The 1,037,155-nt window shown below is 47.0% G+C and overlaps 2 protein-coding genes across 12 annotated transcripts in view; one reads left to right on the top strand and one right to left on the bottom strand.

Moving 5' to 3' along the window:
- Window positions 1-103,425: 103,425 nt before the first annotated feature.
- SIDT1 (SID1 transmembrane family member 1) lies at window positions 103,426-840,571 on the bottom strand. Of its 3 annotated transcripts, XM_069635864.1 has the most exons (26): window positions 839,448-840,571; window positions 526,658-526,779; window positions 510,079-510,249; window positions 501,283-501,328; window positions 500,935-501,036; window positions 495,951-496,034; window positions 473,044-473,140; window positions 460,784-460,855; window positions 446,894-446,987; window positions 445,791-445,834; window positions 372,924-372,995; window positions 321,692-321,840; window positions 320,284-320,357; window positions 317,169-317,235; window positions 299,815-299,888; window positions 274,713-274,836; window positions 253,259-253,376; window positions 249,212-249,348; window positions 234,699-234,807; window positions 233,591-233,605; window positions 215,297-215,373; window positions 195,959-196,005; window positions 194,452-194,557; window positions 188,391-188,501; window positions 123,569-123,682; window positions 103,426-108,974 (listed from the first exon to the last, which is right to left on the bottom strand). In XM_069635864.1, the coding sequence occupies exons 1-26, from the start codon at window positions 839,637-839,639 to the stop codon at window positions 108,912-108,914; spliced, it is 2,481 nt and encodes an 826-aa protein (XP_069491965.1). In that variant the 5' UTR covers window positions 839,640-840,571; the 3' UTR covers window positions 103,426-108,911. The 3 variants fall into 3 exon arrangements, with proteins under 3 accessions (XP_069491965.1, XP_069491966.1, XP_069491967.1); XM_069635865.1 differs by lacking the exon at window positions 233,591-233,605; XM_069635866.1 differs by lacking the exons at window positions 500,935-501,036; window positions 501,283-501,328; window positions 510,079-510,249; window positions 526,658-526,779; window positions 839,448-840,571 and adding an exon at window positions 485,556-485,741.
- Window positions 840,572-952,043: 111,472 nt separating this feature from the next.
- The window catches only part of SPICE1 (spindle and centriole associated protein 1), a 1,365,450-nt gene continuing 1,280,338 nt past the window's right edge, over window positions 952,044-1,037,155 (top strand). For 5 of the 9 annotated variants that reach the window (XM_069635855.1, XM_069635856.1, XM_069635860.1 and 2 more), the window contains exons 1-3: window positions 952,065-952,193; window positions 973,003-973,173; window positions 1,012,169-1,012,278. In XM_069635855.1, the coding sequence (XP_069491956.1) occupies window positions 973,077-973,173; window positions 1,012,169-1,012,278 (207 nt within the window). In that variant the 5' untranslated portion in view covers window positions 952,065-952,193; window positions 973,003-973,076. Of the gene's footprint in view, window positions 952,194-973,002; window positions 973,174-1,012,168; window positions 1,012,279-1,037,155 lie in introns of all 9 variants that reach the window. The other 4 variants (XM_069635857.1, XM_069635863.1, XM_069635861.1 and 1 more) reach the window with 2 other exon arrangements.

Below are 1,037,155 nucleotides of genomic sequence, written 5' to 3'. Positions count from 1 at the left end.
GGAAAGGGGAAATGGGAAAGAGCAGAGAAAGTACAATGCGTGTCTCCTTGTGCAGATCTGTAGTGACTTTGAATTCCGGGCTTCGCTTCAGAGGGTGCCTGCAGGTATGGAGAAAAGGACCTGCCAGCACCCACCCGAACATGATGAGGTCACTGCCGGCCCATTTAATGCAGAAAGGGATTTCGGAGGTTGTTAAGGAAGTGAGTGTGCACAGTGGAGTAACTTTGCTGAAAATGTTGGGGGGGGGGGGGGACATGACATCTGAAGAAAAGGTGCCCCAGCCAAATGAATGGGGACAAAATGGTGTGCCATGAAAGTTGGGGGGGGACAAACGCCCCCGTTCCCCCTTAAAATTACACGCATGAGTGTGCATCAGAGCTGTCCTGTTATGCTGTCGGCGTCAGGCAATCAAATTACTGCTATGGGTAAACGTGATGTGCGCACGTATTGCTATTCAGGCGGAATTCAGTAATGTCGCCAGACCATTAGTGTCTGTTCAGGTTCTCCTTATCTGGTGCTTGTGGTAGTTTGTTTACATCTCATGACAATTTTATTAAGTGCATGTGTCAACGTGTTTGTTCAATGACCTTTAGTGGCAGTGAGTGCATCCAGCGGTGGATGATTGGAAGGATGAAATGCGTTTTGTGTTTGTGTTTTGGAATGAAACAGCCTTACGTTCAGGGTCGGACTGGCTGCATCGGCCGATCGGCCAGTGGCCGATGTACTTTGGGGACCTGGGGGCCAGTTTTTCTTGAAGCCGTTTTTTTTTTAAACTTGACTAAATTATTATACTGACTCACACAGCTCGCCAGGCAGCCAGCCACTGTGTCAGGCAGTGCCGTGGCGCTGGCTGCATACGTGAGTCAGTGTGCAGTGCCAGGGTCGTGTGGGAGGCCCAAGCTGGGGCGTGTTTTTTTTTTTTTTTTTATGGAATGTTTGTCGCATCGGCATCACGCACGAGTAGGGCGGGGGGGGGGGCTTGGGCCAGGCTGGCTGCTGCTGCCTCGCCTGCTAGCGGAAAGGAAACTGACACCTCAGTCGCACTCGGGGCCCGGGCATGGGTCAGGAGGGATGTCAGCCTGTCAGTGCAGCATACATTCATCAAAGCAAGGTAACACACACGTTCTTACCTTGCATTGATGATTTGATAAATCATTTGTAAATTTGCATGCATGCATGATGCATTATGCAGATGCCAAAGCTCAGGCCTCAGGGCCCCCGCAGTCGTTCCAGCCCAATGGTATGGTGCTCACTCGCCTTGGGCCCGGGCCGCCCCCGGCTTGCTCTGAAATGCTAATGAAAGACATTAGCAGGCCTGCCTGCCTGGCTGCCCCCTCGGCCTCATGCTGCCAGGGTTGGGCCCGGGGCTGGGCCTGGGCCCCGGGGCACAGCACAGAGTCTGGCCTCCCCGGGCGGCACCTTACCATAACAACAACAGTTGCTTTAAAAGTGCCCTTTGTGCAAAGTTGAAAGCAACTGTTGTGCTTGGGGGGCTGGGCAGGGCCCTGGGAATTGTCTGTGGCTCAGGTCGCGGCCCAGACTCGGTGTCGCCACTCGCAGCTGACTGTTCATACCACTTGACTAGAGAGAGGACAAGTTGGGCCTCTCCTCCGTCCCTGGGCATGATGATTTTGGCCAGTGACACTGACACCGGTAGCAGCAGGCAGCGCAGTGCCAAGGAGGAGCCAGCCCATGGGATGACGAGTCCACACTCCAGGCAAACAGTCAGCACCTGTCCCTCCCGAGAGGCGAGAGACACTCCAGTCCCTCCCCAGAAGCAGCAGCGGAAGACGGAAATGAGGAGACAGTCAGAGACACGGGGAGAGTGAGAACGAGAGAGAAGAGGGAGACTTTGAATGAAGCGGGGACTGACACCGTGAGAAAGGCAGAGGCGTACCCGGAGGCCACACCACAGCGGCGGGACATCGATTAACAGGTGCTATGGGCCCACCATTTCCCTACATTTTTGGTGAGACAAGAGGTTCTGCGCGTGGTAAGTACACTGACCCGAGAGATTCACCTGTCTTTGCACACTGTTTTTTTCTTAAAAGCGAGGGGCGTCCACGGTCGCTCTCATCCTTAAGGCGCTAGAGTCTTGGGGGCATTTACAGCGCGTGTCTGAATACCCCAGGTGCAGTTGCCTGGGTACAAGCCAACAGACTAGTGCCCACCCGGAGCGAGGCAGCGGGTCTCCCCGTAGCGTGGCTCGAGTCAGGCACCTTTTGGCGTCAAATTGGGTGCGCATTTCAACATGCACTCTCCCTTGTTCTGGTTACAGTGCATAGAAGCGCACAGTCAGCATATTGCCCGGCCACCTAGAGGTATATTTTAGTATTCAGACAGAACAGAACTTCTTTGTAACCATTTAAAGTTCCCTAACAGATGCAGAAACTTTACAAGAGCAGCAACAAGTGATTAACACATGTGTGTGTTCACCTTTCTCTTTTAATCCTTGCTGTGCAAGAAAGGTAAACGCGCCGAGGCATGTGGCAGCATTATCAGCAAGATGCTGTCTAATTAAAAAACGTGCATTTGACCAACGGAAGCACTAATGCTTGTTTTCCCGAATGCCGCGATGTTTGGACTTTTGGCAGCGATATATGGAATATTTTGCACGGTTCAAAGTGACTCTGCACTGCTGAAAAGTGACTTTGCACTGCCGGCACAAACCCTGATTCGTGGAACTGTGCAAAGTGTATTTTTGCCGTACAAAGTGTATTTTTGTCGTGCAAAGTCAATTTGTACTGCAAAAATGAGTATGCGCGGACTTTGGCAAAAATACACTTCGTACAGTTCCATGAATCAGGGCGTGGGCAGTGGAAAATCACTTTGAACCGAGCAAAATATGCCATGAATCGGGCCCTTGGTCTCCCAATAGCACCTGTTGGCTGTGTACCAAGGAAAGGGGCGGAGTGGGTGAAGAAAGGGGAGAGTTTTAACCGCGCGCGCTATGAGCTGTGCCTTTGCTCTGTGTAGCGCTATGAGTGGTGCCTTTGCTCTGTGTAGCGCTATGAGCGGTGCGGTGCCTTTGCTCTGTGTAGCGCTATGAGCAGTGCCTTTGCTCTGTGTAGCGCTATGACGTGCCTTTGCTCTGTGTACTCTCACCTCAGTAAACCTCATGCTTGAACTGTCCCACAACTTTCCTTAAAAAAGTGAACCACGGGGGACAGTGTGGATAATTACATGTGCTGAGAATCAAAGCTAGGGGATGTCATGTCACTGTAGGTCCCAGCGTAGCAAGCGAGCCTGTATCAGAATCTCACCCGGGGCTGGGTGCTCTGCCTGCTCCACATATATCACTGCAGTAGGTGCATTAACCCACTGCGCTGTCGCCCTGCCCCATTCCTCTGCGACCAGGAGGCTGGTTATGATGCCTTCCTTCGGCTCATTAGATCCATCTTTGATTGTTTAAACTTACATGCCCTGATTTATGGAATGTTTAGCGCGGTGCAAAGTGACTTTCCACTACCAACAAACACCCTGATTCACAGAGCGGTGCAAAGTGTAGTTTTGAAGCACAAAGCCAAGTTGCACCAGTACAAAGTGACTTTGCACCGCGCAAAAAATTCCATAAAATCAAGCCCACGGCCTGCTCTCACAGGTGAGACATGTGACAGTCTCTTACTGCAGCGCCTGAGTGCCTCCCCGGCTGAGAGTCACGGCAGAGGGCTGCCTTCCTCAGTTTGGGAGGGTCTTAAGCCCTCACAGTGGCTGACTCGACAAGTAGTGGAAGCAATGCTGCGCCCCCCCCCCCCCACACAGGAACTATTCGGTCAAAGCATTGAAAGCCACGCATGGTCAAGGCGACGTTTGGGGGATGGCACTTAAAGCCCGGTGCTCGCCAAATTAAGTAAAAAATGATTTTTCAAGTGCATTTTATTTTAAAACTGCAAACTAGATAGCTCAGCAAGTTAAGCCTTCTGTTTTCACTCTGCAGGACAGCTCTCAATGGTAACTCCGCAGTCTCCGCTAACTCAGCCCTCCACCCTTCAGAGGGCAATGAACCGAGTACCATTAAAGTAAGCAAAAACAACACATTTCTGTTACAGTGCTTTGAAACGGGAAGCATCTGGCATGAAGCGTTATATAAAGCGTCATGTATCAGCTGGTCCTTTTAATGTCAGGGTAACATTGAAGTACTCCGGAAGCATTCTTCTGTACCTCGCATGCGCACAGCCCATCCCTCGGCCTTTCTTCATGTTATGGCTATTTTCAGCCTTTTTTTAAAAACTCCAGAAGATGGCATGTTCAAAGAGGTGACTTATAAACTCTGCAGAAAACCGTCACTCGCATACCATATTTTGTTTTTTTCTGAAAGCACAGGTCGTTTTTTGTCGCGCTTCGTATGGAAACAATATTCTTCGCTATAACCGCATGCCATTGCCCCGAGAAGTGCTGATTTGGGGCACATGCAGCAAAGCCGTTACAGGTGTTTTTTGGGTGCGTGTACTTCTTATAGCGATTTTACCCCTTTTCTGGCTACAGTGAAGAGCGCCTCTTCAATGGTCTGTGGTGAGAGTGCACTTTGTATTGCCCCAATCAGATGTACAAAAATAAAATGAACTGCGACCCCAAAACCACCTTGCGTAAATACACCTTGGCAATACCAGGGTCTCTTTGCATCGTCACCGTGCTGTGACTGTTTTACATCCCCGTCATGCTGGGGCCGTGTCACACCCGGATCCTCCATAGTTCACTTTACAGGAGACATTTGACATCCGGGTTATGCTGGGGCCATGCGATAGCCGGATAAAACTCTGGACATCCCTGCTCACACCGGGGTCATTGTACACTAGATCACTATGAGAAATTGTATACCCGGGTACAATATGGGTGCCACTTTATGACGTGGTTATTCCAATGGGCCCATTTTAGATTATGATCACCCTGCCGCACGTGTACATCCTGTCACACTCGGGTCATTTTGTAGCCTGTTCATCCTGGGGGCATTTTATATATGGGTCACGCAGGCACCCTGTTGGTCACATTGGGGGCATTTTATAAGCTAGTGGCATGGGAGCCATTGTTTCTCCTGGTCGCACTGGGGCATTTAATAGCCTGGTCACACCTAGGCCATTTTATCTCCAGGGCGCACTGGTCACACCATACTGAGTGACTTCTAATACAGACATAGGCTGAAACGTAGATGCATTGCACACAGGCTTGAAATGCGGCCAAATTTGCACCAGACCTGCAGATGCTCATTTTACTATAGCCAATATGATAGCTCAGTTGGTTGAGCGCTTGCTGCTGCAATGAGTGTGTGATCTACAGGTTGCAGGTTCGAACCATCTCAGCCTTTCATCCTTCCGAGGTCAATAAATGAGTACCAACACAGGTTGGGTGATATTGTATGCATATTTGTTCTTTAAAAAAAGAGCTTAAGCGTAAGTGCTATACAATAACATATTATCATTTGGCCTTAGATGTCTGCTTGCATTCACAGTAATTTGACAGTATGGATCTATACACACAGATATTAATGATACATATGGGGATCCATTCTTGTATGAAATGTTTATCACATTAGTGAAATCATAACCATATTTTTTGTAGTGTACTTAGGAACAATGCTATTTGATGCTCCTTCCTGTTTTGTCAAGGGGTGAAAGGTCGTGCTCATGGCCCTGAGGAGGCATAAAGACACAAATGTCAAAAGGAACAAAGGCCTTTCCACCAGGGAGGAGCTGACAAAAAAGTATGAGTAGAGACAAAGGACTATACAAACAGTCAAGCCAGCCCCGGTGTAGCAAGAGGCGAGGAAGCTGCCGAACGCAGGAGTCCAGAAGCGGTGAAGTCCAGAGACTGGAGGACACGAGCGGCAAGCAGAGAGCATCTCCATCTGGCCCGACCGCAGCAGAACCCAGGACAAGTGGAAGAAACCGAGGCAGTGGTGTGACCTTCCACCAGGGGTGGTCCGTGTGGTCCTACAACGACACTGAGAGTGCAGGGAGCTGACAGACGCAGAAACGCTGCAAAACCACCAAAGACTGCGGTAAGCCAGGAAGAGACCAACATCAGACCCTGGAAGAACCAGTGCCGTGCAAGCAGCTCCCAAAAGGTAATGGGAGGCATGGGCAGACTATTCGGGACAAGGGAAGAGTCGAGGGATCTCGGCTTCCAGTCATCAACGTGGTGGAGCTTGAAAGGGCCAAGAAGGGTCAGCACCCTGTAACAAATAGAGAGTGCATACGAGGAGTACTTCCTCATCTCAGTGGAGAGAGAGAAACCACTGACCACCAGAGAAGGGTTGGTGATCCTATAATGAATAGAGTGATCCGAATACTTCTTCATCTCTGTGGAAAGAGAGAAACCACTGACCACCAGAGAAGGGTTGGCGACCCTATAATGAAAAGAGAGTGCATCCGAGGAGTACTTCCTCATCTCAGTGGAGAGAGAAACCACTGACTACCAGAGAAGGGTTGGGGTTCCTGTAACGAATAGAGGGTGCATCAAAAAAGTACTTCCTCGCCTCAGTGGAGAGCGAGAGAAACCACTGTCCACCAGAGAAGGGGCCAGGCCCTGAAAATAGTTGAAAGAAGCAATGGAGGAGAACGTCCTCCACCCTTTGGCCACAGGAAGAATGCTGAATACTGGACACAGGTCGTGAACCCAAAGCAAAGTGCAATACAGCATAAGGATTCAGACCTAAGGGATGTCACTGAAACTCAAAAAAAGAGTTGGGACACTGTAAGAGCCTGGGAACAAAGGCCAACAGAATTGCTGAGGTGGCAGGAGTTAAGAACATTACAAGTTACATGTCCAGAACCAGGGGAGTGTGTGGACACTGTGATACATCCATTGACACCAGGAGAAGGAGGCCTTCTCCCTGTAAAGTTCGGACACTGGCCCTCATTACGAGTCAGCCAGCAAAAGGCTGGTAATTCTGTCGTGCCAGTAGTACAGTTTCAGACAAACCAACTGCTGGAATTACTGGCATATTACAGGTTCGCGGATGCGCGTTTCCCCCTTGCTAAAAACGGTACTACCGTCATGCCAGAATTACTGGCAAATACTTCAAAATGCTGGTGATTCTGGCAAACCTCTACCTCATTGTTGCCGGTCATTCCAAAGCTGGTCTCACTGGAATCACCAGCACTGGAAACTGCGTCATCGACAGAACGGGAAGCTTGCCGGCAGCCATTTTGATAAACAGAATCCATTAAAAATCAACTACTTAATTTAGCCATCTACCCCAAACAACTCTGTAGACATGCTAGGCACTAGCACATTCAGGCTGCCAGAGGTCCGGCTCCGCAAGCCGCGCTTCATGGAGTCGGAACTCACTACCCTGACAGAGCCTGTTGTGGCACATGCCAAGGCACTATTTGGGGCTGGAAACCATTGCACCAGCCAAAGGAGGAAGACGTCCATATAGCAGGAGGTGGCAGATAATGTCACTGGAGTGGGGCCCATCCAACGCACGCTCCATAACTGCCACAAGCGGTGGGAGGACCTGTGGCTGCATTTGAGGATCATCCTGGCCACCCATCGCAGGGAATTTGCAGCCACAGGAAGAGTGACAGCGGCCTTCCCGATCCTGATGCCCTGGAAGGAGAGAGACATGGAGGGCATCGAGGGATTTGGGGCAGCAGAGGCCAGAGCCAGCCACAAGGTGATGGTGGCGTGTACAACAAACTCCATGTAAATGCAAATCATATGTCCAAAGGAATGGATCCCCAAGCAGAGCAACAAAACATGGCCAAGGGGATGGGTAAGACACATTTTAGTCACAGCTAATGGGCCAATCTCCCACACATATGCCTAGGGTTGTGGGCAGAGGTAGCCATGCACAAGCACCGTAGACAATATGCACTGCCCCACACATGGACACATGAGGAGCACCAAGGAAGTACAGGACAGGAAGCACAGTCCCAACACACACACAACAAGAAGCCACCGTGGCAGACCAACAGTCAATGTGCACTCCGACCACCCACATGTAGAAGCACACATAAGAGCAAACTGACCAACCAAACAGCCTGACAGGCGCAGGAGCAGGACACACAATGCAGCATCACTACCATGTCTCTACCACACCACTGACTGCATGCACTGCAAAACGCTGGTAATGAGAAACCATACACAATCATGCATCAACACCACATGACGGTTACCAAGCACAAAAGACCCCAACGCTCAGTGACCGGTTCAGCATCACTGAAGCTGCCAACAGCACATCAATGCCCTCTTTCTCTTCCCATCAATCCCACTGACAATCTGCCCCAACACTGCTTCCATTGCAGACCCTCCAGAGTGCTAAGAGACTTCGCAAGTGGCAACAGTGTGTGCTACAAGACTCATTTACGTTCAAATTGACATATACATGTGTTAGTAATGATGTTCAGCAGTGATGTTGCTTGTGCATGCATGCCCCAGGTCTCACCAGGACATACATTTCATGCCCCTAGGTGGCACAGTCTACTGATACACTTGCTTTAGAGGGGTGGCAGTGTTGCATTCTGGTACCTGTACTGAATTGCGTGTGGATGTCTTTTGGGTTTTAAAATGGCCTGGTCAGTGACTGATACTTCTCCAGTCATGTGCTGATCTTGTGTGTTGTGGTCTGTCAAATGAGGTGTGCGCTGGTTGGTCCTGCGTGTGCAGGGTGATTGATGGACATTCATTTGTGGCACTAACCCTGCACCCTTTTGCCTGTAATCCATGCTGCAATGTAGGTGTATACGTACGTGTACTCACCCAACATTCAGGTCCTTTGTGCTCATTGACGCGCCATGTAAGCCGGCAGGGTTTTGTTTCAGCAGGACCATGGAGTCATGGGTTCATCCTGGGAACCAAGCAGAGCAGTGCATGATGGTCAGGTCTGCATCACAGGTCATCTGGTCATTGAGGGAATGGTACTGCTTCTGGTTCCTGTAGACCTACTCTGAGGTGTGGGGGACCACCAGCTCTACGTGTGTGCAGTTCTCTGCTGACAACACATTGGGCATACCCGCAATCGCATATAAGCGGGCCTTGTTGGCGTTTACCTGTATGTGGGTGGTTGGGAGGGTGATGTGCTATCCCACATGGCACAGGAGGGTCGCCAGTACTTGCACCAGCACTCTGGAGAAAGCAGGCTGCGGTATGCCTTGCAGCTGGCTCAGACTGCTGGAATGTGCCAGTGGTCAGGAAATGCAGGACCGACACCAGCTTCAACAGCGGTGGTATGGCTGTCCTAATGCTGATCCTGCTTCCAATGTCATCATGGATAAGGGTCAGGAGGTCAAGAATTGTCTCCCTGTTTAGACGGTACAGGGTGTGTATCTGGCTGTCTGTGAGGGCTCAGGGTGTGGCCCTAGGCGGGAAATCACAGCACGCCTCTGCCTCACCACTTGCATCCCCATCATCATCATCATCATCATCATCATCAACATCCTCCTCCTCCTTCTCTCCATCCTCTTCTCACCACTGCTGCTGCTCCAGCTCCATCAGCTGCACATCAGCATGCAGCCCCTCCAATTCCATGACAGCAACAATGAGTGGCAGCATGGTTGTGTTGGGAAGTGTTCTTGGGGTTTGTGTGATCCTTTAGTACTGTTCCTGTGTGTATTGGGTGCACCTGTGGCCTTATTTCCAGCACCTGGGTCCATTTACCAGCAGCTCTGAGGTGGTGGTGTTTCCGGCATGGATTTGCTGGTAATACCGGCATATTGCTGCCTGTATTACCGGCAAGTCCATACTCATGATATGACGGTAATACCATTGTGCCGGTATTACCAGATCATGTTTCCGGCATTGCCGGTATTTCCATTGCCTATGTTAACGGTGCAGGTAATTCCATGAGTGGTGTTACCAGTGCCGATGATTCTGGTCAATGAGGTCCATGTCACTCATGATTTGCCAGTCCGGTAATAGTGTTGGTTTATTTTTTAACCAGCACTTTATTACTGGATTGGCACATTTGTAATGAGCCCCTGTAAGAACCTGGGAACAGAGGCCAACGGAATTGCTGCGCATTACAAGTTATATGTTGAGAACCAGGGGATGGGAGTCATTCCCCCTGGTCCAAAGTGTATGGACACTGTGGGACATCCATAGACGCCCGGAGAAGGGAGGCATTATCCTGGTAAAGAATCTGAAAGCTGAACTAATATGGAAGTCGCTCTAGATTGTTACCATGGACACTGAACAATATATTCAACAGTTGTTTGCAATATACAAAAAACAGTTTGGGTGCACGGGAGGTATAACTACCCTGACACGAGGCCGTAAATATATGGGCCCTCCCATACACTGCACACTGTAATGCCAGATGACTGGCTTTGTGGAATTTCTTTAGCAGTAATGTGGAAAATATATACACTCTGGAATACAATGCACAAAAATCTTTCGTATTTTCTTTTATCTTTATATATCTGACAATTGGGTGATTTAGATATAATCTCCAGATATCTTGCGCAACACATTTCGGGGACCCAATCCCCTTCTTCAGGAGCTAAATTTGATACAAACGAGTAAACTTTACGTATATATTCACTGATTCGCAAGCATGATCAAAAACCACCATCATACACTGTGAATAACCAATGATATGCCAAGGGTTCACATTCTAATTTGTCCAAAATGCCAGTCACTAACCAGTTTACTGTTACACTGCATCTCAATAATTTGAATACCAACCGTGTTGTCAAATCCAACCCAGGAGCAACCGAGGGCACCACAGTGACATGGTGCATTAAGTAAATGACATTAACCACATTAGAAACCACACCCGAATGGCATTGCGTCATGAATCGGCAATTTAGAGTGACTATGTCCATGCAGTCCCATCTCCATATAATTTGCCAACATACCTATTCCCAACTTCCATATGCAAGTGACTTCCACTCGGGATAAGTATATCGTATATCCTCTTTCTAGACAAATAGGGAGGGAAAGTACATCACTTTAACTATCTCTTCCAAGTCACTAATATATTTTCATGGATTTTGACTAACCAGCCTACCTTTATAGTTGTCCCCAGGAACCCCGTGGTAAAGGGCCATAGGTTTGCAGCTCTGTGTGTAGAACACTGAAGATTGTGCTTGATTACCGTGTCTAGAAACCCTAGTGAGAGAGGACATGGAGTTCTGAATGTGAATCATTTACTCCTGTCGCTTCGATGAAAGCGTGCTGTTTCGCAAAATGTTTGGGTAAGTATATCTTTCTTGCCTCTGTGGGTTAATGCTGCCTCATTACTGTAGACCAGCGGTTCAGTATGCATCAAACCTCCAATAGGAGGGTTGCTGTGGTAGACATGCTAATACATTAACAAATGGGTCACATAACTGCTTTAAGTGCATGGTCTGCCCGGATAGTGAAAACCCGGCAGCCATCTTATATTGGCGTTCTATGCTCCCTTAAACCCTTGATACTGGTTGTGGCGCTGCCCGATGACGGGCGCGCACACGACGGCGTGACGTTGCACGCCGTCGCGTGCAGTACAAATAAACGGGGCGTTTCCCGGCCGCGTCAGAGCGACCGGGAAGCCCGAACCAAGACAGACGTGTGTGTCTCAGTCCTTGGTGCCGGGGCTTGCGGCGATGCGCGTGGGGGGCGCCAGTCACCTCCAACAGTGGTGACGAGTGGGGGATAGGATGCCCGGGCCCGGCGGTGATTATCGGAACAATTTTTCACCGAAACGAGGTCGGAATACAGACTTCGTTTCACGCCGCGGGTAGTGCGATGCCCACGCGGCTGGCGGCCATTTTGTGCAACAGGCTGTGGGACTTCGGGAGGCTCCGGTTTGAGCCCTGAAGCGACCCCAGGCCCAATTTTTGGAAATCCTGGTAGCTGATGGCTACACATACACGAGGTTATGCGTGAATAGTGCATAGACTCAATTTTGGGTTTTCAACGTCGAGTGGAAGCAAGGAGAAGGCCCATCTTGGCTGGGCCTGCATAGCCTATTTGTCCTTGGCACAATTTTTGGAACAACTAAAGGCAGGGTGCCTTTTTCATCCCCTTCATCATCATCCTGGTGGCCTCACCAGCCTTCATCCTCTTCATCATCACAGAGGTGTGCTGCAAGTGACTGTATCCAGGGGTGGTCCATGCTGAAAGTCATTTTGGACTGGGTGTTTGAGTTGCGGCTCCTGGTCAACATTCTGGGAGTGCCTGTGCGCTCAAACTCATGAGTGACACAGAGGACCAGGACGGTGCACACGGCGCGGCGGCGCAGCTACTTCCTCGTGCCCCAGCGGCCCCGCAGGGCCGACAGCTTCCAATGCAGCAACCAGCAGGTGGTCAGGCAGCGGTTCCGGCTCTTCAACCCCCAATACAACCAGCTGCACCACCTGGCATTCAACAAGCCGCACCTGTCATGGCCCAGGTACGTGCACATGCGGCTCTGCAGCCCATCCCCGAATTTGATGTGTCGGGCCCACCCTCCAGCTTGGGGCCCAGATGGAGAAGGTGGGTGGACCGCCTGGACATGTACTTCAGGGCTGCCCAGGTGGTTGATGACGACACCAGGCTGGCTACGATGCTATACTCGGCAGGGCCCTCTGTCCAGGAGACTTTTGAATCTCTGCCACAAGGGAATGGAGCTTATGATCAAGCAAAGGCCGCCCTACAAGCGTACTTTCTGCCCCTTGCCAACGCGGACTATGAGCGGTTCGTGATGCTCTCTGCCAAACAAAAAGATGACGAGACCTTGGACACTTTCTATGGGCGCCTGAGGCGTCTGTCGCTCGCCTATGCCTGGGGTGACGCAGAGGATATGATTAGGACCATGCTTATCCAGGCGTGCTCATCAGGCAAGCTCAGGCGCCAGGTGCTGAGGGAGCCCGGGATAACGCTCCAGTGCATCCTTGAGCTAGGAAGGTGCCACGAGGTGTCGGAAGCGAGAGCCGCAAGAATGGAGGCTGGGTCACGTCCTATCAAGACTGAAGAGGTCTACGTGATGTGGCGAGGAGGAAGAAGTACCAGGAGGTTTGGTGGCAGCACCCGAGACAGAGCTGGGAGGGCAGGCGAAATTTGCCAAAAATGCGGGTATGACCTGCCCCACCAATCAGAATGCCCTGCAGCTGGAAAGACCTGTGGACGGTGCGGGTTGCCGGACCACTTCTCAAGGGTGTGTAGGGCAACTATGCCCTTATTGGGGCCAAGGCCGAGCTAGTTCCACTCACCAAGGTCGGCCGTCCAACGTCGCTCAAATGGACCAGAGCGAGGAGGAGGCCCAGGTGGAAGAGGCGGAGGAAGAAGACGAAGAGAACATATTTTTTGTCTCAAGTGTGGGGGTTCTGAGAAGCAGGAACCGACGACAGCCAAGGTGTGTGGTTGAGGTGAACCAGTCTCCAGTCCCGGTCCTCGTGGACACGGGCGTCGGTAAACGTCATGGCCCGTGAACATTACAATGCCATGGATCAGCCGCCCAGGCTGGTCACACCCAAGGCCCGCATCTTTGCATTCGGTGGTGTGGAGCCCATCCCTCTCAACGGGGCATTCGTAGCAAAAGTAGAACACGATGGCTCTCACATCACAGCACGATTCTACGTGACCCCAGTGAGTACGAATACTTTGCTAAGTTGTGCAGCGGCAGAAGCTCTCGGCATCGTCAGCTTCGCGTACTCCGTCTACCTGGAAGACATCAATGACTTACTGGAGAAGCATGAGGCTCTGTTCAAGGGGATCGGGCGGATGGCCGAGGAGCCGGTGCGGCTGCACATCGATGAGTCGGTACAGCCGGTAGCCCTGAAACATCGGAGGGTACCATTCCACCTCCGTGAGCAGGTCGACAAAGAACTGGACAGCCTCGTCGATGTAGACATCATAGAAAAGGTGGAGGGCCCGACTCCCTGGGTGTCCCCCATAGTGGTGGCAAGGAAACTTAAACAGCCGGGCGCAGTCAGGATCTGTGTGGACATGAGGATCCCCAACAAGGCCATCAAGAGGGAGAGGCACCTCACCCCGACGCTGAATGACATCATTGCGGAGGTACAGGGCGCTCGGTTCTTCTCGAAACTCGACCTCCGGGCTGGCTATCACCAGGTTGTCCTCCACCCGAGTCAAGGTACATTACCACATTCACTACACACCGGGGATTGTATCGCTACAAGAGGCTGAGTTTTGGGGTGTCCTTGGCAGCTGAAGTATTTCAGAACCTCATTCGGGGTGCCCTAGCTGACCTCGAGGGCGTCTTGAACATAAGCGATGACATTCTGGTGTTTGCGAGGACGGAGGTGGACCATCTGAGGCATTTGGCGAGGACATTCGAGAGGCTGCGGTCGTTGGGACTCACCCTCCATAAGGAGAAGTGCGAGTTTCTGCGCCCCTCCCTGGAGTTCTTTGGGTTTGTGTTCAAGGAGGGGGGGGTGTCTCCTGACCCCAAGAAGGCACTGGACATACAGAAGGCACGAAGCTTCTTGGGCATGGTCACTTACTGTGGGCAGTTCATCAAGAACTTGGCATCCAGGTCTGAGCCTCTCAGGGCCCTGACAAGAAAAGACACCATCTGGAATTGGGGCCCACTGGAGCAGGCGGCCGAGGACACTATGTCGTTCTTTGATCCTGCATTACCGTCCCAGATCATCATAGACGCCAGCCCATTTGGCCTGGGTGCTGTATTGACACAGATTGACCGTGACGGCGGTGTCTGGCCAGTTGCGTATGCCAGCAAAGCACTGTCGGACGCCGAACAACGGTACTCGCAGATTGAGCGCGAGGCGCTGGCAGTGCTGTGGGGATGCCGCCACTTCCGGCTCTATGTACTCGGACGCCCAGTGACGGTGGTAACTGACCACAAGCCACTGCTGCCCATCCTAGCAGGGTCGTCATCCAAGCCGCCAGCACGCATTGAAAGGTGGATGCTGGCTCTTTTGGAGTATGGGGTGACTCTGGTATGCCGACCGGGGGCAAATAACGCAGCTGACTACCTCTCCAGACACCCCGGGGCGCCTGGAGGAGGGGACCGAGACGCCTGTGAAGAAGAAGCCGAGGAGCATGTCCGATTCGTGGTGGAAGCAGCCACGCCGAATGCCATGCCTCTTCAGGAGCTGGAGGCTGCGGCGGCACAGGATGAGTGTTTCAAGGTCCTGAGGCAGTCCATGCAGCAAGGATCCTGGAAGTCAGCACTCGAGGCCCTGGCTGGGCGCACTCAGGAGGCCCGGACTGGGTTGGAGCAACTATGGAAGGTCCGCGAAGAACTGTCCTTCTCCACATCGGGCCTGTTGCTTCGGGGTGATCGGATTGTAGTTCCCCAGTCAAAGGTGGGCGAGGTGATTGCACTGGTGCACCGGGGTCATCAAGGGGCCGCCAAGACCAAGGCCCGCCTCCGGATGAAGGTGTGGTTCCCCGAGCTGGAACGCAAGGTGGATGATTTTGTGGCGGCTTGTGTCTGGTGCCAGGCAGCATCGCCTGTACAGCGGGAGCCAGTCATCGAGGTAATACCGAGGGGGACCCATCCATGGGAGGTGGTTCATGCCGACTTCGGGTCCACCACCATGGGCACCCACTTCCTGGTCTTAGTTGACGAGTACTCCAGGTACCCCGAGGTGGAGTTCGTGGAGTCCGTGGCGTTTGAACACGTGGTTGTGGCTGTGGAGAGGTTGTTTGCGGCTCATGGGTTTCCGCACACGCTGTGCTCGGACAATGGTGCGCCATTCCAGGGTGAACGGTTTGCAGAACTAATGGTGAGCTGTGGGGTGGTACACCGGAAGATCACGCCTCTCTGGCCTCGAGCAAATGGGGAAGCAGAGTGTTTGATGAGGACTCTCAATAAGACCTTTAGGATCGCCCAAGGACAGGGGCAGTCCCTACAGAGAGCCCTTTACCAATTCTTGAGGGTATGCCGCACCACGCCCCATGCGTCCACGGGGGTGGCCCCGGCGGAGGGGATGTTCAGGAGGTGTCCTCGAGGGTTGTTACCAGAGGTCGGAGAACGAGAGCCTGCAGTGATCGATGACCAACGAGTCGAAATGGACCGACGAGGGAGAATTAAGCAAGAGAACGTGCGGAGGGGGCTCCGCCCACAACAGCTGGAGCCGGGCGATGAGGTCTTCATTCGCAATCGACATCCGCATGGGAAGCTCTCCCTGCTGTACGAGCCTGACCCACTAGACGTCGTGGCGGTCAGGGGCTCCATGGTAACTGCGTCAGATGACCGGTCAGAAGTAACTCGCAATGTAAGCTTCTTCAAAAAGCTTAGGGATTCCAGAACTGACCCTCCTCCTGATCCGGACCTTGGAGGAGCCCCGGAGGACGAGGGAGACCAACCCTGCATGCCGGAGTCCCCAGCCGGGGCCCGTCGGTGGACAGATCACCCGTGCCGGAGGCGAGCCGGAGGTACCCCCAGAGCGCTGGGCGAGGGAAACCTGCTCGCCTCACCGATTATGTGCTGGGACACTTGGCTGATGATCAGAAGGGTGATAACTGTTAACTAGGGGGACCCGGGTGGATGCTAATAAAGGGGTGTTCATGGCATCAGGGTTTGTGAATTATTCTATTTGCAGTGTTGTTTGGTTTGCAGTGTATAGTTGAATTGTGATCGTTGGTTCTCCACGATCTCGCGTGCAGTACAAATAAACGGGGCGTTTCCCGGCCGCGTCAGAGGGACCGGGAAGCCCGAACCAAGACAGACGTGTGTGTCTCAGTCCTTGCTGCCGGGGCTTGCGGCGATGCGCGTGGGGGGCGCCAGTCACCTCCAACACTGGTGTTCAAGCCATAATTCAAACTCTTTTTTTTGTCTAACTTTTTATATAAGTTATAGTTCTACATGTGTTTGTTACAGTTCTTGAGTTTAATCTGAAAAGAACGCAACTAAAGCTGAATTCTGTGTTCAACCCTGGGCTCATGCCTGGGTCTATAATGTACAGTCTACTAGTGTCATATGTGTATCTAAGACACTGCTTATTGGAGTGACCCATTTGGATGTATTGAGCTTAGTGGTGAGGGACACCATAAACATACTTTCTGATGCAAAGTAAGCACAGGTTGGGCTCTAAATTGTGCGCTAAAATAGAAGTAAACCGAACGTCGGGGAAAGGGAGTAAGTCATTCCCCCTGGCTTGTGTTTTTTTGTAAAGTGAACTTTTCTGAGTGTACCAGGCAAAGGGGAGGCATTCCCCTGGTTGAAGATCATTTGTCTTTGAACTGTGTCAGGAGAAAGGAGTGCACCTGGAGAAAGGGAGGCATTCTCCTGGTTGAAGATATTTTATGTTTCAACTGTCAGGAGAAGGGAGTGCACCAGGAGAAAGGGAGACATTCACCTGGTTGAAGATATTTTTTGTTTCAACTGTGGCAGAAGAAGGAAGTGTACCATGAGAAAGGGGAGGCATTCTCCTGGTTGAAGGTCTTTTAGGTTTGAACTGTGTCAGGAGAAGGCAGTGTACCAGGAGAAAGGGAGGCATTCTCCTGGCTAAAGATATTTTGTGTTTGAACTATTTCAGGAGAAGGGAGATATTCTCTTGGACTTTTAACTACCCTAAGTACCAGGGGTCGGGAGTCATTCTCCTGGTGGAAGACTTTACCTTATTTAGCATGCTTCTGTTTAAGTTTAAGGGATAGAGGTATGGTTTTGGACAAGGATAGTGCATATTATTATTTTTTTTTTTTTTTTTTTTTATTTGATTTAGCTGTATTGGACACAGCCTTTCAAATTTATACACATTACACATAAAATATATTTGACAATTTACATAGTATAAACCCAACATATAAAAATATACTGTTATCTCCCGTTATATAAAAGCAAAATCAAGAGGAACGAATTATCAATTTTACAATAAAACCCAATAAAATACCACATTTCTAATTACATTTCATCTGTACCTTTTCTTCCCATCATAGCAAAATCTTTTATTATCCTTCTCCATTTTTCAATTATTTAATACTACGTATCACTATCTCACTTGAAAGCGTAACAAAGCACACAATCTCTGCGCTGTACCATAATCATTCTTTGCTATTTACCGGGATATGCTCGTTTAAGTTTAAGTTTAGAGCATTAATAAACAGTAATATTGCAATATTCATTTTTGCTTCTTGACTGTGATATAATTTTCCCCATAGTACTTCATACTCAAGGATACATTGATTAGTAAACATATGTTTAAAAAATTGACATCTTTTCTCAATTAATGCAGGACAAGCTACAATGAGATGCTTTACAGTTTCCAATTGATGCGGAACCCCACAGAATCTACAGTCTCCGTTTGTGATTATTTTACGCATCACTTTCAGTTCATTTGTTGGGCATAAATTCAATCTAAACCTTAGATAATTAAATCTATTTTTTGAATCAGGAAATCGAATCAAATATTGCTCTGTTTTATGCAGTTCTTTAATTGCATATGGTTGATTCTTGAACAACCTCAATTTCAAGCAAGCCTCCCTGGTCTTGATCCAGTCACCAAGCCACAGCTTTTTCTTGGCTCTGTCTGGATTATTTACCAAGAGAATAATATCTATACCAGCTTCATTCATGATTGAAATTATCCATTTTCGCCACTTTACAATTTTGTTATTACTTGCATTTAGCATGAAATTTCCTATAACATGCATAACCCCATTTTCTTCATTAGCCATGAGATATTTACGATAAAGAGACAGCACTTTCCATAAGTACACAGCGTTTAAAGAAATCAACCCCATCTCATGGCGTAGTAAGCAAACTGGGACAGATAGAGGTAAACCACAAATCGATTTCCAAAAACGACCTTCCATTCTACTCCAAGATCTTTCAGCAATCATATCCCTAGTTTCTGACGCATATGTAAGAGTAGGAACAACCTTTTGTTTATAGAAGGTCATCGCAGGGATTAAGGAAAACTTCCCAAATCTAGCTTGTATAATCTTAGTTTGTGATATACCCGTTAACAATTTTTGATTTAGATTTCTGAAGAATGGTCTGTCTTGTGTATCATTACTGATTTGTAGACCTAAATATTTATACTCATTCACTGTCTCAATCAGAATATTCTGCATGGCCCATGGTGTAATCACAGTTCTCCGCTTTTTATTTTTACCCAATATCATGATCTTACATTTTTCTTGGTTTATTTTCAAATGATTTTCATTGGCATATTTACTCAGGGCTGTCAGGAGCTCGCGCAACCCCCCCGGAGTTTTAGCCAGCAGAATCAGATCGTCAGCATAAAACAGCCAGGGGATTGCACGTCCTCCCAGACGTGGAGCATCAGCTCTGCAGTTTTCAAAGTCGTGTCTAACTGCAGTCATAAAGAAATTAAACAGAGTACTTGCTAATATGCATCCCTGCTTTAGGCCTCTGTGCGTCGGGATGGGATCCGATAGCGTACCATCTGAGGCTAGCCTAATTTGGACAGTTGTACCCGAGTGTAGCTCATTTATCCAATAAATCAGATACGCTGGACAGTCCGCCTCTCCTAGTTTCTTTATTAGCAATTTTCTGCATACCGAGTCAAAAGCGGCTTGAAAATCAATGAAGGCCAAGTATACCATTTGACCCTTTAGACTTTCCTGTTCCTTAATGATTTGCAAGATATGCAAATTAATGGCAGTTCCCATCCCAGGCATAAAGCCTGTTTGGTTTGGGTCCCTCATTCCTCCCTCACACAACCATTTGTTTAGATCTCGCAAGATTAATCTAGCAAACAATTTACTTGGTATGTCTAATAGCGATATTGGCCTGTAGTTCGCAGGATTTTTATTATTGCCCTTTTTATAAATTGGGATGGTGATGGATTTTTTCCACGACGATGGAATAGAGTGGGTTTCAATTATCTGCTGAAATATAAGAAAAAAGATGTTTGCCCACGCCATTGGATGTCTCTTGATCATTAGATTCGATAAACCGTCTGGCCCTGGTGCACGCGACGTTGATAGTTTTGATATATAAAATAATATATCCGCAATATCAAATATGATATCCTTACCTTGTATATAATTCACCGGAATCCGGCTATTCACTAAGTTAGTTTCAGCATAGAGGGTTTTATAAAACGAAGCCCATACCTCCTGTGGAATGGGATTCAGCTGGTGAATCATTTCGACCTTAGCCTGGGGGACTTTCAAAAGGTTCCAGATCTTTGCTGAGTTTTTTGATTTTAATTGTTCTAACATATTTTCCGCATCCTGTTGATACATTAACGCATGTCTTGATTTTACCCAATTTTTGTAGTTACATTTCAGGGATCTAAGTCTGGCATCTCTTTTCGACGGACTTAAGTATTTTAATTGTCTCTTTTCTTTCCTATATTGTGCTTTCCGTACAGACACGTCTTCATCATATGAGTGTAGCCTCAACTTAGAATTTATTCCTGAATTGTTCATTATTTTAACTACGAATATCTGCATTTCTTCTACGTAAGTGCGGTCAGTGCCTTTAATCTGATTTTGTCGATCATTTTGAGTTCTCATAAGATTCTGCTCCAATGTTTTTAATGACTGAGGAGACCATTTAAACCTATTGCGAGCTGCATTTAAGGTTAAATTAGTAGCTCGAGAGTTGTCAAAATATTTCTTTTGAGCATTCCAATTCCATTGCATAGTCTGGATATCATGATCACTAGATGTCTGTGAGACAATTGTGAAATTTACCATACTATTAAACAAGGAGTTATCAACAAAAGTATAGTCAATCATAGATGATTGCGAACCCCGATGCCAGGTGTTTTGTTGTGGAATGTCCCCTTCTATTGCTCCATTCAGTTTGAATAGTTGCCTTTCCTTCATTAACAAATTCCATTTCATCGCCACTGCGGATAGTTGTTTTCCCTCTTGTCTTTGACAGGTAATGTTAAGATCGCCTGTGATGATGACATGATCACAGGACCGATCCACGACTGTCCTGTTCAAGAGCTCTTCCAGGGCGGTAAAGAAAACTTCTTCTGTAATTGCTCCATGATTCCAATAAACATTTATTAACCCTATTGTTCTGGTGTATATTTTTATTCTTACCAATTGAAGAAAACTATTTGGAGATGCCCATGGTTCCAAGTAGACATTTGGTGATATTTTTATAGCCACCATCAGACCAGCCATCGGTCGACCTTTTACAGGGACTATTGCCGGTATCAGAGATATTATATGATTGTCCCAGACCGGGGCAGTTGCCAGCCATATTTCTTGGAACACTAAAATATCATATTGGCCTAGAATAGTATTCTTAAATTTGGTTAGATGTTTAAAGCCTCTGGTGTTCCAAGAGGCAAGAGAGACAAATGTGGAAGGCTGAGATAGTTAATTCCCACATGATCTTCCAGGCATATCATCTGATCGACTAAGACTCTCCAGCTCATTGATCGAAAATTGATTAGTGTATTGGTTCTTCACATTTTGATTTGCCTTAGATTGATATTGATTTCTCCCCAACGGAGTCGGTAGTTGCACAGGTTCAGCTAGATTTATTAACACAAAACCCAGTTCGTATAAATCCATTCTGGCTTGCCACAAAGCATTTTTGACAAACCCTGATTTCATCCATAGTTTAACCACTGATAGGTCAGAACCGTGTATAAACTCCACTTGTTCAATGTCACCCGAACAAATCCCCTCTAATGACGGTACATCTGAAATGATGTTCATAACAGATTGTCTATTCAAATCAAAACATCGAAACGGGTGCGAGCGGCACTGCAGAATCAGGTGATGCATTGTTACAGATTTTACCAATTTTCCTTGTGCTCTTCTAGGGGCAGAGATCGGATAAGGTTGATTCCAAAAGGCTAGAGGAGTTGTATTAAACGATGAAGCATCATTCCCGACATCGTTTTTCCCATCACTCTGCTGCGCTACATTCGGTCTATTTACAATGGAAACGATTCTCTTTAACGAGTTTTCAATTTCCTCTTTCCACTCTTTCAATCTTAATATATTCTCACCCACCAATTCCACTGGTGCCACTCGCACTCCTTCCTTTGCAAATTCAGGCAACATCGTACCATTTGAAGTAGAAGTAGTAAACTCAGGCTCCGCTTGAGCTTTCGGAGCTTCCTGTGCAGTAGTCACTTCCCTTGCATCTGTACTCTCATTCTGATTACTCAACAATACTAAGTTATCAAGGGGCTCATATGCGAGGGAGGCTAGTTTATTTTGACTTGCTTGACTAGTTCTGATTAACATTGCGTCCCTATACTTATTGGCTATTGCTTTTCGAGCCAGAGCTGTTACAGTTTTTGGTTTTGTCAGAGATTGTAAAAAGTGCCTAGTACCAGAGATCTTAGAATTTGGTAAGGTTTTCAAATTTTTTGACTTTTTAGTTTCTTGCACTTTTACCATCTGAGTCTTTTGATTTTTTTTTTTTCAAATATCAAATATGTTGGCTCTTTATCACCTGTCAGAATTACATTAGTATTTTCAACAACCATTTCTTGATGAACCTTTTCATCACCTAGTGTGGACGGGGTTATCATATTCTTCACTTTTGTTTTTTTTTTCTTCAAGCATTGCTGGCCTATTTGACATACTTCCTTATTGTCCGCATTTAATTTCGAAATAGGCTGTATGTCGATCTTAATGGGGTCTTGGACCAATATTAAAGATTTTTCATGATCTTCAATCTGCTTATTATTAGTTAGTGGTTTTAATCTTATTTCTTTCCCAGCATCTTGTTGTAAGATCAGTTGCTGATTCTGATTACAATCAATCAATAAAACATCATGATCATTAGTATAATTCATCTTTCTTTGCATATCAGTAAGATTTTTCCCCATTTGAGATTGTACATTATTACAAGTCTTACACTGTTCGCATGACGTCAAGTTCGCTGACTGTCCCTGGACCAGTTTCAATAACAACATCTGTTGATCATTCAATTTTGTGTCCAACGAATCATATAGCCTTGTCAGTGAAAACAGCGCAGCATTCATTGTTTGGATAGAGGTCTCCAAACCAATTACAAAATTCCCCTGCGTAATCTGGTTATTGCCACCAGGGTTTACGTAGTTTCTGCGCGGAGTGGGCTGCACAAAAGAACATGATAACACCGAAGATTCATTTTGTGTCGGTGAAAACATTATTGGGGATCTCGATAGATCATGCCGAATTGCATCGTTATCGGGAAACTGCTCAACCAAATTACTGTTATCCGGCATTCTTATAGGAACAGTGCTGTCAACATTAGAACCTTCTTCCAAGACCGGGAAAACCTTCACTATAGCACTATCAGAGGGAGAACCCGTACAAACATCTTGCTTAGCGCCGCCTTGATTTATATCAACTACAGTTACTGTAGTTTGTTGTGAAATGATAATAGGCAACGTTTCTTTATCACCCCCCTTAACGGCCAATTGTTCTTTAATTTGCCTCTCCTGACCTTCCACCATAAATGAGAAGGGAGTATTATCAATATCTTGAATTAACTGATCTTTGATATTACTACCCAAGGGCATTTTTGCTGTTTCTACATTCAACAAGTTTTCTTGAGGAGTTTCTTTTCCCTCCCCCATTTTGGGCCCCAGCGCACAAAACTTTCGTATGTCAGCCAATGGAGCACAAGACCGAGATACAGTTGCTGACTTGGACGCTCGTTTTAGATGAATAGTACGCGAGGAGGATTTCGGGGTCATGATTGATTCTGCTACGCATACATTAATTTTTTCAATTGCAGGCATTCCTGATTTAAGCGTCAACACCATTGTAATGAAAGGGGAGAAATTTTCACTTACGGTGAGTAGATTAAGAGTATTAGGAGGTGTTCACACAACGTACAAAACTCTCCACACAGAAATTGTCACTCGCAACTAGCAGTGAGCAAGGTTGATATTTAGAACAGTGCGTCGCTGCTCCGTGGCTACGCGGCTAAGCGGCACTTGCCCGAGATGCGCGCGCGCGCGATGCGCGTGCGTTTGGGCTGTTAAGCAATATCCAATGGGAGAGGAAAAAATCACAGACCAATCCGTGGAGAAGGGAGGCGGGATGCAGCAAAAGTGTCAATCAAGGCGCTGAGGAAAGAGAAAGGAGCAGGAGCCAATCAGCCAAAAGTCAGCCAAAGTTCGCACATGAAAGTCAGTTGCCAATAAGCTCTGGCGCAATGGTCACCTGTTTCCCTCGTTGTACACGTCTCAGCTCCTTACAGTCTCGCAGCTTCTTTCACAGTGGCACCCGGCTTGAAAACAAAAGAGACCGCGGCAAAGCGGTACTTAACCGAGTACTTGCCCGAGATGCGCGCGCGCGATGCGCGTGCGTTTGGGCTGTTAAGCAATATCCAATGGGAGAGGAAAAAATCACAGACCAATCCGTGGAGAAGGGAGGCGGGATGCAGCAAAAGTGTCAATCAAGGCGCTGTTTCCCTCGTTGTACACGTCTCAGCTCCTTACAGTCTCGCAGCTTCTTTCACAGTGGCACCCGGCTTGAATGGACATTCTGACAATCCTTTGTTTTAGGTTGAGGCAGGCAGGGAATCCCCCTCATTGACTTAGGGATAGATAGGTTTTTGAAAAGCTCAAGAAATGTTTATAACCAAAACCATGCCACCTCTTGGTTCCTCTCATACTTCTGGACCCTTACAACTCCCAAATCTTCCCTGCCCTCCATTCAAGGGAACGTGGTACAGGTTTTTATGGACAATGCTAACGCCATGTTTGATATAAACAAGAAAGGCGAGAATATTTCCCATCCCCTGTGCCTTCTGGCGAAACAAATCTGGCATTGGGCCCTACAGAACCACCTTTTTCTGCTTGCTTCCCATCTGGTGGTAAAGAGGAATGTGTTGGCAGACCATGAAAGCAGGATGATGTCTGAACCTCACAAATGGGAATTCAAGCCTTCAGTGGCAAAATGTTGTTACTCAGAGTTTTCTTCTTTTAGCGGTAGATATGTTTGAAATGCACTCTGTCCTCACTCAATATACTCTGTCCACAGTATGTGTCGCAGAGAGGACAAACTCTTCATTCGTTAGTAGAGGCACTTGTAAAAGAATGGTCAAACAAGATGCTTTGCGCTTTAACTCTGCTTCCTCGATCCACAGGACCTTAATGAGGTTCAAGTTCACACTAAACTTGACAGTGACCATCATAGTCTCATTCTGGCAGCACAAGATTTGGTTTGGGGGAATCTTCTGGACTTCCCATGGATTCCTTGGTTGGATCTGCTTCTAATGAGATCTTCTAACTTGTAAGCATCTTTTGGCAGTGGGTGCTTGCCTAAAAAGGAACACTAATCATTTTCTTTATCGAATGAGGCAATTCGGCATCATTTCGATGGTCTTCTCCATATGTATCCCCCCCATTGCAGAGTCTCCTGTTCAATGGGATTTGAATTTGGGTTTAGCTGCACTCATGCACAAACCTTTTGAACCTATGACTGCTTGCGTAATTGATTTATTAATCCCTGAAACCGCCTTCCTATTGGCATTGGCGTCAGCAAGAAGAGTGGAAAAGCGCCAAGCTCTTTCATCAAAGCAATCGTATCACCACCTCAGAGCTGATGGTAAATTTTCCATATAGATAAGGTCCTCAGAACGAACAGTCCCTTCCTACCTAGCAAAGGTAGTTTCTGAATTTCATTTGAATCGAGAAATTTCCCGGCCGGTTTTCCATCCTACACCTCATTCTTCTCAGGCAGAAGAGGCTTTACATGATCAGGATATTTTGAGGGCTCTAAAGTTCTACAAAAGCATTTAGAAAATCGCACCCATTTTTTGAAACCTATTGTGGTCTTGCTCCTGGAACATAGCAACTAAGGCCTGTATTGCCAGGTGGGTTGCCTCATGTAAAGTGACAGTTTACGATTTTCGAGGGCTTGCACCTCCTCAGAGAATTCAGCTCATTCTACCAGAGCCAAGGCAGCATCCGTGGCCTTTATAAAGCATGTCCCTTTTTTCTGGAATCTGTAGGGCTGCCACTTACATGTTTCTATTCTAACCCTTGTAGTGGATGGGAAAGTCATGAAAGACATAACATTGTCCCCCTGAAGCTTGTATCATGAGACTGGAGCTGCACCGTATGCCAAATAAGAGGGGGAACCCGAACCCGAGAGTCTCCAGGGGCCATGCGGATTAGGAAATAAGAAGCAGATCGTTAAGGAAGTTGCTAACACACTGACGCTGCTTTTGAAACCGTCAATCGAACACGACTGAGAAGTCGTGAACAATTCATCCAACAAGCTTGTAAGCAGAGATTGCAAGGAAATACGTGGCAGAGTCCCACATGGATACAATTGACACTTGGATAAGCGCAACAGTTGCAAGCGCATGAAAGCACGGCCTGGGTGACGGGATTTGAAATTGACTAATAAGCGGAGCACAGTGGAACACTGCGCGCAGCGGGGCATATTAAAAGCACAACATGGGCGAGCTGGATGAACGAAAGAGTTTGTGGCACGAGGGGAAGATGCAGAATACAAAAGTTAGTAGGATTGTCTGTGAGACTGTACCAACCCAGGGGCATGTAATAAAGCAAACGAAAGGAGCGAAGGCAGCTAGGGGCCCAGAAGAAGCATGGTTGTCTGACCCAACTAGGCATGACAAGCAGCAGGGGAAAGGGTCTGTGCACGGACTCATGTTAGAGGCCAGAATGCGGCAAATGTATAGCAGTGATAAACGCCTGTAACAGACTAGCAATGCAAGGTCAGACAAGAGTTTGCATGAAAGCCAATGGCGGATTTTTAAATCCCGCGGGTTTTAAGTCAAGGCATAACACTTCAGGGAAGTACTGCACTATTTGAAAGCCACGTTGGATTAAAGCACCATCCTCAAGCAAGGGTAGAAGCAGCTGAGAGACAGAACTCCGCTTGCGCATCAAGAAGGACATCCTCCTCGGAAGACAAGTATCATCATGAACAGATTATTAGCACTTCACAGTGCTTTATTCCATTCAGCTGCAACCTTGGGAAGACACAAGAGAACTGTATCCATGCAAAGCTACAGGACCTAATAGGATCGTGCTTGCAGAGAGCCGAGAGCCTCCAGGAGGCCGGAGTGACAGACGTAAGGGAGAGGATGGGTGCCTGAGCAGCCTGCAGCCTGGAGGTGAGGGTCAACAGAGAAAGGGAGTGAGCAGGTGCTGAGGAACAGGCTAGTACTGTAAGGAGCCACATGTTTCAGCAATGGCAAGCTGGGACGGAACAGAGGGTGCTTTCAAATAGGGAGCTTAAGAACTTCTCGAGGTGCTTGGCGACATAGTACCCTAGTGCAAGCAGAAAACCTACGAAAGGAGGTGAAGGGTTTTGTGCATGCTACAAATCACGCCCCCCCCTTGGAGGAACCAGCCCAGGCCCGGTAGAAGTATAGGCCAGGCATTGCTCAACATAGCGGGCCACTGGTACGCGGCTCCATATACAGATACAAGAAGCTACGCAAAGAGGGCCCATGCAAGACGGCGCCAGGCAGTAGATGTTGAAGACCGCGGAGCTGGCCAGGATCCTATGCTAGGGGGGTACTGACCTATTCGGTGATAGGGGGCACCGGTGGGATAACAAGATCAGATAATTCCCACCGCAGGAAGTGCTGGAAGGTGACTCTAAAGCTCAGAGACCCTTCGGAACTAAGGTGACCCCAAGCGGTGTGTTACACGCTGAGAGCTGCACAAGACGCGGACATAGGCACTGTTCAACACTGGACTACAGCAAATCAACAGTGCACCGAATTGTTCCTATAGGAAGGAAGGTCTGAGGAGTATGTGGACGCGACAATGGCATATAAGCCAAACAAGACCAAATGAAAACAGTCACCAATAGATGCATTTGCCAAACCAACACAAACGACAGATGATGCAAAAACAACAGGGCAAGACGCGTGAGAAGAGGAAAAGGCGGAGCGATCAGCAGATTCTAGAGGCCATAACCAAGATGAAGTAATCATTGGAACTCAAAATTGACGCCATCATTATTGATGTGAATCTCTTGAGGCAGGATGTCAGAGCACTGACAGAACATACAGGAGTGCTTGAAAAAGAGGTGAAGGCCAACACAAGCAGTTGCAGAGAGAATTCGAAGGAGGTTTCCATGCTGTAACAACAGGTACGGAACCTGGAGAACAGAGCAGAAGAGGCAGAAGGTCGAGCATGCAGAAATAATGTACGCATTGTTGGGCCCCTGGAAGGAGAGGAAGGCTCGAACCCGAAAAATTTCATCGAAAACATGTTGCTGCAGGAGATGGGTGCAGAGTCACTCACCCAGGGGTTTAAACTTGAAAGAGCGCACAGGGTCTTGGCAAGAAAACCACCACCCCGGGCCCCACCTCGACTGATCATAGCCAAGATATTAAAGTATAAAGACAGGCAAATAATCCTAGAACACTTCCAAAAAGGTGGGAGGATAAGCAGAGCATCAGCGACCATCACAGCGTACCCAGATTATACTTTCTTGGTGCAGAAGCAGAGGATGAACTACGTCTCAGTCAAGAGCCGGTACGAGCAGCTAACCTTAAATAGATGCTGCTATACCCGCCAAAGATGAAGGTCCTACATAAAGACCAAGCTGTTTTTTTTTAGACTTCAGAGGATGTAAATAAATAGATGGACGCGTTGAACTTTCCGGAAGAGACAGATGACCAGATGAGAAGCGGAAGTGATAAGTGAATCTGCCTTGCTTTAATACTTGTATTCGGAAGGGTACCTGGTTACTGCCTTGCTCTGCCCATATGGGTACAATAATATCAACAAACGAATGAGCAAGGTCAGGTCGATCTCTGCTGAAGAGTAACCACTGCTACACCCTGAATGGGTAACCCCTTGTGTGGGTGGTCACAGAATTCTCATGAAACTTCTTCTGCACAAAAGGGTTTTATTTTGAAGTGCAGTGGTGTAGTAATGCACTGGTATTTTTCAGAAACATAGGACATTCACATTTGAGGACATACAAAGTGTAGTACCTAAGTACGAATGATCAAGTAGTCAATATTTGAGACATCTACTTGTACTGTTTGTTCATTCTCTAGGTGATACCAAGATGATCCAAATCATCGAAAAGGGTCTTAGTAAAAATATTGTACAATGTGGGGGAGACACAGGAGCCCTGTGGCACACCACACGTGATGGGTATAGGGTCTGCTGCCGCTGGCGGTGAGAAGACCCTCATAGTTCTGTCATTAAGAAGAGATCTGATCCAGGTGATGGCCTTGGCCGAGAAATGGGCTGAAGTGTGGAGGTGTGTGCACAGGACGGAGTGATTAACCAAATTGAAAGCTGCAGAAAGGTCAAGGAGGATCAGAAGTGCTGCTTGGCCATTGTCTCTGAGCTTGTCAACTTGTACTTTCAAGTCGATGAGAGCAGTTTCAGTCCCGTGTTGGGGACGGAAGCCTGATTGTCTCGCTCCTAAGAGTTGGTGTTCTTCCAGGTGCCTCTGTATTTGTACATAGACGACCTTATCCAAGATTTTTAGAAGGAAGGGTACAGTTGTTATGGGTCTGTAATTAGTAGGCATGGCCGGGTCAAGTGTAGGTTTTTTTAGTAGGGGGAGCACCCAGGATTGTTTTAGATTTGAGGGGATGGAGCCAGTGGAGAAGGAGGCATTAATTAATTTTGTAATGAAAGGGAAGAGGTCACGGGCGGCATCTTTAATGAGCTGTACCGGGCACAGGTCTCCCTGGCAGTTTGAGGGTTTCAGTGACGAGAAGTTGAAGCGAGGGGTTTCGCTTGGAGTGGTTTCTCAGGTGGATTAGAAAGGCGGGGATCGTTTAAAGAAGCTTTTTTACGAGTGATTTTGTTTTGGAGGGTAGCAATCTTGTTGGCTAAGGCGTTTTGGATTTCAGAACACCATTTTCTTTTCTTTGGTGCAAGTATCTAATGGGGCTATGGGGGTTTCCACTTCTTTCAAGATGGAGAATAATTCCTTTGTGTTTGATTTTGCTTGGGATATCCGGGAGTCAAAGGAAGTACGTTTAGCTAGATAGATTTCTTTTTTTGTAGAGGGTGGTTAGTTTAGAGAGTTTAAGTTTATTGGCTACTGAGGGGACTTTTTTCCAGGTGGCCTCAGTTTCTTTTTTGCAACCTTAAATTTTTAAGGAGAGGTGTAAACCATTTGTTCAGTTGCGATTTGGGCTTGCTTGATCTGAGTTTGAGGGGGGCAATATGATCCAGCGAAGTGGCCATAATTTTATTATATTCTTCGACCAGTCTCTCTCGGTCCAAATTCTCGGGGAGTGAGTTGAGGGTGGGGAGTAGGTTAGGGATAAGTCTCTCTACTGTAATATTTCTTTTATTTCTTGTGAGTGTAGGGGGGGCCCTAGTAATAGGGGAGGGTAAGGGTCGAGTAATGGAAAGCATAAATGATACCAAGTGGTGGTCGGTCCAGGCTAGAGGTGAGATATTGGTTATATTAGCAAGATAGTTGTGGTCGGCTATCCAATCAAGTATTCAGCCTTTGGCATGTGTAGGTTCCATACTTCTTTAGGTAAAACCTAATTCAGAGAGGATATTGACAATCGTGTTGGCGCATGAGTCTACAGGGTCATTATAGCCCAGGTTGAAGTCCCCAAGGGTAGGTACTTGGGTGGAACTTTCGAGGTTGCTATTTAGAGTAGTGTTGATGTCCTCGTCAAAAGTGCCTATAGGACCTGGCGGGCGATAGATCAGGTGGATGTTGAGAGTTTGAGCATTATTAAGAGGCACTTTAACTGAAAGTGTTTTGCAGGAGGGGCATTAATTGTTGCTGCTAGTCTCATTATAAGATTGCATTTGTGGATGATGGCGACCCCTCCTCTCCTGGAGTTGGGTCGATCTTGTCTCAAGATGGAGTAATTATCTGGGATAGCCAGCATGAGCATTGGACCTGCTGCTGAGTGTAGCCATGTCTCAGTGATAGCAAGGAAGTCAAGGTCTTCTTTGAGGATCAAATCAGAGATTTCTGTTGCATGAGCAACTAGCGATCTGGCGTTGATCAGGGCTCCTTAATTTGGGGGCTTGCCATAATTTTAGTAGGAGTGATGTGGCAATGGTCCTGAGTTATGACACCGGGAGGATCCAAGTTAGTGGGGTTGGGTGGGTGAGTTTGGTTGCGGTTCCGAGGGGAGTTAGATTTTCTTGTGGGTAGTCTCGGTTGGAGCAGTGTAGTTTTGTGTTTCAATAGAGTAGGCAGTGAGTGGGCACGGGGCTCGTATATTTTAGCTAGTCTGGCTCTGAGTCCGAGATTCCTATCAGAGGTAGAGCGGGGGTGGCTTGTGGGTATCACTGGCTGTAGGTCGTTTAAGGCTAGATGTGCGTTGCTAGGTGGTTGCATGTTGAGCATAGTCGGATGCAGTATAGTCAGTGGGAGCAGTGTCAGTCTCAGTAGAACTGAAATATTCATCAGGTACAGGACACTGGCGAGCACATTTATGAGCAATGGAGGCATGCTGATTGATGAGGCAAGATGGTGTAGGCCTGAAGCTACTACAGGACTAGTGATGAAGCTAAAGCAGGATTGATTTCAGGCAGTCTGTATGCGGTATGCAGATATAGTCAGCAGGGTCTCACACAATCTGAATGCAGTATTTTAAGTAAAGTTAGAGATAGGCAGATTTTCGGGCGGGCTAAAACCAGCTTTGCAGTATATGCAAGAATTTCCTGTGGCATAACTCAAGGTGTACGGCGGCGCGTTGGAAGCTTCAGAACGCATATGAACTAGGTGGTATAAAACTACCTAACTTCGAAGGGTATTTTGTCGCTAGCCAGTTGCAATTAGTAGCGAAGTGGTTATGGGATGAACAAACGCACGAGTCGCGGCTGTTGCAAACAACAAAGACACAGTTCTTTCTAAACTAAGTTATATGGATAACAGACTCTCGCACAACCTGCTCACGCAGGTTGATGAGATTGGGGTGTGTAATGTGCCGTAGAGCCTGTCAGTTGATGGGGAACATTGCATTGTATGCCCTGCAGATCCCACACATGGCGCTAGAAGGAGTGAGTGACAAACTGTGGATGAACGTGAGAAAATACTGGGAACCTAAAGGGGTTGCGACGGTTAGAGACCTGATAAAGGAGGGTGTGCCTAAGGGGTTTGCGGAATTGGTGGCGGAAACGGGAGTGCATATGGGGCAACACCTTACACACGCCAGTTTACTAAGGAACATGAGACGTAGATGGCCGGAGACCATAGCTCTGTTGCAGACAGATGATACGATAGACATTTTATGATGTGTCAGAGGGTGGGCAAGAAGTATCGTGGATATATGAGCTGTTAATGTCTAAAGTGGGGAAGGAGTTGGGGCAGACGAGATAGCAATGGGAGGCAGACTTAGAGGAGTCAATGTCAGATGCGGTATGTAACAGAGCTATGAGGTACCACAAAAAGGTGTCCAGAAACACAAGGCTCAAATAAATTCAATTATACATAGCCCACAGGGCATATTTTACCCCGAATAGAATAGCAAGGTTTAGCCAAGCAGCGATACAGTTGTGCCCGAAGTGTGGGGAGGTGGATGCAGACTTGGTCCATATGTTCTGGGCCTGTGTAGAGAGAGGTACATTTTGGGAGGAGGTGGCTCAGACATTAGCAAAAGCGGATACACCTTGGATGTGGGCTCCCTCCGGGCCTGTCTGCTGGGGGGGTTTCGCAAGGCATAAGAGAATTAAACATGTGAGCAAATTGAGAGATCTAGCATACATATTAGCGAAGTGCAGACAAGGCCGTGGTGCAAGTATGGTGGAGGGACCTACTAAAATGGGTGAATGCGGAAACAGTTGTATGGCAAGAAGCAATCAGCAGGAGCTCAGACCAGGAAGAGGGAGGTGTGGAAGAGTGTAGACAGTTGACAACAGAACCAACCAATTCTACATTAGATGTCTGAGTTTCAGAAATGTGTTCTATACAGGAGGATGCAGACGTCAGAAGGGTTTATGGAGAGTAAACGGGAAGGGGTGTATTATGTGGTGTTGAGTAGGCTGGGGTAAGGGTGGAGAGAGTGGGGGGGAATGGGGGAATAAACAGACGAGATTTGTACTGTGATAAGCTGTACATGTTGATGATATATTTGTACGTTATTGTGGTTTAAAATCAAATAACAATTGTTTACAAAATAAAGAAAATGACAGAAATGCAACCTACTCTTATGCAGCTTCCTTGTTTCCTGGCGGCCATAATCTTCCTTGAGAATGGGAAGCACAGAAAAGATTAAAGCTGGTGGAACGGAATAACAAGATGGAGAGGAGAGTCCAAGGGGGTTTGGAGAATAAAAAGGAGAGGCAAGTACAGAGGATTTTGGAGTAGAGGAAGGAGGGAGGGGAGGAGGAGAAGAGTACAGAAGATGTTAGAGGAGGAGTACAAGGAGGAGAGGAGAGTACAGAGAAGGTCTGAGGTGAAGAACAATGATTAGGAGAGGGGCGGTACTGAATAGATTGGAGGAGAACCATGGCAGAATTGCTAAGGCTCAGTGGAGGAAATTGGCAAGAACGGGAGAATGCAGAAGTGAAAGAGACATTGAAGGCAAAGAAGAGTGAGATATGACCATTGAGGATGGTAGAGCTAGATGTAGCCTTGCAGTGTCCTGCCCTGGTCTGAACGCAGCACACATTAGTTAACCCCCTTGCCAGGGAGAGACCACACTAGAACTACTCCCACCTTCAGGGCAACACCGGAACAGATTACCCTTGAGCAGGCTTCAGTCCCCATATTTCCTGGGCCCCACATTATAATAGATTGAACACTTTCCTTAACACTTTCAAGTACATTGCTGAGACTTATTACTAGCAGCTTTGGGCTGCCCTAATTATATTATGTTCTACTCAAAAAGGCACTGTCAATACACATCCTGTCCTGCAGGAACAACAGTCACTGTCTATATACATTATCCATGTCCCCAGTACGATACCTATTTGTCCATGTGGCTGCTTTTTCATAGCAATGGGCCATATAGGAACCCCACCTGCTCGGCCACGACAGGTGGCTTCCAGAGATCACTGCTTCTGCCTTTGATGGACAGGGGCTTCCTTTTTCAAAACTGTGCTCTCGGGCCACTCTCTGCTCATCCGCTGCAATCTTAATTTTCCCCTTTTCTTCAGCGTCTCTGGTTCGGATCTCCTTGTCCTCCGTTATGGTGTTGCCCTGCGGGGGTCCTTGTGGCATTTGTGTCCATAACCTGTATCCAAATAAGTGATCTGCACAGCATTTGCCTGTGGTGTGGTGGGGAGTGTGGCGGTAATCATGCAAGAGCTGGTGCAGTGTCTGTTCGAAAGGTTTGTGGGACAGCTTAGCCACTTGCAGCGCTCTCTTGATGTTCCCCATAACGCGCTCAACCATGCTGTTGGCTTGGGGACAGAGAGGCATAATTTACTGGTGCTTGAACCACAAAGTCCACACTGGTAAAGGGGGGGACATTGTCGGACTTGATTATCTGGGGGACCAGGACTGGGATGACTGCTGTCGCTGCTGTGGACGGCACAATTTGTATCTCTGGGTATCTTGAATATTCGTCAATCACGACTAAGGCATTTGTGCTGTCCTGCAGGTGTCCAAAGAAGTCAACCGACAGTTCTTCCCGTACACCACCAGGGAGCGGAGATATCAGCAGCAGGTTTGGGCGTGGAGTTGGAGCCATTGTGCTGCAGATGGCACAGTTCTTTAAGGTGTCCTCAATTTGTTTGTCTAATCCTGGGAACCAGATCTTCTGCCGCAGTCGCTTCTTCATCCAGACTATTCCCCGGTGCCCCTTGTCAGCCAGGTCAGCCACTTGTTGGCGTAAACGACTTGGGCAGAACAATTCGGCAGCCCTTCATGATGATTTGATCCTCAGTGGTGCTGAGGTAGTCATGAACCAGCGACATTGCTTTGATGTCGCCCTGCAACGTCTCGTCTAGGTGTTTGGCCCTCTCCTTCGCATGTCTCATTTTTCCTTGGGTGATGCACTGCAAGACGATTGTCAGTACTGGGTCACCTGCTGATTCCTGTTGGAGTGTCTTCCACACTATTGGGCATGGTTTCAATTGGTGAATAATGTACTGTAAGTATGCATCAGCAATTGAATGTTCTGGTTGAAAGGGTCCTGTTGGGTGAGTGAGAGGTAGTCTGTCGGGTTCTTGTCCTTGCCCGGTCTATGGCGGATAGTACATTTTTAGTCCTGGAGACAGAGTCCCCATCTTTCCATCCGTGGTGGCATCCGGGATGGGGGTTGCCATAGATGGTGAGAAGGGCTGGTGGTCTGTGTTCACTGTAAATGCTTTTCCGAACAGGAACAGATGGAAGTGCTTGCAAGCCCAGATGATCGCCAGCCTTTCGTTTTCTGCCTCGAGTACTTCTGCTCGTTGGTGGTGAGACTACGGCTTGCATATGACACGACTTTCTTGATGTGTGGGGTCCTGTGGTCATATTGTGCAAGTATCGTGCCCAGTCCCACCGGACTGGCATTCAATGTCACTTCTGTGTCTTTGCCAGTGCTGAGGTATGCCATGTCTGAGGCTGAGGCAGTACGTGCAGGAATTTCTACTAAGGCGGCCTTACATTTCGGTGTCCAGACGAAGTCCTGATTGTTCTTGGTCAACTCCCGGAGCGCGTGCTCACCATCACAAAGTTTTCTAGATAGCGAGAGCAGTAACTTGCAAGCCCTAGGAGTGACCTGAGGTCCAACATGTCCGTTTGGCGGGGGCTTCTTGTAAGGCCTTGACCTTCTCTGGGTCCAGACGCATTCCCTAGTCTGAAAATGTGTGACCCAAGAACTTAAGGTTTTGTATGCCATATTCACATTTGTTGAGCGTGACATTGCCTGTTTCTAGGGCCATGCAGACATTGTGTAGGGTGTCGTCGTGTTCCTGGGCTGTTTTTCCGAACACCAGGATGTTGTTGCTGTAGTTCAGACACCCTGGGATGTGCTTGATTACCTGGTGGATCTCTTCCTGGAAAATCTCTGCAGCCGAAGATATGTCAAAGTTCAAACGCTTGTAACGATACAGCCCCATGTGAGTCACAAAAGTGGTAATGTATCTGGACTCCCCGGCTAGTTCCAGTTGGTGGTAGCCCTTGTTGAGATCGTGTTTTGAGAAGACGGTTGCACCATTGAGGAGTTGGATCATGTCCGTTATTCGCTGGGCTTGATGTCGCTCTCGCTGGATGGCCATGTTGGGGCGGTTCATATCCACGGAGAGGTGGATGGAACCTTCTGCCGATTTCTTGGTAACCGGCACGATGGGAGTCCCATGTGGTGGGTCCCACCGTTGGCTCGATGATGCCCAGTAACCGTCTTATCTCCTCCTCCACCTGTTTTTGTATGTTTATGGGATTGCCCCTGAAGTGCTGGGCAACAGGTTTGACTTCCGGGTCAGTGTGAAGCCTCACCTTGCAGTTGAATAGTTTGCCCAGACCTTTAAAGGGGTTCGGAAATGCTTTTGTGACGTCCCCTTCTGGGACCAGGTAGTATTTATGGTCCATCATACGGTATTCGATATGGACGAGTCCCATGTCCACGGCTGTTTTGAAGCTTAGGTTGCACCAACTGTTGGCTTCTTTGGACAGAACATGTAGCTGTATGCAGTCAGTGTGCGATTTGTGCGCACAGATCATGTTAAAGGTACTCTTGCACGGCAGAGGCATGTTCGAGCCGTAAGGGAAAATGTCCACCTGGGAGGGTTGCAGTTTTGTTGGTTGTGGGAGGCAATTGTAGGCACCCTCACTCAGGACATTCACTTTTGCTCCAGAGTCAATGATAAATTCTGTCGGTATGTTGTGGACTTGGAGAGTTAGGATGGGGCTATGTTCCTTCGCAGTCTCATGGTCTAGCGCCCACACATATCCTTTCTTCCTTTGGCTGTCTTGTGAGGATGAAGATGCAATCCCAGATGGCAAGGGCACTTCCACATAGTGAATGATCTATCGAGGTCTGTGAGTGATGTTCCTGTCAGGAGACCAGACTGATCTTCAGGGCTGTTGTCGACTGCTCTCCCCTTCTATGGATGTTATCTCCTATACTGGCGGCTCGACCTTCTGTCATCCAATCAGTGGTTGGGATGGCATCTGCTGTTCGTCAGGGAGGCGGCCTGGATGATTGGCACTGGGGCATTCCTGCAAACCGTCCGGAAATGGTCATCTCCCCCGCATGCCGCTCACTTCTGGCCCAGAGCTCGGCATGTGTCCTCATGGGGGGAACTCATAGCCAGTCTGGCCTGGGCGGGTGGGTTTCTCCTCACCGGCCATGCCATCTTCACCTGGGCCGCACTACACACACAGCCCAGGGACTCCACTGTCGGGTTGGCCGTACCGCTCTCAGGAAGTGCCAGGGCCACCCCACTTATGTGGCCCTGGGTCAGGGGCCCCTTCTTCACTTTCGTCGCCGACACCTTGTGGCCCGTTTCTTTCTCTGTTGCCCATCTGAACTGGCCCCCGGGTGGACTGACGGTTCCCCAGGCTGTGTCGGAGACCAGGCTTCTCCAAACATGCAGCTCTGGCTCCCACCTGGTCCCCTCCTGGCATATGCAGCCCAGCTCTCACGGTTTCTGGTGCTCGGGGAGGAGGGGATGTGCATCTTGATTCCAGGGCCTGCCAGGGCACATCAATGTTGCTTTTCCTTCTTTTTAACAACATTTTGAGGGGGTCGGGTCCTCCGACGTATTCCATATCTATGACGGGTAATGTCCACAGCTGTGCTGCTTCGGAAAATCTTTGGCGTCTGCGTCCTGTGTCGATGACGTCGATGCGCCGTCCCCGATGACCTCCGACGGCCAACGTCACCCGATGTGATAAGTAGGACGCACGACGCCCATAGCCTCAGTTCCGTTTTTTCCGTGAACGTGCTCGCTTCGTGAATCTCGGTATGCCTCAACTCGTTGGAGTTCCTGTTTTCTTTCTCGGTTCGTTGAACCTGTTCGGTTTGTTTGTGGCGATGTCTTTCTCATCTTCGACCCCGCGTCCGGGCTTCAAGAACTGCGGGGACTGTGGGTCCAAGATGTCGGTCATGGACTCGCACGACGCCTGCCTCTGGTGCCTCGGGGAGGCCCACGATACAGACGACTGTGTCGACTGCCAGTCGCTCACTGCAAAGGCCTTGCGAGAACGCAAGAAGAAACTGTCGGTAGGTCGGGTGTCTAAGCCCTGGAAGTCGAGGTCTGCGGGGCTTTCGACCGATGACTTGAGGGGTGACTCTCCGCGTCGTTGTCGGAAGTCCAGTGGGTCTCCTTCCAGGAGTCGGTCTCGCCACTCCTCTGCCTCTTCTAGGCATTCCAGGAAGCGCCGGCATAGGTCGCCTTCCTCGTCCTCTTCTGAGAACTCTGCCCGTCGGCAGGTCGCTTATCCCTCCATGCAAGCGACACCAGAGGAATGGACTTCCTTCGGGAAGCAGATGCTAGCGATTCTGGAATCGCAGGGCACCGGTCCGTCTGCGTCTCCGAGTGGGGTCGGTCAGCACCGGTTGAGAGACACCGCCCATACGCCTTCGGGCTCGGGTGGTCGGCACGGCTCGTGGGAGAGGTCCCGCCCGGACAAGGGTAGCCGTTCTCGTCATGCCCGTTCCAGGTCCCGGTCCTCGACGTGCTCGAGACCGTGTGATCCTCTGCCATCTTCGAAGAAGATGTCTATGCCTGTGGCGCCGAGGTAGTCGACGATTACTCTCGAGGTTCCGTCTTCGAGGGGGTCGTCGACACTGTCGGTGCCCAGGCTGTCGAGAGACACGCTCGGAGCTCCGGCTTTGAGGACTGTGTCGACGCCGCCGATGCTGGAGGCGTTGCAGCTGACGTCGGCGCCGATTCGCTCAACGTCGACGCCTTTTCTGTCGATGCCGACTCGCTCGGTGCCCTCAACGCCTTTTCTGTCGACGCCGACTCGCTCGGCGCCCTCGACTCCTTTCGAGGCGGTGGTGTCGGAGGGGTTTGCCCCTAAAAAGGCTATGGCTAAGGTCCGGTACTGCTTTGGTCCGCAGAGGTCTTCCTCTCCCCGCCTTGAGTACATTTCAGAGGGTGATGAAGGCTCTGATGGCGGTCTGGTTCCAGTTCCGGATTAACTTATCTCGGGCCATAGTCAGTTTGATGACCTGAGGCAGTCACTGCATGATGCCAGTGGATTGGACACCTCTCCGGAGGTGGAGTTTTGTCGGCCGGAGCCTGGCACTCATGCCGATTCCTCATATCGGCGCCTTATGTCTCGGGTTACCAAGTACTTGGGTTGGTCGGCTCTCCCAGGGGAGTTCGTTCAGGATGATCTCACGGACATCCTTGATCTCGGTCCACCCACTGACCCGGTTTTGCCTTTTCATATGGCTTTGCAGAGAAGAGTGGCGGCGGCTTGGACTGCTCCGGAGAGTCTCCCGGCAGTGGGCAAGTCTTTGTCGCGAAAATACCGTCCAGCCAGTAGCGACCCCTGCTACTTGTCTAGGCACCCCACCCCGGAGAGTTTAGTTGTGCAGGTGGCTACAGCCCCGGCAAATAAGGCGTCATATCCTACCATCCCTCCGGATAGGGACGACAAACGTTTTGACGGCTGGACGAAGAAAGTGTTTTCTTCTGGGGGTATGGCGCTTCAGGCGGCCAACTCCATATGTGCCTTGTCTCGTTTCACACACACCCTGTGGAACTGTGTTGCATTAGCGGCTGATCATATTCCCGAAGGGGACGAACGGGATGGTTTCCTTGCTATGGTTCAGGATGGCAAGGATGCCATGTGTGAGGCCGTTCAGTCAGGTTTGGACTTGGCATATTGTGTCAGCCGGTCCATGGCGGCGAGCACTGTAATGCGCAAGTTTGCGTGGTTGAGGAAGTCTGGGTTCGCTCCTGATGTGCAGTCCAGGCTCCTCAACATTCCCTTTGACGGTGAACACCTTTTTGGCAGCAAGGCTGACGAGAGCCTTGAGAGGTGGCAGACCTCCAAAGCTGCAGCGAAGTCATTGGGCGCTGCAGTTCGCCAAACTCCGCCTTTTCGTCCTAGGGGACAGCAATGGAGGGGAGGTTCCTTTCGCTATTACTCGTCCTTCAGTAAAGCGAGAGGAGCTAGCAGTCAAAGAGGCTATCGTAAGAGTGCCAGAGGTGGAAACAAAGGTACTTGGGGTGCCAAGGCCGCTCGGGCAGTTGCCTCTTTGCCCTCAGGCAACGCCGCAGCCGCTACCACTCAGACATGAGGCCAGGTCCCATGGTTCGCCGTTTGGGGGAAGGCTGGCACAGCATCTTGTAGAGTGGCAAGCCATTACTTCGGATGTGCGGGTTCTGGAGATCATAACCCACGGCTACTGTCTTCCTTTTCGGCAGAGGCCTCACGACAATCCACCAGGGAACCTCTCTTTGAAGAGTCCGGATCCGCTCCTTGCGCAGGAAATTCAAGCCCTGCTGGAGAAAGGCGCCATAGAACTGGTGCCTGTAGCGGAGAGGAACAAGGGATGGTATTCCCCTTATTTTTTGATTTCAAAGAAAGACGGGGGATTGAGACCCATCATGGACTTGCGCGGTTTGAACAAACTCCTCAGGAAGGACAAGTTCAAGATGGTGACTCTTTCTCAAGTCCTCCAGGCCCTTAAAGTTCAGGACTGGTTGGTTTTTCTCGACCTCAAGGATGCTTACTTCCATGTGCCAATCCATCCCAAGCACAAGAAGTACCTGGGGTTCGCGGTTGGCGACTCGCACTTTCAGTTTCGGGTCCTGCCGTTCGGATTGACCTCCGCCCCAAGGGTTTTCACCAAGCTCATGGTGGTGGTGGCAGCGCATCTCAGGAAAGGGGGGATTCACGTCTACCCCTACCTGGACGATTGGTTGATCAGGGGGAGCTCTCCCGAGCAAGTCCTGGATCATCTGTCCGTCACCTGCCACTCCCTTCACAGGCTGGGCTTCTCCCTCAATTTAAAGAAGTCCCATTTGACACCAACGCAGCGGCTCCAGTACATCGGAGCAGTGCTCGACACGTCCCTGGGGCAGTGTTTTCCTCCTCAGGTGAGGGCTCTTCACATTCAGCAGATGGTGCACAAGTTTTAGTTTGCCCAGACTCTCCCAGTGTCCGAGTTCTTGAGACTGCTCGGCCTCATGGCATCCTGCATTCTTCTGGTGCCAGAGGCTCATCTGCGGATGAGATCTTTGCAGTGGGCACTCAAGCTCCAGTGGTCTGTCCTCCTGCAGGCTGTCGGACTCTGTTCAGGTGCTGCCCTCGGTAGCCCGGGACCTTCTGTGGTGGGCCGTTGAGGGCAATCTGATGAAGGGTGCCCCATTTTGGCTGCCCTGGCCGGAGGTGACGATCGTGACGGACGCATCCCTCAAGGGATGGGGGGAGCTCATGCCAACGAGCTGACAGTCAGCGGTCGTTGGTCTCCGTCGGAGTCCAGACTCCATATCAATGTGTTGGAGCTGAGTGCGCGGGAAGAGTGTCTTGATTCTGATGGACAACACGGTGGCCATGCAGTACCTCAACAAAAAGGGGGGGCAGGGTCTCTTCCGCTGTGCAGGGAGGCGATGCAGCTCGAGTTCTGGGCCATCCAGCAGGAAGTTTCAATCTCGGCAGTTCATTTGGCCGGAGACGACAACAAGACGGCGGACGCTCTGAGCAGGCAGAGCACTATCTCTCACGAGTGGGAGCTGGCTCAGGAGATTCTCCTGGAGATCTTTGCCCTTTGGGGGACCCCTCAAGTGGATCTCTTCGCCTCCAGTGTCAACCGGAAGTGCGAAAGGTTTTGCTCGCGGGAATTTCCTCCAAAAGGAGCCTTAGGAGACGCGTTTGTGGTGGAGTGGTCATTCCCACTGCTGTATGCGTTTCCTCCAGTCCCCGTCATCTTGCAAGTGTTGCAGAGGTTACGGAGGTTCGGTTCCCGGATGATCCTCATTGCTCCGGCGTGGGCCCGGAGGACGTGGTACCCGGACCTTCTAGACTTGTCTATCTGCCCTCCACGTCGTCTTCCGTACCGAGGCGATCTGCTCTCCCGGGAGGGAGGTCAGGTTCTCCATCCAGAGGTCAGATCCCTCAATCTTCACGCTTGGCTTCTGAAAGGTTGAGGTATAAGGATTGGGACCTCCCTGAAGACGTGATGGAGGTGTTGCTCTCGGCCAGGCGGCCGGCAACTAAGTCTCTGTACCGTTGCCGTTGGAGAAAGTTCTGCGACTGGTGCAGAGTTCAGAATGTGGATCCTTTTTGAATGCGACATTCCCATGGTTTTCTCTTTTTTGCTTTCTTTGGCCCACAGAGGCTTGCAAGTGGGGACCATTAGAGGTTACCTGGCGGCGCTGTCCATATTTAAGCGCTCGTCTGAAGAGTGTTCCTATTTTAAGATTCCTTTAATTTCGCAGTTTTTGAAAGGGCTCACTAATGTGTTCCCTCCGTCACCTTTTTTGGTGCCAGGTTGGGATTTGAACCTTGTTCTTAAGTTTCTTATGGGTGCTCCATTTGAGCCTTTACATTTTTGCCCTTTGAGGCTGTTCACTCTGAAAACTGTGTTTTTAGTTGCGGTTACTTCCGCTCGCAGAGTGAGTGAGTTACAGGCACTTTCAGTTAAGCCACCCTTCACTGTATTTCACAAGGACAGGGTTGTCCTTAGAGTTCGTCCTTCTTTTCTTCCGAAGGTGGTTTCGGAATTTCATTTGAGCCAGAAGGTTGTTCTTCCGGCGTTCTATCCTCCTCCACATCCTGGTAAGGAAGAGGAGAGGCTCCATAGGCTTGATCCTAGGAGAGCGTTGAGCTTTTTATATCTCGCGCATGTCCCGGGTCAGAGTGGACGATCATCTTTTCATTGGTTACGCTGGAAAGCGTTTGGGACAAGCTGTGACGAAACAGACTTTGTCTCGTTGGATTATTTTAGCTATCTCCGAGTGTTACCGCTTGGCGGGTAAGGACCCTCCGGCTGGCTTGCGGGCCCATTCTACCAGAGGAGTGGCTGCGTCTACTGCCCTGCAGAGGGGAGTTCCTATTCGTCACATCTGTGATGCAGCCACCTGGGCTTCAGTACATACTTTTGTACGTCACTATTCCCTCGATTCCATCAGGGGGCAAGATCTGGCCTTTGGCAAGGCAGTTCTCTATTCCGCAATTTGATTGGGCATGCTAAATTTGTATTCAAAATTCTTTCCCACCTCCTTGCTTGGTACTGCTTTGGGAGTCTGTCATAGATATGGAATACGTCGGAGGACCCAATCCCCTCAAAGAACAAGTTACTTCTTTCGATGGGATGGTCCGACGACGTATTCCATATCGCTCCCTCCCTGCCTTCCCCGCCGCAGAATTTCTTTTGCGATTGCAGCTTGCGTTCCGCAAGGCCTTGTGTGTCTGACTGGCAGAAATCTGGTGACACACATTCTGGGGAAAAAACTATAACTGAGGCTATGGGCGTCGTGCGTCCTACTTATCACATCGGGTGACGTCGGCCGTCGGAGGAGGTCCTTGGGGACGGCGCATCGACGTCATCGACGCAGGACGCAGACGCCAAAGCCAAAGATTTTCCGAAGCAGCACAGCTGTGGACATTACCTGTCATAGATATGGAATACGTTGTCGGACCATCCCATCGAAAGAACGTTACCAGGTAAGAAAGTAACTTGTTCTTTTTTTCTAATGGTCATTTTCTACTTCTGTAGTGAAAACCTTATAATGGGTGAGCCCACAGTCTCTTGCAATGTCTTCCATCTGTTAAGGTGACCCCCAAAGTAGGGAACACCCTGTGTACAGTCGGGCACGTCCAGTAAACACAGTAAAAATCAAATGCACATAAATAAAGAACTTTTATTTGCTGTGTGTTCATTTTCTAACACTCTAGCATCGATGCCCTTAGGTAACCCCCATTCTTACCCTGGCTACTTTTGGCCAGGGGGTGGGGGGGCTACCTAGAAAGTGAGACCGGATGGGATTGATTGTTTGGGGGGAAGGAAGCTGGAGGCAAGGTAAGGAGGAAAGACCCTTACTTGGAGGAGGGAAGGAAAGAAAGAGAATGCAGATGGGTGGTATGATATGTTATATATAACGCACTTAATACCCAGAGGTTTCCAAGCACGGACCCGTGATTGAACCTGTGTTGCTCCGTGTTGTCTTGCTTCCAAGGCGAGCACGTTGCCGCTGAGCTATCCTCCCAGGAAGTTACCGGGAGCAATAGAGACAGTATCAGTCATACAGTGATAAGACAGTCTTCCTGTTGTATCGGTGAAGTGGGAGGAGAAAATAGCTTGCTGTGGAACAGTGAGATGGTCGGGTGACAGATACCCTGAGGGTCAGAGCTGAGGCCTGGAGACTCCTAGACACGTGTGGAGGGAGTTTAGAAGACGTGGTTAGAAGCGTCAGGCATGAGATGAGGCTGGGGCACTGTAAGAACCAAACTCGGCACATAGTCTCCTGTCCTACCTCATGTCTGGATGCAGGGGCGTAGGAGACACATAAAATCTGGAGGGGAGAGGGGACATCTTGAGGACTTTGCTTTATTTATTTATTGTGTTTTAGTCAAAGAACTGGACTTTTCACAACATTAGAATTAAAATAGCAGTACGTATTAAATTACAAATATCACTGTATAAAAGAAGAGAAAAGAAGAAAAGAAAACAAAAGAAAATTAAAGGATGCAGCAGCAAAGAACATGTCTTTGTATGTTGCATTTCTGGATTTTTCATCTGACTATGAGCTCATGGTAAGAGAGAGGATATAACAATTACTTCCAGTGGGCCACCGCTAGGACGCCAGCTAATTAAGAGGCAGATCACCTGTAAGTGGACTCCTACCAAATAAAGCAGTTGCAGCCTTTTCTACCAACTGCAAGTTGCTATTTTTTTTGTGTGGGGCAAGGAGATGTGTGTGTCTCTTGGAATGGGAGGATGGGGGTTTCAAAGAAAGAGGAAATCTTGTTTGTACCTCTGAGTAAGCCCTGTTATGGGAGTAGAGGGACCAGGTGTGTGATGTTGCTGCTTTGACTGTCCTCCGGGGCGGTTGGGGGGGTACAGCAAACAAAGAGGATGAGCGATCGCAAGCCCACCCCGTTATAAGCACTCCCCAGGTCCACGGCCGTGTCGGACCCGGAGGATGCCTAGTAGATAGGGTGTATGTGGACCCAGGGGGTTGGCCAGAGGGTCAACCTGCTATGTGGGCTGCCCCTCTAGCGCCCCTGCAAGGGCCGGGCCAGCCTCTCACGATGAGTCTGGTCCTTCTTATTCCATCTCATGCTGGCTTCAGAGCCTAGCCTTTCTTTGCCTTTGTTATTCTGAATGCAGAGCTGGCCTCTGTTCCTTTCTCGTTTAACATTTGCTGCAAAGCCTGATCTATTTGGTTATCTCATATTTTACTAGGATGGCAGAGCATGGGTCCTCTGCCCTGTTACATTATTCAAACAGCCCTCCTGGCCTTTCTTTGCCTCTCCCTTGTCTCACTGCTTGCTTGCTTAATACATACCACCTTGCTTGAACACTCAACATATTCTCCCTAACACAGCAATGGCAGCTGCAGTCTGTCTTAACTTCTACTTGTTCCGTGTCTTGAATTGCCTCTTATTTCCGCTTTTCTGTCTGCAGAGGAAAGGCATTTTCCAGTCACTGCCATGATGGTTCTACCTGGCCATAAGAGGGCAACAGCTAGCCAATATTGGAAGAACATGGGCATATTATGCCAGAGGCTGGCAACTGCCTTCCTAATGCCTACACAAGAGACACAACTCTTGCCTTTGTTTCTAACAGTAATTCAGTGGATGAAGAAACGCGAGAACACCCATATTGCTTATAAATGAAGGGGATGATGTCACACTTGGTTAAGACATTTTGATCACGCCAGGAGCTAATTTCCAGCTGCAATTAAGTGATTACCTTTAAGACTTCTGGCTTTAAAGAACGTTAGTATCACCTAGAAAGCACAGAGGTTGCTCAACAGGGTTCCTGGAGCACGAGGGGTACCCTACTCGTGGGCATGGATGATTGGAGGGCATTCTTTCCTAGGTTTGGAGCCTGGCCCCTACAGCCATGATGGGGGGAGGGGCCTATTACTTTTGGTTGTACGTACGCTTTGAGGATGGGCAGACATTGCCTCCTGCTTTAGCCCACTAACAGCTCTGCTTTGCAACTTTATCACACATACCTGTCAGGTGGCATGTAACTCTATGCTACTAATGTTATCAGCCTCAGAAGTCTGGAATCCTTTGCCACATCAACTAGGGTACAGGCGTGCCACCTGAGACTTACCCATGTCTGAGCCGGCATCTGTCGCCCTGTGGGGAAGACGCACACAAAAAGAGCAGGGCACAGTGCCCTTGTGGGTTTTTCACACTTCTCCCTTGGGGTGGCACAATTCACTCCACAGAGGAAGTGGCACATGCTGGGCAACATTCTCCCACTTTGACAATGTCACCCAAAGAGCGAAATTGGCCATTTGAAATACCTCTGTCGACTTATTATTGCGCAATCCATACTGATGGGTTTAAACCCCTGCTTAACGCGAGATGGCAATTAAGGGCATTTGCCAACGCACTCAAGAAGCACAGGACACCCTCTTACCAGCGACATGCCATGCTCACTCATTCTGATCACGAATTGCCATTTATTTGGGGTCATGTTAAATGTATTTATTTATTACATGTGTAGCATCACGCAAAACCCCCAATCATCAAGGCGCAAAGTAAACTGCATGGAGTGGACCATTTCCATTAGCGCACGTTTTTACTTTTCCGCCACAAAATGGAAGATTTTAGCTTAAAAGGCAGGTGAAATCATATTGCTTTTCCACTTTGGAAGAGTGTAAATACCTCGCGCAATTAGAGATTGATGGTGGAATTGACAGTGGCTTCCTCTGGACTCTGCCCGCTTTTAACAGGTTTTATTTCCAAGCAGATCCCAGAGAAATCTCTTTCCTTATTTCCAGCATGAGAATCCATGCTGGCAGTAAGGCCGCAATTGTCTGGTGGAGCGGGAAATACAGGGGGTCCTGGTGTATCCACTCGGCTCCCGAACTCCACCCAGAAAATGCACGAAAATCTGGCCAATTAGAAAAAGCGACAGTAGTGGTGTTTTCCACCACTTTTTCTGAACCAATTGCATCAGAAGCTGAATGCATTCACTCTGCCTATTATCCCACAGGAATATTAAGCCAGGTGCTGAACACAGGTGTTACATATTCCTGTGCACAATCTGCATTTGGAGCATTAACTAACTGAGCTACCTTACAAATGATATCTTCTCTGGGACTTTACCGTCTGAACCCCTTAACTGCCATGGGTATTTCCCCCCAAGTAAGGCCTTCTTAGGTGATTTCGGTATGTCGCCATTCAATACCTTGTAACTTCCTTGTTACATGAGATATCTCGGCCAAAGTTGGCCCCTTTTTCCCACATGTAGGTGGTCATAACGCCACCCAGGAATCCTAGTTTGCTGTAGGGGGGGTGAGAGAAAATGACCAAAAAGGAGAACATTTGGGGTTTTTCAGAAAATGCCAATAAAATGTTGTACAAAGAAGCCTTTGGTGTTTTCCTTGTAAGAGCTAGGAACAAATGGTTTGCTGTGCTGGATTCGCCATTTTCCAGGCTTTCAAGAACAGATTGAGTGGAAACCAAGATAACATATTTTGATATGCTAATCAGCAGGGGAGTTGCTAGGTCTGGAAAAGACCCGGGGCTAAGCTGATGTCGGAACTGTTGGGATTGGGGGCTAGCTAGACTTTTGGCTGTAGCTCCTGAGATTCTATTCGGGGCTACAACCAAAAGATCAGGGGCTATAGCCCCCTTAGCCCCCCCTTAGCAACGCCCCTGCTAATCAGCCATTTTGTGAGAGGTAGGCGATTTTGTCATTTTTTGTCCAATAGGACATGCGTGGACGGAATGGAAGAAAAGGGTAGGAAAGATGAATGGGAAGCTAGAAAGGCATACATTTCGGAAAAGTAGACTTACAAGTTTAGGAAGGGGTGATTTGCGCAGGTCAGGCAACAACTATGTAAGGGAAGATTCCATAGTTTGGGGGGAAATCGGGAAAATTACAGAAAAAGAACCACAATTTCTGCACATTTCACTCTGGTCACCCACCGAAACACGCAGCCAACAACACATGGCCTACCTTCCCGTGTTCCCACATGTTTCCTGACGAAAACGGTCCCTCACATGTGTGGGTGCACCTACCTGGGTGCAAAGGGAAAAGCCTAAAACACTGGTAACCCCAAGTCTTTTTGCACAGTAGATTTTCAGGAATTTTGCTCATTTGGACAACCTACAGATTTGGGTCTAGGGTGTCGAAGCAATGAAGGAAAACACGGAACCCCATGCATTTCTGAAAAGAAGACACCGGGAATCCACAGAGGTCTGACTTGCGCGAATTGCCCCATAATTTATGATCCACAATCCATGACAAAGTCTGAAATTTGGTGGAAAAACCCAATTTTCACTTTGTCTGGGATTGTGGGTAATACATTCTGGGATGATTTGCGCAAGTCAGACCTCTGTGGATTCCCATGGGTGTCTTATTTTTGGAAATGCATGGGTTTCCCTGTTTTCCTTTGTGGCTTCGACACCCTAGGCCCAAATCTGTAGGTTGTCTCCCCAAACCCTTTAGGGGTTACCAGTGGTTTAGCCTTTTCCCACTGATAACCCCAAGCCTTTCGGCAAAGCAGATTTTGCTCATGGGGACAACCTACAGATTTGGGCCTAAGGTGTCGAAGCCACCAAGGAAAACAGACAACTCCATGCGTTTACGAAAAGAAGACACCCGTCGGCACCCCCCTTTCCACTAAAAACATTCATGGTGGTTTAGTGACCCCCACACCCACCCAAAACAAGTTATCATTTTTTTAATTTTTGTTTTTGATTTGCCTCTTTCCTAGGGGCAGATTGTGCTAGCAATCTGCCCCCAGGGAGGGCTACGTGAGATGCCCCCATCCATTTGGGGTGGGGGAAGAGGACCACCCCGCTTTCCACTAAAAACATCCATGTTGGTTCAGTGGCCGCCCACACCCACCCAAAACAAGTTATAATTTGTTTTATTTTTGTTTTGCCCCTTTCCTAGGGGCAGATGGGCACATGTGTGTGGCCATCTGCCACCGGGGGAGGGGCAAAACGTACTGCCCCAGGCTTGGGGGGTGGCTCTGCCAATATTTGCAGTGGCCTCCTCCCCACCCCAAATGGATGGGGGCATCTCATGTACCTCTTCCTAGGGGTGGAAATCTGCCCCCAGGGAAGGCTACATAAGGTGTCCCATCCACTTAGGGTGGGGGGAGAAGGCCACCCCTCCTTTCAAACACATAAAATCTTGGTGGTCTAGTGGGCCCCCCACCCCCACCCAAAACAAGTTATAATATATATATATATTTGTTTTGCCCTTCCCTAGGGGCAGATGGGCACATGTGTGTGACCATCTTCCCCCAGGGGGGGGGGGGCAAAACGTACTGCCCTAAGGTTTAGGGGGCTGGGTGGCTCTGCCAATATTTGCAGGGGCCTCCTCCCCACCCTAAATGGATGGGAGCATCTCATGTACCCCTTGCTAGGGGCAGAAATCTGCCCCCAGGGAAGGCTACATAAGGTGCTCCCATCCACTTAGGGTGGGGGGGTGGGCCGACCCCCTTCCCAACACAAAAAATCTTGGTCTAGTGGGACCCTCCCCGCTCCCACCCAAAATGAGTTATAATATATATATTTTTGTTTTGCCCTTCCCTACGGGCAGATAGGCACATGTGTGCGGCTATCTGCCCCCAGGGGGGGTCAAAACATACTGCCCCAATCTTGGGAGGGGTGGCTCTGCCAATATTTGCAGTGGCCTCTCCTCCCCCACCCCAAATGGATGGAGGGCATCTCATGTACCCCTTCCTAGGGGCATAAATCTTCCCCCAGGGAGGGCTACATAAGGTGCCCCCCCCATCTACTTAGGGTGGGGGTGAGAGGGCCTTGCAAAAATCCCTGGTGGCTAGTGGTCCCACCCGCACCCACCCCACCCAAAATTACGTTAAAAAAAATCTTTTTGTTTTGTTTGCCCCCCTTCCCTGGGGGCAGATGATCACCCATCTGCCCCCAGGGTATTGCCCCCATGCTTTGGGGGCAAGGGGGGAGAGGGCAGCTTACATAGTAAGCAGCCCCTACCCCCACTTCAAAAACAAATCCCTGCACGGCACACCAAACACATATTCTGGGAGGGATAAATGACATTACATCCCCCCCCCACTTAGAATTGTGGGGGGGGATTTGTCCCCCCTGCTCCCCCCCATGTCCTACGCTCATGTCTGGACGACAGCAGAGACCTTGAATGCAACTTCAACAGGTGTGCTTGCTGTAACTGAGTGGTACCAAGGCCACAAGGAGAGGCCCAGATGTAAGCGGGCCGTCGCTTGGCCAACAAGAGCTGTGTCACCTGGGAGAGTCCCAGAGACTCTCTCTAGGGAGAACATTTTCTTGCAGAGTTGGTGAAGAAGTGACTTTTTTCCTCACAACCTTGCACTTGGGCACACAGCAAGAGCGGGTCCTGGGCCCCTATTGCCCGGCAGGAAAGCCTGAAGCTGGCATTCTCCAGGGGAAGGTGTTTCCTTTTCACTGTCAGCTTCCCCCAAGACGCGTCTGAGCCGTAAGGGGAAAAGGAGAATTATCTCAAGGGGTCTTAGTTGCCCTTACTTTTTAATCCTCAAGAGAAATTCCTTTTGCAGATCAAGGCCTCTTCCCACCCCTCCTTTGTTGTGAAATCTTGAAGAGAATATCCACGCTTTAAACCCCTGCCTGTTTGTGTTTTCCCAAAGGCTGTGCATTGTCGCTTCCGCTCGCAGTATGATTTTAGTTTCTGTTCATAGTTCCTCTGTAACATTCCATACATCCTGGAAAGTTTACAATGGGCCATTATTCAGCCATTGCAAGCTATACACTTAGGACAAAAAATAGTCATAGGCGCCCCTCTGCGAGAACGAACACGGCTAAATGACCTGTTCTTTGGGAAGGCACCCACTCGAAAGTCTGCAGCCACCCTTTAGTTGACTGTACCTTTCACAGAAGGGAAATACGCATTTGCATATCGGTCTTTGTCCCGCCCACATGGGCAGTCCAGCACCGAAATGCTATGGCAATTCTCTTCTGATCAAAAGTACCAACAGCAACCCCAGACACGTGTTTCAGCCTTGTTGGGCCTCATCAGGAGCTGTGCCTCTCTGAGAATACTGAGCAAGGGCTCCATGTATGGATGACCCTGGGAAACTTGGGGGCGGGACAGACTGATATGCAAATGGATATTTCCCATCTGTGAAAGGTGCAGTGAGCTAAAGTGTGGCTGCAGACTCTCGAGTGGGTACCTTCCGAAAGAAGAGGACGTTTAACCGTGTTCGTTCTCACAGAGGGGCGCCTATGACTACATTTTGATTATAAACATAGGTCTACTGGATTCTCCGCCTTTTGTTTGTTTATTAAATATTTACATCTGTCTTTTGCCATAACTAATTCATCTTACATTTATTATTTATTTCATGTTGGTGTGTGTTCTGTAACAAATAGCCACCGGTAATTTTTGACCAATGAAAGTAAAAAAACTGTTGCTTCACGCCGACTGGAATCTAACTGTCCAAGAGGTTAAGATGACCCATTTATACAATCATATTGCTTCTGAATGTAAAAAGATGGGGGAGCTGGCACCATATCTAATCAAATTTCCTGATAGAAGGTGGAGGCAGGAATACATGAGATTCTTCTTCAACGTTCTGAGCACGGGAGAAATATTAGACATCAGAAGCGGGGGCAGAGTAAGGGATTCTCCTTTTGCAGATTTTGTAAGCAAAAGGAGAACCTGGAGACGGTGGAGCACTTACTGACTGAGTGCAATGGACTGAGGAAAGAACGCATTAGCCACTTTAGTAAACATGTACCTAACACTGAGTCTGTGGATTTGGATCTTTTGTGGCTTGACATGTTGCACGGTAAATGAGTCAAATTACAGATTGCTGTAGTTAGGTTCTTGAAGAACTATTGCAGTATTGTGAGGGGGGAAAAATAGAATGTGGGAAAATGAAAATGTTTATCTTTTCTTTTAAAATGTATACTGTTGTACGAAATGGAATTGTACGCAGCAAATGTGAATTTTGTATTGAGAAACTACATCTTATGTATACTTTGTATTCAATCCTGATGTTTTAATTCAAAAGAAATCTTTTGTAAAAGTTACCATGTAACTATGAGCAAATAAAAAAAAATATTTACATCTGTCTATTGCCATAACTAATTCATCTTACATTTATTTCATGTTAGTGTGTGTTCTTTAACAAATAGCCACTGGTAATTTTTCCCACATTTATTTATCCCATTTTCTATAGCTATGGCAGAAATAAAATCTTTATAGCAAAATAATTCCCTTTCACTGATTGATTTCTTGTTCGGAAACACTTTTTGAACTGGCACTGATCTGTCTAAATGAGACTGTTAGGCAAGTCATTTTTGCAGAATACCTGGAGTTCTTGTCCGAAGAACTAGAGGAAATTAAGCATTTTTAAGCTCTTTGATATCAGTTTTTGTGTTAAATGGATTGGAGTTAAGCCACGACTATTTCTAAAAAGCAGACGGACACGTTTCATGGAAGAAGGGAGATTACACCCAATTACCGAGACTACCTCTTCAATGCCCTGCACTTCCAAGACTCTCAGTGGTGCCTTTTAGTCAGGACATAGTCATCGTCGTATGATGTGTTATTTATAACGCGCTTAATACCCAGAGGTTTCTAAGCGCGGAGCCGGGGATCTAACCTGTGTTGCTCCGTGTTGTCTTATTTCCCAGGCGAGCATGTTACCACTGAGCTATCCTCCTGAGATATATCGTACCACGTACCACTTCCCCTAACCCAAACTCACCCAGATGCACAGGAAGACTTGATTTGCCTTTCAGATACAGAGGACTATAGAGAAATGCAGGTGGGAGGGGAGTGGCACACTGCATGTCAGGAATTGACGAGAGAGAAGAGCACACCCAAGCAGAGAGTTCGCGAATCAGGATATGCAAATGAGTTAAGGGAACTAGAATTACAGCGTAAGATCCAAGAGAGAGACCATTTAGCTATTTTGGCTGACATTGAGAGACAGAAAATGCAACCTAAAAAGGGGAGTTTTAAGGCCCCCATCAATGCCCAGAATTATGGGGATATGGTGGATGGAGGAGCAACACTGTTTCTGAGCGATAATAAGATGATGTTCCATACTATCCAGCCCCTCAGAAAAGAGTTGAGGCCCATAACTCAGACTGGCAATGGGAACGAGAGAAAAGAGAGTATCCCCTTTACTGTACATGTGGGAAACCTCCTTACAGTCTTTGTGCAAGCAGGGAGAGGGATTCAAGTAGTGGCTCTGACTCTGATGAGGGAAGGTGGGCTTGTTCAGTGACGTTTCACAGCTAGGTAAACTCTATTGAGTTGTTGATGGAGGCGGAGGAAGTGTTTTTGGGAGGCGCACCTCTTTCCTACCAGATATGGCAGTCATTGACCTGGCCATTTGATTGCCTTTTTGTAGATGTTTGCTTGGAACTTCACACAGAACTGTGTCCTCCCTCCAAACCGCCCCCCGCACCCACCCACATCCCGGGGTTGTAGTTTATCGTGTTGAATATTTGTGACTTCTAGATTGCAACTTTGGAAAATAATGAAACAATGTTACCGGTCTTGTGTTTGCCGCATGGAGCAAAATAAAAAAAGATGGTGATTTAAAGCTACTGAAGGAATACAGCCTAATATTCATGTTGGATGCTGGCAGAAAGGACCCACTGGGCACTCGGGCGGAAGCCGTCTTCTTTACTGAAACCGCCAGCAGCAAAAACCGAACAAGTTAACTTTGAACAAAGTAGTGAAAGGAACATCTTAATGTGCATAACATGTTCCCATGTATTCGTCTTCAGCCCCACAACTGTGAAACCTTGTGAGGGCAAAACTCCTTGCTGATTTTTTGATGCTGCCAGCTTCAGTTAAATGTGCTTGCCCTTTCTGGCGTCGTTTCACCACTTGGTTTTGACTGTGGAGTATTTTGTGGAGGTGCCACGGTCACGTACCATGACAGGTGTAGGGGTCTCTCGCAGTCTTTTTATAGGGAGTGCAACAATGCCGACTCGGTGTGCTCCAACAGGAATGGGCCATGAGGGGCTCAGGTTTGGTTTCAACTCATCCCATGGGCATTAATGTACATTAGTACCCGGCGAGCGTCAAGCAGAATGCAACACGCATTCTGATTGGCTCTCTCTGGGTCATTAACTGTGGGATACCACCAGCGATGCAGGGTGGACAGGGTCTGCGGGGAGTTGCGAATGCAGGAAATTTCTGTAAGTAGCCTACCCACATAAATAAACATTTCTGTTTCAGGAGAGTTATTAATTAACACCTGGAAAATCACCCAAGAGAGGAGGAGTGTTTTCTAGACTGTTACAAGCAAAGCATAAAAGGTGCACACCCTTTAAACATACGCAGCTTGCTTAAATATTTTCTGCAGAGTACAATCCTAACAAGCACATTCACACGTATCCTGGCCACATGCATGTTTAAGTGGTTTAGTGGGTAAGTGTACCATCTTACTATGTGTGGATTGCTAGAGTAGAATGTGGAACTTGCAATCTAAATGGAAAAATGCTGAACTATTATTCAGTTGAGAGGGAACCATTGATGTATCCTGACAAGGTGTGTTGCAATCCCGGCTTCGGCAAGAAAAGTTTTTTTTTATTTTATTTGCATGGTAGTTTCATTTTAAAACTTTTGCAAAGCATCAAAATGACACAATCCTTATGTCCGGTTCCTTCTTTTATCAAATTTAGGAGTTAGTTTACTGCCTTCGGTCCGCCATCCTGTTGCAATGAGTTAAGGGTTTCTCTTATGAATTTTACAGCGGCAAAGGATAGACATGTTTTCTCCCCTCTTGACAGCATAAGCCAACACTCTTTGGTAGTTATGGCTACATAGGCTTCAAGAAATCGACCGAAGTGTTGATCGTGGTTAAGGCCTTGCATCCCATAAACAGATGGAAGAGCTTTTTCGTCTGCCCAGCAGAATCTGCAGCCAGAGTTGGTTGTGTGCCTGCCCTGGATGACAGGACTCGTTGGTTTTGAGCAAATTCATCTGGATTTTCATAGTCAGCCCTGAACTATGGCTCTGGGAACTTCTTTAGATATTCTGGGGGCTTACCCGATGCTGGATTATACAATAGCTTTTAGTTGTTTACTTCATCGTTTGTTGTGATCCAATCCAGGGTCCACAACTTCCTATTTACCCTCCCTTGGGAGGGGCAAAGATCTTCCAGTGATGCACCTAGCTCAACCAGTTTGGCTTTGCATTCGGCTTCCCAGGTGGCGAGAGCGTTCCTGTCATCCTTCAGTAGTGCAGCTCTTATAATTGCCAGAATGGGAGATGCGTTTAAGTCTGTGCACTTAGCTAGGAAATCCTGGTTTTCCCATTCCGATGTTGCTTTTAGCGAACATAGCCGCAGCTCTCGTCTAATGACTTGGATAGGGACTGATCTAGGAAGGCCCAGTATCCTCTTCCAGGATAGTCCAGTGTTCTTTGGGAAAACCAGCGCAAGGCCTCCGCTCTGCAGATTAGTAATGGGACCCCCATGGCCTTGTACATCTCCAGTATAGGAAGAATGGAGTAGCAACAATATCTACATTTGATTATCAGTGCCTGGTTTGCTAGTGACAAAAAGCTAATTAAAAATACTAAAACCCTTGGAAAGCTGCAAATGGAGTACCCGGAACTCCAGACCCTGAGAGAATTTTTTTTGCCGAATCTCGAGATTCAGGCAAATCCGGCCCAATGACCATCACTGCCCACGGGACATTGACCTTGGTGCCGGCTGTGACCAGGTTTTCCTTTGTGTGCGGCCCTTTGAAGCTGTAGTCAACGGTGCAGGTGCACGGGGACAATTGTTTGCTGCAGTCCACCTTCTAGTCCTTGTGCTTTTGGAGTGGCGCTGTTGTGAGACTTTGTGTGAGCACCCGCCACATGCGTTAGTTTGTTTTCTGTTTTTCTGGCATACGGTAGGTCTCTCTTGGAGTATGGAGGAGGCTATCCTTTCTAGTCCAGCAGAGGGCGCCTCTGATATTTCCAGGAAGAGGTCGCAACATTTAGTTACTTGGGGGAGTGGTATTGATAGTCCAGTCCTTGTCATTAACCACGAGTGATACTACCCGTTCTTCTTTCTCCTGAAAGTCTGGTGAAAGGGATAACTCTATGAATGAAAAGGCCCATTTAACGCCTGATGTGCAGAAGCAATACTGGTTGGCTGAGGTGTGCAGGCCCCAGGAATCACAGTGGCCCAGCGGTCCCTGTGTGGTGGCAAATGGAATAAAGGTCTGTGCGTGCCTCAAAACCAGAAAAGGTCACTTATTGAAAGCCGTCGCTTCCTCGTTTGGACCCTTGAGTCAAGGTAGCCAGGCTTTCAGGAGGAAGGGGGATGTGGCTTTGTCCTCCTCCTCCAGGAGTGAGGCAAATTCCTCTGACCTGCACCCCCATAACTACACCTCCACGTAAGTGGTCCCCGTCGGCAATTTACATCTTTGAACAAAATGAACTCCAATGTGTTTTGAAATTGCAATCATATTTTGGCAACCCGCCAGTTTGAGAGCAGCGGGTTCACCCCAGTAGCTGTTAACATACCGTGTTGACTTCAGATCGATGAACCCCTGTAGTGCTGAAGACATGCATGTCGACATGCTTAGCTTTCTCGGTGGAGTGAGGGTTCACTACTTCCCAAGCTCATTCATAACCTCTATGTCCCATCTTCCCTGTCACTGTCCCAACACATGAGAGGTGCCTGCCCCAAGCCAGACACCTGCTAGCAAGCATTACACATAAAAAAGTGGCCTGAGCCAGGGGGAGCACAAAGGGGGCGGCTGCCCCCTCATCTCCCCGAACCTCCCTGGTGCCTGTTACTGTCTTTATTCAAACGTGGAGGCAATACGTGGAGGCGACACCATGGACAATTCTAAAAGGCACCTTTATTTGCTGTGTCTTGCGCCAAACTGGTGCATGTCCCCTTAGCCCCCTCCCACGCGCCCCTCCCCACGTGGTCCGCACTCCTTAAAGGGGCAGTACGCTGCCCAGTGTAACATCACCCCTTCCCAATTGTCCTTGTGTCACATTAGCACTCCTCCACCAGGCGCTGTGGCTTTCTGATGGCCCTCTGTGGCCGACTCTTCGCCTCGGGCTGGGTCTCAATTCCTCAGGTAGTCTGCTATGCTATTGGTGCTGTAGGTCCAGGGAAGGCCCTTCTAGTCAGAGTTGGGTAAGAGCAGGCATCTAAAATATGATGCATTCCTGTTGAGTTGTTAGTCCCTGTTTCTGGCATTGACCATAGAACCTTTTACCTCCACGACCCTGAAGGGGTTTGGAGCATATCGGGAATCTGTTTTCCTTATGATTTGTTGCTTCATGAGCACTTCTTCTGCTGGCTTGAATTCTTCCGGGTGCTTTTCCTGCGATCGGTCTCCTCTTTTGCTTGGCGGTTCTTGGCAGCGTCCCTCTCCTTTACTTCTCTATTTCTAGGTCCTTGACCTGCTGGCAGGGTGACTAGCCTGTTGATGACTTGGTAGGCCATCATGTTCTCTGCCAATGTTTTGCCTATGGATTCATGGGGCGTATTCCGACAATCCCTTCGCATCCTACAGAGTGCCTGGTGACTTGACGTGCCTTCCATGTGTGCTCTCTGAATGGTCTTCTTTCTGGTGGACGTGAACTTTTCAGCCATCCCATTTGCCTGGGGTCATAGTGGTGTGATCTTCTGATGAATAAACGCCATGTATTTGGCAAATCTTGCGAAGTCCTACCCATTGAATGGGGGTCCATTGTCAGATTTGATGTTGTGTGGGATTCCTCATTCACTCAGTACCTCGTCCACGAGAGCAGCTATTTGCGGGCATGCTGTTGTCATTTTCTTGACGATTGGAAACCTTGAAAATTCATCTATTAGTACTAGTAAGTATTCCCCTGTTTTCATTGGTCCATAAAAGTCAACTGCTATCCTATTCCAGGGTTTCTCTGGAATCTCTGTGTGCTGTAGAGGTAGTGGCGGTTCTGTTCGGGTGTTGCATTGGCAAGGTATGCAGTGTCGTATCATGTCTGCCACCAGGGTGTCCATGTTGGGGAACCATACGTGGTGGCACAGTCTTTTCTTTGTTTTCTGCACCTCTGTGGCCTTTGTGTGCTGTTTGAATGACTGCTCTCCTGAGTGTCGGGGGGTATGACTAGTCTGCATCCTCTCAATAGTATAGTTTGGTCCGTTACTGCCTGTTCCGAGTGTATTTTGGAAAGCTTGCCTATCTCAGCCTTGCTTGCCCTTGGGTGGAACTGGATTTGTCTGTGATAATCCCTACATTTGTTGCAGTTGGTCAATTGTATGGCCATTGTGATCGACGGATCTTTCATCGACTCCTGTGCCACTTTATCCAACATAAGTGCCGAAGCCATTGCATTTGCCATAACGCATAATGTACTCACCATCCCCTTTCCTTGTGTCTGCTTGCTGACCATGTGGATGTCTGGAAATATAGTCCACATGGTTGTGGCCCCCCCACGCCCGGCCTGAGCACAATGTTCTAGTCGTACTACTGTAATCGGATTACCCATCTTTCAATACGCGGGGGCATTTTTGTGCCGGGATTTTGAAACAGTGACAGTGGGGCTTGATCAGTAACCAACGTGAACCGTTTCCCGATAATAAGGTTGTGGAAATGTTCCCAGGCCCAGATGGCTGCCAAGCTTTCTTTCTCCACCTGTGAGTAGGCCCTTTCTGTGGGCGGGAGAGCCCTGCTGGCATAGCTCACAATGTTTTTGGGCTGCCCCTATTCTTCTGCAGTCTGGGTGAGTATGGTTCCCCTAGCCCCACTGGGCTCGCATCAACAGTGATCTCTGTGTGCCATGAGGGATCAAAGTATGCCAGTCGCTTGGCTTCAGCTAATGCAGCGTTCTAGTCACTGAATGCCCTCTGGCACTCCATCGTCCATTGGAACACAGCATCCTTCAACAGGAGGTGCCGGAGGGCTCCATCTATGTGGCATAATGAGGGAGCTACCAGGGGCAGTATCCCACCATGCTGAGGAAGAAGCGGACATCTGCTACATGTGTGGGTGGTGGCACGCTTGCTACAGTGCTGACTTTGTCGGGGTCTGTGGCCATGCCGGCATCAGAGAGCACATGTCCAAAGAACCTCGGTTTAGCGTGACCCCTGTGGCTTGGAGTGCTGCACATGCTTCCAGTAGAGCCCTGCCCTGTCCTTCCGTGACGTACCGTAGACCAGAATGTCATCTCTGTAGTTGAAAGCAGATTTGATGGGGAGGATGACCTGACAGATAGCCTTTTGAAAAATCTTGGCGGCAGTCAAGATACCGAAATTGAGGCGTTTATATCTGAAAAGTCATATATGGGTGGATAACATGGTGATTACTCTGGAGTCGGGGTGCAGTTCCAACTGATGATACTCCTGGTTGAGGAAGAGTTTGGTGAAGGTGGTGACTTTGTTAAGTTGGGCAATCATGTCCTCAATGTTGGGGCCCAGTTGTGGCTCCCGCTGGATGGCGGTGTTAGCCACTCTCATGTCGATGCATAGTCTTATGCAACCGCCTTCTTTTGGATGATCAGCAGTGGGGACATCAATGTTATCATTTTGCTGGAGTTGACGGAGTTCCTGCAAGACCACTGATTGTATGTGAAACCCCACTCGGCGCGGATGTTGAGCAGCTGGCCAGACTGAATGCTCATGTGGAGCCTAATAATGACCCCTTTGAGTTTGCCAAGTCCTTGAAACAGCTGTGGGAACCTGATCTTTATGTCGTCGTTGGAGAGTGGTTCTGGTGCCATTCTACAGACGCTTTCATTGTGCTTGTGAAGGGTGAGCGGAGCTCTGCACCACATCCAATAGCCAGGTAATGTATGTCAATGAGGCCCAGCTGGTTGGCGTTCATATAGCTGAGGAGGCATCATCCTTTGGTGAGACTGCGTATTACGTGTGTGGTGGCAAGGACCGTTTGATTTTTATACACCAGCCTTGAAATTGGCCAATGGACTGGAGTGGTTTGCTGGTGCCCCACTGAAAAAGTCTCACAAGGGATCTGGATAGGATATGTTTGTCGGTCTTTTGTAGGAAATCTTGCTCACTCATGACGTTGACAGTTGCGCCAGTATCTATAAGAAAGAAGTGGTTTTTATTACCCATATTAATAAGGACTCTCTGGGCCTCATCCATCCCTTCATTTTCATGCATCAGGTTAACGTATTCATCCGGGTATTCTGAGTAGTGTGAGTCATATCCTTGCAGGTCGCCCTGGTATGGGTCTGAGGATGTTGAGGGGAACACTTGTCATGTGGGTAGAGAGTCGTCATATTCATCCCTGTATTGCGAGTAACGATACAATCGCGCATCAATCTGTCCATATTCATTGTCTGGCATCTCATCCATGGCCTGTACGTATCTGCATGGACCATTTGTATATCATGGGGGTGGGGGACACCCTTGACCATGTGGCATTGGCCTAGGCCTGCTGCCAGGTTGCCATAGGGCTTGTCCAGGTGGTTTCGGCAAACAGTCTGAAAATGCCCTTCCTTGCCACAGTTAGAACACCTCTGGGTAAGGGCTGAACCGGCCACAGCGTGTGAGAATGCAAAACCACACCTGTAGCATGACCTTTGGGGCTGGAGTGGTTGTCGCGGGTGACTGGGAGTTGGGGGGGGGGGGGGAGGTTCGAGCAAGGATTTCCGACCGGTCTCCTGACACCTGGGCTTCTATCGCCACCACCACTTTGTGATTATCTGATTTTTTTTTTACTTAGTTTCAACCCTTGCAAGCTCCACGATCTCATCCAAGGGAAGGGGCAATTGAGGATGTGGAGGAAATCCAACCTTCAATAATGCGTAGCCCAATGGCCACATCATCAGAAAACTGGGCAAATTGGCAGTGCACCAGTTTTTGTAGGAGGCGTGTTATAAACTCATCAATGGTTTCTTTGGCTTGCTGCGTATATTGATTGAAAACATATAATGTTCATTGGGCCTCATCACGAGTTGGGCGGTATCCCAGTGGTAAATCCCCCAGCATACCACCCGATGCTAGTTGTGGTGGGGCAGTACGTCCCCATTCAGATTGGGTCCATCCATTGGACCCAATGGAGCTTTCTTGGCGCTATTAGCGCTGAAAATGGGTGGAAAGTGGACAGATTTTCCTCCAGCTCAAAGCTGGAGGTAAATCTCAAACTTTCCGCCCAAACCCGGGATTGGGTTGAGTGGTAATGTGGCGGTAATAGCGGTATCGCCACATTTCTACTACTCAGCCCAACTCGTGATGAGGCTGATGGTCTCTGTTCGGCTGGATTATGAGTTTCTTGTTAAGTCCTTCCACTAAGGTGTCGTATGTGGTTCTTTCCCCAGCCGGGATAGTTTTGATGATGGCTTTGATTTCTTTGGCAACCAAATTGGTGAACACCTCTGCCAGGGCCGGGGACTTATCCTCCCCCACCGCCTTGACAAATTCATTCAACTCGTCCACCCCCTCTGCCCATTGGGGGCCCTTGTCCTGGTGTGGCGCAATCTTAAATGGGAGTGGCCTACCAAGAAAGGCTGCTCTGGACGTGGCAGGCAGGATGGCCTGGGGGGCGCCGGCATCTTGTGCTGCTTGCTCCATGATGCAGCGAATGTATGGCACAGGGGAGGTGGGCACAAGGGGTGCCTCGCCTGCTCACACCCCCCCCTGCTGCCTCTGGAGGCAGTGGCTCGTAGTGCAGAAGGATCTGGTGCAGGGTGGTATGTTTTATTGGGGCATGGTGCCTCACCTGGACAGACCCAGCACGTGTTGTAGTGGCTGCCGTTGCCCTTGCTGCAGGGTGTCATGTGTGTGTGTAAGGAAAACCTCAGATACAAGGCAGAATGCGGGTATGCACAAAGGGGGGGGGCATCGGCAATCTTGTGAGCACCAGTGTGTGCTTCAGTGCTAGTGTGAATGACAGTCCCTTGATGAGGAGCAGGGCGTGGGAGCCGTGTTGGGCACCTGCTGGGTCCCGGCAGGAAGTCTCGCTGGGCCTTTATGACAGCTCCAATGTAGATGCACCAGGTCAGAAGGAACCCGGGTCTTGGTGTGCTCGCCGGCTCCAGACCCTGTTATATCCGCCCTGCGTCCCGCAACGCAGTGACGCAGGGCGTCTTAATAAAAGCCCCGCCCCCGCGCATGGGAGGCAGTTCCAGGCCAAGACTCTAACAACGTGTGGCGTGTTTCATTTCGCTCCGGCCGGAGCTGCGCCACCGCAGCCTACTTCAGAGGCCTTCAACGTTCTGCCTCCGCGCGGAGCCAGAACGTAACACTGGCGACGAGAGAAACGGGACCCAGCACACGCGCTCAACGCCCTACCAGCTGATTATTTCGGCAGCGACGCACACAATTTTTGGACACCCGGTGGGGGGGGGGAGCACACAAAAACCCCCCACCCAAAAAAAAATAAAAATAAATGTTCTCTCTCTCTTTTCGGCTGAATTTGCTTTCCACACGGGCCCAGGCGCTGGAGGAGACACAGCGGTCCCAGGGCACTGCAACATCCAACCAACTGGTATCCAGGGGCCAGAGGTACCACAGCACTATGTGAGAAGCCATCACACACGCAGTGCGCACGTGTGATCACGGCAGCAGGCACCTGGAGCGAGGTAGCGGTCCCATCAGCTACTGGTTCGAAGGTCGGCCACAGAAGGGACCACTGACACCTGAAACCACGTACCAAGGTGAGGAGAATAGACCCTATCAAGTGACAGTGAGGCCCCACTATGGCGACCGGCACGTCCACCCCCAGGTCCGGTACGCCCTCTAGACTTGCAGCGAATCTGTCAATGTCGTCACCACAAGCTCGCCCACAAGGGAGCTCCTCTGCAATGAATCAGCCATTTGACCCATTCACGGATCCATCATCAGTTGGCCCCCAGTGGCAGCTATGGATCCAAAAATTCTAAATGGCAATGGACTGCAAGGACATAACCACCGACAGGAAAATGAGATCGCACCTGTTGCTAAATGTGGGGGACGAGGTGCTACGTACCTTCAACTCGCTAGCCATTGCTGATGGCCAGGACATTTACCAACAAGCGAAAGATGCATTGATGGCTCATTTTCTCCCACAACTCAACCCGGATTATGAAACCTTCATATTCTGCACCACATTTCAGGCAGAAGAGGAGACCTTGGATGCCTACCACACCCGACTCAGGAAGCTGGCGATTTCGTGTGAGTTCACGGATGTCGAGAAAGAAATCCGGAGACAACTCATCAACGGCATCCAATCGGAGAAACTGAGAAGGATGAGAAGGATGGTGCTGAGTAACACGCATTCTGGAGTTGGGTCGTCAAAGGGAGCTGGCACATGCCAGGGCCACCAACATGGGAGTGACTCTTCAAAAACTACAGCCTGCCCTCACGACATCCATGGTGGCCCATGTCACCAATAGACAGTCCACAAGAGATGAGGCTGGCGGCAACTACGCACCAGCCAGATGGCAGCCACGGATCCCGGGACCCACGGAGTGTGGATGGTGTGGTGGACTGCGTCATGGATGGCGGAACTGCCCTGCACAAGGGACAACATGTGGGGCATGTGGCAGAAAAGACCACTATGCTAAGGTGTGCCGGTCATCGGGCACCCCACTACCGCCTCCACAGAATCCCCAGGAGAAGAGTGGCACCAAGAAAAAGAAGCAAGCGAGTGCAAGGCAAGTCGAAATGACCAACTCTTCAACTGAGGAAGAAGGGGATGACGTCACAGGGACCCATCATGAATCTGGCAGGGAGCAGCAGACGAAAGGGAGAAAAGTATACCTGGTGTCAACTTTGGATCATGGACATGCTACACAGAAAAAAGGACTCAGGAGGCGCAAATGTCAGGTCACTCTCCAAAACCAGCGGGTTTGGATGACCATAGACACGGGAGGTTCTGTAAATGTCATGCCCACAAGCACATTTCAAACACTGCAACCACGACCAGACCTGAAGAACATAGACACCCTTCTGTTTGCATATGGCTGTAGGAAACCACTCCCGTGGTTGGCAGATTCCGCACGACCCTCAGCCACGGTGAAAACAGGCTACCGTCAAAAATCTACATAGTAAATGCAGGGATCGAATGCATTCTGAGTGGTGATGCGGCTGAGGACCTAGGGCTAGTAAAGTTCATCAGTCAAATCAAGGAACCACAAGAGGTTGAGAACATCCTTGCACAGTATCCCAACCTGCAAAAAGGGATTGGGTGTTTGAAAGGAAAGACAATCAAGCTCCATATTGACAAGTCGGTCCAGCCAAAGGCCGTCAGACACCGGAGGACCCCATTCCACATGCCTGAACAGGTGGAGAAAGAACTCAAAGCATTGGAAGAAGCCGGCATTATAGAAGAGGTAACGGGGCTGACACCATGGGTTTCCCCGATGGTGGTCACAAAGAAACCCAAACAGCCGGGAAAGGTCCGAATCTGTATAGACATGCGCCTCCCGAACACTGCCATCAAGCGGGAGCACCACATCACACCGACCCTCAACGAAATCGCGGCTGACCTCACGGGATCAAGGGTCTTCTCTAAGGTTGATTTTAAAGCAGGTTACCACCAGCTGAAGCTGCATAGGGACCCTCGGTACATAACCACTTTTTCGACACACATGGGTTTGCGAAGATAAAAGCGGCTAAGCTTTGGGATCTCTTCGGCTGCCGAAGTCTTTCAACAGACAATTCAGGAAGTCATCTGGGGCATACCAGGTGTCCTAAATGTGAGTGACGATATCCTGATCCATGCTCAGGACAGAGAAGAACACTTAAGGAGATTACGGATGCTTTTGGGCTAACTAGAAGATGCTGGACTAACCATTCACAAAGAAAAATGTGAGTTCTTCAAGACGGAAATATCGTTTTTTGGCTACAAGTTCAGCAGCACTGGCATTTCCCCGGACCACAGAAGGTTGCCGACATACAGGCTGCGAGTCCGCCCATGACACCCACTGACGTGCGCAGCTTCCTGGGGATGGCCACATACTGTGGGAGATTCATCCGGAACCTGGCCACTCTCTCTGAACCCCTTCGAGAACTTAAAGAAGAAAGCGTGTCAGGAAGCATTTGAAAGCATCAACGATCATTATCCGTGGACACGAAAATGGCATACTACGACACTGCGCTCCCGACTGAACTTTTTGTGGATGCCAGCCCTGTTGGCCTAGGGGCCATCCTCATGCAGGTCACAAAAGAAGGTGAGAAGAGGCCCATTGCCTACGCGTCAAGAGCTCTCACAATGACAGAGCAGCGATACTCTCACATTGAGAAGGAGGCAATTGCCATACTGTGGGTGTGTTGCCACTTTCATCTCTATCTGTATGGCAGAAGGTTCACGGCGATTACAGATCACAAACCCCTCCTGCCATTCTTCATAGGCACATCCTCGCACCCGCCGGCCAGAATAGCCAAATGGCTGCTACATCTCCAACAGTACAATTTTGAGTTGGCATATCAGCCCGGAAGCGAAAAACCCGGCAGACTTCCTCTCAAGACACCCTCGAGCGGCGACGCCACAGGAAGTTCAGGTAGCCGAAGAAACCGAGGAACATATCTGCCAGGTGGTGCAGGCCATGAGACCAAAGGCTGTCAGCATTGATGACATTGCAGATGAAACACACAAGGACCCGTGTTGCGACCTGGTAAAGGATGCTATCATCTCAGGCGACTGGAGGTTCTTCATGAAGAACACTCACAACAGGACAGCGGAAGCAAAGGCGTTCCTCACAGGGATGTTCACCATACGACAGGACCTGCCGATCACAGAGCAAGGATTGCTGCTCAGGGGAAATCGCATCATCATCCCGCCGTACCTGCAGGACAAAATAGTGGCGCTAGCCCATGAAGGCCACAAAGGGATGGCTCGGACGAAGGCTCGAATTCGACACCGAGTGTGGTTTCCACAAATAGATGTAAAGGTGGAAAGGCTAGTCAACACCTGTCTACCATGCCTGATAACCGGAGCCCCACCTGATCCAGAACCAATCCAGTCAGCGGAACGAGGTTCTGGCAGATGGGACGCAATAAGCATCGACTTTTGTAAACTACAAGAAGGCCTGTACCTCCTGATGGCCATTGATGATCACTCCCAATATCCGAAGTCGAGGTGGTTGAATCCACGGCAGCGGAGGGTGGTCATCCCGGCCATCGAGAAGATGGTTGCAACGCATGGACTGCCCACTACGATCAAGAGTGACAACGGCGCACCCTTCCAAGGGCAGGAGTTCAAACACTACCTGCAAGAACTTAATATCCGGTATCATCACATTATGCCAAGGTGGCCCCAGGCGAATGGGGATGTGGAACGGTTCATGAGAACAATTAACAAAGTGCTGAGGTTATCAAGAGCAAATGCCAGTCCGTGGAAAGTCGACCTCTATCATTTTCTGCGAAACTACAGGGTCACCCCGCACAGCACGACTGGTGTCCCACCAGCTGACCTCATGTTCGGCAACGTCATAAAGTCTTCCATTCCACATCACCCCAGCAGGAGCCCGGACAGATTCGACAATGAGCGCACCGAAAGAAGAACAGGTTCCAATGCCCACATGAGTGCCAAGAGGAGGTCGAAACCATCCAACCACCAGGTGGGGGACCAGGTGGTCATGCTGCGGAACCCGACAAAGTCCAAGTTGGACTCCCGCTATGAGTCTCTCCCATGGACTGTCAGCGAGACACAAGGGACAACGATAACTGTGCAAAGAGGACACCGTCAGGTGACACGAAATGCGTTGTGGTTCAAGGCTATGCCACGCAACCTATGGACTGATGGGGACTGTCCCCAAGAAGATGAAGACTCCCAGCTGATTGCAGACGAACCCACTGACTTTCAGGGTGAAGAGGAAGCGAGTGACAGAACGTGGGAGCAGTGGAGCGAACCGGACATGGGTGAGCCGGAGATGGAAGGTGAGAGACCCGATGAGACAGTGGGGCCCAGCTCCAGGGGTGGGAGCTATGGCCTAAGAACCGCCACCTACGTCAGTCAAAGTCAAAGACTATGTGTGGTAGTTTGCCCCACGAGGACTCTAAAAGTGGAAAGCACCTGGTTGGTTGTATTTTCAAGCATTTGCATATCTGATGATGTGTGTGGTTAAATGTTAAGTTAAGTTATAATAAAGGAGGAATGTTATATCCGCCCTGCGGTCCGCAGTGATGCAGGGCGTCTTAATAAAAGCCCCGCCCCCGCGCATGGGAGGCAGTTCCGGGCCAAGACTCTAACATCGTGTGGCGTGTTTCATTTCGTTCCGGCCGGAGCTGCGCCACCGCAGCCTACTTCAGAGGCCTTCAAAGTTCTGCCTCCGCGCGGAGCCAAAACGTAACAGACCCCCGAGGGTGGCACTGCAGGCGAGTCACGGAAAAGTGAAGCAGGTGGCGGGATCACCAATGGCACAGTGGGATCGCTTGTAGGAGGCACTGCAGGCGCTTGGTGCCCAGCTTCGGGCAAACCAGAAGCAAATGAGCGTGCGGCAGGATCACCATAGCACGGGCAGGATCGTCATTATCAAATAGGACCGGTGTAACGTCAGTTTTTGCTATGTGTCAAAAAATCCTATCTTACTTAATGGATAGGATTTTTTGACACCAAGAATGCGGTGTACCTGTCTTTCTCGGGTCCCAGGGGTGCAGTTTCTGTACCTTGATATGAGCCAGGCTCACTGAAATAACAGAACACGGTGAAGCCGTGTAACAAGCGACTGCAAAACAGACGGCAAAAGCATGAACCCAGCAGACACTGTGTTTCATAAACCCCCAGGATTCTAATTTTCCTAAGGTAGGATTTTCTGACGGGTAGCAAAAAATGACGTTGCAATGGCCTGCACCGAGGAGCAGGAGAGGATGTCAGCGGGATTGCTGATGCAGCGGACGCCTGTGGGTATGTTGGATTTTGTCGCCATTTGTTACCTTCTTTATTCAAACGTGGAGGCAATAAGTGGAGGCGACACCATGGACAATTCTAACAGGCACCTTAATTTGTGCAACTTTACACTTCTGTGTCTTGCGCCGAATTGGCGCATCTGCCCTTCGCCCCCTCCCACGAGGCCCTCCCCACGAGGTCTGGCAATGTGGGCGCTCCGTCTCCTCAAAAGGGCAGTACGCTGCCCAGTGTAACAGTGTCCAGTGCGCCCCCAACCTCCTGCTGGTGCGCAATTATCCGCCCCCTCCACCCAGCACCAAAAGCTGCCTCAGTGCTACTGCATAAAGGGAGATCCCGCTCCAACCGCATGCTACAGGGTTCCTTCTTCACAGCTGTGCAATTTTCCACTGCTCTGTAATATTGTCCTCAGAAACCAAGTTTGTGTGCATTTCAAGTAAATGAGCTGGTGGTGTTGTTACACGCTCATATGTTAGGACTGTGCCAAGGGAGTAATGGCCCGATTACTTTCTTATCACAGTCCATTGGATCCCTCAAACCCACCTTGGAAATTGTACGACTTTGAACATTTAACTTGCAATCTAGAGGATGTGTTTTGGGGCAGGGACTCCCTTTATGGCCCCGCAGGAGAAGGATGGAGAGAATAAAAAGAAGAGTTTTATATCTTGGGGGCAGGCAGTGCCCTTCATATGTTAGGACTGTGACGAGGACGATGTGGTTTCAGGGTAATCATTACCTAAAGGTAATTGGGCCATTAGCAGAATCTGCTGAAGAAGAGCGAGAAGCCTGCAACGTGACCCTTGCAAGAGGTGATACCATTGAACAAATCCTGGTTTCTAAGTGGAACACCTCTGCCATTACATCATTTTGTGGATTAAGGCATTTCTTGTGCCAGGCGAGTTCGCAGGTTGAGGCATGTCAGCTGCCCGCCGCTGTTTGTGTACTGCAACATCAGACCATGTTGGTCATTAACCTCACTGGTCCATACACGCGTTGCGTTGACAAGGTCACCACCGGCCTGTCCCATTCTGTCTTGCCCACCAAATACTGGGTAAGATAATTATAAGGGATCTAAAGTAATTAGACAGTCTAATAATGAGCAGTTGCAACAGCAGCCCAATATTCTAAATGCAATCACAGTATACTTCTCGTGTCTGCTTCCCCCTAGTATTCAGTTACAACCCACCCTGAGGAAGGCTTAGCAGGTGGCTCTGTTGCCGAAACGTGCTCCAGTGGAATCTATCGTGACATTTTGAACTTAATTGTGATTCATACATACACGTAGGCAGACCTGCAGTTAACCAACAAGCCAATTCATAAATCAGAAAAATTGGTTGTTTAGTTTGTATGACAGCAATTTTATTGTCTTTTTCTTTGTATTGCATTACAAATCTAGTTAATTTTATTTGTTTTTTTCTAAAATGACCTGTTTTCCTTCTCTGTTGAATTTGTCATTGATTTAGTATGTTCCTTTGTTTCACAAATCTTTTTGTATAAGTTGTTTAAAAGTCTTTAGTTCTTTTGAATTCTCAAATGCTTCCCTGAATTTTGAATTCTCAAATGTTATATCTAAATAATTCAGAATTTTTAATCACACATGTGTGATTAACATGATTGCATCTAGAATGAAAAATTGGAAATTCTTCATGCGTGATATCTGTTCAGATACATGCAACAGTTTAAAGTAATTGAAACAAATGTGAACTAACTTCATTCACTGCAGTGTGGACCTTAATACTATGTTTCCAGTTTAATGTCCCCATCCACAGATGCCTACCAGGGATTCTCCCCCCTCTTTGTTTATTCATGTTGGTCATTAGCCCTTACAAGTCTTAAGTGCAAACAAATTTATACTAGGGGGTACCAAACAGCATATTTGGTATCTGGTTGAATACAACATAGATTGTCAAGTATTTTGCCAAAGCTGAATAGTTTGGTTAAAGAATATACAATGTTCCACTTACAACACACTGTTTTAGCAATATTTTAAATGGGTTTCCGTGTTACATGTATTTTTCTTCTTTTTAATCAACATATCATCCTTAGTTAAAGCATACAAACTATACAGGAACAGATTGAAAAAAATCAGGGTCCAACTAAACGGAAGTATTTTGCACATGCAAAACCAGTGCTATTCGAAGTGGCATAGAACAAAACGGATATTGCAATTGGCCATTGAAAATGGCAGACATTGCAATCTCTTTCAAGTTCGTTTCCATGGAAAGTGAGTTACAAATCATCCTTGCTGCTCACATAGAAATGTATAAATGGCTCATCCCTGCATGTGCAGGACACAATTCAAGGGTACATGCATGTGAGGGGCGTTCAAACCTATCTCCCGACGGTGCCCACCCCAACCCCAGGGATGTCATTTCACCAAAATGCCAGGGGTAGCGGAAGTGATATCACACGACCCTTGACCCCCTGATGACAGATGTCATTTGACCCCACCACAAAGTGATATCGCGGGAAGCGAAGGAACACAACCTTTCACTCTTTGACACAACAGGAAGTGGCATCACATAGCATTGTACACTACGAAAAATATGGTTATGATATCACTGTAATGTGATGTACATTTCATACAAGAATGGATCGTCATATGTTTCTTTAAGATCAGTGTGCATAGGCCCATATTACCACATTACTGTGAATGCAAGCAGACGTCCATGACCAAATGATAATGTTGTGTTATTATATAGCACTTACGCTTAAGCGCTTTATATAGAAAAAATATACACCCAATATCACCCAACCTGTGTTGGTACTCATTTATCGACCTCAGAACTATGAAAGGCTGAGTTGAGGCGTTTAAGAACAGACTAAATCAGTGACTCACCCCCTGAAGTGGGCCTGAAATAAACCTCTAATGGGTCTAGAAATTATTGTATAGAATTCCAGAAAGACACATGATTTGGTATTCCCTATTCTTTCTTATTTAGGATCAGTGCTGAGAGTGCTAGACTTGTGGCACTCTGTTCTTCTTTTTCTTGTTTTTAATAAGCCTGAACATGAAAGCCAGCCCCTCCAGAAGGTAAAGAGCCACAAGGTGCTGGCCATAGCCCAGGAGCTTGCATTACAAAAAAAAAAAAAGTTGCGACCCCTAAATGACGTCCCTGCCCTACCCCCTCATTGTCGCCCTCTGTAGACCAAATGAGGTCAAGGACTCTCCCAGAGAGGCTGACGGTGTTGGAGCTCGTACGGTTTGGGTAGATTCAGTCACATGTCAGGCTTTCTAAGATGGCTGTCTGCTGGACAGTCACTAAGATCCAACTAATCTCAAGCCACATCACGGTACTGCAGCGCCTTTCCAGCACCCTACTTGATGCAAGGCGCTATGTTTCTTTCTGCGTCACCCACTCTTCCACCCACCACCGGCAGATACAGTGCTCTATTTGTCTGTGCGCACCCAAGCGCTATCCTCTCTCACAGCTTTCCTGTTGGGTTCGAATGGCCTGTAATGTTAGTGTCCGGATGTCCCAATAAGCAAGTCCTCCATAGAGGGCAATAAGAGTTTGGAAAGGGCAGCCACCTCTTGCATGTACTGCCTGACACGTAACGTCTACTTTTACTGCCCTAGAGGAGGCAGCATGCCTGGTGGGAAGTCTTCCAATTTCCAAAATGTCCCCCTCCTACCAAGCTCACCAATAGAGCATGGCGCTGTGACTATTTTTTTATTTTTAAACTTGTTTATTGGCATTTAGTATAGATAACAGTACAGCATTAGAACACATCCGCAAATGACAATAGCAGGTTACATGTGAAGCAGAGATTGTTATGCGACAAGATAATGCGCAGTATACCATTACTAAGATAAACAGGAAGAAGAAAAAAACAAACGACAAACCAAACTTTCCGGGCTACATGACTAGGTTCTTATACAGGGTGCACTGAGGAAATCGGCTTTACTTGAGCATGGTGGGGGTGTGGGCACATCTGGTTGCGTGATCAAGAGGGTCAAAGACAATAGTGTAGATGGGGCCTCTGATTGGGGGGGGGGGTTGTTCACCCACTACCAGTAAAGAGTGGTATGACATCAGGTAGGAGTGCATGGGGGTTTGTCATCGGAGGGATGAAACATAGTAAATGCAAGTGGCTTCTATGACTCATAGGTTACCATATGGGGTTCTTCCAGGCCCTGTAAATATCCAGCCCATGCCCTTGTCTCAGCGTCACACCAAGTTTCAAGTTCTGTATGCCACTGTTTGTATTGTGGGCCGCCCGTACGTTTCCAGGACATGGCAATGCAGCGTTTAGCGAGGATACAGGCCAGGTCCATGAACCTGGGGATATGCCCGATTTCCCTCTTCTTAGGGTATGCCCCAAGCAAGCACTCGAGCAGGCTCCAGTTATATCCCACCATACCAGCTGACCTGCAGGCGTGCTCTACTGTGGGCCAGAAAGCCTGTGCCTTGGAACAGCTCCAGAACATGGGGATTAGGTTTGCATCATTGAGGTGACACCATGGGCAGGAAGAACACTTATTTCTCAGGGGCGGTGCCAGGCATGGGCTTGAGTGGGCTGAAGCCCTCCCAAAATATGTGTAGGGATTGCCAACCCAGGCCGTCTCTTGGCACCAGCGAGGCAGCAGGTGCTGGCGCTGGCTTTGATGTGCTTACATTGAAAGTAAATTGCGTGCCCTGGTGTCACCATTTTATCAGCTTTCCACCCACTGCACTGCTTGGGGGCATAAAAGGACGCCTGATGTTGGTGTTGGCTTATGGATGCCACCCAGCCAGCCGACGAGACCCCTCCAGCAGCAGGACTGAAGCCTGGAGCACTTTTAAAAGCCAGCGAGCGAGCGATTGAGGCAGGTTCATTAACTTTCGTCGTGCACTCATACTTGCCTAACCTCCAGGTTTAACCCGGAGACACCGGGTCTCTGGGAAGAGCATGGAGTCTGAGTTTTCTGGCGTTCCCTCATGTCTTCTGTTCTCTCCCTGTCGCTCCGATGCCAGTGGGTGTGCTGTGGCCTCACAGCGCTGCTTCCATCATCCTGCAGGTGTGCAGTGACCATGGGGGCAGGAGGATAGAGGGAGCGGAACTGTGCGCAGATATAATTCCCCTATTCCCAATGTTTTCCCTTTTTTCGCACAGGATCTGCTGCTCCACACTTTGGCGACTTTGGTTAAAGGCCCAGAGAGAATTCCTTTTAGAGGGAGGTGATCTCATAAAGCCCCCCAGGTGACATTAGACGATCTGACTCTGTTTTAGGGGACTTTGCCAGTGACGACGAACACAAGGCACAGCAAAATGGAGGAGGAACCCCCGATAACCCAGGCAGTGTCCTCACTTTGGCCTCCCCCACTGGAAGGAAGGGGAGGCGCCGGGGGCAAAGGCGGCAAAAGGAAGGAAAGCCTGTGAAAAGGAAAGCGCGGCAGATCTTGGGGAAAGCCCGCGAAAGGCAAACAAAAGAAAGGGGAGGGGATTCCCCTTTATAATGAGCGGGGTCAGCACGGAAGGCAGCATCCAGCTGCAGCCGTGGGACACCTGCTCGTTGCACACCAGAAGGAGGTTTCGTTTTCACAACCAGGTCGGATGAACTGCAGCAACGGAATCAAGAGAACTACAGAATACATGGACAGGCGACACCGAGCGACAGCAGACATCGCCGCCGTGGGAAAACAGCTGCAGGCTACAGAGGACACCGAGCGACCTGTCGGGGCAGCAACTCCGGGGACGAGAGGAGCAGCTGCAGGCACTGCACCGGCCAGCCTGGCTAAACACAGCTGCGAGGGAGAGGAGCCTGTGCACGCCCGGCAAGCGAACCGGGTAGGGACACCTTCCCGCATCAGGGGCAGCGCTGCCGGGTGAGAGGAGCCACTTCAGGCCAGCCACCGGAGGGGCTGCCGTGAGGTGCATACAGCAGCCGAACGTCTTCAGCGAAGAAAGGTCTTCGGTGAAGGAGGCACGCCGGGGCGCGGCTAGCGGAAGGAAACAAGGGGGCAGAGCAGCTAACAAAGTTACCGCAGAACTTGTGCAAGTCGGCGGGCGACTGGAGAGCTGCCAAGAAAGGCCTCAGAGTCGCTGTTGAGGTACACAGAACATCCCGGAAGAAGGGTGAATCGGCGAAGAGCCGCACAGAGCTTGCAGCAGCTGCGCAGGAGCTTTGGGGGCACTGGCACTTAAGAAGCAAGCAAGGACTGGGAACAAACATTATTATCACTATCGCCATCACAGCATCGTCCCGCAGTTCAAGGGAAAAGCACGTTCTCTGCAAATATGCCGCACAAAGCGAACTCGCTACTCTTCACGAGAGGAGCACGTGGGCACAGATCACACGGGGCTAGACTGACAAAAGGAACAGACAGAACGTTGCAAAGGAGAGCTTACCATAAACAGACAACCACAAAAACATGGATTTGGAAGCTTTCATCTCAATGGCCAAATTGGTAGTGGCTAAGCACGGCAGCAACTGGATGGAAGCCTTGGTCAACCAACCAGGGGAAGAACAGCCAGGCACCAGTGAGAGGCCTGATTCGCCACTAATGTTTCAAGATGAAGAAGAGATACAGGATCAAGAAGAAGGACTGGGGGAAGAAGAGGAGGAACCAACTGGAAAGAGGAAAAGAGTGATGACACAGAGGGCCAAGGCTAGCAAAGAGCAAGCTGCTAATAACAAGAAAGCGAGGGCGGCGGCAGCAAGAGGCAAAGGAAGGAAACAGGAGGTTGTAGCCGTACCGGCGCCTGCACCTGTGATGACGCCCATGAACCAAGGATCGCCCAACACGCCTGCAACCAGAACGGTGGCCGTGAGGGAGGACAGACTCGCATCCTTGGAGGTGGTGAAAGGTATGGTGTTGCAATGTATGCAAGCCTGGGGGAGTGGGGGCAATGGGCCACTCTTGAGTGAGAATGTCAATGCATTTAACCAAATGGGGAGCGGGGCAACTGTATTGCAGCAGAGAGGGGTAACACCGGGCCCAGGGGGTGGGGGACCTGGGGGTGATCAACAATCGGGGAGCCTCTCGAGCCTGGGGTGCCAGGAACAGGGATGCAGTGGCCTGGGGGATGGCCCACTATACCAACCTTGAATGGGGGGAGTCACCAACCTCAGAGTCAGGGGGGGCCAGCTCAGCGGTTATTGTGGACACCGGGAGCCTCATGGCAGTGCAGTCTCCTCTAAGCCAACAGCCCATAGCAGTGACCGGCGCAAACCCAATAGGTGGGGGTGGCCCGGGGAACCAGTTGGGATCAGCTGCGGGAGGGGCAGCTCAGCCACCCCATATGGTGGGGGCAAGGGGTAGCCAACACGGGAGTACCTCAGGTTACCAATGCGGGACAGGATGGAGTATGGGGTACTATGACACAGTATGGAAGGACAATGCTGGGGTTTGCACCGGTTAGGGTGTCAGTGAATTCCTTGTCATGGCACATACCAATGACAGCCAAGGAGAGGGTATGGAGGAAAGAGTTCATAGAAATCCTGGATTTTGTGGGGATGGAGCCATTGGGTAACGGGTTAAAAGAATTATCTGAGAAAGAGGAGAAAAGGGATAAGGAGACACCCAAGACTGAGGCATCCATTCGTAATTGGATAAAGGCTTTCTTGGTATATACTTCAATAATGATAGAGAAATACCCACAGGATGCTTCAGAAATGCTGTCATATGGCCATTACATCCATGATATTTATCTAAAATGGGGGGGGCGAAGGTTGGCTACAGTATGATCAGGCATTCCGCTTAAAAATGCAGGTGTGGCCAGCTTTATCTTGGGATGAAATGGATGTGGACTGGGTTTTGGATAAACTGGTGCTCACAGGTGAAGGGGGTGAAAAAACCACAGTAGAGAAGCCCCAGGTATGGAGGGGCAGGGGTGGTTACACCCGGTGAGGGAGGGCGTCCTTTCGCGGGCACTCCTCCTGGAACAGCAAAACCAGCTACCAGGGGGAGCAAGCTGAATACTGGAGTGTCAATTCGGATGAAGGTTGCCCATTTGGCAGAAATTGCCGATTCAAACACCCGCGGGGAGGGAATAACAAGGAGCGCAGCTCCTCGGCCAGCGAAGGGAGACGCAGGGGCAGCCCAAAAGAGAAAAGCAAGGTTAAAAAAGAATGAAGTTAATAACATGCTGTCAAAGTTTACTCCAGAAAGAATGTTTAATGATTTGATTAAAGGTGGGCTGCCAACCCCGGTCAACTTGCAAGCGATGACTCTGTGGTGAATACGTATCATAACATTGAAGATGCTAGGTTGCTGTGGGAAGGCTTCAGGTGGGGGTTCAGGATCCCATGTGCGCAAAGGAGAAAGGGCACCGAGGCGCGCAACCTGCGGTCAGCCTTAGAGATGCCAGAGGTGGTGGCTCGGAAGGTAGCCAAAGAGGTGGTCTTAGGCCGGGTGGCGGGTCCTTTCACGCAACCCCAATGCCTAATCTGGTAAATTTGCCATTAGGGCTTGTCCCTAAAAAAGAGAAAGGGCAATACCGGCTGATACATCACCTGTCATTTCCAGATGGGGAGTCAGCCAATGATGGGATTGGCGAAGAGAGGGGCAGAGTACATTATGCATCCTTTGATGATGCAGTAGAAATGGTGAGAGCAGCTGGAAGAGGGGCTCTCATGGGAAAGGCGGACATCGAGTCAGCATTCTGGTTATTGCCCATTCATAAAGAAACTCAGCATTTGTTGGGTTTTATGGTACAAGAGCTATATTATTATGACAAATGTTTACCGATGGGGTGTGCCATTTCATGTGCCTATTTTGAAGCATTTAGCACCTTTTTAGAGTTCACAATAAAACCAGAATGCCAGATAGGGTCAGTGGTACATTACCTGGATGATTTTCTGTTCATCGGGGAAAAAAGGGGGGACAGAGTGTGAGGAAATCATGTGTACTTTTCAGAGGTTGATGAAGGTAATGGGGGTCCCACTAGCCAGGCAAAAAACAGTGGGCCCAGTGACTTGTCTGACTGTTCTAGGAATTGAAATTGACACTGTAAAAGAGGAAGGCAGGCTATCGCAAGACATGGTAGCAAAACTGAAGGAATGCATCAAGGGTTTAAGGTGCAAGAAGAAAGCAACCTTGAAAGAACTCCAGGTCATGGCAGGCAATCTCAATTTTTCAGGGAAAGTCACCCGAGTAGGTAAAGCATTTGCAAGGAGTATTGAACTGAAAATGGTAGGGCTACAGCATGCAGGTCAACATGTCAGGTTGGGTTCTGAGGTACGGGAGGACTTGGCCATGTGGGACGTTTCTAGACAGCTTCAATGGGGTGCGAATGTGGAGAACTGAAAGCAACAGCAAGGACAGGCGCTAGTTGTTCACAGACTCATCAGGGGCTCTGGGGTTTGGGGCAATCCTGGACAAGAAGTGGTGCGGCGCGGCATGGCCAAAGGAATGGCATTGCCAAGGGGTCACCAGGGACATCACGCTGTTGGAACTCTTTCCCATCGTGGTGGCGTTCAAACTGTGGGGGGAGCAGCTGAGGGACAGCAAAGTCATGCTTTGGTCAGACAATTTAGCAGTGGGTCAGATAATCAAGGATCTGCCAGCGGCTCTAGGGTTCTACGGTTGTTAAGGGAACTTCACAGATGTATGCTAAAATGGAACATTGAGGTGGGTTCCAGAACACAGCGGCTGATGCTCTCTCTCGTTTACAGTGGGAGTGTTGTCCAGGAGCAGAAAAAGGGATGACACCGTTCGAAACGCAGTGGTGGGACATGATTGGGGGAATCTGAGTTCCCTGATTCAGACGGCACTGGCACCAGGTACGACAAAGAGGTATCAGGCATGCTGGGCACGGTACCTGAAATTCAAACACAGAGTGCTGGGAGAAAACCAGCAGGAGAGACCGGTGAGGGCCTTTGTGGGATGGGGGTGGCATGAAGGAAAAACCAGGTCATGGATGGCAGATCACCTGGCAGCTATCGCCCATTATTCTAAACTGGGGGGAATGAGTGATCCTACCAAGGAACATTATATTTGTATGCCATGAAAGGTTGGGCCAAGCAAGTGAAGCCCAAAGGAGACGAAAGGCGGCCCATAGATTTTGTCAAGTTACAGAGGGTGGTGGCCTGTCTGGAGCAAGTCTGTCACAGGGGTTTCGAAGTGGCATTGTTCAAAGCAGCATTTACACTGGCATTCTTCGGGGCAGTCAGGGTGAGTGAGCTGGTCCCAGAGAACAGAGGTGCGAAGGGCACAAGGTTTTTGCAAATGCAGGACATACAATGTTCAGAGGTGCAGGTGACATTGTGGTTGAAAAAGTCAAAAACAGACCAGGAAGGCAAGGGGTGTACAGTGTCGCTACAGCCCATTGCAGGGAGCCCGGTATGCCCGGTCAAATCAGTCGCAGGATTCCTCAAAGTGAGACCTCCATCTATAAAAGAGGCTCCGCTACTCATCCACCAGGATGGGTCCGCACTAAGTCGCTTTCAGTTTAGGAGAGTAATGGAGCTGACTCTAGAAGGAATTGGGGAGACGGAAGGGGTATTTGGAACACTCATTCAGGATCGGGGCCGCTACATTGGCCGCAGCTTTGGGGATGGGGGAAGTAGCAATCAGGCAAATCGAGAGATGGAAATCTGGTTGTTTTAAGAGATATATTAGGCCTGAAAAAATGTAAGGCTGACATGCCTTCTTCTTTCTCCCATTAGCACCAGCCCGAAGGAGGAAGATATCTGTATGGTTAATAGGACACTCATTTGTGTCTAGGGCAGGGGCAAGCTGGACAGCGGAACAGGAAAAGCTGACGGCGGGCGAGTTCATGATTGGGTGGCAAGGGGTGCCAAGTATGAAATGGGTGCAACTACAAGGGCAGGTGCGCAAGTTATTGATCACTAAGCAAAAACCTGACATCTTGATCATTCACTTGGGTGGGGGGAATGATTTGACAAGTTTAGGGAGGGGGGCTCTCATGCGGGAGATGATGTTCTCGTTACAGGAGCTGGCAGGACAACTGGGGGAAACAGAGATAGTTTGGTCAGAGATCATTCCAAGGCTAGAATGGAGAGGCGCGGATAAGCACCAAGCAGTGGAGAGATCCAGGCGCAAACTAAACTGTGCAATGTCGAAGTTCTGCAAGGGCAGAGGTTTTGGGCAGATCAGACACGGTCTGATTAATTTGAAATCTCCAGAATACTTCCTAAAAGATGGGGTACACCTATCACCATTAGGTATGGACTTGTTTTTCTGGAATATTTGCAAAAAATCTTGGAAATGTAAGAGGAGGAGCAAAGGGGGAGCCACGGTGGGCGGTAACCCACACGTGGCGTGGCGGTGTTTGGCCGGACAAACACAGGAGACAGACTCCGGAGGAGCCAGGAGAAAGAAGGTAGGGTCTTTGCTCTTCTCAGACCCAGCACCCCTTGGGAGCCTAAGCGGCAGGGGCGCCTGGGAGGAACAACTACGGCTCAGCTTCCCCAAAGGAAACGGCACTCTCCCCGCTCAGGAGCACCTGCAGTGGCAGGAGAGGCTCGGACGCAAAGGTTGGGAGAGTTGGGCCTATTTCTGGACTCTTGGGGAAGGAAAGGGGGAAGCAGGTTCTTTTGGACACAGAGCAGTCGCTGCAGCTTGCGAACAATTTTTCCACAAATGTGTGCAGTTTGGTTTTGTGTTATTGTGGAATAAATCTGCGGCCTTTTTATGCCAACAAACAAACAGGTCTCATTCTACGCTTTTCTGGGGAAAAGGGAATGAGCTATGGGTATGTGTTGGTTATGAATGGACGGATGCCGGGGTTATGCTGAGAACAATCTGAGGGGCTGCTCCAGCCCGCCCCCACCGTAAGCCAATCCAGGCAGACAACATTAATGAACCAGACAAAGGGGACGGAATGGATTCTGGGCACGACAGCGCCACAGGAGGGGGGGGGGGGGGGTACATGTTTCTATTCCAATGGGCTAAACAAGGGGAAACGTAATAGTGCATAGGAAAAAGCTATCATGCGAGCAGGATGGGACCATGAAGTGTTCACAATGCATTCTTTGTAATGGGAACGCACATTTCTCATTTAAAAATGAAAAGTTACACTTGAGCCCGATGCGCTGCCAGAGAAACTTCCACATCACTACCCCCTTGCGAAAATGTGGGCGGGAGGTTTACCACGTGCTATTTTTCAGGCTATCGGATCTACAGCCCAGATCATGCTGAACATGTATACACTCCCTTAATAGGCGCCATCGGTCATCCTGTCACTTTGTAGTGGGATCGTGCAATAAACATGTCTTGAGTGCGGCTTCAGCCACTTGATTGTAATTGTTTATTTGTAAAGCGCTTATACACAAGTGAAGTGCTTCAAAGCGCTTTTAGTGCGCGATTAGTATCTCTTACTTGCACTGAAGCCTTGCTAAAAACCAGCATTAACAAAGCCAGCAGCTGGGATTGGGTCTCAGCATTAGCATTTGCCAAGCGTTGCTGTCCTATGTCCATGTAATCACACCCTTTTCCAGCTGTTGCAATTTCATAGCCAGGTAGTAACAGTGCCTAGCAGATGCCCAAACTGTTGGCCTTTGCCAATGCGTGTTTAATCTATATCCTCCACAATGTGCAGCCATGAACTGGACCAGCAATTAGTTTATTCCGACAAAACACACGCAGGCTAGAACTGTCCCCAAGTCGCCAAAAATGTAATGCATGAGGCCCAAGCAGCGGATCATAAAGCGCTTGCATTCCACCCCCACCCCTCTATGCGCTGGAGCTCCAGTTTCACGCGTTTTCTGAATCTGCATTAAGTGACACTGGCTCAAAGCCCCCTCACTTACTTGCAGTGGTCTATCCGGGCCCCTCTCCTCCCTGGGCACAGCACTCTGACCCATTAAATGCAGCTTAGTTCAATTTGGGGGCCTTCAAACTCCTAAAATATGCCCTATGCCCCTCCCCTTCAAGCAGGACCAAGGCCTGCCCTCCTAAAATTCTGGTGGATCAGTGCCATCTCTCTGGGTATCATCCATTCTGTGAAATTAATTAAAGTGTGTACAATAATCGAACTCCAAGGACTAAAACTAGGAACGCAGCAGGCGACACCCAACAGGCTGTATTAACACTAGAGGTGACGGGGCTGGAGACTAGGGGCGAGCTGTACCAACACTAGGGCTGACAGACACAGAGACTAGGGAGCGAGCTGTGCTAACACTAGGGCTGACAGGGCTGGAGACTAAGGAGCGAGCTGTGCTAACACTAGGGCTGACAGTACACAGAAACTAGCGAGCGAGCTCTGCTAACATTAGGGCTGACAGGGCTGGAGACTAGGGAGCGAGCTGTGCTAACACCAGGCCGGACAGGCCAAGAGACTAGGGAGCGTGCTGTGCTAACACTAGGGCTGACAGGGCTGGAGACTCTGAGTCTCTGAGCCTGTCAGCCCTAGTGTTGACACAGCTCGCTCCCTAGTCTCTGGGCCTAATACTAGGGCTGACAGGGCTGGAGACTAGGAACGAGCTGTACTAACACCAGGGCTGACAAGGCCGTAGAGTAGGGATCGAGCTGCACCAACACTAGGGCTGACAGGCACAGAGACTAGGGAGAAAGCTGTGCTAACACTAGGGCTGACAGGCCCAGAGACTAAGGAGCAAGCTGTGCTAACACTAGGGCTGACGGCCCGTAGACTAGGAACGAGCTGTACCAACACTAGGGCTGACAGGGCCGGAGACTAGGAATCGAGCTGCACCAACACTAGGGCTGACAGGGCCAGAGACTAAGGAGCGAGCTGTACCAACACTAGGGCTGACAGGGCCGGAGACTAGGAATCGAGCTGTACCAACACTAGGGCTGACAGGGCCGGAGACTAGGAATCGAGCTGTGCTAACACTAGGGCTGACAGGGCCAGAGACTAGGGATCGAGCTGCACCAACACTAGGGCTGACAGGGCCAGAGACTAAGGAGCGAGCTGTGCTAACACTAGGGCTGACAGGCACAGAGACTAGGGAACAAGCTGTACCAACACTAGGGCTGACAGGGCCGGAGACTAGGGATCGAGCTGCACCAAAACTAGGGCTGACAGGCCCAGAGACTAAGGAGCAAGCTGTGTTAACACTAGGGCTGACGGGCCGGAGACTAGGAACAAGCTGTACCAACACTAGGGCTGACAGGCCCAGAGACTAGGGATCGAGCTGTGCTAACACTAGGGCTGCCAGGCACAGAGACTAGGGAGCAAGCTGTGCTAACACTAGAGGTGACAGGGCTGGAGACTAGGAACATGCTGTACCAACACTAGGGCTGACAGGGCTGTAGACGAGGGATCGAGCTGCACCAAAACTAGGGCTGACAGGCCCAGAGACTAAGGAGTGAGCTGTGCTAACACTAGGGCTGACAGGGCCAGAGACTAGGGATCGAGCTGCACCAACACTAGGGCTGACAGGGCTGGAGACTAGGGATCGAGCTGCACCAAAACTAGGGCTGACAGGCCCAGAGACTAAGGAGCGAGCTGTGCTAACACTAGGGCTGACAGCAGAGCGCACTCCTTAGTCCCTGGCCCTAACACTAGGGCTGACAGGGCCAGAGACTAGGGATCGAGCTGCATCAACACTAGGGCTGACAGGGCCAGAGACTAGGAACGAGCTGTGCCAACACTAAGGCTGGCAGGGCCGGAGACTAGGGATCGAGCTGCACCAACACTAGGGCTGACAGGCCCAGAGACTAAGGAGAGAGCTGTGCTAACACAAGGGCTTACAGGGCTGGAGACTAGGAACAAGCTGTACCAACACTAGGGCTGACAGGGCCGGAGACTAGGGATCGAGCTGCACCAAAACTAGGGCTGACAGGCCCAGAAACTACGGAGCGAGCTGTGCTAACACTCGGGCTGACAGGGCCGTAGACTAGGGATCGAGCTGCACCAACAACAAGGGCTGACATGCCCAGAGAGTAGGGGGTGAGCTGTGTTAACACTAGGGCTGACAGGCCCAGAGACTAAGGAGCAAGCTGTGCTAACACTAGGACTGGGAGGGCCGGAGACCAGGGAGTGAGATGTGCTAACACTAGGGCTGACAGGGCTTGAGACTAGGGAGCGAGCTGTGCTAACACTAGGGCTGACAGAGCCGGAAACTAGGGATCAAGCTGCACCAACACTAGGGCTGACAGGGCCGGAGACTAAGGAGCGAGCTGTGCTAACACTAGGGCTGACGGCTCGGAGACTAGGAACGAGCTGTACCAACACTAGGGCTGACAGGGCCAGAGACTAGGAATCGAGCTGTGCTAACACTAGGGCTGACAGGGCCAGAGACTAGGGATCGAGCTGCACCAACACTAGGGCTGACAGGGCCAGAGACTAAGGAGCGAGCTGTGCTAACACTAGGGCTGACAGGCACAGAGACTAGGGAGCAAGCTGTGCTAACACTAGGGCTGACAGGCACAGAGACTAGGGAGCAAGCTGTGCTAACACTAGAGGTGACGGGGCTGGAGACTAGGGAGCGAGCTGTGCTAACACTAGGGCTGACAGGCACAGAGACTAGGGAGCAAGCTGTGCTAACACTAGAGGTGACAGGGCTGGAGACTAGGAACAAGCTGCACCAACACTAGGGCTGACAGGGCCGGAGACTAGGGATCGAGCTGCACCAAAACTAGGGCTGCCAGGCCCAGAGACTAAGGAGCGAGCTGTGCTAACACTAGGGCTGACGGCCCGGAGACTAGGAACGAGCTGTACCAACACTAGGGCTGACAGGGCTGGAGACTAGGAATCGAGCTGTGCTAACACTAGGGCTGACAGAACCAGAGACTAGGGATCGAGCTGCACCGCACTAGGGCTGACAGGGCCAGAGACTAAGGAGCAAGCTGTGCTAACACTAGGGCTGAAATGCACAGAGACTAGGGAGCGAGCTGTGTTAACAGTAGAGGTGACAGGGCTGGAGACTAGGAACAAGCTGTACCAACACTAGGGCTGACAGGGCCGGAGACTAGGGATCGAGCTGTACCAACACTAAGGCTGGCAGGGCCGGAGAATAAGGAGCGAGCTGTGCTAACACTAGGGCTGACCAGCACAGAGACTAGGAAGCAAGCTGTGCTAACACTAGGGCTGACAGGCCCAGAGACTAGGAAGCGAGCTGTGCTAACACTAGGGCTGACAGGCACAGAGACTAGGGAGCAAGCTGTGCTAACACTAGAGGGGACAGGGCTGGAGACTAGGAACAAGCTGTACCAACACTAGGGCTGACAGGGATGGAGACTAGGGATCGAGCTGCACCAAAACTAGGGCTGACAGGCCCAGAGACTAAGGAGCGAGCTGTGCTAAGACTAGGGCTGACAGGGCCGGAGACTAAGGAGCGAGCTGTGCTAACACTAGGGCTGACAGGGCCAGAGACTAGGGATTGAGCTGCACCAACACTAGGGCTGACAGGGCCGGAGACTAGGAACGAGCTGTGCCAACACTAAGGCTGGCAGGGCCGGAGACTAGGGATCGAGCTGCACCAACACTAGGGCCGACAGGCCCAGAGACTAAGGAGCGAGCTGTGCTGACACTAGGGCTTACAGGGCCGGAGACTATGTGATTGGCCATGTTTCCCTGTAATTCCAACATTTGGGAGCACCAGAAGGAAATGTGTTTGACCGCTAACCTGGGAACAATGCAGAAATAAAATACGTGTGCCCCTCTCAAATGCCTGCTCGTAACTCCTTTCCCCTCCCTCAATGTGCCCGACACACACCTACTCGACTCCCCACTATTCTTTATCTGCCCACATTCCCCATGCACTCAGCCTGCAATAATGTTATTTTCACTCTATGTTGAACCTGCATGCATTTGATATCCATACATCAGTTACTTTTAGGATGTGCAATTGGAAGCAACCCCTACACTTTTGTGTACCCACTGCACTCTTTCTTCTTTACCTGTACTATGGCAGCTGCCACGAGGTTAGGCATTGCCGGTCTGTATACACACACTCCTATTATGACTCATATGCTTGTCTGCACACCTGATGTAGCCCCCTGTACCATAATCACCTTGATATGGTCTTTTTTGGATTTCCAAAGCGAGTGATGTAACACTAACTCCCATGCATCACTGTTCTTAGGTCACTTGAGAGCAGGCCACTTCAGATACATACCGCTGGCTACCCAAGCCAGAGGGAGGCGAAACTCCAGGGAAAACAGAGACCCACAGAAAAGGCGAACCTGAGAGCCAGGGCATATCAGCCAACGATGGTGACCATTAATGATGGCGGCGAGCAAATCAGAAGACAGTGCAAACCGCAGAAGCAAGTGTAGGCAAGCCACGCTTTCCACATGTTGTGGTACTGTCCCTACGGCATCAACTGTAGACCATGTACCAAAAGCAAAGGAAAGTAGAAAAGACTCGGCAGCTATGTTATCCGAAATAGCTAAGCAGCCAACCGCCACGAGCACAGGACAACACTTGCCCAAAGAACCTGCCCACAGCACAGATGGTAATGTTGAGATACACCAACTAAAGACAATGCAAAAGTGACCTCAACTTGCAGTTTTCCCCAAACCATTGTTTGGCCAAGAGTATATCGGTCCTTTTGTCCAGAATGGTACCCAAGGTACTGTTGGCTGGAGAAAGATGCACGTTTCTGCTATGCGTGCCGCGTGTTCTCGCCAGCTCATGACAGTGTAGAAGCAGTGTTTGTTGTTTGAATTGGTTTTAGAAACTGGAAGCACTCGCTGGGCCGTTTCGAGAAGCACTCTATAGGCAAGTCCCCTTTCAACAGCATGGCTCGATGGGAGGCTTCCAGGCAAAGTAAAAGAGATGGCAGTAGTTTAGCCAAAATGTCCAAATCTCATCAAACGCTAGTGTCTGAGGATAGAAGATACATAGGACGTCTCAGCAAGACCAGGATTAGCATTCAGAGGCAGAGATGAACCTGATGATTGTCTTGGTGAAGGTCATTTTTTGGAATTAGTTCACCTTGTGAAGGGGTTTGATCCTGTATTTGCATCAACATTCTGCCAGAGAATACTAATTATGTTAGCCATGAGGTTCATATTAGCTATTTGTGCATCTCAAATCTTGCAACATATAGTGCGTGACATTCCGCAGGCTGGCATGTTGTTGTGCATTATTGCGGATGAAACGCGTGATGTGTGAAAGTGGAGCCGTTGAGCATTTGTGCACGTTATTGTGCAAGGGATATCTTTGAGATTTGTGAGGATTTTCTTACCTTTCAACCGCTTGAACATTTAGATGCCTTTAGTCTAGCCGACGCATTGCTTGAATTCATGCAAAAAGCTGGGTTGTGTGTTGTCAGTGTAGTGGGGCAGTGCTAGGACGCTGCTAGCGTTATGTCTGGAAGCCACAATGGTGCTCAACCGGGGATGCTGCAGAAAGTTCCAGAAGCACGGCATGTAACCTGGTGTTGGTGGATACTGTTCAGGATGTTTAGCCGGCTGAGGAGTTATTTTCTGTACTCTAGAGTGTATATGTTTACATGTCACATCCGACTGTACATGTGCTCTTTCTAAAATTACAGGAGACCTGTAAACTGCGAATTCGAGAGTTCGCTCGGCTGGGCTGTCGGACACAAGGTGGGCTTGCAGATGGCAGTCTCTAACGGTTGTAAAAGAGCGGTTAAGTAGATGTGCGAAAAAGCATTTCCAGTGTGGGGGTCTGGAGTCCATGTGAGTGCTAATGTACGTATATAGGGGCGCGGGCTACTCGCTACTGTGAATACTATTGAGTTTGTGGCCAACATCATAATATTTGATAATTTGTCATTGACTCATGGATTGAGTGAAAAGAACAAGTTACTTCTTACCTTGTAACGTTCTTTCGACGGGATGTTCCTCCGACGTATTCCTCATCTTAGATATCTCCTTCCAGCTCTGCTGGCCTCGGAACATTTTTTCTCTAGAGGGCGCTGCGCGTCGACGTCCTTCGAGTCGATGTCCCTCGACAGCCGCCGTATCGACGTTCGACGTCATCCTGCCTATAAAGGCCGCGTGCAGCGTCCGTTGCTCAGTTCCGTTTTGTAGCCCACAGTATTACTGTCTGGACTAGACTAATCACCCTGAAGGAGCGTAAGCTGCAACAACAAGGGAAGTAGAACTGCGGGGATGGATGGGAGGGTCGATGAGGAATACGTCGGAGGAACACCCCGTCGAAAGAACGTTACAAGGTAAGAAGTAACTTGTTCTTCGAAGGGATTGTGTCCTTCGACGTATTCCTCATCTTAGATAGGCTCCCATAGCAGTATTCTATATTCGGAGGAGGGAGTACTGACTTCACGCTGTCTTCTATTGATGAATAGAATGTAGTACAGCCCTTCCAAACCTAGTCTCTTGACTGGAGGAGGAATCCAAATTGTAAAAACGTGTAAAGGTATGGGCAGACGACCATGTAGCGGCCGCACCGATGTCTTTAACCGGCACGCCTCTTTTGAGGGCCGATGAAGCTGCAATACCTCTGGTCGAATGAGCCCTAAGGTTTTGAGGGGGCTCTTTCCCTGCCAGTTTATAACATTCCAGAATGGCTAGAATGATCCATCTGGATATGGTCTGCTTAGTTATTGGTAACCCCAGCTTGTGACCTGTGTAACCTACAAACAGCTGGTCTGCCTGTCTTATCCTGGCTAGTCTACTAATGTAAAAACTTAAAGCCCTCCTAGGGTCTAGCTTGTGTAACCTCTCTTCCTCTTTCCCCGGGTGAGGAGGAGGATAGAAAGATGGTAGGGTAATCTTCTGAGTGATATGGAATTCAGAAACCACCTTTGGGAGGAAATTAGGCTTCACTTGCAGGACAACTTTGTCTTTGTGAAAAATTGTATGAGGGGGTTTACAAGAAAGAGCTTGTAATTCGCTCACCCTTCTGGCAGATGTAAGTGCTATTAATAAAACAGTTTTAAGGGTAAGGAATCTTAACGAACAAGAATGGAGAGGTTCGAAAGGTGTACCCATCAGGAAAGTTAGTACTAAATTTAAATCCCATAGGGGAACTTGGAATGGTCTTGGGGGATAAACATTGGTTAACCCCTTTAGAAACTGTATTACCAAGGGTAATTTGAAATAGGATGGTTCTTCCGCAGTACGCTTAAAGATGGATAGCGCTGCGAGATAGCCCTTAATGGTGCCAACTTGAAGGCCTGAATTTGCCAAATATAGTAGGAAGGACAAAACCATTGGTGTACCACATGAAAATGGGTCGATATTCTGTTCTCTACACCAGCTGCCAAATCTGTTCCAACGGCAGCGGTATAAAGACTTTGTTGCTGGCCTCCTTGCCGAAAGCAACACCTCCATAACATCATCAGGGAGGTCCCAATCCTTGTACCTCAGCCGTTCAGAAGCCAAGCCTGAAGGTTGAGGGTTTTGATGTCTGGATGGAGAACCTGACCTCCCTTCTGTGAGAGTAGGTTCTCTCTGAGTGGAAGTCGAATTGGAGGGCAGATGGACAAGTCTAGAAGGTCCGGGTACCACGTTCTCCTGGCCCAATCCGGGGCAATTAGGATCATGGTTCGACGGAATCTTCTCAACCTCCTGATCATTTGAGGAATGACAGGGACCGGTGGGAACGCGTACAGAAGCGGAAACTCCCAGTGCACTATGAACGCGTCTCCCAGAGCTCCTCTCGGAGGAAATTCCCTTGAGCAGAACAGGTCGCATTTCCCGTTTAGGCTGGTGGCGAACAGATCTACCTGAGGGGTTCCCCAAAGGGCGAAGATCTCTTGAAGGACTTCCTGAGCTAGCTCCCACTCGTGGGAGACTGTGTTCTGCCTGCTCAGAGCATCCGCTGTCAAGTTCTTCTCTCCGGCTAGGTGAACTGCCGATAGAGAGATTCCTTCTTGGATTGCCCAAAACCAGAGCTGCATCGCCTCTCTGCACAGGGGTAGTGATCCTACGCCTCCTCTTTTGTTGAGGTAATGCATGGCCACCACGTTGTCCGTCATTATCAGGACGTTCTTCCCTTGTACAGCTGGCAGGAAAGCCTTCAGCGCAAGTCTGATGGCTCTCAGCTCTAACAGGTTGATGTGTAGTCTGGACTCCGATGGAGACCAACGACCGCTGATGGTCAAATCGTTGGCGTGGGCTCCCCACCCCGTGAGTGAGGCATCCGTGACTACTGTTATCTCTGGCCAGGGTTGCCAAAACTGTTCTCCTTTCAGAATGTTCTCCTGACAGGCCCACCACTGAAGGTCTCGAGCTACTCTGTCGGGAACCTGAAGAAGATCTGTCATTCTCCCTGAGAATTGTGACCACTGAGTCCTCAGTGCCCACTGGAGGGATCTCATTCTTAGGCGAGCCTCTGGCACAAGGAAAATGCAGGATGCCATGAGGCCTAGCATCCTCAAAAAGTCGAAGGCTGGGAGACGTTGGGCATGCTGGAACTTGGTAACCATCTGTAGAATATCTTGAGCCCTCACCTCTGGTGGCGAGGCTTTTCCCAGGGAAGTATCCAGGATCGCTCCTATGAACTGGAGTCTCTGCGATGTTATCATTTGTGACTTCTTTAAATTGAGGGAGAAGCCCAGTCTGTGAAGGAAGTGGCACACGTGATTTAGCTGGATCTGAGCTTGCTCCGGAGAAACAGCCCTGATCAGCCAATCGTCCAGGTAAGGGTAGACGTGAATCCCTTCCCTCCTTAGGCTTGCAGCCACTACCGACATTAACTTGGTGAAGACCCTCGGGGCGGAGGTCAGCCCAAATGGCAGCACTCGAAATTGATAGTGAGAGTTGCCAATTGCGAACCTCAGGTATTTCCTGTGTTTGAGATGGATAGGCACATGGAAATAAGCGTCCTGAAGGTCCAGAGATACCAACCAGTCCTGGAACTGAAGGGCCTGGAGGATCTGAGAAAGAGTGACCATCTTGAATTTGTCTTTTCTGAGGAATTTGTTCAATTCTCGCAAGTCCAAGATGGGTCTCAGTCCTCCATCTTTCTTCGGAATGAGGAAGTAAGGGGAGTACCAGCCCTTGTTCCTCTCCGCTACAGGTACCGGTTCTATGGCACCTTTCTCTAGCAGGTCCAAAATTTCCTGCAAGAGGAGCGGATCTGGAGCTTTCTGAGAGCTGATCCCCGGTGGATGACTCTGAGGTATACGTAGGAAAGGCAGGCAGTAACCTTGGGCGACTGTTTCCAATGCCCAAGCATCTGACGTGATAGCCTGCCATACCGCCAGATGTTGAGTCAACCTGCCTCCTACAGGTGTCCTGTGAGGGGAGTCCTCAGAGTGGTTTTGGGGCGGCTGATGCAGATGCCGATGGTAAAGAGGCACCTGCTGTTGCTGCGGCTTTAGAATATCTACCCCGTCCACCTCGGGTAGTTCTTCTTTGACCCCTTTGAGCCGGTCGTCCTCTACCTCTTCCGAATGCGGAGTAGAAGCGAAAGGACTTGCCCCTCGCAGAGGTTCCTGTGGAACGAAAAGGAGTCTGACGGATTGCAGCTCCTAGGGATTTTGCTGCAGCTTTTGAAGTTTGCAGTTTCTCTAAACTGTCATCCGCCTTTTTCCCGAACAAAGAAGAGCCATCGAATGGCATGTTCAAGAGCCTGGCTTGCACATCTGGGGCAAAACCCGACCTTCTCAACCAAGCAAATCTCCTGGTTGAAGTACTTGCCGCCATTGCTCTGCTGATACTGTCAGCCGAGTCAATGCCCGTCTGGAGGGATTCGCACATAGCGTCTTTACCGTCCTGTATAATATTCAGGAACACATCCCTTTCTTCTCCCTCCGGGATGCAGTCAGCCGCTGTAGAAGCACACTCCCAAAGTGTATGGCTGAACCTAGCAAGGGTGCAAGTAGCATTAACAGACTTTAACGCCATGCTACATGCCGAAAAGACTTTCTTTGCCATAGCATCATATTTTTTATCGTCCCTGTCCTGTGGGACTGTAGGGTAAGCCGTCTTGACATCGGTAGAGGATGCTGCTTGTACCACCAGACTTTCTGGGGATGGGTGTTTAGACAAAAACTCTGGGTCTGTGGAAGATACCCTGTACTTTGTAGACAGTTTTTTATTTACTGCAGGTATTAAATCTGGGGTTTCCCAGTTTGTCATGATCTTTCTCTGAAGAGCTTTATGAAAAGGCACCACAGGATCCTCCTGTGGGCCTTTGTCAAGAATATCCGTGAGGTCATCTTGTTGGAAAGATTGTGAAGGTGCAGACCACCCCATGAACTCTGTAATTCTGGCCATTAAGGCTCTGTAGGGGGTTTCAGCATGCTCCCCCGGGTCTGGCTTAGCAAACTCCACCTCAGGGGAAGTGTCTAACCCACTTGCCTCATGTAAAGAATCATGAAGATCCTTTAATCTGCGCTCTTCAGAGGAAAATTCCTCTCTAACTGGGGTTACAGGTCCCTGTAACTCAACTATGTCTTGTTCAGACAATTCACCCTCTTCTAAAATTGAGGATATAGTTCTCAATTGTTCTGAACTCATAAGGGGAGTAAATCCCATTTCCAAGGCAGAGGGTGCCGAACTTGTCATTATTGGCCTCGAGAGCGTCGATGTCGTCGACGCCGACGTCGAAGGCTTCGAGCGTGGCGTCGAAAACAGAGGTGGAGGCCTCGAGGACCTCGACAGAATTGGAATTCTACTCGACAATATCGAAGTCATCGACGTCGAGGGCCTGGGGATAGTCACTGGATGTGTGGAAACCGTGACTTTTCTTGGCGTCGACGCCGGTGTCGAGTCGACAGACCCATGTGTCGAAGGTCCCCTCGACAACGGCGTCGAAGACCTCGACGGGACCCTTGTCGACGGCGTCGACGGAACCTTCGAGGAAGGTTTGGAGGTCATAGTCCTGCTCGAGGGTTCAAAACGCGCTCGAGAGGTTTCTTTCGCCGGGTACTGCGACTCGCAGCGTTTTTGACCTTCGGGTCTTTCGACCAAAGCATCGCTCTCGGCAGTCTTCGAGGGGGTCGAGGCCGCTTTCTCGAAGATGCTCATCATATTCTTTCGGAATTCCTCCCATTCAGCCCGGGAACTAAGTTTCGTGGGGCAAGGGATTCTTTTTGGCGAAACAGAGGAAGAGGAAGACGGAGAAGGGGATCTTCGACGTCTCCTCTTCGAGTGCTTCGATCTCGAGGAGTGATGAGACCCACTCCGAGACCTGGAGCGCGAATGGTGACGAGGAGACGAATGTCTCGACTTCGTCGACGAAGAAGAAGCTTTAAAAGTCTTACCTTTCTCCAGCTTCCCCCTACGCTCCTTCAGGGCCTTAGCTGTCATGGACATACAGTCCTCGCACTCCGAACAATGGTGTTCAGCTCCCAAGCACCACAGACAAATTCTGTGAGGATCGGTCAACGACATCTTTTTCCCACAATCTCGGCATTTTTTGAAGCCGGATCGAGGAGTTGTCGGTTCCGACGAGGAAGCCCTCGAGTACGGATCGAATAACTCGAGGTAAATAGGATTAGTCTGACTAAGAACTGAGCAACGGTATTCCGAGGCACCGAGTAAGCGCGGAAAAACGGAACTGAGCAACGGACGCTGCGCGCGGCCTTTATAGGCAGGATGACGTCGAACGTCGATACGCCGGCTGTCGAGGGACATCGACTCGAAGGACGTCGACGCGCAGCGCCCTCTAGAGAAAACATTTTCCGAGGCCAGCAGAGCTGGAAGGAGATATCTAAGATGAGGAATACGTCGGAGGACACAATCCCTTCGAAATTACATTGACCACAAATCAATTCTGCACAGGCCAAAGCACTGTGTGATGCTGTGATAAGCAGTGGGCAAAGCTCTGTGTGATGCTGTGATAAGCAGCGGGCAAAGCACTGTGTGATGCTGTGATAAGCAACTTGCAAAGCACTGTGTGATGCTGTGATAGGCAGCTTCCAAAGCACTGTGTGATGCTGTGATAAGCAGCTGGCAAAGCACTATGTGATGCTGTGATAAGCAGCGGGCAAAGCACTGTGTGATGCTGTGATAAGCAGCTGGCAAAGCACTATGTGATGCTGTGATAAGCAACTTGCAAAGCACTGTGTGATGCTGTGATAGGCAGCTTCCAAAGCACTGTGTGATGCTGTGATAGGCAGCTGGCAAAGCACTGTGTGATGCTGTGATAAGCAACTTGCAAAGCACTGTGTGATGCTGTGATAAGCAGCTGGCAAAGCACTATGTGATGCTGTGATAAGCAGCGGGCAAAGCACTGTGTGATGCTGTGATAAGCAGCTGGCAAAGCACTATGTGATGCTGTGATAAGCAGCGGGCAAAGCACTGTGTGATGCTGTGATAAGCAACTTGCAAAGCACTGTGTGATGCTGTGATAGGCAGCTTCCAAAGCACTGTGTGATGCTGTGATAGGCAGCTGGCAAAGCACTGTGTGATGCTGTGATAAGCAACTTGCAAAGCACTGTGTGATGCTGTGATAAGCAGCTGGCAAAGCACTATGTGATGCTGTGATAAGCAGCGGGCAAAGCACTGTGTGATGCTGTGATAAGCAGCTGGCAAAGCACTATGTTATGCTGTGATAAGCAGGGGCAAAGCACTGTGTGATGCTGTGATAAGCAACTTGCAAAGCACTGTGTGATGCTGTGATAGGCAGCTTCCAAAGCACTGTGTGATGCTGTGATAGGCAGCTGGCAAAGCACTGTGTGATGCTGTGATAAGCAACTTGCAAAGCACTGTGTGATGCTGTGATAGGCAGCTGGCAAAGCACTGTGTGATGCTGTGATAAGCAACCTGCAAAGCACTGTGTGATGCTGTGATAGGAAGCTCGCAAAGCACTGTGTGATGCTGTGATAGGCAGCTGGCAAAGTACGCGTTATGATTGGAACAGAATCTGGCAGCTGCTCATAGATTTTTGCAGTGAAATTGGTATAAATGTGCCGACTGTCAGATGTGCAAGGAAACGAAAATTAAATGGACTTTTGGATGATTTTGTTTTGTAACAACTAGTACCATCGGGCAGCGTAACCATTCAGAGAATGCTATCGAACAAGAATTAAAGTCACGTGTTTCTGCCAGTTGTAGATAGAGTTTCGGCTGAGGTACGCTGTCATTTTACTATAGACAACCTGGGTCTAATTAGAGCAGTGGAGGCATTGACTATGCCAGAGTCTGCAGCTTTCCTGCGTGTTGGAGCCATTTAGCAATTAAATTCAATGTACCCCTCGCTTGACATTCGTGCTACTCAGCTAATGTCTGAGATGACTGTTTTAAAGATTATTCTTAATGGCAATGCTAAATCCTTAAATTCTTAAAAGTGGGGATGTTGCCACCATGGAAAAGTGCATGCACTTAGTATTGACTTTGCCAGTGACCTCTGCATCTTGCAAACGCTCCTTTTCTGCTTTGAAATGTATAAAAAAAATCACCTAAGAAGTTCAATGTTGGACAGCCGCCTAGCATCACTCGCAATGTTGTATGTAAGCAAGGATCGAGCACCCAAAAATGGATGTTACGGAAGTTGTGGAAACTTTTTGTGGAAGGGCAGAGCGAAGTTTATGTAATGTTTGTTTTTGTATTTTATTTATAAAGCGCCTTAGGCCAAACCGCTGTTGAACTGACACCACCCACACTAATTCTTCATGGATCCTCCCGAGGACAAAATTCCATAAATCCCCTTTTTTATATTTGCTGTACAGTCCTTGACTTTTTTATTCAAACCCCTATAAACAATACAGGAAAAGTTGTTCTACATTCAAATGTGCTTTTCTTATTGAAACTCTGCATGACACTGAAAAGTTCACAATGAATGGCCTAAAGTAGCATCGCCGGGTGAGACCTTCGTTCACTGGCTCAAAAGCAGTAGGAATGTATTTGTACCAGGGTGACACATTTTAAATTGCACAGTAAAAGACATTCTTCCCCTTATATGAATGCCATCACCCACATGCACAAAATGTCATTAATTACCAAGAGGAATTTGTCATCTATGCATTTTTAATCAAAGCTACAACTGGTGGTGCCGTTGCAGGTGCTATCGATGATTACCTGTGGCCCTCCCCACTTTTATAAAAATCCTTTCAGCCCCCACAAAAGTTTGAGGCTGGCTCCGTCCCTGCTTATTCTTATTAAACTTGGCCACTCTGTGGGAGTGGGGGTGGGGGGGAGGGAGTCATATATGTACTATGGAGTACATTAATTTGTAGCAGCCTAAATCTTGCATTCCAAGAGACATTTTTTATGGAAATGGAGTAAAAGTTCCCACTCGTGGTCGGTAATCGTGGCACCCATGTCGGATTCCAATGCTATCATCAAATTTAGGTTTTGGGCCTTTGACCCACTTAGTAGGCAACTGTATAGTCTGGTTACAAGTTTCCAGCCATCTTTGCGCATGTACTTTAAGACCAGCAGATCTGTCTCCTCAGGTTCAGCCGGCCACCCCTGCCATCTGCAGCTCCCTTAACTTTCATGTATATCAAGAATTGTTCTTTAGGTAGCCCCGTTTGTTGGGCTTTATTATCTAGGTCTCTAAATGTCCCACCCTGAAACATGTCGCCCCCATACCTCCCAGTGCCAGATAGCTTCCGGTCTTCCCTAGTTTTACATACATCTGCCGCTATGGGCGCATTAGATGAATAGGGGAGGTGCATATGGAATAGTTTCAATGCACGGGACCAGATTTTTCAGCCAAGGACCACGAGTAGTGGAAGGACGTTCATACAGTCGGACGGGAGCCACAGGATTTCTTCGACGCGAGCAGTAAGATCAACTGTTGAAGCAATATTGACTCAGAGGTGGGGTCGTCAGATAGCCAATTTGAGACAGAACTTAATTGGGCAGCCAGGTAATAAAGTTCCATACACCTATTGGGCTGCAACGCCAGCTGAGCGGCCTTGAGTAGTACATGAGGATAAACAATCTGGACATAAACGAAAAAAAGACCAAATTTATGATTTTTTCGGCCAACACCAGAAGATCTGAAAAGGTTACACTTCACCTAGCAAAAGAACCAATTGAAAAGGTGACTGAATTCAGATACCTAGGTGTAATCCTGGACAGTTCGAGTTCTGAAAAAGCGATGCAGACTCATTTACAATTGAAAACAAAAATGATTGGTCAAGGGAAGGCCATCAATAGGAAATTTGGCAAATTTTCGTTGTTACCAGTCCTTGAGTTTTACAAGAAAAAGGTTGTCCCATCGTTAACATATGGCGCTGACGCAATGCCAACTCTACCAGCCGCCCTGTGGCCAAAAATAGAAGCTTTATTCTGGAGATCAATATTAGGACTTCCAAATTCTACATCGGTGGCAGTGATAAGACAAGAACTAAGCTTGCGGTCCTTGGGAGGCATAGTAAAAATCAACTCTTTGATGCTATTTAGGAAATGTAAAATGTCAGAAGACCACTCAATATACAACCTGATACTGAAAGAAGCAGAGAAAGGTACCAACAAAACATTAACTGCCTGGTTCTCTTCGAATCAAGATACTTTAGCATCAGTTGAAAGTGATGAGGAAACCTTGTTCGCAAATCCAACTAAAATCCAGAAAAAATTGAAAGAACTAGACTGGATAAGAACAAGAGAAATAGCATCAAACAACAAAATGACTCAACACTTGGCTCCCAACACAAGGAGATTCAATTAAGTACAACCTTATATTAAAAAGTTTCCGTCAAGACGGGCTCGTGATCTGCTCATGAGAGCAAAACTGAACCTCTTATTAACAAACGAAATCCTGGCTATTAGAGGTAACCATAACATTGAAGCTTCGGAAGCGGCCTCTCGTAGGAGACGTGTAGTACGTCTTGTGTATCACGTGAGGTGCGGCTTGAGGCTGGGTCCTTTACTCTGACACCTCGACACGGACGTGGATGTGGGTTGTGCGAGCGAGCCGAGCTGAGCTGAGTGACTCCGCGGCGAGACAGTCAGAGTGTGCCGTGGAGAATACAAGGGTGCTTGAGCGCAGATATCCTGTGCTATCCTTTTTTGTGGCCCCCTCTTTCCACCTAAGTGCTGTGGCTCGGCGAGGAGCGGGAGAGGGCGGCCGCCGTGAGTCCGAGGAAGAAGAGGCGGTCCCTCGATTCCGGTCTTGCTACTTGTTGATGTGCCGTGGTCACGAGCGGCTTAGTGCCTGAGTGAGGCTGTCAGGTCGGTCCTCGACTCTGTAAGAAAAGCCTCCTGCGTTAAAGCCTCGCTGCCGCGCAATGCAATATTGTTGTTGCTATTGGTGAGTAGGCTGCGAAGTAGCGACTGTGCACCGTGAGCGGCGAAGGTGCGCGGCGATTGCTGGTGAATCTGGCCATCAATTAGTGGAGGCGCTTTGAGCCGATTTCTGGTGCACTTCCATCAAGCTCATAGGGGGTATTCCTGGGTGGACCCAAGAGTCGGTGGTGCTGATGTGAGAATTGGGTACTTTCCTAATTGCAGCTTGCTGCCTTTTTTGATCTCAGTGGCTGGGGCGGCCAGCCTGATAGTAATAAATTCGAGCTCATTGGGCGCACCTGTTACCATTGCCATTTTCATCTTTTGTGACCTTCTCCCTATAAATTCTAAATTTAGTTTGACGTTGGATTGGGGAGATTTATTTCTGACCTAAGATATTGACTTAAAAGGAGACGGGGGGGGATTTTCCCATTGACCCTGTAATCGGATTAATTTAGCCTTGTTGGCTCTAGAACAGAGCGGATGGCTCCCCCTAAAAAATCTGCCATATCCAAATACAATCTAAGGAAGAGACAACAGGAACCAGTTCTGATGCCTATAATAGAAGAATCTAAAAGCAAGAGGAATAAAGGCAAGAAGGTAATTCCCACAGATCAAGGAAAGATTACAGGCTTTTTTCCTTTAAATATACCAGCTGATATCAATTCTACAGCCCTTGAGACACCTTTGGAACCAGTGATCAACACTTCTAATCTGGGCAGTTCGATAAATTTTGAAGACATCGACAATAATTCCCTATTGGATTTATGCTTAAACATACAGAGAGGCATGACTCCTCAGACAGTAGTCCCCCCGGAGAATACTGATCTTTCTGTGACGGAGAGTCAGGCCAAAGTCAGCGATAAAATATTCCACCAAGCTGGGACATTGGAGAGACTATCTACATCACCTAATCTAGTCATCGATACATCCTTGGATAGGGAAACCGAGAAGGCTAGCAAGAATTACTCGGACTCGCCAGAAATTGCCGAATTACAAGCTTCTGTGGCATCCCTGCAGTTTGCACTAAAAATATTATTGCAGATGTCGGGGCGCATATTGACAAATACAAATACATTGATGAGTGTCAATGAGTGGAGACGGAATCTGGCTGAAGAGGCGGATGGTAACTTATCTGAAGCCATCTTAATAGCAAATGAAATGCATGAACAACAACTCCCTGATTCCAATATTGCTACAACAGCAAATACACCATCTACTCGCAAGCAGCATAGGGTGGCTAAGCAAGCAACTGGTGGGGTTAGATCAAGTAGCCATGGGTCTTCCCCATCAGCGACGGATAAGCCCATCCATTGCTCTAAAAAAGCAAAAAAAAGAGCCGCTCGGGCGAAGAAACGAAGGGCTATAGGAAATGGCTGTTTAACGAGTTGGCTGATTGCAGAGAACGTAGAAGTCCCTGATGGGGCAATGGAACTTGAAAATTCAATGACTGAGACCATACCTGATGATGACGTTATCACAGAGAAGGCGCTTAAGATAGCGAGTGAACATGGTAGTCCCCACAATTCAGTTTCTATTGCTACAGATACTATAAAAGAGAACGATGTAGCATGGGGAAATCGTACTTGCATTATCAAAAATGTATATCAAACTGACAAAGGCGCCTGGCTCTCACGTTCTGAATTTTTGAAGAGACTGTTCTCTGTTCCTCAATTGAGAGTATTGCAATCGTAAGATTTTCAATTTCTTGAGCCCTTGTCAGGATCATATCCTAAGGTTTCAGCTCTGCATTGTAAATTCATATCTACTGCTCAATTATTAAGGACATACAAAAAAGAATTGAAAACGGTAGATATTGAGGTAGACGCTGAACTGAAATATAATGAGTCCTGCTGCTCAAAGACTGAAAATGCAACAGACAGTCTGGCAAATGCTTGTCCTAATTTGCAAATTGGAAAAAAGATGGATAAGATTGAGATCCAATCTGTATTGAAATGGCTGACGGAGGCTTTATCTAAGGTTGAACTCAACCATTGAAAATTATCGTTGGCATCATGGAATTGCAGGGGTTTTTCCCATCTCTTAAATGAAGCTGGTTCAATTGTCCAACTATCTCGCTATAACTGTATTTGTTTACAAGAAACATTTGCAACGAACCCCTTATTTTTGGATGGTTATAAGGGACACCAGGTATATGCTAAACGAGGTGAAAGGGGACTGCCCTTTGGGGGGCTATGGATTGGTGTATCTAATAGGTTTGGGTCGACGAGGATTGATGGGAGGCAAGACGATCAAATGGTGGCTGTCGAGATAGTATATAAAGACAGGAAGCCTATTGAAAAATATTTGGTTGTGTGCTTATACAATCCACCGGGGGCAGCGTTTCGAGAGTCCCTACAGAAAGCGTTACATGAGCTATTAGCCAGTTGGTTAACCATTGAAGGGAATGTAGATGTCTGTGTAGTTGGAGACTTTAACACCCATATGTTAGGGGGAGAATGGAAAACGGCTAATCCAAAGCTGTATTCAAAATGTGTTATGGAACATAATAAAATAGAGGGTGAAGGTCTAGATTGGGAGCACTTTTTTTATAATTGGGAATTTGTGATGGTAAATGGACGCACTAAAAGTGATCATCCTGGCAGACATACATGGAGTAATGGTTCTGTGAGCAGTACTCTGGATTATATTTTTGTTTCACCTAGTATGATGCTTCTAGTGGATGATATGATAGTAATTCCAAACAATTGGAGCGACCATGCTATTATGGCATGTTCATTTGACATCCCTGAAGCTCATACTCAATTGAGTACTATAGGGGACCTAAAAGTTAATCATGCCGGGACATGCATTCGATGGTCAGATAAGAATGTGTTACGTGCTGATGAAGCCATATATAAAAACTGCTACCCCAACCTGGAAGAACTTAAGATGATGTCCATTGATGGAGTTGAGAATTGGATTCACCTGTTCTCTGACAAGTATGCTTCTACTCTGGCTAGAACTATGTTCAGTGAACAGGAAAAATTGCCCATTTACGATAGATTCATCCGTGATGCTAAAAGAACATTGAGGGCTGAATTAAGAAGAGCTAAGATAACTAGCTCAACCTGGGACAATTATAATATCATTTCTAAGAAATTAAAGAATAGATACAGGGCCATTATTAAGGCAAAAAGAAGCTCTGACAGAAATAAATCCTGGCAAAGGTTAGTGCAGACTATCTGCTCTCGTAAAACTCGTAGCATATGGGCACTTCTTAATGAAGCCAGAGGGAACAAAACACAGCAAATAGTTAACCCTATTTCCAGTGATGAATGGACCAGGTTTCTGGAAAATCGCAATCTAGTGCTTAGAAACGAGGAGACAATCCCACTGGGCAATATACCAACTGAGCCCACGATGGATATCTCCTACGATTCCATTCTTTCCACAATTAAATTACTGAAATCTTCCAGGGCACCTGGACCAAACGGGCTGGCTAACATCGTAATAAAGAGTAATCCGGACTTTTGGGCCACCCTAATGAACATATTGTTCTCGAAGATTTTGAGGGAAGGGAAAGTCCCGTGCTCTTGGCAATCGGCCATCTTAATACCTATATACAAAAAAGGCAATCGAATGGACCCCAACAATTATAGATTACTTTCCATATTGGATAGTACAAGTAAAATATTTGCCTCACTCTTATTGAAAAAACTTCAGCTTTGGGTCGATCTGGCCAATATCCTATGCAAATTCCAATGTGGCTTTAGGCAAGACTATTCTACTTCCCATAACCTTTTGGTTATGGATTATATGCGTACTAGAGCCTTACAAAGTGGACAACCTCCCCTATATGCACTATATATAAGCTTCAAAGCAGCATTTGACTCCATTCCCCGAGAAAAACTTTGGTTGAAGCTACAAAAACTCGGCTGCCCAGATGATCTATTATACTACCTTAGACTGTTACATCAGAATACCAAGGTGAAACTAAAATTAGATCATGGAGGCTATATGTCGAATGAAGTTGTACAGAATAGAGGGGTTAAACAGGGATGTGTGACTGCCCCCTTAGTATTTAACTTATACGTACATGACATCCCTGCGACTATAGCCCTGGCAAAGAACTGCCCTCCCAGTATTGGCAAAACCCCCTGCTCTGTGCTCGCATATGCTGATGATTTGGTGATCTTTGATCACACAATTAGTGGCTTACGTCGATCAGCCACAGCCCTCTGGGATTACTCTGAACAAAATGGGCTCACTATCAATGTTGGGAAAACACACGTGATGAGATACACAAGTAAGAGATCTGCTCGTGTCTTGCTCCGCATCGATAGTGTTGTAATTTCCTATGTCCCGGAATATAAATATCTGGGGATAGAATTCGAACCCAGAGGTGATTATTATATATGTAAACGCAATCGAAAAATAAGAGCAGCACAAATTACGGCTCTATTTAAAAGTTTTACAACTAAACAGGGTGGTTTTACCTTATGGGGTACCCGTCATCTCTATATACAAGTACTAGCGCCCATGATGATATATGGCCTGGAATCCCTGATTAAGATGGACTTAAATTGGCTACAAATTATAAAGGGAACATTTTGGAGAAAGATACTGGGACTTCCGGCATGTATCCCTATGTCTCTGTTAAGATTAGAGCTGGGGCTAATATCATTAAAAGCACAGATACTGAGGAAGAGAGCCGGGATTTACCTAAAAATGGTGAATGATACGGGCAATGCCCTATTAACGACATTTGCCCTGAGTAATAACGAAGATCGCACCATTAGTGAATTCAAAAAACAAATGGAACAATTGCTCAGTGAAATCTGTTGGAAACAACGAGAAGGGATTTATACGGAGGCTATGCAGTCTTGTATGGGGAGACGGGTAGAGCTATGGGACTGGCTTGAGAACTACGAACATCTTCGTAAATTAAAAAGGTATACATTTGTGCAAAACAGGTTATACACATTTAAGAAACCACAGAAATATTTGATGATCTGTCCGTCCCATAGGCTCAGGAGGTTTATATTATTACTGAGAATAGAATACCTCCCCATAAAGATGACTACGGGTGTAATAGATAAGATACCCAGAGAACAACGCTATTGCCGTCTTTGTAAGAACCAGGAATTTCCCGAGACAGCCAAGCATGTCCTCACTGAATGCCAGGTTATGAATGAGGATATAAAACTTCACTTGGGAAAGTATGTGCACAATTGGGAAACCATAGGGAACATGTTGTTTTGGAACTATTGTGTTAACACTAATAGTATGCGTTTGCTAACCGCACTATACTCTATCTGGCTAAGAGTGGAAGACAAGCTGGACATATCTATATGAGGAAAGCTAGTTTTTGGCTAGACCCGGGTTTTATAGGGAAATGGAGTCAGTGTCAAGGAGGCTAGACCCTGCAATATAATTTGTTATGATTACTGGATTAGTAAGAATAGTATGTGTATCTTAAATTGTTAATGACATAAGAGACAGTGAATGATCTATACTTGAGTATAATTATACTGTATTGACTTATATGAAGATTTTTAAATTCTTTTTATACTGTTTTGGAAAATGTTTCTTTTTTCACAATTGTACTGTATTGTATATTTTAGATTGTATGTTATTATAATGTATATGTGTAAAGTTTATTATTTAAACTAAAACACATTAAAGATATTATTATTATTAGAGGTAACTCACCAACAAAAGAATGCCGCTTCTGCACTGATCAAGCTGCAACAGAGGCAATTCGGCATTTGATCCTGGAATGCTCGGGCACTCAAGGCCTAAGAGCGCAGTACTTACCAGATATTATGAGTGACTTTGTATTAAGTGACCAAGGCAACTGCTGGGCTAAACTAATAGGCGGGGACAGAACAAGCTGGCAATTGGCAACTTCTAACATCTTGAATTACATAAACACGGCTCTACTTTCACAGGACCCCCCTAGTTAGTTAGCATGCTAGCAAAACTGTCCACAGACTTTGAACTTTGCTCCGTTTCTTGACACGATCAGCATTTTTCATTGAGAATTTGTTTTCATGTGATTCTTTTTGTAAAAAATCTTTTTGATTAAACACAAATAAAAAAAAATAAAAAAAATAAAATAAAGTTCCAACCGGGGTAGTTGGGCAGCCCTTCACTATATGGCAGGCATAGCACCTGGAGGGAGAATCTATGATGTTTCGGGCCCCAGAGAAAGTCTCTAATTTGCTTGTCAAGAAGGCGAAAGAACTGAGCCCCAATATAGTAGTAAACATTCGTCAAACAGTACAGGAATCTAGGGAGGACGATCATCTTCACAATTGCAATTTTACCCATAAGTGATCGTGGTACCCGGGACCAAAAGGACGTGGACCCTCTGAGGTCTTTTAAGACCTTGAAGGTGTTAAGTGTGTGTGTATCCTCCGGTGTGTGCGCGATGTGGATACCCAGGTATTTAAAGGAGCGCACCTCCCATGGGAGACCCAGAACCGGTAGCGAAGCCTCATTAACCCTGTGGAGACCATCCAAGGGGAAGAGGCAGGATTGTGCAAGTGCTGGGTGGCTGAGAGGAAATGGCGTGCTTCATGTACATCCCCTGACAAACTGGCCTGCCGCCTGCTCCAAAAGCAATACCGGCTCTCTGTACTCACCAAGAAGAGAGCTCACATCCAAGCCTGCGTCTCTACAGCATCCAACAAATCGGCTGAACTATTTAAAATCTGCAAGGAACTGGCCCATCCTGCCACAGTCTCTACCTCTCCTGTCCCTTCCCAGGCCCTCTGCACAGTACCCATAGGGCATGGAGAGGGAGGCAGGATTTATAGGCCTTGGAAGCAGTACTATGAGCAAGAGGTCCATTTGGTGCAGTGGGTGACCTCCACTATCCCTCGGGCAACAAGCGAGAGGCAGGATTTATAGGCATTGGGGAGCACATTGGACCTCGGATGTAAAGTGAGTAATGCTACACCAATAGGTTGCTGAGGATTGCTCTCAACCAAGGGACACAATTGATGGATGAACCACATGGGGGACACGAACAGGCAAAGTTTAAATGTACAAGAGTGCCCAAAGGGAAACAAAATAATACTTGTTAAAACTTTTTTTTTTATTTTGTTACAAAATTTCCAACATGTAACGGTAATTCAAAATACAGGAAATCAAATGTCACTAACAAAGCGAGGCATAGAGAGGCTTATCCGAACGGCATGTCATACGGTGCCCGTACGCTGCCATAGCATATCTGCCAAGCGGCAACCACTGCGATCTCACAAAACAAGCAAAATGCAAAGCTGGCATATTGCACCTGTCTTCCTGCTAGTTTCCGTGCAAGCAAAACAACTCTGCTGCAATAGACTTTATATAAAGCAACAATTGTGTGACAACTAGATAAATGGTGCATTCTTTATTCCTTTAAAAAGGCAGTTTATCAAGGCAGTGTACACGCAATAAGTGGTCCTGAATGCCCGAGAAAGGCTCGAGTGCCCGTGATTTAACAGCTTCTACCAATGCCATGCGAGATTGTCCACTTGTGAAACGTGTTACTGGTTTGGCAACTGGAGTCCTGGAACGCTGAAGCATAAAGACAGACTTCTTTCTGTTACCCAGAGCTAACTTCTGGTAAAAGTACAATTAAGACAGTCACAGCAAATAAGAATAGACACTTATGTGTGCCCCTTTTGGCATACATTTGATTCCATTGGACTAGAGCAGCACACTTTTTCATATTTAGACATTTTAATTTATAGGCATAAAATGCAGCAGTATACAAAACATTTAATTAGCTCACAAGAGCTATTTGGCATGCTTACTTTTAATACAAGAGTATTCAAATTGTTTGAGTTAAACGCTTCTGTTGGTTTCGTTAAAAGCTTGCTGAAGCTGCTGAAAAAAGAATGTCTTTCCAAGATGGTAGTCTTCAAGATTTGACTGATCCAAGATGGCCGACAGTGTATATCTCAGAATCTGGTGTTTTCTTTTCAGCGTCCACATACAGAAGCTTTGCAGTGCGGTTTGGGTGATCCTTACTCCTATCTAGGTTTGTCTCTTGACCATATAAATAACTGAGCAATCACTTTTTGAAAAGTCCATACAAACACTGACAAATCCTGTGTAAACTGGTTGATTAGGCTCTTAGCAAATCGGCATAGGATGCACGAGGAGACTTGAGAAGCAACGTCCTCCGAGATACAGTACTTGTCTTCCCATTGTTGAATTGGACAAATGAGATTGGCACATGACATACTTTGTCTCTGTATAATTGATATAATCCCAACCAATTGGACCTGGTTCTGATTGCCAGAGGATATACAATACAATATGAATTGGTATCTAAAATTGTTTTTCTGGCCTTGCAAGTGGTCTACCTCATCAAATCTGCAATCTTTTAAAATGCATTCTGTCATTTTAAAATCATTTTTCCAAGGTGTTTCCCAACTTGTTTCATAACAATGTAGCCTGTAGTATTTACTTATGGCTCAACAAAAGATTTTAAAGGTGTTGTAGACCTGCTGAAACTTCTCAGCTCGCAGGTTATCAGTCTGCCCAATGGGCGATACACATGGCCTGGTAGGTACTAGGCCACGTGGTGTTTGTGTATATATAGAGCGCGTTTCTAAAAAAGGGAGTAATGCAAGTCAAAATGAATGATCACATGTAAAGGAAGATACAGAACTGTTGGTAATCTGCATTATTCTACAGATTAAAGGTCAGTTCATTTGACATTTCATATTAGATTTACCCAATGCAGATCATCTTCTTTACTCTTCTGACGCTGCCACCCCACTCTTATTTGGCCAATACACACAATATATTGTAATAAGGAAATGAAGATGCGGCACTTCGGTCAGACCTACCGTAAATCCCCTGCAAAGAGGGCTCATCCGAAGTAGATGCAAATATGATCTTGCCAGTCTTCCCCTTTGGCAATGCCATACGAGGGGCCATTTGGGTACTTGATGCGTTGTACCAGAGCACGGTGGCAAGCGCCAACTTCTGCACCTTCCCACTGAGCCCAAGAGATTCATGTAAGAAGCATGAGATTGTTTCCTCAAACCCCTTTTGTCTCCAGGAGATTGTCTGTAACACGTGATGAATGACAACTGTTTTCATGCCGCGCGCACAGAACACAATCACTCATACAAATCAGCGGAAAGTGGGATTGCAAGTTTCTGAACGTAACCATTGAGCAGGAAAGCAGCTTTGGACGTCAAATAATAGATTTGGCCAAACGGAGGTGGTGAAGGTGAACGAAGGAACCCAGATTTAAAAAAAAACCTTTGATTTACACGTGGGTACAGGCCTCATATGGAAGGGACATAATGTGGTTTTACTGTCCAGCTAAAGCATTGAGACAATAGCATGGAAAATTGTTCAAGTTAATTTGAACAGTTGCACTCATAATAAAACGTCTTTGCGACGAGTAAATCGTCTACTTATCTTCAATTCATCAAGAAGCAAGCTACAAGTAACACATTACAATGCCCTAATGTGCCCTGTCTAAGTGAAGATGCCATGACATCTTGACACTTGGTGGGGCCTTGAAGAAGCCAGAATGGCTGAAACACTTGGGCTTTGCATGTGCTTCCTGTTAACGCTTGAAATGTACATGGAAACAGAATAAAGAATACCGTTTATTAACTACGGTGGTGTTCTATTTATGAGTGTCAACATTCAATTGAATGTGTCATTGAAGGGATACCTATGTCATCTCCTGAGATCCCAGCGGTGTGCACCACGGGCAGAATATGAAAACACAATAGTCTTCAACAGGCTGCATTGTTTGAGGGAGCAGAAAGTGCTGCTGAGCTGAGAACCCCAATTTGAGCTCCAGAGGCTGCACACCCCAGGAATTGACTAGGATGGATCTTTTAGAGTATCACGGCTGCCACCAAAAAGACAATGCCAGTGTTCAAGAAATGCAACTCAGTACAGTGGGGTATTATTGTTGGGCCACAAGCACCGTTGGCAGAAATAAGATGAGGGAGGCCGCCAGCAGTCGCTGATCAAAACTTCTAAGGGTCATCAAAGGTCATGAGTTCACTTGCTAAGCCAGTGGTCAATTTCTGAGAACCATTTCTCATTGGCAGTGAAGGGGAGAAAAAGAAAAGCATCGCCCAAGAGTGTCAATGATGGTCTGTACTCCCACACATGGTTGGCTAGTACTGGCTGGATGTGCCACGATGGGGGGTACTCGTTGGTCACAAGGCTGCCGCAAATGCAGCAAACTAAAAGTTTCAAGACTTCCAGGTGCCTTCTGGGGCTAGGTTACTCAATGGAGGGAGCTGGCAGGTTCCATACCTATTAGCTAAAACAATGGGCAGAATGCATGGGTGGCTGTGCAGTGTATGCACGGAGTAGAATAGGAGACAATGCATGGGCCTGTTACTCTTTATCTCCTCTTGTGAAGGCATTGGGCAGAATGGATGGGTCTTGCTGCCTTCCTTACTCTAGGTAGGACAAAAGGCAAAATGTTTTCCTTTCTGCCCTACAAAGGTAGCCACCCTTTCAGGTGAGGTCTTCCCATACCATAATATTGAAAGTAGGTCTCATATCTACTGCCTGAATCAATATAGGGTCTAGGCAACCTTGCTAGTCATAAAAGCAAACAAATGTCCTACACATGACAGAGAGGCCGCCATCCGGGCTCCACTGGGGCCTCTGGGTGTGAAAGAACTAAGTTTTCTGAAATCCCTGGGTGAGTATATTACGCTGTCTACCATCCATTGAAGTGGAAGAAAGGATATCACTGGATAGCTAGACTAAGCTTTCCAGAATCCAATGAGGCGAGAGCAAGGGTGTCCCTGGATGGCTAGACTAAACTTTCCAGAATCCAATGAGCCCAGAGAAACGCTAGCTCACTGGATAGTATTAAGCTTCCCAGAATCCAATGAGCTAGGGGAAAGGCTGCCCCTGGATGGCTAGACTAAGCTTTCCAGAATCCAATGTGCCGAGTTCAAGGATGTCCCAGGAAGGCTAGACTAAACTTTCCAGAATTCAATGAGCCCAGACAAAGGCTATACCCTGGATAGTACTAAGCTTTCCAGAATCCAATGAGCTAGCGGAAAGGCTGCCCCTGGATGGCTAGACTAAGCTTTCCAGAATCCAATGAGCCGAGTTCAAGGCTGTCCCAGGATGGCTCGACAAAACTTTCCAGAATTCAATGAGCACAGAGAAAGGCTATATCCTGGATATTACTAAGCTTTCCAGAATCCAGTGAGCCCAGAGAAACGCTAGCTCCCTGGATAGTACTAAGCTTTCCAGGATCCAATGAGCTTGGGGGAAAGGCTGTCTCTTGATGGCTAGACTAAGCTTTCCAGAATCCAATGAGCCCAGAGCAAGGCTGTCCCTAAATGGCTAGAGTAAGCTTTCCAGAATCCAATGGGCCCAGAGAAAGTCTATCCCCTTGGATGATAAGCCTAAAATTCCAGAATCCATTGAAGTGGGGAAAAGACCATCCCTGGATGGCTCGACTGAGCTTTCCTCATACCAATGAAATGCAAGAAAGGCTATCCCCGGATGGTAAGACTAAGCTTTCCAGAATCCAATGAGCTGGGAGAAAGTCTGGCCCTCGGTGGCTACAATATGCTTTCCAAAATCCAATGAGCGGGGAGAAAGGTTATCGCTGGATGATCCAACTAAGCTTCCCAGAATCCATTGAGGAGGGAGAAAGGCTAAGCCAACGATGGCCAGACTAAGCCTTTCAGAATGTGAGGAGGTGGGAGAAAGGCTATCCCTAGATGTCTAAACTAAGCTGTCCACAATACGAGGTGGGAAAAAGGTTGTCTTCGGGTCTGCACTCCCACTCACTCAAGAGTCACAAAAAAGCACCGGAATCTGCAACAGATCTGTCTTCCGCTGAAGGGACATAGCACTGAAACTGAAACCTGCCATTAATCTCACCACTTTACCCCATGGAGTTCCTACCCCTTCCCCAAAATGCTTTATGTTGATACAGCAATATTATGCATTAATGAAAGGAAAGAAATCCCTTACCAAAAGCATAGGTTTCCATCTGCAACAAAAGATTCACAACACCACAGTCCGCACAACCTGCTTGTAACGTTTGCATTCTACCTTAACATCCCAACTTCTCACCGGTAGTCTTCATTCCACATGCTCCGAGACACTGGGGATCTCACTCTCCAGCTACATTAAATAGTGCTTAGATGTAGGCCGAGCGGTTAGGAAGTGCTATACAAACAACTTGATGTCATGTCGGAATTTGGAGCTTTGGCGTGGCTGGTTTTGGACAATAAAAGGAGGGCATACGTCCCCCATTTTCTCAAACTGCAAGTAAATACAGTGCCAGACGACCCTCTGTGTCGAGAAATTGAGGGGAACAGATCGCGCGCCTTGTGGCACTGGCTTCTCAGCAGCGACGTTCACACCTGCTGGTGATGTAGACTTCTCCTGTGCTGGCCTGGGCTCTTGTTCCGGGTTATTGTTGGTTGTTCATCTGACACAGAAGGACTGATCTCCCACAAAAGTGGTTCTAAGGGACTCTTGTCTCAGACCCTATGGACCTCAACTCGACGTGGGGCAGATCCTTTCCACCAGCAGTCCTGCGTACCTTCAGAAAACAGGGATCTTCTCTCTGCGCACCGAATCGAGGTCATCGTCCAAGGTTAGAAGGACCTGAACAATAGAGACAGAAGAAGCACATTCTTCAAATCTGAAGATACAGCCAGTGGACAAGCCTCACATTATCATACACTGTGGTCTTTTCCAGCTAATGGACGGGGGGAGTGCAAATGAAACATAGTGGTCCGGTTCCATGTAATGATGTCCCCGCAAAAATGTCGCCAATGGCTTTTCCCGGCGACATTATGTATGGGGACATTACCTGATACCAGTGGTCCATGATGCAGTGACCCCCAAATAGTATATTTGACATTCTGAAATACTTTCAAAGTAAAACCCATAGGGAACATTGGTACAGTGTTGTTTAACATTAACAATAATTCATTTCTGAGGGCAGCAAAACAGGAAGAAAACAGAGAGGAGTCAAAACTCACCATCTTGTGCAGGCGTGCGGGAGAATGTACCCATGGTTCCCATGAACAGTACCACATGATACATGTGTCTACACTAATGCATTGCCCAGCTCCCACCTCCCCATCCATCCTAAGAACCTAGTATCAACATGGCTCTTCAGACAGTATTATTTGATGCCACGTTGAACGTTGTTAGAGAGATCATTTGGGTTTGGATTGTGAAGTATTTTACCAGGGTGATTATTAATTTACAGTAGAAAGTGGAATATGTGGATTCACATGGACCTATGTAGTTATCAGTTCGGGGATTTAGGATTTTGCAGTCATCTTCAGTTCCCTTTGAATAGACACAGCCTAATAATATTCCACTAGCCCCCCAGAAAAACAGAGATCCTAATGAAAGCCATCATTGGAAGTAAGGAACCTGTAGACCTGCTCAAGCAATATCAGTAGCACTGCGTCATCACTTCACGATGAAAAGGAGAGACACAGAAAAAGTGATGAGTTATGTACAACCTCTCAGTCTTGGCTATTCTCATTACGGCCACAAACAGACGAATGACAGCTCGCAAGGGGGGTCCCGGAACACATTACAAGATGAATAGCTCTGCAAAGTAAGGCCAATTAAGTCTAAAGATTGGTACAAAGTCACAGGCCATTGGCCCCAGGAACAGGAGGATTCCTGAGGACCCAACCATGCTAAAAGCGGCACCATGTGTGAAAATGACATGTGGGGACCGGCAGAGGGTGACCAGAGGTTTGGGGGACATTGAAGAAACTACTTTAGATTGCAGGGTAAGCTCACCAGCACTCTTGTTTCCAGACCAGCAAACTACGTGTTTGCCTACCGAAGCCACTGTGCCCGACAGGTCTGACCCTGACGTGTGCAGCTGTCATGGTAGGTAAACCCTTCACGGAAACACCGACACCATTGCCAACGGTGCCGATGCTTCCATGTGCCCACTCCCATAGAGTCCTGTTTGACTCTATGGGAATGGGGATTAACAAATATACCGGACTAGTAATGAGCTGGTGGGACCGGGAAGTCAGGTGCCGGTAAATTTGTATGGGTCCAGCGGCAACCCGCCGGTAGCACCGGCAGGGTTACCACCAGACCCGTAATGAGACCCAGTGTCTTGTAAACACCTAGGGGAACACTGTGACTTTAAGAAAACCAATGTCTCACAGAGCCCCCTGCACTGCCTTGAAACTGAATCATGTCCCAATTAGGATACCTCTTAACCTGATATGAAGAAGGAGGCAGAGGCTGTATGTCAACGGTCAATATGGTCCTCCTCCTCTGGGGCTCTGAAGGGCGCTGAGGATCAGGGGGTGATTAACTATGTCTACAATGACAGCGGTCAAGACTGCTGGAGATGCCAACAGAAACCTTTCCGGGGATTATGCTTCTTCCTCTGCAAGCCTGCGAAAGATAACCAGTAATCCTTACAAATTACCTGAGCCACCAAGACACATCAGGGAGATAGCAGGAGACCACCGCTCCACTGAGCAGTATCGCATGATGCCCACCATACCTAAGCTTGACTTCAAAATGATGGACCAATTCTTCAAGCCCTCGGCCATCATAGCAGCAACACCAATTCCAACTAACCCCCAACAGGGAAATGATGATCGAGGAGTCACATAAAAAGCTAGAGGCACGTACAAGAGCCACGGAAATGAGGGAATAACCAATCACCATCAGAAAAGCTAGGGAATAACCAATAAAGACAGTTATTGGATGAACAAGATAATGAGCAGTACTATAAAGGGGGCGCAGTGCCCTGCAGGGAGTGTCGCCGACTGTGCTACAGAGCAGGAAGCCGAGAATGAGAGTGAGATTGAGAGTTTGCTGGGAGTTGTCCGTCAGATACTGAAAGTCACCAGACTGAGAAAGAGTCCCCAAAGCTATACACCACACCCTGGGAGAAACTGCATTCAGTGAAGAGGAGGCAGCTGAAAGTCTGCTGATGTCTGTGTCTCACCCTCTGGGAGAGACCATCCAGCTGATGGCAATATCTCAGACAAGTGGGTATGATCACAGTGAATGAGAAAGCTGAAGACTTTGTCAAAGAACTCCTACCACTAACCACTCTCCCCTCACCTAGGCCAGGATAGAATCCTACACGGCCAATCCCACCCACACTTCACTCTCCACCACATCCATTTGCTCTCAGTATGACAACCACCCACTTCCTGACCACGGAAATAGCAAATGGACTTGTGCTTTTTCCATTTTTCTTGGCAGCGGGCAACTTTGTTTTTACTATACATTGGGTATGTACAACATGTGCAGAGCCCATTTCTCGTAAACAAATACTTTAAAACTATTAGTACCCCAGAGGGAGCTTGGTGTGTGACTACCAATCTCCTCACATGTTCGGGATGTACAGGGCCGGTAACGGTGCTAAGCACTCGCCAAGACCCCCGCTTCTCTCAGGCCTACCGTAGGATCAGGCTTGTGGACCGTTATTGGCCATCTACACCCCCTGAATTCGGGGAGTGATCACTAAATTAATCCTTGCAACAAAACCTAAATCACCAATCCTCCTGGAAAAGGGCAATAAAATGGAACCAAATCAGAAAAGGCACTGTGCCATAAAGCTCTCTGGTTATGGCCAATCAAATTGCACAGAGACCCTGTTCCACTTGGGCAGTCAATGTGTAGGCAGAGTTTAGGCAGAAGGGCCTCATGAAGGCATGGGTAGACCTCCATGTAGCTGCTCCAGTTAAACACGCTACGGATATATCTAATATTATTGAGGACCAGAATTTGACCTATGCACGCTTATAGAGACCTAGGGGGACAAGTGCCTCTGCCCCAGTCCTTAATTTAGCTATACCATGATCCGGAGATATAGGCCAGAGAGGAGAGGGTGTTGCCTTCATTTTTAAAAGCAGCCCTATCTGTATGGGAGTTGCGGGGTCTCTCTCTCTCTCTCTCTCTCTCTCTCTCTCTCTCTCTCTCTCTCTCTCTCTCTCTCTCTCTCTCTCTCTCTCTCTCTCTCCTCTCTCTCTCTCTCTCTCTCTCTCTCTCTCTCTCTCTCTCTCTCTCTCTCTCTCTTCTCTCTCTCTCTCTCTCTCTCTCTCTCTCTCTCTCTCTCTCTCTCTCTCTCTCTCTCTCTCTCTCTCTCTCTCTCTCTCTCTCTCTCTCTCTCTCTCTCTCTCTCTCTCTCTCTCTCTCTCTCTCTCTCTCTCTCTCTCTCTCTCTCTCTCTCTCTCTCTCTCTCTCTCTCTCTCTCTCTCTCTCTCTCTCTCTCTCTCTCTCTCTCCTCTCTCTCTCTCTCTCTCTCTCTCTCTCTCTCTCTCTCTCTCTCTCTCTCTCTCTCTCTCTCCCCACAATTAATCTCCTTCTAATCTATTGTCCGCCTTCGTCAAAAGTAAATTTAGCTGAGGCCATCTGTAGTTATTTACTAACTCAATTGAAACCGGCTTCTTAATTTATATTATTGGGGGACTTTAACCACTGGTTAAGCACAACCATTGATCGGGGGGCCAGAGAGCTGCAACAGTTCTTGGGTTACCTAGGTTTTGCTCAGTACATGTTAATTCCAACACACGAATTGGAAAACACACTGGACTGGCTCACAGTATTAAACATCACTTGCAGTGAGGTAAGCGCTAGCATTTGTCCCTGGTCAGATCATGTTTTTGTGAATTTTTTGCTAACTGTACCATTTGCAGTCGAAATGAATCTCAACCAACCGGGCAACATGTCATGGAACTCTAAACAAATAACTGTGGCCAATATTGATCCCCTGATTGAGAAGTCCCTGGACTTCTCATCTGAACTGACAGCCCAGGAGATAGTAGCTGCCTTAATAAATAATTTAAATAACATCTCAGATAAACTTGCACTTCTAAAACAAAAAGAGCTAAACAAAGAGGATATTAAAAACAAGGCCTGGTTCACTGAAGAAAACAAAAATCGGCCTCCTCAAAAGCCTTTCATGAGTGGAAACATGAACCTAGACCAAAACATTTGGACATTTACAAGAATATAGTAAGAGACTACAAAAAAGCTATATTAGAAGAATCTTTCATAACAACCGCATCAGTATTGCTAAATCGGACACTAAAGAAATCTTCAAGATACTAAATGAACAAGAAATAACTCTGACTCCTTTAGGACCGATTGAAAAGAATGACAAAGAGTGGTTCCAACTCACCCAAAACGGAATACCAAATAAGTTGAATAATATCCGGTCATCAATGCCCGAAAAAAGAAGTTGATGCCCATATCGTTGGATAACGACTCTACTAAAGATTTGAATAGGGACCAAGTTCCCCCAATCTAATGTTCATTCATTAAGTCAACCTGATCTAGCAAAAATCATAGAACAAATGAAACCTTCATTCTGTAGAGGAGATGCATGCGCATCTATGATAGTTAAAACCTGCGCCCCGAATATTATTAAAGCAGTTTGTATGTTTGTAAATACCTCCTTGAAGGGGGGCAAGGTGTCCGATAGAATTAAAACAAACCATGGTAACTCCAATCATTAAGAAACCTGAACTAGCCAGGGATAATCCATAGAATTTTCGCCCTATATAAAATACTCCTTTTCTGTCAAAAATATTGGACAGTGTGGCATACAACCAAATTGCTGAGCACATGAACCAATTTCCTATTTTACACTCCCATCAGTTCGGGATTCAGAAAGTTATTTGGTACCGGAACATCTCTTCTGGAGCTGAAATCGAAAGTTTTAACCCAGATGGACAAGCACAGTCTATCTCTGGTCATCTCATTAGACCAATCGGCGGCCTTCGACTTAATCGAACACTCTATACTTAACACTAGGTTGAAGGAAGTGCCAAATTTCTCGGACGTTGTTTTTAGAACACAGATGCAGCAGAGGCTGTTCGGATATAGCTGAAGCCTTACCAGCTCCAGTCCTTTATGGCATCCCACAAGGAGCTAGTACTTCATCATGTTTATATAATATATATTTTTTTATTTTATTTTTATTGGCATTTTATGGTTAGTAAATTACAAACCTTTTATGCCATCGCAGTTTTAGACATACATATTCTTAGAAGAACAACAAAACATTTAAGAATAAAGAAATGTTAAGATGACAGTTAGTTAATAAAAGCATCATAAGTCATTTAAGGATAGTGCTAATCACTTTGTTGTGCTCCACCTGACAAGTCCAGAGACTGTTGGTTGCTATTTTTCTCTGATAAATTCTTAAGCTTCTTGCAGATTACCAGCATTAGTTTGACCAGGGCTATTGTGAGTCGCAGTCGCGGGCCTCTTAATACCTCCCACCACCTGCCTTCAGCTGTTCGAAAGGTGTTATACATTATGAACTCTGTCATTAATCGAGATCTAATTTAGTTTAAATCGCTGCAGTATAATACCAAGAGTTTCATTGTTTCTATGGTGTCATCTTGGAGGCACAATCTACAGTTTTGTTTCTCGGTTGATCGCTTTGATATTATTTCCCCAGTGGGAAAAATATTCAGCCTAAACCTAAAGTATTGGTCTCTAAACAGGGCATTTGGAAAGATTTCCAAATATCGAGGAATGGTGTGTAGGGCTCTCCCTTCCGGGAAGGGGCTTCCATATAGTTTGAGCTTTTGCCTTTCCTTTTGTGTGATGATCCAGTCATTCCTGTAGAGCTTGAGCTTGTCAGGATTCTCTATCAATGTCTGGTCAGATTCATCAAGATCGGCTATTATCGTCTGGCAAATGCTCCTCCATTCTTGTAGATTCTAGTTTAGCTTTTTCATGAGCACGTTATTTAGTACTTCACAGCCAGACTTCCTTGGTGGATCTAGGCATTTGCGATAGAGCGCAAGTGATTTCCATGTTATAATGGCCTTTAGTGAAGTCAGTCCCAGTTCCATGCGTGCAGCTTGTATCGGCGTACCCAGCGGTAGTCTCAGGACTTTTTATTTTTACAAAAGAGGCCTTCAATCAAATTCCAACTCTCAGATTTAAATGTAAAGACAGTTTCAGCTCCATAGCTAAGTATCGGGACCACTTTCAATCTGTACAACTCTAGGAGTGGAGTTATTGAGAACTCACCATAGCGTTTCAGAAGAATTCTTCCTTGGTTTGCCAAGTTAATAGTTTTAGCTTTTAAAGCATCCAATCTTGGTCTGTCAGTCTTGCTGTCGTTCAGACAGACTCCGAGATAAGTAAACGCTGTGACTTGAGCCTTTTTTGAAAATCTGTATTATAATTGCAGATTTCCAAGATGAGTGCACTTCTTTATTTTTGATTATCTGCGCAAATAGCAGCGTTATGATCTCAGCCCATTGCTCTAGATGTTGTTTCAGATGAGCATTTGATAGGCCGTCTGGACCCGGGGCTCTAGATCTGTTTAGTTTTTTTATTGCTTCTGTTACTGAACCCACATCTATTTCAAATATGTCCCAGCTTGATTGAGTTTCATTCTGATCAAATATCTCAATCAGATTTGTGTCGTAGAATTTTAGGAAATGATCAGTCAACTCTGTTGCTGTGATTGAGGTCGTTATTGAGGCCTCTTGAGGTGTATCCATATTGTTGATCAGCGACCAAATTTCAGCAACGTTTTTAGTTTTAATATGATGGAGCATTAGTTCTGCATCTCGTTGGTTGATGAGTTTTTCGCCAATTCCGATATCTTTGTTTTAGTTTCTTAACTTGAATTTGCTGTGTGGCTGGTTTTTCCCCCAATTCAATATGCGCAATTCTCTTTTCATTTGTTTTTTCACCGCTGCCACTACAGGATCAAAACAGTGCCGGTTCGCCATTCTTATTTTTGGTAAGCTGCAATCTTTAATTTCAAACACTTGCAAGAGTGCTCCAAAGTCTGTCTGATTTTTAGGTGTGTTCTGGGAAGTTGGGTCACTCATCGCCTGGAGATTAATATGTAGTTGTCGTAGCTTTGGTACCGATATTCGTAGTCGATTACATCCAGGCATCACTTCGATCTGAGCATTATGTAGATCAATTCTAAATACTGATCAGCAATACCAGGTCAGCTCCAATAGATTGTGGTCACTTTGTAATTTTTGCATTACTTGAATAGAGGTAATCCATTTTGTTACATTCTCCGAAATGCAAATATAGTCCAAGATTTGCTTGCTTTTTCCTCCCTTCCAAGTTACTTCTCCTGGTTTTTCGCCAGCTGTATTGTCAGTCAAGATACAGATGTTTCTTTGTGTCGTCGCTCTTCTCCAATTAATGCCTCTCTGTCAGGCCGGTGTTATATTAACTGGATCATCATCAGTTTCACAGCCTTCTTTGTTGCAACAGATGGCATTTAAATCACCACATATCAAAATATGTGGATTCTTGAATTGTTCTCCAAACTTATCAAGGTATGATGTTATTTTGTCCAAGAAACTACTCAAAGACTTCACTGCTGGATTCCAGTAAAGATTTAAAATAATTAGAGTTACTGGTTTATCGGCTGGAGTAATCAGAATCTTTCCCACTAACCATTGAATGTGGGAATTAGGGTGATTTATTTCTAATACCTCCAATTGTAGTGTGTTTTTAATAGCGATGAGCAGGCCCAATGTTGGTCTGCCTCGAGGCCCTTTCTTGGCTGGATTTAGAGTTACTGAATATCTGTCGATGATTGGAGGAGATTGCAGCCATGTTTCTTGGAGGCAGATAATATCTTGATTTAGACCCTCTGCACTGTCATTTGAAGTCAGGTGGGCAAAGCCTCTTGTATTCCAGCTGGCAATTTTCAAGAAAGACGTGGTGTTAACCTGTATATTCTATGCGTTGGATATTTTAGAAGCAAACCAAATCTTGGCTCTTTGACCAGCAATAGTTGTTTTAGACATCTGTCCTACTTACCCAAGGGATACTTCCTCTGCGGAGCCTAGGGACACTGTACCATGTGTAATATTTGTAATTATTAAGATTGTTATTATGCTGTATTGGTATACTTTTATTGTAATCTATCTCCCTGTATGTTCTTTTCTTGCAACCCTGTACAAATTGCGCCCTGATGCCCCCGGGTCTGATGGTCTGCGCGTTATAAATAAACAAATACAAATACAAAAACATGCTTGCTAGCCACTTCCAGTTCTCTGTTGTGCCTTATTATAATATTTGTGGCTCTGACGTAGCATCATGTGGTTTAGGTGGTGGAAAACCTTGTTCTGATATTGTTTGAAGTGATCTTTTTGAACTATGGCAATCTCTTACCTCCGTATGATTCCATACTGCTTTTTGATGGTGATTTGCAGTGTGATTCAGTTTTGTTGCTATAGTGATTGTTTGTAGTTTCTCCTTTAGTTCTGTTAAATCAAAACCAAGTGGGCGTAATTGGTGCGCCTCTCCTAACAGCAAATGTTTAATTAGGATCCTTTGTAGATGCACAATCACTTTATCGGTTCTCTTTTCTTCTGGAAATTCAACAGTCGTTAGATCCTGTGATGATAGTAGCCTTAATGTTGGCAAATGATGAAACAGTCTGATAACGTTTGCACGATTTAGTGTTAACCCATCATCCTCAGACGGGTTAGCGACGGCCCTTTAGCGACGGCATCCTTGTAAGATGCAAGTGGTAAGTTTTTGGGTACTAAAGTCACAGGTGAAACTGACCTCGCTCTCCTGGTCTCAGTAGTTGGTCTTGTTTGTCTTGGGCGCCTTAGACTCTTGGGGCCCATTGGTAGTTTATTCCAATGTGGTTTGTTGGATTCATCGTTATCCTCATCTGATTCCCAAGAAACTGGAGCACATGATGAGCCTTCCACATTGTTATGCTGCGATTTCGTTTCATAGTAAGGGGCAGATTTTTCGTTTTTTTCACTTGTACTTTTAATCCCACTTTAACAGTTTTTTTCTTTTCAGCAATTTTCTCATTTGTCTTGCGAGATGGTGACGTCATCCCCAAGGTTTGTGGATTATGTTTGGCCGCTTTATCAAAAAGCGGGCATATTGTTTTCACTTTGGTGGTAACCAAATTTCTTTTTTCATTAACAATTGTCTCCACCAGTGTGTTGATATTCGTATGCACTGTTTGTGTTTGATTGCATTCAGCTGCCCTCAGCTCACAAAGACAGCTCTGTGCTGGTACCGTCAGTGGCACATCTCCAATTTTTTGGTTTGATGAGCTAGGATTTTGGTTGTTGTCAGCAGGTAACATATCTGTTGAACTTGCGTATTGTTTGGAGTCCTGACTTCCAAAGTTACACTATCATTGTTTTCTACACGATTCTCTAGTTTGTTGAGTAAATCGGTTTGCGTTGTTGTTGACAACATCCATTGTATATGTGTACCCGATTGCATGCTAAAGTCTGATGTTTCAAATGAACGGGATTGTTGTTGCAGTTGTTTTTCTTTTATAACCGGCTCCAAAATGGAATGGAGTAAAGTTGATACTTTTGCTTCTCCGGATTCCAAGTTTTGTTGTACCCCAGTTACAAAGCCTTCAACATATATCATTTTGGAATGCAGCATCGCAAGTACTGTGGTCTGATCTTTTAATTGCTCGCTCATTTTCTCACGTAGCTTCATGAAGGGTAGTAAAATCGCTGTTAACATTGAGACCATTTGAAAATCATGCATATTAGTATTTGGTTTATTGGTTTCATCCAAACTTGAAACATCCGTTTGAGTTGTGTTATTAGTCTTTTTCGCTACTGGGGCAACTTGAGGTGAACTGGGTCGTTTATCCCAAGTGATATGTGTCTTGCTTACATTACTGGCAGTTAACACACGATTTTCGATCGCCGTCAGACTGTCACATTCCGTGGATTTTAATTTATTACTACAGGGAAGAGATGTGTTTGTGGTCCGCCAGACAAATTTGAGCTGCATCCGTCTCCATCAGGGTTGATGTTTCCTCCAGTAAGAGGTTATCTGGAATTTCTACTGCTGCAGATGGAGTATTCTGATGTAAAGGCAGTTGTACAGTTGGATTTGTCATACTATTCAAATTAAAACCTTTAGCGTTAGCATGGTTTGCTAGTTGTGAATTAAAGCACATAGTTTGTGGTCTAAGTGCCACTGGTTTCCATGTTACGGGCATGCTTGCTGTGTGAGCATGTTTTGGGAAAAACATGGCCGCCCTTTGCTCATGAAAAGTGATATCATGTTTTCTTTTAAGCATCAAGGGTGTGGGTGAGCTTGATGGTATAAACTTTCCTTTGACTACGTTCATTTCCCTACATGCTGGGATACATGCAACCTGGTCAAGTTCTTGGTGTGTAAAACCTGGATCTTCTATTAGCACTTTTGTGCTTTTTGTTCCTTGGAGTACAGTCTGCTGTGTTGCCTCACCGTCACTTATAGGCTCACACACGCCCCTTGGGGCTTCTTGATCCTGTGTTGTCACCGAGCAGCTATGGCCACTCCCAGTGCTTATCTCCACTGCCACTCCCCCTCCAGCCGGTATGTGAGGGACCTGGGAGGTTTTGTTGGCCCCACCCGAGCACGGGCCCTCGGCTGCACAGCCCGATGCCAAATCCACGCTTGATTCCACGAGTGGCCCGCTTGATGAGGCTACGCCGCCAGACTCTCCACCACCATCCGTGGACAGGCCTCCAACATCGCTGCTTGTGGATAAGTGTAAGTCTGTTACATTTGGAAAGTGGTACAGAATTGTAGCCATGGTTTCTCCATTGTGTCTTGTGTTTGTTTCATCAGATCGAAAATTCTGTTTGGGTTCTTCTGCTGGTCGCCAAAACGCAACACCTGTAGTAGAAGCACACGCTTGAAGTGTATTGACATTGGAAATGGTCGTGGCCACGATGTTTACCTCTACATTTAGAGGTGTGGCTTGTGTGTTTAATCGTGGTGAGCTTAGAACACTTGCAATTTCTTGGCATATGTTTAAGTCCATATTTCCAGATTGAGTTGATTCTGCTTTTGTGGCACAATTGCCAAGACTGGCTACTTCTGGGCATGGCGCCTGGGATGCAGCAAATCATCATTTCTAGGAGTAGAGTTCTGGTGAATTGAGTGGGATTCCACAGGGGAGGGGGAAGGGTTTGACAGCTGAATATCCCCCCCCGCATCCTGCAACTTAGTTCACGTTCAGATTTGTGATTTATTGTGATTTCTTACGATTTGAAAAGGAAGGGTAGTAAAGGTAGATGCAAAGCTCACCGCTCACCCGGTCAGCAGGACTGCAGGACTGCCGCTCCGCAGATGAAATGAGGTTTTAAAGTTTCTTCTCCCAGGTGAGAGGTAATAGATACAGCAGACAGACTGCAAGTAGTCTGGTTTCTTTCCTCTGGAGCACAAGCAAACAGAATTAGGAGCTGCAAGGCTGCCACTCTCTTCCACTCCGCTATATATGGTTATATAATTTATTTATGTCCCCTTTTTTCTTTATGTTGGAGGAGGAGGGTGTGGTTTTCTCAAGCTATGCAGACGATACGTAGTACCTTTGACAGGATTCCATGATCAGGACGAGCTCAAAGTCAATAGAATTTTCACGCTAATCGAGAAATGGATGCTGGATAATCATCTTGCCCTAAATAGGAGCAAGACAGAGCTAATGACCATGGGAAGCCCACTTGCCTTACACAATCTAAACCAGTCCTATAGCTCTTTTAGTTTAGGGGATGACATTATAGCCCCATTGCCAAAAACTAAAATACTAGGGGTCAACCTTGACCAGACACTCAATCTGAGAGCTCATGTGACCTCGGTTGTTTCATCAGCGGTCTATTATGTCAAGTTATTATAACACTTGAGACCATTAATTTCACAGAAAAGTGCCGAAACCATCGCCAATAGTCGGAGCAAAGATGGATTATTGTTGTAGCCTATTGTTGGGCAAATGCACACTGGATCTAAAAAGGTTCCAGGTGGTGCAGAATTGGGCTGTGAGAGTCGTTTTGGGGCTTTCTAGGCGTGACCACGTATCTGAAGATAGGCGCTCCCTTCGTTGGTTGCCCATAGAAGCAAGGACTAAGTTTAGAACTTTAGTCATCACCTTCATGTGTAGATGGCAAAAGATGCCATCCTACCTGCAGCTTTACATTAAGGAGAAGGTTAATTCTAGAACCTTGAGATCTGGGTCACAAAATGTACTGATTCAATCGAGATCCAGAACGTCAAAAGCAGAGAATGGTGCTTTTGCATTGAAAGCCCCCATGTTGTGGAATCAACTGCCAGGATACATGCGCAACCACAAGTTGCTAAATAATTTTAAGAAAGACTTGAAAACACTACTCTTCACCTGATATAGTTCTAGCCGGTAGTGATTGGGGTCTCATCGGTCTCATGTATGTGTCTTTTATTGACTTTTTGTCTCCTGGCCTCTAGATTATGAGTCCTAGGAGCCTTAACTATATGTATACCTGTCAGCGCCTTCATGGCTGCGGGTCTATAGTTTGCCTTCATGCCGGCCCGCATTCCCCTACCCCCCACCCCACTTACCTTTAATGGCAGCACACTTCTGTGTGCACCGCCGACTCCCCGCTATCCCAGTGGCGTCAGTTCCTCCCACTTCTGTTTTTTTAGCGTTCTTGTCCCCCGCTTACCACAATGGTAAGCGGGAACACCCCCACAACTCACGACTCCCGTTACTGTGCCCAAGGAGAGCTGGGGACACCCCTACCACCCCTGATCTGATTGGACGCAGTAATGGGAGTCGGTAAAAAGAAATGCACCAAAGTTGCAGTTACGTGGTCAGCATTTTGGTGCATTTCCTGAAAGTCTTGATATAACACATTATATGTATTTCACTTGATCGTCTCGTTAAAGTCATGGAAACCAAAGAACACTACTATCCAGGAAGGATGTTGTCAATCTTTACATTTCCTGTTCTCTGGTAATGCCGGTACGCCCCTCTAAAACCCTCAATACACGCCGGTCTCCCAGTTATACCCAGGCTAGGACAGTTGAGAGTGTGATTCCACAAAGGGGGTAAGGAACAGTAGGAAAAGGGGATAGATTACAAGAGATAGCGGTATGGGCCAGACTCCAGAATCTGTACCCTAACCCTCCACTCTCGTACTGGAACCCTAGCAAAAGATAAGACTGTGAGCCCTTTTGCTTTGCTTCTCTGTGGATTTATTGAGCCCCAATGGGCACAGCATTTGTCAGAGGGAGGCGAAAGCGGATGTAAATGAAGGTTAAGGATTGATAATACATCCAGCAGACTGTCCGACTACGGCAGACTGTAACCTGGAACCTCCAGCAGTCCAGGAGTCATGAGCTCTACATACACTTTGCAGAACAGCAGACAGTCCAGCCCTGGGGTCTTAACGCATGCTCTTGTCATACTGCTTCCTAAAGGAGGTCCTGCCTCGGCTACTCAACTATGGCTGCAGGTAGTTGCTCTGAGGCTGGAGCTTTTTAAACCACAAGTACCCCTTCCACATTGTAAAATGAGAAATAAGGTCCCCTAAAGGTTGGAGATGGCTGACACCTCTAACCCAAAATAAACTAGGCACTGGTATGTAAGTCCTAGCAATTTAACAATGCTGAAATGTGGCAGTGTTATGCGTTGGGGGGAACATCCATGGCATCAGTGGTTACCATTTCCCTTAATTGGTATAAAGTCGCAAGGAGTGGATCATTTATCGGCCAACAGATGAAATAGGGTCTTCAAGAACACATAGGCTTTCTGTAAAAGGCACCTTTCCCCCTTGTCGACATCCCCAATGACATCATATGCTACTCACTCAGCACCAGATGGATATTATAGCACCCTCTGCAAATTTCAAGCTGCCTACTTGGTCTCACTGTTCGATAAACAATATATGTTTTGCTCTTACCGATAGCAGTGCCATGCTTCATTCAGAGAAGGGCTGCAGACTGTCAAACTGAAGAGGGTTGGCTAGAATGATTTGAATGAATCATAACCACTGGCATTGCTCTAGGCAACCACCCAGGCACCCGTTTCTCAACCCATAGGCAATATAAGATGTCTTTCAACCACATTGTGCATCATCAGTGAGGTGCAGCTTGGGTCTTTAGGCACAGCAGGCTCGGCACCCACGTCCGGGCCTACCTGTTCCACTCAAGCTAATTCTGATGGCTGGAAGGTGATAAACGATTGATAAACATTGACATGTCTGTGGGGAACCGTTCAGACCATCATTTTTCAGCCTTAGTTTCCATTATAGAAGGGGAAAGACCATTTCCAATGATGGGAATTTGTTCCAAGTAGTGCCTTGCACCCGACTGTACAAAGAAAATGGTAGTCTGAGTTTACAAAATGGGCACTCAATGACAACAATATGCAGTTCTATGAGAAACCACTCAATTATGCCATCAGCAATAATAGCATATTCAAGGAAATTCTCCAAACTCACCAAAAAGGAGAAAAACATGGCTGCCGCGGAGAGGAAGTGCCAGATATCATGATCATCGAAGAAGTTCATGAGGATGCACTCGCGGTTCTTCTCTCTGGACTCAGCTGGGGTTTTCTAAGGAGACAAAGAGGAAGCAGTGTAGTTTCTTATAGTCCCAACAGTCCCTCCACAAGGTCTATCTAGCAGTGCCTTCAACAAGCCCTATCCAACAGTGCCTTCAACAGCTTTATCAATATGTTCCTTCAACGATTTATCAAACCGCGCCTTCAGGAGGTTTCTCTAACAGTTGCCAGGGTGAATACAGAGGACCAATAAAGACGTTTCAACTCATCATGTTTCTACTTTCTTGAGAATGGTTAGGAAGAACGCACGCGGGGTAGGGAATCAACTCGAAAAGAGCAACTACAGTAACAGTGGGAGGAAGGAAGCAACTTTAATGAAGGTCTTATTCTATAAGGACTGTCCTATAGCTGAGTGGTGACAACAAAGGCAATTTAGAGGCTAAATTATGGGGAACATGTTTTTTATTCTTAAAAGAGCATAATCTCTCTTTGGGTTCTCTCAAAAGAAAAAATAATACAAATGATCCACATAGCCTCTTTCCAAAGGTCCCTGTTCAAGAATTCTCTCCTTCCCAAATTGAACAGTCCAAAACAGGTCTCTCAGTCTCACCTTGCAGGCACTTTAAGATTCATTTTTCCAGTTAAAGATAAAATCAACACCGTCCCCCTAGTCAGGTTTGTAGATGACCTGATTATCCATTGCAACAATAGCTGGAGTTTGGCTTGCAGAGTCAAGCTGTCCAACCAGCCTCTGATTCCACAAGTAGGGCCTCAATTGTCATTACCTCCCCTTCCTGGCATCCTCATCTCGTCTATTCTTTGCTCTGGACTCTCTACCTTCTGAGAGTGACCCTTCTGGTCACTTATGCCATATGCTTGTTCCTCCTCTCACTTTGGGCCCAGTCCCTTCAGCCCGGAGCTCTGCTCCTACCCCCTGCCTTGGATGATGCCTGCCCTTTTGTCTCTCTCTGCTCTAAATCAACTGATTCATCCTAGTTACTACTTCCCCGTTCTCCACTTCCTCCTGTTGACCTCCTCTAACAACTTGTTTTTTTCTTTCTGCCACCACTTGATGTTTCCCTTTTTCCACCTCATCTTCTCCACCAAGCAACTCCATCGCCCCACCTATCATCTCTCCTCCTTTCACTTCAGTCATCCCTCCTACAACCGCCTGATATTTCTCTCCTCCTCTCACTACATTAGCTTCTCCTACAACCTTCTGATAGTTCTCTCCTCCTCTCACTACATTAGTTTCTCCTACAACCTCCTGATATTGTTTGCCTCCTTCCACCTTCTGAAGTTTCTCTCATCTAACTTTTTTCTTCCCCTCTCACCTCAAGTCTTCTCCTCCACTTCCCCCCTCTCTGCCTCCTACCTCCTGTGCTTCGGTCTCCTTGCAGCCTCCACCCTGCTCCAAACACTGGTCCTGCCTCACTCAGAGCACCATCAGTCTGCTTTCCCATCCCACTGTTACCTCCCTGTGGGTTGGGCTTCTCAAAACTGGGTGCGCCTTGTTGAGTCTTGGTTTGAACTCCAATAGCGAAGTCGCTGGTTATTAATAGCTCTTTCATTATAAGTACATTAAAGTTTTTCTCATTCTGTAGGCAGATGCAGCATTCAGAGCTGCGTCCGCTATATTGTTTTGTGAATTTTCTAAGACTCGCCAATGTGCGCATCCATGAGCGAGCACGTTTCTGAGCTCTGGTTGTGCTGTGTATTTGAGAGAGGTAAAGCAATTATTGGGTTTTCTGTGTATTTGAGATGGGTGCTGACTGAGGCATGCATTTTGGAAAAGGCAACTTGAATTTTTTAGCCCCATCTTTAAGATTAAAAGGGCTAGTAACAATGGAGGCACTAACTAGACGACTACATGATCAGACCCCGACAAGAGCTATAGAATGGGCCGCGTTGCTGGTAAAATATGACCCGGAAAGCCCACAGGGAGAAGAAGAAAGCGAAGATACAAGGTAGGGAATGAGTGGAGCGGGGAGGTAGCAACCAGAGCACCTACTCCGCAGATAAAGAGGAAAGTGTTAAGAAGCGTCCTGGACGTCCACCCAGGTTGGTGACCTCCAAGTCAGTCACATGGATTACTCAGTACACCCCGCACACTTGTTTGTCCTTGCCTGGATCATTGCATTAGTCTTTGTCTTTGCCTTAGTCTTTGCCACTGTCCCTGGAGGAGCTGGTGTTCTTGAGTCAGGTAAGCGCTGTATTTTACTCTTTTTTTCCCTAGTAAAGTAGAGATGCTCATCCTACCCGGGTTCCGTAAGATTACAAGATTCTTTAGTTGGGCAGGTGACATTGCAGCTGCCACCGGAATGTGAGCTAAAACCTGCAGCTGACTTCTCCCTAACTGCTCTTCTCAAGGCCTGGCACCTGCAAGCCTGTGGGACAAGTTCCTAGCAGGTTCTCTAGCCAAGCCTTTCCCTTCAACGTGACCTCTATGGTGTAGAGTCATTGGCACAGACACTCCTGTTCTGACTCCCACTGACTGCAACAGAACTATCTCTGGAACGGCATCCTTGCACCTATCAAGTCAGGAGGCTTGTGCCTCTTTTTTTGCAGGCACTGATAAGAGTAATTGTCCCAATACGTGCAAGGACATCACCCGAATAAGTGTTCTGGGTGGTGGGTTGCTTTTGTACCAATGACATAGTTATGTATAGGTCTTCCCCTAAAGATTCCACAACTTCTCATGTGTTTGGCTTGGAGCTTCACTTGATTTCAGGTGTTGTGCATACTTCAATAATTGGGATCAGTTTGGGACCCAGCCTCTGTAGGCCAGAGATTAGTAAAGGCCTGTGTGCCCTGTTGGGATCAGACAGAAGTGTCATGGCAGCCTGTTAATCCCTTCAATCTTGGTCTTGTGTTCACTAGTAAGTTTGTTTCTGTGTTTCAAGCATCCCCACAATGAGCTTGGGCACTCGACCTGTTTGATTTCTGCTGCTGTCACATGCATTCCATTTCTCTCTGGTCCATGCCGGCGCTTGTGCACCCAAAACACACTGCACGCCGAGTCCTACTCCATGCACGGAGCGGCAGCCAGGATCTAAATTTCAGCCGATTCCCGTGGGGGTTTATTTCACATTTATCCTTGGGTAGTGGAAAGAGTATTTAATGTAATGTAAGAAATATTTAAAGAGCGCACCTTCACTAACTAGGGCATCATGGTGCTGACAGTCAGGGACCGGACCAAGAAGCAACAGTTAAGCTGTGAAAAGATAGGTTTTCAGTATGCTTGACTTGGACTTGTACTTGCCTTTAAGATCACCTGAGAGGGGAGCTGTTGCACAGCTGACGGAGAAACTGTGCCCCCGAGCCACTCTGCGTCTGAAGGCCCAAGAGACAATGAATTGAAAGTGAGCTGAGCTTTCAAAAGTGCGTCGCCGGCGAGGGGAATCTCTACTGCTCAAGTAGTAGGAGCAGTCGGAACCCCAGTAACAATAAGATACAGGGCGGCGGGGAGGCCGCATCAAGGCGAGGATGGAACAGTAAAATGGACCGCCAAAGTGGATATATACCACAGCTCACTATGAGTAGGAGGGGAAGAACGGAGCCACCATAGGTCACTGCGGTGGGACAGAGGGAGGCTGGGAGTGGGGTGCCCCCCCCACCCGTTTGTAGGCCAAGCATTGCATTAGCCCCGGACCTCACAGAAGACTCGGGAGACCTTGGTATCTGTCCGGGATCTGCTCATACACTGGAGTCACATAGGCAGAATGCCCCCTTTATTCTATGTGAAGGAGTGACGTAACTCCGTTGCGTGCTTTCTTAAAGCACCACACCACACTCCTTATTTTTAATAACAAAAGCAATTTCAAACTTGCAAACAGCATAACATATAACAGTAATAATACAATTTCTACTTTAACATTGAACAATGTCCTGTCCTTTTTCTTTATGTGTCTAGCACATTTAGTCATTCTGGCGAGCACGTTTCCCCCGAACATCACGTTGTGGTTATCGCCGGTCCCCTCCCAGCTCAGCCTTTCCTCACCTGCCTCTCCTCGGTCTAAGGAGACATGAGGGCGGTCGCTCCCTCCCCCTTCATCAGGCTCTTCTGCACACCCTCTTCCAGGTGAGATGCTTGGCTGAAGGTTCTCCCCAATCTTCTTGAAGAAACTGGCGTTCATTGTGATGGTGGCATTTCCATCGGACGTTGTCACCATTGAGTCTGTAACTTTCACTACATCCATGAGGTTGGGTTCATACGGGAGTGACAACCTCCCTTGTGGGTGTCTGTTTCTCACTAGCACTTCATCTCCTGCTGCTAGTTGATGCAGTCGGAGTCCTTTTCAAATGTTCTCGCTCTCATTTCTGGCTCATTACTCCTCGGCCACCCTGTCGTCATTGATCTCTGTGGGTTCTCGGTCCCCAGTGTCTGGCAAAAGCTCTCTGGGGCATCTTTTGAACAAGGATTCTGTTGGTGCGACTCCGGTTGAGCAGTGAGGAGTCTCATGATACTCCCTCAGGAACTGATAGAGTGATGTCTTGAGACACTGTCCTTGGCCATTGGCGATGTGGAATACCTTGTTAAGGGTTCTCATGAAGCGTTCCGCCTCACCGTTTGCCTTGGATCATACTAGGGTGACCTTTCCGTGGTGAATCCCGTACTCTCTCAGTAACTGTCAGAAACTCTCTCCTTGAAATGGCGGCCCGTTGTCCGAACAGAACACTTGCAGCAGTCCATGAGTTGCAAACACCTGTTCCAGTGCCGCTGCCACGTTGTTGAACGCGACTGATTCCAGGAATTCTACTTTGGCATATCTTGTCCATTGGTCCACAACCACCAACAAATGCGTGTCTCTCCCCGTAGAGCCAAAATCGATGTCTGCAGTTTCCCATGTTTGTACACTTTGGGGCATGGTGTCAATGGATAGCTCTCGTTGGGCCGGGGCAGCCACCTAACACCATACGCAACTTGCTACAAACTCGTCCACCCTCCTGTCCAGGTCTGGAAACCACACCTTAGTTAGTTTTGGTGGTACCCTGATGTCCTTGGTAAGCCAGTGATATTACTTGCTGGATTTTGCTCGCTGGGACCACCATCTTGGCCCCTCTCAGCAGTAGGCCTGATTCAGAGAATGCCAGCTCTTCTCTCACCTTCCACAATTGTTCAAGGGTGACGCGGGCCTCTTGCGTTCTTCTATTGAGGCCTTCCAAAATCGCCCTTCCATTCTCGGAAGAGGCAGAAACACTTGTCCCCGTCCAAGGCCTCCGCAAGTTCCTGAATGAGGATGGAGTTCGGCTTGGTTAACTCAGTGATCACCTGTACATGGCCCTCTGCTTCCTCTGAAGTGTTCCCACTCTCCGCCTGGTCTCTCTGTAGATGCCTCATCAGGTAGTCCTCTGCATTATTGGCACCTGGTCTGTATACCAGACACACTCCATATTCTAGGAGGGCTAACATCCACCTCTTGATTCTGGCCGGTGGTTTGGAAGATGATCCTGCCATGATCGGCACTAAGGGCTTATGCTCTGTCACCACGGATACAGGTCTTCCCAGCACATACAGGTGGAAATGCCGGCACCCCCATAGCACTGCCAATGCTTGCGAGCACCTCTGTTCCGTTTCAGAGAGAGCGCAGCTGGCGAATGCTACTGGTCTCACCATCCGTTGATGTCAAGTTGTGTCAGTACCGCCCCAAGGCCAAATGGGCTTGCGTCCACCACAATTTCCGAGGGAAGTGACGGGTCGAAGAATGCCATAGTGTCATTTGGCGTGAGGGCCATCTTCATATCATTGAATGCAGCCTGTTCCAGTGGGCCCCACTGCCATATGGTATCTTTCTTTGTCAGGTTTCTCAATGGCTCTAGTCATGTGGCCAGATACCTGATAAACCATCCAGAGTATGTCACCATACCCAGGAAGTGGTGCCCTTCTGTCACTATCTCCGGGGGTCTGGCATCCTTGATGTCCTTTACTTTTCCTGCATCAGGAAATACACCCCCTTCTTTGAAGGCAAACCGAAAGAACTCGATGCTGGTCTTGAGGAACTTACATTTCTTCTTATCAAAGTGAGACATAGCGACTGGATCCGTTCTAGTGCCTTGATCAGCCTCACCATGTGTTCGGCTTCCGACCCTGCAAACACCAGAATGTCATCACTTATATTGAGGACGCCCTCCAGGTCATCCAGGGCACCACAGATTATGTTCTGAAAGACTTGAGCAGCCGACGACACCCAAAAAACCGAGGCGCTTGTAATGGTACAGCCCTTTGCGAGTCGTAAATGTGGTTATGTATCTGGATTCGGGGTGGAGTACGACCTGATGGTATCCCACTCTTAGGTCAATGTACGAGATAAACCTGGCACCTTGCAGTTCTGAAATAGTAATGTCATCAATAGTGGGTGTCAGGTGTCTCGGCCTCTTTATCGCTTTTTCGGCAACCTCATGTTCACACAGATTCTCATTGAATCAGGTAGTTTGGGTTTTCCTGCTACAACAATGAGTGATACCCAGGGTGTTGGCCCTTACACTTTCTCAATGATGTTGAGTTATATAAAATTCTCTAGTTTCTTGTCCACGAGTTCCCGTTAAGTGAAATGGGATGTGCCTCTGTTTCAGGGCGACTGGGTGGATAGAGTCATCTATGTGTAGTTTGATGGGGTGCCCTACCAGCTGTCCACTGGCAACAAAAACATCAGCAAATCTTTCCAGCATCACTTGGACATCCTTGAAGTATACACTGTATGCAAAGCTTACTATCTTCAGCGCCTCTGCTGCGGCACAGTTTAGCAGGGTGTTGCCACTTATGTCTGTGACGAAGAATCTGGCCCTGATTGAGTTGGATCTGTGCTCAACCTGTGAGACGAATGCACCCATCAGTGGGATTGTTCGTTCTCTTCTGAAGGTGAATATACGTGCTCTTGGGTGTTTTAGAGCTGGAGGATCTGCCATTGCTTCATAGTGTCTTCTCGCCATAACATTTACAGAAGCTCCTGTATCCACTAATATAGGAATCTCAGAACCATTGACGTGCACCACACATTTGGCTGTCATCTTGCATTTGCCTTTATCTCACTCACATTGGATACAAAGAAAATGTTCGCTTCATCCTCTTCCTCTTCTGCCTCCTGCCCAGTCGCATCATCTCCCTGATCCATGAGGACGACGCTCTGGGGCATCATTGTCTAAAGGATGCCATCCTGACTGGCCCTCTCTGTATCACGACTGGGAACGATGCGTGACACATTCGAGCATAGTGGTCAGAGTTGCCGCATCTTTCACGTGTCTTCCTCTTTGCAGGACACTCAGATGGATGTGGGAGGCCATATCTACACTGTGGGCACGACGCTGGTCAGTTTGCACCATTCTCTCTTGCTGGCGTCATGGTCCTCCGGACCCCTCTTGTTCCCTGGGTGCACCTCACAGCACAAACTTCATCACTCTTCAGTGTGCATATGGCCGCGTCCAATTTAGAGGCACGTGTCTCTGTCACTTCATATGATCTTCCCAGATCGACAATCCGTGCCATCGTCAGGCCGGGCTCTCTTAGCACTTGTCGGAGTAGTTTACCTGTTGCACAACCTTGAATTAATTGGTTATGTATCATTCCCTCTTCATTTTCCCACGCACATGTGGACGAGAGATGCCATAGCCGGCCATATAAAGTGTCCAGAGGTTCATCGTCCTTTTTTTTGGTGTTGCACATGATGAATCTTTCATAATCTATATTCGCAAGGGGGATGAAGTGTTCAGTGCATTTCTCACAGCTGCATAGGAATCATCGACTGGTCGCAGCGTCTTGATAACTTGATGGGCCATGGGACTAGCTGCGTAAATGAGAGTTGACATCTTGCCTTCAACATTGGTTTCCCCAGTGACCCTGAAATAAATCTCAAGGCTATCGATCTGTAAGTTCCACCTCGGTCCCAGGCTAGAAGGTGCCCCTGAGACATCAAACTCTAGCATTGGGGCTAGTGACCCTTGTTGGCGTGGCATGTGGGCTCTTGCTTGGCAGCACCAGCGGCTGCAGCCACATTTCCTTGATTGTCTTCCATATTGTGCGTTCAAGTGGGTGAATGTGTTTACTGGGCGCACAGGCACCCCTTTGTGACAGGGGCCGCAACTCAGGGAACACGTGTCCTCTCTAGGCCTCAACACTCAAAGGCTGGACGCAGAAGAGGCATCCACCTGGAGCAAATAATGGATGAGAGAAATCTCCTTGTTGTAAGAAGATGAAGACATTTTTTTATTTATTATTATTATTATTATTATTATTATTATTATTTTTTAAATGCAACACATCTGCGGATGTTCCAAAAATTGTTTGTGGAGGCACACGTGCACTCCTCTAGGGAGCCGCATCCTCTGTGAATATCAATATCTCACTGTGATGCATGAGTTGGCTCAACGGCTGGTGAACATGTCTCCGTTGAGCACTGCCATCTGTGATTACGCCTGGTATCACCGTTGCATGGCCCAACCGTCGGGTCCTTCACAACAAGGACCCCCTTGTCACCACTGTTGGGTGGCCACCCACCCCTTTGGTAGGCAAAGCACTGCATTAGCCCTGGACCCCAAAGAAGACTCGTTAGACCTTGGTATCCATCCGGGCTCCGCTCGTGCACGGGAGTCACGTAGCCGGAACGCCCCCTTTATTCCACGCGACGGGGTGATGTAACTCCATTGCGTGCTTTTTGAAAGTACCACACCACAGATACAAGTGTTCGGATTGCAATCCGGAGTGGGAACAACGCACTGAGTGGAAGCATCACGCCTCAGACCGCATCTGCTTCCCTCACCCCTCCACTCACCCCTCCCTGGCTTCAGCGGCTCTCTGGCGAGACTACCAGGACCAGGGTTAATTGAGACACTATGCATAGAAGGAGCCCACAAAGGCACAGCGGGTGGGTCTGCCTCGGGAAGGACTCTGTGTGAAGAACTAGGAAAAAGGGAATGGGAGGCATACAGCCTGCAAAGCCAAATAAACCATACAGTAGGCTGGAAGAGGGGCGCATAAGCAGTAAAGAAGAATGGTAAAGGACAAAGATAAAGGAAAGAAGACAAGTATTCAAACAAAGATTGAGACCTATTTGACAGGGAGCCCCAAAGATAAGCAGACATCAGAAACAAGGCGATTAGAGGCTCTGAGGGACACCCAACACATATGCTACGGAATAAATACTATAGGCCATTCAGGAGGCTAAGACGCAGCTGGTGCAACGGATCGACATAGTGGCATTAGATACAAGTCTCCTGAGGCAAAACCTACTCAAGGTGTTGTGAAGGAATCATATCATGAGTTAGAATATGGCAAGTTAGGCATTACTCCACTCGGCATTTTGAATTTAATAAAACTTTGTTAAGGAGCTCGTACCTGTTGTCTGTGTCTAACATGGGATTTCCCTATCTAAAGAAAATTAAGGATAGGCTGTGTCAGGAAGTCCAAATCAAATGTCTGTCTGAGTCCAAAACCTATACTTGCCCTCACAACTAACTGTATACTATGTGTAGGGATGCCAGCACCAAAATGAATAGTGTTCAGAATAAAGTTCTGAGCTTCTTCCAGCTCTTGGCTTGTAGTCAGCTTCTCCTTGCTCAAGTTCAAAGTAGTTCATAAAACACATGGGTTCCCGTCCCCAAGAGTTCAAATCGTCCAGCTTTCAACAAGACAACAAAAAGGCGGTTCCTTCCCCCAAGAGTTCACAATCTTCCAGCTTTTCAAAACAGCACAATTCCTTGGGACACTTCCCAGCTCTTTTGACATCGGTACTTTTCACTGGTTCACATAGATAGCTCTGTTTCTTAACTTCAAAATCATTTAAGAGGCTGTTGCAAAACACAAGCTTCTTTATGGATTCTTTCATTGGCTTTTCCATACAGGGGGGGCACTCGGTGTAGGAGCAGTTGTCAGACTACATGTTCCACCCATTACAGGTCACGTAACAGATATCCTTTCTTGACTGTTTTCATACAAATGTGGCCACTGCTTTCTGTTATCAGTGAAGCTTGGTTCTTTCATTAGTGTCACACTCTCCTAACACTTTCCCATGGCTTGTTTGGCCACCATGCACTTTGTTACCCGTTTCTGTATTCTTCTGGCTCTTGCCAATAAAAATTTCCTCTTAACCTTCAGTTCCTTGAACTCGTTTAGCTTTGTCCAATACTTGGTTTCTCATCTCATACCCTTCTTGGTATTCTCTTGGCTTTGCCAATACTTGTATCTCAAAATCAACATATCCATTGTATCTGCCACATGCACCACCTTTCTCTTACTCCATTCAAAATGTGCTCAATACTTGTTTTTGCTCTGGGCGGCATTCAAAGGTGCGTATAATGTCTTTCCGTTTGTTCAGTATTCAAAAGTGCTTGTTTCGGCATTCAAAATTGCTTACAATAACTTTCAGTTTATTCAGTATTAAAAAATACTTCTTTCAAGTTCCCAGAGCGCCCAGATGTGAGTGTTCCCTTTGTTTCCACTCACCAGTTGCACATGGCAGCTCCCTTCTGTTTCTTTCACTCCTCGCTCGGCTTTCCAGCTTCCACAAACTTCATCTCCTTCGTGGCAACCACAGAGAGCACTGCTCGCTCTCCTGGTTTCTCACGATGGCTGGGGTCCTTGGGTGTACCACAGCTCCTGCTGTGCTTACTGGGAAATGAGGGTAGCAGGACTTCCAGACCCTCCCGCTGCCGGCCTCTGCGTCTCCATCATCTGCTTGACACGGCTCCCGGCTGCAGTGTCTCCAGTTTCCTTCTCTCCAGCCTGTTCCTCCTTTGGCTGTGCAGCAAGGTTTTTTATATCCATTGGGAGTGTCAAGTGTGCGTCATTAAGTCCAATTGCCTGACTATGGCAAAACCCATTAGGTAGACGTGCCTGGCTGTTCCACCTGTAACTCCATAGCTCTCTTCTTTGTCTCAGTAACAGAGTGATGTTTGGGGAGGTCAGACTTAATAAAGGAAGTGTGTATAACTCTGAGGTGTCCGTCCCTCGTCTTGGTACCCGATTTATGTGCGTCTGTAATAACAATATAGGGCTATGTGCTTGTCTCACACAAATGAGGATGTGTCCTCCTAGTTGGTCTCTTCCTCATCCCAGTGTTGAGGTGTTGTTTCTGGGGGATATTTTGGAGGGAAGAAAGGGTACAAAGGCTTAAAAGATAAAGGGTTCATTCTGAAAAGGAAATGGGGGATACCTTGTCTCACCTAAGGACGTCCTCTCCCCACTCCCCAAGTTCCCTCCACACAGGTTATCCTCCCACGCATATCCACCCCCAGGTTCAGGATCCAAAAGCAATGGCCTTTCCTTGGCTACCTGAGAGGTGGATCCAGGGGGAAAAGAAGTGAGGATGTCTTCAGGTTCCTCACAATGCCCATGAGGGTGCAAGAGGTGGTAGACAGCGTATCGGCGATGGAAGATGTTGTGACCCCCATGAAATGTCACATACAGGATCTGCTTAAAAAATGCAACAGATGGAGGATAGAACTGACGAAGCAGAAGGGAGGTCAATGCATAACAACTTATTCCAGAGAAGGCTACCCAAGAAGACGAAAGGCCCATCCATGGAATTGTTACTAGAAGAATGGATACAGAAATGGTTTTCACTAAACGGCTTGTCAAGTTTTTTTCCATCGAAAGGGCACATAGAGTCCCAAGTAGGGAACTACCGCTGGGCGCCCCACAGAGGCAGATCATTGTTAAACTGCTAAACTACCGTGATCAGGACTTGATCCTACAAACGGCAAGCAGGAAGGCATCTATGGAATACAACAGAGCAAGAATCGCCATCTACCCTGTCTTCACCAATGTCGTCCCGGAAGCAAGACAATCTTTTGACGCGATGCGCAGGAAACTTAGGCAAAAAGATATGTAATACGACACAAACTATCCTGCAACTTTTAGGGTGTGCGGACCGCAGGGAGTGCGTTTCTTCACGCGTCCAGCCGAGGGATGGCATTGGGCTATTGGGCTGTAGTATTTTGTGTACAACAAAGGAAACATCCCAAAGGGAAGGCTACAGCTACAGAAACTGACTTGGCCCCTGGTAGGGAAAAGGTGCAAGAGGCCAGAGGTCAAGATCCGAACACGCGAATGACTCTCGTCACAGCCCATAGACCTGGCAGGAGTGGAAGGTCAATGACAGAGGCGGGGGTGGTCAAGTTGAGAATAGGGAAGAGAAGCTAAGAAAAAATTAACAAAATTAACAGGGTCTCAAACAGATGCTGGGGCGTAACCGCCAGCCTGAATAGCCCCTCACACAGATCCCTGGGACCTGAGAAAAGGACAGGGATGTAAGTTGAAAGCTTTAGGGGTCGACAGAGGCTTCATGTTGAGGGGGAGGTACAGAGGGGATGAGGGGAAAACTTGAGTGCAGGGTGGGGTGTAGTTTGCAGGGGGTGTGGGGGGCTGTTGTTTCAAAGTTGGTTTGGTTCGCAGAACATACTTTTATGGAACATCCACCAGATCAAGAGAGACCTGGCCCAACAGTGGGCCCTAAAGAGCAGAAAAAGCGGGTACAGTATAAGGAAGGGCAATAATGGAGGGTGAGCAAAAAAGGTTATTGAAATGCCTGACGTTGAACGTCAACGGCCTGAACAACAAAATGAAAAGGGGGTTGGTCTAAAAATATCTAGGGAGATACAGGGCAGATATAGTGCCCTTACAAGAGACCAACCTAATGGGCACTTCATGTGGGTTTTTGGGCTGGCGTCAATAGTCAGTGGTCAAACATGCGGCATACTTATCAAGGCTCGCAGGGAGTAGCCATTATGGTCAGACGCACAGTTCCAATAACAGTTAAGGAAGTGAAAAGGGATCCACAAGGGGGATATGTGTTGATAGCAGGGGAAGTTGTGGGGAGAGCATTATGGGGCTGAGTGTATATGTGCCCTCACGACCACAAATACAGTTCACTGAGATCTTTTGGCAAAACATGGGGCAGACATAACAGTAATAGGTGGAGACCTCAATGAGTTAATGTGTAAGGGAGAAAGACAGAACAAGGCAGGATGGGGCACCCCACCCAACACAGTCAAGATTGCACTTGCAACATTCGCAGAATCAATTGGCCTGAAAGACGTATGGAGGGAGCGGCACCAGAGAAGTAGCGTATTCTCATTTTACTCTGTGGCTCACACCACATTCACCTGAATAGATAACTTCTTTGTCCCTTGCACAGGGCTGGTAGGGTCGGAGAATCAGAATATCTGCAAAGAGGCATTTCAGACTATGCCCCGCTGGTCAGGAAGGTAACTGATACAGAGCAAAAAGGTCAGGGGGGTGGAGGCTTAACGCATATCACCTGAGCAAGGATATAATGAAAGGGTTAATGAAAGGGACAGAAGAATACTTTACCCCAAACGAGGGGACGGTGTAAAGTAAAAGTACTCTGTTGGAAGCGTTCAAAACGGTCCTCAGGGGGAGGGCCATGTGAGAGATTGGTCAACATCAGAGGGACCAAAGAGGCAAAATGGCAGACCAAGAAAAATAAATCAAGGACAAGGAGGATAGGTATAATAGAGAGAGGCCGGTTCAGGCCAAGAGGGAATTACATCAGGCCATAATTCACTTTAAAGCAGTAGCATTTGATGAGGCCAAACTGGCACAATGGGCAGCGAAAGCCAGAGTTTATGAGATGGGAACAAGGCGGTGAGGATATTAGCATGGCTAGAGAGGAGGAAGGAGGAGATTAGATGGATCAGTGAGATTGTGTCGAGTAAGTAGTAGAGTCGTAAGTGAGTACAGCAGATAGCCGAGGAGTTTGCAGACTGTTTCCGAGGCCTGTACAGTGAAAGTGTAGCCCCACCGACACCACCCAGCCGTCCCAGACCAGCTGCTCTAGTGGGGCGCTAAGCAAGCTGCTAATAGAAGGTGTTAATCCAGGAGATGGGCCACAATTCTTAGTTCCCGATATTAATAAGGCACAGTACACCGGAAGAGAGTTTTGGTGCCCTAACTGGCTTTTATCTAAAAAAAAAACATTAATTTGTCAACATCTGCAATATCCTTAGTTACTCTCATGCTTCGCTTCATGTTCCCGCTCTGTTTAGAACTGCCATAAATATGGGTAAAGGTTACCCATGGCATAAACCCCTCTGCATAATAACTTTTGGCAGGTTTTTCACCTCTCCTTCTAAGCATCGCCTCCCAAACCTCTCAGCCTCCCACTTTCCCCACATACCCCTCTCATCACCACCCATTTCATTACTTGGGCAGCTGCAGTCTGCCCCTATTAATCACAACCTCACTGGTGAGTCCACAACAGTCATTGAAGTAACAATAGTCAAAACAGTACCTTCGTTCATCTGTGGCCTGCTTGGGGTGGTGCATCAAACATCACACTTTCCCAACTTGAAACCACCACTCTGCCGCGGGTGGCTTATCACGAGGCATGTGCTTCATGGGGCTTTAGGCGCCCACACTCTCCTTATGGGGCTTTTAGGTGCCCTGGTATTTCCACCTGGGCTGTTGGAACCCAGACCTGCGCCGCAGTGATGGTTTCCCCTTCAGGGCTTTATAAGCCCTTTAGTTTTCCTCTGTGGTGGTCTTCCAAAGCTCATTGTTAATTTTCCTCTGTGACGGTGGTTTCATTTTGATGGGGGCGCTCTTGCAGCCTAAATGTGTGTTGGGGCTTATGAGCTCATGCTGCATGTTTCCTCTGTGGCAGTGGTTTCCCAGGCAGGAAAAGTCCTTGTTGGACTCTGTCCAGGCCCGCCCACCAGGTGGGCGGAGTGAGCACACATCCGGCGCACATTGGGCTGAGCCCCGATTACACTAGACATCATGACTGGGACTCCAGATAAGTTCTGCTTCTCCACTCTCCCCATCTGGCCCCGGGGACTGCGGATGCTGTGCAGGCCCCCCGGCATTGCTAGTGGACTCGCCCTCTCTCCACTTGCGCCGTCAAGGTTTTCTTCCTCCTCACCGCTCACCCCGTTTGGCCATGGGGTAGGCAGGCGGGCTTGCTAACATGGTCATAATCTTCATCGAGGCCCCATCGCACATGCGGCCTAGGACTTCTCATACCTCCGGGCCGCCCGGATTGGCCCCGGGCGGCCTGTAGCGCTCAGTCCACGCTCTAGTTCGGGTTGTGGAAAGACATCTTCACCCGGGCCTAACGCGCACACGGCCCTGGGCTTTTCCCATCTTCTGACCCACCCGGTGATTGTATGCAAGGTACGGTTGGCCACTGGGTGGGTCAATGGCTCTCAGGTCATGCTCTTGCTCGGGGTCCGCCCCACACACACGGCCCCTGGCGCAGGTGTTTGTCTTCACCCAGGCCGTACTGCACACGCGGTCTGGGACTTATCTTCATGCCGGCTGCAGCTGGCAGACACAGCCCGACTCGACCCCATCAAAGGGCTCTGGGGTGCCGCTCGAGGCTGCAACCCCTCAGGGAACACAGCTCTTTCTTTTCCTTACTGTCTTTATGTCTTTTTCACTGCCTTTCTTTTTCCTGGCTCTCCTTTCAACTGTCACTTTCAATAGTTCTTTTCTTCTCCCATGTGAGTCCAGTCCATGCCTCTGTTGGTTGGCAGGGGAGACCTGCCATTGTCCTTCAGCTTCAGGGTTCCATGTGTCCCCCATGGTGGGGAACATGGTACAGTCAGGTAAGTCAGTCTATGTAAAACACATACACATTTCGTCTCGAGAGGATAGCTCAGGGGCAACGTGCTCGCCTTGGAAACAAGACGACACAGAGCAACAGAGGCTCGATCCCCGGGTCCATGCTTAGAAACTGATGGATACTAAGCACGTTATAAATAACCCATCATATCATATAATTTAATAACAATGTGTTTTGTCTTTATTTATTTGTATACTTCACATATATGTATAACCCCTTAGCTAACAGGGCCCCTATGGGCCGGGGGTTACAAAAGGGATGGTCCGGAGGTGGATGAGATCAAGGATTACCTGAGAGGGGGTGGACCTACCAAGTTTGGATGACAGGGAGAGGGCGGAAAAGGAAAGGTAACCCCCAGAGGAGCAAATACTGGAAGCAGTGGGTCATTTTCAATCTGGGAAGACCCCAGGCCCAAATGGGATTCCCCTCGAGTACTTGAAACGCCTGGGAGCAGGCGTTGTTAAGTCAACGCTGGAAAGGTTCAAGGAAAGTAGGGACAAAGGGGAGATGCCAGAAGACCTACGTTTGGCTACTATAGTGGTTATACAAAAGAAAGGGAAACCGAAAGAGCTATGTTCATCATACAGGCTGATCTCCTTACTGAACGGCGAGACAAAAATATTGGCCAAAGTGTTGGTGAATAGGCTGATACGAAGGATTGGCAGGTTGATCCTTTTGGAACAGTGTGGTTTTTCCCTGAAAGGGCCACCAGAATGAATATCAAGAGAGTCGACAATGCAAGGGCACATGTGCTAGTATGGCACTCGACTCAGAGAAGGCCTTCAACTCTGTCAGGTGGAATTTTCTATGGGAGGTAATGGGGAAGATGGGGTTTTGGGATAGATATATGGAATGGGTGAAATTACTATATGCAAACACACTAGTGCCAAAATCAGGGTAAACAGTTACGCATAGAGAAACATCTCACTTCAGCGGGGTCCTTCCGTTTCTTCTTGCAATTGAATCGCTCGGGGAAATAATTCGAATGGACCAACATCAAACAGGTTTCGTGTGGTCATGGGCGTGAGAGGACTGCAGGACTACAACCTGTTAATATACCTCAGGTAACCAAAATGGATGCGTCACAGTGTGGGCCATTGCCACAATCCAGGCATTTGGGAAAACAGCGGCCTCATAATCAACTGGAGTAAATCAGTATATGTTCCGGTGAAGGATAAGGGTGAAGCAATACTGGAAGGATGTGCTTTGCATACTACAGAGTTTAGTGATTAAAATACATGGAGAGGAACAACTATTCCTGCAGAACAATTTGGAGCCAGTCCTGCAAAGGCTACAGGAGGACATAAAGAACTGGGCGACCCTCCCCCGACCCTAAAAGGGAGAGCCAATTTATTCAAAATGATTGCGCTCCCAGGTTGCTATACGTATTGCAGAACGCCCGGGTAAAGGTCCCAAACCCTTTTTTGCAAAGATAGATCCCTTGCTGAGAGGTATCACATGGGATCACAGCAACCCCCGGATTGCGCTTAAGTATCTGAAGAATTTCTTGTGGGAAGAAGGCCTAGGGGTACCAGACATATGCAAATATTACTGGGTGTCACAGCTAGTAGTAGCAAACGAATGGGTGTTTGGTGACTGACATACAGCCCATACCAGGCTGGAGGTTGATATGAAAACGGACTGATTCCCACTGCAGGTGTTGTATGGGAGTCCAGGAAGTAAAGATTTAACATCAGCAGGGCAAAGGACCATAAAGACAAGGAAGGAGGTTACAGGAGCGATGGTATGTAAAGGTCTGCTCACAAAGATGGCACCACTATGGTAAAATCAGAACATACTAGAAGTGTATAACATGGCCAGGCAAAGTAGATGGCATAACAAGGGGATCACCAGGGTTGGGGATAACCTGGATGGCAACAACACGAGGAAATTCCCTGAACTGCAGGACAAAAATGGGCTGAGCCTAAGGGACTACTTCACTCGCACAAGATTGGTACACGCATTGCAAACCCAACTGGGGAAGGAGATGGAAATTCCTGAACACACACCATTAGAGGTCCATCTGTTTTCAGACAGCATTAGGAAGAAGGCCACCACGATACTGTACCAATCGATCAGTAACTTCACAGCACCAATACTAGACTGGGTTAAAGCTAAGTGGGACTGGGACCTTGGGTTATTGGAAGCGGACAAATAGGTAGAGGCGCAGATAGCAAAGAAGTCAACGTATCCACAAGGCTCTGATTGTTGCAGCCGACGATTTTGAATCGGGTGCACTATTCAAGGACTAGCCTACACAAGTTGGGAAGGGCGGCAGATGATTTATGTCTGAAGTGTAAGTGTGAGGCGGGAGTCTTCTTCCATATGATTTGGTCCCACCCGAAAGTCAAAGTATACTGGGAAAAAGTGCTGTGGATTATGTCCCAATTGGTGGGGAATGAGATATCAAGATGCCCCAAAGTAGCTCTACTACATATTTAGGGAGATGCAGCAAGATAAAGGGGGCTGCAAGCAACTAGTTAACACAGGGGTAGTGACGGTGAAGAGGGATTTGGCTACTAAATGGGCAACGGACAAGATGGCAACAGTGGCTAAATGGAAGGAGGGGATGGAACAATGTAAGGCCCTGGAGGAGATGGTGTATAGGCATGGAGGTTTCCCGGGGAAGTTTCAAAAGATATGGGGGAAATGGGAGTTGATGGGATGAGGGATGAGGAGGAAAGGCAGCCTGGGGGTAAACAACAAATACTGAAATGGGGATTTACAAGGACATATATGACATTGTCAGAAGGGTGAGTGGAGGAGAAGGATGGGTGGGGGCTGGACTATTGGACAAAAAACCTTCAACAGGTTTAATAAACAGTACTATCAAATGATTTCACTAAAGAAACGTTGTCTTTCAGAGGTTTATTTAACACTGTATCCAAGAGGGTTTCTGTACACTACCTTTACCAGGTGCATCTGAAAGTGACTTAAGGGTTCATTAAGCAGAGCTTTCAAGAGATTTATCAAGGCATCCTTCAATAGGTTGTGCCCAATGGCACTTTCATGATGCTTATCTAACAGTACCTTCAAAACGTTTATTAATCTGTGCCTTCAAGTGATATACCTAATTGTGCCAGTAAGAAGTGTATCCTATTGTGACTTAAAGAGCTTTATCTACACAGCCTGTTATGTGAACTGAAATTATAACCAGAATGTTTAAACTTCCTCCCTCAATGGCTTGTTCAAAACCTGCCTGAATCCTGCCACCCCAATAACCATGAGGGCATTCTGCTTTATCTGTATTTGGATGACTGGCAGTGACATATTTAGGCTTTCTGCTGCCTTAGGCCCAAATAAGTGAATTTGCCCCCCTCGCCAACTTTACTCCACCTCTGCCAGACTCTGCACCTTCACCAGATTCCGCCCCTTCAACAGACTCTGTCTGTGTTGTCCAAACTAAGTCCCTTCACCCCCATTTTAATCCCCATTTTGGCTCCATAACATTATAAGGAAGTGTTTAAGGTTGCAGGGATTAGAACGTTATTGCTTCCTCTCTATTAATTCGAGCCTGTCATCTTCTATGTTATGTTAGCTGAAAGAGTATTTTCAGGTCTCTTCTGCCCAGGTTTTGAGGAAGGTAGTGTGTTCTACAGTTGAGTGCATCGGAGGTAATTGTTACAGCCAATTGTCTACTTTCGGTAATGTCAGAAAACAATCTTTTAGAGGAAGTGATAAGAACATAAGCTGTCTGCCAACTGGACACACGTGAGAAGGTTGGAACGAGGAATTTCGATTTCAATGCTAATACCTGGTTTTCCTCACAAATTGCCTGCTGTCACTCTATGAGAAGCACCGAGACTGGTCTGTAAAATTAATGCAACATAACTAAATGTCTGCACCCGTCCATGTCAAATGGTAAAGTTTACATATGAAATATATGCAAGTGGTACAGGCAGATATTATAAACATGTTGAATAAAAGAACTAAACAGCCTTCTCATGGTTACAGCTTTGGTGTTAGCAGGGAGAAAAATGGAAATAAGGCAAGTTACCTGTTGCAGCCGATGTACTTCCAATCCCTTGGGCTGGAAGGCCATTACAATATGGCAAAATCACAAGTGAAGTTTGTAAACTCGGCCTGGGCATAAACACCTGAGTAGAGTAAAGATAGTTGGAGAAGGTTCTTGGAATCTTTGGCTGTGCATTATCACAGTGGAGTAATGGATAAGGACGACCCTGAACATTAATGTTTGGGAAGCAACAGCGTTCCTCGTAGCTGCATAATGCACACACTTTTTATAACAAATTAAGTGGTACACACTGTTTACATCATTGCTGTTTGTGCCATTGTCCTAAATACCCAACACTTGAGCAATGGATAGGGCCTTTCAGCACAATATTACCTTTGTGGGTGTGGTTTAGGCTATAGGTCTTGCCAACTTGCGTTTAAGGTAATTTAAAAGGTTTAACTCTGTACAGTTGGTTGGACTGTACAATACATAGGAACATTTTGAGATGTGTGGGTATAGGGTTACGCCTTGCACCATCCGTCCTTGGTCATTATGGCTACCACACCTACCTCTATTCAATACTATAACACCATCTAGGTTTCTGCTGCCCCTCAAGCCTAACGTACCATTGTCCTATTATAACTCTGAAACGGCTTACAGGGACCCCTGACTCCAGCACAATGGATCTATCTCTACACATCTCCGCCTACGCCCAATCTACCTTGCCCACTTAGCGTCAGGAATGCTAGGAAAGGATCTTGCCTCATTCGGATAAAGAGCCTTAACCTGCCCTGCACTTCATCCACCAAGTGCAAATCTCTCCTCCCACTGTCACCAGTCCAGGTGCTAAGCCCAACCACTCTAACGATATCACATCTCCTGCTGTAACTAGAACCTTAGCTACTGCAACACCCACTTCTGACGTACCCATTTCAAAGGAGCACTCATTAACACAAGATCTCTCATTGCTCATGCTCTAGATATATCTGATCTCATCTCTAGCAACCTTCTCGACTTTCTGGCGATAACCGAAACTTGGTTTGCACCCAGCTGCAGGGCCATCTCTGTCCCTAGCTCTCCCTGAAGACTACACCATTAATAGAGCAGATAGAGACTCTGGCAGAGGCGGTGGAGTGGCTTTCATTGCTAAAACTCAACTGGCCCTCAGAGAACTCACCAAAGAATGCGTCCCTTCAGGGGAACATCTTTCAAACTCACCTTGTTAGCCTCTCAGACTCTTCTGCTACATCTCATATATCGACCCCTTGGGCCAATATCCTCCTTTGAGGAAGACATTACCTTCCTCCTCACTCGCAACCCTAAACTAAGCTCCCAAATTGTACTGATGGGAGACTTCAATCTAGGTCTACATGATGTCAATGATATCAACGCAACAGCGGTAGAGAATACTATCTCAAAGTTTGGCTTTGAACACTGTGTCAGCGGCCCAACACACAATACGGGAAGAACCTTGGATTGGCTGGCAGACTTAAATTGCACTACCACGAGACTTGCCAATTCACCTTGCGCATGGTCAGACCACCATTGCATCTTCTTTACCATACAGGACAGCGTGTGCCCTATCTCTAAGACCATCCTAGCACCCCAGGTCCTGCCTAGAAACAACCGCAACATTACTGCGGATAATCTCATCATTTACTACTTCCCATCAACAATCCTTCTAAAAGCTTTGATAAGGACCCTTCTCTACCCGTGGACTTGTATAACCATACCCTATTTCAGGCACTAAATAAAATTGCCCCTTTAAGAATAAGAAAAGCTAAACCAATAGCCCATCTAAATAAGTGGTTCTCTGCTGACTTAAAAGCCTGGCGCAGAACCAAAAGAATCACCAAAACTAACTGGAAAAAACCACCCTCTGTCCTAAATAAGGAAACGTTCACGACTGCCGCTACCACTTACAAAGCAGCTATTCTAAACACTAAAAGAGAAACCTATAACGCAAGAATACAAAACGCTAAATCAGGTTCACTATCCTCAGGGAGCTGGAGACTCCGGTTCCACCGACAGAATGCTGCACCAAAGACGCTTTTTGGGGTGCCAAGATCCAAAAAGCCCTATGGGACAAAATAGCCTTGCTTCAATCTAAAATAGAGGCAAAAAAGCATAGCCTGACGCTGAGCACTAACCTCAACAAGTCTCATGACCCACAGCCCATACTGTGTCATCCGTTCCAATTCTCACCAGTCATTACTCAAGAGGTAGAAGACATCATAGCCAGACTAAAACCCTCTAGAGGCCAAGGGGATATTTGCCCAGCTACAACTATAAAGGAAGGAGCAAAGGATCTTGCGCCATTCATCACATCCCTGATGAATGCATCCTTTGAAACCTATACAATCCCTAATAATCTTAAGGAGGCTTGGGTCATGCCCCTTCTCAAAAAACCTAATCTTGATCCAAACACTCCTACCAATTATAGACCCATAACCACGGTGCCATTCCTCTTGAAAATCCTTGACAGAGCGGCATACCTCCAGATACAAAAGCATCTTTGACGCAATAACCTATTAGGCCTGCGTCAATCCGGATTCAGAACAAGACATGGTACTGAAACAGCCCTCCTGGATTTTAAAATCCAAATGGATGAATTAAAAGTAGGAGACATCACTATCCTACTGCTGCTGAACCTCTCAGCAGCTTTTGATCTGGTCGACCATCAGATCCTCACTAAACATCTGACCACAGCAGCCTCTTTCTCTCCTAATGCCGCTACCCGGATTCAATCCTTTTTAGCAAACAGGACTACGAGGGTCTTTGCACCTTCAGCATCTGCCGAACCAGTTCCATTCTCTTGCGGAGTCCCGCAGGGCTCTTGCATCTCTCCTACCTAGTACAATATCTTTACAAAGCTTCTGTTCGACCACCTTGACGGCTTGGGTGTCACCTACACTAACTATGCATATGACACCCAAGTCCTCATCACTCTTACGGGCTGCTAGGACAAATATACCAAAATATTAAACAATATCTATCTTCACATTCAGGCCTACATGGCCCCTCATGGCCTATGCCTAAACAATGATAAGACCGAGCTACTTATCATAGGCTCTCAATCTCGTCTCAACAAGCTAGATGCAGTCTACAAATCTTTCAGCATCGATGGGAAGGTTATAGGTCAAAGGTTCGAATCAAAAGGATCTAAATACAATAGGGTTGAATAAAAAGGACCGAAAAAAAAGGGTCCATTTTTTTTTGGGTGCGGGGGGGTCCCTCCCCAAACCTCAGTTTTTGCTGTAAAAATCACTTTTTTTCCTATACGAAAACCCCAAAAAAATATACATTTTAAAAAAAAAATTCGACCCTTTTGTTTTAGGTCCTATTGACTCGACCCTATGACATTCGATCCTTTTGCATTCAAACCTTTGACCGGACACCCGATGAGAACATCATCAAGGTCTCTAGTGAGGTCAAAACACTAGGTATCTACTTAGAGTCCACCCTATCTCTCACTAGGCAAGTCAATACAACTGCTTCCACAACAGCATACACTACCAAGTTGATTACTGCTTGCAAACCATATCTATCTACCAACAGCAGCATCAGGCTTGCCAGAACGCTGATTTTATCCAAGCTTGACTATTGCAACACTATATTTAGGCACCAATGTACGAAATCTGAACAAACTTCAAGTGCTTCAGAATAACGCACTCAGATCAGCCTTAAATATCCCTCGAAGCAACCACATTTCACCAATCAGGTGGGATACACATTGGCTGCCAGTGCGAGACAGAATTTCTCTGTGAACACTAGTTATCACTCACAAATGCCTGTCCAATACGGCTCCTAAATACCTTTTCGACAAATTTATCAGGAACCAATCCAACAGACCTACCAGATCAACCTACTTACGCTGCCTCAACATTCCCTACTACAAATTACAAAAAGTAGGAAAATCCAGCTTCCCTGTACTAGCAGCCAAGCTGTGGAACTCCCTGCCCAATGCACTTAGAGCTGAACCATCCTTCTGGTCCTTCAGAAATAGCACAAAAGCTTGGCTTTTCGCCCCAACAAAACTAACTTACAACCCTTCCCACTCAGTGCCTTTTTGTATCTCTGCAGGTCATCGCCTTCTGTATCCCCTCACCATGCATATGTGGCCATTGTGAGGCATGATTTTGTGACTTAACTCATCTTACCCATATCCCTAATTCACATTGTACTCATGCCTCTACTTGATTTGCAGACTTGATATGCAACACAAGTCAACCGCTACCCATTTTTATGTTTGTTTCTGTAACCATTTGTAACTCATGTCAACTGCTCTCTGTTTGGTTTCTGTAACCGTTAAGCAATTATAAGCGCCCAGATACCTAAGGGTTAGGTGCGCTCTATAAACAAACTAAACTAGATACAGATGTCCTGCTGTCATTTGAAGTCCTAGCTTGTAATTAAAATATAATTCATGGAAGATGACTTACAAAAACATCACAGTTATGCATTGTGTGACATACTTCGCAGTTGGTTCTCCTGGTAGAACTGAGCGTGCAGCAGAATGTCAATGAGGCCAGGGCAGTGCGTCCACTGTACAATAGTCCGCCGAGGGTGGTGCACTAGGGAGGATCACATGGGAGAGGATCACATGGGAGAGGTAGTCCCTTATGGGATTATGGATGACCATTCCTATAGTGCGCGGTATCCCACCACCTTAGTAGACCCTTCCTCCTTCCCCGGGCAGTGTTAATATCTTTTATTGTAAGACTAAACCACTTAATATGATAGAGCTGACTAACAAACCTGGAAAGACAAAATGATTCCCATTTAGCTCTACCATGACTACTGTGATGAAGAAGAGGATCAGGAGTATGATGATTACTCCAGAGAACTGGAATGAGCTGTCTAGGCTTTCACTGTATTCAATTGGCCCGGAGAAATACAAAAAGGTAGAGGGAAAACAAGATGGGGAGAACAATCCTCGAGCGAGGAAGCTGGGCAGATGCCGCCTGGCGTACTGAGTGTGGCGTTGCCCCTTTAAGGGTCCGCACGCGACGGAGTGACGTCAACTCCGTCGCGTGCCTGTTTAAATAAACGGGGCGGCTCCTGGTGACGTCAGTTCACCGGGGAGCCCACACCGACAACATCCACGTCTCCGTGTCTCTGTTCTACAGGGGGTGGGGGGCTCACGGAGGCGGCCTGCACGAGACCGCCAACAGTGGCGACGAGACCGGGATCGCTTCCATGAAATGCGGGGGAGTTCCGACGCGACGCAGATGATCGATTGTGAGCGCGCGACGAACTCCGAACACCGCAGAGAAGGAAGCGACGCACGCGGCCGGCGGCCATTTTGGTGAATAGGCCCTGGGGACTCACGGCTTCGTAACGAAGCGTCGGTGAGCCATCCGGGTTTAATTTTTGGACATTTCAGCGGCGGATGATCGCTGGACACAGCACATGTCAATTTCAAGGAAGAATTTTGACAATTTATGCTAATTTCGTCGAGCAGAGGCTGAGAGACTCCGTGGGAGGCCTGCTGGTTAGATAGGAGTCTCTTCCTCTACTCAATTTTTGGACACATCATTGTCGGCAGGCTGACTGAGGTGATACCTCCGCAAGAGTCACGGCTGGTGGTGAGTTGCGGCCCCTTTTCTTGTCATTCTTTTGGGGTGCCTGTGCGCTCTCCACTATGGATCCTGCTGCTGCTGCTGCTGCTGCTGCTGCTGCTGCTCCTCCTGCTGTTGTGGGTCAGGCACCGCCTGTACTTCCACCTGTCCCTCCGCCGAAAACACCGGGGTCCCTGCAACCAATGCCTGAGTTTGATATCTCAGGTGCTCCATCTGGCCTTGGACAGAGGTGGAAGATGTGGATGGATAGACTGGAAATGTATTTCAGGGCCACAATGGAAACAACGGATGACGGCAAGCTGGCCACCCTACTGTACTCTGCTGGCCCGGCGGTGCATGAGGTATTTATGTCCCTACAGCCGGTGGATGGATCGTTTGCGGCGGCCAAAGAGGCGCTCCATAATCATTTTCTGCCAATGGCCAATGCGGACTATGAACGCTTCCTTATGGGTACGGCCCGCCAAAAAGATGACGAGACTCTGGATGTATTCTTTGGGCGGCTGCGGCGCCTGGCAGCACCGTGTGCCTGGAATGACCCCGATGTCATGATCAGGAACCAACTCATTCAGGGATGCAGCTCGGGGAAGCTGAGACGCCAGATCCTGCGCGAGCCGGGCATCACCCTCCCTCGCATCCTAGAACTGGGGAGGTGCCACGAAGTCTCCGAACTGCGTGCAACCAGGATGGAAGCGGGGGTTCGCCCGGCCAAGTTGGAAGAGATCTGCGCGGTCGGAAGAGGCCGCGGGTCAAGGCGCCCTTTGAACAATCAGAGTCAGCGCGCACAGGGGTCGAATGTCCCGTGCTTGAAGTGTGGCTATGATCTCCCACACCCCGCAGAGTGTCCGGCCATGGGTGTCAAATGTGGCAGATGTGCGGGCCCGGACCATTTCGCAAGGATGTGCAAATCAGCCGCGCCCAAGGTAGTGCCAAGAGGACCAGTTCGAGCCGGGTTCTTCCGCCCCCAGAGGGCCTCCAACGTTGCCCAAGTGGACCAAGGGGACGAAGGAGCCCCCCAGGAGGACGAGGAGGAGGACGATGATGAGGAGAACGTGTTTTTCGTGTCCAGCGTGAGCATGCTTAAGTCCCGCTCCAAGAGACAACCCAGGTGCAATGTGCTGGTGAATGGAGACTCTGTGCCGATGCTAGTGGACACTGGCGCATCGGTAAACGTAATGGCCCGCCTGCATTACAAGACCATGCTGGCCCAGCCTGCGCTGGCGGCGCCAAAGGCACGCATATTCACTTTCGGCGGGGACCGACCTCTGCCTCTGGATGGTGTTTTCGTGGCCGGTGTGCAGTATGGGGACTCACACATACGGGCTCGATTCTACGTGACACCGGTGAGCGATAACACCCTGCTCTGTTGTGCCGCGGCGGAGGCACTGGGTATCGTCACATTCGCCTATGCAGTATACTTGGAGGACATCCAGGTCCTCCTGGCCAAACATGGATCCCTGTTTGAGGGCATTGGACAGCTGGTGGGTGAGCCGGTCCGGCTCCATATCGACGAATCCATACAACCAGTGGCGCTGAAGCACCGACGGGTTCCGTTCCATCTTAGGGACCTGGTGGATCGTGCATTCTGGGGCGTCCCGTGACCGTGGTCACGGACCACAAGCCGCTGCTGCCGATCATGGCGGGCTCGTCATCTCGCCCGCCAGTAAGGATTGAGCGGTGGATGCTCGCCCTGCTGGAGTACGGGGTGTCATTGACTTATCGTCCCGGCGCCAACAATGCGGCGGACTACCTATCTCGTCACCCCAGGAACGACTCGCAGGAGTCGGCGTCGGCGGAGGAAGCTGACGAACACGTCTGCCTAGTTGTAGAGACTGCGACACCCAACTCCATGCAGGTGGAAGAACTAGAGGCGGCGTCGAAAAATGACGAGTGTTTCTCCATCTTGAGGGAGGCCATGCAGAAGGGTGCCTGGAAGACAGTGCTGGAGGCGGTGGAGCGAAGAACGTGTGAGGCCCGGGTCACTCTCGAGCAGTTGTGGAGAGTTAGAGAGGAGCTAACATTCTCCGATTCCGGGCTGCTACTGAGAGGGGAAAGGATTGTGGTGCCCCAGGCCAAAGTGGCGCAGGTCATCGCGCTAGCACACCAGGGTCATCAAGGGGCTCCCAAGACCAAAGCTCGCCTCCGGCAGAAGGTGTGGTTTCCTGAGCTGGAGCGGAAGGTTCGTGGCCTCTTGTGTGTGGTGTCAGGCGGCGGCCCCGGCACTGAAAGAACCGTCCATTGAAACAATGCCCCGCGGGACTCGGCCGTGGGAGGTGGTGCACGCCGACTCGGGGTCTACCTCCAGGGGCACGCATTTTCTTGTGGTGGTAGACGAGTGGTCGAGGTACCCGGAAGTTGAGTTCATAGACTCCGTGGCATTTGAGAATGTGGTGGTGGCGCTGGAAAAGATCTTTGCCACTCATGGCCTCCCCTCTGTGCTGTGCTCGGACAACGGAGCCCCGTTCCAGGGGGAGAGCTTCGCAGAGCTCATGAAAGAGTATGGCATTCAACACCGACGGGTCACCCCACTGTGGCCCCGTGCCAACGGGGAGGCCGAGCGAATGATGCGCACCCTCAACAAGGTGTTCCGCATTGCCCATGGAAAAGGGGAGTGTTTGAAGAGGGCTCTGTACGTATTTCTACGAGGCTATCGCACCACCCCTCACTCGTCTACGGGGGTGGCCCCGGCCGAAGCACTATTCCAGCGGTGCCCGAGAGATGTCATACCGGAACTGGGGGACCGGGACCCCGCCGTCATCAACAATGAGCAGGTGGAAGAGGACAGACAGATCAGGACGCAGATGGAGAACATCCGGAGGGGGCTCAGACCCCCACACATTGCTCTTGGGGATGAGGTGCTGGTGAGAAATCGCCATCCCCATGGAAAATTGTCACTCACATACGAGCCTGCTCCACTGGACGTGGTGGCAGTCAAGGGGTCAATGGTGACTGCATCAGATGGAACGTCATCAGTGACCAGGAATGCGTCCTTCTTCAGGAAGATTGGTGAATCCCGAGTGGACGACCCGGACAGCCGAGAGAGCGAAGGCGTTTTGGATGAAGGTGGGGGAGAAAGCGCCGTAGTGGAGTCGCCGGCTCGAGGCGGACCCTCCCCCGGAACACCAGCCCGAGACGCCGGCAGGAGGTACCCCCTGAGATCAGGGCGTGGGAAACCTGCCCGTCTCAGTGACTATGTTACGGACTGAGCGGGGAGGCTGACCGGGGATGAATGGTCAGGCCATGACAGGTACACACGGGGGATCCGGGGTGGCTGTCAATAAATGGGGGTTTTGTTGAAACTTACAGAGTGTTGTGTGTTCTAGATGTGTGCTAGTTATGTACTCCTATTTCCAATTTGTTGTTATGGAAAAGGAGGAGTGTGGCGTTGCCCCTTTAAGGGTCCGCACGCGACGGAGTGACGTCAACTCCGTCGCGTGCCTGTTTAAATAAACGGGGCGGCTCCTGGTTGTCAAGCCTCGCACACGCTTCATGGAAGCCCGGGCTTTACCTTACAAACACCGTAATCCAGGTGTCCCGGTGTGTACTAAACAAAGTGTTCCACGTTCTCAGCCCGGCGCCTGGAAATTGGCATGGCAACGCTGGAAGCCTGTTTTCCGTCACATGACACGTTCGACTCGAGCGTGGTTGCCGGTTCATGTGACTTAAGCACCTCCCACTGCAGTCTCGGTGCTTCTGAATTTCGTTTCGAACAGTTGGCGCTTCCCTTGCTTGGTCCCTTGTTAACCCTTGCTCCTGTTCTCTCGTTCTTGCTCCTGTTCCTACCCGCACTCCTTCCTTCCTTGCCTTTCTACTGCCTTCCTCCTGCCGACTACGGAACTCCAAACGGACTGCCTCAGGACACGTTTTTGCCATTGTTTGCTGTCCGCCCCCTGCCGACTACGGAACTCTGAACGGACTGCAATTGGACACGTCCTGCTTTCTGCTGCCCGCATCCTGCCGACTACGGAACTCTGAACGGACTGCAATTGGACACGTCCTGCTTTCTGCTGCCCGCATCCTGCCGACTACGGAACTCATACGGATTGCTTTCGAACTTTCTGCCAAGACCCACAAAACCAATCAGTGACTTTTTTGACTTCGGCACACGGACTAGAGACTTCTTTGGTGTGCCTGAAGTCTAGAGGCGTCCTCGTGCCGTCGGGAATAGCCAGTTGGGTTTTCAGCATTTGGAATTGCTTGAACATTTCTTCCAGCGCATCGTTTGATCTACAACACCTAGACAGGAAGCTATTGCACAGACTTCAACCTCCCTGGTTGCTTCCGTATCCTGCGGTCATCAGGTCAGTGGTAACTTTAGTTACTATATGGTTACACTTGTTTTCCAATTGGTCTTGTTGTTTAGTGACGGTAACCGTTTGTTGTTAACCATTGTTTGTAACAGCGGAACCGCAGAATCCCGAAATCCAGGCCTGCACCTCCTGCGTCTCGTCTTGCATCCTGTCTTTCATGGAATGGATCCCTCAGCTTGTCTATTTGATTATACAAGTTAGAGGGGTACATTGTAGGGAAGACCTCTTCAGCTACACGACGGGGCAAGTCACGGCCGAACATAACATATTCAGAAGCCTTATATAATATGGATGCAAACGAGACCTTGGCCACCATTTTGCAAATGGTGGCAGAGTTGCGTAACGATATGACTGCAGCTCATACGGCTACGCAACGGCGCATAGACGACCTACAGGTCGGGCTCCAGGCGCCCATTGGCGCTGATGCATTACCACAGGCCATGGCTTCTGGGTCAGGGGTACAACCACCTCGACAAGACCCCGGCCCGGTGTATATGACCGCCCAGTTTCCTTTGGCACCACCAGAGAGATTCAATGGTGACCCAAAAACGTACAGAACTTTCCTGAATCAATGTAGACTTCATTTTTTGTGTCGTCCGGTTTCGTTCCCTGACTCTACTACTAAAGCCGCTTTCCTATTGTCCCACTTGGGGGGAACTGCCGCGGCTTGGGCTAATCCACTTCTAGAAGAAGGCAGTCACCTCCTTTACGATTGTGATGCCCTAATATTGGCGATGAGTCGTGTTTTTGACACCCGGTATGCTACACAAGCTACGGATTTAGAGTTGTTGGGACTACAACAGGGCGACACGCCTCTCCTTTCCTATCTTACAAGGTTTAACCAATTGGTAGCTGAAACAGGATGGCCTGAAGACAAGAAGGCATCCCTGTTTTACAAGGGGTTGTCTGACTCATTGAAGGACACCCTTGCTACTGTGCCGATCATACCCACCGCTTTTCCTGAGCTTTTGGATCTTGTTCTACAGATAGATTCGAGGCGCGCAGAGAGGAAAGGGGAAAAACGGCCACTTCCCTTAACACCTACCGGTCTTCCGGCCGCTGCTCCAAGTACCTCAGAGCCCATGCAAATCGGTGCCATACGAGGTCCTTTGTCGGCAGAAACAAGAGAACATAGAAGGAAAAACGGTTTGTGTTTCTACTGTGGGGGATCGGACCATCTATTACGTGCCTGTCCCAAAAAACCTGTCAAGAAACAGGGAAACTCCAAAACCCGGCAATAGAGGGAGTCGTATTGCCGGGTACTCCGAAAGGCGACTCCAGGTGTTTAATTCCATACCGTTTGACTGTAACCCTTGCCTTTTCTGGGAAGGTAAAAACAGGTGTTTCGGTCGTTCTTGATTCGGGGGCCACGGGCAACTACATCGATAGTGCCTACGCTCATGAATTAGGGATCCCATATGTCTCTAAACCATGCCCTGAAATGATCAAAACCGTTGATGGTACCATGTTAGTGTCTGGCCCCGTTACGGATTCCACTGTGGAAATATCCATGGCAACGTCATGCGGCCACCAGGAGAACATTCAGTTCGATCTAATCACTGCCCCACAATACCGTATCATTCTTGGTCTTCCCTGGTTACGGTTACACAATCCAGCTATCGATTGGCTCACAGGGGAGGTAGATTTCCCATCTGCGAATTGTGAAGCGAAATGTCTCAGTAAGATCCAGGAGGTCTCCAGTCCTAGTCACGCTCTTCTGGACACTGCTTCCACGATTGGGGCAGCGGTCAGCACTGTCCTTCCTAAAGAATATCAAGCATTGAGAGGCGTCTTTGATGTTGGTGGGGCTGAGGTCCTGCCACCCCATCGGCCCTATGATTGCCCAATCGAATTGGTTCCGGGGGCCAAAATACCATCTGGGCGTATCTACTCCTTGACCCAAAAGGAAGACACCATCTTAAAGGAGTACATCGACAAATCCTTGAGCTCCGGTTTCATTCGTCCTTCCCGGTCCCCCGCGGCAGCTCCTTTGTTTTTTGTTCCTAAAAAGGAAGGAGATCTCCGCCCCTGTATCGACTACCGTGCGTTAAACGCCGTTACGATCAGGAACCAGTATCCACTCCCTCTTATTTCTGTACTCTTGGATCAGTTAGGCTCCTCAGTGATCTTCACAAAGTTGGATTTGCGAGGGGCTTATAACCTGGTGCGCATACGCAAAGGAGATGAATGGAAAACCGCATTTAAAACCAAATACGGCCTTTTTGAGTACTGTGTTATGCCGTTTGGGCTCTGCAATGCACCGGCTACGTTTCAATATTTCATCAATGATGTGTTCCATGATATGCTAGACCAGTACGTGGTGGTATACTTGGATGACATCCTCATATATTCTCCCTCGTATGAGACTCATGTATCCCATGTTACCAATGTATTGCAACGTCTATTGGACAATCAATTATATGCCAAGCTGGAAAAATGTCTGTTCCATGTCCAAGAGGTAGAGTTTTTGGGATACAACATCACGAGTAGAGGAGTCCAGATGAGCCAGTCCAAGGTGTCTGCCATTCTTCAGTGGCCAATACCCAACGGTCTTAAAGCCCTGCAGTCTTTTCTGGGTTTCGCCAACTTTTACAGGCGGTTTATCCAGGATTTCTCTCTCGTTGTTTCCCCCCTTACTGCTTTAACCAGCCCCAAAAGAGCATTTCAGTGGAACCACCAAGCTCAACAAGCCTTTGATGCTCTCAAAACCGCATTTACTACTGCTCCTGTGCTCCAACACCCTAATCCCGCCTTACCTTATATTGTGGAGGCCGACGCCTCAGACGTGGCTCTAGGAGCCATTCTTTCACAACAATGTCCGGACGCCAGTGGTTTACACCCTGTTGCTTACCATTCAAGAAAACTCACGTCTTATGAAAAGAATTATACCATCACCGAGAAAGAACTACTGGCGGTCCGCGACGCCTTTTTGGTATGGCGACATCATCTTCTAGGTACCCCTGATCCGGTTCAAGTATACACTGACCATAGGAACCTATTGGCACTCCAATCAGTGAAGTGCACCACGGCTCGGCATGCCCGCTGGCATGAGTTCTTCTCGATGTTTAATTTCAAGATAACTTATCGCCCAGGTTCACTGCATTCCAAAGCGGATGCCTTGTCTCGTATACACGGAGACCCTGGCACAACCCACCATAAAGGGGAACTCGTGCTACCCCATCAAGTGGTTTGCGGCTGTACTCTAGGTGCGTCTCTCAGGGATCAGTTACAAGAGTGGATAAAAACCGACCCTTCTGAGGTGGTTCAACATGACCTAAGGGTGTTCCATTCACTCCCCTACAGACAGGGTAAATTATACCTACCTAATCACGACACTAGGCTTACCGCAATGAAATGGTGTCATGACTCAGCAGCAGCCGCACACCCGGGTATCAGAAAAACGATGGATCTCCTAAAACGCTGGTGCTGGTGGTCTTCAATGGAGAAGGACGTTACCGAGTACCTTTCTACTTGTGCAGTGTGCGCACAATGCAAGGCATCCCATGGTAAACCAGTTGGATTATTGCATCCTTTGCCTGTCCCGGATCAACCTTGGACGATGATCTCCATGGATTTCGTCGTTGAATTACCTGTGGTGGACGGTTACAACACCATATGGGTTGTAATAGATTACTTTACCAAGTTGGCCTTGTTCGTTCCCTGTCGGGGTATCCCTTCGGCTCCCAAGTTAGCAGACCTATTCATGGGGAATGTTTTTAGGTTTTTTGGCCTGCCTTCTATCATCATTTCGGATCGGGGGCCGCAATTCACCTCACGCTTTTGGAAGGCATTGACTACTGCCTTAGGTGTCAACGCAAGGTGTTCTAGTGCTTATCACCCCCAAACCGACGGTCAGACCGAACGTCTAAATTCAACCATGGAACAGTACTTACGCTGCCTCACCTTGCAACTACAGGGCACGTGGCTATCGGTGTTGGCTCTGGCAGAGTTCGCATACAACAATTCTCTGCACACCGCAACAGGGGTCTCCCCTTTTTTCGCCTCGTATGGGAGACACCCTCGTTCCTTGCCCTTGAGTCCTGAACTTCCCCTACATGCTCCTGCCGCTCTTGCCTGCATTAAGGATTTGTCTGCATTACATTCCTCAATAAGGGAACATCTGCTGAAGGCTCAGGAGCTAACCAAGGCAGGTGCCGATCGTCACCGTTTACCAGCCCCGACGTACCACTCAGGCATGATGGTTTGGTTGTCCACTCACAACCTCCGATTACCGGGTCGCAGATCACTTCTTCCACGTTTTGTGGGCCCCTACAGGATCTCGGAGGTCGTCAACCCCGTGGCGGTTCGTCTGGCACTCCCCTCGTCATGGAAGACCCATCCTGTTTTTCATGTTTCCTTGGTTAAACCCTGTAACCCTGCGACCCGACTGTTGTCACGTCCCCCTCCTGTACTGGTGCAGGGTTCTGATGAATATGAGGTGGCTGGTATCTTGGACACTAAGGTTCGGAAGGGCAAACGTCTTTATCTCGTGGACTGGAAAGGCTACGGCCCCGAGGAGCGTACATGGGAACCCTTTGAGCACATTCATGCCCCGGCTCTTCTATCACAGTTCTGGTCCTCCCGGAGGAGGAAGCTATCTTTGGGGGAGGAATCTGTCAAGCCTCGCACACGCTTCATGGAAGCCCGGGCTTTACCTTACAAACACCGTAATCCAGGTGTCCCGGTGTGTACTAAACAAAGTGTTCCACGTTCTCAGCCCGGCGCCTGGAAATTGGCATGGCAACGCTGGAAGCCTGTTTTCCGTCACATGACACGTTCGACTCGAGCGTGGTTGCCGGTTCATGTGACTTAAGCACCTCCCACTGCAGTCTCGGTGCTTCTGAATTTCGTTTCGAACAGTTGGCGCTTCCCTTGCTTGGTCCCTTGTTAACCCTTGCTCCTGTTCTCTCGTTCTTGCTCCTGTTCCTACCCGCACTCCTTCCTTCCTTGCCTTTCTACTGCCTTCCTCCTGCCGACTACGGAACTCCAAACGGACTGCCTCAGGACACGTTTTTGCCATTGTTTGCTGTCCGCCCCCTGCCGACTACGGAACTCTGAACGGACTGCAATTGGACACGTCCTGCTTTCTGCTGCCCGCATCCTGCCGACTACGGAACTCTGAACGGACTGCAATTGGACACGTCCTGCTTTCTGCTGCCCGCATCCTGCCGACTACGGAACTCATACGGATTGCTTTCGAACTTTCTGCCAAGACCCACAAAACCAATCAGTGACTTTTTTGACTTCGGCACACGGACTAGAGACTTCTTTGGTGTGCCTGAAGTCTAGAGGCGTCCTCGTGCCGTCGGGAATAGCCAGTTGGGTTTTCAGCATTTGGAATTGCTTGAACATTTCTTCCAGCGCATCGTTTGATCTACAACACCTAGACAGGAAGCTATTGCACAGACTTCAACCTCCCTGGTTGCTTCCGTATCCTGCGGTCATCAGGTCAGTGGTAACTTTAGTTACTATATGGTTACACTTGTTTTCCAATTGGTCTTGTTGTTTAGTGACGGTAACCGTTTGTTGTTAACCATTGTTTGTAACAGCGGAACCGCAGAATCCCGAAATCCAGGCCTGCACCTCCTGCGTCTCGTCTTGCATCCTGTCTTTCATGGAATGGATCCCTCAGCTTGTCTATTTGATTATACAAGTTAGAGGGGTACATTGTAGGGAAGACCTCTTCAGCTACACGACGGGGCAAGTCACGGCCGAACATAACACTGGTGACGTCAGTTCACCGGGGAGCCCACACCGACAACATCCACGTCTCCGTGTCTCTGTTCTACAGGGGGTGGGGGGCTCACGGAGGCGGCCTGCACGAGACCGCCAACACTGAGAACTGAAGCAGGAGATGCTGAGCGGGAGCGAGAAAGCAGGCAGAGGAGGAGCAGCTCCTTTGTGCGCTGCCCAAACAAACCTCTGGTTGTCCCGAAGGCTGGGAAGAGGCCGTGAAGCGTAGCCCTGTCCCACGAAAGTATAAGGAACTGGGGGGAGGGGGGGTGGCTGCCAATGAGAAACCGAAGGGAAACTGATCGGCGGGGATGCTGCCGACTGAAGCACGCTGCTGGAGCCCCAAAAGAAAGCACTGCTCGCAGAAGACATGCAGCAGAGAGACAGGTACGCAGCTAGAGCTGTAGGTGCTGAACGTCCGGGAGGAGTCGGGAGCAACAGGAACAAGAGAGTGAAAGGGTCTGAGATGCTGAGAAAAGTCAAGAGAGTACAGAAGGGAGCATATCCTTGGCAGGAGAGTAAACCAAGCTATTGCACCCATACAGTGTGAGTCTGGGCCTTGCATCCATATTAGAGAGAAAGAGGTTCTGGGACTCTGTGTAAAGCAGATACGCTACAGAAAGAAGCACATGCTTGGCAGGAGAGTAAACCAATCTATTATGTTCATCCATTGCAAGTGTGGGCCTTGAACCCAAAAGAGAGTATAAGAGAGTTGAAGACCCTGAAGACAAGAGAGACTGTTTAGTTGAAAACCCCATGCTTGGTAGGGAAATACACCAAGCCGGTATTATAAAGAATTACGAGTCTGGGACTCGCACCCTTGTGAAGATATAAAATACAGTGACATTTATCTGAGAAGATACAGGGTCTTTAGGATCCAAAGAAAAGGGAAGTAGAACCAGATGGAGTCCAGGGGAAAGGCACAAAAAGAACATTTCTTTTGTCTTTTGGACCACCGAGACATTAGGAACATTTCTGTTGGCAAGAGTTATTATGAACACTTTACTTTCGAAGAGACCATCCCTACACAGTTGATTTAGGTTATTAGTGTTAGAGACAGAAGTAGGATTTTGGGGCACGACGGTAACAGACTTTTTGTTTTGACATCCTGACATATTCCTTAGTTTCCTTTGAGGCAGGGAAACCCCTCTCCTAGTTTAATCGGGTAATAAAGGTTTATAGTCAGAAATATGCCACTTTTGTGCCTGAGCCTTACCTCTGCATCCTTACACAGCTCAAAATTACTTGTGCAGTGTTGTGGATCAGCCAGACTGGGAGAACCAAAATTGGGGCTATATATATATAAATAATGACAATCAGTAAATTGAAAATAAACTGCAATAAAATGCCGCTCCTCTGGCTATCAGCAGCCCTAGCCCTGGACTCAGTCGGCCTTGTTGTACATACGTCTCCGATGCCTGGCTCATAGAATCCAAGGATGTGGCCCTCGGACAGACAGCCAGGGTATGCTACTGCCTACAGCAGCATGGATTTTGGATCAGCTACAAGATGTTACCCCTCATCCCATCCCAAGAGCTACCGTTTATTTGTATACGTTTAAAAATAGCCCTGGAAAATGCCTTCTTCTCCTGAACATCAAGCCCAAAAGCTACATCTGGATGAGCTCTGGAAGTCCAAAGGTGAAGTTACCAGTTGAACCTACTAAAGGGCATCAGGGGGTCTGATGATTTAGACTACGGTTGCCAGTGCAGGAGGATGGGAACAAACCTTGGACAAAAACTCAGTCCAGGCCTTATTGTCCCACCAGGACAGCAGGAAATCACTGAACTGGTGAGAGGTTACCACAGTATTCTGAACAAGAGCACCCTGGCCTGGACAGACATCCAGGCGACTAAGGCATGTCTGAACAAACGTGAGGATTTGTGTCCACAATCTTTGAAAACAATAACAGCTTGCCTCCTTGCCTGGCCGGAACAGCACCTACAAGGCCTTCAGGTAACATATTTAACAGCAATAATCAATGAGGCAGAAGACAAGGAAAAACAGATATTACTATCCTCTGGGATGCTGCCTGCCAAGGAAACTATTCAACTCTCTATGCAACAATATATGCCCCCCCATGGCTGGACCTTTTTGTCTTAGAAGAGAAATCTCAGTGCAAATTGCATGTCTCGCTTCTGCCATGTCCAAGAGTCTTGGTGGTGGACACCCTGTCAGGTCCATGGACCCCACGGCCTCTTGTTTGCTTTTCATCCGATTCCAGTCCTACATAAGGTCCTCCAGAAAATCCAGAAGTCACAGGTGATCATGATAGTGCCTTCTTGGACTAGAATGACATGCCTCTCCTCCCAAGGATGGAGGTGGCATCATTACCACTTTGGAAGTTACCAATGAGAAAAAACCCTCTGCCAAGCCTGGTGCTCCCACAGTAGACACACAGCCGTTTACAGTTATAGGCGTGGAGGTTGAATTACACCTGCGACAAAAGAAAGGCATCTCAATAGAGGTTTCGAAACCTATAGTGTCGTGGCACAGAGTATCCACTTTTGTATCATATACCTGACAATGGAACACCTTCAATCCATGGTGTAAAGAAAATGCCTAAACTCCAGCTGAGGGTGATGTTTGGAAAATCATGAATTTCTTACCAGATGGCTTCAGTTTGGGACTATCAGTTCCATCCCTGCATGTCGAACCGGCCACTATTAGGGCATTCTGAGTGAAAGGACCAGAATTGACAACAGCCAAACCCTTTGTACTGTGGTGGATAAAAGGGTTCCATATCCAGCACGCTCCCAGAAAGTGCACTGTCATCCTCCCCCGCTAGTGACCTGACCCTGGTTCTTCAGATTCTGCAGTATTCACCATATCAAACATCATGGCAAGACGCCGTGGAGAGATTGGAGCAATTATGATTTCAGCAACATATCCATGCTGTAACGCTCACCTGATTCCCGCAGAGGCGCCGGTCTTGACTGGGTGAATGCCGTATCTTCAAAGGTGATGTGTAACACACGGTTGGCTCTTTGGGCTGGACCTCTGTGCACTGTATGTCTGACTCGAAGAGTAAGATGTCTGCAGATAGAAAATATGGGATTAATGAACTGGGGTTTTTGGGTGCCTCTTTCCACTTCCCTTTCTCTTCTCCTGTAGAACCCCAAAGGTTAACGCCCTCACCTTAGGTAAGTGAACGCTGAGCTCTCCATCTGCCTCGGGGCAGGGTGCCGTAACCAGTTTCTTCACTGGATAAGGGTGCAGGCCTCTTGACCTCAGAGGACTGCTGTCCGTCGTTAACTGCACGAACGGTAAGTTCTGGGCACTTCAAATGTCTTAAAAGTCTTTTGTAATGATATCTCTTGTTTTGCAGGGTTCCGGCGATGGCGGATGGCGGGCTGATGAGAGTTGAGGATCGAACCCGCGTGAGGAATAGAAGCGCCTGGAAGCACGTAAGTAAGCGGTTGTAGCCTGCTTCACGATGCGCACTAACTGTCCCTTTTATCTTGCAGGTACAAGTTCGGAGCTTTAGAGAAGCTGAAGGGTGTTGGAATACCCACTGGATTTGGCGTGGGAAGGAGTAATGGCACGTGAGTAATAAAGTTGCCCAATGTCTTTAAACGCACCTTCTTTTGTCTTTCAGATGCGGGATGCAGCGCCGAAGGCCTCCGGAGCGTGCGAAGAGCTGGTAAGCTTTTGTCTTTCAGATGCCGGAATGCAGTGCGAAGACCTCCGGAGCATGCGAAGAGTAGGTAAGCCTTTGTCTTTCAGATGCCGGAATGCAGCGCGAGGCGTTGGTGACAGCCGATGGACCAGGTAAGAGATGCGCTGCCACTGAAGACCGTAGTGCTAACCTGTTCTTTCTTTGTCTTTACAGGTGCTGCTGAAGACTGGATTCCAGGATGGTAAGCCTTTGTTCCCTTAGGCCCAGGATCAGAAGCAGAAGACACGATGAGCGTTCTGCTGCAGAGAATGCAGAATAACACAAAGCAAGATTCATCCATCGGGTGTGGTTTAAATAGCCTCCTGTAGTGCTTAGGTGTCTCCTTCCACAGCCACGCCTAGGTAAGAAAAGAGTTCCTGCTTTCCAGAAGAGTTCCAGTGTCCTGAACCTAGGGAGTGGCTCCTGCCCCACCCAACAGGAAAAGTAGTCCCAAACAGAAGAGGATCAGGGGTTCAACTGGCAGGTAAGTAAGCAGCATGGTCTGCTGCAGGTAAGTCCACCCAAGCATTATGAGCCCGGCGCTTCCAGCGCTGGGACTGGGCATCTTTATGAGCCTGGTGCCACTGGCGCTAGGACAGGGTCCAAAAGGTCCCAATTGGGACTGGCTGGCACTCGGAACCGGGGTTATGGGTCTGCTTCCAAGGGAGTCGGGCAAGTCCTGATCTTTTGGAAGCAGAGATCATGACAGCACCCCCCCTCAAGGCCCCTCCCAAACCGGGCTTCTCCGGGGGTTTGGGCTTGTTAGGAAATGTTCGATGAAATCTTTTGATTAGACGAGGCGCGTGGACATATTCTGCAGGTTCCCAGGATCTTTCTTGGGGACCGTAGCCTTTCCAATCAATCAGGTAAAATAGTTTAGATTTGGAGATCTTGGAATCCAGGATGCTTTTGACTTCAAACTCGAGTTCTCCATCAACTAGAATAGGTTTTGGAGATGTAGTTAGTCGGGTTTGAGGTTGCACGGGTTTTAATAGAGAGACGTGGAAGACCGGATGTATCTTCATGTGAGGGGGCAAGTCCAACTTGACCGCTACTGGATTTACTATGGTAGTGATGGAATAGGGACCAAGGTATCTTGGGTTGAATGTGCGTGGTCCTTTTAGAGGTAGATATTTGGTGGATAACCAGACTTGATCTCCTACTTGATATTGGGGGGCTTCCTTCCGATGTTGGTCTGCTCCTTTCTTGTATTGTTCTTTAGCCCTTTGAAGGTGAGAAACGGCTTCCTTAAAGGCTTGGGTGATTGTAGAATGCAGGTGGTCTACTGCTGGTGTTCCAAGATCTTGGAGTGGATCCAACTCCGAGGTTCGAGGGTGACTACCGTATAAAAGAAAAAACGGGGTCTTCCCAGTTCCCGAGTGGACAGAGTTATTGTAGGCATATTCGGCTATCCAAAGGATATCTTTCCAAGTTTTTTCAGTTTGTTGTAGCATGCAGCGCAAATACTGTTCCAGAGTTTGATTGGTCCTCTCGGTTTGTCCGTCGGTTTGAGGGTGGTGGCTGGTCGAAAGTCTCACATCAATTTGAGCCGACCGACAGCAACTTCGCCAAAAATGAGAAATAAATTGACTACCTCGATCCGAAATTAGAACTGAAGGAAAACCGTGCAGTCGGACGATGTTTCGAGAAATTCTCGGGCCAGAGTTGCTGCTGTTGGTAAGCCTTTGAGTGGAATGAAATGCGCCATCTTGGAGAATAGGTCCACGATTACTAGGATCTTATTGTATCCGGAGCATGGAGGTAGATCGGTGATGAAGTCCATAGAAAGCGTATGCCAAGGGCGAGGCGGGATGTCAATAGGGCGTAAGAGGCCGGCTGGTTTTTCCTTTTGACTCTTGTTTTGGGCGCATACTCCACAGGACATTATAAAGTCTCTGATATCTTTTTTCCAAGACGGCCACCAGAAGTAGCGCTTGATCTTTTCCGATGTCTTGGTCATACCGGGATGTCCTTCCATTAAAGAATCGTGATAACAAGAGATTACCTTTTTCTGTAAATCTGTGCTGGTCAGGTATAACCGTTCTTGGAAATATAATATGTTGTCCTTCACCGTAAAGTCCTTTCCCTGCAGATGCCAATTCTGTATGTCTGCTGGAGTTACCAGTAGCCTGGCTTTATCCTTAACTTCCTCTATGGATTGTGTGGCGATTACACCTAGAATTCTTTGTTCGGGAATGATAGGTACAGGTTTAGGATTGATCAAATGTTCTTCCACTCCCATCCGAGAAAGGGCATCAGCTTTACCGTTTTTTGTACCAGGTCGATAGGTAATTATGAAGTCAAACTCGGCAAAGAATAGTGCCCAACGGAGTTGCCTAGAGGATTGAGCTTTTGCGGTTTTCAAATATTGCAGGTTTCGGTGATCTGTAATCACAGTAACGGTGTGTCGGGCCCTCAGAAGATAATGCCGCTAAGCCTTAAAGGCGGACTTGATAGCTAGACGTTCCTTATCAGTAATAGTGTAATTGATTTCAGGAGGCGAGAATTTGCGGGACCAAAATGCCACGGGATGCAACTGATTGGTTACTGGGTCCTTTTGTGATAGAACTGCCCCCATGGCAAGGCTCGAAGCATCAGTTTCAACGATGTAGGGGAGTTCTGGGCGAGGATGTTTTAAGATCGGTGCAGAGATAAATCTAGTCTTCAAATTCTGGAAAGCTTGTTCCGCCTCGGTAGACCATTCAAAACGTTTGTTTTTCTTTAACAAGGCGGTGATGGGCTGGACTATTCGAGAGAATTCGGGGATAAACCTGCGGTAAAAGTTAGCGAAGCCTAACATGCTTTGAACACCTTTTAGGGAGGATGGCGATGGCCATTTGAGAATTGCATCGACCTTCTTTGAATCCATACGCACTCCGCTAGGTGATAATATGAATCCCAAGAATTCAACTTCAGTCACGTTGAAAACACATTTTTCCAACTTAGCGAAGAGTTTGTGTTGACGCAATCTCTCGAGGACCATTTTCACGTGTTTCCGATGTTCAGTTTCCGATGAAGAATAAACGAGGATGTCGTCAATGTAAACAACAACACACACATCTATGAGCTCTCTGAGGACATCGTTCATAAAATATTGAAAGGCGGCCGGGGCATTGCAAAGTCCGAAGGGCATGACCTGATATTCAAATAGCCCATACTTGGTGCGGAAGGCCGTCTTCCATTCATCGCCCTCTTTTACTCGTACCAAGTGGTAGGCTCCTCTAAGATCCAGCTTTGTATATATGCATGCTTTTCTGACTTGGTCCAGGAGTTCAGGGATCAAAGGTAACGGATATCTATTCTTAACGGTGATCTGGTTCAGGGCGCGATAATCTATACAAGTTCTAAGGTCCCCTTCTTTTTTTGGAACGAAGAACAAAGCTGAGGAAGCAGGGGACTTGGAAGGACAAATAAACCCATTCGCTAGGTATTGATCCAGGTATTGTCGGAGGTGAAGATTCTCAGGCTCGGTGAGGGCATAAATTCTACTACAAGGAGGAGTAGATTCAGGTATCAGGTCTATCTGGCAGTCATAAGACCTATGAGGAGGTAGAGAGTTAGCCTGATCCTTCCGGAAAACATCTTGGAATTCTTGGTATTCAGGAGGTAACTGGGGAGCCTCCGAGGAAATTGCTGCCAGTGCAACACCAGGTCGAGGGTGACAAGTAGAGACACATTCTGGAAACTGAACCGTTCTTGCTCGCCAATCGATCTGAGGATTGTGCTTCTCTAACCAAGGAATTCCTAGAATAATCTGGAACTGAGGGGCCTTGATCACATCGAACACGATCTTCTCATGGTGTCCATCTTGACTTACTAGCGTCACTTCTTGGGTGGTATGCGTTACTGGTCCGGAGGCTATCTCCGTACCATCCACCGTAGTAATGACGTCCTTTACAGCCTTTGGACAAAGAGTCAGATTCATCCTCAAAACCATTTCATGATCCACATAATTGCAGATGGCACCGCTGTCGACGTAAGCTTCAATCGCATGTAATCGATCCGGATGTTCAGGGCTAATGAGGACCATAGGTATCACGAAATGCGAGGTCACTGAACTGGTTTTAACGCTCGGCAAGAGGACCTCTATTCTTGTCGGGCGAGGTCGTTTCCCTGCTCAGAGTTTGTGACCCTGGTAACTGCAGCTCCTACTGCCTTCTTGGCTGGTTTCACCGGACAGTCTCGAAGAAAGTGCCCCGAGTTTCCGCAATAGAGGCATAATTGCAGCTGTTTTCTCCTTTCCCGCTCCTTTTGTGTTAGTGGTCCTTTCAGGCCCCCTATTTGCATGGGTTCCCCGGAGTCTACTCCTTTGGTAGGAGTTGGTGGTTTGGAAAATACTCGAGCATCAAACTTGGAACGATCTGCCTTCCTGTTCTGCAGTCTGTGGTCAATTTGAACGACTAAGTCAATATAGTCCGAACAGTCTTGCGGGGGATTCACTACTTGGGCTAACACATCTTTGAGCTCTCCACGTAGACCTCTATAAAACAGCGTAATCCTTTTGTCCTCAGGCCATCGAGTTTCCACTATCAGTCTGTTGAAAGACGCAATATAAGCCAAAAGGTCTTGATTACCCTGTCGCAATGAAAGGAGCTCATTGTCCAAGGCCTGCCCCTGTGAATGTCTTGCAAACAGTAGAACCGGATCATCTTGATTAACTAGAGGGATCGACCAGTGTGCCGCATTGCCACTAAGGTACGAAAGCACGAAAGCTACCTTAGCTTGATCAGTTGGAAAGGCTGCTGGCCGGCATAAGAAGTGCAACCGGCACTGATTAATAAACACTGCAAACCTCTTTGGGTCACCAGAAAATCGTTCGGGCGGAGCCAGAGGTACATTCCCAGGTAGGTTGACCTGCACTGGGTTCGTAGAGGATGTTGAAGGAAGATTTGCCCCTGATGCGGGTAACGGAGTTTGTCCGGCTTGTGACTGTAGCAATTGTCTAGCGAGATCGTCTGTTCGCTCCTTGGAAATAATCAGTTCCCTTCTTAGAGCATTCGTTTCCTGACGGGCTGCATGCACTTCTGCTCTTAGTTCCCCAAGTAACTGGGCTAGCTGGTCGGTATCCGAGGTTTCCATAGCGCCTGGGTGGGAGTTTTGCGGTAGGCTTTGTGTTCTGTAACGCTCACCTGATTCCCGCAGAGGCGCCGGTCTTGACTGGGTGAATGCCGTATCTTCAAAGGTGATGTGTAACACACGGTTGGCTCTTTGGGCTGGACCTCTGTGCACTGTATGTCTGACTCGAAGAGTAAGATGTCTGCAGATAGAAAATATGGGATTAATGAACTGGGGTTATTGGGTGCCTCTCTCCTCTTCCCTTTCTCTTCTCCTGTAGAACCCCAAAGGTTAACGCCCTCACCTTAGGTAAGTGAACGCCGAGCTCTCCATCTGCCTCGGGGCAGGGTGCCGTAACCAGTTTCTTCACTGGATAAGGGTGCAGGCCTCTTGACCTCAGAGGACTGCTGTCCGTCGTTAACTGCACGAACGGTAAGTTCTGGGCACTTCAAATGTCTTAAAAGTCTTTTGTAATGATATCTCTTGTTTTGCAGGGTTCCGGCGATGGCGGATCGCGGGCTGATGAGAGTTGAGGATCGAACCCGCGTGAGGAATAGAAGCGCCTGGAAGCACGTAAGTAAGCGCTTGTAGCCTGCTTCACGATGCGCACTAACTGTCCCTTTTATCTTGCAGGTACAAGTTCGGAGCTTTAGAGAAGCTGAAGGGTGCTGGAATACCCACTGGATTCGGCGTGGGAAGGAGTAATGGCACGTGAGTAATAAAGTTGCCCAATGTCTTTAAACGCACCTTCTTTTGTCTTTCAGATGCGGGATGCAGCGCCGAAGGCCTCCGGAGCGTGCGAAGAGCTGGTAAGCTTTTGTCTTTCAGATGCCGGAATGCAGTGCGAAGACCTCCGGAGCATGTGAAGAGTAGGTAAGCCTTTGTCTTTCAGATGCCGGAATTCAGCGCGAGGCGTTGGTGACAGCCGATGGACCAGGTAAGAGATGCGCTGCTACTGAAGACCGTAGTGCTAACCTGTTCTTTCTTTGTCTTTACAGGTGCTGCTGAAGACTGGATTCCAGGATGGTAAGCCTTTGTTCCCTCTGGCCCAGGATCAGAAGCAGAAGACACGATGAGCGTTCTGCTGCAGAGAATGCAGAATAACACAAAGCAAGATTCATCCATCGGGTGTGGTTTAAATAGCCTCCTCTAGTGCTTAGGTGTCTCCTTCCACAGCCACGCCTAGGTAAGAAAAGAGTTCCTGCTTTCCAGAAGAGTTCCAGTGTCCTGAACCTAGGGAGTGGCTCCTGCCCCACCCAACAGGAAAAGTAGTCCCAAACAGAAGAGGATCAGGGGTTCAACTGGCAGGTAAGTAAGCAGCATGGTCTGCAATGTGTAAGCACAAAACTAATAACAGGTTATTCCCAGAGAATAAAGGGGGCACGTTTCCTATTAAGGATTCTAAAACATAATTAAGGAGATTGAGACCATCCTGTTTGACCTTGACAATCGCGTTAGTTCTATGCGGTCTATTCCTATAATTCTGAGATCAAAGCCTTTGAGGACGAAACCGCTTCCTCTGCTGTTAAAATTTCAGAGACGAGATACATTTTTGAAAACAGTACCATCAAATGCACTCAAACACACACACCAACTCCAACAGCAAGGGGGTAATATACATCATAGAGTGCACCTGTAAACTGATATATGTTGGGAAAACCATATGCCTCATAAAACAGCGACTATCCGAGCACAGATCCTGCATATGGAACAAAGTGTCGGACAAACCTTTAGTAGAACATTAGCAGAGAAAGAAACACAAGGATAGTGATTTAAGATGGTGTGTACTTCAAATGATTACTCTGAACAGGAGGGGAGGGGGGATGTGGACAAAACCCTGCACAGACCAGAACAACGATGGATATATCGCCTATACACAGCTAATGCAGGTCTGAATATATCGGTGGAATGGAATAATTTGATCACATACTGTACTCTAACCAGTGTTTGTACTGTTTTTCTGGATCAGACAGTGATGGTACTGTATCTGTTGTAGTGTATTGCACATTTGTACACTAATGTGAGTCAAGATTGATGATCTCCATGATATGTTAAGTGTTCAAGCAGACACCAGAAAAAATGACCAAATATAATGGCTAGAATAGACTGGTCTAAATGGCTATCACATAAAAAGACTAATGTCCAAGCTAGAGTGTGACTAACCATAGCGACCAGGCTATCTATAACAGTCGACACGTCTTTATTCCATATAGACAAATGTAAAATCTACCTGGATACATATATCTATTGGGCCTCACAGGTCCAATGGTAGGAAAATAACATGTGCTTGTGATTTACCCAAGCACTATTGCCAGGTATATGCCATGCACACAATACTGATCGAACTATGACAGGATTGTAGACCACTCCGGTAGATGTATGGGATACATTACTCACCGTAATCGTATTTCTGATGCTTGTATCTGCTTAGATTCACATGCTGTGCATAGGCCGACATCTAGTGGAAGCTGCGGAGTATTACAGTTTGTTTTTCGAAACTCGAAAAATGGGCGTCGACACAGGCGTGCCAGTAATACTATCCCTAGTGTGACGTCCACTGTACCCAAGATCCCTCACGTGTCTAGGATCCTCAGATTGTATTTTTCCTGACATGAGGAAGCATGAGGAGTAGCGTGAGTACAGATAATCCAAGCAGATAGACAGAAAGGTAAGACTACAAGCAATCATGCGCCTTCTCTCGGAGGGGAGGAAGGGTGGGTCGCATGTGAATCTAAGCAGATACAAGCATCAGAAATACGATTACGGTGAGTAATGTATCCCTTCTGAGGCTTGTGGAATCTGCTTAGATCACATGCTGTGCATAGATTAGCGAGCAGTACCAGAAGAAGGAGGTGGGATGTGAGAAGGGTCATGAGCAAACAGGTGTCTTAGAACCGCTTGTCCCACTTGTGTATCTGTCTTGGAATGAGTGTCAATGCAGTAATGCTGAGTAAAAGTGTGAATAGAGCTCCAAGTAGCTGCTTTGCAAATGGTGTCGAGGGGAACATTTGCAATGAAAGCCAGAGTGGCCCCAATGCCTCTAGTAGAATGGGCACTTGGCGTAAAAGGCAGAGTCTTTTCGGAAAGAGAGTAACACAGCTGTATACAGTTGATAATCCACTTCGAGATAGCGCCTTTAGAGACGCGATCCCCCTCTCTGCCTGTAGCTACGGAGACAAACGGTTGATCTGTTTTCCTTAGCGGTCTGGTTTTATTTACATAGTAGAGGACCGCCCTACGCACATCAAGGGTGTGTAGTTTCACCTCAGCTGAGCTTTGCGGGTTCTGGAAGAAAGCCGGAAGCTCGATGGACTGGTTTACATGGAACTTAGATATAAATTTAGGTGAGAACCTAGGGTGTGTGCGTAAAACCAGTTTGTCTTTGTGGATAGTAAAGAAAGGATCCTGCACTGACAGAGCCTGAATTTCACTGACCCGTCTTATAGAGGTAATGGCTACTAAGAAGGCCGTTTTATAAGTCAGGTGTTTGAGACTACTTTTATGCATGGGTTCGAAAGGGGGGGCCCATGAGTTTAGCTAGCACCACGTTGAGGTCCCATCCTGGCGGTGGGTTCGAAATAGGAGGGTGAAGTCTCTTTACTCCTTCCATGAAGGCTTTAACTACTGGTACTTTCCACCACGATACTTTGTTATGGGATGTGGTGTAAGCCGAGAGGGCTGCCAGGTGTACTTTCAGAGAGTTAAAAACCAAACCTGCGTCCAGCAGGTGGAGCATGTACGTTACAACGTTGGAAGGAGTGCAATCAACTGGGTTGATTTGTTTATTCTGGCACCAAATAACAAATCTCTTCCACTTGTCAAAGTAACAGTGCCTTGTGTTTGGTTTCCTGGATTCTTTTAGGATGTCCATACACCTCTGTGGTAAATTGAGATGGCCAAACTCTATGACTTCAGGAGCCATGCTGCCAGGTTCATAGAGTTGGGTTCCTGGTGCACTGTTGGACCTTGTTGCTGGGACAGTAGGTTGTACCAGGCTGGGAGTTTGATGGGCTCGCACACCGCCATCCTGCGTAGGTGTGGAAACCATGGTTGTCTCGCCCACATGGGAGCAACTAGGATGAGCGTCATCGATTCCTTGTTCATCTTGTACACCACCTTCCTGATGAGAGGAGTTGGTGGAAAAGCGTACGCAAACATCCCTGACCAGTTCATCCACAGGGCGTTCCCTTGGGAGTCTGGCTGGGGGAACCTGGATGCAAATCCTGGGCATTGTTTGTTTTCGCTTGTGGCGAACAGGTCTATAGTGGGGAAACCCCACTGAGAGAAGAGATCTTCTACGATATCTCTGTGAAGGACCCATTCGTGTTCTTCTGGGAGGGAGTCTCTGCTTAGGGCATCCGCTAGGGAATTGAGCTCCCCTGGAACATGTTGTGATGACAGGAAGATGTTCCGTCTGAGTGCCCACATCCAGATTTTCTGGGCAAGCTTGGACAGATTTGGCGAACGAGTCCCTCCTTGTTTGTTCAGATAGAACATGGCTGTCGTGCTGTCCGTCCGGATCTGTACCGACAAGTTTAGCAGATGGGGCTCGAACGCCCGAAGCGCTCGGAATACTGCCAGAAGCTCTAGCAGGTTGATGTGGTTCTTGGCTACTGAGTGAGACCAGAGACCCTGAGCTGTGTGGTGGAGATGATGAGCTCCCCACCCAGTCAGGCATGCATCTGTAGTCACCACTGCCTGTACTTCGGGATCGTAAAAGGGTTTTACCCTTGCGAGATTTTCTCTTGTCCACCAGTGTAAGCTCTGTACGAGTGTTGGCGAAACGACCACTAGATCGTCCCACTGACCACTTGCCTGAGACCACTGTTTCGCCAACCATTCCTGCATGGGACGCATGCGCAGACGCGCGTGGGGGACCAGGTAAATGCATGACGCCATCATGCCCAGTAACCGCATTGCTTTGCGTACCGTTATTTGTTGACCGGACTGATAATGTGGAATTTGCAGTAGTATATTCCGGATTCTCTCTTCCGAAGGGAAGGTCAACCCTTTCTGAGTATCTAGGATTGCTCCTAGGAACTGTTTTGAGGTGCTTGGCACCAGACTTGACTTCTTCTCGTTGATGGAGAAGCCTAATTCGTGGAGGAGGTCGATAGTCCTCTGAATGTTTGACCTGCAAATTCCTGGGGTTTCCCCCGTTATGAGCCAGTCGTCCAGATAAGGGTACACTGGGATTGCCTCCCTGCGTAGGTGTGCAGCTGCCACCGCCAGTACCTTGGTGAATACCCTTGGTGCTGAAGCTATCCCGAAGGGCAGTACCTTGAATTGGTAGTGGCGACTGTCTACCTTGAAGCGCAAGTATTTTCTGTGTGCTGGGAGCATGGAAATATGAAAATAAGCATCTTTCATATCCAAGGTTGCCATGTAATCCCCCTTTTTTAGGAGGGGGATTACCTCTTGTAGCGTAGTCATACGAAACTCTTGGGGCTTGACATACTTGTTGGCAGGCCGTAAGTCCAATACTGGGCGCATGGTTAAATCTTTCTTTGGCACAAGGAAGTAAGTTGAATAGATACCCTTGTTTACCTGGTGTCCTAGGACGAGTTCTAGCGCGTCCTTTTCTAGCAGAATGGCGATCTCCTCGAGAAGGATCTTCTGATGTTCTAAGGAGTGTATTATTTGTCGTGGAGGGTGGTTCCGGGGACGCTGCAGTAATTCTATACAATATCCTGTGGACACTGTTGACAGCACCCATCTGTCTGAGGTGATCCCTTCCCAAGCCTGGGTGAAGTTGGAAATGCGTCCCCCTACTGGGGTTGCGTGAGAAGGGACCCTGAACTGAGCGTCACTGCTTTGGCGGAGGCGTGCCACCTCCCTTGTTGGGGCTGCCTCTGCCTCTTCCACGACCTCTCTTGTTACCCTTGCTGTAACTTTGGGTAGACTGCTGGTTGTTGTTCCATTGTGTACCCTGTCCTTGGGCATAGTTGCCTCTTTGTGAATTTTGGCCGCGTGGGCGACGAAAATTACTGTTCCCCCTCTGGTTCGGGGGTTTGTTGGTAAGCTGGCCAAGGGATTTGAGAGTCTCGTACTCGTCCTTGGCATTCTTAAGTGCGTCTTCGACCGCTTTCCCAAACAATAGATCTGGTTCCACCGGCTTGTCTATTAATGAAGCCTGTGTTTCTGTTTTGAACCCCGACTGCCGTAACCACGCATGTCTTTTGATAACAGTACCTTCTGCTATCAATCTTCCTGCGTTGTCTGCAGCGTCGAAAGTTGCTTTTAATATGCAACCAGACACGGCTCTCCCTTCTGCCGAGATCCGAGCCAACTGGCCCTTTAACGGTTAAGGAGCAGAGGCTATGAGCGCCGCGACCTCTTCCCATTGATGGCAGTTGTAACTTGCCAACAGGGTGGTGGAGTTTGCAATCCTTGCTTGGTAGGCGGACGTTGAGGCTACCTTCCTGCCAAACCCGTACAGTCTTTTGCTCTCCTTGTCGGGAGGAGCTTCCGACGACGATAAGGGTGTCCCAGCCCTCTTCCGAGTGTTGGTAACCACTAGGGAGTCTGGTTTAAGATGACCTCTTATATAAAGAGGGTCAGATTGGGCTGCCCGAAAAAGTTTTTCGACTCTGGGGTTGACGGCTCTGGTGAGGTTAGGATTCACCAGGGATGGAGCTATTCTACGTTGGATGGATTTAAGGATCGGGATGGTCTGAGCGACCGGCCTCCTCTCTCCCACCAACTCTTCTGCAAAGTCCCTTTCCTCCTGTACACCCTGTGTGTCGATGTGAAAATTTTCTGCTGCGCGAGCAAGAACTTCATTAAGGAGGGGTTGGTTATCAACTGGCGAGTCGGTAACTGGGGCTTCGCTTTCTATCGGGGAATCTACTCTGTAAATTTCCTGCTCATCTTCTACCTCCTCCAGGTCCTCATCCTCCGCATAGTATTCCGACCCGGTTCGTTCCTCCATAATTGTAAACTCCTGGTCCCCTTCAGGGAAAGGTTTCCCTTGGTATCTGGGGTGTGGAGTAGAGTATGGAGTAGAGTAAGGCTGCACCTCGAAGGGGTCAGGTCTTTCGACTCGGGTCTTTTTACTTAGGGGGATAGGATCAGAGGAGCCTGAGGGTGTGGCCCCTTGAGGGTCATACGAAAGGAAATGTTCTGGGTTTTTGTCATAAAAATCAGCTAAGGAAGACATCCTTGACATGACCCTGTCTATGTCCTCACTGGACCATTCTTTGGAACAGGGTATGACTTTAGTAGGCAGCTTAGAGGACTTATAAAGGGTACCCTTGCTGGATGTTGATGTCCCAGTAGATTTATGTTTATCTGTCTGCTTGGGGTGGAAGGATGGCCCTACAGGAGTGGAAGGCTGAGCTTTCCGCTGTTTCCCTCCCTCCCCGTGCGTGGAAAAATGTTTTCCCTGCCCCTTGGAGGCCCCAGAGACTTTCGACGCCTGGCGCCGAGGGTCGGGAGAGGTATCTTGTTTCGAGCATGCATGAGCATGCTGGTGTTAACTGCGCTCTCGGTCTCTTGGAGCGCGGCCTGGGGGTGGAAGTCGTCTTCGTCTTCCGACGATCGAACTTCCGTTAATCTAGGGAGCGAGGCACTCTTGGCAAGAGTGGATGATTGCCTTGCGTCATGAGGCGATCTCGATCGAGAGCGCCCAGAGGACACCGAGTCGGACCGTTCTATCCGTGCCTCTTTCCGAGAAGTCGACATCGTCGAGGTTCGGTTGGACTTAGTGTGCTTAGTGCGTGTAGGGTGTGTAGCGCTTGCGTCGCCGGGGGTCTTCCCCATAGCCGCCCTGCCGGACAACCTTCCGAAGTCTGGGACCTGCGCTCGGCAGTCTTTCGACGCCGTAATGCCCTCGCCGTCCGAAAGTACGGCGTCGCTGCCATCGCTGAAGGCGCCCTCCGCTGCCATGGCTGCCTGCCTGGCGTGGTGGGCCCAACGCTTTGTCGAACGGTCCTTACGTGTTTTAGGTTTAAACCTACTACACGCTCTGCAGTTCGCTTCGGGGTGGTCCCTCGGCAAGCAGAGGTTGCACGTGGCGTGCCTGTCGACCCAAGGGTATTTGCGGTTGCACTTGGGGCAGAATTGGAAAGGGGTACCCTCCATACGCACCTTGAGGCAGCGGGCTGGTAAGTGTAGGAAATATATAAGGTGTACCTATATACCAAGAGTGAAGAGTATGTACCACCCCCCACTCTCCCTACTTGCAGGGCCGAGGCCAGCGGCCTACTAGGCCCGGGCCGAGGCCAGCGGCCTTCCGAGGCCCAGATCCGTCGTGCAGCAGCCGACGGTCGATGTCTTCTCCAGCTGTCGTCGAGTGTCGAGGTCGACGTTGGGGTGGGGAAGGATGTCAATAAATAATTTTACTTCAATAATTAGCAAAAGTATGGCTAAGGCCAGGGAACTCCGCAAGATGCTTCCGACCAGTATGGCGGAAAAAAACAATCTGAGGATCCTAGACGCGTGAGGGATCTTGGGTACAGTGGACGTCACACTAGGGATAGTATTACTGGCACGCCTGTGTCGACGCCCATTTTTCGAGTTTCGAAAAACAAACTGTAATACTCCGCAGCTTCCACTAGATGTCGGCCTATGCACAGCATGTGATCTAAGCAGATTCCACAAGCCTCAGAAATATATATACAAAACTAGTCTGAAGATCTGTACGCAACTGTAAATCACAACAGCAATGGGGAAATAATCCATACATGCTCAGCGAAATATAGCACTACACTAGGTGACACAACACTAGAATATTTACTATACTGACAATTGCCCACGCAATGTATAACGCAAATGTATAATTGTAATATATTATTCCAACACCGCGCGAGTGTCTGTAGGAATCATATACATCCAATAATAGTATGGTTTACACTATAAGGTTCACACTAGAAGAACCATTCCAACATGGCCGCTAGGCATATAGACAACCCGATCAACCTGGTTGCTTTGAAACCAGTATAAAGATGATCCACTGCTGCACGTCCGAGTTCAGTCATTCGGTTCCAGTCTATCAAATCTGACTATAATTGGATGCTGGCAACTGTTCATAGATTGGCTAAGAGACAGAACCATTAACTACATCGTCTTTACATTAATCAACAAAGTAACGGCATGCTGGTGTGATTGCAGCGCTCATGGTTGACCAAATTATGTAGTATTGACACTCGCTCGCCGTGATCGGCGCAGCTCCGCGTTGCCCACACACGAGTCCATAGCAATTATATATTACAAGCATGGATACTAGCCAATTCATTAATACCCCCCTCATTTTTACAGAACCGGGGCACCACAGAAAGGAGAGACCAGGCTGTAATAACATGCCACTGGATTAGTGGTAAACTACCTATATCCTGTGCCCAAACTACTGCCACTTCACCTAAACAAAAGCCAGATAACCATATATACACACTCTGTGTAATTATTTCACAGAATAAGACCACTGCTGGAACCACTGACCAGATGTTAGGGATACAAAGGTAAACCTCTATACCTATGTATTATATGAGATGTAAAATGAAATGTCTCAGGGTACAGACTCATTGAGTCTTTACACTATGTTTTGTCTTGCAAATACAACACAACCGTGCACCGACCACAAATCCCCTGGTAACGAGCCAGACGTGCACAAGGCTAAATTGCATGTTACTGTCTCATTGAGGGTGTTAATAGGAATTATGAGCATATTCACTACAGGATAAATGAACCCGAATAAAAATGGGCGAGATGAAAAGAAACACCTCTGTCCTGATGAAGGCCATTGCAACAAGAGCATCAAAATTGTTAAAGTGTGTGGGTTTGAAAATAGTACCAGTGCGCTATTAACCACTGTTGCTTTAATGGCTGTGTCTACCACTCTAGAAAGCCCACCCAACTAGAGCTTAGAATGATTTATAGCAAGAATTGAATTGGATTCAGGTGAAACGCGCTCTATTTGTCTGACTTTATCAAGAATTCAACCAAATCTATATACCTATCTGGAGGACTGAATCAATTTTCCATTCAGCTCAGTTATTGTTTGGACAAATAGAGTGTGTTTCACCTGAATCCAATTCAATTCTTGCTAACAAGAGCATCATCCTGTAGCTCACCAGGCCGAAACACTGTTGTTGACAACCTCATAATATAGCAGTGCGAGATTTAGACACTGTACAACAAGCCGAGTAAAGAAGACAGATAGATTACGATAGCCCTATTTCAGCAGTAGGGATTTAATTTAACTTTGTAGACGCACAATGATCAAAACTATAATTAAATGCACATGTAATGTACTACACTTTCACTCCTGTATAAATATTGCATGATATATTGTCTTGTATGAATGTCTTTTAAATGACCTATTTGATTAATAAATTGGACTAAATAAAAATAAGAATGACCTCTATAGAGAAAGGTTAGTGTGTCTAGATGTATCGCCCTGATCAGTGTGTGTTGTATACACACAAGTAGGAGGACATAATTATTTGGTCCCAGCCCAAGTATATTACGGCACATTCATTGGAGCTACAGCTCTTCAATTTGACAGTGATCTGACTGAGGGGTGTTTGCTAAAACCAGATGTGGGGGTGAGGTCGGAGGAGCTACGGGCACGAATGTTCCTATGAATGACGATTCGGGTTGGTGGGAAATCCTGGAACTAAAGTAGCAATTCATGAAGATTTAATAATTTCCAATAGGTACTCCTCCTTAAACTCATATATCGTAGAGGGCAACAAAGACACTTGTAGGCACTCCAGCAAATGTTTAGTTAGTGTAAGGGTGCCGAAGTACAAGTCTGACACCATGGTGGCATGGTGATTGGCAAAAACATTTATTCAGGTTAAAAAAAAGAGGAAACCCAGGTACGTCATTTCACCAAAATGCCAGGGGTAGCGGGCGTGACATCACACGACCCTTGACCTCTGATGACATCACAGGAAGTGATGTAATTTGGCCCCACCCAGAAGTGTCTTCACGGGAAGCAATGGAACAAAACTTTTCACTTTGCTGTTAATAGTGTCGGGCTAGCAGAGGGCTAGCAGAGGTTCTCATAAAACCCTATGCGGAACTGTTGTTTTTCAACTTATTGTTAGGACACTGGATAACAAAAATCCCCTCTGCTTTACGATTTTTTGTACGAATCAGTCTGTTGTCTGATAAGTCTATACGCGCCACAATCGTCCTTCACTGATGGCCGCTTACAACACCATCCACTCTGATCCAACCATTGCGCTAGTCACTTTAATATCTCACTGTGGAATTAAACCGTGTACCATCTACTTCACCACCCTAGCTCAAAAAATGTCTTGGCTGAGCACTATTGGACGTTTTTCCGCTTTATATAACTCAATGCAGGCACCACCCACAACATTTAGTCATTTCGTTTCCTAACCTCACCTAAATAAGGGTTGTCATCATTTTTTTAGTGCCTTCAACTTATCGGGTACTGCATACAACTGCCTCCGTCCTCCAGCCTCATACCTGGAAAACATTTTCTGACTAAGGTACCCCTTTCTTTTAAATTATCACCATTTTGTGAATTTATTTGCACAAAGATAACCAACTGTTATCCATTTTACCCCTGTAGACTCCGGCTACAGTGCTTCGCCTAGCAAACTGCGCAGCCCTTCTTGAAATACTTTCCAGTCTAACCACTGATATTTGATAAGGTAGGCTCTGACCCCGCAGGTTTTGTGGTCTCCTGTTTTTCAAAACACTATTCTAAATCTTCCTTTCTTCTTCTAGAAATCCAACCCCTTGAACCATGTCCTGATGAAAGTCCGGACCCTTCACTAAACTACATCACTACGCTCAAGTGAAGGCTCATTTACACCCCGGACTGGAAACATATTTTTGTGTCGGCAACCAATAATACTATATGTTCAAAGTAGTAATGTAAACCCTTTTTCACACAATATGTTACTAACCTCCACCTACTTCAAACTGTGATGTTTAAAAACATTTCCAATTTTGTGTTGAGGTTTGGCTCAAGTAAACTCTTAAATAGGTTTTGTGTTTATACCTATTGTTTTAATAGTGTGCAACAATGTTTTGAATAAATTGATAATTTTGCTGAAATTTCCTCTGCTGGTCCCTCTTTTTGCCAGCATTTATACACTGGCTTCCTGCCTTCTCTCAGCCTACCTTTTACATACGGTTAGAATAGGGGTAGCCTATGACTCTTCTCTTCTTACCGGGCTAGCAGAGGTTACACCAGTGACATTCTGATGTTCTCATGCCGTTGTGTTCAATAAACATTCACCATCTTAGTCTGGTGAAAAATTCTATATATCCACTTCCAACTAATCCTGTTACTTCATCTTGCTTTCACCCGGTGGCTGGGGCAGTGCTTATTGAGATGTGTGACTCATCAAGCTTCCTATTTAGATCAGTGTGTATATATCTATTAAAATCTCTGTGTTACTAGGCGCTAGTATACTGTATCTAATCACGGGTTCATAGTGATCCGTGTCCGTGAGTATTTATTTGCAAATCCGCATAATCCTTCTGTGGATAAATTACACTGACCTGTGACCAGCAGGATGAAACATATCTCACATGTAGCTGTATACCGTACTAGCAATGGGAAAGTTTGAGTAAAGAGCATTTAAATAAAAGAGCGTCTTGTACTAAGATCAGTTCTTTATGCTTCATGGATTCAGTGTAATCTGTATACCATATTTTTAGATTGTAATGGCGTGGAGGTGAACAGCATACGTGGCAGTAGCCGGAGCTGCTGTGTTTGTTTCTACTAAACAGCAGCTGTTGTCACTGAGATGACAACGCTGCTTACGCCTTAGCAAGATGGCTAAGCCGCTGTGAACGCGGTAGCCATCTTGTGTTAGTTGATTAGCTAATGTGTAAATGTTGATGCTAGCTAAAAAACAGATAGTGAGATAGTGTCAGAGTTTAGCATAAACTAATTATCAGGTATTTAACCCAACTATATTTGAACAAATGTGGTGTGCTAAAGTGTCTAAATCACGTTACATAATCAAGATGTGTGTTACCATCAAAACGTGTGATCTATGTACATATCCAGCGCATAGTTGTTAATGTATTTAGCTTTTTGTGATTGATTCCCTACCTGATTGTATATACCCGTATATCTCCTTCAAAGTATTGTACCTGAAGATATAACGTTACACCTGATAGTGAACGTTGTGTGCTTGTCTTAATGTATCTAGCTGTAAAGCTCAAATGAGTAAAATCTATCTATATGATCCGGGATACGTCCGCTTCATCAATGTGAGGATGAAGATTGACTGTGGTTCTGTTCTATGTATTTTTTTAACTTGTTACATACAAGAAACATTTAGGAAGCCACATAATGTATATTCCCCAGCTCATAGTAAGTCTTTGAGCAATAGAGAAATCTGAATGCTTGAAATGCTGTGGTTACTGCTAGTTACACTCTAGTCAAACTGTGATGCATAGATCATGTAATAACCCATACAAAATAGTCGTATCATATGCAGGTTCATATTGTTCAGATTGCATTGTCTGTTGCTTGATATATCAACCTTAAAGAAATTGTTACTCTCAATCAGTTTGTAAAATCCAGGATCTTTGATCGTGGTTACAGAAAACAGTTAAGATCCCAATCCTCGTTCATGCCGTTGGGCATCATAGTGTCCAATCGGTCGATCCAGAAGGCTTCTCTTTGTTGTCTTAATTTCTTTATGTCTCTGTGTTGTCCTTTATCTTCGATGACTTCCAGAACTTGAAATTTAACCTGTGCAACATTATGATGTTCTGCATTAAAGTGTCTAGCAACTGATGATGTGGTGTTATTATTTCTTAGGCAAGATTTATGTTCGTTCATTCTGATCCTCACTTTACGCCCTGTTTTACCTACATAGTATAGTCCACATGGGCACTTTATGCAGTATATTACGTTTTCAGAGTTGCAAGTGGTAAAATGTCACAGTATTATTTTCTCTCCTGTACGTGGGTGTGACACTGTTTCCTTTAATGATATTGTTGCAATTACTGTAATTGAGGCATGGAAAGGTTTCTTGTCTATTGTTCTTGGTTGGTTATTTATTGTTGATTCCTCTCGTGCTTATCAGTAGGTCTCTTAGATTGCTACTTTGCTAGAAAGCAAATGTTGGTTTTGTTGCAAACAAATCTTTTGTGCGTTTATCACTGGTAAGAATGATCCAATGCTTGTTGATGTGTTTCTTGATCTGTGTGCTCTGGGTCGAGTAATGAGAAACAAACTATTGTTGGTGCTGACTGTTTTGGTGTGGTATGTAAGAGATCGCCATGTGTCTGTGCTCTCAATTTCTCACTGGGTGTCTGCAAGTCAACCTCTGAGTATCCTCTATCTTTCAGTTTTTTCCTTAATTTGTCCAGCTCCATTTCACATTCTGTTGGATCACTAATGATGCGCTTCAGCCTTATCATTTGCCTATATGGGAAGTTACGTAAGGTGTTTGGAGGATGGAAGCTCATGCAGGGTAGAAGATTATTCCTGTCGGTGGGCTTGGTGCACAGTGAGGTGGTTATCTGCAAATCTGAAACATGAACTTTAACATCAAGATAATGTATGCCAGGTTCACCTATTTCAGCAGTAAACTGAATCCTCTGGTCGATTTGGTTGATGTCTGACAAAAATTGCATACGTGAATACTTGCTTCCACGCCACTCGCCAAAAATGTCGTAAATATACCTTCTCCAAAGCCTAATTTTGTCTTTCCAAAGGGGATTCTCTAAAATGTGTTGTGTTTCAAAATGGTGCATGAAGCTGTTGGCGTATGATGGGGCCATAGTGGCGCCCATGGCAGTGACAAACACTTGTAAGTAGAAATCTTCTTTATACTTGAAGTATGAATTAACTGAGAACGAATGTTAGTAATGTCATAAAAAATTCTTTCAATGCTCCTATTTCACCTTCTTTTCAACAAACTTTTTATTGACATTTCAGCTTAAGTAAACATTGACATCATCAGAGCATTTCCCAGTATCACATCACGATAAATAAAGCCAAAAGTAAATTTCCTGCAGCCAGGCGGTGGTAAGTGGGTTGAAGATCTGTCAGTTCGCCCTCAGGGGTGGAAACTCGAATGCCTCTAGTCCCTGTTCTAAGCATTAGTCCACTCCGCCTTGGAGCCACCGCGTCAGAGGAGGCCGCCTAGTGAGACTTTTGTATCTATTGGAGTAGTCCATGAAGGGAGACCAGATGTTCAGGAAGGAGTTCAGATTTCCTGAGCGGATCACCGCTATTTTCTCTGCAACAATGATCACCATAACGGAAGTGAGAGGCCTTCAGCATTCTACCAAAGCTGTGCCAATGCAATTTTTGCGGCTAAGACCAGGTGGGTACAATTTTCACCTTCTTTCAGTAATAGCCACTCTACCGCCTCCTGGCCTAGATTGTGCGGTATGCTTGTATAGAGCTGGTAACATCAATGGTAGATAGAATGTCGTCTTGATTCAATTGGATATCTTCCAAGATGTTTAAGAAATGGGTACTGTCTTTAACGTAGGTAGGAGTTTTCTGAATGGTTGGCTGTAGAAAATGATCAATATAAGTGCCCAATGGCTGTAATAGTCCACCTGTTGCTGCTACAATTTGTCTCCCCGGTGGACATGTGAGACTTTTATGTATTTTTGCAGAAGGTAAAGATGGGGAATCTTATGTTGTTTATTGTGCAGATATGCTCTTGTTTTCTCTATGATGTATCCCATATCTGCTGCTTTTAACAGTAATTCCTCTAGGCTGTGGGCAATCTCACTGGTAGGGTCTTGATCTATTTTGACATATATAGTTCGATCTTGCAATTGTCTTGTGCATTCTTTCTTATAGTCGCCAGTGTTCATGAGGATGAGGGTTCCTCCCTTATCAGCCGGTCTGATAGTAATATTGGTATCTGTATATGTTTTGATGATCGATAGTTCACCCTGACTTAGGTTGTTACATTTCGTTTAGCCAAAGTGTACTTTGTTAAGATCTTTCAATACCATTTTCTCAAAAATGTCTATTGCAGGCAAATTGATGGGTGCAACAAACAAGCTTTTTGGTCTGAACTCGATGTACTCACTGTCTGTGTTTGCAGGTGTCTCTTGGTCGGGAGTTCTGCAAAAAGACTTTCAATTTAAGTTTCCGTACCAGTTTATGCAGTTCAACCTTGGTGTTAAATAGGTTATTGTTGTACGTGGGTACAAATATAAGTCCCTACTGCAGCATCTGATTTTCTTGCGCGGTAAGAATGCGGTTTGAGGGATTGACGACTCAGTCCGATTGGATTGGTGGTTACCATTTGTCCTCATCCCCTCCTTGTTCTTTTCCTTTTGGTCTATTTTTTTAAAAAGCTTGTTCGTGCACACATCATGGTTTACTCATTTTCAGACCTTGTATAAAAAATGTGAAACCCCTAGCGAATCTGGGAAGTTGGACAGCTGTATCATCAATGGTACCTATCATCCTTGTTTTCTCAATACATGAAACTTTAAAGGAACGGAAAACACAAAAAAGAAGTATAGATCCTAGCCTCGATTTGGTTCCTGCAGATTTGGTCTGCAGGGAAACCTTAATATGGGCTCCATTAATAACAAAACTGTTTAGAAGGAGGAACGCTAAGCATGTTGTTAGGGAGAATTCTCTGTTTAGGCTGAATTTCCTAACCTAGTGAGTCCCCCAGCAGCTTTGCTGGATTTTTGGGGTTTATTTTTTTCTCCTGCCAAGAGTGAGACTCTTCTACCCTCACTCTTGGACATGATTTGAGTGTGTTTCTTTGAATCTAGATGTGTCTAATGGGCTATGGGGTCTTTTACTCCATAGGGTTTCATGTGTTTTTGTGATGTGTGTTACACAGCACCCTCCGTGCAGTAACACAGGGGTGTCATAGTAACCCCCAGTATAGACTCCATACCCTGGGACTGACTACTGTCTCCCAGGGCATCTAAAGTCACCATTGACTTCACTAGTCTTAAATTCTGAGCAGAACCAGTACAAACCATCATATTGTGGACTTACTGGCTGGGGCAATTCGATTGCCCCAGGGTCTGTTAGTCGAGGGGGCACGTCTCCGTCCCCCCTGATCGAGTTTTGGCTGGTGGCAGTGGATACTACTTTTTATATTCAACCGCGAATATTTTCCTATGGGATTTCCCATTGTTTTAGGCTACTATCTTTATTTAATTATTTAAGATAGCCTCGAACATACCGCCGGTTAATTTATTAATATTAATTCTCCGGTTGGTATTTTTTGCCAAAACTTGATTCTAAAATGGCGTTTGTGTTCTCTTCTGTGACTCCAACCCAAGTCGAGCCCTTTGTTCCACTTTTTGGCAGGCTTCTCCACAGAAGCCCTCCAAAGTGGTGCCACTATGTCTGGGGTACTTAGGCGGGGTGGATGGGAATTTAGGCACCCGAGACTGAGTTGCCGAGGTAACTCAAGTCGCACTCCGTCCTGATTGGCCCAAGTGGTGAGCCGGCCGGCTCACCACTTAGCATGTTTGAGTGACAGCTAGGCTGAGTGAATGGGGGTTTGCTGCATAAAAGCAGGGCTTTGGGGACTGGAACTTCAGAAGTCGCCACAGGACCTAAGAATCCGACGAGGGAGAAGCTGAGCCGACCTGCCACGACACCACGACCGGTGGAGCCCTGCTGGACCGTCTCACCACTTTTCCCAACGACAGAGGAGATCTCCCGCCGGAGAGTCTTCTTCCTTTAACTGGTGGGGATAACCAGTTTCACCGTCTTTTCGCTTTCCCGACGTATCTCGTGGCCGCCTTGCCCGTGCTAAGCACCCCGGCAACCGGGATACCACGTTTTACCACGACCGCGAGATAAAGGTACCACCTTTTACCGGAAAACTCTGCGGCTGGTTTCTGCCCTGGTAGTGTAACGACTTGCATCTTTCCTCCACGTTGAGATCTTCTCTTCCCCTGGACGACGCCGCAACTTGCAACCACTACCAGGAACAACTGCCACCGCTGGAGGATCCTTCCCACTGAAGGTACCGTGTCCCGCCCGGCTTCCCTTGCAACCGACTGTACGGGGTAGATTTAGCCCCCGGCTTTCGAACCTGGGTTAGCCTGGGACACCCTGGCTAAACTTTTCTAAAGCCTCTCTAAACTCTTTTCTGAACCCTCTGCAAGACTTTCTAAGCCTAGTGTAACTGTGTGATCTTGGGCACATTTGTGCTCTGCTCTCTCTAAGAGTGGGCCCCGCCTTTGGACTTTGGCTTCCCAGTGACTTTTTGCTCTCTGCCTTGCTAATAGTGTTCCTGAATCGTAGAGTGGTGTAACCCTGCATATTCTGTCTTTTTCCCTCCCTTTTTCACAACCTTAGTAGAGTGCAATCTAGTTAAGCGCTCACCTCTGTATGAAAATAAGTGGTGTCTTACTGTGATTTTCTAATAAGGGAAAAAGGGGTGTATATATCATAATAGTAACTGTGTTTAGAATATTTTACAATAAGAGTGCTGGAGTGTTTCACTGTTTGTTTATAAATAAATAATTATATACTTTGATACCAAAGCTCTGGTCAGTGTTTGCTTATATTATTGTATCTAAGTGCCTATTGAGTATACTTTGCATACTGCCTAACTCTTCTTGAGGGAAGTCTGACTGCTTAGCCACAGCTACCAGGTAAATCTGGGTGGTACAGACTGCTACCAAGTGGGTTTACTGCTAACACCTGTAGTCTTAAATCTTTTGCAGTGGTCCCTAAGAGAACTGCACAGGTTTCTGCCTAACACATGTTTACCCGAATAGTTGGTCGGGGGCATCAATTGTCCCAATTTCCAAAATGGGAAACAGGATGGAGGTGTCTAATTATAGACCAATTTCGTTCCTAGATAGGTCAGCAAAAAACATTTCCAAGGTCTAGCAGAACCGACTTGCCGGTTGGGCAGAAAACAATAATATGATTTCCCCCTACAAACCTAGGTTTCGAACTAGAGTAAGAACATTGGATCAAGGCCCTTTCGTTTAAATTGTTCACTACACGTTTGTATCGTTTGCGGGGCAAAATGTATACTTAGCCTTTATTGACTTAAAATTAGCTTTAAATACAGTCACTCATAACCATTTGTGTTCTAAGCTTTCTGCAGTTGGTGTTCCTTCTGATCTTATGCATAGCTCTCAACCTATCATGGGCCTTGGGCGGGTGAAAACATTTTGCATTTGGAGGGTGAAAGCCCATTAAATCCTATGGGAGTGTAGGGAGGTTGGCGGGTGAGAGAGCTGCCTAAGTGGCGGGTGACACCTCCCAAAAGCATGTGAGTTGAGCGGTATTGTTATGAGAGCTTTGGAAGACCTCTCTAGGGGGAATTTTGCCTCTGTTCAGTATGGTACTAGGGAGAAACATCCTGTTTGATCTACGAGTGAGGCAGGGGTGATTAATGGGTCCCCCACTTTTCTCCCTGTATATTAATTCACTTATAGTGAGTATGAGTGAGTTAGAAGATGATGCCTCAATGCTGGAAGGTGAACAGATTGGGGATACTAATGTTTGCAAATGACACTATTTTAATTTCTAAGACTGTTACTGTTTTTCAAAAACAAATGAACCAATGTATGTTATGTACGAGGAAAAGGAAATTAAAACCAAACCCTATTATACACCTCTTAGGTAAAAAAATCCAAAATGTTGACCAATTTGATTATCTTGAGGTCTGTTTATGAACTATAATCAGTTGGGCACCACAGATCTAAAAGATTTCACTTGTTCTTACACGGCAGAGGGTGTGATGCCTTTGCTCCTTTTTTAATCGCTTTGCGGGTAGGGTGGTACAACCAATTCTTGAACTATATAGAGAAAAGGTTCAATGTGTCACCTAACATAAAGTCGAACTCTGGGGGCACGAAGACCACACCATTTTGGTCAAAGAAAAAAACATGATCCTCCGGTTATTTCTATCCTTGCCCCAGAGTACCCTGGATGAATCACTTAAACATGAGCTGTGAGTTTGGGGTCTGAAATATCAGGTCACACTATGGCTGTTGCTCTATCGGCTATAGGCACGGAGCGCACCCTTTTTGGCTGATTATTAAAGGATCTTGACCATTTCATGTTTTATACAAGGGCCAGAGATACCCGATGGCTGAGGTATATTAAAACAATGTCAGCCGTGTTGGACATGTGCAACATTTGGAATGACCCTAAGTACATTACTCGCTCTATGAAAACGACCCTGAAGAAAGCCTATAAAACATGGCCAATAAGAATAATTGCTGTCCTTTGTGGTTGAAACAGTATCCGGTCTCATTATCTTACAATCAAAAGGGTGTTAGGGAGTGAACGGGTAAATATTTAGGCTGACATCCTTTCATATGTGGGTATTGCATGCAAAGTTGAGACTGGGAATCCACATGTTGTGTTACTCCTGCGCAAAGTGGTCCATGCGTATGTAGTCTGAATTTAAGGACCCTTTTGCAAAGAGGATGTTGAAAGTTTTTTGCACTTGGTTACATTGTGTCTTTTATATGCAAGCTTGAGAAGAGCTTGACCGAAACCTCCTTGGTTAAAGCATGATGTACATTCATGTCAAAACCCTCTACTGCTTTCCTCTTTGGTGTCACCAATTATATTCTGAAAGCCTGGCGACTGAGAGATATATTCATGAGATTAGGATATAAACCCTGAAGACGATGGTCAGATTATATAAAGATATGAACATCTGAGATTTCTTCAGTAGATTATGTACTGTGTTGGCCTTTTAACTGCTTTGTTTATTGTAATTAACTGTGCTTTTTAAATATGATGCAGATAATGTATTTTTTAAATATTTTTGTATTGTTAGGACTTTTTTATGGATTAATCTATCCGAATAAACAGAACAAACAAATTGGGAGAAGCATGAGATGAGAAGGAGAATGTCTAGTCAACCCATCCATAGCTGTAGCCGGGCGAAGGTAACCTGGTGGTGAAGAGGACCAGATCAAACAAACTAAGAATGCATAGAAACTAAAATGGTGGCTCACCTCCCAGCTGCTGAGGTTCTGGAAGAAGAAGTAGAGTGCTGAGGCCCAGACGAAGGCTGTGGCAAGAATACAAAAGAGCGGGATGGGTTCGATTCTCTCAGAGCTTCGGAGCTGCAAGAGAAAAAGGAGAGATCTGGGAACAAGCAGAGACAGACATTGGAGAAAGGCCAGGGAGGAAGGAAGCTAAAGCCCTCAAATAATTATCACAAGCAAAGATAGGACAGATGTAATGGGGAGAGAGGGGGACACAACCACTGAAATGAATACAACAAGACAAAACTGACATGGAGCACAGAGCAGGGAGAAAAGAGGACAGAAGTACTGACATTAATATAACAAGCAAAGGCTGACAATTGGTACAGAAAAGGGAGCAGATGTGGGCAATTGAACAGAAGAATGGAAGTATGACAAGAAAGGACAGTCAGGAAAGGGTAGGATGAGACCCACAAAGTGCACAGACAATCGGAGACGTTTTTAACTGTTCCTACATTAAAAATCCACAAAATTCCAATTCACCAGAAAGCTAGGCTTCCGCCTTCACTGGGGCTCAGTTTCTGGTTTAGAGTCCTCTGGACCTCCTCTCTGATCTGCAGCATCCCAAGAGAAGGTTCTATTCTGTCCAAACAGCTGCATCACCAGGCTTTGCCAACAGCGTGTCCACGAAACCTTTGGTTCACAGGTGGTAGCCTCAGAGTTCTTCAGGTAGGTAGGTTGGGTTTGGAGTCCCTTAAACTGGGAAGCCTGTCTACTGGCTAGACATGCCTGTTGCCATGCCACATGCCTGTTTCTCCACCATCCTTGGGATCCACCACTTCAGATCAGGGTTTCTCCCCAATGCAGGACCTCCCTTCCCGAGTTCTAATTCCTCTCCTGCTTGGCTCATGTCAGTACTCACTCCTCCTCCTATCCCATGGTGTTTCTCCAATGCAACACTTTACTCATCCTTGTGATGTTCCCCCAACCTCCTCAAACTCATTCTCCCCCTTTAGCTCCTCACCTTTTCTCCTCCACCAGTCTCTGTTCTTCCTGTTTTCTACTATTTCTATAGTTTATGTATATCTTCCTCTGTCCACCAACCAACTCCTACCAAAGTTTGTCCTTCCTTCCTCCAATAATCACATTGTCAGCTGGGAGCTCTGGCCTTTAATGTGTTTTATGCTCCTCCCTGGATGGGCTTGGGAATGGGAACACCAGTGTAATTGCTCAGTTTCCAGGGCCTACTCTTGGAGTCTGGCTAGTGACCTAGATATAATAAGTAGGATGGCGGCCATTTTGATTTCCGTTGGGAAAACCTGATCTCCCAGGTATAGCTTTATGCTGCAGTCTCTGGTATCATATGGGAAAAGGTGAGCCTGCCCTTGTAAAGTTCCCTCAGGGCATTTAGGAGCTGTCCCCTAGGCACTGTGAGGCCTGGGACAGACCTCGTCAAGTTCAGGTGACAGTTTTTAATTTTAACATTTTTAAAGCGCTCACACAGCTCACGGGCATCGAGGCGCTGTTACAGGAATTGTTTTTTTTTTTTATCGAGGCGCTGTTACAGGAATTGTTTTTTTTTTAAAATTGCGTAGTTGTTTTTGTCTTAGTTGCGTATTTATAACGCGCTTAAACACCCGGAGGTTTCTAAGCATGGACCCAGGGATCGAACCTGCATTCCTTCATGTCGTCTTGCTTCCAAGGCGCACACGTTGCCACTCCGCTATCCTCCCAGGACGCGTTTGGCTGCCTGCGGTCGGCCGACTTGACGCTTGGTTTTTGTAGTTTGCAGTAGGCAAACTTCCTTGTTTGTCTTGGTGCTTACAGGAATGCTGCATCAGTCCCTCGGGCCATCATGTATTAGACCGATCTGCAGGAGGCATCAGAGTGTTGGTGTCCCCCCAGGTATGTTGTTTCAAATTAAAGGCACCCAGGCACATTTCCTGTGGAGCACATATGTATGTCGCTGGTCTGGCATTATGGTCTCAGGGAGTCACAGTGTGTACTTTAGCAATCTGATTAGGAGACCAGTGAATTCTGGAACTAGTGGTATCAATATGACCGTCCCCTGCCAAGTGAACAGGCAGCAGTGCACAGCACGAGGGTATCCCCCCATGTAACACCACTTGGAGCATAGTGGGGTGCCCGGCACTTCGGCTTGAGCACTGCTCATATCTTTAGCCTAACAGGGGACCTCATCACAGGACTAACACCTGGAACATGGCATGGAGTGGCAAGCGAGAGAAGCAGTGACAAAAATATGACAAAGACTGTCAGTGGCACGGGTACTGGGGACAGACAAGTATAGAAGCTTGAAAATAACCAAATAAAAGACTGACATTGGAACAGAGTACTGGGGACAGAAGAGTATTGAAGCTTGAAAATAACTAAAGCAAAGAATGACATTGGAACAGAGTACTGGGGACAGAAGATTATTGAAGCTTGAAAATAACTAAAGCAATGACTGACATTGGAACAGAGTACAGGGGACAGAAGAGTATTGAAGCTTGAAAATAACTTGAACAGAAACTGACATTGGAACAGAGTAGCTTGAAAATAACTAAAGCAAAGACTGACATTGGAATAGAGCATGACGGAAGAGAACACAAGCACTGAAACAAACCCTGACTGACACACTCAGCACACAAGGTGGGAGGGGGGTGTAAAAGAACACACACACTGAACCATAACCAGAAAAGACAAAGGGACTCATCACGTATTGGGCGGCATCCCGGCAGAGATATCGGCCAACTTTATTTGCATTAGCGCCCACCCGTTCAAACGGTATGACTGCCGGATTAAGGGTTGGGGATTAACTGTTACTCCCCATTCCCCATTGGGTCCATTGCACCCAATGTGGAATTTACGGTACAATTACCACACAGTAATACCGCTGGTGGTAATTGTGCTGAAAATTGGCATTTTCCCAGCGTGTTTACCTCCAGCTCTGAGCTGGAGGTAAACAAGCCAGACTTGAGATTGGGCGGAGTGGTAAATGCAGTGGTAACACTGTTGCTGCTGCATTTAAGGGCTACCACCCAACTCGTGATGAGGCCCAAAGACCCCGCACAAGGCAAGGAGAGACGGGGACAGAAATAAATGGAACAATTAATGATTAAGTCTGGCACAGAGCAATGGGGGAGGTGGAAAAGACAAAAACACTGAAATATATGATTAATGACTGAACGTGGCACAGAGCGGGTATTGAATCACTGAAATAAATATAACAAGCAAAGGCTGACAGTGGTACAGAACAGGTGTGGAGGGGGAAGGGGACTGAAATACTGCAATACATTTAATAGGCAGCCCGGGAAGGAGCAGGAAGGGGGCAGGAGACTAAGATCAATATAACAATGAAAGATTAGGAGTGGCCTCAGTGCATTGGGAAATAGGGAAGGGGAGAGAAAAACAAAAACATATAACAAGCAAATACTGACAACGGCACAAAGCAGATGTGGAGTGGCAGAGGTCAGAGCACTGAAAGAGAAAAAAAATACTACTACCCAGCAAAGCAAAGGGCGAAGAGGGGACAGAAGCACAGAGCAGAGGGGTGGGCGAGAAGGAGAAAAACACTGGAATAAACCTAACAGGAAATACATTACATTGGCACAGAAAGAGGACAACATACTGTAATAAATAAAAACAAAGACTGGCACCAGGTGCTAGGAAAGGGGAGACAGAAGACCAGAAATAAATATAGGAAAGACTGACAACAGCATAAAGTAGACTAGGAGGGGAGAGGAAAGAAGCGTTGCAATGCATATAACAAGCAAAGACTGACAGCACAGAGTAGACTAGGAGGGAGAGGAAAGAAGCATGGCAATCCATATAACAAGCAAAGACTGACAAAAGCACAGAGTAGACTCGGAGGGGAGAGGAAAGAAGTATAGCAATGCATATAACAAGCAAAGACTGACAAAAGCACAGAGTAGACTAGGCGGGAGAGGAAAGAAGCATGGCAATGCATATAACAAGCAAAGGCTGACAGCACAGAGTAGACTAGGAAGGAGAGGAAAGAAGCATGGCAATGCATATAACAAGCAAAGACTGACAAAAGCACAGAGTAGACTCGGAGGGGAGAGGAAAGAAGTATAGCAATGCATATAACAAGCAAAGACTGACAAAACCACAGAGTAGACTCGGAGGGGAGAGGAAAGAAGTATAGCAATGCATATAACAAGCAAAGACTGACAAAACTACAGAGTAGACTCGGAGGGGAGAGGAAAGAAGTATAGCAATGCATATAACAAGCAAAGACTGACAAAAGCACAGAGTAGACTAGGAGGGAGAGGAAAGAAGCATGGCAATCCATATAACAAGCAAAGACTGACAAAAGCACAGAGTAGACTCGGAGGGGAGAGGAAAGAAGTATAGCAATGCATATAACAAGCAAAGACTGACAAAAGCACAGAGTAGACTAGGAAGGGAGAGGAAAGAAGTATAGCAATGCATATAACAAGCAAAGACTGACAAAAGCACAGAGTAGACTAGGAGGGAGAGGAAAGAAGCATGGCAATGCATATAACAAGCAAAGACTGACAGCACAGAGTAGACTAGGAGGGAGAGGAAAGAAGCATGGCAATCCATATAACAAGCAAAGACTGACAAAAGCACAGAGTAGACTCGGAGGGGAGAGAAAAGAAGTATAGCAATGCATATAACAAGCAAAGACTGACAAAAGCACAGAGTAGACTAGGAAGGGAGAGGAAAGAAGTATAGCAATGCATATAACAAGCAAAGACTGACAAAAGCACAGAGTAGACTAGGAGGGAGAGGAAAGAAGCATGGCAATGCATATAACAAGCAAAGACTGACAGCACAGAGTAGACTAGGAAGGAGAGGAAAGAAGCATGGCAATGCATATAACAAGCAAAGACTGACGAAAACACAGAGTAGACTCAGAGGGGAGAGGAAAGAAGTATAGCAATGCACATAACAAGCAAAGACTGACAAAAGCACAGGGTAGACTAGGAAGGGAGAGGAAAGAAGTATAGCAATGCATATAATAAGCAAAGACTGACAGCACAGAGTAGACTAGGAGGGAGAGGAAAGAAGCATGGCAATCCATATAACAAGCAAAGACTGACAAAAGCACAGAGTAGAATTGAAGGGGAGAGGAAAGAATTATAGCAATGCATATGACAAGCAAAGACTGACAAAAGCACAGAGTAGAATTGAAGGGGATAGGAAAGAAGCATGGCAGTGCATAAAACAAGCAAAGACTGACACCCGGCCTTGGGCAGGAGAAGACAAGGGACAGACCTACTGAAATAAATACAACAATTAAAGATTAACTGTGGTCTCAGAGCATTGGGGGAAGGTGTAGCAGCCCGAAGCACTAAGATATACATGACAAGCAACGACTGACCTTGAGTGCAGACCAGAGGTGAGCAAGAGGACAGACGCATTGAAATGAACAAGAAAATACTAATGCTCAGCAGCACATAGGGCCAGGAGAGGATGAGGACAGAAGCACAGACAAAGAAGATGGACAGCGGCAAATAGCAGTGGGGATGTGCGAGAAGAAGCAAAGGCTGACACCAGACACTGGCAAGGGGATAAACGCACACACATACATACAGAAAATAATGAGAAGAAACCATGATACCTGGGGGCAGCGTGGTCCACCATGCCAGTCTGGAACTCACCTTTGGGCGCCCCTTACATGCAAGCTAGAGCAGGAGTCTGCAACCTTTATCTCTCCATATGTTTTGGACCACAACTTCCATCGACCCTAACCAGCGGAGTCAATGGTGAGGGATGATGGGACTCATAGTCCAAAACATCTGGAGAGCCACAGCTTGCAGAGCAATGGGCTATAGTTTCATTAAATGAGCCATGCCGATAGGGCAGGACTAATGCTATAGGGCAAGTTGTATGCAAGGACAGATGTTCATCGATGGAGCTTATCAAAGCCACTGAGATACAGCAGGTCTAGGACCACAGGGATTTTGCATGTCTGGATAGATGTACGTTGATGGACGGATGGGACATGGCTATCACTATTGAGCATGCCCCATGGGTCTCTAGAAGTACATTGGTGGAGTTGCGGGGAAGACCAGCACTGGGGAAACGTGAACTATAGTACCTTCATTATAATGTAAAAGGCCAAGTAGAGCAGCAGGTTACAGATGAAGATACCCAGCATGTAGGAGGCAAAGTCTCTAGGGCGGTACACCAGGCCGAAGATGGCACTAAACGGAAGGAGAAAAACAGTCATGAGAGCCAACATCTCACACCGACAGGTCAACATAAGGTAGGTCAGAATAAACAGTTCAAAATATATAAGGTATCAGAATAAAGAGTGCAGAAAAAAGGAAGTGGGCAGAACTGTAGCTTGGAAAGCTGCTGAGGCAGCGAGAGGGGAAGCCACAGGCAGAGAAGGGTATGGGGGAGTCTCCCTTCGTTATTACTGCAAATAACATTGGGCAAAAGGTAGATGTCAATACTTTACATAAACATGAATGGGGAGAGGTTGACAGTATATGTATTGAGAGGAAAGTTGATATTTAGCCTGTCGGTATTAAGCAGTTGATATTGTTTGTCTTCATGATATTATGAAGTGGAACAGCACTAAGTCGGCGGGAGCTGGCCCATCACTCAAAGGCCCACTTCTAAGGCCCCTGTCTGCTTCCTGTCTGCTACCAGAATGCTGCTTGAGTTATTTCTTCTCACCCCTGCATATGAACATAGATGATGCTGCTACCTCCCTTTTCTAAGGAATCTGGACTTCAATAACACACCTCCATAACTATGGGTTAACTCCCTCCTTCTGGACACAATCTACCTTCTTTTGCCCCTCACTGTCCTTCTCTGCTTGTTTCCCATGTTTGCACTTCTGATTGAAGACAAGGAGAGACTGGGATCTAGTCAAAGGGGAGTAGTGGATCTTAAGGAAGGAATCTCATGCAAAGGGCATTTTGGCCAAATAGGTTACGCCAATAGCAAAGGGGGAGACTTAGATTAGATACATGGTTGTTGTGTATTGTGTTTGTGTTGAATGTGGACCAGCTTCTTACATGCCCACTTGCGAGCAAAGAATCTACGGCTCTACTGCTGAGCTGAGTCGAGTCGAGTAGCCACCCATGCGTACAGAGATGGCACAAGCAGAGAACCGTTTCCCCTAGACAGGTATCTGAGAATCTTTCAGCAGGCCACCAGTGTTTGACCACTCTTCTTTACCCCATGCTGCATCCATAGCTATGTTCCACACATGACGATGGTCTTAGCTCCCCCTCCGATGGTCAACGACGTAGACTGGTCAACCATTAAGAGCCAAAGTCTTGCACAGAGTACAACCACAAGGCGCCAACAGCAACTATATCTCTTCCCCTTGTACAATCTTGGAGGGGGAAACTGGTAGCCATAACATTTGTGCCAAAAAAGGCGCTTAATATGGCAAGAAACGTGTCCCACAGAGATGAACATGGCCTTCTTGAACGTGATCAGAGTATACAGTATACAGTTACCAAAAGATCTGCTCGACCGCAACCCCCCAACCCCAAACAAAAAAAGACACCGGGACAGATCTGGGATTCTGTTCTGCCTGGCCATGGGAAGAATGAAGGATACAGAGCTCTTGAAAGGATACTCACAAGGACCAATTCACGAGATTCCCAACAATGAGCAGCACCATTCGATCCTGAGGAGACAAAACAACATTACATGTCAGGGTTGTTTCACACTTGAGCAGGGCGCTGCAACCTTTGGCTCTCCAGCCGTTTTGGGCCACATCTCCCAAAAGTCCTAACGTTCAAAGTAAAAAATGAGCAATCATGGGAGATGTATGTATCCAAAACATCTGGAGGGCTGCGGGTTGCAGATCCCCGCACTAGAGCCTTTATAGTTGCTTTGCATGAAACTAGAAGGGCTGTGAAGCACTGCAGCTCAGTTGGAAGAAGGCTTGGCGGGGGGAACTGCAAAGGGTGGGATCATTCAATTGGGGAAGATGCATAGGCAGGAATAATTTAACTCCTTCCCTATTATCTAGCCCCTGTTTCCCACATCCCCCTACCCCTTATATCTCCCTACCCCCCCACCCATATTTTTAATGAGTTTTTTTAGACCGAATAATTTTGGCAAAAAACTCAGCAAAAAAAGCCTGGTGATGTAACAACTTCGTACCAATGCCAACATATACTTTTTCTTTACATTAACCCTTTCCACTTGGTCTGGGCATAGCGCATTGCACTAATGGAGCAGGCGTTCCCCGCCATCCCCATATAGATGCTGGAACCCAGACTGTCTGTCAAAAACAGAATATAAGACAATGCCCTGGAACCAAACCATTTGTTGTGCGGGAAAGGGGGATAGTTTTGTGTTCACTTCATCTATTCAGACTGCACTCTAGCAGTTTCTGATCCTCTAGAGTGGGGACCAGTAGATCTACAGCCTACACTTGGCCAAAAATTTTCAGGCCTGAAATTCTTACTATTAGAAATGTTATTATTCGGGCATTAATTGAGTGCAGACCTAGCTTCAGGAAGCAACATAGAGCTCTACAATTCAAAGGTGGGGAAGGGCACGTCGAGAGAAGCAGGTTGCAAGGTACCAATACAAGGAAGCAGGGAGCGAATAACGGGGGAGGGTGGGCAATTAGACAAGAAGGCATCTACAGGCAACCAGAGGAGTGAGCAAGGGGGAGTAGATTGCCCAGTCTCAGGTTAGCTGGGGAGCGGAGAGGGTGTGGACCTAGGTGTTAAGTAGCAGCCATTCTTTGAAGAGGAGGGTTTTAAGCTCGTTCCTCAAATATAAAAGTGAGGGAACGAGTCTGGTGTTGACTGGGAGGAGGTTCCAGAGTCTGAAATATCCATCTTTGATCTAGGCAGGCAGAGAACATTTTAAGGTTCACTCTTATTTGTTTATGAAGAAGGCGTGCAGACACATCACAACATCTGAGGGCACTGCTACTATGGACCATGTATAGGCACCGCTACATGCTTTTTAGTACAGGATTTCACACATCATTCATGGATGTGATCCTATTTGATTTCTGTATCCTAAAATTGGACAAGCTGGTTTCTCTGCTAGCTCCTTCTTCAAAGCAACTACGTTGATTGTTCAGCATTCTGGCTCGAATCGTAGAGGTTTGGCAATACTGGATAGCTTCTCTAACAGGCCTTCAAAACACTAATTGGGAACCTCAGAGAGACACCTCACCACTGACTGTAGACAGACCCACTCTGTGGATGAGTTACAGGGTGTCACTAATGGCCTAGTAACCTTCATTGCACTTGGCCTCCTCCTAAATCACAGTACTCGCTAATGACGCTTAGTTGTTTTCTCAGAGACATACCCAAACTTCCATTCCTAGGATATGACCTCACCAGCTCCTCCTCTTACCTTACCCAATGGCATAAGAGGGTGGTGACATCATGCCTTCTCCTGTCCTACCCAAGCCTATCACTAGGTAAGACGAGACCCCCTCATACCTACTGGGTGGGTTGCGAGTACTGTGATGAGGGAGGAGGCTTACCCTAGACCTCCTTCCTCTACACATTCCTCACTAATGAGGATACATCAAATAGAAGTGTTGCATCTAAAATAAAAAATACACATCACTGAGCGGGACTGCAAAACACTGCACCTCATTACAAGTTTGACGGTGCAATAAAAAATGAGTGGTAATTCTGTTCCAGCCACTTTTTCAGGCAGTAATGTATTACCACCATTTTTACTGCACCGCCGACTTGTGAGTTTGGAGGATTTACCTCCAGCATCGCCCTGGAGGAAAATCCTCCACTATTCTGCCACAAAACGGCGGAATCAACACTTGCAGAAATTTCCCTAAAATTCCCATGGCGTCCTATGAACTCCAAAAATGGGAAATTACACGGCCTCACCACCACTTTTAATCCTGTGCTACCTCACGGGACCAAGTGGTGGTAAGCCTTGGCAATGTATCTTCCCATTCTCCAGCATGGGGTCTGGCATGGATTCACATGCTCATGAATATTCCCCGTCGTCAGGCTGGGAATCCTCGGTAAAGAAAAATCAGTATCAGTTTCGTTTCTGATCTGTCTTTCGTAGTAGTAACCAATCACTGATCTCTGTGTCATACTGACCACAGCCAATGACTGCCATCTCCCTAAGCCCCGCCTCTGGCAGCCATCTTCAGATTTTTACCGCACGTTCAAGTGTTGGGATCCTCGTGCTATTGCTCTCGAGCTTTAGTGCTTTTTTTCGTGCTTTTTCTTAGGAAAATTTTCTCTTTTTCGGTCAAAAGAGCCTCAAGCTCCACCGTTTCTTTATCCGATCAACGGGGACCCGTGTCGGATTCTTCTACGCCCCTCAAGGGTGAAGATTTCGTCGAGCCACGCTTTTGGAGGACTCCAGAAGTTTCTCAGGCCCATCTCGATCATGGCCCAGGAGAAGGGAAGCTCGACGCCCAGAAAGCTGTTCAGGGTCTGCCCTGGATGCCAGCTTCAGAATGTCTTTAAGGAGGACGAACACTCCCTTTGCCTCTACTGCCTGCATGAGGACAAGACACACGTGGAGAAGGACTGTGCATTTTCCGGCAATATGTCGGAGCGGACCATGAAGGACCGCCATCTGCGTCTCGCCAACTGGCTGGAAGGGAAGAGCCCGTCAGGCGAGAAGAAGAAGAAGTCGTCCGAGCGGTCTTCTAAGACCTTTGAGGGCGCCCCGGCGACGGTGGTCCAACAGAAGGCCAAGCACCGTGAGTCCGCTGGCACCGGGAGCGCCGAACGGTCGGGCTCTACGGGCGCCAGGCAGGGCGCATCCTCCCCGGCGCCATCAACCACGAGCCAACGCTCTGGCTCGGGTAAGAGGAAGGCCGAGCACCCGGCGAAGCTCCTGGAGAGACCCCGGTCGAGTTCGAAGGCCCCATCGGAGGGGGAGCGAGGCGGTGACCCTCCCCCCAAATAGAAGGCGTTGAGCGCACCTAAGCTGGTGAAAGCCTTAATCCACCCGGCCAAGGCCTCTATCGAGACAGTCGCGGCGGCCCTGGCGCAGCCTGTGGGGCTACACCAGTGGTGGCGACCTCGGGGCCCAGAGTCTCCCTGCCACCGCGGAGGGAGTCCTCTTTCATGCCCATCGACAGGACCCCCGTGAAACCTCCGATGGAGAAGAAAAAGGGGGGGCAGGAGGTTGTCGTGGATTCGGCCTCAACCTCTGAGGAGGAGCTGATCGAAGTCTTAAGCCACGGCGTTGGCGTGGAAGAAGACCAGCCCGTCGGGAGGGACCCCGACATAGGAGACGACGAGAACGTCGAGGGTGCCGACAGGGCTCCTGACCGCCTGTCGGACTCCCCTCAATCAGTGCCGCAAGACAACTCGGCGGCCATTTTGTTCGCTATACAGTCCTTATGCTCGGAGATAAGGATGAGATTGCCGTTACCACCAACGGAGGAACCTCTCCCGACGGGGGACCCGGAGCCAGGCCCTTCTGGGAGCCCTCCTCCTAAGAGAAGAAGGATTCATCCTCCACCTCCTTTTCAACCATCGCGCCCTGCTCAGCCCTCCTCCCCGTCCACGACCCGTGGGGATGATACAGGGACTGACACAGCCGCGACGGGCACAGACGACGAGGTTTACGACGAGGATCTCCCGTCGTCACCTCCTCCCCGGGCATCCCTGCCCGACGAGATTGGATTATTTCATGCCATGATCGCCAAGGCATCTGAGCTTTTCCAGCTCTGCCCGGAAGAGAAGAAGGAAGGTTTCCTTTATCAACGGCGCAAGACCAAGAGGAAGACGGTCCTCGCTGTACCTCTACTGGACGATATCTGGGATGAGGGTCTCGCCCTCCTCAAGAACCCATCCACAACGCCTGCGAGAAGGGATCGGTACGAGAAGAAGTACCGGGTCCCGGACGCGGCCCCCTTGTGCCTTCGGGCATAGCCGACCCCGGACTCGGTCGTCTCCGCGGCGGCCAGGAAGAAAGCGGGGGGGGCCTCGGCCTCTACGTCAATCTCCCCGCCGGACGGCGAGGGAAAGAAATTGGACACGATGGGACGCAGAGTCATCTCATCGGCAGCGACGACGATTAAGGCTGCCAACGCCTTGGCTATCGTAGACCGCTACGACAGGGAGTTGTGGTACAAGATCGCCCCCCTGCTGGACTTCTTACCAGACGACAAGAGGGCGGAGGCCCTAGAGATCTTGCAGGAAGGAGAAGTGGCGTCGGACCACGCCATCACGATAGCGCCGGACATTGCTGACACTGGATTTCACCACTTGGGCAACGGCGTGTGCCTTAGACGGAGTGGATGGCTCAAGGCAACTGACTTCCTTCAGGACGTGCAGACCAGAGTCTTGGACATGCTGTTCGACGGGAGCAACCTGTTTGGGAAAACAGTGGACGATTCCCTACAAGCCATCAAGACGGACACAGAGACGGCCCGGGCTCTTGGTGTTCTCCAGCAACGACGGCCGCCCTTTCGGAGCGGCGGAGGCAAGCAGGGTGCCTCCAAAGGTTCCGGCGGCGGATTTTCCACCTATCGTCAAGCGGCCCGTTCGTCGTCACAGGAAGCCTACAGGGGACGAGGCAAGTCGGGCGGACCCCGCCGTCGTCGCCAAGGAGGACAAGGCGGCAAAGCCTCGTCGAAGCAGGACTGAACCGGCTGTGGGGTCGGGCCCCCACCGAAGCACCCCTGTGGGAGGCCGGCTGGCGAGCTTTGTCAGCGTGTGGGAGTCCATCTCCACCGACCGTTGGGTGCTGGACGCCCTGGCCCAGGGTCACGCGCTCGAGTTTCTAAAGAAAAGCCCGCGCGTCCCCCCCGTGGCCAGGAAGGAACATCACGTCCCTCAACTTCTCTTGGAGGTAAAGGCGATGCTCAAGAAAGGCACCGTCGAGCTCATCCAAAAGAGGCTTCGGGGCTCCGGAGTTTACTCAAGATACTTCCTCGTGAAGAAGAAGACGGGAGGATGGCGTCCCATCCTGGACCTACGACGACTGAACAAATTCATCAAGGCACAGAAGTTCCGGATGGTCACCCTCCAGCACGTCCTGGGTCAACTGGAGGAGGGCGATTTCCTGTCGTCGTTGGATTTGGAGGATGCCTACTTCCATATCCCCATCCTAAAGGGACACCGAAAGTTTCTCAGATTCGTGGTCCAAGGGCATCACTACCAGTTCAGAGCCCTTCCCTTCGGATTGAGGTCGGCACCCAGGGTGTTCACCAAGTGCCTCGCACCGGTGGCGGCGCGGCTGCGCCTGGAGGGGATCCACGTCTACCCCTACCTGGACGACTGGCTCATCCGAGCAAAGACAAAGGAGCTCGCCGCGGAGCACACGGCGAGGACCGTCCAACTACTCACGGACCTGGGATTCTCCATAAACTACGCCAAGTCCCACCTGGTGCCCGCTCAAGACGCACTGTTTCTGGGAGCGAAGCTCGACACAGTGGCGCTTCTGGCCTCTCCGTCAGAGGAAAGGACGAGGGCCATCTTGGGCAAGGTGCAGCGGATGCTGGTTGCGGACGCGGCCAGGGTGAGGTCCATCAAGTCCCTCCTCGGAATGATGTCTTCTTGCATTTATCTCATCCACCTGTGCAGGCTTCGGATGCGCCCGTTACAGGAGTTCCTGGACGCTCGCTGGATACAGACGAAGGGCAGCTTCGAGGACAGGATCACACTCGACGAGAGCTTCCGACGAGCGATCCGGTGGTGGGGCACCCGCGCGCATCTGATGGCGGCCATGGACTTCCAGACCCCGGGCCACCAGAAGACAGTGACCACGGATGCCTCCCTGGAAGGGTGGGGATCGCACACCGAAAATCTGCATGCGAGGGGCCTTTGGCTGGCGACGGAGAAGTCCCTCCATATCAACGTCCTGGAACTCCGTGCAGTGTTTTGGGCCCTCAGGTACTTTCTTCCGTCCCTCAAGGGCAAGGTGGTGAGGATCTTCACCGACAACACCACCACCATGTTCTACATCAGGAAGCAGGGCGGTACCAGATCCCCAGCCCTGTCCAAGGAGGCTCAGGATCTGTGGCATTGGGCCGTCGCCCAAGGGATGTTTCTGGTGCCGTTTCATCTGGCAGGGATAAAAAACACCATCGCCGACTCGCTCAGCAGGGAGCTGCGCTCGTGCCACGAGAGGGAACTACGACAGGATCTAGTGGACCGCCTCTTCGGACGGTGGGGCACACCCCAGATCGATCTGTTCGCGACGGCGACGAACTCCAAGTGCCGGAGGTTCGCCAGCAGGTTTCCCCAGCCAAGGAGCATGGGCGATGCTTTCTCGTTCCCCTGGGAGGGCCTGTTCCTATATGCGTTCCCTCCATTGCCGCTGCTGATCCGGTTCATCAACCAGCTCAAGAGGTCACGGTGCAGGATGATCCTCGTTGCACCTGCGTGGCCGAGGCAGATATGGTTCCCGGACCTTCTGGACTTGTCAGCGTCCCTGCCAATCAAGCTGCCAGTGGACGCGGATCTTCTCTCCAGGGAAGGAGGCGCCATCCTCCACCACGACCCAAAGTCGCTGAACTTGCAGGCCTGGCTCCTGCAGCGTTAGAGTTTGGAGGTTACGACATACCGGCCGACTGCAGAGAGGTTCTTGCAAAGGCCAGGGCGTCCTCAACTCTTAAATGCTACGGACACAAATGGAAGAGGTTCTCTGTCTGGTGCCACGCACAGAAGATTAACCCTCTACGGATTACGGCTCCTCAAGTACTGCCGTACCTGCTGACGCTGGCCAAGGCTGGGCTGGCGCACGCTTCCATCAAGATTCATCTTGCTGCGATCTCCCGATACACCAGAACCACGGGACGGACGTCTTTGTGGTCTCATCGTCTGGTGAAAGAATTCATGAAGGAACTGTTCAGATCGTTCCCGCCGGTGGAGGCCCCGGCTCCGGCGTGGGAGTTCAACGTGGTGCTGACCAAGCTCATGGGACCTCCGTTCGAGCCTCTGCACTCAGCTCCGTTGAAGTTCTTGTCGTGGAAAACAGCGTTTCTTGTGGCCATCACCTCCGCACGACGGGTGGGAGAGATCCAGGCCCTTTCCTGCAAGCCCCCGTACTTGACTTTTCACGACACGAGGGTAGTGCTCAGGACGCACCCCTCCTTCATGCCCAAGGTGCCGTCGGACTTCCACCTCAACGAACCCTTGGTGTTGCCTGTTTTCTTCCCGTCGCCTTCGTCGCCGGCCCAAAGGACTTTGCACTCGCTGGATGTGGCTAGAGCGCTGAAGTTCTACGTGGACCGCACGAAGAGTTTTCGGAAGACGTCACAACTTTTTGTGAACTTTGGACCTGTCAATCAGGGGAAGGCTCTCTCGAAGGCTTCCATTTCCAGATGGCTCTCCGGCTGTATCATGTACTGTCATCGGTTGGCAAACCGACCGCTGCCTGGCCGTCCGAGAGCCCATTCCACCAGAGCGATCGCAGCTACCACGGCGTTCCTATCTGGTGTGCCCTTGCTGGACATCTGCAGGGCTGTTACGTGGAGGTCGACGCACACCTTCACGAAATTTTACTGCGTCGATCGGGATTCCAGGAAGGAGTCCAGGGTCGGCCAAGCAGTGCTGCGCAACCCGTTCGCCTAAGGTGAGCCTGGTGAGGAGGTAAGAATTGCTTAATGTTTAGTTTTGGATGGAATGCTTAATATTGAGCCTTTGCCACCTCCCGTGGTTGTGCATGTGTGTACAGCTATGTATTCTTTTATTCATGAGCATGTGAATCCATGCCAGACCCCATGATGGAGAAGGAACAAGTTACTTACCTGTAACTGTTGTTCTCCAGCATGGGTCTGGCATGGATTCACATGCGAACCCTCCCGCCTACCCCTCTGCGGCTCTTCACTTGGTCATACTGCCACTTCACGTGCTACCAAATCTGAAGATGGCTGCCAGAGGCGGGGCTTAGGGAGATGGCAGTCATTGGCTGTGGTCAGTATGACGCAGAGATCAGTGATTGGTTACTACTACGAAAGACAGATCAGAAACGAAACTGATACTGATTTTTCTTTACCGAGGATTCCCAGCCTGACGACAGGGAATATTCATGAGCATGTGAATCCATGCCAGACCCATGCTGGAGAACAACAGTTACAGGTAAGTGACTTGTTCCTTGTCTCGGGAGGATAGCTCAAGGGCAACATACTCGCGTTGGAAGCAAGATGACACAGAGCCACACAGGTTCGATGCCCGGGTCTGCGCTTAGAAACCTCTGGGTATTAAGCGCGTTATAAATAACCTATCATATCATATTACAGCGTCTGGGTCCTCGTCTCGCCAAGTCTTTACACTTTCCCTTTCTTCTTGTAGACCCTTAGATAATGACCATGCAGAGACGCCCGAATGTTGGGCATTGAAGCAGCAGCCTAGTCCTGTTGCTCCTGGGCCCTCTCCCTGAAGATTTTACTGAAGATTATGAACTCAAAGAAGAAGATTGAAGAGGCTGAAAATCCGGTTTCTAAGAAACCCAAGCAGATCTTGGAGATGGGTGACACTCCCAACATTCAAGATATCTACACTCTTCTGTTACAAGTTGTACAAGATGTCAGTGAAGTCAAGTTATCTATGGCAGATCTTAACTTGTAAGTGTCCCAGCTGGATGTTAGAGTCATTGATCTGCAGAAAACATCAATCACTACGGGCACAGAAATAGCTGGAAGCGTTCGGGCGTATAACAATCTGAAATTTGATCTGCAAAAGGATAAAGAGAAGCACTTGGAGCTGGATTTGAAACTAAGGGGTAAAAACTTGAGACTGGTTGGTGTTTAGGGTCGCGCTGGATCTGTGAATGAGGACCTGATCCCTTTAGTAATTCAGGTGTTTAAGGAAAGCTTCAACTTTGGTTCCATCTCCACGAGTGATATTGATCATGCTTTCAGAATTGGGAAACATCAGGGTCCAGGGCAAGACACATCCTGGTTACTTTTATGAACCTCAAAACAAGGGAAGGTCTGATGAATGCTGCTAGACTCAAAGGAAATGCCAGCTATAAAGGTAACCCTGTGTTCATATATCCTGATTACCCCAAAGAGGTTCTGCTGCTGAGAAGATCTTTTAAGGGTGCTAAAATCTAGCCAACCTGCTGAGCGTGAAAGTATTTTATAACAGAAATAATGTGAGGACCCTAGTGTTGCCTGATGGTGAAATGACTAATTCTGACCCCGCTCAAGCCCTGCAGTGGTTAGGAAAATGTAAAGGGGATGCTGCCACCTCTTCATAAGTTAATCTGATGTTTCCTGTCTCCTGGCTGGTACTATTATCATTTTTATTTTATCATATTTTTTGTCTTTGTATTTGCCTCAAGGTTATTTTCATCAAAGAAAATAGCGCCTGTACTACAGATCAGTTTAACGTTTCTTTTACAAATGTAAACAAAGTTGGACTCTGCATTGTTTCCTTCATATGCTTTGCCTTGGGTGTTCTGAGTAAAGAACCTGGATTTCTAAGTGTTTCTGATCAGTTCAGCTGACCCAGCGTTCCTGTCTTCGTGAGGCACGTTTCTCTTTTGTGCTTAACGTAGTAATGCCGTTCTTGCAGCGCCCTCGTAAATCAAATTTTGACGTGCCACGCCATTGCCTGTACTCGTTAAGGATGTCGGGTGGTTTAGACTGGGAATGTGCGGAGAGCTACTGGCAGCAGACCGTGCCTCGTATCAGTGAGAACCGGCGTGCTTTCACATGAGTATGGATGGACTTGCAGTGCCTTCTATGCACTGAAATAACACACAGACTTTTATCTCTACTGCCTGTATCTGGAGAACGATGTCATTAGCCCTGGGGACTATGGGGGTGATTACGAGTTAGGAGGTAACCATGGCGCTATTAGCGGCATGGCTACCCCCCTTACCGGGTACCGGGTCTCTTGAATGAGGAATTACCGGGCCATTCCAACCTTGGAGGGCCCGGTAATTCCTCATTCAAGAAACCCATCCCCATTCGAGCCCCATAGGGCTCAATGGGAATGGGGAGGGAGTTAACAACGGGTCTGTTAATAACGGGCCCGTTGTTAGCACCCTGGTCTGTTCGCGGGACCCGCTAAGGGCGCCTTAGCGGGTTCCCACAACCAGACTCGTAATGGGGTGTGGTAAGGGGTTGACGGCTCCGGCACCTTTACCGGCACCGTTAACCCCTTACCGCCTCACTCGTAATGACCCCCTATGTCTTTCCGCTCGCTCCCCTTGTTCATGCTTAAGATGGCTTAAACGAATATGCCTTACTACATTAATACTGTTTTTTTTGCCTTCTCTGTTCTCGCGCCGCCCCTGTAGTGTGATCTGGTTTGATACTAGTTTGCTAATACACATTCCGAACTATGACTTGGTATGTATTTTTTTTGTTGTTGTAATATATGTATCTTTTTTTGATACATATCTTCCTTTGTCCTATCTGATCTCATACTTTGTGGATCTATGGCATGGTGCCCTCTGTGCAAATGTCCTTGCACGTCATAGACCAGAGATGTCCTTCCTTTCTGGTATTTTCTACATGGTCCTAGTGTTTGGATGGGAATCATTTTTGGGATTTCAGTTTTGGGATGTTATTCTTTCTTTGCTGCATCATTATTGCTTTGTCCGCTCTGTTTCTTAAATGGGCTCTTCCTTGATTATGGCCCTGGTATTGATTCATGAGGTCTCTGACTCTTCTCCTTTCCTTCATACTTTTTTTTTCTCTCCTTTTTCTGTTTTTCTTATTTTTGTCAATCTAAGTACAGTTTGGTTCATGTTATTCCCCATGTCTAGCCTATACTATATTTAGTTTGATATAGTTCAATATGGACGACTACATGTGTGAGGTGGTGCCATTATGCTACACCAGTTTGTTATAGTTGCCTTTCACTTGTCTGATAATGTTTGTGTGGCTCTGTTGCATGCATTACTTTGGGGGTTAGTATTTTCTGATCTGGACTATCTATGGATTTTTTCTTGTCCTTCTGACCATTGAAGGTTATTCGTTCGTGCCCTTGTTTTTTGTTGGTGGTGCCACCTCCCTATGTAGTTTGTGGGTTGAGTGCTAAACCAGGGGTGCTTTAATTTTGGGGGAGTGCTTTCTCATCAGAAATGTTATGGTATATTATGGTTCAATTATACTATAACATAATTCGCAAATAATCTAATGCACACCTCTTACAGTAGCTCAATGTTTGTATTTGTACACTTTATTATTTTTTGATATTTCATTACAACTGTATGGATATTGTACTATTTATGACTGATATGATGTTTCACAGTATCTGGACCTTTTCCACTTCTGTTTTTCTATTACATTTTTCGTGGATAGGGTGATTTGTACATGGTATCAGTCACCAGTGTTTCTCTTTTTTTTCTGAATATTCAGTTTTTGGTTCTGGTTCTCAAGGTTTGCTTCAGGTACCAAGATGGAGGATGTTAATTGGCTGCTCTGATGCACTTATATATTGCTTCATCCCCTGGTGCACACTATTAGGCTAGTTTGGTTACGCAGTGAATTTAAATTTGAATTGTGTGAGTGATATATGTTTGGTTTTGTTTGTTTTGATTTGGTATATTTATATACATATTATCTTCTACTAATCTTTCTTCGATTGGAGGGGGGTAGTCATGTGCATTTGAAATGCTGACATCACTAATGGTGGAATGTGGTGATGTCAGTGTATGTGGAATGTGGTGATGTCAGTATGTATGGAGTGTTGGAATGTTATGTTGTGAATGCAGGTTCCATACTTTAGAGTTGAGATGTTACCTGGCATGAGGGGACGTGCCAGTGTTTCTTCCTGGCAACTTGCATACAAGTAACTTACCTGCTGGTCCAGGTGTTCTTCAGGTACCTAAATATTACACTGGCGATGAGGATGGGATCTTGTTGAGGAGGGGACAGGAGTTGAAGTCCAAGAAACATCGCCCTCCATGTACCCACGTCCCATGGGTCAGGCCAGTTATATTGCTCTTGGTTCTCTGACCTGCGGATGGTGTCTCAACAGGCCGAGTGGTGCTGAGCTCGAGCGTCCAGCGGTTTGTGAGCGGAGCTGATTTGCACATTAAGCCCTGTGCAGACGAAGGGGTACTGTTAAGCATTGTACCTCTTTGGAGTCTCCAGATTGATCAAGACGGAAGTTCATTGCGCCCCTCTCCATGCTAGTGGGAAGGGGGGGCAGTGGGCGGCACACAGTGCGGTGAAGTCGCTGGTACCCTTTGAGAAAGTGACCCAGCGGGTTGCTGCTCTCCCGGAGCCCTTGCCCATGCTGGTCGGGCGGAGTTGGTAGCTGCTGCAGCTTTGCAGCAATTGCCGGGAAGGTGTGTTCTAATCTCTCCGCGTTGAGTCTGCCCGAAGGGGGATGGCGGAGTTCAGCTCCTCTCAGGTGGTGCGGAGCCGTGCCGGACAGTTTGCTGTTTGGAGTGATTCGGCACATCGAGATCCACCTTGCTCCGTACAACAGGAAGGCAGAGACGTGTGGCAGAGGGGGGGCGGAGCTTCCTATGCCGTGCCCCCATTCAGGGTTCCCGGCGCAATGTCCAAGGAGAACTTGTTACAGCAATGGGGATAGAGCGGGGATGCGTCCCCTGTAGGATCCGCGGAGAACTGTTGACCAAGAGGCGTCATCGTGTTGTGTTCCGGCGTGAAGGGCTGGAACGTGTGAGAACTCCCGAGCGTGCTACGTTTGCAGCGTTTGAGGGAGAGGGATGAGTGTCAGAGCGTGGAATCGGACATGGAGCGGTACGGGTGACTGCTTAAGGGGCGCAGATGGCAGTCCAGCCAGTGATTATGGGACTGGCATGATTCGTGGCCCAGTGACAGTGACTGGTGGAAGTCACTGGGAGCATGTGTGGTGGAGCACCTTGAGGACAGACTTTATTTCTGGAATGGCTGGAGCGTATTGCTTTCTGGACAGCGAGAGGAGTTCTGGTGTGTATTTTAGAAACCTGTAAGTGTCCTGTTCGGTTTCCTTCGTGTTGTTCTTGAGGACAAGAAAAACACGTGTCTGTCAAAGACAATAGTAAGGGTATGGTGAAGGGCCTGTTATGTGATGTCTTGTTTAATTGTTGTGGCCTGTATGTGTTTTGCACCGGTGCATGTGTGTAATGGGTCGGCATATTTGGCGTGATTGTGGATGTCTATGGTGTTTTGCTTGTGGCCCGGATTGTGATTTCAGTAAAATTATATTTTGAATTTGATATGTTACAATAAGCTGGTCGTAACTATTTTTCTTGCAGGTTGTCCTAAATTCTCGGTTTTGGACTCGTGGGTGGCGGGTTCCAATACAAAATCATAGAACAGTTTTGATGTTATCTGATTCTCATTGTAACGTGATTTCTTTTGCAGGATGGGCCAAATTACTTTCTGTTTTGGACTCGGGGTGGTTTTGGACTAGTGGTTTGTGGGTCCACAAATGACTCGCGGGTGGTTGGACTTGTGGGGTGATGGCTCAATTTGTTATGTTGCATTGTGTTTTATCAACCTTATTCGTGATGGAATGCCAACTGAGAATTTTAATATTTCGTCGCTCAGTGATGATGTTGAGTGGATGTGATTGGCTTCTCTGATGCACTTATATATTGCTTCATCCCCTGGTGCACACGATTAGGCTAGTTTGGTTACGCAGTGAATGCAAATTTGAATTGTGTGAGTGATATATGTTTGGTTTTGTTTGTTTTGATTTTGTATATTTATATACATATTATCTTCTACTAGTCTTTCTTCGATTGGAGGGGCTTCCGTGGTACTTTGAATATGGGATTATGGTACTTGCCATTTATTCTTTTAAGTCTAGGACTATGTGGGTAGAGTATGGGCTTATCTGGGTTCTTTCTTGGATGCTCCTTGGGTACCTTATTTTAGGTTTGAACTGAAAATGGGGCTGTTTGCTGAATTCTTTCAGGAAGTTGTTGTTCTTCTTTAGCGGGTGCTGAATTGATCTGTATGGTCTATGTGTGTGGTTGAAATGTATCCAATTTTTGAGAATGTCAATTTTGAATGTTTTGTCCAGGGCTGGAATTTTGTTTGTTAGGTATTGGCTGGGAGTTGTCAGGAACACTTTAGGTTTGTTTTTATCTTATCTGTGTTGTTTTTCTTTTGAGTTCTACGGGGATTGGGAGGGGTTCCTGGCACATGGGTCCTGTTGGATGTTTATCCTTTGTTTTTCTGGGTTGCGAGGGCTTCACGACTTCGATTATTTCTTAAGAGGGTGGGTTTTTTGTATAGTCTGTTTATTTCTGAGACTAGTACTTTGTTGCGACAGTGAGAGAATGGCGGGGGAAGGTGATTGGGAAACCTGGTGGGGATTTGTGTGTGGTAACTTGGAATGTTAACAGGATTAATAATCGAATTAAAAAAAAATGTTTAATTATTTGGATGACATGAAAGCCGATATCTGCTTTTTACAAGAGACCCACATATTGGGTGATGAGATAAAAAGATTGGAAAAGGAATGGATTGGGTATGCTTTTGGATGGTCTTTTACATCTATGTCTCGGGGAGTTGCAATCCTTATTTGTAAAAAGGCCCCCTTGAAAGTCCTGAAAGAATTTTCAGATAAAGAAGGGAGGTTGGCTGCCTTGTTGGTGGAGACTCAGGGGGAATTTATGGTTCTTTGCAATATATATGCTCCTTTGCAATATATATGCTCCTTCTGTGGATGATGGTTCTTTTTTTAGACGATTTTTTCAAATGATTCAGGACTTGAATTCTCCAAATATTCTACTTGGGGGTGATTTTAATACAATTTTGGACCCCATTGTGGATAGGAGTAAAGATAGACGGGATGGGAAAATTGATTCTCATAGCCTTGCTCTAAAGGCACTTTTGGAAGAACACAATGTAAAGGATAATTGGAGGTTGGAACACCCTAATGTGCGTGAGTATATTTTCTTTTCCGGGGACATGGAACTTATTCCAGGCTGGATATGCTATTCACTAGTGGGGCATTGACTGAGAATGATCTTTCGAATAATATTGGAAATATTTTATTAGCAGATCATGCTCCGATCAAAATGCATCTGAAACCAAAATTTGATTTGTGCAAGTCTTTTTCCTGGAAAATGAACACTTCCATTTTGTACGACGAGGATATACTTGACCAAATTGTTTCTGAGGCGAACCACTTTGTGGAAGAGAACCGCTCAGATGAGATAAATTTGCAGAACGTGTGGGAGGGGTTTAAATGCACCATGCAGGGGGGGTTTTACTGGGCTTGTCGAGCGGGAAGCGAAAAAAAGGTGAGAGAACTAGATTGGAACTAGATCTGAGAATAAGAGATATCTCTCAAGATTTGATGCTTGACCAGACGGACACTGTAAAATTAAAAGAACTATGGAAACTGAAAAGAGAGATGGATAATATTCTGTCAGAGAGGGCGGAACGTAACCTATATTACTCACAGTGTACCTATTTTGAACGGGGTGAGAAATGTGATAGATGGCTAGCGTATAGATTAAGAAAAAGGAATTCCGATGCAGCAATCACTTCGATCTTGCATCCCGACGGCAAAGTTGATCCAAAACGGATTAACGGTATATTTTGAAAATATTACATTAATTTGTATCGTAATGAGTCAGGCATTTCAGGTATAGGGGAGAGATTTCTTCCATAACCTTAAAAATCCAAAGATTTCTAATGCAGATAGCTTTCTCCTTGAAGAGAGACTGACGGCTGAGGATCTGAGGGCTGCAATTCAAACATTTAATTGGTAGGTCCCCAGGGCCGGATGGGCTTCCAGTCGAATTTTACAGAATACTACCAAATTCGGCCCTTGGTTTATTGAAGGATATGTTTTTGGCATCCCGAAGGGACGGCATGTTACCTAAGGGTACTAGTCATGCATCGATTTTGGTATTTCTAAAAAAATGGAAGGATGGCAATTGGCCATCTAGATACCACTCTATCAGTCTTATTAATACCGATAATGTCTTGTCCAAGGTCCTAGCCTTGAGAATTGAAAAGTTTCTTCCATCATTAATTCATGATAATCAATCGGGATTTATAAAGACCAGGCATACCTCGTGCAATATCCGCAGATTGATTCAAACAATGGGTCAGGCCTTGAACTCAGATGGTGCTATTGCAGTCCTTTGTCTCGATGCCGAAAAGGCGTTTGACCGAGTAAATTGGGAATACTTATAAGCTGTTCTATGCGAGATGAATATAAGTAAGGACTATATTTTATGGATTAAGTTATTGCATACAAATCCTACAGCGGATGTGAAAACAAACGGTTTGAGATCAGAATCCTTTCAACTAGAAAGGGGTACCAGGCAAGGATGTCTGCTTTTGCCACTTTTATTCATTATTGCAAATGAGCCGTTGGCTATTGCGCTCAGGAGTGATTCGGAATTTGTCTGGAGTGAGTTGTTGGGGAGTTATGCAGAAGGTGTGGTTCTATGCGGACAATCTTTTGCTGGTCTTGCAAGAATTGAGTAGTTTGCTGCCCATTTTAATGCGACTTTTAACCAGTTTTCATGAGGCTTCTGGTTACAAAATTAACTGGATAAAATTTGAAGTCATGCCTCTTACTTATTCGTGTGATAAGTCTTTGGTCAAGTCCGTGGGTTTCAGGTGGTGTGACACGAGAATATGTTACTTAGGTATCTGGTTGACAACATGGTTGATGAGAATTTGAAGGAGGTTTGTAAGGACTTCAAGATGGATTTGGAGAGATGGTCATTATTGCATCTGTCGCTGTGGGGTAAGGTCAATGCCCTCAAGATGACTTTGGCCCCAAAGGTGAATTACATTCTTAGCATGTTGCCTCTGAGGATCCGTCCGCACTATTGGAAGGAATTAGAGCGATCAATGCAGGAGTTTATTTGGGATCGCAAGCCTCAAAATTTGGAAACTTCAGCTGCCAGTGGATTGTGGTGGGCTAGGGGTGCCAAATTTCTGAGCCTATCATTTGGTGTTTTCGGCCCAGTCATTTGTTCCATTTCTGGATAATAAGTCGGATGATTGGTCTATTGCGTAGGCAAGTGTTTCTGGTCCGTTGAGCCGAGAGCGCTCTTGACTACTCAATCGAAGTTGGGAGGTGTGAAATTACCTACCATGGAATTTTTACGGGAAGCTTGGAGAAATCTGCTAGAGCTGTTGGGAGTTGATGCTCTAAAATCACTGCAAGCTTCAGTTTGGTTAAATTCAATGATAAGAGATAACGGAAGGATGCTGTTTTGGCCCGAGTGGTTCTTAGGTGTAGTGAAATGGATCGGTGATTTTGAGAGAGATGGAAGGTGGCCATCTGCAGAAGAAGTGAAAGAGAAATGGGACATTTTTGGTTTTTCGAAGGTTGATTATAGGCGTTTGAAGAAATCTGTTGGTGAAGTTGACTGGTCAAATATCTTAGACTTGAATCTTTTTTCGACTAAACCGAAACAAGGTGAAGGAGGATTGACTAGTAGATTATACAAGCTGATGGTTGTGAATTACAGGAGTAATGACGACCTCCAGGAGGAATGGAGCAGGAGAATTGACCCAATTGTTACCCCGGCTGTTTGGCATAGTATGTGTAGGAATGTAATGCTTTGCTCACTTAAAATTAAGATCTTGAATAGAGTTTATTGGTGCCCGGAACGTTTGATGAAGCGTGGTCTTTCGGATTCGGATGAATGTTGCGGTTGTGTTCATCAGGTCGGTACACCTGAGCATATGCTTTGGAGCTGTGCTAGAGTCTGTGGTTTTTGGACGAAAGTATGTGAGGCATGTGTGATTGTGTTAGGTTCGAATTTTGACCTTGATTTCAAAACAATGATCTTGGGTGATGATGAATAGTTGAATGTCTTGAATGTTTCTCAGAAAAAGTGGCTGTTCAGAGGCGCTATCTTTGGCAAATGGTTAATCCTACGGGGATGGAAATCCAAGATTGCTCTGCTGTTTGATGAATGGATTAATTAAATGCACAAACTTGCAAAGGTTGAAATGGTGATTTAAGGAAAAACAATAGATTGGTCATTTATGATGAGATCTGGGGGAAATCTACTGATGTGTACTAGTCTCATTTCAAATTTCTGTCATCTCTTTGGTTGAGAGTGGTGGGGTTTTTCTGTGATTGTATATAGGTTTCATGCACTTGTTTATAGTTATGGTGCTGTGATTTGGTTAGTTATTTTAGTTCAGGATTGTTTGTCTAACAATTGTATTGTACATTTCTATTGTAAAATATAAATAAAGGTTGGAAAAAAAAGATAATGGCCATGCCTCTTTAGTTTTTGGAAGTCTAGGAGAGGAATGGGGACGTTAACTGCATGCTGTCCTGACAATCTCCCTATGGAATCTCAGCAGCCCAGAGTATGCCCAAATCTAGTCCTAGAATGGGATCATGATCAGGACCGCCCCCTCCCCTTAACTCTCCCTCTAGGCGAATGCCGAAGACATTCAGAGTGGGATCTGAACATTTGACAATCTATTCATTTTTGTTATATGAGGAAGGATTTTGTATGTATAGAACAACACAACCGCTTACCTGTCTTCTTATCTTTATCACTGACTGATGAAAGCACGCGCTTCTGTGTGCACCACATTGCCTAGCAGTAGTGCTTAACATACAGGTTCCAGGGAGGAACGGGGCAACATCAACAAGAGTGCAGGCCCTGCTCCCTCCCCTATGCAATACACAGCACCCAAACTCTTTCCGTCACCGCCCCCCACCGCAGACCTGCAGCTCTGCCGGAAATCAACAGGGGCACCACAAGAACAAGGCTGAAATTATGGTGTACCATATCGCAACCATGTGCTGGTGTCTTTGGAAAGCTCATGCGCCCCGCTGCAGCCTGACCCTTCTGTTCCAAAAAACAGGAGGAGTTATGATGTCACCACCCTCTTATGCCATTCTGTAAGGTAAGGGTATGAGCTGGTAAGGTCATGCCCTATGAAACAAAGTTTGGGTATAGGTTCTGAGAAAGCAACTAAGCCACAACAGTGAGTACTGTGATGAGGGAGGTGGTCTTGGGTAACATACCCCAGTTTTAGGTGTCCATACAAAAGGGAATGTCCAAGTCCTGTAAAGTATTATAATATTGACTGCAAACAGATGCCTGCATCACACTGAGGCGCCACCTACCATGTACATTGGTCGGCTGCACTGCTGGATACAGTCTGTATAGAGCACCATCGCAATCCGGCGGAAAATTCCTAAATCTGCAACAGGGTAATGAAGACATGGTGAAGCGGAGGTGTTCAAAACAGTGTGTCTGCATGAGGCAAATGGCAAGTTAGAATTGGGCACAAGAGTCACACACCCAAGCGCGTGTTCCAGGGCTACAATTCAACAGTTCTGAATCATCAGTGACTCTATTTGCATCTTCTTACGTACCTCTGCAGCACCAAGTGAGAATTGAATGCATAACGTCAAATGCAGCATTTTTTTTCCTCCCTTCTCACTCCTCTGATTCATGGGGGTCAACTTCTAGGATTTACGGAGTGGAGAGGGTGGTAGAGGTTGACCATAAGGCCCAAACTTGAACCCAGTCACTCCTTCAGGAAGTGATGTCACAGCAAAGGGGTCACCTGCCACTAAGATACCAAGGAAGAGGGAGGTATTTTGACAAAGGGTTTCCTTCCCCCAAAAAACAGAAGAGATGCAAGGTGGTTCGGAACTTGGGTCCTACCTATCATCTATCTTCCTCTCTACCTGTGGTGTTCCCCATGGGTCTAACCCCTCACCCTGGCTTTTCAACCAATACCTGGCAACTCTGGCCCAATGCATTGCCATCTTCTGCTCAGATTTCCAGTGCTATGCTGATGACACTCAACTCATTTTCAGGCTACCTTCGGGCACCTCCTCTCCCTCTCTCATCTCTGATTGCCTAACTGCCATTCAAGATTGGTGTGCCGCCAATGATCTTTGTCTGAATGTAGTAAGACAGAGATCCTCCTCATCGGTACACCTTCACCATCCTTTCCCCTCACTCTCTGGCAGTCCTCCCTTGGCCCTCCTCCTACCCCCACCTGCGAGGCTAAGAACCATGGGGTCCTCTTTGACTCCACACCTTCCTTCTCCGCCCACATCTCTGAGGTCTCTAAAAAGTCAAACTTCCTACTAGACCCCCTCAGAGGTACTCTGCCCTTCCTCTCCTTCCCCCAGAAGCTCACCGTCTCCCAAGCTCTGGTTCTCTCTAGTTTGGACTATTGTAACAGCCTCTTTATAAATCTACCTGCCTTTACTCTTTGCCCTCTGGAATTAATCCAGAACAGGACTGCAAGACTTGTCCTTGGCCTCAAGCCCTGGGATCGTATCTCTCCAGCTCTGAAATCACTTCATTGGCTCCCAGTGGATGCAAGGATTAAATTCAAAACCCTCTGCATTGTCCACAAGGCTTTCTGGAGCCTGGGTCCAAAATACCTTCAGCTATCCCTCCACAAATACCTCCCCACTCGAGCCCTTCGCTCCTCTACCTCAGGGTCAGCTGTTTTTCAAAGAAACGAGCTGGGGTAGATCACTGTCTGCGGCTGGGGCCTCCCTCTGGAACAGCCTCCCTGCCACTCTAAAACTCGAGGAGAACCATCTCCGGTTCCGGAAGCACCTCAAGACCATCCTCTTTGCTTCTGCCTTTGCTCCCACTCTCCCCTGCTGATTTGTTCTCTCCTGGTACTGTGCCCCTGGCCACCCTCTGTCCTCTGGGCCCAGATACCTGCTCACCCTGCCACCCTCCCGCACTGCCCCTGGGCCACCCCTTGCACTAGGGTCTGTATCAGTACCCATACATTACCCCCTTTGTTCTTCCTGCACTTATCAGACTTACCCTGTCTGCTGCCTTAAACCTAGCAATTGCCACTTGCTGGCTGCACTACCACTATTACCTCTTATTTATTTATTTTATTATTATTTATTCTGTTTCTCCTTTTCTCCGCACTTTCCACTTTTCCCCCTGCCATGCACGTTTCCCCTCCCTCTCTCCCATGCACTTGCACGTTCTCAATGTCACTGGGCCTAGTAAGATCGTTGTTTTTACTTATTTATTTTTTTGGTTCTCCCCTGTTCCCCTCCCTTGCCTTGTCGCGCTCTGAAACACCTGTGTATGAGCGCGATATAAATAAAATATCAATTCAATTCAATTCAACTGAAGCAGTCTGTCCATTACAAATTAGATTCCTGTTATTCTCTCATGGCCATAAAGAAATGACCATGACTGAAATAAAAATTCAAATATCACAATCACTGAAAGAAATGTGTACAATACTTTCATTCACCTCAAGAAACGGGTTCTCGGTCATACAATAATCCCACCATCGCCCACTCGCCTACCTCCCAGACAGTTAATAATCCAGGTACAAAGGATCTGGGTCAACACATTAAACCTTTCATTCTCAACACCTATGGGGAGAGATCTATGAGGAATATCATTGTTTGTCCCCACTGTACCAGGCTACACTCTATACCCCATCAATCTCTACTGTTTCGGCAATCCTGTGTTCTGCCTTCTTCAAAAACAATATTGGTTGCGATCTTCTATCTGGCTATGCTGGCCAAATCGAGAACTGAGGGATTCGGCTGTAGCAGCCGATGGACGAGGCGGAGTAAAGGGATTAGTGCTCCTTTGGTTTGTCCATTTATCCATAAAAAGACAACAATTTTGGTCTTTGAAAATTCATAGGAATCAAGGGAACCTCTGTGTTTCCCATATAATGAAGATAATGCTTGTTGGTTTATCTGAAGGTTGACCATAGCATGATATCGAACTGTCTCCCAAGACATTTGTGGCAAATAAATATTGAAATATTGTTCCAGGCAATATAAGGAACCTGATTGGCCGTGTGCTAGGTAGTTCAAAAACAGAATGCACCAAATCTATCTAGGACTTGAAAAGTTTCTCATGAGTTCCACGGGACAACTTTGTTTTTTTGGGGTTTTTTAAACAATTTTTTTAAATTCGTTTACAACATCATACCAGAAACATTTCACTGTTGCATACCCGATGTAAACTCTCTTTCAGAAACCGGTCAACTCCCCCCATCCTCCTCCCTTCCTCAACTAAGAAACAACTTGTGCACTATCAGAATTGTTGTACTATATTTTGTTTACTTCGCAGGCAGTCCTTACAGTCTGTTGCTGCTTACGCGTGGCTTAATGCATCTGTTAATTGTACGGGGTATTGCATTAGTTTCCCGTCTCCTTGGGTGCGAATACTGTTTGGATTAATGTTTACCAATCTTGCAGATGCGTCACACTGCCTGTTTGAGCTGTTTTAATAGCTCTCTGCCACACTACTGATTCGGCCATTACCCATCTCTTCAAGTCTGCCCCTACAGTTCCACCCTCAGGTTCTCTGGGGATTTCCACCCCATGGCTACCCTGCGCTTCGCCAGTATGTATGCTAAGTTTCTCAATAGGTCTTGTATTTTTTCTTCCTGGTGAATTTACCTAGTAAGCGTTCAGTGTGATGTCTGATTGAGCTAGTTTGTTTGCGATCGCTGCCCAATATTGCTGGTTGTAGGTCATTTGGTCGAATCTAAATGGTCGACAGGACAAATGGTCGACACCAAAAGGTCGACAGGTCAAATGGTCGAATTTCTTTTGTTTTTTCACAAATTATTTTTTTTGGGGGGGGGCCCCCGCAACCCACCTTTTTTTTGCTAAAAACCCCTTTTTTCCCTAAACGAAAACCTAAGAAATATATATATAAATTAAAAAGAATTCGATCATTTGTCGTGTCGACCAAATTGTGTCGACCATTTGTCTGTCGACCATTTGACTAGACACCGTTCAGTGTGATGTCTGATTGAGCTAGTTTGTTTGCGATCGCTGCCCAATATTGCTGGACTATTGGGCATGTCCAAAACATATGCAGCATGCCCGCCTCTATCTCCCTGCATTTAGGGTATTGCTGTGTTTCCGCCCTGCTACATTAGGACATGTTCCTAGGTGTGAGGTAAGCCCTGTGTGTGATAAATAATTGCATCTGCTGCAGCCTCGCGTTTCTGGATACACGTTTGTGGTATACCAGGACGTGTTTCCAACTAGTGTCTGTGAATTGTTCCCCAATGTCTGTCTGTTTCCCATTTTTCCCGCACCTGTGGTGTTCCGTCTATCCCGCTGGTGATTAGTAACTCATATATGCGGGAGATGGTGTGACCCCCTTACGATACTTCGTACATGGTGTCTACTGTGTTGTTAGAATTCGTTTGTTGCAATAATTCTGGACATTTTGATTTGAGTGCTTTCACCAGTTTTAAATATCTGATGTCTTGCCCTTTATGTATGCCCGTTTGTGTTATAATCTTTGCAAATTAGTCAACTCGCCTTCCATGAACAGGTCCCCTACTGTTGCTACACCCAAGGGTTCCCAATGCCTCTATTTGTTCAGCCTTGTTTGTTGGGCATCTGCCTCCAACGCAACCAATGGAATTTGTGCAGAGAACGGGGTGTTCTGCTGCAGTATTTTGCATGCTCTCGGCCAGATGTTCTTTCCAAATGTGTACAGGTGGGGGGATGTGCCAGGTGGATGCTATTCAACCATCACAATTCTTTAACGAAGAAGGGCTTGCTGGGTTCTAGTAACAGATAAGTGTCTAGTGAGGGTTTATCCGATAGCCAACTTGCTACAAACTGCACCTGGCTATCTAGAAAATAGAATTCGAAATTGGGCAGTCGGATTCCTCCGCTCTTATATGGGTGGCGCAGTGTGGTCAAGGCCAACCTACTCCTCCCATTATGCCACAGGAGCATTCGACACATTAGTCTAGTTCTGTAAAGAACTTCTTGGGTATTTTGTACGGTATGTTGCCAAAGAAATGCAGCATTATCTGCAACACCACCAATTTTAATAGCGAGGCTCTGCCAATGAGAGATAGAGGAAGTTGGGCCCAGACGTTTATGGACTACCCCACGTTTCATAGCGCTAGTAGGGTATTGTTTTCATGCTCTCTTTGCGGGTCATGGTAGATATCCACACCCAATTTGAACGTGGTTGTGTGCCATTATACCTGCAACACAAGTATCTTATTTACTGCCAGCCCTTTGAACCCTGCTAGTGGAAACAGGCACGATTTTTCTAGGTTGATGGTGATGCCTGATAGTTCCACAAATCTGTCTAGTATTTCTAGTACATATTCTACGTTTGTTTCCAGGTGCTGTATGCAAAGCAGCATGTCATCTGCATACATAGACCAGATAGTACTTGCCGTCTAGCATTATGCCAGCCCCAGCATATGCAGCTATGGGTTCTAAACCTAATATGAATAACATCGGGGACAGGGGGCATCCCTGTCTGGTTCCTTTTTCCAGTTCCCATTGCTCTGATATTTGGCTACCCCGGTTTTGACTTGTGCAATAGGTTTGTTATATAGTAACATCACCCATATGATAAAGTTTGCCCCTAGTCCGAATTTCAGCACCGTGGCTTTGAGCCATGGTCAGTTTATTGAATCAAGCGCTTTAATGGCACCTAGGCTACCACGTAGTCCCTAGTGAGGCAGTTTGTGCTTTGTATAGTATGATGTAGCTTTCACAAGTTCCATGTTGTGTTCCTAACAGGAACGTACCCTGCTTGGTTTGGGTGCATAAAATCTGCTATCACTTTCTTCAGTTTATTGGCCAACAGCGGTGTGAGTATCTTACTATCTTGGTTGAGGAGGGACAGTGGCCTGTACGATCCACAGTCTGTGAATTGTTTGTTCGGTTTCAGGAGAGGAAGGATTATGGATTCTCTCAGGGATTTAGGGAGCTTCCCTACTCCATATGCTTTGTTAAATATACCGAGGAGCGGTGTTGCATCGCTTCGCATACTTTATAGATCTTGCTTGGGAGTCCATCCATGCCTGGTGTCTTACCCATTGGTACGTCTCCAAACGTGCCTTTAATTTCCTCTGTGGTGATGGGGGCTCCTAGCAGCTCTGCTGCCACCCCATCAAGACACGGGAGTTTTGTCAGTGCTGAGGCCTCTACCAGATCCGCTTGTGGCGTCTCCTGTGTATTTGTGTAGAGCTTTTTATAGTACTCCCTGAAGGTGTTATTTATGTCCTTGTGTGTCGTACATGTTGTCCCTGCTTCATCCATAATGGTGCTTATTACTTCTTTTCTGACGTACCTCTTATACAGCCATGACAGTAATCTGCCTGGTTTGTCGCCCTCTGCATGCAACCTTTCGTTGTATTTGCTGTATTCAGCTTGCCTAATCTATCCCAGTGTTGCATGCATTCAAGCTTCAGTTGGGTGAGAACAGGGGTGTGCATGTTGGGATTGTTTGTTCTCTTATCCGCTATCTCTAGTTTTTTTTCCTGCCGATTTTAACTCCTTGGTGATTGCTGCCTGTAGCCCCCCTGATTTGGACATGGCTTCACCTCTAATTACCACTTTGAAAGCTTTCCACAGTGTCAGCTGTTTTAATGCTACAAGTGTTATGTAGAAAGTAGTATTGAATGTTTCCCCTGATGTGTTCTTTGAACACCCCGTCTTGCAGGGCTTCCGCTCTTAGTTTCCATGTAGGGATTTTGGGTTTGGGGGGGCTGCTTGCCATGCTATCTGAAGGGGAGCGTAGTCTGATAGTACTTGTGTCTTGTACTCTGCTTGTACAAATTCTGTATAGATTACATTGCCCACAAAGAAGTAATCTATCCTAGTGCTTACGTTATGTGATTCTGAGTGGTGTGAATAGTGTCTTGCGTGCGGATGTCTGTTCCTCCATATGTCTGTTAATTCGAACTCCTTCAAAAGGGTAGCCAACACTTTGGCTGGGGGGCTGGCTGTGTGCGTTTGTTGTCTGATCTATCGAGTGTTGGGATAACGTACAATTGAGATCCCCCCACATATTATCCAACAGTTCCTATACGGGCCTTCTTGTGTACAAAGAACAGAAAAAGGTTGCGGCATCATAGTTAGGGGCATATGTATTAATGATCTATACTTCTCTTCTCTTCTTTCAAGGAAACCGTGCACTATGACCATCCTGCCTTCTTCGTCGGATATCGTTTCCTGTATCCAGAATGGTGTGGCTGGGTCTATCCATATTAGTACTCCAGGGACATACGTGGAGTACGTAGATCCTATCGTGCCGCCTGCCTGTTTAGTGTATTTAGCTTGTTTTTAGTGAGGTGTGTCTCTCGGAGCAGTGCATCATTGATCCTCTGCCCACGTAGGTAAGTCATGACCTCTTTATGTAATTGTTAAGTCCCCTGACGTTCCAGGTTAACCATTACAGACTCTCCATCTGGTGTGCCTGCTGTGGTGAACTGACTGTAAGGGAAAGTTGGCCGGGCCTGAGGCATCTTGGTTTATCTTTTTTTGCGGTCTTATTCCGGTTGCGTGTTTGTACTGCTTGATGCCTGCACTTACTATGCGTATTCCTTGCAGGTGTGCACATAAACTTCTAAACATAACCCTCCTCCCACTGAACCAATCCCACCTCTCAAACGATGTTGAGCTTTACTGGTCATGCTCAGGTGCTCCTGCTTTGTGCTACAGTGATGCCTCCCTACTGTCTGCAGCGACTCGAGTGCAGCCGGTGGATACTTAGTTCCTGTATAGGTGCGGTTGTCTGGGGGTTTGGGTACACCTGTGTTTCGTGAGTGAGGTGCCTACTCCTGTTCACATCCTGTTTAATTGTGATTATACATAGCTAAACGACTTCCTACTGTTTATGTGTGATTTATTTTCTTTCACGCATATTGGCCGTTGTGTCTCTGTTTTTCTTTGACTGAGCTAAATTCTATCCTGTTTCTCTGCACTTGTAGAGTATAGTTGGGGTATGCTGCGAGTGTTGCCGATGCCCTGCTGATGCTGCAGCCAGTTGTGAAGAATGACAACATTCTTTCCCTGTCTTTGTAGTTCATAACTTTGGCTGGCCACTATTGGGCAAACAGGGGCACCTTGTGGGAGTCTCCTTGTTAATGCCCTGTGTGCCCACTCGATCGTGAAGCCCTGGGTTAGATTACCAGGGAAGCCATGGGTTAGATTACCAGGGCCTATGTCCTGCAGTAGCATGTTTTCTATGTAGGATGTTGCATTCCTGCCCTCCTCGCCTTCCGGAAGCCCTATGATCCTTACATTATTTCTGCAAGCACTCCCCTCTGCGTCATCTGCTCTGCTCTCCAAGTACGACACTTGTTGCTGTAGTGTTTTGATGGCATCCTGCGCTCCTTTCATCTTTGCGGTGTTGTCCACCACCTATTTCTCCAGCATCCCGGTCCTGCATGCCAGGTCTCGGACATCTTGCCGTAGAGGTCCCATGTCGATCATGATGGAGTCCATTTTGGATTTTAGTGAGATCTTTAGAGCAGCTATTGCCTGCAGGATTGGTTGCTCCTCTTCCATTCTGTTATTTGGCACGACCTATGTCTGCTTATTCAATACAGGTTCCTGCAACGTGGTTGCTTGATTTGGGTATGACTCTATAGATGACTGTTTGGTCTTGTGTTTACTCACCTTGAGGGGCATATGTGAGTGTTTATTTACCTCTGGAGGTCCTGTCCCTTTGGGGAGCATCTGCAGGCTGCCTGTCGGTTTATTTTGGGGTTAGACCTGGGTATGATGCATGTACCCCATGTGCCGCTGTCCTTGGGCTGGGTTGCAGTCCTATACTTGTTTGAGGTCCTATGTGCCGGGCCCCTGTCTGTGTAGGCAGTGGGGGAGGTCCCTTGCGTGCTATCCCCCTCCTGGTCAATGGGGCCATGTGGGGGAACCAGAGGGTTGTGTCTGTATATCTTGCTGCAGCTTGGTCGGGGTTGGACCTTTTGCGGTGCACCCTGTTTGGGCTTGGGGGCTCTCTGCCTCAACTGGCAGTTCTGGCAGTGTATTTAGGGATATGCTGCAGCCTATTTATTTCCCTTTATGTAGCTATGTTGCATGGTGGCCCGGGTTGCCTGCTTCTTGCTTAGTGCTTCTGTCGTTACTTAGCCACACCTGCACAGGACCTGGCAGGGAGAAGGCTGGCACCAGTGCTGGTCTTATGCTTGTACTTATGCTGCTTTTAATGTCTTATTTACTCCCTGAGCCTGGCTTAGCAATTTGAGGGGGTGCCAGTGGTTCTGCGTCACCAAGCTCCTTCGATTAGTGGGCAGTACTTTCCCTCCCTCATGGGTGTGCTGCCTTCAGTGCGGCTCTAGTTGCTGTTTACAGAGAGGCGGGGGGCACTTGCGCTGCCTTACTTGCTTTCCGCCACTTCTAACATGCACAGCTGCTGCTTGGTGTGTTTGCATGCAGTGCCCTCTGTAGAGGGGCACTTAAATGGCAGTTTTGTGTCATTTTGCAGCGCAGATCAACTTGGATCTGCAGGAGATTTGTGAAGTGCCTGAGGGCTCGGCTTTGTCTTCAATGTACCCGCTCCCAAATTGATTAAGAAGTGACAGGGGTTTCTGAGATGAGTGTTCTTTCCTTCCAACTAATCCACCCTTTTTACCAACTATCCAGTGGGCTACCTCTACAAACATCACCCTCACAACATGAATCCTTTGGAGATCATATGACAAGTCTTCTGTGTTATCTCCTTGATTACCTAAATCAGAGTTAGTAAGTGTTCGCATGGCATGAAGTCACATTTATCCTGTCCTTACTTTATAGCCAACTGAATTGTACATGCTGGGATTTATAGTTAAGCTTTTTTTATTATACGTGTTTGTCTACAGATTGCAAAGGGGCCTTGATTATAAACCAAAGACTGGAAAAGGCGTAGATATAAAGAACCAAAAGTAACCTTTTAAACATACAAGAAGGACCTTTTCACTTCCAGGGATCAAGACCTATCATGTGCTCTCCTTCGTCTGGACCTGTCTGCTGCCTTTAAAGCCATCAATCACATGATAACCCATAAACAATTAATCATAGTAGTTGTCCTGTCCCATCTAAATCAACTGTGCCAAATTCTCAGATTATTGTAGAACTGAATAGGCTACAGGTTTTACAGAACAACGCAGTTCGCGCAGTGGTACGGTTGAGTAAGCGAGACCATGTGACTAAGGCAAGAAGTGGATTTCCCTGGTTACCTGTGGCCACTAGGCTCTCTTTTCGGGTCAGGACCATTTATATGGTACCAGCCCTGTGTATCTTGCGCAAAGTCTTGTTGGACAGCCAAACTGAAGAGCATTATGCTCAAATAGTAGCAATCTTTTGATGGTACCAAGAACCAAACTAGCTTTGGTGACTAAAGGCACATTCGTTTTTCTGCTGCCCCTATGCTCTGGAACTCTCTGCCACCTGACTTGAGGAACATTGTATCATTGGAATCCTTTAAAAATGCTCATAAACTCTGTTTTGTTCTTGAGCAGTCTACACTAAGCAGCGTCTTCTCTTATAGCCCTGTTATCTGTCTTGGTGCCAAGTCATGGTTGCACCATTAATCCTAGGGGCCTTAATTTGGCGCTTTTCAAATCATATAAATTAACCCAAACTATACTTCCTCAAAAATCACTTGTGTCCTTGTAGTTGCCACATTGTGACTGGACTAATGTAGTACTCTTTACTACAAGCACCAAGTGAAAACAGCCTACAGACCTCTGGGAGCTGAGAAGTATGAGGATCGTGACTCCTCAGCCCAGCCTGGAAGATCTTGCATTGGACCCATCTGGGTACAATGTGAGTTCAAAGCTCTGCCTGTCCATAAGGCACTATTAAGAAGAGCACTGGTTTACATCTCCAAGCTATTCTGCCCTTATCTATTGACCAGGCGCGTACCGTCAACCTCTTGGAACTTGCAAGCCATTCACCTGGCTAAGTACAAAACATTTTAGGGGGAAACCCCTTCATTAAAAAAGCTCTACTTCTTATGGCCCATCTCTGGCTCATGAAGACATCTTCCAAATCCTCAGAGTTCTTAAGACTCACTAGTCCACTGTTGTCCCTGATGCCTGTTTAGTCATCTGCTGTCCCATCCACCATTCAGTCTTTGCAGTTCATTCCAGAATATCAAACTGTGCTCCTCTTGTTCTTGGTCTATAAAGTCTAGTCATCTATTGGAGTAGCCCTTTGCCCCTGGACCACCTGCAAACATTCTCTCCATTCTACGCTAACCCAGAAGTGATCTAAAGCTACTACCGGGTGGCGCGAGCATGATACACACATACTATACAAACAAATCTTGAGTTCTGGTGGCATTTAAAAACAATGTGGCCTCTGGTCAAGCGGTTATTATCATGTAACAAGAACCCCTTAATGGCATCACAAAAAATAACATATGGGAAACTTTTGTATCCTGTTAATAAATTTGAATTAAAATATATATAAACCAGAGGAGAGGGGACGAACCGCACTCTCCGTGGACCCAGTGAGGTCCTACAATCCCAAAAGGGAAGAGAACCCAGAAATATAGAGCTCACACGGTAAAAGTAGGAAGTTATTTTAATAGTAAGAAACTCCACTGTTGTGCAGAACAAAAGGCTGGGGAAACAGCAAGACAAACAGGGGCAGGACGCCTAGTGCACGGCCCACCTACAATGCGTTTCACGCTCAACTGAGCGCTTGATCACGTAGCACAACAAAGGACAAAGACACAGTTAAAAAAGACATGTAGTCCATCATCTATGTCAGTTGGAATAGAGGTGCAACCAAGGACTGATTCTATGGCGGCCATGTTGGAATGGAGAGTCAAAACTTAGCCAACAGTGTGACACTTACACCCACTTATAATATAAAGAGCAAAAGTATCCCCAATAGGCAAAAGAAAAGTTCCTTACAAAAAGCCATATGAGCCAAATCCCTTGCACCTCAATTTCCAACATGTGTTACTGGTTTTAAAAACAAGATATTACAATACATATTTGATAATTAAATGTGTCCATAGTGTGCTTGAAAAAATAAGATTGCAGCTTATGAAAATCAATCAGTCAATTATAAAACAGGCTAAAAAGGCAACATAATGCCATGTATAATCTGGCTTTGTGCAAATCCGCAAAATAGCAGCATAAGTATGTAAAATTTAGCTTTGTGCAAACGGGCAAAATAGCAGCATAAACATGTGCAGGATATCAAACATTGCATCACATTGTCATCACTGACGGTTCCAATGGCTCAGTGCCGATAAATTAATCATGGAAGGACCGGACCATCAATCTTGTAGAATGATCAGAATACGAAAATATGTATAAAATAATCAGAATTACAATTCTGATAATAAAATACAGGGCAACAATGATTTTTACAAATAAATCAAAGGACATTTCATACTCTAGTCAGTATTGACATAAAGTGCAAGTGCAAGTCAATCAAAAGCAGCATGAAGAATGTGCAAATAGGCAAAATCACGTAGGCAATATTGACATAAAGTGCAAGTGCAAGTCAATCAAAAGCAGCATGAAAATTGTGCAAATAGGCAAAATCACGTAGGCAACCATAATTAGCAGCAGTATGGCAGATTAATTGGCAGATGGTATCGTAACTTACATAGATGGACACCTTTGTAAGCCTAACTTAATATCCAGACTGAAGCATGCAAATTTGAAATGATCTTGTATAAAACGCACGAAAAAATGTAATGTAATCAAAAACAACAACTGAAACAACCAAGTAACCAAGATGGAGAGGGTGACAAAAAGCGCCAAGTTATTAAACACCAAAGACTACAACAAAAAAGTAAATAAAAAGTGCCAAATGTCCTGCTAGGTCGTGGATATAGCAGCTTAAAAAATAAGGCTAAGAATAAAGCCAATCCCAATTATAAACCTTAGTGGTAATATAACCACCATGGTGGTAATGAGAAAGGGTGAAACTTAAGCACAGGTCAGTGACTGATAAGTGAAATGGGAACAACATGTTTATCCCAAAAGACAAAAGAAAAAACACTCGATAATGAGAAAGCACAATCCCATCAACTAAATGTAATCAAAACCGGATTGATAACGGAAGGAAAACCAATCCAAAACAAACAGTTAGGGGAAAATACTCTCTTATGTGCCTAGAAACGTATAAAGCTCCTCGTCAAGATTGTGACCATTAGGGAACTTGGTGTCGAAATCCAAAATGAATCTGGTCTCTGTCTTAACTTTAACACACGATCCCCACCTCTAGGATGGATCGGGATGTGTGCCACTGCAAAGAATTTAAGGAGAGAAAGGTCATTGTTATGTTCTTGTTTAAAGTGCTTGGCCATAGGGTATGCAGGACCTGAATTTTTAATTGCCCTAAGGTGCTGTAATATTCTGAGCTTAAGCTTACATGCGGTACTCCCGACATACCATCTCATGCAGGGACATGAGAGCACATAAACCACAAAAGTGGTATCACAGTTCATTGAATGCTTGATTAACTGGTTACATTGGGTGACCGGATGTAAAAAGGATTTACATGCAGTGGCATGAGCACAGGCCTTACATTTAAAACATTTAGTAAAGCCTATGGGGGATTCCATCAGTGATTTCATGAGAGATGGATTGGTGTTAATAGGTGACAAGAAACTAGAGACCAGTTTATCCCTGAGCGAGGGTACACGTTTGTACGTGATGGTTGGACGTTTAGAAAGCAGAAGACATAAGTCTTTGTCAACGATGAGAACCCGCCAATGTCGCTCTATGATTTTGCGAACATGATTGGAGGCATTGTCAAATGTGACAATCAGACGGGGTTCATCGTTGACAGTAGTTCTAGCAGGCTTAATGCCATGCAATAGGCGGTCCCTGCATAGTCCACGTGCTTTGGTGTAGGCCAATTCTATGATTCTGCGCTCATAGCCTTGCTTAACAAAGTCTGGAGCCGCCAGGGCACAATGATGGTCAAAGGATGCTAAATCTGTACAGTTCCTACGATATCTGATAAATTCACCATATGGAATACTATGTTTACATGACGTAGGATGACAACTTGTGGCATGTAAGGGCAGACCGGTATTTGAGGGTTTTTTGTATAGTGCTGTATGGAGGCCAGATCTTTCGAGGGTCACAACTATATCAAGATAGACAATTTCAGTCATGCTGTTACACTCTGTGAAGCTCAGATTGGACATGTTGGTATTAATCTGTTTCACAAATGATTGCCATTCAGCTTCGGTCCCCTTCCATATGACGAATACATCGTCAATATATCGCCACCAGGCGACAATATGTGTGGCAAAGCTAGATGCAAGTAGATCACTAAGGAAAGTGGCCTCCCACCATCCCATTGTCAGGTTTGCATATGAAGGAGCAAAAGTACTTCCCATGGCAGTGCCCCTTACCTGACGGAAAAAGGAACCCTCGAACAAGAAAACATTGTTATTTAGGCAGAAAGAGAGCATTTCAAGAATCATAGAACTGTGACTGTGAAAATTCAATGAGCGAGTATCAAGGAAATATTTGCAGGCACCCATACCAACTTGATGGTCAATGGAGGTATAAAGGGAGATAACATCAAGGGTTGCTAGAAGCAGACCATCCTCCCAGGGTATGTTAGAAATATGTTGCAGAAAATCTTTAGTATCCCGCAAATAAGAAGGTAAAACTGACACAAGAGGAAATAAAGTTTCGTCAACAAACTGGGCCAGATGCTCAAGGAGAGAACCACACAGAGTAACAATAGGTCTGCCCGGTGGACGAACAAGAGATTTGTGAGTTTTGGGTAAAAAATAGATTGTAGGTATAGTGAAACAGTATGGAGCCAGAAATTTAACAAAATCATCATCTATGAGGCCAATGTCAACCCATTTAGTGCATAGGTTTTTAAGGTCAGACTGTATATCGCAAAAGGGATTTTTCGAAAGTTGGGCATAACACAGTCGATCCTTGAGTTGACGATTGGCCTCCGTTACGTAATGTACTCGATCTTGAATTACAATGTTTGAACCCTTACCGGCTGGTTTGATAATAATGTTCGGCAAGCTTTGTAATTCGCCGATGGCTGTGAGTTGAGCAGAAGTGAGATTGTGTTTGCTCTTGATGGTACTTCTCCGTAGTTTTCTGAAATCACTAATGCACAAATCATAGAATGCTTCAATGCATCCATCAACAGGGAACTGTGGATTGAATTTAGATTTACCCTCGAGTTTGGTGCGTACATCCCAGTCAGGGTCAATGTCGAAATCAGCAAGACAAGCATTTGAGGGATCATAGTCAGAATCTTCAAGACAGGCCAGGTCCATGAGAGATGGAATATCAGAGATCAGAAGGTTGGTGTGGCCAATACGAGGTGTTGGTGGTTTTGGCACAGTTGGATTTAAAGAAAAAAATTTCTTGAGTCTGATCTTACGGATAAATTTATCCAGGTCAATGCGTGACTGGACATAATCAAATGCTTTAGTGGGGCCAAAGTTAAGTCCAAGCGAAAGGACCGAGGTTTGGGCTTTTGTGAGGACATGAGAGGACAGATTGATAATTTGACACAGCTTCATATTGTCACTAGTTATTTTTTTGTCCCAGAGCGCGTTGCTCTGTTCTCTTGGCATGCTTATGGGCCGTTTCCCACGCTGGCCTCGCCGAGTTGTTTTCCTCCTCGTGATTTCTGTCCCCTTCCTCTTCCTTTTCCTCTGCCTCGCCCCTTTCCGCGTTGCTTCTGATTTTTCCCATCCTGGCATAACAGTCTCAACTCGTCTAAAAAATTTAGTCTGACAGAAGGCTCCTCATTTTCAAAAACTGAGACATCTGATTCAGACAAAATAGAACCAGGATCACCACCAGCTGTAGGCTGGATTGCTGGTTTTTTGCGTAGTGAATCAAATCTTCTAGCAAAAGTGAACATCCTGCCTCTTTCATAGTCAATTTTATCCCTGATAAACTTGCGATGCTTTCGTTGCTTAATATCATCTTCATATACAAGTAAAGATTCATTGATTTTGACACGGAATTGTTTCCCCTCCTCAGAATGCGACATTTTGTTAAGTTCCGTTTCCTTTTTCGCAAGCTCTTCCAATGCCTTTGCTCGTCTGATTTGGCATATTTGACTAAGATGGTAAGGAAGTGTGCTGAACAACCTTTACTGGCATCTCCCCATTCCTGGAGCATGCCAGGATCTTGATCCTCAAAGGAGGGCATTGTCAAAATTCGCAATCCTTGTGGTATGCGCCCGACGTCCAAATAGTTTTGTAAAGAATGTTCCTCCCACCATTTGGAGATTTCCCTTCTTCGAAGTTTTTCAATGTCTCTGAGTAAAGTTATTTCCGGATTGAGACTTGCATTATTCTTTTTTGACCCAATGGAGGGTACTGAAGTAGGCATCACTTGAGATTCACTAAAAAGGTCCCTAGCCTGTGCAAGCCGAGCTGCTGCCCAGGCGTCCTGCATGTCTGAAATGCTGCGTATCACCCTGCCACTTGGAATGTCCAGAAGAAAAAAATTATTTCAATGGACAAGAACTTCCAACATGAATGCAAAACATTCATCACGTGTAAGCGAAAAAATACATTTATTTAGAGTGGGATAGCCACGGCATGCCCAAACTATTGCAACCAGCAATATAGAATGGCAACAGGAAAAACTAGGGTGGAGTACCAGAGCAGTACAATACCATCGTAATGACAGATGAGAAAAGATGCAGAACACACAAGACAGTCACCTACCATACGGCCACAGTCCGCGCGTCCTCCGGCACGCGTCTCGTATTCGCATAGGCAGGTATTCTCAGGCTATGCTTCCTCATGGGTACGGCTCGGCTCCAGTTTGCAGAGAAATCTGCCCCGAGTAGCAGCGATTCCACTTGAAAAAACGACTCTAAGCGGAGGCGTGCCAGAAAAAAGAAACTTGGTGCAGGTCCAACACGGTACGCTCCGTGTATAAATAATGAAGAAACCAGAGGAGAGGGGACGAACCGCACTCTCCGTGGACCCAGTGAGGTCCTACAATCCCAAAAGGGAAGAGAACCCAGAAATATAGAGCTCACACGGTAAAAGTAGGAAGTTATTTTAATAGTAAGAAACTGCACTGTTGTGCAGAACAAAAGGCTGGGGAAACAGCAAGACAAACAGGGGCAGGACGCCTAGTGCACGGCCCACCTACAACGCGTTTCACGCTCAACTGAGCGCTTGATCACGTAGCACAACAAAGGACAAAGACACAGTTAAATAAGACATGTAGTCCATCATCTATGTCAGTTGGAATAGAGGTGCAACCAAGGACTGATTCTATGGCGGCCATGTTGGAATGGAGAGTCAAAACTTAGCCAACAGTGTGACACTTACACCCACTTATAATATAAAGAGCAAAAGTATCCCCAGTAGGAAAAGTTCCTCACAAAAAGCCATATGAGTCAAATCCCTTGCACCTCAATTTCCAACATGTGTTACTGGTTTTAAAAACAAGATATTACAATACATATTTGATAATTAAAAGTGTGCATAGTGTGCTTGAAAAAATAAGATTGCAGCTTATGAAAATCAATCAGTCAATTATAAAACAGGCTAAAAAGGCAACATAATGCCATGTATAATATGTCTTTGTGAAAATCCGCAAAATAGCAGCATAATTATGTAAAATTTAGCTTTGTGCAAACGGGCAAAATAGCAGCATAAACATGTGCAGGATATCAAACATTGCATCACATTGTCATCACTGACGGTTCCAATGGCTCAGTGCCGATAAATTAATCATGGAGGGACCATCAATCTTGTAGAATGATCAGAATACGAAAATATGTATAAAATAATCAGAATTACAATTCTGATAATAAAATACAGGGCAACAATGATTTGTACAAATAAATCAAAGGACATTTCATACTCTAGTCAGTATTGACATAAAGTGCAAGTGCAAGTCAATCAAAAGCAGCATGAAAATTGTGCAAATAGGAAAAATCACGTAGGCAACCATAATTAGCAGCAGTATGGCAGATGGTATCGTAACTTACATAGATGGACACCTTTGTAAGTCTAACTGAATATCTAGACTGAAGCATGCAAATTTGAAATGATCTTGTATAAGACGCACGTAAAAATGTAATGTAATCAAAAACAACTGAAACAACCAATATGTTATGTCTGTATGTCTGGCCATTGCACAAATGGAGGTTGTTAATTAGGCTATCCTCACAAACATGATGTACAGAATTCCTGTGAATTATAGATTTCACACAATTGGAAGAAAATACATTAATTTACATGTAATAGAACATGTACAACAGGTAACATGAAGTATGGTCTAATGAGTGTTCAGATGAAATGGCAGGACCAGAATACATGGTTATCCCATATGTACCCTATAGACAGGCAGGCAGGCAGATAGATGCATAAGTATGCTTCATGCCATGTTGGTGAGGGTAGAACGGTATTATTGCCTTAATGTTTACAATGCACCCACATGTATATTTGTAAATCATCCTGTAGGTAACCTGGTGAGGAATGTGTGCAATGATGAGCAGTAAATTGACAACTGAGTGAGGGATGGTTCTGTGATCCACTGGCCACTTGACCCTCCCCTTCTCACCAAACAGTGCAATAAAGAATGTGGCATTATTCTGCTCCTCTGTGCATTCATTCTACTCTGTCAAAAGTGACCACTGCAGTGGAAAGAGACAGCTCATCATAAGATTATTTACCTGCATTGGACACATCTGAAAAGCAGCAGAGCAGGGAAGGAAGAGAAAGACATCATGTGAGAAAGCAACATGGAGGTCTGAATCCCAGGGCACCATGCTTGTGTTAACAACCACAGCCACACCAACAATACTTGAAAGGTTGTGGTTGTGTTTTGCCACCATTAAGCAAACCTTTCACTCAAGAGACAGACTGATCTGCAGCGGGTGCGGGGGATTTAACAGGCCGGCATGTCTGAAAGACTGGTAGGGTGAAGCACAGTCAGTCACATGTCAAGCATGCATCTGCTCCTTGAGAAGTCATTTTGAAAGTAGCTTTGTTGTCACAGCCCTAAATCCCAGGACTGGAACTTGTGCAAACCCCCCTCAAACACATGCAGTCCCTGATCCAGATCTTTACTCATTTGTGCAGGCTAGACTGCATATCTATCGCCTTGGTATAACCCTTGCCGGTATTTGAGAAAGGGTCATCTCAGGCAAAGGTCTTGCAGGTGATGGTATATTTCCTCCTATAGGCAGTATAATTATGCGGCCAAACTGCCCGCTACCGGTGTTTGGAGAGCCCCCGAATCCCTAAATCTTGGATCTTGGTTTGTTCCCATTCTGGTAGGCAGGTGAGCACATGGGGCCTGAGAATAATTATTGAACACTGTGCCCCCGCCCACTCCTGCTGTACATGGCTCAGCAGCACATCACTAAGAACCCAAGTTCTGGATCTGGTGCTAGCGAACTCTCCAGCCCCATACCCAAGGACGAGCACATTGAACCCTAGGCCCAAGTCTAGAACATGGCAGTATTTCTCCCGCTAGCTGGCAGAGCAAGCAGTTGACGCATTAGGTCAAACTTTTGATCTTGAGAGGTTTGTCTCAAATTCACACACAAGGCTTGATGCTAAGATATTGAAGCCAAGGAGGGGTGGTCTGCATAGATGTTTTAGTGACCATTTGAAATGCTAAATATTTGGGACGTGTGGGGCTTCTGAGCACACCTTCCCCCATTCCTGTAAATGGCTATCTCAGTCCCTTCCATTGGAGTAGTTTCATCTTGCTGTGTGTGAGTGGACACCCAGAGCCTCACAGCCCTGCCCAGCACCCATGACAGCGACCCTTACCAATCTTGAAACGGCCCATGTAGTATATGTGGGTGCTGAGGGCCAGTGAGGCCAAGACGTGGATCACCGTGAAGATGACCCAAAACCACACGTTGTCCTTTCCAAATACCTGTGGAATGACACAAGAAACATTTTGGTTAGGGGGGAAAAGGAAACTAAACATCCATACTCTTGTGATGGGGAAATAACACAATAACATAGAAAGGAGGCACCGAGAAGCAAGCCCAAGCGTTGAAAGAGATTAATATTGTATATATTTGGGGACTTAGTGAGTGTGAACCTAGCTTCTGGAAGCACCGAAGCGCTGTCTATTGCCAGGGGTTACAGGCTTAACATTAAATTGGTTACGCTTGGGAACAGTCATTACAACATAGCCTTCTTTGCCGGCATACCATTAGGATGGAAGGGAATGGCTACCATTTGCAGTTTGTGCGGCAGATTTAGCAGTGGTCAGAGAGGGGGTGGGGTGGAAAAGGGCAGGCAGGCAGTAGAGGGTGGTTGTCAGGAGGGATACTGGACTGCCTGGGGTTAGGAGGGTTTGAAAAAGTCATTGAACAGGGCCTCGATTTTTTTGTACTGAACTGCATGAAGGTTTGGGGGTGATTCTGATGTTGACTGGTAGGAAATTCCACAGTCTCGGGGCATAGATCGAGTGTGTGTTTCCTGGTTCCTTCTTTTTGTCATTTCTGCTGACAGATCTGGCCAGGTCATGAACCGTCTGCCACGTGCAGGCATTCATGGTGGCAGTTTTGTATATAAAGCAGCCGGTTTCAAAGGTGATGCATGCATTTAGGGGTAGACCCTGAAGTTCAACAAGTGATGGGGTCATGTGGTTACATTGTTGGAGACCTTTGATGAATTGGGCAGCGGTGTGGAGGGCATTTAGCATAGATGGTAGGGTGGTGCTGGGAGGCTGGTGTCCAGCACATTTTATCTCTCTAGGCGAGACGTGGCCTGGGCCCTTAGGGTGGATCTGAAGCTGATGTCTGGAAGTCTGGGCTCGATTTTGGATATAAATTTGACTTTAGAGTGCCAAGTACCAGTGGGCACCCCAGCAGCTAGGAAGTTTGTTGGGGTGCAGGAACCTGGAGGAGATATGATTTCACTCATCTTAGTTTATGGATGAATAATAAAGCTCTTTAATACTACAGGGTATATGATAGTATTGGTAAAAATGGAAAGCATGCTGACCAAACAAGGATCAATGGAGCTTGGAAAACACAAGAAATAGCGTTCCGAGCCATGATCCCCACTCACCCGTCCAGACACCCATTGACCACCATGAATCTGGTCCTGCCGCAGATGATTGAAAGCAGATTTCTCACATTGTATCCCTGCCCGCTGGTGATGTGAAGGGTGGGGTGGTTTTCAGAGGGGCCACAATGTTTCCGGACTAAAATGATACACTTGGATGGATGACGTTGTGTTATTGGATGCTTTTCCATATCAGACTTCAGCACATGTGACAGGGCTAAAATTGACAGACGGGCTAATTCGGAAGCCTACTCAAGAGCCACGTGGCTGGTCTACAGTGATAGAAGGAATGACACATGACCTGCATATGAGTCATGCGAGAGTATGTTACATTTGACTGGTCTACAATGAGAGAAAGAGGAGCATACAGGTTCAGGAGAATCCTTCCATTCCCGGGAGTCTCCAAGAAATGCACGGCTATCAGCACCATTGTTCCGTCGAGACTAGATCGCACAAAGGGTGAAACAATTCGAAGGCCCTCCTGAGTGGGATACATCTGTGTGGGAGTGACGGGTCGTTTGGGCCACGCTCGTACATTCTGCACGATATGGACCACTTGCTCACGCACTAGCGGGGGACGCCTCCATTGCCCTCTTACACGCACCTGGTCTCTTTCGTAGGCGTTGGGGCACAGTTGCAGCCCTCCCTGAACTTGAATCACCCCCCACCAGGCCTCTCCCTCAGTAGAAAAGCTGTGAGCAGTGGTACGTGGCGATACTGCTCCTGCGTGGAGATAAGAGTGTGTGAGTGCGCCAATCTGTGATTGTTGTACCTCTCGAACCCTTCACCCCAAAGTACGGTTTCTGTGAGCATACGCCAGCCCATAAAGCTCACCTGTGAATTATGGAAGATAAGCTCTCCGTCCTGCTACTTCTGGCAGGAGTGCGTCAAATGGGATCTAGTTCCTTCACTGATCCCTGATAAGGATTCGTCCAGACCAGCTGCGACTATGCTTCTCCTTATGATTGGTAAGTCTTTCTTGAGCTCTTGTGATGCTGTTCGTTCTGTTTAATGTCTTTATATGTTGCTCCTATTTATGCCCGCAATAATGTCTCTCTTCTGTTTTCTTCCCTTAGATGGAAATGCGGCCTCAATGCAGCTGTGAGACACGAGACGTGACCGGATGGAAGATGGATGCTACCGCAATGTTCGACAGCAGGTAAGTGATGGTTTAAGGAAAGCGCGAAGTATGGCGAAGCACAACCTTGAACTGACTGTTTTTTCGATGTCTAACCTTGTCTTCTGTTTTTCCTTTCAGGCGCTGCTGTCAACGATGGAACGTGTCGTGCTGCAGTGCCAAGATGAAGATTTCGGCGTTCCGGAAAGTGTAGAGATGAATACTTGGTTTGCCAAAGAGATGTACAGGTAAGAACAGCTTCCCCCAGTTGGTAAGTATGCTGGCAGGAAGCAGGATGTCCAGGAAGCGGGATCTTCAAAGGTAAGTCGACCTCAGGCGACGGTGAGCGTTACGCTGCTTGCAAGTGCAGAATAATGCAAAGCGTCTGTCTTGAGGATCGGGGCAGCTTATATAGCTGAGATCGTGGGCACACCCATTAGGGCCGGCTTACCAGCCACACCCTGCAACTCCTAGAGAGTGAGCACGTGAGAAGGCAATCCATTAGCAGCCACACCCAAGAATACACTTGGGGCTGCTTAATGGATGGAATGTTAAAGGTTAATGCATCCTGCTTAATGGATGGAATGTTCAATGTTAATGCATCTGCAGTGCTATGTCCATAATAAAAGCTTTTTGGTGTTAAATGGATGTTCTTGTTTACGTTTGTTCATGAGTCTGGTGCCAAAGGCGCCAGGACAGTGTCCACACAGGTCACCTGTGCATGCGACCCCTGCACGCCTGTGCCCCTGACTTCATGACCATAACATGCCCTTATGCTAACATTAGCATAGGTGGGGCTATTGCGGGATACACTTGGCTTCCATTTTGTGTGCCGTCGACTCCATCTTTGGACTATGCCTCATTCCGAAACTACAAAAAGGCTTCTCTCCCCTCTGCAGCGCCGCGCACAGCGCGCTCATGGTCCCCACCTTTTCTTCCACTGTCTGAAAGCCTCACAAATCCTTTTCTGATGGATGCGCCAGGGATAATTGAAACAAACAGTAAAATGTATCATCTCCCTCTTCCTCTGTGATCACTGTCCTGTGTGTGAACTGGCTCAAACCATGACTTGTAACTCATCCATCTCCACAAACCTGCTCCTACCCTCTTGCCCCCGCTGTTGGAAAATTACTGCCAATGTAACCCTGTGCCCTCCTAAGGTATTCTCTTGATGTACCAGACGTGTGACTCTGCTATGCAGCCCACCCTAGAGTGCCCCCACTAAATCCAGAACATCTGTCGCAGTATATTGTGTCCTAAAACAAACACATGCCAATTATACTCCCAACTCGCCTTGATGTGCTAAGAACCACCAAGTCACCCAGGTTATCACGAAGGACAAGACCCCTAAGCTCCTAAGCCCTGTATCTCATAAATGTCTCAATGAAAGAAGATGCAATCATGTGAATGCAATTTCTAGGTTTACAAAGATTTACGCAAAGGTATATTAATGATTGTCATTTATTATATGTTTAGTGGTAGTTTCTCATGCCAGCTTAGTTAGTGTCAACTCTATCTCGCCGTGACCTAGCCCTCACCCTTCCTGCACACAGGTAGCTGGACATTGTGATGCTCACCCTCCCGCCAACTGGGCAGCCTATCCAGAAGAAGCAGCGCCTACAGCAATATATGCAACATTGCTCCCCAACCAATCCTGTGCTGTAGTACCCTATGTTAATGATGTCATCGATGATGTTGTTTGGCTTTATAATTCCGTGTATGTGTATTGTTTGCCAGAGCGCTCTCGAGGCAGCAGAGTTCTCTGGATGCCAACTTTATATAAAGACTTATTAATCTTGCAACCTGTTCTCCCAGTCTCATTCCCTACTGGGATGTGTTATACTTTTTAAGTTTGTACTGGTAAATTGGGGAGTGAGCCTTTACACATCCCATAGAACAGGTTATTTGAAGCATGTTTGTTCTCAGTAGAGGGGCTCCGGCACTTTTGTAGATTGCGCAAATAGACTATAGCGCTGCGGCCCGCATACTTAATTACAAGACCCCAGGCAGTCCAAAATGTGGCTATTTGAAATCTAATACGATTTCTCTATAAGCACTTTATATTATTACAATGGGTCTCAGGGGTAGAATTTAATTTAAATCACTTTTCTTTTTATAACTTTCAAAGAAATACACCAAACATGCCTAACATTGTTGCAACTAACTAAAAAGACACACACCTATCCTAAACCTTAAAGCATCTTCCCGCCTGGTACTTGTGGTCTCCTCCACCCCCAACACCTTCTCTAGTGTATCTCCAAAGCTTTGGAACACCCTCTCTAATGTTGTTGGTTTAGTCAGGCTTTAAAAAAGTATTTTCCTACTGGCAGCAGCGCACTGAATTACACAATAATACTCTGAATTGGGTTTGTTTGTTTGTGTTATTTATATAGCATTACAAACCCTCAGGCATCTGAGCGCTGCTTATTTCCCACAGTGTGTGGTGCTCATTTATCACCTCGGAAGGATGAAAGGCTGAGTTTGGCCCTGCCAGGATTCGAACCTGCGTCAGCAGGTTCTGCATAGATGTCAAATCAAGCGCTCTACTCGCTGTGCTATCGGACCGGCTGGTCACTTCAGGATGGTGTCAGAATCAATTTAGTTTCACTTTCCCTGTAGGCTGACGCTTGGAATCTACCTCTTTTGGCTTAAGTCTAGAATTGAGGACAGAAACACAATATGGACGCTCTGCATATGACGTTGGTGCACCTGCCTCTCCCGCTGGTTTTTCCTCCCTCTGTATATCAACCCTCCAGTCCTGCCCATGGCCGGGGGTCTGCAACTATTGGCTTGCCAAGGTGTTTTAGATTACAACTCCCAAACTTAGCTAGCATAGTCAATTTTGGGGGACCATGGGGGTCGTAGGCCAATACATCTGCAGATCCAATCTGCTGATCTAGGCCTTGCTGTAGACCAACTGGTGCCTGGGCTAGAATGCACTATAAGGATATTACACACAGAACCTTTGAGGCTCTGTAGATTTGATTAGGCTCTTAAACGTCAGTTGCAGCAAGGCATTATCAGAGTGGCAGTGCCAGTGTGGGGGTAGAGGGATGCCCCCCCTTAACTCCCAGTGGTGCCCATTGCACCCCCTGCTTTCCACTGGCGCCCTATTATCCACCCCCTTCCCCCGGGACCAAAAGCTGTACCTTTCTCTGAATGTTTTCTCTGTAGTGCCACTGGTGTACATTTTGCTCTTTACAGGAACATATAAATAGAACATAGAAATATCAGCATTCAGGTGAGACACCACAATACAGCTCCCATTGCATGAAGGCCATACCGGTATGCAGGTGTTGTAGCTGACAGTATTTTAATTCTGATGAGTCACAGATGGACATAAGCCATGGACAGAGCAGAATCGCAGCCATTTTTGGGCAGTGAAGCAAGGTAACCGCAGCCATGTTTAAGGACGTAGCACGGTAAGAGATTTAAATGGCTGGCATGCACGCAAGAGCACAAATGGCCACGTGAGAATGATGTAACCCTCCTGTCTGAAGCGCAGGTACGCAGAGCGGTGTGCCCCACAGCGTTACGTGAAGGTGCTCTTAGATGTGGAAGAACCGGGATAAGAGTCACGCGAGTCCTATTATGTGTATAGACAGATCCCCTAGAAGCGGTTTATTGTACCGCGCAGCTTGGCCAAACTGAATTGTACAGGTCTCAAATGTGTTTGAAAACCTGTATCTTCCATGGTGGGAGGATGTTCATTGCTAATGTAAAGTTGATGACACTTTCTGCATAAGGACCATTGTGTAAAACCCTACAAAAACCCTAAGGTTTCTGTATTGGTGGGGACGGAACAATTTAGGGATGAGGATACTTTGTTTCCCTATTGATTTCTGAACAGCTGTCTGGAAACAAATCCTGTCTCTACCTTTGCTGCCAGGTGGCGGTAACAGTAAATTGTTCGTTAGTATTCCAGCGTATTTACCACTAGAATACAGCCAAACCTGTAATGAGGCCCAGAGTCTTGATTTACTGTTTTACATGCATGGAAGAGACATTATGCAGTAAACACAAATGTTGAGGAACATAGGCATATTGTAAATTGTTTTTTTATTGTATTATATATGCTAGAAAATCTGACTGAGCTGCGGAACCTGGCTGGAGTAAAGGTTGTTCGAAAGCCAACAATTGCAAATTACTCATTGTGCCAATTTTGTGGAAGTGTGCATTATAAATTGTACAAAATCGCCACATTCTCAAGTATTTTTTCTATCTCACTTTTGATTTGTAATTCCATAACCTATTGCCATAATCCTTTGCAATTCCCCCTTGAAATGTATTTTACTGTGTGCACTACAGTCCACAAAACCAATAAGATCAAACAGTAATGAATAAAAATACAATTTTAATACAAAGTAACATTAATATTAATCTGAACTAAAAATCAATATTAAATAAAACACAAGAGCACCGGGCGTGAAGAGCAGTGCAATGGTTACCAAAGCTCTGGAAGTGCCGGTGAGCTATCAGGAAAACTTGGTGCGTGCACTGGAGTCTCAGATATCACAAGACGCAGTACGTACGTGATTGACTGTTCATATACATGAATATCATAACAATCGTACAAGGTGTTTTCTTTATCTGTCGCTAAGTGCTAAATGGATGTAAAAGCACGCTAAAATGAAACAAATAAACACCTAACCAGACATACGCACTACACTACTCAAGCAGTCAAACGACCCTCTCTGAAAAGGCACGTTAAAAACATACTACATTTCATTATATATATAAGGTGCACATCAGGAGCCATTCTTTTGATACTTGCCAAACGTGGATTTGTAATAACTCACTATGGCTGAAGCCTTAAGCATTCAGAATCGCTTGAAATTAGCTTCACTCAGCTTTTAACACATGGATAGATGTCGAATTTCCACAACCAAGCAGCCCAGTTAAAGAAAAAGCTACTATTCTGGACACATGAAATAAGCTGGGAATATTACCAATTAAAGAAATCTCTAGATGGTGAGAGTTAACAAGTTTACAGAAATATATGGGGTTGAAAATGATTCCCGGAGATTTAAGGATCTTGGCTTTTCCAAGTTATGGAGATAACGATCAGGAGTTGTTACGCAAATGGGAAACTGGACTTACAGACTGTTCTTTCAATAAGATGAATCTTTTAATAAAATATGCAAAAATTGACCATGCAACATTACAAAATGAAATATTGTCCCTAACAGCGGTTATCAAATCAAATAAAGATCAGGATTTAATTCGGGCATTCCAAGAGAAATCTCAACTAACTTGCAAACATATCGAGATGAGATCAGTCAAAGAAAAATTCAGAAATGACGAAGAGAAACAAGATTACAATGGAAGACATTACATAGTCGCAAAAAATATGATTCTTTATATGAACAACCTCTGATGACTCCATCCAGATCTAGCAGAAAAGAAGGAACTCCAGAATCATCATATATAAGCTCGAATGAGGAAGATACTATTCCAGCACCCTCTAAAAATCCAGCAGTGAAAAGAGATTTATTAGAGGAAATGCGGATCCTCTATTCAGAAAAAGGGATTGCCAAAAATCTAACCACAGATACCTTCCGAAGACCAGGAGAGGAGGCAATAGACGAAGACAAACACAAAGCCAGAGGAAGAAGACTTTTTGTAAAGAGGCAAGACGACCCTTACAATACAGACCCGTTTACAGAAGGAACCAATATAAATTATGTTAAAGGGTATGTATATCGCGCACCGTCACCACCACAGTGGTCCCCTGGTGCTCTGGCAATCTGAAAAGCAAGAGGGTAGGGTAAGTTAGTAGGACTCAGTGGTAAAAAGCAAAAGAGAGCTGTGATATGCTGCTGGCAGCTTCAGTTCGGTTTACACTGTTCGCAGAGCTTAGTTTTTTTTTTTCGGTTGGTAGCCGTCATGTGCTGTTGTGCAAGGCTATGTGTGGTTTGCTTAGTTGTGGTGTAGTGAAGTGCGTGCAATTTGTTGTGCTTTAGAGGTATGGGTGTTTTAAGTTAGAGTTTGAGAGGTGTATGTAGAAGGGTGAGCTTTTATTAGTATGGTTGGTTAGTGGCATCACTATCTAGATGTGACGCATTCTGATTTCCACAATTCCATCTGGATGTGACACATGCTAATTCCTACAGTTCTATCTACATGTGATGCATGCTAATCATCACAATTCTATCTAGAGAGCATGTTAATCTTCACAATTATATCTAGATGTAACACGTTATTCTTCATTATTCCATCTGTATGTGATGAATGTTAATCTTCATAATTTCGTCTAAAAATGACGCATGCTAATCTTGTCAATTCTATCAAATGTGATGCATGTTAATCTTCACAATTCTGTCTAGAAGTGACGCAAGGCTGATCACCACAATTCTTTCTACATGTGATGCATGTTAATCTTCACAATTCCATCTGGATGTGACGCAAGGCTGGTCTTCGCAATTCTACCCCATCCATAACTGCCCAAATAATGCAGATTGTGGCTGACTTTCTCGATTGGCTTGATGCAAAGTATGGTTACCTTACACATTGAGGCTGATTTCAAAATGGCTACCTCATATAAGTGTGGTGAATGCGGACTATGACTGATATGCATTGGTAGGCTGAGTACCTGGGGGAGTAGGATATTACGTAATGAGACAGATGGAATAGTTAGTGGAGCACAGTAATGGCTGTACCCCCCACCTACACCACTAGTTGGTGAGACACCCACTAGTGAATAGCAAGCTATTACAATGCTTGCAGTGAACAGCAAGCTCATCTTTGTGATCCTTGTGGCTGTCGAGCTTGCTTTTAGGCTGCCTGCAGTGAATAGCGAACTCATCTTTGTGATTGTTGTGGCTGTCGAGCTTGCTATTAGGCTGCCTGCAGTGAACAGCAGGCTCATCTTTATGATCCTTGTGGCTGTCGAGCTTGCTATTAGGCTGCCTGCAGTGAACAGCAGGCTCATCTTTATGATCCTTTTGGCTGTTCGAGCTTGCTTTTAGGCTGCCTGCAATGAATAGCAAACTCATCTTTATGATCCTTGTGGCTGTTGAGCTTGTTATTAGGCAGCCTGTAGTGAACAGCAAGCTCATCTTTATGATCCTTTTGGCTGTCGAGCTTGCTTTTAGGCTGCCTGCAATGAATAGCAAACTCATCTTTATGATTGTTGTGGCTGTCGAGCTTGCTATTAGGCTGCCTGCAGTGAACAGCAAGCTCATCTTTATGATCCTTGTGGCTGTCGGGCTTGCTATTAGGCTGCCTGCAGTGAACAGCAAGCTCATCTTTATGATCCTTGTGGCTGTCGAGCTTGCTATTAGGCTGCCTGCAGCGAACAGCAAGTTCATCTTTATTATCCTTGTGGCTTACTGGTAATTGGTTTGCAAGAAATAATTTCAGCAAATAGTGTTTTGCAGGAATATTTCACTACACAGCCTTCCCGGGTTCAACAGGTATACATGAGCAGTCTTTCATTTTTACATCGGTTTTTGGAAGGGAGAAGGGCAGCACCTCCAGAACACAGTTTATTAGGCTAATAGAGTGTACGTATAAATACCTGCAAACCCAAATGTGTCTATTTAAAAACTTAGCAACTATGTGAAGTTTGCACAATGTTATACACAGCTTCTTGAAATGTGCATAAATGAAGTCCAACAACTTTGTACATACCCAAATACTGCGCACATGTATTTATTTATTTCATTTTTTTATATCGCCCAGACCCAGAGGTATCACTGCGCTAGATTATGTTACAGTACAATAGATCAATCATGGAACTACAATAAAGAGTATTACAATCTATTCAATACATTCATGGGGGAGCAGTAGGTACAGTCTAGAACAGACAGTGTTTATTTAGCCGTATTTGTTCAACAACACAGTTTTCAGGTTTTATTTTGGAAGTTCAAGTAGGAGGGCTCGTCCTCTATGCGAGGCAGTAGGGCATTCCAGAGATTAGGCGCTAGGAAGGTGACACTAGCGCCACCTGCTCTTTTTCTGGAGAATCTCGGGGTAGCAAGAGATGTGGAGGAGGAGAAGGAGGAATGTAGTTTATGACGGTTGGGCTGTTTAACGATGCGCTGGTTAAGGTAGGTGTTGTGGATGCATCAGTGGGTGATAGATAGGATTTTAAATTCAATGCACGTTTTAATTGGTAGCCAGTGGGCCTCACATCTAACTAGCGAGATATGGTCAGAGCGTTTCATACCCCAAACTGCCCATGGGACATTTTCCTGGATAATATACAGTTTGGTGAAGTTTTTTGCAGAGGTTCCTGCGAGGATGGCATTGCAGTAGTCCAGTTCGCTACCTATGTCCTCTCTGGCTAGTGTGAGGCAATTCTCTGAGGACAGGAATGTTCTGCTAAGGTTGATAAGCTTAGTAGAGTATACTGTGGAGGAGGCAATGGCTTTAACGTGTTTTTGCATGTTGCGTTCCGCATCAAGGTACCCCCAGAGTGTTTACGTGACTCGATACAGGGGTAATATTACCATCAATGGAGAAGGAGGCAAAGGTTGGGTCTAGGTGTTTGAACCGGTGTGAGGAGCCTATGATAAGGAGCTCCGTCTTATTGTCTTTCAGGCACAGATGATGATTGGCCATCCATGCCTGAATGATACCATAGATCCGATTAATGTTTGTGGAGTTTGTGATATAGTTACCGGTACATTTTAGGAGTACTTACGTATTGGCTGCAAAGTTGGTGTAAGGTATATCAAGGCGGTCCAGATGATCGAAGAGGGGCTTAGTGTACATAATGTACAGTGTAGGAGAGAGACACAAGCCTTAAGGTACACCAAAAGTGATGGGAATGGTGTGGCTGCTTCTGAACTGGTGAACACCCAGGAGAGCGTTCGCTCAGAAAGGAGCTAATACAAGATTAAATGCCGCAAAGAGGTCAAGTAGGAGGAGAATGGCGAACTCTCCTGCGTCTCAAATGTTATCGGGCTGGATCTTCAGGTCAAGGAGGGCTGCCTCCGTGCTGTGTCTTGGCCGGAACGTGGATTGCCGTGTGTCCAGAAGATTATGAGCTTCCAAGTGGGTTTGTAGTTGGGTGTAGGCAGTGCGGTCAAGGATTTTAGGAGGTAGGGTATGGCCGTGATCGGGTGATAGTTTCTGGGAACAGTAGGGTCAAGTGTGGGTTTTTTAAGGAGGGAAGTGACTCAAGCTTCTTTAATGGACTTTGGGACCATACATGAATCTAAAGAGGCATTAATAAAGTTGGCAATGATGCGTGCAAGGGGGTCAGCACACATCTTGACCTTGTGGGAAGGACAGATTTCTCCTTTGCAGTTAGAGATTTTTTCAAAGGATGGTCGAGAGGACTTCAGAGGGAGTGACATGGGAGAATTTGAATGGGGGCGTGGTAAGAGGCATAGGTTGGGTGAGGGAAGCCTCCATGCTAGTGAGCAGGGTTTATTTTTTATTGATGATGGTTTTGTCTCTAAGGTTGTGGGTTTTGGTGGAGAGGGCGGATTCGACAAGGGAGCATCAGGTTTTGTTCTTCAGGAAGCTGATGATGGGAGGTGCTGGTGATTTCAGCTCCTTGAAGATTTTGAATAATTCTCTCGTATCAGAGCAAGATAACTGAATCCTGGAGTTGTAGGTGTTAGCTTTTGTAGTGATGGTGGTGATTTTGTATGACTTGGCAGTGGGGAGCAAGGCCTCTTTGTGTGTTTGAGAGGGGGTTTTTCATGTACGTATGGAATTTATGTAGTGTAAACCTAGCTTGCAAACAACTGAACAAACACTACATGCTTATCTAGTCAACCTGCCCACCTTGTGTTACACTCCTTAGGTTTCTGAAGTGAGGTTTTCAATTCATACATTCCCAAAATAAAATAATTTCGAAATAAGGCATCTTGATCCTTAAAAAAGCATGATTGACTGTCTCATGGTGTGAAAGAGCCAAGTTGGATGGCGTTCTATCTTAAGAGAATGATGCGCCTAAGATTTCAGGACGGCGTGTCTTTTACAGTCTCAAAAGTACGGTGTGAAACTGTAAGACAGTGGTCTTCCAACTAAGGGTTGCCGAAGGATGTCCAGGGAGGGGGGTGGCCAGACTCTTTAAAAAGGGATTAAGATGGCAGTTCTTAATATAAAAAAGGATTAAAGCCACTGCGTTTAATAGAAAATATAAGCAGTAGACAATCTGCCAAGGGCCCCTCTGGACATCCTTTGGGCCCCCTCCCAGAAACAATATTTTTGCTCAGGGGGGGTGGTATGAAACAGTTTGAATATCACTGATCTAAGAGTAGGAAAGAAATCAGTGAATGTAGCATGTGTGTAAGTTTGCAGAGTGCATATAGCTGTCACTTGCATAGAAGTGCTCGTCAATTCAATAGACAGAATAAATATTGAAGTACTATGAACATTTCAGTTATTTATGTTGCATAATATCTATATACATTTTGTAATATGGATGCTAAAGGTCTGGTGTATTTTAGATAATTACTGAGTTGGTACAGAGTTGGTTATCTAAGTGGGTGAGACTCCCCTCAGGCCTGCTCTTGGCCTTTCACACTTCGAGTGTATTTGCGATTTCCATGCTGCTGTGCTTTCAAGCCTGTATCTCCCACTGTCAAACCGTTTATCCTATTCCTGATTGTGTGGCTTCCCTCATTGCGAGGGCTTATGGCAACAATATCTTCCCTGTAGGAAAGACGATGATCTAGGTGTTGGCTTGTTAAGCAACTGCATCTAGTTCATACACAGGGGTGGAGGAGGTGGATAGAGCACACATAATGACTCCCAATCCCAACCAAAGTATGGCGCGAAGAGCAGGAGGGACCCAACTAAGAGAAAAAGAAAGAAGACAAGCTGAGATTTGTCCCTACATCGAGGCTGAAGCCAATCAAGGAGCTGGAGAAGCTTGACCACATACAAACAAACTGGATAAGACCCTGGTGTAGTGCCAGTTGTAGGGCCAGAGTCGAAGCAGCCATTGAGGAGTCATGGAAACCTGGATAGCTCTCCATTTGCTGAAGAAGCTGGTAACCCATCTAGGGTGTACAGGGGGTGTGTACTTTCTTCCATGTGCAATATAAACCCAATGCAATCTTATGCTGCAATGTATGGCCTGCAGTTGCATTTATCCCTGTCACAACCCCAAGAGGCATTGATGGTATGCTTCAAGAATCAATGTCAGTCTTTCTATTGTGCGTTGCTTCTCCATATTGGATTTCTGCACGCTCACGCTGTTTTCAGCTATATCCAAAACACAGCCATAAAGCCTGTCCTGCCAATGTTAAGTTAAAATCCAAATGACTTGTTCAGGGAAGGTCACATTGACAGAGAGGTATTTCCACAGAGAGAAATCCTTTATTACTGCGTTTGTGCCTTAACCTTCAAAGTAACAGGGTGGTGCCATCAAGGGGGGGAAGGTGCCAAGCCAAGAAGACCACATCAAACAATATAGATAATGGCTTTAACCAGGGACACTTCACAACACCTGTTGGAACATACAGTGCCTAGCACGGCAAAGAGCTTTCTGAAACTCTCAGCAGATCAACACTACACTAGTTCATTTCCCGACAGCTTGCTCCTCATAATTGGACTGGTTTCCCATGTATCTAAGGAATATTTGATGCCCTTTCTACAAACCTTTTAACCAAAGTAACTGAGCATTCTCGCTCATGGTCAGGGGACAAACTGCATGACCACGCATCCTTTTACGGGACTCCCTTGAAGACCTCTTCAGAAACATCTACCAGTGATACAGTTAAAAGGCCTCCATCATCCTTTTTATGACACAGTACCACTGTCTTTTGTTATGCGATGGTTCAGTGTGAAAATATGCAACTGGGGCTTCCTAAGACTGGGGTTTTGAAAGGGATGGTTGTGCAGCTCCTCTTTCAGATCCAGAAGCTGGTGTAAGTTTTGGAAAATATATCAAAAGTGATCTCACCACAATACAGACCTCGAGCCACAACCTTTCTCTGTGCGGAATACCGGTACAATGATTATCAATGCTAATAAGGAACATGACTGAACAAATAATGGATAGCGAGCTTAGACAGCTATAGGTATGAGGTAGAAACCAGTAAACATGAGTAATGTAACACCACTGACGAACAAGCAAGGCACCCTTCAGTCCCACACACCGAGGAGGTCTTCATTCAGAATCATGCACAGAAACAATTGTTCGTAAACATCGAGCTCATGGGGTTGAGGGACGTACCACTCCAATGACAGCCAGGAAAATGACTGCAGCGAAAGAGGCGTAGGCCGCATAGGCGCTGGCATTGATGTCAGGGTGGCGGGTTTGGTAGAGTTTCAGCATGCAGAGTCCAGCGATCATGTACATAAAGGAGGTATCTAGAAAGAGGAGAAAAGGCTGCAGTCAATGAACGCCGTTGTCACATGGAATGGAGGCAAGGATGGGGGTGGTGGGTATTTCATGCTACCAGGACTTTAATCATCACAGACCAATTCTTATAAAGATCACATGGGAGTGGGAAGTACTATGGATAGCATTAACACAAGTTCAGGTTGTTATAAAGATGTACCTTGGCGAAGTGCTGCTACCATCTCTGCACAATGGCTGTGGAGACACCCCTGTGGATAAAAGCATACCTCCACCTCAAACTTCTTCACCCTCTTAACCTGCACATTGGTTGTAGAGACACCTCTATGGATAAAAGCATACCTCCTCCTCGCCCTCAAACTTCTTCACCTGCACATTGGTTGTGGAGACACCTCTGTGGATAAAAGCATACCGCCTCCTCGCCCTCAAACTTCTTCCCCTTCCAGTCCTTTATCATTTCTCTCAGAGTTGTAAAAGAGATAGCTTTCAACTGTTCTGGTGGAGGAGGAGATGGGACAGCCTGAGCGCATAGCTGGTACATGAGAATGGTATTCTGGTTATCACCACCTTTAAATGACCCAAAACAAGGCCAACTTTAATGTGCCTACATGCATTTGTTTGTATTAAGATTGTGGGGCCTTTGAAACGCTCTCACCCCCTGTTCTCAGCATCTGAGAGCAGGTGACCATGCAGAAGAACTATTGATGGCATTAAAGCAGGTTGAAAAGCTGACCTTAAATGTAGCCCTTGGTCAGTGCAAGGTGACGATTAGATTCCTGAGACCCCTCAATCTTGTCTTGATAGTTGGTACCCCTCCCAGCAGCACAGTGCAGGGATTGGGCTGTACACAGGCCTTCCCCTGGGAATGGCAAATAAAGTCAAGCCGTGGAAGACTGTTGGGGATCATCAGAGACCACCTGCCACTAACACCGTCAATCACACCCTCACACTGGAAAAGTTGCATGGGGCTATTATTCAGGCATACAGAAAGCTCTGTAGGCGGTCGTGTGAAATGTGGCAGCATGACTAGAGCAGACTTAGGGGAATGCTTGCAACAAAGCTTTATATTAGAAAAGGAGTTCTTTTTGCTGCTTTCCCTTCTACTTCAATGGGAACCCCAACATACTTGCTGACTGTTGAGATCCTGAACAGATTTCGGCTGCAAATGACTGGCAGTCACCCAGACTTTGAGTGCTACAGGTTTCCTAATAGGAGAGCTGCTCCCCTATCCCCAAGGGCATAGCCAGGATTGTTTAGCAAGTGGGGCCTGAAGGTAATGTCGTTGGGCCCACCACAGTGACAAACATCTGTAAATGAACACCTAGCGCTGCTGAGACAGCATTTACAGATTTTGGGTGGGCCTTGGCCGCTCAGGCCCTACCCTGTCTACACGTCTGCCCATCCCTGTTTTTTTTGTAGCAGGAGCCATCCTTTAGTCAACCACTGGAGTCCAGAATCTAACACACAAGAGGCTGCAGAAGGACTTTGGAAGACTGTTGCTAGGGCAACCATTACCAAAGCCATCTAACGCAAGTGAAATCTCTGCTCTTTCTTCGGCGGGGGAGACCTACCATGGTGCCTCCCTCCCTTGAACTGTTGGGCCTAACCAGTTCAGGGTTCTGCATCACCAGGCCTCTGAACTGATGATTCAGGACTCTGCATCCTCCTGGAGATTTGAAGAGTCACTGCCCTGTAGCTGGCACCCATCAGCTGCCTGGATGTTACACAGCTTGGTGCTGTGAAACCTGCAGTGTTCTCCCATTGTGGGCCCTGGGCATCGCTGCTCTCTGCCAAGAAGAGGAGACTCGCTGGAGTCTGAGTCCTATAATCCTGTGTCTTCATGCCTGAAGACCCTGTTTTGGGCCACCTCAATTTCTCTCCTCATCTGTGGTGTCCTGTGAGCCCTCCAACATTGTAGAATCAAAAGCATGTGTTCTTCATCTTCTTCAACCTAAGTCCAGCATGTTGGTCTTTGTTACCATGAGCTCCCTCATGGACACTGGAATCCCTGATCTGCCACACCTAGCCGTCCAATAAAAATTATCTGCACCTGTGATCCCTGGACTTCCAACGGCCCTGACTTATCTGGGGTCATTGGGGTATGGGAGACTGGTTTGCATATCTGTTTTGAAGTCCCACTAGCCCACATTCACTAACATTGGATGTAAAAAGCTTTCCTGCAGCTACCCTTCCCTTTGTTGACGGAACCTGGCCATGTGAATCCTGTACGGAGACCCCATATATGGCCCACATTGATACCTGCCCCCTTCCTACTATTAAAATATTATAAACTGGGTCACGATCTAAATTGCTAGCTATCCCATTGATCCCGTTGCTTCATATGGCTAAACTTATAAAACTCCTCCAAAGTAGCCAAAACTTGGTTACTCCCCTGGAACACTGCTGAACACTTGTTCTTATGTTAGTGATGTACTTATGAAGTTTAGTTACTGTGGACTAGTGCTACCTTTTAATTGTATAATTCCTTTGATAACTTGTTTTAACATCTATACCTTACATTATGGTATTGTAACAGTATTGAACTATAACCATATACATTTGAAATATAATCTTAACTGTGCAGACCATCCACTGTTTGACAATCTGAACAGCAAGAGCCTAATCTCCTTGGTATAAGCCAAACTGCTCAGACCTGTTACAAAGGCAGAGTTTGATAAGACGTTTGTGACAAATGTTTGCACGCCTGCTAAGGTTAACTTCCCAGAACCCTAGGTCAGTGGTAATTCTGAAAAACCTCTGAACACCTTAAGTCTGAATTGATTCTGCCCAGTTCCACAATACTTTTCTTATTTGTTGGAGCTTGATAAGGTGCAAACCACGAGAAAGTAGCATCACAGAACCTCCAAAGCAAAAGGTAAAGCAGAGGGGGAAGCCTGGCTTTGAAAACCTTTTGGATCAGTTGAGCAGATAAGTGAATACAGATATGTGTGGTGAGAAAGGAACAGAAAATAAGTGCAGGCCCCTAGAGGAAAAAGTAGAAGTGCAAAGTGGCAATAGTGTGAGCAAATGAATACAAAAACAATCAAATTCTAACGGAAGGTGTGAGCAACCCAGCATAGTAGCAGGCAAGGAGGATAGTTCAGGGGCAACATGCCCATTTTAGAAACAAGACTACACGAGCAGCATGTGTTCCATACCCAGACCCGCGCTTAGAGGCCGGAATCTGTCATGAAGCGTGATATAAGAACCCAATTTAATAGTTATTTTTAGCAGATCAAGGGCCCAAACCTAAAGATTTCTAGAAGAGGAAGGTCTTGAGTTTTTTCCAGAATTAGGTGGTTATAAAGGCAACTGATGGTCTTCGGGAGGGCTCTTGCAGTGTCCAAGCTTACACCCAGTTTTTAAAAACATTTTTTAAAGGAGGCAATTGCGGTTGGCCCGAGGTTTGCATATCTCGAGGGCATCGATGGTTGGTGTCTCGAGATCTTCTGCCTGAGGTAAGCAGAACCTTGCTGGCCAGAGACCTCTGAGCAGGACTTTGAAACGATTGCATGCTGTGACTGGAAGCCAATGCCACGAGAGACGCGTAGGAGTGATAGGATCTGCCTAATAGCCTGATTTGGAGTGATCTGAAGCTGCTGGATCGCATTTTTAGGGAGACCCAGTTGGAGACATTAGGTGAGTCCTGATCAGAGATCCAGAATGCTTTGCAATCATTCTATCTGACAGGCTGTTTCATCATGGGCACAGCTGCAGACTCAAGTCTGCATAAAACGAACAATGCCCAGAGCTCACTTGTGGCCTTGAATGCATCCCTTCCAACCGTAAAAGGACCCAAAACATTTTTGTTGTGGACTTTTTCACTATGCTGGCCACCAGCTTTCCTTGTTCAGAGAGAGGATTCTGGTTTTCTGGCTACCACTCTTGCAATACACGCTTTGTATAATGAACCACACTCACCGAACTGGAAGTTGGAATAGTTGGGGCAGACGTGGTAGCAGGCACTGAGCACCCCCTCCATGGTCAAAGCGATGCCCATGGTGTAGAACAGACCGAAGTGCTTAGGTATCCCGTACTCCTAGGAGAAGCAGAAGAAGGAGTAAAGCATGGCGTCAGCTAGGGCGTGCCGGTGGACCCCATCCCAGCCACATCCGTCTTCCTTTAGTATTTGAATCCTCCCACAGGTAGACCCACACCCTGATCCAGACACTCTTACCCTTCAATCGTTCTCTTAATATTCACAATTCTCTCCCTTTCCAATACACGGTTAAATACCACATGCCACTCTAAAGCAACTCTGCATCACCTCAACACACAGTACAAGGAAAAGGATACATTGCCAAGAACACGGAATGGGTGCAGCAGATGAGCCACTGCATGAATTCCATACACACAAGACTATAACATCTGCATAATGCATGTGGGATCATAGCCCAAACTGGACCCTGCAGCACAGCAATGCTTTCAGCAATCCACAAAGAATAATGTGTTTCACTTTTAAAGTAAAGGCCCTTTGGCCCTCAAAACTAGTGGATCTCACAGGGTAATTCTGTCACCAAACCTGGACTTTTGTGACCCCCCCTTCCTCTGTGTAGCAGGACCATTTTGACACCGATCCTCCATTTCACAGGACTATTCTCTCTGCCTCTCTTCCTTCATCTGTTTGGGACATTCTGCCCCTGTTCATCCCCAAGAACCATTGTGCCACTGTTCCTACATATTAGAAGACCATTTTGCCACTGAACCCCCAATTCACATGTCCATTCTATCACTGTTCCTTCATCACAGAGGACCATTATGTCAATGTTACTCCATCTTGCTGGTCCAGTCTGATGGACCTGCATCTCACTGGACCATTCTGGCCAGTGGTCGAAGTGTACGAAAAGAAGTAGTGGAACTATGTTCCCTACTGAATCACTCCGATCGAACCGCCTGAACGGGCAGGAGCCCCTCCTCAGCTCCATCCATCCAGGAGCTGCCTCACTGGACTACGATTGCCTGCAACGAGCCGCAAAGGACAGGAGTCCTCTGTGCCGCGGGCACCGTAGCGATCTACAGCTACATTCCACCTCGATGAGCAACTAAACCACCTACGCTTTGCTCACCTGCATCCTGATCAGCTGGTAGCCGATAAGCTGGAAGCACTCGCTCCCGCCAGCCTGATTCTAAAATGGCCGACTGCAGATGCAGCACAAAAGCGAGGCTAGCATATGGTTGCTAAGCAACCCCATAATTTAATCCCCCATAAGCCCCAGCCGGCAGGCAGAAACCAGCCCTCCACGGAGAAGGCCCGGAAGGAAAAGGCCTGTTTCTGCGCCTGTTCCGAGCCGTTAGAGCCTGCCTAGGGCCATGAACGCTGCCCTCCCCCCCGAGCTGAGAACTCACCTGGACACTCTACATCATCTGAACAGCCTGCCCGGGTAAGGCTTCTACTACTACCCTTCACGCACTGATTGCGCCAATGGCCATGAACCTACTGAGGCGTCTCATGTTACCCAGATGCATTGTACGGCCTAACATAGCTGCGGCCATGTGAGTAAACCTGCATCCTGATATTATTACAATATTAGCACACGTGTCTTTAGTCAAATTACTAGCCAACCTATGCTATCCGGACACACTGCATCGCCTTACAGTATATGCATATGTCGCCATTTGTGATAACTGTAGCTAAACATTGAACCTGCCTCCATTACAGAGTTGTACTTGCCTAGCTATTGTTACCTTATTGTGACCTGCTACTAGCCATTGATTTTATCAACCACTTACCTTGTTTACTGCGGCTCTATATACTATACTGCTCTGGCGTACTGCACTACATTTAGCCTTATTTGCCCCATTACACGAGACATGCATTTAGCCTGCCACGTGACCTAACCCTTAGGTTTCGTATTTAGTTTAGTGCGCCCTATAAATTGAGAGCTACATGCCATGCTTTAACATTTTTGCTATTTGTATTTAGCCTACTTGTGCCGCAACTTTTGAGTCATGCATTTAGCCTGCCATGCCTTAAAGCATTAACTAACATGCCACACTACACCATCCCATGCTAGCTGATGTGCCCTACTGAACCAGCCTGGCATTACGCTATCGGATGCGCCCAAACTTTAGGCCACTGTGCATTATTGCTCGATTGTTGCCTCTGAAGCCTATTGTGCTTAACCTTGAACTAAGTCATCTTAGTCCTCTATGCATTACTGCCAGATTAGGAGCATTTGTGAAGTTTGCTGCGTTAATATCGTTAACTATGCTACCCCTACCCACTGTGCCCAATAGTGACTGAAAATAGAATAGCCCGCTGTGCACACTTTTATCTGCATTCTGTAACTCACTGCGCCTCTCCTGAATTAGCCTAACTTCAACCTACTGTGTCCACCTGGACTGTTCACAACCTACTCTCATTATGTACATTCAATGCCTTATTAGACTCCTACCAGGTGCTCTCTCCAAGACAGTGTGGTGAACATTACTTATAGCCATACATATCATCTTAGTTTCACAGATTAGCACCTTGATCACTAACAGCCCGACTTCCATGATGACGTCCCTTAACAGTACTCCTACTCGCCCCACCATATCAGATATATGCTCACAAAAGTTTAGTCCACAGCAAGAACCTTCTATCACACATGCTCCATATAGCACCACTGATAGAAACCTAAGATGGCGAGCACGCCTATCTAAATTGCACAAACTACCAGCTAAAAAAGTAGAGCAACCAAACTACCTAAAAAAGAGTCCAACTCACAAGGCAACCTCACAGTCTAAATCTAACTCTCCTAAGCGTACTATCATAGACAAGCTTAGCTCTAATGTACCACTGGCACCAGAAAGCCAACTACCTAATCTCAAAGGAGCCCTTATAAATGCAAGGTCTTTAGTTGCACAAGTAACCAAAATATATGACATTATCCTTACAGATAACCTTGACTTCCTGGCCATTACAGAATCCTGGCTACATGAGGCCGCAGGCCCAGCCTTGTCTCTGGCAGTCCCTGATAATTACACTATCCTGAGAGCGGACAGACAGGTCTCTCGAGGAGGAGGAATAGCAATTATTGTTAAAACCAACCTCTCCATGAGATTAGTTACCACCCCTACTCGGAAATCTTGTGAATGCCTAGCTGTCAAAATACCCATTGCCAACTCCCAAACGTTGAACATTCACCTTATCTATAAATCACCAGGTCCCACTGGATCCTTCCCTGATGACATCTTCATGGCCTTATCTAACAACTTAAAAAATACCTCTCAAACCATAGTGCTAGGTGATTTCAACTTAGGTTGCAACGATAGTAAGGACATCCAAACCACTGCAATTGCTAATACTCTGAAAGAACTAGGCTTTACTCAGAAAATTAACCTATCCACACATGACAAAGGACAAACTCTCGATTGGATCGCAGAGTACAATTGTAATGTCACCATCTCGACCATTGCTCCTCAAATTTGGACTGACTATTATTTTCTGTCGTTCACACTGGCTACCAAATCGGCCACAGCTTAAACTACCTCACGGGTCCCACCTACTCTCACAAGGAACAAAAAAAACATGACAGCAGACAAACTACTTCCTTACATACTACCCAACCTTAATGCCTTACCCGATAACATGGACCCTAATTCTCTAGTCAAACAATATAACAAACTTATGACTATCGCCCTTGACGATATTGCACCTCTCAAACTAAGGAAGAGTAAACCTAAAAAACATCTCAACACCTGGTTCACACCTCACTTAAAAAATCTAAGATTATTTAAAAGAAAATGTGAAACTACCTGCCACCTGACTTCCGTTTCACATGACCATCCTGTCACAGTACTTCTATCTCACAAATTATGCAGACGATACCCAAATCCTCCTTCCTCTCACTGGAGACTACTCTCTGGACCTGGCCTTGGTGAATAGAATGTATGGCATCGTTCAGGCATGGATGGCCACCCATGGACTTTGCCTGAACAATGATAAAACAGAGCTTATTATTCTACTCACTAACGGCCCCCTTATCCAAACTAAGCCTGGATTATGCCCACTCCACCATTGATGGTAATGACATCAAAGTAGCTAAGGAGGTGAAGACCCTAGGCTTTTACCTAGATGCCACCCTTAACTTTACTAAACAAATCAATTCCATGGCATCTGCTACTGCATACACGTGCAAACTAATCAGAGCAAGCAAACCATTTCTATCCGCAAACAGTTGCCTAATTATCTCTAGAGCCCTCATACTCTCTAAATTGGATTATTGTAATGCCCTGTATGCTGGTGCAAGTAAACATATCATCCAGAAAATACATGTACTCCAGAATAATGCTCTGAGAGCAGCGCTTATGATAAATAGAAAGGAACATATCTCAGCCACTAGGAGAAAATACAAATGGTCATCTACCTTTGACAAAATTCGACTCAAAATGGCCACCCTCACCTACAAATGTCTGAATAATAAAGCACCTCCATACTTAACTGATAGGATTATCAGAAAAACTTCCTGCAGACTGACTAGATTAGCCAATTCCAACTGCCTCTTAGTACCACGATTTAAAATGTCCACCATTGGGGGACACAGCTTCCCAGTTAAGGCAGCTCAACTGTGGAACTCCTTGCCTGCCTACCTAAGAGAATACCAAACCATTGCCACATTTAGACAGAATATGACTAACTGTCTGAAAGATAACGACAAGTAACCTGCGATGATATGGCCTCATCTCAGCTGCCTCCAAAACATAGAGGCCAGCCCCAGTATTCTGCTAATTATGTACTTGACTGTTAATATTCCTCCCCACTGTACAATCCTCTGTATATTGCTACGATTACTGTGCTTTAGTCCCTTTTTGGACACTATTCTGTATATTAATTCCTATTACTGTTTACTTATTCCCTCATGTAAATTTCCCCATCCCTATGATTCCTGATGTACTGCATTTACCTGTGTAACTAAGCTTAATATATTCTTATGTCTTGCGCCCTGATGCCACAGGGTCTGGCGCGCATTATAAATAAAATAAATAAACAAACAAACAAACAAATACTGGCCTGCACCGCTCCTCACACATCCCATCGCCAGACCCCATCGCTGCGCCCCCTCCCATGCACAATTAAAAAATAAAAAAAAACATGTGCCTGCTCTTTAAGTAAACGTCCTGTGCAGTGCACTGAAAGTGCAAGTTTCAACTTCTTCCTACACTTTTATTTTAAAACGAAACCGTTCCGGAACGGTTTCTTTTTCAAATAAAAGTATAGGAACGGTAAAACTTAATTAAAAGAAGTAGAGGAGCACTGCTGCCGACCAATCCCGCCCACTTCGACCACTGATTCTGGCACTGATTCTCCATGAGCGCCTGGAGACCACGAAAATGGCAGTGGTGCCCGGTGTAAATCTCAACAACATAACATCTCACAGGACCATTCTGCCACTGGATGTCTATTTCACAGAACCATGCTGCCACTGGTCCTCTATCCCATAGGACCATCCTGTCACAGTACTTCTATCTCACAGGACCATCCTGCCACCTGACTTCCATTTCACATGACAATCCTGCCACTGAACATCTATTTCACAGAACCATCCTGCTACTGAACCTCCATTTCAGAGAACCATGCTGCCACTGGTCCTCTATCCCATAGGACCATCCTGTCACAGTACTTATATCTCACAGGACCATCCTGCCACCTGACTTCCATTTCACATGACCACCCTGCCACTGAACATCTATTTCAGAGAACCAAACTGCCACTGGTCCTCTATCCCATAAGACCATTCTGCCACAAGGCATCTATTCCACATGCCCATCCTGCCACCGAACATCTATTTCAGAGAACCAAACTGCCACTGGTCCTCTATCCCATAAGACCATTCTGCCACAAGGCATCTATTCCACATGCCCATCCTGCCACTGAACATCTATTTCAGAGAACCAAACTGCCATTGGTCCTCTATCCCATAGGGCCATTCTGCCAAAATCTATTTCACAGGGCCATTCTGACACTGAACATCTGTTTCAGAGAACCATGGTGCCCCTGGTCCTCTATCCCATAGGCCCATCCTGCCACAGGACCTTTGTGTTGTGTTCACTTGACACATCTTCTACTGAACCTGGGAGTCTTTCCTTCTTATCTTAGAGCCATTCTGCTACTATCCCTTTACCCTATAGCACCAGTCTGCCACTTGTCATCCATTGCAAAGGACAATCCCCCCATGGAAGCTCCATTTCACAGTACCATTGTTCCCATGGCTCCAGATAAGAATTTGCCGTAATAGTATTTTGCTCCCCATTTTGGGAGTAAATGATTTTCATGGGGTAAAAATATATTTAAAATGTTTTAAAATCTTGTGTCTTGTAATCCAAATATCCTTCTAGCTAGCAATGACCGTAAATGAAAGGGAGTATTTGTAACCTATGGGTCATCATCACCTATGGGTCATCATCACATGAGGCAATCTTATAGTACATGTCCTCTGCACAGATGATGCTGCTCCTACCCTTGATCTAAACATAGGGCCTGATTCACAGAACGTTTTCCTTTGGGATTGTGCCATTATAAAACACTTCTGTGAATCAGGCCCATAGCCTGAGCAGTGCAGGTGGAATTAAGGGCCACACAAGTGCATACCTACTAATCCCCATGTTTCTTTGTCAAGGGTGGTGTTGGCCTGATTTTGGAGAATAAAATAGGCAGTTACAGCACTAATTTGTTACCTTGCTGACAGGCTGTACTTCATCACTGAACTTCTGTCCGTCTATCCTTTCTTCAAGAGACAAATGTTGCAGGTTGAACCAAGAAACATTATCTAAGTAATAAATACCTTGCATGGGAAAGAATGTCCTGATTGATAGCTCAATTTAAGAGGTGAAACGTGAATTGCAAATTGAAAGAGTGAAAATACAAAATACTTTTCATGGATCAGTGCAATGTTTTACTGGGCGACCATTAGTAAGATCCTTTTCCTCGAAGTATATTGGATGGAAACTCAGGTCACGTGGGCTGCGGATAACTATTATTAGTACCCCGCGAGGGGGTGTGGGGTGGCGGCCTCCCAGCCTATGAGGATGCTTAGAACGGGGTCTTTACCATACGTTCCGAGTCTCCTCAGAGTGGATGGCTGCCATCTTCCCTTGCCAAACTCGGGTAAGTGTGCTCCCCTGCGCTCCCCTTCGCCCCTGCATCCCCATCACTGCACGCCCCTTTGCCATACATTTAGCCCCCCTCCACCCACTCCCCACAGTGGTGTACCCGGCGCATCTCTGACTCTCGAATGGCCATTGTGGAAAGGGAGAACCTGTAATTCCCTTCTCCCCGATCCATGGTGGCCATCTTTTTTGGTACTTTTATCAGAAGCTGAGAAACACGGAACGCGCAGTTTCTCAACTTGTGATAAAAACACTATTAGTACCCCGGTACAACATGCTGGGGTACTAGGGTACTAACAGCAATATAACACTCACTGGGGGGCATTACCTTAAAGCCCTCAATTGTAATTGATGCCCCAGGGCATTACTGGACCAGTAAAAAGTGAAGTGCAGGGCAGTCTTATAGCAGAATAGGTGCCACATCGGATAAAGCAGAAGGGCTTTACATAAGACTTAGCCTCTCAAAGTCTTTGTGTGATGATACAAACAGTTGACCATTCCATAAACTATTAAGTGAAATTGAAACACCATATAATTCCTTAGAGTATACCGTAGCAGGGTAAATGGTACAGCACAGTGGGTAATTGGCTGAAACATGTTGGTAAAATGTGTTTCAATTATCTATTCTATTTTCTTATTTAGAGTTTTGTACAATGCTACTTGCGTAACAGAGTCACTTTGGAGCGCAAAACGAAGGAAGGAGGGAAGAGTGGTTGTGCGATAGAGAAGAGTCCTTAAACATAAGGCATGATACTTTCACAGCAAATGTTTAAGTTACATTTTACAATACCCTCACAGACAATTATTTTAGAATAAATTATGAGTAAACTGAACAGATCGGTTTGGTCGATAAGTCAAGGAATCCTATCAAAGTGTAAAGTTTTAAAGAAGCATTCATGAGCAGTCAGTCTGGGGTCAGAAAAGTGGCCTTCCAGGAGCATATGACGGAGAAGTGACAGAGTGATGACAACTCTGAATAAACCTCAAGCCTAAGAAACACAGCTACAGAGGTAACATGACAAACTTGAGAGGATATTTTTACACGAAGGAGTGCTTCTTAATAATAATGATATTCTGGGAAAAAATAACCTTGTCTGAAAACAAACTAGGTAAAAAGAAAGAAAAAATTGCATTGGTAAGCTCTTCATACGACCCCTTGACCTCACTCGAAGATTGCGATTAGATACCTTTCGGACACAGGCGCTCTATAACTGCCGTAGATAGATAGATAATTAAATTAATATTGAATAATATGTTATGTAAACAATAACTAAATTAACCACAGTGGTGTACTGGTGAAGCAAGCAGAACAACGCCACCCTTTCTCTCGTGGCTCTGCTAGGCCAAAGAAAATCAGACCAGGGTAGTAATTAACAGACATTTGTAGGCAGTGTGAGAAACCAGAAGGTGTCTCACGCACTACTCCTTGGGGATCTGTCATCCAGGTGGCCAGGACATGGCCATCGCTCTTGGATCCAGTTCCTGGGGGTGGGCCAGTGCAGGAGCATCACCAGGGTGAGGGGTCTTCAGGAAGTGGGAATAGCCCGCTATGAGAGAAAATAGACTAACACCCGAGCAGTATACCTGATGTGTCCCAATACAATGGTCAGGCGAGGTCAGGCAATTACGGACCATCACACACACCTGACTTCCATTAAGCTTCTCCCCATGGATAAAAGGTGGAGCACGAGAGCACACTCTGAGCGAAACAAAGCACACAAGGAAACAGCAGTTTCAAGACGGCAGCTGAACGAGAGAGGAAAGACGGCAAAACAGAAGGGGATCGCAAGGAAGGAAGTTGACCTTGACCTTTTGGGGATCGCAAGGAAGGAAGTTCCCTTGAACTTTTTGACAAGGAACTGTTATTTTCCTGAACCCATCGAAAAGAGAAACCAGGCTGAAGAATCCTGCATTGTGTCTCGAAGATACCCAGGGCCCTCCTGCGTTAATAATCAATGCAGGGAGAATCACCAGCCACCGTGGTACTGTCCTTGGCACCAAGAACAAAGCAGCATCAGTGAAATCAACACAGCCGGTGAGTTGGGGAGACCAATACAAGACCGGTCTGTGTTGAAGCCAAGGTTGAAAGCAGCAACATTATATGGCGAGCGCTGGAACGAATATTGTTCAAACGCATGTGGTAATAAGAGTACAGTTGAATTGCTGATGAGTGACTGAACTTAAAAACCAAGATGCAATACCTTTGACGGAGTTGTCTGGCACTATGTGGGTGCTCAATCGAAGGTCTCTGTAAGGTATCCAGCTGAGGAGTGGAAAAAGGGAAAGTGAGAAAAGGTCATATCAAGAAGAGAAGTCTTCGATTTTGATGACACAGAAATTTTGCACGAGCCCAGCAGAGGGAGGCCATTTGAAAGTTTTGTATCAGATTGGGTCTGAGTTTGGTGGAGGGGGACCCGAGGTGAACAGTAAACCACCCGAGAAGTTTCATTTTTGGTCCGAGTCCAGCAGAGGGAGGACAATTGAAGATTTTGTGTCAGAGTGGGTCTGAACCCGGCGGAGAGGGACCCGGAATGAACAGTAAATCACAAGTGAAGTTGTATATGTGAAATCCTAAGAAGAAAGGAACTTTAATGTTTTTCGTGTTACATCAGGCCCTCTGACATAAGAGACTTTGAATGGTAAAGAGACTTTGACAAAAAAGGCCCTGATGTTGAAGCTCTGAACTGCATCCTCATGCTAGAGAAGCCAGAGAGTGTGCTAAGCTTGAGTGTGTCGCCTTGTCCCGTGCTGAAAACGTGGGGAAGGGAAGCCAATGGCTTGAATATCCTGACATATCATTTCTTTAACACTTTTCTTTTACATAACATCGTTTCCCACACTATTTGTATTTAGAAGTAAGAATTGGCAATAGGTTTATCAGTATATGCCCTTTTATTTTGACAGACTCGACTAGGACTGCATTATTACTATTATTTGATGGCCGTAGCTTGTTCCCATCTTTAGATTTAGGTTTAGATAGGCGTTTTTCAAACCCAATTGAAGTTCAATATACACCCTTAAACAGTGATCACTTGTGTCTGACTTACTGTTTGACACCATGCCTTTGTTACATCAGACAGGGAAAGGGGCAAAGTAGAGTACCTCAAGAGAGGACTTTCTGGTGAGAGAAGGGTTCCACCATCTTGGGAATGCCTAGGGCTGCCAGACTTCCTGTACCATTGCCTCACTTCCTGCAGACAAAGCACTCTGGATATGACATCATCAGGCAGAAAGTTCTAAAATAGCAACCTGGATTGAACACCTTATAGAAGGCTAGCAGGCAATCCACTGTAGAAGAGTGCCTATTTAAGGGGGTGAACCTATCCCCTTAGTTGCAAACTTGAAGAAGTAGGATTAAATCTAGAACTTTGTTGGGAGAACAGTCTCCTCAAAAGTCCTCTTTCATAAAGTTGGACCCAAAGATCTACAAGGGCAAGCCTTTTCTTTAAACATCACAGATGAACATTTGGGGTGACCTGCTGGCTGAAGGCGGCCTACTGCACAGTAGACCACTTTGTGCCAACGTGACCTATTCGAGACGCTGACTCGACCCATCGACTGCCTGGTATCTTCACCCTGTTTTAGGCCATGGGAATGCATCGCATTGCTAAACTACCTGTTACGCTCACCTGGTCTCTGCTGGGGCATTGGGGCACGGTTGGAGCCCTCCACGGAATTGGCTCCCTCAGGTCGCTTCTCTCCCCCAACTGCTGCCTTTCCGTGGGTCCGGAAGGCTGGATCTGTTCCTGTGATAAGATGAGAGGCAGTGAGGAAAGCGTGGTGGAGTCGTAGTTCTCCTCTGCCCTTTAGTGCCAAAATGTAGTGCGTAGAAGTTTACCCTTGCAAGCTCACCTGTTTGTATGTAAGGATGAGCTCTCCGTCCTGCTTTCCTTCAGCAGGGGCGCTGCGGATGGACCTAGTTCCGTCACTGGTCCAAATTGCGGAGGTCCAGACCGGCTGCGACCATTCCGTCTTGGCGGTAAGTCTTTTATGATTATGATTGTTGTTCGTATTCTTGTAAAGATACTGTCCCAGGGAATATTGTTCGTAACGGTATATTGTTCTCTCTCCCCTGTAGTGATGAAAATGACCGAGGGGCGCGTGATGGAGAAAAGAGCCTGCTCTGGATGTCCCCACCACTGGTAAGTAGGCAGTTGCAGAAACTGCACCAAGTTCGTGAGTGGTGCCGCTTATTAAAGTCTATGTGACCGCTCACCTTGTGTCTCTTTTTCTCTTTGCAGGCGCGGCAGGACGGCGATGGCCGGAGAGCGGTGTCCAACTCCTACTGGCTGCCGGAGATGAAGATCCGCATGGAGGCTGCATCTGATGAAGGACCTGTGTTGGTGGAATTCAGAACAGGTAAGAATGCTGGGCGGTACCTGCAGAGGATTCCGGAATAAAGGTAAGATGAAGGCAACTGCGGCAGACCCAGGAGCAGATGACAGCGCTTCCAGCGATAGTGTGACCTCAGGTAAGACATGCGCAGCGACTGCAGAGTGAAAGCTAATGGCGGTGCTTCCGGCGATGGTGTAGCTTCAGGTAAGGCGTGCACAGCGACTGCGGAGAGTGGAGCAGATGGCAGTGTTTCCTGCGATGGTGTGGCTAATTCCAGGTAAGATGGTCGAGGTATCCGGAGACTGGAGATGCACTTGTTGAGCCAGGTAGGTGCTGGAGGTTACGGAGACTGAAGGCGCATGTACTGAATCAGGTAAGAGTCTTCTGAACGGCGGTAAGCGTTACACTGCACTCGGCAGACTAACGCGAAGCGCCAGTATACGGGTGGGGCTGGCTTATATAGCCTGGCCCCAGCCACTCCCCTTAGGCCCCGCTCTGTGGTCCCACCTTGCTCCTCCTTCGGTCTTCTGCACGTGCCTTCCCTGTGATAATAGGGCCCGCCCGGCCTTGATGCATGTGCCTTCGGTGTTCTGTGTGCCATGAACACTTTGAAATGAGCTTGGTGCCATAGGCGCCAAGACTGGGTCCATTAGGACCCTGCATGAAGTGAAGCACTGGACTCCTGCCCAGTGGCCATGACAGCACTCCCCCTCAAGGCCCCACTCACGGTGGGTCTTCCCTCTGGTCCTGGTTTGGTGGGGTTGTCCCGGTGGAATTGTCTGAGTCGTGGGGCATGGATAAATTCAGCGGGTTCCCATGTACGATCCTGGGGGCCGTAGCCCTCCCAATCGATGAGATAGTAGAGTTTTGAACGTATTTTCTTAGAGTCCAGGATGTTCTTAACTTCATATTCAAGTTCAACGGTGATGATTTCTGGCTCTGGTGGTGTTGGAATTCGAGTGTCCTGTTCCACTGGCTCTAGAAAAGAGATGTGAAAAACTGGGTGGATTCGCATGTTGGGTGGTAAATCCAATTTCATGGCCGCAGGATTTATGACAGCCTTAATAGAATATGGTCCCAAGTATCGTGGCCGCAAGGCACAAGGTCATTTTAAAGGAATGTTTTTGGACGCCAACCATACCTTATCCCCGACATGATATTGTGGAGCTTCGCTCCTGTGTCGGTCTGCACATTTCTTTCGCTGCTCCTTGGCTCGCCTTAGGTTTTCACTGGCTTCTTTAAGAGATTGAGTAATTCTTTTATGCAATGATGTAACTGCCGGCATCTCTAACTCGTCCAGGGGGTCAAAGGAAGACGTCCTTGGGTGCCGACCGTTCATTGTGTAAAACGGGGTCTGCCCAGTGCTGGTGTGAATTGAGTTGTTGTAGGCAAACTCACTTGACAAGAGAATGTTTTTCCAGGAGTCCCCTGTTTTTAGTAGCATGCATCTCAGATATTGCTCGAGCGTCTGATTCGTCCTCTCCATTTGACCATCGGTTTGGGGATGGTGACTCGTAGAAAGCCGAAGGTCAATTTGGGCTAGTTTACAACACCTTCTCCAAAAGGCTATATCAAACTGGGATCCCCTGTCAGAGACCAATACGGATGGGAAACCATGCAGTCGGACGATCTGTTCTAAATATACTGTGGCCAAAGTAGCTGCGGTAGGAAGTCCCTTCAGTGGGATAAAATGTGCCATTTTGGATAACAGGTCTACCACGACCAGGACTGTATTAAACCTCTTGCAGGGGGGTAGATCGGTGATTAAGTCCATAGATAATGTATGCCACAGTGTTGGTGGCACCTCCAGAGGTCTCAACAGCCCTGCATGATTTTGTTTTTGGGATTTATTCTGTGCACAGCACCGCACGTGGTAATGAACTGGGCAACATCCTTCCTCCAAGAGGGCCACCAATAATTCTTATGGATCTTGGCTCTAGTATTGGTGATCCCTGGGTGTCCCTCCACCAATGACTCATGGTAATTCGCTATAATCTTAGTGCGTAATTCCTTGTCCGAAACATACCTTCCCTGGAAGTATGGCAGGTTATTTCTAATGGAGTATTGTTCTCCCTTACTTAACCACTCCTTTTGGGCGTTTGGGTCCATCTGAGCTTGGAGGTCAGTTTTTAATTCTTCCCAGCAGGTAGTAACAGCTATCTGGTGTTGAATCCGCTCCTCGGGGATAATGACTATGGAGTCGGAGGGGTTGAAGGCGTCCTGATCCTCTCCCATTCTTGATAGAGCGTCAGCCTTTCCGTTGCGTACTCCAGGCTGGTAGGTACAAAATCGTATTCAGCAAAGAATAACGCCCAACGGAGTTGCCGTGAGGATTGTGCCTTGGCTGTTTTCAAATATTGTAGATTACGGTGATCGGTAATAACAGTAACCGTATGTTTAGCTCCCAAAAGGTAATGTCTCCAAGTCTTGAATGCTCCTTTCATTGCCAGGAGCTCCTAGTCTGTCTGTTATTGCATAATTTCGTTCAGGTGCACAAAACTTGCGGGACCAGAATGCTATAGGATGAAGCTGCCCCGTTTCAGGGTCCCTTTGTGATAACTCTGCCCCCATGGCAATACTGGAGGCATCAGTTTTCGACCACATAAGGTAGATCATGCCAAGGGTGTCGAAGTATAGGCGCTGAGGTGAAAGCTTGTTTTAATTCCTGGAAGGCATGTTCGACCTCCGCTGACCAAAGAAATTTCTTGTTCTTTTTTTTAGAAGAGACGTGATTGGATGGACGATTTGCGAGAATTGTGGTATAAAATCATCTATAAAAATTAGCAAAGCCCAGCACACTTTGTACCCCTTTGATAGATGTTGGGGATGGCCATCGAAGAATAGCTTCAACCTTGCGTATGACCATATGAACTCCTCGTAGAGTAAGCATGAAGCCCAAAAACTCAACCTCTGTGACGTGGAAGGAACATTTTTCTAGTTTAGCAAACAATTGATGCTGACAGAGCTTTTCCAACACCGCTCTTACTTGGCAACACGTTCTTCCTTGGACTGCGAATAGATTAAGATATCGTCAATGTAAACAAGAACACATACTTCCAGTAGTTCATGGAGCACATCGTTCATAAAGAACTGGAATGCCGCTGGTGCATTGCGCAGCCCAAAGGGCATCACCTGATATTCGAAGAGTCCGTATTTGGTCCGGAATGCTGTTTTCCACTCGTCACCACTTTTAACTCGTACGAGGTGGTAGGCGCCCCGTCGGTCCAGTTTTGTGTAGATTTGAGCGCTCTTTACCTGGTTGAGTAGTTCTGGGATGAGTGGCAGAGGGTATCTGTTCTTAACCGTTATTTGGTTCAATGCTCTGTAGTCAATGCACGTTCTAGGGTCACCTTCCTTCTTGGGTATGAAGAAGAGCGCTGAGGAAGCAGGGGACTTAGATGGGCAAATAAACCTGTTGGCTAGGTACTGGTCTAGATAGGTTCGCAAATCTTGATTTTCTTGTTCCGTCAGGGCATATTTTTGGCTGCATGGGATTTGAGCTCCGGGTATCAGGTCGATCTGGCAGTCATAGGGTATTTGCCTGTTCTTTCTGAAATACATCTTGATAGTCCAAATATTCTGGTGGCAGGGTACCCGCAAGGGCCAGAAGAGGTTTTACCTTGCCTTTGGATTGTTGCAGATGACAAGTTTTGGCGCACTCTTGCAGAAAGGTCAGCACTCGAGTTTTCCAGTCAATTCTGGAGTTATGGGCCTCTAGCCACGGCATTCCTAAGATCATTTGGAACTGTGGTGCCCCCAATAAGATCAAAAGAGATGTCTTCCCGATGGCCGTCCTGACATATCAGCATAACCTTTTCGGTGTGATGTGTTACTGGTCCAGATGATAGTTGTGAGCCATCCACTGCAGTTACGTTCTCCGCCTGTGGTTTATGCCGGAGAGGAAGGCCTATTCGTGCAGCTAGGGCCTGATCAATATAGTTACCACCTGCTCCACTCTCTATATACGCCTCCAAGGCGTGTACTTTGATGGTTGCTGGTGGTGAACTATGAGTACTGGAATGACTAGATGTGATAGATGTGAGGTCTGAACTACTTTCTGGTTTTTGTTCGACATGGGGACCCCTACCCTTGTCGGGCACTGGAGTTTTCCGGAGCCGTATCCTGTACCTTATCGGTATTTTCCGTCGCACCCACAGTTTTCTTGGGAGGTTTAGTGGGGCAATCTCGAAGAAAATGCCCTGCCGTGCCACAGTATAAGCATAATTGCTCCTGCCTCCGTTTTCTCTCTCCCCGCCTTAGATATAGGGGCCCGTAATCCCCCGATTTGCATAGATTCAGTGGTTTCGTGGGTCTTGCCTGGATTGTCCCTGGATCTCATATAGACTGATTTTCCTTCTGCCCTAGTGCGATGCATCTTTCTGTCTTGTAACCTTTGATTCAGTTGCAATGTTAGGCTGATGTATTCTGCACAGGCTTCGGGAGGGTTGACCACCTGGGCTAAAACGTCCTTTAGTTCCCCACGTAACCCTCGATAAAATAATGTGGTCCTTTTCTCCTCAGGCCAGTTGGTTTGTGCAATCAGGAGATTGAAAGTGGCTATATATGTCAGTAAATCCTAATTCCCCTGTCTTAGAGACAACAGTTCATTATCCATGGCCTGCCCTTGGGTGTGCCGTGCAAACAGCTTCTCCAATTCCCGTTGAAATTCCCCATAATTATGCAGCACAGGGTCATCCTGGTTGACCAAGGGTATTGACCAGTCCTCTGCACTGCTTCCTAGTACAAAGGCCACCCTAGAACTATTGTTCGGGAATGAACCTGGGCGGCCCAGAAAGTGCAGGTGACACTGATTCATAAATATAGCAAATTTGTTGGGGTCACCGGTAAACCGTTCCGGTGGAGCCAGTGGTACAGCCCCTGGAAGTACCACTTGAACTGGTGGTGATGGTGGCACAGGGGTTGTCGCGATTCCAGGTAACAGGACCTGCCCTGCATGAGATTGAAGCACCTGTCTTGCCAGGTCGTCGGTTTGTTCTCGAGCAATGATTAAGTCCCTTCTTAAAGAGTTTGTCTCTTGTCTGGAGGCATGCACTTCAGCCCGTAAATCCCCCAGCAATTAGGCCAACTGATCGGTTTCAGAGGTATTCATAACGCGCAGGCAGAGATTCGGGGAGGCTTTGCGTTCTGTTACACTCACCTGGTCTCTGTGTGGGCGTTGGGGCACGGTTGGAGCCCTGCCCGGAATTGGCTCCCTCAGGTCGCTTCTCTCCCCCAAATGCTGCCTTTCCGTGGGTCCGGAAGGCTGGATCTGTTCCTGTGATAAGATGAGAGGCAGTGAGGAAAGCGTGGTGGAGTCGTAGTTCCCCTCTGCCCTTTCGTGCCAAAATGTAGTGCATAGAAGTTTGCCCCTGCAGGCTCACCTGTTTGTATGTAAGGATGAGCTCTCTGTCCTGCTTTCCTTCAGCAGGGGCGCTGCGGATGGACCTAGTTACGTCACTGGTCCAAATTGCGGAGGTCCAGACCGGCTGCGACCATTCCGTCTTGGCAGTAAGTCTTTTATGATTATGATTGTTGATCGTATTCTTGTAACAATACTGTCCCAGGGAATAGTGTTCGTAACAGTATATTATTCTCTCTCCCCTTTAGTGATGAAGATGACACAGGAGCGCGTGATGGGGAAAAGAGCCAGCTCCGGATGTCCCCACCACTGGTAAGTAGGCAGTTGCAGAAACTGCACCAAGTTCATGAGTAGTGCTGCTTATTAAAGTCTATGTGACCGCTCACCTTGTGTATCTTTTTCTCTTTGCAGGCGCGGCAGGTCGGCGATGGCTGCCGGAGATGAAGATCCGCGTGGAGGCTGCATCCGATGAAGGCCCCGTGTTGGTGGAATTCGGAACAGGTAAGGATGCTGGGCGGTACCTGCAGAGGATTCCGGAATACAGGTAAGATGAAGGCAACTGCGGCGGAGTCGGGAGCAGATGACAGTGCTTCCAGCGACAGTGTGACCTCAGGTAAGGCGTGCGCAGTGACTGCAGAGTGGAAGCTGATGGCAGTGCTTCCGGCGATGGTGTAGCTTCAGGTAAGGCGTGCGCAGCGACTGCGGAGTGTGGAGCAGTTGGCTGTGTTTCCTGCGATGGTGTGGCTAATTCCAGGTAAGATGGTCGAGGTATCCGGAGACTGGAGATGCACTTGTTGAGCCAGGTAGGTGCTGCAGGTTCCGGAGACTGAAGGCGCACGTGCTGAATCAGGTAAGAGTCTTCTGAATGGCGGTAAGCGTTACGCTGCACTTAGCAGACTAACACAAAGCGCCAGTATGCGGGTGGGGCCGGCTCATATAGCCTGGCCCCAGCCACTCTCCTTTGGCCCCGCCCTGTGGCCCCACCTTGCTCCTCCTTCAGTCTTCTGCACGTGCCTTACCTGTGATAATAGGCCCCGCCCGGCCTTGCTGCACATGCCTTTGGTGTTCTGAGTGCCATGCACACTTTGAAATGAGCTTGGTGCCATAGGCGCCAAGACTGGGTCCATAGAGACCCTGCATGAAGTGAAGCACTGGGCTCCTGCCCATTGGCCATGACACTACCTCGAGGGGACTCAACAGTCTCGAAACCCATGATCCATTGGAAAAAACAGACTCAAAATGTCTTAAAGCTCATTTTACCCATTTAAAGCACCTTCAATCCTAGCCAGATGCCATTGAGCCCCAAGACCAAGCAATTAAGTTATCTGAAGTGGTTCTGTCTTCCTGTCCAACATTTAAGGGCCCTGGTGACTAGTAAGACCCCCACCCTCTACGTTTTTAGAAGACATCTTCAGTGTACTGACATTGTTGTTGACATTATTGTCTGCGTACCCCTGTCTTCAAACCCAGAGTGCCCCTTTATTCCAAAGCCTGCATTCTCTGTGTTTTCCCAGACAGTGGCGGCTTATATTGTTTTTGACTAGAGTATTTGCTACTGTTGTTTGTTCTGTTTCTGTGCTAGCTCACGTCCTTACTGAAGAGTATAGCCTGCCATGAGCCCATGCTACCTTGAAGACGTGAATGTGCTATACCTGTCAGGCTCTATCTATTTCACCTGTATGATTGGCATCCCTGCTCGTTTAGTAGTAGCGGGAGATTGAGCAGGAGTTTTACCTATTACTCATCTCTGTACTCCTGCAGAGCAGTAGCCATTTCGGCACACCGGCATCCCATGCACTGTATAGAAAGGGCACTGGGACGTGTAAGATTGTTTTTTCATCTCGCCAGATGGGTTGCTGTAAGGTTTAAGTAACGCCATCAGACCTTTGCAATAAATCATCAAATCAAAGGAATTCAAGAATCTTTAATGACGTATAGATTTGAGATACATTGGGAAAGATAGAATGACAATATAGATGTATAGCCAAGTCCATCTGGCCTGTCCATTCCCCTCCCGGCTAAAACACTGTAGACTTCACTTAGTTTCCAGCTTTATCCTTACATTTTTGCAATGGCAACATTTCGTAGAATCAATTTATTGCCTTTTTAAGTGAGCAATCGATTTTTCCACTACCCTTCTTGTTGGATGATAGTCTGTGTAATTACTGCCCAGAAGAAACATATTCCCGAGATACTCCAGAGTCACTCTCCCAGACCCTGGAACAAGTCTCATCACAGGAGTGTCTGTTCTTGAACCAACATCAGCCTGGATTCGGATCAATTATACTACCAACCTATTCCCAAGGCCTCCATCTCACCACCCATCTGAGACCTCTTGAAGACTAGAGCTTTAGGTCCTTGCATTAGTGATGGAACCGTTGCGTCTTCCTGCTAGCTATCTTCCCTTATCTTTTAGTATATGTGGCCTCCAGACTGGACATTGTATACCAGGTGAGGCCTTTCCCCAATTTACATAGCTCTAACAACTGCCTTGATGCTTCATACTCTAGATTCCATCCCCCAATATATTCTCTTGGAACTGGTCAATGTCCCTGATAACTGAATTGAAATAGCTTCTCATCCTTGTGGCCTCCAACAATCAGCCACTTTGCCTGAGGGTAAATTCTGCTCACCCCCACACTTGGCTACTGACACGTAGGCAGTTCCCAATTGGATTAATCTGTTCATGTTCCATGCAGCTCACCTATGAATCCTTTGTATAATACTCAGTCAAAGTCCTTCTTGGAACAGAGATTAGGAAATTGCAAGGGATGTGGTCTACAGCAATTAAAGGTCACATAGTCACGCGAATCAATTCAAACGTCTAGCATGATCGGCCAGTCATGACATTATGCTGCACTGGATCCGGTAATCCAATCGATTTAAGTATTTCCATCAACTTCCCCACTATGCTTCCCCTGCATCCTTAGATGCTTCTTTCTGGGTTCAGAATTTCTTCCAAAAGATATTGACTTTCATGGTGTCCATGATCCATGCCTTTGAACAAGCTGCTTCTGCCACTGTCCGAAACTAAATCACAGCATATGGTGAACGGTAGATTATGGGCAAATCCTCACACCAATATCTGCTGCTTTTACCCATATCCACTGGCGCTCCATCACACCCAAGCCCACCCACCAGAGGGGTGCCCAATTTATGAAGCTTGACGTTTCGTTGCTACTTGCTCTAGCCACGCCCCTTGTTTACTATTCTGTAAATTAATCGAGCCGTCGCTGTCAAGCCTTCTGTCCTACTATTCCGTTTCTAGAAGGACCTAAAGTGCCTTCAGCCCCCTCTTTCCTCCAATATCTTTCTTAGGTTTTGATAGCATGCTTCGCACGGATATACACTTCATACCCGACCAACCCTCACTTGATCTTTCTTGGGCACCACTATATGCCAGTCACAATTCTCACTGTACCATGCTCTGTGATGCTGTTGGGGCAACAATCTCTAATGCATCGTATGCCATCCCAGCCTGCACATGTGTAACTGTATCACTTCTTCTGAGTGTGCTATGATATAAATATTTAGGTGAGGGCTAAAAACAACTTTTGTTCTCCTAATTCTATGGTACTTTTCTTGTCCCGTTTCTGATTCTTTTGACATGGTATGTGTTGTTTGTCTTCTGTCCTAAGCGCTATTATGCCTGCGGGTGCTGTTAAACGCTATATGAATAAATAAAATAAATATAGGAGCTTACAGCATTTACTTTCCCCTTCACCAAACCTTTTCTTTAAAGCATCAAACCTACATCTGTCTCTTTGGTCATATGTGTGGGTATGTAGCGTGGTAGGCTACATTACACACTTTATTAGCTTGTGGTGGGAAGGAACTCAACACACTTTGTGGGGTTTCTCTCCCATGAGCCAGTTTGTCTTTTCAACATGTAGTGTAGCTTTGAAATGTAATCTAAAGTCTGTATCAAAAGTCCCATCTACCCTGAAAGTAACAGCATCCTTCTCTTATTCATTTGCTTTTTTGCATCAAAAGATTGTTTTAGATAAACCTGCACAGCAAGCAACCCTTTTTGAGGGAAGGCTGAAGCTCATCTCTCATGAATTGTACGGTTTTCTACCTAACAGAAAGGGACAGGTTTTGGGTCAAGTTTCCATCTTGCTATGAAGAAAACACCCTACCCCTTCCACAAATGAATTCCTAAAAATATGAGAATTTTACTGGGAGTGCTGGCCTTTACAGATTAAGCTGTACATCAAGTACCACTGGCTACTGAATAGTCTCCTTTAATCTGGTTTCCCGCTTTTATGCACACTCGCACACTGTCACTCGGGGCATGCAGGTCACGTGATACAAAATGGTATGGCGCCCATTCACACAAGCAGACCATCCAAGCAGGTGTGCATTTCCCTCTGTTGTGCACCGCACTAACGCCAAGTCAACGTGGGGGAACGGGGGTCCTGGGGAAAATCTCACAAAACACTTGCACACGTCTAACATGAGTTGAGAAACCTCTAGTGTGTGATATACCACTATGCTGAGCGTGCTGTCTCAACAGCTCTAAGTTTGAAAGTAGTTCTGGCCACCCCGTTCTTGTCCAATGTGCTCTTATGCCCCCAGCCGTGTGCTTACCATTTCATAAATGTCCTTGGCCTCAACAGAGCGTCGATGTAGAATGTCTCTCCGCAGCACGATCAGCAGGAACAAGAACCCCAGCATGATGTGGCCCAGGTTGCTGAGGATGTTGTTGAAGGCGCTGTGTGTGTGAGAAAGAATATAGGTGTTGCATGTTAGAAGTCCTTGAAATCCCTGCATCCTACTCTCTAACTTCCCTCCAACACTTCTCAAAATAACAAGACATCCAAATTAAAAAATAAAATCGTATCTGTTTTCCTTTATTAACATATAAGTATCTTCCAACAAAAGTGATATATGTTGCTGCTTTTATTCAGAGATGTAACTGTTTGTCCCCATTAGAATAAATAGAACAATAACATCGATGTGTAGTAAAAGTGAGCAAAGGAAAACCAGCGGCTGCCAGGATGCACCAGTATTGTGTCATGCACTCTGGTCACAGTTGAGCCTTCGCTTACTTATCCATGATGAGAGAGGGGGAAAGCACAGCTGCCCACCATGTTAGCTTTACTCCTTAGTTCTGCATTGTCCAAGGTGGTGGGAGGGCAATTTATGAATTGTATGTGTGATGTCACGTGGCACGGGAGACCGGGTCACGTGTGAAGGGGGTGGGAGCCGGAAATAAAGGAACCACCGTAACTGGAAGTTTGGCGCCAGTCCGGGTTTATGCAGTTTACAAGCTGGTCGAGTGCTTTATTGCTCTGCGCTGTGACCCAACGCCTGTGAAGGCCTGCACATCTAACGGAGGCCCCCCACCAACGGAACCTCCTACATCACACTGGCGACGAGGAAGGCGCCTTTCCCACACGCGCCCATTTCTAGCATTCTTCACAAACATCAACAAGCTGCGGCCCATCGAGACCGCCGCACCGGAGACCAGAACATCGTTAAGGCATTCCGGTGGAACATCGTTAAGGCATTCCGGTGGAACATCGTTAAGGCATTCCGGTAAGAGTAGCCAGCAGAACGTGGGAGCCAGGGGGAGCTGGTGGCTGAAGTTTGGAAGCCACTCGCGGTCATACGCACACATGGATGAGACCTGCCTTCAACATCCTGCTTTAGCGTACGCTCCATTCTCAAGCGGGAGCACGCAACCCTCACTCATGCCCCAAACTTCTACCGAACATTTCACACGCTGCTTTCCAGTGCACAACTGAACGTTCCATTCTCTCACGGAACGCAAGCCTCATTTTTAGGCTTCCAACATTCCATCTGATTTCATCGCGCATGCCGCATGCATCGTTCTAGGAATACTATGTGATACAGGCTCCATGAACATTCCTCTACGCAGGTACCAGCGAGTAGTGCCCCTCTACTCTCATAACTCTACACATGTCAGGAGAACAGCCATCATCACGCTCACCCTGGGAACAGCGAAATTAACCACTCCAACGCTAGAGGCACAGGATTACACCTCCCCGAGCACCCAACTCTAGGGAGCAGTGAATACCCAGCTGCATCCACCGGAAACACCAGGTGAGGGGAGCTTGCAGTGCAGGCGCATCAAAAGGACACTGACATTTTTCCAAAGTGCACTTGCTCGCACATACGTCGGAAGGTCATATTTTCCCGTGCATAGCCAGTAGCATACCATATAACACCACTGCTCGACCATGTCCAGCACGAATGCAAGCCCTTCAAGGGCCAGTGCAAGCCCCGCGGATAGGAGGAATGTCAATTTTGACCATCCAGACTCAGCACTCACCACCCTCATTGCACCTTTCGACCCATTCGCAACAGGGGCAGCCGTGCGCTGGGGAATCTGGCTACAACAATTTGAGATGCATCTTGATGCCAGAGAGATCACCACCAACAGGAAAAAATGCACATTCCTCCTACACAACATTGAAACGGCAGCGCTACGCCTTTTTAACACCCTCACTGACAACGGCGATGTGAATGACTACGACACTGCAAAGACTGCGCTCACTAACAAATTTAAACCTGACCTCAATCCCGACTACAAACGTTTCCATTTTTGCATGGCCATGGCAACGCAAGAATGAAAGAGTACACTACTTCGATGCCCGCCTATGGGAGATGGCAGTGGGGTGTGAATTTCCTAAGGAGGAATTCGCCATTCGACTCCAAATAATCAACGGAATCTGGTCAAAAAATCTGAGGAGAGCCATCCTATCAGAAAAAAACATAGCGCTATGCCGAAGACTGGAGATGGGGTGTCTTCGTGAATGCACGGATGACCAGGTGACAGTAATCGAGGCTGCAATTCAACACCTAACGGTAGATAATCCAAGAAAAAATGAGGAAGTGGCAGCCACCAGGAGACGCCAAAACAGATGAGAACGGGGAAGCAGAGAATCCAAACCCCATGTGCCTCAACGGCGAGAGAACTCCTGCAAGTGGTGTGGTGGCCCATGGCACCGGGGAGACACGTGCCCCGCATGGGGTACGACCTGCCGGAAGTGCAACCGCCTTAACCACTACGCAGCAGTCTGCCTGCACCCGCCAGGCATAGGAGACCGCAAACAAATGCTGCAACGACCACAGGAACACCGAAAGAAGTTCACCCCACGAGAAACCAGCCGGCAGCCGAGCAGAAGAGGAAGAGCGAGGGCCGTAGACCAGACGCAGAGATCACCCGACACGAGTGACAGCAAGGAGAGCGAAGACAGCACCTTGCCGGACAGACGGGACAAGTAAAGACGGAAGAAATCCAGTAAGAGAGTACACTGCGTACATCTTATATCAGTGGTAGAACCCAGGAGGTCTAGACAATGGCCCTCCTGAGCAGTCATCTCAGACAGCAAGCCAATAAAAGTGGTCATCGGCATCGGAGCAACCGTCAATGTCATGCCAGTGACCGATTTCGACAAGCTCAACCCAAGACCAGTACTCCAAGACAGAAAGGTACGATTCTTTGCATACAGTTGCAAGAAGCCACTGCCGGTGCAAGGATCCTTCAGGTCAGACCTATTGCACAACAACGCTGCATGCCGAGCCAGAATCTATGTAGCCGATGCTGGCTGTGAGACTCTCCTAAGATGCAGAACAGCAGAAAAGCTGCGGCTGGTACAGTTCGCGTTCAGCATCCAACACGCAGAAATCGACTACCTACTTGAGAAACATCACCAAGTGTTCCAAGGCATCGGCCGCCTGAAAGGCAGGTCCATCAAGTTACACATTGACCCCACCATTGAGCCAAAGGCAGTGCGACATCGCCAAGTACCTTTCCACATGAGGGAGGCCGTGGAGAAGGAACTCGAGAAGCTAGAAAAGGCAGGCATTATAGAGAAAACCTTGGGGCCAACCCTGTGGGTGTCCCCTATGGTAGTGGCGCAGAAGCCAGAGCAAGCCAATTCAGTGAGAATCTGCATTGACATGAGGCTCCCGAATGCAGCCATCGGAAGGGAGTGGCACATCACGCCAACCATAGATGAGCTCATCGTCGACCTGACAGGTGCAACAATATTCAGTAAACTGGACTTCAGATCAGGGTATCACCAAATCAAACTAGCAAAGGAGTCGAGGTACATCACCACTTTCGCCTCCCACCTTGGCCTGAGGAGATACAAATGCCTGAACTCTGGGATATCATCGGCGGCTGAGGTGTTTCAGCATGAAATCCGGAAGGTTCTGAACGGCCCAGAAGGGAAGACAAACATCAGTGACGATATCATTGTATATGGGACAAAAAACAAAGAACACCACAAACGCCTGGCAGCAGTACTGCAACAGCTCAAAAACGCAGGACTAATGTTGCATGCAGAGAAATGCAAATTTGGCAAAGAAGAGCTCTGTTTTAATGGGTACATTTTCAACTCTAAGGGGGCATCACCAGATCCAGCGAAGGTGATGGACATCAAAAGCACAGAGCCCCGCAATCCTACACTGAAGTAAGGAGCTTTATGGGAATGGCGACGTATTGCGCAAGGTTCATCCTGGACCTCGCTACACTAGCGAGCCCCCTTCGCGAACTCTCGAAGAAAGACCAGAAGTGGGAATGGTCACCCATCCACCAGCAGGCCTTCCAACTGATCAAAGACTCGCTATCTATTTCCACCACAATGGCATTCTTTGACATTGAAAGACGCACAGAACTCCTTGTTGATGCGAGCCCGGTGGGCTTAGGAGCCGTGCTTACCCAAGTCGACAAAGAAGGCAACGTACACCCCATCGCATTTGACAGTCACACATTAACCAAAACTGAACAAAACTATGCCCATATTGAGAAAGAGGCCATGGCAATCCTGGGGGTGCAGACATTTCAAAGTTTATCTACTGGGAAAGCAAGCAAAGGTGTTTTCTGACCACAAACCCCTCATGTCCATCTTCAAGGGCTCAGCGCCACAACCCTTTGGCATGCATCACCAAGTGGATGCTACAACTTCAACCTTACAATGTCGAGGTGGAGTATCGGGCCGGAGCAGAAAACCCAGCGGACTATCTGTCCTGCCACCCACAGCATGCTATGGACCATGAAAAGCAACACGCTACAGAAACAGACGAACATGTATGCCACATGGTTGCATGTGCCTGACCGCGGGCCCTCACGTTGCAAGAAGTAGCTGAAGAACTTTCTAGCTACAATTGCCCAGCGCACTAAGTCGGCCCAGGAGAAGCTGCAAGCCATCTTCAGAATCTGCCACAAACTCACCGTACCCATTGAAGGAGTGATACTTAAGGGACACCGAATTGTGCTACCTATTGCACTAGAAGAAAGAGCCTTCAAACTAGCCCACAGTGGGCACCAGGGAATTGTAAAGACAGCTTCATACCTAAAATCCCGGATGTGGATGCCACACATGCAACAGCGAGTGTTGGACCTCGTAGAATCATGCGCAGCATGCCAGGCCACCAGGAGAGCTGAAACCCCAGAACCCATTATTAGTGCCCCAAGGAGCAACAAAAGGTGGGAGTCAGTCAACATAGACTACTGCACCATCGCGGGAGAGGGCTACCTACTAGTCCTGGTGGATGAATTCAGCCGATACCCGGAGGTCGAACATGTAGCACACACCAAAGCAGAGACAATGACCCTAGCACTGGAAAAGATATTTGCGATACACGGCATCCCATCCAAAATCAAGAGTGATAACGGGTCCCCCTTCACCAGCCAAGAACTTTAGCAATTCTTCCAAGACCTCAACATACGGCACAACAAAAGGATCATCCCAGGCTCGCCGCAAGCCAACGGCGACGCCAAACGATTCACGGGGTCGCTCAACTAAGTAATCCGCATCGCAAAAGAACGGGATCATCCCTGGCTAACTGGCGTGTACCGAGTTCTGAGGACTCACTGTCAGACCCCACACTCAACTGGAATCAGCCCGGCAGCCCTCATGTTCGGGGTGCCGATCCAAGCTGAAATCCCTGTACACCCAAGCTGGCTAGCACCTGATCCGGACATTCCTGTCATAGAAGCAAGACGGGTCAAGCGGAATGAACGAGAGAGCTGCACTTGCCACGCCTACCACCGGGAGTTGCAGCCAGGAGACACAGTGATAGTCAAGAACTGGGCTCCGCCCAAGAAGATGTCACTAAATTTATTTCGAGTTCAGACCATGGACAGTCAGCGCCGCAAGCCGCAGCATGATCATGGCCACCACAGGGAATGAGACAGTGACCAGGAACATATCTCACTTCTGGAAAGTCCCGGCGGCAATGTGGGAAGAAGAGCCAAGGAGCCCGAGAGGATAACCCAGATCGCCTGATCAACCAAAAGCCCCCAGACCGTCAGACGACCACGACAACACACCCCAAGAACCTTGAGAACTAACACCATGCAGAGGCGAGACCCGACTTGAGATCCCTCCAGTAAAAGAAGCAGAGAGGACTCATCCCTGATACTATCTGAGGGAGAAGCCGAGACCGTCATCTCGTCTCCAAGGGTATGTCATACAAGGTGTCTACCACCGATCGAGCACGGGCAGGCCACGCTCTTAAGAGACTAGAATGGACTAAACATGTCTGATGTTATTGTTGATGACTGGGGAGAAAAGCATTCTACATTCTAAGTTTGGGAGGAATGTGATGTCACGGGAGACCAGGTCACGTATCAAGGGGGTGGGAGCCGGAAATAAAGGAACCACCGGAACTGGCAGTTTGGTGCCAGTCCGGGTTTATGCAGCTTACAAGCTGTTCAAGTCTTTTTTTTTATTGCTCCGCGCTGCGACCCATGGCCTGTGCAGGGCTGTGCATCCAACGGAGGCCCCGCACCAATGGAGCCTCCTACATCACAGTATGAAGTTTCCCATGATGTAGAACTTAAACTGAAAGTAGCATTTCCTTCTCCATCACGAGATCTCTATTAATATAGCCCATCTCCAATCCTAGAGAAGAAGGAGGAGATGGACCAAAGCCAGAGTGCAACCTCCTAGAGTCAATCACATTGGACCCACTTGGGAATCGTCTCTCACACCTACAGCAATCCATACAGCTAAGAAAAGGTTGGCAGTCTCCATTAGCTGCTATACAGACGTCAGCAGTTGGAATCCTCCAGGGAAGAGCAGCAGTGGCTGCGGAAGGAGCTCCAGGTCCTAACTGGCAGTGCTTTATTTGCTTCTTGATAGCACATTGAGATGCACAGCGCTATCCATCTTAAAATAGATGTGGTAATACTGCGTTTATGAGAAAATGGATAAGAAAGAGTACATGGTGCTGCCACTTTCCTCTGTTCTCTGTAAATAGTAGCACAGAGATAATCTCACATCAAAGATTTGTACTTATGTATTGAGCATTTATTAGCCGCCTATACAACCAAATGGTGTTTAAAGGCACCACAAGACAAAGTGGGGAGGGAGCAGGGAAGTAAAATAACAGTGGCAAAAACAGTAAATATACAATTGTGGTCCTACTAGGCCTTGTGGCATTCGGAAGTGCAAGTGCAGTGAAGAGAAGTTGCAGGAGATAGGGAAGAGAGTGGGGGTTGGAGGGAGCAGGGTATGGACAAGTGCTGGTGGGAGCCCGGGAGAGAAGTGCAAGGAGAGCCAGGGTGTAGGCCAATGGCAAGTGCTAATCTGAAGGAATCCCACGGGTGGGATGCACAGCTGCCAGGCAGGGGGCCTGCAGGGGCAGTGCTGAGAGGGGAAGGGTGCTGGTGTTGACTGGGTGGAGGGCCTGGTAACCTGTGAGATTCATGAAGGAGCAGGCCGCTAGTCTAGGCAGCAATGGGGTGATTAGCAGGGAAGGGAAAGAGGTAGAGAAAAGCAGAGTTTTTAGATGTTTGCAGAATTTAAGGAGGTCCGGCTCAAGTCTGAGTGGGGCAGGGAGGCTGTTCCAAAGAGAGGCACCAGCCGAGAGAAAGACCTGCCCCCAACTCTGCTTGCAGAAGCGTTTGACAAGCAGAGAGTTGGAATTGGAGAAGCAGAGGGCTATAGCAGGGAAGTATTTAAGGAGGGAAAGTTGGAGAATGCGTAGTCCCAGACCCCAGAAAGCCTTGCAGAGGGTCTTGAATTCGCTCCTCGTGGCCACCGGGAGCCAGCAGAGTGATATTGGGGCTAGAGAGATACCGTCCCTGAGCTTGAGTCAAAGGATAAGTCTTGCAGCCCTATTCTGGATTAGCTGAAAGGGCGCAGGGAGGAAAGGGGAAGATTGAGGAAGAGGCTGTTGCAGTAGTCCAGCCTAGAGAGGACCAGAGCGCTGGAGACATTGAGCTTCTGGGGAAAGATGAGGAAAGGGAGAATGACTCTAAGGAGGTGAAGCTGGAAGTGGGCCTTCTTGGCAAGGTCCAAGATGTGAGGGGTGAAGGAGAGAGCAGAGTCGAAGATGACCCCAAGGTTTTTGGCCTCACAGGATGGTGAGGGTAGAGAGCCCAATGAGGGCGGACAGAGGGTAGGAGGGAAATGGGGCACAGGGATCCCAATGAGAAAGATCTCAGTCTTACTGGTATTAATACTGAGATTGTTAGCTGCACACCATGCCTGGATGGCGGTCAGAGATTCAGGGATGACAGAGGAGGAGGAAGAGGTAGAAGAGGGAAGTTTGAAAGAGAGCTGTGTGCCATCAGCATAACATTGGAAGTGAGGAGAAAAGGAGGAGATGAGGTGAGCAAGAGGGGCGAGATAGATATTGAAGAGCCACAGTGATGGGATAGAGCCCTGGGGGACGCTGCAGGTGGAGAGTGAAGTACTGGAGGAGAAAGGGCCCAATTGCAGGAGCGAAGGGTGGTTAATGAAGAAAGAGGTCACCAGTCCAGTACCCGGTCCGTGATGCCGAGAGTATCGCTTAGTCATTTTAGGAGGATGGAATGGTTGACTGTGTCAAAGGCAGAGGAGAGATTGAGGAGAATGAAGACAGCAGTAGAGTTGGGAGTCGAGATTTGCGAGCATGGTTCACAGATATTCAGGAGAGCAGTTTCTGTGCCTATGGATGCCTGGAATCCAGATTGTTGGTCATGAAGGCAGCCAACAAGATCAGTGTGGAGGGTCAGTTGAGGGAGGACCAACTTTTCCAAGAGTTTACCCAGGATGGGGGTAGTAAAGATAGGGCGATAGTTAGCTGGGCAGGAGGGGTCAGCAGACAGGTTTTTTAAAGAGAGGGTGCACAAGGGAGGGCTTGAGGGTTAGAGGGAACAAGCCAGTGGTGAAGGAGTGGTTACAGAAGTCAGCAAGAGCCGGGGAGAGAGATGAGATGTTGTCCTTAATGGTTCTAAAGGAGCACCGGAGTACCAGTTTGGAGGAGGCCTACATAGAGTGCACCCCTTTAGAGAACTTGTCCAGTGCTATGGGCAGGTGGGAGGAGAGTAAGGGGAGTGGAAGCAGGGGAGCCATGGGAGGCAGGGGAGCAGGCGCAGGAGAGGAGATGGAGGTGGAGGAGAGTGAGGGTAGGATGTCCTGAGTTTTGGATGTGAAGAGGGAGGCCTCTTCACAGCCAAAACCCATCCAAGGCTGAATTGTAGTAGTTGTGTAGCAACTACTTTTTCCAAGATTTTGCCAATAAACAAGCGGTTCGAAATGGGCCTATAGTTGGCCAGGTCATCTGGATCTAGGGTTGGTTTTTCCAATTGAGGTCATATGAGACCAGTCTTGATGGTGTCCAGGAATGACCATTCTGTGAGGGAGGCATTGATGATGCTGAGGAGCGCATTGAGCGCCGGGCCCGTCAATTGTTTAATGATGGAGGGCGGAATTATATCATCAGAGTAAGAAGTAGGATTGAGGGAGTCAATCTTTATTAGGAGATCCAGGGGAAAGAGGAGAGAATTCAGTCTAGAGGGGCAGTGTGCATACCGGGATGCAGGGGATGCTAATGCTGTGGGAGGTTGATTTGATGGTCTCTCAGATTGTGTCTATTTGTTCAATGAAAAATGTGTTGATTCTGTCGCATTTCTCCTGAGTTGCTGCTACCTCGGGTTGGGTGATGGTTTAGCACAATGCTTTACTACTTCAAAGAGGGCCTGCTCCTTTTAGAGGATGCTGCAATGGTGATGGAGTAGTAAGCAGCTTTGGCCTTGGTAATCAGAATCCTAGGGTTTGCGCACAGAGATTTGAGGTTGGTGAGGTCTCCAGGGTTATGGTTTTTGGTCCACTGTTTCTCTAGGGCTCTGATTGAGCATTTGTTGGAGGCTAGCACGGGGGTATACCATGGGGTGAATGGTTTGGTCTTAGCCCGGCTGTATTTTAGGAGGGCATGAGTGTCTACCAGTTTCATAGCAGAGTTGCTGAATAATTCCACGAGGCCCAAGGCATTCCCTGTGGTCGGGAAGTCTGCAAAGTTTGCTTCTTGTTGATTATGTTGCGATATGATCTGGCTTAGGGCATATGTAATATCATGTGAAAGAAAGAGCCAGACACAGAGCTTTTGTTTAAACCTCTTCTTTATTCTCCTTCATGCTTTCACTGACTTAAACCCTCCACTTACCTTGGGTCATGGGTTAGAAATGAGAGACGGATACAAAGCTGTCGTTTTCTCAATGTTTGCCATATTTATTAAGGTTATATGGGGATGGGATCAACACCTATCTGTCTCTACCATAACGAGAATGTTCCTACCTAGCAAACTAAAACTAAAGAAAAAGTAACCTTGCGTCCAAATATATCTGACCCTCACGCTATAATACATAACCAAATGCAAAAGGTAAAGTTCTCTGAACATTTACATATTTTTGTTGAACTTTACTCAAACTTACAGTTTTCACAAAGCAATCCTTGTGACCAGGGTTGGGTTCCCTTTCGCTAGGTCAATTCAGGAAGTCTTTTGATAGAGTTCTGTTTTAACAGTATTCTAATCAGTTCAATGGCAGATGTCTTTTACATCCAACATGTCTTTGCATTGTTGAAGAAATGTCTCTTTTACCAAACCGCTTGTTCACAGAAAAACCAAAGCAACTGTTTCTTTCCCAAAGTGCTCTTCCCAAGATGAAAAGAAAAAGAGGTGTAGCATGTATCCTTTCTGTAGAATTTTGACAGGACAGCACAGCAACAGTCTTTTGTTAAACAATAATTTGTCAGGAAGATAAGGTGTGTACTTTCTTTCCACAACTCTTGTAACCACTGCCAAGTTTCCTTCAGTAAAACAACTATCCCTTTCCTGGTGTACTCTCCTGCCAGAATAAACTTCCACTTCACACAACTTGATTCCTATCCTGGTATACTCGCCTGCCAGGATTAAGTTCTGCTTTACAGCAACTGCCAATGTTTCTTTCTGCATGTGGCAATACTGGTTTCAGGTTTCTTCCTTAGTACCTCTAATGGGGAGATTGGTACAATGTTTTCCAGTTTTTATAGTCTCTTGGGTAGAGACAATGCGGATTACAGGTTTCCCCAAACTGATATCCCAAGTAAGGAGACTTGCGCCTTCTTTGCCCCTTTATCTTGTCTGTGCAGTCTTTTGGCTGGTGGCAATGCGGGTTACAGGTTTCCCCAAACTGATATCCCAAGTAAGGAGAGTTGCGCCTTCTTTGCCCCTTTCTTTTACTTAGTCGGTATTCAAAAGTGTCTTTTAATTATAAGTGTTCTTTGCGGAGTGGCCCAGGGTTACCTCTTCCCTTAGGCCAACTCATTGGCTTCTTTCAGCGTCTCTGTGTAGTTTCAGGATGCTGCAGTACTCATGCGGTGTGGGTTGGACTTGAGTACACTGTCAAACTTTCTGACAATAGCTCTGCCGTGTCTGCCATTGTCCACCCGGCTCGTCCCAGGTGCTCACTGGTCTTCGTTGGATCTCCCGGTGCTCCAGCACACTGATGCGGTTCTCTGCGGCTCAGGGATACCTCTCCCATCCACCTTTCTCCCCCTGCTGTCGTTCTTCACGGTTCTGCTTCCCACTTCATACACGCTGTGGCACCTCTCGATTCCTCTTCCAGCGTCGGCCTCGGTGTCCGCTTCACCAGCTGCGTCTCCACTTCCCTGGCTTGTGTGGTTTCAACAGCTCTCTTCACCAATACTAATACACTCTAATAAAGGTCCTGCTTCTTTGACTGATTGAAACAACTAAACCGCATGGTCTCCTTTGCAGCACTGGTAATCATCTTTCGCTCTTTGCTCCTGTACTTCGTCTCAGTAACATAAGCATTAGGTCTTGAAGTCCATAACGGTTTCAGAGCTTTTAATGCCATTTTGCTTCGATTGTTTGTTGGAACTGAAAGTCATTAGAGACAGGAGATGTTCTGTGAATGGTATGTGCAGTGACCTTGGGGTTAACACGTTTAAGACACAACTATTATTCATGAGGCATTACATGTGGCCCATAGGTTTCTAAGGTGGAAAACGTATTCCGATTAGAATTTTTTTTATATAGTTTTCTTGGGAATGTAGCTGAGGAAGGATTAATGCAGTGACAGCATGCCATCAAAAATGTACGGGTCATGGGGTCTTCATTCTCACAGAAAAAGGAACACTGCGTTTCTCCTAAGGGAGTCACCACTTTACCCCGACAGCCACCTCCTTCCATGTCATCCACCCTCAACGATGCCACCCACATGGTTAGCATCAGGTAGCAGCTGCCTTCCGTGGGCCACATGGAAGGCAATTTTAGTCTGGGGTTCAGTGATGACTCAGCGGGATTCATCACACCTGCTATTTCCTTTCTTCAGCCCTAGTCATGGATAAAGACAGAGGACAGGACCGTACATCTCAAGCTTACTAATGTACATTAACCATTATCTTCAATCCAGCGTGCATGTTTTCACACAGTTCTTTGAGATGTCTTCCGCCACACATATGATGCCCTTCCTTCATCACTGCTGCTCTCCCTAGTATCAATGCCACTATCAATGTAATCTGAACTGGCGTCTGGCTCCTGTGATAGAGGTTCTTCATCCGTGACAGAATCACTAGGAATTACCTTCTTGAAGAATGAGGAATTCCTCATAATGTTGTGTCCATGTTGTTCAGCAGAAATCAGGGACCCATTTACACTAGTCACAGTCAGGGGAATGGGATTGAATGCAGGCATTTCCTTGTTGGTCTGTGTTTGATGCACACTGACACAATCACTGGCATGTATTTTAGACTCGCTTGCACCCTTTCTTTTATCCAGATATTCTTTCATTTTGAGTTTGTTATTCATATCCATATGTTGGGCTAGTCTTGTAACACCATCATCCATTTTACTATCAGACAGTTGGGGTATTTTAGTGCAAATGTCTGGATTAAACATTAACTCCGATGGGCAGACCCCAGTAGTGCCATGAGGGGTATTTCTGTAGTCCCTTAGCAGCTGGCAAGTAGCCTGCATGAATGATCCCTTTATAAAGTAGCACACTTGAAGTGTCTACTTGGTGTTTGCCATAAACCTCTTGACTGTGCCACTTGCCTGGGGCCCTAGTGGTGTCATCTTTCTGTGGCGAAATCCTAGATACTCGCAAACAAACCAAAATCATGACCACTGAATGGAGGGCCATTATCATACTTTACAATTCTCGGAATTCTGTGAGCAGCGAACATCTTATCCAATGCAGGTATTATGGCTTGTGCCCCTAAAGAAGATATTTGCACCTCTCGATATCATGACATTTCATCCATAGCCACCAGTATGCATTTGCCATTGGGGAGAGGGCCAACAAATCGATGGCTAGTTCTTCCAAATCTTTGTAGGCATAGTAAGTATTTTCAGTGGATCAGGGAATGTGCGTGGAGCCACAGACTTGCAAATGGTGCACTTTTCTAACTTTGCTTCTGTACGAGAATCCATTTTGCAGAACCATACCTGCTGCCGCAGAAATCGTTTTCTTTATACTATCCCTTTGATGACCTTCATGCGCAATCTTGATGATCGTGCCATGCAGAGACCACGGATTATGCTTCCTTTTAGAAGTACGTTCACCAGAGAGATTGACAGTTCATCTTTTAGGAGGGCAAAAGTGCTTAGTATCTTTCTTGGACTCTTCTGATAATAAATTATCCTGTGCGCCATATGTGATGCATGTATCAGACATCATTTGTCGCTTTACATTTGTGTTTCTCCAACAATGTTGTCCATGGAAAGAGCGCTGGGGAGTGCACAATGGACCACATAATGAATGTATTGGTCAGCTTTGGATATATTGGCACATTTTGTATCAGGAAGGGCATGTCTCGATAAGTAATCAGTGGATTGTTATCCTTGCCAGGTTTATGGACAATGCCAAACTAGTGTTCTTGAAGGGGAAAATCCCATCTATCTATCCTCAGGGTAATTATTGCGTTATGCTTGCCATACATTGTCGTGAGTGCTTTGTGATCAGTGATGACATGAATCGCTAGCCACTGAGAAACAGATGGTAGTGTTTGCAGGCCCACACCACTGCTAAGCTCTCCTTTCCAGCCTGTGAGAATCCGCTTTCAGCTGGGGTAAGACTGCGACTTGCATACCATACAATACGATGTGGCGATGAAGAGTCATGTTTGTGTTGCGGTAGAATAGCACCCAACCCCAGAGGATTGGTATCCACCGTGAGCTTAGTGTGCAATTCCAGATCATGATAAGCAATACATTCTGCAGAGGGGATGCGTTCCATTGTTGAGCAGAAAGCTTGTTTGCATTCCGGAGACCATCAAAACTCATGTTCAGCTGTGGCGAGTAGTTGTAATGGCATGCAAACGGACTCAAAGTCCTTGAAGTATCTAGTACAATAACCGGCCATCCCTAAAAAGTACTGTACTGCAGACACATTTGTTGGGTTTGGTGTGGAAACAACAGCTTGAACTTTTTCTGGCTCAGGTTGAAAACCATTGCTGGAGAACGTGTGTCCAAAGAACCTTCGCGCTGACTTACTAAATTCACACCTCTCGGCATTTTGTCTGAGGTGGGTGTCCTCTAGGGCCATGCAGACTCAGCAAAGGGTATCATTATGAGCTTCCTGACTTGTCCCAAATACAGGAATACCATCGCTATTATTTAGACACTGGGGAATGTGCCGTAGTATATTGTGAATTTCATTCTGGAAAATCTCTGCTGCTGACAAGATGCCAAAGCTGAGGCATTTGTATCTGGATAAATAAACCGAGATGAGTTGCAAAAGTTGTGATTGGTGCTCCTGATCAGATTTTGAGGTGGGAGTATTTTACTCGCTATTTTTAAACTTTGAGAGTAAACGTGATTTCAAGGGAGCACACAGTTTTCTCCTTCAAGAGAGTAAACAATATGTGACATCCAAAACTGTTTGGAAATCATCATGTGGCAGCAGTCCACATCATGTCAGAAAACCAAGTTTCCTTCACAATTAACAGATAAAGCACAGGGTGAGGTAGCACAAGCACCCTCTCACGAATGCGACGGATGAGCACTAACACACTGAGCTTCCCCTGTGTGCAAAGAATAGGTACCATTATGGAACTGGTTACCACATTGACTCCAAGTTATGGTTGAATGGATGTTTACACTAGACATAACATACTCATCTGTGCCCCAGATAAGGTGGGAATATGTTACACACTACCTCTGTAATTTGAGTGTAAATTAAATTGTAGGAGTGAAAACGACTTGACTCCGCAAGAGTGTAAAAAGTATGCAACTTAAATTGAAAATGAATATAGCACATAAGAAACAAAGCAGAGTTGTGTAGCAGAGATGTCTGGCTTCAAGCACTGTATTACATTTGTGGAAAACGTTCTATATATTAATGTGTATGAATACACCACATAGATGCATCTTGATGATCAATGCAAACAATAAAGGAGCTCCTAAAAATACTTGTGTGCGGTGCAAGCATGCATTCACTGAAAAAGGAAAATCACATAGGAGCACATATTTGAGTTCGGACGTAATTAGGGGTCGGGACCTGTATGTTTACACTTTTATGCAAATGGGTCAGTGCCGCTATAATTTCCCTCATTTGCACAGCAGAGTGCAAAAGGGGAGTGTAAAAAGGCGTCATACATATTTGTACACCAGCCTTTTGCACTCCACTATGCAAATGAATTAAACGCCGCCTGACATGAACGCATGGAGGCGCTATTTATAATGGATTCCTATCAAGCCCATCTGCTTTATTCACCAGCACAGGGATCCACAGCATTAGTGCCAGAATTAAGACACATGCTCACGCAAAGGCTGGAGTATTTGTATGGTGGAGAGGAAGGGAGAGACGGAATCGTAACTTGGGACATACAAATAAATGAAAATATGGAGTACCGTAAATGAAATGGGTAAAAGCCTTACACACGGCTTTGACGCATTTCATTTACAATATTCAGGGAGCAAAATGATCTCCAATTTGTTTGTTACAAAGGATACTTCCCAATTGTAACCGTTTCTTTCTTATTACTGATACGATGCTAAAAAGCTAGGAACACATATATGTATGTATTATGGTTCTCTGCTACAGCATCTAAAGACACAAAACACAACGGAATTTTAACAGAAATAACCTTTCCTTTTCTCATTGTGTGAACTGTGTGCACTGAGCCTTTCTGAAACAGCAGAGATTTAATGTGTTTTCAGAAGCTGCTCCATGAATTGCAATTTCATCCATGAGATAAGAATCAAAGAATGTGTTCTGGTCAACTTCCCTCTGTAAATGATGCATGGAAAGCTAAAAGGTGTTTTATTGACAAGATTTTAATGTGCAAACAGGGCTTGTTGTGATACAGCGTGAGGCTGGATGTAGTTTGAGCTTGTGGTATCATTTATTTAAGTCCAACTTAGAGAATACAGTCATTCCATGTAGTAGGTGCATCATATCGGTCATTCAAAGTGACAGGTGCCTTTCCCTTTCAATGGCTTCATTGGGTGTGTGCATGTCTACACACAGACGAATGCTTCCGCTTGACTCTTTGTTGGGTACCAGCATTATTGAGAATACCCAAGGTGTTGGACCTTTCACGTGTTCTATAATATCTTGTTCTAGAAGTGACTTGATCTCGTCCGCATCTTGTAACTATTTTCAGTGTAATTCCTCTATAATGCTGGACTCTGGGTTTAATGTTCTCATTTATATACAGCTTTATTTGACAACATCTGAGTTTATCCATTCCTTGAAATAATGATGGGATAGCTTAATTGCCATGTCTTTCACACCTGAAGTGTAGGCAGTCAGAGGATATAGAATGTGGACTGGTCCCATTTGTATGGCTCACTTGAAAATGAGGATGCATCCTCCAGGTATATCTACTTCGATGACATAGACGTTAATGTTGTCTGTCTTGCCGTTATATGAGCAGGTTGTTTTGAAAACCATTTTGCACAGAAGTGTTGACATCAAGCCCTAGGGATATATGTCTGTATCAGCAGCTTTAAGCTGAGAGTATGATGTAACGGTGCGTACGCAGCTTCACTGATGACACAATGTAGATCCAGAGTCAATTAAATATTCAAGAGAGCTGCCATTCAACTGCAGTAAGAGTGTGAGACTGTTCAATCGCTGTTGGGTTTCCTATTGCGAACATTTAGCAACGTTTATGCTCATCACTTGAGAGGGATTCAGATTCGGCTTGATTGCGGGCTGTCGTTTCAATGTGTCGAATTTTGTGATGTGATGGACATCGTCAAGGTTCTTCATGTACTTGTTTGTAGCAGGGAGGGAGATCGTCAGAGATAACCTGCTGTTCTCAGAGATCGTTGTAGCGAGGAATTGTGGCAGTTAGGTGACCTCCTTCGCGGTGGTCAATATAATGTTGTGGCTCACTATGGCAGACACGTGTCATTTGCACGGCCGCCATGTTGGTAGGAATTGCCGGTGGATTGAAAATGATTCTCTCAATCACAGGAATCACAGATGTTCCCTAACGCTGGGCATGTGCCCTTGTGCGGAAAATCATATCTGCATCTGCAACATCCAGAAATTATTTGAGAGTGGAGGACTTCTCGATTGTAATAGTTGTCAAAGTGACAATGTTTTAGTCTTGTTCTCAATCCCCATGTGTGTGGAAATTGGCAGTCGGTAAAGAGGTATTAGCATACTTGGTCGAAAATCTTTTGACCTTTTACTTTTGACCTAATTCTTTTTTCTCGTTTTTTTGGTTTGAAATTCGGTCAAATTTAATTAAATATATATATGGGGTGGGATAAGGGAATAGATGGGTTTCAGGCTTTCACTTTTCAGCATGCCACTTTTGGTAGTACTTTATACTAGTCGCCTCTGATTCTCTGCATCAAGCTTTGCTTCTCCCCAGCAGTTATTTGCTGCGCATTGCGAGGTTCATGACATCTGCTTTTACATCTATGGCTCTTACAGCTTTTACGTTCCTTTAATTTCAAAGTACTTGGTTCAGTATGCAAAACGCCTTATTTCAGCTAGTCTCTTGTTTCGTCATTCAAGGTAAAGACTTGTTTCAGCTTTCAACTTCTTCCAGCATTCACAAAGGCTTGTATCAGCCCTTCTACCAGAATTGCGTGTTTGTTTTCAAGTTTCGGAGCACCCCGGTACGAGTGATTCCCTTCTCACACTCACTGGCTTTATTTGGCAGCAGTCTTTGGCTTCTCGGCTTTGCTTCTCTCCGTTCATCCATCACGGAGCTTCTGGAGAGCGTCAATCCCTCTCTACTGTGGCGATCGGGAGAGCTCCATCCCTGCACTGCTCTGGCAGCGCTTACCCAGTCAGGACAGCTTGCAGGATTCCCGGACCCTCTCATGGCCCAGCTTCTTGCCTGCTTGTCTCCACTTCAGACCTCGGGTTTGCATGCTCCTCTCTCTCGTTCCTGCTCATGGTCCCAGCCGGCGTCCTGCTCGCGGCTGGTGTCTCCACCCCGCCGTCTTGTATGGTGCTTCCTCTTATACTGGGAATTCCTGCCAAATGATCACAGGTGCGGGTCATTGAATGAAATTGCCCGACTTTGGTAAAAGCTATTAACTGGACATGCCTGGCTGTTCCATGGAAGTAACTTTACAGCCCTCTTCCTCCTCCCAGTACTAAAGTGGTGTTTTTTTTTATTGATTTGGTTCGGCTGACAAAATCAACCTTTCAAATATAAAACATACAGAGATAAAAATAGCACCAATTATTTGCATAATCTTTCTATATACACCAATTTGAATAATGTCATGATAAATGAATAAATAAAATAGAAAGCATAATTATTTCATCATGCATTATGCTTACATCCATTAACTCTATGGACACATCATATAATGATTACAACAAATGTATTGCAGATTCTATACAAATGTTCATCTGATTTGTTAATCCTGTTGCTATTTAGGGTCAGAACTAACCGATAAGACGAAATCTAGATATTGTATGATGGCAATTCTAATTTCCAATTTCTTACTAGTAAATATTCTATGCCATATTTTATCTTCATTCATCGGAACATACAGATGAAGTAAGTTATTAAAATAGGTTTTTCTTGTCTCAATTAATGCTGGTCAAACCACTACCAGATGTTGCAATGGTTCACGACAGCTCACATCCAGACAAAAATGACACTGATTTGACATTTCTCCTGTTGGCAAGAGATTAAGTCTAAATCACAGGTGCTGTCGTCTTATAAGTGCAACATTTAGCTCTATTACAAATCCAGTCATATTGGTATAGTTTTGTCTTGGCACGATCAGGGTTTGATAGCAAGGTTTCCAAGGATATTGAAGCATCTGCTAGCGCAACTAGTACATAACTTCATTTGTATGGGAAACATGGTGTTGAACTGACAAGATGGTATGCCACTGTGCTTAGAATGTTGTTGTTCGCAAAGCATAATAAGCACTTCCGAAATAGGCTGCACATCTTCCATGTTAGTTGCACAGAAAGCGAAATCAAACCCAGTTCGAAACGGATCATGGGGAGTGGAGTGCAGTTCGGTAATTTTAGTATAGACTTCCAAAACCGAGCTTCACATAGATCCCAGATGCAAGACATCATCGGAAGTTTGGTTTCAACTCCGTACAATAAGATGGGCACCACTTTAGTCTGATAAAACATCATTATGTGGTTGTACGAAAATGTACCATATTTGGCAGCCAATATATTTGCCTGTGACTTCAGAGTTTGTAATTTGTTGTTCAATGTTGTAAGATATGTGGCTTTAGACAAGGTGTTCTAGATTATCAGACCTAGATATTTATACTCTGAGACATTCATTAACTCCACACTTTGCAAATGCCACTTGTATTTTTTCTGAGGAGTGTTTGTATTTTTGCAACAGACTACTACCTGTGTCTTTTCTAAATTAATAATCAAATTATTTTCCATGGAATATGCGGTTAACTTGTTCAATAGATTTTGGAGCCCGCTGGGGCTTTGTGATAAAAGAACAAGATCATCTGCATATAACATCCAGGGTTGTGGGCCAGTTGTGGGGCATCCCCTATAACACTTACAAATGATTTGCCAAGATCGAGGATAAAAAGATTGAATAGAAAAGATGCCAGGATACAGCCCTGTTTGAGGCCTCGCCATGTAGAAATAAATTCAGAAAGTTTACCTTCTATTGTAAGCCCGACTTGCAGAGAGGTATCGGTATGCAATTGTTTCATAATGTAAATTAGGGAGGATGGACAATCATAGTGAGCTCGTTTTTTATAATAAGTTCACGATCAACAGAGTTAGAGGCCAACCGAAAATCAACAAATGCAAGATATAGCGGTTGATTCCGGGTGGCGCATTGGGATCTTAACATGTTCAGAGTCATAATGTATGGCGAGGTCCCTAGCCCAGACGCGAAGCCTGCTCGGAACGGGTCTCTTTTTTTGGAGATTGGTCACCCAGCGATTCAAATCCCTGAGGACAATGTGGTTGAAAATTTTGCCCAGGGCATCCAAAAGGTCGATGCGCCTATAGCTCACCGGATTGGATCTATCACCCTTTTTATAAACTGGCAGGATAATGGAGTGTTTCCATGACCGAGGTAGTGTTTGTGTCTGAATAATGTTGGAAAACATATTGAATAAAATATCACTCCACAAGTCTGGATGTTGCTCCAGGATATAATTAGAGGCCTTCGGGTCCTGGGGATCTGGATTGACTTGCTTTATTTATATAATAAAGAATGTCCTCCTTATCAAAGATTAAATGAAACTTGTTAGTAATCTGGGTTGTATTTGGGCAACATGCATTTACTGGTGGTAAATTCAAATAATGTTTAACCCCAGCTTGTTCAGTTACATTATTTGATTGATAAGATATTTAGTGTTCTGCAGTTGATTGATTAATGATGGCCCAGATTTGTAAGGTGTTCTTCCCTGCTAATGCACTCAGCATTCTCGACCCATCATGTTGGTACAGAGCAGCTTTGTGGTTCCGTGTCCAATTCTTATGCGCTGTTATCAAATGGGTTAAAATGGCTCCTCTGATCTGTAATGGGAATTTCGAGGCTTGTCGTTTTTTTGACTGATACCTCATTTTTGCTACTTCCATTTCCTTATTGTATGTGTGAGTATGTAGTATTCTAGTTTTGAGTAGCATTTGTGTCAGTTTTATGTTGGTACAATTGCATTAGGTCATGGTATACAGTGGGCCTCATTACACGGAAGGCGGTAAGCCATGGCGCTATTAGCGCCATGGCTGCCGCCGGTACCTTACCGGGTCCGCCTTGGTGGATGGCGGAATTAGCGGCATATTCCAAGGTGTGTGGGGGCGCTAATTCCGCCATCCACCATTGCCCCTTCACCATTGCCAGTCAGCCCCATAGGGCTCCATGTTAATGGTGAAGGTGCTAATTACGGTACCGCAAATTGCGGTACCGTAATTAGCATCAAGGTCCCTTTGCGGGTCCCGTACTTAACGCCTGTAAAAACCAGGCGTTAAGGGAGGACCCGCAAAGGGACCTCGTAGTAAGGCGGTAAGGGTTTACCGGTACCGGTGCCCGTACCGGTACCGGTAAACCCTTACCGCCTTCCGTGTAATGAGGCCCAGTGTCCTGACATTGACCCAAATTTGTTTTGTGCAGTTCTAATGCATAAAATAGACTAAAGCTTTCCAATGATGTTTTGGTCCAGTGTATTCTATTACATCCTGCATTAACTTTTATGAGGTTTGCCGGACACATAACTCTACTGTCATTCAAAACCTGCATTGCGTTCCAATGCAAAGAAAGACTGTTATGATCACTCAAAGTTGTGACATTGACACAAAATTTGCTAACATCTGCAATGAGAGTCTGACTCACATAGATGTAATCAATAATGGCTAAAGAGTCACCTCTGTGCCATGTCGGCTGTGGGGGTATGTCATCTATAGAGGTACCATTCAGCATTTGTTAACTATGTGACTCAACAAAATGATTCCATGATGTGAGTCTGCTACTAGTCATAGACAACCCCAAACAATGCAGGTTTAAGTCACCTGTTACAATTATAAGAGTTATCGTTTTTTCAATGTATATTGGGTCCAATAGGCTAGTCAAGTCTATCATGAAGAGTTGGTCCGAAATACCAGACGGGTTCCAGTAGATATTTATCAAAGCACATGATATACACCCAATATGAAGTTTTATCATCTGCTGCGGAAATGGATTGGGTGATATCCAACTTTCTGATTTAATCAACGGATTTTGTCTAATAGCTATAAGTAGTCCAGAGGTTGGTCTACCATGTTTGGATTTTTGAGCCAGATTTAAGTAAATATCATATTTATCCCATTTTGGAGTTGTAGTAAGCCACGTTTCTTGAAACATGGCTATGTCAATGTTTTCAAGATTGGGATTATAATTGTTAATAAAATGATGGAACCTTCTTGTATTCCAACTAATGAGAGAGACTGAAATTTGAGTCGCGGACTTATCTAGTAAATGCATATTTTGAGTGGAATGACAATTGCACAATGTTTCGGTTGGTATTCTCGAGCTTGAAACAGCGTGGCTTGGAGTAACCCTCTCTTGGTTAACTACAGAGAACAAAGATTTAGTTAGTGGAACTTTCGAGATTGAGCTGTGCACATCTAGGATAAATCCCATTTCATATAGCTGATTTTTAGCCATCCATATTGTATTTAGAACAACTCTAGAGTTTATCCACAGTCTAACTGAAGTGAGTGTTTGTTCATCTTCGAATTGCACCAATTGGATGTCAGCAGAGTTAATGTCCTCCAGTTCCGGAATTTCCGAGAAGATTGTAAGAATTGATTTACGGTTCAGGTCATATTGCACACTAGGTGATGGACGACATGATAGTACTAGTGAATGTAAGGCTGGTTGTTTTGCATTTGCTATATTCAATTTCTTTGGTTGGGATATGTCCGCTTTGATATTGGAAATGGCGGGAGTTGCTAAGCTTTTCGTATCGGTAGATTTGGCAATAGCAGTTTCAATCAAACAAAACATTTCAGGGGCGAATGTTGAAATAATATCTGAGCCTCTGAATTCAGTGATTGATTTTGATGATATCTCTCTTGATGTTGGTATAGATCGCAGCCCATCAGAATGGGAATTTGAATGAGCCGCATTATGCATGAATGGTATTTGAACAAGAGAAGAAGCTGAGTGCTCTTGGGATTCTGTACAGGCTGCATATGAGGTAATTGGCGGTTTCTCTGGATTGTACACTGAGTGCACCTGTGGATGAGGGTTATGATTAGTCTTGCAATGAGTAAGGTGCCTTTGCATTGGTTGAGCAGACATGCCTGATCTCTTATGCATTTCTAAAGTCTGCTGTGGAATCCCAAATGAATGATTATTATGTCCATTTCGATCTTTGTTTTGTTGTGAGGCGGGAATCCGAATAGAAACAGAGTTGTTGTCAGATGGCATGGATAAGGCGTTGACTAGTTTATCAAAAGATTTGTTTAGTATAGTATTTGAGTCAATGTCAATTTCAGCGTTGTCTTTTCGGGCCTGGGCCTGAAGTTGATACTTCTTTGAGTTGGCACGCGATACCAGTGCTGCCCTTTTTTGAGAATGTTTTATTGCAGTAATAAATTGTTTAGATTTTTGTGAAAGATTGTTTTTGATGGTCACCATGTTTTTTGTTTTCTTCATTTGCGCTGCCACCTTTTTTGGATTGATGTTAGTAATAGGTGTGCATTCTTCCAGAGCTTCTTTATTCTCTTTAGCTAGAGGCCCAGTATATGGGCATCTTTCTTTTTCCAGCTCCTTATATTTATTCACTGTCATCCCATTTTCTCCCAGACTCCTATGCTTGCCTTCACCCAGTTTTATTTCTACCACCCGATCTGAAAAGAGTTTTTCTGGTGGTGGGGCTTGCTGCTTTTTTTTAGAAAAATTTGAGCCATTTTTTTTATTTGCTTTTACTTCTCCAGTTTTAGCGACATCAATCAGTTGTAACACAGTAACTGTTTTGGACTTGGCCTTGAGAAAAATCGGGGCTATTTTTCAGCCATCCTTCAGATTTTACTAAAGTGGTGTTTTACACGGGATGTGTTCAAGCTATCGGGTACCACTACACAATACCCCATAAAGGCTTGTGAAGGCGAGGTTTCTGATTCAATGGGAAAAGGTGGATACCATGTCTCATCTGTGGAGTTCTTCTCTTCTCTCCCTATATCTGCCACCCCCCACCCAGGTGATCCTCCCTCACATATCCACCCCCACCGTGAGGATCAAAAAGCGATGGCCTTTCTTTGGCCACCTAGGAGGAGGACAATCCGGGGAAAGAAGCGAGGATGCTTCCAGATTCCTCACACTGCAGAGCTAGATGATATGATATGATAAGTTTCATACAACAATCTATTCCCCCATAGCACGTTGGTTCCCCACATGACTGCAAATAAGCAAATGTGTCTCTCGTTGATCTGAGGCCTTCTTCAGGGCAGAATTGTATTGTGGAATGGGTCAATCTCAAAACTGAGCTGCTTTTAAGGATTACTGAAGAAGCTCAATTTGGAGCATTAACCAAGCCTTGTATGTGTAATTGGATGAATCAAAGAAGGCAGATAAACCGGAAACAGAGAAGGCATCAGTGGAGACGGTATTGATTAGGCGATTGGCCCATTCAACAATGCAATTCTGCCCTGAAGAAGGCCTCAATTAGTCGACACAAGTATTGGCAGTTGCTAGAAAATACATTCAGTTCAATCCTATATTGGAAAATCGTGTTTGGTAATGCCATAGTTGTGGAATCTGTTATTGAGTGATGTCATTACGAATTAGGAGTGGAGGTGTTTGGGCCACTCAAGGGAAGATAAACAACTTGATGACCTCAGGGCTTAGGTCATTGGCTTAGTTGAGACCCTGCTTATACCCTCCGGAATTTAGAGTATAGATAGTAGGAATATTGTGTTGAAGGTTTACAATGGAGGTAGTGAGCTCAACCGAGATAAGTTAGCCCACTTATTTATCAGAATTTGTTGTTAACATGCTGCCTTTTGCTAGTTGCCAATAAGGGCTGTTCGGTTTGAAAGCAGAATGATTGGCTTTTTGCCATTGCGAAATGACGTTTTAAAAATGAACTAGTCCATTTCACAATATCTTGGGAACCTCAGTAGTGTCATGGGAAAAGCACATCCACACACCCAGCTCAGACTACCCTCACAGCGGCTCCTCAGCCCCTTTCACCATTCCTTCGAAGTTGCATACCGCAGATTAGGTGATCCATCCCCAGCATTTCTGGAAAGGAAACGCTGCCTCAGATAGCACGCGACATGACCACATAGCATACTTTTTTCTATTTCAGTTCCTGTTATGTATATGTGTCAAAGGTCATGTAACACCAATCCCTGTGATGTCATGTGAGGGCAAGTCAAATGGCCACCGACCAGTCGCCCAGGCATTTTGATGAGTTGGTTGCCCCACTTTTTACCATTCCCCTATACTTGGGGACGTATCCCAGGCAGTAGTGGATGATTCTAAAAATTAAAATTCTAGAGCGTATGAAAGTGCACAATTTGACTCACCTTAAGACACCGAGAGGATGAGCACACAAGAAATTGTAGTAGCAGATATCCTGATTTCCGGTGACGTTCACAACCTGCAAGGGGAAGGGGAAGCATGATTAACGTTCCAGGTTAGTCACAGGGTGGCAACTTCCCATTAGAAGTAATAGTTAGACAACAATTTTAATGTTTGGAGGGTATGGATTCCTTTAAGAAGCTTCCTGGTAGAGCACTTACACGGTCTGTCATCCACTCTTCTGGCCCAAACTGTTTACAAAGAATTTAACCTAGTGCCATCACTTCAGAAAATGCAAGGACAAAGTTCGAAAAGTCAATTCTCGATAAGAACTATAAAACTAGAATAGCCGAGGCTAAAACAGGGAACCTGGCAGAGACCTGTGTAAGGATCTGGTCTTATCCTGCATCCTAATGGAATCTGGAGTGAGTGTCATGATTGACAATGGAATGCTACTGGTTAGAATGTTTATGTGTGACTGGTGTTCTCTTGAGGGAGTTGAGAGATGTAGCCTGAGAGAGAGGATGCCGGTGCTTGTCTATGAGAACTGGACTTTACCATCTGATGAATGACACTAGAAACTGGATGTTACACTTGGAAACTGATTAAAGAAGTTACTCATCCACACCTTGATGTCAGAGTCATTTTGCTAAAACACAGAACTCCACATTGGCGACGAGGATGCTGGCTGTGCTGGGGGGACAGCACAGAAGAAGAGACAAGCACCGCCTCCCAAACCTTGGAGGACCCTCTCTCCTCCACAACCTGCAGTTCCACTGTCCTAAATTTCCTATGTGGCTGCAGGTCTTCAGGTCCATCCTCTCCACGTCTACATGCACCAAGGTTTGAGAGGTTGAAAGTGTAATGGTAGCAGCAAATCCTGTGATGTCATGAGAGGACAGGTCAAACGGCCACCTAGCACTAGCCCAGGAATTTTGACAGGTTACTCCCATAGCCACAAGAAATGTATTATCAACATATAACATTGAATAATAATGGTTTAATCAAGTAACTAATTCCTGAATTAATCTGTCCTCCTTCAAGATCTTGAAGTTGGATAATAATGTAGGTAACTTAAAATGACCGCTATGCAACCTTGAACGAAAGTCTTGAAGCTGAACTCAGACCATTGGTGGCATTCCTAATTCAGCTTCTATGCTTTCTCATCATACAGTCTTCCTAGAGGACGCAGCTGTGCCTGGCATGAGCAATATTTTGACTGATGAAAGGAGCAGTGCCAGTACAAGACCACAATGCTCTCACCCCCTCGTGAAATGCCCCTATGTTCAAGTTGTTGCCTGTGGGATAGAAAAGAAATTCAGATAAGGTACTAGCTTTAGACCTCAGAGGACAACTACGCTTACAAGCCTTCATCCCGAAGGCCTCCAACCGATAATCCTTTCTAATCACTAAGCAAGTCTGCCTTATGCACAGCTAACCAGCATTGCACTGTGGCGCACCAGGCATCACCCCCTGATTACCAGTGCGAAATGAGCAAACCTAAACTTCCCAGCACAGTAGTACAACTGGGAACAGCTTCAATGCAAGGACAGCCAAGTATGGGGTCCATCTGCTGGATCCTGGCACTATGACACTTAGAGTAATCCACACTTGACAGAGTGGTACACTGTGTGGATAGGGTTCCAAAGCTCTCTGGTGTAGTTGGGTGTGTCTATAGTGGCAGAGGAGGAATGCTGGCTATGCATGGCACAATGCCTTGATAGGATACAGAGCCTAGTTTTCCATAAAAGGTAATGCTATATAGACATGGTGGCATGTGGAGTCGCTGGAAGCTTGGTATGGCGCAGGTTGCATTGCTATGGCAGCATGTCCCAGTATGGTGAGGTGAGTCTAACTGGGACTATGGCGGAACGCTCTAGAGGCGAGGCTGCAGGCCATTGTGGTGCCTGGCTTACTTTGGCATAGGGTGAAATATTGTTATTGGAATGCCAACAAGCCTTGGTGGGCTCAAATGAACCCACTTTTAGCATATGGTGAATGGTGTATCTACTAAGAGGCATTCCTTGATAGAGTGAGCGAGGGAATAGTCTGAGATGCAGTGAACACAGTATGTATAATTACTTGATACAGTAAACTTAGTTTGGCTTGTATACATTCTGTGATGGTTTTGAAACATGCTTTAGTAGAGTGAAGGGAAGGCCTGGTCTGGCATAGGATGTATACCACACCTTTATTGAAACATGGATGGGTAGGGTAGTGGGAGTCTAGCTTAGCACAGAATATTTTTTTCAAAAAAATATAAATGGCTTATAATAAACATGTATACATTAAAACATCAATGTATACAACAACTTCATTTCAACATAATAATCATTATCCATTACCATAAAACCATTCCTATATTCTTAGTCTCAACAAAATGAATCCAATTTATCATTGCACATTACAATTCCAAATGCACATTACACATTATGTTTCGGGACGCAAAGCGTATGTCCATTAAAATTCTCCTCTTCTCATCAAAATCAGCAAGGCAGCCCATTAACACGCCTATCCTCTAGTACCGTTAATAAGATTTGCACCAAGCAATTGGTGTGCACCCTTGATAAAGTGCGCAAGTGCTATAATAGTTTGTTTGCTGGTTCCCGTAAACAAAGAAGGCCACATTGTTTCTGTACGGTCGACTGTTATGTGCTAGGTAAAATCCGTAAGCCATCGATCTCTAAGCAGCGTTACTTCCTTCCTAGCATTTCATAATGAGATGTTTCCAAGACTCATTGGCCCTCATTACAAGTGTGCCAAATTATCGGTAATGTGCCAGTGATTCTGTGAAACCGGTGGCACTATTTCCGGCAACCGCAACCACGGAATCACTGGCACATCACAACCCTGCGGGAGCGCGCAATCCAGCCGCAATCCGGAATAACGAAAACACTGTCACTGACCACTAAAATCAGTGGCACCGTCATCAAAACTTCCGGTGCCACCTTTACCGGCGTGTATCTGGCAGAAACACCGGCAACGGAAACACTGGCAACGGAAACAATGTAATCACAGGAACTGGAAGCTCGCCGGCGGCCATTTTGAAAAACCAAATCCACATAAAATCACCAACTTCCTGTTGCCATCCGGTCACTGTGATACCGGCATCCTGACTGCAGCCATGAAATCCAGAGTTCCTGCTTTGTGCAAGCGGAAGCTTCACGGAGCAGGAATTGACCTTCCTGACCGAGACCATAGTGGATAACGCAGGGGAACTGTTTGCCACTGACCACAGGCGGAGTAGCTAACTCTGCAAAAATGTCATATGGGAGGAGGTGGCACAGAAGGTGTCGGCCGTGGGCCCTGTCCCCACGCACCCAAAGAGACTATCACAAACAGTGGGATGACCTCCGCCTGAGGTTCTGCAACCTGCTGTGGGCCCACAGGAAGGAATTTATGGCCACTGGAGGTGGGACGCCCTCCCCAATCAAGCTGATGGAGAAATGCAGCAGTGTGCTCGCCCTCGAAGGAATTGAGGGAGTGGGAGCTGCAGAGGCCAGTGAAGGGTCACATGCAGAGGGCGGTGAGTACAACGTGCCACATCAAAACAATACACAGTTGACAGGGAAATGGAGCACACACTACATAGAAACATGACCAACTACATGCCACCAAACCACATCCAACCGATAGAATGGCCAAAAGACCATGGCCATTGTCAAGGGTGCCCAAGCATTGGCGCCTCCCACCAAACATCCAAACACACATATCGCCACATGACTACTGGTCACGTGCACAAAATACAACATGAGAAGCAACACATACACGAGGCACACAGCAGACCATGGTGGCATGCATGCACAAGTGTTTCGAGGCGCAACAAGACAAGGAGGGGGAAACAGAAGTAGGACAAAACAACGATCTTACTAGGCCTTGTGTCATTCATTCGCGCAAGTGCAGGGAAGAGGGAGGGGAGAAGTGCCAAGAGGACAGGAGGCGGGGGAGGGAGAAGCGCAGGTCGCTTAGTAAGTGCTGCCGGAGGGTGGCTCATAAGTGCAGAGAGAAGGGGCTGTAGGGTTGCAGTTAGAGACCCTTAAGCCTTAAGTCCGGGTGGCGCCCGGAGACAGTGCAAGGGCAACTGGACAAGCAGGAGCCTGGGCCTGAGTTCAGTGGGTGGCCAGGGGACCAGTGCGTGGAGCAGTCAGGGACATCAGCAGGGAAGAGGAAGAGAGAAAGCAGAAACAAAAAAGGAAGGCCTTGAGTTGCTTCCGGAACTGTATTAGGTTCTGTTCAAGTTTGAGAGAGGCAGGGAGGCTGTTCCAGAGGGAGACCCCAGCCGAGGAAAGAGATCTGCCCCCCCACTCTCTGCTTGGAGAAGAGTCTGACCCTTCGAGAGTTGTAGGTGGATGAGCTGAGAGCTTGAGAAGAAAGATGTTTAGGAAGAGAAAGTTGGAGGTAGTGTAGTTCCAGGCAAAAAGCCTTGTGGACGATGCAAAGGGTCTTGAACTTGATCCTTGCAGTCACAGGGAGCCAGTGAAGAGATTTCAGAGATGGAGAGATATGATCCCTAGGCTTGAGACCAAGAACAAGTCTTGCAGTACTGTTCTGGATAAGTTGTAAAGGTCGGAGAATAGAGACAGGCAGATTTAGAAAGAGGCTGTTGGAATAGTCAAGCCTAGAAAGGACCAGGGCTCTAGAGACATAGGGCCTCATTACGACCCAGGCGCTAATGGGTTAATGGCGCCGTAAAAGGCTGCAGCGCCGTTAACCTATTAGCGTCTAATTACGAGGTCCCTTTGCGGGACCCGACCTTAACGGCTGGTGTAGACCAGCCGTTAAAGTAGGGACCCGCAAAGGGACCTTGGTGCTAATTACGGTGCTGCAATTTGCAGCACCGTACTTAGCGCCTTCCCCATTCCCATTGAGCCCTATGGGGCAAAAATGGGAATGGGGAAGGGCCATGGAGGAAGGGGGAATTACTGCCCGCCAACCTTGTAATGGGGTGGTAGTTCCCCCTTTCTCCATGGCGGAGTCGGTAATTTACCGGCACAGACCATGGTGCTAATAGCACCATGGTCTTCCGCCACGGTCGTAATGAGGCCCATAGAGCTTCTGGGGGAAGTGAGAAAAGGTAGAATACATTCTTAGAGATGTCGGAGATGTGGGAAGAGAAGGAGAGGGTGGAGTTGAAGACACCAAGGTTCTTAGCTTCACAGGAAGGAGCAGGGAGAGGGCCCAGGAGAGAGAGAGAAGAAAGGAGGGAACTGGTGTCCCAATGAGGAGAATCTCAGTCTTACTGGTATTACGGCAGAGATCATTGGCGGCACACCATTCCTGAATTGCAGCCAGACAGCCTGGTATGAGAGAAGGAGCAGAGGTGGCTGAGGGGAGCCTGAAGGAGAGCTGGGTGTCATCTGTAAAACACTGAAAGTTAGAGCAGAAAGTAGCGATGCCGTGGGCAAGAGGTGCCAGATAGTGGTTGAACAGTCAGGGTGAAAGGTTAGACCCCTGCGGAACACCACAAGTAGAGAGAGAGATAGAAGAGAGGAAGGACCCCAGTTGAACCTGGGAGGGCCAGTCAGTGAGAAAGGAGGTCAACCAGGCCAGGGCCTGACCAGTGATACCCGTGTTGTCACGGAGGCGATTGAGCAGGATGGCATGGTTGACCGTGTCAAAGGCAGAGGACAGATCGAGGAGAATGAGGACAGATGGAAGATTAGAGTCAAGATTAGAGAACATCCAGGGTGTGCCTTACAGAGAGTTGGGCCAGAGGGAAGAATGGAGAGAGAGAGAAAGAGAGAAAGAGAGAAAGAGAGAGAGAGAGAGAAAGAGAGAGAGAGAGAGAGAGAGAGAGAGAGTGAAAGAGAGAAAGAGGGAGAGACAGAGAGAGAGAGAGAGAGAGAGAGAGAGAGAGAGAGAGAGAGAGAGAGAGAGAGAGAGAGAGAGAGAGAGAGGGCTGCAGAGGTTGTGAAAGAGTCCCGAAGAGGGGTTAGTTCAGGTCTCCGGGGAGAAGTTGAGAGGTAGAGGCAAGGAGGGAGGAGGAGAGGTCAGCCCACTCAGAGACAAACAGGGCGACCTGGCCAGGCGGCCTGTAGATAGTGGTCCCAGTGAGAGAGAGGCCAGGAGAGCTAGAGATTCTGCAGACCAGGTATTCAAAGGAGGAGTAGTCTTGCATTGGAATGACAGAAGCAGGGGTCCACTCTGGGAAGATCAAGGCTACACCCCCACCGGGACAGTTGATTCTGGGTTCAGAGAGGATGTTGTAGCCAACTGGCCGTGAACCAAGTCTCAGTGAGACCGAGTACATCCAAATCAAGCTATTCCAGGAGACGGCAGATGTCAGAGGAGTGTTTGACAGTGGAGCGAGAGTTGAGAGTTGCCAGCTTTGAAGGACTTCCGTGGAGGGGTACATGCTAGAGGTATGCCCTGCGGAAGTATTGGAAGTGCCCGATTATGGGCAGAGGAGGAGGGAAGAGACGGCAGGGTAGTCAGAGAGGAAGAAGAGAGTGCCATAGATGTGGCAGAGGTAGGAGGCAACAGGGTGGCCAAAGAAGCAGCAGAGGGTGCCGGAGAGGTGGCGGAGGAAAGAGGTGGCAGAGCAGCCATAGGGAGGTAGATAGGGATAGCGGGAGAAGAAAGGAAGTTGATAAGGCACGGAAATCATCTATCAAAAAGGAGGAAATGGGCCCTGGACCAAGACGGTGCAATTTAGGTAGATATTAATGATGGCTTTAGAGGAGTGGAAGAGAGCCAGGAGGGCCCCCCCACCGGGTGCCACCATTGATAGGAGAAGAGGAAAAAGGAGAGAGAACAGAGACCATATGGGGGTTCAATAGGCCTGGAGAGGAAACGACAAAGAGGATGTCGGTAAGGGTCAGTCTGGAGGAAGCAATAGTGTAGCTATCAGTGATAGGGAGGCCTGGGTTGGAGACCAGGATGTTCCTTTTGAGCTTCTTCCTGCCAGACCTAGTGAGAGTTATAGGATAGTCAATATAATAGCAGTTAGAAAAGATAGATGAGACAGAGATTGCCATTGAGGTTGCAAGGGGAAGGAGGGGGGAGCACAAGCAGATGGAGGGGGTAGAGCTGAGGGCAGACAGGGGGGAGTGTGAGAAACCTGAAGGTGTCTCACCCGCTAGTCCCCGGGGATCTGTCATCCAGGTGGCCAGGACACGGCCATCACTTTTGGATCCAGTTCCTGGGGGTGGACCAGTGCGGGAGGATCACCTGGATGAGGGATCTTTGGGGAGTGGAAGTGGGGCACCGGACGGTGAGACGTGTATCCCCTTCCCTGTAGTACCTTTTCCCCATCCTACCTAGGAACTCAACACCCCCTAACCCCCCTTTTCCAGACACAAACATTTTCTCACGGACAGTTCACTGTGAGCAACAACGGACTAACACCAGAGCCGTATACCTGACATGTCTCAATACCATGGTAAGGCAAGGTAAGGCAATTACTGATCATTACATACACCTGATGTAGCATAGCATGCTATGTGTAATTGGGCAGCATCTCCTGCACACCTGTGTTGCTCAACACCACGGCCTTGTGCTGTAAGGGCTTTGCCACAGAGGGTCCGAACCTTGTTTTTTAAAGGCTCAGAAGCGTGTATGTAGCATAGCGTGCTCTGTGTAATCAGGAAGCATCTCCTGTGCACCTGCATCACTCAACACCGTGGCCTTGTCCTGCATCAAAGCCGTCCTGATGTCATGATGTCAAGACTCCATGCGCAGGCATCATGTCACACAATGTTGAAACTGCATGTTGCAAGGCCATAGGATGTTACAGAGGTGAATAATGGCATGCCCATCCCACCCCCAAAGGTACCTCGTCTGCCAGCGATCATGGTGGACCGAGTATATCCCAGCCACCGGCACAGAGGAGGTCCACACCCCGCACCACCACTGCCAAGCCCACACCAGCCCGTCAATGCAAACTATGGGCCCTGTGACCAGGCCAGCTGCCTCTGCAGCTGCAACAGCACCCATGGAGGCACAACCAGCTGCCTCTGCAGCTGTAACAGCCCCCATGGAGGCACAGCCAGCTGCCCCTGTAGCTGCCCCAGACCCACATCTGTGTGGTCCACCAAGACGGCCCCCCCACCAGCCTCCAAGATACGTCGCCAAGGCCATAGATGATGATGCCATGCAGGAGGGTGGGGACAGCACAGAGGGGTCGCCGGACCACAGCCCCTACCATCATCCTCCCTTCAGCCCATCGGACCTCCACAGCCCAACTCCACCACCGAGCCCCAATATCCAGGAAATGGATGCGTGCATCCATAGGATTGAAGCAAGGCACAAGGAGATGGCTGGACTTGTGTGGCAGCAGCTTGATGAGACATGCGTGAAAGTGTGCAAGCCATGGGCCAGCGCCATGCCATAGGCCGGCGCCGTGCCCTGGGTGCTTCACGTGTGCAACAGTCCTGTTGGCACACAGGATCCGGGAGGGGAACAAGGCCACCTCTGCACTAGCTGAGTCTCTCACCCTTTCCCTACAGGCGGCCTAGAGAGCAGGGATATGGCTGGTTCTGACCCCTTTCCCCCTCTACATCACCACACCTGCCAGCTCCCAACAGAGCAGCCCAAGATGCCGCTCCCTGTGCCCATCACCAAGAAAGGTCAAGTCCGGTGACAAGAGGCCAAGGGATAAAAAGGGCAAACAAATTATGATTGGCTATAGAGGTAAGAATCCAGGAAGTAAAATATAGAAGTTTACAGCACTGTGTCTAACAAGGACCCAGTTTATCCTTAAACTCAAGCAGCAGATGTATACGTTTCTAATGACATGAACTGATTGATCACTTTAAAATAAATAGAAAATCACCAGTACCTGCTAAAAATATAGTTTGTCCAGAAAACTCCAAGTCTCCACAAGGGGGACCATGGACAAATGCCAGTTCACTTTAAGAGGTAAGTACAAGCCAATTTGGTAGAGTTTTTATAGTTCCAAAAGTTCTCCCTTAAGAAACCTGGCTAGCGACCACTTTAGGACTCCGGTAAAAAAAATAGATATTTTCACGTAGGTCCATAGCTACTAAGGGCACAGAAAATGGCAGAAACTGGACACCAGGGCACACACAAAGAAGGGTTCTCTGCAGATGACCCCTGATGAAGAAGAGCATCACCAGAGCAGTGAAGAAGCAGGTGAAGGACACCCACCAATGGTCAAAGTCGACTCTTGGGAAAACAAGGGGTGCAGCCAGGGACCAAAGATGATCCCAGGAGGCAGAACAGCGTCGGCAGGCGACCACTCATGTTCCCCGATGAGCTAATATAGACAGAGTAGCAGACAGCCACTCCGGACCCCAACCTGGCTGCTGGGGCTCCCATCTTAGAGATCCAGAAAGGACAGGAGTAGCAGGGTTTTAGGTACAGAGGATCCTGCGAGGAAGGCTGGAAGGAAGCATCAGAAGGGGCAGCGAGGCACCCCTTCAAACAAGGCATATGCGGGAGCGGACAGGCAGCTCAAATTATCCCTGGAAGTGGCCTCATAATACATCATGCGAGTAAGCCCAATGCCTCTAAGGAAGCTTTCTCCCACAAGAACATTTTGAAAAAACGGTGGCTAAAAAGTGAACTTTAAAGCACATTTGACCGTACATAGGGATTACTTTTGCTAGGATTTGCACCCTGTCCTGACTTTTGGAGGCAAGTGCAGCCTTTTTGCTTTACTTTTCTTGACCAGCTCATTTCTTCTGAGGGATTGTTCAGTCCATGTTAGGGAGAATTCTCATTTATGGCTAATTTCCCTCACCTAGTGAGTCCCCCAGCAGCTTTGCTGGATTTCTGGAGTTTATTTTTTCCACTTGGTAAGAGTGAGAGCTTTTTCCCCCACTCTTACCTATGTTTTGCTATGTGTTTCTACCTGTTTTTGTGATTGTGGACTCTGAAGTACACCACTTCAGTAGCCCCCTTCTTTTTGTGTGTCGCACAGTACCTTCAGTGCCGTGGCACAGGGTCGTCTTTGAGACTTCCCTCGACTCCATTTCTGAGGCGACTACTGTCACCCAGAAAAGGGTAAAGTTACCATTAACGTTACTTAGTCAATCTACCACAGATCCAGTACACCCCATCTTCCATGGAGTAATGGAAAGGGTTAACTCGTATCCCTTTTTATCTGTTCCTCCTAGAGCATTGTGTCACTCTTTTAACATTTAGACTTGGCTGGTGGCAGTGGTATCTACCCTAACTTTTCTACCGCGATTATATTAGATAAACGTGGTACTGTTCTTGGCTATTATATTAGCCTGGAACATAAACCCGCTTGACCAAATAGTCTTTCTTTTGGCTCCGGTTGGGTTTATTTGCCATTTCTTTTTGTTAAAGTCCTTCTTGAGCTTTGCTTTGCGCTGCAAACTAGGTTCGCCTTCTTTGTTCACCGTCTTTTGGCTGGCTTTCTGTTCAGAAGCCCTCCACCAGGCGCCTGGGTGTCTAGGTGGGCTGAATGTGAGGGAGGGGTGTAGTCACCCCCTGCACAGGGTATCCTAGGAAACCCAAGTCGCACTTTGTCATGATTGGCCAGGGTAGTTGTCCGGGATGGACAACCCCCCTGCTGGGTGATTGCAGCCAGGCTGTGGAAATGGGGTTTTTTCGCATAAAAGGCAGGTCTCTTGGGCTAGAAGTCTGAGAGTCACCACTGGAACTACAAGGAACCGAAGAGAAGCGGAGAGAACGACGGCTGCTGCAACTACCCCGTCCCGGTGAAGCCCTGCTGCAGTCCTGAGCTATTTGCCCTTCAACGACTCAGAGAAGATCCAGTCCGGAGTCTTCTTCCCTTGAGCTTGGTGGGGATAACCAGCTCATCTTCTATAGCCAGAGGATCCTCTTCCATGGTCGAAATCGCTGCACACTGCTGTAGTCATCCGGATAGCCACCTGAAGGGCCTCTCCTGTTTTTAGGGAGCGCACCTTTTATTCCTTGTCGCTGCTGCCGGCCTCATCCCTGTGTGGTGCAGACCCCCTTCAGACGTCCTCCTTCACGACGAAGCTCCAGGAATCATGGGTCTGCGGGAAACCAACAGGAACAACTGCTAGGGAACCAGCTGCACCATTGGAACAAGGTACTGTGTTCTGTTGAGGAAACTGGGTGAATCCCTTTTTCTTCATTTCCAGACTAGGTCAGTTTGAATGGTGCAGATCCTTGCCATTGGTGGGCTGCGGCCTTATGTTGAGTTGCAGCCCACTGAAGACCCAAGGACGACAATTGAAGGTATTCATCATTACCTCCAGCTAAGTGCCAGTGATGCCCCGTCTCTCTGCCTCTGTCTCTTGAAGACCCATGGGTTGGTGGGAGCATCCTGTTCCGGACCCCTGCTGGAAACTCCTGGCCTCAGAAGCCTTCCGAAGCGTCGTGGAACAATCCTGTGGGCTTCATCCAGGGCATAACTCAGTGAACGGTCCCCGTTCCGAATTTCAGCTTGGAACTCGGCAGGTTGTCTACTAGTGGAGCAAGAGGGAACCTTCCGGAGCAGAGTTTGTTGCAGCCACGAGGGTCGCCTGCCGCCCCCTAAATAGGTTGTTCTTCCCTGCTGCCCATCTCAGTCATGTCCTGGGAGTCTCCTGTCATCGTGGTGGTCACCGTCCCAAGGGGCCCAATCCTGAACCCAAAACCAACCACCGCACCTGTGGCCCCTGGACCCCCACCAACTGGATGTCAACTGAAGTATTTGGGCCCTGCGATTCTGGGAACCTCAGGGTTTTCTTTCTAGAAAATTGGTGAAGGGGGAGGGAACATGCATACCTGCTTCTCTCCCACCTGCCGTCATATGGAATGCATGGGTAGCCGCTCCCTACCTCGCCTTTGCTTGGTCGCGATTAGTGAAGTTCTGGCCAGGGACCATCCCTGCCCCAGTGTAACCCAGAATCTATTGACTCTTTTTGGGGCACACAGCCTACCTATCTGGTAGGCAAGGACTTCTGAAGGTTTACAGGCCTTATATTTATATAACAGGATATGTTGTATTGCATTGCTTTTCTGCTACACTTCACTTTCTACGGTTCTACTTGTTTCATGGAATTCATTTCTGATCAGTTTTAGTGTAAAGTGTGGTTGATCTCACTTTCAGATATCAAATTTGAGCCGCCTAGCAGTCATCACTTGAAGTTCTGGAGGTGAACTTCCAGCGACGGCTACTAGGTGGCGTTGTGGAGTGTGTGCCTTGGCTCAAATTAACTTTCCTACTTAAATATATCAGTTTTCTTGGACTGTGTGAGCGAAGGGTAATATAAAAAGTGTTGCTCCAAAAAAGACAACAAGGGTCTCTCTCTCCCTGCCTTTTTCATACTTTCATACTTTTTTGACCTTTACAATTCATCCCTTTGGCTTTCCAGCCTACAAATGCACTGATGATACATGTCTTCAGTAGGATGCAGCATCAGGACAGCTGGAAATGTGGCATCACAGAACCATGAGTTCAATGGAGTCAAGATGGGATGCAAGTCAACTGCGTGACAAGGTCATTATCCTGATCTTATCAAGAGAAGATGGGAACCCTGCTCTGCCTGGGGTGGAAGGCCTACCAGGGAGGAATCCAGAGACAGTCCTAACCCAGAGGGGGACAGTGGTAGTTGGGAGGGGCCCATTTCCAGTCCCCTCCCCATGTGCCAGTCTGAGTGATGCAAATTGGTACTGCACATATATAATGTCTCTGAACCCTAGTGATGACCGAGCTTTCGCTTTTTCTGTCTTTTCCCCAGAGAAACAGTAGGCATGGGAGAAGACCACACACAGACAGACAAACCATCAACACCACACTCAGATCCATCAAAAAAAAACAGCTGAAGAGAGACAGCTACCGGGAAGAGAGCCAGAGGCCCTGCTCCCCCGTCATAAACTCTACGCAAGTGGTGTACAGACACCACTGGGTGAAGGGCAGCAAAAGAAGGGCGAGGAGGTGCTCCGACGTGGCTGTTACCGATGATGCACACCGCATGCCAGCCTCCGCCCGCCTGGTAATGAGACTGGTGTGGCTCCCCTAGACCGCCAAGGGCATAAACAAAGCCCCACCACATAGAGACTGGACTTACCGTAGGGGCGGCCAGGCCAGACCTCCCCCAACACCAAATTGGATACTACAACACAAACTGCCATTGCTGTTCTGCGACCACCCACATAAGGAAAGGGGGCAGGGCTTAAAACACGAGGTTATGTTAAAAAAATGTATAAAGCGCAAATGTACACCAACGAGGGCATCATGGTGCTTTAGGAACTGGCAGAGAGGAAAAGAGGAGAATACTTAAAACAAAAAGGTCTTAAGTGAGGGTCTGTCATGACTGGCAACCTTGTTGCACCTGTCCCTATGGATTTGGAGTTTTGAGCAACATCCCTTTATATTCGATTACAGTCCGGTTTCTGTCCTGCTGCCTTCATCCGAAAATGAGCAGGCAGCAGGAGCCTCAGTCCGTGACTGTGTTACGCGGCGGCATTCCTGGACTTCATTCGCCGCTGTATGTGTTACCAGTGTCTATCTGACGCAGCGGCTTTCCTGGGCGTTATTCGTCGCTGTGTGGGTTTCCAGCGTATTCCATGCACAGCGGTTTCTCTGGATATCTGTATACCGCCACGCCACATGATTACCCAGCCACCTGTTAAGTCTCATTGTTTACATTGAGGAACTTATTCTATTGTTCCAGTTACTATCATTTCGCTTGTGGGGTTTCTAGGCTTTCTAAACCCACGAGATAATAAACTTCCTGATTTTCTACATATCAATCCTAATCGTTCACAACTGAACTTTCAAGGGCAAGGATAATTTCTTCCGACAGAAACCTTATTTGTTCTCCAAGAAGTATACAAGTGCACAAGACTTTTGGACGCTATCCGGTGGTACACCAACCCGGTATCTAGCATGACCCTCATGCCGTTCGGGATTAGTTTCCCATACTAACCTTCCCTCCTTGTTGTCATTACCTGGATTGTTTTGGTGTTTCTGTGTTGGAACTGTTCCATTCTATCTGCGCCAATAGGTTAGTGGTGCCCTTTATTCTTGATTCAGAGAGAGGATGCAATAGCCTTTGTACATACATTCATTATACCTTATTTTCTCACAGGTTGGCATTTAATTGTTGCTCCACGCCCTTTACACTGATTCCTCTCTCTGGCTGTGAGTTTCAGTCATAGAGTGACATCATTTGGAAGGTCTACATTTGACTTTCACTACCTTCAAGCCGTTTCCTGTTAACAAAGGATCCGGAAACTACCCTCATCACTTGTATCCTTTTAGTGGTCCTTGACCTGTATCCTTTGCATATGAGTGATAGATACTGTCCCTAATCCATGACAGGGTCAGAAAAGCAAATGATCCTGAATCAAACAAAGCAATACAGCAATAAAGTTCCATAGACGGACTGCTGTGACAGAGAAAGCAAGATCCCCAATACGGGAACGTCAGAAACGGTGAACAAAGACGTGCAGTGCAGCCGCAGAGTGCAATGGGTGAGGAGGGACATAAGGATAGAATTTGGTTCGTAAAAACTCAGGGCCAGTGCCATAGAACGTCCGATGGACAATGCATAAGGCCTTAAAGGGATGGTCTAGTAAAAAATTTTATTTAAAAAATAGATAGGCCACATAAAAAAAAAAATACTAGCATCCTCCGTTTTAAAACTTCCTATGTAAAATTTTGAACTATTCAAGCTCAAAATTCGAAAAAGCAAGCACAGGGGCGCAGCCATTTTGTGAAATGGAGGCCCTCCTGTGCTGGCTTTTGCTTTTGCGGCACTAATGAAGGAAAAGCCAGCCAGCTGTAGTAAACAAAGTCTACCGCTGGGTGGCTTTCCCTTCATTAGTGCCGGGACTCGGAGGACGCGGACCGGAGACTAGAGCAGGAAAGCTGCAGCTGAATCTCGGTAAGTGCTATTTATTTTTTTTACAAAAAATAAGCACTAGCTGCGTTTTTTTTTCTACGTTTTCCGGGCTGGAGGAGCCCGGAAAACTTAGAAATAAAACCGCAGCTTTAAAAACGTTGGATTTATGTTTGCGGTCGCTTTTGAAGCGACCGCAAACATAAATACAACGTTATTGTGTTGGAAAATGCTACGGTTTTTCTTTCCAAGTTTCTCAGGCTCCTCCGGCTCGGAGGAGCCTGAGAAACTTGGAATGAAAAACCGCAGCGTTTTCCAACACAACCGCGTTGTGTCTGCCTGAATCTGCTTTACCATTTGGGGCTCTCGGGCTCCCCGTGGGTGAAGCAGATTCAGGCAGACACAACGCGGCATTGCGGAAAACAACCGCGTTGTGTCTGCCTGAATCTGCTTTTCCATTTGCCGAGCCGGAGGAGCCTGAGAAACTTGGAAAGAAAAACCGCAGCGTTTTCCAACACAATAACGTTGTATTTCAAACATAAATACAACGTTTTTAAAGCTGCGGTTTTAATTCTAAGTTTTCCGGGCTCCTCCAGCCTGGAAAACTTAGAAAAAAAACCGCAGCTAGTGCTTATTTTTTGTAAAAAAAATAAATAGCACTTACCGAGATTCAGCTGCAGCTTTCCTGCTCTGGTCTCCGGTCCGCGTCCTCCGAGACCCGGCACTAATGAAGGGAAAGCCACCCAGCGCTAGACTTTGTTTACTACAGCTGGCTGGCTTTTCCTTCATTAGTGCCGCAAAAGCAAAAGCCAGCACAGGAGGGCCTCCATTTCACAAAATGGCTGCGCCCCTGTGCTTGCTTTTTCGAATTTTGAGCTTGAATAGTTCAAAATTTTACATAGGAAGTTTTAAAACGGAGGATGCTAGTATTTTTTTTTTTATGTGGCCTATCTATTTTTTAAATAAAAATTTTTACTAGACCATCCCTTTAAACTTCACGCGTTGTAATACGGGGAGCCAATGAAGAGACATGAGATCCAGGGAAATAGAAGTGTGAAACAGGGTGCCGGTAGCAACCCTAGCTGCGGAATCCTGAACGCTCTGAAGCCCTTGAAGCAGGTAGGCAGTCTGTCCCAGATACAGAGAGTTGCAATAGTCAAGGGAACCCGATACCATAGAGGAAATCACAAGGGGAAGCAAGTAGGGCAACAGGTACGTGAGTACTTTGCGAAGAATGTGGAGCTCAAAGTCAACCATCTGCGACACTGAGCTGACTATATATGAACACATTGTTGTATGTAACACATCCTGGGTGGGGAAGGCTGGGCCAGATTGGCCAGGAACACCAGGCCAACAAGAAGATAGGGAGAGTGTTAAAAGAGAAGCAGACCAAGAGACGGCCAAGCAATGGAATGGAGAGTGGAGAACATTTGGGAACAGGCGAGGCACTGGTTAGTGAGTGCAAGTAGTACTGTCATATGAGTGTGCATGAAAGACTGGTGTGTGTGCTTAGGAGAGGGAGTGTAGGGAATTAATGCCAAGTGCTTGTGTGAGTGGAAGGAGGATGTTTGAGTAGAAGGTGGGCTTCAGTAGCAATGTGGAGGAGGGAGTAGTAGTAGGGGGGAGTAGTATTAGTGTGGTGAAAGGAGCCGTAGTGCGAGGAAAGAGAAGAAGGGCAGTGGAAGGAGTACCATCAGTAGGTTGAGGCAAAGCTTAGAAGGAGTGAGAGACATCGGAGGGACAGGGGAGGAAGATGCAGTGAATGGAAGAAGAGAAGGCAGGTGGAGATGAAAGGAGGAAAATAGTATGAGGGAAACATCAGAAAGGGAGAGGGAGAGGAGTACATGGACCTGACAGGAAGAAGACCGAATCAGGCACACCTGATTATCCCTTTTTAGTCAACTAACCACTAGATAGTGTAGGGTCAGTCTAGGAAGCCCCAGAGGGACGCTAGACAGATAAGGCATTTGGCCTTTAGGTTTTCACCTCTAGCATAAGTCAGAACAGACAGTAGCAGTGAGTATTCTGTATATACTAACCCTGGGGAATAGGGATGCAAGGGAGAGAGAGATGGCGGACGGTGGGTGGAAGGAGAGAGAGAGAGAGAAAGAGAGAGAGAGAGGGAGAGAGAGAGAGAAAGAGTGAGAGAGAGAGCGAGAGCCCTAGGAAATAATTCAATAAAAACCCTTGAACCGTCTCTGAGACTCAGAGTATTCCTTGAGCCATCTGTGACAAGTGGCTGATGTTGTCAGTAAATTACTATTACTGGCATTGAAGGGATGCCCAAGGGTGAGAACACTTCCTGGCTAATGTCTTTCTAACCTTTGTTTCTGCAACCAATCGAAGAAACCAAATACTGCACTACCAACAACTACCTTATCACCAACAAACACTGTACTACATCTACTGTACTAGTTGCACTTATCATACATCAATAGATCATATTGTTGTAAAGTGAGTGTGTACATGTTGTAAGGTTAAAATATTGTCTAGAAAGGGATATAGTAGACCCATTCACAATGATATTTTATGTGTTTGCTCAAGTAAGTGGAATCGTTGACATCATGCGGTCCGCTGCTTGGAAGAGCATGCGCTCCTGAGATACCTACCGTCTGGTAAGTGATGACTAGTTGGATGACAGGCAGCGCATAGAATACTGCAATGGTGATGATGTTCCTGTGGGCAGAGAGAGAGTGGAAACAGTCAGATAACAATATGCAGCAGGACAAATATCAATGGATTCCCACCGAGGTAACACACAGATGCTGATAACCACTCATGGAAATGGCTTACACCCTCCCCACCCCTTAATAATCTTGTCAAGGAACTGGGGTACAGAGAGTGGAAGACCAAGGAACAGTAACCAATTTCAGAAGGGCATTTTGGCACTCTTCACCGCCTTCAACACCCTGCTGTCTTCTAATATAAACAAGATCCAGAATTCTGTAAGTTCAGTGGGGCTCTGCGACTGCTCAGGCACACAAGGGCAACTCTAACACAAAGACACCCAGGCCCATGTCTGAGGTTGCTTGCGTTTCCGTGCAGAGGGGACTTATCCTAGCAGTTTGGGCAGGGCTGCTCCCAATGGTGGCAGTACTTGACTGACTGGCATATGGCTGGACCCCTTTTGTAATGGCGCAGACGGCCTCACAAACTTTGGCATTGGAGGTTGCCCAGAGAAGTGCCAGTGGATCAGATTAATTCAGAACCTTCGACCCATCACTTTTCTGGTCCACGTTTGAGAGGTACAATAGTTCAGCCACTAGGTGATCAGTTTGATTTCACTTTAATTTCCACAAACAATATTTTACAATTCAAATCAGTTAATAAACTTAGATTTAAAAAAAATGCTAGGCCGATTCTCACACAGGTTACAGTAGCACAGTAGAGATGGCACCATGCGCCCATTCATAGAAGGAATGTAACATGTCTTCGGACCCAACGCAATACAATGCATCAGTAGGTTTCAAATGTAAACCATTTTGCCCTAACCTCAGTATGTTGCAGTTCAATAAAGTTTTTTGTATTAAAAATAAACAATGTTTAAACGCTTGTTCTTTCAGCTGAAAGTTAGTCTTAACTGTGTTCTGTCCTTTGCCTCCCATTCGTTTTGAACCATCTAGAAACTCGACCATGCCAATACTACAGGTCATTATTTTCATTTGAAGCATTGATCGCTAAAGCAGTCGCCCTGCTTCATGGAGGCAGGGCTTCTGCTTGGACCCCTTTTGCTCCTCATGAAACTCTAGCTGTTAGACTGTTCACCCCGGTGGACAGCGCTGCTAAGTGTCTTGGTCTCTCTGCTTAGGGTGCCTTACACGAGTGGACGCACCACTCATAATGTTCGGTCTTGAAAACCAGCAATTACAGCATGTAGTTGAGGGGTGACCTTGGGGTTTCTCTAGCTTCATGGTGAGGGTTACTTCTTCTGGTGTGGATGACTTGGGGGGTTCTCTACCTTCATGCATAGGGTTACTTCTTCAGGAGGTGGGTGACCTTGGGGTTTCTCTAGCTTCATGCATAGGGCTACTTCTTCAGGAGGTGGGTGACCTTGGGTTTCTCTAGCTTCATACTGAGGGTTACTTCTTTAGGAGGTGGGTGACCTTGAGATGTCTCTAGCTTCATGCAGAGGGTTACTTCTTCAGGAGGTGGGTGACCTTGGGGTTTCTCTAGCTTAATGCAGAGGGTTACTTCTTCAGGAGGTGGGTGACCTTGGGGTTTCTCTAGCTTCATGCAGAGAGTTACTTCTTCTGGGGTGGGTGACCAGGGAGGGGAGGTGCTCTAGCTTAATGCAGAGGGTTACTTGTTCAGGAGGTGGGTGACCTTGGGGTTTCTCTAGCTTCATGCAGAGTTATTTCTTCTGGGGTGGGTGACCTGGTAGGGGAGGTTCTCTAGCTTCATGCAGAGAGTTACTTCTTCTGGGGTGGGTGACCTGGGAGGGGAGGTTCTCTAGCTTCATGCAGAGGGTTACTTTTTCGGGAGGTGGGTGACTTAGGGGTTTCTCTAGCTTCATGCAGAGAGTTACTTCTTCTGCGGTGGATGACTTGTGGGGTTTCTCTAGCTTCATGCAGAGGGTTACTTCTTCAGGAGGTGGGAGACCTTGGGGCTTCTCTAGCTTCATTGAGAGGGCTACTTCTTCAGGAGGTCCATTGCAATGTCTGGTTATGGAAACTGGGAGGCGATTCAACTGGATTTCAAGTCCCTCAATCGGTGTGATTTTCAAAAATGCACATAGGATTTAAACATTTCTGATTACAATTATTTTGTTTCTTGGTGCCTGGCACCCCTTTGTCATCTCAGATGGAGGTTTCAAACTCAAACAACCACTTGCTGCATCAGAACATGATATAGTCTTACAGGCCCACGGAGGGGTCATTATCATGGCATAAAGACCCACCACCAAGTTAGCCAAGGGTCACTATACCATGTGAAAATTACCCCTCTTGAAGGCTATTAGCACATAGTGTAAGTAACAATGCATCTTTTGGAGTTCTGGTGGTGAAGCAAAAACTTTATTTTAATAGTGAATAAAGTAAATAGACAAAATGATTTAGTAAATTAAATGTGGCTTTTTTGGATTGTTTAAATAGCAAGGTTGTCTCCATCAGTCAAGTATTTTAATTGCAAGATTGGACTGCTTTTAATTTGAGCATGTGTCAAGTGTCATATAAAGGTAAATGGTTTATCTACAAGACAGTGAATGCATGTTCCCATGTTTTAGCTCTCTTTCTGGCATGTTAAATAGGAAGTTGCAGTAAAAAAAATATCCTCCCAGAAAGGAAGTCAAAGAAACCTTGGCAACTGCTTTTGTTGTCTGAATGTTCAGAATTCAGCCAATACTAGTAGTTATTGTCTGCACAGTGAGCATTCCGGTTGGTTGAAAGGAGGCCAATAGCAAGCTTGATGTGCTAATATTAAATAATTACAGTCAAACTAAATTGTTTATGCTGTAATGGTCTAGATATGTTGGGGGGCTCTTTAATAATGCCTTTAGTTAGCACACATTAACCATTATTTGAGTATTTTGGAATTATGCAAAAAGAAATGTGTAATTCTCAACCACCCGCCTCTCATGTGTGATCAATCTATGAGGGAAGACCTTGTTCCCTTGCCAAGTGCCCAGTGAAGGACTTAACCAGATATTCAGGGATGAACCGCCTTTCTTTCCTCAGGGAATAAAGTGTTCTGGCTGAGAAGGAATACATTATGCAATCTTATACTCACCAGAAGTAGATCTTGTATTTTTTGCTCACGATTCGCCGGTCCTTCCGGGATAAGTCTGACACATAGAGAAACGCCTTGTGTTCAGAAGAGATTGGAAAGGAGATATGTAACATATGACCAATAGTTAGAATAAAGCATTATCATGTTCCAATAAATGACCGAGACTGAACAAGTAAAGTTCCTTTATGGGAATGAAGAACAGACCCGCAAGCGCAGGCCACTCTGGAATAAAGGTCTAAGAAACGTATGTGGAGGTTAGATATTGCTATTGTACACTATTTATTTCCAATCTGGGTGTTGTAAAATGGGGACGATGTCCAACATCAGATCTGTGCTTTCTCCCGGCCAGTTTAGGGGATCCACCGCCAGAACAATCTGCTGTGGTCCTTCTGCGTGGGGGAAGACCATCTGATGTCCCACAAGATGATGATCAGCCTTCTGTTTAGCAACGCCTTCTGGTGGAGTCCAGTTTGTGCAATCCATCTGCCACCAGGGGTAGTTTAACAATAAGGCAATTCTAGGGCACTGACGTGGGTGCCACTACCCCATGGCCACAAAGTTGACCCAATAAAATATCAAAAATGGCCCCATGTTGCACAGCTTCTAGAAGAATTCCTTTCATCTCTACACCTTCCAACCTATCCTGAGAGCAGTTTGTACAACTGATGAAGTGATATCACCACCCTCATGTCCTGAAGAAGGCTCGGTCTGCATCAATGTAAGGCCTCTAGGCACGAAACCTAAGTTGACAGACATTTGTGATAGTTGATCACAAAAGAAATTCAATAATTTGGATGTTTGTTCACAGTCACCCACTCTGTAGTTACTGATGTCCTTTATAATAATAGTCCAGGAATACTGGATATTCTGTGTTCCAATCAATTTACAGCAGCAACAGAATCAGTGTCTTTCATTACACAATTTATGTTTGTCATGTGCATGATCTTATGGATAGTTTGTTAGGCTGGTCTGTTTTGGTTGACCAATATATTAAATGTATAATTTGTAATATATAATTTGTATTCTTGTGGATTTCAGTGAGTGATAGGTACATGTTTTCCCTGGGAATTTTTCTTGACGTTAGTCTAACCAGACTGATTCCTGCTGGAGGTAATTAACCAAAGTTACACCCACTCCCTTATGCTTTGTAGGTTTGCAATTACAGTGTCTGTTCTCGTGAAATTACTAAGAAATGGTGTGCCCAAAGATCATCTGACATTACATTGCAAAAAATGAAAAGAAATCAGAGAACAACAATATTCAGTCACATTTCCTCCATACTTATGGATAACTAAAGACGTTGTGCGGCCACAATCAACATGCAGATCTCTTAACAGAGGATTGCAGAAGGCAGGATCACTCCTGGTCTTTTCACTGAAGCCTGGCGCAAGAAAGTCGCCAAGCGTACCTTGGTGCGAATAACATTCTTGTCACATTCAATCTCTGGCATGGTATCAAAGTCGCTTTCCTCCTCCACAGAGCTGTCAGAGTATGTGCGGGAGCGTGGTATGCCATCTGGCGAGCACTGCTGCCTGCCGCCACCCGGGCTGGACTCATCTGGAAATGCACAAGAAGGTCTGTTAAGGAGCGGACCCAGACATTATATAATTTCCTGCACCTGATGCCACACAACACAACCAACAGATTATCGAAAGAAGCCCTGGCAAATTTGTGCTATTTCACACCAATAATTATTATTAAAAAAGATAGTACATGAAAACTGAAAAAATGACAATGTCTTCATTCATCTTCCTGGCACATGAATATCCCTTGCACATTGATAAGCTAGAATTTAGATAACCATGAAACTCAGAAGACATTTTGACACAGTTGGTATTTGAGTCTTCTGCCTACTAATGTGTTCACTCCTAAAGTGTTCCAACAATCTATTTAAGACCAGACCATGCTGATCTATTTAGGACTGAGGAGATAAACCTATTTGTTATCTTCTAGTTTATAGAAGGCGTGTTTCCCTGGTTATTTGGCTCAGAAAAACGTACAAGAAAGGGAAACTGGTTAATGGGAAAAGCAGGCTCTATATAGGAAAGAAATCACCGGGGTCCTTATCATTTGAAAGCCAATGCAGAACGACAATGGAGTTTCACCTACAGAAATGTTTATGACCAGACAGAATCATAACAACATGCAAAACTGTTAAGAAATTGGTTTGTTTGATATTGCAGAAAATCCAAATGCAGGATTACAATCAGGAGCCTGACCAGCCCCACATTCAAATCAGGAAGAACCTATTTTTACAAGGTAACAACTGAATACAAAGAGGTCCTGTATGATTCAATTTGCTTATAAGTGCTTGACTAATATTAATAGCAAGAAGTAGGTTCTAAAGGAGATTGTTTCCAGCAAGGTCTCATGCTTGAAATTGAAAGGGTGGCCACAATACGGAAAAAGCTTTTTTGATTGTCTAGAATCATGCACTGAAGGATTGCATACTTCCCTGGCAGCACTTTGGGAAAGGTGTCGGTGGAGTCAGGTGGTTTGTTTTGTTTCTGGTAAATGGAAGGAATAGTACTCTAGACAGTCACACCATTCACTCCTCGAAGAAGACAAAGTGATCATGATAGAAGCAATGAGCCTTACTTTGCCTTATAGGTTGGCGGGGGTCAGGTCAAACAATCAGGTCCCAGTGCTGTGGAATGATCCCGCGTGGAAAGGGATCATGATGCGGCATAGCAAAATAGTGAATGAGCTAGGCCAATCAAAGTTCATTCAGGAATACAACAAAAATACATGGCAAAAATTAGCAATGTAGGACTCAATGGGAATGGGGATGACAGGATTTATTTATTTATTTATTCACATTTGTTAAACGCACAGCAGCCCGTGGGCATTGTGGCGCTGGTTACAGTAGATGTTAATAGCTTAGTTACAGTCACGTATCACATACAGAAGAAAGTGGCGTTGTGGCGCTTGTTACAATTGCAGAAGGTTGCATACGAATTGATCGTTTTCCAACTGCTCGAATGACAATTGACCTTTTCACAATTGACCGAATTGTGAAGGTCAATTGTACCATATATGTGGGGGGAAACTCCCCACAACCCCCCACCCAACGCCAAACCCCATATATATATATATATATTACCAAACCGATATATATATATATATATATATTTTCGGTCAATTGTGAAAAGGTCAATTGTGACCCTTTAAATTCGGTCAATTGTTCATTCGAACAATTGTAAACGACCAATTTGGGTAATACCTTGCAGAAAGCATAGCTGCAAGCAATGTACAGAAAATCAACTAGTTCATAACGGTGCCGATGCTAACGTGAAAGTCTGCAAGCGGGTGCCGTTCTGTCCGCCAGGTCAGACCTGGGGGGCGGGAGGGCATCCGGCTCGCAAACTTGTACTCTGCCGGTAAGGTAACAACGGTGCCGGTAAACCTACCGGCAGTTACCGTTGTTACCGGACCGGCAGGGTCGTAATGACCCCATAGCTCTCTTAGAGCCAAGATGTAAGGGACATACATGGTCATTCAGTCTTTAGTAGAGGTTCAGTTTGTAGACCCACATTACTGCAGAGGGGACATTCAAAGTTCAGGTTAAGATTCCAAAAGAAGGGGAGTCGGGAAGTTTTAATCACAGATCTCAGTTAACCATGCCAGTGCACCTATGTGCTATTTCTTCACCTCGCTGGGTGAGTACTTATTGTACACCTTCGCTGGGCTTGGGAGGAGTTATGCAGCAGGGCTGCAGAACTGCAGCACCACCAAGGCGAGGCTTACACAGGGAACAGGAGTTTTCTTCTTGCTGTGGTAAGTCTTCAACTTGGGGCAAAGGGTTTTCTGGATTTGCCAGCTGCAGGGAAGATCTGCCAGCTGGCCTGATGACTGTCACACAGAAAGGTAAGCAGTAGTATGTCAGCTGCATCGAGGTACATAGTCAAATTCACCTGATATTCCTCCACTGGGCTTTGGTTTAGTCCACTTAGTTTAGTTTAGTTTATTATTTGATAATGCGCTCCAAACCCTGGGGTAGCCAGGCGCAGCGGTAACAAGAATATTTAAGCTTAGTTGCATACAATAGTTACAGTACATGATTATTACAGTATTTACAGTACATATATACAAGATATGGGTACATCACATCACAAATGAAGAGGAGAGATAGTCTATAGTACAGGTTTCAGGAAAATCATGATAGTTACGTGCAGAAATCCTAGAACTAGTGCAGGGGAGCAGTTTGATGGGCGTCATTAGTCCAGAGCCAACTTTTCACGTTACATCTGAATCTAGAGTAGGGATGATCAGCTCTCAATGCAGTGGGGAGTGCATTCCAGGTACGGGCAGCTCTGACAGGGAAGCTAGCTCCACCCGCTTTTGTTAGTCTGAATCTAGGAATTTCTAGTGAGAGATGGTTAGAGGCTCTGGTGTGGTGACTGGAGGATTTTCTGGTCAATCTAGCAGAGATGTATGGGGGCGCAGTATTGTTCAGTCGTTTATAGGTGAGAGATACCATCTTGAGGAGAATTCTGTCACTAATTTTTAACCAGTGGTGGTCTTTTCTGTTATCAGAGATATGCTCTCGATGGGGTATGTCCAAGGCTGCTCTAAGAACATTGTTCTGAAATATTTGCATTTTGTTTATGACAGATTTGTTGGCGCCTGCATATATGGCGTTGCAATAGTCCAATTTCGACATTATTAGAGCATTGGCTAGTGTGATACAGTTGGTTTTGGAGAGGTAGGGTCTACAGGCCCTGATCAATTTACAGGTGTAGGCTGTGGAAGATGCCAATGAGTTGACTTGTTTTTTAAGAGATAGTGTGGAATCAAGGTAGAAACCCAGTGTTTTTACCTCGGTTACCACCTTGACTGCATACCATCTATATTAAAGGCAGTGTAACTGGGGCTAAGTTTTTTAAGGTTAGAGTCGGAACCCAGGATCAGTATCTCTGTTTTGTCGTCATTCAGGCAGAGGCCGTGAGAGGCCATCCATGCCTGAATGATGAGGTCAATTTTATTTACTAGAGCTGTGTCTTCGCCAAAGTTGCCAGATAGTGGTATGAGGATCTGCGCGTCGTCCGCATAATTAGTATAAGTTACCCCCAATCTGTCAAGTTTGTCGAAGAGTGGCTTAGTGAAGATGTTGTACATTGTTGGGGAGACACATGAACCTTGTGGGACGCCACAGGTGATTTGTATTGGGTCCGCTGAAGCTAAGGGGGAAAACACTCATCGTACGGTTGGCTAGGAAGGATTGTACCCAGGCTATAGCTTCACTTGAGAAATGGGCAGCAGACGCTAGATGCTTGCATAACACTGCATGGTCCAACAGGTCGAAGGCCGCCGATAGGTCGAGGAGGAGGAGCATAGTTGTTTTACCTTTATCCTTCAACTCGTCGATTTGTGTCTTGAGGTCAATTAGGGCCGTTTCAGTACCGTGTTTTGGTCTGAATCCAGATTGGCGTAATCCTAGTAGTTGGTTCGTCTCCAGATAGTTTTGGATCTGGAGGTAGGCTACTCTGTCAATGATTTTGAGGAGGAACTAACTGGAGACTGTAATAATGGGCATATAATTAGTTGGGATAGCCGGGTCAAGGTCTGTTTTTTAAGAAGAGGCAGTACCCAGGATTCTTTAAGGTTGTAGGCACTGTGCTTGATTTAAAGGAGGCATTAATTAGCTTAGAGATGAAGGGTGCTAAATCTCTAGCTGCGTCCTTAATAACTTGTGCCGAGCAACTGTCGCCCTGGCAGTTTGATGGTTTCAGAGAGGATATAACCTTTCCAGTTTCCAGTATGGATATATTGGTAAACCTGAATGATTTGCAGCTACTTGGTGTATCTGTGCTTGGTATATCTGTCAGAGGGGTGGTATGTGTTCTGTGGAACTCAAGGAGGCTTTCTTTTTAGCAATTTTGGACTGTAGAGTTACTATTTTATTTGCTAATGCATTTTGGATGCTAGTGCACCATTATTTGTCCTTAGGGACATTATCTGTGGGAGAAATCAGATTTTCCATTTCCCGGAGGATGGAGACGAGTTCTTTGGAGTTAGAGTTAGATTTGCTGATTATCTCATTAAATGTGCTTTTTTTGGTTTAGATTATTTCTTTCTTGTATTTGTTCGCAAGATTAGCAAGTAGAGTTTTATTCTCAGCTGAAGGTGAGTGTCTGCAGATTGCTTGGAGTTTACATTTTTGGAGCCGTAGTTCTTTGAGATGGGGGGTGAAACATGAATTGAGGTGTGATTCTTGTTTACTTTTACGTAGTTTGACTGGGGCAATAGTATCCAAGGCTTTGGACATAGTATTGTTGAATGTCTCGACTAGTGTGTTTGGGTCAGAGTTGTTAGCGCTAGCAGTGAGAGCTGGTAGGAGGAGAGGGAGTAGTTTTTCACCGGTAATTTCTTTTTTACTTCTGGTTAGCAGGGGTGGTAATATTTCACGAGTAACTAGTTTTAGAGGCTCTATAGTGGATGAGAAACAAATGAGGTGGTGGTCTGTCCAGGTTTGTGGGGTAATATTAGAGATGGTAGTGGCACAGTTCAGGTTGGCTATCCAGTCTAATGTGCGTCCTTTTATATGTGTTGGAGCTAAGGCTTTTTGGGTAAGGCCCTGTTCGACTAAAATCAATTGGATAGATTGGTTCTGTTTGTCCTCAGCATCATTAAATCCCAAGTTAAAGTCGCCTAGTAATAGGAGCTGGGTGGAATCTTTCATGTTGTTAGTGAGGAGGCTGGTGAGGTCTTCCTCAAAGTTGCCTAGGGGGCATGGTGGTCTGTACACAAGGAGGATAGTTAGTGTACTATTGTTAGAGATGGGTAGTTTAGATGATAGTAGTTCACAAGATTTGATTGCTGGCGGTGTGGCGAGTCTTAACGCTAACTTAGTTTTAGCAATAATAGCCAGGCCGTCTCCTCTAGAGTTGGGCCGATCGACTCTAAATATATTGTAGTTGTCTGGTATGGCAATCATCAGTGCGGGACCTGCAGCATCGTGGAGCCAGGTCTCGGAGACAGCCATAAAGTCTACGTTATCCATAGCGAGTATGTCAGCGATTTCTGTATTGTGTGCTATGAGGGACCTCGCATTAATAAGGGCTCCTGAGATGGTGGGAGTTGTGTTTCTTTCTTGGATAGGTCTTAGTTTGGGGTGCTTTGGTCTCTTTTGGTTGTGAAGAGAGTGGGTCTGCGTTTTTGGAAGTCTTTCAACGGCTGTGGCAGATGGGTTAGGGTCAGTGGTAGTTAAAGTAGGTGTGGAGACCGATGGTCTGGTTCTTTTGTTTTTAAGATCATAAAGTCGTGGCAACCTAGCTCTGAGTCGAGTGTTTCTCTCCTGCAAGTTGCAGGGTGTAGAGATAGTGTGGCCCATTATAGTGGTGATTGTTAGAGTAGCCCAGAGTAGGGAGCAGAGTGTGTATATAAGGTGAGTCTTGGTGGTGCGCATGTTAGGTTATTATGTAGTCACATCTGCATTATGTAGGAAGGTGCAAAGGTTCAACAAAGACGGTTCACCAAAGTTTGACAATCCCCGTAATGGCTAAAATGTATACATATGGCAGAGAGGGGGCACCTAAGTTTGACAATCCCCGTAATGGCTTCAATGCATACATACAGCAGAGAAGGGACACCTAAATTTTACAATCCCCGTAATGGCTAAAATGCATACATACAGCTGAGAAAGGGCACCTAAGTTTAGGAGTAGACTTAAGTACACGTGAATAGGCAGAAATGCAATATTGGGCAGGAGTACGCAGGTGTGGAGGCAATGTCAAAAGGTATGGGTCAGAAAGATCATGGGGGGAGGAGTCGTAACGCACTGAGGTGAGTAACTGGAAAGCGGTAGGAAGGCTGATCCAGCATTAGTCGAAGAGGGATAACAGGGACATGCACTTATCATCCCATGTGAAGTTGAGGCAGTACTTTGGAATAGTAACAATGTGGTGGCCCTGAGCAAGAGAGTATTATCAACAGTAGGCTAAGTACTTGGTACTGAATCAATTGGCATGCCAGGACAAGGACATTGATATAAGGCACTGCAGCAATAAGTAGGATTATAACAGTATGAGAACGTTGGAGTGCGAGTGGGAATGTGTACTTACAGTAGAGTCACACAGTATGTGTAGAGTTGCAGGATACATAGATCATACAGCATGCAGGCAAAGAGGTAACGCGAATTGATCCTCCTTTTGATAGGTTGGTATGTCCATAGGATCAGGTATAGGGAGTTGGCCACTTGACATGGGTACGCCTTCTCCGGAAGATTACAACCAAAGAACAATAAAGGGGTGCAGGTGCTGGCAATGCAATCTCTTTCAAGCCTTGTCCGGGACAAGGGGAGACCCTCTTCCAGAAAGAGCTGAAGTTGAAAGTCAAGGCAGGCAGAAGGTCTTGCAAGGAGCGACTTGTCTTTCTACTGTCAAACTGGATCTGCAGCACGATTATGGGGTTGGTATTACTATGCACAATCCTGGAGAATCAAAGTGCCTCTGTTAGAGGGTGGAGGTCATTGAGGATCCCCAGTCCGATTAAGCTCATCTGACCTCGAGTCAGGATGTTCATGAACGATAGGGGGTCATTAATTCTCTCTACCGCTCAGCCATTCAGGTCCCTTGTTGAAAGTGGGTTTGATTGGCCGCAACCAAAATGGTTGCTTAGTGTGGGTCCTCAGACTAGCCTGATCGGAAAAGAGCTGTTACATTTTCTACTTCCTGGAGAACTGGAGGCCAACATGAAGCTAGACAGTGCACTGAGTGGGATCGAGCAGAGTCATTGATGACAAGTGACCCTGAACATCCTCTTTAATCCACACCCTTACACATTCCAGGAAAAGCTCTTATGGGCTGCTAGCCAGCAGGGACATTTGGAATTTCAGAACTCATGAGATCATCTCTTCCAAGACCTCTCTAGGGATACACTGCAGTGCAGGCTGAGCCTTAAATCTCAGGCAGAAAAATTACTAAAGAACAATAATATATTCAGATAAATATTCCCCACCGGCTTGCAACTTGAACTTAAGGATACTGTCATGAAGCTGAGTGATGATCAATGAAAGACGTACAAGGAAATAGTATTCAGAAAACTTGAGGTTTATTTTGATGAACAGAAAAGACATCAACTTAGACCAAAGTATCAGGATGACTTCTCGTTGACCCCCAGACATGAAAACCAAAAAGAAGACAATTCCCAGGGCTCCAATAGTACTACATTCAGGCAATATTTTCAGTAACTCACAGTCCCATGCACATCTTTCCTTGTCTTTGCTGTTTTTCATGGTTCTCGTTGGTCACTTTGGCTGCAGGTTTCTGTTCCATGGATCACAGGGTTGAACAGGTATTGGCAATTATTGAGTAGAGGCTGAAAACTACCAAGCTCAAACCCCACAGCCCAGGCAAGGTGTAGCCCAGTCAGACTGGCTGGAGGGAGGTTCTTCCAAATCTGGTCTGGAGGACCGGTCACTGATTCCCAACCCACCTGCTCTCTAGCCTCCTTGCAACACACAACAATTCTGCTCTTTGGGAAACCTATATATCCCTCTTCCTCCTCCTGATGTGCTGATCCTCTCTCTGGTCTTCTACGTCCATGGTGCCAATCCACATACTCGTTCCTATGCCCCTCGACAAAGCTCCTTCTCTGCACCTCTGCTCACTCCAGATTCTCACATCCCTCTGCCAATTCCCAACTTTTGGTAGGGGCCTGTCTCCACCTGCCATGATTCCCTCTCTCAGGCGTGTGGGTTTTGAATTTAGAGAATGTGATTATGTTAATAATGGTTTTCAAACTACACCACTTTTTATGCCCTTTCCCCTCGCAGGTCATTAGGCCAAGGGAATATCTTGGTCTGGCTTCATCTTAGCACCTCTGCTTATGTATGTGGTCTGGGGAGCAAACAGAGCAGAGCTAAGCACTCAGTTGTCCTAGCTCATAAGCCCACACAGTTACTGACAGGTTTTCCTGGATGTATCAGGGCAGGCAAGGTTGGTGTGTGCACTAATGTGATGCATTTTAACAATAGGACCATGCTGCATGGGTGCAGGCAGCCTCATGACACGCTGCTGAAATGTTGGTGTATCTACAATGCACGAGTCCCTTATGTGACAGAATCGGTTAGCGGTGGTTTGGCACGAGGACTGTCGAGTGGTTAGCCTCTAACAATCTGCTTCTATGTTTACAGAGTTGATTCATATTCTGTAAGAAAAAGGGGAGCTTTGGCAGGGACATTAATGGGAAATGCGTCTCTATCGCCTTTGTGATGTGTAAGGCAAGGTTAGGTAATGGGCTTTGTTACTGACTTTGAAGGCTTGAATAGATTCATTTTTGGGTTTGGAATTAGAATGATATTTACAGTTTCATATTGGCTTATTGCCTGCCTGTTTGGTTCACTATTTTGGAGTTCTATGTGGTCAGGCCAAGCTGGGCTGGGGAGGTGAAGTATTCACGGAGGCGGTGAAGTGGAATTAAATATTACTTTAATTGGAATACTGAATCTACAATTATACTATAAGGGGACATGAACATATAGGGCACAGAGGGAGCTGTCACTCCTGCAACTGTCTACTCCGTCTCTGCTCTCTTCTCCATGTTCTCTCCCTCCATTCTATTCTCGATCCCCACGTCATCTTTAGCATCAGCTGTGTAATACAATACTACAAATCCCTCTTCTTTCACAAGGCTTCTCTCACTCAGGAAAGTCTGATAGATAACTGTCATGACCACTGCTTTCAAGGAGTCAGGACCTACCCAACATCCTTGGGAGCAGGCTCATAACATGTCTTATTGGCACCAGCAAGTCCCAATAGGGAGCTTTTGGACCTTGTCCTGGCACCGGTGGTGCCAGGCTCATAGTAAGGATCCGTCCCGGCACAGGAAGCGCCGGGCTCATATCAAGTGTAAAGGTGCTTGGGTGAACCTACCTGGAGCAGACCATGCTGCTTACTTACCAGCAAGATGAGGCTTTACTCTCTTCTGGCAGGGACTACTTTTCCTTCTGGGTGGGGCAGGCACCACTCCCTGGATCATTGCTGCTGGAACCCTTCTGGAAGCAGGAACTCTTTTACCTGGGCGAGGCTGCTGTGGAAGAAGACACCTAAGCACTCCTATGGGCTATTTAAACCACACCCGATTGGTACCACATGCTTCGCGTTATTCTGCATCTGCAGCAGGACGCTCACCGTGTCAGCTCCAGCGAATCTTCAGCTCCGGACCCTGTAATTACGAGAATTACCTGCTGGGAACCAATCTTCAATCTTCAGCGGCTCCTGCAAAACAAAAGGCACATGTTAGACAAAGGCAAAGTTAGCGCTTCGACTCACCCGATCCATCGGCAGCATCCAAGACGTTTTTTCTGCATTTCTCGTCCGGCATCGGGCCTGCAAAGACAAAGAACATTGGTTAGTAACGCTTGGTTACAAAACTGCTTACCTGTGTTGCGCTTGCTCCAACCTTGCTCGCACTGCATTCCGGCACCTGTAGAGACAAAAGGGGACATTAAGGTGCATTCTACGGCCCCAAAACAGCCTTCCTACTTACGTGCCTTCGAATTCATCATCTTCTTGTTACGCTCTCTGCCACGAATCGGGGAGAGCATCTTCTTTGGCATCGACAGCATCTGAAAAGTAAAAGACAGACATTAGGGGAAAAGACATTTGAAGAGAGCAATCTAAAGAGAACTTTAATACTTACAAGTCACGCTCGTGCAACAAACGGCGGCTTCGCTCTCAACTACCCTCTGCAATCAAGAGGCGGAACTCACATCCAGTGAAGTAACTGGATCCAGCGCCCCTGCACAAGACGCAGGATGGAGAGCTCAGCATTCACTTACTTAAGGTGAGCACAACAATCACCCGAGTACCACGGGAAGAGAGGGAGAGAGGGGCTAAGAACTTCTCCCAGCCTTCCAGCCACTAATACCTTGATTTTCCACTTGCAGACACCTCACACTGCAGGTCAAGCTTTCGGTGAGGAAGGGGTCAAATCCGGGAGCCAAACGAATCCTACGCCTAACGTTGAAGACGTTCTCACCGCCCAGTCAAGACCAGCGCCTCCGAGGGAACCAGGTGAGCGTTACAGAACGCGAAGCCTCACCATACATTTCCTGCCAAGGCGCAATGGAGACTTCGGACACAGACCAATTGGCCCAGTTGCTCGGGGAGTTGAGAGCAGAAGTACACGCAGCTCGCCAGGAAACAAATGCCCTAAGGAGAGAGCTAGTGGTTTCTAAGGAGCGAACAGACGACTTGGCTAGACAATTGTTACAAGCCCAAGCGGGACAGACTCCTCTGCCTACCCCTGGTGGTAGCCATGCCCCAACAGCTTCCTCTAATCCAGTGCAAATTAATCTACCAGGAAATGTACCTTTGGCTCCGCCCGAACGCTTTTCAGGTGATCCGAAAAGATTTGATGTTTTCATCAATCAGTGTCGTTTGCAATTTCTGTGTAGACCTGCCGCTTTTCCAACGGACCAGGCTAAGGTGGCCTTCGTGCTTTCATATCTTAGCGGCAGTGCCGCAGATTGGTCTATTCCTTTAGTGACTCAAGATAACCCTATTCTGTATAATTTCCAGGACTTCCAAGCTAGTATGGAAAGATTGTTCGCAAGACATTCTCAGGGACAGGCCCTGGACAATGAACTTCTTTCACTACGACAGGGCAATCAAGATCTTCTGGCCTACATTGCATCATTCAACAGACTAGTGGTTGAAACCGGGTGGCCTGAGGATAAGAGAATCACCCTTTTCTATAGAGGCCTTCGTGGAGAACTTAAAGACGTTCTGGCCCAGGTGGTGAATCCTCCACAAGACTGTTCCGAATACATTGATCTGGTGGTGCAACTGGATCATAGAATACAAAATCGAAAAGCCGATTGTTCCAGGTTTGAGAATCGAGTTTTTTCAAGACCACAGAGCTCCGTTAAAGGAAATGATACTGTGGAACCCATGCAGATTGGGGTGGTGAAAGGACCTCTAACCCAAAAGGAAAGAGAAAGGAGAAGACAACTGCAATTGTGCCTCTATTGCGGGAACTCAGGGCACTTCCTCCAAGATTGCCCAGTGAAACCAAAGAAGAAGACAGTAGGAGCTTCCGATAAGGGTGCCAAAAGTTCAGAGTCGGAAAACGACCTCGCCCGACAAGTGTAGAGGTCCGCTTGCCGAGCGTTAAAACCAGTTCTTTGACCTCGCATTTTACCATGCCCATGGTCCTCGTGAGTCCGGAACAACCCAATCGTATGCATGCCATTAAAGCATACATAGATAGTGGCGCAATCGGCAATTACGTGGACTGTGAATTGGCCGCCAGGATGAATCTATCTCTTTGTCCTAAGTCGGTGAAAGACGTTATCACCACCGTGGATGGTACGGAAATAGCTTCCGGACCAGTTACTCACACCACCATGGAAGTGACGTTGGTAAGCCAAGATGGACATCAAGAGAAGATCGTGTTTGACGTGATCAAGGCTCCACAGTTTCAAGTTATCCTGGGAATCCCTTGGCTGGAGAAACACAATCCTCAAATTGATTGGCGAGCAAAGACAATCCGGTTTCCAGAATGCGCACCTACCTGTTATCCGTAGCCCAGCACGAAGCTAGCTGCAACTACTTCTGAGAGTCCTCACCTGCCTCCTGAATACCGGGAATTTCAGGATGTCTTTCAGAAAGATCAAGCTAATTCGCTAATTCGGCTCCGAAAACACAGGCTCTTTGCAAAATTGGAAAAATGCGTTTTTCACGTCACGGAGGTCGAATTTTTGGGATTTATTTTGTCACCTAATGGAGTCCACATGGACTCAAGAAAAGTGGACGCTATCGTTAAGTGGCCCTCACCAACATCAGTGAAAGGAGTTCAAAGCATGTTGGGCTTCGCCAACTTTTATCGAAGATTTATCCCAGAGTTTTCTCGAGTAGTCCAACCCATTACAGCCCTCCTCAGAAAGAATAAACGTTTCGAATGGTCTACAGAGGCTGAACAAGCTTTTCAGGAACTAAAAACAAAATTCACCTCGGCTCCAGTTCTAAAACATCCTCGCCCGGAACTTTCCTATATAGTAGAGACTGACAGATCATACGACTGCCAAATAGACTTGGTTCCAGGATCCACTCCTCCATGCAGTCGAATTTATGCCCTCACAGAACCTGAAAATCTTCACCTAAGGCAGTATTTGGACCAGTACTTGACTAATGGATTTATCCGTCCCTCGAAGTCCCCAGCCTCTTCAGCTTTGTTCTTCGTGCCAAAAAAAGAGGGAGACCTAAGAACATGCATAGATTACCGTGCCCTGAACCAGATTACGATTAAGAACAGATATCCGTTACCATTGATCCCTGAACTTCTTGACCAGGTTAAAAGTGCCTGTATCTACACAAAGCTGGACCTCAGAGGAGCCTACCATTTAGTACGAATAAAAGAGGGCGATGAATGGAAGACGGCCTTTCGTACTAAATATGGACTGTTCGAGTATCAAGTAATGCCCTTTGGGCTTTGCAACGCTCCGGCAGCCTTTCAGTATTTTATGAATGACGTCCTCAGAGAGCTCATTGACGTATGTGTAGTTGTCTATATTGATGACATTCTGGTCTACTCGTCCTCTGAGGCGGAACATCGAAAACATGTCACAGCAGTATTGGAGCGGCTCCGAAAACACAGGCTCTTTGCAAAATTGGAAAAATGCGTTTTTCACGTCACGGAGGTCGAATTTTTGGGATTTATTTTGTCACCTAATGGAGTCCACATGGACTCAAGAAAAGTGGACGCTATCGTTAAGTGGCCCTCACCAACATCAGTGAAAGGAGTTCAAAGCATGTTGGGCTTCGCCAACTTTTATCGAAGATTTATCCCAGAGTTTTCTCGAGTAGTCCAACCCATTACAGCCCTCCTCAGAAAGAATAAACGTTTCGAATGGTCTACAGAGGCTGAACAAGCTTTTCAGGAACTAAAAACAAAATTCACCTCGGCTCCAGTTCTAAAACATCCTCGCCCGGAACTTTCCTATATAGTAGAGACTGATGCTTCCAGTCTCGCAATGGGAGCAGTACTTTCGCAAAGAGATCCGGAAACAAATCAGTTACACCCAGTGGCATTTTGGTCCCGCAAATTTTCAGCTCCTGAAATTAACTATACCATTACAGATAAGGAACTTTTGGCTATCAAGTCCGCCTTTAAAGCTTGGCGGCATTATCTCTTGGGGGCCCGACACACAGTCACCGTCATCACGGATCATCGTAATTTACAGTACCTTAAATCAGCCAAAGCTCAATCCTCTAGACAGCTTCGCTGGGCATTGTTTTTCGCCGAATTCGACTTTGTGATAACTTACCGACCAGGCAACAAGAATGGAAAAGCAGATGCTCTCTCCCGAATTGGAGTAGATGAATTCACGACCAATCCTGAACCCGTACCCATAATTCCGGAACAGAGAATCCTGGGTTTGATAGGTGCACAATCCATTGAAGACATTGAAGCTAAAGTTAAAGATCTGCTGACTCCAGCAGAAGTGCAAGACTGGCAACGCAAGGGAAATGATTTCACAATGGATAAGAACCTACTATACTTTCGAGGAAGATTATATCTACCATGTACCGATTTACAAAGACAGGTGATCTCTTGTTACCATGACTCCTTAATGGAAGGACATCCCGGCATTACCAAAACGTTGGAAAAGATAAAAAGACATTTTTGGTGGCCGTCTTGGAGAAAGGACATTAAGGATTTCATTAATTCCTGTGGTGTGTGCGCTCAAAGCAAAAACCAGAAGGAGAAACCAGCAGGCCTCCTACATCCATTAGGCATTCCTCCACACCCATGGCATACTCTCTCCATGGACTTCATCACGGATTTACCACCATGCTCCGGATTTAATACAATCTTAGTGATTGTGGACCTATTCTCGAAAATGGCTCATTTCATCCCATTGAAAGGGTTACCTACAGCTCCAATTTTGGCCCGAGAATTCCTCGAAAACATCGTTCGGTTGCACGGCTTTCCTTCAGTTTTAATCTCAGATAGAGGGAGTCAATTTATTTCCCACTTCTGGCGGAGTTGTTGTCGCCTAGCCCAAATTGACATAAGGCTTTCGACCAGCCACCATCCCCAGACCGACGGGCAGACCGAGAGGACCAACCAAACCTTGGAACAGTATCTACGCTGCATGTTACAACAATCAGAGGGCACTTGGAAAGACATTCTCTGGATTGCGGAGTACGCTTATAATAATTCAGTCCACGCCGGAACTGGAAAAACTCTGTTTTTTCTTTCATATGGAATCCACCCTCGCACCTCAAATCTTGACCCACCTCAGACTCTTGGAACACCCGCTGTAGATCATCTGCATTCGACAATCACTCAAGCCTTTAAAGAGGCCACATCTCACCTCAAGCAGGCCAAGGAGCAATACAAGAAGTGTGCGGATCTACATCGAAAGGAAGCTCCTCAATATCTTGTGGGGGTTCAGGTCTGGCTATCCACCAAACATTTACCCCTAAAAGGACCGCGTACTTTCAATCCACGATACCTGGGGCCTTACCCAATCACTGCCATAATCAATCCAGTGGCGGTTAAATTGGGCCTACCTGCCCATATGAAGATACATCCAGTTTTCCACGTCTCACTACTGAAACCCATGCAACCTGGAACCCGTTTGACAAAATCTCCAGACCCTATTCTTGTGGACGGAGAACTAGAATTCGAAATACAAGACATATTAGACTCCAAGATTTCCAAATCTAAATTATACTATCTGATTGACTGGAAAGGTTATGGCCCCCAGGAACGATCTTGGGAACCGTCGGAACATGTTCATGCACCCCGTCTGGTTAAGAAGTTTCATCGAACTTTTCCTGATAAACCAAAACCCCCGGAGAAGACGAATTTGGGAGGGGCCTTGAGGGGGGGTGCTGTCATGACCACTGCTTTCAAGGAGTCAGGACCTACCCAACATCCTTGGGAGCAGGCTCATAACATGTCTTATCGGCACCAGCAAGTCCCAATAGGGACCTTTTGGACCTTGTCCTGGCACCGGTGGTGCCAGGCTCATAGTAAGGATCCGTCCCGGCACAGGAAGCGCCGGGCTCATATCAAGTGTAAAGGTGCTTGGGTGAACCTACCTGGAGCAGACCATGCTGCTTACTTACCAGCAAGATGAGGCTTTACTCTCTTCTGGCAGGGACTACTTTTCCTTCTGGGTGGGGCAGGCACCACTCCCTGGATCATTGCTGCTGGAACCCTTATGGAAGCAGGAACTCTTTTACCTGGGCGAGGCTGCTGTGGAAGAAGACACCTAAGCACTCCTATGGGCTATTTAAACCACACCCGATTGGTACCACATGCTTCGCGTTATTCTGCATCTGCAGCAGGACGCTCACCGTGTCAGCTCCAGCGAATCTTCAGCTCCGGACCCTGTAATTACGAAAATTACCTGCTGGGAACCAATCTTCAATCTTCAGCGGCTCCTGCAAAACAAAAGGCACAGGTTAGACAAAGGCAAAGTTAGCGCTTCGACTCACCCGATCCATCGGCAGCATCCAAGACGTTTTTTCTGCATTTCTCGTCCGGCATCGGGCCTGCAAAGACAAAGAACATTGGTTAGTAACGCTTGGTTACAAAACTGCTTACCTGTGTTGCGCTTGCTCCAACCTTGCTCGCACTGCATTCCGGCACCTGTAGAGACAAAAGGGGACATTAAGGTGCATTCTACGGCCCCAAAACAGCCTTCCTACTTACGTGCCTTCGAATTCATCATCTTCTTGTTACGCTCTCTGCCACGAATCGGGGAGAGCATCTTCTTTGGCATCGACAGCATCTGAAAAGTAAAAGACATAGACATTAGGGGAAAAGACATTTGAAGAGAGCAATCTAAAGAGAACTTTAATACTTACAAGTCACGCTCGTGCAACAAACGGCGGCTTCGCTCTCAACTACCCTCTGCAATCAAGAGGCGGAACTCACATCCAGTGAAGTAACTGGATCCAGCGCCCCTGCACAAGACGCAGGATGGAGAGCTCAGCATTCACTTACTTAAGGTGAGCACAACAATCACCCGAGTACCACGGGAAGAGAGGGAGAGAGGGGCTAAGAACTTCTCCCAGCCTTCCAGCCACTAATACCTTGATTTTCCACTTGCAGACACCTCACACTGCAGGTCAAGCTTTCGGTGAGGAAGGGGTCAAATCCGGGAGCCAAACGAATCCTACGCCTAACGTTGAAGACGTTCTCACCGCCCAGTCAAGACCAGCGCCTCCGAGGGAACCAGGTGAGCGTTACAATAACTCAGCCTCTTGTAGTATCTCCCACACCGTGACCTTGCAGGTTGTACTTCATTTCGTATATGTGTACCATTTGATAAAGGAAAATTGTGTTTACTCAAATTCCTATTCACATCCATTTCTGCATTATCATTCTCACTTCCTCTAGGCATCACTATTATTCTCTCATTATTCCACACTCTCCCATCGTACGTTCTCACAGCATGTTTGAAAACTTTCCTCACCTTGATATGACTTGACCTTCTATTTCCATTCGTCCTCAACATCTCTGGTAGATTAATTCTTACATAACAACCTACACAGGGCTCATTATTATTCCTAAAACTTCTGTGATCATGTCTTGCTTTGTTGTTTATCTGTCTCTTCCTGATATTTGTTTCTGCGCTGCTTGTTACCACTTTCATACTTAACACATCACTCATCCATCATGGAAACAGCTTTGTAGAGGCCTTCCTGCCACTACTTAACTCAAAAGGAAATACTCCTGTGGTACTATGCAGAGTATACCTATGTGCCACAACAGTCATTCTTACAACATCCTTCCAATCCTTCCTGTTCGGCCAAGCCCATCTGATGACTTCCTTGAGTATTCTATTATATCTCTCTACAATACCATTTGTCTGTGGATGATATACTGCACTGGTTAAATGAGTGATGGACTTCCCTTCAAGGTATTCCTCCATCTCTCTTGATTTAAATTGAGATCCATTATCAGACAAGATCACTTCTGGGTAACCCTCATGACTGCATATTTCTTCCAAGAAATTAATGATGCTTCTGGTGGTCACACTTGACAAAAATGTTACCTCTGCCCACCTGGTAAGCAAATCAATCACTACGACACAATACATTTGACAACCATCACTCCACACCGGACCCAAAACATCCATACCCAATTTCCTCCATGGCCTATCTGGTATATCGGTTACTACCATCGGATATTTCTCACCCACACAACACTTTTTTTACTGCAAAGGATACAGTTCCCGACAACTCTCTCGATTTGTGAATCACAACCATGCCACCAATATGTGGTCCTTATCCTGTTCTTTGTTTTGGAGATGCCTTGATGGCCTTCATGTCCCAATTGTATTATTTTTTCTCTAATACCCATAGGTGGGATTAATCTGTCTCCTATCAGTAGGTACTCATTTTGACAGCTTATTTAATCTCTGGCACTCCAAAATCCTTCAAGACCTACTCTTTGAATTTCACTCATAGGAACTGTTCTTCTCTCAATATTTTTCATCAAATACATCATCTTTTCATCTTTCATTATTTCTTCCATCCATTCATCTCTGGAAGCAGCTGTATCTTGCAGTGAACAGATCATTTCTTGTTGTCTTTCTCTTTCATCGCTTTCTTCTTCCAGGTTCGTCAACCTTGATAAGCAATCTGCAGCATTATTTTTCACTACAGGAATATACTTTACTGCAAAATCAAATTCTTGGATTCTAGAGACCCACCTTCTAATCCTTCTTGACACCTTGTCCAATCCTTTAGTCATGAACACTTCTACAAGTGGTTAATGATCAATGTGAAGTCCGAATCTTGTCCCCCACACCAAACTTCTGAATTTGTTCACCGCCCACACTATAGCTAATGCTTCCTTCTCTATGGTGGCATCTAATTTTTCTGCTCCTTTAAGTAAGCGTGAAGCAAATGCTATGACCTGTTCTCTTCCATCATACATTTGTGTTAAAACTGCCCCTAAACCAACATTACTCGCATCTGTTGTGATTATTGTTCTTCGGCCTTGCACGTAGTTCTTTAGGGCTGGTGCTGCTCCTAGAACATTCTTGATATAATTGAATTCTTTCTCACATTCTTCATTCCATTCAAATTTATTGTTAAGTTTTGTTAGATCTCTCAACGTTGATCTGAAAATCTTCTCACATATTTCGAATAGTATTCGGCCATCCCTAAAAATGTCCTTAACTGCTCTCTATTGTTTGGAGTAGCCATTTTTTATATGGATGCCATTAACTCAGGTTTGGGTGCAATACCGTCTTTCGATTTGACATGACCCAAATATTCAATTTATTTTCTGTTAATCTTCGATTTCTCTTTGCTCAAAGTCATACCAGCTTTATGAAATTTGTTTAGGACTTTCTCCAATCTTCTATTGTGTTCTAGTTCATTATCGGCATATATGAGTATGTCATCTAGAAAGAAAATGACCCCTTCATCACCATCAAATATGTGATACATTATTTTTTGGAACACTGAGGCTGCTGAGATGAGTCCAAATGGCGTCCTACAGTACTGATATAGCCCTTCTGGCATGATGAATGCAGTCAAATGTTTTGAATCTTTATGTAGTTGTACCTGATGGTAAGCTGATGTGAGGTCTGATGATGAGAACACTTTTGCTGAACCCATGGTTGATAGCAATTCTTGAATATTTGGCAATGGGTGCCTTTCTGGGACAACACATTTGTTCAGCTCCCTTAGATCGATGCATACTCTGACTTTCCCTGAGCTTTTCCTCACAATCACTAACGGTGACACCCATTCCGCAGCATCTATTTTCTCTATGATACCTTGCTGTTCTAGCTTATTTAGTTCACTTTTGGCTTCATCTCTCATGGCCAATGGGACACTTCTTAATTTTTGGGTGACTGGTTTGGAGTTTTCTTTGAGCTGTATGCGATGTGTAACACCTTTGACACACCCAATTCCATCTCTGAACACATCAATTTTGATATTCTCTATATTTCTGTCCATAGACTCAACTGCACATATAGATTCCTCCATACTGGCGTCTAGTCGTACTTTCAACCACGCTTGGTGTGTCCAGCTGAGTAACGGTGACGCACCCTTTTTCAACACATAGACCTTTCCCATTGTTGTCCTGTCTTTGAATCCCAAAGTAGTCTTGAACCAACCCAAGATATCAATTTTCACACCACCATAGGCACTTGGATTAATGTCAGTCTCATTGAGCCACTTGGGACCTATTTTCCTCCATATCGCTTCTGGTAATAGTGTGTATTCTGCTACAGAATCTGTCATCATCTTGACTGCATTTCCATTCACCATAATAATGGTTTTAGGGCTCTCCAATTCAACTTGATTATGACTGTCACTGATCACAAAGACAAACTCTTCTCCTTCATCACTTCCTTCATTACCAATCCAATTCATGTTGCTCTTTGTTACCCTGCAACATTTGGCGAAATGCCCTTTCCCATTACAGTTCCTGCATATTATGTGTAGGGCAGGACAGTCAGGGCTAGTAACCCAATGTGATGGACTGTCACATCAGAAACAAGTTCTGTTCTTGCCTCTGCCTCTTTGACTGATTTGGGGTCTGCATGTTTCTATATAACATCCACGATTGTATCCGCCATATCCATGTCCATAACCCCAACCTATTGCATCTCCATTATATTTTGACGTTATGGAACTTAAACTCTTCCTTCTTTCTTGTACTAAAGCTATCGTGGTTATTCGCATTCTCTAATTGATTGACTTGAAGAGTATTGATAGAGGATTCAGCTTTCATAGAAGTGTCTTTTATCCTTTCTTCTAGTGTCCTAACACAATTCTCCATGTGTTCTACTTCCTTTGCAATGCGCAACACTTCATCAAGGGTGGGGTCATCTTCGGCCCACAACTTTTCTCTGATTTTAGCACTGCCACACTCCAACATAAATTGGTCCTTCAATCTCTCCTCTAATTGGTGTCCGAACTTGCAGTTCTTAGCTAGTTTCCTCAGAGCTGTTATGTAATGTTCCACACTCTCTCCAGTTTCTTGCAACCATTTTCCAAATCTGTATCTTTCCAGTACGGTAGTTATTTTTTCTCATAGTGTTTGTTCATTTTAGCTATACATTTCTCGTATTCGTTCATGTCCCCTCCTTGCTCTGGTGATAGGTCTGGTAAATACTCATATTTCTCTTGACCTGCCAGTCCCAGACAATGCAGAAGTAATGACTTCTTCCTTTCTTCACTGTAAATTGTACCACACACTACTGTAGCATAATGTTCAAATTACTTCAACCACCTTTTCCATGGCAAATTTGGTTCACCAGCCTCTGGTAAGAACATGGCAGGTGGTGGAACACCGTGCATGGACATGGCTGTTGTATAACTGTAGTCTCATGCTCCGCCTCGCTCAATGATGCAATTCCTTTAGTATAAGTATAAATCTCACTTGGATGCTACCTTGCATGTCTAAAACTTCTTTTTTTTTTTTAACAGTGTATGTTCAGGATTTAATAATTGTCACTATTTTGTGTATATAATTCTTCCTTTTTTTTTAATGTTTAAACAGATTCAAACATATTGGTTGAAATCTTGGTTGCGGACCAAATTGTTTTGTATTTTGCGTTTGTATTCCCTTCCAAATTAATTCAGTAAGCACAATGCGTACGGTACCTTCACTGTCGTACTACGGTCTCTTCTCCAATGTTTTGCTGATATAGGTGCTATTGTCGGGATCAGGAAAGTTCCGACATTACTGTAGATTTCGCTTCTTGCGGTGTGCAAACAAGCCTCGTCGCCACTTGAAGTATTCACGAAGGCAGTGAAGTGGAATTAAGTATTACTTTGATTGGAATACTGAATCTACAATTATACTATGAGGGGACATGAACATATAGGACATAGAGGGAGCTGTCACTCTTCCAACCGTCTACTCCATCTCCGCTCTTTTCTCCACGTTCTCTCCCTCCATTCTATTCTCGATCCCCACGTCATCTTTAGCATCAGCTGTGTAATGCAATACTACAGGAGGTTACAACCTAGGTGAAAGTGAACAGCTCCTATCGGGCATGTTGAAAACCCATGATACATTTTTAGGTGAACAACAGAGGGGTCTGCATGGTGGAATCTCTTTTACTGAGTACATGATGGGGTCCACTTCTGGAAGAAGTTCGAAAAGGGTTGGAAAATATAGCAGAACAGATTATCCCCGGATCTCCCTGGAACAGAGGGTACCGCTAGAGGGGCTGGAAGAAAAGTGATCATATCCTTAAAAGCAAACAAAGCTCTAGGACCAGATAGTCGGACTAGTGTTTCTTATAAACAATATTCCAGGGTTCTCTTGGCCTTTAGGATCTTTTTGGGGGATTCTGGTAATATATCTCAATCCATGTGTGAAACCACTTTGGGTCTTATTTTGAAACTGGTAAAAGAGCCAAAGGCTTGTTGATCATGCAGATCTATTGCTCTTTTAAGCTTGGGCAGAAAATGATTCACTTAAGTCCTTGCTAGTAGGCTGGAGACCCTGCTCTTTGGCGTGATTCAACCAGACCGGTCAGGTTTCATTCCGGGAAGGCAACTATTCTATCATTCTATAGCATTAGACAAGTGGTCCAGTCACTGGATAAAATAAGGAGATTCCTGGGAACTCCATCTATTCTGCTATCTAAGACCATGAGCAATCTTTTGATAAGGTAGATTGGGGCATGAATTCCAGGGAGATTTTCCTGTGGTGGATTTTCGTCAATTTTGCAAGCCCCACTTCAAATGTCAGAACGAATACAGGAGTATCTAGAGAGGTGTGGCTAGGATGGCTGCTGCCTATCCCCTCTACTCTTTGCCATCTCAATGGAAACTTTCATGAGGAAGGTGAGGGTGACCACCAAAGAATAACATTTTGGGGGGGGGGACATTCGCAGAGCACACCCTAATGTCAACTCAACTCATGAAATGACACACCCAACTAACGTGTTACAGCAATATGTATCAGACCCAGTCTCTAAAGTAAATCTTTACAAATACAAGATATTTGACCTGCCTCTTACCCTTGAGATGTGGGACTCCCTTATGGCACAGGCAGCGTTCAAGTCAGCTAAGTATGACATCAGGTATTTAGGGGTTAATTTTACCCCAGATTTGGGAAGACCTTAAAGGGCAAATGAATGTTCAAAATATGTGCAAGGACCTTGCAAAGTGGAGAAAGCTTTCGATTTGCTGGCTGGGTAGAATTCTGTCTCTTTAAACGGTGGTGTTGCTATCTCAGCTATACATTACTTTAAGCCCTCCCAGCGTAAGTCCCACTTAAAGATTTTGCCAAGCTCCAAAAAGAGATAACTGCATTTCTCTTGGGGGTAGGAAAGTGATGTCATCCAAGAGAATGCTACCTGGATCCTTTGAAGGAGGGGGTTCTACAATCTCAGGCTGCCCAGCTGATCATATCATATGTAGTTCCTAATAATTCAAAAACCCAGCCATTAGTTAATGGCTTTCTGTGGTCCTCTACCCCACGGCTAGCCAACTATAACTACAAAGTCAACGTTAATTCTCACAGGGCAATGAGTCTTCAGCTTCCCCTGTTCCATAGGCTTAGCCTCTCTCTGCCAACTCCACTCCTCTTTTGAACTCCCTTGCTCACAGCGTAGCAGTGCCGTCTAGTGACACGGCCATCGCTACTGGATCCAGTTCCTGGGGGTGGACCAGTGAGGGAGTATCGCCTGGATGGGGGGTCCTTGGGGAGTGGGACACCGATGATTGAGACGTGGCGTCCCCCTTCTTTCAACACCTTTTCCCCATCCTACCACATAGGATATTCCAAAGCACTGCCCCCCCTTTTCCCACACAAACAATTTTGCACAACACAAAAGAAAACAGGCTAACACCAGAGCCGTTTACCTGACATGCCCCAATACAAGGTTCAGGCAAAGTCAGGCAATTTACCAGAATCACACACACACCTGACGGCCCTTTCCCTTCCCCACAGGGATAAAAGGTGGAGAACAAGAGCACAAGTCGAGCAAGGCAGACCGCAAGACATGAGAGCTAACTCAGCATGGCAGTTCAAGAGGAGGAGAAAGATGGCGCATACCGAGAGGGTGACAAGGAGAGAAGCGACCTTGCCCTTTACGACCAAGGCCTGTGAATCCTCTGCAGAAGTAATCATAAGACTGTGAAAAATAGCCAGCATGTGTTGCAGCAGATTACCAAGCCGGGGTGAGACCTCTGTGGTACCAACCTTGACTCCATGGTGAAAGAAAGCCAAGCGGTTCATCACAGCTGGTGAGTTGAGGGGAGAGTTGATAGAAAACCAAACTGTGTTGAACAAAAAGTAGCCAACGAATAATTTGAACTTTGAAAGGTTTAAAGAAACTATTGATGCAAGAGGGGGAAAACCATCAACCGAGGAGTCTGGCACCACGTGGGTGCTCATGCAGGAAACTCAGGGCGATTACCCGATGGTAGAAACTACCGTAACCAGAAGCCCTTGGAAAGAGGCAAAAAGAGGTCAAAGTGGTCATACAGGGGTCTTGTAAAATTCTCTGTACCGTTGAAAGTCTTTGACCGACAGATGATTGCAAAGCTAAGGAAAATGAATCCGCTTGGTGAAATAAGCGCATAAACAGTGCGTTGCAAAGGTTGGCAAGAGTGAACCCAACGAGGGATGTCCATAACAAGATGTTTGGTAAACGTTGGGAAGAGCAAACCCAGCAGAAGGATGCTAACAAAAGGAGCGAGGCCTGAAGTCCCTATGAATAGTGCAAAAAAGGTAGCAGGCGCTCATCTCCAGAAAGAACATGACATGATAAACTGTTCTGAGATGAGAGTTTGCAGCACACGCTTTTTGCTCACTGTACCTTTCACAGATGGGAAATATCCATTTGCCACATGGGCAGTCCAGCACCAAAATGCTATGTCAATTCCTCTCTGAACAAGACTACCAGCAGCAGCCCCATACACGTCTTTCAGCCTTGTTGGGCCTCATCAGTGAGGTGAAGCTGTGCCTCTCTGAGCACAGTGAGCAGGGAGTCCACGTCTGGTTGCCACCAGGTAACTCACAGTGACCAACCCCAGTTCCTTGCAAATATTTCAAAAAAGGTAGCAGGTGCGCCTCTCCAGAAAGAACATGACATGATAACCTGTTCTGGGATGAGAGTTTGCAGCACACGCTTTTTGCTCACTGTAACTTTCACAGATGGAAAATATCCATTTGCCACATGGGCAGTCCAGCACCGAAATGCTATGGCAATTCCTCTCTGAACATGAATACCAGCAGCAACCCCATACATGTGTTTCAGCCTTGTTGGGCCTCATCAGTGAGGTGAAGCTGTGCTTCTCCCTATGAATAGTGTGTTGACCGAAGGAAACCCGACCAAGGCGTGTCCACAGTGAACTGTCTGTAAATGTTATGAGGAAAGGATGGACACCCCATGTGTTTTGGCGCTGGATTCATGATGTTTTTCACTATTGCCATGATGGCATGGTTAAATGTTGAGTCTTGACACTTGAATGTACATGTAGTCTTGATTTAATGGGCATGGAAATTGACAAAGGTTATGTGAGCACCTGTAGTGCTGTTCACATGGGTAAAGCCAACACATGTTTCGACCAAAGGGTCTTTATCAAGGCTATGCTGTTTTGGCAAGGTGAAAGTGCATGTTGGTGACATGGATGAGTTGTCATGAGTTGTGATGTGATAAGTAAGAGAAACAATTGTCAAGTGACCTATTGACACACATTAGTCAAATGTACAATGTGGTGAAGTGAGGTCATTGTGACATGACAATTGTGTACATGTACAAGTTGAGGTACAACATAGGTAACAGTACATGTTATATTGGCCCAGTTGGGTAGATATTGTAGTAATACAGAGATTGCACCAAGGGCGAGAAAGAAGGAAGGAATAGAGAGAAACGGTTAGATGGGGTGGGCAGATGCCGGGAATCTACGTATCCGGCTAATGAGGTTCTTACCGGAAAAATATTGTAGTGATGGTCCTTGATAAAGGAAGCTGGATATCCACTAGAAAGAAGAAAGATAATTTTGAACCTGGGGTATAGAAGGGCGTTGTGGCTTTACTGAGCACTGTATAATGACAGCTAATGGGCAGTTGCTAGCGTGAATATGGAGAAGGTAAGGTATCCTGGGGTGCACAGGGTGCCAAGCGCCTCGATCAGGACTCAGGGTATGATGGCATGGTTGTTAAATGTGCCTTCGTGAAGATGCTAATAGGTAGACATGTTATGAGTTCACCTACCCCAAATCTAGAAGTGGCTGTCCAATAGGGGGTACCAGGGTGGTACCAGGTTAGAAGTGGTCCCATTGGGAGCAGAAGCAAGGTAGGAGGTGGTTAGGTACGTCTGCCCGGGTGGTGCAGAGGGTACTAGAAATGAAAAACGTCTGGTCAAAGGATGGCATACCCCTGTCAGGCCGTGGCGCGCAGATGGGCCAAGCGTAGGTGTGCTAAATCCTCACAGGGAGTGAGGCAGCGTTTGAAGGTAGCCGGGAGGGACCGGATAGAGCGGGTCCCTTTGGGAACAGTGGTGTGAATGGATGTTACAGGAGGAGGGGTCATGTGCCCAGGGGAAGTGCAGAGCGGTAGTGAGCTGGTTAGCCAGTTGTGTGTGAGTCAATACAAGTAGACAAGCAAATGGATATTACAGGAGGGGGGGCCATGTGCTCAGTGGAAGTGCTGAGCGGGAGTGCGCTGGTGGGCCAGTTGTGTATGAGTCACTTACAAGTAGACAGGCGGCATATGGAGACAGAGTATCACCAGAGGTGTCCTGTTAGGCTGTGTCCCTGTGGGGGCAGCAGTATTAATATATGTATCAGGGTGCGTGTAGCCGAAAGAGGGGGAGGAGCCTAGTAAGAGAATGTAATTGATTGGATGGCTAGTGGTTAAGCGCGTTGTCGCCCAGTTGAGCAATGCCGGGGTGAGCGTTGTCACACGTGAGACGTGTAGCATGTGGTTTGCCGCTTAGTGGATCAGTAGCGGCTGGAAGGGTCCAGGCGGTGCTAAGTGAATAGCGAGCCATGAGGGATATGATGGTCAAATGCTAGTGGATCGACTCGGTTACGGCTGGAAGCAGGAATGGGACACAACGTGGAATACCAATTGAGAACCCCAGTGCTAGCAGATGCTCATCCTAGCATGGACGCTCAGCATTATCGTCAATAGACCACACTGTATTTCTCAATGGTCTTGGGGGAATAGGATGAACACATCGGTTGCGGTCCGCCTAGTACCAAATGAGAGGACTTGTCAGCATACATCTCCATGCCACCTATGTCCTCCAACTCACAACATAAGAGCGCAGGTGCCCATCTTACCAGCATTGAGCCCAAAGCGCTGACTCATGAATCCTGTGCCACAGTGTCATGCACCCGAGTGCATGGAAGATGTGGCAGCGGTTTCGATGGAGTGTCCATTAGAGTTCCTGCACGCTTCCTTACTCTTGCACGGGTGACGGTCTAGTCTTTTTCATGCTTTCACATTGCGGCGTCACTGGTAGCCGGAAAGTATTACTTCCGGGATTCCCCGGTTGTCGGCGCGTTGCAACGTCTAAGCTATCGCTTTCGCTTACCTTGTTGCTTTAACGTTGTTGTTTTCCTTTCTTTCAGTTCTGGTTCCTCCCTCTCTCTCGCCCTCTCGGGTGCTCTTTCTTTTCTCTCCTGGACTGCCCTGTTCCATTTAGCTTTGGGGGTTTTCCTTTCTTCCCCCCGTTGACGTCCATCAGGTACCGCTGTTTTTCGCGGGTACCTTCCAGCCGTCCAGCTCCCTCTCAGCCCTTCTCTTTACCCTTGGCTCTCTGGTTTTCCCTGCTTCCTGTATCTGCACCCTTCGCTGGGGTTCCGGCGCATTCAAACATTTTTGTCAGGGTCTACATTGTATCCTGGATTACACCGCGGCGCCCTCAAGCAAGTCTTCATCTGCGCAGAGGTTTTTTTTACACTATTGGCTTTTTCCCCTGATTGCCTGTCTTCGGTGACGGGGCCGCAGTGGCCACAGTTTACAGGTGGCCACCGTGGCTTCACACCGAGGAAGGAGTACAGCATCTAACACTTATCAATACCGAGAGAACCCAAGATATGCCACGGATTCCAGTTCCACAGGTGAGGAGTCAGAGGAGGGAAGTGGGACGGACGGATCCGATACGTATTGTGACACACAGCCACACCCAGAAGTAATTGTCAAAAATGTATTCACTTTCTCAGTATTGGTATTGTTTATTTATAAAGCGCCTATACACAGGCAGTGTTTCAAAGCACTGAAGGAGGGTGGGAACACAGGAAAAAACATTGCTCAGAGCCCTTGACATTCTGAGACGATAACGGTCTGCACCGGCAGAGTAAGTGAAAAAGATACATTTAACAGTTGAGATACAGCAAATAGGCCTGACAGCGATTCTGTGGTTTTTATCAAGTGCACATTAAGGATTGAAGACAGGGGAGAACAGACAGACGATCTTCAGGCAGAGATGCATTCACATAGTGCAAGTGCAAGACGGTCAAGGGAGAGGTGGAGGGGGGTCCAAGTGCACACAGTTGGTAGAGGCTCGGATAAGTGCAGAGAGAGAAACTCTCTTGGATTTATTCAGAGGTTCAGTGAGGGGGATGGAGTGCAGGGCCCTGAGGCAAGTGCAAAAAGGACTGGCATGGGTGACAGGGACTTTTGAGACTCCGAGGTGCACCAGGCGGCCAGTCAGCAAAGCTGTATGGAAGAGGAGGGAGAGATGGAGAGAGAGCAGAGAGCAAGGTTAGCAGAGTAGGGGGAGAGAAGAAAGAGGAGAAGAGGAAGGTCTTGAGGAGATTCCGGAATTTAAGAAGATCAGGCACAAGACAGAGGGTGGCAGGGAGGCTATTCCAGAGGGAGACGCCTGCTGAGGCTACAGATCTCCCTCCAAATCTCTGCTTGAAGAACCGGCTCACTCCCAGAAGGTTGGAGGTAGATGAGCGGAGGACTCGAGAGGGACAGTATTTAGGTAAGAAACGTTGCAGGTACGTAGGTCCCAGGCCCCAAAAAGCCTTGTGGACAATGCAGCGGGTCTTGAATTTGATCCTTGAAGCCACGGGTAGCCAGTGAAGGGATTTCAGCACCAGAGAGATGGGGTTCCTGGGCTTGAGGCCAAGGATAACTCTGACAGTTTTGTTCTGGATGAGTTGTAGAGGGCGCAGGGCAGATGCAGGGAGGAAGAGGCTGTTGCAGTAGTCCAGCCTAGAGAGAACCAGGGCTCTGGAGATAGTGAGATGCTGGGGGAAAGTGAGAAAAGGTACAGTGCCTCTGAGGAGGTATAGTTGATAGATTTTTTTCAGATGTCAGAAATGTGAGAGGTGAAGGAGAGGGTGGAGTCGAAGATGAGGCCAAGGTCTTTGGCCTCGCAGGTGGGGGTAGGTGCGGGCCCAAGAGTGGCCGGCCAGAGTAAAAGAGGGAAAGCAGGGGCAGGGATCCCAATGTGAATGATCTCAGTTTTACTGGCATTGAGGCAGAGGTTGTTTGCGGCCCGCATTGACTGGATAGCGGACAGTCAGATATGAGTGAGGTGGAGGAAACGGCTGAGGGTAGCCTGAAAGATAGTTGTGTGTCATCCGCATAACACTGTAAATTAGAGGTGAAAGTGGCCCTCAGACGTGCCAAGGTAGCCATACAGATGTTTAAGAACCATGGTGATAGGTTTGATCCCTGGGGAACGCCGCAGGTTAAGAAAGTGATAGTCGAGAGAAAGGCTCCAAGTTCCACTTGGGATGGGTGGTCGGAGAGGAAAGAGGTTAACCATGCCAGAGCCTGACCTGTGATTCCCAGGGTGCCACGAAGATGTGCGATCCAGATGTTGTGGTTAACAGTGTCAAAGGCGGAGGAGAGAGTAAGGAGAAGGGCAAAGGTCAGCCAAGGCTGGGGCGAGGGAGTCAATGTTGTCTTTAATAGTTTTGGAGGGGCAAGGGTCCACTTGTTTGGATGAGGTCTTCATAGACTGGACTTATCTGGTGACCTCTTCGGTTGTGACAGGTGAGAGAGAGGAGAGGTGAAGTGGAGGTGGGACCCAGGGAGGCACCGTTGTTGGTGTGTGCTGTGATGTGGGGGGAATGGAGGAAAGGATGTCTTGGGTTTTGGTAGTGAAGCGTGCTGCCAGGGCAGAGCAAAGGTCCTGTGAAGGTGCAACAGAAGAGTAGGCTGCTGCAGGGTTGGCCAGTTCCTTGCAGACTTTGAAGAGTTCGGCCATGTTGTTAGATGCCGCAGAGATGCGGGCTTGAATAAAGACTCTTTTCCTGGATCAGATGCAGAGCCGATATTGCCTTTGAAAGAGGCGGCAGGCCAGTTTGTCAGATGGTGCACCCGACGAGTTCCATTTCCGCCCAGCTGCCCTACACTTGCGTTTAAGGGCAGCCATATTGGAGTCATACCAAGAGTTGTACTTTTTTGGAAGATTTCAGTCAGACCCTCATGACAGGAGCAAGAGTATCAAGAGAGTTGGAGATAGACAGATTAAGGTGAGTGAGGGCTGTGTCAGGGTGGGAGTCAGCAGCAGCAATGGGAGGAGGAGAGTAGGTGGAGGCAAAGGCAGCCACTGTCACTTTTTTCATGGGTCTGGTGACTTTGAAGCAGAGTGGCGGTGCTGGGTGTGTCCCTGCAAGAGGAGAGGCGAGCTCCAGGTGTGTTGATAAAAGAGAGTGGTCGGTCCAAGAGAGATAGGTAGTGAGAGAGTTAGAGAGTGGGATTTCAGTGGAGATGAGAGCATCCACTTTATGGCCCGTGGTGTGAGTGGAGCCAGAGGGTAGGATAGAGAGTGAGAGAGAGTTACTTAAGTTGCTGAAAGGTCCTGAGGATTCAGTGCATCATGGCCTGAGAGTGGGCTCCGTTCCTTTTCAGCGCTGCAGAATCACACGTGGCGCAGAATCACACGTGGCGCCCAATTCACATGCCTCACCATTTGACAGAGCAATTGTGACACATGGGCCTCAAACACCTTTGACAATAAACCTAGCTGGACCCCAGAGAAGCGCCTGATACATAATGGGGCCTGGGGCAACAATCTCCCTCCTCTGCCCAAGCCCAGCAGGGACTGTGGAAGTATGGTGCAGTGGGGGAGAGTTCTTCAGAAAGAAGAAGCCTGCACAGCAGGTACCATCAGGGTTCACTGCCTGGAAGGAGAGCGAGCGCAAAATAGGAGGATTTTGGGATATCAAATATTTTATACCACGGATGGGAGAGGGGTGGGGTTCAAACATGAAAAGTGGGAAGATCCAAGATGGCGGCCGTTCAGAGCGCATTGTGGTAGATGTGCTCCCAAACTCCTGAGGCCAAATAGGGGATGACCCTGAGCAAGATTGACCCTCCCCAGGCAATCTGCGGCACCCAGATTGGCCTCTGTTTAGTGGGGGCCACAGGTGTGAGCTGAGCCCGCTAATTCCAGCCCTTTAGCTGGGGCTGCTACGCAGCTTGAAGGTGGAGTGCCGCGGATAGTACACAGGGCAGATCGTCCCCCCACTGCAGGGCCGGTGAGAGCGGCCCACAAGGAGACGTCCAGGCTGGCGAGAACACTGGGAAGGGGAAGCCCTCCCCTCCCCTTAGAGAAGCAGAGCTCCGAAGCACCCGATACAAGGCTCGAAACTGGGTGTCACAACCACAGCCCCTGGTGAGAGGGGGTCCGGAACGGCAAGCGGACGACAGCCCCTCTGCAACAGCACCAAGTGAGAAGACACTTATCCGGAGCCGGCGAGGGAACCGAAGGTGAGCCACAATCAGAGGGAGCGCGGCGCAGTCAGGGAAGGAGAGACACGCTGCGCCCCTGCAAAGCTGAGAACTCCTGCACCCCCACTCACCCGGATCAAATAGCAATGGCCGCGGAGAGGCCTGCAATTCCCCGGGGAGCCACGATATCCAGCAGCCCTAAACAGCGCGGATAGCCCTCGGGCCCGAGACCGGCCCCTCTTAGCTTCCCCAACATCGGACGAGGGCAGTGAAGGCCAACCAGCTCCATCAGAGTCCCGACTCTGAACCCCCGCCAGCGGCTGGGGGACGGTCTGAAGAGGCACATTAGTGACACCCACGTGGCAACGGCCACTGCAGAGGGGAGGCCCCTCACCCAAGAGGCAACACAATCGGCTCACACTGGGAAGCGGGGTGCTAGGCACATAAAAGGGCATGGAACATTGAGAGGGGGAAGCCCTCCCCCCTCTTACGCACCAAGGTACTGTTAATCCATGCACCCTCACTCAGGAAAGGGGGCATCCGGTGGCGACCTGCCACACATCAGGCCTAACACCCACGGGCCACAGAAAAGTGATCCAAGAAGCATCATAAGTTTGGGCCAGGGGGGCAGGGTCATCAGGAAGCCCCGCCGAGCCTGGTCCACCACACGTTGAGCTTGTGCCATTTACAGAGTCACAGAGGGATAACCAATCCAGAACAGCATTGGGTGGCCAACAGAGTGGAAGCAAACACCCTCCCCCCCAGCAGGAGGCAATGTCAAAATACAGGGGGAAGGACCTCCCCAGACAGGAAAAGGCACAAGGAAAGTCCAGGAAGGAGGTATACAAAAGATGTGGGGACAAAGGGCAGGCTTTACGCCCCTGGTAGGGCAAAACCCGGAGCACTCAGACAGCGAAGACCCATCTCCTCATGACCCACAGGACCAGGCAGTCACTCACTCCGTCCTCAAGCAGTTTTTCATGGAATTTGGAGAGAAGATCACTAATACTGTTCAGACCCAAATGGACAAAATGAGGGAGAACCTGGCAGTCGCCCTGCAAGAAATGAAGACAGATGTTAGCAAACCGGAAGAGAGGGTAGAAATCAATGAAAGAGCACTACAAGAGTTGGCGAATGATTCTAGAAAGACGGAGGTGCTACTGGAAGAAATGCTGGGTAGACCGCAACGGAGGTCCGACTGGACAGGGTGCATGGATTGGGCCTGTGTAAATCCGATCCGGGGGCCACGTCGAGAGATGTGCTGGCTGCCGTGCAGGACTACTCCACGAAAGAGAGGATTCTGGGGGTTGTAAGGAACGCAGATCACATAACATAAAATGGAACGGACCTATCCCTGTTTCAAGACCTATCCTCAATCAAACTGGCGAAGAGGAAATGCATGGCTCCGGTCACAAGGGCCCTGCGTGACAAAGATGTCCGCTACAGATGGACCTTCCCCTTTCGGTTGGTATTTGAGTGGCAAGGGAAGCACAGAAGGGTCACCTCGCTGGAGGAGGGGGCAACACTGCTCGGCATGGAGGAGGAACAAGTCAGGAGCACCCCAGAGACAACCAGCCAAAGCAAGCCAAGAAGCTGGAAATGGTCTACGATCCAGTCGAAAAGGAGCAAGAAAGGCTGGTATCACCCCCAACTGAAGGGAACCAGAGGACCAGAAAAGGCGACACGAATACCGATGAGGGACCCGCAAGGGGAAGAAGCATGAAGAAAGAAAAGAGCGAACACCAAGAGCAAAGCCTGGGGAGAGCGACTAAGGGCGGTTACAAGTTGGGTCTCGGGGGGTGGGGGAGCGGTGGTGGGGCAAGATCTACAGAGGGTTTTTAGGATACCCTGCACATGACCCTGGTTAGTACTAGTAGGTCTCTGCCGTGGAGGGGGAGCCGCGGGAAGAGTATCTAGGGAGGCCTACGCCAGGAGGGAGAGAATGTGGAGGGATGCGGAGGGGGAAACAGTGGGAGGGGGGAAGGAAGTGGGGAGGGCACACATGGGGGGTACGATGGACCACACATGCCAAATATCTGCAAGGTAGATGTCACTTAACAACGATCCGAGCAATGGGACACAAAGGCCCACTGAGCTAGACCCACATTCCCCCACATTCAAGTGTCTGACACTTAAAATCAGCGGTTTAAACACCACAGCCAAGAGACAGAAGCTGGAAGGTCTCCTATTGAAACTTCAACCAGGCCTGGTAGCTATCCAGGAGACCAACATTAGGAGACTAGACAAACACAAGTTGAAATTGAGGCATTATCCTAAAATCGTGCAGGCAAATGTGGGGGGGGAGAATGCAGGGGTTCTTATCGCTTTTAGGGGGGGCAGTCAAGTGTCCGTCCTGGAGCATCTGCCCGACAGGCCTGGTCGCTACCTGTTTCTCCTTCTGAGGCTCGGCCCACTCACTCTTACAGTGGCATTGGTTTATGTGCCAAATGTAGGTCAGGAGGGGTTTTTAAAAATGATCATCTCCAAACTTGAACATTTCACAGAGGCTGACCGCTAGAGATGTATGGATCTCGATCAAAGGGGACGAAATCACTTATACACATTACTTGCACGTGCACAAGTCATTCTCGAGAATCGACTATGTCTGGGCGACAGCCACGCTCATGGGGAGGGTTGGGACCGTTGAGACTCACACCATAATGATTTCAGACCACGCCCCAATCAATGTTACCCTGAAGGTCCCACTGCACCAATCCAGACTGTTATCGTGGACTCTCCTAAGGCCCCTACTCCTTGATCAGCCCACGTGTGACTCCCTAGAAAACAAAATTGAAGAGTTCTTCGAATACAATGCAGGGCCGGAGACACCGGGATTGGCTTGGGACGGCTTGGCACGCGTTCAAGGCAACTATTAGGGGGGAACTTATTACGGCAGAGGCTCACTGCACGCGTACTAGAAGGATACTGGAGTCGAATCTGGAAGCAGAGGTGGAACGGATCATGCATAAAATAGAGACCGACTCCTCCCCGGATCTGTACAGGCAATATAGACACGCCAAAGGGCAGCTCGACCTACTTCACACTAAACAAGCCGAAAAGAGTTTGCTTTACTTGAAACACAGATACTATATCAAAGCCAACAAGGCAGACAAACTCTTAGCCAGACAGCTTCGCCAAAAGAACACAGGGCAATCCATCCAGGCTATCAAAACCTCCTCAGGTAATAGGGCGACGACCACAGAGCACATTGCAGCACAATTCCATGCCTATTATACAGATATCTACACATCAGCTGGCCCTAATCCGAATCTGCAACAGGAGTATATCAAATCTGCTCCCTTACAGATGATTTCGGCCCAAGATCGGGACTCCCTGGAGAGGGACATCACACGGAAGGAAGTTCTCCTCGCAATAGCAAGCCTCCCTTCAAACTAAGCGCCGGCCCCAGATGGGCTCCCAGCTTCCTTTTATTAGCGGTTCAGGGCAACTCTGGCCCCCAGACTCATAACTCTCTTTAGCTCCTTTGCCAACACAGGCACGATTACAAACTCTATGGAGCAAGCCAAGATGGTCCTCTTCCCCAAAGCAGGGAAAGACCCCACTAACTGCAGGCCCTATCGCTCTGATAAATACAGATGCTAAAATCTACACAAAGATTCTTGCAATATGATGGCACAGCTAATGCCCACACTGATCCATCCAGATCAGACCAGATTCATAAAGGGCCGTCAAAGGCACGATAACCTTAGGAGAATATGCCATCTGTTAGAAAAGGTAGAAAAGAAGGTGGACCCTGTGGTGTTGGTGTCATTGGACGCAGAGAAGGCGTTCGACCGTGTCGATTGGTCCTTTCTCTTTAACTCACTCCATAATATGGGGCTTGGCCCAAAATGTATAATGATGATTCGAGCAAACTATGCTCAGCCCAGAACATGGTTGATGGTAAATGGCCAGCCCTTGTCTACGGTCCTCTTCCACAGGGGAACTAGGCAGGGTTGTCCCCTCTTCCCCCTGCTGTATGCACTGCACCTAGAACCACTTCCCACAAGGCTATGTCATTTAGCCTCTATCAAGGACATCTCCTTTTAGCGGGAGGACCACACGCTTATGGCATACACAGATGATATGCGGCTTACTCTCACCAAACCAATCTCTTCCCTCCTAGCTGCGTTGGGGGAGCTGGAAATGTTTGGCAGGGCTGAGGGTCTAAAAATCAACATATCGAAGCCCGAAATCCTGAACCTGTCGGATAATAAGGAAAAGCTGAGAGTAGCAAAAACAGTACCGCAACTTAAGTGGGTACCGGAAAGCCTCCAGATCCTGGGGGTGTCAATCACGAGTACATTAAAAGGGCTATACGCAGCAAACTACCATCCACTGCTTGCCCAGATTCAGGCAGAACTACTGCCATGGTCGCCTCTAACGGTCTCCTGGCTGGGAAGAGTAACCGCTATTAAAATGGTGATACTCCCACGTGCTCTACGCCTATTCCAGGATCTCCTGATTCCCATCCCGACCACCTTTTTTAGGACCCTAAACAACTTGATCTCCAAATACATATGGGCAAACAAAACACCCTGAATTGCACTGAAAACCCTGATGCTCCCCCCAACCCCCGAACAGGGGTGGTCTAGGTCTTCCAAACCTCCAGGAATACTACCGGGCGGCACAGCTGAGGGTCCTTAAGGACTGATTTGGGGAAAACAAAAATAAGAGATGGGTGCAAATGGAGAGGGCGGTAGAAGGACCCCATATGGGTAAGAAGCTATGGCTACCGAGAGCAGACAGACCCCGCAATATTCAGTGCAGCGATATCACGAAAGTGGTGGAGGACACATGGGATCAAGCTGTACACATCCACCACCTCACGATGTTCCCCTCCCTGTTCACACCACTCTTTGATAAGCCGCAATTCTCCCCAGGTCTAGTCCTAGGCGCATTCCCCCCTGGAAGTCAGCGGGCTGTGTAAAACTTAGGGACATGTTTCAGGGGCAGGAGGTGAAACCCTTTGTTACCTGTAAAGACAAGTTGGGGTTACAAGAAAAACAACGTTTCCAATACTTCCAGGTTCGCCACTGGATCATGGCCCCCTCTAACCGGGCAGCGGCAATCAGGCCTCTCACCCCGTTCGAGAAATTTGTAGTGTCCAATCTGGGGGATAAACGCTTAATATCGCAATTATACACGTTTCTGATAGACGCCCCCTCCCCACCTAGACAACTGACATTCCAGAGTAAGTGGGAGCACACTAAAAAGGGGTCGATAACAGATGAGAGCTGGACCGCAGTTTGGGTAGACATCCTACGGCTGACAGTCGATTCAGGTCAGAGAATTCTGGCTGAAAATTATGTGTCACAGGCTAAATCCCAATGTCTCAGATCGCCTTATGGGTGGGGTGTGGCGCAGCGGTAGCTGGATACTTATTTGGCGCATCTGCCTGGCGCTTCAAGCATACTCAGAGGCAGTCAATAAGATCGTAAGAGATATGTATAGACTGGAAACTGACAGGGCATTTGAGGAAACCCTCCTGGGAGTTGCAGGCCAGGACAACAAGGCGTGGCCAAAATACAAAAGAATGATTGTTTACATTCTACACTTGCCAGCGTTTCTGGTTGTTGCTCGCAAATGGAAGGCGCTGGACCCCCCGATGTTAACGGACTGGCTACATAAATTGTGGGAAATGGTAGCCTTGGAATGGGTCACCTATGCCATTCAGGGGGATCAAGCCAAATTCACACGAGAGTGGGCCACAATCCTAGATATTTTGCAGGTGGGCTTTCTGTTACAGCATTGCCCGCACAAACTGCGGCTACTGGACATCTCTTAATGGCATTGTATCTTCACTGTGGGACGGGAGACCGTGTGTGTGTCGGGGGCGGGAGCTGGCAGGGGAGGTTTATTAAGTTGCTCTTGTATCAGTTGTATAAAACTAATAAAAATACATTTGAAAAAAGAAAACATGAAAAACTGATTCTTGGCAAAGTGTTCTGTCAGAAGCCAGATCACCTTCATGCGTCAGTACTGTGATGAAGAAGCGGGATGTGGAGAGAATGCCCATGAAGGCCATGGGCTGTTTGTTCACCTAATAGCTAGGTACAGGTCAGAGGCATGGACAGAAACCTGGCACCACCCATAGGTGTTTGTGTAGAACACAAGGTTCAGAACACCACAGGTGTGTGGCTTCAGTAGTAAAGAACTCAAGACTGTGCCATACCATGTACCAAGAATGAACAGCAGGATGCGAAGAGTAGGAATGGACCCGCAGCAGTCGTATGTTGACTTCTTCTGTGCACAATGGTAGGCAGCATGTTTTTCCTGCAGGATCTGGACCTGGTCCCCTGAAGAAGACGGAGAGAAGGCACAGATCCTGTTTCTTGGTCCTTACAGTGCTCTGCAGATACCTGTTGTTATGTCACCTTTCCACATTTGTCAATTGTATGACGCACACACGGATGCCTTGTTCCCTCGCTAATTATATGGCTTGAGAGTTCTGCAGGCTTTGAGCTCAGTGTTTCCTGGTACATGCCAGCCATGATCGATTCTATTCTTCTGAGATATTTTAGCCAAATTCCATTACAACTATTTTTGCCTGACATAATGAGTAGGCCTTTTCATAAAATATTACTTGGATGCAGGAAATGTAGACTTGTTTTCTTTGTTTGAACTGGCAGCTTCTGAGACTTGTTATTAGCCGAGCGCCCGGAGTAGAACGCTTTGTACGGAGTGAACTACAGAGCCTTCCCGCCCTTTGAAAGAAGGTTTGCTTTGATATGTTGGTTGTCGGTCCCTTTCCACTGCTGCTCTGACAGCACATCAAGGCCTACATGCACTTAAAGGCTGTTCACACCAGATTTCATGGTTCGGGAACATCGACGCAAAGTGTGATCTGATAAGACGCACGCTCTCAGAGATAAAGAAGAGAGCAGAAATGTAGAACTTATCGGAACATCATCAATCAATCCTCAGACTATTTTGGAAGAAGATCTAAAAAAGTTAAACAGTTATAATCATATTAAAAGAAAACTGTTTGGAAGGGAAACACGGGTGTGGGAGCCCCTCTACTGAGAACGAGCATGGGTCAAATACCCTGTTCTATGGAATTTCTTCCACTCAGGAGGGTCTACAACCACGTTTTATCTCACTGCACCATTCACAGAGGAGAAATACCCATTTGCATATCAGTCTTTGTCCAACCAAACAGGGGCAGTCCAGCACCGAAATTCTAGGCAATTCTCTGAACAAGAGTACCAATAGAAACCCCAGACACATATTTTGCCTAGTCGGACCTCATCAGTGAGGTGAAGCTGAGCCTCTCTAAGGCACAGTAAGCAAGGGGTCCACATCTGGATTACCCTGGGTTACTTAGGGTAAAGCCCCACGTTTTATAAACTAAACAAGGGTGTGGGACGCCCTCTACTGTTAGGAAAGGACATTATTGACACATCATATACTCAAATTACAAAATCAATAAAATACCTTTCTTATCCAATCTTTCATCAATATAAGGTGCCATGGCATTTGCAAAGGGCTAATGCTCCAGAGCTCTCAGGCCTATTGCTTTCGACAGGTAATTTTGCAGAGCGCAAGATACAATAGGATCCTGAATCAGTGGGGAGCATCAGCGGAACATGCTGGCGGTGAAGCGGGCTGATCTGCACTGCGTGAAGCCCTTGGACTTTGACAGTGGTAACAATGTTGTCCGTCAGACATGTGCATACAAACATGAGGTGGACCAATAGGTACGGTTATCCAGGGTGTCCCTAATAGGCAATAACTGCAATCTGAAATTGATTAGCCAATCTATTGCTGCCATCTGGGAAAAGCAGAGTAAGTAGTTCTCCATTGAACCATATGTATTAATGGGAAATGGCCACTATTAATCTTACTGCGAAACTCCCATTCGTCCCTTTCCTCTCTAAGGCACCATTTTACTAAACCACCCTCCCTTCCTTTGTCCATTCTTTTAATGGTTGACAGAACAGTAAGCAGTTCGGCCTATTTGTTTTTACAAAGTAGGTTGTTAATGTGCAACAGCCAAGGGATTTCAGTAAACTAATTCCTTGCATATAGGTCAAGGAAGCGTGTGAATTACACAATGCAGAAAGCCACGCAAGGAGTGGCCACAGTCAGAATTCACTGCTTATATAAGTTTGATTCAGCTCATTATGGAGCGAGTATTCAGGCGTCCATGACGGAAGCGTCCAAATTCTATCCAGAAGAAAGGTCTATGCTGTATTCCAAGCTGTAGGATCCTTCCATCTCCAGAGATTGCCACCATGCAAGGCAATTGTACGAGTCTTTGCTTGATAAACAAGTAGTTTATGGGTTCCCCTCACCCCCATAGAGCTCATCATGGGCAATAAAGCACCATTAGCATGCACCATGGAACTAGCCTGTTTACTAACATGGGCAGAAGCTCTCAGATTCTCAGAGAAGACTAGGCCCAGATAGATACACTCTTTATTTCTGCGTTGTGGGGGAAAGCATCAGGAGGAATCGCGATGCCCTCTTGCTTTCAAAACCTTGGTCTTTGAGGTATTGGGGGACACTCTCGACTCTATCCAAGTTCTCAGATTCTCCGAGAAGATTACACCCAAATATATACACTCTTCAACTCTGCGTTTGGGGAAAGCATCAGGAGGAATCGCAATGCCAGCTTGCTATCAAAACCTTGGTCTTTGAGATATTGAAGGACACTCGCTGGACTGCATCCGTTTTGCAAGCTTGTCTATTAGCTTCTGGAGAGCAAAGGGAGTATGTGGGAAATGGTGTTGTCGGCTTAACTAAGTAGCAGTTCTGGGAAACCCCCTGCAGATGGAACATCAAATCTCACGTCAATATGATCTTTTGCAAATTAATTTGTGCATAAATTAAACAGAACGGGCGCTTGAAGACATCCTTGGCAGACGCTGCCAGTGTTTGAAAAAGAACAGTGAATTTCCATTTATCCAATCTGACACAGGGCTCCACGTTCATGTGGAGCAGGATTAGAATAGTCAACATCTGAGAAGGGCTGAAAAAGGACTTCAGTGTCTCCCTTCACCTTAGCCAATTTCCCATATCGCAATCCCAAAGGACGCATAGATTGATGCAGACCACAACTCACAGTACTGTGCTTTTGTTACAAGATTCCAGCCCTAACGCTGACTACCCACACCCCGTATACAGTGCTGCGCTGCTCTCAAGCTAGGTCCACGCAATAAACAATAACATTTAAAACAAATATTGAAGGACGAGGAGAGAGAGATCCATGAAAGCCAGATAAAAACACTTGAATCTACCCTTTATCATTAATCCCTGGACTACAGAGAGCTGCTCTCCAAACATCTCAGATTAAGTTCCAAAAGGCTTCAAGCTATCTCTCCAATACCACCCTTCAGGCAAAGATAGAACCCTAAAGTTGAACCACAAAGAGAACCCCAATATGTCAGTTTTGCCACATCCACAATCGCCCAGTTTAGAATCGCTGATCACCAGGCGTAATGTGTCTTGTACCCAACCATAATGATGGGAGGCGTGCCACCCACTTTTACTTCCTAAAAACAGGCAAACGATCCCAACAGAAAAATGGGAAATAAAAGTAACCCCTTCCAAAAATAGCCAATCCCAGACACACAGGACCCTGTCCCAGGCTTCCACCTGCGGTGCTGCATCGGCCAAGGTTTCCAGCAGAGCAGCACTGCAGGACGAAGATCTAATATTATTGCTGCCTCATCTGAAGAGGACATGTTTACTAATTGCGAACAAGTATGGATTACCAAAAGATCTATTTTTTTAGAGTCTCAATATACATTTATTTGCTTCAGAAATACTGCCTTTGGGAATGGGAACTACTATTGTAATCCTTGAAAAATAAAATAAATGTACTGCCTACTTAAAACATTGGCAATGCCAAGAGTTTTGGTGTTTACCGCTTTTCTTTGCATTTTTCATTAATAGGCACCACGGTGCAAGGAGGAGAGTGCAAAGTTTCAAAGATAAATGCGATAAGGGGTGCAGGTGTGCAATAGAACGAGAAGGGGAATAGAGCAAGGGAGGAAGCCATTGATGGAGCGGGCCATCGATGATGGGTATGAGGAAATATGAGCGAGAAAGGGTAAGAGTGAGAAGGTAAGAAATAAAGCCATAGTGTGAGAAGAAGGATGAGAGGGAGTAGGGCAGGGGGTAAGATGGGTGGGTGGGGGAATACAGCAGGTAGGCTGGGGTAGAGTGGGAGGCGCAAAAAAATGTGTAGGGTGGGTGGTGGGGGTAAAGAGAGGTAGTAGGGTTGAGTAGGCAGAGAGGGGGAAGGATAGGTGGGGATAGAGAGAGGGAGTGGACAGGTGGGTGGGGGTAGAGATAGAGGGAGTTCAGTGGATTCATGGGGGTAGAGCGGGTGAGGGAGGGTGGGTGGGATAGAGAGAGAACAGGGGTAGGGCGGGTGGGTGGGATAGAGAGAGCAGGTGTTTTGACAGTGAGAGCAGGGGTTGGGTGGGGGTGGATAGAGAGCAGGGGCTGAGTGGGTGGGGAAAGAGAGAGCAGAAGTTGGGTGGTGACAGAGCGAGCAGGGGTTGGGTGGGTGCAGGTAAAGCAAGTAGGGGTCGGTTGAGGTAAAGAGAGAGCATTGGTAGGGTGAATGGGGGTTGAGTGAATGGGGTAGAGTGAGTGGGGGTAGGATGGGTGGGTGTCAGTAGAGAGAGTGGGGGTTTGGTAGAGAGTGGGGGTAGCGTGGGTCGCTGCGGGTAGAGAAAGTGGGGGTAAGGTGAGTGGCTTGGCGTAGAGAGGTTAGAGGTAGAGATAGTGGGAGGTGGGTGGTTGAAGAGAGTGGGGATAGGGTGGGTGGAGGTAGAGAGAGTCGGAGTATTATAGGTTGGGTAGGTGATATAAGTTGGTTGGGGACAAAAACATTAAAAACAAAGCAGTCTCAAAAGCACTCATCAAAAGTAGCCCAAACAAAACCCAATCAGCTCACGTAATGGGGGTGGGGTGGGCGGGTAGGGGTAGAGAGAGTGGGAGTGCGGTGAAGGGTGTTAGAGAGATGGGGTGGAGAGAATGGGCTTTGGGTTGGTGGGTGTTTGTAAAAAACAGATCAGCCATCAAAAGTTGCCCATAAATATCCCACATGCCCGCGAACATTTTCCCAAAATAGCCCAAAATGAAACCACTGTGCAGCTGGGAAATGGAAAGCCAGGCACCCAACTTGCTTGTTACAACGCTGATGATTGGAGCAAATCTCGTTAGGGAGCTCCTCATTGGGTAGTACGGCAGAGGAGCTTAGAAAAATATATTTTAGTGAATTGGCCATTCCATTCCGTGGCGTTGCTGGTTGCTATGCCAACCGGATATTCTCAGTTCAGAGCCCCATTTCCCTCTCTCTCTCTTTTGTAACAATGGTTTTGGCAAATGTGTTGTTGGCTCCACAGAAATTCGCCAAAACCAAAAAAAGGGAATAAAATATTCCCCCTTCAAAATAATTTCCGGCTCCATGCTCGTTCCTGGTCTGACTATTTCCCATAAAGCAGTAGTACGCTGTCCCTGAATGCCAGCTTTGCCAAGAACTTGTCATACAAGATAGCAGCGCCCTTGATCTATCAGCCCACAGCGATCATCTTTCAAAATAAGGTCTGAAATACTGAGAACATTATGACAAACCCTGGAAGGGCAAGAAGGTTTGGTTGTCAACAAGTGGCTGCAGTCTCCACAGATTCAAGGACATAGGATGGTTCTCATTTTCTGCCCATCTCAGTCTAACACTGTATTATGCGCTGCTGCACATGCAATGGGTTTTATATAATGTGAACGTATGTATTTAGCCGACATGCAGGCGGTCATAAAAAATTCCAATGCTTTTCCTCTGCGGATCAATGGACATTCGATTAGTTGGGGCACTTATGCTGATGACGTAGTTCTGATCGATTCTACTCCAATTGGGCTGCAACAATTATTAACAAACGCAGGCATTTACCTACATTCGATAGGCATGGAAATCAACATAGATAAATCCAAGATTATTGTTTTTGGGGCCCAACTTGGCATCAAAGGAAGAAATTTCAAGTGGACATTAGATCGAAAAGTCCTTGCAAGAACAGACAATATCTGATATCTTGGGGTCATGTTCAATAAATCAATCAGAGAATGGAATTGGACCGAAGATCTGAAATCCAAAATGAACACTTTTGCCCTGCAAGGTGCCAAATTACATCGAGAATTCGGTAAATTCACTCTGATTCCTGTGATCCTGTTCTATCGCCAAAAAGTGGTGGCAGCAACCACATTTGATAGTGAAGCAGGACTTAACATAGATTCTGCATTCTGGAACAAGCTGGAAGCACAGTTCTGGAGGAAAGTATTGAAGCTGCCGAGATACGTGTCTATTAGTGCAATTTGCTTTGAATTAGGCGTTCAATCATTGAGTGCATCGGTCCTATGGAAGTCTTTTGCTGTTTATTGACAGATGATAATGCCTGGATCAATAGTCTATTATCAGATCTTGAAAGAAGCTTTAAACAGGCCCTACAATGGACTACTCAAAGATTGGTCTGGAATTGTGCTAAAGAATCTTGATTATGTGGGAGCCTCATCTGACCTATTATGTAACAATCCCTGTGCAGTAAAAAAAAGGTCAGCAACAGTGATTGGAGTATGACTATCGAAAATCGCTTGAAGTTGAAATCTAGCTTAATCCAAAACAATGATGTACGTGCAGCAAACTAGGTACGGAAAGTCCCTATAATTTCTTCCGTCGAAATACCATTGCGATACATTCCTAAGGATGAGACTCAATGCATTGTCGACATAAGAAATGTTGTTCCTAAGACACGACAAAAAACACTTCCGACAATATATGTCGTTTTTTCAACAAATGGGTGGAGTCGCTCCATGACTAGGTTGTCGAATGTCCAGCATTAATTGCGGAAAGAACTGTGGCCTTGGGGAAAGTTCGCTCCACACAATGACGACATGGATGAGTGGAGATCTTTACTACTTGCTGGACAGAATTACAAGTTAATATGTGGAACCATTGATTATTTGGACAGATTAATAGGTTTAGAAGGGGAAAGATAAGAGTAACCAGACATGTTGAATCATTATGATGGACATTTTAAAATCTATTTCAAACATGTGCTGAGGTCACTTCCGTTTGATGAGATGTGATGTGAAAGTTTTAATTAGGAAAGGTTTTGTAAAAAAGTTTCACATGAAACTATGAAGAAAAATGATGTGAACTTAGCTGTGAAGCAATGGAGCACTGTACAAGAAGGGGGTTAACGTAATAAGGTGCAATATTATGGATGCAGTTCGGAGAATAGACTGTTGATGCTGCACTTGGCAGGACATTGAGCAAGGGGACACAGGGCTGCAGGCAAAGAATACAGGCTAGAGTGTCAAAGGAGGACCTAGTCTTTACTCATTTGTATGTGGATCTGCAGCAGTGCTCCCAATGAAGGGATGTTCCACACAGTCCGGCCTTCCTAACTGCACTGTTGGGCCCTGTACAGCACCCATTGATTCGAGTCCATCCCTAGATATCTTTGGCTATGATTGAGGAAGCCAAGTGGATTCCCTGTTAATAGCCCTAAAAGCCCCCAAATGTGGAAGGCAATTGGCGAACTCTAGAAAATGTGTCCTGCTTGTTTCTGTGTCAACTCCCCCAACCCCTGAAGACCACAAAAGTGTCCAATAGTTAAGCAAGTACTCGCACATTTTCCCACCCTATTCAATGGCAGTGTTTACTGATGGAGTCTGCAACCTGTAGCTCTACAGATGTTTTGGACTTTAATTCCCATGATCCTTCACAATTGGCTATGCTGGCAGGGTTCTATGGGAGTTGTAGTTCAAAACACCAGGAGAGACAACAGGTTGCAGACCCCTGGAGTTACAGGCTTTGAAAAGCAACTCATTCTCTTTCTTCAAGTTTCCACAAGTTTGATTGTCATCACTTACTGTGACTCTCTGGCAGTCCTGCATCTGGTCTGGTTTCATCATCACAAACCCTACCTTCTTGAGCAAGTCAACCACGTCAGGCAGGCTGGAGTAGCAAACAACTTTCATGAAATCACCAAATTAGAATCTAGGTGAATTCTAGAGTGTAGCATTGAATCCAGCGGAATTTTAGAGTGTAGCAATATATTATCTCAGGTGCATTTTATATAGCCAATGTGTAAAATCCAGCCGCACTTTGAACTCACCCCCTTCTAAATTCAGCCGGATCTATGCAACTAAGAAACCAGCCAAGACACATGGGTATGTATCAAACTCCATGCTTATGGAAAGTAGCCGAAGGCACGGTCACGCACCCGCACGCAGCTGCTGTCATTCACTACTCTAAGACACTTTGCACAACACCTGGGCCATAAGAATGCATCTATCCCTCCTGATATAAATTCGGTCTAGCTGCACACATAATAACTCTCCAACTCTCGCAAACTCTCCAGACCCCCCGTCAGGACGGTATTACCCAAATTGTTCGTTTACAATTGTTCGAATGAACAATTGACCGAATTTAAAGGGTCACAATTGACCTTTTCACAATTGACCGTATGTATGTGTATATATATATATATATATATATATTTATATTTATTTTGGGGGGTTTGGCGTCGGGTGGGGGGTTGTGGGGGGTTTCCCCCCACATATATGTTACAATTGACCTTCACAATTCGGTCAATTGTGAAAAGGTCAATTGTAATTCGACTTGGCCAACCCTACCTACCTACCTTCATATTGGTTAAAATGCACGCACGCATTAGAAACTACTCAGACGAATTTCCCATACCTGCACTTCGGTATCCCGAGGGCGTTCAACCTATTGCACGTTGTGACCATACCAATAGTGAAAGGCGCAATTCAAATGACCATTACATTAAACTGTAAAATGCTTTTCTCTCTCTTGACGACAAAGCCCCCACTGACTAGTTCTATGTTAATATGAGCGAATGCAAAGGCTGGAAAACACAACAGAGCCACAATACATGAAACCCAATAGAAAGAGAGGAGACGGGAACCGAGCCCAGTGTGGGAACGGCCGCCATTTTGAAGAAAAGCGAGCATTCATGAATTAGGAGTGCTTGAACTTAGTATTTGCTTCCACATTTTAATAAACCTGCAACCCCTGCCCCTTTCCCCGAAATAAAAAGAAAAATGCAAAAGGAGGCGGCCCGTTGATGAATGGATAATGCCCTGGAGAGTCATTGAGGGAGAGAGCCAAAAGGGTGAGGTAGCGAGAGAGAGGGGGCAAGAGTGTGGTTGAGTTATATTTATTAGGATTATATGTTTTCATGGTAAAACATCTCCACCCGTGTTTCCCATTCCCGACCTGTTCATGTCCCATAATCTTCCTGTTCCCACGCAGTGGCGTGTCTAGACTCTTTAGACCGGGAGAGCCCAAGTCGGGCACTGACTTATGCAGGGTGGCAACAGGCATGAAGTATGAGCGTGCATACACACAAAATGAATGACCATAGTTTAGGATAAAAGGGGTGGCACCTGGGGTGGCCAATCAGATTCCTGGGGTAGCACGTGCCACCCCAGGTCACTCCCTGGACACACCCCTGTTCCCACGCCGTCATAGCTGTTCCCCATTCCGGTTGTCATTCTACCCGCTACTCTCCCATTGCTGCACCCACCATGCTCCCTGGTCATGTCCCCACCCCCCACATACGGTATCAGGTAATATTATTCCCTCCAATTATATCGCCATATATATGGTCGTCAGGAACAGCCATAGGCAATATTATTAGTGGGGATAATTTTTTGGGTAAATTGGAGCAGGGGTCGCAGGGGTGTCCCCCGCTCCCTTTAAAATAATATGGGCATTGCGGGGGTGTCCACCGGAGGTTTAATGGGTTAATATTGCCGCAAAAATACGGCGCCATTCTTGTATGGCGATATTTTTGCAGGGATATTAACACATGGAACCCACATATTCCCACTGTTTCACCATGCTCTGTTCTCAATCTAATAACACTCCATGGTCTTCCGCACAATTTACCATACCCCCCCCCCCCCAAGCTCTCAGGGATACCCCCACTGCGTTTTAATGCTTTTCCATCCTCCTACCGTGACCCGTTGCACCCTTTCCATGTCCCGCTCCCTGCCCCCATGCTCACATTTCCACGCTTCTTCCTACACTTGATCGCCTTTCTTGTCATTCCTACAGTGAACCCTCACAGCCATTGCACTGGTACCTGTAAGATCAGACTATGCAAACCGCAGGCACATAGGCCTCCCGGCCACACTACCCTGTGAACTGTCTCCAGAGATCACAACACGCAGCAGCCAGACTCCTGCTGAGAAGATGAGAACACATCACCAGAGCGCTCCGGATCCTCCAGAGGCGTCCAGTCAATCCCAAGATCCAGCTCAAAACTCTCTGCTTTGCCCACTGATCCTTCATAAATTCATCCCATATGTCCCAGTCAAGGGGCTATGATCCAGTGAAGCATCGCTATGGACAGTACCACACTACAACACAAAACGCTAAGGAGGCCCTCTTTAGTCACAAACACCGCCAATGCTGCCTGCGAGAGGGCCACTCGACCTTCCAGAGATTTCTCAAAATGTGTCTATTCACTAGGCATGAAGATGAAAAGCATTGCTAATATGGACTCGTCATGTGAGACTAGGAATAAATCACAGAGATCGGGCAGGCCTAAGCACCCGAAGGCCGTAGGACCAGGGACAACAAGGATATGACACTGGGTGCAGCAAAGCATGCCCCAACCTAGGCACTTGAGTAACAGGATGTACACCAGGTTTATTAAACAGATCCAATTTCCAAAGCAGGGCCTATGAACCTGAAAAGTAGTCACAGATATGGACTCCCATAGGGAACCTGCCGTTCACCCCCCTGGCCACTTCAACAGGCACCTCCATCTCTAAACTCACACCCAGCAAATTCTACACCTTTCCCACTAACCCACCACGGGACATTCCACCCCACACATCCTTCCACACTGGTAGGGTGGGCCTTGATCGCAAGCAACCAAGCATGATTTCAACAATTGGGGCTCCCTCTGGCAACAACCATCCCATGTGCCTTACCCCAAATCACAGGGAAAGGGTGCCTCGGATCTCCACACAGCAACACATCAGGGTTTTCACATGTTGCCTCTCCCTATATCCCCACTAAGTCCAACCCCTCCCTCTCTCCTGCAGGACACAGCACCAACAGGACGTCACTGTGTACTAGACCACTTGCATTACATTAGATTTGCTCCCACGGATACTTCTGCCGGATCCAGCTGTTCCTGTTCCCATGTTCTCAGTGTGTACTTGTACTCCCCTCTTCATGGTCCCCTTAATGCTCCCATTTACATTCCCAGAGTGTCCCTAGGCTACCTGCCCCTGTTAGGCAGAATCCTGTGCAGTGCCCTTAGGGACCACTACACACAATTAAGACTACAGGTGGCAATACAAGTTTTACCTTTGGTACAAGTCTGTACTACTATGTTAAAGTGGTAGCAGTAGAGGAGCAGCCAGGCTTATCTCAAGAGTATATGAGCAGTAGCAGAGATTACACAAAGGGACCACAATTACTGTGACTCAAGCAAACACTGACTCAAGGTTTCAGGTAGAAAAATATACGTACATTTATTTTTAAACCATTTGTTATAAACACAGCACTTCTATTAATTCAAAACCACACGTAAAATATACTACAACCAACCAATTCACTTTGGTGCACTCTAACTCAAGGTAAGTACCCGGTGTTTTAACGGATCGGTGTTGCGAAACAAGAGACGTGACCGGGAATACACTTGCGATCACTTTTTGACAGTAATGACAGTTCGGTCTTACTAAAGAAACGCGTATCCGCGGCAAGAATTGTTACCGGGGCAAAAACACACTTAGCACCTGGGTTAACCAGAGAGAGCAAAAATCATAGGCAATACTTTTGTCAAGGCAGACAGAATCAGAGAACACTATTTGACGGAAATTCAAGAGTCAATACGCCAGAGCCAGTGTCAAGTGGAACCGGGTTCCTGTTGTCGAGGATCACACAGTCGTACAGTTCGAGATTCAAAGTTGCCAGGAGTACTTAGATATTGTCAACAGAGGAAGCAAAAGTTATAAGAAGGAGGGAAGACAAGGCAAGCCTTGGAGATGAAGAAAAGGTATTCACCCTAATTCCTCAAGCAGAACACAGTACCTTATTCAATGGAGAAGCTGGTGCCCTAGCAGTTGTTCCTGTTGGTTTCCCGCAGACCCACGGTTCCTTGAACTTCGGTGCAAAGGAGGACATCTGTAAAGGTCTGCACCACACAGGGATGAAGCCGGCAGCAGCGACGACGAATAAAAGGTGAGCTCCTTAAAAACAGGAGAGGCTCTTCAGATGGCTATCCGGACGACTACAGCAGTGTGCAGCGATTTCGACCAAGAAGAGGATCCTCTGGCTGTGGAAGATGAGCTGGTTATCCCCACCAAGCCCAAGGGAAGAAGACTCCGGACTGGATCTTCTCTGGTCGTCGAAGGGTAGATAGCTCAGGACTGCAGCAGGGCTTCACCGGGACGGGGTAGTTGCAGCAGCCGTCTTCTTCTCCGCTTCTCTTTGGTTCCTTGTAGTTCCAGTGGCGACTCTGACTTCTAGCCCAGGAGACCAGCCTTTTATGCGAAAATCCCCCATTCACACAGCCTGGCTGTCAATCACGCAGCAGGGGGGTTGTCCAGCCCGGACAACCACCTCAGCCAATCATGGCAAAATGCGACTTGGGTCTCCTAGGATACCCTGTGCAGGGGGTGACTACACCCCTCCCTCACATTCAGCCCACCTAGACACCCAGGCGCCTGCAGGAGGGCTTCTGAGCAGAAGCCCGCCAAAAGACGGTGAACAAAGATGGCAAACCTGGTTTGCCGCGCAAAGTAAAACACAAGAAGGACTTTAACAAAAAGAAATGGCGAATAAACCCGACCAGAGCCAAAAGAAAAAGTATTTGGTCAAGCGAGTTTAAGTTTGAGGCTAATATAATAGCCTGAAACACCACCACGTTTATCTAATATAATCGCGGTAGGAAATTTAGGGTAGATACCACTGTCACCAGCCAAGTCTAAATTTTAAAAGAGCGAGGTACAGGATACAAAGGGATATGAAGTAACCCTTTGCAGTACTCCATGGAAGATGGGGTGTACTGGATCTGTGGTAAAATGACTAAGTAAAGTTAATGGCAACTTTACCCTTTTCTGAGGGACTGTAGTCAGCCCCAGAAATGGAGTCGGTGGGAAGTCTAAAAGACAACTCTGTGTCACTGCACTGAAGGTGCTGTGTAACACGCAAAAGAAGGGGTCTACTGAAGTGGTTTATCCCAGAGTCCACAATCATAAAAAAACAGGTAAAAGACACATGGTAAAACATGAGTAAGAGTGGGCGAAAAGCTCACACTCTTACCAAGTGAAAAAAATAAACTCCAGAAGTCCAGCAAAACTGCTGGGGGACTCACTAGGTGAGGGAAATAAGCCATAAATGAGAATTCTCCCTAACAGACCCTGTTCCCATTATCCTGCCCATGCTGTCTCTGTGTCCCTATGCGCTTTTCTGTGTACACCACCCGGTTCCCTTCCTCTGGTGTTAATGCTCCCCTCCATGCTCCCACTCTGTTCCTGTGCTTTCTGCACCAATTCCAATGCTCCCCTCCACTAGGGTTAGTCAGAATGTTAGACAGACGGATACTCCTACCTGGCAAGCAACGGTGCACACTACATCGGGGAGGCACACAACGGTTACAAGTAAGGGTACAGGGGGTGGCAGAGGGTTTGGGAACGCATGGGGGAGCTCCAGAAGGGGAGAATTAGGATTGAGCGGAGCAATCAGCGAGATGTTTTTTGAAGAGTACAGTTTTCAGGTCATTGCATAAAGTACTGGAAAGAATCCCAAGAAGGAGAGCACCTCATCCTCCTGTTCCACATTAAACATATTGAAAGTAAGAAAATAAGCAGCAGGAATGGGGGAACAGAGATGTTACTGCTCAGGTGATCAAACTCTAAACTCCTCAGGGCAACGCTGGCCTGTTGTCCTTATAGGTTGAGAATGAGTGTTTAAGGAAACAGTGATGTAAAGCGCTCCAAGCGAAACCTAAGAAGACGGAGAACTTTGTGCTCACCTATGGCTCCATAGCTACTTCCTTCCGGGGTGCCGGCTGAAATGGGGTGTGAGGCAGCCACTGTTCCAGCACCTGAAATTGAAAAAGAAGAATCAGGGATGATTAACCACCTAAATACATTCAATCAAAAATGCCTGAGAACTGACAGTCGCATGCGCTGCAATCCTGAGGGGTTTATGGAGGACAGGATCTGAAGTGTTGTGCGATAGGAGGCCACCATCCATTGAAACATCTGCACCCATGTATTATTGCTAGCTTTATCAAGCACCAACACATTGCCTCGCGGGGACACATCAGCATTCTTTATCAGAAGGACATTAGCAGAACATATGCTGTAGGCTGAGGTAGATGATATAGGTGGCCTATGGTTGAGTCGGGTGGTGCCACTGGGAGAGGTAGGTGATATGGGTGAGACCACAGCGTATAATCTGTGAGGCAATATTTCAGGATTCCGCCCCTGTTGTTGGAGGTGTCCCCTTATCCGACATTACTTAGCAATTGATACCAGGATACATGAGCAGTGGAAGTCTTGATGAACCAAACATTTTTCAAATGTGCCTTCAAGAGCATGTGGCTTTGTGGTGCTCACAAGGATCGAGAGACATTGCGGGGCCTGTGACCGTGAAGAAAAAAGAGCCTGCCCCGAAGTTCCAAATGTGGCTGGCCAGAAGTCATCTAACCCCTGCAGTGCTGTGGAATTGAATACCAACCTTCTGCCTAACATAGCTACATTTACCGCCTCCCCATAAAGCATTTGATTTTTTATTGTACATATTTTACGCTCAAATCCTTTCCGATCGGGCTGCAAGAACTTGTACCACGGCACAGGAAAACAAATCCTGATAAGTATTTCAGAGAAACTTGTGCCCCATGTTCAGAAAAATATAAATATAAAATAGACAATAAGTAATATTGACGTTTTAAAACATTGGATAGCTCGATAAAAATCCAGGAAGAATTTACGTATAAGATCAAAAGAATAACAAATCTGCGGCTTAAACCTTTCCACAGTCACTGATCAAAACCCTCTGCATTGTTCACAAGGCTTACTGGTGGCTGGGTCCAAAATATCTTCAGCTATCCCTCTGCAAATACCTCCCCTCTCGAGCTCTTCGCTCCTCTACCTCTAACTCCCTCAGGGTCAGTCATTTCTCAAAGAAACAAGCTGGGGTAGATCTCTGTCTTCGGCTGGGGCCTCCCTCTGGAATAGCCTCCCTGCCACTCTAAAACTTGAGGAGAACCATCTCCGGTTCTGGAAGCACCTCAAGACCTTCCTCTTTGCTTCTGCCTTCGCTCCCCCTCTCCCCTGCTGATCTGCTCTCTCTTGGCACTGTGCACCTGGCCACCCTCTGTCCCCTGGGCCCAGGTAACTGCTCACCCTGCCACCCTCCTGCACTGCCTCCTGGCCACCCCTCGCACTGGGGTCTGTATCTGTATCCATACAGTTCCCCCACCCCCATTTTCTTCTTTTTCTGCACTTATCAGACTTACCCAGTCTGCTGCCGTGAACACAGCACTTGCCACTTGCTGGCTGCACTACCACAGTTTATTGCCTCAATTATCCATTTATTTTGATGCATTATTATTTATCTGTTTCTCCTCTGCCCTGCACTCTCCACTCTCCCCCTTCCATGCACTTTTCCCCTTTCCCTTTCCCATGCACTTGCGCGTTCTCAATGTCACTGGGCCTAGTAAGATCGGTGTTGTGTTCTCCCCTGTTCCCCTCCCTTGCCTTGTCGCGATCTGAAACGCTTGCGTATGAGCGCGACACAAATAAAATATCATATCACTTGTGGGGCCTTAATTAAATGTTTGTCATGAATTGAATCATGACCATTACCTAGGACTTATCGATGCATAAAAAGGCAAACAATCTCACTTTATTAGGATGTACATCTGCATCCAGAGGGCACCTAAAGTGTTAACGGGAAGAGTAAAAGTGATATAAAAGAACCCAGTCATATTTTTTATAAGACAAGCATAACTTTAAACATTTGAAGAGTTCTTAAACGTGTTTATATTGAAGACTGAACTCATAATCCTGGTTCTATTTCCTCCATTTACACATCCAAAAAACAGAATTTGAATAAGGAAAAAGAATACCAGAGACATCAGTATTTTCTTAATTATTTATTATTAAATAAATTAGCCCATGTATGTCATATGTACACAAATAACTAATACTATTTCAGCTGCTGCAGAATGTAATTCCCCAGGTCCCCACATTAGCCTTCTTCACTCAGAATGTAATATTCAGAAGGTAGTTGCAGAGCCGTCCAGAGCTGAATTCCATGCGGTGCCTGTGGAAGTATCCCATGTCTGACACCAATGCGCAAGTGTATCAAGCAAGGCAGCGTTCTCAAGCGGTTTCATCAAGTTCCACTGTTTATGGTTTTGTACTGCACTACTGGTATTTGATTATTTTGTTCAGAGTATGCATGTCTTTTTCCTTGATGCTTTACATGTTTCTTTAGATGTGTATGCTCACTTTTAGTTGTGTCATTGCAGATAATGTCAAGATATATGGTCTAGGCTTTAAGTAATTAAAATGTTTTATGAGACTCGCCATGCATCATGTGCTGCATGCTTATAATTGTACGCATGCGTGTCATGTGTCCCTATCTCAACGCAGAGCCCAGCATGCATACCTTTGAAGGGAGGGAGTTGGAAAAGGTTTTATCTTTACAAGGCTAGATATTGGGGCATGGCGGTGTCCATGTTACGGTATAGCTAGGAAATAATGTACAATGTATCAGTGATATGCCCTCTCAGCACTTAAGAAATCACAATACTGCCTTGGAGCAACCAAGAAGTGAAGTCGACTTTTCCTCTCCATTTATAATTCTATGTAAATCTACTTTGTGAAAAAATATTAAAAACCACATCTTCAGGAATGGGGTACTATGGAGCTGGAGGCCTCCACAAGATTGTAAATGAGGAGCTGTGCAGATACGTTCTCTGTTGACTGTAAAGGTCTTTGGCTGTACCTGTATGACAACCCCCACTAAACTGACTGGGACCTTGACACTTGATGATTTTGTTTTGAATTAGTTCACCTTGATGATATGTGGAAACTTGCTGTGTGGGGGTTTCTATTTTGTATGCCTTGTGATTGCCTCTCCATATTCTGTATAAGGAAAAATGTGATATGCAACACCAAGTAGCTCACCTCCCTCCACGTTGATGGCTTAGGTGTCCGGTGACGAAAAGGGAAGGAGAGAGAGGTCATGTCGTTTGTGTAGCGTGTAGCATCGTGAAGGAAGAAATACGGTGCAGAAAGGAGGGAGCAGAGCCATCAACTCTACGAAGAATCGCAGCTGACCCAGGCAAGCCAGAATGAAGACTGAAGTGGAGACCATCAGCCAAAGAAACTCATGCGAGGATAAACACAGTCGGAAGCAGTGGCTCTGCACCTCACAAAGCCATTACAAGAGGAGTTACAAGAGGAGCTGTCATGCTGACAGGAACTGTAAGCTATGGCACAGACACTGACACAGAGGACCAGATTTGAAGCAATTGTGCTTGTTTTATTTCGCTACTTTCAGAAATGCTTAGGTCACCTTTAGACGTGTACCGAATAGTGAAATTACTATTCAGCCGAATACCGAACAGTTGCCCAAGTATTCGGCCGAAGCCGAATACATAGCTGAATAGTTCACTATGGGGCCAAAGTGTAGTAACTGCCCCGGTTGCTACAGAAGTAAGTTTAATATACTGCTTGGCGCAGCATTATCCTATGGATACATGCACATTTTTGATCAGTTTATTGGGAAAATGCTGTGCTATGCTGTATGCTTTATGTAAATGCCACCTTCGCTGATGTGAGAATGTATTTTGCTCACAGAGGGTCTTCAAAGGAAATCTTCGGAGAAGGTCCGTGAGCCAAACATATTCAGCACACCAGTGAAGATGGCATTTGCATAATGTGTCTCAAATACATTCGGCGCAGCAGCAAAGGTGGCATTTATATAACGTATCGCAAGCGGAGACAGGCTGTGTAAATGCCACTTTTGCTGGTGTGGCGAATGCATTTTGCTCACAGTGTGTCTCTGGAGTAAACCCTCGGAGACCCTGCAAGAGCAAAATACATTCAGCACACCATTGAAGGTGGCATTTCCAGAATGCGCCTCAAGCAGGCAATGTGGTCTTTCTCCAGGTCTCTCTGCAGTATATATTTATTTATTTTATTTTAACGTGCCACATGCCCAGACATCTGAACTGCAGTGAGTTTTTACACCTGGCAATGAGGGCAGCATGACTGCTGGAGCAGTACGTCACCCTATTGCATTGTTTGCGGGAGAAACACACCGGTACAACATGGCCGCAGCCAGGCCTTCGCTGTTCATCCCATTGTTTCTTCTATTTGTGAACCGCCGTACCATCAATGCTTCGGGCGGGGCAGTAGAGGCAGCATTTGCATGGGTGGGTGCATGTGAGTAGAAGGTGGTACATTGGAGACAGAGTGAAAAGCATCATTGGCTGTAAATGCCACATGTTCAAAAAAAAGGTTGAAGACATATCTCTTCAACCTACCCCCTAGATTAATCGTTCCTGCTCCCTCCTTTCTTGTCCATCGGCTTCTGGATCTCTTCCTCTCGTTGAATTGCTTCTGTTTTGTTTGTCTGTTGTGTGTGCGTGCTCTGAGGCTGGTTTATACGAATTATTTTAATAAATAAATAAATGCACATTAGACCAGGGGGAAAAGGAGAACGTGCACAGCAGGCACACTGAGGACATCATACAGTACGTTTGGGGTAACTCTACTACCTGCCGGCTGCCTTGATATCTCATTGTGAGTTTGTGTTTGTCGTCTTGTGGTTCTTTCTGGAGTTGCAGGCTTCAGGTACCGGTTCCTCTCTTGGACCCTTTCGTTCACGGGGAACTCCAAGGTGGAAGGTTAAGGAAAATGTAGTGAGGGAATGCCACACCGTGCAGACACACAACGGGGGGTGCAAGTCTAGGGATGCAGTTCGCCCTGCACCAGGTACCGACTCCACCCGAGATTAGCATGATGTGGGGACAGGGCAAGCACTGTCGTGGTGGGGCTCTGGGAATCCAGAGGGCAGCCACTAACAGGATGCCGGCAAGGCAAAAAGAAAGACGCAGAGACAGAGAAGGACTTTCAAGGAGCGTTAGGGGATGTTGTCCACAAGAGAGGAAATAAGAACCAGACAAAGAAAGGGGAAGCCCAGAACAGGGGGGCAAGGCATACTAGGAAGGGCAACAGCAGGCAGGGAGGGAGGATGCTCGGGGAGAGAATGAACGGAGAATGAGCAGCCTGGCAACCCAGAGAAAGAAACACACAGCAGCAGGCATGCCCTTGAACAAGACGATGAAGAGCTGGGGACAGCATCAGAGCAACATGGGCAGGGCGCATGCGCAGAACTACCAGCACGGCGGCACCCACATGGGGCATGCCGTGGTACGTCATTTCACTCAGGTTCCTGGGTCATAACAATCCGCTAGCATTTTCTGATTGAAAACATTGGAAGACGCCCAGAATGATATCCAGCTGATCCCAAAGACTGTTTGCTTGCCAACGCCTGCCTGGTTTCAGATCTGATGGAGTCACTTTGTTACTTGGAGGGTGAGGGCAGTCGAGTACAGACCGGGCTCCCGGCCAAGGATGAGGAGTGCCAGTCTGTTAAATGCAGACGTGTTTATGCAACTGCAACACGTTTAAATCAATGCCAAAAAAACGGCGGGAAACAATGAAGCTCAGACAGTGGGGTGCGATGTTATCTCTTTTATTATCAAGCGCGAACTGGAGCGAAGGCTGGTGCTCTGCCTCTTCTAACACCTGGGCTGCAACCCACAACACAACAACTGAAAGGGGACAAGGTCTCCATTTACAAACATCAATAACCGAAAGAGGACCCTACAGAGTCTACTGGGATCTGTAGCTCAGACGATGGAAAAGACTAGAAAAAATCAAATGAAGAATGGAGGGTTTGTCCCAGTGATTGATGTGCCCCTTGGATCCGTGTCAACCATGGGGCCTAGAACCTGGGCCATTCTGGAGTGCTGTCATAGTCTAGGGGAAAGAGGAAAGTCAGGGTGGCCCAGGTTACTCGCATGTGAGCTTGGCCGGTTGAGGGTATTCTCGTCCCAATAGGACAAGCTCCCCCATCCCCAGAATGGCTCTGTTTCTCAGAGAACCTCAGGGAGAACCCTAAGGAGAGGTTCTGGAGGGGACGGAGGCCTGCTTAAAAGCCATGCTCATTGTCCACAATGGGAAAGCTTTGAAAATGAACAGCTGTCAACAGAAAACTCATCTGGTCCTAGGCTACGCTGGGAAAGAGATTTACGCCCGTCCACCGATCGTACCCCATAGACCAGGGGTCTGCAACCTTTGACTTTTCAGATGTTTTGGACTACAAGAACCATCATCCCTAACCAGCATACTCAATAGCCAGACATCATGGGAATTGTAGTCCAAAACATCTGGAGGGCCAAAGGTGTCAGACCCCTGCTATAGACCTTCATGGGAAGACTTGTGGTAGAGCATGTCATGAGAAAACTGGAAGCAGACCAGCTCCCTTTGCCATCCATCCATGACACAACTGCCTAGCCATTAAGTGTCTGCCAGTCCAAGAAGAAGAGAACAAAACCAACAGTTGATGGCTGGAAGGTTTTAAATAAATCATACATGGACCCGACTAGCTACGGCAGTTCACCTGGCACATGGAACGAAGCACTGGCACTTAGACGCCTTAATCGGAAGCGAGCAACTTCGTTCACTGGTATACATACGTGAAAACTCGAGGATTCATTCCACATACCGCGCACCAACTTTACCAATTTACAAGCGAGCAGCAACATTCGCGACGAGCAGCACGAAGGACAAAAGGATCTCTTACTCACATCGCGCACTGTATTGATCAACCAACAAGATTCAGCTCGGAACCACGGGAGGTGCCCACCCGGAGTCGAGTCCACAGTCAGAAATGGACGTCCGCTCTACCCACACGCCCCACTTTTAGAACTGGGACCACTGACCCTCCACGGAGAGGCATTAGGAAGGACACTGTCGTGATAAGCTGCTAGGCGCTTGCAGTAACCTGCATTTGCACTAACCCACTGAGCTATCTTGTGTGTATTAGAGCCTATTCGAAGCGTGGAGGAAAATGCTGACATCAACCAGGACTCTCAAACTGGGTGAGCCTGCATGCTTGCAAGGGGTTAATTGCGAAGGCCTTTTCTGAAGACATAAAACATCTAGCATTTGCAAGAGGCTCTATGCAGCCCTTGGGAGCCAGGCACAGCTTTGCTCGTCTTCGCTCTGCGAGTCAGGTGCACTGATAAGGCAAGAATGTCTGATCTTTTCAAAACACAGTGCCCGAAGCCTGGGAGCCAAGACTGGCTGTTTCCAGTCTTGTAACTTTCCAAGCAAAAAACATGTTTACTGCCGGGAAGGGAGAGCCTAGAAGCTTCTCGAAGAGCTGACACGTCATGATGATTGACGTGCAGCTCCTAATAAGAGAACTATACTTGGACCAGGGAAGGGGGGACTCATCCTGGGCTGTTGGAAAGACGCGCGTATCAAGAAGAACAGTGCCTGGACGACCCGCTCTGGTGTAGGACTGTGGGGGCTTGGCCAGTCCTCCCCTCCTCTTCTGAGGAGTGCCGGGCACCTGTAGCGGCGAGGGTCCTGGGTGTGATCAGATCGTACCTTCATCTACATTTCATTAGGAGCGTAAGACCAAATAATTGCATATTCATCTGTGATTGATAATTGGCATTATATAGCTTGCACTTTCTATTTCCACATTATTATAAATTGCTGCTTAGTTTTCATTAGCCACTGTAGATAATAAATGCAAGCATCATATATTCTGTGAGATTGACTTTTTTTTTCCAGACTGAGATCATCGTGCGTCTTAAACCTTATTTGTGTGGGAAGGTAATTAGGAGTGATTTACTTTGCACAAAGGGCTGGATCCCAGGGAGGTGCGGGTACTGCTTATCACTACATTTGGCGCTGTGAGCAGGGTTTACGAGCACGATGCCATTCTGGAAAAAACATGCAAAAGATGAATGCAATGGGGAAGATAGTGCACTCTGTCACATTCCAGGATGGCCGGCATCAAATGCTTGGTCGGGTGTGGCAGATATTTTGCATCGGTACTCGGCACCGAGGGCATGGGACATGCTTGAAAATGATGTTTCCCCGGCAGTAATTAGTAAGTGCTTGGAGAGTTTACCGCTTGAGAGATGCAGAAGGGAGCTAAAGGCAGCAGGAAACATAGGCTGGTTATTCCTGCAGGCGCTCAGAAAGGTGCATGAGAATGAATTGCTTAAAGATGCGCAGATTCGCAAATTAACAGATGAGATTTCCCTGCTCCAAGAGCAACAAATTATTATGAGAGAGACCCTTGAATCATCCGTTAAACGGGCTGATCAGATGGAGGACATGTGTGCCTCTTTAGCTGTGCGTGTAGCCACACACAAGCGCAGACAGCGGCGGGGCAATCCGTCAAAGATAAGGATTCGCGCGCTAATTAGGAAAGATAACTGGGACCCAAATTTATGGTCGGGTGAAGTCAGTGATAGTGAAACTGAGCAAGCATATGACTGGAATGAGTCTGTTGAAATTAGACTTGCTGAATTAAATTGTTCTGATGAAGAGGAGCTGGAATGTGCTCCAAAGAAATGTGTTTATCCAGCGCGGCCGTTAATCACTAACAAGTCAAAAGGCCAAGCTGGCGGTGCAAATATTCAGAATACAAGGATTGTCCGCGATTATACACAGACAGAGCTTTTAGAGATTGCTAAGTTATTTAGACAGAAGCCAGGTGAAGCACTTCTGAGATGGTTCCTTCGCCTCTGGGACATGGGTGCCGATAGTATCTTCTTAACCCCAGAGGAACTGTTAAAGATGGGTTCACTCACTACTAATGTGATGTTGGGACAGATAGTGCGCGGTGCGCTCGGACAGCAAGGTTCTCATTCCTTGTTTAATTGGCTTCAGACTGCCTTAATGACTCTGTATGGGAGTCCAATGGATATGGAAGAGAGTTGGGGCGGTTGGCAATCACTAACTGAAGCAACAGATCAGCTTAGAGAGATGGGTTTGCAGTGTGCACTGTACAGTGCAAATTTTGCAGGGCCTGACATGGAGTTGTTTACAGCTGGCATGCGCGCACGTTTGTTAAGAAATGCACCGAGTCACATGAAGGGCGCATTGCTTTCATTGCTGGGTCCAGCGCAGGGCAAAGCCATTGGTGAAGTGGCACTTCTGTTAGGGCAATTAGAAGGGCTGGATGTGCGTAAAGCAGCGCGCCTAGTTGCTGCAAACAATGATTCAGAGAAAAAGCGTGGTAAAAATGTAAAGTCTAAAGAGAAAGCTGATACTGTCGAGATCACACGCAGACAAATGTGGGTGGACCTGCTAAAAGCAGGAATTCCAAGGGAAGAGATAGATGGTAAACCCACATCTGCGCTGCTTGAGAAATGGAAAAAATTAAAAAGACAGGGATTGGAAAAAACTAAGCCCTCTGCACCCTCTGAAGAGGAGGTGTTGAAGCCCAAAGTGCGAGCAAAAGGTTACCCTGATTTGGCAAAGGACAAGTGGGAGGTCCCAGACCCCATTTTTGATTGAAGGGCTGGCTCTGTCTTTGAGGTACGGTTAATAAAGAGAACTAGTCCCAGAGACAGACGCCCTTTTGTGCCACTTACCTTGTACTTGGATGAGAAAGTAAAACATGTTTTGGCTCTACTAGACACAGGAGCTGAGGTAACCATTCTGAATGGCAATCCCAGTAAATTATCTGGTCCCAGAGTTTTGGTCAATGGTTATGGGGGAGCAGAAACTGTTGCAAAAGCCTTTAATGTAAAAATGTCAATTGGCGAGGGATTGCCTTTCACAGCAAATGTTTTGATTGCAGATATACCGGAGTACATCCTTGGCATGGATGTGTTGTTGGGCAAAAGTGTGACTACAGATTTAGGCGAATTTGTTTTTGGCAATCGAAAAATCCATGTGAGAGTTATTAACCCTGTTGTGGTTGGGCATGCCAAATGGTCCCCCTTGCATTTACCTCCTCCTGCTGACCCAGTGTGCGTGAAACAGTACCGGTTGCCAGGAGGACATAAAGAGATTGGTGAAACTATTGAGTCATTGGTGAAAGCTGGCATAATGAGGCCGGCAGTCAGTCCATTCAACTCGCCGATCTGGCCTGTCCGCCGCCCGGATGGGGCATGGCGTCTGACAATTGATTACCGCATTTTGAACAAGAAGGTGCCGCCCTTAGCTGCGGCGGTGCCAGACATCATCACCCTGATTGAAAACCTTACGAGAGAAGTGGGTGAATGGCATGTGGTCCTTGACCTGACCAATGCATTTATCTCCATTGATATTGACACTGAATCACAAGACCAATTTGCTATCACTTGGGGAGACAGACAATTTACCTTTACTAAATTGCCCCAGGGGTATGTGCATAGTCCCACTCTGTGTCATGGATTAATTGCCAGAGACTTAAAGATTGTGCAATTGGATAATGTATTTATTGCTCATTACATTGATGACATCATGCTGACCAGTGTTGAGAAAGAACATGTAGAAAACGCTGCTGAAAAGTTGATCACACACATGCAAAATCGGGGGTGGGCCATAAATCCCAAAAAGGTATAGGCCTGCTCAAGAGGTGAAATTTCTAGGTGCAATCTGGTCTGGGTCAGTTAGGAAAATTCCTGACCCGGTAATTGATATGGTTCAGCAGATGGCTCCACCAGCAGATAAAAAAGAGGCACAAAGATTCATTGGGTTAATGGGAGAAATCACATACGTCATTTAAGCCTGATACTGAAACCCATTTACAAAGTCACCAGAAAGAAACATGACTTTACATGGGGCCTAGAGCAACAGACTTCCTTCCAACAGGCTAAAGACGCATTGCAAAATTACATCACGCTGGGGCCCCTGACAAAAACTGATCCTTTTGAATTGGAAATTCTTGTCTACAATGACGTGGCTGTGTGGAGCTTGTGCCAAAAGCAAGGACAGAAAAGAGTGCCACAGGGGTTCTGGTCAAGGAAACTCACAGATCCTATGACAAGATACACTCCGCTTGAGAAACAAGTTGCTGCAGTGTACTGGGCTCTAGTTGAAACTGAAAGAATCACAGGCGAGCAACCAGTGACAATTTGCACAGAAATTCCAATCATGGGCTGGGTGCGTGACACTGCTGCAAATGGGAAAAGTGGCAGAGCACAAGACGCCACTCATGTCAAATGGAAATGGTATTTACAGCAACGTGCGAAAGCTGGCCGCACAGGGGTTTCCAGACTGCAAGAACAAATGCTGGAGGTGGTAGATCTGGAAGCGATGCCTGAACCAAACACCCCTGTGGCGTTGCCAGAATCTCCCTTCAAAGTTGCACCCGCCTATGATACATTGACAGAAGAAGAACAAAAGTCTGCATGGTTCACGGACGGCACCGCAAAGTATGATAAAGGGCAAAGACACTGGCAAGCTGTCGCATTCCAGCCCCACCGAGAAACACTGCTAATGAGAGAAGGTGTGGGAGGATCAAGTCAGTATGCTGAACTGCAGGCAGTGGCCTCCGTGATTGAACAGGTGAAGGAAACAGAGACTGCATACATATACACAGACAGTTGGGCCACATATCAAGGCCTGACACATTGGGCACCGGCATGGAGAAGAGATGGTTGGCAGATCAAGAACACACCGATCTGGGGAGGGCCAGACATCTGAGAAGAGATGTGGTGCAAAGGTGAGAGGTGCAAAATCTGCATTGGGCATGTCGATGCACACATGCCCCCTGACACCTCACTGGCTGCCCTGTTCAACAATGAAGTGGACCAAATGGCAAAGATTTGCCCAGTGACAACACCGCAAGAAGCTGAGGTGCTGCAAGGGATGGCGGATTGGGCACACCAAACCTCAGGGCATCTAGGGCAAACAGGAACTTATCAATGGGCAAAAAAGAGACAATTGCCCATTACCATGGATCAGGCCATACAAGCTGCCTCCCAATGTTCCGTGTGCAGTGAAGTGAAGCACTACCCTCTGGAGAGGAAGCCTCAAGGCCCTTTGAGAAGAGGTGAAAGAGCTGCTAGCGTATGGCAAGTTGACTACATTGGCCCTTTACCGCCCGAGAATGGAAAGCATTATGTGTTGACCATGGTAGACACATACTCTGGACTGCTGTTAGCTTATCCAGTCGCCCATGCAGATCAACGGGCTACCTTGCAAGGCATGGAATACCTCATCAGACACTATGGCATCCCGGATGAAATCCAATCAGACCAAGGCAGCCATTTTGCTGGACACAATGTGCAAGACTGGGCACTAGAGCAAGGCATAAAATGGACACTGCACATCAGCCGATACCCAGAATCCTCTGCTCTGGTGGAACGTAGCAATGGGCTGCTCAAGCAACAAATAAAGAAGCTGACTAAGACTCACACTCTCAAGGGGTGGTCCAAACATCTGGCACAAGCACTGTTTGAACTGAACAATCGTCCACTGGCAAATCGCCAGACACCCTTTGTGAGACTGACAAGTGCGAAAGTGGAATCTACAAAGACTCTTGTTGTGTGGAAAACCGACAAAGAAGCTAAGCTGCTTGTGCAAGCGACTGCAGGCAGCATTGGACTTGATCTATCTACCTGTGAAGATGATGTTATACCGGCGGGGCAAACCAAATCCATCTCGCTGGGTATTGGCATCAAATTGCCGGCTGGCACTTATGGACGCATTGCTGCACGATCCAGCCTGGCAAAACAAGGCATTGACATATTGGGAGGTGTGATTGATCCTGATTATAGAGGGACTGTTTCGGTACTTTTACATAATGCTGGTGCACCTGCAGTACCATTAACCAAATATGACCGAATTGCACAATTGATTTGTGAACGAGCAGTTGTCCCCCTAGTAGTAGAAAGCAAGCAATCCCCAGACACTACATTGAGGGGGGAAGGAGGCTTCGGTAGCACGGGAAAAAAGGTGTGGGTGCACCATCCTAACAAAAAGCCTGAGGCTGGGGAAGTGTTAAGTCAAGGTGTTGGAAGTACTTATGTTGTACTTTTGCATAATTCTGATGTGCCTGTTTATATTCCCACTACTAGGCTCACACCACGAACGTAGAGCAGTATGAAGGGGATGGGACTTGCCTTGCTGTGGGTGCTCCTGGCCTGCCAAACCAACGCTTTCTCTGTAAAGAGTGGGTTATTGCAAGACACTTCATGGACTCTGAGAATCGCATGCACTACACCTGATGCTCCAGTCCTGCGTGATAACTACAACCGCACCGTAACCTGTGAGAAAAGCGTTACAAATGAGTATCCACATGGAACTGCAAGAGTTCTAGATTGGCACATTGTTGGACACCTTTTATCACTAACTCATATGACTGGCGCTTATGAAATCTTAGGTCCAAAGGTTTCAGTGAATGGATCAAATAATTTGTTTGATGTTTCATGTTTCTTTTGCCCCAAGAACTGCAATGAGTGTACTTGCCAAGATTTTCTGGACTATAACTTGACCAAATGCCTTTCTTACAATTGTACGTTGAAACAGCCTCTACCAGATGGTAGTATGGTGTTTGTATCAAAAACCAATATTGTATATGGTAGGCATCCCACTTGGAGGATGGTGTTTTTCAAATCACACAAAGTAGAAACTGTGAACATGCTAGATTTTCCAGTAGTAAGACAACATTTAAATTGCAGACATGTGATGCACGCTTCCATCATTTCAGAGGTACACTTAGACATAGACTTGTCACGGGGCAATGTCTCTTTAGTACTACCAAGCTGCTATAAATGGAGTCGATTTCTATGGCCCATCACCAAATTGCGCGTAGCTAGGGGTTTAGATTCATTGATTGCGGGTGCAGCGGGAGTGGGAACGGGGGCTTTAAATGCTTTTGACATAGAAACTGTGCGCAACAAGTTAGCCACTATGGGTTCTGATGCCAGCGGCGCTATAAAACTTCTGGCCCAGTGGGGCCCATTGATAAGTCCTACCCTGCGCAACACTGCTACAAGTATTGGCAACCATTGGAAGTGGCAGAATTTCAGCTATGAAGACATTTTCTCTGCCATAGGACAGGTCAACAAAACTGCTAAAGACACACGATGCATTTTATGGCAAACTTTGCTAAATCAGCAGGTGTTGGCTTTCCGCTCCGAATGGGGGCGACTATCTTCAACCCACTGGCACACAGATCTACAGTTACCAGCAAACATATGGATTAAGCCGCTTGCTTTTGATTGCATGAATAACACCTGCCATGCGTTAATGCAAGTTAGTAGGACCGCTTATGCTCTAGAAATATGGTGCCCTTTTATAGTATTGCCTATGAAAATCAATGGTCCCTGGTGGGTTCCGCAAATACGAGGGGAATGGTTAGACAGCCAAAACTACACCATCCACAGTCACACCTGCATGCCCTGTGATCAGGGGTGGGTGTGTCCCCTAACTGGGGGGGTTCCGGACCCATGCATACATCCCGTAGCAGGGGAGTGCACCTGGATGCAATACCACATAAATGGGACTGACATCTTCCAGATAGATCAGCATAAAGCTTGCGTAGTTACTAATCATTCCTTGCTTATTAACAATTATAGGTTATTAGGGAATCCTCAAGTATTTTGCGTAGATCAAGTTGTGACTATCTTAGACATTGTTACTCATACCCTATATTCTTTAACCCAGTGGTCTCACACTACTCTGCATGCTGAGCTCACGCATTTGCTTAACTGGACTCTATCCTATGGAGTGATTACTGCCCGGCTTCAAGCTATTAGACAGTTTGCTCAAACTGCTTGGAAAGATTTCCAGACGCTAGCTACCTCAGTTATTTCTGCAGAATACAAGCTAATAATAGACAGAAACCAATTGATCAAAACTGCTGACCATCTGCAATCAGTTACTACTCACCACTGGTGGGATATATTCACTGGATGGTCTCCCTCCTCCACTAAGCTGCTTAATATAATACTGCACCCATTGCTGTGGTTGCTGATTTCCCTAATATTCATACTTATCGTCTTCATTGGGCTCTTGCGCAGAATGTCTTTCCTTTATACTAGAATGACTGCGCTAGAGAAACGCTTAATTGGCCTACAGCACACTGTGCATGCTTCCAGATCATGGAACTGAGTCAGCATTTTCAGGCCTCACTTCGAAAGGGGTGGAATGTCGTGATAAGCTGCTAGGCGCTTGCAGTAACCTGCATTTGCACTAACCCACTGAGCTATCTTGTGTGTATTAGAGCCTATTCGAAGCGTGGAGGAAAATGCTGACATCAACCAGGACTCTCGAACTGGGTGAGCCTGCATGCTTGCAAGGGGTTAATTCCGAAGGCCTTTTCTGAAGACATAAAATATCTAGCATTTGCAAGAGGCTCTATGCAGCCCTTGGGAGCCAGGCACAGCTTTGCTCGTCTTCGCTCTGCGAGTCCGGTGCACTGATAAGGCAAGAATGTCTGATCTTTTCAAAACACAGTGCCCGAAGCCTGGGAGCCAAGACTGGCTGTTTCCAGTCTTGTAACTTTCCAAGCAAAAAACATGTTTACTGCCGGGAAGGGAGAGCCTAGAAGCTTCTCGAAGAGCTGACACGTCATGATGATTGACGCGCAGCTCCTAATAAGAGAACTATACTTGGACCAGGGAAGGGGGGACTCATCCTGAGCTGTTGGAAAGACGCGCGTATTAAGAAGAACGGTGCCTGGACGACCAGCTGTGCACTATCAGGGCCGAGACTCCTAACATCACATCCCCGCTCTGGTGTAGGACTGTGGGGGCTTGGCCAGTCCTCCCCTCCTCTTCAGAGGAGTGCCGGGCACCTGTAGCGGCGAGGGTCCTGGGTGTGATCAGATCGTACCTTCATCTACATTTCATTAGGAGCGTAAAACCAAATAATTGCATATTCATCTGTGATTGATAATTGGCATTATATAGCTTGCACTTTCTATTTCCACATTATTATAAATTGCTGCTTAGTTTTCATTAGCCACTGTAGATAATAAATGCAAGCATCATATATTCTGTGTGATTGGCTTTTTTTTTCCAGACTGAGATCATCGTGCGTCTTAAACCTTATTTGTGTGGGAAGGTAATTAGGAGTGATTTACTTTGCACGAAGGGCTGGATCCCAGGGAGGTGCGGGTACTGCTTATCACTACAGACACACAGAGTACCTACCTCCAGCAACCATGCTTCACCTCGCCCTCTCCACATACCGACACAGGAAAAGGAAGTAAAGGAACTCCACGGTGGCCCTACTATCCAGATCCCAACAGAGTATTAACGCTTGTACATGAACCAGGGTTTTTCTCCTGGTTAATGTTCCAGATTTAACACCTGTTTAGTGAACTGAAACATGTTGAGAAAATGTATTGTCTAATGTTAAGACAGTGTTCAAACAGATGCAACTAACCACAGAAGAATGTGCAAAATAAGCCTATGTTGTTTCAATATGCTTGAAAACTAGGATACAATTGAGGGTACAACGGATATTGTAAAGTTACCCTGGCCACATACGTGATAATTTGGAAATGTGTCTAATGCATGAAAAACCAATACTAGGGTTAGTTTTGATACAATTTTTGTGAAATTGAATGTACGTTGTTTATTGTCGAAATTCTTAATGATTATATTTGTTTTTAACCAGTGGAAGTGAACCGCGCCTTCCGGTTTTTCCTAACCTAACAGACCTGCCTCTATCTCCTTTGTTGTTTCATAATTTGAATAAATCATAACCATGGGCACACCTCTGGGTAGCCCTCCAGACCATCGTTTTTCAGCCTGCCAAGCCATTACAGAAGGGGAAACACCATATGCAAATGAGGCATTGCACCACCCCAAAAGGGGCCATCCAGCCCAAACTGCTAGGTCACATCCCTTCTGGGACGGGTATGCCCAGATGTGGGTTCCGTGCCTGCTGGGCCTACAGACCCAAGCTACTCCTCACTGATGAGGTCCAACGAGGCTGAAGTATGTCTGGGGATGCTTGTGATCTCGTGCAGAAGGGATGTGACCATGCAGTCTGGTCTGGACTGCTCCTTTTGGGGGGGGGGGGTACCAAGCCTGACTTGCATATGCTCTTTCCCCCTTTGTAATGGCTTAGCATGTGACGAGCGATGGTCTGGAGGGTTGCCCAGAGCAATGTTAGAGGTTAAGATGAATTCTAAACCTTTGAGCCAAAACCTCTTTTGTTTTGCTGTAGTCCCCCACACCTCCTCACCGAGTGGGACGGGTATGGCCAGACATGGGTCCTGTGCTTGCTGGTACAGACCCAATCTACTCCTCACTGATGAGGCCCAACAAGGTCAAAACATATCTAGGAATGCTTGTGGTCTCATGCAGAAGAGATGTGACCAGGCAGTTCGAGCTGGAATGCCCCTTTTGGGGATCGGGGGGGGGGGCAAGGCTGATTTGCATGTTTATTTATAATTTTTGTTCCATCGCAACACAAGCCCGCAGGAAGCCTGGGGATCGAACTTAGAGGTCAAAGAACGGCAGCACCTAAGCACTAATATGGTCTTTTCGCTTTTGTAATGGCTTGGCAGGCGAAGAACAATGGTCTGCAGGGTTGCCCAGTGCAATGCCAGAGGTTAGATTAATTGTAAACCTTACAGCCATCACCTCTTTTGTTTTGCAAGACGGAGAGAGACACTGGACTAGTCTGCTTGGGACTATGTCCCAGACCCAGACGGAGACACACTTGATACCTGTAAGAACAGGAACATGGACTATGGTTAAACCCCTGAGGGAGACTGTTGCATAGAAGAGGTGGATGAATCAAGAACCAGACCAGAATGTTCAAGTCTATGCAGTGTTTTATTTGATGAAGAGTAGGAATCAAAAGTATATGGTTTGTTAGGGTGAATTTTCTAGGGGGAAATAACTTTCTTCTGAGTCCAAAAGTGTCTGAGCATCTCTCAATGACTTCAGATAACTTCTGGTCTCCCCTGCCCCGGCGGCAACTGAATTGCAAACACAACCCTCACCAGTGTTGCTGGGTTATCACAGGCACTCGCAGGCTGTATTGAGAAGTTTGTGCTGGATCTTTTATTGGGGAGGCCGGCTCCTTTTAGCCCTAAATCCAGACCGGATAACTGTGAAGATACTGGTTGACAAGTGGCGTCTTGTCTGGAGGAGGTACCAGACCAGAGAGAGAGTAGGAGGTCCTATTCCAGTTCTCTTGATGTTCTCTTGGGCTGAGATTCAGGCCTCCCAGTGACTCCCTGTCGTGGGTGCTGGCCTGTTCAGCAAACAGCCCCCTCTCACTCTCTTCCTCCTCATCACCTCACCACATCCGTGTTCCTAAGGGGACTTCTCCCCCCCACTATATCCTGATGCTTCTCCTGTACCTCCTTGATGCTTCACCACCCTCTTTTTCTTCCACCCATTTCAGGCTCACCTCTTTCAACCTTGGGGATGCCTCTCCAACTTCCCTTCTGACTCTACAGTTTCCATCTCCCCTCTCCTGAATAAAATGCATTTCCTTCTCTCTATTCTTGATACTACACCTCTGCTTTTCCTCCTTGCTCTTCTGGACCTTCTCCTTCCCTTACCACTGTGAGGGGGCACAAGTTGTGCCACAAGCAGGCTCCCACCAGAACCCCGAGGGCCTTAAAACCAGTGCAAAAGGGCTCCTGGAGCCAGTCCTGGCACCTTTGGCACCAGGCTCATATGTAGGAAGGAAGGGCTGTTCAAACTAGGTCCCATTTATGTACACGGACCTTTAAATCCAACATGGAAGCACCCACACAGTCTAGTTCTAAAAACCAACGAATGCAGTCTAGTGTTTGGGTGTGGCAGGCCTGGAACTACTTTCCCTGGTACTACTTTACCTGGGCTATATAAACCACACCCTGACTGCAGAACATGCTTCGTGTTATTCTGCAACCAGCAGCGTGACGCTCACCGTGTCCAGCTCCTGGTCTTCAGCATTTTCCTGTAATCCTGCAAGAACAAGAACAAGATTATTCTGTTTTACCTGAGAAAACACCATCCAGCACTTAGCATCTCAACAGGGCCGCAATCTGTGGAAACCCGAGAGAAGAAGAAACATCACTCACCTGTGAGTACTAGCTTAAGGACTTCCGGCAAACCACTACCACAGCTGCTGTTCGAACATTGCGACCTGCAATAACGAGAAAGGGAAAAACAATATTAGAACGCGTGCTTCCAAAACATCGAATTCCATCAGTCTTACCTGAATTCCATCGCGCTACGCCACGCTTCCATCAGGAGCACCACAGCAACACCTGCAAAGGAAAAGAGACATATTCAGGTTCACTTTCAATATTAAACAACCGCACAGCGCTGTGTGACCTTAACGGATTCCGGGGGCCTGTTTTACATCGCACACTCATCCACTCGCAGCACCACAGCAGCCTGTGAGGAGAAGAAGAAGAAAACACAGGTTGGCTTCAAAAGACAATAAAGGAGCTGCACTTTGCACTTTCTCTTACCTAGAAACATGCTTCTCCATCCAGCATGCCAGCATCAAGACCTTCGCACCCGAAAAGAAGGAGATAAAGACATTAACGAATTCCCACCATAAACAGAACAAAGACTTACAATTAACAAACCTACCTGCCTACCAGCAGATTCGCAGCAGGCCTGGGCCCAAGGAAGGCGTAATGCAGCAGTGAAGCAAATCGGGCAGCTCGCCAACAGACGTCAAGCGCCCCTGCACAAGAAACGCTGGAGGGATAGCTCACTCTACAAATAACTAAGGTGAGAAAAGGACCCACTGGGAAGGGAATCGGTCAGAGGGAGGTGGGAGATTCACCCATTAGAGACAGTTATCACAAATCCTCCCTTCTGTAATTGCAGATTCATTATTCAGCACTGGGCAACTACGCATCCAGGGTTCATGATCTTAGAGCCTTCCAGGCGCCCCCGGGGATATCAGGTGAGCGTAACAACCACGTCCATTGTCTCCTTACTCAATTCCTCTTCCTCATTCAGCCCCAACTCCTCTTCACTACTCAACTCTTCCTCCTCAAAGGAGCTCCTTCTAATATCATCTTCAACCTCCCTCTGCTCCACTCTACTTTTGATTTCCTCTTTTACTGGTACTGCTATATCAAGTATGACTCAACTCTGCTTGTCTCCTTCCTCCTCTTCTTCTGTTGCGCCTTTCTGCGGCACCTCTTGGCAGTATCCCTCTTTCATTTTCTCCCGTCTCGCTCTACTCCTCCTCTGGTACCTTTGTATTAGGTACCTCTCCTGTGTCCTCTTCTGACTCCGGTCTCCCCTGTACATCCTCTGCATTCAATCTTCATGTAACTTCTCCACCTCCTCCTTACTGTCCCCAATAACCACCTCCTCACTCCACGTCCTCCTCCATATTGTCCTTAGTCAGCTGATCCTTACTGCCCTGCTTAGCCAGCTCCACCTTAGCTCGCTCCTCAAAAAACACCTCAAAGTTTTGTCTCTCTCTCTCTAGCCTCTGATCTACTGTCTGTAGTATCTTGAGTCCTGGCCCAGACAGCACAAAAGAGGGTATAGGAGGTCTGCTGGCATTAATGTAGGGAGGCCGGAGCAGGCCCTTGAGAAATACTTAAGAGCACCTGGCTGGAGGGGGTTCTTCTACACCGGGGGTAAGTGAGGTCACAGTGAGTCCACACGTTCCCTGCCCACCTAACCGCCATCTTTCCTCTGTGCACGGCATCCCTCCACGCACCGTTCCTTCAATCCTGGCAGTTGGTGTTGAGGTGAGTGCTTCTCTGTGGAAGGGCAGGATTTTGGGAGTTCCATCTGGCGGCTTCCTTCTTTTACTCCTGGCTGTCCCTCATTCAGTGTCTCCCACGCTGCTCACACATCCCAGTGAACAATTCTATCTATCCCGCTTTCATTTGAATTCTGCTTTTGTTTTCTTTTCTGTGGCTCTGTGGAGTTCATCACTCTCTGATGCAGCAATACATCTCTATCACATTCGACTTTCTTTTGTGCATTTATTTTATTATACATCCCACATTTGTTTAACCCTGCACTACATGCAGGTAACCTCTCTCTCCGATCCCTGTGCTCCTGATGAACCTAGCATGCTCCTTTCCACCCCCATCATGTGTTCCCTCAAACATGATGTCAAACAACCCGATTGCATACCTTCTCTATTTCTTCCTTGTTTTCTCTTCAGATCTTGTATCACGTGTTCTGATGGGTGATGTATTTTCTTCTTGTTCTTTCCTTTGATACTAGCCACTTTTTCTAGATTCCACTTTTTGCCATGCAGGGTATGCAAATTTCACTCTTTCACCTGTGTATTTTTATTGGTGCACTCTAGCAAAATAATGTCCTTTTGGGGTAATTTTACTTCGACCCAATCCCCTTGCTGCAGAACATGGGCTTAAGCTTGGGGAAGGGAACCCCTGCAAGTGCTGTGATTGCGAGGTCTGGGCCTGACTAAGGGAGTCCTATGTGAACTGTTAAAGCTCTGAGAGGTCCGGCCCGACAGAGGGAGACGTCGGTGAACTTTTAGTTGAACTGTGAAAGAATTTTTGGAACACTGGAATAAGTGACTTAAACGTGGAAGGCCTGGTGGGCCTCGATCCACGTTTTGAACTGCCTTTGTTTTGAGAACCTGAGCCAGAGTGTGTCATCCTGTCTACGGGAGACTGCCTTATTCTGTGATGTCCAACGTGGTGAGGAGAGCTGACTCAGCCATCTTGATATTTTATGTTATAAGACTGATTTTCCTGTGCATACATATTCACCATTACAGGGCAGGCATTAGGTTTTGTAAGTACAGGCCATTTTGATTTGACAAACACTGACTAGGACTGTATTTCTTTATTATTTGATGGCAGATACTACTCCCACCACAGCTATAGGGCAGAACAGGGGTTTTTTCAAACCCTGAAAATTGAATAAATGTTTTAGCTGAATGTTGGACTTCTTGGCAAGGTCCGTGATGTGTGGACAGAATGAGAGAGAGGAGTCAAAGATGATCCCAAGGTTTTTTGCCTCACAAGTGGGTGAGGGGAGGACACCCAAGGAGTCAGGCCAGAGTGGGGAGGAAACGGGGAGCAGGTCCATTTATGGTGGTTCAAAATCTAGGCGATCTGTGCAGCTGAAAAGTTCATAGTCACATCTCTGGGTCAATTTCCAAAATGTGTACAGGTATGGGCCACTCTGCGTGATTTCTGTAATAGGTTTCCTCAATGCTTAGTTAAACCTCTAATGTTGAAATACTTTGCCCTATTTTAGTAAGATGTGATCCTCTTTATTGCTGGTTGTCATGAGAATGCATATTTGGGGTATTTGAGTTCTTAATGAGCCATAAACTGGGTTAATTATCATTTGTTCTTTACAGAATGACAGTCAATCTGACAATATCCTGTATTTGACTCAATTTGGATACCTCAATTCGACATGAGACCATTCCTGATTGTTGCTGATACTACTTACTTTGCTGATACTACTTACTTTATGCCAGATCCATGAAAATGACAAAAAAAGCTTTGAGGATAAAAGAAGAAAATGCTCTTGTACCGGATCCCGAAAGCATATTTTTTTCTGTGCTGTTCGGCATTGGGAAATTGTCATACACTTCTTTTTGGTTCAGTGCTCCAAGGTCTATGCAAATACTTAACTTACTTGTGACATTTCTTCAAGTTATGATTATTGGAAATAGCCATTTGGTGGCTTCCACTGTTTTAATAATTTTTTTCCTTTTTTTAAATAGATCATCAGTTTTGTAACTTTTCTGAAGCAGTGACCTGGCCCGGTCTGACTTTAGTTTCACTGGTATGGCTCATTCTATGATTTTAATGACATGCCTGTACCCTTTGAGTGCTCCTGTCCACTATGTGAATGCTCCTGCTTGCTTCTCTAATATGCCTTTCACTATATCTTCTGTTATAGCCACCAACAACCGCTGTTATGCATTTGGGGCTAATTTGATATCTAGCTCCAATTGATGTGGCCATTCCAACAGGGACTCCCCTTTGACAGTGACACGTACCTTGCCTTTTACTCTCCTATTTTTTAAGTAGGTATTTGCTTTAACGTGTCCTTTGAGTTTTATTTCTTTGCCTCCACATTCTCCCAGTTTGGCTTTGGTCTTTCTGAGTTTACTCTCTTAGCCGTTTCATAGTTCTCTGTACAATTCTTCCAATATGAGTGTAAGGTCTGATGCTGCGTCAGCCATCCTTCGCATGGGTTTCCCATCAGCAACAGCTTTACAATAGGGTGTTCTCTTTTTTGTTCTTTTAGTTTGCGAAATGACCACATTCACTTTGTTACAACAACCTTTCTGTGGTATCACCAGGTCCACAGCAGCATCCCCCACTGGCAGCTGTCTGCAGAAAAAGCATATGTTCAGCCATTGACCGGATAAACAAACAAGAAAAAAGTGACATGCCCCACAATTCCTTGAACAAACCAAAACCCGTACTGGATCCAGGGAGTCCAATTTATGACTCTGGAGGGGTCTGACTCTACAGAAGACACAGTCAGGTCACTTAGGCCAGGAAGAAGACTGGAAAACATTACATGAGCCAGAAGCCCCAAACCATGTTAACAAACTGGCAACAAAGGAATATCTCCCATAATCCCTTGTTCCCAAAAATGCTGGATTTGCGGACTGGACTGGGAAAATGTACTTACAGATTTGGAATCAGTGAGATAATCAGGAAGACTGGGGTAACCCTAAGGAGTCTTCTCCACCCTATAAAGGGGACAGTCTTGAGGAACACACCCCCACCTATTCTATATCCACAGTTGCATTGGTAAGCACAGTCCTCACCTGTACAGTTAATGGACACACAAACAGAGCCGCTTCCCCCCCCCCCCCCCCACGCCACTCTACATTACCAGGAACAGTGGGGAGACAGGAACTCAGGTCTCCCTCACAATTTCCAGCACAAAGGGAGACAGAATCACCTGCATCTGCAGTCCCCATAAAAGGGGAAAATATACCTGCCTTGCACCACATAAAGGAGAAACGCGTGTAATGCTTAACACGTACCCAAGCTGTTTTGGCACAGGAAGGTCATCAAAATGAAATTCAGAGTATGAAAACTGCCCAATCTGAATGAAACACTGGAACAAACCAGCAACTTCTTCCCTGTGTAAGGTGGCATGGTATCACAAGTATGACACTGACACAAAACAGTTTCAGTGGGGTTGGAGAAACTGCTACTTTGACCTATAGCTAGGATGTGAGTAGTCTCGACCAACAAACAATAAATAAAACAGTCCTAGTTGAGTCAGTCAAATCAAAATCACCAATGCTAACAAAACCTAATGCCTGCCCTATCTCTTGTACAAAAGTGTATAAAGTAGATATGTATGTAAAGGAAAAGCAGTGTTAAAAAATAAAGAATAAATGTCGCTGAGTCAGCTCTCCTCCCCACGTTGGACAGCACGGAGTAAGGCGGTTCCCTTAGAGAGGAAGACACACTCTGGCTCGAGTCTTCAACACAAAACCATTAAAAACATGTATTGGGGCCTGTTCACGCCGGTCCCCCCCGCTGTCAGACTCAGACCTCTTCAAAACAACAGTTTCTGTTGGTCTCCCTCTGTCGGGCTCAGAACTTTCATAACACAAATTCAACAATACTTGCAGGGGGCTCCCTTACCCAAACTTTACCCTTTGGGTCTCCCTCAGTCGGCCTCAGACCGTTTTCAGATTTTGAAGACTTTCAAATGTGCGTGGCTTTCTTTATAGACCTCTGCAGGACCACTTCGACTCAAAGTTAAAGTTAAACATTCAGCTTTTTACTCTCCCTTTCTCTCAGGGTTCATTTTGATCACGTCCCTTTCACAGTTCATTCACTTTATCGCTACACAATATATACCTTTCACAGAGTTTTGAGTGGGCTACTTCCTTTCGCTGGACCACTTCGTTACTCACTGTCGCTGATTTCGCAGCTGTCCTTACTTCAAAGTTCATTTACAGGTCTGCCTTTCTTCGCGTCTCATCCACACGCGTGCAGCCTTCACTTGCAATATAATGTTGCAGCTTCTATCTTTCTTTAACACACACCTCTATGTTGTCAAAGTTTTCCCCTTTGTCCCTGTGTTTGTCTTTCCTGGCGCCCCCGATGGCTGCAGGCTTTCGGAGCTTTATAAATACATTCTTTTTTAAACTACATATTTTTTTTCAAACACTGGTCTCTCAGGTTGCTTGCCAACTCACCTGTTGTGTGCGTTTCTTTCTTGTCTTTGCAATTTTCCAATTCACAAGTCAAGGTTAGTACCACAGGTTCGGCCTCTCCTCCCCAACTCTGCCGTTCACTCGGGAGAGTCCCTGGTGTCCTTGAAACACAATGCAGCCTTCTGCTTTGGGATCTGGCCTTCTTCATGTATCTTTCACTGCCTTTTGGCGACAACAACCTGGTGCAGGGAACTCCTTGTGTTCTCAACCTGCTGCTCTCGTCCCTTGGTCCGTCGCTCTGTTCCAGTAGATTTGCCTTCACCCCAGAAGTTCTGCTTCTACTCGTGTTCCACCCTGCTCAGAGTGTCTCTCTAGGTTTTACCCGTGTAAGGAGAGCGAATTGGTATCAGATGTATGCACTTAAAGTCAAGTGCCTGACTTTGCCTGACCCGATTAACAGGACATGTCCAGTGAGATATGTAAGAGTTATTCTTGTTACTCTCAGTCGCCCTCTTCCTCTGCCCAGTGTGTGTGTAGAAAGGGCGATGGGGGGAGTTGGGATATCGGATAATCCTAAAACACAGAATGTGTTAGGTGTAGAAAAAAGGGGGAATGCCACGTCACACCATTGGCTGCCTCACCCCCACTCTAGTCTCTCCCTAAAGACCCCTCACCTAGGTGATCCTCCCGCACTGGTCCACCCCCAGGGTCTTGATCCAAAGGCGATGGCCGTGCACTGGCCACCTGAGAGAGAGATCCCTGGGGTCTAATAGATGAGACACCTGGTTTCTCACACCCGCCAGCAACAAACATGGGCTGAAGTGGGATCCAAAATGGTAGCTTCCCCATGAACTCAGGACTACAAAGCGGGACCCACTATTACTGCAAAAAGCAGGGGGTGGGGTGAAGCGGTTTGTGTAAGGCAATATAGGGTGGGGGGGAGAGAGTGGGGCATTGGAGGAAAGGGGGATGCAGGAGACCTCCACACGCATTTTGCAGTTAAAAAACAAACACTGCGAAAATGTACACAGTTAAAACAAACAGACCCCATTAAAATAGTGGAGGGGAGTTTTGTGGTACAGAGAAAGATAGTGTTGGTTTTAAAGAGGAAGAAGATTGCTGGAGCAGATAGGAAGGTTGCTCGGTTGGCTGCAAGACTTGGAGTGGAAGACCAGATTATAAACCCTGGAGTCGAGAGGTGAAATTCAACTCCTTGAGAAGAGAGGCTGATGGCAAGGCACAGATAGGAGAGACAGATTGTAAAACCTAGAGGCGGGAAGGGGACAGAAAGCCTGAGACCAGAAATACAGAAAAAGAAGGAGATTGAAGTGGAGAGCAAATGGCAGGTGAATAGAGACTTGGCCACCACCCTAGTAAAGAAAAGGGCAGAAGAATTAAAGGCAGACGCATTTGACGAGGTAAAAACTGAGAAGGTGAAGACAAAGGCTCTGACACAGGGGAAGGCAGAGCAGGAAAGGGCAGATGCCATCCTATACAACAATTTCTTATTGATTTTCTTATACGGATCTCAAATTCATTCATTAATCTTTTACAACGCACTTAGTACCTGAGACCAGTCTCTGAGCGTGGGACCAGGATTCAAACCTGTGCTCCTCTGCGTTATCTTGCTTCCAAGGAGAACGCATTGCCCCTGAGGTATCCTCCAAGCTCCCATCTCACCAGAATGTTAAAGCGTTTACATAAATCTTACTTCCAACTTATAAGATTTTATAAGAATGCAAGTTCTTAAAAGCTACAAATAATTATTTCAGCGATATAGGTTTTTATATAGAACTTAAAAGCTACTTAGAAGAATCTTCTTGGGATTTTTTATGTGGGTTGACAAGAGAAAGAATGCCAGAAGCAATGATCGGGGAGAAGCAGGAAGTGCCTCGAAGGCGGCAGGCAATAGAAGCGGCGAGACCCTCGCCTAGGAGACACAGAAGGTGACAGGAAGGAGACGGTGAAGAAAGTAAAAGGCACCCTGTGGAATAACCCAGGCAACAAGAACTTACAGTGTTCATTGTGAAGTGTCAGAGAATACCATAACAAACCCCAGCCAACCGAACACTTTAAATAAAAAGCATTAACTTGAATATCCTTGGTGCGTGATTTTTTTACAACTTGTGGCACTGCACACTCAACACCCTCACTGACAGGTGCTCCCCTTCTCCGTCAGAGCCATCACTTTACTTTACTTTACTTTAATACATTTATACTGCACAGCCATAGACCCATGGGTGTGAGGGCACGGACAAGACTGACAAAACAAAAAACAAAAATCTGTCCCGAGATGCAGAAGAGACAGAAAGGGCATAAGGGCGAGAGGAGAGCAGAGACTAATTAAAAAGCAGGGTCTTGAGCTCTTTTTTGAAGGTGCTCAAAGACGATGGATTTCTTAAGTTCGTTGGCAGAGCATTCCAGAGCATAGGAGCCACACAGAAGAATGCTGCCACTTGGGCTTTCTTAGTTTTGCATCTGGGCTGAAAGAGGAGATTTTGATTATTAGATTGTGGGTTTCTATGACAGGGTTTTTCCCTAATGTGCTTTTGTAGGTATGGGGGCATGGTTCCCATACAACACTTGCAGGTAATAACCAGAAGTCTAAAGGAGATTTGAGCCTCTACAGGGAGCCAGTGAAGTGCGCTTGTTGTGCTTCCGTTATATGGGAGCGAAAGGAGGGACCTGCTACAACTCTCATAGCTCCATTGTGTACCACTTGAAGTCTACTGATTATTGCTTTGCTGGCCCCCGCCAGTAGGCTACAGCAGTAGTCTAATTTAGAGCCTATTATAGCTCATGCAATTGCCTCTGCGTTCTCTTGGGAAATTAATGGTCTCAATTGAGCCAGAAATTTGATGTAATAGGACGCAGATACGCCGTGCAAATCACATAGGCCTTCATATTTAATGACTGGTCCAGTACTGCTCGCAGGATTTTCACTTTCGGGAGGGTGGGCATTTGAACGTCCCCCAGCTGAAAGTGTTTATATGCAGGGCTAAGTTTGGCTAAGATTCCCTCAGAACCCACTACCATGAGTTCAGTTGTTCCCCGATTGAGGGCTAGATTGTTTTACATCTTCCAATGCTCCATGATGGAGAATATTCGGTTGAGTTCAATTTCATCCAAATCATGCTGTCCTGTAGGCGGAATGACGCATTGCGTGTTGTCAGCATAGTTAGAGAAGAGTATCCCCTCTTGTGCAAGATGTGCAAAGAAGGGGACCATGAAGATGTTGAAATGCAAGGTGATAGGCTGGCTCCCTGCGGAACTCCAAAGAGCACCGGTATGGCAGGCGCCATCGCCTCGTTTGCGCAAACCCTACTAATTCTATGGAAAGGAATGAAAGCAGCCATTTAGTGACGGGCTGGGAGCAATTTGCCACTGACATAAGCCTTTTGGCCAGAATGGTATGATCGACCAGGTCAAATGCTGTGGATTGATCTAGAGAGATGAGTAGCGAGATCTGCTGATTGTCCAGTCTCTTTAGAAGTTGCGATTTAAGATCCAATAAGGAGGTTTCTGTGCCAAAACCTTGCCTGAACCCTGATTGAAGAGGGTAAAGATTGAGATGTTGGGCCAATTGGGAGTAAGCAACGCGATCCAGTAGTTTAAGCAGAAATGGGGATGCCGTCCCTCAACTCTACCTGCTTTGTCACATGTGGTGATGTGGCCGACCACAAATAACCTTGCTGATGCTGTCAAACAGTCCAAGGGTGTCTATTGCAGGCTCTTTCACAAGCACAATCACTGTTAGTCCTTAGAAAATGGATCTTTGGGCATACCAGGTTCTTCTGGACGTTTTAGCGTCAGGCACATCGCTCTCTTTCTCAACTACTCTGGCTTTTTCCCTTCTCCCTAGGCCAGGTGTCCGTAACTGGGATGTTAGTAGTATGAACAGATGGCCCCTACTATCTATAGAACTTCCTTACGGCTACAAGGGCTGTCCCTAAGGTGGTGTCTAGCTATCTCCCTAGGGATCGTCTAGTCGTCCCTGAACTAGCCCCGCTTAGTATTCTAAGGGTGCTATGGGATGGTGCCTCCTTTCACCAAGCTCTGCTTTCTCTTCTTGCATGATACTATATGATAGGTCATTTATAACGCACCTTTATACAAATGTTTCTAGGCGCGACAAGGGAAGGGAGACAGAGAGAAGACAAGACAAACAATCTTACTAGGCCTTGTGTCATTCAGATCATGCAAGTGCTGCAATGTAAAAGTGCAGGAGAAAGTGCCAGGGAGGGGGAAGGGGAAAGTGCAGTTAGAGCAGCAATGCTCTGAGTAAGTGCAGCCAGGGAAGCACAGCTCTGGGTAAGAGCAAGGAGACAGGGGACTGTGGTTAGAAGTTACAGGCAGTGCAGGGGAGATTGATCATGGAAGAGCCTTGTACCCAGTAGACTCTGAGGGAAGCCAAGCAACAAGTCGGCGCACTAGATAGCTGAGTCAGCAGGGGAGAGAGAGAAAGCAGAGGAGAAAAGGAAAGTCTTGAGCTACTTCTGGAACTTCAGGTGATCCGGCTCAAGTTTGAGAGGGGCAGTGAGGTCTTTCCAGAGGGAGGCACCGGCAGAGGAGAGAGATCTTCCCCCCAATCTGTGCCTGGAGAAGCGTCTGACCTTCAGAGAGTTGCAGGTAGCTGAGCGAAGGGCTCGAGAAGGAAGGTATTTTAGAAGGGAGCATTGGATCAAGTGCGGGTCCGGCCCCAGAAAGCCTTGTGTGACGATGCAGAGGGTCTTGAACTTGATCCTTGCAGCCACCAGGAGCCAGTGGAGAGATTTCAGGACTGGAGAGATACGGTCCCTGGTCTTGAGGCCAAGGACAAGCTTTGCAGTCCTGTTGTGGAATAGTTGCAGAGGGCGGAGAGTAGAGGAAGGCGGATTGAGAAAGAGGCTGTTGCAGTAGCCTAGATAAACCAGGGCTCTGGAAACAGTGAGCTTCTGGGGGAAAAGGAAGAATACCTCGGAGTAGAGGAGAAAGTGGAGTCAAAGATGAGACCAAGGTTTTTTGCCTCACAGGAAGGCAAAGGAAGAGGGCCCAAGGAGAGCGGCCAGAGAGAGAGGGGGAAAACGGGAGCAGGGGTCCCAATGAGAAGGATCTCCGTCTTACTGTCAATAAGGCAGAGATCAATGAAGGCGCACCACTCCTGAATCGCATATAGAAAGTCAGGAATGAGCGAGAGAAAGAAGAGGAGGCTGAGGGGAGCCTGAAAGAGCGCCGAGTGTCATCTGCCTAACACTGAAAGTTAGAGCAGAAGGTAGAGATCAGGTGGGCCAAAAGGGCCAAGTAGACATTGAAGCCAGGGTGAGAGGATAGAGCCCTGGGGAACACCATAGGTGAAGAGAGGTGTTGGTGAGAAAGGACCCAAGTTGGACCTGGGAGGGTCGGTCCAGGAGGAAGGAGGTCAACCACTCAAGGGCCTGATCCGTGATGCCCATGTAGAGATACAGTCAGACATCCTCCCTCCAAGCTCTGCCCCTATGTTGCCTATATGTTGGGAACCAGAGATGATGACATGTGCAGTCCAAGTCAGTATACCAATACTGCAGAGAACCTTTGAGACAAGATATCCATTTAGGAAACCCTACCTAAATGCAGAGACATAGTATTCTTTTGGATGACGTACCGGAATAAATGTGCATGTAAATAAAGAAAGGAGCCTGATGATGTCATATAAAATAGGAGTTAACGTATCTAGAGGTTGGCTGGAGAGAAGGAATTTAACAGCATTCTCTAAAAAAGTTGAAGAACAGATGGTACAGATGAGCAACATTTGGGGCTCGAGATGAAAATGCTCATGCTACAGAAACGCAGTTAAATATGTAAATCAGTTGAGACGTGTACAGTGCTGAAACGCAAGTAGGGAAAAGTATTCATAAGGCTTGATACGTAGTAAATTAGATTGCAGCGATGCACCAATGTATATACATAGGAATGTATATAACCTGGATGTTCCACAAACGCACTTTAGCAGGCCTGACACTTCATGAACAAAAAAAAGACTTTCAAAATGAGTGGCGCAGTTGGAAATTACTGATGGCAAGGCAAGCTTCAAAGAAGATGGGGCTGGCCCAGAACCAAGGAATTAAGACCACAGTGAAACTGATGCCTGTCAAGAGGGCTATAATGAATGTGAGAAAGGAACACACTTCTGTTTGAAGCAGCATGAAAAAACACTAAAGGTTTCTACAGTTAATCATTTAAAAGGATTAAATGCTGTAAAAGACTAGAAAAGAATGCTCTTCAAGTCACATGGGTGAGATCGAAATAGCTTGGGTCAGGCTGTACCAAAACTAAAAGACATGGGCCCTCATTCCGAGTTTGGAGGTAAGGGAAAAACGATACCGGTAAAGGATTACCAGCATCACTTAACGCTACGGGCTATTCTGACCAACCAAACTGCTATTAACGGCACCGTAAAGTACAATGCCGTTAATAGCTGGATGGGTGTGCGCACGTGACCCACCATGCTGGCATTAGCGCCATGCCGTAAACCGGAGTAGATCACAAGTGAGGCGGACATGCAAATAACGGCCTCATGAAGGTGGAAAAAGTGCCTACTGACATGGCGTAAATACCGGCATTGCCGACATGCCGTAAAGAGCCCTGAGCAGTATTTTCAACTGCCATAGGTGTACACAATAAGCACAGGTGGAGACAATGGAGTCAGGCCCAGTACAAAAGGAGCACACCCACACACCACACCTTCTCCCACTCCCGCTCCCACAGCAAGATACCAATAGTAGTAGCATTACTGGAGCTGGAGGACCTGCTTGCAATGCCTCAACATCAACAACAACAACAACAACAACAGCTGCCACCACAGAGGAGACGCAGGAGGAGAAGGGTGAGACAGGCCCAGCATGCCCCACCAGTGCAGCCACCGTTACCACGCCGGCAGCCCCCAATCCCTCGCATCAGAGCCACTCCCTTCAACCTAACCCCTGAGCAGATCCACACCCTGTACCGTGTGGACCGGGACACCATCACCACCATAGTGGACCTGATACGACGATATAGTGAGCCTCATTGAAATACGCACCACCATCCCCCCTCTACTGAAAGTAGTGTCTGTGCTCCACTTCCATGCCACAGGCACCTACCAGCACACAGTGGGGCACATGCATGGCATATCACATGGCATATCACAACCCTTATTTTCCCGGATCCTGAACCAAGTGCTGGATGCCCTCCTCAAGCACACAAGGGACTACATATCCTTACCACGGACTCCCCAGGAGATATTCGATACAAAAGTTGCCTTCTATGCACTGGCAGGCATGCCAAATTGTGTAGGTGCCCTCGACTGCACCCACGTGGAGTTGGTGGTCCCGCATGCCATGGAGGTGGTGTACCGCAAGCAATACCGCTCCATCAATGTGCAGATGGTATGCAACGCCAGCAAGATCATCACACGATATCCCGGATCAACTCATGACTCTTTGGTCCTGCGGAACTCCACGCTACCATGCTACATGGAGCGACATGCTGGACGACGTGCCTGGCTGCTTGGTGAGTAGCAGGACGGGCACATGGCATTGAAAAGGGGGGAGAGATGCACACACCACCATGCTGCCAATGTTGATGAGACTGCACGATGTGCACATCACCAAATCTTGCCCCAAACCATCACATACCGTACAAGACACAAAAATACAATATGAATGAAGTAAGGTTTATACCTATCACGACATGACTAACAGGAAACCACCCCACGGCACGTGCACCACCCATCAGCGGCCCTCACCCTCCGTAACACCATCCTGCACCATGCAGTGCATATGCACCATGTTGATGTCACCACCATATCACCACACAGGACAAGCATCCCTGGGAGTGCATCATACTGAACCTACTAGGGAATCCATAGTCCGGCACAGGGCTGCCACAATCACAGGAGTGCTGCATGTCACCATGGGAATGTCAATGCTGATTGCCCATTATTGCACAGACTACTGCCAAATCTCACAGGACACAACACCTCACTATTTTGACACTTACACAGCTGTATGCATACACCATGCATGTGCAACTAGACGTCAGTGCACACCATCATCATGAAGATGAAACCCACACCATGGCACAGGACACATGGAGGGACAGTAAATGGCAGCAATGCATCCAGGGAAATGTGCATATGGGCAACCATAAACTGCAGGCATGGGTGACTAGTACAGCTGTCCTTCATGATTCCCCTGCCATTTACCTTCATTTTTATCTCATACAGGTGATAGTGGCTATCCCTTGAAGCTGTGGCTCCTCACCCCTGTCCGAAACCCACAGAACAGGCACGAGGAGGACTACAATCGTTCCCATACTCGTACACGTGTGGTCATCGAGCAGACCTTTGGCCTGTTGCAGGCACGATTTCACTGCCTCAGCCGGTCGGGTGGGGCACTCCTCTACAGGCATGAGAAGGTGGCCAAGATCGCCATGGCATGTGTAATGCTGCACAATATGTGCATCCGCCGGAACGTGCCCCTGCCCCCTGACATGGAAATGCTACCACCTGATGATGATGAAGGGGAGGAGGAAGATGTAGCAGGACCTCATCACGGTGCCGATGCACAGGAGGGACATGCTGTGCGGCAGTCATTGATCGCATAATATTTCTGACACACATGTCAGCAGAGGGGGACATAATGTTTGGACATAGGGCACTGGGTGTGGGGGTACATGTACAGTATGCACTGTGAATGATTAAATGACACATGCGCAATGATGAATGTCCACTCAGGTCTTCTTTTTCACACAACTGGTGTATTGAATGTAACAATAGTAACTTAAGTGTCAAAACCCTCCACCACCCTCACCCCCTCCCCCCACAACTCGGCCACACACCCTCTTCCCCCCTCCCCCCACAACTCCCCCACACACCCTCCCCTCCCCCCCCAACTCCCCCACACACGCTCTCCCCTCCCCCCACAACTCCCCCACACACGCTCCCCCCTCTCCCCCTCCCCCCACAACTCCCCCAGACAAGTCCCATTGAGTCCACGAAGCCTACATGAGGCTGCCATTACATTCACTCGGCACTCCCAGAGCCAGGGGGTGGCATGTCCCGTCGGCGCAGTGCACGGACCGACCGGCGGAGCGGGCTGGTTTGGGTTGGGTTGAACTCCTGGAGGATGGTTTGGCCTCCTGCTGAGGCGGTGGGGCGGGACGACCTGCTTGCAAGGCATCAGCAATGCGCTCTAGCACCTGCCGGAGGGCCAAGACCTCCTCGCAGAGGTGATTGGTGTTGTCTGTAAAGGACCGGCCCAGTGCTGACAACTCTGTACGCCACTCAAGTCTGGCCTGACGGTTGTCCTCTACAAATTCCCGGATGAGTACAGTGAGCACGTCGGCCTGCTGTGGTCCTGCGGCTGCACCTGTGGGTGTGCTGGGTATGTGGCTGGCATGCCCAGCCTGCTCATCCTCCCAAACACTGGATACTGGACTGATTGGTCCCTGGGTGTCGTCATGTGCAAACTGCTCTGGGGTGTTGGTGTTAACGGTATCGCTCATAGATACCTGGGGGGATGCAATTTGGGTTAGGGTGTGGACCACATCCATTGTATGATCCTCAATGGTGCCCCAGATGTCATCCTGGCTGTCTTCCACTGTGAGGGGTGCCATGGCTGCCACCTCCCCAGCCACCCTGGACTCCTCTGAATGGGGTGTCTGACAGGTGTCTCCAGGCAGAACAGTGGGTGGGGGGGAGTGGGGCTGGTGCGCACTCCACGAGCCTTGGTGGTGCAGGTGCTATGTGTCCCTGCGGTGGCTTGCTTGCTGGGACATGGCGCCCCCTGGAAGTAGACTGACGGTTGCTGTCCTCCTGGGACCTCTTACTGGGTGTGGCTCTTCGCTGTCATGCTCACTGCCTATGGGGGTGGAAGAGAGGGACGGCATGAGTGATGTTTGGATAGGCATCATACATACATTGGGACAATTGCTCATCCACACAATTGTGGGTAATAGGCATTTGTGTTGGGAAGGGCACGTCATTTCATACATGGTTGGTGAATGCAGCCATATGTCAGTGTCACTCATGTTGGCCAGGAACAGTGCTGTCTGACATGCTCACTACCTCTCTGGCATCCTCTTACCTCTCCGCCCGCTCTTTTACTGTTTCCTGGGGTGGCCGCTCCTCTCCACCCACCCTCTCGTTTATGGAGTTCCCCAAGGCTCGGTGCTTGGTCATTTCCTATTCTCGCTCTACACCTCCCTCCTTGCCCCTCTTATCTCCTCATTTGGCATCTCTCATCATTTCTATGCCGACGACACACAACTCATTCTTTCCTTCTCTTCCCCCCTTATCTTTTCTCGTCTCTTCTACTACTCCTCCTTACTTTTTGGTCTACCTTCTTCTCATCTTGCCCTCCTTAAATCTATCTATCACTCTGCCATCCGTACCCTTGTCCCCTCTCCCCCCGTGACTCCATCCCGCTTCCTTATCCTCCATTGGTTGGCTCCCCTTTCACTCTCAACTTAAATTTCTTTTTCTCTGCCTAGTATTTAAATCTCTCCACGATCTTGTTCCCCCTTATCTCTCTTCCCTTCTCTCTTTCTACACCCCCTCTCACTCCCTTAGTTCCGCTGACCACTTCCTCCTCACTGTTCCCCCATCCCCTTGTGCCTCCTCTTGTTTCCACTCCTTCCAACTCCTGGCCCTTCACTGGAACTCCTTACCTCTCTCAATCTGCTCTATTCCTACCTTTTCCTCTTTCCGCACGTCCCTTAAATCCCTCCTTCTCCATTCCCGCCATGATGCCCCTCCCTCTCCCCTCTCCCACTCTCCCTCCCTTCCCCTCTGTTGCATGGTAACCCCTCCTGGGAGCATGGTAGGTCCCAGGATGTTGTAATGGGTCACGTGGCAGTAGCCAAGGACAGGGCCCAGCTCGAGGACGGTGCCCCTGCCGGGCAACGCCGTCCGGACGGTGCCCCTGCCGGGCAACGCCATCCCTGTGGGTCCACTCTGCCCTGTGAGGTGGGCTAGGGTTCCGACCCCTGCCTCGGTGCCCTCAGAGACGGGTCCGCGGAGCGCTGGGTGCCCCTGGCCAAATGTGGAGCTCCGGTGTCCCGGAGCGGGTGGGATGACCCCCACCGATGAGTCTGCGGCGTGAACGCCACCCTAGTGCATCCTTTCGGGTGCCCCCCGACCTGAGTATGGGGCTGCCCGGTGACCAGGAGCAGCCCCCAACAATGGCGAAGAGGATACGGGCCCCGCGTGCCCCGACGATGAGATGGTGAGGTGGGCCCACCTCAAACTGGGCCCGTGAAGATAAGATGGTGGGCGAGCTGCCTGCCTGTCCCCGAAAGGAGACGGAAGAATTCTGCAGCATCGGCCGTATGGGTGGCTGCGCCCCTCCCCCACCTTGGATGCGGACTCTGCCACAATAAGGAAGGGGAGAAACAGCTGAGGCGGGCCCCGGGGGTGTGGATCCGTGCCCCTGGAACGATTATGCAGGCGGCGGTTGAGCCGAAACAGGGGTGCTGTTTTACCCTGTACCCGCCGCGGCGAGGTGCGCCAAAGGAGGAAGGGGAGGCGCTGCCCCGCCCCCACCAGTGAGGAGCGGCAAACATTGCCACAAGAAAAGATTGATGCGGGCCCAACTCCAACTGGGCCCGCGAAAGAACACAAGGAAAGCAGCGTTATCTGTGTGAGATGCTGCTCTTTCCCCCACTGGTGCAGCTGTACGCGCAGTGCCTGCCGCGAGGAGATGGGCAACCATCCCCTGGGAAGGGGGCTGCCAGGCGGTGTTGGCTGCAGGTGAGCTCCGGCCCCCAACACGAGGTGGGCCCAGTGCCACTTTTCCCCCGTACCCACCCTAGGGACCGAAGTGTGCTCCGGACCGGAGCGGGGAAGGAAAAAAATGGAAAGTGCTCTAATCGGAGCTGAGGAAAAGAACTGTGCCGCCCTGTACCGCAATGAGGTGGCAAGCCGCGGGTATGAAGAGCGGCATACATCGCCGTATGGCAAACAATGATCCGGGCCCAACTCGAACTGGGCCCGCAAACGAAACAAGACTGGTGCTACCTCCCCGTCTCTGCTGTGTGGAGGAAGATGCGGCTTTGTGCCGTGACAAAGGAAAGGCGGGCTGGTGCCTGTGAAGGAGGAGACACCGAGCGGCTGCCCCCCCTCCTTGTCTGCAGGAAGCAAGCGGCATCTGCCGCGTGGGGAGGGTTTGGTCGCTGCCCTAGGATGCCCCCAACCCTGTGGAGAAGTGGTCTGCGGCGTCGCCCGCACTGGGAAGACAAGGTGGCAGTGTGAGCTGCCCCCTCCCCATCTGACGGGGGACTGCCCGCGGGCTCGGCCGCAGGAAACAAAGGGAAGGCGGCGCTGCGGCGTGGGTGCATCCCCGCCCGTGGAGAAGAACTGCGCTGGCCCCATACCAGACCAGGGCCCCTCGGGTGATTAAGGCAGGAATGCTCCATCTCAGAGCAGAGACGGAAGGTTGGGTGGCGGCCGTACCACAGAAGGAAAACTTCCCCGGCCCGTGCAGCACTGAGCGGGCGCTGCCCCTCCACCCCATGGAGAAGGAGATGTTTGGTGTCTTGGCCCACGAGGGGGAGGACGGGTGCACTGTTTTCCCCCCCGCTGCAAGGGACAAAGTAAGGGGCACAATGATCACCTTGCCTCCAGTGTTTTCCTGTCATCTGCCCCATGAGGGATGGGAAGTGCAATAAGGGGCCCGCCGCCAGGATGCCATCACAGGCGCCCCAGATCATGGACCTGGCCAGTATGGTGCAGTGGGGTCGGCCCCGGAACAGTGCAACCATCTGGCTCCCACCGGCATCCGGTCTTGAGTTCATCCACCTACAGACTAGGCCGATATGGCCCCTGGTGCTCCCAGGTGCGACTTTGCCAGCCTGCGTGACTCTGGTGATGGTCCAAGGGGACCTTGGTGCGGACTCAAGCTGGCCTCCTGCAGCTCCACGATGGCGGAATATGTACATTGTCACTGACCCCCCACCGAAGACGCGGGGCCTGCAGAGACTGGGTTGCGTAACATGGCCCTATCGGTGGGCAGAGCGTCCTGTGGTGCCAGTAGCTCGCATCAGTGTTGTGGAATAGTGAAACCACTCACCCAGGTTAATAAAGGGTGTATTAGTAGAGTGGTTCTAGGAGTAGTGGTGTGTAGTGTTTGTAAATTCGTTTTGTTGTTATTAAAAAATGGAGTGGTGTTGCATGGTAACCCCTCCTGGGAGCATGGCAGCTCCCAGGATGTTGTAATGGGTCACGTGGCAGTAGTCACGTGACCAACATAATAAAAGAAGCGAGCCGCTTCCGGCTCGTCAGTCACTCCATCTTGAGGCTCCGGTGTCGTTCCTTTGTCAGCACCATGCTGGTGCTGCACCGTAGTAGCTGGGCCCAAGGACGGGGCCCAGCTTGAGGACGGTGCCCCTGCCGGGCAACGCCGTCTGGACGGTGCCCCTGCCGGGCAACGCCATCCCTGTCGGTCCACCCTGCCCTGTGAGGCGGGCTAGGGTGGCGACCCCGGCCTGGGTGCCCTCAGAGCCAGGGCTGCGGTGCGCTGGGTGCCCCCGGCCACGTGTGGAGCTCCGGTGTCCCGGAGTGGGTGGGATGAAACCCCACCCATGAGTCTGCGGCGTGAACGCCGCCCTAGTGCGTCCTGTCGGGTGCCCCCCGACCTGAGTATGGGGCTGCCCGGTGACCTGGAGAAGCCCCCAACACCCTCTTTGTCCCTCCCTTCCCCCCATTAAGCCTCTCCCTTTTCCCCCACCACATTCTCGCCCTCAACCCCTTCCTGCCTCCTCCTTCTCCCCCCTCTCCCTCCTAGCTTTGCTCCACTTCTCTCCATCTTCCCTCTGTCATATTGCTCTACATGCTGTTTTGTTGACTGAATCAAAATTGTAATTCGCTTCTTGTTATTGTTATTGTCATATTAAATGTATCCTGTTGTTGTAAATGTGTAGCGCTTGGTATAAAGCGCTACATAAGCCAAAAAAACAAACACTATTTTGGTCATGCACGCTGTGTGCCTCGTGGAATTTCCTACTTTGTGTGGTATGTGTCATGTACGATATGGCCTCGCAGCAGGTATCAGCATGTGTCTCACTTGCTTCGGCATACTTTACAGGGAGTGTGTGTGTGTGTGTGGCCGACCATGGCGTGACTCTTTGGACAGAGATTGGCATTGACTTTCATCAGATTTGGCTTAGCAGTGTTTACTTTGGATACTCACCTCCATCAGCAAATGTTGTGGCGCCACACTCCATCTCTCCTATGCCTTCAATCGATTCAGGGCAAATCATGCTTGCACATGTGTCCTCCCACAGGGTGATTATGGGTGAACTTGGTCCTCCTCCGGTTTCCATGGCCTGGGTGCGATTTACCGATAATATGTTGCGCACCCTTAGGTGCAGATCATCCCACCGCTTACGGCAATCCTTAACGGTGCGGGGTGTGTTGCCCACTGCACTAACCGTCTGGGCAACAAGTGCCCAGATCTCCTTTTTACGCAGCACTGCCTCCCTCCTCATGTTGCTGCTGAAGACTGAGCCTGCATGAGCATGCAAAGTGTCCACAAACATCTGCAGTTCATCCTGGTTAAATCTCTCCTTTCGGAGACGGGCAGGTCCCTTCTTCAGAGCTTTAGGCATTCTTGGCTTGTAAGGGGTACTTTTCAGTAGATCAGCAGTCTCCCAGGGGTCCTGTGAGCTCTGGATGGCAATGGATTGTGTTTTTCAAGATGGCCGCCGTGCTCCTTCCCGTTCCTGTGAGATGACGCTATTTCCGGTTCTGCTATTTAGCAGTGACTGTAAATAGCAGTGTCCGCTAATTACGGTCACCGCTAATGACGCATGGCGGAAGTGTAATCTGCGCCTAGCTTCATGCCGGTAAGGGCTTTTTGGGAGCCTTTTGCGGCATGGCGCTAGGTACCTTACCGGCATGGCGCAAAGCTTGTGCCCGCGAAGTCGTAATAGTCCTTTATTAGTGGACTGGTGCCAGCACAGACACGCTATTTGCACCATGCTGGGAAGGGACGTTACTTACCTCCAAACTCGGAATGAAGGCCATAATGAAGCTATATTTCCCAGACGAAGTAAACAGTTACAAGGCCAAGTTCAAAACCCTAATTGTCTGACAGACTAAAGGAGTGTTGATGGATAGTGGATTAACTGTAGTGGAGGCATGATCACGCTGAGCTCCCATGCACCTGGGATGGTAGCCTGCATGCTGCTAGCATGTGGAAGATTCTACAGGGGTACAAGGGTGCCAAACCAATCATAGTGGGCTGTGTAATGAAGAGCCCTATAGTTTGAAGAACCAATTGATTGTTGTGTATTTAGTGACAACAATGATGACCAGTTATTGGGGGTTGATGCCCATCTGATTTAGGTACCCAATCATAACCAGTGGCTATATAAAACATATACATAGATGTTCACTGAGAGCCAACCACAGGTACTCATACGTTTTGTAGTTTGCCACATAGTATGACGTCAGCAGTGACACATTTTTGTTATAAAAGAACTGTTTTTTATGAAATGTTTGTAGATCGAGCTGTGCGGTGTCGGATGATGCCCGTTGTACTCCCTGTTTTAGACAATTGATATTAAAACAGAAGCGCACTTTGCCAAACTTCCTGAGTCATTTTGATTATTGATGTTTGAGTAACTTCTGCATACCCATCAGCCCGCGAGTATTGCTACCTTGTCTTAAAGGGCTCTTGGGAGTAAGACTTCACCCAGGTTCTCACTGTATTAGCCTATTTAACCTAAAACAATTGACCTAATGACCAATTTTATCAAATTTTGCATGGGTGATTTGGCCTTTCGGGCAATTTGGTCGCATATATTGCAAAATACCAACCCTGGGGATCAAGGGTTGCGGGGGTGTCCCCTGCTCCCTATGTTTGATATTTTGCAATTTCAGGGTGCAGGTGTCCCCTGCTTCCTTAGAATTGGAGGCTGGGGACAGGAAAGAATGCATGTGTGTTTAATTTGGGCCCCGGGCAGATACATTGCAGTCAGTTTGCCGCGAACAAAAGAAATTCTGGCAAACACACTCAAACCGTTCTCAGAGTCGTTTGATCAGGATTGTGTGATTGACCATGTCAAAGGCAGAGGAAAGGTCAAGGAGGATGAGGACAGAAGGACGGCTAGACTCAAGATTAGTGAGAAGATCTTCACTGGTGTTCAGGAGAGCAGTTTCCGTGCCTGCTCCGAAGCCAGACTGATGGTCATGGCGATAACCAACAGATTCAGTGTGGAGTGTAAGCTGGGAGATGGCCAGGTTTTCCAGGAGTTTGCCCAGCAAAGAGGTGATAGAGATCGGGCGATAGTTTGCTGGACAGGCAGAATCGGCAGAAGGCTTTTCAAGGCTGGGGTGCACAAGGGAGTGCTTGAGGAGGGGAAGGATCCAGTGGAGAAAGAGTGATTGCAGAAATCGGCCAAGGCTAGAGCGAGGGTGTCAATGTGGTTCTTGATGGTTCTGGAGGAGCAGGAAAGCACCTGTTTGGACAACATTTTCATGGGCTGGAGCCCCCACCAGCTTCCCTGCATCCATGCCCAAGATCGGAGATACCATCATCTGCTGCAACGCCGATCCCACCACGAGTTGGGCCTACTAGCTGCCTCTACTGGTGAGCAGACCCGTATGCCACCATCCAACTACCCTCTGGTCACGGATATATAGCCAGCTTCAGCATTTACCCCTCTTTGTTTATGAAAGCCTCTGCACAGCATCGCGCCGACTTGCCCTTTTCCAAAATGTTGGGCGCAATGCGGCCTCAGAACGAGGCGTAGCTTCCCCTCGTTGGCAGGCAACGTGAGGAATACGTTTTGCGAACATCTGCCGGCAGGCGGAAGTCGGCCCCAGCTAAGGCCAGCATAAGGCCCGTTAGCTACTGTTAGCGCTCTGGTTGCGCTACTACGCTGCATGACATCCACCATTCTCTAAGGACTCCCTAAGGAGCGAGGTAAGAGATTGTCCGCCTATACGCCAGCGCCTGACTCTGCTCCCGATCAGTCTCCACCGCGTCATCCCCGCATTACGATTATATGCTATTCTAGTGAACCCACTCGGCCCCCCACCAACGTCTCTAACGAGGTGCATTCCGCCCACTCACGGCGTATCTTTGCTATAGACAAACCACGGCCCGTGTCACGGGTGCCTTCCTTATCTATTACCTATCCTATTAATCCATCATTCTGGTTTGCATATCATTGCTTGCTACTTAATGTTTGTTCAATTGTATTCTCACATAACTACTTAAATTGTATGTCGTGCAATTACCGTTGCAGTGCTCGTTATTGCCCTATGTACATTGATGGCCACATTGAGCTGCATAACATATATTGATATGTCTTACAAGGTAAACTGCCCACCTAAGTCCCGGGAAACATTGTAATTTATTTGTGCCTTTCAGACGCCATCCCAAGCCAGACTTAATACTCACGGCTGTTCAAACTTTTATCATTTTACTGTATGGCCAAGTAGTAACACCTTAGTGTGCCTTCCATGCGATTGCTTTAAAATACTGGCAGATACAAGACCAGTCTCCTGTCTACATATGCACATTTTCGATCTGAATGAAGTACTTATGATGTTGGCATAATCTGATTTAGCTCACTCTACTGCCTCTGGCACCTGATTCTGGCCCTCCTGCCTTAAAATATTCGCAAGTATCCTATGCTCACTGCACCCAGTGTATATTGTATTACTTGCTGCCTATAACCTAAACTAGCCTACTGATTTGACATTATATTACTTATATCTGGTAACCTTAACCGATTTCAGCCTATCTTTATGGTATTGTATGTATACTGTATCACCCTATATTGCTGGTTGTACTTGGCATTAGGGGAAGCAAAGGAAGCCAGCAGCCAACAGACACCAACAAAACTGTAAGTGTGGCATGGGTGGGGTGTAGAGCAATTACTCTACTCCAGAAAGCCCTCACCACTCTACCTCACCTCTCCATAACGTAGACTGCCATAGAATTACGCCATGCATTTATAGAGAGATTTGTGACCACAAGCCTAATTCCATTCTTGGCCTGGCGGTAAATGTTGCATTGCATTAAGCACTAACACACTAGACAATGTTAACTAGTGCCACACCTATACAGAAATGTTAAGATTAGCCCATGTCATCTTTAGACAGGTGTAACAATGTTAACATGTGCCAGACCTGGATAGAATTCTTAACATTAGCTTGCGTCACATCTAGACGGGATTATGAATATTAGCATGTACCACACTTAGATGGAATTCTTAACGTTAGCTTGCGTCACATCTAGATAGAAATGTGAATGTTAGCATGAGCCACACTTAGATGAAATTCTTAACGTTAGCTTGCGTCACATCTAGACAGGATTATGAATATTGGCATGTACCACACTTAAATGAAATTCTTAACTTTAGCTTGCTTCATATCTAGACGGGATTATGAATATTAGCATGTACCACACTGAGATGGAATTCTTAACTTAACCCCTAAAGTGCCAAGGGCGAGGTATCTTGTCCTTGGGATTACCTCCCTGTTGCCAAGGACGAGATATCTCGTCCTTGGCACTTAAGGGGTTAAGCTTGCGTCACATCTAGACCGGATTATGGATATTAGCATGTACCACACTTAGATGGAATTCTTAACTTTAGCTTGCGTCACATCTAGACAGGATTATGAATATTAGCATGTACCACACTTAAATGGAATTCTTAACTTTAGCCTGCGTCGCATCTAGATAGAAATGTGAATGTTAGCATGCGCCACACTTAGATGGAATTCTTAACTTTAGCCTGCATCGCATCTAGATAGAAATGTGAATGTTAGCATGCGCCACACTTAGATGGAATTCTTAACTTTAGCTTGTGTCGCATCTGGATGGAAATGTGAATGTTGGCATGTGCCACACTTGGATGAAACTGTGAATGATGGTATGTGCAACACTTGATTGGAATCGTGATCACTAGCCTGACTCACATCTAGACAGAATATTGAAAATTAGCAACGATGGAATGGTGAATGATAGCAAACATTAGACATACATAACTGCAAGGATAGCAATGCCAACTAACCAATCCACTAACAATTTCATCACTCTGCATACATTTCTCAAACTCTAACCAAACACAACCACAAGCCTAAAACGCAGCAATCCGCACTAACTTCACTACATTGCAACAACAAAACAAACCCCTCATAGACTTGCACAACAGCACACGATGACTGCCGACCGTAAAACACCCCAAGCCCAGCCGACGGACCCACCAGGCTGAGGCTGCCATCAGCACATCACTGCTCTCTTGCACTTTTCCAGCTTATTCCCTCTAATTCACCCTCCCTCCCTCTTTCAGAGCCACCAGAGCGTCAGGGGACCACTCCGGTGGTGATAGTGCGTGGTACAAATATCCTTTAACATTAACATTAACATTAGCCCTTACTCCTATGTACACCAAGCAACTAACCAGTCTACACACATGTTGTACAGACCTCTAGCCTATCCTGCTCCTGCACCTCATATGGTCCTACACTACACTACAATACCACTAGCCCTACTGTGCTACCACAAGATGTATGCCTTAGGAGATCTCCTATTCCTCCTTATATTGCTCACAATCTTTGCCTGTATAGATAGAATACAGTTAGCTCCCCACCATCTCTCTGCCTACTATCCCACCATGACTCAGACACCAACCCCATCATTGTTCAACCCCTGCATTCATGTGGGATGTCAGCAAAATCCTACATATGACACCCAAACATGCAACACTATTCTTAGAAATGCTAGACTTCGCTCTAGACTAGCTAAACTATACGAACCACTAATAATTCCTAGCAAAGGTGTAAAAAGACTTCATAAGGTACACACACACATTAGCTCTACGACCCAATCTACAGGTACCCCCTGTACACAAACTACCACCCCACACCTTAAAGGTGCCTTAATTAACGCTAGATCCAAGGTAACTCATGCTATTGAGCTTTCAGACCTTATCCAGAGTGAACATTTTGACTTTTTGGCTATCACAGAATCATGGTTACATGCTGCTGCAGGACCAGCCCTTATGCTAGCTATTCCTAATGGATATACTATCTTAAGATCAGATAGAATTGATGCCCGCGGAGGAGGTATAGCCTTTATTATCAAATCCAATCTGTCAATTAGACTAGCTCCATCTAATGACATCAAATCTTGCGAAAATCTCACAGCCAAGTTATCTATTAACAACTCTCAGACCTTAACAATACATTTGGTATACAGGCCTCCAGGCCCTATTGGAACCTTTGAGGAGGACATCTCGGCCATCTTGTCCAATAACCTAAAAAACTCCTCACAGGTTATTCTCCTAAGAGACTTTAATCTGGGTTTCAATGACCCCTATGACCTTCACACAACCAGCGTGGCCAATATTCTTAAAGAATTAGGCATATCCCAAAGAGTACTCCACCCTACCCACAACAAAGGGAGAATACTTGACTGGGTCGCAGACTACAACTGTAATGTCTCTATCTCTTCTATCTCTCCCCAGATCTGGAAAGCCAATCACCTTATAATATTCTCACTAGCTACCAATCGACCTACTTCCACCCCCACCCTGTTGGCTCCACCTATTCCGACTAGAAATAAAAAAAATCATCATCCCGGATAATCTACTCCCCCTGATTTTACCTAAACTCAACTCATTGCCAGAAAACTTGGGCCCTGAAGCCCTTGTGAACGAGTTTAATAACACAATGTCCACCACACTTGACTCAATAGCACTGCTTAAAATGAGACAAACCAAACCTAAAGCCCAACTCAATTCTTGGTACACACCTTACCTGAAAACTTTACATACCAAAAAAAGACAATGGGAGGTTGCATGGAGAACATGACCCTCTTGAAGAGAATAAAATTAACCTCAAGGATAGAACAACCCTCTATAAAAAAAAGAAATATTGGTGGCAAAACAGGAAACGCCAGAATATCCCAAGTCAACTCAAGTATAAAGGAACTCTTTGTTATCTTGAAAGAAATAGGATCGCCCATCCCAGTGATAGATAACTGTGTTAGACAAATCATGGTGCTCCAACATACAGCAAGCACTTGTCAACAAAGTCACAACTCTTCAGGCCAAAATTGCCAAAAAACAGTGTCACTGATTCCAACTACACCACCCAAAATTCTTACCACACCTCCTAAAATCAGTACTTGCCCCTCTTTCAAGTTCTCCAAAGTGTCTATTATTGAGACAGAGAAAATCATATTATTGCTCAAATCTTCCAACTGTCAAGGCGACCAATGCCCAGCCCAACTGACAAAGGATGCAGCCAGGGACCTGGCTCCCTTTATCTCGAAACTTATGAATGCTTCGTTTGCCACGGGATCCGTACCAAGTAACCTTAAAGAATATTGGGTGCTCCCTCTACTTGAAAACAGACCATAGACCATGCCATACCTACGAACTACCGCCAATAACAACAGTACCTTTCTTCTAAAAATCTTAGATAAAATGGCGTACCTACAAATACAAAAACACCTAGAAGCCAACCACTTGTTAGGATCATGCCAGTCTGGTTTCCGACCCCAGCACGGGACTGAAACTGCCTTAATAGACCTAAAGGCCCAGATTGATGAGCTTAGGGATAAAGGGAAGTCTGCCCTACTCCTCCTATTAGACTTATCAGCTGCATTCGACCTTGTCGACCACAAGGTCCTATTCAGGCATCTAGATTCAGCTGCCCACTTCTCTGAAGAAGCCATAACCGGGATAAAATCCTTTCTCAACAATAGGACCATGACAGTCTTTTCCACTACTGCCGTTGCAGACCCCACCCCTATTACATGAGGAGTGCCCCAGGGCTCATGTGTTTCTCCCACCCTATACAATATTTTCATGAAGCCCCTTTTCGATGATCCGGATTCTCTCGGTATCACCTACACCAACTATGCAGATGATAAACAGATTCTTCTACCACTTACTGGTGATTATGACAAGGATATGGCTTCGGTGAATAGGGTGTATCTTATCATTCAGGCATGGATGGCCACCCATGGACTATTCCTGAATGATGATAAAACGGAGATTATCATCCTGGGCACTTCCTTCACTCTTAAAAAATTAGGACCCAACTATTCCACCTTCAACATTGATAACAACCTTATTACCACTGCGCATGAGGTGAAAACCTTGGGTTTCTATCTTGACGCTACATTGTCCTTCAATAAACAGGTCAATGTGATGGCTTCCGCCACCGCATATACCTGCAAACTGATAAGAGCAGGTAAACCCTTCCTGTCCAATAATAGCTACATCACCCTGGCTAGAGCACTCATTCTATCACAGTTGGATTACTGTAACTCTCTTTACATTGGGGCCAAAAAGGAAACCATCAAGAGAATCCAACTCCTTCAGAATAATGCTCTCAGAGCAGCACTAGGAATCTCCATAAGAGACCATATCTCTGATACCAGAAGAGCCAATAATTGGCTTTCGACTCACGAGAAAATCCAATTAAAAGTTGCTTCACTTGTACATAAATGCTTAAACAATGCCTCACCTTGCTATCTCTCTGAGAGACTCACCAGAATAAATCCGACAAGATCCACCAGATCTTCTAACACCAACTGCATTACACTACCTAGATTTAAACTTGCCAGAGTCGGAGGATGCAGCTTCCAAGTCAAAGCTGCTCAACTCTGGAACTCCTTACCTCCCCCTCTGAGAACAGATCAACCTTACCTCAAATTCCATCAGAGCCTCATAAGGTGGATTAAAGACTCAGATACATAAGGCTTAGCTTTATTCCGGCTTTGACTGCTTCTCCCTGTCCACCTTCGCCTGACTAACTATGTATATTTGTATATACCCATTTTACCCGTAGGGTTCGTTGTACATGCAGGGTCTTTTCCTGCAACTTATGCGTGTGCCATTGATATGCTATGTATAATGATTGTATTATGTATGTGTTATGTATGTAGGTGCTCTAACTGTTATGTAACCAAGCTGGAGGTTATCTTATGCAATGCGCCCTTATACTCCTGGGTCTGTTGTGCAATACAAGTAATAAAACAAACAAACAAACAAACAAACATAGATCAGACTTGTCTAGAAACATCGTCGGTCTTGTCGGAGAAAAAGAGGAGAAAGGAGGAGGAGAGGGAGAGGCGGCCAGAGGGGGGTGGAGAGAGGTAGAGGGAGAGGAGAGAGAGGACAGGGTGTCCTGAATTTTAGTGGTGAAGTGAGAAGCCAGAGCTGTACAGAGGGCCTGGGAGGGAACAGGGGTGGTGGAGACTGCAGAAGGATTAGCCAGCTCCTTGTCGATTTTAAAGAGTTTGGCAGTGTTGTTAGAGGCCGTAGAGAGACTGGCTTGGATGTGGACTCTCTTCTTGGACATGACAGAGAGTCTGCATTGCCTTTGGAGCAGGCAGCAAGCCCAGTTTGTCAGAGGATGAGCCCGAAGCCCTCCACTTCCTGTCAGCCACCCTGCACTTGCGCCTCAGGGCAGCGAGGTCAGATTCATACCAACAGTTGCACTTGGAGGTAGGCTTCAACCGGATTCTCATGACACGTGCAAGGGCATCCATAGTGTTGGAGATGGAAATATGAAGGTTAGAGAGAGCTGTGTCAGAATGTGAGTCAGCCACAGCAGTAGGAGGAGCAGAAAAAGTAGAGGCAAAGGCATCCACTGACACACGCTTCATGGGCCGAATGACCGAGAAGGTAGGTGGCAGTGCTGGTGTAGGCCTAGCCTGAGGGACAGAGTTTCAAGTAAGATGAGAGCAGCAAGTGGTCAGTCCAAGAGAGAGGAGTGGTGAGAGGGTTACAGAGGGGGATGTCTGAAGAGATGAGAACATCCAGGGTGTGACTGGCAGAGTGTGTCTGACCAGATGGTAGAATGGAAAGAGAGAGAATATGACAGAGGTTGTGGAAGAGCCCAGAGGTGGGATTAGAAGCATTAGAAGGTGGATGTTGAGATCTTCAGCCTCATTAGCCAAAGCTTTACAGATCAAGGGCGCCCTTATCAACGCCAGATCTCTCCCTGCCCATGCACTAGACATTGCTGACCTTATCACGACTCAAGAGCTTGACTTCATTGCAATATCTGAGTCATGGTTACATGCTGCCTCTGGACCCGCACTGTCCTTGGCTATACCTCCAGATTACTAACCAAACGGCCACATTACACCTTATCTATAGACCACCTGGCCCAGCATCATCCTTTTCTGATGAGATTGCTTCCTTATTACAAGATAAATCCAAAACTAACTCGCAAATCATTCTCCTAGGAGACTTCAACTTGGGACACCTTGACCCAAATGACCTCACTGCTACTGACCTTGCCAATACTTTAACTGACCTCGGATTCACCCATCACATCCGAGAACCTACCCATATTAAAGGGAGGACACTTGATTGGTTAGCTGATGCTAACTGTAACATTAGCTTACTCTCTAATGCACCTTGCTTATGGTCGGACCACCATATCATTATCTTTAACATTGAAGCAGTCCTTTCTTTCGCATCCTCCAACTATTGCGGCGGCCCTCCCCACCAGAAATAAAAGGGACATAACTAGCGAGAAATTACTCCCTCTTTTACTCCCCACTCTCAACAAAGTCACACACTCCTGCTCTGATCCTACAATCCTAGCGGACACATACAATCACGCCATGCTCACAGCTTTAAACTTAATCACCACCATTAAACTTAGAAAGCCTAAACCACACGCGCATCTTAACTCCTGGTTTACACCTCAGCTAAGAGTGCTCCGCAAAGCTAAACGCTGCGCTGAAACTCGGTGGAAAAGTCATCCATCGGATGCTCACAAGGATGGTTTTATCTTAGCCTCCCTCAACTACAAAGAAGCCATCTTCCACGCTAAAAAGGAGTCATAACAATCGTATCATGCAAGCAGATTCAAACACTAAAGAATTATGCAAGATCCTAAAGGAACTCGAATCCCCTGCCACGCCTCCCGATACCTGTATTAAAGACAGCAAATGGTGTGCTAATATGCAGACAGCATTACTGAACAAATGTCACCTCTTCAATCCAAAATCAAAGACAAACAAAACTGTCTGCAGTTGGATAATCGTCAGACCACTCCAATAAGGGCTGCTCCCTTGGTCTCCCCTAATCTCAAACCTTTTGCCTTCTCTCCACTCGCTATTGCTGAAGTGGAAGATATTATTAACAGAATCAAACCATCTAACTGCCAAGGCGATTCTTGCCCCGCTCCCATTATTAAGGAATCTGCTCATGACCTTGCCCCTTTATCACAGCCTTTATTAACTCTTCCTTTAAAACAGGTATTGTCCCAGACAATCTTAAGGACGCCTGGGTTATCCCACTGCTTAAAAAACCATCCTTAGACCCGAGTATACCAACCAACTACAGACCTATCACCACCGTCCCTTTCATGCTCAAAATACTAGACCGTGCAGCCTTCCTGCAGATTCAGGACTATCTGGAATCTAACAAACTCCTTGGTCTAAGACAATCTGGCTTCCGTCCCAGGCATGGGACTGAAACGGCTTTGATAGATCTTAAAACACAAATCGAAGTCTTGAAAGACAACGGGAAATTAGCCCTGTTATTACTTCTAGACCTTTCCGCTGCCTTTGATTTGGTCAACCACCAAATCTTGTGCCAGCACCTCTTATCTGCCGCCCACTTCCCTGACTCAGCCACTGCTTGGATCAGCTCTTTACTAAGTAATAGATCCATGAGGGTCTTCTCCCCATCAGCCGCTGCTGACCCTGCTCCGATTCACTGTGGCGTCCCTCAAGGCTCCTGCATGTCACCTACACTTTACAATGTGTGCACTAAACCACTCTTTGATGTTCTTGTTTGACTATCTGGGTGTCTCCTACACAAACTATGCAGATGACACCCAAATACTCATATCCATCACAGGTGACTACACAGTTGACACCAAAGCATTGAACGACGTATATCTGGTCATCCAGGCGTGGATGGTCCACCATGAACTTTGCCTCAATGATGACAAGACGGAGCTCAACGCCTCAATAAACTAGATCACTCCTATCAGTCTTTCATCATTGACGGCAACGTCATTAAGGTCTCCAAGGATACTTAATCACTAGGTATCTATCTCGACTCTGCACTTTCCTTGACGAGACAAACAAACGCAGTCAGGTCAGCGTCGGCATACACCTGTAAACTTATTTCAGCTTGCAGACCTTTTTTGACCACCCCCAATAGTATCACTCTGGCAAAAATCCTCATCATGTCTAAGATAAGACTATTATAGTGCCCTTTACTTGGGGACTAGCCAGTCCAACCTCAACAAATTGCAAATTACTCAGAACAATGCCATCAGAGCAGAATTAAACATTCCCAGAAACCAACATATTTCCGAATTCAGAACCAATCTACATTGGCTCCCTGTCAAGCAGAGAATTTCATTGAAAGCACTTGCCTTGACTCACAAGTTCCTGGCCAACAAGGCCCCCTTTTAGCTATCCAACCGCCTTTCTCTCCACACATCTACCCGGCCTCAAAGAATAGCCCAAACACACAGCCTATCTTTGCCCAGATTCAAACTTCAAAAAGCTGGGGGTGTGAGCTTCCCTGTCTTGGCTTCTAAGCTCTGGAACTCTCTCCCCACTGCCATCAAATCTGAGCCCTCCTTCAACTCCTTCAAGCAGAAAACCAAATCATGGCTTTTCGCTCAAATATGACTAACTCTCTTGATATTTCTGTCATGACCTCAGAGTTCTCTGCCTCCAACCAGAGTTCACTGTTTGTACTGTCTTATTGTAAATTGTGCCTTGTTTAACTTATGCTGTCTTATTGATAATTGGCTCAAGATTGTATGATTATGTAACACTTTGATCCAAGTTCACTTACTACTGTATGTACCTGCAACCGTTTACAGCTTGATCCAAGCTCACTTTCTATTGTATGTATCTGCAACTGTGTTCTGCATGTTTTTCGCGCCCTGTTGCCTCTGGGCCTGGCGCGCGCTACAAATAAATAAAATACAAACACAAATACAAATCTCTGAGGAGGGGAAATTGAGAGGTCAGCCCACTCTGAGAGGAAGAGGGTGATCTGGCCAGGTGGCCTGTAGATAGTGGCCACAGTCAGAGAGAGGCCAGGGGGACAGAGAGCATGCAAACCAAGCATTCAAAGGAGGAGTAGGCCTGCGTAGGAATGACAGAAGCAGGGACCCACTCAGGAAAGATCAGGGCTACTCCACCTCCAGGTCGGTTGGTTCTGGTTTCAGCGACGATCTTGTAGCACTCAGGGAATAGAGTGTCAAAACTCGTGACAGAGCTGCCCGTGAAACATGTCTCTCTCGTGAGAGCGAGGACATCCAGGTCAAGTTCTTCAAGGAGGTGGCAGATGTCAGAGGAGTGTTTGACAGCAGAGCGAGAGTTAAAAGTAGTGACGTCGGGTAGGTCGCCACATTTAATAAACTTCAGGTGTGGGGTACAGGCTTTAGGTACAAACGGAGGTGGGGGTGCCCGAGAGTGGCCAGAGGTCTTAGCGGAAGGTGGCATAGTAGCCAGGAAGGTGCCAGAGAGGTGGCAGAAAAAGGAAGTGGCATAGGAGCCTGAGAGGTGCTTAGAGGAGCAGCAGGAGAAGGAAGTAAGTTAAGACACAGAAGAAGCCTGTCGAAGAGGAGGAGATTGGGCTGAGGGCCCTGGACCAAGACGGCGCCATTCAAATAGACATTAATGATGATCTTGGATGAGTGGAAGGAAACCAAGAGGGCCTCCCACCGAGTGCCACCATTAATGGGAAAGGAATGGATAGGAGAGAGAGCCAAGACCATATGAGGGTCCATGGGTCTGATGAGGGAACGACAAAGAGGATGTCGGAGGGAGTCTGTCTGGAGGAAACACTGATGTAGGTATCAGCGATAGGGAGGCCTGGGTTGGAGACCAGGATGTCCCTCTTGAACTTCTTCAATCCAGACTTAGTGAGAGGGATAGGATAGGAGATAGAGTAGGAATTTAAGAAGAGGAAATAAACGGAGAGCACCATAGGGGGTGCAATGAGGAAGGAGGAGGAGGAAGGGGGAGAGAGAGAGAGAGAGAGAGAGAGAGAGAGAGAGAGAGAGAGAGAGAGAGAGAGAGAGAGAGAGAGAGAGAGAGAGAGAGATGGAATGGAAAGATGCACAAGCCCAGCGCAGCCCAGCGCAGGATACGCAGGGGGTCACACAGGAGGAGCAGACAGGCGACACACAACAGTAGAAACGGTACCCCCAGCTAGGTGGGAACCTAGAGAGTGGGAGAGAGCCTAATGGGACACAGTTCACAGCACAACAGTGACCGCAATTGAAAGGGACCTAGAGAAGGACACAAAATAAAAAGTATAGCTAACCGCTAGGTGAGAGCCTAGGGTTGCACAGAGACAGAGTACTTTAAGTCGGATGGTTATGTGGAAGTACACACAAAGGTAGGGAAGTTTAATAGAGAGCAGTAGTGACTGCTCCCCCTACACGCACCTTTCTTTCCTTTTGGACGCTGATGGTCGATGGCTGCGTTGCGCGATTGCACTCAGTGCCACTACCCCTTCGCCGCCAAACATCTGTGTGGCACAACACCACAGCCTTGTCCTGCGAGGGCTTTGCTGCAGAGGGTTGAATCCTCGGTTCTTAAAGGTTTGGATGCGTGGACATAGGCACAACGTATTACGTGTCGACGAGCAGAGTCTCCTGCGCACCTGAGTTGCACAACACTGTAGCCTGGTCCTATGAGTTCTAACACGATCTAACCTGACCCCTCTCTGCACTGAGCCCCAAGATGTTCTCCCCTCGCTATCTGCTGTTCCTCAATTCTCATACTCTGCCTACCTCCATCCTTTTCCTCCTGCTACACAATTCCTCCACTCACTACTGTCTCTGATAATATCTTCTCCTCACTCTTTACTCCAATGCTACCTCCTTCCCTCCACTATTCCTCTGCTACTATCACCCCTCCGTTCCTACCACCGCTACTGTCACTATCGCTCACTACCCACTACCACTTCCTACTCCCACTACCACTCTACTCGTCCCACAACTACCCCTACCTGCTACTACCAACACTCCCAACTACTCCTGCCTTGCACTCTATCGCTATTTCACACACTCCTTTCTCTCACATCCAACAGACCCCTTCTCCCCACTAGCCTCCACTCCCTTTTTGATCTTGGCTCCTCTGGTCTCTTGGACGTCGTCCTATACCTCCTGTCCTCACCCAACTAACCGACACCGCACAATCACCATGGTTCCCTTTAAATAGCCCAACCCCTCCCCCGATTGGCCACCTCACCCTCACCAATAATCTACCTTCCTTGAGGGGGTGTGATGGGGAAGGCTTAGGAAGTTTTACAAGGCTAATAAGGGCTTGTACGCCATGCCCCTTCTTCATGCAGTCTAACTGCATTTTTAACCGGGAGCCGGTATTGGCTCCCAGGGACTGGTCAGGTCTTCCTGGAGACCGTCATTTAAAATATCCATGGTGGGTTAGTGTACTTGTCCTTAACGTATTTATTTATTTCATTTGTATAGCGCAGCACAAACCCTCAGGCATCAGGGCACTAGAGATAACCATTTAGATGTATGCAGTAGACGGTGAGCAAGCATAATAAGGTACATAGTGGTTACATAGGCATGTACTGCATAGTGGTTACATTAGCAAGTACTGCACCTCACATTGTTTACATAGTACTTAGGCCCTCTATGGGGGCCTTTCTTTATTATGAAAAGCCTCTCTGGTGGGCTAGTGGATGTTTCTGTATGTGCGGGCTCCAGCTGACACTGCAAGCTGGAGCCGCACTCTACTCTCGTTGCAGAAGCCTGTGCTGTCCCAGCCGCTGCATTTCTAAATTTTGCATCTGCCTCCTCCTCCGAGTCTGTGACCAGAGTGGTGACGTTTGAGAAGTTGAGAGATGTCCAGCAGGGGCGTCTTGTGCCGGCCTCTCCTTTCGTCTCCGGCATCTCTTCCTGCTGTAGGTAGGAAGAGGCTGGGAGCGGGTCTGCCCTCGCACCACTTTCTAGAGGTCATGGGGGTTGGGCTCCTTTATTCCCCTGATAGGACTAGAACGCAGTCCCTGGCACACACGCTTTGCTATGCGCTCACAAAATGTCTGATTGTCTGCCATTTTGCATATTTCCTTCCCAGTGCTAGGCGTTCCTTGTTGTCTGGCATGTGTTTGCGCATTCCACACCCGTAGCACTCTCTTGTCTGTTGTGGCCCGCTCCCAGACCACCGGAGCGGGCCACAGATGATGTCGGGATCACTCGATGTAGACCCAGGCCGAGGATGGTGAACAGGCCATGTTCACATGGCGGGGACAGTTGCATAGAGGACGGTGTTGCCCAGAAGGGGCACCGTCCTAGTGCCGGACTGCATTGCTAGGCCCACGGCACGCTGCGCAGCACCAGCATGGTGCACCCAAAGAGATGCAGGAGTCAGAGTAGGATCGACTGACGAGCCAGAAACAGCTTGTTCTATTTATTCACTTGGTCACATGGTTGCCACCATGTGACCAGACATAGATCCTTGGGCAGTACCATGTGCCCCAGGAGGGGTGACAATCAACACTCCTCCTTTTTCATAACAACAAAACAAAATACAAATCACAACTCAATGCACAGAACAACACTAATACTATCACTCTTACTAGGCTTCACACATTTAGGGGCCCAGGTTGTCCACGGGGTGACGGTCTGGGTTAGTGAGTTACTGGTTATACGCTCGAAACCCCCCCCCACATCGGCACACCCTTTATTAACCTGGGTGAGTGGGCCTTCCCCCACCGATACACCACCCCCATTCGCACCTGGCACCCCTTACTACAACAACTCAGTACTTGGCCTGGGCCAGTTTAGGCCCGCCGGCTCCCAGTCGATGTGTGTCCGGTCGCCGAGCCCACAGAGTGCCAGTCCACCCTCCCCTGAGGTGTCTCCGGGGAAGTCAAGAGTTCAAGGGCCGGTAAAGCTGCACCTGGGGGCACCAGGGGCCACATCGACCTAGTCCTTATCGGGAGGCAACAGTCTGACCTCCTTTGGAAACTTTTGAGGACAGTACAGTGTTCAAGGGCCGGTAAAGCCGCACCTTGGAGGCACCAGGGGCCACATCGACCCAGTCCTTATCCGGTGTTAGTGGGAAGACAGGAGAGCACACAGTTCAGGGTTGGCGCCAACACATCTGGAAGCACCAGGAGCCACGCTCCTCAATGGGGTAGGTCCACTGTTGCTCTAGCGAAGCCCCCTAGCATGCATGCTGTCACTGATCCCACCTCTAAATGTATCCCCATCTCAGAAAGTCATAGCTGGATCTCCCCCCAAAATCTCCCTACCTCCGGACAGGCCCAGAACATATGGATCATCCCTGCGTCCACCTCCCCACACTTGGGGTATTTTTGTACCCCTGGACCTCCAAATCTGGCTATCCTTCGGGGGGTCATGTATGCCCTATGGGTGACATACAACTGCATCTGCTGCAGCCTAGCGTTTCTGGACACCTTTTTGTGGGATCTCTGGGCTCCCTCCCACTGCCCGTCTTGCATGGGTTCTCCCGCCTCTTCCTCCCACTCTTGTCTCAACTGGGGCAGCTCCTTGCATACTCTGGACAGCATTACTTCGTATGTCCGGGATATTTCATGCCCTCCCTCCGAGATATCATACACCGTCTCTATGGCAGCGTCCGGCGGCTCCGCTGTGGGGCTGCTGGCAAGATGACACTGGTTCAGCAATATTAACATGGCCTTCTTCCTTGTTACTGTGAGGCCACAGGGCATTCTGCCATCCCTCTTCAGGGCACCCCCTGCTTGCCTGCACACATGTTCATTTGGATGCCTCCCCACCCCGCTTAGTGATGGTAGCGCTCCCTCACGATGTCAGATGGAGGAGGTGCTGCGGGGATTACTGTCCTCGCTACCCTCACCCTCCTTGATAATATGGGCTGGGTACTTGCAAGACTACTGTGTGGTAGGGTAACCGTGACTCCCTACAGGGACTGTTAGCAGCTGTTCAGAATGCTGCTGGCCCAATTTTCCACCATGTCCCCTTATTTTTCCGTTGTTTGGGGAGGGCTGCATCCCACTATTGTCCTTCGATGTTTCTCACCGCCGTGGGCCCGGAATGCTTATCACCATGTGACCATACATAGATCCTTGGGCAGTACCATGTGCCCCAGGATGGGTGACATACAACCTTGTCCATCTCGGTTGATCCTCCCTTCTGTACCTCCCTTTTCTGGGCCTTCTCACCTCTTGGTGATATTCTACTTTCCTGTAGCTCTCCGATTGACTTTGTTCGCTCAGACTACTTTTCTTTCCACCACTTGCTTCTGTTCCTTTTGTCGCTGCATGCAGTATACCTTTTTTTAAATACTGTGTACTTTGGTTAACACGTCTTCTAATGTTGGGTGTTTGCATTGTGCCATTTTTCTTGCATTTTAGTACTGGCTTCCCATCCCAGCCAGAATATTATCCAACATTGCCTCCATGACATCCGTATAAAACTTTGGAGGGAAAAAACAAATGGAAGAAAATGACGAATACGACGGCAGTGAAAAGTAAAAGAATCCCAAAAATGTCGATCAAGGAGAGCGCGGGCTGCAGGCATATCCCCTGCTTCCCCTTGATCACATCCCGGGACTTAGGGAGTTTCGGGGGTATCCAGGACGTCAAAGCAACCGAATAAAGTTGCCTTGACTGACTGAATACTAAGATGAGTGACAATACTACTTGCCGCCAGTAGATGTCTCTATCCGTCATGTTTATAATTACAACATCAGTTAAATCCATTTAGAATTAGGTTGTTTTTCAAACAGGTTTGATTATTGAAACACACAGTATTGTCATTACAATGTTAATTAGTACACAAGAAACACGGGTGTCTTTCAATGGATCTATGGGATTTCGTTGTATGGTGTCGTGACCTATTTTGATTTGAAGTTTTTTTTTTATATATGAATATATGTATAATTTATTTTTATTATATCTAATATATATTTTAAGGACGAATGTATTCCCTTTCATTTCACCTAATTGGGTGTGTATGGCCCCACCTCTTTTAAAGGCTTTGGGAGAACTTTTTAGGCATCCACCCCCTAAAATGCGTATCACGGCGCGCTAGAGCCCACAGACTCCCCACACAACCCTTGATCTCATATCCCACTTGTAAACATGAGGTGGTGGGACGCAGAAGCTATTAATGGTTCAGACGCATATCAGAATATAGCCCATTGGCGGATGATGTTCACCTTGAACTTAATTCACTGGATATGCCTTTTAAGGGGGTTATGAGTCCAGGGGGCATATGCGTTATTTGACAGTATCATGAATTCAGCCTGATGCTGAAACACCGCATTATCGCGGCACTGATCTTTGAAGAGGGCAGTGGCTTTCTTTCCCTCGGCGCCACGTCGCTCCATCTTCCGCGGTAACCATACATGTCATTCAGGCACGTCGGCCTAATCTCAGTTTCCATGGAAACCTGGGCTGCGCAGGACAGCAGGAGACGGGCAGCTGCGCATTGTGTCTGATCTGAGCGCGCGCCGGAAGGAGGGCGGGCGCACAGAGCCTTTCCGGTCTCCACCGGATGAACCGTGTTCAGATTCATCACCTCACAGTGTGGGGCGGCCGCGGGAAGGAGCGGCTCACCTAGTGAGCAGGGCCCTGGTGGCCCCATGTGCCGAAGAGGTGCCCAGGCTGAGGCCACCACATCCCGCATATGGACACTCCAGGCCTTCCTGGGTGGCTTCCAGGCCTAGACACATTCACTCCTAGAAGGCTACGTTATATTATGTATGGGCGGTTATATAGCACTGAAGTTTGCTTCAAAACACTTTGCAGGTGTGGAGTCTGAGCCTCATTACGAGTTTGGAGGGATTTCAGGAGGTAAAGCCTCTGAAATGGATTTACAGTTGCCACCACTTGGGTCCTGTGGATTTACCACAGGATTACAAGTGGTGATAGGTGGTGCAAATCCCCGTTTTCTGGAGTCCAAAGGGACTCCATTGGGGATTTTTGGCAGAACTACCACCGGTGGAATTACAAGAGGTAAAACCGCCAATTGCTGGAGGAAAAGTGAAGGATTCACCTTCAGCATCATACTGGAGGTACATCCTCTTCTTTTCCTCCAGAAATCGGCGGAATTACCACTCATTGGGCCTCATTACGAGCCCGGCGGTAGCCGTGCCGGAAAAACCGGCAGGCTGCCGCCAGACCCAAAATACCATTCCGCCTCCGTGATTGCCGGAATCACCGGGGCATTACAACCCCAGTGATCAGGTAATTACGGAGGTAGAATTCTGTAAATCCCCATTCCCATGGAGTCCCAGAGGACTCCATGGGGATGGGGACAATGAAAAACCGGTTCCATCTATGCCAGATCCGGTGTTTCCATTTCCGTCCTGCAGGCGGGTGGCGTTACTCCCGCCAGGTCAGACCTGGTGGGAGTGACACCTCCCGCCTGCAGAACCCGGAATCAGCCGGTCTGGAAACAATAGTGGCGGCAAATTTACCGCCACCATTGTTTCCGGACCGGCAGACTTTAAATGAGCCCCATTATGTTAATTCTGCTTCAATTTGTAATTTGGTGATATGGGGAAATTGGAGGTAACGGAATTACCTGCACTTTTTCCCTACGCCGCCAAACTCGTAATGAGGCCCTTGTATTTAGCAGGGAAGAGGACACACATTTAGAAGGTTTTTGTGCCAAAAATGTGATTAAATGCAGTCTCATTCCCCAAAATAATGATCTGCTGCCCTAGGTTTCAAAAACAGTTATGTATCCAACCCGTTTCTCCTTGTTGCTGAGAGCTCATGTGACCAGCGTAAGGTCTCATTGTGAGGTTGTCGGTAAAATCCGCTAGGTTGCTACCAACCCCATAACACTGTCCGCCGCCGGACATCCCGGTGCTACCAGGATATCATGGGCGGCGGAACAGTTATTTCCCATTCCCATTGGACTCCATGGGGATGGGAAACCTGAAGCAACGGTGCCAGTGCTTCAATGAAAAGTATGCTGGTAGGGGCCTGAACTCTCAGCAGGTCAGGCCTGGCGGGAGTTCCGTGCCCCTACTGGCATACTTAAATTTGGCGGTCTGGAAAAGGTGCGGGTACATTGCTACCGGCACCTTAAATTCTGGACCGCCAAACTTCTAATGAGGACAGTCTCTGTTGACAGAGGAAAATCTGTGTTAAAGAGCCCAAAGGCTTCCGCTTGTCAGGCTGGTTACATGCGATTCTCCTTGTGCTCCATTCATGGTGAGACCCTCTGGAAGTCATGTGTCTTAAAGGGCCCGGCCTGCAGGAAGAGAAGCCCCCTTTTTTTGACGCTGTGCAAATGCCTTTGTTTTCATTTCTTTCACTCCAGAGGAGACCCTGTGCCCCTCCAGAGCATTATACTTTTGCCCCATAAAACCATTTGTGACAGCACACATGTCCTCTAATATGTTTTTCCTGTGGGCTGCACTATGTCTGGAGTGGTGCAGGATCCCCCTGTGAATACCAGACAATCATGGCAGTTCTGTCTTGGCTGATTCGCCATGATTGTCTGGTATGTGGTGGCCCAGGATTGGTGTGGCCCCATTCCATCATGTATTTGCAGCATCAGGACACACCTCTGACAAAAGACCGCACTCTGGGTAATTGGCCGATGCAGGAGGAAAATGTGGAATTTTCTGCTTCTTTCACCCGCATCCTCCGAGTCCAGAGGGGCCTAGCGTAGACAAGTGGCGATGACCACCAAAGATATTTTACTGGTGGTGAGAAGGATAGTGTGGGTAAAACAATCAAATATTGTGATGTTCCACCTGATAGCAGGAGTGAAAACACCAAACGGTGAAGAAGAAATCCATATGTGCAGGCACAGGCCCCAGACAAGCCTCCTCGAAGACTTTACAGGGTACCAAAACATGTCACTAGCCTTGCTACACCATTTTGGCTTGCATTTCCAGAGTTTCTCCAATTTGCTTTCCTGAGTTATTGCAAGAACTCCTACATTGTATAATCAGTGATGGCTCGCAACTCAGAACTTGGATTGGTCCCTCATGCCGCCACCTATGGATCGTTATCGACAGCCGGAGTTCGAATACATCTGCGTCGAAACGTAGTCAGTAAGCTATCGCTACTGATGCTCTCTCTCTTTCTTCTTTCCTTATTCCTTGTTATCCTGTCTACCTGTTCCATCCTCTACTCCTCTGCTATCTTATTAGCCCCTTTTTCGCCTGAGTCTGTGTTGCCTTCCTTCCTGGTATCCTGTTTGGAGGCCCCTTATCCTCCCACTACTTCTCTACACTGCAGAAGAATGTATACCTTCTCCAACCCGGCCAGTTATCTTCCATCTTGGGTTTTTCCCCATATGTTGGTATTTTTGTCCTTGGAGGACGCCTCTTCCAGTGGTCCCCTCTGCCTCCTTACCTCTACACTTCTCGTCACACATAGAGGAGCAAGGTAAGGCCTGCATCTCTGATAGTTTTAAAAAAAACATGCATTCTGATTGAACACAAATGTTAATATGCAAACGACTGTCCCGTTGAAAAAATGCATACAGAATCAATATCAGCAGATATCAAAGGACTGTGATACCTAGATCAGCCTGTTAAGTGGTGACAAATGCTGTCCATTGTTCAAATCTCTCAATTTCGTAGATGCCCAAGTTACTCTTCAAATGTTCTCAAAGATCTATTTTGTGACTCTAAATCCAAAAGTGACTCCCTCTATCAGATTAGAAACCTCATCCATCCACCCCTCAAGTATCAATTTTCCTTGTCGACTTCTAGCCACAAATTATAAAGAACTATACTCGGAAGTACCATCTTATATTCTTTTTTTGGAAGTAGGGAAGGATGGGAGAAAAAGTTGATGATGAGCTGGGGAGGCTGCACATCAATTTATACCTTCGACACTACTGTAGGAACGTTGTTACGGGTCAATAACATTTTCTTGTAAATTAAATTGATCATTTGGGAATTCACATGTTTAGTTAAATGGAATACCATGCAGTGAGAGCCTAGAAAGTGGTGTGCCAAGCAATGAGCCCATATCGCAAGAGGTTCCAAAGAGTTTCTTGGACTAGTTGAGAAGTAGCCGTGCCACTAGAGCAGGGGTTGTCCAACTCTAAGCCTCAAGGGCCGGGAACCGAACGGGTTTTCAGGATATCCCTCATTAATATTCGTTGAGGAAAAATGTGAATACATTTAGAATTATTGTATGCACATTTATCTCATGCATATTAATGAGGGATATTCTGAAACCCTGACATGGATCTGGCCCTTGAGGCCTGGAGTTGGACAACCCTGCACTAGAGTCAGTGAAAGATATGATGCGACCTCCATCATGCCGCTCTGCAGACCTCTCATAGCATGTGTTGTACACAAGGCATCTGCATCGCTAGAGTGGTATGTCTGATGCATAATGTCTATATAGAATGGTAGGTACGGTGCAGGTACATTGTGGCAGGTATTGTATATATTTGGTGTCTGCATACATTTAGGTATATGGCCAGTAGGATAGCTCATCGGGTTGCCCACTCGCTGCTGAAATCTGTGTGGGATCTGCAGGTCATAGGCTGCAATCCCTGCAATGCCAACTCAGTCTTTCATCCTTCCGAGTTGGATCGATGAGTGCCAACTTCGCTTGGGTGATAGTAATTGCATGTAAATGATCTATGTGCAGCGCTTTGGCAAAAGCGCTAGATAAATTAAAACATATCTTTGTATTGTGAGCAGAGTAGGGATGGGGCATTTGATTTGTGCATCGTGGTAGGTATGATGCACACACGGCGAATGCACAAATATCATTATGGTGCACTTTTTGTTGCCATAGTGGTAGTTAGGTATTAGGCCCATACGGTATACACAAAGGGGTAGACATGGTTCACACTTTGATTGCAGAGCAGCTGATGTGCTGCAGATAATGTGGTCAGAGAGCCGAGTATGTTGCACGCAAGCTGCTTGCAGAACAGTTGGTGTGCTGCCCACATAGTGTACGTACAGACTGGTTGGTGTGGTACACACTCTGCGTGGGAAAACGTAGGTATGGTGCACATGATTATTGTTCTGAGATCTCTAGGTATCAATCACATAGGATCCGGCAGAGGTGAGCACTGTTCGCAATAAGGAGTAGGAATCATACATGGTTTGTGCTGTGGAAAAAGATATGTGCACCCGATTTAGGTAGTGCAGATCAAACAGCATATGTAGAACTATAGTTATGGTGCATAAAGGGGTGGGGGGTGTAAATCAGTTGATATGTTGTACCAGTGTGTGCAGAGTGATAAGCATTATTAACAAGTGTGTGAAAAGCAGTTGGTAGGGTGCGCACATTGTGTGTGCAGACATTTTGGAATGGTGCAAGCACAATGTGTGAAGAGTCGTTAATATGGCATGCATATAGTGCATGCAGATTGTATGGTTGTGTAGTGCCGACACGGTGCGTGCACATGGAAAAAAACGTATGAACAAGTGCCTCATTACGAATTTGTTGGTATTTCCTGTGTAAATATCACCAGTCTTGTTTACCCTATCATAACCTGTTTTGGGAGTATAAATCTGCCAAATACTGAACTCTGGTAATGCGGTGTTAGTCCCCATTTTTAGAGTCCATACAACTCTACTGGAGATATGGAGAATTTACTGTTGGTGGTATTACATCCTCATTTGTTTGGCAGTTATAAGTAGGAAAAACCTCCAGCCATTACCGGCAAAATTTGAATTTGGTGGTGCAGCAAAAGTGGTAGCAATTCCATTACCGTCATTTTTTTCCTGCATTGCCAAACGCGTGTGAACATATGTTAAATGAACGCAAATGTAACCAAAATAATTGAAGGTTACTGACTCCCAGAAGAATGCTCATCTGTATCACCTTATCGCCACACCAGTGGAACTAAAGTGTGATGCACATTACAGGTCTGGTGAACCAGAAGAAGGAGTTGGACAAATGTGTGACATGTTCAAGAGTGTTTATTTAAAAAAATGTAAAAAAACTTGGAATGAGGCTCAAAGAATGAACTCGGACCTACTACACATCCTCACAGAACGGAACAGTATTTAAGTAATCTCATGCTCGCCACAACAATGCTTACCAAATATATCCTTTTATTGATTGGTATTGATTTATTTTTTTAAATTGGTACTCAAGTTGGCCTGCAAGTCATTAGTCCACATCACACAAAAAGCCCACCATGAGGATATAACAATCTATTTGCTTAATTGATTTAAAGATGTAAAAGTTGACCTTCGTTTCTACCATTATAATGACATTTTTTAATATGGTGCTTCATGCCTAGTGCTTGGGTGATTAAGAGTTGTAATAATGATAGTTGTTGCCCAATTCATGCACATGGCATGATGAAGGCTGAGTCTGCCAGAATTAATTCCAACTGTGTTCGGCAGGCTGGACACAGTTGTCCGGGGCAAGCATTTAACTCGCTGAGCTATTTTGCCTGTTTACAAATAGGATACTTGTGGGGGGGCGTGGCGTGGCGCGATGTGAGTGGACGCCTAATATCAGCGCTCCGTTCCGATGGGGATTTCTTTTATAAATCCTTTTATTTAATGTACCTTAAATATGTTTTCCTGGTGCCACGTCATGCTGTTGTGAGCTGCCTGGATTCCAAAACTCTTCTGTGAGGACTACGCTGTCTGCACTTCGTGTGTGAAACCTCCAGAGTGCTGGTCCTGAAGCCGCGTCATCCCGTGGTCTTCACGGCCGACGTCTCCCGTCAGCTGGTCAGCTGCTGAAAGGCGGGGAACATGCTACATGCCGGGAGAGCAGTTTCTATCAAAACAAAGGTTTTTTCTTTCTTTTTCTTTCATTTTTGCATTATCCCTACGTTTTTGCCCTAATGTTAATGCTAAACATCTTTATATTTATTTATTTATTTATTTATTTATTTAAATTTGTATAGCGCGCAAGCAGCCCAGGGGCATTGAGGCGCTGTTACTTGCATGAGCTTAGTTACAGGCATGGTATCAATAAGAGGCATATTACAGAAAGGAACAAGCAAGGTTATCATTGCAGTTTATGTGGTTGGTCAATACAACTTAAGCAGTGGGTCCTATGGTTGGTATTCATGCTGCTGCGAGGGACCTTATGAGAAGAGGGTGGTTTTCAATGCTTTGCGGAAGGCTAGGAGGGAGGGCTCACTGCGGATGGTGGGAGGTAGGGCATTCCAATGAGTGGGGTGCGAGATAGGGGAAGCTGGATCCACCTGCTCTGGATCTTTTTACAAGTGGCACAGAGAGCATGTTGGTGTAGGGTGATCTTGTTGGCCTTGTAGAGGCGACGGAGTGGATTCTTTGTGAGAGGTAGTCGGGGGCAGTGAGATGGATGCATTTGTGTGTCAGTGTGAGCGCTTTGAAAATTATTCTCTCCTTAATTGGGAGCCAGTGGGCTAGTTTTCTGGCTTCTGAGATGTGGTCCCTTTTGGCAATACCTTGGGCTGCTCGGAGAGCACTATTCTGGATGACTTGTAGCCTCTCCAAGTTTCTTTTAGAGGTTCCTAGGAAGAGTATGTTACAGTAGTCTAGCCTGGAGCCGGTGATGGCTCTGGCTATGTTTATGCAGTTCTGTTTGGAGAGGAAAGGCCTGACTGCGTTGATCAGTTTAGCATGATATGCGGCTGAGGAGGCAATGGCGTTGACTTGTCTGTCCATGGAAAGGTTAGAGTCTAGATAGACTCCAAGAGTTTTGACTGAGTCTGATACAGTATTTTGATGGTGTCGATGGTGAAGTGACTGAATTGGGAGTCAAGTTTTTTTAGCGTTTCGGGGGAACCTATCAGTAGGAGTTCTGTCTTGTCAGAGTTGAGGCATAGTCCATTGTCTGCCATCCAGGCTTGGATGGTGTTGTAGAGGTTGTTAAGGGCCATGGCGTCAGTGTCATAGCTGCCTGTGAGGGTAAGGAGGATCTGGGTATCGTCCGCGTAGTTAGTGTAGGAGATACCCATAGCGTCGAGGATGAGGAAGAGGGGTCGTGTGAAAATGTTGTAGAGTGTGGGGGAGAGGCATGAGCCTTGGGGCACGCCAAAGAGTATGGTAGTGGGTGAGGCAGAGGCTAGGTCGGAGAATACTTGCATGGTTCTGTCTTGTAGGAAGGATGTGATCCATGCTGTGGCGTCAGGGGAGAACTTGGCAGTGGAGGAGAGATGATGGCAAAGGACGTCATGATCTACGAGATCGAACGCTGCAGATAAGTCAAGGAGTAGGAGAAGAGCTGGTTTGCCCATGTCTCTGGCATCGTCCATTTGGTTTTTCAGGTCCAGTAGGGCGGTTTCAGTCCCATGTCTAGGGCGGAAGCCAGATTGGCGGAGTCCCAGGAGTTTGTTTTCTTCGATGAAGTGCTGAACCTGCAGATAGGCTGCTTTGTCGAGTATTTTGAGGAGGAAAGGTACAGTGGTGATGGGTCTATAGTTGTTGGGGGAGGTGGGATCGAGAGTTGGTTTTTTTAAGAGGGGGCGGACCCATGCTTCCTTGAGGGAGGTGGGGACTTTCCCTGTAGCGAAGGAGGCATTGACAAATGCTGTCAGGAAGGGAGCAAGCGCTTCAGTGCAGTCCTTGATGAGAGTGGCTGGGCAGGCATCACCTTTACAGTTGGATGCTTTGATGTTCTTCATTATGTTAATGATTTCCTTTTCCTGTATGGATTTGAAGGAGAAGGGATGGGGAGGGTCTTGGGCTGGTGGTGGGACAGGGATATGAGTATTGAGCAGGGCTTGTTTGGTAGCTAGAATTTTGCTTTGCAGGCGGCTCAGTTTAGTTAGCATTGCCGTTTGAATTTCGTCGCACCAGGCTTTGTCTTTGGTGAAGTTCTGGGGGGTGGGAGTAGGAGTCTCTAGCTCCCTAAATATTGCAAAGATTTCTTTTGTGCTGGATTGGGCTTCCGAGATTCTGGATTCAAATGATTTGGATTTTGCCCGGGTGATAGCTTTTTTGTACTCCGTAGAGCAGGCTTTAAAGAGCAGCTTGTCTTTGTCAGTGTGGGACGTTTGGAAAAAGTAAACAATTTTTGGGCTTACTTGACAAAAAACATCTTTTGCTATTAATATTTACAACCCAGTTTAGCTATAAGTAACTATTTTTTGGGCATATCTGAATATTTATCAAGCAATTTGGACTGTTTCCTCTTCTTATTTTCATCTCATTTTGAAAGCAAACACTGCGATAATTTACCTCGTCTAGAAATACAAGTTTCCTTAAGCGAGGACTGTCACAATTACCTCACATGGATGACTTTTTCTGCTTATACCTGATTCCGTGAGTACCATCATATTATTTATACTCATCTTTTTGGCCTCCCATTTCGCCTCAGACTGCGTTCGCTCCTACTTGCTGGGATTCTACCATTAACTATAGTACTTTAATTTGTTGAGGCTATCTATCACTACCATTTTGTGGTATTCTGAGAGCCACACTCTTAACAATCCTGAAGCTGTGAAAGGAGAAAAGAAGAGACCTAAGATATTGTAGAAGAGAAATCTAATTGTGTCAAACTATTTTGTTCCTACACCCCCATATATATATATAGATATAATATGGCTACTAAAAAGGGACAAACTAAAGAGGCTTGTGTGTCGTCTCCAACTACCTTAAAGAGACAGAAGAGTAAGTCTCCAACACCTAAAGAAGATATAGCAGACCCAGTCATGCAGACCATTTTAGCTGAAATTAGAGCTTTAAAGCCCTTCATGGAAGATACAAATGCTAAACTGCAACTTCTGGATAATAAATGGTCTGTTTTTGAATCTCGTATGAATGAAGTCGAAGAGCGAGTTAGTAATGCAGACATTTCTAATAAAGTCGCTAACTTAGAAGCGCAGGTTGCCTCCCTACAGCAACAAACTGAGAACCTTGAAAACAGAAATAGAAGAAAAATGTGCACCTTGTAGGCCTTCCAGAAGGAATTGAAAGAGATGATCCTATTGCCTTTTTATATATGTTTCTTCCTCAAATTCTTAGCCTACCAACCTCTGTGCAACTCAACATCCAGAGAGCTCATCGAATTGGGCCCAGTAACTCACCCTCCAATTCTCGCAGTTCTTCCAGAACTATGATTTTAGCACTTCTTGACTTCACGGGCATTACCCTCATAATGCAGAAAGTCAGACAACTTAAACAGCTAACATGGGAAGATAATAAGGTTTTTATCATACAAGATGTTTCCAAGATAACGGCTGCAAGAAGAATAGACCTTCTAACTTTCCGACCTGCTCTGGGGCAATTAAATGCCAAGTACGGCATTAGCCACCCCGCTATCCTGAAAGTTACTTTAAATGGGCACACCTCAACATTTCAAAACACAACGGATCTTAGACACTATATCCAATCTCACAAAAGGTCTGATATGGTTACTTCTAACCCCATAACATGAATGAATTCTACAACTTTGTGCGTTCTTCATCTTGAAATTTAATATCCTTTATTGGAGCGGCGAATGGCGGGCCACCCTTCCCCCATCTCTTCATTTTTGGACGTGGATTGGTGTGGCTGGTTCCCGTTAGCCACCGTTCCCTATCTTTTTTGATTACAACTATTTTTTCCAATTTTCATGTCTTTTTTGTTTGTCTTACCCTCTCCCTTGTGTCTCACTCCTTTCATGTTATCCCTTGCCCTGCTGGGTACTCGTTTATTTTTACATGCTAACAGGTTTGTATGCTTTAAATTGACTGTTTTATTTAAATTACGGTTTATTTTATTACATATTTATCCTTTTTCTTGAATGATGCCTCCCAATATTGTATCTTGGAATGTCAAAGGATTACATAATCCCATTAAGAGACAAAAAATACTCTCACACCTCAATAGATTAAGGCCCTGTATAGCTTGTATACAAGAAAGACATCTTTCAGTTGATGAAGCAGCAAAACTCAAACGACATTGGGTGGGCCAGGTCTTTTCAAGCACATCCAACGGGGAAAAAAATGGTGTAATCACACTTATTAACAAAACCCTCATGTGTAAAGTTATATCTACGGAATCTGACCAGTTGGGAAGATGGGTTATTCTTAATATATCAGTCGATTACAAAACCTATACAATTCTTAATGTTTATGGACCTACCTCTGCAGATCCTTCCTTTTGGAAACAATGCAGAAATCATATACTACTTAGTAACCCCCTCAATTTGATCGTATATGGAGATTGTAATCAAGTCATAGACCCCTTTATGGATAGAAAATTTGATGTGCGGTATACTAACATTACATCCCATACACAATTAACTTTATATCTGAAACTGGCCTTAGTGATGCTTGGCGTATCCTACATCCCACTGACTCAGAATTTACCTTTTATTCTACACCCCATAACTCCTTTTCACGGTTTGATTATATTTTTATCCCTAATTCTATGGTTAGTCTTCTACTTGATGCCCAGAGAGAATCCATCACAATTTCTGATCATGCTCCAGCGCACATTAAAATTGCTACCCCAATAACCTCTCATAACTCCTGCAGATGGAGATTTAACACTAGCCTATTAAATAATGCATCTTTTACACAATCTATCACAGAACAACATAATAACTTTTCCCTTGAAAATAAAGATCAGGACACTTCCATCCCCAATAATTGGGACTGCTATAAAGCGGCCCTAGGAGGTCATATTAGCTCTTACCTAGCAAATAAGAAGAAAAACCTTAAAGCTGAATCTGAATCCATTCTCAAACGGTTTAAACCTTTAGAAATTCAATTTGCCCGCACTAATTCTTCCGTAGACCCTAGAGACATTTTGAAACTAAGATTTCAATATAATAAACTTATCAAACAATAGTCTTGTTCCAATCCACTTAAATATAAAGCCAAAATATACCAATTTTCCAATAAAACCAGCAAATCTTTGGCTTCAAACCTTAAACTTAAGAAGGAGAAATCCAAAATTGTTGTTATTAAAGTTCATTTGGGAAATAGAAAATTGTCTGATAAAGAAATTGTGCATGTCTTTAAGGAATTTTATTCCAATTTATACACTTTTGAAGCCCCTCCTAATAATCCCGCTATTAATGATTTCCTATTTAGCATACCTCGCGACTCGTACCCTCAAATTGACCTCGCTTCACTTAATGCTCCAATTACTGCCCCTGAAATACATTTAGCAATTAAAAACCTTAAAAAAGGTAAAGGCCCAGGACCAGATGGCTTCTGCCCATTTCTCCAATCTTTTAGTCCCTAAAATGAGCAAACTTTTCTCTCATTTTATTTTAAATAACATGGCCCAAGGTTCTTTTTCTGAAGCTATGTTAATAGTATTCCCTAAACCTGATAAAGACCCCTAACTCCCCCAAACCTACTGTCCAATTTCGCTTATTAATACTGACTGTAAGATTTATGCTAAAATTCTCGCCAATGGAATCCTCCCTTTTCTACCCAATCTTCTTAAGCAAGACAAGTAGGTTATGTAAAAGGTAGAGTTGTCCTCATCCCATATTAGACTTTTTTTTAGATATCATTGACATTCTAAACAAATCAAATGACCCCTTTGCTGCGATTGCCCTCGATGCAGAAAAAGCTTTCAACAGAGTTGAATGGGACTTTATGTTCCGAGCTCTCAAGTGGCATGGTTTTGGTCCCCCTTTTCTATCTATGATTAAGGTCCTATACTCCAACCCCAAAACTGCAATCTTTGTAAATGGACAATTATCTTCCTTATTTCCCTTATCTAGACGAACACGTCAGGGCTGCCCACTATCTCCTATCCTGTTTATTCTAGCATTAGAACCCTTTCTCGAAGCCATAAGACAAAACGATCTTATTTTGGGAATATTAAAACAGTGCCCTATGCAGATGATGTACTTGTATTCTTAAAAAACCCTCAGCTGGGCGCCCAACATTTACTCAATATTATATCCAGATTTTCAGATGTGTCAGGATATAAACTTAATGCTGATCAATCTGAGATTCTTTCACTCAGTATACATTGTTCACCGTTTCACACTAGCCCTCTAGGTATGAAATGGAGTACCCTTGAATTCAAATATTTAGGTATCCACATTTCTGCTTCCATCAATGGTATTCGTAAACATAACTCAGATAGCACATTAGCCAGAGTTAAAGAGTTAGTATCTTCTTGGTCCCCCCTGTATCTCTCCTGGTGGGGAAGACTGGAATCGATCAAGATAATAATCTCCTCAATAATACTCTATCTTCTCTATATGTTGCCTATTCCTCTTTCTCCTTCTTTCTTCAAAATCTATAGATTCATGTCTCACGAAATTCTCAAGGGGGAAAAAGAAACATAGAATCTCGCTGAGTAAGCTCAAAAGATCCCTTTCCCAAGGAGGGGTAGGCTTCCCAGATTTCAAAAAATATCATCTAGCGTTTACTGTTAAGCAAACACAGTGGTGGTCTGTTCAGGATATATCATTTCAGGTGCCTAACTGGGTTTGATTGGAGGGAGCTATGGCTTCCCCAATGTCCCTCGCAGACCTCTACCTAATTAAAAGGAAAAATAAATGTACTAAATATTCCTGTCTTTGCCAACCCATCCTTTCCCTGAAGTTGTTTATGTTTCCATCTATAGCTAAGCAATCCTCATTCATATCCCCTTTCATTTGGCACAACCCCTTGATTAAATCTATTTTCTGGAAGCCATGGCTCTCTAAGGGTATCAGGTTCTGTAACCAACTATTTAGGTGTCGTATTCCCATTACATTCGATGAATTTATTGTCAAATTTAATATGCCTGGCTCTTACCTGATGCAATTTCTTGCAATTACTGCAGCAATAGTAGAACATTTCCAGACACTGATGTATAGTTCTAATGATCCTGATGTGCAATGACTGCTTCATATGTTCAACTCTGATACAACAGCCTCTATCTACTATAATATCTTATTAAATTCATCACCTACTCCGAGGATTGAATGGCTTTGCAATGACTGGAGAAGAGATTGCGTACTATTGGATCATCAGTTTTTCTAAAATTATCCAAACTTTTTTTTCTTTTTTTTTCTCATCATAGAGCCTTTATCACCTAATGACAATTGCTGGAGCTGTTTACAAGTTCAAGGTTCTTTTAACATATTGGCAGTCTATAAACATATGTTTAAGTCATTCTGGAACTCTGTGTGGAATACCATCAAATTAATTTTTTTATCTCACTATGGATTTCTGTTTTGATTTTCTTATCTGAGGTAGCTCCATGCTACATAACAACTCAGTCAACAAACATGCTAGATAACTGTTAGATTTATACTTAATGGTGGCAATCCAAAATATCACGACCAATTGGAAAAACCTTAAGTCAAATTCATTATCAAGTTGGTGGAATTCTATATGCAATATTCACAGATTGGAAGCATGTAATGCTTCTACCCCCGATTTACAAAATAAGTTTCAGTTGAAATGGGAATCATTTAATGACTTTTTATCTGTGTAAGTTTGTATCAGTAACCTGTGAATCAATATCCTGTAAGAATGCATGATGTATTTGTACCCCACCATTCATTCCCTTCCATTCTTCCTCCTCTTGTGTGTGTTCTGTCCAGTTGATGTTTGTTCTTGATGTCCATCATTGTTTGTTCCCCCCAATAGTCAAAACTCTCTAGCACAGTTTGATACTATATGATATAAGGATACTTGGCTTACTTTGTATCAATCCTCATTATATCCTGCTTACCTGGCTTTATATCCACTGTTATTCTTGACATATAATGTTTGTATTATCTGCCTTTTATACCTAATCTCATCCAATACAAAACTTTAAACAACAAAAAAAAACAAATAGGCTACTTGCAATTAGAACTAACACTCAAAAGGCACAATAAACATATGAATTTGAAGTTTGACTAAACAAAAAGAATGTGAAGTACAAAATAAAAATATTTTGCCTTAGAAAGTCTGAGAAACTGTTGGAGAATTTGGTTCGGCTTACCATCATCAGGGCTGTATCTCCCATCCATGGCCTTCCTCTGGATCCTAAAAGTATACAGATATCAGAATCATAAAAGTGTAGAGACATTGAATGCACCGTGCCACTGCCATCATTACGTTTAAAGAATTAACTATAGTGGCACTCTTAGTCCTGTTAACTCTTCGGTAATATGAGGAGTGGAGTAATTGGAGTATCCCAGTCCTGTTGATCCTGCGATTGGACAATGGGGTCCAAACCACTTTGCCATCATGGCTTCAGGAATCTGTGATTGGGCTATTCGGACAACTATAGCATTGTCCTCAATGGTTCTATGTCTTCCGGCACCATTATTTGCAGCACAGGCCTCTCCGGCGCAGCCTTTGCAGAATAGCCCTTTCTCTCAGTAGGCCTCCTGTTCCGTGCCGACCCATTTATGTCTTCCAATGATGAGAGGATCTCAAGGTATTTCCTGGCAGGATGCACCCATTTGTTACCAGGAAGTTAATGGACACACAGACAAACCACTCATTGGAGGGCAGGAGCCTACTGCCTTTAGCTGACCAGGTGCCAGGGGGTGCTGGGATTCACCAGTTTACTGACATTGTGCCACTCCAAGCATTGGGCACTGTCCTTGGAATCCCTCAGCATTATTGAACTCTGTTGACCAGGTGCAGTAACAGACACACACACACACACACACACACATACTTACGCACATGTGCATACACACATGTGCACACTCAAAAAAGCGTGTGCACACACACATGTACTCACACACAGAAGAAACAGTGTCAGCGGGTTAAGTATTATGCAGTGTCTATTAAGCAACACCATAATATATTTGTCTTCAAAACGTCTTGGAACCCAAATGTTATTTCCAGGAATAATTTACCAACATGAGGGTGCCTGCACTTGTTTAGAACCCTTGACTTCCTTAAGCCACATGAAACAGGTTGGGCTAGTGGTCCTGTAGAGTGATCTAGGAACTCATGACTATGAAGCTGGATTTCATGTACATCAAGAAATTGCCTCAGTTAGGGGTGGCCGTGGGTGTGTAAGGTTGCTAGGGAGTCCTGTCACACCTAGGGGAGCCCTACACCTGGGACAAGTTCCAAAAGGCGTACCTGAAATAGTGCACAAACGCAACAACAAGCGCTCCGAGATAGAATGCCAGGAAGATGATGAGGACTAGGAGAATGGCCTGCACATACACCGAAGCTGGAAGAGAAGAAAACAAACATTACAGAGGGGCTTTAAGTAAAGCTGCAAGTAGTGTGATGCAATGTCAGAGGCTTATGTTCTGCACACGCCACCATCCCAATGGTCTCCCGGCGCAGAGGCTTTTCAGAGTGGATAAACTGAACTAAGCTCATGATCTTTCAATATATCTGTAATGTTTCATACATATTCATTAACCCATTGCACCGGATGATCAGTCATTGAATCCATGAGACAGCCAGCCACTCAGAGCACAGAGAATGGATGCATGAAACACCTGTAAGCATCAAGACAGATGCTCCAAACTGATTAATATTACTGTGTGCCAGCCATATCCCAGCTGAGCCATGTGGAGCATAGCCATGTCCTGAACAGAAAACATAGTCATTCCAATGACATATACAAGGTGCCTGCAGTCTGTGGCTCTTCAGATGTTTTGGACTAGGACCCCCATGATCCCTTGCGATTGCCTAAGCAACCTAGGACTGATGAGAGTTGCAGTCCGAAACATATGCAGAGACAAATATTGCAGACGCCTGCCATGTAACATAGTAGTTAATTCAGTATAAGCAAAATTAAATTAAAAGGAGGATTTATACTGGAGGGTCTTTTTGGAACTTCTTTTAACCCTAGACCAGGTGAGAGAGTTTCAGAGCCTGACTGTCTTCTTTGAAAAGGCATAAACTGAAACCTATCAGGCATTGATTATTCCAGTTTGATACATTATAACAGTTCTTGAAACTATTCCAATTACAATAGGTTTTCGAGGTTGAGAGGATGAGCCAGTATTTTTCGGAATAATCACAGGCACTGTGAAGCTACTACCAACAGCCCCGGTGGCATGTTGGGGCAATGTAAAAATCTCAGCTAATTAATAAACACAGAAATCCATCAGGAAATGAAGAAATTATATTAGCAATCTTTGCCATAAATCAACGGAACTCAATGGGGCATGATTTCCTCTGAATTAAGCACTAAGTGATAGAACCAAAAAAAGAGTGCTGCGGCAGAAATGAATGGCAACCTAAAATCATATTCTCAAGGCGCGTGTGAACATATGTTAAATGAACACAAATGTAACCACAATAATTGAAGGTTACTGACTCCCAGAAGAATGCTTATCTGTATCACCTTATCACCACACCAGTGGAACTAAAGTGTGACGCACATTACAGGTCTGGTGAACCAGAAGAAGGAGTTGGACAAATGTGTGACATGTTCAAGAGTGTTTATTTAAATAATTTTAAAAAACGCCTTTCTCGCCCTACTGCTATGAGGGAAATTCGCTGCCTAGCTGGTCTGCTAGTCAAATGTCCAAAAAGAAATAGTACTTAGTCCAAAACCCTACTTGCTATCTGACCCTAATAGAAAAAAACATAACAAAAATGCAGGCCAGAGCAATAGTCTCTATCCTTGGACTTTGCTTGGCACAACTACTGGGATCTCTTTTCCAGGAATACGTTTGTAAACTGTTCTCAATGTGATCTTCCAGCTTTTCTGCAGGTCCGGAAGGATTAGTCTTAATTCTTTACATGCATCCGCCACGTTCCCTTCTTTATATGGTAAAAGGGGGTTCTTAATGCAATGCTACCATTTCTGACTTGGTGTTTTAACTATTTTATGTTTTGGGTTGTAGCACGGGAACCCTCCAGGTTCTCTCTGTTCCATGTTTTGCTCGATATGTTTGGTAGTTCCAGGGCTCTCCAAAGCCCTCTGGCCCTCTGCTAGACTTGCTTTATTGGGGCTTCGGTTTGGCATGTGCCTGCATGCAGCATTCAGGGTTTCCTGGCTCCTATAAAACTTTTGGGTTTCCCAGCCTATGATATTAAAGCCTCTTGGTTTCCCAGGCTTCCGAAAGCGCTTTGGCTTACTTTACCAGGGCCTCAGTTGGGCATCTGCCCGTATCCAGAGTGCTGGTTTTTCGGGTTCCTGTAACCCTTTTGGCTTTCCCAGCCTCGGATATAACTGTCTCTTGGTTTACCAGAGTTTCCAAAAGCCATTTGGCCAACTGTTAGGCTTACTTTAGCGGGGCCTCGCTTGGGTTACTTTTAATTAGAAATAACATTCAAAAGACATAATAACTTCTGAATTTAAAGTTTGACTAAACAAAAAGAATATTTTGTTAGGCTTACTTTAGCTGGGCATCGGTTGGGCATCTGCCTGTGTCCAGGGTGCAGGTTTTTCGTGCTCCCGTAACCGTCTTGGCTTCCCCAAGCCTCAGATAAAGCTGTTCACCCCTCTCAGCTGTGTTACCTCTTCGGGAGTGTTTGCTTCCTCTGCTCTGCCCTGATCAGCAGCTAATGCACGTCTCATGCAGAAATCAGGGATCCGATCCCTGTGCTGCGCTCTGGTCTCCGCATCGGTTAATGGGCCCAAGGCCCAGCACGGCTTCTGTGTGGTCACGCCACCAGGCAAGATGGTCTCTTTACCGTCTCCGTCTCTCTCTCTCTTGACTTTGGATTCGCTGCCGCTCGGGATGCCAACCTCCTGGCATCTTCCTAACGATAAGCTCGCTCTGCATGCTACGGCCAGCTCTGCGATCTGGCATAGCTCCACCCTCCAGGACATCCTCCTGTCAGAGGCTCACCTCTGTATAGGATTCTCTATCTCCCATTCCAGGTTCCTCATCGTTTTATGTACGTCATTACAAACAAAAGGTTTCTCTTTGACTGTGGAGTTCAGGCGAGACCCAGCATTACCTGAAGCCAGAGAGATTGAAGAAATGTCACTATTTGGAAAAACCAAAACAGAAGAAATAACAGTCTTTCGGATTCCCATGTAGGTAGACAACGTATTCGGGACAGGGAGATCCTTCCGGGAATGAGTCCTTGTATCAGAGAGGCGAGTCGCTCCCAGTGAGATCCCACTTTCCCAGACCCCTAGCAAGGATATTGCTTAGCAGGCTTACCTTCCTAACCTCAAAGGGCAAGGCTCCCCACTGGGGAGAAGGGACGATTAGTCCAGGTTCGTCACATACTTCTTTCTGTTAAGCCAGTAGCTCCCCTTTGAATGAGAAGAGGAGAATGAACCTCACTATTCTGCACAAAAATATAACAAGAGTGACCCCAGAGCCCGGAGTACTTGTAAATAATGAAACTGAAAATGTATCCGACGCAGAAAATGTCACGTTGGCGCCCCCTACCATGTTTACAGTTTTGCAAGCTACCTCACAATCTAACATATTGTGTACCTCAACGCTTAAGGAAATGTATACTATGTTCCCCACTACCGTCCCACATATAATATTAAGTTCCTCCCCCACTATGGCATACTGGCAGCCAAATACAGACACTGATGTAAACATAAATGCTGGTATTTTTTCAGTGTACCGCTTACAACCCATAAATGCACAGAGATCATTATGCACCACAGATAGACTGGGTAGAAGGAGGAAAAGGCAGACACGTCAGTACAAATATGATGCCTATCATGGATTGGGGTTAGACAAAGTAGAGGACCTCCGTCATCCGGGGCAGTCTAAAAAGTGGTACTCGGATATGAGTGCCTCAGGGAGACAAACAACCAATGGTAGTTGCTATGTGTGTTCTTTAATACTGCATGCATTCGGGACGCCCAAGGTTTTAGTGCCTCAAGAGGCCCCTTTAGTAGAAGCACAATGTCTCATCCATCTCGCACTATGTAGGATAAAGAGCTCCTTCCAGGCACACACAGTAAGAATGAAACTTCTTCCACCAGATGAGAAGATTTGTAAAAAGGGATCCCAAGGTACAAAATTCTTCAAAGAACCATTCCTGGCTATAGAAGGAACAACATTCGCAGAAAACGAATGGCGAGATTCAACATTCATGTGCAAAGCTGAAGGACTGCGTGATCTGTCAGATGAAAGACTAGAATGGATGTAAAACACGTGCGCAAATATGAACTGAGCATATCACAAAACTCACATGGGTCACTGTTCTGGACAAACCGATCAAGGTCCAGCACGAAGAGAATTACGAACTTTGTTTCTATGGAAAAGGAAAAGTGGCCATGGGTTCTAATACACATTGCAACAAAACGCTCATCAGTCCTGATCTTCGAAAAGGCACTACTGCACTAATGGACTACTATGGGTGTGTGGCAAACAGGCATACTTGCACCTCCCACCATCTTCGAGGGGCTACTGTGCTTTGGCAATGCTGCATTCAACACTGCTAGTAATACCGGAAGAGCATGTCACGGGGGGAGTGGTGTCAACAGGACAGCAACCAGCATCGCAGCCAACTGAAGCATCACCCCCCATCTTTCGCATACTGTCTGAAGGAAGGGCAACAAGATTAGGTGTCCCGAAGGAAGCAAGCAAGCATCAAACTACCCGTCTCAAGAATCATCCGACCTTCTTGCACAGATCCCTGATGAATACAAACTTTTCAACTCAGCAGAGAAATGTTTTGCATTACTCGTGCCCAGCATCCAAGCACAAGCAATGCCAAGTGGTTGCAGATAGTGCAGTGGGAGCTGATCCAATTGGCAAATGACACTGAAGAGGGCTTCAACGTCATCAACGTGGAATTAAGAGCACTTCGGCTCATGTCAATGCAGAACCGCTACATACTGGACCTCCTCACTGCAATGGAGGGCGGTGTGTGCAAAAAGATAGGAAGTTCATGTTGCACATTTGTACCTTCTTCGGATGCTGAAAACAGGACATTGTCACACGTGATCGCAGCAGTACTTGAACTTGGTGTAAAAGGAGAGGTGCAAGAATATGACTAGTTCAGTATGGCATTCAGCTGGGTGATTGACCAAACCGCCATCTTGACCGATCAGCCAAAATGGCTGACCAATTGACACCTTCACAATCATGTCCAAAAACAGCAGCTGGAGAGATACGGTAACCAGGGCCCATCTTTCTGAATAGTTAATCAAATAGGTTTTACCTTTAAATCCACATCAATCCCTCACCTTTCATGACTTAATTCTATTCTGACTTGTATAATTTATAAACATGGGCTGAGATGCAACAATTTCCACTGCGTTCCCTGAAATAAATAATTGTAGCCAAGACACACCTGTGCACCCACTGTGGGCTCGCTCACCTGGGGACAGAGCTCTTACATGGGGACTAAGGGCGCCATGTGACCTCTTTAAACCAGCTCAATGCTCTTTAAAATGCACCATGGGACATGTTTCCCAAATATTCGGCACCAGGTTGTACTCAATTTATCAAGAAAAGCCACAAAACACAAATAGCAAATTATGCCACTTTTGAACTTGTTTTAGTTTGATGCCCAGCCTTTTTTGTGTCCCAGTCTGACTCTGCACCGGTAGGAACCACAGAGTGTGCAGCAGGGAAAACTCAAACCGTTCACTAATGGTGGGAGTACCGCGGCATATGAGGTCAGTGCCTAGCAAATGCCTAATACCGATGCATAAGCCAACACTGTAGGCTTTGCCAATGTTTGTTTTTAACAGGACATCGGTGAACGGAAAAGTTGTGAGGTTTCCCTCTACTTAAACATACTTAAACATACTGGGTATACATCAAGTAACCAACGGCACACTTGGTTAAGACAGTTTTATTACATCAGGAGCTGATTTACAGCTGCAATTAGGCCATTACCTCCCAAAAGACTGCATGGAAATAACACTGGCCGCTCTATATACAGCAAATGTTTGATGTTTCTATGTCAGAGTGAGCTTAAAAAGATCCCATGAAGGTGTGTTTTGGGTGCCAAGGGGCAGGTAGTTGGTGGCAATAGCCATATGAACTAGCATGTCCATAGGTGGTCAATGGCAAACAGCAACCGTAAGATGCATGTCCCTACACACATCCAATGACCATCCTTCCTGTGCAATAGTTTCTGGCTTATAGGTGGGCCAAAGCACCACCGAAAAGCCAAAACCTAAAAGGAGCTGGTCTGCGCCAAGATATTTCTTGGTGACGGGCACCAGCTCGCACACTGATGCTGCTTGTAACTTTGATAAGAAAAACTTTAATGTGTTTTGTCTGTCAGAAAGGGAAAAAAGCTACAAACGAGGCTTCGAAGAATTTAAAAAAATCACCTGAGCACTTACTGCGGCTAGTGAGGTAGCCGGTCAATAGCGAGAGCCCAAACGGGGAAGGCCTGTGAGCGGCAAGCAGATTTAGAACTGAGCAAAGGGAGAAGAGCTAAAAACATATACACATGTACAGGGGCATGTGAGCTGTCTGTCTCCAGGGTGCTCTCGAGCCCCCATCACTTAAGGACTCGATAAACAAGAGTTGTCTCCGTGTATGGACGAATCAAGGGATCTACGTTAAAATAATGAGGAAAAAACAACGTGGCCCAAAAACACAGAATTTGTTTTAGTCGAATTTCTAATATTTGTTTGTGTTTTTTTAAAACTTTTTTTTTAAATGCTGGGGGAGGCCCCCCACCTTAATTTATACCCTTACCCAACCACCCCCTATTTATTGGAAAACAGTGCAAAAATCCTTTTTAAATTCGACTAATTGGTGCACAGTATCTTTGGCAGAGATGTCTGTATGGCGACAATGCTCATGACATGTTAGCGGTAGCAAAGAACAAACTAAGTTCCCAATTTGGGAACTCACATCCCCTGCACACTATCTGGAAAACCAGACCAACAGTTAGATTATTATTTAGACAGTGTTTCGAATTGCATTTAAAGGGAACCTGTATATTAAACCAATTTAAAAAACGACCAATTATTAAAGAAATCAACTTTCAATCAAGTTTAGTCACAAGAACCAATCTTCATTTTTATTCTTGATGTTGAAACTGTGGATGGCCCAACGCATTTCGAGTGGTACAACACTCTTCATCAGGGGCAGATCAATGTTTCTAGAGAAGGATATATACAATATTTACATTAGAGTGATGCTTCCATCAAAACCATAGAGGAATATTCATTTCAACAAACTTCAATTGGTATGTCAACTGATTGAATGGGCATTATTTAGGCTGAATGTCCATAGTTCAAAGTGCAGTGTCAACAAGATAAAAACATCATGTCAGCTGTTACAGTAACGTAATATTTCGATAAGAGGGTAGCACTATGATAATATCATGGAGTACCATTATGCATGGTGTTAACCATACAATAAATTGTATATTAATGAGACAGATATGGATACTATAGATTCCCCAGAGAACAATGAAAGTGATAGCTCTAACCTTGTACTTTTCTATAAAAATTACTCCAAGAGCAAATGTAGCACGTCCGGGTCTGAGCTCCCGGACAGTCGTGGAGTTCTGTCTAAACGTGTAAAGGGCAAACTCATATCTGAAAAGAGGGAGTAAAAATAAGTGGCAGCTAGTTAGCGATTTATTTATGCTTATTTATGCATGGTGTCCCAAAGAGAGGCTCTAGAAGAGAAATGACTTACAGCTAATGGCAGTCTTCCTGGAAAATGGTGTAGCGTCTTAACCATTGAGTGGTTCCAACTTTCTTGAAGTGGAAGGGGAATGCTCGAAAAATGACTTGGAAGGTAGCCAGAGCTTAGCCAGTGAAATGGCTTGTGGGCATGTATTGCCGGTTTCCTATGAGGCTGGGAAAAAAATGAAATAGGGAGGAATGAAGAAGGATCCCAATGGGGAGAGGTTTCTGCACAATGAGAAAACTTGTGCATGCCAGAAAACCCACTAAGGTAGGGAGAGTTCTTACCTAGTAACCGGCAGCGCTGCCAAATGGAGTTCGCAGTCCAGAAGGTGATCCGACGCCATTTGTAACGCTGTGCGAGTATATATTGTGATTGATGGCGTGACGTCATCACACGCATGCGCGTGCCACGTCATCGTCGTCACACTCGTGTATATTGAATAAATATTCCCACGATCCTGTATAAAACAGGAATGGTAATACTTTAAAGGATGTCATAAGGTAAGTACAGGTAAGGTAAAATAAGCTGACAAAGGGGGAGCCCTAGTACTCATGGACACGCTATATAATGCTGGTTGTCTCAAATTACTGGACGATAGACAGACCTATCTCCCATTGGACAATGACCCTACAAACAATATAAGCATCACCATCAAACAGGCAGTTGAAAAAGCTAGCACAATGGACTGGATATCAGACAAAACCAATCCAATAATCCCCGTATTTTATGGATTACCCAAAATACATAAAGATTCCAAAGATCCTCCATTCAGACCACTTGTTGCTTGCACTGACAGCATATTCCAACCCCTGGCGGTGTACCTGGATACTGCACTTCAACCCTTGGTACAGAAAATACCCACTTATCTGAAGGACACTACACACTTCCTTCAGAAAATCAACAACTTACGTATTGACTTTCCAGACCCTTTAATATTCTCCATGGACATCAATAGTCTATACACTTCGATTCCCCATGACAGAGGCATATCTGCCTTGGAATGGTTTCTTCTAAGACATGATGAAATTCAGATTCAAAAAACCTTTTCTATCAAACTCATTAATCTGATATTATACAACAACTATTTCAGATTTAACGACCAGTACTACTTACATATCTCAGGAACATCTATGGGCTTGGCTGTAGCCCCCTCCTACGCAAACATCTTTATGTTCTACTTTGAGAAAACACACGCCTTGGATCACCCACATTGGAAAAATAAAATAAACTGCTGGACAAGATATATTGATGACATCTTTGGGCTCTGGAATAGCACAGAACAGGAATTGACCTAATTCTGGCACTACATCAACCAATGCAACCCACGGATCAGAGATCGGAAGACCATATTTGAACTTTTTGGATGCAACAGTTGAATGGAATAACATGGAACTTGTGATGTCAATGTATAGGAAACCAACGGATGTTAACAGCTCTTTACATTTTAATAGTTTCCACCCACGACATTTAAAGGAGTATCTCCCTTACAGCCAACTCTTACGAGCTAAACGGATTACTTCCAAACCAGAAAGGCTACAGATGGAATTTGATACCCTGAGATCGAGATTTTTGGAAAGAGGCTTTCCAGAACAAGTGGTGACGCAAGCTATCACCAGGATGGAATCCAAATCTCGTGACATGTTACTCAATAAACAACCATCACAGACTAAATCCAACTTGATTTACACATTGAAGTACTCAGCACAGAGTTTCCAGGTCAAAAAGATCATCACTAAGAATTGGGATCTGAATAAATCAGACCCTAATCTTAATCGTCTCTTTCCAGTTCCTCCAATGTTAGCGTATAAGAGAGGAAGGAATTTCAGTGATACGCTAATAATAGCAGAAAGACCCAAAAAATCCACACAGAGGACACTTACCAAGGCAAAAAATGGCACTTCCCGCTGCCTAAACTGCCAACATTGCTCGAACATCATTAAAGGTAATCACATCAGGCACCCCGACAACGGTAAGAATATCCCTTTGAAAAGTTATGCAACTTGTGATTCTAAAAACGTAATCTATACCATCAGATGCCCATGTGTTAAATATTACGTGGGAAAGACCAGTAGGAAAGCTAAAGAAAGATGGACAGAGCATAAGTCTCAGATCAGAACTAAAAACCTTAAATCACTGGTATTCTGGCATTTTAGGGACAATAATCACAGTATCTCACAGATGAGATTTGCAGTACTTGAAGTGTTACATCCTTTGCAAAGGGGAGGTGACTTACCAAAATTACTTGCACAGAAAGAACTGTACTGGATACATAGACCGGATGCTATGTCCCCTCTTGGTCTCAACAAAGATTATTACTTAGGTCCATTTATCTAAAACCATATTTTAATATACTACTGTTTCTACTGTCTCCACTACCTCTCACAGTTTTTCTTGACATTTGCTGGTTAGAGAAACAGTTGATGAAATGACTATATGTCCGCTATCAGATTGTGAACCATGTCTAAGGGCAGTCTAATATGTGGTAGAGTCAGACACACTTACCGAAAAATTGTACTCATTACTTGTTAACACCAGTTGCACTAACCATACAACTATTATCAGCCATTTATATGTATTCGATGTCACCTAATTAACAACCACATTGTGCACCAGAAATGAGCAGAATATTGGACTGGCGATGACTACAATTTAATTGGAATGCCCACATCCTGTTGGGGTACTCATGCTAGACTCTGTGACGCTCCATAATGAGCCTAATCCAGTTAGTTGCACCTTGATTGGTTTCCCTCGATCCTCTGTCCATTCCTATGATTAAATTTAGCCAATGTATACTCACAGATACTTAGACCGTATATAGTAATCGGCTCATTATTGAACAACGCTCTTAATTACATAAGGGTCCTCTGCTTTATCTACAAACAGCGGGTGCTTACTCCATAGTCCTCTTAATCCACACAGAACCCCCTGGTGTTCTGATTGCTAGATTTACTGTAGCTTCTTGTCCAAGTCCTACTGTCTACACTCTGCTAGGCTTGTGGCAGTGTTTAGATATTAATGCCTCTTTGCCAGCCCCTAGGCTCAGCTTTTAGTAGTTAAACATCATGTTCAATAACTTTACTTGCTTACATATTCTTCCTTAACACCATTAGACATACACCACTACTCTTTGCCTTTTGCAACACACATTGGAACCCTTTTTTTTCTCTGTACGTAAGAACAGCCATAGACACAGATTATGCCTTCGGGCGCCAGTCAGATGACAAGTAACACTGGCCATTTCACTTCGTTAATTGAATTCCCTTTATTTGTCACAGGACAGATTTTGGAGTGCATTTACCTTGTTAATTGAAATCCATTTATCTTGCTACGGGCCTGATTTGGGAGTGCGACTCCATCGGCTGTTTCATTCCCAAATCCCCATCTTTGCATTATCCATACAATCATGTGGTGCACTCTCATTTTGCATTAACCATCCTCACATTCACATGTATGATCCATATCTTACTCTAAGGCTGAGAACCTGGTATTCGGTTTGTTTATACATTACGTCATGCACACGTATGCGTGATGACATCATGATGATAAACATCCCGGGTGATTAGTTGTTTTTCCTCCTTTTCATACTGCACACAAGTTTTACTTACATTATGACATCCTTTAAAGTATTACCATTCCTGCCTTATACAGGATCGTGGGAATATTTATTCAATATACACGAGTGTGATGACGATGACGTGTCACGCGCATGCGCGTGATGACGTCACGCCATCAATCACAATATATACTCGCACGGCGTTACAAATGGCGTCGGATCACCTTCTGGACTGCGGACTCCATTTGGCAGCGCTGCCAGTAACTAGGTAAGAACTCTCCCTACCACCCTAGTGGGTTTTCTGGCATGCACAAGTTTTCTCATTGTGCAGAAACCTCTCCCCATTGGGATCCTTCTTCATTCCTCCCCATTTCATTTCATTTTTTTCCCAGCCTCATAGGTAACCGGCAATACATGCCCACAAGCAATTTCACTGGCCAAGCTCTGGCTACCTTCCAAGTCGTTTTTCGAGCATTCCCCTTCCACTTCAAGAAAGTTGGAACCACTCAATGGTTAAGACGCTACACCATTTTCCAGGAAGACTGCCATTAGCTGTAAGTCATTTCTCTTCTAGAGCCTCTCTTTGGGACACCATGCATAAATAAATCGCTAACTAGCTGCCACTTATTTTTACTCCCTCTTTTCAGATATGAGTTTGCCCTTTACACGTTTAGACAGAACTCCACAACTGTCCGGGAGCTCAGACCCGGACGTGCTACATTTGCTCTTGGAGTAATTTTTATAGAAAAGCACAAGGTTAGAGCTATCACTTTCATTGTTCTCTGGGGAATCTATAGTATCCATATCTGTCTCATTAATATACAATTTATTGTATGCTTAACACCATGCATAATGGTACTCCATGATATCTTGTTGGCACTGCACTTTGAACTATGGACATTCAGCCTAAATAATGCCCAGTCAATCAGTTGACATACCAATTGACGTTTGTTGAAATGAATATTCCTCTATGATTTTGATGGAAGCATCACTCTAATGTAAATATTGTATATATCCTTCTCTAGAAACATTGATCTGCCCCTGATGAAGAGAGTTGTACCATTCGAAACGCGTTGGGCCATCCGCAGCTTCAACATCAAGAATAAAAATGAAGATTGGTTCTTGTGACTAAACTTGATTGAACGTTGATTTCTTTAATAATTGGTCGTTTTTTAAATTGATTTAATACACAGGTTCCCTTTAAATGCAATTAGAAACACTGTCTAAATAACAATCTAACTGTTGGTCTGGTATTCCAGATATTAGAAAGTGTGCAGGGGACGTGAGTTCCCAAATTGGGAACTTAGTTTGTTCTTTAGTACCTGGTGCAACCTAGGTGTCAAGGTTGCTTATCTCTCCTCTGCACCTCATATCTATTTCTTACATCCCTTAAGTTTCCTACTTAGGCAACAATCCTACATTCTTATATCCGCACTAATAGGGTGTGCCACATTTGTCCAATTTTTCTTGGTTCACGTTAGCGGTAGCAGCCTTTTTTAAATCGACTGAATTGAAATCAACGAACTGCTTACCCTTATTTTTTTTTAACTTTTTTACATGTTTGGGATATATTAAGTTAGGATATTTTAGACATTTTTATTGATAAGGTGATGCAAACACTGTGATCATTTTATACTTGTTTTATATTTTTGAGTTTCCTTTTGTGTTATTCTCAGTTTTGAGTTTCTTAATGTTTCAAAGGTATATGAAAATGGCTATGTTGTTTTTATTAAGAAGATATGTAATGTTATGAAATGTGTAAACTTTTACCTTGTGTTTTGTAAAGGTTTTATAAACCATAAACCATAAGATAATAAAAGAAATCGACCAAAAATGTGTTTTTTCAGCCTTGTTTTTTTATTTGGTTTGATACCCCAATAAAATAGCATGTTATGTGGCTTAACAAGAACATTCTTAGGGGAAAATCAGAGGCCCTCTGAGCCCACTGCAATTTCTGTGGCTTTTTTAAAACTCCTGGGAAGGAAAGATTTGCTGGGAAACATGGACCCCCGGGGGCACCTCTACCTAAAATGGAGGCTAGCTACAGTCCTCCAGGGAGGAATTCAACCTCAGCTTTGAAAGTATCCCTGCAAGATAGGAACGCCTACGATTAATATAAAAGTACATGAGTCAGTGGTTATCCCCAAAAACCTGGCTGGATTACAGCCCTCCAGGGCAGGAGTGGAACATACAACAATTTAGCAGCTGTTCTCCCGGATCCCAAGACTGTTGCATCTAGAAGTTGCACCATTACTCTTCTGCCCGGGGTTTACTTTTATTAAGTCACTGATCTCTAACAGATAAGGGAAGTGAGGCACTAGCAGATAAAGTGGCAGATCTAAAACCAAATACTTTGACCAAGTCATGGTTACAATTTGGGTTCCCCAACAAAATCTATGTTCACTGGTGCACCTCCTCTTCCAAGACATCCTAATAACACCTTTTATCCAAAATTCCAAGTATTGCTAATAATGGAGGTTTCATTCATAGGCGCTTTAACAGCCAGTTTCCTTCGCAACCCTCCCTCCCCAACCCGTCACACTCCAATGCCAGACATTAGCCCCACCCCCGTCCCTGCGGCATGCAATGCTTCAGTCGCAAAACTGTTCAACTATGCCAGACATACAACATTATCCACAGTCGGCAACTCCTACAAGGTGATATCGGGACCGAACCAGCATAGACTTGGGTTTCTTCTACTTCGTGTGAAACTAAGGTTTTGTTGGCTACACTCTGTGGCATATGGGAAAACCTTGTAGCTCTAAGGGGGAATTTGGGTCCACTGCTGCTGTTGGCTTCGTGGGCGACCACCTAATCTTGCACCATCACTGCTCTGATCCCTGGCCACCACTCCCAAACATCCTCAGTTGACGCGTTCTGACTGCCAGAGCTCGACGCGATAGCCATGCGACTGACCTTTAATCGAGGGAACAATGGTGACTTGGAGATGCTTGACCCGCTGCAGGTTCCAGGTGTGGTTTCCCTTTCCTAGAGAGAGAAAGAGACAGAGAAGAAGGTATGATATGTAGTCAACAGACAAACTCCTCACGTGTGAGCTAATTGATGAGCCACATGGGGAACCGGGGGGACTATTCACATCAAAACCAGACTTTGGATCACTTGATGCAAAGAGAGAGGGCACGCGAAAAGGGAGCGTGTGTGCGTTTTTCTATATGTACATGTTTCTATGTGCACATTTGTGTAGGTCTCTTAGTGCTTCTATGGGTGCTGTACTTGGTGCTTCCCTTACGCTGTGTGGGCCGGAACTGTGTAATTTCCACAGCGATACACCCAAGTGCTCTTGCGCAGGAGGTACCCTCAAGACTGGGCTGGCTAAAATGTCCGGTCCCAGATTCCTAAGGGAAGTCAATGTCAACTTTAGTCCACGATGTTCACTGGTCCCCCAATTCTATAGGAGCCCCGCCAACACTTTCTTATTATTCCAACACAACATATACTGGCTATAATCTTTCATTGTTGTTCTGTTACATATCATTCCTCAGTCCACATTTATTCGACCTTTAGATTCTTGTAAACCCCCAGTCCCTCCTGGACCTAACAACATCCTGGCTGTCCTCAATGCTACCTCCTACAAAGAGGATATCCTCATGAAATTCCCCAGCACTTTGCTCAACCAAGGCATTGGGAGGGTAGCTCAGGGGCAACATGCTCTCCTTGGAAGCAAGACGACACAGAGCACCAAAGGTTTGATCCCCGGGCCGGCGCTTAGAAACCTCCGGGTATTAAGCGCATTATAAATAACATATCATATCATGTTCCCTGATGCACTCCAAATTGGACAGAGCCTCCCTCAACTGAAGAAACCCATACTTGAGCTTGTTGACCGCACCAACTACAGACCGATCTTCTAGCTGCACTTCATAGGAAAGATCAGTCGGAAAACTGTTGCTATACAACTGCAGGAGAGTGTCGACAACATGACCCCTGAACGACTATCAATTGGGCTTCACAGCATAGTCAACGCACAAACAGACAGCCCTCACTCCTTTCCCATCTTGACCCAGGGAGACTCCTGTATCCTAGTCCTGATCTATTTCTCAGCAACATTCAACACTATGGACCACAAGGCGATGATAAAAAAATCCTCGACAAGGGACTTGCAACCGGAGGCTGTCTAGCTGTTTTGGACTATGACTCCCATGACCCCCCTCCCAATTGACTATGCTGGCTGGAGCTGATGGGAGTTGTAGTCTGAAACATCGGGAGAACCACAAACTGCAGACACCCTGTTCTAGATTTACGTGACCACTTTACACCAGTGTATCCAGACGGGCACCAGAAGATCACCCAGTCGACCAGTGGCGTCCACCACTGATAAATCTTTTTTTTTAATTTTTTTATTGTGCAGTAGCCAAAAATTGACTTTTAACACATTTAAGCACCACTATACACAAAGATAAAACAAGACAAAATTCATCAACAATCACAATACAAACTCTGAATACAAAATTAAACAAAACATTAATCAAAAGAATCCTTTCAACGGTCACCTTCAGTCGCTACCAACAGAGACACCAAGATGCATCAACAAGTTGACAACACCCAACTGTATCTGAAGACGGCACCACTCACCTTCATCAACCCACCCAATGCATCCTTCTTAGCAACAACATGAATCAATAACGGATCCAGACCAGACTAGATGGCTTCATCGCCCAAGCCACAAACCATGCCAAAATGACAGGATTCTGCATCGACTGCAACATCTCCTTCAAGACTCACGCCAACAGGAGGAGTAAAGCTACATGGTACCAACGTTCCCTCCCATCAAATATAAAGCCCCCCCTTCCAGGAGCTGGATGCAGGACCGTTGTCTCAGGACTTGCCATTTCTCTCGTAGATGTTGTCAATTCCCAATTTGTTGCTGCCCCAGCAGCACACTGGTGCCCACATAAGCGCACTGTGCACACAGCGGCCAGTCCCATTAAAGGACTGAGGAGGTGCAACCATATAATACCAAAACAGATGGAACGACACTGGCTGAATGTAAAGGACTACATCACTACCAAGGCGGCCTACAACACCTATAAGGCACCAAGCACCAAGGCCCCTGTTTACCTTGCCGACACACTTCCCATCACTGGTCGCCAACACAACACTAGACACCTCGACTGGACAAGAAAGCGAGCCTTCTGCAAAAATGCACTGAGAATCTGGAACAACATTCTGTCTGACATCAGACTATCCCCCTCTCCTGCAGTTCAGAGAAGCGCTAAAGACGCCTCTCTTCAGAGAACATCTCACAGAAGGATAATGTGCAACTGGGTCCATCTTGCCCTCGCTAGCCTCTATCCTCTGCCTGAAAACCCTCTGTATCCCCTCTCTAGATGTTGATATCCTTCTATCAGTTCTGGAAATGGGCAGTTTAGGACTCCCCAACCCCTTTTGCGTCGGTGGGGAGGGGGCGGTCTGAGGGGCAGGGCCCGAGCCCAGGTCAAGCAGCACCAGATCTCAATGTATCAAATGAAGTGCAGTTGGTTGCCACGTGCAGGAGGGGCCGGCTCCTGGGGATTTCCATAAAATCAGCCAGCTTATTGGGAACATGTGAATGACCCCAGAACTTGATATTCTAAATAGGTCTGTGCTAGTGATTTAAGCATGAAACCGTTCAGAGGAAGTATGGGAAACTGGGATCTCTGGTCGTTTCATTTGTCACAATACTCACCATAACATAAAGAGCATCTGGAAATCACAAGACACATGTACGAATTCGGACAGTGCCTATGTGAGGCTTGGGCTGTTTGGCACAGAGTTGGTGACTTGGTCACTATGTCCCTGCTAAGAATCTCCTGATGGATGGCAGAGGCATCCCCTACTCCGGGGCAGTTATTGGAGATTCCGATAGGGGAATAGGACCTCGGGCTGGAACCACTCTCCAACAAGACACATTTTGCTGGAGTGCAGTTCTGCCTTGTTCTGGGCCAATTCCACCCCTGCTTCCAACTATACCCTTAATGTTCTATGCATATTATTGTTTCCCCTTGTTGTACAGCGCTCTGTTGCTTCCCAGTTACGTTTGTACTGTGCAAACGTGATGCAAACATTCATAAGAAGGCTTTATAACTACGTAGCTCTGACACGTTTGGGGGCATGGTTGCAATAAAGAAAACTGCAAAACAAATATAAATTATAGCAACTATGCCAGGCTATTCTACGGTGCACATAGAAACTACTTTCGGGATTTTAAAGGTGGCCATTAATTAACAGTAACATTAATAAGCAAATACATAAATACATCATTTCAGTTGGTATTTTTGTGTAGCCAATAGCATTTTTTTAGTTTCCACTGCTGGTCATATAGTCCAATTTCTAAAACGTTGCATGAAGTAGAAATTGCATCAAGTAGAAGCTATTTTTTTCAGCGTTCTCAAATCTCCCGTGTCCTTGAGTGAGAAGGCCATCCAGTCCTGGCTTGAATGGCAAAGAAAAACATCAAGTTCCAGAATCCAACGGTAAAAACAGGACAGGGAAATTTGAAAGCTCCGTTTTTCGACCAGGGCTGCACCTTTCTGCGGTAAACGACCTACGGACTGACTCCAATGACCCCCTTGTTTGATGATCGCTGCCTTAATGCCAGTAAGACAGATTTTCCTCATCGGCACACCCGCTCCTCCTTTCATGTCCCTCTCTGGCTGGCCTCTCTTGACCCTCTTCCTGCTCCCACCTGCAAGGCTAAAAAACTTGGTGTCATCTTCGACTCCACACTCACCTTCTCTCCTCACACCTCTGACGTCTCTAAGAAGTCACACTACCAGCTGCACCTCCTCAGAGGTATTCTTCCTTTCCTCTCCTTCCCCCAGATGCTCACCGTCTCCAGAGCGCTGTTTCTCTATAGGCAGGACTACTACAACAGCCTCTTTCTAAATCTGCCCGCTTCTAGTCTCCGCCCTCTGCAACTCATCCAGAACAGGACTGCGAGACTTGTCCTTGGCCTCAAGCCCAGGGATTGTATCTCTCCAGGACTGAAATCTCTGCACTGGCTCCCAGTGGCTGCAAGGAAGTTCAACACCCTCTGCATTGTCCACAAGGCCTTCTGGGGCCTTGGGCCTGAATACCTTCAACTCTCCCTTCCTGAATATCTTCCTTCTCGAGCTCTTCGCTCATCCGCCTCCAACTCCCTCAGGGTCAGTAGCTTCTCCAAGCAACGAGTTGGTGGTAGATCTCTTTCCTCGGCTGGGGCCTCCCTTTGGAACAGCCTCCCTGCCTCACTGAAACTTGAGGAGAACCACCTCTGGTTCCGGAAGCATCTCAAAACCTTCCTCTTTTCTTCTGCTTTCTGTCCTCCTCTCCCCTGCTGAACTCCTGGCTGAAACTGCACTGGTTACCTAGCCAGCCTCTGATCGCGGGCCCAGGTCCCCTCCCTCGCCAGTTGCACACCTGCACACCTGCACTGCCTCCCTGGCAAACCCCGCAATTGGAGACTGTTTTCTGTATCCCTACAGTCCCCAACCAGCACTTGACACCTGATGTCTGCACTTACTCTTGCACTTGCCACCAGCTGGCCACACTTTTATTTATTGCTGTTATTTATTCTATTTGTTTTATATTGTTGATCCCATGTACTGCACAGTCCCCTCGCCCTTCCCGCTTCCCCCTTCCGCTGCACTTGCGTGATCTCAATGACAACTGGCCTAGTAAGATTGTTGTCTTTGTCTTCCCTCTGTCCCCTTCCTTGCCTCGTCGCACCTTGAAACACTTGTGTATAGGCGCGTTATAAATGCCATATCATATCATTAATATTGCGCTTTTCCTCGTTGGACTATTCATACACACAGTTCTAAACGCCTTCTTGGCAGTGGTTGAAGTGTGTGAAAAGAAGTAGTGGAACTGTGTTCCCTGGTGGCCTGCACCCACACCAACCCATCACCACGCCCCCACCCGCACACAATACAAACACCCAAACACATGGAGGTGCTGTTTAAGGGAACGTTAAGTGTAGTGCACTGAAAGTGCGAGTTTTTAACTTCTTCTTACACTTTTATTTTAAAACGAAACCATTCCGTAACGGTTCCTTTTTAAAATAAAAGTATAGGAACAGTAAACCTTAATTTCGAAAAGTAGAGGAGCACCGCTCCCAACCGCTCCCTTCGAACAGTGCTTCTTGGTAGGGTGACCAGACGTCCCGGTATTGCCAGGACCGAACCGGAATTTGGTTCTCTGTTCCCCTTTCACAAGATTAGGTTTCCATTGGAAACTGCAGTGGTCCCGCTTTTTGGTAGCAGATCTTCATAGCGTGCGGGCAGGAATGCACAATCCCGCGCAGAAGAAAAACTGCATTTTACAATTTAAGATAGTGTTAGTTTGTGATACATTAATTATAATATTTGTTTATTTGAACAATAAAACTTAAACCCCCTTCTCCTCCAACCACTACTGAAGTGTAGTGCCTTGACAGCCACTTTCAAGAGTTAGTCCTACTTTAACGTTAGTTGCCCTGTCCCGTTTTTTTTACCTATTAAATCTGGTCAACCTACTTCTTGGAGTTAGATGTAACCTCTGTAAAGACCCCGCAAAACCACAGTTTTAAATCTGCTTCTGTGACTGAAAATGCCTCTGGACACGGTGCAGGCCGCAGCGAGGCGAAAGGATAACAGATCCAAATTGGCGCTAAGGGAGCGTCAGGGCAGCGAGTTTCGGGGCCTGAGGCGGGAGAGGGAAGCTGTTTACATTTGGCCTCACAGCACAACAAGGCTCTTCCTGCAGGTGCGTGCTGTACCAACATGATTGTAAAAGCGCGCGCGTGCAAACACGCCACTCCCTAATGGCTTCCTCCAAAGCAAACAAGTCCATTAACCGGGCCGCAGATTATGACGTCAAGCTGTTGCCATCTGTTCGCTGGCGCAGCCGTGTAGCTTTGCATTGCCGCGAAAATCTCTATTAGCCACGTCCATGATATTCAGGGTATGGCAGGGATGCGTCAGCAGTGGCAGGCATCGACTCTGCTGTGGTTTGGCATCACTGCACACCACAGATGACTAGTGCATGACACTGATGCGGAATAACGGGAAAACCTTGATTCTGGTCACCAGTCCACATTCACTATATCCCCTGCTCAGAATGTCCTACGTAAGGACACGTGATGAAACCCCAGCCTGTAGTAAAGGCGCGCAGGGTTTTCCTTGATGCTGCTCTTTCTGTGACTCATGCACTCCGCTCAACTCATCTTCAGCAGATGTTGCTTCGCCAGATCAGGCCACTTTTGCCAGAGTGCCATAGTGCTGCGGCAGCCGGGGCTATCGTGGGCTCAAGGCTGGGCTATTACAGTGTTCTTTATGCAGGTACCCCAAAGCAATGATTCATTGCATGCAACTCTTGCAAAACGCTGCAGCGTGCATTGTGGTGAATTTACCGAAAATGGCACCTACCTCGCCTATTCATAGAGCCCTCCACTGGATCCCTATTAAAGCCAGAGTCCCCTTTTATCGATTCAAAGCATTATTTTGTAATGCTCGGTTAGCAGTGTTTGAAGTGGGTGGGAGTGGTCGGGAGCGGTGCTCCTATACTTTTTATTTTTAAGTTTCACTGTTCCTATAATTTTATTTTAACAAGAAACCGTTATGGAATATATATATTTTTTTTTAAATGAAAGGGTAGGAAGAAGCTGACGCTTATAAATAGCAGGAATGTTTGTTTGGGGGTTTGGATTGTGTGTCAGAGGGGGTGTGGCAATGGGGCAGGTGGGGAGCGGGGGCAGGCCAGCAGGGAACATAGTTCCACTACTTCTTTTCATACACTTCGACCACTGTTGGTTAGTCCTCTTAGACTTCAGTATATATGCATCATGAATGTTGCTAGGTTCTTCTGCTCTGGGGACATCCATGCAGCAAACCTCTGAAACATCCTTCCAGTGGACCTTGGCAATATTAAAGACCATGGGGGCTCATTATGAGTTTGCTGGTCTGGACGTAAGGGGCCAGTAACAACGTGTACCGTCACCTTTCTGGACCGGCAAACTCCAACTCTGCCCGTAGGGGCTGTAATCTACTGGCAGGCCTGACCTTCCACTAGTTCGGGCCCCTACCAGCAGACAATTGCCGAAATCACTGGCACTGGTACTACCAGTGGCAGTGATTGATGCATCCCCGTCCCATGGAGTCCTTTTGGACTCCATAGGAATTTGCTGGCATCTTTGCCACCCGTAATATGCCGGTAATACCAGGATATCGGGTGGCAGAGACGGTACAGTAGTCCACCAGTATCCCGCTGGAATTACCAGCGGGATAGCAGTGACTTGTAATGGGGCCCCCATATCACCTTTAGGAAACACATCAACACTTCTCTATTCTGCTGAATAAACGGCTCTAGTTTTACTGTGTACCCTTGAGCACTATTTCTTGTGCTCACACCACCTTGTAGACCTAAGCAATACGATACGACATGGATGTTGATGGCTATGGAACCTATAGCACTTTTCAAACACCGGTCTCTTTTTAAATGTACGTCTCCATCTGTTGAGCCCATCGGACCTCTGCTAGTACACATACTAAAGAGGCCCTCAGCCGATCCTTCCTCTCCAGCTATCGCCCGATCACCATCACTTCTTTCCTGGGCAAACTCTTGTAAAAGCTAGCCATCTCCCAGCTTAATCTACATACTGAATCTGTTGGTTGCCTCCATGAAAACCAGTCTGGCTTCAGAGCTGCCAGAAGCACGGAAACTGCTCTCCTGAAAACATGTGAAGACTTGCTCTCCAATCTTGACTTTAATCTCCCTTCTGTCCTCATTCTCCTCGATCTATCCTCTGCTTTTGAAACGGTCAACCATGTAATCCTGCTCAATCGCTTGTGCAACAACCTTGCTATTACTGATCAGGCCCTGGCCTGGTTGACCTCCTTTCTCACTTACCGTCCCTCTCAGGTCCTACTGGGGTCTTTCCTCTCTTCTTTCCCTCTCTCCAGTTGTGGTGCTCCCCAGGGGCCTGACCTGTCTCCCTGGCACTTCAACAACTATCTGGCACCTCTTGCCCACTGCAACTCTGCTTTCTGCTCCAATTTTCAATGTTATGCGGATGACACTCAGCTCTCTTTCAGGCTCTCCTCAGCCACCTCTGCTTCTTCTCTAATACCAGACTGCATGGCCGCAATTCAGGAATGGTGTGCCGCCAATGATCTCTGCTTTAATGCCAGTAAGACTGAGATCCTTCTCATTGGTACACCCACTCCCCCCTTTCCTCTCTCTCTCTGGCTGCCCCTCTTGGCCCTCTTCCTGCTCCTTCCTGTGAGGTTAAGAACCTTGGTGTCATCTTCAACTCCACCCTCTCCTTCTTTCCTCACATCTCTGACGTCTCTAAGAAGTCAAACAATCAGCTGCACCTCCTAAGAGGTATTCTTCCCTTTCTAAATTTCCCCCCGAAGCTCAATGTCTCCAGAGCTCTGGTCCATTCTAGACTGGACTATTGCAACATCCTCTTTCTAAATCTTCCTACCTCTACTCTACAACCTTAACAATTTATCCAGAACAGAACTGCAAGGCTTGTCCTTGGCCTCAAGCCCAGGGATGGTATGTCTACAGCTCTGAAATCTCTTTACTGGCTCCATGTGGCTGCAAGGATCAACTTGAACACCCTCTGCATCGTCCACAACGCTTTCTGGGGCCTGAGACCACTCTATCCTCAATTTTCTCTTCCAAAACATCTTCCTTCTCGAGCTCTACGCTCATCCACCTCCAACTCTCTGAGGGTCAGATGCTTTTCCAAGCAGAGAGTTGGCGGCATATCTATCTCCTCGGCTGGGGCCTCCCTCTGAAACAGCCTCCCTGCCTCTCTCAAACTGAAGCAGAACCACCTCCGGTTCCGGAAGCAACTCAAGACCTTCCTTTCCGCTTCTGCTTTCTCTCTTCCGCTCCCCTGCTGATGCACCCAACTGCTCTCCGCACTGGTCACCCTCTGAACTCGGGCCCAGGCGCATGCATGTCCAGCTGCCGTCGCACAGCCTCCGGGCTCCCCAGCACTACGGTCTGCATCTGCAACCCTGCAGTCCCTTCTCTATGCACTTATGAGCCAGCCGCTGGCTGCTCTTGTGAGTTAGCTGCACTTCCCCTCCCCCTGGCACTTCTCCCCTTCCGCCTTCCCCGCACTTGTGCGATCTGAATGTCACAAGGCCTAGTAAAATCGTCATTTTGTCCTCCTTTGTTTTCCCCTCCTTATCTTGTCACGCCTAGAAACACTTGTGTACAGGCACGTTATAAATTCCATATCATATCATATCATATCATATCTCCTTTGACCTATGGCGCTCAATCCCAGCGACTTTAGGGGCCCATTTTAGATTGATGTTTGGGGGTCCCCTTGCCTACAGTAGGATAATCCTACCTGCATATGTTAACACCAAAAATGCATTTATCGGGTCTAGTTTAAGGTTTTCAAATGCAAAAGGCTAGTTGAAAACGGATACTTTTTTTGGGATACAAGCTGTTTTATTTGGTGCAGTTTTGTATCCCAGGAGTTCATATCATACCACACAATCAATATTTAGCAGACGAAATGGGAAGGATAAACCCAATGCAACATGGGTAAAGGACTTCGGCTGGGGAGGCAGCTGTGCGGTGCATACATTATAATGAACGGGCGATGAGATCAGAAACCTGGTCTTGTCAAGGGGGATATGGCCCTTCTCAGCCTCGGGTGGGAGGCCTAACACGGTGGAAGCCAGAGCCATTCTTACGGCAGAAGGGGAAGGTGACAGTTGGGAGGGCACCAGCTCCTATCCCGGCCGCAAGTGCCTGTATGTTTCTTGGCTGTATCACCTTGATTCACCCCATACCGCTAGACAAGCGTGCTGGACTGTTTCTCTTTCTTGCAGAACCATGGACGAGGCAGCCACGGAGTAGGAGGACCACTCGCAAATCAGCAACCCACTAGCTCCGCGCACCAGAGCAGTCCAGTCATCAAGCGGCAGAGACCACCACGAAGAGAGAAACGGAGTATGAAGCAACGAGGAGCCTGCATAGCCAGCAATACCACTCACCGCTCCCAAAGACTCAAGGCACAGCCCGCAAACAGACACACCACCCCTAGCAGAGACAAAACAGCAACTTGCCATGTAATGACTTTCATGACACAACCAAGACAGCTACTTAACTGGTGGGAATTTTACTGCAACCCAGTCCTCTAACACAAACAAGGACATGATGCAACATGCACAGCCATTGTAACAATGCAGCAGCCCTGCGTGGAATAAAGGGGTGGGACTTAACCCCTAATTTGTAACTATTGCCTGCTGTAACTCCGCCGAGGTCTTCAGCCGGATCGCCTCAAATTCCGGATGCTCCTCAAAACTTTCCTTTTCACCTCCTCCTTCCTTTCCTCTGCTAAACCCCACAGTTGCTGAGATTGGTGACCTCCTGGGTCCTGGCCTCCCACACCCAATCGTCTTCAGCCCGCTCCCAGCACTTGCCTTGGCACCTACTGGCCTATGCCACCACAGGCCTGCACTTATTTATTGGCAAGTGACCACTCTCAACTAGTCACTTAACAGCTGCTCACTCGCTAGCACTTCCCTCTTTGGTACTCCTAGCACTTTCCCCCCCACTTCCTCACTGAGTCTCTCCCTCTGCACTTGCATGTTCTGAATGCTCACACGGCCTAGTAGGTCCGCCTCTATCTTTCATTGTTATATTTGCTTTTCTTTCCCACGTTCCTTCCCCGTTGCCCTGTGGGCGCTTTGAAACACAATTTACTTGATGTATAAGCGCCTTACAAGTGCACAATAAAATAAATAGCAGGGACGCCAACCTCTTTATGAGCACTTAAGAAAATCTATGAAGCTTTCTTTTTCAGAGTCACAGGGGGCATCCCCTAGGTATGGGGGCCCGGGATTGAAAGGCTGGGCCGTGGGTCCTTCCTCTTATAGACCTCTACTGGTACACACATCACTTTTCACCTCTAGCACCTGACCCTTCGTGGGTCAGTTCCCCTTGCAGACCTCTCCAGTATACGGAACTCGGTTGGCTATGTCCGGTAGCATGGGCCAGCAGCCTGGACAGCTCCGGGCGTTCGCGCTGAGGCGCCACAGTACATGTGTTCCCGCACTGGACATATTATATGAATTTCGAATGGAAAAAGGGCAGCTGCTCTAGAACTCCACCTGCATAGTGTTTCTCTTTTCTCCAGCCTCATTTTGATCATGGAAATAGTATATTTACGGCGGCGGATGACAACAGCAAGATTCACATTTGTAAGAATACACAAAGGAGTCTATCCTGGCACTTTTGTGCATTACACTGCGAAGGTGATTAGGAGGGGGTGGGTGGGGGTTTTCGGGTGTCATCACAGAGGCCCGCTTTTGACCCTCTTTGGGTTGCCACCATATGTTATGTTGTTACTAAGATGTGTAGCGTGCACCGCTACTGGCGTCGTCTACATGCGCACACACGCCTTCTTTGCTGCTTTGAAGGGAATATGGCGCGTCATCTCAGAGCTTTAGAAACATCTGGGCGGTTTTTTAAGACATTAGCCTTTTAGCCTCCACGCTTGAGTGGAGATGAACTTTACCTGCCATGTTGGTGCATGTTAACTCCTAACACAGCAGGAATTACCCAATGCCTTATTTCCAGGGTGCACCACGTGCGACAAGAGCCGGTACCACCAACCACGCAATGTACCCCTGACGAGGGCCTCTCTCTTTTTTGTTTGCAAGCATGTTTGCTTATGTATTTATTTATGTATTTATTTGTTTTGGGGTTTATAGCAGTCCACAACGCCCTTAGGCATCCAGGCGCTAGCTAAAACTACATGGGCACGTCTTCCCCTTAAGGATTTTTAATCTTGTAAAACGGACCCAAAGCATCTATTATTGCTCCATCGTCATAATTTTTAGAAGGTCGGATTTTGAACACCTGTATTCATGCAAAAAATAATGCAAATGAGCCGATGTCTGCTGCTTTTCTCTGATATTCACATGCCTGGCCCGTGCTACATTAAACTACCCAATGGTTTCCCGAGGGCGCGGAGCGGCCTCACAAACAGATTTATTTATTTGAATTTGTAAAGCGTGCAACAGCCCGAAGGCATTGTTGCGCTAGTTACAGAGAGTGATAAAATCAGCTTAGTTGCACACAAAACACACAGGTAAACTTATTGGACAATATTGTAAGGAACCGATCACTGTAGCGGCCCCTGGACCCGCACCGTGACAGACCCGTGCCCAGAGCCTCACCTTGCTGGGAGTCGGGCACCGACCCACCACCACACGCATAGTCTTCAGGCTTGATCACGAACACCACGTAGAACTGCCCACTGGGGAAGTCGGACCTCTGGAAAGCAGAGAAAAACAGGCATAAAAATTGGAGACCGGAGGCCAGGCAGGGCGAACGCAGACAGCATGGAGTAACAACGGGCCAAGGAGGGATAAAGGCAGGCATTATCGAAAGAACAGAAAACAGACAACGACAATACTGTCGAAATAACTGAAGACACCCCAGGCCCCCAAACACGTACACAAGACTGGGCTTAAGAAAAACACATATGTGGGTTCTACACAGACCCAGGTTCAGGGGCAGTTTGTGTATTATGCTCCGACACAGTGTGGCAGAGGGTGTGTGCTCAGATACAGGCGGGGCCGCTGTCTGGTATATGCTCCCACACATTGATGTGCATTATACTCACACATGCAGACTCTAACTTTATGACAAGACTGGAGGCAAGCATTATGCTTCAACTTCTTTTATTACTACTCCTCAGCAGTTTCAACAAACCAATAACAAAACACTGAAAAATGTCTAAAGTGACTTTTCCTTCTGAGAACTACAATCCCCATAGTCTCTTTAGTCCATCTCCAGTCCAGCTCAGCTATGACCACATCCTGTCCCTGAGATCCTCCTCTTCTGTTACTGCTCTTCAGCAAGTTAAGTGGATTTTAATCACCTCTCCGGTTTGACATTGATTTTCAGTGTATATAGAATAGTAGGAGGGGGATAATGACACTATGTAAAACAGAACTACATAGAGATATTATTATATAAGTTGACACATTGAGAATATGTAATAAGCAGGAGTATCCATGGTTATTTAGTATGCAGATGTATAAGCTTAATCGCTTAGCGTATCACGCTGAGAGAACGTTTACATTATAGCGCAGCAGCAGCGTGCGGTAGAGCGGAGGACAAGTTGAAGTTCCGCTAGGTGCGTAGCCCTGTGCCGCATACTCAACACACTAGAGGCTCAGCTCGGCCTCGCGGACCGTCAGTGCTGTTCCTCCTCCAAGTGGAGGAAACGTATTAGGAGCGCCTTTGGGTAGGAGAGAAACGTATTAGGAGAGCCAGAGCGCGGAACGGTCGCATTTAGAAAGCGACTTAGGAGAAGATTCATGCCGGGCCGGGCGGGGATTATTGAATAATCAATAAAAGCAAAGTTAATTTTCAAATGCACGCCGCTCGAAAACGCAGGCGTTCAGCAACTGAACCATCGGAGAAGCGGACTAACGGCCCATACGAAAGAGACAGCTAGTCTCCCTGCAAGCAGGCGTGTAGCCTGTGGAAAGGCAATTAGCCACTAGTAAGTGGAAAGAGTAGCACGTTTGGCCTTTAAAAAAAAAATTATTATATATATATATATATATATATATATATATATATATATATATATATATATATATATGAAACAATATATGAATAAAGGCATCTAACCAAGCTGTGGGCATGCAGCGACACCTGATTCAGGTATAAGGCACACAGCAACCCCTTGAAATGTCGGAATTTGAGTGGAGCAAGGAGGAACAGCCTCTGGACCTCGCCGGCAGCTTCAAGGAGGTGCTGGGAAATTCGCTGGTTGATGCAGTGGCGCAAGGAGTGAAACCCTTGCAAGAGGGGCTGGAGACCCTCGAAGCAATCCTGGCCCAGCCCAGAGTAGGCACCAAAGAGACTGTTCGCACGCCCACAAGACCCCTGAACTCAGGGACTCAGGGGAGTAATCAAGCCCGAAAGAGAAAATCCTCTTGCGACCCCAAGGGCTCATCAGAAGGGGTGAGAGAAAAGACCCCGGAGGCAGCCGACGCATTCGCTAAGCTCAAAGAAGTGTACTTGCATCGTCAGGCAGTGCCACACCTCACGACCCCCCTCCAGGGGAAGAATATGATGGAGAGGAGGACCCAGGCTCGGAGGAAGAGTCACCAGAGAAGGAATTATCCTCGCAATAAGGTGAGGAAGTAACAGAGGAGGAAGAGCCGAGACCCAGCGGGGGGAAGAGAGCCAGCAAAGAAAAGCACCTCGAAGAGGATCAAGAGGACATGTTTGACCCGGATATTATCGGAATCTGAGGTCCTCAGACTGGCAGCCATCCCCCAGAGTGGCGCAGTATATGACACTGAGATTGCGAAAGGCTCTTGACAAGGAGGTAAGGCAACGCCTGCGAGCGGAGTGCCCTCGACCAGACCTCCCAGGGAAGGTTGCAGAAACCCCCGAACTAGATCCGAAAATGCTGACATTCGTGTGCAAGACCAGTAAAGACCCCCGCAAAGGGATCGACAGGTCATGGAGGAGCTGCCAAGAGAAAGTGCTAGACTTATCTGGGCCCCTCGCGAAGATCATGGACCTAGCGGAGAGAGCTCGGGATACAGGGGAGGAAGTGGACCCCGACGCACTAGTAGGTTGGGCACATAGAGCAGTCTGCCTCCTAGGCAATGCCAATTGCGCCATCACCTCGAAGAGAAAAAGGGGGCTATTGCTCAAGATCGACCCCAAGCTAAGCGACCTTGCGTCGTATGAAGCAGGAGAAGCGGCACAGGGCCTCCTGTTTGGAGAGACATTTGGGAAAGAGATGGGCCGGTTTGTCGGCACTTACACTTCGTTGGAGAAAGCACAAGCCTCCATAGGGAAGATTTTCCCGAACAGAGTTTTTGCCAGGACCGGCTGCTTCAGTGGTCGTGGAGCTGGTTGGCAGCAAGGAGGTCGAAGACCCCACAATCCCAGAGCTCAATACTGGGAAAATAAACAACAGGATACATTCTTCCCAGCCAGGGCACGTGGCTTTAGAGGACGTAGAGGAAGAGGATCAGGCCGTGGCCAGTGTTTCGCACCAGGTGGGAGCGATAGAGTATCCCCCCCGTGGGAGGGAGGACAAGCAAGTTCTGGGGAAACTGGCGTGCGCTTTCCAGCGATGCTTGGAAATTGCAAACCGTGAGAGGTCTGCGAATAGAGTTCATAGAACCGCCAGGGCAATTACATTAGCCACACCAGCAGCGTTTATCTCAAGCAAAGCAAGAATGCCTAGATTACGAGCTATCACAGCTAGAGCAGAAAGACGCCATAGAGAGATGCGCAGCGCCTCACCGATTTGTGAGCAACATATTCCTGGTACACAGGAAGGAGAAGGTGCGCCCAGTCATAAACCTGAAAGAGCTAAACGGATGGATCTTGTATCGCCATTTCAAGATGGAAGTGATACACCAGTTCAGAGACTCCTTGAGAGAAGGAGACTGGCTGACGAGACTGGACTTGAAGGATGCTTACCTGACGGTCCCAGTGCAAGAAGATTACAGAACATTCCTAGCTTTTCGCTGGAACAGGGAGCTCTGGCAATTCAAGACGATGCTATTCGGGCTTGCATCAGCGCCCTGGGCATTCACCAAGCTGATGAAGTCAGTAGCGGCAGCGATTCGGGAGAAGGGCCTCAGGTTGATTATATACCTGGCCAACCTGTTACTCCTGGCGGAAGACCGGGATACCCTGAAGTACCAGACATGCCGAGTACAGAGGCGGCTCTTGTCCCTCGGTTTTCTCGTGAACGTAGAGAAATCAGACACCACACCAGCATAGAGACTAGATTTCCTAGGTTTTGTCCTCGACACCAGGAAAGCTACGTTGGAGCTGCCAGCTCGGAAGATAAGAGATATCAAAAGAGAGATCAGAGCGTGTCTGAGCAAACAATGGGTCTCGCTCAGAGTGCTAGCAAGGATCGTGGGCCTATTAGCAGCCTCCATACAGGCCATATTTCCATCGAGCACTTCAAAGATAAAACACTTACAGCAGGGTTTGAAATATCATCAGCTAGTGCCATTAGATCAAGAGTCCATCACAGAGCTGGAATGGTGGTTAAAGAATATGGACACTTGGAATGGGCGTGACATATTCGGCGACCGGCCAGACCTAATAATAGAATCGGACGCCAGTCGTATAGGCTGGGGAGCGAGATGCGTAGAGCTAGAGACAAGCGGAAAGTGGAGCAAAGAGGAACTCCGTCTGCACATAAACTGCCTAGAACTACTGGCAGGGTAATTTGCGATAAAAGCATTTACGAGAGGGAAGGTGAAGTCATGCGTCCTGCTGAAGATGGACAACATCTCAGCAGTCCGCTACATAAATCACCTAGGAGGAACGAGGTCCAAGTTGCTAGCAGAACGAGCAAAAAAGACTTTTGGCATTTTTGCCTTCAGTCAGAGACATTGGTGACAGCGGGATATCTGCCCGGAGAACTGAATGTAGTAACCGACTGGAACTCTCGGTCCGTTACCGACTCTAACGAATGGAAACTGGATCCAATAGTTTTTCAGAGCCTGAATGCGAGATGGGGCCCGATACACATGGACCTCATTGCATCTCGGCTGAATGCTCAAACGAGCAACTATTTCAGCTGGAGGCTGGATCCAGAGGCTCTGGGGACGGACGCATTCCTGCAGGAATGGACAGGCGGCCCGCACTACGTGTTTCCCCCCTTCGTAATGCTGAGCAGAGTTCTAGCGAAGTGTCTGAGGGAGAGAGCAGAGCTGATTTTAGTGCCCCCTCTGTGGAAATCGCAAGTGTGGTTTCCAATGCTAATGGAGCTAGTAGCGGACCTACCGAGAGTGCTCCCCAAGGGAGACCAATTGCTCACAGACCCAGCTGGATCGTGTCATCCTCAGAGTGAGAGGGACAATCCCGCTCGTTGCGTGCAGGATATCAGGAGACGCTGGGCGCTGGCAGGCATTTTAGAGCAAGCTGCAGAGCTTATCGCAGAATCCTGGGCTCCATCCACTAGGAGGAGCTACGACGCAGCTTGGGCCAAGTGGACGAGCTGGTGTAGAGGGAGAGACCTTCATTTCATTTCAGCCCCTGTAATAGCTATACTCAATTTTTTAGCACAACTTTTGCAAGACGGAAGAGCATTCCGTACCATAGGGGTGTACAGATCAGCGATATCAGCAGGACACTTACCAACTGAAGGAGACCCAGGAGGAGAACATCCAGCGGTAGTGAGACTTATCAGAGGAGCGAGGTATAAAGCTCCCCCGATGCCCAAATATAACACAGTATGGGATGTGACAGTAGTACTGCAGTTATTAGAAAGCTGGCCGTCAAATAGATATCTATCCCTGAAGCAGCCATCAGGCAAGTTGGCAATGCTGCTATGTGTAATTTCATGCAAGCACGTGTCAGACGTCAAAGCACTAGAAATTAACAGAAGATCCTTTGGTCCAGAAGGAGGAACATTTTCCATAGTGAAGAGGACTAAGACAGGGACGAATACAGTCCATTACCCCTATTTTCCGAGGAACACTAAATGGTGCGTAGCAAGGTGTATTAAAGAATGTGAGTGTAGGACTGCGGAGTGCAGAGCAACAGGTACCACCCAATTGTTGATAGCGCATAGAAAACCCTTTCATGCAGTGGCAACAGCCACCATTGCTAGGTGGGTCAAAGAAGTTATGTATGCATCCAATTGATCTGGGAATGTATGGGACGCATTCTGTGAGAGGAGCAATGGCATCCAGAGCCTTCACAACAGGGGTATCATTACAAGTGATTATGTTACCAGCTGATTGGGCTAGTGACCGTGCATTTAAGGAGTTTTACTTCAAGCCAACAGTGAGCCTAGCTGTTACAGTATTGGGGAAGCTTTGAACAAGCATAATGCTCGCCTCCAGTCTTGTCATAGAATGAAGATTACCCCTGCTAACTGCGCAGGGAGTATTAATACTATTAAAGACTAGGGGGCGAGCATTAAATTCCCGCTCATTCATGTATTGTTAATGATGATGTTTTGTATAATGATTGCAATACATGGACACCACCCTGATTCTTCTGTTTGTATCATCCTTAGGGGAGGAGCAGAAGAACAATTGAGAGGAGAGCTAGCGACTATAGTCAGTGGAAGTCGAGGAGAATCGGCATATCAGTTTGGAGTGGTTTAAGTCTTTGATCTGTTGCCGGGACATGAAGTGGAGTTTGCGAGTGACAGTTCAGAGCACGTAAAAGAGAGGAGGAGCTCAGGGACAGGATGTGGTCATAGCTGAGCTGGAATGGAGATGGACTACAGAGACTATGGGGATTGTAGTTCTAAGAAGGAAAAGTCACTTTGGACATTTTTCAGTGTTTTGTTATTGGTTTATTGAAACTGCTGCGGAGCAGTAATAAAAGAAGTTGAAGCATAATACTCGCCTCCTAGTCTTTAATAGAATTATACTCCCTGCACAGTTAGCAGGGGCAATCTTCATTGTGTGTGGCCAAGTGCTGGGGCTCAGTGTCTGGTAATTATACTCTCACACCGTTGTTGGCAGTGCATTATATACACACACACACACACACACTCTGTAGTCATGTGCCCAGGTGCAGGGGCTCGGCTCAGTGTCTCACACACACACAGACATACATACTCTGTTGTCATGTGCCCAGGTGCAGGGGCTCAGTGTCTGAGTATTATACTCTCTCACAGTGACGAATAGCGCATTATATAAACACACACACTGATGGCTTGTGCCCAGGTACATATATATATATACATATATATATATATACAGTGCCTTAAGTGGCACGACAAATCGAGCCGGGGCTCATCGAGGGGGTGTGGCCTAACAACGGGGGTCTTCATGGCCCGTTAGGCCACGCCCCCTTGACGAGCCCCGGCTCAATGGGCTACTGGCACCCCTGTCAGGCAGCCTTTTGTAGAGATTAGCACCCTCTCCCCTATGGAGGAGAGGGTGCTGATCTCTGCATTTATTTTGTATAGGCTTGCCTGGCAGTAGACAGCGCCTCGCCTTTTCAGCCTTAATGGTGATGCTGCCCCTCGCCAGCTTGGGGGGGGGGGCAGCGTCACCATTAAGGCTGAAAGGGTGAGGCCACTGGAAGCAGAGGCCTTTTTCCTAAAGACAAACTCCCGCGAATCCGCGGCGGGAGTTTCAGTATTTAGAAAGCAAGGCCTCTGCTTCCAGCAGCCTCACGTTTTCTCCATAATGGTGGCGCCGGCCCACGTGCATCACTTGATTAAAGGGATACCTCGCAGGTGCGGCGCCACCATTATGGCTAAAAGGCATTTTTTTCTTAAGCCTGAAGCTTTCGCGTGAGCGAGAGCTTCAGGCTATAGAAAAAAAATGCCTTTTCGTGTAGTGGCCGGGGCTGCCAGGGGAGATTAGAGGGCCCCGGCAGGGCCCGGACTCAAAACGAAATTTCCCCAGCCCACTTAAAGCCCTATATTATATATATATATATATACACACACACACACACACACACACACAATCTCTCTCTCTCTCTCTCTCTCTCTCTCTCTCTCTCTCTCTCTCTCTCTCTCTCTCTCTCTCTCTCGGCGTGTGCTGAGGTACAGGAGCTTAGTGCCTGGGTTTTACACTCCTTTGACAAGAGACTGCATTATACTAACACATGCTCAGACGGCGTGTCCCCGGGTACAAGGGCCCACTGCCTCAGTTTTTGGGTATCACAGGGACACAGAGTGCACGATACTCACACATGCACAGTTTAATGGCGTGTGGCCAACTACAGGGGCCCAGTGCCTTGGTAGTCTACCCTCACCCAGTGACAGGCAGTGCTAGTGATTTACACACACTCTCTCTGATGGTATGCGCCCAAGTGCAAGGGCTTAGTGCTTGGGTATGTTACGCAAACATACGTGCGCATGTACTGGGCCGAGAGTCTGACTATATATACAACCTTCCCAGCGATGGTCAGTACATTATGCTCACACATAAAGCCCAATGCTGTGTGGCCAAGTACAGGCGCCCAGCTCAAGGCCTGGTTATTACACTCACACTCTCTCATGGTGATGGGCAGTGCACTGCACACACACATGATTTTATGGCATGTCCACGTGTAGAGGCTTAGTGCCTGGGTATTAGACGGTCGCACAGTGACAAGAGAGTACACAGTGCTCACACACCCACTCTGATGGTGTGTGCCCAGGTGCTGGGCTCAGTGCCTGAGTATTCTACTCACACGTGCACACACACATCGTGTATGGCCAGGTACAGGGAGTTGGTGCCTGGGTATATTACTTTACTAATAATAATAAAAAGAGAATACAATTATAAATAATTGCTACATCTCAAGAAACCAGTCACTGGTGTCAAGTATTTGGTGAATGCCCTTGGCAATGACTTCAGGACAAAGGGCAGGCACTTGAACGGACAGTGTCCAAGCATTGAGAATCGTGGAAATCTCCTAAGCTTTATTTATAATGTGCCTAATACTGGAGAACCAGTTTCTACGCGCAGGCCCGGGATTCGAACCTGCGGTGCCCCTTAGCTATGCTCCCTGCTTTGGGTGCATCCTTATGTGCAGGGAACCATCCTGCATGTCGATGGCGCTTAAGAAAGTCTACTTGGTCAGTGCATGGCAGGATGTCCTGAAAATATTGTATTAAATACTAACGGCTGAGAATGTTCATTCTATTTACATATGAATGCCCAATAGCCCAGCACTTCAGGCGTTAAAAGAGATGTCCAAAATTAAATATACTGGTTGAAACTGTTTTAGATCCGAAATGAGTCTGTAAGGTCCCCAAGACAATTGGGGTGGACTCCGTGTTCCATGTCCTCTATTCCACCCTTCAGAAACAATTGTCGAATCGCTTACCACAGGTGTGGAGGGCGGGACCATTGTTATCCATTTGTTTTTGGTGGTATTTGGGGGAGCGATGTAGTTTCTTGAACTGCAGTCGATGGCCAGAAGTTACTGACTGGAGGGGTCTGTCTGGATGCTTCCTCCTACTGGGAGTTGGGAATCGGAGAAAGCGGGTATTACCATGTTTAGGGGTCTGAGTGTACTGTTGGCGGCCATGCTGTCTCTGATAAGGGTTTCAACCTCTTCCTTTAAATATTCCTCGAACCTAGTGATGGCTTGAGATGGCTGAGATGGCTGTGCCCCACAACATGAGCACAGTTTCTATCACTTTGAATTGATTGGAACATCTAGGCAACCTCCTTGCCAAAAGATTCCCCATCCAACAGCTTGCCCAATACCTCTGCTCCAAATATTGCTGCTATCGCTAAAGAAACCTTCTCATAACCACTTCTTGGATCAGATTTCTGAAATCCACGTCTGACAACACCATGCAACCTTCCTATTCTGAGAGGAACCAGCTTGCCCTTCTCCCAAGATGTCTTTAAAGACGTCTGCTTTCCAACATGCAACCTTCCTATTCTGAGAGGAACCAGCTTGCCCTTCTCCCAAGATGTCTTTAAAGACATCTGCTTTCCAACATGCAACCTTCCTATTCTGAGAGGAACCAGCTTGCCCTTCTCCCAAGATGTCTTTAAAGACGTCTGCTTTCCAACATGCAACCTTCCTATTCTGAGAGGAACCAGCTTGCCCTTCTCCCAAGATGTCTTTAAAGACTTCTGCTTTCCAACATGAAACCTTCCTATTCTGAGAGGAACCAGCTTGCCATTCTCCCAAGATGTCTTTAAAGACGTCTGCTTTCCAACATGCAACCTTCCTATTCTGAGAGGAACCAGCTTGCCCTTCTCCCAAGATGTCTTTAAAGACGTCTGCTTTCCAACATGCAACCTTCCTATTCTGAGAGGAACCAGCTTGCCCTTCTCCCAAGATGTCTTTAAAGACGTCTGCTTTCCAACATGCAACCTTCCTATTCTGAGAGGAACCAGCTTGCCCTTCTCCCAAGATGTCTTTAAAGACGTCTGCTTTCCAACATGCAACCTTCCTATTCTGAGAGGAACCAGCTTGCCCTTCTCCCAAGATGTCTTTAAAGACTTCTGCTTTCCAACATGAAACCTTCCTATTCTGAGAGGAACCAGCTTGCCCTTCTCCCAAGATGTCTTTAAAGACGTCTGCTTTCCAACATGCAACCTTCCTATTCTGAGAGGAACCAGCTTGCCCTTCTCCCAAGATGTCTTTAAAGACGTCTGCTTTCCAACATGCAACCTTCCTATTCTGAGAGGAACCAGCTTGCCCTTCTCCCAAGATGTCTTTAAAGACGTCTGCTTTCCAACATGCAACCTTCCTATTCTGAGAGGAACCAGCTTGCCCTTCTCCCAAGATGTCTTTAAAGACTTCTGCTTTCCAACATGAAACCTTCCTATTCTGAGAGGAACCAGCTTGCCCTTCTCCCAAGATGTCTTTAAAGACTTCTGCTTTCCAACATGAAACCTTCCTATTCTGAGAGGAACCAGCTTGCCCTTCTCCCAAGATGTCTTTAAAGACGTCTGCTTTCCAACATGCAACCTTCCTATTCTGAGAGGAACCAGCTTGCCCTTCTCCCAAGATGTCTTTAAAGACGTCTGCTTTCCAACATGAAACCTTCCTATTCTGAGAGGAACCAGCTTGCCCTTCTCCCAAGATGTCTTTAAAGACTTCTGCTTTCCAACATGCAACCTTCCTATTCTGAGAGGAACCAGCTTGCCCTTCTCCCAAGATGTCTTTAAAGACTTCTGCTTTCCAACATGCAACCTTCCTATTCTGAGAGGAACCAGCTTGCTATTCTCCCAAGATATCTTTAAAGACTTCTGGTTTTCCGTCAGGAAGATAAACCTTTGAAAGGAACCATTTTGTTCCCACACCCTTTTCCCTCATAGCTGGAACATTGTGTAGATGTATGGGCCTCTTTCAGTGTGGTGATTCCATTGAACGCTGCGCGCTTGCCTGGGATATCCAGTCTTCTATTACACGTATCTGGTGGTGCAGAAGAAGCTGGAGTCGGAGCCATTGCTCTTCTTACAGCAACTGACACTATGTCTTCAGAGGGTCTAATGGAAACTTGTATTTCTTCTCCATCCCCGCACTTACAGGAGAGGGCGTAAAAGGTTTCTTGACATTTTCACTCCTTTGCTTCCATAATCTAAGAATTATAGGCAAGGCCCATGCCAACTTTTCTGGATCATTGATATGCGAGAATACAAAAACAATATCCCTTTCTCCATCTTTTTCCAAAGGGATAAACTCTTACTCTGCCTCATTTACAAAGTGGATACACTGCTTAAAAATGCTCCAGAGGATGGGGTATAGATTGTATAAGTGGGAATTTCTTCGAGGCAAAATAATCCTCATCAGCATCGATTACTGCATGTTCTTCATCCAGCGGGTCCCGATCCAAGAGCTCATTCAGCTATTCCTTGGCAAGAACCATGTAAGGTCCTCCTTAGCAGGTTTGTAATGCCATGGGTCAGGAGGATGCGTACTGCAAACCATTTACAATCCTTCATGAATGTGTGCATAGACCGATGCCTCAATAGGGGACCTGTGAGGAGAAGTTGGTTGTGGTGGAAATACAGGGTCATAGTCGAAGCCAGAATCCTCTGGAAACATTCTTTTCTCCTGTCAACCTTCTTTCTACAACGCAGCCAAGCTAGGAAAGAGAAGCCCTTGTCAACAAAGCTCCCTGGCTCGATGCCAGAATTTGACACATCCAGGAACCTATCTAGCCTGGGGCTGAAATGGATTCTCTGGGTTGAAAAACTAGACATGTACTTCAAAGCCACCGAAGAATCCGATGATGATGTGAAAGTGGCCACGTTTATATATTCGGTGGGGTCGGAAGTGCACAATATTTTTACATCCCTCACACCAGTAAACAGCTCTTACCAAGTGGCGAAGGACTGCCTGCGAGAGCATTTCCTGCCACTGCGAACCAAGACTACGAGAGGTTTGTCATGTATGCTGCCAAACAGAAGGAGGAAGAGTCTCTGGACAAGTTCTATGGACGCCTCAGGCACTTAGCAACAACGTGTGCTTGGGAAAACAAAGAGGGAATGGTCAGGAATCAGCTAATACAGCGTTGTGCCTCAGGGAAACTACGACCCCAAGTAATACGGGAGCTCGGGCTCGCGCTGGCCCGCATACTAGAGATGGGCAGATCATATGACCTGGTGGAGGTCTGGGCCACCAAGATGGACGCGGCCATCCGGTCACTCAAGCCTGAAGAGGTCAGTGCAGTGGGAGAACAGCAAAATACTGTTGCGGGGAAGCCACAGTGGAACTCGAGGAGAGAGAGAGAGGAGAGAACCCGACACCCTGCCCGAAGTGTGGATATGACCTCCCACATGCAGGAGAGTGCCCAGAAAAAGGGAGTGTGTGGCCGATACAGACTGATGGGACACTTCGCCAGAATGTGCAAGGCCTTTAACCCGGTGGCAATTCCCAGAGGACAGAGTCGGACATCGATCAACCCCTCGAGTCAACAGCAACAGGTGGCAATGGTAGAACAAGAGGTGGAAGAGCGAGAGCTAGTGGAGGAAGAAGAAGATGAGCAGATTTTCTTCATCTCCAGCATTGACTCACTGTAAACCAAGAAAAGGAGACAGCCCACGTGCATGGTGACCATAGAGTGGACAAGGACGCCGGTCCTAGTAGACACAGGGGCGTTGGTGTGTAATGGCAACTAAGCCTTGCAAATTCCTGTAACTGCTGCACCTTGTTACCCTAGGGTATTCTGGCTCATTACAAATAATAAACAAACAAACAAACAAATGCCTCGGTGTGAGAATTATCATCCGAAGTGGGGTCTACCAACGCAGAAGGGGGGCGAACAACAGGAAGTTGTTTGTATTGCTGCAGAGAGCTGTAATCTGAAGGTCTGGATATTCAGCATAGTCTGTGACAACCTTCAGTCCCCTCATATATGTTGCGTTTCGGCGGGAAAACAAGTGAAAGAATTAATAAATTTGTCCACCTTCATCAGTGCATCAATTAGAAGACCCTGTAATTCAAAGAAAAGAAAAATATATTTTTTATTGAGTAATGAGTTAATTTGTTATGGGGGGTGTTTAGACATGACAACATTTTAAATAACTTGATTGATAAAAATGAACCAATTTAAAAAGTCTAAGTGTCAGCAACTCTGTTCTTAACCCTTTCAACGTGGTCATCTCCAAACCAGAGGAGAGGAGAATTGTAGGCCACCGGAGGGGATTAATGAAATTCAAAAATGTCCTTGCCGCCCTCACACGATAGCACACCACACCAATTGTACTCCAGCACCACCCATCCAAATACCCACCTGGCAGAAACACATGCTGGGCAACAAATAGGTTGTTTTTTGGCCGCACTTGCAGTGTAGTGTATGACTGGAACAGCGGCCTGACGGTAACATGGGTAGAAGCACAATGACCCAGTCACTAAGTATCCGAGGAAAGGGCTAGAAATTTCCAGGAGCACTTTCCTGTGAAAGTTCAGAGTCTGCTATGAAGTTAATAGGCACAGGTGGGTCGCCAGCAGCTGCTGCCAGTCCTGGATTTTCAGAGCTTTATGGGACTTGCAGTTTAATTTCCCTACATTAAGTAAGAGCACGTATGTTGGAATGCAAAGAGGTGTCCGCTACATGGCCAGGACTTGCAGAGGGGCAGTCCGTGGCACGGAGTCAATTGCCATCTGGACATTACTCGCTGAACCTGCATGTTTGAAAGAGCAAACTGTGCTTGGACTGTTCGACCGGACAGAGGGGCAGCTATGGTTTGCAGCATATATATCTTGTGCATTGTAAACCTGTTGATTTGCTGAGGGAACTAAGGGGGACACGCAAAATGTAACCCCAAAAGTTTGCAAACTCACATCAAGGGATGGGGGGGCAGTCTTCCCATACCAATTACTGTGAAGACATCATGAAGCAAGACAACTCAAATGCGTTTATTAACTTAAATGTCAGGTTGGTGTAAGGTCTAACTTGCCATATGCCAAGGTGAGATTTCCCTACCTAAAGAAACTAAGGATTCCTGGTCACCAAATTATTTTCACACTTCACAACAGTGCTTATTATTTGCTTCTCAATTGTTTCTTACGCCCTTATCACTGGCTTTCATTTGCTTCATACTTTCACATTGTCCATCATTGGTTTTATATTTGCTTTCACTGTATTTCACTGTATTCAAAAATGGACCCGCCTTTCATTCCGCACGTGCTGTGCTTTCATGTGCTTTGCATAGCTTTTTTTTAGGTCAGTATTCAGTAATGCATAATATACTTTGTAGCTTTTTCGGCATTCATAAATCTTTCCTTCGCCTTCGTTCTCCTGACCCTCTTATCATGAGTTTTCATCTGACTGGCACCTTCATGTGCCCAAGCTCACCGGTCTCCTGCACCTCCTTCGGGTCTGCGGCTTCTCACTCCCTGTTCACTCGCTGGGAGCTCGGATGAGTGGTGCCCCTCGCTTCCAAACCTTCCTGCTGCTCTTGGCGGCTCCCAAGAGTCTTAAGTGTCCCCAAGCTGCAGCGGTGGACTCAGCACAGGATTCTGCAGGGCTCTCGACCTTCTCACAGTCCACCCAAGCAGCAGCGTCCTTCCTGCTCCGCTGCAGCGCTCGGTAACTGCGCCACCGGTGCTTCTCCAGCCTGCTCCATACTGGCTTGCCGAGCTTCCTCCAGGCAGCTCCATCACCCCGGGCAGCTCACTCGCCCCAGGCAGATTCTCCTCTTCCATTTGCTGCCTTCTCTTTATATAAACCTGTAGCCTTTCAACTGGCTGCAGTTGTAAGTCCTTTACCTCACCCCAATTAGTGGGACATGCATGACCATGGTAGTGGTGTTTTGCAGTCCTCTTCTTCGTCTATGTACCAGAGTAGTGCACACCCGCAGAAGTGTGCATTACTCATAGTTGCCTCTTCGTCTCAGTCCCATAAGCAACTGAATGGGGGATAGTGGGTGTGTGAAAAAGAGTGGCAGATTGAAAATAAACTACAAAGGTAGGGTGTATTTTGAGAAGGGAAAGGGGTATACCATGTCTCCTCTCAAGACACCCTCTCCCCACTCCATAAGGACCCTCCACCCGGGTGATCCTCCCTCGCATATCCACCCCAGGGTCAGGATCCTAAAGCGATGGCCTTTTCCTGGCCACCTGAGAGGAGGATCCAAGGGGAGTAGATGGGAGGATGCCCTCAGGTTCCTCAAACTACACACTGAGTGGCATAACATATTTTCTAAACATGGCGGGGAGGGGTTAGGGGTTAGGGGGCCCTGTTCCTTTAGCTAAGGCTTGTAAAGAGGTCTATATCCAGTCCAATAGACACCGGCAGAACACAGCAAGACACACAAGTTCTGCAATTGTGAGATGCTCGCCTTTCTCCTCCTGTCCGGCACCGGTGCCAGGGTGGCACTGGACATGTCGGCAGGACTTTGGGAATCAGCACCGTTCCCCGGGCTGTGCTTTCTTCATGGCGCATACCCCTACTTTGCACTGCCTGCCACCCCCCACAACACACTGCCATTTTCTAAATGAGAGAGAGTGGGGATGGAGGGGGTCACGTCCTGCAACCGTCTGGTCCTGCTGCTAGTTCTAGCAATTTTTAATACAATTCCTAGCGAGTTCAAAGGCATCCGTTTCCTCGCTAATTCTGTTCTGTTCCGCAACACACTCCAATGCAACTACTATTATGACCTGGGACTCTGCACGAGCTGCGCATGTAGCGCTGGCTTTGCACACGAAAACGCTAATAACCGACCAACCAATGTACAATAAAAATCATACGTACACTACAAATGACCTGTGGCAATGGAATGTGAAAATGTGCATGAGAAACACACCCCCCCCCCATGAAGTATGCATTGCCAGCACCGGTCAGAGCCAGACAAATATATAACCTGTGCGGTGCGTGTACAGTACACAGCAGTAAGCGACGCCCCCAATCTCCCAGAAAGAACAGTCCTGTGAATTGCCACTGCTTGCACCAAATCGAATGGGCAAAATCAAAAAGAAGCATGAGGACTAATGGTGTGGTGGTAAATAAAATGGGCAATAGGTAATATCTCACCCACTGGCAATTAAGCAGGAGCGCATGGTGCAAATTAAATTCACACCCAGGCAGCGGTCACACCAGGTGGCAGCTCGCCGAGCAGAGAGAGAAGCACGGTAACGGCAGGGCATGGACGTCTCACACCTGCTGCTGGCAGCAGCTGCAGTCCACTGAGTCCAGGCATGTTCATTCAGGGATAGCCTTTGGTTGTAGCCCCTGATATCCATCCAGGGCTACAACCAAAAGATGCGGAGCTATAGCCCTCCCCCCCCCACCTCCGAGACCCCGTAGTGACATCAATATTACTCGTCCAGATGCATCTGAGCTACTACATCAGACCCAAGATAAGATCCCGCTATTGCAGCTAAGGTATCCTGTCATTGACATTTTCAGTCTGGATATGGATCCTCGAGGGGTGCAGAACATCCGGCTGGTGACAGACCACTTTACTCATGACACGCAGGTGTTTCTCAATAAATATAAGCACATCACCACTGTTGCATGCGTGCCACGGGAGAAGTACTTTGTGCACTACTTTGTGTCCATACCACCCCGAGGAAAGTGGCCAGCCAGAGTGGTTCAATCACATTCTCTTGGCATTGATGGGCTCACTTGTGGCTGGGGAAGACCAGATGGCATCAGCATATGGCCACCCTCACCCATGATTACATCTGTATGAGGAATAATGACACTGGATTTACGCTCTACTACTTTAGGTTTGGAAGTAACTTCCAGCTGCTTGTAGACCTGTGTTTTGGAACACTCACAGATGGAAAATGTAGCAAATACCAGCTATGATAAGAAGCTCCAACACCAGCTAGAGCAAGCATGCCAGCTCGCCCAGGCTGCCAAGGACAAGACAGCAAAGAGCAAAGAATGCTGCGACGATGTAAAGGTCAAGTTCCATGCCCTTCAGCATGGTAATTGTGTGATGATCAGCAACCTGGAGAAAAGAGGAAAGAGCAAACTAAGCTGGAAGATAAGGAGTAGTCTGAACCTTATATCATAGAGCACCAGCTAAGTGAACTCACGGTCTACCAACTGCGTGAGGAAGGTCATCCAAGGAACATCAAGAACTAATGATGTAATCGTATACTAGCCGAGTATGAGGTTGAGTTGCTTCAATTTGCTTCAAGTAAAGGCAGAGGAACCTCTGCCCACTCAGGATGTGACATGACAGCAGCAACTTCACAGTGACGGACTGCTCAGATTCCCTACAAGCTTCCCAAGCTCCTGCATCATTGAGACCATTGAAGGGCCATCCAGAAACAGACGACAGTGACCCAGATGCAGAGACCAATTAGTTGGGCATTGGCAGCGACCACTAGCCCGACCTCTCGCAAATGTGGGTTCAAACACTGTCATACCCAGACACTGCTCCTAAGGAATGTGAACCTGCTGGCATTCCCCCTAAGATCTGTCCTGAACCACAGCCCATAGTCCCTGTTGCGCCTGACTCAGTAGGGGATACCGTACACATGACTCCCCCGAAGATAGGAACCCTGGCCACCTGGATGGCCACCAACCAGTTCAGGAGGAGACACCCAAGTAAGCCCCTCATGTTCCGATTCCCCGGGGTGTATAGTGTGAGGTGCCTCTCTAGTGTCCATTCCTCCCAGTCTTCCATCCCTACATCACTTGACCAGAGTCTTAGGAATTCTTGGGGGACTGTGGGAGATGCCCGAGATCTGGGGTAGTGGGTGGCAACCAATGCATCGAAGACGTAAATCGTGGTTGCATGGTTTCATTGCCCAGGTAAAGGCTATCCTTGGGCTATACCTAATGAATCACACCTGTGGCTCATGCCCGCTCAGGACACTTTTGAAAGTAAACAATCTGAGGCTTTATTGGTGCTTTCAGCAGAGCTTCAATAGGATAAGGCTTTCCTGACACTCATGCATAGCTGGTGCTCCGCTCCGGGATGAAGCGGTCCTCCCTCAGTCGGCCCCATTTTGCTTCATCCTGCTATGCAGTCCTGGCACAGCGCAGTGCTCTCCGTGCCGTTGAGCATCATGCAGCTCATTGCTGTGGACCACTCCATTTGGTGACCCACTGCCCCTCCCAACTGTTACACCTGGGCAACCTCACACATGGCGCTCTTCACCCAGGCCGCCCTGCTTACACTGCGTCCTGGTATTTGCCTTTTCCTCTGGTGCCGTTCCTGCCAGTCCCAAACTACCCTGCCTACACAGGCTGGAACTTAAATTCATTGGGCACAAAGGACCTTTTTCTGCCGTTTCCCTCTACTCCATAACCTGGGGCATTGAGATATGCTGCCCAGGTGTGAAGGATGTCCTGCTGTTCCCCTACAGCCAATCATGTGTTGGCACGGATGCAGTCGTCTCCCAACGTTTCATTATTTCTCCACCATGGCCAAGAGTCATCACTTCCTTTAAAAGAAAATCTGGGACAGGACAGCATGCTGCTGTACAGTAAGACGTCTCAACATCTTCTTTACCTAAAGTATGCATTTTCTATTTTTATATGCAGCTGCTTAGAAAGGGTTAGTTTATACATTCTTAAATGGATTTTCCCTGGTTATATAAAAAGTAAGAAACTACTGATGACGTGTGGTGGTTGTGTGTGTGTGTGTGCGTGCGTGTGTATGTGTGTGCGTGCATGTGTGTGTGTCCTCCCTGTTTTTTCTGCACCTTCCCTCCACTCTACTGTGGCACAAACCCCGAGCAGTCCTTGGACATCTCTCCCAGCAGAGACAAGTAAGAGTTGGGGCAAGGGTGATGGGAGTAAATAAAAGCTTGATTAACGTATTGCCTTGCCAGCCTACGCCTGCCGCTAGGTCAGCATGCAGTACACCCTTCCCCACTATTGTTACACATTGCGGTAGATGGACTCTGTGGTCCCGTGCCCGCTTGTGCGGTATCGTGCGGAAGTGCAGTTCCAAGATGGATGCCTGTTGGATTTCTCCAGCCGACAGCTACGGTTTAGTCTCTTCACGTCCCTCCGAGAGACTACGGACCGCTCACGTGATACTATATCCAGACTCCAAGCCAAGGTTTCATCGCGTCGCTTCTGTTACAGACGCTCCGTGAGTTCGTTATTTGAATCTTGTATTTACGTGTCTATTAGTCCTTGATTACTCTTTAAACTGTCCAAATCTTGTCTTTATCTATCTCTCAGAGATTATCTCCATTCAACCTTTCCAATCTCTGCTACCTTCGTCTTCAGTCCAACCCGGCGAACCCTGCTCAACTTAGCCGTCTATAACACCTCCTCCACGGCATTATCTTCTGCTTTGAACCCCATTTGGGTAAGCTTCTTATTCCCTGAGTCTTCTCTTCTAGCCCCGATTAGAATCACTTACCTGTCTGTTCTTGCAGACCTCCTGCCTCTCTTCCGTTGTTCTTCCGAAGCCCAGCTCCGAAGTTTCAGTCCCAATCCTTCCCTCCAAGGGTGAGAACTTTTCCCTTCCGCCTTCTCTTTTGGCTGTCTTCCCTTTTTACCTTTCACTGATACTATCTATTCCTCTTGTTTACTCAGAAAGGATATCCTGTGCAACTTCCGTTTGAAACCACCTCTCAAGGATTCTCCTGCTATTGCTACTTCCCGATCGACGAGCTTCCAGACTCGACCAGGGTTTTCTTCCCATTAGAGGGTTTCCCTGGCGATCCTATCCTCTCCCCCGGTTTTCACTTCTTTCCGGGTCGGAGGGGCCAGGATTGTTTCAGGGGAGCTTTCACTGCTGCATTTGACTCTTTCACATTGGATTTCCGTATTGTCAAGGTGAGCGGTTTTGATGAGGTGTATTACCGCTTTAAACTGTTTGCAGTAATTTATAACAACTATAGGTGGGAGGGAGGAGCCACCTACATTCAGCAGATAGGTGAGACATGTTTTATTTATTTTCTAGAAATGCTAAAACAATTTACCTCCATTAGTAAGCACTATAATGAAGAGGAGTAGGACTAAGTGTAATCTAGATTACTAGAAGTAATCTTTTTTTTCTTCTTTATTGTGCATTTGGTTAAATACAATTATTAACCTTAAACTTTTAACTGCCATGGGTTTCCCCCCCAGTGCCAAGGCCTTTTTTGGTGATTTCAGTATTTCACCATGCAAAGCCTTCTAACATTTTCTCCTTCATTAACCCCTTAAGTGCCAAGGACGAACTATCTCGTCCTTGGCACTGAGGAGGTAATCCCAAGGACGAGATACCTCGTCCTTGGCACTTCACAAAGACAAACAGATCAAAGATAAAACAACATACATATTAAACGTCAAGTCATAAATATCCATTTCATATGTTCCCTTTTGACTTGAAAACAGTATACACATTCTCTGTTAGTGTAAAAGGGAGATTACTATAATGACAGGTCAGGAGGCTCCATCTAGCATTTCCCTCCATATGTGAAATGCAGATGCAGTATATAGACAACTGCAGAATTGATCTGTGCCCAAGGATTCCATACTAGAGATCATGATTGAATAGCCCTTAGTATATAGGTTCAATAGATTGGGTTAATTGGCAAATAAATGTCGTTTGGTTTCAACTTCACCAGCTCAAAAACTGCATGTCCTATCCCCATGCGGAATCCCAGTCTGGCGACCCAAAGCCTTTCTGGTAGGAAAAATGATAAAATGCATATAAGTAATAAATCTCCTAAATTGGTAAAGGCAAGGCTTGTCTAAATATGTACGAGGGGTATCTGGTCATTGCATCAAATGCAATACCATCGAATACCTTTCCATCTAAAAAATTGCATCGTAAAAAAAGCATTGAATTCATGTTTTTTTAAGGTAAAGGGTTTAGTTTAATTTTAATGGGTTTTAAAGGGTAAAAAAGGGTGCTTGGGGGACCCCCCCCCCATTACATTTTCTTTTTTAAAATGCATTTGATGCAATTTATTTCGATGCATCTTTTTCGATGGAATTGTCTGTCAATGGTAAGAATTTGATGGAATGACTAAACCGTATGAGGTGTATTACATTTAAATCCCTGACTAGAAAATTCAGAGGCGAGTCTTTGTATGAAGCCGGCATAGATTGAGATTGGAAGCCCAAACCTCAGTATGTCTCTTTAATTTTACAATACCATCTACATTGATTTCACTCTAGAAATGGATAGTGGAGGCTAGCAGATCCCCGAGATAAGGGTTGCTAGTATTTTGAATACAGTGTCCTGTAATAAGGCCTTTCAGAGAGTTTGTATTAAGAATGTCAGACAAGAGAGAGAGCAAAATTGTAAAGCGCAATAAATACCACTGCGCGCTTAGCGAAGTAAGACCAAGTTCCAATTGCATGGCTTCAATAGGGACTGAAAATTGAACAGATAATTTTAGCCCCTAGGGTCTCCAGCCATTTCATTTTAGACTCGGTAATAGCAACTGTGCCGTCTAATATCCCAGGCACCACACTGGTTCTGTATATTGCGATCATGCCCTCGATATTATATCCACCTTTTCTACCAAACAAACTTTCTGAGGGTCCACCATTTTTTTAAAAACCTTGGGCAGAATACATTCTCTATAATACATGTTATTAGGATGATCTTTCAAAGGAAAGCCAAGGTACAAATAGCTTGCAACTACTTCCAGGGCCACTTCCCCCAATTTCCAGGTGAAGGTTAGTTTTTCTTCCCTCACTTTTGTGCCAAAGTTACCATTTTGGTTTTTATCAATGTTGATAATGAGGTGATTCTATTGGGCATACGTAGACAGGGCTGTAATAGAATGCTGCAGACCAATGGGAGTGTGGTCCAGTAATACTGTGCCATCGGCATAGCCGAGCCAGGGTACTGGTGCGCCACCCAGTTTAGGAGGAAAATTCCTTGCCTCGTCAACAGAGGTAGCCATGTCAGATGTATAAAATGTGTAGAAGAGGGGAGCGAGGACGTATCCCTGCTTCAATCTGTGGTTGGTGGATATGAACCTGGAAAATAAACCTGCCTGATTCACATGCACCACCACAGTGTTGTTTGTGTATAGTTCTCTAATCAGATATAACAGCCTGGGGGTCAATGCTGCATATTATACATTTTGCCCAAAGGTGATCACATGGCACAGTATCAAAGGCCTTAGAGAAGTCTACGAAACAGGCATACAATTTCTTTGCCCACTTTCCCAATTCCACTTCAGCAGCAAGGCATTATAGAGCACAGATGTTTCGAGTGGCTGCATGATCGTTCCAAAAGCCAGTTTGTAACAGTCCACGCTCTTCCGCCCATGCATTAATCTTTTTAAAGAGAAGGGTGGTGAATATTTATTGGCCGAAATCTAGCATGGCAAACAGTCTATAATTAAGTGGGTTTGTCTTATCTCCCTTCTTATCGGCCGTAACCAAAACCGATTGTCTCCATCTATCCGGGATATCTCCAATATTGATGATATGTAGGTAGACGACATAGGGTATTGGCCCAAAATATCAGATTGGCTTTAACAATGGCTTTGGCGATACCATCCAGTCAAGGGGCCCTAGAATTCTTCAAGCCCCTGATAATATAGAGAATATCCTCAATGTCAAAGTCTAGTAAACCTTCCAGTTTAGGTCGAAAATGCTACAGTAGCGGGCTTCGAAGTGCAGTTCTTTTTATTGCGCCTGCCCAACAGGGTTCCGTTCCAGGATTACATTATCCTCCAATTGGGTGAAGCCGGCTGTATAAGTTCTAATTATAGATCAAAACCTCTTATTATGATTGGTGTGTAATAGGTTAAAGAGAAGCCTCCAGTTGGCACTGCACAGAGAAGTCTTATGAAGTTTTAGCCAGTTTTTATAGCGAGTGCCAATGCTCCTTTTTGTCTGTCCTTCTCCACTGCGGACAGATTGATGTTCTTCCTGACCTGTGCGCGTGCCAACCACTGCTCCCTTTTCCTATTTTGTATAAGCACGTCAAAAGTGGACCCATCATTGGCCCTACTGCCAGTCAACCCTTTCATATAGTTCAGCACATGTTTCAAGGAGCCCAGCATCAATTTAAAATCCCAATTGGAGCGAGGCAACCATTGAGACAGACTCTGCTCAGTACTAGAAGTAATCTAAGCATTTCTTGCCTCTCTCTCCTACTTACCCCCACAACTCACAGTTAAATCCTTATTTTACTTTACATACCCTGAGGCGATAGGAAACACCTCACACAAGGCCTTACAGGAGCACCTCTTGCACACATCCTCCACCTTATCGCCCAGGATTCAATTGATTACCACTCAACAATGCCCACTGCGCAGTGCTCACCCGGATAGTGATGGCGGCTTTCTTCGTCAGAGACTGGTAGACCCCGTTGAACTCCACACTGTGGTCCAAGTCATACACTGGACACTTTCAGAGACCATAAGATAGGAGAGTGAGAGAGAGAAGTAGGGGGTGAGGCAGATGTTGGGAGAAAGCAGGAGAACAGGGATGGAGAGGGAGGGAAAGTGAAGGTGGTAGAGGGAGTGAGATGGAGAGGGGGAGGGCAGGGGATAAAGAAAACGAGGAGGAGGGTCAAGAAGAAGAAAGGATGAGTGGGAGAGTACAGGTGTGAGGGACAGAGAGAAAGAGAGAGTAAACATGAGAGGGATTGAGAGGTGGGAAGATGGAATGAGACAAGGATGAAGGGGATAGAGGGTTAGTTAGATAAATAAATTGAGAGAAGCAGGAAGAGGGAGAGAGTGGAAGAAAGAGGGATAAGAGAAGGGAAAGGAGGCGAGGAAGAGGCAGGAGGGTGCCAAATAGAGGGAATAAGTGGGAAAGAGAAAGGGGAGAAGAAGAGAGTGAGCAAGAGGAGACACAAAATAATCATGTTATTAATATTTCACCGTAATAAAAACTTTGTTGCGTCTGAAAAGTCTTGCTCAGTGAATATATCTGTATTTCTTCCAAGTTATTATATATTCTAGGCGCATACACGTGGCTTCCTTATTACAAAATATCCATGCAGCACAAACGCATTGGACCATCATTGACGGACATATGAAAAGGAAATGGAATGTGAAAGGTTCCCTGTCCTAAACCTGTATACGGACCTCTTGCTAATGTTAGCACCCTCTCCCTAGTCCCCATGAGTGCCCTGGGATCTGGTACCTGGTCCTTTATAAAGCACCCTCCTAGAGCAGACCCATCACATGAAGCTGCCTCAAAGACTGCCCTGGCAAATTGCTCCATTTTGATTACATATTTTTTAATCAGGTAAACTACTTTGAGGCAACAAGTGAAAATATTTCTAGAGCAAACATATTACCTCATGAACCAGACCCCCGGAATTCCAAGGCTGCACAGTCAGGGAAGGATTAGGAAAATGATGCAGGTCCGGGGTAGATTCAACCAGATTAAGCAGTAACATTTGCATCATTAATAACCAATAGGCATCCCTAATTTGCCTTATGGGGAAAAAGTGAAGAACATGCATTCAGTCCTAAACATCAAGGCTGAGCCCAAAACCTGAGAAAGCATTACTGGCTATAACCAGACCCTTTTCTTCACCTGCTCTTCTAGTGATTTTGTGATTTCCACGGCCTCGTGGGACTCAGAAGGCGTGTCTTCACCCCTCTACATATGGGCGTCTCCACATCTAGTCTACTCTTTTTGTAGGACAAAACTAACATTGCTCCCACTTCCTGTATGCATGTCTGAGCCAATGTGATGGACCAGCTTCTGCACCATAATCATGGTGGAGGCTCCCATGACTTTCATGACACGTCTACTCTGTTGGCTTCCCTCTCGAGTATCCAATGAGAGCTAGCAATGCTGCTGTGTCAGCGGGCAAAGGGGGCCGCCCCGGGGTAGAACGTTCATAAGCCCTGACATCAGAGAAAGTGGTCATGTGGCATACTGTAGTATCGTGGAGAATTGACAATGCTGGAAGAGATTCCAGAATGGAATGGAGAAAGGAGAGCGAGCGAGTTGGTTGGGAGAAGCTGGAGGTCGTAGAGCGAGCCGGTGTTCATATCCCCCCATTTACCATTTGACATTAATATATACAAATAAAATAAAACCTATTTAAATCCCTTCGAGTGTCCGCCTACACTTCAAGTGGCGATGAGGATTCTCACCCAGCAGTGTGACCAGCAGAAGTGCGCAGGCTGCAATGGATTCACAATGTGAGAGCGCAACTGTGACTGCCACCGCTTACATAAATAAGAGGGACAGTAACACAGCGATGCAGGAGAAAGTGGCTGAGGGCCACGCCGCGTGTGTATATATTTGTATATGAAGTAATCATGAGTTCATGGCAATGTCTGGTAGGATGTTAGAAAAAGGGACCCTATGACGTGCGTCATCTCACGTTGCATGCGGCCCTCTTCAGGAGTCAGGCAACAGAACAGGCTCCAACAGAGCCTCTTCCTCGTCCCAGCATTGGGTTTGCATCATTTCTTTTCCATTATTTGTTGAGAGAGAAAGCAAAATAACGAAACATGTGCACCTAACCAAATGAGACTATAAAAAAACGATTAACAAGTTACAATAAACTCTCTGGAAATGTAAACATCCAGGAAATTTGGAAGCATAATATTCAACAAATAATAATCAGTTATAAAGGACCCAAGTAAGGAAGACAACATTACATCTGAACACTTCAGGTGTGTCACCACGCCAGTACGGCTACCCTTAGGGGAGCAGGAGACTTGTCCATACACAGTGTTCCTGCACCTGCAATGTGTTTGCCCGAGGTTGGGGAGCCTACACTGCCATGGAAAGGATGGTTGCTTAAAACATTTGAACACTATACCAACGTAGAATGTGGCACAAGTTACAGCGTGGAGAGAAAAAAAGTCTTTATTTTTACATTGTTTAGGCCAGACTGGCCAAGAGAAATTTGAAGATCTACCTGAACTGATTGCCGATGAGTGTGGGGATGTGAACGAATACGAGAAGTCCTTACAGAAAATGAATAACCATCACAAGAAGAAAATAAGGATGATTTTAGAACGACATACATTTGGGAAACGAATACAAGATGAAGGGGAGAGTGTTGAACAATACATCACAGCTCTTAGGAAATTGGCCAGAACGTGCAAATGTAAACAACAAATAGAAGAGAGATTGAGAGATCAATTTATGTTAGAATGTAACAGCAGAAATATATGAGAGAAACTGTGGACAGAAGATGATCCACCCCTAGATTCTGTACTCAGGATGGCCAAGGAGGTTCAACACACAGAGTAGTGTGTGAAAACATTGGGAAGTAGAGTGAAGGAAATTGCAGTCAAGGCAAAGGCGGTGAATACTTTGCAGCCAGCCGGTGAAGAAGTGATTGCAAGTGTGAGTAATCTAAATAGAAGGAGAGGAAGCAGCTATTATAAAGATTCCAGGTTCAATAATTTAGGCAGGTTTAACATTGAGAACAGAGATACTCAAGAAGGGATGAACAAGGACAGAAGACTCAACACTGAATCTCAGCTCCGTGGTCGAGGTGGACAATGGGGAAGAGGATGGACCACATTCCAGAATGGAATGGAGAAAGGAGAGTGAACAAGTTGGTTGGGAGAAGCAGGAGGTCACAGAGAAAGCCAACGTTCATATCCCCATTTTACCAGTAGTTTTACATTAATATATATATCTATATATATATAATAAAGCATATTTAAACCCCTTCGAGTGTCCACCTACACTTCACATACTAATCATCTAACATTCAATCATAACTGCTCCTATGAATCGCCTTTGACACATCAGCCAATCGTCACTCAGTGACTGCATCAGGCAGCACATTCCTGCTCACAGTGGCACATGATTTACAATGCAACTGGGTTCAGTTTATCAAGTGATTTGCTTTAAGGGTCTTTTGTATTCATCTTGTTTAACTTGGAGCTTAACAGAACATTTCCCAAACCATTCTGTGCATTCCCATGCAAGAACTGAAATGATACGTGGATGTGAATAAAAGGAAGCCATGGTATTGAATTTGATGATTTAGGAATTGATTATTATCCAGTGAGTTCATGAATCTAGAACATTTTTTCTGCCATCCAAAGTGCTATTGGTTTTGCCTTCTCTGTGGCAACTCTTGCACAATCGAAGATGGGGTGAAGCAAAATACATCAGCCTATCAAGTGCTAGTTCATGGTCCCTGCGGTTTCCTTGCCAGGTTGCTTGTAGATCCCTTGCTGCCAAATTGTCCACCCTCCCCCTCCCCTGTTGTTAGCTCCCCATTCCCTTGTTTATCCGCTTCCCTCACTAAACCTTCTCCCCGTGCTTCCTGAAGCTAAATCCATGCTCAATAAATATCCTAATAATAATAAAACCCAAAAACACCTTACCACCTAGCCCCGGCATATATTTACATGCGGGACGCCGAACTCGGCTAAGTGGACCCTACAGGACACTTTATATAGCACATCGAAATGATCAATTGATGAGCAACACTGTTCTTGCGCATACACACCTATCCATTATCAACATTTAGAAACCCAACGGGTTGCTGCCTTAATGACCTTAAATGTATCTGCAAGATAAACAGCTAAACCTAATAGGCACTGATTTGAAATGAGTGAATCAGTAAAAACTATTGCATCACCCCTTTGCCACTGTATTGCCTTGGAAAGGACAAGAATTGGTCGAAACATGTCAGCTTGGCTACGGCACAATGTTATCTATCACCAACTGATTGGTTATACTTACATTGGATATCAGGCTTGGTTAGAGCAACGATCCATTTTGTTGGATCAGTAATTTGACACTGATACCAATCAACTGGTTATAGTAAACTATGAAAACTCTCAATGGATCAGGGTAGTGTTTTGGTGCACTATTGTTAACTCTGCATTTTGTAATTTGCATGATATGCTAGAACTTTAGCCTCCTGGTCTCAATGTGCATTTAACCATTAACCATATGCTCATTCAGCCACTAACCCCAGAGGTGTGTTGGCTGGACGCATGAAGCTCATGCATTGCACAGCAGGATTCAACAATTCTAGTAAGATTTGCAATTGCTCTTATTCCTTTAAGCTGCCGCGTGATGGCGTTATAACCAATAGGGTCTCTCGGGCATTCACCCGTTTGCAGCACTTGCAGGACCCATAAGGGCCCAGGAGAATTGAGTGTTGAATTCCCGTGACTCTGCCAGTCTGGTGACTCTCCTGTGCAAGACAATGTGGTCAAGGGATCCCTGTGCACCACCTGCAGCCCAGCATCACACAGCAGTTGGCGGGACACGGCACCTGCAACCACAATCTCACAACCGCAGGCAGGCGACTTTGTCACACTGCGCATCATGCCATTTCCCAGCAGTAACCTACCATAATATCCTGGACAGACACCACGGAGCATGGGTAGGCATTTTTGGACACCACCTTGATGATGACGGAGTCCACGTTCTCTGGAAACTTGTAAAGGAAATACTACAGAAAGCGAAAATAACAAAAGGTTACACAACAGTGAGTTTTGGCTACTCTGCGGAGTCAAATAGTACAATAATCTCAGGGCATCAATCATCACAATAACCCAATTGTAAAGCAGGCAATAAGGATTTGTCGGTACCTTTCCTAAGGATGTCGCATTCATGAAGTGTTATGTACAAAGCCAGTATACAGCAAGACAGCCAATTGCACCCCAGGTGATCACTTAATCCCCTCCCCATCACTTACCTGAGGCTGCGAGGGGCTGGCATCGAAGTTGAAGGCCACACCGGTCCTGTAAAAGAATGGAGCATGAACAATGGGCAACCAGACCTTCAAGTACTACCTGTTGGCAAGACCTCCTGTTTATCTTGACCAGAACCCAACAAGATGGCCTTTCAAAGGTGCCGGGGCCATCATAGCCAATAAGCTTTGAAATCCCACCCAGTGCACGCCATGCAGACACAAAGAAGCAAAATACCACACAACAAGCCAAAAAGCCATATTCATACCATTTTGTACCCAAGTTGTTCCATTTATAGAACTGTTAAAACTAAGCCTGCTAATGACCCTCAAACGATGTGGACACAAGATGTAGAAGCTGTTCTCGGTGTCCGCAACATGGGACATTCACAAAACCCAGGGTTCATAAGAAGCTCGTTTTAGGTGTTCAATCTGGGGAGCGATGACCAACGAATCCCATGTTTGCTTTAGCATAAACAACCCTGATTAGTTTATTCTTCTTACACGAAAAATAGAGTTATCTCTGGCTTTCCATGGCTGCAATCCACAAAGGTTCCCACCCACAAATACATGCCATGTTCTACAATGGAAAGAAAGCACCAGCCAGCTAGTCGTAGAAAAAGCTGGTTCCTTCCTTTTCACTGGGCCTGCATATGACTGAGGTGTTCTTAATTTATCTTGCGTCAGGCACAAGATGTCCAGGGAATCCTGGCTTTTTAGCAAAAATCTCTTAACACTCCATTCTTATACTCCTGGTAGATCACGTGGATGCGGCGTGATGACGTCATCGCGGCACAAATACAATATAAAATGTGCGCCAAAACCAAATAAGGTCATCCACTCATTCGGGAAAACTCTCATTCAGCTTATCATGGCATTGAAGGACCAAAGAACTTATGAACAAAAGATGAAATAAGGTAAGCAAAATTAGCTCTGCAATATTTGGAACAATGAAGGAATAGAAAATTGCAATCTAAACCTGCATCCTTTCTCCAAGCATCTAAAGACAATACCATCTCTTTACCTTCTCCCATTTAGCCTTTTTTGACCAACTTAACCGACATATTGGAACATAAGGCATTTCTTCTAAATATTTATCAAGCAAAATTTGGACAGACATTTTACCACTAACTTGATACAACCAAAACTATTTGGATGAATGCTTATGTCTTCAAAGAAAATTCACTATAACAAATTGGGTGAGTTAAACAAAACATTTATTTTTTTTAGGTCATAAAAGTTTTAAATAACAGCAAAACCTATTGAATATCTTTAAGTTTTGTAAACAAAACATTTCCTCTCCTGATGAACCATTGTTAGCCTCAATGGGGAAACGCGTGTCGAAAGAAACTTTTTCGAATTACTAAGGATCAGTGCATATTACTTGATGTGTAACCGTAAAAAAGGTGTGGAGCAAACACCTTACACACATTTGATTTAAAGATCTGATCTTGGTATTTGTTGTGGACACTATATGACAAAAAGAAAAGGTGTGGAACAAACACCCTATACAAGTTTGTCTTAGGAGTCTGTATATGGTAATTTTTGTGGAAACTATAAAGTGTGAAGAAAATACCCAACAGAAATTAAGGATCTGTGCATGGTAAATTGTGTGGAAAATATAAGGTGTGAAGAAAACACCCAACAGAAAACTATTATTATTTGTTTGTCCATTCTCAAAAACATTGTGAAGAATAAAAGTAAAACTTTTTAAATACCAATATCGAATTGGAAATTTTCTTTCCAGAAAAAGCAACTGGAGCTCATTTTGTCAAAAACTTGTTTGACTCACCTCTGAACCAATATTTTGTCTAAATTTCTATGGTTGGCGCATGTGAGTAATTTTTCCAAACCCCCTTTTTTTCCTGGTGGTCATGCAGGTGTAATGGGAAAGGAAAAGGGACTAACACTCGAACATAAAATGATGCTAGACAACAAAAATAGCTCGGACTGAACATCTCCCTCCTGGCTCTGCAATCCATCGAGGACAACATAGCAAATGCACAATATCAAAATGTGTACATTTCAACAACAAAACATTGCATGGAAAAGGATCATCATTGTGTACCTTGAAAGTAATCACCCTTTTCATGCGTGACATCGTTCCCATGGTTTCCACCATTTTAAGAAATTCATTAATAAAATTTTACTTATTTTTAGAATTTTTCTCCCACTTAACTGGGCAGACCCGGCATTACAACTCATTTTCCACACCCACCAACCTTAACACCATTCTGCCTCCTTTCGATCTTCCCAATAGCGCCCCATTTGCACCTCCACTGTCAACATCCGCTCAGTTCATTTTAGCACATGAAAAGCAATACCTAGGGTTGGAGCCCCCCTTTCTGGGCGTGCTGTGAAGAGATGGATGTCTGGCCCGCTGAGGGGAAGAGGAGGGTGTGGATCAACTGAGCACCACTTTTCAGCCAGGTACAAAATGGCAAAGTGGCCTAAGAAAAGTGTGGGCAATGCAATGAAGTCCCGTGTCTGATTCTGGAGACCAAAGGACAATCACAGTAGAAGCACAGGCCGCTCTTGGGTGATCTACATTTCCCCAACCAGCGAGCCCATTGGTGCGGGTCAGCTCTAAAAGCTTTGACCCTGCCCTAATCCCTTGTGAGGCCCCGCAGATCAATACTGAGACACACCCTTCCAAAATGTGAGAGCCCGACGCTCTTCCTGACCGGACCCAAAAAAGAAAAACAAAGCTTTCCCTTTAAGGGGAATGATTTCTCTGCAATTGATGCAGTTTGTCCCAATCCATCAAAGAACTCATCTCAAGGACTTTACAGGAACCTTGGTGTATTCTGCAGTTCCCCGAAAAGTATGCCACCGGTTTGCACCTTCCTGGACTCAAGAGTTCAGTACGCGAGGAAGCATTTCAGAGGCGTTGTTCCATGGCAAGAGATTCTCATGCTGGGGATACAATGCTACTTTTTCCCTGAATGCTCAGTGAAACAAAGTGTTCTTAAAGCGTACCCAATGTGTTCATGCGTTGGAAACATTGACGCGCTCAGAAGACCACATGCAGCAAGGGAGTGGGTCAGTGGCGGAAGATTAACATACACAATGGCAATTATAGGACTTGGCCCAGCCTATTTACAAGGACAAGCCAAAGGTGCAGGCTGAAAGACCCTTCGAGGTGGAGGGTGGAACCCATCATAAAAACACAGAGCCTCAGTTGCTCAGTGTGGGTTGCAGGAGCCGGGCACTCGCATTTGGAGAAGGCTGGAGACTGGGGAGCGGTGGAAGAAACAGGCTGGAGAGACCAAGGTTGTGAGGTAGCAGGCGTGGAGGGCAGGAAGCGGTGGGGAGGGGGAAGAAAGAGCTTATAACATCAGAGGATAAGAATGGACAGGAGGAAATGGTTGTTAAAGAGGAGGTGGTAACATCAGAGGGTGAGAGAAGACAGAAGGGGATGGTGAGAGCTAAACAAAGAAACAGAGGAGGGGTTAATATCAGAAGGAGGATGGGTGCAGACGGACCAGAGAACATTAGGAGGCGAGAGTGGAAGTCAATTGGTGAGGTGGTGAGACCCAAGACGAAGAAGGAATTGAGTGAAAGTTGCATGGCGAAGATAACCTCAGAGGGAAAAACTGATACAGAAGATCTGAAGAAAGAACACCATGACAAAGAGGCGATGTGGAAGGTGGTAGCAAGTGTGGAGGACTAAAGGAGATGGCACACAGGAGGAGAAGGTGGTTTTGAGATACCAACAATGGGCTGAGTGACAAGAGAAGGCCAGGCGTTAAGATCCCATGAGCTGAGAGGTAATATAAGAATGAGGCGAGGAGAAGACCCAGACAGAGAGAAAGCACACACTCATAGATAGGCAGGTTCTGGTGGGCCAGATCTGCCCAAGGCAGGATAAACCAGGGGGAGGACGAAGACGCTGAGGCGAGGGAGAGTACTGCAAGTTTAGAGAGTTGGGGAAAGGCAGCCCGAGGGCGCACAGGCAGATTGCAGGGAACCCTCTTTAGTTCTCCCTATGCGCTACGTCCACTGACCCGCCTGCTCATAAGACATGTTAATAAAGTAAGTCATGGGATATAGGACCCCAGAAAGCCTGCAACTGATTCAGACTAAGAGGAACGGTTCAGTTCACCCTAAAGCATGGAACCCCAGAAAGGGCGAGGCAACCCCCTTTGAACTGTGCAGATTGGGACATTGGCTTCTGAGGTCAAGGACACCTAACTGCCTGCATACTGTGGAAGAAACATTATGCAAGGGGAGTATTCCTGAGGGGGGGAGGACCAGTCAGCCCCCATTAGAGGAGAGCCATGCTGACTATTGTTTTGTTTAAGAAGACCCCATTTCATTTGAGTCGTCCATTCTTGTAATAATCCTTTCAATAAAATGAGTGAATGACAAGACTTGGGCCCTCATTCCGAGATTGGAGGTAGCCATGGCGCTATTTGCGCCATGGCTGCCTCCAATACCGGGTCCGGCACCGGTCTGATTGAATGGGGACTTACCGGGTCATTCTGACCCTGGAGGACCCAGTAAGTCCCCATTCAACCATCCATTCCCCATTCCCATTTGAGCCCCCATAGGGCTCAATGGGAATGGGGAAGGCGCTAATAACGGGCCCGCGAATAGCAGGCCCATTATTAGCGCCCTGGTCCCTTAGCGGGATCCGTAAAGGACGTGTGGTGAGACCACACGTCCTTTACGGTTCCCGCTAAGGGACCTCGGAATTGGGCGGTAACGGATTACCGGCACCGGTCTCCTTACCGGTGCCCGGTATCCCTTACCGCCCAACTCATAATGACCCCCTTGGTCTTGGCATCCTTTTTGGTCCCAGGTAGTAGCACCCTGTGACAGGAAGGAGAGTGTGACAAGGCAAGAACATGCAGGCACGTGCAGGGACGGGGAAAGACACTAGGGCAATATTGAATGAAGGGCAATCGTGGTAGCAAAATCAGGACTTTGCTGCAAATACATAATATGGAGAAAGGATGGAAAAACGAGTGGTTTAAGAGCAGTAGGATATTGGGGTGCACTCTCTAGACGGAAGTCCAGTGCCATTGCAAGGAGTTTTTATATGAACAATGTAAATCAAATTGCTTTATTGACTCAATGTGTTTTCTTGTGCAAGGCTTTAGAATTGGTAGCATGCAATTAATAGCACACTGAACACATACTGGACACCTTCTAAACTCTGTTACCGAGTAGACCTCATGCTTTTTTAACTTTGGATTGTTTTGGGAGGCCTGTGTGTATTGAACCAACTTGGTATGATGAGGGTTGCTTCTGTAAATCACATTTTCTGGGGCTATGATCAATGCCTTGGTGGTGTTTTCTACTTCTAACTTTGCAGGCCGGCATGGCCCTGCTTTGTATGGCACTTTTCACCCTTTTTGATTGGCTGCATCCAGTCCTAATGTGTAAGGGAATGTGTGTCCCTTGCGCAATGTACATGCACAGGTCTGGCATGCTCTTGCATGGTTCATAAAAATCTTTAGCATCCTGATATTAAACAGCTGGACCTTAAAGAGAAGCCTCTCCTGTGACTGATCCCATAAGGCATCTAGAGACTTTACTATAAACCCCCCTACAGACTCCCCCCTGTATAGCAAGGACGCCAGCGGGAGTTGCAGGCCTCATTTCACCCACCAGTGTGGTCACCTGTGAGTTTGGGATACAGCACCACCAGGAATAATGGTGTTACGTTCCACAGATCGCACATGAGCCGGTATGTCTCTGGTGCATCGCATTTAATTAAGATCATTACAGCAGCCCCAACCTCTCCAGCAGGGCAAACAGTTCCTCTTAATCAAAGCCTAACATTCCTCCTGGGAGGTATGGCCCAGCATGGCTCCAATTCCATACTGGAATGCTGATGCATCTTTATTCATTGCATGGTCAATAACAACACAACAACGGCACTATCTACATTCCCAATATAACTATGAACATGTCCGTTCCCATACATGGTTGCTGGTCCAGCCTATTGATAGCCCAACCTAAAACATGAAACCTTAAAGAATGTAACATGTGCTTGTTTGCATATATAAAACACACCTCCTTCCCTTCCAGGGTGTGAAACATTAAGCACAACAGGGTCACCACATCCTGTCGCTATCGTCATTAGCTAGCTACATTACGTCTAACAATTGTCACCCTCTCTTTACTCCATCTCTCTCCATTACTCAATAGAACAATGTTTCCTAAATCCTTCACCACCTTTAAAGGAGTAGAATCTTTCATAAGTCCTTTATCCACCCTCCTACCTTTTTTAACTTCAACCTTCATACCCTCCTTCAACAAACATTCCAGCACACAATTCTTCACATTGTATCTCTCTTTTGCCCTCCCTTGAGCATCCAGAATCCTGTGGTGCAGTGCCCCACTTGCACTTCCTCCCGAACACCTGCAAATGTCTTCAACCAACTCGGATGCAACCTTGAATTCGGTACTCTTTTTCTTAACGAATCAAACGGGGAAACTCATGTTACCTGGTGTGGACCAATCCTATATTGCATTACACACTCCATCACAGCATGTTCCCAATCTCCACCAGATGCGATGGCAATCCTAATTGCATCCATCAGGGTTCTGTTGAATCTTTCCACAGTGGCATTACCCTTAGGATTGTACAAATCTGTTGTGGAATGTCCAATGACATTATCCTCCAACAAATTCCTCCATCTCTCTCCTCACAAACTGGGGACCATTGTCCGACACTATTTTCCTGGGGACTTCCTCTCTCGAGAACACAGATTCCAAGAATGTTACAATCCTGCAAGAACTAACGTCTCTCACAATGCACACCTCCAGCCACTTAGATAGAAAATCTACCAGCGTGATGAGATGATTCTGGGTTTCCCTGATAGATATGGGACCCAAAATATCCATTGCACAACATCCCTGACTGAACTAGGGGTTCAACAACCCTCATGAGAGGCACTCTGGTATTTAACAGCTTATTACTGTCCTTACAGCCCTCACATTCCTTCAAAAACATCTCAATAATATGGTCCATACCCGAAGTGTTAAAATGGTCCAGGATAGCATGACATTTTAGCATGAGGAAGGGAGTAGTGGGGAGGAGGTTGTTGTGGTAAATGCAGTCAACGCCCTATCCTATTCTCGTCGCCAGTATTACGTTTCACAGATCACAAATGAGCTGGTATGTCTCTGGTGCATCTCATTTGATTAAGATAATTACAGCAGCCCCAACCTCCCGGGCAGGGAAAACAGTTGTTCTTATTCAAAGCCAAACATTCCTCCTGCAACACTATGGGCCTCATTACGAGGTGGTCGGAAAGGGATTACCGGCACCGGTAAGGACACCGGTGCCAGTAATCCCTTACCACCCTATTCCGAGGTCCCTTAGCGGGTCCCTTCCTCAACGCCTGGTTTTGCCAGGCGTTATGGAAGGGACCCATTAAGGGACTTGAGAGCTAATAACGGGCCCGCTAATAGCGGGCCCGTTATTAGCTCCATCCCCCTTCCCATTGAGCCCTATGGGGCTCGAATGGGAATGGGGAATGGTTCCCGGAATGGGGACTTACCTGGTCCTCCAAGGTTGGAATGACCTGGTAAGTCCCTATTCCAGGAACACGGACCCGGAATGCGGTAAGGGGGTAGCCATGGCGCTAATAGCCAAATGGCTACCTCAGACCTCGTAATGAGGCCCTATAACCCAGCATGGTTCTAATTCCATACTGGAATGCTGATGCACCCTTATTGATTGCATGGTCAATAGCGACACAACATAGCTGAACTATGTACATTCCCGATATATAACTATGTACATGCCCACTCCCACCTATGGTTGCTGGTCCAGCCTATTGATAGCCCAACCTAAAACATGAAACCTTAAAGAACATAACATGTGCTTGTTTGCATACATACAACACATGGCACTTTCAAATCACTGGACAATAATAATGAGTCACTGAGAAGAACAGCTGTGGTCCAAAGAAGCCATTCCTTAGTTTCAAACCCTCCAACACAGTGGGTTTGGCCCTCTGCGCTAAGAGTGGCCTCGGTACAATCAACCCGATTATGTGTAGCAAAAGACCACTCAAGTCATTAATGGCATTGCCCACAGAGGATACCACTAATCATGGGCCCATCTACCCCAGGGCTGTCAGTGGACTCATGGCTTTCGACATCTGATAAACTGCAAATTAAATTCTTCTGCTATAAGCAGTCTTGGCACTATGCCAGGAACAGTGGCGGTGCTTCTCTGTGGGTTCCGCTACATCCTCCCAGGATACAGACCTTTCAAACCATTTATGGCAATAAACCACGTCAGTTACCAATCGCTAAGGGAACCTCCATCCCAGACATCCCACATAGACTAGCGTTCTGGCCATTAAGGAATCCAAGATGGCCAGTGTACATGGACTTTATTGGTCGCTCATCACTCACTGGGCCTCACTTCCGCCAAGGCTCCATGCAAGAGTGCATTAGTCCCCTAGTACAACACTTTCCACTGGATCCCTAGGTCAGAGATAAACCAATGAGAACTTTGAATGTAAGAATGGTTCCATTAAAATGTGCATATTTTCTAAATAACCATGTTTATTTTGCACTGTACAGAACAGGGGAAGAATATAAACTGACATACCCATACATTATTCTAGAAAACATTAATATTGATAGCATTCACTACCTGGAGAATACATTAATTTAGGCCAGTGAGAATGCACACATTTGGTTTAAAAAGAAAAAGAAAAAAAATAAGTTAGTTGAAACCTGTACCAGACAGGTCACTATTCGGGTGGGGTATAGTTTTAGACTTTCCCGGAACATATGAGAATAGGGTTAATTAATAAGAGTTTTGCTTACTCTAGTTCGAAGTTCACCACCCGGGCAACAAGCAGCTCGTAGGGGACATTGTACGGTGCCATGGAGGCAACATCGACAAATATATACTGCTCCTCAGAACCAGGCTCCTCCACTGGAGCCATTGGGCAAAGAGTGCGACTCACTTCCTGGTAGGTGTACGTCTTCTGGTAACTGCAAGAGATGAGAAAGTAAACCAACAGCATCATTATTTGAGGCAATTGAATGTGGGGGAACATGTGTGCACAAGTGATACAATTCAGAGAGACAATGTCATCGCTATTAAATGCAAAGAATTGCAGATTCTCCCTTCTACGGGAATTGTAAATGATGAATATAGGTCAACAAAATGGACATAAACAAAGGAAACTCAATATGGAATCCCTCAGGAACTATCTCGAATTGGCTTTCCCTGAAAAGACTGAGCGATGTCTGGCATATAGTTGGGTTCTGCTCCATGTTCCATGTTGTATTTTGGCTGTTTGTTTCATTCTGGCAACAGGTATGGAGCGTGTGAAGCAAAGATCCCCCAACTGAATTGACAGATTCTCCTATTTCACATAAACATATATACAAAACATAGTCCCACGAGAGGCTGCCCAGGTAGGGATTTAACATTTAAAGAATATACATTTTGGTGGATTTCTATTTCAGGAGAAATAAGGGATGAGGCTTTTGTAAAGTTGATGGTAGGGTGTTTACTTGTGCATGTAGCATTGTGAGAAACCAGATTGTGTCTCACCCGCTAGTCGCCGGGGATCTCTCTCCCAGGTGGCCAGGGCATGGCCATCGCCTTTGGATCCAGCCCCTGGGGGTGGACCAGTGCAGGAGGATCACCTGGGTGAGGGGTCTTCGCTGAGTGTGTGGTAACACAGCCAATGGTGAGACACAGTATTCCCCCCTTTTTTGTTCATCTACCCCATCCTATTTTGTAGGATTCTGCGAGGTCCCGACCCCCCCCCCTTTTTCACACAAACACTGGGGTGAGGAAGAGGGTGACTGAGAGTAGCAAGACTAAGGGCCTCATCACGAGTTTGGCGGTAACCCTTAAATGCGGCGTAAGCACTATTACCGCCGCATTTAAGGGTCCACCAGATCATGGCTTTGGTGGATTTCCCCCCAGCTCTGAGCTGGGGGAAATCCGCGGCAAATTTGCCGATTTCCGGCACGTTTACCACCAGCGGGAAATCCGCTGGCGGTAATAGCGTGAATTTTCCCCATTGGGTCCAATGGGGGATGAGGAATTCCCGAATGGGCCCAATGGGGAATGGGCAATAACCTTTCTGCCAAACCCGTGATCTGGCGCTAATAGCGCCGGGGCGTTTGGCCGTAGGGCTATTAGCGCCGGCGCTAATAGCCCTACGGCCAAATGCCCCGGCTCGTGATGAGGCCCTAACTCTCATAAATCGTACTGGACATGTCCCATTCATTGGGTCAAGCAAAGTCAGGGACTTGACTTCAAGTGCATACACCTGATACCAATTAGCTCTCCTCACACGGATAAAAGGCAGCACCCAAAGACACACTCTGAGCCAGGCGGAACACGAGTACCGGCAGGACTTCTGGGGAAAATGCAAACCTACTGGAGCAGAGCGACGGACCAAGGGACGAAAGCAGCATGTCGAAACCCCAAGAGTTCCCTACTGGAGGTCGTTGCCTCCAAAAGGCAGCGAAAGACAAGTGGAAAAGGCCAGATCCTGCAAATGAAGACTGTATTTTGTTTCAAGGACGCCGGCAACCCTCCTGGGTGAACGGCAGAGTTGGGGAGGCGAGGCCAAGTCTGTTGTACTAACCTTGCCTTGTGGATTGGATATCGTAAACCAAGAAGAAAACGCACACAGTTGGTGATGCGACCTGTGAGACTGATGTGTGTTAAATAAAGTTTGATGTGGCAAAATATATCGCAAGTGAAGGCTGCACACGTGTGGGTGAGAAGCAAGGAAAGGCAGAACTGTGAATTAACTTTGAAGTAAAAGACAGCTGTGAAATCAGCGATACTGAATAGCAGAGTGGTCTGGCGAAAGGAAGTAGCCCACTCGAAAGTCTCTGTGAAAGGTGCATTGTTTATAACTTTTAGCTAAAAGTGGTCCTGCAGAGGTCTGTAAAGAAAGCCACAAATGTTCGAAAGTCTTTTGACACCTGAAAGTGTTCTGAGCCCGGTTGAGGGAGACTCAAAGTTAACTAAATTTGGGGAAGGGAGCCCCCTTGCAAGTTTTGTTGAACTTTGTGCTGAAGAGGTCTGAGCCTGACGGAGGGGGACCTACGTGAACTTTGTGTTGAAATATTATTTGAAGGTCTGCAAGAGTGACATTAACTTGGAAGGCCAGGCGGGCTCAATACACTTTTTGGAACTGTTTATGGTACTGAGAACCTGAGCCAAAGTGCGTCATCCTGCCTACAAAGACCACCTTACTCCATAAGATCTAACGTGGGTAGGAGAGCTGATTCAGCCACCTTTATAGATTTGAACACTGATTTTCCCTTTGTATACATTTCTCCTTTATACACTTTTTGTACAAGCGATTGAGCAGGCTTTAGGTTTTTTAAACATAGGCCATTTTGATTTGACAGTCTCCAGTAGGATTGTTTTGTTTATTGTTTGATGGTCGAGACTACTCCCATCTTAGTTATAGGGCAGAGTAGAAGTTTTCCAACCCGAGAAACATCAATAAAGGTTTTACAAATTGTACCTATTGTTGTCCGTGTCATACTTGTGATACCATGCCTTCCCTACTGCACATTTGAGAGATTTGTCAAATTGGAACTATATAAACTACTGTACAACAATTATGCAAATAAACTCCAGTCAAATGTATAGTATGTGCACTTGTCTCGTACATGTTCATTGTCCTGAAACACTGATTTACTTTGGCTACTCATTTGGTCAACGTGTCTAACCTTAATTTGTAAGATTCCCGAGAACCCTGACTTGACCCATTGAACTGAGCCGCTAGTAATGTACAGTTCTGGTCATTGGGTCCCCGTTCAGAAGGTTAACAAAGCAGGCAGCCTGTGTCAGCACTGGTATGTGACCTTCAAATAGTCCCACATTGAAGGTCAGTAGGTCGATTTTGGTGGCAGGCAGAACACATTGGGGGTGACTACGGAGTTAATTAGGAACCTCTTGCCATCCTACCAGAAAGGTCTTACATGGATATTGGCAACAGACTTACCACAGAAAACTTTGCATAGGTATGGAATGAAAAAGGTGTTCAGGCCAAATTCCTAGCCCTTGCCGGGGTGCTGGCCATGTCCTGCGGTTTGGAGGACCATGGGTAGTAAATAAACTGGTCAGCAGGAGATAATTCCCTCTGTGTGAATGTTTTAGGATGACTGGAGCTTTAACCCTGGCTTGAAGTCATTGAGGGCTAGCTTGGGTATGGACAGACCAGTCTCCAGCCGATGATTTTGGAACCAGAGACACTGAGTTGGAAAGAGTAGCTACTTAGTTTTGTCCACCGAGAGTCCTCTGCTCCTGTAGATGGGAAAATGGCCACAAGGGAATAGGGAATGGGGAGTAGGGAGTATGATGGTGGGTATGAGGGACAATGTGCCTGAAACAAGTACTCAGAGAAATCGGAGCAAAGAGAACAGAGATCCAAACTACAAACTACAATCTCAGAGCTGGAAGGGAAAATTGAAAAAGTGGGGATATGGTGGAAGCTTTAGAAAACAACCAACTATCAATGGACTTGATGGAATTAAATTATGAGAAGGGGCTAGAAGGGATTGAGAATCAATACGTTGGATGATGTGAAGAATAGTGAAAGAAGGTGCAATCTACATATATTTGGAGCCCCAGAATTTCCGAATGAAACCCCAGAGCAAGTGGAAAAGCTAGTGCATGAGTTGGTTAGTAACCTCTTTGAGGTTTGAGAAGAAGGTGTACAGTTGAGAATGTAGCGAGCCACAGAGATGGTCAACCAAGAGAAGGTCTGAGAATGATTGTGGTTCTTTGTCATAAATACTTCTGAGTTCAAAGGCAACAAGATCCTTTTTCTTCAGCACCAGCAGTCATTCACTCTCAAGTAAAAGAAGGGACTGTGGGCGACTAACAACTTGACTTCAACAGAATGAGATAAAGTATTGATGGGCATAGCCATTCTTGTTGATGTTCTGATCTTCAAGCTAGGTGAAGAGAAATATGTGCTGGCAGAGTCAGTGGAAATTAAGGCAGTTGCAGATAAATTGGTAAGAACACTGGCTGGTGAGTCATCCGAGGATAGATTAATTCTGGTGCTGAGTCGAGAGGTGGGTGTCAGGTTAATAGACTAAACGTGCCGGGAACTGGGAAACGTATGAAGTTGAACACCCCAGGATTTAAAAAGCCTGCAACTGATTGGGTGGCGCAAGAGGTGTATTCAGGGTGCAGTAGGCCCCAAAGGTCTAAGACAATCTGGTGAGAGGGACAGAGGCGGATTTGGATGGAGAGATGTTTTTCCCAATTTAAAGTGCCTAAATGTTAATGTGGGTAGAAAAGGAGAAGAGGAGGACTGCCGGGCAAACACAGTGACTCAAGTGTTAATGTAGTGAAAGGGAGTGTGGATCTTGTTACTAGCCTTTAGGGGCTGAGGTAGGATGGGGAAGAGGAGAGAGTAGTGGCTTCAAAGAGTGGTCTAATTTCAACAAGATCCTAAGTGCCTATCAGAAAGAGGACAAGGGATAGACAAGTGCTGCAGAGATGGAGGATGAAATACCCACACAGAAGATCTCAAGAGGGTGGGAAAGGTTTATTTTGTTTATTGCGTGAGTGAGGAGAAGCGTGTGCGAGGAGGGAAGTGGGAGGGAATGAGAGAGGCATGCAGGCAAGCAAATGGTTTTGAAAAACGAATATGGTACTACACTTTGGAATGGGAAGCAGGAGATCGCTGGGCATGGATAATGGCCCAGAAGATGGAATAGTAGGTGATTAGTTGCCAGGACAGTTGAATCATGGAGGGTAGTAGAGGCAGTTTAATAGGGTGGAATGTGGCTTATTTAAATGCTAAGGGTCTAGACACACCCGAAAAAATGAAGCTCTTGTTAAGAGAATTTAGGAGATGCTTCCTGCAGGCCCTCATGATACAGGAGACGTATCATGATTTCCCTTGGCTTGATTTGTGATGCTGGTACTCTTTACAGTAAGGAACTCTCTAGTCTAGGCGCTGTTGTCAGACCACACGGTCCACCCATTACAGGTCATGCAACCCTAAGTCCCCTTATCCCTGTTTGGCCCCTTCACAGGCTCTTCTGCCTCAGGCTTTTGACTTCTCGCACTTGTACTCTCCTTCAGTGTAACACTCTTCTGCATCAGTCTTTCGCTTTACCATAGACCTATGGTTCTTTCTCACATTGTCTGTTAGAATTCTCAAGTGATTGATTGTTCAATTCTCCATATGCTTTCGTTTTGCTCAAAAATGCTTCTCACATATAGTTTGATATTCAATATGTCTGTTTAACTTCAAATGTTCGTTCGCTATTCAATACTTTGTGCTTTTACTCAAATAGCACCTTTTATTCAGTTCGGTATTCAACATAGTTCAGACTAATTTAGCTTCGTGGGCCGTTATTTGCCTGCTGTCCGCTGGGGGCTCTCCGGTCTTTCCGTGTCCTCGGACACTCACTGGGTTTTCACGTCTCCTCAGCAGCGGTTCCTGCCATTCCCCACTCACCTTCTCTGTATACTGGAAGCAGACAATCTAGGCTCCGCGTATTCTCCGGGTACTTCCCCTCACACACCGGCGTTCCTACTGCATGCGGACTGCGTCCCTTCTCAGCTGTTTGGCAGCTCCCGCTACCCACCTTCTGATTTAGGGCTCCCGACCCTGCAACCACCATGCAACTCGTTAGCTCCAGGTTCTGTAGGTCCTCTGGGATGGTTGCCGGCATTTAGACCTCCAGGTCTCATTCCACCACAGCGGTTCTCCTCTTCTTGCTTACTTGGGTCTCCTCCTTTTATACACCTGAACCCTATTAACAGGTGTTAATCGTTGGCTTGTTTTGCCTAACCAAAATGAACCCGATCAATGGGACATGCCTGACCTTCAGATTTGGAGTACCCCCTCTTCTTTGTCCCAGCACTAGAGTGATGTTTGTCATAGGAAGTGTGTATTACGCCTAGCTGCACCTTCCTCCTCTCAGTACTTGGTGGGTACTTACAGCGAAAAATAGGGCATGAATGGAAGTAGCCCATGAAGGCTGAAGGGACGGTAAGTCAGTGTTAGAAACCGGGGGCTACCATGTCTCGCCCTTTGGCCCTCTCTTCTTCTCTTTCGAATTTTGTGGGAGTAGATGGGGACTGGTAAATTGGGATCTACCATGGGAGTATGTCCCCCGTGATTGTTTCCCTTTCTTTCCACTTCTAGAGTGGTTTCTGGGATAGGGAGTAGATATTGCTCCCCGCTGTTCTGTTCCACCCCTAACATTTGGTAAAGCTGAAGGAGGGAGGATTGCACAGGGTTGACAATAGCCCATTAACCTAAAGGAAAGGTGGGGTAAGTCATCACCATGACATAGGGAATACTGCATCTCACCCAAGGGTATTCTCCCCGCCAATCACAAGGACCCCCCTCGCTTGTCCACCCCCAGGGTTGGCATTCAAAACTGATGGCCCTTCCCTGGCCACCTGAGCAAAGGATCCCCGGGGAGTAGAGGTGAGAACACCTTCAGGTTTCTCACAAAGCATATAAGGGTTTGTGTCTGTAAGAGTGTGTGTGAATGAGGGAGTGTGTGGTATGGGTATGCATGTGAATGAGAAAGTGTATACATACATGCCAACATTCGGAGGCACCTGGGAGGGAGATTTTGTCAGCGAAATCGGGAGACAAAATTTCCCATTGGAAAATAGCAACATTTTTCACATAAAAATCAGGAGTCTCCCACCTAAATCGGGAGGGTTGGCATGTATGGTGTATACACTGTATGAAAGTGTGTGGTTACATGCATGCAGGGCCGGGAGCAGGCCTTTGTTTCTGATGGGGGGTGGGCTACATTGATGCAGCAGCATGTTACACTGGCATCAAAGGTAAAGCCAACATGAGTGTTCTTAGGTGGCCATACTCGCCTACATTGGTGCAGTCGGAGATCTGGACATATTTTGTTACTGTGGCATAAAACGTTGTACTAGTATCAGTGGTAAGAGCCATCATGATGAGCATTCTTGCGCAGCCATAGTGGTCTACATGGGTGCAGACAGTCTGGACATTATTTCTTACTGCAGCATGGCATATTTTTACTGCAATCAGGGGTAAAACCAAGATGGTGAGTGTTCTTAGATGGTCATACTAGCTTATATTGGTATAACCCGCCTGTACATGTTTTCTTGGTGGCATGGCATTGTTTTTTCATCATCATCAAAGTTGCTTTATTTTATATTTTGTCTTACAGTATAGCATTACATATAGTAAAGCAATTAGATCTAAATATTTAAAATATGTTAGTGCAGTTAACGCAATTCAAAACAATAAAATCCATCTAATAATACATATAACATTAATTATTCGTGTTTAATAATCATTTTCAGCCAAGCTCTATGCAGGTATTTACTCGGCAAAAGGGGCTTTAGACAGACTGACCTTAACCAAGAATATTCCAGACAGAGAAAGATAAAAGGCTCTGATGTTTCCTTGACATACTTACATGTCAGACATGGCTCCCTATAGGTCTCATCGCCTTTATGCAATAAGAGTGCAAATGGCAAACATCCCGAGCAGAAATTATATACAGGGATCTCGCAAATGTTGGGGGAATGAAATCTAGGTAACCTTTGTAACTGATCTTTCACTTTTGAGCCTAGTAGCTACGAGCAGCTGTGGAATTTTCACATGCCGGTATTGATTTTTCATTTAGCTAATTCGCATATTCATCTTTTACAGTCGCTTTGGTTCCTTTGTTAATATATGCAGGATTAGACCATAAGTGCAACAGCCTCTTCCTTAATCTGCCTAACTCCTCCCTTCGCCCTCTACAACTAATCCAGAATAGGGCTGCAAGACTTATCCTTGGCCTCAAGCCTAGAGACCGCATCTCTCCAGCCCTAAAATCTCTCCACTGGCTCGAGGTTGCTGCGAGGATCAAGTTCAAGACCCTCTGCATCATCCACAAGGGCTTCTGGGGCCTGGGACACTGCTACATCCAACTGTCTCTCTGCAAATACCTTCCTGCCAGAGCCCTTCGGTCTTCTAGCTCCAACTCTCTGCAGATTGGTTGCTTTTCCAAGCAGAGAGTGGGGGTAGATCTCTCTCTCGGCAGGTGCCTCCCTCTGGAATGGCCTCCCTGCCCCTCTCAGACTTGAGACAGATCTCCTTAAGATCCGGAAGCTTCTCAAGACCTTCCTTTTCTCTTCTCCCTTCCCTCTCCCCCTCCCCTGCTAATGTTCATGTCTGCTTTGTGACTGGCTGGCTGGTCCCTTCAGAGTCTTACAGGGCACCAGACACCCCCTTAATCCAGCCTACCCCTGCACTTGGTGTTCCCTGACTCTCCCCTGCTGCAACCTGAACTTGCCATCCGGGCCCCTCCTCCTGCACTAGCCTGGCTGTGCCTGCACCCTTGTAGCCCCTCCAGCCCCTTACCTCGCACTTAGCTTGTGGACCTTCCTTCCCCTGCATTCTCTGCTTCCCCTGGCTCTGTCCACCTGGCCTTCCCTGGCACTTGTTTTTCTCACAAGTGCCGCTGTTACCGGCACCCCCCCCTTGCACGTCTCTTACTGCACTTGCACGATCCCAATGTCACGAGGCCTAGTAGGATCGTTTTTGTTTTGCCCTCCATGTTTCCCCCACCATCTTGTTTTGTTGTGTCTTGAAACACATTGTGAATAGGCGCATTATAAATGTCCTATAAATAAAGTGTGCAAACTCCATAGGACTGTTTTTATATGTTTGCAGAATGGTATGGAATGTCTCCCCTCTTCAATACATCGAACATAGCTTCTCTGAATGCTACGAGATAAGGTGAAATCCGTAGTTGAATCGAATAGTATATAGGTTTAATATACCTTTCATCGCTGATGTGTTTTTGTTTCAACTCCCTATGCAACAGATTATTGGATTTGCTTTTAGGCAAACATAGCATTCTCTTAAAAAAGGTATTTTCGCCAACAGATCATTGGACCGATTCTGTATAACCCCATACCTCTGAATCATACAGAGCTGCTGCTTTTGCTTGGGTATTCTGCATCTTAAGAGCAGGAGAGACAGCCCCATTCAAATGTCTAGTGTCGAAATTAAGGATTACATTATAGGATCTCTCCAGGCCTGTGCAGGATTCTGCACAGGCAGTTATCCATTAGCGTTGTGGCCAGATAATCAAATCTGCTCCCTTGTTCTGAAGGCGATTCATCGATTGCCAAGTTTGAATGGCAGGTGAAATACTGTGGTTTGTGTCTTGTTTTGGTTGATAGTTAGCCCATATTCTCTGCAACCCTGCTGCAGGGGTCAATGAGATTGAAATTGCATCGTCCATGTAAAGGAGGACAGATACCCTATCTAGACCTAATTTTGGTGCATCTGTATTTTCTCTTACAATTAAGTCAATCAATGTATTGATAATCTGGGATCCCATCAAATGCTGCCTTCAAATCAATGAAATGCAGTGTGGAGATTCACTTTCTTTAAGACTACATACTTCTGTAGCATAACCCTGTCAAATGTCCATGGCTTCTAGCTGCAAATAACTAAAAATAACCTAAAAGCAATCTAAAGCCATGTGTACAAAATATAGGTAAACCATTTTAAATCCCCCTGCAAAGATTCCTTTCTTGCATCCTCTGATCTCTGATTGATCCACTTATCTTGGCCAAAGAAATATGAGGAGTAGCACTAGCTGGTGTTAGAAACTTTGCTGAAATTCAGTATTGCAATAAACTCAGTGTGCCACCAGCACGACCTGGCTACCTGACAAAAATACACCACGGTGTAACCCCTCAACATAACATAACTTAATCATGCAACCATTGAAAAGAAACATATGTTGCAAAAATGAGCAAAGGATGCTTATTTTAGCCTCCAACATATTAAAACAGTAAAAAAATAAGAATTAGAAACAATTGGCAAAGTTCTAGTTTTAGGCCCAGCAGAAGATTGACTGTTTCTTGGAAAAGGCATTTGCAAGCTGCTTGCTTCTTCTTACTAAAGCAATTCAGGCTTGTAACTTAGTTTTGCTTCCAAGTTATTGAAGCATGCAGAAGAAATTAACATTCCTGAAATAAATTGTCAGTGCCAAGACCCATAGCAGATCTTACGGTCATAGCCATGCATTAAAATTGCTGCTTGCTTTCTCTTACAGAGGCAGTCCAGCTTGGGAAATAGCCAGGCCACCAGCTCTCTCCCATCTGGTTTCTTCAGGAAATAACCTCCAGCTACCTCTGTGGTCTGTGTCTTCCTGCTGTCCTGTGCAGCTAGTTAGGCCGGGTGAAACCCGCCCATCGGGCCCATCTAAACCATCATTATTTCCTTGACAGCCAATCCTGATTAGTGGATATTTTTCTCTTACCCTGGTCCTCCTCTGCTGGCTTGTGGCTGTGATGCTGCTAATCACAAGCTCTGATCAGCTGCCCTTGGTGCTAAAGTCTGCGACTTATCGTTTAGCATAGCCTTTCTAGACTCCTGCGTTCCTCTGGCACCAATTCCTTGCATGTGAAGCGGTTTGCTAAACAGAGATCTGGTGGTCGATCGATTTCCTCTTCGGGCTCTCTTCTGTGGAATAGCCTCCCTCTCCCTCTGCGTCTTGAGCAGGACCTCCTTGAGTTCTGAAAAAGCCCCAAGACCTTTCTCTTTACCTCTGCCTTCTCCTCCTCTCTCCCCTGCTTATCATACAGTAGCGTGACTGATATGCAGGGCCCTTATGTATCCTAGGGGCCCTGACCCCCCCATGTCTCTCATCCCAGCCGCTGTCTATTTACTGCACTTGCTTAGGCTCATCCTCCCCACTGAGGTTGCACTTATGTTTTTCTCTTCTTAGCACTTCACCCTGAGCACTTCTCCATAAGCACCACAGCACCTATCCCTTACTCCCTTCCCCTCTGCACTCGCACGTTCTGAACACTCACAAGGCATAGTAGGTTTGTCTTCCCCTCCCTGTTCTTCTTTTGATTTGTTTGTACTATTAATTCAATTATTTACCCTTGCTGTATTTCTTTGTCTACCTTCCCCTGTCCCCACCCTGTTGCCCTGTCGGCACTTTGAAACAGTTTTGCTAATTGTATAAGCACCTAACAAGTGACCAATAAATAAATAAATAACATGGGGTTTTGCAATATAGTGTACATTTTGAATGTCATCCATTTGTATGAAGCCTTCAGGGAACAGTGCCATACCACTAGAAGCTTGTATCAGTTCCCTTCTTCAGCTGTGTTAACTGCGAGGCACAGTGTCCTACTGAATAGCATTGGTTTTGCTAAAATGTTTACATTATGACTTTAGATTAGGTTTTTTTTTACACCCTTCTCATTGTGGTATTATCATAATTGACCTAAAAACATTTGACCTAAAACATTTGATCACATTTTTGTGACCTTTTCCTTCGGTCAAATTTAATTAAATATATATATGGGGTGGGTAAAGGTTCAGATTAAGTAGAGGGGAAGTGGGAAGGGGTTTGGAGTGTGTGGGGGGTCTCCCCCCCACAATTTAGACCGAAAAAAACGTCATATACATTCGATCAAATGTGATTAGGTCAAATGTTTTAGGTCCAATAGACCCAAACCACTCATTGCAGATGCAGCCAGTTAATATCTGCTCCCTGATACTGGCACCTATGGCAAATTCATTTTTACTTGCATGCTTTCCGATTTTCAAGGTGGCGGATTTTCAAAATTCAAGTTAACATGGGTGGTATAAAATGAGAATCATTTAAATGCCCATGTTAAAGTTTTCAACAACATATGCTGTCTGAGAATATAAACACAGTATTCTCAAGTCACAGTGTACAAAGAATCTTCCCAAAATAACACATTCACCCTCATTTGTTTTGTTAAAGGGGTGGGGCACTAAATGGAGGCCTAAAAGCAAGGAGTATTTATTTTATGCCACTTTAACACTCAGACCCATTCTCAAACAGTGATGAGGGGCACGCAGTGGAGATGACAGCTACACCGTGTTCCACCTCATCAGCACGTTTCGTTTCACGCCTGCGTGACATTTTCATGCAGCCGTGAAACCAATGGATTCCTATGGAATCCTCCTTGGTTTAGCACCTGCTAAAGACCAGGTGAATTCCAACAGAAATCCATTAGTAAATGCAGAATGGAAAGTATACTGTGCAGGTGGTGTTTACTTTTTCACAAGATGAACCGGAAACGAAAGAGTGAAAGCGAGTTCGCCTAGCTTTAATCTTTCCTTTCCCTTCTGCCTTATGAACGTTTAAAATTGTATGCAGGGGACCCCAGAGCACGTAAGCGCTAACGTTGGTGGTCTATTGCATGCAATTAACTTTGGATATGAAATAAGGCTGATTGTGTTTAACAATTAGCTTAACAAATGTTTTTGAATCGTGTGTCTCGGTTTCCCAATAAAATGAGAAAAATCAGATAATGGACGTGCAATGCATGGCAAGCGTTTTCACAGTCCGATATGTACATGTGAAATACAAGAATACAAATGAAACCTTTTGTACTTCTGCTCTCTGCAGTCTCTATAGGAAAATGTTTTAAAAACATAGAGGTTTACTGGTTTGTCAGCATTTCCAAGTGTCACTTGCAGTTGACCATGTGTTTACTTCACAAGCGTCAAATGCAACTGAAAAGGTTTCTTAATGATGTGTGTGTTACCTTTGTTTGCAAGTAAGACATGCCAATCCCAAAAGGCCAGAACTTGTATATGGACATGTATCTCTCTAGACGTTTGCCAACATGTGTCAAATTCAATAGACATGGATTCACATAGGTTCCAGGCGTATACAGCTTACTTTGGTTTGTAACGCTGTTCAACATAGGTATATTTATACTATGTGAAGCAAATGAGATGACATATTGCCAGGAAACATTCAACACATATTTCCTGGGAAGTGAGGCCATCGAGTAGATGTGCCCTCTGTTTGCACCCTTCCCAGCTGCACTGGTAAAGGTTTTAAGCCTCAATGTTGACACTTCAAAACCCCAGATCATTGGCGGTCCCTAGAGGCCCGAAGAAGAGCATGGCCTATTAAAAAGAACTCACTTTCTGAGCCTGGCGGTTGCCGGGGACACTGTGTTCCATGCAGCCAAGATGGTGCCGATGGGCAGAGGAATGTTATAGCCCTGAAAGGCCTAACCTTTTAGCACAATCACAATTCATTTACTCATGATCAATAATGTTATGATCTATTGTAGGACATGGGGGGGGGTGAGTACAAGGTGAGGGAAGCAGATCACAAGGGACCAATACAGGGCAGTGGGGAGCAAACAGCGGGCAATCAGTAGTGTTACCCAAGATAGAAACAATCACCACAAGTGAACTAGACGTGCCAATACCAGCAGAGAAGTTTGCACAAGCAATTATGCCCTTGCCAAATAAACAAGCCCAGGGACTCAATGGCCTTACTGTTACTTTCAACAAGAATGTAAATATCCTTTTGGCAGAATCTCTCACAAATCTGTTACCGCTGTTTTGAGTGGACAGGGATGCTATTGCAAACCATGTCCACATCAGGGAGGTACCATAATACATAAAAAGAAGCCAAGAGAAGTTTTCAAATGCACACCAAATTTATATAAAATATAAACAATTGAACACATTTATAAATCAACTAGGGTGCAGGGCAGGCAAAACAGTCTTGGCACATAGGCTGTAGAAAAAATAGAAACAAATGGAATCCCAGATTAGGGAAACCCCTGCAACCTGCAGACTACCTGTCAAAATATAAGGTAATGTAGGTAATATTTATGTCAATTGTTAAAGATAGATTTGAAAATTAAATATCAGTAGACATTTTCAGGAATAGTCATTCAATCTCCAGACTGATTCAAGTCAGTGCTCAAATGTACTCAAATTGATGCTCAATGTGTTTCGGGAAGACTTTCCATTGATCAGGAGCAAATCAGTTATCTGTCAATAATACAAATAAAGGACGATGAGAACCAAATTTAAATACAAAGTGAGATAACAGCTATGTGTACAGTATGTGATGAATCCAACAATGTCATCAAACCTTTCCCTGAGGTAACCATCCCTCATGTGGCCAGGGTGAGGCAGACGCTTTCTGATCTAAACCCTGGGGGCGGCTATATGAGGGAGGATCACATGTGGGAGGATGATCCTCAGGAAGAGGACACAGCATCATTGGAGGAAGACACATGTCCCCCCCTTTCCTTTTAGGGATGCTCCTTCTCTTCCCCAGCAATGATGGCCTATTTTAATATTCTCCCTCAACCCTTTGCTAGCTCCGTCTCCAATAATTCCCCATGTGACATAGGAAACAATATGTCCACAACTGGATTGAGGAAGACGCAGGGGCCAGTAATGATTACTCCCAATAAGATCCAACATCAGCTTCCCCAATATCACATGTTAAAAGGACCGGGTAACATCAACAGGAATCCTTGGGACTGTCTAACATAAGCTACTAAAATATAGAACCATACCTCCTCAGTAATACCACATTTTCTGTCCATGGGTATGGAAAAGTAGGACAGGACTTTGCATGCAAGTTACCAAGCACTGACTATCATTGCCGCATATGTAAAAGTACTGTGATGAAGAAGATGAAAAGAGCAGTGAAGATCAGTGGAGGCCACAAGCCCAGCGAGCGCTCTAGTGGTTGCTTGCCTACACCTGTACCCTGGAAGTTTAAAAGGCAAGTGAAGTGGGAATTGATATCTGCTGCTGGCAGGAGAGAGCTGTCCCTCTGTGAGGCGGAGGAAACCAAAAGTCAATTACCAGCATGGTGGAGCCAGGCGGCTCATCAATGAAGGAAACAGAAATTGCTGCATGAGAAGGACACACTTCAGAATGGCAGGAGCCTGAGAGAAAGACTCCTGGGCATTCGCAGGTGACCAAGAGCAGAGCTTTACTTACCGGAGCCCGGGACAAAGCAGATGTGTCAAGTGGAAGCCGCAAGAGCTGAAGAAACCAATGTAATGTGGTCACAAGAAGGAAACAGAGCAAAGTGCTTCTCCGGTTGGCCCTGGGAGAATCCAGGAACGCAAACAAAAGCAGATGAGTCCACCCAGAAGCAAGGGGGGCCCTGGGTGTATCGGCGGTCATGCCGAATGAAAGTAATTAAGCCACAAGCAACTGAGAGAGAAAGAACGAATTAACTGAATATTACAAGGGGGATTAAGTTATAAACAAAGCCCTTACAAGCATATGAATATACATGTGCAAATATAAGGGAAACCCGGAACGGATGATATATCCAAAAGACATATTGACAAGCAAAGTATATGTGCAACTCTGGGGAAGGGCAGAGAGCCTGTATGATCACAAGTGTGTGAATACAAGAAGCCCTGGCAGGAGAGTATACCAGGCAATCGCAAGTGTGGGAACACAAGAAGTCCTGGCAGGAGAGTATACCAGGCAATCACAAATGTGTGAAAGCAAGAAGCCTTGATAGAAGACTATATCAGGCAGCTAAACCTGTGTGCAATAAAGAGGCCCTGAGACAAAACATCAGCACTAGAAAAGGGACTGTTTGAACCAAGAAAGAAAAGGCACACCAGGTGTTCAGAGAGAGATATTATTGCAAAGTCAGACAGGTTTGTGCGTTAATATTGTTGTGGGCCACAAGAGGCACAAGGAACTGTTATATGTGAAACTTCAGAGAGCAAAGAGGAATCCAGAGAAAGGAAGCCACCCTCAGGAGCAAAGACTTGTATCCTCTAAGAACTTTTGGGTTGAAGCTATTTAATCTTCTTTTGTGAACACTCATCTAAACCTCGCAAGATTAAAGACATTTCCCGTTTCACCTTAGAGTTTAGTTTTAGTGTGAGGGTCAGAATAGAACTTCGGACACAGGACAGTTATTTTTTGTTTTGGACATTCTGTCAGCACAGTGAGAATGACAGGAGCGCTGTCCGACATCACATGACCAGGCAAACAGGTACCAGCAAAGTGAGAATGACAGGAGCGCTATTCGACATCACATGACATGGGAAACAGGTAACAGCACAGTGAGAATGACAGGAACGCTGTCCGACATCACATGACCAGGCTAACTTGTACCAGTACTGTTAGAATGACAGGAGCGCTGTCTGACCTCCCATGACCAGGCTAACAGGTATCAACACAGTGAGAATGACAGGAGCGCTGTCCGACATCACATGACCAGGCAAACAGCTATCAGCACAGTGAGAATGATAGGAGCGCTGTCCCACATCCCATTAGCAGGCAAACAGGTACCAGCACAATGAGAATGACAGGAGCGCTGTCCAACATCAGAACACCAGGCTAACAGGTACCAGCGCAATGACAATGACAGGCGCGCTGTCCGACATCACATGACCAGGCAAACAGCTATCAGCACAGTGAGAATGATAGGAGCGCTGTCCCACATCCCATTAGCAGGCAAACAGGTACCAGCACAATGAGAATGACAGGAGCGCTGTCCAACATCAGAACACCAGGCTAACAGGTACCAGCGCAGTGACAATGACAGGCACGCTGTCTGACATCACATGACCAGGCAAACTTACTATCCACGGAAGACGAGTGGCACCTGCCAGGACAAGACCCCCTTCTGCTGCCGAACAACAAATAAGACTGGGAACTGCAGGTCATCAGACGAGGAGGTAACATACACCCGGAAAGCATCCACCTGTGGAGAGATGAAGAAATGGGTGTCAGTCCGCGCCTGCACAGACAGTACTACACACTTGTAGATCAAGATGCACTTAATGCATGCCTCTTCAAGTACTGCCCTATTGCATTGTGTACTTTGTGTATTCCAGACTTTACTCTCTTGTCCACCTACGCATTATGTCTATAATTCTGTCTTCAGCTGGGGCCTCCCTCTGGAACAGCCTCCCTGCCACTCTAAAACTTGAGGAGAACCATCTCTGGTTCCGGAAGCACCTCAAGACCTTCCTCTTTTCTTCTGCCTTCGCTCCCCCTCTCCCCTGCTGATCTGTTCTCTCTTGGCACCGTGCACCTGGCCACCCCCTGTCCTCCGGGCCCAGGTACCTGCCCACCGTGCCACCCTCCCGCACTGCCTGCGGGCCAACCCCTGCACTGGGGTCTGTATCTGTGCCCATACAGCCCCCCTTTTTTTCCTGCACTTATCAGACCTACCCTGTCTACTGCCTTAAACCTAGCACTTGCAAATTGCTGGCTGCACTAAAACTGTTTGTTGCCTTTATTATTTATTTGTTATTTATTTGTTATTTATCTGTTTCTCCTCGTCTTCGCACTTTCCACTTGTCCCCCCTTCCATGCACTTTTCCCCTCCCCCTCTCCCATGCACTTGCACGTTCTCAATGTCACTGGGCCTAGTAAGATCGCTGTTTTGTTCTCCCCTGTTCCCCTCCCTTGCCTTGTCACGCTCTGAAACACTTGTGTAGGAGCGCGATAGAAATAAAATATCACTAAGTGTGTGTCTCTGGTCTGCGTTCATCTTTCAAACATTGTCCTCATCTATACAGGAGCAGTGGGCAATAGAGCACTCTACATGGCTACCAGATTGGGAACCAGAGATCCCATTATTTCAAATGGAGTTGAGACGTTCTTTCTGTGGGCCAGTGGGCTATACACATCGTGGATAAGCCTTGTGGTGTGTCCCTCCCTTTCAGTGTAGATCAGTGTTCAGCAGAGAGAGATTTGCAGGTGGAAAGTAGCAGCACATGCTGGTCAATATTGGGGGGATGGGTGTTTCCATTGTTAGGATACGTTTCTCCTCCTTTCATAGACTGCTCTGGATAGAGCCCCCTCCCCTCCCGAAGTCCCAGACCATCTTCACGCAGGTGCTAGCTAGCAGCTGCAAGTAGGAGCCATGGATAGGCCCCACCCATCTGACCTCTGTTCTGTGTGCGCGATAGGTCAATGGTGAGTTAAGGGGCAGGCCCATATATGGATTCTTCCCCCCAGGGCTGTAGAAGGGTACATGATGCCCGGCAGTCTGTGGCTGCGAGGGCTCAGAATCTCTGCAAGGACCCACACCACTTCCTGGACCGGTATGTCACTTGGGCCAGTCTGTGTCATATCCAGATCCAGGCCTGGTTCCAGGAATTTCCATCTGGGTGGGCCAGGGTTGTGATCAGGGGGACCAACATTCCATAGGTTGTGGGTCTAGGAGTACCCTAAACAAAGTGCTGCCGTTGATCCAGACCTCCGAGATCCGTGATCCAGCCAAACAAAAAATGTCTTCCCAGATCTGTAAAAATACAGTTGCACCCCTCTATAAAAAAACTGTACTTAGCAAAAGAGAAGCAAAGAAAATAGTGTTGCAACGTCAATCTGCCTATCTTCCCTTCCCATCTGCTCTCCCCTTCCTGTTATATCTTATCCTCCTTCACCTTTCACCGTCCAGTCACCTTCCTTCAGCTGCGCTAACCACTGTTCCCATTTACCTCCCCTCCCACCTATTCACACCAGCACCCAGCTTGCCTTTCCTGGCCTGGCTTGGGAGAATTCAGGGTGATGCCTCCTCTTCCTCCTCTGAGAGGGCTGAGCAGTGAGGCCCCAGTCTTTGTACCATCTCAGATAGTGTCCGCCCAACAATACCTTCCTGAGCACTGTGGCTACTCCCCGCAGGCCCCGGAGGAGATGCTTGTGCTCCCTCCATCTTGTTGTGAAAGATAGAGCCCCCCCCAACCAGAATACTGAAGCAAGGAATAGGAGATTTTGTTTCATGCAAAATGACATTTTTTTCAAACTTCTTTAAATTTCAAGAACAGTACATACCATGTCCAATCAATACAGATAGCCTTGTTGATCTTAACATTATTTCGAGCACAACAACATATCCTCCAATAACATACACATGTATACAGTACTCCCTTCACCCACCCATTTCACAACCTCCACCCCCTTCCTTTCCAACTGAACCCCTACAGTAGTCCCATTCTGAATGTCTCCCATCAATGGTTCATGTCCAAAATTACACTTTAAACACAAAATGTCATTTTTGTTGCATTTTTGCAGCACATTTTAATTGAGTTGAGAGTGCAAGAGAGTGCTAGGGCTGCATCAGGAAGCAGACGGTGTTGGTTGAGGGGTTTGCGGCCTCCTGGAATCGCTTCCTGGTGGGGCGTACCCCTGTACATCATTTTCTGGTACATACTGTTTACATACTGGTTATTATATGCAATTGTCCATGATGACTCTTTGATGTGTTTACTTTGATTTGCTATTGAATGACACCAATGTTCAATAAATGTGGCCCGGATATTTTTAAAGTTAGATGTGTGTGTATATCCTAATGCCTGGGTTGCCGATCTATTAAACCGTGAGTGAGGCTTTTTGGAATAGCGTATAATGCGAACTGAAACACTTCTAGCGGCACCTAATTTTAACAGGTAAGGCATAGTGAAATTAAAAAAGAGGCAAAATCTCACACACTTTGGTCAAGTGGTAAAGCCTAGCCTGAAATTTAGATACTGGACCACACATCTTATGAGCTCAAGTTGGTACAAATATGTAGCCAGGTTTGGCTTTGAATACCTAAAATAATACTAAATGTTATACAGATTTTTTTTTTGTCAAAATCTTTTTATTGAAACATCAATACACATTGGGCCTCATTACAAGTGCTCCGGTCCGGAATTAACGCAGCCGGTATAACCATACCGGCACCGTTTCCGCGTCCGCGTAATCATGACCTGCGAACCCGGAAATAGCACCACCACCAACCGCCGCAGCGGAGTTAAAGCTCCCGTAAACTCCGCCTGCACGGAAACTCCTCCGTTGCCGCCAATACGAAACACCGCGAGCATCACAACTAGCGCGGACATGGAAACACCGACAACAAAATGGCGGTAAAACCGTGATCACGGTGGCGGTACCACCGCCACAGCGAACATGACGTTAAACTGTGCCTGGTGTCCTGAAACAGGGCACAGGTGCACCAAATCAGCCCAGCTGGACCCGGCAGGCCACTGGGTGCGTACAAAAGGGCCACACCCAGCCCAACTCAAAACAGAACCATGCAGGCAGCAGCTCTAGTAGCATTGGGACTGGGCCTACTCAACCAACAGGCAGCACTGCACATGATGGCAGTAATGTTGCAGAGGAGGAGGAGGAGGCGTAGGAGGCGCAGGCAGAAACCAGCTAACCCTGTACCCATGGCAAACCCCATTGTCCAGCCGGCAGCACCCCGCATGCAGCCTGCAATACCACGCATCAGGGCCTCACCCTGGAACCTCACCCCAGGACAGATCCACACATTATACCGGCTGGACCGTCCAACAATCCTGTACATCACTGGCCTGATAGAGGACGACATCAGCAGCCACATAGACACCCCCACCGCCATCCCCCCTCCTGAAGGTCGTGTCTGCACTGCACTTTCTTGGCACCGGTACCTATCAACACACAGTCGGTGAGCTGCACGGCCTATCACAACCCTGTTTCTCAATAATCCTAGTTCAGGTACTGGATGCCCTGTTGCCCCATGTGTCTGAACAGATTGCCCTACCCCGTACCCTCCCCCAGGTGATTGCCACCAAGTTGGCCTTCCATGCCATAGCATGCATGCCAAATTGCATAGGTGCAGTCGACTGCACCCACATTGAGCTGACAGTACCACGTGCAATTGAAATGGTGTTCCGCAATAGGAAAGTGTACCACTCACTGAGTGTACAGATGGTATGTGATGCGACGCAAGTGATTACACATTGCTGCGCATGTTTCCCGGGCTCAACCCATTACTCAATGGTACTGCGGAATTCAACATTGCCACGGTACATGGAATGCTATGCCGGACAAAGCACATGGCTATTGGGCGAGTACAGCTGCCAATGCTCCGGACCTGTGTACGTGGGGTGTGTGTGTGTGTGTGACCAGGGCAATGAGCTCGTGAGTGGACTGCTGCGACTGCACATGCATCATCCCCCGCCCATCCATTGAATAGACAGCAGAACCCAAACTTCACAAAGCAACACATGACAGGTTGCCACAGTGTGGCCGTACACACCCTGCCACCTGACATACACAGCCTGAACTCCCGCTGGCACACACACCTGGAGCCACAGCAACCCCCCCCATAATATGCAACACAGCACTCACAATGCACATGATGGCTGTACATGAGACGTCCTGCATCTACTATATCACCACTGTGGAGTGACCCTGCCATGTGTGCACATCACTGCACAATGCCATACTCACAAGCCACATGCACACCAATGCATTGGTCAATGTCCAGCTGCCAACACCCACTATGATGGCCATGTAAGGTTAACACCCGTCTGTGAAAACACTGCATGACTCATACGAATGAATGACCAATGACACAAGATTGCACTGCATCTGATGAAGACATGATGCTACCAACACTGACATGTCTCCCACATCTACATCCCATGTAGGAGATTCCGGATATGCCGATGGCTGATGACGCCTGTACGGAGGCCAAGGAACAGGCATGAGGATGCGTACAACAGGGCACATGTCTGCACATGTGGCATGATTGAGAGGACATTTGGACTACTGAAGGCCCGGTTCCGCTGTTTAAGCAGGTCTGGCGGATCACTGCTGTACAGCCCAGTGAAGATGGGTAAAATTACGCTCGTTTGTGCCATGCTGCACAATCTGTGCCAGCGCAGGAACATTCCAATGCCCCCAGATGGAGATGATGAAGATGGGGATGGAGACGGAGATGGGGATGGGGATGGGGATGGGATGGCACAACCAGCTCCTGGGGGTCCACTAGATGGACAACGATCATGGGATGCACTGATTCGCATTTACTTTTGAGAGACAGCACATCCACAGCATTTCAGGGATATGGTGATGCCACTAAATGAATAAAGGGTATTTCCGTGACCAAATTCTAATTGTCCCTACGGGTCAGCCATGTGTTTTCAGGCATGGATCTGTCGATCGTAGAAAAATTTCTTATGGACCTTACCCGACTTTTCGTCCACTAAACAAACGATAAATCAGGCTGCTGTGCGCTGACATGATGTGATAATCCTATCACTTGCCCCATCGCCCTTGCTGACCTGCTTTTGCAGCACTAAATCATATCCCCCGCCCCTGAGCCTGACATCAACAAAGCATTCATATTCCCCGCCTCGCTCTGTGACGTTACTGGGCTGCGTAGCCAAACGCGCCCAGTCGACTTCTACGCGACTTCACACAGAACCCATAAAACAACACAGATCATCTCACAACACAGCGCGCCACAATTTGGAATATGAAACTGTGGTTTAAAAGCAAACAGCAAGATTGTACAATTGGTAAAGCACATTTATTTGACGTCAAATGTTTAGAGAATACTCAGCGATTCGCATTTGTCTTTGCTCTCGATCCGCAAAAGTTCATCTCGAGTCACGCGCTGTTCCTTTGCGGTACACAGGGTGTTGTTTTACGATAAAAGAAGCACTATGGTCGCACTGATAATCGCAAGGCTGTTTCAACAACGAGGCACTACACCACCGTAACGGTTGGGATGTTGCTTCTAGCCGCTAGTACCGCGTAAGGGCATATTGGTCCCTGCCGATCGTCCCATAAAATGGTCAGGGTGGTGAAGTTGTTGACATGGAGCTGCACCTGGCAGCTGAAGAACCCGTCGGCCGGAGTCTGAAAATGATGGCATTGGCAGAATGGAAGGATGTACCTGTATTAAAAACATAAATTAGTCTCTCCAGCCGATCTTCATTAAAATTATTCATTTTATTTATTGGGCCTGAAACTATTTGCTAGCGAGGAGAGTGCAACTGAGTATGTTACGTTATTCCCACTAACCCACCCCCTCTCCTCTGCCTTTTTCAGAGCCGCCTCGGCGCCAGGGGAGCACTTCGGCATTGATAGTGCGCGGTACAAAATGCCACATTGAACGAACAAGTACAACTTAACCGGCCTTTAACGCTACGCTATTGTTAATATATTCCGGTATAAAATCTTCTAAAGGGTTACTTACATTAGATTTGCATTTTCCATTGTCTCAGCGTAATGCAGTCCCTAAATACCACTCCGTCTGTGCCAACAATCTTTCTTTTAGTGAACAAACATGAAAATCGGTCTTGTTTCTGAAATTTCCTCCTTATCATCTCTTACGTTATTGCACCCCTCCTTCAAAAGAAGTCTTTAGGCACGGTGGCTGTCTGTCAAGGTCAAAAAACAATAGAACCTTATACTGCGAGTCGTGGGCCACTCCGGCACGCGAGCAATAAATCGAAGCAGCTAACCTTCACTGTGAACGTGCATACATTCTTACTTTGCAACATTCTGTGTAAAGCCATCCCTGAGAACTTGAATTTTACACTCCATCTTTGTATATTGTCCGCATGCTTTGCAGCCCTAGAGAACCATAAATATGGAGATAATTGTCTATTTATGTAAAAGTGAGATTTATCGTTTGTTTAGTGGACGAAAGGTTGGGTAGGGTCCATAGCAAATTTTACTATGATCGACCGATTAATTTTTAAAAACACATGGCCGACCCGTAGGGACAATAAAAATTTAGGACCGGAAATACCATTTAATTGTACTGCATATGAAATGAGAGATGTCCACTCATTATGGTACTTTTCAAAGGTGTTGTATTTTCGATAAACCAGTTAAGAAAGTGCATTGGGTAGGTAAGCTGTACACCCATGCCCACCCACCACCCAAACGTACACACCCCTAACAAGGCCCAAAACAACTAACCCCCTAATGGACCTCCCCCACCACCTAAACGTACCCACCCCCCTACACCCATGGTGTCCCCAAATGTCATGTTGACTGGCATCCCCACATGCCACTATTTGCGGGGGCGCTTATGCGGTGCCGTGTCCTTGCTGGCGGCTCCAGTCTACGACTAGAACGCCTCTGTGTCCTGGCAGTGGCAGAGCTGGATGGGGTGGTGCTGGCTGAGGTGACTGTCGGTGTGACTGTGGGCAAGCGCCCTTGAAACACCTGCTGGGCTACCAACATTGACTGAGCAATGCTGGATTGCACACTGTTCCCTTCCCTGACATGGCGTGCCAGGGTGACAATGGTGGCCGCAAATCGTCCAATCGACCTGGAGAGCCGCCGCACTGACGTAGCATTGCTCTCACGCTGCAGCCTGGCCTCCTCCCACTGATGCACGGCCTCCTCACGCTGCAGCCTGGCCTCCTCCAGCTGACTTTCCACCAGCTGCGTCAGGATGGCCTGTTGTTGCTCAAAGTACTGCAAGCGTGTACTGAGCTCAGCCATGGAGGGAGTTGGGGAGCGCACGGGGCTGTGCAGTTCTTGGGGGCTTAACTGTAGGCCATGGATGGGTGACACCTCACCCATGTTGTCCCCCTCATCCTGTTGTACTGCTTCGGCCTGCATGGCCGGGGCACTTCCATCACTTGATGCAGCCTCCTCAGCTGTGCAGATGGGCTGCAAATCATCATCCGGGGCTAGGGTGGGTGCCTGCATGGGGATGGTGGCGTATGCTGGTGTGCCTGATGTAGCCAGTGTGGCTGATGTAGCCGGTGTGGCTGATGCCGCCGGTGTGCCTGATGCAGCCGGTGCTTGTGTGCTGGAGCAGCTAGCATCATCCTCCTGGGCAGAAGTGCTGAGTTGGGCGCGTGCAGGTGGCCGCTGCGTTGCCTCTTGGCCATCGCTGTCACTTGTCTCGACTGTGGGGATACAGAGGGCATGCTGTTAGTTGTGTGATGTTACTAGATGTGTCCATCACATGCATCCAACATGATAATCCATTACCACTTGCATGTACACACTTGTGACTATTGATGCACTCAGGTGTGTATGTGTCTGCTTTCAGTCAGGCACGCACTGTGTGCATTTCCAGGGTTGATGCTTTGGGGATGTTACACTTGTCATCTGGCCAGTCAGTGGATCCCTTGGGTCACTCCTGCCCTGTTGGGGGGTGGGGGCATTGTGAGTGGGTCCATTGGGTCACTCCTGCCCTGTTGGCGGGGGGGGGGCATTGTGAGTGGGTCCATTGGGTCACTCCTGCCCTGTTGGGGGGGGGCATTGTGAGTTGGTCCATTGGGTCACTCCTGCCCTGTTGGGGGGGGGCATTGTGAGTGGGTCCATTGGGTCACTCCTGCCCTGTTGGGGGGGGCATTGTGAGTGGGTCCATTGGGTCACTCCCATTCACACTTATGGCTTTGTACTATGTGCACTTACCAGCATGTGCAGGTGGGCTCACTCCTGCCTCTGTCTCTCCTATGCCGTGGATGCCTTCGAGGTGCATGTAACGCTCACCTGATTCTCGCAGAGGCGCCGGTCTTGACTGGGCGACTACCGTATCTTCAAAGGTGATGTGTAGCACCCGGTTGGCTCTTTGGGCTGGACCTCTGTGCACTGTATGCCTGACGTGTAGAGTAAGATGTCTGCAGATAGAAAATATGGGGTTAATGAACTGGGGTTATTGGGGTGTCCCTATCTCTTTCCTCTTCTCCTCTCCTGTAGACCCCCAAAGGTTAACGCTCTCACCTTAGGTAAGTGAATGCCGAGCTCTCCATCTGCCTCGGGGCAGGGTGCTGTAACCAGTTTCTTCACTGGATAGGTAGCGCAGGCCTCTTGACTTCAGAGGACTGCTGTCCGTCGTTTACTGCACGAACGGTAAGTTTCGAGTCATTCAAATGTCTTTAAAGTCTTTAGTAATGATGTCTCTTGTTTTGCAGGGTTCCGGCGATGGCGGATGACGGGCTGAAGTGAGTTGAAGATGGAGCCCGTGTGATGAATAGAAGCGCCTGGAAGCACGTAAGTAAGCGCTTGTTGCCTGCTTCACTATGCGCTCTAACTGTCTTTTTATTTTGCAGGTACGAGTTCGGAGCGGCTGCAGGGTGCCGGAATACCCACTGGATTAGATGTGGAAAGGAGTAATGGCACGTGAGTATTAAAGTTCCCCAATGTCTTTAAACGCACCTTGTTTTGTCTTTCAGATGCGGGATGCAGCGCCGAAGGCCTCCGGAGCGTGCAAAGAGTTGGTAAACTTTTGTCTTTCAGATGCCGGAATGCTAACCTGTTCTTTCTTGTCTTTATAGGTGTTGCTGAAGACTGGATTCAGGATGGTAAGCCTTTGCCTTTCAGATGCCGGAATGCTAACCTGTTCTTTCTTGTCTTTATAGGTGTTGCTGAAGACTGGATTCAGGATGGTAAGCCTTTTTCCTTAGGCCCAGGACCGGATGCAGAAGACACGATGAGCGTTCTGCTGCAGAGGTTGCAGAATAACGCAAAGCAAGATTCATCCACCGGGTGTGGTTTAAATAGCCTCCTGTAGTGCTTAGGTGTCTCCTTCCACAGCCACGCCTAAATAAGAAAAGAGTTCCTGGTAAGAAAAGAGTTCCTGCCTTCCAGAAGAGTTCCAGTGTTCTGAATCTAGGGAGTGGCTCCAGCCCCACCCAACAGGAAAAGTAGTTCCAAACAGAAGAGGATCAGAGGCTCAACTGGCAGGCAAGTAAGCAGCATGGTCTGCTGAAGGTAAGTCCACCCAAGCATTATGAGCCCGGCGCTTCCAGCGCTGGGACTGGGCATATTTATGAGCCTGGTGCCACTGGCGCCAGGACTGGGTCCAAAAGGTCCCAATTGGGACTGGTTGGCACTCGGAACCTGGGTTATGGATCTGCTTCCAAGGGAGTTGGGAAAACCCTGACCTTTTGGAAGCAGAGATCATGACAGTGCATGACACTGCTGCAGCGCTCCTCCCACGGTTGCAACTTGAGAGGGGATGCAGGGACTACACCAGTGCCAGTGCTGTGTTGGCGGTGTGCAGTCATGAGGTTGCGCACCCGGAGCCTGAGGTCATCCCACCTCTTATGGCAGTCCTTCACAGAGCGTGTGGTCACACCGACCGCTGTGCACTTGCATGCTGCCTCCGCCCACACCTCCTTGTGCCGTTGCTGAGTAGCGCGCCGCTGATCTGCACTAAAGAGCATTTCTGCATGCTCAACAATGTGGTCCACCAGAACTGTGAGCTCAGCCTCACTAAAGCACGGCTTTCGCGGTCTGCGTGCTGTTATCCTGGATGCCATTTGATGAGTTGTCAGTCTCAGGGAGGTAATCTGACCTGTGGTGTCTGAGGATGGCAGTGGATTGTGCTTTATATAATGGCCGCCTCTCTATTTCCGTTTTTTTCCCCGCGGTCATGCTGTTTCCGCTTCCGGTGTTGGTGTTTCCGCTTCCGGCGTTCCCGTGTCGGCGGACACGGGTTTAGCACCGTTTTCTGTGGCGTAAAGTCCATGTGCGTGGGTGTTTACATGACGGCGGTGACTCCGTTTCCGCCTCGGTGTGTTGCGCGCGACCCAAGTGCCGTAATCGCCCTTCTTAACGCAACCTTGCGGTCGCGGAAGTGGAGTAACCATCGTCACGGAATCACCGGATTCCGGCACAGCCGACTCGTAATGAGGCCCATTGAATTCATTAGCGAAACAGGTCAGTGACAATCTTCCTTGATTACAATTCGGCGGTAACCAGCCCAGTGACGCTCGTCCATTGGGTCGTCTATCGAAATTCATAAACTGCATAAACATCGGCATTTGTCACTGTGCTTCCAACTTCAATTAATTTAAAACCATGCGTAAACGTTTCATTTTAACATCTATGTAATTCTATTGGTAAATGTATTTCATAAGTACCCTTGGGGGTGCAGTATTGTCGCTTTGTGTTCTGTAGCATTCTTCATTGAGGAAAGAAAAGGAAGAAGAGGTGAAAGAAGAGGGAGAACGAGAGAAAAAAAAAACACCTTCACCAGAATCACCCTCGGTTCCAGGTATTTCCACCGGTGCCCTGCAGCGTCTCCCAATTCAGTAGGTCCTTCCTTCACTCCCAGGCTATTCAGGGCTGGAGAAGGTATTTGACCAGTCTTGGTTGGAAGAACATGTGTTCCTTTTCCTCCACATGATCTAGGAATGGACCCCAGATATTCCGGAATTTGTCTGTCCGGTTTTCTATTGCGGCCATTAGCGTCTCCATTCCCAACAGCTCCAAAACCTTAACCCACCAGTGTGCAATGTGGGGACCCTCCAGTTCTTTCCAGAATGGCGCACGCGTGAGGAGAGCCGCCATCAGTAGTTGGGTGAATAGCCACGCTCTGGGGCCAGATTGTGGATAGGATCCATCATCTGGGGCGTCACCGAACACCATCACTAATGGGTCCATGGGGGCGAGGGTTCCGCAAATGTCCTTAATTTTGGACCTGACCTCCAACCAGAAGGATTGAATAATCGGGCAATGCCACCACATGTGCCCCGTCTCCCTTAGCCCCACATCCATGCCAGCATACATCATGGTAATCTACATTCATTGAGTGCAGCCTCTGCGGCGTGCAGTACCATCAATAGCATATTTTTACTGCACATTCCCTAACTGTTGTGCATCTAGAAGACCTATGTGTTCTGTCCCAGATTCTCTGCCATGATTCCGGAGCTATCTCCCTCCCCAGCTCCTTCTCCTATGCTAGCATGTAGGCGAGTTTTTCCCCCTCTGGGGCGTTTTCTAGAAGTCGGTAGCATGTTGCCACTTTGTGTGAGCGTTGTCCTTCTGATGCAATTATCTCTAGGCCTTTAGGAGGCCTGGTGGCAGCTTTTTTAACTTATGACCCAGTGCCTGAGTTGTATATATCTAAATCTCTCAGTTTCTGGGAGGTTGAATGTCTCCTTACACTGAATAAAGGTCAAGGGGTTGTTATCAACGTATATCTCTTGCAGCCTCAAGGTCTCCGTTCTTGACCAATTTTGGTATGATCTAGGCTGAAGCCCTGGAGTGAAGGCTGGGTTCTGTGTGATTGGGGTTAGAGGGCCTAGTCCCGGGGCGATCCCCCTTAAGGTGGTCTGTCTGTCCCAGCATCTGAGCGTGGAGCTCGTAGTTGGAAGAAGGGGCTTCCGGAAGGCCCGCGCCTCCCACGGGAGGAAAGGGAGGTGAGAGAGGGGAGCCCCGGCGAACAGTTGCTCGATGTCCTGCCATTTGGGGGGGGGTCCTCTAGGATAGCCCAGCCCAGGATGGGGGCAACTTGCGATGCTCGATAGTATCTTAGGATTGAAAGGAGCCCCAGGCCTCCAAGCTGCCTGCTTTTAATGAGGATCTTGCACTGGATTCTGGGTGTTTTACGCTGCCAGATGAATCGGCATATCTCTTTCTGCAAGTCTTGTAGGTCGCGCTCTGGAATATGGACTGGGAGCGGCTGGAAGGCATAAAGAAGCCGGGTAGCAAGGTCATTTTGACGGCTGTTTTGCGTCCCAGCCATGATATCTACTGGGGAGCCCATTTTAGTAGAGATTCCTTCGCGTCTTTTATTAGTGGAGGGATATTGGCTCTCACCAGTCCAGAGTAATTTGGAGTTAAGTGCAACCCTAGGTATATTATTTTGGAGCTTACCCAGCTAAGAGAGTAGGTATTCTGTAAGGCGTTTAGCACCTCTGGTGTTTCGGATAGATTCAGACCCTTTGATTTGGCCATATTTATCGAGAAGCCCGATATCTGCTCAAAGCAGTCAAGCAGGTTCATGAGCGGGGGGACCGAGGTCTGAGCCTCTCTCAGGCAACAGAGCACATCGTCCGCGTATAACGCTACCTTGTGGTTCTGGTCTTTTACCTCAAACCCTTGGATTTTGGGGTGAAGGCGGATGTGTTGGGCTAGTGGTTCCATTGCTAGGGCAAAGACCAAAGGCGATAGAGGGCACCCCTGCCTGGTCCCTCTGCCGAGGGGTATCTGTGGTGTCCAGTGGGCGTTGACTCGTATTTGGGTAGAGGGGATCCAGAAGTGGGCCAGGACCAGTTTAGAGAATTGTGGGCCGAAACCAAAGCCCTTCAGGACCAAACGCAGGTAGTCCCATGACATGCTATCAAAGGCCCGATGGGCGTCTAAAGATAGCAAGGAGAGGGGGCCTGATATAGAGGGGGCCAGGGCTATTAGATCTATTGCTCTTCGAATATTATCATGAAGCCTGTCTGATCCCTGTCTATTAGTGTAGGTAACACCTCCACCAGGCGTTGCGCTATGATTTTACTAAACAACTTGGTGTCCGTATTGAGCAAGGCTATGGGCCGGTAGGAAGCACACTGCGCTGGATCTTTACCGGGTTTTAGGAGCAGGGTATACAGATTATTTTTAAAAATGTAAAAGTCACATAATGAACCAACCTGACAATGTATTCATCGTTGTAGAAACATGTGATGAAAGGATTAGGGGGGGGGGCATTTTTGTTTTGAATCCTAAATTGCACAGAGAGGAATTCTCCTGTTTGCACTTTTTTGCAAAAGGGGCCATTCATTAATTTGAATTGTTTCCACCAAGTACTGGTAAATTAAAAAGTAAAACACAGGCGATAATTGCCTTTGCTCTTTGCTTTACCACTACATTGTCTGGAAAAGTGTAAATCACTTCCACAATTAACGATTGTGGGAGCCATCCACACTGTATTCCTTTGGACTCTGCCCTCTTTTACCAGGTGTAAAAGTCAGGCAGATCCCATAGAAATCCATTGGTTTTCCGCCAACGTAAAAATTCATGCTGGTGGAATACCAATCGGATTTGACAGGGGGACCTTGTTGAGTCTAATCTGCTCTCCAACTTCGCCAGCCAGATCATACAAAATCCTGCAGCTCATAAAAAGTGGAGCTACATGTCTTTAGTGCCACTTCCTCCACTCCTCTTGACCTGGAAAATTATCTTCTATGACTGTAGCTTTATTTTCCCCATCCTGAATGGAAGCCTGTAAGCTCCAGCATAGCAATTAATGAGAATTTACAAAAAATCTCATACAGACACAAAGTGAAAAGAAATGCATGTCAAGGTTATTGTTTCACACAGCTTGTTTTATATCCCCTTAATTACTAATCACCCAACAATCACACTTAAATAGCTTCTTAAAACCCTATATCATTTTTTTGTTAAAGTGCCACAGCAATGGTCACGGCCTTTTTACCTTTTCTCCTCTCTAATTACTTCCTGTGTTAAATAATCTACTTCTGAGCCATGTTAAAAAGACAAGATCGCACTGGTAGGGCCTCTTCAGCCCTGCTGTTTGCATTTGAGGGGAGAGAGTAGAGCAGGGGGTGGCACTGGCATTTGCCCCTTGTCCAAATGTTAAATCCACTTCTGATTGCACTCTTAAGAAAATATTTAAATGCTGCTTTTTAGTTATGAAAGATGTACACCTTTTATTTTTGGACCTTTTAATCCTGTAACATTATAGAAAACGCTCTTTGTTATTTTACAGGTGTTTATCTTACATTTCAGGCACTGCTGACAACACCCAGCACCCATGATTTACAACATACTTTCCAAACAAATCCCACAAAACACTACATATTCTGTTTGCATGCAAACTCTGTAAATTTACTCAAACATAACTTTTAAACTTTAAAACATTTGTAATGCGCAAACCATGGACCCATGGGCATTAAGCCGCACACAAAACATTAAACAAGACCTAAAGAAACCCTCAGTAAAGAATGTGGAAATGGGTGGAGTTTGAGCAGAGTTGAGCAGTCTTTGCAGTCCTTGTCAGGACTGGAAGGATGAGCAAAATGAGTCTACAGCACATGCCGCTGAGACCAGCGAAGGAAGTCGAAGACGCCGAAAAAAAGACGCCTCAGAAGCTTGCGTCCAACGTTACAAGTAAATGGCCAATTACCATCCAGGCAAATCGCCAGTTCATGCCTGCCAGGGCTTTCTAACACAGGCTTGAAGTCTCCTCATGAAAACGGTAACATTATTTTGGGAGACCATCTTTGCCCTGCCAACCTGGCACAAAACAGCCAACAAACAATAGAAATAGATGCAACATCGGACGTGGACTCTACAGCAAAGCAGCGTCCACATTCAGAATTAATCCCCAAGGAGAAATCACAAAAGAACACCAACCACCCGCTAAAAGAAAAGCTCAGTGACGGGGAGCAAAAGGAAACAATGGCCGGACCAGCCCCACGACACCACCTCCCTGCTAGTAGCAACCCAGTGCAGCCGGCAGGAAGACGGACTGCGAGGGTACCTGCTCAAACAGGTCGAGTAGGTGAATGCGAGGCAAGCAGTCCCTCAAAAAACCAAACTGCAGAAAACCCAGGAGACGTACCTGCAGTGGACAACATGATGATGCCAGAGGAGACGAACTCCTGTGCCGACTCAGAGTCCCGCCAGCTGGAGGAGTCTCCAAGCCAACGAAGGGGCTCCGGCGAACTGGAGCCGGTGCAACGGTCACTGCTCTCCCCTCGAGACCAGCAAAGCCTGCAAGACGCACAGGAGCCGGCAGTCCGAAAGGACCAGGAGGAGACCATCGCCCAGGTACACGCAGCTCAGAACGCAGGAGACACAGAGCCCCGCCCGTGCCTAGCGGATAAGCACACGACTCCCTCAGTCTCTGATTCAGAGATCTCTCCAGCTGTACGAGCGCCCCCAGTGGAGCTAAAAAAACTGCAGCCCAGCAGCAACATAGAGGGAAGATCTCCACGGACCACAGGAACCCAGGCTACATCGGTTGAAGAATGGGAAAACATGAGTGACACAGACCAAAAAAACAAGAGAGTGGGATACACCACAGCAAAGACAAACAGAACTCTGCTCACAAATACTAGGTTAGGTGAAAAAAAACCACAAAGACTGCGAAAAACAAAACAAGTCAACCAAGACGCAACAAAAGAATCACAATTAAAAACAACATTCTGCAACTCTCTAAAAGACTTCTTCTCAAGACAGGGAAAAAGAAAACACGAAGTCCTCAAATAACTAACGGACAACCAGATCTTAAAAGAACTAACGGACACCCTGCCAGCTCCAAAAGCCCACAAAACAGTACACAAAATCACTGAGACCACAAAACAAATAACCAACAAACCGGAGTCTGGTCTTTTCCTCCAACAAAACTTCAACAAGGTCCCCCCACTAGAGCGCTCGCAAATCAACAAAAGACATCCCGAAGATTGGCCACCAGGGGGCGCACGGATGGCAAGCTCCTCCACGTGAGCTCCGCACCGAGGTCCATTAAAAGTGGTATGAGCCCCCACTATTGGACCCCCCTTGGTACATGACCGACTGATCCGGATGCCCCAAGGCGTGCTGCACGCCCCGTGAAAAGCACATTGAAAAACGGAGGAGTTTTCACAGAGGTATCGACTTGTGAAACCCAGAGCGGCATCTGCGTAGGCGGACTGACCAAGGCCGCGGTTCCCGCGCCCCGCCTCTAATACGAAGACCTCCCCTCGGCACCAGCCCGGCCTGTCCCAACATACTCGAGGCTTCGGAGCGGAGGTCCCATCCACCCGCTAGCCGCCCTGCACGGGACCCACACCTCGTGGGAAGCGACCGGGAGCTCGTCGGTCGGGGACCCGGCGGCCCGGACCCCACAAGCATCTGAAGACGCCCGCACTCCTCACAAGAGAAGTACAGCTGGCGCAGGGCACGGCCCGGGGGGAGGTCCCGCCTCACCGACCACCACCAAAGAGGCCCTCTGCTGTGGGGACCCCCCGCGCACCTGTTGAGATCGGCTCCCTGCGACGACCCCTCCGCGCGGGGCTCCGTTCCAAAGCCCCACAGTATCCTTAGGCCGGCACGCCGGGCCCTACTTGCGAAAAGGGAGGCACATGCCCGGACCTCTCTGGAGGGAGAGCGCGCACGGGCCCTGCACGGAGTAGCCCCCCACTTAGCCCAGTGAGCGACCGCAGGCAATCTCCTGAACCAATTTGCCTGGGTACCTGGCTCCAGATCCGGCGGCGACAATCGAGGTGGGCCCCCGCCGCCTCCCCCCACTAAGGACACCATGGTAAACCGTGAAAGGGGTGGGTTTCCAGGCCCGCGGAATCTGTGAACAGGGACAACGCCCCTGCAGGGCAACCCAACACAACGCCACGAAACCTGCCGACCGAAGGGGCAAATCAAGCATCCCTGACCCAACAGTTGGACATTGAAAGAGGTCAGCAACCCACAGAACTTGGAGCGAAAATCAGTCTGAATCCGCACCTCTTTGAACACCTCTGGGAAATCCTGAGCTCATCTTGCTGAGAGCTGGGCCCCTGCGTGTGCCCTTCTCAGATCTGCCCCTCTATTCACATCCCCACCCACCGAACAACCCAGGGAACCCCGGCGTGGCACGGAGTGCATCCCTCATGGACTCAAAAGTACAGCAGAATCTCTGCCCCACCACTAAAAGCACCATCTCACAAACTGTCACATGAACGCCAAGGAGAGATTGGCCCCATACCACTTCTCACCACAGTCGGAAAACCACTGCTCACTTCTCTCCCCTACGATGGCATTACAAAAATCTGAAGCAGCTTCGACTAAAGCGGATGTTGCTGATATCCTCGCTGAGATGAGGAGTATGAGAGCAGATATCGGTGGTAAGATAGACAAAATCACCCAGAGGTTGGATAAGATGGAGGACAGACTAGAGGAGGTAGAACATAGTCAGACATCCCTGACCACTTTAGAGACCCAAATGGATGTACGCATTACGGAACTTGAAGCCAGAGAGGAAGAATTCCGCCTAAAGATTGACGATCTGGAAAATAGGGAATGGCGGAATAACATACGCATCTTTGGCATTCCAGAAAATGAAGGCGAGACTGAGATGGACTTGAACAGAACTCTGCACACCTTAATGAAGGCGTTGTTCAATGATGACTCAGTTGATGAGCCCAAAATTGACCGCAACCACAGAGCCGGTGGAAAACCAGGAGGTCCTAGATCAGTCCTCGCCAGATTCCATAATTACCCAGACAAAGCCAGGGTCTTGGAAAAGACCAGACACACCCCACAAGTGAGGTTGGGCACCGCAAACGTCACCATCTACCAGGACCACTCCTCACTCACCTTGGCAATGAGAAGTAAGTGCCTCCCTCTCACCAAAATGTTGAAAGAGAAGGAGGTGAGATATCGCTGGGGATACCCCTTCTCACTCGCCTTCGAATGGGAGGGTAGCGCCATAAAACTAATCACCAAAAAGGACATACAGAATTGTATTGCCGACCTACTAGGAACCCATGAAGAAGAACCATCGCAGAGTGGGAAAAGATCTGAGGTTAGGGAATGGCACACTAAGAGCCCACGATGAAAGAAGATGCTCGGTGCTAGGAAATATAGGCGGATGAACAATTCCCCGAACGCCGAGCAATGATGTCGCCCACAGCGTTGGACTACCTTTCCACGGGTGCACCCTAACTCGGTCACTTAGCTCATTGAGATAACTACGCATCGACATGCACCGAACGAAGGTGAGACTTACAACCCCCCTTACCCTGCCCATATCAAGGCGGACATCCCACTCAGAAATTGGCCGAGGACAAGGTTCCACTCATGAGATGGGAGCCTATGCGCTCTGGTTGGCACTTGGGTAGGGCGGGGGGAACAAGGGTTCACGAGCCACCTGGAGGCGAGGGAGGCATAAGAAGTGGGAATGTGATGTAAATTGGCATAATGGTTCAGTTTGTTTACAAACGTTTGAATTGCAAGGGGGAAGTTGGGGGCTCATCGTTATGTTGTAACACTATATAATTGGGACCGTTCGATGTACGGTTCCCGCTGGTGGTCCGAGGACGTCAGGGTGAATATAACCCAGCCGAATCGGACGCCGTGTGGTTTGGGGGGAGGGTAGGGTGGGAAAACACAACCCAAACCGACAGAACAATAAGCGAGGGAGGGGGAGATGAAAATACCCATGAAACTTCAGTCTGCTGAGCATCCGGAATATGATTCAGTCCTATCAAGACCGCGCAGTCCTTGGTGCTCGCGCACAAATTCCGACACACGGCTCGAATCAGATATTGAGATAGGTAGACAATTGCAGACAATGGGCTACCTTATACAAGACAATAACAATGGCGACAACACTTAGAAGCCCTAAATTACGTACATGCACACTCAATGTGAAAGGCCTGAATTCCCCCACAAAACGCTCTTTCGTGGCGAGAGAATTTAAGAGAACCAACATAGATATCATGTTCCTGCAGGAAACGAAATATCAGAAGGGGGAAGAGAGAGCGATCCCCAGCGGTCTAGTGGGACATACCTTCTGGAGTTCGGGTGTCAGGAAAAAAGCTGGGGTTGGGATCCTGATCCGGAAGAACCTCCGCATAAAGATCCTCAATTCCTGGTCCGACACTGAGGGTAGAGCCCTAGTAGTAGTAGGATCCATTAAGAATACTGTTGTGATCCTAGCTACAATTTATGCACCTAACCAGAAGAGATTCCTCCTTAAAACGACAGAATGGTTGTTTCACAAAGCACAAGGGCACACAATAGTTGGGGGGGGGACTTTAATACATGGATGAATAGTACCATGGACAGGCAAACCTCATCCAACACCTCTCACCCCTCCAAGGCAAATGAGTACGCAGACATCTACACAACCCTTGCCTTGTACGGCCTTTCGGATAGCTGGCACCACCTACACCCAGCGGACAAAGGATTCACCTTCCGCTCTCTCCCCCACAACATGCTCACTAGAATAGATTACGTATTTCTCTCCGAAGCCCTAATGAAGATACTTCAGAACGCTGACATACACCCCATTGCATGGTTGGATCACGATATGGTCGTGGTGGACCTGGATTGGGACGGTCTTCCCCCACGCAACTCTAAGTGGAGATGCAATGAATCATTATGGTCTGACGTAGCCTTTAGGGAGGAACTGGAAAATGAAATTAAACAATTCTTCATAACTAATGATACTGGTCAGGTCACGAAAACGAATGTGTGGGAAGTAGCAAAAGTCACGTGGCGAGGGGTCCCGATTAGAGAAGGGGCCAGGAAAAAAAGAGAACACACTCTGATAGAGTATAACCTCAGAAAGAAATTGGCCACAGCGGAAAACCTAGCTCAGACATCCCCACGAAGCCGACCCATACACCTTGCTGAAGCCAAGGAACTCGGAGACGAGCTGAAAGCCCTTGAGATAGGCAAGGTTACCCAGACCTTACAATATTTGAAGCAAAAGAATTATGAAAAGGGAGACAAAGCTGACGTCCTCCTATGCACGGCTTAGGGTGCAAAGGGCAGAAAGATGGGTGGACACGATAGAAAGAACAGATGGCACTTTAATAGACACAATAGAATCTTCCCCAGAAGGAATACAGGAGGCATTCGCCTTCTTCTATGAAGACCTATACACCAGTGGCCCTCCCCCTCCACCAGGGAGCGTAGATAACTATCTCAGGGGTATTGGCCTCCCTGCGCTATCACACTCCGAGGCTGAGGTCCTCGACGCACCAGTCACCGAGGACGAGGTCTCTGAAGCTATCAAACGTCTTAAGTTAGGGAAGGCACCGGGAGATGATGGATTCACCCCGGGCTTCTATAAAGCGTTCAACGCCTTCCTCACCCCCTTCCTGGCGACCCTATTTAATGACATCTTTGAGACAGGCCGAGCACCCCCAACATTCACCCAGGCCCTTCTAATGGTCATTTCGAAAGAGGGCAGAAACCCAAAACATTGTGGGTCGTACCGCCCAATATCACTCCTTAATATAGACTCTAAAATCTACGCCAGGGTAGTCGCGGCCAGGTTGGAAACGCACCTACCGAGGTTAATACACTCAGACCAAGTCGGCTTTGTGATGGGTAGACAGGGCGCAGACACGATGAGGAAGACCTTACACTTAATATATGAGGCACAGGGCAGGCACGACGACCCAACTGTTGTAGGGTCCCTCGTGCCTCAGGGAACCGTCATGCACGCATGCACTCACACACATGCACGCAGTAAAGGAGGACACGGGACGCGCTGGTGGTCTGTACGCGTCCCGGCGCGAACTGCCGCACGGGCGCGGTTTATTTCAACTGCGCATGCGTGGCCGGGAACGAGGCCCACGCATGCGCGATAGTGGCGCTGGGACGTCACATCCCTTCTTTTTTCTAACAACAGAACAAAACAAACCTTTGGTGTATGGAACCCTTATAGTGAAACAGAACAGTAACATGACCAGAATAAACGGTGACCACAAGTGTAAGTCACCCCTTGCTCAGTCCCCTGAGTCCAGGACATAGTCTTTAAGATGAGCTGGAGGTCTCCTGCTCCCACGCACAGGATATCTCGATGTGACCGTAGGCAAGGGGCGGTCCATCTCTGGTGCGGGTCCAGGATCCGATGAGGGGACGCCCTCCTGGGCCTCAGATGTTCCTTCCTGGCCCGAAGGGTCATTCAAGACCTGAGTTTCCACCGGGACATCCACTTTCTTGAAAAAGGATCGATTGCGGGTAACGGTACCCCGTTCACTGGCTGCGGTCACCATCGTGCCCTTCACATGAGTCACTTTCCATGGGCGTGGTTCAAACGGTAAAGACAACTTTCCTTCCGGATGTCGATTCTTGACTAGTACTGAGTCCCCAACTCTCACTTCCTTTTCTTGTAATCCTCTGCGTTCACTCTCCTTCCGGTTGCGCACCGCTCGTTCCTCACGAACTTTATCATTGTCTATGACCCCCGGCCTCCTGTCCTCCGTTTCTGGTAACATCCCCCTCGGGCACCGCCCGAAGAGCGCCTCAGCTGGGGCAACCCCTGTGGACTAATGGGGAGTTGAGCGATACACTCGAAGAAACTCCACAACTCTTTTGACAAGATCCTCACCTCTGCTGGCCGAGATCCGGATTACCTTGTTGAGCGTTCTCATCATCCTTTCGGCTTCGCCATTGGCTCGCGGCCATAGCGGGGAGACTCTTCTATGTTGTATCCCCCTCTCTCGTAGATACTGCGCAAACTGGCTGCCAGTAAACGGTGGTCCATTGTCTGAGCAGATGGTATCCGGGAATCCATGCACAGCGAACATTTTGTCCAATGCTGCCGTTGACTCAACCACCTCTACCTCCGGGTACCGCGACCATTAATCGACAGCCACCAAAAAGTACATGCCTCGACCTGTCGAACCAAAGTCCACTTGGACCGTACTCCGCGGCTTCTCACTACGTTCCATCGAGCTAATGGGTGGAGCTTTGTCACCCGGTGTCGACGCCTGGCAGACCAGACATCTCTTCACAAAGCTTTCAACTCTCGCCTCCAGATCGGGAAACCAGACTTTGGGCCTTAACCTAGCCTTCGTCCTGACGACACCCTGGTGTCCAATGTGTGTCAGCTCCAGCACACACAGCCTTAGCTCCCTCGGGATGACGATCTGCAGGCCCCTGAGAAGCGGTCCATCGTCGGAAATCGACAACTCATCTCTCACCCTCCAGAGCGCTTGTAAGTCCTTCTGTGCTTCCTCCTGGCGCCTTGAGTTGTTCCGCAGCACTTCTCTCCATCCCCGCTTCTCACTGCTGCCTTGATGATGCCGAAGACTTCATCATTGGAGGACTCTGTCGCTACGGTGAGTCTCGATAACGCCATGGGAAGTGCACCTTCTACCACTTGACATAGCAGACCCTTACAGTCCACTTCCCCGTTTTCTACTTCTGCGTTCTCTTTGTTAGGGTGACGCGACAAATAGTCTGCGGGGTTATTGGTCCCCGGCCTATATACAAGCTTTACCCCATATTCCATTAAGGCCAGCATCCACCTCTCGATTCGGGGCGGCGGCTTCGATGATGCGCCCGCCAGTATCGGCAGCAACGGCTTGTGGTCGGTGACCACCACAACCGGCTTGCCCAAAATGTACAGGCGGAAGTGCCGACAGCCCCATAGGATGGCCAGTGCTTCCCTTTCTATCTGTGGGTATCTCATCTCTGTACTAGAAAGTGCTTTGCTGGCATAGGCAATGGGTCTCATCTCGCCACGCTCATCCGGTTGCAGCAACACCGCACCTACACCAACGGGGCTTGCATCTACTACCACTTCTGACTCGACGGCCGGGTTGAAGTACGCCATGGTGTCTGCATCTGACAAAGCATTCTTGAGGGCCTGAAATGCCTCTTGTTCTCGGGACTCCCATTTCCACACCGCGTCGTTTCTTGTCAGAGCCCTGAGAGGCTCCGCCATCGAAGCTAGTCCCCTGATAAAACGCCCACAATAGGTCACCATCCCCAAGAAGCTCCTTACCTCCGTGGGGGATTGTGGTGCCGCTGCCTCCTTTATATCTCTGACCTTTGCCGGGTCTGGTGACACTCCTGCAGCCTGAAAGATGAAGCCGAAAAACCCTATCCGGTCTTTAAAGAATTCGCATTTTTGGCGATGTAAAGTGAGACCCAGTTCTTTCAACCTCCTTAGAGTACCTTCCAACCTTCTCAGGTGTTGCCTCAGAGTCTGCGAACACGAAGATGTCGTCACTCATGTTTATAACGCCTTGAAGGCCGGCTAGTGCCCCCCTAATAGTGTTCTGAAAAACTTCAGCCGCCGACGAGATGCCGAAGCTCAGGCGCTTAAATTGGTAGAGGCCTTTGTGGGTTGTGAAGGTTGTAATAAATCTGGAGTCCGGGTGGAGTTCCAGTTGGTGATAGCCGGCCCGTACATCCAGCTTTGAGAACACACGTGCCCCTTGAAGTTCCCCCACAATGTCGTCCAGTGTTGGCGTTAAATGTCTCTCCCTCTTAATCGCGGCATTAGGGAGGCGCATATCAACGCAGATCCTTACCGCTCCTGGCTGCTTTGGTTTGGGAGCGACCACTATAGGTGAAACCCAGGGTGTGGGTCCCTCCACCCTTTCAATAATATCCATGCTGATGAGCGACCTCAGCTCTTCCTCGACCTTCTCCCTGAGATGAAACGGGATCCGCCTATGCTTGAGGGCAACTGGTCTGATGGTGTCGTCAATGTGTAGCCTTATCGGGGGCGCCTTCAACTTCCCGACCCCTTCAAAGATGCCCGCATACTTGTTGAGCAGGCTCTCAATATCCACTTGATACACCTCCAATGCAAAATGCACCAAGTCGAGGGCTTCTGACGCGGCACAGCTGAGTAACGAATGGGGACTCACGTCCGTGACAAAAAATCGTGCCCTAATGATCCGGTCTCCCTTGGCGACTGGCGTGATAAAAACCCCCTTGATGGGCAGTGGAGCATCCCCTCCAAAGGTGAATATCTTTGCTGCCGAACTGTCTAGTGGGGGAGGACCTGGCCACTTCTGATAATGGTCCTCGGCCAACACACATACTGAGGCGCCTGTATCAATCAAGACCTGTGTCGGCACACCTTGAATGTCCACCATGCAGTTGGGCTGTCTCTTCTTTCTAGCCCCAGAGGCCAGGTTTGAGATGAAGAACACCTCTTCATCGTCCTCCTCTTCCTCTTCGGCCAGCTGCAGCCGCTGCATTTCTTGTTCAAGTGCCGCAATGCTCCTTTGCCTTCTGGGTCAACTACCACTACTCCTTGCTGGGCCTCTCGGCACAGAAATGGGAACTGGAGCACGACACATCCGGGCGTAGTGCCCCGGCTTGCCGCACCGGCCGCACGACCTCGACACGGCTGGGCATTCTTCTGCGTGGGGTAGGTCGTACCCACAAGACGGACATATTGACCCCGACTCGGGAGGATGACGAGTCTCCTGTCTTCTTTGCCCCCACTTGTCCTTTATTCCGGGTCGTTTACTTATGGCAAATGCATCTTCGGACATGCCTGGATGCCTTGCAGCGTCCATTTTGGCACCTCTCAAATCCGCCAGCTCATATATTCTGCCACTGTCCAGGATTTGCATCAGAGTCCACCCCGGTTCCCTTAGCACTTGCCTTCTTAACTTTCCGGAGCTACAGCCCTGGATGACTTGGTTCCGTATCATTGACTCATCATTGTCCCACCGACACGTGGTGGCCATCAACTTCATCCTGGCGCAGAACTGATCAAGGGATTCTCCTTCTCTCTGCTTCTCGCCACAAAACAGAAACCTCTCGTAGCCAACATTTGAGAGAGGTATGAAATGGTTCTCTAGCGCAGTCTTGGCAGTGCTGTACGTAACCACCTGTAGGTTGCGTGATTCGAAAATACGCAAGACGTCTAGCCCCGCAGAGTATAGCAGCGTGGCCCTCTTCGCATTATCATCGGTGATGCCGGTTGCTGTAAAGTACATCTCGAGTTTCTTAATCCAAAGCAACCACCTAGGCCCCAATTTGGATGGGGGACCAGACACATCAAACTCTTGCATTGGTAGCAGAGACCCTTGTTGTGGCATCATTGTACCTGTCGCAGTTCCTGCCTCCCCATAGCTGTCTGCCATGATTTCAGGTCGCACAGGCACCACCTGGTGTCACAGAGGCCGCAAACCTTACTTGGGGGGCTCTCTTGTGTTGTTGAAGCTGCTGCCAGATGGTTGCCCACTGTGTCTTGTCTTGGGTTCCTTTCCTGGAAGTGTCAGTTGTACGGAGAAAAAGAGTCGTCCCCGGGTTATGGGGAACAACCAAGGTTCCAAAAATTGATTGTAGTATCTGTGCAGCGGCGCACAAGCACCTTTTCAGGCCGCTACTGCTGCACAAGCATCACAGGATTATTCGCGTCGGGTCCGTGTCTCGCTACGACACGTAGCACTGCCGATTCTACGCTTGCCGTGCGTTCGTGCAAACGTTGCCGTGGCGATATTTCCCGTCGCCAGTTGTTGTAGGGTCCCCCGTGCCTCGGGGAACCGTCATGCACGCATGCACTCACACACACGCACGCAGTAAAGGAGGACACGGGACGCGCTGGTGGTCTGTACGCGTCCCGGCGCGAACTGCCGCACGGGCGCGGTTTATTTCAACTGCGCATGTGTGGCCGGGAACGAGGCCCATGCATGCGCAATAGTGGCGCTGGGACGTCACACCAACTCTCCTATCACTTGACGCCGAAAAGGCGTTTGACAGAGTCGATTGGGAGTTTTTGGAAAATGTACTGGTTTGGATAGATCTTGGGCCCAAACTCCGCCGCGCCGTCAAAGCAATTTACACATCCCCCAAAACTTTGGTGGCAGTAAATGGTGGTTACTCGAGGTGGTTTCCATTGGAGAGGGGAACCAGACAAGGCTGCCCTCTGTCAGCCATATTATTTGTGTTATCCCTTGAACCGTTGGCACAGAGGCTAAGGCTTGACAAGAGGGTGAAGGGAATTGTAGTAGGATACCAAGAATATAAACTAGGCCTATATGCAGATGACATCCTTCTGCACACAACCGACCCCCTAAGCTCGATACCGGCAGCTATGGAAATAATCGAGGAATATCGCCACTGGCAGGTCTAAAGATTAACACAGGCAAATCGGTCCTCCTCCCGCTTGACAAAACTAGAGACGCGGAGGTGGAGTTCTTTACATCTTTGGGGATGAAGGTTAGCCTCACCACGCTGCGCTACCTGGGTATCAATGTCACCCGAGACCTGCAAGACTTATTTGAAGCCAACTTCCCTCTGATACTCCACACAATTCAAAAATATATCGAGAGGTGGACAAGGCTCACCATCTCATGGATGGGGCGCTTGAACACAATTAAAATGGTCATCTTACCAAAGCTACTATACATGTTCCAAATGCTCCCCATCCAAATGCCCAAGGAATTCTTTACAACTATAAAAAAGGCCCTGCACACCTTTCTATGGCAAGGCCAAAAACCGAGAGTACCTGTTGCTCTGCTCCATCTCAAGAAAGATAACGGTGGGGTAGGCCTCCCAGATATAGAACTTTATTATAGAGCAGCCCAACTAAGAGTACTAATCCCGCACGTCAGGCAGCAAAAAGAACCCAATGGATAAGACTAGACAACTATCACATACGACCATTCATTGTAGGGGAATGGTTATGGGTACCAGAGGCCCAATTAATGAACAGGGTTACAAACCACCCCATTCTCGGGACCATATGGGACATATGGAAGCCAAACAAAGGAATGAAAGGAATGACAACTTGGCCCTCCCCCTAGCACACCTATGGTCACCGGGGATTAGGGACGATATCCCAGATCCAGGAAGCTTTGACTCTTGGTACGATGCAGGACGAGAGGGCGGGGCAGTTATGGAGGAACAACATGTTTATTACCATTCAGGAGTTGGAGGAAGCTCTAGGGCTGGGTCCACTTTCAGTGTTCCAATACTTAAAGCTTAAGGGAGTTATGGAGTCATGGGACTCGGGAGGTCTGGAGGGAAGCTCTACAGAGAGATCTTACTCCGTTCGAGACTATACCGGACACCCGTTCAGGTTCCAAGGGCCTCATAAGCGCAATGTACACAGCACTAGTTGAAGTAAACACAACCCCCTCAACTACACTAAAACACAAGTGGGAAACTGATCTCGGCAGACGACTCTCCCCTAAGACATGGCTTAAGATATGCAGGAGGACATCGACAACCTCCATCTCATGTCAGTATAAAATGCACGGCATCAAACTACTATATAGATGGCATTATGACCCACTTAGACTAGCTAGAATGTTCCAAGATGTAAGTCCTCTCTGTTGGCGGGGATGCGGACAGAGTGCGGACTACTGGCATATGTGGTGGGGGTGTAGTGCGGTCCAAGCATATTGGGATGAAGTGCTCAGCTGGATTAAAGAGCTCGAAGAGGAGGATAGGGAGAAGCAACCACTCATCATCTTATTTGGCCTAGAGGAGACGGATGAAACAATGATTAAATTACCCAAAATGACGCACGGCCTCCTCTTAGCAGCAAGAGCTTGTCTCACAACTGTGTGGAAAAGGACAAGCCTACCAACGAAAGCGGAGTGGATCAATGTCTCCCGTAACATTTTCTACATGGACAAACTTACTGCAGCCATCCACGGAGACCGCACCTCTATTGATTATGAGTGGTCTGAATTTCGAGCCAAGTACATTACATAAAACCAAGTGTGCAATAGAATTTATCTGAACCCCATTGTATCGAGCAGCATGTAATCTCAACCGTGTCCTCTGTTGTCACTCGATTTCCTGATGTCTCAGTATCTGAATGCATACAAGTACTCCCCTCACAGACTTTTATTTAATTCTACTGTTTACCGCATCCGTCAGGGTTGGTGGGTGGGGGGAGGGTTGCGGGGATCAAAACAGGGATATTTGGCATCAAAAAGAAATGTAACGCAACTTATTCACTTTCACAATCCTTCTCTCTCACTCCCCTTCTCTCCCCCCATCCCCTTCCTCCCCTCCATCTCCCTCTCTCTTCTCAGTTTGCAAATGCTTTGTTACTACGTTACGAATGTATCGATATCCACAATGTCCTTGTTTTAAAAAAAAATCAATAAAATCAATTTTGAAAAAAAAAGACATCCCGAATTATAGGACGCGCAGGAAAAGACCCACAAAGTTCTAATGACAAATGCGACCAGCCTGCCATCCCGTGGCAAACCCACGCCGCTTCCCGAAGACACCCCCCCCCCCCCGCCTCAGCAGAGGCAAAGGAGACAGAAGAAAAGACAGACTCTTACCCCCTGCCCTCCAACCATCTATCGCCTACCCTGAGTGAAGAACACCACAAAGGCACTGACAAACCTCACCTGTCTCCCTGCTCTGAAACAGAAGAAGACTGGCAGATCCCAACATGCTCTGAAACAGAAGAAGACTGGCAGATCCCAACAACCAACAACTCTAAGGCCCGCAAGGAAAACTTCCTCATCGCGGGCACCAAGAGAAAGCTACCTCTTTCAAAACCAGTCCCTTGAAAGACCAACACACGAGCAAACTCAAAGCACGCCGGTCAGAAATCATCGCAAAAGCTACCCGAGTCCTAACGAAACTCCATCAAGAAAACCCGACATGATGACCATAATGTCGGCCATCACAATAGCTTTAGCGCCCTTCGAAAAACTTTACGAGGCCCTGAACGACACGCTAAAGGACAACACGACCCTCTCTGCATTAATGCACACCAAACTAATCTACTTGGAAGGTTTCATCACGGCGAAAGAAAGAGGGAAAAAATAAAAGGGCACACCATTCATCCAGAAAACGGACAAAAAAAACTACAGGCAACTATGGAAACACAAACAGAGCTATTGCGTAGCCCCCCACTCTACAGATTCACAAGCAAACAACAGGACGCACAAATAGCAAAGAAAAAAACGGAAACCCAAAAAAGCGGAACTATCAAGAAACAAACATCTGGAAACCAAGCCTGTATCACTATCGGATCACCGACAAAAACCAGTCTTCCCCTGAAGCCTCAGCAAGTCCAAATGGTAAATCAGGAGAGCAAAGAGAGCCAAACAACCGAAGAGCTAGAGAAGATACGAGGAAAGATGCTCGGTTCAGAGAAGACGCAACATGACAATCAGTTTACACCCTCACAGCAAAGAAAAATCTTTCAGACAATCCAAAGGTCTCCACAACATCAAGTACAAAAATCCCCAGGATCAGCAGAAGATTTTATGGCAGACAAAACTTCTATAAACCTAACTTTACACTTCACGCCCGAACCAGATGTAAGCAATAACACAGTTGTCAACATAGAAACTCCACCGAGAAGACCTGACAGTAAACCGTCACCAAAAAAACACAGACGGAAGAGCTCAGCTACTCCCCATTCTAAATCACGGGAAAGCCCAGGACGCCCAAAAGGCCCATTTCTCTCTAAACAACACAAAGCAGGCCCTCCCTCACACCAACACAGACAAGAAGTAAATCATGATTCAAGAACAGTAGACAAAAGAAACGGCCACTATTCTCCTGGAAGGAACGCACCAAAAGACGCAAGGAACATAAAGTGGCAGTCCACAGAACCTCAAACTGTTCCCCTTCATGCTACCAAGAGCCCTCGACTGGATCCAGCAAAACTCGGGATCCTCGCAGAACCTCAAACTGCTCCCCTTCACGCTACCAAGAGCCCTCGACTGGATCCAGCAAAACTTGGGATCCTCGAGAGCGATTAAAGAAATCCACACCAACAAAAACCTTTAAGCTAGAACAAACAGAGAAAAACTCAGAAGCTGTAACTCGAAACTGAGGGACAATCATGAAGATCCTTAGAAACATCAGGGACCTCAAATACCTAAGACCAGAAGACATCACGCTTGTCGAGGCCTACCACAAAGCCCAGAAGGCAAAAGCCTACTTACATATAAAAGAAGCCACATCAGTTTCACAGTCCAAGGAGGCCATGGAGGACCTACGCCAAAGAGGCTATCTCCTTACGGAGCTCCATGTAAAAACTGAAGTCACTGTCCGGCATAGGCCACAAAGATCAGCAAGATCACAGAGGATCCACTATAGGTCAAGAACTGAAGAAAACCACTGGCCAGAAAACAGTCCACGAAGCCACCAATGCCAATCCCACAAACCGGGACCCCAGACAAGCAAAAAAAGGAACAAACCCAAAAATGCAGTGAAAAAGACAAGAAAAAAAACAAACATGACGAAGGACAAAATAAGCGCCAAAGAACTAGAAATGAAAGGCGCAGTTGACACTACAACAAAAACAAAACAAAACGCCCTATCCTTTGCTCCTATAAAAAACTTTGGGCCTGGCTACCGAAACCAGCACCACTCCAAGCAAACAAATAGCAACCATCAATGAGAGAAGAAAAGTAAACAACACTGGAAAACACGACAGGAAAGCACTCGACTCCGACAATATTAAAATTGGCCTCATGAAACACACGTGGCTACAAAGACCTGACGAAAACAGGAGATAAAAACTTGGGTGACTTCGACATCATAGCACTCCAAGAGACCTGGCTAACAACCACGCCAGCAATGGATGCATACAAAATAACAGCTTCTCCAGCCACAAGAGGCACGATAGGTCGCCCATCAGCCGGCCTCCTGATTGCAGTCTGCTCGGGAAGTGGTTTGTCAATTCAAAAACAACTGTCCGCCTCGCAAAGCCATCTATCTGTACTGGTGAAGTGGTCCCGACAAGAGCCAACGACGAAAACCCGGGAAACCCCCATTGCCATAATAACAACATATTGGAATCCCAGCACAATCATGGACGATAAGGACTATAGAATCAGAAATTGATGGGATGCAAGCTAACTCTGAAACTACGCTGATAGTCATCGGTGGCAACCTAAATGCAAAATGTCTGAACTCAAATCCCCACTCTTCGACAAACATTACCAAACTTCGAGGTGATTATAGGGGCCAACAATGGCAGAAACTAATGGACTCAAACATCCACAACACCGAACAGATCTCTCCAGTAGCGTCCCAAATTCCAACTTGGGAAAGAAGCATTCAAACAGCGACCATAGACTACATATTCGCATCTGAGGCAATGCTAAACCTTGTAACATCCTTCAAGGTACTAAGAGCCGATGCCAGCGACCACAACATACTACAAATAACATGGGCCACTCAAAGACTCTCAAAGTCAACAATGGCAGAAAAAGTAGAGGTGACAAACCAAGGGAATCGCCTACGACTCACAGCAGAAAGAATAGCTGATTTGACATCAAACTACAAAAAGAAACTTGCAAAAAGATCCAGCACGAGAATGGTTGAAATAGACTACCAACCACTCCTGATTCCATACCAGGCTGGACCCCCAAAACATCAAAAAGGCTCACAGCAGGGGACCCACCATTATGACAAACTACTCGTGGAAAAACATCGTGAACTACGGAAATTAAAGCGACAGGCTGCCAAATCCAGATCAGTCTCAATCAAAAAAAAGTTCCAAGAAGAGGCGAAGAAATATGCGTCCTGGATCAAATTCTATCATCTGATTCTTTACCAACACGACTCAGAGGAGATGCTTAGAAAGGTCCCTGGGAGAAACTCCAGTGAAATTTTGGTCACTTGTAAAAACAGCTGACAAAAAACAAGACCACACGCTATCCAACACGGTAAATTAAGAAAGATGGAAGATACACTTCACCGCTCTATTCCAAACTCCACCCCCCAGCCACACGTGCCGTGCAAGCCCTCCTGCTCCACCCCCTGGGAAGACCTTTCAAATAAAGAAGACATACAAGGAGCGATTCGAAACTAAACCCCAGTCGAGCTCCTGGACCAGACGGGATAACAAATATCGATCTGTTAAACCACCCAACTGAATGGGCTTCATTCATCAGCCGCGTCTTAAAACAAAAAAGCAAAACAAAAACAATACCCCGATCTTGGATCACGGCGACAGTTGTTCCAATCTTCAAAAAGGGAGATGGATCCGATCCCAGCTACTTTCGCCCGATAGCATTGCTGGACACAATTGGGAAAATCTATGGCTCACTCCTATTAAAAGGTTTCCAACGATGGGTGAAAAACTCTCCCAGTTGGGACCCATTCCAAGCAGGCTTTATGAAGAACATTGGAACAGCAGTAAACATTATGCTCCTGAACATCATAAAGAACAAACTACGAGCACAACAATCCAAGGTCTTTATAGCCTTTGTCGATCTTTTCGAAAGCCTGTGTTAGATCCATCGTGCCCTACTATGGTCCGAATTGGAAGAATGGAAGTGCCCAAATCAAATCCTAGAACCCATCAAAGCACTCCGTTCGGAAACAACAATGAGAGTGAAGCTGAACCAAAATGGAGCCCTTTCAGACAAAATCCTGATCAACAGAGGTGTAAAGCAAGGGTGCCCTCTAGCACCCGCTCTATTCACAGCCTTCCTCCGAGACTATAAAGACTCAGGCAAGGAGCTCAGAACTTTTCCACCAAAAATAGGAGAAACCACAGTTCCAAGGCTCCTCTATGCAGACGAGATCATCCTTCTTGATCAAACCCCGATCGGGTTGCAACGCCAACTGAACAACCTGGCCAGCTATATCTTGAAGAACAACCTTGAAATAAGCATAGGAAAAACCAAGATCATGATCCTTGAGAAAACAACAACAAGAAAAGAAACACACCGTTGGAACCTCGACAACATTAAAATCGAAGTTGTCAAAGATTTCATATACCTAGGAGTGATGATCGAAAGTACGAGTAACGAGCCACCTATGGGAAAAAAAAACGAACACTCGCCGCTCAGGCATGAGCCATGGACAGAAAATTTGACCCTTTTCAATGGTCCCAGTGATAAAGTTCTACAAGGCCAAAGTGTTAGCATCCTTGACATATGGAGGCAAAGCCTTTCTCACAATCCCATCGGGCCTCTGGGCAAAGCTGGAGGGATACTCCTGGAGAGAAGTGATGCAACTTCCAAAATCAACTGCCATTCCGGCAATAAGGAGAGGAACTAGGACTCTTATCACTAAAAGCGACAGTAGACGCAAATGAAATGTCATTATACAGAAAAGTAACCATCCCAGGCGCTGCACCACAATACAAGCTGATAAATCAAGAAATACAAAAGGGAGAGTGCAAAATGCTATCAGCCTGGGCAACAAGGAAAAAAAACTGGAGCAAATCGGATGTATCGAGGAGGACTTATTTCAAAATCCAACGAAAATCAAGAAAAAGATGGACGAATGTGATTGGATAGAAACACAAGACAAATCAGATTCCAACAAACTTCTCACCCACCTCCCACGGCAAAGCAAAAAACTAAATGACACCAATTCAGTCATTAGTGGGTTCCCACACAAAAGACTAAGACAAACATTCATAAGGGCAAGATTAAATCTCCTTCCAACTAACGAAATCCGAGCGCTAAGGGGTCTATCAAACACCACCGTCTGCAGACTGTGCAAGGAGACTTCGAAAACTGAATCAGTCCGACACCTTCAGACGGAATCCCCGAAATCTTAAGAAAAGCATATCTAAACCCTCTCCTCAACCCATTTTCCCTGCGTGAAGAACAAACTTGGTGTGACCGACTAACAAGCGGGAATAAAACCAGCTGGACGATTGCGTCAGTTAAGATTCTCGAAGCGGCCCTGGCAGAATGCCTCAAAGCAGAAATCCAACCTGCTGAGTCAGAAAAAGAACAAGCAGAGTAGCGACCAACCGATACACAGGAAAAAAATGGAACGACTTCAAATTCTACGAGACAAAGTCTGAAACTCAGAAACAGAAAATGTCTTTCTTTTGTAAAAATCAATAAAACTTGATAAACACAAAAATAAAAAAAATAAAATAAAAAAAGAATGTGGTTATCAAGTCAGTACTTATCAGTTTGAATCATGAAACATTCTGGCAGAGTAGACTAGGCTTCCAAACAAAGATACATTCTATTTAGGTCAGAGCCCCACTGGTAAGTATGCATGAGAAGATCTGAAACTGGTCAATACTTGCCAACCTAGCCTTGTCATTTTCAGGTAGGGCCTTGTTGGACCAGCTCAGTGAGGTGCAGCTTCATTCCCTAGGCATAGCAAGCAAGACACCCACATCTGGGCATATACATGTTCACTCAGGGAGACAAACTCAAGGCAACATGCATTGGCCTATCCAACGGCTTGAGCTTTTGATTAGGCATGGATAGACATTTTCCAGGCACTGCTATAAGGGTACCACCTGGCCAATAATATGGGAAAAGCTGGAAAATGGTCTCCGTAACTGGACATATGATGGCATGGCAAATGTCTGCTAATATCTATACACATGCCAAAACTGCTGGCTTTGTGATTGCTTGTTTAGAACAGGACTTCAGTGCAAGTCCCAGAGGCATTGACAAATATATTGCTTATAGAATCATCTGGGTGAAGACACACATTAAGATAATGTTATTACACCAGGAGCTCATTTACAGAGGCGATTAAGTAATTAAACACTCAAAAGAATGTCTAGCTATAACACTGGTAGGCCCTATACAGCAACAGATCTGGTGTTACTTTGTGATATATCTTGCTCAAAGAGTTCTAGAAAGGTTAGGTTTTCCTGGTGAGGCATTAACATAGCCATGGCTAGTCATTAGTTGGATAAATGACCAGACTCACCCACAGGATGTGTGTTTCTCCTCACATTTTATTGCCATCCTATCTGTGTTCCACAGCATGCGTTTTGGTTGTACCTAATAGGTAAAAAGTCTCTGAATCAACTAGAACCACAGTCATTGCTCTGGCCAGCCTTCCATACCATTGTTTGCACCCTGTCACTAATGTTAGAAGCCCTTCCAAAACTGCTAGACCACAGGGACAACAAATTAATGTGGTTGCTTGTGTTCCAGTGCAGATGGAACACGGCCTAGCAATTGAGATTCAGCTGCACCTTTTGGTGGCAGCACCAAAAGTCATTTGCTAATGGCTTGCCCCCTTCTCTAATCGCACAGGCATACTACAGAATCATGGCATGGGATGTTGCACAGAGCAGTGGTAGTGGTAATGTTTAATTCAAAGCATTGCATCTATCACTTTTTGATTTTACTACACTCTCCCCTCCAGAATTACATTTTTGTTACTACCAACCTTTTCTTTTCACTTATACTCAAGTAGTTAATGCAGCAGAATATATACTTTGAATGTAATTTGTAAGGGCCCTGTCAATTGACGCACCTTCTGCAAAAATCTGTGTTCAAGCAACTTTACTTGTCATTTATTGTTTGATATAGTTAACAGAAACCAAAATTGTGATTTTAGGTTTGAGAAAATAGTGGTAGGCAGCCTGCTTCAATAAGTGTGCTACCTCACTTAGAGGTGTGAATGGCCTCCATCTCCCTGGTCATTTGTACTTTCATGGCTGTGGGGCATAAATCACAGTCCAGGGCAAGAAAACAAATCCTGGCCAGGCCTCTTGCAATTCAGTCTCTCAGAATGATGTCCCTGAGGTTGCTGCTGAATGTTTAGAGTGTCATCCACCCCCCACTCCCTCGGTTACCAGTGGTGTAGCACACCACTGACATGGCCTCCTTTCTAACGGGGGCCAGGCCCACTTGGCCCCCCTGCTGGAGCCGGGCCTGTCCAGATCTCTCCTAACGTTACTAGGTCAAAACACCTTTTTCTTTTTTCCATAAGGAAAAAAGACCAAATTTAGAAAGACCGCTCTGTGACTGCATTTTTACCAAATGGGGCAAGAGAGGGTGGGGGTGTGGATGCAGGGCGAAGAAATGCCCTTTTTCCAATTTTTGTAGGCCGCCTAAAATCGTCCGAAATAAAATCGCTCTTTTTGTAAGGCAACCTACAAAAATCAAGAAAATGACATAGAGCCCTCCTTACAGGGTTCTGGCTTCAGTCAGCACACTGCTCCATAGTAGGGTGCACAGGCAAATAAACAATGTGTTCTGCTTAGATACAGATATTTAGGATATGTTATTTTATGTAGTGGTTTGATTAAGTGCGCAATCACTTTACAGTATCTCCGTGCTGTAGAAGCCACACACCAAAGCTGAACCAAAGAGGAGGCTGTTCTTAGGTAAACGTTCTTAGTGGTTGAAGGGGTAGGTGTGAGGGGTCAGAAATGAATGCCGGACACAACGTTGTCATTTTGTTGGTTAAAGGCTTTTATTCAACTTAAATGGGATGGGGAAATTACCCTCTGACCCTCAGGATGTCAGAAATAAAAAAAAGTACTTGCATCCAAATGTTTTATCGTGACCCTCACACTAAAACAAAATAATGAAGTAACAAGGGAAATGTCTTTAACCTGGTAATTGCAAAATGTCTTCTTAAATAAAAATTGCTCCAACGTGAATGTTCTCCAAAATGGAAAAGACTTGAGTTCCAGAGAGCGATTCCTGTGATGAATCCTGTGGAGTCATCACTGAACCCCATCCAGAGATCTCCTGCCATGTGGCCAGGGGGCGGCAGCCGCTACCTTATCCTGACCCAGGGGTTGGGAGGAGCACATGGGAGGAGACGGCTGTCGAGGAAAGGTGGTGGCCTCATCAGGAGAGACGCTGTATTCTTCACTTCATAATGAAGAAGACTTCATCATTCCTGAATTCTTAATGGCTTGTTGTCACTTTACAAATCCCCGATAGGAACTCCCATCCCCTGCACACCTTTAAATATTGGAATATATATCCAAACAATTTTATATCAATTTACTCAGTTTATCAACATTGAGATTTCAAGAATTGGTGTATTACACCATGATAATTTATACAACAGAAGTTCAATTTCTCAGATCCCTTACAAGAATAAAGGAAAAAAGGAAATTTCAATTTCATTCAAAAATTCATTCAAAGAAGATTTTTTCATAAGTATTTATATGTTTTCAGAATTTAAAGAAAAGTATTTACATATATATATATATATATATATATACATATATATATATATATATACAAACATAGGCATTCAATTCATTCCTTGTTCAAAGGTAAAAAGAAAATTGATAATGATACTTCACCAACAATTAAACAAATTAAACAAATATTCAAGAGCTCTACGCGGTTCGAGAGTCTAGCTCTCTTCTTCAGGAGCAATAACTGATGAGTAAACAATTTGGAACAATTTAAAATAAAGTAATACTTTTTGTGGGACTTCGTTTCACAAACAACATCAGTTTTCAAAAAAGTCTTTCTTTGTATGTTGTGATCAAGTATTTCGTTGTGGAATTATGGAAACGTCATCTTCAGGCGTGTTTGTTTATCTAATTGCGTATTTGTTCATTCTTTGATGTTCTGTAAATGGTATTGATATATGTGTTAGTGGTATATCTAATCAAATGGTTTTGATAATACAAAGCAAAGGTCAGGTCCCTACCTGTACACTGACATATAGTATCTCATAGGATTCCAGGTAAGTGGAAACTTGGAGGTTCAAAACCACGTTTTCCTAAAAAGTAAGTATAGTGGGTATAGTTATTCCTATTCGGTACGATATTTAGGGCAGTACAAATTGTATTCAAATTGTGTTCAAGTGCTTAAATATGGTGAAGAAAAACTCACCATTCAGTGGTTCATCATACGGCACAGTCGTGCTGTCTGTGAATATGGTCTGTAAATGTAAACACGTTAACCGCAAGTCTTTCTTTCCTCGTCTTGGCAGTGCGCCGCAAGATGCAGTAAATCTGGGTGTTCGTGGTGATATCTGTCCTAATAAGTAAAAATATATGTGTCAGTGTTTAATCTTACTCTTGTGATTGTTCGTACTGTTCTTAGATGTGAGGAAGTTTAAGAAAGTACTCACTTTCCTGTGTGCACTAAGACGTGCTGATCGATGTCCTTTCTCTTCCTGCATTCACGAAGTAAAAGCGGTTGCTTAGCAACCATGCCTTTTATTGTCATGTGATCTTATTCACGTGACACTATGGGATGCTGGGAGTTGTAGTACCCAGTTTCTCTTCTACTATTTAATTCTTAATTTCTGATTGATAAAAGATATTATTTCTTGTTGAATCAATAGTAAACATTAGTAAAAATCTTATCATCTTGTCATCAGAATCTATTTAATGTATGTGTATTATTCTGGGTGTATCTATTGTCAAATGTGATAACTGGCAATTATTGTTATCCAGCAACCAATTTATATTAGCAGATTGTCTTCCCATTATTTCACAACGTCATTTACATTTATATAAAGACACTTGTTATTGAATCATGTCTGTGGTAATTTACAATTATTTCACAGATTTCAAGGTTGTATCCCTTACTTAAATCGTAGTGCTTGTTGTCTTAGGGCCAGTTACACATGTATATCTTTTGTCAACATAGCATGTTCGTATGATCAGGTAATGCAAGGTTCTTTCTCCACTAATTATAAAAACACGCTCAAGGAAAACTCCTCATTCATTCCTCTTGGTTCTAGGGCATCAAGCTTGTGAACCCAAAACATCTCTCTACAGGAGAGTATTTGCTGTATATTCCCTACCCTTGCTGGTCAGGTTATTATTTCCAAGACCACAAATTTCAGTTGTGAAATGGTGTGGTGTTGGTCTCTGAAGTGTCTGGTGACCGGGGAATTTAGATTTCTGGTTCTGATGTTTGATTTATGTTCAGAAATCCGATCTTTCATTCGTATCAATGTTTGGCCAACATAATATTTACCACATGGGCAAATTAGTCTGTATATTGCACATTTGTTTTTACAGGTTGCATAGTGTTGTAAATTTATTTTCTGGCCCGTGTATGGATGTCTTATTGATGAGCCTTTCTGTACATTATTGCATTGACTGCAATTTAAACAGGGGAATGTTCCTTTCTTTGGTTTTGACAGAAAACGTTGCTGTGTTGTATTTGTTCGTTCAGCTTTCACTAAGGAATCCCGTAGGTTTCGTCCTCTGCTGTAAGCCATTAGTGGTGATTTTGGAATTAAGGTACAAAGTTGTGGATCCAGCCTAGTAATTTTCCAATTCTTTTGTAATATCCTTTTGATATGTGCACTGTTTGTGGAATATTGTGATAAATAAATCAATGGAGGGTTGTCTTTCTCTTGTTTGTGTCGTTGAGTAAGGAGTTCAAATCTTTTTTTCAATAAGCATTTCTCTTTTGCTTGTGTTAGGATTGATTGTGGAAATCCTCTCTCTTCAAATCGTGAGATTTGTTAATTGTCCGTTTCTTTATATGTCTCCTCCTTAGACACAATGGCCCTCATTACGACCCTGGCGGAAAGGGGTTTACGCCGGCGTAAACCATGGCACCCCTTTCCGCCTGACTACGAGTTCCCGTAGCGCCATGGTGATTTTTACGCCTGCTTTTTGCAGGCGGAAAAATCCATGGCGCTACGGGACTTGTTGTTAATTACGCCACCGTAATTTACGGTGGCATAATTAACGCCTTCCCCACTCCCATTATACCCTATGGGGCAAAAATGGGAATGGGGAAGGGTAAATGGGGATTGGGGACTTACCGCCCCGCCAAGGTCGGAATGGGGCGGTAAGTCCGCCAACCACCATGGCGGAGTTGGCAGCTTAGCGCCATGGACCATGGTGCAAATTGCACCATGGTCCTCCGCCAGGGTCGTAATGAGGCCCAATGCGTTTGATTCTTTGAAGTTGACTTAGGGGTACATTTTTTTTAGATGTTGTGGATGATGGCTTGTGAGAAATAAACTGTTATTGACGTATGTGGGCTTCCTAAAATCGTTGTTTGTAATTTACCATTTTCCGGATAAATCTTCATGTCTAGGAAATTTACCGATGGGGTACCTATTTCAAGAGTGAATTGGATCAGACTGTTGCTTTGATTCAAGTATTCTAGAAAACCTTCTAGTTCTTGTTTGGTACCTTTCCAGATTGCAAAGATGTCGTCTATGTAACGCCGCTACATGGCCAATTGGTTTGACCATGCCGGGTTCTCTAGTATGTATTGCGTTTCAAAATAAAACATGAAGGTGTTTGCATAGACTGGGGCCATAGCTGACCCCATTGAAGTTCCAGATGTCTGTAAATAATATTTGCCTTGAAACCTGAAATAATTGTTGTTAAGTATCATTTTTGCCAATTCAATGGCAAAGGTTTTGTTTGATGGAAAGTGTTCTTGTTTAAGTAGTAACCATTCTAGGGCCTCAAGGCCTTCCTCATGTGGTATAGAGGTATACAAAGACTGTACATCTAATGTAAACAAGATCCCGTTTTCTTCCACTTGGTCTATTGTGCTTAGGATATTCAAGAAGTGGGTGGTGTCTCTCAGGCATGTCGAAGTCGATTGAACAATAGGTTGGAGTAATTTATCTAAATATCTTGACAAAGGGTCGAAGACACTTTCCGTTGCTGCCACAATTGGCCTGAATGGAGGGTCTGTAAGATTTGTATGGACTTTTGGCAATCCATAGAACACTGGTAAAATCGGGTTCTTATTAATTAAGAAATCTTTGTTCTTCTTTGTTATCCACTTTTCCTCCGCTGCTTTGTTTACTACTTCTTTGATCATTGATTGAGTAGCTTTTGTAGGATCATGATCAAGAATCATGTAGGTATTGATGTCTTCAGGAAAGGATAGGAAACCACGTTTGTATAGGTTTGAGTCCATTATAACTATTGCACCTCCCTTATCGGCCGGTTTGATTTCAATCGTTCTATCCTCTGATAGTTCTTTTAGAATTCTATGTTGGTGTTTTCAAAGGTTTTGGTTTTTACTATCCCTGTATTTTATGGATCTTAGATCTTTTTTCATTCTCATTTCAAACAAATCCAATGTGGCATTACTGACATTTGGATAGAACTTGCTTTTTGCTCTCATTTCAAAAGTGACTGACTTTCTTGTATTGGTGGGATCGAATCAAAAAATATTTTTAATTTCATTTTCATGATCAATTTGAAAAGATTCACTTCCTCATTAAATAGGTTGGTGAAGTTTGTTGGTACAAAGGATAAACCTAGGCTTGGAAGATCCAATTGTTGTTTAGTAAAAGTTTTATTAGAAATGTTTATGGTCAAGTTAGGAATAGGAACTCTATTCTGTTCATAATATGGTTGACTCGTTGATACCAGAGTCATTTTTCTTTCTCCTCGGCACCCGAAAATACCCGATAAGATCTGACGAGCTAATAGGAGCTCAAAATTATTGAAACCTATGTGAAATATCTTATTAAAATAAGGGCATGCTGTTTCTCTTTTGTGGTTTTCTAATACACTTTACAAAACCCTCTCATTATGAAACTCAAAGACCTGTTCCTGCAAAACAATCTGAGCAGAAAACCACTCATACCTCATATACCCATTTAACATCTCCTGTCTCAGATATTTTTGCTTTAAACAAAAATCCAAAACAATATTACTTTAAAGGGTCTAGAAATCCAACTCCCATAAAGCCTCAAGTACTGCGACGAGGAAGAGAAGAAGGAGTTAATGCAGATTAAAAGGAACCACCAAGCTAAACGTGCAGACTAGTTGTTACAATGGAAATCAGCTGCACAGGACATTTAAAAAGGGTGTGCACTTTCATTTAAGTAGTGATGGTAAAGAAGAGAGATGCAGAGCAGGCGTAGGGGGACGCAGAACCAAAGGCAGAAGCAGACACACAGGAGCAGACCGTGCTAACCTACCAGAGAGGTGTGAGACAGAGAGGAGCACAGTGGACGCCGTGGGAGGAGCAGAGAGGAACCGACAGCAGCTGCAAAGCTGTCAGGGAAGCGGTTGCATCAAACAGCAGCAGTTCTGCCTGCAAGTGAATGCAAAGCCGGTGGGAGAACTGAACAAGGGTCTGCAGAGCGGGGGGACGCCTTTCCAGAGTGAAACCTATGCTGCTGCAACAAGCCATGGGTTGGAGATGCCATCAAATACCGGTGTGCCTGCCCAGAGGGGATGGGGACCCAGGGGTGTGCCGACAGGCATATGAAAAATTGAGAATCTACTTTGAATACCAACCAAGCAAAATAGAAATACAGAATTTACACAAGTCTCCATATATGAGATGTCAATATGGAAATGTCGGAGGAAATATTATCATAAGCAGATGAACATTAATGAAGAAGTTGAAAAGGTGAGGAAGGATAGCTCAGGTGCAACACGTTTGTCTTGGAAGCAAGACAACGCAGCGCAACTCAGGTTCGAATCCCGATCCCGCGCTTAGAAACCACTCGCTGGTATTAAGCGCATTATAAAAAGAACAATTATAATTATAAAGGCAAAATCTGTACAAGTCTCCATATATGCGATGTCAATATGGGGACGATTGGAACAAGTATTGCCACAAGCAAATAAATAATAGTGAAAAAGTTAACAGACAGAACCTGAACAATTCTCCTTATATGAGATGTTAATGTGGGGAAAGTTGGAGCAAGCAGTACTTAAAGCCAATGAAATATTAACAGTGAACGACTACAACTGTGTTGGACTGAAAGGCAGTGAGTCTTTGGGATAAAGATATCTGGCAGGGGAGTATACCAGGGGATCTACAAGACTCAGGGGGATTCCTAGCAGGGGAGTACACCAGGTAATTCAGTTAAAGTATATGAAAGAAAAAGACATTGTGAAAAGATACTTGGCAGGAGAGTATACCAGGGCATCTAAAGAAGCTACTGGAGTATTCCTGGTAGGGGCGTATACAAGGAGAACATCATTAAGAGGTTACCGTGTAGAAGAGACACTTTTGCCATCCTTGAACAGTCGTTTAAACAAGATGTTTTTGCTATTCCTCAAAAGGTATCGTTTGAAAAAGACAAGTTTTGCCATCCTTAAGGAAACGTTGTGTGAAAAGACATCTCTGCTCCTCATGAGGAGTTGTTGTTTGAGGAGGCACTTTTTGCCACCCTTAAGAAAGTGTTGTGTGAAAGAGAAATTTCTGCTACTCTTAAGGAAGCAGTGTTTGAAAAGGACACTTTTGCTATCCAACCTGCAATAATCCAGGGGAAGAAAACAACCCCCTGGTTCCAAGGATTGTTTTGTTGGATATTTCATACTTGGTTTTTGCACACATTTTGCTAAATCTAAAACAGAGACATTCACCTTACACATTTGGTTGTTCATTTTTATTGTGAGAGCCAGATTTGTTTTGGACACAAGGACTGATTGCATAATTTTGATGACGAGACACAGACTGGCCTTTAGTTTTAGTTTCCTAGGTAGGGAAACTCTCTTTAGGATAGGCCCAGAAAGGCATTTATTCAACCCCTTTATTTTATCAAAGATGTCTAATGTTGAAAACATTATGAAAAAAGGGGAACACAAACTGCCTCCTACTCCTGCCTTGTGTGTGCACACAAAACACCAGTAGTTCAGTTCTGGGGAACCATGTTAAGGGAAACCGCTCATCATTTTTGCGTATCCACCGAATGCCTTACTGTGTAAAGTAAACCGACCCTAGCCTTTTTAACATACAAGAAAGGCAAAAGATGGTGTGAATGGTGGGTACCTACAAGTTGCATACATTTTTATTTGCCTGTTTTGGTATAGTTCCCATTCATCAAAAAAGGTAAACAAAAGTGGCTCTTTGTTCGAGACACCATTACACAAAACACAACATTTATAACATATAACGTCTAGATCACAACATATACTAATATGCATACACAATGTACCAGATACAAATGTATCAAAAAACATTGATTGAATAGATCATTTCTCCGTCGTTCGAAGTTTTGACAAATTTCAGAAATTGGTGTTCTTTTGGGTTTGCTCTTAACCTTTCTCCTCTCTGGGATACTAATGTGCAGTGGATGAGGCTGCTAGATAAATGTGTCAACGCGGTGCGTTTCGGCCCTACTGGCATAAGATAGACCGCATCCATCCGTGGTCTTCTCTTTTAATGGTGCTGGGCCTCATCAGGACGGGGAGTGAATTGTCTAGCGGGCTTCTGGTATTTTGTGTGCGCACATACGGCAGGAGTAGGAGGCAGTTTGTGTTCCCTCTTTTTTCATAATCACGCTAACCCAGCTGCAACACAAACCCCTCTGAAAAAACAAATTTTGGTTCACCTGTTGTATAAACATAATGTTGAAAACATTACAAATTTGTGTCCACTTCTCATTTCTGACCCCTCACATTCCCTTCTGCTGGATTCATCACTGGTATCACAAATGTCTCTGGATCTAACAGTACTTTGTGTCTTTCTTGGCCCACAACAATCCTGTTAGATAAAAACTGTTCAGCTTTATAGGTTCCTCTTTAACAAAAGTTCCTTCTTTAAACACAAGTTCCTTCTTTGTTAAACAAACACTGTTTCTGCTTGATACTCCTTGTAGGTTCGCAGTTTGCCTGAAAAACTCCCCTGCCAGGACTCCTTCTGCACTTCCAACTGCCTGGTGTACTTTCCTGCCAGGACTTCTCATGCACTCACAACTGCCTGGTGTACTACACTGCCAGGACTTCTCTTCTTGTGCTTTCATCTGCTTGGTGTTTGCTTGCCAGAACCTCTTATATATTATAGTTCCAGTTTACATCCAAGTAGCATATACCTTTCTTAGTTTGGCATATCAACTTGTTTCCCAGTTCTTTTAAGCTCGCCCACCCCATTTGCATTCATCTCTTATTGGGGCTCGGTTTGGCACTCTCCCCTTTCAATTCACAATCTTCTCATTATTTTACTTTCTGTAACTTCACAGTGTTCAAATTCTCTTTGGTGCAGTTGCCAAAATGCCCCGGGTCCCCACTCTGCTCAGGCTGACTAACCGGCTCTGTGAAGCGTCTTCAGGCTTGCTGGTGCTTATGGAGCATACCTTTGCTGCTTGCTTCCTACTCGGGGCGACTCTGACGTCTCTCCAGCTTCTTTCATGGTTCCGCTTCTGCACGCCAGCTTTTCTTCAACTTCTGGTAAGGACACCACTGCTTCTCCCGGCTGCCGGACACCCAGGAATCCTCTTGCAGTTCCTGGCATCTCCAGGCCATGCCTTGCTCGCACCATGTTTCTTTCCTTCTTTGCTAGCAAGCTTCTTTGCTCCAGCACACTGGCTCTCGCCTCCAGCTTCCGCACACCTGTTTGTGCCTCAAGCTTCTGTCCACCTGCTTTGGAGATGCCACGTCTTCACTCAAGCTCTCTCCCATGGTTCGGTTACCATTTTTAAAGGTCCAGCGCACAGGTGTTTTCATCCAACAACCAGCACGTACATTACGCTTGACGTTCCTGCTGCTTCGTATCAATTCCTTCATCCTCCTCGTCTCAGTACTTAGGTGGTTGTGGGAATTTAAGTCCACTGATGGTTTCTGATGCATGGTACTTGGAGGGTCTTTTTCAATGATTCCACATGTAAGATCAGTACCACATGAAGGAAAACTAGAACTGAAAAGGGTTTTCTTGGAGCTTTTACTCTTCAGGTTATGGATGGGATTTTGTCCTAAAGGGTGTTGGGAAAAGGTTTCTTTTTTTTTTTTTAACCTATAGAGGGGGAACAGATGCATGGCAATAGGCCGTTAAGGTATTGAGTAACAGGGAGTCATCCTCATGGGAAAATGGGGCATACCGCGCCTCATCCAATGAAGCCATGACGTCTCCCCAGTGGCTGTCTCCCCCCATGTGATCCACCTTCATGTAGTCGCCCCCAGGGTCCGGATCAAGGTTTCGGCTGCCGTCCTCTGGCCACATGGGAAGAGGTCCCCACTGGGGAATCTGTGATGACTCTCTTGGATTCATGCCATAGGTCTTCAGTTTTTTCCAAAATATTAGAAGACTGGACTCGCTGCATAACTCCGCGGGTAAACTGTCCCATTGAGTGCTTGCCTGAACCCAAAATGTGCACCCATTTCTGTAAATGGGTAGAGTTAGTCTTCTGTCCCTTCTTAATCTGGAGGATTGTGTTGATAAGCACACATTTATATTTGTAGATAGGTGAGTCAGTGACGTTGTGTTTAAGGCATTTAAAAATGATGCATAGGGCCTCATTACGAGTTTAGAGGTAGCCATGGTGCTATTAGCGCCATGGCTGCCTCCAAAATCGTGTCCGGGTTCCTTGAATGAGGAATTACCGCGTCATTCCAACCTTGGAGGACCCGGTAATTCCTCATTCAAAAAACCCATCCCCATTCCCATTGAGTCCCCATAGGACTCAATGGGAATGGGGATGGAGCTAATAACGGGCCCGTTATTACCTCCCTGGTCCCCTTGCAGGACCCATAAAGGACGTCTGGTCTGACCAGACGTTCTGAGTGTGTCCCGCAAGGAAACTTGTAATAGGGCGGAATGGGTTTACCAGCAACGGCACCATTACCGGTGCCGGTAAACCCGTTCCGCCCACCTCGTAATGAGGCCCATAGACTCTTATAGGCAATGCGACTCCTCGCTGGTAACCAATGAAGCGATTGCAGTGCTGGAGTAATATATTCAGCTTTCTTGTATTTCAGAAGAAATCTGGCAGCAGTGGTCTGTACTCTCAGCAGTCTAGACATCGTGTAACCTGGTAGGCCTAGGTAGATTGTGGCAGAAGATGACCAGAGAATTTGTGACTAGAACCTGGTGAGGGAAGGACAGGTATGGAAGAGGTTTCTTGAGTCTCCTCGGCATATAGTAGCAGGATCTACTATATGCTTGTTATCCACGATGATGACCAGGTTCTTAACTTCAATGCTCGGTGCAGGACAGTGATACAATGAGTCAGGCCAGCAAGAAGGAGTCCAGGAATGGAGTGTTCCATTGGTGACCAGTATTTCGGTTTTGTCTGGATTGATTTGTAGATCGTTTTTATCCATCCAGACCTTCACTGTCAACAATTTTGTCTGATATATGTCATTCTCTTTAAGGTCTAGCAAGATTTGGATGTCATCAGCGTAATTAACAAAACATCACACCAGCTTCCTGGAGAACATTCATCAGTGTTTGAAGATTGGCTATGTAGTCACTGAAACCATTCACGAAGCTAATCTGATCTCAGGCTGTGCTTATGTTGTTATACTGATCGCTGTTTGATACAGGTTTTATTATTTTCCAGCTATGTATGTTTATGATTAATTTATTTATATATGGTGGCTGGAACTATTTATGATTTTTTTATTTGAGTTATTATTGTATGGAAACCATTGTTATATGTTTACTATAAAATGTTAATTGTAGAGTAAGATAACTTATGAATTGAGGTTATATCGTCGATATTAATCTCTTCTTTTTTGTATGTTGTAAAAGTTTGTTTGCAAACTAAAGACAATTTTTAATAAACAAATAAAAAAAGTAAAAAAGAAGAAGATACACATTGAAAAGAATATGAAATGCCTATAGAGCAAATTAGATTTCAGATTTGATAATTTATACATATGGACTTCTGTGTAAGACATTTTCTGGTGGCTCTTTGAGTCCCCCTGCCTTTGCATGCTGGCTCCTACGTGTCAGGGCTAGTGGTGATATGCCCCTTGGCCGAACATGTTATTGCGCAGCAGAGTTATTATGTTTATCTTTTAAAGTAACCGTCAGGCAGTCGGTTCACAATACACGCCTTTGAAGGAAGCAACTACTTTGGCCGTTCAATTGCGGATCATTTCATAGTATAATACAAGCGTTATATAAATGATGCCTCTTCGAAGAATGAAATAAACTGGCTCATGGATAGATGGGTCAACTGAACTAGTTCTATGCAAACCTTCAAAGCTCCGTAGGGCCCTTCCTCAGGCGCAGAGGATCAACTAAAACCGAATGACCATGTTTGTCATCGACTTCTTGGTTTGATTCATTTTAGTTATTTATTGAGCACAGACCCAGCTTTGAGAAGCAGCAGAAACACTCATCTCTGTGCCCAATGTAAAGCAATTCACAGTAAGTGCTCTTGAATGCACGGATAGATCCTTTTGGAACCGTTTTAATATCTCTAAGAACATGGCAGCCGGTCACCTCCTCCCTGGTTTTGTTAGAAGCATCTCCTATGCATGGATCTAGGCTAACAGTCAGAGTTTCATAAACCTGAGGTTTTAAAGGCCAAGTCAAGAGCCTAAACTAGAGTGTCACTTTCCAGAGTTTCAAGAAAAGCAAAGAACATGCTTAAAACCTTGAGACCTAAAACTCAAGTACATTAAAAGGATATCCTATGCAAAAAAGGGTGAAATTAAGTGGATCACTCACCCCCACAACTCCTTACAATAAGACGTCCCCTTAATCCTGTACCCTTGTCTCGCGCCAATACAAATACTTAACATATAGTAAGTAACCTTTATCACCAAGCATTGGCAAAGCCAATAATTCTGGCCCTGTGTCTGTATAGGGAAAGATTTTTCTGTAAAGCCTGACCGCTTATGTAGCCGCACCTATTGGTTTTATCACTACCTCGTCACCATCATCACAGATTGCTTATTCTGAGCAAGCATGCCAATCAAAATCATTCTTTCAGCTCAGCATAATGGGAAAATAATTTAAAACCGGCGCTAAAACAACTGTTCAATATTAAAAGGCATCAGTAAAATTAGTCCAAAACTTTGGCTAAAGACAAAGCCCTTAGACAACTCAACTACAATTCAGATGCATGAAAGAAAATATCCTTAGTAAGTACATGATCCCTAACTCACCCAGGAACCTTCTGAAAATTGCCTGTATCACCTGCAGGGTAATTACCGCCCGAACGCCCGCCTACCTTGGGTGGTACACACTTCTCTAGAGGCCAGACCATTGCCCAGAGGGAAAAGGCTAGAGCAGGAAACAGTCCTTCCCCTGCTACGTGCCAAACATGCTAAAACATCCCAGTGGCAATCAGGACCAATCCACGCTCCTGCAGTTCAGGAAAATATATGAAAACCGGTTCTCCAGAGAATTTCTAGGTGTGATCTAAGCAGCTGTCTAGGTATATGTCCCTGGTTCTACTGCTGCTCCAGACCCATTGTAAACTGCTCTCCTGTTCCCTGAACTCTTGCACAGTGCTTTGTTTTTTCTCTAGCCAGTTTTGCGCTATATCAAATGCATAGCTGCCAAGGTTCCCTGTGTCATGTGTGCACCTCAAGCCAGTCCTGTTTTCCACACAGCATGCTGGGACCTGTAGTTAAATTTTCCCATTATAAGTATCGGGCTACAAGTCCCAGCATGCAATGACAAAAACCAGAACTAGCTCAGAGTGTAGCACAGGACAACATGGCAGCTATGCAAAAAATAAATACAAATCGATGCTTCAAAATTTTATTTCAAAGTGCAAAAAATAATCAAACATTTTTTTTATCCTTAAGGGGCAAAATGCCACCATAGCCAACGCAAATGAACACAATTCACCATTGGAGCAATATGTTCCTGGATTTGATTAGACTAAAATATTTACTGCTGAAATCCAAGAGCATTAAAACTGAGGACAGATAAAGCACAATGGAAATATGAATTTTGAACACAACAGCTAATAAAAGCCAGAAACAGAATACATTCTAGCACTGAACATGCCACTAGGGACAAGCATGGAGTTAGAAGCGAACACTATCTAATCCTACTCACCTTTTCTTGCTGCTTGGCACTGTGCTGCTGTAACCCACACTGTACCTGTATCACCTGTGTACCTACCATTCATGTCCCTGGACTGAAACCAGGTGTATTGTCATGGGTGTAATTTTAGGGGGGAGGAGAGTGTTTGTCCCCCCCAACTTTCATGGCACACTATTTTGTCCCCATTCATTTGAATGGGGCACCTTTTCTTCAGAGGTCATGTCCCCCCCCCATCATTTTCAGCAAAGTTTCTCCACTGCTTATTGTTTCTTTTTTTATGCCTTTGGGTTTGTGTGTGCTATACAAATTAAATAAATAAACTAACGAGGGAAATGTTGTTCATGGTTTCCTGGGGAAAGTTAAAAAGAAGAAATAACTCTGCAGCTAACCTCATTCAAAAAATAGACGAGGTAAGCGATTTGAATTGACCTCCATATTAATTTAAGGTCATTCAGTGATGTGAATTTTGATTAAGTCATTATAGCTGTTTTGTGTTTTCATGATGCAGGCAGCAACTACATCAATAAGGAATTGCACCATACATGGCACATAGAATAAAGAGAAGCCAATATAGAACTATAACTGTACTGCATTGATTGAACTATGCACTATCCCATTAGAAAAGTGGGTATGGAAGATAACAGCGAAAGCGAAATCCCCTGAAGAAGTCCCTGATATTAGCAAATATAATCTAAAAGGAAAGAAACATGTTGGGTTAAAATGTACATCCTCACCCTAAAGGCTGATCAATTAGTAGTCATCATAGAGGCAAATGTTGTCTTTAATAACAATAATTTAGAAGACAACCAGACTACAGTTACTTTATGTCCGCAGTTTAAATATCTATGAATGTAAATTGTTTTAATATTGATTAATCATGAATTTTGTAATGTTTTTGCAAGCACTAATCACTTTTGGGGTGCTCAATGGGAATGGGGACGGACCTGCTAATTGCAGGCCCGTAATTAGCGCCCTGGTCCCCTAACGGGACCCGTAAAGGATGTGTGGTCCGACCACATATCCCTTGCGGTTCCCGCTAAGGGACCTCAGAATTGGGCAGTAAGGGATTACCGGCACCGGTCTCCTTACCGGTGCCCGGTATCCTTTACCGCCCACCTTGTAATGACCCCCAAGGTCTCTGAAATATGTTATTGGTATTGACTTACCAGGATCGACCTTGTTGTATAATCCTGGTGTCCCTTTTTATTTTAGAAGCAATCCATCAGATATCTCATCAGACCCTCTTCACAATCACAATCTAAATTCGATCTTCCCCTTTACCTAGTTCAAAGAATGAGATGCCAGCTTTTACACAGCTGGATCTTTTCAACAGATGCTTGCTCCAAAACCTGTGCACCTCCAACAGTGACAGCAGGAGAAGCGGCTGAGATATATTTTCCGCAAAGGCATTTTAGTTATTATTTTATTTATTTATATACAGGAGGAGCAATGCCCTTTTGATCACAAAAGAACATACAATAGATAAGAAACCAGATTTGGCTGGAAGCGGCGAGCTTCTTACAATGGGGTGAATGGGAAGTTTGAGGGACATTCTGACCAGGTTGTGGAGGGGAGTAGATTGAACAGTCACAGGGGACAACACATAAGTGGACATACATAAACAAAGGCCAATGAACATTGTACATTTTTAAGTGCAGGTGGGCTGTACGGCCAACTGTGTTCGGGATGTGGCATTTCCAATCAATTGTACTGCCAGAGTCCTCAGAAAAGGCTCAAGTCATACTCTCCTGAATGTGCAAAGGGAAGGAAGAAAAAGAAGCAATGGCAAAGCCAACAGTTTGATTTTGTGTGTGTGGGGATGGGGGAAGCACGTGCCAGGCACACTCATAATGGTACTACCGGGCCATAAGATGGCAATAGCTGGAAAATAGGTGTGTGATAGCAGTGCCTTAAACTACTGGCTTTGTCAAAATTGTTTTTAGCAGGTCAGTGCAAGTAGCAGATGTAAATCAAGTGGCGGAAGGCATACGTGGTTAAGGCATTTTGATTATACCAGTGGCGCATTAACAGCTGCAGTTAAGCCATTACCTCGAACCAGAAAGCTTAGAAATAACACTGTCAAGCCACCGTTTGAGGTTACTGCTTGATCTGGCTAGCTTAAGGAGATCCCAAGAGGATGTCTTTTGGGCAAGGAGATGCAGATAGTGGGTGGGAATGGCCATAGGGATTAACATTCCATGAGCAGTCAATAGGTGGGTATTGTTAGAAACCTGAAGGTGTCTCCCTGACTTATCCCCGGGGGTTTGTCATTCAGGTGGCCAGGACACGGCCATCGTTATTGGATCCAGTTCCTGGGGTTGGACCAGTGAGAGAGGATCACCTGGAGGGGGGTCCTCAGGAGGTGGAAGTGGGACACCGACAGGTGAGGCGTGGTATCCCCCTTCTTGCAACACCTTTTCTCTATCCTACGACATAGGATATTCCGAAACACTGCCCCCCCCTTCTTCATACGAACACTTTTGCACACCACGCAAGACAAGGGACAAACACCAGAGCTGTTTACATGACATGTCCCAATACAAAGGTCAGACAAAGTCAGTCAATTGACCAGAATCGCACACGCCCGATGGCCCTTTCCCTTCCCCACAGGGATAAAAGGTGGAGCACGAGAGCACAGAGTGAGCAAGGCAGACCGCACAATGAGCGCTATTTCAGCACGACAGTTCAAGAGGAAGAGAAAGACGGCGCGGACCTAGAGGGTAACAAGGAGAGGAGCGACCTGGCCCTTTCCGAGCCAGGCCCACGAGACCTCCGCAGAAGGAATCATAAGACTGCGAACAATAGCTCAAGTGTGTTTCAGAAGATGTCAACAGTACACGGAGCGTTCCTACGCTGATAAGCAGGACCGAAGGAGACGCCTCCTACCGTGGTACCGGCCTTGACTCCCGATGCAAGGAAAGCCAAGCGGTTCATCACAGCCAGTGAGTCGAGTGGAGGACTGAAGAGAAATCGAACTGTGTTGAATGAAAGTCGCAAAGTGGCATAGTGATAAAAGTTCAAAGAACTGCAAAGGGAAGACCAGCTGCAGAGGGGAGTGGCACTACGTGGGTGCTAATTCGAGAGACTCTGGTTGAACCCGTGTTGAATAAAACTACTGATACCAGAAGGCCATAGGAGAGCCATTTAGAAAGGTCAAGGTGGTCATACAGGGGTCTAGCAAAATCCCTGTACAGTCGAAAGTCTTTAACCGACAAACCATTAAGAAACGCAATGGAACTGAATCCCATAGCAAGAGAAAGCAAGAGGAATTGTGGAATGCGAATAAAAAGGGGCAAAGTCTAAAATCCCAAGAAACAATGTGTTGACAAACGTGAAGCTGGCAGAGGGATGTCCACGGAGAACTGTTTAAAAAGACAATAAGATTTGTAAAAGTGAAGGAGAAGATATCTTTGCAAAAGCCAGAGTGAGCCCGATGAAGGGAGGCAAATGTTGGGAAAGGGTCTGAGCCCAGAAGAGGGAGATTGAGAGGTGAGAAGCTATCACCCCAACAACAACTGAATGCAATAAGAAGATATTCTTAGCTATAATCCAGAGTGAACCCAATGAGAGGGAGGCTGGGTTGAGACCGGTCTGCACTTGGAAGAGGGGGACCCAGAACTGAAGAAACACCACCTCAAGTGCAATACGAGAGGAACTTTTTTATTTGTTGTGTTGAACATCTCAGACCGTAGGAAGAAAAGAAGCTAACCTCTGAAGATTCTGATATCGATAAGAAATGTTAGTGGATCTGACCCTGGAAGAGGGGATCCCCATGCTGAAAGACATCAACCTACGTACATTTTGAAAGGAACCTTTGAGTTGTTATTTGTTTGCGTCAGGTCCTTCAAGGCAAGAGACTTTTAGGAGAAAAGAGACTTGACCATCGATGTTCCCGATAGGTCTCATGCTGAGAAGGCTCAAGCGTATGCTGTGCTCAGAATCCCACCTTGTCCCGTTCTCAAAACGTGGGGAAGGGAGAAACCTGGTTACACATCCTGACTTATCATTTTTGAACACGTATTTCTTTCTTCTAAATCTTATCCCACGCCCTTTTTTATTAGTGTAAGGATTGGCAATAGATTTTTTCTTAGTATAGGCCGTTTTATTTGACAACGCCACTAGGACTGCCTTATTTTTCATTTGATGGTCGTAGCTTGCTCCCATCTTAGCTTTAGGTTTAGATTAGGTGTTTTTCCAACCTTCATAATCAGTTTAATAAACACCCTTGAACTGTGATCACTTGTGTCTGTCAGTTCTTGATACGATGCCTTCCTTACAGTATATAATCAAACAACACCCACAACAGGGGGGTGCTGCTGAGCAGCAATGAAGGTGGTTGTCTAGGTGCGAGCTACGCCCAGCACGATCCTAAACCCATAAATATCCAGTTTAGTGCCGACTTTCCGAATACCAAAGACTGTGTGGAGGTGGCAGAGGGTGCCTAGAATAAAGGGACCGGCCCACGGGCTGACTCGACACTGCAGGTGGCAGTAAGTGAGAGCGTATCAGCTGGCGGACAGCAGGAGAGATTCACTGCGGAGAAAGTGGCGGGCTAGCCTGGGCGAACTGTGCCTGCAGGCCGAGGTGGAGTGTGGCCTGTCGGAAGGAGGTGCAGCGCAGTGCACACAAGGCTGCTGTTATGCCTGTGGGTTGGTGTGAGAAACCCAAGGGTATTTTCCCAAGCGAACCTTGAGGAGCCCTTTTTCAGGCAGACAAAGGAAGCTTGACATGCTCAGATCCCAGCCCTGGGGGCGAAAAAGCAAAAAGGGAATCACCTGGATGGGGGAACCCAGGGTTATGCTCGGGAGATTGCCCCAGGTGAGATGCAGTATTACACCAGAGAAAGGGAGACGAGGTCCCCCGAAGCGTTTATGGGCTGTATCAACTCGACCTCTCTTCCATCCCATAAACTTCCTTTTCAAGAATCCATCATTCCCTCCGCCTCTGTTGAATTAATTACACACCCCGCTGCCTTCTGAAACCATCTTTTCCAAAAACCCTGTTTTTCTGTTCCCTATCCGATTACTCCCAATAATTCTTCTTCCCGTCCCGCAGATTATTATTTTCCGCACTCCCAACCTGCTCAGGTAAAATACTACAGTTCGCACAATCTCCCTCGTTTATTTCACGGTCCTAGCTATTCCCGTTCATCATGCAAACCCTACCAATCCCGTCCCTCTGATTGTCACTTTCTGGACTCCCAGTTGAAAGTGACCCACAATTACAATTCCCACAACCCCGGTCATTCTAATCCATTTCACAAACCTTACCCATTTCGTTCTTCTCAACCGACCCCCTTCTCATAATAGCACTGTTGCCCTATCCTATCCTGTAGGACATTCCAACACCCCAACCTCTCCCCTTTCCGACATGAATATTGGTTTAGAACAGACTTACATTAAGACTATTTACCTGACATGTCCCGACACAAGGGTCAGGCAAAGTCAGGCAATTGACTCAAATAACACAGGGCTGACAGCTCTTCCTTTTCCCCACAGGATAAGATTTGATAGCGTCCAGATTGGCTTTGTAATCATACAGTAGCCTAGCTTCTAAATATGGCAACTACTCAGAATCCAGTCCCTCAGGAGCCAGTATTCAAATGCTTGTTTCAGAGCAGGTTTGGATTGGACCCCTATCAGACCAGGAGGTTCCCATAGATGAACCAATTCCAGTTTTGCTTACACTCCTTAATATATCTCAACGAGGGCAGCGCACTTGCAGCTGGCAAAGCAAGAAAATGGGACAAAGTAAGAACGTGGGACAAAGCGAGAACATGAGACAAAGCAAGAACGTGGGACAAAGCAAGAACGTGGGACAAAGCAAGAACGTGGGACAAAGCAAGAACGTGGGACAAAGCAAGAGCGTGGGACAAAGCAAGAACGTGGGACAAAGCGAGAACGTGGGACAAAGCGAGAACGTGGGACAAAGCGAGAACGTGGGACAAAGCGAGAACGTGGGACAAAGCGAGAACATGAGACAAAGCAAGAACGTGGGACAAAGCGAGAACGTGGGTCAAAGCGAGAACATGGGACAAAGCGAGAACGTGGGACAAAGCGAGAACGTGGGACAAAGCGAGAACGTGCGACAAAGAGAGAACGTGGGACAAAGAGAGAACGTGGGACAAAGCGAGAACGTGGGACAAAGCAAGAACGTGGGACAAAGCAAGAAGGTGGGACAAAGCAAGAACGTGGGACAAAGCAAAAAATGGGACAACACGAGAACATGAGACAAAGCCCTTCCATACATTTCAGGCTCTAAAGAGCTCCAGATTTTCACTCAACAGACGAAAAGGATGAAACTTAGCCCTAGCCGTAGAGAAATATTTGGAGGTTCATGTGGGGCTACCCAGACGATTTTCTTTCATTTTCCAGTGGTCTCGCATTAGTGGATCCCCATATCTCTGCAGTGCATATGGCGGCAAAACTGAGAGTCCCCGACATCTCTAGAGCAGGAAACACCATGTGTTTTTTTATCATAGACTTTAATATGCAAATTATTAGGACATGGGGCCTTTAAAAGAGCTTCAGGAAGTGACCTGATTTCAGTATATAGAGAGGAAATGCTGCATGAGGGCACAGCTTGGACTGAAGTATTCTCTGAGAGCTGCCCAACAGGGTAATATTTTAAAACCCCTGTTTGAAAGTTGAAGGGTTTTCTTCCGAGAACCAACATGTCTGGATCCCGTTCTATGCATCGAGTGACGTTAGGCCTTTCCAATAGGCACCAGCCTGCCAAGTCCAGCGAGATCAATGCGAGCAGCTGTTCATCCAGCCCTAAAGGTGGGTTGCGCTGCGCGTGGCCTTGCAGCGTCCGGTTCCAGGCCCTTCAACCCTCATCGTGCAGAGAGTCCTGCGAATCGTGCAGCATTTGGATACTGACAAGGAGTTCGCTGACCTTGAAGGTCTGGGCTGGGACTCCCCTCCCTTTTCTGTATGTCATTCAATTCTCGTTGCGGTTCATATCGCCTAGTCAGATCACCTGCAATAATCATGTGCACCAGCATAGTGGCACCGAAAAGGTCAAAAAGCAAAGCAAACATGAGCTCAGGGGCTAAAATAGAATCATTACCAGCTCTTAAATAAATATTAAGAACAAACAATGTCCATGAGTTGGGCAGCATAATCTGTAAGACCATACAATCAGGTGAGTTAACCATAATTACAGAGAGTTTCGCATTCCTGCCGAGCAACGCCCACAGTATTTGCCGCCCACTTGGGCTTCCAGTAAGCACTTCCCTGCAGGGACGACAAAAGTGGCATAGCTTGGTTTAAATAATGCTTCACGAGACCAGGTTTCTTGCACCAAACAATGTGGGCATTTCGAGAACACATGGCCAGTCGGTGTCCATCACTGGTATTTCCAAATAAGGTCAGTGTTGGAGCTGTATTTGCCCTTGAAGCAAACTCCCAACCCATCCACTGCCACCCCGTGAAGTCTGACATACTGCCCACAACTCCCTCTTGGCTCTGCAGATAGATTCGCGTTTTCATTTCTCTGACCAGCACCTATCATGCATGATCCAGACATCCAGACATCCAGACATCCGCCAGTGGTTTGGATTCTTCGTGGTAACCAGATTACCTTTTTACTTAGAATGGATTGAGGGTGGAGCAGACAAGGGTGAGTAGCCGGAGGGTGGTGTGAGAATAAACATAGGCACCCAAGTTCTTTTCACAAATGGATACAGAAAATATCACAACCTGTTTCAATATTTACCCTCGTCCACCCCCTCCCCCACCCCCCATCAGCATGTTTACAGTAGAGATGCACAAGTGCTTTCTTCTGGAGGGCCTTTCAGGGTGGACTTGATTATCAAAAAAAGGCTGTTCCTTCAGTCATTTGCTCTGAAAGCCTGTTTAAAAAGCTAAGCTAAGAAAAATCAGGCATTTTGGGGTACACTTATTAACTCTATTGACCCATTTGTAATGTAAACATTCGTATTACATAGTATTTTATTTATGTATTTATTTTGTTAGTTGTATAGAGCGCCTAACCCGTGGGCATCTGGGCGCTTTTCTTACATGTGAGTAGATACAATTGTCTTCTTGTTTCCGTATATATACAAATTCAGGACCCTTATTAATACAGTTATTTACATGGTAATACAGTACTTTACAAGGTATGGACCTCATTTACATAATCATGGGTTGATAGATTAGTTACCCCGGCCCCAGTTGTTTACGGAAGGACCAAAAGGAGTCTTCCACGTAGTAGTAAACATTTTAACAGGAAAAAGGTGCAATGTTTCATAAAGACATAAAGACAACAGTAGGTCACAAAAGAGTACTTGAGGCCTACAGCCAAGAGAAATACATGCTAGCAACATTACCCTCAAGCCTTGAATTTACCACTGGCAAGTAGGAATCTTCAAGTGCTGACCCGGGGATCGAACCTGTGTTGCTCTGCATCGTCTTGTTTCCAAGGCAGAGCGTGTTGCCCCTGAGCCATCCCCCCAAGACTAAACTACTGGCAAGTCGTTATCTTCAAGTGCAGCATCTGCTTTCGCCAGTTTGCAGAAAGGCTGCAAGTAAGACTGGTGCACCCTTAAGGCCATTCTAAGATACAGCTGTAGGGGAGAGAGAAGGGGCTGATTAAGTGACATCAACCTGCCCCTGTGTGTGAGTTTGATGGGCAATTACTGCATACCAAGAGAGGATCTTGCACACTGCTGTGTGCCATGTTTCACAAATTGACTGTATGTTCCCCGATATACAATCTGTCCAAGGTTGCAAAGCTGCTCTGCAATAATACATTCATTTTCCAGTGCTGACTGCTTCAGTTCAGTTTGGGGGTAATTGTATTTGTTGTATACGGGGGAGACGATACACCCCACTGATGTAATGGGGTTTAGGTGGGCCCCCGATCACATTTAAATACTTAGGCATAGTGGTCACCAGAGTGCATCGCTCGTTATACGATGACAATCATGAGAGCTACCTAAGCGGTCTTGCCACTAAGCTTCAGCTGTGGGCCAACCTGCCCGTGTCAATGTACGGGTAGCTGTCCTTATTAAAAATGATTGTGGTCCCCAAATTGTTTTACTACTTCGGCAACATCCCAATATGGCCTGGTCGCAGATTCTTTACACGGTTACGGTCTCTGGCAGTGGAGTTTGTGTGAGGTACGGGTGTGGCCCGGATGAATTGGGAGCGATTGACAGAGCCAAACGAGCGAGCGGGGAGTCAATTGCACTAGATGGTTGCACAGGCACAGTTTGCCAGGGATTGGTATTCCCTGGAACTGGGACCAGTGCATTGTGCATTGGAGAGGTATGGGGCATCGCCCACTGATCTCAAATCGGTCATATTCGCAGATAGGTATGTAGATTTGTGTACCTTTGACCTAGTCCGAAGGACGGTGAATGCATGGGAACGGCTGTTCCGCAGAGTTGAGGTGACGGCCCAGCCTTGTGGGGCTGTTCCCCTGTGGAATCTTCCTAGTCTTACCCCTAAATATTATTTGGATATATATGGACATCCTGGGACAGGGAGGGACAGCTGGTTTTGGGCGATTTGTACCCAGATGGACACTTTGTAACGGTTGAAGAGTTTGTGGCTAAATAGGGAAGTAGCCGCATTAGAATCTTGCAGTACTATCCGATGGGGGTGGCGGTCCACCATAGATGGCCGTCGTTCCTGCAGGAACCTAAGACGCAGAAACGCATAGATGCGATCGTGAAGAGGGGCGAGGCCAGGAGCAGGGGTGGACTGGCCTATATGGAACTCTGGAGATTTCCCGGTAGGCCTCTGTACCCCAGGCCTCTGTTTTGTGGTATTTTCAAATGATCTCATAGGAAAAGGGTTGGGTTTGCTGAAAATGTGTAATATGGGGCCACTTTGAAAATGATTTCCACGGCCTCTTTTAGTTCCCAGTCCATCCCTGGCCAGGAGACTGGTCTCCAGGCTTCATAGACTGGTTCAGACTGAACAGGCTTCCAGGAAAGGGGCACGCGAGAATTGAGAGCGAGATTTGGGGGGAGAAATACAGGATGAAAAGTGGCAGAAATGCTGTCGCTTGACGAAGGAGGTCTCCCTAAATGCAAGATTTCGTTTAATACAGTTTAAGATACTGAACCAGTTCTATTACACTCCAGCCAGGCTTGATAAGTTCTCATCTGATAGGAGGGATGAAAGTGCAAACTGGTGCAGGGCGGCGACGAATTCATTTCACATGTTCTGGGAGTGCCTACGGGTCATGAGGTTCTGGCAAGAGGTGGCTATACAACATTGTGGGATTACCCCACTGACTGCATCAGTTCCTTGTCTTGGTTGAAACAAAAGAGCTCTAGGTGTACTTTTTAGGCAATAAGCCACGAGCCAGGGAGCCATTACCACGTCAGGCAATGCCCCCGGGGCCCATAGTTTGAGGACTTACCCAAGGCCCCGGGGGTATTACCTGATGCGGTAATAGACCCCCCAGCGAGGGGCTTATTGCCGTTATGTACCACGCCCCATTAGACGGGGGTACTAATGGTGATTTTTGTTCATTTGTGGGACGCATTACGTTTCGCACACTGAATAAAAAAAGAAATGACCGCCACTGACTGGGAAACGCAGTCCATTCTCCCTTTCCGTGGCAGCCATAGTAAAACAAACAAAAAGGCTGCCATGGAATGGGATAAGGGACTGCGTGCGTGTCCCTTATCCCTTTCCATGGCGGCCATTAAAGTAAATGATTAAAAAGGTAAACAACAAAATGGCCACCATGGCAGAGGGAGAAGAGACTATGGGCCTCATTATAAGTTTGCTGGTCCGGTAACAATGGTACCGGTAAGCTTGCCGGTACCGTTGTTACCAGACCGGCAAACTACAAGTTCTGCTCGCGGGTGTCTTCCGGCCCGCCAGGACTGGCCTGTCGGGCGGGCCGCACCCACGAGCAGAGCATGTCAGATGCACCGGCACCATTCTGAATGGTGCCGGTGCATCCGACCTCCACATTCCCATTGAGCCCGATGGGGCTCAAATGGGAATGAGGAACATTTCTTTCCGGCGCCCGGGAATGGGCCATTACTGGGTTCGGCGGGGCCGTAATGACCCGGTAATTGCCCATTTGCGGCTGCCATATAAAATCACAAGTTTGGCGGCAGCTTGCCAGTTTTACCGGCAAAGCTACCGCCAAACTTGTAATGAGGCCCCATGTGTAGTCCCTTCTCCATTTCAATGGTGGCTGGAGAAAAAAAAAGGAGGTCCGACGCTTGGGACATGCTGCAACGTGTGCGGGCTTACCATAGGGTAAATATAGGCTCGCAAATACACCAATCAGTGCATTAGTTTCATTTTTGTAAATGCGAGCCACGTACTAATTGCCAATATCACAAGGCTGCATTGTAACGAATCTCCCCAACCACAGTACTGACTGCTGGGGTAATGGTTTTCTTCCCCATGAAAGGGAGACAGGAGCTCAGAATATAAGGTGTGTGAAAGCCTGCACACCTTGTGGCGATTCTTTAGTTTCCTCTCTCTGGAATACACGAGCTCACAATGTACAGTTTGACCATGATTGCAAAAAAGTGCACTCTAAGGAACCCTTGCTTCGTTCAGTGCCAATTGATTTGCTTTCCGCCCAGAGCCCAGAGAATACCGCAACACACTCCCTGAAAAAGATTACAAGGATAAACTGAAGCAAGTGTCTACCACCCAGTGCAGATTTTCTTTCTTTTCCTGCTCGTGCAACGCAAGAGCTACATGTCTTTGGTGTGTGTTGTATTGTATTGTTTATTCATACACCGCCTATACACAGGAAAGTGTTTCAAAGCGCTCAAGGAGGGCGGGAACTATGGAAAAAACAACAGACACTGTGAGCCCTTGAAATTCGGAGGCGACAATAATCTGCACAAGCAGAGTCGGTGCGGAAAATACATTTAACAGTCGAGACACAGCAAATAGGCCTGACGGCGATACTGCTGTTTTACCAGCGCAATTAAAGGGGTGAAGACATGGGAGAACGGACAAACTATCCTCAGACACGTTGCATTTGGATCGTGCAAGCGCATAGAACAGGGAGGGGGAGGTCCAAGTGCACCCAGTCGGTGCAAACTGGGGTAAGTGCAGAGAGAGCCACTCTCATGGGTTATTTCTCAAGTGCAGTGAGTGTGGGTGGAGTATAGGACCCTGAGGCAGGTGTGAAAGAGGACTGGCGGGGGTGCCCGGGACCGGGGAGATTCTGAGGTACACCAGGTGGCCAGTCAGCAAGATGTAAGGAAGAGGCGGGAGAGATGGGGAGAGCAGGAGAGCTAGGTCAGCAGGGTAGAGGGAGAGCAAAGAAGAGGAAGGTCTTGAGGAGTTTCCGGAACTTAAGACGATCAGGCTCAAGACGGAGGGTGGCAGGGAGGCTATTCCAGAGGGAGACGCCTGCTGAGGATAAGGATCGCCCTCCAAATCTCTGCTTGGAGAACCGGCTCACTCCCAGAAGGTTGGAGGTAGATGAGCGGAGGGCGCGTGTTCTGGGTCACGCGGCTACACTGCAATGCATCCTGCCCTCTCCAAATGCTGATTGCCTCAGCTTCCTCCCCTTGACTACTCGAGCTCTGGATATAGGATTTGATTTGTGCATGATCACAAGGATATTATATGCCTGCAATACAATGACAAATGGCACTTTTTGTTGTAAAAACCAGTTGTGAAATCTGAGGAGTACTGTACTCATGTCTTACACAACTACTACTGCAAATTGATTGTTAATACGTTTGTGAGATTTGATGAATCGCAATTTTTTTGTGTTACATTCCAGTTTAACTTAACCAATGTTTTGATCCTGATCAGCCCTCAGTTAAGCGGTTTCAGAACTGCAGCCTCAACATCATTTCTAAGTGGCTTGAAGGGTTTCTGTATGAAGGAAAGTGGTTGGTTTCTCTTAATAAAGCATTAGAGCCCGCACCAGAGGGCTCTATTGTATGGTAGGTGACTGCCGCCCAAGTTAGTGGTCTTAACGAGAGCACAGGTCACCTAGCACACAATGCAGCATGATGGTGTGGGCTCAAACACTATTAGGAGGAAAAACGACAGCCTCACCTTGACAGACTATGCTTCTGTGACCAGTGCCCAGTTTGTACACATCACAAAGTGAAGGGGGTCTGTTGGTTGAGGCACCCTGGTCATACATGGGTCACTTGCTAATCAAACCGAAACCCTCCTTATCTAACTCAGTCGCTCCAGTCAGCTCACCCCTCCCAAGGTAGGTTCCTTGGGGCCCTTATCAAATGCCTTCAAGGCAGCTGTTGCCCCACTACAGACCCTCCCAGTCATGCAAGCAGGTCTCTGGGTTCTAAAAGATTGAAGAGAAGGTCAGAAACTACCTACCATTGTGGGTGATATTCTGATGGTCTGGAGTGTGGCTTGAGCAAAGGAACACCTGCATTGGCTAGCCTCACAGCGGAAGCAGACCGTGGAGCATTAATCCCGATAATTTATAGTTCAGAAAGTCTTCCCTCTTCCTGTTCCTGTAGAGGAGGGGAGGCAGACAGGAACCCCACAGTGAAATGATCCCTCCCTCTTCCTCTCCAGCTTGAACTCAACCTCTTGAGTGCTGAAAGAAGTACCCCAAAAGAAGAGAGTGGCCCTCTGTTCCTCACTCGGCTGGGGGCCTGGCTCGCTATCTCGGTTTCTCAGTTCCAATCGTCTAGTTTGTCTCTACTCTGCCGCGTCAGTCTGTCATCACTTTTGGCACTTTTAGTCTTCCCGCTCCTTCTTCAGCTCGACTCTGTGCTGTACGCGCCTGTAATGTTCTGGATGTGCTCCCTTAGCCGCTCTGCGTCATTCTCCTTATTTACCAAGTGAGCGGCCAAGTATGTGCTAACATTATTGCGCAAATATTTACTACATGCTCATACAATGTTGCCGCACATCATTGGAGTTTGGCAAATGTTTGGGGTTCTGGAAGCTAAGATCCCGCTATCAATGTATTGGCGGACAAGGGGATGAGGGAAGGCGGCGCTATTTGCTTCAGCTTTCACCTTCTGCTTATAAGAGAGAATGGGCCTCATTACAAGTTTCAGCGATAAATCTGCCGAGATACCACCAAATGGAATTACTGTTGCCGCCACTTGGTCAGGCGGTATTACAGCCAGATTACAAGTGGTGGTGGCCATGTTAGTCCCCATTCAATTGGAGTGCTTAGGATGGGGGATTTGACGGAAAAGGTGGTAGATTTGTCTCCAGCTCATAGCTGGAGGTGAATCGCCCAACTTTCCGCCCAACTCATAGTTGGGCGGTGCAGTAATGTGGCAGTAACGGTATTACGTTGCTTTTTTACCTCACCAACCCAACTCATAATGAGGCACATTAATGTACAGTGTTTCGCATGGCCCTACACGACCTAATGTGGTGAAGGGGCGGATGGTTCAGGACCCCCAAAAGCAAAAGAACCTGTAGACTCCGTAAGCCTGGCTTAGAAACTCCTAGAGATGTGCTCCTGGCTTGCCAAGTAACGCACCACCCAATGTATCCTCACGTCAGACTAAGTTTACCGAGGGAGGCATACGGCTTTATTTACAATGTATTCATTGTTGCAGTTTGATAAGGAGCCAACCCCGATCGCAGGCCAAGGAAATGAAATTGATCTGTCTGAGGTTAAGGTTAGGTCTACACTCTCAGGCCAAGTTGGGGAACGCCTGAAGAATACCCCGATACAGGGCTATTTACGCCGCGTCGTGAACGGCTCCCAGGGGGCGCTATCACGATAGTTCTGGTTTTAAAAGATGCCATATGCCCAGGCAGCTTGCAATATGCAACAGAGAAGGGAACCCCGTGTTATTACTCTATTGAGTCTTGTTTCAATCTTGTGGAGAAAGATTTTTAAAAAATCCTTGCCATGTTAACCCCTTGCAGGATGATTAAGAAGAAAGGGGCGGTATTTGTAATTGGAAAGAGTGAAGAAAGCTGTCTGATCAGTCGGGAAGCCCAAGCTTGAGATGATGCGATTAGAAAAAGGGACCAACTAAACATACTACAAAGGATTCTTTTGTCGTACATATCGAACACAACTCTGAGTGAAATACTCAGAGCAGGAACACACCGTTTCCAATTAGAGAGAATGAGATATGTGCTGGACAAGTAACTCACTTAAGAGGCTGCCTGTGTTTGTGCCAAACGCCTGAGTGGGTCCAACAGGAAACCGTGGAAGGCTGGGGGTGGAGCACATCCTGAGTATGTCATTTGTAGCCGACTTTCTTACACTGGTAATCTAGTTTCACAGGAAAGGTATGGAACGAGCTTGCAGAAAGAGAAACATACAGTGCGAGCGCAGAGAAAGGCTCTTTGTGTTAAAAATCACCTCTGCGTCGAGGTTGGCTGGCATTCAAAGTTCACCTTTCCAAGGGGACGAATGGCCAGGCATCCTCCAGTGTTGGGTCGGGCACAGCGCTTAGTCACCCCCAAACCCAAACCAAGCCTCTGAGCTGTCGGCTGACTTCCACCCCCATTAGAGCCAAAAAAAGACCCTGCGTGGTAGGGCGGAGGCAAGATGGAGGCGGGAAACTCCATGGGTGGAATTGAGTTCTTGGGATAGGAGGAGGATGGCTGAAGCGCTTTGAAGCAAAGTATCCCATAAACTTGACTATTTCGGTCCGGGGGCATGGAGGCACGACCTTTTCATTCACACAGGCAGCAGTGGGAAGATCAGTTTACCCGCCCTCCAAACCAGAGTCAGGGTTACAGCATTCCGAACAGGTTACGGTTGTTCTGTTGGTGTGCCAGGAGAAGAAGTGGTTGACTCCCAATCCTTATGAACTTTAGTTTATGGCATCCTGGGAGACACAGGATGCTTAGGAGGTACCCTTGCCCCGTTGACACGACAGAGTACCTCAAATCTGTGGCGTCCATCTAGAGACCAGTTGGTGGAGAGGGCGGCTTGCGAGCTGTAACCAAACTGCAACTCCTTGCTCGCTTGGGTGGCAACTGCAAGGGAATGATTTGGTAACTAATTACATCAAACCTGTGGCCATTTTGTTTCCAACCGCTTGTCTCTTTGTCAGTCAGTGGGCTCGCTGGGGAGGCATACCTGCCCCTAGTCTCCGGGTTTAACCAAGAGACACAGGGTTTTGACTCTCTTCTACGGGTCTCCGGGGACGAGTGTGGAGTCGCCTGCTTTTCGGGAAAGGAAAGCCACAGATCAGGTTCCTGGTCCATTTCCAGACTTGCTCATGGGGCACATTGTTATTAGACACTCCCCCACCGAGCCGAACATTAACAATAACAATAGAGCACCTTCTACTTCTATGCCTCAAGGGGCAGCCCAGTGGCCACACCACTCAGGCATTACGCAACATTCAACCATACAGTTTGATTGCAAAAACGAATGCAGACACCCCCCCCCCCCCGCGCTCAGGGTGGGGCCGGCCCCCCGATGGAAGGTTTGGGCTCTCAAAGGGGGGTTGATGAAGGCAAGAGCGGCAAATGGGTGAACGGCTCTGCAGAATGATAAAGGCCAAACAACTCGAAAGAAAACTGCCTGTTTACCGCGTCCTCAGTTGCTTAGTCTTAACTCGACAACCACTTCCATCAGCCTTGCAGATTCTGCCCAATTTATTAGAAAATTAGATTACCAGTCTCCAGCCTGCACAAATGTGGGTGTTGTCTTGGGAAAAGGGGGCAGGGATCCGATGACATCACCCTCTGGGTTTTCCTATGCCAAATGTAGGCAGGTCTGTGGGGAGGTGATATAGTTGGTGGGGCCACCAAGTATGTGACTTATTTGAGCCATCTTGGTAGTGGAAGGAAGATGAACAAAGATGTAAATGTGTAATACAGCAAATAACAAGAAGAATAAGACAGCTAGAAACAGACTTTAAAAACACAGGTCCATGGAAGCAAACCGGAAGAAGCTAATATGCGACCGGCCGGAGGGGTGCAGCACAGGAGCTACCATCAAATGTCGGAAGTCTGCTGGGACAGTCCTTTAGAATGAATGCATGAGGCCTTCTTCAGAAGAAAAACCCTGATAGGGAAAATGACATGGAAGCGAGCCCCCTGGGGGCAGAACAATCACTGCGCCCCACTCCCTAAAATCCGAAGAGCCCAAAGTCAACGCAGGTAGGCTCTCCGGTGGCAGAAGAAACTTGAAGGCAAGCTCTGCCATGACCTGCCACGGCTTCCCATCCAATCAGAATCTACAGAGGGGCAGAAACTGTAGAGCAATGAGGGGCTGACAAGCAGGCTCAGTGGATACCCAATCAGGACACCCAATCAAGGTCACTCGAGATCCTTCCCATTTATGGCAGTTGAGCTGGCGTGCCACTGCTGCCCCTCACAGCCAAGATCTTCAGCCGCGGGATGGCTCCTCACATCCTCCCTCCTTCAGAGTGGTTCAGTCTTCAGACCCTGCATTGCGTTGTTCCTCCGCTGCAACCAAGCCTTCGTATTCGATCAATTCTCTAGGTAAGAAAACACACTGGCCAGCCTGCCTTGGCATCTCCACGGGGGTGTCTCCCATGTGGTGTCCTTGACTCCAGGGATGGATGTCAATCCAGATCAGCCACAGTCTACGGGTCTGCGTGGGCACCCAGGCTAGTCCCATCCATTCAGGGCTGTCCATTGTTTCCCAGGCCAGTTAGCACTTTCTCCACAATGCGCGGGCCCAGGCGTGCACGACCACACCTCTTCTGGCCTTCTCCTTCTCAATGCCTGGGCCAGGAATAAACATCACACCGCCCCTCACCGCCTTGTCACCTAGCGCTCTGTTGCTCAAGCCCCGAATGGCCACCAACTTCAAATAGTCACCTCGTTTTCTGCAAGACACAGGGGAGCGGGGCCATGGCGGGGGGCAGGGCCTGGGCTGAGGTCATGGGGGTAAAATCCAACTCTGCATTCCAGCATGTGCCCGTTTTTAACCAGGCAGCAGAAGCGAGACAGTGCAAGTTCAAAAGCCTTCTCAGCTGAAGTGCAATTTTGGCGGATCCACATTATAGAACGTCCGGGATTGGTTGCTCTTAGTGCTAAAATTGCACTCTTGCTGCCCCTCTGCCGGAGACACCTTAGGCAGTTATCTAGATGTGTCTTATTGAAGCATCAGACAGCCCTGAAGCGGAAGAACCTTGCGCCTGGTAGCGTAATTATGAACGTAAGCTCAGGGATGTCATTTGGGGGTTGCCAGGGGTCGCAGCTGCGAACCCTGAGGTCTCCCTTGCCTCCCCTGTGGTCTCCTTGCTACCCCTTTAAGGGAAGCTCCTCGGCTGTGGCCAGAGCCGTACGGCTCTTTGTTTCTGGAGTGGCTGACTTTCTTGTTCAGGCCTCTTAAATAAAACAGGGGGTTCCACACGTGTAACACTTTGATCAGTGACCCTAAATCAGAAAGAATAGGAATAACAAATAATGTGTCTTTCTGGAATTCTATACAGTAATTGCAAGACTCATTAAAGATTTATTTCAGGCACACTTCAGGGGGTGAGTCACTGATTTAGTCTGTTCTTAAGCACCTCAAATTCCCAATGCAGACAAAAAGTTCCAAAAAGCACTTCGAGTAGAATAAGCATCCATTTCGGACTATGTATTTTTTGCAAGCTGCAGTTATAGCATGTTTTTTTCTGCCGTTGTCTCTTTCACAGTCGTCACAAGACATTCCATATCAGTGTCCTCGGTCACTTGACAAAATCCTTGTGCCTAAACGCTTGTGTACAGTGTAGAAATGTTGGACCATAGGATGTAAAGTGGCCCTTGATTTCATTGTGCCACAATGAATGCTTTCTTGTAATGTGTCTATCTTTACTATCTCCCTGGCATGCTGTTCAGGATGTTTGTTTGCATGCATCAGGTGAAGAGTGCCCAGAGTACGGGATGATGTGTGCTCCGCGATAATCTCAACTGCTCATTTTACTATAGCCGGTAAAATACCTACAGCCGGTAAAATAGCCCAGTGGGTTGTGTGCTCACTGCTGCGATGTGTGTGTGATCTGCAGGTTTGAATCCCAGCAGGACCAACTCAGCCTTTCGTCCTTCTATGGTTGATAAATGAGTACGAACAAAGGTTAGGTGATGTTGTATGTATATTTATTCCATATAACAGGGATTGAAATTAAGACTGGTTAAGCAGGAGCTAAAAGTCGCTCCTGGGTATCCAGCATTAACCAGGAGCTACCACTGGGCAGCGAGGAGCTTGTGTATGGCGTTCCACAAATCTCAACTTCCAAATAAGATGTAAATATATAATTCTGTCCATTATTTAGGACCGTTATGCTTTAAATGTTGTATATCTGTGCCCTAATGTTCATTTAAAGGTTAACACGATTGCACAGAGTTCAATTCACATAGGTGTGTTTGTACGGCATCAGTTGGCCTGGGGAGACTAAAGTGGCTCCTGGCAACTGTTGGTTTCAAGCTAATCAAGCTCTTCTAGGCTACAAGCAGACGCTAAATAGCTCCCAGTTCAACCCCATTTATCGAACCTTGATATAAAGCGCTTAAGTGCTATATAATAATACATAATTATCATTTGGCCTTGGACGTCTGCTTGCATTCACAGTAATTTGGTAACATGGGCCTTTATACACTTATATTAACGATACAGTTGGTGACCCATTCTTGAATTAAATGTATTTAGCAATGATATTGTTACCATATTTTTTGCAGTGTACTTAGAAAACAATGCTATCTGATGCCACTTCCTGTTTGGTCAAGAGGTGAAATGTCGTGTTCCATCGCTTCCTGTGATGCCACTTCAGGGTTTGGTCAAATGACATCACTTCCTGTGATGTCATCAGAGGTGTAGGGTCATGTGATGTCACTTCCTGTACCCCAGGCATTTTGGTGAAATTACGTCCCTGCATAAGCTTTTCGAGGACTTGACACAAACTATAGAGCCGGTCGATTGTGTCAAATTCCAACTGAATCAGTGACCCTCAAGCATTTGTTATCTAGATGACAAGTAGTGCTAGGCGGTGTATGTCCCCTTTTTTTGGAGTCAAAAAGACTGTATAGGGGTTTCAGTGTAATTACCACTAGCGGTAATTCCGCCGATTTTGCGACGGTAATGTGGAGGATTTGCATCAGCATGATGCTGGCAGTAAATCCTCCACTTGAAGGCCAAACTCAGAGTGGTCAAATTGGCAATAATTCAATTTTCCACCAATTATTTGCCACTCCGCCAAACTCAAAATGAGGGCCAATTTTTAAAAACGTTTTGTGCATGAGTTGTATTTTTTAACTTCTGAGCATTTCTGGCAATGCCTGATGGAGAAAGGCACACTGCGTTCATACTTGCACTGGTCCGATGTTTAATTTTTATTCATGAGTTATTAGGAGAATCAATTTAAAACTTCAAAAATGAATGCATATTTAAAATGTATATTTGTAACTGAGAACATCCATCAACAGTGATTTTAGCTACTCATTTGTGAAAAGTTCTAATGAACAGAAAAAAGTTGTACTTTGGATGGAGTATTGCCAGACAGATACACAGAGCTTTAAGTGGGATGAGAAATCGAGGGGGCTCTAAGAAGGGTGCGGCCCAACGAGTGGCAGGTGTGGTCTGAAGAGCAGTGGCGTGCCCAGACTCTTGACTGCGGTGGCCCAAGTGGGGCACTGACTTATGCAGGGGTGGCACAAAGTACGAGCACACACAGACACACACACACACATAATGATCCTAGTTACTAGTGGAGGGGCCAATCAGATTCCAGGGGTAGCACGTGCCGCCCCAGGCCACTCCCTGCTCTGGCTAGCCCTTGCCAAGGGGAGATTTAACACTCAGGCAAGGGACAGAATCCGCACCTTCTCCGGGCGGGGGGGGGGGGCGTCTGATCTGCCTTTCTCACCTTAAAGTCAATCTGCCCAGGCTGCACAGGACCTCCATTCAGATCTTATCTTTTTAACCAGGTCAGCAAGCCAACCATTTACAATGGGAGGTGATTAGCGACGTTATGACTGGTAGGCCCGTGCCCAGTAGCTGGCCTTTGCATCCCTCCCTCCCCGCACCCGTTCCTGGTTCCCCAGCCCGCCTCCCGACCCGCCCTCCCTCCCATTGGTGCATCCAAGTTCTGCGTGGAGTCTACCGACTCGCGAGGCCCCCACCGGCTCCTTTCCAAACCCTCGGAGCGCGGTGAGTGTGCCCCCAGCAGCACCCTCCTGGTGTTTTTTCCCCCCCAGCCCTATGACTGGTAGGCCCGTGCCCAGTAGCTGGCCTTTGCATCCCTCCCTCCCCGCACCCGTTCCTGGTTCCCCAGCCCGCCTCCCGACCCGCCCTCCCTCCCTCCCATTGGTGCATCCACACTTCATCACCGGTCCTCCCAGGGCAGCCCTCTGCCCGGCAGCCCCCAGCGGCTAAGGGCCCCGAGGCCAAGGGCGACTCCAACAGAGGCGACTCCAGGAAGTGTCCGCAGGTGTCAGCAGGAGAAGCCAAGGAAGCCAGCAGCCAACAGACACCAACAAAAACCGTGAGTGTGGCATGGGTGGGGAATAGAGCAATCACTCTACTCCAGAAAACCCCTGCCACTCTATCTTACCTATCAATAACATAAAGTGCAATAATACTTGCATGTCCACTCTTTTAGAACTGTGAATGTTAGCATGTCCACTCTTAGATAGAAGCGCCAAATCTAGACAGAAATGTGATTGTTAGCATGTGCCACACTTGCATGGAATTCTCAAGCTTAGCCCGCGTCGCATCTAGATGGAAATATGACGGTTTGCATGTGCCACACCTAAATGAAATTTCTCAAGTTTAGTCTGCGCCAGATCTAGACAGAAATATGACTGTTAGCATGTGCCACGCTTAGATGGAATTGCAGAAATGTGACTGCTAGCATATACCACACTTAGAGGTAACTACAGAAACGTGATTGTTAGCATGTGCCACACTTAATGGAATTTCTCAAGTTTAGTCTGCGCCTAATCTAGACAGAAATATGACTGTTAGCAGATATCACACTTAGATGGAATTTCAGAAATATGATGGTCAGCATATGCCACACTCGGATGGAATTCCCAAGCTTAGCCCGCGTCGCATCCAGATAGAAATATGATGGTCAGCATGTGCCACACTCAGATGGAATTCCCAAGCTTAGTCCGCGTCGCATCTAGATAGAAATATGATGGTTAACATATGCCACACTCAGATGGAATTCCCAAGCTTAGCCCGCGTCGCATCTAGATAGAAATATGATGGTTAGCATATGCCACACTCGGATGGAATTTCAGGAATGGGACCGTTAGCATATGTGACTCTTAGCATGCACCACACTTAGAATTATGAACCCTAGCTTGCGTCGCATCTAGATAGAAATGTGACTGTTAGCATGTACCGGACCTAGATGGAATCCCACAATTGCAAGGACAGCAATGCCAACTAACCAACCAACTAACAATTCCATCCCTCTGCAGACACCTCTCAAACTATAACCAAACACAACCACAAGCCTTAAACGCAGCAATCCGCACAAACTTCACAACAATGCAACAACAAAACAAACCACACATAGCCTTGCACAACAGCACACGACGACTACGGACCATAAAACATCCCAAGCCCGGCCGACGGAACCACCGGGCTGAGGCTGCCAACAGCACATCACTGCTCTCTTGCACTTTTCCAGCTTATTCCTACTAACCCACCCCCTCTCCTCCCCTTTTCAGAGCCGCCAGTGCGCCAGGGGACCACTTCGGTGGTGATAGTGCGCGGTACAAATGACCTTTAACATTAACATTAACTTATGCATGAAGCATCGATCCCTAAAGTTCCTTAATGCCACAAAAGTCAAACCGCCTGGGCTGCACACGGCCTCCCACCATTGAGATTATATCCTCTTAACAGGTCAGCAAGCCGACCATTTAGTGATGAGTGATGTTACCAGATTAAGCATACATGAAACAGCTGTCCCTCATTAATGTCGCACTTGTGATAGCCATTAACTTCCCCCCACACTAACCTCCGCCTGCCCTGGGCCCTCTGATAGTCTTGCCTTAAATCTGCCACTGCCCCTTGCCCACCTAAATCCCCCTGGATAAGTGCACAATATGAAGGCATCCTTTACTTCAAGGCACACAGCTGCATACTGAGCTGCAATCCCGTCACCAGCACACATGAGGGTTGATCCAGTGATTGCGAGTCATTATATCACATATGTAATAAAAACTGGTGAAGTGCAAAAGAAACAATATCTATGTAAATATCTCAGCCTTGCTCATTTCGTGTAGGGGTTCCCCAGGTTTTTCTTTTAGCAAAGTAACAACATCATAGCAGGCCAATTCCCCCACGATGCTCCCCCTACCGCCCTTAGCCCCAGGCAACGGTTACATTCCTCATAATAATTACACAGACAGTTTGTATATAATTTGAAAACACCAGATCACATTTAAAGGGCCCAGCACCCCCGCCTTATAACTGCTCCCGCTGGAGCCCCAAGCCGGATGTGGCTGGGCCCGACACTGCCCCTTCTGCCTCCAGGGGAGGTGTTAGATAGCCCCCCGGGGGGGGTGGCCAGAAGGGTGGCCCGCTATGCAGGCTGTCCCTCTAAAGCGCCCTCAGGGGGCTGGCCAGCTCCTTATATGTCTTTTCTGTGTGTCCTCTGGCCGTGAGAAACATCCTTGTCCATACCTCTCAAATCACACACTTTTAGCGGGTTTCACCCACGCTGTAATTAGTTTACTCACCCACCAGGACACTTACAAGCCTATACACTCCAATAGGCTCTGTGAGAAACCAGAAGGTGTCTCACCCACTAGTCCCCGGGGATCTGTCATCCAGGTGGCCAGGACACGGCCATCACTTTTGGATCCAGTTCCTGGGGGTGGACCAGTGCGGGAGGATCACCTGGGTGAGGGGTCTTCGGGGAGTGGGACACCGGATGGTGTGGCGCTGTATCCCCTTCCCTGTAACACCTTTACCCGATCCTAGGTAGAATATTTAGGATCTCTACCCCCCCCGACCCCTTTTACAACATGAACACTTTCCCACAGGCAGCCCGCTATGAGAGAAAAGCAGTATACAAGCAGTATACCTGACGTGTCCTAATACAATGGTCAGGCGAGGTCAGCTAATTATCGACCACCACACACACCTGACTTCTATTAAGCTTTCTCACATGGATAAACGGCGGAACACGAGAGCACACTCTGAGCGAGGCAAAGCACATGAGAGAACAGCAGTTTCAAGACGGCAGCTGAACGAGAGAAGACGGCAAAACAGAAGGGGATCGCAAGGAGAGAAGTTCCAGTTCCCTTGACCTTTTCGGCAAACGACCATTAATTTCCAGAAACCTCAAGACTAGAAAGCATAAGACCAGGAAACCAGGCTGAAGAATGAAGCATTGTATGTCAGTGATTCCTGGGCCCTCATCCTGTTTGGAGTCCCTCAAGGGGCCAGTCTGTCTCCGTTGTTATATAACTTATACACGCGAAGCCTCTGTGACCTACTGGAAAGCATCAGTGTATTTTTCACAAAATACGCTGATGATACACAGCTTGTCTTCGAATTAACAGGAGGTTATGTCACAGATAGTGCCAAAATAGAGGAGGTTTATAAGGTCATTGACATCTGGATGCAGAGACACTGGATGTGTCTTAATAACAACAAGACTGAACTTACGATTTTTGGATCCCGCCAATCAATATCTAAGTTAGGGGCACAATACAAGGAGTTTGCTATAAAAGAAGCCATCATCTCAGTGTTGCCACAAGCTAAAACACTGGGGATGATGGTGGAAGCATCCGTTGGTGCCCGAAGCCCAAGTCAACTACTTAGCTAAAAACAATGCGTATTATTTGCGCCTCCTAAAAGCCATCAGACCCTTCATTAGCGAAGCAAATGCTGCAAATATCGCAAGGGCGATCTTACTGTCTCGCTTAGATTATGGTAATGCTTTGCTAATGGGAGCCACAAAGAGGGAACTACAGAGATGTCAGGTCCTGCAGAACGATGCTGTCCGTATAGTTAAGAAAACCAAATACGGTTAACACATATCGACAGGAAGGAAGGATCTTCATTGGCTTAGAATAGAAGAGAGAGTCAATTTTAAGGCTATGACGATTTTACACGGATGCCTTTTTGGTGTGGCTCCAACCTACTTCAAAGAAAAATTCTCGCTCTATATACCAAAGAGATGCCTCAGATCAGCAGATGTAGGTCTCCTGAGGGTCTAAGAGGTCAAACGGGCAGCGGGTCAAGGCAGAGCTTTTCGGGTCAGGGCAGCCAAATTTTGGAATAGGCTCCCAGCAACCCTGAGACAGGAAAGTAATTACATCACATTTAGGAAATCACTCTTATTTCAGTGAATTTCAAGGTAATAGGGCACTCTCCAGGCATAGCTAAGGCCAACTAGAATCCCAAAACCCCAACCTTTTCATGCAAACCTTATTCTTAGGTTTCTCCTCGCCCTGATGCCTGCGGGCTTTCGGCGCGTTACAAGCATATAGAAAAATACAGAAATAGAATAATCAAAGTGGGGAGAATCACCAGCCACTGTGGTACCGTCCTTTGCTCCAAAAACAAAGCAGCGTCAGTGAAATCAACACAGCCGGTGAGTTGGGGAGACCAATACAAGACCGGTCTGTGTGGAAGCTAAGGTTGCAAGCAGCAACCTTGTATGGCGAGCGCTGGAACGAACATTGTTAAACCGCATGCGATAAGAGACGCAATTAAAGTTGAACTGCGGATGAGTGACTAAACCTTAAAAGCGAGATACAATACCTTTGACAGAGTGGTCCGGTACAGAGTGGGTGCTCAATCGAATGTCTCTTCAAGGTATCCAGCTGAGAAGTGGCAAAAGTGAAAATGAGAAAAAGGTTATATAAAGAAGAGAACAAGTAATTGTGAATCGTAGTGGTCCTGCGACGGGTCAAGCAAAAGCCTGCGCTTAGTCGAAAGTCTTCGATTTTGTTGAAGTGGAGAAAGTTTGAAAAAGTAGATACATTTGGTCCAAGCGAGGCAGAGGGAGACCAGTTGAAGGTATTGTGTTAAGGTGGGTCTGAGCCTGGTGGAGGGGGACCCGGGGTGAACAGTAAATCACCCGAGTCGTTGTATATGTGAAATCCTAGGAAGAAAGGAACTTTAATGTTTATTGTGTTGCATCAGGCCCTCTGAAATCAGGGACTTTGAATGGCAAAGAGATTTTGGCACAGAAGCCCTGATGTTGAGGTTTTGAACTGTATCCTCATGCTAGAGAAGCCAGAGAATGTGCCAAGCTCGAGTGTGCCGCTGTGTCCTGTGCTGAAAACGTAGGGAAGGGAAGCCAACGGCTTGAATATCCTGAGATATCATTTCTTGAACACCTTTCTTTTGCATAACATTGTTTCCCACACTATTTGTATTTAGAAGGGTTGGCAATAGGTTTATTAGTATAGGCCCTTTTTATTTTGATAGACTCGACTAGGACTGTGTTGTTATTATTTGATGGTTGTAACTTGCTCCCATCTTCAGATTTAGGATTAGATAGGCGTTTTTCAAATCCAATTGAAGTTCAATAAACACCCTTGAACTGTGATCACTTGTGTCTGTCTTACTGTTTGATACCATGCCTTCCTTACAGCTCTCACCTCACCTGCAAAAAACAAAAATCAGGTCTTTTCCACCCCCGGTGCCACAAAAGGTTGAGAGCTCTGCGTGTCACGAAGGAAATTACTCACATGGCAAGGAACGTGCGCAGAGGAAGGGAAAGCGAAGGAGAGAGAGAGCGCACGATCCATCGCAGATGTATGCAAGGACTCGCATTCCCATTCGGCTACACAGCTGCGCTCCGCTTGGCTCTTACATTCAGACATATTTATAGTTGCTCTAGTTCCTGAAATAAAGCTCTATTACCACACTCCCAGCCTTGAGCAAGTTGGCGCGGTCGTATCTTCCCTAGGATAGTGGTAACGAGCGGCAGGATCTGATGCACACTCCACAGCCAGCAAGCAGGATCAGCATTACCACAAGTTGCGATCAACATGTGCCCCTCTACATCCTCGGAGGGGCGCATCAACACGCAGCCCCCATATCACCAATCTGTGCGTAAGCTTATACGTAGACAAAACCAGTAGCCGCTGCGTGATGGGAGCCCCGACAGATCCCTGCTTCAAAAGCAGTTTTTGGAGACGGCCCATACTATGCCCTAACCCCCGTAAAGACATGTGAATATGTGAACAGTATCACCACCAGCCATATAACCAACTTCATATTTGGTTCGCTGTGGAAAACCTTTTTGTGTGTGATTTGGTTGAAAACAATCCATCAAATCCGTTTTCGTCTAACTTATTTTTCTTCTTTTGGTAGATTTTGCAGCAAATATATGTGGGGGAGACACCCTGCACCCCCACTCCTATAGCCTCCCCACAGTAGTTATTGCCCTAAAGACACCCCCACATATATTTGGGCCACAATTCGATCCAAAAAAAATGTGTTGGAAACAAATTCAATCTTTTTTCTCACAATAAAACCTCCCTATACCAAAAAAAAAACCTCCTGTGAAAACAGTGGTTGTCGGAACAAAAGTATGGAACCAGGGGAGGGGTCCTCTGCGCTCGTCCTGAGAAGTGTAAAGGCTGCAGGCGTTGGCATTCCACCCAATGCCAATGTAACCTTGCTAAAGCGTCCACTTTCCCTGTGGCTTTGCTCTGCACTATGCCCATTGTACTGAGCTGGTGCATGAGGTCTGGAATAACTCTATAGACATTATTTGCCAACTCGCCTTGTTGCCGATTTTCCAGCTCATCTGCTGTCCAAATGCCTGTTTATCCTGCTGCTGGCAAAGGGCCCGTGTCTGCGTGCCAGCCTTGAAGTCAATTCATTGGTATTGCAAGGGGTCGTAATGCAAACCCGCCTATTGCTTTTCAAGTGCCAAGGACGAGTATGCTCGTCCTTTTTGCACAGACTTGCATAATAGCCTGGCAGTTAAGGGGTTAAAGGGTGTCCAAGTGTGTAAAACTAAGCAGATTACTATATGTCTTGCCCAGGGATGTCAATTCACCAAAATACCAAGACCAGGGGTAGAGGAGGGGACATCACACAACTGATGTCATCACAGGAAGTGACACCACATGACCCGTCACCTCACCCCTACACTCCTAATGTCATCCCAGGAAGTGACATCACACACACGTAAAAGCCACCGGAAGTAGAATGAATGCAACCGAGTTCTAAAGCCCCAATATGCCATGAGTGCAGTCACCATGCTAATGGCTCACTTGGCAGAACCATTATAGACCAGGGGAACTGCCTTCATGGGCCAGCCTAGCTGCATCTAGTCAGTTGATTATGCCAGTTAACCCCTCGCATAAAGGTATAGCCATAACCTGCTAAACCAGCTTCACGTGTCCAGGTGCTGCCATAGAATTCCTCATATACCTAGGTGGGGGCACCACCAGGTTATGCCTCACATACATGTTTCCCCATGCTAGGCAGAGTATGGCCTCAAGCAACCATCACATGCCAGGTGAAGCTCGATTTGCCGAGCATCGTCGACGTATGTAAGGTACAGACTTACGTGCCTAAGCGCTGCCGTTGTATGCCAAGTCGTTAACCCAGGAACATACAGCCTTGTGCCACTGGCCATGTCATGCCTCAACATCAGGGCTATATTTTTTAGACAAAGGCCCGTACACAAGAATGTAAAAAACAGCCTCGGATGAGCAGCGTGTACAGGGGCTGAGATTTTTTTTGGCTTGTCTTGGGGTGCTCAATAGTGCTTCTAGCATTAAATGATTCAGCTTCTCTTTTCCATCTTGCAAGCAGAACTCAATCGCTCCTTTGTGACCTCATTTCAAGGAGGAAAAGTAGACTGTTTCAAGTAAAGAGGTTTTCCCAGGGTCACACAGTTTGCTGAAGTGTAGAAGCTGAGATCATTAGCCCATGTGTCCTGGTTTCACAAGCTGCAATTAGATCACATGCCCTCCCATCCCAGCTTTACTAGAACACAAACATACAATGTTTATTCAGGGTCATCTTTCAAGGGCAGGCTCGGACTGGACTATAAGGCAATGCACAGGCCGAGCTTGCCAGTGTGGGCCAGTTTTCTTGGTCAAAGTGGGCCAGTTCGAGGAGTTAATTCACTGCGGAGCTGGTAGCTTTGACCAGTGGTGCTGAACGCTTATTGCACAATTTGCAACATATTTGATCAACAGACTGCCCCTTGCGAACTCTCAAACAGATACTCACAAAAGGAATGAACTGCCATCTGCAACATTGGTCCACTTTTTCTTTGGTGCCTGAGATAATTTAAGGCCCACGTCTGACCCTGGTCAAGAGGAGAACCAGTTGCCTCCGGCTAAAAACACTGTCTTGCAAATCTCCAAAGCACATGCGAAATCACCTTGACAATATGAAGAGAAAGCTTTATAGAAACAGGTTGGGTGATAGAAGCATGATTTGCTGAGTTGTTTTGTATGTAGCGCTCATCAACATTTCATGGCACTATAAATAACATCTCCTACTGTTATGCAACTTCATAATACTTAACTTATCAGCATTGGATGGATGGCAGTACAAGATGGCCCTGAAGGAATACAAGCTGACCGTTATTAGCAGCAAGGAGTTAACTTGCTGAGCCAACTCCATCCAATTCTATTCCTTACAAAACTGGCTTAAGTACACAGTAACAAGTGTGTTACACAATTTGCAAAAACGTGTCACGCATAGGACACAAAGACACTAAGTAAAATATCTAATCTAATCTTCCAAAAGTATAATAAAAGGCCAGATGTATGTTTGTACTAGGTAGCAGCTTTGCCTGTTGTCACCGCTAGAGGGAGCTGTTGCCTTAGGATATGTACAGATAATGCCAATTTGCATACCTTGGCCTGTTTTCACCGCTAGGGGGAGCTGTTGCCTTAGGATATATAGTGGTCCTACAGTCTTAAAGTAAACCTGCATTTTGGTGACCAGACGTCCTGGTTTTCCCGGTACAGTCTGGGGAAATCACCCTCCGTCACGGGTATCCGAGACTTTTTTCATTTAATGAACCCCGTCCCAGGATTGGATGGGCGGGTGGCTGCAGTGGCGGTTTTTGCCAGGATCCGATTCAGAAATCCTGAAATTGAAATCGGGGGCCTGGTACGACACTTCCTATGCGTGAAGGCTTTTCACCCGATTTCCTCACCCTTCCCATCCTTGGTCGCTCTCCTCCAATGAGAGGAGTGTTCCTGGAACACACCTCTGCAACAGGCCAGCGGCATAGAAGTCGGACGACAGTTTTATCTGAGTCCTGTTTGTGTTTTAGTGTAGTATTACCTCCATGTCTATGAACTGACTCGTTATTTTTCTTTTTTAAATCTGGTCACCCTGACTTTAAATGTACAGACAGACCCAGACCCAGAGTGTGTGGCCTGGCGCAAGTCCCTATAACACAATCATTCTGAAGATGTGTTACCAGGCGTTATTATGGAAAGGCCTGGCGACGGGGAGTGTTCATGAGCATGTGAATCCATGCCGGACCCACGCTGGAGAACAACAGTTACAGGTAAGTAACTTGTTCCTTACGGGTCAAGCAAACAAAACTAGGAGGGCCAGTCCAGTCAGCCATCTCCGCCCTACAAGTCACGCTGGTGGAGACCACTGCTGTTCAGTCCCGTTAAATGCCCCTGCGGGAACCAGGTGAGCGTAACAGTCGACTTCTACAGGCTTCAGCAGGTGTCCATCCTGCGACAGGCTCTTTCCAACTTCAAACCCCCATGCCCTCTGCCTACGTTGCCTTGGACCAGACCACGGCTGGCAAGCTTGTACCACATGCAACGCGCTTTCTTAGAGGTCTCTGAAGAACAGACTAGCCAGGTGCAGGGAGTTCTTCCAGAGATCTCCAGAGGACCTGAAGGACTTTGTCAATCATCGATCCAGGCCCATGGTAGGGCCACTCTTTTCCAGTGCACCCCGCAAGGGATACTCTGTTCGAAGGACTCGAATGCGAGGAATCGCTCAGGTTCTCATACCAGCACAAGTACCAGGGCTAAGTCGGCTACCGGCCGTCAGGCCAAGGGGTCAGTGGATCCTCCCGATGACGGTGCTGAGGGACCGGAAGGTTCTTTTACTGGGTCTTCACCCGAGTGGCCATGATGCCGTCCTAGTACCGGCATCATGCCAGAGGGGGCGCCTATACGCAATACTACCGGCAGATCCGCTGAGGGCGAAACACCTACCAGGTCTCTGCCTGAAGAGCAGGGTAAGCCTCATGATGCACACTCAAGAGTCCTGGACGAGGCTGGGCCCAGTGAGCCAAGCAACACGACGCAGGCACGTGGAAGGCAGCTCGACAAGATGGCAGCTGTGCCAGACATTACGGACACCCGCCCGATACTGCACCATGGAAGGGAGCAGGTGGAGGAACGAGTGTCAAGGTGGGACTGGTGTCAACCAGATATGTGGCCTACAGCCTATCTTTCATTTGCGCAGGCCAGGTTCCCGCTGCGTCCGTATGAGCAGGGCACGCAACGGCTCCAGCAGCTGCTCACAACTCCGTCAATATCACCTACCACCCCTCTGGCATGTGAGGACAGATTTCTCGGGCTCATGAAATTCCTCGGATGGGGGGCATCCTCGGGGACGCCACCAGGGATGTGCTCCCACCAATGGCTCCAGTGCCACAGGCCCCAGTACAGGCGCCTCTGGCCCCTATGCAGTGTCCACTGCCCTCTCTGGCCCCCCAACCAGGAGTGCAGGCGGTTCTGTATCAGCCTCTGCTGCAGCCTCTGGCTCCAGTCTCCACACCTCAGCCCTCTGCTCCCAGCAACCCTCCACCGGTGCTGGATGAACTGACCCACAGGTGGACACAGATGTTAATGTTAAAGGACATTTGTACTGCGCACTATCACCACCGAAGTGGTCCCCTGGCGCTCTGAAAAAGGGGATGAGAAGGTGTGGGTTAGTGGGAATAAGCTGGAAAAGTGCAAGAGAGCAGTGATGTGCTGTTGGCAGCCCCAGCCCGGTGGGTCCGTTGGCTGGGCTTGAGGATGAGGACCCCGATACACCGTCGTTAGCCAAGGCCTTCCACGAATGTCTTGCAGGGCTGCAGAGTACTTGGGCATTCCTCAACCCGAGGTCGAGCAACCATTAGAAGGGGTCCTCGCTGATGTCCTCGCGCTACTTCCTGGGCAGCGAAAACGAGGATCCGGATGCTGATGGATGTAGTCGCCATGGCCAAAAAAGGCTGGCTCAAGCCCACTCGGTACAGCCGGTCAATCGATGCCTGGACACCAAGTACAGGCAGATGGAGGGGGATACACTCTTGCTATCGGCCCACCCTCAGCCGTACTTCTCGGTGATCGCTGCGTAATCACCATACTCCAAGCCTGTCGTCCTCGGCCGCATTGTCCGCAGCGCTGCTAGGCAAGGAGGAGAAGATCTTGGAGGCGTACGGGAAGCTGTATTCCAACGCGCCCCTGCATCTTAGTCAAGCCAACGCGGATGCCATGCTAGCAGCTGTTAACCAGAGGCTTTGGCGGGAAATTGCAGATTTCCTCCCAGAGCTTCCGACGCAGAACCAATCACGATTCAAGGCGGGACTGGCAGAGGCCAAGATGGTGGTACAAGACATCACGGAGTCCACCGTGGCCCACATTGACACCTCTGGCCAGCCATCTGCTTTGCCACGGACATGAGAAGAACGGCCTGGCTCCATGCTACGAAATTCAACCTGGATGTCCAGGAACACATCTTCGACCTGCCGCGCCCAATAGCCTCTCTGAGAAAGTTGAATTTAGAAGTGTACCCAATTGCATTTAGAAGCTGTGACCATTTGCATTAGAAGTGTACCCAATTGCATTTAGAACCTGTGACCATTTGCATTAGAAGTGTACCCAATTACATTTAGAAGTTGCACCCAATAGCCTCTCTGAGAAAGTTGAATTTAGAATTGTACCCAATTGCAGTTAGAAGCTGTGACCATTTGCATTAGAAGTGTACCCAATTACATTTAGAAGTTGCACCCAATAGCCTCTCTGAGAAAGTTGAATTTAAAAGTGTACCCAATCGCATTTAGAAGCTGTGACCAACAGCCTCTCTGGGAAAGTCGAAGCTAGAAGTGTTCCCAATTGCAATTAGAAGTTACGCCCAATAGCCTCTCTGAGAAAAGTGGAATTTAGAAGTGTACCCAATTGCATTCTAGAAGCTGCGCCCAACAGCCTCTCTGAGAAAATTGCATTTAGAAGTGTACCCAATTGCATTCTTGAAGCTGTCGCCCAACAGCCTCTCTGAGAAAAGTTGAATCCAGAAGAGTCCCCAATTGCATTTAGAAGCTGTGACCATTTGCATTTAGAAGTGTACCCAATTGCTTTAGAAGCTGCGCCCAACTGCCTCTCTGAAAGTTGAATTAGAATGTTCCCAATTGCATCTAGAAGGGTACCCAACTGCACTTAGAAGTTGTGACCAATAGTCTCTCTTGTAGCAGAGGGGATGAGCGTGAAGAGGGGATGAGCGTGAAGAGGGGATGAATGTGAAGTGGGAATGAGTGTGAAGTGCTTAGAGGATTAATGCGGTTGACGGATGAGTGTTGAGGGCCCATGAGTGTGGATGGCCGATGAGTGTAGAGAGCCTAGGAGTGTGGAGAGCGAACGAGTGTGGAGAGCGAACAAGTGTAGAGAGCGGTCGAATTGCAGAATTGCATGACATCCGTATTATGCCTTGGAATGCATGGATCCTTTGAAAGAGCATACCTCATATCACACCCCACGCTCTCTCCTTACACCACCACTCAACTAGAACACAGAGATACTATGACACCATTCGGTATAACTGTTCTCATATCAACATCTGCCGCTCACTCCCCATCACTCTAAGTAATCACTGCTGGTCTCGCACCCCCAGCCAGGCGTTCTCCTCAGGCCTAACGCTGCCACTCTCGGTCTGGATAATTCCGGCCAGATCGAACACATACTCCTGACCTCTCAGCCACCACACCTACAGCTAGGAAGCAGCTACCACAGGAATTCCGCACCAGCTGCACACATACCGGATGCGCACACGCACCTTTGGACTCTCTCTACTCCCTCTACTGACCAGAACTTCGGTTCCCAAGGGCGTTCAACCTACCAGCGCCTTCAGACCATACCAATGGTATATAAGGCGCTATATAAGTGCAAAATAACATAACATAACATAAAATGGTGTTTCCTTTTACCAATGTATGAAACTCGCGCCGCTGCGTGAGCTACTCGAGTGTGGTGGCTGCCGCTTTGCACACTTTGAAAAGAAGGCATTGGACAGCACTCACATTTTCAAAACCAAAGTGATTTATTACACAGCAAAACACAAGTTCGTCTGACTAAATCCCATTTTGACTCTCTTGAGCGCCTGACCTAGTCACTGCTGGCACTGTCTCTGTGGCCCGTGGGCCACAGGGAAGTGCCAGGGGCACCAAGAGAATTGCCAGCAGTAGCAGCCACTGCCCAGGGCGCCATTTGAAACTGTAAAGGGGGAAAAAGACCTCCACCCTCTTGTGACCTTGTCGTGATAGTGCAGGAAACCCAGTTGTGCGTTGATACAAAGCTTTTGCTAGAAAAAGATGCACACAAAAAAATAAAATACTAAAGAAAAGGTACAGCACCCTCCAAATTCTTTTTCCTACATGTGAAAGACAGAGGTGAGCAAAATAATTAGCAAAATAATAATTTAATGCTTAAATGGGAACAGGAACACATTGGGCCTCATTCTACCTTTGCCGGAATCTGGCATATGTAGTTACTGTTTGCCAGTATCCTGGTGCCGGATTACGGGGGCCGGAGTGACTGTGTAAATTCCCATTCATGGAGTCCCATAGGGGCTTTTTTTGCATTTAGCTGGAGGTAACCCAGGTGCCCCACCAGCAAACCCGTCGTCGGCCGGCATCCATGAATACCAGCACTTTTTTACTGCACCGGCCGATTTAGAACGAGGCCCATAGTTTCCAAGTAGCGATAATGAGGTGTGTTAGACCAGTGCCCACTTAAGGGGCTGCCTGTGTTTGTGCCAAACGCCTGAGTGGGTCCAACAGGAAACCGTGTGAGAGCGGGGTGGGGAGCAGAGGGGGAGTGGGCAGCCTGAGCAGTTCCTCTAAAATAGTGCCATTAAAAACCTATTTTTAGTTCTTGCCAAGCACTCACACTTTATCGTCTTAAAAGCTTTAGAAGATGTGTTTACCATGAAGCTGTTGCATTGGTGGATTCATTTTGGTCACAAGTTTTCAATACTCAGGAAACATCTTTAAGTAGTGTTGCTGCTTTTGCCTTTTTCAGATTGGTTTTAGAATTGTGAACTGTACATTTGCTCTATGCTCTTTTTGTGTGTGAAAGGCTTATTTCAAGCTGTAGCGCACAGTAAATAAATAGATAAATAAAAACCTACTTTGCTGTATTCGGAATCTATTTTCCAAGGGCGGGTAAAGAAGGATGCAGCGGAAAGAGAAGGATTAGGCCACTGAAAGGTCACCATTACCAAGGGGTGGAGGGGCAGGCAGCCCCCAGTGGCTCTCTACTTGCTTGTGACATGCTGGCTGGGGGCGGGGTGTGGGGGGAGAGAACTGCAGTAGGGTTCTGGGAGGGGCCTCCCAATCACTCCTCTGAAGGGCCGGGGCCCGCCCCAACCACCATTTCAGCCAAACGAACCCCTAGTGGCAGGACCGAGGAGAGGAAAAGTGGGTGGAAGGACCAGGAAGAGGATGAGGAGGGCAGAATGGTTTTACAGGCAAGGGTCCTGTAAACCTGACTATTTAGGGCCTGGGGCCACGACCTTTGCCATCCTGCAGGCAGCAGTGGCAGGATTCGTTTACCCACCCTCCACCCCCATGGCCATTTAATGAAGGGGCTGCCCCCATGTTTTCTGTTCAGTAAAGCCATTGGGCCTCATTCCGAGTATGGCGGTAAGGGATAGCGGCCACCGGTAACGAGACCGGTGGCGGTGACACCTTACCGCCATACTCCGAGTTCCCTTTGCGCCCTCGCCCATAACGCCTGCTTTGAGCAGGTGTTAAAGTCGAGGGCGCAAAGGGGCCTCCAAGCCAATAACGGTGACCGTAATGAACGGTCACCGTTATTTGCATCTTCCCCATTCCCATTGAACCCTATGGGGGCTCATTTGGGAATGGGGAAGAGCCTTGGTGAATGGGGAATTACCGCCCCGCCAACCTTGGAATGGGGCGGTAATTCCGCCATCCACCAAGGCGCTGCCGGTCCAGGTACGGCGTCAACCAAGGCGTTAATAGCGCCATTGGTTAGCGCCGTACTCGGAATGAGGCCCATTGATGCTGTTGGGGAGATGTATTCTTCTCTTGTGTGTGCCACCTGACAGCGAGCCACGCGCACGCCGTGAAGAAAATGACCAGGAGCAGAAGGGATCCGGCTGCAGGCAGAAAAAGCAAAGGCGTGATGGGACTGGTTGATGACTGTGCATCCGAACTGCTCGTTACAGAATTGGTCGCAATTTATTTTGCGCATTTTGCCGCATATATATGTAGGGGATAGGTTTAGGGATATAATGCATGTAAAGCAGGGCCATCTTAATCACTTTTGGGGCCCGGGGCACAGACATCTGTGCCCCCCCCCCACCAAACCAAAAGAATTAAGGGATCCGAATATCTGGTTGCCCTCCCCTAACCCCCTCATTATGATCACTATCTTGATATGTTGTCTCGCAAACTAAGCGTAGGTCCTACCTTTCAGTCACATTGCCCTCTTCATTCCTGCTGTAATCAGAATGAAAAATAAGTAGCGTTTCCAGGACAACATTAGCAGTCCACGATAAAGCTCCTTCTGTAGTAGCATGGGTTCCAAGACGCTTCATCAATAGCAGCCCCAAGGAAGTTATACTGGCCATAGTATGAATGCAGGGCACAGATCCCATGAAAAAGGTGCACGTCATCTAGAATAGCCAGACTACTTAGATTAGTATCCACACAGAATGCAAAAGAGATCAAGCATGGATACAAGGGACCAACTCGAAGCAAGGAGAAAGCTCCCCCTACCATTGCATAAATACTGGATGACGATTAGAAGCTACTAGGAAGACGTCCATAGCCAGACAGGCTGCGATTAGAAGGCATATTTTTCAAGTAGTGTTACCATTGGAGAGCAAAGAAACAAGTTGTTGTGGTGTGCAATATATACAGGCTCACTATTATTATAGGGGAAGTAACACTGTAGCCATTGGAAGCATGTGTGAGGCTTTTCTGAAGACCATACCCTGAGAACTAAATCATTTTGAAAGGTTTGGGGACTGGTAATTTTGACAAGTTAGGCAATATGAGATTAAATGAGATGAGGATCACACATTGATTAAGCGGTGACGCTGGGATTCGTTCCCATTCTGCAATTTCTGCTTGTTTCTTTTACATATCTTACCATGAACTAAAATAATCACATTTTATACAAGCCTCTTGGAAAGCATACAAGTCACATAAACCAACATGACAGTTTTTTTTTAAAAAACTGCATTTGATATCAGCGTATAATGGAAAATGGGGATGATTCTACCTTAATTTCCTCCATCACAAAGAAAGTATTTAAGTATCAGCACACTAATTGATGTGATCTTAAAAGATTTGATCTGGGTTTCTCTTTTGTATTTTAAAGGTTTAGATAAATATTCCCAAAACACAGGCTTGTGAAAGTGTTATTTATTTATAAATGCACAGATAACCCTTTGCATTGAACAAAAAAGGAAACCGTTTTTTTGTGTTCATTGAGTAGACTTTAAAAGATGCTTGCCAGAGGCCTTCAACATCTGGTCTGTTTTCTTCTGTGTAGAACCGCTTCCACTCAAATGATCTATATAAAAAGATCAGGTAATGGGCTAAACGATGCTACCAGCATGTAATAAGGCAAACCGTTCCACAGAAGGCAGCACAGTACTGTCAGTTACATAAATGGTTTGTCCAGGGTGACTCGATCACCTGCCGACAAAGCCAGGACACGCCAATGAACGTCTTGGGTTCACACTCTTGAATTAACACTTTATGCTCATCATTAGGGGTGGCTGCCTGGGTTTTACAACCACCTGTACTGAAGAAACCGACTTCTGATTTCTAGGCCTCCACCATACTGATGCTTTTTGTTTTTATAGCAACCCCTATCTGGTGCAGGTACGTTGCTGTTAATAGCACCTGATGTGCTACAAAGCAAAGTACATAGATAAATAGGTTTATCAACCTCAGACATAGGAAAGGCTGAGTTGGCCTTGCTGGAATTTGGTTTTGTAATCTTGCATGTGAACAGAGATCTCCGCAATGAGTGCTTAACACGCTGAGCTATCTGCTGCACCATCGCATCACTCAAATGTATCAATATGCATTTCAGCTTTGGCTGTTGTACATGATCAATAGGGTCCCCACAGAAAGGTAAAAATGCTACAGGAGCTGTGCTATTGTGTATGCACAAACTATGTATACACAGTGAACAAAGAAAACATTAAAGGATTAATTAATCTGAGCAGAATGTTCTTGTCAACAACAGACAGGCGATAGGTTTAGCCTCAGCAGCAGCAACCCGTAAAATATCCCAACGTGTGCATTTATGTTTGCTCAACAATAGAAACTGGTTTCTAAACATAATGCAGCATTGTGGGGTCCCCCCCCCACAAAGTGGGGGCTGGGGCAAGTGCCCCTTTTGCCCTCCCATAAAGACGTCTCTGAAGTAAAGGGGTTAAGGGGTGGCTGCGGGCGGTCTCCCTCCGCATGTATATGCAGCAAAATGTACCTGTAAAAAAATAAAATTCGACCAATTCTCCAACAACCAATTGTATTCGATGTAATCAACCCAAACCGACGTGAGAGAGCACGTGATCCAGGGCAGATGCCAACAAGAGGCATGCTCACTGGATATGCTGCTCCCATTCTAGAAAACATTGGCGCTCCGCTTGGCACTTACGTTCATGGGCACAACCACTAAGGGGGTAGGGGAGATCTATTTCCTCAGCTTGTGAAAGGAGCACTTTCATCGACTCCGCCACTTTTCCACACTCTCCTCCTTCATTCCTGCTGCCGCATCGGACCCACAGCAGGAACGCTCAACAATAAAGGAGTACACAGCTAACACCCCTCACCCACCTCCCCCGTCTTCCACCCCTCTTTACTCTTGTGTCAAGTGGTAAGGGTCTTGCCAGTTACTGGAAAGATGGGAAAGGGTGTAACGGAATGCCATGACTGAGGGTGGGATGCCAGCATTTTTTATTTTATTTTTAATAATATGGGTAATTCCATTTCTGAACAAGAGATCTGCTAATCAGACCCACTTTCATAATGGTCCATGCCAATAAGCATAACGCACACATGAACCTTGCTGTGAGCATCTCCTGCCATCACAAGCAGCGGCATTGCAGTGGCAGCAGGACAGGTTCAAAGGTCACATGGCCATTCTTAAGCGCAGCTTCTGGAACCCCAAGTTCCAACAGACAGAGGTGGCTTTTTTAACTGTATGGACCTCTGGTTCAAAACCTTATACTTGTTTACCTCGGAAGCCTGGTGGCAGTTGTTAAAAATTAAATATAAGCCAGGTCTGCTTTCGGTACGGTGGCTACTGAGATTGCACAACTACGCAAGAAATTGATGTCATTTTATTGCCAGCTTCAAGGATAGTGACTCATTCACGACAGGACATTATGTGCATCCGGCCATTTGGGCTAGGGGTACCTACTGCAACCATGTTAACCCCTGAGGAGGAGTGTCAGCTTCCTCCAGGTAATAGGAACACGTCCTGACAAAAACCCCAGGAACTTGGGCTCGCAAAACAGCCATGGCATTATAAATATCACCCCACATCAGGATGCCGATTACTGTGCACCTTTCGATGCAGACAGATGAAAGGGCAGAGCCCAAGTGAGAGCTTCAGTCAATAGAGGGGTTCTCACTTTCTGGAGTTTTCTATGGCTCCCAAATGTCCTGTCCCCCTCCCCACTTCCTGCAGACAAGACACACTGGGTATGACAACAGAAGGCAAAATATACTTCTTCAAGCAGCCGGGTCTGGCGTGGCCCCTAACCAATCCACTGCATCTGCCCCTCCCCTTGGCTGAGTAATCTTTGGAAAACTCTCGAAAAAGAATTCATCTGACACTCTGTTGAGTCTGCTCCAAAGCCCTCTGCCATACCGGTAAACACAAAGCGTTCCAAGGAAGAGGCAAGCTCTTCTACACAACCATCCAAGGACCTATTTGGGAAGATGACCAGGGGGGTGGGCAAGGCCTAGTGCAACTGAGTCACTCTCGTACCCAGGTCCTTCTCACCGGAGGTGATGGAAGTGACTGCTAAAATCCTTTCTAGTTGGGAAGAGCAGAAGAAAGGACTCACCTTGCCACTGAGGCCCTGAACTGGGCTTCCCAGTGACTGCAGAGCCCAGAAAGCAGCCAAAGCCTGTTAATGTCTCAAGATGCTTCAAGCCGCCTGGACTGTTGAAGCCCCTGATTTTCAGGAAGAGTCCTCCAGATGTCACCTGGTTAACCGACCCCGGTCCGGGCAAGAGTGTACTCTTCCCTTCCCCATAGCAGAGGCAGCTTTCATGGATGCCACCCAACCAGCCCAGAGCAGCTGCTCTGATGGAGTGCACTAAGCAACCTGCAAATAAAAGGTGTTCATACAGGAGATGGGCCATAAGGCCGAGTTTCAGATGTTAATAAGGCGCAGTACACCGGAGGGGAGTTTTGGTGACCTCATGGGCTTTTATATAAAACATAATGCATTGGTTAGGTATAACCGATTCCTTCAAGCCAACCCCTGCTGCAATCCATATTCCCATTCCATGCCTGATGATGCCTTAGTATATTGCTGAAACCCCTAATCAGGTTATCAATGACTTCACCCTCGGCATCCCTTTTACCACCTCCCACATTTCACATATACTTTAACCCTGTGACACTTTGCACAACTTTGGCAGCTGCAGTCTGCCCTTATTATCTAAACCACAGTCCTCATTGGTCAGTCCTAAAACAAAGTCAGTAAATGATAGTACCTTCTCTGGTGCTGTCACTGTCCTTCTGCACATATGCACTCAAACCCCACTCTGCCGCGGGTGGCTGTCACGTGGCATCTGTCTATGACTTCCTCCTACGACTTTGGGAGCCCTTATTCTCCTTTATTTCTGTTAGGGAGAATTCTCTGTTTAGGCTGAATTTCCTAACCTAGTGAGTCCCCCAGCAGCTTTGCTGGATTTTTGGGGTTTATTTTTTTCTCCTGCCAAGAGTGAGACTCTTTTACCCTCACTCTTGGGCATGATTTGAGTGTGTTTCTTTGAATCTAGATGTGTCTAATGGGCTATGGGCTCTTTTACTCCATAGGGCTTCATGTGTTTTTGAGATGTGTGTTACACAGCACCCTCAGTGCAGTGACACAGGGGTATCATAGTGACCCCCCAGTATAGACTCCATACCCTGGGACTGACTACTGTCTCCCAGGGCATGTAAAGTCACCATTGACTTTACTAGTCTTAAATTCTGAACAGAACCAGTACAAACCATCATATTGTGGACATACTGGCTGGGGCAATTCAATTGCCCCGGAGTCTGTTAGTCGAGGGGGCACGTCTCCGTCCCCCCTGATTGAGTTTTGGCTGGTGGCAGTGGATACTACTTTTTATATTCAACCGCAAATATTTTCCTATGGGATTTCCCATTGTTTTAGGCTACTATCTTTATTTAATTATTTACGGTAGCCTTGAACATACCGCCGGTTTATTTAATATTAATTCTCCGGTTGGTGTTTTTTGCCAAAACTTGATTCTAAAATGGCGTTTGTTCTCTTCTGTGACTCCAACCCAAGTCGAGCCCTTTCTTCCACTTTTTTGGCGGGCTTCTCCACAGAAGCCCTCCAAAGTGGTGCCACTCTGTCTGGGGTACTCGGGAGGGGTGGAGGGAAATTTAGGCACCCTGGACTGAGTTGCCTAGGCAACTCAAGTCGCACTCCGTCCTGATTGGCCCAAGTGGTGAGCCGGCCGGCTCACCACTTAGCATGTTTAAGTGACAGCTAGGCTGAGTGAATGGGGGTTTTCTGCATAAAAGCAGCGCTTTGGGGACTGGAACTTCAGAAGTCGCCACAGGACCTAAGAATCTGACGAGGGAGAAGCTAAACCGACCAGCCACTACACCACCACCGGTGGAGCCCTGCTGGACCGTCTCACCACTTTTCACAACGACAGAGGAGATCTCCCGCCGGAGAGTCTTCTTCCTTTGACTCGTGGGGATAACCAGTTTCACCGTCTTTTCGCCTTCCCGACGTACCTCGTGGCCGCCTTGCCTGTGCCAAGCACCCCGGCAACCGGGATACCACGTTTTACCACAACCGCGAACAAAGGTACCACCTTTAACCGGAAAACTCAGCGGCTGGTTTCATCCCTGGTAGTGCAACGACCTTCATCTTTCCACCAAGTCGAGATCTTCTCTTCCCCTGGACGACGACGTGACTTGCACCCACTGCCAGGAACAACTGCCACCGCTGGAGGATCCTTCCCACTTAAGGTACCGTGTCCCGCCAGGCTTCCCTTGCCACCGACTGTACGGGGTAGATTTAGCCCCCGGCTTTCGAACCTGGGTTAGCCTGGGACACCCTGGCTAAACTTTCCTAAGCCCTCTAAACTCTTTTTGAACCCTTTGCAAGACTTTCAAAGCCTAGTGTAACTGTGTGATCTTGGGCGCATTTGTGCTCTGCTCTCTCTAAGAGGGGGCCCAGCCTTTGGACTTTGGCTCACCAGTGACTTTTGCTCTTCTGCCTTGCTAATAGTGTTCCTGAATCTAAGAGTGGTGTACCTTTCCATATTCTGTCTTTTTCCCTCCCTTTCGCACAAACTTGTTGGAGTGCCATCTAGTTAAGCGCTCACCTCTGTATGAAAATAAGTGGTGTTTTACTGAGACTTATCTGATAAGGAAAAAGGGGTGTATATATTACAATAGTAACTGTGTTTAGAATATTTTACAACGAGAGTGCTGGAGTGTTTCAAACCGTGTGTTTTTAAATAAATAATGATATACTTTGATACCAAAGCTCTGGTCAGTGTTTGCTTGTATTATTGTGCCTGAGTGCCTATTGTGTATACTCTACATACTGCCTAACTCTTCTTGAGGGAAGTCTGACTGCTCAGCCACAGCTACCAGGTAAATCTGGGTGGTACAGACTGCTACCAAGTGGGTTTACTGCCAACACCTGTAGTCTTAAATCTTTTGCAGTGGTCCCTATGGGAACTGCACAGGATTCTGCCTAACAATTTCCTCTGTGGTGGTTTTTATTTGGTTGGGGCTCTGGCAGCCCCATATATTCACAGCGGGGGTTGATGTGCAAGTATGGCCCTTTAATTTATTTCCTCTGTGGCAGTGGTTTTACAGTTAATTCCCAGGTGGGGATTCGTATGGCTGGACTCTGCCCAAGCCTGCCCACCAGCTCCGAGCCAGCGCACATCCCGCTGAGCCCCAGCCGCACTAGACAATGCGACCGGGGCTCCAGGTAGGCTCTGCTTTCGTCGCTCTCCCCGTCTAGCCCCGGGGAGAGGAGATGCTGCACAGGCTCCCAGCAGTGCTGGCGGACTTGCCCTCCCCCCACCTGCGCCGTCAAGGCTCTCTTCCTCTTCACTGGCCACCTTGGTTGACCATGGGGCGGGTGGGCTTGCTGACACGGCCATAATCTTCCCCCAGGCTGGACCACACACATGGCCTGGGACTTTTCATAGTCCTGACCTGTAGCCCTCAGGCCACACTTGGGTTTGGGGTGCATTAACATACAGCCCCGGGCTGGGGCCTCCGCGCGCACGCGGCCCGCGTCATTTCCCCATCTGCTGGCCCACCACCCGGGTTGGCCACCGGGCGGGTCAGTGACTCTCAGGCCACGCTCTCGCTCAGGGTCCGCCCTGCACACGCAGCCCCAGGTGCGGGCATTTGTCTTGCACTGGGCCACACCACCCACGTGGCCGAGGGCTTATCTTCACGCTGGCAGACGTAGCCCGGCTCGACCCCCAACAGAGGGCTCCACAGTGCCGCTCGAGGCTGCGACCACCCAGGGAACATAGCTCTTTCTTTTTACACTCTCCTTTTCTCTCACTGCCTTTCTTTCCCCAGGCTCTCCTTTTAACAGTACTTTTCTTCTCCCAGGTGAGTTCAGTCTAGGGGAAGCCTGCCATTTTCCTTCAGCCTCCAGGTGCCACGTGTCCCCCATGGTGGGGAACATGGTACAGTCAGGTATGTCCATTAGTAAGCATGGAGATTAAATAAAACATGTTAAACTCCTTCTTTGGTCTTGTGTTCTCTTTATATTTTATTTGGTCTCTCCATACTTTATTATGAACCCCTAACAGGGCCCCATTTGGGCCGGGGCTTACACTGTGCTCGACTCCCTTCGAGCCACTAGAGCACCTGCGGTGCTGCCTTTGGCAATGCAAGAACATTGACTCTTGATTACCTACCTTTAGAGACATCCCAACGCCAACTCAACCCATGGAAGCACATTGCCCAGTTTTGACTCGAACGCTGAGCCGACTCTGTGGAAGCCACAGGCTTGCTGTGTCTTGACCACAGACCTGAACCAACAGAAGCGTTGTCCTGACCAGGCTTGTAAGCCGACTCAGCCCACAGAATGGTATTAACTCACCCCTCTCAAACCCTGACTCAAACCAACAGATGTATCGTATTGACCCAGGTCGACCACCGACTCAACCAGATGGGAGCCATCAGCTCAACCCGCCTCAAACACTGACTTGATCCACTGGAAGCCCTATCTGGAACTCGTCTCTACACCGACTCCATTGGGACAGCAGAACTCATCCGTCTTGACACCCAGTCGACTGCAGAATAGTGCATAGAAGCCTGACTCAAAGCTGTTGAGCCCTGAAAGTCAACAGCACAAAGATACATTTGCAGTGGCCCTTTCACCATGATCTGCATTAAAGCGCCGTAGTGACATTTAAGCCCCCTTCTCTACCTTTTTGAAAGCTACCTTCAATAATGTTGACATGTTGCTGCTGAAATCTTTGCCCAAGTGCCCCTGTCTACACACCTAGATTGGCCCTTTATCTAAAGTCCGAATCCTCTGCGTCTTCCCTTACAATAGTGTTTGGATTAGTTGTGTGCATTTTCGTTATTTAATGCATCTTATTTATGTATTGGACCTTGTTTGGACATTCTTTTGTTTTGGCACTGCAGTACTATTGTTGCTTGGATTGCCTCTGTGCCAGCTAGCTCATACCCCTTCGGAAGAGCAGAGCCTGCCCTCAGCCCGCGCTACCCCAAGAGGTGCGGGAGGTATACCATTTCACCTTTAGGGTTGGGATCACTGCTGGTTCAGTAGTAGTGTGGGGCTGAGTAGGCACTTTAGTGGCTAGTCCTCCCTGTACACCTGCAGAGAAGTAGCCATGTCAGAGGGTCAGGGCAGTGACGATCATCCTCATACATTCCTGCTGCCATCTCAATGGCCTTTTCATTGCACCCGTTTTGCTCCTGGGGATAAATGACAGCTTTCCTGCCAGTCAGCGGCTCCCTGGCATGCAGCAATTTATTGAGAATGGGTCATGATGGGCATGCTCATCTTCGGGGGGCAGCTCTGTAAGACATGGCCACTGATTCAGGGCAGTGAGCAATGCACCCTGGATGTGGACTTTTCTAGTTGCTGATTTAAACACAGCAGTTTAGGGCCATGCAGAATACACCCTACAGCCAAATGCATTCACTCACAATTTCGAATGAGTAACAATGACTGCATGCTCTTTTGTGTACTTCCTCTGAATTGGTTTTGTTTGCAGTTCCCTTGACCGTGTCATTTATAGGAGTATATTGTGCGACGATTTACATTTATTTTGTGTCTTTATCGTTTTGTTTCTATATTTGTTTCACTAATTACACTTTGGGATATATGTTCTTTGTTGGCAGAGCTTGCCACCACACTTATGTGTGAATAATACAAATATGCTGGGATTCAGAAACACTAGGAGACATTCTTTGTGTCTTTTTCAGCCCTTTACTAAATCTATTAATTAATCAGAATAGATACAACATATTCGGTTGTTGTGCATTGTGGTTATATTTTTTTGTTGTTCCATCTTCAGGGACTCTTTCGTGTGAAATGTGCAAATGTTTGTGATGTTAAGACTATGGTGGACTGTCAAAGTCCAATCCAATCCAATCCACACTGCAGCCTGGAATCGATGTATTCATGTGTGAAAGAAAAGGCTGACTAAAAACTTTCAAAAAACGTGTAATGCCGTTTGTTTGATTCACAACCAGAAAGGGTTTACTTTTTTGTGGCACTTTGTGTTTTTGTTCACATAATCCATTAACAACAAATTGCATCCGCGTTTCAAATGATGAAATCAGGTGACCAGATCTTGATCACACAACCCTGCACAGTGGTTGCAGACAACTTGCGTTATGTGATGTCACTTGTGAACGGCACATCCAGCCCCTCCTTTTTATTACATTCTGTAAACTGCAGACTAACTTTTAAAATGGAAAAGCAAAACTACAAGCACCAGAATGCAAAAGCACTAACTGCACTGGATGCACGACTAGCTCCTCTAATGGGGCATGGTTAGAGTCATGGTGTTAATAAACTGCTGCATTTCGCATCAGTTTACTTGGACTTCGCACTATAACCTCCAAATACTACTGACAGCTGAAGTGGTTTGAGGTCACGTGGTGTGGGGCTCCATCCAGTCCAGACTTTTTCATTTTCATTCTGGTTGTGAGGAATTCGACCATCGGCATGCTGGGTGTGCGCTCACTTGTCTTTTTTGATATTTTTTATGAAATTGAATGATGCTAGATCAACCTCTGGAAAATATGTGGGGCTGATCTGCACACATTTTCCCATGCTCGCTGCATGACATACACATAGAGCTGTGTACTCTGGGTGGACAGAGCCCACAGGCGCCACCCCCCTGTCATATTTAGTTGGAATATGACAGCCAAGAGTACATCAAGGCATTTTAGAAGGGTGAGGGCAAAACCTTCCTCCTGACATGACCAGCCTAATTACCTACCAAAGGTTCCATGCATCCCTCCTGTCCTTTTTGTGTAAGCACTGCAGATGGTGGCAGCAATATAACAAAGTATACTTCAAACAGACCCGCATGGGGCCTGGCTGCAGAGTTTTAACAAAGGAGACAGGAAACCCCAACAACCTTTGATATGCACTGTGTCAACCTGATGCCAGCTCCCGCCTCTCAGTATCAAGGACAGTGACCTGACATGTCTGGGACTATGTGTTTACAGTAGGCAACCTGCTGCTTTAATCAGAAACCACAGAGAGAGTCATTAACTAGAGACACCCTTTCATCCACAACAGACAAGAAGATGAATGGGACTCAGTATTACATGTTTTCACCTCTTTACATTTTCTGTTGCAAAGCACTCTAGTTATAACCTCCTGCATACAGGAGATTGGTGGTAGGGATCCAGGATTGGTTCTTTAAAGGTAGGCTTAACCTACATCAACCACTGTGGCCCATTCGGCTTTAAAAGAGGGCTGAGCCCCTCTTTTGGGCAGATCATCTGAAGACTTTGCAAGGAGTAACAAGAATAACTCATTTGGACCCTGGCTGAAGGTACAGTCTGCCTTACAGCTTCTGCCAGTGAAGGAAGGGCAGGATTTCAAAGACGGAAGCAAGATCCATCCCCTAAACATCTCCCAGGGAACAGAGGGAGGTACTGAATCCAGATGACCATCCAGCATCTCCAGAACCGGTACCCAGCCAGCACACAGCGTGCACTGCTAGGCTCTGCAAGCAAGCTTCCTAGGTGAGAAGTGCCAGAGAGTCTCTGAAGCAAACCCAGGTGCCTGCAACACTCTCCTTTGCTTTGGGTCATCCTCCTTAAAGGACGACACAAGCCCAGTGAAGAAGCTAGAAGGAGTGCATCGACAAGCATCAACTAGCGTCTGCCTTAAATGACATTTTCAAGCCAGTCGAGCCCCTCGAGCAGCAACCAACTACATCGCTGACTGGTGTCACGCTGCAGTCGCTGACGTCATCCGAGATGCCTCCACCAGTGCTTCAAACCGCCAACCAGCACTGAGACGATTCATGACACAGAGCCACTGTGTTGGCGAGCCTCGCTCGTCGAACTGCCTGCCGCCTGATACCCGCAGCTGTCTCCCATCTTGAACACTGTTGCAGAAACTGCAAAGCGCCCTGAAACTTACTCGACCCTGTCGAGCACCAAAAACTTCTACAAGGACAAGGTACACTGTAGTTCTGACCCCCTGGTCCTATTGAGATGAATTAGTTTACCAACTACCCTCCTGTCAGCATCCAGAGTGCATCCCTTTGCCTTCTTGAAACTGTCTGTCCCCTGCTTTCCTTTACAGAGTGGGTTGTATTTTGTAATGTGCTAGAACTGACAGTTGTGATAATAATAAAGTAGATATGTGGATACAACCTTGACTGGACAGTCCCTTTTATCATTGGGTAATAATTGTATTTTCGCTGTGTTGCAACTAACAAACGATCCACGACCTTGCAGAGATAAGCCTTCCATTCCGTCCATGTTACCGAAATTGGACAAAAGTTTCTAATTGACTGGTGTTTCCAATCTGTTCGGCTCCCTTCTGGTGTACTAGAGGTGTGGGGCTGATTGATGGTTTAGAAAACGATACTCATCACTGGTGTCACTCAAGTTGATTTGTCACACTAGTATGATTTGATATGATATGGCATTTATAACGCACCTATACATAAGTGTTTCAAGTTCTTGACTGATACTGTAGATACAAGTGTATCTATAGTTCTTGATTGATAATGACAAAAGCAAAACATACATGTACAATATTGCATCCCCTCAACAAGGTGTGTTGCTAGGTTTGTAAAAGAAAAGATCTGGGGCTACGCTAATGTCGGGACTGTCGGGACTCTGAGCTAGCTAGCCTTTTGCTTGTAGCCCCTGAGCTTCTATCCAGGGCTACAACCAAATGGTAATAGCTCCCCAATCCACCCCCCCCCCCCAGCTGTGCCTCTGCCTTCAACCCCTCTGCTAAAGGACTGGGCCCCACGGATTGGAAAACACTGCTCCAGTCGCTCCTCCTCTACAGCAGCCAATCATGTTGGTAATCTTGAGGCATCCACATGAAGCAGCACCCTGTCCATCAAAAGCACCTTAATGCCAAAGTAGACCTGCAAATGCATGTTGGCAAGGTACTATGCACCCCTGTTGGGCACAAGATCACACCAGTGTCCTCTTATCAGGAAAGAGAACTGCATCCCGGGGAGAAAAGTGTTGAAAAGGCTGCGTTATGCAGATAACTCTAAGAAGAGCCCAACTTCAGCCTAACGGAAAGAAAGCCTTCCTCACCGCTATAGCCAACCCCACAAAGCTCCTAGAAGGCCTCTAGAACGTCTGCCAGCCCGTTCCAGGCCATTGCCACCTGAGGAGCCACAGTTGAAGGCCTTCCCTCACCCAGCCTTCCTGCCTATGCAACCTGGCCTTTCAGGGCCTCGGGAGTAAACTGAAAGCAATTCACTCTCCTGTCTTTAGCACATTGTTTCAACAAACGCACAGCACAAACATGCCAACATACAGCCCGGCGTCTCAGAAGACATCACACGCTATAGTGTCTGGGATGTCCACTGGTGACACAATCCTGACTGAGGAATTTGGCGAGCCCAACGGCAAAACACCTCTGGGAAGATCACGGAACTGGACCGCGGGCTATGGTACCCTAGCTTTTCTGCTCTCCAGGATCCTCTCCAGGTCTTGGGACAGGGTCAGGATGCTGAATGTCACAGCGATTAATCTGCAGTTTTGATATTTCACCAGGTCTTTGTGTCCCTGATGGGCCACCATAGTAGAACCAGTTACTCCTTCTCTCACCTCCAAGAAATTCTTCCAAATGAAACCAGATCTCCTGTTCCCATGTGGAGTCGGTTCTTCTTGGTCCCAAAACGTGATTTTCAATGTTTACAGAAGGATTAACAACAGGATTCCAAATGTTCCCTAATATGTAGCTAAGGGCTCAAAACCCTGGGATCCTCCGTAGACTAATCCCACGCAACAACCACACATTCCTTTATTACGTGAAGCTTGCAGCAGGTGCTGTTATGTAATTGGTTATTTATAATGCACTTAATACTCAGAGGTTTCTAAGCGCTGACCCGGGGATCAAACCTGTGTTGCCCCACGTCCTCTTGCTTCCAAGGCGAGCACGTTGCCCCTGAACTATCCTCCCGCCCCTCGTATTGATCGTATTACTCAGAACTGTCGTGAATACTTTTTACATTTCTTTTATTTTAGTGTGCATAGTTACACCACCAAGAATGACAATAACATCCTCCTATGCCAAGAAGTGATGCTCCTATACCACTACTAACAAGGATGTCAAGAATTCAAATCATTCAACAAAGCACAAGGTAATCGGGCACAAGAAACCCTAGTTACAAAGAAACCTTCCACACAATATAGTTAAGTAAATATCCTACATTTCATTCAATTTCATAAAACATCATTCCATACACTTGCATCAAACGTTCAAATCTATACAAAAGAGAGTATACAAATATAAAATCGCATACAATCAGACAAACCCAAATCCAACAATTCATTAACTACTTGCAATTGCTGCATTCCATACCTGCCATAGCCAATGATTTAGCACTTAGTCACAACGTGCGTTTATCATCCATTAATGTTGGCCCCAATTACTTTCCACAATCTGCCAAGTGCAATAATTAAGCATCGATACCAGACGTGATATAATCCGTAATATGTACAAAATGTCCACGGTGCAGCATATACTCGTTACCCATTGTTAGGCGGCTTGCCACACGGTGTCTGTTAGTTTCAGATGAATGAGCTACCTCACATAATCAACAGAATCTTTGTGAATGTGTCAAAATACCGTTTTTTAAATCGAATTTTGCCAGGTTTTAATCCAAAAATTGAGGGGTTGCATGCTTAGGGTATCAAATAAAGTGAGGTGATGTCAGGGGCAGGGGTGGGGGGGGGTTCTACCCCATTTGCTTAACGAAAATGTGATGTTTGTGCCACGCTGTTTTTTCCCTCTCTATTTCAACGTAGAACCACATCTTCTTTCACCAGGGATGCCCAATCGAGGCCCAATAACCGATAGCGAGGGGAGCTGACTCAGTCTTAATAACATTAGAAATCTCCTGGAGTGAGGGGCAGGCCACTGTATTATAGATTTCTGATCTATCATAACATCAAAGGGCAGTCTAGAGAAATAGTTCAAAGTTTTCTGCTGTGCGATGTGGTCATAATTGATATTCCAGTGCCATGCCTTCACCTTTTTTGGTGAATTCTGCTTTGAACTGCCAACATTCTTTGTCACATATCGGATCCCATCCAATCACACTATTAAACTTCTCTTTCAAAGATTTAAAGTCAACAATACAGCCTTAAAATGAAGACCACAACCCAAAGTAAGTGCCATTGTCCTCAGTCCTTTCAAACATTATTTGCTCATATCTTGACAAAGTCTTTATAGTTGGGATCAAAATCGAGGTTTGTTTCTTACCTACGACTGTTGCCCTATACAGCGTTTCCTGGCAGCACAGGAAGTGGAGGCTGCCTCTAGCACACCTACAATTGCTACTTTATCGACCCTCTAACTCAGTTCTGCTCGCCAGATCTAATCTATCAAACACCTTAAACCAGAAACATTTGACTCTCTCGCAATCCCACAACATATGGGTTAGGACACCTTCCGCAGACAACCCCAACAGGAACCTGCATCCAACAAACCAAGTTTCCCCATCCTAACCAGTCTCCAGTAGGGACAGTGCTGTATTTTCTGTTGAATTATTGAATAAGTCTCACCTTTATATCCACCCTACTCTTCATCAATAGGGAGCACCATGCATCACACTGCTCGCAGTTTAGTTTAGTAGCCCAGTCTGTTCACAGCTATCCCAATAATCTGCGTACTTTCCATTATCTGGCATTTGATTCAGGTTAGTACAAATTCCACCTGTCAGGAACCCACACATTTTACACAATTCTGGCTCATGTTCAAATTCTTGGGATGACCTTCCTAATGGAGTCACAAGATAAGTTGTACGTATTGCATCAGTTCATGCCGAGCCAAGTTAAATCGGGATTGCAATGTTCAAAACCTAAGAGAGCAGTCCCAGGCAGCATGACAGAGAATGTTGCTTGGCTTCTTTAGAAGAGTATCCACATCCTTTTCAGGGCTCTCAAAGGTCCGCAAGTCCCCAATAGCACGTTTCTGCAGCACAGGTGCCTTCTTCCTTTAGTCTTCCAAACTAATCTACAGCATCAATTCTTAAGGCTTGGACCTACTACAGGCCTGCATCTAAAAAAAACTTTAGAGGGAGACAAGCTATGTGTTGGCGGGTTCCAAATCCCCAAACAAAGCTTGGATGAAGTGCGGGAGAACCCAGGCCACAGAGAGTGATACAAGGGGCCTCCCTGTCCAGGTTCATTTCAGTTTATGATCTTATCACCAACCTACACTAAATAGTCGAAAATAGGTACCTTCACAACTGTGGCCTGGAATACAGAAACCAATAATCAATTGAATCAAACCCTAGTCAATCAACAAAGTACATAAAGTCATTGCAAGAAAAAGGGGAAGGCTAAAAATGAAAAGTGCACCAAAGCGTTCAGAAATAACATTAATCAATCTATCACTTCGAGGTTTAACATAGGGTTTTCTTTGCATAAGAAAAGTAAGAAAACTGCCTTTGAGCATTTTCTGTTGATCAAACCCTCAAGGCTTAGTATAAAATTTGCCCTGTAGATTGTATGGGTTAAAGCCAACAATAATTTGTATTAGATCTCTTTTACAGTAAGACAACAAACGTGGGCAACGTATAGGAATATGCGCAAGGGATTCGAGGAAAGGACCACAGCCTGCAATTTCTGTCTTTAAGTTTAATTCCATTTTATTCCATCCTCCTTTGCACTCAACTACTATCCCCCTCGTGAGCCTGAATTAACCAAAGTCATCCCCAGTTTTTCCAGCTGTAATTTCTACCCAATACAGCTGTGAAGCAGGAATACCTAAAGTTTGAGGACAAGTATTTCTATTTATACACTTGCTGGCCATACCTATGCCCAAAGATCATGAAGCCATCAGCAATGTACCCTTATTTGCTGATTTGGAGTCTTTACAATATCCACACCGATATAAAATTAACGTTTTGAAATACATTAATGATACAGACTGCATTTGGGCTTCCTTGCATGATCTGATCGGGGCTGGCCACTCCCGGGATATTCCTGCCAGCCAATCAGGATGCTGGATTTCCACATTTCAATGCAATATTGAAGGCTATCCCCTAATCAGTGTAGGCTGTGTCTCCTTGTCTGAGGCTCAGGCAGTGTCTTTGAACAAGCAACAAGTATACTTGTCACATAGGACCTTTTGCTGTTTATTTCCTATTCTTTCACGCTTCAATTCTATACAGAACAGGGGCAGGTTGATATTATTGCTTTACACTTTCACAATCAGCGGCTCAAAGACCTCTGCAGATTGACTTTAAACGATCAATGCAGCATAGAGTTCAATATTTTCCCATCTCCGCAAATGTGTGACACCCAATTTACGTAGAAAGATACTTTATTATCTTATCAAAATATGGGTAAGATTTTACCTTCTACAGTTTTACCCCGCTCTAAACCAATGTAATTTATTTTCCCACATCCAAATATCAATTCTTAGGTTTTCTTACTGGTAACATTTAGTCTGTTCTATTTATTTTACGCCATTGAAGGCAAGTGCTTAGTCCATCACAACTATGTCATCTATTTAAAGAGATCTGCAAAACAGAAAGGCGATGGGTGGAAGGTTTGGCATTACTCTGGGTAACACTCCAGACCACTGATTCACAGCCTACCATCACATTTGCAGATGGGCAGAGAGCATATGGAAATCGGGCTTGGCCCCACCCCAAAAAGGGCCGATGCAGCACAAACTGCTAGGTCACATCCCTTCTGCACTGGACCACAGGCAACCCCATACATGATGCACCCCCATTCGGTGTCAGCAGTGAGTTGTAGCTTGGGTCTATAGGCAAGGCAGGCTTGGGCTCTCGCCTGGGCTTACTCGTCTCACCCTGGGTCACAGATAACCAAGAATCGACATGCATTGCGTTAGGTTGGGCTGCTATCCTCACGCAGTAACCTCAGTGGAGGTAGCAAACGATAGGGTGCATCGAAAAAACAAACGAACCATTGTTGGGGGTATGTACTGAGGACAGCCATGTTGTAGGGTTTATAACAGCATCCCCCGCCATATAGCAGGGCTTATACCAACCCTACCCATGAATGGTGAAGTTAAATGATCTAATTAACCGTTTCACTTCAAAGGATGTGACTTTCTATGTGCGTTGCAAGCCCTATTTGTTTCAGGGCAGTGTATGGCCGCGTCCTCGCGGCCCCCTAACATTTCAGGTGCCGTTTGCTGAGCTTCAGACTGAATCATGAATACAATGGCAGATCTTGGACTAAGGTTTTGTGAAATGTTGTCCATCTTTTTTAATATCATGTTATGGAATTCGCGGATCGCAGGATGTCACACCACCGAGGCGGCCTCTTGGTGCTGAAAATTCCACACGAAAATTGGGTCAACAGCGTGTGTATACACTAGACAAGAGAGTCCCTAGGAAAGAGGAACGTTTTCAGATTTGTTCTAAGGCAGGAATGGTCTTCAGTGGATCTGATACCAAAATGGAGACTGTTGCACACTTCTGGGGCTAGCACAATAAAGCCGCGTCCCCCCGCTGCCTGCTCAAGTTCTGTGTGGGCACATGTATCAGCGTGGCCAAAGAGGAGTGTAGTGGTTGTAAAAACTCGCAGCCAGAAAAGCTTGGCCGGTTTTGTGGAGTGCCATCCGGGCCGGCCAAATGGCTTAAAAATCTATCCTCTTTACTGGCGGCCATTTGCCAGCGCACGTATAGCCCGGCGGCATGCTGCAGAATTTTGCAATGCTTTCAATTTCCGAATATTTGTCTCTTTTTCAAAGATTTAATGCTGGTAAAAAAAAACAAGAATGAAATCAGCAGCTATAAAAAGATAATTTATTTACTAGGATGTGAGATCATTTGTTTTGCAAGCTCCCAGCATGGCATGGGTTGCCCGCTCCAAGCAGGCTTCCCCGCTAATTTTTTAATATTGTAGAAGAGAGATGGGCAGTGGATTTATAGTGAATAATATTGCAGCGGTAGCCGAGTTTATGATCCCTGAAGGACATGCCATACCTCAAATTCCCACTGCTGGTTAGGCCGCTCAGCAAACGTGCAATATTGTTGCCTGCTTTTTAGGGCTTGGAAACTGACAGATGACAAGAGGATCACAGATTCTCTGCTGCTTCCATGGCAACAATGGCCGCTTTCAGTAGCGGGCTGCTTCTCGGAAACCGTTAAAAAAGGACAGGAAGTACCATCAGCTGTGTACCATCTTTAACCATAAATAATAGGCTGGTCCCAGAAACCTGTTTTCCTCTGTGGGAGCCAAGCTCAGTGTGTGCCAGGCTACCCGCTTCTTCTATCCATGTTTGTTCTCATGCAAAGAATGTTTGTGTTTCTCACGGATCAACCTCAGCTTTCTGTGACTCAGGATGGGAGGCGGGCTTGGGGGAGGGTGAAAGAATTTCTCCTAGGAGGACTGAAGGTGGGGAAGGGACCAGTTTTTAGGCCAGGGGTCCTCAATCAGTGCGGCACATCTGGGGAGCATGGCTTCTTCCCCGGGAAGCCTGCAAGTCCAGGCAACAATATGCAGGCCACTGGATAGATAGAGAGCCCTGTTTTATCATGGCCCTGTGATGTCAAGAGGGCGTGGCACACAAACCAGGAAGTACATACAGCCTCGAAGCGCACTTTCCTGCATTCAGATTGCACTTCCAGGTTGTGTCCGTTTCCTGTCCTCCAGAAGCGAATGAGGAGTGTACAGCTTTGCCTGTTATCAGGTGTGTCGTACCACCCGCCTTCTGCTTTGGCCACAATGGTTTTTTTCTCACCTGCGCCCCTCGTTGACACAGCTTGCAGACAGCAAGGAGGAGGAGGGCGAGCGGGGACTGGATCACTGTCCTCTTTTTTTGTTTTCCACAGGCCCCCCCTGCGCAGCTTGCGGACCCATCCTGGAGGGAGCGGGCAGAGGCGTAGATAGGGTAGGGCCTGAGTGGGCACAGCACACCCAAAATCTGTCAATGCCCACTCATCAGCACTGTGTGGGCATTTACAGATGTCAATGTCACTGCTGTGGGCTCCACTACATTAGCTTCAGGCCCCACTTGTTAGACAATCTTGGCTACGCCTCTGGGCGCGGGGGTGATGAGGGAGATTGGGGGCAAAGGATCAGTGGTGGGGGAAAGAGAGCCCTGGGTCGGAAGGTTAGAAGAAGGCACAGAGGGGTGGGAGTTAGAGAGAGGGGCAGAGGGGCCCAGGAGGTGTCAGTTGGTGCTGTAGTTACAATATGGGTTGAAGGATTTGAAATTAGTGCACAAATTGCCCATGACAGTGTAGTATGGGTCAGGGTCAGTTTGTGGGAAAACCTGAGCCAGTGTGAAATGGAGTTGCAAGGTAACTAGCTGAGAGCTTTGTGGGCAGCCCTGGAGGGGATGCTGTGCACTAACAAAGAGAGGAGTGTGCACACATAGGCCTGTGAAATTAACTCATCAGACATTGGTGTATGGCTTCCCAGAATTATTAGTAAGGTCAAGGTGGTAGGTCTATGATTCATTGTTTCAATGTCGTTTTGAATGTCATTTCATCTCAGACAAGAGACTAGGTCCCGAGCAGCAGCAAAACCATCAAATATTGTGGCACCGGAGTAGGAACTGGCCAAGGTAAGGAATTCTTTATTTTTGGTTTTTGTTTTGTTTTACGGTGGGCGAGGAAGGCAGGCCAATTCTAAAGGTGTAGTTGGAGTCATAGCTTAGGCTTTCAACCTATTTTTGAGGCTTTTATTTTATTTATTCAATTTTTAAAAAGGTAGCAGGACCCCTTTCTAGAAAGAACATGGCATAATAACCTGTTCTGTGGTTTTTTCCCGCTTTGAGAAAGGCAGCCAACAGCAACCCCAGACTCGTGTTTCAGCCTTGTTGGGCCTCATCAGTGAGGTGGAGCTGTGCCTCTCTGAGCACAGTGAGCAAGGGGTCCACGTCGGGGTTGGTCACCTTAGCAGACGCCCCTCTCTAGAAAGAACATGGCATGATAACCTGTTCTGTGGTTTTTTCCCCACTTTGAGAGTACGCAGCCATCACCTTTTGCTCACTGTAATTTTCACAAAGGAGGAATATCTATTTTCATATCAGTCTTTGTCCCACCCACAAGGGCAGTCCAGCACCAAAATGCCAGACAAACCTCATTTGTACAAGAGTAACAACATCAACCCCAGACATTGGGCCTCATCAGTGAGGTGGAGCTTTGCAAGAGGGTTGATGGTGGCATTACTGATGCGTTCCCTTTACTAGCAGATGCTCTTGGGGGGACAGAATATGATCTTTCAGGTGCTACGGAAGTAATGAGAAATCATTTGATTGCTCTCAGAGACATGCTAGAAAAATACTTTTCAGATGATGATTCTAAAACTCAGTGACTGGGTCGTCCAGCCTTTTCTAGCAGAAGTAGGGGCCCCATATATCAATAGACCTCTAGGAGGAACTGATGGAGATTTAAGTTGTCTTGTGGGGGGATTCTGGCTACATGTGTGTGCAGATTCTGCATCTATGTGCAAATATGCAGTGAAAGTGCTTTTATCTTTCAGTTCCCCGTACCTTTGTGAGATTGGATTCTCAGCACTTGCAGCCCTCAAGTCAAAGTATTGGTCAAAGCTGGAGCTGGAAGAAAACCTGTGGTTGGCTGTCACAATAATTGACCCAAACATTGACAGGTGGGCTTCAGAAAGACAGGCCCACCCTTTACACTGGCTCTTGTGAGGGGTCAGTAATGCGAGTCGGACAACTACTTGTAGTTTTCTCAATATGTCATTTTATTTTAAACAGAAAATGCAAAGAAACCTTAACTAACCCTACTCTACAAGGGAATTCCCTAGCTAGTCTAGAATAGTCTAGCTAGTCTAGAATCTAAGGGAAAATCTCCTAGCATACACAAAACTGGCCCTCACACTAAACCACAAAACAGTCAAATCAAAGCATCAACAACAAAGAAAAGATGACCAAATAACCAGTATCTTGGATGACTTCTGCTTGTCCTCGGTAGATATCGTCCCCAGTCTTAAATCAGTTGAAATGTTCCAAAGAAAAAAAAAGGTCACTTAAACAGAAATCCACCGGCAACAGTTCCTTCTTCGTTTGTTGAAATGTTCCCCTTCCAATCGCCACAAAGAAAACAGCAACAATGGTAATTCCGTATAACCTCCTTCCAGGATAGAGTTGGAAAAGTTCAAAACAAAAGTACCACTTCTACTTCAACAACTGTCCTGCTTTTTGTAACCTCTGCAGCGTCTTGGATATAACCTGTCAGGATTCTTCTTCTAAGGGGGGTTGCTTTCTCCATGAAAGCTCCCTTCTGCCAATGATACTGTGAAAGCACGCTCCTTTGCCTCACAGTCTACTACTACTTCAACTACATTCATTATCTGGTGCTCTGACAATATTATAGACAAGCACAGTTTTATTGGTTCTGCTGCAACTTGAAACTTTAGGAATTTATCAGGCAACTTAGACCAGGCTCTTTGACCTCTACAGGTAGGCAAGGCACAATTCTTTACTATGCCATAAGAAAGGGCCGCCTCTTTGCCTGTTTTACAGCTGCCACTAGAATCTGTCCTGGCTTCTAGACTGCTTCTCTCTCTCAGCTTCAACAGTCTCAGCTTCGCAAATTGTTGTTCAGTTATTTTAACAAGCACCGAGCTCCCTTCCCCAGCTTTATGCACACCTTGTTTCCAGTAGTTACCCCAAAGCTGTATTGCCACTCTCCCAGCGTTGGATAACTTTGTCACCCGTGTATCAGAGGACTCTGGGTTCATAACAGCTTCAACAACTTCAAAGCATCCATGTTCAGGTCTCAATTGGGCTGGTTTCACCTTAGAAAGCATCCAAGAAACTCTGAGTGAAATATCATGCTCAGAAGAAGATCTAAAAACAAATCCAGATCGAGTAAAAACAAAATTCGAACTCATGGATTGGATTCGGACTATGGATACCGCGAGGGCTAATAAGCTACTCACCCACCTCCCTCCGACTTCCAATAAAGTGAAAGTGCCACTGAATTACTGCACAGAATTCCCAAACAAAATGATGCGAGGAACATTTACGAAAGCTAGATTAAACCTCCTGATGACCCACCAAATCTTAGCAATTCGAACACTGAAGATGGACAACAGTTGTCGTTTATGTAAAGACAAAGAGGAAGTGGAAACACTGAAACACCTAGTCCTAAAATGCCCGAAAACAAGGATAAACAGAAATAAATACCTACAATCCTGCTTGCAAGGGGCGATTACGCTAGACGAAGAGGCGGTGTGGAATAGGTTAATCTCAGGAGAGACGAGATGGACCATCGCAGCGGTGAAATTGATAGATCTAGCTTTCGAAATGATTCCCAACACACCGACTTACATATCAACATCAGAGGAGGTGGGGACATCGACATCTCTAACCCCTCCTTCTATCTCTGCAAACAGTTAAGAGGCATCATAATCCTGAGACAGATGGTTCAGAAGACTTTAACTCGAGGCTTTTATCTCCGCAAACACAATATGAGAGCGCATAGGCGCATCTGAAGAAGAAAGGTTCTTGTAAAAATCGTTAAAAGCTTTTTTCGATTAAAATCAAGTGAAAAAAAAAAAAAAGCATTGGTCTACTGACTTGGGTAATGCTTGCTCTTCTCGCGACTTCAGCAACTTCTACAACTACTAAGTATTTGTTCTGAATGTTACAAGAATCGGGTTTCACTAGAGAAACGAAATTAGGTAAACACAACCACTTTGATGATGAATTTCAACTTAAAGACTTGCGTTCCCTTTTATTTATGTAGAGTTCTGCTTCAACGTGAATCAGGAATCACAAATACTTACACGCAACCTTTCTTTGATTTAAGTATTTCTTGTAACAATTACGGAAAGTTAGCTGCTACCTCAGTTAACGTAACAATTCCGGAAAGTTAGCTGCTACCTCAGTTAATGTTCTACCTCTTAATAGGAGACAAGCAACCACTCCGGTAATGGTTTGGTAATGGTTTTACTAATGGTTTCAATACAACAATGGAAATTCCTTTGTTGTAAAGACTTCCCACTTCAAAAAATAACTTTTATTCGCTCCCACTTCGATGCGAGTATGAATTTAGTACCAGTACCTGCAGGTTGCAGGTACTGGCATGGTGCTTCTTGTGCATTGGAGTACGGCGCTTCACTCACAAGTCACAAAGGTTGCGGGCTGCTTCCACTTCCAGACTTTCTTTCTGGTTCTACTGCTTCAGGCAATCTTGGGACCGACACCCATTTGCAGTACGGGTGTCTCTGATCAGGCCTCAACTTCAGAGAGTCTCCTTCTCTTCTGCTTCCCTTGGCTTGCTTCTGCACACAGGCCACGGGTAGTTGCACAACTTCAACTGTGCATTCACAGCAATTAGGCGCACCTGAAAAGACTTAATTTCTTCCAGTCTCTTACAATGCAGCCACCGCCAAACAGGGTTTGTGAGCACATGACCAACTAGGAACCTGCAGGTGAAATCTGCTCTTCTCTAGTTCCGGTGTCCCTCAAGTGGTCACACTTCCTTGTGAACTGTTAGACTAGTGCTCAGCTTCTTCTTTTGCTACTACTGACGACCTTCCAGCTTCTTTCTACTGCTCCTTCGTGCTGCAGCCTTTTATGCCTTTCAGATGGAGCAATTGGCTTCAGGTGCAGACCCTTAGTGTTAATTGCCTGACCCGTAAAGGCTGTTAGGCCCTCTTGCCTATCCTTTACGTTTGCAGGCCTCTTCAGCCCTCTTCTTCATCACAGTCACTGAACGATTCTGGGACATGTAGTCCATTTAATGAAATTAGGGTTTTCCACTTCTTTAACACTTTTAAGGGTGGTTTTAATTCCCGTCATATTTTTAGAAGAGGAATTGTGATGTTTAACCTCTCTGACCATTTCTATCATCTACATGCCTCCTGGCACTACCACCCTGTTCCTCTCTGAATGGGCTGATTTCTGTTCTTCCCTACTCTCAACCACCTCCAACCACCTCATCATGGGTGATTTCAACATCCAATTGGACTCCTCTGTAACTGCATCCACTCACATCACTATCCCTCTCCATTCTCCCTTCTGGCCCAACCCACTCAGCTGGACACACCCTGGACACCCTCATCCATACCGACCTCTCTCTCTCTCCCCCCCATCTGGTCATTCCACTCTCTTGTCAGACCATTCTCTCATCTCCTCGCACCTGGGTCCCCGCAGCCCTTTGACCGCCGCTCCAAAAGCCATGCCCACCTCGTTCAGGGACATCCGTCCTATGAAACGAGAGCCAGCTGCTGCCTTCACATCCACCTTCATCCTCCCTGTCCCCCACCTCCAGACTCTACCACCGACTCTGCTCTGAGCAGCCTCCATTTGGCCATTACCAACACCCTTGGAATTCTTACCCCAGTCATAAGGATCCACCTGAAACCTGCCTCCAAACCTAACTCCTGGTGCGACTCTGAACTTGCAGCCCTGATACGCAAGTGAAGAGCTGTGGAGCAGAAGTGGCAAACCACAGGCTCACCCTCTGACAAAATGGCCTGCTCCAAAGGCAATACAGACACTCCATCCATGCCAAGAAGAGGGCCCACATTCAGCACAGGTATTGGGTGCATCCAACAACATGTTTGAACTCTTTAAAATCTGCAGAGAACTAGCCAACCCTTCCGCAGTCTCCTCCTCCCCTCTTCCGTCCCAGGCCCTCTGCAACGCTCTGGCCACAGACTTCACCACAAAAACTCAGGACACCCTGAGCACTCTTGCTACCCTCCCGCCCAACCCCTCCTGCATTCCCTTGCCTCCTATAGCTTCTCACCCTCCTTCTTCCTCTCTCTCCTCCTTCTTCCCTGTCTCACCTGAATATGTCACCAGAGTTGTCCGCTCCATGAAGGTCTCTTCCAAACAGGTTTCCCCTTGCTCCTCCAGAACCATCAAGGACAACAGTGGTTCTCTTGCCCCGGCAATCGCTTATCTCTGCAGCCACTCTTTTGCCACTGGATCTTTCCCATTCTCTCTCCGGCACCCTCCTGAAAAAAACCTTCAGAAGACCCTACATGTTCAGCCAACCACCGCCCTATTTCGATCAGCCCCTTCCTTGGGTAACTGCTGAAGAAGCAGGCCATTCCACAACTTGCATCACAAACTGAACTTGTTGGTGGTCTCCACAACCATCAATCTGGATTCCGAGCATCCAGAGGCACGGAAACTGCGCTTCTGGACACCCGCGAAGAACTGCTTGCATCCATGGACTCTAACTCTCCAGCTGCCCTCATTCTACTCGATCTCTCTTCTGCCTTTGATCCTATTAACCACTCCATCCTCATAAAAACGGCTTCATGATACCCTTGTTATCTCGGAGCGGGCACTGGATTGGCTTACCTCCTTCCTGACTGTTCATCCAAAGTCATTTTGGGCACATTCTCCTCACCTACTTCCTTCTCCACCTGTGGTGTCCTCTCCCCCTGGCTCTTCAACACTTACCTTACTCAGCTAGCACTCCTCATTTCCTCCTTTTCTGCCAACTTCCAGTGCTACGCAGATGACATACAACTCTTTTTCAAACTTCCTGCTGACCCTCTTGCATCTTCCATTTTCCCTGTCTGCTTATCTGCCATCCAGTCCTGGTGCACTTCCAACGATCTCCACCCCAATGTCAGCAAGACTGATATCATTCCCATTGGGACCCCTGCAACCTCTTTTTCCCCCTTCACTCTGGCCATCCTCTATGGGCTCTCCCTCTGCTCCTTCTTCTGAAGCCAGAAACGTTGGAGTCATCTTCGACTCCGCTCTCTCCTTCCTCCCTCACACCCAGTATATTGCCAATAATTCACACTTTGAAGTCTTCCTTCTCAAAGGAATTCTTCCTTTTCTCACTTTCCCCTAGAAGCTCAATGTTACCCGAACACTGGTTCTCTCTAGGCTTGACTACTGCAATAGCCTTCTCCTTAATCTACCTTCTTCAACTTTACGATCCCTCCAGCTAATCCAGAATAGGGCTCAATACTTATCCTTGGCCTTAAGCCCAGGGACCGCATCTCTCCTGCCCTAAAAACTCTCCACTGGCTCCCGGTTGTGGCACGGATTAAATTAAAATCCCTCTGCATCGTCCACAAGGCTGTCTGGGGCCTGGGACCACATTATCTGCAACTCTCTTTTACTAAATACTCTCCCTCTAGACCTCTGCGGTCCTCTGACTCCAACCCTCTATGTGTAAAGCGCTTTGCTAAACAGAGGGCCGGAGGCAGATCACTTTCTTCAGTTGGCTCCCACTTATGGGACAGCCTCCCCTTCCCTCTTCGTCTTGAGCAGGGCCTCCTCAAGTTCTGGAAACTCCTCAAGACCTTCCTCTTCAAATCCTCCTTCCCTTCGTCCCTCCTCTGCTAATCTCACAGTCGCTGTGATTGGTGGCCAGGGCCCTTCCTCAGGAACCTGACCTCCCACACCCAATCGCCCAAGCCTCTGCCTACCTCTCAGCCCTTGCCTTGGCAACCGTCGTCTTCACTTCTGTAGGCTTGAACTTTCCACCTAATAGCACTTACCATACTATGCACTTGATTTGCTGCTCACCCACGAGCACAGACATTCCAACACTTAACCAGACCCCCCCAGTTCCCCTCTTCTCGCTGCACTTGCACGTTCTGAATACTCACATGGCATAGTAGGTCTGTCTTTATCATCCACTGTATTCACAGTTTTTTTTCTATCCCATGTTCCTATCCTGTTGTCCTGTGGGTGCTTTGAAATAGAATTGAATTACTGTATAAGTGCCTAACAAATGCACAATAAAAAATAAATAAATAAATAAAATGGTATAGATAAGCCCACATTTCCGTCATTCTTTTCGGTATACTGTTGGAGTTGGGGAGGATGTTTAATTTTACAGTTACAAAAGACCTTTTCTTTAGATACAACACTTTGTTGGGTAACACCCTTGGAGTTTACCCTTCCATTCTTAGTAGGAGGTGGATAGATATCAAAATGACAATAAGCCAGTTCCTCCTTTAATCCAGTGGCAAGAGTATCCCTCTCCAAGGAAACATCCTGTGTCCCACCCTGCACTATCTCCCCACTACCCTGGGCCTTGTCTCCACCCAGGTGATCCTCCGGCCGTACCCCACCCGCAGGATTGGGATCAGGATGGGTCTGCCCTCTCCTGGCCATCTGTTACATTCAGCTGATCCTTCCGCAGTCCCCCTCCCCCAGGATTGGGATCAGGAAGGGTCTGCCCTCTCTTGACCATCTGTTACATTCAGCTGATCCTTCCGCAGTACCCCACCCCCAGGATTGGGATCAGGAAGTGTCTACCCTCTCCTGGCCATCTGTTAGGAGACTTTAGGCAGGGTTTTGATGTGGGATCTGCAGGATTCTCCAAACTCTCCAAGATGCCGCTGTCCCGGTTCCAAGCAACAGCCTTGCAGTCTCAAAGTTGTTGCATCTGACGAAAGAATCGTAACAACACATTTGTAACTTTATTGTGGGGCAGAAATCTTGGATTTTTGTTTTGTGGAAAATGAATATCCTACCCTATTTTCCGGGTACTCTTCTATAGAATAGCAAACAATTCTGTTTCACGTGTTCACAGTTTAATACAGATATTTGTCTTCTAATGTGGGTTAATGCAAAGCAACATACATTTGAAAGAATGTATTTCCTTTTTGGCACCCACACCTCCAATCGGGGCACCATTTTACACCAATGCACAATAAAAATTGGCAAATGAGTAACATTTGGAATAAATGTTTTCGGGGGAACGCAAGTCTGACACCTTTTTCTAAGGGGGCTTTGGATCAGACAGTTTGAAGACCACTGGCTTATGCTCTGGAACGGTTCAGGGAAGCTGTCTTGTGCTGAGGTGTGGCCTACTGAAATGTGTCCTTTGGGAGGTCATGAAAAATATCAGTTTCATGGAAGTGCGAGCTTACCGAAATTCCAAACACAGCTGGGTTCGATTCATGGAGTTGCGGGAGTAAGGTCTGCATCATTACTGTAGAGATATGCACTAATGTTGTATGACTTATTTGGATGTGGTGCCCATCGACCACCTTTCTCCGCTGTATGGTCCTTTTTTATTATTATCATTATTATTTTTATTTAAATGTATTTATTTACAGAGAGACCCCAGGGCCGCACGCAAAGATGGGGCCTCCAAGGCTCCATCCTCTCACCAATCCTTTTTAACCTTTACATGAAGCCTCTGGGCACTCTCCTCAGGGATCCCAATATAGCCACCCACCAATATGCAGATGATACTCGGTTGTAGATGAGAGTAAGTAGCATGCAGGACATCACTCAACTCAATAATTACCTAGCCATCATCCAGTCCTGGATGTCGGCCTCCTACCTCCAACTAAACCCCCCCAAGGCTGAATTCGTCCTCATCAGTCCACCCTTTAAACAACTTGGCCAACAATGGCTCAATGGTATGCACCTAGGATTTTATCAACAACTCTCAGACTCAGAATAATCCTTAGGCTTCACCATTGACAGCTACCTGCCCTTCCAGAAACACATAGCCAAGAAGGCCCAAATAGTCTTGCTCCAAATCGCCACCCTCTGCAAAAATCATCCCCTCCATCCAGTCGCAGAACTACCAGACCGTAATGCAGACCTTGTGGTCTTGCACATTGATGGGGTGAATGCCCTCCTGACGGGCATCCCAGATGCGCAATTCGCTTCTCTACAAGCAGTCCACCATGCTGCAGCACGTCTTATTACAGGTGCACAAAAATGTGTCTCAATTCCTGCCGTCTTATGCAAACTACATTGACTTCCTCTCCAGGCCAGGCATATGTAACTTGTAAGACAAGCCCTTTTGGCTTCACAGGCCAGGGTGTATGAAGTCGTAGACAAGGCCGGGAAATTACAGGCATGGCTGGAACAGCGTGATCAACCTTCCAGCTACGTGCACAGTGTGATTAAGGAAGGATGGGGGAAACTAGGGAGACAGATGGGATATGTGCAGTGATTGCAGAATATTATAGGCGACAGTGGTAGTAATACCTTAGATGGACAAACCCCGAATGACTGTGCTTCATATCACCCTCTGTTGCTTCCTAATATGGAGTGAAAGGTCCTGGCAACGAGACTAAACAAATTCTTATCAAATTTGGTCCATCAAGATCGAAACAGGTTCCTATTACATAGAGCGACCCACATGAGCATTCAGTGACTCTGTATAGCGTGAGTGACATTCGATCCACTGTCTACAATGGCCAGTGATTTTGAAAAAAGGCATTTGACTCCATCTACTGGGAATGTGTCTGGGTGGTGCTGGAAGGCATGGGCTTTGGGCCACAGTTCCTGCAGTGTGTTAAGCGGTTGTCTACAGAACCTGGGGCAAGGTCAATGGTAGGATATCTACCCCTTTTCGCTGGCAAGGGGTACACGACAGGGCTGCCCTCTTACTCCTGCATTGTTTATTCTGGCCTTTGAAACTCATGAAGTGAATTGTGTGCTCGTCTGGACAGGAAGAGCGGGTGTCATTATACACCGATGACCTACTGCTGTATGTGTCGGATCCCCAGTGATCAATGACCAGAGTGATGGCCATTTTGCTAGTGGTTTATGGGTTAACTGGAATAAGTCCATTTTATAGGTGGTGCAAGGAGGACCGCTGGCCATCCCCGACGACTGCCCATTCCGAGTGATGGTTGGATCATTTAGATATCAGGGCAAACAAACTTGCCGAGTACCTACAGAGTTCCTGGAATGCAATCTGACACCTATAACCGAGCAGATTATAGCAGGTACCAACTTCTGGTCTGCAGTTATCATTGATGGCGAGGGCAGCATTGTTCAAAATGATGTCACTGCCCAGATCTTTGTACGCACTCCAAAACACCAGAGAGGGCATTTAAGAAGATCCAAAGTGCTCTGAGGAGATTACTGTGGAAAAATTCACAACCTAGAATTGCTTTACGTTGCCTGTGTAACTCTGTGTGGGAGGGCCGGCATAGGCCTCCCAGATCTCAGAATGTTTTACTAGGCTTCACAGTTGGCAGTGGCGAATGAATGGTTGCGGGGAGAGCCGATAAGTCCCCATACTCGAATAGAATGGGATGGGTTGGTTGGTAGGGACCCATTGCAAGTGTTGCAGGGGAACATCAAAGGGGCTGGGCTGCCCCAAATTTTGCAACAAGTTGTGCGGGGGTACAGGGTGGCTACAAAAGAAGCAGAATGGGAAGGGGTAGCGACTATGAAGGCCCCGATATGGCACAACCGAGCCTACCAGAATGGATTAAATTCTCTTTTGCGACTGACTGGCACGGGAAGAATATCAGAGTCATGGGAGATGTGCTGGTGGCAGGCCGGATTCGGTCATTTCAAGAGCTGCAACAGAACCTCCATCTAGAAGGATTAGATCCTCATAAATATGTCTGATTCAGACCTGCTACGGGGTCACAATTTTGTGGGAACTACAATAGCCCAGGACAAACCCCAGTAGAGGCTAAGACACACACAGGTATCCTCACCAGAAAGGCAATTGATTTCGACCCTGTATCAGATATTTGTTAGTCACATGACACGACCATTGACGAACCTCCAGCGGATGTCAGAAACAGACATGCAGGTCCATTAGAGGCAGAGGGATGGCATGAGGCCTTGATGGCCCAGAGAGAAGTAGCTATCCCAGCCCGCTATAGACTCATACAATTAAAATCCTGTATAGGACATACTATACCAGGGAGCTACTTTTTAAATGGGAGTGAATTACGGACTCCCATTGCTTACAGTGTTATACAAGAGAGGGCACATTCATAATATATGGGGGGGGGTCCCAAAATCCAACGTTTTCAGGCCGGGGTACTACGAAGAGTATCCACGGTTGTTTCTCAACCGGTTCTGGCTGAGCCAAAACAAATTTTGCTAAGAACTTGGGGCGAGGTATAGCTCTTGTTAGGCAGAATCCTGTGCAGTTCCCTTAGGGACCACTGCAAAAAGTTTAAGTCTACAGGAGTAAGCAGTAAACCCAATTGGTAGCAGTCTGCACCACCCAGATTTACCTGGTAGCTGCGGCTGAGCAGTCAGACTTCTCTCAAGAAGAGTTAGGCAGTATGTAGAGTATACACAATAGGGCTAAAAATACAGTAGCACAAGCAAACACTGACCAGAGCTTTGGTATAAATGTATATAATTATTTATTTAAAAACACACTTGTAAAAATACACTGGCACTAATATGTCAAGCAAGTTCAAACACAGTCACTATAAGTATATAGTATATACACCTCCCTAGTTAATTATTCGACAAGTCTAGGTTAAGACACCACTTATTCAGCAAAACAGAGGTGAGCGTGTAACCGTAGATGGCACTCCAATAATTTGTTTAAAAAGGGAGAGAAAAGGCAGAAGAGGAAAAACACACAGTACCAACACTTTTAAGAAACCACAGCAAGTCAATAGAGGCAGGGTCTACTTTAGAGCAAAAAGTCCATAGGCCAGGCCCACTCTTAAAGAGAGCAAGGCGGAATGTGCCCAAGATCACACAGTGGAAATGCACTCAAAGTCTTTACAGAAAAGTCAAAAGAGGTTGGATCAAGTCAGAAAGGTAATGTTAGCAGGTCCGAGGTCACCCCAGGATAGAGAGTCAAGGATTTACAGGACACCTTGGACAGTCTGTTGCAAGGGAGACCAGGTGGGACACAGTACCTGAAATGGTGAGAAAGATCCAGCGGGGGCAGTTATTCCTGGCAGCGGGTGCAAGCTGGAGCTTCGTCCAGGGGAAGAGATGATCTCAACGTGGAGGAAAGCTGGAGATCGTTGCACTGCCAGGGAAGAAACCAGCCGCGGAGTTTCCCGGTTAAAAGGTACGACCGTTTATTCGCGGTAGTGGTGAAGCATGGCTGTCCGGCCGCCGGGGTGCTTCGCACGGGCGATTCGACCACGAGACGATCCAGGAAGGTGAAAAAGGCGAACTGGTTGGTCCCACCAGCTCAAGGGGAAGAAGACTCTCCTGGAAGAAGATCTCCTCTGTCGTCGGGAAAGTGGTGAGTTTCGTACAGCAGGGCTCCACCGGTGGCATCATCGTTGTAGATGGCTCAGCTTCTCCCCTCTTCGAATTCTTTAGGTCCTGTGGCAACTTCTGAAGTTCCAGTCCCCGAAGCCCTGCTTTTATGCAGCAAAACCCCCATTCATCAGCCTAGCTGTCAATCACACATGCTAAGTGCTGAGCCGGGCGGCTCACCACTGGGCCAATCACACAAGAGTGCGACTTGAGTTGCCAAGGCAACTCAGTCCAGGGTATCTAATCCCCCCTCCCACACATCCTGTTGACCCCAGACAGAGTGGCACCATTTGGAGGGTTTCTGTGGAGAAGCCCGCCAAAAAGTGGACCAAAGGGCTCGACTTGGGTTAGAGTTTCAGAGGCGAACACAAACACCATTTTAAAACACAGTCCTGGCAAAAGACCCAACCAGGGAATAAATATTAAATAAATAACCCGGCGGTATCTTTAACATTGCACCAAAAAGTGGTGCGTTTAAAATGAATGGGAAAATCCCATAGGAAATATTCCGGTGGAATATTTCGCGTGGTATCCACTGCCACCAGCCAGAAACTCAACAACGGGGGACCTGACAGTGCCCCCTTGGAAAACAGACCCAGGGGCAATCGAATTACCCCTACCAGTACTTCCACAATATGATGGTTTGTACTGGTTCTGTTCACAATTTGAGACTAGTAAAGCCAATGGTGACTTTACATGCCCTGGGAGACAGTAGTCAGTCCCAGGGTATAAAGTCTATGTTTGAGGGTCACTATGACACCCCTGTGTTACTGCACTGAGGGTTCTGTGTAACACACATACCAAAAACACATGAAGCCCTATGGCGTAAAAGACCCCATAGCCCATAAAACACATTACATAGTCAAAGGACATTCTCAAATCATGCCTAAGAGTGGGAGAAAAAGAGTCTCACTCTTAGCAGGAGAAAAAAATAAACCCCAAAAATCTAGCAAAGCTGCTGGGGGACTCACTAGGTTTGGGAAATTAGCCTTAATTAGCCTTAACAGAGAATTCTCCCTAACAGCTCTCGCGATATGAACAATTATTCGTAGCTAATGCTCAGATTGTGGCGAAGCAGAACATAGCCATGTTATGGGGGGTGCCGAGGCTTTGCTGCGGTGGGGGCTGAGCAGTCTACAGCCCTGCGTCATTTGGGTGTAGCGCCGGATAGAGACTCTGGGGCCACAACCAAAAGTCTAGCTAGCCCCGAGTCCCGACATTAGCATAGCCCCAGATCTTTTCCAGACCTAGCAACACACCTTGGGGTGTGTGAGTTTGCCAAAGTGTCCAGGTGGGTGTTGGACAACTGCATTGCAAAGGAAGAATGTATAGGTCTGGGGTTGCCTAAACAAATTCGATACGATTTGAGCCCACAGGGGAATGCTGAATAACTCAAATGTGGAGAAATTTCTGACACCTCCTCACTGGGAGTTCGGGGTTCCTGTGAGGGTTGGCGAGAGAGGAACTTTTTCTTTTTGGATCCTAATTGTAATATTGCATGCAACATGGGAAGACAGCTCAGATGAGCCAATTGTGCATCTTCTGTGTAGTGATTGTGGTTTATTAATTACTTGTTATTGTAAACATGTAAAAAGAGTTAAAAAAAATAAAGACTACATGGATCATCCACAAAGCAGTCATGAGTAGCACACCAGTTTACCTGGCGGCTGTGCTCCACTCATCAGGCGGCAGACGCTTCTCGTGCAGCAAATTGACCAACTGGATTCAATCACAGCTCTTCTGCAAGGAGAGGACCCACAAACAGTAATTTTCTTTTCACACGTACATTCCTCTGAAACTTGATCCCGGCGTCAGCTCGGAATGCCCCCACAATTCTCCAATTTCACAAATCTCTCAAAACATAGCTTTTTCAACAACACCTGACCAAGGACTAACTCCAATGGACGCACATACCAATGCACAGACCTCAACTCACAGCACTGCGCTAGTGTTAAAAGATGCCCGCCCAAACGCTGGCTACCCACACAGCACTCTTCTCCTTTCGAGCTAGGTTTGCGCTTTAAACAATGAAATAAAAAATAAAAATAAATGGGGCCATTAACAGATAGGCTGTGGCAAGAGGACCCATGCAAATCTGACCCTGAAACGTTTCTCAGTCCCGCAGGTTTACCTTCAAACCCAAAACAAGTGTCAGGCGGGGATCAGCAAAAACTGAGACGTTACTCTCACACACATCAGGCAATTTTACTCTGCACCATGCCATGCTGACGACTGAAAAGTATCAATTCGGAAAATCAGTACATGCATCCCCACCCCGTGCGGTTATGATTAATCCTAGTATAAGCACTCTTTTGGAGGAGAGCTGGAGGAGTGTTCAGTCATACAGGCAGTGCTTTAAGTGACCCGGGCCCCAGCAGGCTCCAAAAAGTGGGGCTGGGCTGGGGCCCTGCCGGGGACCCCCGGTCCCACCACATTTAGTGAGATGCCATTAAGTAAGGCGAGCTGACTGAAGTGCCAGCCAGGCACAGCGTTGCTGTAGCTGGCTGGCACTTCTATCAGTCACTGTAACTTTCTCCGCTGACCCCTCGCGCGAGGGGTCACAAGAGGAAGTCACTGTCCCTTTGTTTCCCCAGGTCACCGAGGCGTCTTTAACCCTCAGCAAACCTGGGGATTCCATTACATATTTTGAGGTTTATAAAAGATGGCTTGAAAAGTACTCAATTCAAGCCATCTTTTATAAAGCTTTGCCGTCGAAAAGCTTTATAAAAGATGGCTTGAATTGTGCACTTTTCAAGCCATCTTTTATAAACATAGAAATGTTTAAAAAAGATGACTTGAAAAGTATGCAAACCATAAGGTACGCACACAAATATATAAATCTTATATACTTGTGTGCGTACCTTACTATGGCTTGTGTACTTTGCAAGCCATCTTTTATAAGCAGATATTTATAAAAGATGGCTTGCATAGTACACAAACCATAGTAAGGTGCGCATACAAATATATAAAATGCTTACATGGATTTATATATTTGTTCGCGTAGCTTACTATGGTTTGTGTACTTTTTAGGCTGCGCCCACCCTGTGAGCCACGCCCCCAAATGAGGGCCACCATCGATTTTGAGCGCCAGGGGAACACTCCGGCGGAGATCGTGTGCGGTACAAATGTCCTTTAACATTAACATTAACATTTCGTAACCCACTTAAAGCCCTGCATAGGGGCAAGGAGGATTACCTTGGACTGCACATCACCACATCATGAATAGGTTTGCCATTTATGTGCTCAGCCTAAATTTAAAACTGTTTTGCAAGCTACTAAACCGAAACAGTGCACTGTCATTTACGAGGATAAGCAAAGTCATTGTGGATTATTTAAGGCCTAATCATTGACACTTCCAAAGACAACAAAAGAGGAATTGTGTTTGCCGAATGACCGGAAGTCCCCATTCCCAGGCAATCTCTGACAGGAACTCGTCTGTAATTACGCCGGGCGCTTTGCTTTGATGCTGCCAAGACTGAACAACAACGCATGAAGAAGATTAAGTGCACCAACTGCGTAGCAGGCAGGGGCTTATCAACGCCTCCACATGCGCCACATATTGTGTTGACCTCTCCGCCCTTCTCCGGCGTTTGCCCACTTCCAGTGCTGAAGCTTCGTCGCCATGGAAGTCAGAACTCATTTCGTAGCAAAGAAACAGCCTTTCCCTCAACCTTTGATACCATTACAGCTCTTCTAATGAGGATGAAAGCCTGTTTCCAGACATGAGTGAACGTGGCACCGGACGTCAAAACTCAGAGCGCACGCCCAGACAAGGGCCTAACGTAAAGCTAGGATAATGCGAGAGACCCCTCAATATGGAATTAAGAAATGGATGTCTAGTCAGCGTTGATGTGAGGCCCGCCTTAGCTCAATGTGGCTGCAGTCTATGACTATGGAGGCGATATTTGGTTTGGGGTAAAATACAGCTGTACGGGGCAGATATACCACAGTACATGGAGACGAGAAAAAGCTCATGGTCTACACACAACACTGACGCATGCTGCATTTGCTGCATACCTCTCATCAGAACACAGTTCTCTCCTTGATTGTTGAGAGATTTTGGCTCGGTTCAGTAAGCTTGAAAGAGATCATTTTGAATCTACAGTAGTGGGTGATGTGACATGACAGCATGGCACTCAGCGTGAAGTGCGTCAGAGAAAGGCGAAGCGTGGGAGCTGGCACACCAGGGAAAAGAAGGTGTCGGCCAGAGCGAGCAGAAGAATGCTATTGCACGTGGTACGGTACGTACAACTAAATCTAATGGTCTAGAAGCACTTCTTCCACACACCGCCTGTCATCGACTCCCGCAACGTGGCTAGGATGTCAAATGCAGTACGTGTGACCCACTCCAACGACGAAGGCAACAAACCAGACAAGTAGGTGGGGAGTCCACAAATCAGAGAGAAACAGGTCATTATCAAAGCCACCCGTTCGGCAGGCAGCATTTGATGTCACTTCTGGCCTTCCTACCCACACCAGGAGACTGGTATTTCCATTGCAGCAGAGGAAGGACACTTGGAGCCATAAGACATGCAAGAGGCCCAAGGGGCAAGAAAAACATCCCTGCTAGAAAATGCACTAAGAATGGAGGGTCAGCGCATATTGGTGAAGATGGGTCAGAAATCACCAACAAGTAAAAAGAGGCCTTCAGAAGGCTAATGGTAAGGTTTGATCTTGAAGGAAATGCTTGGAGGCACAGTATTCAATTCTTTAGTAGATGACAGGTCCATCCATCAATACATTCCTATAAGCGCCACAAGAATTAGCAAGCAAATGCCAGTTTGGGGAGACTGGCAAACTATAATAGACTTAACAGTTGTGGGATGTCAGTAAACTAAGATGGAGGAGAAGCTACTACAAAGCAGAAACCCTATCACACGTCAGAGCATACTTATGGGGCAAAAGCCTCAACCTGTGGACTGATCACATATATTTGGTGACAATCTTAGGCCTGATAAGCAGTGGGAACTTGGCACCTAAGTTAGCCAGATCAACCTACAAGATGCAAGAATTTAAATTGTATACCCAGTTGGCAGATCAAACATGCCGACTGCCTATCCCCGATGCTCCTTAAAAAAACAGACATTGGAACTTACTTGCCAGAGGGAAATGCAGTAGAATTGATTGTGGATATGAGCACAGTCATGAGTCGGAAGAAGGAGTCGGACAGTTTAAAGGCAATTTAGTGGTTTATAATGAAATTATATCTTTAAGGCCTAACTTTTCCTATCGCTAAAGGGTTCACCCCTCCTATCTAAAAGAAATAAGGGTGCTTGTCAATTGTCAGGAAGTCCTGAAATAAAAATGTCCTCGGGCCAAACCTAATTCTTCTTGACCCTACCACTAAGGCAACTTAGACTCATCCAAGAGAAGATCCTTATTCTCTTGGGTTGGTGATTTCTTCAATAGTCTCTGGATGAAATGTCTCTGTTTCACTGGTTTCCTCTTTTCATAATCTTCTTCGACAAAGCCTGGATATCTTCTCCATGAACTCTTGCATTTCTTGGACAACACTCCTGGGTTGTGCAATTTCTTTAAGGATATGTTGTGGCCAATGAATCGTTACACATTCTTGTCTCCTGTTTTATAGTCTCTCAATTCAGCCTTGATTAGATTACGTGGGACTTGATCCCCTTGTATAAGGTCTCTCGCTTGGGATCTTTCTTTAATGCATTCTCTTCTATTCTCGTACTTTCTTGGTACTATGATACCATATTTCTTAAGACACGGCTTTGTGTTTTCTCCAGTATTCCTTTCTTGGCTTATGATACAGTATCCCTTCCTCCAGTCTCTCTATATTACCCTTTTGGGTTTATTTGGTATTCGCTCTATAAGCTCTCCACATTGCCAGTTAAACAACTTTAGCATTGTTTCTCTTCTTTGGGCCTCGGACGAGTTACACTCCTCAAGCCGTTATTCCCCACAAAGGCTTGCTGGTCATTGGCTCTAGACACACTTTGCATTGGTAATTCAACAACTGGTTCCTCTTGACTCGTCTTTATGACTTGGATGAGTTGTACTATTCATGTGTTCCTTCCCCGGCTGCAACACGCTTTTCCTTTGTTCCCCTGTACCTTCAGGGGAGTATGGGAACCTTGTGGGACTCCGCACTCACTCGAGTATTCTTCTCGGTACTCGGTTTCCTCCCGCTTGGCTTTCATCGACATCCTGATCTCGGCTTCCCCTCAGACTGCTGCCTTCTCCGGACGTGGAAGACAGGGAACTCTGCTCGCTTCCAGCAGTGATGGTCTTGGCGTAGTTGTGCAGGCCTTTTTGCCCACTACGATTCGCTTGTGGTCACGCCACTACCAGGTCCTGGACACCTCTTCTCTCTCAGGCAGCGGTTTCCCCGGTGCCTTGCTTGCCGGTCTCCCAGCGTCTCCCTTTGGCGATCCTTGCCTATTTGAAAGTCACGGGCTCTGGGGACTTGTCTTGACTCCGCCCCTACTTGGTGCGATCACATCAGGGGGCTTCCCCAGCGTCCAATACTCTCTCTCTTCCTCTCCTCTACTCGTCTCATAAAAATGCAAGACTCTTAAAGGGACATCTTCTTTTACGTTGTCTTATGGTTTTGCTTCAGCGTTGCAGAGCCACATATGTACTTCTTCTCCCCATTCGGCAGTCCCATATATGCTGACCGTGTGGCTGATCCAGCGGGTTCCTAACAGGAACAGGAGTCCTTGTCCCCCAAGAGGGAGCAACTTCCAATGAGGTGTTGGATTGCATGTGCAGCGTCCCAGCAATGCCAAACGATTCAGACTATGGAAAATCTATTAGTGCATGAGAAATCGACAGTGGGCGGCAGCAGGCATGCAGGCATCGCAGTTGGGAGCTGGCTATATGATAGGTTTGCATATGAAAATATGGAGTGGGCAACAAATGTATCTTTAAGGTAGTTATATAGGGGCTTAGGTAGGCCCATGTATAGGGCGTGCATGCTAGTAAGTGCAGTAGTGTGGCATAATGAAGATTTTGAATTATTTTCCTTTCCAAAGCCCCATTAGTGAAGCTGAGAACAGTGGCATTCATGCCGAATAGATAACGGTTTCATTGTATTCAGATGCAGGCCCTTGATGGATCAAGATTGGAATGCGAACGAAAGAGCCTTCCCACAGGACACATCCATGGGAGTCAGGTTAGAGGTCTTGAGCTGTCAACATGTTAGGTTTAGATCTAGGACGCTAGCACTCCCTGAGAAAAGGGCCATCCTATTAGAAGTACACACATTTATAAAAATTAGACTGATTAATGTGGTCCTCGAGAAAGCAGGTACAGGTAGGTGTACTGCGAGTGGGCAACAGATAAGGGGGCAGCGAGGAACAGAACATCCCGTGATTTGTGATACGGAGAGCAATAAATCTAGTTCAGTGGTGGGGAGGCATTGCTGGGGTACCTGCGTGTCTGGTATCAAGAGGAGCGTATTATTTGATTGAACCAATTTGATCTTGGAGTTGTCCACTGAGCTCATGCTAATGACCAGGTGCACACCATGTGAATTGGCTGCTGGGGCCGGTAACACCCCAAGTAACTCACCAATTCAGTAGTTGGGAACCCAGGTGGTGGAATAGGGGGACCACGTGTTCATGGGAAGGGGTAGATTAGGATGTGGCCAATCGGTCGAGACTATAGGGGTCTGCGACTATGTACATAGGTGGTAGCCAATGAGGGTGGTGGGATAACACTGTATATTACTCACGTCACAAGTGACCATCTCTTTCCTTAAAACCATGTACCTGCTTTGAACTAACAGAGCTCCATGTCAGTTTGGCTCTACAGGACCTTCTGATACTTTTTCCTTTTGTATACAAAATAAACCTTATTTTCCTTGCAAAGCAGTGCACCAAGCCTTTTTCCTTAGAGGAGCGTTTTTATTATCTGGTTGTCTGGACGTCTTGCCTTACAGAGGTCCCACTTGCACAGACCCCTACGGAGGGTCTTGCGAAGCAGGGTCACATCCCTAGCCTCAAAGGGGGGTGGATCCCCGTGGGGAGAAGGGACAAACACTGTTGATTCACCACAGCAGCTAGGGAACAGTAACATCCAAGGACTGGAGAGAAAATACATGCAGATATGAAACTCGAAAGAGAATACAAGGCTACGTACAACTTTATGTGGCTTAATGAGAGGAACCTGCAATTTGACTTACAAATCAATTGGAGCATCCTCCTCAAACTACATCACAAGTGAGAGCTCTTGGTGATCTACTCAATGTTTACACCCCTTGCAGGAGGGAGGCCGAAACCCATTTTCCTGGAACATGAAGGACACACACAGGAAAACACCCATGAAGAGGAGGGTAAGAGAACACTGCTGGTGGCCTCAAGTGGACACTGACATACAAAGACATTTAGAATTGCCATGTATATTGTGAGAGCAATAAGATACTAACCACAAGACCCACACCTCTAAAAATAGTGTAATGGGAGCCCAAGATCTGAAGAAAAGGTAGTAGAAATGCAAAGGATACAATTGCCCTTGAGGACTACATGTCCAAAGGGATCACATTCATGGAAGAGATGTACATCAATAGGACAATCCAGGTTTTCAGTAAAATAATACCAAAAGGAATGAAGCTCTCCGATGATCGTCACAGACAATGGAGTGAAGTTTACCTCAAACTAAATGAGAATGACTTTACCCACTTCGGAGCATCCTTCTTCCATCACCAAGGAAAGGGTCAACCAATATATCCCAGGAATCCTCCCAAGTAGCACACACAACTTTGGATAGAGTCGAAGAAGTGCCCAGAGCCTTTCTGGTGCACAGAGTCACACTGAGCAGCATGACAGGGGTTAGGCACTTCCGGTTTATCAGGTACCACCGAGCCAGCATTACACTCGCTATTCCTCTGGCTGGTCGAGATAAGGATGTTCTCTGAGATTCTCTTGGAAGTTGTCCAGGTGAGCGTAAGGCGATTGTGCTGTCCCCGGAAAGAAATACATGATGCTCGGAAGTCCACCACCCGTCACAGTACCGAGGATGGCAATTGGGTGAAAACCAAACTGCCACAGAAGTACATCTCCCACAGACAAAACAGAACATACTGGGGAGAATTGCATCAGAACAATGCATGGCAGAACACGAAAGAGCCGCTATGTACCAGGAATGCTGCAGGGTAAGGAGAGGCACAACAAAAGAAGGGCATCCTGGAGGAACAGAGTGCAGACGACATCCAAGAGCTGGAGAGTTCCTGCGCAGGAGGGGGGAATGAAAGAGAATTTATACCAGTCCCGAGGAAACAACCCAACTACAAAGGACCAAGATTCATCCCAAGTAAAGACTTTGAAATCAGCTAACAATGCCAGGCGTGCCACCTTCACTTTTCTTAAGGAAGGAGATGAGTCAGCAACACCAAGTAGCTGGAAGCCTCCAACTCCCCAACAATGGTGCCATTGCTGAAGCAGGTGCTCAGGAGGAAGGAGCATTAAAGGAGAAAGGAGCATTAAAGCAGGAGAGGGCCCTCTCTGTGCGCACTGAACTAAGGAGAAAAACTCCTGGCCCGAGACAGCCGAAGGGCTCTAGTGCAGTCGGCGTGTAAAAGAAAAGCACAAGTTCTGGAATTAATTATTACTCTACAGGTCTTCTGCCAGCAACTCCCACAGATGTCTATCAGGATACCTTGGAATCCCACAACCTAAAGCATGCCCTGGTGTTTCCGGGCTAGAAAGAGGCACCTTGGATCCTGACCAAGGGGGCTTTCACCCAAAAGTGTGTTTGATCCCGATCAAGCAGAGGGACATTTATTAAATTGCATTTGCACTTGAATTTGCAAATTGCGCTGGTGCACTTTAATAGATGCACTTTAATTTTATTAAAGAAGTCTAAAAAGGGAGGCGACCAGGGGGTACTGGTAAGATGAATGCCTGCTAAGTTAGCTCCGTAACCCCGCCCCCCACCCCAAATCCCAATGAGTAGCGGTAGCAGCGACCCTTGATGGGTGACTATGAGACCCCTGGTGAGATCTAAGTGGGGAGCACCATAGGCCCGGTGACGGAGGTGAGGGGAGCCCGGATGCGAATATAAGAAGCGGATAGCCGGAGGGCTCCCGTCGGAGGCAGTGAACGAGAGCTGTGGGAGGAGAGCGGGCACTGCAGGCGGGAGCAACGCTGCACTGAGACGACCTGGGAGGAGTGTGGGAGATGGGAGCAGCGTGCCCGCGGAGGCCCTCGCCCCCGACCCAGTGGAGAACTGGTGATTCAGTGACAGAGTGGGCCATGGACTGTGATCCACAAGATTTCACGGCACAGCAGCTGGGAGTAGAAGGCCCTGCAGGGCGACGTTCCCGGTGCGCTCCTGTCCTCATAGAAAGGGCTACTGTGAGTGGAGAAGGTTCGGATCGAGGGGGCTGAAGAGATAGCTCTTCCACTGGCATAGGTGTGAAGGACGGCCCGTGGCTTTGAGAGGAGCCGGCCTTCTGAAGCTTCAGGAGACACCAGTGGAGGGAGTTGGAGGCGAGGACCCCATCCGCACTAGAGGGGAGAGGGGAAAGTACCAGCTGCTGCGGCCTGTGGTGTTTGAATCCGGCGCAATCAGAAGGCCCCAAAGAACCCTGTACCGAGGAGGGGGGCCACAGCTAAAGGTCAGGGAGTGTGAAACTCTGGAAGAGCAGCCGGAGAGTGACTTGGTAGATGTGGTGAGGTGCTTTGGGACAGCTCCCGGGACTTGAGGAGGGCCGCAGTGAGAGTGAGGTGGCTGGTGGTCCCGCATAAAATACTAAGGTGAGAGTGGCATGCTCCTAGAGCTTCAGTGCTGTTAAGGGGCTGGGTGACTGTTTGTACTATGTCCCCAAGAAGTGGTTGTTGTGACAGCAAGGAATGGTGGAGGAGCTGAGGAAGTGCATGAGGGGGAGTGTGAGGGCCGGATGAGTGGATGAGCTGGAAGCAGGCCTTGGAAGGCTACCGTTACTTGGGGAAGGAAGCCATGGCAGCTCCGGTAGGAGGTCTCCCTCTGGTGACCCCTGACACAGAAATCGGTGCCATCAGGAACAGCATCAATGTGATCCTTGACGAGATAAGAGGCATGCGCACCGACTTGGGCACCAAGGTGGCGGAACTCTCTGGAAAGGTGGCAAATATCGAGAATAGACTGGAGGGGCTGATGTCCAACCAAGCATCGGTGGAGGTTGTGGAGATCAGGTTGATATGTGCCTCCTGGAGGTGGAACGAAGGGAGGAGGAACTGTGCCTTAAAATTGACAGCAAGAGGACAGGGAGAGGAGGTGCAGCCTCCGCTTTTTCGGGATAAGGGAGCCTGAAGGGGAATCCCGGGCTGGTTTGGTGGCAAAGGTTCAAGCCAATTTTGGTTCTGGTTCTCAATCGAAGGAGGGAGCCCCTGTGGAGCTAGATCGGGCACACAGAGCAGGAGGAGGTGAAAAGGGCCCACGTTAAGTGCTGGTGAAATGCCACTATTACACAGATGAGGCTTGAATACTGGAGAAAGCGAGAGGCATGGGCTCGTTTGACTTTGATGGAGGAAAAGGGGTGGTATATCAAGACCTCTCAAGTTACACCCTGGCGAGACGAAAGAATTGTGCCCCTCTGACACATTGGCTAAGAGATAAGGGGGTACGATACAGATGGGCTATCCCTTCGCTCTCATTTTTGAATGGGACAGGATGAAGTACCAGCTGGTCACAGAGGATGACAGTGAAAGGGCTACAGAGGAGCAACAAGTTGAAGAGGGCCCCAGGGGGGCGTCCTCATTCAAGATAAAACTCTGGGAGACACCTACGAGAAGCCAGGGGATCGAAGGAGGGTCTATGGTGCCCGCAAATTCGTAAACTGAATACCCCTTCACCGAGATTGAAACCGCCCTGAGGAGAGTCAGGCTTTGGTTGATAGCGTTTGTTTCCGGGCTATTCGTGGGTGGGACGGGGGGGGGGTGTTTGTTGTGGCAACAGTTTAGTCAATTTTGAGCTATGGGGTCATTTGTGGGGTGGAAAGAGGGGCGGGAGGGGAGGGCCTGGTGGTTCCATTCTCCAGGTTATAATTATAATTGGTTATTCATAAGACACTTTATTTATTTATTTATTGCATTTGTTGTACGCCCAAACCCAAGGGTATCACGGCGTAATTACAGAGAAAGCTTGTCTTAAAGGTTACGTGTAAAGGACTAGGAATACTTAATCTTGGTTCTTGTGTAAGCAGTGGTTACATAAGTTATATACAGTGATTATAGTTAATATACAATATTTAAATGTGTCGTGCAGTGTGGCGATTACAATGCTCAGTATTTATTAAATAGCCACGTTTAAGAAGTTTCTTAAATTTATTCAGTGTGGGTTCATTGCTGATGTTGGCAGGGAGTGAGTTCCAAATTCTGGGGGCTGCTACGGTAAAACTGGATCTGCCTGTTCTAGCGTTGTTGAAACGTGGGACATGTAACTGTAAGTTGGCATTGTATCTAAGGCATCGGACTATGGCTTTACGGTCGAGAAAGTTATTGAGGTAGCTTGGGGCATTACCTGATACACATTTGTTGGTGACTGCAAGTGTTTTGTGAAGTATCCTAGCTTGGATGGGTAGCCAGTGTGCCTCTCTCCTATGGTGCGAGATGTGATCCCTTTTGCTTATGCCTGGTGCGGATCTTATTGCTTTGTTCTGGAGTAGCTGCATTTTGTTAATGTTTTTATTTGAGGTGCCTAGGAGGAGTATGTTGCAGTAGTCTGATTTAGTTAGGATGAGGGCTCTTGCTAGTGTTATACTGTTTTGTTGCGTGAGGAAAGGGCGGCTTAATTAGATAAGTTTGGTGGTGTATGCTGTGGTTGAGGCAAGTGCGCTGATGTTCTTGCACGTGGTGAGGCTAGAGTCCAGATAGACCCCTAAGGTTTTTACTTGGTTGGAGATGGGTATGGGTGTATTATCGATGGTTATAGCGGTGTAGAGTGGGTGAAGCTTAGCTAGGCGGGCAGCAGAGCCTACTATGAGGATCTCAGTTTTTCCCTATTAAGACTATTTGCAGCCATCCAGTTTTGGATGATGGCGTAAATTTGATTGACCCAGATAGTGTCCTGTTCTAGATTCCCTGAGATAGGAATAAGTATTTGTGTGTCATCCGCAAAATTTGTGTAAATTACTCCGATAGCCTCTAGTGCTGCAAAGAGTAGTTTGGTGTAGGTGCTGTAGAGCGTAGGAGAGAGGTAGGATCCTTGGGGGACTCCGAGCGGGACTGATATGGGGTCAGCTTCTGTATTTCCTATGGCTACTCTTGAGGTGCGGTCTGAGAGAAAAGATTTAATCCAAGAGGTCGCTTCTTTAGAGAAATGAAAGTTCTTTGATAGAGTTTGGCATAACTTAGCATGGTCAACTAAGTCAAACGCAGTGGATAGGTCAAGCAGAAGCAGAATGCATAGGTTTCCTGATTCTCTGACTGCATTTATTTGGTTTTTTTAGGTCCAATTGCGCTGTTTCAGTGCTATGACCAGGGAGAAAACCTGATTGTCTATCACCTAGTAGTTTGTTGTCTTCGAGGTGGGCTTGGACTTGGGTATAAGCAATTGTGTCTATAATTTTCAGAAGGAAGGGTAATGTGGTGATGGGTCTATAGTTGGTGGGGATGGTGGCGTCTAATGAGGGTTTTTTGAGGAGGGGTGTGACCATGCTTCTTTAATGCTGGGTGGGATGGTGTTAGTAGAGAATGATGCATTAATGCAGTGAGTAATAATGAGTGCTAAGGCTGGCGCGCAGTCCTTGATTAGTTTGGCCGGGAAGTTATCCCCTTTACAGTTAGAGGGTTTTAGTGTAGCTATTGTTTTTTGTACTTGGGCTGTAGTCAATACCCAGAGGTTTCTAAGCACGGACCCAGAGATCAAACCTGTGTTGCTCTGCATCGTCTTGCTTCCAAGGTGAGCGAGTTGCCCCTGAGCTATCCTCCCGAGACCGACTGTCAGGGAATGGGAGAACTCTGACGCTTCCAAGGGAGGGTGGGGGGTTTTGACCTAAAAAGAGGGGGTGGGAGAAGTTTGATTTTGCATGTTGTCTTTTTGTCGTTCCCAGTATGTTGTGTGGGGAGGGATTAGATATGACAGTAAGCGCTGTCCTGCGTACCTGGCCAGGTTGGAGGGGTGAGAGGAGAGCCAAGGCCAAGTGAAAGTCAAGAGGCCCAGGGATGGGGTGAGGGGGGTGAAAGTGTTGTGGTAACGGAAGGCTCCCTGAATGTTAAGGGCCTCAAATCTCCTTACAAATGGTCTCCGTTAATAAGGAAATTTAGGAGACAGGAAGCAGGGGTACTCTGTGTACAGGAGACACACTTTATTAGAGAGGAGGAGAGGTCGAGCAATAAAGGGGTTGTAGCAGAATCCTACTTCTCCTCAGGGGTCAGGGGTCGAGGCAAAAAGGCGGGTGTCGGAATTCAGTTTTGACGGGGATGTCGGTTTCAGAAAATGGACATTGAGCGAGAAGCGGAGGGACGTTTCCTCTTTGTCAAGGGTTTGATGCAAGGTATTAAGGTGACACTGGTAACAATGTATTGTCCCAATACAGGGCAATGGACCTTCTGGGAAAGGGTGGGAGCGGCGTCTCCAGTCTTTTTCGGAGGGCATCCTTATGGTAGGTGGTAATTTTAATATGGTCCAAGACCCGGTGACGGACAGGTTGAGCATGAGAAGGGGAAGGGATGAGGCCGTTAGGAAAGGGGAATCAGGCAAGTTTCGGGACACTAATGAGAGCTTCGGGCTTGTTGATGTAGGGGAGGCGACTGATAAGGACAAACAGGCCCCCTTCATGATTTTTTCCGTCCGCTGCCCATGAATCCTTTTCCAGGATTGACTGGCTGTTGGTGGATGTAAACACTTCCTGAGGTTTGCAGGACTTCAATGATTGTGATCCTGTGGTGTTAGCGGAGGTGGGAATGAGGGATAGAGGGTCCAGAAAGAGGTACTGGTTTTGTAACGATTTTCTCCTTAAAGAGAAGGAGGTGGGGCAAACGCTGCTCCAGAAGATAAACGGGTACATCCAATTCAATGATACGGGGGAGTTTACCATCGATGTGCTATGGGAAGGGTTCAAAGCCACTCTGAGAGGGGTCATGATGTAGATGGGGGCCAGGGCCAAGAAACAACGTGAGGTAAAGTAAAAAAGGGTAAGTGATAGGATTGACAAGTTGGGGGGGTGTACAGAGGGGTTAGTGCAGAACAATTAAAATAAATGAAAATCTGTAGAGCAGAGTTGCAGGCAATATTAGCCTATAAAAGGGACTTGGTGCTCAAAAGGCTTAAACAAACCTATTACGAGAAAGGGGGAGAAAGCGTACAAGCTTCTGTTATGGAGGTTGAATGCGCAATGGAAGGCAAGGACGGTAAATGTGGAGTAACGAGGAAATCACAAAATGTTTTGCAGATTTTTATGCCACCCTCTATACCTTGGACGGCGGGGCTGCCCCAAAGGGAGTCTGGAGGTACTTGGAGGGGGTGGAGTTAACCAGGCAGAGGAAGCAATGGCGTTGGAAACTCAAATCTCCATTGATGAGGTCATAGCCACTATTAAAGGGACGAAAGGTGGAAAGTCCCCAGGGGGAGGATGGCTTCTCGATGCATTTCTACAAAACTTTTAGATCCACTTTGGCCCTGATACTGATGAGGGTGTTCAACGATGTACTCATGGGTAAAGCTCTTCCAAGGACGATGCTTAGGGCATTGATTTCGGTTAGCCCAAGTAGGGGAAAGACCCCAGCTGATGTGCCTCCTACAGGCCCATTTCCCTCCTCAATAACAATGTTAAGATCTTGGCAAAACGTCTGGTGAATAGATTGGACAGACTCCTTCCCTCACTTATTCATGGAGATCAAGTCAGGTTTATCTGGGGAAGGCAGGGGGCAGATAATGTCCGTAAGACACTCAACCTTATATATTGGTCACAGAAGGGGGATACCTTGGGCAGTATCAGCTCGCTTGACTGAGAGAAAACTTTTGACAGGGTGAAATGGGGCTTTCTCCAGGGGGTGCTGGAAAACAATGGGGTGTGGGGCCAACTTTCGGGAATGGGTGGGAGCCATGTACAGAAATCTGACTGCTCAGATATGGGTCAATGGGGTGGCTTCAGAAGAGATCCGTTTATCCAGGTTATGAAGCAGGGATGTCCTCCTTTACCCCCCTCCTCTTTGCCCTGGTTGTCGAACGACTGGCGGCCGTTATAAGGGTGACTCGGGGTATTAGGGGGATAGTGGTAGACTGAGTTGAGTTTAAGGTGTCCCTGTTTGTGGACAATGTGTTGTGCTACCTGGTGGATGAGGGAAAATTGCTGGAAACATTGTTGGGTGTGTTGAGAGATTAATTATGGGAGATGGGTGGGATTGAAAAGTAACTATTCCAAGTCTTTTCTTTTCCCACTGGGGGAGGGGTTTGAGAGGAACAAGAGGGGATGGCCCAGGGAGGATCCCCAGAGAGAGGTGGGTGCAATTACTTACTTGGACGTCAATATACCATCTAATCTTGACCATTTGCATCGGCTGAACTATGATCCCATAATGTCTGAAGTGAGGAAAGACTTGAAGCGGTGGGTGGACCTGACGCTATCGTGGACAGGGAGGATGACGGTGGTCAAAATGAAAGTGCCCCCAAGGATACTGTTCCTCTTTTAGATGATTCCGGTCACACCCCTCGCCCGAGGGCTTCCTTAAAGAGGCTGAGAATATGTGTTTCAGGTTCGTATGGGGGAAAGGGAAGCCGAGGATTGCACGAGAGGTACTCTATCAAAGGTGCACGGTGGGTTCGGGTTACCAGACTTTGCCTTGCATTTTAAGGCAGGGCAATTGCAAGTTATGTTGGAGCATATGTCTGAGGAGTTCAGGAATTACTGGACCTTCCTGGAAGATTGTGCTACCTTCCTGAAAAAGATGAGGGAATACCTGCGGGCACCCCGGAGACAGATCCCAGCAGAAGTGAGGGATCACCCGACCCTTGAGGTTCTTTGGAGAACATGGGGCATTTTGAGGGATAATAGGGAACTGTCAACGTGGCCCTCCACACTGAGTTCGTTGTGGGGATACCCTTTCAGGTTAGGGACTAGGAACCTCCGTGGAGCACAGGGATGGTCGGATAAAGGGACGGGAGAGGGTTGCTCACCTGGTGGAGGGGATAGGCTTATGGATTATGAGTTAAGAGACATGTTCGGCAGAGAGAACCTAGGGATCTTTCAATATATTAGGTTGAAGCATTTAGTGATGGACCTGAAGTGGGGGGATACCTTTTGAGGGATCTGACCCCCTTTGAGAAAGTGGTAGCTACGGTGACCTCCAGGAAGGACATACTTTCGAAACTGTATCAGGCCCGATTAGGCCCACGAGAAAAGACTAAGAGGACATTTAAGGACTTCCGGGAACAGTTGACGGGCAAGTCCCTCTCGGAAACGTGGGAAAGAATCTACAAGGTGGCCTTTCACGGGAAACTATCCACGTAAGCAATTAAACATACCTTCAAGATTCTCCACGGGTGGTACAGGGACCCGGTGCGTGCAGATGTCGAAGATGTTTCCGGGGGATTCCTCTCTTTATCCGAGAGCCTGTGGTGAGAGGGGGACTATGATTCACATGTGGTGGGAGTGCCCATATATTAAGATCTTTTGGGCTGAGTTGCTTAGTTGGATTAAGGATGTTACGAGGATCCTGATTTCTATTGACCCCCTTCCAGTTCTGTTGGGTATACCGCTGATGGGGTTCAGCGCTTACAGATTTCCTAGAATGTGGGAGGCCCTTCTCAGGGCAGGGAGTTTGGCAGTGGCACAGAACTGGAAGGTGTCGGGGTACCGGAAAAGGAGGATTGGCTTAAGAAAGTCTGGAAGTATACCTGATGGAAAAGCTCACGTATATGGCACACAATGAGGCGTCCCACTTTACAGAAGAATGGGGGCACTGAACACAATTCTATGCTCTACCGATGGTACAGGAATATCAGGGGGGTATGGAGTACCAGGGGTGGGAAGTGGGGAGATTGCCTTAAGGTGTGGGCCCCGGTCTTCCTAAGGGAGGGGTTTGGGCGTTTATGGAGATCCCACTAGATGTCACCCCAACCCAGTGGAACGGCTCCGAAGGAGGCAGGCAGTGGCGGGCACGTTTGGTGACCGGTGTGATGACTTAACCCTAATGTATTTTTGGGGATATATCCTTTTGTGTCTTGTCATGTAGTGTCTCGTCTGGTTTATAAGTTTGAGAATTATTATACATTTATTATGATTTTCTTCTTCGTTGTTCGGGGAGCTATGGGGAGTATTGTTTTAATCATTATTTCCGGTTTGGGGGTGGGAGGGGCAAGGAGATGTTGATACAGTGATATTATGGCCCAGCTGGGGTATTTTTAGTTTGTTCAATTGCAAAATGTTAATAAAAACAGAATTTAAAAAAAAAGACCACAAAAAAAATAGAGGCTATATTTTGAACCTTAATGGACACTAGTATTTGAACCTTCTGCTCTTCAAGTGAATTACGCTGGCTCATGGGCTGCCGCTGACACCGCTCATTCCGTGCTTTTGCATGCATCTGAACCTGTCCAGCTTTTAATATGGATGAAGTCAGATGTTCTTGGTGGGCCATCCTTATAAAGTCCAGGGAGATTCATGTTTTTCTGGGAGGGAGGGGAAGGTTTGGTGGGGAGGGTAATCCCACTAAAAATCTATAGGAGACATGGGGATTGTTTCAAAGCTGAAAATTACTTGAAGGCTTTGTGCAACTTCTAAAAAAGAGGGAAATGCGACGAGATGTGGTTAGATACAACGTCAGAGTCCTACATTTAACCCTCTTCGCAGAGTCCAATGTTTACATTTACTGTGGCAAAGGGGCGGCGCTAAGGCAGACCTAGGATTGTACAATGCAGCTGATCTATGGTGATGGACATGTGAGCGCCGGCAGTGACCTGTGTGTAACCTGAAGATCACAGGTGCAGCAAGCAGGGCCCACTTAGACATTGAACTCTCTCCGCAACACTGGGTAGCTTTAGTGATGTGTTTGGGGTGCGACAACTCCTGCAGTGTAGAGCCTAATTGGGCTCAGGGAGCACAGTTGGGTGTCATTGTAAGTGTGTTTTGGCGCATCTGGCCAGCTGTCATGATTGTGGTATCGGTGGTGCCCGATTAAAGCTTTCTGCCAGGCTCCCAATCACATGTGATTTCTATCTGTTTTGCTCATCGTGTAATTTGCAGACTGTATTGTATTGGATTGTATTTTGTTTATATAGCGCACCGAGCCCTGAGGCAACTGGGCACATATCTTAGGTACAGACAGATATGCATATATACAGTTACAGGCATAGAAAATCAAGATTACAGGCATGCAAAGTCAGCAGAAGGGATAGCGCATAGAGTATTTACATAAACATTTACATAATTCGCACAGAGCACAGACGTATTTACAAGGCTTGCATTGGGTACAAGAGTATTTACGATCATGGATGATGTAGGCTTAGTTTTTGATCTGAGTGAGCCAGGTTTTGGCCCCGTTGCAGAATTTATGAATGGAGGGTTCTAGCCTGATGTTGGGCGGTAGTATGTTCCAAGTTTTGGCTGCGAGGACTGGGAAGCTTCTGCCCCCTGCTTTTTCCAGTTTATACCTAGGTACGGTAAAGAGGTTGGAGTGGGAGGATCTGGTTTGTCTAACTGAAGTGTTAAGTTTGAATTTGTCTGAGAGGTATTTGGGTGCTTGGTTACGTATACAGGTATGTACGAGGGAAGAGAGTCTTGAATTTAATTCTTTGGTTGATGGATAACCAGCGGACGTTGCACCTCAGATCTGAGATGTGTAGTTTTGTGAAACAAGGAAAGGAGACGATTTTCAGAAACTCTCAAGTCTCAATCGAAAGACTTTAAAGAAACTCCTATTGGGGTAAAACAACACAGGGGAAACCCCAAACACACATGTTACCAAGACCACTCCAATTTCAAACCAATTTGGAATCTAAACATGGACCAAGCTCTCTAGATGAATGCAAATATTTAATCATTAGGCATGTTTATATCTAATCAATGAATTTGAATTGAATTTTCTGTTATAAATCCCTCCTGATGAGCCAACAGATTTGATGAAACACATGTAGAGGGCACTACTATTTAAGAACAATTTTGGAGGATCATTTTTGGAATAAAAAAGCCTCATGATACAACAAACATGATTTTTGGAACATCATTTATCCTATAGTTAGCGTTAACTTTAGGTGCGCTAGAAGGTGACTTGAAAATTCTGTTCTTTTGTGGGGAATGGTCTGCAGGCGTTAATGAGCTTCCACGTATAGGCAGTGGTGGATGATGTGGTGTTGATTTGTTTTCCTAGTGTGAGGGTGGCATCAATGTACATACCTAATGTTTTGACGTCTTTAGATACTTTTATGTCATTACCATCCAATTTGTTGAGTATGGCTTGGGTTCCCACTAGGAGAAGTTCAGTCTTGTCGTCATTGAGGCAGAGACCGTGTTGTGCCATCCAGGCTTGGATGATAAGGTAGATGTCGTTGAGTCGTTGTGAGTCAGAGTCATGATTGCATGTGATGTGTATGAGAATTTATGTGTCGTCAGGGTAATTAGTGTAGGCTATGCCCAGTTAGTCGAGTTTGTCGAATAGAGGTTTGGCTGAAATTGTTGTAGAGTGTGGGAGAGACACATGAGCCTTGTGGGACCCCACATGTGACAGTCGATGGAGGTGCAAAGGCCGATGGTGCAAATACTCTGGTTGTTCTGTTAAGAAATGATTGTATCCAGGTGATGGCGTCATTGGAGAAGTGGGCTGCAGAGGATAGGTGTTTGCAGAGAGTTTTGTGATCAACTAGGTCAAACGCCGCTGATAGGTCTAGTAAGAGAAGGAGGGCATGGTTGCCTGAGTCCTTAATGTTCTCAATTTGGGTTACTAGATCTATCAGGGCTGTTTACGTACCATGTCTAGGTCGGAATCCGGATTGTCGTAGCCCTAGCAGGTTATTGCTTTCCAGATGGTGCTGGATCTATAGGTAGGCTGTCCTGTCGATCTTCAAGAGGAAGGGTACCGTAGTAATTGGTCTGTAGTTGGAGATGTTGTTAGGATCAAGGGAGGGTTTCTTAAGGAGTGGCATGACCCAAGCATCCTTCAGGTTGGTAGGGATTTCATTGGGGTTGAAGGAGGCATTGATTAGTGAGGTAATGAATGGGGCAATCTCCTTCGCTGTTTCTTTTATGATGGGAGCAGGGCAGAGGTCGCCCATGCATCTGGATGGTTTGAGGCTTAGTATTATTTCTTCCACTTCCTTGACACGGAGTAAGGAGAATTTGAATATGTTAGGTTGGAGAGGGGGTGGGGTCGAGGATGAATTATCAAGAAGGTTTTGAGTTAAGTTAGATTTTTTTGTTTCGATTTTCTTTTGTAGGAGCTCAATTTTGTCTGATAGTGCTTTTTGAATGTTTTGACACCAAGTGGTGTCTTTAATGCAGGTGTTAAGGGGGCTGTGTGGGTGATTCAAGCTCTCTTAGAATGCTGAAAAGTTCCTTAGTGTTGGATTTGGCATTTTGAATCTGGTTATTGTAGGAGTCAGATTTGGCTGAGAAAATGGCAGATTTATAAGAAGCAGAGGTTGCTAGGAAGTGTTCTTTGTTAGGAGCTGTAGGGGCGTTTCTCCACATTGATTCAGCTGCTCTTTTGTTTTTTCGAAGTGTCCTCAATTGTGGTGTAAACCAAGTGTTCAAGTGGGCGACTCTTTAGCTTTGCGAGGTTTGTGCGGTGCTAGTTTGTCGATGGCATTTTGGATGGTAGTGTTGTAGAGGTTCACCAAGTGAGTAGGGTCCTCATTAGGTTCGTGGGCAGTATCCCTATGTAGGATTGGTTGAAGAAGTGGGAGTAGTTTAAGGGCTGTTATGTTGCGCAAGTTTCTAGCTAATCTTGGAGGGGCTAGGGTTTTCTCCTGGTTAGGAAGGTCTCTAGGAATGGAGAAGAGGATAACATGATGGTCCGTCCAGGCGAGAGGAAGCTTAGCGGTGGTGGTAGTGTTGCAGTTTCAATCGGCTATCCAATCTAGCTGTCTTCCTTTGGAATGGGTGGCTTGTGTCAGCCGTTGGGTGAGATCTAAGTCTGCTATGTTGTTGCTAATTTCCATAGCGTTCTTATCATTGATGTCATATAGACCTAGGTTGAAGTCTCTGAGGAGGAATGTTTGCGAGCATGGTTTAGTATTGGTAGTTAGCAATAGTGATAAGTGAAGGAAGAGAATTGGCTGGGGGGTCTGTAGATCAGGTGGACTGTGATCGTTTGAGACGGTGAAAGAGGTAGTTTAAATGATAAGTGTTCAGCAGAGGCGAATGTTTGGCAAGGAATCTGTCTGAGGCCTAAGGAGGATTTGGCGATAATTGCTACGCCACCCCCTTTGGATGAGGTTCTGTCTTGCCTAATGATGGTGTATTGGTCTGGGATGGCTGGTGACAGGGAGGGGGCCTGAGGCGATGTGGAGCCTCGTCTCCGTGATGGCTAGGAGGTCTAGGTTATTGGATGTTATGAAGTCATTAATATCAGTTGCATGTGCAGATAGTGACTTTGCGTTGATAAATCCTCCTTTCAAGGTGGAGGAGGTGTTGGTACGTGCTGGTTGTTGGCTGATGTTTTTGGCTGGTGAGCTAGGGCTGGTAGGTGGATTACTTGCGGTAACTGCTTTGTTGTGTATAGTGTTTTGTCGTTGCTTGATGACTAGGTTGGGTGAGGTCTTGAGATATCTTTTGGGGAATCTGTTACCTAGTTTAGAATTTCTGATAGTGGTAGGGCACGGTATGTTGGGTGTGGGTTTTCCAGCGAATAGTTGTATTCATTGTTCAGGTGTGAGGTTGTGGTCTTGGTGGGTGTTAGATGTGTGTTTTGTAGTGGGTTTTACAAAGTCTAGTAGGAAGACTGTGGGTTGGATGTTGGCTGAGCAGGGCAGTGTCATGGCCATAGTTAAGGTGCGGCTGCATTCAGTCTTGGAGAGTGCATAACTGCTTTTGGTGTGCTCCATTTGTAGGCCACTATGGGCTCAGTATACCAAAGTGGTTTGAGACCATTCATGAGTATATAGGTATATGGATAGTACGTAGGTAAGCAGGCAGGGTAATATCCTCGCTAGGTTGGTATGCAGAGTGGCCATCGGTAGGTATTAGAGAGTGTTGGCTCAGCAGGCAGATGGGATATTAATGCTAGGCTGGTCAAATATCAAAGCAGTGGGCGGGGTTCAAGCGGGCTGTGGTCGGGTGTAGCAAAGGATTGACATGTAGACTAGTTCTAGACGATGGAACAGTACATTTGCAAAGGTACATTCAGATTGGGTGAGCAGTTGTGCATGTCAGACGGCAGGCATGTTCAATAGCAAAGTACTGGGGGGCATGCGGGACCGCGACTATTCTAAGATTCACAGTAGTAGTTAGGAACATTTAGAACAGGCATACAATCGGTCATAAAGTATTAACATTTAAAGGCATACAAAGCAGTGTAGCATTCCGTTGGTTAGGTACGGTCCACTGTGCGATGACAGTCAATGGAGGATAGTGTAAGCACAGGGTTAGGCTAGTCTGATTGGTCACGGTATAGACAGTGTGGGCAGGGGCGAGTGCTGCGCATTCGTAAAGAGGCTCATAGTAATATATTGCCTAGGTGCATAGGCTGCGCTCATCAGGTGGTGGGATGTTGAAGCAGGATGAAGTAGCTCGAGGGGGGTGGCGAGGCCGTGGCGACGGGTAGTGTCCCACGCCGTACTGTCAGTGTGGACAGGTGCAGACAGGAAGGGGGCCTTGTGCTCTGTAGGCCTTAGGTGAGGTGGGCCGGCTTGCGCCTCCGGCTCACCTTGCAGGCCTATGAGCACGTCACAGGTGTGTTACGATTGAAGGTCTACCCAGTAGGTAGCAATTATTGGGCACTGACTGAGGACAAGTCAATTTTTATGTGAAAAGTCCCAAATCTTCCTGAAAATTCCTAATGTTCCAGTTGCCAGCACTGCGATGGGCCGGCTAAGTTCTAAAGCCATCGCCCAACAACAGCCTGCGGTTGATTAACTTTAAACAGCACCTTAGCCAAATACTTTCAAAGCTTTACAAACCTGTCTGCTTGCATGACTAGCAGTCTTTTTTCTGTTTTGTTTATGCAATGCTTAACATTAAGCCCTTTTCAAACATTGATAAAAGCATCCCAGGGGGCCTCGGGTCCCTTGAATATAGAACATTCAGCACCGTCATTTTTTCCTTGAATTCTAGCACATACAAGTAACAGAATGCAGAGAAACAGCAGCACAGGCTCTGCCAACCACACCTGATATTTGTGGTAATGAAATTGCTGCAGTCATCCTAAGTCAGGGGGCGGCAACCCGTGGCTCTCCAGATGTTTTGGACTACGACTCTCGTGGTTTCTCTCTATGGTCTATGCTGGCTAGGGCTGATGGCAGCTGTAGTCCAAAACCTTTGGAGAGCCAAAGGATACAGACCCCTGTCCTACGTTACCCATGAGCCGTGAGCCTATCTAGTCCAGATTTACAATGTCAAGAACTTACGACATGAAGAAACACATAAGACAGGGAGTAGCCACTCGCACCTAACAGTGTGAGGGAAGAGCGTTCTGTAATGAGTAGTCATTTATTTAATTGTTTTTTTTATACCACGCCTAATACTGTACCCGAATTCGGCTTCTGAGCCAGATCTGGGATTCCAACCTCTGTTGCTCTGTGTGATCTATGCGCGGATCCGGGTTTCAAACCTCTGTTGCTCTGCATGATCTATGCACGGATCTGGGTTTCGAACCTCTGTTGCTCTGTGTGATCTAAGCACGGATCCGGGATTCAACCCTCTGTTGCTCTGTATGATCTAAGTGTGTATCGGTGATGCCAACCTCTGTTGCTCTGCGCGATCTATGCACGGATCTGGGTTTCGAACCTCTGTTGCTCTGCGTGATCTATGCGCGGATCCGGGATTCAACCCTCTGTTGCTCTGTATGATCTAAGCGTGTATGCGGGATGCCAACCACTGTTGCTCTACGTGATCTATGCACGGATCTGGGATTCGAACCTCTGTTGCTCTGTGTGATCTAAGCGCGGATCTGGGATTCAAACCTCTGTTGCTCTGGTGATCTAAGCGCGGATCCGGGATGCAAACCTCTGTTGCTCTGCGTGATCTTGCTTCCAACACCAGTTTGTTGCCCCTGTGCTATCCTCCATTCACAACCGAGTAGTAGGAAAGCAGTTGCCAAGTGGATGATCTTTGCTTTGTACCCAACAGCAGTGCTGGTCATTGGCGCCATTAGCACTCTTCACAATAGCAGGACACCGGAACAGACCTTCTTAAGGAAGGCTGTATTGCACTTTCACAACGAGTTCTTCATGCAGGCACCAAAGCCGGGCCCGCGAGGGTGGTGGCTGTGCTGCTCGGGGCAGTCTGCTCCGAGCAGCACAGATGTAATCTGCCCCGTGCGAGGACAGTGCACACAGAGTAGTAGATTACTCTTTGTGCTCAGTGCTCGCACAGGGCTTTGCTTTGAATGCAACATTCAGGGTTCCTATGCTTTTATATTAAATGAAACCGCTTCAGAACGGTTTCATTTAAAAATAGTGTAGGCTGAAGTTCAAACTTGCACTTTTAGTGCACTGCACTGAACGTTTCCCTAAACAGCAGGCAGTCTAGGGTGGCCAACTCTTTGATAGTCTTTCTCAGGACACTTGCCCACAAGGCAGTGATGACATCATGTCATTCACATTTGACCAGCCCCTTTCTTAATGTAAATATTTTTAATGGCTCTTAATTCCTAGCTTAATTGAAATGCAAATGGACTGTCCTTGGGAGGTGATGGTCACCTTTTTAACTGCAAACATGACCATCAGGACCCCAGGAATAAAGCATTGGCATTTGAATTAAGGCAGGTGTCATAGCGTCACAGCTCGACCTACAGGCTCAAAAGGAGCCAGGGCTGCAGAGGCGCCCAGAGAAAGAAAGCAGCAGGCGGCCGCGCCTTGCTGTGCACATGGCGACTCCAGTTTGCAGAGTGGCTGTGCTGGAGGCAGGTTGTCCCGATGAAACTGCGTCCTGCACAGCCACTCTGCAAACTGCAGGACAGAGTCCCTAATTGCGGGACAATCCCGCGAAATCTGGGACAATTGGCCACCCTAGCAGGCACATGTGTTTTGAGGTTTGTATTGTGCGTGGGAGGGCGCGGGGGTGGCGGTGGGGTGTGTGGGGAGTGCTAATGACATCATATTTTGGGTGCACCAGCACCATGGAAGTGGTTTAAAGTGGAATTGATATATAGCTTGAAAAAGAAGTAGCATGAATTTTTTTTTGTTGCTGTTTTAAACTATTATTTTGGACATTTCCTTTGATCGGAGGTCACCTGCCAGCTCTGCCCCTCTAAACCCCGACTCCTCAGACACTGCCCACCCCCAAAACTCTGCCCCCATCCCGAGCCTTGTGGGATCCCCCACCAGATTTTTTCCATTTCCAGCACTGCCCAACAGCACTTTGCATTTGGGGATTTGTGCGACCAAACTAGTGTGAAAAGCAAACCTAGAAGTTCCAGATTGCAAACTGCGAATGACTGAAAAGTCAGGACTGGTTCGAGGTGTCAGACATGTCTGGACATCACTTTGCCATTCTAAAAGCCTTGCTGGGATCCAGTTCCGGCTCCGAAGCTCTCTGAGGCTGTTACACTCTGCCAGTTCTGGGCTCCGGGCCCACTTAAGCCTTCCAATACAGGCATGCACGTAGAAGGGCAAAAGAGAAATTCAAGTTTGTAGAAGAAAGCAAAATGATATGAACCAAAACACATTGTCGGCAGAAAATCTCAAATCTGATCCAGGACAACACAAGAGCCCTGTTTCTGGCTATTTTTGAAAAGAGAGTTTGCATGAAAATGTGAGTTTCCATGTCAAGTGTGGGAATTAGTTTATTGGCATCATTAATTCTCCTGGCATGAAGGGTTGTAGCCCCGGATAGAATCTCAGGAGCTACAGCCAAAAGATTAGCTAGCCCCCAGTCCCAACAGTTCCAACATCAGCTTAGCCCTGAGTCTTTTCCAGACCTAGCAACTCCCCTGATGTGCACGCTCAGTCAGGAGTGACTATGCAAATCCGTGCATTTCCTACGGGGAAACCTTGCATGTGAAAAGTGCAATGCTGCTCCCGCAACAGCCTTTCTGGCTAATGCACATCTTGCCCCGATGTTAGATGCAGGTCCCTCCAGCCGAGTGTCTCCAGGAGATAGTTAGTCCATTCTTGGTAGACGCAGTTCCTGGGGTAACTATTCACGTGGTCACCTCGTCTTTCAATCTACAGGATAGTCATTCTGTTCATGTCATTGAAATGGGTGGGTTACCAATATCCCATTTAAACGCAGGCTCCTCTGCATCGTGATCTATATGGTTAACTTATTAGCTCTGGGGTAAAGTGAAAGGTTGCATTAGTCGCTCTCGGTGAAAGCATAGCAGCATGCAGGGAGCAGTGCAGGCAATGGACCGGAACAAGACAGAACGGCGCTCCAGCAAAACGCGTCTTGCCGGATTGCTCCGTCCCCCAGACCCAAGGGCTATCACATGACTCTCCCAGATCGAGCAGACCGCTCTCCGCTGCGTAGTCTTCCGATTTCGGGTTGTTCTTCAAAGAGCTTTTCAGAAGACTCAGCGTAGGAGACAACATGCAGAAACTGCCTAAGCCTCAGATACAGTGTTCCAGCTGCCTTTCTTTCTTTCCAATTATCGAATGCGTGGGCGGACCCACGCAGGCGCTTCCCCATCCAAAAGGATGATGTGCACCTACCCCACCAATCTTACACACAGCCCTCACCTTCTCATAACTCCTCCCACCGCCCCGTCTGCCCCACAAATTCTAGCAGCACACTGCTCCTCTCCCTGCCTCTCACCCCGAAAAAACAAAGCCTTCCCACACAGTTCAGCCACTCCCAGCGCAGAAAACAGAACCCTCATCAACTCTCCTCAACATGCCTCTCACACGCAAGTAAAAAATGTCCCACAGTCTCAGGCACCCCACACACCGCACAGTCCCTCGACTCACGCTTCCCCACTCGAAACAGTTCATTCAGCCCCACATGCCCTATCCTCAACCGGTTCAGCATCACCTCCTCCCTCCTCCTCCATTCCAGACTCCCCGCATCCACCTTCACAGACACTTTCTCACGAACACCAAACATCCACCTGCCCTTCACCCCAATCCTGCCACTGGTATATATGTCCTGCAATTTACAAACATCTCTTTATTAGGATGAATATTGTGACCAATCAAACCAGAAGAGTCCATTATTTGCTTAGAAGGGATTTTTACTGAATCGCTATACATGTTTAACACTAAAAAGTGTGGGCATTATGATGTTCCCATAATGCTCTTTTCTTTTATGCAAATCGCCAGCATTGGGTCGATGAAGAAGTACTGTGTTGCGCAATCTGGACGGGGTCACGCCCCTTGGCCCCGCCCCCTCCTTCCCACAGCCCCGCCCCTCTAAAGAGGTGGCAGTTCCCCCAGTAATTTGTTTCCATTTCCAGCACTGGGGCGACCAAGTGGTTTGACCTTGAATACTCAAGGAGGGGTGAAGTAGGGTCTCCGGGAGACGTGGGACAGAGGTGCCGCGAGGGAAGCATCCATGGGATGAAAGCAGCAGCCCACATACACATCACACTAAGCATAGAAGGCGCAGCACACATACACATCACACTAAGCATAGAAGGGGCAGCACACATACACATCACACTAAGCATAGAAGGGGCAGCACACACACACATCACACTAAGCATAGAAGGGGCAGCACACATACACTACACATCACACTAAGCATAGAAGGGGCAGCACACATACACATCACACTAAGGTTAGAAGGGGAAGCACACACACATCACACTAAGCGTAGAAGGGGCAGCACACATACACATCACACTAAGCATAGAAGGGGTAGCACACATACACATCACACTAAGAGTAGAAGGGGCAGCACACATACACATCACACTAAGAGTAGAAGGGGCAGCACACATACACATCACACTAAGCGCAGAAGGGGCAGCACACATACACATCACACTAAGAGTAGAAGGGGCAGCACACATACACATCACACTAAGAGTAGAAGGGAAGGAGCAGCACACACACACATCACACTAAGTGTAGAAGGGGCAGCACACACACACATCACACTAAGCATAGAAGGGGCAGCAAGGGGTGGTTGCTGGGAGGGCATTTCCATTCCTGGAGCTGGCACTATGCCTCGGTCTCCCTCATGGGCTGTCGGGGATCCTCCAGTCCTGCCCGGAGGCAGAATCCCACCATAGTGTCGGCCAAATGTAACGTCCACCGGTCTCTCCGGAGGCAGACATCATAGCAACAGATGAAAGGGACAGACCTCAAAGCCACCAAATCCTCAAAGTACTGGGAAATGGGGGTTACCCAGGTGCCTGCGCCAAATGCCCACCTGCCAATTTCTGGTGTTGGTGAAATGGGGCAGGTACTTCTATAACGTATGTCTATAGCAAGACTCACAGCACTGACTATTCCCGAATGGCACACAATGTGAGCACGTTGCTGACTACACTTACTTAGGTCTCAGAATAAGTGCTGCAAGCTGGCAATACAAACCCGTCAAGAAAAAGCCCGCCATGCAAACTGTGCCATCAAGAAGCAAATATCATACTGCAATCCACCGGCAACATTAATGCCGAAGCTGCTTTGGCATTACCAGCACCCCATGCCAACATTATGCAGGAGGGAGGGAGATTTTCTCCGAGGAATCGGGATAGTGGAATTTCCCTATTCGAATGCATTGGGGTTAGAATTATTTCAGGAGGGAGGTAGTAAAAAATAGCACAATCAGGAGTCTCCTGCCTACATCGGGAGGGTTGGCATGTATGCCCCTAGCCTACTTTACGGCAGTGAGGTGTGGGGAACAAGGATTCTGTGTAAACCCCTAGATTCAACTGCAAAAAGGGGAAGGGGCCAGATTCCCAGCCACCTACACTCTGGAATGCGCTCTATGGCCACCTCCGTGAGGAACCATCCTACGGCAGCTTCAGGGAGAAGCTCAAAACCCACCTCTTCAACTAAGACTCTCTTCCTTCCCCCAGCCCTTGTGTCCTACCCCGTTTTCTCTTCTATTCGCTCCTGTCTGTTTGTAACCAGCGCCCAGATGCCCTTGGTGCGCTTTCATGAATGCCTAAATACATAAAATAAATAAATGTGAAAAGAAAAGTATGCAAACTGGGGCAGCATTGTCCAGCTCTGCAGACAGGTACTCACAGTGCATAGGAACTGTCCAAACCATGGCCGCGGCTCAACATCCAAGGGCGCATTTTCAAATTCGAGTGTCATATCAAGTGCAGTAACTGGGCACTGCCAGACCAAACAGCAAAACCCTTGAAACAACCCCATGAACAATACATTGCAGAACTGTGCACGTTCCGGAAGCAGTGTCCCATAGCTTGGAAGCCTAGGAAACCAAAGACAGGGGGAGAAATAAGCCGGGGGCTTAGACCATGCTGCAGAGAGGCAAGCTGTGACGTGCCAGTTTGAAGTAGCGCGCGTGCGCGGGCCTCGTTAGGGACCCGCGCATGCGCAGTTGAATAAACTGCGTCCGTGCGGCAGTTGCCGCCGGGACACGTAGCAAGCAACATCGCGTCCCGTGTCCTCATTGATCTGTGTGCGTGCGCGTATGCATGTGAGGGCCGAGGGGCCAGATGTAACAACTGGCGACGAGGCGGGATTGCCGCCACAGCGTTCGCCCAACGTACGTGGGCGCACAATCCACATCGTCGGCACGCGAGGATACGACGCGGACCGAGCACGAACATTTTTCTCCTCAGAGCAGTAGCGGCCTGAAAAGGTGCTCGTGCGCTGCTACAAGGAGAAGAAAGGGATAATTCTTGGAACACTTGATTGTCCCCAACAACTGGGGGACAATCCAAAAAAAAAAAAAAAAAAAGCCGGACACAAGGATAAGGCGACAGACAACAGCGGCAGGTACGTCGAGACTTACACCAGCCAGGTTTGCGGCCTCTAACACACCCAGAGGTGCCTGTGCGACCTGTGAAGATGGCAAGTAGCGACGAAGAGACAGAAGTGGCGACAAGAGCGGTGAGGACACAACAGGGGTCGCTGCTGCCCATGCAGGAGTTTGACACGTCGGGGCCCCCGTCCAAATTAGGACCCAGGTGGCTACTATGGGTCAAGAAGTTAGAGATGTACTTTACAGCGACCGGAACCACCAATGACGATGCAAAAAGGGCGACCCTTCTGTATTCGGCCGGGCTGGACATTATGCACATCTACGAATCATTCACCCTGTCAGTAGTCACATACCACACTGTCAAGACTGCGCTAGAAAACCACTTCATCCCCCAGTCGAATGTCGACTATGAAAGATTTTTGTTCTGCAGAGAGAAGCAAAGGGAGGAAGAGTCTCTCGATCATTTCTGCGCCAGACTGAGAATGATAGCCAACACATGTCGCTGGGACAACGACGAGCTGATAAGGAACCAGGTCCTCCAGGGCTGCAGCTCAGGTAAATTGCAGCGACAAGTGCTGAGACAGCCGGGGTGGGCACTGCAGCAGATACTAGATAGTGGCCGGACGTACGAGCTGGCAGAATCCAGAGGAGCGAGCATGGACGCGGCAGTCAAGCCAAGCGCAAGGGAGGAAGCTTTTGCCGTAAACAAAAGGACGAAGCTGAAGGATAAGTGGGTCCCGAAGACAACGGAGAACAGATATCCCACTGCACCCGGATCAATCTGCCAAGATTGCGGATATGACCTGCCACATGTAGAGGAGTGTCCTGCCAAAACGAGATCCTGCGGACGGTGCAATGGACCGGGGCACTATGCCCGCATGTGCCGCGCTCCTGCTCCTGTATCTACTCAGAGAGGCCCCGCGAGAACAAGGGGCAGCGGTTTCAGAAGGCAACGCAGCATCGCAGCTCTCGAACAGGAGGTGCGGAGGTTGCAACTTGCAGAAGAAGAAGAAGAAGAAGAAGAAGAGGAGGAGGAAGAAGTGTTTTTCATTTCAAACATTGCCTCAGAAAGCAAACGGAGGAGATAACCCAGGTGTGTGGTAGACATACTGGGCGTGCCGATGCAGATCCTCATCAACACCGGAGCATCCGTATGCGTGCTGGCGGAGGAAGATTATCTAAAACTCCCAGGCCCGCCGGCACTGGGCAAGTCCATGGCGAAGATATTTACTTTCGGAGGAGACACCCCGTTGCCACTCAAGGGTGTATTCGTGTCACCAGTGTCGAGGGGGGAAAGCACCATCAAGGCAAAATTCTTTGTCACGGACGTTAGCCCTCACTCGCTTCTAAGCTGTGCTGCGTCGGAGGCCCTCAATTTGGTTCATTTTGCATACGGAGTATACCAGATCGACATTGAAACGCTGTTGGACAAGTTCTCGGGCATCTTCGAGGGTATAGGGAAGCTTAAAGCACCCCAGTGCGCCTCCATATCGACGAGTCCATCAGACCGACAGCCCTCAAGCACCGTAGGATTCCGTTCCACCTAAGGGAGAAGGTTGAGGAGGAACTCCGATCACTTGTAAATATGGACATTATTGAGAGAGTGGAGGGGCCGACACCCTGGGTGTCACCAATTGTGGTGGCTCCCAAGCCGAAACAGCCCAGGGCGGTGAGGATTTGCGTGGACATGCGCCACCCAAACGCTGCGATCAAGAGGGAGAGGCACATTACTCCAACTCTAGATGACATTATCGGAGAGCTTCAGGGGGCAAGAGACTTCTCAAAGCTGGACCTACGAGCGGGCTACCATCAGCTTGAACTGCACCCGGACTCCAGGTTCATAACTACTTTCACGACGCATGACGGCCTATACCAATTTAAACGCCTGAGCTTCGGTATCTCGTCAGCTGCCGAAGTATTCCAGAACACCATCAGGGGGGCGTTGGCTGGCCTAAAAGGGGTATTGAACATGAGCGACGACATCTTAGTTTTCGCAGACTCGGAAAGGGAGCACATGAAGAGGTTGGAGAACACGCTCCAGAGACTGAAGAGCTTAGGGCTCACCCTTCATCGACAAAAATGCGAGTTCTTCAAGGACCGTATTGGTTTCTTCGGATTATGCGGCCGGTGTGTCGCCTGACCCAGCCAAAGTGAAGGACATTAAGGAAGCCGCCCCCCCACAATCCCCCACGGAAGTAAGGAGCTTCCTGGGGATGGTAACTTACTGCCGGCGTTTCATCAAAGGGCTAGCGTCGCTGGCAGAACCACTCAGAGTGCTAACAAGGAACGACGCAGCGTGGAAATGGGGCGCCGGTGAACAAGAGGCATTCCAGACCCTGAAAAACACCCTATCCGATGGGGACACCATGGCATACTTCAACCCCAAGGTGGAGTCGGAGGTGGTGGTCGATGCGAGTCCAGTGGGAGTAGGGGCTGTGCTGCTGCAACCCGATGAACGCGGGGACATGCGTCCCATAGCCTATGCAAGTAAGGCTTTTTCGGACACGGAAATGAGATACTCGCAGATCGAACGAGAGGCGTTGGCCATCCTGTGGGGCTGTCGCCATTTCCGTTTGTACATTCTGGGCAAACCTGTCGTGGTGGTGAATGACCACAAGCCGCTACTGTCCATACTGGCGGGCGTGTCATCCAAGCCGCCCCCCAGGATCGAAAGGTGGATGCTGGCCCTGATGGAGTATGGGGTGAAACTAATTTACCGACCAGGAACAAACAACCCGGCGGAAAACCTGTCGCGCCACCCCAGCAAGGAAAACTCTGTCACCGACATTGGGGCGAACGAGTGCCACGGGCTGCTGTGTCAGGTGGTGAAAGGGTCCCTTCCAATGGCAATCTCAAGAATTGAAATTGCGACAGAATGCTCCAAGGACGAGGTTTTTAGCATCATCAAGACCGCCGTGAGGAGCGGTGATTGGAGGGAGGTATTGCACAACAACTCGTGCCGTCAAGCAGAGGCCCAGAGCGACCTCCAAGCACTCTGGAAAGTGAGGGATGAACTCTCCGTCTCAGACGATGGGCTAATACTTCGAGGGAGACAAATCGTCATCCCACGGGCACTGAGGACAAGGGTACTCGAACTGACCCACATTGGTCATCAGGGGGTTGTCAAAACGAAGGCTCGGCTGAGACACAAAGTATGGTTCCCGGACTTGGAGGGGCAAGTGGAGAGCTTCGTGAGGAGATGTGTGGCGTGCCAAGCAGCAGCCCCAGGAGACAGAGCCCCGCCGATAAGGTCGATGGAGCGTAGCAGCAAACCATGGGGAACTGTCCACGTGGACTTCGGCTCGACTGGTCGTGGCATGTACATTCTGGTAGCAGTTGACCAATGGTCCAGGTACCCCGAGGTGGAGGTGGTAGAGTCGACAGTGACAGAGTTCGCGACAAAGGCATTAGACAAAATGTTCGCCACGCATGGGTTCCCGGACCTACTGTGCTCAGACAACGGGCCGCCGTTCACGGGCAGCCAGTTTGCAACTTACCTCCGGGAGAGGGGGATCCGGCATCGCAGGGTGTCCCCACTCTGACCGCGAGCCAACGGGGAGGCCGAGAGAATGATGCGGACTCTTAATAAGGTCCTAAGAATTTCCGCCAGTGGCGGTGAAGACCTGGAGAGAAAGCTAGTGGAGTTTCTAAGAGAATACCGCACGACACCCCACCAGTCCACAAGAGTGGCTCCCGCCGAAGCACTGTTTGGACGATGCCCGAGGGGAATGCTACCGGAAGAGGAAGGCGTCCGCCAGGGATAATAAACAACAAGGGTGTCCAGGAAGAACGGGCTAGGCGTAACGATAAAGAAAGTGAACAGAGGGGTCTGCAGGAAAAGGAGGTGCGAGTAGGTGACACAGTGCTGGTCCGAAACCGGCACCCCGAGGGGAAACTGTCCCTACCATTTGAGCCGCGCCCAGGGAAGGTAACGCATGTAAAGGGCACAATGGTGACGGCAGCCTGCGACCGAGGAACAGTCACGCGCAACCGGTCGTTCTTCAAAAGAATCGAAACACCCGCTGAGAACGGGGCTTCAGAGGAATCCATGGGTCGGGAGGGCCCACCTGGAGATCAGGAGGGCAAGCAGAACAGGGATTCCGCTAGCTCTGAACGGGAGTGTTCTACTCCGCCCACCACCTCGCCAAGGTACCCGGTCCGCCGCGAGCGGAGACTACCAGGGCATCTCAAGGACTACTTCCTGGACTCAGGTGACTGAACTGAGAAACGTAAGGTGAGACTCCAAGTTATTCATGCGCCCGCCCACACGGGCACTAGTTGTGCAGGGGTATGCACACCCTGAAGGTTTACATTGTTTTGGTTAAAGTTGAAAAGGGATGTGACGTCCCAGTTTGACATAGCACGCAGGAGAGCGATGCTGGCATGCTGCAGGTCACTGGAGCCCACACATTGCATGTGCAGATGACCTCATGACCCACAGCACAAAGAAACACACACGAAATACAGAATGAGTGACCACAAGATGGAAATAGAGACTGGCCGACAAACAAGAAGCGCAGGACAGAATCTGCCAGCAATGGGACTTGGGAGAAGAAAAAATGAGAGACGCTCACTCCTGGTTATCAGATAATAATGTCCCCATATATAGTGTCACCGGGAAAAGCCATTGGCGACATTATATATGGTGAAATTGTGTATGGGGACGGGTTGTGGGGATGTCCCCTGCAACCGTTGCGAACAAAAATTAAAAAAATAAATAAAAAAATTAAAATATCGGGGCTTGTGGGGGTCTCCCCCGCATGTTCAATTTAATAATGTCTCTGTAAAAAACGGCGAATTTTGTGTCAGGAGACATTTTTGCGGGGACATTATTACATGGACACCTGCAGGGAGAAGGAAGTCTGGACAAGAACCGCTGTCTGCGCCTCATCCCTACGCAACAGGCTGAGCTAGCAGAGAGAACAGCAAAACGTGCCCATGCCACCAGAGAAAGCAAAGGGCATAAAGCAATATGGATGTTGGAAGCAATGCTGACCATTGAAGAGAATGCCACATCCGTGTACATCATTATTGTACTGCGGCAATATGCGTCTCATAACAAGAAAGGGCCATGAGCCTCCTTACGAGCTAGGCGGTAATTCTGCGATAAATCTGCCGAAAACGAATTACTGTTACCGCCACTTGTTTAGGTGGAATGTCCACCTGATTACAAGGGGTGGTGGCGGTGTTATCTCCATTTATTTTGGGTCCAATGGGGAATTTTTTGCGGAATCACCGCGGCGGCCGCCAAATCTGCCGATTTTTTGGGCATTGAGGGAGAAGATTGACCTTCAGGGTTTTGCTGGCGGTAAATCCTCCACTCAAAAACAAAAGTCATAATTTGGCGTAGTGGTAAAATAGGCAGCAACTGAGTTACCGCCAGTTTTACCACTTACCACCCAACTCGCAATGAGGCCCCAAATTGTGATGTTTGGACACAATGTTGTTAAATAAATGCAGTTCCACGGAGAATGTATAGTCTTATTCCCAAGGTAACTTTTATTATCAACATACAACTTTTCTAATAAACTTTTTATGCTTTCTTTCAGATAACCCACTAAAAGGATACAGGCGGTCTTCGGTTATCTTCGAGAGGGGATCGAGTTCTTTTTGGCCAAGCGAAACTGAATATCTCAGGTAAGTCTTTATCGGTTTTCGTGTCTTCCTTTCTCTAATGTCTATAATATTGGTTGAGTCTCTTCTCCTTCCCTTTGTTCCGACTCCCTTCTTTTCCTTGTCTTCCTCTTGCCCTGGTCAAGAGTTTCCTATGATAACTAGTCTCTTCTCCTTTTCTTTAATACTTGTCCCCCTCTTTGTTCTCTTCACTCTTATAATAGTCTATATTCAGTGTTTCTCAACATGCACCTCGGCGTTTTGCATCTAGTTGCTAGCGTAATGGCATCTCCTCAAGAACTCGTAGCAGGTTATTCTTTAACTAATGCGTAGCGCAACGGCGCCCCCTTTCAACGTTAGAAATCGTCTACATAAGGTTTTATCTGCAGCCGTTCAATTTCTCTTATAGCGGTGCTCGTTCTTTCATAACAATCGCTTACCGCTAATCAGCTGCGTTACTTCAATGGATCCTCAGAACGATCCTCCGCTGACACTCCCCTGCTTTGTTTCTTCGTATTTGTCCACGTTAGTTCACGCCTCTTCCGAATATCGTCTTCGGTCCCCTCGATCATCCGGCGAGAACTTTCTCTCTGTCTCACCTCCAGGTTACTTTGAGGAAACCGTCACTGTCGCGTCCTCTTCTCATTCGGGACAGACGATCAGCCAATCGGCTTGGATTTCGCCGATGTCGAAAGGATTTCTATTCCCGGGAGGTTCAGCGAGTCATCCGCTGCTCGGCTCGGCCTGATCTCCGCTGCCACGAGCTCCGCGGCAGTCACTCCCCTCGGCAGATCATCTGCTCCCTTCGCACGCGGACTCTCGCTTTCTTCGCTTTCTCTCCGCCTCACCTGGAGCAAAGTCATTAGCGATTTCGAACTATCGCTTAAAATATATATAGTTCATTAACTTCTGTTCTTCTCGGTGCAACGGCACAACTCCATTTCTTTCTCCTGCTCTTTCAGTATGCCCAGTTCCAACCGTCCTCCTTCAAAACATCCTCCTCCGTCTCCTGGTAACCAAAAAAAAGAAAAAAACAAAGAAAGGACAATTGTTGCCATCAAAGTCATCTCCCTGAAGTCTTCTCTGCGATTGGCCCAGTGACCTGTCAATTACTCCCTTTCTTTAGATCTCAACAATTAACCCTTCATATGGACTTTCTGCCTAGTATTAACAGAGCCTGAGCCAGCGGGTGTCTTTGTTACGAAATCTGCCCCATTTTTATCACAGGCCCCATGTATTCTATTCTCCTTGTAGTGTTGTAATGAAGACAGCTGTGTTGGGGAATATTTTCTGGCCCAGGCCATGAATCCAACATTCCTGAATGGGAATGTGGAAAAACAGACAAACAAAGATTTGCATTTAACGTATTTGAAGCCTTTGGCACTCTACAAACTACATGAAATACAGACCAGGAAGTTATGTCACACTTCCTAACAAAAACTCCTATTTTCTGACTGCCCCCCTAATATCAGACACATTACAAGGAAAATAGAAAAAACAAACGGGGCCTTGTCTCCTTGTACAAGGTTAATATTGCAACAGCTCTCTGAGCAGTCCACAGCCATTCCTTTCACCTCCCTTTTGAGAGCTTGCCGATTATTGTGCCAGGTTCTTGTAGGTGCATTCGCTCATCCACGGCTGAATGTAATCCTCCAGTCCATTCAAACCTGCTCCTCCCTCTCACACTCCCTGAAAAATGCAAGCAAACTGATTGGACCACAAATAAATGCAACAAACAGAGCTCCTGCTTTCAGCGAATTACACAGTGCTGACATGTTTCCTCCTGCCCTGTGCTCGCCTGTGATCACTTTCACTTGTACTATTGAAGCCTATGTGCCCTGGGGTGGGGGTCGGGGAGTGGAATTCACGGGCATTAGGTCCCCGGAAAGCCTGACTTAATGCCCTGCGAGAATCAAGGGCATGTGGGAGGGGTTTGGGCACCTAATGCCCTAGTACTCTGTCCCCACGGGTGCTATAAGGCTTTTAGCACCCAATGTGGGCATGGCATTCGTTGACTCAAAAATCAGGCGAAAGACTGAAGGAGGTGGTAATGGAGGCGGTGATCCCGAGGGTCCAGAGAGGAACGATGCGAGCGGTGAGTGAAACAAAAATTGAATGCTTTGGCAAATGTCATAGGCATTACAACAAGTAAGGGAAATGGTAACGGAGGGAGGTGGGAAAAATGAAATAATCAGAAGTAGAGAAGACTGTATATATATAAGGGGAATAATTGAATAGATAGCGGTTACCGGGGTAGACACCCGAGAAGAGAGAGGATACCAGGGTAGACACCCGAGAAGAAACAGATTACCAGTGCGGATACTTGAGAAGAGAGAGGATACCAGGGCGGACACCTGAGAGAAAGAGAGAGGATACGCCTTATTCCTGCGCTTTAATATAGCGGTCAGAAGAAACGTGAACTCAGAGCCCCACATAATAGGGGACGACTAAACTACCACCACTTTTAAAGACGTTGTGAACGGAGTTCGTTTAAACTCCATGTCGGGGTACAAATTAGAGGCAGAGATATTTGTGTCCAGCTGGTGTCTGTCTAGTCTGTCAAGTGTCTGTCATACATGTTCTGTTGTGTGTCACATGTAAGGAATTTTGTTGTTTGTTGTTTAGAACTGATTAGGATTTTACACGATTCTAAATCAAGAGGGAATCGCACACAAATTGATGTTTTGAGTAAATTGGTGATATAAAAGTTTTGGCGGGAAAAAATTGGATTGGAGCTTGCATTGTTTGGTGCTCGCTCATATTGTTGACAGTGTTAAAGTTGCATGAGAGCATTGAAAATTGTTATATAAAAGGAAAGTAGAACAGATTTAAGCATGGAAGAAATCACACCATTAGCACACTTATGTAAGCAACTGCCGAAACATGCACCCAAGCTTAAGAAATATAGCACCGAGTGGGTTAAGGGTACCGCCCACAAGATGTTTATGCCATGGCCACAAAACAGGTCTTTATCTAAAGCCGTCTTACAGCATATGACAACTTACTTGCATGCCACATATACAGGCAAGAAGCAACAAAAAACGCATTGCTGTTCTAGAACTTTGGAAAATGTTCGAACAGTCAAAGGAGGAAGAGCCACCTGCACACTGGATATTAAATGTATGCACGGAGGGGGGTGAGCCACCTACCGCACCACCTGCCCTGTCTGAAACAGAAACCGAGGGAAGTAAGCCTGAGGGACTCTACCCTTTAAGAGAACTTAAAGCAGCTATGGGGTATAGCAACCCCGCATATGAGTCACCTACGTACAGTAGTGACGAAAATAAAGGGAAGGATCAGGATAAGAATCTTACCTCCGCAGTCCCGAGGGACAAGGAAAGACACGATGATTAAAGAAAGGATCAGGCACAGACAAGTGCATCTCTCGATAAGGAGAGAGATGGAAAGAAATGGAAAGGAAGTGAAAGCAGAACTGATGAGATAGCATTCGCAAAAGACGAATGGATGGGAGGACAAATATTATTGAAACTCAATGGAAAAGGAAGTGATGACGTTAGACCTAAAGAGAGGATAAATGAGGCACAGAGAAAGGAGAAAGAAAAGGAGTTAAGGGACGAAAGGATAAGAAGGAAAGATAAGCTGAGGCGAGAACAGCTACATCACAAAGAGCAGGAAAAGCAGCTTGATCGCAAACAGAGAGCGGCCTATGAACACGACAGACAGAAACAGCTACGGCTGGAAGAAGAGCAAAGGGTATGTGAAAAAAGGATAAGGAGAAGAAAGGATGAGGAAGTTCGAACGGCAGATGAACGTAGAAATGAAAGGAACACGGAAGAAGATAAGGTCACAGAAGCGGCAAGGAAACGCAAAGAATTTGATGATGATATTGAACGCAAGCGCAGACAGAGGACATGCAATCTCGAATATTTGCAGAGGGAAGTTAAAAAACCCGATCCATTTGTAGACTGGGAAGACATTGAAGAATTCTTTTCTGCGTACGGCTCAGTACCAGGCACGGCTAGGGCAAATATTAAAGATGACTTCGACACCAGAAGCATCGGGGAAACGATCGATAAAATATATGATGAAATGGGACTAGAACAAATATCCCAAGGAGAGAGGGAAGACGAGCGCTTGGAAAGCACTCAGCTGTACGACACTGGGGATGTCACCCGAAGTAGTGGGAGTAGGAAGCTGTCCCTGGACAGATTAGAAATCAGTAAAAACAATGATGACACAAGGAGTTGCGTGAATGGGGAACAATCAATGTCCGACTCCGGAGAGGATACAGAGCGCGAGACAAATGAATAAGGGAAACGGCGCGAAAAGCGGCTCCCAAGGGACAAAGGGGTACGATGGTCAGACGCTAGCGAGTCCGCACCGAGGACATCAGAGTCTGCCACACAGTCTGACCGGCATGGAGGAGCACCCCATGGTCAGAGGGGGGTGTCAGCACCCGCCTATGTAGACAGATTGAGGACATTGCCAGGTAGACAGCGAGGCAGGAATATTATACCTGCGATAGACAGGAGAGCTATTAGAGAAGAGAAAGAAGGCTGCGCATTCCAATTCCTGCTACTAGAAAAGGGGGAGCAAGACTACGATATATTCCATGGCCACACATAGATCGAGAAAACCTACAAAATAAGCTTCCAATGCTGACATTGGGAGCCGGGAAGTGGGTACACGAGTTAGAAAAAATGACAGGGGGAGTCACACTCCCAATAGGGGACTTTAAAGGTCTCCTGATCGCCATAGTTGGTGAGAGCAGACGATGTGTGGACACAGGCAGGGTACCCTGGTGTAACCACAATTAACATTGCACACGACAGAGCGCCATTTAACAATTGCAGAGCAGCAGTATGGAAAGCGTTACGACTACTTTACCCAGACACTTCCGATATGGGAGCTATAATGACTCGATAAAATGAAGATCCATTAATTTATATCCAGAATTTCCAAGACGCGTGGATACTCAAAACACATTAATCTTGGACAAAATCTATACCAGTGTTTTACCACATATTGTGCCAAGGGTTGCCAGAACCAGTGCAGAAACAGCTCAAGAAATTGGTAGGGGTTGAGGCTAAACCTTGGGCTGAAATACAGTTAACTATCGCACATTACTGTAGATTGTTACAAGAAAAAAATCGAAAAAAGGAGGCAACTCGAAAGGGTGAGGAAGCAAAGCTGGTGCAAAAGAAATTACCGAAGTATGCTCTTGAAGGAGCCATGCTAACTAATCCAGCTGACCAAAACACACCACAGGTGGCTAATCCACAGCAGAACAACCAGGGTAACATAGGACTGTACCCGAGGGGAAGAGAACTTAGAGGAAGAGGATGGCAGAGTAATCAAGGAGGTTTCCAAGGTAATCAAGGAGACTTTCAAAACGTGCAAATGGGCAATCTAGATATGTCAAATGGACAAATACTCCGACCACCGCCAGTATGTTGGCTGTGTGGAATGACAGGGCATTTGGCACGCACGTGCAGAAGTCAAGGCGCGTGGCCAAATAGCCAAGGAATGGGAGCAGGCACGGCAAATCCACCTGCAATCCCACAACAGGGTGGTGCATAGAATCACACGGTGCAGCAGCAAGCGCCAGGCGTGCAGCAAGGTGTGCAACAAGGGGTTCAACCACCGAACATGGGAAATGTGCCACAAGGGTAATCCCAACAGGCACTACCGCAAACTTTTCAGGGCACAAACTCCGGAAGGGTAGGCAACCCTGGGAATGGAGAGAATCCACAAGTGTACAGTGGGCCTAACTTATATATGAACTAGGAACAGCTCACTGGGAACCCTTATGTGCTCTATCCTATCAGTGACACCAGACCCTAATAGGGAACCTAGGGTGAATGTCGTCATAGGGGGTAAAGAATTTGCGGCACCGTACTTAGCGCCTTCCCCATTCCCATTGAGCCCTATAGGGCAAAAATGGGAATGGGAATGGGGAAGGGCCCATGGTGAATGGGGAATTACCGCCCTGCCAACCTTGGAATGGGGCGGTAATTCCGCCATTCATCATGGCATGGACCATGGTGCTAATAGCACCATGGTTTAGCGCCGGGGTCATAATGAGGCCCCCAGTCTCTGTAGGAGAGTGTGAAATGAATGTACCTTTGTTGCATTCACGACAGACCCCAGTAAACATTTTGGGTCGAGACTTAATGACAAAATTGAACATGACAATCTCATTCACGGAGGAGGGCATAGTATGCTCGACTCCAAGAATGCATTATTCAAACGTGTGCAAAATGATTAGAGCATATTCAGGACACATAGCCATGAGAGCTATACCGCTGGAGCCAGAAATGTTTACATATGGCATCCGTGTACTTATGGCGGGATTGCCAGGCCTTGCAGACAAGGTCATGAGAACCCCTGATGAGTTTTTATTCAGACCAAGAATAACTATGCATGAAGAGGAGGGACAAGTATTTCCCTTGATGATATATGCTGCAGCAGTATGAGGGAAAGTAGCACCAATCGAAGGCTACGATGATGAAGGTAGACAATGGTGCGCTATTATCACCATTGAAGAAGGGTATCGAGTAACTGACGTCACCGATGATGATCTGTTTGAAGAGCAACCAGACTCAGAAGAGACAAGGGTGAAAATGAGTATCGTATTTTGGGTAAAAATGATCAAAAGAGAAGTGCCTCAGAGAATGATGTTGGCTCTGATACATCCAGAATACTTTGATGACGACAATGCCAAGGTGCCTGTCTCAGTGTGGACTACAGGACCGTAGGCCTCCTGAAGTGGGTGGGAGAAGTGAAAATTAAACTGAAACCAGGAGCAATTTTACAGAGAGCCCGACAATATCCCATGTCCAGAGAGGCGGATGAAGGAATCGCGAAGACAATTTCCGCCATGATGGACCAGGGCATCTTAGTGACGTCAGAGTCACCATGTAATACAGTGATTTATCCTGTCAAGAAATCAAAGGAGGGTCTTGGCGTTTAATCCAGGATTCACGAGCATTAAACGATATTGTTGAGGCCAAGTTCCCTCTAGTCCCTAACCCGGCTACAATCCTATGTAATATACCCATCGAGGCAAAATATTTCACAGTGAATGATTTGAAAAACGCCTTTTTCTCACTCCCGTTGCACAGTGACTCACAAGATCTGATGTCATTTACATTCAGACAAATGCATCTGAAAAGCACAAGGCTGCCACGTGGGTAGTGTGAGTCCCCATCCATTTTCAACAGAGTCCTCAGATGGACCTAAGCAATATTGCATTAGAAAGTGTCGTCTTGCAGTATGCGGACGACATCGTAATCTGCAGTACCACAGAGGAGCAATGCAGGTGCGATTCTGTTCAGCTATTGACTATACTGGGTGAGTAGGGTTATAAGGTTGACAAGGAGAAGTTACAATATTGTCAACAGGAGGTACTATACATAGGCCAGCTAATCCCACATGAAGGTAAAAAGGTGACCCAGAAAGGGCTGAAGCATCTTGAACACAGCTAAGCCACACACGATAAAGCAAATGCAGAACTTTCTAGGCCTGTGCAACTATGTTAGAGCATGGGTTTTCGATTACAGCTTGTATACCAAGCCCTTGCTCCAGGCTCTAAAGGCGGCCCAGGTGACAAAGGAAAAGATTGAATGGTCTGAGGCGATGGAAAAAGGGTTTGCAGAACTCAAGTGAGCAATTTGTGCAGCTTCAGTTCTTGGGATTCCTAATTATGCAGAGGAATTGTACCTGTTCTCGCACACAGATGGCAGCGTTATGACGGCAGTGCTCGCTCAAAGAACCTTGTTGGGGTACAAGCCCCTGGCATATTACAGTGGGACCTGGACCCAGTAATGAAAGGCCAACAAAGTTTAGCTGCCGCAGTGTTCGCCATAGAAAAGGCGACAACCATTGTGATGGGATGTTCCATGATGTTATACGTCGAGCATTCATTATTTATCATTTTAGAGAAACCAGAGGGCACATTGATGTCTCAGAGAGCTTTTGCATATGAAGTGATCATATCTAATCCATCAATCAAAACAGTTCGATGTAAAACAGTAAACCCAGCCTCGTTCATAGCTGAGCCAGTCACTGAAGGAGAGCCGATACATGACTGCAAACTATGAGGAATTCTACGATGAAATCCCCAGGGTAAAGGAACATTTCCTGGCAGGAGGAGAGATAATTTTTATTGACGGTTCTTCAAGAACCATCTAGAAGATGGACAAAGATATACAGGCGTTGCCGTAATGAAAGATAGCAATCAGAGAATTTCGAGTACTCGTCAGTGTACGAATACCATCTCATTATTCAGCACAGGCTGCAGAATGATTGGCGTTGATACTCGCCATTGAGAATCACGCAGAACACGAAGTAACGGTATACAGTGACTCCGCCTATGTGACGTCCACAGTGCACGCAGGACTAGCATGCTGGAAAAGGAGGGACTACCTCCGAGCGGACGGCACGCCAGTGCAGCACGCAACCTTATTGGACAGGCTGATTAAGGCACTTCAGCTCTCAGTGGGCATAGCGGTCATGAAATGCGCTGCCCACACGAAGGGGACAGATTTTGTGTCACACACAAACCATGCAGCAGACACGGAAGCCAAGTGTATGGCATCCAAAAGTGAGACGGTCATGGAAGTGGAAGTGGCATGCACTCATGAGAGAATGATGATGGCACGAATCACACCTGAAGCCTATAGCAATCTGGGGCAGATACAACTAATGGAGCTTCAAGGTGAGGCACCGCAGGATGAGAAGAACCTGTGGAAATGTCGAGGGTGTTCTTTAAACCCCTCAGACGGATTGTGGCGGCAGGACAGCACTGGTAAACCAGTAACGCCTGTAGCCCTACTAAAAATAGCATTGGAACAGCTACACTACCCGATACACATGTCAAAAGAAAATCTAGCAGCAACGCTCGCGGAAGACTGGTTTATACCGAATTTAGCAGAGCATGTTGCATTCTTTATGGTGAACTGCATAATCTGCCAGCAATTCACCACTAGGCACACATTAAAAGTAGTGAGAGGAGTCATCCCCCGGCCAAATGAGCCTTTTCAGCACTTGCATATCGATTATGTCGACATGATTCAAGTGTGTAACGGGTACAGATACTTAATTGTAGTGGTGTGTCCATTCTCTAGATGGATAGAAGCAGGTCCATGTACACACCCAGACTACCTGTGAGGCCAAATTTCTAGTGAGGGAAGTGTTCCCTAGGTGGGGGGTGTGTGAAATGATGAGATCAGATAATGGGGTTCATTTTGTAAATACAGTCTCTGAACAGATTAGCTTGTTGCTTGGTATAAAGCACAAGTTCTCGTCAGTGTATCATCCAGAAGGTAATGGTATTTGTGAGAGGCTCAACTGCTTATTAAAGGAAAGGATAGCCAAGTTGGAGTTTACTCTAAAGAAGGGATGGTTGCACTGCCTTCCATTGGCATTGTATGCTCTTCAGAACCAACCCGGCTCCGACCATCATCCTACACCGCACAAGATAGTCACAGGGAGGAGAATGAATACTCCCCTAACCCCTCGAGACAGAGCTACATGTGATGCCCAGTTAACCCAAGAGGTCCTGGGATCCGAAATACAAAAGTACCTGAACTGCATATCATCCCCTTACTGTAATTTCAGACCAGCTGCAACGACGACGAAAAGGGTGCAGCGCAGCACAAAACACAGCAGGAGACACTGCAACAGACTCAGTTCAAGGTCTACGTGTTCCACTCATCTTCTCTGGAGATGCTGTACTTGTGAAAAACCACACGAGGAAAAGGTGGGACGAACCGAGATTCAATGGTCCTTTCATCATGGAGGATTGCACTCCGTCAGCTGTGAAACTGCGGGGCAGGAGAACATGGATTTTTCTCAATGACATTAAGCCCTATATTGGAGAAAGCCCTCTAGCTGCACCCCACCGCAAAGAAACTACAGACAATGGGGAAGAACCTCAGCACATGCAGACGAGATCCATGACGAGGAAGAAGGACGCATGAGCTGCAAAGCCAAGACAAAAAGAACCCTTTTGCAAGTTGTGGCTTAAATTGGACATTTCCTCTAAGCAAAAAAGGGGATAAGGACATGAAACGGACACTCTGTGCATCCTAGTTAAAGGGTGAAGAAGAAAATTGTGCATGTGAGCCACAACACGTTTGCTAACTCAAACTTTTGAACCAAGTCACACTTAAGCATTGTTGAGGAAAAGACTATGGGCCTCATTACAAGGTAGGCGGTAAGGGTTTACCGGTACCGGTATTTTACCGGTACTGGTAAACCCTTACCGCCTTACTATGAGGTCCCTTTGCGGGTTGGAGAATTTAACGCCTGCTTTTTGCAGGCGTTAAAAACCAACCCGCAAAGGAACCAGGGAGCTAATTACGGTACCGCAATTTGCAGCACCGTAATTAGCGCCTTCCCCATTCCCATAGAGCCCTATGGGGAAAAAATGGGAATGGGGAAGGGCAATGGGGAATTACTGCCCCGCCAACCTTGGAATAGGGCGGTAATTCCCCTTTCCACCAAGGCGGTTCCAGTATTTTACCGGCATGGACCAAGGTGCTAATAGCACCTTGGTCCACCGCCATCCATGTAATGAGGCCCTATAGAACAAACATTGATCAAGGACATTTTCATTAAGAGCAAAATACAGTATCCGGAATCATCCAGCACCAAGAGTTTGTTTGGCAACACTTATGGTGTCCCCCAGTAGAGACATCACAAAGGACGTGCTTAACTACTTCCATTTAGTATTGGTATCATATCCGTCGCTGGTAGGGAGGGTCACCAGTGTCACAGACTTTATCCAAGATCCTGCCAACAAGAAAGTAATCTGGCAACTACTTACTGTCATCGTGGAAGCCTTAATTGAACTGCCTGAATACAGTAATAAGGACACAAATACTTCCACCACAGGCGATTCTAGATGAACTCATCAATACGCTTTTCTTTTGCATAATCGAGTGCCCATCTATTGTCGGAAGAAATACAGACATGTTGACTTTTATTCCAGATCCAGCAAACACTGAACATTTGATCCAGCTGTGGAACAAACTTAGCTATTTGGTCGCACTCCACGCGTCCGGAAAGTGCAAGCATTGCTCACATCAAGCGAAGAGCCTGTAACCCTCAACCCAGCAAGGCAGGATAATGTCCCTGTCACCCGAAGACAGCAGATTAGCACATAATGTCCTTTTTTCGCCTAGTCACTGACTTTCCAGAGATGGTGGGGAGACCTATCGAGGTTGACGTCCTCCCCTTTATCAGAGATCCAGCTAATGTCGCACAGATGGGAACGCTCCTCCATGGTATAATGTTGCAGGTGGAGCTGTCTAACTTTCAGAGAGATTATCTGAGGAGATTCCAGTGAAACTTTCCGCCGAGGGACAGATCGAGGGAACAGAATCAAGAACCCCAATTGTTGTATTTGTTGACACATTTCCCCTTTTTCCACACTGACCAGCATCCAGCATGTCCTCAGGACTGAAGCAGATTCGGGGGGTGGACTGGGAACTCATGTATTTCGAACATGCACAGTAAAGGTGACTTACTGAAGTGTTAGTCTAATCTATTTTTCCATAGTCTAGCAAGGGAACTATATCCTGTATCAAGAGACAATTGTCACCCGCAAGAGGGGGGACACTTGTGAAGCACCAGACACTTTATGATACAAACTGTTCAAGAACAATATTGAATTGGGGAGAACAATAATAATGACGTTAGAACAGTAACCTGGTCCTCCCACAAGCAGAGGGGCACTCTCGCTTCTCTGGGAGAAAATGCTGCCGCCTCACTTACCGTACCATCATATATTTATGCATTGTGTTTATCATTATTTTACTGTCATTGACTATCAGAACTGCATTTTTTTATTGGTGCATGAAGCGTTCTAATTTCAGTGCACCCACCTGATAATGTACGCATGAGTCCCACAAAGGCACCCAGACCCTATATAGTTATTCCAGTCCCAATAAAATCTGATGGTAAGGTAAATGAACTGAAAATTAATGTAATTAGCGGTGATACATACACACTTGAGGTAACAAATGAAGAGAAAAGCTGGAGACAGGGTGAGCACGAATGAACGAAAACATAGCACTGACAACTACACGTGCACACACACTGAATGCACACAAACCAGGGCAAGTGTCAATGGCCACAGAAACTCAAGCGAAGGCAACAGAGAGCACGAGACTGCCTACCGAACAAACAGTTCCAGAATATAATGAGAGAGACCGAAAAGAATCAAGAGAAAGGCCAACAAAAGCAGACATAAAAAAAGCCCTTAAGAAGACAGAAGCGACTGCAGGAGAATTCACTGCAAGGACACACATGCTAATAGATCCTTTATTCCCTTTATAGCTAGAGCAAAGAAACGGCATGAGGAACTGAAAAACAAAGCCACAGAGATTGTATTGACAAGCACACAAGTTCCAACACAAGGAACCAGTACCTGGCCTACGATACAGCCATACACTGGGCCATTGACAGGCTGGTGGTTGATAAAGGCACTTATAGAGGGCAGAAAAAGAATGCAAGAAGAGAAGGAGAGAATTGCAAAACCTCCACCTACCTCATCGATGCAGATAAAGAAACCTGCTCCGTGGACCAGAATGCCCGAGAGTCCTCCAGTAAGAAAAAGCCATACAGACGCATTTAGGGATGTAGTTATAGCAAACTACAGAAAGACACTAAGGATCAAGAGAAGCCTGCATGAAGATAACAATGAACTGAATGACTACCTGGACAGCACAGCACATCTAGGAAACAACATTTGGTACCAGCACATGAAAGAAGTAGGAAGAAGAAAATCAGAAGGAGAATGCTTCGTTTGTGTACTCCTACCGTACAGCATGGGAAAATCAAAGATCTTCATGGCTGTAGAAATTGATGTCCCGACAACACACTGTCTGTCACACGTAGCAATGTGCAACACCAGAGGACAGTTTATGGGGAGGGATGCCTCATTGATATGGGCAACTGAAACGGATTACCCCGATTAAGATGACTACGTCCAGGACATTAATACGACAAATAGGGCCCATACTAGGAATCAAGTGATCAGATATGAAAGGCCTGAAGTTAAGGGAGCAGGAATAAGATGGGAAATAAACCCGAGACTGAACGTCCAAGGAAAAAATCCAGAAGAAGCTAAAATTTGGAAGAACAGAGGCCAAATGCAGATTTGGGGAACAGTGGTTTCACCGAATGGATGGGAAGACGGAGTGGTGATCTGCCGAGCATGGATGGTCCTTGGAGCCTGCAAAGAAGCAATAGAAAACTCACAGAGGTTGTGCAAACCTCTATGGCCAAAACTCACAAAATCACTGACACGGGTCGAAGACAGGGGAGGACCCTTGCAGATAGTGCTACTGGAAAGCCCAAAATTGTGCTTCAGGAACAACGGAACGAGGAAGATTGGAGAGAATCAGAACTGCAGACGCATTTTTGAAGCTCCGGGAATGACTCACTGAACCGCAGTAATTATGGATGATTACTGGGCGTGTGAATCCGAAAGAATACATAAGACTGCCGAAAAACAGGGGAGGCATATGCACAATAGTGAACCTCCACGTTCCAGCACTAGTGATCCAGAAAAGTGACCTGAATATTGACAGTTTCCCGAAAGCAGATGCTCACATGAGGAAAAGGAGATCTGTGGAACTGGTATCCCGAATGAAGAGAGAGAATTACTTCTCCGCCAAATCAGAAGAAGCATTCCATGCAATTCCATATGAACACAGGTGGTTCAGCCTCACCTCATCAGTGTTCACAACAATCTTCATGCCAAGAATACAAGTTGGAGTAAATACCAAATGGTTGCAGATAACCAGATGGGAATTACTGCAGACCATCAACTCGACAGTAAAGGGATTCAATGCAATCATTAAGAGCAATTAGACTGATGACTCTCCAGAACAGATATGTACTTGAAATGATCGCAGCAATGGATAGAGGTGTTTGTGCAAGAATCGGAGAATCATGTTGCACATTTATACTTTCGCATGACAAAGAAAATGGAACTTTAACAGAAGCCATAGGTATGCTAACAAACCTGCAGAACTAGATGATCAACGAAACTGACGAAGTTGATGATAACAGCTGGTTTGGAACACTATTCTCATGGGTCCCACAATGGGTGGCAGACATATTCTAGTTTCTGGGAGCCCTGCTATTGATGATACTACTAGGAGTTTGTGTCATTAAGATAATAATTTCACAATGCCAGAAAACTGAACAATGCCATAGGGATGAAGATCATGATCGATGTCAAACCAGGATGAAAGCCCAGAGACCTGACTGATGAAGAAATAAGAGACTTTGTGAAGGCCAGCGAGTATGCGCCAGAAGGAACAAAGTTCATGTATTCCAGGAAACAAAGAAAATATGAAGGAAAGTGGAACTATTGTAGCCCAAATGGACAGTGCCAGCTAATGACCTGGAACAAAGACGAACATGTAAAAACAGCAGGAAGTTTGAAAGGAGTGATAAAAATATGGACTCCAAAGACACACTCCTTCACACCATCATGTACAAACCCAGAAGATGAAGAAATGGCTACAGAAGAACCAGGTAAGTAATCTAAAGGAGGAAGCAGAAGTGGTCGATGAACTGACCAGAGCGTGGAGTGTACAGGAGGTCCCAGATATGGCCTACACTCCAGCCACCCATATTGAAGTACCAGGAACATACACACCGAGATATGAGACGTATGATGAGCAAATAAACTAGCAGAGAGCCGCATTAGGGCTCTGCCCAGTGCCCATCAGAAGAGCAATACCTGTTGAAGCGCCAATAATCAGACAACCATGGGCAGTGAAGTACCCATTGAGACAACCGTACCAGCAGCGGACACGAAATGAAGACTACTTGCAAACTGTCCTCGAAGAAACCCAAAGGGCCTTAAATAAGGGCGAATGGTGACGACCCAAGGGCCCGGACAGACTTACAGATGAACGAAACGACAACCAAAAGATGACACGCAAAGACGAAATGTTATGAATAAAGATGTAATGGATTTAGGAGACGAGGCGTTGTTGAAATGTAAAGAAACATAGCTGTAAAACGGGATGAAAGTATTCAACCAGCTAACAACTGTACATATGCTTGGAGCGCAAGAAGCTAAGGAAACAGTACTGCTTGCTATGCTTAGTAGGAGAGTAGAGCGGCAAGCGCCAACTATATGTCTACCTCAATGAAGCACATTATATAAGTGCAAATCCACTTTATACAAAAGCAGAAATAACCCAGGTTGCTAGGGGTCAAACAGGCCAGGATTCGTATACCAGCACAAGCCAGACGAAAGAGCGGAATCGAAACTTGGCAAGAAGCAGCTCATGCCTGGGAATTCGAGGTCAACCCAAGGAAGGGAGGAGAGCGGCAACTTCGAAGAATCGAAACTTAAGAGCATAGCAGCCTGCCCCGTGAAGGTTGAGATAAGGAGGCCCAGGCAGGTGGCGAGGCCGAAGGGAGAATCAAATACGCAAATAGAAGGAAAATGAAGCAGATTCACAGTGTACTAACACGTGGCCAGCCAGGCGCGGAAAGGTACCAACGTCTGATGTCACCCAAAACCAGAGGATGCCATAACTTTTCCTGATAAGAAGCTACAGTTTCGAGGCCATCCTCAGCCAACTAATTGACACATAGCCCTAAAGAAATGATTGATGGAAGGGAGGCAGGGTGAATCTTGGGGCATACCGCATCTGGGTGACCATTCTGCATGCTGCTAATTAAAGTGGAGATTTATGCCTAGGGATGTAGCCGACCCAATCACAATGGACCAAATAATCTAGGGTCCTATAGCTAGCAGAACCAATGAGACGTCTGGCACTTTTAGTGACGTCTGGCACTAGTGAAGTAGAGGGATGGGCGTAGAGGCCCACCCGATAAGAGTTATCGGATCCTCACACTCTGTTACCATATACAGATATAGCACCTATACTTAAGTTACCTTTTCCAACCAATAGAATTGCATGACAAACTTTAGAGTGTTACACGTCAATGATGACGAATTTTGACTATATTTATTGCTGTTTGAATGAAGATTGTGGGAGTTGAAGCAAGACGGGCGATCGCATCACTGATCATTTCCTAATGTTTCCCCGTTTTTTGTACTTGTCATTAAACGGACTTCCCTTTGCCAAACCATTGAATTGTCCTTATTGATTGGTGTCGGAGTAAGAGAATCCCACACCCCATCCACCTCAAGGTGCAGCTATCTCATCTTAAAGTACTCGAGGGTGAGCTCTGATCCTATGGGCCTGTCAGAGGTCACTCTGCACTCCTGTACACTGTTACAGCACTTTAGCAAGAAACAGTTCTTGGTATTTCTGCCTAGGGATGGAGGCTAGTCTGAATGTTCAGCATATCCTTTCCACCCTTCTAACTTAAGGCAAGGTGGGACTACACACACACACAACCCAATGGGCCTAGCCGAATGGATTCTATCCCCGAAAGAGGGCCTTCTATCTCCAAACAAAGGTACACTTACCCTAGCCAAAGGTGTCCCTCTGCTGTCAGTGCATGGCATGCTTATTCCATGTCCAAGGTAGATTGTTTGGAGAATGCCATTCTCAACTCTGGCCCAAACCATTCATCACAAAAAAAGGAGGCATGCCATTCTGAGCCAGAAGCATACCATGCCCAGTCAAGTGTGTACCATCTTCAGCCAGTGTTTTTTTCTCCAGATTCAAAAACATTGCAACTATTACCATGGGCCAATCACAGCTCTGACATGTTCTGGTCCCCCCAGAACATGACATGTCCATTCGGGGACTGAGCATCTTTTGGCAAAAGTTTGGCTGTCCGGAAATAAGGGTGCCAGTTGCAACATACCGGCACCCTTTCCAGACTGCCAAACTACTAGTCTGCCGGTAAGAGCTACAGACCTTCCAGGAGTTCGGGCCTCCTACCGGCACAGTTCTCACAAAAGCACTGGCACCGTTAAAAACAGTGCCGGTACTTCAGTGTCCCCATTCCAATGCAGTCCTATGGGACTCCAAGGAAATGGGGATTTAGCGTTCCGCCGCTCCTCATGATATCCCGGTAGCAGCGATATCAGGCAGCGGAAACAGTGTTATGGGATCAGCGGTAGCCCACCACCTAGCAGCAGGTTTTACCGCCGACCTCATAATGAGGCTCAATGTCTTCACAGCAGGGCTCAGCGATGTCATCCAAGGGCATATCAAACATTTCCAGCCTGTGCCCACCATTTCAACTCGCACCATCCATGGTCCAGGGGCTCCCATGCCCTCATCACTAACAATGCCTTCCATCTCTATCCCGGGAATGAGCTCTTCACTCCAGATACCATTTCCCCCTAGCCACGGGTCTCCCACAGGATGACATCCTCCAGAGAGGAGCTAGCTTTTAGTATGCCCGCAAGCTTGACATATTTATGGTTCTTGGGCATTGAGGAAATAGTTGCAGTCCAAGCCTTTAGGCCAGGCTGTTTATTGCCATTATGGACTGTAACAAGGTATGCCATGTTTTTGTAAGAGAGCTATGTGTCCAGTCCTTGTGCAACAGGCACAACCAGCTTTTCATAGAACAGCAGCAGCAGCTGCTAAACCATTGGAAGATACTCTGTAGGCTTAGCCTGGGAGCTGGCAAAGTCCACTGGATCAGAGGCTGAGCCTCAAATTAGTCACTCTATAAACAGAGCCTTCCCAGGGTGGCATTAAGGCGTCCATGTGTTTGCACTGGTCTACAAAAAAAGCATTAAGATGTACATGCATTGAAGGAAAGGTATGTACTGACAAGCGTTAATCCACCGTGTAAATGAGGTTTCAACAGATCTTGTTTCTAACACTGGCAACTGACTATGGAAGTACAGTACTGTAAAGCTTGCCAAGCTAAGACAGCAAGAAGGCTTTAAGCCAAGCTCATTGACAGAAGGCACTTGAACACTAGGAGTTGTGTATGTGACAGAGAAAATGAACGTGTGGCAAAAAAGAGAGGGGAGGAATAGGGGTTGCGAGGGTCTAGGAGTAAGTGATGGACATAAGGGTGGCATGTTGGTTGCCAAAGACTTTCATTAATAACATAAACTGGGGGTTTGGAGAAAAACCCAACAGACCCCATCTCTAAGAGGGGTTACCCTGCCTCAACACAACTAGCTAATGAAACTGTCGGTGTCAGACTATCCAAAGTAAAGTTCGCCTTCCTGTGTCCAAATCCTAGCCTATCCCTCACAAGCTAAACGTAACAAAAGGTGAACAGGGAAATGTGTCTTGACTGTCAACCTGCGGCCCAGCTTTGTAGTTCAAAACAAAAAGTTCCAAAAAGGTGTAGAAAAGCAAACAAAAGTTCCACAAGACTGAAGAGGTTGATTCCCTTTCCCCGGAGTCTTTCCAGTTGTATCCAACTTGTCTCAGTGGCTTTATTGTTCATGATAAGTTTTTATTTCTTTACTTTGCAACCTTAACCCCTAGGCCCTGCCATAAGGAAAATGACTTGGATGCTTTGGCCGGGCCGCTTGAGGGTCCCAGATCCTTTGTGGGCAGACCTGACTCCCAGGTGCTGCAGTATAAAAGAATAGCCTGGTTCTCTCTCCCAAGCTGTGCCGACCCTTCCTCTCAATTGCTGCGGGTACCAGACCCCGTTCTCAGTACCCCGACTCGCTTTCCTGCTAAGTAGGGTACTCAACTTTCTTGGATTCACAATTCTCTCTCTCTGTCTTCACTTCCACCCACAGCCTTGGTGTACTCTCCCGCCAAGGTCTCTGAATGTCACTGGTGTACACAAACTTTGTATTCCTCTGGATTGCAGTTTGAGGTGTACTTCCCAAACATGGGGCTCAGACCCCCTTCACTTGATCATTCACAATGTTCTCTTGTTCAATCTCTCTCTGACCCACAGTCTTGGTTTATTCTGCCGCCAAAATCTGGGACTATGAGGGGTCAGAATCAGAGACGTACAAAAAGTTGCTGTATTATTAAGTAAAGACATTTTTAAAGAATCAAAATGGGTTGGAAAAACGCCTCTCTGGCCCCATTCTAAAGAGGAACTGCCCTACCTAGAAACTAAAACGAAGGATTCTGTCTGTGTCAGGTTGTCAGCAACTGAAAACCGTCCTTGTGTGCAAAACAATCTATCCTGACCCTCACACCTATAAACAAACAACAAAAGGTGCAAGGAAATGGCTTTAACTTGATGTTAGAAAAAGTGTTCAAAACCAAAAGTGTAAGAATGTCTCCAACGAAAATGTTCTCCAAGGTAAAGAACCTTGGATCCAGAAGGTGGTCCTCTTCCTCTAGATTCTTAAACAGGATGGCAAAATGTCACTTTAGCGAATAGTTCCTTGGTGTCTTCACTGGATCCACAAAGTTCTTGTTCAAGCAAAAAGTTCTGTTCAAGCAAAATGTTCTGTAACAGTCTTTCTGTTAAGGTTCTTGTATCTTTGCAGATTACCCGGTATACTCCGCTGCCAGGAATCTTTATACAGTTTCAACTGCCTGGTATACTCGCCCACCAGGACTTTTTATGTGTTTCACGGTTCCTTCATATACCACAATGGCATATACCATGTGGTGCTTGCTAAATCTATCTGTGGTAATATTTTACTCATATGTACTTGCTCGAAATCCTTCCCCACATTGGCATCTCACACATTGGGGTTTTCCTTTATACTTCGTCTTGTCTGCATTCAAACAAAGTGTGCCTTTGTACTGTGCCTTGACTGAATTCAAAGAAACTTTGCATTTGTATATTTTCTGCACCAAACATACTCCTTATTGAGTGTTGAATTTCTACTTTGCCTTGACTGCATTCAAACAAACGTGGCTTTTGTATATTGTCTGCATTAGCAATCTTATACCATTCAACCACTTGTGGGTGCGGTTATCGGAATGCCCCGGTGTCCCCAGCTGCTTTGGGCTGACTCACCGGTCTTTACCAGCATCTGTGACATTGCTTACGCCTCTGCGTTATGGCTCCTCCTTTTGCCTTCCAGGTTGGAGTGGGAAGATGCTCCCCCAGCACCCGGTGCGACTCAGTGGTCACACGTCTGCTCTCCTTCTCGACCCGGAGAGAAGTCTGCTGCCCCAAGTGACCAAACCTCCAGGAACTCCTGTACTCACAGCATCTCCACGTCCCTTCTTGCTCGCACACAGCATCTCACGCCCTATCCCGGCATCCTTCTCTGCTTCGCCAGCTCTCTCGGTATGCCTCAAGCTTAGGAGCCCCGGCTTGGATGGGAAAGTCTCCTTCTGCACGGCTTGCTGCACCTGCCCCTGCATCTCCCTCATCCAGACGGCGGTTGCCATTTTTTAAATATTCCGCTCATTTCAGGTTTGGAAAAACAACCAGTCTACCTGTTGTACTTTAAGTTTCTGTCACTTTGAACAAACTCCCTTGTCGTCGTCCTCTTCTCAGTATCTGTGTGGTTATAGGAGTTATTTTGGGGTTTTAACTCCTGGATGATTTTCCTCACGGATTTCACAAAACCATACATCAAGAACCAAAAGGTGTCATGTGTGAGTTATGGGTGTTTGGGTGAAATGTGGGGACCTAACTAGAATGACAATAGGCCATTAAAAGTTGGGTATCAGGGGGTCTTCCTCATGTGGAAGGGGGGGCACTAACTCCTGAAATGAAGTCATGACTCTCACTGGTAGTTCTCTCCTCCCATGTGGTCCTGCCTCAAACAACCAACCACAGGGTCAGGATTAAGTGGCAGCTGCCATCCCCTGGCCACATGGGAAGAGCTCAACACAGAGGAATCCGTGATGGCTCCATTGGATACATCACTACCACATTGTATTCCCCTTTATTGATGGTTGGGGTATGCCTCCTGAATATGGGCCCCTGACCCCCTTCACTTGATTATTCACAAATTGTTTTTTGTTTAGTCGCTCTCCAATTCCCAGGCTTGGTTTACTCTCCTGCCATGGTCTGTGGTTGCCACTTGTATATGTAAAGTTTGTGTTCCCCTTTTTTATTGGTTGGGATATGCCATCCTGATATGAGTCCCAGACCACCTTCACTTAGCCACTCTGCCCCAGTGAGTATTCCTTCTGTTCTTCGTTCAGGCGCCCTTGTGCTCTCTGGGTCTCCCCAACCGTGGGATCAGCCCCCCTTGTACCGGTAGGGTCCTGGCCGTCACCCTCCGGTTGTTTGCGGGTCTCCCAGGAGCTTGGGCGGCTTCTCCTGCTCACCAGGGCATTCTCTGGACTTCCATGCAGCTTGACAGAGGTTTTGTTGAACTTCGGTCACTGGTGGATATCTTCCTCCAGTCTGCCTTCTGCGTCATGGGCCCTCAGCGAACGTGCTTCCCTCCTGGGCACCGTCTGCCTCTCTGCACAGTGGTTCGGCACAGGCCTTGCCAAGCTCTCGGTCCGTCCCAAGCCGTGAATGAAGACACCATCGTTCTCTTCCGTACCTGCCTTTGAATGGCAGCTGAACAGTGGGATAACTAGAAAAGCTAGAGCATGTGCCTTCGTTCTTGTCAGTAATCTTCATTACTCGTGGCCTCTTCCTTGTCCCACTATTTTATGTCTGAGATGCACTACAAAAACATATGGGAATGGTAGGTAGTGTGGAATTGGAGGGGTTTTGCGTTCTCCCGAGATAGTCACCACTCTAATGGGGTCCTCCCTCATCATGAGATCCTCCCCCTGAGTATCACCCCCAGGGCGACTATCGGTAGTGGCCTCACCTCCCTGGCCTCATGGAAAAGGGCTCCTGCATCTAAAGTAGTGACGATACCTTGGGATTCGTCACAGGGGGGACAAGAAAGACAGAAAATATGGAGAGGGGAGAAGGAAGCAAAAGGTAGCTGGTGTGCAGAAAACACTCAAAGACATGTGATCTGCCGAAACATGCCTAATGTAGGATTCCAATCAAGTGCATGTGACCAGGAAAGTGAACCAAGTGGTCAAGATCAAAGAAGAAGGGAAGCCAGGGTCGTGGACCCTCCTACTACTTAGAAATGGGTGTTGTAAGTGTGAAGCCTAATGAAAAGAAGACCAGGGGAAGAGAGTAATTCCCCCTGGTTGAAAGGAACAGATGACAAGACATCAAGAGAAGGGAGTCATTCTCCTGGTAACTCAGATCGGCAGCAAAGTCCAAAAAGGCCTGAGGAAAGGCTATCTGAGACTTGCAGCCAGGAGAAAAGAGACATTCTCCTGGTCGACCAAGAAAGTATTTTTGGAACTATATCATCAGGGAAAGGGAGCCATTGCCCCCCGACAACGTGAGAGAGAGTTTTTGTTTAGAACTGTGCTCAGGGGAAGGGAGCCATACCCCCTGACAACGTGTGAGACATGAGACTGTCTACGATTTGGGAACTGTTTCAACAAACCAGGCACCATACCCAAGGAGAAGGGAGTCATTCTCCTGGGACCAGAACAGTACTGCCTTATTCTTTAGTTTCTAGTGTAAGGGAGAGAAGTAAGGTTTTCTTGACACAGGACGGTGGACACTTAAGTTGACAGACATCCCGACAGTCACATGATCTCTTTAGTTGAGGCAGGGAAACCCCTCTGAGCAATATGGATCGATGGGTTTTCTCTTCCTTTACCCTTCAATAAAAGTCGTTAGCACAAAATCTGCCACCTTTGCGTCAGCCTCCTTCTTCTGCAACCTTACAAGACATTAGACTAATCCTTACATGTGGCTCTCATTCTACTGGCGTCTGTGATATTATTTCTAAATACTGGCATGTCCTTAAAACTGATAAGGATTTGAACAGAGTGCCGCCCGCTCGACCCTGCCTCACCTTCCGCAGGGCTCCTTCTTTGAAGCATAAACTAGTTTTTAGTTTTTTTTTACCAGCAGTGAAACCACAAACATGGCGAGCTCAACTTTGTACTGGGCTCACTAAGTGTTTTGTGTAAGGTATGCCAGTATGCAAACTGTCCATCTTCATTTAAACATCCTGTGGTTGGCACCTCATACACTAAATTGTAACACAGACTTTGTTGTCTACATTCTCAGCTGTCCGTGTTCTATTATATGATATATTGGAAGTACCACCTGCAAGCTAAAGATAATGATTTTACAGCACATGTGTGCTATTAAACATGCAGACTTCTCCTATCCCATCGCCAATCACTTTCACAAATGTCATAATGGGCACTCAGATGGCTTCTCATTTTTTGAAGTTTCACAGGTCAACAAAACATCCCCGCGGTGGGGACAGAACATTGAAACTTCGACAGCTCGAGACAAGAACCATTCTGTATTTCCAAACCAAGTGTCCATCTGGACATAACATTGATGAGGAACTTTACACGCTCATTGGAGTGAAATACAAGAGGCAATCTTGTAGTTGTATTGTTAGCTATTGATGGATTATTATGAATGTGTCTATGGGTGACAATTTCTGTTCTTTTTCTCTTTTTGATCTATTTTTCTTATATCATTTTGGTCTTGTGCGCTTATGTGATTGTTTGGTTTGCTGATTGCTACCTCTTTAATTGAAATGGTTCTGCCTGCCATTCTGAAGGCACAGATGTAGGTTTCCAGCATTCCATTCCATTAGGTTGTCAGTAGTTTCTATCTCTCGCCAGCCTTTTGGCCCCATTGGAGTGTTTCATTTGTGATTCAGCTCCTCAGATCATTTTATTTCTTTGCTGAACTCTCCCCCTCTGGATTCTTTCTCTGTTGCTTTTTTTTAATATTTTTTTTTAAGCTGTTTGATGTGCAATGTTTTTAGCATTGTGTGATGCTCCGCGTTCTTAAGTGTAGGATATCCATTTTGGGGCTTGATTTCTACTTCGGTCACTTCATGTTATTGTATTGCACAATGGTCGCAGACGACCAATGTGTTTCTGCGGTGATGTAGCACCATATAAGAACGCACTTTGCACTTTATCAGCTAGTCATGATCATTGCGCGATGGCTTACTTGTGCAGATTTAGACACACGTTGCACTTGAACATCATTTTTGATGTTCCATTTCCAGTTTTGATGGGCATCATTTCTGTAATCTGTGAAATATGCATTGTGCACTTGATTTACATGCGCATCAGGCACTTTGTGCTATTTCTTTGTGCAACACGGGGACTTATGGTCAGTTCACTGCGATGGTGGTCTATTTAATATTTGCATTTTACATACGTTTGGAGAAATATTGGATCTTAACATGCATTTTGTATAGAGCATTGCATTGTCATCAGCTGTTTTTCATTAGTAGACGTTATTTTATGGGTCTGTTCGCACATCTCAAATCACTCTCACTAACACACAAGTGCCTCTATAACCAGGCTCCCATTTGCCTATGTAATACCTTCACACGACACACGTCACTACGACCCACTAGAACAGCACAAGCTCACTGCATTCTAATACCACGGTTTAACCAACAACAAGCGGGTGGGGTTAGTTTCCCTGTCTTGGCAGCAAAAAAATGGAACTCACTCCCCAGTACCATTAGAGCAGAACCTTCCTTCATGGTATTCCGCAACAAGGTTAAAGTCTGGCTTCTGGAGCAGGACCACCTCGTGTAGGTCAGCAAACCCGTCTATTCTAAGTCAGCGACTTGCATCAAGGGATGTTCTCTACGATTTGTCTGTACGTTTGACTTCTCACCACTGTTCTTGTATATATCATTGTGTTATGCGGAAAATTGTAAAAATATGTAAATCTGTAAATACAATGTCTTTTGGATAACTATGTAATGTAAGAATAGCGCTCAGTTGCCCCAGGGCTTGATGCGCTCTACAAATAAACAAAATACAAATTCAAAAATACAAATACAAGCATCAATGAAAAAGCTGGTTAGTTTTGTTCTGATTTTAGGTGTCAATTGCCCTGTGCAGTGCATTTGCTATGATTATTCATAACCAATGCATAATCAAATTTAGTTTGACAACTATATGTCACTGTGATGTTTTCTTGCACTGTGCACTTTATTGAGTAGGCTGTATTGCATTTAGTCCATTGGTGGCTCATGTATCAGACTGTAACAAAATTTGTGTTGAAGGTAGGTGAGAAATGCACAACAAAAATGATATACAAATATCTTTAATTTACTATGTGTTCATCCTAGACATAAGGCACTTCCCTAAAAAAACATCAACCTAAAACAGAAACATACAGATGCATATATTCAATTAAATTGTGTTACACGTTGCTCAACACTTAAACAATAATAATGAATGGCATATATCTTGTACCATATGGACAAAAATAAACGGACAATATGGCCAATCAAATTCAAACAGAAAACAAAAATTAGAAACAAAGACTGAATTAGTTCATTTTTGTCCCAACAGTCAGTTGTCAACTCTAGCCTGGATTTAAATTAACAAGCTTTGCATGTTCATCCCCTTCAATTATGTTCCTTTCGGGGAGACCATGTCACCACAGTCTACTAGAAGCAACCTATCTTTGTTGGTCTTCCAAAGTTGAGCTCATGCAGGGTCCTCCAGAGGTGGCCCTGCGCTAGTTTCAACCAAAAACACCCTTTGCTGAATAGCATAGCTCTCAACCATTTGTGTCGCAAAAGCGGGTGAAAACACATGATTTCGTTTTTGGCGGGTGAGAGCCCATTGAAATGAATGGGCGTGCAGGAGGCTTGGCGGGTGACACCCGCCAAAAGCGTGTGAGTTGAGAGCTATGTGAATAGCGAGGTCAGGTTTTCCTCAGGACTGGAAAATGTAGCTTTGATCAAGAAAGAATCTTCTTGTCCACATTGCAGCTCTCAATTGGGTCCTGCAAATATAACACACACATTGCCAAGTCAAGTGTGTTTAAGGAAGTGATACTAAATAATCATCATAATCTTATATCAGACTGTCCATTGCTATTTTGATAGCTTCATTCCTACATTGGCTCTCTGTGTTAAGATGGCCGCGGCCATTGACAGTCTGTAACTAAACATCATCAACATACTACCATAGAGGAGTTCACTGAAACAATAAGTACTTTGACTATGTTTATGTATGTGATCAAGCACCCGTGTTGATGGTGCTTTTTCTTTTGCCATTCGGTGCTGCTTTGGTAGTTTAATATATATATATATATATATATATATATATATATATGGTGTGTATTAGGTGTGGGCACAGTGTAAGGAAGTGGTCATGGGGAATCTCCCGCCATTAAAAAAGGAAAAAAGGTTAACTACTTACAACAGGTTGGACTATAAGTCTACTCACAAATATTGGTCAAGGAAACCACACAGAACCTCAAATACCCCCATAATGTTATCACAGATCTTGTATAGTCAACATATGGCGAGATATAACCCCATATGTGTAATCATTTACATCCTGCACCATGTGTGGCCTCAACCACCCCCAAAACGTGCCATGTAAAACTTCAAAATAAATACTTGTTCAGTGATGAAGGGAATCATTAAGTAAGTTGTGAGTCCCAAAAATGTCCTTTTCTCAGGAAGTCAAGAGTTGCGCTTTCGCTTGACAGAATCTTGACTATATCCAATGAAGAAACTCACTTTTAAATAATGTTTTTAAGTATTTGTTCATGAAGCAACATAGTTTACCCAGTGAACCAGAGGCAGAAGTAAATCTCCTTCCAGGATGAAATAAAGGTCACTTACACCCTGGCATACTGCTAGGTGGACCCATGCCAATGGCACACCATGTCTTACTTGTCAATAGTGAATTATCACTCATCAATGGCTAGTGCGACCGGTCCTGATCACCTACTGACCTGCCAACTACGTTGTCTGCATGTGTGTTTCATGATTCAACATTTATCAATTTAGAGGTCTGCATGCTTACAATATCAAAGAGCACTCCAGAGCACCCCCAACACAGACGTAGGTTGACGATATATTAATACTAGCAGCATGGCAAACAGTGGGCGGCGAGCACAGAGGAAAAGGGGGGCGAAGAGGGAGGGAAAGATTGGCGTTTGCAGAGTGCCATCTGCTGAAGTAGAGAGAGGGTGGGGGGAAAGAATGGGAGGTAGGGGGGACGAGGCAGTATGGGTGCAAGAGGGAGACAGAGAGACTGTGAGAGAGAGAAAAAACACAGGAACATCAGCAAATGTAGTACCAAGTCAGTACAGGTAACAACAAGTGGAGATACGGGAACCGGTATTAGCATAATTGACCTAAAAACATTTGACCTAAAACATTTGATCGAATGTTTTTGACCTTTTCTTCGGTCAAATTTAATTGAATATATATATGGGGGCGGGTAAGGGCATAGATTAGGTTGAGGGGAAGTGGGGGCATTGCAGGAGGTCTCCCCCCGCATTTGCAACTGAAAAAAGGGTCAAATAGATTCGATCAAATGTAATTAGGTCAAATGTTTTAGATCAAATAGACCCAAACCACAGGAACCATCTATAAGATGGAGTAATTGCACTCAATGGAGGCGAGGAACTAAACATGATTAGCTGGGTGTTGTCCAAGGGAAACTAAGACCACTGAGAAAACCAGTACACAAGCAGAGCAGGACCACTCCCACACCCAAAGGAAGCAAGGGCTAGATAGGCACCAATCAGGAAAAATATTGATCTGGGTAATCACCCTATGAAAACCCTGAGCACACTACGGAAGGGGACACAGACCAGGCCACCGGCATCACAGAGATATCACAGAGACTGCAGTACACCACCTAAGTCTCGTGAGGAGGCTGGTGGTACCGTGGTATGTATTGTTTCACATTCCTTTCACGGTGTTGCTCATCCTGACCACCGCAGTGATCATTTGTTATCCCAAAAACTGGTCAACCGAAGGAAGATCCCAGGTCTCTAACTGGAGTTATTATGACACCCTTACCTTATCAATCCCACCACTTTCAGAGCAGTCATCCCCTTTGAGTTTCACATGAAACCCCCTAGTTCCTACAAGTATTCTCCCAATCTATCCTTTGGGCCTCATCACGAGTTGGCCGGTATCCCGGCGGTATTCCTGCCTGCATACCGCCCGCGCTAATAGCACTACCGCCACCCGCTATTAGCACCGGATCACGGGTTTGGCGGAACAGTCCTTCCCCATTCCCCATTGGGCCCATTCGGGAATTCCCCATTCCTCATTGGACCCAATGGGGAATTTTCGTCACGCTTACCATCAGCGGTATTACTGCCAAAAATCAGCAAATTCCCGGCGGATTTCCCCCCAGCTCACAGCTGGGGGTAAACACTTCCAAACCTGTGATTTGGCAGACCCTTAAATGCAGCGGTAATAGTGTTACTACCGCCCAACTCTTGATGACCCCATTTGTGTTTAAAGATAGGTGTTGATGAACTGCGTGGGTCTTCCTCGCTGGTTCAGTTGCTTCTTCGTAGCACAGATGACATAGTGAAAATAAAGTTTCCCATGAAAGACAAAGAGACACGTGGCCTCATTATGTCTTTGGGGGCATTAACAGTATTACCGCCTGGTTTGTAACCCCATAAACTGTAAACACCCCTGCATGTGCAGGACGGTATAACTTTCAAATAAGTGACTTCTTACCACAGGTTGTGATACCTCAATTCACCCTCGAAGTCCAATGAGAGTTCATAATGAGAAAGAACAGAAACTCATCATTTTGTGTCAAGATCACTGTCACCAACATATATTTGTGTGCGCAACTTACAAAGGTTTGTGTATTTTCAAACCATCTTTTATAAACACAGAAACACGTAACATATTTCTATGTTTATAAAAGATGGCTTGAAAAGTACAAAATTCAAGCCATCTTATATAAAGCGTTGCCGACGGACAAAGCCTGAGGTGTCTTTTCCGTCGACAAAGCTTTACAAAAGATGGCTTGGATTGTGAATTTTCCAAGCCATCTTTTATAAACATAGAAATGTGTTGTATATTTCTATGTTATAATAGTAGATGGCTTGAAAAGTACACAATTGACCCACGGCGGACTTGAGGGTTCGTATCCTGCAGGTTCTCTGAGGCACAAACACACCTCGTTGACCTGGGTAGTCGGGGGGGGGGGGGGGGGGGACAAAGGAACTGTAACTTCCTCTCCTGACCCCTCGTGCGAGTTGCAGTGACTGACAGAAGTGCCAGCCAGCCACAGCGTTGCTGAATTTATGGCTGGCTGCTGACTTGAAAATGGCGGGCACATCTCCCGTTGCGGCTGCGGTGGGATAATGTTTTCATAGCCATGGCGGGACCAGGGGGGGCCCAGCTCAGCCCCACGTTTTGGAGACTGGCCCACTTAAATCACTGCTTTCAGCCCTTTTTCAACATTGCCCTGTGATTTCTCCCACTGCTGGGGTTCTCCTCACATCTCATCTCTCGACCTGGGAGGGTGATCCACATATCTTACCAGGTCATTTCATGGAAAAGGGGGGCGGGACACAGGCAGCCTGCGCTGTTTACAGCTTTAACACTTTAAGTGAATGGAGCACGATTCCATTTGCAGCTTTGGAATTGAATCATGGTTCATGTGAAAATGCTAAACTCTGCACAACAGGGGTGGGGGGGTAATATGCAGTGCCACCAACGAGGAGGGAGCCAGACTCTGCTGCCCCCTTTTAAATTACGCCCCTGGTGGGATCATTGCTTAGCCCCTTTTCCGCCACTCCCATTTCCCCATCAACGGTCCGGTCATGGAAGAGTGACAGGAGAGGTGGGAGAGTGGGGTGAAGGGCAGGTGGATGTTCGGTGTTCGTGGGAAAGTGTCGGTGAAGGTGGATGCGGGGAACCTGGAATGGAGGAGGGGGGAGGAGGTGATGCTGAATCGGTTGAGGATAGGACATGTGGGGCTGAATGATTGTCTGTTTCGAGTAGGGAAGCGTGAGTCGAGGGATTGTGCGGTGTGTGAGGTGCCTGAGACTGTGGGACATTTTCTGCTTAGGTGTGAGAGACATGTTGAGGAGAGAGAATTGATGAGGGTTCGGTTGTCTGCGCTGGGTGTGGCTGAGCTGAGTGGGAAGGCTTTGCTGGGAGGTGACGGGGTGAGAGGCAGGAGAAGGAACAGTGTGATGTTGGATTTTGTGAGGCAGACTGGGCGGTGGGAGGAGTTGTGAGTTTATGTGAGCTAAGTACTGATTGGTGGGTCTGGTGCACATCATTCTTTAGGATGGGGAAGCGCCTGAGTGGGTCCGCCCACGCATCTGATAATTAAGAAGAATAAGAACAAGAAGGTCCTGCACCACAGTGCTAGAGGAGAGCACCCAGAGGCGCATGCGGAAAGGGGACAATAGCCACGGTGGCTTCCACCTTCCATTCCCTGCGCCTCACGAATCGAAAACCTGTAGTCGATTATGTAAATGAGAAATAATTCACAAATAAAAAAGAAGGAATCAGCCGGCATGCGTTTCCTTATTGCTGAGCAAGTGAAGTGACCAGAGATTTCAAAAAAAGGAACATAAACATGCACACTTAAGTGTGTTTTACCCTCACTTCACACACCATCTCAAATGCTGGTGCACACCAACTGCCATGGAGGCTGTTATGGGCTAATAACGACAGGCACGCAGTGTACATTCGAGGGTTTAATATCCAATTCACACAGGGGCAGAATATCACTTTATAACCAAGAAGCAAGAGTCTTTATCTGATGCACAGCAGTTGCTTCACTGCTGTATGAACACTGCGTTCACTTGGGTCAGTCTCAAGTCCAAATGTTGTCGCCTTCTCCCCCCCCACCCCCCAATACCAAGCACTTGCAATAATGAACACGTAGCCAATTTCGGTTCCAACTCCTCTTTATTCCTCCTCTTACATAACTGACTTCCCTCTTCCCTTGCCCCTCCCGTTCACCTCCCCTAGTCCTGAGCCCTTTCCCTTAAAGGTCTACATTGCTGCATCCCAGAGACTGTGTTTTAGACGCGGGAATCCTAAAAGGACTGATGGCAAGAAACATATCCTCAAGGGAGAATCTTTTTGGCAACCATGGCCGGAGATAACAGTAGTAACGGACACCTCACTCACGGGGTGGGGAGCTCACACCAATGACTTGACAATCAGCGGTCGTTGGTCTCCATATGAGTCCAGACTACACATCAACCTATTAGAGCTGAGGACAATCAGACTGGCTCTGAAGGCCTTCCTGCCCTCTGTACGGGTAAAGAATGTCCCGATAATGATGGACAACACAGTGGCCATGTACTACCTCAACAAGAGAGGAGGAGTAGGGTCACTGCCACTGTCCGGAGAGGCAATGCAGCTCTGGTTCTGAGCAATACAAGAAGGGATCTCTCTGTCGGCAGTTCACCTAGCTGGAGAGCAGAACACAGCGGCAGACGCTCTGGACAGGCAGAGCTCAGTCTCCCACTAGTGGGAACTAGCTCAGGAAGTCCTTCAAGAGATCTTCACCCTTTTGGGGAACCCCTCAAGTGGATCTGTTCGCGACCATTGTCAACAGGAAGTGCGAACTGTACTGCTCAAGGGAATTTCTCCCGAGAGGAGCTCTAGGAGATGCATTCGTAGTGGAGTGGGAGTTTCCTCTTCTATATGCGTTCCCTCCAGTCCCTGTGATCCCTCAGGTAATCAGGAGGTTGAGAAAGCTCAGGAAAACCATGATCCTGATTGCCCCGGATTGGGCCAGGAGAACGTGGTACCCAGACCTTCTCGACATGTCCATCTGCCCTCCAATACGTCTTCCAAAAATAGAGTATCTTCTCTCACAAGAGGGAGGTCACGTTCTCCATCCAGAGGTCAACATACTCAACCTTCATGCATGGCTTCTGAGAGGTTGAGATACAAGGATTGGGACCTTACGGATGATGTTAGGGAGCTTTTGCTTTCGGCCAGAAGGCCAGCAACAAAATCTTTGTACCGGTGTCGTTGGAACAAGTTCAGTAACTGGTGCAGGGATAAGAATGTGGATCCAAGGGGGCGTGGCTACGAGAGCCATGTAGGAGGACGCGTTCCAGCGGAGCTCCCGAGATCCTGAACAGATCCGGGCAAATCAGTGCAGTACGACCGCTTATTGAATACCGACGATATGCATGCCAGCGTGTGAAGGTGCTACCGAAGTACTGTGAACTTTTGGAGGTCATAGCAGCTACGATGGCTAAGATCGGAGAAGAAAAGTCGAGAGACGCTGAGAACAAAGGGCGACTCAAAATGGCCGACATAGGCCCGAGACGGGATTGAAAAGAGTTGCGGGAAGACCTAACCAGATCAGCGTGCAGTGCGCCCACTCATCATTCGGTAGACCTGCACGTCCTCAGAACCAGGTCCAGTAAGGCAGTGCGACCTAAGGCGAAACAGCCCACGCTGGACGACTTCACCAAAACGTCCCCGGGCCCGGACGCCACCAAGAATAAGGATGCACCGGCCGTGGGTAGCGCGACGACTTCGAGCTCTAACCAAGAAATCCTGGCAGCGATTGCGGACCTGAGAGCGGCCTGGGAGTCGAAATTGGAACTAGCTGTCTCTGAATTAAAAACGGCATTGGACCTCAAAGTTGGGGAGGTCCAGGAGGACGTCAATCTACTGAGACAAGACGTTAGGGTTCTGGCGGAGCGCACAGAGTCCCTGGAAAAAGAAGTCGGCCCGAATACGGCGGACTGCGCCACCCACAAGGCAAAACTGCACGCCCTAATCCAAAGGGTGGGCAACTTGGAAAGTAGAGTGGAGGAGGCGGAAGGACGGGCCCGTCGCAACAATATCCGCATTGTGGGCCTACCGGAGGGGACGGAGGGCCGTGACCCTACTGACTTTGTTGAGACTATGTTGCTGCAAGAGATATCCGGAGGGGCCTTGTCCCAAGGCTTCGCAGTAGAGAGAGCACATAGAGCCCTAACGAGGAGGCCGCCTCCCGGAAACCCGCCCAGACCCATCATTGCTAAAATTCTTAATTATCGTGATCGGGAAAGAATATTAGAACATTTTCGAAAAGGAGGCACGATCAAGAGAGGAGCAGCAAACATCACGGCGTATCCGGATTACACCCTAGCTGTGCAGCGGAGCCGCATGAACTTTGGGACTGTGAAACGGAGGCTGAGAGAGGCAGGTTACAAATATATGTTGCTTTACCCTGCGAGGCTGAAGGTCATACAGGCGCATAAAATTTTATTTTTCGAGACCCCAGAGGACGCCATGGAGTGGCTCGACGCACAGGGGTGCCCTCAAGAATCGGCGGACCGGCCCCAGAAGGACTCGGAGGAGCTGCAGAAGACGTAAAATGGTGCAAGATGGCGCGACTCATGGACCCTGAGACTTGATTATAGTCGGTTCGGAACCTTCGGTATGGAAGGTCAGTTGGTTGTACTGTTTGTCACAAACATTGAGATTATCATTGAACGGGAGCCCCATGGAGCGATACTCTCTCCCCACAATAGTTTAGGTTAGGTGGCCATTAGGGCGACCTCACCCTACTGGGCTCCGTGCACGGACCGGTGTTTGCGGAACCAGATGTGGGGGTGCCTGAGCTCTTTTGTTGAAGCTGGGCAACAGTTGGGGTGTGTGGTGTTGGGGGGAGGGTGGGAGAGAGAGGGGAAAGGGAGTTGGAGTTTGGTTGTGTGTGTGGTTAGTTTGGGAATGAGCTTATTCGCGGAGTGGCTGCAGTGGGACGCCTTCTGTGTCATGAGAACCGCTGGAGGTTCCCGTAGATGGGGTGGGAAGACACATAGCTGCCATGGGTGACCTCAAGATTGCCACCTGGAACGTCCGAGGCCTCAATAATTACCTGAAAAGAAATAAAGTCATGTTGTATCTTAAACGACAGAAGATCGACATTGCCCTACTACAAGAAACGCACCTGGCCCAACATAAACTAGACCTTGTAAAGAAAAAATGGGGTGGTACAGTAGTGGGCTCCCCGTACTCGGCCTATGCCAGAGGTGTGCTGATCTGGGTGGCCCCGCATGTCCCACTCAGAATTGTACGAGAGGAGGTAGACACGGAGGGTAGGCTGGTAATACTGAGGGTACTGATTGAGAACAGAGGACTGAGTATTATTAATACATATGCCCCCAATCAGAATACTGCTGTATACTTCAGGACTCTATGTACACGCCTGGGCCCGTGCGCAGGGGAACCGATCATCTGGGGGGGGGACTTTAACTGTGTTCCTGACCCCAGGATAGATAGGTCCGACAGTAAAGTAGACAGGCCCACCCCAGCGGCCAGGGCTCTACGGGTACTATTAGACGACTATGGACTAGAAGATGTCTGGAGATTGAAACACCCCACGGCCTTGCAGTACTCTCATTATTCGGCCCCTCAACAGTTGCACACGAGACTAGATTACTTCTTTGCTACGCCAGAAGTGGCGATAACAACTACACAGGTTGAATACAGAGCGAGGGTCCTGTCGGACCATTCGCCCTTGGTGATGGCCTGGCAATATGGCCGCCCCAGAGGGCGGATTCCAACATGGCGCCTTCGGGCGGAGGCGCTCAGAGACCCGGTCTTTAGAGAAGATATTAGAGAGACGATTACAAGGTATTTTGAGGAGAACACGGGCAGTGTGGATTCGGCTGGGACACTTTGGGAGGCCTTCAAGGTGGTAGTGAGGGGCGACGCTATTTCTAAATCAAAGGGCCTTCAGGGGGGGGTTTTAGCTGAGCTGGAGAAAGTGGAGAAAGAATTGGAGCGTGAATGTACCAGAGGGGGAGGGGACACAGACCTAGTACTCGAATTACAACAACGATGCTCAGAGCTTTGGGAGCGGCTTTGTGACCTCAATTACAGGAAATACGTGGAGAGGCAACATGCAGGAGGTGACAAAACTGGTCGCCTACTGGCATGGCTTTATAAGAGGGAAACCCCCAGGGCCCCGGTCATGATGATAGAAAGGGAAGACGGAGAGGAGGCTCACACTCAGGAGGAGGTTAACGCTGCTTTCTTAGATTATTATAAAGCGCTGTATGAGGACAACGGGGAAGACAATCTGGATAAAATCAGGGACACACTGGAAGATATAGAACTGCCCAGGATTAGTGCAGAGGAAAGGGAGGAGTTAGATGGCCCCATTACGCTAGATGAACTGGAAGAAGTGGTGAAAAGGCTGCCTACTTGCAAGACCCCGGGCACTGACGGACTCCCGAGTGAGTTCTACAAAACGTATAGCGCAGAGATACTCCCCCCTATGCTGGAGATGTATAACGAATCATTCGAGGGAGGCCGATTGCCAGACACGCTCAGAGAAGCGCTGATCGTACCACTACCCAAGCCTAACAAGCCGAGACAACACTGTGGATCGTACAGACCGCTGTCGATGTTGAACCAAGACAGTAAGATCCTGACAGCGGTCTTGGCGGACAGGCTGCACAAGGTCATCGGCAGATTGATACACTCGGATCAGACAGGATATGTCCCTGGCAGGAATATAACTCATAATCACAGGCGGCTCCACCAAGTGATAGAAGAAGGGAACAGAAGAGATGAGGAAATGGCAGTGATCTCCCTAGACGCAGTTAAGGCGTTTGATTCGGTGAGGTGGCCGTGGCTGTTTGCGGTCCTGAGGGAATATGGGTTTGGGCCAGGCAACGGCTAGGGTGCGTACGGGATCAGTGATATCCGATAAGTGGCACCTAAGTAGGGGTACTAGGCAGGGATGTCCTTGGTCCCCGATGTTATACATATTGGCCTTGGAACCTTTAGCGGTATATCTTAGACAGCAATATGACCTGGTAGGCATCGAGGTGGGAAGAAAGAGCCATTTGATATCCTTATATGCCGATGACTTGCTGCTGTACTTAAAGTATCCGGAAGAGAACCTCCAGTATGTTTTAGAGGTCATGCGGAGGTATGCTGAATTGTCCGGCATAGCGGTTAATCCCGGCAAGTCGAGCATGTTCCCCCTAGGGTACTATTCGAGGGTCCCCACGGAACGCTTGCCGGTATTGCCCGTGCCTTGGGCAGCCGAGTCCTTCCGATACCTCGGAATAGACATATATCACACTGTGGGAAACGAACATCTGCATAACACCGAGGTTGCTGTGGATAAAATCCGTGCAGCTATGCGATTTTGGGAAAAGCTGCCGCTAGCGATGATAGGGCGAGGGGCGTTGCTTAAAATGGTTGTCTTGCCTAGACTGCTGCATTTCTTCAACAACATACCATACTTAATAGCTAGGAAGTTCTTTACCAAACTCGACAGTATGTGCAGGGACTTCCTATGGCACGGCACTCGCAACCGAGTGGCGCTGTGGAAGCTACGAAACTTCTACGATAAAGGAGGGATTAAATTACCACATTTTGAGGCCTATTATGTAGCGAGCCAATTGCAATATGTTACACAGTGGCTCTCTGATGAGGAATCTCCCGAGTCCAGGTTGGTTGGGACAGATTGCACCCCGTTTTATTTGAAGGAGATCATCTGGGTCCCTAGACAAGACTTAAATCTTCGCCCTGGTATGCTGTTACTTGGGTGGAAAATGTGGCGAAAGCCCAGATCCGTGTTCGCCGCAGGTGCCACTGCTTGCCTTGACTGCGGGGGATGGTCAACTTAGAAAAACGATCAGAATGTACTGGGAACCGGTTGGGTTGGCCACGTTAGGAGATATATGGCAAGATGGGGCCATCAAGGATTTTGCAGACCTAGAAGAAGAAGCTGGGTTACATGGGGGCCAATACGTTACATACCTCAGGTTGGTACGGATTATCCGAAAATCTTGGCCTGAGACGGTGTTAGCGGAGGATCCGGATACCCTGATTGATACAATATATGACATATCGGAGGGCGGACACGAGATCTCCAGATTGTATGAGGTGGTGATGTCCCGAGTGGGAAAGGACTTGACAGACTTGAGACTAGAATGGGAAATGGAGGTGGGGGTTCAGATGACTGATGGGATGTGGGAACAGGCTCTGGGATATCATAAAAAAGTGTCCAGAAATGCTAGATTACAGCAAATCCAACTATATATCACACACAGAGCGTATATGACCCCCAAGAGAATAGCTAAGTTTGCGAACTCGGGCAGGCAGGCATGCCCGAAATGTAACGAGGAGGACGCGGACATGACGCATATGTTCTGGTCCTGCCCAGTAATCGAAGTCTTCTGGAGAGAAGTGTCACAGAAGTTGGCTGACAAAGGGGTCCCGATAAGCATTGACACGACCTGGGCTTGCCTTCTAGGGGGGTTCCCCAGACCGAAGAACACCAGACATCTGGGGAAACTGAGAGACCTAGCGTATATACTCGCTAAGAGGAGGATAGCCATGAACTGGAAGCAATGCTACAAACCTAGGATAGAGATGTGGTGGAGGGATCTCCAAAAATGGGCGGAAGCCGAAACCATGGTCTGGCAAGAGGCATGCAGTAAATGCGGGGAGGAGGATGTGGGCAACCTAGTAGCCTGGAGGTCATTAGTCACTGATCTGTTTGGGGTACGAGGAGAACCTACTGCCTCGGAGGAGGAAGTCACCCGGCCACACCAGGTCGATACGGAAATACCCTGTGGATGAGCTCTTGGGGGGGAGGGGGGGGAGTGTAGTGTTGTGTTTTGTTAAGTGTTTATTGTTTTATTGTATATAATGTTACAAGTTTGTTTATACTGTTTTCACTTAAAACAAAATAAAAATATATTTAAAAAAAAAAAAAAAGAATGTGGATCCCTTTGAATGTGACATTCCAATGGTATTATCTTTTCTGTTACATTTAGCTAATCTGGAGCTCCAGGTTAGGACGATAAAAGGATACGTAGCACCGCCATCTATCTTCAAGCGCTCGTCAGAAGAAAAATCTTAGTTTAAGATACCTTTAATAATACAATTTCTAAAAGGTTTAAACAATGTTTTTCCACCAATACCTTTTCAAGTTCCTGTGTGGGATTTAAATTTGGTACTGAAATTTCTGACAGGTGCACCCTTTGAGCCTTTACATTCTTGCCCGTTAAGGCTTCTTACTTTAAAAACTATACTTCTAATTGCATTGACATCAGCCCGCAGAGTAAGTGAGTTGCAGGCACTTTCGAGTGGTCCTCCTCACACCATCTTTCATAAAGATAAAGTTGTCCTTCGAGTCAAACCCTCTTTTCTGCCTAAAATAGTTTCAGACTTTCATCTGTCACAGAAAATAATTCTACCTACGTTCTACCCTCCTCCTCACACAAGTAACACAACTCCCCTAAGGTGCTGCCCACGCTATTGTCAGCTGCGCTCTTCCTATCACTTTCAAAGCTTTGCCATTACTCTTTACAAAAGAGGCGACCATTTGTAATGGTCATTCTGTGGCATGACAGAGGCTTACTAAAGAAGAAAGCACCAATGGAATAGAGTAAATGTACAAGGACACGCAGACTGTAAAAAGACTTAACTGGTGCATGGCAGCAGTAAGAAAAGAGGAAGCTGTGGAGGCAGTGAACATAGGAATAGGACTATTTGTACGTTGAACGGTGATTGGACTAGGTCATTACAGGAGGGATTTATGGGAGTGGTAGTTTTGTCCTTTATTTGTACCTATTCTTTAATGCTGCTACTTGAATAAATGAGAGAGGTGCATAATACTCACCTCGGTGCCATTAACAGAACACTGACACTCTGTCATAAATGACCGGATCAATTTGAAATTACCAGGTGTAAACTAGGCATTACACCTCAAATCCACTATTTTTTCACTTGCCCGAGGCACGAGGACCCATTGAATAAGAGAGAAGTGGTGGGCACGAGGACCCACTGAAGAAGAGAGAAGTGGTGGGCACGAAGCCCCACTAAAGAGGAGAGAAGTGCTGGGCACAAGGCCCCACTGCAGAAGAGAGAAGTGCTGGGCACAAGGCCCCACTGAAGAAGAGAGAAGTGGTGGGCACGAGGACCCACTGAAGAAGAGAGAAATGGTGGGCACAGGCCCCACTGAAGGAAGAAGTGGTGGGCACAGGGTCGCACTGAAGAAGAGAGAAGTGGTGGGAACCTGGTCTCACTGAAGTGAGAAGTGGTGGGCATGGGGCCACAATGAAGAGAGAAGTGGCAGACACGGGGCCACGCTGAAGAAGAGAGAAGTGGTGGGCATGAGGCCACACTGAACAAGAGAGAAGTGGTGGGCACGAGGCACCACTGCAGAAGAGAGAAGTGGTGGGCACGAGGCCCCACTGAAGAAGAGAAAAGTGGTGGGCACGAAGCCTCACTGAAGAACAGAGAAGTGGTGGGCACGGGGACCCACTGAAGAAGAGAAAAGTGGTGGGCACGAGGCCCCACTGAAGAAAAGAGAAGTGGTGGGCACGAGGCACCACTGAAGAAGAGAGAAGTGGTGGGCATGAGGCCCCACTGAAGAAGAGAAATGTGGTGGGCAGCGGCCCCACTGAAGAAGAGAGAAGTGGGGGGCACGAGGCCCCACTGAAGAAGAGAGAAGTGGGGGGCACGAGGCCCCACTGCAGAAGAGAGAAGTGGGGGGCACGAGGCCCCACTGCAGAAGAGAGAAGTGGTGGGCACGGGGCCCAATCACTAAGGAAGAGGAAGAAAAGATAGATAATGAGGGACGCCAATTAGAGAAGGATTTCCGAAAAGCACTGTGGGTGAAGTTTACCGGCTGCCCAGTAATTGCTCAAGCAACCGCCCCATGATATCCTGGGAAGAACAAGTATCATTCCGTGGAGGGCGGGGGTTCAGCTAGGACACCACTCAGTGTACAAGCGGGAGTCTGGTGTGTATTCTGATGGAGCACCTGTGCCGTGTCTCCCGCCGAAACAAAGCAGCTGTCGCCCTCTCCTCCTCACACTCACACACACACAGAGCTGCCTGTGCTATTTGGTGGTGGAGGCACTTCACTTAACTGTCGAACGCATCATCTTCGTCCCTGAAAAGGTGGAAAGGGCGCTATTTTGAGGTGTAAAAAACGGAGGTCTGGATTTGTGAACCCTAATAAAAGGGTTGTTTTCTGTTTGTGTAGGGTGACGCCTATCGGGGATTTTAACACATTGTGAAGGCCTCATCATATCTATTACTACTGGGCTGGGGTAGACACAAGAGTGAAATGGAAAGTGCTAATGTGCCCCTCCCTGTGAGGTCACAGCTCACTGGGAAGAGGTCATTAGCATCCCACACCCTGTGTAAATGCCTCAGTAAACAAATACCTCCAAGACGCAAACCTGTTGGCTTAACCCACCAGGCAGTGTGTTAATAATGCATTGCACGCTCCACAAGATGCGTGTGTGTAACAGTGAAGGTTTGAAGACAATAACGTGTCTCCACGTGAATCATTTCAGCGGCTTCCTCAGGCCAAGGTCGCGACTTTTCTCTCGTGCTGGCAATGCCGGATCTGGGACGCTTGCCAAGGCTGCCTGCCAGTGCCACCTGTACACGAGGAAGAAGCCAGCGCGGTGGTATCTGGCTGCCGGGAGGGAGGCGCAGCAGCGGGCACGGAAGGAGCGGTGCCAATGCTGCAGCTCAGGGGTTCTCACGGAAGCAGGGCGAGGCTACAGCGTGTGCTGCCAGGGCCGCCACAGGTACACATCGTTTAGGTGACATACGTTCAAAGAAAAATACGGACCTAAGGATTGGCCTCTCTGTCTCGAAAACACAATCGGATTGTGTTGCTGACACAGACTGCCGACTAATTAACTTGAACATGACATTTTTATTCAGTTATGTATACATTCTAGTGTTGAATTTCAAGCAGGGAGAGAGAGAAACACCCACGCACTCTCCCATCTCACTCATGTGCGCAGGGAATCTAACTCGCCGGCTCCCCTTCTGCGCATGTGCAACTTCTCACGTCACATCCTGCATGCCGCACACCATCCCCTGAAGTAGAAGCGAGGCGGGAAAAGGACACACTGCCAGAGGTGTCGCTGGGGGCAAGGGGAGGCTGAGTGTTCTTTTGGTTGCAGCCCCGGATAGAAGCTCTGGGACTAGAACCAAAAGGCTAGCCAGAGGTGTAGACACGGTAGGGCGTGAGCGGGCAAGGCCCAGCCAGATTCTGTAAATGCCCACTCAGCAGCACTGTGTATGCATTTACATATGTTAATCTCACTGCGGTGGGCCCAACTACATCAGCTCCAGACCCCACTTGTTAGACAATACTGGCTACGCCTCTGAGGCTAGCTAGCCGACAATCCCGACATCAGCAGAGCCCCCGATCTTTCACACACCTAGCAACACCGCTGCACACTGCGACACACTACCTTTTTGCAAATCTGGAGTATTCAAGTGGCGCAATCCAAATAGGTCATAGTCCCTATCAAGATCTTGTGGGCAACATCTAGATGTCCTTAGCCACCTTCTGCCCAAAACGGCTGTGTGCGTACCACTGGCTCAGTGACAAACTCGCATTGTCTGGCCCATCCAGATTACTCTGCTCATTGGGATTCCCACAGACTGAGAGGGACTTTACCCAGCTTGCCTATAACTCAAGGAAGACAACAAAAAAAGGCGTACAGCCTTGTGGCCAGAATACGCCAACCACAGTCCCACAGTCTTTCATATACACTTATTTAAGGAAGCCACAGAAGCAGAACGGCGAGCACACAGCATTCCAACCGCGAGTTCTGTATGCACTCTGGCAATGGCTCACAGCTGGGAGAAGCGCAAACGTACTGACTGGAAACTTGCATCACGGGACAGGGCCTTTCCCCCAGGCTACACCTTTATTGTGCACAACAGAACCCACAGGGCAGGCAGAATTGCCATCCTCTACAAATTCCACTGCACCATTTTACACTCCAAGGAACAAGCCTGCAACGCAGACCGCACATATCTCCTAGTGCAATTTCTCATCAACCCCACTCTTACTCACATCTTCTTAATAGTATACAGACACCCAGGCTACAACCGAAATGTTGTTGAAACCCTCAGCGAGTCCTTAGCAGCCATCCTGGTTACACACCCCTCCCTCCTCATGCTAAGGGTTCTATGTCCTGCATAACCCCATGACACAACCTATCCTGGACAACCTGGAAGCCCTCCACCTGAATCAACGTGTATCATGACCACACCCTTGACACAATCTTCAGTTCTTCGGAACTGATCTCCACGCCCGACTTCTGATCTGGACGGACCACGCTGCCATCTTCTTCACGCTCTCGACACCAGACCTTCCTTCCTCCAGGACTTATCCACGACCGTCCACCCGCTTCCTACTATGGAACAAGGTCAAATTAACTCTGAAGATGGTTGACTCCCTGCTTGCCTCCATACCCTCCCACTCCAGGAGCGTCAGCTCTCATCAGCCATTTTGACCAATGGCTCTCCAACGCTCTTAGACCTCTCACCCCTATCAGAAACTCCATCATCAGACAATGTCCCTCGTCCAGATGGTTCACCACTTCCATCAAAACCGCAGACCACATCCAGGAATGCAGATGGCAAGCTGACCCTTCACCTCCGAATAGTATCCATCTTTAACAAAAAGAAGTACAAGGTGCAAGGGAAAAAATACCAAGGGATTTACGGCTTTGCAGGTTTTGTGTAAAAGAAGTTGAATCATTACATCATCTGTTAATTGTTTGTCTCATGCTTCAACTTCAGCGATTGGAATTATTCGGCAGATTTGTCTTCAATTACTGTTTTTTAAATGCTAAATTGTTCTGGTTTATGATTTTAAATAGAAATTTCTTTGGACATAGCGGTTTTAAAATATTTGGATTGGATTTTTAATGAAGTGTAGCGTTAAGCGTGATAAAGAAATTCTAAATGGGGTTTAAATTGTATGTATAAATGATTGTTGTGTGATATTGCCAAGGTTTTTGTTTGTAAACCATAAGCAATTAAAAAAAATAAAAGAATAGAATTGCGTACGCCCCAACAAATCAAAGCTTAGAGGGCAGACATTTCTGAAGGCCAAAAAATTCCTTCTAATGGAACAGAATCTCCAACGTACCAAACACCAGCAGGGAACTCCACAAGATCATCTCAGAATTCAAGTCCCCTCTTTGCACATCCACCCCATCCCCACACCCAAGCACTCTGTGACTGTTCTCTCTGACCACTTCCACAAAAGAGCCGTGGGAGAAACACGCACCATCGGCTCTAAATTAGCAGCGCTCCCGCACCCCCCTCCTGGCCCGCTCTCTTGCACCTACACACGGGCCGACAGACCCACTAAACACCCGCCCGCTCTTCTCTACCTTGTCTCCCTACACCCATCCTGAATTCCTTAATCTACCAGCCAGCAGCCAATATCCTTTGCTTAACCTGTGCCAGCAGAAGTGCAAGATCCATCATTAACACATCCCTCACTTCAGGTACGTTCCCAGCTGTTTTCTAGACATCCCATATCAAATCCCTGCTCAAAAACCCTCTCTTGACCCCCAACTACAGACCTATTTCAAACAACCATTTCATAGCCAAACTAATGGACCAGACAGCCTACTCTCAGCTATGTCTTTTCACTAAATCTAATCTTCTCCTCGACCCCACCCAAACCGGCTTCAGACCCCTATGAGGAACTGAATCATCTCCATCTGGGATGATCTCAAAAGAACCTCAGACTCGAAAGGTTGTGCCACACCAATCCTTCTTGACCCCTCGACAGACTTTGCACCCTCATGGACGGAATCCATGCACTCGGCAACAGGGATGCAGCATTGAACTGGATATCCTCCTTCCTCTCCAACATATCCCAAATTACACACATGCGTCCCTTCTCCTCGACTTCGTGCTCTATCACCAATGGAGTATCACAGGGGGCTTCTCTATCACCCCTACTCTTCAACCCCTACCTGAGCCCCTCCCTGCTCTTATCCGTTCACACTGCCTGTCTTGCTACAATTACGCAGATTACGCCAAAATCATCTTCAAGATCCCAAAGGACACCTCCAACCCCTCCCTCTGACATCGATATCTGCCTAACAGATATCGACCAATGGATGATGGCCAACCAACTCCTCAACTGTGGAAATACTGACATCATTATGTGCTGGAAGACTGCCCTCCTGCGCCAACCCACCCCTTGACATCCTCCCTTGGCCACCCCCCTATCTCCAAAACAGTAAAGAAGCGTGGATGCACCATGGACGGAGATCTGTCACTATCACATCACATCAACTGTGTGTCAAAACCATGCTATCTACACCTACGCACTGTGAAAAACCTGAAAGTGTCTTACCCGCTAGTCCCGAGGGATCTGTCATCCAGGTGGCCAGGACACAGCCAACGCTTTTGGATCCAGTTCCTGGGGGTGGACCAGTGTGGGAGAATCACCTGGATGAGGGGTCCTCAGGGAGTGGAAGTGGGACACCGGCGAGTGAAACGTGGTGTCCCCTTCCCTGTAACACCTTTTCCCCATCCTACCAGGTAGGATACCTAGGAACTCAACCCCATCCCCACCACTTTTCCCAACACTAACATTTTCTCACGGACAGTTCAACGTGAGCGACAACAGACAAACACCAGAGCCATATACCTGACATGTCCCAACACCATGGTTAGGCAAGGTCAGGCAATTACAGATCATTACACACACCGGACTTCCATCACAACTGCGCACATGGATAAAAGACAGAGCCCGAAAGCACACTCCGAGCGAGGCAAAACACACGAGGAAACAACAGTTTCAAGATGGCAGTTTAATACAAGGAGAAAGGCGGCGAGACCAGAGATGGTTGCAAGGAGGGAAGCACCCTTGACCTGCAAAGGCTGTTACTTTTGTAAGCCTTGGAAAGTAAGAAACCGAAGACCAGGAACTAAGGCTGATCAAACCTGCACAGTGTGTTGGAGGTACCCGGACTCTCCCGCGTCAATAACCAAGGTGGCGAGGAGCGATTGCTGCCATGTTACTGTCCTTGGCTCCTACAACAAAGCAGTGTCAGAAAAGACAGCACAGGCGGTGAGTCAAAGAGACTGATACCAAATCAGCTTGTGTTTTGAACCAAGGTTGCAAGCGGCAACATTGTATCAAGAGAACAGTGTGTGAGGCATTTGGGATGAGCGACACAAATATAATTGGAAGCCAAAGGAAGTAATTGAACTTTGGGAGGCCAAGAAAAGATACCATACACACAGTGGTCTGGCGCCACATGGGTGCTCATTCGAAAGTCTCTGTTAGGTATCCAACTGATGCTGAGTGTGGGAGAAAGGAATATTGAGATCGAAGTGGTCATGCAACGGGTCAAGTTAAACCCTGTGCACATTCAAAAGGCTTTGATAATTTAATATACATCACAATTGGTCCAAGCCCGGCTGAGGGAGACTAATTGAATGAAAGAAAGGGATCTGAGCCCGGCAGAGGGGCACCCGGGGTGGTCTGTGAGTCACCTGAAAAAGAATTCTCTGAACCTTGTTTTGAAAGGGATCGGAGCCTGGAAGAGGGGGATCCATGTTGAACTTTCGTTAAGAAAAGGATCGGAGCCCGTCTGAGGGGGATCCAGGGAGAGCACCCAAGTTGAATACTGGTGAAAAGGAAAAGAATGTTTGCATGTTGAATGTGGAACAGCTGCCCCTCTGCATTAAGAGACTTGTAAGAAGTAGAGAGACTTAGACACAGAAGGTCCTAAACTGGAAAACTGGAACTGTATCCTCATGCCGCAGAAGCCAGAGTGTGTGCTTTACCTGTGTTACGCTCACCTGGTATCCACGGGGACACCACCCAGCCCTGGTTGGATGATTTGCACTCTCGAACCCTCTCCCAGTCCCTTGGTAAGGCCTCTGGTTGAAGATGGGTCTGCAATATAGGAGAGCTGGATTCTATACCAGATTGTCGTTATGTTTTCCCACCTCCCTTGGCCTCAACTCCTTCCTCCCCAATGGGCCTTCTCCTCACCTTAATATTGTAAAAGGTGGATTCTCTGTCCTGCTCCTCGTGGCAGGGGCGCGTAGATGTGGGGGGCGAGCAGCGACCAAGTTACTTCACTTGTGCAAGCCCCCCTGTGGGAATCCAGGCCTGCTGCGACTCCATAGGTTTGCTGCTTTACAGTCTTTATATGCAGTTCTTATGGTCCTCTTAGTTCGAATAATAATGTCTTGCTTCTTTCCTTTTAGGTATGGAAAGGTATTTTGGTGTTGTCATGCAATTTGAAGATGAGCATGGGCCGGTAGGCGAAAGCGCGGTGTGCGCGATTCTGTCCATTGAGTAATGCGCGATGCGTGGCGCTGTTTTGCCTTTTATATTGCTAACCTGTGTCTTTTCTCTCCTTGCAGGTTGCAATGTTCCTCGCCGAGCGCCGTAACGTTCCAGCAATGATACTGACCAGGAGAGGACTACCCAGGTAAGAATTATGTGGCTTTCTTCATTCGGGAGGAAACGTGAGTAAACGCTTACTAATGCTGTCTTTCTTTCTCCTCTTTGCAGGTTATGGTATTCCCGGATGCATGCGGTGCCGGGTGATGAGTTCGTACCTTCAGGTGAGTGGAACTGAAGTCAGCGATGGATTGAAGACAGGATACTGTTCCATGTAAGTTTCGAAGTGTTCTTTCTCTCTCTGCAGGTCCTTGGTTTCAGGTAAGCTGGCATCAAAGAACTGCACACGGTGAGCGTTACGCTGCCCACAGCAGAATAACGCAAAGCATGTTCTGCTGTTTGGGTGTGGTTTAAATAGTCTCAGGGAAAGTAGTCCAGGTAAAATAGTCCCAGGCCTGCCACACCCAAAGTAGTCCAGGTAAAGTAATCCCAGGTCTGCCACACCCAAAAGACTAGACTGCATAGCTCAGTTCCTTGTAACTGAGCTATGTGTGTGCCTCCATGTTGGCTGAACCCCCCCCCCCCAAGTTAAAAAGTCCCAAGTAAATAGTCCCATTCTAATGTTGGTCTTCATGATGGTTATGAGCCTGGCGCCAAAGGCACCAGGACTGACTACAAGAGAGTCTTGGATGAGGTTTTAAGGCCTTTGTCCTGGCCTTAACTGGAAGGCTGACTTGCCAGTGAGGGCCAGGGGCAAGGGTCATGACAACCTGAGTGTCTCTAAAACATACCCTTTTTTTACATAGCTGCTCCTGTAACTCAGGAACGGCGCCCGACGAGTCTGCCAAGGGCTGGGCTGCCTACCATCCAATCAGTGTTGTTGAATCGGGAGGCACGCCGGCCCCAACCAATCCAGCACATTCTCAGACAGGACCCAATAGCAGGCGGCCTTTCAGACCAACTCCCTCTCTTTAGGTCCATGACTCTGCAGCCTGCAAGCATATGCATTTGAGCGTTTTGCAGTGCAGGACACAGAGAGTAATCAGCAATCCGGCAGTCACAGCCGGTTTGAGGTAAGGAGCTCTCGCTTCTCACTCCAAGGCCAACATTAGCCTTGCATTTACCTGTGTGCATTTCCGCCACAATACCTTAGTGCATGCCACGTATTTCGGGCAGAATCATGAATTTATGCCACTGTGTCTCTTTCTTTTCAGAGACAGCACTCTTCGCTCTCTCATTTCCCCTGCGTAAAGGTAAGAGGCTTCTGCCTCTAACAGCCAGCATCGCAGTTTTTCTTCCAGCTGGCCACATACTCACCCTTTAAGGTAGGCGCTAGCTATTGTTCACTGTGATATAAGGCACACACGTGCATAATCTTGCATATTTTACTACATCTACATTAAACATATTTTTTAGGTCATCCCTTGAGGTTGACTACGGGCCCCAGGACTCATCCGAGGTGTACCGCAGCATGCTACATTAGGAATACATCCCCTCCAGCGTAACCCACGAGCATTTACTGACAGGTAGTTTTTTTAATGTAGTTTTTTTAATTTAATTCACAACAGCACAAATAGCACAGCACCTTTACTTGTGCCTCTTTGTCTCTGAATACGCTTTCTATTTTTACTCCTTTAGAGAGCATGTGTGTTTTTCTCCATTGTGAACCCGCTTTGATGTAGTTTTGCCGTGGCTATCCCGGTTCCACCGATCCAGACGCTCTACACCGGGTTCTCTGGCTACTACGCGCCTGGCAATTTCTACTCACCCACAGTGAAGTTACCTGGTAATTTTTGTGCCCATGGGCGTTTGACTTTCTCTCTAAGCAATCTGGGTAGTTGAACAGAAAGGGATTCTCTCTTTCAGTATAATTTACTTTTGTTTATGTCTGCTTCCCCACAGGGTCAAGTTGTTGTGTGGTATCTCGCCCTGAGGAAGGCAACTTTAACTATGTCATGGAACTATTGGCCAGACAGGTGGCACTCTTGCCGAAACGTGGTTTAATGATGTCAATCTAAATCCATTGTTTATATTACTATTTTTTGACACACACACGTAGGCAGACCTAAATACAAGCCATAAATACGAATGTTGACTGAGGTTAGGTCACCATTCGGCATTGGCAGTTTTTTGTCCAGTTTCCTTTAGTATTTTCTCTTGGTTTATCTTGCTTTAAAAGTTTGAAGTAAAACTTTTGTTGTGTGTTTTTTGCTTTTTTGATTATCAAACCTTATCAAATATATGTATTTACATGTTTAGTTGTTCATGTATTATTTACATGCTTTTGTTTTTGCCAAATAAAATAACTTTTTATAATTTTTCACTGTCTTTTCAAATATGAGACATAACCTGATTGCTTTCAGAGTTTGCTACAGCCTAGAATTTGTGTGACACCCCTGTGGTGCACCTTGATGAATAAAGTATTACTTGAACCAATTGTTAATTGAGTTTACAACAGTATGGACCCTATAGTTTGAGTATAAACCTGAGTGTACCGCCTTGACCCATGCTGAAAACGTGGGGAAAGGAGGCCAACAGCCCGAGCATCCTGACATATTACTTTGTGAACACTTCTTTCTTTTTCATGAACATTACCCCACATCATTTGTAAATTAGTGATAAAGATTGGCAATAGGGGGGGGCGTGGCCAACCGCCGAACGATGCAGACGTGAGCCGCCATTGCTCTTGACCCGCCAGCCGGATCCTGAGCTAAATCCTGCGAAAATAGCCATTGTGGACTGTTTAAAACTGCACATATAGCTGTCCGAACACAAGCGGCATCGATTCCTGCAGGAACGGAGCGGATCCGATGCAGATTCCTGAAGATACGACCACCAGCAAACACGGGCTTGGAGCCGCGCTCGGCACCCAAGATGGCCGCTGCCAGCTCGCCGAATGCGAAATACGAAGGGAGCACGACACATTAATGCGAAGCCGGCAGTGAAAGCAGGGGCCGCAAACACACCTGGATGAGCGGGGGTCACCCACTACTGCGAGACCCCGACGCTGTGGTGACCGTAACTCGAGAAGTGATCGGCGCTCTAATTACCCAGAGCGCCGCGACGTAACCGGCTTCACCATCCGGTCTGGCACCTGAGACAAGACGACGACGCCAGTCCAGCTTTCGAGACTGACGGGCCACGGCCGGACGCAGTCAATACACCCCTGAGGGTCTGGATCCGCTAGGCCTGCTTGTTGAGATATTGCCACTACACGCCAACGTAGCTTCAATGATCAGCAACAACGTGGGCGCTCCGCTCCGTGTAGAGTGCCCACGAACCCTCCTACGACGATCCCCGCAGCTCTGAATACCAACGCGGTAAGGAGTGGAGGGTGGCGACGCCCTGGAACTGGGGAGTGTGATCGGTGCCCTTGATTCTCCCCTTCCTCTGGGGATAACCATGGCCAGTATCTTCCAGCTACCGCCCAGTACATAAAGATTTAAACTCTGAAACTGCCTCTACTGCCATCTCCGCAACACGAGTGAGGGTAAAAGATGGGGAAGGATAAGCTGAGAAAATCCTCGATGCAAAGTCGAATTGAACAGTACGCAACAAAGTCCGTATCTCACTCTCCTGAACAGCTGCCGATGGCAGAGGCAGCGCCCATAGAGGATGAGATCTCCCTCCGTGATATAATGGCCGCCATTGCTAGCTCCAGAACCTCGATGGAGAAAAAAATGGACAGCATAGGCGCAGATGTGTCCCTGCTAAGGCATGACCTTCAAAAACTAACCGCACGCACTGGAGAGGCCGAGGCGAGGATATCCGGAACTGAAGACTCCATACGAGAGACGAATCGCCAGATGTCTGGCATGCTAGCACGGATTAAGATCCTAGAATCAAGGGTGGATGACAGCGAAGGAAGGTCTCGGCGAAATAATATCCGCATACTCGGCCTCCCAGAGAAGGCAGAAGGAGACTGTATGGAACTGTTTCTCAAAGATTGGCTGTTAAACACATACGATGAAAAGGCCTTCTCCAAATTTTTCTCCATAGAAAGAGCCCACCACATTCCGACTGGGAAGGCCGTACCCGGCGCACCCCCGCGAACAGTCATCTCAAGTTTCCTAAATTATAGGGACAGGGACGCCCTGCTCCAACTGGCAAGATCAAAAGGCACAGTCACATACAACGCATCGAGAATTGCTTTCTTTCCTGACTTCACCAGAGAAGCACAGAAAGCGCGCCAATCCTTCGATCCACTCAAGAAGCACCTGCAAACGATGGGAGTCAGATACGGATTGATATTTCCCGCCCAATTGAAGATTTTTGAGAATGGCACCTCGGTCCATTTCACTGACCCCAAGGAGGCCTGGAACTGTGCGGAAAGGCACAGATGGGGACTGGGGTGCTGAGGGGAGGCAGGGAGGGGAGCGCGGCAGACCGCATCCTGAACGACCACCGGAAATAGTACCCCAGCCGGACCCGCACAATGCGATCCCGCACCAAGCAGACGATTAATTAGTCAAAATGTCGCTCCAATAAAGAAACTATCGAATGAAGTGAGCTAAACAGCCCACTTTGGACAATGCAAACCCGAACCACATGGCACAACAAGGCTGGCGACTGATCAGCAACCCCCCCTCGAGACAACAAAGAGAACTCGAAGTACCCCTAGAAGGTGCTCTACAACCAGGCCTCGACTGGTAGGCAGTGTCTCGCAAACTGGTGGCGTCTCCAGACTGGAGGCCCCCACGAAAGCAGGGCGGGCGCAGGCTGGTTGAAGTTTAACTGGTATATAACTTGTTGTTGTGGGGGACGACAGATGCTTCAGTTGGATGTGGAGTATGGGGAGGGGGGAGTTGGAATTGTTAAAGTTTTTTCACGTTTCGCATACAATGATAAGGAACAAGTTACTTACCTGTAACTGTTGTTCTCCAGCATGGGTCTGGCATGGATTAATTTGCTCATGAATATTCCCCGTCGTCAGGCTGGGAATCCTTGGTAAAGAAAAATCAGTATCAGTTTCGTTTCTGATCTGTCTTTCGTAGTAGTAACCAATCACTGATCTCTGCGTCATACTGACCACAGCCAATGACTGCCATCTCCCTAAGCCCCGCCTCTGGCAGCCATCTTCAGATTTTTACCGCACGTTCAAGTGTTGGGATCCTCGTGCTATTGCTCTTGAGCGTTAGTGCTATTTTTCACGTTTTTTCTCAAAAAATGTCTCTTTTTCGGTCAAAAGAGCCTCAAGCTCCACCGTTTCTTCATCCGATCAATGGGGACTCGTGTCGGATTCGTCTACGCCCCTCAAGGGTGAAGATTTCGTCGAGCCACGCTTTTGGAGGACTCCAGCAGCCATCTTCAGATTTGGTAGCACGTGAAGTGGCAGTATGACCAAGTGAAGAGCCGCAGAGGGGTAGGCGGGAGGGTTTGCATGTGAATCCATGCCAGACCCATGCTGGAGAACAACAGTTACAGGTAAGTAACTTGTTCCTTCTCCAGCATGGGGTCTGGCATGGATTCACATGCTCATGAATAAAGAATACATAGCAGTACACACATGCACAACCACGGGAGGTGGCAAAGGCTCAACATTAAGCATTACATCAAACTCAACATTAAGCAATTCTTACCTCCTCACCAGGCTCACCTTAGGCGAACAGGTTGCGCAGCACTGCTTGGCCGACCCTGGACTCCTCCCTGGAATCCCGATCGACGCAGTAGAATTTCGTGAAGGTGTGCGTCGACGTAGCAGCCCTGCAGATGTCCAGCAAGGGCACACCAGATAGGAACGCCGTGGTAGCTGCCATCGCTCTGGTGGAATGGGCTCTCGGACGGCCAGGCAGCGGTCGGTTTGCCAACCGATGACAGTACATGATACATGATACAGCCGGAGAGCCACCTGGAAATGGAAGCCTTCGAGAGAGCCTTCCCCTGATTGACAGGTCCAATGTTCACAAAGAGTTGTGACGTCTTCCGAAAACACTTTGTGCGGTCCACGTAGAACTTCAGCGCTCTAGCCACATCCAGCGAGTGCAAAGTCCTTTCAGCCGGCGACAAAGGCGACAGGAAGAAAACAGGCAACACCGAGGGTTCGTTGAGGTGGAAGTCCGACGGCACCTTGGGCATGAAGGAGGGGTGCGTCCTGAGCACTACCCTCGTGTCGTGAAAAGTCAAGTACGCGGCCTTGCAGGAAAGGGCCTGGATCTCTCCCACCCGTCGTGCGGAGGTGATGGCCACAAGAAACGCTGTTTTCCACGACAAGAACTTCAACGGAGCCGAGTGCAGAGGCTCGAACGGAGGTCCCATGAGCTTGGTCAGCACCACGTTGAGCTCCCACGCCGGGGCCGGAGCCTTCACCGGCGGGAACGATCTGAACAGTCCCTTCATGAACTCTTTCACCAGACGATGAGACCACAAAGACGTCCGCCCCGTGGTTCTGGTGTATCGGGAGATCGCAGCAAGATGAATCTTGATGGACGCGTGCGCCAGTCCGGCCTTGGCCAGCGTCAGTAGGTACGGCAGTACTTGGTGAGCCGTAATCCGTAGAGGGTTAATCTTCTGTGCGTCGCACCAGACAGAGAACCTCTTCCATTTGTGTCCGTAGCATTTAAGAGTTGAGGACGCCCTGGCCTTTGCAAGAACCTCTCTGCAGTCGGCCGGTATGTCGTATCCTCCAAACTCTAATGCTGTGGGAGCCAGGCCTGCAAGCTCAGCGACTTCGGGTCGTGATGGAAGATGGCGTCTCCTACCCTGGAGAGAAGATCCGCGTCCACTGGCAGCTTGATTGACGGGGACGCTGACAAGTCCAGAAGGTCCGGGAACCATATCTGCCTCGGCCACGCAGGTGCGACGAGGATCATCCTGCACCGTCACCTCTTGAGCTAGTTGATGAGCCGGATCACCAATGGCAATGGAGGGAACGCGTATAGAAACAGGCCCTCCCAGGGGAACAAGAAAGCATCGCCCATGCTCCTCGGCTGGGGAAACCTGCTGGCGAACCTCCGGCACTTGGAGTTCGTCGCCGTCGCAAACAGATCGATCTGGGGTGTGCCCCACCGTCGGAAGAGGCGGTCCACTAGATCCTGTCGTAGTTCCCACTCGTGGCACGAGCGCAGCTCTCTGCTGAGCGAGTCGGCGATGGTGTTTTTTATCCCTGCCAGATGAAACGGCACCAGAAACATCCCTTGGGCGACGGCCCAATGCCACAGATCCTGCGCCTCCTTGGACAGGGCTGGGGACCTGGTTCCGCCCTGTTTCCTGATGTAGAACATGGTGGTGGTGTTGTCGGTGAAGATCCTCACCACCTTGCCCTTGAGGGACGGAAGAAAGGACCTGGGGGCCAAAACACTGCACGGAGCTCCAGGACGTTGATATGGAGGGACTTCTCCGTCGGAAGCCAAAGGCCTCGCGCGTGCAGATTTTCGGTGTGCGCTCCCCACCCTTCCAGGGAGGCATCCGTGGTCACTGTCTCCTGGTGGCCCGGGGTCTGGAAGTCCATGCCCGCCGTCAGATGCGCGCGGGTGCCCCACCACCGGATCACTCGTCGGAAACTCTTGTCAAGTGTGATCCTCTCCTCGAAGCTGCCCGTCGTCTGGATCCAGCGCGCGTCCAGGAACTCCTGCAACGGGCGCATCCGGAGCCTGCACAGGCGGATGAGGTAAATGCAAGAAGACATCATTCCGAGGAGGGACTTGATGGACCTCACTCTGGCCGCGTCCGCAACCAGCATCCGCTGCACCTTGCCCAAGATGGCTCTCGTCCTTTCCTCCGACGGAGAGGCCAGAAGCGACACTGTGTCGAGCTTCACTCCCAGAAACAGTGCGTCTTGCGCCAGGTGGGACTTGGCGTAGTTTATGGAGAATCCCAGGTCCATGAGTAGTTGGACGGTCCTTGCCGTGTGCTCCACGGCGAGCTCCTTCGTCCTCGCTCGGATGAGCCAGTCGTCCAGGTAGGGGTAGACGTGGATCCCCTCTCGGCGCAGCTGCGCCGCCACCGGTGCGAGGCACTTGGTGAACACCCTGGGTGCTGACCTCAATCCGAAGTGAAGGGCTCTGAACTGGTAGTGACACCCTTGGACCATGAACCTGAGAAACTTTCGGTGTCCCATTAGGATGGGAATATGGAAGTAGGCATCCTCCAAATCCAACGACGACAGGAAATCGCCCTCCTCCAGCTGACCCAGGACGTGTTGGAGGGTGACCATCCAGAACTTCTGTGCCTTGATGAATTTGTTCAGTCGTCGTAGGTCCAGGATGGGACGCCATCCTCCCGTCTTCTTCTTCACGAGGAAGTATCTTGAGTAAACTCCGGAGCCCCGAAGCCTCTTTGGGACGAGCTCGATGGCGCCCTTCTTGAGCATCGCCTTTACCTCCAAGAGAAGTTGAGGGACGTGATGTTCTTTCCTGGCCACAGTGGGGACGCGCGGGCACCTCTTTAGAAACTCGAGCGCGTGACCCTGAGCTAGGGCGTCCAGCACCCAACGATCGGTGGAGATGGACTCCCACACGCTGACGAAGCTCCCCAGCCGGCCTCCCACCGGGGTGCTTCGGTGGGGGCCCGACCCCACGCCGGTTCAGTCCTGCTTCGACAAGGCTTTGCCGCCTTGTCCTCCTTGGCGACGACGGCGGGGTCCGCCTGACTTGCCTCGTCCCCCGGTAAGCTTCCTGTGACGACGAAAGGGCCGCTTGACGGTAGGTGGAAAATCCGCCGCTGGAACCTTTGGAGGCACCCTGTTTGCCTCTGCCGCTCCGAAAGGGCGGCCACCGTTGCTGGAGAACCCCAAGAGCCCGGGCCGTCTCCGTGTCTGCCTTGATGGCTTGAAGGGAATCGTCCACTGTTTTCCCAAACAGGTTGTTTCCGTCGAACGGCATGTCCAAGACTCTGGTCTGCACATCCTGACGGAAGTCAGTAGCCTTGAGCCATCCACGCCGCCTAAGGCACACGCCGTTGCCCAACTGGCGAAATCCAGTGTCAGCGATGTCTGTCGCAATCGTAATGGCGTGGTCCGACGCCACCTCTCCTTCCTGCAAAATCTCTAGGGCTTCCGCCCTCTTGTCGTCCGGTAGGAAGTCCAGCAGGGGGGCCAGTTTGTACCACAACTCCCTGTCGTAGCGGGCTACGATAGCCAAGGCGTTGGCCGCCTTAATCGTCGTCGCTGCAGATGAGATGACTCTGCGTCCCATCGTATCTAATTTCTTTCCCTCGCCGTCTGGCGGGGAGGTCGACGTAGAGGCCGCGCACCCCCCGCTTTCTTCCTGGCCGCCGCGGAGACGACCGAGTCCGGGGTCGGCTGTGCCCGAAGGCACAAGGGGGCCGCGTCCGGGACCCGGTACTTCTTCTCGTACCGATCCCTTCTAGCCGGCATCGCGGATGGGTTCTTAGAGGAGGGCGAGGCCCTCATCCCAAATATCGTCCAGTAGAGGTACAGAGAGGACCGTCTTCCTCTTGGCCTCGCGCCGTTGATAAAGGAAACCTTCCTTCTTCTTCTCTTCCGGGCAGAGCTGGAAAAGCTCAGATGCCCTGGCGATCATGGAGTGAAACGATCCAATCTCGTCGGAAGGGGAAGCCCGGGTGGGAGGTGACGACGGCAGATCCTCGTCGTAAACCTTGTCGTCTGTACCCGTCGCGGCCGTGTCAGTCCCCATATCATCCCCACGTGTCGTGGACGGGGAGGAGGGCTGAACAGGGCGCGATGCCTGAAAAGGAGGTGGAGGATGAATCCTTCTTCTCTTAGGGGGAGGGCTCCCAGAAGGGCCTGGCTGTGGGTCCCCCGTCGGGAGCGGTTCCTCCGCTGGTGGTAACGGCAGTCTCGTCCTTATCTCCGAGCATAAGGACTGTATAGCCAACAAAATGGCCGGCGAGTTGTCGTGCGGCACTGGTTGAGGGGAGTCCGACGGGCGGTCAGGCGCCCCATCGGCACCCTCAACGTTATCGTCGTCTCCTACGTCGGGGTCCCTCCTGACGGGCTGGTCTTCTTCCACGCCAACGCCGTGGCTTAAGACTTCGATCAGCTCTTCCTCAGAGGTTGAGGCCGAATCCACGACGACCTCCTGCCACCCCTTTTTCTTCTCCGTCGGAGGTTTCACGGGGGTCCTGTCGATGGGCATAAAAGAGGACTCCCTCCGCGGTGGCAGGGAGACTCTGAGCCCCGAGGTCGCCACCACTGGTGTAGCTTCCATAGGCTGAGCCAGGGCCACCGCGACTGTCTCGATAGAGGCCTTGGCCGGATGGATTAAGGCTTTCACCACCTTAGGTGCGCTCACCGCCTTCTCCTTGGGGGGAGGGTCACTGCCTCGCTCCCCCTCCGATGGGGCCTTCGAGCTCGACCAGGGTCTCTCCAGGAGCTTTGCCGGGTGCTCGGCCTTCCTCTTACCCGAACCAGAGCGTTGGCTCGTGGTTGATGGCGCCGGGGAGGATGCGCCCTGCCTGGCGCCCGTAGAGCCCGACCGTTCGGCGCTCCCAGTGCCAGCAGACTCGCGGTGCTTGGCCTTGTGTTGGACCCCCATCGCCGGGGCGTCCTCAAAGGTCTTAGAAGACCGCTCGGACTTCTTCTTCTTCTTCTCGCCTGACGGGCTCTTCCCTTCCAGCCAGTTGGCGAGATGTTGATGGCGGACCTTCATGGTCCGCTCTGACATATTGCCGCAAAACGCACAGTCCTTCTCCACGTGCGTCTTGTCCTCATGTAGGCAGTAAAGACAAAGGGAGTGTTCGTCCTCCTTAAAGACATTCTGAAGCTGGCATCCAGGGCAGACCCTGAACAGCTTTCCGGGCGTCGAGCTTCCCTTCTCTTGGGCCATGTCCGAGATGGGCATGAGAAAATTCTGGAGTCCTCCAAAAGCGTGGCTCGACGAAATCTTCACCCTTGAGGGGCGTAGACGAATCCGACACGGGTCCCCGTTGATCGGATGAAGAAACGGTGGAGCTTGAGGCTCTTTTGACCGAAAAAGAGACATTTTTTGAGAAAAAATGTGAAAAATAGCACGAACGCTCGAGAGCAATAGCACGAGGATCCCAACACTTGAACGTGCGGTAAAAATCTGAAGATGGCTGCCAGAGGCGGGGCTTAGGGAGATGGCAGTCATTGGCTGTGGTCAGTATGACGCAGAGATCAGTGATTGGTTACTACTACGAAAGACAGATCAGAAACGAAACTGATACTGATTTTTCTTTACCGAGGATTCCCAGCCTGAAGACGGGGAATATTCATGAGCATGTGAATCCATGCCAGACCCATGATGGAGAATATGAGAATACCACGAGAGGCAATGGCTGCAGTAAAACTCGTCCAACTGTCCGCGGCGCGGATGCGACCTATGGAGGACACCCAGGAAACACACTCTGAAACACTTGATGGCATCTGCGTCGACTCCTAATAACAAGCACCTAAAGCTCATAACCTGGAATGTGAATGGCCTGGGATCCAGCATCAAAAGAAGACTAGTGCTGCAATACATAAACAGACATTCCCCGGATATAGTCCTCTTGACCGAAACGCACCTGGCGGGAACCACATGCAAACTGTTCCAGAGATCCAATTACCGCACAGCGATCCATGCTGGCTTCTCCACGGGAGCGAGAGGGGTGCTAGTACTGGTCCACAAGAGACTACCGCTTGAAGTCAAAAAAGTAATACGTGACACAGGCCGGCGATACATACACCTGCAAGCGTCACTATGGAATCAAACCCTGGCGATAACGGCGATCTACTCCCCACCAGCCCTCCTCAACACCTTGCTAGCTGACATTACCCCTATCCTGGCGACGGGAATGGCAGATACATGTATAATAGGAGGGGACTTCAATGAAGTAATGAACAATGCCTTAGACCGTACACACCTTCGGACCAGAAACCCCTACACGGTCACCAGACTTGCTGCCTTTGCATCCGCACTGGGGCTCCGAGATACGTGGCGTGAATTGCATGGAGAAGAACGTGAATACTCCTTCCACTCAGGAGCGCATGCCTCAATGTCCAGGATAGACTATATCTTTCTTTCATCCCACAACATTAATAAGGCCTGTAATGCATCCTTCTTTCCAAGAGGCATATCCGATCACTCTCCACTGCTAGTGGAGCTGGAGACAGAGAGACCTCGTCCGCCGCCCACCTGGCGTCTCAACTCCTACTACCTGGGGTTCTCAGAACTACAGGAAAAAATAGAAACAGCCACCTCCGAATACTTCGAGCTGAATGCAAGCTCGACAGATGACCCCTCCATCCTGTGGGAAGCGTACAAACCAGTCCTGCGAGGAGAGATCATATCATGGACCTCCGCCAAGAAGAAGATGTAACACGAATCGATCACCAAAGCTGAGAAGGAAGTTATGACCAAGGAAACAGAACATGCTTCCAGAGACACCCCCCAGACACATAGAGCCCTAATGTTGGCGCAGAGCAAGCTACATAATCTATCGCTGGATTGTGCCCAAAAAGCACATAGTGCCATGAAAGCACGTCTATATGAAACAGGGGAAAAAGCAGGCAGAATGCTCGCATGGCTGGAAAAACGAGAGGAAGGCCAACGTATAGTAAAAAGCATCAAAACGAGAGAAGCCAGAATAGTCTCCACTGGCGCGGAAATAGCGGAATGCTTTGCAGACTTCTATGAAAGACTCTATGCGCCACCCACCGATACACCGAATAGCTCCTTACTAGACGACATTGATCTACCCTTCCGCACCATGGAACAAGCTGAATCGCTGGACGGTAAAATGACGGAAGAAGAGATCTTGACAGCCATAACACAACTCCAGGCCGGCAAAGCCCCAGGCCCCAATGGCTTCCCGGTTGATATTTGGAAACGTCTGAGCCATTTAGATTACCTATGCACCTACTCAATCTGTTTGAAGACTCCCTATTGAAAGGCGTGCTCCTGCCAGACCTCCGAAAAGCCACGATAATCGTGATCCCAAAAGAAAACAAACCTCCGGGTGAATGCGTCTCCTACAGGCCCATATCACTAATCAATACGGAAGCGAAAATACTGGCGAAGGTACTGGCGAACAGACTCCAAACTGTCATCACGGAGCTGATCCACCCGGACCAATGCGGCTTTATGCCCCAGAGGTCAACCAGAATGAATATCCGAAGGCTGCATCTGGCCTTGGAAAGAGCGCCTACCCTGCAACAATCAGCGGCACTGTTGGCCATAGACTTCGAAAAGGCCTTTGATTCGGTGTACTGGGAGGCATTGTGGGCAATTATGAAGAAAATGAACTTCGGTGAACCATTTATAAAATGGGTCCAGCTTCTATATAAGGATCCCCTGGCAGAGGTAAAGGTGAATGGTTGTCTCTCGCATGTCTTCCGATTGGGGAAGGGCACCAGGCAAGGTTGTCCCCTCTCGGCAATGCTGTTTGCCCTAATAATCGAGCCACTGGCAGTCATCCTGTGAGACACAGACACATGGTCAGGCTTTCGCTGGAACTTGGAGTGGGAGGACAAGATATCCCTCTATGCAGATGACCTCCTTATATACTTAGGTGACCTGGGAATCTCAGGCCCCATAGTCACTGCTATCCTAAGAAACTACGGAACCTTTAGAGGCTTCAGGGTGAACTGGCTCAAATCGGTGCTCTTCCCTGTGAAGGGTGTGGACTGTGTACCACTACAAGGCTCCCCCTACCAGATTGAGTTTACACAATTCAGATATTTAGGCATCATCATCACCAACGCCCTAGACACTTATATACCCCAAAACCTATACCCAATAATGAGGAAATTCGAGTGTGGTTCACTGGGAGGCATTACCACTGACATTACTAGGCAGAGCAGCGCTCTTCAAGATGTTAACCCTACCCCGATTCCTATACATCCTTCAAAATGCCCCCCTTTGTATCCCCGCAGAAGAATTCCGCAAAATAGATGGAACAACACGCAGGCTGCTGTGGGGAGGGAAACACCCGAGGATAGCCCTCAAAACCCTGCAACGCTCAGTCTGGGAAGGGGGGATAGGTCTCCCCAACATCCATGTTTATTATTGGGCGGCCCAAATGGCGACAGTCAATGACATTCTACATGGCAACCCCAGACTCTCGCATATATGAGCGGAAATAAACGCCAGGCAGGATGTGTCCCCACTTGAAAGTCTCTATGGGAAACGATGTCGCCCTCCCGAGCGCTCGATAGTGGCACAGACAGCACAAATATGGAAAGACTCTCACAAATATATTGGCTGGGATAAGAAAATCACCCCAGTCCAGCCTATTTGGAACAACGCCCATCTCGCAGGTCTCAGTAGACTCCCAAAATGGCCCAGTTGGGCCGCAGCCGATATACACACTCTACAAGAAATATTTGTGAATAATCAGTTCATTCCATTTGTCGAGTTCTCTACTCCAAATACCCTCCCACTGAACGCTACCACTACGAGCAGTTACACCATGCCCTCTCAACCCAAAGGGATCATTTGACAGACATGCCGGAATGCACGCCTATAGAGCGAAACATAGTTGTAGACAGGGTAGAAAACAAAGTCACTTCCACCATGTATAATGCCATTTCCACTTATGCCACGACAGAACTATCAAACCTAAAGCTGAAATGGAAAGGAGATGTCGGCCCGATACTTCCTGAGGACTGGATTTCGGCCCTGATGCACCCCAGGGATATAGCAATCTCGGCCAGAATCAGACTTATTCAACTAAAGATCCTCCACAGAATATACTACCCGCGTCTGACATTGTATAACTGGGGGAAAGCAACCGATCCCAAATGTCTGCACTGTAAACAGGAAGAGGGCACCTTCTACCACATCCTATGGCAGTGTACGCACATACAACACTTTTGGGGTAAATGTACTGAAAGACTATCGAGGGTCATAGGACGCCTGATACCTAATGACCCCAAACTATTCCTCTTAGGTATTGAAGAGGAAGGAGAACTATCCCGCTTCGAAAGACTGTTGCTGTCAACATCCCCAGGGATTGCCAAACGAAACATTGCACAATTGTGGGGGTCTGAAATCTGCCCAAGCTATCACCAATGGTCCACGGACTTGGATGCGGTCAGTCTGATGGAACGTCGAGTATACCAAGCGAGGGGCTGGCAAGGCAGATAAAATATGGGAAAAATGGGAACAAGTACTATGAGCCAGCGGTGCTTGGGCGAATGAACTGCATTACGTAGCCTTGCCATCAAGCCAGGACTTAAACACAAAGAACTGCCTCGCCATCAACCGGTTGTGAAGCCTGACAATAATACAACTGGTTTTGTATATATGTGTCTATCCGCAGTGGATGTGCGTGTGCGCCCGGACGAATCTCAGTTTTCATGCGCATTGCACCCCCTTTTCCATATGTATGCAAATTATGTTTTAGTTTTGTGTTCAACTTTGTTCTTTATTTTCTTTGTCTTGATTGGATATTGTTTGTTTTGTATACATGCACAAAAACCCAATAAAACTTGTTATTAAAAAAAAAAAGATTGGCAATAGTTTTTTTTAGTAATAGGACCTTTTATTTTTTATGAGACTCCGCTAGCACTGCATTATTCTTATTATTTGATGGTTGTAGCTTGCTCCCATCTGTAGATTTAGGATTAGATAGGTATTTATCACACCCTTGTGCAAGTTCAATAAACACCCTTAAACTGTGGCCACTTGTGACTGTCTTATGGTTGATGCCATGCATTCCTTACATCACTCTCCAATGCATCTTCCCCTACCTCACCTACCCTGCCAGAGCTGCTGCAATCACAACCATCGTCCTCTCTCGACTAGACTATGCCAACTCCCTATACCTGGGCTCCCCTTCATCGTAACTCAGAAAACTCCAATGGGTCCAAAACACTGCAGCCAGGCCCCTCCTGGCCCCAGACCCTACAGATCACATCCACCATGCGCGTCCTGCACTGGCTCCCTGTCGGGCGACGATCCACCCACAGTGCTCTGTGCATCACCCAGCGTGCTCTGCACAACATGGTATACAGTGATTATATCAAGTTTTTTTATATTGAATGCCCATATATCGAATTTTTTATATTGAAAACCTTTATAGTGAATGCATTTAGGGCTGCGGTAAAGGGTTAAATATTTTTGGGAAACGGTCAGGTCAGCTTTAGGAGTTGAAAACAAGGGTTTGGGGGGTATCCCGCAAACAAGGTGCATTCACTATAAAGGTTTTCACTCTAAAATATTCAAGATATGTGCATTCAATATACAATATTTCAATATAAAGACATGTACCCGCACAACACAGGCCCAGAATATCTAGAACACAAGCTCACCCCCTACAGTCTCAACAGAAACCTGAGATCAGGCACAGCTCTCCTCCTGGTCATCCCTACTGCCAAATCGGACAGAATAGGGGTCTCCCCTTCTCCGTCCAAGCCCCGACAATATGGAACTGTATCCCTTTCAGCATCCCCGCTGTATCCTGACTGACCTAATCCGTCTCTCGGGTGAACTTCATCGCCAGACAGGTAGGCATCGAAGAGTCACATGAGGAAACTTCAAGAAGGTACCGAGCACACACACACACACAAAGGATTCCCATAAACCCGCATGACAGGACCTGCCCTCCGCCAACAAAACAAGTAATCAGCCATGACTCACGGGTACGTATCGCACTCCATCTTGATGGAAGAGATCTGGAACCTTCCCAAGGCATGGCCACCCACCCACACATAGCTGCAATCGTCAGCTACTTGAACTCATATCGCACATCACCTGTGCCACTAGAACGCAGATAATTTCCACAATAGAAATTCCTTCTAGCTGGACACATAATCAGTCTCCTTGACTCTTATACTCTCCCAACAGCCAGTTCTACATGGGTCTGTAGCAGGGACTCAGCCACCCCCACCTCCCTTCGTACTGGCTAAAATACACACACGCATTCTAAATCCCTCTTACCAATCCCTCATACCTCAGACTTGGATCATGCAAGGGTGTTGACATACAGCGCTTTGAGGACATACCAATGGCACTAGGTACTATACAAATGCCATGTTCCATTACTTGTGGATTACCTCATCCCTTAGCTTTGCGTCCTCATGCTGTCTGGGCCAGGTCCTTAGCAAACTGTGTCTCTGCGTCTGTTTTGGCAACTACCGGCGGGCGGTAGTCTGACCCCATCTTGGTGGTAGGAGATTCACTTATAAGTTTCTTGGTTTCAGCACTCCTTACCAACATTATGGGGGGAAAGGGGGATGGGGTGGTGGCCCAGGCATGGGGTTCTTCCATTCTGCAGCCTGGAGGTTGCAGATGGAATCTTCTCATCCTTCTCGCCTGAGCTTCTTCCTATTGGTTTTAGTACAGGACGGGGGCAGTTCTCTTTCGAGGCCGGTCACCCTGGAGTGAGGAGACCACTGTGTCACACGAGAACCCCTCCCAGATGTGAGACTCACACATAATGATTGAGACACTTCTTCCAGTATTAATATCCACAGTCAAATGAGGGCGCCTGTCACCCAAGAAGTGGGACAAGAAGACGACTACGCCACGAGGAGGGAGCCATAGCGCCAATGCGCGGGACTGTGCTCCGAGGTGCTAGATTCACACACAAGGAGTGCAATTTCTCAGAGGCGTGATGCACTGGGAGGGATAGTATACTTTGTGCGACCCACACCCAGTGTGTGGTGCTATGCGTCACTGAGTGAGACTTTCACTGCATGGGGGGTGCCGTGTGAGATTCCTCGACCCCCAACTATAAGCACAAACTGTGGAGCCAACGTGTGTTGCAGGAGAAGGCGGGGAGCGAGAAGGAGGTGTAAAAGGGAGCATACGTTGGGGAGTGCCTAGCAAGAGATGTGTACTGTCAGAAGGATCTCAGGGAGTCACAAGGCAAGTCCAATACGTGTTTAGTTTTTATTACAAACACGTTAAATAATGAGCCAATTGGGGCTCTAAGACTAGGGGTGGTCCCTTTAGCCTTTCTTGCACCCCTGAAGGGGTCTCCCATCTCCCTAGCCCAGGCTCCCTACTAACACAGGCCAGGTGACCCCTACTGTCTAGGCTAACTACTATAGGGGGAAAGAAGGCCGTAGCCTTAACTAACTCCATAGGAGAGGAGAGAAAGAAAGAGAGAGAGACCGACCTAGTGGGGTGCTCCTTGCCACCCGATGTCTGTCTGCCCTTCCCTTCCCTCCTTCCTTCCCTCCCTCCATGTGGCCACTGTGGTTATTGGTTCTCTGTTCCTCCTCTATCCTTGGTGAGTCACTATTTCAACAGGGCTTGGGGAGTGTTACTGGGTCTCCCCTATTAGTATGTAGTCTATTCTGCTGCCCCACTGTTCCCCTGTAGCCATTCCAGGGTTTGTAGGGCGTGTGTTGGCATAGTTAATTTACGTTTGGGCAACCAGTTCATGCCTCCTATATCGGGCCAGGTCTTACCCATTGGGCCCAGATGCATTGTGGTACTTGTATTCTTCTGGATGGTGCTGCCTCCCGGGAACCACCTGAAAGATCAGAAAGATAACTGGCCAGGACAGTGTCTGAAAGGCATTGGATCAGAGAAAGAGGCGCCAATACCCACAAGTGATGGCATACTTGCCCGGGGGCCTTGGACGGGCCCCCTCTGCTCGCCCACACCACCTCTATGGTAGGTAGGGCTCTGGTGTTGCCCTGATAAGCCACCTAGCCCACACTGAGAGGTGTCCTCGGTCCCCCAATGCAGCTGTAGAAAGGCTGCCATGATTAATGGAGCTTCAGGTCTGTCCCTAACCTCAAACAAAGCGCGTGTACTCAATAGGTGGGTGACCTTCCAAGCGCTGCACGCTTTTCAGCCAGACCCAATCATGTGTACAATACTCGACACACGAGTATTATTGCACTTGGACTAATGGACGGGTATTAAGTAGACCACTAACTCAGGTAGGGGGGGGGGGTTTAAAACATCTGTGGCACCTGCTCCGATAGACAGACATTTCATGTACTGCAACTGATTCACAGGCAATCCACGAAAAAAACTGCACAGGCATATTTATTTATTTATTTATTACATTTATTAAGCACACCAAAACCACGGGCATCAAGGCGGTGGTTGCAGGATTAGGTGACAAAGGTTAGGTACATAGAGTCAGGTGACACAGGTCAGACCATCAGGGAGCCCTGTGAGAAAAGCAGCATCTTAAGGTTCTTTACGAAAGGTCCAATAGGATTGCTCCGAGCAAGTGGTAGCACTTGCTCGGTTGCCCGTTGGCTCTCCAGATGTTTTGGACCACAACTCCCATCATCCCTAACCAGCATAGTCAATAGCCAGATAAATTGGCAATTGTAGTCTGAAACATCTGGAGAGCCAAAGGTTGTCTGGGGTAGAGAGTTCCATACGCGGCACGACCACCGGCGGGCACAAATTCTGTAGCATAATTAAGGCTGGGCTGGCAGTCTGTGCACCATCCCAGATCTGCAGGCCTTCGGTGGCACGGTCATTGATGTGTACACCAGCCAATGGCTACACGTTCCATGGCACAATAAGGAAAAGGGAACAATTACACGGAGTGCGTTTGATAGTCTTAGCACCGTAACTGATACACACACACACACACACACACACAATAACTGTTGGGTAGGCTTTATATTTCGAATAACCACCAGATCCGTCCTATGCGGCACAAACTGGTTTGTGCAGCACCATGCCGGTGAACAAGTATTGTGTGCATAGATATGATATAATATGATAGGTTATTTATAACGCGCTTAATACCCAGAGGTTTCTAAGCGCGGACCCGGGGATCGAACCTGTGTTGCTCCGTGTCGTTTTGCTTCCAAGGTGAGCACGTTGCCGCCAAGCTATCCTCCTGAGACAGATAGTAACCAAAGGGCAAGTATTTTAGATGTAACCATGTTTACTGAGTGCAACTCATTGCCAGAAAAAACAGTTTTAAGGCGGTGTGCAAAATAGACACAGTTCAAAGACAATACATAAGACAAACTACATGGAGCAGCCAAATAAAACATGTATCCTGCTAACCCTGCTCAGTTCATTCATAACAGAGCATGAAAAGAAAGAAAACATTGCTGCCTGCCATCGAAGTCTAAACGCCTGTAAACTGGCCCTCTGTCTAATATGGACAGCTCGCAACATGCAGGTCTCTTTTTCCATAGGACATGTTGTGAAATGTTCCTCTTGGTCTAAAGAGGCGTGCCGGGGTGTAGTGCTGCCACAGGATACGATGGGCAGGTCTACTGTGTGCCAACATTATGTGGCCCGGTAACACAGGTACATTGTTCTTGGTGCCCACGAACAGCCCGACACACTTTGATTGGCAGAGCTACTGAGGTCAGGCATATGGGAGTACAGAAGCAGATGGGTGGGCCTGTGGTGCCCTGGTGATCGGTGAACAGGCCTCTGGGCCACAGAAGATGGGGATAGGGCTGTGGTGGCACATTAAGTAGATGGCATGCGTTCTGTGGCACTGCAACCGATGGACAGGTATTGTGTGGCAGGGTAACACTTCTGACTGTTAATTCATTCAGCCGTTCTTATTCAACGTCTGCCCAGACTGCCTCAGTGCTTCGAGGCGCTTTAGAAAGGCTGCCTAACAGAAGATATTCTTACATACAGTGCTGTTGTTGAGCACAATACCCCAGACGTTCATGGTAGTGGTAGCACCATTCTGCTTCCTGCTGCTGCATAGTCTCTTGCACAGGATGGGCACGTGCTCTGGCACATTGCATACTCGCACCATTCTCCTGACACACTCATGCAGGAGGGAGCCAACCAATCAGGAAGCTAGGAACGCCGGTGGAAAATGACTGGCGATCTCAGGCGCGTTCCAAGTCGCCGGATGGCTGGTTCGCCCGCCCGCCATTTTCACCCCATCATCCGTTCCTTTTTAAAAAATAAAAATCCCTTCTCCCCACGTATCCGATTGCGGCAGCGGCAAGTGCCACACCTGCTGCCACGCCTTCCACTCTGCTTCTGTTTGGCTGCCATGGAAATGGAAGTGGGGCTCTGCATGAAATCCGTCTTCCCATTCCATGGTGGCCATCTTTGAACAGTCTTTTCATTCCGTAAATGTGACGCCATAAGGCGACCTGTTCACAGAATGAAAATACTTCAAATAAGCCCCGTCCCAGCCCATGGGATGGGTGCTAATAGCGTTAAGCACCCGTTCCAAGGGCTGGAATGGGTGGTACCGTCCCGGGGCCCTCGTTAAACACCCTCACTTCACTCTGGCCGCTGGGCTGTTGAATAACGCCATATTTCATGGCACTTTTGTTCCTCTCCTGTAGCAGGAGGAATGATGAAGGATTTTCCCAGGGTTATCCTTAGTCATGATGGGTGGCATTTGTTTTGTGACATGACTGGGTGAATTTGCACAATCTCTCATGAGGTGTACTGCCGAGCCGAGTGGTGCTCTACAAATGAAGAACCTCACGTAATCCCATGCTTTCCACAGGAGGCTCTTTCTGATGGGCATAGAACTGTATTTTCTGCTGTGGTGTAGCGCAATCTGTTTGTTTTATGTTTTCGTTATATATATTAATTCAACATAAATTCCATTATAAATAAATACATAATCAATAAATAAACGAGCACACATTGATAGGGGGAGTACCGGATTAAAGCAGTACACAGGTGAGTGCTGGTGTGGGGTAAACTGCCATGGGCAAAGCAGTCAAGGAGAGAGGTCTACGGGAAGTTCAACTCTCATTTTGGTTGTGCAGGTTGTCAGGGGTGAGGGTTGCACTGAGAGTAGGTTGCCATGGTGACGACATTTTGAGAAGTGTTGTCATTTATTTTATTGTGGTCCGGGCGGAAGGCATAGAAGGCTGGGATGCAATTCATTGGTTCTTCATTGACCAGTGCCCCTTGTGTTTCTCCTTGCCATTTTATTTATTTACTAGCTGTTCTCGGTGTAACATACGCAGTTCTAGTATATCTTAAAGGTCAATATCAGTCAGTAATTCATAGGGTCACTTCTGTCCCCCTTCTTAAATATAGGAATTGAAAATACTAAGGGCCTGATTCACAGAGCATTTTCCTATGGGATTGCACCATTATAAAAAAGGCTTCTGTGAATCGGGCCTTACATGTATCAGATGGAATGAGAGGTATGTGCGGTATAAGAACAGTATCTATGTTCCATCGGTCACACAGGCCACTATGGTGTGTCTTTGTAGACGCGTAATTGTCAACCTTGTTCCATTGCAGAGTTCCTGTGATGGAATAATATTACAGAACCTACTTTCAGTTTTGGCTCGTGAGGAGGCATTCATCCTACAGCGTTTTGCTCTTTAGACACTGAAACACTGAGCTGGCAATTAACTGTTCATTGACACTGGAACCCTTGTGCCCTGCGTGAAGAGCTGTCGGGTGGAAAGAAGTAACTTCCGAATGTTTGCGATAGTGCAAGTTGAAGGTGACCGCTCATTTTGTTTGTTGAAATGGTAGCTGTTGTTCAAGTAAGTGCACTTTTCCATTTGGACAGCATAGGGCAACCTAACACTGATAAATTGCATCAACTGAGTACGGAAACATCCCTAAGCATTTTATATATATAGATTTATTCATTTATGCCAATCACGGCAGTAATTTAAGTAATAATTGCTTTAAGAGTTCCACATCTCTAATACCCATGGGGGGTCATTACGACCCAGGCGGTAAGTACGCCAACTTTACCACCATGGTGTAAACTACGTTTATACCATGGTGGATGGCGGATTTAGCGCCCCATTCCAAGGTGAGTGGGGCGGTAAATCCCTATTTCCCATTTTACCCTTCCCCATTCCCATTTTTGCCCCATAGGGCATAATGGGAGTGGGGAAGGCGCTAATTACGCCACCGTAAATTACGGTGGTGTAATTAGCACCAAGGCGGTTTAGCGCCATGGATTTTAACGGCTGCTAAAAGCAGCCGTTAAAATCGGAATCAGGCGTTAAGGGTTAACGACGGCGTTAACCCTTAACGCCTGAGTTGTAATGAGGCCCCATATATTTAAACCAGTATAGTTAGAAAATGTGCTTTACAATGCACCTATAGCATTTTTTATTTTTAAATCAGAGTAGATCTGCCTCCAGAATACTTTTATGCGGTTATATATAGTGGTGCCTATGCCCCACCCCTGAAAAAAACCTTTACTCCTGCCTACAGTGCTAGCTGTCCTTCTTCTTTCGCTACCCCTTTAGCGCTATGAAGCGGCCTCTGCAGGATGAAGCACATTCTGAGCACTAAAACTGGGGTGAAAAGTATTCAAATTCAGAACAGGCCCAAATCTGACATTTTCCGGAGGTGGTAGAACTGAATAGCTGCACGGCCACACTGGAATGGGCACAAACACAGGCTCTTTTTGTGAACAATTCTGGGGTGGGCCCGGGCTCAGCTGGGAGTAAAATCCATAACTGTCATTACAGCTGCAGGGAATTGGCAAGAGTTAAGAGAAGCAGTGGCATAACCCAGAAGGAAGCCGAATGCTACATTTGTGTGCACCAAAGGGGCAGAAGCATGGGTGCGAGGCCTACAGAACGAACAGGAATATCTTAGCTCTTGCACTCGACACCATCAGGTTTGTCTGAACCAATATTATTATTATGGTATTTATTGAGCGTAGACCTAACTTTGAGAAGCAACAGAGCGCTTTACAGAGGTGGTACAGCAATACAGATACACAACAGAGCGCTTTACAGAGGTGGTACAGCAATACAGATACACAACAGAGCGCTTTACAGAGGTGGTACAGCAATACAGATACACAACAGAGCGCTTTACAGAGGTGGTACAGCAATACAGATACACAACAGAGCGCTTTACATAGGTATACAACAGTACAGATGCATAACACAGCACTTTTCAGAGGTAACAACAGAACAGATATACAGCAGTGGGTAGGATACAGAGGGGCACAGAGGAGGGGTACAGCTGTGACAGGGAGGACAGGGGAGCGGTGTCTAGCGAGTCAGGTGCCCTAAAGAGCAAAGGGGGGTAATATTGCAGGGTAATGACCCACCATCAAGTCACCTAGGGTAATAAATTAGGGAACCAAGCAATATACCAAGCAATAATGATCCTTCCCCAGGTCGATAAGGCTATTAGCAAATAGTTAGAGTAGCAATACATGTTTGGGATTTTTGGCGGTGAAGAAAAAACGTTACTTTAATAGTGGGTAAGGTAAATAGGCCACTGAGTTAGTAAATTAAATGTGGTTTTATTTTGTTATATTGAAATAAGATAGTTGTCCTCATAAATTAACCATCTGAATTGCAAACCTGGTTGAAATGAAACCAGCTTAACATTAGCATGTGTGGAGTTTCATGTAAAAGTAAAGAGTTTCTCCACAAGAAAGAGCAAGCATATTCCCTTGTTTACGCTTTCTATTTCGTCTGTGATGCAGCAAAAAAAGAATCCCTCTCAGAGTGTAAGTGTCTTGTTGAAAGAAATCTTGCCTAGAAATCGCATTTTTGTTTCTTTATCATCTGCTTATGAAGACAGAATTACGAGATCGCAGTCAATACCAATAGTTATTGACTGCTCTCTAAACATTCTGTTTGGCTGAGAGGAGGTCAATAACATTCTCCATGTGCTAATGCTGTATATCAAACAGATCGCTTATATGCTGGTGAGTCCAGTGCAGGAGGTCTATTAGGTTATCCCAGTGAGTCCATTGGATCACGACCACTGGATTCACTTTGATAACCCAACACATTTAAACAACCTGGTGAGGTTTAATATCCAAGTCTACCCTATAAAGCCACCCCATCAGAAAGACGCGTTTCCTAGGGCATCCACATGTCGTCTTACCATCCCTTCGCAGTGCTGACTTTCCGTTGGATGTATTGTCAAATGATCACAACCCGGATTTCTGGGAGAGAGGATCGATGTTCATCCTGGGTTTCTTCTGGTTCCTATGATATACAAGAATGAAGCAAGACTTTGCACGATCTGCTGGATTCAAATCAATTGAAGGTTTAGGGTCATCTATAGGCTCATAAACTCAAGGCGTGGGAACGTCAGATGAAGTTTAATTAACCTATGACTCAGGGTTATTCAATGTTGACTCGGAATTATAGGATGCTCAGTACAATAGGATGCAGAGCAAGGGTTATGAGATGTAGTTTAATGTATGCAAGTCCGGGTGTCTTTCTCAGTGTAAAATCACACACTGCCGACCCTGCCCAAGTCTTATGCGCAGTGCCTCAAGGGTCATGTGTCTCTCCGAATATATTTACAAAGCCTCTTTTCGACCACTTAGACAGCCTGGTTATCTCCTACGTTAATTATGCAGATGACACTCATCAGCCTCCCTGGCTCACATAGTGCGCACTCCATACTCCTGAACACAATTTACCAGACCATTCAAGCATGAATGGCCAGTCATGGTCTCTGCTTGAATGATGACAAGACAGAACTACTACTGATTGGCTCTCAAACCCGACTCAATAAACTGCCTACCCAATTCCAATCATTCTTCATTGACAATAATACTATCCAAGTTGCCAAAGCAGTCAAAACGCTGGGGATTTATCTGGACTCCCACCTCAGCCTTACCAAACAAATCAATGCAGCTGCCTCCGACGTAGCATATACAGCGAAACTAATAACAGCCTGCCGCCCATTCCTGTCACCTGACAGCTGCATCATCTCATCCAGAGCTCTGATCCCAGCTAGACTGGACTATTGCAATGCCTTATACAATGGAACCAGTCTTCGAAACATGAACAAATTGCAAGTACTACAAAATAATGCATTAAGAGCCGCCCTCAATATACCGAAAGATAACCACATCTCAGCCGCTAGACAAAAGGTCCAATGGCTTCCTGTAAAAAAACGAATCATCTACAAAACTCTCTCCCTGACCCACAAGTGCTTAGCCAACGTTGCCCCGAAATACCTCAACTGCAAGTTCTAAAAAAACCTCTCTGTCAGGCCTACCCGCTCTGCCCAGATGAACCAATTTGCGATTCCTAGATACAAACTGGAAAACTCTGGGGGCAAGAGCTTTCCAGTCCTAGCAGCCAAACTATGGAATGCTCTCCCTTCTGACATCAGAGCCGTAACAGCATACTGGCCTTTCTGTAATAAACTAAAATACTGGCTTGTTGCTCAAGAACTATCTCCACCCTAGAGCCAGTAACTTCCTGTAACTGTAACTCATCTGTAACCTGCTATACAATGTGTATTGAACTGAAATGAACTGTCCAAACTGTAATTGCTAACTACCTGTTTATCCTCTGTAAATGAAAAAAATTGCGAAAGTTCAACTGTAACCTTCCAAGCATCAATGTATACCTGTATATAACTGTAATTCTTGATTTCTAACTTGTAATTTTTCTAACTTAACTGCAATCTACCAAACACTGTATTCTTTCTGTAATATGTAAATTTGCGCCCTGGATACCTTTGGGTTAGGAGCGCTATATAAATAAATAAACAAACAAACAAATAAACAAACACAAGATGCAGGTTTTGATACCTTTTATTGGACTAACTCAAGATAATATGCAGAGATGGAGCAACGCCTTTGTTGCCCAAGCCCCACAGATTTCTTCATCAGATGTTGAATGGTGAAATGGCTAGAAAAGAAAGCCACAGCACAGACCAATATTAGTCATTACTAATCATTTCACACTTGCATCTTGTGTGATCTGGACTAACACGGCATCAAATTGCTGTTTGCTCAGCGTAAAAACATTTTAATATTTTTAAATATACGTTGCTGAGGCTAATGGGAGAAGAAACCTTGGAGCGTCAATGGCATGAGCCATGTCTTGCGGCAAAGGAAACATTGCATGAAGGATGCCAGGTCATCAGCAAAGATGATCACTAGGGCAGAGACAGAAACACAGGCTCGCTTTGCAATCTACCATGAATGGAGGCCGCCATTTGTGGGAGTGAAGTGATCTTCTCAGATTGTTCTTCTAAAATCTACTTTACAAGATCCGTCGGTGGATTAAATCTTCTCAGGGTGTTGGTCTTACTTGAGAGTGGGAAAAAGAACTGGTCCACGAGCGAGGAAGGGCTGCTCCGAAATGTAAGACTGTTATTTGCTACAGATGATGAACAGCTCAGGAACTCCTTTGTCAGTTGCGGGTACGTGTCCGGCAACTCTGGTGAATGGAAACGTATGGGCTTCCCCTATGGACCTTTAAATGGTTATTAATTCATTGCTGCACCAAAGCCAAAGGAGACAATGAAATTCTGGGGAGGGAGAAGGCAAAGCACTGCCTGGAGTGGTAAAACTACAATCATGCTCTTTGAAGGATGTTTCTTGACCAAAGAAACCTTTAGTGTTTTGGGGAACATTACAGCCTTCGAGACCGAGGGAGGGGTCATTACCCGCCACCACAGTATGGCCCGGGGTGAAGTCGATGGACATAAGTGGGGAGAAGGGTCCCTATCCCACGCGATAGTGACCCCGAAGGCTATCAGAACATAGTGGTAGAAACAATCCATGTTTTGCTGGTGAAGTAAAAGATGTTACTTAACAATTGGGTAAAGTAAAAAGACAAACTGAGTTAGTAAATAAATGTGGTTTTATTTTGTAGCCTTTCAATAACATGGTTGTTTACATAAGTTAGGCTATTTAATTTCAAAACCGAAAACAGGTTTAACATGAGCACGCCTTCGGCGTCATGTAAAAGTTTAAACGCAAACAGTTTCTCTATAAGAAAGAAAAGGCATTTTGCCATATTTCAGCTTTTTCTTGATGTTAAATAGGATGTTGCAGGAAAAGAAAAAGTTCATTTCAGGGAGGAAGTGTCTTGTTGAAAAGAATCTTGCCTGTAAATTGCATTGTTGTTTCCCCGTCTGCTCTCGAAGACAAAATGTTCAGAATGCAGTCAATACCAGTAGTTATTGACTGCACTAAACACCTTCGGATTGGCTATATGATCTCAATATTATTTCCCAATCTAGGAAGTCGGAGTGGATCGGGAAGGCTAATACATATGTACTTTGTTTTTCTTAGACGAGGGCCATGCGCGAAGGCCCCTTTAGTGGCTTCTCTTGAACAACCGAACTGCCCTAATTTGTATCATAGGATAAACTGGTTTCTACCTCACTGGGCTTGTGTGAAAATGGCTAGGATTACCATCAGAAGGGAGGGTGTGTCCTTTTGTCCTTTTTGATAATGATTTTGCCACAAAACAACACCAAAATTGCCAAAACATGTTTCTCTGTTGCCAGTCTCAGCAGAGATGCCAAGCGAGTGGACATGGAGTCTGAACTCCCCTCAGGCTCACTGGGGCACACACACAGTACCTCACTCTGACGGCAGTTCTGTGGGTATTTACTGGTTTCCTCTATTATATATCCTATTTTCTGCCATCCCTCCTTGATCCTATAGCCTACGCCCCAAGACTATGGAACCTCCTCCCTGTCCGCATCAGAGTCGCCCCCACGCTCCTACAATTCAGAAAAGAACTGAAGACGCACTTCTTCAAGGAATCTCTCTGCCTCCACACCTAGACCTTCACGTCGCCCCTCGCGCCTCCTGACTCGCTAAACGCACCCGCCCCTCTCCTCCCTGCCACCCGGTACAGCTGTACTCCTCCTCTGTGCCCTTCTGTATGCCCCCACTGTACATATGTTCTGGTACCTCTGTAAAGCGCTCCGGTAGTTGTCTGTATTCTTGTATACCGCTGTAAAGTGTTCCGTTGCTTCTCGGAGCTAGGCCCGCGTTCAATAAATACCATAATTATAATAATACCCCATCCCTTATTTCAGGCCCTTATTTAGTGCTTGCTCATCTATGTACAATATTCATCATCAAAATGTTTTCCATACTAAAAACATCGTCCCCAACGTTGTAACTGTTAGAAGCTCAGACTTCAGTTCACAGCCCCCTCCTCCACCAAATCCACCTGGTGCAGAGATGCCATTTAGCTCAAAATGTGCGATATACAAGAAAACTCCCCTGGTGGCTGAATGTACACGCTCTTAATGTGCTGCTGTGCAAGTAGTTGGCCAAGCCATTGTGTGTGCTAGTGTCATGCATTTAAAACAATTGCGCTCACACCACAGAAATCCCTGCGCCCTATATCATGTATTTACCTGGAAGAGGACAAGGACTGGGTGGTGAGATCTGGGATCCTGCGGCAAAAAAGGCAGCCTGGAGGGCCACACGCTGGGGATGTCCGCATACAACACACACCTCTGGTTCTAGGGTCTCAGATTTAAATCAGAGAGGATATCTACCCAGCAGTGTACATACTCTGGGTCAGTGTAACTCGAGTCACTCACTTTATCGCTGTTGGTCATTGACGCAAGGCTCAGGGCCCTGCGTGGGGCAGGGAATATGCGTGATTGGCGCGCGCACGCACGCACGCACGCACGCACACCCCCCCCCCCCCTTAGCTCCATTTCTTCTCATTACACAGATTTGTTGCAGGGATTAAAATGTCGACGTAAACCATACACAGTGTTATTTAATTGTGCACTTGCCAGAGCAGCACTGCTTTTCCAGAGTCAGTGTCTAATCTCTGGAAACTATGCACTTTTAAGGCTGCGGGGAAACAATTCCAATGAAAAAACGCAACCATCCGGATGCCGGTTGCCATGCACATCTCTCTCTATCCCACCCAGCACTGAATTCCCCCAGACCGGACCTGGCACAGTCAGAGCCGTTTTAAGAGATTTTGGGGCTTAGGCTGGGATGTCAATTGACCCCACCCCAAAGTGACATCACGGGAAGGGATGGCACACCACACCACCTTCAGATGCGTCAAACACCCATGTTTCCACCAAGATCATTCAAGCACACACACTATCACATTCCCACTCATTCACCCACCAGTCACTCACTCACACACCTTCTCTTACATCCACTCTCACTGCATTCTCTACACAGGCACACGCCCACCCAGAACATTCAAGCACACACACTATCACATTCCCACTCATTCACCCACCAGTCACTCACTCACACACCTTCTCTTGCATCTCCTCTCACTGCATTCTCTACACAGGCACACGCCCACCCAGAACATTCAAGCACACACACTATCACATTCCTACTCATTCACCCACCAGTCACTCACTCACACACCTTCTCTTACATCCTCTCTCACTGCATTGTCTACACAGGCACACACCCACCCAGAACATTCAAGCACACACACTATCACATTCCTACTCATTCCCCACCAGTCACTCACTCACACACCTTCTCTTGCATCTCCTCTCACTGCATTCTCTACACAGGCACACGCCCACCCAGAACATTCAAGCACACACACTATCACATTCCTACTCATTCACCCACCAGTCACTCACTCACACACCTTCTCTTACATCCACTCTCACTGCATTCTCTACACAGGCACACGCCCACCCAGAACATTCAAGCACACACACTATCACATTCCCACTCATTCACCCACCAGTCACTCACTCACACACCTTCTCTTGCATCCACTCTCACTGCATTCTCTACACAGGCACACGCCCACCCAGAACATTCAAGCACACACACTATCACATTCCTACTCATTCCCCACCAGTCACTCACTCACACCCCTTCTCTTACATCCACTCTCACTGCATTGTCTACACAGGCACACGCCCACCCAGGACATCCAAGCACACACACTATCACATTCCTACTCATTCACCCACCAGTCACTCACTCACACACCTTCTCTTACATCCTCTCTCACTGCATTGTCTACACAGGCACACGCCCACCCAGAACATTCAAGCACACACACTATCACATTCCTACTCATTCACCCACCAGTCACTCACTCACACACCTTCTCTTGCATCTCCTCTCACTGCATTCTCTACACAGGCACACGCCCACCCAGAACATTCAAGCACACACACTATCACATTCCCACTCATTCACCCACCAGTCACTCACTCACACACCTTCTCTTGCATCTCCTCTCACTGCATTCTCTACACAGGCACACGCCCACCCAGAACATTCAAGCACACACACTATCACATTCCCACTCATTCACCCACCAGTCACTCACTCACACACCTTCTCTTACATCCACTCTCACTGCATTCTCTACACAGGCACACGCCCACCCAGAACATTCAAGCACACACACTATCACATTCCTACTCATTCCCCACCAGTCACTCACTCACACCCCTTCTCTTAGATCCACTCTCACTGCATTCTCTACACAGGCACACGCCCACCCAGGACATCCAAGCACACACACTATCACATTCCTACTCATTCACCCACCAGTCACTCACTCACACACCTTCTCTTACATCCTCTCTCACTGCATTGTCTACACAGGCACACGCCCACCCAGAACATTCAAGCACACACACTATCACATTCCTACTCATTCCCCACCAGTCACTCACTCACACCCCTTCTCTTACATCCACTCTCACTGCATTCTCTACACAGGCACACGCCCACCCAGGACATCCAAGCACACACACTATCACATTCCTACTCATTCCCCACCAGTCACTCACTCACACACCTTCTCTTACATCCTCTCTCACTGCATTGTCTACACAGGCACACGCCCACCCAGAACATTCAGGCACACACACTATCACATTCCTACTCATTCACCCACCAGTCACTCACTCACACACCTTCTCTTACATCCTCTCTCACTGCATTGTCTACACAGGCACACGCCCACCCAGAACATTCAAGCACACACACTATCACATTCCTACTCATTCACCCACCAGTCACTCACTCACACACCTTCTCTTGCATCTCATCTCACTGCATTCTCTACACAGGCACACGCCCACCCAGAACATTCAAGCACACACACTATCACATTCCCACTCATTCACCCACCAGTCACTCACTCACACACCTTCTCTTGCATCTCCTCTCACTGCATTCTCTACACAGGCACACGCCCACCCAGAACATTCAAGCACACACACTATCACATTCCCACTCATTCACCCACCAGTCACTCACTCACACACCTTCTCTTACATCCACTCTCACTGCATTCTCTACACAGGCACACGCCCACCCAGAACATTCAAGCACACACACTATCACATTCCTACTCATTCCCCACCAGTCACTCACTCACACCCCTTCTCTTACATCCACTCTCACTGCATTCTCTACACAGGCACACGCCCACCCAGGACATCCAAGCACACACACTATCACATTCCTACTCATTCACCCACCAGTCACTCACTCACACACCTTCTCTTACATCCTCTCTCACTGCATTGTCTACACAGGCACACGCCCACCCAGAACATTCAAGCACACACACTATCACATTCCTACTCATTCCCCACCAGTCACTCACTCACACCCCTTCTCTTACATCCACTCTCACTGCATTCTCTACACAGGCACACGCCCACCCAGGACATCCAAGCACACACACTATCACATTCCTACTCATTCACCCACCAGTCACTCACTCACACACCTTCTCTTACATCCTCTCTCACTGCATTGTCTACACAGGCACACGCCCACCCAGGACATCCAAGCACACACACTATCACATTCCTACTCATTCCCCACCAGTCACTCACTCACACCCCTTCTCTTACATCCACTCTCACTGCATTCTCTACACAGGCACACGCCCACCCAGGACATCCAAGCACACACACTATCACATTCCTACTCATTCACCCACCAGTCACTCACTCACACACCTTCTCTTACATCCTCTCTCACTGCATTGTCTACACAGGCACACGCCCACCCAGAACATTCAAGCACACACACTATCACATTCCTACTCATTCCCCACCAGTCACTCACTCACACCCCTTCTCTTACATCCACTCTCACTGCATTCTCTACACAGGCACACACCCACCCAGGACATCCAAGCACACACACTATCACATTCCTACTCATTCACCCACCAGTCACTCACTCACACACCTTCTCTTACATCCTCTCTCACTGCATTGTCTACACAGGCACACGCCCACCCAGAACATTCAAGCAGACACACTATCACATTCCTACTCATTCACCCACCAGTCACTCACTCACACACCTTCTCTTGCATCTCCTCTCACTGCATTCTCCACACAGAAAGAAACCCACCTAGAACATTCAAACGCACACACCGTCACATTTTTTCTCATTCACCCACCAGTCACTGACCCATGGCACACACATACACTACTGACATGCACTTCACACATGAAAAACACACATTATATTTTTTTAAAGCCTTCTTAGTGGTTTTTCCAGCTTAGGTCCATCACCCCAGACCACCTTCGGCTCCTCCGTGCTGCTCACAAACAGGAACCAGGAAGCTGTGAGAGCTTCCTGGTTCGTGTATATGAGCCGCAAGGAACTCAGAAGAGATGGGCTTGGAGCTGAACGTGGCATGTGACGTGTCACATGTCCTGGTCAGCTCAACCTACTGAGCGCTTCCTTCTCACACTGCAATGCCCCGGCCCCCCGCACCGGCCCCCCACCCCAGGCCTGGTGTGGCGGGGCCCCAGCTACGCCAGTGCCCAGGAGCTTCTATTTTAAAATAAAAATGTATTTTATTTATTTTTAAAGATTTTAATACAGGGATAGCAAGGGAGACCACAGGGGTGGCAGCTGCGACCCCCCAAATGAGGTCCTTGGCTTAGGGCATCTCCGCCAAACCATAGAAATTAAGTGATCCGAGGATCTGTTTGCCCGCCCCTTTTCCCTCCTTCATCCTAGTCACAACCCCAACCTCGGTAGGCTGCTGTGGCAACCATCACAATAAGCATGGCAACTCCCTTGAAGCATCCTAACTTCCTTCACCTCTGATGGATTCCTAAGAATAAACAAGTGGCACTTAAAGGGCAAAATCAGCAGACCACGAAGAGGTTGCTTGCGTTCTAGGGTAGGTACAGGACACAATTTAACAATAGCAGCCCAGATGCCGATGGGTACGGTGTCAAAAATAAATACATACAAATAAAAAATAAAGGGCCAGGTATACAGGCCATAGGAAAGGGTCATGGTCACAGATCAATAGATGCATGAAGAAGGTACTGCCCCTCTTTCCCCCTGTAGATGCAGAACTCGGCTAGAAGAGTCAGAGAACGGCCAAGTGCCCAAGCATGGATAAAGGAGACAGATGGGAAGCAAAATGGAAGGTGCACATACCACAGTATAGATGGTGATTGTAATGGGAATGGTAATGTTTATTTATATAGCGTCTATACACGGGCAAGTGTTTCAAAGCGCTCAAGGAGGGTGGGAAACACAGGGGAAAGAACAACAGTCGCTCAGAGCCCTTGAATTTTGGAGACGATAATGGTCTGCACAGGCAAATTAAGTGAATATGGTACATTTAACAGGTTAGATACCGCAAATAGGCCCGACAGCGATTCTGCGGTTTTTCAAGTGCACATTAAGGAGTGAAGACAAGGGTGAACAGACAGTACCTATCTTCAGGCAGGGCTGTATACAGATCGTTCAAGTGTGGGCAGGGCAAGGGAGAGGCAGGGGACCAAGTGCACCCAGTCGGTGGAGACTGCTGAAGTGCAGAGAGAGAAGGTCTCAAGGATTTATTATAAGTGCAGTGAGGGGGTGGGGTGCAGGACCTTGAGGAAAGTGCAGAAAGACTGGCAGGGGTGCCTGGGACCTGTGAGACTCTGAGGTGCGCCAGGCGGCCAGTCAGTGAGCTGTATGGAAGGAGGGAGAGAGGGAAGAGCAGAGATAGGTTAGCAGGGTAGGATGAGAGAAGGAAGAGAAGAAGACTAAGGCGTTGAGGAGTTTCCGGAATTTAAGAATATCAGGCTCAAAACGGAGGGTGGCAGGGAGGATGTTCCAGAGGGAGGCACCTGCTGAGGATAAGGATCTCCCTCCAAATCTCTGCTTGGAGAACCGGCTGACTCCCAGAAGGTTGGAGGTAGATGAGCGGAGGGCTCGAGAGGGACAGTGTTTAGGAAGGCAACGTTGAAGGTAAGTAGGTCGCAGGCCCCAGAAAGCCTTGTGGACAATGCAGAGGGTTCTTGAATTTGATCCTCGCTGCCACACGGAGCCAGTGAAGGGATTTCAGCACCAGAGAGATGCGGTCCCTGGGCTTCAGGCCAATGATAAGTTTTGCGGTTCTGTTCTGTTGTAGATGGCGCAGGGCAGAATCTGGGAGGTTGAGGAAGCAGCTGTTCCAGCATTCCAGCCTTGAGAGAACCAGGGCTCTGGAGACAGGCGCTGGGGGAAGGTGAGAAAAGGTAGAGTGCCTCTGAAGAGGTGTAGCTGATAGTTACTTTTTTGAAATTTCAGAAATGTGAAAGGAGAAAGAGAGAGTGTAGTCGAAGATGACCCCAAGGTTTTTGGCCTCACAGGTGGGGGTGGGTGCAGGGCCAGGAGAGGCGGGCCAGAGTGAGAGGGGGAAAGCGGGAGCAGGGGTCCCAATGCGAACAATCACAGTTTTACTGGCATTGAGACAAAGGTTGTTTGCAGCACACCATGACTGAATAGCGGACAGACAGTCAGGTATGAGTGAGGAAGAGGAGGCGGCAGAGGGTAGCCTGAAGGATAATTGCGTGTCATCTCCATAACACTGGAAATTAGAGGTGAGAGTGGTAATCACACGTGCCAAGGTAGCCATGTAGGCGTTGAAGAACCAGGGGGATAGGTTTGAACCCTGGGGAACGCCACAGGTTGGGAGGGTGATAATCGAGAGAAAGGCACCAAGTTCAACCTGGGACAGGCGGTCGGGGAGAAAAGAGGTTAACCAAGCCAGAGCCTGACCCGTCATTCCCAAGGTGTGATGAAGCCGTGAGATCAGGATGTTGTGGTTAACCATGTCAAAGGTAGAGGAGAGATCAAGGAGAATGAGGACAGAGGGAGTGTTAGTGTCAAGATGGAGACTATGCATCCGAAGTTATCAAGCAGGTGCATGTATCCAACCATAGACTGAGAGGGTCATGGTGTTCAAGTATTGCTGCATCGAGTGAGCCGAGAAACAGACTCTACATGCAACATATGGATGGTGCGACAAAGTCAATGTTTAGAGTCTATGGGATGAGACTTGGCACACCCAAATGGCTGGGGACCATTGCCTGCTCTGTGATGCTGGCCCTTAATAAGGGGCGTTCTACAGAGGAAACCCCAGGGCCCCCATCTCATCCCTATCCTCGTATGTTATACCACCCGGCATGCCCAGAGACCCCTGAAGTATCCCCGGTAGTTCAAAAGGAGAGATATTGGAAGCACAGAATTTGCCACTTGTGAGCCTGTGTGCACAGGGCAATGTGAACAATCTGATAACACCAATAGGTGCCTAACGCGCATGAAAGACACGTGTGTGAGCCCTGCTCGTGTGGGGGGTAATTGAGTCAGATCCTTATATAGACAGGGCAAGGGGCTGTGGTGCTATCCTGAAGTCAGGCGGCCATGAAGGACGGGCTGCCTGGCTCCAAGATGGCAGAACAACCTTAAGTTTCCTTGCTACGTGGTGCCATGACATGCTCTGCAGCTTAAACAGCCACACATGGGGTAACTTTAGTTTGTCCCAGTCCCTGTCAATCAGAAAGCCTGTTAATGAGCTCAATTGCAACTATGCACGAAGATTAAAAGGAAGGACAAACACGAGGGAGGTGTGGGAGCTAGGCTATAGTAGGCAAACACAAAGAGCGGCCAGAGGGGGCAGAGGTTGGAGTGGAGTGAGTGACAGAAAAAAAAGGAGCAGGCGGAGGAGAAATAACTGGAGACAGGAGAGGGACGAAGTGGGGGAGAAATGCCTAAGAAGCAAGGAAGGGGCGAAGGGGGAGGAACTCTTAGAGAAAGCAAGGAAAGGAGTCTGAGAGATGAAACTTCCACTTGCATATAAGAAGAAAGCAGAGGAGGTGAGAAGGAGAAAAGGAGAGAAAGTACTTCAAGGAATAAGCGAGGCATAAGAGGGCAAGGAGACAGAGGAACATATAAGAGAGAAAGCAGAGGAGGTGAGAAGGAGAAAAGGAGAGAAAGTACTCAAAGGAATAAGCGAGGCATAAGAGGGAAAGGAGACAGAGGAACATATAAGAGAGAAAGCAGAGGAGGTGAGAAGGAGAAAAGGAGAGAAAGTACTCAAAGGAATAAGCGAGGCATAAGAGGGAAAGGAGACAGAGGAACATATAAGAGAGAAAGCAGAGGAGGTGAGAAGGAGAAAAGGTGAGAAAGTACTCAAAGGAATAAGCGAGGCATAAGAGGGAAAGGAGACAGAGGAACATATAAGAGAGAAAGCAGAGGAGGTGAGAAGGAGAAAAGGAGAGAAAGTACTCAAAGGAATAAGCGAGGCATAAGAGGGAAAGGAGACAGAGGAACATATAAGAGAGAAAGCAGAGGAGGTGAGAAGGAGAAAAGGAGAGAAAGTACTCAAAGGAATAAGCGAGGCATAAGAGGGCAAGCAGACAGAGGAACATATAAGAGAGAAAGCAGAGGAGGTGAGAAGGAGAAAAGGAGAGAAAGTACTCAAAGGAATAAGCGAGGCATAAGAGGGCAAGGAGACAGAGGAACATATAAGAGAGAAAGCAGAGGAGGTGAGAAGGAGAAAAGGAGAGAAAGTACTTCAAGGAATAAGCGAGGCATAAGAGGGCAAGGAGACAGAGGAACATATAACAGAGAAAGCAGAGGAGGTGAGAAGGAGAAAAGGAGAGAAAGTACTCAAAGGAATAAGCGAGGCATAAGAGGGCAAGGAGACAGAGGAACATATAAGAGAGAAAGCAGAGGAGGTGAGAAGGAGAAAAGGAGAGAAAGTACTCAAAGGAATAAGCGAGGCATAAGAGGGCAAGGAGACAGAGGAACATATAAGAGAGAAAGCAGAGGAGGGAAGAAAGAGAAAAGGAGAGAAAGTACTTCAAGGAATAAGCGAGGCATAAAACTCTTCAACACCTGGGCCAGGGGGAGGCTTCTAAGCTGGTGGAGAGGAGCCACAGATACACTGGAAACAAGGGTCTGGGAGGTGACCTTTTTCCCAGCCCTAAGCTTAGCTATGGTACTTGCAAGACCAAAACAGGAGCGGAAAGCTTATCCAACTGCCCAAGCAGTGTCTAATGGATGACCCCCAATCGAATGCCCTAACCTACCGAGGTGGTTGCACCTGATTGCAGAGTCTAGGAAGACCAACATGCGATGAAGGCCCCTGCACCTGGCAAGAAAGAAACCAAGAGACAGAGGGACTGATTCACTGGCCTAGAGATGCAACCCTGAGTCAAGGGATCCAAGGAAGGACTTAGAACCAGGGTCCGAAAAGAATTGGAAGACCTTGTAGAACACCAGAGGGTTTACCGCGTGTGCTTTAACCCGGTCAGACACTTTGCCCAAGCCCGAGCCATTTGTTAATATGAATACTGCATCCAGAGAATTTCAACGTGGTCTTGATTTGCTCCCTGATCCCATCGGCCACTAGAATGGTCACTATTAATACATATGAAGCAGCACTATACCCAGTGAAACCATGGCCAAGGCTTTTCTGAAGAGCATACCATGGGAATTAAATCACAGTTCGGGAGTAGCAACGTTGAAATATATAGGGATTGCAGTGTTCACAGGTTAGACATTGAGAGTAAATAAGTTGCCAAAGATCACACACTATGGTCAAGTGGTCATTCTGGGATCTTAGCCCAGTGTGCAATTTCGGCACTAGACCACATTCCTTTACAATTCCTGTCATGCAGCAAGGCGCATTTGTGAATGTTTGACTTTCGAAAACTAAAATAATAACCTGTTTTCTACAACTATACAAAAATCACATGATAAACCAGCACAACAAATATTTTTTTAAAATCCTTATAATATGAATGCACATGGCTTTTGTTTCGTCTCCCCATTTCCCACCTTACCCCCCTTTGCTTGGTCTATAATTCAGCCATATGTCTTCTCTCCTCTCTTCCATCACACTCTACCACTTCTTCTCTCCTCTCTATTTCTTTTATTCTATTCAATTCTCATATTTTTCCCTTACTCTGTATTGTCTAAAAGTGTGTCCAGGGTCTCGCACAACTCAATCTTACCTCTGTGATCTTTCCATATTCTCCTTCACAACCTCTCTGTTCTCAATCTCTACAGGTTCTTTCTGTTCCCAAACCTCCCTGTGCCCCATCTCTTTTTTGTTCCTTCTCGCTCATAGCTCCCAAGAAATTGAACTGCTTTCCCTTACTTTTCCGATCTTCTCCCTCTCTCCATATCTTTCGTTCTTGTCTGAAATCTCATCTTCTATCTGCTCTTTTCAACAGCTGACTCTCTACACTGGGACTTTTATTACTTGTCATTACGCTTGCATATGAGCCATTTTCGGTGAAGTGTATTATAAATCCCAATAAATACACATAGATGTCCTGCAAAATTGTAGATTTATTTTCCCCAACATAAATTAAAGATTTAAATACACTGCAAAATAAACTGTGAAATAAGGTCACCTGCTTGTACTCATTGTCTGGTACTGATCGTTATTAACTTTGTGAGGAATATTTGAAAGTCTAAAAAAACAAAATGAATTATGTAAAAATAAGCAGACTTGAAAATATACTTGCTTTTGTATAGTGGAGCGAAGGCTATGCCGAAGGGTAGCACCTTGAATTGATAGAGTTGATTTGCTATCTTGAAGCGCAGGAATTTTCTGTGCGTTGGAAACATCGAAATATTAAAGTATGCATTTGATCAGCTCTCTCTGGCTTCAGCCACTGGTGTGGCATTCATAAAATGAAAGATCAAAGGACGGGCTATTGATGCCACCATAATGTATGGAGACAAACCTGTTCATTGAAGACCACCCAGACACAGTACAGTGAGCTAGGATGATCGGTTCGGGATCACTATATCATCTGGTAGCAAAGCCGGGATACAAACCTCAACACTTTCATTGCCTGGTCTTGAATTGGGCTACTAAATCACTTTTGCCAACAAATGCATTATGCTTCTTATAGGGAGAGGCTGCCTAGTTTTTTCAACCCTGGCTTGGTGGGACGGGCTGTAGACCGGCAGCATACTGGTGCTATGTTAGCGATTATAACAAGCACTTTCTGGTGTAGGTTTGTTAGGCCTCATTAAGAGTATGGCGGTGAAGTAAACAAGTGGCAGTATTGTAATTACTGCCACTTTTGCTGCACTGCCCTATATTCTGAGGTTTTGACTGATGTGGAGATGAACCTGGTTCTCTGGATTATCCTGTATTATCCTCAGCGCACGCTGCACCCCATGGACACAAGCGCCAGCCACCTGCCAGGACCACTGTCACAGCGCACTCTGCTTCTGCACAGCGAGAGTCACGTGATGTGGTGAGGTGATCCAGGGCTCCGCCTTCAACCGGAACTCTTCCATTTCCCTGCGGCTGCTATTTGATGGACATGGTCATCCGAATGATCCTCACTGCATGCTACGTCTCTTGGACACTGACCCCGCCAAACTGCCAGCACTATTCCTGCGGAGCATGGACCTCCCGCACAGGTGTCACGCAGCGTGGTCACAAGCAGGCACCGTTACTCTGGGTCCTGCCAGGGTGCATCAAAGGGTGGGCAATCTGAGGGCATTGCGTCTGCCCCAGTTTGATCCTGTTTGCATCTGGTAGCTGAGAAGCCGACCAAGCGAGACAGGAGAACCACCATCCGACAGATCTTCAACACCACCGCGCAAACAACCTTTTTTAGAGAAAAGACCAGATTGCAGAGAAGAACGAGAAGGGGGAGAAGAAAGGGCAGGAACATCGGGGATCCAAAGCAGATATGCATCTGGTAGGATCACCACATATTATTCTCTGTCATTCATTTATGGCTTGCTTGGTCTAAGATGAATCCCCTTTTGTCTGTATCTGGTTATTCATGAATAGCCCAGTGTTTGTCTTTACCCACAATCATTTAATCTGTTGGCTCAGCCAATGTGTTTCTTCTATCTTTTGTTTCCTACATCTTTTATCTGTGCTTTGGAATGCAAGGTCAGTTGGATCCAAGAGCAATATTGCTCAGGATTTACTTTGGTCTTTGCAATGCTCCTTTCTTTGTCTTGCAGATCTCTGGCGATGCTCCAGTGACGCTGCTACTTTACCTGCCCTGGCCTCTTCCAGGTCTGTTCTTCCACACACCTGTAGGCCAGCTGGCAATGGGTCTGGTGCTTGCACTTCATTTGTCAAGCCTTTATTTCGACTCTAGAGCCATTAAAGACACAAATAACACAACACGTAAGAGTCCATGTCTCCAGTGAATTTCTATGAAATACACATGAAATTGAAAATCCTAAAAAGGCCTAAGCCACATAAAATACTACAATAAAAGTTATAAAAAAAGGATTGGCAATACATTAAAAAAATAATAAAAACCAGAATTAGTTAAACAAGGTAAGATCTAAAATGCTACTAAAGACGGTCTTCTTAACCACGCCCAATGTATGTATTTAGCTACAAATAGACCACGTCCATATTAGGAGAACTTTTACAAAATTGGTTGGCCTCTGGCAAAGTGTGAATTTTGCGCATTAAAACAGGGGCTTGGGATATGTAACTCTTTCAACCCATCACAGATAAACAGAAGGTGCATAATGTCTTAAGCCCTCCTGGTGCCACATAGTATGCAGTTAACGCCGGTCGAATTTTTTCCACTGGCCGGTATGCACCCAGACCTTCAAATATCCCGTTCTAAACTCGATATAAAGTGCTTGTGCATAATGCGAATTGACCATGTCAAGGTAAGGCTCATAACCGAACCTCCTTTGGAGAACAGGTAATCCATACCCTGAGACAGACCAACACACGATCTTTGCATCTTTCTGGACCTTGCCCATGCCATTTTTACCCTAGATAGAGTGACTTTGGAAATCAAACTTCGGGTTGACCAGTAACAGGAAAGATTCAGTGCCGCCAAACAATTCTTTACATGGGCAAACCACAGGATATTTCACCCCCTTCCATATTCATTGCATGGATCAGAGTTTCTTGGTATTTGCCAAGAGCTGGGTTCCCCCATGTACTGATCCAGAAAAAAACTGGTCTTATGGAAGCCTCTTTGTCAATTGGGCAAATGTCGCATTTCAAGAGCAGTCGGAGCACTTTGTGGAAGTAGTAGGGTGCCGTTTAGGAATTTGTTTTCAATTATAGTAAAAAAGTGGGTCCTAGAAAATCCCCAAATTTCTGTGCCATATAAGGCAGCCAACTTTACTTGAAATGTATATACTTCCAAAGCGGGACGCACTGCTCCGCCGCCATGGGTAAAGAAGAACTTTTTCAAATAGCCACCATTTTTCCCCAGAGCAGCACTGGCCTTGACTAACTACGAAGCCCACCCGGCATTACAAGCAAAAGGAATGCCAAGGTAGTTGTACTATGAGACAAGCTGCAGATAGGAACCTCCCACTTCTATATGCATGGGTTTGCTCTTTGTATTCTTCGGAAAGAACGTCAAGGTTTTTGTCTTGCCAACATTCAGTTCGAGGCCCAATTGGGCACATTTGCTTCTAAGGCATGTCAAGGCTGTTCTCAAACCAGATAGCGTAGTGGACAGTAGAACAGAGTCATCCACAAAACACAGCGCTGGGTTAGCACCTTATATATGGTCCTGAATGTTTAGTTGCAGCGCACAAGCTGTCTTGTCCAGTGTCCAGCCCTCGGTGCCTTTCTCTGCGTGATCAGGTAGCGCTGCAGGTTTCTGGACAGTTTGCTGACTTCACAGCATAGTGGTTTCAGCGTTGTTGTATGAGCACCCTGCCCACCGCAAAGTCGTTGTGGTCACGCTACCAAAGTCTCTTCCTCGGTTTCTCTCTTTCTTTGTACACTGTGCGTCCAGTGCTTTGCTCTTGCTCTCAGAGCAGTTCTGAAACGTGCATCCTCTGCGGCTCTCCTTGGCGCTATCTCTCTCAGGTGTTACGCTGCCAGGGGGGTTCCCCTGATTGCGCATGCGTCTCTCTGCTTCGCCTCGCCATGTGCTCCTCTTTTAGTCTCCTCATCCCAGTTAAATGGCTGTAACAGTATATTTCAGTTGAAGCCAAGATCCTGGATTTTATACTGCTCTTTACCACTGATAGTTCCATGTAGTTCCATGTATGCCACAATGGGGTATGATTTAGGGAGTTCTTCACAAGAACGGGAGCCCTTGTCCCCAAAGGGGGAGTCTCTCCCAGTGAAGTCCTACTTGCCCAGATCCCTAGGCAGGGTCTTGCGAAGCGGGCGCTCCTCCCTAGCTCCTCCCTAGCCTCAAGAGGAGAGGCTCTCCCTTGGGGAGAAGGGACAAAGGTCCTAGATTCGTTTGAGGACCTAGAAGTCATCAGGTTCGCCATGCTGTTCTATCTTTGCAATATAAAAACTTTAAATCAAATCAAATCAAGTTCCCCCCACGTTCCCCCACCATGCAAGTCCAGCCACCCTCCAGGGACGCCCACTACACTTGGTCCGCAGGTAAGCACTTTGGCGCATCCGCCCTCCCCGTACCACGCCGCTCGCCCAATGCACGCCTCGGCCACTCCCAACAATCCCCCAATCAACCTGATGCCTATGGCTCCGCCATCGCTGTGCCTGCACCGATCCTTACGAGAAATAGGCTCCTCATATTATGCAGATGGCTCATCCTGTGTGTCCCAGACTACGCTCTTCAGCAATTCTGCCCAACACAGATATGCCCACAATTCCCCACTCAACCTGAAGCCTCCGGTTCCACTATCGCTATGCCCCCTCCGATCCTTACGAGGAATAGGTTTCTCAGATTGCACACACAGCTCATCCTGCGCTTCCCACATTACGCTCCTCAGCCATTCCGCCCCCAAAGCAAATGTGAACGCCTGCCAGACCCACCCACAAGCCCATCAACTGCACCTAATCAACGCCAGATCAGTCTCGGCCCATGCAGCTAAAATCCATGACCTCATAACTTACAACAACCTCGACCTACTTGCCATAACTGAAACCTGGCTTCACCCCGCTGCTGGCCCTGCCCTCTCCATCGTCATTCCTCTGGGTTACGCCATCCTAAAATGTAACAGATCCTCTAAAACAGGAGGCAGCGTTGCTCTCATTTTCAAAAACACCTTCACCATCAGAGCCACGCACACAAACACCATAGCTAATTGCAATTCCCTACTCGCCAAGCTCTCCACGTTGCCGACCAATTCCATCTCCATCTTCCTCATCTACTGCCATCCTGGCCCCAGCCTCACCTTCGAAGACAACCTACTTCAAAGCATCTTCTCCTCCATTAAGCCCAACTCAAATATCGTAATCCTTGGGGACTTCAACCTAGCCCTCAACGATCACGCAGACACCCTTGCCACCAGCATAGCCACCACACTCAACCAAGTTGGCTTCACGCAATGATCCCTCAAGCCCACCCACGATCAAGGCCGCATCCTTGACAGGATCAGCGACCTCAATTGCATCATCACCAACCCGTCACCTCTCCTTAACCATGGTCTGACCACCACACCATTACCTTCGAAATCTCCCTTATGAATGACCCAGTCCAGTTCACCTTGCAAAACTAGAAAACCTGGCCCGCTGCACAAAAAATCTCAACAACATCAACCTTGCCCCGCTACTTGATACCCTCGCTCACCCCCCAACCTCAATGACAGACCCAGCAGCTCTGGTCGGCATCTATAATAAAACCATTGTTCAGGCAGTCGACATGCTTGCCGCACTCAAACATCAGAAAGCCAAACCCTCACAAAAAAATGCCTGGTTCACACCTGAGCTTTCCAAAGCTTGTGCCAAAAAGCGTGCCGCTGAGCTAGCTTGGAGAAATAAAAACAACCCTGCCTCCAAAGCCCTCTTCACCTCCCTCGCCAAAGACTACAGAAAGGAAATCCACACTGCAAAGGTCAGCAGCTCCAACTCCAGGATCAATAACGCCAAATCCAACTCCCGGGAACTATTCCTGATCCTCCAGGAGATACAGACTCCCTCCCCAGCCAGACATGACAGTGGAAAGCGCCTGGTGCAACAAAATGCAAGACACCCTCACTGGAAAAGTCAACTCCGGCTAAGAAAAAATCCTCTCCAAACAACATGCCATGCTAGTTAAACCACCACCACCCACAGGGCCCAGAACTTTACCGACCCACATTTGCGCCCCTTTCAACTTCCACCCTGTCTCAGTCCCTGAAGTTGCCAAGATCATCAAAAGTCTCTAACCCTCTTGCTGCAAAGGTGACACCTGCCCAGCCCCGATCATCAAAGACTGTGCCGAGACACTTACTCCAATCATCTCGGCCATCATTAATGCTTCCTTCACTTCTAACTCAGTGCCAACCTCCCTAAAGGAAGCATGGGTCCTGCCGCTGCTCAGGAAATCTTAGTTCGACTCCTCCATACCTACAAACTATCGCCCAATTACTACAGTACCTTACCTCCTGAAGATCCTGGATCACGTAATCTACATCCAGGTTGAACATTACCTCAAGGAGAATAATATCTTGGGTGTCCACCAATCAGGCTTCTGCCCCAAGCCCGGAACGGAAACTGCCTTGCTTGACCTGAAAATTCAACTCGATGCCATCAAGGACACTGGCAAACTTGCCCTCCTGATGATTCTGGACTTCTCTGTAGCATTTGACTTGGTAGATCACCAAACTCTCTGATCCCAGCTCGCCTCTACAGCCAACTTCTCCACATCAGCCACCAACTAGATTAAATTATTCCTAGCCGACGGATCCTCACGAGTATTCATCAATTACTTTTCTGCCGCACCCACTCCTGTCACCTGCAGAGTTCCCCAAGGTTCCTCCCTCTCCCCCACTCTTTACAACATTTATACGAAACCCTTCTTCGACCACCTTGACCTCCTCTGCATATCATACACGATCTACGTTGATGACACTTAGCTCCTTATCCCCCTTTCTGGATCATACACTCAGGACTCAGCCACCATCAACTCTGTGTATAAAGTTTTACAAAACTGGATGGCATCTCACCTACTTTGCCTCAATGACGAAAAAACTGAAATCGCCATTGTTGGCTCCCATGCCACGCTACGCAACATTGACCCAACTTACAAGGGGTTTACCATTGACGGAAATCGAATCCCCACGTCCTGTGCAGCCAAAACCCTAGGCGAATACCTGGATTCAACCCTCGACCTCTCGCGGCAAGTGAACTCTTTCGCCTCATCAGCAGCCTACACCACCAAACTGCTACACGCCAGTAAGCCCTTCCCCTCCACACCCAACCAGCTTTCTATTGCAAGAGCCATCACAGGAGCCAAGCTTGACTATTGGAGTGCCTTATTCACCAGCACCTCCAAGCGCAACCTGAACAAACTACAAACAACACAGAACAATGCTCTCTGAGCGGCCATAGGTCTCTCCAAATTTGACCACTATTCAGAAGGCAGGAGAGATGCACACTGGCTACCTATCCGTGAAAGGATCACATTTAAAACACGATCCTTAGCCCACTGATGCCTTTCTAACACAGCACCGACCTGCCTCTCATGATGCGTGGAGAAATACTCCTCCGCCTGACCTCTCAGATCCGCGAACTCTCACCTCCTCAAGACCCCCCAACTCCAGTCGCCTCTCAGTGGGGAGCAAGAGCTTCCTGGTCGTGGCTGCCAAACTTTGGAACAATCTCCCACCAGCCCTCAGAAAAGAAAGGGCCTACTGGACCTTCTGCAAAAAATCTAAAGACCTGGCTTTTCAACTAACACTGCTCCTCCTAAGACTCGACACTCATCCTGATGCATTTCCCACCTCTTTTCTCCCCCCCCTTTCTTTTTCCTCAATGTAACTAGCGCCTAGATGCCCAAGGGTTCTGTGCACTGCAGTAAATGCAAAAATAAATAAATACGTCAGTGCTTTATCAAGTACCCAATAAAATACAAAACAAAAATGCATTAGGATCATATGATGGGGACTAATAAACCCAACTCTACAAAGACATCTAAGGTCCAATCAACTTAACACATCAGGATCAAGCCACATGTCACACACACAATACATCAGGGTAAGTCCTACGTCTATTGTTACTCCTGTATCCTTTCCTACCTCTCTCTATTTATACACACGCGCATATTCCTGTTTCTATTTCTGCATGCTTGCTTCTCTTTTCCCTGATTTTACTTCACTGCTTGCCCCTTGTCCTGCCTCTCTAGCAACTCACTGGTTCTTGGGGTTACCCTACATTTGAGCAGCAGACTCTGTGAAGACAAGGGGACTGTGAAGTGTGTACAGGCCCGTGCTTTGAAGAAGGCAGCAGATTATGTGCCCACTAGGCTGGACGTCAGGCATGTGGTGCCATCTTTCATCAGCATGCTGGAGGTCTTTGTGGGCATGGTCATCATTCCTTTCCTGCAACCCTTCGACCCCTGGCATATTTATAATGGAGGACTTGTGTCCCCCCATGAGAAATCAATTGACCGCAGTGGTTTGGTCTGTTCTTTTCTGCATGCTCCATGTGTTTCTCCGGACCGTCTTTCACACAGAGTATGCATACAGCCATCATGGTTTGGGATTAGTCCTACGGTCGCAGTGATCGCATAGATCCTTCTTTTCTGCATGCTCCATGTGTTTCTCCGGACCATCTTTCACACAGAGTATGCATACAGCCATCATGGTTTGGGATTAGTCCTACTGTTGCAATTATGTGTGGTCGCAGTGATCGCATAGATCCTTCTTTTCTGTATGCTCCATGTGTTTCTCCGGACCGTCTTTCACACAGAGTATGCATACAGCCATCATGGTTTGGGATTAGTCCTACGGTCGCAGTGATCGCATAGATCCTTCTTTTCTGTATGCTCCATGTGTTTCTCCGGACCGTCTTTCACACAGAGTATGCATACAGCCATCATGGTTTGGGATTAGTCCTACGGTCGCAGTGATCGCATAGATCCTTCTTTTCTGCATGCTCCATGTGTTTCTCCGGACCATCTTTCACACAGAGTATGCATACAGCCATCATGGTTTGGGATTAGTCCTACTGTTACAATTATGTGTGGTCGCAGTGATCGCATAGATCCTTCTTTTCTGTATGCTCCATGTGTTTCTCCGGACCGTCTTTCACACAGAGTATTATGCATACAGCCATCATGGTTTGGGATTAGTCCTACGGTCGCAGTGATCGCATAGATCCTTCTTTTCTGCATGCTCCATGTGTTTCTCCGGACCATCTTTCACACAGAGTATGCATACAGCCATCATGGTTTGGGATTAGTCCTACTGTTGCAATTATGTGTGGTCGCAGTGATCGCATAGATCCTTCTTTTCTGTATGCTCCATGTGTTTCTCCGGACCGTCTTTCACACAGAGTATGCATACAGCCATCATGGTTTGGGATTAGTCCTACGGTCGCAGTGATCGCATAGATCCTTCTTTTCTGTATGCTCCATGTGTTTCTCCGGACCATCTTTCACACAGAGTATGCATACAGCCATCATGGTTTGGGATTAGTCCTACTGTTGCAATTATGTGTGGTCGCAGTGATCGCATAGATCCTTCTTTTCTGTATGCTCCATGTGTTTCTCCGGACCGTCTTTCACACAGAGTATGCATACAGCCATCATGGTTTGGGATTAGTCCTACGGTCGCAGTGATCGCATAGATCCTTCTTTTCTGTATGCCTGATTTGCATATGGTGTTTCCCCTTCTGTAATGGCTTGGCAGGCGAAGAACGATGGTCTGGAGGGTTGCCCAGAGCAATGCCAGTGGTTAAGATTCATTCTAAACCTTCCAGCCATCACCTCTTTGTTTTTACACAGAGTATGCATACAGCCATCATGGTTTGGGATTAGTCCTACTGTTGCTTTTGTGATTTTCTCTGTCTTTAGCCTAATTTACTCCAGACTGCACCAACCTCTTGTGGTTTATACTGAAGAAATGACACGAAGAACGGTTGGCGGAGGAGGTTTGCTTCTGGCACACTATAGGTTGGCATTCTGAATAAAGCATGGCACTGGGCAGTCCCGGTTGCCTCTTTTCAGTATAATCTCTTGAGCCAACCGTTGGCCCACCAGTTGTTTTGATCTACACCTCCCTTGATCCCTCGCTACTGAAATATGCTAGCAGGGCTAATAGAGTTCCAAGCCCAAACATCTGGAGGGGTGACATGTTGCCCACCCCTGCTCTAGAAATGGGATCCCTATTGTGAAAGATGAGGGACACCCTAATTCCCCCTCAGAGACGGGGAGACCACATGGGACCTGATCCAGTGACTGTCGGAGAAGGCTTTGAACATTACTCAGTGTTCTGGGGCGCACATTCCACCATTAGCAGGCATAACACTGTACACCCAGTTTTGAAAGCAAAAGCCACGTTTCGAGGCACTGCTGATGCTACTCAATGAGGACAAAGGGTCAACTAACTCTGCAGTGTGAAGCCTGGCCAATTGGCTGAATAGCCACAAGCGGGGAATGCGCCATCCATCAGCAGAGAGTCTAGAACCCACCAAGAGTGTATTCAGTTTCATGGTACTTCCAGACATCCTAGTTGGTTTCATTAAGATGTCAAATTAATATCAGTGCCTTGACACATTTCGACGTCAATTACTTGATTTCCTGTATATTGACAGTTCTTGATGCAGAACTGACAAATTAGGGTCAAAGAGTAACCGAGGTAGAAGAATTTGTTGACTGCTATGTAGTTGACTTATTATAAGCGATTTAAGTCATCGGGTTAATGTGAATCTTCACAAATCTGCCCCTGCTTTTTAAACCATCTACTTTATTTCAATGTGGCGCGCCTGTTGGCATGGACAAAGAGTATTTTAAAAATAGAACCTCAAAACAACGACTGTAAACAGGCAATCGTAACACTGGATGTGTTGTGGGGAGCCCTTAAGTCATAAAATCACAGTTGTAAAAACGCAAGAGATTTTTAAAGGTCACGTTACTTTCTCCATCCAGGATGGAAAAATAAAACTACAACTATACTGTTTATGTAAGTGCTTCTGTACGGATTTGTAGGTTTGTCATTTTGGATTAGTATGCGAGTTGCATACTTTTTAAAATCAATTCTACTAAAAAAAGAAGGGAAATAAATAAATAAATAAAAGAGTATTTTAGCACTTGAAGGCCAAACATTACTTCATATATGCACCAAATGACGGCAGAGAAGATATGTGGTGAGGTGCCAAAAGAGCAGACTGTGTTGAAACGCTGGCTTCGCTATTTAACTAAAGTGTGTGACCTTGTGCAGCGCCTTCCAGCTCCTCTGCCTCCTGAGCCCTAAAAGTTAATAATTTTCATAGAGCACATTATTGAAAAAGTCAATCCCGCTTAAATGCACAGCAGTGTGGCTTTATAAATAATAATCACAGTACTGGAACTTCTCGTAATATAACTTCCCCTGATGCCCTCGAGAGTAAAATATGGATCTCTCTTCCTGCGGGGTCCCTTCCAGTTATGGGGATCAAGCGGAGCACCTTTGAGGTGATGTGAGGCGACGGCAGGTCTCAGACTAGCAAGCAACCCTGTGCCAGTGTCTCACAGGAACTAGATGGGTTGCCTGCGACTTGCATGCCTCTATCTGCAGTAGGCGCACAACCCATTGCACCGTCAACCCCCAACCTCCATCTCTGAGGCCGCGAGGCTGATTGCCTACTTTGCCTTCCTTTAGCCCCGTTGATCCAACTTTCACCCCAATTCAGAGATTTAGTTTCACAAAGAGGTGCTGATCCTCAGAGGTGGAAGGCCCCCCAAAGCTGAGCAGAGCGGTTACGTCTTTGGCTTCATCCTGGGGTGGAGCTATTGATACGAGCAGGGCAGGTGTGTGTCCTATACCATTGCACGTATGTTGGTGCTGCCTTCTAATGACGGTCGCTGCTCTCACAGGTTCTTCCTGCGACGCCCCCGGATGGGTATAAGGTAATAATGTCCCCCTACATAGTGTCGCCGGGGTAAAGCCATTGGCGACATTCTATATGGTGACATTATCTATGGGGACAGGTTGCAGTGATGTCCCCTGCTCCCCTTGTAAACAAACAAAATTCAGGGGTTGCGGTGTTGTCCCCCGCACGTGGATGATCTTCTGCCTGCCCTGTCCTGTCCTCAATTTGGACGGGCGTCAGCCCTCCCAAGCGGGTGGACGGCTCGGCCACTGTTCGCAGGCCTCTATTCCTGGGCAGAGACTAGTGCAAAGAAGACTCTGTACATTGCCCTACCCGTAACTGGGCGCTGGCTTCAGCAGTCCAACAGCTTGCCACCAAACAGAGAAGAGGCCTCAGAAGCAGAGGCATTCCTAAGGGAGGGCTATAACCCCAGATAGAAGCTCAGGGGCTACAGCCAAAAGGCTAGCCAGCCCCGAGTGCCGACTGTCCCGACCTTAGCATAGCCCCGGGTCTTTTCCAGACCGAGCAACACCCATGCCCGGGGAAGTGGTGATAACCGTCTTAGTTCACAAGCTAAGACGTGCACATAATTAAGAATCTGGGTCGGATCAGAGGAAGGTCTCACTCCTGCTATCAAGAGCAATCGAAATAACGGCATAAGCTAGTAATCAATGGCGGAGCCCATGCTCCCCCAGCAGCAGCTTCAAGAGAAAGCTGCAATAGTTGCAGCTAAAGTGTACGCCAGCCATCACCCCCTTATGCATTCCTAGGCCGAGACCATGGACGCCTCCTCGTCCAATGAGTTCCCAGTCTCCAACACAACACTGGGCTTTCTTGTGCACTTACCGCACTGCAGGCCTATAAAAGTCCTAAAGCTCTTAAAACGCTCCTCTTTTAGGCTTTTTCTTTCGCTGTCCTACAGGGAGCGCCAAGATGCCTCCGTGCGAACTTTGAGCTTTACAGATAAAATCCAATCCAATCAGAATCGAGAGAAAGGGAGCCCCTTGCATTATTCCCCTATGTTGCTGTAAGGCCTGGTCCCTTCTGGGCCTCTGTCACCGTCTTATTTTAGTAACAAGAGACCAGTGCTATTCGCCGACACCCTGGTACCACTGGAGGTGGCAGCACGCTGCTGGATGACTTAGGCAGTCTCCCATACTTAACACGGCCATTCTTTTAATACACACGTGTTCTGCACCTGTTTTCAACACGCCGCATGTGCAGCCTGTGGTCCCAAGGGGCCCGGCTACAGGGGCTACATGCTTGTCCGCTAAGGATGCAAATCTAGAATGAAAGAGATGCAGACACCAGGGACATTAGAGAATTCTGTTAAATGCAGTGTGTGTGGTTTGTGTCCCGTGTTGCGAGTTTTAGGTGCTTGGTAGGGCTGGAAAACAGGGGCTATATTGGAGGGGCAATCATTCGGGGCCTAGGTCAGGGACGGTCGCCAAGGGAACCACCAACCCCTATCCCCAGATCAGCTGCATAGGAGGGCAGGGCTGCAAATATAAAATAAAAACACATTCTTTTTAAAAAAAAACATTTCCTATGCCCTTCCTAACATACCCCTGGCGTGAATACCAACTAACTGGGGATCTGCTAAGTCAGCCCACCCTTCCTTTTGGAGGGTCTCAGGGACCCTTAGGGTGAGTCAGTCCCAACAGACCTCTTTCAGGTACCACCAGCATGGAGTGTGAGGCCGGATGATGGACTGTGGGGGGTCCCCCTCTCCCTAGGCGGCCTCAGGCAGGCCACCACATCTTCCCACTACTTCATGCCAGGGTACCTCCTCTCTACCCCCTTTTTCTACAACAATAACCTCTTACAGCTACTTATCTTTTAACCTACATAACATTCCCTTTTCCATATATTTCCCACTCTTCTTTTTCCTCCTTAGATGCAGGGGGACGTGTCACCGGACGTCAACTGGGCTGCTGCATGGCAGCACCCTGGGAGTTTTCATCACCCGGGTTACCTGACGGAGCCGCTCTGGACGTACTTTTCCGCATCACGCTCTTCACTTGGGCTGGCCGGCAAGGCAGCCCAGAACTTGTCTTCACTGCTCTGCCCTCCACGGGGCAGGCTGACTGGGGGCATGGCCGGGCAGCCCGGGTTGGGCTCGGCCTAGGCTGCCCCTCGCGTGCTGCCCAGGCTCTGGAATTTCTGAGCACATCCGGGTGGGCCGGCACCCACCACGCCCCCGGGGCGGCAAAGAGACCACTGCCAAGTGGCTTGTCCCCGGCCTCACTCCCGGAGGGCTCCACAGACGCTGGCCAGTGCCTGGATGTTTTTGTGCCCTGTGAGGCTGTTCGATGCATTGCCTCCCAGGGAGTTATTTCTTTCGGTCTCCCTCCGTTTCTCTCTCCTCCCTTTTTCTTCTCTTTCTCTAATTGACTCTGTTTTCTTTTCACATCATCTTTGGATTCTTTTCTCCCCTGCTCACCTCACTCTTGGGCAGGGGAGTTCTGTTCCTTTGTTCTCCTTTCTTTTCTTTTTGTTAGGATTCCATCCAGCCCCAGGGTGGGTGATGGACTAGTCCATATTAAAACCCACACACAATACATTTAATAAAATACTTTTATTACCCAGGTGTCTGCGGCTCCTCCCTTCTAGTTTTTTTTCCCTTAGGGGACAAGAATATAGCCCCTACTGTCCGGGCCCCTGGCGTTGGCTATTATGCCTTCAGCACTACCTACTCAGGTGACAGCATGAAGGACACACAGTCACTGGTGGCTCACTCGTGAAGGGGGGACCCTGTGTTGTGCGCCAGGTCTCCCTACAGCAGCCAGTGCCGGCTCTTGGTGCGCTCAGGGGGTGTGGCAGCACAAGGCCCGCCACCCTGTACAGCAAATAAATGGCGCCTTGCCTCCAGCTCAGTGTCATGTAAACTTAAGTATCGGTCTGGCCCAGCGACTATTAAAGAATCACGCTGCGCCAGGCGCGGCCCTTAAACACGCTTTACAAGGACAGCAGAGGGCTCAGTTTGCAAATGTCCCATTGTCGTTCAAATTGCCTATACATTCGTAAAAATTAGCTGCTGATGACAGATAGGTTTAACAAAAGTAATCGCCAGCCCCTTTGATTAGGTGCAAACCAAACACCTTTGAGTTGGGGAGGAGTCTCAGACAGGGTTCAGTGAGGCCCCGACAGGTGCTGTCAGAATGTTAGGGAGGGTGGAGTGGCACACTGAAAAATCTCACACAGGGCACTGGCAGGCCTGTGGCCGGCAGTGCCAGCAGCAAGGTCACCCTGTTGTCTGAACAGAGTTTGCCTCACCCCAAGGTCTACTTAAGGCAGACTCTGCTTATCAGAAACCGGTGCCCTCAAGGTAGGGTGACCAGAGTCCCAGTTTTACCAGGACAGTCTGGGGAAATAACCCTCCGTCCCTGGGTCCCAGGAGTTTTTTTAATTTTAGCAACCCCGTGCAGGGTTTGCATGGTTGGGTGGCTACGGTAATTCAAATTGTAATTATTTTTCACAACACTTTAAGAATTTGAAGTTGGAGGATTGGCGCGAACCCCCAACCTTTCAGGTACAATTGCTTACTGACTGTGCCACAGAGACTGGCTTGGCAATGGCTGTACAGCAAGCCATCTAATATCAATTAGAGCAAACGCTTGTTTTGAGTTAACATGCCAAGATTCACAGACAAAACTGCACAAATTAGATCATATACACTTTATAGAAAGGAGAAGTGCTGGAAATATGATTAGGTGGTGGTTGTGGGGGCATGTTGGGGGAGGGCAGTAATTGGTGGACTGCAGTCACGTAGTCCCTCTTTTATGTTGTTGATCGTCCCGGATTTTCGTTTTGGAAATCTGGTCACCCTACTTCAAGGGTGTGAAACCTGGGGGGCGTGGGCGGGTATTTCCCGTGATTTTCCCTCCCTCTTTGACGCAATGCGCGAGGGCCTTCCTTTAGCTCTTGGTCCGTTGCTGATGGCAGTGCGTGCAGAAAGGGAGGCTGACGTCACGACGCACGCCAAGAGCGTGGGTATCTCCTCATGCGCATTGCCAGATAGAAGCCCGACGTAGAGTTGGTGGCTATTGCATTGGCGATTGATAGGGTGTGCGAGTTGAGGTTTGAGAAGGTAGTGGTGTTTTCAGATTCATTGAGTGGGTTGCAGGCGATTCTGGCAGGGGATGGTGATAGGAAGGATGTGATTTTGGATATCAGGAGAAAGATTGATCGGTGTGTGCGTGGGGGGGATGAATCTGGAGTTGGCGTGGGTCCCCAGTCACAGTGGCATTTTGGGTAATGAGTTGGTGGATCAGGTGGCGGGTGAGGGTATGAGAAGGGAAGCAGTTGATGTGAGGTTGCCTTTGAGTGTGGATGAGGTGAAGGCTGTGGTGGTGAGACGGGTCATGGATGAGTGGCAGGAGAGGTGGGTGAGTGGGGTGAAGGGCAGGTGGATGTTTGGGGTTCGTGGGAAAGTGTCGAAGAAGGTAGATGCGGGAAGTCTGGAATGAAGGAGGGGGGAGGAGGTGATGCTGAACCGATTGAGGATAGGGCATGTGGGGCTGAATGACTGTCTGTTCCGAGTGGGGAAGCGAGAGTCGAGGGACTGTGCGGTGTGTGGGGTGCCTGAGACTGTGGGACATTTTCTACTTAGATGTGAGAGACATGTTGCAGAGAGAGAATTGATGAGGGTTCGGTTGTCTGCGCTGGGTGTGGCTGAGCTGTGTGGGAAGGCTTTGCTGGGAGGTGACGGGGTGAGTGGCAGGAAGAAGAGCAGTGTGTTGTTGGATTTTGTGAGACAGACGGGGAGGTGGGAGGAACTGTGAGTTTATGTGAGCTAAATAATGATTGGGGGGTCTGGTGCGCATCATCCTTTAGGATGGGGAAGCGCCTGCGTGGGTCCGCCCACGCTTTCGATAATTTAGAAGAAGAAGAAGAAGCCTGACGTCCAGCACCCAACGCAGCGCAGATTAAGACCCCTCAGATATCACGAGAGGGGGCTTCTGTCCGAGTACTAATATGTGACAGGTCACTGGGCGGACGGGCTGGGGCGAGGCCGTCATTCATCCGACGCATTTTGCTTTGCACATTTGGTAAACAAAGTCTTGACAAAAATCAATTAAACACAGAAATAAAGTGGCCCACATTCGAGGAGTTTCAGAAGAAATGGGTGCTCCTTTTATCGTAAAACTATGTGTGAAATGTTGCATTTTAAAGCACATTAACAATGTATAAATCTTTCAACTGTGCATGTACTTCGTTATTAACTCGGCCCATAGAACTGCCCCACGCTGGCCCGTTAGCACAGTCCTTCTGCAGTGACCTATTGCCCTACCAGTGAACATCACGCAGCTCATAGGACGATTGCCACAACATGAGTAGAGGGAGAATGCGTGGTATTTTACAGCTTGTAGAGTGCCTCCGAAACGCTGGGAAGGAAGCCTGGCCAACAGGGCCGGCCTTAAGGGCAGCAGCGCCCTGGGCGAATTGGCACTAGCCCACTGCGCGCCCCTGGTTAACGGAGCAGGGCGGAAGGGGGCGGGGCCAGGATGGGCCACTTTATTTATTTCATTTTTTTAACTTCCTCACTCTGGTGAAGAGGTTAAATAGGGCGCGTTAGCACCCCATTGTCATTGAATGAGCCCGCCTCCGCGGGTTCCTTCAATGACAATGAGGCACCTGCCACGCCTTCTGCCACTATGCCAGCTCGGGGGAGCCCTTGAAAGACTCACCAGAGCTGGCGTGGTGTCGGGCTAATGGCATCTTTTCTTATGAAAAGTGCCTACGGCGGAGGGGTGCATTTAAATGCATGTGCTCCGCGGGCACATTTTACAGTAAAAGGCCGCCTGCTGCGCCTTACCCCACAACTCCAGCTCGAGGGAGCTCTTGAAAGACTCCCCCGAGCTGGCATGGTGGGGGCTAATGGTGCCCCGGGCGGTCGCCCGGCTCGCCCCCCCCCCCACAAGGCCGGCTCTGCTGGCCAATCCTAGTGCTTGCATGATGGACACAAAGGCTGACACTAAGGCATACCTCCCAACCTAGTACTTGCCAGGGGTCACAACTGCGACCCCTAGGGTCTCCCTTACTACCCCTAAAAAGACAATAAAAAACATCCAATATATATATATTTATTTTTTAATGCAAGGTCGTGGGCTATGGCCAGCACCATGTGGCTTTTTGCTTCTGGAGTGGCTTGCTTTCTTGTTTCGGCCTCTTAAAAATAAAAACATTAAATAAAAAAAGAAGAACAAGGGCTCCACAACACTTTCGGCACTGAAATAAGGAATAGGAATACCAAATAATTTGTCTTTCTGGAATTCTATACAATAATTGCTAGACTCATTAAAGGTTTATTTTAGGCACACTTCAGGGGGTGAGTCACTGATTTAGTCTGTTCTTAAACACCTCAACTCAGCCTTTCATCCTTCTGAGGTTGATAAAGGAGTACCAACACAGGTTGGGTGATATTGTATGTGTATTATTTGTTCAAATCAAAACTAGGCTCTTTGTCTAAAAGGCCTCCCAATGGTGAATCTCATCAAGCATTACTCCTGTACCTGCATGCCATCGTATATCTACGTGTAACTATGAGACCTATGGTCACCCGCTTTGTTAATCACAAGTCCTCTCACATTCTGTAACAGCGCCTCGATGCCTTATGGCTGCAAGTGCGCTTAACAAATGCAAAAAATAAAATAAATATATAAAGTGCTTAAGCGTAAGTGCTATATGATAGCACATCATTATCATTTGGCCATGGACGTCTGCTTGCATTCACAGTAATTTGGTAATATTGGCCTATACACACTGATCTTAACGATACATATGGCAATCCATTCTTGTATGAAATGTATATTACATTATAGTGATATCGTAACCATATTTTTCAGTTTGCTTAGGAACAATGCTATGCAATACCATTTCCTGTTTTGTCGAGGGTTCAATGGTCGTGTTCCATCGCTTCCCGTGATACAACTTTGGGGTGGGGTCAAGGTCAAGGGTCATGTGATGTCACTTCCGCTACCCCTGGCATTTTGGTAAAATAACATTCCTGGTCCTTGCATAAGTGAGACTAAGGCATACCTCCCAACCCTAGACCTTGCATAACTGAGACTATGGCATACATCCCAACCTAGTCCTTGCATAGGTGGGACTAAAGCATACCTCCCAACCCTAGATCTTGCATAACTGAGACTAAGGTGTACCTCCCAACCCCAGATCTTGCATAACTGAGACTAAGGTGTACCTCCCAACCCTAGATCTTGCATAACTGAGACTATGGCATACCTCCCAACCCCAGACATTGCATAACTGAGACTAAGGCATACCTTCCACCCTAAACACTGCATAAATGAGACGAAGGCATACCTCCCAAACTAGACGCTGCATACCTGAGACTACTGCATTCCTCCCAACCCTAGACCTTGCATAACTGAGACTATGGTGTACCTCCCAACATAGACGTTGCATAACTGAGACTAAGGTATACCTCTCAACCCTAGACCGTGCATAACTGAGACTAAGGCCCGACTCATTCTGCAAGGCACACTCTCAATGTTCTGATCTCTTCAGACCTTTACCTCTCTGTCCCTCTCTCCACTCCTCTCTCTTGGAGTGACCACTTTCTCCTATCCCCCCACCTCACCCTCCCTACCCCACATGCCAAGCCACCTCCGTCACTGCCACTCACCTTCTCGGTCACCCGACCCATGAAGCGTGTGTCAGCTGAGGCTTTCGCCGCCACCTTCTCACCTCCTCCTCCCCCCCTGGCTGACTCTCACCCTGACACAGCCCTCTCCATGCTCCACTCTTCTATATCTGATACTCTCGATATCCTTGCCCCTGTCATGAGAATCCACCTGAAGCCCAAAGCCAAGTGTAACTCTTGGTATGACTCAGACCTCGTCACCCTAAAACGCAAGTGTAGGGTTGCCGAGAGGAAATGGCGTGCTTCACGTTCATCCTCTGACAAACTGGCCTGCCGCCTGCTGCAAAGGCAATACCGGCTCTCCGTCCTCCCCAAGAAGAGAGCTCATATCCAAGCCTGCGTCTCTGCAGCATTTAACAACTCGGCTGAACTCTTTAAAATCTGCAAGGAACTGGCCAGTCCTGCCGCAGTCTCTACCTCTCATGTCCCTTCCCAGGCCCTCTGCACGGCACTAGCTTCTCACTTCATCTCAAAAACTCAGAACATCCTGTCCTCACTCTCCTCCTCTCACCCCCCCTCCCGCTGTTCCTTGCTCTTCCTCTGGCCCTTCTGCAGCCACCCCACCTCACTCCTTTTTGGCCTTTCCCGTTTTCTCTCCAGACGAGGTTTCTAGACAAGTCCGATCTATGAAAGTCTCGTCGAAACAGGTTCACCCCCTGTTCCTCCAAAACTATCAAGGATCACATCGACTCCCTGGCTCCTGCCCTGGCGGATTTCTGCAATCACTCCTTCGCCACTGGAGTCTTCCATTCCCCCTCTGAAGCACTCCCTTGTGCACCCTCTTCTTAAGAAACCCTCTGCTGACCCCTCCTGCCCAGCTAACTATCGCCCAATCTCCATCACTCCCTTCCTGGGCAAGCTCCTGGAGAAACTGGCCATCTCCCAGCTCAATCTCCACACTGAATCTGTTGGTTGTCTTCATGACCATCAGTCTGGCTTCAGAGCAGCCAGAAGTACGGAAACTGCTCTCCTGAACATCTGTGAAGACCTGCTCACTAACCTCGACTCTAACACCCCTTGCGTTCTTATCTTGCTTGATCTCTCTTCTGCCTTTGATACTGTCAACCATGCCATCCTGCTCAACCGTCTCCGTGATAACCTGGGTATCACTGGTCAGGCTCTGGCGTGGCTGACATCTTTCCTCTCTGACAGATCCCCCAGGTCCAACTTGGGTCCTTCCTCTCCGACATCTTTTTCTCTACCTGTGGTGTCCCCCAGGGATCTAACCTCTCTCCCTGGCTGTTCAACCAATACCTGGAACTCCTTGCCCACCGCATTGCTGCTCTCTGTCCCAACTTTCAGTGCTATGCGGATGATACCCAGCTCATTTTCAGGCTACCCTCGGCCTCCTCCTCTCGGACTGTCTGTCTGCCATCCAGGGATGGTGTGCCGCCAATGACCTCTGCCTTAATGCCAGTAAGACAGATTCTACTCATCGGCACACCCACTCCCTCCTTCCCTGCAGCTAGCTGGCCGGCCTCTCTTGGCCCTCCTCCCACTCCCACCTGCAAGGCTAAAAACCTCAGGGTCATCTTCGACTCTGCACTCTCCTTCTCCCCTCACATCTCTGACGTCTCTAAGAAGTCACAATACCAGCTGCACCTCCTCAGAGGTATTCTTCCTTTCCTCTCCTTCCCCCAGAAGCTCACCGTCTCCAGAGCCCTGGTCCTCTCCAAGCTGGACTACTGTAACAGCCTCTATCTAAATCTGCCTGCCTCCACTCTCCGCCCTCTGCAACTTATCCAGAACAGGACTGCGGGACTGGTCCTTGGTCTCAAGCCCATGGATCGTATCTCTCCAGGACTGAAATCTCTGCACTGGCTCCCAGTGGCTGCGAGGATTAAGTTCAAAATCCTCTGCATTGTACACAAGGCCTTCTGGGGTCTGGGACTGCAATACCTTCAACTCTCTCTTCCTAAATATCTTCCTTCTCGAGCTCTTCTCTCATCTGCCTCCAACTCCCTTAGGGTCAGTAGCTTCTCCAAGCAACGAGTTGGTGGCAGATCACTCTTTTCGGCAGGAGCCTCCCTCTGAAACAGCCTTCCTGCCTCCCTGAAACTCGAGGAGAACCATCTCCGGTTCCGGAAACACCTCAAAACCTTCCTCTTTGCTTCTGCTTTCTCTCCTCCCCTCCCTTGCTGAATTCCTGACTGTAATTGCACTGGTTACCTGACCACCCTTTCTGATCTCTGGCCCAGGCCCCATCAATTACCCACCTGCACTGCCTCCCTGGCAACCCCTGCACGTGGGGACCGTTTTTCTGTATCCCTTCAGTCCCCCCTACCAGCACTTACATCTGCACTTCCTTGCACTTGCCACTAGCTGGCTGTTTTATGTGTCTTATTTATTCCACTTCCCATGTACTGCACTTTCTCCTCTCCCTTCCCCCTGCGCACTTTTCCTTTCCCCCTTCCCATGCACTTGCGCGATCTGAATGACACCTGGCCTAGTAGGATCGTTGTCTGTCCTCCCTTTGTCCCCCCCTTGCCTCGTTGCGCCTTGAAACACTTGTGTATAGGCGCGTTATAAATGCCAAATCATATCATATCATATCAATGCGTACCTCCCAAACTAGACACTGCATATCTGAGACTATGCAATACCTCCCAACCCTAGACCTTGCATAACTGAGACTAACGCATACCACCCAAACTAGATGCTGCATATCTGAGACTACTGCATACCTCCCAACCCTAGACCTTGCATAACTGAGACTAACACATACCACCCAAGCTAGATGCTGCATATCTGAGACTACTGCATACCTCCCAACCCTACACCTTGCATAACTGAGACTAAGGCATACCTCCCAACCCTACACCTTGCATAACTGAGACTACTGCATACCTCCCAACCCTAGACCTTGCATAACTGAGACTAACACATACCACCCAAACTAGATGCTGCATATCTGAGACTACTGCATACCTCCCAACCCTACACCTTGCATAACTGAGACTAAGGCATACCTCCCAACCCTAGACCTTGCATAACTGAGACTAAGGCATACCTCCCAACCCTAGACCTTGCATAACTGAGACTAAGGCATACCTCCCAACCCTAGACCTTGCATAACTGAGACTAACGCATACCACCCAAACTAGATGCTGCATATCTGAGACTACTGCATACCTCCCAACCCTAGACCTTGCATAACTGAGACTAACGCATACCACCCAAACTAGATGCTGCATATCTGAGACTACTGCATACCTCCCAACCCTAGACCTTGCATAACTGAGACTAACGCATACCACCCAAACTAGATGCTGCATATCTGAGACTACTGCATACCTCCCAACCCTACACCTTGCATAACTGAGACTAAGGCATACCTCCCAACCCTAGACCTTGCATAACTGAGACTAATACATACCACCCAAACTAGATGCTGCATATCTGAGACTACTGCATACCTCCCAACCCTACACCTTGCATAACTGAGACTTAGGCATACCTCCCAACCCTAGACCTTGCATAACTGAGACTAAGGCATACCTCCCAACCCTAGACATTGCATATCTGAAACTACGGCATACCTCCCACATAGACCTTGCATAACTGAGACCAAGACATACCTTCAAACCTAGACATTGCATATCTGAGACTACAGCATACCTCTCAACCGTAGACTTTGCAAAAACTGAGACTAAGGGATGCCTCCCAAACTGGACGTTGCATAACTGAGACCAAGGCATACCTCCCAATGCTAGATGTTGCATAACAGAGACAAGGGCATGCCTCCCAACCTTTTGGGTCGCCTTGGCGAGTGAAATCAGATTAGGTAGAAGCACGCCCATTGAAATCTATGGATGGAGTTAGGGCTGGTCATGTTTATGAATCGACTCCATCGCGGGCGACACCTGCCACAGCACTGGAAGTTGAGAGGTATGCTAAGGGTGACATTCTGAGACAGGATGGAAACTAGGCGGAACGCAGGCAGGCACCTTTTCTGCACCTCCATTCTGAGTTGGGTGGATGAAGCAGCAGGGATTAGTGGCGTTTTCTTGCTATATATACAAGGAGTGTGACCTATTCCTCGAGACCCCAGCCAGCAGGCGCAGTAGCATCCAGGCGACACTTCGGGCAAATAGCATAGCATTTCTTAATATCCTAAAGAGTTGCCACCTTTTCAGAAAATGGGGAACTGGCAGCGAGGCGCACAGATGTTTGTTTTGTCAATATACAAAGATCTGTCCTCTGCCGGCTGAGCAGGAGTGTCATGCTCTGTTACACGGCGGAGTGGGGCAGAGTGGAGCAGTCTGTGCAGTAGTCTGTTGCTGCAGTGTGTGGTCTCTGGCATTTTTTCGGAGGCAGAATTACCTTTCTAAAACGTCATCAAGTCCGAAGAGGGGGGCGGAGTGGAGTAGTCCGAACAGCAGACAGCTTTCTGAATGAGGCACAACTTACTACTATCCAGCCTGAAGCCGGAGAGCGGTCAGTTAGTTAACAGACCTGATCCTCTAATCTCCGACTCTTGGTTTCTGCCGACACTGTCCTACTGTCAACTAGACGTAGGGCAACAATCAACCCCTGACTCTTATTCGTAAAACCAAAGTCCAGTCTTCACTAACTGACGGTTTATAGTCATAATATCGACTGAAAAAATGTCGAGTCATAAAACATCGAAAAAAAAATGTTGAAAAAAAAAATCGAATTTCTTTTTTAATACGTTTTATAATCGAAATGGGGGGGTTCCCCCGAAACACCTTTTTTTGTTTTTTTACCGTTTTTTTTACATCCCGAACCCCAAAATATATATATATATATATAAATAAAAAAAGAAAGAATTCGATGTTTTTTTCTGATTTTTTTTCTTTGAATTTATTGTAATTCGACATTTTATTTTCGATATTATGACTGACCACCCTAACCGACATGTCAAGCTTAATAAAGTAAGCAGCCAGAGAGTCAGAGGAGCCTGCAGGGATTGTCCCTTTGATCCTTGGTGCCAATTGGCATCGGTATGCGAGGCAAATCAAAACGTTACCCGCTGAGGAGTGCTGTTGCACAATCTGTCGGTAACTACAGACCACACAGTGGTGCACTGGGTCAGGGATGTAATTTCACCAAAATGCCAGGGGTAGCGGAAGTGACATCACATGACCCTTGTCCCCCCCTGATGACATCACAGGAAGTGATGTCATTTGACCCCACCCCTAAGTGATATCGTGGGAAGCGTTGGAACACGGCCTTTCACCCATTGACAAAACAGGAAGTGGCATCACATAGCATTGTACACTACGAAAAATATAGTTATGACATCACTATAACGTGATTTCATACAAGAATGGATCGCCATATGTATCATTAAGATCAGTGTGTATAGGCCCATATTACCAAATCACTGTGAATGCAAGTAGACGTCCATGGCCAAATGATAATGATGTGTTATTATATAGCACTCACGCTTAAGCGCTTTATATAGGAAAAATATACACCCAATATCACCCAACCTGTGTTGCTACTCATTTATCGACCTCAGAAGGATGAAAGGCTGAGTTGAGGCGTTTAAGAACAGACTAAATCAGTGACTCACCCCCTGAAGTGTGTCTGAAATAAACCTTTAATGAGTCTAGCAATTATTGTATAGAATTCCAGAAAGACACATTTGGTATTCCTATTCTTTCTTATTTAGGGTCAGTACTGAAAGTGTTAGACTTGTGCCACTCCTGTTTTTATTTTTCTTCTGTTTTTAAGGGGCCTGAACAAGAAATCTAGCCACTCCAGAAGTAAAGAGCCACATGGTGCTGGCTCTTTACTTCTGGAGTGGCTGGCTTGTTTGTACACTCAAAGCTTCTTGCATTTAAAAAAAAATTAAAAAAAAATATATCTTTTTTTTTTTTAGAGGTCGCAAGGGAGACCTCAGAGGTCGCAGTTGCGACCTCTGGCGACCCCTAAATGACGTCCCTGCACTGGGTAGACTCTCCTGCAAAAAAGAAATAGGGAAATGTATCTACATTCTTCTCCCATCAGCCACTTAATCAAAGACAGGTGCACAATTTCAGACAACACCTTAATAACAATAAATGACACGCAACCAAACAAGGAAAATATGGACAACTTAGAGTCATAAATTTCAGGACCAGTTCTTACGGATCTGGAACAGCAAGCAAACACTATTTTTGACACCTGTGCGAGCTTAGAAAACGAAATGCAGGCGATCGAAAGTTTGAGAGAACGACTAAGCGTGTCTTCCGGCCTATTTAGAACTCACGACACCCTCAATGAGGTGATTCCGGACACACTTCTACCGGATAGTCGCAGAACGAATGACTGTATAACATTGTGAGCCCGCAGTTCTCTGCCTTTCCAGGGAAATGATTCAAACTGTGACGAATCAATAGAGGGCGGCTCAACATCTTTGGCTGCACTAAATATGGTTTTGCAACCTTGTATTCGCCACTATGACACTGTGGCTTATGAAGTACGACAGAATACACAGTCCTTAAATGGGATAAAGTCACTTTTGATTAACAAACCACACCTATCTGTATCGATCCACAGCGAGAGGCCCGCGAATCTGGATTCAAATAACCCACCTATAAAAGTCTCTGATGCTACCAGTTCCCCCAATAAGGAAAAAGAGACGAAAGCTGTTAAGGATAGAGGTTAATTCGAGATACCTAATTCAACAAAATCCTCCATTAAACAAAAACAGATTGAAACTAGATCTTAGGAGGACGAAAACAAAAACGTAAGACAAAAAAAATCTAATAAGACGAAAGGAGGACACAAAACTTCCAACAAGGGGTCCGATAAGTTCCTGCAAAATATTCTGTTTGCAGGAAAAAATACTAACCAAACGAAGAGCAGTGACACTAACTCAAAAGATATCTCTATCAATAACGAGAGTGAAAACACTGAGGATAGAAGGGAGTGTAGTATCAAAGTGGCATCATCAAGGCCCATACGGGCATCACTGCAACAGTCAAAAACTCTGATATAGACCAGACAGCGAGAATTAATTAACGCAACAACCCCAAATGAAGAGAAACATTACGAACAGAGGTCCCGTTGAACTCTAAGGGAAGCAACATTGAAGAAACGCTGAATATTAGAAAAACATTGAGCGCAAACACCAACAGAAGTCTTACCCCATGGATAGACTTAAGTAAAAACAAATACCTACAACTGGGCGTGCGCTTTCACCGCGGCCCCAACATTCAAGACAATGGGCCTCATTACGAGTTTGGAGGTAGCCATGCTCTTATTAAGGGCATGGCTGCCTCCAAAACTCGGTTCCGGGTCCGGGTTCCCTGAATGGGAAAATGCCGGGCCATTCCGACCTTGGAGTGCCCGGTATTTCCCCATTCAGGGAACCCGGACCATCCCCATTCGAGCCCCCATAGGGCCCGTTGTTAGCTCCATGGTCCCCTCGCGGGACCCGCAAAGGACGTCTGGTCTGACCAGACGTCCAGAGCGGGTCCTGCGAGGGAACCTCGTAATAAGGCGGTATGGGTTTAACGGCGCCGGCACCTTTAACAGCGCCGTTAAACCCATACCGTCAGGGTCCTAATGAGGCCCAATGTTTCAATTGACTCAGTTGTGCACACAACAAGAAAACATCTGCAAACAGAAGTGAGGTCCAACGGTCTGTTTTGAAAGGAGACGGAGTACTTTTTAATCTTTGAATCCATATGCGACACTGATCAATCATAACATCCCACTGAACAGAAGCAAACTGCTAGCTCTTCTCACTACAATTCAACAAGTGAGCTCAATTTCATCAGCTGACATAAAATATGTTCACCTTTTTGATTATGAACATGTGGGGTAATGCGCAGTACATTTCCATGCAGAAATTGTGGAAAAGCTTATAATTGAGCAACAGGAAGCCATCTTATTTCAATGTTTTGAATGTTATTATGCACTTCAAGTTGACAACAGAGGATCAGTCCAAACTAAACCAAGGATTAAGTAACATGCCACTTTGCGAGAAGCTGCCCAGAACTACGAGGCATCGAATTGGGGGTGGCTTTCCTCACTCTTGCCATCCACAGTCCGAAGCAGGGCAGGCTTTATTCAACACTTGGCATATCCTAAATTGGAACTCTCTAGGACACAATTCCTTTATGAGTCTGTGACATCAATATGGTGTGGGAAAAATCTAACCTTATTCTTTTGCAGGAAACGTGGTTGAGGTCAAAGCCAGTGTGGGATGGTTTTACAATTGTTTCCAAATTTGCAAAAAAAGGTATTAGGGGTATGCCAATGGGAGGGCTTATAACAGCTGTAAAGGAAGCAAGGGGACTCAGTGTAACTGAAATCGCAACCAAAGCTGACGCCATATTGATCACGAAGATTACAGACACAAGGAAAATTCCTGGTGTCCCCTTGGTCCTCATGATAGATGTTTTTTTCAACCCAATGAGTGTCTCCCTTGAGGTGACTTTGAATGAAATCAAAGATATCCTGGTCAGTTGGTTAACCGACAATCCACAAGTAGGCCCTGTGATAGCAGGAGACTTCATTGTCAGTGCCTAGTTAATGACTTTGACTGGGATGAATTGGATGAGGGTAGGGGAGTATCACCTACTGTGCATAAAGTAGGCAATGCCAACAATTGAAAGGTTTGGTCAAAAAGTCTATCTAGATGGGCCTTCACACAAACCAATTTATTGAACGGAGGGGCCCTCAAAGATGTACCCATGTGGTCTAACACCTTCACAACCTCAGTTATCGACTACATTTTTGGAAAACAACTTTGATGCAAGCAAATAAGATCCTCAGAAATCGACAAAAAAAACGAAAACTTGTGATCATGCAATGCTCCAAATAGCCCTGACAATGGAAGGCTTGGAGGAACAAAGGGTACTGATGTCAGAAAAATCATCAGTAGTCTTGAATTCTGGAAACAGGATCGCTCAATATTGTCATAACGCAAGGGGAGTAAACTCAGGGTTGTCAGGGTGGTGGAATAATCTGAGTAGCGGAGAAAGGGGAATATAAACTCTCCCAGAAAATTTCCAAAATGAATTGCTAGACTCAAGAAACCGAGAGAGAAAAAGTTGTTCAATCATTCTCACAATCCTTTCCACCCAAAAAGGGAGAACTATGATGGTGAGATTCAAACCAGGAACTGCACACTCCCCAAAGACATAAGGACATTGTTTAAATGTACTGATATGAAGTGGAATGAAAAAGAGAAACACAAAAAGACATAACACAACGATATAGGATTTGGTGTAAACTACACAACATACAAACATATATTGGGAGCAACCAGGATTTGCTATCCAAGATCATGAAAAAAGACAAACAAGCCATTTTGTGAATACTAAACAATAAAAACAAGTCACATGCACTTGTCCAAGCCACTGGCATCAGTCAAGGGTAGTGGGTCGAGCATTTCTTGAGCAAGTATAATGCAGATACACACACAGCACAGGTTCTCTAGTATCATATAGATCCAGCTCCCCAGCCCAATCTTTCACCTTTGATCGTCTCGATATTGAGATAATTAGTAAGCTAAAGAACTCGAGAGCAAGTAGCCCAGACGGAGTAACAAACAGAATATTAAAGGATAATCCCGTACTCTGGGCAGACACCATCCTGTTTCATTTGTTTATGCGTGTAATGCTAGATCACACTAGCCCCACTTCTTGGTCAGAATCAATACTCGTCCCAATTTTTAAAAAGGGCAACAGAGCTGAACCATCTGGCTACAGACTGATCGCCCTACTTGACACCTCTTCAAAAGTCTTTGCTAATTTAGTATTAAAGGAACTAACATCATGGGCGGAGAAAATTAATCTACTGAGCCTACTGCAGACAGGCTACAGAAAGGGTGTGGTCACCATAATGAGCAGTCTAGCGCTGAGGGCTTGTTCGTCTGATGTAGGATCACATTCCAGGCATACCTTATATGTAGCAGCAATTGACTTACCCTCAGCGTTTAATAACGTTGACATTTCTAGGCTGTGGTCTAAACTGTTGAAATGGGGGATAGATCCTCCACTATTAGCGATGATCCAACTGTTGTATTCTGACAACTCCACCAGAGTTAGATTAAACACATTACGGGAACTATCCAGGACAATTCTGTTGAAAAAAGGAGTTGCCAGGGCTATGTACTAGCCCCCACACTATTCAACATGTGCTTAGCTGACTTGTAGGAAGCCAGCAAGGAGTGGGTAGGGTTCGTGCCCATGTGGTTGGGACTAAAACTGAGGTGTATCTCATTCGCAGATGACATCTTGCTAATGGATTACACCCCGGCTGGCCTTCAACAGCAACTAGATGGGGTAGACAAATATTTGAAAGAAAGTTCCCTGCAAATAAACACTGCAAAATCTTATATAATGGTCAGCAGTACTAAGAGGAAGTGCAAGGAGTACTCGTGGAAACTGAATAATGCCACAATAAAGCGAGTGGAATCAATCCGTTACCTAGGCTACGAGATTGCAGCTAAGAACCAATGAGAAAGAGAAATAGTTAGAATAGAAGAAAAGACCCTGCATGTTTATCATTGTTGAAGATGATAAAAAGCTAATTGTGCTCATACTCCTTGGTTCCGCTGATAGAGGTCACCAGAGTGAAAGCTTTGCCTACTGTCCTCGATGGGTGTTAATTGATGAACATCTCAGGCAGGACGTTTTTTGATGTACTGTCGGGTAAAATCCTCAAACAGGTGCTGGGGCTTCCAATTTTAGTCCCGATAAGTGTAATCGGGCTCGAATTGGGTCTCACGTCCTGGTGGTCCCAGTACATCAGCAGGAGTATATCTTTGATCTACACTTTCGAAAGAGAACTCTGTTGGGGTCTACCTAAAGCTCTTACTATTGAAAAACACGAATCCTTTTCTGAGAAGAGAAAAAAAACTATGATTGATGTAGATGGTCCAGAATCTGAAACAGTTTTTAAGTATAAAATAACAAAATGGGACAGGTTAACTGACGTGTCAGATCTGAGTCCATTAAACCTCTACGTGGCTAAGGAACTTGTCTACCTACCCCCAACTCACTGAAGAACCTATTTGGCGAAATTCCCTAGCTCTAAATATCAAGATTGGTACTTATTATTTCGGCTTAATTGACTTCCTACGCAAGAGGTTTGGGCCCGAAGGTAGGCGTCCCACGAGAAATGCGAACATGTAGAATGTATAAATCAAACTCTATTGAGTCTTTATTTCATCTGGTGATGCTCGGTCCTGCATTTAATAATCATAGGGTACGCTACTTTGAACGGTTTATCCACTCTAAATGACCAATGACTTATGGCGTAGGTTTATGACGGCCTCCCAATTGTCATTATTGATAGCTCTGGTAAAAATGTTATTTCACATCTTTTCGGAAATTAATAAAGTCACAGAGCAAGGAATTCTAGATCTAATCAAAGTATGTGAATTTTAATGGGTGAACATGAATGGCAATGGTGGAACAATACCACATAGTATTAATTTATCGTCTTAATAGGAATTTTCCTTCTTACGTTCTTCTTCACTCCTTTTTTCTTCTTTGTTGCTAAACTGGTTTTTAAATTATCTATGTATAGTGTGACCATAAGTGTAATGACTTCATATGTTTGCACTAAATCTGTGTCAGTGTTTTAAAGTTTGTGTATAACAGATGTGTGTAAATGTACAACCTGTAAAAATAACACAATACAAAATAAACAGCCAAAAGGAAGCCTGTAATCACAGTCCACTTCAAAACACACTCCACGCTCAGCTCTTTCCTCTGCTTTGGTTAAAAAGTGATTACCAGGGATTTTTCCAGCATCCAACAATACCCTTTCTGATCACCTCACAATGTTTTGGGATGGGTGACTTCTGGGAGCAGTCCGAGCTAACCTCCTACGAACAGATTTTGTTTAATTTAGAGGAAAGCTGACATTTTAATGTCCCTTTAGCTGCAGGTGCCCCGAACTGGGGAGGCGCAGCACTATTTCGGAGAGCATTTGAATGCTCCTGTAAATTAACTTACGGTCACCAGCCCTCCATCGCAGACCACACAATGCCAGGTTCCACAAATCGGACCCTCACGCGGAACTGTCTCTTCACACGGACACCCCCTCCGTGCTTGCATGCATGCACATGTTTACAGTTCTGACATGTTTCTCGAAATGTGCTGAGGTGATACAGCGATTAGGACGGCCTCCGTGGTGTCATGGCATGGAAGTAGACAAATATGCCGAGTGGCGGCTTTCATGCCAGCCTCTCACTTCACAATTCCTCCAGAAAAAGGGCCGTTCCTCAACAGAACCCGTAGCCAAATCCCTGAAACCACCCAGGTGGATTTTTGTAGTAACAACTTTCATACACGTAGAGCAACGCGGGTTATAACAGCTTTATAGACCTCGCCCTCGGCCATACCAGCCAGGGGTCATGGGGCTGTACAACTGGTTCAATGCCCTCGCTGTCCTCTGGATTTTTAACTCAGTCCGCCGGGCCCATAACTCCAGGCACAGCCAGCCCCTGGGCTGGGTCTATAAAGCTTAACTATGGCTCTTGTAATGCTCAAGGTGCGTTCCCATTGGATCAATGGTCGAAGTGTACGAAAAGAAGTAGTGGAAGTATGTTCCCAACTAGCCCGCTCCGCCCATCCCACGATCCTCATCACCACACCCCGTCCCAAGCACAATACAAACCCTCAAACACATGGCCTGCTGTTTAAGGGAACGTTCACTGCAGGGCTCTGAAGTGCACATTTTATTCTCTTCCTAGGCTTTTTCTTTTTTTTTTTTTTTTAAACGCACCCTTCCGGAACGGTGTCTTTTAAAAATAAAAGTATAGGAACAGTAAAACTTAATTTAAAAAAAGAGAGGCGCATCACTCCCAACCGCACCTGCCCACTTCCACCACTGCATTGGAGAGTCTGCAGATTGGTTCATAAAGCCTGCAGATTGTACAGAATCTGCATTCCAAAGAATACTGGCATGCCTGGGCAGCGAACAGGAGCCGCGCAAAGCCAGTGGCGGCTCGCAGGAACTACAATTCCCAGCGGGCCGCACGGTATGCGCCTCACGTCAGCGGTGCTGCGTCAGATGCATGCAGCTCACGCCACCCGGAAGGAGGACATGGCATATGGCCACAAGTCCCATAAAAGAACGCTGGCGGCGCTTCTTAATGCTGGTATAAGTCCTCAGCTGACTAGGTGCGATTCCGCTTCGATTATTCCTTGTTCGTTGGACCCCGGACCCTATGCTCATTCTTTTGAGCCCTAGGTTACACCAGCCTCCTTTCCTATCCTTACTACTGTGCTGTGATTCCTTCCATTCTGTTTTCTTTGCAACCTTCTTTGTACCTCCTGCCTATTCCTACGGTATTGTTGCCTGCTTGCCGTTATTCTCAGTCCATGCCAGTCTTTCTGCATTCCTGTCAGTAAGATGTTAAATCAAAACGTGCCAGGCTTCAAAAAGTGAAAGTATATTTATTTAAGCTAAGAAATACGCGGCAGCAGGCCTCACCTTGAGAGGTAAAGCTAAACTGACTCATATAGAATTTCATACATACAATAACACTCCAACACGGAATGCTATGACATCATAGTTACAGAGAACAGGATAAGAAACAGATGAGTGTAATGTCAATACAAATGAACATGTGAAGTATACACAAGCTACATCTTAACACATCTTTTCCCTTACAAAAACAAACAAAATAAATATTATTCAACATAGTAATCCCTCAGCCACAGAGGTTTGCTCCTAATACGTTCTGCATTATTTCTATTAACCACATTACTGTGTTCTAATAAAGTCCCACTCTTCCTTGGGTCATAACCCAAGTCACTATCACTGCCTTCATCCTTGCATTCTTCAGCCTCTCCATTGCTGTTGCATCTCACAAGTCTGGACATGGACCAGCACTCCCCTCCTTCCAGAATCACTACATTGACTCTTACAGTGGTAATTCTTTTGGGTCCAAGGAACTTGCTTTCAATACACTTGGGTGACCGTCTAGGATTCTTCACATATACCATATCACCTTCCTTCCAATCAACACTCTTACACTTCTTTTCTAGATCAAATCTGACTTTATACTCGTCTTGGGCCTCTCTAATAAGTGTGACAATTCTGTTCCTATCAACATTAATGCTCTTGTCCATATTCAACCAACCTGGGCAGAGTTGGGTGCCTAGCTGTCTCCCTTTAAGAGACATAAAGGGAGAAATCCTAGTAACAGTATGGGGTGTAGTACAGTAACCCCATATCATCTCCCTCAAAATTCTTTTCCAATTCAATCCTGCTACCATGGCTAGTTGTATTCCTCCCTTAACAAACCTGTTTGCCCTCTCTACCAGTCCATTAGCTCTGGGCTGATAGAGAGCCGTTCTGTAATGCTTGATGCCATATTTTCTAAAAAATTCTGTCATCCTATCTGAACAGAATTGGACGGCATTGTCCGAAATCAATTCTGTGGGAAAACCCTCCCTGTAGAATACTTCTTCGAAGAAGATAGTCATCTGAGAAGTAGTGGCTTCTTGTATGGCCTTACACTCTATCCACTTAGAATGGTAATCTACCATGACAATCAAATATTTGAGGTCCTCTCCCAGGTCCTGCAGAGGACCTATCAAGTCTACTGCAACTTTCTTCCAAGGCTCGGTAGGGACACTAACTGGTCCCATGGGTGCTTCTCTTACTATTTTGCTCTTGTCACTTTTCTCACAATCTTTACACTTCTTAACACAGCTTTCAACCTCTCCATCAATCCCTGGCCACCAAAAGGACTCTCTAATATGTCTCTTTGTGCCTCCTATTCCTAGATGCCCTTGATGAGCTAAGTTCACCAATCTAGATCTAATACTGGCAGGGGGAATAACTTTCAGGCCCTTTCTAAGCTCGAGACCATCCTCTGATATACTAAGTTCCTCTTTAATGTTATAATAGCACTCAAAAATGTTCTCAACATCATATTTCTGGGGCCACCCTGTTTTGGTCCAGCTTTTAACTTGTTCTAACATAATATCTTCAGCATTGGCAGTTTCCCACTCTTCCTTACTTATGGCATTATATTCAAGTTCAGAAATAAGTACATTTTGTTCTACGCAGTCTTCTTCATTACCTTTGTTCCCCACTGGTAGTCTAGACAGGCAGTCCGCCACTACGTTATCTTTACCTGCTATATAAACAATCCTAAAATCATAAGCCAACAGGTCAACCATCCACCTTGAGATTCTGGGTGAACCTTTGGCCCACTCGACACTTCCTAACAACTGGACTAAAGGTTTGTGGTCCGTTTTGACTACAAATGTTTGACCCCACAAGTAAAACGTGAAATGAGCCACGGCCCATGACACAGCCAGAGCTTCCCTTTCAATAACTGAATAATTCACTTCAGCACCTCTCAGTGGTATGGATGCGAACGCAATGACGTGTTCCACCTTGGCAGAGTCATATTGAGATAAAGCTGCCCCCAGACCTTGATTGCTAGCATCAACCGCCAAAATTGTCTTTCTTCCAGCTACAAACCCACCAAGTGAGGGTGCTTGAACAATACTATCTTTGATCTTTACAAAAGCCACCTCACACTCACTTGACCAGTCAAACTTAACGTTCTTTTTCAACAATTCCCTCAGGGGAGTGGAGATGGTGGCAAAATTATTAACGAACTTGTGGTAATACTCCGCCAGCCACATAAATGACCGTAACTGATCCTTGTCTTGAGGCTGGGGAGCATTGCTGATGCTGTCCACGAGTGACTTCTTGGGAGAAATACCGTCACTAGAAATCTTATGGCCCAAGTAATCTACTTCCCTTACAGCAATCTTACATTTGCTCCTCTGAACAGTCAGACCAGCCTCTCTGAGCCTAGTTAGAACAGCCATAAGAGTGTTATCATGCTCCAATTTATTGTCAGCAAACACCAGAATGTCATCTTGGAACACCGTGACTCTTTTTAAGCCTCTGAGCACTTCCTCCATTACTTTTTGAAAAACGGACGCAGCAGAAGCTAAACCAAATGGCATTCTCTTATACTGAAACACACCCTCAGGAGTAATGAATGCGGTGAGATGCTGCACATCTTCCGATAGTGGGACTTGGTGGTAAGCTGCTGATAAATCAATGATGGAAAATATCTTTGGCTCACCCAAAGTGGAGAGGGTCTCAGAGATGTTGGGAAGGGGATGTCTCTCAACAATGATGTTCTGATTTAGGCTTTGTAAATCGACATACAACCTCGAATTCCCATTGGATTTAGCCACAAGCACAATGGGTGATAGCCATTCTGTTGCAGCTACAGGTTCAATCACCCCTTTTTTAACCAAGTCATGTAGTTCATCACAGAGTTGACTTCTCATATTTAATGGGACTTGCCTTACTCTATGTACAACAGGTTGTGCATTTTGTTTAAGCCTTATGTGATGTTCAAAGTTTCTTAGTCTTCCCAGTTTCTCGGAAAACACATCAGGAAAATACTTTGTCCAGACGTCTTCTATCTCTGCAATAGATACAGGATTAGGTGCACTTGCCTGAACTCTCACTCCCAAAGCTCTTTGCTCCTCCCATCCTAGTAAAGAAGACCCTCTCTTGGCAACAAGTATTCTGGCCTGACAGTCCCTTCCTTTGTAAAATATTTTCGCTGGAACTTCACCAATGATGTCAATGGCGGATTCTGCATACCCACAAGCATCAGTGGGTTTGATTTTGGCTTCATCCTTCTTCAAAACATTCACCAGAGTATCCCTTGATACTATGGTCCAAGGAGAGCATGTGTCAACTTTCATTACAATATTGTAACCATCCACACAGAAAGTATCCGTCAGTCCTTTCTCATCACCATGTATGGTTAATACTTCAAATATAAACCTTGCGTTTGGTTCTTGAGTGTTTGATACTTCTTGGATGTTATAATTCCTCCTAATTTCTTCTTCGTGAGTGGATTTCACTTCCATCCTGAGTTCTACAAGGTTCACTGAACTTGCTCTACAAACGTTGGCAAAGTGTCCCTTTCCCTTGCATTTGAAACAATCGGCGAATTTGGCGGGACAAGACGGAAAGTTCACGCCATGTCTGAAACTTCCACACCTGGGACATGAGCCCCTCGAATTCCAATTCCCTTTTTTTACTGATGAGAAGTTTCCCTTCTTCTTTTGATCGATAGCACAGACTGACATGGCTGGAGTAATTTTGTCTACTTTGAGCTCCTTCACATATTGAGATGTCTGCTCAATACTCCTTGCCAGATCAATTGCTTCTTCCAACTTCATATCCCTCGCAAGTAGTTTTTCCTGGATTCTGGGATTATTCGTGCATCTAAGTAGCTGATCCCTGATCAGTGAGTCCGTCAGTTGTTCGAACTCGCACGTATAACTTAAGGACCTCAAGCAGGCAATGTATGATTCAACAGACTCATTTTGTTCCTGCATCCTCTGAAAGAATTTATGTCTTTCAAAGCTAACATTCTTGCGTGGTTCAAAATGATCTTGCAATTTTTTGATGGTCAAAGCATACACACCTATGTCACCAGCCTCAGGCACTTGATCGGCAGTCAAACCATCAAAGATTCTGCGTCCTTCAATTCCCAAATTATGAATCAAGAGGGCTTTTTTTCTGACGGGGGAGAATCTGTCTCCCCCATCGCTATCAGGTAATTTTCAAAAGTGTCCTTCCACTTATCCCATCTAAGGGAAGGGCGACCAGGTTCATTTAGGAATGATTGTGGTGGAGGAATGGAGGAAGCCATGGTAGATGAAGACTAAAGAAGAACTTTTTTGAATGATGTGGAACACCAGCAGATTGTCTGAGACAGAAATAGGCTGAAGCAGCAGTGCTTGAAGTGAATTGTCTGATATACACGATTGTTGCAACAATGTATCCTTTGCTTCGCTAGATTCCACGTTCCTTTGTGCTTTCAGGGCAGAAAACTGGTTGCCAGGCAACCGACGTCACAATGGAGGCTTTATTTGCATAGCCGAGCCGTAGCTCGTAATGTGACGTGCCCCCGGGTAGCCAGCCTCAGCAAACGTGGTATAAAAGCTTGGGAGACACGTGCGTGCGCGCGCGCGCACGGGCCAGTGAAAGCGTTGTGCTTTTATGGCAGGCGCACGGAGTCACACAGTTTTTTGCTTTCTCCCCTCTCTTCCCACAACAAGGCACAACCCGCTGACTTGCCTTGTGTGAGGATCCTTAATCCGATGTTCTCCGCCACCCTCCGCGATCCACCTGCTGCTGCTGCTAAGGAGGAGGACCAGACGAACACGACGCTGATTATATCAGCTGAAGATACGCCTTCAGGCGCGCACGGGGTCCGCTACAGTTATCCTCGTCGCCAATGTTAAATCAAAACATGTCAGGCTTGAAAAAGTGGAAGTATATTTATTTAAGCTAAGAAATACGCGGCAGCAGGCCTCACCTTGAGAGGTAAAGCTAAACTGGCTCATATAGAATTTCATACATACAGTAACACTCCAACACGGAATGCTATGACATCATAGTTACAGAGAACTGGATAAGAAACAGATGAGTGTAATGTCAATACAAATGAACATGTGAAGTATACACAAGCTACATCTTAACATAAGACCTATCACTAGTTTCCCCTCCGTGCATCCTCAACTTCTGCCCTATGACATTGCTATACTGGATACCTTATCATAGTATCTGATGGATTGCCTTATGGATGCCTTATTAGAATACGGGTCCTTTCCTTGATGCTTCGCTGCCAGACCTTGACGAAGAGGATTGTTGCGCTTTCGTTGGACTACATTACTGCTTATTCCCACATACTATTTCCTCCTGGACGCCATTAGTTTTATCGTTGTTTTGTCGTGTAGCTCTCTGCGTTTTTCCTTTTGTCGCGCTGCTTGTCGTCGGGCGGGGTACCTGTTCGTTGGACTCAGGTTAAAGGAAGGGATTGTGACGTCGTCTAGGTTCTACTCTCCACAATCCATTTCCCTAGGTTGGTTTTGAACACAAGTGTGGTGTGATGAGAGGGTTCCGTCCATACATTCCTCTAACATATTGTTTGGTTTCCTTTCTCTAGCCTGGGGAATCCTTCGTAACCACCTCACATACCCCTCTGCCCTACTTCTCACCCCGTTCTGGGGTTTTTCCCTACGGAGAGTGGCAGGTGGAGGGGTGGTTTGGGACCTGTCCATGCAAGTACCAATACCCTGATCCTGACACATGCCCAAAGCCAAGTCCCTGCTACCACCCAGGCGGATGTATGTACTGAAAACCTATTTAGACTTGATATGTTATGTTATAGTGTATTTATATAGCGCTTTATGTACCATTGGTATGATCTCAAAGCGCTGTGCGTTGAACGCCCTTGTGGACCATGGACCGTATCAGTTGAAGGAGCAGTGTGGCATATAGTGCCTGGGTCCACTTGAAATGTGAGCCGCCAGAGTGGTTTTCGTGGGTTGGCTGCATTCTAATGCTACGGTGAATGTGAGAGGTCAGTGTAATGTGTGCAGCACGCAGGGTGGTCGTAGAGACTGCATTCTCGCTGACGTGAGGCATGTGTAGGAGATTATGTGTGCTGCTAGGACAAATGTTTTTCTTGGGGTATAGCTGCATTCTGCCAGGCTCTTGAGGTGTTTTATGAGCGCTATAGGTATGTGTGCAGCTAGGCCGAATTGATAGAGGGGTGTAGCTGCATTTTAATGTTTGTTGATGCATTTTAATGCATGTTAATGTTTGTTGATATAGTATATAAGTATATATACACCATGGTTAATCATTATGTGACCCACTGATGTTTTGGACTACAACTTCCATGATCTTTCATCACTGCCCTTGCTGACAAGGGATCAGAGTTGCTGTACAAAACAAATGGGAGGGCCCCATAATGATTAACCATGCTATGCAGTATCAAGTGACACAGGTTATATTAGCTTTATATATATATATATATTTGTGAAAGTGTGTTTGTATGTTCGGGTTTGGCTCCAACGCGCTCGTTTTGGAAGCAAGATGACGCGGAGCATCACAGGTTCGATCATCGGGTCCACGCTGAGAAACCTCTGGGTATTAAGCATGTTATAAATAACCCATTACAATAACAGTTGGTAGGCTGAAATGTTGGCCCAAGTTCGGCATACCAGTCTGGGGTGTACTGGGGATCGTGAAATTTGACCAACCCCACCCATTCGCCCTGCACAGGGGTGAAGCGGGGTCCGGCCCTGTGCCATTAGTATAGGCGATTCTGGGAGATAGGCGATATTGCAATTTTAAAAAAATACAAAGTTAGGACACAATATAACATACACAAGACTATAGCAGACCCCTCATGTGCATGTCAGCTACAGACCCGGGCAACGCTGGGGGGTATGGCTAGTAGCTTTATAGACCACACCCTCAGGCTGTACCAGGTGTATTGGGCTGGTAAACCTTGGCAAATGTCCGCACTATGCCCTGGGATTTTAGCCAAACTGCGGGGTATATGACCTGGTACATCCCGCGGATTAGTCATCACCCCACATTCCAAGCAGCACTACCCGTAACATGCAGCAGGGGGCATCTACAGCCTATTCCCCACGACCGTCCAGGCAGATTTATAGGCTATCAAAAAAGCTTGTGCAGCATACCCATGTTAATGCAAATACCAAAAGCAAATATGGGCATTAACCCCCCCCCACCGACAAGAAGTAGAGAAGGCTATCCCTCCTGATATGCGGATATATAAAGGCACTACTCACATCACCATGTATGCCCTTTTCACTCTTCCTTCCTCGTGAAAGAGATAGAAGGGTTAAAATAGCTTTACGTCCCCTAGTCCGGCCCACAAACACCCGCCCAGTTGGGCATTCCATTGCAGGGAATGCAATGACAGAGGGCAATCATGGATGGTATAGGCCTTCTGTCCAACATTCCAAGGTTTCGCCTGTGTCGTTGCTTATTTAACAGTCTACCCTCATAGGATTGAATGTTCTCCATTATCCCCCAGATTCATCCAAAACACTGTAGACAGCCCTGCTGCAGCAGTGCCCGTACTTCTAGGCAGCAGTTGCTTGGAAGCTCACTACATAGGTGTATTAGTTCAGCAGGTGTAATACATGTATTACTTCTAAGGAGGCCTTGTAGACTTCAGCGATTGCCAGCAGAAACCCAAGGAATACTCGATCTTTACCTAAAACGTCCACTGCCGTGGATCCCCCAACCAGCCTTCTGAGCCAATAGGATCCATACTGAAGCCGGGGCCAGCAGTTTATGGGCTATAGCCTCATGTTCAACAAACACGGTGTGGCAAATGAGCTGAAGCCCTGGTCAGTCTGTGAACATGTGAGCCAAGTTGGCATCACTCCCTGCCCATCTTGGGTAGCAGAAGTTCCTGGTGTTGCTCCACTTACTTATTGCGGCTGGAGTGCAGAACCACCACAACAGGGGCTTAAGGGAATGCTTGCTTGAGTCGCAGGATCACCCGCTGGGTTACACTTCAGCATTGCCCCAGCATGGCACTGGGTGCTCCTCGCTGGACTAAGGAAACCACTTCCCAAGCACTGTAGCCCCCTCTATGGTGTGACTGCGATAGATTTGATAAATCCGCAGCAGTCGTTTTCCATTTGTAAAGCGCCTTCATCCCATTGGTATGCAGGGCTCGAAATCGAGGGGAGCTGGGAGCTATTTAGCTCCTGCTTGTAGTCTAGAAGAGCCCAGTTGATTGACACCAACGGCTACCAGGAGCTACCTTTGGCTCCCCTTGCCAACTGATGTTGAACAAACATATCTCTGTGAAACTGACCCTGGGGGCCTGATTCACAGAGCGTTTTCCTATGGGATTGTGCCATTGTAAAATCGCTTCTGTGAAACAGGCTCTGTGTGTTTGGGACAATCTATTATTAGGACACCTCGTTATAACAATCGAAGCATACGCGGTCATAAATAATGGGCAAAACGTTAAGTTTGCATCTTATGTGGAAGTTAGATTTGCAGGACGCTATGTAATAGCTCCTGGTTCCCCAGTGGTAGCTCGTGCTCACTGGTTAATGCTGGATACCCAGGAGCTGCTTTTAGCTCCTGCTTATCCAATCTGAATTTCGATCCATGGTATGGCCTCAAAGCACTTGTAGGTGAACGCCCTTGGAGGTGGGGTGGGGGTAAGTCTGAGGTATGGGGAGATTGTCAGTGAGGTTAGAATGCGTTTGTTCATTTGGCCAAAAGGAAGTTGGGTGGGATGGCCGGGCCCTAGCTAGCTATCCATGCCGACCAGGCAGGTGGACGAGTGCTGTAAGGTGGTCAGGAGAGCGGGCGAGAACAAGGCCATTAATGAGAAGCAGAACACTGTCTAAATGAGGCAGAGGGAAGACTTTTATAAGAAAGCCTCGATCTACCCTGAAGATACTTAATGCCCCTGTGGCCAATTAAAATGGCAAAACAATTGATCAAAAGACAAAATACAGCCATCAGCAACCAGCTGGCCTAAACGGCTCAATCTGGACATGTCCTACCACTGCAAGACATCATCCATGAATGCAACATGGGGAAATGGGTGACCGCAAAGATGTGTACACGCGTGTAATCTGGGTAACCTGTACCTCCCTTGAATATCATTCCACATGTGCTTGAAAGGCTCAAGCCATTTCAACCACATTTATTTAATCTAAAACTTTGTGACTCTAAATTAAAACGCCCACCTCTTATTCAGAATGTTCATTACCCGCCTGTGTTGCCCGTCCAGAAGGAAACATGCCTTCCGCCTTTTGGCCAAGCTTAGCTAATGATAGCATTGTAAGCCTGGAAGTAAAGAAATTAACCACTCTCCTAGAGAGGGGGGTCTTCCCCTTCCAGGCAAAAATACTGTCTTGATAGCAATAAGCTGATTATTATCATGGTCTGAAATAGGCATAGGGATTTGGGAAGCAAAAACAATCTTACCAGGTTAACCCTCCCAATGACCAATACGGGAGGTTCGCCCATTTCTTCATCAAAACCTGCACTTCCTTGCACAGGCGATATCGTTTGCATAATTTTAATGTTATCCACATGTCCTGCAAAGGGCCTAACTCCCTCTTCAAAACGGTACTTACACATGCACCATAAAACAGCGGGAAGGAGGGACAACCCTGCATAGGATCCGTTAATAAAAAAAAGCTCTAAAACAGCCCTCCATCAGCCTCACTAAAGTGTGCAGAGCTGTGTAACCGGCTTGTATGCTGCCAACAAAAGCTGCCAGGAAGGCCCCGCCCACTTCGACATCAGCCCCCAGAGAAATTACCATCACCAGCCCACGCCATCAAAACAAGAGCCCACGAGTTGGAGACCTCCCTGGGGGGCGCGGTCAACCGTTATCCGGCCCAAATGTGGACAGTCGGCGGTGCTTCTGTCTGTCATTAAGCCATCCTGGCCTTCATGTATAAAACTTAGAATCATTGTTTTTATGCATTTAAATTTTATTTATTTGTTTTTTTATAACGCGCTTAATACCCGAGTTCGGTCCCTAAGCACAGATCCGGGATGCGAACCTCTGTTGCTCTGCGTGGTCTTGCTTCCAAGACCCTCCGTTCTAACCTCTGTTAGAAGTCGAAGAGCCGAGACCTTTGAGTATGTATATCCTACTGCCTGCATTCAGCAAGTAAATTGGGCGCTCAGATGAAACTAGGTCTAAATCCTTCTACTTTGGGGTGGTAATTAGGCTTGCTTTTTATCCATGAAGCTGGGACATTAATAATAATAATGTAATTCTTATATAGCATTTCTTATGTAGCGCTACACACCCATAGGTCTCAGAGCACTCAAATAACAGAAGACATTATAATCCCACAGAGTGGTACTCATTTTATTGACCTCAGAAGGATGAAAGGCTGAGTTAGCCCTGCCGGGTCCGAACCTGCCACAGCAGGCTGCACACAGATATCAGGGGCGAGCCCTTAGCTCGCTGCGCTATCTGACCGCCCATTGGCCATCGTTGTGCCAATCAATGTCTTCTACAAGTACGGGCGCATAGGAGGCTATAGACGCGTGGTTAAGCTCAGAAAGGCAGCCCGGCGGGAGCAAGCTGATACCCAGAAAAATGCCTTCAAGTGAAATGGGCTGGGACAGAGACGCAGCTTGCTCTGGTGAGTGGGACGGGGGCTCTAATGAGTCCAAGTGCCTTTGGATATCGACTCCATTATGAGGATGCCTGATTACACTGGTCATCGTAATAATTGGCTAAAGGCTCTGCTATGGCATATGCGTCATAGGTCACCCCCCCCTCTTTGTACCGCAAGCCTCTCTAACCTACTGAGCCTTACCCCTACCTTGACTAGTAGGAACCACGCGTGCCCTGTGTGAGAGACCCGGCCGCGGTGCAATGCAGAGATAGACTGCACCAAAAGTGGCTCTTGTAGAACACACAATTAGGGATTCAGGTAACTTCGACGCCACTCAGTTGCACCGCCGAGTTTTACTGTTCAAATATCTTGCTTCCCATTTATCAACATGTTTCTAACACCATGTACTAATACGGTGGAGACTAAGCCCACTGAAGGCTCTCATAACATCTTGCGCTATCAGACTACCCGCAGAACCCAAATTGGTATCTTCAGACAGTTTCAACTGCCCCGAATATATCACAAAATTGCTGACAAATAATAAAACCCTAGCCTTCAGCTCAGGTAATCGATAAAGGCGGGTGATCAGGGAGAGCAAGGCTCGAATACTCACAGGACTTGTTGCAAAGCTGTTCCAACCCCACATAAAATCGATAACAGAACAATGACCATGGGGGTGGAGCGGGAGAACGAGTAGCCCACTGTATTTGGGTGTAAGGCTCTCCAGGCCTCGGTAATGCTTAGGCCATCAAAGGCATTTTGGCGAGCAGGCCTTTAAAAGCCTACTCGGGGGAGGAGAAAGAGGAGGAGGAGACTGAACGATTCACAATAGAAACTGGAGCAAAATTAAAATCACCACCAAAACAAGCCACCAGGAGTGGTCAGGAGCTTAAGCTCTCCATTTTTTGAAAAATATATGTTCAGCCTCATGAGGAGTGCACAATCAAGCCAGGGTGAATCCCCCAGCAGCCTTCCAGATCTGCCATATGAATAATAATCCCAGTACTGGCATTATATACAAAGTACTGCCACTCATCTAATCCACGGAGTGTGGGAAGCAACCAGGCTGGTAACCTTCAAGGCCATTCCAAAAGTCCCCGCTCGCCAAAGGGCGAATGGGGCGTCTGTGGCTATATGTCTGCTTGCGTTTCCCACTCGAATGCCGTATCTGAGAAGGGAACATTACGGGCATTCAAGCCGTTAACCTTCTGGCTAAGGATTTCCAGCTCACCCCCTTCGGCACTACGCCTCCTTACAACGGACAAGCCTAACAATCCCCAACGCGTGGCTAATAAGCATCACGAAAACAATACAAAACCAAAAGAACTCAATATGGAGTTTTCACTCGCGCCGCATTCCTCACTCTTTCTGCCAGCCCTCACCCCAGCGAACCCCACTACTTTGTTCCCGCCCTACATTACCCCCATTGAGGCTGGCTTGAAGTTCCTCACATGCCACCTACTCACACCAATTTCACACCTCCTTTAATCGGTTCCATGTGTTCATATCCCCGCAAAAATATTGCGATACAAAAATATCGACATTATCTTTGCGGTGATATTGAGCTATGGACCCTGCGGGGGACACCCCTGAAACGCCCCCATTATTCTTAAAGGTGTGGGGAACACCCCCGCTCCCTCAAATTATCCCCCGCAAAAAATATCGCCTATGGCGAGACAAACTTCCGTATGTACGGCAATATTTTTGATGGGGATAATATGTAGGCATACCCTTTAATCCAACTCAACGTCAAAAGAAATCCTGGACATAGGTTGCAGCCTAGCCCTCAAGGTAAGATGGAGACGCGGTACAAAAGGTGTCATCTATCCTCAATTGTCGGCACCATGGGTGTACCCTGTTCTAAGGGTGGGACCTTCCTCCATCATTTAATGATCTCTGTTGACCCATGCCATTTTTAGACGTAGAGACCATGGCAAATACAACTCCACCCATAGAATCTGATCAGGGACTTCAGGTTCCACCTCCTACAGGTTGCGTTAGGGCTCGCCACTGGGAAAAGGTCAAAAGTGCATGCGTCCGCCACGATGCACAAGCTCACGCCAAATACAGTGTGAAACATTTCTCACGCTACAAAGATCAGCAGACACAATTGTTTCCAGCAATCCTGCTGTGCAAAGCACCATCCCAACCATGGGTGCCATGTGGGGGTAGCTAGGGCACTAGCTGCTACTCCTGAGACATTGGTTGCGACCCCTGTGCCCGATGAAAGGAGGTGGCAGCGGTACGGGCCAGGAAAAGCATGACATTGATCCTTTGTTATGTTATCTTGAACTTCTATAGTGCCCACTGCCATAGTTCATGGCGTCGCAAGTGCTTCTGCCTCTCAGAGAGGCAAAGGAGGAGTAAGACAGAAAATTCAGAAGTGGTAAGGAGGAACACGGTCAAAGTAGATAGTTGGGATGAGGGTGAGGGATAGATAAGGTGCTCAGGAAGGCATGCAAAGGAAAAAGGTGGACGAGCCATGTGTACAATTGGACCAAATGTATCCCGGGAATCAACTGTATTCTATGGGGCGCAGCGGCGATAGGCGAGCTATCTGGAGAAGAGGTGTTCACTGCGCAAGGGGGAATTCTGGAATCTATTCACTGCATGTTGAGCTGGGGCATGCTGAAGCCATGACTATGAAAACACAGGCGGCAAAGCCCTTCTACTTACTTCCCTAGGGCCCCACCCCCAATAACATTTGACAGGGGTTGTAAGACAGAAATCCGAATTGTGCAACAGCTCAGAGAAAAGCCAGCAAAAAAATATAATAATCACATTTTTTGCTTTCGTCATTTATTTATGTCATGGTTACCAAGCCCCAGGCTTAGCCCTGCTCAGACGTCTGAGCCTTCCAGAGAGTCATGGCGAGCCATGCCCAAGAAAACCCAGCATGCAAAGCTCCTTTATTCACTCCCCCGAGCCACGAGTGGCCAGGTTCTATAGATGGGAAACTTGGAGTGAAATATGGGCACATTTAACTGAGGGTGGGATTTCAACCACAGCTTCTTGGTAGCAGGAGCCGCTCTCCGGCCTTCCTGGAGGTTCCAGAGACCTGCTGAGGCCTTTAAGGGAATGGTTATATTGGCGCGTGTGAAGCAGGAATCGTAGTTAATTTACATAATCCTACCTTTGACTAGACTTCTCACCCTGAGCTGGGGTTAGGTGAGAGAAGAGAAGAGGAGAAAAGAGAAATTGTTTTTTTTCTTTTGAGGTTGCTACTTGCTTTCTTATGGTAGCTTTAAAGGCGCTTCAAAATTAAGCATTTAAAGCAAAACTTTATAATGAAATATAGAAGTATAATATAACATGACCTATTCAGCTAGTAAAAAAGGAAACCAACATTATATCTTCCCCCCACTTCCCCCTTCCCGAAGGAATGAATGAGTACATACCGAAGCACTCAGGTACATTCTAGTTAACGTGCATTTACCTTTGGCAAAAGAACACAATGATTCCAGCAGAACAAGACATTATGCAACGTGCTTCTACAGCTTAAAACGGGACATGGCATGGCATAACATAACACAGTGTAGCATACAAAATCTAACTGAGGGGAGCACTTCAAACCCGGGCACGGCATCGACAATGGAGCTCAGTGGAGGCATTTAGCAAAACATGTCATTGCCAGGCATCCAAAACAAATAATGACGCATCCCAGCAGAAACGGTTGGATAGCACAGGGGCAACGGGCTCACCTTAGAAGCAAGACGACACGGAGCAACACCGGTTCGATACCTGGGTCCGCGCTTAGAAACCTCTGTATTAAGCGCTTTATAAATAACTTATCATATCAAACAGGACCGCAAAGGTAGCCTGTCATACAAACACACAACGTGCGCGCACCCACACACACGTGTTGTGAGAGAACACTTTACAGCAAAGCACATCAAATGCAGCTGTGAAATGCCATTTTTGATATATTCCATACAAATTCATCACAGTTGTGCATTAGATCACATGCCACACCAGTTGCCCAAATGTGTACATTATTATTGACATGTTGGCTGACAACTGCATTATTTCCCCTTCCCAACACTATTCACTAGAAAGTGTGCCCTGGTCAGTGAAAAGTGAGCCATGGCAAATGCAGCCTTTACATGTTATGAGATTCAGAAAATACTGGTGATACCTTGGGGGCCAACAGGGTTTATTAAAATCTACTTTAAAACCAAACCTGAAAAAATTGGCAGTTAAATGAATTCTATAATAGCAAGAGATTTCCGGTGTTAACAGGTGGCACGTGCTTGGATAACGTCCATGGGATTTAGTTTCACACGACGTGATTGGCAGAACCACTAAAGTGTCTCGCATACGCGTTGGTAGCGTGGAACGTTCCAATACATTCAAAATACAGAAACATCCCTTATGGAATAGTGCACATCAGTGCCGGCGCCCGCCCCACATAGTGACTTGCAGAGAAGGCAAAGTCACGCAACATTGACACTCATGGCTATCCATCCTAACGCTCACATGCAACCCCTTGTGGACACAGAGCAAAAAGGCACTAATCAGAAACGTGCATTCTCTTGGCAGGGTGCATCCTGCCAGGACATGTTGACACCAAGTCGGTATACAGAATCTGTCAAAAAAGAAGGGGCGAGGCGCGCACTCCAGTCAGTGCCTGGCCAATATATTACCTGAAAAAAGGTTACTGGGTTAAATCCCAAAGTGTCCAGTACATTCACAGGGTTAAATCCCTAATGCTGCCAAATTGTTCACAGGGTTGATTCCCTTCTTGCACTGCTGTTCTCCTCCTAACGCTTTCGTGTCGCCAACACTCATCAGGGAGGCTGAGTTGCCTCTCTGTTCAGGTGAATCCAATATAATTGCTGTTGCAGTCTCTAGGAATTGTGGTAGCTGTAGTGAAACCATTTTAACAATTCAGGTGACCAGGAAAAGACTCCCCTCCAAAAACACACATCTTACCCTTAGCTGGGGCAGGGGGGAAAAACCATAATTATGGCTCTCCAATGTAGGGCATAATGACCCCGGTGCTGCAGCCTCTGGAGTCCGGATCTCCACAAAGTAATTGGTCAAAAAAGAAGGGGCGAGGCGCGCACTCCCTTCACCTGAACAGAGAGGCAAATTAGCCTCCCTGATGAGTGTTGGTGACACGAAAGCGCTAGGAGGAGAACAGCAGTGCAAGAAGGGAATCAACACTGTCAACAATTGGGCTTTAACCCTGTGAATGTACTGGACACTTTGAGATTTAACCCAGGAACCTTTTTTCAGGTAATATATTGGCCGGACACTGGAGTGCACGCCTCGTCCCTTTTTTGACCGTATACAGAATCCCTCGGCTTTGCTGCCTGCCACAGTATTACTTCCTGCCACTGTGACGTTATCAGGGTCAAAGTTCATGTGTCGTCACGTCCGCTGAAGTCTCTATACTGGACCACAGGGCCCAGTCATCCGATACCGGTATAGTTCCATGGAAATCCAGGCCCCGGCTAGTTGGTCTCTGTGGCCTACATAGCCAAGGACCGCCACCACATGTATACCACCCCTCTACGAACCCAGCTCAGCCCGCAATGCCAGACCGCATGATTCACGCTACATTTCTGAGTCACACTATGGAAATCATTACCTTTACTGTACTTAATCACGTTGAGAAAATTAAAAGCTAAACTGTTATGAAAGTTAATATCCTGGGCTGTACTTTGTTTTTAATCGCCTGTTAAAATAATAGTGTAACCGCATTTATTTCATTTTGGGGTTATATTGAGCGCAGGGGTGTTGCTAGGTCTGGAAAAGATCAGGGGCTAAGCTAATGTCGGGACTCAGGACTAGCAATAGCCTTTTGGTTGCAGCCCCTGAGCTTCTATCCGGGGCTACAACCAAAAGACCCGGGGCTGTAGCCCCTCCAGCCCCCCCTAGCAACGCCTCTGATTGAGCGTACCCCTTGCATCAGGACGCCGCTGTGTGCTGTACATCGGTTGGAGTTACAGGCATACCTCAGATGGTTACTGTGGGGAATTTATGACATAGCAGTTGTTACCAGCATTGTATTTCCGGTAGCTGGGAATAGTGAACACTTACAATTAGCGGGAACATGTAACAGAGCTGAACGGTGTGGTCGGAAGTACACATGGAGGTGGGCTGTCAAAGATGGTCGTCAGGGGGGCTAGTGCAATGAGTAGGCTCATGAGAGATGTATCTTAGAGGTGTGAAGAAGGGGCCTTTGAATATGGGGGTCATGTCTGTACTAAATTGCACTAGGGCGAGGAATATGAATTACGCAGTCTGGGGGGCGAAGACCAAGAATGCTTTTTCAAAGTTCTTTCTTATTTGCATTTCGGACGCTCTATTCTGGCCAGGTGGTGACTTCTGGTGATGGGCTGCACATCAAAAGGCAGTGATTTTTAGTTTGTTGGGATATTAGGTGGCCTAAGTGCCACCTATAAACCAAAACTATTGCATTGCCATACCGGCCAGTCCCACTCGCTCCTTGCCTCTCCCTGCCCAAAACACATCCCAGTGGGATCTCCTTGAGCTCACTCTATCAAGCAGTAAAATCAAACTTTGGCCTACCAGTGTTTTTCTAAGCAATCTACTGAGAGGTAATGCTGTAACTGCCGCAGTAAATGGCTACTGGTGTAATAAAAACACCTTTACCAAGTGTGCCTTCAGCCACTTGATTTATATCGGTCTCTTGCACTCTAGTCCTGTTAAAAGCAAGCAACGAGGTATAAGATAGGCATTCGCCAGGTAGTGAAATCATATGCCCAGGTAATCGCACCATTTTCCAGCTGTTGCAGTCTTATTGCCAGGTACTATCTTTACATCAATGCCTAGCAAATGCTTATCCCGTGCCTACACAAAAGCCCAAACTGTTGGCTTGGCCAATGCTCGTTTAGGATGGACATGCATGATGACAACTGTATATATGATACAGATAGTTTGAAAGGGATGGATGCTTGCCTGGGTAGCTAGAGGAGCTTGGGGAATGTGAGCGGTGTGTCATATTTGCAGAGACCTTTGATCCAGTGGGCAGCAGTGCTGAGGACGCTTCTCATGAGTGCTGGGTGGTGCTGGTGGGGGTTGAGGTTAGGCCACTGAGCAGGATGTTCTCTCCATCCAGGGAAGACACGCCCAATGCCTATATAGTGGATCCAAAGCTGATGTCTGCTAGAAAGGGCTTGATCCCCTGCAGGAAGGATAGTTTGTACCTTGTGACGTAAGCTTTCTTTGCCACGTGTCTCCTGAAGGCCAAGTGGTGCTCTATGTGGAGTAGGGTCTCAGCTGTGGGGTGAAGCCCTCAGGATCACGCTGAACAGTCAGGTCTGGATGTGGGGCTGTGCGCTGTGGCGCATGGGGTGCAGGAAGTCTGTCTTGTAGTCGCACTACACAGCCCTCCTAAGAGGTAAAGCTTAAGTACCTGAGGGCATTCACCCTAAAGGAGTGATGAGGGGCTGTGTATTCCCGCATAGCTTATTACAAATGCGATGCTCAACCCCTGAACATTTTGGTGCCGGACAGTGCCACCTAGAACTAACAGTTACTCCCATTTACCCCAGGGATTGTAGAGCAAGGACGGGAAAGGTGAACAGTTTTGGATTTTGTGTAGGCATGGGATAGACATTTGCCAGACACTGCCATAATTGTACTATGTGGCCATAACATAGCAACAGCTGGGAAATGGTGCGATTACCTGGGCATATAATAGCAGTGCCTAACAAATGCCGGTCCAATAACTATACACAAGACAAACTGTCGGCACTGTCAATTGTTTTAAGAACGGATATATATCATGCGGCTGAAGGCACAGTTGGTTTAGAAATTATTACACCAGCAGCGCATTTACAGGTGCAATTAAGTTATTAGCTCTCAGCAGAATGCTTAGAAATAACACTGGGGGGCCAAAGGTTGAGGTTACTGCTCAGTAGACATAACTCAAAGAGATCCCGGGAGGATGTGTTTTGGTTGGGGCAGATCAGGTAATGGGTAGGAATTGCCATAGAGGTTAGCATGGCCATGGGGAGTAAATAGGTGAGAAAAGGACCAAACACCCACAAGCTGTGTGCGCTTCCACACATGTCATCTCCCTCCTCCCTGAACGCCATTGCAATAGTTCCTTCCAGCTTATATGGCTATAAGTGCATGCCGATCATTCGCTAGGAGAGCGCTGGCAGTGATCATTTCGGGAAATCCATCACTTTCCAAACCAGAGCAACTTTTCCGCTAGGCCAACGGTATTGATCTTTTGGACAACCAAGAATCAAGGCAAGTTGAATTAGTCGGACTCTTTTTTTATTTATTTAATTGAAACTTCAGCTCAGCGAGCCTGAATGCAAACTAACAGGCCGCCAAACATTTGTTACAGCAGGACATCATGTTCTTTCATATTTCCCATAACATTGGCAATTTATCAAGCATCTTCCGTCCTTCAAAAGGTGGTATGTATCATTACCATTAAGCTGACATTGGTTCACAAGTTCATTTAGAGATCATTTTCTCGTTTAGATGTAAAGAGTCTAAGAAGTTCACAATGGCACAAGTCAACCTGATGTTATGCCCAGCAACCGCATAAAACCACCAGTTCTGAATGTCTAGTTCAACAGGTATAAAGTCCTCTAGGTGGCGCAACTGTCGTGAGTTTATCGCAGGGCATCCAGTAATTAGGTGCTCAATGGATTCTATTTGAAGGTTGCAAAAACTACAAAGATTGCCGTTTGCTTTCTTAATATGTCGAAGAAATTGCATTTCCCTGGTGTTTAGTCGGACTATAGCAGATCATGGACAAAGAACGTGGAATCGGAAACAAAACTGCAGGTCTATCAATTTAAAGCCCCTTTGGACACTAAACCAATCTTTTGGCACAAAACATTGAATAGGCTCAGTATAGAACCAGGCAACGCTTTTCCTCAATCAGACCTGAGGGGCTTCAATCTATGGGCCCGGACTTCATCCAAAGACCTTGAACAAACCTGAGACACTTTCTTCCAGGAAAAAATGTCACAAACTAAGAGTGGGGATATGGGTGACTGCCATACTCAAATGTGTCGCCCCTTACTCCTCAGTCAGACCAAACTATTCCACGCTTTCTCTTCTTCATTGTAGCACCTCGCCGCGCATACACCCTCTTAAAGAAAATCAAACCCACTGAATCTGCCAACGGCCATTGCCACTCGCTCCACCCGTCTAAACCGGTTGCCCTCACTTGACTTACTAGGGTGTCAAGTCTAAAGGAGTTTGATAATAGGTTTAAAAGACAAAACGTACACACTTTACTACAGTCTGTTCACAGGCAAAACAGAGTTACAAATATAACTTTCTGGAAAAGTAAAGAAGTTTAAAATCATTGTGCACACATTTTAAGTTAAAGATTAAAAGTAACCTTTTAGGTTCAAGAAAACACCTGTGCCAGTCGAAACATCCCAACACAAAGTGTTTTTATGTTATTTAAAATTCAAGAGGCTTCTCTGGCTGCGACTATGTTGCCTTCATTACATGTAGGCTTGATCAATTTCCTTTGTCCTGATCCCATTCTAGGACAAGCCAAAAGAATGTGCTCGTTTCTCCAACTTTATGCTACAAAGTTGGTAAAAGCGGTCTTCTTCAATAATATTGAAGCAAGCCCTCCCCCTCCATTAAAGAAAATCTGCCAAACTGTCTAAATTCCAATGATCAATGGATTGCAGCAGGAATTCCAAGAACGAAACATGGAGTCATCGAACACCCATTCAGGATCGGCTAAATGGATGGCGAACTTCAGTTGCCAAGAGCAGGCACAGTGAGCCATAATACTGCCGTTTTTAAGAGCTCTTCAAGAGGTTACGGTATGCAGTCTTTATACCGAAAACATTTTGAAGAATGAACATGCATCAAATATTTTATAACGAAATATTTTATGAAGAATGCGCTTAGGGGTGGGAAACGAGGGTTTGTGTTATATTTTTCGTAAGTTTCATTATAAGTGCATTCATCAATGTTTTATTATAAAGACATGTAACTGATGTTATGTGGTAGTAACTGGATTATTTGGGACTTCACCCACATTGAATACTTGGTTTTCCTGTGGTCCCTGGGCCATGAATGAGGACCGAGGGTAAATAACACATTTGTATTAAATACCTTTGAATCAATAAAAGAAAAAGTTCATGAACAGAAATAAAAAGGTCGGTACCCGAATCCTTGCGGCCATTATTTTGGGTGTGCTTGAAGCTATTCTACCCAGATCAGAGCCATCAATGCAGTCTCTCTGTAGTTTAGGCTTCTTTTCAGTGCGACGCCACAAATCTTTTCGCAACTCTGGTTTTGGGATCTTCATGTACCTCTGCCCACAGAGTCATGAGACAACATCAGGCTCATCCGGATACTTCCCGGTGCAATTGGGGCATGGAAAAACACAGCACCGCTTGACGTCTAGAACATCCCCCTGATGGCGAGTGATGCTGGACACGTCTGCCCTTTGGTTCCCATGGGGCTTTCAAAGACATTTCACACCCTTGATTTTAACATAATGTTGGGATGGAAATTAGTCTGTACCCCCCCTCCCCCACCCTAGGCGCTTTAGAGTAAGGAGAGTCCCATAGATAGCCATGCGAGGTGATAGGGGGGGGGGGGACAGTGTTAAAAAAACCCGGCACAGATACAATATTGCAGAAATCATAGATGCATCGATTTAGTGCACGCATATAAAGAGACGCCATTTTATAGTTATGGAACACACATGCAGTCCTACATGGCTGTGCGATAAACGTAAGTCTGACAGAGAAACGTGAACAGGCCCAGAAGGCTGAGGAGAGATAAGCCTGCGTGACTAGTTCTCACAGAAACTTCGCCTTGTCCCTTAACTGTTGCAATTACTTAGTATCGCAGAAAGGAATGCGCCCCGCAAGGCCATGAGACAGCACCAAGCTCCTCACAAAGCCCACTCAACACAACCAGGCCAACAGCAGACCTCTAAACCCCACCCAGCCCACCAGGAGTAATGGCACCCACCACTGACACAGTCCAAGAGCCCCTGCATTCCGCGATAGTGAGTGACCCCAGCCCACCAGCCATAAATCCCAATGGTCATAAAAGAACTGGACATGTGTGACCGTTTCACCTCATCCCATAAAAGCACCCTTTGTAGTACGAGGTACAGGGAGGGATACATTATAGATCAAAACGAGGGTGGAAGCCTTGGGTGCGATATAGCCAGAGCACAGAATGTGTGGGTCAGCATGATTGCATTCCTTGACTCCCCCTGGTGCCAGTTGATGAGCCTCCGAGGTGCATAATGATATAGTAGTAGCATTAGGTAACACTAGCAACCGTGAAATCAGCAGCATGTGAAGTGCCCGGAGAGATGAGCCCAGCTGACCCACGTGGAAACCGACAGATTACGGGAACCAATCATAGCCTGGCATCCCATACGGAGCAGGACCATGTAAATAGTCTCACCAATCAGCTGTGCGGGTTTAGACCCTATGGATGACGTCCTAAGTAGCGCTGTGGACTCATAACTTACTGATGATAATTCAGGCAGAACGTTCTCGAGCAGCAGAGTCCTCTGCTGACCCCTTTACTTGTACAATTAAACCTTGTTATCCTGGCAAGCAATTTCTTGCCCTTTTTCCCCTAGAGGATTGTATTAGTTCTAGCGTGAGCGTAACAGGGACTTGCCTTCAATGTCTTCTTTGCCCTGGTTCAAAACACATCAACTGACCCCAAACCCTAGGCTTTTGATCTCCAATGTCTTGGCAAATCATCATCGTAAGATGTCCAAACACGAGACACTCTGGAGAAAGAAGGGCCTCTCTGTGGGGCAGAGAATTGTTCTCAAGCAATGGAAGGCTACAAAATACCCAAGATCGGGGGTGGAGGGGACAGAAACTTTGGAAGAAAAGAGTGATCCCTTTATAGACCATGGGTAATTGGTATCCTTAGCAGACCAGAACAGAACACTATGAAGAGGAACACTACCTGCAGATGAAGAAGAGGGAGAATAGTCCAGAGGTTCTGCAACCTGAAGCATCTTACACACTCATGTTTCCGTCTTGGTTAGACTCCTAGCATTTTGGTAAACCAATTGATTGCGCTCTGTCCTCAAAGCTTAGCCTGATGCTTTTTAACAAAATGAGTGGTAATTGTATAATTTAACAATGAAGAATAAAACTTGTTTAATAAAGAAAACACAGTCTTCTTTCAGGGTCTTTGGACGTCGACAGAACGTCCTCAGTGGACCATGATTGGTTCAGATCATTCCTGGAGGGCAGCTCATTGGCCATTACGTTGGGCAACTTTCAGTCACCATGGGCAAGTGTGGAGTGAGGGGCCCACTTCCCCCCGTTCTTTTAAAAAGTCTGGATGATCCACTCCTCCGAGAATATACCGATGATTTTTCTATAAGATCAGAGGCAACAGCATGGTTTTTATCTAGAAATATTTACCAGCCCGTGTTTCATATTCAAGGCGTCCTCAGGACTCTATATTGACAATGACAAAGGATCCACTCATTGGACACAGCGATCTAGCTCGTTCCTCTAGACAAGACCCATAAACGTGTCTCTTTCGCCACGCAGAAAACGGCATTATCTCAAATTTAGCATGCAGCGATATGAAAACCAATTCAAAATCAGCATATACAAAAATAATGACCTACCGAGGAACATTCACCTAAAAGCTTTAGAGATTCGCAAATGGTTATGTTCGGAAATATCCTGCACAGTGGCACCAATATACACACCAACTCTCCAATCCTGTGAAATGCTAATGACCAACCCTACTAAAACCTCAGCCTCTTCATACACCTCTCAAACCCTACCTAAACACAACCATACCTCTTAAACCACAGCAACCCGCACGCACTCACTACACCGCAACAACAAACTCACCACACAGAGCCCTACACAACAGCACACGACGGGCCGCGACCGGATACCACACCAAAAAGCTCAGCGAACGGTGTTAACCGAACTGAAGCTGCCAACAGCACATCGCAGCTCCCTTGCTCTTTCTCCAAACTTTGTCCTACTAATGCGCCCTAACCCTCCCCCCTTTCTTTCAGATCCACCAGAGCGCCTGCGGACCAATACGGTGGGATTGTGCGCAGTATAAATATCCTTTAACATTAACATGCTAAGCTTGGCATTTGCTGTAAGGCCCCCTTGTGGTGAGTTTATCACCTTGCCCAGGTCATATATGAAGCTATAACTAGCCCTTTTACACCTTGGCTGCTTGTTATGCAGACTGCTAATAAACCTTTGCTTATCTTGTGGCAGAAAATTGTCTCATTAATATTATATTATATGATGCTGTAGAAACGAATGTCAAAATTCCTAAATATAAGTGCCATCGTTGCCAAAAGATGTATATTGCAATGCTGGAAGCGTCATAACCCCCCCACCCTCATGATGTGGCTGAAAGCCCTTACCTGGGTACAAATGTGCGAAGAAGAATACATCGGATCCCTACCAATGTCATCACTCCCCAAAAACGTGTAGTCAGAATTATGTATCTACCTGAACAATAGAGACGAAGTGGAATGGAGGTCTACCCCCCACCAGCACAGCCCAACATGCCATGTGAAGTGTGACTCTCCTTCCTTTTTTCTTTTTGCGCCTCTCCAAGCCGTCAACCGTCCCCTACCTGGGATGTTGGATATAGTCACGTTGTACTGCCTTATAATGATGTTATGTTGCTTGCTTATTGCTATGTAATCTGTGCTGTGCCTGTCTTAACTTTCTGCCAATAAACAAAAGTTTTAAAAAATAAATAAATAAAAAAGAAACGACAACTCCTCCTCCATGTCAAACCGAACAAACTTGATTGGTTTTGCTGACGGTCACAGTTTTAGAAGCTACTCCAGTAGCTGGGATGCATCTTGACTTGGGATCAGCCCGCAGATTGAGGGTGCCCACCAGTGGATGGAGTCCACCCACAATTTAGAGTGGGGCAGTACTGTTGGGGGTTGGTCGGGGCCCCCGTGCGGTCCCATAAGCCCCCGCTCCCGACAGACACACACACACACGTCTTGCCGGTTTGGGCTTTGCGGTCGCTCTGTTGCGGCCGGGAATGCCCCGTTTATTTATACAGCACGCGGCGGCGTGTAACGTCACGCCGCCGCGTGCATGTCACATCACGGGGCAGCGCCACACTCCTCCTTTTTCCGGGAGAACACAAAACTACGTTAAACACACTATAATCCACACAAGCACAAACTGCTTCACTGAATAACACAACTTGCCAAAAACCCCTTTATTGTCAACCAACCGGATCCCCTTACTCAGGTTGGTTAACCAACAGTCCCAAAATATAATCGCTGAGGTAAGTGGGTTTCCCCTCGCCCAGCCCTCTGGGGGTACCTCCGGCATGTGAAGTCTTTCAGCAGGCGTCTCCCTGACAGGGGATGCAGGGGTGCTGGAGGGACCTCCTCTGTCCTCCGGTATCTCCCCCACGTCCGGTTCCAGCGGCGGTTCAGTTCTTGAGTCACCCAGTTTCTTGAAGAAGCTGACATTCCGGGTGACAGCAGACCTTCCGTCGGATGCCGTTACCATGGACCCCTTTACGGCCACCACATCCAACGGCTCCGGCTCATAGGGGAGCGACAGCTTTCCGTGGGGGTGTCGATTACGAATGAGGACTTCGTCCCCCGGTTCCAGCCGCTGGGGGCGGAGCCCTCTTCGCAGGTTTTCCTGCTCAGTCCTCACCCGCCGGTCTGCCTCGACCTGTTGATTGACAATCACCCCCGGTTCCTTCTCTCTGACCTCGGGTAGTAGTCCCCGGGGGCACTGCCTGAATAGGGCCTCTGCTGGAGCTACCCCCGTGGATGCATGGGGGGTGTTGCGGTACACCCTAAGAAACTGATACAGGGCTCACTGTAGTGACTGTCCTTGTCCCTGGGCAATCCTGAAAGTCTTGTTGGGCGTCTGCATCAGTCTCTCAGCATCTCCGTTTGCCCTGGGCCACAACAGGGATACCTTCCGGTGCTGGACCCCGCAGCTCTCCATGAGCTCCGCAAAACGTTCACTTTGGAGCCGCGATCCATTGTTCGAGCACAAGGTGTGGGAAAACCCATGAGCTGCGAACACCGTCTCCACAGCCACGACCACATGCTCGAAGGCCACCGACTCGACAAACTCCACCTCCGGATATCGGGAATATTCATCCACGATTGCCAGAAAGTGGGTGCCCACAGACGTCGACCTGAAGTCCGCATGGATGACCTCCCACGGCCGCGTGCCCCGGGGCATTGCTTCAATTGCTGGCTCTCGCTGTAAAGGAGACGCAGCCTGACACCATATGCAGGCCGCCACAAAGTCGTCAACCTTGCGCTCCAGTTCAGGAAACCAGACCTTCAGACGCAGCCTGGCCTTAGTCTTGGCGGTGCCCTGGTGCCCATGGTGAGCCAGAGCGATCACGTCTTGCATCTTTGCCTGGGGGACCACGATCCGGTCGCCTCGCAGCAGCAGGCCAGACGCCGAGAACGAGAGTTCCTCCTTAACCTTCCACAGCTGCTCGAGTGCTGTCTTGGCCTCCTGGGTCCGCCCCGCCAGGGATTCTAGGACAGACTTCCAGGAGCCGTGCTGCATGGAGTGCTGGAGGATCTTAAAACACTCGTCCTCGGCAGCTGCCGCTTACAGCTCTGAGAGAGGCATTGCGTTAGGCGTGGCTGCCTCCACCACCATCCGGACGTGATCGTCGGCTTCCTCCTCGCAGGTGTCGTACTCCTCTCCCCCACGCACTCCCGGATGCCGTGAGAGATAATCCGCTGCGTTGTTGGACCCTGGCCGGTACACCAGTGTCACTCCGTATTCGAGAAGGGTGAGCATCCACCTCGCGATTCTGGCCGGTGGCTTGGAGGATGACCCTGCCAGAATGGGCAGCAGGGGCTTGTGGTCCGTCACCACCGTCACTGGACGCCCCAAGACGTAGAGGCGAAAGTGTCTGCAGCCCCAGAGGACCGCCAGAGCCTCACGCTCGATCTGCGAGTATCTTTGTTCAGTTTCGGAGAGCGCTTTGCTGGCGTAGGCCACTGGCCGGATGCTCCCGTCCCGGTCCACCTGAGTTAAGACGGCCCCTAGACCAAATGGACTGGCATCCACAACGATTTCCGATGTTAGCGCCGGATCGAAAAACGCCATGGTGTCCTCCGCTGTCAGGGCGCTTTTGATGTCTTCAAAGGCCGCTTGCTCAAGCAGGCCCCAGTGCCAGGCTGACTCTTTTTTCATCAGGGCCCTAAGCAGTTCTGATCTCGAGGCAAGGTTCTGGATGAAGCGCCCACAGTATGTCACCATGCCAAGGAAACTCCTAATGTCCGACGCCGACTCTGGAGGCTGCGCCTTCTTAATGTCCTGGACCTTCCTCGGGTCTGGTGACACACCCCCTTCTTTAAAGACAAAACCGAAGAATTCGATGGAAGGGCGCAGGAACTCACACTTGTCCCTGTGAAGGGTGAGACCTAGCGATTGCAGTCTTTCAAAAGTCTTCCCCAGCTTTCTCAGATGGGCCACCTCGGTCTTTGCGAACACCAGAATATCATTGCTGATGCTTAAGACGCCCTCCAGATCTGCGAGGGCACCTCGAATAATATTCTGAAAGACCTCCGCAGCTGATGATACTCCGAAGCCGAGTCTCTTGTATCGGTAGAGCCCCCGGTGAGTGGTGAAGGTGGTGATATACCGAGACTCCGGATGGAGAACGACCTGGTGATATCCGCTCGGAGATCTAATTTGGAGATGAATCGAGCCCCTTGCACTTCCGCAATAATGTCATCGATGGTAGGGGTGAGATGCCGCTCCCTCTTGATGACCTTGTTGGGGAGCCTCATATCTACACAAATGCGGACAGAGTCAGGTTGCTTTGGCTTCCTAGCCACAACAATCGGGGCTACCCAAGAAGTGGGGCCCTCCACCTTTTCAATAATGTCCAAATTCACCAGGTTGTCCAGTTCCTTATCCACCTGCTCCGTGAGATGGAACGGTACCCTCCGGTTTTTCAGGGCAACGGGCTGCACAGACTCGTCGATGTGCAACCGCACCGGGTCACCAGTCATCATTCCAATGCCCTTGAAGAGGGCGGCATATTTATCGAGTAAGTCATTGATGTCTTCGAGATACACCGAGTACGCGAAGCTGACAATTCCGAGGGCCTCCGCAGCCGCACATCTTAGCAGAGTGTTGTTGCTCACGGGCGTCACGTAGAACCGGGCTTTGATCTGCGGGCCCTCATGCTCCACCTTCGCTACGAAGGCACAGTCTAGTCGTATCGGTTCCAGTCCTCCAAACGCAAATATGCGGGCCCTCGGTATTAGCAGCTTCGGGGGGATTCAAGGGTATCATAGTGCCCCCTGGCCATCACATTGACCGAGGCTCCCGTGTCCACCAGCACAGGCGAATGATTGATCTCAACCACACACCTCGGCTGCCTTCTGTTCTTTCCTTTTAGGACCTACACACTGGAGACAAAGAAAATGTTCTCTTCATCCTCCTCTGCCTCCTCCTCCTGGGCATCCTCCCCGCCCTGGTCCACCTGGGCCACATTCGGTGGGCGGTTCTGGCACGGGACCCAAACTCGAGCCTGTCCTCTTGGTACCAACACGGGCAGGGCAGCCCTGCATACCCTCGAAAAATGGTCAGGCAGGCCACACCTACCACAAGTCTTTCCAGCTGCCGGACACTCGGTCGGGTGAGGGAGGTCGTATCCGCACTTCTGGCATGATTCCCCCGCTCTCCCTGCTCTGTCCTGGGGTCCCACCCCAGGTCTTCTCACTCCTCTTCCACCATGCCACATGGCACACACCACCTCAGACTTTACTGAGCGGGATCCTGCCTCCATCTTAATTGATTGAGCTTCTGCCACCTCATGGCAGTGGCCCAGTTCCAGTATGTGGGGCAGAGTGATACCCGGCTCTCTCAGGACCTGCCTCCTGAGTTTGCCTGAGGAGCACGCCTGAATTAGCATCGTGCGAATCATGTCCTCCGGTCTCCCCACGCACAGCCCTGGGAGAGGCGACACAGGCGTCCATAAAAAAAAGTGTCCAATGTTTCATCGTCCTTTTGCTTGGCCGAGAGCATGACAAACCTCTCATAGTCCACGTTGGCAAGGGGGAGGAAGTGGGCCAGGAGTGCCGCCTTGGCTGCGTCATAGGTGCCATCCCCCGCAGGAAGCGACTCGAAAATTTCCTGGACCGTCGGCCCAGCTGAGTACAGCATCGTGGCCACCCTGCTGTCGTCATCCGTCACCTGGGCGGCCCGGAAGTACATGTCGAGACGCCCGACCCATCTCCTCCACCTAGGCCCCATGCTGGACGGCGGGCCCGACGCATCAAATTCTGGGATGGGCTGCAGGGCTGCATGGGCTCGCGCTTGGGCCATGATGGGAGGTCCTGGCTGGGCAACTGGCTGCACGATCAGTGGCCCTTGAGGCACAGGAGCTTGACCGCCTACTTGAGGTTGAGTGGGTAGCTGTGGAGCGGCCACTGGCTGTATAGCTGGAATCACTGGAGCCTGAGGAGCTTGTTGTTGACCTCCCGCTTGGCCACCGTCCTGGGGAGGTGGTGCGGCTGCAAGGTGCCCACCGCCTTGCCCACCAGCGCCACTCATGGGCCTGAGCGCACAGGCACCCCCACACTGGGACCTGGGGGCCGCAACTCAGTCACCCACCACCACCACGCACCTGGATGCCCCTTCCACAGGCACAGCGACAGTATGGTGGAATCTTGCCTTCAGCTTTGATGAATAGAAGAGATGACTGCCCACTTGAGGATCCGCCACTGCAGTACTCCGCCCTGATGATGAAGAGGACGAAGAAGAGGCCACAGCAGCCTGATGATGAAGAGGATGAAGAAGCACAGTGCCCCTCCACTGCAGCAACACCAGTGGTGTAAATGTTCCAAAAATTGGCTGAAGGACAGAAGAAGAAAAACTGGGCTAGGCAGGCCCTGCCATTTTAGCCCTTCTCCTTGCTCTCACTCGACGTAGGAGGCCCAAATGTGAAGTAAAAATCAAAAATTGGGCATGTATATGCAGGTTAGAATGCCTGCACGCAGTTTGTCCAAAAATTAGACCTGGATCACCTTCCCCATCCAAACCGGAGCTTGGAGAAGTTCCACAAGCATGTTGACAAAATGGCTGCCAGCCGCGTGTGCGATCCACAGCCACGGCGTGAAACAAAATGTCATCCGTTCCGTTTCGTTTAGAAAAATTGTGACATCGATCACAACCGGGCCCGGGCATGCGCATCCACCCGTCGCCACTGTTGGGGGTCGGTCGGGGGCCCCCATGCGGTCCCGTAAGCCCCCGCTCCCGACAGACACACACACACACACACACACACGTCTTGCCGGTTCGGGCTTCCCGGTTGCTCTGTCACGGCCGGGAACGCCCCGTTTATTTATACAGCACGCGGCGGCGTGCAACGTCACGCCGCTGCGTGCGAGTCACATCACGGGGCAGCGCCACAAGTACCAACACGGCTAGAAATGCGAGGAACAGACTGTTCTCCGATTCAAGAGTGATTTTGTGAATTTGACACCCCTAGCAGGGTCAGCAATGGGATGCATGGCTGTGTCAACGAATTACTAGAAGCAGGTGACTATGCTAGCATATTGCAGGCTCTCTTGAAATGTGTCTTCAAGAAGAGGCATTTACAAAGATGGTCAAGTGTTCCTCGTCAGCTGTTAAGTGATCAGCCAGCCATTGCTTTTGAGATCATGTGACCTCATGTCCTGTTACTTGCAGCCCAGCCTTCATAAAAAAAGAAAGAAAAAGGAACACCTTACATCACTTCACAATGACAAGTGGGCACGATCAAGGGCTCCTGTAGCTGAGCAAAGCGGGCAGCAGTTTGTCAACATTGCAACTTGCAAGGTTTCTTGGGATTCAGCAGTTGCCCACCTGCAGTTACGTCCCGTGCACACTGTGACGTCCCAGTTAGTTTGTAAGCGCATGCGCGAGCCTCGTTCTGGGCCCCGCGCATGCGCAGGTGAAATAAACTGCGTACCACAGCAGTTGCCACCGGGACGCGTAACCGACACCAGCTTGTCCCGTGTCTCCATTGATGTATGCGTGTGCATGCCTGCTGTGAGTGCGTGTGGGCCACCGGAGGCACGGGTGGCCGCCCTCAACATAACAACTGGTGACGAGGCGGGATACCGCCGTAGCGCTCGCCCCATATACACGGCAGAGAAGAAAAACATTTTTAAAAAATCAGCAACGCTACGTCGGACGGAAGCACGGACCCGGTGCGAACATTCCGGTAATGTCGAGAGGCAAGCACACAGCGGTAGCGGCCTGAAAAGGTGCTTGTGCGCTGCTGTTTGAGTGCAACCAAGCAATTTTTGGAACTTTTGGTCGCCCCAGAGCCCGGAGGACGACGTTCTCAACACACACACCCTGTGGAGGAGTGCTGCAGGACACGACAAGGTGGTGGATTAGCAACCAGCGATCCGAGGTACGTGTGAAATCCATCCCAGTCAGGTTTGCGGCCTCTGAGACATTAAGAGGTGCCTGTGCGACCTGTGAACATGGCAGAAAGTGATGGCGAAGGAGGACCTGCGGCAGTAGTGACGAGAGCGCAGCAGGGGTCATTGCTACCAATGCAAGAATTTGATGTATCAGGTCCCCCGTCGAAATTAGGTCCAAAGTGGTTGCTATGGATCAAGAAACTTGATATGTATTTCACAGCAACGGGGATAACTGACAATGACGCAAAAAGGGCGACCCTGTTATATTCCGCAGGTCTGGACGTCATTCGCATATATGAATCTCTTAACCTGCAAGTAGTCAAATATGATGCTGTCAAGGCTGCATTGGAGAATCACTTCATACCACTTTCCAATGTTGATTACGAAAGATTCCTATTCTGCGGGGAAAAACAGAAGGAAGAGGAATCCCGGGATCGATTTTGTGCTAGACTGCAGCTAATGGCCACCACATGTCGATGGGACAATGAGGAGTTGATGATACGTAATCAGGTAATCCAAGGGTGTAGATCTGGGAAACTACGGAGACAAATACTGAGAAAGCCAGGGTGGACTCTACAACAAATACTAGACAGTGGCAGGACGTATGAGCTGGCGGAAGTGAGAGGTGCCAAGATGGACGCAGCAGTGCGACCGGGCGCCTCTGAGGATGCGTTTGCCATCAGCAAGCGAGCCGGATCGAAAGACAAGTGGGGCCAGAGAAGGGAAGGGACTCAAACACCACATGGGTCTAATTTGATCTGTCAAGACTGTGGGTATGATTTGCCTCATTCGGAGGAGTGTCCGGCAAAATCAAGATCGTGTGGCAGGTGCAATGGACCAGGACACTATGCGAGAATGTGTCGTGCCCCTGCTCCCATCTCTACACAGAGAGGCCCGGCGAGAGTTCGGGGGAGCGGGTCAAGAAGACAACGGAGTATTGCGGCCCTGGAGCAGGAAATGCAAAGACTACAGTTGGCCGAGGAGGAAGAGGAAGACGAGGACGAAGTGTTCTTCATTTCAAACATTGCCTCTGGAGCCAAGAGAAAGAGACAGCCCAAGTGTGTAGTGGACATACAAGAGTACCGACACAAGTGCTAATTGACACCGGGGCCTCGGTCTGTGTACTGGCGGAAGAACACTATCTGAAAATTCCAGGCCCTCCCACACTGGACAGGTCAGCGGCGAAGATATTCACGTTCGGCGGGGAAACTCTGCTGCCAATCAAGGGCGTATTCATAACTCCTGTATCCAAGGGAGGAAAAACGATCAAGGCAAGATTTTTTGTCACGGATGCGAGTCCCCATTCGTTACTCAGCTGTGCAGCATCTGAAGCACTGAACCTGGTTCATTTCGCATATGAGGTTTATTTGACGGACATTGAATCACTGCTTGACAAGTTTGGGGGCATTTTCGAAGGGGTCGGAAAGTTAAAGGCGCCCCCTGTGCGTCTGCACATTGACGATTCAATTAGGCCAACAGCCCTGAAGCATAGGCAGATCCCGTTCCATCTAAGGGAGAAGGTGGAGGAGGAGCTGCGGTCGCTTGTGAACATGGACATCATTGAGAGAGTGGAAGGGCCTACGCCCTGAGTGTCGCCTATAGTGGTCGCGCCCAAGCCAAAACAGCCTGGCGCGGTGAGAATCTGCGTAGATATGCGCCTCCCCAATGCCGCAATCAAAAGGGAAAGGCACTTGACGCCAACCCTGGATGACATCGTAGGGGAGCTACAGGGAGCAAAAGTGTTCTCTAAATTGGATCTGCGAGCGGGCTATCACCAGCTTGAGCTCCACCCGGACTCCAGATTCATCACCACTTTTACCACGCACGAGGGTCTCTACCAGTTCAAACGCCTGAGTTTTGGCATTCGTCGGCCGCCAAGGTGTTCCAAAACACCATCAGGGGAGCGTTGGCAGGCCTAAAAGGTGTGTTGAACATGAGTGACGATATTTTGGTGTTCGCCAACTCTGAAGCTGAACATATGAAAAGGCTCGAGGACACACTAAAGAGACTGCACGATCTGGGCCTCACTCTACACCGTCAAAAGTGCGAATTCTTTAAAGACCGAATTGGATTTTTCGGATTCATCTTTCATGCTGCCGGCGTATCGCCTGACCCGGCAAAGATCAGAGACATTCGGGAAGCTGCCGCACCACAGTCCCCCACGGAGGTAAGGAGTTTCCTGGCTATGGTGACGTACTGTGGGCGCTTCATTAAGAGTTTGGCTTCGCTGGCGGAACCACTCAGGGCACTGACGCGAAATGATGCTGTAAGGAAGTGGGAAGCCCGGGAACAAGAGGCATTTGAAGCTCTCAAAAATGCCCTGTCCGATGAAGACACAATGGCCTACTTCAATCCATCGGTGGAGTCCGAGATTGTAGTGGATGCTAGCCCTGTAGGCGTGGGGGCAGTGTTGCTACAGCCCGACGAAAGGGGGGACATGCGGCCAATTGCATACGCAAGTAAAGCCCTCTCCAGTACCGAAATGAGATACTCGCAAATTGAGAGGGAGGCCCTGGCCATCCTGTGGGGCTGTCGCCATTTCCGCCTCTACATCTTGGGCAAACCTGTCGTGGTGGTGACAGACCACAAACCCCTATTGCCCATATTGGCGGGAGTGTCGTCAAAACCGCCCCCAAGAATTGAGAGGTGGATGTTGGCCCTCATGGAATACGGTGTGCGGCTAATATACAGACCGGGAACCAACAACCCAGCAGACTATCTGTCGCGCCATCCTAACAAGGAGAATGCAGAATTGGAGAGCGGTGAAGAGGACTGCCAAGGTTTGATCTGCCAAGTTGTGGAAGGAGCACTGCCAATGGCTCTCTCGAGACTGGCAATAGCGACGGAATCCTCCAACGATGAGGTCTTTGGCATTATCAAAGCCGCGGTGAAAAGTGGAGATTGGAGGGAAGTGCTGCGCAACAACTCACGGCGCCACGAGGAGGCACCTGCAAGCGCTCTGGCGAGTTAGAGACGAGCTATCCATCTCTGATGATGGACTACTCCTCAGAGGCCGACAAATTGTCATACCACAGGCGCTAAGGAAACGGGTGTTGGAACTGGCGCACATTGGTCATCAAGGGGTCGTCAAGACCAAGGCGAGGTTAAGGCCCAAGGTCTGGTTTCCAGAGCTGGAGGGTGAGGTTGAAATTTTCGTGAGAAGGTGCCTGTCTTGCCAAGCGGCAAACCCAGGAGACAAGGCCCCACCAATATGCTCGATGGAGCTCAGCACAAAGCCATGGGGGACTGTTCACGTGGATTTTGGCTCGACTGGTCGAGGCATGTACTTTCTGGTGGCCATCGACCAGTGGTCGAGATACCCTGAGGTAGAGGTTGTGGAGTCGACTGCAACGGAGTTCACCACCAGAGCGTTGGACAAAATGTTTGCAACGCATGGCTACCCCGACATACTGTGTTCAGACAATGGACCCCCATTCACCGGCAGCCAGTTTGCCCAATTCCTCCGAGAAAGGGGGAAGACATCACCGCCGGGTGTCTCCACTATGGCCACGAGCTAATGGAGAGGCCGAAAGAATGATGCTGACGCTCAACAAGGTACTAAGGATTTCAGCCAGTGGGGGTGAAGACCTGCGGACGAAGCTCGTGGAATTCCTGCGAGAATATCGAGCAATGCCCCACCAGTCCACGGGGGTTGCTCCCGCCGAGGTGCTGTTTGGGCGGTGCCCGAGGGGAATGCTGCCGGAAGTGGAGGGACAAGGGCCCGGGGTCATTGATGACGGGAAGGTTCAAGAAGAACGTGTGTTGCGCAATAAGAAGGAGAGTGAGAGGAGGGGTTTGCGAGAAACGGAAATGCAAGTTGGAGATTCGGTGCTAGTTCGGAACCGGCACCCGGAAGGCAAATTGTCTCTACCTTTTGAACCTCGCCCCTGGAAGGTAACGCATGTGAAAGGGACAATGGTGACAGCAGCGTGCGAGCGTGGCACCGTCACCCGCAACCGGTCCTTCTTCAAGAAAGTGGACACGTCGGATGAAGCCCTGACCCCGGGTGAGACATTAAGTCCGGAAAGGAGCCCCAGAGCGCAAGAGGATGTCCCATCGAGCGAGAGCACTCCAGCGGGAGACAGTGACTGTCCTCTGCCAACGGTCACGCCCCGGTATCCCGTCCGCCGAGACCGCAAGCCACCGGTTCGTCTCAAGGACTACGTCCTGGACTCAGGGGACTGAGCCGACTGCAAGAGAGGCCGTTCCAGGTTGGCGAAACAACGTGTTCATGTTTACGAGTTCAGGGGAGCCTGTGCACCCCGAGTGTTATACCGTTTGTCGTTAAAGAAAAAAGGGATGTGACGTCCCAGTTAGTTTGTACGTGCATGCGCGAGCCTCGTTCTGGGCCCCGCGCATGCGCAGGTGAAATAAACTGCGTACCACGGCAGTTGCCGCCGGGACACGTAACTGGCACCAGCGCGTCCCGTGTCTCCATTGATGTATGCGTGTGCATGCCTGCTGTGAGTGCGTGTGGGCCACCCGAGGCACGGGTGGCCGCCCTCAACATAACACACACTAGGTGTCACTATGTGGCAGAAGGGAAAGCGCATGCACTGCCAATCAAGTGCATTTATCACCAGGGACTAAATACGCCCATAGCTGGCATGGCCTTGCGATAATTTCACGTCTTCTGACGTCACTTCCGGTATTAGCTCTCATTCATTTTGTTAGGATGTATGCCAGGACTAGGTTGTCATTAGGATGTCGGGAAGGTGAAGACAATTAGGGCAAAACGTTTGGATCCGTTATACCATCGAATTTAGCTTTCCGAATCCAATAACATCGATTTTTTTCTTCCAGTCACATTGAATTTGTGTTCTTCTTTTAATGCATTTCGCTGCAATGTAATGCAGGGGGGAAAACTCCCCACAGCTGCCCCTACATCCCCCACTGTAATTCATATTTGTATCCCCCCCACCCCCCCATCTACATTTTGGCGAAATGTGTTTTTAAAAAACTCGTTCTGGGATTCGAAAAAAATGTCTTTGATGTTTTGGTACGATACCAAGCGTTTGGCTGACCTTTTCTAATCCCCGTTGGACTTCCCGGCCAAAAAAAGTCATGGACTACCCCAAAAATCATAGGATGTTCCCTCATTAAGCTGGGGGGACTCCTGGGCGTTTCCAGGAGACAATTAGGAGCTTACTTAACGTGTGGCTCAGGAAGAAATTGAACCAATTGCCAAGGGAAGGAATTCGATGCTCGCCCAGCACATGGCAGCTTTAACCAAGAAGGGTAAGAGTGATCTTCGCCTCAGTGGCAGGCACATCTCAACTTCCACCCCTCTAAACACACGAGGGGGGTGCTGCCACTGGCCAGCTTCTAGCACAAGCTATCATGTGTACTTGGGATCAGATCTGGGATTTCTGGCTGGTATGTTACGAACCGGGGACATGCACTAGAGGGAAAGCAGGCAGGTCATTGATAGAGGGGGTGGGCGACCAGGCCGCTATTGCCATTAAAGACCGCAGAGGTAGACCAGGCCGCCACTCCTGGAAACGGGCAGACTGGTCAATTAGGGGTCTGCAACAAGTGGTGTGCTGGATGTTTTAGACTAAGTCTCCCACGGACCCTCATGATTGACTGTGCTGGTTAGGGCAGGTGGGATTTGTAGTCCAAAAACATCTGGAGAGCCAAAGGTTGCAGACGCAGGCTCCCAAAAGGCTTGTACCAAAGTATTACCTTAGTATTTGATGGATATAATATATTTTCTTAAATTACTTTCTTTGTCCAGGTTACTATTGTGTGTCTGGCACTGGAACCTTTTTGTAAAATGTTCAATGACCACAAAATATACTTAGTACTGTTTCACTGAAATTAGCAAGGGGGAAAAATATCCATACACACACACACATATATATATATATATATACACACACATACATACACTTCAGATCAGGTACACAGACAGGCACAGATGACAGGGTCTTTACAGGAGGGGCCTAATTCTTTTTTTTGGAACAACATTCCATTCAGAGCACAGTACAAGCAATGTGCATATAAATATATATGATATGTGGCATTTATACCGCGCCTGTACACAAGTGTTTCTAGGCGCGACAAGACAAGGAGGGGAAACAGAGGAAGGACAAAACAACGATCTTACTAGGCCTTGTGTCATTCAGACTGTGCAAGTGCAGGTAAGAGGGAAGGGGAGAAGTGCTGGGGGAGGTGGAAGGGAGAGGTGCAGGTAACTTAATAAGGGCAGCCAGCCGGGTGGCTCATAAGTGGAGAGAGAAGGGGCTCACTGTAGGGTTGCAGGTACAGACCCTTAAGTGCTGGGGGGTCCGGAGGCAGTGAGAGGACAACTGGACATGCAGGGGCCTGGGCCTGAGTTCAGAGAGTGATCCGGTGAACAGTGCGCGGGGCAGTCGGGTTCATCAGCCGGGGAGAGGAGGAGAGAAAGCGGAAGGGAAAAGAAAGGTCTTGAGTTGCTTCCAGAACTGGAGGTGCTTCTGCTCAAGTTTGAGTGCGGCAGGGAAGCTGTTCCAAAGGGAGGGCCCATATAAAAGATAAATAAATAAATAAATAAATTAAAAAAAAAAAAAATCGGAAAATCCATTTGAGCCAAGACACACATTCCACAACACCACCTAGTAGACATCGCTAGAGGTTGAACGTTTTTTTAAACCTTTTTAAACCCACCATAGCTTTCTTGGTGTTAATGTTTTATATATATATCTATCTATGGTGTGCATTATTTTGTCCATGATAAACGCAGACATCTCTGCAGCCAAACTCCACTCCGCCGCCCAGCCCCTAAAGCAGTGGTCACATGATGGAGCTGGTCCCCCTAGGGGGGGGTCGAAGGGGGGCAGGGAGGGGCTCTTCCAAAAAGGAGTATGGTGAGTGATTTTAATAAAAAATAAAAGCAGAATTCACATTCAGGGTGGGGTAGCAGCAATATTTGTACTCAAGGGGGGCTTGGCATAAAACGTTTGAATACCACTGCCCTAAAGTGAGAGAATAGTGTAATGCGATTTTTTTTTTTTAATTAAATGTTTGGTTTGATTTTACAAACTTTACATTACATTCTTTTTCAAATCTATAGTTAAAAAAAAGAAAGAAAAATTTCATTTGGTCCATTCATTTCGACTCATTTCATGATCTCGGTCCAGAATTTAATTATTGTAATTATTAGCCACTGATCATTTCCTCTTAGCAGATTCGCCCATCTTACTTCTGTCGTCATCTCTTTATTGGAAATACCAAAAAAGGTTCTGAATAGTTCTCTTTTTTCTTTCAGCATCGGGCACACTATGATTAAATGGAATAGTGTTTCTGGTGTTTGGAGTTCTTTACAAAATCTGCAGTCCGGGGAAGTAGAACCAGTTTTATCAAATGTCGCTAAGTAGCCCCTAGTTGGGAGTATACTCAGGCGAAATCTTAAAAATAAGTCACGAATCATCCTATCAGGGAATTGCATTAAATATTCTGGTAGTTGTTTAAGGCTCTTACTCCTGTGTCACATTTAAGGAACCGTTTGTAGTTTTTTTGTTTGTCTATTGTTTTTATCCAGTCATTCGTTTTTAATTTTCTTTTCGCATGCTGGGGTCTCTTTACCAACAGTTCTTCGGTAATTTCTTCAGCTTGCATTTTTCTCTTTATGTTGTAATCCATTTCAAAAGAGCTGTTGTTTGAAATGCTTGTTCTTTTCTTTTTAATATTTCCAGTGATGGTATTTGATCATCCGAAATGACTTTTCTATAAAGGTCCATCTGTTTCCATGTGACTATAGATTTTATCGATTGTAAGCCCAATTCAAAACGGATCCTAGCAATAGGAAACGATTTGGGGAGTGCTAACGTTTGTCACCAATATAGACATTCTGGATTATTAGTATAAAAGGTTTAACGTTTTAACCACATGATAAAAAAAAGAAATAATGCGATCTAGTCTAACGCAATCGCTTTCATATATAGTGTAAATAATTCGACCCCACGAAAGGGATACAATCAGCCATAAAACATCAGTAAAAAAAAGAAGCACACGCCGCTAGCTAGCTCCTACCCATTTAACAATGTCACGGCGTGCCTCGAGGGGGAACATGTCGGCGCTAGACAACATGCCGAAATAAATCGGTGACAGTCCATTAGCTTCTGCAGTGGTTTCGGGCGCCCGCTGCCGGCCCTTTTGAAGTTCTCACCCTCATTTGTTCCAGTATTTTGGAATTAAAAAGCACCGGCCATCCTGCCCGAGGACAGGCTTTCCAGGCAGTGGAGACATAGTGCACCGGCATCCAGCATGCACCAGAATCAAGGGCCACACAACAGGCAATTGAGCGAGACTGGCCCGCTGCTGACACACAATCCAGCGCATGCAAACAGTGTGACAGCCATAATCCACGTGTTGCTGGGGTTAATCAGTAGCCATCGCGTTATCTTTTCCCTACAATGTAAATGCCCAATAGGAGACCCCGGTTTTACAGGCAGGGTGGGCGGTGCCTGCTCGTCGGTTGCCATGGCAACCGCTTGTGGGAGCAGCGAGGGATTGGGCGGCGGCGGCGGCAGCAGCAGCAGCTGTCGGCACACGGAGCTAAACACGAACACCTAATCAGGAAAAGTCCCACGCGAGCTAGGGCACCCTGCCCAAACGCAAACACACCTGCAACTGATAACGAGCAGTAATCAGTCACTGAGCTGCAATGACACGACCCTGCCAGGCCCAGGCGGGTAGCGCTAGTCAGTCACTGAGCTGCAATGACACGACCCTGCCGGGCCCAGGCAGGTAATCAGTCACTGAGCTGCAATGACACGACTCTGCCGGGCCCAGGCGTGTAATCAGTCACTGAGCTGCAATGACACGACCCTGCCGAGCCCAGGCGGGCAGTCAGTTACTGAGCTGCAATGACACGACCCTGCCGGGCCCAGGCGTGTAATCAGTCACTGAGCTGCAATGACACGACCCTGCCGAGCCCAGGCGGGCAGTCAGTTACTGAGCTGCAATGACACGACTCTGCCGGCCCCAGGCGGGCAGTCAGTCACTGAGCTGCAATGACACGACTCTGCCGGGCCCAGGCGGGCAGTCAGTCACTGAGCTGCAATGACACGACTCTGCCGGGCCCAGGCGGGCAGTCAGTCACTGAGCTGCAATGACACGACGGACTCTGCCGGGCCCAGGCGGGCAGTCAGTCACTGAGCTGCAATGACACGACCCTACCAGGCCCAGGCGGGTAATCAGTCACTGCACAGAGTCTCGTCAACTTCACACAACAACAAAAATGATGTGTTATGGGTAGATTCTGCCCATGCACGCCATGAATGGTTCCAAGGGGGAGAGGGGCTATGGGTTGCCGACCCCTCCCATCACGTTATGGGGCCCCTGGACCCTCACATCTTGAGTGGTGGAAGGGTTTCTTTCTACTGGCCATATAGGGTAACTGGTGGAGGGGCTGCTGCACGCTCAATGTGTTCTCGACACTTTATGGGGGTGCTTCAGGGGCCACCCACCTCTCACGCATGCAGGAGGGACACCTCCCCCCCCCCTTCAATCACAGGAAGCAGGGACCTTACCTGGCCGGGTCGGCTGGTGTAGTTATACGAGTAGATCTGCTCCGCGCTCCTGGACACCTGGCCCCGGTAGGGTATCCCGAAGTCGGCCCCCCTGGAGGGGGAGGGCCTGGAAACCTCCAGATCCTGGGCGGCCAGACCCGGGGCGAGCAGGGCCAGCAGCCCCCAGAGCAGGGCGCTCTGCCGTGCAGGCATGGCGGGAGCACCGGGGGTCCAGCCCGGGGTGGGTGGCGGGCTCCTCTCCTGCAGGCAGCCCCAGGATGGGCAGGAGGAGGAGTGTGTAGGGCTGCAATACTGCGGCGATAAGAGGTGCTCCCGGGCCGGCGATGAAATGTGCTCCGGCGATATCAAGTGTTCCGAGGCTGCAATACTGGGGTGGTTGCGCTGGGTCTCCGAAGAGGACGGTGATCAGCAGGGCCTAGGGGTCTGCAATGCCAGGGGGTGGTCTGGACTGCAATGCCAAATGGATGGCCAGGGTTTCCCTGCCGAGAGAGCAGCACAGCGGGCTGCAATGCACAGCCTATGTGGTCAGCAGCACAGCGGGCTGCAATGCACAGCCTATGGGCGCTTTGTCTCAGTCCTGAACCACACACGCCTGCTCCACCTGTCCAAGCAGCCATTCGTTAATCCATCGCCGGCAATCCTGTCGCAAGCTCCGGGGCGCCGGGCGGTCCCCCTACCCGGCGTGCGGTCCTCCCTCCCTCAGCTCAGCGCGTCCGTTATCCTCCCCACCCTGCTCCGGGGCACCAGTATTCGGGAGCAGGCGGCCAGTCCATCCATAATCAATGAGTTCGAAGTCCAGGGCAACGGGGCGGAGCTCTCCTTTCCTCGGGCAAGAAAGAGGACCCTCCTCAGGTTAGGATTCTCTGAGAAGTGCAGCTGCCCCCCACCCCATCCATTCATCAAGAGACCCCCAGTGTGGCCGGGACACTCCCTCCCTCCTGCGGGCTGGGATCTGTTTACCTTCCGCAGACCGACGGCTGCTAACGAGCCTTCCCTGGCAAGCGGGCACGGCACTGGTTCACGGGGCGGGAGGGAAGGCGCCCCTTCCAGCAGCATCCCTGGCCTCCAATGGGCAAGGGCGGCTCTGGGCAGGAGGAACCCCCGACCGTGGTAGGAGCAGGCACCCCCATCCCCGCACCCCCCCGCCCCCCAGCCCAAGGAAAGGGCATCGGTGCACTATAGCCCATCGGCCCCCTTTCTACACTCTACCATCTGCTGGGAGAAGAAACGCCCCCCAGGAAGACTCCGCAGAGAGTAAACATTAGGCTTTGAGAAACACACACACCTGCCAGAAACCAACCTGCCTGCATTCCGCTGGCATCAATTCCCTAACACACGAAATCGCCTCTAGGCGCTATAAAATAATGATTTGTATTGTATTGTCATTTATATAACACCACTTTCCCATGATATGAATGCCCTCAATTCGCTTTGTGTTTGTGGTTGGAACGCTCTCGGGACCGAAGTCCTCGTATGGGAAAACGTTCTAAGAGTACACTTTAAGATGGGTGTGTGCATTCTGCCAGGATTATGACCTGAGGGCTGACTAGGCTCCAATAAGCAACCGAAGAGGGCAGGTATGTGGGCGGGTGCTGTCGGTGGTCAAGACAGAGCGCTAGTGCAGTTGACGCAATGTGTGCCCAGCTAGTTCGAATTTGTCATAGGTTATCGCTGTATACTAATTGCAGAGGTCAGGGCCTTAAGTGGGCTGGGGCTGGGGCCCACCCCAACTAGCCCAAGTCGTAACAACGTCTTCAGGCAGCCATGTGGCCAAAGCGCTGCACAGTTACACAGACTGCCTGCAGGTGTCAGCACTTTGAAGTACTGACGTCTGCAGACAGCCAGTGTAACTATGGCTTCGGCTACATGGCTGCCAGATGACTCTGAACTCTGAAACAGGGTGAGGGCTGGGTATCTGGCAATAAAATTGCAGCAAGAATGTCGCTGGTAAAAAATAATCACTGCCAAAATGATGTGGTTTGACCCGGTAAAGGTGTACCCCATTATACCATTTAAGCGGAGCAGGAGTTTGCAGGGGTGTCGCCCGCTCCCCTTAAATAGTATAATGGGTCTGGGGGATGCGGGGGTGTCCCCTGCATCCGTTACATGATTGTGGCAGCAAAACCACAGCATTTTTCCTGCAATATTTTGTATACACAGCCATTTTTGCCGCAATTTTAAGACATGGAACCGAGGGCTGGAGGGCCAGGCTCTCCTTTTGTTTCTGAGTAAAGTATCATCACGCAGCATGAAGCCTCAGTTAAAATGCTTCATGCTGCGTGATGACTCTTTACTCGTAAACAAAAGGAGAAACTGGGCGCTAAAGCCGTCCTCCTGTTTCGGAGTAAAGAGTCATCACACAGCAGGCAGCCCGTACATTCAAGGAGCCTGTGATTTTTAACCACGCAGCGCCTTGCATGTTATGTTATGTTACCTGGACTGGTAGAGAGCACGGTCGCCCAAAGGCATCATGGCGCTGGTGAGGAAGCTACCGAACAAGAAAATCAGTGAAAAGCCAAAGAACTAGAATAGAGCGGTTTTCAGAGCTTTCCTGAAGGCCAGATGATTAGAGGTAGACTTGAGTAGCAATGGGAGGGTATTCCACAGCTTGGCCGCAGCAATGGAAAAAGCTCTGCCATCAAGTCTTTCCCGTTGTACCTGGGAACCACAAGTAGATTGGTGGTCGAGGAGTGGAGATTACGTTCCGGGATATATCGGAAAAATTTGGTTTGAAGGAATTCAGCTCCTAGACCCTGAATTGCCCGGTGGCCAATACACAGCGACTTGAACTTAACTCGCTGAGCCACTGGAAGCCAGTTGAGTTGGCGGAGCACTGGCGAGATATGCGCGCCATAAGGAGAACCAGTGGCTAGTCTAGCTGCCAGGTTCTGCATACGTTGAAGTCGTTGGAGAAGGCCCACCGGCTGAGAAAGGTACAGGGAGTTGCAATAGTCCAACCATGAAAGGACTAATGCAGCCATCACGGGAAGGCGCATAACTTCCGTGATCATAGGGAGGACCCTCTTAAGTACCGTAATATGGTGGTGGGTGGATTGACAGACCGCTGAAACCTGGTTTGACATGGATAGAGAGGCGGACAGAATAACCCCCAAATTCTTCACTTTGTCCACTGGACAGGGCAGGGGGCCCAAAGACATAGGCCAAAAAGCGGGGGTCCAAAGTGAAGGGCTGGGAGGGCAAACCACCAACATCGCCTCCATTTTATCGCCATTGAGCTTGAGCCAATTTTGGTCCATCCAGACACCGACTGCTTTTAAACAGTCATGAAGACATGCTGAGACCTCAGTTTGATCCTGATCCAAACGGATCAGGATTTGAGTATCATCAGCGTAGGAATAACAATTGAGTCCATACGAGCGGATAAGGCAGACCAGCGCCCAGATATAAATATTAAATAGAATAGGGGAAAGAGACGATCCCTGGGGAACACCGCAAGTGAGGGCACAGGGGGAAGAAAGGAAAGGGGGCATAGAAAGGGTCTGAGTGCGATCTGCGAGAAAGGAGGTGAACCAAGCCAGGACCGGGCCAGAGATCCCAATTTGTGCTAAACGTGAGAGAAGGATAGGATGGTCCACCGAATCAAATGCGGCGGACAAATCCAACAGAATCAGAGCTCCAAGTCCACCCGCGTCAACAAGTCTAGACATCGTCTTGCATGAAACTGCTGCCTGCTGCTGTGAGAGCTGGGGCACACTGGTGTTACATTTTTAGTGCGACTGTGCGCCCAGCCCCAAGGCGCTGGGTGCACCAAAGGTAATAATGCCAGTGCACCCCAGCTACCCTGCTTTCACTAGCCCACTGTCATGATGCCTACCCCTGGGCATCCGGACCAAGCCCATCTGCCCCGGGAGCAAGCATCCAGATATTTATTAAAACCCCAGCAGCCCCCGCTAGGGGCTGTCTGGGTTCAGTCCTGGCGCCTTGGGCACCAGGCTCATAATAGAAATCAGTCCTGGCGCCATAGGCGCCAGGCTCATAGACATTACTTACCTCATGCAGACCATGCTGCAACTGAATCCAAGCCAACGTGAGGCTTGGATGGGACTATTTTGTTACAGGGACTATTTTTTACTCGGGTGTGGTTCTGGGGAACCTCTTACCTGGAACTACATTGGAGGCTATTTAAACCACGCCCTATCAGCAACACACGCTTCGCGTTATTCTGCATCCAGCAGCGTAACACACACCGTGCCTGCAGTCAGCATCCAGTCTTCAGCCACGCCTGTCTCGAATCCAGAGCTCCTAGCAAAAGAGAAAACAAGAAGGAAAGGTTAGAACACCAACCTTATTTCAATCCTTACTTGATTCCGGATCCATCACGTCTTCAAACTTGAAAAGGACATTATTTCTGCACGCGTCGCATCGCCAGCTACAGCGCCGCGGCATACTCGCCAGTCCTCACAGCATTTTTCGATCCGGCGCTGCCACCAGCATTTTCTTCGCCGAACTTCAGCACCTGGGGGAAAACAAAAGAAACAACAAGGTGAGCTAAGAGAGCCGACAAATACAATCTCTTACCACCATAGGTTTCCTGATTTACCACTGGAGGCATTACCCTTTAATACGCCTCATCTTCATTTGCCGCACCTATAAAGGGAGAAAACAGCAAGTTAAACTCATGCAACTTTTACCGGACAGTGTTGGGTAATGCAGACTCTTACCTGAACGCCATCAGCTGCCTCCAGGCAATACTCTTTTGAACCAGTTGCAATTCAACAAGGGAATGGAATAAGAGTGATCATCGGACATATTGAACTCTTTGAACTTTATAAACCCCAGAGTCAATATTCCTCCGGAACTCCTCCAGCACCTTCAAACCAGTGAAGTAACTGGTATCTACGCGCCCCTGCATGCCATGCAGGATGGAGAGCTCATCATTTAAAAACATAAGGTGAGGTTACTAAAAGGGGATATCAGAGGTGACAAGAGGGGAGAACGAGAACAGTGGGAGGGGGCCATCACTAAAATCCACAGGTGGCTAAATCCCTTTCTCCACCTGCAGGAGAATACTTCTACGGATCAAGCAGACGAGATTAGGCGGGCCAGTCCAGACAGTCATCTCGGCACTACGCATCACGTTGGTGGAGACCGCAGCTGTCCGGGTCCGATCGACGCCCCTGTGGGAACCAGGTGAGCGTAACACCCACCTGCCCCCCACTGACGAGAGGGTGGGTCTCTCGTTAGGGGGCATAGCCTAAGTACACACATGCTGTCATGGCTCGACCTTGGAAGGTGTGGCGAAAATGGAGGCTCCATTGAGCCACAGTAGGTTGTGAGGTAACAGTCTAGCTTTCACAGGCTTTCTGTTTATAAGGAAGCCACGCCTTCTTTCTCACCGCATTGCAACTCGCCTGTTCTGTCCATCCAGACCGTTCGTTTTGTGGTCGCAGTACTACCCGCTCTTTTAAGTGGTGTTTCACCTCCGGGCAGGTACCTGGTACGCTGCCCAGTCTTTCGCTTTTTCTCTCTTCTTCTGACTTCCTGCTGTACTCTCGTTTCTCACGGTTTTCCATTTTTTCCCCTTTTTCGTAGCTCCTTTGTTTACTTTCACTTTCTGAGCCAGGATCCCTCTTTCCTCTCCGCTGCTATCGGCTTGTCACTTTTTCCTCTCTGCTACCGCTCTCGCCTCTCTCTTTCTTTTCAGCAGCTGCGTCTTATTGTATTCTGGGTTCTTTTCTTTACGGCAGCAGTTTGTGTTGCCTTTCTGCCTTCTTGGTACGTTGCATTGTTTTCTGCCTCTTGCCCTTTCTCTTTGCTTCCTTTTCCCATCAGGCTTCCTGTTTTCAGATCAGTTTACCCTTTCCTTACCTTTTGTTCTGCTTACCTTTCCATTCTTTGGGTCATCTTGCCGTTTCAGGAACTACTCTCCAAGTGTCTCTCCGTCTTCCGTGCTGGTATTTACGCATGGTTTCCTCTTGCTCTTCTGCTTTTTCTGTCTTTACTTACCTTCTTGTCAAGGATTCCTTAACCATACCAAGACCTCCATTATTCTGCATACCTGTTCCCTCAGAGACTGCTGCGTACAGTTTGTCCATCTGGCCTCTCCAGCCATCTCCCACCGTTTGTTCAGACCAAGACATCCGGCCTTCTGCTAAACAAGGTTTTTTATGCCTTGATTGGCTTTTTCCCTGTATTCAAGGGCGGGATCCTCTGGGTTCGCCTGACTGCTGTCACTACCACAGTCAAGGTGGCCTCGGGCAGAGCTCGTCCCTACCTGTTACCTCAACTGGTTCCACGGGGCCGCCGCCCAGCAGTTGGGGTTCAGATGTCCTTCCTTGCGATGCCCAGATGCGACCAGCGGGAGAGTTCTGCCTGGAATACAGGTAATCTATGTTCAGGACTGGGCAACCGGGGTTAACAGCCTCGTGCCACCCTGTAGGTCTGCAACCCTTCTGGACTTTTCCTCACTTTGTTTTAGATGTTGGCGGGTTCTCCATCCTGCTGTCTTGGCAGGGGCGCGTTCAGCTTGGTGGGCAATGGCGATCGAGTTGCTTCACTGATGCCAGCCGGTCTTGAGACTTTCAGGTAGGTCTCATTGCTGTGAATATTGCTGTTCTTGCAAGCCTTTTTAACAATGTCTTTTTCTTCCTAGGTACGCGGAAGTCCAATATGTCGCAAGGCGGAACCTGTGTTTCGCCGGTAAGTATGGGCGTTTTTGGAGCGCCTTGATGCGGTGAGTAGGCGCTATGCGCTACGCTTAAGATGCCTTGCCTTTGCTAACTTGTTATCTTTTTCTCTCCGCAGGTTGCGGTACTCGCCCGGAGTATGGAATTTCCGATGTGATGCTGATTGAGGAGCGGCCGGTGAGGTAAGCCTTAAGGCACAGTTCGTTAATTGTACAATGTCTAATGCCTTGTTATTTTCTATTTTACAGGTCCGTCGATCCGGGGGGGCGCTGGTTCCAGGATGATGGTCGGAAGAGCTGCGGACCGCTGGCGATGAACTTCAGGTAAGCTGCTGCCTTTTTCTCACAATGTCTTCTCCTTTCCTTTGCAGGTGCTGTCCTTATGAGGTTCGTGGCTGAAGCTGAACACAGTGAGCGTTACGCTGCAGCAATGCAAACTAAGGCGAAGCGTGTCAGTCTATTCGGGTGTGCTTTAAATAGCTTCATGAAAGAAGTTCAGGTAAAATAGTCCCCATGGTACCACACCCAAAAACACTACACTGCAAGCCTGGTTTCAAGGAGCCAGGTTGTGAGAATGCCTCCACACGACTGGCATTAATGAAAAGTAGTTACCAAGCACAAGTCCATATTCAAACATGAGCCTTACCCCAAGAAGGCTATGCTGCAATTTCTTGGGTTTAGTGGGGGCAGGAATCAAGACTCTCCCTGGCCCATAGGTTGGCCAGGGGGTCTTCAGAGTGTGGGTCGTGACACTACCTCTACGAAAGAAAGAAGGGGAAGAAGACTGCAAAGACAGAGGAAGACCAGGAGACCCTCAAGAAGCAGAAGAGGAGAAGACAGAAGACCTCCTATCCAGGGAACTCTTCAGGAGACCCAGGTGAGGAGAGCCAGGGGGAGGAAGTTGCAGACTTTGACACATACTTAGGTCACGCCCCTTAATGAGAGCCCTCCCTCGATTCAGCGTCCCACTTAATCCACTGGCAGAGATGTTGAGGCACATCTGGGGTTTCAGTGCGACAAGTTATGGGAGCAGCTACACCGAATTTGACATAGCCGTAGCTGCATTCTAGCGTGCATGGATGAAGAGCCGTGCCTGCAGCAGGTGTCCACAGACGGGGTTCATTTATACATACCTGTGTCATTGAGAGGTAGTCCACATACAAGCTTTAAATGGCATGGGGGCCTTGAACAGATGGAACACGTGCAGACAATGCTTTATTCAGGAAGCCATATAAATAGAAGCTTAAGCGAAGATGGGGACCCTGGCAACCCATATCATGCATATGACATTTGGCAAATTTACTATGCTGCCTATATTGACCTTCTCCAAGCAGCAGGTGGTCCCGGTCTTGACGTATGGAGCAGAGGCTGGCAAATCTACGATGTTTTGGAAGGTGCCTTTTGGAGGAGGGTGCTCTGCCTGCCCGATGCCTCCCAATGGCATCAATTAGGTATGGACTAGGCCTCCAGTTCCTATATTCAATAACTGTCTGGAAATCCTTGTCTCTCTTGAGAAAATGTGTCATGACGGATGGCCCACCTCGTTTCCAGGTCCTAAGTAATATAGGTTACATGGGAAGTCTCTGGCATCTTGAAACTTGGCTATCGAAATGCGTAAACTGCTTAAGGGCTCTAGAATCCTCCTTGGAGCTCTTACTAACGAACCCTGACGCAGTTAAAATTAAACTGCGGGGCCAAGGTTGGAGTGACACACAAATAAAGAGTCATAGGGCCTCATTCTGAGTCCGGCGGTAACCCTTCCGGTGCTAGCGGCGGGTTGCCGCCGGACTCGGAATGAATTTCGTTAATCCCCATTCCCAGAGGTCCGTAAACAACAGTGCTGGTAGCCTTTCCGGCACCGTTTTTTCCGGACCGGCAAACTTATGAGGCCCATAGTTATAAACTAACTTTGTATATGAGACTGGAGTGTCGAGCCCTTAATGTGATCCCTAAATATTTAGTTACCTTCCCTAGCCTGTATCTTTGGAGTCAATTCCTATGCCTGCGTCTGAATTTGTATCCAACTAAAGTAGATGCATAGGCGTAAACAGGGGCTGCGTAAAGATGCGGGATGCAGATTGTGTTTGGATGATGGAACTGTCGAGTCTCTGAAGCACATAATAACCACCTGTTCTGGATGAGTTGCAGAGGGCGAAGTATAGAGTTAGGTAGATTGAGAAAGAGGCTGTTGCAGTTGTCCAGCCTAGAGAGAACCAGGGCTGTGGAGACAGTGAGCATCTGGGGGAAGGTGAGAAAAGGAAGAATACCTCAAAGGGCGTGCAGCTGGGAATGGCACTTTCTGGCAATGTCCGTGATGTGTGGAGAGAGTGGAGTCGAAGATGTCCCCAAGATTCTTTACCTCACAACAGGGTGAGAAGGATCTCTGTCTTACTAGCATTAATACAGAGATCATTAGAGGAGCACCATGCCTGAATAGCGGATAGACAGTCAAGGATGGGCGAGTAGGAGGAGGAGGCTGAGGGTAGCCTGAAGGAGAGCTGCGTGTCATCCCCATAACACTAAAGGTTAGGGGAAACTGCAGAGAACAGCAGGGTCAGAGGGGCCAGATAGACGTTGAAAAACCAGGGGGAGATGATAGAGCCCTGGGGAAAACACATGTGTAGAGTGTGGTGGTGGAGAGGAAGGACCCACATTGGACGTGGGAAGGTCGGTCCAAGAGGAAACAGGACAGCCATGCCAGAGCCTGATCCGTGAGTCCCAGGGTATCACGGAGATGAGTGGTCAGGATGTTGTGGTTCACTGTGTCAAGAGCATCGGAAAGGTCAAGGAGAATGAGGACAGAGGGAGAGTTGGAGTCCAGGTTAGAGAGCAGATCTTCATGGGTGTTTAGGAGAGAGGTTTCTGTGCCTCTGGCCGCTCTGACGCCAGACTGATGGTCAAGAGGCAACCAACAGCTGTGTTGTGGAGGTTAAGCTGGGAGATAGCCAACTTCTCCAGCAGCACAGGAAAGGAGTGATAGAGATCGAGCAATAGTTTGCCAGAAAGGAGGGGTCGGCAGGAGGCGTTTTTGGAAGGGGGTGCACAAGCGAGTGCTTCAGAGGAGAAGGGAAAACTCCATTGGTGCAAGAGTGGTTGCAGAGATCGGCTAAGGCTGGAGCGAGAGAACCAATGTTGTCCTTAATGGTTCTGGAGGGGCAGGGGGTCACCTGTTTGGACGAGACTTTCATAGACTGGACTCGTCTGGAAACCTCTTTAGGTGTCACAGGAGAGGCGAGGGGGAGGTTGAGGATAACCTTCTTAGATGAAGTTTTTTTTAAAGTACATTAATAATGAGGTTTAGTGTCTGCAATATTAAGGATGATGTCTACTTGTGTTGCTAGGATTAGATGAAGTGTGCTGTAAGAGGTCTTCTTTTTATTATTGTTTTTTTGGGGTTTTACAGTGTTGTCTGGGAGTGTTTTTTGCTTTTTTAAATGTGAAGGATTTGTAATAAACCAAACATTAAAAACAAAAACTCAGAACTATGGTCCGGATATCCCTAAGTCTCACGAGGCGATAGGCTGGACTTCCAAGTACATCTTCTAGTGGGGGTAGAATGCTATTGTGGAGAGGGACCAGGCTAATGGGATTCTTTGAGTGCAATAGGAACATGAATTAGACATATCTGCAACGTATCTTCCACGTGCTAAGAAGATTAACCAAGTAATCTAACAAGCGCAATGACAGGGGAGAATTGCATGTAACCACTGTGCGTTTCAGCGGCTAACCTGAGCAGTTATAAGTGCAAATTGTTGCTAGCAAGTCAATTGGACCGTCGTGGGTGGGCTGTGTGAGGAAGGCATGGTATCAAGCAGTAGACAGACACAATGGATGCAAGTTTTGAAAATCTATTTTTAAAGTTTTAGTTGTGTTGATAGAATTCTTAACTGGCCCTAACTCTAAAATGGGCGTAATCTCGACCACTGAACAATAACAAATACGTCCAAGTCGGTCTGGTCAAAATACAAAGGCCTATACTAAGAAACCCTAACCTTGCCCTCCTTCCTAGAATTACAAATGTGTTAAGGGAATACAAAATGAAAATAGTGTCTTAAAAGGAAATGTCATAATGGCTTCAGCGCCAACCTCTTTCCCCAGGTTCAACCCCACAGGGTCAGAGAGTCTCTCACAGAACAAAGGATGGTTGGATGGCACCCAGTGTGCTGTTCTGTCCGTCTTGCACACTTTGGTTTACAGGTACAATTCCACAGTTCAATCTCACGCTTTCAATTTCTGATAGTTCAATCACTTCTTTAGGCTTGGCCCACCTGGCCATCAATGCTCAGTTCATGTATTCACAATTTCTCACAATTCTGCACAGGCCTCCCTCTGCCGGGCTCAAGCATATGTGGTTTCACTTTATCACACAATCTCTTACAGTTCTGCACAGGCTTCCCTCCACCGGGCTCGAGCCTGTCTCTCCTTTGTGGGGGTTCCCTTCCCCAAATTTTATCTCATCTATCTTTTCACTGGCGAAGACTTTGGAGACTGCAAGGAATTTACATAGACCTCTGCATGACCACTTCAACCTCTCTTTCAACAATCCTTCAATTCACAATCTTTCCTTGTAGCACCAATGCCTCTTGGTACTTGTAGGTCTTATTCTCTTTCACTTGCCTTCTTGGCCTTTCTCCAAATTTCACTTTTGCCCTGTTGGCATATTTCACAGTTCACAAATATAATTTTTCTCTTGTTCAACTTTCTTTCCTCATAGCGGTTTCCGTTGCTCTCTGCTTGCAACATCTTTCAAAATTCATAACATTTCACAGAGACTTTCGGATATACGACTTCAGCTCACAAGACCACTCTGCTACTTTGTATCCTTTTATTTCAACAATTCTCTTCATTCGTGTTTTATCTGCAAAAGCAGAACCTTCAACTTTCACTCTACAGTCACTTTCCCTTTAACATCAACCAGAATGTTGTTTCCCTTGATAACTCTCCGGCTATGTTAATTGGGTTTCTTTAATCTCTTTCCTACAGCACAAGGCCGTTAACAGCACAGCTTCTGCTCGTCCCCAACTCTGCCGTTCACCTGTGAGTGTCACAGGCTGCTTTCTGGCAACCTGAAGGTTTCTTTCCTCCTCTCACTTGGCTTTGCTCTTCGAACACTCACAGCCTCCCAAAGGCATTGAAATCTTGCCTGGCTGTCTCGTGATCCTCTCAACTCTCGATCAGACCGTTGGACTTCCATAGCACGGTTCGCATCAGTCTTGGAAGAGCTGTTCATTCTCGTACCCAGCCTCGCTCCGAGTGTGCCTTTGCGCACCACCTTTTATATTCGTAGGGCGTGTTGATAAGTGGCAAATGTACATTGTTAGCGTTACGTGCCTTACTCTGCCTTGCCTCATTACAGGGACAGGGCCAATGCATCTCAGGGGAGGTAATACTTCTAATCCCAGTCTATGGGCCTTATTACAAGTACATCGGTCCGGAGTTAACGCCGCCGGTAAAACCATACCGGCACCGTTTCCACGTCCACCTAATCATGACCCGCGGCCCTGGAAATAGCACCTCCTCAAACCGCCACCACGGAGTTAAGGGTTCCGTAAAGTCCACCTGCACGGAAACCCCTCCATTACCGGCAACACAAAACACCGCGAGCATCACAACTAGCGCGGACATGGAAACACTGCCAGAAAAATGGCGTTAAACCAGTGATCACGGTGGCGATACTGCCGCCACCGCGAACATGACGTTAAACAGTGCCTGCTGAACAGAATCAGGGCACAGGTGCACCAAATCAGCCCAGCAGGACCCAGTAGCACACTGGGAGCCCACAAAAGGGCCACACCCAGCCCAACACAACACAGAACCATGCAGGCAGCAGCTCTAGTAGCATTTGGACTGGGCCTACTCAACCAACAGGCAGCACTGCACATGATGGCAGTAATGGTGCAGAGAAGGAGGCGCCAACCAGCCAACCCTGCACCGATGGCAAACCCCATTGTGCAGCCGCCACAACCCCGCAGGCAGCCTGCAATACCACGCATCAGGGCCTCACCCTGGAACCTTACCCCAGGACAGATCCACACACTGTACCGGCTGGACCGCCCAACAATCCTGTACATCACTGGCATTATTGAGGACGACATCAGCAGCCACATAGACACCCCCACTGCCCTCCCCCCTCCTGAAGGTTGTGTCTGTGCTGCATTTCCTTAGCACTGGCACCTAGAAACACACGGTCGGTGAGCTGCACGGCATATCACAACCCTGTTTCTCGAAAATCCTGGTACAGGTACTGGATGCCCTTTTGCGCCATGTGTCGGAACACATAGCCCTACCCCGTACCCTCCCGAGGTCATTGCCACAAAGTTGGTGTTCCATGCCATAGCAGGCATGCCAAATTGCATAGGTGCACTTGACTGCACCCACATTGAGCTGACAGTACCACGTGCAATTGAGATGGTGTTCCGCAATAGGAAACAGTATCACTCACACGGTCGGTGAGCTGCACGGCATATCACAACCCTGTTTCTCGAAAATCCTGGTACAGGTACTGGATGCCCTTTTGCGCCATGTGTCGGAACACATAGCCCTACCCCGTACCCTCCCCGAGGTCATTGCCACAAAGTTGGCGTTCCATGCCATAGCAGGCATGCCAAATTGCATAGGTGCACTTGACTGCACCCACATTGAGCTGACAGTACCACGTGCAATTGAGATGGTGTTCCGCAATAGGAAACAGTATCACTCACTGAATGTACAGATGGTATGTGATGACAGGCTACTGATTACACACTGCTGCGCACGTTTCCCAGGCTCAACCCATGACTCAATGGTACTGCGGAATTCCACGTTGCCACGGTACACGGAACGCTATGCCGGACAAAGCACATGGCTATTGGGTGAGTACAGCTGACAATGCTCTGACCCTGTTGAAGCGTTATGTATGTGTCCAGGCCAATGAACAATGTGAGTGTGCCGCTGGACCGCACATGCATCACCTCCCCCTGCCATCTACCAAATAGACAGCGGATACCAAACATCACAAAGGAAGACATGACAGGTCACCACAGTGTGCTTGTACACACCCTGCCACAGCCCATCCTGTTACTGTCCCATACACCTTGTGCCACTGCAGACACCCACCCACAAATGGAACACTGCCCTCCCAATGCACGAGATGCCTGTAAATGAGACGTTGTGCATTCACTACTTCAGTACAGTAGAGTCACTCTGCCGTATGTGCACATCACTGCACTATGACATACTCACAATCCAATGTCACCTGCAAGGCACAGTACACATGCACATAAATGTGTAGGCCAATATCCAGTTGGGGACATCCACTGTGATGCCCAATGAACACTTCAAACCACTGCATGGCACATATGCATGAATGAACAATGATACAAGATAGCACAGCATCAGATTAAGACATGATACCACTAACACTGACATGTCCCCCCATCTTCATACCATGTAGGTGATGCTGGATATGCACTCACGCCATGGATGATGACACCTATACGGAGACCAAGTAACAGGCATGAAGAGGCGTAAAACAGGGCACATGTCCGCACACGTGGCATGATTGAGAGGACATTCGGACTGCTGAAGGCCCGTTTCCGCTGTCTGAGCAGATCTGGGGGATCACTGCTGTACAGCCCAGTGAAGACGGGTAAAATCACGCTCGTATGTGCCATGATGCACAATCTGTGCCTGCGCAGGAACATTCCAATGCCCCCAGACGGAGATGATGAAGATGGGGGTGGTGACGGAGATGGGGATGGGGATGGGATGGCACCACCTCCCCCTGGGGGTGCACTTCATGGCCAAAGAGCACGGGATGAGCTGATTCGCATTTACCTTTGAGACACAGCACATTCACAGCAATGCATAGAGTGATGACAACAAATGATTTGTACTGCAAATGAAATGATAGATGTCCACACATGTATGTTTTGCTTTCAAATGATGATATATTGATGAATTCACAACAGGGAAGGAGGTGAAATGGTTAGGGAAGCTGTACACCCGATGCCACCCACCACCCAAACGTACCCACCCCCACCCAGGCCCCAATGTTCAAACACCCAAAACAACCTCCCCCACCACCCAAACGTACCCACCCCTCACACCCTTCAAGTCCACGTGTGTCCTGCAGTGCCCCACACACATATCATCACTTCCGTGTGCGCTTCTGTGCCTGTGCATCCTTGCCCGAGAGCTCCGTTAGCCGACTTGAGCGCCTCCTTGGACTGGCAGTAGTGGAGTTTGATGGGGTGGTGGTATTTGATGGCACAGAATCCGGTATGGATGGCATCCGTGCAAGATTTGCCTGTTGCCCAATCAACATGGCCTCAATGAGCCTGGAGGTGTTGTCGTTACCCTCCCGCACATGGCGTGCCAGGGTGACTATTGTGCTAGCGTCCACTCCCTCTGCAGCCTAGATTCATCAAGCTGCCTCTCCACCAGCTGGGTGAGAGTTGCCTGCTGCTCCTCCATCCGCTGCATGCGGGAATTCAGCTCTGCCATGGATGGGGTGGGTGACCTCATGGGACTTCTGAGTGAAGTGGGGCTAAACTCCAGCTGATGGAAGGAACCCAGGTCATCAAATGTGGGCGTCTCCCCCTGTGGCCCAGTATCAGAGTGCTCTACCGGGGCACTGTTGTCACTACAGGCCACCTCCTCTGCAGTGTAGCTGCCTTCTGTGTTGGTTTGGGTGGGCATGGTGGGTTCCCGTGGCACCTGTCTTGCCTCAGGCAGCGTGGAGACGGTGGGGATGTCGGTGGTGGTGGCCGGCACATCTGTTATAGTTGGTAGTGGGGGCAGAGATGCCGAACTGCTGGCAGCATCCTCTTGTGTGGGGGTGGTGGCTTGGGCACGTGCCTGTGCTGATTGCCTGGCCTGTTGTGCAGTGTCACTGTCACTGGATACAGCTGTGGGGACACAGAGGACATGCAATTAGTGTTGTGGTGGTGGCTGATGGGTGCATCACATGCATCATACAGGTTGGTCATTGTATAGTGTTCGTTACATGTATCTGATTGCTGGGGGTATGCATTGTTGTGATATTGGGTGCCATACGGATCTTGATGGGTCCTTTGGGCAGGTCATGCAGTGCCTGGGTGGGGGAGGGGGGGTTAATGGGTCCTTTGGGCCAGTCATGCACTGCCTGGGGGGGGTTATTAATGGGTCCTTTGGGCCAGTCATGCACTGCCTGAGGTGGGGGGTTATTAATGGGTCCTTTGGGCCAGTCATGCACTGCCTGGGGGGGGGGGTTATTAATGGGTCCTTTGGGCCAGTCATGCACTGCCTGGGGCGGGGGGGGAGTTATTAATGGGTCCTTTGGGCCAGTCATGCATTGCATGGGGGGGATTATTAATGGGTCCTTTGGCCCAGTCATGCACTGCCTGGGGGGGGGGGGGAGTTATTAATGGGTCCTTTGCTTTGGGCCAGTCATGCACTGCCTGGGGGGGGGGGGTTATTAATGGGTCCTTTGGGCCAGTCATGCACTGCCTGGGGGGGGGGTTATTAATGGGTCCTTTGGGCCAGTCATGCACTGGCTGGGGGGGGGTTATTAATGGGTCCCTGGGGCCAGACATGCACTGCCTGGGGGGGGGGTTATTAATGGGTCCTTTGGCACTGTAATGCCATCAACATATTCTCATATGGCATTCATGTTTGACCACTTACCAGCATCTGCAGGTGGGCTCACTCCTGCCTCAGCCTCCCTGATCCCATGAATGCACTCAAGGTGGAGTACACTGCTGCAACGCTCCTCCCATGCTTGCAGCCTCAGTGGGAAAGGGGGTCCTCCACCTGTCCCACTGCTGCGTTGGCGGTGTGTGGAGGTGAGGTTACGAATCCTCAGCCTGAGGTTGTCTCACCGCTTGTGGCAGTCCTTGACGCTCCTCACTGTCACGCCCACAGCGGTGCACTTGCGTGCTGCTTCCGCCCACACTTCCTTCCTCCGCTGCTGTGTGGCACGCCGTTGATCGGCACTGAACAGCATCTCTGCATGCTCCACTATGTGCTCCACGAGCACAGTTAGCTCCGCCTCACTGAAGCGCTGTTTGCGCTGCCTCTGCGCTGGAATCCTGGCAGACATGCTGGTGGTCCCTTTTGCCTTCTCACAGTATGGATTGTGCTTGTGCTGACTCTGGATGGCAATGGATTGTGCTTTATATGATGGCCGCCTCTGTGTTTCTGGTTTTTGGCGATCATGGTATTTCCGGTTCCATTTCCGTGGCGACGGAGGCGGACACGGGTTTTGCGCTACTTGTGGCGGCTCTATGTCCATTTCCGTGGCTTATTCCGTGACGGCGGTAACAACGTTTCCGCGTCCGTGTGGTGCGCGCGACCGACAGCATGTAATCGGACGGTCTTTCCGCAACCTTGCGGACACAGAAACTTTATTACCGCCGTCACGGAATCACCGCAATCCGAAGCTGCCAGGTTGTAATGAGGCCCTATATCTTCCTCTGTACAGTACCTTTGTCAAGGTAAAGTGGGGAGGAATTATGGGATTTGTAGTTTGCCATAAAGTAAGCAGGGATAGGGGTTAGATGGGTTATGGCAAAAGGGGATACAATGTCTTTTGTACAAACCAGCCTGTTGTTGCCAACAGGTAACCCATGTGCACTGCCAATGGACAAATAGTACCTTTACGATTTTAATACAGTAGAGTTCGAAGAATATGCATTTTGCATAATACAAAACTCAGTCATAGATTTTCAAAAATGAATTTCAATACTAAACGGGCTTACATGAAATTAAACTGCATTTTTATTAACTGAGTGATATCACACCCAATTCTTTGGTGTTGAAGTCAAATTACACCAAACCTTTGATAATGGAAAACTTTACAAATCCATTGGAAAGTATACATCACTTCTCCTCTACATAAATCATTGTTTTTACAGACAGTCAACTCTAACTCAATTGTGAAATTTGCAGACGCGTTTCGGATATACCATATCCATCCTCAGGGCTTTGAGTTGTCTTTCGTTACAAAAAAATGTACATTCACAAGTTCATCTGTGTACCTAAAGTGGATAACAAGTCATAGGGCCTCATTCCAACTGTGCCGGTCCGGTAACAACGGTGCCGGTAAGCCTACTGGCACAGTTGTTACCAGACGGGCACAGTACGACCCTGCGGCCGGGTGCCGTCCCGCCTGCTAGGGTCTGACAGGGCGGGTGGAATGGCACCCGCCCACAGAGTTTCACAGAAGCACTGGCACCGTTATTAATGGTGATGGTGCTTCCATGTGTTACTCACCGGAATGGAGAGTACGTAAACAGGCCGGACCTCTATTGCTGGGGAGTTGCTTGAAGGAGCTAGGGTTGGAGCCTCCTACCCAAGCCTCCTCTCTGTGAGGGAATGAGCTCTTTAAACCGATATGACCACTTGCTGAACTGTACAGACAAGGGGACCGATCGATCAAAAAAGCGGGGAGAACAGACCGTCTCAAACCCAGGCTGTAAAGGAAAGGATAACAAGTTAATAACTGCCGATAATGAAACTGGTTTATTCCCAAAACTATTCCCCTTTAGTAGTACCTGGTTTAATCTCCCCTTAAACCAAAGGAACCGGAGTAACCTATAAAGTAGAGAGGTCTTAGTATATGGCTAACGTATAATTCTGCAGTACGGAAAAACCAAGAAAAACTATACTTTACCCCTGATGGAAATAGGATTGAAGTAAGAGTCCTGGGAAACAACGAAAGTATAAAATAAAAAAAATAGGGAGGTTAGTAAGGTAGCTATCCCCGAACGGAACGAGGGTCGCACTGGTTTCGGGATGGTGCACCACAGCAAGGAGTTCAAAAGATGCACTTAGGAAATGAAGACGAATTCCACAGAAAATGGTGTTCCAATCAGGGTTTTTCTTACCGGAGTAGTTACTGTCTCAGAGTCCAGGAAGCAGGCAGGGGTCTGGTACACAGGCTGTCACGAAACACAGCAGAGTCAGTGTCCAAGAGTTCCGAAAGCAGGCAAGGGGTCTGGTACACGGGCAATCACGAAACACAGCAGAATCAGTGTCCAAGAGTTCCGAAAGCAGGCAAGGGGTCTGGTACACGGGTGGTCAGAAAACAGTTCAATCGGGGATTCAGAATAAGGAGTCCGTGTGCAAGCAGGGTCGGTACACGGGAAAACAAGGACTTCACAATTCAAGATACCGGGAGAGCACTTCGGAAAGTATGCCGGTTGTAACTTTAAACAGAAGCAGCGTTCTGTATGCCGCTGTGGAATAAATAACAACAAGAGGCGTATCGTTTGAAAATGAGGCTCCCCTCTCAACGCCGAGAACTACAACGTAACAGGTTTTCTGGATACTGTAGTTCGTGTAGATATTTGCCATGGCAGCTGCCAGCGCGATAAGAAGGGCGCATGCCGGCGCCGTAACCCTTTATGAAGGGCGATCACTTTCCTGTCCCTTATTTTGGTTTTAACCGGAATTCCCCAATTGTTCTTGCTCATACGAGAGCAACGAGGCAGAACCCGGGAAACGCGGCGCAGCCGAGGGCGAGGTGTAACACCATGGTCCCCATTCCCATTGAGTCCCGTGGGACTCAAATGGGAATGGGGATTTACGATTACCGGCGTCTGACTTCCCGGAACACCGGGGTTGTAATCCCCTGTTGTTTCCAGCAAGCCAGGTGCCGGTAAATATTTCTAGTCCAGCAGCAACCTGCCGGTTTTACCAGCATGGTTACCGCCGGACTTGTAATGAGGCCCATAGTATTACCACTGTAGATACTGCAGGGGGGTCTGTAATTCTGCTCTTTATATGGTAGTGGAGAGGCACAGAGGACCCCAGCCAAGATTCTCTATTACAGTAGCAATGGACGAGCAATCAAGGCCTAGCTTCTCAGGAGGTGATGCAGGGTGGTTCTTAAGTACAGTGTAGTCCCCAAGCCCCCACAAAGGAATGCCCACACACTGTATTAATTAAAACACAGTCTTTATATAATTATGGTTCAAGGTTATAACTCACTTTGTGCTCAGTAAATCTACAATGGCAAATATATACAGCTCTAAGTGGTACCATACTTACTATTAGATTTCATTAAAGTGCATCAACTGTACTCTGGTTAAATGTCACACAAATCACTTAATAAAGGTAACCAACAATAGACATAGAAGGAAAGTAGTTGGTTAGAACAATTGGCAGAATACTGGCCCTGTTACCTAGACACAATTCTGTGTGGTGATCCCCCCCAACCTGGGCCAACCTGCAAAATAAAGATATATCACAAGCCCAGCCCATATATTGTTCTATAAGTCTTAATTCCTTCTACAATGTTTCTACCACCCCAATGTACCTGCAATAGGAGAGTTCAATGTCGGGTCGTTGACGGATCCTTCTTGAGCGGCTCCCTTTAAAGCAGGAGCCATGGATCGTCGAGATCCCTCGAAGAAAGTGAACTCGGTGTCTAGGCAGCAGCTTCGGTCCCAGCGGTGCTCGTCGACGACGATTCGAAGACGTCCTGCAAGGAAGAAGCATGCGGGGCACCTCAATGTCGATAGTTCCGGACCGCAAAGAGTTTGTGAAGAACTGTGGCCCAGCAAGGTCATCGAGTCGTCCGGCGTCTCTACAGTCTTTGGGTGGCGGGAAACCCACCGGCGGATGCTCCTCGGCACGTTGACGGCCTGGCCTTCCCCAGTGGGATAAGGCAGGAGGCGGTGCGGATGAGCGTGTCCGTGAATCAAAAGTCTTAGGCAAAGGAGCATGCAGCTCCAGTCGTCGGTGGTTCAGCGTCAAGCGGTCCCCGCTTCTGGGCAACGCGGCTTCGACGAGCCTCCAGCGGTTACTGCAAACTTGCGAACCCTGGTCAACGACGGTGGACGGAATGTCCGGTGCTTATCCTCGTTCTCCTCGGCGGTCCCAGTCTCCAGTCGGCAGCCTTTCGAGGGTCTGACTCCCCGGGCACTTTGGAGAAGGTTAGCACTACTCGATAGTCCCTCGGAGCATGGGAAGAGGGCACCTAACCAGGTCCTCTCTTGGATCAGTGTCGACGGCTTTTGGCTTTCGCATTTCGGCAAAGGGAGACAGCAGTACACTTTCTTCTCCAGGCTCGGCTTCGAGATTAAGCGTCAGTTTCAACTTCAGCTTCTGAACGATTTCTAGCAGTGAGAGGCCCCCAGATATACTAGTTGATCTCTCATTCATTCTGCTGGGTCACACGCAGGCAACCAATCACTCAGAAGGGCATTCAGCAGTCAGTCAGCCAATCAGGCACACAGTGCTTTCAGGCCATTCTCTTCCCTCTCAGACACTGACAACAAGGAATGTGTATTGGGACAAGTACCCAGCCATTCAACACTACACACTGCATTCATACCAGCTTCAGGCAAGGCTGTCTGTCATGGCTACTGGGCAAGGGCCCAGTACCTCACTTTCTGCAGGGTCCCAATGGACCCAGTCTTGGCGCCTATGGCACCAAGCTTATTACAAAGTGTGCTTTGCACACAGAACACAGAAGGCACGTGCATCAAGGCTGGGCGGGCCCTATTAGTACAGGGAAGGCACGTGCAGAAGACAGGAGGAGGAGCAAGGTGGGGCCTAAGGAGAGAAGCTTGGGCCAGGCTATATAAGCCGGCCCCACCCGCATACTGGAGCTTTGCATTAGTCTACTAAGAGCAGCGTAATGCTTACCGCCGTCCAGAAGACTCTTACCTGGTTCAGCACGTGCATCTTCAGTCTCCGGAACCCTCCAGCATCTTACCTGGTCCAGCACGTGCATCTTCAGTCTTCGGAAATCTCCAGTATCTTACCTGTATTCAGCCACACCATCACTGGAAGCACTGCCATCAGCTTCCCACTCTGCAGCTGCTGCGCGCATCTTACCTTGAAGCCTCACCATCGCTGGAAGCACTGCCATCAGCTTCCCACTCTGCAGCTGCCGCGCGCATCTTACCTTGAAGCCTCACCATCGCTGGAAGCACTGCCATCCGCTTCCCACTCTGCAGCCGCCACGTGCATCTTACCTAGATTCAGCGTCGCCACCACTTGAAGAAGCACCGCTATCGCTTCCGACTCTGCAGCAGCCGCATTCATCTTACCTGTCTTCTTGAATCCTCTGTGGGTGCCGCCCAGCATCCTTACCTGTCCCGAACTCCCATCAACACAGGGCCATCTTCAGGTGCAGCATCCACGCAGATCTTCATCTCCGGCAGCCTGCGGAGATCGGAAACCGCTCACCAGCTAACACCGATCAGCCGCACCTGCAAAGGGAATAAGAAACACAAGGTAAGCAATCACATAGACTTTAACACGCTAAAGCAGCGCAACTCACAAACTTGGCGCAACCTCTGGAACTGCCTACTTACCAGCAGTGGGTCATCCGGAATAGACTTTTTTCACCATCACGTACTCCTGAGCCATCTTCATCACTAAGGGGCGAGAGAACAATATATGGTTACGAACAATAATCATTGGGGAAGAATTAACACAAAAAATACGGACAGTGATCATAGTTATAAACACTTACCTTTGAGAGGGAATGGTTGCAGCCGGCCTGCACCTCCACAATCTGGACCAGTGACGCAACTAGGTCCATCCACAGCGCCCCTGCTGAAGGAAAGCAGGACGGAGAGCTCATCCTTACATAAAAACAGGCGAGCGTGCATGGGCAAACTCCTGCGTACTACATTTTGGCACGAAAGGGTCGAGGGGAACCACGACACCACCACGCTATCCTCACTCCCTCTCATCTTCTCTCAGGAACAGTTCCAGCATTCCGGGTCCACGAAAACGCAACAGTTGGGAGAGAGAAGCGATCCGAGGAAGTCAACTCCTGGGAGGGCTCCAACCGTGCCCCAACGCCCCCGCAGAGACCAGGTGAGCGTAACACTGTCTCAGTCATTGTGTCAAACACCAGAAACCAGACATCCACAACAAGAAGTGCATATTGGTCACACACTCCATTCACCCAGGTCCCACCCACAGGGTGTACCCACAACATACAGTCACTGGGAAGGCTCCAGCCAGTCTGGCCTGGACTTCACAACACCATATATGGAACTTCCACCCAACAGCCAGTCAGGGGGAAGGGACAGAGTCGGGGCTTCCCAGGACTTTGGGAAAACAAGGTAGCAGGCAATAGAAAGCAAGAGGCCACATGGGCCATCTTGTTTCCTATCAGGAATCAACTGATTCCAATGGCAGGGCCGGGGTATCCCAAAATGGAGCATACTCATAGCACCTGTCAAATTCAGCCTGGTGCTGCCACCAGCCCATACCGTGCTCTGTGGGCCACACACACGTGCCCAAAAACATACACTAGGGGCATAGGGCTGTACCCCCACCCATGGGTGCCATAAGGGTATCCCATGGGTCTGTACACCAAACCAAAAACAGGAAGAGCTGCACTGCCAGGAGTCCCACATGGACTCCTGGGCAGAAGATAATAAAGAACACAAATGAAAAAGGACTACAGTACAAGGACAGAGAGGCCCTTTCCCTCTAATGCATTTCCAGCATCACAACCGCCTTGTAGTTTCTGCTACTAGTTGTCATCCTTATAGTGCGTTCACCAATTTTCCCAATGTATTACAATAAACACTAACCTGGGTACCCTTAAAGTTAATTCAACCCATGAGACAAATTATCAACAAATTCTGTTTGCTACATACCCCCCAAAACATTTGTTCATGGCCTAACAATATACATATTTAAATCAAATGGTAGGCATTTGTATAACACTCACCCAGCTTGGGCTGGTTAGACACCCACTGGGAGGTCCTTCACGTTCATATGTCCAATGATTGCAGTCATGGTCGCACATGTGGTTTCTTAGCTCTCTTAATAGCGTTCAGTTGAGCCCTCTAGTTGGCTCTTGCATTAGGCAATGGGTCCTTGATTTTTAAGTGGTTTTAGTATATGTTCTCCTGGTTAGGAGTTACCGGGTCAGTGTGTTTGGATTCTTGATGACAGTGCTCTGCTGTCTGAAGAGAGCGGAGACCTAAGAAGCCACATTTGTGACCATGACTGTAATCATTGGACATGTGATCCCAACCATACCAAGCTGCACACTTGTGCACTAAAGGAAATCTCATATAATGAGCAATAACCTAAATGCACATGTAAAACATTCTTCTTGTAGAAAAAATACAAACTGCTTATATAAGAACGTATTAATATTGGCAACTCCGATCAACGCAGGTTGCTACCATCTAAACAGAGGGTACCAACCATGGCCTATCATTAAGTGAACATATAATATAAAAGATACGCACAATGCTACTAACCACTACGCCTGCGACTGCCAACAGAGGTTTCTGAATGTATTATTCTTTGATCTTATGTTGCCTATGTATAATGCTATGCCTTGACAAAGCCCATCAACAGGGGAAACGTTTGCACGTGCCACCATCAGGTTAATTGTGGCTCAGAAACAAACTTGCACAAATTAGTATCATATCGAAAATCAATAAGCATTCTGTGTTATATAAACAATTATGACCAATAGTTTCTTTGCTTTGGCACAGAACCTGGCTAATACACACTTGCACCAGTTAGAGTGCAGGAGGTTTGGGGCTGGGGGGATGATGTTTGATCGTCTGCAGTAGTGGAAAGGGATGAGTTTAGCACAGTGGGCTGTCGTGAGAGCAGCCAGCATCTGGTGTAACGTGAACTGTTGGTGTTTTGGTGGGCCTGTGCCAGTGCTTGTGTGTGAGGAACAGTCGGGGATAATGCGGAAGGCAGGGGTTAAGGAAGAGGAAGGGAATAGCCAGGTTTTTAGGGCCTTTCTGAATCCGAGGTGGTTGTCAATGCGGCAGATGTTGAGAGGGAGAGAGTTCCAGATGGTGGGGGCTTGGATGGAGAAAGAGGAGCCTCCCAGTCTGGTGGAGTTGTGAAGTAGGCCGTAATGGGGATAATATATGGGACATCAAGAGGCAGTTATAACAGTAAGTAAATGTAATAGTTAGTATATAATAATGAAATTCAGTTACAGGTAATGAAAGAGGAGGGAGACAGCTTGTAGCAACGAGAGCTGGACAGTTATCATTCAATTGCAGTCCTCTCTTCTAGAACTCTGTTGAGACCTGAGTTCTTAGTGTTCTGATTCTACACACCATAATATGATCAGGCATGTCCCACAGGGTCAGGCAGCTTCCATCAGAATGGTAACATACTACACATCTCCTTCCCTTTATATCGTTCACAAACTATATACAAAAACTGATGAACAAAGTTCCAGCTGGTTCACTGATGGAACAAGGTTCCAGCTGGCTCACGTAAACTCCACATAGTCCTCCATCCTTTTCGGCAAACGATAAAATCTGCCAGATCTGGACATGCATCTTCCATGTCTGGAGGTGGTTGGCAAGGAAAATTGAAATTGCTCAGAATTACTATCACATTTCTTATCAACAGTACTACCACTCTTCTTCACACCACTGCTTAAATTTCTAGAAACTTTAACATTTCTGACTGTATTCTGACCTACATCTCTCTTTTCTTTCTTGTTAAAATCATTACTTTCACACATCCAAATTCTTTCTACATTCCATATCCTTTTGTCCTCTGTCCTGACAGCATGACGAAATGCCTCTATAACCCTAATAGGGTTGGACCATTTGCATGGTCCAGTTCTTAGAGCAGGAGGAAGTAAAACCTTAACCAACTTACCAACAGCTGTAGACATATCATACTTGTTGCTACGTACTTTCTTATCATAGTTTATCTTGTTTCTCTTTTGCGTTTGCCTAATTTTGTCCTTTGCATTGACCAGATTCTTTCCTATTTCCTTACTCCCCTTGATAAGCCAAATGGGAGCTAATTTGGTGTTAGCTTTTCTTCCCCTACTATGCTCAAAGGGAGAAAGACCTGTACTGGTGTGTGGAGTAAAACGATGGGCAATTATTTTCTCCCTGACAGCATCCTCCCAATCCATCCCATTGGCCCAAGCCATTCTGATGGTTTCTTTCAATATTTTATTAAAACGTTCTACTGATCCATTAGTTTGGGGATGGTAAATTGAGCTGGTCTTGTGCTCAATGGCAAATTTTTTACAGAAGTCTGCCACTTCCTTAGACTTAAATTGAGTACCGTTATCGGAAAGGATACTTCCAGGATAACCTTCCCTCTCACATATATTTGATAAGAATTCAACTACAGTTTTACCCGTGATACTAGAGGCAATTAAAATTTCAACCCACCTGGTGAGGAGATCTATGACTACCAAACAATATTTTTGTACACCTTTGCAACATATGGGACCTAAAATATCCATGCTTATATCCCTCCAAACACTGTTGGGAATATCAGTAATAACCATTGGTTGTCTTGAACCCACACATTTTTTTTCATCATCACAACAAAGGATACATTCTCTAATATATCGCTCGATCTGCAGGTCGCAACCAGGCCACCAATAGTCATTCCTAACTCTTTGTTTGGTCTTTATTACTCCTTGATGACCTTCATGACCCAGTTCTATAATCTTCAATCGTAGATCCTTAGGAGGAATGACTTTATCTCCTCTCATTACAAAATTACCGTGAACATGCAGTTCATCTGCAACAGACCAAAAAACGCTCAAGTCGGCCTCTTCAAATTTTGATTTCTTCATAAAATCATGGCTTTGAATTAATTCTTTCAATTTCTTGATGTTATTATCATTTGATTCAGCGTGATCCCAATCATCCTTGGAAATAGAAGAAGTTTCCACACAAAAGACAACTTCCATGTCTTCATCTTCATCGACAATCTCGGAAATGTCAGTTAATCGAGATAAGCAATCAGCAGATACATTCTTAATTCCTGGAACATATATCACAGTGTAGTTGAACTCCTGCAACATCATGACCCATCTTCTCATCCTGTTGGATACTTTATTAAGACCCTTTGACATGAACACTTGAGTTAAGGGCTTATGATCGGTACGAAACTCAACTTGGTTTCCCCATATAAAGCTTCTAAACTTGTCAGCTGCCCATTTAATAGCTAAAGCTTCCTTCTCTATCGTGGCATATGAAATCTCTGCTCCCTTAAGCAATCGTGATGCAAAGGCAATTATTGCTTCCCGACCATCCTTCTCTTGAGACAACACAGCTCCTAAGCCTATGTTACTGGCGTCTGTAGTGATGATAATCTTGTCATTAGTACAAAAATTATTTAATGCAGGAGCAGAATTTATCGCACTTTTTATAAAATTGAATTCATTTTCACATTCCACGTTCCATTCAAACAATTTTCTCTTGAGCGCCTCTCGTAATGGAACAGTGTGGATGGCAAAATCTTTCACAAATTTTGAGTAGTATTCAGCCATACCAATAAATGTACGAATCTCATCTTTGTTACTCGGACTCAGCATTCCCACAATGGTATTGACCAATTGTGGTTTTGGAAAAATTCCCTCTGCTGTAATTTTATGTCCCAAATATTCGATTTCCGTGCAATTTATCTTACATTTGTCCTTGCTTAAGGTCATACCTGCATCACATAATTTTTGACATACATGTAATAACCTCTTGTCATGTAGTTCTTGAGTGACAGCATGAATTAATATATCGTCTTGAAAACAAATCACTCCTTCAGTATTCTTGAACATACTATACATAACCTTCTGGAAGACTGATGCTGCCGACACTAATCCAAAAGGCATTCTTTTAAATTGATACAAACCATCAGGAGTTATGAAAGCAGTAAGTTTCTTTGAACTTCTGTGAAGTTTAATTTGATGGTAGGCAGATGATAGGTCTAACGTTGAAAATATTTTAGAGGGTCCAATAGTAGAAACAATTTCTTGTATATTCGGTACAGGATGACGATCAGGGATGACACATTTGTTCAACTCACGTAAGTCAACAAAAATTCTAAGTTTTCCCGATTTTTTCCTTATAACAACAAGTGGAGAGACCCATTCACTGGCATCAATGCTTTCTATGATTCCATCTTCTTCCATTTTCCTTATTTCCTTGCTGACTTCTTCTCGTACAGCTAAAGGAATGTTTCTTAATCTTTGGGCTACAGGTTTTTTGTCTGGTTTGAGTAATATCTGATGGGTATAACCTTGAAGACATCCTATCTTGTCTCTGAAAACCTCTAGCAAACCAGCTTTACGTATAACATCACTGCCATTAATCACTTTAGAATTGACACTACTTATAGACAAAACTGATTCCTCGCTGGTGGAATCTACTTTCACTCGTAATTTGCTCTGGTGAGTCCAGCTGAGTAGAGCAGTTTTACCTTCACCAGTGATGTATATCTTGCCCTTGGCAGATCTGTTCTTAAATTTCAGCTTTCCCCAATGCCAACCGATGACATTGATCTTCACACCTCCATAGGCTCTTGGATTAATATCCGTCTCATGTAAATACTCATGTTTATTCTTGGATCACTTTCCAACCATAATCTTTCCCTCACTTTACTACTGCGACACTCTAACATAAATTGGTCTCTGAGTCTCTCATCCAGTTGTTCATTGAAATTGCACGATTTTGCTAATTTTCTTAATGCAGTGACGAACTTTTCCACACTTTCTTCCCCCTCTTGTGTGCGTTTGCCAAACTTGTAACGTTCCAAAATTATGCTCACTTTCTTTTCAAAGTGTTTGTCCATTTTTTTTACAGCTCGCTGGTATTCATTTAGGTCCACACACTCTTCTTCCGGCACTTCTGGAAGTGTTTCATATTTTTCTTGTCCAACAGGACCTAAACAGTGCAAGAGTAATGGCTTCCTCTTCTCTGCACTACAATTGGGACCACAAATCACTCCTGCATAGTGTTCAAAGGATTTTATCCACCTCTTCCAAGGCAAAGTAGGTTCATCAGTGCTAGGCATAAAGAAAGCAGGTGGAGGCACACTGCTAAATGCCATGACAGTTTGTGTTAATTAGAACCAGGTAGCGTATGTATGATTCAATTAAGGCCCCGTAAACAATGTAGAGCACAGTGATGTCCGGGGAGTGTGTAGTTCACAGCACTTTCCTGCAGAATCCTTACAAGTATGTGAGAATTAAATTCCGATTGAGCACTTTTTTGTTAATTGTCTTTTTCAGTAAAGAAGGTGATCCTTATTATAAATCAGACGGTGAGATTTCAACTTGTATAGTGGTTAACATAAAGTATTCCATGAAGTAGCGATGGCAACAAAACAGGAATTTCTGCTTTCGATGGTGAGCTGTATTTTCGACACTTCCAATATGCGTATGAAACGCGGGCTTGCGTTTGAGAAAAACAGCGTACTGTGTCTTTAAAGGTGCCTTCCTTCTCCAGCGCATTCAACGCATGCGCGAATTTCGATGCAGAGTGTAAACAGAAGAAGCCAAAAGAAACGGCTGAGACGGCTTATTGATGTGTAACACAGACCAACAACATCAATCGAATTTCACATATGCTGCCAAGGAGCGAATGAAACACGGCACTGGTTGAAATATTTGAGACGAACTGGAAAGCGTTACCTTCAGGAACTGGAAGACGGGGCCGCTACTACGCCCGGGCATGAGCGGAGCGGCTCCGTACACATTGATGAGACAATAGTTCAATTGGAGCCATCCTCGTCGCCAAATGAAGTAGGCCGTAATGGGGATAATATATGGGACATCAAGAGGCAGTTATAACAGTAAGTAAATTTAATAGTTAGTATATAATAATGAAATTCAGTAATGGTAATGAAAGAGGAGGGAGACAGCTTGTAGCAACGAGAGCTGGACAGTTATCATTCAATTGCAGTCCTCTCTTCTAGAACTCTGTTGAGACCTGAGTTCTTAGTGTTCTGATTCTACACACCATAATATGATCAGGCATGTCCCACAGGGTCAGGCAGCTTCCATCAGAATGGTAACATACTACAAGTTGCAATGGGGGATAACAAGGAGAAGTGCTGCGACGGATCTGAGGGTCCTGGAGGATTGGTAACATATGAGTTTATCCCGGAGGAATTCAGGACCGGTTTTGTGGATGGGGCAGTGATTAATGCACATGGCTTAAAGGTAGTCCGTCGAACAATAGGGAACCAGGGTAGGACTCTCAGTGCGAGGCTGATGTGCTCTCTAGGTGGGAGGCTAATGAGCAGACGGGCTCCAGCATTTTGGATTCTTTGGGGTTTCCTAAATTGGAACACTGGAGCACCTAGATAAAGGCAGTTTTCACAATCTATTGATGGCGCTTTCTGACCACAGTCGCGCAAACATCGTTGGGGTTCAATAATTAGTTTTCTGCCACAAAAAAGACCACTCAATATATTATAGGGCTGCTATGATGGTATCAACCAACTCCAATAATCAAATATGTGGAGAAAGCGCTGGATAGTGTGAGAAATCAATATTAACAAACTCCACTTCTCAGATATGTGGGGCAAGTGATGGATTTTGGGAGAAAAAACATAATTTCCATGATAGCTTTTTTACCACCAATGTAATCACTGGATACCATGTGGTCTGGTGGCAGTGCAAGGCATCATTCTGGGAAAATGCGGACATTCAGATTCCTCATGGATGTCCAGGTTGCGATTGTCACTAGTGTCTGTTCTGATGCATGCAGCGGGGCCTTTGCATATGCACTGGCTCTTCAGCCCGATGCATGCAATTATGTATCGCAGAGGATGCACAGAGCATGGAAGCAGCAGTGATCTCTACCATAATGAAGGTGAAATGGGCACATCAGGAATGCTAGATTTTCTTCGCCTCTTTAAGGTAGCATAGGCTGAGGGCAGGCTATACGCTTCAGGAGCGGTGTGAGCCAGCAAGGAAGCGTCCAACATAGCAATAGTAGTGTGGTACCAAAATAAAAGAAACATCCAATCAAGGTTCTATAAAAACACAAAGCTTTGATCAGACTACTATTTACCCATCTAAAGGTTGGAACCGAGAGTAAATTGATGGAGGCAGAGCGCAAAAACCTCCCTGGAACATAACGGCAGAGTTTAGAATTGATGTACTTGTCTGATTGACCATACGGTGCATATCCGACTCTCCACCGGCGGCCAGTGATGTGTTCGCAAAAAATTGGTGAAATATGTTCTCTTTGACCAGCTTTCACCAATACCGTAGCAGCTGCATTTTGTATTCGTTGGAGATGGCCAATGGCCACTTTTGACAGGCCAAGATAAAGGGCATTGCAATAATCAAACTGGCTAGAGATAAATGCATTTACAACTTGAATTATGTGTGTAAAGCTGAAGAACTCCAAAAGATGTTTAAGGGACCGCAGATGGAAAAAACATACACTAAAAACTTTGGGAATTCTGGCATTCCAAAGATAAAGAGGAGTCAAGCCCACCTCTGGAATGGCTCGGATTAGCTACCTGCAAAAGGAAACATGAGGGATCCTGGGAAAGCCGGCCCTGATTCAAGAACCCTTTCTAAGGATTGTAGTTCCTATCTGGCCCCAACAGCTGAGGTGTGCACATCCCCTGTGCCCAGTCGATCTCACACACAGTCCACAAACGATTGCTGTTTAGAGGTAAGCTTTGCTAGGCATTCTGCTTAAATCTCAGAGGTTTTGCAGCACTCAAAGATGGCCGCCTCTCCACACTGACCACTTCTGGGTCTTGTGTGGTTTTTTGCCCGACCCTGGATGCCTCGGATTGGCTACTGGTAAAGGAAAACATGGGGGGTGCTGGGAGTCGGCAGGCAAAGCCGGCCCCCATTCTAGGAGGCCCTCTAAGCACTGTAGTCCCTGTCTGGCCATGTGAGGCAAGACATTGATGTTATTAAGGTATGACTTTATTAGCCCTCCTAATATCTGCATGACGCTATTAATGTTCAACCCCCTGCCGGATCACACAGCGATTCCCACCGCCTCCTCTGATCTAGATACCACTTCTTTGTTAAAATGCGCATTGCATTACCCCTCGATGCCGGGAAGCTCAAGGCTGGCACAAATTTCCATCCATGCATTTCAACCCCATGCCGCCCGGAACTGCCGATGTAAACCTCATTCTCCACTGAAAACTAGGCGCACTTGCTCCGCTCGCTCCATGGATATCGATGCTCCCCACGCTCTGAGAGCCAGGATCCCCATGCCCTCACAGGCACCGCCCATTATTCCAACTGCCGCCAAAAACAAACAGCACCATTGCTCCAGCAGCACTCACCAAGAATGATCAATCACCCATACAAGCAACCTGCAGCCAACCTACAGTTGCCTGCCCGCTCAACCCTGCATTGTGCGATAATGCCCCAACGCTACCACATGAACATGCTCCACTGTGGAGAATCGCCACTATCCTAAGTTGCACTATGTACCTCTCTTACCCACTACTAAGGCTCTCCCTAAATGGCACATACAGGACTCCTCTAATGCAATGGATTGCCATTCTGACATCAGCCTTCCTTCCAGCCACACTGCTGCGGCCCCTCATCTAGACAAATCTGCTTTACTTGCTTTCAGCCCCCCTCTGAATGCTGCTACCCCTCAATTGACACCACTACGATTGTGGACAATTGCAACCCTATCCACCGTCGCCCACACAGCATGGCTAAATCATGCAAACCCGTCTCTAAACCTGTGCCATCTCCACTAAAGGAGGTTTTAGTGAATGCTAGGTCTATCGCTGCCCATGCACCTGACATTGTGGAGCGCATCACTAACAACAACCTTGATATCTTAGCCATTTGAGAAACATGGCTTCATGCTGCCGCAGGCCCATCTTTGTCTCTTGCTGTCCCACCTAAATATGCCATTTATCTTGAAGAGAAATTAAATTCCAGAGGTGGTGGTGTCGCCCTCATGCCCAGGGACTGACTACTGTAAGAAAGGCATGGTATCAACGCAAGACAGACACAAGTGATCACAGTTCAAGGGTGTTTATTAAACTGTATAAATGGATGAGATAAACAATCTAAATCCTAAATCTAAGATGGGAGCAGACTACGACCATCAAATAATAATAATACAGTCCAAGTGGAGACTGGTCAAATAAAAAGGGCCTATACAAAAAGAAACGATTGCCAATCCTTACCGCTATGCTACAAAAGAGTATGGGATAATGTTCACAAGAAAAGAGTGAAGTGTTCACAAAATGATAAGTCAGGATATTCTGGCCGGGGTCTCCCTTCCCCACGTTTTTAGCACGGGACAAGGCGAGACTTATGAGCACATCACACTCCTGGGCTTCTCTGGCACAAACTTATTGTTTCTTTTCTCTATATTAGGGCCTTCTGTGCACAGATCTCTTCTCATGCAAAGCCTCTTGCTTCACATGGACTGATATGCCAAAAATACATTAAAACAAATGTTCCTTCTGTTAATCTTCACGTCAGGTGATCATGGTTCACCCGTCGGTCCCTCTCAGCTGGGCTCCTATCCTTCTCTCTAAACCGTTAGCCTCCCTCAAAACACTTGCCAATTTAAACATAGAATTCCAAAGGGCGATCTCGTCTCGCTGGGTCACTATTAACCTATGGTAGGTACGGGCTTCACAAAATCACAGTTCACACAAAGTTCCCCTCAGCCAGGAGGAAACGCCTGTTGCACAATTCCGTCAGTCGGGTTCACACTTTCCACAGTTCACAATTTCAACAAAAAGTCATTATGGACCCCTTAGGCCAGGTGTCCCCAACCTTTTGTGTGCAGTGAGAAAAATGCCCATATCAAATAAAATGGTGAGCAACATCCATTTTTCGAAAAGTACATATCAACGCTCATTTGGCAGAAAAATGATCGCAACACAAATTAGAAATTTAATAAGGCCTGTAACTTCATTTTACATTAAGTGGTTGTTTACAGGAAATGTTGTGGAAATTGAGTGCTCAGTAGGAAGTTTTTATACACATAAGACCAGTCAAGTTGTACAAAAATATATAGTACTGAATATTACCAAGGGTTTCGGGTTTTCAAGCAAAATATATTTGTTAAATATTAATGCAAATGTTTGGACAATACAATTGGTCACAAATGGAGCACTGATTTGCAGGTGTAATTTGGGATTCTGCCTGGGGATTTACTGGGATCTTTAGTAGCAAATTATGCATTCCTAAGCATACAAGAGCAGCAGTACTGTTCCACAGTCATTGATTACTGTATTGTGAATTTATTCTTCAGGAATGTTATGACATTTTGCATTTCTGATTGAACAGAGAGTGAACACTATCCTCTTAAATTAATTTTCCAATGACTGGGGTAGGCACCACAATAAAGATTTCTGACAGCCAGTGGTGGGAGGAGGGGAGGGCCTGTTTGGTGATGTCTAAGATCGACAAAGAGGCATTGGAAACCAATACTCATTCACAAGAAATTAAGATATTCTCCTAAAACTGTTAAACAGTTCAGAGGTGTGAGGGGTCAGAAATGAGAGACGGACACAAAGTTGTAGGGTTCTCAACATTCGCTGTGTTTATTAAACTAAAAGGGTGGGATAAAGGCCTATCTGTCCTTATCCTAATGAGAATGTCCCTATCTATGAAACTAAAACTAAAGCAAGTTGACCTTGTGTCCAAACTTGTTTCTGACCCTCGCACTAGCATAAACAAAAATGTGCAACGTAATGGTTTCTGATTACAACCCAAAATATAATGTGAAAGTTCAAAGTAAGTAATTCCAATGAAGGCAATCCTTGTATTCAGGAGTTGGCTCCCTTCCCCTGAACCAATTCAGGAAGCATGTGGGAAAATGTGGTTCAAATAATGTTCTTGTAAAAATGAACAAAAGATGCCTTTTCCACAAAGCGTCTTCTTTGGTAACGGGAATACTGTTGTCAGAATAGCAATACTTTTCTCAGGATGGCAAAACCAAATGTCCCTTTTATAGAACACTTTTCTCAGGATGGCAACCCAAATGTCTCCTTCATAAAACACTTTTCTCAGGATGGCAAAACCAAGTGCCTCCTTCATAAAACACTTTTCTCAGGATGGCAGAACCAAATGTCTCTTTCATACAATTGTTTCTTTCCTGGTATACTTCCCTGCTAGGAATTGCTCAATTTCTTTAACTAAAAATCCTAGATATCCTGGTTTACTCTCCTGCCAGGAAGATCTCCTTTTTGACTCATATAGATCTGCTGGTATATTCTCCTGCCAGGTATCACGTTCCAAAAAGGATCACTCCCTGATAGGTCTTTCATCAATCTTCCTTTCACTTTAGGTTTCACACAATCATACTTCTTTAATAGCACAACTTGTTGACTTCAGTGGTTCCTTGGACCAATTTCCCCATGCAGATATTTCATATGAGGGTTGGTTCAAGCTCTGTCTGTCAACCTTTCTTTCAATCTCTTTTGACTCTTGGAAACACTTGTCCCAGATTTCCCCAAACTGACATCTCATGGCAGGAGAACTGCACAATTCGTGCATCCTTATTTCTCTTACAATGTCTTTTGGTTTATGGTAATGTGGTTTCCAGGTTTCCCCCAACTGACATCTCATGTCAGGAGAATTGCACCATATTTGCCTCTGTATTTCTCTCCCTGAGTCTTTTGGCTTATGGCAAAGCTGGTTCCAGGTTTCCCCCAACTGACATCTCATGTCAGGAGAATTGTACCATATTTGCCTTCTCTTTATTCGGTCGATATGCAAAGGTATTCTTCAAATACTCTTTAATGTCTCTGCACATCCCAGGGCCCCTTTCACTCTCAGGCTGACTCACTGGTAAACCGTGCTGTTGCTGCAAGCGTCTTTGGTGGGGTTGGCTTCCCCGTCTGCACAGTTACGTTTGGTTCTCGTGTCAGCGTTTGCTCCCTTTGCCTCCATGGCCTCTCCACTTCGGACCCCGCTACGCGCCGTTCTCCCTCCCATTACCAGAGTTTCTCCTCTTTGGTCTAGAACACTGCCAAACTGCCGCAGGCAGCCATTCACCAATCTACCCACGGCTGTTTTGCTATGAACTGCCTATGCCACCGGTCTCGCTTCCTGCTACGCATACTCTGCAACTTTCCTCCTCTTCCCTTTCTCGATCCTCTTGTTGCTGGTAACCTTCGGTTTTATATGTCCCGCACAGTTTATTCAATTTTAGACAACTAGAATGCACTTCATGCTTAATGTCACATTTCCTCCCCATTGACTCCTTGTTCTTCTTCTTCGTCTTAGTACCTCAGTCATTATGGGAATTGGGGTCCAAATAGTAGACTTGTCAAGGTGATTTTGTCTTAAATACTTGTTGGAATAGAGATTATCAGAACTTCAGAAGATCACTTCACTGGGGCGTTGGAGGTTACCCCCTACAAATTCTTTTGACATGTAATGGCAAATAGTGCATTTTAAAACTCCCAAGGCCTATTACACTGGTGAAAAAGTGGTTAGGAATAAAAATAATATTTATCTGAAGGATTTGAAGCCTCTTTTCTCTGCCCAGAAGGGATTTTAGACAAAACTTAGTGACAATCATCGGTCAAAACGTTGAGCATTTGATCAACACTTCATAGAGGAGTGTGGCAGTGTTAACTAAGTATTTGGATTCATTAATTGGCTTGTTAATATAAATGTATTAACAGTAACTTAATTGGATTTGAATATAGGGCAAATTAATTATGAGATATGTGGCATGTCATTTATCGTATCTGCCCATTATCCACATGCCAAATGGGCAGAGTATCAAAAGATGACAATTTTTCAACTGGGACACTATGTAAAAATAAATATTGTTGACACAAAAATGTATATTTCCGCTAAAAATAATGCATGGTAGTATTTAACACAAACCTCACTTGTACATGCAAATTATTTATTAAAGATAAGTTGGGTATGCATGCCACTTGTTTGTCCATTATGCTCCCACTAGCTGTACAAGGGAACAAAATATAACAATTTTCTCCAGGACACAAACATGGTTCAATTGTTTTGCTCAATGATACATGTGTCAGCTGTGGAAAGTATCTGAAGATGACAGGCTTTTAACAATGATAATGCTATAATAAGTAAGGACATTTACTGAAAAATAATTTGCATGGTGGCAACAAACTCAAATCTTGCATATATAAAAATAAGCCAGCTGGAACCACTCATTGGCCAACAGCAGACTCATTGGTCAACATTCTCCCACAGTCCAGGACTTTGTCATGGCTATACTGTGACTGAGGTCTCATCCCTTCAGCACCTCCATCTAGGTCTCCACACCATGATCCAGAGTAACTGGTGAGCAACAATTTAGGGTGCCGCGAGCAACATTTTGCTCCTGAGCTACACGTTGGGGATCACTGCCTTAGAGAATATTAAAATATCGTCCAGATACACTATGACGAAGAGGAACAACATATCTGAAAACACCCGATCGATGAAGCGTTGGAAGACTGCTGGGGCATTTGCAAGTCCGAAGGGCATGACCAAGTACTCAAAGTGACCAAAGGGTGTTCTAAAGGTTGTCTTCCATTCGTCTCCTTCTCCAATACAGATCAGATGGTAGGCACCTCTGAGATCCAATTTAGTGAAGATTACGGCTCCTCTTACTGGTTCCAGGATGTCTGAGATCAAGGGCAATGGATAGCGATCTTTCAGGGTGCACTGATTTAAGCCACGATAATCAAGACAAGGTCTGCGCTCATTGGTATCCTTTTTTGGAACAAAAAACAGTGAGGCTCCGGCTGGAGATTTGGATGGTCGTATTGTGCCATTTTGAAGGTTAGTATCTAAGTATTCACGGAGGGCCCTTTTCTCAGGTTCAGATAAGATGAACATCCTTCCAAAGGGAATCACAGCTGAAGGTTCAGTGTCAATAGTACAGTCTTCGGGTCTATGAGGAGGTAAAGCTTGAACTATGGCAGAAGAGAACACATCAGCGTATTCCTGATAGACTTAAGGAACCTGGATGATATTTGAGACTGTGAGCGGGCCTTGATGGTCTGCCGAGGTTCCTTCCGAAGGTGTCGGGGTGGAATCCAGGAGTAAGCAATGAGACATGCAATGTCCGGAACCCAGGAACAAGGAACCTGCTGCCCAATTGATGTAGGGTTGTGTTTTTGTAGCCAGGGCAAACCCAAAACCATTGGGTAACGGGCGGACTTTATGATGTCAAACTTTATCTTCTCTCGATGGTGGTTTATTGCGAGCTCAATTTCCTTGGTTTGAAAGGTTATGGGTCCTGAAGAAAGGGGTCTTCCATCGATTGCTTCTACGGGTTGCATGATATCCCGAGTTTCATATGGAATGTGGTGTTTAAAGACCCAATCTTGATCTATGAATATCCCCATGGCTCCACAATTCACCAATGCCAAAATGGGGTAGGTTTCCTTCTTGGATGGCGATAGAAAGGCCTGTAATAGTAATATTACCAGATTGTTTTGTCCAGGAGAGTTCAAGGATGGAATAGATGTGGAGCAAACATCTCTCTCCCGAAACTGTGCTCCATCTAGGATCGGGAGCTGGCGTTTCCCGAACGCCGTGGAGGGGCTAAAGGACGCTCTCTCATTAAATGTCCAAGGCACAATACATACATAACCCCGTATGGATCCTTCGCATCCTTTCTTGGGGAGTTATGGGTCCACGAAAAGCCCCTAGTTGCATGGGTTCAGGTTCCTTACTAGGGGCAGGAATAGAATCAAGCTTCGAGGAGGGCTCTACAGGGATGTTCTGGATGGGCACCTTGGTCTTCCTTTTCTCTGCCTTCCTTTCCTGAATGAAGGTGCGATAAGTTTTGGAAACACCATTAAACTGCTCCAGTGGTGCCAAGTGTAATTGAGTAAACATTAGAACCAGCAGTGGGTCCTATCTAGGCAAAGGGTACCCTGAACCGGAGGCTGCAGCACCAGCCTGGTCGTCAGCCTGCAGCTGAGACCGGACTAGGCCCTGTAAGGAATCAATGTGATGACGCATGACGTCATGAGCGGATGTCATGTCATGCCTGAGATCAGTGACCAGTTGCATGAGCGCAGCCAGAGTATCAGATGCATCCATAGCGGCTTCCGATTTCGTCAGTACTCATCAAAGGACAGGATGAGGTATTTTGAGCTTGATACAGCTATGTTGAAAAACCTGGACCAAGAGTGGCCCAAGTCTCCTCACAGAGGGTGACCTTTCCAGTGATACGTCCCTCTATCCGTTTAACACACAAGGATAGAGGGGTAGATCAATTTAAAGAGCAAGAGAAAAACACCATCAGTGTGCCAGGCTATGCTGTAAGGAAAATGGCCCTTACTTTGTATTCAGGCTGAAACGCATTAGAAATATGAGGACATGGATGATGTTGCTGAGTAGGAAAGATACAACGAACAAAGGGTTTCAACAAAGAAATGTGAAAAACTGGGTGAATCCGGTGCCAGGAAGGAGGAAGCCTGAGTTGATAAGACACTGACTTGAGCTTCTTTATGATACTAAATGGGCCAAAATACTTGGGAATCAATCTGGTGGTCATTAGGTGTCATGGTAGGTATTTGTCCGACAGCCATACCTGATCGCCAATCTGATACTGAGGTTCTTAACTCCTAAGGGAATCAGCAGCCGTTTTAGAAGTCGATCTGGCATTCTCCAGACAGGAAACAGCAACCCAGTGGCCTTCTTGTATGTCTTGAATTTGCCAATCAACTGTAGGGACCTTTATGGACAAGCTGATGGTGGGAAACATCAACAGATTGTACCCATTGGAACAATGGAAAGGGGTAGTCTGAATAGCAGAGTGTATCCCTTATTGTAGGCAAATTCAGCCATGGAAAGTAGATGAAACCAATTGTCTTGAGTGCCGGAGGTAAAGCAACACAGGTATTGTTTGATGTTCTAGTTTAGGGGCTTTGGAGACCCGACGGTTTGAGCGAGATAAGCAGAGGATAGGAGACGAAGAATACCCAGGAATTTACAAAGAGCTAACCAAAAACGAGAGGTATATTGGGAGCCACGGTCAGATATGATGCTGTCAGGAAGTCCATGCGAACTGTAGATATCCCTGAGAAAGGAAAAGCCATAGCAGTGGCCGACAGATACCAGGAAAAGGCATGAAATGTTCCAACTTGGTATAGCGATCCAGGGTAACCATGATAGCGGTATGCCCCTCAGATAAAGCAAGATCCACGATTAAATCAGTGGACAGTTGATGCCATGGAGCCTGTTAGAAGAGCCAGTGGGCACAACCTGCCCACAGGAAGACAACGAGGAACCTTGTGCTGGGAACCAACTGGACAGGAAGAAACATGCCGGCGGACGTACGACTGCCAGGAATGCCACCAAAGGTAATGGTGAAGAAGTTAGCAGGTTCCATGAATACCTTTATGGCTGTAAACAGGGGTGTCGTAAACCAGCTGCAAGGCAACCTGCTGAAGCCGAAAGGTGGGAAGGTGGAGACACGGCTGATGAAACCGGATTCCATGAGAGACATGCAAAGGATGACCATCAATCCGGAGAGGTGAAGAATATTGATTGGTCTTCACCTCGTCCAAGAAGCAGGACACCTGCATGACAAACCTCTTGCCCTCCAGGATACTGTTTGGTAATGGTACACAAGAGTAAGACGCATCGTACCTGGACAAAGCATCGGCCACAGTGTTAGCAGTGCTAGGAATGTAAGTGATTACAAATTTGTACAGGGCAAAAAAGTAGGCCCAACGAGTTTGCCAGCGATTCTGGCATTCAGCTTGTTGAAGAACTTGTACATTTCTGTGATCAGACCACAATTCAACAGGATTTGATGGGCAAAGGTTCCTTTTTAATGGAGTAGTGCCGCTCAGATTCTGAAAATGTCCTGGAATAGTAGGCAAGAGGATGTTCCAAACCATCCGACTGTAACTGTTTCAAAACTGCACCAAGAGCAGCCTTGGAGGCCTCTCAGATCAGGCTTTGACAAAGGATAGGTGCTGTAGTAAACGCTTTCTTCAGGTCACAAAAAGCTTGCTCTGCCTTGGTATTCCTGTTACACTTCAGGCTTCCCCGCGGGCCTCCTTGCAGAATACAACTTCTTTGCGAGCTCCTCTATGGACCAGGTACAGACTACCATGGCGTCTGTACAAACGTCGATGCACTCCGGGTCACCTGACACGTTTTGTTCCGTGGAAGACGTACAGCAAGCCACGCCCCTCTTACGACTATAAAACCATCGTCTTCCAAGGGGCTCGTTGCTGCTAATTAGCGTTACAAGCTACACACGGCTTTGTCCGTTTCCTCTTCGTGTCTCGTTACACGATTCCTCATCTGAACTCCTGGTTTTGACCTTTGCCTGACTTTTGGATTGCCTCGTCTCCTCCTTTTGTTCCTGTCGTGCTCGTCTGGTTGTTGGACTCGGTACGCTACTGGATCCGGCCCTCTTCTGTCTCTTGCGGTACTTATTCTTGGTTACTGCTCTGCACTCAGAACTAAATTGCTGTCTACTATCCGGATCATTTCTACAGCTACTCAGCTATACTCGTGTACTCAGGTACATACTTGATTGACTATTCTCATCTCTGCTATTGGTTACCTCCACGACTTGTTTGGATAATTGTCTTGTGTTGGATTCTGGGACATTGAGTGACTTTCCTGTGAGATTGCTCCTAAGTGCATATAAATGCTTTCCTGAACTGCACCAACCCGGCACTAGTGCGTCCCTCGTGCCGTTCGGGGCTACTTCCCTATACTAACATCCCTGTTTGTTATTTTCTCCTGTCGTTGCCTTCAGAATCCTGGACTCCTTTCCCTCCATATATCCTTACTCAGGTCAGTTGTTATCAATTCTATATCTATAGTTGCAACCTATATTGATTTAGACCATTTCCACTCATTTTCTTATTCTTTGTAGATCAACCCGGGGAAGCTTCACTCCAATATCTATCTAGGTAGTTGCCCAATTACTTCAACTGTTCTAATCACTTGCATAAATCTCAACACTGTCTAATATCTTTGTATTCCTTTGTAGCATTGGTATTGGCGTTGTGTGTTCTCCCCGCTCTTTTATTCAATTGACACCTCTGTCTGTCCCAACTGAAACAGCAGAGAGGTACATTGTGGAAAAGAGCCCCTCTTTGAGGAAGCCTGAGCCTTGAACTCAGGGGAGCTGGGATGGAAGGCTGAATATCGATTCCTATACCACCAACATCTCCAGGGTCACTTCTCTGCATCTTCGGCCTATTTCAGAGTGGTGAGTAACAATTCCAAAGAAACTTAACAGATGGTTTGAACAAGGCTGTCAAAGGTAGAAGTAGAATAGAAAAGTTGGCAGTAAACTTCCTATAGATGTTGGCCAAACTGATAAACCTTTTTAATTCCTTCAGACAAGTGCAATTAGGCCAAGCAAGAAAAGCATCAACCTTTCTAGAATCCATTGCAACGCCTTCAAAGGAGAAATGATAACCGAGATATAGTACTGAGGAAACATCAGACTAGCACCTCCCAGGCTTCACTAGAAGATGATTGTCCTGTAGTCTTTGCAGTACCACAGTGACATGGCTGGTGTGGAGATTAAGGTTCTCAGAGAAAATGAGGATGTCATCTAAGTACACAATGGTAGTGTAGGGTAGTATACTATAGTAGTATACTATACTATCCTATCCTCATACGGGTAGTATAGCTCAGTGGCAACACGTTTGTCTTGGAAAAAAGACGCTCAGAGCAACACAGGTTCAAATCCTGGGTCCGCGTTTAGAAACATCTTTGGTATTAAGTGCGTTATAAACAACCATTTATAATTATAATATAATTATAGTGTGTACCAATAAATTGGCAAATAGGTGATCCATGAAACGCTGGAACACTGCAAGGGCATTAGTCAGGCCAAACGGCATACACCTGTATTCATAATGCCCATTTGATGTCCTAAAGGCGGGGTTCGACTCATCCCCCTTACGAAACCGGATGAGATGATAATCCCCTCTCAGATCAAAATTGGTAAAAATGTGAGCCCTCTGAACTGCAATGAGGATGTCCTGGATAAGGGGAAGTGGATACTTGTCCTTAACTGTAATGTGATTCAAGCTCCTGTATTCCAAGCAAGGGCATAGCTCATGTGTGTCCTTCTTAGGCACGAAAAATAAAGACTCACCTGCAGGAGATTTAGATTCAGCAATGAGACCCTGCTCCAGATTCTTCGCTAGATAGGACTTGAGTCCCTCCTTCTCATACTCAGCAAGGTCATACATTATCCCCAAAAAACAGTATATCCTGGCATAAAGTAGATGGTGCATTCTTCATTTGTACGTGGTGGGTACATCCCAATAGGACTGTCCTCAAACAGCCTCTGGGATTTAGAGTATTTTGAAGGAACGGTTGAAAGGGAACAAACAGCTGGAGTAGAAACCATGGTAGCGTGAGGAAGGCATGATATCAAACAGTAAGACAGACACATGTGATCATAGTTCAAGGGTGTTTATTGAACTTCCATTGGGTTTGCAAAACGCCTATCTAATCCTAAATCTAAAGATGGGAGCAGGCTACGACCATCAAATAATAATAAAACAGTCCTAGTCGAGTCTGTCAAAATAAAAGGGCCTATACTAATAAACCTATTGCTAATCCTTACTTCTAATACAAATAGTGTTGGAAACAATGTTATGCAAAAGAAAAGTGTTCAAGAAATGATATGTCAGGATATTCCCGTCCCCACGTTTTCGGCACAGGAAAAAGCAGCACGTTCAAGCTTAGCACACTCTCTGGTTTCTCGAGCACCAGGATGCAGTTCAAAACCTAAACATCAGGGTATTCTGTGCCAAAGTCTCTTTGCCATTCAAAGTCTCTTGATTCAGAGGGCCTGGTGCAACACAACAAACATTAAAGTTCCTTTCTTCTTAAGATTTCACATACAACTTCTCGGGTGATTTACTGTTCACCCTGGGTCCCCCTCCACCGGGCTCAGACCCACTTTAACACAAAAACTTGAATTGGTCTCTGTAAGCAACTCATGGGGGCAACAGTAAAGACAGACAGAAGTTATCACAATTCAAGGGTGTTTATTAAACTGTATAAACGGGTGAGAAAAACGCCTAGTCTAAACCTAAATCTAAGATGGGAGCAAGCTACGACCATCAAATAATAATAAGGCAGTCCTTGTGGCGTCTTGTCAAATAAAAGGACCTATACTAAAAAAAGAATTAGTGCCAATCCTTACCGCTAAGTTTACCAAAATAGTGTGGGATAGTGTCCACAAGAAAAGAAAGAAGTGTTCTTTTTTTTAAACTTTATTTTTGCATTTTAGTAAACATGTGTACCAACAAGCCCGAAAAGAAAGAAGTGTCACAAAAATTATAAGTCAGGATGCTATGGCCGGGGTCTCCCATCCTCATGTTCTTAGCATGGGACAAGGTGGGACTCTTGAGCACAGCACACGCCTTGGCTTTTTCAGCACGAGGCTACAATTCCTTTAAGCCCCCAGCTAGGCTTTCTCTTAATCCTCCAGCCAGGCTTCCTCTTAAGCCTCCAGTCAGGCTTCACACAGTTTGTTCATCACACAAGGTTCCCCTCCGCCAGCTCAAACCTTATTCAGTGGCTTGTGTGCCTTGGCTTCCCTCTATTGGGCTTGAAACGCTTGACCTTCCACTGTTTGCTGGGTCAGAGACTTTTGAGTGGGCGAGGATTTTTAGGAGAACCCCAGTCTTACCACTCTGACCATTGTTTCGCTCTCTTTATTCCTTTTGTACGCTTCCCTTACCTGGGCTCGAGCTGTACAGGTTTTCACCTTCGCCCCAATGCCTCTTGGGACTTTTAGTTGCTTTATATTTATTCTGGGTTTCCCTTTCTCTCTTGTTTCTTTGCTATTGTCTTCCTCGATCGGGCTCAGACCATCAACTCACTGCGGACATCCCTCAGTCGGTTTTATGCTTATCCTAACAAAGTTCACAGGTCTTATTTATTCTCATGGTTAGGGGTCAAAGACTTTCGATTGTATTTTACTTGACCCTTATATGACCACTTTGACCTCTTATGTCAGGCTCTCCCAGGGCCTCCTGGTATCTGTAGTTCACAGAAAGGGGAGCAACCAGAGTCTTTTGGATAAGTGCCCTTGTGGCACCAGACTACTCTGCAGCTGGTTTTCCCCTGGTTTCTCAAAAGTTCATCAACACACACACAAGTTCTTTGTTCACAAGCTCTTTCAATTCATATCATGATGCCATTTGCAACCTTAGCTCAATGCAACACTGTCTGCTATGAGTTCTCCCTCCAACTCACCGGCTGAGCTGAACTCCCTGTTGTTTCTTGTCTCTGGAGTCAAGGACGGTACCACGGAAGAAAGCGCCTCCCTACATCTTGGTTATCAGGGTGGGAGGCCGCCATGCACCATTGACATCTGGTGCACCACACGCTAGCTGTCGTTCCCGATCTTATGATTCCTTTCACAGATGTTTCACAGGTCTGGGTCAAAAGGGGCAAGGGCACTTCCCTTCTTGTCATCCTTTCAGGTTTCACTGCTTTTCTCCTTCTTTTGAATTGCCGTCCTGGAACAGCCGCCTCCTCGTGCGTTTTGCTGTGCTCCCAGTGTGCTCTCGTGCTCCACCTTTTATCCCAGGGGGAAGGGAAAGGGCCACCAGGTGTGTTTAGTTATTGTCAATTGCCTGACTCTGCCTTACCCTTGTGTTGGGACATGTCAGGTAAACAGCCTTGGCTTTAGTCTGTTGTCTTTCCTTCTGTAAGAAAGTGTTTGTGTCCGAAAAGAGGGAGGGGATAGAGTTTCTGAATATCCTACAGGTTAGGATGGGGAAAGGGTGTTATTAGGAAGGGGGTACCATGTCTCACCCGTCGGTGTCCCACTCCCACTCCTAAGGACCCCCCATCCAGGTGATCCTCCTGCACTGGCCCACCCCCAGGAATTGAATCCAATAGCCATGGCCGTGTCCTGGCCACCTGGATCACAGATCCCCAGGGACTAGTCGGGGAGACACCTTCAGGTTTCTCACATCTCCCTTTTCCGGGCGGACCAAATTTCTCTACTTCATCAAAATCGAAGACTTTCGACTGTGCGTGGGATTTTGCTTGACCCGTCGGAGGACAACTTCGCTTCACAATTACTCGGTCTCTTCTTGATATAACCTTTTTCTCACTTTCACTTTTGCCACCTCTCAACTGGATACCTTACAGAGATCTTTGATTAAGCACCCATGCTGCGCCGGACCCCTCTGTCATAGGTATTGTATCTTTCTTTTTAAAGTTCAGTCACTCATCAGCAGTTCAACTTTACTTCTGTCTCTTATCAAACACGTGTTTCCACAATGTTCGTTCCATTGCTTGCCATACAATGTTGCAACCTTGGCTTCAACACAGACCAGTCTTGTATCGGTCTCCCCAATCACCGGCTATGTTGATTCACTGACGCTGCTTTGTTCTTGGAGCCAAGGAGAGTAACACGGCGGCTGGTGCTTCTCCCCACCGGTCACCTTGATTATTGATGCAGGAGGGTCCTGGGTATCTCGGACACAAAATGTAGGATTCTTCTGCCTGGTTTCCTGGTCTTACGCTTTCTATTCTTGACAACTCTGGAAAGTAACGGTTCCTTGTCGAAAAGGTCAAGGGAACTTCCCGCCTTGCAATCCCCTTCTGTTTTGCCATCTTTCCTCTCTGTTTCAGCTGCCATCTGGAAACTGCTGTTTACTTGTGTGCTTTGCCTGGCTCAGAGTGTGCTCTCGTGCTCCACCTTTTATCCGTGTGGGGAAGCTTAATGGAAGTCAGCTGTGTGTGATGGTCAGTAATTGCCTGATCTCGTCTAACCATTGTATTGGGACACGTTAGGTATACTGCTCGGGTGTTAGTCTGTTTTCTCTCATAGCGGGCTGTCCGTGAGAAAGTGTTTGTGTTGTAAAAGAATGGGTGGGGTAGAGTTCCTAAATATCCTACCTGGTAGGATGGGGTAAAGGTGTCACAGGGAAGGGGATACTGCATCTCATCATCCGGTGTCCCACTCCCACTCCCCGAAGACTCCTCACTCAGGTGATCCTCTCGCACTGGTCCACCCACAGGAACTGGACCCAAAAGCGATGGCCGTGCCCTGGCCACCTGGATGACAGATCCCTGAGGACTGGTTTCTCACAGTAGATTGATTCCAAGGAACGAAGCAAGGTCCCAGAGATAAGGAACAACCAGACGTACAACTTTCTGATCCCAAAAAGGGTGTTTCATCTACCCAATTGATGTAAGGGTTGTGGTGCTTAAGTCATGGCAGTCCCAATAACACCAGACTATGCACCGTAGTGATGAGATCGAAAGACAGCATCTCACGATGTGCTGCAACTTCCAAGAGCACAGGTTCTGTGTGGTGAGTAACAGGTCCTGAGGACAATGGTCGCCCATCTACTCCCTCTGAGGGGTAGAAGACAACTTTTGAAATGTGGTCAAATGATGGTGAGCAGGCCAATTCATGTCAACAACATTCCAGTCGATGAGGGCTGGAATATTCCACAGAGCAGACCCAGAAAGAAGAGACAATTCCACAACAAGAACCAGAAGGCGATTGTCTTATGAGTTTGTTTAAGCGAAGGTGGAATAGACCGGAACCAACATTAATACCCGCTCCTTGGTTCCCTCTAGGAATGGGTGGTGGTGTTTTCTGAACGCCTGGGCGGCACTATAGGACAGTCATGAACCATATGTTCAGAGGAAGAACAATACATGCAAAGGCCATAAGCCTTTGTCTTTGTCTTTCACTGTCCGACAAAGGACCCCTGGCTGTACCAAATAACATGGGCTCTGACTCAGGTGGTGCCACAGGGGTACTACGAGAAGGTGTCAGATATGGGGGTCTGGATTTGCATTTCCGTCTTTCATTCTTTCTTTCCATTAATCTATATTCTAGCTGCATAACCAAAGTTAGCAGCTCTTGCAGTGAAGCAGGTCTTGGAAACCTAACCAATTCATCCTTGAGATCTTCTGACAGACCGCAAGGAAACAATGAATACTGAACTTCTTCTGGTCAGCTGGCTTCGGCGACAAGAAGAATCTGGTAACATAAACCAAAACATCTTGAGTGCCTTGAGAACATTCCAAAAGGGCTTCTTAAGTGGTGTAGGTAAGGTATGGACGTCCAAACATACCATTCAAGGCGGTAATGAAATGCCCATAATTATTCAATAAGGGTCTCCTGGTATTGACTAAGGGTGTAACCCATGCCACGGCTGCCTTTGACATGTTGATAACTAAATAACCAACCTTATTCCGATCCGTAGGAAAGGCACTGTGTCAAAAGGTAAATTGAATGGAACATGCAAGCAGGAATTGCTGTAGACCTTCAGGGTTGCCATCAAAGGCTCTGATGCCCAATGGTGGAGGAACCGGGTCCTGACCTTCAAAGCCTGGACCTCTGCTGTCACGCCCTGACCGCAGTTCACCAAGTCCTGAAACTGGGCCATTTCAGAATTAGACCATTGGCGTCTCAATCTGGCACCAAGTGGCCTTACTTCTGATTTCTTGTTGCGGGATGGATGGTAGACGTAGGGTATTGTAATAAACACACCTCCTTCCCTTTGACAGAAAAGGAATTCTGTGAATAATCTACATATCATATTTGAAGAGGATTACACAATTCACATTTTCACCAACCGCTCTAATTCAAATTTCTCCACCCTCCAACCGAACAACATTGACACTCATCAAACTACATCCATGTTTCTCATCATACCATCTCTTGCAATCCTCAACACTTAGTCTCTTCTTCTCTTTCACTCAGCTCAATTCCAGTTACCATGAAGCACAGTCGCCTCAACCGCACAGCCCACGCAGGCTCTCACCAAAAAACTCTTTCCATGAGTTCATCCAGACCATGCCCTCATCAGCTGCAGCCAGGGCAGCGGCCCCTCGTCGCCAGTATTGTAATTCAAATACACCACTCTTCTGACATGTTAATAGAATCTTTATTAAGAGCTCAGGACGGGCTGAAGCTCCCTTCTCTGGTGAGCACTTCAACTGACCAAATTCTTACAAAAACATTCTTACACTTCTAAGTTCTTATGGCAATCAAAGGCAGTGTTCCATTTGGAATGAGGTGGTATCACTGGCACCTTGAACAATCATGAAATATGTTTGTGTTTACAACACAACATAGGGCCTGTCAGTCCCAGAAGCCACCTCGACACGAGATGGAGGAGAAACACACACCTGCCCAGTTAGCTCCCAGAAGTGCCAGGAACATGTGGAGGAAAAATCAAGGCTGAAAAAACCTCCACTTGCAGTGCAGACCAAAGACTGATGATCCACAATCAGAAAAGGATGAGTAGAATTGAAGACAATCCCAAGGACTGAAGACCGACCAGCAAGCAGCAAGTAGGAGAAAAGGAGGACTGAAAACTCCAGGAGCAATAAGAGCACGATCCAAGCACAGAGTTAGAAGAGGAAGGAAAAACTGGAGGATAAGGAGAATTGAAGAAGGAGAAAACTAGAAAACTAGTCTTACCGTGTCCACAGCAACGCTGAGGCAAGGACTAACCGCAAGGACACGGAATGCTGCGAATGAGAAACTGAAGCAGGAACAAGCCTGGGGGCTAACTGTGCATCAGGACTAAATCTCACAGCCCAGAGGACACAAGCCAAGAATTAAGGTACGCAAGCTGGTGGGAAGTAAGAGGAGGCCTGTGGAAGCTGTGAAAAGCACAGAAGGGTCAGAGAACATTTTGGTCTAATACACAGAGAGAAATACAGAAAACCAGGGGAGTAGTTACCACAATCAATAATGAATATATGGCAAATTGAGCTATGACAAGTAAACGCAAGCTAAAAGAAACATTAGCTTGGCAGGAGAGCAACCCAGGCTATTGTGGACAGCAATTGTGAGTCTGGGACCTGCATCCAACTGAAGTAGTGCACTTAAGGGAGTCAGGGACTCCACAAGAAAGCACTTTTGAAAAGAAGGAATGCTGCATTTGGCAGGAAATTAAACCAAAAAAGCCCAAAGTTGCATTGCGAGTTTGGGACCGGCACCCAAAAGAGAGACTAAGCATAAAAGGATCCCCAAAGATAATCAGAAATAACAGGGGCTGGGGCCATACATGAGAAAAAAGGAGAATATATGAAATAACTGGGTCTTGGCAGGAGAGTGCACTAAGACCCCTCAAGTATTGCAAATCTGGGATTCGCAGCCAAAATAGAAAGCTAAAACCAGAGGGGTTTAAAACTGTAGGATATTTTGGGTTTTCTAGATTGCCACTAACATGGGCTAAACTCACTTTGGGATCACTTGCTGGGGCAACAACAGGACATAGGATTGCACTAGGGGCACAGTTTTTCTACCTTATTCATATTGCCTTGGTGGTTCAGTATGATTACACAGAATGGAAAATGATGTGATTATAACATGGGGTTTTCCAAACACAGCTCTTTACACCTTACAGTAATAATGAGTCACACAGAGAATAGCCATGCACAGCCTTCGTTATCCATAAGATGCTTTATAGATTGTCTGCATGACCAGAAAAAAAAAACACCCAGGGAAACACGACATGTTATCATTGTACATTGAGCATTGTAGGTGAGTGTAAAGACTGGAGTGGGGGTTATCTATCTGTACTCCTGCACTCTATATGGCAGAGTAGAAGCACAGAGCACCACAGCCAAAATTCTCTATATGGTAGAATGGATGAGCAACCAAGGCTTAAGCTCTCAGGACGTGATGCAGGCTGGTTCTTAAGTACAGTGTAGTCCCCAAGCCCCCCACAAAGGAATGTCCACACACTATGGTATGTGCTAACACAGTTCTTTATATAAAAATAAGGTTCAACATATATATATATATACATCAATTAATAACACACTTTGTAGTCGTCTGGCAATTCTAATATGGCAAATATATACAATGTCTATGTGGTACCACACTTAACTATTGACTCCTTTAAAATGCACCGACTGCTGACAGTTCTAATGGCATACAAATCAAACAGTGATGTGGATCAGCACAGGATATAGGAAGGAAGGCAAGTTAGGTTAAAGAATGGAAGTATAGTACTTTAGCTACTAAGACACTGTAACGCTCACCTGAGCCAACTGATCAGTTTCTGAGATTTCCATACCGGGACTCTGGGTGGATTATTAAGTACGGCTTCGCGTTCCGTAACGCTCACGCTGCATTCACAGGGGCGCCTCTTGACTGGTCTGGAACGCTTCTGGGTACACTGCCCCCTCCCTGGGGTTTGTTCTGCCAGGAATCAGTTCTAGGGGACAGGGGGTGGATTTTTAGCGGCTTCTCCTTTCCACGAGTGACCCACCTCCCCGTGTTCCCCTTGCGTTCTCCCCTTGGGACTTCTCTCACCTTGATTTTCGGAATGTTGCGCTCTCCGTCCTGCCGTACTGGGTGCGTCGTTGTTGGCTTGATCGCCAAGTTACTTCACTGGCGATTGCCCGGAGTCCAGATTGGCTGCAACTCCACTCTTTAGGTAAGTCTTTTAGAGGTTTTAGAATAATGTCTGTTTGGGTAAATGCTCCAATAACCTTCTTCTCTTGTCTTGCAGGGGCTGATGGAGTGAGCCGAGGCTGACGGCTGAGTTCGAAAAGATAAGGATGCGCTAGATGCGGCGCAGAAAGCGTCCTTCTAAGTGGTCTGACCTGTGCTGTTGTTCTTTACAGGTCGCTGAGGATTCCTGGAAGCGGCAATAAATGGGGACCAAACGCTGAGGATGATGTTCGGAATGGCAGAGGCTTTCCAGGAGAGCTCAGTAAGTAGCTTCTGATTCTTCTCTCTATTTTCCTAGGAGGGTAGCAGTAGGACGATGGAGAGCCCCCGAAGGCTCTGACTGGATGGAAGAGCTGGAGCTGCACAGGTAAGGATGGCGGTGTTCTTGAAGTCTCTCGCCCGTTTAGGCCAGGATGCAGAGCAGGACCCGGTGAATGTCACGCTGCAAGAGCAGAATAACGCGAAGCACGTGCCTCAGTCAGGTGTGATTTAAATACCCGGCAGGTATCCCAGGTGCCTTTGGGGTAGCCCCGCCCTGATGCTAGACCGCGTATTGCAGTTCCCCGATGATCCTTATGGGGGCAGCCATGTTCACCCATTGTCCATTGGAATTCATGCTTGCCAAGTGAGCCTGGTGCCAACGGCGCCAGAATTGCGTCCAAGGCACCTGTAACGGCCCGAAGTGGGCCTTTCTGGCCCTGTTTAAGTACTGTGGCTGGGGCCATGTTGCCCGAGTCCCATGTTTTGGGGTTAAGGTCGTGACAGCACTCCCCCCCAAGGCCCCTCTCACGGTGGCCCTCCTGTCTGGTCCTGGCTTGCCAGGGTGTTCCCGATGAAAGCGTTGAAGCAGGCTAGGAGCATGGATGCACTTACTGGGCTCCCATGTTCTGTCCTGTGGACCGTACCCCTTCCAGTCCACCAAATAGTAAAGTTTCATCCTCACATAGTTAGAGTCCAAGATGTCCTTTACTTCGTACTCGGGTTCTCCATGAATAATTACGGGCCCTGGTGGATTAGTCAACCGAGTTCCCGGCTTCACCGGCTTTAGAAGAGATACGTGAAACACTGGGGGTATCCTCATGTGGGCTGGTAATGTCAACCTCACTGCAGCTGAATTAATGATGGATTCCACAGGGTACAGTCCCAGAAACCAAGGACGGAATGTCCGTTTAGCTTTTATAAGTATGTGTTTCGAGGCTAGCCACACCAGATCCTCTACTTGGTAGTCCGGGGCTTTGGTGCGATGCTGGTCCGCATATTTTTTCTGGCGCGCCTTGGCTAGTTGCAGATGTTCTTGAGCTCTTGTGAAAGCCTGTGCGATGGTCGTGTGGAGGGTTGTGACGGCTGGTATTTCTAGAGTCTTAGGGATGTCCAGCTCGGACGTGCGCGGATGTCTTCCATAAACCATAAAGAACGGTTTTTGTCCAGTGCTGCTGTGCAATGAGTTATTGTAGGCGTACTTGGCGATCCATAAGAGATCCTTCCGATCCCCTTCCACCTGGTGGAGCATGCAGCGTAAGTACAGCTCAAGGGTCTGATTCGTTCTCTCTGTTTGACCGTCAGTTTGGGGATGGTGGCTAGTGGACAATCGGATGTCTATTTGGGCTAGAGAGCAGCACCTTCTCCAGAAGTTGGGCACAAACTGAGTCCCTCGATCTGATATTAGGGCCGAAGGGAATTCGTGCAGGTGCACTACGTGCTCCAGGAAGATCCGAGCGAGGCCGGAGGCATTAGGCAGACCCTTAAATGGGAAGAAGTGAGCCATTTTGGAGAATAAGTCCACGACTACTAGGATGGTGTTGTATCCTTGACAAGAAGGAAGATCTGGAATAAAGTCTAGGGATAGCGTGTGCCATGGAGCTGGCGGAATGTCTAAAAGTTGAAGCAGCCCCACAGGTCTTTGTTTGGAGTACTTGTTCTGGGCACAGATGCCGCAAGAAGCGATGAATTTGATTACATCTTTGCGCCACGTTGGCCACCAGTAACTCCTCTTCACTTTCACCAAGGTCTTTGCGATTCCCGGGTGTCCTTCTATGAGAGAGTCATGATACTCTGAAATGACTTGTTCTTGCAGTTCCTTCACTGGCACAAACAGCCAATTCCTGTAGTAAGGCAGCTGGTCCTTAACACAATAGTGTTCACCTGTGGAACCCCATTCTTGTAATTGCTCTTGAGTTAGTACTTGCCGGACTTCGTATTGGAGCTCATCCTGGGTCGTGGTGGTGGTGATACCTAGGATTCTGTTCCCTGGGATAATGGCCACGGGATCTGGAGGTACATGTGCCATTTCTTCGGTGCCCATGCGAGAGAGGGCATCCGCTTTGCCATTTTTAGCTCCGGGTCGATACGTGATTACATAATCATACTCCGCAAAAAAAAGGGCCCAACGTAGCTGCTGAGACGATTGAGCTTTCTCATCCTTCAAATATTGGAGGTTTCTGTGATCCGTTATCACGGTGATGGTATGTTTGGCTCCCAATAGGTAGTGTCGCCAAGACTTGAATGCAGCCTTACTGGCCCGCAGCTCCTTATCTGTGATGGCATAGTTGAGCTCTGGCGGCGAGAACTTCCGTGACCAAAAGGCCACTGGATGTAGTTGACCTGTGTGCGGGTCCTTCTGTGATAAGACGGCGCCCATTGCCATACTAGACGCATCTGTTTCCACAATATAGGGAAGGTCTGGAGGTGGGTGCTGCAAGATCGGGGCGGTGGTAAACTTCACCTTTAGTTCCTGGAAGACCTTCTCCGCCTCTTCTGTCCAGCGGAAGGTCTTGTTGCACTTCCGTAATAATGCAGTAATCGGATGTACAATTTGAGAGAACCCGGAAATAAAGCGGCGGTAAAAGTTTGCAAAACCAAGCATACTCTGAACACCCTTGATTGAACTTGGCGCTGGCCAGTTGAGGACAGCGTCGGCCTTGTGAGCATCCATACGTATCCCTTTCGGTGAAAGAACGAAACCCAGAAACTTCACTTCCGTAACATGGAACAAGCATTTTTCCAGTTTGGCGTAGAGGTGGTGCTGGCAAAGCTTCGTCAGGGCTGCCTGTACATGCCCTATGTGTTCTTGCTCAGATATTGAACACACTAGGATGTCATCGATGTACACTAGGGCGCAGACATCAATGAGTTCTCTGAGCACATCGTTCATGAAGTATTGGAACGTGGCTGGGGCATTACACAGACCGAACGGCATTACTTGATATTCATATAGGCCGTATTTGGTCCGGAATGCCGTTTTCCACTCGTCCCCTTCTTTAATGCGCACTAGATGATAGCCCCTCTAAGATCCAATTTGGTATAAATCTGGGCTTCTTTAACCTGGTCTAGTAATTCCGGGATCAGCGGCAAAGGATAACGGTATTTAACAGTGATTTGGTTCAGAGCACGGTAGTCGATGCACGTTCTTAATTCTCCTTCTTTTTTCGGTAAGAAGAATAACAGAGCTGCAGCCGACGACCTGGATGGGCGAATGAAACCGTTAGCTCGGTATTGCTTCAGATATGTCTTCAGGTGTTGGTTTTCTGGTTCTGTGAGCGCATAGATATGCCCACATGGAATCCGGGCTCCAGGCAGCAGATCGATCTGGCAATCCTAGGGTCTGTGGGGTGGCAAGGTATTTGCTTGCTCTTTTTGAAAAACATCTTGAAAGTCTTGATAGTGCACTGGCAGCGTAGTGACCCCTCCCAGTACGCTCACTACGCCCTCATGCTTAGGAGAACTGGCGTGCTTCCCTTTCCGGCCTTTTGGGTAGCAAGTGTGCGTGCAGCCATGAGCGAAAACCAATTCACGAGCACGCCAGTTGATTCGTGGGTTATGTGCGACTAACCATGGCATGCCCAGGATTAGCCGAAACTACGGTGCTTGATCAGGTCGAAGGTGATGATGTCGCGATGTCCATCCTCACACAAGAGGGTGAGTTCTGTGGTGCATTTGGACACAGGACCCGAGGCGATCTTGGTGCCGTCAACAGTAGTGACCGTCTCAGTGGTTGGCTTAGAGCAGAGAGGTAGCCCCATCTTTGCTGCAACATCCTGATCTATATAGTTCCCCACTGCTCCACTATCAGTGTAAGCTTCCGTTGAATGCATGACCGATGGCTGCTGGTGGGTGATTAAGATCACAGGTAGAGCAAAATGGGAGGTCTGTAGTTGAATCTCCTCACTCGACAATTGGACCCCTACAATTGCCGAGCTTGGCAGTTTTCCGACTCCTCACCAGGGTTCTCTTTGTCTGTAGCCCCAACGCTCCTTCTGGGCAGCTTGACGGGACACTCTTTGAGGAAGTGGCCAGCCTTTCCACAATACAAGCACAACTGCAGCTCTCTCCTTTTCTCCCGTTCGGCTTTGGTTAGAGGAGGTCTGACTCCTCTTATTTGCATGGATCCAATGGCACCTTCGGACCCTCGAGGAGCTTGGTCTTTGGGTCACACAAATACAGGGCGGGCATCCAGCTTACCACGATAGCTTTTTCGATCTTGCAGTCGCTGATCAAGTTGTACCGCTAGGCTAATGAACTCGGCACAATTCCGAGGTGGGTCCACCACTTGAGCCAAAACGTCCTTCAGCTCCCCTCACAGACCCCGGTAGAACAGGGTGGTCCGTTTGTCCTCTGGCCAATCCGCCTCTACCACCAACCTATTGAAAGTGGCGATATACGTCAGCAAGTGTTGGTTCCCTTGACAAAGGGACAAAAGTTCATTATCTAGAGCCTGTCCATGGTGCCGTCGGGCGAAGAGCTTTTCCAGCTCCTGAAGAAACCCTCCAAAGTCCTGTAACAGGGGGGCATCCCGACTGATGAGTGGCACAGACCAATCTGCTGCACTCCCCCTCAGGTAGGATAGGACGAAGGCCACACGCGCCTGGTTGGTGGGAAATGCCCCAGGTCTACACAGAAAATGGAGGCGACACTGGTTCATGAAAGTCGCATATCATCGGGGATCTCCCGAGAATCACTCCGGGGGGGCCAATGGTACTGTTCCAGGTAGGTTGATCTGGACTGGATTGCTCACTGGAGTTGGCATTGAAGGAGCGATCCCTGGCAACAGGGCTTGTCCGGCTTGTGATTGAAGAAGTTGCCTGCTAAGGTCGTCTGTTCTTTCCTTGGTCACAATTAGTTCTCTCCTCAAGGCGTTAGTTTCCTGCCGCGATGAGTGAACCTCTGCGCGCAACTGCCCCAACAATTGGGCCAACTGATCAGTTTCTGAGGTTTCCATACCGGGCCTCTGGGTGGATTATTAAGTACAGCTTCGCGTTCTGTAACGCTCACCTTGCATCCACAGGGGCGCCTCTCGACTGGTCTGGAACTCTTCTGGGTACAGTGCACCTTCCCCGGGGTTTGTTCTACCAGGAATCACTTCTAGGAGACAGGAGGTGGATTTTAGCGACTTCTCCTTCCCTCGAGAGACCCGCCTCCCCGTGTTCCCCTTGATTTCTCCCCTTGGGACTTCTCTCACCTTGATTTTCGGAATGTTGCGCTCTCCATCCTGCCGCACTGGGCAGGGGTGCGTCGTTGTTGGCTTGGTTGCCAAGTTACTTCACTAGCGATTGCCCGGAGTCCAAACCGGCTGCGACTCCACCCTTCAGGTAAGTCTTTTAGAGGTTTTAGAATAATGTCTGTTTGGGTAAATGCTCCAATAACCTTCTTCTCTTGTCTTGCAGGGGCTGATGGAGTGAGCCGAGGCTGACGGCTGAGTTCGAAAGGGTAAGGATGCGCTAGATGCGGCGCAGAAAGCGTCCTTGCAAGTGGTCTGACCTGTGCTGTTGTTCTTTACAGGTCGCAGAGGATTCCTGGAAGCGGCAATAATTGGGAACAAACGCCGAGGATGATGTTCGGAATGGCGGAGGCCTTCCAGGAGAGCTGAGTAAGTAGCTTCTGATTCTTCTCTCTATTTTCCTAGGAGGGTAGCAGGAGGACGATGGAGAGCCCCCGAAGGCTCCGACTGGATGGAAGAGCTGGAGCTGAACAGGTAAGGATGGCAGTGTTCTTGAAGTCTCTCGCCCATGTAGGCCAGGATGCAGAGCAGGACCCGGTGAACGTCACGCTGCAAGAGCAGAATAACGTGAAGCACGTGTCTTGGGTCGGGTGTGGTTTAAATACCCGGCAGGTATCCCAGGTGCCTTTGGGGCAGCCCCGCCCTGATGCTAGACTGCGTGTTGCAGTTCCTTGATGATCCTTGTGGGGGTAGCCATGTTCACCCATTGTCCATTGGAATTCATGCTTGCCAAGTGTTAGAGAGAATTCTCTGTAAAGGTGAATTTCCTAAATCTAGTGAGTCCCCCAGCAGCTTTGCTGGATTTTTTGGGGTTTATTTTTTTCTCCAGCTAAGAGTGAGACTCTTTTTCTCCCACTCTTAGACATGATTTGAGATATCCTTTGACTCTGTAATGTGTTTAATGGGATATTGGGTCTTTTACTCCATAGGGTTTCATGTATTTTGGTAAGTTTGTTACACAGCACCCTCAGTGCAGTAACACAGGGGTGTCATAGTGACCCCCAAACATAAACTCCATACCCTGGGACTGACTACTGTCTCCCAGGGCATGTAAAGTCACCATTGACTTTACTAGTCTTAAATTGGGAACAGAACCAGTACAAACCATCATATTGTGGAAGTACTGGTAGGGGTAATTAGATTGCCCCTGGGTCTGTTTTTCGAGGGGGCACTGTGCAGTCCCCCCTATTCGAGTTTCTGGCTGGTGGCAGTGGTTAGCACGCGAAATATTCCACCGGAATATTTCCTATGGGATTTTCCCATTCATTTTAAACGCACCACTTTTTGGTGCAATGTTAAAGATAACGCCGGGTTATTTATTTAATATTTATTCCCCGGTTGGGTCTTTTTGTCAGGACTCGGTTTTAAAATGGCGTTTGTGTTCGCCTCTGTAACTCCAACTCAAGTCGAGCCCTTTGTTCCACTTTTTGGCGGACTTCTCCAAAGAAGCCTCCAAAAGTGGTGCCACTCTGTCTGGGTCTACAGGATGTGTGGGAGCGGGGTTTAGACACCCTGGACTGAGTTGCCTCGGCAACTCAAGTCACACTCTTGTGTGATTGGCCCAGTGGTGAGCCGCCCGGCTCACCACTTAGCATGTTTGAGTGACAGCTAGGACTGATAAATGGGGGTTTTCTGCATAAAAGCAAGGCTTTGGGGACTGGAACTTCAGAAGTCGCCACAGGACCAAAGAATCCGAAAAGGGAGAAGCTGAGCCGACCTGCAACAACGACAGGTAGAGCCCTGCTGAACCGTCTCACCACTTCCCAACAACAGAGAAGAACTTCATCCCGGAGAGTCTTCTTCCTCTGAGCTGGTGGGGATAACCAGTTCGCCCTCTTTTTCGCCTTCCTGGATCTTCTCGTGGTCGAATCGCCCGTGCCAAGCACCCTGGCGGCCGGATAGACACTCTTCACCACTACCGCGAATAAAAGGGTAGTACCTTTTAACCGAGAAACTCCGCGGCTGGTTTCTTCCCTGGCAGTGCAACGACCTCCAGCTTTCCTCCACGTCGAGATCTCCTCTTCCCCTGGACGAAGCACCGACTTGCACCCGCTGCCAGGAACAACTGCCCCCGCTGGAGCGTTCTCACCATTTCAGGTACTGAGTCCCGCCTGGTCTCCCTTGCAACAAACTGTTCAAGGTGTACCGTAAATCCTTGACTTTCTATCCTGGGGTGACTTGGGACCTACTAACTAACTTTTCCTAACTTGAGCCAACCGTTTTTGAACTCTTTGCAACAACTCTTTGAAAGTACTATTCAACTGTGTGATCTTGGACACATTCCGCCTTGCTCTCTTGAAGAGTGGGCCTGGCCTATGACTTTCTTGCTCCTCAGTAGATTCTGCCTTTTCTGACTTGCTCTGGTTCTCCTAGAGTGTTGGTATTGTTTATGTTCCTAATTCTGCCTTTTTCCCTCCCTTTTTAATGAACTTATTGGAGTGCCATCTTAGGTTAAGCGCTTACCTCTGTCTGAAAATAAGTAGTGTTTTAACTAAGACTTGTTCAATAAGTGATCAGGGATGTATATATATTAATAGTGACTGTGTTTGAACTTGCTTGCCATATTAGTGTTAGTGTATTTTACAAAGTGTGTTTTTAAATAAATAATTATATACTTTTATACCCAAGCTCTGGTCAGTGTTTGCTTGTGCTACTGTATTTTGGTACCTATCTTGTATACTCTATATACTGTCTAACTCTTCTTGAGGGAAGTCTGGCTGCTCAGCCACAGCTACCAGGTAAATCTGGGTGGTCCAGACTGCTACCAATTGAGTTTACTGCCAACACCTGTAGTCCTAAGCCTTTTGCAGTGGTCCCTAAGGGAACTGCACAGGTTTCTGCCTAACACTAATACCCGGCAGGTATCCCAGGTGCCTTTGGGGTGGCCCCGCCCTGATGCTAGACCGCGTGTTGCAGTTCCCCGATGATCCTTGTGGGGGTAGCCATGTTAACCCATTGTCCATTGGAATTCATGCTTGCCAAATGAGTGTCACGCCCTCTCACGCAACCCATCTCTCACTTCCCCCTTCACACCTGTCTCCCTCATCAGGTGCTTCTCGCCGTCGTATTTCCCATTCACACCAGCGGGGGAAACACGGCAGGCGGAATACCATGTTGGGCGGACCTGCCTCTTTTCGCCCTTTTTCGCGTTGGCGGTTGCCATGGCGCCTCTGCACAGCCGACGACTCCAGGATACCAGGACGTACCGACAGCCCCAATCGCTGGCCGCGTTGCGCTCCACGTGACGTGTGCGAGCAGTCACGTGATACGTCACGTGATACCGCTCGCCTCTTCAAAAGAAGCCGGCAAACAAGACTCTTTGCTTCACAGCTACTTCTACGGAGGACTGCCAGGCGTTACCTTTGCTTCTTGTTTTCTCTCCTTGCTTCGACCTCGGAACGCTTCTTGGAACTGCTCTTGGATTACCCTTGGACTCTGGCGTACTCTCGGATTTCCCGGACATCTGACACCTATTTGTACTCTGGACTTGCTTTTGAATTGCCCCTTCTGTTTTTGCAACCCTCAGATTGCTTCACGTTTTGCCACGGATCCAGTCTTGCTCCACCAGGTGCTTTCAGGAGTGTCAACTACATCATTCCAGCCTGCTGTGGGTTCCCCTGCATAGGTTCCTTACCTACACTCCACCCCTTTTAGGTAAGCTGGTGTCACTGCATCTTGTTTACTCCTTCTGTCCATTGCCAATTGCCTTTTTGAGTGTTTCCTTGATTATAACCCTTTGCCTTACAGTACTCAGGGGTCCTTCCGGCGTTCCCGATACCAGGCTGACGACGACACTCCCACCTGTGGCCTCAAAGATTTCTTGGGCAGTAATTTACATTCCGCTCGAGCGGTACTTGGGGACGGAGGCATTACATAACTGCACGACCATCAAGTCGGACCCATCAAGTTAGAACAGACTGTGAAGCCTCATGGTCGTCCAGTTATGGATGTTTCAGCCGGGGACCCTGTGACCGCTTTAATGCAAGCAGTGACATCGCTTAGGACAGATATGGCAGCTGCTACCACTGCCCTCCGCACTGACCTGGCCTCTGCCACCACTGCACTGAACCACCGTCTTGATGCCATGCAAAGCACACGACATCCCTTACCTGTTGACGCCGAGTTCGGCGATGCTGCCCCATCCCAAAACTCGATTCCCGTCACACCACCCACTCTGCCAGCCCCGCCTGTGGTGGTTCAGACCCCATTTCCTCTAGCAGCCCCTGAGAGGTATCAGGGGGATCCCTTGAAATATCGCACCTTCATAAATCAGTGCAAACTGCATTTCTTATGCCGAACCCAGGCTTTCTCTGATCCTGTCTCTAAGGCGGCTTTTCTTTTATCCCATTTTTCGGGTGTGGCAGCCACATGGGCTAATCCATTGTTGGAGGGCAACCATCCTGCTCTGTATGATTTCGAGTTATTGACCCAAGAAATGGCCAAGGTTTTTGACACTAGATATAAAGCCCAATCCAGAGACATGGAACTCTTAGATCTTACTCAAGGCCGATCCACTCTCATTGAATATATCACCAAGTTCAACCAACTCGCTACTGAGACTTCATGGCCAGAGAACAAGAAAGCAGTGGTCTATTATAGGGGATTGTGTGGTTCCATGAAGGATGCTTTATCTGTGGTGCCTTCTCTTCCCTCACTCTATATCGATCTAGTCGATTTGACCTTGCAAATTGACGCCAGGCGGGCAGAACGTAAGGGGGTAGCAGGGTTATCCCAGACCACGCCTTCAACCTCATCTGGCACCTTACCTGAACCCATGCAGATCGGCGGGGTACGCAGTCCTATTACGCATGCCGAACGAGAGCGCAGCAGGGCGGACAACGCTTGCTTCTACTGCGGTCTCAACGGGCACTTTGTAAAGGAGTGTCCCCGCCGGCCAAGGAACAAAGCTCCGGGTTTTTTCCGAAGACTCGCCCTTGAGATCAGGGGTTGGGGCGAGTCCTATACAAAATACCTCTGATCCAGCTTTTGGTCCCATCCGACCTGTGGTGGTACAGGCTACCTTAAACCCAGCCGCAGGGGTCTCCCATGCAGTACAAATAGTGATCGACTCTGGAGCTACAGGCTGCTTTATAGATATAGCTCTAGCCAGTTCGCTAAACTTACCTCTGATCAAAAAGAAACACCCCAAACCGGTTCATGCAGTAGACGGGACGTCCCTAGCCTCTGGACCAATCTTACAACAGACAGCCCCTATGGAATTAGTCATACAGGAAGTCCATAGAGAGACCATGTCATTTGATCTCATAGCCACGCCTCAGTTTGGTGTTATCCTGGGCATTCCTTGGCTAAAGAGGCACAATCCTCTGATAAACTGGGGCACGGGTCAGGTCTCCTTTGAATCAGAAACGTGCCAATATTACTGTCTGCTCGAGACACCTCGGGGTTTCTAGTCCCGCAGACATTCTCGGGGTAGTCGCTTCTTTAACCATAGAAGATGGATCCGACGCCCAGGACACTCACATGATAGGGGCGGTCACGTACAACATACCTCCTGAGTATTCTGAATTTTGGGCTGTGTTTGACAAAGGCTCTGCGGAAGGTCTTCCTCCGCATCGATCCTACGACTGCCCCATTGATTTAGTCCCGGACGCCCCCATCCCAAAGGGGCGGATCTACTCCCTTACCCAGACAGAAGAGCGAGTCCTGCAAGAATACATACAGCAGGCCCTGCGTCTGGGTCACATTCGCCCATCAACATCCCCAGCTTCAAGTCCTATCTTCTTTGTGCCAAAGAAGGAAGGGGATCTCCGTCCTTGCATTGATTACAGGCGTTTGAACGCCATCACGGTAAAAAACCGCTATCCTATACCTCTCATTACCCCATTGTTAGACAAACTCACTCATGCCACAATCTACACTAAACTGGATCTGCGGGGAGCATACAATCTCATACGCATGCGGGAGGGAGATGAATGGAAGACGGCCTTCTGCTCACGTCAAGGGTTGTTTGAGTATACAGTTATGCCGTTTGGCCTCTGTAATGCTCCTGCTACGTTTCAGCGCTTCATGGATGACATATTTTGCGATATCCTGAACGCTTGTGGTAGTGTACTTGGATGACATATTGGTTTTCTCTTCCTCCCTCGATGAACACATCACGCATGTCAAGGAAGTGTTGTTGCGTCTTCAAACCAACACACTATTTGCTAAACCCGAGAAGTGTATTTTCCACACCAGTCAGGTTGAGTTCTTGGGGTTCCATATCTCTCCTGGGGGTCTCTCTATGAATCAGTCCAAAGTCCGGGCAATTAACGAATGGCCAATTCCGACCACGCTCAAGCAACTGCAATCATTTTTGGGTTTCGCCAACTTTTACCGACGATTCATAGCTGGGTTCTCCTCTATTGTAGCACCACTCACTGCGCTCACTGGCCCTTCAGTCCCCTATGTCTGGTCCGTGAGACAACAAAACGCCTTTGACTCTCTGAAAACTATGTTCACCACTGCTCCGGTGTTACAACACCCTGACCCTGAACTCCCGTTTGTCCTCGAGGCAGACGCATCCTCTTATGCACTAGGAGCTGTACTGTCCCAACCATGTCCTGCCACTGGTCGTTTGCATCCGGTTGCATTTCACTCTCGTAAGTTCACGGCAAGCGAATTGCACTACATAGTCACAGAAAAAGAACTATTGGCCATTAAGGACGCCCTACAGACCTGGAGACACCACCTCCTGGGCGCAAAACACCAGACGGTGGTGTTCTCCGATCATAAGAATCTCCAAGACCTTGCCTCCCTGAAATGTACAAACAGCCGACAAGTACGTTGGCATCTCTTCTTTGCCGCATTCGACTTCGTGGTCAAACATAGACCTGGTGTCGGGCATGGGAAAGCAGACGCTCTGTCTCGTTCCCCTGGGGGGGAGGTTCTCCCATCCTTCCCTGAAACCTTGTTGAGTGAGACTCATGTAGTTTGTGTCTGCACACCATCACCTTCATTACAGTCCACCATACGACAGTGGGTCTCCCGCTATCCACAGTCACTAACAGAATGGGATCCGGTCATGCAGGATGGGCTGCCCTTTGTACACGGGAAGCTCTTCCTTCCCACAAGCGAAACCAGGAACCTGGCGTTGGAGTGGTCTCATGATGCTGCCATTAATGGTCACCCCGGGCAGCATCGTACTTTGGAATTACTCAAACGCTGGTGTTGGTAGCCGACTATGAAACGCGACGTACAAAATTACGTCAATACCTGCTCAGTCTGTGCCCAGGGCAAGTCACGCAGGGGCCGACCTTTGGGTCTTCTTCTTCCTCTCCCGGTTCCTCCACGTCCCTGGCATACGGTCTCAATGGACCTGATTACCGACCTGCCACGTACACAGCGTTTCGATACTATTTGGGTCGTTGTCGACTCCTATACCAAACTGGCTTGTTTCGTACCATGCAAGGGGGTACCCTCATCCCCGGTCTTAGCCAAGCTTTTCTTTAAGTCTGTCTTCTGTCTCTTTGGCCTGCCCCATGTTTTGGTGTCCGATCGAGGTACACAGTTCACCTCCCGATTCTGGCGGGCCCTCACCTCTCTGTTGGGTATTGATGCTCATTATTCCTCTGCTTACCATCCAGAGAGCGACGGGCAAACCGAGAGGGTCAATCAGTCATTGGAGCAGTATCTACGCTGCCTAACGTTACAGTATCAGGACACTTGGCTTAACCTCTTGCATCTCGCCGAGTTTGCTTATAACAATACACTGCACTCTGCTACTGGGTTCTCTCCTTTCTTCGCCCTCTATGGCCAACATCCCCGTACTCTTCCCATTCCAGACTTCTCCTCTTCTGATACCCCCGCCGCTTCAGCCTGCGCTCGGGATTTGGTCTCGGTCCATGCCCAAACATTGGTCCACCTGCGTGAGGCCCAACCCTCCATGAAAACCGCTGCTGACAGGAGGAGGGCGGTTGCACCTGCATACAAGGTGGGGGACCGGGTTTGGCTCTCTACCCGCCATTTACACATCCCTGGCTGTCGCAAACTTCTCCCTCGGTTTGTGGGTCCATATGAGGTGGTCAAAGTCCTGAACCCGGTGGCTATGCGCCTGGCGGTGCCCCCCGCCTGGCGGATCCATCCGGTTTTTCACGTCTCCCTGCTTAAACCGTGCCCTGGTCCTACCCGATTGGCTGCCCCTCCTGCCCCGGTCTCTGTCTTGTCCCCCGATGTATTTGAGGTGCGGGCTATTCTGGGTTCCCGTATTCACAGGGGCGGATTACAGTATCTCGTGGACTGGAGGGGGTACGGCCCTGAGGACCGCTCCTGGGTTGCTTCCCGGGATGTTCACGCTCCTCGCCTGGTGGCCCGGTTTCACCGGGAGCATCCTTCCAGCCCACGCGGTCGTGGGCCTTTGAGGGGGGGCTCTGTCACGCCCTCTCATGCAACCCATCTCTCACTTCCCCCTTCACACCTGTCTCCCTCATCAGGTGCTTCTCGCCGTCGTATTTCCCATTCACACCAGCGGGGGAAACACGGCAGGCGGAATACCATGTTGGGCGGACCTGCCTCTTTTCGCCCTTTTTCGCGTTGGTGGTTGCCATGGCGCCTCCTGCACAGCCGACAACTCCAGGATACCAGGACGTACTGACAGCCCCAATCGCTGGCTGCGTTGCGCTCCACGCGACGTGCGCGAGCAGTCACGTGATACGTCACGTGATACCGCTCGCCTCTTCAAAAGAAGCCGGCAAACAAGACTCTTTGCTTCACAGCTACTTCTACGGAGGACTGCCAGGCGTTACCTTTGCTTCTTGTTTTCTCTCCTTGCTTCGACCTCGGAACGCTTCTTGGAACTGCTCTTTGATTACTCTTGGACTCTGGCGTGCTCTCGGATTTCCCGGACATCTGACACCTATTTGTACTCTGGACTTGCTTTTGGATTGCCCCTTCTGTTTTTGCAACCCTCGGATTTCTTCACGTTTTGCCACGGATCCAGTCTTGCTCCACCAGGTGCTTTCAGGAGTGTCAACTACATCATTCCAGCCTGCTGTGGGTTCCCCTGCATAGGTTCCTTACCTACACTCCACCCCTTTTAGGTAAGCTGGTGTCACTGCATCTTGTTTACTCCTTCTGTCCATTGCCAATTGCCTTTTTGAGTGTTTCCTTGATTATAACCCTTTGCCTTACAGTACTCAGGGGTCCTTCCGGCGTTCCCGATACCAGGCTGACGACGACACTCCCACCTGTGGCCTCAAAGATTGCTTGGGCAGTAATTTACATTCTGCTCGAGCGGTACTTGGGGACGGAGGCATTACATAACTGCACGACCATCAAGTCGGACCCATCAAGTTAGAACAATGAGCCTGGTGCCAACGGTGCCAGGATTGCGTCCAAGGCACCTGCAACGGGCCAAAGTGGGCCTTTCTGGCCCTGTTTAAGTACTGTGGCAGGGGCCATGGTGCCCGAGTCCCATGTTTTGGGGTTAAGGTCATGACAGCCACAGTTCTGTGTGAGGATCCCCCCAACTGGGCAACCTGTAATAAAGTGTATTAACAATCCCAGTCCATTTATGTTTAAATAGTCTTGTTTCCTGGTCAAAAATGTTCCACTACCCAAATGTATCTGAGTTTAGCAGAGTTTCTTTGATGGCTCATCAACGGGTTCCTCGTGAGTGGACTCCCTTTAAAGTAGGAGCCGGCTGCAGTCGCCGAGATTCCACGAAGAAAATGTGAACACCGTCGTTGGGACAGCTGCTTCAAATTTTGCAGTGCTCGTCGACGATCGATCGTGGACGTCCTGCATAGACGAGGCATGTGGTTCACCTCGATGACAGAGTTCGGTGCTGCAAAGAGGACTCAGTGACGAGCATAGGCCCGGCAGTGGGCATCGGGTGTCGGCGTTGGCTTCAACAATCGGGACTCAACCACAGCTGAATATTCCTCGTCTGTGTCTTTGTGGACTTCAGGTGGAGGGAAACCCACTGGCGGATTCTCCTCGGTCGTCGGCGGCCTCGACTTTCTCTGATGGGACAAAGAGGTTGACGGTGATGGCAAGGGAGCCTTTTGTTTAAATGTTCTTAGGCAATGGTGGTCGTCGAGCAGCACGGCGTCAAGCTATCCCTGCTTCTAGGTAGGCAACACGACTCAGCAGGCTTCCAGAAGTCACAGAAATCCTCTGAACCCCGGTCAAGGGTAAGAGACATCAACAGCCTCAATGTCCTCGTGCTTCACTTCAATGTTTCTCGGTGGACCCCGTCTCTGGTCGGCAGCCTTTTGGGACTGACTTCCAGGGTGTCTTGATGAAGATCAGCTTCTGCACGGATGTTCCCTTGTAGCTCGGGGAGAGGTCTCCTAAACAGGTCCTCTCTTGGATCAGTCCTTGACAGACACGACAGCTTTCGTATTTCGTCGACGGAGAGCAGCAGCAAATCTTCTTCTTTCAGCTGGGCTTCAAGGATAAGCAGCTTCAAGTTTCAACTTCAGCTTCTGAACAATTTGGTAAGTGAGAGGTCCCCAGATATACAGATCTGTCCCTCGTTCAAACTGCTGAGCCAAACTCAGTCAGCCAATCATTCAGAAGGGCATTTGTGCAGGCAGGCAGCCAATTGGGCTCATACTGCATTCAGGCCATTCACTTCCATCCAGACACCTATAACAAGTAATGGAATTAGGCCAAGAACCCAGCCTTTCAGCACAGCACACTGCATTCATGTCAGTTTCAGGCAGGGCTGTCTCATTCTTTGTGTCACACACACAGATACCAGACACCCATAACATGGAAAGCATATTGGTCACACACTCCATTTTCCCAGGTCGCACCCCAAGGGCATACCCACAACATACAGTCACTGGGAAGGCTCCAGCCAGTCTGGCCTGGACTTCCACACAATGCCATATATGGTTCTTCCACCCAACAGCCAATCAGGGGAAGGGACAGAGTCAGGGCTTCCCAGGACTTTGGGAAAGCAAGGTAACAGGTAATAGAAGCCAAGAGGCCACAGGGGCCATCTTGTCTCATATCAGGAATCCACTGATTCCTATGGCAGGTCCTGGGTATGCCAAAATGGAGGATACTCAGAGCACCTCTCAAATTCAGCATGGAACTGCCACTTCTCCATACCCTGCTCTGTGGGCCACACATGGGTGCCCAAAAACATGCACTACGGGCACATGGTTGTACTCCCACCCAGGGGTGCCATGAGGGTATTCCAAGGGTCTCTGTTCTCCACAACCAAAAAGAGGAAGAACTGCACTGCCAGGAGTCCCACATTGACTCCTGTGTAGGAAACAACACAGAACACACATGATAAGGGAGTACATGACAAGGACATGTGGGCCCTGTCCCTCCACTGCATTTCCAGCATCAGAGTGAGCTAAAAGTAATGAAAGTAACACTCATTTACTGACACATGCCGGTTTAATAAACTGTCAAAAATGATGCAATTCAGAACACTTTCTGCTTCTCACACACCAGGCGAAAATGTTCCTCTGTCTGCTCAGTGACAATAGTGCTGCTCACCCCCTGTTCTAAACTTGGCAGAACACACACATTTTTATATCTGAACCTTGAGATAGCAACTGCTCTTGCCATCTTATTTCCTTTCGTAGACAGCTAACTTAGCACAGGAAAATGCAGAACATGAAATAGCTTCCCTGATGCTTATTTTACCTTTTTGTATGATCATTATAATTTGTTGGCAGTCGCACACAAGCACCCCTCACTAGGTACTGGATGCTCACTTAAAAATTTCTGAATAGTTTGCAAAACCATCGAAGGACAGGCTGTATGTGCCCTTGGCTGCTGGACTCTGATTGCCCCAACTTCTCAACTTCTGCAGGAAATACCTCTTTGAGCTCTGGTCTCATACGCACACAGAAACCTCCATCTCCTCTGCGATCTTACTTTTCTCCCTTTTGGCAGGAAAAAACAGTAAACAGCCAACCAACCTCCCTTCTTCCTCTGTGTCTTCTTTTTGAAGCCTCTCTCCTACCTGCCCTCTTCACGTATATTCTCCTACACTTTGTGTAAACTCTGCCTGGCCCTGACCGTGATGTCATCCCATCAAACAGCCACCCCTTTTGGAAAGTTTGAGGATGCCACCACGTGTTTGGCTCCTTTCACCTTTTCACAGAATTCAGCTCAGTGAGCAGATGGTCTAATTGAAACATATTCCTTCCTGTGCTAGAAGCTGGAAGCTTTAAACAATGATCTATTTCAAACAGCAAATTCCACACTCACATCCCCGTTGCAAAAACAGCTTGTGTACATTTATTTTCCAAGCAACATCGCACAGCCTGTGCTTGAAGCCTCATGAAGAAGCCCAGTTTGCACCAATGATTTGCATCAATGATTTGCACCAATGAGCTATGGACTATGCTGCCTTTAATATTAGTATTGCGTTAGACATTAGTAGATTAGGGTGTTAATGGTTAGTAATTGTTATTCCTACATTTCATTGCAACTCATTCCATGCAATACTATGGTATGGTGTATTGTGCTATGGTATCTGCTACTATGCAATGCTGAATCCAAACCCCTTTCTGTTTTGTTTTGTATGAATTCACAGTACTGACTCAAACCAGACTGACACCAGAGTCTCACACACTATCATACCTCTTTTGCAAGAGTCTGAGTTTTGATAAAAATCTGCACTAGTTGAAATTCGGAGTCTGTAACCCCGACATAACTCATACAAAATCGTAAGATTGAGAAATGTGTTGTAGTATTGATTGGAAGACCACTTTGTATTTTATAAAAAAGAGACTGGAGAGAAATGTTTCCTTTTTGAAGTGTAGGGGAAAGGAGCAACCCCCTAATATTGGAACATTATGTCTTGAACATTGTTTTTAAATCTTTTGGAAGCTAACTGGCTAGAGAACATTTATGTTTGCTTGTTTAACACTATTTTCTTTAGAGTGAGTTCATCCTTGCACCATTTTGTTAGTTTAAAGAGTGAGCGACAGAAATAGGTTTTGGGGACGTGACTGGGACATACGTTTACTTTTGGACATCCTGACTGCATTTATTAGTTCTTTTGAGTCAGGGAACCCCCTCTTAAATTTAGGGATAGAGAGGTATTTCCCCCAACCTTTCCTGATCAATAAAACTCTATACCCAAAACATACCACCCTTGTGTCCGAGCCTTACTTCTGGTACCGTATAAGGGGTAGAATCCCTTAGGCCCCAAGAGAGGGTGAGGAATACTACAACCCAAGAAGGAATACTATACACCAAGTGGGGGTGAGAATCGCTATAGCCTATGGCGGAGCACCAGGAAGCAAAGTCCAAGATGGGAGAAAAGCACAAAGCTGAAAGTTGGAACTATAAACCCAAGCATGTGGCTTGGAAGAAAGCTAAGCAAAAAGACATTGGGCCTCATTACACGGAAGGCGGGAAGGGTTAACGGTCACCGGTAATGGTACCGGTGACCGTTAACCCTTACCGCCTTACTACGAGGCCCCTTTGCGGAACCTGACATTAACGGCTGGTGTAGACCAGCCGTTAAAGTAGGGACCCGCAAAGGGACCAGGGTGCTAATTACGGTACCGCAATTTACGGTACCCTAATTAGCACCTTCCCCATTCCTATTATGCCCTATGGGGCAAAAATTGGAATGGGGAAGGGCAATGGAGGAAGGGGGAATTACCGCCCCGCCAACCTTGGAATAGGGCGGTAATTCCCCTTTCCTCCAAGGCGGTGCCGGTAATTTACCGGCATGGACCAAGGTGCTAATAGCACCTTGGTCCACCACCTACCGTGTAATGAGGCCCATTGTTTTTAAAAGGAGCTTTGAACTGTGTAGCTGGAAAGACACCAGAGAGAGAATTGCGTGCGTGTCCGAAACCAGGTAAGATTATATATGAATGAGAAGAAATCTCTTCACTGACTTGTTTTGACAGAATTTATGTTACTCCTTTCTTGTTGGTGGTAGGGACAGACCTAGGTTAGACTAGGTTTATGACAGAGGACTGATTTTCATTGTAAGTGTCAATGCAAGCAAAGGGATAAGGGTCTCGACCCTCTCTCCCGAACCACAGAAGCCAAATAGATTCGACCCTCCCACCTTGGTTAGCACGGGCGCTTGAACTAGTAACACAAGGAGCCACGTGGCAGCCAATGGGGGAAGAAGGAGTTAGGGAAAGGGGGTGGAATGACAAAGGAAAGGAGGGGGAAACACAACATACAACTTATAACAATAGCTCTAAATAAGTACGTTGAAAGCTATATAATAAATCCTGCACCTGACCTGTCCTTCAAACTGTATATGCATATTCATAGTATCTTTTCATAAGCAAGAACACATAACCTGACTTTAAACACAACGTAAATGGTGTTAGAAACTCAAACGTAATGAACACAACATTTAGGAACACTTATGCTCCAAACAGACTTCAGCACATAAAGCATGGTAGCACACACTGGGATGAAGCACATTGGACTCATGGCCCCATTATCACAACGAAGCAACGAACAAATGCTGCACAGGAAATACATGCAACAAACAAAACACAGTGTCCTTATTTTCATATGCTTAGACATTAATTCCTGGTTTTTAGTGAAACACTTGATCTTCCTGAACAAAGTAATTCAGCCTGCTTTGTATCAAAGTGTTCCCGTGTTTCCTCACACGCACACATAACTAATGACTTCAAAAGTTTCGTAGCCATAAAATAGAACACCATGGAAAATGCACTTAGCTGATGGGCCGGGCGGCTCACGAGGGCACCCGAGCCCTGAAGACTGTTGCTTACAAAGCACGTCCAAGCCGCTTGTAAATCACCACCGCGGCCCGGGATGCATGCTTATCTTGATCCTGGAATCCGTGCTGACGCCCAACAGTCCTCCGGCGTCCGAGAAAATAACTTGGTTCACAAACTCTCCACACTGACGCCCGTGCACATAATCATTAATTATCTGCACCGAGGCAACGGCGGTTGGAGATTTATTCCTTCCTAATTGCCAGCTGCTGCATCGCGCGAAAACCCCGGACTACTGAATTCCCCAGACATCCTGGGAAACGTAGTTTAATCCCAGAATAGCCTATTTTCTGGCTGTAACGCGCTGTTTCTTGCCCCAAACAACTGTTTTTTCTCACAGTACCCCCTCTCTCAGGGCCCTTTCCAAGTCTTGCTTTCTCCGGATGACGCAGATGAAATTGACGCACCAAACGAGGTGCGTGAACCGCAGTAGCTGGTTCCCATGAACAATCCTCAGGTCCATAACCCACCCATTGGACAAGATACCATAATTTCTTCTGTCTGTGCCTGGAGTCCAGTATTTTCTGCACCTCGTATTCCGATTGCCCATCCTTGATGATTGCTGGGGGTTTCTGTGCTTGTGTCCCGGGAGCTGCGGGTTTAAGCAAAGACACATGGAATACTGGATGGATCTTCAATGATTGCGGCAATTGTAGTTTAACCGCCACCTTAGATATACATTTAATCACCTCATATGGTCCAATAAACTTAGGTGCAAGTTTTCAAGGTCCTCTTAAAAGCAGATTGTGAGTAGACAACCATACTCTATCCCCCACCTTGTATTGAGGAGCCTCTCTCCTTTTCTTGTCTGCATGTTTTTTATACTGTTCCTTAGCCTGTTCTAAATTGGCTTTTGCTGTCTGTCTGATCTTCAAAAGTAACTGTTTTCTTTCCTGTAGCGTGGGAATAGTCTCAACATCAGGTAAATATTCAGGTATCATATTTTGCACTTGGCCATACAAACATTCATTCGGATCCATACCCAATGATGCGTGTTCGGTATTATTATACGTGAATTCCGCCAACCATAATGATTGTACCCAAGAATCACGACCATCATGTAAATAACAGCGCAGATATTGCTCCAGCGTCTGATTGACCCTCTCAGTTTGTCCATCCGTCTGTGGGTGATAGCTGGTGGACAAGGCACAATCAATTCCTAGCATCAGACAGAATGCACGCCAAAATTTAGAAGTGAATTGAGGACCTCGGTCCGATACAATCTTCTGAGGTAACCCATGTAACCGAACCACATGCTGCAAGAACAATTCAGCCAATCTTCCCGCTCCTGGAATACCTTTACAAGGCACAAAATGAGCTTGTTTTGATAAATAGTCCACCACCACCCATATGGTATCATACTTATCATCTGGAGGTAAATCAGTAATGAAATCCATGGATATATGTGTCCACACTTTCTCAGGTGTTTGTAAAGGTTGGAGCAGCCCTGCTTTCTTTGTATGGTCTGCCTTACTGCGTACACAGGTTTCACACTGTTGGATATATTTCATAGTATCCTGTCTCAATCCTGGCCACGAAAAGTACTTTTCTAGCATACTCTGTGTCTTTTTACTTCCTGAATGTCCTGCCAAAGGAGAATCGTGACACCAATGCAACGCTTTCTTTTGTAAAGTAAGTGTGGGTAAATACAATCTACCAGCATAATACGGAAGACCATTGCGAAAAGTTTCTAATGGATTCTCCTTTCCCCATTGCACTTTTTCAGGTTTCCGCATTTCCTGTTTCACTTGTCTCAATAACTGTGTCATAACCGCTCCCACCACTCTTTCCACTGGAATGATGGTTTTAGTTTCAGTTATAGTATTTTCTAGATTTGGCTGCCTAGACAAAGCATCCGCTTTCCCATTCTTTGTTCCTGGTCTAAAAGTTACCAAGAAGTCAAATTCATTAAAGTATTGTGACCACCGTAATTGCCTGGGACTCAGAGTATTGGCAGTCTTGAAATACTGTAGGTTCTTATGATCAGTGACAACCACCACCTGATGTTTGGCCCCTAGCAAGTAATGTCGCCACTCCAAAAAGGCTGCTCGAATGGCCAATAGTTCTTTATCAGTAATGGAATAGTTTTGTTCACAATTAGTAAGCTTACGAGAATAGAAAGCTACTGGATGCCACACCCCTGCTTCATCCTGTTGCGACAACACTGCCCCAACTGCAAGATTGGATGCATCTGTTTCCACCTGAAAAGGATTCTCCGGATTCGGATGTCTCAGTACCGCAGCTGAGGTAAACGCCTTCTTCAGTTCTTGAAAGGCTATTTCTGCCTCAGAATTCCAACAAAACCTAGTGGCCTTCTTTAATAATTTCGTGATGGGTGTAACAATTTGTGAAAAATTAGAAATAAATCTTCTGTAAAAGTTAGCAAAACCCAAAAAAGACTGAATGTCTTTGATAAATTGAGGTGCTGGCCATTCAGTAACTGCTTGAACTTTTTTCTTGTCCATCACTATACCAGAAGGGGTCACAATGAAACCAAGGAATTCTACTTGAGTGGTATGAAAGGCACATTTTTCTAGTTTGACATACAACTGATAATCTTGTAACCGTTCCAACACTGCTCTAACATGACCAATGTGTAACTCTTCAGTAGTTGAGTAAATTAGAATGTCATCTATATATACAATGACAAACACATCCAGGAACTCACTCAACACCTCCTGCATAAAGTATTGAAACGCTGCAGGGGCATTACATAGGCCGAAGGGCATGACAAGGTACTCGAATAAACCAAACTTAGTTCTGAAGGCCGTTTTCCACTCATCTCCCTCGTTCACCCGGATCAAATGGTAAGCCCCTCTCAAATCTAGTTTAGTGTATACCACTGCTGTTTTTACCTGATCTAACAACACAGAAATCAAAGGTAAAGGATATCTGTTCTTTACTATTACCTTATTCAATGCTCGGTAATCAATACATGTCCTTAGAGTTCCCTCTTTCTTGGGGACAAAGAATAAAGGAGACGAGACAGGTGAAGTAGAGTGTCTAATAAACCCCTTCTTTAACATTTCATCCAAATATTCCCTTAAATATTGGTTTTCTGTTTCCGTCAAAGCATAGATTCTGCTACAAGGTAACTTGGCCCCCGGCTCCAATTCAATTACACAATCATATGATTTATAGGGTGGTAACCTGTCTGCTCCCCCTTTATCAAATACCTTAGACAAATCTTGGTACTGTGCTGGAATATTTTTCACCACAGCTCCCACCTTGTGTGGTTCAGCCACTTGTTCCGCCAGCAACAATGCGGGGCCCATCTCCTCCTCCATGTGACTCGTACACCCTGAATCTTCAAAATTCACCTCGTGTTTAACCCAATCAATCCTAGGATTGTGTTTCATTAACCAAGGCATGCCCAAAATGAGTCCAAACTGAGGTGCCGCTATCAAATCAAACACGATTGTCTCAGAATGCCCCGACCCACACTTCATGGTAATATGCTGAGTCTGCTGACAAATAGGTCCAGAAATTAAGGGTGACCCATCCACCGATTGCACCCCCTCCACCTGTGATTTTTCTCTTAAGGGTAAACGTAACCTCTTGGCCAACCCAATATCAATGAAATTACCCGTGGCTCCTGAGTCAACCATGGCTGATACTATCTGTTTGTTACAGGCAAAAAATAAAGTCACTAGAATATACACATGAGACTTCCTGTTTCCTGTCGTGTTAGCTATCCAATTGGGGAACCTAGTCTCCTTCGGGTCTGTCACCTTAGTTCCCCCTAAGGCCGGCCCAATCCTTTTCCCGAATCCCCTTTACCTTGTTCACCACTTACTCCTTTCTTGGGAGTGTTCGGGCATGTCCTAATATAGTGTCCTGGTTGCCCACAATACAAACACAAATTGTTCACCTTGCGTTGTTCCTTTTCTGCTGTTGACAAGGGCCCTCTCACTCCACCAATCTGCATGGGTTCTTCTATACTCCTATTGCCTCTTCCCAGATCCAGTCGGGCGAAGGGTGTTACTTCGGGTTTTTTTCTTGTCTCCTTTGCGCTCATTGATACGATGATCTAGTCTTAAAGCTAAATCAATCATGGCCGTACAAGTAGTCGGTTGAGGTTCCACTTGCGCAATGGCATCCTTCAATTCTTCCTTTAACCCTTGATAAAATAACACAGTCTGCTTATTCTCGCGTCAATCTGTTTCAATAACTAATCTATTAAATTGGGTAACATATGACACTAAGTCGCGCGGTCCCTGTCTTAAAGCCAACAACTCTTTATCTTGTGCCAGAGAAACTTCTCGGCGGTCAAACAACCTTCCAAATTCTCCCAAGAAACCATCCCAATTGTATAATAAAGGATCATCCTTCTGTACTAGAGGCATTTCCCATGCTGCCGCATCTCCAGTTAGATATGAAATGACGAATGCTGTTCTAGCCTGTATGGTCTCAAAGGCTGTAGGTTTACATAAAAAATGTAAGCGGCACTGGGTTAAAAAGGTCATATATTTCCTGGGGTCCCCTGTGAATCTTTCGGGTGCCGCTAAGGGCACACTACTGGGTGGTTGCACTATCACCGTGGCAGGGACTCTATTTGTAGGAGCACTTGTAGATGGTCCTGTTCCATCCAACGGGATATTCTGCGCTACCAGACCCTGCACCTGAACCTTTAATGTGTTTGATTCTTGTCTGGCTTGTACTAACTCCACTTGAATATCTTGTAGTGCTTTTAGCACATCTGCTAACGAAGGAGGATTCGTCTCCATTTGGCCTGGGTGGTTCTATTATCCCGAAATCGGGGGCAGATAATTCTGTCAATGCAAGCAAAGGGATAAGGGTCTCGACCCTCTCTCCCGAACCACAGAAGCCAAATAGATTCGACCCTCCCACCTTGGTTAGCACGGGCGCTTGAACTAGTAACACAAGGAGCCACGTGGCAGCCAATGGGGGGAAGAAGGAGTTAGGGAAAGGGGGTGGAATGACAAAGGAAAGGAGGGGGAAACACAACATACAACTTATAACAATAGCTCTAAATAAGTACGTTGAAAGCTATATAATAAATCCTGCACCTGACCTGTCCTTCAAACTGTATATGCATATTCATAGTATCTTTTCATAAGCAAGAACACATAACCTGACTTTAAACACAGCGTAAATGGTGTTAGAAACTCAAACGTAATGAACACAACATTTAGGAACACTTATGCTCCAAACAGACTTTAGCACATAAAGCATGGTAGCACACACTGGGATGAAGCACATTGGACTCATGGCCCCATTATCACAACGAAGCAACGAACAAATGCTGCACAGGAAATACATGCAACAAACAAAACACAGTGTCCTTATTTTCATATGCTTAGACATTAATTCCTGGTTTTTAGTGAAACACTTGATCTTCCTGAACAAAGTAATTCAGCCTGCTTTGTATCAAAGTGTTCCCATGTTTCCTCACACGCACACATAACTAATGACTTCAAAAGTTTCGTAGCCATAAAATAGAACACCATGGAAAATGCACTTAGCTGATGGGCCGGGCGCCTCACGAGGACACCCGAGCCCTGAAGACTGTTGCTTACAAAGCACGTCCAAGCCGCTTGTAAATCACCACCGCGGCCCGGGATGCATGCTTATCTTGATCCTGGAATCCGTGCTGACGCCCAACAGTCCTCCGGCGTCCGAGAAAATAACCTGGTTCACGAACTCTCCACACTGCCGCCCGTGCACATAATCATTGATTATCTGCACCGAGGCAAAGGCGGTTGGAGATTTATTCCTACCTAATTGTCAGCTGCTGCATCGCGCGAAAACCCCAGACTACTGAATTCCCTAGACATGCTGGGAAACGTAGTTTAATCCCAGAATAGCCTATTTTCTGGCTGTAACGCGCTGTTTCTTGCCCCAAACAACTGTTTTTCTGACAGTAAGACATCCTAACAAGCACCTTTTAAAATTATTTTCTGATATAGACTACTGTAAAGATCTCCTTAGACGTATGCAAAAGATGGGCCTTATTTTCTGTTATAATAAAGAGACCTCGAGAATCACAACCTCTTGTCTGCCTCCTGAGTCTTACTTACCACAGATCCCTTAGGGTCGACACAGGGATGCAAACCATTCCTTGGCTACTTGATTCGATTATGCAGGTTCTGTGTCTACTTCTATATGTGTTACGAGATGGTGGTTAAACGTGTGTTATTAGTTTGCACACCAAGGAGCACCACCCAGAAGAGAACCGGAGTGCCAGGCATGAGGAGTGATGCATCTGGAAGATGAGTGTTCCACCCCCCGACTGAGATGCATCAGGGCAGAGGAGAAGGAAAGGACCTGTAGGAGCAGGATGATGCCTAGTCACATATTTTAGCCTCTCTCTCTCTTTCTCTGTCAGACACACAGACGTAGATACAAACGCACATGGATTCACCACTTTGTCTTTTTCCTCTCACAGGATGGTGCGTTGTGAGAGAGTGTGAGAGAGTGGAGGCATTGGCAGGGTCAGGGGTGGTGATGGGGCCCTGCCAGAAGATCACAAGAAGGCTCTGTTAGTGAATACAGATGACTTAGACCAATAACAAAAATGTATACAAATAAAACTATATTTATTTAAACTAAAAAACACAGGTAAGTAAATCTTGAAATATAAACAACAAATATATACAATTTCACGTTACATTTGAATAGACACTATTGTTGTAAGATAAGTGTGACGTATCTGGGGGTTTTCGTCCCTTCTTCCCTTGGGCGAGCCACCCCCTTTAAGGCGAAGGTGGTGAGCCTGCTAAGAAAACCCTAGATAGGGATATGCGAAAGCATGATCTGACTGGGAGTGACTCCCATCAGGGGGATAAGGACTCTTATTCCCATGGGGAACTCTCTACAACGAAAGCAGTGTCTGCACATATGGTAATCCAAGAGGATGATATTTCATTCAGCCGTGAAAATCAAAACAGTGTTGAACGTGCTTCAAAATTTATGTAGTATCTTATGGCAAAGTGCCTATGAGACATTTTCCAATTTATATTGATGACTGTCAATATATCATCAAGGAAAGAAGAAGATACAATCTCTTTTATCCTACAAAAGTTCAAAGTAGTTTATTGTTTTTGAATCAAAATCTGAAGTGTGCTTCAAAATAAACATAGATGTCTTATGATATCAGACGCTTCTAAAATCAATCTTCAATTAATGTCTTTGTATTGTCAGACAATTCTTCAATAAATGTATTTGTAATAAAAGACTCTTCAAAATGTCTTCATAGTTCAAAATATAATGTTTACAATATTGATTTTCAAATTCCTCTTTTGTTAACTTCTTCCAAAATGCGTTGCTGCATCCTACTAAAAATGGACAATGTGTCGGCCGCCCGTAATATAAACCGGCTGGGCGGCACAAAGTTCAAGTTCTTGGCAGAGTTAGCCAAGGACTTTTGGCACCTATGCTTGGACAGGAGGATCAGCGTCACGGCAGAGTACCTTCCCGGACTAGCCAATCAAGTCGCGGATTGGAATTTGCAGTATCTCAGGGATTCCAGCCACTGGCGGCTGGACGCTGTGAATTTTCACAACCTGATGAGCCTGAAAGGGCAATGTGAGAGATGGACTTATTTGCATCTAGGCTGAATTGACAGCTGCCTTGTTTCTTCAGCTGGAGGCTAAACCTGGGGGCAGCCGATACGGACGCTTTCCTTCAGCAGTGGGTTCTGGGCATGGACTACGCGTTTCCCCCCTTCGCGGTGATCACCAGGACATTGGCGTAGTCGAGGCATCAGAGTGTGAGGCTGGTCCAAGTAACGCTGGCCTGGAAGGGTCAGGCTTGGGTCCCTAATCTGCTAGATACCTTGCGCGACACCCTGGTTCTGCTTCCCGACAGGACAGAGATCCTCCTAGATAGAGTGGAATTTCCACACCTGCTAGTCCTTCAGAGGTCTCTCAGGCTGATGGCCTCAGTTATTTCAGGAGCTCCTGCAGACAGCCGGGCCTTTCAGGAGATGCTGACAGGCTCATCAGAGAGCCCTGGGCACCTAAGACAACTAGATCTTACAGGTCAGCCTGGTCCAAGTGGAATAGTTGGTGCCTGGAGAGTGGCGTACATCCTGCATCTGCGGATGTGATCCACATCGTCAACTTTCTGGCAGCCCTGGCACCACAGTGTAAAGCGTATAGAATGGTGAATATCTATAGGTCGGCCATTTCTGCGGGACACAAACACATTCTAGGCACTCTGATAGGTAAGCATTCCCTTGTTGCCAGGTTGTTCAAAGGAGTGAATGCCATGCGGCTTCCAATGCCCAAATACTCGCGTTTATGGGACGTAGACATAGGGCCTCATTCCGAGTCCGGCGCTAACCAATGGCGGTAGTAGCGCCTTGGTCGGCACCGGACCTGTACCGGCACCGCCCTGGCGGTAATTTCCCATTCCCCAGGGCCCTTCCCCATTCCCAAATGAGCCCCCATAGGACTCAATGGGAATGGGGAAATTGCAAATAACGGTGACCGTACTTTACGGTCACCGTTATTGGCTAAAAAGCCCCTTTGCGCCCTTGTCCCTAACGCCTGCTAAAAGCAGGCGTTAAGGACGAGGGCGCAAAGGGAACTCGGAATGTGGCGGTAAGGGATTACCGGCACCGGTCTCGTTAACGGTGACCGGTATCCCTTACCGCCATACTCGGAATGAGGCCCATAGTCCTCAGGTTCCTGCAAAGATGGCCGGATAACCCAGACCTAACCAGGAGGGAGCTTTCTGCGCAGCTAGACATGCTGTTCTGTCTAGAAGTGTATAAGAGGGTTTCAGACGCAGCGGCCCTCCAGATAGATGCCAAGTCCTTTTCTCCATAGGCAGTCACCTTCCATGTGAGTAGACGAACAAAGACTGCCATCAGCTTGGTATCCTTCCCTGCATTTCTGGCACAGCCCAAGCTGTGTCCGGTCAGGACTCTGAAGGAATACGAAGCGAGGACGGCAAACTTCTGATTGGTGGGAGAAAGCAGAGTGTTCATTGCGTTACGTAAACCATTTCAGGGAGTGTCAGTTGCCACTTTAGCTTGCTGGGTTAAGTGGATCATGCTCCAAGCCGGCATAGATGTTGAATGTTTCGGAGCACACTCGGCATGAGGGGCCATGGCCTTGAAAGCTTTCGCTTGCGGAGCGCCCCTGCAGGATATTATGATAGCTGCAGATTGGTCGAATGAGTCGACCTTTAAAACATTTTATTTCAAGCTAGTGGAGCAGGTAGGCTAATTGGTGGTAAGTACGCTTTGAACAAGCATACTACAAGCCTCCGGGTCTTCACATAGAATTCAGATTTTCCATACTAACGTTACAGAAAGTCATATTTCTTTTAAAGACACAGAGGCAAAGTATTATCCAACTTGTGCAATCGCTATGCAATGGGAGAGCCAGACATAGTAGCAGCCAAGCGGTAGGGCAGGCAGACGCACAAGCAGCGATGCTTTCGCATAAGACGCAGGAGTGACTGTGTTGTGATTGCCTGCCCGGTGATATACTGAGTGTGGTTCTGTTTGATTACTTTAGGTGCAGAGGTGAAACCTACAGGTTCCTGTGAACCCGGCTAGTCGAGTGGAGGCATAGGCCGGCAGCGAAGGGCACGTCCCGTTGGACGTGGACATTTCAGATGGATTGTTTTTTGTTAAGCCATGTTGGCTTCAGTTTCTACGGGAAGTCTGTAAGAGCAGCGTCAGAAATAGGAGCAAGAGGATGGACGATAGAGTTTATGAGGTGGTTCGGGCCCTGATTGGTGTGCAGTGTGAAATGAGAGTCGATGTCAGACAAGTCAAGTTTCCTGTTCAAGAGACTGTCATTTCATGGAAATAGAAGTTTGTGCAGTTTGAGTATGAAACTTGTGGTTTTGTGTTTGCTGCTCAAGTAGTGAATTAAAGAGTTGAGCAGAATACTCTGCCACCTCACCCGGGTTAGCCCCCCCTTTTCATGATCTTTTACAAAAAATTATCAGTTTGGTTAGATCTCTGTTAGATCCGGTTTGATCAACCATTTTTGAGGTTAGATCCGCTACAGAACAGGAGTTATAAGCAATTCTTTAGTGGGGGGCTACCCTGTAGCGAGCCCCCCCAATCAAAAAATTGACCAAAATGTATGTAATTTGTTAGATCTTCATTAGATCTGGTATGATCAACCATTTTCAGCGTTAGATCCGCTACAGAACAGGAGTTAAAGGCATTTATTTAGAAGTGGAGCTAACCCATAGTAAACTAGTCACCCCCTCAATCAAAATAGTACAAAAAACGGATGTCATTTGTTAGATCTTCGTTAGATGTGGTATGATCAACCATTTTCAACATTAGATTTGTTACAGAACAGGAGTTCTAAGTAATTATTTAGAGGGGGGCTAACCTGTAGTGAGCTAGATAGCCCCTCTTCTAAAAAATTGCTTATAACTCCTGTTCTGTTGCAGATCTAACATTGAAAATGGTTGATCATACCGGATCTAACGAAGATCTAACAAATGAAATATGTTTTTGTACTATTTTTGATTAAGGAGGTGACTAGCTTTCTGCGGATTAGTCCCGCCTCTCTAAATAATTGCTTATAACTCCTGTTCTGTAGTGGATCTAACGTAAAAAATAGTTGATCAAGCCGGATCTAACAGAAATCTAACGAAACAGATAATTCTTTGTAAAAGATCATGAAATGGGGGGGGCTGACCTGGGTGAGGTTACTTTGCCTCTGTCTCTCTAATAGAATTATGACTTTCTGTATCGTTAGTATGAAAAATCTGAATTAGTATATATATGCCTCCCCCACCAAGTTAAATATTTAGGCAACCTTGATTCTAGTTTGTGAAATTTTACACAAATATAGTCTCTCCAGTGTAAAAAGTGTTTTGGGAAACATACCCCATACCCCATGGTATTTTTCGGGGCCACTCTTCCATTTCAGGACAAAGTGATCTGTGCCACTTTCCATGAAGGATTTATTGAGGGCTAACGTTTCAGATTTGTTGGTGTGTAAAGTGTATTCTAAAGCGCTGGAGTGCACGTTCATAGTATCTGGAAATGGAAGTTCTTCATCCCGTTGTCAACACCCAATATATGCAGAAGACTAGTTAATTCTATGTCAAGACACAGAGGCTCGTATTATGCTTTCTCACAACTTTACTGTTCGAGCAGCATTATTAAAACACAATAAAAATAACTCAGAAAGCGAAAAAACTACAAGTCCCATAAGTTTATAGTCTTTTGTAGTTCATCTGTTATTGGACTTTAAAACATGTGACATTAACTATGAATCACCATAGTCCATAGTCCATCCCTATAAATCTACTCCACCATTTTGATTCCTCCTCTTTCTTTGCTGCTCGGGCAGCCCTTTAAGTACCTATTGTTACTTCACTTGATGATTAATGTGTATTTCATTTAATGATTAATGTGTATACAGATTTATGTCAATTTCAGGCAGGCAGATATAAGGGGAGCGATAGAGCGCAGCGTAGATAGTTGTGGCGAAACATATCCGTATATTACAATGCTGTGATAACAAATTATTCCTTGCGGGCGCGACGGGACAAATAGTTCCGGCGACCGCAGTGAGCAGTGACAGAGGGGGCACTACAGTCACGGAACTGCGAGGAGCACGACAGTGACTTGATAACGTTCCAGTGCTCTTCATTGACACTTCCGTGACTTTGCAGTAGCCCGGAGAAAGTCAGAGAACGGAACGTTTGTCATACCTCAAAGAAGAAATAGTCGGTCTTCCGAACGATTGAATCAGACTGACAAGATCATCTGTTTAAAGCTACAGCATGAGAGTCTATCCCTGGTAACACAGCACGAAGCGTGTGAGGGATAGAACAGCGGGGTACATGCCGATTAACAGAACAGTGCCACCTAAGGGCCGAAAAAGGCAAAAAGCCTAAAAGAGGCTAATAGTGTATACAGAGCCTCCAGAGCACTAAATAATGTATATTCTGTCCTAACAAAATATACAAAAGATGGGTACAGGACCAAGATACCTGTGGGTTTATTTAACAGTGGCACATCTGTCCCCGGTCAAATACAATAATGCCCAGCTCAAGTGAAGAGGGAAGAGCTCAGGTGAGCCAGAAAAGAATTCAACCCGGAATGGGGGAAATATGACATCAATCCCTGGGTCACAGTGTGGGGCACAGCTCACAACAGCTGGCAATCATGGAAGACTTGATTAAGTTCTCCAAAGGGATGGAAGAACTGGTTCCATGTGATATAATCGTGGCAAAAATTGCTGTGGTAACAAAATATCGCAGCAAAAATGCCGCCGTTTTTGCGCCGCAGTCCACGTAAAACATGCAGGCGACACCCCTGCAACCTGCGGACCCATTATACCATTTAAGGGGAGCGGGGGACACCCCCGCAAAGCCTGCTCCCTTTAAATGGTATAATGGGGCACACTTTTACCGGGTCAAACGGCAGCATTTTTGCCGCAATATTTTTTTACCGTGACATTTTTTCCCCGATTATATTACCTGATACCGAAGAACTTAGAGGGACAGGTGGTATAGGAATGGAAAAAGCGGGAGGCAAGAAAGCCTGCAAGGCCAAAAAGGCCAAGACCCCCCGGGCTCGCCACTGAAACGAAAGGGCAAGAGGAAGGCGGCAAACCGAAAAGACAAAGAGCGCAAATGCCGAGATGAAACCTCTGACAGTTCAGAGGGATATTATGAGGATGATTGGGGCAGTCAATCATCAGAGAAAGAAGTCGAGATTATATCCTCAGAAGAAGAGGAAACTAATAGAGCTTCTGAGAAAAAGAAAACAGAAGATAAGGAAGAAACTAGGGATGGGTTTGACCCGGACGCCTTGGTACATCCACATTCCTCAGAATGGTAACCGCCATATAATATAGCGGCATACATAAAGAAAAGACTTAGAACCCTGGTGGCAAAAGAAGCCAGAAATAAACTGAGGGCAGAGTGCCCAACACCAAACCTGCCGGAAGGCATTGCGGAGACCCCAGTGTCAGGAAACTATCAGTGTTTATGCATAAATCACGCGTTAATGGAAGTGGATATACTTCGTCTCGCAAGGTTGTCCCTTCCCAGGTTTTGCTGAAATCAGGTAAAAGGAGTCATCTGCATACCAGATTAAGTATTGGCAGACTTCCCATGCGCGGCACGTCCTTCCGTGCACTTTGTGGGTTGCCATGGAGAAGATGGTACCCTGCACACCTGTCATCAGGCACGCTGCTACGGCAGGGTCGCGTACTGTGTATCAGGTGATTCTCCTTTAAAGCAGCGTCCAAATTCTGTTCCCGTGCTTCTGAATTTGGTTTGTTCAGCGGCTCTCTTGCGCTACGTGTTTCCTCTTATGAATTTCTTGCTCACAAATCTTTGCCTGCTTACCGAATTGCTATCGCTGTGCCCCTCGTTGTTGTTTCAGGAACTTCTGGTTATGACTCGGACTGCCCTACAAACTGCCTCTGTTTCATGTCCTGTTTCCGCTACTGCCAGAAAAACCTCGACTCGGATTGCCCTGGATTCCTTTTGCCTAGCGGATTGTCCCTTCTTGCTTGCTCGTTGCCGGAACTCAATCAGGATTTTCTTCTGTCACGTTGATTTTGGAACTTGGTTGCTGTGTGCTCAGATTAGAGACTTCCTATTTGAGAACTTTACTCGGACCTTGTAGGCGTCCTCGTGCCATCGGGTCAGGGGACTTGGTAACGGTTCATAGAGAACAGCATTGGAACTCCTTAGGCGTCCTCGTGCCGGTGGATCAGGGGAAGCCGTACAAGACAGATCAAACACCATTTCCTGCAAAGAATACTCTACCTTCAGTCATATTGTACCGCCTCCACTGGTAAGAGACCCACCATATCTGTTAGTTTGTTTCTTGTGTTTTACATTACGTTCTGTTATCTGACTGCATCATCTGGTTTCAGGGTAACACCATCTCCAGGTTGGAAGAGGGATTCCGTATCCAAATTACTTCCAAGGGAACTCCTGTCATACGCATTGTTGCATTGCCTTTTCAGTGTTCATACCTGGTGCTCATCTTGTGCGTTTGTTCTTGCAGCCAGCTGTGTCCCGGAGCGTCCAACCAGTCTTTCGGTCAATAGACCCCTCAGTCTGTCCTTTGGTACCCCTGAGGGGTACATTGGCAGGAATAATTCATCATCTACACGACGAGCTCAACTGCCAGTCTTGACACATACCCCAAAGTTGAAAGGGAGGTTCTGACATATTCAGAAGCCTTACACAATGGACGCCAATGACACTCTGGCAACCCTGGTTCAGATGATGGCAGAACTATGTTCTGGCATGGCAGCGGTGTATGATTCCACCCAATGCTGTATCGATGAGATTCAGGCTGGGATTCGGTCAGGGGGGCAGAGGCCTCTACTTCAGTGTCTGCTTCTGGTTCTGGTTCCGGTGCAGCCCTGCCCAGACAGGTCACAGTTTATATGGCGGCACAGTTTCCCTGGGCACCACCAGAGTGCTTCAATGGAGACCCAAAGACTTTCCGGACCTTCATTAATAAGTGTAGACTACACTTCCTGTGTTGACCAACGTCTTTCCCCGATTCTACAACTAAAGCAACCTTTGTATTGTCGTATTTGGGTGGCGCAGCAGCAGTCTGGGCCAACCCCTTGTTGGAACAAGGCAGTCATTTCCTGTATGATTGTGATGCCTTGATTACTGCTATGAGTCGTGTCTTCGACACGCGTTATAAGTCTCAGGCCACCAATTTGGAGTTACCTGGTTTACAGCAGGGTGATACACCCCTTCTGGCAAACCTTGTTAAGTTTAATCAGCTCGTGGCTGAGATGGGTTGGCCAGACGAAAAGAAAAGAAGGCGGCTTTGTTTTACAAAGGACTGTCGGAACCATTGAAAGATATCCTAGCCACAGTACCTGTTGTGCCAACTACTTTTCCAGAGCTGCTGGATCTGGTTCTCCAGATAGATGCTCACAAGTCCGAAAGAAAAGGAGAGAAAAGGGGCTGGCCACTTGTCCCTCCTAGTCTGACGATCCCCTCCACGGGAAATGGCAAACCCATGCAAATCTGGGCAGTTCGTGGTCTGCTGTCTTCTGATAAAAGTGAACATCAGAAGAAGAAGAATCTGTGTTTCTACTGTGGGTCATCTGAACATTACTTAAGGTTATGTCCGAAGAAACCTAAGAAACAGGGAAACGCCAAAGCCCGACAATAGAGGGAGCCCCATTGTCGAGCAGAAAGTCCCAGGGCTCCAGTTCTGTGGTCCCATTCACGATATCTACCACTCTTGCTTGTCCTTCCGGCGTGCCTTGGTCGGCTGAGGCCATCCTGGATTCCGTGGTGACTGGAAATTATGTCGATGTACACTACGTGCGAGAGTGTGGAATCCCAGATGGCACCACACTGCTCTCGGTTTTGGTAACAGAATGTACCATTGACCTGCTCATGAACATTGAACCTGGTCACTCAGAGACCATAACCTTCAACATTATTTCTGCACCACAGTTTAAACTCATTTTAGGGTTACCATGGCTTATGTTACATAATCCTATTATTGACTGGCAAGCGGGTCGATTGAATTCCTCTCACCACACTGTGGGTCTCAGTGCTTGATCTCGGATGTGAGGCAAGCAAGTCCTTGTCGTTCCCTGATGGACTCTGCCTTTGCGGTTGGGGGTGTGTTGGTTGTATCACTTCCCAAGGAGTATGAGGACTATAAGGACGTCTTTGACAAGGGAGGGGCGGAGATTCTTCCTACACATTGGCCATACGACTGTCCGATTGATCTCGTGAAGGGGGCTAAGATACCTTCCAGACGGGTTTATTCCCTGACTCAGAAAGAAGACGCGGTTCTGAAGGAGTACCTAGACAGGGCTCTGGAAACAGGGTTCATACGGCCTTCTCGCTCCCCGGCAGCATACCCTCGCTTCTTCGTACTGAGGAAGGAGGGTGACTTAAGGCCCTGCAAAGATTATCAAGCCTTGAACGCTGCTACGATACGTAGCCAATACCCCATACCACTGATTTTTGTATTGTTGGATCAGCTTGGGACTTCGGTACTCTTCATGAAACTAGATCTACATGGGGCGTACAACCTTGTGAGCATCCACAGGGGGGATGAGTGGAAATCCGCGTTCAAGACCAAATATGGTCTATTTGAGTATCGGGTTATGCCATTTGGTTTATGTAACGCCCCTCTAACATTCCAGAGTTTCATAAGCGATGTGCTTAGGAATATGATTGACTTGTCTTTTTAGATGACATCTTGATATACTCACCCTCTTACGAGTCTCATGTAAAGCATGCATCCACGGTTTTGCAACATTTACGTGACAACCACTTGTATGCAAAACTGGAGAAGTGCATATTTCATGCCACCGAGGTGGAGTTTTTGGGATATGATATCACCAGTGAAGGGGTCAAGTTGAGTCAGTCAAAGGTAAAGGCGGTTTTGGACTGCCTGTTCCTACATCTCTGAAAGCCTTACAATCATTACTTGGTTTCGCTAACTTTTATAGGCAGTTTATCTGCTTTTTTTCTGCTACTGTTGCCCCGCTAACTGCTCTTACCAGCAACAAGCGCCCCTTTGTTTGGATTACAGAAGCACAACTGGCATTTGATGCTCTGAAAGTTGCTTTCACGACTGCACCTGTGCTACAACAATCAGACACGGAACGCCCTTTCTATGTCGAGGCAGGCGCTTCAGATGTGGCGGTAGGGGTTGCATTGCCTTAACCATGTACTGATTCAGGTCTCCGGCATTTGGTGGCATGCCACTCTCGGAAGCGCACTCAATACGAGCAAACCTATACTATCACCGAGCGTGAGTTATTGGCTGTGTGTGATGCCTTCATGGTTTGGAGACACCGTCTTTAGGGAACGGCCACCCCAGTACAAGTCTATACCAATAATCAAATCTTGTTGGTCCTGCAATCAGTAAAGTGTACTACAGCTCGTCATGCCAGATGGCATGAATTCTTCTCTATGTTTAATTTGGTACTCACGTACCGCCCTGGTTCATTACATTCCAAGGCTGATGCTCTCTCGCGGATGCATGAGGCATCAACACCACGTACTTGGGATGGTAACCTCCTTCTGCCTAATCAGGTGGTATGTGGTTGTACCCTAAGACCCTCCTTGAAATCCTCCATCCAGGAATGGGTTCTGAGTAAACCCGCAGAGATCACGGAATACAACATGGATGTTATCCAATCCTTGCCTTACGTCCAGGGACGTATCTACATCCCGGATTCCAGTACATGGCGCATCGTCTTACAATGGTGTCATGACTCTTATTTATTTATTTATTCGAATTTGTAGAGCATGCATCAGCCCATGGGCATCGTGGTGCTTGTTACAGACAGATTTCCTAGTTACAGAGAGATGCAGCAAGACATGATAAAGTACACATATGAGAGGATAGTGTGGCATTGTGGCGCTTGTTACAGACAGATTTCTTAGTTACAGAGAGATGCCGCAAGACATTACACATTACATACATAGGAGGATAGTGTGTCATTGTGGTGCTTGTCATGGAACAGAAATCATAGATGCAGAGGAAAGCACAACAAAAAAAACAGTGTGTGTTGCATGCCTAAAGAGCGCAGGAAATCAGCGGTTTAGGCGAAGAGCAAGGTTTTAAGTTTTGTTCAAAAAGTCAAAAGTGAGTTTTCTGATCTGATGTCAGTGGGTAGTGCATTCCATAATCTCCTAGCAATGTATGAGAAGCCTAGCCCACCAGCTTTGGATCTGTTGATGCGTGGGGTGTGGAGTTGGTTGGTGTATTGAGTTCTGGTAGGCCGAGTGGATGTAACTATCTTCAAAGTCTCGGATAGATAGGAAGGCGCTGAAAAGGTGAAACATTTGTAGGCAAGGGTTAGGATTTTAAATGTGATGTGCTCTTTGACCGGGAGCCAGTGAGCTGACTGTCTGGCCTGGGAGATATGTTCCCTTTTGGGAATTCTTAGGGCTGCGCGGAGTGCATTATTCTGTGTGACTTGGAGTCAGTGGAGGTTTTTTCAGATGTACCAGCTAGTAGAGCATTACAGTAATCTAGTGTGGCACCAATAGTGGCTCTGGCTATTGATAGGCAGTTAGGTTTGGATAATTAGGGTTTTATGGCATTTATTAGCTTGGTGGTGTGAGCTGAGGCGGAGGTGATAGCGCTAACCTGTCTAGTCATTGATAGAGTGGAATCTATGTAAACCCCTAGAGTTTTAACAGATGTGGAGACAGGGATAGAAGTGTTGTCAATAGTGAAGTTAGCATATTGCTTGTCGAGTTTGGCTAGTGTATTTTTTAAACCTAGGATGATGATTTCCGTCTTCTTCCCATTGAGGCACAGGCCATTAATGGCCATCCAAGCCTGGATGGTGGAGTATATGTGGTGAAGTGCTTCGGAATCTTTGTTGTAGATATCGGTGAGTGGGAGAAGTACCTGTGTATCGTCAGCGTAGTTGGTGTACGCGATACCCAGTGCATCAAGCTTGTCGAAGAGGGGCTTTGTAAACAAATTGTACAGCGTCGGTGCTGTGCAAGAGCCCTGTGGGACTCCGCAGTAGATAGTTGTGGGGCAGTGTTGGCTATATCAGACAATACTTTCATTGCCCTGCCTTCCAGAAAGGAGGTGACCGAGAGGGCTGCTTCTTTGGAGAAGTTAGCAGAATGCGTAAGGTGTGAAGTGAGAGTGTTCTGCTCCACTAAATCCAACGTGGCCGAGAGGTCAAGGAGTAGCAGTGGGGCTGTTTTTCCTTTGTCCATGATTTGGGTGATCTGATTTTTTAAGTCTACCAGTGCAGTTTCCGTGGCGTGTCCTTTGCGGAAGCCAGATTGTCTGATTCCAAGGATGGAGTGAGTCTCGAGGAAATGTTGGATCTGGCAATGGGCAGCTTTATCCAGGATCTTGAGGAGGAAAGGCACGGTGGTGATGGGTCTGTAGTTATTGGGCTGCGTAGGGTCTAGAGTGGGTTTTTTCAGGAGGGTACAAACCCATGCCTCTTTTAGGCTGTCTGGGATGATACCTGATCTAAAAGAAGCCTTGATGAAAGCTGTATGGATGGGTGCGAAAATGTCAGCGCATGTCATGATCTCTGCTTCCAAAAGATCAGGACTTGCCCGACTCCCTTGGAAGCAGACCCATAACCCCGGTTCCGAGTGCCAGCCAGTCCCAATTGGGACCTTTTGGACCCTGTCCTGGCGCCAGTGGCACCAGGCTCATAAAGATGCCCAGTCCCAGCGCTGGAAGCGCCGGGCTCATAATGCTTGGGTGGACTTACCTGCAGCAGACCATGCTGCTTACTTACCTGCCAGTTGAACCCCTGATCCTCTTCTGTTTGGGACTACTTTTCCTGTTGGGTGGGGCAGGAGCCACTCCCTAGGTTCAGAACACTGGAACTCTTCTGGAAAGCAGGAACTCTTTTCTTACCTAGGCGTGGCTGTGGAAGGAGACACCTAAGCACTACAGGAGGCTATTTAAACCACACCCGATGGATGAATCTTGCTTTGCGTTATTCTGCATTCTCTGCAGCAGAACGCTCATTGTGTCTTCTGCTTCTGATCCTGGACCTAAGGGAACAAAGGCTTACCATCCTGGAATCCAGTCTTCAGCAGCACCTGTAAAGACAAAGAAAGAACAGGTTAGCACTACGGTCTTCAGTGGCAGCGCATCTCTTACCTGGTCCATCGGCTGTCACCAACGCCTCGCGCTGCATTCCGGCATCTGAAAGACAAAGGCTTACCTACTCTTCGCATGCTCCGGAGGTCTTCGCACTGCATTCCGGCATCTGAAAGACAAAAGCTTACCAGCTCTTCACACGCTCCGGAGGCCTTCGGCGCTGCATCCCGCATCTGAAAGACAAAAGAAGGTGCGTTTAAAGACATTGGGCAACTTTATTACTCACGTGCCATTACTCCTTCCCACGCCGAATCCAGTGGGTATTCCAGCACCCTTCAGCTTCTCTAAAGCTCCGAACTTGTACCTGCAAGATAAAAGGGACAGTTAGTGCGCATCGTGAAGCAGGCTACAAGCGCTTACTTACGTGCTTCCAGGCGCTTCTATTCCTCACGCGGGTTCGATCCTCAACTCTCATCAGCCCGCCATCCGCCATCGCCGGAACCCTGCAAAAGAAGAGATATCATTACAAAAGACTTTTAAGACATTTGAAGTGCCCAGAACTTACCGTTCGTGCAGTTAACGACGGACAGCAGTCCTCTGAGGTCAAGAGGCCTGCACCCTTATCCAGTGAAGAAACTGGTTACGGCACCCTGCCCCGAGGCAGATGGAGAGCTCGGCGTTCACTTACCTAAGGGGAGGGCGTTAACCTTTGGGGTCCTACAGGAGAAGAGAAAGGGAAGAGGAGAGAGGCACCCAATAACCCCAGTTCATTAATCCCATATTTTCTATCTGCAGACATCTTACTCTTCGAGTCAGACATACAGTGCACAGAGGTCCAGCCCAAAGAGCCAACCGTGTGTTACACATCACCTTTGAAGATACGGCATTCACCCAGTCAACACCGGCGCCTCTGCGGGAATCAGGTGAGCGTTACAGAACGCAAAGCCTACCGCAAAACTCCCACCCAGGCGCTATGGAAACCTCGGATACCGACCAGCTAGCCCAGTTACTTGGGGAACTAAGAGCAGAAGTGCATGCAGCCCGTCAGGAAACGAATGCTCTAAGAAGGGAACTGATTATTTCCAAGGAGCGAACAGACGATCTCGCTAGACAATTGCTACAGTCACAAGCCGGACAAACTCCGTTACCCGCATCAGGGGCAAATCCTCCTTCAACATCCTCTACGAACCCAGTGCAGATCAACCTACCTGGGAATGTACCTCTGGCTCCGCCCGAACGATTTTCTGGTGACCCAAAGAGGTTTGCAGTATTTATTAATCAGTGCCGGTTGCACTTCTTATGCCGGCCAGGAGCCTTTCCAACTGATCAAGCTAAGGTAGCTTTCGTGCTTTCGTACCTTAGTGGCAATGCGGCAGACTGGTCGATCCTTCAGTTAATCAAGATGATCCGGTTCTCCATGATTTTCAAGCTTTTCAGCTCAGTATGGAAAAACTGTTTGCAAGACATTCACAGGGGCAGGCCTTGGACAATGAGCTCCTTTCATTGCGACAGGGTAATCAAGACCTTTTGGCTTATATTGCGTCTTTCAACAGACTGATAGTGGAAACTCGATGGCCTGAGGACAAAAGGATTACGCTGTTTTATAGAGGTCTACGTGGAGAGCTCAAAGATGTGTTAGCCCAAGTAGCGAATCCCCCGCAAGACTGTTCGGACTATATTGACTTAGTCGTTCAAATTGACCACAGACTGCAGAACAGGAAGGCCGATCGTTCCAAGTTTGATGCTCGAGTATTTTCCAAACCACCAACTCCTACCAAAGGAGTAGACTCCGGGGAACCCATGCAAATAGGGGGCCTGAAAGGACCACTAACACAAAAGGAGCGGGAAAGGAGAAAACAGCTGCAATTATGCCTCTATTGCAGAAACTCGGGGCACTTTCTTCGAGACTGTCCGGTGAAACCAGCCAAGAAGGCAGTAGGAGCTGCAGTTACCAGGGTCACAAACTCTGAGCAGGGAAACGACCTCGCCCGACAAGAATAGAGGTCCTCTTGCCGAGCGTTAAAACCAGTTCCGTGACCTCGCATTTCGTGATACCTTTGGTCCTCATTAGCCCTGAACATCCGGATCGATTACATGCGATTGAAGCTTACGTCGACAGCGGTGCCATCGGCAATTATGTGGATCATGAAATGGTTTTGAGGATGAATCTGACTCTTTGTCCAAAGGCTGTAAAGGACGTCATTACTACGGTGGATGGTACGGAGATAGCCTCCGGACCAGTAACGCATACCACCCAAGAAGTGACGCTAGTAAGTCAAGATGGACACCATGAGAAGATCGTGTTCGATGTGATCAAGGCCCCTCAGTTCCAGATTATTCTAGGAATTCCTTGGTTAGAGAAGCACAATCCTCAGATCGATTGGCGAGCAAGAACGGTTCAGTTTCCAGAATGTGTCTCTACTTGTCACCCTCGACCTGGTGTTGCACTGGCAGCAATTTCCTCGGAGGCTCCCCAGTTACCTCCTGAATACCTAGAATTCCAAGATGTTTTCCGGAAGGATCAGGCTAACTCTCTACCTCCTCATAGGTCTTATGACTGCCAGATAGACCTGATACCTGGATCTACTCCTCCTTGTAGTAGAATTTATGCCCTCACCGAGCCTGAGAATCTTCACCTCCGACAATACCTGGATCAATACCTAGCGAATGGGTTTATTCGTCCTTCCAAGTCCCCTGCTTCCTCAGCTTTGTTCTTCGTTCCAAAAAAAGAAGGGGACCTTAGAACTTGTATAGATTATCGCGCCCTGAACCAGATCACCGTTAAGAATAGATATCCGTTACCTTTGATCCCTGAACTCCTGGACCAAGTCAGAAAAGCATGCATATATACAAAGCTGGATCTTAGAGGAGCCTACCACTTGGTACGAGTAAAAGAGGGCGATGAATGGAAGACGGCCTTCCGCACCAAGTATGGGCTATTTGAATATCAGGTCATGCCCTTCGGACTTTGCAATGCCCCGGCCGCCTTTCAATATTTTATGAACGATGTCCTCAGAGAGCTCATAGATGTGTGTGTTGTTGTTTACATTGACGACATCCTCGTTTATTCTTCATCGGAAACTGAACATCGGAAACACGTGAAAATGGTCCTCGAGAGATTGCGTCAACACAAACTTTTCGCTAAGTTGGAAAAATGTGTTTTCAACGTGACTGAAGTTGAATTCTTGGGATTCATATTATCACCTAGCGGAGTGCGTATGGATTCAAAGAAGGTCGATGCAATTCTCAAATGGCCATCGCCATCCTCCGTTAAAGGTGTTCAAAGCATGTTAGGCTTCGCTAACTTTTACCGCAGGTTTATCCCCGAATTCTCTCTAATAGTCCAGCCCATCACCGCCTTGTTAAAGAAAAACAAACGTTTTGAATGGTCTACCGAGGCGGAACAAGCTTTCCAGAATTTGAAGACTAGATTTATCTCTGCACCGATCTTAAAACATCCTCGCCCAGAACTCCCCTACATCGTTGAAACTGATGCTTCGAGCCTTGCCATGTGGGCAGTTCTATCACAAAAGGACCCAGTAACCAATCAGTTGCATCCCGTGGCATTTTGGTCCCGCAAATTCTCGCCTCCTGAAATCAATTACACTATTACTGATAAGGAACTTCTAGCTATCAAGTCCGCCTTTAAGGCTTGGCGGCATTATCTTCTGGAGGCCCGACACACCGTTACTGTGGTTACAGATCACCGAAACCTGCAATATTTGAAAACCGCAAAAGCTCAATCCTCTAGGCAACTCCGTTGGGCACTATTCTTTGCCGAGTTTGACTTCATAATTACCTATCGACCTGGTACAAAAAACGGTAAAGCTGATGCCCTTTCTCGGATGGGAGTGGAAGAACATTTGATCAATCCTAAACCTGTACCTATCATTCCCGAACAAAGAATTCTAGGTGTAATCGCCACACAATCCATAGAGGAAGTTAAGGATAAAGCCAGGCTACTGGTAACTCCAGCAGACATACAGAATTGGCATCTGCAGGGAAAGGACTTTACGGTGAAGGACAACCTATTATATTTCCAAGAACGGTTATACCTGCCCAGCACAGATTTACAGAAAAAGGTAATCTCTTGTTATCACGATTCTTTAATGGAAGGACATCCCGGTATGACCAAGACCTCGGAAAAGATCAAGCGCTACTTCTGGTGGCCGTCTTGGAAAAAAGATATCAGAGACTTTATAATGTCCTGTGGAGTATGCGCCCAAAACAAGAGTCAAAAGGAAAAACCAGCCGGCCTCTTACGCCCTATTGACATCCCGCCTCGCCCTTGGCATACGCTTTCTATGGACTTCATCACCGATCTACCTCCATGCTCCGGATACAATACGATCCTAGTAATCGTGGACCTATTCTCCAAGATGGCGCATTTCATTCCACTCAAAGGCTTACCAACAGCAGCAACTCTGGCCCGAGAATTTCTTGAAAACATCGTCCGACTGCACGGTTTTCCTTCAGTTCTAATTTCGGATCGAGGTAGTCAATTTATTTCTCATTTTTGGCGAAGTTGCTGTCGGTCAGCTCAAATTGATGTGAGACTTTCGACCAGCCACCACCCTCAAACCGACGGACAAACCGAGAGGACCAATCAAACTCTGGAACAGTATTTGCGCTGCATGCTACAACAAACTGAAAAAACTTGGAAAGATATCCTTTGGATAGCCGAATATGCCTACAATAACTCTGTCCACTCGGGAACTGGGAAGACCCCGTTTTTTCTTTTATACGGTAGTCACCCTCGAACCTCGGAGTTGGATCCACTCCAAGATCTTGGAACACCAGCAGTAGACCACCTGCATTCTACAATCACCCAAGCCTTTAAGGAAGCCGTTTCTCACCATCAAAGGGCTAAAGAACAATACAAGAAAGGAGCAGACCAACATCGGAAGGAAGCCCCCCAATATCAAGTAGGAGATCAAGTCTGGTTATCCACCAAATATCTACCTCTAAAAGGACCACGCACATTCAACCCAAGATACCTTGGTCCCTATTCCATCACTACCATAGTAAATCCAGTAGCGGTCAAGCTGGACTTGCCCCCTCACATGAAGATACATCCGGTCTTCCACGTCTCTCTATTAAAACCCGTGCAACCTCAAACCCGACTAACTACATCTCCAAAACCTATTCTAGTTGATGGAGAACTCGAGTTTGAAGTCAAAAGCATCCTGGATTCCAAGATCTCCAAATCTAAACTATTTTACCTGATTGACTGGAAAGGCTACGGTCCCCAAGAAAGATCCTGGGAACCTGCAGAATATGTCCACGCGCCTCGTCTAATCAAAAGATTTCATCGAACATTTCCTAACAAGCCCAAACCCCCGGAGAAGCCCGGTTTGGGAGGGGCCTTGAGGGGGGGTGCTGTCATGATCTCTGCTTCCAAAAGATCAGGACTTGCCCGACTCCCTTGGAAGCAGACCCATAACCCCGGTTCCGAGTGCCAGCCAGTCCCAATTGGGACCTTTTGGACCCTGTCCTGGCGCCAGTGGCACCAGGCTCATAAAGATGCCCAGTCCCAGCGCTGGAAGCGCCGGGCTCATAATGCTTGGGTGGACTTACCTGCAGCAGACCATGCTGCTTACTTACCTGCCAGTTGAACCCCTGATCCTCTTCTGTTTGGGACTACTTTTCCTGTTGGGTGGGGCAGGAGCCACTCCCTAGGTTCAGAACACTGGAACTCTTCTGGAAAGCAGGAACTCTTTTCTTACCTAGGCGTGGCTGTGGAAGGAGACACATAAGCACTACAGGAGGCTATTTAAACCACACCCGATGGATGAATCTTGCTTTGCGTTATTCTGCATTCTCTGCAGCAGAACGCTCATCGTGTCTTCTGCTTCTGATCCTGGGCCTAAGGGAACAAAGGCTTACCATCCTGGAATCCAGTCTTCAGCAGCACCTGTAAAGACAAAGAAAGAACAGGTTAGCACTACGGTCTTCAGTGGCAGCGCATCTCTTACCTGGTCCATCGGCTGTCACCAACGCCTCGCGCTGCATTCCGGCATCTGAAAGACAAAGGCTTACCTACTCTTCGCATGCTCCGGAGGTCTTCGCACTGCATTCCGGCATCTGAAAGACAAAAGCTTACCAGCTCTTCGCACGCTCCGGAGGCCTTCGGCGCTGCATCCCGCATCTGAAAGACAAAAGAAGGTGCGTTTAAAGACATTGGGCAACTTTATTACTCACGTGCCATTACTCCTTCCCACGCCGAATCCAGTGGGTATTCCAGCACCCTTCAGCTTCTCTAAAGCTCCGAACTTGTACCTGCAAGATAAAAGGGACAGTTAGTGCGCATCGTGAAGCAGGCTACAAGCGCTTACTTACGTGCTTCCAGGCGCTTCTATTCCTCACGCGGGTTCGATCCTCAACTCTCATCAGCCCGCCATCCGCCATCGCCGGAACCCTGCAAAACAAGAGATATCATTACAAAAGACTTTTAAGACATTTGAAGTGCCCAGAACTTACCGTTCGTGCAGTTAACGACGGACAGCAGTCCTCTGAGGTCAAGAGGCCTGCACCCTTATCCAGTGAAGAAACTGGTTACGGCACCCTGCCCCGAGGCAGATGGAGAGCTCGGCGTTCACTTACCTAAGGTGAGGGCGTTAACCTTTGGGGTTCTACAGGAGAAGAGAAAGGGAAGAGGAGAGAGGCACCCAATAACCCCAGTTCATTAATCCCATATTTTCTATCTGCAGACATCTTACTCTTCGAGTCAGACATACAGTGCACAGAGGTCCAGCCCAAAGAGCCAACCGTGTGTTACACATCACCTTTGAAGATACGGCATTCACCCAGTCAAGACCGGCGCCTCTGCGGGAATCAGGTGAGCGTTACAGCGCATTCCTTAATGATCTTCGGTGGACATATGTCTCCTTTGCATGTGGACGGCTTTAGATTGTTTAGGAGTTTGATGACTTCTGTTTCAGTGATGTCACTGAAGGAGAAGAGAGGTTTGGTGAGGTTGGTGTGAGGGGGGGAGGCGGCTGTTTGCTTAGGTGTGGGTTGATGAGGAAGGGTTTTGCAGTGGTCCTGAATTTCTTTTGCAGGAGATCAATTTTGTTTAGCATGGCCGCTTGAATACTATCACACCATGCTTTATCTTTGATGATCTCATCAGGAGAGTTGGGAGGCGAAATCAGCTCATTGAAGATGGTGAAGATTTCTTTGGACTGAGAGTTAGCATTTGAGATGCGGTCATTAAATGAGTTGGCTTTGGCTTTGGTGATGGCGGTTTTGTATTGGTTCGAGATTGTATTGAAGCAGTTTTTGTTGGTGATGCTGGGGTTGGATTGCCATTTTTTTAGTGCTTCTCTTTTGTGGGAGCGGAGAATCTATAGTTCTTCTGTGAACCAGGAGTTGGCATGCAGTGACTTTTTTTCTTTTTTGCTTTCAAATGGGGCTATGGCGTTGATGGCTTTGGTGAGTGTGTGTTTGTAGATATCTGCAAGTGTGTTGGGGTTGCTGGAGAAGGGAGGGGCAAGTGCTGGGATATTTAAGTGGGGGCAGAGGTTTTCCTGTGTGAGTTTTTTTGAGCTTCTAGTTTTAGCTGCGGGAGCGGGAATGGGTGTTTTAGAGATAGCGGTGATGGGCATGGAGAATTCAACACAGTTGTGGTCTGTCCAGGGCAAAGCTGTGTTGGAGGTGATGGTTGTAGAGCAATTGTGCTCTGCAACCCAGTCCAAAGTGCGGCCTTTGGAGTGGGTGCCGCTGGAGACTTTTTGTGTGAAGCCTAGGTCAAGGAGCTCTTTGGCGAGGGAGGTAGCAGTTTTGTCTGTGGCATCATTGAGCCCTAGGTTTAGGTCTCCAAGTAGAAGTGGTTTAGTGGAGCTTTTAAGGTTATCACTGAGTAAGTGGATAAGGTGCCCCTGAAAGTCGGAGGGGAGACCTGGGGGATAGTATAACACATGGATGTTGACTGTGCTGTTGGGGGACAGCGTCAGTTTAGCAGCCAGGATGTCAGAGTTGCTGGCTGGAAGGTGATTAATAGGTCTGAGAGAGAGGGTGTCTTTGGATACGAGGGCTACTCCGCCTCCTGGGCGACCTAACCTATCTTATCTAAGGATAGTATATCCTGTTGTGAGGGATAGGGCGACGACTGGTCCGGATGCCTCGTGTAGCCAGGTTTCTGTAATGGCAAGTATGTCGAGGTTGAGATTAGTTAGTAGATCTTGTATTTCTAAGGCGTGAGCTGGGAGGGAGCGCACGTTGAGGAGGGCACATTTGATAGGCTGTGTAGAACAGGTTTTGAGCTCAGGGGGGAGAGGTGTGGTGGTTGAGTCTGAGATAGACTGTGTATACCTTTGTGGTGGTGAGCTAGAGTGGGAGGGTGTGGGTATGCGGGTAGTAGTGAATTTGGTGTGTGATGGGTATCTAAGGTTGGGGTGGGAGCCCAATCGGAGATTCCTGAGTGTGGTAGGTAAGTGAAGACACTTAAGAGTAAGGGGTTGCGTCCAGGCTCTAAGCCTGCTGAATCTATTGGTTAGAGTGGGCATCAGGTGAGGCATGAGTGAGCGCGAGTATTGAGGAAGCTGTGTGTAAGTAGAAGTGGACAAGGTGGTGTGGGGAGAAAGAGCTGAGGTGAGTATGTGATGTGATTGGGGTGCACAAATGTGTTTAGTAGTGTTTGTATAGGGACAGAATGTGGTGAGTGTGAGGCTGAGTGCAAGCACAGTGGTAGTGATGAGGCTGAGGTGCTTGGTTGTGACTTTAGGCAGCAAGTGTGCCTGGGAGAGGGCAGGGTCAGCAAGTGCTAGGAAGAACCGTGCTGTGGCTTGCAGGGAGGCGTGAACAAGTTTAAGGGTGGTGGAGTAGAGCAGGAGATTGCAGTAAAGCTGTGTGTTGTCTCTGGCATTGGCTATCTTGCAGCACTAAGAGAACAGTGGCAGATATGCGTTTGCACAGCTATTGCGATGTACGGGTGAGCAGTAAAAACAATTTATTACCAGCAAAAATATAACTGCCAGTATTTGACAGTTAATGAGTAAAGGTGTAGGCAGTCAATAAACAAGCAATATATAGCGACCAATGATTAACACATAATGAATAAGGGTGTGGGCAAGACTGATTGTAGTCTAGGTGCCGGTCATCTGGTGAGCAACTGGCCCAGACTGGGGTACATATTAGGTGAGTATTGGCACCATTAATGGGTTGCAGTTATCACATAGGTCGCAACAGTGTAGAATAGGTGACTCTCTGTTGGCGGCACATCCTGGTCGGCAAAAGACCATGGAGTTACTAAGGCGTTGGTGCTGGTGGCCCTCCATGCATAAAGATGTGGCACAGTACATTGCTTCATGTTCCATTTGTGTCCAGAGTAAAGGTACCGCAGCCAAACCCATGGGTCTCTTGCACCTCTTTCCATTCCGGAGCGACCATGTGTCATGATTCCTGTCCCTCATGTCCCCAGCCCTCCAAGATGTCAGGCTGGAGCCAGGCCACGATCACCTAGATGGCCCTCAAGGGCCTCTCCATCCCTCCAAAGACCCACTTGGAGTCAGACTTGGCGCTTGTGGCACTAGACTCACTCACTCCCATAGGACAACATTGGGGATTGGACTTATAGTGAACTGCATGTGAAGTCTAGTCTTTTGGGTGTGGTTCAGCCCAGATGCACCTGGGATACCCAGAGACTATTTAAGTCACACCCAGGCTGAGAAACATGCTTTACGTTTTGTGCACCTGCAGCGTGACACTCACCGTGTTCGGATCGGTCTCCAGTAGGCCTGCATCTTTCTTCTGCGCTCAGCTCCTACAAGAACAAGAACACTGTTAGGAACAGCCTTACCTTGCGGCGCTTCTGCCCATCAGTCATCGCTCCTTCTGTTCTGCGGGCATCTTCGGCGGTGTCATTCCCATCCCGGCACGCCGCTTCCTAAGGAAAAGGGAAAAGAACAGAAAAAAGGCATTAGTAAGCATTCTGCAAATCTTCGCTTATTTTTAAATACTGTACAAGCCTCAAACGCTTACCTGAATCCCAGCCACTGTTGAGGAACTCTGTCTCCGGAACTTCTCATCCATCTGCAAGAGGGAAAAGACACTCCAGGTTAGCGTGGAAACATCTAGAGGCGCCGCATACCGCTCTTACCCACCGCATTTGTTGTTCATAAGCGGCATACACGCTGAAAACGTTACGGCACCTAAAAGACACAGAAAAAGAACTCAGTTCAATGAAAATACGAAAGGGGTGCATCGTGCTCTCACTCACCTTCAGCGCTACTCATCTCAGCAGCACGCCGCCATCCCCGGACGCCGGCCATCATCTAAGGAAGGAAAGGAACGAAGTTAGAGAACGGTTCAAAAGACTCGTTATACTTACCTGTCGGACTCTTGCCAGTGAAGTAACTATGCAGCAACGAGCCCGCATCAATCAACGCGCCCCTGCGCTGAAAGCAGGACGGAGAGCACACTTTCCAAGAAAACGAGGTGAGCTGTGGATCAAAGGGGAGGGTTGGACCCCAGGGAAGAAGGGGTTCAAGCACACAGAGACAATAGGGAGTTAAACTCTACCAATCCTGTGTTTCAGGCCCAGTCTCCAGTAGAATAGCCTCCAGGGAAGGGTGTCACACACACTCTTGTACACACACCTGACAATACTGCCACTCCTGCCCGTGCTCACCATGCCCAAAATTCTAGAATCACTATAGCTCGCCCCGCTCCCGCTGTCCCATCTCATTTCCCTTTCACATCTCGGCACTCATGTGGGCCCCGCTGATGACTTGCGCGCACTTGCACGCCTCAGCCGCAACAGAACGCTCTCCAGGTTGCGTCCTTTCTTGCATTAGCAGCTTCTTGGCGCCTAGGTTATCGGTGAAACGCTACTATGCTTCCGCGTCACGTGACCAGCGCTGTATACTCACGTGACCCGGAAAACCAATCACGTAATGCGGCAGCACGTCATGTGACGAGAAGTAATGCCAGAACCACGAGTATTTAAACGCGGCTTTCCGTGGACTCGTTGCTTCACAGCTGTTCTTTGCAACCTGTTTGGCGTTACGTGTTCCTTCGGATTTCTTGACTTTTCTGGATTTTTGACCTCCGCCTGTTTATTTGGACTTTGCTTGGATTATCTTGCTGGCTTTGTTACTTTGGATCACCTGTGCATCGAACTTGGACTGTTTATTGGACTGCAAAACGGATTTCCCTTTTTGCATCTGGCCTTCCTTGGAACTTCTTGCTTCAAGATTCATAGTATCAAATCCCGCTCTTGTCATCAGGTGGTGCTTACGCCATTTATGGGACTACTATCTATCTGCCCACTTGAGTCCCGGACCCCTACCTCATAGGTTCACTGCCTTTCTCCTGATCCCCCTGGTAAGTCCTTTTTTCACATTATTTAGTACTGTCATTACTGTCATTTGCTTGGTACTTACTCAGTATTTTCTTGCAGCGGATTGGGGTCCCAGAGGTTCGCGGTTCCGGAGTTGACCATCTACACCTGTGGCCTCAACGGTCGCACAGGGAGGGACTTTGAGTTCTCTATGTGTGGCATTTGGGGACAGAGGACTCTTCTGCCTACACGACATTCAAGTCTCAACAAAGGGTTTGAGGTCATAAGAGGTTAGAACAGGCTGAGTGACATCCCCGTGGATACCGGGTGAGCGTTACAGAACGCAAAGCCTCACATCAAAATCCACCTGGGCGTCATGGAAACGTCAGAAACCGACCAGTTAACCCACATGTTGGGCCAGCTACGTTCCGAAGTACATGCAGCCAGGCAGGAGACCAATGCCCTGAGGAGAGAGCTGATAGTAGCCAAAGAACGCACTGATGATTTAAGCCGGCAACTTCTCCAGTCACAAGCGGGGCATACACCTTTGCGGGAAGCGTGCCCTCGATGCCAGCACCATCAGCCAATCCCGTTCAGATAACCCTTCCTGGGGCAGTTCCCTGGGCCCCGCCCAAACGATTTACGGGGGATCCCAAGAGGTTTGCAACGTTCATGAACCAGTGCCACCTGCACTTCCTTTGTAAGCCAGGGACCTTTCCGAATGGCCAATCATGGGTCACTTTTGTGCTATCCTACCTGAGTGGTAGTGCCGCGGACTGGTCTGTATCCTTTGAAGCCCAAGACGATCCTTTGCTGCATGACTTCAGGGGCTTTCAGCAGGAGATGGAAAAGCTGTTCGCCCGTCGTACCCATGGGCAGGCATTAGACAACGAACTTCTGTCCCTACACCACAGGAATCAAGACCTATTAACATACATAGCCACGTTCAATAGACTCGTAGTTGAAGCTGAATGGCCAGTGGAGAAGAGAACCACGTTATTTCATCAGGGGTTGCGGGGGGAGCTCAAGGATGTTCTTGCACAAGTAGTGAACCCCCCCGAAAGACTGCTCAGAATTCATTGACCTTGTTGTTCAACTGGATCATAGGTTGCAGGACCGAAGAGCAGATCGAGCCAGACCGGACCCTCGCCCTATGTATGTACGTTCAAAGGACAATACTGCCCGAACAATGGAAAGTTCAGGAGAACCAAAGCAAATCAGGGGGGTCAGATCCCGCTTGACTAAAGCGGAAAGGGATAAAAGGAGACAGCAGCAGTTATGTCTGTACTGTGGAAAGTCAGGTCATTTCTTTAAAGAGTGCCCTGTGAAGCCACCGAGGAGGACGGTAGGGGCCACAGACAAGGAAGATACCATCAAGGAATCGGAAAACTCCCCAGCCCGGTAAGTGTTTGGGTCCACTTGTCGAGCGAAGAAAGTGAACTACAGACCTCCCATTTTGCACTATCTGTGGTCTTGATCAATCACCAACAACCATCTCAGATGCACACAGTAAGAGCGTACATAGACAGTGGAGCCATTGGGAATTACATGGACCAGGATCTTGCGGCAAAGATGGGGCTTCCGTTACGCCCTAAATCAACCACCGACACTGTTACCACTGTCGACGGCACGGAAATAGCTTCTGGTCCAGTATCCCAATGCACTGCAGCTTTAAACCTTCTGTGCCAGGATGGACACCAAGAATCTATCGTTTTCAACCTCATTAAGGCACCACAGTTCCGGTTGATTTTGGGAAAGCAATGGTTGATAGCTCACAATCCTCGAATCGATTGGTGAGCAAAAGAATTGGCCTTTCCCGAGACTTGCGCCCCCACATGTTATCGCCAAGAGAAACAACCAATAAACACCAGAATCTCCACACTTGCGACTGTGGCAATCGGCACCCTACCAAGTGAATATCAGGACTTTCAAGATGTCTTTCAGCAAGAACAGGCTAATACCCTGCCACTGCATAGACCATACGATTGCCAAATCGACCTGATACCCGGCGTACAAATCCCTTGTGGGCGAATTTACGCACTTATGGAACCAGAAAACCAGCACCTGAAGGCCTATCTTGACCAATACCTGTCCAACGGGTTCATCCGTCCCTCGAAGTCTCCAGCAGCCAGTCCTCTATTCTTCGTACCAAAAAAGGAGGGGGACTTGAGAACGTGCATCGACTATCGCGCACTGAACCAGATTACTATAAAAAATCGCTAGCCCCTGCCACTGATCCCTGAATTGCTTGATCAAGTCAAAGATGCACAAATCTACACAAAACTAGACCTGAGGGGGGCACATCACCTTGTTCACGTAAAACAGGGGGACAAATGGAAAACCGCTTTTCGCACCAAATACGGCTTGTACGAATATCAAGTAATGCCCTTTGGCCTTTGCAAGGCGCCTGCTGCATTTCAATACTTCATGAACGATGTCCTACGGGAATTGATTGATGTCTGTGCTCTAGTGTACATCGACGATATCCTAGTATATTCCGCATCAAAGCAGGACCATGTTAAACACGTCCGATCCGTATTGGAGAAACTCCGTCAACACCAGCTCTACGCCAAGCTCAAAAAGTGCTCATTCCACATCTCCGAGGTGGAATTCCTGGGCTTTATTCTCAGCCCGAATGGATGTACACAAGGTAGATGATATCCTGAACTGGCCATCCCCAAATTCTTTCAAGGGGGTTCAAAGTATGCTGGGTTTTGCAAACTTCTACCGCCGGTTCATCCCAGGATTTTCGCAAATCGTGCATCCCATCACGTCATTACTAAGGAAAAGCAACAAAAGGTTCCAGTGGACAACAGAAGCCAAGGAGGCTTTCCAGGAACTCAAAGTAAGATTCACATCTGCCCCAACGTTACGCCACCCTTGCCCTGATCTCCCATACCTGGTGGAAACGGACGCCTCAAGCATGGCTATGGGAGCCGTCCTCTCACAAAAGGACCCCGAAACGGGCCAGTTATACCCTGTTGCCTTCTGGTCTCGTAAATTCACACCCCCTGAACTCAATTACGCTATCACAGACAAAGAACTCCTGGCCATTAAGTCAGCCTTTAAGGCATGGCGGCACTACCTCTTGGGCGCCAGACACACAATCACCGTAATAACTGACCACTGGAACCTCCAGTACCTAAAAACGGCAAAGGCCCAATCCTCACGACAACTACGTTGGGCTCTTTATTTTGCTGAATATGACTACGTGATTACATTTCGACCAGGGGTGAAAAACGGGAAGGCCGATGCCCTTTCCCGTATGGGGGTGGAAGAGCAAGGGTATCAGACCCCTGACCCAATAGCAATCATCCCGAGTGGAAAAGCTCCTAGGAATCAGAGCAACCATAACTCAGAAAGAATTACATGAAGAAATCCAAAACCTGATGAGTCCAGAGCAATTACAAGGTGGAGTGCACAAGGAGAACATTACACGATAAAGGATCAGTTGCCCTACTTCAGGAATCGTTTATTCTTACCAAACCAAGAACTACGAGAACAAGTCATGTCCGGTTATCATGATTCCTTGATCGAGGGCCACCCCGGAATCTCTAAAACCCTAGCCAAGGTAAAACGAAATTATTGGTGGCCCACGTGGCATAAAGACATTATCCAATTCATCCTTGGCTGACATCTTGTGGAGTGTGTGCTCAAAACAAGTCATCCAAGCAGAAACCGGCTGGGCTATTACAACCATTGGAAATCCCACCAGCACCCTGGCACACGTTGTCCCTCGATTTTATTACTGACTTACCACCCAGTCAAGGGTTTAACACTATTCTTGTGGTCGTGGACCTATTTTCAAAAATGGCACATTAAGTTCCTCTTAAGGGACTCCCAAATGCTTCCACTCTGGCAAAGGTATTTCTTGAAGGCATCATACGGCTCCATGGGTTTCCTTCAGTTTTGGTCTCTGACCGAGGTACTCAATTCGTATCTAACTTCTGGAGAAAATGCTGCTCTATGGCCCAGATCGACATCCGGCTATCCACCAGTCACCATCCCCAAATAGATGGTCAAACTGAGAAAACAAATCAGACGTTCGAGCAGTATCTGCGTTGCATGTTACACCAAGCTGAAGGAAGCTGGTTTGTCCTATAATGGATAGCTGAATATGCTTCCCTACACACCAGCACTGGGCAGACATCCTTTTATACCATGTGTGGCAGGCGCCCACATACTTCTGAGTTGGACGTTCCTACAACCCTGGAAATACCAGCAGTCAAAACCTTGCACACAACCATTTCTCAAACCTTTAAAAGGGCAGCTGAACACCTACTTCAAGCTAAGAATCGCCAAAAGAAGTTTGCTGATCAACACCGAGCAAAGGCCCCCAACTACCAAGTGGGAGACAAAGTCTGGCTGGCGTCTAAACAAGTGTCCATTGAAGGAGCCCAAACTTTCCGTCCAAGATACCTGGGTCCATTCACCCTCACCTCCGTTATAAATCCTGTGGCGGTCAAACTAGCTTTGCCGTCAAACATACAGATTCATCCTGTGTTCCACGTGTCTCTCCTTAAACCTGTTCAACCTGGGACCCGAGTAGCAAAGCCACCGCAGGCAGTAGTAGTCGCCGGGGAGCCAGAATTCGAAGTGAAGGACATCCTAGATTCAAAGTACGTCAGATCCAAATTATACTACTTAGCAGACTGGAAGGGGTATGGTCCACAAGACAGGACATGGGAGCCTTGTGAGTACATCCATGCACCTCGCTTGCTTAGACGATTTCATAAAAACCATCCAACCAAACCAGGACCAGACAGAAGAGCCACCTTGAGAGGGGCCTTGGGGGGGAGTGCTGTCATGATTCCTGCCCCTCATGTCCCTAGCCCTCCAAGATGTCAGGCTGGAGCCAGGCCACGATTACCTACATGGCCCTCAAGGGCCTCTCCATCCCTCCAATGACCCACTTGGAGTCAGACTTGGCGCTTGTGGCACCAGACTCACTCACTCCCATAGGATAACACTGGGGATTGGACTTGTAGTGCATTGATGGGGACAAGATGGATGCCCCCACATATTTCGGTTCCCAGAACTGCATGTGCGGTCTAGTCTTTTGGGTGTGGTTCAGCCCAGAGGCACCTGGGATACCCAGAGACTATTTAAGCCACACCCAGGCTGAGAAACATGCTTTGCGTTTTCTGCACCTGCAGCGTGACACTCACCGTGTTCGGATCAGTCTCCAGTAGGCCTGCATCTTTCTTCTGCGCTCAGCTCCTGCAAGAACAAGAACACCGTTAGGAACAGCCTTACCTTGCGGCGCTTCTGCCCATCAGTCATCGCTCCTTCTGTTCTGCGGGCATCTTCGGCGGTGTCATTCCCATCCCGGCACGCCGCTTCCTAAGGAAAAGGGAAAAGAACAGAAAAAAGGCATTAGTAAGCATTCTGCAAATCTTTGCTTATTTTTAAATACTGTACGAGCTTCAAACGCTTACCTGAATCCCAGCTGCTCTGGGGGAACTCTGTCTACGGAACTTCTCATCCATCTGCAAGAGGGAAAAGATACTCCAGGTTAGCATGGAAACATCTAGAGGCACCGCATACCGCGCTTACCCACCGCATTTGTTCTTCATAACCGGCATCCACGCTGAAAAAGTCGCGGCACCTAAAAGACACAGAAAAAGAATTCAGTTCAATGCAAATACGAAAGGGGTGCATCGCGCATCGCGCTCTCACTCATCTTCAGCGCTACTCATCTCAGCAGCACGCCGCCATCCCCAGATGCCAACCATCATCTAAGGAAGGAAAGGAACAAAGTTAGAGAACTGTTCAAAAGACTCATTATACTTACCTGTCGGACTCTTGCCAGTGAAGTAACTAGGCAGCAACGAGCCCGCATCAATCAACACGCCGCTGCGCTGAAGGCAGGACGGAGAGCACACTATCCAAGAAAACAAGGTGAGCTGTGGGTCAAAGGGGGGGGTTGGACCCCGGGGAAGAAGGCGTTCAAGCACCCAGAGACAATATGGAGTTAAACTCTACCAATCCTGTGTTTCAGGCCCAGTCTCCAGTCGAATAGCCTCCAGGGAAGGGCTCGAGGTCGTAAGAGGTCAGAACATGCTGAGTGACGTCCCCGTGGATACCAGGTGAGCGTTACACCCTGGGCTATAATCTCCATGGATTTTATTGTGGAGCTTCCGGGGGTTAGAGGGTATGACACCATTTGGGTCGTCATTGACTTCTTTATCACGATGGCCTTGTTTATACCTTGTCAAGGGTTACCTTCTGCTCTTGCCCTTGCTGATTTGTTCCTACAAAATGTGTTCAGGTTCTTTGGTCTCCCCGATATCATAATATCAGATCGGGGATCTCAGTTCTACTCGCGTTTTTGGAGATCTCTCACCACCTCCTTAGGCATCGAGGAGAGATATTCGAGCGAATACCACCCACAAACAGGTGGCAAAACCGAACGCCTGAATGCCACGCTGGAGCATATTTACAGTGCCTTATGTTACAACATCAAGAAACCTGGTTTTCCGTTCTGATCACTGCAGAGTTTGCTTATAATAATTCAATGCATGCTTCCGCGGGCTCCTCACCGTTTCTTGCTTTGTATGCACAGCATCCGCGAACACTTCCTTTGGACCCACTTGTCATTTCCAACAGCCTGGCCGCCCAGGCTTGTGTTCGTGATCTGACAGCTCTGCACGACAATGTTAAACATCATTTGGCAGAGGCACAGGAACGGTTTAAGACCTTTGCGGATCGGCATCGTACATCTGCCTGGTCATATCGACCTGGTATGCATGTTTGGCTGTCCACCAGAAACCTCCACCTCCCCGGCCGTAAGTGTCTGGTGCCTCGTTTTCTAGGTCCATATGTTATCAAGGAGGTAATCAGCCCGTTGGCCGTGAAGTTAGAGTTACCATTATCATGGAAGATTCACCCAGTGTTTCATGTATCATTGGTAAAACCTTGTGCTGACGACACAAGACTACCTGCCCGTCCACTTCCGTTTTCGGTACAGGGATCGGAGGAGTATGAGGTTAATGTGGTCCTCGATTCCAAGGTCTCTCGTGGGGTTCGCCTTTACCTCATTGACTGGAAGGGGTACGGTCCAGAGGATAGAACCAGGGAACCTGAGGCTTACCTTCATGCACCAGAACTCTTTTCTCATTTCCATGCTTCCCGTGATGTGGGTGTACCTTTAGGGGAGGATGCTGTCAGAAAACCGCCAGTGTTTATGTATAAGTCACACCGCGTTAATGGACTTGGATATACTCCGTCTCCCAAGGTTGTCTCTGCCCAGGTTTCGCTGAAATCAGGTAAAAGGAGTCATCTGCATACCAGATTAAGTTTTGGCAGATTACCCATGCATGGCACGTCCTTCTATGCGTGTTGGGGGTTGCCAAGGAGAAGATGGCACCCTGCACACCTGTCATCAGGCATGCTGCTAAGGCAGGGTTGCGTACTGCGGATCAATTTGATTCTCCTTTAAAGCAGCATCCAAATTCTGTAACAGTGCTTCTGAGTTTGGTTCGTTCAGCAGCTCTCTTTCGCTACATGTTTCCTCTTATGAATTTCTTGCTCATGAATCTTTGCCTGCTTACCATATTGCTATTGCGGTGCCCCTTGTTATTGTTTCAGGAACTTCTGGTTACGACTCGGACTGCCCTACGAACTGCCTCTGTTTCACATCCTGTTTTCGTTACTGCCAGAGAAACCTCGACTCAGATTGCCCCCGGATTCCTTTTGCCTAGCGGATTGTCCCTTCTTGCTTGCTCATTGCCAACATGGAAATCGATCAGGATTTTCTTATGTCACGTTGATTTTGGAACTTGGTTGCTGTGTGCTCCGACTAGAGACTTCCTATTTGAGTACTTTACTCGGACCCTGTAGGCGTCCTCGTGCCGTCGGGTTAGGGAACTTGGTAACGGTTCATAGAGAACAGCATTGGAACTTCTTAGGCGTCCTCGTGCCAGCGGATCAGGGGAAGCCGTACAAGACATATCAAACACCATTTTCTGCAAAGAATACTCTACCTTCAGTCATATTGTACCGCCTCCGCTGGTAGGAGACCCACCATATCTGTTAGTTTGTTTCTTATGTTTTACATTACGTTTGTTTCTTGTGTTTTACATTACGTTCTGTTATCTGACTGCATCATCTGGTTTCAGGGTAACGCCATCTCCAGGTTGGCAACAGGGATTCTGTATCCAAATTACTTCCAAGGGAACTCCTGTCATATGCACAGGTTAGCTTTGATAACATCCTTGTTGCATTGCCTGTTCAGTGTTCATACCTGGTGCTGATCTTGTGCGTTTGTTCTTGCAGCCAGCTGTGTTCCGGAGCGTCCAACCAGTCTTTCGGTCAATAGACCCCTCAGTCTGTCCTTTGGTACCCCTGAGGGGTACATTGGCAGGAATAATTCATCATCTACACGACAAGTTCAACTGCCAGTCTTGACACATACCCCAAAGTTGAAGGGGGAAGTTCTGACACCCAGACATTGACGACCGCATGGTCACATTCATGGGGGGGTACGTCAAAGATGTTAAAAAAAAGTCTAGGCAGGTCCTGGCGCTCATGCCAGGACAAAATGCTAGACGTGATTGGGCCTATTATGAAAATCATGGAAATGGCAGATGAGGCAAAAGAAAAGATTGAGGCAATAGACCCAACTCTACTATCTGGTTGGGATCAGAGAGCAATCTGTTTACTGGGCAATGCCAATAATGCCATCATGGCGGAAAGAAGGAGATCAATCTTGGTCAAGATCGATCCCAAGCTCAGCTAGCTGGCCACATCAGAGGCGGTAGCGTCTGCCAAAGGGAAACTCTTCGGAGATGCCTTTATAAAATAATTAACAAAATTCGCAAAATCATATGCAGCAATTGATAAAGCCCAGGCTTCATTAAAAAGAGTATTCGGCAGACAGGTTTTTGTCAGGGCTGGAAGAGGCAGGGGCCGCTCCGCCAGTCGCTTTGCAAACAAGTTCCATGCCAACAGATACCATACATAGCAGCCATCGTGCTCTCTGCTTCTCTTCGGTTCCTTGTAGTTCCAGTGGCGACTCTCTGAATTCTAGCTCAAGAGACCTGCCTTTTATGCGAAAAACCCCCATTCACGCAGCCTGGCTGTCAATCAGCCAGCAGGGGGGTTGTCCAGCCCGGACAACTACCCTGGCCAATCATGACAAAGTGTGACTTGGGTTTCCTAGGATACCCTGTGCAGGGGGTGGCTATACCCCTCCCTCACATTCAACCCACCTACATACCCAGGCGCCTTGAGGAGGGCTTCTGGGAAGAAGCCCGCCAAAAGACAGTGAACAAAGAAGGCGAACCTAGTTTGCAGCGCAAAGTAAAACATAAGACGGACTTTAACAAAAAGAAATGGTGAATAAACCCAACCGGAGCCAAGAGAAAGACGATTTGGTCAAGCGGGTTTATGTTCGAGGCTAATATAATAGCCAAGAACAGTATCATGTTTGTTTATCTAATATAATCGCGGTAGAAAAGTTAGGGTAGATACCACCGCCACCAGCCAAGTCTAAATGTTAAACGAGCGAAACAATGCTCTAGGAGATACAGATACAAAGGGATACGAGTTAACCCTTTCCAGTACTCCATGGAAGATGGGGTGTACTGGATCTGTGGTAGATTGACTGTGTAAAGTTAATGGTAACTTTACCCTTTTCTGGGGGACAGTAGTCGCCTCAGAAATGGAGTCGAGGGAAGTCTCAAAGACATCCCTGTACCACAGCACTGAAGATGCTGTGTGACACAAAAAAAGAAGGGGGCTACTGAAGTGGTGTACTTCAGAGTCCACAATCACAAAAACAGGTAGAAACACATAGCAAAACCCAGGTAAGAGTGGGGGAAAAGCTCTCACTCTTACCAAGTGGAAAAAAGTAAACTCCAGAAGTCCAGCAAAGCTGCTGGGGGACTCACTAGGTGAGGTATTTACACGCTAGGTGTAAATACGTTACAAAAAGTTATATTTTTATTAAAGACACAAGGCGAAGGATTATCCCACCCAGTAATCGATGTCATAAATTGTTAATGAGATGTCTTCTCTGATGATAATAATGTCAAAATGATATGTTGTCAAAATGAACATGGAATGGTTTTATACTCACATACACGCCAACCTGCCCGATTTAGGCGGGAGACGCCCTATTTTTAGATAAAAAAGATTGCTATTTTTTTTTTACTCCTGCCTAAAATAAGTAAAACCCCAATGCATTCCTATGGGGAAATTCCTTTCTCCTGCTTTCTGGAGTCAATCTCCATCCTAGGTAGTGGAGAGATTACCCTCCATTGGGACAGAAGTCTGAAATATGATTTGTGTTTCAGGTTCTATGGTGGATAATAAATCAACAGGTTCATGATGTCATTATAAGGGACCAGTTTACAGCCTTGACAGGTTGATGCTACAGTTTACAAGAGACCAGACAAAGAAAGAGGAGGACTCAAAATCGTGGACTGGATGTATAGGGATGGACTATGGAGATTGGTAATTAATGTCACATGTATAATCCCTCTCCTCGTGTCTTTAATAGAATTATGACTTTCTGTAACATATGTATGGAAAATCGGAATTAATGTTTGTTCATTCAACTTTTCTACATTGACAATGCATTTATTGTTTTTATTTTTGCTTGGGTATTGTGGATAGTCTACGGCCTATTATTATTCATATTTGGTTATTTTTTCAAAAAGGGATAACATATTTGAACACCAAAAAACGCTTTGTGCTCTCTCTTATTAAAACTTTCCTGATCCTATAGTATCCTCGCATGGCTATTCTGTTTCAGTGGCATGACCTAAAAGTCGGTGTCCGTTTTCTCTTTCCTCGTCCAGAAAAATTGCTGTTGGGTTTACGGATGTGACGTCCAACCTCGTCTCGACTTCCTAATAACGGAGTCCTGGTTGTCTTGGTGACCGGGCCGGAACTGACGTACAGCTGCTGGCCGGCTGATAGAGCTCTGTGCTAGAGGCGGCTGTTTTGAAGCTGTAAGAGACCCAGCCTTAGTGAGGGAGAAGCCGTGTGCCAAGAGCTACCCTAGCCGGAGCTGGTGAGCAGGGGAGGGTGCACGTGTGTGAGATGCGGGAGTCGTTTGTTGCCTGCTGGATGACACAACACTTCTTGGGGAGCCTCCTTTCACTTCATTACTATGGTTACCTGGTGCCCTCTCCACACATTCTGGTCCCACGACGAGGGCGCGTTCTGCCTGCACCCATTAAAATTGGTACATATGTATGAAATAAAGACAAAGTCTTGTAATGGCGAAAGCATTCATGCTTCCGGTGATGTAAGCGTGTGATATCAATGAAATTAAGGACACACATTACTCTCATAACCTGGATGGTGCTCAGGAAATGCACAGTACTGTGTTTATATTGATTGGGTAAGATTTCGGATGTACACCATGACACGATCCCTCCATAAGAACATCAGATATGACTTAGTGTATTCCGAACTGGGCCGCCTTTCCAGTGGTATCGCACAGTAAATTAAGCATCAGGACGGGCAGAAGTTGCGTGTGCAGATCTTTCGCCTTGAAGGACGTTGGTGCTCCAGTCCTGGTATCCCTCGTGCGTTGCGTTCTTTTGTTTGTAATTGTGTGTTTTCTATTCTAAAATACATGTTTATTGGCCGAAACGAAGGAAAGAGGTGACAGCTGGTTCCTTGGGTATGGGTGTTTGGCAGGTGAGACACAGACCAAGCTTCTAAAGTAGTTGTTGTTCGGATGTTTCCTGATTTGGGGTAGGTTTGTGGATGGGGTCTCTTTATCTGCGAACATGCATGGCACACTCGCCTTAGTGCGCATTTATTGGGGTGGCAGTAGATTCATGGCAATGGAAGGAAATGTGTCGTGTACTTGCTAGTAATGTGACTGTGCTCATCGTACCAGTGCCTCCCTTTTGGGCATTTAATCGCTGCATGTTGCCACCGTCACTCTACCCAGCTGCTGAAACTTGTACCGTCCAAAAGCATACAACCCGTATCTGGGTGAGCATGAGTGTTGAATGTTAATGAACGTGGTATGGGGGAGGAGATGGAAGCAGGGATGGCCATTGGATATATACCATATGCATATCCGAGTTTGACATACCCAAAGTGTTTATGAGGTGCACAAGACAAGGGGGTGGAGGTTAAAGGGTGGCCGACTAGCCCTTGTGACATTCGTAACATGCATGCAAGTGCAGTAAGAGAAGTGCAAAGCAGGGGTGAGCAAGAGGGGGAGTGTTGGTCAGGGCGGAGGGGCACGTGAGAAAAAAGTGAGTGTCAGGGGAGGCCAAGTGAACATAGCCAGGGGAAGGAAGGTTCATGAGTGTGAAGTAAGGGGCAGGAAGGGCTCTAAGAGTGCAGCCCCAGCCAGGCAAGTGCAGCGGGAGGGGGATCGAGGGGGCCCGGGGTGACAAAGTGCAGTGGTGGACTGGAATGGGGGAGGGGGCTGGTGCCCTGAAGATTCTGATGAAACCAGGCAGACGGGTTCATTAGCGTGGGCGAGGGAAGGAAGAAGAGAAAAGGTTGGTCTTGCGAAGCTTCTGGACCTTAAGATCATCTGGCTCAAGTCTGAGAGGGACAGGGAGGCCCTTCCAGAGGGAGGCATCTGCAGAGGAGAGGGATCTACCTTCCCACTCTATCCTTGGAAAAGCGTCTGATCTGCAGAGAGTTAGAGCTTGACAACCGAAGGGCTCTAGCAGCGATGTATTTAGGGAGAGAGAGTTGGATGTAGAGGGGTCTTGAACTTGATCCTTGCAGCAACCGGAAGCCAGTGGAGATTTTAGTTTGGGCTGGAGGCCATGGCTACGTCTTGCAGTCCTATTCTGGATTAGTTGGAGGGGGCGAAGGTAGGAGTTAGGCAGATTAAGGAAGAGGTTGTTGCAGTAGTCCAGCCTGAAGAGGACCAGAGCTCTGGAGACACTGAGTTTCTGGGGGAAGGTGAGGAAAGGGAGAATGCCTCTGAGGAGGTGCAGTTGAAAGTGGGCATTCCTGGCAAGGTTTATGATGGAGGGAGAGAAGAGTCGAAGATGACACTAAGGCTTTTAGCCTTGTGGGAGGGTGTGGGGACGGGGCCCATGCAAGTCGGCCAGAGCGTGGGAGGGAGCAGGGGTCCCAATGAGAAGGATCTCTGTCTTACTGGCATTAAGGCAGAGATTGTTCACAGAGCACCATGCCTGAATAGCAGACGGGCAGTCAGGAATGAGAAGGGGGGGGGGAGGAGGCGGAGGAGGCAAGCTTGAAGTTGAGATGTGTGTCATCTGCATAACACTAGAAGTTAGGAGAGAAGGTGTCGATCAATTGGGCTAGAGGAGCCAGGTAGATGTTGAACAGCCAAGGCGAGTGCATAGAGCCCCGAGAGACTCGGCAGCTGGAGAGTGAGATGGTGGAGAGAAAAGTGCCCAATTGAACCTGGGAAGGTCGGTACAAGAGTAAGGAGGTCACCCAGTCCAGAGACAGGTCCGTGATGCCAAGGGTATCATGCAGCCGATTTATTATTGTGGCATGATTGACTGTATGGTAATGTTTATTTATATAGCGCCTATACACAGGCAGAGGAAAGGTCAAGGAGGATGCGAGAGAATGGAAAGTGAGCTGGAGTCGATTGGAGAGCAGGTCTTCAAGGGTGCTCGCCAGAGCAGTTTCCGTGCCCCTGGCAGCTCTGACGCTGGACTGGTGCTGGTGGGAGACATCCAACAGTTTCAGTGTAGTGGGTAACCTGGGAAATGGTCAGCTTCTCAAGAGTTTTGCCAGGAAGGAGGTAATTGAGATAGGGCGGTACTTTTCCAGACAGGAAGGGTTGGCAGAAAGCTTTTTGAGGAGAGGTTGCATAAGGGAGTGCTTGAGGAGTGAGAGGAAGGATCCAGTGGCAAAGGAATGATTGCAGAAATCGGCCAAGGCGACAATGTTGTCCTTGATGGTTCTGTGAAAGCAGGGGAGCGCCTGTTTGGATGAGACCTTCATAGAGCAGACTTGTCTAGAAACCTCATCCGGTGTTATTGGAGAAAAAGAGAATGGGAAGGGAATGGAGAAGGGGGGGCAAGGGAGGCCTGCAAGCACGAGAGGGAGAAGGGTGAAGAGTGGGGAGCTGTCCTGAGATTTTAGAAATGGCATGAGGGGCCAGGGAAGGTAGAGGAGAAGTGGAGCCTGCAGTAGAGTTGGTGAGTTCCTTGCAGATTTCGAAAAGTTCAGCTGTGTTGTTTGGTGGCCGCAGAGATGTGGGCTTGGATATAGGCCCTCTTCTTCGAGCAGATGGAGAGTCTGTATTGCCTTTGGAGCAGGCAGCAGGCTGGTTTGTCAGAGGATGTGCTCAAGGCCTGCCAATTCCGCTCAGCTGCTCTGCGCTTGCGTTTCAGAGCAGCCAGGTCGGAGTCGTACCAGGAATTGCTCTTGGGGGTAGGTTTTATGCAGATCCTCATGACTGGGGCAAGTATGTAGAGAGTGTTAGAAATGGAGAGTTGAAGGTTAGTATTGGCTGTGTCAGCGTAAGTCAGTGGTAGGAGTAGGAGAGGGAGTGTGGGTAGCTGCAACTGACACTCGCTTCATAAGATGAATGCCGGAGAAGGAGACTGGCAGTGTGGGCGGGGGCTTAGACAGGGGACACAGGAGGTCCAGGTGAGAGGAAAGGACTCGGACAGGGGAGAGAAGTAATGAGAGGGTTGGAGATGGGGATATCTGAAGAGATGAGAGCATCCAAGGTGTGTCTGGCTGAGTGCATCAGACTGAAGGGAAGAATGGAGAAGGAAAGAGTCGCAGAGGTTGTGGAAGAGCCCAGAGGCTGCATCAGGAGAGTCGAGGTGAAGTCTCTTGAGAAGGAGAAGCTTGAAGGAGGAGGCAAGGAGAGAGAAAAGGGGAGGTCTGCCCATTCGGAGAGGAAGTGGGAGACATGGCCACAGGGCCTGTAGATGGTGGCCAGAGTCAGAGCGAGACCAAGCCTGCAGACATGACAATGTAATGGGCAACATTGAACATGCAGAATGTCCAGTTAATAACCTGGCATTCATTTGATGACCTGGTCACTGTGTAAACATCACACCATATGTTATTAAAATAAATTGTCGCCCTATTGTACAGCACCATAAATACACTATATTCAAACTTTGCAAATGTTGTTTCTGGTTTTCCTGCTGAGATTTGCCGACCACTGAGTTATGGAACCGGTTAGATGTAGAATGGTCTTATCAAAGAGCATTGAAGAATTCATGAAGTACACATTCACAATTTCAATCTAACTGTTAAATAATTTAAAGTCTGGTTAGGACAACACAATGCTGCATGCATCCGAAGCACTCCAGCTATGTGTTATAACAAATTGCAGGTAACATGAAGTATAAATTAATACCACCAGATAATGCACTTAGATCAAACCTAAAATGCATTTTCAAAGAAAGTGTAATCTAATTCCTTAATTATACAGCAGGGGATTGGTGGCACGAAGCCGCCTGCTGTGGTCTAATGAGGGAGAAGTTTCAATAGGCCCTAACTCTGTGAAATGACTGTATGGTAGTTCCACGTATGTAGGGAGAATGTAAAATGGTGGAAAGCATCTTCCAATATATATTTTGTTTTATTGTTTATCCTTTTGCATGTAATTCTACAACCAGGAAGGGTCTTCAAGCAGTGCAAAAGCATTTTCAATTTCAACTTTCCCTTCCCAACTCCAACCCCTCCCCGGCAGCATTTGGGTGCTCAAATATCATGACTGGGTTGTGATATCAGCAGTACTATGTACAATCTATTCAACAGAAAATCTCCAAGACACATAGTCCAGACCGGGGAACTTCATGAAGGGTCAATGCCTACTTCAGAGATGTGCCATATTTTCACAGAAACTGGCTCCACTCTACCTCTCTGGTTGGGTGTACATCATGTAAGATGCCAGTTGCGTTTTCCATTTCAAAAATGTCCCTCGCTTTGAGGGCCCTCATCTCCTCAGTGGGCAATCTGGGTTTTTCCATTTTATGGTGAGGCATACCCTGGACGCTAAAAGCAAGAAATGTGTCATATGTGGCAGCCTGGTCCACCTCCTCCACACCAAATAGCACCAGCAATGGATCCCTCGCCCTTGCTATCCCTTCAACACCCTTGATCCAACTGGGCACCTTCTTCCAAAACCTGCATACTTCCAGGCAGGCCCACCACATGTGCCAATAGGTAGCTCTCTGCCCACAGCCCCTTCAGCATGAAGGAGCCACCCCGGGTAACATCTTCGACAGGAGATGGGGGTTGTCCTGCCATCTGTTTGAGTTTTAGCCCGTGGAGCTTGTATTGGCATGCCACGGAGGTCTTATGTGCATTTTTGCATTGGGTCTTCCACTGCACTTCCTCAAGATTTACCACTTTCTTCTTTACTGTCCTGTGTCCCCTTCATCGGCCTTGAGTGCCTGATAAATATCAGAAGTTGACCCGTTGGATGACTGCTTCTTACTCAGTATCACTTCGAGGCCTATCAGATCTCTCTGTATTCCCTCCATCAATTTTTCTGCCATCAACACCCCATTCAGTTGCAAGAAATGGAATAGAGTCTGCCTAATGAAGGTGGTGAAGGCCAGGTTATAACCCCTTTCATCTCTTTTCCTATTCCATAGTGCCCAGAGCCGGCCTAGTATATTGTCGCAGCACTTTCCTCACTGGTGCCCACAGCCATTCTCTCAATATCACAGGGCAGAGCATATCATTTTCCATCGCTACGCAGTGTTTCTCTTTAACCATTCCTAGATGGGGAATTAATGCACAAAATTGTCCGGCAAGGCCATGCCCCCAGTGTCTTTAGGCTGCATCAATATTTCGGGCCACCCTTTGCTTCTGCCCCTGCCATATAAATCCCATCATCTTATGTGTGACTTCTTTAAATTGTTCGTCCGGCATTTTTATTAGCAACATATTGTATAGTTATAGCACCTTAGGCACTAGGTTAATCTTGACTGCCTTCATGCGGCCTAGCCAGCAGCATCAGGGAAGACAAGGTTTCTAAGTCTGAGATGATCTTGGCGAGTAGTTTGCCTCATATAGATTAGATACTTTTTGCGTTATCCAGATCCCAGTGGGGATCAGATCACCCAGTCTCCATTATGGTGGAATGTGGAGGGTGTATGGATCTAGGTGTTGGGGAGCACCCATTCTTTGAAGAAGAGTCATGAGCTCCTTCCTGAACTTTAGAAGCAAGGTTGAGTCTGATGTTGATGGGGAGGAGGTGCTAGAGTCTTCTGGCGCAGCCATAGAAGACCTGTCTGATTTGTTCTACTCTTCACCCCGTAGACATGTAGTATGTTCGGTTTCCACGTGCCAAATATACAGATATAGTAGAAATGGGTATACATTCAAGGCTAGGGGCAAATGCCATCCTAGCGGCCAATGACCAGTTGCAAAAGGGCTAAATGGTATCATCAGAATAGTTGTATGAAAGTAGAACAGGAAAGGAAAGAGCAGTGTCTGAAACAGGAATTCTCAGGGGCCAAGAATATAAAAGCGGTCGGTCAAAGTGACTGTGTAGGCCCTATTGACGGATATTCTGGTGCAGATCGCGGCCTCCTCGGGCCCTCCTGATTGCATGTAGAAATTCTTTCTTAACAAATTCCCAACTCTTATGTAATGAAATACCAAGAATCATAGCTGTAAAAGTAGATATGTTGAGCAAAAATTCTAGCCAAGTATAGATTATTAGTCTCTATTGGAATCCCTCTAGTACCTCCATTCTAGACTTTCAGCAGTCTGCTCCTGAGAATTGAGGGACAATATGTCTCTTGCCCAGAAGCCCAGTGGAGTATAATCTTGATGGGAGATTTGAATTCTGTATGTATAAGTACTAGTGTCCTGTGAGGAAAACATTTTAGGGAACCAACGGCAAATGGAAAGCGCTTGTGGTGTTTCCTCAAAGAGTGGAATCTATTAATGGCAAACGGGAACATAAAGGGGGATGTTCCATCAGCAGCAATTTGAAGAGATGGTGTGTGGTGTTCGACCATTGATTACCTGTTCGTGTCCAAAGACGTTTTGTGAAATGTAGGTATTTCTGTGAGAAACGAGGAGGATCAAGTGGTCGTGATATGTTGGTGGGAATTTTTTCTCATAGAATTGAAAAATGTGAGGAATATTATTTGGAGGAATTTAATATAAATAATGGGGGAAATGTAGTGTGAAGCTTGGTAGTGATGGTACTAGACTTAATCGCAAATTGAATAATATTACAGTATCTTGTATGATAACGAAATTAGAGCAATTTACAATCCCTTAAATTTCTTTTGGGATTTAAGCCCGCCAGAGTTCACAGGAGATCAACCAAAACTTTTGCCCAAAAATGTATTTGATGACAAGACATGGCCGAGAAGGAGATGGCTGAGGAAAGCAGTTTGGGTGTTAGTTGAAGCAATTGAGAAGAGGTGCATACACGAGAGAATTAAAAAAAAAAAACAAGAGATATGCATATAAGAACTGGTCCAAGTCTATTAAACATCTGCGCCTTCAAAAAAGGTGAATTGATGCGGAGGATGATAGGGCAGGCTAATCTGAGACATTTCGTTTTTGTTTTTGTATTTATTTTTCAGGTTAATACTCACAAAGCAAATGCAAAAGAAAAACGCATAAGGATCTCTGGTGCATTAACCCCCACCACACGTTATCTCGATGCATTGTGTAGTACAGATGTTAAAATTTAAGATTGCTAGTTCACTCATTCGTTCTCTTCATAGTGCTATTCATTCTTTAGCCAGATAGGTTCTAAACTCTCTCCCCAGATATCCTTAGGTCGGGACATGTGTAGAGACAATGATATGTTTAGTTCTTCATGTTCACACCCAAGTTAGGTCTTTCACCCATTCTTGCGTAGATGGCGGACAGCTTGCTTTCCATTTCCGGAGTATACATCTTTTCACTACTATGTTACAAACGTTTTGTTTTCCAGTGGGTCTTGCCACTTCCCAAATAGTGCGAACATCGGAGTAGGTTCCAGATGCCTTCCAGTTATTTCCGACAGTATCTTGCGTGTGTCCAGTAGTGCGACAGACTCGGTCAGGACCAGAACATGTGTAGACTTCCTGCTTCCGTTGTCCCACATCTCCCGCAGAGACCGTTGTGATCAGGAAATATTCTCTTAGGTCTGTATGGCGTATAATGTAGTATTTTGTACTGTATTAGCTTCAGTCGGCCATTCATAAAGACTGACGTAGTAAGCCTACACATTTCCCCCCCGATTGTACATAATTTATTTCCAGGTTTAATTCCCACACCAATTTCTCTCGGGAGGCGTCCCCCTTTGTCAGTGGTCCAAGTAGTATCTCTCTGTACAAGGTAGCAAGTATGTGCCGACATCCGCTAGAATTTGATAGGTAGACAAGCAGCTTGTTTTCAGGTGGTTCGATAGGGTATGAAACCCCCTCTAGCCTGTATTGCTGCACGCAACCTGTCGTATTGTAATAGCCCCACTTGGGTGTCCCCCATGTTTTGTTTTAAGTTCCTCAGACATCAGGAACTTCTCATAAGGGAACAGATTGTCTATACATTTATACCCAAAGGGATCCCACCGCCTGCGGATATTAACCTACTGTGTGGGGGAGGGGTGTGGGTGGTAGCCAGTGATAATATGGATTCTTCCTTTCTGTTCTGTGGAAAATGCGCTTACAGGCTTTTAGTGTAGTGAAAACAGGGTCATAATGGCAGTCATCTCTGTATCTGTTGTCAGGTACAAGTGTCCTCATTTCCAGTCCTTCCGCCGCTCATGTTTCTAATCTAATGTTTGGCGTTTCTCCCAGATCGTACCAGCAGGAGGCTAATTGCGCCTGGAACGCCATCCAATAGATCTCTAGATTGGGTCCATAGTATACGGCTGCGCCATTAATTTCCTTTTTTTCCCGTACATCTAGAAACCTAGCCAGAGTGGCATGTAGCTCTGCGAAAAAATGGACGCCTGGCCAAATGGGTACATTTACAAATCTATAAGGTGCTTTGGGTACTAGTATCATTTTAATCAGCGAAAGACTGCCTGCTGCCGAAAGGGATTTGCTAATTTGAGACATTTCTGGTCATTGATCAATTCAATGAGGATAACTCCGAGCAGTGTCTAGAGTAGTATCATACAGGCAGAAGTTTCCGCCGCCTTTGACCTGGTCGACCATAAAATCCTGTGCAACCATCTGTCTCTGGCAGCACACTTCTCCCACTCTGCGGTCACATGGATCCAATCTTTCCTAGACAATAGAACCATGCGGGTCTTCTCTCCCCTAGCAGCGGCTGACCCTATCCCCATCACCTGTGGTGTCCCACAAGGATCCTGTGTCTCACCTACCCTATACAATATATTCACTAAGCCCCTATTCGACAAGCTGGACAATCTGGGTGTCACCTACACAAACTACGCAGATGACACCCAGATACTCCTCACCTAATCAGGTAACTACAACAAGGACGCCAAATGGATCAATGAAGTCTTTTCCATCATTCAGGCATGGATGGCCACACATGGCCTGTGCCTGAATGATGACAAGACCGAACTGCTTCTTGTCGGCTCACCTAACACTATCCGAAAGCTCTGTCCCGGCTACACTAGCTTCACTATTGACGGTAACACCATACCCATCGCCAAGAGCGTAAAAACCCTCGGCTTCTACCTAGACACGAACACCAACCTAGCTAAACAAATCAATATGACCGCCTCAGCCACTGCCTACACTGGCAAACTTATCAGGGCCTGTAGACCATTGATCTCCCCTAGCAATTGCCTCATCCTAGCCAGAGCACTCATTCAATCTAAACTGGATTACTGTAATAGCCTCTATGTAGGTGCCAACAAAACAGTAATCAATAAATTGCAAGTCCTACAAAATAATGCACTCCGTGCCGCCCTCAATATTCCCAGAAGGGAACACATCTCCGCCACCAGAACTGCCTGTAAATGGTTGTCCATACAACAAAAAATAGACCTGAAAACTATATGCCTTACATACAAAGCCCTCAATCATCTTGCCCCGCCCTACCTCTCTAACAAATTTACATTAAGACAGAACACCAGAACCACCAGATCGTCCAACACACTACAACTAACAGTTCCCAAATACTCCCTCAAAAGAGCCGGCGGATCCAGCTTCCCAGCTCTGGCATCACAACTTTGGAACTCCATCCCACTGGATATTAAATCTACACCCACCTTCCAACCCTTCAGAACCAAGGTCATCTCCTGGTTAATCAACAAATAACCGTCCTACCACATATGTATGCACACCCAATCTCCAATCTTACTTATGTTGTTTGACCACTATTATCTATGCATTTCTGCCTTTTTGTTCAGCTCTCCTATGACCTATTACTACTGCACTATTGTCTGTTATTTGTAACCTGATGTTCAAAGCGCACATATACCCCTGGGTCAAGAGCGCTTTATAAATAAATAAACAAACAAACAAACAAGATCATTTGATAAAGCTATATAGGAATCTGTCTGACTCAATGCTGGAATCCCTAAATGATGTGACCCGGGAGTTGACTATTAAACGGGAAGCAGTAGAAGATCTGATTAAAAACAATCCTCATCCTCCAGAGCAGCGGGTCCAAATGTTAAAATTAGAATTTGGTTTGTGGTCCAGATTGTTATCAATGCTGTTGAAGGAGGTGGTGAAGCCACGGCAGTTCCCGGACTCATGGAGGCCATATTCCCATGATCTATATGAAGGGAGGTGGACACGAAAAAATACCAACCAATCTCGCTTCTGGATGTGGATAGCAAAATCTTTGCGGGTATCCTACTGAAAGAACTTGAAGTGTGGGCTGAGGCAAATGGAATACTATCAAAACGTCAAATAGGTTTTTGAAGGAGTCTTTCAACCTCATTGAATGGCTTGGTGATGAGCACAGGGTGTAGTATGTCTTTCCAAAAGGGAGGCCCACTGCTATAAGGGGCCTGGATCGATCTATCGCAAGCCTTCGATACAATAAATGGTGTGTCTGTGGGGTAATCTAAAAAGGTGGGGGCTGCCAGTGTCCCTATTGGTAATTATTGTTGAGTTGCATGAAGGTTCACAATTACAGGTCAGGCTGGAAAAAAAGGGAAGTTTGTCGGGCCCAATTAATAGGGAAAAGGGGGGGTGAGGCAGGGCTGCATAATTGCACCCTTCCTCTTCCATCTTTATTTATAATTTATAAAGCGCTACTGAGGCCCAATAGGGCGTCTAGGTGCCGACAGCGGATGGGATGGCAGGCTCAAATACTCAACCACTGTCATTAGCAGAGTGGAAGAAAAAGATGAAACCGATATGTCTTCGGGGCTATCCCAAAGGAAGAGTAGTCAACCAAAGCTCTCAGGTCCATTGGGAGAGCGTTACATAAGCTGGGTGCCAGCACCGAAAAAGAGCAGTCACCAAGGCGCCTCCAACAGAATTTAGGGACACCAAGAAGCTGATGAGAAACTGACCAAAGGTGTCGCGTGGGGCAGTATTTGTGCAATTTGTTTTTCAGAAAATGTGTGCCCACGTTGTGAATCACTCTGTGAACACATGCACAAAATCTTTAAATCAATGCGGGCTGTAACAGGAAACCAATGCAGGTGCCATCACAGGTGCAGGGTCTGAGTCAAGCGAGGGGCCCCAAGTGCCAGGCGAGCTGCATTCTGTAAGACTTGCATCTGATACTTGGGCTGCCCCAAGTAGATACCGTTGCAGTAGTCCAGTGATCTAATCACAGTGGATACCACCAGAGTTGACAGGTTTTCAGTAGGGAGCAAATGGAGATTTTTTCTTCCAGGCTTTAGTCGCTCAAACCCAGCACTGCAGGTGGCCGTGATCTGAGCTTCACTGGAGCCATTCGGTAGGAGCTTAACTCCAAGGCTTTTTACAGAGGAGATGGACAGGGGCCAAGAGAATCCGGCCTGTAATGAGAATTCCATAAGTGATCTCTTTTCCCCAGAGCCAACCACCAGCACCTGTCTTGCCCCTGTTTAATTGCAGCCAGTTAGCTGCCATCCAGATTCCGACTTTCTTGAGACATCCTCGTAGCCCCTTAGGGGGGGGCAGTCTGAGGAGAATAAAGCAGAAAAATAAGCGGGGTATCATCCACATATGCGTTTAAAAAAAAAACAATAAAAACACCACAGGCAGTGATAAGCTCGTCCAACAGCCGTACATATAAGTTAAAAAAAAAAAAGTGTGGAAAGAGCAGACCCCTGAGGCCCTCCACAAAGTAGCTCCACCCGCAAGGAGTGGCAGGACTGAAAAGAGACTGTTTGTTTGTTGTCAAAAAGGAGCGAAACCAATCAAGAGTGGCCCCTGATATGCCAGCTTGCTTGAGCTTAGCCGGCAAAATATCGTGGTCCACAGTATCGAAGGCCGCAGAGGGATGGAGAATAAAAACTCCTGCCTCTCCGCGATTCTGAAGCATTGCTAAATCATCCAGCAAGGAAATCCTTATGGATTCCGTCCCTATCTTGGGGCGAAATCCGGACTGGGATGGATCTAAAGAGTAGTTTTCTTCTATGAACAGGGAGATCTGGGAAACAATAACTGCCTCCCATCAGCTTCATCACAGGAAGCAGCGAAATAGGTCGATAGTTTGCAGGTTCTTTAGGGTCCAAATTACTCTTCAACAGGGGAAGAACCACTGTGTGTTTCAATTCTGAAGACAGGACCCCTGTCGAGATAGTATTGAACTGCTTCCGTCAGTATGCAGATAGCTTGACGAGGCAAGGCTTTCAGTATATGCAGGGGGAGAGTATCAAGTGGAGAGGCAGATTTCAGACTCCTAAGTGCCTTACTGATCACTTTGTCAGATATAGAGTGCAATTCAAATTTATTTGCAGAGGAGATGCCCAGAAGCCCAGTGGAGACCTGCACCTGAGCAGCTCTGTGCTCCATTTGGTGCACAGGAATAGCTGTGCTAATGTCGGCAATCCTTTTTCTGGAAGAAACCGCTAATCCCGTCTGAGCATCATGTTCCACCTCAGAGGACCTGGATGAATATACTGACCGCTCCTTTGCCACTCGAAACAGTTCTCTAGAGGCACAACGCACTTCAGTGATCCGAGCAGCATAATACGAAGATTTGACAGAACGGGTCATCTGATGATAACAAGATACAGCTTGCTTGTAGAAAGCACGAGTATCTGCATCATAGTTCAGACGCCATTTCCTTTCTAAGCGCCTACACACTTGTCTCTGGGCTCTCGGCTACGGGCTATAACATGGCTCAGAAGGTTTAGTCCAACCAAAATGAGTGCACAGCGGGGCCACGTTGTCCAGAGCCATGAGCACAGAGGTAAAATGGTCACTGCCCTTCTCCCTGAGAGAGCAGTGTTCCTTGCATAATGCCTAGGTCAAGTTGACCAAGTCGACTTTATGCCATTTCCTGCAAAGTTGCAGCCCATGCGATATATTGGGACGACATCTGGGCGATCTGGTAGAGAGCCTGGAAGGGTTGGTTTTGACACAAGTCCGACCATTCATTTACATGGCACCTAGAGGGCCAAGTAATACCAGTTGCAAATGAACTTGCATACCTGGGTTTTAAAGTGAGGTCCTTCCCTACCCAGATGCATTTAACATCTGTTTCGGAAGGAAAAAAACTACAACTGGGTTTGCAAATGAAGAAACTCTCAAATATGTACTGCAAATTATCACTAACCCCATTGGTAAAGTTCTACATCGATAAAGTAATTCGATCCCTGATATTTGGACTTGATCCAAATCCTGTGCTAAGATCAATAGATTGGGAAAACCTTGAAGGACAAATTATGGAAATATGTATTTGGTCTGCCTAAGTGTGTACCAATTGCGTGTGTGAGGTACGAATTGGGATTACAGTCATTGATATCTCAGATTGGGGGCTAGTGTTGCTATATATGTTGAGTTTGGTTCCACTGAAAAATTCATCATGTGAAGAAATAGGATGTGTGTTAGGGGGGAAATGTCAGTCATTACTTAATTGGTCTTAAAGCCCATGTATTAAAATCTCATGGAATGCGAATGTATGGGAAACAATCTGTTCCAGATTCCCTTGTGTGTTAAAGGCCTCAAAAGGACGGTCTGGATAAACATGATTTCATCAATGCGAGGCTTGGCTTTGTTCCAGTTATTGTCGTGTCTAGATGAACCTAGATCCTGGCGGCCCATGTACCGAAAACTATTTACGTATCCTCATCGGAGATCTGATTTCTTGAGGTTTCGCCTCAACCTGCTGCCAAAAAGAGAAATTCTACGGATTAGGCTCAAGGAGGATTACAGAGATAACCTGTGTCTGTTATGTGGAGGAGTAGGTTCACAGACTCTGAGAAACACATTGTTAGACCAATGGTATTTGGGACCTGAGAGTGAAGAAATGGTCTTGATTTGTAGATAATGGTTGGTGGCTTACATCATCCTTCTGGGAAAGAACAGTGTCTGGGCAGGAAACACTGACAATGGAAACTGTGAAAGTATTGAAAGAGTTGAATTTTTTTTTTGTTTGTTGCTTTATTTTAATTTTGTGAAAAGTTGTAATTACGACGATAACGCAAAGGGGGGGGGGAAATACCTGTTTTAGGTGGTGTATTTGTGCTTTTAGTTTTTCTTTTTCCCTTCCTTCACCGGTAGCAAGTTCTTCTGCACATGTCCTTACTTCTGGTGGATTGTTAGCCTTCCTATTTTGCCTTAATTCTGTCCATGCCCTAACTTGGAGGAAGTCTGCCTGCTTCCTTGGCCTGGTCTCCCCCCCCCCCCCCGATCCTTGGCTAAGAGCAGGTTTCAAGGAATGTTTGGTTCAGCCCAACCATATTCCTCTCCTACCACCCACTCCCACCTGCTGTGAGAAGTCTCACTGGACTCCCTCACTTGGCCTGAAACCATTTTCTTTCCCTCTCGAGGAGAGTAATAGTTCCCAGCATGTGTTTTATTGATCTAGTTGGCAAATGAGCACAGAAAGGTGTAGGAACTTTTAATTAAGTGAAGACAGAATTGGGTATAGCTTTTTTTTCTTCATATCTCAATATACTTCTCCTGGCCTACTTTATTGTAGGAGCTCTCCCGCGAAATTGACATATGCCGAAAGGCTGGAACTGAGACTAAAGAATTGGTGCTAATGCACAAGAGTAGAAGATATTTTGGATTGCATATATTTACTCGTGGTGAAATCAGACTATTGGAACTGCCTCAGAAGAAGAGATATTTTCGAAACACGTGTCAAGCTGATCAGGTCTACCATTAAACTATGCACAATCATGCATTAAAGAGAAATCTATTGTTTGGCGCAGTGTGATTGTATAAATCTTGTGTGACAGTACTATTGTATTTAGTTTTACCCAGTACCCAATGTATGAGGCTGCATTGGAGATATACATTTGTTTTAACATGTGCCTTAAGAATAGAAATTAATCCAATTGCTGCTAGACTTTTCCAGAATCCAGTGCTCCAGATAGAATTTTGGCGCAAGTATTTTACTCCCAGTTTTTAGAATTGGAGACTAAATCCAATTTGAAGAGAGTAAAAATTACTTTCTTCGTGCGCAGGAGAGTAGGAAAGTGTCTGACTATCCAATTTGTGCGTGAAACTAAAACTGTGTTAGAAAACATTAGTGAAAAAGAACTTTCAATGCGTACTACCCAGCTTCATCTTCATTATACTTGGACACCAAAACTCTTAAGAACTACTACAGATGCCAGCTAGTTCCATCATAAATCAAGTCCCTCACTCTACCAGCATCACTTCTCTGCCTCTCGAGCCTACTGTTGCTGCCTGACAATAGCTGCTTGACAGCCACTCCATGTTTTTTACTCCATCTCTCCTTCCCTTTGCTACTGTTTCCCCGGTCTCTCACTTTCTGATCTGCCTCACTCTTGCTATGCCACGTTTTGAGGTATTTTGCTCGGTCACTGTTCCTCTCCCATCTCTGCATTCTATTATTGCTGCTTCCCTCCTACATTTTTTTTTTTAAAGAAATATATTTTTATTAGTTTAAATACAAACAATTTACATCAATCCAACACTGTTGAATCACATGTGTAGAATAAAAGCAGTGCTTTTTGTTTGTCACCCCCTCCCTGCCCCTCTCACTGCCTGTCCAACACCACCAATCGCCACATCCGCTTTTACGGGCATCTTCTCAACGTCATCTTGTGAGGAACCTCCCTCCTCCGACTCATCCACTCTGCTCTCAAACAGACGCTATTAGATGTCTCCAACCTATCAATGCTTGCGCCTCTTGTCTCTTTCTCCCCCCCCTCTATTTGAGGCTTCCTGCCACAAAGTTCTTTCGGCATTCGCCAATTTCCGGAGATCTTGCCACAACTCCTGCTTCCCTCCTAGATTGTTCTGTATCGGTTGATATAACTCCTCTTCCTCTCGCATGTCATTACTGTGGCTATATCTGTTTTTTATTCTTGCACTCTCTTATGCTACTGGCCTGCCTTTCTCTAATCTGGATTTTCTAGTTTCAGATCTCCCCGTCTGCTGTTGATCTGTTTTTTCTTATTTTACTGTCTCCATATGTCTCTTTTGCTCTGCTTCTATCCCTCGCTCCTATTTTGTGTCCCCCATCATTTACCCGTTTCCCTTCTCGCTTACTTTCTTGCTCTCTTATGTAGCTTGTTGGTCTCTTCTTGTTGCTCGAATTCCTGGTTGGATTGTCTAATACATTCTTTGTTCTCTCTGCCTCTTCTCTCCGCCCCCCACCCCTCACTTTGTTTTCCTGTATTGCTTGGGTTCAGAGTTGCTGTTTCTCTTCTTTGTCTTTTGACACGCAACTAATGCATATTTAAAAAGCTGAAAATGCCTTTTCCATTTACAAATCCAGTGCAGCTTTACCATTGGGTGCTCCTTTTTTAGATGTGTGCAAACCTTCTTTTGGCCATTAGGCTGGGAATTCTAGAGTTAGAGGTGTGTCTCACCAGATGCAGTACTTGCTTGAATGCAGATGCTTTACCAGCACTGTATGCCATTACAAGTATAAGAGCCCTGGTGAGCTGTGTGTTCTGAGCCATTACAAGTATAGCATCCCTGATGAGGGGTGAGGGGGGGGTTGGGACAGGGGTGTCCCTGTCCTGTCTGTCATACAGAAAATGCACTGTAGTTTGTTTACGGTATATTTGTGGGTCAAGTGATGGACTGTCCCAAATCTCCTTTTCCCTCTAGACCTTTGGTTGTAATCATGCAAGACACCCACAGCTCTAAATACTGGAGCGTGCTTGAAAGCCTGTACCTTTTTTGGAGGCATGGTCTCTGCTTTGTTGTTTACCATGCAGTTTGTAGTTATTGATGTTCACTGTGCCATCCGGAGCCAACCCTCTTTAATCCCAAATCCATGATACACTCCTGTCAACACTAGAAGAATAAGACGGCTATTCATCCTGTAACAGGCTGCTCCAGTGTATTTTATCGTTTCTGTTGCCACAGAATATTTTAATCGTAATCGCAATTTGGAATTACGAAGAACCAACAGTAAAACTAACACTTTAAAATGTATACTTCTAAAAATACAAACCAAAACTCATAGGAAATCTTCTGCTACCAATGAAACCCTTTTTGGGTCTAGGGTGCTCCCTAAATCGTATCTCGTTTGGAGAGTTGTTGAGAATCAGAAGGAACTGTAGTGGAGATCACCCTTTTGGATTGCCAGTAGATGATCCCTTGCGCGTTTCAAAGCATGTTGCTATTCAGAGGCAGTACTTAGTTCAGTTTTACCTAACGCATGTCAAATATCGAAGTTTACTTTGAAAGTTACACAAACGTTGGGGCTGTTGCAGTTAAATTTCGTACTCCTTTTACCAAATGAATTCATGAAATGTCAAAGACCATTAGTAGTAATGAGCAACTTTCACGTTTAGACAGTCCTTGCTTCCATAGCTCATCAACTACAGGGGTTATTGTTGTGTGGCTGTAGTAGTTTTGAATTGTATTCAAGTCATCGCTCACTGACATGGTATTACAGAAGTAGCTGTAGTGCTTCATGAGTCAGGGTATCGATGGCGCTGTGCAAGCAGGATAGCCAGGTCTTCAGGAGCGAAGTATACTTCTCTCCGGCGTTTCTTCTGTATATATACACCCTTGACTCCACCCCTATGGGCGGCACTGCAAATGCATCATCTGCACAGCGCTCTGGCGCACCTTGACACATTTCAGGGTCAAACGTGCACTACCTAATTTACACCCTGTCATGGTGCGTGCTCCAAAACCCCTGGAACTGATGGGCACACCCCATTCATTGACACCCAATAGGGCTTATCAAGCCCCAAAGGAGCGTCCCAGAACCTCCTGGACTCGGTCCTGGTGCCGTTGGCACCAGGCTCATAAGATGGTTTGAACCATATGGACTACTTACTCAGTCTAGTGAGGCTGAACCTTTCTAAATATCCAGGGCGTGACCAAGCGACTACTTTACCTGAAAGGCAGGGTGTGGTAAAGGGACTACTTGCAAGGCTATTTAAGCCACACCCTGCATGCAGAACACGCTTTGCGTTATTCTGCACTCCTGCAGCGTAACGCTCACCATGTCTGCTCTGTCCTCGAGCTTCTACAGCCACGCCCGTTCTGAGATTTCCATCCATCGGTGACTGACAGAAGAAAGAGAGAAGAACAGGTGTTATTACAGCGACAAAGGCCTTACCTGCAATTCTCATCCATCGGTCTCACCTTCAACTGATCTTCGGATCGCCGTCCTTGTTGGGAAGAGGGCATCCACACAGGCCTCCAATACTCACCCGCGTATCTGCTTTCCTCCGGAATACGTCGGAGCGGTTCTTCCATCCATCATCCTGGGGCCGCGCCTCGCCTGCATAGAAAGAACAGAAAACAGCAGGTTAGTCGCGCACAAAACAAACAATTATTCAGCCATCCAGCGCCACTCACCGCGCTAATACTCACCTGGAGATAACCTGCCCAGCATCCTAGGAGAGTCAAATCTTCATCCAAACCTCGGTACGAATCCGCGCTTGCAAGAAAGACCAAACCCGTTTAAACCTTGGGAAATAAAGACATTGAGCACCTATACCAAGCATCCATTGGCATAGAGACTTAACTGCTTAATCCAGATATTCCAGACACAGCAACAGCCACTCTGGGCCAGTGAAGTAACTGTGTCCGGGGAAAGACTGAGCTTACTGCGCCCCTGCTGAAAGTCAAGCAGGACGGAGAGCCAACCTCACAAAACTCAAAGACAAACGCCTCACGCCTCCTGGGGTGATAACAGGGGAGAGGACATAATCGTACCACCAGAGCTACGCCAGTGCAGACATCATTTGTACGGCTACGCCCACGTGGAGACCAGGTGAGCGTGACACCCCCCCTCCCTCTAAAATGTCAGTATAATGCCTGCATCATCTCCCAGCGGCCTGGCGCCCTGTAAACCCTATAACACTTCCGGGGTTGTGGGGGGCATACCTGCAGGTGTCAACCACAAAATCTACATAATTTCTGCATTCTATTGTCACCCTATAAACTGGTGTAAAGTGTACACAAACAGGGCTTCACAATGATTACGACCTGGTCAAAACGGTGATGGCACTTACCCACAACCTAGAGGTTGCGACTTCCGGGTTACACCATAATGTTACATCCGGAATAGGACTTCCAGTAGGGTGGAACTTCAGGGTGACACATATGTCACTTCCAGAGTGGAATTGCCAGTACTGTGGGACTTTCCGGGTTACACCCATGATGTCACTTCCAGATTAGGACTTTCTGTAGGGTGGGACTTCCGAGTAACCCGCTTCATGTCACTTCCAAAGTGGAATTTCCGGTAGGTTGGGACTTCTGAGTATCCCCCATGATGTGACATTCGGGACAGAACTTCTGGTAGGGCGGGACGTCTGGGTTAAAGGGGTGTGGTCACCTGTCACATTTATGTGGTGATGAAAGGTATCGTCTTGTACTACTAATGCCTATGATGCTGCAACTGCGCTGACTCTATTAAAGTTGATCAAAACAGAGGAAAATGAAGCAGAAATGCAGCGCTAGTTTAAGTTCATTTTATACACTACTACATTTGTCTTGAAGCAATGTGAAAAGCATGATCATGATTCAAAATGCTTCTTTAACACTGTAACCTACAAAATGAAGGCAGTTGGACAAAGCAAAGCGAACAAAACACAATTCCCTTCTACATTACTCAAAGTATTATCTTGTTAGAATTATTAACAGTGTTAAAAAAAAATAGACCAGGACTCATCCCAGTTGCTTCTTTCAAGGAACTGTGTCGATTGCTAAAGTAAAGAGTGGATTTGATGCAATTGTGTACTTTATGTACATGATCTACAATCTTTGATCCTTTAAATGCTTCTTCATACACATTCTGAAATACAGAAAGCTTTATGGCGCCAGTTGGCCTCTGGAGCTGAAAGTAGCCCCAGGTAGCTGTTAGTGCCTAACCTAATCGGGCTCTACAGCAGGGGTCTGAAACCTTTTGGCTCTCACAATGTTTTGGACTACAAATCCCATCATCCCTAAACAGAGTAGTCATTGGCCAGATAGCATGGGAATTGTAGTCCAAAACTCCTGGAGATCCAAAGGTTGCAGACCCCTGCTCTACAGGGATGGGAGCTAAGTAGCTCCCACCAATTTCGAGCCCTGGTGCTTGTTATGCAATGACTAGGCCTACTGCCAGGTCCAATATAAACACAAACACCACTTTTTTAACCACAGATCATATGTTTAAAGAATGTCTTCTTAGAAAACCATGCTTTAATGCAGACCAGCCACCATGTTTCGCTTTGTTGCAAAAACTCATGAGTACATCTTTGATATTGGCATTTGGTTACAGTTTAATTTTCTGTTTACGTTATGCAGAAGAAGCATGCTGCAAACCTGCACCATACCTAGTCTCGCTACCGTTCTCCTGATAAGTCTAACAGTGTGATTGGCATTCTTGCCATGGTGTTTACTCCCCCCTAACCCCCTCTGCCAAACACTATATATGAGGTCTTGTTCTCTTCACAGGACTGAGACCTGCTGCAGATCATTCTGGAAATATTCTGCATTCAGTCGCCATTTACTCTGGATAGTTGAGGCAGATGGAGGAGACAACTGACATATGCTGGGTGCTTCCTCAACTCCAGACTCCTGCTCCTTCCGTAGGCACTGGTCCCCTGCCTCCACCATCACAGGAGGGTAAGGTGGATTCTTTCACAGATTACTTAGAGGCTCAGTGGGATACTTCAGAGAAAAATTACATTCGCAGATGCTTTTCTTTCGCTGTGGTATTTCATTGTCATAAAACAAGTGTGAGAACCAGGGATGTGGTTTCTATGAAGGCTTTCCAGGAATCCTTTAGATCCACATTGAAGGAAAACACGTGTACGTTTTGCAATATTGGAAGGTCGAGAGTTCAATCTGAAATTAGGGTTCTCTAATTGGTATAATCCTGTTGATGATCGTCAGAATATAGAATTGGTATAATCCTGTTGATGATCGTCAGAATATAGAATATGGTGTTTCACTAGCAGCATTAGCAGACGGTGGAAGAGATCACTTGATTTACTGTCCTCCCCTTTCTCTATGAAATGGATTTGAGATTTGTAAATGGGCAAATTCTATTTGGCAGCCAAGGAGCATTAATTTTGCAAGAGGTAAATATCGGAGCACTATTGATTAACTTTGGTTTAAGATGGTTCAGACCATTGTTGAAATGAAGTGGACTGCCGTTACAAATGTGTCTGCAGTCCATTAACAATAAAATATATCATAACTGGCGACGGGTGGGAAAACTGCCATGAACTCTGTTCCTTTGATAAGCTACGTATCAAACGTGGAATGGTCCTCAATCTATTTCTTATTGTTATAGTTTTATAAGTAAAAGTTTTGCACATAACTGTTAATTATTGCTCTTCTGTTTTTATTAGAGGTTATCAATTATGACATTGCCAATCACACAAGAAAATAAATGATTCAATTCTTTTTTAAAATCGATACAATAAAATAAGCAGCCGCAATAATCAAAGAAGGCTGCCACCTATTCAAGATACAGCGCCAGAATACTTTTCTAATTAAAAATGTAAGATCATGAAAAAAGTGTCCAAAAGTTACAGTTCTCAAATTGTTGACTTGTATACATTCCGGGAATCGATGTTTCAATTTTGTTTTCTTAAGGGCATAGTCTGCAGATGCGTGATTTGTGTTGTAAATCCAATCTACTATAAACGGTTTCCTGTGTGAAAAGAAGATTGTTTAATCCTCCAAAAATTGACGCAAATAAATTTGGAAGGCCATTTAATTTAGAAAGGCAGGACGGTTTTTAGTGTCTTCCCTTGCAAAACCAAATTACAAAATAGCCTAAAGGATGATAACAAGTTACAAGTTGAACACCAGTCGGTGTCCCACATGGCCTTTCTAAACCTACAAAGCTCCATAATCAAAAGTAGCTCTATACATGTCCGTTAAGGTGTCCTAACAGAATTGTATCCAGTCCATTCATACTTGTGAACCACCATTCGAAACGGAGTTCTGTAGTAAAGAAAACGAGGAATTATCAGGACAATCCCAAATTTGTCAGTACAGGAACATGTTTTTGCCACTTGTTCTTAGTCACCAAAGAAGTAAGACCCAATTCAAACCTAATAACAGCACAAGGGGTAGAACTTGATAGGGCCAAAATCTTCCTCCATACTAAACGCACTAGGTGTTCGCAAAGTACTGGTTTCAAAGGAATAAATGCCACTCCATAAAGTAGACCTGCCATCATCTTAGATATATAAAGGTGTGTTGTTGGCAGTGCAGAGAATCGTCCATATTTGCCATAAAGTCTAGTCATCTGGGCTGCGAATACCATTGCTTTCTGCCACAGATTGTTTTAGATGCTGCATGTAGTAGGTATTGAACAGACCCGAAAGCCTAAATAAGTAAATCTGCTAATCTCTAGAGAAGATCATCTTCCACTTCCTTAGAAGAAATGCAGAGAATTGTTTTCAGCGTGTTTATAACCAGATTGTTGGAATTGCAATACTCCTCAAAAGTGTTGCTTGTTCTCTGGAGACCAATTGGTTTCTATCCACAAACTCATCCGCTTATTCTAAGAAGATTAAGGGAATGAACCCAAGTATCGGGGGGGCTGGAGGTGGGGGTCGGGGTGAGTTGGTCTTCAGAAAGTGGGGATTCAAATCTGAAATCTACAAATTAAAACCAAGCCGGTGCCAGGACACACACCTGGTATAGCTGTAGCTGTGTTTACTTTGTCAAAGGCATTAGAAAAATCAACACATGCCATGTACAACGGGGTGTGATTCACAGGACACTGGTGGATCAGTTTTAAAAGTAGCCCATTAATGCCAGTTCCCACTCCTTTTGTTCGGAAAACCTGATTGGTACATGTCCATTCTGCCAGCATGAAAGGTAAAACCTCTATCTGTTAGAGTAATGGGCAAATAATGTTTTTACAACTGGTGTTTAAGATGGTAATAGGACAGAAATGTGGGATCCATTCAATCTCCCCTTTTAAATATTTGCACAACAAATGTTTTGCCCATAAAGTGAGAATCACTTTCAGGGACATTATCAAGGTAAAGAATAGGAATAATATGTTGGCTCACATGTTTAGATTGTGTTTTTTTTTTTTTAAAGAAGTACATTTGGCAGCCCATCTGGTCCTGCAACACAGGAATTCTTTAAATTCCTAATTTTCAAAAGAATATCCTCCAATGTAAAGAGGAGATTCCAGGAAGTTACAGATTTCTCAGAAGTATATGAGACATGGTGCTTTTTAGGAAATCTAATTTAGAGGTAGTAGGACGTCCAAATGATTTCGGTTATTGAATTCTGCTGCAAAACGTGTTGCAACATGGATAGATCACTCACTATCTTCCAGAAAGAGTGAGTCTGATGTTCATCTAAAATAGAAAGCATATGCGCACTCTCCCTCTGGATCATTAAATGCATGTGTCTTAAGACAATTCCTGTAATTCTGTTTCAACGTATGTGATATTACCATCATTATTTTTACAAAGAGTAAAGCTTTCTGCAGTTTACAAATCTGGGAGATGTTTATGGATGTTGGGACCTTTTTTGATGTTGCACCAGAAAAAAGCTTAAATACTTTTTGACATCACAAAAAAATGTGCTTGTGAACTCCAAAGCAGAAAGACTATTTATATTCTGCTGGAGAAGATCCTACTGTTTCCAACATCTTTGCATGATTTATTTTGCAATTCAGGTCAATCGATCGATTCCTTGCAGAGTTAATTCTTCTTACTTTTGTAGTTTCTTTTGTCTCAAGATGTAAAGTCCAGGACCATGATATTATGGTCACTATTGAAGGAATCTATAACCTTTAACCTCCAAAATAAAAACTATTTTGAAAATTGAATTAGAAACTGACATGGTCTATAAAGGAGTATGATAAACCTCATTTTTTTCCTAGATGGGTTTCGGGGGCAATATCCTTATGACATTGCCATTAAGAATATAAAGGCGAGCATCCATGTAAAATATTTTTAAAATATATGAGTGATTTGGCCCCTCAACATGAACACAATTGAAATTCCCTGCCACAATGACATTTTCCATATCACTCGAATGATATATAGTTTAAGGTGTCAAGGAGTTTGTCTCAATCTGAAGAGTTTGGGGTAAAATAGATGTTGATAATAAGTTTGTATAGTCAGCTAATTTCAGTACTTGCTAGAACTAAAGCCAGTAGCCCAGGAATGTAGTTATGAAATTCTACATATGGTAGCAAAGCAAACCGCTTTGAGCAATCATCAACCCTCCAAAAGGTCTACCTTTTTAATGCAGGCTGGTAATAAGAATATCCATCTATATAGAAAGATTCCCTAAGCCATAATTCTTGAAACAATATCTCAAATTAATTGACAGAGCAACCATTCTCTACAAATGTGAAAAACTGCTGGTGTTCCAAATGCAAAGTTTCAGGAAATTATTGTTAAAGATTAATCACTAACTTAAAGGGCAGTTTCCCTCCAGGAGTAGCGCACTTGGTAACCATAACCAGTCCTCCCCTGGCAGCTATTTGAGTGGTCCTAGGATTCATATGTAGAAGTCCACGTCCCCAGTGCCACCACATTACAACATAGTCCAAACCTTTGCACTGTGATTTCTACTAAATAAACAATAAACAAAGGTAGATGTATATTTTATACTTTTTACATTGTCTACACCATGTAGCCTACGAAATGCCAAATGTCAGGTTTGTAACATGTTGGGAAGTATGCTGAACATTTCGAACAGACACACACAGCCACAAATTTTGTGTGTGTAAATTTTATTACCAAGAAGAGCAAAATAAAGAATAAAACCTCTTTCACAACAGGACACTTGTCATTTCCGCATTATACCTTCTCTGGCCGCCTCCCCCCTCCAGCACAAGGTCCATAGAACAATATATAACAATTAGAGACATCCCTTCCGTTCCCACACTAGTTCCCTCTGTCACTCCGATGAATGGCCATATTTAGCAAAAAAGGGTAACCACATCTCTACAACCCTAACCCTGGACTCATTAAGAATGTGTCATATATTCCATTTCATAAATTCCCCCCTAACTTTCTGTAACCATTCCTTCTCCGTCAGGGGTTTTGTCCTATTTCCTGAATTCTGCCACACAACTCCTAGCTGCCACCAACCGCGTGCAAATCATGTAATCTGCCGGATCTTCCCCCAACCGTCCCCCATCCTCCCTCCACACCCCAAACAAAAGCCCCCAGGGAGACAGACTTGTGAAATTCCATCGATTTCCCCTTAATCAGTGAAAGGACCTCTTCCCAATAAATCTGTGATAGTAATCTGCGCCAGGGTGGTGGCACCGCCAGCATGGTGAGCCCACTTCTGGATACATGTTAGCAAAGAGGGCAGGCACGGTGCCATCGCTGTAGGCTCTTATTTGCCTCCATTCTATATTGGAGGGAGGCCGCGGATTTTGTTAACCTTCTGCACATGGTGAACCATAGATCATCCAGTATTTCCAGCTGAAAGTCTTTGTCCCACCGCTCCCTACCCGTTGAACCGTGGGGGTATGGGGTGCCCTCAACTGCACCGTATATAGACTAGTTATGCGACCCTTTGTGTCCTTGGTCTGCAAAAGTAATAACTCGAGGGTAGTAAGGTCTCTTCACAGATTGTTTTCCCCCATTGCATTGCAAGTCATTGAGCGCTCCCTTCAGTTGCAAATAGCGAAATGGGGAGAGTTGACCAATGTGGAGGCACTAATGCTTCCATAGATGGGGAATTTCCCCATCTCCCACAACTGCCCTGCTCTACTGAGGCCCGCCTCATACCATTTCTGACACTGCAGGGTCTCTGATATCAAATTCCTTAATGGGAGGGGGGGCCAAGTCGTAATCCAATGCATGCTACCCCCGTCTTTCCTGGTCGTCCACAACACTTCTAACAGCGGATGCTGCAGGACCATACGCAGGATCTCCTTCTGGGGCACCCATAGCCATTCACAAAGGGAGACCGGGCTTGGGATAGTTATCCATTGCCACCGATTGCTTCTCAGATTCCGGCTCCGGTTCTATGTGATTTTTTTTTTTTTTTTTTTTTTTTTTTTTTTTTTTTTCGTCGCGGAAAAGTTTGCATGTGAAATGTACGAACAACAAAAGGTTTGTACATTTCCCATGCAAACACGCTTTTAAAAACCCTACACACCCACAACACATCCCCACCCCCAAAATACCTCCACCCTACTTAACTTTGAAGATGCGCTGTGTCCCTGCAGCGCCAGTTCCCTTTCACCCCCCGTGATCAGGAACCGGTGCCGCAGGGTCCTCCCCCCCCCCCCCCCCCATTTGTTTTAAAAAAAGGTTTTTTTTTTCTTTTTTTCGGAAGCTGCAGGGGTTTCTCCCGCTCACTATACTGTGGGGTATTAAAGGGGTCACCCCTACAGCCCGCTTTTTATTATTATTTTTTTTTTATTTGGCGGAGTTGTCCCCAGCAACACCCCGCTCACTACAGTGAGCGGGGAGACAATCCCCCCAGCTCCAAGTCTGACCCCACCGAAACAAACACCACACAGTTCTGACTTTTGGTAGTCATAACTTTTTGTGGTGTTTTTATTTTAGGTATTTTGGTGGGGTTGGACTTTTGAATTCGGTCAATTCGTCCTATACCTGTGGCTCCAGGTGGTCTATTAACACACGTAATGGGCCACTTTATAATAAGTCTCTAGTTCTGGGAGCCCTATTCCCCCCCCCCCCCCTCCCTTTTCGAAGTGTGAGAACCCTGTGTGCTATTCTAGGTGTATTCCCAGCCCACAAACTTCAGATGCCGAAGTTTAACCGTCTCTAAGAAAGCCAAGGGAACTTACTGCCGGGAGCATTTGAAACCAAAATAGAAATTTAGGGAGGATCAACATTTTAATACAGCGAAGTTTGTCCATCCAGGACAGGTTAAGCCTGGTACAGTGGTCTAAGTCCACCTTAACCTTTCCCCATAGGATTACTGAGCTCCCTCAGGATCTCCACCCCTAAATAAAAGTACCCACCGCCCCTACTGCTAAAGCCCAGTTCCTTCATGTAATCTCCAGTCCGATACCTTCCCGTCCCACCGGGTGAGCCACTAATTATAGTTTCACCTTGAACCCTGATCGCTGTCCGTACATGTCCAACCTGTCTAATAATTTCAAGAGGGAGCCAACCTTCTAATAATTTCAGGACGGATACCTGTGGCTGAGTTATATATAGGAAGGCATTGTCTGCAAAGAGGATACGTTTGTACACCACCTCCCCCACTGCACCCCCTGGATTTGGTAGTTGGCCCTGATATCTGTAGCCCATGGTTCCATTACAAGCGCGTATAGCAGGAGTTGCAGGGGGCAGCCCTGCCGAGTTTCCCTTCCTAGCCCAAAAGGCCCCAACTCCTCATTTACCACCACTTTTGCCCTGGTATTCGAATAGAGGGCAAATACCCAGCTCGTCCATTTCTCACCCATTCCTACCAATATCAAACCTCCTCGCAGGAACGACCAAATAACAGAATCAAAATCATTGTTGGCATTGAGAGACAATATCAAAGCCTCTTGCTCTTTGATCGCGGGTGAATGTAGCACATGGAGGGTTTCACAGAGGTTGTCTGATCCCTGCCTATTCCTAATGAATCCAGTCTGATCTGGATGGATCAGCCTCTGGAGGTATCTAGCCAATACCTGCACAAAGAGCGTAGCATCAACATTGAGGAGCGAGATGAGCCTGTATGCCTGGCAATGTTTATGGTCCTTCCCTAGTTTGGTATCGCTACTATTCTAGCCTCCAGGAAGGAGTGGGGGGCACCTCCACAATGTCACTCATACTGTTGAAGACCCTCGCCAACCGTCCTGCCAGCAGTTGTTTGAATGGTTTATATAAATCGGCAGTGTACCCATCCTCCCCAGGGGCTTTCCCAGTGTTCAATTTGCCTATGGCTACCACTACCACCTCCGCCCCGACATTGGCCTCCAAGACCGCAATGTCCTCTAGAGTGAGCCTCAGAATTGCCATCACTCCGGATATGTCCTAACAGCATGGTCCCCTTGTTCTGGTACCCTCCATTATAGTGCTTCCTAGTAATCTGCAAGAAATCCAGGGATCCCTTCCTGCAGTCAACCAGCGCCCCTTCTTTGTCACTAATCATTTCAACCCGCCTGTCCATCTGCTACCACGGACCCTGTTAGCCAGCAGGCAGCCCACCTGGTCCCCTTCCTCATAATACTGTTTAGTATACCTCATTTTCTTGACTACTTTACCATCGGTGTAGTATGCAGAGCCTGTCCATTATCCCGAATATCGTGCAGTAGACTCTTTTCTCTGCCCCCCCCACCCAATTCAGCTGTGCCCTGAGCCCCTATATTTCCTCTTGTAGTTTTTCCGTGCCCCCTCTGCTATCAACAGTACCTGTATCATGGCTTTGGCTGCATCCCTCACCAGATTGGGGTGAACTTCCCTTGTATCGTTGACCTAAGAAAATGAGTGAATCTCCTTCCCCACAAAGTCTCTGAAGACTGGGTCCCTAAGCCGGACATTATTACAATGCCACCCTGGAGTGATCAGTCTTTTTGCATCAAACTGCCAGGATGCCGTGACTGTCTCTACCTTGGGGGAGTTGACGGTGTTTGTCTGCTCCCTCGGGACCAACAGGAGGTCTATCCTGTTATAAGTACAGAGGGGGGCGAAAAGTAAGTGTAGCCGAGGGTAGGATGCCCTCCAAACGTCCACCCACAAGTGATCTTCGAGGAGGCTAGCAAAATCTCCATTCTCCTTCCCCATTTGCTTGTTCGCACCCCCTCTCGCCGACCAGCATTCCAACCTCATGTCGGCCACTTAGTTTAAATCCCCTCCCACAAGCATGTCTCCCTAAACTCCCACCCCCCACCCCTCTATTCCTCAAGCACCGCAAAGATCCTCCTCAAAAAAAGAGAGCTTGCCCACATTGGGTGTGTATACCATAGCTAGGGTAAACAACTGTTAGGGCGAATTCTCATTCTATGCCTTATTTCCCTTACCTATAAAGTCCCCCAGCAGCTTTGCTGGATTTGAGGGGTTTATTTTTTTCTCCTGCTAAGAGTGAGACTCTTCTCCTCTCCCCCCCCCCCCCCACTCTTAGCACCTATGCCTATTTGTGTTCTAGGCTATTTTTTGTGTTTAATGTCTATGGGGTTTTCTCACCCTCATAGAAACCATCTTTATCCACATGTGTTGCACAGCACCTTCAGTGCAGTGACACAGGTGTGTCATAACGACCCCCAAACATAGACTCCATACCCTGGGACTGACTACTGTCTCCCATGGCATGTAAAGTCCCCATTGATTTTACTAGTCAATTCTTATGAGCTAAACCAGTACAACCCATCATACTATGGAGGTACTGGGAAGGGTAAATAGTTTTTCCCTAGGGTTCATTTTCGAGGGGGTACCATACAGTCCCCCTCTAGTTTCTGGCTGGTGGCAGTGGTTTCTACCGTAAATATTCGACTTTTACTGACAGCCTCTAACATACTGCTGGTTTATTTTAATATTAATTTTACTCCAGTAGGTTTTTATTGCCAGAACTTTGATTTAATTTCTTTCTCGTCTTTCTCTAGTCCTAACCCAGGTCGGGGATCCTTTAATCGTCCTTTTGGTGGGCTTCTGCACAGAAGCCCTCCTCTAGGCGCCACAGAGTCTGTGGTAGACAGGATGTGTGGGAGGGGCAATAGGCACCCTGGACAGGGTTGCCTACGCAACCCAAGTCGCGCTCTGCCCTGATGGACTGGGGCGTTTCCCTGACAGGAGAGCCACCCCACTGTGTGAGTCACAGCTAGGCTGTATGAATGGGGGTCTTGCTGCATAAAAACAGGCTCCTGTGGACTGGAGGACAAGACGTCGCCACTGGAACTAAGAAACCGAAGAGGAGAGGAGCCAAAGACGTCTGCAACAACTGAACCACCGGTGAAGCCTTGCTGCAGCGTCTCGCCACTTTTCTCCACACGACGAGAGAAGAGCTTCATCTGCAAGAGCCTTCTTCCCTTGAGCTGGTGGGGCCAACCAGTTTGCCAATCGCCTTCCAGGACCTGCCTTGGTCGAATCGCCAGTGCCCTGCACTCGGAGACCGGATAGCCAGGCACCCGTCCACCACAACCGCGATTTAAAGGAGCATACCTTTTTAATCCGTTTCGGCATCACCACGGCTGGCTTCTTCCCTGGACAGTGCAGTAACTCGAACCTTCCTCCACGACGAGAGCCTCTCTTCCTCTGCTGGACAACATGAACTGCCAGGAATCACCGCCACCGCAGGAGCCGCTTCCACTTTTTCAGGTACATTGTTCCGCTTGGCCTCCCGTTTCGCGGGGTACTGCTAAAGGTGTTTGAAATCCTTTACCTACCTCCTGGGTTGACCGCCCCTAGTGACTAACATTATCTTTTACCTTCTGCACCCTCCTTTTGAATCGTTAAACCAAAGACTTGACTGCAGCGACTAGAATAGTTTGATCCTGGGCACATTGCCCTGTACCACTAACTCTGGCACAGGCCTATTGACTTTGGTTAAATCTGTTACAACTGCCTTCACTAGATTGATTTTCACCCTCAACTGTGTTGGTGCACCAAAAACTGTAACCACTCTTCCTTCCCTCTCAAGTATTGATGAAGTGCCATTTTGCTCGGGTTTCACCTATGCATGACTATTGCTGAAGTGCTACCTTGCCTAACTTGTTCACAATCCACTTGGGAAGTGTTGCTCGTGTGTTTAAGAGTTTAATTCTGTATAACCTGTCCTTTCCCTCCCTGTATAACATGTCCTTTCCCTCACCTTTTGAGTAATTACTAGAGTGCCATTTTTGCTTGGGTGACCCTGTGCCATTTTGCTCAGTTTTGACTCTGGCTCAAACCTGTCTATAATTTAAATGGGGAGTGTGTATACTTTTCTTGCCTGTTTTAACTTGCTTTGATAAATTTGATTTATGTGTTGAACTAGAAGTGTGTAAAATAAATATATATATATTCTTTTTAATACAAAGCTTTGGTCAGTGTTTCCTTGTACCATAGTCCTAACGTGTAAACCCTGAATACTGCTCATCTTCCTTTGAGATAAGTCTGACCGCTCAGCCACAGCTACCAACTAAATCTTTGTGGTACAGACTGATGCCAAAGGGAATTTATTGCATATACCTGTAGTCTTAATCTGCTGTAGTGCTCTCCAAGGGAACTGCAGTGGATTCTGCCCAACAACTCCGTCCACCTGACCCTTAAGCGCCAGGAATCTCTCCCCAAATCCCCTCTTAACCTCAAGTCCTTTCATATGGAAGGATCCTGCCAAGATGATGCCCACCCCTTCTTTTTTATGGTCCTTGTTAGATGCCCACCCCCTTCCGCAGTGTCCCCTGTTTGAAGTGAGTTTCCTGTAAGATGAGAACGAATAACTGGCGGGTCCGAAGCATATTGTAGGTCAATGACCGCTTGTTTGGGGAGTTGAGTCCTTTCAGGTTAAGGGTTGCGACCTTCAACTCAACCATATCGTTCTCTGGGAAATTATCCCATACCAAGAACCTCCACCCCATCAGGGACCTCTGCTGCTCCTCCCCTGCATGTGTTCGACCAGCTCACCTACCACAAGCCCCACCCTTACCCCCCCTTTGAACCCTAACCTGCCCACATCGACCCCAAAACTGAACTGTAAACACTCGGGGCATATAGCCTACTAAGTAGAGACAAGTGGATTTCACCAGATCACCAGGGCATGTGGAGGCTAGCAGTCAGCCTTGCCTCCTTCCCAGGTGAGCAGGCAAACGAAGGGGACAACAGTCTCACTCCATGCACAGTCAGTTATTTTGTCACCACCTCATTTCACTTCAGGAACGGTGACTGTTGCACCCTCAACTTTCTAGCGTGTCTTGTGTTCCCCTCTCTCCTGTGTTGCTTGGGTTGTGCGAATGCTTTCTTAAAATGTTCCCTCAGCTGGCTCTGGCTTTCCCTTTCCGGCTGCGCTTCCTCATTCTGCAGTTCCTTGACATTATCTGCATCCTCTCCCTGGTGTAGGACATAGTTCTCGCCCTTGAGCTTAAAAGCCAGGACAAACGGAAAGTGCCAACAATACCCCATCCCCTTTCCTGGAGCCATCTCGTCATGGGCCTACATTTACGGCGTTGATCCAGGGTGTATACTGAAAAATCCTTACCTGGGCTCATTCCCATTCTATTGTGCTCAGCTTCCGTGCCCTTTGGAGGATTTCTACTTTGTCACTTGTGTAGTGGCATTTTGCCACCACCAAACGCGGTCCCTACCCATACCCTGTGCCCCTATGGACCCTGTGGAATTTGATTTCCCTCTCAGATGAGGCCCCCAGTAGCTTTCACAGTAAGTGCAACAAGGACTACTCCAGTTCCTGTGGTGTTTCTCTGTGTCTGCCAGGGAACAGCCCTATGTTCAGGTTGCTCCCCCTCTCCCTGCTCTCGATGTCTTCCATCTTGCACTTCACCTCTCAGTCCCTGTGTTCTAGCTCCTTTAGCCTCATCCCCACTTCCACATCAACTATATCTGCTGCATGTTGTGTGTGCTCCAGGGCCTCCACCCATATTGCCTTCCTTGGTGGGGCACAGCACAGTGCCCCTGCTTGCCACTCTAACTTGTCAGTTGCGGGCCCCTCCCCTTCTCCCTTTGGTGGTGGGCCCACTTCAGTACTTTCCTTCCTATGTCCCCCCACTTGGCAGGCTGCTCCTCACCTCTCATGGGCCTGTCCTTAACAGGCTGTACTTTTTCTGCGTCCTCGCCGGTGTCCGCCAAGCTGTGTTGCTGTGCTGCTGGTGCCCAGAGCCCCACCACTCAGGTGAGTCTGCAACCTCAAAGTCCTTCCAGGCAGCTCCGGGCCCATCTTCTGACACCCCCACCGCAGGCCACCCCAAATCGGGGGTCACATCTGGGCCCGGGTCACTTCAGGCCTGCAGTTGCGAGCTCCCAACTGCCACGTTTATATGCTGGGGGAGGGTCTTCCACTCCTCTGGGTCTTTTCCCTTATGTTTTTGCCAGCCCACTATCGTTGCCGGAGATCCCGCTCGGCTCCTCCTGTGCGAGGCGAACAGCAGTCCATCCGGCATGTGCCTTACCGACAGTTCCCCGCCGGCCTCACCGTGAATCGAGGCCACACTTGCAGGCCTCTCCGCTGCATGTCCTGTGTGCCTGAGGCCGTCCTCTGTCCGGGGCACCACCTGTGTCTCACAGCTCCTGCTCTGATCAGAGTCCTGGAGTTGGGGGCTCAACGCCTCTGTGCTCCACACACCCCGACTTCTTCCGCGCCCCTGGTGGTCTCCTTCCTATATGGTTTATTTTAACGTAATTTAATTTACGTTAATAGAAAGAAAAAAAATTATGTAAAGGATCTTGCTCCTTTTACGTGGAGGAGTAGTAACCTCAAACAAAATCTCTCCGAATCCGTTGGAAGTACACCCAAGTACATACGACCAGTTGCATCTGCTCCTCATTGCCTTGGATTCCACTTACGGGTTTTGGACTCAAATATATAATGTTGAACGATGTCAGAGTAATGCAATTCACGTGCAGCATGATTCAAAGTAGACATGAGAATGTAGAGTAAATTGAAGCTAAATAAAGTTTAAAATGTATATTAAGAATATTATTGATATAATACATTCCAAGAAATACTACAATTAATAATTACATAATACATAAGCACGTTAAGAAAAAAGTTATTTATTTTGTTAGAGAAATTGTGCTTCATCAAATGAATTTCTGCAGCGTACAATGAGGGGGGTGGGTTTGGTGAAGTCTTTTTGGGTGCAATAGGTTGCTTACTTTTTGTGGCAAAGGCTAAGGTTTGGTTAAATGGTGTACTTTCGAAGGAAATTATCATGATGCGAGGTACTGGACAAGGTTGTCCCCTTTCTGTTTCTTTTTAGTATAGCTAGAAAAGATGTGGGTATTCCAGGTGTATGTGTAGGGAGACATGAAATTAAAGTGTTCTCCTATGCTGATGATATGGTTGTACTTTTGCCCAAACCTAGAGGGGGATAGTATTTTGTTGAAGAGGGTTTTCGAAGAAGTTGGACAACTATCTGGACACGATAAATTGGGACAAGACTGATCTTCCATTATCTCCTAGGTGTACTTGGTAATATTAACACTTGGGATTGTAAATAGGCGTATCGACGTGAAGTATTTGGGTGTTTATATTTTACGAAAACTTTAATAAGATTGTGGATTTTAATGTGGATAGACTAGTAGAGGGGCTACTTAAAGATGTGAGGAGGTGGGAGAAGTTGCAGTTGGGAATTTGGGGCAGGGTAATGCGATTAAAATGACACTGCTCCCTATCGTGCTTTGTTATACAGTCACTGCCACTGAAATTTACAAAGCAAAACTTGCAGAGGATGGACAACATTTTTCCAGGGTTCCTTTGGGATAGTGGGAGGAAACCAAAAATACCTACATTTATTTTGACACAAAGTGTGGATGGGGGGGTGGAGGGGAATTGGCTATACTTATCTGGAGGAATATTGGAAAGGGTTCATGTTGAAGTCGGCTTACTACTTTGGATCCGGGGAAAATGTACCGGGTTGGGTGGAATTGGAGAGGGAGGTTGTGCGTCCCTATTCTTTGGATAGACTCTCTCAAAAAAAGGGTATGTGGGCGCAATAATATTCCTTCAATTGATGCTTCCCAAATGGCATTGGTCTCATGGTTTGAAGGCAATGAGCAAGATTGGTGGGTGTTGTTATGAGGCCTTTCTATGGCTTAACCCAGCATTTAAGGTGGAAAATCGACCTCTGCATTGGTGGAGCTGGATCATGAAGGGGGCACTGAAAATAGGCGACCTCTTCAGGAATTAAAAGATGAAGGGTCTCAATGCTGTAGGGAATGCAGCAGCACAATGGGTACCGAGTGCTTCGGAGGTTGCTGGTGCACAGATTAAGTTTGTTACATTCTCCAATTGAGAGGAGGCCTGGCTTATGCACTCTTTTTGAAAGCCCACCATGCATGTTCTCAACTTCTTTTTAAACTGATGCCTGTGGCTCTAGCATTCAGTGAGCGCTCGGATAAGTTGCGTTGTGAGTGGGAAATGGAATTGCAATGCAAGGTCACATCTGATCATTGGGAGTTTGTTTTGAGGGCTGGATATGAGGTTGATTCACCAGAAAATAGTGGGGCATTTATACTGGACACATTGGGACTGATAGATGATCCTATGTGCTGGGGTTGTGGTTTGGAGGTGGGTACTTTGTTGCATATGTTGTGGGAATGTGTGAGGGTGCGTGATTACTGGAAGGAAGTTTTGGATATGGTGGATATGATTATGGATATAGAATTTCCTCATTTGCTATTACTGGCAGTGCTGTTATCGATAACCAGTAGATGTATAGTGGTCCGGGTGAATAGTTGTTGGATAGATAAGTCATTAGTGGTAGCAGTTAAGCATACAATGAAGGTCTGGAAGACGCAGAAAAAGCTGGAGGATTGGATTTATGAGCTGAAGGGTTTTTCTAGTTATGAGCAAGTGTTTGGTAGGCAGGATATGACAGAGCTACCTTGAACGGGGGGCTTTTAATGATTTGCACAGTGAAACTGAGGTATGAGGTGTTGGGTGTGTTGTTTGTTTGGTGATTCATGGTGTACGAGTGAGTGTTGATTTGTTAAGTCTTTTGGGGTTGTAATTCAATCCCTTTGGCGTTGAATTGTTCACAAATGTTTTATTTTTTTGCTAAATTGAATACATTTTTGTGATGTTTTTTGTTTACTGTTCATATATACGTTTCACAATATTCTGTAATTGCTTGTTATGTTTCTGACAAATGAAATCTAGCAACACAAAACACTTAAAAAAAATAATTAGGGAAATGTATATTTTGTACCTTTTTTACGTTGTTTATACCATGGAACCTACCCACACGGCACATTTCAGGTTTGTAGTATGTTGAACATTTTGAACAGACACGCATACACACATTTCATATATATATTCAAAATTATTGGAAAAGCATGTGTAAACGGGCTAATGTGCATAAAGGAAGACCTTTTCATAGTGTAAATGTGTATTATGTGGTGTATTTTAACGTAATTTATGTTAATAGAAAAAAATTCAAAATGTGTAAAGGATCTTGCTCCTTTTACGTGGAGTAGTAGTAACCTCGAACAAAATCTTGCAGAATTCATTGAAAGTTCAACATAGTACATGCGGTCAGTTGTTGTATCTGCTCCTCATTGTCTTGGATTCCACTTGTATTTTATTTTTACTCAAATAGATAATGTTGAGGGATCAGAGTAATACAATTCATGTGCAGCATGATTCGAAGTAGACCTGAGATCATAACATAAATTGGAGTCAAGTTTTTAAAATGTACATGAGGAGGATTATTGATATAATCCACACCAAGAAATATTACAATGAATAATGACCTAATACGTAAGCACGTTAAGAAAAATAATTTATTTTGTTAGAGAAATAGTGCTTAATCAAATGAATTTCTGTTTTGTACATAGTTTTAGTGTATGCCACTTGAAGTATGCTGTTAAAGTGGTATCTCTGTTGTGGGTTTTTTCTGCAGCGAAGTGTGTTATCATTGTTGAAATGCACATTTTGTTCGCCTGGCAGATTAACTTCGTCTTATTGTCTACGTAAGGCAACAGCTCCTCTAGTGGAGCTAACCAGCGAAGTGGGCAGGACGGCCTTTTATCATACAGTATATGATATGCTGTTACCCCGGTGTTTAAAGTTCGATTCCGCACCAATGAATAGTGGTGGGATAGCCACCTTTGAGGGATCCCTTCAGATTTTGATAAACTGTTTGCCAGATGGTAATAAAATGGGGAATCTTATTTGTAATTACTCTCTTCTTGAACTGTCGCAGCCAAAGTGGTAATTTGTGAAGGTTGATGGATGCTGCCATCATGCAGGGCAAAGTTACAGGAGTCGGAGGAATAAACTGACCTATTCATTAAGTTGTCGAAAGTGGTTTCCAGTTCCTGAAATTCCATGTGCATGGTTTGAAATTGCCAGGAGCTTGGAACGATTTTACTCCTGGTTATAGCCAAGGGGTGGCCGGGGGGATGCTTAGTTAGCTTGAAACCAGGAGCTACTTCTTACTCCCCAGGCAAGTGATGCCATACAAACATAGCTATGTAATATTAACTGTGTAGGTGTGGGACTGTGTATAAAAGAGAATGGTAACACCCAAGAGACATTTAAAGCATATTCGATAATATATAATGGACAAAAAGTTAATCTTCAATACTATGTACTAGTTACTGGTATCCCAGACGTAGCTCCTGCCTAAATGGCGCGTGATAACCAGGAGCTGGATTTTGCTCGTAGTCAATAAAACTTAATTTTGACCCCTGCACGTGCTTTGTTACACCCTTATTTTTTTTTTTTTGCTTTCGGACAGGAATGGCAATGTATTACTGTCCGAATAGTCACAGTTCAAGGTTACTCCGTTTTCTTATTTTTTTAATTCTTCTTATATTTGCTTCTATTTGGCATCTCATTTCTTTCCAGTTTTGTAATTGCTCATCACTGCCTCTTCATTAAATTACACCAAACAACCCTGTTCTCTAAGAGGAGGCGTACTTGGCGATCTTAAAAATTTTATAGAGCCACGGCTGCGATTTGAGAACTTAGGGCCTCATACGTTTGGTGGTATCCCGGCAGTAAATCAGCAGAGATGAGACTAAATGGAATTACCGTTACCGCCACTTAGTCCGGCGGTAAATTACAAGTGTGGTGTTGGTCCCCATTTACTTTGACTATGGACTCTATGGGGCATTCTGGTGGCATTACCATGGTGGTCATTCTGTCAAAATCATGCAGAAAATTGGTGATTTACCTCTAGGCCACATTTGCAGGTTGATCCTCCAACTTTCTGACCCAATCATAGTTGGGCAGTGCTGTAATGCGGTGGTATACGGTAATACTGCTACATTTTACCCACACCGCCCAGCTCTTAGATTTCATAATTGGTTTTATTTTTGTTAGGTAGGTTCCCATTGCTCTTCTGCACTTTTTTAGATACTTGTAAAGCTATTGTCAGTTATTTTGACGTGAGGGCTTGCAGCAATATCATTGTTTAGTTGTAGGCATCCAGGAGCATCGTCCATAATCGATGTTTGGGAAATGTGATCTAAAGGTCGAGTTGGCCCGTCTTCAACTTTAAACTTTGATTCATTTTGTAGAATTCCCTCCATGAAAGCGATTTTCGAGTTCATTGCATTAAAGGTGCATTTTTGGAACTTCATCTTGTCATTAATACTGTCATAAAGTCTGCCAATAGAGTTCAAGACTAAGTTTAACACCATTATAGAGCTAAAACCCAAAGTAGAGGTGGGTAATGCGAGTGGGAAAGTTGAGAAGATGGGAGATTATCAGGGACAGCATTATCCAAATGAAGCTTGGTGTTAAAAAAAGAAAAAAAGGCAGAGTTGTGAGTCTGGTTTATATCTTAAGATAAAGATGCTGAGCTACTAGACCGAGAAGGTAATCGGTAGGGCACCTCTAGGGGCTTGAGGACCCTCTCAAATTTGCAAGCTTGGCTTTACAGAGCAAAAAAGAGCAGGGGTCGTTGGATTTCCATACATGGATCTGGAATTCATGCCTGAGCCATAGCTGAATTAGCTACTGTTTGCAACGAAAGTTCAGAGAAGCCCTGCAGAGCTTCAGAAGTTTTGGGATCGAAGAAATCTGATCTTAGTAATAATTTTTGCAGCCGGGGCTGAACATCGATTTGCACCGAAGCAGACAAAATAGCAGTGTAACAACCGCTGCATAAGATGAGCTGCAAGTGTCGGTATGGTGGAAGGGAGGTGGTATTAAGGTTGACTGTTGTTTGCATATGTTGAGTACTGGCTGTGAATAAACTGGGATGTTTCAAAAGGACTCGTCATGCCAAAAAATATCCACAAACTGCCACCAACTGCTTTCCATGCACATTGCGCACAATCCATTTCTACACACATTATGGCCTCATCTACAAGTGGGTCAGATGTGGATATTGATCTGAGTCAATATCTAATAGTTTGAGGCCATTTTGTTAAGAATCTCGGCTCATTTTGAAAACGAGGCTCTGAATTCACAAATACAGAAATCAAGATTAGTTGATTTAATGCTGGCTACAAATGGCCAAAAAGACATGTTTGGTGCCCTGAAAGTCTGTCCAGCAGCTTCTTCATGAAGAAATAAAAATGCAAAAGGGTACAGCATGTAATATGATTTAGAAAGAGTGGCTACCTATACCAATAGGCTCCTCGTTGGGCAAAGAAATGCCAAAATTTCACAACCGAAAAGTCTTAATTTTTTTAAAACAGTTTTTGGACCCACGTATTTAGGACCGTGCAGGCCAGACTGTTGCTGTCGAGGACAGTGGCCCTTTTCAGTTCCATTTTACACCCTGGCTAATAACAGAAGCCATGGGTTGGATGTTTGTATAAATTGGAGATTCGTTTTTTAGTTACTCTGTTGCAGTCTGCAACACCATGACCAGAACAAAGAAACTACTCCATCTCTAGTAACTGTTACTATTGCAAAAATGTTACCAATCACAGCCAACCTGTCATTAAACAATCTCTTGTAGCTGCATGGTCGACTCTTTTTGGCCTCCCTCTCATGTCTGTCCTTTACCCGCTTGATGTTGATGGTCTGCAAACTGAGGGCTTCGATTTTAGAGTAAAATGTAAATGGCAAATGTTGCCGACTTGACCAAAGACATCTGGTAATCTTTGAACGTTGTAGCAAAAATGTTTTGTTTTAAAGCATGACTTTCTTTGAAAGTAGCTGCACATGCGTGCTCTATTTTACATCAATTCATCTTCTTATGATGAGTCTGGGTTGTAATAGCCAGAAGTTATCACATACTGTCATCTCTTCTTTTTGCATCTTTACTGTTTTTATTAAAATGACTGGTACTGGTAGACACAGATATTGCGTTTGCACTATATTATTTCAGAATTGGAAAGTAAACCATCATGATGGTTTCTAGACAGTCTAAAAAGCAGTGTGTAAAGCAGACGAGATTACCAGTAACAATACCTGGCAAAGCCATTACACCTGGCATTGATTTGTGGGTTTTGGTGACGGGAGGTGTTGCACATTTGGTGTGTCGAGTGACATGTGCCTTGCTTTGCTTTCCAGTATTTATCAAGTTTCTATGCGCTTAAGACTTGGGTGAATTGCCTCCATCTTCCCTTCTGACAGCTCTTGTTTTCATCCCTCCCATTTTCTTGCTAATTCTCTTAGGTACTTGAGGAAATGCTCTTCTACCTCCTTCACTAGATGGCGCTCTAAGCTATGCACCTAAGTTTGGATCTGCCTCTTTGTACACCTTATTATTTGCCCCTTTGGGCACCTTGTTGTTTCCAGTCTCCAATGTCTTGCAGACTGTTTATCCCTGGGTTCCCCTTCTTCCTCTAACTCTGAACAATCAACAACCTCCCCCACTCCACACCCCCGATGCTCGCTCCCTTCATAATCCTGAAATTCACTTCCCTCAACCTCCTAAAAGTCCACTCTTCCTGCCTCCTGACATTCCTGTCGGCTCCTGACAATTTCTTATCACCCTTTCAAAATAAGCTCTGCCCTTAACATTCGCCCTGTTCTTCTGCTAATCGCTTCCATGCAACTTTTCAACATCCTATTTGCCCTCTTGATTTTTCTCAAGGGCCTCTGGACATCCTGGACTTCTTCTGCAACCTGCAGTCTTCTTGTTGAGGCTTCGCTTCTGATCCTTCCATCTGGCTTAAAATGAACTCCCAACTGACAGAACCTGTCTTCTTTTTTTGTGTTTTGCGTTGACGAGGGCCTTCCAGGCTTTATTGTGTAGGGAACTTGGGAGTGCATGTTTGATGTGGAACTTGGGATTCATAGTTCTCTGGGCCTGGGCTGATCTCTAAGGTCCACTAGACTTTAGCTTCAATAACAGTGCCCGTCGTATTGGAGCTCCTTTCCCCCCTACCCTTTCAGGTTATTAGTAGGAAATTGCTTCATGGTCACACGCCTGGTGGCCTTCTCATTGCTTTCAACATCCTCACTCTGTCCACAGGTTGGACATTATTAGCCTGCCACATCTTGAGTGCATGAGTAAGGCACTTTTGTGAGTTAACTGATGGAGTTCTAGGGTACTGTCTCCAGCCCCCTCTTTTTAGTTGGGTTCAGCTCTTTTCCAGGCAAACTTCTGTCTTTTAAAGAGGCACTGCACCTATTCGCTTTCACATGAGAATCCTCTGCCATGTGACGGGGACTAAGTGAGGACGACCAGGGGATCCTCCAGAACCCATCATCCACTGGCTTAGAGAGGTATCTGGCCCCCTTGGTTGCCACAGATGGAGAAAGCACGGGATTTCAGCACTCTGTTTACATTGCGCAAGCTGATTTCTAAAACCATAGAGCAGAGTAACACTAGCAAGAAGACCAGTCCTAAAGTTTCAGACTAGTTGAGAATTCATTATAACAGAAGTGTTCACTATCTCTCATCAACCGCCCCCAACTGGTGGTGTGCATTTGTCTGTAATGTGAGGTGGAATATGGGGTAGACTGTGTTTGGTATACTGTGTGGTGCCTTTTAGGACTCAGAATTTGGTGTCAATTGGTACAAAGAAAAAGAAAACATTATTTTGGGCCACCTATTTAACCTTGTATATTTGCCAAAAAGCTATATACAATAAAATGAGCAGACGGCACAGTAGGGAACCAGATGCACTTGATTTTGGAAAGATGGATTCTTTGTGTTTGGTGTATACATTGCATCAAAGGCAATGTGATTCTACAGGCAAAAGCTAGAAATCAAAAGTAGAGTTGCACCTTTCATCAAACATATGCTGTATACCAGTGATCCCCAACGTGTAGCTCGGGAGCAACGTGTTGCTCGCGGAAATCCTAAATTGTTGCTCTGGATCATGGTGTGGAGACCTAGATGGAGGTGCTGAAGGGATGAGACCTTGGTCACTATAGCCATGACAAAGTCCTGGCCTGTGGGAGAATGTTGACCAATGAGCCTGCTGTTGGCCAATGAGTGGTTCCCGCTGGCTTATTTTTATATATGCAAGATTTGAGTTTGTTTTCACCATACAAATTATTTTTCAGTAAATGTCCTTACTTATTATAGCAGTATCATTGTTAAAACCCTTCAGATACTTTGCACAGCTGACAAATGTATCATTGAGCAAAATAATTGAACCACGTTTGTGTCCTGGAGAAAATTGTAATATTTTGTTCCTTCTCCAGCTAGTGGAAGCATAATGGACAAATAAGTGGCATGCATACCCAATTTACCTTTAATAAATAATTTGCATGTACAAGTGACATTTGTGTTAAATACTACAATGCATTATTTTTATCGGAAATATAAATTTTAATGTCAACAATATTTATTTTTACATTGTGTCCCAGTTGAAAAATTGTCTTCGTTTGATACTCTGCCCATTTGGCATGTGGATAATGGGCGGATAATGGGCAGATAAATGGCATGCCACATCTCATAATTTGCCCTATATTCAAATCCTATTAAGTTACTGTTAATACATTTCTATTAACAAACCAATTAATTAATCCAAATACTCGGTGAACACTGCCACACTTCTCTATGAAGTGGTGATCAAATGGTCAACATTTTGACCAATAATTGTCACTAAGTTTTGTCTAAAATCTCTTTTGGGCAGAGAAAAGCGGCTTCAAATCCTTCAGAAAAATATTATTTTTATTCCTAACCACCTTTTCACCAGTGTAACAGGCCTTGGGAGTTTTAAAATGCACCATTTGCCATTACATGTCAAAAGAATTTGTAGGAGGTAGCCTCTCAAAGCCCCAGTGAAGTGATCTGAAGTTCTGATAATCTCTATTCCAACAAGTATCTAAGACAAATCTCTATTCCAACAAGTATCTAAGACAAAATTACCTTGACAAGTCTAATATTTGGACCCCAATTCCCGTAATGACTGGGGTACTAAGACCACGAAGAACACGGAGTCGATGGGGAGGAAATGTGACATTAAGCATGAAGTTCATTCTAGTTGTCTAAAATTGAATAAACTGTGCGGGACATTTAAAACCAAAGGTTACCAGCAGCAGGAGGATCGAGGAAGGAAAGAGGAGCGAAGCTGCAGAGTACGTGTAGCAGGAAGCGAGACCGGTGGCAGATGCAGTTTGTTTTATTCATTTGTAATGCGCACCAGACCCGAAGGTAAGAGGGCGCAGCAGTAAGGATATGCGAGGCATAGGTTACATAGTTACATATTTACACAAAAAGCAAAGATGAGTACAGACCGTAACAATAGTACACAAATTATTTACAGAATATATTACAGTTTTTACAGGTATTATAACAGCGGGGTGAGGCACTGGCTAGATGCTCAGTTGTTTCAGATGATTAATGTAGTTGGATCTGAATTTGGGGTAGGATTTCTCCTCTTGTAAGGTGTGGGTCAATGAATTCCATACTTGAGCCGCCCGGACAGGGAAGCTGGTGCCTCCCACCTTAATCAATTTAAATCTAGGGATGATGAGTGTGTTGGCATAAGAGATTCTTGAGGGTCTAGAAGATCTTCGTTCAACCAATCTATCCGTTATATAAGGGGGAGCCACGTGGTTCAAGGCTTTGTGTGAGGGAGGCAACTTTAAGTAAGATTTTGTCTTTGGTCGACAGCCAGTTGTTATTACGCCTTGTCATCGTAATGTGTGAACGTCTAGGGATGCCAAGAGCTGCTCTCAAGGCATTGTTTTGTAAAGATTTGTAGTCTTGTAAAGATTTGTAGTCTATGTAGGTTGTGCTTGTTGGCCCCAATATATAAGGCATTGCAATAATCTATTCTAGATAGAACGAGCGCTCTAGCTAGAATCATGAAATTGTCATTAGAGATGACATGTTTACCTGCTCTGATGAGCTTACATGTGTAAACTGTAGCTGAAGCTAGTGAGTTCATCTGTTTGTTGAAGGAGAGGGTGGCATCTAGATGGAAGCCTAGAGTCTTCACTTCCTTTGCTACCTTGATGGTGTTCCCATCAATCTCAAAGGCAGAGTAATCCTGGCCTAGTTTTTTGAGGTTGGAGTGTGTGCCCAGAATGATTTAGTTCGGTTTTGTCATCATTCAGGCATAGACCGTGAGTAGCCATCCATGCCTGGATGATGAGATACACCCTATTCACCAAGGCCAAATCCTTGTTGTAGTCCCCTGAAAGCGGGAGGAGAATCTGGGTATCATCTGCATAGTTGGTGTAGGTGATACCAAGAAGGTTCAGATCATCAAAAAGGGGCTTGGTAAATATGTTGTATAATGTCGGTGATACGCAGGAGCCCTGCGGGACGCCGCATGAGATGGGGATCAGGTCTGCTGCATCAGAGATGGAGAACACCCTCATAGTCCTTTCATTAAGGAAAGATTCAACCCATAATATGGCTTCCTTAGAGAAATGTGCAGTGGGGTTGAGGTGGTTGCAGAGGACTTTGTGATCTACAAGGTCAAATGCGGCCGAGAGATCCAAAAGTAGGAGGAGGGCTGTTTGACCTTTTATCTCTTAGCTCATCAATTTGAGCTTTCTACTAAACTAAGGTGCTTGTCTAGTCAAAAAGTAAAATAGACCCAGTTCCAAATCTGTCCATTAAACTGGCCCTACCACTTATCAAAAACATAGCAAAGATGGAGTGTTCTCCATAGAGGCCTCTCGGTCTTTCCAGTACTCACTCCTGGATCTTGATTTGATTCGGTCTCGGTCCCATGTTGTGGACGGAAGCCTGACTGTTTTACTCCTAGGAGCTTATGGTTTTCCAGGAGTATTGGGATTTGGATGTATGCGTTCCTGTTAAAATTCCTGGACAAGAAGGACTGTCGTGATGGGGCGGTAGTTGTTGGGAATGTGGGGGTATAAGGATTGTTTTTTAGCAACTGCAGTACCCAGGATTGTTTCAGGTTGGGTGGCACAGTGCCAGATGTGAATGAGGCATTTACAAGTTTAGCTATGAAGGGGGAGAGATCTCTGGTGGCATCTTTTATAAGTTGTGCTTGGCACAAGTCGCCTTGACAGTTGGATGGTTTAGGAGAGAGGATAACTTTCTCCACCTCCGGGATAGAGGTTTGGCAAATCTAAATTGGGCAATAGTGTCTTTCTCCATAGAAGGTGGGTTGTCGTCAGATAAAGGCTGCTTCAGTACTGCTTTCTTAGCTATTTTTTTTTTTTTGGAGCATGGTGACTTTATTGGCCAAAGCGTGTTGTATAGCAGTACACCAAGCTTTGTCTTTCTTTATATATACATATATCTGGGATGGGAGTAGGTGACTCTAGTTCCTTTTAAGATGGTAAATGGCTCCCTCATACTTGAGTTGGCTGAAGAGATGCGTTTATTGTATTGAGTTATGTTTGGCCAGGATAATTTCCTTCTTATATTGAGAGGAGTTTTCTAGGAGTTTGTTCTTATGGTCTTCTGATGGGGTGTGTCTCCAAATGGATTTCTTTTTTTTTTTTGGGAGGTCTTTCAGTTCTGGGGTGAACCATTTGTTCAGGTGGGCTTTGGGTTTGCTTGGTCTCAGTTTCAGGGAGGCGTTATTGTCCAGTTCGGTTCCTATCATTTTATTATATTCTTCGAGCAGCTCTGGGTCTAGATGTTCATAGAGTTGGTTTAGGATGGGTAAAATGGCAGGAATTACTTTGTCCTTAGTGATGCTTTTTCTGTTCCTGGTAGGGCATGGGGGGGTGCCATATTGGCTACAGGAGGAAGTGGCCTGGTGGTAGATAAGTCATAGGTTATCAAGTAATGATCCGTCCATAGTTGAGGGGAGATGGGTAATGGAGGCAGAGCAGTTGTAGTCCGCTAGCCAGTCAAGGGTTCTCCCTTTCTTATGGGTGGGTTCTGTAATTTTTTGGGTTGGTCCTATTCCGTGAGGGTATTGGCCACATTAGCGGCCTGTTTGTCTGATGGATCATTGTAACCTAGATTGAAATCTCCTAGAATGAGTAGTTGTGTGGAGGTTTTGAGGTTTGTGTATAGTAGACAGTTAGGTTTGTGGATAGTAGACCGTTAATGTCTTCTTCAAATGTGTCCACTGGACCTGGGGCCTGTAGATAAGGTAAATAGTCAGTCTGCGAGTGGTGCAGTGGGAGTTTGATGGTGCACACTTCACAGGCTTTTAAGTCTGGAGTGGAGATAATTCTCATGTTTTAGATCGATTTTGGCAATGATGGCAATGCCACCACCTTGCATGTTGAGATTTCTATCTATCTTTTCTCAAGATGGTGTAGCCATCTAGAGCTAGTAGGGGTCCAGCTGCTTCGTGCAGCCAAGTCTCTGTGATGGCGAGGAAGTCCAATTTATTGTATAGTATAAGTTCACAGATGTCAGTGGCATGAGCCTTTAGGGATCTGGTATTTATTAGTCCGCCTTTGAGCGGAGGGGCTGCAGTGGTGATTTTGGCTTGTTTGGATTTGCTGGTAGAGGTTAGCGATGGTCTATTAGTGTAGTCAGCTGTGTTAGCTTGTTGATTTATGGTTCTTTTATTAGTGGCAGGGAGGGATCTGGTTAAGGGCTCATGTAATCTCGTGAGTCTTGCTCTTAGTCTGGAATTTCTTGTGGGGGGGGGGTGCATGGTATGCTAAGAGGTTCGCTGGTAGATCCAGTCCTGAGTCCAGTGGTGAGGTTAGTTTGCTGCTCCATGGTGGTGCAGAGGGAAATGGCAATATAGGTTGGGTAATGTTCGAGAGTCTTGGTGGAAAATAAGACTGTATTAAGACTAAAATGCTTAGTCTTAATACAGCAGACTAGATAGTCATGAGGGCTAAATGCAGCGTTCAGTGGCAAGCACCTATGGGCTAAATGGAACAATCAATGGAGGGCACCTATGGGCTAAATGGAACAATCAATGGCGAGCACGTAAGGGCTAAATGGAACAGTCAGTTGCTAGCAAACATTGGCAATGTAGATAATGCCAGTAGGTCCGGGTAGATATGTGGGATACATAAGGTAACAGCTCAACTGCTAGGGGGTACGGTAGCCGGCTACTGCAGGGTAATAACGGTGGCCTGCAGTTGGCTAGAAATCAAATGGGCGGTTTCACAGGGAGCAGGCGGCTGTGGCAGGCTCATTCAGCTGGGATGGATCAATAGCAGTAGTGAGCTATACCGTTAGCATAAAGGCTGTGTAATTGCAGGCTTGGCAGGCTAAGCAACGGTACAAGCTGGTAATATTTTCGTGACTATATATGTTAACAAAGCGGTATTGCAGATAATTACTTACACAGTGATGTGTATACCTGTAGTCGATATGTGTACACTTCATACGATGTATTAGTTAGCTTTTTCGTTTCTGGAGGGTGTTGGGCCTCTAAGTAGCAGTGGCTGAAAGCAGATGCGTCTTTGGAGGTTGCAGAATGCAAACCGGGACAATGGCCTTAAGAGGCCTTCGGATGGCCGCTGGCTCTTCCCCCTGCCGACGGATGTTTGTATTCAAACAGAACACGGATGTGCGTTGCCTAGCAACGCTGAGGCGTCTCAGCCTCGTTTCCATCGCGCACGACATTTTGAATTTGAAAAATGTCGGCACGTTCGGGTTAAAAGCAGGATTCAAGCCCATGGAGGTCGGAGAGGCACTGTGGAGCCCAGGCAGAGCAAGAGGCAGCCTCAGTTGGTGCTACCCCGCGCAGGGGGCTGGGTATCCACTCGGGTGTGGGGCGCAGAAGGTAGCTTCCTGGTGATAGCAGGAACAGCTGTGTGTAGAGTGGTGAATGGCTGCCTGCAGCAGTTTAGCAGTGTTCTAGACCAGAGAGGAGAAACTCTTGTAACGGGAAGGTGAACGGCACGTAGTGGGGTCCAAAGTGGAGAGGCCATGGCGGCGAAGGGAGCAAACGCCGACATGAGAGCCAAACGTAACTGTGCAGACGGGGAAGGCAGCCCCACCAAAGACACTTGCAGCAACAGCACGGTTTACCAGTGCGTCAGCCTGAGGGTGAAAGAGGCCCTGGGATGCGCAGAGACATTAAAGAGTATTTGAAGAATACCTTTGAATATCGACCGAAAAGGCAAATATGGTGCAATTCTCCTGACATGAGATGTCAGTTGGGGGGGAAACCTGGAAACCACATTACCATAAACCAAAAGACCTTGTAAGAGAAATAATGATGCACGAATTGTGTAAAATCCGCAGCTCAGGCGGACACTACCTGTAATCTGAAACAGGCTGAAGACCTAAACGAGTGGCAGTGGATAACTGAGTCTTTAAATGCCAAAACTCAAAAGTAATGCCAAACTTAAGACCGACTACGAACTCCTCGTAGGATCCTGGAACACGAGGGGCTTTCCCACTTGTTTAATACAGACTGGCTGGATGGGTTGGGGTTAGTATGTCTACAGGAGACTTGGCTATGTGGTTGTCCAATTGTCGAAGTGTACGAAGTTTCATTTAACCCTGCCATTAAAAAAACAAGTCACCCAATGGCTGGCTTAATAACCTTAACCAAAAAACCGGATTACGGGTAAAAGACTAAAATTTTTACTCCTTTTATTCAGGTTACCATCTTAGAGAAGTCAAGTGTCAAAGGCAAACCCACTGAATCGTTAAAGGTCATGAATCTATATTGGAACCACGTTGGAGCTGGCAAGAGAGCCTTCATCGACCAAGTAACCACAATTCTGGATGCAATTTACGAGGAGACATTTTGTCCAAATAAAATGTGGTGATTTAAACGTGGACTGCCTTAACACATCTGAGACAGTGAATCACCTTACAAAAGAGTGCTGTATAGAAATGGCTCAAAGAAATCTTTTTATGTTGAACGGAAACAAGATAGGCAACATACCTGCAGCTTCGACATGGAGAAGATCTAATCTTTCTCCTGCCGAGGTGGTAAGGTAGGTGCATGCCACTGTGCATTTTGAAACTATGAGATGTTGGAGCTTATCGCTGTGACTCGGAATAGTGCATTGTGGGAGTAGTAGTTTTCGGACATGTAGACTCCATAGATCTAATTTTGGAAACTCCTGGCAGAGTTGCTTTTTGATTTGTGCTTCACGGTGGCACCTTTCCCCTCCTTTGTGCCCGTGAGTTCACTGCACTCTGAACACCGTTTTCCCAGTTCTGTTAGATGTCGGCTCTCCCGTTGCTGTCAGTACAGGGTTTTCTGTTAACCTCATGTTGGTGTGTGGACTAGATGTTCCTTCATGGTTCATATCCTGGGACTCGGGAGGTTTATCATCGCACCACCCCATATTAACAAGGCACTGGTGATGTGGGCATAGTGGGCCTATAAGTGAAAACAAAATCGAACTTGTCAAAGGTGGTTCGCCTCCAGGATGCCTACAACACCGAGCTCAGCAAACCGAGTCCAACAGTTTTATTAGGGGCAGCATTGCCATGCTGCAATATCCTCATGGATTTGCCTTCATCGGCATTCCAAGTCTTATGACCCCCCCCCCCCCCTGTCCCCTCCCACCCTCTGAGAAGCCACCCTGCTCATGTAACCGCTTCAACAACCTTTCTTGGTCAGTGTTGCTGTGTACATGGTGGTCACTGGGACTGCCCATTCAGCCCAGGAGCCCTTGAGTATTCTCTCCCATTATTTATAGCCTTTAGATAATGTTATAATGTTAATTCCAAGGCTGGCTCCTGTGGAGTGTAATACCATACAGGGTTTATTCTTCGCTCAGGTACTCAGTAGCGACGTTCTTCCCTCTAACCCCCCTCCACCCTCTTCTCCACCACTTCTACCCCTCTGTTCACGAACAACAAGGCTCTCTTGGTTGGGGAGATCGGGGCTCTTATGTATAATTACCATAACAAAAGTATTCTTGTTGAAATGTGGTTGAGTCGTTTATCTTATCACCCTTTGTTCTGCTTGGGGACACTGGAATGCCTTGTCTCCATCCACCCTAGCAAGGTGTGTTTATGATAATGCTTTTGATTGATAAGCCAAATCCTGTTACAAAGTCAAGAAGCACATTCATATCAAGCATCCCAGTACCCCCACCAAACCACTAATACCATTTAAGAAAAAAACAAACCAACCTGGACTGGCTAGTATAATTTAAAGATTACACCTAATGGAAAAAGTAAACACCAGACAAGTACTTTCAGGGCCAAGTGGATAGTTCAAAAATTTAGTGCTCCACTCGGACATGGTCCAGCCAGTTTGACTCCTAACCCCACCGCCCCCACCTCCCCAATCATCCTTCAAGGTGATCAATTAAGAACCATTAATATGCGCAGGCCTTGAAAATTCTTAAAAATCCCACTAGACCTGCAGGGCGAGTCCCTCATTTTACATACTGGACCTAAGAGAAATGCACTTGCCCCAAGGTGACTAGGGATGAAATATTTACCAGTGCTTTTTGTAAAATGCTGCATGTCGCCCTAAGCATGCTTCATATTTGCTACAATGCTGTCAAGCATGCACAGTGAAACCTGTATTTGCCATTTACTGCAAACGGTGTGCTTGCAGTAAATGAAAAATACGTTTCTAACATCCATTCTCGCCAGCAAGGTTAAGTATCATGGAAATGGTACTCGTCCTGCTTAAAAGCTATGCTAGTGAGCTAGTAGATTTTGCGGGCCCTGTATGGGTAATACCGGTAGTTGCAGCACTTGGAAGCTTGACAGATCCAGCATGAAGTGATGTGTACAAAGACTTATTGTGCTGAGTGAAACCACATTACCTCCACTCTTCCTCGTCCCAGTTCTTACATCATGAGGTCCCTGCCTTCGACACAGGACCTTCTTCTATTTCTTTTGTTCCTTATAACTCTCCCCTTGACCCACGTAATCCAGTTTCATTTTTCCTTCCTCCGGCAGGTTGACTATTCCCAGCGTGGGGCTCTGGGGAGCTACAGTAGCTGGCCCGCTGGTGGGGCTGTGTGGCGGGGCCCCTGTTCCCTACAGGTGCAGCATTCTCCCAGTTCCCCTGCTGGGCTTGGGATCCGATTGAGCATGGACTAGAGCCTCTCTCTGTTTTTGCTGGGCATCGTGGCCGGCATAAGAGGCGTCCCTGCCCAGGGTGCTACAGACGTGACCCGGGCTAAGGCAAGAGGCTCTGCCCTGGTGTTGTGTGGGGTCGGGCCCTGTGTATGCCCCGGGGCTGTCCGTTCCAAAAATCCATGCTGTTTCTCCAGGATCTATGCACATGGAACTGCCCTGGTAGTCTGATGGTGTTTGTGTTACGCTCACCTGACTCCCACGGAGGCGCTAGCCTGGTTCGCGCTGCTGTGACCTCTTCTAAGGTGATGCGCAGGGTTCGGAAGACAGGCTGGACCGGGCCCCCAAATCTGGCTTGTCTGGCTCGCAGAAGTATCCTTCTGTAGGTGAAAATAGGGGATTAACTGTCTGCGGGGTAATGCAATCGGCCTCCCACTTTCCCCTCTCACCCTCCTTGAAACCCTTCTGTGATTTCTCGTAGCGTCTCACCTTAGGGTCTGGAAGGACGAGCTCTCCATCCTGCTTCTGATGCAGGGGCGCGTTGGTATCCAGTTACTTCACTGGATTTTCGGATTGGTGAGAACCAAACTTGCTTGGCTTCCAGGTATGTTTTTTCATAAGAGGTTCCCCTTGGGTCCATGCATTAATGTCCTAATGCTAGTGTCTTTTTCCCCATAGGGGCCGGGGTACGGAATGCCGGGGAACAGGCACCGACCCGAGATGAGAGGTGAAATCCTTGTAGAAATCAGGTAAGTCTTCAATGAGCGTTTTTTTGGTAATGTCTTTTCATTCGCTCATTAACGCTGATTGTCTCTTTTTTCCCCATAGGGGCCGGGGTCCGGAAATGCCAGGATGCGGCGCGGACCCGAAATGAAGAGGGAATGAATCAACAGGTAAGTCTTAACATGGAGATTTAGCTTTCCTTATTCCCTTCTCTCGCTCACCTTTTTGTTCTGGTCTTTTTCTCCCTAGGTGCTGGGGCGTGACTGCGAATCCGGATGATCGCTGCTGAACATGGAGGCGCCCTGTAAAGGTGAGTGGAATGCGGCGCTGCAGCGATCGACGCAATGAGCTTTTAAATTAAAGTCTTCCTTTTCAGGATTTTCGGCAAGATGTCTCCGGGATGCGGTGCGGTTTTAGCAGGTAAGGACTTTCCCTTCTTCTGTTCTCTTCTTCTCTTCCTTTGCAGGTGATCCAGGATGCTGGCAAGCGTGGCAGAAGTCAGGATGCAGGAGCAGACACGGTGAGCGTCCAGCTGCTAGATGCAGAACAACGCGAATCACGTGTGGCTGTTCGGGTGGGGTTTAAATAGCCTTGGAAGAAGTTCCAGGTATGTATCCTTCCCCGACCACGCCCGGATGGTAAATTAGTCCCACAGGTAAAGTAGTTCCTTTCAGGCCTCAAGGAGGCCGGGATCCTGCATCAGGTAAGTGCACCCAAGCATTCCCATAATGAGCCTGGCGCCTATGGCGCCAGGACTGATGTCTTTTATGAGCCTGGCGCCATAGGTGCCAGGACACTGTCCAAAGGGCCCCTATATGGGGTTGCTGGGTCCTTCCTTGGGGACTGGATGTCCGCTTTCGGGGACGCTGGGCTTGAACCGGCTCCCCGGGAGCGGGCATCATGACAGTTTGGGCCTTCCAGGGCGGGTTGGCCCCGCCTTCGCGGGGGCTCACTGGGAGTAGGTTTATTAGTGTTTCTCCGGCTGGGGCCTGGAGTTCGACTCTGCAGTAACAGCCGTTGGTTGGTTTCTCCCGGTCCTGGAGTTCAATATCGTGTTTTAACAGGGGGTTTTCTGCCATTCCTGTTTCTGATGAGTTTGTGCTTCTGCTTGCACCATAGGAAAGTGTACTGCTAAACTCGGGCACCTTATGCTTTCATCTTCCTCGTCATCCCCTGAGCTTCGCAGGAGGAAAAAGAAAGTCAAGGCAAATTTCCTTGTCCAGGAAGGACATTAAAAAGTTAATTTGCATCATGGGCACCGGCGTTGGTCGTCTTCATCCTCCTCCTTCCTGCACAGAGTCTTCCTCATCAGCTGATGCAGAAGGGACATATCTGACAGGGAAGAGGTGGAGGAAGTGCTTGCACAAGTTTGGGACTGCATGGGCTTTTTGGAGCCCTTGGTGCAGGTGGATGGGGCTGACCCCTCTATTCGACAGTATAAACATACCCCAAGGATGGGGTTGCCTTTTGGTCTGACATCTGGGCTAAGATCCTTCGTGAGTTGCGTGATCTGGAGAAGATTGTCATGCCCAGCCTTATGGCCAAGCTCTACCTGTTGAAGGGGCGAGGGTGAGAAAGTCTCTCGGACTCTGAAGTTGATGACGACCTCGCTAGTCTGGTGGGTCGCTCCTCTGTCGGCCGAGGAGTCCGCTGTCTGGGACCCAGTGGACCGTAGGGTGAATTCCAGCCTGAAAATGGTTCATGCTGGTGCATATCTGGCCCTCGGGGCAAAATCTACAGCTCCTACACTGCGGACGGGGACTGTGCTGAGTGGTTTCAGGAAGTTGAGGAAGGCAGTGGAAGAGGGCTCTGACTGTGTCCCGCTGCTGGTTGACATGCAGCAGCAGGTTGAACTCTTGTCCGATCTGGCATTTGATGGGGTGCCGGGCTCGGCCATGGGTTCTAGTTGGTTGGTCCGGAGGCATGTGCATCTGCAGGATTGGAAAACAGAGGGTTCGCAGAAGGCGGTTGCCCTTAAACTTCCTTTTGACGATTCCAAACTCTTTGGTGATTTTGCATCTTCTGGTACAGGTGCGGGTACCAGACGGTCATTCACTGGTTCCTCCTCCCGCTCGGAGGCCCAGGGTCCTCCGCGCTCTTCTCATCCAGGACCAGCCCAGAAGTCCTGACTGTTTGGCCAGGCCGGTGCGCGGACATCTCCAGCAGTTTTTCCAGTATGGGCCTGATGGTGCTTGGATTCATGGGTTCTGGACACTGTCCGGAGGGGTTATCAAGTGAACTTCCTGTCTCCCCGTGTCCAGGGTTGCATGATTCAAACTGTTCCCCGCTCGCGACCCAAGAGGTTGGATATGTCGACAGCTCTGTCCGAATTGTTACTGAAGACCGATATCATGCCTGTTCCTTTTCAACAGCAGGGTCTGGGTTTTTACTCCCGGGTGTTTCTGGTCCCCAAACCTTCAGGGATTTCTCGCCTCATCTTGGACCTCAAGGCTCTGAACTGCCTCGTCATGAAAGAATGCTTCAAGATGGAGACTTTGCAGAACATTCTCCTGATGTTGCGCAGGGGGGCGGGGGGTCGGTATGGCGTCCCTGAATCGGATGCATATTACCATGTGTCTCTCCGCCCCTGCCAGATGACGTTTTTCCATTTTGCAGTGGGATCTCAACATTTTCATTTCTGAGTGCTCCCGTTCAGGTTGCGCTCGGCCCCAGGGTGTTCACCAAGCTGGTGGTGCATCTTCACCTGAGGGGCATTCAGATGTTTCCCTACCTTGACGACTGGTCAAGGCGGCTCTCCGGCAGACTGTCCTGGCTCATCTCCTTCTGGTTTGCCAGGTATTGCAGTACTGGGAGTTTCTGGTGAACTGGCAGAAGTCTCATATGGAGCCCTCACAAGATCTGGGTTTCGTTGGGTCACAGATTTGCACCAGGATGGGGAGGGTTTTTCTGTCCCAGGAGGCAAAGTTCTCAGGCGGCAGTGTCAAGCTCACCTGTTGCTCCTCATGCTTCAGGGGCACATGGCGTCTTGTGTCTTCATGGTTCCTTGGACTCGTCTTCATCTGCGTCCTCTGGTGTCTTATCTACTCGCCCACTGGCTCTTGGCTTCTCAGGCTTACGAGGCCTTGATCCCGTTGTCTCCTGCTCTGAGGGCCTCTTTACTGTGGTTGCAGGTTGCCGAATCTCCGGGCAGGGGTGTTCCTGGTCTGCCCCCCTTTGACTACTCTTACTACAGATGCCAGCGGAAGGTGTTTGGGGGGGGGGGTAACATTGGGCATCCTCGGGCCAGAGGTTGTGGGTTCTGGAGGAGGTCTGTCGTTTGTCCAATCGGAGAGAGTTGGGTGCTATTCTCTGGGCCCTGTTGTACTTCAGGGTGTTTCTGGAAGGCCGGGCAGAGTTGGTCTGGACGGACAGTACCACATCATTGGCATATGTCAACCAGCGGTGGGAGGGCAGGGGGGAGGGGTGTCCGGCCTGGCTGCTCCTTGATTGATCTGGCAGCTCAGATAGGTTAATGGGGGGAGTTGCACCTGTGGTCCCTGGTGGCTTCTTATGTCAGGGGGGTGGACAATGCTTGGGCAGATCTGGTCTGTCAGACGGGGTGTTTGCAGAGATATGTCGGTTTCGTGGTTCTGGATCTTTTTACCTCTCCGGCCTCTGCAAAGGTTCCTCTTCTGCTTCAGGTTCCAGGCTGAGGGGGTATGGGGGGTGGGGGGGTCGATGCCCTCGCTGTGGAGTGGCCTTGCGGTCTCCTTTCTGCGTTTCCCTCCTCTTCCCCGGGTGGTTCAGCGCATCGGGGAGAGCGGATCGACTGTGCTGTTGGTTGCTCCGTTCTGGCCCCACCGGAGCAGGTTCCCCTCCCTGTTGGAGCTTCGGTCCCGGGAACCTTGGTTGATTCCGAGGAGGCCTTGTCCTCTGCAGACGTGTCTGGGATCAGACGGAGTCAATGGGCGGTTTGGCTATTGCATGGTCTCCGATCTCTCAGGCGTTTTCGGGTCATGTGGTCGAGTCTTATCATTGGTGCTCGTAGACCTTCTACTCTGAAGGTTTATGACAGACACTGGGGTCACTTTTGAGATTGGTGTGGGCATTCTGGGTCCACCCCACCACCCCCTGAGTTTTGGTCTGCCCGCTATTCTGCAGTTCCTCCAGTAGGGGTTTGATGAGGGTCTTGCGATCTCCACGCTTTGCTGCCATTGGGCCTCCATTAAATTCCTCTTGGGGGACTCGGATGGCCAACTGGATGGTCTTGGTGGGGAAGTTGCTGCAGGGTCTTTTTCCCATCCCTGTACTTGGAAGGGCCTTCACCCTTGGAATCTCCCTCTTGTGAGGTTCCTTTAGGGGCCTCCCTTAAACCCCTGTCTGAAATTTACATCAAGCACCTTACACGTAAGACTGCTTTCCTGAACGCTATCACATCTGCCCGTAGGCTGGGGGAGATTGGGGCACTGTTGTGTTGCCCACCCCTGTCTTGAGGGTTCTACCAGTCTGTGGTTTTGTGGTGTGATCTTAAGTTGCCACCTAAGGTGGTTTCTCGGTTTCACACCTCTCGGGATCTGGTTCTCCCTATGTTTTTCCAGGATCCACAGACGGCAGACGAGGTGGCTTGGCATGCCATTTATGTGCGGCGGGCGGTTCTGGAGTATTTGGCTCGGACTGCCCCTTTCCGGCAGTCTGATAGTCTGTTTCTTTCAGTCCTGCTGGTCTGGGACGGAAGGCCTCTGTGGTTTCCATTAGCCGGTGGATCCGTGCTGTTGTCTCTATGGCTTATATGGCTTCTGGCTTGCTGGTGCCTGCCCACGTTCAGGGGTGCTCTACCAGGGGTTTGGCTGCTTCCTGGGTGGATGCTAGGGGAGGGGTGAGATTCTCTACAGGAGATTTGCAGGGCGGCCACCTGAACTGATCAGAGCATCTTTATCAACCACTATCGGTTGAATGTCTCCCACTCTGGGGATGGTTCCTTGTCTGTTGGGGTGTGATTTTGGAGTGTTTAAATGTGAGTTTTTGTTCTGCACTTTTGTATGTGCCCCTTTGGGACCTCTTCCCATTGCTGCTATGTTATGCCTCATGATGTAAGTACTTGGACGAGGAAGATTGGACGTGGTGGTAATGCTCTGATTACTTACCCGTATTCTTCATTAGTCCTAGTCCTACTCTTCCCTTCACAGTACTGACGTCCCTCCTCTCCGTCGCTGCGTGGGAGGTCCCATGCTCTGGCTTGGCTATCTTAAACTGGATAATGTGGGTCAAGGCAAGGAGTTATAAAGAACAAAACAAATAGAAGAAGCTCCTGTGTCGGAGGCAGGGGCCTCCTGATGTTAGTACTGTGATGAGGACGAGGAGTATTTTGCCCCAAATATGTTTGGGTGGATGTAGGCAAATAAATGATTATGGAGGGGGTTTGCAGGTAGAGGGGTCTCCCCCCCCACCCCCCATACATTTGCAGCAAAGTCTACCACCAATTTTTTTGTTGTTGACGAGAACGAATTCGATGTAATCTTTTCGACCAAATCGCATAGAACGGTATTTACTCCAGGGTGTTCTGTAGTAAATGACTGCTGGTATTTTCTGTGGCCAAGTATATACAAAGCCTGGATACGGAGGCATCATGTTTTGAAGATGGCAAGTACATGATTACATCATTGATGATCTCTAGCCAATAGTTGAAATATTTATAGCAAGGGAATGGACCTTCTGGGGAGCATCAAGCTGATCTAATAGGGCCATCCCATAATAGTTTGAATTATGTTGTATTTTTACAAGAGGGACTTTCCTTGAATTCAAGAGCAGCGTGCACTTTGATATAGATCAGATTAGTTTTATCCTATTTTTCTCATTCTACGTATATTTAATATTTGTTGTGAAATTGTCTGAATTCTGTTTGTATGTGCTTTATGGATGCTATCCGAAATACTCATCAAATGAGTCATTTGTATTTAAAAACATGTCTGCCGCCGTTGTTTGATATGATATGGCATTTATAACGTGCCTATACACAAGTGTTTTGGAAGGGTGAAGACCAGTGGGAATTTGAGATGGTATCTGTAGGCTGACCCTTTCAGAGATTCAAATGCCTTTCATTCACTTGACATTTCTCATTTGTGTCTGGACTAATGTGGTAGTGGTCAGAGTAGGCGTTGTAGTGCCGTATAAACCCACTGGAAAGTAAAGCTAAATGGAATGACTAAGAGCCTCTACGACAGCTACTGTACCATTCATAGGATCTACAGCCATGCTGTGGTAACAGCTAGTGAATGTAGTTGTTGCATTTACCATGAATGCCAGCCGCAAGTGGGCCCCCGCCTCATGTCTGCTTTATTTCCTTTTGCCTTAACTGCTTTATGCTGCTTGCCCATGTGCAGGCATCCTACCAAAACATTTTCCGCTCACTCATGTGGTTTATTCCATATTATTCTCTGCACTGCACCCAGCATAAGCCAGTCCCCTGTTATCTGTTTGGTACTGTTAATGTTAAAGGTATTTGTAGCGCGCACCGTCGCCACTGCTGTGGTGCCCAGGCATTCTGGCGGATCTGAAAAGGAGGGTGTTTAGTAGGGTGTAGTGTGAATAGGAAAGTGAGAGTTGTGACGTCCTGTTGCCCGCTACAGTTCTGTTTGTACCGTTCGCTGAGCTTCAGTGCGGTTTTCGATCAGTGGCAGAATTCCTGTGCAACAGACTAACATAACCCGCCAAAACTGCACAGTGTGGTGAAGTACATGCGGATTGCTGTGCAGAGGGGTGGGTGTCAGTTTCTGTATGTTGAGTATACATAATTGGAATTTTAAGGTACAGTTATGATGGTTTTAAAGTATTTGTTGATCTCTTACCACTTTGTCTTCGTGTCTCTGCGCTCAACCTGCATGGCCATCCTGAGGGTCTGGTACTCTACCCTGACCGCCCAGTTGGCAGTCAGGCTGTGCAGCAGGAGCTCTCCTTTGCTTCGCCCCAGTGGTTCCTGTATCTAGCTAGTATCCGCTACTTTCCCTTGCCCTTCAGCATGTGTAGTTTTAGTGACAGCACTTGTCCCTTATTGTCCATCCTGTCTGTTGCCCTCCCTCTCCCCCCACTCCCGCTATCCAAGTATCCTTTAGGGTTGGTGGCGTGTTGGGCTGGGTGGGCGGTGTGCGCCTGCCCCCTCTTTTATAATGGAGGGGTTAGGGTTTTTGGTTTCCTACAGGGGTATTCACAGGGTTTCGTTGTGGACCTTTATTCCTAGGCGATTCCTCCTGAACCTGGACTAAAGCGGCACTTTTTCAGTAGTTTTCTGAACTCCAAATTACCCCTTGTGTTGCGTATGTTTTTTTTTTTTTTTTTTTTTTTTGGTAGGTTATTGCTGGCCGAGGTTGCTAGGTGAGAGAAAGATAATCCTCCGAATTGTCTTTTGTTGTAAGGTTTTGGTACTAGACGAATGTCGTTGCTTGATCTGAGGGATCTCTTTGGGTGGGAGGCGGTTATTTTCTTTAGGAATTCTGCTCTGTGCGTTATGCACATCGTTTTGAACTTTAGTCTCTCTTTTATTGGCAGCCAGTGTAATAATGCTGTAGCATTCCTGTCATGCTCACACTTGACTGGCGTGTGCAGTTAGTTGGTACACCACATAGACGTGTCTTTCTGTATTTGCGTTCCTTAATCTTGTCTTGAACTATTTGTTTGAAGTAAACCAAAAGGCACTGCATGGAAATAACCTAGGTTTCCCCACCATTTGAGTTCCGTTCTTTAATGTGTTCGTGCATTCCTGAACCAACCATGTGGATCCCTCCCTATCTGTTTCTCTCGAAGTCTAACTGGGACCAGCATATCGAGATGCTGGCGTGAAGTCCCTTTGCGAATTGCATATGGACGCTAACAATGTTAACTAGAAGAATTTTCTATCCCATTTTATTAGTACCCCCACCGTTCTGCGACAAGTTGTGCAGCTTTTAAATCTACTGTTAGACTTTTGGTGCTTTTCATGTCAAACAAACATGCCTCAATTAAGAGTGCCAGTGAGACCAGCAGACAGTTCTCTGCGAATCAAATCTTGGGCAGAGCACGCCTTAACTCACGTAAAAAAGCGGTCTACTGATTAACATAGTCCTTCAAAGTATTTGTAGCAGCCAAAGCCTGACTTTTTAAAAATCTAACTCACATTGCCTTTTTGTTTTTTAGCCACAGGGATGTCGTTTGTAAGGGTGAATCGTGCCTTTGCTTCTCGTGGAGGCAGCAAACGAGTAATCAAGGTTAAGAAGAGGAAACCCTCGGTGAAGCAGGACTGGGACGTGAGTTCATGCGAGCAGTGTTATGACCTGTTTTTAAAGCTTTTATACTGCACCAATCGCCACTGTAGTGGTCTTACTGCACCAGCAACATGTTTGGGAAATGGGCATGGTGTGCCCCCACCTGCATGCAGGGGAATTACATTTTGCAATTGTTTTAGTTTTGATTTGGAAAAGGTAGGCGGACATCTGACTTACTGCTTTGCAAATGGCACAAAGCAAACTATGCCACGTTATTATTGACTTTTCAGATTTGACTTACGCTTACGTGGAGCATTCATTCTTTTAAATAAATGTTTACAAGAACCAGTGTTGGTGAAAATCTTTCTCCCTAGGTTATATTCTAAGCTCATCTGGTTTCTACTCCGGATGGTTATTTCGTCTGTTTCCTATAAGCAATGTCATCACATTCTGAGAGCATCCATGTGCCAATGGATGTTCGCACTGAGTAGTGGTGCAGGGACTGGGGCATTATTCCTTTTGGATCATTCTATCCAAAGCACAAACAATGTTTTCCTTAAAAGAAGGAACACTTGATGTGTTGTAATTATTTGTTGAGCGCTGAAGACCTGGGCGCATTGGAGCTACACAACATTCTGTGGTAGGTGATTAATAAAGGCCCAAACATTGCTATTAAACAGTAACGTCTATTTGAAAGAGGTGGCTTTTCAATTGTTTCTTAATCCGAAGTATAATTGTTTGAGTGCAAGGGGTAAGCTATTCTAGTTACGTACAGGTGCTTTAAATTGCGAATGTTGGGCCTCTAGCTGACTCTAGGTTATATCTAGGTCCCACTGGTAGCTGGGAATCGGGTGAGTGCTGGTTTCTACTAGGGTGACACAAGGTTACTATGAAACTGAACTATTACAGTTCCTGAAATACCAACGTTTATGTGCGAGTTAATCCGTTTTGAAATTGATCCCGGCTTGTACAGGAAGCCAGTGAAGATTATGGAGAATCTGGGTTGTGTGGGAAAAGAGGGGAGTGTTGATAACTAGATGAGCGGTGTGATTCTGCAGCCTTTGAAGTCTAGAGCGAAGCAGCTTGCAACTGCCAGATAAGGGTGAATTTCAATAATGAAGTTTGGGTTCACTTAAAACACTTACAATGTGACCCAAGTGGAGTTCTTGTCAGAATGGCCTTTTTTTGTTTGTTTTAAACCATCACTGATAAGTCATCTTTGCATCAACAAATACTCCAAATCTTTGATCCTATTAAGGATGGGTGACCGGTTCTATATGATAAACTGAGGGTGAAGACTGTTGTACTTGTATAGATTTGTGTGGGTACCTGAAATGGTAATTTCAGTTCCTGCTGCATTGAGATGGAGCCAATTGCACACATCCTCTTTTTTGATGGATTCTAAGGTAGACTAACATCTAATATCCGCTATATCTGGTGACTATGTCAAATATAACTGTATCATTGGCGTTGCAGTGAAAGCCTATATCAAGTCTGAATAAAAGATTGTGGAGGGGTTAAAAAGTAGACGGGCAAAGCAGATCCCTGAAGCACCTTACAGCTACAGAGACGTTTTAGGGGACATGAGATCATTTTGTGTGTTACACCAGAATCTGTTTAGTATGAGGTAAATAAAACGAGGGTGGACACCTTGTCCAAGTACCTCAATGTGTCCAAACCAGTTGGTGGTGCGTCAAACCCTCCTGACAAATCCAGCATAACCAGCAAAGTGTCCTTGTTATAGTTCTTGTTCGGGTTTTGAAAAACCTGTGGCGTGTTCAGTACTTCTAGCCTAATATGTCCCTCGTTCAGGATTTCATTGCAACATTTAAATTGTTGGAGTTGAAGGGTTGCCACCTACTGTTGGAGCTTTGTCAAAAAAGGAACATTGACTGTAGGCCTGTGCATTGGCTGTAGAGTCTGGATAAACATTTTTTTAAAGCATCCGCTGTTGAGACATGCAAGCCAAAGAACAGCAAGTGGTCTTCTAGGCAATGCTTGTCAATGGATGCCGGAGGGGATTATCTGGCCTTTATGTTGCTTTCATCAGAGGTATAATGGACCGTTTTTCCTCTTTGGTTACAAAACTGAATTGGAATTTAGGGGAATCCGTTGCTGCTTAAGGTGAGGAGGAGCAGACTTTGTTAGAATCATGAATATAGGACTTGTCATTGTGTAGTATTTGGTTGCAAACTGAGGCAACCTTGGAATCAAAAGGGCACTGGATCTGTTGCAGCCAGTCCTGAGTAATAGTAAAAGAGGTATATGTCCAGGTCAGTATTCCAATAGACCAAGAGTAGCAACTTTTTGCTTAGTTTGCTGCAGATCGTATAGTTTGTGAAGAAATTCTCCTGTTTGGCTAATATAATGGCAGTTCTCACTGTATAACGGAAAGTAATGCTTTACTTTCAGCAGCGCTTTGTTTATACTAGGCTTGCTGACCTTTACTGAATTTTGTCAACGTTTTTGGGTGTTTTGGAATATACAGACTTAAGTTGGCGGGAGCTAAAATGGCAGTTATTCCATGGGACTTCATTATAGACCTCACCCTGGATAGTTGATTGTCTTCAAAAGTGTCATTATGAAAAGCCTATTGCCTAAGTGGTGTAAAAATACTCGCTCTTTAGATTCCCAATCGGCCCGATAGGCATCAGTAGTCACAATGAGTCCATTTATCATTGTAAGACAGAGGTCTAGCTAAATGGAAACCTATCAAAAATGGCCTGTCCAAACGATTGTATAGGCTGGTTATTTCCACATCATTTTGGAAAATCCTGTTGATAGTATGTCCTTGCATGCGGGTGGGCCCGGTGGCGACCTGAAAGAAAAGTTTGTATCTGAAATGGTGTCTTCTCCTACATCGATCACCTAATCTAATACATTGATCACATACTGAGACAAGTGGAGCTGAGAAATCAGTAAAAAAAATGTTTATTTGTAGCAGGTGGGCAATGAGAAAAATATTGATTGTGTAGGAGAGTAATGGCACAAGTGTGTCTACCTTTCATTCAAAGCTACCTGGTTATGAACATTTAACCTAATGCTTCTGGAGGGCGTTTCAAAATTCTAGCAGGGCCACCAATTATCTTGTCAATGAGATCCTGTTTAAGCATAGACTTGGGATGTGGGAATAATCGTAATTGTTGAGCAGCTCCTGAGCCATTGCTAATGTAACAATTCAAGGTTATCATCAGTGATTAAAATGTTCATTTGGAAAACATGAGCTACAGCAGAGTGAGCGTTTTATTAAACCGAGTTCCATTCACACCAGGGAATGTAGCCATACATTGACTATCATTAAAATCCGCTGTAGGAAAGATTGCATGAAAACTAGCATTAAAGTGGAATTTTATATTGAGTCCTAGAAGTGGGATCGGGCGGAGGGGAGTAGTAGGTTCAGGCTATGAAATAATGTGTAGAAGTTGGATATTTTAATAATATGCCAGTAGGATGGTATAACCCGCAAATAGGCTGAAAATCTGAGCGAAGTGTTAGTAATGTAAATTCTTACCTCGAAAGAAAACCACAGGACTTGCAGTATATCAAATCGGCAAATGGCCATATAGGCCCTCTGTACCAGTGCAAACAAGCTTTGTGGCAGTCTTTTGAGGCGCTGAGGTGTGAAACATGGCGTTCACAGCAGGCTGCTGGCAAAGGAAGTCTTAAAGTGTGTTTTAAATGCCAGTGCCTTGTGTGAAGTGTGGACTAGTTTGCCTGGGGGCCAAAATATCATGCTAGCTGGTGCAAAGTGAATATTACCAGTTTTTACTCTGATTAATTGTAATGTTATGTCATTTATAATGCACCTGTAAACAAGTGTTTCTTGGCGCGGCGAGACAAGGAAGGGAAGACGGAAGGAAAGCAAAACAATCCATCTTACTAGGCCTTGTCATTCAGATCGTGCGTGCAAGGGAGGGAGGGAGTTAGAGAGTAGAAGGGAGGTAGGGGTGGGGGAGATGTGGGAGGGGGGAGGGGGATGGGTGACTACTACTGTAGGGTTGCAGATACAGTCCCCAAGTGGTTGGGAGGCCCAGAGGCAGTGCAAGGGGCAACTGGTCGTGCAGGAGCCTGGTCCCGTAGGTTCAGTGAGTGGCCAGGTAACCAGTTGGCGCAGAGGAGAGGGAGAGTGAAAGCGAAGCAAAAAGGAAGGTCTTGAGTTGCTTCCGGAACTGTAGGTCGTCCTTCTCAAGTTTGAGAGAGGCAGGCAGGCTGTTCCAGAGGGAGGCCCCAGTCGAGGACAAGAGATCTACCCCCCACTCTCTGCCTGGAGAAGTATCTGACCATCCGAGTTGTTCCTTGAATCAAGACGCTTAAGATTAACCTCGTCCAGTCCTTCTAAGACCACATTGATGGTTCGTCAATTTGAGGCAATTGTCTCGTGTGTGAAGTGGCTGAAATCCAGGGGAAGGGGTGGGGTGTCCAAATGTCATGTAGCCAGTAATGTCCAGAGGGTCCTAACAGTAACTATACAAAATATGGTGCAGATTGGTGGAATTGGATAAGGAGCAAAACAGATGTTCTGCTTTGTATATATAGATGAAGATTAGCACCCTTTGCAAATTAGACGTAGCCCTGGCATTTTCGTGGCGGATTTAGTTTTTGTCGTCCATCATATTAAGCAGTGGTAATGTGTTGAGGGTTTTTAATAATATTTCCAACACGGAGTTCGAGGGGATTGATTTGTGTACTAAAACACACATTTTAGAAGGCTGTGATCCCTGAACAGGTTGAAGAGGACACATTGAACATTCTGTGGGCTATACCAGCTTGTGTATACCCTGCAACTTGTCCAATGTTAATGGACATTGCACAGGGTTCTTATGTGCTTCGTGACCTCTGGAGTTTGATCATCCATGCCCTGTTCCTCTTGGATTGAAATCCATGCCATTCCATTTTGTTTGGTGTCAGAATTGCACCATTAGGGTACTTTAACTGAGGAGCCTGGAGCAGCGGTACCATGGATGCTTTGAGGCATGTGGGCTGCATGAAGCTCACTGGCTCGCCCACAATCAAAGGGACACACAATCATTTGGGAAAAGTGCAATTCTGTGTACAGATAACTGTTAAATACCTGAACAAAATGGACATGGAGCCATGGGCAAATGATGTGTATGGGACAATCCTGTTATTCATTCTTTGCAGTATTTTAAATTTAGTAAAGAGTTTACATTGTTACTAGAATGCTAATTTCAGAGGTCTGGTAGAATGTTGCCTTCACAAGAACAGAAGCTAGGAGCGATGTTCACTTATGGGAGAAATTCAAACCCATAAGGATTCCACATGCGCTAATATTTTCATAGCCTACCACACCTACGCAGATGCTAGATGCAACTACTACATAGTGTCATAGAACTGAAGGATTGGGGGGGTGGAGAAATGGGATCTAGCAGGCTCTTATAGCAATTGTGATAAAATGTAGAACTGTGGGTTGCTGCTATTATTCATGTTGTGGGATCATTTTTTCAAAACACATTATTGGTTTCTTGTCTAAATGGATTTGGCAACTAGATTATCCATATTTTCTTTGTGTTCTAGTTCACACAGCTTTTCACATTTAAAAACTATTGGACACATAAAGTAATGCATAAAACACGATATTCATATTTCATTTTCAAGTCAAAACATTTCATCAGTACTTAAAACACAATATCCTGACCCAATTACAATCTAAAACTAAACCTAAGAGGTCCCTCCACAGCTCCGTTATCTAATAGGTGTAACTACAGCAGATGTGGGGGGAACCTCTTGTATAAAATGTATAGCAGCCAGGAACCATTTAAAAGATTTGTCTAAAAAGATACGTTGCCATAACCATCCTGCCTGAACTTTTATAGTATTTCAGGACATAAGCAAAATGGGGTCTGACGTTGGGCGTTAGTGCGGCGCATTCTACAATCGGCGCATTCTACAATCGGATGATAGTTTATACAATGTTTTTCTTGCTTGCAAAACCTCCATGGCCTCTGTTCACGGAATATCCCTCCTTTCACGGCCAGAATTTCATTTGTCGGGTAGAGATTCATTCGGAGGCATAGACGGTGGGACAGCCAGTACTCCCCTCGACATTTGATCAGTTAGTAAGGCCTAGTATTATATGACTTAACATCCAGCAATAGATGTGAAAAGATATGAAAATCCCTAAAACTCTATAGTCCTTATCCAATCTCGTTACCATACTTTTTTTTTTTTTAATACATTTGCTGGGTTAGTTAGTAAAAACTCAATTGGTACGTCCAAGCAGCAAAAAATGTCAAGGCACTTTCCCTGCCATGCTACCTGAGGTGCTGAAAGTTTGTCTGTAATTGCCTGTTTTAAGAACACCCAAATTGACCTGGGTTCTGCTAGATGGACATTCCTTGCTGGGGCATGTACAATTTGCGGCATCCTCAAAGATCTCCTCCAAAAGGCACCCCTATGTTTTGTCCATTTACCGGTTAAAGAGCACATAGTAGTCTCGGCTCCATATGTTATTATTGGTACAGCCTTTTTACAATTGAACTCTCTAGAGAATTGACCGAATTTCTTGCTTATATGTCCGGCCTGGGCTGTTAAGGCCATCATTCTTTGCATCATACCCGCCAGCAACTGAATCCTATTTTCCTTGCCAAATAACTGACACCCAGGATATGTAAACAATTCCACTTTCTCCAGGGAAGTCTTACCTAGGACAGAGTTAAAATGTCTTCTTTTCCAACTCTGTTTCAGGATTTAAGTATCTTGGATTTGCTGACTTTTATACACAGATTGTTTTCCTTAATCTAAATTTCTGAAGCCATCAGTTGGCATTGCAATCCAATAGGAGTATGGTCCAGGAGTACCATGTCATCTGCGTAAAGTAAGTAGTTGAGATGGATACAGTCGATGATTTTAGGAGGGAAACTCTGAATGTTTGAGATAAATAAATTGAATAAAAGTGGCGCCAATAGGCATCCTCGTTTCAGCCCTCTTTCCGATGTAATCTGTGATTAGATGCCCAAATCTAACCAGACTCGTATAGAGGTGGAAGAGTGTAATCTTATTAAAATCGCCGTTGGGGTGGCGGACAGCCCCATTTATCTCGTTTTTACACAGCTTGTTCCTAGGCACTGTGTCAAACGTCATGGACAAATAGATAAAACCCACATATATAATAGTTTTTTGCGTAGTATGCAGTGTTCCAGATAGGATTTTGAGGTGGGAGTATTTTACCCCCTATTTTGAGATTTGAAGAGTAAATCCAAATTCAAGAGTAAAAATTAGTATTCACTGTTGCAAGAGAGTAAAAAGTGTTAGACATCCATCAAATGTGTGCATAAAGTTAAACGTTTGCAAAATACTAGAAACAATGGTCATATTTCATGTTATTTGGCTACAAATAAATTATTACACTTGTGGAAAATGCTCTCATGCAATTACTTGAGGGTGTGTGCTATACAGCTGCATCTTCATGACATTAGGACACAGGACCTCGTAAGAATTTACTTTAGCTGCACAACCATATACCAACTAGTTGGGTATTCATAAATAAAGTAAATTTCTCTGCCAGCATCACTACTATGCCTTTCCCCCATCTGACTGTTGGTTCCTCTTTGCCTATATTTCCTGGCCTCTTCCTCGTGTTTTGGCTCTACCCTTCCTGTTGCTACCTGTCTCCCACTTTGTTTCTCTACCTCTTACTATTCAGTGTTACCATGCTTCTTGTTGTCTCTTGCTCTATATTGCTCTGCGTATCCTGTCTCGGAGTGCTATTATTGCTGTTTTTCTCCTCTGTCTTGCTGTCTCCATTGCTGTAAATCCAGTGCTTCTCGCTTGTCTGTTTTCTCTCACATTGTATTACTCTGCCTCGCTCTCCTTTTCCATTACGTTCTGTTCTAACTGCTACAATGTCATCCCTTTGTTGTCCTGCATCTTCTAGGTTCGTAATTTCACTTCCCCTCCTTTTTTATTTGGAATTTGGCATAGCAATAATAAGTGATACAAGCTGAAAATCCATTTTCCATCTATAAATATAGTTCCGTTTTTAAAATGAGGGGTTTAAATGTATGCAAACTTGCTTCAGGAAGCTATGCTGGAAATTGCAGAGTTAGCATTTACTATAAGCAGATGCTGAACTTGTTTTCATGGAAATGCTTTACCTGCACTGAATGCCAAGTATTGCAGCACTGATGAGAAGGGAGTTCTGAATCATCTAACATTTACTATCTGGAAACCTTTTATCTCCATCTTAAACACATCACTGCATGCAGATGCATGAGCTCACCAAGCTAATGATCGGTTCGGAACTGACAGGTGAAACATTAATCTGTGTGGCAGGTTTATCAACCCACTGAACCAAGTTTCCTGATGGGCTTTGACTCTGAAAGGCTTGTAGAGTTGAGGCATGGGCATTCCCATGCGTGGATTACCAGACATAACTGGTTCGTCCCAAGCTCCATGCCTCTTTCAAGGAAATATCCTAAGCAAGAGCTTTATAGAGGTACTACAAATTTGGCAGTGTCACACAATAGTCCGACATGGGAGAATCGGAAGTTAGGAAAAGCGCAATACTGAGAGCAGGATGGCTTCAACTACCACAGCAATGCAATATTTCTCACAATGTCCACCAGTGTGCATACTACCATCTCGGGAGAATGGAGGGGAGAGCTAAGAGACTGTTTCTCTTCAGTGCTTTAGCTACACTGCAGACACCTCTTGGTACTGCGTCATTACAATGCCACTGTTGAAAAATGCAGATACTGTTCCAAAACATAGCAATACTGCTAAGAAATCTGTTTATGATGCCACTAAATGTGCTTTAGCCTTGCTGTGAATCATTCACATTATCCCATATGGCATCTCCGCTAAGCAGCTAGGGTACTGTGCTTAAATATATAGCAGAGCTGTTAAGAAGTACTAGGACAGTCAGCACTTCTAAAATATATATACAGCAATGTTGGGAAGTGTTGACCTGGTCTCATTTAAAAAAAAAAAGCTAGTCCTGATTGGGGGGAAGGACTGCTAATGTCCCATTAAAATGATATAAAAGTCCATTAAAGAATTGCTGTTAGATTTTCACCCTCCCTATCTCTATGAATTATACCTGATCAGTACAGGGGACGGTGGGGTAGTATAAGTAATGCTCAGACCACACGTCCAGCAGTTCCTTGCTCACTCTGCTGTGACTAACAAGTGAATGTGCCTGTTCATGTATGCACTCGCACACATGCAAACATTTCCAATATTTCAAAACGATACCAACATATATACTAATTTAACATCAATAGCCTTTCGTAATGAGAAATTCCAAACGGCTGCTTGCTCAGAGGCTCTCATAAAACTAAAACGCATCAAAAACTTTAAGCCCTTAAATGTAATTGATGTGCTTGCGAGATACAGAGAAAACATAGTATGAAATGCTGATGCAAATCAATAGCAAACTTGAAAAATTATACTTCAGTAGAGCGGCTTCTATTAAAACCAATGAAAACAGCGGGGATCATGTCAGGTAGTGAGTCCAACACAGAGACAGCACAAACTCCTACCTTCCCTTGAGATTCTTAGCACCTGCACCAGTAACGCAGGGTCTGTGACCCCCACGGGAAAAGAGGTTTGGGGGGGTCCATGGATTGGATGGGTAGGGGGAGGTAGGTTCACCGGAAAGAGGGTTAGGCAGAGGTAGGAGTTTTCAGGGTTAAACCCGCTCGTTGGCTCTTCTGTTTTTTTTTGCTCTGGTTGCTTGCACGTATAGCAATACAAAACTCTGCACTCCCACACATACATCATTCGTGCGCACTTCTTGGATGATGTGCTATCACTCAGTTGTTTGCCTCACTAGTTGTTATCCTCAAACTAGTAGAACACTACCACTCGGTTACCCACTGAGTAGTTACTCACAAATACTGTGGTTATTGCCCAATGATTGGTAACTTTTGCCTCTCTCAATTTCCCTCTTGAGTGGTTGTTCACTCCGAAAACAATACTGTAGCACATGTTAGCATCAAGAACATTGTCACAAAAACGATATGGGCACTTGGCTTCCTCTCTGCCTTTGAAGCCGTTTGACAGAATGTCATAGCTGCGGTGCCTGCGGTCTGCCAAAAAGATGCAATTGGTATGTGCGCGTGGTAAACACTGCCAGTCTATAGTGTTCATGTCAGTTTTCTCTTTAGACCTTTACAGTTGGTGCATGTTCCGACGCGATTATCATGCCGATTAGTGAAAGCCCCCCCCCCCCCCTGTGCCCAATCCCTTGAAGTCTCATGCGATTCGTGTGTCAGTGATGGAATGAACGATTTATGAGCCAGCACATCTGCATGTGAAGCAAGGCCTGTGGAGCTTGCTACTGGTGGAGATGCAGCACAGCGATGACTTTGCCTGCTGAAAGAGGTTCTGGTGCGTCCGTTCGGGAGAAATCTGTGAACGCGCGAACAAGCATTCAGTGGGTCCTTTTGTGGAAATGCTGTGTTTTGCTGGGCTGGCATGAGAGACCTTGGGCAGTTTCTTTACAATGCACCTACAAGAAGGGCAGATGTGAAAAATACCATGTGATTGGCCCCCATAGACCCCCCCCCAACCATGCCCGCTGCTCTCTGTACCTTAACTTGCTACATGACAGACAACACAAAAATGCAGCCCTTGCTAGAACACACTTTTACACTGTTCTACACCAATCTTCCAAATAGGGCTCAATATGAATTCCAATTCTAATGAAACTTTCTAAGTGTCAAAGCAATTTGCAATGCACATTGCTGATGCAAAAATCTTAAGGAAACACAACAAATCAAAACATTTGAACAAACTTAAAAACACACACTAATTTATTTCGAAGTGTTACACTTTACAGACTTATTCCTAGATGAAATGACCAACACAGGAAAGTGTGAAATAAACAGATCATGGCACAACACAGTTGGATGTCAGCAGTGAGCTTCATGATTTAGTTATTTATTTTATTGTGTTCCACAGTACAAATGTACTTTTAACACATTACAAAGTAAATATACAAAAAACCAATGACACATAATCAACCATTCAAATACAATACCAAATTCCCATTTCGTACAATTCACAGTCTTAAAGTATTGCAGCGTTCTTTAAAAATTCTAAAACATGGATAGATATACTCTGTTTGTTACAATTTAGGATCCTCCTCCACAGCTCTTCATCAGACGAGTACCTTCTCCCAGAAAATGTTTGAATTCTCAAAATGTCCAATTTGGTGCACCCAACACATAAATGCTTTAAAGTCTCGATCTCAGTTTTACAGTGACGGCACAGTCTCTGGTCTCGTGGAATGTTAAGACGTCAGCCCATTACTTCATTAGTTGGGGCCAGATTCAACCTAATTCTTAATAGTTGAGACCTAAAGCTCTTCGAAGGGTGTTTTTTCAGATAGGGAGCAAGTACATTGAAGCTTTTAGAAGTCCACAGAAAATGGTCCCCAAAGCATTTAGCATCCATGATCGTTAATCTCACATTTGACCAAATGTACCTGCACCATCTTAACTTGCCCACTTGTGGTGTAAGCCCCAATGCTTCGAGTGAAATGTCTGCCTGTAAGAGCATAGATTCACAATTTAGGACCCACTCATTAAGAACTCTGCAACCGCCCTGTGTCCTTACAAGGTTAAGTTCCTCCAAAACCGAGGCCATAGGGGGATTCAAAATGTTTATGAAGAGCTGGAGTTTTGCCCAGCCCACCATAGTGTGGACAGAGAGTTGTCCCAGCTCAAACAAAATCCCTCCAAGAGGAACTGACTGTGGCAATTGCAAAAGACCTCTCCACAAAGCAACCTCTTATTTTGGCCAGTCTATAAACTGGCTCCTGGTTTGTGCCCCTTAAATTAGTTTTGGGACAAGTTGCTGTTTATATAATTTGAATGCTGGCAAGAGTGAATGCCTACCAAATTTACCATAGAAAACCAAGAGTTTCACACGTGCCCCAAGAAAATTAGCCTTCAAATCTTCTTGCGGCTCTGGCCCTGTCCTAAACTGACAGGCCCAAGTAAACAAACTTCAAAGTTGCCTTTTTCCAAAGACCAGGATAGAGTATTACACCTCCCCGCCCCCCTTTTTGAACCAGAATCTTTGATTTTGTTGTGTTTTAATGAAAGATTCAATCTCCCCAGGAATCCCTCTACTGCTGATAGAGCCCCTCTGCAGACCGATAGCTGTTAAATCACATAAAACAATATTGTCTGCATATAAGTACTGGATTACCAGGGAACCTAGACTGGGAGGGGATGGGGGGTGGGAGAAAGAGTATTGAATGTGCTAAGATGGCTTACCAGCCCCAAGAGATAAAAGCAGAAAAGGAACGGGGCCAATTCACACCCCTGCCTTAGGCCCCTGTTTCTGTACCCAGCGAGTGTAACTGCCAAAAGCATCAAGCCTAACCCTAATCTTTGTCTGTATGCAAGGCCTCCTGGATACCCGGCAAAGCAGCCGGACACCCTCGCTCCATTTCTTTTTCCACAAAAGAGACCTATTCACCAAATCAAATGCTTTACTAATATCTAGAAAAGCAATAAAGACAGGCCGAGATTGGATTTGGGCTTGATGTGCAAGTAAATCTAAGACAAAACAATTGGTGGCGGCGCTCATACCCTGGCGGAAACCTGACTGAAAGACATCAAGAGACTTAGAATCCAATGGCCATTTTTGCAAAACTTTCAATAACATTTTGCAAATATCTTATTTGAAGCGTCCAACAAGGATATTGGTCTGTAATATGAAGATGAGGACCTGTCTTCCCCCTTTAAATATCACAATTATTGTGGCTTCAGACCAAGTCCTAGGGAACCTTTTATTTACGAGGATGCTGCTAAATAAGTCTGAGAGCACTAGTGACCAAACTGCCACGTTGTCTTTAGAAGTCAAGTTTGAGAGGCCATCTGGGCCTGGCGCGTTTGACCGCTTGGATTTCTTTATCAAATAGATGACATCCTCCAAGCCCCAGACCATTACCCCACTCAAATCAGCCTGGGACCAGACCACTGGGCAATTCAACCCTTCTACCCTATAAAGGTCTCAATCTCTGCACTTCGTCCTTATAGACTTCCGGCGAGGACCTTTTGAGGTGCCTTACCTCTCTGTGTAGTTGTTTTTTGTGTTCCTGTATCTCTAGATCAAAGGAATGGGTTCCTTTCAACTTAATCTGCCCCTGATTTAAGCCTCTATCTGAGGTTAACTTACCCAGCAACTCCCCGATTATCTCTGGGAAACCTTCTGCTGTGCATAAAAATGCCATCTTGGCTACGGGGAGATTTACTATTTCCCCCAGAAAAGCTTTTGCTAAACATGGGACCCATTTTACCTTGTTCTTACCTGAAGTAATTGCCACTGTCAACCTTTAGGGCTCCCTGGTCCTCACAGGGCCAAATATCTATATACCAGAAAAGAATGGTTGCTCCAAGGCCTTAATCTAACTTCCAGGGTATCCCCTTTCTCAACTAAGTCCTGTGATACAAAAACATAATCCAATATAGTCTTCCATAAGCCATTCTGCCATGTAAAAGCAGGAGGGATATCCATTTGTATGTTACCGTTCACAATTACTTGGTTCCATGCCTCGAGTTCTTGCCTAATTCTTCTGCCCCTCTCCCGTGCTTCTTTACCCTGTTTTCCTATTTTGCTCCAGGTACCACTCATCCTCTAGGCATTCAGCGTTGAAATCTCCCACAGTTATCACCGAGGCCCCATCTACTGGGAACTCCCCCAGCAGTGTAAATGACAAACCTGACGGGGCCTCCTCCAGCTGGTCCTTTATGGGACTGAAAAAAACATTTACCAGGAAGCATTTACTTAAAGGCCCCCCCTGGACTCCTCCCATTGCAACAGGACCACCAAGATGTCCGGCCTAGCTGTATCAATTGCCTTCATACTGATTCCCAAGGACCATTTAACATCTGGTAATAATCCCCCATACGGCCTCCCCTTCAGGCCCTTGCGCGCCTTAATGTATGCAACATCAAAACCATCAATCATTGGTATGTCCTGCAAAAAGGTTTCCTGTAAACCGATTATGTCAAATGATGCAAATAGATCGTAATTATTCAGAATGTTCTTAGAGCCTCTTGAATTCCATGTAATCAGTGACCAGTTGGACCATCATGTGAATATCTGCCCCCCTCCCATGAACCTACCCCTCTTCCTTTCATCGGGTCTTGAGAATAACCTCTCTAGCTGTAGATCTCCTTATTGTAGGTGTCACTAGATGGTTTCAATGTTCCCTTCCTATCATGATAAATTGGCGCTAAACTTGACAAGATTGAGGGTCCTGTAACGGTTACCTCGAGCGCTTCTTGACATTGGGTTTCGATTAGCCAAGATAACTTCCTTTATTAAAGGAGACCTCAAATAGAGCTTTACCATATCCACACAATCGTCCAACACGAATTCGACAGTTCGTGTCCACTGTTGATGACCATTTCAAATGAGGGATTTCCTGCATTAAAGCCAGGATATAATGTCTATTCAACGGGTACCTATTGGAACTCTCGAATAGTTTGGTTCCAAAAAATACATAGATGCATTTTTAGGGGACCTTTTCTGCGCCACCTCCCTAATTCCGGTCCCCAGCAGACTTACTTTTTGGGACACCCAGACCTACTTCTAGTATCCTTGCTGGTGGTGCCTGCATAGTCAAGTGGACCTCTGTCAAGTGACGCTCCCCTGGTAGGACCTTCACCACCACTGGTTTTGCGAATATCGCATAGTTTCTCTGCCTTTGGGGACTGAGTCTTTGGACCCTCTACGGGGAGTGTTCCACCCTCCATGTCCCGCGGGCCATGCAGTGTGACCACATTGCCCTCCCTTAATGCACAAAAACTTCCCAGAGCCCTTACCCTCTCCAAAGTCGATGTTAGAGAAATCCCTAATGCCCACAACTTGCTCACCCTCTAAGCCATCCCCGTCCACCAGGCATACTGAAATGTTACTTAAATCAAACGAGGGGCTGTCCTCCTCCTGTTTGTTTTCTGCACCTAGTGTGGGCTTCCCCAGTTCAACTATTATTGCCCTTTCTTTGATAACTACTCCATTCTTTATTTTGAAAAAATCTTTTCCCTCTCCAGTGCGTCCCTGTCGGTCTGCATATGTTTATCCACTTCCATCCTCAAATTCTGCAAGAATTTCCTAGACCCCTTGTTCTGTTGAATAGAGGGGAGCTTACAATGTTTTTTTTTTTTTTTTTTTTTGCCCCAGACTTTTCCCGTTGCCAATTATCTTATCCTTGAGGCTACTACTCGGGGGCTTAATTCCCTGATTGTGCTGATCCAAGGCAAGACACCATTGGAGGGCCTATAACAGATTGGTCTACTGCCTCTTCCTGGACGATGCCACCCTCCCCCTCAAGAGCCCTCCATTACCACCAAGTCTTCTGTATTTATAGGCACCCCCTACCCCTTGCATCATAGAGCCTACTCCTACCAAACCATCGCCTTTTAGATGCGGAGTGTTAAAAATGGACACTACCATAATATAGCCCTCTAGTAAATGCACCTTGTTCAAAACTTCCTTAACTGATTTCCTAAGGTCCCAGGTTTTCAAAATTTAGCGTGTCATAACCTCTATCCATAGAATCCATAATTCTGGACGGGATTGGAAATGACAGTTCATCGATGAGCGGCAGCTGCTCCTGAAGGAGACCATCTTTTATACCTTCTGCACCTGCTTTCACTGCATCAGGACCACTCCCCATACTATTAATGGTTGACATAATTCCCAATCCTTCTTGGCATTCCCCCCCTCACCCCTTAAAAAGCCGAAGCCACCACCCTTACGATGTTTGCTAACAAATTGCTGGTGAGGTGGGCTCTCTCTGCAACCCCTTTCTCGGACTGGGGATTCTGGGATTACCATTCTTTGTATTTAATTTCCAAAATCCAGTGAACTTTCCTAACTGACTCGTGTAAGAGCAAAGGTGCCATGATTGAATTATCTGAAACTAAATCAATCTCCCCCATCACTGCCTCCGACACCATAAAATTCACATTCAGTTCAATGTTGGAGAGAACCCGATTTTATGTTCCCCACAACCTCAGCCATAGAATCCAGTGCTTTTGTGGGTCCCCGCATGGCATCCTCCTGAACCTCCTTCTCTAACTTAGAGGCTCTAGGTGGGCTACCTGCCGGGATGACTTCATCTGTCATATGTGGAGCACCACCAATCTCCACTGGGGGGGATTTGGGAAGGCAGAGGAAGAGTGATTACTACCTGCGGAAGACCCCTAGCCCCCTGCTGTGAGGCCTCCTCTGGCAGACACCCATACTTCTGAGTGTGACACCCATTTATTGCGTTTGAGTCTTATAAATAATTACTAACGGGTAATTATCCAAGAATGCTGCAAAATTATTTGATTTAGATTTTATTCAATAAAAACTGTTAGGAATTTATAAAAATGTTCTTGTGTATCCTTAAATTATAAAAACACCAAGGGATAGACGAGTGTGCAACCCCACCACACTCGCTGCCCAATCAATAAAATGTATACCCCTCTTGTGCTCAGTTAAATTTCTGAGATAACATGAGCCACAGTGCCTGAGAATAAACAAGTCACCACAGTTATGAAAATAAGACAGACTTGCTCACCATCCTACACCACAATTTGTGGTGACACTAGCGGTTAATTTTGTGGCTATAATACAATATCTCCTCCTAAGACTAAAACCATGGGGAGAGTCACTCGCAGCCCCAGACCCCGTTCTTAAAACCCAACAGGCACTAATTATAGCAATTGTCAGAGATAGCCAAAAGGCAGCTTGTAAATTTCAGCTGCAGCCGCTGGAGAAGGGAGAAACTTCTCACGACCCCAAATTGTCTGCGGCAATAGCGACTATGGGATTGTTCTGAAAACCCTATTATGTTACACTAGCAGCCGCAAATGGGGAGAGCTTTGCTCGCAACCCCAATCCGTGTAAAGCAATTCTACTGACCAAACAGTGAGCTTGAACCACGTTACAAAACTACTTGTGTTAAGGCAAAGTAAACTCTCAGGCACAGGGAACGCCCGACAGCTCGAGGAGCCGCCAAAGTCCGTCTCCGCCCCCCCACCCCCCCCCCCCACCCCTCAGCCTGGAGGAACAGAAGCAGGCTTGAAAACTAAATCAACAAGGACCAGTCCCAGTACTTGTATGACGCCTCGTTAAAATGTCAGGAAATGCCTCACAAGTAAGAGTATATGAAAACAAACTCCTTACCGTTGAGTCGAAATCTGTGCTTGTGTCTTAGACTCCAGCACCCGTCCAGACCAAACAGCACCAGCACTTAAACCACCAGGACTTACGCCGCAAGGGTGTTCGTGCCCAGATAATAAGCTTCCTTCCAAGTCACATAATCGTCAAGTGATCGTTTGAAGCTCTGCTGCTCTCTGGAAGCGGTCTGTGGCGGCAAGAGCGTACGCTCGCAGTGCAGCCTTTACAAGATTGGCACCAGTAGGTTTCTCAAGGTAGAAAAATAAGAACACTTTCTCATTAGGAGAGTTCTCCATGATTTATGGGGGTGGTGCCAAGAATAGCCTTGTAATGGATACAAAGAAGAAAAAGCAAGGTGCCATGTTCACAAGAATTGGTGAGTTTAAAAAAAAAACTAAAAAAAAAAGATATGCACCCTCTTTCTTCAACAGTTCAATTAGGAACCCATTTACCTCGGTCCCTACTTCTCTACAAAACCCCTTTTGGAATATATGCATTCTTGTTGGCCCAACGTCTCAATTCATGGAGCACTAGGGCAGAGAAGCTCTTTGACAACAGGATATTGGCCTGTAGTTTGTGGGCACTAGCCGCATGCCTTTTAAAAAAAAATTGGAACAAATATTGACGTTAGCCATAATGCTGGTAACACCTTTTCCCATAACACTGCATTAAAGATCTTATCTAAAACGTTCACCCATATACCTGGGTTGTTCTTCAGTACGATTATCGCAAGGCCATCCGGTCCTGATGGCACTTAATTTTGGTGTTGGCCAGGGCAAAGCAAGCTTGCAAATCTGAATATAAGTGCTTGAAAGTGTGGATCTTGCAGGATCTTTCTGGCCTGACGCTAGCACGCAGAAGAGACTGTCGACTCCTAACCCAATGTTTGACTGGGAAAGGTGTTCGGTACAGATGGGCTTAACCATTTTCCCTGCTTTCCGACCTGGGGATCCAAAAATACAGGGTAACGAGTGGGAAAGAAATAGAGCAGGTCCTGAAATGTCTGGCGGGGGATCAGACATGGGGACTGCAAGCAGCAATCACTGCAATGTCAAACACTGGGAATCGGGGGGGGGGGGAAGAGGGGCACCGTCAGCCCCCAGAGGGACACATTTCCCCTTCTTCATCTAGGAAGTTCCAGAAGCTGAATGGCCCCTCTCCCACCAAATGTCCATGAGGAACCTTGAAAGAATACTGGAGGAGCAAACTTGTGTGTCATGTACTCATCATGCAGATCACAACCTGTCTGAAGATTCCAGCGGGTCGGATCAAACCTAAGGTGGTCCTCTGGTATGAGGAGGGCATCTCCATGGGGGGAATGGTAAGTTATTTTTTGCATAGTTAATGGGGTTTTTATTTGAGGGGAGCAGGACAGTGGGTTAACAGGACAGCACATGTTATGGTTGTCGAGGGATGGGAGCATGAGGGGTGGAGAAGACTAATGGGAAAGCTGGGATGATGATGGTGGAGAAGAGGACCATGTCGGAGGGATTCAGGCTGAAGATGGGGATGCCCACTCTGCTAGTGAGGGAGTTTCAAAGGGCAAGCCTGGATAGTCAATTTTTACAGGAGACCTCGTTAAAGGAAGGGGAGGAGGGGCTGCTCTGGGGTGTATGAATTGGGCAGGTGTACTGGAGGTCTAATATCTGAGGGGTGGTCTGGGCATGGTCTTTCACAGATGTCTGCAAATGCAACACGTGCGCAGGTCTCTAAGCTAATGGAGGGTGGCTCCTTATGGTCAGGGGCATGTTGGGAAGAACGTGAGTGTTATTTACCACTCTGTATGTGCCGAATAAGGGGCAGAAGTCCTTATGCAGGCGCTGGATACAATACTGGAGGCTCAGGGAGGGTTGATGAGAACAGGGAAGACTTTAACACCTGGGCGGATGCACAGTGGGACCGATAGGGAGGCTCTAGGAGCAGGATTATGTGTTCGGGAGAAACCTCAAATGTAGGGGGTTGATGGTTGTCTGGGGGATAATCCATCCAGACCACATAACCCTGGTACGCGCATAGAATACCTTCTAGTGTGCCAGGCACACACTTCGGATATGTGATTGCACAATCTTCCCAGTGGGTTGCTCCAACCATGACATGGTGAGAATGGAATTGGACCTTGCCAGGATGAATGGAGGGAACTCGTGAAGGTGCAACGATAACCTGTGGAGGGACTCTCTGTTCGCCACTCAACTTAGCACGGAGGTGGAGGAATACTGGACACAAACACGCTATAGAAGTTGGGGAAGGCCACTTGGAGAGGCCTTTTGATTAGCGAGGGGGCAAGAAGAAAAAGGGAACGTGGATTGGTGGAGGACAGGCTTTCGAGGGAATGTGTGCATTTGGAGAAGGAGATGCACAGGAAAAGACATTACATTAAAAGGAGACCGAAATTGAGGTCCTGTGGCAGAAGAGGGTGGAATTGAAATCTGTTGGAGTGGGGGCTACACCAAAAGGCAGTTGCAATTCCTTAAAAATGAAATGTTATGAGAAGGGAGACAAGGCAGACACCCTACTGGCGGCAAGACTACAGGGACTGAGAGCGGATAGATGAGTCTAGTGAGTCAGGGACGCGAGTGGGCAGCTACAAACAAGCCCAAGCAGTACTGTAGACCTATTATGAAGTGCTATACACCCGTTAGGGAAGTTTAGACCAAGTGGAAATGGAGGATTACTTACGGAAGCCTGGGCATGGAAAAACCTGTTAACTTTATAACGCTTACGGACTTGCAGGTGGGGCTTCCATTACTTGCAGTTGAAGGGAGTTTTGCTGAGAAGCCTGACAGTGATGGAAACAGTAGTACGCCATCTTGGGGATTGATCACAAGCATGTATAGGGATCTGCAGGCAGCGAAGGGGGGAGGAGTAGGTGCCCTGCGCAAGAAATGGGGCAGGAGGGGCAAGGAGAGAGGGACATGGATGATCAGCAGTGGGAGCGCATGTGCAAAAACGCGCACAGGACATCAATAGCATGTCAGTTTAAGTCGGAGGGCATCAACCTCCTGTATAGATGGCAATATGTCTGGGGGTGGATCCATCGTGCTGGATGGGCTGCCGTGAGAGAGCAGACTACTGACATATGTGGTAGACATTTCCAGAGAATGCAGAGGTTCTGGAAGGAGGTGCTGGGATAAGGACCTGGAGGGAATGGATGGAGGCAGTAAACCTCTGCTGGTGTTCGGTATAGAAGGTGGAGAGGACGCGTCTGCCGCACATGCCACACTTCCTACTTTTGGCAGCCAGGATGTGCATGGTAATAAAGTGGAAGGTACCGGAACTGCTGAATGAACAAATGTGGGCCCTTAAAGCAAGGGAAATGTAAGAGCTAGAGAATTTTACGGGGGCCATCCACATTTTGCAGCCGTCCAGGGGAATGGAGTGGACAAGTATGCTTCACAGCCTTAACTGAACAGTGCAGCATGGGGAGCAGGGACCTGGGGATGTACTAGTCTATGGGGAGAGAATGTACATGGGCCTGAGGGTTATGCGGGCGGCTGCCTGGCAACCCTACTGGTCAGATCTCTCAGATGCCCAACAATGTAAAAGTTCCTTTGTTTTGGCGACCTTGTAACCTGCCGTGGAAAGAGGGAGGGAGGAAGTGCAAGGGGGGGTGTACTCAAGTTTGTTTATTGGGAGGGTGTATCGAAAGTTTAAATATATGCACAAGTTGAGAATGCAACAGCACACCGCTGAAATGTCGACATGTTTTATTGTGAGTTGTAATTGTGCAATTCAAAAATAATTGATGAAAGAGAATTAAAACAAAATTAAGAGAAGATTTAGTACTTTTGCAAGGGACGCAGCTTTCCAAGACACTGCAGGGCAGGAACGATCTTTTAAGGTCTATGATGGCCATAACCATGAAACCTCCACCTGAGACTATCCAGTCTAAAACGCAACATGAAATCTGTAGCTTTCAGGCTTGATAACAATTGAGCGTTTGGACCTTGCACCATACCATGGAAGATAATTGGGTCCAGCAAGCAACTTAGTCGTCACATATAGAGTAGCACTGTTCTCGGATGTTGAGATGGCCAACAAGGGCAGAGTGTGCCCTCCAATGTGACCAAAGGAGAGGGCAGGCTCATGCAGACTACGTACCTTGTTGACAATCTATGCCCTGGCTTACTTGGGACACTAAACTGGGCTGATCCTCTGGGAGGGTTGCAAACTCCAGTAGCTTTTAGCTTTAAGTGTCTGGAGTTTCACTATAGTACTAGGTGTGCTGTGCCACGTTTTTGCAAGAATGGAAGTACAGGCATTTGTTTTGTCGGGAGTCAGGAGGACACAGACTTGTAGATGTCATGTTTCAGGATGATTTATTAAAGTAAGAATTATAACTCCTATCTTTCCCTGTAACTTTGGGTGCTCCCTACCTATCTTACTACGATGCTCCTCAGTTTGCCATGGAAGTCCAATTTCAGAAGTCTGCTGTCCAAAACTACCCTCACTGACCCTGCCACTATATAAACTAACTTGGGCTTGGAGAATGGCTCCCTTCTCCCTGGGCTACTTCTAGTATCAGTCTGTCGATTAGTATGATAATTAAGTAGCCTCTTGTGACTCCTCCGATCCGTCTCTGTATCCCTTCAAATGGGCTATTGTAATGTCCCCCTTCTTTAGGAAGTTCCCTTTTGAGATATTTTATGAGTGTTCCACTCCTGCTTGTGTCTTTCAAAATATTGTGTGATGCATTTCAAAATATTGTGTGATGCATTTGTTTGGGGCGTGTGCCTCCCTTAGTTTATTATAGCTCAGTTCATTGGGGTCTTCTTGACCTTGTTTCCACTTGACTACTTCAGCCTTTTTCCAGGGTGCTATTATCACTGGTTAGTTTATCACTTTATTTAGCTTCTCATGATTTGCTCTTTCGTGTAGTCACAGTTTTCATCACATTTAAGTGTAACTTGACCTCTTTTCCCAAGGTATTGGGATTACTGATTCTTCTTTCTTTAGCTTTTCAAATATCTATTGTTTGGTATTATCTCATTAAAAATGGTCTTGCTTCAAGATTAACTTTGCTTTGTAACCAACACTGAGACGAGTTGGCTGTTCGGTATAATCATTCTCTCATTGAGGCCACCCGTGACTCTCGTCCTCCCGGTTCCCTTCGTCTTTGCCGGGGGGACGTCTTCTGGAGTTGGGTCCCTCGGAATGCCTCTAGTTTGGTCTGCGCTGCCAGTGCCTCCATCAGCATTTGCTTTCTCGCGGGCGGTCCCTTCTCACTCTTTGGTTTCTCGGTGCTCTGGTACTTGGTAGAGCGACCGGACACTCTCTTGAGGCACTCTCATGGTGGTATTGGCGAAGTTTCTTGGACCAGAGGTCCACCACGGATCCTTCTCTGGTCGGCTCACCGTCTGGTGATCCACTCTCTACTGTTGAACAAGTTTGAAACTTGCTGGCTTTCACGTTCCTGCTTCCTACATGGGTTGTGCGGCTTGGGGCATTCCCAGACCGTCGTATGCATATATATATATATCTATATCTATATATATATATATATCTATATCTATATATATATCTATATCTATATCTATATCTATATCTATATCTATATCTATATCTATATCTATATCTATATCTATATCTATATCTATATCTATATCTATATCTATATCTATATCTATATCTATATCTATATCTATATCTATATCTATATCTATATCTATATCTATATCTATATCTATATCTATATCTATATCTATATCTATATCTATATCTATATCTATATCTATATCTATATCTATATCTATATCTATATCTATATCTATATCTATATCTATATCTATATCTATATCTATATCTATATCTATATCTATATCTATATCTATATCTCTATCTCTATCTCTATCTCTATCTCTATCTCTATCTCTATCTCTATCTCTATCTCTATCTCTATCTCTATCTCTATCTCTATCTCTATCTCTATCTCTATCTCTATCTCTATCTCTATCTCTATCTCTATCTCTATCTCTATCTCTATCTCTATCTCTATCTCTATCTCTATCTCTATCTCTATCTCTATCTCTATCTCTATCTCTATCTCTATCTCTATCTCTATCTCTATCTCTATCTCTATCTCTATCTCTATCTCTATCTCTATCTCTATCTCTATCTCTATCTCTATCTCTATCTCTATCTCTATCTCTATCTCTATCTCTATCTCTATCTCTATCTCTATCTCTATCTCTATCTCTATCTCTATCTCTATCTCTATCTCTATCTCTATCTCTATCTCTATCTCTATCTCTATCTCTATCTCTATCTCTATCTCTATCTCTATCTCTATCTCTATCTCTATCTCTATCTCTATCTCTATCTCTATCTCTATCTCTATCTCTATCTCTATCTCTATCTCTATCTCTATCTCTATCTCTATCTCTATCTCTATCTCTATCTCTATATCTCTATCTCTATATCTCTATATCTCTATATCTCTATATCTCTATATCTCTATATCTCTATATCTCTATCTCTCTATCTCTCTATCTCTCTATCTTCTATATCTATATCTTCTTATATCTCTATATCTCTATATCTCTATATCTCTATATCTCTATATCTCTATATCTCTATATCTCTATATCTCTATATCTCTATATCTCTATATCTCTATATCTCTATATCTCTATATCTCTATATCTCTATATCTCTATATCTCTATATCTCTATATCTCTATATCTCTATATCTCTATATCTCTATATCTCTATATCTCTATATCTCTATATCTCTATATCTCTATATCTCTATATCTCTATATCTCTATATCTCTATATCTCTATATCTCTATATCTCTATATCTCTATATCTCTATATCTCTATATCTCTATATCTCTATATCTCTATATCTCTATATCTCTATATCTCTATATCTCTATATCTCTATATCTCTATATCTCTATATCTCTATATCTCTATATCTCTATATCTCTATATCTCTATATCTCTATATCTCTATATCTCTATATCTCTATATCTCTATATCTCTATATCTCTATATCTCTATATCTCTATATCTCTATATCTCTATATCTCTATATCTCTATATCTCTATATCTCTATATCTCTATATCTCTATATCTCTATATCTCTATATCTCTATATCTCTATATCTCTATATCTCTATATCTCTATATCTCTATATCTCTATATCTCTATATCTCTATATCTCTATATCTCTATATCTCTATATCTCTATATCTCTATATCTCTATATCTCTATATCTCTATATCTCTATATCTCTATATCTCTATATCTCTATATCTCTATATCTCTATATCTCTATATCTCTATATCTCTATATCTCTATATCTCTATATCTCTATATCTCTATATCTCTATATCTCTATATCTCTATATCTCTATATCTCTATATCTCTATATCTCTATATCTCTATATCTCTATATCTCTATATCTCTATATCTCTATATCTCTATATCTCTATATCTCTATATCTCTATATCTCTATATCTCTATATCTCTATATCTCTATATCTCTATATCTCTATATCTCTATATCTCTATATCTCTATATCTCTATATCTCTATATCTCTATATCTCTATATCTCTATATCTCTATATCTCTATATCTCTATATCTCTATATCTCTATATCTCTATATCTCTATATCTCTATATCTCTATATCTCTATATCTCTATATCTCTATATCTCTATATCTCTATATCTCTATATCTCTATATCTCTATATCTCTATATCTCTATATCTCTATATCTCTATATATCTCTATATCTCTATATCTCTATA

This window comes from Ambystoma mexicanum, chromosome 7p (assembly GCF_040938575.1).
Source record: "Ambystoma mexicanum isolate Mex_15411 chromosome 7p, UKY_AmexF1_1, whole genome shotgun sequence".
Taxonomy (NCBI): Eukaryota; Metazoa; Chordata; class Amphibia; order Caudata; family Ambystomatidae; genus Ambystoma; species Ambystoma mexicanum.
This window is presented reverse-complemented; position numbering and strand designations above follow the sequence as displayed.

What these genes read in the sequence shown, in the direction of transcription:
- SIDT1 (XM_069635864.1), bottom strand. Translation starts at nt 839,639, where the DNA reads ATGCCTGCACGGCAGAGCGCCCTGCTCTGGGGGCTGCTGGCCCTGCTC. An exon ending in GAGATACAGCCCTGATGATG is followed by an intron (nt 372,996 to 445,790) that starts GTAAGCCGAACC and finishes TTTCAATTTCAG; the next exon opens with GTGCTGGAACAGTGGCTGCC. An exon ending in TAGTCATCACTTACCAGACG is followed by an intron (nt 299,889 to 317,168) that starts GTAGGTATCTCA and finishes TTCCCCTTGCAG; the next exon opens with GTTGTGAACGTCACCGGAAA.